Source organism: Vulpes vulpes, chromosome 12 (assembly GCF_048418805.1).
Source record: "Vulpes vulpes isolate BD-2025 chromosome 12, VulVul3, whole genome shotgun sequence".
NCBI classification, from domain to species: domain Eukaryota; kingdom Metazoa; phylum Chordata; class Mammalia; order Carnivora; family Canidae; genus Vulpes; species Vulpes vulpes.
Window position 1 is genome coordinate 34,745,400 of NC_132791.1, and position 1,101,475 is coordinate 35,846,874.

The following is a 1,101,475-nucleotide window of genomic DNA, read 5'->3' on the forward strand; positions in this document are numbered from 1 at the left end:
AAAAAAAAGAATTTATGTTGTGAAATGTAGCTCTGAGGATTCAGGAAGTTTTGGGTTCCATGGTTCATAATGGTGTGCATCTCCTGAATTGTCCTGGAAAGAAACATGAATTAGGTGCTTTACAGCTATATAAAACAAGATGTGAGCTTTTGTGGAACCTACAAAAAGGAGTTATCTGAGGGCAGGGACTGAGTGGCTTTTCTTCAGCTTTCTTTTATAGTTGGCAATAAGTCAGGACAATTGATTTCCTGCCCTTGCCCAGAATCCACACATGGGTGTCAGGGTCTGTCCAACCCTCTGCCAGAAGCTATATCTGACCTTTGTGCTCTAATCCTTACATGATCGATGAAGGCCACAGTGGCAGAGCCATGTGTATGGATCTCCTACTGGAGCCCGCTATAAGAGTAGGGACATGCCCCAGGACATTTGCAGGATGCCGCTTCTCTGGATGGCCTGGAAGTAACCCTCAGGTGTGAGAACCCTGTGCTGATGGATCTAAGAGTGGGGTTATGGGCCGAGTCTTAGACCTCCATGCTCACTACTGGAGTGGCAAAAAGTGGCACATTCCCATCAAGAAGACCCTCTACCAATGGTGACTCCATAAGGCATCTTGATCTATGTGTTTTACATATGTAATTTTACACTCTCACATGTTTTAGAACTGCTACACCTTGGGAGGCCACTGATACCAACCTCTTGCTTTTACAGGAGTGACTGTTTATAGAGTTTAGGTTACTTGCTAACCTCTCTAAGCTTTGGTTTTCTAGGAAATGAAAACTTTAGTGATGGGAAAAAGAAAGACCGAGCACTTCCACTTTGTCACAGGTAAATGCTCTCCCACATCATCTCATTTAATCTTTACAGTGACCTTGTAATATAGTTATTATTGATTGCTTCCATCTTCCAGAGAAGGAATGAAAAACAGATTGTCTCTCACCCAGATTTCCACAGTGGTAAGTTAGTAAGTGATGGATAAAGGGTTTGAGGTCAGTTGTGTTGCCTACTTCCACTCAACATTTGTTCACTTTGCCATTCCACAAAGAAAAGATTTGTTTTAGAAATTCTTGACTTGGTGTCTTAAGGAAAAATCTCTGGACAAGGACACGCTCCCACTGTAGTAGGTGAATCGGGGTTGACTGCCCTGACTTATTGTTTTGCTGGTCCTGCCCGCTGTGGAGGAGACCACAGAATTCTCTGAGAAATAATAGCTGACAATTATTCATGATCCAGAGCTTAGGCTTTGTTCAAAGCATTTTCAATGAGTAGAAACACATTTATTTCTCTCAATGACCCTGTGAAGTAGGTATTATCCTAATTTGGCAGGTGTGGAAGCTGGGGCTGGGTGGCTTATGGGACTTGTGCCATTCAGTCGCTCAGCCTCCATCAGAGCAGAGATCTGAGTGGCACCATTGTCACTTCAGCAACCCTGCTCTTGACTGCCTTTGTCATACTTCAGCTCCTCATGGTCTCTTGCATTATTTATCGAGCACAGTTTGCCTTGTGTTGCTAGAGATGGGGGCCCTCAGGGCTGACAGTGATAGAAGTTAAGATTGGCAGGAGGAAGCAGTATCTGGGTCTCTCTTGTCATTCCAGACACCTGGCCAGCCCGGAAGTGCAGAACAAGGAAATGACCATTAAAAGCCCAGGATGAGAAGAGGGAAGATCTGTATCTCTCAGCAAGATTTGAAGTTTACTCAGAGCCTTCATTGTACAGGGTCTTGATGGAGCACATCCAGGATGGTACAGGGAGAGGAGGAGGAGGTTTACTCCCTACAACAATGGAAGTGTTCAGGGTGGGCTTTGTCCTAAGTGGCACCAAGGAACATTGCAGAAGTCTTCATAAGGGGACACATATTATAGGGCAAAACTAGTGCTGGATTATGCTCTGCTCTAGAGGGCATCATTCATTCAGATAGAAATGTAGGGCACCATGATTCAAGAGCTGCCAAGCACATGGAGCCCATCATGAAGGAGGCCTCTGGAATTTTGCAAGTGTTCTAGATTCTCACTAGGACACATGTGACCTGAACTATGAAGAATCCTTCCCCTCAGTTTCCTCCACCCAGGTCTTCAGCTTATAGGCTTGTAGGCCCCCACGTTAACCTCAGAATGAATCATTAGTGAAGGAAGGAAAAATTCATGTGAATTCTAGAATTCATGAGCTGGAGAATGGGTTGGGTCTTAGGTTATGGAGAAGACCCAGTGTTACCAGGGGTGCAGATCCTTACTGACAGGAAGCAATCCATGAAGCTCCTCATACCATTTATCCATCCATTTACTCAACTCTTACTTGTTCACTGAGTGAATATTTGTGGACATCTACGAAGGGCTGCTCTGCTGGGGACTGGGGAAGAGGATAAAAAGGTTATAGTTCCTATTCTCAATATTAGAAAAAAAAATGAAAACCAACTCTGTTGAGTAGAAAGAGACATATGACAGAAGGGAAGTGTACAAACTCCAAGGTGGACATCAATGAGGGTGTGAGGAAGGTAGGGAGTGGGTGGAGGATGGGCAAGAACATTCCAGCAGAGAGTCCATTATAAGGGAGCCAGGGTGAAACATCCCTGTGGTGGCTTCTAAAAAGATCTAGCTTGGTGGTTTCCATTTTATACAGGCTCGTGTGATAGGGCTTTGTAAATGGAAAACAGCCAATTCCTAGCTTCAGGTATTAGACGACTGTTTCTGGGCTGTGCAGAGGTAAAGATCCTTTCCTGGTAGACAGCAGAGTTACAGGTGGCTCAGGACTGGTGGCCGGCAAAGCTGTCAGCAATCCTGAAAGATTCTAGTTGACAAGTTCTTGAAAAATTACTTTTGATCCAACAATGGCCACCTTCCTTTATTAAGCAATGTGCTAAGTGCTTTACATAAATTATCTCTGACCCTCACAAAAAGCCAAGGAAGCTTTATTCACAGATGAAGAAATGGAGTGGCCTGGAAATAATGGACTTGCCATGGTTGCACCGGCAAGAAAATCCAAAACCAAGATTCAACTCTTTATGGCCCCCAATGGGACCCTTCTCCTCTGGGAGGGTCAATTTCACTTTCCTGTAAGTAAAATTCAGCATAAGATGGGAGCAAGGTTGGTCGGAGAATAATGGTACTACAGGCTTATTTGTCCTCTTCCTAGCAGTTCAGAGGAAATGTGATCAGAACAACGCTAGTTTTTGTTCATGGGGTGATTAAATGATTTGGTGTTCTCTCTGTTTTCCAAAATGGCTAGGCTTTACTATACTGATATAAAACAGTAAAGTTTACATGAAAAAGAAAATACAATTATGACAGTATTTTAAATCCTGACCTACATCTTAGAAGTTTCCAAAAACTGAAATTGAGAATTGAGATCTAATTATATTTAGCCAAAGATCTCTGCTGTAAGAAGAGATGTACCTCTCCAACTCCTAACTTTACAAGCTTACCAGTTTCCCCTTTAATTCTCTCAATGAGAAAGTTTTCTTTTGAATGGGGACTCTCAGATTTTATAATTACTGGAGATGGTTAAGTTCTAAGTACTATTTCTGGTGACATCCCAAACAACAGGAAGAGGATCTTTTCATCTTCTGGGGAGCTTCCAGGGGTTTTCTTCAATACCCACTCACCTCCCATGCTGGGGGAAGGAGCACTGTGGATGTATTAAAAACAAAGTTTTATTGAAAAAAATTTTTGGTTGATGATATTTTCATCTTCCTATGGTAGTATCATTAGAATTTTTTCCCAGGGCTTCGGTGGTTACTTTGTCAAAATAGTTAAGAAAGTATTCAAATGTATTGGTTTTCTATTGTTGCTATAACAAAATACCACAAATTTATTGACTTAAAATACAAATCTGTTATTTTATAATTCTGGAAGTCAGAAATCTAAAATGGGGTCTTACTGGGATAAAAATCAAGACATCAGTAGACCTGTGATTCATTCTAGAGGTTCTAGGAAAAAAACAATTCTTACTTTTCTTAGTTCTTGGAGGCCACTCACATTCCTTGGCTCATGTCCCTCTTCCTTTATCTTCGAAGACAGCAGCATTGTATCCCTCTGACCATTCTTCCACAGTCACATCTCCCTCCGACTCTCTTCTGACTCCTCTTGCACTTTTCTAGGGCACTTGTGATTATGTTGGAACAACCCAGATAATCTAGGATAATTGTCCCATCTCATGGTCCTTAATCATATCTGCAAAGTCTCTCGTTATGTAAGGTAACATATGCACACGCTCTTGGGATTAGGACACGGACGATTTTGGGGGACCATTATCCTGTGTATGTGTGTGTGTGGTAGGGGAGGAGATTGGGGAGGGGGAAATTATAATGCAAGAGTTTTAAGGCACAGAAACCATGGATGTATTCGCAGTCCTCAGATTGTTCTTCCAAGTCAGTTGAGGATCTTCCTGGATGGCCTCCTTCTTAAATTACTCACAACTAAAAAAAAAAAAAAAAAAATTACTCACAACCAGAGTTTATGAACTGAGGCCCCATCCCAGGGTCATAATGAACACTGTTTCTCTGTGATATAGATCCAATGGGCCCACTCATTTTAGGAAAAGAGGCCCAGGGGAATGTAACCATCATTAAGGGTTTGCTATGCGTCAGATTATTTTTCATTTTTACTCAACTGTCATGACAAACTGATGAATTGAGCACTTTTGCCCTCATTTTACAGATGAGGAAAGTTGAAGATGTTAAGTAAACTGGCCAACTTAAAGCCAGTAAGTGGCAGAGCTGGGATTCAAACTTCATTCAGTCTGTTTTAAATTTGGCTCTCTTTCCACATTTCCATACATGCTGTTTCCCAGAGGCCAAGTTCACACTGCTAGCCTACGGCAGGAACATAATTCTAATACCAGTGGGTTTTTTTGTTCTCTGCTGTATTAATACATCTGGCATGATTAGATTACTCTACCGGTATAGAGTAAGCCAGCCATAGAAGTATGCGAGGCTCTTCAGCTTGGCTAACAGCTCTAACAAGGTAGACTTTAATCTCTGGAGCTTAAAATTGCTAAAAAGGTTAGGTGGGTGTTTCTTCTATTTTTGTCTGCTTATAAGTCTCTTAACTTTGAAGGATATTTAACCATACTACGTATTTACTATTAATTGCAATTAGGATCAGCCTGGTCATGTATAGGACAGACCAGGAGACTTGGGAGAATTTCTAGGTATTGAGTAGAGGCTGAAACAGTAAACCTCAGAAAACCCACAACCAATTTTAAAACCAAGTTGATAGAGCCTCTAATTTACACTAGCTGAAAGTGCTGAATCCTCTGATAATCTAAAGTGATTAAGCTTTTGGTAACCAAAGGCAAACAGAAGAATCTTTTTATTATGTAAAGAGAACAAAACAACACTGCTGTACATACATGCACCTTAGGGAAGTGTGTGTGTGTGTGTGTGTGAGAGAGAGAGAGAGAGAGAGAGAAAGAGAAAGGGGGGGAGGGAGGGAGAGTGTTTTGGGGTTTTATTTTTTTCTTTTCAGTTTCTTTTCTTTCTTCCCTTTGGGAGCCATGTCATGCTCAATGGGCACAACAGGAGCAAATAAAAATAAGAAGAGCCGCAAGCTTGTTTGGGATTCATCAACTCCCGGTTGCCTTTACTACCTGGGTGAGGTAGAGGAATCATCGACAGACTCATCAGAAAGCCCTCACTGAATGCCCAGCTCTAGAAAATTTGAACCTAGGCTCTCCCCTGCACACAGGAATGACACAGCTGGATTTGCAAAACCACAGAATTTTTAACCGCTGATGACAGAGCCTGTGAGGTGGGAAAAGCAAAGAGAAGCCTCAGGTGAACAGAGGAGCTACAAGGTGGGGGTTGAGCAGAAGACACAACAGGGAAAGTGTAAGGCTCAGTTGCTAAAGAAGAGAGAGAGAGAGAAAAATAAGTTAGAAGGTATAGGAGCAGACACCCCACTTCTGGAATGATGGCAAAGGCTTGGCAGGAACTCTAGACTTTCACTGTGTCGCTTTTGAAGTTCTGGAGAATGTACCACGGAGCAGCAGCTTAGCAGGTAGGACATAGCCAAGCAAAGTCAACTGCAACAATAAGTTTCACATTTGAAACCATTTCCCCCCGCCCAAGCCATTTGTCTTGAACTTCCCCCTCATTCTTTCATTCTAAGGTTAGCCAACAATCAAAGTTTGGGCTCGACCTGCTTTCTGAAATACAAGAATAGTGTGTCAGATTAATAGAATATGGCAGAAATGACCTTGGGTCAGTTTCAAGGACCAGGTCTTAAGATACTTCTACTTGCCATCTCTTGGGACTCAGTCACTGTGCTGTGAGGAAATCCAAGCAGCCCCTTAAAGAGGCTCACACGAGAGAGGAACCAAAGTTCCTGGCTCATAGCCCCAGCTGAGCTCCTTGCCAACAGCCAACCATGCGAGGGGGCCACCTTGGAAAGGATTCCTCGAGCCGCAGATGAGCTGCCCCGCTGATGCTGTGCAGATCAGATATGCCTGGTCTCCTCTGAGGTCTTCCCAGATTGCAGATTCATGAGAAAGATAAAGAACTGCTGTTTGAAGCCACTGTTTCAAGGACTGTTGTTAGCAGCGGTTTGTTGGACAGCAATAGACACCAAGAACAAAGGACACCAGGCTAAGCAAGGGAGGGAGCTCTATCCCTTAGTGCCCCTTCCCATGGCAGACATTAATTATCAGCCACCAAATGTTTTGCCTCACCGAGCCCAGAAACCTCAGCAGCAGTACCCCGGGCAGTCATTACCAAAGGATCAGAGAGGATATGAAAAATGAAGCTCTTTGTCATCTCTGGGCTAAGTGGTGACTGGCTGAGAAGTATGATACAGATATTAAATGTGCCAAGCCCCGAACTTGGGAGTTCTTTTGGTCACATTCCAGTCTAGCGAGACAGTAACAGGCTGCCTTCCAGGAGCCTGCTTAGAACCTCATTGCATCAGAAGACCAAGAGTTGCTACTTTGGCCTGTTTCATGGCTCACTAGTGGAGGTCATTACATGGAGGTCACTAAGTGGAGGTCACTAGGCTCCAAAGATGAATGCATTTGCCATTCTGCTCCATTCATCACCTGAAATGGACTAATGGGTGTCTGAGGGGTTATGCCCAAATGACCCTATGAGTAATCATCTGTATTGTCTTCTAGGGATACCCCATCTCCATCATACCTCGCAGGGGAGCTGACATGCTGATGTGAAGATATTTGTCAAATGGATGTGGCCGAGGGATGGGGGTCAGCCCTCTTCATTTTCTCCCACTCCCCAGCTCTTAGGACAGAGCCTGGCACACAATGGGTGCTAAACAAATGCTCATTACATTGATTTCGATGGCATTATTTCCAAAATAGTTGCTTGATGAACAAGTGGAATCTCTCTCCCTAAAAAATATCAACTCCAAACAGAAGCATAATAGAGCCAGAGCTCAAAGCAAAATTATTCACAAATTCCAAGTGCCTCAATCCATGGGTTTTAATGAAAGTCATTCTGCAGTTGAGAATGTTGTAGTAATTACAGGCAAGCTAATGTCTCTGCCATATGGTTTGAAAGCAGGTCTGAATTTTGAAAGCCACTATCAGCATTTTTATTTTCTGCTGCTGCTTCTGAGCCCCACCCCCTGCCTGCCTTTGTCTCTCCCTCTCTCTCTCTTTTTGCTTTTAGCGCTTTCAACCTCATATTCCCTCTCTCCCACACAACTCTCTCTCTTTGGCCTCCCTTCTTCAAGCTCAAGTCACAGTTTTAAAGCCTTTGATAGGAAACCTCCAGTAGTTCTGAGAAGTAATTGCAGTGCCCAGACTGGGTCATGACATAGCATTGCCTGTCCTGACCCACTTGCCGAGAAAGAGGATCAAGGATGTTCTGACCCCTTGTGAATTGGCCATGTCACTTCATCCCTCAAGTGTGGTTGCATGATTGAAGGAAAAAGACTCCAATTAATCTCTCTGCCACTGCATCACCCCGGTGCATTGGTTCTCAACCCTGGCTGCTCAGAGAATCACTCGAGGAGTTATTAAGAGTGCAGAAGGCTGGACCCCACCTCTTAATTGGTTTGGAATAGAGTCCAGACTGTCAGACCAGCCAGCATCTCCCCAGAGGATTCTAACATAGAGCCAGGGTTAAGAACCCCACCCTAGAACCTTAGACTTAGATAAACAGCAGTGGGATCTAATCTTTCTTCTTGTGTCTTCCTGTTACACTCTGAAGTGAGACAGTGCAAGCAAGCAACACCAAAGAAATGCCAAATTAAAAGGCATCCACTCACTTAGAGGCAGCTAGGAAATGAAATAATGACACATCTGTTTGACTCAAAACTCATTCACAAATGACTTGGTAACATTTCCATAAAAGCCCTTCCAAGCAGGCTGAGCTGGAGTTAATCTCTTTTTGCAAATGGGACCTTAGATACTCAGATCATAGGGTAGGCATGCCTACTCTTAGGTCAGGGCTCTTTTGGGCTGTATCACACCTGTTCCCTTTGCCCAACTCCTAGGGTCAAGACTTCCTTCCAGCCTGCCCTAAAATTCTTAGAAGGATAATTGCTTTGGGATAGACTACAAATGTCACTGTTATTCTTCCCTAGAAGGCCACCAGGCTGGAGTCTTTCCTCAGTAGATTAGCTGATGAGATTAGCTGCCATGGAAGGCCAGAGAGCCTTGGGGCAGCAATGAAGGTAGGGTGCTCAGGAGCTCCTAGGGAAGCTCCTGCCATCAAGTCAGGTATAACAGAAGGCCAATAGATCTTAGAGCTGGAAGAGAGTCTATGGTACCAACAGTGGGAGTAGGGTCTCCTATTTTCAGAGGCATCCTTGCTGATTTCAGGCTAGGGTTTGAGATACAGCCACGGATATGGAAGAAGGAAATAACTACTGTTTGGTAGTAAAAAAAGAAGCAAAAATAAATTTAACTCCCCCAAACTTGAGGTGTTTTTGTTGTTGTTTGTTTTGCCATCAGGCTGCTTGGGCCTCAATATCCTTTATGTGTAAAAGGAAGGTAATTCCACCTTTGCTGGAGGTCTCAATGTTCTGGGAATTAAATGAGATTATATATGTGTGTTCTTGGGGGAAAAAAATCACAGTGCTCTGCCCCTGTTAGGCAATTTTATGGAGACAGGGACATGATCTATTAGAAGGATGTGCAAACTAGCTATCAAAAGCCTAGTATGGCCTCCCTCAATCTCTTGCTGGTCTTTAGACAACAGACAAAATAATCAACTGCTTCCTTTTCTGTAGGACAGAATGGTGGCAGGGCTATCCCTAAAGGTAGGACACCCCAATGGAGAAACTCATGGGAGAAGTACAAACTATTAATTGCTATATAAATGTGAAGTAGTATTAGACTTATGATCCAGATGCCTTTACACACTCACCCTTTTGACTGAATACTGCCTCATTCGTGGACTTTGAGCACTTCAAAATGACCTTTAAAATGATCTTATTGTTCACAGCCATCTACTTTGATTTATAATATGAACACAGTATCTTGTAATCTCTGTGGCTGGCTTGCTGATATCTGTTCCATCCCAAATATCCCAAATAAGCTTTGTGCCTAAGCTATCCATGATAATGCCATTCTCTTTGCCAATGATTGATCTAGGAATGTGCAGGCAATCGAAGTCCTGGTCAGTGAAGCATGTGACAAATTCAACTGGGGGCTTCTGGAAAAGAAGTCCTTACTCCCAGGAGACAGAGTGAATATAACCCCACTCTACCTCTGGTCACTGTGGTGCCTGGCTGGGATGCATCTTGAGTCTATGTGGCAAGCTGCCTTATAGCACAACTAATACACAGTGGCAGAGTGAAGGCAGCAAGAACCTAAGACTCTTTGAGAATCATGGAGCCAGAAACCATCCCTAGAGCCATCCTACCTCTAGACCTTTATTTAAAAAAAAACAACACTTTTTTTGCTTGTCAGTTTGAGAAGGTTTTTAAAAGTTGCTATATTTCTGGGGCAGGGGGTGGGTGGGAAGCTGGGTGGCTTAGTTGGTTAAGCATCTGACTCTTGGTTTTGTCTCAGGTCATGGGATTGAGCCCTGTATCGGGCCCAATGCCCAGCCAAAGATTCTTTCTCTGTGCCTCTCCCCCCTCTAAAATTATATATATTATATAAATATGTATATTTATATAAATACAAATATATTATATAAGTATAAAATCTAAAAATATATGAATATATAATAAAATATAAATATAAATAAATAAATATATATATATATATATATATATATATATATATATATAAATTGTGTGGTCCAAGATATCTTAACTGATAAACCTTACAGTTGTAATCACTAGAATCATGTAAAAATAATGTTATATTAGTTCTTGATACTTTCCTTATTGTCTCTTTGTGAAAAATAACTCCTCTCCTATTACAAAAATGCTGATTGTTAATGACTGTAGAGTTGGCCAATACAGAAATGTTTAATGAATATAAATCATATTAGCTTTCTACTGGAGAAAGCCTCCGCTAACATTTTGATCAATTTCTCCTTGTTTACATTAACCTATTTTACTTGCTGGAACAGATTGGAGAGGGAGGGAGGAAACTCACAATAGGATTTACTGGACTCGTGTCCTTATTTTAGAAGGAATGCAGAAAAAGGGATAAGGGTATAGGGGAAGTCTGGGAAACCTTGTTAGGAGGAAATACCAAAGAGTATCAGAGGTTTGGTAAGAGAGGAAAGTGGAGAGGAAATTCTTGGATAAAATGTAACCTTCAAGATTTTCCCCAAAGGTTGGTGGTGCACCCCCTCTGTGGCTTTTCTCATCATGTTACTGAAGAAGGGGTCTTTCCTTTTCCACTATTTTTCCTTCCCTGTGGGCTAAGCCTGGCAGAAACCAACCCCCGACCCCTCTGTGTCTGGAGTAGGTGAACACTGGAGTCAGTTGGCGCCTTGCATATTTTGAGCGGCTCATCCAGATGCATCTTAGTGATTTCATTAATTGAGGTGAGAGCTGTGCTTCCAGGAATCAGGGCATGAAGCTTAAACGGACGCTCAGAATTTAGAGAAAGGCAAAGATCACAAGACTTGATTGATAGCAGAAGTTGAAAACTGATGGCTTTTGAGCTGTGCATGACCCATACCTGCATTTTATTTAGGCTGTGTAGTATCAAAGAGGTGGGAGATTTTACATGTATGCCCAGATTTAAGACTTTTTAAAATATGAAGATATGGCAGTGTTGAACTAGCATTTCAACATAAGAAGGCATTAATTAAAGGTGACTTATTCAGCACACTCACGTGAGAGGTGTATGCATAACTATTTCCATGACCTGACTGGTCCCTGCTCCAGGGATTGGAGTGTTCATTCTTTAGGGTTTCGTGTCTGAGTGATGGAGAGGTTTCTCCTCACCTGACAGATTTGATCAAGTGGTGATGGGTCCCAAAGGGCTGTGTTGAAAAGATTCTGGGGTTCATTAGAAAAGAACTACTATTGATTGGTGATATCTGCTATGGGCACCAGGTGGGGGCTCATCACCTGCAGTCCAAAGGTCAACCACTGAACATTTGAGCAGATGGTTTATAGAGCAGTGGGGCCAGGCTACCTGCTTTTTGTTTTGTTTTTTAAAAATATTTTATCTGTTCATTTATTTAGAAAGAGAAAGAGTGGGGGAGGAGCAGAGGGGAAAGAATATGGAGGGAGAGAGAATCTCAAGCAGATACCCTGCTGAGTGAGGAGCTTGAGCTCTATCTTAAGCTCACAATCATGACCTGAGCCAAAACCAAGAGTTGGAGGCTCAGCTGACTGAGCCACCCAGGTACCCTGGGCTACGTGTGTTCTAATCTGATTCCACCACTCCCTAGTGCTGCACATGGGAGGGCTGGAAAAACCATAACAAGACTTGCTATTGCTGTTCTCTTGAACTGATCTGGCTCGAAATCCTTCCTGAAGTACGTGCATCATTTAGCAAAATTCGGAAATGGGCCCTCACCCCAAACCACTTGTAACTTTTCTTGGTTTTAGTTTGAGTCACTAAGGACATTCTGTAATACACAATTTTATTTTATTCAAATGTAGAACTAAGTGGGGAGAGGGGTGCAGGAATCTATATAGATCAGCCCAGGTCTGCGTAAGGCTTATTTCCTAATTCAAGAGGTCAAGATTGGGAGTCCGTTCAAGTGCTGTAACCACTCCTTCCTCACTTCCTATTAGATATTATCTTGGTAATATGATAATGGCAGATATTTTCTCAGTGCTTCTCGGTAGTAAAGACTTCAGAGGGATCATTACCTTTAGTCTTTATGATAAACCTGAGAGGTGTTTATTTTCCCCCAGATTACAGATAAGGAAATGGAGGTTCAGGGAATTTAGGTAACATGTCCAATAGTCCATGGCTATAAAATGGCAGAGCGATGATAATTATAATCCTAGCTAATGTTATATTGAGTACTCACTTTGTGCTGGCACCATCCTAAATGTTGACATGCACTATTTCATTTGATCTTTGAGGCAACCAGGTTAGGTAGGCACTTTATTATTATTCATGTATTTATCCCCTGAGAAAACAGGTGCAGAGAAGTTAATCAACTTGCTCAAAGTCACACGACTGGTAGGACTCCTAGGCGGGCAGGCTGACTCCAAGGTCCACTACAATGCTGTCTTTACTTGGAGCATAGGACTGTGGGTGGGGGTCTGAGCCTTTGCTCTGTCTGCCATGCTCCCTCACCTGGGCAGACTGTGGCTGTAAAGCCAACAGCTTCTATGGGGGAGAAGAAGAGACCAGGAGCAGGAAGGACCATGGGCAGATCTCTGGAGGAAACGACTGTTTAGAGGATCTGTTATTGTTTATAAAGGTTCTTTAGGAGCTCTTCCATGTAGGTACCTCAGAAAAATAAATGCCAGAAATAGTTATACAAGGATAATACAAATGCATTTGGGTAGTTCATGTGTTCCTGAGAAGAGGGGAAGTTCCGTGAGGCAGAGCCAGAGAAATGCTTTTTTCCTTTTGGGGATTTTTCAATACTATTAGGGCCCTGAGGTAAGACAGAAACATTCTTGACCTGTAAGATCCAAATTGTGGACCAGTGGAAACTCCCACAAGGGTCCATGGCTTCACCCCTGGTCCCAGTCACAGCTACCTCTCAAAAAGTAGCTGCTTAGAAGAATTCATTCCAGCTCAGGAATCAGAAATTGGGTCTCAGAGAAGTTGGGTTTATCAAGAACATCCACCTAGTTGGTGCAAGATCTGGCTCTGGAATCCAGATTTTCTGACATCCATTTCAGTGTTCTTTTCTTCATATATGTGTAGATCTGATCAAATATTTGTTGAGTGTCTGCACTATCCAAGCACTTTGTGTGTAATAGATTCTCATGAGTATGAGATACTCTTATTTCCATTTTACAGATGAGGAAGCTAAGGTTTCAGAAAAGAAAAAAAAAAGAAATTGATCTGTTGATTCTCTGGTGGATGAAGTGGTTAGTAAATGCTCTCAGCTAGGGTGTATATTCATGGAAATGCCTTTTTAGGTCACTGCTGAAAATATATTTTTTAAAGATTTTATTTATTTATTCATGAGAGACACTGAGGCAAGGACATAGGCAGAGGGAGAGCCAGATGTAGGACTTGATCCCAGGACCCCAGGATCATGACCTGAGCCAAAGGCATATACACTCAGCCACTGAGCCATCCAGGCGTCGCTGAAGTATTTTCAATGTAGACATCTACAAAGATTTAATGGGATGATATCTGAAAGCCAGTTGAAGTCCTCAGCCGAAGATGCTATTAAGGTCAAGATAGAAACAGTCTCATATTTTTCTGTGAAAGGAATCTCACCTTATAATTATGCAGCACACTGTGTAATGGTCATCGGGTGCAGAAAAGTGGTACCAGAAAGCTGTGTCCTCTGGAAACAGATAGGGATGCTGGTCCTGTTCTCCCCGTTTAAAGGCTGAGCTAGAGCAGATATTACTCAGAGGCTGTGTTGGGGGCTGGGGTCGTAGGTCTAGAAGTGTTTGGTGTGAATGCTAGGAACCCTCACAGGCTCTCCTGGGGGGCCATGACCGTCTGAGGCATGCCTGGTTGTGCAGATGATACAATGAGGCCAAAACATGGGCCCTGTTCCCGCCCTACCAGTGTTCTTGAACTTCAGGACTGGGTTTCTTCCCTCTCTTCCTGAGAGAGAGCTGCATTCTGTTTACTTAGGGGTAGCCCTTCATTACTGTGGCCTTCCTGTTAAAGTCTGTTGACATAACCGAGATAGGTTTATTTTATTATTTCCTCAGCCTAACACATGTGCTGAATCGTTCATAAGAGTTAAAAATGAACTCTTTCTTCCCGACTGAGTTTTAACATGTTTATAGGGTGTTTTGCTTTAAGGAAAGCCAGTATGAGTAATTGCAAAATTGCAAAAGCAGGCACTTAAGGGGTAAATTATTTGTTTAAGAGAAGGAGTTATCTCCAAGTTATTTTAAAGGGCATGTGTTCAGTTGTGCGATGAAAATTATTTGCTTCACTAAAATTTGATAGACACACTTTGCATTGTGGGTGTTCAGTACGTATTTTGGTGAGGTCACAACTCCATCTCTGACACAGAGCCAGGTATATACGTAGTAAGTGCTAAAGGAATATTTGTTGGATGAATGGATCTGTAAGTGCCAACCCTATTTTTCCAACTATTAATTGGACATCTGTCTTGGTATCCTGCAGCAGTCTCAAAATTACATCTACACGTGACCTAACTTCTTTTCCTTAAATAGCCCATCTTCTCTGTGGGCAGTCTGTGTAGTGAGCATCTAGAGAGACCAGACAAGCTTTGTTTGAATTCTGGCTTCCTCGTTTACTAACGGGACCTCAGGATGTTTACCAAAGCTCCCTTTGCCTCCTTTTCCTCATCTGTAAAGTGGGTAGAGTAGTGGCGCTTACCCCAAAGGGTTGTAGTGAGAATGTAGTGTGGGTCTGGCACATAAGAGTTAAACTCTTGTTTCCTATTTTAGCCAAGCACCTGGTTAGGAACTTTGTCTCAAGCTTACGTCCTCCTCCTTCTGAATCCAATAGGACTTCCCGTCTCTTCGATTTTGTTTGCATTAGCACCGCCATAGTTCAAGGGCTCCCTACCACAAAATCTTGATCTTTCTCTTCCAACACAATCTGTGAAGCCTGGGCTGTTCTTTCACAATGGACTCTTCCTGTCCCTGGGAGGCCATGTTGCTTAGCACAGCCATCCAAGCCTCTGACAAGCTGCTTTAGGGCTCCAGACCCACATTCCCAGCCAGTCTTTGGCCATTCCTTGCCCCTTCCAGTCTCCATCTTCTGACCACATTGGACTCGTGACTGTTCCCGAAGGAGATCACGTGTCCCCTCCCCTTGGCCTTTGTTGCCTGTCTCTGGGATTCCCTTACCTTTGTTTCACCAGCATCATCCAGGTGTAGGTTTCTTGGAAGTATTAATAATCCTTCAGAAACCACTGCTCCTTCATGTATACTCCACACAATCTGACCACCCAACTGGATAACAACATCTACCATCTTGTCCCTCTCCACCCTCCTTACTTCCCTCATTGGTTAGGAGTTCCTTTGGTGCAAGAGCCACGGACCACGAGATTGTTCTCTATTCATTGATTTACTAGGGCCTGATACAGGATTGCAGTTCAGTAAGTTATTTTCCCTATCTTTCCTATTATAAAATTAAAATATTCTCCTGACAAGATTAAAAGCCCTATTGGAACAAATGGCTGAGGATGGGAGTTGCCTATAATCTCTGTGCCCACGCTGTCTCCTGCCAACGCATATGGACATCATTTCAGACGTTCACCTTGCAAACATTAACACCACAAAGGTGTTAAAAATGGGATGGGAGTAAACAGTCCTGATGACAGATACCCTATCAGAAATAGATGATTTTTTTGTTTTTTGTATTCCAGAGGTAAGCCTGTGCTAGACTTGATGAGCTTTGGAGTAAATCGCATTTCTGTTTTCAAAAAGTAAAAAATAGAGACTTGCTTCTCTAAAGAAATGATGCTGTTATCCTGTTAATACCTTTTGTTTTTATAGAATGCCTCCCCTCATAATTCCTTGTTTCCACTTGAAAAAGGATAATACAAATGCTCAGAGAGGTGGTGGGGATATTACATTCTCTTTTGAAACTAAGGGGAAAGCAGGTGCTTCCACCAGGCTTCCATTTGGGTTTGAAGGCAGAACAATTCTTCATTTGGAACCTCAGTAGAATTTCAAGGATGTTCAGCACCGGTGTCCCCTTCTGAGTCTCCACTAAAGGCAGGAGCCAGGGTGGTGGGAACCGAGGGCTGCCTGCCTGCATCTCCCAGGAGGCCGGCCTGGGGGTGAGGGCCTGCCAGCCGCCTCCATCCCTCACTGCCGGCTTAAGGGCTCCCTTCACAGACACCACTCCTACCTTTCTGCCATTTCCAAACGCTGAAATCAGCATCAGATTCTTGGCTTGTTCCCCTTTCCCTTAATTGTCACCTTGGAAGCTCATAAAGATTCATTTTGGAGTCTGGCCCATTGCCGTTTATAAGTACATGTTCTAACCTGATGATTCTTTCTTTCCTCTGGGAATTCATTGTTCTTCGAAACTACTTTGACTGGACCGCCAGAGTCTGCTAGGGGTACTCCTGGGAGGTTTCAGAGCCTCTTCAAGGGATCATTCAAAGCTGCCCAGACTCTCTGAAAGAACTTGAACTCTCCCACAGGTGGGCCACCCAGCCAATGCAAGCACAGTCTCACCAGGCTGGGACAGAAGCTAGAGTCCCGCTTGAGTTTAGAAATTCCAACTTGGTCCTTCTCCTTCCTGTTTCTGGTCCCTGCTCTTCTCATCTACCAACAAAAAACTAAAAGAAAGCTAAGCAAGAATCTCCAAAAGGAGACACGTCATGAGCCTTGATTGCCATGCTGGCCTCAAGCCAAATGAGGCCATGAGGGGAGTTCCTGGAAGGTAGTCACCACCCCCAAAATCGAAGGTCATTATCTACCCTGACTACCAGCAAACTCTTTCCTCAGCCTTCCTTTTCTTTAAAGGAAAAATGAAGTCTAATACATTGTGTATGCTAGTAAGCAAATTCCAGATTTCCTTGGTCAAGGAACAAAATTGAGAGAGAATTGGTGCGCACGTGTAAATTGTGTAAGCAGGTTTACATGTTGGCTAGTAAAATGATCCTAGGTCACAAAGTCTCGCTTACCAAAGGTGATGTTTATCATTCCCAAGTATGTTTTAGTTTTTTTTTTTTTTTTAAAGATTTTATTTATTTATTCATGATAGTCACACACAGAGAGAGAGAGAGAGAGGCAGAGACATAGGCAGAGGGAGAAGCAGGCTCCATGCAGGGAGCTCGACGTGGGATTCGATCCTGGGTCTCCAGGATCACGCCCTGGGCCAAAGGCAGGCGCTAAACCACTGCGCCACCCAGGCATCCCCCAAGTATGTTTTAGTATTTTTACTACTCGCATACCTATATCCACAAACAGTATCATATGCTACTTAGTATAAAGTTTAGTAAGTAGTACCTCATTATATGTATCAAGTATGTCATAAGTATAAATCACAAGAAAGGAAGCCAGTACATCAGCATTCTGCTTCCGATTATGACGAGCTCATGAAAAGGAGATTTTAATACATTTTCACTTGAAAACGCAGATGTCAACCAAGAGGGAATGAAGGTGCTAATTTATAGTTTTAAAAAACTGTGCAAAGAGAAAGTAAAAAGAATGTAAGTGCAAGTTTAGCAATAAGAGAAGTGGAAACAATATAGGGGTGGGAGCGGAGACCCTTCATATAACCAAGGTGGTCTGTAAGAAACTACAGAAGCTTCTGCTAATTCGAAATTCCACCAGCTGAGAAAGAACTAAAACATCGCTGGGTTATTGGAGAAAGGCCTTGGCACTTTATGCACGGGAAATGAAACTTTTCATTTTGCAAATGGCTTGTAGATTTGTTAGAAGCCCCTCCCTCCCATCTTTCCAAGGCTTGAAGAACAGGCTGCAGTTAGAGATGTGGTTTGCATATACTGCTTAGTTGACAGCAGCAGATCAATAGTGAAAGACTAATTAACTAAATGAAGGCAGCAAAGAAGGTTTTGGCAAATGACAAAGCCATTCATTGAGCAATGTTTACTTCCACTTTCTCTAACTTCTGTTTTTAATTAGCATCAGGATGTTTTCACTGCAGCCATTTAGGAGGAGGTTCTTTCCCTTGTCAGGTATTGCATCCCAGGATCAGGTCTGGTAAGAAGAGGAAAACCCCCAACACACTCATCCCTGTACTGTAATTACCAGGTACCTCTCCCCCCTCCCCTCTCCCCTCCCTGCACAGCAGTAGAGGTGGGGGCCCTATTGCAGGACAGCTGGCTTCTCCTGCCAGACCAGCTGCAGTTAGTGGACTTGGAGGATGACTCTAAACATATGCAGTGGATTTGTCTTGCTGGAGTCCAAGCTCTGGATTTCCTCCCTTCTGGTTGATCAATAATCATTCAACTTTGGATGTGATCAAACCAACCTACTGACCTAGCAAAGTATGGAGTCAGATGTGCTTCTTCTTTCACTATTTGAGAGGGAGAGAGACAGACAGAGACAGAGACACAGAGAGAGATAGAGAGAACACTCATAAGCGAGGGTGGAAGAGCAGAGGGTGAGGGAGAGAGGGAGGGAATCCCAAGCAGACTCATGGTTGTATCTCAGGACTCTCAGATCATGATCTGAGCTGAAAGCTAGAGTTGAATGCTTAACTGACTGAGCCACCTAGGCGCCCCTCACTGCCTAGTTCTTAGTGGTGTTTTTCAGCCTTAGTTCTCGAGACTCTGAGAGCTTTGGTAGCTTGCGAGTTGTTTTTTTTTTTTTTTTTTTTTTTTTTTAAGATTTTATTTGTTTATTCATGAGAGACAGAGAGCACGAGCGAGTGAGTGAGAGGCAGAGACACAGGCAGAGGGAGAAGCAGGCTCCATGCAGGGAGCCCGATGTGGACCTGGTCCCGGGACTCCAGGATCATGCCCTGGGCCAAAGGTAGGCACTAAACCGCTGAGTCATCCAGGGATCCCCATGAATCTCTTTTTATCTAAATGGCCAGACCTCGTACTTCCATTTTTTGGATAGGAAAAATGGGGCAAAGAAGTGTTTTAGCCAAGCTCGTGTTGCAGGTTGTGGGAAGGAAGGACAAAGAAAGGCAAATCTGCAGCTTGGCTGATAGCTGGAACTAACTGGGCCAGGGTGCTTTATTCTATAGAATGGGGGATGGTAGATAGGGTGCTCAGGGCAGAAGATGTGTTTGGTGAAGAAGGCTGGCAGATCATTAGAATCTAGAGGAGATTTTATGAGAGAATGAAGAGGTGAACTAGTATTTGGAGGGGAATCCGGTATTGGTGGAAAAGAATAAAGACACCAATGAATGCAGTGACCATGTTTTTAAGAAGCAACACTAGGTCTTGTCTCTGTTGTTCCTTCTGACTGTGAAGTCCAGACTAATAAGCTTTCAAAGCTTGGCTCATTGCCCCAGTCTCCTCCAGTTCCCCTCCACCCATTTCTATACTGGGTTTAGTGGCTCATGGCCTGATGTGGCAGTTAATTTTATGTGTCAATTACCAGGCGAGTGGACACCCAGAGAGCTGGTAAAACCATTTCTGGGTGTATCTGTGACAGCATTTCATGTGAATTGGTAGGCTGAGTAAAGATGGTCCTCACCAATGTGGATGTGCATCATCCAATTTGCCTGAAAAGAATAAACAGGCAGAAAGAAGGGTGAATTTGCTCTGTGCTTGAGCTGGGACATCCATCATTTTCTGCCTTTAGATATCAATGATCCTGGTTCTCTTTGGACTTAGACTAGATCTTATATCATTGGCTCCCATGGCTTCTTGGGCCCTCAGACCAGGACTTAGCTTATCAGTTCCCCTGGTTCTCAGGCCTTCAGTGGAACTACACCATTGGCTTTCCTGGGCCTTCAGCTTGCAGATGGCAGATTGTAGGATTTCTCAGTCCCCGTGATGAATGACATGAACCAATCCCTCATAATAGCTCTGATATATCTATCTATCTATCTCTTATCTATCTATCTCTTATCTATCTATCTATCTATCTATCTATCTATCTCCTGTTGGTTCTGTTGTTCAAAGAACTGTAATACACCACCCAAATATGGCGGTATATCCCACTCCCTAGATGGCAATTTCCAGGTTTTTTTTTCTTATGCAAGGTAGTAAAATACAGAGATAAAGACTTTGAGGACAGAGACCATGTGAACATCTTTGTATGCCTGACCAACCTATTGAACAATTACACTGTGCCAGGTACTATGGATACCTGCCATATATTATTTCAATTAATACAACAACCCAAAGAAATAGTACTCTTGTAGTTCAGATTATGAAGGAGCTAGGCTCAAAGGGATTAAAATAACTTCAAGGTCACACAACTAGTAGGTGGTGAAGTCAAGATGAAGCCACAGGTGAGGAGTTCAGAGTCCATGTTCTTGATCAGTAGGCTACTCACTTCCCTAGTGGACCCTTGACAAACATTTGCTAAATTAAGCTGATAATTCATATAGTGCTTATTTTACTACATGTAGCAGGTACTTAATTAGTTGATGATTTCAGAACTCATTCAAGCTGGAAAGCTGTATTCCTCTAAAGGAGTCATTTTTCAGATTCTAATATGAATAAGTGAACAAAAACGTCCTTGTTGTCACCAGGTGAGCAAAATGGTTACATGTCTCTAAAGGTAGTGGTAAAGTCTAGAGACCTAGGATTTTTCTTAGCTTAGGGATCTACATTTTTTCATATCATTTTCTTATTATAACTTAAAGGTAAAGAATCCCTTCTTCTAGGAGGGTGGATCTGAAGGGAGGATGAAAAGGAGGGAAGACAAAGCTGTTTTTAAAGAAGGTAAGACTTGTGAATCTATGCATTGACTTACTTGTATATGAAGTGGCCCTTCAGGGCAGAGACTGCCCGCAGTTAGGAGAGACCTTTAGAAGCACAGAAGGGGCTGGTGGAAGCATTACCACATCAACTAGCACATTTCCACTCGCACTCCACACTCCGGGTAACATCTTCAGAACACCTCTTCCTGTCATCCCCTTCCTGTCTACTTGTCCCTCTATGCAGAACCACCCTGGCCTGGAGGACAATCCAAGTCTTCTACCAACTCCATGGTTGTTTCAATCTATCGTCATTTTAAACCCTGCTACAATCTGTGAAAGAAAGGATCCTGAATGCCTAGAGTTTGGGATAATTTTATTCCTGTTACATCTCCTGAATTAAAAAAAAGCAAGCAGCTCAGTTTGGCTCTGAGCCAGTTGACCCTCACCCCCACCTCCTCCACCCATCCACTTCTCCCTCTTGACTTTCAGGCAGAAAGACACCCTGAGTGGTGGTTAGCAATGAAACAAATCAAGAAGATTCTTAGCTTTCATGAAGTTCCAAGTTCATTTACATCTTTCCTCCAACACTCAGCACTTTGCCTTGGGGTGAGCTTGTTGGGCCCCCCTTGTGCGCACCCCTGCAGCTCTGAGTTACAATCATGGGGATTAAATTCTCATCCAAGGCAGACTCTTTCCAAGACGGAAAAGCAAGGGTGAGAATTAAGCAACTAACTACCTCACAGAACCTCAGGCCAGGGAAGGTGGCTGCTCTACTCCCTCTCCTTCCCTACTTCCTTGAAGAGAATGGGGCCTCACCTCCCCCGGTGCCCCAGGGACAGAAGTGAACAACAGTGATGTTGAGAAGAGGAGAGGAGAGAAAGGAATATGGATTTCTCAGAGGAAGAGTTCAAGTCCTCAGCTTTCCTGGGATACTCAGGTCCTAGTCTCTCTCTCTAACCTTCACTGACAGCTACTACTGAACAGAGTGACCCTCCAACCCAGGTATGGGTAATAGAAACCCATTTCCCTGGCTCAGCAGAGTCAATTCAAGGACTAAAAACAAGAGGCAGAAAACTCAAAGCATTTTTCTAGATTGCTCTTTTAGGATAATAGTGAAAGCTGCTAGTATCCTACTATATGTTGGGCATGGGGCTAGGTTTTTTTTTTTTTTTTTTTTTTTTTTTTTTTTTTTTAGGATAGTCACACAGAAAGAGAAAGAGAGAGAGAGAGAGGCAGAGACACAGGTAGAGGGAGAAGCAGGCTCCATGCACGGGGGGGGGGGGGGGGGCTAGGTTTCTTACAAATATTAATCCATGCAAGCTTCCATTTTACACACAGTTCAGCTCACTGGAACTCAGTTTAAGAGACTGTGCCCAATGCTCATGGTAAAGCCCAAGTCTCCTTATTCCAAAGTCCAAAAGCTTGGTTATAGTCATTGTCCCCATCCAAGCCACCTGCTATAAGTAATTGCCCTTAGATCTGGGCAAGAGGGGTCCCTGCTCAGGCCCGGAGCTTTAGAGGGCCCCTCCCCAAGAGGTTAGGATTCTGGGGGGCCAGGAGGATCTGCCTACCGAAGGCCCACCTTCCACCTTACGTGGCCCCCTTCCATTTTAGACTCTACTCTGGATACACAGGCTCTTGGAACTCCCTGACCCTAGGGCTCCAGCTAGGGTTGCCAGATTTAGCAGAAAAAAAATACAGGATGCCCAGTTAAATTTGAATTTTATATAAGCAGTAAAATAATTTTTTAGTGTAAATATGTCCAATGAAATATTTAGAATATATTTAATGCTAAAATGGTTCATTATTTATCTGAAATTCAGATTTAACTGGGCATCCTCTAGGCTTTCTGGCAAGCCTAGCCTCAGCTCACTTCCAGGACCTGGTGGGCCTCTTCCTGGGGGCTATTTGGGTAGGATGTGCACAGAGCTCAGATATGCACACGTGTGCATCCAAAAGGCATGCAAACAATACCCCTCTCAGGGCCAGAAAGAGCCCAAGGAGGGAGAGAAGGGGCACTGACTGGATCCCTTCATATGTGCTCTTGTTAGGGATATGCTAGCTCCCTAAACCGTATAGATTCCTTTATCCTCCAACTTCATTTGTGATTTCCATGGTCCGTTGAGCCCATAGAACAGGACCCCTTTTATTTTGCTCACTGCTGACTTGTTCTGGGGGGAGGAGGTAGGTGTTAGAAGGAGCTGCTCAGAATCCCAGTCTAAGGGAAATGTAAATGTTGGTGCAGATGGCTTAATGGGTTTCTCAGCCTATGAAATGGAAAAACTGCTGGATGTGAGGGTCAAAGCTTTTGGTTTTCCTGTGTCAAGGGTGTCTGACTCTAAGCAGGATGCTTCATCTCTTGGGGCCACCCCCCCCCCATTTATAACATGTGAAAAATACCCCTGCCACTTGGAGGAGTGTGGGGTTAAAATGAAATAACATGTGAGAGCATCAGAGTCGTTGGCAGGTGTCAAGCCTCATAAAGTAGTTGAATCTGAATAGGTAGAAATAGAACCCAGGCCTCTCCTCTTATTCAGGCTCACCCACACATTGTGGGTGATCACCTTATTGTGATCACCCACACATCTATTTCCAGCTGGGGGGCCCTGGGATCTTCTGGGAAGCCGAGATGACTCCTAAATCACAGCAGGGGTGTCACCTCCACCCTAGTCTTCTGGACAAGTGAACCCAGGGACGTGGCCTTCCAGAAGCATCTGCTTCTTGGGCTGCAGCTGCAACTCAGAATTACTCTATATCATGGGAACTATACCATTACAACTCTCCAGAGGACAAGGAAGACCCTACCTATTCAGAGAGCTGAATCATTCCCATGAACTCAAGACTGCTAAGATCAAGTCTTACTAAAGATTATTAAACAAAAACTCAACTCCTTTCTAGTGCCAGGTAAGGGCTCTTTCTTGAGCATAAAGTGCAAAATATGAAATGCGAAACATTATTCCCAATACACGGTATAACAGTGTGCTTGGTGCTTCCCTAGCCTCCTCTAGTTGGCGTTAACACTGTCCTCAAGCCTTCCCTCTCTACCTTTCTTCCCTCCCAAGATTAACTTCTAGTTGTCTGCTAGCAAGCCTCAGGAAAAGATGTAAGAGGAAGGTGGTATATCGTAATGCAGAAAAGGTAGACTCTGGTGTCCCAAAGACTTAGGTCCCAACACCAGCCCTGCCATCTGCTGGCTAAGCAATCACAGGTAACTCCTTAACCTTGTTGAGCCTCCATTTCTTTTGTAGCAGTGAATTATAGAACCTGCTTTAACTTAACCCAGTGCCTGGTGCCTAGAAGGGGCTCATTAAATGGTGGCCATTATAGAGAGTGTTTAATATGTAAGATTATACCTTATGTTCAATAACGCATAAAGGGTAGGTGCTCAATAAAGCATAAAAGAATGAATGGGGGGTGCCTGCGTGGCTCAGATGGCTAAGCATCTGCCTTCAGCTCAGATTGTGATCTCAGGGTCCTGAGATGGAGCCCCATGTAGGGCTCCCTGCTCAGTGGGGAGTCTGCTTCTCCCTCCCCCTCTGTCGCTCCCCCTCCCCCTGCTCATATGCTCTCATGAATAAATAAAATCTTAAAAAAAAAAAAAAGACTGGAATAGTTTCTCAAGTGTTCTCTTTGCAAGACTTACACAAAAGCAGAAAATCAGCCAAAGGAGTAGCCAGGGGGTCCCTCCTGCCTTGAACCCCCCAGACTGTAGGGCTCCTTTGGGTCTCACATTTGTGAATCAGTCTCTAGTTCGGCCTGACAGCATGAGACACACCTCACTTCTGTTGGTTCACTGTGCTCGTCCCCACCTCCTCCATCCTTCATTGATCTGGGTCACGTTTACCTGTAACCATCCCTGATTACCTGCAGGACCAAACAAGTAGGGAGCAATAATTAAGAAATCACAGGTGCATACTTTTCACATCACATAATTGCCCTACAGTCTGGTACCAGTGCCCTGACAAGCTTCCTGCTGCGGTCCACCATGCAAACAGTTCCACCCACGGCAGGTGAAAACAATTCTACTTTTCTGGGCCGGAGAAGACGGATTTTGTGCAGCAGAAGCCTTTCAATTATTCAGGATGCTGGCGTCTTTTTTTAGTTCAATTATTCAGGGGTTTCTGAGTACAGGATTGTAAATTCAGCATTTGCTGGTCCTAAAGCTTGGACTCGATTGGTTTAGATCCAACCTGCTCAGTAGGTCTCAAATGTGACAGTGAATATGGACAAGAGAAGTGGACATCCTTTTGACAGATAAATCAAGCACAGAGGAAAATTTATCTTTGAAAATTTTTGACTTGCAGCCTCTTGCCAATACAAATGGAGTGCTTACATTCATGACGATCCTTTCTCTTTCAAGCCAACGCTGGCAGAAAGATTTTTGGAAATCAAACAGCTATTTATGTATAATTGACACTTATTTCAGGTAAGTTCTTCCTCTCTACCCTCCACTTGAATAGTAATCTACGTATCCTCTTGAGAATTTCAAGTGGAGGTTAGAGTGCCTGCTTGCCTACCAGGATGCCAGGTTTTCTGGGTTTCAGATGAGAAAACAATTTTTTAAGATTTATTCATGAAAGACACACACAGAGAGAGAGAGAGAGAGAGAGAGAGAGAGAGAGAGGCAGAGACACAGGCAGAGGGAGAAGCAGGCTCCATGCAGGGAGCCTGATGTGGGACTCGATCCTGGGTCTCCAGGATCACACCCTGAGCTAAAGGCCAGTGCCAAACCGCTGAGCCACCCAGGGATCCCCAAGAAAACAACTTAAGGCTAAAAGGTACCAGGGGTTCCTTTATTTTTATTTTTTAAAGAAAGCACTGCTGGTGCTAAGACATTTAGCACTCACCACTTGTCCCCTCTGCTAGGCTGAGTTCTAATGAGAACATCTAGAAAGTGAATGAATGAACTAAAAATAGGGATTAAAAAAAATTCTTTGACTGTCTAATAGGTTGATTTAGGGTTGGAAAAGGAGGATACAACAATCTCTAGATCCTGATCCCTGCTCTTGGAAGGGGAGACAAATTAATTTAAAAAAGAAAAAAAAATCACAAGTTTAAAAAAGATAATGAACTTAAGACTATACCAGGAAGGTTTGATGAAGTCATGAACGGAGTCCCGTTCTGGTCTTTTGTAGCTCTATCCTTGCTCAGTGTCTGGCACATTTTCTCTTGTGTGAATGAACTCTTTTTGAGGCGCCTTTTGTTTAGAAGTCTCCGATGTTAACAAAAAGCTTGAATAGACTGTTTACAGAATGTAGCATGGACTAGGCACTATTGTAGTTCTTTAGATATATAAGCTTATTCACTACTCCTTCAGAAGTCTGAGGGAGTATTGATATTATGATTTCATTAAGGTTCCTGGATGACTCAGTCCGTTAGGCATCCAACTCTTGATTTTTGGCTCAGGTCATGATCTCAGGGTCCTGGGATCGAGCCCTGGGTTGAGCTCCATGCTCAACACAGAGTGTGCTTGGGATTTCTCCTCTTCCTCTGTGCCCTTCCCCCCACCCATGCTCTCTTACTCTCTCTCAAGTAAGATTTTATGCTTTCATTATATAGAGAAGAGAATCAAGGCACCTAGAGGCTAAGGCACTTGATCAAGGTCACATAATTATGTGGTAGAATTTAGATTTGAACCTTGGCTCAGACTTTAGGATCTCCATTTTTAAATCACTGTGGTACACAGCTTCAAGTTAATGGGCTTTGTGTTAACTATAGGAATTTGAGGAGATGTGTTTAACAAGAAACAAATGGAAATGGAACCTGGCTAGCATGTATTTCCCCAAAACTTAGCACACTGGGAGTTATGGGAGATCAACAGAGTAATAGTATGGCTAAATGACAACTCCCCTCGCCCTCAATCACCTGCCCAGATTCTGCAGCTTTATTAAATCCTTTTTCTTTGACCCAAAGCAAGCATCTTCTTCCAGAACTCCACACAAGTGCATGTTCCCAGAGGTGACTGGCCCTGGTTGGTGGCCTTTGGGGCTTCTGGAAGGATCTACATGCTGTAATCAGCACAGTGCTTTATCTTCTGTTGTCAGATGCCTGTATCTAGAGCAAGTAACTCAGCATCACCATCTCTACTCCCTCTGCTGGGGGCTCTTCTCTCCCACAGACTTTGGGCTGCACATGGAGTGGGGGGGGCACAAGTTGGGGCCCAGGTGCCAGGCTGGAATATACCCACAAATAAGGTCATCACATTCTGCTTTTCTTCTAGGTCTCAACCTCTACCTGGGCCAGGGAGAATGGGGTGGCTCCCCTCCTTCACTCTCAAGACAATAGCAGAGAGCTGAGAAAATCCTCACAGCAGTTGTCATGCTCTAGCAAGCCAGTCTCCCCCTTCTACTTCAAGTTAGCCTCCCCTCTGGTTCTCCAAACTCGTTGATTTCTTTTTTTTTTTTGCACCGAATTCATGCTCCATCCTTGACTTTACTGCTTTGGGTGTATATTTAAGTCAACTGGGTTTGTCATAGAAGTACCTGTTAGATCTGTGACCCTCCCATCAGAGCCAGTCTTTGCACCTGAGAGCAAGAGCTACCTAAAAAGCTTATATCTCCCAAGGGAGAAGAAAAGGAAACACAAGGACTTTGACTTTGAGCCCTAAGGCTTAATCCTTGGAAAACACGGTTTAGGATCTCCTCCAGTTATGGGGATATTATGTGGAAACAGTTCCAAATTTTATTTGTTCAAGTCCTGCGACAAAAAAAAAAAGGCTTTGCTTATAATATTTGAGAATTGTAAATTGAGAACGTGCAAGTGAAGGGATTTGTCATTTCAAAGCTTCTAGCATTTCTTTGCGTTACAGGAGGTGGAGATTTGGAGAAAAATGTGACATGTTTTTGTAGACGACTCCATTGAGCCTTTTAATTTGGCAGAGGGAAGTGAAAAATGCTATTTTGGAACAAAGAGGGTCCAGATTTGAATTCCAAGAAGAGAAGATGGACCAGGTTGTTTTCATTGTGGATGGAGTAGACTTTCTGTAATTATTTAGGTTTTGGGGGGAAAAAAAAGGTACAGCATACAGTCCCTGAATATTATTATTATTGTTAATTGTTGGGAGATGTGTGCAAGACCTCATTGGGCAGTTGTCCTAGAGCTGTGGGGGAAATATAGGCAGCAATATTAAGATGTCAAGTCTCCAGCCTGAGCTCAGGTGGTTATTGAGCATAGTTGGCTGCCTAGACTATTCTGGAATGCCCCAAGGTCATGCTGATAGCTGTACATGGAAGGGTGTAGAAGACACTATTTTTGTAATAGAGCTTTATAGAAACGTGGCTGCTTCATGGTACCAGTCATCTGCAATTCATTCTGCTCAGGCTTTTCCTTAGAGATATGTAAGCATGCATAAGATTATGCTTTTAGTTCTCCATTAGACCTTCACCTTGAGTGGTTGAGTTGTCATTAAGTATTTTTATGGCTGACTGGGTATTAAAACACCAGGAAGAGGAGGCAAATAGGTATGGACCGCTTTGCCAGGTTATTACTGAATCACGAACTTGAAGAAAAGTGAGGTTATACACCATCACATACCAAAGAAACCATACACAAACCAGAGATTTTCATTGGCAAAGGGTAGTTAAAATATTTAATGGAGTTCAGCAGCAGAATCAACATATCATATTTGTATTGTAAAACAATTGGCTCTGTGTCCTAGTGTATATGAAAACCTGACTGTTTGCAAAGAGGCAACATTTCAAGGTCATTCAGAACCTGACTATAAACCATCTAAAAGGAGCTTAATAATGCTAAGATGAAGTTACTGCTGATGTTTGGATTTATAGAATAAACAGCGTAATTAATCTATTAGAAAAGACTTGGGAACCTCACTTGGACGGGAAGACAAAAAGAAAAAAAAAAAAAGGTATCCAAGTAGGTCCTTACTTCGAAGTCCCTGCCCGCTTCTGTTAAATCAGAACAAGTACTCTAGTCCTAAATTATCTCCCCAATGTTAGTCAGGGTCCACCTCACTGGCTGGACGTACATATTTGCAAATAGTCAGGTTTCCCCATAGGGGCTGTAAGACACACACACATGGTTGAGAGAGATTACAAAAGTTGCATAGGCCCATGCGATATATAAACATGTATCTAATATATTTAAAATAAAGACAGATGGAAGAATGTGCCCACTAGATGACAAGACAGGAAAATGTATGTATATTGTTCCGGGTCTTCAACACTATTGCCCCAGCTCCATGCCAGGTATAGATCATGGCCTAGAAAATGTGGGCATGCATATACTCAAGGGAGCCCCAAGGAAAGGAAATTGCAGTAGGCACACAATTCATCTCTAGCCCACCTGCCAAATGTTGGCAGACTACTCAGGGTCGCAACCCACATGTTGTGAACCACGATTTTACCTCCCTGGGTAGCATGTGGTTTTGAAGGCAAAGGCTGGGAGTTTACGTTCCCAGATGCCATATGTATGCAGTTAGCAGACAACTATGGTCTCTTTATATGTACATGGCCACAAATCACTACAGATTGATGCCTGGCTGATGGACTTGATCGCCTGTGAATTCCCCATATGCTTCACCTTACTCAGGAGCAGGAGAGGAAAATATGGAGCTTTGGACAGAAAAAAAAAAAAAACCAGGAAGCCTCTACTCATGCAACTGTAATGTATGTGTGATTATGTGAGGTTGAGCATGTGAAGCTACAGGGGGCCACCGCTGGGGGCGAGGTGAGAATTTTTCCTTATACATTCAAAAAGCAACTAGAGAAAACAAAAACAAAAAGCCAATCTGCAGTCAAAATATAATTGGCTACTGGGGCTTTCTCTAAAGTGGTTAGTTCTGATTCAGCCTTAGAAACTGCAAGGAAATAGCCATCTTTATGGTATAAGGTCCTCCCACCCCCAAAATGCTACGATTCCCAGTTTCTGTTTTTCTAGCTTTCCTTTTGTTCTTTCTTCCCTCCAGGTCTTCTTCCCTTCCTTCCTTCCTGTGGATGTACACGTTATTTTGGCTCACTTCATATGAGGGTTTAGGATGGCAAACAAGAACAGATGCAATCAATCAGCCTCAGCACCATGGCAATTGAGAGCACAAGCTGACCGTAATGACCAGCAGAGGTTAGCATTATGGAGCCTTCCTATAACTTAGTTCTCCTGTGAGTGATCTGAGAACAGAGATCGACAGAGGGGAGCATATTTTAAAGAGGAGCGGGGTGGCCTGGGGGAGCTCAGTTAAGCCACGACTCTTGGTTTTCCAAGACCGCTCAGGTCATGATCTCAGGGTTGTGAGTTCAAGCCCCAAGTCAGGCTCGCAGCTCCATTGAGGAATCTGCTTGAGATGCTCTCCCCCTGCCCCTTCCTGACTCACATTTGCTCTCAAATTTTAAATGAAAAAGGAGAAAATTGCTTCCTTATATATGTATCCATGGGAGTGATCCAGGGGAGTGAAGTTTGAGTGAGGATTTGTAGCTCCCTAGTTATTGCTGGTTTTAATGAAATATTTTAAATAGATAAGTAGAGAAAGTATCAGAAAGATAATCAGACCCACGAAGTATAGAAGATACCGGATAGACCCAAGTCCTAGCTTTCACAAAGCCCCAAACTTTTCCAATTTTCTTCAACATTCATAAGGACAGTATTTCAGATATGAATGGAAATTCCTGCCACCTCTTCTTTCATTCCCCTCCCTTCTTGTATTTGCTTGATTTTCCCTAGAGCTGAAGAACCTGGACTTTTTAAAAAAGATCTATTTTAGAGAGAGAGATATGGGGGAGGGGCAGAGGGAGAGGGAGAGAGAATCTCAGGCAGTGCTAAGCCTTCATGGGGCTGGACCCCACAACCCATGAGAGCAGGACCTGAGCTGAAACCAAGAGCTGGCCGCTTAACTGACTGAGCCACCCCGCCACCCCAAGCTTTTAACAGTAGGCTTGACATAAGTGCCCACCATACAAACACAAAATCTTAAAAGCACTTACTCCCTGTCTTAGGTTAGGTTTCCTAGCAACAGAGCCTGGGACAGAGATGCTCCTGCAAGAGAAAAGCTTTAAGTGAGAGAAGCAAGACAGAAGAGAGAAAGAAGCTAAACAAAGCTGTGATTTCTGCCAAAGTCTAGCCTCCGTCTGAGCTCTTAGGGAATTCTGGGCCGCAAAGGCACCACAGATCTATCTTACCGAAGCAAAGGCGCTTGGTGTTCATGCCCCTTATTTATAAGCCAATGGCTGTAGGCTACCTGGCGGTGGGGGAGGACTGTAACCTCTCAGGCATTTCCAGCTGAAGTGGTCCCCATCAGCCAATGGCAAGTCTCTGGAAGACTGCAGTTGTGAGCAGTTAGCAGCAGTTGGTGGTGGGCGTGCTAGGCACATAAAGGAATCTGGGACGGTCATCACTGGCATCGACTACACCTTCCAACCTGTGATCCATTCTGATAAGATTGTCCTCTCTCCTCTCCTCCCCCTTCCTTCTATTATTGCTTACTAAATTGATTTCATTCATTTAGTGAATTAGTGGGGGATAAAATGGATTATTCAATAAATGGTGCTAGAATAATTGGCTATTTATGTAGAAAACAAAGCAAAATTGTATCCCTAATCTACACACACATAAACATAAATTCACGGGTGAATAAGGATCTAAATAAATTGTTCTTTCCTTCCCTCTCTTTCCTTCCCCCTCCCTTCTGTTCTGTGCCCACTGAAATTGATTTTGTTATTTGTCAAGGGGGCACAACCTGAAGTTTTTAAAACACTGTTCTAGGATATACCTAGAAGGAGAGTTGCTGGAATAGAACATCTATATTAGTAGATTCTCTCACATGGCCCCTTCAAGCAGTTTAATGTATTTATATACATATATGTTTTCCCGGTGTATAACTTTTTACATTTTATGTAAACATTTACATTTACATATAATTACATACACTGTGGTATGTTTTGATGTTCAGAAGTTTTACATTTTTAATAAAGTCGATTTTATATTTTCCTTTAGGTTTTATGCATATTTTGGTGCAATTATTATGAAATTATTTTCTAGCTTAGAGACATAAAAACATACTTCATTTTCTTCTAAACAGTTTAAGTTTTTATTTGTCATATTTAGATCTTTATTCATCCATGACTTTAGGGGGGCTGCAGATGAAAGAATTTAACTTTAGTTTTTATATAAATAGCCAATTATTCTGGGGCACCTGGGTGGCTCAGTCAGTTAAGCATCTGACTCTTGATTTTGGCTCAGGTCATGATTTCAGGATTGGGAAATTGAGTCTCGCATGGAGCCTGCTTAAGATTCTCTTTCCCTCTCCCCTCAAAAAAGCCAATTATCCTAATAGCATCTGTTGAATAAAACATATTATCCCCACTAATTTGTAATCGGTCAATTTTTTTCCAGTCTACATGGGTCTGTTTTTTGGTCTTGCTATCCTATCCCATTGATCTATGTATGTATCTATTCACCTGAACCAGTACCATACTCTCCTGTTACAGCTTGAAGATAAATCGTGATATTTGATAGGGCCAAACTACTCATTTCGTTCTTCAAAGTTTTCTGGGATATTTTTTGTCTTTCTTTTTCTCCATATAAATTTGAGGATTAGCCTTTTAAGTTTTGTGAAAATTTCTGGGAGATTTTGATCAGAATTTAATTAATGTTAATTTGAGAAGACTAGATGTCTTTATTGAATTCTTCTATTAATGAATATAGCATGTCACTGTATTTATTTGGGTCTTCATCTATGTCTTTTAATGCTGGTTTCAAGTCTTCCTCATAAAATTGTAGTATACCTTTCCTTAGTTTATCCCTAGATTTTTTTTTTTTTACATTTCATTGATATTTGTGTAGTATCTTCTTTTTCTATTATATTTTCTTTTTTTCTTAAGATTTTATTTATCTATTTGACAGAGAGAGAGGGAGAGACAACAGAAGCTGGTGAGGCAACAGGACACAGACAACAGAAGCATCAGGGAGGGTCCCTGCTCAGCGGGGAGCCTGATGGGGGGCTTAATCCAAGGACTCTGAGCTCATGACCTGAGCTGAAGGCAGACACTCTACCGACTGAGCCACCCAGGTGCCCCACATTTTCTTTTTAACAAAGATTTATTTGATAGAGAGCACACGTGTGTGTGCGTATGTGTATGTATATATGCGTGCGCGGGAGGAGAGGAGGAGGGGAGGGGAGAGGGGGAGGGGAGGAGGGGAGAGGGGGAGGGGAGGAGAGGAGGAGAGGAGGAGAGGAGGAGGGGAGGAGGGGAGGAGAGGAGGAGGGGAGGAGAGGAGGAGAGGAGGAGAGGAGGAGAGGAGGAGGGGAGGAGAGGAGGAGGGGAGGAGAGGGGAGGAGGGGAGGAGAGGAGGGGAGGAGGGGAGGAGAGGAGGAGAGGGAGGGGAGGAGGGGAGGAGAGGGAGAAGGGGAGGGGAGGAGAGGAGGGGAGGAGGGGAGGAGAGGAGGAGAGGGAGGGGAGGAGGGGAGGAGAGGGAGAAGGGGAGGGGAGAGGAGGGGGGAGGGGAGAGGGGGGGAGAGGAGAGGGGGGGAGAGGAGGGGGGAGAGGAGGGGGGAGACGAGAGGGGGGGGAGAGGAGAGGGGGGGGAGAGGAGAGGAGAGGGGGGGGAGAGGAGAGGGGGGGAGGAGAGGAGATCTTCAAGCAACCTCCTTGCTGAGCGCCACCCATGAGATCCTGACCTGAGCTGAACCCAAGGATTGGACACCAACTGAGCGCCCCTCTTTTTTATTCATTTACGATAGTCACACAGAGGGAGAGAGAGGCAGAGACACAGGCAGAGGGAGAAGCAGGCTCCATGCACCGGGAGCCCGACGTGGGATTCGATCCTGGCTCTCCAGGATCGCACCCTGGGCCAAAGGCAGGCGCCAAACCGCTGCGCCACCCAGGGATCCCTGATGTTTGTATATCTTAAAGTCTCTTATTGATTCTAAATTTGCCTAGACTCTTATTTTCTCAGATAATCATAAAATCATCAGCAAGAGAAGTTTGCTTGTTCCCAAGTTTTAGACTTACTTCCTTTTTTTCCTCTTACTTTATCAGTTAGGACTTTTATTACAGTATTGAAGTGAATCAGTCACAGCAGGTGAAATGCTTTATTAAGATAATGCTTGCTACAGACTTATGGTGTTAAGGAAATTCCCTTATAATTCTGGTTTGCAGAGATTTTTAGAAGTATCGACAAATATTAGATTTTTACCAAATGATTTTTTTCTGCATCTATTAATTATATACTTACCTCCTTTAATCTGTACCTAAGGTATATGAGAGATTTCCTTATATTGAACCATCCTGAACCTTCCTGAGACAAACTGCCTGGTTTTTATACACTGCTTAATGATTTGCTAATGTTTTATTTAGGATTTTACATCTCTTTGCAAATGTGTCATTTTCTTATACAATCCTACAGTCCATGTCTGGTTTTAATATCAATGTTATTACACTAACCTTGCAAAATGAGCTGGAAATGTTACCTTTTCTTTTATTCTCTGAAGCAGAGATTACCATATGGGATACAAAGACACAGTCTAGTCTTAACATTGCTTACAAAAGACTCTGGAAGCCAAGCTATGTTTTTTATAAGGTAGGTTGGAATACTTAACATTGATGGCATTTTATGATATACTTGAGTTTATTTCTAGTCTTATTTTAGGTTTTCTGATTGCTTTCTTTATTCTTGCTTATATTCTTTTACTTCCTTTCTTCTCATGGACTGATAGGTTCCCTACATTCTTCCTACATGCTTTTCTCCCTTCTGTTTTTTTTTAAGATTTATTTATTTATTTTAGAGAGAGAGTGGGGGATGGGGGAAGGACAGAGGGAGAGAGAGTCTAAAGCAGACTCCGCACAGAGCCTGACTCAAGGTTCAATCCCATGACCCCAAGATTGTGATCTGAGCGGAGACTGAGTCAGATGCCTAATCAACTGTGCCACATGGGCGCCCCTCCCTTCTGCTGTTTTATAAGCTAGATTGTTTGCCTATCATTTTAGCTGCTACTCTTAAATGTTTGCTGAAATATTTAAGCCTATCTTTTTCTACCAGCTTTCAGTATTTATTTGTCTTCCTGCTAAATATAACAAGATCCCTAGCCTACCTTTGCCACCAATGGATAACTCCCCTACTTCCACCTTTTAATTTTGTTTAGAGTTTTTGCTGTCTTTAAAAATTCAAAACAGTTATTTTTCTTTTTGTGTGTGTTCACCATTTCATTTCTTCTTCTAATAATTCTTCTAATTGAGGTAATCATTTAACCTCAACTCTTTCTTTTGTAAGGGTCTATAGGTGGTAAACTCTTTCTGTGGTGATAAATGATACTATTTGTTTATACAATTGGAAGATTGTTTGGGCATAGAACTGTGCATTGACTGTTATTTCCTCTAAACCCTGAGGATCTTATTCTGCTATTTTTGGCATTGATTGCAACAAAGGAAAAGTCTGCTGTCTGAGAGCTTTAAATGTCTTCTAGTTTTATTTGATGGCCTGCAGGTTCATTATGATGTGTCCAGATGTGAGTGAGAGGAAGGGCAGAGGGAGAGAGAGAATCTTAAGAGAATCTACACTCAATGCAGATCCTGGAGTGGTGCTCAGTCTCACCACCCTGAGATCATGACCTGAGCCAAAAATCAAGAGTTGGGTGCTTAACCCACTAAACCACCCAGGTGCCCCCCATTACATATTTGTTAAGCAAATTCATATATAAGCACAATGTGTCTTAAATTTAGCAAGTCTTGGGCATTTGCTAAAATTTGTTCAGATTGGGTATTTGCCACTTAGGTAGGTGAGAGCTGGGGAACTCAAATTATGAGAAATATATTTCAAGTAATTAAGTACATGACACTCTTTTAGAGAATTAGCATTCCACCCTGGATCTTAGCCTTTATGTGGTGTGGTGTTTTTTTTTTTTTTTTTTTTTTTTTTTTAAGAGTAAGGGCTTCATTACTGCATTCTAAGTTAGGAGATGATGAGGCATGCAGAAGAAAAAGGAAATAGGAAACTTTGCAACCAACTGCCCAAGTGAAAGCTAAATAAACAAACAAACCAACCAACTGTCTTTCTGGGCTTATGATAGAGGTGCTGGAAATCACAGGAGACTTTCCTGGGACATGTGTTGTGTAACAAATCCTGACAAATACATGGATCATCAAAGAGATTTCTATTTTATATACTGAGAAGCTTTATGATCCAGGAAGTGGTCAGGCCATCTGGGATCTCCTGCTTACCCATATGGAGCTCTGACTGAATATGTGAGAATAAGAAGAAAGCTCAATTTTAGTGAACATGAGCTGCTTGGAGTCAGCATGGGGGTGCATCAAAGGTGATGCTGAAACAAAGGGATTACTTTTCCACCAAACCCTTGTAAGAGAGAGTGGAGCATAGCCAGAGTCTTGGAAATTGAAGAAGGAATGACAAGGAAAGAATGACTTCCCTTTCTCCAGGTGACAATGTTATAGGATGCTTTCACTGACCTAAGGAGGCAGACATTTTGGGGGGATAGAGAATTGGTCAAAAATACATGGAAGCATCATGTTGTCAGGAAAACATTATTTTTAACTATAGGAACTAGCGTATTTTCTTCAGTAAAAGCAATGATAAATTACATTTACATAGCACATCCCACTTTTTCAAGGCATATAAACCACTTCACTTGATATTTTCAACATAATGAGGTAGATAGGATGGCTCATTTGCAAGCAAGAACTGAGTCATAATTCTTTAACCATGCTCTCCTACTACTCTCCTCACCCCACCAGAATCTAGTATAATGCCAGATGAACAAAGTGCTTTTAATCACCCTTTATTATATCAATTTTGATTTTACAGTTAAGATCAAGAGGAATTATGAATTATAATTATTAATTGCTAAACATCACATAACCAGTCATGGCACACCTAGGAATCAGAGGCAAGTCTAGGAATTTTAAGTTTTGTGTACTTAGTGTTCTGTCATGTGCCCTGCCAAATGTGTGAACCTCCAAAGACCACACAGATGCAGGAACAGGAAATACAAGTGTTCATGGCAATTATCCTGTGCCAAGGGTCATTGATCTTCTTGATGAAGAGCTACTGTTGATTTACCTGAAGTTTAATAATCTACCAGTGATGGCACTATTAAGAATTGCTTAGCATAAGCACAGTTTGCCAATTAAGAGAACCTTACTTAGCACAGCCAATGTCCAAGTCTATCCAACCCAGGAAATTTTATTTAAATCTCCAAAATTGGTCTAGCCTCAAAGAAGCAGTGCCAAAGAGGTTCAAGAAGAACAATTTTTTTTTCATTCCTAAGTGATTTCCTTGAAAAGTCTCACTCTTCTCCATTCAAGTCAGTGTCCAGCTCCAACACTGACATAAGTAACAGACCTCCTCACTGTAGCCGTCTGGTGTGTTCCTAGATCTAAGTGGAAACCTGCTTCATACGGGGGCATCCATTTGCTACCAGGAGGCTTCCCTTCAGTTGACTTCACCAGCAAGTGTACATGCTCTTCTCTATACTCTGCTATTCATGTTAACAATGTGTCTGCAAAACCATCTATTAATGGGAATACTCTGGGTGTCTCAAACCTTATTGAGTAACTTGGTTTCCTAGCTTTCAGGGAGAAGAGGCCATATAGTCAGTTATCCAGCCGTTGAAAGCAGAATGGAGGAAGCTTAGTAGATCCTCAGGATGGTATATTTTTATTTTAGCAAAGAAAATGTTTCTCTTTCCATTTAATCTTGATTAACATGTATTATAGTGAATACCACTATATTATATATTTAAAAGTTTCTAAGAGAGTAGATATGAAGTGTTCTTACCATAAAAAAGAAATGCTAATGTGTGACAGGATGAAGATGTTAGCTAATATATTGCCAATCATTTTTGCAATATCTAAATGTATTAAGTCAACATGTTATACACCTTAAACTTATAATGTCAATCATATCTCAGTAAAACTGGAAATAAAAAAATGTCTCTCCATTGTTGGCTTTGAAGAAGTAAGCTATCAGATTTAAGAGGGCCCATAGGAAGAGCTTCATGATGAAGAATTCTGAGCAGCCTCTCAGAGTTGAGAATAGCCAACAGCCAGCAGCCATCAAGATGGGGACTTCAGCCCTGCAAGTGCAAATAGATGAATTCTTCCAACAACACCAGAGTTTAGAAGCAGATCTTTTCCCAGTTGAGCCTCTGATGAAACCTCAGCTCAGGCTAGACCTCAGCTTGATGTGATCCTGTGGTGGAGAACCCAGTTAAGCTGTGCCTGCACTTTGGAACTTCAGAAACTGTGAGATAATGCGTGTGTGGGTTGATTTGAGTTGTTAAATTCATGGTAATTTGTTACATGGGATAGAAACTAACATAACTGGATATTAAAAGACATGAGCCTCTTTCCTTGATCCAATCTCATACGAACTTGAATAAGTTATTTTGTCATGTCCAGCATCAGAACTAGAACTTCATAGGATCTTAGAACTCCAGGGAAAAATCTTATGACAGTTATCTCTGTTATATTTTTCTACCGATCCAGAAAGTCTAAGTCTAAAAATCTCTGGCTTGAAGATCTTCAATGGAGTATAGACACTTTTGGAGTGGTTTGTAATGCTCCCAACACAAGCTTGAGTTACGTGCATGTGAGGGAGAGATGAGTGTGTGTTGTGGTGGTGGTAAAGCAACTTATTAAATGGGGCCAGAATAGTTGGATGGAGCATTAGAAAGCCAAGGGAGTGTAGAATGGAATAGCAAAATTTAATTATAGGTCAATGACATGCAAACAATTCTACTACCAGGGGTTGAGTCAGAGACATCAGTAATGAATGGACAAATACGAGAGGTAGAATTCATAGAGACTTTGGTGTGAAAACCAATGGAGCAAATGAGTAGATTGATTTGGAGATGTAGGTTCTAATGATGGTGGCCTGTGGTGACTTCTTTGTTTTTACTTAATTTTCTCTTTGAATATCTTTTGGACCTCAAGGCTCAATGTTACAGCTACTCCTGTTGTAGAGCTGTAATAGCTCTACAATGTTGGAGAGCCAGGAGAATGGTTACCTCAATTCACAGATCATGCCCAGAGAAGGCAAAGTGCTTGCCTAAAGCCTCAGAGCATCCTCAGGAAATAAGTCTGGGGTTTCTAATTTCCAGCTGACTGTTTTCCTTGAGATCATTGAAAAATGGATATAATTGATTTAACAAAATGCTTGGAGGATGCAAAAGTGGGAGGTGTTGAAAGTTCCAGTGAAGATAGAAAGGCAATACCAAAAGCAGACCGAGATCAGGAATATGGGCAGGAAATGGCCAGATGTGATTCAGATTGGAGAACAAGAACCCAAAACATCTGGGGAACAATAATTTGAAACAGATACTCTCCAGGAGAAAGCAATTTGGAAAGCATTAGTGTGGTGAGACCTGGATAGCACTGTGAAGACAAATGGGGTCTCTAATGCTTGTGCAGCAGCCAAAACTGGCCACACTGGGCTTGGAAGCCACAGCTGGACAGGGTCAATGGATATGGAGAGAGGATGCATTTCTGCAAGTCTAAGTGTCTGAAGCCGTGCTCTTCCAGACCTTCTTGGCTTTGCACTCAGATCTGTCTGGCTAGAAGGGAGAGTCACAGATGATGTACTACTAATAAAGACAAGGGAAGGTTCTAAAAAACAGATCCTCTCAGCCCTCAGGAAAGCTGGAACCCCTGGACCAGTTCTTCAGTCTTGACCACCTCTTTTTTTTTTTTTTGGTAATTTTTTAAAACCCCAGTACATATTCAAATATTATCATGGTCTCTCTGTGCCATACATTTAAAGAGGTTAGGATTCACTGGCCAAGAAAACCACCCTCTTAACCCCTGCATGTCCTTCTTTCTAAATACCATCAATTAAAATTTTTATATCAGAGTATTGTACACATATAGAAAAGAGCAAATAGGTTTCCAGCTCAGTAAAATATAAAAACTGAACGCACCTGTGTAACCAGCACCCAGATTAAGATATTGAACATCAACAGAACTCCGGAAGTACCCTTTCCCCCATGGCCAACCTTTTTTGGATCACTACTCATCCCCATAACAGCATAGATCAATTTTGTCTGAACTTGAATCTTATATACAATTGGAAATTTTTTCTTTTTACTTTTTTGGTCCAAGTATAATTAACATACCATGTATTATTAGCTTCAGGTGTACAACATAACATTAACATTCAACAATTCTTTTTCATTTGCAAGTGTAAACCATTATGCATTTTGTATTTTTGTTTTTTAATTTTTAAATTTTAATTCCAATATAGTTAACAGTTATACTAGTTTCAGGTATACAATATAGTGATTCAACAATTCTATACATTATTCAGTGTTCATCATGATAAGTGTCCTCTTGAATCGCCTTCACCTGTTTCATCCACCCCTCACCTACCTCCCCTCTGGTAACCATCAGTATGTTCTCCATAGTTAAGAATCTGTTTCTTAGTTTGTTTCTCTTTCTCTTTTTTTCCTCCTTTTGTTGTTTTTGTTTCTTAAATTCCACATATGAGTGAAATCATATGGTATTTGTCTTTCTCTGACTTATTTCACTTAGCATTATACTCTTTAGCTCCATCCATGTTGTTGCAAATGGCAAGATTTCATTCTTTTTTTTATGGCTGAATAATATTATATTGTATATATATGCACCACTCTTCTTTAATCACTCATCTGTCAAAGGACACTTGGGTTGCTTCCATAATTTAGGTGTTGTAAATAAATGCTGCAATAAAACTAGAGGTGCATGCATCCTTTTGAATTAGTATTTTTGTATTTTTTAGGTAAATACCCGGTAGTGTGATTACTGGATCTTAGGGTAGTTCTATTTTTCACTTTTTGAGGAATCTCCATACTGTTTTCAGAGTGGCTGCACCAGTTTGCATTCCCACCCACAGTGCACAAGAATTCCTTTTCCTCCACATCCTTGACAACACTTTTTGTTTCTTGTGCTTTTGATTTTAGCTATTCTGACAGTTGTGGAGTGATATCTCATTGCAGTTTTGATTTGGACTGCCTTGATGATTCGTCATGTTGAACATCTTTTTATGTGTCTGTTGGCCATCTGGATGTCTTCTTTGGAGAAATGTCTGTTTGTGTCTTCTGCCCTTTTAAAAATTGGATTATTTGTTTTTTGGGTATTGAGTTGTATCAATGTTTTGTACATTTTGGATATGATTCAACAATTCTATTTGTTTCTCAATGCTCATCAAGATAAGTGTATTCTTAATCCCCTTCCTTTATTTCACCCATGCCCCTACCCAACTTCCCTTCTTGCAGCCATCAGTTTATTCTCTGTATTTAAGAATCTCATTTTTGTCTCTTTTTTCTTTATTTCTTAAATTCCACATATGAGTGAAATTATATGGTATTTGTCTTTCTCTGACTTATTCCACTTAGCATTATACTCTCTAGTTCCATTCATGTTGTTGCAAGTGGCAAGGTATCATTTATGGCTGCGTAATATATTATTAATATGTTAATAATATTATATATTATATATATGTCACATCTTTATTCTTCTCTTGATGGACACTTGGGTTGCTTCCCTATCTTGGCTATTGTAAACAATGCTGCAATAAACATAGGAATATATATACATTTTGAATTAGTGTTTTTGTTTTCTTGGGTAAATACCCAGTAGTGAAATAACTGGAATATATGGTAATTCTATTTTTAATTTTTTGAGGAACTTTCAAACTGTTTTCCACCAGTTTGTATTCCCACCCACAGTACATGAGTGTTCAATTTTCTCCACATCCTCACCATACAGTTGGCAATTTTTATGGGCCTTCTTTCACTCAACATGAGTTTTGTGAGTTTCATCTTCCTTGTTACATGTAGTTCTACATTTCCACTTTCATTGTTGTATAGTATCCCATTGTGTGACTGTATTTATACCTTCTATTGGTGATAAATATTGGGTTGTTTCCGTTTTAGTCTATCACGAACATTTGTTTTCTTGGTGAGCATATGTACACTTTTTTTAGTCTTAATCAGCTTTTAAGAGTCTTTTGAGAAGACATTCTCCAAATTCCTCTATATTCCTGAAGTCCTTATGAACTCAAAACACATGTAATTATTTTTTCTCCTCTCTCTTCCTTGGGAAAAGATGGAAACAACCAATTGTGAATATTAACTGTTCTCCTCAACTAAGGCATACCAAGATCTCTGTGTATCTTTCTCCAAAGCATTATTAGAAGTGAAATATGCAATGCTTACAAGCATCCCATAAGAAATCTTTGTTCAAAAATTGAGCCAGCTTTTTGTTCAATGGTACAACTAAAAAACAGAGAGATACCTGTATAATGAACCTAATACAAATTAGGCACTGGATATCATCATTGTCCCAGGAAAGACAATAAAAGAGGGTCAGAACCAAGAGTTACTACCTGGATAGTCTCTTGGGAACCACAGACTCCTCCTCGAAGAGGTTGATTGACCTCTTTGTTTATCCTGTTGTGCATTCATGTATTATCATGGTCTGTGTGTGCCATGAAATCGAAAAGGAATGCTCCTTTTTTGACATTGTTTAACAGAAATACTTGACAATTATCCCTTTTCTGGTAAAGGCGATAGAGCTTATTATCTTAGAGAGGCCAAGACTTGTATAACATAAGCCTCTTAAATATGCCTATTTCCCAACACCCACCCCCACTTCTTGTCTTAGAAAGAATTCATTTTCCAAGGAAGATCTAGGCTCTTCTCTATTTCCTTCTTGGGAGACGACAGAAAGAAGCTCCAGTCAATTTTAATCTTTGACAGGTTATGCTGTTCTAGCACTGGCATTTCCTTACAACACACATTTTCCTGAGGCAAACTGGATACAATATGATGTATTATTTAGAAAACACATTCTGCATTAGACTGACTGCCCAAGGCACCATTGATACCAGGAACTAACACTGCAATAGAAAATAGAAGAAAAAAACCTCTTATTTTGAATGGCTTTGTGATTTATCATTAAAAAATGGATCTATCAATTAAGGCCTTTTTATTTCCTCCCTTGTAACAGAAATGGACTCAGGGTAACTTGAAAAACAACAACAACAAAAGGTTTTATTGGGAGGATATTGAGAACATTGCAGACTTGAAATAATGGCTGAATAGTAAGACCTCAGGACCAGGAGCAAGCATGAGACACTGGCATTCCTTCTCTCTAGGGTGGCTGACCCACACATTTTGGATCAGTGCTCATTTCTGGGACCAGTCATTGTGGCTGGGGCTGGTGTGGGCTGGGGAAATCTCAGGGCCCAGCCTGGGTCATAGGCCCTCCACCTCTGGGGCAGAGGAGGCGCTGGCAGACAAAAGCAATAGCCTAGCACTTTAAAGATGACAGCTGAAGGTATCAGCTTACTGATGGAAATAGTACAAGAAAAAAGGAAAAGTGGTCTGATAAAGATGATAGTGTTGTAAGTGTGTATAAGAAGTCCTGGGGTAATCACAGTACTGGAAGATAAAGGACAAGGCTTTACTTAAGCACATACCACAATTGAAGACTAGATTTGCTCAGTATATTGGTACATATTTTTTTCTATTAAAAATTATTAAACTTCCTGCAGGAAAGTAACTTTGTTATTGTAACTCTTCTCATTCTTCCCATTGAAATAATAGTTTTAAACATAGTTCTCAATAATATGAGGTTTCTTAGAAATGTAACTATTGCATTATAGTTGAATATATATGTATATGATAGGATCTATCTATTGGATATGACATAGAAGTTAAGATCTTTGCATCCATACATATAAGTGAGACAAGACTGTGATTTTTCTATACTCTACTATGATCTCCCAGAGTTCTCATTCTTTTAATAGTTTATTGTGTTTCTCTATGTGACAGGCTCTATACAGGTTCTGGGGATATGGGGATGCTCATGTAGACACAAAACATCCAACACTGTCCTGGTAGAGCTTAGACTTTAGTAGGGAAGACAGGTGATACAATAGAATTTAACAGAAATACAGGGTGGTGTGGAGACAGATCTATATAGTAATAATTACCTTACAGGATTGCTATATCAGGAATAATGAATAAAGATACTGATAACAAGACAGAGCATAGTAGGCACTAAAAAATATTATTACTATTATTTGACAACCTTTTCCAGTTTTTATTTTTTTTAATTTTTTTTTATTATTATTTATTTATGATAGTCACAGAGAGAGAGAGGCAGAGACACAGGCAGAGGGAGAAGCAGGCTCCATGCACCGGGAGCCCGATGTGGGATTCGATCCCGGGTCTCCAGGATCGCGCCCTGGGCCAAAGGCAGGCGCCAAACCGCTGCGCCACCCAGGGATCATTAGTTTGTATTAGTTTCTAAGTTCCTTGGCCAATTTTGGTTATATCTATTTCTTGAGAATGTTGCCCACTTCATTATATTAGCACAAAATAGAGTATCGTCACTTAAAAATCTGTGGTTACCTACACTTTTTTCTTTCTAACTTACTTTTTTCTTTTTTAGATTTAGAGAGAAAGGGTTGGTAAATTACGTGAACTTTTTAAAGTTTTATTTTATGCTCTAATGTATTTATTGATTCTGCTTTTTTGGCTTTAAAGTCATTTGTTTGTGTTATTCTCCTTAATCCTTTCTACTAATTAAAAAAAAATTTTTTTGCTGTTCTTCCTTCGGTACCTACATATTCCTTTTGTATATTTGGATGCAATGAATTTTTGGCATATAAAATTTATTAACTCCTATCTTCATTATGAATTGAATTGAAACACTTATCAGCATGAAATCATGCTTTGTCTTATGCTTATGCCTTGAATTTCCTTTTTTTCTGTATCGGTATTGTGGCACCTATTTTTTTTTTTTTTTTTTTTTTTGTGGCACCTATTTTTAAGGGAGAAGGAATACATTTAACATTTTGGTGTCTTTATAATTTAGGTTTATCACTTTTAATAAACTATCATTGAAATTTAAAATTTTATTTTGAAATTCTTTGCCTTTAATAGGGGATTTCCACCCATTTATTGATGTAACTATTTTGATTTTACTTCTAATGTCATACTTTAATTATTCTCTCAAGGCTTCTTTGTTGTTTCTCATTTTTTCCCTTCAGAGAGACTACTTTCTTTCATCTTCTATAGTGCTCTGGAAAGTTCATTTTCTATTTTAACTCTCTTTTTAAGTTAAAAAGATTATTCCTTGACCAATGTCTCTTTATCTATTAAAGTAAAAAATACATATGAATCTTTTGAGACCCTTTTTCTAGACAAAGAATTTAGTATTCTTATATTTTTTTCAAGCTCTACCCTTATTTCTCAATTTTTGAAAAAAATGTGATTTGGGAGCTTAGCACTACATTATTTTTATTCGATTATTACTATAATTTTTATATTTTCTATCTAATCCTTTAAGAGTAATTTATAGAAGCCCTTGCTTTTGCAATCATACTTGGTACAGTTATCTGGATTGATTAGCATGGCTAAGTGGTGTCAGTGCTGACTCTAAGTCCCTTAATTTTTCAACTAACATGTATTTTTTTACAATCACAAAAATAAGGATATTTTTTAAAAAAGAAAAAAAGCTGAGTGCCAATATCAATCGGGAGAGCAAATGCTTGTTAAAAAGTTTGCACATGTTTTCTTGAATTTAGCACCAGCAAACATTTTTGAGGGGTCTTCAAGAATCAGATGTATGTTTACTGCCCATCACAGGAGGATGTTTTCCCTCTTCCCTGAGCCAAAGTCAAGTTTCTCCTCATAAAACCTGAAGTTCTGTCTTTTCCGGCACACATTCTAGGCCCAAAGGGTTTATGTTGACTATTTTCTGATGGAGGTAGACTTGAAGAATCCGGGCCCACCAGTATGATTGTGATGATAATCTTAGGTCAGACTTCTTTCCCCCATTACTTACAAGCCCTATCGCGTGGCACCCTTCAGGTGCACAAAAATCTTCTGCATGGTGATTTTTGTCCATCCTTTTCTTCTTTTCTTTAAAAGCTATTTTGCCCAATGTTTGTCTTTTGTCCTTGCTTTCTATCACCTGACAGGTTTTTTTGTTTTTGAGAGCCATTTGTTTACTGTCATAAATGACTTTTCTGGTTGCCAGCACTTGCTGTAAATTGTGTGTGTGATGTTCGTATAGCCCCAACCATCGGAGGCCACCTGCTTGTCTGCCATCTGCCAGCTAGTGGGTCTGCATGTGTGTATGTATGGGTGTTAAACCTGTCCCTCAAAGCAAACCACATCAAGTATTTTATCCCTTTTCATGCTGTGGTGGGTTTGTTCATCTCACATGAACATAAACTTCAGAGTACTTGGTTCTTGGAATTCAGGAAGAAATAACAGTTGTTAGAAACTCCTGACAACGAACTGTTCACAAGACCCTTAAATTAAGCTGTCTGCAGGTTTTAAAAAGTTTTTCAAGGTTCTAAGTACTTTCTTTCATTTGAGATGTTGAGATATTGCTATGAAAGTCTTCATGCAAAGGTCAAGGGTGTTGTTTTAGTTATTTCATATTCTAGGTATGCTTAAACCAAATGTATACTTGTGAAAGTTTTTCTTATTTCTTACCCGGCACAATCTTAATGTGGTTTCTATTGATCCTTGTTCCACTGTGGATTAGGTAAGAAAGAGTCACTTTTCTCTCATGGACACGTTTGACTTTGAGGGGCCTCATGGTTGGAAAAATATCAAAGCCTGTGATTACTTCATGCCTTGCCGAGTCTTAGGATAAGTGTGGCAGGCGTTTGGTTTCAAGGTGTTGCCGGATGTGAAATGAGGACTCGTGACATGCCCACATCTGGGTGGGGGTTCACGTTGGTGAGTGACAGCAGAGGAAAATTGCTATTCTCAGACTACAGTGTCTGTTCTGAGCAGAAAGGAGGCAGTTGGCAAATTCAGTGAAGAAAGGGCTCTTTAGAATCATGTTGTAGATATTCATAGAGGGAGCTTTCTTAGAATGTTTTTAACAGGATATAAAGGCTCTGAGCAATAAGGAAGGGGAAAAAAAAACAAGTAGTTTTCTTGCATGGCCGGTTGGCTAGGATTTCATAAAATGAATGTTATATTTGCAAGAAGACTAAAAACAGGGTGATTCATTACAAAAACTGTGTCCGGAAGATGCCAAACAAGTGGTTACAGATGGAGATAAAACAGGCAGTGAAGCTAGTCTTGAGGCCTGGTGTGTTGAGACTTGGAAAAACTCTTGACTGGTTATGGGCAATTATGATTATAGCTGACATTTAGTGAATGCGTTGCTGAGCATTGTTTTTATATTATCTCATTTAATGCTCACAATAGGTATTATTTCATTTTAACAAAGAAGGAAGTAAGTGACAGCTAGGTCAAATAACTTAATCAGGTCACAGAGCTAGTAGACAGTTGAGCTGGGGTTTGAGCTTAGGCAATGTGCCTTATAACCAATGGGACCTATGCGGCTGATTAGCCAGCCTTCATTTCCTCTCTCCCCATGTCTGACAAACCAGCTGAAGAAATTCATGGAGCTTTGCTGGTATCCCCCCAGTTGAATGGTTGACCCTTAAGTAAGAGTTGGTCTCAGCGCTAGGGAGGGTGGTTCCTATAACATTGCCAATGACTCTCTTGAGTTATGTTTCAGCTTCTAGGCAGTGGCCTGAGTAGGGGTCTATCTACTCATTCTGGGAACAACCATAGCTGGGCTATTTTTTCCTTTATTTATGGTGTGTGATCACTGCCAGCAAATTTCTCTGAGGAGTGCATTTAAATATGCCACATTTGTATTACTGTGTGTATATTCTGGGTGAAACATTTGTGATAAATCAAGATTTTTAGGTGCCCTATGGGGATAGTGCTGATGGAGAAATACATTTGAAGAAAACTTTTCTCTTAGTGGTAGTTACTTGAGGCAACAGGCTCCATTTATCTTGTGAGGGCTTATGTGAGATGAATATAGACCACCCAGAATTGTGGTTCTGCATATGATGAGAGGAAAATGAAGTGTCCAAACTGAGCTCGAGGCTTCTTTAGGCCTCTGTGCTACACCATACCATCCCTCTTCCATTCTCCAAACCTCATTCTCTAGCTTGCTAGCCTGGTGAAACTGGCTAATGCCTACTTTCATGTCATGCTTTCCAGCCAAATTAACCACCCTGCCCACTGCATGGAATCCTTTTCTCAGTCTTCCTGTGGTTCACTCCTGCACGGGCCTACACTCTTGTACATTTAAATCATTTGCTCAGAAATACCTATTCTGATAATTTTTCCCCTCCTCCATCTAAATTAGACCCCTGGTAATGATATCTTTATACTATTTTTCCTCTTTGGCCCTGCACACCACCTGTCATTTATATACTTACTTACATGACATTTGTTTAATGCCCATCTCCTTCACAAGACTTGACTTTAAGTTCACTGAAGGGACATACTTCCTTTTTTTTTTGTTTTTTGTTTGTTTATTTATTTATTTATTTATTTATTTATTTATTTATTTATTTTTTAATTAATTTTTATTGGTGTTCAATTTACCAACATACAGAAAAACACCCAGTGCTCATCCCATCAAGTGTCCACCTCAGTGCCCGTCACCCATTCCCCTCCAACACCCGCCCTCCTCCCTTTCCACCACCCCTAGTTCGTTTCCCCGAGTTAGGAGTCTTTATGTTCTGTCAAGGGACATACTTCCAATAGTGTTTTGCACAATGTCTTACCACATAGAAGATGTCCTAAATAGTTGTTGAAAGAATGTGCGTGTCTGGGGCTCTATAGAAACATATGCATGTAGCTTGTTTATTATATGCTGCTGTTTCTCTTTCCCCCTCATTGATATAAACATTCATAACTCCCAGTGCCAATCATAGTGGCTGGCACATATAAGTGCTCAATAAAAGCGAAGTTGTATGGAGTTTGCATGACTCATACCTCCACTTTAATATTATGGATGGGGAGCATTTTAGTTCAGTCTCATTAATATTATTAATTAATTAATAATTAATTATCTTAATATTATTAAGACCCATTAAGCACCAGACTTTGCCATATCTTCAGTATGGTACTGAAGATACAAAAATGTGTGAACTGACAGTCTGGAAAGGAAAACAGACACACAAAGGGATAATTATAGGCAAAATTTTGCCTGAGCAATTAAAAAGATACTCATAGTGCATTATGGTAGCTCAGAGAACAGAGAGAAGCCTCATTGCCTAGCCTGATCTGAGTCTTCAAAGTTCAGAGTTAGAACTATGAAGAGTGTGTGTGTATGAACAGCTTCCAGATGTTGGGGGTGGGAGACATTGATAAAGAATTATTCAGTAGCAGTTTAATGCTGCTGAGACATGCAGCATGAAGCAGGGAGTGGTGACGGTGAGGTGAAGGGTAAGTCATGTATGGTTTTAGAAGATATACAAAAGAATGTGTGGTTTTCCTTTATGTTTCTCTCTACAACCTGGACATTGTAATTGCTGAAGATTTTCTTGGTCAGTGAGACCAAGGCCAATATTACAAAATACAGGAAAATTTCAGATACTAATATTCAGTAATTTATTCATTCATTCATTCCTTCCGTTTTACTTTCCTTAATGTTCCTAAACATTTCTTACGGTTTACTTAGTATCTGCTGAGAACTAGGCACTGAAGATAGTTACAGATTCAAGTAAGAAACAGTGTTTATCCTATCTAAGGAGTTCAGTATAATGAGGGAGACAGAAGAATAAATAAGAGTAAAAAACAATAAGTGTAAAAGTATAAATCAGCATTTGTCAAATATTTTGGTCTTAGGACTCCTTTATTTTCTCCTGAAGATTATTGAAGATCCCAAAGGACTTTTGTTGATGCGGCATATACAGTACTATCTATGCATAGTGCTAGAAATTAAAACAGAAAATTTTTAAAAATATTTATTCACTAATTAAAAATTATAAACCAATTACACATGAACATAAGTAACATATTTTAATGAAAATAACACTCTCTTATTATTTTTCTTTCATAAAAAATTTAGTGAAAAGAGTACCATTGTTCCACATTTTCACAAGTCTCTAAGCTTAGCTTCACAAGGGTTGGATTCTTATATTTGTTTTCTGCATTCAGTCTGATGCGAGATGTTGTTTAGTTGACAGTCACGAGGAAAATCCAGGCTCACACAGTTATGTGGTTGGAAAAAGGTGGGGGAGTATTTCAATGGCCTTTTCCAATAATCATGGATATTCTTCTTTGACACTACACAAAAACTTGAAAAGGGATAGTTTCTTAAAAGTTAGTTGCAATGTGGAATCTGAAATTTGTTAATAAGCTTTTTGTATTCTGACATATAGAAGTGTATTGGTCTACCTTGTATTTTGAATGGGTCTTTTAACTAGGTGTGATTTTGTATTATCAGGTATTAGACATTTGGAAAAAATTGGTTTGCTGAAAGAACCACAGATGCATTTCATTATAAAACATCAGATCATAATATAAATGTAATATAAATATAATAACATAATGAAACATCATAAATATAAAAAATTTTAAAATGTACCAACATCACTGCTGACTTCATCAGAAAAGTATATAAGTACTGGGAAGCTCTAAAGCTCATGTTGACAAGTTTACCAAAATTCTAAGTTGTGTTTGAAAGTTCAAATTTCATCACTGGCAACAGATACTGTCAGCTGTTTTCTTTAAAGTGACAAGTGACTGGCTCACTTTATTCCTTTTCTAGAAAATGTTGGGTAAATACTCAAGTCTAAATAGCCACAGTTTTTACAGAAGTCATTCTTTCAAGTAAAAACGGCATTCCATGAAAAAAGTCCAGACTATAACTCAAGCACACAAGTGCTTTTCTTCAAGACATCCACAGAAATAAACTATCATATACTTCAACATGCAGAAGTACTTTGTGTGGACTTCCCATTTTGTCATATAGAATTTAAAAATGTACATTGAAGAACCAAGCTTAATAACAGTAATACTTTTCCTTGTTTGATCAAACGTAATACTAAGTGAAACAGGTGTTTGTTTGCTTTTACTTTTCGCGTGTCGTGGTGAAGAGCACAACGGCTTCTGGCACAGTTTGGTGTGCTACTGCCATGATCTGTGCCCAGATGTGACACCAGCAGTGTTACCCACCATTGATCATGCAACATCAGCACACTGCTGACATGGTTGTTCCAGGATTAATCAATAGATTTTTAAGAAGGTATTGGGCACTTTGAATATTTCAGCACCACTTATATTTGTTATCAAACAATCACATAAAGATGATCTTCTTTAGTGATTTCTCAGTGTTGATAAATACAAGCAGTATAGTCATGTTTCTAATTCTTCCATTTATAAGGCAAAAGTACCAGTGTGCAGAAGAGAGACTAACACAGTCTTCCTGTTTCCAGCTCAATCTTTAATTCACCCAGTGATTTGGTTGCTGAAAAGCGGTAGCACTGTGAATTGTTTTTACTGACTTTTCATCCAGCAGGCGCTCAGCACTTCAACTACAGGAGGTTGTATTGTCTCATGGCTACTGTGTATGCTTCTCTAGTTGATGCAATTTGATGATTTACCCTATGAGATACCTCTTGGAGCTTCTTTACTTATAGTTCAAAGATGTAAGCAATACCTTTTTTTGCATTTAAGAGCTGAATACATCTATATTTAATGTATTTTTAAATCGCTCATCTTTTCCCACTATATTTTGTTGAATTTGTGTGTGTGTGTGTGTGTGTATTGAGTCTAATTTTTTTTAAATTTTTTTTATTTATTATTTATGATGGTCACACAGAGAGAGAGAGAGAGAGAGAGAGAGAGAGAGCAGAGACATAGGCAGAGGGAGAAGCAGGCTCCATGCACCGGGAGCCTGATGTGGGATTTGATCCCAGGTCTCCAGGATCACGCCCTGAGCCAAAGGCAGGCGCCAAATCACTGCGCCACCCAGGGATCCCTGTATTGAGTCTAATTAAGCCAAGGAGAGTAAATGAGTAATATGAATCTATTTCTGAAAAAAAATTTAGTTCCTAGAAAGAGCTTTTCCCCCCAACTCCACATTTTGAGTAAATATTAAAAGAATATTGGTTTGAAAGGGTGCCACATTATGAGTCTGTGAATATGTACATACCGCAGGTCCAAAACACATGAACAAGAAGGGCTGCTGCCCCAGTTTGAGTTGTGTTTTTTTCCAGTTAGAATAGCATATTTGCCCATTTTTACTAGGTATCACTGAGCCCCAAGGTCCAGGATTGTAGGTATCCAACCAATGTGGGGAGCAGCCTCTGTCTCCAGAGTAGAGCCAAGTTGATTCTCTCATATGCTGATGATCTTTCCCTACTTCGCATGACCCTGTCAGTGTCATAATGTATGACATACGGTTAAAACCTAGTTTGATGCTATGAGCCTAAATACAAGGTTTTAATTGTAGTGGCATAGACTGTTAGTCCTCAAGAGATTTAGAAGCCATGTAGTCCACAAATACATGGAAGTGCTGAGAGCTTAAGTTACTTGCCTGAGTTCCCTCGCTAATTAGTGGTAGGGCTGAGCCAACAAGTTAATGCTTTGATGTACAGTGGAGCTGAATTAGGAGCAAATTCACATGCCAAATTTAGGGGCAACTCCCTGCTATAAGAAGAACTACATGGACTGGCTTAACTGTCACAACAACAAACAGATCATAACATGAATTAAGGTAATAGGGACTCTGCTAAAGGAGACTGTCACTGAGCACTACAGAGGTCTCCTCTCTTGTCCCAGTCACACCTGGATTTGTGAGTGCTATTAAAGGAAAAAGACTGTTTAACTCAGTCTTTTTGTTTGTTTGTTTGTTTCTCCTTTTAAGTCAGTGGTTCTCCAACCAGTGTAGAGAAGAATTATTTTTATTTTTTGAGAAGAATTATTATTCAGAGATGTGTGTAATTAATGGGAGATTTAAGGATATTCAAGCCAACTTTGCTAATAAGCAATATTTGCCAACCTTGAAGCCTAACTCTGGATGAGATGGAAATCTACTTCAATGCATTAGAAATTTAGCATTTAATACATTTGAATTATTTTCTAAATTAAAAATTTGAATATAAATTTCAGAAAGTAAGATTGGCATGTTTTGCCAATCCCTAGAAACTACTGCTGTGTCAATACCTCCTAAGCCCATTTCTGGTTTCAATGCCAGTTATCAAGGGGTTCTACTAAGATCAAATTTTGTAAATGTCTACCTTTGCTCCCTTTTCTTTTTCTGTAATGCAACAATACTCCCACTTGATTTTCTCCCCTCCTCTTCCTGGCCCCAAACGCTCCTTTTTGGAGCATTCAAATTCCAGCGAGCTGTGAACTCTGACCCACCAATCCAAGCCAACTTTTACAGCATCTTATTCTGTATTTTTATATGCAGGCAACTCCTTCCCATCTCTCCTCTACTCCCACCCTACAACTGTCCCCTTCACCTCACTACCACTGTGTTTTCCCACCTGGCAAATAGCCTCCTTGAATTCTGGGTGGCGGGCATTGACCAGACTTCAATACAAATGCTCCTGTCGAAAATGGCACCAACTTAGGTGAAGAACAAAGACACTCCAGCTTCAAAGCGGAAGCTCCAGTTTCTGCACAGAAGGGGTTTCACACAACCCCGGTTAACAACAACAACCACCTCAGGGGAAGAAAAGTCCCCCGACTACAAAGAAATGCCAAACAAGCAGTCACCAGCTCTTCCTTTCTTCCTCTGGCGTGTTTAGCACAAAACCTGATCAGGAGAGCAGTTCTTTGATAACTGGTTGGACCGTGACGGCTGCTAGTAGCACTTCTTCAGCCTCATATATCCCAGAAATTTAGGGAGATCTGAGTGTTCTGTGTTCACCCAGGCTTAGAGATGTGTAGCACCCACGCACGCGTGTGCACATGCACACATGCATGCCATGGCATGGGATTGGGTGGCTGGAGAAGGACCCTGGCACCCAAAGATTACAGGCCCAGTCATTGTTTTCCTTTTTCTTTTTTCCTTCCTTCCTTCCTTCCTTCCTTCCTTCCTTCCTTCCTTCCTCTTTCCTTCCTTCCTTTCTTCTTTCTTCTTTCTTTCTTCTTTTTTTGTTATTCCCTTTTTTTTCCCCCATTCTAGCCACATGCTGAGGTGTGGCCACACAGCAATGGCATACTTCCTCTCCTTCCCATGTTTTTAAGGTAAAAAAATTGAAAGCTGTGAGAAAGTGGGGGTTGAGTACATGAGGGAGAGAGAAAGAAAGTTTAAAATAACAATTTTTAAATGTTACCGTTCCCTTCTCCATACACCCAAGGGAGAGAATGGAAAAGAATGTTTTCTGATAGAGTCCTAATTCAAAATAAAAGGGGGCATCAGTCCTTTGTGGATTGAGGCACTCAGTAAGTAAACAAATGGGACACACAATATGCTTAAGTTCCTGTTCTTGTTCTGTTAAGATACTTCTCCCAGCTTATAACATGATAGATCTCTTTTTCCCTTCAATCCCCCTTTTCCCTTTTCCTTCCTCCACCTCAAACTGTCCTCTCCATTTCCCTGTTGGTCTGTTACCCGAGAGGTGGACAAGAGCCAGGCTTAGCTGTGGTTCTTTGCCATGTCACTAGCTACACCAGTTGTTGATGAAAATCTGGCACCGGGAGATGAGACCATCTGTGGTGAAGTTTAAACCTATTTACCTCTCTGGCAAGCTGGTTGAAGCCTCTCTTTCTCTGGATTCAGTGAGGCTGAAGATGACAAATGCAGTGGGATTAAAGCCATGGGTTGAAGTTTGGGCAAAACAAAACCCTTCCCCAAAGACAGCTCATGATAGTTGTTAGCTGTAAGGATAAGCAAATCTCTGGTGTCTGGAGGGTATAGCCAAGGGGCACTGGGCTCTTCTCTCTGCTCCCTTGAAGGAGGCAGACGACTGGCTGTGTTACAGTCTGGACTTTAGGTCTTGGGAGATGCAAACTGGAATCTGCCACTTCTTTGTGGAATGATCTTGGAATAATCCTGGGCTATATTTTGCTATTTTCAGGGCAAACACCCTGTTTGAGGGAGCTGTTCTCAGATATAGTTAATGATCTATAGAACACCACCCAAACTTCTGACCTGAAAGCAGGACTCCATAGCTTGACCAATTATCTGAACCATAACACTTGAATCCAAAGGATTTTGGCTGTTTCCAAAAGTCCAATCAACCCTTAAAGCTACCAGTGAGACTATTCAGACAAGCATGAAGTAAGCTCTGAAGTCAATGCCAAATGCTCTGGACAATGGCAGGATCCCTGGGCAGAGGCCAATTTACCATGAAGCTAATAAAGCTTAAGCTCTTGGGCCCCTTTTGAGGCCCTGAGAGGGATCCCGGCAATGTGTTCACATGTTTGCATTTTTGTTGCAAAATTTGTGAAAGCCACGGCTCAACGGTCAACTGCTACCTCCATTTCTACATCTCTTCTGATGTATTTCCCCTCCTGTTCCATGGGGTCGAAGTGATCCAAGGCAGTTGAGTTAGAGATACATTTAATCTGAGTTCAGTGAGATAGGTTTATGCGGATTGAAGTCCCTTCCATGTCTGGTCATTTCATTGCTGGCTGTCTTGGTGTAGGAATGGCTTCTAGGCACACACCTCCAGCCCACTGTGCTGACCACGTGGCATTGTGACACAAAAGGGCAGCACCAGAAATTGACTCTCCATGTGAAAGTAATCCACGGTGTTTGGCACTGGAAATATACGGGCAGTGGAGGAGGAGAAAATGTGTAGACCCAGGGGCTAGTCTGTGAAATGGGGATAAAATAATCGTGAGCTTATAATGAAGATTAAACAAAATAAGGTGTGTTGGAAGTGGTAACTGGTGTTTATTACTGGTTGGTAAATAAAGGTACTTCTATTTCTTACTTGGAACATCTTGGCATCATCACTATGAAAACCAGGCATCAGGATACCTGGGAGATTATGATAGCCCTTGAAACATAATATTCTAAAAGATCTAATGTTACCTTTTTCTCTTTTTTTTGCCTCTTAATCCTCAAAATGACTCATGGGAGAATATATTGAGGATACTGGTTATTTGGATTCCAGATAATGGAAGTACAGTCACTCTAAAGGATTAAAAATTTCAACAGCCTCAAGGTGCTTCAGGGCAACACGAGTAATAGGAATTAAGACCTTCCAAATGCTACCGGTAAGAAGCAAAGTGCATCCAATATTGTTGTTGGTTTTTTTTAAAGATTTTATTTATTTATTCATGAGAGACAGGGAGAGAGAGGCAGAGACACAGGCAGAGGGAGAAGCAGGCTCCATGCAGGGAGCCGGACATGAGACTCAATCCCGGGTCCCCAGGATCACACCCTGGGCTGAAGGCGGCTCCAAACCAGTGAGCCACCCGGGCTGCCCAACATCCAATATTGTTAAGCAGCAATTTGCTTTCTCTGTTGCTAGATTCTCTGAGAATAGGAAATACATTTGGGGCTTAATCATGTATGGTGCCTGTCCCATGACATAGATGCCCAACATGGACTGTTTCACATCTCTGATTGTTCTTTTTATTGGCTCACGGTCCATGGCCTCTCTCCAGTCTGAGCTTTAAAGGTGAAATTGCAATGGACCACTTACTCTCCATTTGTCACCACTTCTAAAGTAATGGCTGAAATGGTCCCTAACTAGAGAGATACAAAACAAAATCACACCACACCTGAAACAGTCTTGCCGGTTACTAAACCATGGGCAGGCAGGCTAGAAACAAGCTCTCCTCTGCCGGGGAAGGGCCACGTCTCTGGTCCTCAGCACAGGCTACCTTCTGTTACACTTTTTTCTGCTTTTCTCCCCCTGCAACGTCCAAAAGAAAAGAGGTGCCTCATTTTACTGAAAGCAACTTTCCCCACATTGGAGAACCAGATCCCCAGCCCTTTTCGCCCCGGCATCACCTTGGTGAAACTTCAAGAATGTGCCCATACACAAAAGAGAATTTGCTCCTCCTTCTGGGAAACTGCTTCCTCCGGGCCCCATCGGGTTTGCCAGAACCAGCTGGAAAGTTCTGCAATCTTAACTACTTCAGGACGTCAGATCTGGTCAAGGTCCAGGCTATAAGGTGTTAGCACCTAGGGGTGGACTGCAGTGGAGAGAGAGAGAGAGAGAGAAAAAAAGAGAGAGAATGGGAGAGAGGGAGGGAGGGAGGCAGGGGGACCCCGTGTGTTCCGCAAAGTGCCTCTCTCCTGCACCCAGCCATGAGTGTATGAAATAATTCCTCCTTTGTCCACCAGCTGGCTTTCAAAGCTGTCGGGATGAGCCTGCTGGACCTGTCTGGGAAGCTTGTTAAACTGCACCGAGTAAGTCAGGGAGAAGGAGGGGTGGGGAAAAGATGAAAGAGTGAACACAATCTGTGTGAGGCAGTGGCCCTGACTCTAAAGAAACAGCCGATCTAAGGAAAGGAAGAGCTTCCTCTAAAACCAGCGCCTGCATGCAATGCAAATGACCCCGCGTGCAGCTGCCTCTGGCAGGCAGCCACCCGCCTCCCGAAGAATAAAGTCAGGGCAACAATTCCCTCCTGAATCCTGAAGCTTAGTGACTTCAAACAAGAAAAAAGAAAAGTGACATGTTTTTGTTTTTTTTTCTTTCCCCAGTGAACTCATCCCTTCCCCAAATCGTGCTGATGACCTCATCATCTGCAGCTGTGTGCTCTGAGCTCACCCACCCTTCAGCTCCCAGGGGATCACATCTGGCGGGGGAGCCCTGGTACCTGGGGCGGGCACATCTGGAGGTAACTCCCCTTGGAAATGGAGGGCTTTGTGACCTCCTTTCACTCTTACCGACCACGCAGCCAAGTAGCAAAGGGGCTCTCAGCAATTTTCTTCCTTGGGAGAGAGCTGTCTGGTCTTCATGCAGTAAGGATTTATAGGGGAAAACAGTGAGGTCAAGGTTAGCGTTTTGGATATCTTTTCCTTTCTCACGTTTACATTCGTGAGTGATTGCAGAGCTGACCTTAGACATGATGTTGGTCTTTTGAATCCATGCTGCCCATGTTTGTTCTATAGTCTGGTAAGGCCTTGGTTGACAAAGGCTGTTAAGGTATTAACTGATATGGATAATGACCCCAACTGACAGAATTAAATTGACTTTAGAAGCCCTTATGGTAAGAATGGCCCCATACTATCTGTATCTAGGGGAAAGCATACACACTGAAGAAGGGGTCCTTTGCCCTATTGTGAGAATATCAGTTGACCCAACAAACCCTCACAAAAGCCACATGGCAGTCCTCTAGACATCAAGGGCCTTAAAAATGCTCCTATGTTGTGATCCAGAGGTTGTGTTTCTGGGACTCTCTCCTACAGATAATACAGAAATGCACTACACGATAGTGATGATCTTCACTCCAGCATTATGTATTATAGTAAAAAGAATAATCCCCCCACAAATCCTAAAGAATCTAATTAAATGCCCAACATTAGAGAAATAACTGTTTAAATAACTGTTAATAAATGTTATATTCATATCATGCAACATTTTACAGTCATGAAAAATGATGGAGAACGGTTTAAGGTGCAATTGTTTGGACATACTGTGCTGGAACATTCCAAAATACAAAACGATTCCAACTTTGTATGCAATGATACATGTATGGGCAAAAGGATTAAAAGAACATATATACAACTTCCACAAGAGTTATTTTTAGAAGGGGATAATATTACTACTATCTGTCTCTTTTTTAGGCCTTTCTGTGCTTTTAAATTTTATATAGTGAGTATGCTTTACTTTTATAATTAGGGAAAATAAGTTATTTTAAAAAGGGGAAAAAATCAAATCCTTGGTAGATCAGTGCCCTTGGCGGGACATAATGAATTATAAGCCTGGGGATTATACACTAAAATGGTGCGGGTATTAGGCAGGTAATATAAATGAGTGAGCTAGGACTGGTATAAGGAAATGGCAAAGCATGGGAGAGATTATATTCAATCCTGATGATGTTTATCATGTGAAAATATAAGTGGCTCAGAGTTACTGAGTCAGATTTTTCTAGGGAAGTCCTAAATCAATATTTTTAAGTGAAATTGACTGATTTTTCTTTTCTTTTTAAAGATTCATCCGAGGGAGAGAAAAAGAGAGAGAGATGGTATGGAGAGGAGAGGGAGAAGGAGAGAAAAATCCAAGTAGACTCCTTGCTGAGCACTGAGCCCCACAAAGAGCTGGACCCCAAAACCTTGAGATCATGACTGATATGAAATCAAGAGTCAAATGCTCAACTGACTGTACCACCCAGGCACCTTGAAATTGACTGATTTTTAAATGAAGGCAACAAACTCACATTAAACAAAAATCAGCTACATGTATTGGGCAAACAAAATATCTAGCCAAAAAAAAAAAAAAAAAATCTAGTCTGCTGGGCATCTCTCTGAAACCTACTCATTAGACAATGAAAGCATACTCATGGGAGCCATCCACCAGCCTGGGACACATATTGTCAAATAGTTTTTCCATAAGTAAACAAATCTACATTTCCATTAACTATTCATTAACTGTTCTCCACTTCCCATACTCTTCACCAGGACAGTTTGCTCAAGTTTTTACCTATCACTGATCTTAAAGATGAATGTTCATACCAATTTGTATCAACTTGCATTTGTTTAATTAATGTTATCAAACAGATCTCATATGTTTATTGACCTTTGGTATTTTTTACTTTTATGAATTGCCTGTTCCTATTTTTTGCCCATTTAAGAATTGTGTCTTGGACTTTTTCTTATGGTTTTATATAAACTTTTTATTTTTGTGTACTATGGATATTAACTGTTTCTCTCATGAATTACACTGTAAAATTTGTCATTTGTCTTTTAACCTTATATAATAGGGTGACATTTTTATTATTTTAACAATTGTCATGAGAGTATTTTGAGTGGGAAATTAATTTTGCTTAGGAGAATAGCTTAAGGAATCACTTAGATTATAGACAATGAGTGTAGTTGGTACAAAAACAGTGAAACAAAGGGACAGCCAAACTCAGTGGAGTGCTGGCAAATGTTTGACAAAAGACAGAATAAAAAGAGAGAAAAGTAGGAAAAGACTTTTGCAGCACACTTAATTCGTAGGTATTAATATTCAGTTTATATAAAGAAATGCTACAAACTGAGAGAAAAAATGTAGACAGCCAATAGAAGAATAGACAAAAGAATTAAACAAATACTTCATAAGAGATCCAAATGGCCAATAAGTATATATAAATTTTCTAAAACCTAACTAGTAGATAAATGTAAATTAAAACATCAATTAAAACACACCTATCAGATGTTTGCTGCCCCCAAATGTTTTTGAGGATGTGGAATATCAGGAATTCATCTAAATCACTGATACAAAAAAAATTATCACTGATACGACTATATAATCTTTTTGGAAAAGCTTCTGGGGTAGTGTTCCCAGCGTAGACATGCATATACTGTGACCTGGGAGATATTCTGTGCTTTGTGTATATATATTCAATGTTTACTGAAGCCTTATTTATGACTTCCCCAAACTAGAAACAAATAACCATCAACATGTAATAGATAAACAAATTGTGATATGGAAAACTATATAGCTGTGACTATGAACCTATTAAAGCTGCATGAGCCAGCATGGATAAATCTTGCCAACAGGTGTTGGGCAAGAAAAGTGAGACACAAAGAACATTCACAGAGATTATTCCATGTATAAAAAGTTCAAAAAGAAATGAAATTATATGGTTTAAAGATGTGTGCTCAGGTGGTAAAATTATAAAGAAAAATGAGGGTGTGATTACTATCTTGGACTCCTGGTTGGTTTTAGCAGATAGAGTGGTAGTTGTGTTAGGAAGAGGGGCGTGTGTGTGTGCACGCATGCATGTGTTTGAGAAAAGTCCCAAGATATCAATGATGTTGTCTTTGACGTAGGTATTTGCTATTTAACATTTATGTGTTTTGCATTTGTACCTCATGTTATATTTAACAATAAAATAGGAACTTGGGGAGTTAAAAAAAGCAGAAAAGTGAGGATACAAGAAATAAGAAGGAGGATTACTGTAATAGAAAGGGCTGGACAACATAACAGGGCTGAAAGCTGCAGGGAAATATTAATTTTTTTTCCAAAGAGGAGAGCGTACAAGGGAATTTTTAGGATGAAACAAGTCCAATATTCAATATGATGTTGTTGGTATATGTCTTCTCACTCTAACCTTCAATAAATTTTGTTAAACACATCAATATTTTATCTGAGATTTTTGAGGAAATAAAAGTAACTGAGTTGACATGAAAATGGGAGGAAAGTGTAGGTAGATTTAGATTGAGGATTCTTTGAAAGAGGTGAGGGGTGGCCAGTCTCCCAGGATCTAGAATAGGAACTTAAGCCAAATGATTATGAGTGTCCAAAGAAAGGTGGCTTACCTGATGTTCATAGAGATTAGTTTATGGCAAGATTTTTCTCTTCCTCCTTCTATTTCTTTATTCCATACAGAAATCTAAAACTTATAATCAAGTGTTTATTTTTTGATTAATGGCTTTTCATAATTGGCTTGAAAGATATTTTATTATTTCAAAGACATTTAAATCCTCAGTTTGCTTAGAATTCTACTTAGTGTAAAGACAGGGGAAGAGCTCGATTTTGTTTTCCCAGAAAGCCAGCTCAATCTTTTTCTCGTTTAATTTTGAATGCCTCATTTAATCGTAAATTAAATTTCACATTTATATATTCTGTATTCTATTCCATTGATTCTATTTCTGTGCTGCCACTATCTTTAAAACTACCATAGTTTGATGATAAATTTAAAAATCTAATAGGGAAGATCTTCCCTGTCAGTATTTTCTTGGCACTTCCCCTCTGATGATTCTTTCAATACAGCTTAGAACCATTTTGCCATATTACAAAACAAAACCCTGTTGGGACTTTGATAGGGATATTGTTGAATTTACAGATAACTCTTAGAAGTACAAAATATTCCCTTTTTTAAAAAAATAGATTTTATATATTTATTTGAGAGAGAGAGAGAGACAGAGAGAGCACCAGCAGGGGAGAGAGGCAGAAGGACAGGGAGAGGGACCAATAGACTCCCCGCTGAGTGAGGAGCCCAACACCAGGCTTGATCCCAGGATCCGGAGATCATGACCTGAGCTGAAGTTAGGTGGTTACCCCACTTAACTACCCAGGTGCACCAATACACAGTATTCTTATTTTTAAAAAAAACTTGTACTCTAATCATTCAGTTATTTTTGTATATTTCTCTTTTTTTTTAATTTTTCTTTATCAATATCCTATTTATCATTGCTAAATAAACTATCTTGTTTATCAGTTTTAGCAGTCAGCATTAATTTTAAAACTTTGATAGTTATTTGTTTCTACATTAAAAGATTAGCTACATTTCATTGGGGGATGTCAGTTGTCATCATTGTTTTTGTTTTTAATACATTATATTTCCTTCTATTTAATGGAAAATCTTCCCAGATTCTGGCACCAACTTGACAGTCTGTTTAGAGTGGTAGGAGTTTTCAACTTTTCTTGTTTTTCTGTGTCTCCATAGATAATCTAGTAGAAAGGTAGGGAGGATATACCAGGAAAGCCTAGGCAGGCACCATTTTAAATGAGAAATCTAATAAATAATAGACTTCCAAGGAATAATTTATGTGTCTTAGTGCTGCTCAAGGTTACAAACCTAGTCTGTTGTTTTCTTTATTTCAAACCCATTCCTGTCATGTTAATTGATATATGCATCTAATATCTGTATGTTTGAGTTTTAAATGTATATGATTTCATGGTGTACTTAATATATAAAATATGTGGCATGTTCTAGCACCTGTCAATGTTGCTTTTCATCAGACCCAACCAGAGCAGGAATCTTAGTACTTTTATTTAATTCCAACTTTAGTCCTTTTATGATAATCAAATGTCAATTGCCCAGGACCAGGGATGGAAAAGCACTGTACTGTGTGCCTGGGGGTTCTTGAAATAAAAGGGTGGGTAATTTATATTTTTAATATAAGTGATTTAGGGCCTGAGGCTTTTATCCAATTAAGTAGAGAATCAAATTAGCTAGAGATTAAATGAAGATGGAATGAGGGGAAGTCTTGCTGGCTCCTGAGTTTTCTAAAGGAGGCTTCCTAGAGTGCAGTGGTTCTCATCTTTGACTTCAGAGTTACTTGCAGAGTTTTTTTTAAAAAAATACTAATACATGGATTCCACTCCTAGAGAGTTCAGTTTGTTTTGACAAATAGCCTGGGCATCAGGAATTTAAAAATCTTTCCAACTAGTATGATTCTCACATGTGGCCATGGTTGAAAATGACATAGTTCTCAATCCCCACTGAGGTAAGGGTCACCTTGGGACTAGTTTAAAACTAGAGATTCCAGGGCCCTGCCTAGATACCCTATTGACATAGTGGACTAGGATAGAGTCTAAAAACCTGCATTTCTCTATATGATTGTGCTGTAAAGGATTCATGTTCTACTCAAGGGTGGGTCTGTCTGATTGTAGTTGATTCTCTCCACTACTGCCTTTAACTTGGCTCTCAGAATATCTTTCTTAAATATCTATCCCTTCCCCAATCTAGAACATTCACTGGTTGCCCACTGTATTAAAAACACAGTCTTTAGTGTGGCTTTGAAGGTCTTCCCCCACCTCCAGCTTTCATCCAACTACTTGACCTTCTCAAGCATTCCATTCCAAACCCTCTCTCTTTTTAAAGATTTGTTTATTTATTTGAGAGAGACAGAGACAGAGAGAGAGAGAGGCAGGCAAATAGCAGAGGGAGAGAATCTTCAAGAGGACTCCCCGCTGTGAGGAGCCCAAAGTAGGGCTCAATCTCAGGACCCCTGAGATCATGACCTGAGCTGAAACCAAGAGTCAGATGCTTAGCTGACTGAGCCGCCACCAGGGAACCCCATCCCAAACCTTCTCCTAACATGCATATTAAACCCTTCCCTGCAGTGATTTCTGCCTTCTCAGAGCCTTTGCTTAGGCAGTCACCTCTGCATAAGCCTTTTGCACCTTGACCCACTGAAGCCTCTTCTTCAGCAGCTAGAATGCTATGACTTTCATGAAATTTTGACCTTTCCAAATTAGGATAATTCATGCTTCTTCTATATGCCTATTGCAATTGAGCTGTGTCTCTCTTTTGTTTGGTTTGGATGGACTTGAGCTGTAGAAAGCTGAGTTAATCATACTCCTCTATGCACCGTGCATTCTCTTCCTTGGTTAAAGCAAGGCCTCTCTAATATGTTTGAACAGTGTCTGAAAATATGTGTGTATCCTCCTAAAATAAGTCATGTTACCTTGTGTATAGATGCTTTTAATTTACACAAATGGTTTTATGCTGTAAACCTCACTTTTTATTTTTTACCAGATTTTTTATGATCTATCCACATTGCTAAAATCAAATCCAATTCATTACTTCTACTAACTACATAGTATCCCTTAGGGGGCATTCACCACATTTTACTTGTCTGTTCCCCTCTTAAAGGATGCCAGTTTGCCCCTAATACTCCATTGTCTCAAGGATACCACAGTGAGCATTCTCAGAGGCAGCCTCTGGTGGATCTGTGTGAGAATTTCTCTGAAACACTGACTGAAGGATGGGGTTACTTAGTCACAGGACATATGCTGCCTCAGTTCCACCAGACACTACCAGGACATTCTTCAGGTGGCTCTGCAGTTGCATTTCCTGTCTGGTCTCAGACACTCACCTCCTAGGGTGTACTTAATCTTTGTCCCTCTAAACAAACCACCCTGGCAAGGGGAGGCATCATTTGTGAACTCAAGACCATATAGAAAAAAAAATGAGTCAGGATCTTGAGGTTGTAATTTTACAAAAACCCTTTGAGATATTTTTATGTCTGCTACAGAAATAATTTTAAAAACCATACACTTACTGAGGAGATCATCAATGATATTTATAAACCAAAGGTAATAATAGATAATTCAATGAGGGAGAGTAAGAGATCCAAAGGTCTGGTCTGTCCCAAGAAAAAGTAATCTAGAAAACATAGTGACTACAGTTTGATTTGGCCCATTTCATGGTCTTGAGTAACTCCAGATCACTCAATCTGAGATTTTTGCTATTGGAGAAACAATCCTCAAAAGTCAATTCACAAATGTTAAAATTTTAGAAAAGAGGAAGTGTGTCGGTGAGGGAATTACCATCACAGGATAAGTTCCTTAAGAATAGCAAGGAAAAATCATCATGTATAGTTAACACTTTTTGAGATCTTATATGCCAAGTACTATACTAAGTAATGCACCAAACATTATCTTATTTATTTCTCATCAGTCCTATGAAGTAGAAATTATCATCTCTTTTTAAGGATGAAAACACTCAAGCTTAAGGAATTTAAATAATTTGGCCAGAGCCATACAACTACTAGATAGCAAAGCCAAGAGCTGAATCTAGATTTTAAAATTCCTTTTGTTTTTCATTCCAGATTTCAAGCTCATAGCTAGGTGCAGAAAAAGCACAGGCTTAGTTAGAAGCAGGCAAACCAGATTTAATTTCTTGTTTTGTTCACAGCTTACTAGTTATAAGCTGCTGGGTGAATTACTTTACTTTTCTGGGCCTCCCTTTTCTCATCTATAAAATGGGGCCAGGAATCTGTACTCCAGAGTTGTGTGTATAAGTGAGCATGATATACAGCCCATAGTAGGTGCTTGGTAAATGTAAATGTTACTTTCTTTAGGAGATCTTTTCTTTCCAGTCTCTGGCACAAGTAGATTTATATTTATTGAATAAATATCATATTCAATATGTAAGTATTGATGTAAGAATTTCAGATATTGTCTGAAGTCTCCTCCAGATTAATTTGATCTGAGAGAGGTGAGAGGATGTAAAGAAGAGGCAGGGGCCCTACAAAGGTTACTTTGAGAAGTCAGAGGCAACTGTAGTCTATTTTGCAGTTTCCCTGAAGATAGTCATGGCTGCTGCCCCTTCTAAGCACAGTCAATGGGTTACCTGACTTACTCCCAGAGAAAGAGACACGGAGATACCAATAGGCACAAAGCTCATTTTGCCTCCTTCACCAGGCCTCATGCAGGGAGTGCTGTGGGTTCACACAGCTATGAACCAATGCAAACTCTCCCAGGGAATTGCCAGAGAGGAAATTAATTAACCCTTGCCATGGCTTCCTGGTGGGGGGCCAGGAATTAAGCTGTCACTCCTCTTGGATGTGTGGATCGGCCCCTTTCTATGGCTGCTTAGACTCTGAACAGAAGCCCATCTTCCCTCCCCTACCAGGTGCCCCAAACTGAGAATACTGCCCTGAGCAGGTAAGATGGGCATTCCCTCTCAGAAGCTAAATCGTGCCATACTGTCACTTTTTTCTAGGGTTGGAAATTCCAGAAAAACCTTTTCTAGGAGACTCCAAGTCAGTTGCCCGTAGCTAAAGTAATGCGATTTGCAGAAATCTTGAGAAGTAGCTTTAGCTGTGGACACCAAGGAAACTGCTCAGCATTTGCGATTCTCCGGCATCTAGACCATTGTTAGTTCTCCAAAGGGAGGCTCCTGCCCTGTGAATTCAAAGCTGTTGAGAGCTCCACTTTTAATGAGATCTTTCAAAGGGGATAGCTCAAATGGTCCATAAGAATCATAATGTCAGGTGGATTTCATGGTCTAGACAGATCTGACGTTCCTCCCCCCCTTTTTTTCTTTAAGGTTTCCCCAATAGTAATAAAAAAAAAAACTAAAGTTCTGGGAAGGGATTGATTTATTAATAGAAGCTACTGGTTTTCTGCATTGATGGCCTCAGGGACAATTGCTACATGGTTATGATGACTGGCTTTCCCCACCAAGCCTCCAGAGCTCCCAGCAGTCAATTTATCAACACAGGATGACAAGTTCATTGTTGTATTCTGGAAGCTTTGGCTCTCAAGAACTACTTGGGGTTTTAGGCTTGGAGGATGCCTTTGGGAGAGCATTCTTATTATGAAGTAGTACATCTGCTTGAAAAATGCAGGATCTTTTAAAATTGTGATAGAACCAACCTCTTACTCCTCCCCCTCACCCAAGGGAGTGTGTTTCTTTCTAGAGCTTTCCAAGAGCTGATCAGCTGGAAATAAAATCAATTTCTGGCAGCCCAGGACGGCAGGAGTTGAGTTTGCGTAACCCAGACGTTACCACATGGTGCAGTTTGTGTGCAAAAGGGAATCCACATTCATATGAATAACTGAGATTTCCCACTTTTACTAGCTTTCCAATACTGCTGTAACAAATTACCCCACATTTGGTAACTTAAAACAACACATATTTATTCTCTTATAGTTCTGTAGGAGAGGAGTCCCATACAGGTCTCATTGGACTAAAATCAAGGTGCCAACAGGACTAGTTTTTTCATAAAACTGTAGGGAAGACTCTCTTTCCTTGCTTTCTTCACTTTCCAGAGATTGTCCTCATTCCTTGGCTAATGGCACCGTCTTATGTCATTCCAACTTCTGTTTCTGTTGTTACTTCTCTTACTCCTCTGACTCTGATTCCCCCTGATCCTTCTTATTCCTTCTTATAAGGATTATTGTGATCCCATCAAGTCAACCTGGACAATGCAGGACAATCTCCTCATCTTGAGATTCTGAACTTGCTAACATTCACCAGTCCCTTTTGTCATATAAGATAATATTCATAGATTCTGGGGACTAGGACATTAACCTATTTGAGATGGTCATTTTTCTGCCTGCCACACCATCGTGCTCCCATTGGTTATAAAGAAACTCTGACCCCCTCAGTTGTTCTTATAGTTATCTGAAGTTTCTTAGGTGTGCCTCCATCCCCTACCAGTTGCTTACAACAGACTCCCCCTCGTTAAGGTTGGCTGCTTTTCAGAAAGTGAGCTGAGGAAGCTTCACCATGGCACCAGGGCTGGACTTGAAATGTGGGCCTCTCAGAGCCGTGCTGGATCCCATGGGAGAGATGTCGAGAATGTACTGGGGCTGCACATTGTCCTGTAGGCCCCACAAACTATTGTGAGAGGTCTTCAAGACTTCTCTTGAAAGCAGCTTCTGGCTCTAACCCTCTCTTGGCAGGGATACAAAGCCAATCCAAGAGGTCGGGTGGGGTTCAGGTATAGGCACAGTGCCATATTTAGCTCCTATGACATGCTGGGTGCCATGGTAGTTACTGGGGATTCAGAGCTGAAAAACAGTTTCACTTCCTGAAGCCCCTTACAGTCTACCTATAAGGGATGGCTTCTCAAGCTTAAATGAGCATAGGAATCACATGAGAATCTTGTCAAAACGAACATTCTGGGGCACCTGGGTGGCTCAGTTGGTTAATTATCCAACTTTTGATTTCAGTTCAGGTCATGATCTCAGGGTTGTGAGAACAAGCCCCAAGTCGGGCTTCATGATGCGTAGGGAGCCTGCTTGGAATTATCTCTCTCTCTCTTTTTCTCTACCCCTTTCCCCCCTCAAGAAAAAAATAAAAATTCTGATTCAGTGGGTCTGAGGTAGGCCTGGAGATTTTGCATGTCTGATACTTCGAGTAGCAAGTGTCTAGGGGAGACTGACCTACATGAATGATTAATTGTGATATGATCAGATAAATGTTTTGCCACCGAATCCACAAATGTTGTGAACACGAAGGAGTACATCTAGCCAAGGCTTGGCGAAGGATGGGGCATGATTTCTAGAGGAAATGACAAGTTTGAATAGAAGTTTTCCAGGCAAAGAAATGGGGGAAAGGGTGCAGGCAGACAGAATAGCACGTACAAAGGGAAGGAGACAGGAGAGTTCTAGAATGGCGAGAATCACACGATGCCAGCAGAAGTGAAAGCTAGGGGAGTGACATAAGATGAGTGATTGTGTAGGACCAGGCTAAGAAGTTTGGGCTTTGTCGAATAAGCAATGTGGAGAAGTTTTTTTGTTTGTTTTTAAATTAAGGGAAAGGAGAAAAAGGAGACAGAATTATCTCTGTTACTACCTATTCTGGGAAATGTACCCTTTGTTTTGATTGGCAAATCCTAGGGCAATTAAGTGAATGACAGGAAACTTTGCTTTTAAAAAATAGACCTTATTTAGAGCCTATGGGCGTATCAGGGCACTGCTATATTTGAGGTCAGCCAAGCTCTTTTCCATTATGGGATAGTGGCCAGGGCCCAACCAGGCCCTGACCATTGGAAATAAGCCTGGGTGCATGGATGAGGGAGAACAGGACCTGCTCTACTGGCCAGTAAGGGACACTGTCTCAAGGTCTTGCTTTTAAACCTCTTCTCCTCCTATCTTTCATGTTAGCTTCAACAGTAACCTAGTCAGCATATCGCCTCTTTGAAGGGGCCACATCCTGAGGGAGTTCAGGGGGCTAGTCTCCCACCCCACCCCTGACCAAAAGATCTGGGGACAGGCCTGGATGTAGGCACTAAAAAAATTATTTACAGTGACACTTGACTCTTCCCCTCTCTCTGCAGCCCTGCCTCTAGCTCTCGGGACCAACCTCTACCCTAGACATGATGTCTTGAGTCTGCTTTCACTCCCAGAGGATTCTTTCCATTCTCTGAAGCCTCTTCCATCCTCTGCTCATCCAAAACAAGTATATATCCTGCATGACTGTGTTTCTGGTAACATTATCTTTGGGGATGGGGAGCAACTCTGCAAGATGCTAAATGTATTCTCTGAAAAAGGAGCTTCTGTTGTCAAATACATTTGGGTAATGGTTACTCAACCAATGGTTACTTAAAGTTAAACAGTTCCCTTAACTGCAGACTTCTCAGAAGCTTAAATATGCTAACAAACAATATGACTCTCCAAGAGGGGGATCCCTCGTGTTTCTGTAGAAAATGGTTGGGAACATATTGCTCCCGTCCATGCATATCTTCCTTGTCTCTGAACTTCTTTCTTCTACTTATATCCCTAATACAAAATAAGACACTTATTTATATTATAATCTTCTTTTTTCAGATGTACCAGATGCTCCTTGAGATCAAGAATCAGATATTATATTTAGCCTCTCATCCTCTACCCCCTCAATCTCCATAGATACTCAAATGAAAATGAAATTTCTTTTCCTAAGTCCAGCTATGAGTCACTAACATGGATCTAGATTTTAGGTTGAGTCCATCATTGCATTTTCTCCAGGGAGAATTTCCTGTAAGTAACTTTTTAAGACAGAGTAGCTTAAAAAATAAATCAAAACACCAAAAAACTTGTCTTATCACCATCACGTAGAGAGAACTGAACTATTTAGTCATTTTTATAAAGCAATTTAAAAGCTAATTCTTGACTTTTATTTTTTTGAAGATTTTATTTTTTTATTTGAGAGGGAGAGAGGGCAAGAGAACATGAGTGGGAAGAGGGGCAGAGCGAGAAACAGACTCCCCACTGAGCAGGGAGTTAGATGTGGGGCCTGATCCTAGGACTCTGGGATCGTGACCTGAGTTGAAGACAGACACTTAACCAACTGAGTCACCCAGGCACCCTAATTCTTGCCTCTTAAAGAGATCTTAGACTATTCAGACGAGTAGAAAGAAGAATAGAAGATCATGGCTCAAGCATATCAATTGCTAAGATTTTGGTTATTTACTTAAAATTTTGTCCCTACCTTTATACTTATGTACTGATATGAATTCATTCATTCATTCATTCATTCATTCATTCATTCATGTTTACTAAGTTTCTTTATGTGCCCAAAAGGGCAGGGTGACTTGGTGCTGCTGGAAGCAGTTCAGATTGTACTGGTCTTGCCAGTTGGCACGTTACGCTATGCTACAAGAGAACTAAGAGAAAGCAGAGCTCTTAACTTCTCATCTCCTTTTCTTTGGAAGATTATCTTCAAATTGGAAAGGAGCAACCCAATATGGCTGAGAGATTTGTGTGTTTCACTTGACATAGGAAGAGAACAGGTTAGTTGAGGAGTGAAAGGAGGATGATAATTATGTACAAGCCTTCAAGGGTCTGACTATTAATGTTTCAGGAAATTTAAAAGAACTGTGAATACAAACATTGAACTATGTCAATAATCTTCATGGAATCATAGAGAACTGGAGAGATGGCAAAAAAAGTCCTTATTACTACAGAGCAGACATACCCTGTCCACTGGGTATGAAAAGATAAGGGATGTCTGAAACTGTCCTTGGTAAAATTTCTGGATGAATTTTTTAAATGGATGACTTATAGCTAATTGGAAAATTAAGCAGAGATCACCAAGAGCCAACATAGGTTTGTTACAATGATATATTCTAAATCAACCATTTCTTTTGAAATAATGAGATTTAAATATAACTTGTCCCTATGTCGAGGGATAATAGGCAAAATCTGTATGCTGATGAATATTCAGCATATTATGTGACCTCAATTGATCCTCATATCTTCATAACAAGTGTTGAGTCAGGTATTATTGATGAATTTGACCCTCATTTCACAGACAATAAAACTTTAAAAAATGGAATCTTAGAGAAGTAATTTATACAGTCTTCCTTGGCTAGTAAATTATGGAATTTGAAGAGGTTTCTGACTCCAAGGCCTATACATATTTCTTACTCATACTTACTCATAGTCTTACTTCGTACACTCTGAAGATAATTGTGTATCTTGATTTCAGCTAGGCAATGGCCAAATCTTTATCAATATCCTCATGGAAAGTATGGGGCATAATGGATGACAAGTATATTGCATTGTATTTGGTTGAACGAATGTAATCAAAAGATATTGATTTATAGATTCATGTCATCTTGGAAAGAGTTCTTTGGTCATGTACATGCTGAACTCTCTCCTTTGTCCAGTTTTGTTCAATAACTAAGCAATAGATACAAACATGAACAACATGTATATCAGGTAATATTAGCACACTCTGCAACTCATATGTACCAAAATACAACTTTCTTTTTTTTCTATTTTTGAATTAAACTTTTCTCTTAAGAACCCACAACCTATTCTATCCCATTTTGTTATGCTGATTTTTTTCTAGTCAATTTAAGTGTTATCACAGTCCCAATTTATTCACTTTGGAGTTAAGCATGGGTTTTTCAAGACTCCTTCCCCTTCTCTGCCCCTTTTTTTCTTCCAGAAGATGTCTGTGTACAGAGGGTAGCTTTCAGAAATAGCATCATGGCCACAGGAGGAGGACTGTCTGACCTCTATCTATGTCCTTGGCCAGTCTATGTTGGTGATAAAACACATCCCACCTGGTCTCTGGGCATGGACCAACATCTGCTGATGTTTGAAAATTCTATCACAGCTTTTAGTAGTGATGACCTCATATTTTGGGCCTCCTGTCCATGTACCAGGCCCTTTGTCATCTTCCTGGGGCATGTGAGGACGTCTCAATTTCCAGCAGGCTCTGCTCAAGCTGTAGAGAATAGGATGCATTACCTCTGACCATTTTCCTGAGGACATTCCATGGCTCTGTACCACAGGGCAAGCTACGTATGAGTGATTGCTTTCCCAGCAAGCAAGGCACAGAGGATCTTCCCTGACCTACTCAAATTTACATGATCTCCTCTTTCTTCTAGCTACCCTCAACCCTTGAACTTCTAAGTTTAGATATTAGAAAACTTGTTAGGAAATGAGGGAATGGAAGTGGTCACAATAATTCTAGTTCACCCAGCTGGAGGTCTGCCCTATGGAAGGGCATTTTTTAAACCAGAAAGGACTCTTCCCAAGTGATATAAATATGCTTTTGGACACGGGTCTGTCCAAACCTCAATACTGGTCTTTCGGTGTCACAGAAGTATATTACTGGCTCAACTTTGAGGATAATTGAAAAAAAATATATAAAGTACCTGACACGTGGTTGATTCTTAATTAATGGTTGCTCTTCTGAGAATCCTCCTAGGTATCTGTGTTGAGAATACACCTGCTGACTTGCTTGGGTTTCTATAAGAAACTCCAAATCTCCCAGCTTGCTGAAGAACCGAGCCCTACCTGACATACTTCCTAGCATTTACATCATGTAAAAGACTGGTAGAAGCATCAGTGATTTCTTTCTTATGAGTGATCTGATCCACCTTCTTGAGCATCAGAAGCATGCCTGGTACTGAAAAGGTAGAGGCAGGGGTTGATGTCAGACCGGCTGGGAAAGCTCTGCTAAGTTTACCTCCTGGGCATAAGACTGTTCCTCTTTATCAGTAGTTTTCATGTTGGGTTTGCCATTTTGTAAAGGATGGCTGCAGAAAGTGAGTTCCTGTGGGGTGAGGTAGGGGAAGATGGATAAAGGAAACCCACAGCTAGCATTTGTCTCATTAAAATCTGTCAAAGCCAGAGGAACAGAAGGCAGCAAAGAGCTAAAATCAGATGTCACTAGCTTTCAGAATATGTTGACATGTGGGGAAGCAAACTGTAGTGACAATGTGCCCTTCAGCTGCCTTGGCTCTCAGCTGGTAATAATAAAGCCCTTTGCAGGCTGCACCGGGGGAGGCAGACAGCAGTCTAGCACCCAAGGACAGGAGGTGCAAAGGACAGTTACAGCTGATGGGCTACAGGACCCTTACAATGACTTTATTGCCTTTTAAGAAACATTTTGTCCTGCCAAAATTGGCATAGGAAAACCAGTGTGATTTTGTTTCTAAGAAGTGCTGTGGATCAGAGTAAACCATGAACAATTCAATTCCTGCACCTATAAGGTTGAAATATTTAAGCTTATAATAAAGAAATAAGCAGAATCTTATCAATCCAGACTCTAGAGTTCATACTGTAGAGTATTCTGTACTCTACAGTTAATACTGACTCTACAGTTAATACTGTAGAATATCCTATAAATGATAGAGTAATTAATTACTTAGAATGGATGAAGTAGCATATTGGCTTACAAAAGGTGATGTAGTAGAGTGGAAAAGTATGGACTCATGAGGTAGCCAGACAGGGGTCCAAATCCTGGCTCTCTGCTTATTGTCTCCCTGGGCAATTTACATAATTTCTTTGTGACTCAGTTTCCCTCATCTTCAAAATAGGAATGCTTATTTCTTGCTTTCAGGGTTGTTGTGAACATTTACTATATTGGTATAATTGGTATTCAATAAACTTCTTTAAACTTGCCTTGCATATTTTCTTTATATCTTAGAATATGTTTTAATTAATTTATTATTAATTTAATTATTTTATTATTTACCTGAAGCTTTAAGGAGCAACTTAAGGCTTGGAGCTACTGAAGTACTTGGGTGGCTCAGATGGTTAAGCATCTGCCTTCAGCTCAGGTCATGATCTCCAGGTCCAGGGACTGAGCCCCACACTGAATTTTCAGCTTAGCGAGGAGTCTGCTTCTCGCTTTCCCTCTGCCTCTGCCCCTGCTTGTTCTCTCTCTCTCTCTCTCATATGAATAAAGAAAAAATATTTTTTAAAAAAGACTTGGAGCTACTATAGGTTAGAATTTGGTTCCCAATCTTACATCTTACTCTGCAGGTTCCAAACACACCATACACTTCCCCTCAAGATTTGATCAGATCATATAGCTAGAGCTGACACCTCTTCCTGGACTCTTGCTCTTCAGGAAAAGGGGTCATTTGTACTCCTTTGGCTGCTCTGATCTGAAACTTTAAAATAGATATTGTTCCGTTGCTGCAGAGAGGACAAAATAGCTCCTTGGGGAGAAATAGTTTAGAGAAAGGAAGTGAATATTTCCTTCTAAAGATGGTGAGCAGGGAAATAGCTGAAATAAATATGGTACTAGCATAGCTTCTGGTGACCACTGAAAAGATGAGAAGCCAGGAATATGGTGGGATAAGGTATTTTTTATTTTTGGAAGTTTATAGAGAAACTCTTATGAAGGGAGTGCCTAGGTGGCTCAGTTGGTTGAGTATCGCACTCTTGATTTCAACTCAGGTCATGATCTCATGGGTCCTGAGATTGAGCCCTGAGTCTGCTTGGGATTCTCTCTTCCTCTGCCCCTCTGTGCCCTCAAAATAAGTAAACAAATCATAAAAAAATCTTATGAAAATATAAAACTTGAATCCACACATATATATTTAACAAATGGCTATATTATGAAGACTAAGAGGAAATGAAATGAAAAGAGTAAAATATTTCACAGAAATGAGTACAAATAAATAGCAATTAACCCAATAGTTCTTATGGAAACCTACGGTCAAAATAACCATGCTAATCGTTCAAAATAGAAGTTTCTGTGAATCAGTGAGTCTTTTTCAATATATTTATTTATTTATTTATTTATTTATTTATTTATTTATAGTGAATATGCATTGTTCTTTGTTCACTGATTATATTTCATGCCCCTCCAGATCTAGATGAAGAAATCTGGCAGGACAATTCTGACTGGACAGCTTGGGTTGGGTGCTGTTATTTTCCTGAACCGCACCAGCCCTATCCAGGTCTCCCATAGGGTAGTAAGAGTTCTTTAAAGGGAGTGCTGTACCCCTTTCATGAGTTATAATTTTGCCTCATCTCTGAGTATCAGATTATTATATGCTTGAAGGTAGAGCACAGTGGAGCCATTCTACATAGGTTGAATCCTGGCTCCTTGATCTATTAGCACTGTAACCTTGGGCAAGTTGCTTAATTTCTTTGGGCCTCAGTTTCTGTATTTATAAAATGGGTATAAAGATATCCCCAACCTCATGACATTTAGGTGGATATTACATGAATTAATACATCTAAATTACACTTAGAAGAGTGTCTAGTACATATGAAGTATTAATAAATATTACTACTATTAAAATAAATAAGAAAAAAACACATGAGGAACAATAGATAGTAAGGAAGTTCTCTCTAATTTTCTCTGCTTCTCCATCCACCCTACTCATCTCTCACTTTAGATGGCTATTGAAAGTTTAGTGTAGGGGTGCTTGAGTGGCTCAGTTGGTTAAGCAGTGGACTCATATACCTGGCTGAACTCCTGGAAGTAAAATTTATCATGTTCAACACCTTCTATGGCTGGCATTTCTCATCTGTAAGATACTACACTCTGTTCCCAAAATATTGCTGTTTCCAGACCCTTCCAGAGCTTATTTAGGGGGAGAGATTACAGGAAGTTATCCTAATGACTATGTTTCTGAAAGAGGTTTCTTACTACTCTCCTAAACATTTGTTGATCTTTCTTTTTGTACTTCAGATTTCAGTTAGGATAGTCTGTGATTGGACCACTAGAGTGTTGATTCTTTCTCTGTGGTTTGATTGGCCATCTGATTCAACTAACTAAAATCACATCTATAATTTTGTGAATCAGAAATCATTTGACCTTAACTTAAAATTAACTAAATCAGAACATATTTTTTAAAATAGCTTATTTTGGAGCCAAGTAGAAGAAAAGACTTATTATTCTATTTAAGTTTCTTATTTGATCATATGACAAACTTGAGCTTCACTGAGGCTCTACCCAAGAAGCAAAAGCTTTCAATATAGTGACTCTAAGATTAAGAAAAAAAAAATTATAGTACTGTTGTACTTCATGGAACCATGTGACTTGTCCATGCTTCTCTGTTGTTCACACTCAATGAGTTCTCACTTCATCTTTCTGCCTTTCTAAATCCTTCTTATCTTCCTATCTCAGATCAGACCCCCTCTGTGTTCTCTTCCCTAGCCCTCTTAGATTTTAGTTTCTCTCTAGCTTGTAATAGCTCCTGGGATTCCTAGTCCAGTTAATTTATCCCTCCATCATTCAGTTGTTCATCCAACAAGTCCTAGACACAAAAGTGAGTAATGGTTTTTTTTAACATAAAGGAACTTACAGTATAGTTAGATTATCATAAAAAGTAATACAGTAATAGCATGTAGATTTAAAGTGGTTTTTTGCTTGTTTGCTTGCTTGTTTGTTTTAAGGAAAATGTGAGCCGGATTCTTTGTATTTAAGATGCAGAGAACACTTGAAGGGTTTCTAGTGCATCCCGTATTGTAGCTGAAGTTACATAATAATTTTCCCACACATTTTCCTTTTTTATTTTTTAAATTGTGGTAAAATATACATAATATTTATCATTTTAACCACTTATAAGTGTACAATTCAGTGGCATTAAATATATTCATAATGTTGTAGAGCCATCACTACCATCTGTAACCCAAAATGTTTTCATCAGCCCAATATAAACTCTATATTTATAAAACACTACCTCTCTAATCCCCTGTCCCCCCCAGCATCTGGTAATCTTGAATCTATTTTCTGTCTCTATGAATTTGCCTATTCTGGGGGTCTCATATAAATCCAATCTTATAATATTTGTCCTATGTCTGGCTTATTTCACTTAGCATAAAGTTTTCAAGGTCCATCCAAACTGTATTATGTACTAGGACTCTGTTCCTTTTTATGGCTGAATAATATACCATTTTATAAATATACCACCTTTAAAAAGGTGGTATTCATCTGTTAATGGATACTTAGGTTGTTTCCACTTTTGGCTATTGTGAATAATGCTTCTATAAGCATTGGTGTACAATATCTATTTGAGTTCCTGCTTTCAATTCTTTTGGACATATACCTGGGAGCTGAATTGGTGGGTCATATGATAGTTTGACAACTTTTTGAGAAACCACAAAAGTGTTTTCCACAGTGGCTGTTTCATTTGATATTCTCACCAGTAATGCATAAAGTTCTAGTTTCTCTACATGTTATTTTTTGTTGTTTAAAAAATTATACCCATCCGAGATGTAAATTTTCATCTTACTGTGTTTTTTTATTTGCATCTCCCTAATGACTAAAGATATTAAACATCTCTTCACAGGCTTATTGGCCATTTGTATATTTTCTTTGAAAACTATTTATTCAAGTTCTTTGCCCACTTTTGAACCAGTTTTTTTTAAGAGACATGAAAAAAAAAATTAAGAGATATGGTAGGGAGGCGCAGAGGGAGAAGGGGAGAGAATCTTAAGCAGGTTCTATGCCAAATGTGGAACCTCATGTGGGGCTCCATCTCATGACTCCAAGATCAGGACGACCCAGGGACCTCTAGGGTTTTTTTTTTTTAATTGTTGTTGCATTGTAGGAGTTCTTTATATTTTCTGGATATTAATCCCTTATCAAATATATGATTTTGCAAATATTTTCTCTCATTTTGAGACTTTTAGATTTCTTGATTGTGCTCCTTGATGCACAAAATTTGTTAATTTTGATGAAGTCCAATTTATCTACTTTTTCTTTTGTTGCCTATGCTTTTGGTGTCATATCTCATAAGTTCCCTTTTAAGCTTTTAATTTTGAAAAAAAATTAAGCTTATATAAAAGCAGAAAAGTCCCATATACTCTCTATCAGATGATCTTTTTTTTTTGCATTTTGCCACATTTCTTTTATCTATCTATCAGTACTCATGAATACATTTTTTTTTCTATACCATTTGAGAGTAGGCTGCATGTATCATGTCCTTTTACTCCTTAATACTTCAGTATGTATTTCCTAAGAACAAGAATATTCTCTTATGAAACCAAAATACAGCTCTCAAATTCAGGAAAGTTAACATTGCTACAATGCTTTAATCTATTGAACATACACCAATTTTGTTAATTGCCCCAATATTGTTCTTCACAGTTTTTTTTCCCCATCCAGTCAGGGATCTCCAATGTGGTTATTTTTATATGTACTTTTTTTATTTCCATATTAAGCTTTATTACCTACTTTGCCTGTATTAAATAGGTATTATCTGTTGACATCCACTGGTTATCTATATGATGCCAAATGATCTTATTTGACTTTACTCTTTTTCATTTTCTCTTTTTTGGGGGTTAATATTCTTTCTACTTTGTCAGAACATAAAACATTTAAATACTAATTTTCATCTAATATCCCTACCATTGTTTTAGATCTACCTCTACAATTGAGTATATGCTTCATTGATCCTTTTCCAAAAATTTCAGTTGTCTTTTGGTTAAATGATGTTTATTCTTCAGTACATCCAAGAGGTTAAAATTGGTTCTTGGGGTCATATTACACTGGTATGTAACCTTCTAAAGGATGATAGTACATAAACATATATAAAATATAGGTGAGATATTAAAATTTCATGGTGTGGAATGCATGTCTAGGAATATCTAAAAAAAAACTTTTTAGAGGAGCAATAATGGGAAAAAAATTGAGACACATTGCTCTAGTGGACTCTACAGGAATGGCTCATGTGTATAGTATTCCCTGAAGTTACTGATATTCAAAACTATTTTTGTTTAGCTTTGATACTTGAAGCAAAGCTTACTTAAGTGTAAAATTCTTGACTTGTGCTCCATTCTTTGAATTTCTTGAAAATTTATCTTCACTGTGTCCATATTTTGTATATGATGTCAGCCTAACTTTTGCTCTCATAGATAGTTTGATCATTTGACTGAGGCCCTGATAATTTTTTTCCCTTGTCTTCAAACTATAATAGTTTTACTAGGATAGGTCTAGAAGGTCATTGGAATAGTCCTATGTCAATTTTCCCAGATATATGGTGGCCCTTTCAATATACTGATTCAAATATTCTTTTACTTCTGGAAATATTCTTATATTTACTTGGTTATAATTTAAGTATTTACTTTGACTCCAGTGTTTTGTTTTCTTTCCTCAGAGCCTCCAGTCACATGCAGGTTGGACCTTCTTTGCTTTCTTTACTCTGCTGTTACTTCTTTCTTTTCTCACTTATTTGCTTTGTTTTCCAATATCTTATTTTTATTTTAACTGATTCTCCCTTGTGAAACTAGTAATTTATTCTTCATTTCATGACTTTGTCTTTTTCTTCATGTTCTTTTCAGAATTCTTGTGATTCTCATTGCATTTCATCCTAGTTTTTTCTGTGACTATTTCAGTTTTTACATTTCTGATTCTAGGCATTAAAAAATATCTCTAAAGGAACTCTTTAAATGATTGCTTACAGCTATTCAATTTACTTTGGATGTTAGTTATTTTTTTTTTTCTGCCTTATGGTTTATTGGGGAGAATTTTCAACTGGAATTGTTTTTGTTTGCTTACATTTTTCTTAAAGGATCTCTGCATAAAACTGGGTTGCTTTCTTAGATTTTATTTTTAGGTAGTTTGTGGTTAAGTTTCAAGAGTGCCCTCTTGAGTATTATGCTATTATCTAACGGAGGATGCTGATGGTAGTAAGTATAGGAAGGAATATTGTATCTTATTTCTCTAATTCCTGTAGGATTATTTATTTTCTCCTTTTTCTTTATTTATTTCTACTTTTGTTTCTTTCTCATCACTGTTATATCTCCAAGGGTCACACTATTTTCTGTATTTATTGGATTTTCCCACAGAAGCAATGTTTCTCTGAAATTGCCATCTCTAACATCTCTTACTTTCAAATACCTTCCTAAAGGCATTGTTTGGAATATCAAGTCCCAGATCATTTAGCATTTAATGTTAGATTTTATCTTTTTGTGAGTGTTTTTTTCTGTGTTCTATCAAAATGCTCTATTCTCCTCCTTTTCACAGAGTCTCTTAAGCCATTTTATTCTATTTTTTGCATTCATAAACATGTTGTAAATGTGGAGCCCTGTGGGAATTTGAAAATTGGTGTTATTTATTATGGGTAATTCAAAGTTTGTGGTATTTTGAGGTAATGCTAAATGTAGGGGTCATGCATAGTTTTCCTTATTCCCTCTTGCTAATCTAATAGTTTAGTATGGAGATTTGATTTAAGTGGATATAATTATCCTTAATGGAAAAATACTTTTTCATTTTAACACAGTTGATGTGTTTTTTTTAATTCCTGCTGTGTCTTCCCTACTTATTTGACAAAGTATTTGAGTACTTAGTAGATGTTAAAATATTATAGTAGATATTAAAAAATTATAATTAATGTTTTTAAAAGTTATTTTTAATTGTCTTATTGCTTTGCTGAGAAGTTATAGAAGCTTTAGTAGACATCCTAATTTCAGAGCCAATCATTTCTCATGACAGCCACTTTTAATTGGAAAATCAATTGTAATTTTGAATCTGGTGAATAGAAAGATTTCCTTCCTTTGCCTTGGTCTTGATCTTTGTGCTATTGACTTGGGAAAATGTTAATTGATGTGTTGCAGTACTCCAGCAATAGTTACCTTTAAATAGAAATGACTTTCTTATACTTCGTGCTAAAAGAACAGTACAAAGGTGCAAGACTCTACTACACAGATAAACTATAGATATTGGTGGAGCATTAGGTAGGTGGATGAGCATGTGTAGGATTCAGTGTGAACAAGAATGGAGAAGAAAACTCTATGATGCCACTGTCAAACAAAAGGAAGTTTCCCTTCTTCTGAATACTGGAGAGAATTCAGCAACTGGGTGCCTTAGCTGGAGAACTGAGGAACAAAAGATCTCATATGGCCCATGGCTTCCAAGAAAGCAAGTAATAAAGATGTCATAAAGAGGAGCCAGCAGGGAGGCAAGACTGGCTCCAGTGAATTAGAAAGATGAGGACTTTACTGAAAAGGAACTGAAGGGAATTCTCCTGGGTGATTTCATAGATTCACTGTATGATATGGAGTCTTGGGAAACTGTGAGGTTAAGCACAGAATCAAATGCTTCCCAAGGCCTTGAATGTTTTCTCTGGAGAAGGAATATGGTGTCAAGGCTTGTGAGATAAATTTGGTTTGCCTAATTAGGTCATCTAGGAATACTTAGGGTCTACATGCATTTTGCCCAAGTAATGTTTGACATGAATATCGTATAATATTTTCTGTTAATTACATTTCTCAACATATCATTGTGGTAAGAGTGCTTGTTTTTTATGAAATCTCAGGAGTAATAGTGAGGGAGAATGTGCCATCCAGCAATATTTCATGAAACTAATTACCTGAGGGAATTTAGGAATATTTGTGCAGATGAATACACTACACAGGTAATAAGCTCTTATAAAAGATGAAGTGTTCTAATTACAAAGCAATTATTATAATGCATGACAATTTTAAATTGCTCTCCTTATTTTGTGTTGCATTGAGTTTTTATTGGAAAGCAAAACAAAACAGATAGGTATTTGTTGTTTATTTTTAGTTTCACTTTTCAATTATTCTTAGCTCATCTGGGACAGCTGGCTTTTGATTTCAAATACTACTCAGAAACAACTTTTATTTGTTTAAAAATGGAACTATGATGAATGTATATTTACCTTTCAGTTTTAAAATTACCAAATTGATGGCATCTGAATAAGTTAATAGGAGCTACTCCAATTATGTGCTGTGTTTTTGTGTAACTTCTATTTTGCTTAATTTTCTTTCCATGCCTAAGGGCATACCATGTTCATCATTTATTGTATGATTCCAAAAGTGTTTATAAAATATTTCTTTCAGACTTTACAGAAGAAAAGTAAACATTCACAGAAACCACACATTCTTGGCCTCTGTTTTTTTATTGTTGTTACAATTCTTTTAGTTACATCTGAAACAAAAAAGGAAAAGTCTACAAAAATCGAAAGAACAAGAAATAAATGCTATCTTTTGTAATTGTGAGAGGATCTTGTTCTGTAATTTTAGCCAAGGGACAAACATTGTAGGAAGAATAAAAGAAAAAAAATAAAATCAGAGACCAGTATTAGGAGTGCTAGCTGTGTGTGTGTGTGTGTGTGTGCATGTGGGTGCACACACACACATAGGAAAGGTGGTATGAGGAGTATAAGTACATTTATTTTAAGTGATATCTGCTAAATAACTAATTCAACTGAATCACTTGGTGAAACAGCAAGTTTTCTTTAGGAATAGAAAACTTGGAAGTGAATTAACAGGAGGAAGCCATTTTAATTTATTTAAAAAATAATAGCTGTGATGCCCATTGTTAATTCTCTATATAACAGCTAGTTGCTACCCTGGTTTTTTCATGTGGGGAGAGACAAGAACCCACATGAGGAATTAAAAATGCATACCCTTGCTTTCCTGCCTTCCTTGGTGGGGGTGGCCTGCTGGCTCAGTCGTGGCCATTAAAAGTAAAGGGAATTTGTTGGGGAGCATAGGGGAAATGTCTTTCTCCCTGCTAGGAATAAAGAAACACATGGAGAGAATTTCCTTGCTACTCTTGCCTTCCTTGCCTCATTCCCACCACCATTCCTTCCCACTCTCCTGGAGGTTGTATGAGAATATGGTGCTTGGAATGGCTGTATCTGTCTTGTAGCTCTGTAGAGAGCCCTGACACATTGAGGATGGCAGAGAGAAACATATTTGGAATAGTTTAGATCCTTGATGTTGCTGAGCCACTGAACCAACCTCAAGACCACTTGCCTCTGGGCTCTATTAGGTCACTTTAAAATATATATTTATTTATTTTACTGTGAGAGAGAAAGAAAGAGAGAGAACATGGACATGAGCAAAGGGAGCGGCCAAGGGAGAGGGATACAGAGAGAATCCTAAGGAGACTCCCTGCTGACTGTGGAGCCTGATGCAGGACTCAATCTCATGACCCTGAGATTATGACCTGAGCAGAAATTAAGAGTCAGAGGCTTAACCAACTGAGTCACCCAGGTGTCCCTCAGATCACTTTTAATTACACATTTTATTACATACAGCTGACCACATTTTAATTAAATAGGGTAGCCAATTTTGCACATTTAGAAAGTACTAAATTAGCAAAAAAGCTAACATAATTATAGCTGCATCATAGGTCATTTTGTTACCTGACCAGTATCTGCATTCGCAGCTCTCCTTTTTTGTAACCCAACATCTGTGAATTTCTCTACAATTGTAATTCCAGAATTCTTAGCACCCCTCCCCTATGGCATTTTTTCAACCTTCTTGAAAAGCCTTTAGCCATTTCTCACTTGCCTTTTAGCCTTTCCCAGATTCTCTATTTCTTTGCCATCTTTCCTGCCAATCAACATGAAGCACTCCATTAGATCCAGAGGAGTTCTCTGCTTAAGCACACTGGGCTGTCTGCACCCAGTGTGATTTCCTCACTCATCGCCTTCATGTGTGCTTGCTTCCTGCTCAGGGATCACATAGTTTGATTTTATTATTATTTTAATATACACACAGGATCTTTTTAGGATCTAAATTCCCAGAAAGGTGGGATTATGTGTGTTTAATCTGATACAGCGTTTGATATACAGAGTAATGGTATATATCAGACCAAATCAAACACATGGAATAGAATATCCACATGTAGAAGCATTTCATGAAACCTGGATATATATTTGCCTAATTTATGTGTAGCAAACTGCAAAGAGTTGCTTGATAACTAGTGTCTGATCACACTGTATTTGTTCAGTATTCACCCTTTTTTTCTAGTCAAAAATACTTATTAAAGCATTTAAAAGCAATATACTTATATGAAAAATTTGGAAATGGCAGATAAGAAGAAATGCAAATCACTCAAATCCCTATACTCTGGAACAGTGCTGTTAACCTTTCGGTGTTTTACTTTCTCATTAATTTTTTCTTTGCATAGATTTCAGTGGGAGTTTCTGTTTATTTGTAGCCATTGGCCAGGCAAAATTGAAGTAATAGGAGAAACTAAAGGAATGAATGTTAGGAAAGGGTTCCCAAAGCCCCTCCTGAGCCCCAATTCATCATGGAAGAATAATTACAATTTTGATTGCTTATTGTGTTCATGATGTCCTTTAGTTTGCAAAATAACAATTAAGAACCCATGTTATTCTTTATATTTTAAAGATGAGATACCTAGGTTAGGGAAGTTCAGAAGTTTGCCTGAGGTAAGACAGCTGCTCAGTCCTGAAGCTGGATGTGAAACCCACACCTGACTTGGCTTCAAAGCAAGTGTTCTCTATTGAGAGTATACCCCAAAGACACAGATGTAGTGAAATGCCGGGACACCTGCACCCCAATGTTCATAGCAGCAATGTCCACAATAGCGAAACTGTGGAAGGAACTGAGATGTCCTTTGACAGATGAATGGATAAAGAAGATTCCACACAATGGAATATTACTCAGCCATCAGAAAGGACAAATACCCACCATTTGCTTCGACATGAATAGAACTAGAGGGTATTATGCTAAGTGAAATAAGTCAATCAGAGAAGGAAAATCATCATATGGTTTCACTCATATGTGTAATATAAGTAATAGTGAAAGAGACTATAAGGGAAATGAGGGAAACAGAGTGCGGATAAGTTAGAGAGGAAGACAAGACTCCTAACTCTGGGAAACAAACAAAAGGCTGCAAAAGGGGAGGTGGGTAGGGGGATGGGGTGACTGGGTGACAGGCACTAAGGAGGGTACTTGATGAGATGAGCACTGGGTGTTATACTATATGTTGGCAAATTGAATTTAAATTTTAAAAAAATCTTTAAAAATTTTTACTTAAAAAAACCCCCAAAAAACAAAAAAAACCAAAGCAGGTATTCTTTTTTCTCTTGTGCTTTTATGTAATTACCAAGCCATCAGAACCAGCAGGCAATTGTTGGTCGTTTAGTTCCAATCTGTTTTATTTTGGAAAGCAGACTATCAAGAAGAATGCTCTGGAAATGAATGTTCTTGCTCTTTCTTGGTCCTTGTTAAGCTCTACAGCCAGTCTTTGGCCTCTTTCTGCCTCTTCCTTCTATGCAATCCATATGTGTTTGTGGAGTCCTTATTTTAAAGGAGCAGGACCTAGTACTAAACATCATACAAATCACTCCAAATGGTGAACACCAACAATTGCTGAGATCCTAAATTCTAAGAGTTTTGAGGCACTCGGGGATGAAAGATAGTCTCTGATTTAATGTTCCCTATCTCAGGTGCCATCTTTAAAAGCAAGGCCATGCTCTGTCCCCCATCCAACTTTTTTTTTTTTTTAAGATTTTATTTATTTACTCATGAGAGAAACACACAGAGGGGCAGAGACATAGGCAGAGGGAGAAGCAGGCTCCCTGCAAGGAACCTGATGCAGGACCCAATCCCATCCCAGGACCTTGGGATCATGCCCTGAGCCAAAGGCAGACACTCAACCACTGAGCTGCCCAGGTGCCCCCCATCTACCTTTTTAAAAAATATATTTTATTTATTTATTTTTGAGAGAGAGAAAGAGAGAGAGAGAGAGAGAGAGAGAGAGGCAGACACACAGGCAGAGGGAGAAGCAGGTGCCATGCAGGGAGCCCGATGTGGGACTCCATCCTGGGTCTCCAGGATCACGCCCTAGGCTGAAGGCGGCGCTAAAGCGCTGAGCCACCAGGGCTGCCCCCCCCATCTACCTTTTAAATAAGGTGAACTTTTCAGGGCAGAGCAAAGAGGAGAGATTCTAGAGCCTAAAACTGACAGAGGACAGCCAAGATCAGTTTTATTTGGCATGTGTTTGCTTTCTTAAGCCCAAATTGTAGTCAAAACTGGACACAGCTGTCGTTTCTCAAGGAGATTTCACTCCCAGACTGAATGTTTGGATTTCAACTCATTGTTTAATAGTTCGAGAATTCAACTGGTCACCATGAGGCAGGAAGGTTAGCACTCCATTAAGATGGATGGGGAAAGTTCACACCTCTCACTTTTATTTTATTTCTTTGCTTTTCTTTCCATTTGCCTGCATACTCAGCAAAGCTGAAGCCCATTCACTACACAGTCTGTTTTTTTATACCCACTGGACTGAAAAGCTGATTTACTGAAGAACTTAGACTTTGCAGGAAAAGGAAGAATCCACAGAGAGTTTTAAAATCGCCAAAATACAACAGGATTATCAGAGGAATAAGAAATCTTATGCTAGATCCTTTGGTTTTTAAATCAGTCCCCAAAGAGATTTTAAAGGCTATACACTTTTTGGATGGTTCTTCTGGACATCCCTATAAATGTTCTTCATATAATATCAGCTAAGAGAGAGAGCTAAACCCAGCATTTATGTCAAACACTAGGCCAGGGCGTTTTTGTTCAGTGAGCTTTTACAAATGTTGATTGGAAAGCAGTGGAAGGAAATTTAACATTTGCTGAGTGCCTACTGTGTGAAAGCATCATGCTCAGGGAGCATCAGGGGAGACCATGAAGTATGACACCTAGTTCAGTCCCTTTGCTCTGATGGAAAAACATGCAAGATTTTCTCTAACACAGGTCAGACTCTGGGAACTGTTCTAGTATCGATTTCTGTTATAGTGTACTATATGTGTACACTACACTATGGTGTACTATAGTATGGAGATCTATAGCATATATATGGTATAGATTCCATGGAGAAAAGGACACGTTCATTGTGACTGAGACAATTAGGAAAGCTTCTTAAAGGTGAGATTGAAAGAGAATTTGGGAGTTCTGGAAGGAAAAATGTTAGCTGGGTGGAGGAGTTCTTTCAGTGAGGGGATTAAGGTAAACAGAATAGGTGATATGTACAGCTGAGAGCTCCTCTCAGTTACCTGTGGTGAGTACAGCAGAGAGAGGCTTGATGTCCTTCAACCCCATCCCCTCTTCTTAGACATACAGAAAGTCTACATTCCCCAGCCACCCTGTGGTTACATGAGATTATGTGGCTGTATTTTGCAAATGGAATGAAGGTAGAGTGATTGTATGCCATTTTCTTCTAACTTTCTCTGTTCACTTGTTGGCCGGCTGAATTCACAGATTCTAACAAAGACCTCCGAAGAAGCCTTGGCACATGGTGGTCTCACACTGTGGAAGAACCCAGGCTGCTGCAATCATCAAACAGGAGGCTGCTCACCCAATAGCTGATGAGGCTATGAAGCGAACAGGAATTATTTGGTAAGCCACTGAGATTTGCCAGCTAGCATTAGAGACGGTAAGGCTGAAAAGGTGGGTGTTAAAAGCCCAAGAAACCCTCTGGAAGCAAGTCGTTTACAAGAATTAAGATAATAAATTAAATTAAATAGTAATAAGGTTCGAATTAATATAAGCCAGGATCAAGAATAAGCATAAGTCCTTTTTTCTCAGTGTGGATCTCTATGAGTCATGGTTTTTTTGGCTGGTTTTATGCTTACAACTTAATTTGGGGCCCACAATAAAACTTTTAGGAAGGGGGGGCTTCTTCAATAAACAGACTACTTGGGCATTTCATAGCTTGTGGAAGGAGGAAAAGAAGTTGGTGCTCTCTAAGGCGGAGTCAAAGCTGGCTGGCTTGGGAATACTTTAAAAATACATTTTATTGCTTTTTTGATTATGAGAGTAATATATACTCCTTGTATAAAAATTGGAAAATGTAAAAATGCCAATGGAATAAAATAATAACAATTTGTAATCCTACCACATTTTGGTGTATTTCATGTCAATCCTCTTTGTCTCTCTCTACAAGTATCATATGTAACATATGTATAAATCACTGAATTATATTATTTGTACTATATATAATATATAATCTGTTTTTGCCATTAAAATTCTTCATAAACTTACTCTAAATTGTTCTGTAATTTTTTCATTATATGAAAATAGCATACTTTTTGGCATTTCCCATAAGGTTGGACAGGATTTTTCCAGGGTTTTTTCTTTCTTTCATTATTTTAACAAAAACAGATTTCATTATTCATAAGTATTTGCCTGTTATTATTGATTATTCTTGATTATTTTTTTAGGATAGATTCCTAATAGTAGAATTCATAGTCAAAGAGTTTGTAAAATTGTAAAAGACACCAGTGAGTATAGGAAAACAGCTTCCTTGAAAGCTTACAGAAGAGGGGGCACCTGGGTGGCTCAGTGGTTGAGTGTGCCTTCAGCTCAGGTCATGACGCTGGGATCCTGGGATCAAGTCCTGCATCAGACTCCCTGCAGGAAGCCTGCTTCTCCCTCTGCCTATGTCTCTGCCTCTCTCTCTGTGTCTCTCATGAATAAGTAAATAAAATCTTTAAAAAAAAAAAAAAGGTTACAGAACTTTGTTTTCCCACTAACAGAATAGGAGATGACCTGTCTTACCACACTTTCATCTGCATTGAATAGTATTAAAAAAATTATCTACTGCATTTTACAGTTTTCTCCACAGTCCAAAACACAGAGGGATAATATATCCATGATATATCTGCTAACTAATTTTCAGTTGCCAAAGTGCTGTCTTTCTGCCAAAGTGGGTATAAATGTTTCATTTTAAGGAACCCTAGGTATCCCCTGATCATAGTATAGAATAAGCTGGTTGCACGTGGTACAGGCTGGACTAAACAATGATAAATCATCTCAAAATCTCAGTGGCTTAAACAGAATTCAATTTCTTGCTCAGTCTCCTTGTATTACGGGTCAATAGTTGTTGCTTTGCCCGCTCATAATTGCTCTAACCTTGAGAAGGGAATATGGTAAATCATAATTTTTGCTCCTTAACCTTTTGCCTGGAAGGGAACATGCCTCTTTTCATATTTCCTAGGCAGAGGTAAGCCATATGACCACCCTGACTACAAGGGTGTGGGAAAGGACAATGCTACCCTGGGCCTAGGAGCAGACCAGGAAACCATCCCAGACAACACTAGTGACTAGCATACCTGATTGGCCTTTAATCTTTGAGGATGGGGCTGTACCCACAGCTAACTTCCTCTGGGGTCTTCTAGAAGTGTCCGTTAGTGCTCTCTTCCCTTCAAAGCTTCGAAGCCAAGGACCGGCAAATTGGCCTATAGGGCCAAATGTGTCTTGCTGTCTGCTTTTGTGTGGTTTATTAGTTAAGAATGTTTATATTATTGCTATGTTGGAAAAACTCCAAAGAAAAATAATATTGTCTAACACATAAAAAGTTATGTGAAATTCATATGTTTCCATAAATAAAATTTTACTAGGACACAGCCAGTGTTACTTGTTTAGTATTATCTATGACTGTTTTTGTGTTACAGTCGCAAAGTTGAAGGCACTATGCAGGCTTTTACAGGAAAATTTTGCTAATTGCTGATCTTAGATGTGGCCCTAAAAAAAAAAAAATCATAGTCATTTTAATATGGTTGCCCCGTCCCCCTCATCACCTTTTGGGAAATGATTATTTCCTAGATGTTTCAAATTCAGCTCATCAAATTCAAGACAAGAAAGTTTTTTTTTTTTTTAAATCTCATGGTGCATGTATGTAGTCCCTGTGGCTGTGGCTGAGCCCTGGATAGAAGCACAATGAGAACTGAGACCCAACAGCCAAATCAGACTGGAATTCGAGATGGAAGCCGTTGAAAGTACCAGTATTCGGGCTGCCTGAATTAGACATTGCAGGGGTCAGCTCGACCATATCAGTTTCTCAGTGGGATCTTCCACCTCCTTGAACATTTGTTATATAAATCTGCCCAGTGTTTTAGTATCAACCTGGTTGCAGACATAAGCCCTCATTGCAGACATGGATCCCCAAGTGGAGGGAAAAAACCCAGGTTTTGCCACCTCCTTCCCCTGGCTCTTGCTGCTGGAAGAGGGCACTTTACTTTCAACTCTGATTTTAAAAAGATGTTTTGGATTTTTCCTCAGGGGTTTCATAAGCATTGAAATAGAATTTGCTTGCTGGTTGATTTACCAGCTGCACTTTGTGAGGTTTTCCATGTATGCTTCATCTACTGTCAACATACTCCTTGTGTTAAAATTGGGATTTCTGAAGTAATGCGTTGATCCAGTGATGGAATGCCATTTCTCTTCATTTAGTGTCCAAGCAATAATGCACCAGTTAGTAATGCTAGGCACGAGATGGGAGGCTCAGACATACATATTCCAGCCGAGGTCAAGATCTATTCTTTTTAAATGTCAAAAATGACATTTCTAATACCCATGTATATAGATTCTATTTATTTGTGCACTTAAATTAACTCCTTTCTAATCCAGCTTCCACAGCTGCCAAAGGCTTGCTCTGAAAGGCATTTTCTTCTAAACTAGTCATAATTCATATCCATCTCTTATTGAAGTGGCTCTCATGGCTTCATACCATAGTCAAAAGTATAGGAAGTTTGTTAGTTTCATCTAATTTCAGATGGTAAGTTGGACCTGGGTTGGCAACAGACACCTCTAATAGCTGTTTTCCCTTTCTTTTCTTGAGATGGGCCCTTATTTCATTCTTTCTTTTTGCATTTGGCCAGTTTTCTTATAAAAGACTTACAAAAATATTGAGCATTCTATGTCTTTCAGAAGGAGATTACTATTAGAATATTATTTGCATGTAGACTTCTAATTATATGATGCATATTTACACATCTCACTAAAGATTGAGTGGCTATGATTTCCAATCTAAGGACACGTGAGTTGAGAAGCGTACTCATGATGATGGTGGAAAAGAACTGTTGAAGGTTAGGTTACCCAGGAAAATCTAGGACATATAGTTGCTCTGCCCATATAGTACCTGCCTAACAACGTAGAACACACGAAAGGATTTGGGGCTGAAAAGAAATTGGTATTGTGATAACAACAGTAATGTATTATGGTCACAGAGCAGTCACATGTATTACCTCATTTAATACTCTTTTTTTTGTTATTTGTTATTTTTTATTTTTTGTATTGAAGGTCGATTTGCCAACATATAGTATAACACCTAGTGCTCATCCCATCAAGTGTTAGTACTTTTGAATAAAATCTCTTTTTTGTATTTTTTTATTGGAGTTCAATATGCCAACATATAGCATATCACCCAGTGCTCATTCCATCAAGTGCCCCCCTCAATGCCCATCACCCAGTCACCCCCACCCCCCGCCCTCCTCCCCTTCCACTACCCCTTGTTCGTTTCCCAGAGTTAGGAGTCTCTCATGTTCTGTCTCCCTCTCTGATATTTCCCACTCATTTTCTCTCCTTTCCTCTTTATTCCCTTTCACTATTTTTTATATTCCCCAAATGAATGAGACCATATAATGTTTGTCCTCATTTAATACTCTCATTTGTCCTCTGACACAGGGAGGCAAGGCTATTATCCATATTTTTTTATTTTTAAAATATTTTATTCATTTAATTGAGAAAGAGAGCATGAGGGGGGGTTGCTGGTGGAGAGAGGCAGAGGGAAAGGGAGAAGCAGGCTCCCCATTGAGCAGACAGCCCTATGCAGGGCTCGATTCCAGGAACCTGAGATCATGACCTGAGCCAAAGGCAGCAGCTTAACTGACTGAGCCACTCAAGTGTCCCTCCAAATTTCATAAATAAGAAGACTGAATCAAAATGACTGAGTGACTTACCTAAGGAAGTCATACTGGGTGGACATAAAATCTAGTTCTCTTTGATCCTGGTTAATTCGATTTTTTTGCAATGCTATTTCCTCAAGACTGGTATAATAAGGTAATGACCACAGGATGTCCTCTGAAATTGGTAGGTGGACTTTTATTTTTAAAAGAAATTCTTAATTCAGATTAATGCTTGAGTCTTTGGGTTGGGTTCTGTTTGATCAAATATTTATTGTACATATATACTGGATACTTGCCAAACTCAGGACCAGCTCTTTTCTCTAGCTTTGGCCCAATTTTTACTTCTAAAATAAGATATTTCCAGACATCAAGAAACCTAAAATCCGGTTATTATTATGTTGCCCATCTATTTTTGTCTAAAAAGTTTATTATACATTACTTATTCCTACCACATGGGTTTCAGTCCTCTGTGAAATTTTTATCTTTTTAAATATATATACCTAGCAGATTTGGGTAACCCAACTCTGAAGGTGGGAACACCACTGAGAGGATTGGACATCTGATTCAGAGGAGAGAAGTGTTCTGGATCTTTTCTTTCTTTCTTTCTTTCTTTTTTTGTGGCAGAACTTATTGGTAGCAAAAACTTTCAAACATAAGTCTATATTTCATTTGTAGAGGGTTCATGGTTGGGACTTTCTCTGTTCTTTAGCAGCAAGGTAAACAGCAAGTCAGGGCAACTTTTAGACAAAGATTTATCCTTGGAACTTGGAAAGCATTGTGTGTTCCATATATTATAATAAAGTGAAATAAGAATCCTGAGAAAGGTGCTCCAGATCTTGAATTGACTTAGAGTAATATTTAACAATTTTTTAAAATTTTCTGTTTTTCACAAGGTGAAGGAAAAAAGTTAAGTTTATAATGAGTATTACCATGGAGTTTTTGACCAAAGATTTTCTAAACCAACTTTATAAATGATTGCTTAGTGTTGGTATCAGGTAACCAAGGTAGGAAAAAAAAACCATATATATAGTCAGGTAACCAAGTTCTAAAAGAAAACAAATGTCATATTGGTCAACTTTAGAAAGAAAAAAGATCCCCCCCATGAAGAATTCTCTTTTGATTCAGTCATAAGAGGCAGTTTAATGTCAATCTGACGATACAGATTTAACTTCTGAGTTTCACAAGCTTTCTTTTCCTTTCCTCATCCAATAAAGGTTGAAATATAATGCCAAGTTGACTTTTATAAAAAATAATAATATGGATACACAAGCATGACCATTTAGGGAAACAATTTCCTTTAAATCTTATTCTTTGGCGGGCATGACAGCTCAAAATAAAAGCCAGGGATGGATGAGGGGCAAACAGGCCCACCTGACTGGTGAGTCCAGATCTCTCCCCTAACCTTGCCTTATCAACTGTAGTTTTACCATGGAAGCCCCTGTCTATCAGGGAAACATTTATATCTTCTATCTTACAAGTGTATTGGATTTCTATTCCTATAATCTATATTGTAGATTTCTCAAGGAGAGGGCGGTGGGAATGAAAAGGTATTTCAGGTGAAGAAAATAACATAAGCAGAGACCTAGAGATGGATATGAAAAGGTATAGCGAGAAATTGAACTGCAAAGTCATGATGAGTCCAGATCTTGGGTGTTAAATGCCAGCCCTTAGAGAATTGTATTTTGCTCGGTAAACAACAGGATGATATTTTTGTGTGCTTTTAAGGAGAGTGAGACTGAAGACCGTGGTGTCAGGTGCAGGTAGTGTTGATGTTGTGGTTAAGAGGCTGAACAAGGAGAACTCAACGTTAAGAACATTGAGAAATTAACATGGTAACTGATGTCCACTCTGCCATTGTCCTGTAGATGTAGGGATGACAAACTCATATAAGGGTGGGTCTTGCTTTCTACAAACTTACTGTCTATCCAAGTTTGAAAGTGGACATACATAATGGAGATGAGATGTTGATCACATAAATGACAGGATGTCTTTCAAAAAGCCCCACAGGTTGCTAATTCTATAGATTCAAAAACTAGCTTTATGAGCATGCTGGGAGGATCCATTTCTCAGGAGCAGATTTATATGAACCCAAAACATAGACTGGCAGAGAGCTTATTATCTACATTTTTCCTATATTCAACTCTCTCTCAAGTTAGATCTTTGGGAAATCATATTGTATTCAGAATGCTGCTTAGTGAGCATAAAATCTGAGTCAGTTATAAGAATTAGATACTATTGGGATCCCTGGGTGGCGCAGCGGTTTAGCGCCTGCCTTTGGCCCAGGGCGCGATCCTGGAGACCCGGGATGGAATCCCACGTCGGATTCCTGGTGCATGGAGCCTGCTTCTCCCTCTGCCTATGTCTCTGCCTCTTTCTCTCTCTCTGTGTGACTATCATAAATAAATAAAAATTAAAAAAAAACTTAAAAAAGAATTAGATGCTGTTAAATTTATCTAATTATTACCTAAAATTAAAGTTATCACCCAGGAAAGCTGGACACAGATCTCTTGAGATCCTTGCCAATGGAACCAGATACCTGATGTCAGAGACTCAGACTTCCTTTTCTCTCAGTAGTGTTTGAATGAACCCTCCCAATATTTGTCTTCCAGACTCTGTGTTTCTGTTGCCTATGATCCCTTCTCCCTCAACCTCAAATTCTTTCTTTTGATAAATTAGTAACTAAAGACCAGGCCCAGTTATCAGCATTTACTTTTTCTGGGAATCTATATTTTAGAAATAATTACACAAATCAGTGAAAATATATGTAAAAGGATGTTAATTGCAGCCTTGTTTATTTTATTATTTTATTTTATTTTTAAGGGATTTTATTAATCTATTTATTCATAAGAGACATATTTAGAGAGACAGAGACATAGGCAGAGAGACAAGGAGGCTCCCTGTGGGGACTCCAGGATCACGCCCTGAGCCAAAGGCAGATGCTCAACTGCTGAGCCACCCAGGTGTCCTTCCAGCCTTGTTTATAAGGCCACAAATTAGCAATGAGCTCAGATGTGGGACTGGTTAAGTAAAAATTATATATTTAGTTAGGCATACTAAGCAACCATTAGGAAGAATAAATAAAACAGTATGTACTGATTTGATAAGATATATATACATACAAGATATACATAAAAATGCTATTATAAAAATAAGTTGTATGTCAATAGGTATATCAGGATTCCACTTTTGTGCAAAAGAAATGCACATATTTGTGGTTGTTTGTATATGATATATACATATATGTGTACATGTACATATATATTCTTATACAAGCACAAGAAAAATCCAGGAAAAGAATGCCCTCAAATGCCAATAGTGGCTAACTCTGAGGGGAGGGTGAGATTGAGATTATATGTTGGAGATGACCTAAGACTTTCACCTCATCCTTTATGTGCATATACATGCCTACCTTCACATACACATGCAATGGGATCATGGGTGCAATTTACTTTTTTTTTTTCTAAGAACCTCATTCTTTCCTTCTCTTGTCTACCAGTGTCCTAAAACCTTACAATTTTAAGAAAATCTCTAGGAGAGATGCCTGAGTGGCTCAGTGGTTGAGCGTCTGCCTTTGGCTCAGGGTGTGATTCCAGAGCACCGGGATCGAGTCCCACGGCGGGCTCCCAGCATGGAGCCTGTTTTTCCCTCTATCAGTGTCTCTGCCTGTCTCTGTGTGTGTCTCTCATGAATAAATAAATAAATAAAATCTTTTAAAAAAGAAAATCTCTAGGATAAATTACTATTAGGATAAATTATATTATAAATTATTCTAGGATAAATTACTATGCACTGTAGAAATGAATGGATACTATCAAAGAAGTATAAACTGAGCCTATGCCCTCCTACGAAATGGAGATTGCTTCCAACTAGGAGTGGGAGTCTAGAGACAGTGAAGAGGTAGAAATATTTCCTATTTCCCACAACCACCGAGACCATAAATCTTGCTTTTGCAAAGCAAGCAGTCCACTTTTAAAGAGTCTTTACCACTGTTCCTCTTAAGTCATCAAACTGCCTGTGAATTCCAGGACTAGAAGCACCCACACTCCATCTCCCTAACTCCCTCTTGAATTGGAACCTGCCATAGTTATTTCATGTGAGACTCTGAATTTCTAATTTTTGGTTCACAAAATATGTTTCTTCTACCTATAGGTCTAGGCATAGCACTTTGCATGGAACATTACCTGGTATCGTTGATGTTGAAAAAAAAATAACACCACTTGATGATGATCTTTGAATTCAAGCCTCTTATCTTTCTTCTTTAGAAGGACAAGATGATTGCTTGCAGCTTCCTTAAACCCTCTAAGCAAGCACAGGAAACTACCAGAACGAAATGAAGATTCCTTTTCTTACCAACGTTACCTAAGAACACTTACAGAGTGTTTCATGAATGAATGCAGAATGTGCCAAATGAAGGATGGTCAGAGTCAAACCCAGGCAAGCAAGATTGCATGACCTCGATTGGCAACCCTTGTACCCAGTCACAAACAAATGGGACCAGGAACGTGGTTCTCTCATACTTTCTGGGAGGCGCCTGCACCCACCACCTCTCGCCATCCATCTCCTCCCTCCCTGATTTGTGTCTGTTTTTGTTAAACAGTGGATCTTGCTAAGCTTTTCAGAAAGCTGACAAGAAGCAAGCTGAAAATTAAAAATGGGTGCCGAGAGGCTTTACGGGAGTCTAAATAAACAGCTCGACAGGAAAGACGTGTGGCAGGCTAAGGTTTCAGGCTAGTGGTCGGAGAGAGTTAAAAGACATCCGTATAACAGAAGGCTCTGTTTGTTTTCCCTGTCCCTGCTCTAGCAAATTTATTGGGTTATCTGTCTTATTTTGACACTTGGGTGTTTAAGGTTTCTGTTCTAGGTGTCTAAAGACATAAAAAAATTATTGTACAGCTTACATTCCTGGCAGAGGCTTTGACATGTGCTAGCTGAGAAGTTCCTATCTGCCAGTAATTTTGCAGAAAAAGCCTTGTAGAATTGGGTTTTCATGGAGGGTCCAAGAATCCTCTGCAGAAAAACACCAAGAACAAAGGGGTTCTTATTTTATTTCTGACCGTATCATCTGAATGTCCAGTGAAGTACTGCCACCCAGCTATGTTCTTCTCATTGTTCTGCTTTTACTCCTGCTGTAACATCTAAGGAGCATTATCAGTGTCATGCAGAGGGAGTGGTTTCTCCATCGGTGGAGCTTGCAATCAATGTAGATGGGCAAGATACACTTGGATTTGCTTTTGAGGTTAGAAATGCATAGTAGTGTTGAGTGGACATTAGGCGTTTATGATAAAGCAACATCAAAATATCATAGTCATATGTGTAGAAAATATTGACATTTTGATGACTGATGTACTAAACTACCTATAGGAATGTTGCTATGTTCTCACCATACAAATTTCAAAATAATTTTACTTATAAATGCCTTGTTCCTCATAGATAGTGAGGCTAGTGTAACTAATTAAGGGGAGGTAGGGAATTTAAATAGTTCTCTGGCAAAACCTATATTCATTCATTCATTCTTCAAATAGCATTCAATGACTACTCATGATTTAATTGTTAGCAAGCTTGGGAAACACATGTGGGAAAAAGTATAAAGCAGAGTCTGTGGCTGTAATAGAAATTCCATTTCTTCTTTCCTCATCTTCTGTAGGAGACAATCTGCTTGGCATAGTCTGGTTCACTTTTCATGATACCAGGTGATCAGCATTAAGTCAAGGCAAGGAAAACAGTTTACAGTTTATGTTTTCCCCAGGGCAGGTAGCTTTGCAGCAGCTGACGCAATATGAGCCCATCATCATTTCCTTCTTAGTCTTCCTTCTTTTTTGGTTCTCCATGGCCTAAGACTGGGACTTGGCAGCTAGTAGCTACAGTGTCTTCTTCTTATAATGTTCTTGGCAAAGACTTATCACCCAGGCCACCGGACAAATGCTTTTCTTATCTTGGCTTCCTTCCCTTGTTTTCATCATGAACATTCTGCATGTCCCTTTTCACCTCATTATTTGTGAAAGCTTCAGTTTTGTGCAAAGAGCAAAGGTTTTTGGAATCAGCATACCTGAATTTGAATACATTGGTGGGTGACTCTGAGCCTTGGTCTATCATCAGTAAAAATGTATATAATCCTGTGTAGTTCATAGGGTTATGAACCTTACATATGATCATACACTTGGCCGAAGCTTGGTTCCTGGCTCTAGTGAGTGGTTAAAAATATGCCCCCTTCTTCCTTCTTTAAGTCCTATGGAGAAATGAGGCCTTTGAGAGAGTAAAAGAAAATACTGGTGTCATAGAGATTTTATAGTTCATTGCTTTCCTGTTCATTTCAGACAGATGTGGTGTAAATTAATTTCTTTTAAAAAGCAAGAAAAATTAATGCCTCCTTTGGACATAACCTAGCTTTCCAGATCATAGTGAGCACACACTATATCCAAGTCCTAGAACAGGTTTTGGGAAGGATACAAGTATATAGCCCAATGTGTATTTTCTAGTACCTTAAAAACAACTTGAGCTATGATTTGTATAGTAAAAAGTTGAATAATAATAAAATTAAGTGTTTCGTGGATATTACTAAGAAGTAGGCAATTTTTTTTCCCTCCTGTGGAACTCCTCACAGAGACTAGTATCAAAATACGCATTAAGAATCTCTAAGAAAGGAATAGTAAGCAAAGCCTTCTATGCTTCCATGGTCATGGAATTCTTTATTTTAATTTTGTCCTTATGGGAATCTTAGATATAGAAAGATAGATTAGGGTCATGGAAGGTGAATACTAAAGTGAAGAATCAGAACTTTACCCTTAAGGCACTGGCATTTCTAGAAAGGCAAATGTCATGATTCAAGTATTTAATGTTTTAGGAAGGGAAGGGTGGGTCATTGATGAGAATCAAGAGAAAGGTTTTTCAAGTAGAATAGTTAGGATATAAACTAAATTTTAGTTAATAAGGAGTTTAGGGACTGTGATGTAGAGTCAGCAGGTAGTAAGTAGAAGGCTCTTAACAGTGATTTTGGAAGTGAAAACGAGACACCCAACCAAAATAGTTGTGGCTCGAGAGAGCTTTATTCAGGATAGGAAAGGTGAGGGCATGTTAGATGATCAAGAGGAAAACTGTAACAAAGAGAGGACCGTGAATGGTCCTGGAGGGAATGAGGATAACTGTGGGATCCAGTCTCTGGAAACAGTGGAAGGGAATAAGGAAGAGGGTATAGATGGGGAAGCAGCCAAGACTTGTAGCACATGGAGGAAAGAAAGGAATGCAGCTCTGATTTCATAGTGCAGTATACTATGTGTACCAGCTAGATCCATTAAATGCTGTATTTATTCTTCATTATAATAGTTATGTCTCCTAGAAATGATGATCTGGGGGCACCTGGGAGGCTCAGTTTGTTAAGCATCTGCCTTCGGCTCAGGTCATGATCCCAGAGTCCTGGGATTGAGCCCCGTGTTGGGTTTCCTGCTCAGCGGGGAGTCTGCTTCTCCCTCTCCTTCTCCTGCTCCTCCTGCTTATGCTCTGTCTCTCTCTTTCCCAAATAAGTACATTTTTTTTTTCAAGGAATGATGATCTTAAATGTGCAGACATGGAAATTTGCTCAAGGTCACATAACTACTAAAGGACAGATCAGATATTTGAAAAAAATCATAAAATTCCCAATGCTAATCTTGAGCGGATACTGACTGCTTGAACTGGGCAATCCAGGAGATAAAAGAGGCTTTGACATGGCCAGAAATGGGGCAGAAGGCAGCCCTCAGCTATCCCTGGGGATAGGAAAATTAGATCCAAGCCTCATCCCCAAACCAGCCTGGATGATCCTTGAACTTACAGCTCTACACTGTCATGCTAGAGCTTGTTGGTCTCCTCAAGCAGGGATGGAGGAAACTGATCTGTCTTCTTCTACAACATGTGTGTATTTATGTACTTATGAATGTGTAGACATAGATACCTTCATGTATAGATCTCCATAGAGCAAGGCACTCTTAAGCTTCTCAATGAATGATATCCTCCTATCTTTCAGAGGCACACAGCCCTTTGGTTAAGGGAAGAGTTCCCCTGGGAGAGTAGCAGGCAGTTCTTGTGAGGATATATCTTATAGATCTGGATGTTGGGCCCTCAGCCTGTGTCTACAGTTGATGTTCTCATAGCGATTCTCTTAAATTGGTCAGGGCCCAGTGACCTCCTATGGTTGAATTTTCTTCACTTCTCTGTGTTGTTTTCACATTTCCCATTCCACCTAGAAGATTCTGCTCTAGTTCACTGCACCCTTTGGATTATGGTCTCCCAGCTTGTATCTCTGGCTGTCTCTTGGCATGAGGGAATGTATATGTCTCTTCCATTCTTAGAGAGCAAAGGGTGGCTGGGATACTAATTCAGGCTCTCTCTCTCTCTCCAATTCCATGAAGCCACCACCTACACACCACTGCTAGGTGACTCCATGTTGGATCATGTCTTCTTCGTGAAGGTTGTAGTACATGGCATAACCTTAGTAAGTTAGGATTTATTCTTTGTTATCTTCTTCCCCAATTTATCTAAGGTTTCTTGTTTCTAATTATATAAACTAGTCGAACCTTGGGGGACTCTGTATCTTCACATTTCTGCTCTCCTTCCTCTTACTCTCTTCGATTTCCCCTTTCCTTGCTGAAGGACTGCTATTCCTCTTTCTTATTGGGTTGGGGTTTTCCTCAATTGTAGCTTATTCAAGCTACATGATTTTGCCATAGCGGCACAGAGATGTTTAGAAATACTTGCTACAAATATAACGTGTAAAGACACTACTTTATGAATGTCTGATATGTGAAGGCAGATAATTACCAGTATTGACAAGTGAGTTTGCTCCATGCAAATTAATCCAACAAAACACAACTACTATGGCAAAAGGCAAAAGAAGGAATATTATTGAGATGAATAAAACGTAATTCCTGCATTTAGGGAGTTATAATCTTGCAGGGAAGATGAGATCACTTAGACAATGGAAACACAAAGGAGGGTAGTGAGGTAAATGGTCCTTGAGAAAAGAACTGCGGGAATTTGCAGATAGGAGCTGTCACATTTGACTGAGACCATTATTCTGGAAGGAGATGGCTGTGGGCAGGAGTCTAGAAGGACTGGTACATGGGCACATCATAATTAGCAATAGTTAATTCAAGACCTCCCTCTAAGTCCTGCAGCAGAGGCCCAGAAATGAAACACATTCTACAGATGGCTAGCGTGGGGGGTGGGGAGTGGGGTGGGGCATAGCCATTACTCTTTGGGCACAGAAGCACTTTAAAGGCATGAATGCATGAAGGTTGCCCGGATGTGGCTGACCTCAGAGCACAAGCTAAGTGAGGAGGTCAAATGTAACCAGAAGCCTGCCAATGGACTGTTGAGGCATGACGGAGTGAATAAAGGAGCAGGAGAAGAATGGCCTATGCCAGCATGAGGAACTGGGAGAAGGGGAAGGTTGTGGATGGAGAGGAAGAACACCACGACCTTGGAGATGGAGCATGACCATGGGATGGCACAGGCTAGGCTGGGTACAGTGAGCTGCTAATACGGAAGGAGACGCAAAGAAGTACAAAGCAGAGGATAAGAAATTCGGAGGTCAGGGTTTCAGATGGCTAGTTCATGGAGTGCTGGCAATAAAGGGCTCCTATTGTGTTTTTCTTTCTTTCTTTTTTAGCTTGCCAACTGGAATTGCATCCAATGGCTATAAATACACCGGTCTGCATTTTCCACTGTGCCTTGGTCCTTATAAAGGAATAGAAAGGTCACCACTGGAAGATGCCAAACCTCTGCCAAACCTCACCCACATCCAGCTGCACCCAGCTGTGAATTCGCCCAGGCAGGAGGCGCGGCAGCTTACCACGCCCCTGGATCAGTGGAGCTCAGCCTTGACGTGAGCACGTTTCGACACACGCAGGAGCAAGTTTGAAAGAAATGTATTCGGCTCTCTTTGCCCGCAGTTCTGGGGAGGGATTAAAAAAAAAAAAAAAAAAGAAGAAGACAAAAACTCAAGAACACCTGAGTCAGCTTCAGTAGCTGGAAATGTAGCAGTTTAACACCAAATAAAGGCCTGTCCAATGGCTGGTGAATCAAATTAAATTCTGAACAAACAACTCTCTAGCCACATCTCAGTCAATTTCAGAATCAATGCAGGTGATTTATGGTTCCTAAGGGTTGTATTCTCTTTCCAGTGTGCTGGGATTTCCACACGTAGCTACCATTTACTACTAATGAGCAGCACACGTCAGTCCCAGGGCACCTGGAGGGGAACGCATCACTTGCTCTCATTCAGTGGCATGGGCTCTTTCCATGCAAAAGGGGCTCCTTAGCTGGGTCAGGAGCCTGGGTCTGCTGGGTAGACGCTGTTAATGCAAAGTAGTGATATTTTCCAGTCTTTTTCTCTCCGAAGCACCAGTGCTTTTTAATTTAATGGTTCTCTGGTGTGTGAGAATCCTATGGGACAAATTTAGTTCTCCAGCCTCAGCACTCTGATTCAAATAGAAGCTGGGAAGGGGCGGAGGAGAGCATTTGGCTTTCTTTGTTACCAGTTGAGGAAAATGAGTCTTGAGTCTATATTTTTATGGGGACGAAATAATACCCCAGTGTTTATCACAGGGCCTGCCACATAACAAGAGCTCTATGGGTATTTGTGGAATAAATGGCAGGTAGTAGAAGCACGCGTAGAACACATGTCTCTTTAAACAAGCGTTTGGGAATTCTCTGAAGAGTAACTGCTAACCGAGTGGGAAGCTAGTGAGACACAAGAGATTCTGGTAAAGCTGATGGTTTTTGAATGTTTGATTATATGCCAGGCCCAGTCCTAACTCCTTCATTTCATTCATTGCTCACAATAATCTTTTTTAGGTAAGCACTGTTGTCATGCCCATTTTACAGTTGAGGAAGCAGAGGTATAGAGGGCCTAATATGACTTGTCTGAGGTCACATAGTGAGTGCTGGTGCTGGGATTTTAATACAGGCAGTTGGCCTCCAGAGTTCCTTTTTTTTGTTTTTTTTTTTTAAGGTTTTATCGAACATTTAATTTAACATACAGCATTCTCTGGCAAAAGAGCAATATACAGGAAAAGCTGGTGTACGTTGCTGCTACAGAAAAAAACAAAAGTCCTGGAAAAGGATGAAAAATGAGTGTGTTTGGCTGATTCTATTTTATTGCTCTCAAAACTAGACATGCAGCCAGCATTAGCTCCAAAATAAAGGGAAATGAGGCTGAGAATTAAATAAAACTATATACAATGAATATCAACACCGGTGAATCATTAGATGCACCCAACAAAAAGTCACCTCCTCCCAGCAGTGTTCATTCTTTAAATATATAATTTCATTTACCTTTTTATCTTTTTTTAAGGATTTTATTTATTTGAGAGAGAGTAAGAGTTGGGGAGGAGCAGAGGGAGAAGGACAGGTAGATTCCTCACTGAGCACAGAGCCCCCCATGGGGGCTCGATCTCACAACCCTGAGTTCATGACCTGAGCCAAAACCAAGGGTCGGATGCTGAACTGACTGAACCACCCAGGCGCCTTTTCTCTTTTTTTCTTTTAAATGGGAACTCTCACAGGCCTCTTTCATTTGTGTGGTAGAGTTTTTTCCCCCAAAGCAGGGAAAAAACCAGCTTTACTCCAAAATGACAAGCAAAACAAAGACAAAATATTTGCAGCCTCTTAAGTTCTCAGCTTTCGTAGCACTTAGCAATACAGACAGGAATTCACAGTTGGTTTCGGACCAAAGAAAAGTGGAGGGTGACTATGAGACAGGGAGAAGTGTGTGTGTGTGGGGGGGGGGGGGAGCTTTCTAGGCTGTTCTTGACGCAGATCTTATCATTCTGAAGACATACGCTGAAAACCAGAGAAAAAGGCAGAGCCCGTGACTTGGCATGGTGGGTGGGGCCCTCTCCTGGGAGCGGAACAAGTTTGCGGAGGTTAGAACTTGAACCACATGCACAGGGGAAGGACTCTTCTTATTGAGAAAAAGATGGCACTTCATGTCTGCAGGACGTAAGTTAACCTTCCAGGGCAGTAGAATAATAAGAACCCTGAAAAAGTAATTTTCTAAATGAAACCTTAGTTCCCTGGGAAAACACAGTTTCTAAATGAGGAAGGAAATTTAGGATCTTTCCACTAGCTCTTGGGATGCAGGGTTCTACTTGCTTCTAAAAAAACTGTGCAGTGGAATCCAACTAATATTACTTACATTCTTTAATAGTCCTTTTTTCCCTAAAAGAGACGAAATTCCATACAAAACTGAGTCGAAGTTCCCACTGAAATGGAGCTTAGGACAAGTAGTCTACAAACAAAATAACAGGAAAAACATTTGGAATCTGTTTTCCAACCGAGCCTAAAATTTCAGGATTCAGATTTCATAAGGAAAAGGGAGCTGCCTGTTTGGAAATTTGATTTAAAAATAATTTCAAGAAAAGTATTAAGTAGGCCCCAGTATCTCCTGGGAAAACAAGTGGCTTTTAAAAATCTTAAACTGCATTGTAGAAATTTTTATGAATGAGCAACATATGGATTAAATTACTTATATTTGAAAAAAAATCCAATGACAAAGCATACTTGGCAGTTTTATTGAGCCTGAATTATTTGGAAAACAGTCCCGTGATACCTTTGAAATCCCCAGTGGAGTCTAGTTTACGAACGGACCATCTTTAAAAAATGAAATTTAGCCATTCATAGGAAAAGGACTGTCTCCATCAGAGTGTACAGAGCTCAAGATAAAAAGGTAGGTATCTGATTTTCCTAAGTCTCGAGGATTTCCCAGGTGAGGGGACCAGTGACAGTGACGATCATACACATAACCTCCGGGAACCCCAGGGCAGGAACCAGTGGGACAATGTTGATTCTCCTTTTAGTATCAGTTTAGCAGATAGGCTGAAAATTTGGCTGTTTGCTCTGTTCCCTAATTTTGAAACTCAGTCAGTCAGTGCTGAATGAGACTGGCTTTCTGAAAAATAATCCGTGGGCAATATATTGTATACATTATGATTCCTGTGGCTATCTTTCATTCCATACATGAAGTTGTGGGGAAGCCTCGTTAATTCTGTTTAAAAATCTTGGTACAGTTTTAAAATAGTCTGCTCTAAAAATAGTCGAAACATTTATTGAGTAGTGAAGGAGAAAATGAGTGAAGGTACCCAGGGGAAATAAAGAAGTCCCTGGTTGAATTTTATTAAGTATAGAAAGGGAGAGAAGTCATGGATCTTTTACTACCATATCGGGTGCATGGTACCAACACATCAAATGTCAAACACAGACATGAATATTTTCCAAGACTACCTTGGACAAACCCTATAAAGGCTTAGATTTATAAATCCTTAGGCCCTCTTTATCAATAAGTGACAGTAGCAGGACCTGATCCCAGGTCTTCTGATCCTAAGTCCAGTACTCTCTCTTCTAGAATAAATTCCTTAGGCCTGTAAAAATCTTAGGCTCCTGGCCTGGCATTAAGTATTGATTTATAAGGTGGGGACCCATCACATGGTTATGTTTTTAAATTCTACTACACAAGTGCTCTTTTAAATAATTTATATGAAAATACCTTAAATTTGATTTTGCATGTATGCCATTTGCTACATACATTATACATTTATATACACACAATTGTATGTATTATACATTTATGCACACACAATACTAAACTGGGTTGTCAATGCAAAACATGCCCATTATTCTTTGTGGCTGACTCATGGGATGTTCAAGAATCCTTTGAGCACACTCCTGTGCCTTCTATCTAAACTTCAGAACTAAATCCTGTGCCCGATGTGACTCCATTCACTATGTCTATGGATCGGAGAGCTCTATGTCAATTATAATAAAACACACCATTTGGCAATAAAAAATACTCAATTTTCCCATGCCCATTTCTTGTCTTTAATGACTGGAAAGTTCGTGATAGGAGGTGAGCAGTCGCTAGGGGGAAGAGTGTGCAGATGCATCATGGGTAAAAGTTCGGTGCTGCTGGTTCCTCTAGCAAAGCTCATCTTACGCCAGATGAACTTGGCCAGGAAAATGACTGTTTTAGGAGATGTCTGTCTCCCTGCTCCCCTGAATCATTGCTATTGTTCTGTATTCCTTGGAGAGAGGCCACAATCAAGAAGCAGATTGGTGAAGATTTTGAGGTAGTTTCAGAGTTAAGGCTTCTTTCTTGTCTTGTGAGAAAACTTAGTAATTGAGAGAACTGGTTTAAATTCATCTAAAGAACAATTCCAGAAGAACACAATGTAAATGTTAAGTGTGGAATGATTGTTTCTGGCACCCATGGTCACTCATGCTGTTTCTCTGCATATACTTTTTTTTTCTTCCTGGCATGGCTCCTCTGTTTTTTTATTTAACTACTCATCATCCTTCGAAGCTCAGTTTAAACACCACCTTGGGAAGCCCTCCCTCATCCTTCTGCTGTAGAAGCCACTCCTCCAGGCTCCTGTGGTAACACTGGGCATAACTCTGTGGTAGGATTTACTTGTTCCGTAATAATAGATTTATTTGTCCGTAAAGGCCAGAAATAGACCCCTTGAGGGCAAGAATCACGTCATTTCATTCTGAATGCTGAGTTCCTGGCCCAGTGTCTGGCCCATCATAGATCTTCAATAAATGTTTATTGAGTTGTGAATAAATGCATGGCTCATGTAGTGCTGCTGAATACCCATCCCCAATTATGCATGGAAACCAAGAAGTATTGCTCTTTCTCATTATGCTTCAAAAAGTGTGTCTTGCCTTTGGAAAAAGAAAAACAATCACATTCCCCAACACAATGAAATATATGAATATAATTTGGAACTTGGAGCTCAGAGTTTCATCTGCAGAAGAACATTCTAGGGAAAACAAAGTCAATCCAATAACCATACCACCTTAGCAGAATGGTTTGAGTGCCTATTTTCTCAGCATGTTCACAAGTTTTTAGATGTCTTTGTAGTTGTAACCCTTCTGTGGTTACCACTTAAAAGGAGACAGGTTTGTTTATTAGGCCATTATCTGCCATATATCCTAGGCACAGTGATGAATGATATGCATGCTATCTCAGGAAATACCTATAGTGACCCGAAGTGCTAGAATTATTATCTTTGTATTATAAGTAGCACTGCCCGTGGGAAGCTAAGCAACAGTCTAATAAGTGGCAGAAACAGGATTTGCACTGACATCTGACTAAAGCTATCAAAACTTAAAATGTTAAATTACATGGAAATTAATTAAAAAGAAAAGTTAAAAAATTATTTCATTTGGTTAAATTTCTGGGAATGGATTTACTAGGGAAAGTGAAATGTGGATGCTTTTAAAAAATTGTTTTAAAGATTTTACTTATTCATGAGAGACACACACAGAGGCAGAGACATCGGCAGAAGGACAAGTATGCTCCCCGTGGGCAGCTGGATGTGGAACTGGATCTCAGGCCTCTGGGATCCTGACTGAGTCAAAGGCAGATGCTCAGCCACTGAGCCACCCAGGTGCGCCTGAATGCTTTTTAATAGTTGTTGGTGAATTACTTTCCAAAAAGATTGGAGGAATGAATTCACAGTCCAGCAGGCTGCATGTTTCTCCAAGGAAGAGTTTGTGTTTTATCTCCCTAATCTCAGAAGCTAGCACAGTGCGGAGCACATAGTAGCTTCCTAACAGATGTCTGCCAAATGAATTACTGAATAAATGGACACTGCCACCAGTATTATAAATTTCCTTTGAAACCCACATAATGTAGTGCCTGGAAAGTATATAAACCTACAAAAGGCAGATAGGTTTCTTATCCCTGAATAAAAGGAAAAAGATGATCCTTGTAGAACAGACTGACTCTGTTGGAAAAGTAGCTGATATCTCTGTAGTTTTGCAAGCAGCACAGTCTTCTTCCCCATTTCTGTTCTAAGAATTTAGTGAATCCCTTTCCAAAATATGTGATCAAAATCAATCCCACGCCACCCAGGGACCCAGACTCAGCATGCTGGTGCAGCTAGACTCACAGTCCTGCAAGCAAAAGTCATTAAAATGTAGTTCTATGCTTTATTTGAATTGTTCAAAGGAAATTAAAGGAAATCTAATGACACTTTTGAAGATGCTCCCCTTTCTCTCTTCTCCAATTTTCTTACATCTTTGCTCTCATTCCCACTGGTTTCTACATCTGCATTCTCAAATTTCACCCCAAATTCCATTAGAGTCTTTAAACCTAGGCCTCTCTTCATTTTCCCTTGTTGGAGTTCCGGTGGCCTCACCTCTCCTGAAGCAGACTCCTGGCCTCCACGACCTCAGACCCTTCTTCCTCACCTTTGGAAGTTTCCTTCTCTTTCTTTTACTCTTCTCTTTTTCTTTTCTTTTTTTATCTTTCCTTCTTCCCTCTGTCTTTTTTTAAGGAGAAATTAGAATTAATTAATTAATTAAAAATAAAAATTGAAAAATTATTTCATTTGGTCAAATTTTGCTTTAAAAAGTCCTTAACTTCATAATATATAGTTCTTTTTTTTTTTCCTAAGAGAGAGAGCAAGACAGTGGGGGAGAGTGTGGTGGGGGCAGAGGGAGAAGGAAAGAATCTCAAGCAGGCTCCATGCTGAGAGCCCTACAAGGGGCTTGATCTTAGAACCCTGTGATTATGACCTGAGCTGAGATCGAGAATTGGATACCTAACTGCCTGAGCCATCCAGGCACCCCATATCTAGTTTTTTTTTAAAGACGAAATATAGGTAGGATTTAGAGTCAATTCATTGACCTAAAACATTGCTTATCAAATCACACTAGAATTTTCCTAGGCTTAGTCAAGCTTTGCCACTTTTTCTATAAGAAATTTCCTTAACTATCCTTCTTGCTCTCCATTCCTCCAGCTCTCGCCTGGATTATAGTTTTCATGAAGGCTTTGACAGAAACATGTCCACCATTGGATCCATTCCTTAAATTCTGTCCTCTACTTGCTGCCCCTGTATTTTCTTATTGACATCCTCTTCTCTTCACTTCAGACACCTCCAACATTTCAACCATTTCCCCTCTGTCAAAACAAGGAAGGTTCAAGCAGGATTTACCTAATTAGGTTAAACCAAAATTCACATTCAGATACATCTCTTGAGTGTTTGTCTTTAAAACTCTCTCTGACACATTTGTGAAATTAAATCTCTTGAATGCATTTGAGTCTGAATGAGATTACTGTCAGTTGTGTGTACCATTTGTCTGAATTATAAAGCTATTTACCCTGATTCAAATTCAATTTTACTTTTATGACCTTTAGAGAGTTAGGTAAGTGACATTATAGCTTTGGCAACTTACACAAATATATATATACACACACACATATATACATATTTATACACATACATATACAAACACACACATATATATGCACACACACAACGAAGTTAATTAAACCTACAGTTATTTTTTTGTGTGCTTTTAGGTAAAAATTTAAAACAATTCTCAATCCATTGTCTTGTTATTTTTAGTTTTTTGAAATAAGGATATTTGACAGTTTAGAGTAACTGGCATAATTGCTTTGCGGTTTTAATTTGCAATGTTATTATTAGATTTGTAATTTTTTAAATTAAAAAAAGTAAGACCGTGATTAGTTTTGGAAAAAGCGTCACATATTTAAGAAAACCTAACTTTTTTCTGACTTTAAAAATTTATCAAATTAATAGAAATTTTGCTGATGGGGTTTGTAAGCCTGCCCTGTCAGGTATTTGAAGTTTGTGAGAATTTCGGCTGTCTCAAATTTGCAAAGCATTATTGTATTAGTTAAAGTCCATCTGAAAAGCAGACCTAGTAGGAAGTGTGTGCTGAGTGTATGTATGTGTGTGTGTGGTTTATCACAGGGAACCTGGCATATGCAATTGTAGGGGCTGGCTGAGCAAATCCAAAGACTGCAAGGGAGGTCATGAGGGGAGAAGATCGCGACCTGAGAGGGCTGTAACTTCATAAACACCAGCCAAAACTTCATCCAGAGAATGGATTTTTTTTTCTTCCTGTGAAAACCTCAGCCCTTGCTTTTAAGGCCTTCTTCTAACTGACAAAGTCAGGCTCATTCAGAATAATCTCCTTGGTTTACACTGAACAGAATAAGGATGCTAATTACATCTACAAAATCCTTTCCCAGCAACACCTAGATTAATGTTTGACTAATTACCTGGAAGACTGGTGGCCTAGTGAGCCTGACAAATCAAAAACTGTCACAAAATGTTTAAGACATTTTAATTAATTTATGCATGAGTTGTACCCTTTAGTGGGATTTAATCTGTTAAATTTATAATTAAACACAACACAAAGTAAAGGCATACATTATATTTTTCTTTTAAGGTAGAATTACTAGTTTTTTGAGTTTTTTAAGTAGGATTATGAGTTTTTTAAATAGATTGACTCAATTTATAAAATGAGCCTAAAGACATGAGAAAACCTAGCTTTTAGTACTTATGATTTTAGCAGTTATAATCAACCAAATAGTTGCAAATATTCTTTTATGTGCAAAAGACCTTCCACATTTGTAAAAAAGGAAAATCTTTAATTGACTGAGACTGGCAGAGTAGAATTGGATACAGCACAGGGGTCCTCAGCCCTGACAAATAGTATGGGAATTACAGAAAACAGAATTTAAGTGATTATGGAGTGATATTTGAGAGCTTTAAAATATATTTGTGTCATTGATAATGGTAATGATGAACATACTTCTAATCTCATGATCCACACGATCCAGTTTCAGCACTCTATCACGGTAAAAAACTAATAGTAATATCCAGCAATCAAAAAAATTTCAAAATAACTTGAGGATCTTACCTGCATTTCTTGATGCAATAGTGAATCACAGGAATACTTCTAAAAGAACGCCTCTTTTGTGTGTTGCCTGACTCCCTTTTGTAGCACTTCTGTCATTTCCCCTGCAAACTTTTCCCCAATTCTCAGCCCTAGTTTCTGTGTCATTTTTCTTTCTCTTTCTGCATGATAAAGCTCCAAATGACTGTTCTACCCAAGAAGGACCCTCGCTGGAGGACCAGGGAGACCTCAAGACTTAGGAGGAGCAGAGGCGCAACTGTGACATTCACACACCCATTGGTTCGGGGGTTCGTTTCTTGGGATGGTGATCATTCAGTGTGTGTCAGGGACGCTCGGCCTACTGAGAGCAAACTTAAGGCGAGGAAAGAAAAGCTAAAATGTATTTAGTTATGTAATAGTCACACCAATTACACTTAATTATGTAAACTATTTACCATTTATGCCTAATTAGCCCAAAGCACAGTCATGATTATGCACCCCATTAGCTATGTATGTCAGGTTAACCTGCCGGTAAATTCTATTCTAGTAGGACAATTTTACTAAGATTACTGCTTCTTTTGCTCAGTAGCCTGCATGTGGGGCCTGATCACTTGCTTATAAATTAGGAAAACTTGGGGGAAGGCCCTTGAGCCTGGACAAGCTTCTGACTGCCACACCCCTGAACCTTCTGCAAGAGTCAACTGAAGCTCCCCAGCTTTTCGGCCGTTTCTTCCTTTTCAACTGTTACACCCATGAAATGGTTATAATCAAAGCCTTCTAGCACTGCCGGCTTTCTCTCCTCTCACAAAAGCTCCTCAATCTTATTTTTTAGGCTTTTGATTTCTTGGTACACAAAAGTTCTACTTTTCTTTAAATGTGGACTCTGTGTGAGGCATCTTCCTTGAGGACCTTGGGCCTTCCCTACGGAAGGTTCTGGTTTCCAAGGCATGTCTTGACAGGCAGGTGTCCTTTTCCCTTCATCCAAATTCTTTGTCTAATTTGGATTCTCTGTCCACTTTCTCTGTCTCTGGTCCAGTTCCTTAGCTAGTCCTCAAGGGTGAATAGCAGAAACAACAGACTCTGGGAACCCGGTCTGGGGTTCACCATTGACAAGGGGATTAATATACTACTGTCCAAGGTAAGACGTTGTGCCCTCCAGGGACCATCTTGCATGGAACCATGACAGAGCCAGAAGCATTGGCTCTCGTGTGTGCAGGAGCACGTATGGCCTGTCCCTAAAGCAAGACCCACTTTGAACTACAGGACCTCCTTTTATAAACAGGAAGTGTCTAGATAAATGTACTTGTAATGGAGCCCACATTCTGGAAAGTAGCAGAAATCTCAGGCTATTGTTCTTTCTTGGATTTTTGGTTGTTGTTGTGTCATGGGTGTTCTCAGACCTCTGCCTCTCAGCCCGGGTAAGGAGACAAGGACACAGTCAGTCCTGAGAAGGTGCTGGCTGCAAAGTCATGCTGAGGCAGGGTCCTAAAGCTGGGTTTAGGGCCAGGCATTGTAGGTGGTATCCAAAAGGCAAAAGTGGCTAAAGATAGGAGGCAGGGGACAGACTGAGGAATCTAGGGTGGTTTTTTTACCCCCATCTCTGCTGCTCCCTCACAGCTCTGGGTCACCATTGCCTCTCATGGTGACTCTAACATAACTGTCTCCTTACTTCTGCTCTGCGTCCTACAAAGCATCCTCCCAAAGAGCAGTGGCTAGAGCCAGGATCTGTTTAAAGCACCAATCAGATCATGGTTTCCTGTGCCTAAAAACCTCATGATGGCTTCCCAATGACTAACAGCTTTTACTGGATCTTATTAATGCCCACGGCTCCCACCTACTCTGCTTTGGCCACTCTGGTCATTTCTGAATAAGCCCTGGCCTACCCATCTTAGGCTCTTGCGCATGCAGTTTCCTCTGCTTGGAAGGCTCTTCTGCCAGCCCTACTCCTTCATGAATTCAGGCTCTCAACTCCACTGGGTTGCCCCTCTTCCCCTATTGTGCTCTGTCACCGCACTCTATTTCATTTTCCTTGTAACCACGGATGCTTGTGAAATTATGTTTCATTTATTGCCTGTCTCTTTTCCATAATTTAAGTTCTTTGATAGTAAATTTCTCATTTGTCTTGCTCACCACGGTGTCTCCAGTGTCTAATACAGAGGTTGCCACAGAGCAGGAGTTTTCCAAATATTTAAGAAGTAAAAAAAAAAAATATTCCTGGCATACACTATTATTAGCTATTTTTAGATTTATTATACATGGGAGAAGTGAGTTGCCATAAAGCTGGCAAAAGGTGTGTGTGTGGGGGGAGGACTACCTTTTAGATCCAAAGGCAAAGAATCTTTCTACACCAGCATCAAGCTGAACTGGGAATTGCAGGCCTTAAATCCAATGCTGGGAAATCTTTCCCTTTCTTTTAAATTGCAGTAAAATACACATAACATCACATGTACCATTAGTGACAGTTAGTACATTCACTGTGTTGTGCAATCATCACTTCTGTCTAGTTCCAGGACATTTTTTTGCACCCCAAGGAAACCCCAGGCCCAAGAAGCAGTCACTGTTCTCCTTTCCGCCTCCAAACCCTGGCAACCACTAATCTATTTTTTTTCTTTTTTGTCTCTATGGATTTGCCTATCCTCGACGTTCCATATGAATGGAATCGTACAAAATGTGGCCTTTTGTGTCTGGTTTCTTTCATTTCAGATCATGTTTTAAAAGGGTCATCCCACATGCCATAGTATGTATCAGTACTCCAATCCTTTCTATGACTGAATACTATCCAGTTCGGTGGATAAGCCAACTGTTTATCTACTCATCAGCTGGTGGACATTTGGGTTGTTTCTATCTTTTGGCTATTGTGAATAGCGCTGTATGAATATTCTTGTAAAAGGTTTTGTTTGAACACCTGTTTTCAATTCTTTTGGTTAAGTATCAGGAATGGAATTGCTCAGTCTTATGATAATTTTGTGTTGAACTTATTGTGATGGTTAATTTTATGTGTCAACTCGACTGGACCACAGGGTACCCAGGTATTTGTCTACATATTACTTCTGAATGTGTCTCTAAGGGTGTTTCTGGATGAAATTAGCATTTGAATTGGTGAAGTCAGTAAAGTGGTTGTACTCCTCAATATGGGTGGGATCATCCAACCTATACATACATACCTATATACATATATTTTATGTTCATGAATATCCTTAAGTATCCTGGCACATTGATTGCTTTTTACTTTATGTGCTTCTGGTTCTGAGGCTTTCAAATCTGGACTGGAATCAACATCATCGGCTCCCCTTGTTCTTGGGCCCCAGACTCAGAATGAATTAGACGAGGCACTTTCCTGGGTCTCCAGCTTACAGATGGCAGATCATTGGACTTCTCAGCCTCCATAATTGTGTGGGCCAATTCTTTAAAACAAATTTATTGGTTCTCTTTCTGTAGAGAATCCTGATTAGTGCACTTATTTAGGAACCACCAATAATTTTTCACAGCAGCTGTACCATTTTACATTTCCACTGGCCACGTATGAGGGTTCCAACTTCTCTACGTAATCTTTACCAACTCCTGTGCTTTTTTATTTTGAAACATAGCCACGCTTGTGGGCATAAAATGGTATCTTGTTATGGTTTTCACATGCACTTCCTAATGACTAATGTTATTGAGCATCTTTGCATGTCCTTTTTGGCCACTTGTACGTCGATTTCTATTGGGAGAAATATCTACTCAAGTCCTTTGGCCATTTCTTAAATTGGTTTGTTTGACATTTTGTTGCTGTCTTATAAAAATTCTTATATTCTACATACTTGATCCTTATCACATAAATAAGTTACAATTATCTTCATTCTGTGAATTATCTTCATTTTCCTGATGCACAAAAAGTGTTCTTTGACACATAAAAGCTTTAAATTTTGATTAAATCCATTCTACCGATTTTTAGTTTTGTTGCTCATGCTCTTAGTGTCATAAGTAAGAATCTTTCGCCAAATCGAAGGTCATGTAGATTTATCCCTATGTTCTTTTTTGTTGTTGTTGTTTTGTTTTGTTTTGTTTTAACTTGTATGTCTTTGGTCTACTTTGAGATAATTTTTGTGTATGGTGTGAGGTAGAGTTCAACCTTCATTCTTTTGCATGTAATGTCCAGCATGATTTGTTGAAGAGACTATTCTTTTCCCATTGAGTAGTCTTAGCATCCTTGTTGAAAATCAACTGACCATGGATATATGGATTTATTTCTGGTTTCCTAATTCTATAGCAAATCTAAGTACTTTTTTTAAAAAAAAGAGACACTGCTAATACATTTTGAGATCCTGGGGGAAAAAGCCTTAGAAAATTTCAGGCTACCTTTTGAATGTTGCTATGATTAATCTGGTTTTAACACATCAGAAGAATGCAGTCCCATAGTCAAGTAAATTATAATTACTATGGTTTGGGATAAAAAAAAATCCTGCTGAGATGATTGACATTATTATTAAGAGTAACTATAATAGGAATTCTAGACAGTCCCTACTTACATGAATCTTAGCAGTCTTTTAAGACATATGATCCAATAATAAACATTAGGTTAATGTTTCTCTCAGGGCCTATACCTCTTATCTGGCCACATTTGAAGATGATTATCTCTTCCTTGACCAGTCCCTCCACAATCCTAAGAACCGAATAATGGGCAGAGGGGAGAAGAAAAAAATGTTTGGAATATAAAATGTAATCATTTCTAAAATACATGAATCATCTGTCTTTTCTACTCCTTCTTTCACCAGACTTAGGATTTAAATAAACAGTTTGACCTGGACTTGGTAATAGGGGTCCTGCTGAAATCAGTCTGAGATTAAGCTATTCCATTTTACATAGTTCATACTTTCATTCTTATAGCAGACATTATTTATTGGATTTCAGGCTCTGGAGTGGATTCTGAGATTGTAAGAGTATAAGATATTCCCTGGTTTCGAGGCATATTTATTATCTGATGAGGAACATGTAACAAAAGCATAGAGCTAGGCTATGACGTGATAAAGTCCTCACTAAAAGTTATGTATAAAGTACTTGGATAGCATGAGGAATAGAGTGATTAATCCTGCCCAGGGCTTCACAGTTCTGTGAGACAGAACTCCTTGGGAGCGAGAACTTCACCTTTGTACTCCCATTGCTGAGAAGAACTTTGGAGCATTTATGTGCTCTATAAATGTTTATTGAATAAATGCACAGACTAAGACTTGAATGATAAATAGAAGTTTTCCATACAGAAAAGGAGAATACAATTCTAGGCTGAGGGTGAACAGTATGTTGCGGGGGCACGGAGGCTTATGAGTGTGAATCATCCGCTGACCGAGTTTAAAAGGGTCTGAAGGTTCATGGGCGGCAGGAGATGAAGATGAAAAGCAGCCAAGGATGAATTCATAGGGAGCCTCAGATGGAACACTAAGAAATTTGGAGATTATTCTCCAGGCTACAGGGACCCATGGATTGTATATAAACCCAGGTTGGTGGCAGAAGTGGGAGACACACAGTTACATGAAGATACATCTGTATTTTAGAAAGAATACTCAGGGAGCACAGTATAAAGTGGATTTGTGGTGGGGGAGATAGACAGCAAGACCATACAGGAGCCCATGAAAGTCCAAGGGGAGTTCGTTGAAGAGAGCCTGAGAGAGGGTAACGCCAGATGAACCCCGAGGAAGTGACGGGTCCTAAGGATACTTCTAAGGCCGAATTGGCAGAATTTGTTATTGGGGTGGAGGTTGAGTTGTTGAGGAATGAGGCCAGGTTTCTACTTTGAGGAATTGTGTAGATTATGGTACCAAGAGGAAATGAAGAATAAGAAGGGAAACAGGATTGGGCTATGTGGATGGGGAGAACGGGGAGGAAGAAGATGGATCAATGGAGAGATTTATAACCTGGTTGAAAAATCCAAACCCCAGGTCACTATCTGTCTTTAAAATGCTCCAAGAAAGAGAATCATTCAGATAGTCTGGCAAAGTGAAGAAAATCCTATCTCAGCAGTATCGTCACCTGAGGCTTATAAAAAGATCATGTCCTTTTTTTTTTTTTTAAGATTTTATTTATTTATTATGAGAGAGACACACACACACACAGAGAGAATGGCGCAGATACAGGCAGAGGGAGAAGCAGGCTCCATGCAGGGAGCCTGATGCGGGGACTTGATCCCAGGTCTCCAGGATCAGGCCCTGGGCTGAAGGCAAGTGCTAAACCGCTGTGCCACCTGGGCCGCCCGATCATGTCTGTTTGAGGAATGTTACATTACCATATTTGGGCTTACATTTCTCTTTTTCTTCCAATTTCACAGTTTTCTACACTTCAATTCTAATTCTACTGATTATTAAGCATTTACTGTTAACAATATTAAACAAAAGCTAGCATTACTATGTTCCTGACACTATGTTTCATACTTTTGGTATATCATTTCAGAGCTATTTTAGGTACAAGAAATGGTTATGATTCCTATTTGGCAAAATCTGAGGCTTAGAGAGGAAAAGTGACCTATGTAAGCCCACACATCTGAGTGGTAGAGACAGCTCTCAAACCTGGTTCCTCTGAGTCCATAGACCCCCTTCAAGCACTAGGTCAGTGATTATCACTGTCACAACTCATTGGTTTGTTCTGAAATCAATTTAGTATCATCAGTATTAAAAAATAATAGAATATAATTGAAAAGCATCAATATTAATCACACATATTGAAGCTAACTATTATTTTGTAAGGTTTTTGTTGCTCTTGCACACCTGTATATACACACAATGGCTGGGATTGCCAACAGCAGGTAGTGTATGTCCAGTATTGGAGGGAGTGTGGGTTGGAGGTGTTTTGAGTAGAAAGCCTTTCAGTTTGGGATAATGGAGGAAAGTTTCAGAGATGAGGTGATTTTTTTTTTTTTTTTTATAGAACTTTAAAGGATAATGAGATTTGGGCAGAGGAACAGGGTCATTCTCTGCAGGTGACTGATATTTTACGTGAAGTAGGTATTCTAATTTCATTCTTTGAATCTTTTTATTCAAGGAAAGAAATTAGAACCAAGAACCTATGTTCACATTGGTTGATTTTTGGCCGTCTAGCATCCTCTTACCCTTCCTAAAAGAATCCCAATTTTCTTTGGAAATTGGCTCTCTGGTTGGGGCAAAGATTGGGGTATTAAAAGGGTGACTATTTCTCCCCTAGATAAGTAACTGCCATGGGACTGGACATGGTTTTAGCTTATTCATTTCCTTGTCTATTCCCTGGGTTTTACTGCAGTTGCTGCTTCTTTAGTCTGCAGAGTAGAGTGGCTAGTACTCCGGTGATGAGCATTCCCTAATCTTCCAGCCATCTCTTGGCTCCCAAAATCCTAATAAATTTATTTCACCTTGGGGCACTTGGGTGGCTTAGTGGTTGAGCGGCTGCCTTTGGCTCAGGGTGTGATCCCAGGGTCCTGGGATTGAGTCCCACTTCTCACTCTACCTGTGTCTCTGCCTCTCTCTGTGTCTCTCATCAATAAATAAATAAAATCTTAAAAAAAAAATTCCTTCACCTTAATCTAAAACTCTAACTGGAACAATGGGCAAAGTCTTTTCTGACCATTATCTCATCGAAAATCTCTATAACATACCTGTGCATGACTTTACAAAAAAAGCAAACAGGCTCAGAGGGAGGTCCTGCCCTCTGAGAAGAGATGGAAGAGGGGACTTGAACTCAGATCTTACTAGGGACAATGTTTTTTTATTTTTTTCCATCATTGCAGGCTGCCTCTCCAGAACTGGGTAAGATTTTGTGCTTAGAAGTTTTTATGATTTTAAGGAGTCTTCAGTTGTTAAAATGACCCCCAAAAATGTAAATGGTCACCTTAATATAAAAAGAATCTTTTCAAAAAGAAAAAAAAAGAATCTTTTCTTAAAAGAAGATGTTAGACTTAAAGTTTCCTTGTCTCAAAGAAAAAAAAAATTAAATCACTCAATCAACAAGACTGAGCCCTCTCCCTCTTTCTGAATGTTTATTAGGGATTCTAGGCAGGGGCTTATATAATTGAGAGGATTAAAATCAAGGAATGGAAGGAGAGAAGAAAATGTTCCCTTAGGCAGAATGGGAACTAGAGCAATGGGAAAATGTTTCCTGAGAAAGCAGAAAATGTGTGCAAAGCAAAATTATTTTTAAAGACATTGAGAGGATAGAGGTTGGGGTAGGGTAAAGAGAACAGAGAGAAGGCAAGGAATATCTACTGGAGAAAAACACAAGAGAAGGAATGAAGTTTGGTCTGGTTTTAATTTATGTCAATTGGCAAATAAATCCATGAAAGCTGTTCAAGGCATGGATATCCCCTCTGTAATGTAAGTAACTGAAACCAGTTCAGAAAGCATTTTTTTCGTCCTCTTCCTAAAAATATGATACACCCTATAGACAGAGGCAACATCAATAAAGTTCCTTGCCTCTGGCTCTACATTCTCCCTTCCCACCCCCTACACCTTCTGTTTCTGCCTGCAGTTTAGAGCTGATACAATTAAGGAATTAGGGATATTCATGAACATAAATATATGTAGGTTTAATTTTGCTGTCAAACCAGAGATAAAGGTGAGCAGTCAAGCAGTGAATGAGCAAGATTCCTCTTCTAAGATTTTGCTGAAAACTTTTGATCCTTAAAGACTCACCCATTTCCGGCACTTTCCCTAACTCTGGGGTAACGATAAAAGAAAAAGTATGTTCAATTATATCAATTGTGTTCAGAAGTATTTTTTTAAAAAAAATTTCCTTGCTGAATTCTGAAAAGAATTTTGAGATGATTAGATAGGCATGAATGTGAGTGTTTCTGCAGAAAGTTAACCTTTGTTGATTGACTGCCATGGGTAAATTAGCGGAAGTCAGAAGATTAAGGGCAATGAACTGACAGATATTTAATATCTAGAAAATAACTTCTGCAAACCAATAAAAAGATGAACAATCTAGTCAAAAAAAGTGAAAGGTATGATCAGCCTTTCGCAGAAGAAATAGGAATGTTTTATAAATGCATCAAGAGATGCTGAACTTAATACATTGCAATTTGAAACCACAGAAAGATGTTTTCATACCCCCCAGTTTGTCAGAAGTTAAAAACTTGGGCAATACTAAGACTTGGTAAGGATATAGAATGATAGGACCTCATACAGGAGCGTAAATGGGTTAAATCACTTTGGGAAGGAGGTTTGTTTGCCTAGTGAGTGGTGCTATTTTATCCATTAGAGCCCTTAGCAGATTAATCATAGTTGATTTAGATTCTTAGTTTGAGAATTCCAACATCAATGCCAGATCTGAGTCTGGTTCTGATGTTTGCTTTATATTTTTGCAACCTTTTTTTCTGCCTAAGCTGGACTTGAGGCACTGGGTAAAAGGAACTGCTATAAATAGGCCTCTAGTAGGTGGCGACAAGGATGGGGGGGACCTAATCCTAGGATTAGGTCTCAGTCTTTTAGTGAGTCTGTGCCTCTGGAATGTGAAATTCACAAGTGTTTCCCAGTCCCCTGGAAGGTGACCAGATACTAGAATGGGTAGAGTTGGATATTTCTCTTCCTCTGTATGGAAGGCTAGAGCCAGCTGGGGTTGGATGCTTCCATTTCCCCAGGTGGGCTGGGCTCTGATAAAACACCTGGAAGGTTAGGCTCTGGTTAGAGTTTCCCCTGAGGGCAAGGGCAATCCTTTCTAAGAGCAGAACGCTCTGGTGTATTTCAAGATGGTTAGCAAGCATCACCTTGCTGTAACAAAACTATGGGTCCCATTTTGAAATTTTATTTAAAATTTAGGCCATGACAGAATGGGACTTGGGATCAGGCCTCAAATTTAGATTTTTTAAAAAGATTTATTCATTTATTCATGAGAGACACACAAAGAGAGACAGAGACATAGGCAGAGGGAGAAGATACTCAATCTCAGGACCCTGGGATCACACCCTGAGCCCAAGGCAGACACCCAACCATTGAGCCACCCAGGTGTCCCTCAAATTTAGATTTTTTGACCCCCTGTCCAAAGGAGACTATACATATGGTCACAGAGCGACACTGTGACAACTTTTCCTTTTTCCCTGCAGGAAGTAAGAGGGGATTTTTCTCTAATATTCACTGTAAGGACCTGGTTGAGCTTCTGGAAGTAAAACTGACAAAGTTGTGGATGGAGCAATGAGCCAAAGACCATATTAAGGTGCGAAGTCCGCGACAAAGGAAGGAGGAGAGAAGGGACAGAGGGATAGAGACTGAAGCTTGCATAACAACAAGCTAGCTGACGAAAGAGCATCAAAATGTGATTGGTTTTGAGGGCTGAAACTTGGATGATTTTTTTCTCTTAAGTTTCTCTTTATGGCCCAAAATTTTTACAATGAGCAGAAGGGGTTTTATAAAAACAACAACAACAACAACAACAACAACAAAACAAAACAAAACAAAAAACCTGATAAACTTTACTTAAAATATACCTTTTTCCTTTACAGGTGTGCAGCATAGAATCACAGATTTTTATGAGCTTGGAGGAACTCTGAAAATACTTTGGTTCAATTCTCCTCTCCCTTGTCCATTGTAATCAACCACCATATCTTCCTGCTTACTGTATACAGGGAACCTTGCCAAAGACAAAGTTATATCAGGAAGAATAAAATAGGATCGGGGCTCTTATCTCCACTTCCCCTTGCAAAAACTCCCCCAAGAGGACAATGATAATAGGAGGTGAAATATGCTCAGTGTCCTACCATTGTGTCAGGGATGGATGGAAAGTGCTGGAAAGGTGGTTAATGCATTTACATGCATCTATAAGATAACTCTTCATATACCCCTTTTTTTGTTGTTTTTTAATTTATTTATTTATTCATGAGAGATGCAGAGAGAGAGAGGCAGAGACACAGACAGAGGGAGAAGCAGTCTCCATGCTGGGAGCCCGATGTGGGACTCAATCCCGGGCCTCCAGGATCTCATCCTAGGCCGAAAGCAGATGCTGAACCTCTGAGCCACCCAGGGATCCCCTCATATTCTCCTATGAATTGAAGATATTCTTGGTATTTTAAGCCTAATAATCAAGAGTAGAGGAGAAAGCCATGGCTTTGAATAGCTAGGCATGGTATTTTCAAAATGCTTGCCAGCATTTGATTTTGTGAGTATATTCTCCAGGATTTGCACCGAAGTTTCTTGTCCTAGCCTCAAACTCGACTTGAAAAGGACTGATACTTATTCTCTTTTCTTTAATCCAGGGATTATCTAAAACAAGAGAGTGGAAATTTACCAATACTATCTTCAACAAAGGAGAAAAAAAATCCAACCATTGCTACTTCCTAGATGTGACTTTAATAATCAATATCACTGCTTACTGCGGGTTTACCTCATACAGGGCCCATTATTTATATAATCTTAATCCACATGGCAATCCTTTGAGTTGATATTATTCTTTCCATTGTACAGTTCCAGAAAATAAAATTCATAGGAGTTTTAGTGATTTTCCCCAAGTGGTATGCATGTGAGTACAACCATGAAATTTGAACCTAGATTTGCCTGATTTTGAGTCCATGATCTTAATGACTTCTCTGTACCCCCTACTTAGATGAGTTGTTTCACTTCTCTATGCCTTAAGTTTGTCATTTGAAAAGTAGAGAAAACATTTCCTCCTTCCTGGTTTTGTTCTTAGGAAAAAAATCAATATAAAACATTCAGTGGGCGCTCAGTACATGTTGCTTCTTTTTAAGTCAAAACCTGAAAGCTGCAGGAATGGCATTTAGTGACTCTCAGGTAAAAATGGAGCTGAAATTCAAGTCTTCCTCTCAGGTTTTCAAGTTTTATGGGAATTGGCCAATAAAGTCAACTTGCAGCATTAAAAATACGTATCCTTATCCAAAACAAGAGCAATGAGAGAGGATGATCATTTCAAATGATTTCTCTAGCAGTCAAAAGAGGGTTAAATAAAAAATTAAGAACTCAAGAGTATTTTTTTTTTTTAACATGGCCATTGGGATGGAAATGCAATCAACTCCTTTACTTTTCCTGCCTGATTACCAGCAAGTGTTCAGAACTGCTGAATGTAAACAGAACACTCTTGTCCTCAGAACCAGGGCTGGCTTCACGGACAAGTAACCTATGCAGCCACATAGAGTCCCATGCTTAGAAGGGCTTCATGCTTGGATAACTGCTCTCCTATCACTGGTCTTGAAATTCCTAAAAATTTTTGAACAAGACACCTAGATTTTCATTATTCACTCAGCCTGGCAAATCATGTATGCAGTCCTCCTCAGAACCTTTGGTGTCCTCCAGTTCACCTCACTGAAAATGCCCTCAGTCCAATGAACACATTCCCAGGAGATCACATAGAATACTGCTTTAGCAGATTTCCCTTCTCCTTTTGTTTTTATTAGCAAGCAATCACCCACCCATCTTTTGAGGTTATGTATAATGCATGCTATGTAGAAAGGTCTAGGTGTATAAGGATGAAAGTAATACAGTAATTCCTTTTTTAAGAAGGAAAAACAGCACCATGGCCAAAATGAATGTATGGAGGACAATCGTACTTTGAAATGACTTCTTCAGAGGAAGTTTTGAATTTCTGCTTATGAGTAGCTTTGGGTGGGGTCTGGATATCTGTATTTTCTTAAAATGCCTCAGGGGAACCACTGAGTTAAAACCTTGCTGAAAGATATGGACACTTCTGGAAAGCACTAATAGAATTTCTTTAAAAAATCCTCTAGAGGATTTGTATGTAATCAACTTTGTATTCCTGGGGCAGCTAGAGTTTTGCATATGGTAGGTGCTCAGCCAAACTTTTATTGACTGACGGGAGGCCAAACTTGACTTTAATTCCTTTGTTAAGGGACACTGTAAATACAATCTTTGCCTAAGCTTTCTGGCCTTAAAAAAAAAAAAAGATTTTGCTGAGCCCTGGATGAATGATTGTAAAGCTACATTTACAAACATTCAATTTATAATAGCATCAACTAAATCTAACCAAAAAAGTTACAAGATGTAAAAACTATATTATATTTCTTGAAAAAATTAAAAATTTAATTTAAAAATTTTAAAAGCTATCTAAAATTTTAAAAGCTATCTAAATAAATAGCTATACAGTGTTTATAGATTCTAAGATTGCATATTGCTGAAATGTCAATTATTCCCAAATTGACCCATAAATTCAATGCAATTCCAAATGAAATCCCAGCACGCTTTTTTTGGGATAGAAATTAGCAAAGAAATGCTAAAATGTATAGGGAAATGCAGAGCATCTAGAATGGCCAAAGCAATTTTGAGAAAAGATCGAGAAAACATAGCTGGAGCCACACTGCCTAATTTCAACACTTACTATAAAACTTCAGTAATTGAGACAGTGTGATACTGGCTAAAGGACAGGCAAATAGATGAAGAGAATAGAATTTGCAAACAGATCTGCCCATGTACAATCAATTTATTAACAAGAACAATACCAAGGTAATTCAATGGGAAAAGAATACTCTTTTTCATAAATGGTCTGCATCCACTGGATAACCAACTTGACTCTGTCACTCACCATACAAAAAATTAATTTGAAATGGATCTGAAAATTATCGTAGACCTAAGCGTAAAAGCTAAAACTATAAAACCTTTAGAAGCTATGCAACTTTAGGTTGGAAACATTGTTAATAGGACATAGAAAAGAGCAAACCATAAAAGAAAACCATGATAAATTGACCTAATCAAAATTTAAAACTTCTGTTCTTCAAAAGACACCACTAAGAGAACCAAATGGCAATGCATAGTCTGAGAAAACATTTGTATATGAAGAGTGGTTAGAGAGATGTAATGTTGCTGGCTCTGAAGGTGAAGGAAGGAGGTGACAAGGCAAGGAATGTGGGTGGTCTCTCAAAGTTAGAGTAGTCAAGAAAGCAGATTCTCCCCTAGAGCCTCTGGAAAGAAACACAGCCCTGCCAACACTCAGGACTGTAGCTCAGTGAGATTCATATTGGACATATAACCTACAGACCTGTCGGATAATAAATTTGTGTTGTTTTAAGCCAGTAAATTTTTTAAAAAGCCAGTAAATTTGTAGTAATTGTTACAGCAGTAATAGGAAACTAATGTAATTCCTTAGAATTTTCTATGTAAGCAATCATGCTATCTCTGCATAGAGACAATTTCCCTTCTTTCTTTCTAACCTTAATGGCTTTTACTTCGTTGTTTTTCTTTATTGCACTGGATAGCAATTCTGGTAAAATGTTGAATAGAAAGGTGAGAGTAGACATTCTTGACTTCCTCCCAATCTTTAGGGGAAAGCATTCAGTTTCTACACCATACAGTATGATGTTAGCTGCAGGTTTTTCATAGTTGTCCTTTATCAAACTGAAGAAGTTCCCTTCTTGTCCTAGTTTGCTAAGAATGTTTGTTATAGAGGTGTTAAATCTTGTCAAGTCCTTTTTCTGCAACTATTGTGCTGATTATACGACTTTGCCTCCTTTACCTATGTGGGCAAATTATTTATTGATTTTTGAATGTTGAACCAACTTTGGGTTTTTGGAATAAATCTCCTTTTTATGTATCAATGGGTTTGGTTTGCTAATAGTTTATTGGCAGTATTTGCATGTGCATCATTTATCACTGTGTAACAAATTACCAAAGCTTAAAACAACACATGTTAATTATCTTACAGTTTCTGTGGGTCAGGAGCTGGGTGCACTTTGACTGAGTGGGTCCTCAGCTTAGGGTCTCACAAGGCTGCATTTAAGGTGTTGGCCATTTGGTGCTCTCATTTGAAAGCTCAACTAGGGAAGAGTCTGCTTCCAAGGTCTTTCGGGTAGCTGTCAGAATTCATCTCCTTGTGGTTGTACAATTGAGAGCCCTGGCTTCTTGCTGGCTGTTCTTGGAGAGCACTCTCACTTCCTTGCCATGTGGGCTTCCTAACATGGCTACTTCTTCAAAGCCAGCCAAGGAACATCTCTAGAGTGAGTCTGCTAGCAAGGCATATTAAATACATGTAATGTGATTCTGGGAAGGACATCACTTCCATCACTTTTGCCGTGCTCTGTTGGTTATTAGGCAAGTCACAGTTCCCACCTACTCTCAAAGGGGAGAGAATTATTCAAGGATATGAACACCAGGAGGTAGAGCTACCCTATATCTGTCTATTACAGTATCTATGTTCATGAGAAATATTGCTCTGTCATTTTTTTGTCTTATAATATCTTTTTTCAGATTTTGTTATTATATAATCATTATATGGATGACTTTGAAAATACTTTTTTAATTTTCACCCATTTCTTTCCTGCTTTCTTACTTTCAACTGATTCTCAGAAGCAAATATCAGATTAAATTGTTGATAGAAATACCTAAGCTTCTGTTCGTGGAATATATGATTTAAAATAAAAATAAAAACAAAACTCTGTATTTGAGAACAGAATTAATAGTTTTATTTTTGAGTGAGCCCATAATGGTCACTTAAAAAGTTCTGATCATCATTTAAGCCTCAGTCAAGGGCCTACAGAAGCTTTATTTATGTCTATGTGTTTTCTGTCATATTCCATAACATCCCTAACTTTTCGATAGGATTTTAGCAGAATTAAACTTAAATTATTCAATCATGTATAATGAATTTCTTTCAGCTTCTATACAATGACTTATTGATTTAGGGCTGCAAATTAACAGCTGGTGACAGTAAGGTAAATGCTGGTAGTAGCAAAATGACAGTTGAGTCTTATTGTATAGTTCTTATGCATTAAATAATTTAATAAAATATTTTTTTCTTCTTTTAATTTTCAGAAGCTCTATACTGAGGTCAAATGGGCCACATATGAGCATATTAAACCCTTGAGTTCAGAGAGATGGCTTGCTCCTTATCCTAAAGCATACTCTGGGCACTGGCTATTTCTTTTGTAACCAATAATGATTTAATCCAAAAATGTGCTTTTGGTCAAGCAATGGGGTAAGATTTGTAGCTCTGGAGTAGTCAGACCCTGTGCAAATTGTGACTCTGCCTCTTCCTTGTACTATGCCCTTGAAAAGCCCTTTTTTTCATTGGTAAAATAAGTGCAGTGGAAGTACTTGCATCAAAGAGTTGTCCGAATTAAATAGGTTAATTCGTGCATAAAGCTCAATGCAGATTTTGACACGTAATATGCACTTAATAAATGTTATCTCTTACTATCACTTTCACAGTTATTGTCAAGTGGAAAGAGTATGGGTTTTGGAAACCGGCAAACATGGGCACCACCATTTACCAGCCACGTGATCTTATGGTAGTTGGCTGGCTTCACCGAACTTCAGTGTCCTTGTTTCTAACATGAGGAATACGACAATACTTTCTAGGATTGTCATCTAGCAGAGTGCCTGTTGCACAGAAAGCATTTTACAAAGGTGAGTTTGGCTCTTCATCTCTTCTCTAGTGTTCTTTTAGAGGCTTCTTTTTTTTTTTTTAAAGATTTTATTTATTCATGAGAGATAGAGAGAAGCAGAGATATAGGAGGAGGGAAAAGCAGGCTCCCCACGGGGAGCCTGATATAGGACTTGATCCCAGGACTTTGGGACCATGACTTGAGCTGAAGGCAGACACTCAACTGCTGAGCAACCCAGGTGCCCCCTTTGAGAGTCTTCTTGTCTAAAGATCAAATATTAATTAAGATATAGGTCAGGCCACTGTCACAAGAAACCCTAAAATAACAAAATTGCAAAATTATCTCTCTGTCATGTAAGAGGCTAGTACATAGCCTAATTTCAGGGATGCAGTGTCCTGTGCTGTTGCTCTGCCCTCTTCTATGTTTTAGCCTCTGAGAAAGGGACAGATGGAAGGGGGGGACATGTTTCCTTCTTTTGAGGAAAATTTCCAGAATCCATATGTCTCACTTCTCCCCCATATACCATTGGCCAGAAGCAGGTTATTTGCCCACACCTACCTGCTAGGAAAGGAGATGTTATCTTTGGCTGGGCACGATGATGGGGTGGTAGGTGGGGCCACCAGTCCCTGCCAAAATACATTTCTAGCCTAATCCTACCAGATGAAATGAGAGCGCAAGACTGTATTTCTCTCCAAAGTGGTGGAGCTGGGTTTCCTGGAGGATGAGAGTAGAAAAAACAGTGTTCAATTGTTCCAAAGAAAGAGACTGCTATGCTTGTACAACTGATCTCATGTTTGGGGTATTAACAGGGCTTAACATGACTGTGGTTGCTTTTGTTTCTCATTTCTTTCCTTTATTACAACTAATGCTTCTTACGAATGATCTAAGTTACCTATTATCTTCAACTTTCACTAAGTGCAGAGGAAAACAAGGCTTCTTCTGTTCTTTTGCGCCAGAAACAATGGATCAATCAATAAGTAGTTATTGAGCTTCTAGAATTTATTCATTTATTCATGCATTTATTATTCATGCATTCATTTATTCATTTTATCTTATTCCATAAGTATATCTATTGAGTTTTACTTTGCAGTGTATTCTGGGAACATTAATGCTTCCTAGACATGATCTCAGGCCCCATTGAACTCTTGTTTAGCGGTAGAGAGAGACAAGCATTGAAAACAACACAGTGCAGTAGGTACTGGGAAAGATGTAAGCCCAGGGTGCTATGAGAGCCCACTGGAGAGCTGCAAGTCCGGGAGGAGGTGGCCCCTGAACTGAATCAGTCGCTATGATGGGTGATGCAGCACTTTCCATCAAAACATTCAGAAAACAATGAACTTTTTTTTTTTTTTCTAAATCACACCTCATTAAACGTTTAAGTTTCCTAGGATCTGCAGGCACTTAGAGGAGAAGAAGATCCATGAGGCTTGAGCGGAGAGTGAAAGCTTTTGTTAATTTTTTTGTAAGATTTATTTATTTATGATAGAGAGAGTGAGAGAGAGGCAGAGACACAGGAGGAGGGAGAAGCAGGCCCCATGCCGGGAGCCCGACGTGGGACTCGATCCCCGGACTCCAGGATCACGCCCTGGGCCAAAGGCAGGCGCTAAACTGCTGAGCCACCCAGGGATCCCTGAGCAAAAGCTTTTGGATAATGTAAGTCTCAAGAAGATTTTGGATCAATTTAGAGGTGTGAGAATGGCATGCCAGTGTGGGAGCAGTCTGAACAAAGTGCCGAGTCTCTGAGATTAGAAAATGTCCTAGACATTATCATTACGTTTCCTTCTTTGGTCCCATTCTTTGGTCTTAAGACAACCACGGGACAGATCTCAGCAACTTCTCCCTTGTCCTGTGTGGCTCTTCACCAAATACAGGGTATAGAAATGGACAATGGCAGAGTTGTGTTTAATGCTGCTAAGCTTTCCATTCTGAGTTGGCAGCCTCAGTATATAATTTTCTCAGATAGAAAATCTCCTGGCTTGGGATTTTTCCAGAAATTACTTTCCCCCAATTAGATTCGAGTTTGATGCAATCACTGCTTGAAAATTGTCTCAAATTGAAACCATCTAATAGCCATTTTTGGAATGAAGACGATGGGAGAAATTCAATACACCACAGACAGTCCATTCATAGAGTGTGTGATCCAAGAACAGGAACAGAACAGATTCTCAAGTGTGCCTTGCTTCGGACACAAAGTGTCAGCAACTTTCATAACAGGGCGGTCTCAACCAGCAGATCCTTTGTTGGCTTCGCACAAATCAAATCAAGCCTTGAGGGGAAGTGCAGTTTGATTGTATTTTGAGAAACCAGATTTGACATGTTCATCAGATGCCTTTATTTCCCTTCATCCTACAGGCATATTCCAGAGAGGCTGGCCAGAGGGTTCAAAGGATTTGGCCATATCCTGGCTCCCAAGTAGTGGCTGATCACTGTAGAGAAGTGATCAGCCCATATTGATCTGGTGATAGCCTATACTGTCTATACTGATTGGTGCTAAAATGCATAGAAGCTTATTATATTCTTGAATGGATGGATTGGTTGATACTATTGGAGCAGAACTTCCCCTCCTCCACAGCAAGCGAGGCTGATCTTCTCCCAAACATTTCTCCTTAGGTGCGCTGTGGCGCCTTTGCGATGATGTATTATATTCTCTTGGGACTTTTTCCTGATTTCATCTGTGAGCAAATACTAGCAGGTGATGCAGGTAAGCTCCTTGGAAACAGTTTGTCCTTTCTGGTCTTAGCTTTTAGACTTCATTAGGTGGGACCAAAGCAGTCTTTTTTTGTTTGTTTAAGATTTTATTTACTTATTTGACACAGACACAGAGAGAAAGAGCACGTGAGCATGCACTTGCATGCACAAGCATGAGCTGGGGAGGGACAGAGGCAGAGGGAGAAGCAGACTCCTCACTGAGCAGGGAGCCCAACACATGGGGAGAGCTTGATCCCAGGACCCTGAGATCTTGACCTGAGCCAAAGGCAGATGCTTAACCGACTGAGCCCCCCAGGCATTCCCAGAGCAGTCATTTTTATATAAGGAAACGTGACTCTTCCTGACCCTGTGTGAGTTGCATGGGTTATTTCACCTACCCCCGTGGGGGTGGTTCTTTTCTTGGCCTTGCTGGGTGGGAGTGGGGTTCCTGTGCAGATACCTGCGAAGTTCTAACAGTTAATCTGATAGCGCTCTATTAGATGCAGCTCTGTCCTCTTTGACACTTTGCCACCTGAAATTCCTCAAATTCCCAAACCCATGTTTACACTCTAGTATAACTGTGGACCTTTGCCTTGGATTCTCCCTTCTTGGCATGTGATCTGGAATCTCTTTATAGGTAATGAGCTGGGGCAATGGTGGGACTGCTCTCATGTGTTTCCCCTCTCTCAGGGATCACTGTCCTAAGCTGCCTGTTGTTCGATGTCTGAAACCATTGTTTCATGTTTTTTCTTACTGTTTTAGATTTTTGATGGGAGAGTATAAATCTGATCTCCGTTGCTCCATCTTGGTTGAAAGCAGGAGTCAGTGCATAGAAATTCACGCAAAAGAACAATTCATCAAAGCATTATTACTTATGAAGAGTAATTGGAAATAGGCAAAAAGCAAGACAAAAACAGAAAATAGGAGATGGTGTGATCATGGTATCATTTAATGTGTATTGTGGCATCTATATAATGTGATGCTATATAGCTATTAAAAATTACATTTTCAAAGAATATTTACTGACATGGGGATATATTTGTGATATTGTTTTCATTAAAAAGGGCACTTGTAAATTTGTTTTTATGAGTTCAATTTTGTAAAAATGTTTATATGTTATATGTATAATATAAATGCCTACCTCACATATAATTTACATATATTAACACATAATAAAGGTATATTAAGTCCATACAGATTAAATTCTTAAATTTCTTTTTAATTTATTTATTTATGATAGTCACACAGAGAAAGATGAGAGAGAGGCAGAGACATAGGCAGAGGGAGAAGCAGGCTCCATGCACCGGGAGCCTGATGTGGGATTCGATCCCGGGTCTTCAGGATCGCGCCCTGGGCCAAAGGCAGGCGCCAAACCGCTGCGCCACCCAGGGATCCCCAGATTAAATTCTATAAATGTATAAAATGTCACATATTATATAAGAATGTGATTATATAATATATATGAGTTAACAAATATAAATAATGAATATATGATATATAAATATATGTGTATGGTGAATTAAATGTATATAAAAGTACACATACTTTATGTAAATATTTTTCTATACATACATTTTAATATATATATTAAAAAGGGAACATATATATGGCTTTTAATATAATAGATCAAAAAAGTTCAGAGAAAGACTTAAAAGCAAATACATGAAAAATGTTAACAGTGCTATATATTCTGAATTTTTACAATCAATATATAATAATTATCAGGTAAAAATATTAATCAAACTTTTCAAAAGTAAGGACTCAAGAACCAGCAAAGATAAATCTTACTGTAAGTCAGAATTTATTTTGAATGAACATAGTCATAACAATCATAAATATAAATAACCTTTTATTTGACAGGCACTGTGCTAAGTTTTTTTTATATATTGATCATTTAATCCTCACAACACCCTTTAAAACGGCAATAATTATGTCTCCATTAAGGAAACCAAGGCACAGAGAGTTTAAATCACTTTCTCCAACTACTAAATGGCAAAGCCAGAATTTGACCCTAAGCAGGCTGTGTCCAAGTCTGTTTTTAATCGTCATGCTCTGCTTCCTTGCTCCCTAGAGCTGTGGAGTTAGAAAGGGCTCGGGAAGATTTCCTGAGCAAGTTTGGGGAAAGAGCCCAGATGACTGGAAGACCAAGGTGTCAGCAATAAGACTGGGAGATACCCAACTGAAGGTGAGGACTCTGTCTGAAAAACTCTGGGGAGAGCAGATGGCAGGATAGTTGCCAGATATGATGTGGGCCAGACAGCTAATAGAACCACAGTTTGAGCCCAGAGCAACCTGTTTCACCTGTGCTTTTCCAGCTTTAACCAAGTGCCTCTTCCTACATGATTGTTGGCCTGACATCTAGGGATTGAAAGCATAACTCTGTTTTCTTGCATCCTACAAACTAGATAAAAGAAAGATGAGGGGGAGGGGTGGAGGTAGGGGAGGAGGTCTGTTAAAGATTGGCACACTAAATTGAGATAGTTTACCTTTGGCCAAGCCCCCTTCCAGAGCCCCAGAGATCACACTCCCCAGCAATTCTGAGCAAGGAGAAAAAGAGCTGACACAAGACTCTGCAGAATGTCCATCCAGCAGGGCTTCCCGTACACTGACACCCTGGGGTTATTATTGCTTTGGGTATATGAGATCACTCTGAATGGAATGCCTCATTATAGGTTTAAACCCAAGCTATAAATCAAACATTTCTCCTTTAATATAAGGAAGTTTCAGATTATTTTCAAGAACACCTGGTGCAAAGTGAGGTAATCTTATATGGTAAGGAGGATGAATAACTTAAACCACATTCTCATAAATTTCTTTAACCTGGAAGAAAGCCTTTAAGGCTATCTGCATACATGATGTGTCTGATTTTTCCTTGAATAATGTGTGAAGTGTTTTAAACAGACCAGCAAATCTGCAGAGTTCTAAACCCTCCCTCAGAATCTGCCTTGCTTTCTGCATGTAGACAAGTATCGAAAATTACTGAGGATTGCTTTCTTAATTTGACTAAATGTTCTTTTTTTTCCATCCAGAAAGATCTTGTTGACAATTATTTCTTCATTCTGCATCCCAAACTTCCAGTTTGCAGAGGTAGAAAAATCAATGTGAATAGCTTAGTGCTGACAAATGAGGCTCAAATTACTAATACTTGTAGTCAACATGGCAAAGATTTTCATCCAGTTAACTCTACTGTTTTCTTTTTTTAAAGGTGTTGGCATAGGTGGACTTAATTATTATTCATAACTATATCTGTAAGCACTGTTTTCCTCTGCTTTGCCTTCCAAATGTTCTACTGATTTTAAAATGAAATTATTTCAAGACTAGAATCAACAAATTTTTATTTTTTTTTAAAGATTTTATTTATTTATTTGTGAGAGACACACACAGAGAGAGGCAGAGACACAGGCAGAGGGAGAAGCAGGCTCCATGCAGGGAGCCCAACGTGGGACTCGATCCCAGGTCTCCAGGATCATGCTGAAGGTAGGCGCTAAACCGCTGAGCCACCGGGGCTGCCCTCAACAACTTTTTAACATAAGATTCTCTAGGTTTACCAAATAAGGACATCTTCCTTTTAGATTTTGTGTTCTCTTCTTGGATCAAATAATGAAGAGTTGGAGAAGCATCCCTCAGTGGACACTAAGGACTAGATAATAGTCTTTTCAATAAAACCATAACATTCTAACACTGGATTTGACTCTATCCATTGACGTGTTAAGCCAGTGCTTTTCAAACTTTCATGTACACATGACTTATCTGAAGATCATTAAAATGAAGATTGTCTTTCAGTAGGTCTAGGAAGGGCCCAAGCTTCTACAGTTCTAAAATGCTCTCAGCTGTTGTGGATGCTGCTGGACATTGAGGTTAAAGCCAGGGTTAAAGAATGTTTGTATCAGTTAGAGTCCCGGAAGAAACAGATGGCATGCTCAAGTTGGAAAATTGAGGAAAGATTAATTAAGGGTTTATTTATAAATGTGCAGCCATCATTCAGAAAAGTAGCAAGAGATGGTGTAGCACCCCCTGGGCTAGCAGCAACAGGAACCCTAGATCTCAAGGAGCAAGGACAAAGAATACCCCAGAGAGGGATGACCAGACTGTGAGCAACCTTGGATTTTTAGTAGGGGAACAGAGCCAACCCATAGTGACCCTGCAGGGTAGACAGGTGGGATGTGGGAATAAATATCCCACTTCAGTCTCCTCCTTCCCTCTGGCTCACCTGCCAGGGCCTCCCATTATCCAAATCCAACCAAAAATCAGAGGGCAAGGGAGCCTGGTCAGTGCTAGCCACACAAGAAGACCAAAGGGAAAATTTAAGAATAATAGGTGCTGTGTTGCTTCACATGTTACTGACTCTTTGGATTGTAGGTAAGATATGTTCTTTTGGGGTCTGGGGACCAAAAAGAGTGAAAGGACTAGCAGGACTGTAATATGATAAAAGTACACAAAGGTAGCCTTTGTTTGTTACCATTATCTAGGCTAATGTAAGAGTCAAAAACAGAAATTCATGTAGTCGAAGAAGTTGGGCTACTTTGGGTGAGATTTTATTTTGTGATGGATTTGATTATTTATAGAAGCTTTTAAATCTTTTGCCTTATGCCGACAGAACCACATGTCAACAGATTTTCTTGAATTCTGAATGTAATTGGGTCAATTTCAGAGCAAGAGTGAAATCTGCTATAAAATACAATGTAGGCCAGATTTATTTGTTTGTTTGTTTGTTTATTTATTTATTTATTTTTCCTTTAATGTCATTATTGTAAGTACTGTATATGGTGATTTTGCATTTAGGATTAGAATGGCTGACAAAAGCCACGTGTGCTAAGCCCTCATTTCTAAAGCCAGATGAAGTCCTCCTTCTATTTTTTTTCTGCTGTGGCTTCAGTTTCTTCATGAAGTGAGTGGATAGGACTATATTTCTTCTAAAATCCCTTCCAGTTCAGATGGCTTGGCATTGAAATAGAAAATGATTTAAAAATTAATATAACTCTATTAATACATAAGAAAAATGAATAGCTTTTTGTAATAATAAATACATAAACATAAGGAAATTAAAAAAATAATGTTCATGGTAATATCTAGCAAAAATTCGATAATCACATTGAAAAAAGTGGCATCCCATGTGATTGGAAACAAATGTGTTTTACTTGTGTGTTGGGGGCCCCCAAGACAATAATCTTAGTTTTGTGATTCCCTCAGAAGACTCAGCAGATAGTCATACTCATGGCTATGATTTATTACAGCAAAAGGATACAAAGCCAAACCAACAGAGGGAAAAGGTGCAGGGGACAAAGTCTGGAGGAAAGCAGGCACAAGCTTTCAAAGGTCTTCTCCCAATAGAGCCACATACTTAATTTCTCCAGAAGGAGTTGTAACAATATGTGAAGTGTCTGCCAGGGAAGTTCATTAGAGACTTGAGGCCTAAGGTTTATATTGGAACCAGTCACGTAGATACCCTCTGCTTAGCATGTATCAAAATTTGAGGCTCCAGAAGAAAAGCAAGTGTTGAATATAATTTGTTTGCACAATTTAGGCCCAGTGTGCCACTCATCTGTTAGAGTCGTGGGAATATTCCTCAAATCCAGGTCTCCAGATGCCAGCCAAGGGCCACCCTTACAAACAGGCCTTTCTGAGGGTAACGGTCTCAAACCTTTGTGTTCATTCTTTTCTATACAACGTGCTTCATCAGTCTAGGGTAGACTGGAGGTTACATATATTTCTTAAATTTTTAAAGTTCATATTAATTTTAAAATTCTAATATCTACCTAGATGAGCAGAAAGTCTAGAATCTCTAAGGGTCCTTTGTACCCCCAAAATTGAAGTACTTCATGGGCTTACTCATTCCAGGAGGATAGAGTTCAACTCCTAATGGATAAAGAAAGAACTAGGGAATCTTGTTCACTGGCAAGAAGCCAGATGTTGTTCCTGTTGCTTCCATGGCTAACACTTGATGTAAAACACAATAGTTGGCATGGTACGATATTGTCTCTATTCATTGGTACATAGGAGGCTTCAATTATCATTGAGGGAGAAGAACACTTTCTCCCCAGTGTTAATCTCAGATGTATTTATCCCATGTCACCTAGGCCTAGCCCTCAGGTTCACAGATCTTCATCCAAGCTCTCAGTGACGTAGCCATGGTTTTCACCATGATTTAGTCTCCACATGTGTACTCCCCCTTCCCCATGGTGAATTCCTTTTTGGCAGCTTTTGGTATTTTTCTTTTTAACATTTTTTTCCAGACTGACCCAAAAGTACTTTAAGTCATTAGAGGTTATAGGGGTGCCTAGGTAGCTCAGTCAGTTAAATTTCTGCTTTTGGTACAGATCATGATCTCTCAGTTTTGGGATTAAGCCCCGTATTGGGCTCCCTGGAGTTTGCTTCTTTCTCTCTCTCTCTCTCTTCCTCTGCCCCTCCCCCCTGCTTGTTCTCTCTCTCTCAGATAAATAAAATCTTTGTAAAAAGTCATTAGAGGTTATAATATCTTCACAGGGAAGAAATCAAGTCTCTATTCCTTTCCTTCCAGGAAACTTCTTGGCTTACTTATAAATTTGCCCAATCTAGAGGCCTCTGAGTTCAGTGCCCAAAAGGGATATTAGATGGGACAGCCATTTTTTTTTAAATCGGCTCCATGCCCAATGTGGAGCTTGAACTCATGACCCTGAGATCAAGAGTCACATGCTCTAATGATTGAGCACTGAGCCAACCAGGCCCTTGGATGGGATAACCTTTATGAAGCTGAAAATGATCTGTCACACCACTCTTCCAAGAGCAATGAATATCAACTTGTCTATTTTCCTAACTAAGGGGGATATTGCAATAAATCTTCTAAGAACAAAGATCTGCTCTAAGGTAGGTAGTCTCCATGAATACAGGCCATATAGAAAGTACCAGCACCTTTTACATAGAAGCTTCTCTTTATGTTACTACCCTACAAAAATATGTTGAATAAAGCCTGTGAGGGTCATAGGTCAGAGCCAGGCCAGCCGTCAGCAAAATGGTGATGCAAGAGCTCTTCTCCATCACCCCCTGGATGCCACCACCATCCTTCAAACATATTCTCAGGAAGGATGATGAGAAGTCACTGAGATCTTAAATGAGATTTAAATAAAAGTACAATATCTCTTGTAAGGACTTGCATTTAAAGCCACATCTCTGATTGTGATATTCATCATCCCACCTGCTAATGGAATTATCAGCATCAAAAGAAGTACAGGTAGGATTTCCTCAAAATTCCAGAAATGAAACCATGGTTCCAAGAAAGCCTGGCCTTGCCTGCCTGCATAATTTGCCTTCACAGATTTATGCCTATTGGGTAAGTTAGGTTCTAGAAAGACAACAATGTCTCTAGGAAGAGCATATCTATAAGAATTTCACTTCTTTCTAAGCTAAATGAGCCAGAGGGCTATGGTAAGGGAAAGGAATGAAAATGAGGCTAAAAACACACACACAAAACAGAAACCATTCCTGAAAAAGGAAAATGATCAGGGTGAAAGGAATTTTAAATATATACTACTTGGAAAATGAAATATCAAGACTGAAAGTGAGCATGTGGTAATAAAAAGAAGTCTTACTAATCTTCTTAAGTATTAGTAGTGGCATATATTCAAAATTTATTAATGAGTTATTTAAAACATTTATTGAATACTAAGTGTTGAACACTGTATTAGATGTTGGAAATAATACTATGAACTTGGACACGGTTCCTACCTTCAGGACCTTTGAATCTAGTGAGAAGTAGATCTTGCTCGAGTATTTGCACATATGTTGAAAGACATGCAGAGAAATGCAACTGGGCATGGAGTGCATAGTAGAGGAACTTAATCTAATCTGGAACATCAGGGGAAAACTTGCCTGAGAAAAGGACATTTAAAGGAAGAACTGAAAGATGAGTAGAAGAGATGAAAAGGAACTTCATGATAAGAGATAAACAATTAGTTGGCACGACACAGAAAGTCTTCATGACACACTCAGGGGTGAGTGGTTATTAAAGGAGACTCACAAAATTTTCAGGAAAGGTGTGATTTGGATATACGTGGGTAGAACTTTGCTTATGTAGATTATATCTATCAAGGTTTGCCATATAAGAAATTGTAATTGGGAATTTGAAGAAAAATTTTAGGTATTTATTGAAAAAAATAAGCCCATTATATGTTAACATAAATAGCATATTTTTATGAAAAATCCATATATTTTCTTTTTGTTTTAAAGCCATATATTTTCCAGAACAAAGAAACTAGGGGAAGAGTGACACTGTTTTACATTTTTTGCAAATTTCTCCAATATCTGGCTTAGTAGAATCCAGAAGAAGTCGCATCTACTCTGCCTTCAGTCAGTTTTTATGTTATTTTGGTTGAAATGCTCGAACAATATCCAGCATTGCATAGATATGTAGTTGGAAAAGAGTATTTTAGCAACCTTTTTAGACAATTATAGATATTTTTAAGATACTGTACCCAAAACCTTGAAAAGTGGCAGTTATTAAAGGTTAGTTGTAATATGGAAAATATAATTATATTAAATAACTTTCACACTCCGTTATAGCAAAATCGTTGGTCTCGCTTATACTTTAAATGGATCTTTGCCCATATAATATAGCATCATTCATTGGTCACTTGGAAATATATTGTTTCTCTGAGTTCTGAAGATCTTCCAAATGTGGATACATTTCATCATATAATTTTTAAAGATCACATTTATTATATCACCACTGATATCATCAAAAAAGACTTAGGTATTGCAAAGTTCACAAGCTCAGCGTAGTGGTTCAAAGTCATCCAAAACTGTAATTTTTGCTGGGAAGCTTAAATATTACCTGTGACAACAAATTCTTTTCTTTGAAGTGACAGTGTCAGTCCATTAAAAAAAGTCTGACAAATACCTGGGGTTGAGTTACCATAGTTTGTTAGTTGTTCTTTTAAGTAAAAAGGACTAGTTCAGTTTGCCACTCAAACAATTGCCCAAGTGGTTTTTTCCCCCTTAAGATAATCATCATAGTTAGATGTGCTAGAGAAGTGACTAATGTGTTCCATATCAGTGAATAGAATATCCAGTGACTAATAGTGCAATTTGGTACCACAGCCTTGATTCTGGCTAAGACTTTAGTGCCTTTGTACTGTGAGCACAAATGTCAACCCTGTGAAAGAAAATAGTATCTTAGTAAAATTATAAAAGTGCTTTGACCTCATGGACTCCCTGAAGTATCTCAGGGACACCCCCCTGGGTTTGCAGACCACACTTTTAGAAGTACTGCTCCATAAGCATCCAAACAGACCAAAAAAGAATTTCTACAAAGGAAGAACAAAAAAATTCAGCTTGCCTCTGTAACACTAAATGTGAGACTATAAAGGAGCAATAGAAATTTTGAGAGATACAGTTTGTAACCCAAGAGGTCTTACATATTTTTGGTAAATACATCAGTTCCCCGTCCTAAAAGACAAATGTTTCATGGAGATCAAAAAACAAAAAAAAAATTCATTTACATACTATTTTAGAGACTTATCTAAAAAAGTGACTCAAAAAAGATAAAAGGATGCATAAATGTATTTAAAAATCTGAAAATATATAGGAAATGAGAATCAAAATGTTATAGAAGTATAATTCACATCAGAAATCATTAAACAGAACAAAGAGCTGTTTTTATTGGCCATGGTTTCATTCCACAAGGAAGGAACTACTACCCTAAACCTTTATGAACCAAATATATTATGTATTAAAATAAACACAATAAAAACAGACATACAAATATGTAGAAGTTGAAAGAAAAATACTAGAAATGGTAAATCAACACATTCTTAAAAAATCGTTCTTAGATCAAGTAGGAAAGAGAGAAAGGCAGGCTACAGAGCATCCAAAAAACACATGATTTTATATCGGTTTTGCCTCCTGCAGGACAAGACTGGCTTTACGCCATAGGGAGAGGAAATATTATCTCTCTTTGAGACTTGAGCAGTGGGGTCTATGCTTTGAGGGTAGTAGATTTATGTAAATGGTTTCCTGAGTGGTGAGTCTAATATCGAGGCTGAGATATCACATGTGGCCTGATATGTGAGCCCCAGAGATCAAGTGTATCTTGTAAACCAGATAATTTCAATTTCTTGGGTTCTCTCTATTTATGTCCCTGTTGTTAACATCTATTCTTATGTAAACATTCCATTCTTGTTCCAGTTGTACTATAGGGAAGCTGGAGAGGATCAAGAATCTTCCTCGATATCATTAGCATTTAGAACAATGTCTGGTATACAGTAGGTGCTCGATAAATATTTATTGAATGAATGAATATCCACATTTGGGGCCAGCATGGGCCAGGATCTCTCTAATGTCTTCTTTTTTAAAAATATTTTATTTATTTATTTGAGAGAGAGATAGCAGAGGGAGTGGGAGCAGGGAGGAGGGACAGAGGGAGTAGCAGGCTCCCCACTGAGCAGAGAGCTCCATGTAGGGCTTGATCCTAGGACTCTGGGATCATGACCTGAGCTCAAGGCAGACACTTAACTAACGGAGCCACCCAGGCACCCCAAGGGTCTGACTTCTAATCCTTAGACTAGCATATTGCGGAAGTAGAAAGGCAGTGAAAATCGGCCCCAAATCCAGATAAGAGCCAGATATAATATGGTCTGGCTATCATTTCCCATGTGAGAAATTTAAACTTCACAAACCACCCTTGCAGGATTCGAGCTATATTTTATTCAGGAAGGTGGCCATCCCCTTGCATCCTCATTCTAGAAAAGAGCATATAGTGGAAATATGGGCAGCAGGGAGGAAGGGGCGACTGTAAGTACTCAACTCCCTGCAGGTGCACTCAAGACCAGGATCATGCGTATTAACTGCACCCCCTGCCAGTGTCTTCCCAGCTGCTCCATGATGCTCTGGGATGAGCCAAAAAGATTAACGTAATACTTTTTCTGAAATAGGTGAGGGCTGTCCAGGCTTTAGGAGCTGCGGGGCTCCAGGAAGCTGAGCGACTCACACAACAGGAAGGGGAAGTGGAGGAGCAAAAGCAAGAGGCCTGGGAATAGCCGCTTGAGGCCCAGATAAGACTGACACAGGAACAATGGGAACAATCCCAAGGAGGGGGATCCTCCAGCCACAGCGGAGCCTTAGCAAGGCACGTGGGCACCCCCACTTCTCCTGACCAGGAAACTGCCCAGAGGCCTGTGGTTAAGCTGGTGAGTGAGGCAAAGTGCACTTTAACAGAGTCAGGATTCAGAAACAGGCAAATGCAAAGCAGCAGTTAGGGCCGGAGGCTGGGGCTCCCTGCGGATTGTGGGTGAAGCTTGAGCTTCAAGGCCTTGGGAACAGAGGTGAGAGGCCCTGGCCAGACGCCCCGGCACTAAGGGCCATGTGGTCCCAGAAATGAAACAAGGATTTGTATTGAGCACACGAGCCAGGACATCCAGGCCATTGACATGCTGGAGAGGGGACAGTAGAGGGCTGCCATCCTGAGCACTTTTCTCAATGGATCTGGCTTTACCCAAGGGTCCCTTACTGTGCTCTGAGAGGAGGGCGCAGGGGTGATGTCTGGTTTGGGTCCAGTGAGCTATGATGCAGAGGGGCGGGCACGGTGCCCTCTTCTGGGATCATATATCTTTGGGGGCAGAAAATCCTGCCATTAGAGCTGAGCCAGCTCTGGATTCTCACTTCCTGTGCATTTTCTCTATTGTATTCAGGTTAAGTTGAAAAAAATAGTCCAAGGGGAAAGCAGCAAAACCACAGGTTTTTGTAATTAATGCAGCAAACTAGCCAGGTTTTTAATATTAATGAGCGTTGTTTGATGTCTGTATGTCTGAGTAAAAGCATATTCGGAAAAAAAATGAAACTATTGTGAGTTTATGATGAATATTTAATAACCAAATGCAATCGTATGTTTAGGACTCAAATATAGTATTTTAAATTGGAAAGGTACACTATAAAGTTTAGCTGTTAATTAACTATGAACAGTGGGATGGGGAGTTGCATGAATAGGAAATATTACTTTTGATTTTTTTACTGTGTGCTATGTATTTTTGAACAACGTGCTTATGTAATTAAGATATAACTTATACAATACTGGTATAGTCTAGGCTAGTTCTAGAAATAAGGATAACGTGAGAACATCTTGCTTGATTTGGCAGTTCCATTCTCATGAACTCTCTTTCCTCTGTATCTTTCATCCCCCATGAAAATCTTTCTCTTTCACATAGAATATAATAAGAGTTTAAATAATGAAATTTTGATTCAATAATAATTAAAGCCTTAAGCTAAAGGAATTAAAAACAGACCTTGGAACTCGTCTGGCTTCCAGTGTTTTAGGAAAACAATAGATATAATAACAGAAGCCATCCTTTCCCATTCTCCCGAAGCCTGCGAAACCCTAAACTACCCACCCGACCTCAAACTAAATTACGGAAAAGAAGAATGATTTTCCCTTTTAAAACCAAATAGAATCAGACTTATGGTACTTTCACTCCAGAAGTTTCTTGGTTACAATCCAAGGGAATATACGAGAAGCTGAGGTTGTAGGTATTGGATTGAAGGAGCTGGATAGAGAAATAATGAGCCTGGTGTCAGAAGTGGTGCTCCTCCAGGACCAGGCCAGCCCACTTTCATGGTGAGAGATCAGGAATGAGTGAGTCTTGGTTTTCACCCAGCTGTGTCTGGGGAACCGTTTTACTCTGAGTGTCCAGTGAGGTGGGGGACTAGGGCATATCCTTAATGGTCAGCTCTATGAAAAACAGAAAAGGCAGAGACAGAGGGAGGAAGGAAAAAAATTCTGTTCTGTAGTGTTTCCCAATATTCATGGCCAATTATAGGCCACCTGCCTGACATCAGGTCATTGAACCTAGAGTTGGGAAGAGATGTACAACGTTGACTCTCCCAAACCAAGCCATATCAACTAGCACACCACTAACCTGCTTCATCTTTCAGGTACTTGCTGAGAAGCTTACCAGGTTTAACTTTGCAACATTATCTTCCTTGAGTGAGTTATGGGCTTCTGTGAGCTGTAAAAAGTGGTGCTTTTTATAAAATCTCTGTGTTCCATGGTGAAAAGCTAAGATCTGCTGCTTAATGAGGAATTATTTTTGGAGTCAAGCAAGTGAGCTCTGACCATTGGCTTATTATTTGCAATATTGCCCTGGAAACCCATTATCAGAGGAGCAGTAGGTATATGGAAAGGAAAAGAAATTACTTCAGCTCAGAGTGAACAATATAACAGTGACACCAAACTGGAGGGAATGAGGTCCAGGATCCTGTGCATCAACTGGCAGGTAATGAGAGCCTGAACTCCTAAAGGAGAAACCCACAGCACAGCCCTGAATTAGCATATGCCAATTTATCTCAGGTTCTAATGCAGGCAGAGAGGCTCCTAAATGAATAATTGCTGAAGGGGCAATTGTGGGAGTCATCTTTCTGAGAGATAAGTTTTATTATTTTTTTTTCCCAGGCCACTGCAAATACGAGCTTAATAATCCTTTCAATGGGTACTGCGTTATCATAAAATAATCTAAATGCTACTAAATGGTATTTAAAATGATTTCCAGACACTGGCAGACTCGAGTGAATGGCAATTCAGCTGCTAATGCAGCTCTAATACAGCATGTGAGAAGGTGCAGTAATCAGGTCATGTTGCTGGGATCAAAATCCTTCGTGATTCTTTCTGCTCCATGTTTTATCCCCCATCTGGCTTGGGGCCCCTGCCTCATTTCTCACTGCTTTTTATCTTGCTGCAGTTCCCTGCTCAGATCCTGCCCAAACTCTACAAAGGACAGTGTCTGCTATTTCCTCCCAGTGAGAACTGGTTCAGTGTGAGGCTCTGCGGAGCTTCTGGGAAGGGGGACCGGGAGATGACGGGAGCCTGCCCTGAAGCCCCAAAGAGCCAGCAGCTAGGCTGAGAAGCTTATGAAAATGAAAGGTGTGGGCATTGTACTTAGTGTCTTAGGCCTCCCACCTGCGGGCTGCGCTCTGATAGCACGAAATACTGTGGGAAGGGGGGTTGGAGGCCATCCAGAGGTGCAAATACCCATGGCTCTACTGTAACTATGAGAAGTTTCAGAAGTTCGAATCCATGACTTAATCGTGCGCTGTCCCGGTGAGACCTATAGGGGGTTGTGCTTGTACCCCCAGCACTAGCACTCGTACATCACTGACGCAGCTGCCCAGCACCCTGGGAATCAGGGAAGTCGTGCAGAGGAAGGGCACACTTGCCCTCCCATTTCTCTACTGAGACACATACTAATGCAGAAGGGAGAGATGAGACACATACTAATGCAGAAGGGAGAGATACCATTCGGATCAAAGACCTTATTTCGATGACTTTTCTGGAAGGAAAATAATGGAATGCTCTCAGCTCTTAATTTGCTTTTGGTTGTCACTGTTCTTTTTTGTTTTATTTTTTTCTACTGTGGTAAGATATACATAACATCAAATTCTTAATTTGTTTTTAGAAAGGATTTAAGCCTACCAGGAGGTAGACTGTAGCCCCCGCCCTCCCTGCCCCCATCCTGGGGAACAGAGGTGGGGAATTCAAAGCATCTTCTAGCTCCTCCCTCCACCCCCCATTGTAGCAAAATGTCAAGAAATGGTATTGGAGGGCTGGGAGCACAAGGACATTTCCATCTCACACTACTGACAGGCAGCCAGCTGGTGATGGTGCCCTGGAGCAGTCACGCAGAGAGAAGCCACCACGGAGCCCAGGAGCTGGTGGCATCACGGGCTGCATCACTGCTGGCGAGAGATTGCCGTTGAGAATGGTGGCCGCTTGGGGTGTCAGTCACAGCCGTCTGCAAGCAGACAGGGAATGAACTGGGATAAGAGGGATGTTGTGGGGTCCCTCCAACATACCTTCCCACATGACTCTCCTGCAGAAGAGGAATTAGCCAAAAGCAGAGGTTTCAGCACCTGGATCTGCCATGTGCTGAGAAGCCAATGCGTACAAAAACAAAATCAGGGTTAATAAGAGGCAAGCTCTCCCAAATAAATATAGCAGCCTGCTCAGGCAGGCCCTCTGGTCAAGCAAGGGTATTAAGTGTGTATCTTTCTTTCCTGGAATGTTGTCAATCAATGTCAAACAATCACTAAATAAAATCTGAGTCAACTAGAAAAGCAACCTACGGTACAATGTGCTACAGACAAATTTGTCTAACATGAGATTAATGGAGCAGCATGAAATTCACTCGAGTCATCAAACCAGGATTTGGAAAGTCAAAATATTTTTCAGGTCACGGTGAGAATCCCCTGAAAGGTGATGAAGGATGGCTGGGATTAACCGACCGGACATGGCGGGGTTCAGGGAACAATGTTACAACAGAATCTATCTGGGAAGGATATTTTCCCTCAGATGAGAAAAACAACATTAATTAGAATTTTTATTTGAGGTTGGGTCATAATTCCCAGTATAGAAAGTTTCTCTCCCTACCCATGCCCAATAACATCTGAGGAATGTGAAAAATATTGTCCAGTAGCAATTAAAGTTGTTGACTGTACCGGTGTGGCCAGTGATGTGGGGAGATGGGTCCTCTCAAAACCTGAGAGGTTAAAACAGGGTGCAGTCCTTTGGGAAAGTCACTGGGTAACACATGCTCTTTGATCTACAGCTTCTATTTCTAAGAATTTACCCCATAGGTATATTTGCCAAATGCACACAAATACATGTATGCTGCTGTCATTGTACTAATATTTAAAACATCAAAACACCAGAAACAAACAAAAGGTCCTTCTACAGAGAATGGCTAAATAAATTGCGTAGAGCCATCAAAAGATGAGGAAAATCTTTTTGTGACCAATGTGCAATATGTCCATGATATATTAAGTGGAAAAAACAATCGGCAAAACAGGATAGCATAATCCCACTTGTGTTAAAAGAAGAAGCATATGTATGTTTATACAGAAAATTGCAGGAAGGCTCATGCAAAAACAAAAAAACAAAACAAAACAAAACACCCCACAATTGCCAACCGTGTTTACATTTGGGAAGGCAGTTGCATAGCTTGTGTTCTTCCTTTTTTGAACTCAGGGCATTTTACTCTCAATGGCCATGCTTTCATAACACTCTGCTCTATCCTCCTGCCACATCTATAGCAAATTATACCCAACAGGCAGCAATAATTATTACTTTAAATCAACAAGTATATTAATTTCCTAGGGCTGTCAAAACAAACTGGGTGGCTTAAAGCAACAGAAACTTGTTTTCTCATAGCTCTGGAGACTGAAAGTCCAAAATCAAGGTGTCAGCAGAACTTTTGAAGCTGTAGGGGAGAATCCTTCCTTGCCTTATCCTAGCTTCTGGTGGATTACTGGCACTCTTTGGCGTTCTTTGGCTTGCACTTGCAAAGTCTGCCCCCTTCAATCTCTGCCCTGGTCCTTATATGCCACTCTCTTCCCATGTGTCTTGTATTCTTTTAAAATCAGAACTCCCCATTGGTAGGTAAAGCACCAAACCAAGAGAGTCAAGAAACTGGGTGTCAGTTCTATTCTTACCACGCCGAGTAGCTGAGGGTGACTTGTACAAACTCACTGACTCATCTTTTATCATCTAGGAAATAAAAATGATTTCTAATGTTCATCCAACTATTAAATTCTAGGGGGTGCTAACTTTTTACTTTTACCTTGTTGATCAGTCTTAAGTTTTGATGTGTCATATATTAATTTATAATAATTTCTTTAAGAATGGAGAAAATATAGGTCAGTTTCTGCCAGCAGTTCACTATTTGTGAAGAGGAATAATTTGAATGCAGTAATGTAAATGGTCTTCCAGATTTTCCAGAGGAAGCGCTACCTTTTAACTCCCCTGATTCTTAAAGCCATAGGAAAGCTGACGAGGCTGGCAGAGACTCAGAGAAGTGGAATATTTGAAAGCAGTAAGGAATGAGCCCACCCCTACAAGCCATTCAACCTCTAACCCATGTCATCCAAGGAGGGCGCAGAAAGGAGAGTGGGAGGCATGGTGTACACTGCCAGTATGAGTAACCCCCTTGTTGGGCAATGTCGGCCTTGAATGACCATTGCCCAAGTGAAAGGGCAGGTCATAAGGGAGACTAAAAGTACAGTCTCTAGAGTCTAGTGGTGTAGGTTCCAGCTTGTACTCTGCTGCCAACTAGCTTAGCAAAGTGACCTTGGGGATGACCCCTAACCATCCTAAGCCTCTAGTTCCCCCATCTGTAAAATGGAGGTAATTATCCGATTAGAACATTGTCCTGAGGATCAAGTAAAATGTGTAAAGTAGTAGCATGGTGCCAGGCACATACTAAGTCCTCACTGGATGGTAGTTTTATCATGATTTCTGCTCCCTGTTTCATTTCATCTTTGCTGTTATAGTGAGTATGAGTTGTTTCCAAGCTATTAAAAAGCAATAAAAATAGTAATACCAAAATAGTGACACAAAATAATGTTTTGTAATAAAGATACTGAATTTTATTTGGATTTAGTTCAACAGAGAATGATAGAATTTTAGAGCTGGATGGAGCTTACAAATCTTCTGTTATTTCTTGGGTGAAAAACCAAGGCCCTGATTTACTTGCTAAAATTACATAACTTGTCAGAGGCAGAATTGGAGCTAGTAGCCACAGCCCCTAGCTTCTGTCCTAGAGTTGAGTCCACTGCAGCAGAGATTCTGATTTCCAGGACAAGGCAAATAAGAAGAAATTTGCCATCTGCAATGTTAGAGAAAGTTCTAATCTTACTAGATCCCTTCTGGGACTAAAGGGTCAGCATATTGAATAAAGACTTGATCTATACTGACCCATGGCTTCTAAGAAAAAGCTCTGAATGAAGGGACTACAAATAAAGATATGAGTTTTCTTCCTTCCTCTCTCTTTTTCTTATTTCTTTCTGATTATTTTCATTAGGTCACTGGACTTGACTTAATCAGGACTGCCAAATTGTAGCTGTAAAATGATTGCCAACAAAACCATTAATTGTCCTAAAGGAAATTAATAATGAATTATTAGACTCCATGATTAAATGGCAAGGACATGGACCTTATAAATAGTATGTGTGCATTGAGCAATGAGGCCATGTCAATTTCTTAAACACACACACAAGACAATAAAGAATACAGTATTAGTGCTTAATTGATAATGTTGGAAGATTAAAGCTTCCCTAGGGGTGTGAAGGGAAAATGCCAGCATTTGTGAGGACTTGTTTTATACTGTCCTGCTGGAAATTATTGCCATCAAGAGCATATAAATCTGAATTCTAATACCGAGCTCATAATGTATTTTCTGAGAAGCAAACACTGATTATATTATGGTATAATGGGTAGATCTTCGAACAAGAATTGTCCAGACCTGGACTTTGATCCCAGGCCTCCACTGACTTGTTTGTTTCATAATTCCAGGCCACTCAATTTGTTTTTCTCTGACCAAGATTCCTAATCAATAAAATAGAATAACTCCCAGCATAAGGATACGTATATTTAAATTTTGCTAGCATTTTATTTATATATATATATATATATATATACACACACACACATATATACATATACATTGAACATATATTTGTATCTAGAAGAGTAACTTCCTCTATTGCAGGGTTAGATTTCCTGTAAATCCTAGAAGCATGAGATTTTTTGGAAAACAATAAGAATGGTGAATGAAATATTTGACTAAATTTACAGAACTTAAATATACATATATTAACATCCACTGAACATGTTAAAACTGTACATTACATATAATAAATGTGTAGACACATTTTATGTGTCCATAGGAGGCTAAATTCTAAGATAGCCCCCAATATCCCTACCACCTGATGTACACATCCTATATAATCTCCTCCTCTTGAGTGTGGGCAGGATCTGAGAAAGAATGGGATATCACTCCCATGATCAGGTTATGTTACATAGCAAAGGTGAAAAGATTTCTATTTCGAAGATTAAAGTCCCAAGTCAGTTGACTTTTGAAATAATTAAAGAAGAGATTATCCTGAGTGAGCCCAATTTAATCAGATGAGTCCTTTACAAGAGTCTCTAGGGGTCAGATATGGAAGAAACAGAGATTTTCTCCAAGACACTATGCATTCTAGAGCCACGAGAAAATGAATCCCGCCAACAACCACATGAGCCTGGAAGAGGATCCCAAGCCACCGATGAGACCCCCAGCCCTAGCCAAAGCTTGATTGCAGCTTTGTGAGACCCTTGAATAGAGAACACAGCTAAGTAGTGCCTGAACTGATCTGTGAAAACCCAGAGTAAAATGTGTGTTGTTTTAAGTCATCGCATTTGTGATAATCTATTATATAACAATCCAAAAGGGATATAGTGTCTTAATTTAGTTAGTGGGACTGTGTAGAATACCTATTTGTATTAGTTTCCTATGGCTGCTGTAATAAATTGCCACAAATTTAGTGGCTTCCACCACCACAGCTTTATTCTGGAAGTGCTGGAAGTCAGAAGTCGAAAATCAGTTTCCTGGGCTAAGGTGAAGGCGTCAGCAGGGCTGCTTCCTTTTGAAAGCTCTCAGGGGAGAATTTGTTTCCCCGCTTTCTTCAGCTTTTCACCTTCTTTGGTTGTGGTCCCTTCCTCCATCTTCAAAGGCCATCACTCCCATCTCTGCTTCTGTCATCCATCACCTTCTCCTCTGACTCCGACTCTGACTCCTCCTGTGTCTCTCTTATAAGGATTATTGTGATTCCATCAGACCAACTAGATAATCCAGGATAATCTCCCCATCTCAGTCCCCAACAATCATATCTTTTAAATCCCTTCGGCCATATAAAGTAACATTCACAGGTTCTGAGGATTAGGGCATGGATGTCCATTTCATGCTCAAAAAAACTACATTCTAAGGTCTCCAAAGGTCTCATCCATTACACTGTTGCTTTACCTTGAGATGACCCTTGGAGCTGAGGGTGAGGCATCAGTGATGGTGGTAATAATGGCAGTGGTTAGAAAGTCTGGACCTTCCATCTCTTCTAATGAGTGGAACTCCAATTTCTCAGGGTCAGTGTACTTGAGGCATTAGCAAGCTTGTTGGCCATGAAACATATTTGTCCAGACACCCTGAAAGTACGCTCTCTACTTTTTCTTAGAAAGCATAAGTGTGGGCTAAGCACTCGTGTTTTGAAGGTCTATTTGTAAGTCCTTAGAGAGTTACGGAGAATCATTAATTTCTTATTCTGAGGCTCTATTCTTAGATTTTCCTAATGCTTCCATATAAAGTAGAATCTTTAAGTATCAGGCCTTTATAATTTTATTTCCATGAAAAGCTTTGCCTCTCTGTTATTCTTTGCAAAGTACTGGATGCTTTAGGAGTTAGCAGGAATGCTGTGTGGTGCCAAAGCACACTGACTCTCTAACCTGAATATGCTGCCTGTGGTTTCTTTGGTTCATTTACAAACTCAATCAAATGTACAATGATGGCTGCCTGAAAATATCATCAAAATGACCTGTTAATAATACAAAGCCGAGTTTATTCTTACCATGGAAAGGGTAATAGTTACAGAGCACATACTTGTGTAATTGCCACACACTATCTTGACAGAATTTGAGTGCATCTTAGAGGGCAGAGGGAAAAATCGGGATATTTGTGGAGTTTTGGAGTCTGGTTTAAGGCAAGTCATTCAAAGTGGACTCATGATTAAGGCTGAGTTAGAATTATGATATAATTGTCTAGTGCTGATAGATACAGCAAGGCAGTCAATAGAGGCAAGTGCTCAATGAATCTTGGAGAATAAGTAGTCATTTCAGTTGTTTGATTCTCTTCAGAGAGTCAGTTGTCAATCAGTTGTCAATTCTCTTGAATTGGAGAGTTTAATGTTTATTTCAATGATTTTTAAAGGAAGTTTCTAAAATGAAAAATAAAATTATTGGCAACTTCTATCTTCCTGGGCAAGATTTTCCTGGAATAATGAAATAATATTCAGTAAAACTGTTATAATAAAGTTATGTTAATGTGGATAGTAAGCAGTGTGGTATAGATGGTTCTGGTTTTCACACATATAGAATTATTTTTTGAACACATTCTAAAAAGTGGTGGAATATAATGTTGAACAGAAGGGACATGATGCCAAGAGTCCACTGGAAGAGAGACGTAAAGAGTCAATTATGAAAAAACTTCAGTTATACAGAACAACATGGGTGACTCCTATAAACATAATGTTGAGTGAAAAAAAGGAAAAGACTAATGCACACAGCACAATCCCATTCTAGAAATGTAAAAAAAATAAGGTAAACTCAACTGTATTCTTTAGGGATATATATGTATGTGGTAAAAATATAAAGGAAAGAAAAGAAATTATTACCAAAGAAACCAGAATAATGGTTACTTTAGAAGGGAAAAAGAAGATTGTGGGATGTGTGGGTAACTTTGGGGTGCCAGTGATGTTGCCTTTGCTTTGAGTGTCAAATCTAAAACATCATTGTCAAGACCAATGTCAAAAAGCTTATCTCCTATGCTTTCTTCTAGGATTTTTATGGTTTCAGGTCTTATGTTCAGATGTTTAACCCATATTGAGTTGATTTTTTTGTATGATGTAAGGAAAGAGTTTGGTTTTCCCAGCACCATTTATTGAAGTTCCCCATCATATATTCTTGGCTCCTTTGTTAAGCTGTCCCGGGTAAAAATGTAAATTCTAATGGTCAGTTTGCAGAGTATGTCCAGGAGATTAAATATCCCAGAAAAATCAACATTTGAAGATGGGTTTATTGAAGTCACTTTAAATAGTTATATTAGCAGAACTAAGAATATTCTTCAGTTTCAAGTTCTAAAGATCCCCAACCATAGACAACATAGGCATAAGAACATCAGCAAAATCTAGACCAAAAAAAAAAACATCCAATATCACCCACAGGCTCTTTGTTTAGCCATGCAGAGTGAGTGCTATATCACAAAAAGAAGATAAGGATCGATACCAGCATCTTTATGAGTGATCTTTATAGTTTATTGACACACTTTTGTACATTAGCTAAATAGAACAGATTGTGTGATTTCAGACATTGTTCAATGAATATTTTTGTTGCTACAATGTCTAGAATTAAAGAATTCTTTGAGAGCCATCTGGTTGGGGTCAACTCCACTTAACCATTGCAATGAAGAGCCTGGAAGCTCTTAGACAGCAGTGCTTTTTAGAGTTGACAAATTTAACAAATAGAAATGCAGAATGTCCAGTGAAATTTGAATTCAGATCAACAAATAAGTGTTGAGTAAAAGTATATCTCAAATATTGTGGGTCCTGCATTTCATCTGTCCCCTCTACTCAGAGAAAGCAATTTCAACCTGCTTTTTTCTGGTTGCTGAGCTACATGCCAGAAGAGCTCTAACATGTTTGTGTATTACTCCTAGCAGAACCTCTCTTAAGTCCTTACTTAGCACCTGGTTTCCAGTGTGTGGAATATTAGCAGTAATACTTTGTAAGAGGGAGGGGACCAGCAGACGTAGCCTTGTCACATGAACAAAATTCGATTGTTTGGCAGCGGGGAAGAGACAGAGCAACATTAAAAAACAGACATCAGAACGGAAGCACCACAGGGGGATTTGGCCACCACAGAATAAGAAGACTAAGTATGCTTATCTCTCCAAGGGCACAGCCTCGTACTGTCACTTGTGTTTGATATGAAGGCCCTAGGACATAAAAAAGAGTTCAAATTATGTTTGTAATGTAGTTTAATCATTCTCTGAAATCCTTTTTGAAAGTATTAATAGAATAAATTATAGCTAAATTAACACTGTTTAAGAAGGCAAAGTAATGTCTGATACATTTGAGAAAGATCTCAAAACCAGTTAAAATTTAAAATAATGTTTGGGTGTTTAATAAAAGGAAAACTTATGGTATATGGAAAATACAGCTTTCTAGAACAAATTATTTCCTGAGACTTCCAAACTGTAGACTTTTCCTGTTATTGCTTTTATTACTGGTATATTTCAGGTGAGTGTGTTAACTTGGTTGGAATTATATGAATAATTTCCTTAATGTCTTATTTTCCTTGGCATGTGGGGACCTAGCCTTTGGGGTTATAATTTCAAGTGACTCAAGTCATACCTGTTGCCTCAAGTAAGAGTTTAACACATTTTAGAAACTCTGAAATTCTAAAGTACTAAGTAATGGGGGCAGGGGGTAGCATGAGTGAGTATGAGCTATTTTAATTTCCAAAAGATTTCTTTTCCCAAAGATTCACCCCTAGGAGTCCTTTTAAAGCCGAGCAACTTTCTAAAACTAAAATACCATTTAATTAATACCTATGTTCTATAATTTTTTTAGGTCTACATTTTGCAGGGAAAGAGAAATATGTCACAAATATGTGCAGATGGACAGAATTCTCTTAGAGTAGGTCCTTAAAAAGTAGAATATGGATACAGACCCAGAGTGAGACAGTCAAGTGTCAAAAGAAATCTGTCAGCTTTTTAGCAGTTGAATAATTCAGAAGCTATGCATTAAGCCAACTTCTTAATTTCCCGTTTCCCCATTTCTAATTCTCTCCTTTTTATCCTGTGATCTTTCTTCTGTCTCTCTCAAAGCTATTTGTTGCAAAGATGCCCTGGAAAGCAGGTGGTCTTCCTTATACGACAGCATCTGCTACTCAGAATGTGAAGCTAAAGATCTAAAGGCAAAGGAAATGAAAGCCGTAGTCCTATAAATGCCTTTTTAAAAATAGCCTTGTTTTTGGTTATTTTTTGTTGAATCAACTGGAACACTTTTATTGTCCTTGATAAAACAAGTGGTCGAAAGGCAATGATCCTCCTCCTCTTATACTTCTGATACTGGGGGTTGTTTCTTGCCAACCATTTTCTGGATCGGGTTTCTTCCCTAAGATTTTACAAATGGTGTGGGTGGCTGCAAGGCCTCTGAAGATTTTGCTTAAGCCATTTGTTAATAATATCCTCTCAGCATTGACTCCAGCCTTTATAGCTGTGATTGTTAGGGAAACTTCAAGGACGTGGTGGTGTTTTTCTATTCTTCTGGCCCTAGGGAAGGAAAGAATTCCCAGGAGGACTTTTGGCTGGCTTATTATCATCCAGAAACAAGAAATCAGAGAGCCTAAGCTGAAAGGCCTAACATTTTTTTTTTTTTTTGAAACTACCCAAACCTGAAAGGACACAGTGTGGTGTAATAGCATAGGGGCTTGAGGTTCATAGGGACCTGAATTTCAATGCCAGCTCTGCCACTTACTAAATATGTAATGCTGGTCACTAGCAATGTTGAGCTTCAAGATCTTACCTGTATCTAATGTATAATGCTACCTATTTTATAGGTCAGACAGAATTTTGAACCTTAGTTTCTGATCTGTGAAGTAGGTAAAATACCCATCCCACAAGGTTCCCGGGAGGACTAAATCATAGAAAACAGTGCTCGGTTAACACTGGCGGTGTGGGCCCTTAGGAAATGTAGGCTTCTAGAGGGTCGTCTCCTTCTTTTCTCTTCCTTCCTCTGCGCAGCTCACATAAACATCTACCTGCACACATGGGGGACAAGCATCTTATTGTATCCTCTGCCTTTTGCAGGGAAAAATATGGACGAGATGCGAACTTGTCCTAGCGTGTCACACTGTTAAGATAAACTCTGATTCACAGGTAAGATCCTTGGTCTGGACTGCTTCGGACACCACTCTCAGAGTGTGTGTAGAGAGAGGAAGACTGAGGTCTTTCCTCTATAAAACCTCTGCCTCATCGTTTCTGATTTTCCCCAAAACAGGATAATCAGTTGCTAGGAGTCAGTCTTTTAGGGCTGAGAACCAAATGTTTTCAGTTTGCGAATACAAATGGCCCTCCCATGCTTCTAGTGGCTCATCAATTGGAGACCATTTTTGGAATAACAGAAATTGTGGATAACAGGGTTATTTGCCATCATTTTGTGCTCTCTGCTCACTTCATCCTCTTCTCTTCAAGGCTGGTATCCCCTACTCTGCCCTCCAGCTGGCTGGCAGGGTAAAACAGTCATCACAGTGGCGTTCTCACACCGGATTCTTAGGGTGCATTGAACAATTCTGCGAACCACAAACCATGGCTTCTCAGAATTGGGCATCCTATGTCTTTGTTGTCTGTAGTCTCCTAGTTTTTCCTGGTTTCTGCTTCTGGTTTCAGTGCCAAGTGCTTGAGATGTCAGTTGGCCAAGACAGACACCCTCCACCCAAAGACCTAATGCAGAATAATGTCCTGAGCGGAAAAGAACAGTTGATGTATTAATCAGTTATGCTTCTATTTACATTTCCAATGGGGAATATAAGTCAGAATAAGGCAGCTGATTTGAAAAAGTATCTATGTCCTATGATAAAAGTAAACACAGCAGGCTGTGATTCAAGAACAACTCAATCTTAATTTTTTTTTTCTGCTCTTGGCTAACTTTTTTTCCTCCAACAACCTAAAAAATTTTACCTTTATTGGAATATAGGTCATATACCATAAGTAAGTGTACAAGTCAGTGATTTTTAACCAATGTATAAAGTTTTACAACCATCAGCACAATCTGATTTGTGCTGCACTTTTCGATGCATCACCCCCAACGTTTTTTCAAACTTATTTGCAGACAACTCCACCCACACATCTCCAGCCCCAGCAACCACTGATCAACTGTCTTTATAAATGTGCATTTTGGTACATTTTATGTAGATGGAATCACACAGTCTGTGTCCCCGTGGATCTGGTTTCCTTCCTTTACCATGTTTTTGAAGTTCATCCATGTTTTAACATATATCATGATTTAATTCCTTTTGATTGTGAATAATATTCCATTGTATGAATATCCACAATTTATTCATCCACTTATCAGGTTGATAGACACAGATTGTTTCCTGTTTGGTGCTACGATGGTAATGCTTCTAGCCTTATGGTAAAGTTCAAGTCTGTGCATAGGTTTTCATTTCTCTGGTAGATTCTTTAGGGTGGAATTATTGGCTGAATTCTTTGGTAAGCTTATGCAACTTCTGTAAAGTTAGATACTCAATTCCACTAACAATTTATGAAGATCCAGTTTCTTCACATACTCAATTAACACTTGATATCATCTGTCTTTTTAATTCTAGCCCCTCCAGTGGGTATGCAATAATAAATTACTGTTTTAATTTCTCTGATGACTCATAAATGTTGAACACTTTTTAATGTATTTATTAGCCACTCATATGACATTTTGCTTATTCTATAATTGGATTGTTTTCTTAATAAGCATTAAGAATTTTCTAAATATTCTGAATACAATCCTTCATCAGATATGTGGTTTGTAAATATTTTCACCTACTCTATGGCTTGTCCCATCATTTTCTTAATGGTGGCTTTTGAAGCACAAAAGCTCTACTTTTGACAAGTCCAATTTATTAGTTTTTCTCTCTTATGGCTTGTGCTTTTGATATAATATTTAAGAGCTCTTTGCCTAACCAGAGGTAATGAAGATTTTTCCCAATGTTTTCTTCTAGATATGTTATACTTTAAGCTCTTATATTGATATCTATGATCTATTTTGAATTAATTTTTGTGTATGGTGCTGGTACCACCATTTATTGAAAAGACTAACTTCTCCTTATTGAGTTGTCTTGGTACCTTTGTTAAAAATCAATTGACCATAAATGTCAGTGTTTATTTCTGGATTTCTCTTCCATGGATCCATAGGACTATTTTTATACAAACACCACATGGTCTTGATACCTTTCCCTTCTCAAAATTATTTTGACTTTTCTAGGTCCCTTCATTTCCATATACATTTTAGTATTTTCTTGTCAATTTCTACAAAGCATTCTTGAATGTTCTAATTGATGAACACGAAATGTCTCTCCATTTATTGATATATTTTGTGATTACCTTCAGTAATGCTTTGCAGTTTTCATTGTCCAAATATGAACTTTTGTTAAATTTACAGCTATCTTACTCCATTTCATTCTTTGTGAAGGGGATTATTTTCTTAAATTTACTTTCAGATTGTTTGTTGCCAGTCTGTAGAAATACAACTGAGTTTTGCACATTGCTCTTGCATTCTGTGACCTTGCTTAAAGTAGTTCTAGTACTTTGCAGAGAGTGTGTGTGTGTGTGTATTCTTCAAAAATTTCTACACATAGGACCATGCCACTTGAAAATAAAGAATTTACTTCTTATCTTCCAATTTGATTAATTTCTTTAGCATATAGTTTGCAGTCTTTATTCATTAAATATGACATTAGCTGAAGATTTTTCATAGATGTTCTTTATGAAGTCGAGGCAATTCCTTTCAACTTCTGGTTTGCTGAGAGATTTTAATCATGAATGTATGTTGGATTTGTCAAATGCTTTCTCTGCATCTATTAAATGACCACTTGGGTTTTGTCCTTTATTATGCTACAATGATGTATTACATTAATTGATTTTTATGTATGAAGCTCAACCTCGCATTCCTGGGATAAATCTCACTTGGTTTTTTACTACAATTCTTTTATATGTTGCTGAATTTGGTTTGCTAATATTTTAAGGATTTTTGTATTTGTGGTCATAAAAATTATTGGTCTATCATTTTCTTTTCTAGTAATATCTTTGTCCAGCTTTGGTAACAGGATAATGCCGGCCTCATAGAACGAGTTAGGAAGGGCTCCCTCTTCTATTTTTTTTTTGGAACACTTTGAGAAGAATTGATGCTTAGTCTTTAAATGTTTGGTATAATTCACCAGGAAAGCCGTTGGTCCTACAATACTATTTGTTGAGTGGCCTTTGATTAGTGATTTAATCTCTTTATTTGCTATAAATCTGCTTAGGTTTTCTATTTTTGTCATGAAATAGAAATACTAATATGGGTAATTTCTATGTTTTAAGGAATCTGTCCATTTCATCTATGTTGTCCGATTTGTTGGCTTACAATTGTTTATGGTATGCTCTTACAATTCTTTTTATTTCTGTAAGGCCAATAGTAATGTCTCCACTTTAATTTCTGATTTTAGTTATTCACATCTTCTGTTTTTCTTAGTCAGTCTAACAATTTGTCAAATGTGTTGATCTTTTCTAAGAGCCAAATTTTGATTTCTTTGATCCTATCTTTTCCTATGATCTATTTCACTTATCTCTGCTCTAATTTTCATTATTTTCTTCCTTCCATTAGCATTGGGTTTAATTTGCTCTTCTTTTTCCAGTTCTTTGAGGTGTAAAGTAGGTTATTGACTTGAGAGAGATCTTTTTTATTATAGGGATTTACAACTATAAATTTCCCTGTGAGCACTGCTTTTGCTGCATCTCATAAGTTTTGGTATGTTATGTTTTCATTTTAATTCATCTCAAAGTATTTTCTAATTTCCCTTTTGATTTCCTTTTTGGTCCATTTAATAGAGTGTTGTTTTATTTCCACATATTTGTGAATTTTCTAGTTTTCCTCTGTTATTGATTTCTAGTTTTATTCCATTGTGGTTTGAAAAGATACTTCGTATGATTTCAATCTTTTAAAATTTATGGAGACTTTTTTGTGGCTTTATGGTCTGTCTTGGAGAATATTCCATGTGCATGTGAGAAAAAAATATATTTTGCTATTGTTGGATGGAGTATTCTATATGTGTCTGTTAGATCTAGTTGGTTTATAATATTGTCCAAGTCCTTTATAACCCTGCTGATCTCCTCTCTAGACGTCCTTCTGTCTTTACTTATCATAGATTGTGAATATATTGGGCCAACCCAAATAATCTAGAACCATCTCATTTCAGAACTTTTAACTTAATCACATCGGCAATCTCCCTTTTTCCTTTTAAGGAAATATATTTGCAAATTCCAGGGATTAGGAAGTGGACCTATTTAGGAGGTCATTGTTCAGCCTACCACAGTAACTGTATAGTCTTGGCTAAATACTTATCTATAGTCAGCATACTTGCTACCTCCAGGGTAGGACAGCTTTGACTCAGAAAGAGGGAGAAGAGTGTGCAACTACAATAGCATGAGGCAAAATATTATATCAAAGTAGCATTTTGAAAAATTCCCAAAGTATCAGAATGATGGATATTATCCCTTCAGAATAAAAGGGGGCTTCAACTTATATGACAGTGGAAATTAGACCAGAAGACTGTATTTAATGTAGTTACTGAATTGAATGTACTTAATGTGAATTAGAAAGAGATTTTAAATGGAGGAGTTATTTTTGACTACACGATAAGGTAGAAAAAAATCTGAGTGACCTGCGAATATTTCTGTGGGTCTTGTTCTTTGGGTTTTTTTTGTAGGGCATAGATTTGTATTAGAAGCATACTTTGAGCCTCTAGATATGAATTTCATGGTATAGTTTTCATTTCCATTAATAATACTTATGGGCCTATTCCTGTGTATGTCACAATAACTATGCTTCATGGTGGGAAGATTTTATAAATTAGGAGTTATGTTTTCCACTGGGTCTTTTTTTTTTTTTTTTTTTCCACTGGGTCTTTGTAACTGAAATTTTTTCTAAATGTTGATTCCTCTATATTTGTGTTACTCACACATGTCCAACTTGAAAAGACCTTGATCTGACTTCTATTCAATTCAGTTTTACTGCTTTGTACTCTAAAGCCAAACCATAACTATAAACCTAGGAGAAAAGTTATGACTGAAAGAGAGAACAGCACAAACTGCAAACGGCTCTCTTTCCATCATTTAAAAATCTTTAGTGGTGAGCCAGGAAGCTTCTGACCAGTAAATATAATGTTAAATATTGAGCTCCTTTATTAGATTTTATGTTAATATTTTTGTTTATCAAGATGAGGACTTTTGAAGGATAACTACCAAGTCCAATGGAAAATAATGTGTGAACAGTTTTGATAATTTACTGGAGTGCAATGAGATGATATGGTTTCATATCTTGGTTCTGATACTTGCAACCTACATAAACTTGGGGAAGGAAAATAATCTCTTTGAGTCTCAGTTTTCTCATCTGTAAAATGAGATTAATAATATCTATCTCAGATTTGAGAGTTATGAAAACATGCTTTGAAAATGTAATATATTAAGCAAATGAAATGAATTACCTTTCCTCTCAAATGAAAAAAACCCTCTGTGTTGAACAGTAATAATGGACTTGCACTTTTAGTACAATATTTGTGAATATATATGATGTATATACACAAACACATTTCGGTGAACAATTGTTCAATTCGGTGAACAAAAAGTTACTAGGGGTTTTAAAAAATCATGTCTTTAATCTCCATTGTAGGTTCAAAATGAAATCAATACTCTAGAGATAGAGTTTTCTTCTAACACTACACAAGAAGAACTAAAAGAAATGTCTCTTTGCAAGTAATTTAAAATGATTTACAGAGAATTTAATGCTGTACAGAAAGGTTTGCTTTTCCCTTTTTATTTGAAAAAGGAGAAATAAGAGGGAAATATAGGGTCATTTGCTCATTAGGGTCACTCAAATGCATGGAGATACACCTATCACTTCTGGGCATTCATTTTCTAGAATAAAGTCATATGGCTATATCTCTCTATCCTAGGTCTTTATTCACCCAATCAAGCTTCAAAGACCAAAGTAGTTGCATTACCTGAGATCAGGTCATGTGCTCTTGCTTTGGGTTGTCAGCCGATTTAATAGTGGAAGGTAAGGATCTGATTTCTATTTAGACATGTTCAATAGGGAATTCTCCTAAATGAGGAACACTTGGGGAACAACGAGCCAATAAATAAATAAATAAATACCCACTGTTTATTACATGATTATTTTATTAGAAAAAGTGTATAACCAGGATGACTAGACACAGTGAGACCTTCAAATGACTAAATCTCAACATTCACTGGTTCAATCATAGAACTGGGACTAGAATCTTGTTTGGTAGATAGTATTCTGTAGTTAGCCACAATGACATCCCCAGTCCACATCCTTCTCAAACAATGTGACCTTGATACTCCTCTCATTGATAGGTGAGTCTTTTCCTTTCCCTTGAATCTGGGAAATATGGTCACTTATTTGCTTATTCAATCACCTATCCAGCATGTATATTAATACATATATATGGTACTCAGCATGTCTTTTGTTTCTTGGGGAAAATGGATACTATGGTCAAATGTCAGGCTCTTTGCTAATAATGTTAACTAATCTAAATATCACCATTTCCTATATGATAGGTACCATTCCCATTTTACAGATGATTTTTGTGAGTCAGATGTCCTCTAGCATATGTCTGGTTCCTTTTAGAATTTAAATACTACAGTCAATTTCTAAACATTTAAATACTATATATATCTGCTATCTCTACCATTGCATAGTGGTATAGCAGAGTAGAAACAACATGGACTCTGGAGCTGGTATGCCTAGGTTTAAATCCTGGCTCTGCCCCTTAAAATGTGTGACCAAGTGCAGATCACTTAATCTTTCTGTCTCAGTTTTCTCATCTGTAAATTATGGATAGTAATAGTACCCATACTGGAACATTGTTATGAAAATTATACACATTAATATTTGTAAGATGTTTAGAATAGTGCCTGGCAAATAAGTAAGCAGTGTTTTAATGATTACTAGGTAAAATGTTAAAAATCAAATCAAATACAATGTACTTTAACCTTCTCTTGTACCATATAGTTTTTTTTTCTTTCAGTTTTACCTAATTTTAATTTTGTGAATCATATAATGGACAATTTGTAGAAGACGTTGTATCTCCTCTTTAGCTCTCCCATAAGAACACTTGACCTACAGATGTTTAGCTGGTTCATTATGGGATGAGAAAGAGCTTGCTGCAGCAAGGAAATGTGCAGATAGATGGAAAAGAGCTTAATGATCATCAGAAATTATATTCATATATGTAACATTCCTGGCCCTCAAATATCTCATATCTTGGGGCACCTGGGTGGCTCGGTGATTGAGCATCTGCCTTTGGCTCAGGTCATGATCCCAGAGTCCTGGGATCAAATCCCCTATCAGGCTCCTCAGAGGAAGCCTGCTTCTCCCTTTGCCTATATCCCTGCCTCTCTCTCTGTGTCTCATGAATAAATAAATAAATTCTTAAAAAAAATCTCATATCTTGCTTGACATATTCATAATTGATAGTATTTCATAATCTTTTAGCAGAATGTTTCAAGTATGGTAAAGGTGAACAGAAATGACACTGATTTGCTGAGGTACCTAAAGAAAAACTTCTTAGAGAAATACTTCCTTACTTGTGGTTTCTGATTGGCAGCATGGTGGCTGAGTTAATGCAATAATTGGGGGAGGGAGGTGGTAATATTAATCAGAGCTGCTGATTGTCCCATGGACTGTATCTGTTATGGGTATCTATTTACTCATGGAACACAACACTTCATTTTACGTCCACACTGTGATAGAATTACATTGGTCTTGTCTACTCATGGCCACACATTCTGTGCTATGCAATTGGAGATCTCAATGCGGTCACTCAGCTTAGGCGCTACCAGGAGCTAGCTCTGTTCTCTGGAGACCTACTCCAAAATGAGGCAGCCTAAGAGCAGCTCCAACTGTGAGGATTCCATTCAGAACAATGGATAAGAGTCCAGGAGAGGAAAGCACCAAACCCCTCATGCATATGCAGCACCAGATGGAGATAAAGAATTTTTACAATGGGGAATTGGAAAGAGCCAGGGTAGCTGTAGAAAACTCAGGTGGGAGGAAAAAGACCAGAAATGGAGACCAGAGGCAAAGGGGGAGTACAATAGAGAGCACTTTTGTGAAGAAAGTGTAAGTAAAGCAAACAAAAGGTAGGAAAATACAAAATGCCCCCTAAAAGTTGCTCTCCCCTCGAAGTTCTTTTTATGCTTCTCTATCATGATAATTTCATGATGTGTTGGAATTCCTTGATTTTATATCCTTCTGACACCTCTCTAAATTGTGAGCAAAGGTAGGGCAAGGCAGTGGCCAGCAGGTAGCTGTTTCTAGGACAGGATGGAGGGAAGGAAAGGGGGGTTAATAGGGACTTACAGTAAGGAAGGAAAATGTAGAGGCAAGAGAGAGAGAAGTTGAGCAAAAATTAACAAACACATAATCACTAACTAGGATAATAAAAGAGACAAGATAGCCATCAGAAATGGGAAAGCCTCTCTTATTCTGATTTGCCTTATCTCATTCAGTTTCAAACATTTTATATCCAGTGAAGCTCAAATGCTGAGACTCTTCTTTTAAAAAAGTAGAGGTAGTTAGAGAGGATGAAATCCATATGTTTCTGATTCTTTTACGTAAATCTCATTGAAATACAGCTCAGTGTAGGGCGATTGAATGTCATATATGCCAATGCACAGCATACTAATCATTTTAAGCCATTTTTGACGCTCCAGGAAGTCTCCAAGAATAAACAATATGAAGCCCCAAAGGCCTAACAGTGTAGTCTGAAAGGAAAAGCCAAAAATATCTGAAAGAAAGTCTACATTTCCAAATTCAACAGTCTGCTGTGAAGAATCCAAGGATATTTAATGATGCCCAGGAGCCCAGGAAGTGGCAGAGAAGGGATAGCAACTGGGAACCAGGTAGAGAGTCCTTACTGGCAAATGTTATAAGGAAGAGGGAAGATGATATAGCAACATCCAAATGGAGAAGAGAGTGAGGCTCTATTCGAAAGTAATTAGCAGTAGATTGAAGTGAGGAAAAAAAAGAAAGAAATGGGAAAAGAGGGAAATCAAGCAGTTAGAAACCAATCCAACCTTTAAAGAATATGGTTTTACAGCTACAAGACTGTAAAGTGCACTTATTCCTTATTTTAATGCTTCATACACTGGTTCAGACACAGCCATTGCAGGGAAACACTTTCCATACCCTAAAGAAGACAAAAAATGTTTTTGTACTCTAATAGCTTCTATTTTGGTTGGGGAGAAAGGCCATCAACTAATAAGGGGAAAGATTCAAGGACAAGTTGGGATTTGGGTTTTAGCATTTGCACAGGTGATGATGCCACAAGTGTTAATTGTGTTCACATCTTCTCTGTCCATACTGATTTGTTGTCTGTACTATTGGTTACTCAGATGTATAAATGTGATTATTATCTATTTCCTCCTGTACTTCTTCATAGACTTAATGTTTAATAATCCCCTAAATTCCTAAATTCATATGTTGAAGCCCTAACCTCCAATGTGATGGTATTTGGAGGTGGGGCTTTTTTTTTTTAAGACTTTATTTATTTATTCATGAGAGACACAGAGAGAGAGAGGCAGAGGGAGAAGCAGGCTCCATGCAGGGAGCCCCATATGGGACTCGATCCTGGGACTCGATCCTGGGACTCGATCCTGGGACTTGATCCTGGGACTCGATCCTGGGACTCGATCCTGGGACTCCAGGATCACACTCTGGGCTGATGGCAGGTGCTAAACCCCTGAGCCACCTAGGGATCCCTGGAGGTGGGGCTTTTGAAAGGTAATTAGGTTTAGATAAGGTCATGAGGGTGAGGTGTTCGTGATGAGATGGGAGTCCTTATAAGTAGAGAAAAAAACTGGAGCTCAGTCTTTCTCCACCATATCAGGATACAGTGAGAAGGTGACCATCTGCAAGTCAGAAGAAGGATCATCACGAACCCAACCATCCAGCCTCCAGAACTGTGGGAAATAAATTCCTGTTGGTTAAGCCATCCACTTCTATGGTATTTTGTTATGACAGCCTGAGCTAAGACAATTATGATTTATTGAATGATTATTTACTGAGATAGAAGATAATGAACATGTTATGTTGGGCCTAGATACATCCATGTGGAGATGTTAAAAAAGTGATTGGTTATATACATTTGGGTACCATCAATATATCTAATCAATGATAGTGAAACTATGAGAGTAGTTGAAAACTTCAAATAATAATAGCTAATATATATTGGATGCTTCAATATGCCAGGAAATACTTTACGCACTTGATATAGATTATCTCACTAATCCTTACAATAGCCTTGTGGGCTAGCAACTATTGTTATCCTGAGTTTACACATGAGAAAAGGGGATTAGTATTCTTCTCAGTGAAATTGAATCATCCCAGAGAAAAGACCACATCCCAGAGAAAAGACAGTGACATTAGGGGTCCCCTAGTGAATAATTAAAGCCCTGCCTCCTATACTTATAGCTTAAAACAAGCTCTCCTAAATATTAACAGATAGCCAAAGATCACTATATATCTCAGAAATCCTCCAAAATGAAATACAAAGACTAAGATAAGCCAACAAAGGGAATATGCAAAAGATATGTATGTACCTTTGCCTTAATTTATGGCTCAGTATATCATAACTTTTAGTAAAGGTTCAATGTGTGCTTCACTAAGATGGGTACATTGCAATTGTTGGCAGTATTATTCTATATGTATCTATTATGTCAAGTATGTTAGTCATGTTATTTAGTTTGTTAACCATGTTGTTTGCATCTTGTCTATCTATTCTAATTTGTTGTCTGTTCTATCAGGTGTACAAATGTCCTAGTATGTGATTATTGTCTGTTTTGTCTTGTAGTTCTGCCAATTTTCCTTTATACATTTTAAATTTTTTATGTTAGATGTACAAAAAATTAGACCAATCTTTAATATTGCTTAAAACTTTATGAAGTGTCCCTCTTTATAACTAATAATGCTTTTTGCTTGATATTAACATTGTTGTTTTGGTGAGTATTAGCTAACCAAATACTCTTTTTCTATTCTTTTACATTTAAACTATCTCTATCCTGTTTTCTACATATTATTTGTAAACAATATATTGTTAAGTTTTGGTTAGCCAGTTTGATAATCTTTCTTTTATCTGGTTCATTTAGTTCATTTACACTTAATATAATTAATAATATATTTGGGCTTTAAATCTACTATTGTACTATTGTGCTTTCTAATCTTCTTTTACACATTAACTTTTCTTATTTTGATTTAAATTTTTTCCATTTTCCTCTGTAATTTGAAAGTCATATATCCTTTTATTATTCTTTAGTTCTCCCCCTATTTTTCAACCACTGGTTCATTATGATGAACTGCAGAATGCAGAGCAAATGAATAGGTTTCAACTTTGTATCACTATATCCTCGGCTGCATGCTGTCGCTGTCAGTAAAAATTCAAAGTCAGACCCACCTATATAAAACTAGGCTCCAATATTCACTTGCATTATCATGGATAACATACTCACTTCCTTGAGTTTCTTCACTTGTGCAGTGAGGTTGATATACCACTTTAACCTTAAAGTCTATGTTATACTTATGAGGTTGATGTGAGGATAAAGTGAGATAACGTTTGAAAAGCATTGAACACCGATCCTAACACATGGTTAAGCATAGATTTCTATTCCCCTGTTTCTTTTTCTAAGCTGCACCTTGACCAGACTGAAAGAAGATTCCCAAAATCTTAAAGTCAAGTCAACTTGGGGAGTAAGTTATCTTGCAAATAACTGGCTTACTTATTTTACATTGCTCTAGTTAGCTTCAAATTCGGAGATGGACAATGCTGTTGTTGGAACCAAGTCACGTACGTGTGTGTATAGGTGGCACATGCATATGTCAGTTCCTGGCCTGTTGATAGCAGGTATGTTCCATGTCCCTTCCCTCCTCTGGTCAGTTCCACTGGGTGACTGATAACTTGAAAGCTGTATTTTCCTGTGTCTCCTGTCAGCTGCTTTCTTGTTAGGTTTGACTAATGGGACACACCAGTGAGACTGTGGGCAGAGGATGGAAGAAGTTGACTGATTTTACCTTCTCTCTTTTCATCCAGGGTCATCTTCCCAAGTGGCTGTGTCTATTCCATTCCTCTGATTTTTTTCTGAACAGATGCAGTGCATTTCTAACATCCACTCAATGATTTCTGTCTCTGGGGTCTGGTAAACCACCTTTAATTCCTCTAGTTCAGGACAGCAGCAGTTTCCTGATGTTGCCAGTCTCTGGGTTGCTTACATGACTCCCATACGACTACTCAAGTATTCCCTTATCTTTGCAACCGGTCACCTGGAGTAAACGCACTCTTGTATGCTTAGTGTGGCTTCTGTTTTCCTGGTAGGACCATGTTTGAAACTATGTAAGTAACTTCGTGTGTGTGTGTGTGTGTGTGTGTGTGTGTAAGAGAAAGGGAGACAGAGAAACACAGAGATTAGACTTAGAAGTCAATTAAAGTAGAGTCACCCACTTTAGTGACTGTGGCCTTCTATGCATTGCCAAAAATGATAGCTGATAAACTATGAGCCAGTAAGATACTCTAAGGGAAAAAACTTCATTGGAGTCACTGAATGACTTAAGGTAGCCACTCAGTGAGGTGTGACACTATGAATTATTTGAACATTTTCATAGGTATTCAAACATACGGTTGCTGATTGATTGATTGATGGTTCTGGAACAATAACCATTACGAAATAGAAAATAGTCCCCTTCCCGCTTCAACTATTTCCTCATTCTCTGAAAGAAAATAGAGTTTGTTGTCCATCTTAATATCTTCCTTATTGCTAGATAAGCCCAGGGAAATCCTTGCCACTTGTAGTTGCTCTTCAACAATGCCTGTCCTTTTAATGGGATAGAAGATCCCAGCAATCACCCAATACCCAGGATTGCTAAATGCCGTCAAATAGTTAAAAATAGGAATGGGCAGGAAAAAAAATCCTGAATGTAAATTACTTGGGAGGATTTTAGAACCTTGGTTTTGCTATTTATAAAATTCTTTCACATTAGAAATATTGAAATCCCTGTTTAAATAAAGAAGTACGAAGAGGGATTAGATCTGAGAACTCCATCTTTTCCTTCTAGAGATAGCTCTATTAATTGGTATTTCCCCACCCAGTTGAAGCTGGACTCTTGTATTCTTTGTCTCACTGCCTGTTTTAGATTTTTCACTTCTCTATTTTGAATGTTGACTCCTTTAATTACTTTGTTACTTATTTGCCAAGAAGAATATTTTTCAGTCTAGCCCTGTGTGCCTATAAAACCCGAAGCAATTTCTCTAAATAATGCCCCCTTTGACCCATCATTGGCTTGGGCTGCTTCTCTTTAACGTAGGCCAACGTAGAAAAGCTTTATTGCCCATGTAGAAAGATCTCAGTAACATATTTGACCACATACGTTTATTCTCTTGTGCTTTAGGTGGTTGGAAGGTGAATGCCTATAACATTGCTTCCATGTTTGAACTGCCAAGCAAATTGTGTGTATTCAAAAGGGATAACCTAGTAATGCTGCAAAATGTTTTAAAGTCAACAAATAATTACTGAACATCTCTTATGTGCCAAGCACTGTGCTAGACATTCCAAGAATATAAAAAATAACATGATAGTACTAGAGGGAATATATTAAACAAGCTATTTAAAGCACTTAACATTGTTCTAGGCATCAATAAATGGTAGCTATTCTTTTTTTTTTTTTTTGTAAATTTATTTTTTACTGGTGTTCAATTTGCCAACATATTGAATAACACCCAGTGCTCATCCCGTCCAGTGCCCACCTCAGTGCCCATCAGCCAGTCACCCCCACCCCCCGCCCACCTCCCCGTCCACCACCCCTAGTTCGTTTCCCAGAGTTAGGAGTCTCTCATGTTCTGTCTCCCTTTCTGAGATTTCCCACTCATTTTTTCTCCTTTCCCCTTTATTCCCTTTCACTATTTTTTATATTCCCCCAATGAATGAGACCATATAATGTTTGTCCTTCCCCGATTGACTTATTTCACTCAGCATAATACCCTCCAATTCCATCCATGTCGAAGCAAATGGTGGGTATTTGTCGTTTCTAATGGCTGAGTAATATTCCATTGTATACATAGACCACATCTTCTTTATCCATTCATCTTTCGATGGACACCGAGGCTCCTTCCACAGTTTGGCTATTGTGGACATTGCTGCTAGAAACATCGGGGTGCAGGTGTCCCGGCGTTTCACTGCATCTGTATCTTTGGGGTAAATCCCCAGCAGTGCAATTGCTGGGTCGTAGGGCAGGTCTATTTTTAACACTTTCAGGAACCTCCACACAGTTTTCCATAGTTATTCTTAGTAACATTGGGTTTTATATCCAGATCTCGGGTTTTCCCTGCTCAAAGGGATCAAGCTGAGACCAGCATATTTGCCACATGACACTGCTCCTATGTTCTATATCTATTTTATCTACTTTAACCTAATTCCTAACTACCAACCTATTTTATGTCTAGACTAGTACTATCATCTATCACCTAAATAACCTCTCTAATTTAACCTTGGTTTCAGCTCCTGCTTTTCATCCCCTTATCTTTTTATTTTTTTTAAGATTTTATTTACTTATTCATGAGACACAAAGAGAAAGAGAGAGGCAGAGACACAGGCATAGGTAGAAGCAGACTCCATGCAGGGAGCCTGATGTGGGACTCGATCTCGGGACTCCAGGACCACGGCCTGCGCCAAAGGCAGGCGCTGAACTGCTGAACCACCCAAGGATCACTAATTCCCTTATCTTAATATTGATAATAGCTAACATTTAACCTGACTTCTACTTGAGCCTGGCACTATTTTATAAGTGTTTTATTGAGCATTATCTCATTGAATCCTATGCAATAGGTCCTACTTTCCTCCCTTTTTCACTTATTAGAAATTGAAGCTTAGTAAAATCAAGCAAACTGCCTGCACAGCTGCAAAGTAGCAGAACCAGGAGTTGAATCCAGGCAACCTGACTCTAGAGCTTGTGGTCTTAAATGCTAGGTCATGTTGCCTGGGCCCCTGGGCCTTAACATTAGCCTAACCTGTTCTAGTCCCAGGTTGGGCAGATGCTATTCTGGACTCCAGTCCTAATAGACTCTGTGGGTGGGCTGCAGCGTCCTCCCCAGCTCTAGCACTAAGAACTAGAATTACATAATTAAGAAGAGGAAAAGCACTCCCCTAAGGAGCAAAGGCTCCCCATGTGATCTTCCTCTTTGCTCCATGTGGACTCTAGAATGCGGAATTAAAAAAGCCAAAAAGAGTCCTGGGTTTCTTAAGAATATAGATAGACAAGGACTACCCCAGAGATTTACTGTGAGAAAACACTGTTTTAAGGAGAGGCAAAAGGCTGCTTTAAAACACTGGAAGTTGATATGTGAGATCAAAAGCAAATGAGATTCTCCAGGGATGGGAGGAGGTGAGCAGAGACTACTGCAAAGCAGCTTTCCTCTCAGTCTCAGGAGGTGATGGGTGGCTCCTCAGCTTGCAAATTCTACTCTCTCTGTGTAAAGATTGTCCACGTTCAGTTGTAGCTCTTTGGGCATTCTCCTTTCCCCCTTAACTGCCCTCCTTGAATACCATACAGCACTCCCTCAAGCTGTAACCAACTAAACCCTCAACAGCATTCTCAGCAGGAAAAATGTTGTTCCTATCACAGAGGACATATGGCTTCAAGACAAAGATGGGCTCCATTTGCATTTCTGTTGACAACCAATTTTAAGTGCCCATGAAAAAGCCCTTGGTGTTGCCACTCTGATGGAAGTTTGGCTTTGTCTGCCTAAGCATTTCCTTACTCTGGGACTCGCAGTCACCAGATGCAGCAGAGAAACCTTCCCCGGGTCAGCCTGTTCCTTTCCTTCCCTCTCTTTTCCCAGGAGCAATGAGACAGCATGAAGATGGCTGTGAATAAGTCTCTTTGTTGAAATACTGACTCTGGCTTCTATACACAGTGGGCACTTACCTTTCTTCTTTCATTTGGCCCCACCCAGCCTCTGTGCCTTGGCTCTAAAAATATTTTTTAGTTAATTTCATGGAGGGTACCTTACAGATAAAACAAGATGGACAGCATTGCCCTGGCCAAGGTTCTTCTCAGGAAAGGGAATTGTCAGTGCTGGGAAAGATGGGACAGGACCACAGCTAGGAGCCTGCCCAACCTGGGCGTGGAGTAGACCTGCTGTTTGTTGCCTGCTAAGGCACAGGCCCTTTGCACAAGCTAATCTCCTCCTCCACGTGTGGGGAAGCTGGCTCCAGAGCCAGCCTACCAAGTTCAAACCCTATTATTCACTGTCTCTCTGACCTCAGGCAAGTTTTTAACCTCTTATTTAACCTCCTTGATTCTCTCACCTGCATAATGAGGCATAATGATGGCAGTTCATCCCAGGGTTGTTGGAGAAAAAACGCAAGAAGAACAGTATGTGGCACACAGTAATAGCACCAGAGTGTTCCATTTTTATGTCTTACTTAAATCATCACATTAATCTTTGCCCTTCCTTCCAATCTCAGCTGAAGTGTTACTTTCCCAGGGAAACCTTCCTACCTTGCTTTGCTGCATAGGTTTCTGAGAAATCTGTTCTTTCGTGATATGTTGATGATTGTAATCATTTGGTACATTTGTCTTGTCCACTGGGCCGTAAGCTCTGTTTTATCATTGCACACTCAGTATCTGACACCATGTCTACCACAGAGTAGGTTCTCAATAAATTTCTGCCAAATGCGTGAATGACCCACGTAGAGAAAGGTTTCAAGCAACTAAGCTGAAGTTGTATCCAATTCAACAAAAACATACTGAGCACATGCTCTGTTACTAGACTGTCCTAGAAGCTATTCAGGCAGAGTTGGAAAAGGTGGTTCCTGATCTCAAGAAGCCCCGTTAGAAGTCAACAGCCGCGTATACTGGGATGACGTTTATGTAAGCCATGTATTAGTCTAACAACAACCAAGTATGAATTGCTGGGGTAATTTTTACTTTCCTACGTATTGTGGGAGCCTAATTTGTTAATGATAGATGTACACATGGTGGCAATAGGGCCCATGTGCACAAACAAATTAATAAAACAGGATAATCGGAGGAATTCTGATTATGTGGTAGAAAATAACAATTTGCATTTCTCTGGAGATTTATAACCTTGTAGTTCCATGTCAGTTTTCCTTTATGAGCTTCAGGTCATTGCATAATTTTCATCCCCATTTTGCTAGATGAGAGAAAAATCTGCAACTTTCTGTAGTACTCAGTGAAGACCTAACTTCACACTCTTCCTCCTGGACCTCTTGGCCTTCTGTGAAGCAGCAAAGGGAACCTGGGTGGTAGAGGATGGGGGCTGGGGAGATGCCTTCACAGCTCTGAGCACACTTTGCCTCAAAGTGTAAAATGAGCCCAAAGCTCCTTGTCACCTGTCCTGTGGGTCTGTGGCAGCTCAGGATCCTGCTTGCACAAATCCTGCTCCTGGCACAGCAGAGATGGTGGGTTTTCCCTCTTGTGATGGCAGCCCATTAGGCCCCAAAGGCCCTTCTGCAAGGCTTAGCATATTGTCGTAATCACTTGGGGCTGCTATAACAAATTACGCCATAGACTGGGTGGCTTCAACAACAATTTATATGTCGTGGCTTTAGAGAATGGAAGTCCAAGAACAGGGTGCCAGTATGGTTGGGTTCTGAATGAGGTCTTATTTCTGGGCTGTAGATCGCCTACTTGTTATTGTATCCTCACGGGGTGGAGAGAGGGAGCCAGATCTCTGGCCCCTTTTTATGAGGGCACTAATCCCATTAATGAGGGCTCCATTCTCATGACCTCATCACCTCCCAAAGACCTCACCTAATACCACCATACTGGGATTAGGTTTCAACATATGAATTCTGGGGGGATGCCAACATTCAGTTCATAAAATATACTCTTTATTACTGAGGTGGGTGTGTTGGAAGGCCACATAAGCGTGTTCCTCACCAACAAGGCCTTGGTCCCAAGGAGGAAGTCTAAGCCACCTCACTCCTACTTGGTAAAGGGGAGACATCTTCCCAGGACCCAGTCCCCAGAGGTCAGGCACTTTTGCTTTCCATTTTTTCTTCAGGGACTTTAGTTCTAGCCATTGAAGAATTTAACCGTAGGCTCCCAAACTCCTCTCTAGTGTTTCTTCCAGAAGCCCAAATGGGCTATACAAATGGAATCCCAGATGCCTTCTCAATTATCCCAGAGTTGCTCTATGGTGATGGGGGTGGGAAAGCAGCAAACCTAGTTCAGATTTCTCTTTATTTTTTTAATTTGTTTTCCAGATTTCTCTTTAAATGAGATTGTTCTCTTCCTTTCACTGATGCCACAAGTTCCCACCATCTCTTCCCTGTTTATTATTTAAATGTGCTTAGAGGCTGCCCTCTGACAAGTACTGGACTAGTGGCAAGCTGGAGATGCCCAGAGCTATGCCCTCTTGACCCTAGCCAATTCCTGCCATGGTCTGCTCACCAGGGACAGTGCACACTCAGTGTCACCCCTCAGTGTCACACTCCCCATGCCAGGAAGCACTAAACAAATGCCCCACCACAAGACAACAGGCTCCCCACTCTAGGTGCCAGACTCCCCTTCTTTGTCTCATCCTTGTGCTTGGAGCTGCTGTGGCCAAAGTGCAGAGTCTGGCACCTGAGGGGGACAAGGGGGGCTCTCGGCAGCCAGCCTACCTGTCAAGTGCTTCTGGGATTAGGAGTGCCCACTGCCAACACTCCCTCTGGAAGAACTTGATGGGTGGGCGTCCTGCCAAGAGGCAGAGCTCAAAGCCCTTCTGTGCATGTGCTTCTCAGACCCCCAACTGGCTACTTAGCTATTTGGCCAGATACCAATTTTTCCAGCAGTGTTTTTTGAGCCCCACCTATCTTTGGCTTGGCTGGATTAAGCAGACTCACTATCAAATACTATCAATTTTCCTTCATATGTATGAGGCTGACCCTGAAGCAGTTTGTTGGGTTGGGTCCATGTCTTTCCTCTACCCCAACTACCCACCCCCCCTCTCTCCACAAATGATTTTGATGATACAAGGCTGGTTTTGTTCTTTTAAAACAAAGCCTCTGTTCTGGGTGGATGTTCCAAGTCAGAAAGCCTGGTTGTGTTTATCCCAGGCCATTGGCTGGGCATTCACATGCTTTTTGTATTTGGTAAGTGACAGTATTTGCAAAAGCTGATTGCCACAGCAGGCGGAACAGAGACAAGACTAGCAAAAACATGTGTCGGTAACATATGCTGTAGCCTTTTCTTCTTTGCTTGGAGGACTGACACTTCCTACAGGAAGAAGTAATTATTTTGCATGTGCATAGATTACACTGGAATGAAAAAGGGAGGGAGGGTCTGCCGCTTTATACATAAAAGAAGAAATATCACTCTCTCTCTCTCTCTCTCTCTCTCTCTCTCTCACACACACACACACACACACACACACACACACATGTTCCTCATGCTCACATGCATACACACAGGTTAACCTGCTTACTTTTAGACATCACTCTTTTAAAACAGTGATGTCCTAAAAACTGGAAGTCTATTATTAGCAAAAATGTCTCTCCTAGGAGGGAATAAAAGTATCATCTTGAGAGTTAAACAAGCCTCTCTTCAACTCCTATCTCCTATAGATGGTGCGGCCCCTAGAAAACTATTAAAGCTCTACAGTTCATCTGCCGCTGGTGGACCAAAGGCCTCATTCTCACGTTTGTCTTGTGGATGAAACTATAAAACGCATGATTTAAGTACCTCAAGTAGGCTGTAAGTAGTGTTCTCCTTTCTCCTCTCTGTGTCAGCTTGCCAACGGGGCCAGCAATCCTAAATGGCCCTGATGTTCGACTTCACTTGGATCTTCATTGATGAGTGGAAGCCGTGGGGGACTCTGGGCAATTCCAGATAGTTCTGGAACTGCTTGGAACCTCAGAACTTACTGCACATATTTTTGGGCAGCCACAAAGAATAAGTCTGAAAATGCGACTCGGGGAAGCAGACCCAAATGGAACTCAGATTCCTGCGCTTTAAGCAATTTTTGCCTTGGTCATTTGGTGGAAGTTCAAAAGAACTGGGTGACGCATTTTGGGATGGAGCCGGCAAGGCCCTCTCATGTCTTGCTGTAGGCTCAGAAGTCCTGGCAACAACACAGCTAACATTTGATTCATTATTCCATCTTAACCAACCCTCTTTCCCACCCTCAACCTGGAATCATTCTGCACTGTATGCATTAGCATGAGTGTCTCCAGCTGCTTTACACATTCCTCAGGGCAGCGTCTCTTTCAAACTTCTCACATATACCTGTTGTTGTTGTATTTACCACCCAGGTTTCTCTAAGATAACAACAAAAAATTGTTCCATCCGCCTTGACTGAGAGTCACATGCTGGTAAGTGGTGAATAAATCTGGAACTGACCAAATGATGATAGCTTACATTTATTAAGCACATATTCTGTGTAAGGATGGTGCCAAGCACATATTTAGATACTTCGCGACAACCTTGGGAGATTCTTTCAGCCACATTTCACAATTGAATGTTAGAAATGTTAAATCTCTCACCCAATGTCACGAAGCTGGAAGATGGAGGACATGAAACTTGACCTCAAGCCAGCACATCTTCAGAGCCCAACATTTAACTGCTGCCCTGTGCTGAATGGATGGATGAGTGTTAGAGCTTGAGAGAACTTTATCAACATCCCCATACCCTGGATCTTTGCTATGTCTTCCCTACAGTTTCAGCCCTGCACTTCCCCTTATATAGGAGAAACTCTTATCCTAATTTATGTGACTTGGTGGCTCCCGTATTCTCCACTCCTTAGAGCTGGGTCCTCATTTTCCTCCCCTGTACCTGGTACCTCCATGTTGTCAGCGCTGAGCTCCAAGTCACGCCACCAGGGAGCCCCTCTGAGGGAATGGAAATGTGCCCCCAAACCCCAACCCAGAAGCTGGAGCTCGGCTGCCAATATCTACACTGCCAACCTCCTACCTGCCTGCTTCACCTGCTGTAGCTGCAGGAGGACCTGGAGGAACGCTTTTGCTATAGCACCTTCTGCCCCCTAGTGCTCACTGTTATTCTTGCACCCTCCAAATCCTTCCTTCTGCCCCAGAGCTGGGTTTCCTGTTCATCCCTCCACAGGACCCTTCTCTTAGCCGCGCCACTCAAGTGCGCATGCCCAACTCCGGATTCCAGCTCCCCCTGATGGGCTTTGCACCCCAGCAATTAACCAGGACGGGCCCAGAGTGCGTCCAGACATAGCTGACCCCATCTAACCCACCCCTCATTTGGATGGAGGCCCAGGGAAGCTCAGGGATTTCGTCAAGGTCACAGACAGAGTAAGAAACACAGGCTGGGGGGCTGGAACAAGGGTCCAGAGCCTGGTTCAGCATCTTTCCACCACACCACACTGCCTCCTTTCCCCCCGTCTGTATTTTCCTCTTGCCTTCCTTTTCTCCCTCACCCACACCTTTTTAATTTAAGTTTTAACATCTGTTCTCTCTTAGTCCATTATTTCTGTGACATTTTATATTATGTTGAATTTCCATTTCCACTTAAGACCCATCCATTTTTCTTAAAAAACACATTTTGAATCTGCTTTAAAAATTTTTTTATATAACTTCTTAAAAATTCAGCTTGATTCTTTCATTCTGGCACCTTTCTTGGCTTATCTTTCCTGCCTCCTTAGCAGCAGAAATCGTTCTCTGCTTCCATGTAGTTTTGCTCCTCCTATTCTCTGCACCACTGTCGTATCAGGCCTGTAATCTAACAATCCATTTATGCTCATTATTTGTGAAACCCCTATTTTTTTAAATGCAAATGAGGAAACCAGTGGTTTTATATTGGGGGGAGAAGTCTTTTTGCTGGTAATTTTACTGATGCTGCTGCAGAAAGGTCTCAGAAGGGGAGAGGGCAGGAGAAGGGAAAGGATCATATGTGAAAGTGCCTCATGCTCCACATTTCCAAAATTATGTACTGAAGTTTTATTCATAAGGTCATCTGCAGAGAGCACCGTGTTGAAGAGTCAGGCTTCTCGTCTTGGGATTGCCACCTCTGACTATGAAGTGGCTATCCTTAGGAGTAACCAGGAAACAGTCAAGTCCTTACCAAGGAAATGGGCCCGGAGACCTGGGTGTCCTTCCAGGAAACAATTACAAGAATAGAAAGGATGATAGCTAATATTTAAGGAGCCCTTATACCCTGCTAGGTATTGGGCCAAACACTTTACATTGATTAGCTCCTTCACCTCTCACAACTTCCTGAGGGCTCTCTTCTTATTCCTTCCATTGAAGAGATGAAGCAATCAAAGTTGAGAGGTTAATAACTCGGCCAGGCTGACACAGCTAGTGTAGGCAGGGTTGGAATACAAGCATAGGAAACCTAGCATCTCCAGAGTCAGTGCATCTAATTACACAGGAATAGTTGGGGGAAACTTGTTTTTCCAACATTTTGCCATACTCTGGAATTAAAATGAGTCCAAGGGGCTGAAACCCTGGAGGATCCAAGCCTCACATTACCAGACAGTGCAGAATGATTATATTTTCTCTGAACTCTTCCAATTCTGAAACTTTCAGACCTAGTCTTTTAAAGTGGCAATATTGTAGTGGTGGTGCCTGTGTAGCTCATTCACTTAAGTGTCCAACTCTTGCTTTCAACTCAGGTCATGAGCTTGAGGTTGTGAGATCAAGCCCTTGTCAGGCACCCCACTGAGCATGAAGCCTGCTTAGGATTCTGTCTCTCCCTCTGCCTCTACCCCTCCCTCTGCCCACATGTGCACTCTCTCTCTCTCTCAAAAAAAAGTGGCATTATTGTAATCGTAATTCTAAAAATAATTTTTTTTTCACATTGCAATTGTCAGGATTTTTAATTTAAGCACTATTGACATTTTAGGCTGGATGATTCTTTGTTGTGAGGGGCTGGGCTGCCCATTGTGGGATGTTTAGCAGCATTGTTGGCCTCTACCCACTGGAGGCCAGGAACACTCTTCATCCATTGCCCCTCTTTCCCTTCTTCCCAGAATCATGAAATCATAACAACTGAAAATGTCTCCAAACAACTGCTGAATATTCCATGGCGGGGGTGGGGGGGGAGCATTCCCCACCACCACCAGATGAGAACCATTGTGTTAGACATTGCCCAAATCCTAAGTCCTGACCTATATATAGTCTTATAAATGGGACCAAGGTTCCACATACCTTTACCCTAGAGCTTAACCAAAATGTTCTTGCCACTAGGGAGATGGGGAGATAGTGCGCAGAGCTATTTGCAACTATTTCCATTGGCTTTCACAACTTCTTCCCCTCAGAGAATCACTCAATTCTTGGCAACCATATGTTCTCTCCATATCCTTTCTTTTCCTCTCTTCTAACTTTTTCCCCATTACCTTAATGAATCATTTTGTTTCTTCCCGTTTTTCCTTTTTCTTCTCCCTCTTCATTCCTGTATGAGGTAAAATAGAATCCTAGCCATTTCAGATAAAGATGAACAATTCTGCTGTCAATAATCTCCTTTCTAGGAAAAAGGAAAGACAGATGTTTTGATATGGAATCAAGTGAGATAAAACCTACCATCATCAACCTTTAAGCTTTTCAAAAGTGGACAGATGTCCCTTTCAAAACTTGATAGAGATTTCTTCTGCAGCTTCATTTTTCATAGCAAGTCTCCAGTTTTCTAGGAACTAGCATATTCTTGGCCAAGCCATATATCATAATTAAACTTTCAACAATATTGGTAATGAAAGCTAGTATTTATTGAGTACTTACTACATGATGGGCACCAAGTGACTGACAAGCATTGTCTTATTTCATCATCACAATTTAATGAAGTTACTTGGAATGGACATCATTCCAGATCTCAAGTTAAAGGTTTGTATAACCTAGGTATTGTGGACATTTGAAGAGCTTCAAGGTTTTTCCCAAAGTCAGGAAAAGCCAGAATGAGGACTCAAGCCCTGATCATCAGTATTCCACTGAATTCATTGTTCCTCATTTTCCTCTCAATTTCTAAAGATAGCATAGTATTGGCTTTTTCTATCTTTTCTATTTAGTTATATAGCATATTTTAACCACATTCTGGAAAAATGGATTATTGAGAAAACCTGGGGAATGTCTCAATTTATGATATTCCTATAACAGAAATGCAGTGTGAATTACAAATACCCATGTTCATCAATATAATTTTGCAACATAAGCTCCCTTGAAATGAAGATTTTTCCCCCCTATTGAGCATTCACAGACAATTGTGGGATCGATGCCAGTTCTCTTTTAAACAGTATCTACTGGTTCTTGAATCTGAAAGGGCCAGAGTACTTAGGAATAAGCACATTTTCCCCAGTAGCTGAGTCGATTTGTAAAATATCTAGAAGAATGGAGTGAAGGCAAATGTAATGCAGTGCCTTAAACAAAGAGTTGCAAAAAAAAATCACTACAGGCATCTTTTATTTTATCTGAGATGTAGTTCACACAGAGAATTTGTGTAGAGCAAAACTTGAGCTTTTAAATCAACTTCTGTTATAAAATCTGAGCATTCCTATAGTAAAGAAACGATTTCAGACAAACTGAAACCATTTTGTAAGGAAAGGGTATGTCAATAACCAAGCATGGGGGACTGGTGGTGTAGAGCTGAGAAGTGCTTTTGAGGCATTTTCAATAATTTTTACATCTTTAACAAAGCCACTCCCATGTCTGTAACTTTCTCTCCATGGTTAACTTCACCCTCACTCTTCCAGCGTCATTTAGGAAAAGATCTATAGCGCTAAGGTTTTCCTTAATTTTTCCAAGCAAATGCCCTTCCTGCTTGGCCTGGATAGTTCTCATTTCCTATATCAAGACTAGGATTTGATAACAAATGCTGCCAACACATGTAAAAACATGTAAAAACTCCTGCATTTCTTCAGCCACTATTCAGGTTTTTCACAGGCTCTGAAATGACAATTCTTTCCATTGTTACTTTTTTCTTCTTCTAGCAGGTAGCTACCTTGTCTCCTAAAGATTAAGAGGGGGATCACAAACATTATTTATGTCCAGAATTTTCCAGTTCAGCTTTTCCTTTATTTCTCAGCAGCCCTGCAAGTTAGGTATTATACCCACTTCATAGATGAAGGAACTGAGTCTAAGAACAACTAAATGACATGCCTGGCAATGAAGTGGAGCAACTTGGCTTTGGACTGAAGTCTAACTTAGTTGGACACCCTTATTTTTTTCACTAGTATCGTGCTGCTCAAGGACTTTTTGAATACACAAAGAGAACCATGCAGAACCATGGAGTCACATTCTCAGACATATCAAATTCTCTTGAGTACATGTTTAAAACGACTATTTCCAAACCCAGAAAATCCAGATCTATGGGTATGGGCCTTGGGAATCTGCATACTAGCATAGACCCCCAAATAACCCTCATTCAAGTTCGAGAATCATTAAATTGGAGTTCATGAATGGACTTCAGATTTTGTGAACTGCCTTCAACCTTCTGTTCAAGTGTTGTGTGTACATTATTTAGAGGATATCTTTCATTGGATTCTTTTAAAAAAATTTTTATGTTTATATCTGTATTATAGTCACACAGAGAGAGAGAGAGAGGCAGAGACACAGGCAGAGGGAGAAGCAGGCTCCATGCACCAGGAGCCCGATGTGGGACTCGATCCCAGGTCTCCAGGATCGCACCCTGGGCCAAAGGCAGGCACTAACCCCCTGCGCCACCCAGGGATCCCTTTCATTGGATTCTTAAAGGGGGCCTTGACCCTGAAAAGACAAAGAATACCAGCTTCAAAAAAATGCCTCGTCATTTTCTAGTTTTTGATCAGCTGCAGGGAATGAGAGTGGCTAAGTCAGCTTGAAGTAGAAGTCTTTGCACCGTATGTGCAGCCCCATCTCCCACCTCGCCTCACTCCTCCCTGGCTGGGATCCTTCCTAGGCCCTCCTGGAACCAGCTCCTGCTCTATCCTATTCACAGCAGGAAACTCTCCCTATTGACAGAATCCTTGCTACTGCAGATGATGCAGAATGGTCTGTCTTCTTGTCTACACTAACTGCACTGAGTTAGTCGACTTGGTGACCCAAGTTGTCTAACATTTTACTGTAAACAGGATACCATTTATGTGAAAGAACGCAGTTACCGTATTTCTCTGTCATCTGCAGTCTGCAGAGAACAAAAAACAATGGTAACCTGACCCTTGGGCAAAATGCTAATGGCTACGTAATTGACTTAGCAGATAATTATAAAACACAGTTCCGTATTAAAACACAAAAGATGTAATTATTGCACTTTATAAACTAATTAATGAATACTAACTAAATTCAATAATTAATAATTCATTATTTAACCTCTAATTAAATGATCATCCTTCCTTTCCCTGCAAACTTTGCTGGTGGCTTAATTGCTCTGGGCCAAATATACAAGAGAGCTATCCTTCTCTGTTAATTAAACAGTGCAGAGATTTGAAATCATGGTAACAGAGAGAATTAGGGAATTTAAACTGAAGTGCAGGTATCCCCTGCTTTTCGAAAGTTCACTTTATGCCACCTCGCTTTTACAAAAGACCTACATTAGTAATTGTGTTCTCTAACCAAAAGAAATCTGAAGGGGATTTTTGCTTTTACAAGGAAAGGCAAAAAGTGAAAGCGGCATTCAGCGTTTGCCCTGCAGCGAGCCTTGATGGAGGCAGTGAGCACCCCAAGCAGCGAGAGTGGCACCCCCAAGCCCCTTCCCAAGGAACTACATTCAGCATCTTAGCATCAAGCCATCAAAACTTTGAACTTCATCTGTGCTTTATCTCGATTTGTTTTGCGTATCCATTAGCAAGATGTGTCTTAAAGTACTGGAAAAGCCTAAGATAAGCATTTTTGGGGTCTAGGCACACTCAAAATATGTTCCATATACATTAATGGCAATTGTTTCTTTGTGTCTTCCCATTTCAGCTTATGAAGCATTTCATAGAAACACTCTACTTCCAGAAAGGGGGCGAAACTATATCTCCCATTTGGAAGACACAACATCAGCTCCTGCCCAAAGCATTAACCGATTAAAACAGTCCAGAGCAACTCACATTTAAGAACTGGACAAGACGGTTGGTGAACAGAGGGGTGTCTGAGATATGGATCAAGTCTTGGGAGCAAAGCAGGAGCCCATGAGACCGGACACGCGGTCAGGCCCCCAGAGCAGCTGTGCACTGCAAACACCAACACTGGCCAAGGACGGCCAGTTATGAGAATCTCTTCCTAATTCTGTGTTTTCTGACATCACACCAGCAGCTTGAAATCAGTCAGCATGGAAGTATTTACACCACAGAAATTGGGGTACACTCCAAATCAGGGCTTTTTCCCTTCTTTTTTTGGAGTACTAGTTCTTCAACATTTACTAGCCCCTAGATCAGCAGAGGTGACTTGTGACTGAGTTCTAGATGGTCTGCCTACAAATGCTAAAATCGTAGTGGCTCCGGGGCTGACCTACAGGTTGCAGCTTCTTCCCTGGGAATCTAGGAAAGGAATCAATGTTTACAGAGTCTGTGCTCTAAGACCAGGATGACGGCAGCTCTGTACAGCGCATCTTGATGGATCCCCAAACAACAGTGATAGACATTGCTCTTGTTCCTAGCAAACTCTTGATTTAAAAAAAAGTACCTACTTCCCTCATGATTATTCTCCATTAATTTACAACACAGTTATAATCTATTTGTTAGTGGCTTACTCTTCAATTTAAAAAAATGTAATAAATTCTTGGCATTTCAATAAATAATAAGGCTTTTTCTCTTTGTAAGGAATATATATATATATATATATATATATATATATATATATATATATAGTGTGTCTTTGGGCTTTTTTACATTTTATGGAAGCAGAGTGGCATTCCCACAGCATCCACAATGTTTTTGTAGGGGCCAAGGAATGACAGAGCAGTCTAACAAATATTTTCCTCACAGAAAGGGTTTCTTCTGGTGTGAAGTGCTGGCGAGGATGTGAGGTGAGAGTAGGTGGGGGTTCTGACTGGGTCAATTCATCACTTAACTACTCCGCATCCCATTCTGAGAAATACATCTGCTGTTTCCCCTTTTCTCTCCTCTCTCCTGGTTGTTCCTCTAAAAGGGCTCATTTTACTAAACAGTCACTAATGGTTTCCTCATCTGTGAAAGGAATTATGGTCAGAGCTACCTCATACCTACCTTCTAAGAATGAGATGAGTTAACATTCGCAGAGCTCTTACAACAGTGGCACATACAGAGAGTTGAATGAGTGATGCCCTCAGAGGCAAAGGATTAGCATTAGGAAAGACAGGGAGCTGGAAAGGCGGAGATGGTGCAAGAAGTTGTGTGGAATTCCCGGAGCTCACAGGAGCACAGGAAATGTGATGAGTGACCAGATGACTGGCTGCTTCTGTTGGTACCCTCCCTGCTCATTGTAGGACATTTGGAGTCCTCCTAAAGGAGGCACTTGTGCTCTCCCATGGCAGATCTCTCATCTGCATGATCCTGTGACAAAAGCTCAGATCCTCCTCCCATGGCTAAGCTCAGTTACTGCAGTAGACTCTTCCCTGGCCCCCCACCCTCCAGAACTCAGATCTGATTTCCTCTTTGGTCCACTCCGTAGATAGTGATTTATCTAAAACACACATGACCACCCAACTCCTTTCCTGAAGACCCTTCAAAGCTCCCCATAACTTTCAGAATGGACTTTAAAAAAAAAGATTTTTAATTATTTATTCATGAGAGACACAGAGAGAAGAGCAGGGACATAGGCAGAGGAAGAAGCAGGCTCCCGTGGGGAGCCCGATGTGGGACTCGATCCCAGGACCCCGGGATCATGACCTGAGCCGAAGGCAGACAGTCAACCACTGAGCCACCCAGGCGTACCCAGAATAGATTTTAAGTTTGGCAGCACAACTTATTTTTATTTTTAAAAAAGAATTTACTTATTTATTTTAGAGAGAGAGTATGTGTGTGAGGGCATGGGCAGTAGAGAGACAGACAAGCAGACTCTGTGCTGAGCGTGGAGCCCAACTTAGGGCTCAGTCTCACTACTCTGAGATCATGACCTGAGCTGAAATCAAGGGTCCAATGCTTAGCTGACTGAGCCAGCCAGGCCTTTCCCATCTGGCCTCTGCTCCGCTAGAAAGCCACTCCCTGCCATGCCTCTTCCTTCCAGCCACCCTGCACCAGTGCTATGTCTCAATCCTGCCATCATGCTTTATGTCTTTACACATACTGTTCATTATATCTGAAATATTCTCTCCAGAGAGACCTCATCAAACATTCGAACGTGGCAGATGTTCTACTCCTTCAAAGTTCACCTCCGACATCACCTACTCGGTGATGCCAATCCCAAAACACCTCAGGTTTAATGTAGGTGCTATGGGTTGAATGTGTGTGTCTTCCCCCAATTCATTATGGTGAAAACTAAAATGGACTGGGAGGAGTGCCCTGATACAAGAGTGCCCCTCATCCCTTCTGTCACGTGAGCACACAGCAAGGAGGCAGCCGTGGAGGAGCCAGGAAGCGGGTTTTCACCAGACACTGCAGCTGCTGGCTCCTTGGTCTTAGACTTCCCAGCCTCAGAACTATGAGAAATAAATTTCAGTTGTTCATAAGCCACCCCGTCCTAAGGTGTTTTGTTATAGGAGCCAGAACAGACTAAAACCGCAGGCCCATTTCCTGTGCACCCAGAGCAGCCTTTGTGTAACTCCAACATGGGGCTCGTCACATTGTCTTTTCATACCCGTCACGCTGTATGCTCACTTCCCTGCACTCACCTACCTCACACACACGCGCATCCACGCACATGCGCCAGCAATGGTAGCTAACATTGGAGCTGGAGGTCATCGCCTGGGTTCACATCTGGTTCTGCTGTGGAATCTCACTTCCACATTGGCAGACTGGAACTCAAGAGCAATCATTCGTAGGGGGTGTTGCAGAGGGTCATGCAATAATCTGCACAAGTTCTCAAAAGCTGCCTGACAGTTCCTGAGCGCTCAGTAAATGCGGTTTGATTTGTTTTTCTTTATGATCAGGGACCATTCAACATCGTCTGATCAGCACTGTGAATCAAGCACTGCACCAGATTGGCCAAGACCGGCGTTGAGAGCGAGGGCTCCGCAGTCAAGATGCGCTTGGGTTGCAACATTGAACTGTGGTATCTCTAAAAATTATGTAATGAGAGTTCTCACCTTACGTGGTGCTTGGGAGTAGTAGATGAAATAAAACAATTCACCTTGCCCATGTAAATACTTAACAAGGGGTAGGTATTCTTCCCAAAGCCGGAAATGAACCAATGAGCACACCAGCCAGCGTGGACACATGGCGATCACTGCCAGACCCACGGGCCTTGCCATGACCACAGCGCTCAGCTGAACCCATCATGCTGCTTTGGCCCTTTTGCCTTCTGAAAAGCTTCGGTGACAAAGATCTGGCTCCTGCTACAGTTGCACCTCAAGCCCCCACACTAAATCACAGCAAATGATAAATTGCTGGGGAGTGGGAGGAAGAGTGATGGAGGGGGTGTGTAGTCTGGCTGAGAGGCTCACCCAAACTTTCAAGTAGCCTCCACAATAAATCCAGGACTGTCGCTTGGTGATTAGTTAGAGGAAACAGAAACTGCAGGACAAAGCCAGGAAATGACCTTAGAGACTAAACACAGTGTATTTTATTTTAGGGCTTTTTCTCACTTAGAAGTGCTGCCAGGTTGTTTAAAGAGAGCGAGTGTTATCAGGGAAGGATTTGGGGATCTGCCAGGCTTTTGACAACATGTGGTAAAAAATTTACAAAGCCCGGAATCAAAGGATGAGGACAGACAGGAGGATGTGTACTCCAGAGATGCTGCAGGTGGGCCTGAGGTTAACATAAACTTTTTATTGCCCTTTGGGGAGCTTTCTAGTAAGCCTGATGGACTCTGTGAGGCCAGGCGGAAGCCCAAGGAGAATGGCACGTTTCTGTGAACGACCACAGAGTGAGGCAAGGGTGGGGAGCCATATGGGTCATTCAAGACCCATGGGAGTTCATCAGGGAACGGTGCAGAGTGGTGAGGACCCACCAGGACAAATGAGGTTTTGGGCACACTCCCGTCCCCATTTTTAGACAGATGGAAATCAAAATGCTGTTTGAGGAAGAATATAAAAAAGCCACCGCAATTTAAAGCCATTCATGGGAAATGGGGAGGAAGGAAGGTTAAAAGTATTGAGCCCCTCTTGTGCTGTCGAGGGCTGGCTGGAGGTTCCTGCTAACCCGTGACAGCGGAGGACATGGTGCTAGTGCATGCTGGTCAAATGCCCTTGGTGCTGCAAGTGGGAGAAATGAGGTTGTACAAGGTCTGCCTGATTCCAGAGCCTTCTAGTGCTTTGCCTTGGAAGGGATAGACAGGAGTTGACTATCAGCTGTCAGGAATGCACTTTTCTCTACAAGTGACTGCTTTGCTGTTCATTGTTCAAATGGTACAGGAGTCCCCAAAGCGTGGGGCTGAGAGGTCTCCCCCATGATTTCCCCACCCCCCAGGGATGGTTCTGGCTTACTAAACATGAACTTATTCATATTCTCGCATGTGCAGACAAGAGACCGCAGGCTTCTTTATCCTTGGATTGGCCTCAGGCCCGTCTATATTTTTAATGATGCCATTAACTGAGGCATGCAAAGGAGTAATTCTGAGACCATTTATTTTCTCTCAAAGAGAATCTGCAAATGGTTCCAGGGATTTTATAAATGTGATAAAAAAAATAGCTAATAATAGCTTCAATTTATGGAGTGCTTACTATGTGCTAGGCACTGTGAGAAGTGTTTTATGACCATTGTCTTATTTAATTGCAAACTAGTGGCATGCAGGGAAATCTGGCCTGTAGACTGGAACACTGTTTCTCAAAAATAAATTTGAATGTGTTTAAAGGGGGTCTGGGCTCTTCAGTTTTCTACAGCCCACACTGTTTCCTAACTTTTTACTCCCTTACCTCATTTACATTGTTGCCAGGCCCCTATAGGCAGTTGCATTTGTGACTTCTGCTTTAAAATAGCCTGATGAAATAGGCCATACTGGGGCCCCATTTTAGTGCTGAGGCAAAGAAAGAATATGCAACTTGACCCATGCCACGTGGTTGGCAAGTGGTTTAGGATTTGAAAACAAATTCTTCTGACCATGGGACAAGTGCTGAACCAACGCGGTATATTCCCTTGCATGTATCATGACAAAGTTTCCACACAATGGTATAGTGTCTTTGTTTAGGGCAAGAGGAGTCGTCCAGAACAATTCTTTAATAACAGCAACATGTCTTCTACTCCCCTTCTACCTCCCTGCTTCTTCCTTTGTAGAGAAGCTGTCTATAAAGGCTGTTGGCACATGGATCTTGTGTCTAAGAGAGGTAGAGGTGGGAGAGACATCACTTCCATTTTCCCATACTAGCCAAAGACCATAATGTCACCTGTAAGTAGAATTCCAGGACATTGGTTTCTGGATTGGGAGATGCACGAGAAGAATGTCATAGCAAAGGCTTTCCAGGAACAGGAACTAGGTGCATCCATCTTCACAGCCTCACCTCCCAGCACAGAAACTGGTATACAGTAGCTGACCAAGAAGTGTGGACTATTATTATTGCTATTGCCATAGTTATTATTAATTATTGGTATTACGACTATCAAGGAGCTGGCTAACAATAATATTCACTAATATCTAAAACCACCACCGGAAGGGTGACGTTTCCCTTTTATTTTATGACCGTACCTTTTCTGATTAATTTGTAAGTTAAATGATGTTCCGGGTTGACCAATATTTCTGCTTAACATACTGAATACACATTATTAGCTTCAACTTAATTCATTTATTGGTTCGCCATTCATTTATTCAGCAAATACTTATCAAGCGACCCAGTATTAGGAGCTGGGATCCAGGGTGATTACAATTTCTGCACTTCAGGCTAATACATGCTAGTACAATGTTTTCAAACAGCAGGATACAATTCATTAGTGAGACATAAAATTAATTTAGTGAGTCATAACAAGCATTAAAGAAAACACGACAGAAGAGATTAGAAAACACCAAAGTGAACTTTGGGTAAGTATCATTTTAGGAACATTTATTTCCATAACATCTATGAGCGTGTTGCAAATATCCTGAGTGGCATTGTAAAGCATTTCTTGCAGGAGGCTAAGATCAAAAGGCATTGAAAGCTACTTGTCTGGTGGTCTAGGGAAGAGAGTCCAGAAGGACAGATGCTCGAACAAGAAGATGACCAGATGGCTGAATTACAAGGGTTTCCTTTGCCCCTCAGGTGTTTCTCAGTAAGTCAACAGATGTCCACAGATTGAAAAACACTCGAAAACCCTCATCCAAAATTCTTTGGGTTCAGATGCTTCATGCTTTGGGACTAGACTTCTTTTTTGGCTTTAAAAACCTTAGTCCCTCCCTTTTTTATAATGATTGAAATCCACTAGATACACATACACATTTATACTCTTTTTAAAATCTATGAACTCCATGGGTTTCCTTATCAGAGGACCCACTAATTCTAATCACATAATCACATTCCCAACACCACAAATAGCTTAAATATTTACAGGCTGGAGTGGGAACCAGTAAATGTAGAAAGGCTGTCAAGCTTGGCAGCATTGTCAATAATTCAGTAGTAACCTCCTTGCTGACAGCCAAAGCCAGGAAAACTGATTCCGGAGCCAAATGCAGGTTCCAATACAGTTCACATTTCTATTCCAGCCCCACTGCTTGTGTGCATGTACATGTTTGTGGATGGGAGTTTGTCAATTGTTTATTTTTTCTAAGCCCTTTTGAGGTCTCCTGCAAATCGCTTTCCAGGTCTACGCTTGGAATATTCTCCCACACATTCTCCAGATTTTCAACCAAATCCAGACGGCACAGGCCTGTGTTGTTTAGATTTGTTTGCCTCTAAGTAGTCCTCTGATGAGGCTTTGAAGCAAGCACCCCAGGATGATAAATGGGAGAAACTCACACCTCTTGGAAGAGCTGTGATTCCACTCTGTCTGCCTGGAGCCCAAGCAAAGTGGCTCTAAATTGATTTACAGAGACAACTGGGAAAATGAGACAGTGTTTCCGTGGAGATGCAGCTAATTAAAGGCTCGAGGAACCAGCTTGGTCTTCTTGGGCTCTTTACTTATGCCTGAGCACCATATTCCTCTGCAGCACAGGGGCTCCCAGCTCCAGGGCATCCAGAGGGCCTTCACTCATTGAGAAATATGTTCTCAAGGGGAGCAGTGGGCGCTCCTTAAAAACATCACTTTTGGAACAGGTTGGCCAGCCATTTGCCTTCCCCAGCTGAGGAACAGGAGGGTTGATTGTTTTCCTTCCCAGTTTGTTCCCCAGAAACAGCTGCTTCTCTGGGCGTTTGGCTAACTCTAACCCTGAGCAAAATCACCAGGAGCCCAGAGTGGGGTAAATGAAAAAGTAGGAAACCTTAAGGCTAAGCAGATTGTGCCTTTCTCCTGTGGATGAGGGCTCTTTCTAAGGAAGAAGAGAGAAAAGGGACTTGATCATCTCTGGGATTGGTGGTGGGAGGTGGGGGGCTTTCTGAATGCAAATGAAACGAATCAAAGCCATTGGTTTCCAATCCGCAGGAAACCTGAGATCACGAAGGACTGACGGTTACAAAGATTGTGCAATTTCCAAAAGCAACCCTTTTTACGTGGGTAATGATTAACAGTAACCAAGGCTGCTAATCTGTCCCTTTTCTCTGCTACTTCCTGCTCACCTCACTATGAAGTTTTCTTTGTGTTTCCATGGGAATACAGAGCAGTTTACATGAAATATTTTTAAAGCAAGCGTGGGGAACCCATCCTTTGTGTATTGATCTTACCATATTCTGTTGTACCACTTTGAAATCAGGTCAAATGGATCATTTCAAACCTTTGGGTCACACATTTTATTTGCATGGTCTCATTCAAATCTCTTACGAAAATATACAGTGGGCATGACTTGAGAGTCAGTCTATTTTAACTTTCATAACTGAGTGGACTGATTTTTCAGACTGCTCAGTATCCAAATGGCAATAGACACAGCGTGCCATTTCATTTCCTTTTCTGTTAATAACTGAAGCGCTTCTTACTGAAATTTAATTCCATATTCTTTATATTTTGCCTGCTGTTGACTTCAGAACCCCATCCCTCCATGGTCATATCTGCCCCGGATCATTTTCTTCAGTCGAACCAAGTTAATTCAGGTGACCATGCCTAGAATAGTGCTCAGTGTGTAGCAGGTGTTTTAGCACCTTCTTTTTACCCCATTTAAGATCTAGAATGTGATCATCTTTATTAGCAAATAAATGGCTGCTCAAGGAAATAGTCAAAGCTGCGTAAAAGCAACAGACCAGGATTGTTGGTTTGACTGACTTTTTGTTTTTAGTAGCACTCAACTCACATTCCTGACCACCAAGTTCCTGGACTAAGGTTCCAAGAAGGAATTGGTAAGAGAGAAGCAGCAGAAACCTCTTCTTCAGGAATGTAATTTAGCTGCCACGGTTCCTTTGTGTCTCAGAGTCAACACATGGATTAGTGACCACACTGCCATGGATGTCAATAATAGGGATTGTGTGAGGGAGGGAGGTGCTGTCACTGAGCTCCTGGCCTCTGACCCCAGACTGACTTGGCTTGAATCCCCCCTCCACCACTTAGAAGCTGTGAAACCTTGGGCAAGCCGTCTAATGGTTCTGTGACCCTGTCCCCTCATCTATAAGCTGTGGCTAATAATATACTTACCCTGAGGTTTTCTGTACAGGTTAAATAAGTTAATATATAAAAATTGCCTTAAGAATACCTGTTGTATGTGAAGAACTGTGTATATTTTTGGTGTAAATATTATTTTTTTATTTTAGGTAGGCTATACGCCTATCAAGGGGCTTGACCTCACAACCCTGAGATCAAGAGTTGCATGCTCTGCTGACTGAGCCAGCCAGGGGCCTCTGTTTTTGATATTATTATCATTTAAAATTACCCTCAACTTTGTAGAAAATAGTGGAAGGAGATTTGACAGATGACACAGAGAAGTGAAGAGTGTGAGGAAATCCAGAGATGTGCTTCCTTTCAGAAGGAGAGAAGAAAAACATTTTAGAAAAACATAATCAATTGAGTGTTGGTGGTACTGGCCAGAAAAGATTCATTAAATGTAGTCACACTGCAGAAGGGGAAGATGTGTCAGGTGCAGGTGGGAGATACAGAATAAATTAAATCAGGGGTTTTAGCGGGAAGATTGGGGGAACAGGCAGGATGAAAATATAGACTATTTTCATTCTGAACCTCAACAGAGTGAGGTGAGTTTGGATCATGGGTGGAGTTCAGCCGATGGAGGCAGAGCCTGCGGGGAAGCCAAGTCCTGGCTGTTCTGTCCCAGCTCCTACCAGGCATGCGTAGGAGGTGATGCTGGTGCAGAGGAGGGGTAGTGGCTCCTCATCCTAATAATCATATCATGAGAAATTCCAGGTATAAAATAAGTGAATCACTACTTGGAGTAGCCCTACATATGGTGGGATGATCTGAGCTGGAGTTTAGGAGGGGGTTGAAAAGTAGGCCGCAGAAGACAGCAGAAGGGGAATGGTCAGCCCGGTTCGTATAGGAGATTGTACTGAACCCACCTGTGTGCTTGAAAACGTCTCTGGTAATGCTGTCTGACTCTCAGACAGACATGTGAACCTGTGTTGCCTCACTGCATCATCTCTTTGCCCCCGTGGACTTTGCACCATGGAAAACACAACAGAGCCAGAAAACCTGGAGCTCATTCTCCTGCTGCTGAGGCTATTGTGAGTCTATTTGGACTACTAACAATTGGGACAGCTGCTTAGATTTCATATTATGTATGTGTGCAATGTGTATAAATAAGCACAACCCACTAAATACTTTTGTTTAAGAGCAAATGGATTATACATGCACACACCTATTCACAACTCCCTTATAATTTATTTATGTAACTTTTTCAAAAATGAATATTATTTGATGATTTGTATTATAACGCATGGGTTTAGTGCGAAGATGTTCATTTTTTGGTCTATCACTTCTGTATTTGGATATGTATATACATAAATATACATGACTATGTATTATAAATTACATCTATATATACAGTATATGGTCTCAAAAGTATATGAGTGTACACAATGTAAACTCCTGATCTCCAAGGGGACAAATAAAAAAGAGACTAGTGGAAAAGAGCCACCTGGGAAGTACTCTTTCCAGAGAATCTTATTTAAGTGATGTTGAACTTAAGAGAGTCTTTGATTTAAATATTCTTGACATTCCTAAATTTTAAAAGAAAAGGTACAAACAGCATAAAAGAAGGAGAAAGACCACCTGCAATTTCCACTTAGAGATGATCACTTTAATGTTTTAGTGTACAGATTAACCTTGTACCAATTCTACACACACATGCAAAAATACAAGCATACACACATTTTCTAGTTCTATAAAATTGCACTCAACCAAAGCGTGCTTTTCAATATTGTTTTTTTCCACTTACTTGCCAAAAAATAGAAAAGTTCATTATAATTATTAATAGGCATACAATGTAATTACTTTCACCCAGATCTATGCCTTTTTGTTGTGACCAGATGACAGCAGTCATTCCTGGTATCTGTTAAGTGCTAACTATATGCCAGTTACTATGCAAAGTGTTTTATTTTTTAAAATTTAAAAAAGATTTTATTTATTTATTTGACAGAGAGAGAGCCAGAGGGCACAAGCAGGGGGAATGGGAGATGGAGAGGGAGAAGCAGGCTCTCCACTGAGCAGGGAGCCGGACTTGGGACTCTATCCCAGGACCTGGGGATCATAAGCCAAAGGCAGATGCTTAACCAACTGAGCCATCCAGGTGCCCTGTGAAGTGTTATATATCCATGATCCCATCAATTATTCACAGTAGCCACATGAGGAGAAAGGATATGTAGCCAGGAGAGAATCTACGAGTTCCCTGGCTAAACATTGTTTAAACGTTAGGAATCCCAGGCTCATGGGTTGAGCTCAGGGTTATGGACACTTCTCGTGTAGCACCCCCCCTTTTTTTAACTGATATAATTTTTAATTAAGTTTTTTATTTTAATTCCAGTATAGTTAACTAAATAACATATAGTTAACTGTTCTATCAGTTTCAGGTGTACAATATAGGGACACAACAATTCTATGCACTACTCAGTGTTCATCATAAGTGTGCTCTTAATCCCCATCACCTATCTCACCCATCCCCCACACCCCTCCCCTCTGGTAACCAGTAGTTTGCTCTCTATAGTTGAGTCTGTTTCTTGGTTTATCTCTCCCTCTCTTTTAATCTGTTACCCTTTGTTGATCTGTTTTGGTTCTAAAATTCTACATATGAATGAAGTCATATGGTTTTTGTCTTTGTCTGACTGAATTATTCTACTCAGCATTATACTCTCTAGTGCTATCCATGTTGTTGCAAATGGCAAGGTATTATTCTATTATATAGCTGAATAATATTCTGTTGTATATATGCCACATCTTTTTTATCCATTCATCAGCTGATGAACAGTTGGGCTGCTTCCATAATTTGGCTATTGCAAATAATGCTGCAAAAATATAGGGGTGCATGTACCCCTTTCAATTAGTGTTTTTGTATTTTGGAGGTAAATACCCAGTAGTGTGATTACTGGATCTTAGGGTAGTTCTATTTTTCACTTTTTGAGGAACCTTTATATTGTTTTCCACAGTGGCTGTACCAGTTGGCATTCCCACCAACAGTGCACAAAATTTCCTTTTTCTCCATGTCCTTGTCAACACTTGCTTCTTGTGTTTTTTATTTTAGCCATTCCAACAGGTGTGAAGTGAAATCTCATTGTAGTTTTGATCTGCATTTCCCTAATAATTAGTCTTGTTGTACATCTTTTTATGTGTTTGTTGGAGAAATGTCTGTTCATATCTTCTGCCCATTTTTTAATTGGGTTGCTTTTTGGATGTTGAGTTGTTTAAGTTCTTTGTGTATTTTGGATACTAGGCCTTTATTGGATATGTCATTTATAAATATCTTCTCCCATTCACTAGGTTGCTTTTTAGTTTTATTATTTCCTTCACTGTGCAGAAATTTTATTTTTTGATGTGCTCCTAAGAGTTCATTTTTTGCTTCTATTTCCCTTGCCTCAGGATACAGATCTAGACAAATGCTGCTACAGCCAATGTCAAAGAAATTACTGTCTGTCCTCTCTTCTAGGATTTTAATGGTTTCGGGTCTCACATGTAGGTCTTTAATCCGTTTTCAGTTTATTTTTGGGTATGATGAAAGAAAGTGGTCTGGTTACATTCTTTTGCATGTAGTTGTCTAGTCTTCCCAGCACCATGTGTTGAAGAGACTCTTTTTCCTATTGTATTATTCTTGTCTCCTTTGTCAAAGATTAACTGACCATATAATTGTGGGTTTATTTCTGAGTTTTCTATTCTGTTCCATTGATCTATGTGTATATTTTGTGCCAATACCATAGTGTTTTAATTACTACAGCTTTGTAATATAACTTGAAGTCTGGAGTTAGGATACCTCAGTTTCGTTTTTTACTTCAAGATTGCTTTGGCTAGGGCATCTGGGTGGGTCAGTGGTTGAGCGACCTGCCTTTGGCTCAGGTCGTGATCCCAGGGTTCTGGGACTGAATCCTCCATCTGCAGGAAGCCTGCTTCTCCCTCTGCCTATGTCTCTGCCTCTCCCTGTATCTCTCATGAATAAGTAAATTAAATCTTTAAAAAAAAGAAAAAGATTGCTCTGGCTATTTGGGGTCCTTTATGGTTCCACACAAATTTTAGGATTGTTTGTTCTAGCTCTGTGAAAAATGCTATTGCTATTTTGATAAGGATTGCTTAAATGTGTAGATTGTTTTGGGCAGGATAGACATTTAACAATATTTGTTCTTCTAATCCATGAGCATGGAATGTCTTTCCATTTCTTTCTATCATCTTTAATTTCTTTCATCAACGTTTTATAGTTTTCAGAGTACAGGTCTTTCGGTTTATTCCTTTAGTTTATTCCTGGGTATCTTATTATTTTTTGATGTAATTGTAAATGGAGTTTAGTTTAGTTTATTTAGTTTATTCCTGGATATCTTACTATTTTTGGTGCAGTTGTACATGGAATTATTTTCTTAATTTCTCTTTTTGCTGCTTCATTATTGATGTATCAAAATGCAACAGATTTCTCTATGTTCATTTTGTATCTTGCAACTTTTCTAAATTTGTTTATCAGTTCTAATAGTTTTTTGGTGGAGTCTTTAGGGTTTCCCTATATAATATCGTGACATCTACAAATAGAGAAAGTTTTACTTCTTCCTTATTGATTTGGATGCCTTTAATTTCTTTTTTGTTGTCTGATTACTGTGGTAGGACTTCCAGTACTATGTTGAATAAAAGTGGTGAAAGTGGACATCCCTGTCATGTTCCTGACCTTAGGGGAAAAGCTCTCAGGTTTTCCTCATTGAGTATGATGTTCAGTGTGGGTTTTTTATATATGACCTTTATTAAGTTGAGGTATATTCCACCTAGATCTAACTTGTTGAGGGTTTTTATCATGAATGGATGTTTTACTTTGTCAAATGCTTTTTCTGCAACTATTAAAATGATCATATGGTTTTTTTCCTTTCTCTTGTGATGTCATGCATCATGTTGATTGATTCACAAATATTGAACCACCTTTCCATCCTGGGAGTAAATCCTACTTGATCATGGTAAATGATGTTTTTAATGTATTGTTGGATTCAGTTTGCTAAGTATTTTGTTGAGGATTTTTGTATCTATGTTCATCAGGGATATTGGCCTGTAGTTCTCTTTTTTAGAGGTGTCTTTATCTGGTTTTGGTATCAGGGTAATACTGGCCTCCTATAATGAATTTGGAAGTTTTCCTTTCTCTTCTATTTTTTGAAGTAGTTTGAGAATAGGTCTATTAACTCTTCTTTAAATGTTTGGTAGAATTCGCCTGTGAAGCCATCTGGTCCTGGACTTCTGTATGTTGGGAGTTTTTGATTACTAATTCAACTTCATTGCTGATAATTGGTCTGTTCAAATTTCCTAGAGATCTATGCCTTTTTAAATTAAAATTGATGTCATCTTTTAATTAGAAGTGTCTATTTCCTGGGACACCTGGGTGGCTCAGCAGTTGAGTGTCTGCCTTAGGCTCAGGGCATGATCCTGGGTCCAGGGATTAAGGCCCACATCCGGCTCCCTGTGAGGAGCCTGCTTCTCCCTCTGTCTATGTCTCTGCCTCTCTCTGTGTCTCTCATGAATAAATAAAATCTTTTTAAAAAGGAAGTGTTTGTTTTCTTAAATATTCAAGTAGTACAAGAACACAGAGGCATGTAAAATTGCAAATGAAAGCCTTTTCTCCCCTAATATCAATTATCTCCCTTCTTCCTCCCTCTACAATCTCTCTCTCCTCCTCAGTGAGAACTGCTGCTCACACTTGGGAGTGAATCCTCCCATGCCTTTTTCTGAATATTTGCATGTATGTGCATGTATAGTTGGAGATTTTTATTACATTTACTTTCAACAAATCCATCACTGAATTTAAATATATCCTGTATGATTTAGAAATATTTAGTACTTAGAGAAAATATTTAGACAGCTTTAGTGGAAGAGTTAAATAAATCATACATAGTTCATAGTTTATTTATCTTGAATTATGCACAGGATTAGGTTAAATCTAGAAAATCAGTCACCTCAGATCCTTTTTAGTAGTGGATAGATATGGGTGAATGTGGCATAAATTATAAGCAAAACATATTCAGGAAATCACTTAGGAATCAATGTAGAGTACAGTTCATTTAACCTCATGAACTATTTCATAAATGTCTCTATTATACATCTACATTTATATCCTGAATAATGTCTTTCTAATCCAAGCCCTAGAATTAGATATTATATATATATTAATCAATAAGGTATATATTACATTTTTATGTTTTTCCTAATAACTATATCCTACTGAATGGATTCTGAGTTCTTTAATAATACAATAGAATCAAGCTAAAAATAATATTTTAGTCCCATAGAAATACACTATTTATAAGAAAGGGCATGGATTAAATATATAAGACAAACAAGGATCTGCTTGATATCATTTTTTACACTCCTGTTATAGTTTTAAAAGCACTGGCTTAGATTTTCCAGTCGATGGTGCAGATCTAAATTAGCAAAATTGTCATGTACCCTTACAATTTGCTTACTATACTTGTATACATTTTTAGGTGATGATAGAAAGAAATGTCTAAACAGCTAAAGGTACACTAAAATGGTCCAGATATTGATCCCTTCCTTCTTAGAAGATTCTTTTAAAATATAATTTCATCTAATGAGGTTGTGAAATAGAATCTTAGGCAATGTGATAAAATACAGTTTGTGTAAATACAATCTTACATAGTGAAACTTTTCCTTCTGCCTTGGAAATGGTGACCAGGGCCTAAAGCTGAGAACAGGAAGAATCAGGGACCCCACATACAAACAAATGGGGCTACATTCCCATCCAGAACTACTAAGAGATTTGCTTAGTAGCCACCACCCAATTTTGATCCCCATCCAAGTCTAGATGAGAAGACTGGAAGTAGGTGAAAAACAAAAGAATCACTGGAGTTAGAAGTCTTAGATATTTTATGCTGTGTAACTTAGCCAAGCTAGAACTATGTTTTCTAGAATTCCCTTCTAAGTATGGTCTGGGCTAGGATTGGCCACAAAAGAAATTCCTAGGAGAACTGCAAGGCAGGAGGGAGGCAGCAGCCACCTCTTAGAAACTCAGATACTGAGCTTATGCTCAAGCATATTGTCAGGAACCCACTAGCTTATCTTACAAGCATTTTACAGTCCACAGTTCTTCTAGTTCTTATCACATTTCCTCCTTCAGCTCAACTCCTGGGTCAGACATGTGTTTCACTCCATAGCAAATGGCACCAGCTTCTATAAGACTCCCCATCTTTAAAGTGAGAGACAGTGAGATTGCCATAGATTCCAGTTCATCCTTGTGGGTTGCAGTTCATCCTTGCTCTCCCCCACTTCATATCCATCTTTCCTTTCTGACTGTCAGAGCTGCTGATGTTAGGCCCAGCACCAGATACAGAAGTACAATGGAATATAAACCATATAAACATAAAGAAAGGATACTTAAGAGAATGACTCAGAAATTAAGGGTTCCCAATGAAAGGAAGATCAGCATCTCCCTACTCCAACTGCATATTCTTTTGAGCTAGAAACCTGAAGATCTTCTTGGCCCTGCCAGTGGGGTAGAGCAAAAAGGAGAAAAGGAATAAGTGGGAGCTCAGTGCATCCTCTAGATTTTGTGGCATGAGGAATGTGGAGTCTGGAGTCTGCCTCTTTTGTAGAGGTCTCTAAGGATAGCAGGCTGGCCCACAGCAGAGTAGTGTACTTGAGAAGAATATAGGGGGTGGGGCAACCCACCTTACCTTTGAAATGTATAATGGCACTTATCAGGGCTCCAGTGCAAAACACAAAAGCCATGGGGCTACCAAGGTGGCAACCAAATGAAGGTTGGCCAGTCTGAAGGCGGGGGGTGGAGGGTAAAGATAAGGAATTTTGTCCACAAAGGTAGACACAACTACCTGACAGCAATAGAGGGGTGGAGTAAAGAGGACCATCACCTCTTATAACCATGTGTAAACTCTCCATGCACAGAACCCACCAGTGGCAGACAAAACTAGGCCAAGCCAGAGTGAGACCAACGCTGTCTTCCATTATAGACAGGCAGCCAGGGATTTCTGCTCTCTCCCAAGTTCCTCTTCCCAACAAACTCAGAGACCCAGAAGTGGATGGGGCAAGGGGAAAGAAAGTGTCCCTAAGTCTGACTGAGAAACGGGGAAGAGGAATTAAAGGGAAGTCTACTTGCCCTCACTGCTGCCTGTATTATAGGATATTTCTATTAGCTTTTGGATTAGACTTTCAAACTGAGCTGAAATAATTCTTTTTTAAATAATTAAGTTTTACAAAAAGTGATGGAATATGCCCAAGGGGGCCTTAGACATAACAGTGGAGAACGCTGATAGTGAAAAATAAAACTGTTTCATGTTAGAATCCCTAACACATTCAGACTTTTCAATAAAAGACACATAGAAGCATTTATATACACAAAAATGGATTTATATATGTGGGCGAATATGTATATGTATACATATATATATTTATCCACACATACCCATACATACATGTATGGTACTCATTTATAAGAAGATAATTGAGTTGGAGAGCTTGAGAACCTAGATTAGATTTTGCAAATATGTGACTGATGTGCCACCCACCTCACCCCACCCCATCCATCCGTTGCCCAAGGTAGACATTACTAATTGGTCACTGCCCTCTTTCACACTGAACTAGGACTCAGGTACAGAACCCTGTACAGACACTTCGAAGAGACTAGAGCTGGCATACAAGATGAAACCTGTTTACCATACCTGTTCAAGACCAGAGATCAGGAGAGGGAACCTGGTTTTAAGCAGTCATGAAAACCTATGCTTTTAAAAAAATTTGCTCAGAGCCTATTTATTCTTACTGAGGGCTTAATTTTAGTAAGCTTTATCAGCTGTCATCTGATTTATCAGTCCACTACTTGAAGAGTAAGCTAATTAAGCATTGAGATTTTGCTGGCACTAATAGTAGGAAGCCAGGATACTGACAAAAAGCAGGTGTCGCAAATTTAAAAAAATTTTCCATTTACTAAGCATTTTTAACTTTGTTTATATATATATATATTCTCTTTATCCTCAAAACAATGCTCTAAGTAAAGTATTGCAATTTATTCCCATTTTATAGGGGAGAAGATCTCAGGCTCACAAAACTTAAGTGACTTACCCAAGAACACACAGTTGGGAGTTAATCCTAGTCTTTAACACTCCTAAGCACATACTATTTTCTTGACACTACATAAGACACCTCCCCCCACCTCCGCCTCACCTCCAAATTATAAGCTTCAGGTTGCCAAGAGCATAGTAGCTTGGTGTCATCTAATGTAGGAGCAGAAAGTCACCTAGAATTCAATGACACCTAAAGCCATGAATTTTAGAATAGAGTAATATATAAAGTTTCTGATGATTACCCAGAGTCATTAAGAAAGTATTAAGTTTATATGCTCTGCAAATAAGAAGGGTAAGTAAATGTAGAATATGTTTTAATTTTTTAAATTAAAATGCTTTAAAGTGGGCCTATTGTGTACATACATTGTATCATACTATATACATACTATATATGATATATCATGTAGCCCATTTTTTTATGTTTTTTTTATTGGAGTTCAATTTGCCAACATATAGCATAACACCCAGTGCTCATCCTGTCAAGTGCCCCCCTCAGTACCCGTCACCCAGTCACCCCATCCCCCGCCGGCCTCCCCTTCCACTACCCCTGGTTCATTTCCCAGAGTTAGGAGTCTCTCATATTCTGTCTCCCTCTCTGATATTTCCCACTCATTTTCTCTCCTTTCCTCTATAATCCCTTTCACTAACTTTTATATTCCCCAAATGAATGAGACCATATAATGTTTGTCCTTCACTGATTGACTTATTTTACTCAGCATAATACCCTCCAGTTCTAACCACGCTAAAGCAAATGGTGGGTATTTGTCATGTCTAACAGCTGAGTAATATTCCATTGTATACATAGACCACATCATCTTTATCCATTCATCTTTCGATGGACACCGAGGCTCCTTCCACAGTTTGGCTATTGTGGACATTGCTGCTAGAAACATCGGGGTGCAGGTGTGCTGGTGTTTCACTGCATCTGTATCTTTGGGGTAAATCCCCAGCAGTGCAATTGCTGGGTCATAGGGCAGGTCTATTTTTAACTCTTTGAGGAACCTCCACACAGTTTTCCAGAGTGGCTGCACCAGTTCACATTCCCACCAACAGTGCAAGAGGGTTCCCCTTTTCTCCGCATCCTCTCCAACATTTGTTGTTTCCTGCCTTGTTAATTTTCCCCATTCTCACAGGTGTGAGGTGGTATCTCATTGTGGTTTTGATTTGTATTTCCCTGATGGCCAGTGATGCGGAGCATTTTCTCTTGCTTGTTGGCCATATCTATGTCTTCCTCTGTGAGATTTCTGTTCATGTCTTTTGCCCATTTCATGATTGGATTGTTTGTTTCTTTGAGTTGAGTTTAATAAATTCTTTATAGATCTTGGATATGAGCCCTTTATCTGATATGTCATTTACAAATGTCTTCTCCCATTCTGTAGGTTGTCTTAGTTTTGTTGACAGTTTCTTTCGCTGTGCAGAAGCTTTTTATCTTGATTAAGTCCCAATAGTTCATTTTTGCTTTTGTTTCCCTTGCCTTCATAGATGTATCTTGCAAGAAGTTGCTGTGGCCAAGTTCAAAAAGGATGTTGTCTGCGTTCTTCTCTAGGATTTTGATGGATTCTTGTCTCACATTTAGATCTTTCATCCAATTTGAGTTTATCTTTGTGTGTGGTGTAAGAGAATGGTCTAGTTTCATTCTTTTGCATGTGGCTGTCCAATTTTCCCAGCACCATTTATTGAAGGGACTGTCCTTTTTCCAGTGGGTAGTCTTTCCTGCTTTGTCAAATATTAGTGGAGCATAGAGTTGAGGGCCCATTTCTGGGTTCTCTATTCTCCTTTGATCTATGTGTCTGTTTTTGTACCAGTACCACACTGTCCTGATGATCACAGCTTTGTAGTACAACTTGAAATCCGACATTGTGATGCCCCTGGCTCTGTTTTTCTTTTTAAATATTATCATGTATAAGCCAGATAAATTGGGTGACTATGTTTATGTGTGTATAAGCACATGTATATGGCATGACAAAATATATGTCCAAATTTCCTAAGAGAAGCTACTGAAATGCTAACTGCCAGCTGACCCTATGCCACCTATCCTCAACTTTCAGGTAATTTTCAAATGATAAACAACATAAAAAACCTGAGAATTTTAAGATTGTTTGTTTTGTTTTAGAAACAAGGAATCAGATCCTGGAATTCCTGATCATTTTGACTGTTCATGTTTTTCCCCATCTCTACTTTATCTTTAGCACCCAATTAAACCACTGATCTTTGGTTTCATAAACTCATTTCTTATTCTGCAAACAATGTAAGATTATCTTCTTCTCCTCCCACCCAAAAGAACTTCTTTCTGGGAGAACCCTCTTTTGATATACTAAAAAAAAAAAAAGTCACCTTTCCCAATCCTTTAGGATCTTTCCCTTCAGTGAGTTAATAAAAGAGGTTTTTAGAATCCCAGTGACCTGAGTACAAGTCTTAGCTCAACAACTCAGTAATTCTGTGACCTTGAGCAAGATCCGTGACCTTATTGTCCGTTTCTTCATCTTAAAATGAAGATACAATGTCAGTATCTACACTTTGGACTACTATGAAGATTAAATTAGTTAATATATGTAAAGCCTTTAACATAGTATCAGGCATAGACCAGCCGTCAAAGGATGTTTCTTTAACTGATATTATTTCCTAACCCCTTCTACATGTAAGACTGCCAGGTGTTTGGACATCTTTCTCCCAGTTCTTAGTGGGAAATAATTTTGTAGGTGCAACAATTTGTACAAAAGAGAAGAGGACCTTCTGATTTGCCTGACTTTTTGATCAATTGTGGGTTAAGGGAATGGAAACCATTGTCTTTGAGGTGATTATCAGATGCATGCAGATTAAAATTAAAGAGACTTCTCCAGGCACTCTCCTCTCTATGAATTTCATTGTGATGTTTTAATGCTCAACTTTGGATATAGCACAACTATTTCCATGACAACCAGTATAGTTTGGGAAATTATTTCATTATGATAACTAACAGACTGGGGCAATAGAGAAAAAAACCTCTTATTTAATATCAGATCCTTCAAGGAAAAGAAAAAAAATGTGTGTATTTTTAAAATGAGATTGTTTTCAAGTTTGTTTCATTCAGAAATCTTCTCTTTATATCAACTCAGGTTCAATTATGTAATCCCAAAGGAAGAAAAGAAGACTCATTGTCTTCACTGCACATTGTTTGGCCTGCTTAATAAAAGCAGTGCCTGCTTTGTTTTGTTATAATCCCTCATTCTTTGGGATTTAATGAGACAAGATACTGTATTTTGAAATGAACACATATACAAAGGCAAGTCGATTTCCTTTGGGGATAAATCTCTTATAAAACTCCAGCTCAACAAATTTAAATATAATAATAGCTTTGACTAAATCTGTATACGGTGAAATCCACTAATGGAGACCACCCCACAGTTCAACAAAACAAAACAAAACAAGAGAGTCTTTTAGGCAGGTGGTCTCCAAACGCAAATTCATGATAGCTTATGTTCAGTTATTAACTGGAAGGATCCGTGGTAAGATAGAGTTAGCAAGTGTTTTCAAAGAATGTCACTTCTCTTTCCTCCCTCTCCCTTCCTCAGATTGTGGAATGCTCAGTAATGTGCTCAGCTTCCCTGGAAAAGGCCAATCAACACAGTGGCCACAGGCCCAGCTGAGCATTGGTCAACAAATGTGTCCTTCTCTTTGATTTAAAGCTAATTGAATGGAAACCTCCAAATGTTGGAGACTAAAGATTTGGGAAGCAGAGGCTACTGTGCAAATGGAAATTGCATAAGCACAGCCCATGCTTTCTAAGCATCTGTTGGCTGCTTGGTAGAGATGGTTGTAAGGGATGGGTACCTATATCTATTTTATACATATTCAGTCTTAGATATATGAAAGAATGTCTAGGCTGAGAAAAATCTCTCAGAGCAAAGAAAAGAAAATCACCCTATGATCCCAGTTTTCCAGCCCAACTACTACTTGAATGTATGTATATTTTTTTCCAGATTTTAAAATATACAGACATATACAAATAAACAGTTGTAATCATTGAGTATTTACAGTTTTTATCCTGCTCATTTTCATTAACTATCCCCATGTTAATACAGCCTTCACAATCATCATTTAAATGATGATGCCATTGATTAGCCAACAACCTCTCATTAGCCAAGTCTGGCCTGTTGCTTGTTTTTCCAAATAAAGTTTTATTGAAACTTTGCTATGGTTATTCATTTTTGCACTGTTCGTGGCTGTTACAGCGGCAGAAATGATTAGTGGTTCAGAAACCTTGTGGCCTGCAAATCCTAAAATATTTACTCTGCCCTTTACATATAAAGTTTACCAAAGCCTGGCCTACTTTCCATTAAGTTAAACTCCATAAGACAGAACATAAAGACTCCTAACTCTGGGAAACGAACTAGGGGTGGTGGAAGGGAAGGAGGGCGGGGGGTGGGGGTGAATGGGTGACGGGCACTGAGGGGGGCACTTGACGGGATGAGCACTGGGTGTTATTCTGTATGTTGATAAATTGAACACCAATAAAAAATAAATTTATTATAAAAAAAAGTTGAACTCCATAATTTATTCAACCAACCCTCTATTTCTGAACATTTAGTTTGCTTTTCTTTTTCTAATTGCTACCACCTCACAGAATATCAGGGTTCATATATTTTTTTCCCTTTTTAAAAAAGATTTCCTTAGCTTACATTCCTTAAAGTAGGATTACTGCATCAAAAGTTATGAATATATAAAATAGATATAGATCTATATAGAAGGTGCAGCAATTTGTACAAAAACTGCATGAAATAAAGCAGTTTGTCCTATGACAACACATTCCTCTGATAATAGGTCCTTGTCAACCATATGGACATAGAACAGGTGTGGATTTTGGCTGACCTGTGGCTATATGGCTAATTGCCAGAGTAGAGTCTTGGGAGCATCATTCTTATCACAGGCATGTCTAACGTGAGTTTGTGTTATGGGTTCAATTGTTTGTCTAGTTGCTACGTATCATTTACAGTGACGCTTCTTAGTACATTTCGAGGAGAATCCTCTCACACAGATTTGCCACACAAAATCCTCTTACCACAATACCCACTTTGACAAACATAAAATGAACATCAAAGAGGCGGGCAGGACCAGCTTCATAATCTGTGGGGCCTTGTGCAAAAGCATCATGGCAGGCCCCTTATTCAGAAGTGTTTAAGAGTCTGGAGATGGCAACACCATGGTGTACAGGACTCCGTGTGAACACTTGCCCATGAAACAAGCACAGTCCCCTTCTAATTACAGGGCCCCATATGAATACATACCCATGAAGCCAGCCCTCCAGGTAGGTAGAGGGTGTTTGGAGAGGCCACAGCTAATAAAGACCCTACTAAATAGAAGGCAGTCGGCCCCTGTGGCCAAGCTCTCCTGGAGACATGGACAGTGGGCAGGGATGGCAGAAAAATCTGGAAGAAGTACTTGGCTGCTCTGCATCTGGAAAAGGGTGGGTCAAGAATGTCTGTGGTCTCCTTGGTGTCAGTCACTCTGATGGCACTAACCTGGAGTCCCATCAACCACCTGCTCTTCTGTGGTTAAGAGCAGGGGCTCTCGAGTCTGATTGCTTAGGTTCAAGGGCTAACTGTGACTTCCTGTAAGAGCCTTGGACAAATTACCTTCGGTTTCCTCATCTGCAAAATGTTTTTCTAACATGGAAGCAATGCATGTTGCACAGAGACCCCTCCCAACTGCTAGTGAGATGGTGCTGGCTTGTCAACCCATGTAGACACAGTGTTGGGGTGAGGCATAGGATGAGAGCATTATTGGTGTCACTATTACTCCTCTGATTTTGAAGCCATATGGCGAAAAGCAGAGTGCCTGTCTCTGCACTAGAGCATGGTACAGAAGCAATCCTTCCAGATTATGTCAGCACTTAACCCAAGTACGTTCTACTAACCCAGGGCTGAGGGCTGCCTCTGGATGTTGGAAAGCAAAAGAATTCAATGAACAAATAAATGTTGGAAATGCTGGGTTAAACTCACTTAATATTTCCCACCTTCAATATGCTAGTGTATAAAAAGGCTGTATTGTATACTTTCCATGAAGTCCATTTTCCTGGGAATGTACCACAGGACTAATGATGTTTCCAAGAAATACCTTTTAGGAGGTACCACTCTACTAAATAGTTCTGGATCAAAGTAGGTGTTGCTTTGTAAAATGTCATTTATTTGGACAAGTGACTTTTAGCTGAAGACCTCGTGAACAGGACACGTAATGATTTAAGCAGCACATGGCTGCATTGGCTCCTTCCCCTTCCTGCCACACCCTCATCAGGTCTCCTTCTGCAGGGCAGTTCCTCTCCCCCCACATAGGGTTGGGTACAGGCTGCAGCTCCTGTGCTGCTAAGGCCTGACACAGGACCGCCAAGTGCAGCTAGCAGAGGGGGAAGGATTCAGGGAGGGTCAGCAGGTGCTGTCCACATATGAATATGTAATTTCTCAGGAAGGTGAGTGCACACTCCCTGCTCACACTTACCCCCATTCATTGCACAGATCTATGAAGACAGGACATTTTTTTAAAAATCAGGGATAGATTCCCTGGCCTTTGGCTTGTTCCTTAGTGATGGGATGCAACTATCATCCTTCCATTTGGTTATTTTAAAAGTGAGAGTATGGCCATTAGAGCAAGAGGTGGTCATCTCTGCTCTCGAATACCAACATAATATTCATTTTACTGTCTATTGGGGTCAGATGATCCTTCTAAATTCACAAGACAGTAATTCCAACATATGTTCTCTGCCTCCCTCCCCGCCCCCCACTTTCTTATACATAACTCTCCCGGCAACAGTGATTCTGTTTTCTTATGAAACCTATCTCTGTGTATGAAGGAGAAAGAGTCTTACATTTTACTATTAATTCTCCCTTGCTGGCATATATATTTCTTTCCTTTTTTTTTGAGGCCAAAAAGCCAAGCTTCATCTTTTAGTTCGAAATCGGAACCTTAAAATTATAAAATGCTGACACTGAAAAAACTCAGATGCAAAAAGGTGAGAACAAGAAGCTGTGAGAGAAGGGATCTGTGTTTCTTGGAGCCAGCTCATGATCTTCCTCGAGCTCCCATGGATTTGTATACGTGTGCTTTTTATCTTCTATTTCTCTATTGCCCTCCAATGAGACTAGATGAACATTCTAAGGATGGAGATCCTGCATGTTGTATATTGAGACCTAGCTCAGAAAGTCTTCTCTCCAGTCTAAGATAGGTTTCCTCCCTGTTGTAACTATAGGGCAGTCTGGATCCAACCTGCCTGGGCCCCAGCTGGTCTCTGTTATTTACTAGCTCCATTCTAACTATATACAGGCAAGTCAGGTAAGCCCTTTGTACCTCAGTTTCCTTACCTATGGAATAGGAAGCTCTTGTGAGCAAAATCCACATCATATGCTTAGCACAGCTCCTGGCATAGAGCAGTCATTTATAAATATTAGCTAGTTAATATAGGGTGGAATACAACACTGAGTGCCAACTACTTTTGTGCATGTTAGTTTACAAAAATCTTTTTAGGTAGAAACTGTCAACTCCATTGTGTAGCTAGAAGAACAGCAAATCAGAGAAATGTGGTTTTCTTGTCCCAGGTCACACAGTCAGTGATTTGCAAAACTGAACTTCCAGTCCCCCCAAAACTCCAGTCCCTGAACCTCTCCGTATCATCCTTAGCACTCCAGCCATGAGGATGCTGAACTGGGGCAGTCTCGGTCCAACTCTTCTGCCATCTACCAAAATCAGCACCAGTGATCAAAATAAAGAGGGAGACAATGGGCCCCTTCTAGATGTCATATTCCCAGCTGTGGGTGTTGACAGCTCTTTGTACCTCCTGGGTCTCACTAATGAACATCCTCTGTGACTCTGGCTCAGGAAATTTTGGGGCAGTGGACAGGAGGTCAGCTCTGTAATTCCATAACTGCTTGCTCACTGACTGCATAGGGAGAAGCTACAACAGCAGCTGGGATCCTTTCCATGATGAGTAATTGCCCCGTCATACAAATCTATTTAGACCACATCCTTCTGGTGCAAACCACCAGTTGATTTAAGATGCAAACCTTTTGTAGCTCATTGCCAGAAGGATAAAATATAGAGTTTACCCAGACTTTTCTTTGCTGAAGTATTTATTGTAAATCATTAGTTACTGTTAGTTGCTACCCATATATCAAGCAATTCCTACCCAGCTCCGGGTGCTGAATGAATTCTCTGTGCTTTTCTAGAAAATGTACCATTTGTCCAAGAACATAATTACTGCATACTCTTTAAAACTCCCATGCTCATATATTCATATGGAGAAACTCAGACCCAAGGACACCCAATTAGCTGGAAACAGTCAATGTGGTTTTTAATGCAGGAACCACAAGTCTTTGGGGATGTTTAGGAACAAGGATAATAAATGCCTCACCTACTATTCAGGCTAGCAGCCAGAGAGGGGAGGGGAGGATACTAACTTTCACGGAGTATCTCCTTGCTACAAGCCTTGTGCTAAAGACTTTATATAAGCCCCTTTAGTTCTCCCAGCAGCCCCAATAGGCAGGTATCCTCATTTTCATCTTATACATAAGTCAATTGAGAATCACCATCCTGTGTCATGAAGCAGAGGAGTCACAGTCCATCCCCCAAAGAATTCACTTTCCCAAGTCTCTCTGCTGGATCAGAGATTCCCACTAGCTGATTCCTGGCTTATGCTGGTCTGAGGCTTCTGTGGGTGGCTCTCTAACAAATAGGATGGCTGAGGTTCCCCATGAGCGGGGCTGCCGTTGAATATCAAGGAGCAAAGCTGCTATGTATAGCAAGCGTTTTCATCTCGCCACCAACAAAGATCAAGCACACAGAATCTGAATCCCCCCAGGGGTGGGAGAAGGAGTGAAGTCCTATTTTCCCTTGACCATTCTACACGGAGCATGCAGCAATATGGGCAGACAATTAGTATGAACAGATTTGAGCAAAACACCACATCTGATTGATGCTGAAAGCACACCCGTGTGGGAGCACACAAAGGGCTGCTGAAGGAGAGGGCTGATCGTATGTAGCAGGGCCTGCTTAAAAATTCTAATCCTCATAAGCTTCTGAGGAAACTGCTCTTTTCACTGGGCAGGTTTTTAATATTTATTGCTGAGGGCCATTTTAATCCTAATGAAAATAGCGTGTCCTCAGGAAAAGAAGTGCAGTAGCTAAAAAGAACAAGTGTGGCCCTGGCATTTAATGTCCACAAGGCTCACAGAGGGTAGAGGTGACCCAGAAGTGCATCACTGAAAGGCTTCAGGAAGTAGCACTGACAGGAAAGAGTTGAGCACTAAAGGGGGTACATGTAGACAACTTCTGGTTGAGTTCCCCCCAAATGGAAGACTCAAGCTCATGGTTGGCAGAAAAGCAGTCAATACAGCTCGTAGGCCGAGAGACTCCAAATTCATCTGCCAGGGTCTGAATCCCAGCTCTTCCATTCTTAAACCCCAATCTCTTTGTGGATAAGATGAAGATGATGATGATCACGGATCTTGCTGGTTTGTTAATGGAGATCCATTGAGACCATAAATGTAAATCAGCCGGCACAGACTCTGGCACAGACTAAGTCTAAATAAATGAGAGATACATTATTATTATTATTATTATATTTTTTATTACTGCTGTGACTTATCCCCAACATTACTGGCTTTTTTGCTCAGAAAATGAGGATGGCAGATATGGACTAAGAGCTTGGCAATGAAGAAGGAGAGCCTGTTGGAAGGAGTCGGGTGAAGTTAATGATGCATCCTCTATTGATAACATTAGGACTGAAATCTGGCTTAAGTTGGTAAGGAAAACCAGAGCTTCACTTTTACAGTGAGGGCCGGTGGCAAATCAACTGTTTATTCAAATAGTGTTTCCACTGGCAGGTAAAATGTATTGCTTGAATCTGAGCAGGTCCTCAAGGGGGAGGGATCTCAACAGAGCTGAACCTGTGTAAAAGTGTGAAATCTGAAGTTCTCTTGGCCAGGCTCACAGCTGCTGTTGTATGCCAGTTTTTGTCAGCAACAATATCATTTTTAATTCCTCAGTAAAACTTCCCTGTGCCTTTCCCCATCAGTAATGGTGCATCAGTGATTGGGGAAACCCTTCGATCTTTGGGGGAATCTTACCCTTGGAGCGACTGAGCACAATGACCCTGACCCCCTCTTCTGGGCTCACAGATGGGGGAACTCAGCTTCCTCCCCCTAAGGACTGGATTAAGGGCTTAAGGAGCATCATGAAAGATCATAGTACTCCCACTCCCATTTGAAAGTAAAAATGAAAACAGTATCAAATTGTTAAATAAACTCATCTTTCAAAATGACAGAAAGCTTAAGTATATGATGGTGTTATAGTGTCTTCCTTCTAATTTCACTTTCCATGCCCCAGCTCTGCTGGTACACTAAACTCATGCCTGGTCTGATTCTGGAGAAGCCAGCACCACCATTATGAGGATAAAAATTATGAAGAGGAAATAGCAAAGATCCTCTCCAAGACCAAATTTTAGACGTTTCTTCCAGGCTTGAGGAAAATACCTCTTTTGGGGGTCTAACTCTCCAAAAACACAGCCAGCTAAGGGGCCCAGGAGATTATCTGCTTTCTGGCTTTTTACACCATCTTTTGCCTATAAACATGGGCATAGTTTCCTGACCAGTTGTCTCCCTCTGTCTCGTCTTCCTCCTCTCTTCTCCATTCTCTGTGCTGTGACCACAGACTGCTTTTGACAATTCAAACCCAGTGATGTCACTGCCTAGTTGGATACCTGTCAGGCTCCTCATGTCTGGACCTGCCATTGTCAAACCAGGGAAAGGGTACTTCCTGAGGAAAGGGGCCTCGTGGAGCATTCAGGGGCACAGGATAAACAAGGCAGATCTTCTGTAATGGTGATAAATGTAAAAATTTGCTTTTATATGAACAAATATGAATATATTGTGGTATAGAACACATAGTTTTCCTGGCTGTTAAAGATGAAACATGGGATTCCAGAGGAATTTCACAGTTGGGGTTGTTGGCTCCTAACCCAGGGCTTAAGGAGATAAGCAATCACTCTCCTAAGACTTTTTTTTTTTTTAAGATTGTATTCATTCATGAGAGACACAGAGAGAAGTGGAGACATGGGCAGAGGGAGAAGCAGGCTCCCTGCGGAGAGCCCCATGCAGGACTCGATTCCAGTACACTGGGATCACAAACTGAGCCAAAGGCAGATACTCAACCACTGAGCCATTGGGAACCTCACTGAGCCACTGAGCATGAGGGAAGAGGTGTCCCTCTTCTAAGGCTTTAAAGCAGAGAATTTGGTGGAGTACTGACCTGAGGATAAAATCAAGCTCCTTGGTGCAAACAAAACTTTCTGAGACCTGGAGCCTGCCTTTTCTTCCCAGCTTCACGTTTGTTCCCCATTCATGCCACGCTTCTTGCAGTTCGTGCATATCAGTTATAAGTATCTTTGCTAACTCCACGCCTTTAGCTATATCTCTGGAATATCTTTTAGGCACCCATCTTCTTAAAGAGCTGGAGGATGATGCTGTCTCTTAACCTTCCCTTCCCTTCCCTTCCCTTCCCTTCCCCAAAGAACCACGTACAGCTGCCTCTTGAGAGGGGGCTATGAGAGGTTAGCTCAGCAGTGAGCACGTGCCTGTTCATGTCTAAGGTGGGGAGAGGCATAAGCCATGCAGCCTTGACTAAGTGTATGGTGCCCCATCTCTTGAATATTAGGAAGTAGTGAGTGATTGAAGGCTGGATGCTATGGCTGTTTACTCAAGGCTCTGTCACTTATCAATTGGATGATCCTGGACTAAACTCTCTGTGCATCAAATTGTTCATCTATAATGTAGGGATTATAGCAGGATAATCATTTGGTAAAGAAGGGCCAAGATTCCAAATGTGGTAAATGCTTCAAACACTGTGGCCTCTGATAGAACATTACCTATTATCATCATTAAGCACTCCTTATGGAAAGGAGTTTGCTCAAAATGCCCAGTGTCAGAAAAAATCCTGGTTCCCAAGTATTCTCATGTATCCTCCTCATAGCCTGAATCCTGTGGTTTATAGGACAAATGGGTTTCAGGGAGTAAATTCAGTTGTTTTTATGTTTTTTCCTTTCAGAAGGCAGAGGATTCTGATATACCCATACACAATACCTACCCTCCCTTTCCTTTGGGGCATGAGTGTTGGAAGAGAGATTGAAGGTTGAACATATTTCTAAGGTAGAGGTCAGGAGGGTAGAGGTCATAAGAGAAAAGTTTAATATTGAATTGATTAAGATTATGATATTTTAACTGAAATTTAATTTACATAACAAGATTATTTTTTAAGTAAACTCTATACCCAGTATGGGGCTTGAATTCACAACCCCAAGATCAAGAACTGTATGTTCCACCAAGTGAGACAGCCAGGTGCCTCCCCCCCGACAAGATTATTATTTTTAAGTCCAAAAGATATTCATAGAAGAAAGAAAGAGAACTGACATTCGTTGTGAGTTCATGTGCCAGTCTTCAATCCTGACTCTCATAATAATCCTGCATGAAGGGAATAGTTATCCTTGTATGGAAAAACACTCAAGCTCTGAGATATTAGCTCACATAGGGGTTAAATCCCCTAACGATCCCCCAAATTAAAAAATATTGGCATTTGCTCCTACTGAAATTCAATATCCTCGGCTTCTTAAGACAAAGAACTTTTATTTTAGTTAGTTTTAATTAATGAAATCTGCATTCTGTGGGAAATAGACCCCTCCAGTCTTACTCCTTTTACATATTTGAAGAGACCTCCATAGGGAGTCTCTCTCTCTCTCTCTCTCTCTCTCTCTCTCTGTCTTTGTCTGTCTGTCTGTCTCTCTTTCTCTGTGGAGTGAACCAGCATAGGCTGGCTCCAGGTAGATGAAAGGAAGGAGCTGGGGTGTGGTGGAAAGCTGTTGAACCTTGATGCACAGAGCCATACCATCCGCAGGTCAGCAGATGGCAGCCAGAGCCCCATCCTCACACATGCTAAGTTCCTCGGAGGTCCCTGAGAAGCCGTGCTGCTCCCCCTTTGGGCATTCCCTTTGAGCTTGCCAGCTCCTGCCTGGCTCTCAATCCAAGAGCGTTAAGTGAGACTTTGAACAGCGTCAAGGGCCTGGTCATCCCTTCCTCCAGGCATGATTTGTTAATCTACTGTGAATGAGCCAAGATGAGAAACCCTGCAGCTGCTGCACCCACAGGTGCCCAGCTCATTCAGACATAAACCAATTGGCCATGCTCTAGTCGGGAATTTGTATGACTCAGAGCGGAGAATGAGAGCCTGCTCAAGACTCTTGCCCGTGGAATTTATAGTGTTGATGGTTAATTACCTTGGCCATCCACACTAAGGCTTTCTTTCCCTAGTCTTTTGCCAATGGTCACAGTTTGTTATTGCCTATTAATTTTGTACTTGTCAGCAGAGGACTCACATTCTGAGATAATGAGAAATTGCAGTGTCTTTTCCTGATGGAGAAGGTTGTCTTCACTCCTCCTGGAGTGTCTTTTTCTACTCAAGTGCAGAAGCCTGCTGTAGTAGAAAAAGCAGCTCACCTGGAATCAGCCAGATCTGTTTTGCTCCCAGCTCTGCCACCTGCCAGCAGCATGAACCTCTGTAATCTACTTGGCCCCTCTTCACCTCAGTTTCCTACCCACAGTGCTGCTGCGGAGATTAATTACAAATGAACAAGATAATAACGGAAGGGTGCTGGCATATAGGGAGGGCTCAATTACTGTGTCTTTCTTCTTCTCTTCCTGTGTTTAGATCTGATCACTTTCACCATGGGCATTAATGACTGTGCTTTATCAATCACTAAGCACGAAGTTCAAAGCTCTTTTATTAGTGGTTATGGGGATACAACAGTAATATTTCTAGAGGGGCTTAACATCTTGTTGGGGAAAGACGTAATTAGAGAGTAGGATGGTCAACCATAAAATGCTCAATTACCCAGTGCATACTCTTGGCCCAGGGTGGGAAGAAATCTGTGTGGGCTCTGGTTATCAGGTTCAGCTTCATGGAGAGAGGGTGTGGAATGAAGAACTAATGTGGCACGTTGCCCTGAATGCAGTAGCAGATACTTTATAACTGCTAACTGTGTTGAATGATTGTACATATTTAATGTTTGGAATGAATAACTTTCTAGTTTACAGTGTAAGCTGTTCAGAGGAAAAGTAAATGTCAGTGAATGGTTAGAGAATTTAGGAAGGACATGGACAAAATTTTAAAAATTAGGGATTTATTTTCAAATGTATTAGAAAAAATTAACACATGCATTGCTTGAGTTTATATTTTCTAGATCTGGGGTGAAAGTTAAGTGTTAAGATTGTGTTAATTTTTTAAATACATTAAATAATATTAATTTTTTTTTTTTTTTTTTTTTTACTTATGATAGTCACAGAGAGAGGGAGAGAGAGAGAGAGAGGCAGAGACACAGGCAGAGGGAGAAGCAGGCTCCATGCACCGGGAGCCCGACGTGGGATTCGATCCCCGGTGTCCAGGATCGCGCCCTGGGCCAAAGGCAGGCGCTAAACCGCTGCGCCACCCAGGGATCCCCATTAAATAATATTAAAGGTAGTAGATAGGTGTGTCAACAATCAATGGTGTATGGCATGTGAATGACTAAAGTTTGGGAAACTCCACTGGAAGTGGTATGATTAGTCTCTGGATAACTTTTGGGGGAAAAGATAAGAACCAGAATCTTCATCTCTCCGCTGTGAGAGGTTGTGTGCTTTTACTTTTCTTGACTCATTTTCCTCATTTATTAAACAGGGATAATTTTGCTGCTACCTTATGAGGATGGTTAATATTTATAAAGCATTTATAACACTGCCTGGCACATGTTAAGAGTTCAATTAGAGTAAGAGAAAAAACCATGAGAGTTCTATTGGTTTAGGGGTTGGCATTGACTAAGTGAATGATGGAGGTACTAGGTGTTCTAATAGGTCTTTGAGAGGAAGCGTTAACCTGCCCCACACTGACACACAGTGCTAGGTCAACAGATTGTGCTGTGGTTGCCAGGAAGAAATTTGTGTTCTGTCATTCAAACCCTTGTGGGTTACTCAAGGTCACAAGTCCTTTTCCTGTATGACCAGAGAAACCACATACTTGGGCAGCTGGATGCATACTTCTGCCAATGTACAAAGAGCTGATGTGATTCTACAAACAACGGCATGGGTGGTTTTCCCTGTGAGGCAAGTAAGTCCCCAGTCAACCGAGCTAAATTTACTCCGAATCCTTGAGCCTGCTCCAGTGAGGTCCTGGACCCTCCTGATTCTTTCAGAGGCAGATGAAAGAATGAACCAAGTCTTGTCTCTGGTTTTTTATTCAGTTGATAAACATTTTATTCCAATCCCAGAAGCTTGCTGATTTGAATTGGATGGTACAAAGTTTATATATAAAGCTATTTGGTTCCACCCAGAGGTAGATATATTTTAGTACTCACGCAGATTGCATTTACCACTCCTGATGTATAGCCACTGGTTTTGGAATTTTAAAAATATCTTTATTTGGCAACACTTATCAAGTGAGCAGGCACTGTGACAGAAATGCTGTCAAAGATCTGAAGAAAACAATCCTCAAAGCTCTACCTCCTGTGCAGCCTTCTTGAGCACCAGACCCATATTGCCAAGGCTTCTAGACATCCCCTAATGCATATGGAGTTGTTCCCTTGAGAATTTCCAATGAACAGGAGTGTTTAAACATATTGAGAAGTCATGCAAAAACAATCCTATTTAACCTAACCGTGTTTGGTAGTGGATTCCTTTTGAATGATAGCCTTAATGTTTCTGTTCCCTAGAAGGCAGAATAGAAAATACTGCCCCAGCATAGCCATATCATCCACTCAATCATCAGCCTAAAACCCTGGATAATATATCCTACACTTCTTTTCCCTCAACCAGCCAGTCCCCAAGTCCTATTGTTCTACCTTGGGGATATTTCAAGAATCCCTCCCCACCTCTTCATCCCTGCTACCAAAGCCTTAGCTTAAGTCCTGCTCAGATCTATTTTGAACATCCAGACTCTTCTCCCTACCTTCAGCCTCTCTCCTCTATAACCCATTGTTCAGAGTTATTTTCCTAAAAATAAATCTTATCATATTACTTTTCTACTTAGAACCTCCCTTAGTTCCCCTTTGCTCCCATGGAGAAGCCAAACTTATTCTCAGGCACTACTTCTAGGGCAGAAAATAGCATGGTAGTTACAGGCATAGACTTTGAAATCAATTAGTCCTGGCTAGACCCTGGGCAATTTATTTAGTCCTTTCAAGCCTCAGTTTTATCATCTATAGTCATCTACAATTATGGTATAGATTTAACAGAACTATGGTAAGGTTTCAGAGGAAAATACACATATGATGCTTAACACAGCACACAAAATATTGAAAATGCTTATAATTTTAGTCATCTTTATTAATATTATACACTACCCTGATCAGATAGCTGAGCCCTAGCTCTCCAATTTCAACATGGGACAGCCTTCCCTCACAATTACCTATGATTCAGTCAGAGGGCACCATCTAGCCTTTCTCCAACATGGCCTGCCTGTCTCCATGATTTTGTACTTTTCCCTCTCTACAAGGTACTGTTCTCCCCTCCTCTGATGGATGTGTCCTCGTTCCAAGAGATCCCTCTGCCAGTTGAAAGAAATAACTGTCATAAAGTCCATGTGCTTTCCTCTACAGGGAAGTCTTGAAGGCTTTGCCTGTTTATTTAGAATTGGGTAGAAGTTTCAACCTACTGATTTAGCACACAAGATCATCTAGTTTCCTTGGTGAGTGGGAGAGGAAATGGTGTGCTCAGCTTATAAGGAGATCAGACTGGAAGCCACAAGGGGAAGCAAAAGCTAAGAAACAAGAAGAGTGACATGACAGCCCACTTAGTTTAAAGCATAGCTTACAGGGACCTCACAGTATTAATATCCACTTCAACAGACACTTACATAAAAGGATTGACTGGGCTCCGTGCAATAATTGACATTCCTCATGATGACTACAAAATCACCAGAAATTAGCAATGAAAGTTATAAATGCATTTTACTGTCAAGTGCTTATGATAGACAACCATTATGCTAAGTGTTTATGTTAAGGGTTTTGACTCACTCTCATCGTACGTAGTGCTACCACCCTCCATTCTACAAATGAGAAAATCAAGGCTTAGAGAAATTAAGAGACTCATAGGTGTTCAGTTGGTGAGTGGCAGAGTTGTATTGATTCTAAGGCTAGTAAATCCAATCATTTATAATATTACTGCTTTGTAAGTTTACTATGTCTGATAAATTCTGCTTAAATAGGCATGGAATATTAATACAAATATTTATCATTAATATGTAGGACTAACTGTATTTTGCTAAGTTGTTTTACCTGGAGTTGTTCACATTTTTTAAATGCTGGTGTGTTAGCAAGCTGCAGAATTCATAAGCAGGTATCTCATATTTCTCCGCTGCTAGATAAATGATGCTTCGAACAGATGACTAAGAAAGTTAGCTTCCCAAGAGAAAATCTAATGACTGTGAGCATGTTTGTGTTTCACAGGCCTATTGTGAAAATTAAAGTTTCAACCAAAATTGTATGCTTTATTTTGTCATGGGAGATTTTCCTTAGACCTGGAGTCAAAGGTAGGTATGTGAATTGGAATGAGTAGATTCAGTGTTCTTCTGATCTCTGTTTTGTTTCAGAGACAGCTCAGTGTGTATAAACTTGTTTCTCTTCTGCCTTCTTGGTTCTTCTACAAAAGCAGAACCACCCCTGTGGGGGACACCGCCTGTTGCCTGTCCCTTCAAGCTTGTCCTTAGGCTATCACCTTTTAAAGCCAGCTCTTGTCTCTCTTCCCATTCAAGCCAGACCCTCCCTCTCTTGTCTAAATCTTAGCCAAGCATAGCAAGACCAGCTGGTGAGAGCCTTGTCAAAAACAATGGCACCAGACCCTGCGTAATGGAACACTGCTTGTGCCAGTCGAAGCTTCCTGGATTGGAACAGTTGATTTTGAGTTGTGGCCCATTCTCTGACCCATATTGAAGCACTGTCTTCAGTGAGGATTAAAAGCCTTGTGAACTGGAGTAAGAAGAAGTAGAAGAAAGAGGTCATTGTGGGTCTAGAAAGAATCAATACTGTCTCTTTGAAAAAGCCTGTGTCTGTTCCCAGACTGACCATCTGCGGCTGTGTGGCTCAAAACCAGCTACAAAGGAGGAAAGGAGAATTAAATTGAGACGGGGAGAACTTTACAAGGCAGGTTTCCAAGGTAGCTTGTTTGGGAAGACTAAAAAGGAGCCAAAGACGGTGTACGGAGAAAGGATTCAAGAAAAGTAGAAAAAAACCTTCGATTCCTCTACATACCTGTACTTCATCTGCCCCTCCTGTGCCCCTGCCAAATGTTTTCCAGATGTGAATAAAGAACTATTTCTATAGCACTCACAAGTTCTCCTCGATTCTTGAAAGCCTCTTTAGCATAATTTTACAAAAGTATTTTTGTATTCAATGAAATTGATATTTCCAATGCATTCCAAACTTGGAGCTGATGGGCATGAATGCAGGGTGGGGAGGGGTAAGAATAGAGAGAGATGGTGGTGGTGCTTTGGTGTCCTTACAGGAGAGAGAGTTTCCTCCACTGAGGATTCATGGTTTCACTTTTCTTTGGGTGAGGGTGGTAAATGAGTGAAGACACAGCAGCAAAAGTGGCCAGAGGAAATTGAGAGTACAGATGTGTGATGCAGGATTGTCAGGCTAAAACTGAGTGTGCTCAGATCCATGCTAGATCCCTCTGGCTTTAAGAAACCAATGATACCTGCTCCAGCTCATGTTCTAGAATTAGAAAAACTTTTAAGAAAATCGATACATTTCCCCAGGAGGCCAACCAGCCTTAGAAGTGATGCAGTTCTTGATCCTTGAGTCTGGAATTAAGCCCAATGTTGCTGCAGCAGTGAAATGCTGCATAGTGAGTGGGGTATTGAAGCAGGAGTGGTGAGAGCTTCAGCATTGGACAAACTCTGGCTCCAGGATGGATTGGCTATGTATCCCTGGATGAATCCTTAATATTTATAATCCTCAGTCTTCACTAATAAATTAAAACGGAAAACTGAATCTACTGGAAGACTTTTTTTTTTTTTACTGGAAGACTTTTGTGTCATAACAGCAGGAAGATAGGAAGTTAATGATTTCTTGTACATGATCAGTATTTTGCTTCAGAAGGCAATTTCACACATCAAGTCTGTCCACTAGGGTATCCTATAGCTCTCTTCCCCCATTATATTCTAGAGGTCAGTGGCCCAACTGACTGTCAGTGCACTTCAACTGCACATTTCCACAGGCACCTGTAATCTTCATGATTCAACTAAACTCATGGTTTTGCTTAAATGTGATCTTCCTCTCACTTTCCCAATGTAGCATTAGTTCTTCCAGGTGAGAAATTTCAGTATCACCCTTGATTCCCTTTGTCCCATTCATCACTGTCCCATACCACTCTTATCATCTGCTTTGTTCCCTCCTTTGTCACTGACTCTGCTTGAGTTCAAACTCATTGTCTTTCATCAGAGCCAGTAGCATCCTTTTTGTTTTCAGATTGAGTTGAAATTTACATATTAACCATTTTATTTATTTTGTATTAAGTTGTCTATGTTTTATAATTTTTTCCATTTTATTGAGATGTAACTGACAAAAATGTGTAAAATTAAGGTATACAATATAATTAGCCATTTCAAAGTCAACAATCTGGTATAAAAAAAAAAACAAAAAAAAACAAACAAAAAAAAACAATCTGGTATAATCACAGTATTGTGCAACTACCACCTCTACTTAGTTCCTAAATATTTTCATCACCCCAAAAGGAAATCTGTACCCATTAGCAGTTACCTTCTATTCCCTCCCATCCTTAGCTCCTGGTAACAATCAGTCTGGTTTCTATCTCTATGGATTTATCTATTCTGGATATTTTGTATTAATGGAATCACACAATATGCAATATTTTATTTCTGACTTCTTTCGCTTAGTATAATATTTTCTATTTCTCCACATTGTAACATGTATCAGTATTTCATTCCTTTTTGTGGTTGACTAACATTATTTTGCATGTATATATCACAATTTATTTATCTATTTAACTTAAGTGGGCACTGGGTTGTTTCCACCTTTTGGCTTTGTGAATAGTGCTGCTATGAACGTAGGTGCACATGAATTTGTTTTGCAATTCTTTTGGGTATCTACAGAGGAGTGGGATTGCTTGGTCAAGTGGTAATTCTGTATTTCACTTTTGAGGAACTGCGAAATTCCTTTCTACAGCAGCTGAACCATTTTATATTCCCACCAGCACTTTTAAGGATTCTGATTTCTCCATATCTTCACCAACATTTGTTCTTTTCCATTTGTTTATTATAGCCATCCTAGAGAGTGTGAAGTGGTATTGATCTGCAATTCCTTAATGGCCAATGAGATTGAATATCTTTTCATGTGCTTTTTGGCCATTTTTATATCTTTTTTGAAAAGATATCTATATAAGCACTTTGTTCACTTTTTGATTGGATTGTTGGTCTTTTTGTTGTTGAGTTATAATAGTTCTTTATATATATTCTGATATATATATATCTAAGATATTAGATATATATATATAAGAATCTTACCAGATATATGATTTGCAAATCTTTTCCCGTTCTGTATGTTATCTCTTTATTTTCTTGATAATGTCCTTTAATGCACAAAAACTCTAAATTTTGATTGAATCCATTTTACCTATTTGTTGTTATTAATGCTTTTGATTGCTTAGACTTTGTCATATCTAAAAATTCATTGTCAAATCCAACATTGTGAATACTTACTTCTATTTTTTCTTCTAAGATTTTTATAGTTTTATTTTTTTTTATTTTTATAGTTTTAGCTCTCATATTTAAGTCATTGTTTCATTGAGTTCATTTCTCAGTGCTTTTAAAAATCACCCTTATTAAAGTATAATTTACATATGAAAACATTCAAATTTTAATGTACAACTTGGTGAGTTTTGATAAAGGTATACAATTATGTAACCACCATTGCAACTATGATTTAGAACATTTCCATTACCCCTCAAAAGTTCTCTTGCCTCCTTTTATATAGTTAATACCCTCTCTGACCCTGGTCCCTGGCAAAATTAATTTGCTTTATTCAATAGTTTTGCCTTTTCTAGAATTTCATAGAAATGGATTCATACAATATATAAGTGTTTATGTCTGGCCACTTCACTTACAATAATACCTTTTGAGATTCACCTAAGTTGTATCAGTAATTCACTCCTTTTTATTTCTGAGTAGTATGCCTATTGTATGTTTATACCACAATTTGTCTATCCAGTCACCAGTTGATGAACTTTTGTTTCCAATGTTTTGGCTATTATAAATGAAGCTGCTATGTACATTTCATACAAGTCTTTTTATGGACATATGTTTTTAGTTCTCTTGGAGAAATTCCCAGGAGTGGGATTGCTGAGTCATATGGTAAGTGTATGTTTAACTTCATAAAAAATTACCAAACTATGTTCCAAAATAGGCATATGATTTTCAACTCCGACTGGCAATGTATGTTTCGGATGCTGCATGTCCTCAACAACACTTGTTATTGTCAGTCTTTTTTCATTCTAGCAATTCTAATAATGTGGATTGGTGTCTCATTTGGAGTTTTGTTTTTTTAATTCGACATATTTTTTTAGAAGTATTTTTAGGTTTACTTGAAAATTACACAGCAAGTAAAGAGAGTCCCCATATGTTCCTTTCCCCAAACCCCTTAAATTTTACAGATGGTGTGAGGTATGGCCTTACTTCATTTTTTTTCCTCTTTTTTCTTTTTCTTTTCTTTTTTTCTTTTTTTTTTTTTCTTTTTTTACATGTGGATATCCAGTTGTTCCAGGACCATTTGCTGAAAAGACTGAAAAGAATATTCTTTTCCCATTGAATGGTTTTGGCATCCTTGTTAGAAATAAATTGGCCATAAATGGATGAGTTGATTCTAGACTTTCAGTTCTATTCCAATGGTCCATAAATCTATCCTTATGCCAGTACCATGCTATTGTGATTACAGTAGTTGTGTAGTAAGGTTTGAAATCAGGAAGTGTGAGTCTTATAACTTTGTTCTTTTTCCCTATTGTTGGGCTATCCAGGGCACATTGTGATTCCATGTGAATTTGGTGGTCAGCTTTTCCATTTCTGCAGAAAGGGCCATTAGCATTTTGATAGGGATTGCACTGAATCTGTAGATCACTTTGGGTAATATTTCCATCTTAACATTATTGTCTTCTAACTCATGATTACGGGATGTCTTTCCATTTATATAGTTCTTTAATTTCTTTCAGCAGTGTTTTGTGTTTTCCATGTACAGGTCTCTCATCTTCTTGGTTGGATTTTTTTTCTAGGTATTATATTCGTTTGCATGCCATTATAAATACAATCTTTACTTAATTTCCTTTTCAGATTGTTCACTGCCAGAATACAAAGATACAACTTATGTTTGTGTATTGATCTTCTATCCTGCAACTTTGCTGAAGTCCCTACTAAGTGCCAGGAAGAGTCATTCATGTCATTGCAGTTAATTCTCCCTTGATTAAACTCTGCCCACTTTCCAGTATCAACCCCCATCACTTGTTTCTTTGCTGTGGATGGTCTGACCATTCCCAGCAGCTTACTATTCTTCAAACCCATCATACTGTTTCTCAGTTCACATTTGTGCTGGTATTTCCTTAACCAAAATGCCTAACTCCCTCACTTCTCTAGGTGTATGACCAACAGTAGCATTACTTAGAGCTTGTTAGAAAATGCAGAGTTACATGGCCTGTCCCAGCTACTAAGGCAGGATCTGTAACTCCAGTGATTTGGATGCAGATTAAATTTGAGAAGCATGGATCTTTTTTCTCCTTTTCTATCAGATAACTCCTCCTATCCTTCAAAGCCCAGCTTAGCTATCGCCTCCTCTAAGACTTTATCCATGTCCCAGGTAAAAGTTAATCAATTCCTCTCTGTGCTATTTCTTTTATATACTTATACCACATCTGTTTTCTTTACTAGACTATGAATTACTTGTATCAAGGAATTGAGTCAGCTTCATTTCTATGTCCTTTGCAGGCAATCAACCTACAATAGATATGTGTTGAATTAGGTGGATAGCCATCCACATGAGGGAGATTGTATCATTATATGGTAAATGCAGAAACTGGAGCTCAAGGAAGTAAAGTTGTGTTGTAGAGACACAGTTGAAATTTGAGCCCAGAACCCTTCATTTCAATGCCCATGTTCTCACCTTTATGCCATACAGCCGTTTTAAGAATTTTAGACAGTGAAGAGAAATACCCTAACATACTGGGATTTTCTACATGTGGGCAGCTGCCTATTCTGAGGTTGGTAACTAAGAGTAAGGAAAGTCTAGTAACTAAGAATAAGGAAAATGCAGCCAAAGAGATTGGTACTGGAGCACTAGGCATGTCTTAGGAAACCAAAGAAATACTTTGAAATTTTAAGATCCATTTACAAAGATCAGTCCAGTCCTAAAGTGTGTTATCTGGATGTTCTTCATATGCATATCTATATGTGTACAGTGCCCACCCTAAAAAATGTACTCAAAATTTGTTGTCTAAAAGAATGAATGAATGTCTTTCTTTGCACCTATATGTGTATCCAAGTTCATATGTATATATTACACATCTATAAATAGCTATGTATATCTGTGACTGTGTGTTCCAGGCCCTGCTCTTTCTTCAAAATGTGGTCTGGAGGACCAGCAATATTGGCACCACTTGGAAATTGGTGGAAATGCAAAGATTCAGGCATCATCTCAGACAAACTGAACCAGAATCTGAATTTTTAATCATATTCCTGGATGATTCATGTGCACATAAAAGTCTGAGAGTACCATTCTAAATCATCCCAAGTATGCCAGGACAGGCTGTCATGTCAGGTCTAAGCAAAAGATGCTGAAAAGCTGCCAGAGAGATTTTTCAGTTACTTACAGTACCCTGGGATCATTATCTCACTCCTCTGCTCTTCACAACCTGTAGACAAAGATCTAATTTACCACTTAAAAAGAGAGCATACACATGTCACCACAAGCACACAGAACATATCTGAACCTTTGTTGATACTTTATGATCTGGTTTGGCCTTAAAGCCTTCCTCAGTGTACAGAAAAACTTGCCTCTTTCATTCAGTAGAGCTACTCATCTGCCCCTTTCTTTCTCTCTGCTAACGTTCTTCCCCCCACCTCCCCACTCACTCATTAGCAAGAAGATAGCTTTTCTCTTCACTAACCTCCATTCTAGCAACTCAGAGAATTTTTCATTTTCTCCATTACCCCAGTCCTAAGAATTAGATGTGTGTGTGTATCTGTCTGTTTTGTTTTGTTTAAAGGTAGCTGGGGAACAACTGATATTTCTAAAGTTGCTAAATACTTGGAAGAACATATGCTCTTTCCTTTCCTCAAATTTGTCTTGGTAATCATAACATTGGTTGGTTGCACTGACACTATCCTCTTTCTTCATCTACTATCACCACCTGCATCATACCTAAGGCTTTTTTTAAAAGTATAGAAATTATCCTAGGGTCGCATTTTTTCTCTTTCTACCAAGTAACACAGTCTTCAACTCAAAGAAAAACTGGTAATTGAAGCAAGCTAAAGATAACAACTAGGGGTTATTTCTGAACAACATTGCACTGAAACTTATCATTTCTCTCTAAAGCTCTCTTCTTAAGGAACTGATAAAAGTGGCTCCTATATCCTTTTGCTAAAGATGGCATCAAATGATCATGATACAGATGGCGACATAATATTATATAGGGCATTACACACAGTTATAAAGTTGGAAAACCAGCTTAGTAAATGACTCTGCTATGAATAGAAACATGTATTTATTACAAGTTGGAGTTTTATTTGACAAACTGAAAAGTGCAGAAATGCCCATTCTCTTTTCTCTGCAATTAAATCCCCCTCTAAGCACCTATCTATCTATCCTGGCAGGAAATTTAAGTTATTAATAAGATTCTCCTGGGGGTTATGTCAAGGAAAGAGGTTGTCCTTCTCTTTAGTTCATGACCCATGACCATCATCAGCTAAAGCAAGGTCCCACTTTGGATTTACTTGTTTTTCTTCTTTATCCCTGTCTCAATTCACATTCTCCCGCCTCTCCCAAGGTCCCCACTTGAATGTATTTAAGTATGTTTTTGGTTGTATGTACCTCTTTTCTCTGCAGCAAGGTCCAGAAAAGAAGACAGGAACATGGGTGCAAGTTCCTTCTGTAGAGAAGAGTTGGAATGCTATGCTGAGATAATAGTTTGTAATTGATTTACTGAATCTTTCTCTTTCTCTTGTTTTTCTGGCAAGTAGCTGGACCCCTGATGTTGCCTTGCTTTGGGGATTTGTGTAGGGCAGAAGGCAGCAGGTATTTGTAGTTGGACCTCCTCTCTTTTGTAAAAGCCTAAACACAAAGAGGAGATTTAGCTTTTGAAGGTATTTAGATGCCACTGTGAATGTGTTTATGATTTAAACAAATGGATTTGAAATCTAAATCTTTTTTATTTCATTCAACTTATCTTTTCATTCATTCAAGAAACTTATTTCTTATTACTGTAATTCCATTTATTTATTGCTTTTAGCAAGGTCATAATACACTATCAAATGCATTTTTAAAAAAGATTTTATTTATTCAACAGAGAGAGAGCACAAGTAGATAGAGGGAAGAGAGAGAAGCAGATTCCCCACTGAGCAGAGAGCCCAGCACTGGGCTCAGTCCCAGGAACCTGGGATCGTGACCTGAGCAGAAGGCAGACACTTAACCAATTGAGCCACCCAGGGACCCCTGTCAAATGCATTTGATACACATTTTACTTACCTAATCCTTTAGTGAAGAACTCACTAAAGTTGGAGTCACCTCCAACCTCAGTAACACACTGCAAGGAATAGCCCTACACATTTTCCTTTACAGATTGGTTGAGGACTTCTCTAAGATTTATACCCAAGAGCAGGATTGCTGGGTATAAAGTACTATATATTAATTTCACCAATAACTACTTTCCTGAATGGCAATGCTAGTTGTGAACACTGTGATTTAGAATAAATATATATTTAGTCTTCTTCCACTGTTCTAGCACCTAGCTCCTAAAACCCTTGAGATTTCCTTTAGGACAAGAAGAGAGAGGTGTCCATTGTTACGTTAATGAAGCAACCTTAGGTACTTACCTAAGGCTGGAAGCTGGTTGCAGGGAGAATCAATCAAGTGATAAGAGCTCTGGAAATTTCAATCCCACCCCTGAACTCCAGGGAGGGGAGAAGAGAAGGATGTTGAATCTATCACCAACTGCCAATGATTTAATCAATTATGACTATGAATTAAAGCCTCCATAAAAGCCCAGAAGGACTGGGTTCCGGTTCGGAGAGCTTATGGGTTGGTGAACACATTGGGTTGTGGGAGTGGTGTACGTAATTAAGGAAGCTCTGTGCTTTTTATCTATACCTTGCCTTCTGTATCTTGTCCATTTGGCTGTTTCTGAGTTTCATCCTTTTTTTTTTTTTTTTTCATCCTTTCTTAATAAACCAGTGATCTAGTAAGAACAATGTTTCTCTGAGTTCTGTGAGCTGCTCCAGCAAATTCACTGAAGCTGAGGAAGGGGTTGTGAGGATCTCTGACCTATATATACCCAGTTGGTAAGAAGCACAGGTGAGCTTGCCATTGGCCAGAAGTGGGGTTGGGTGGTGGTAGTGGTGAGATTGTCTCATAGGATTGATGCCTTACCCTGAGGGATCTGACACTATTTTGTGATAGTGAGTTAAATGGTAGGACAGCAGCTGGTGTCAGAGCATTGTTTGGAGGTGTGGGGGTGCCCCACCACCATGAATCAGAACTGGGTGCAAAACCAAAATATTCATCTTCCTGTAGGTTGTGTGTGTGAAGATTCCTACACCCATGTCCTCATCAACACATGACATCATAGAATTCTCTAATTTTTTTCCAAACTAATGAGGATGATGCATTTCTAGGATTACTTGTGAGCTGGAACATTGTTTTATATACCAGTCATTTAAGTTTTCCATTTTTAATTGCTTTTCCATTTTCCTATTGAGTGTCTTGTGTTTTATTATTATTTGTAGGCATTCTTTATACAGTCTAGATCCCTCTTTTGTTTTGCATTGAAAACAACTTCTGTTTGTTAACTCAGAATATTATGTCCTCTAGTAACAGAAAAGAAACCATATACTTAAAGTATAAAAGTAAGTCTAAAATAACAGTGATGTGAACCACCTCTGGAGACATGAAAAACTTCTATCATCATGTTTCAGTTAGCTATTAAATATTTCAGTACAATGATTATTTTCCAGTTATTAAAAGCTCCTTTAAATTTATATATTTGGGACTTGCCTGGTCTAATGACAAGCACCTGGATTGAGGGTTTGTGGTGAGGGAACTTATCTTGCTGTGATCATCCACTATCAGTGTACTGTGGACAAGTCACTTAATCTTTTTATTCCTCAGTTTGCTCATTTAATTAAATGAGCTGTTTGACCTGTCATTTTGCAAACGAATATCAGAAGGACAAAAGTGGAAGTAAATCATGGAGATATGCTTTATAAACTGTAAAACACTATATATAACATATATATCAATATATGTTGTTATGACTGCTATTAACCATCATAATTATTAAAAGAAGCATTCATGGGAAGGGCTGGCATTGAAAATAGTATCACACACTTACCTTTCTAACTACCCCCCCCCCCACTTTTCCTGCAATTTGAAGGCAACCAGAGCACCTTTGCATTTGTAATCATCTAAGTTATAAATGACTTTACACTTCAAGCTACAGATAAGACTATGTGCATCTCAGAGTATCATTGCACATCTCCATGCATCTTCCTTTTTGACTAAAGGATGAATTACCTATTTTCACATGCAAAAATTTTTTTAAATCTCCGAAGAAAAATCCCTGCCAAGATTCATAATTTGCATATCCTCTATGATTTATTTAATTATTTATACCAAGGACCGTATCAAAGATCTAGAGTATGAGACATAACGATTAAGACCTCAGACTACAGAATGCACAAGTATGAATCCTATCTGGCTGTCATTTGCTATCTGATCTTGGGGAAGTTATTTTGCCTCTCTATTTCCCAGTTTCCTCATACGTATATTGCGGATAACAACAATGATATCTCAGAGGGTTGGAGTGATGAATATATTCGTTATCACAGGTAAGTACTCAGTGGAAGTTTGCTGTTACTATCATTTAGATTTGATGAAATTAAAGCTACCACTCTTAAGATTCCATATAAATAAAATTGATATTCTGACCTAGGGGTTACACTTATTTTAAAAGTTAGGGAGGGGTGCTTGGGTGGCTCAGTTAAGTGTCTGCCTTTGGCTCAGGTCATGATTTCAGGGTACTAGGATGGAGTCCTGCTTTGGTCTTCCTGCTTAGTGGGGAGTCTGCTTCTCCCTCTTGCCCTCCCCCTGCTCATGCTCTCATGCTCTCTCTTTTTCTCCTTCTCTCAAATAAATAAAACATTTTGTAAAAAAGTTAGGGAGAGATGAGTATAGTAATGACACAGAAAGGAGCATTTTCTAAACAACCTCTTGAGGTAAAGCTTCATCCTCACCATCGGAGTGTTGAGCCTTTCCTTTAGGACTATGAGGCCCAAGAAACTGGAAAAATGCGGTGAGATGCTGGTTTCCCTTCCCTTCTCAGTTTTCTCACTATCGCAAGAGTGAAGCTGAACCAAAAAACAGCTTAGAATTTGGGGAGGCACTGGCACTCAGGGAGCAGCAAGTCAAATTCAGAGTTTGGAACTGGGAATGAGACCTAAGGATAGACAGGGACCCAGGGCAGGGATCCACAGAGGATTGGTTCCCTGGGTTGGTTGGGAAGAGGCCATAAAAGCTGTGGAGGGGGCTGACAAGTCTGAAGATGAGTGGAAAAAGGACTACATACTGGTAATTAAAGTCAAAAGAAACATTGACTTTTAAAACCATAAGATGCAAATCTTCCCTAGGAAGGTAAAGTGGGAGATAGAAGACTCTGGTTGACAATCAAAACAAAACAAGTTACTCTTCATAGGGTCAGGGCAAAGCAGAAGCCAAGAAACCAGTAAGCTAGATTAGCCAAGGACAGGTGTGCAGTAAATTCAACAACATACATGGGGCAATGTGTAGAACCCAAGTAGACAGTCTAGAATGTCAACAAAAGGACTTGATGACAATGACCAATCTGTCTTGTGTTTCTGTTCCTAGGTTAAGCACTAAACATATTGTCTCAAGAACAGAGGAGAGCAGGTAAATATCTGTGAGACCTTTTACCTTACCTTAGCCCTGTGAGGGTAAGAGTGCAAATGAACACAACTAGGGATATTCAGTGGCAAGAGCCCGATTGAACTGTATTAGATGTTACCTGGCTTCTTTCGAGGATCTATAAATCCAAAAATGAAATAAACAATACACCATGAAAAAGTTTATAACACAAATTGACTATGTACCTAAATTAAACAAATACAACTAATTATAAGTGTTTCATTATCTTTTAAAGGAAATAAAAGGGTGCCTGTGTGGCTCAGTCAATTAAGCATCCAATTCTTGATTTCGGGTCAGGCCATGATCTTGAGGTCATGAGATCAAGACCACAACTGGGACTCCAAGCTCAGCAGAGAGTCTGCTTGAGATTCCCTCTCTCCCACTCCCTCTGCCACCGCACCCCCCCCCCCCACCAAATAAATAAATAAAATCTTAAAAAAAAATAAAGGAATATCTTTTGGGCTTCCAAATCTTTCTCAATAGTTCATTTACTGGAATGGCTTGGGTCATGCCCAAGTCCCTTTCTCTTTTGATCCATGGTCTCCTCCTGATCTCTGTGTTTCAATTGCTCTTTTTACCATACTGGATGATGTTGTCTTTTGAAGTTTTACTGTCCTTGTTGCTATTCAAGCTGTCAAAGCCTGTTACCCACTGCAATTAGCCACCTGTCCTGTCTTTGTTAGGACTACAACTGCTGATCCTTATGCTTTCTTATATGTCTATTAAATTTATCTCACATTTTTCTTTTCTTTTTTTTAAGATTTTATTTATTTATTCATGAGAGACATAGAGAGAGAGAGAGAGAGAGAGAGAGAGAGAGAGGCAGAGACACAGGCAGAGGGAGAAGCAGGCTCCATGCAGGAAGCCCGACGTGGGACTCGATCCTGGGTCTCCAGGATCAGGCCCTGGGCTGAAGACAGAGCTAAACCACTGAGCCACCAGGGCTGCCCCACATTTTTTTTTCACAAGCATTTATTATTGTCATATCTTTCCCTAGGGCATAGGACCTGAGTACCTTTTATCCAGAATTGTACTGCAATCAGCAAAGAATAGAGTATTGGAAGCAACTGGTGCCCTTAAAGGAGTACAATGTTAAAATCAGGATAAGTCATCAAAATCCAGGTCTTCAATCCCAGTGAGCTGAGTGAAGAATTTGGCCAGTCTTTGAGATAGAGCAATCATAGCAACTGATGTGTGACTTGATGAAAATAACAAAAAATGGATCATTTCTTTTGGCCTCCAGGTACTTTCTATTCTCATACCAAGTCCTACGAAGTAGACATTTTTATATTCCTTGTATGGATGAAGAAATGGAGGTCCAAAGAGTTTCCATAACTTAATAAATTTGTGATAGGGCTAGGACTCAAACTCTGGTCCAACTTATTCCAAAGCTCATCATTTCTCTTCAATTCCATATTTCCCTGGATGGACAAGAGGTACAGAGAAGGAGACATACATGGAATAATTCATGTAGCAGAGTTCAGGCACACTTGAAAGATTTTTTTTTCTTTTGAGATTGTATACATCCTTCATTGAAAAGTATATTTTAAGAGAAAAAATCAGAGTATACATCAAGGTTGTCCAGGGAGTGTTAAGATAAGAGAAGTATTTATATGGAAGCAGGCTAGGAGCCAAGAGGTAAGAGACCCCAAAAGATCTACACTAGGCTCTTAAGACTAGAGGCTAAATATCAAAGATCTTTAAATCAATTTGTGTCCCTTTGGCCTAAACCAATCATGATAATCCTGTTTCTCTTTGCCTGGAATGGGGTAATTCTATGATCCTCCCTTAGGGATGAATATGTGACCTAGTTTGGGCTAATGAAAACTTAAGGGAAATCTGCAGGCCTGGGGGGCTTCTAGAAAGATTTTCCTGCCATATACAAAGAAAGAAAATTCTGGAAAATCCTTCCTGCTTGGGACAGGGTCATATAAATAAATATGTGACATCCCGCTGTAGCAGCCATCTTGTGCCCATAAAGGAACCACAGAGAAATAAAAGCATCCTATGAAATAACAATATTTGAACTTTGTATATCTTTTGTATATACTCATTAGTTTGGAAAGTACTTTTAGATAGCTAATCTCATTTAATGCTTAAATAATCCTGCAAGCTTGTTATTATGTGTGCTCTGGAAGGATCTAAAATCTATAGATTTCACCAAAGTGACGGCCAGAGGATGGAATTAAAGTTACCCAACGTTTGCAGCTGGTTTTCTAACTGGTCCTTTACAGTGTTCTGAATTCCTTTCCTGTATCACCTGAAACAAGCTCCTGAAGGAGACTTCAGACTTCAGATCCCCAGGATGTCACAAGGAAAATCAATTAATGATCTAAAGCCCAGGTTTCTGTTTTGTTCAGAAAAGAATACTGGAATGATTAAAGGTTAGGCAAAACTAAAAAGGGTACACCAGCATTGCTGACACAGCTTAGGGCCCACTTACTGAGGAAATGCCAAAGGCTCCAGGCTGGTTCAAAAACTAGTTGGGAGTGAAGAGCATGAAAATCATTTACCACAGAGGTTTTATTATCATTTGTTTGGAGAACTTTCACCATGGGGTTGGTTTAGGTATTTTTTTTTTTTTTTAGATTTTATTTACTTATTTGAGAGAGACAGAGATAGCAACAGAGATAGTGAGAGAAAGCACAAACTGAAAGCAGAGGGAGAAGCAGACTCCCCACTGAGCAGGGAGCTCGATGTGGGGCTCTCGATCCCAGGACCTCGGGATCATGACTTGAGCCAAAGTATGCTTAACCGACTGAGCCACCCAGGCACCCCTCACCATAGGGTTTTTTTTTTTTTTCACCATCGGGTTTTAAGGAAAATTCATAATGGCTTTAAATCATGTGTGCCTATATTTCCACCTTCTCATGACAAATAATTTCATTCTGTTAAGTCTTGAAGTAAAAAAGTCCACCAAGGTGCTAATCATTGCACATAATTAAATGCTATAAAATGACATTGGCCTAAAAACAGTAGCAATTGCAAATAAGGTAGAATGCAGGGGAAATACACTTATTCAGGGCTTATCATGTACCAGAAACTACATACTACATAATCTGACTCTCCCAATATCCCTGGGATTATTAGTAATCTATAAAAGTGAATACATCATAGATTTAATGAATCCAGTTTGCAGTGTATAATAGGCCAGAATATCATCCTGAATTATTAGACTCACTACATATGGAAACAAAACATGCAAACTATTCAGTTAATTCAATTTTTAAAATTGAGTCAAATGACCTTGTTTTACTCCTTGCTGAAAAGAAACCTACTTGCTGAATAAGTAAATTTAAAAAAAAAAATCTTTTAGTTAATTATTTTGAGATTGTACAGCCACAGCATGTGAATGGATCTCAAACAAGCCGGTTGAATGTATTTGGTTTGGGGGCATCTGATGTAATTATCCTCTTACTTCATACTTGATGAGAGCAGTTTATACGAGTTACCTTATTAAATTATCTCAAAATCCTATGAGGTATGAATTATTCACGTTTTACAAATGAGGAAAAAAAAGTTCTGGAAGGTTAGCTTGATGCCAAGGTTACAGAGCAAGAAAATGGCAAAAGCAGGACCTAAGTGTGGGTGTGTCTGGCTCAAAAGGCCTCTACTACTACTGGCTGTAATCAAACACAGTTTTACTTTAACAGATGATAGGAAGAAATGCTTTTGAATTTAAGACCACAAAAATCAATTGCTTCACTGAGTGTAGGATCTGTTAGACAATTTTTCTCAAATGAGAATTTTATGTATTTCCTACATTTCTCATTGAGGGAGTTGCAGAAAGAGCAAAGGAAAAAAAGCTGTGCTGGTATTTCCAAATGATGCTGTAAGAATCATACCATCGCTATGTGTACTACATGTCCACACTGGTAGCCTCCAATTTGATTTTTTTTTTTAAAGATGTTATTTATTTATTCATGAGAGACACAGAGACAGGCAGAGACACAGGCAGAGGGAGAAGCAGGCTCCCTGCATGGAGGGAGCCTAACGTGAGACTCAATCACAGGACTCCAGGATCACGCCCTGGGCCAAGGGCAGGCACTAAACTGCTGAGCCACCCAGGGATCCCCTCCAATTTGATTTTTAAAGTTCGGCTCTCAAGTCCTATTTCTGTGCTCTGTAAGTACTTGACTGACTGTCAATAGAAAGGCCCAGTACCTTCCAACCTCCTTCCAGCCTCCCAAAAATTAAACTTCGCGTCATTGTTTAAATAGGCAGATGCAGGCGGACATGGTCTTAATCAACTTGGATGTTAATTTTAATCAAAATAAAATGATTTGATGAGCATTGGATTAAGACTTGAGTTTGAGGCTTGTTCTGCCTCTTAACAACTAAAACCTTGGCAAGTTATTTAATTTCTCTGAGCCTCAATCCTATTATCCAGAAGTGTTTCTCAAACTCTATTTTTAAAATACCCAATCCACTGGAGGAAAAATACTTTTGTAAAATGAATTAAAATGAATTACCAGGAAAATGAAATAGAAAACATAAACATATGGAGTACATTTTTTTAGATTATTAGATTCAACAGACAAAACATTGCTCTAATTGTTAAAAGTTTCTAAACACCTACTCACAATTTTTCATCTTAATTTCTCATCTCACTGAGGCCTGAAAAGAGTTCACAGCCTGTCATCAGTACAGGAACTCCATTTCAAATCACACTGATCTCTAAGATTAAGGATAAAAATATCTTTAATCATTGAAGGGCTGTTGCTAGAATTCAATGTATAATGTATGTGAAATGCTTAGAAGAGTGCCTAGTAAGTATAAAACATAAAGAAATTCTAGTCCCTGCCATAAAATTAAACCCCAGGCCTCTAAGGAATCAGCATCAGGTAGAGAATATCCTGGCCAAAGCAAGTGAGATAAAGCTCCTGACTGAGGGTACTTGCTCTTGTCCCCAACTTGACCTTCCCATTGGGATTTTCTTTTGTTTTCTCTCTCACTCCAGCTCTCTCTACTTATTCCCTGCCCACTGCCACCATGATATGATACTGGCCTTATGGGGGAGGGGAGGAAATTGCTTCCCATTCAGAGTCAGAAACAGAGTAGGTGGCCTAACAACAACGAAATTTACAAAGTATCAAGTCTGGTCCAACCCCACTTATCTGATGTATGGTTCCATAGTCCTTTGGCATAGAGGTCCATAAGTCAAATCGGTGACCACCCAGCTCTATTCTTTATCAGTCTTTGACAAGTTAGTTAATGATAGCTCTGGGTTTCAATTGTCTCATGTATGAAATGAGGAAGAAGTAATACCTACCTGATAGGGCTGGTATGAAGATTAAATGAGCTAATACATATCAAGAGCTGGGTATAGCACCTGGGACAAAATAAGCAATCTGCTCAAGAAAGTGTCATGTGCCACTATCATCATTGTCATCATCATCATTGAAACCCTGGAACCCTTCACTTCTTAGCTTCTGTTCCGTCTCCACGAATCAGAAGTCATTCTGAATGGACCTTAGAGAAATACTCTCCTAGACAAAAGCTCCTCCCTAGGAGAGATCCTGTCATAGCACTTACCAGACTATGACCCTTACACTTAGATTTCATTTCCACTTGGAGAGATACTCCTTTTCCTTCAGTGATTGGTAGGGACATGTGCTGACCTTTTAAATGAGAATCCTCCTTCTTACCTGGCTGTGGTTTACCCACACAGGGCTACGGTCTATCTTAACACAAATCTTTGCTGTTGCTTTCATATAACATGCAACACAACTTACAATATGTTTTGATATCCAGAAACTATTTCCTAACTGTGGGTTTTGTACCAATTATCTAATGCTACAATAATACTGCATAACAAACTACCACAAACCACACAACAATAAACATTTACTGCTCATGCATCTGAGAGGTGTGTTTAGAAGCTTTGCTGATCTTGGCTCAGCTAAATGATTCTGCTGGTCTTGGTTGGACTTGCTAATGTGTGGGAGGATCATCTGGTTGTTGACTGATCTAGGATCATCTCAGCTGGAGTGACGGGTGACTTAGTGCTGTTTTGTGTGTGTCTCATCCTCCAGCAAGCTAACACAGACATGTTCTCCTGGCTATGGCAGAAAATATAAGAACAAGTGGGAACTTCAACACTTCTCAGGTCTCTACTTGCAACACATTTGTGAATCTGATTGGCCAAAGCAGGTCAGAGAGCTAAGTTCAGGGCAGTAGGGAAACAGCACCACAATGCTACATGGCAATATGCAAGGGTAGCATGCTCATTAAATGCTTGTTTTGCCTTCCTTCCATTTCTTTATATTCCTGTCCAATCAGATCAGGAAAACCACTTGCTGATTCATATTACCAACTCAGGACCCAGTGTCAAGCCAAGATTTTATTGAATATACACTCTAGGATTTGGTTTGTTTGTTTGTTTTAATGGAATCTGTAGGGTACTTTTCTTTCTTTTCCCCAGTAGGCAGAAAAGTAGCAAAAGAAAACATTCATTTTTAATAATGGATATCTGAACATTTCATGTCATAATCCCTAGGATGACTTATAGCTCCTATTGGGACCAGTCTTCATCCCATGGTATTATGCTAGTCTCAACAAATGAATTTCACACACAAGGAATAATACTCAAATAGCTACTTATTAGAGCTGAATGCTTTTCTCATAAAACTTGCAAAATATAAAATGAGCTTTCTTACTGGAGGTAGACTCTAGGGAGATTTCCTGTGTTAGTTATTTGATATTTTCCTCTCAAATAAGAAAAAATACTGTATTTCCTTTCTGAAGGCATTTCCTAACTAAGCACAGAATTATTATCGGCATTTCTTAAGGAGGAAAATAATTTTCACTTGCGTGAAACTTCTCAGATGACATCTTGGTCAAAGGGAAGTATAAAGTCCTCCTATTATCAGTTAACTCTCCAATTAGTGACTTTATGGGAAGGTTCCTAGACAGCAGCAATGATTTCAGAATGGGCCCTTCTGCTTTAAGAGCAAAATCAGAACCTCCCAAATCCCCTTGCGATAAAGGAGTTACTTGGACATACGTATGACTGTGCATGGAGGGAGGTGGGGCACTGACAGTGGGCAGAGTCCTGGTCCACACTCTAGCTTGCACTTGCTTTTTGTCCATCATTTGTACTAAACAAGGTCAGGTGAATAATTCATCATAAAGATGCATGAAGGTGTGTAATGGTGGGATCATGGCATTGCATACAGTCCCTTCCACTCTTGCCCAGATTTATGTCACTGACCTCATATCCTTGCACAAAACTTGGACTCTGAGGTGAGACAGCCTTGGGCTAGTATTTTAATCAGACCATTCACAATCTCTGTGACCTGGTTGGTAACTTTTAAGTGATTTCTGTGAACTTGAGACCACTCACCCGTAAAATAGGAATATGTTTCTTACTGGTACAGTGATACCTGACATACAGGAAGTCACTAAATAGGACTTTCCTACCACCCCCATTGCATCTCCTCTCCCACCCCTTTCTGATCCTCTTTTCCCACCTTCACCTCAAGCCTTAGAGGCATTGCTTATCCCAGAAAGAGAGAGACATGAAAAGCAGCTAGATCTTGAATTTGATGCTGAAAGTTTCTATCAAAGTCTCTGCAGAAAGGCAGTAATGTGCCTGAAGTGAAGAGACACCTGAAGAAAGGAAGAGGGAACAGAGAGCTTCATTCTGAGGAGAGGGGAAGTGTGGAATTTTTAATTTTTCATAGGCCGGAGACCCAGGCTTTCTGAGAAAGATGGAGTGAGACTGACATAACTTTGATTTTCATGGAAATTATCATTTGACTTTGATCTTAAGAGAATGTCACTGAGCCAAATGATGAGGTTTAGGTGTGGGGGGAGGGATTTGGGGGAGGGTGTGGAGGCTGTGAGAAAGAAGAGATAAAAAAAGGAGGAGACTTCATTCTGAGAGGAAAAAGTGTATGTGTGCACGCGCACATGCGTGTGTCAGGAGCAATGACTGGGGGGATGCAGGAACAGGGAATTCCCTTTTCTCTGCCATAAGGAATTCAGGTTTAAAGCCAGAAATGTCTTAGAGAAGCTGAAAGAATATTGTACTTAATTCCCTCAGTTCCATGCTAGTTATAAACACAGGAAAGAAATGTGTAGCTGAAGAATATCTAGTAAAACAAGCACTGTAAACCTTTTATTATCATATTTGTGGCTTCTGGGGTATGACTTTAATATCATCTTTTAAGATGTTGCTCACTTAAAGCAATTGTGTTTAAGTTTAAATTAAATAAAAAACCTATCCCAAGTATTTCTTTTCTCCCTTCAATTAATTTTCCATTTAAGTATATGATTTCCTTGCTGAAGAAGCTCATGCCCTGAGAGGAATGCAAACTTTTAAGTTTTTCCACACTTGAAGAGATCTATTAATTATGTAAAATAACACAAAGATAAAAAGCAGTGCATTGTAGGGGCAGGGCCCCCTGCAAATATCCTGGGTCATGGCCGGTCACAACTGGCTGTGTGACCTTGGGTGAAGTCCTTGACTTTTCTGAGCCTTAACTCCTCTATGTGTTTTACATGAGGGGTAAAGTTCATTTCAGTTCGGCTTTTTATCATAATTAGGTGACTATAGTCTCAAACCAAAGTTAGTGTGACATATAAGAAATCCATCCACTTCTTAGAGACTGTGGAGCTTAATTCTATTAGCAATTTAACTTCTCCAAATTCCAATTTCTCATCTATAAAATGGAAATTATATCAATGTCTATCCTGTTAGGCTTGTTTGGAGGTTTACATAAGAGAATGCTTGTGAAGAGATTAGCATACTGACTGGCACTTAGGAAGTGCTCCAAGAATGTAGGTTAAACAAGAAAAAGACAAGAGAAGCTGCTGTGCTTCAGAGTCCAATCATTCTCTGCCATCCCATTTTGGCACTGTGGGGTCCCCAGTGTGTTTAAAGGAACAATGTAAAGCTCAGTTAACAAAACAAAGATGAGGAGGCGGAGGAGGATGATAATAGCTCACCAGGCTCTCTGTTCAAAGTGCTTTTATCTGTATTAACACATTTAATACATTATGAGGTAGATAAAATTATCATCCCCATTTTATAGACGAGGAATCTGAGTCACAGAGAGGTTAAGTGATTTGCTTAATGCCACACAGCTACTACAGATCACCGCTCTTTAGTGAAATTGAAAATGGACACTGTCTCCAACAGATCTGGGGGGAAAAAAAACAACGGAAAAGGACTTCTGGCCTTTTTGGTTTTTCATGGGTGCTCAGAAAGTTGGCTGATTAAATAATGTACAAGCCTGAGTTCGCCCCCAAATTTCCACGCCTGTATCTAGCAGTTCCTTCCCACCTTGTGTTAATGAACATGCAAAAGAAGATCTCAACATTTGTCTAATGACATTAACTAATGCTGCCCCCTGCATGGTGATTATGAGTGGCGCTGTGCTGTGGCTTCAGCAAGCAGGTGGTAGAAATTCATAATGAAGAATGCATACAGATTATAGCATTTTGGTTTATTTGATGGTGAAATTTGCCAAGGGTTCAAAACCTTTTCCAATTGGCTCACTTATCCTCAGCATGATTAGGGGGGCTTGATGTAAAGAACTAAGAAGCATGGGATGAACTAAAGATAAATTGCATTAGAGCTACCCCGACGTTAGAGTACCGACTCAGAATGCTAATGAATAAAGCTTCTGTGATGCTCTTTATGAAAGGAAATCTACAGGAGGCAAAATATGGACTCAGAAGACCAATTCTGACTAAACCTACTGGCATAGAGGGAGACATTTTTTTTTTTTTTTGTATTGGGGAATGAGAAGTTTGCTAAGAATTAGGAGCTATATACACCGAGTTGTATGTGTAAGTGGACAAGTGCACTTCTTGAAGGATTGGATGTGCTTAAGAAAAATAAAAAAGTAGTGAATTGCTTCCTATGCTGAGAGGAGAAATTTATTCATGCTAATGTTGGCAGATGAACTATTACTTAATAATGGTTTAATAACAGTGGAACAACCTAGGATTTATTCCAGGGAAACAGAATGAGGAGGACAAATTCTTATTCTGTTCTGCTCTGTATGCTTCACAAGGTCATGCTAAGTGTATATGTTAATTTTTTTTCACTCATGGTCGTAGGAAGCATATTTAAATTCAATTAAATATATATATTTGCTAAATACAAAAACAAGGCAAGTGGAAATGATTAAAAAACCTACCTCATCATTTTTGGGGAAATTTCCAGGCTTATAAAGGAAAAGTTGCCTCATGGTAATCGCAAAAGCCTTAAGATTTTTATTATAGTACTTTCTGGGCAGCTTTTTCTTGGTAATTTCTTCTATTAATTCAATTGCTTGAGAGCAAAAAATTTGTATTCAAAATTCCATATTCTCAGCAATCACATTGAGACACCATCATTTTGTCAATCTGCAGACCTACTTTTTGTTTGAATTTAGAAGCTTCTTTTTAACCACAGTCCAGTATTTTCCTGTGTTGATTTTTCTCTACAGAACGTTTAACCTTTATCTCATTTTCCAGGAGGACAGTTTGATAGTGACATGTCTGTTAGTGAGGATGGTCTTCAAATGCAGCAAATTATTCTCAAATGCCCTAACTCTCCAATGAGAAGAGTATTTAAAGTATCTCAGAGTTGACTGTATTATTTTTTTCTGTTCATGATTTGAATTTTTTTTGAATAGTAAATAGTAATTTCTTATAGTCTGAGCTTATCCAAGAGATATTAATGGCTCTGAGGATGCTGAAATGCTTTTAGTATTCATACTTACTCATCGTTGAACAAGGCTGCCTTTCATTTGCAGCAAAAGAAGTTAATTTATACACCGTTATTATATGCACACAAATGCTATTATGGGCATGCACACACAGGGGTCCAACTTTATTCTTAATTATTCATGCTAGTGGAAGGGAGGCAGAGACAACACAGAGTTGTACGCAATCCAAAACCCTTAAATATTTTAGTTTAGAATGTCCTGCTTGACTTTCCTTTGGACCTAGAAAACTTAACCAAAATGATATGTGAACATTTAAATATTTAATAGGTACCTGCTGTATACAGATTTCTAAGTACCAGGGGATATTATGAGGTATAAAAGGAATACCTGGTAAATAGTTTGCTGAGAGATCAAGTTGATCAAAAGGAGGGATAAACTTATATTTGTGATGTTAGCTAGAGAGAAAAAGGCAATAATGGACCAACTCTTATCAAGTAATTGCCAGAATAAAATTATGGTGGTAAGGCAGTAAAGTACAAAGCTAGTTTTTTGAGTGAAAGGTGTGTTGACTCCGGATTTGAAGGGACTAGTGGCTATAGTTTTAAGCAATGGAGAAGTGCTCCAGATCTCTAGAAAATTGCAGAGAGGAAAGCCTAAGTAAAGCCACTGCTTTGTAGCTCCAGGATGAGTTGTGGTAAGTGACTTGCCAGATCACACACGGTGCATCCGTACCAGAATAGAGGCTAAAATTCCTGTTTTCTGAGCCCTCATTCAGTAAAGGGATAGGGTCCTGGTCTCCTATAATTGGATTAAATTGCATTTCTCCATGGAACAGTTTTAATAGCTATTTTGACTACAGCCACATAAGACACAACAGGTTAAATCAATTTCATTGACTTGAGTAACTGGAGTTTAAAACTACAACCACACACCAAGCCAGGCAAGGTTCCAGTCACATTAAGCAGTTTGCTCTTCGTCACATTCTCCTTGCGTATTTTCTTCAGAGCTGGCATTCAGCTGGAATGCATCAATATGATGGCACAATTTGTTAAAAAAAAATTTTTTTGACAGCATGTAGGATTTATTGGAGGACATGAATAAGAAGGGAGTAGTACCAAGGTTCTCATGAGTGCAGGGCCTATCATTTGTCCAGGGCATTGTAACTAGGGATATATTTGACCCCACAACCACTGGGAATAATCTGCTTTTCAGTCACCTTGCTCCAAATTCATCCACTTTAAACTTAGTAAAGCCCCACTTCTTGGAAATGTGGACCTTCTGGCAGCCAGGGAACTTGAATTTGGCTCTGCAGAGAGCTTCAGTTACGTGTTCCTTGTTCTGCAGGTGGGTACAGATGGACATGATGACTTGGCCAACATTGACCATGGCCACTACACCCTGAGGCTTTCCAAAGGTGCCCAATATTACCTGTCTGGAGCCTGGATTGGGAGTAGCATGAGGTCAGACATCAATGTCCACTAGAAAGGGCTATCTCTGAGGTCCCTTAAGAAAATTCAATCAACAGCTGCATATACTATTGAGGAGGCTACTATTTGCAGCCATTATACACTGGACCCCCATGAGGAAAGAGCACAAATTATTAAAATATAAAACACTTCTGTTCCAGTTGGGAAATAGTCACATCTTTGATAGCCCAATGCCCTTAACCACCTCAAGATCCATTCAGATGTGTTAAGTTTCCATAATTCAGTAATTAAAGGGGAAGAGCCAGAACCCCAGAAGACCCTGTTTCAGCACTACAGCCAGCATTTGTTCTGATTGGCTGGTGTTGGTGCCACCATTCACTGTGGTTGGTCAGTGCTGAGACCAGCATTTATTCTAATGAATCAGTGCCAATGGTGTGCCAGTGGTTAAGAATTGTATTAGTGCTACATTTTCCCTTCCATGTTTTTGTTCATACTGTTCTTCTGCCTTGAATTCACCTATTCACCTTGGACCTCATGTATGTCTCAGGCAACAGTTTACACAACTGTGGGAGTTGGTGAAGCAACCTCTAGAAGGCTGTCATCTGAGACTGGAGCTTAACATCTACATGGCAGGTAGGCAGGAAGGCTGGAACCCTAAGCACAAGGAAAGATCAAAACTTTGTCTGCTCTCACCTCTCAGCTTGGTGAGGAGAGTATTCCTCAGAAGCCAAAGCCCTTTATAGCAGGGCTAAACAAATTTGGCTGGCCCAGAAGTCAGAAAAGCTAAAGGAGGGCAAGGTCAAGCAATCACAGGCCTAGCTGCTGCACCACACCAGCAAGGTGAGTTAGCAGATCACCAGTGACATGTGTGCACTACAGAAGGCTGCTGCTTCCCTTCTGCCATTAGGGAGAATCTTCCTAGTGCCTTAGAAACATAGGAGAATGGGAAGTCTGGGGAATGTAGTTCAGCCTAGCCAAACTGACACATGACAAAGCCATCATACCTTAGTACCAAGGCTCCAGTCAAGTGCCATCTCCTCCCTACATCCCTCTCTCCTGTGACCAGGGTGGAAGTTTGCATTCCCTCCTCTGAGTCCCCAAAGCTCTCTATCAAAACCACATGGTGGCATTTAAGATGCACCCAGCATTTTCACGGTTAGTCTGCCCATAGTATGTCCACCACTAGACTGTAAGCTCCTCAAAGTGAGAATCTGAAGATAGTTACATCGCCTGACCCATAGCAAGGAATTCACAAACATTCATGGAATGAATGAGGGAATCAATGAACAAATAATGAACTAATTGGCATGACACTGAGATGTTGTGGGAAGCAAGATGCAAGGGCAGTATATTCACTACCCATTTCTACATACCAGACATCCCCCAAACTTAGCAGCTTGAAACAACAGTTACCATCTCACAGATTCTGAGAGTCAGGAATCTGGGAGCAGTTTAGCTGGGTCATTCTAGCTCAGGGTGTCTGGTGAAGTCCCAGTCAAACCATTGGCTGTGGCTGTAGTCATTTGAAGGGGCTGGAGGATCAGCTTCCAATCTCCCTCACATGGCTGTTGACAGGAGGGCTTTACTTCCTCATCACACAGGCCTCTCCATGGGGCTATTCACAACATGGCAGCGGGCTTCTCCCAGAACAAGGGATGCAGAAGAGAGAGGTGATACCACGCTGCCTTTTATGACCTACTCTCTGAGTCATACATTGTGATTTCCACCTTATCCTCTTAGTTAGAAGTGAGTCACTAAGTACAGCCCACACTCAGCTGGAGGAGTGATTACACAGAGCATGAACACCATGAGGTTTTGATCATTAGAAGCCATCTTACAAGCTGCCTCACAAGTGGGAAAAAGGAAGGCTTTAGGCAGGAGACCATGCCGTAGAGTTCTTTAGTTGAACTCAAAAATTTAAACTCACTCCCCACTATTTGGTGTGTAGAGTCATGTTCTTACCCCCACCTCCCTTATTTATTTATTTTTTTGGTAAAGTCTACTCACTGAAATAGGCCTTTAATGTCAAGCCAAAGATTGGATTTTGTGAAAATACCTTCAAAGAAGAACGGGGAGAGGGAATCCAATTTGGATATAACCTTTCTTTACAAAAATGATTTCCTTTGCTGCAGCCAAGTTTGATTTGGCTGCTGGGGAATACTGATGAGCAAAGTAAACAGCAGTTTTGATTTCACACACACACACACACACACACATACACATACACACACACACACACACAATCCTGAGTTTGCCTCATCAAAATAAATATTGTGACCTAGTCTACAGGAGTCCAGGACAATAATAAATCTATTTGTTGAACAGCTAACATAGGCAATAATTTACTGAGCACTTACTAAGCATCAGATATTGTGCTAAGGGCTTAACATGTATTATCATACTTAATTCTCAGATAATCATATGAGGCAGGTATTACTATTCCAATTTTTTACAGGTGAGTAAACTAAAGCTTAGAGAGATTTATATAATTTAGAAGTTTAGAGATGTTACCTACCTAAGCTCACATAGCTGGCTAGTGTCAGGGTCAGCACTCCCCCCACCCCTTTTTTTTAAAGCAGGCTCTATGCCCAGCATGGAGCCCAAAGCAGGGCTTGAACTCATGACACTGAAGTCAAGACCTGAGCTAAGCTCAAGAGTCAGATGCTTAACTGACTGAGCCACCCAGGCACCCTGGCACTCATCATTCTTGAATGCTTCATTACACTGCTATCATCATACTTCTGTGAGACAATAGGTGCTGGGGTAGGTGCCTATGTTCATTGCTTGCTATTCTCAATAACCCTTTGAGGTAGGTATTATCCCCATTTTGTGGATGAGAAACTAAAGTTCAAAGGAGAGGTTACTTGCTTTAGCCCACACAGTTAATAACAGCCTGGGATTTAAACCCCACCACTGTGTGAATCAAAAGTCTGTGCTCTTTCTACCACCTTTATTGCCTTCTAGCTTAGTGGTTCAAACTGCAGAACTTATTAATGCATAGTGAAGTCAATGAAGTGTGTCCCAGTCAGTATTTAAAATACTTAAGTAGATATTTCTATTTTTAAGGTTTTAAGAAACCTCCCTACTGTTTTCCAGTGGTAGCACTAATTTACATTCCCACCCACAGTGCAGGAGGGCTCCTTTTTCTCCATATCCTCACCAATACTTGCTATTTCTTGTCTTTGATTCCAGCCATTCTGACCTGTGTAGGGTGATACCTCATTGTGGGTTAGATTTGATTTTTCTCTGATAATTCGTGATGCTGAATGTCTTCATGTGTCTGTTGACCACCTATATGTCTTCTTTATTTATTTATTTTAAGATTTTATTTATTTATTTATTCATGATAGACATAGAGAGAGAGAGAAAGAGAGAGAGAGGTAGAGACACAGGCAGAGGGAGAAGCAGGCTCCATGCCGGGAGCCCGACATGGGACTCGATCCCAGGACTCCAGGATTGCACCCTGGGCCAAAGGCAGGTGCTAAACCACTGAGCCACCCAAGGATCCCCTATATGTCTTCTTTAGAAAAATGTCTAGTCAGGTCCTCTGACCATTTCAGATTACTTGTTTTTTTTTTATATTGAGTTGTATAAGCTATGTATTTTGGATATTAACCCCTTATTGAATATATCTTTGCAAAAATCTTCTCCCATTCAGTAGGATGCCTTTTTTGTTTTATTGATAGTTTCCTTTGCTGTACAGAAATTTTTTATTGTGATATAGTCCCAATAGTTTGTTCTTGCTTTTGTTTCCCTTACCTTAGGATACATGACTAGAAAAATGTTGCTATATGGATGATGGCAAAGAAATTACTACCTATGTTCTTTTCTAGGAATTACCTGGTTTAGGTCTCACATTTAGGTCTTTAAACCATTTTGAGTTTATTTTTATAATGTAGTGTAAGAAAGTAAAACAGAATGGAGATTCTTCAAAAAATTAAAAATGGAAATACCATATGATCTAGTAATTCCACTACTGGGTATTTACCCAAAGAAAAGAAAAAAACTAATTTGAAAAGATAATGCACCTCTATGTTTACTGCAGCGTTATCTACAACAGCCAAGATATGGAAGCAACCCAAGTGTCCACTGATAGATGAATAGATAAAGAAGATGTGGGACACGGACACACACACACACACACACACACACACACTGGAATATTATGCAGCCATAAAATGAATGAAATCCTGTCATTTAGAACAACACAGATAGTCCTAGAGGGTATAATACTAAATGAAATAAGTCATACAGAGACAAATACCATATGATTTTGCTCATTATGTGGAATCTAAAAAAATATAAATGAATAAATAAGAAAAAGGCAGAATCAGACTTATAGATACAGAGAACAAACTGATGGCTGCCAGAGAGGAAGGAATTGAGGGGATGGGGAAAAATAGGTGGATGGGAGTGGGAAACATAGCCTTCCAGTTATGGAATGACTAAGTCCCAGGGATAAAAGGTGCAGCACAAGGAATAGAGTCAATGGTACTGTGATGGTGATGCATGGTGACAGATGGGAGCTACACGTATGGTGAGCACAGTGTTATGTACAGAGTTGTTGAATCACTGTGGTCCACTTGAAACTAATGTAACATGCTGTGCCAACTATACTCAAAAAAAAATACTGGAGTAGAATCGAATGGTAGGGAAGGAGAAGCAAGAAGAAAAAGGAATGAAAAATATTAGTATGTAACACACATAGTAACAGTAGTCATTGCTTAATGAAAGTTTTATTTTAGTTATGTACACATGTATGGGTAATTATGTATGTGATTGTGCATGTGTGAGATTGTATGTGTGTGTGTTAGGATGTGAAATGCATTTCTTCTTTGGTTGTATCAAAAGCATTGGAAAGCCTCTGTCTTAGTCACTCTATTTTTTTTAGAGATTTTATTTATTTGAGAGAAAGAGAGAGAGAGATTGAGAGCAGAGGGAGGGGCAGAGGGAGATGGAGAAGCAGACTCCCCACTGAGCAGGGAGTCCCATGTGGGACTCGATCCCAGGATCCGAGGATCAAGACCTGAGCTGAAGGCAGATGCTTAACTGACTGAGCCACCCAGGCACCCTCCTCCATCTATTCCTAAGGCCACTGCCAACAGGTAAATGTTCAGGTTTTAATAATAGTTTGCTCTCACCATACATACTTTCCTCTGGCCCTAAGCACTTAGAAAAGGGTAGTTACAATTTTTGATCCACTTCCTAGTGCCCTTTCTACTAAAATAAAATTAAGGACAACCATAGGCAATCAGTTAACCTGATCTCAACTTACTAGGTGTCTGACCTTTGCCGAGTTACTTGACCCTTCTAGAGGTAGCCTCCCTGAATTTTACTTTTCCCACTCTTCAAGTTGGGTAATTATATGCTCACTTATGCTGATTGAGTGAGATCATGTGAACTTCTTAGCATAATACCTGACACAACAATCATTAAATGAGCACCAGCTTTTAAGTTATCTGCATAGACTGGAGGAGTCTTAATTGAGAGACTCACATTCAAGGAAATAAAAGGGTAAGGAGGGAAATGTATTTTTTTTTCTGACCTTGAACCCTCCAACCCCATGACAACAAATGAACTGAAAGAATGCAGGCCTACTTACGTTAATTTATTTATCAAATACTTATTCAATGCCTACTATGTGCCAGAGACTAGGCTCATTTACAAAAACATAAGAGTTTATACTGCTGAAACCCAAATTTATAGATGCTTCTTAAAGTTGGGATATATTAGAAGAGCATGGTGATAAATCACTTTGGCACCTTATGATTGTGGACAAGAGCGATCATCACTTAACTCTTACATGTAAGCTCTGTCAAATGAACTTGAGCGATAATAGCCTCATTTTTTAAAGCTATGTCCACATGGCATCTGATTGATTGAATCTGAGGTCCCCACTTTCCATTTTTATAGCTTAGTCCCTTCTCTCTACATGCCACAATCAAGAGGATTGATTTTCCTTGTACCTTGTCTTTTCTTCTCTCCAATTCCCAGGTCCCTCTTTTTCTCTTCCATACCCTCCCCTGATCACTGATTGTTCTCCTATGTTCTGCCAATTATCTTTAGCCCTGAGCTGTGGGACTCACATTTTTTCCCCATACACATTTCCAATGAGAGGTAGATTAGCAAGAATCGAAGTGTGGGTCTTAGGGGAAAAGAGCCACAGTGAAAGGACACTGGCTTCTAATTCTTTGCCACACATCTTTGCTTTTGGGGGCAGGGAACCTACCACACAAAAATTGCCTTTCCATGCTTAAAGTATATGTGTATGACTTACCACTCCTTTTTAAAGGATCACATACAAAAACAGGGCCTCAAAACTGTTGGTTGACTTTCACTGAACATAAAAATGATGACATTTTAGCTGTATTCGCTATTAGAAGTCACAAGCAGTAATGTTTACATGTGTGTGCCCCTTTAGCCTTTACAAAATATTTTCACTCACATTCTTTTATTTCACACACTTATCTTATGCCACCAGTGCCTCATAAAGCCAGTGAGAAAAAGGATTAGTTGATATTATAAGAAACCTCTCTGTGAAGTAGACAAAACGAGTATTTTATCCTCATTTTTCAGGCGAGGAAATTGAAGCTTAGAGAGATTGTGTCTTGCCCAATGTCACTTAGCTCCAAAGGGCAGGGTTTGTACTGGAGTCTGAGACCTGGGGCAGCCAACCCTCACTGATCAGTACCTGAGACTTAGACACGTTTAGTGCCCAGCATACCAACACTTGGGTGCAACTGTGCCCCTTCAAACAAGTTTGGGTCTCAGAAGTCCTTAGTGGTAGAGCTCAGGCCTCACTCAGGCAGCTCCAGAATGTGGAGAAACAGTACCTCTGGGCAGACTTTTCAGTGAAGATTTGCTAATTCGCAGCAGCTGGACAATGTTCCTCATCAATATTTGTCAGTGTGGTGGCCACATCATTTCACTGTGGTGACAGGGACTCAGCTCCAGAAGCCTATCTAGTTAAAGCACCTGGATTCTAGTCTTTCAATGGCTTTGAGAGAACCCAAAGGACCTGCTCTGAGCCTAGTGGGCTTCTGGACAAGATGTTTTGCCTCCATCAGGATGTACTGCTAGACAGTCAGGCATGATGATGTCCTCAAGAACCCTACACCATGACTCTTCTTCCATCAGTCATGTACTCATGACTGGCACCCTTGGAAAGCCAGTAGTTCCAGAGCTCAAATATCAGGACCTTGACAAGGCCAGTATGCCCTTCCCTGCCATGACCCTATGGCACTGGCAGTATGAACAAGGTCCCAGTGATGAAAGCTAGAGCTGCCCATGTCATCATGAATTTTCTAATCACAGAGCAGACCCAGAGGAGCACTCAATGCTCTGAGCAAAAAATCAGGGCTGAGAGATGCTGGATTCATACTCCAAAAAGGCCTTCCAACCAAGGAGATCAAGTACTTTCAAGTGGCAGAAGCTCACTGCACACTAAAGCTACAAAGTGAAGAGATAAAAGAAGGAAGGCTATCTGATAAAAGAAGGTAGAATGGGTAGCCCATTCTACCCCAAGTAGCATCCCTCCTCTTCCCCTAAGCAGAAACGCAGAGACTGGGATACTGCTGGTTCTGTCACAGTCCTAGCACCATGGATTTTGGAAATGGAGATATAGACAGAAATTCATCAGAAACATGGAGTTTCTTTGAACTATGACCCCTCCAAAAGTTTGATTGGGATTTTGCCACTCAGGTCTACAAAGGGGCCCCGAAGCCCTTTCCTATGGAACTGGCTCAGACCCAGGCCACTTGCATGGCTGAGGATCCAGCAACATTCAAGCCAACCAAGGTGGACATCCTTGTGATAAAAGGGAAGAAATAATTGTCACAGACCCATATCTCAAACTTGAATGTGCTTATGCCTACTGGGTTCTAGAGCTCTTTCTCCTCCAGGGACTTTGGATAGAGAGGCTCTCCTTCACTTTTTTCTTGGCTCTGACATAGGAAAGGTATACTTTTAAAAACTTGTTAAACCGAAGCTAGAACAAGAGACATAACTGACTTTGAGAAACAGTACAATGTATGGAAGAAGTAATTTTGTACTGCTTTAATTTATACTTTTTTAAGGTTTTTTTTTTTTTAAAGTAATCTCTATAACCCAACATGGGACTTGAACTTATGACCCCAAGATCAAGAGTCACATGCTCTTCCAACTGAGCCAGCCAGGCACCCCTGTACTGCTCTATTTATTTATTTATTTATTTTCCTGTACTGCTTTAATTTAAAGTCAGACTAAATAATCTTATCAGTGATGTGGGGAGAACTTCATTACCTACTTTCATATCTTTTAACCTAAACAAGAGCTTCAATCATTGCTTATTAGGTAAATAATATTTGTGTCATTCTAAAATCATTCTAAAACCTAGGCTTTTGATTCCCTTATTGCTGCCAATGCTGCTATAAAGCAATGGCAAGTCATAGAGATGTTCACTGACTAGTTTAGACAATTTTGGCTTTCTTGATTCTGTATAAAATAAGATTTGGTTGCATTGCTTCCTCCAAAGAAGGGGTTGGAAAGCCTAAGAAGTCATTTCAATATTCTTACAACCAGAGGATAATATAATGCGGACTCTCTAGGGTCACATAGGTGGCTCAGTTGGTTAAGAATCTGACTTGATTTTGGCTCAGGTCATGATATCAGGGTTGTGAAATCGAGCCCTGCATCCGGCTGTGTACTCACTGTAGAATCAGCTTGAGATTTTCTCTCTCCCTCTCCCCCTGCATCTCCTCCCCTTGTTCCCCACCTCTTTAAAATCAATCAATCAATCAATCAATCAACTAATCTTTTAAAAAAGTATGGACTCCCTAGAATCCCAAAATAAGAGAGTGAAGAAGTCTGGTAGAAAATGCTGGTTTATTGCCTAATGCATGCCCAGTCCTGTTGAAGTTGCAAAATCAATGATTTCTAATCTTTCTTGAGGGAAAAGATGCCAATTTTCCCAGGACTGCCCATGTTTAAGTTTATTTTCCCAACATTACTAAAATTTATGTCAAATAGAAAGGACTTAGATAAGCTAAGACAATTTTGTTAAAGAAGGAGTTACACCACCTAATTTCCAGATTTATCACAAAGCTACAGTAATCAAGATACTGTGATATTGGTGTAAGGAAAAAACATATAAATCAATAATCTGGAAATAAACCCTTCATTTAGAATCAATTAATTGTTGACAAACGAGTCAAGGCAATTCAATGGAAAAAAGATAGTCTTTCTTTTTTTAAAGATTTATTTATTTGAGAGAGAGGGAGAAAGAGGGTGGGTACCTAAGTGGAGGGAGAGGGTGAGGAAGAGGGAGAAAGAGAATCTCAAGCAGGCTCCACACCCAGCATGGAGCCCAACTCGGGGCTCAATCTCATGACCCCAAGATCATGACCTGAGCTGAAATCAAGTCCGATGCTTAACCAACTCTGTCCCCTAGGCACCCCCTTTTTACTTATAAATTATGCTGGGTACTAAATATCTGCATGAAAAATAAAGTGAACCCTTACACCTCACACACTAAATATCTGCATGAAAAAAACTAAACCTTGACTCTTACACCCCACATAAACAAAAACTGTCTACACAAAAATTAACTCAAATTGTGTCATCGACCTAAATATAAGAACTAAAGCTATTAAAATTCTAGAGGAAAAAATTGAGGAGAAAATCTCTGTAACATTGAGATTCTTAAATAGGACACAAAAAACTCAAACCATAAGAGAAAAAAAGTTTGTAAGTTGGATTTGACAAAAAATTAGAAATGCTTCCCTGTCAAAAGACACTTAAAAATATGAACGATAAGTCACAGATTTAAAAAGAAAAAAACGAAATATATAAGTAACAGTGACAACTTAATAAGAAAAACAACACAATTTTAAAGAAGTGAGCGGAAGATTTGGACACTTTCCAAAAAGTTATATGAATAAGTTCCCCTTAAGGTCAAGACTCTTCATGAGGAAGCCATACTTCTGGTGATACCCATCAAAGGCCTCAGGGAGGAGCCCTTCGCCTGCTCTTCAGCAATAAGTGAGCCTCATCAGGGAACTTCACAGGGGGCCAAACATCTCAGTTCCTCACTCAGTAGTCTTCTGACTTTGCTTTGGAATAGAGGTTTCCTGTGGTCACAAAATCTCTTATGCAAAGACTGCGTTGGCCCTAGACAGATTTTGTAATAACCACAACCTCACAGGCCCCAGAAGGTTTTGAGCTATTTTTCACTTCCCCTTTTTATGGTTTAAATTTTCCAAACTAGTAATCAAGAAACAGTCTGAACCGCAACCTGATAATGAGACCCAAACTTGATAGATGATCCCCATCTCCATGCCATTCCCCTCTCTTCAACTACAATATGAGCTTCATGAGGGCTGAATATTATCAAAGATCAAATGGCTTAAACAAAATAGAAGGGTTTTTTTTTAAGATTTTATTTATTCATGAGACACACACACACACGCACACACAGAGAGAGAGAGAGAGAGAGAGAGAGAGGCAGAGACATAGGCAGAGGAAGAAGCAGGCTTCATGCAGGGAGCCGGATGCGGGACTCTATCCAGGGACTCCAGGATCACGCCCTGAGCCAAAGGCAGATGTTTAACCGCTGAGCCACCCAGGGATCCCAAATATAAGTTTTTTGTAATAGTGATAATAACAATAGCAAGCCTTATGTAGCACTACAGCAGCCTGTTCACATAATTTAACTGATATAATCCTTACAACAACCCTATCAGGGAGGTATTAATAATATCCCCCACGTACAGATGAAAAACCTAAGTTGCAGAGAGTTTTAATGATTTGCCCAAACTAACACAGCTAATTAAATCACAGATTTGGATTTGAACTCAGGATCTAACTCCAAAATTTAAGCTTTTAAGCACTATACCCATGCTTCTCAACTTCTAATGTGTATACACATTATTGGGAGGGTTGTCGGTTTTTTTTTTCTTAATGCAGATTATAATTCAGCAGGCCTGAGGTAGAGCCAGAGATTTTGTACTTTTAATAAGCTCTCAGGTGCTGCTGCTGATCTACCACACTTTGATTCACAAGGCACTATGCTAAACCACCGCTCTTATAATCAGCTAGTTTACACTAGCAGGCAGTCCAGAGGGTGTGGGGTGGTTCTATTTCACAAGATGGTCTAAGGATCATCTTCTTTCTTGACAGCACCCACTAGGGACTGCCCTCAGCTACATGGTCAAAAATGAACCACCACATCCACATTGCAATCTCTGGGAAGAAAGAGAAAATTACAATTACATTCCTTAAAGGCATGACCGGAAGTTACACGTCACTCAGCCAGTGCTCATCCTCCAGATTTAGTCATGGCGTCAACACCAAAGCTGCATGGAAGGTGGGGTAAATGTTGTCTCCAGCTAGACAGCCACTCGGCTAGAACTCAGGAGGTTCTACTACTAGAATAAAACTTTTAACATGGATGAATGTAGATTATTGAGACAACTCACAGTCTCTGCTACAGTGTATTCAAAAGCCTTCAAATGTTTCATCACATCCTGTTATCTCTCTCTTCTGAGAGTGATCTAATTCATCCTCTTCCATTCCCCTCCACCGTCTGCTGACCCGCACACAAGTTCCTTTGTGTCCAGAAAAACCCATTTCACCACTAGGTCACCTCCCTTAATTTGATTCCTCCAAAGCTCTGCTTAAGTGTAAAGGGAGAATCCATAATGCTTCACACCCTAAAGGGAGTAGTTTAGGATGAATACGTAAGTGTCTTAAACATACACATTCCCCCGTTCTTTCTTTTGCCCTATTTCTTTAGAGGCCCATCTACTCTTGGTCTTTATCTGAACCTGAAGGAAACTCAATAAAGTAGAAAATACTCTCTTTGGGTTGAATTATTTTGATGAATTTTTCCTTTTTCTCTAACTGGAAGTGTTAATAAGCAGCTTCTTGGTTTCTTATCTCATAAGTGGAGAAGTCATGAGGAAAATATCGTGAAGGTAATGTATTCTAAGTAGATGTGATTTGAATCAAGTTTAGGCGAAGACTGGGAGGCTGCTTTCACTTTTATTAGACTATCTTAGCCTAAACCCGGCAACTCAGAGACATTTGGATTAGGCAACTCACACAATGCACTTATCCTGCCAGCAGACATGGATGAGTTGGCTGGAAGTAGAGAAGGCAGTGAGGAACCATGGTAGCTTTACTACATCCAGTCACTTGTGCAGGTTGTAAGGGCTTAGGAGTCCTGCATATCACTCTGGAATCTGGATCTTCTTTAAAGGACTTTATCTTCACAGTTGGGAAACATATTTGAGACCACTGCTTTGTTTACAAGCTTTTGAATTAAGCACAAATGCAAGAGATACCCCAAGAAGAAAAAGCAAGCTGGGGTTCAGTAGGAATCATTGTTCCGGCATCAAAATCTGTCAACTTCGGGCTTCTGAAATAGGTCTACAAAATCTACTGAACACAATTTATTGAAATCAATTGAATAAATCCACTTTTTTGGGCCAGTCGAAATGCAGTCTCACTTTTAGACAGACCTACGAGTCATTTCTGATAACTGATTTTCAAAAGATGGCACCTGGCTGTTTATTGACGGAGGTTGTAGCTTTTGAATGGGGCCTGGCGGACAGCATGGCCTATCCATTTGTTTTAGCTTTCTCAATAATCAGCAAGTATCACTGCAGGCTCAGTTGGTCTGGCTGATTGATTGTAAAGACAGCCAAAATGAACAGCTCGGCCATCTCACAATCTGATTTCCCCACCATGTATTGACTCAGTCCAAGTTACATATGTTACAGTATTTGCAAAGCTGTCACTGTTATAAAACAGTTCCTGGGCACTTGCTCCCGACAGGGACTCTATGAGAATTCGTTAAAATTAGAAACCAACTCACCTTGGCCTGTTTGAGCTTTGCAAATTCTCTCACGTGGGGAGAGGGAAGCAGTTTCGTAGATCCTGCCACATTCTCGCAAACACAGCAGTAACAACAATGACAAAACAGATAACTCTTTCTGAGAATTCTCTTTGATGTGATTCACCAGGCAGTGACTGGGCGATAGAAAGTGGGTAGAGAACAACGTTAGATTTTATGTGTGAGTGTGTGTGTATTGTTTGGCTTTGTGGATTTTGATCTGCCTTAATTTTTAAAATCGCAGGATGTGCGGGCGTGGAGACCAAACCCTGGGCCCTTCCTTATCCAAGAAGAGGAAGTGCTGGCATCTGCTGGTTGAGGTGGGGACTGTTCCTTAGCACAAGTTGTCTCATTAACTCAGGGGATGACCTGGTCTGTCTGGAAACTGTCTGTGTTTCAGAACCCTTGGCTGATTTATGGTTAGAGCAAAACAGGTTGTTTGAAATTGGGGATCCAGCGGTTTGCTTTCATTTGTCTTTAAAGCCTTCAGTTGAATTCAGGATAGATCAGAGAGATTTCTCATTGCACTAAATAAACTTCTAACGATACTGATTGAGCTCCTCAGATGGGACACTATGGGAATGCAGGAAATTCAAGGGCCATTAAATCACCAAGCACACTTTGTTGAAATTATGATACTCTAGTCACCCGTGGCTAAATGAAGAGCAGAGGTTTAATGAGTTTACCAGGTTCAAAATGAGCCTGTGTCAGGCAGGAATCAGACTCATTAATTAGGACCCCACTTAACTATCGAGTAGTTCTACTTACTAGCAGTACTCAGGTTTGGAGGAGGCAGGAGAGACTTGGGGACGGTTTGCTTGAGGTCAATTACGCACTACGAAGTAAAGGTTAAGAGGGGGCTGAGGGTATTGAGATCATTTTAACCAACTTCCACCACTGACCACAATAAACATGAAAATCCCAAGTCCTTACATCTCACCGTTGAACCTGCTTGAGACCCCAGAATGGCAATCTTCTCCATCCAGGGAGGGTGCCCAGACCACGGACAATGCCTAAAATGCCTGGCTACTTTCAAAGCTGCAGCTGGTATGGAGTAGGAAGAGACTGATATTCCTGAGTGTCCAAACCCCTGAGGGATGTATGGACCAAATCAGTCTGTTCAGTAATGGAAAGATACCTCCATTTTGCTTATCAGCAATTAGTTGAGCATTAGGAACCTGGGCTGTGGGCTTTGGGAAAACATTGGCTGCCTCATACCGTGAGGTCTTTTGGAGCTTCATTTCTTCCTGCTCAAAATAAGGATAATGATAACACCTAACACAAAGAGGTGTTGTGGGGATTCCAAGTAATGATGAGGGTCAAGGTGCTTAGGTAGTGCCTTGCATTTTCTAAGCGTTCCGCCAACGAAGGTGTTTGCTGCCGTCTACTCTCTACAAGGAGAAAGTTACTCCTTTTCACTTCTAGTTTGTTTTTTTTTTTTTAAGATTTTATTTTATTTGTGAGGGACACACAGAGAGAGACAGAGACATAGAAGGAGAAGCAGGCCCCTTATGGGGAGCCCGATGCAGGACTTGATTCCTGGACCTGGGATCATGACTTAAGCTGAAGGCAGATGCCCAACCATTGAGCCAGCCAGGCATCCCTTCACTTCTAGTTTTAACCATATAAAGCAATGAACGTTGGGTGGGGGGTGGGGGGTGGGGTGGAAAGGAAACCTAGACCTGAAATGTTCAGGGAGTGGAGTCTGGTGAACTGCTATCAGGACTGAGTAACTGTTCTCACGTGAAGGGGGTCCATTTCCACAGACCTGCTTTGCTTTCTCCCGCTTTCCCTCCAGTGTTCTGCCTTTCTCCCCATCTCCCCACTTTCTTTTACGTCCCCCCACCCCCATCTCTCCACCTGTTTTTGTGCTGGAAGAGCCTGGTGCTGCTAGCAGTTTCTTATAAAGCAAAGGCATCTCGTTCCCAATTCAGAGAAATTGCAAATAAAATTGCCACAGCCGAGTCTGCAATTTAATGTCTTTTATGCTTGTCCGTGACAACTCAATGCTGTGTTGAACATGCTAATCTTCCGATTTGGTGTCTTTATTCTTTAATTCAAAGAGAAACAGCTGAGTTAGATGTATACGATTTGACTTATCAGGACCGCTCTGTATGTACAAAAGGGATGTGTGGAGGAAAGACCCATCCACAGAGAGAACACCGTGGGGACAGGCTGGGGCAGATCAAACAAACTGGACAATCTTTTTCTCAAGATGGAAATCTGACAACATGAGTAAGTCCAGCAACTCGGAATGCTCAGAATGGTCACTTTCCCCTTGTAACTATGATAGACACACACACATACACACACGTACGTATATATTAGCTAGCTTCCACTCACCTCCAGCCTCTTGCCACCTAGGTATCTGTGCACTCTACTGGAGTGAACATCAGGCCTCATGATCCCAGAGAAACAAAGGGACACTGAAACTTCAGAAAGTCACTGTTTCACACAGCAGTTGCAAAGGCATAAGGCTGGTGGAAAACTGCATTTCTATCCTGAAATACATTGCTGTTAATGAGGAGAGGATCGGATTACTGGCTAAATGTTCTTTCTTTTGGGTACTAAGCACTATTTCTAAGTAGTACCTTTTCTGATAGTTCACATTCATTCCTTCTCATTTTTTTCATCATTCCTTTGATTCATCTGTTTAAATGCATAGGAAAATGTGGTGTGAGAATTAAGCTCCTCTAGAGCAGTGTTGTTTTTTTAACATCATTTTTGTATTCTCAATTTTTAGCTCAGTGTCTTACACCAATTAGAATCTCAACCGATTTTTTTAAGCTTCTATTTATTTATTCATGAAAGAGAGAGAGAGAGGAAGAGAGATAGGCAGGGGGAGAAGCAGGCTCCCCGCAGGGAGCCCAGTGTGGGACTCAATCCCAGGACCCCATGACCTGAGCCAAAGACAGACGCTCAACCACTGAGCCATCCAGGTGTCCCAACGTATTTTTTGATGAGTGAATGAAGGATCAGGTTGTAGTTGCTTTCAAATATCAGTGAATAAAATAGGCTAAGTAACTTTTTAAAGTTTAAATAAGAGGGAGCAGTACTTTTCTTACTTGAGATAATGACAAAACTGTGCAGTGTTGCATCTCGGGTCGGCCAAAAAAAAAAATACAGATATAGATACAGATCTATTTTTTATCTGCATATGGATATGCAGATATCTCAGCAGAGAATTATCTGCAAAATCATTATTCTACTTAATGATTTCAGAGACGAGGCACAAATGCACTCTGGAGGTTTCTTTCAGAAAGATTCTTGCTAGCAACTAATAGTGGTTTGGGGGCAGTTGCTGAGCTCAAAAGCACTGTAGATACTCTAAAACAATAAAGAAATGGCTTGAGTTGTATTAAAAAAAGAATTAATGAAAAGGGACATAAGAGATATAATGAAAATAAATAGTTCTTCCTCTTCCAACTTCCCTCCTGGGAACAAGTTATGAAAGATAGCTGGGATAGTAGACTCTGGAATAAAATTCTTCCAGGGTAGAAATTAATTAGGGTGAACACATGAAAGCCCAGGTTTAATTGTTCCTTTCAATATAGTAACAGAATATATTCATTATACAACTTTAAATCAGTGTCCCATTAATGGAGTACACCTCCAACAGAACACCATAAATTAATATTTTTATATATCCTATAATTATTTTGGGAGTAGCACACTGGGTGTGCATTACAGCTAGAGGTAGGTGCTAAAAGCATTAATCAGGTAAAGGTCATCATTTAAAATACACAATTGTTGATATTCCATTTAAGCTTTTAAAAAATATTTTAATATTTCATGACCCTCATGAAGATGACTGATAATTTCTTAAGCTTCTGGGGGGAAAAAAAAAAACCTGCTTCTGTTTTAAGATTTTATTTATTTGAGAGAGAGAGAGAAAAAGCACACAAGCAGGGGGAGAGGCAGAGACGGGCTCCCTGCTTGATGCCAGGACCCCAAGATCATGACCTAAGCCAAAGGCAGATGCTTAACCGACTGAGCCACCCAGGTGCCCCTCTATTTCTAGTTCTAACTCAATGTCTCATGTTGATTTCCAGATTTCTCTAGAAAGCTCATTTGGGGCCCTTCTTTAGACCCAACCGGTAGAAGAGACTGAATTTTCTTTCCAGCTTCACATTTCTGGTTGGTTCATCAGTGCCCAGAGGCTACACCGTCAACATCTAGGACAACACTGTCCCGGTTATGGCAGCACAATAAGCTTCACCTTCTCATAGGTCTAAATTCTTCTCAGGATTAAGTGGGGATTTTGTGACACAGATGACATCTTCCTGGGCACAGTGCCATATGGACCTAAATGGTGGCCTCAGGACACTTAAGCAATCTGGTTATAAATATCTTCTTACTTCTAAATACTCAGCTGACAAGGTGATTGTGTTAGCTAGGGTAAATTAAAAACACAATATGTTGTTTAACCATGTTAAGCTGTCCTTTTCTTTCCCCTAAGAAATTCTCATATTCTTTCACAATTGATATAAATGTGCCCACAGCCTGGATTGTGACTAGAGATGCAGTTTCCTTTTGAATTCATCCTAGAAGAAATGTGGCCTGGATAGCACCTGGCTCCAGAGCCCGAATCAGCCTCTGCCTCTCCATGTGACCTTAGGCAAATTATTTAACCTCTCTGCTCCTTAGTGGCCTCCTCTGTAAAATGGCAATGATAATAGCAACTGTATCTTTGAGATTCACTGGGAGGGTAGGAGCTGATATTTGTAATGTGCTCGGCATCAACTTGGCCACATATAAAGGCAAGGTCAGTGTTCACTGTTATTTTTTCCCTAGCTCAGCTGCTGAAAATTAAGAAGACATTTAACTCTTACTGAAATGTAGTTTTCTCAGAGGGTTGACAGAATGAGATAAAATATGTGTGAGGCTTGGAAAACTATCAGGATTGTATGAAGGTTTGCAAAAATGCCAACTAAGGTAAAGAATTATAGTAAATAAAACAAGGGGAGTTTTTTTAAGCTAAATTATTTTTTGTTTTAAATCCCTAAATTTTCATACTTTATCTTTTGAGAGAAATCCTTCTTGTAAACATATATATGCATATGTGTGCATACACATACACAAGGCCACAAAGTATCCCTTGTGGGATTAAACATCCCAGTAATGATTCCACATTAGTACTTTCTCATGTTTATCATATGTTTTATGGAATAGAAACAGGTATATTCGTAGCAGGTATATTCATCCAATATCTTGTTATATGCAATATCCTTAATTTTTATTAAAACAAAAGTATTTATCATGTGCTTATAGTAAGTATGGAATTACAAATGCCATATGATGGGCATTTTAGCCCAGATGGGTTTAGAATAGGTAAGCCATCCTTCCCTTTTGCAACACAGCTCTCCTTCTCCAACACACGTGTGCCCGTACACACACACTCCCAAACCTCTACGAAATCTGGTAAATAAATCTGGTGGTGCTCTAAAGCAGGTGTTGTGGTTCTTTGGGGGGAGGAAGGGGGCAAGAGGAGTCTGGGTAGCCTGAAACATATGATCCTTCTATACAACAGCAGTCCATAAAGTAGACCTTGAGAAAGACAGCGAAACAACTTAAAACCAGATAAAATGGAGGCTTTTGGGGCTGGGCCATTGAGCCTGGAGTCAGCTCATCAACACTAAAGATGCTGATGAATCAGAAAATCAGGGAAGAAGGCCTCAAGTTTCAGTCTCCCAGGACAGGTTGGCCTCAGAGATTTATTCTCAGATCTTTTTTTATTTGTCTCTGCTGCATAGTAAAACTTGGGTGGGCAAAATTCTCCCCATTCCAGGGACCCTGTATAGACTGCTGTAGATTTTATGGGACTGATACTCTTCTTTTTTAGAGGGCCATTTATGCCCGGTGTCTTTCCTCTTCTCAGCCAGTGTACATCACTCTCTAAATCTTCCTCCCCCACCTTTGAAAATTTATGGCAGCTTTCAGCCAGGCTTGGCTTAAAGCCATTGACCTCTGTGGCCTGTGTTATTGACCAGAACACAGCATCTTCTGCCCACATAATATATGTCTCTTTATCTCCCTGAAAGGAAAGGAAATGACTCTTGGAATGGCCAGGAACACAATAAAAATGAGAGAGGCTTTCTCGGTTTTTTGTCAGTGGCATTTGGCTTTACAAAAAGCCACACTGGGATTCGGGTGTGTGCTAAGCAGTGCTTTGAATGGTGCATTGAGAGGGCACCCTTGGGAGCATGCATTGTAGGATACAAGGTCTGTCCCAAATAAAATCACCATTTTTTAATTTCTCACCTTGAGTGTGGGTGAATGAATAGCCCTAGGTCAGCAAGTCTCCAGAACTGAATCTATAGATGCCCCAACGTAGTGATCCCACAGGGATACGTGAAAAATGCAGCAGGGTTCACAGATCCTGCCTGCCCTTTGGGTCACAGTGGCATAGAAGACTGGAGCTGGAAGGGCCAGAAGCATCATCTCATTCAAGCTGCGAAATCTGCAAATAAGGAAACTGAGGCCCAGTGAGAAGATGCCACTTTGTTCACATTGCAGAGCAAATAGGTGCTAGGAATGGAGTCCACCACTAATGTAGGAAGCACTACATGACCTTGCCTTAAAAGCACCCCCTGTTAAAAAAACTCCCACCAAATAAAGACACAAAATTCCATATAGTAGCAAGAGGTATACAAATGAGTCAGCAAAAGCCTCTTGCCTTCCCCCTTCAGGTATTAGTTCCCAAATCCCATACTTAAGAATCCTCAGCTGCCCAGAAAACAGTACCAGATGCCTCTCACTATCCCTTTCAGACAGGAGCTGGGAGCATACCCTAAAGGAAAACCATGCAAAAAGTGGCACTTAACAGCTTTGCAGCCTTGGAGGAGTCTCTTACCTTTGAACCCTCCACTTCCCATAGGTACAGTGTGAATGGGAGCATCACCCTACTCAAGGGTGTTACGAGAAGTGAGAGTAGGTACTGAGGAGCATACTAACAAGTCAAGGGCTATCAACATAGTCTGGGTTTAAGAAAAATGTATTGGAGATTTGGGATACCACAGAATACTCCAGATGAGCTGGAGCATTTTATTTGACTGTACCAGGACTTTCTGGAGGAGGACCTGGGCAGAAGTTGTGATTTTTAATATGGCTATAACTCACTAAGAGCTGGCTATTTCTACCTACAGCATTAGTTCTCAGGTTCATATTTTTTTTTTGTTTTTTTTAAAGATTTATTTGAGAGAAAGAGAGAGAGCAGGAAAGGGGGGTGGAGCAGAGGGAGGAGAGAGGGAGAGAGAGAGAGAGAGAAAATCCCAAGCAGACTCCCCGCTGACCACACAGCCCTACCCCAGCTCAATCCCACAACCCTAAGATCACAATCTGAGTGGAAATCAAGAGTCAGACACTCAACTGACTGAGCCACTCAGGCACCTCAGTTCTCAGATAGGTTTAAAGGATAGAACACCAATGTGGTGCCATACTCCTTGCAGAACACCAGGATATGTTGCTATACTCCATCCAATCACATAAACTAGAATCCAGGCACAGCATTACTAACAGAAGGCATATACTATCTACCTATTTATATGATCTATCATAAGCAGTCATGTCCATGAAAAAAATATAACTAGACACAGCAGACTAATGAGTTTCCCCATTTCCCATCATCATTTGATTATTGCTTGTTCGTTAAGTTTTGTAAGTAGTCTCAAGGAGACAAGCTGTAGCAAATGCTAAAGTTTGAAGTAAAATCTGTGGAGGGAAAACTTTGAAATTAGAAAATTGTATCTGGAACCTTCCCCCTCATCCCGGAAATTTAGAGGAGACAAGATTATTGATGAAAAAGCTCAGCCCAGCTTACATGAAACCAAGAATCCATGAACAATTTAAGAACCACCACACTAGAGGGTCAGTGAACCAGGAGAAGTCCTATTTCCTGGTCATCTAAGTATCAAAACAAGGAAAAGAGACCCAGAAACTTGGTTAAGGTGAGTTTTTAGTATCTTGCCTAACCAATAATATTTAATACTATGAAGCAAAATAAAACTATTTCAGGATCTGTAGGTAATTCTTTAAGACATTTTAATAAGCCATACTTCTATTCAGGACCATGAATTTTCTCCTAAAACTGAAAGTGTCAAACTACTGAGAACATTAATAGTAGCCTTAAAACTATATGTATATAGGTCAAATTGACATTAAAGTATTTTTATCTTGCTTAGAATCTTTGTTTTCTCAGATTTTTCTTTCAAAAAATAGCATATTAATAGCCTAACAATTCAACCCTAAAAATTGAGTTTCTAGCATGTTTTAAAAAACGATTGTCCAACAGTAGGGAATTGGCTGAGTAACCCAAATATGTACCAAAATGATGGGTTATGCAGACCTTAAAAAAATATTTCTTGTAAGAATGACTAATGACATGGAAAAATACAAACTGCGTATTAAGGTAAATGGTCTCTAAGAATGTATCTTACAATATTATTTCATTTGTAATCTATACATACAGATAGGGAAAACTCACCAGTGGTTAATAGTGGTAATGTTATTAACAGCTGCTCTATGTTCTCCATTTCACATATTTGCATTTTTAGTAAACACATTGCTTCTGTAATAACCAAATCACTATCATTGGTGTAAATACTAGAGCTTCTGTGCAATGTTATTTAACTGCTAAAGTACTAGAAATATAACCATTTCATCTATAAGGCTTTCCCACCACACGGATCCTGAAGACACCATTAGAACACGGCTTCCATTTCAGAAGAAATGTGTGTGTATATGTATACATGTGTATGATTGTGTTTATGTTAACAGAGACACAAATATATACAAAATTCTCTATCAACTTGATTGGCTGTTAGGGTACATGGATAAATTTCAACAGACAACACTTATTTAGTTATAATCCAGGTTCTCATTAGAGAGTATAGTTTCAAGCTCATTGTCATCTGATAATTTTCAGGAGCTAAATTCAGAGAAATTCAATTTAATTTTTAAAAATTAAAAATAATGACTCTGTTGTTACAAAACTATATCTAATCTTCCAAGTATCCAAGGTCTATCCCCAGACGAAACAGGGAGCTGGGTTCCCATGGAATTATTTATCTGATTTGCATTTGGGTGTGCCATCAACTATCTGGTTGAGATTCATTATAAGGGGGGGAAAAACGTGATACATTTCAAAGATGTTGTTGAAGATGTTAACTGCATCTCCATGTTTTCTAGAGGAAGATTTCAGGAAGAAATTTCATTTTCATGTTTTAATAACAAAGAGAAGGCAAAATTCTCCCAAAGAACCAGTTTGTTTTCATGTGTGGATGATATGAATCAGCTGACCAGGGGGTTCCTTCTCTGCTCTCGCATAGCTGTGTGCCAAATGTGTGGCCCAGCTGTAGCAAATGTGCGAATCAATGTGGTGTGTTTTTAAACCTAATTCTTGACTCAATTTTATGTTCCCACCATGTTTTCCTTTCTCTCCCCTTTATGTTTCTTGCTTTAAAAAAAAAAAAAAAAAAAAAGGAAAAGAAAAGAAATGCACTAAATATATGTGTGTGGGAACAAATCAACAAGGACAGAAGAACTTAACGTGAAAAGCTGCGGCCTCTTGCCCCTCCGCTCTCTGCCTCCACCCCCCATCCCACTCCCCAGATTCAACCTCTTTTAACTGTTTGTTTTTAGTTCCTTTAGCAGTTACCTCCATAAATCTAGATAAGAGGCTTAACCTCTTTTTCTCCATTTATCAACTTGAGATAATATCTCTAGACACCTTAATATGAAAAGGGAGGACTTAGCTCATTTACTAGAAACCTCCTCTAGTTCCAAGTGTTTTATGTTTACATTATTTTCAGTTCTATGGTTCTTATGTTTGCAACTTTAAATACATACATCTTTTCATCAGAGGCCTCCACCCTCAGATTTTTAATTGTGTATACTACTGCGAGCTGCCTCATTTTAGCAAGTGAAGACAACAAACAATGCAAATCCCAAACAGTGAGGCCACAAAGTCTTCATGATGAATCCAAAGCTAAACAGTTAAGGAGCTCTAGAAAACATAAGCGGTGGTAACACAGACCAGGTGGGTCCCAGACATGGTAAGCTCTTAGTTTTATCTAGGGAGCAGCCTCAGTTACTCGTACATTATGGCTTAAACTGAAGCTTGAACAATGAGCTTCAGGCATCTACCTGATACCCAGGTGAAATCCTTTTAAACCCTTTTGTGTTTACTTGAAACCTTGGATTTCAAAGTTTGTCTTTTCAAAAATGTTTAAGGTACTTAATACTCCTTCTTTCCAATAGAAAAGCCCTCCTCCCCCACCCCCCCGTAACTCTCTACAAAGAAAAGGCTTCAAATGGAGTCACTTATGTTAGGTCACATCACCAAACCAGAGCTTAATACCTAATCTAAGTATAGCTTCAACCTCCCCCAGAATGTAGTTCTTACCAGACGCCAGGACTTTTCTGATCAGTCCCACTGTGATCGTCCAGGGGCCTGTCCATCCCACCAAAGATGAATTCATCCCCCTAATAAATCCCTTCCTTCATCACCAAAGGAAGGTATCTTCACCTAAAGTAATCCTCTTTTCTATGTATGACTTCCCGGTCATGCCTTTAAGAACCTTTCCTTTGCTATAGCCCTTTGAGGCATCTCTTTTACTTGCTAGATAAGATGCTGCCCAATTTATGAACAGCATAGTAGAACCAGTAAGATCTTCAAACATACTCTGTTGGATTTTGTTTTTTAACACCTCACACCTAGAAGTTTCTTGGTTAACCTTAAAAACAAAACTGGCAGCTATTTTACCAGCAAAAATATGTATGTTTAGAATAGCACACAATTTCAGTTGAGATGACAAAAACACAGCCAACTCCTCAGATCAAAGGAGAAAAAAATGCTCTTCTATAAAGGAGAAGGGGTAAGTTTGAGCTGTAATAAAGTCCACTAGCAGAAACTGAGAGTTCAAAGTTCCATTGGCTGTGTCATGACTGTCTCCCATTGGCTGGGCTGTTGCTAGGAAAGGAGACAGATCTTCTTCCTGCAGGTGGGCTAGCGAGGTAGCCAAAGTAGTAGGAGAACAACTTGCAAGGTACTTCACTTCCCCGTAGAGTCTGCAACTGACAATGAGTGGTCGGGCAAGATGGTCTCCTGACGCCATCTGAAGCCTGGTTACCTTTTATGAATTATTAATTCATTTTCACATCTTCAAAGGCTCATTATTATGGGTTGTGTAGACTTGAACCAATGGGTGAGGGGTACAGAGCCATCTCCATGACCTCACAGTGGTTTAACCTGGTGACATGCCTCCCCTGGGCTCCTCATGCTGGCACACACATTAGACACAAAGGGGACCTTGCAGAAGATCAGTTAGGACAGCTCTGGCAAAGAGGACAAAGCCAGTACACTGGACTTGGCCACCCATGTCATTCAGCACCAGCCATGTACAGGCAATAAGCCAGGTTCTCACTGCAAACACAAGGGCCGTGGATCAGACAAGAATGAAGAACAGGTGCTGGGAGTAGCGCTGAGAGGAAGCAGGGAAGCAGCAAGGTGATGGGGGGGTGGGGGTCAGAAGACCTGTCGAGGTGTGGTAACCGGGATCAAAGGCAAGTATGACAAGACATCGAGAATTCTTAGATGCGGACAGGAGTGGGTTTGAAAAATTATGATTGATGTTATAACATTATGTATGAGAAACATTGAAAAAAGAAACACATGAAGACGTCGCTCAGAAATTGGAGTGAACGACTGGAAGTTACAAAAGGTTGAGAGGTACTGCTTTCACAAAGCCATGTACTCCGTTAATTAAAAATACCTAAATAAATCCTTTGACTCAAATCTGCCATAATTGATTACATTTGCTTGCTCTTAACTCTAGTATAATAGGAAAATTTATAATGCATCATTTTAAATGCCACAACATTGCTAAAAAGCTTGTGCCTGGGGCAAGTGAATGAGTGGAGCGTGATTGAATGGGCAAGGGGGTTCTATGGCAGCTTTGCTTTGTTTCCTAATTTCTCTTAATGGCATGGGCCATTAGTTTGTATTTTCCTCCTAGTCCTTCTCAAGCCTGCTGCTCTTAACTGCTGCTTTTTCTTTTTCTTTTCTTTTCTTTCTTTTTTTTTTTTTTTTTTTTTTTTTTTGCATTTAGTTCAGTTCCCTTGGACCCTCTTGAGAAACCCTCAGCCCACTCAGAACTGAAATCTTCAGCAGCAAGAACCCGGTGCCCACCAGGGGCTCTTAAACTTTAGTTTGCTTGGTAATCATCCAGGAAGGCTGTTAAAAATACACATTCTTGCGCTAGAACCCCCCCCCCCCATCTTGGCCTCCTTGATTTCAAATACAGTAGGTCAGGGTGGGGGCTGGGGGATCTTTTACAAGCAATTCTAGGGATACATATGTACATGATCTTTGGCCCAATACTGAGAAGGATTTTTCACCCCACCTTGTCCCGTCCCTACCGTACCCAGCTCTACCCCTAAGGCTAAAGGGGCAACGGACAACCTTTACCATGAGGAAAACAAGATTCCAAGGATGACCAAATCTCACATCTCTGAGGTCCTTGCCAGCCCTCCCTCCTTCACCCAAACCTCCACATTTAAAATCTCTTCCACCATCTCCTACTCTGTAGCTCCTTAGAGGAGTAAAAAACAGAAATGCCATTCCATCCTCCACACACCACGCCCCCAATAGAGCCCCTCCATCCATGCTTTGGTTTTTGATTGAGATAAAGTTGACATACAATATTACATTAGTTTCAGGTGTACAACATAGTGACTTAATTCTATACATTTCAAAATGCTCACCACCATGAGTACAGTCACCATCTGTCACAACACAATTATTACAGTATCATTGACCATTGACTACATTCCCCGTGCTGTACTTCTCATCCCTGTGACTTATTTATTTTAAAACTAGAAGTTTGTACCTCTCAATCCCCTTCACCTATTTTGCCCATCCCCATGCCACGGGACCCCTGGCAACCACGTGTTTGTTCTCTGTAATTAGCCACTCTTTAGAGACTCTCATCAAGCAAAAGAGAAAGTTCCCCCGCCGTCTTTAAAACTCTCCGGGAAGTCCAGGGTAACATTTCCTCTTGGAAAGCTCTTTGCCATGATTTTCCCAGGGCTGTACTTGAGTGAAACTCCCAAAGGAAATTACCACTTAAATTAGGCAGGATGTGCTGGCTGCTTTTTTGGCCTCTGCCAAGCACACACACAGTGAGGGATGATTGGGGTGGGGGGGACTTGAGAGGGACCCAGACGGGGGCTGGGGGGCCTTTGGGGAGAGACAGGCCTGAGGACATCACTGGGGAAGCCAACACTGCGAAATGAAGCCATCTGCTCCTTTCCTGCCAAATATTCCACTGGCCTGTAAGGTGTGTGTGTGTGTGTTGGGGGGTTGGGGAGGAAATGATGGGCCAGCTTTGGCACCCAGCCACCCATCTTGGAACCTGCCCTCTTAGGTGCAGAGGCCTCCATGGAACCAGACTGTAGGTTCCATGAAAGCAAGAACAAGATCTATTTTGCTTTTGTTCTCCTGCTTTTTTTTTTTAAGTTGTAGTTGATATACAATGTGTTATTGGTTTCAGGTGTACAACATGGTGATTCGACAATTCTGTGCATTACGCAGTGCTCACCGCGGTAAGTGTAGTCACCATCTGTCACCATACAAAGTTATTTCAGTATTATTGGCTATATTTCCTAGGCTGTACTTTTCATCCCTGTGGTTTTTCTCCCTTTTTAAAAAGATAAATACCATAAGATTTGGCCTTTTAACATACACCATTCAGTGGGTTTTAGTGTATTCTGGAGGTCGAGTCACCACTTGAATTTCAGAACATTTTCATCACCCAGAAAGGAAGTCCCTCTACCCAGGAGCCCCTCTGCCCCCCAACTCTCCTCCTCACACCACTGATCCACTTTCGCTCTCTATGGATTTACCTACTCTGGGCATTTCATATAAATGAAATCTTACTACCTGTGGCTTTAGGCATCTGGCTCCTTTCACAGAGCATCGTATTTCAAGGTTCATTCACATGTAGCATGTGCCAGTCCTTCATTCCTCTTTATTAGAGAACAATATTCCATTGTGTGGATAGACCACATTTTGTGTATCCCTTCATCAGGTGATGAACACTTGGGTTGTTTCTACTTCTTGGCTCTTATGAATAATAGGCATGAAGGTTCGTGTACAAGAGTTTAAGTGGACACATGTCCTCATTTCTTTTGAGTATGCCTGGGACTTACTTGGGTCATATAGCAGCTCTGTGTTGAACTCTCTGGAAGAATCTGTTTGTACCCACTGCTGCAATTCCCCACTGACAGCCCAGCCCCTGGCATGTTCCTTGGCAAATGGATGAGTGAATTAAATCAATGAAAGAAATTAGGAATCAAAAGAGTGAGGTTCTGAGTTCTTGAGTGTGAAAGCATTTTATACTCTATTAAGAGCAGTACAAACGGGATTTACTGGTATTAAATAATGGAATCAGAAGTTCCTAATCTGGGATCTATGGAAAAGCTACAGGAGGGTGGTGAATGATCAGAAATTGTACATACTATAGAATTGAGTACATGTAGTGTTGTCTTTGGATCAGGCAAATGGAATACCTTGGAGACCCTGCTCAGGCTCTGCCCCTCTCAATAGGATTGGTGTGCCAGAGGCCCAGGGAATGTGCCCACCATAAGCTGACCCTCTCCTTTTATGGTACATGGTTCTGCTCCTAAAACTCTGGAATTTCTAGTCTAAAGAGCCCAAGCCTTTTCCCCAGGTTCATCCTCTTTAGGGCAATTCATGCCACTCTGGTCAAAGGAGACCGGAGACAAAAGTGCAGACAGAGGTGCAACCTGCAGGGTAAGATTTTATACCCTAGGTGCCCAGGAGCCCACCCCCCACTCCAGGGATGGAAAGAGAAGGGGAGAGGGCAGGCTGCTGACTGGGCTGAGGGTTAGCAGCTGAGGGGGTGAGGACCAGCTCTATCCCCAGCTGCCACTTTCCAGTAAGAAACTCCAAGAAACCCAAGGATTCTAAATTCCAACCTGGCTTTCCAGTCTTAGGTTCCTTGGAAATGCTCAAGAGGAGGATGGCATTCATGTTATGATTGGCAGAGCAGGGCTGGAAGGATGAGGAAGCATCTTGTGACAAGTGGCACATGGGCCTCCACTTCCATTTGTGTGCTTGTCCCAGGCCTATAGCAGGGGGAACCCATGTACATGGGTTGTTTTTTTGTTTTTTGTTTTACAAGGAGATGGTATATAGCTGTCATCAGATTTTCAAAGGCCTCAAAAAATCTGGACCACAATGGAAACAGTTGAAAATGAAAGGGAACATCAGAATAGAAGCCAGAAGTTCTGAGTTTTAGCCCTTCTCCCTCTGCACACAAGCTGCATGAACTCAGGTAGCTTCTCCTGATCTTAGGATCTTAGTTATCCAGACAATGAAATGGAAATCATCCTGACATATGTTAAATTTGCCATAAAGCATTAAGGAATGCAAGGTTCTTATAATTTAGGCTCATAATATTGCTACAAGCTAAATTTCACTACAAAATTTGCAAAAGATTTATGTAAGATAGACTTGCATTACATAATTTGGTTATTCAGCAGTAAATTAGAGGCAGTTAAAATATATATAACTAAGAATTCTGACACTCTTGCCCAAGCTTTCATCTCAACACCACACCCTCTCAACCAAGACAAAGAAATATTGACCATTACAGAACAGAAATGTTTTCCTGAGAGCTGTGATTATTTAAATAGTTTCCTTTTTTTTTCTTATGGCTCAGTAATATTTTTCAGTTTCTCCACATGAATTTATTCCTAGTATTTGTTTGTTCTTCTACTCTTATGTTTAATGGAGCCGTGAATATTATGGCATGTAAATACATGAGAAATTTCAGCTGTTAGCCATTATGGCTGATACATAATGGATGATTTTTTACTAAATTAACAAAACTAATTCTACACAAGGAAAAAAGCTAAATCTCTAAAAACTAACCAGCTTGGTCTGTAATATGAAATAGCCAACTTAAGTTTCTATTTCTTTATTCAATGGATTCATTGTTACCAATGAATTACATAGATCATAGAAACATAATTATTCTAGTCATGGTGGAGGTTATTTGAGGTAGAGTGAACAACTGTCCTTTCCATGCTGAATCTCATATAGGCAGGACTGGGCAAATCAAATTAGTTGGTCACTCTAATTGAAAGGTAACGTACCATTTTGTCTATGATTTTTTTAAAAGATTTTATTTATTTATTCATGAGAGACACACACACACACAGAGAGAGAGACAGGCAGAGGGAGAAGCAGGCTCCATGCAGGGAGCCCGACGTGGGACTTGATCCCGGGTCTCCAGGATCACGCCCTGGGCCGAAGGCAGCACTAAACCGCTAAGCCACCTGGGCTGCCCTTGTCTATGATTTAAATCTAAAAGTTGTGGGAGACTTGTCAATTTAGATTTTCTAGTTGTCTACACCTCCTTTTTTTTGGTTTGAGAAGGAATATGTGTGCATGAGTGGATTATCTATGCTAGTATGATGTTCTTAAGCTTTAATCAGAACAAGAAGGACAATGGGACGAAATTAACATCCTTCACATTCTAAGTAGATTTTGCATGATAAAAACGGATTGTTACTTTTCCATTGTGTGTTTTATGTGTTAAATATGTTATTATTTAATATCTTTATATTATTAAATATTAAGCCATTGCCAAATTATTACTAAAAAAATCCATTTTTAAATTTTACTACTGAACATGGAAGTTATACGAGTTTTTCATCCTTCTCAGTTCTCAATTATAAGTGCTCTGCTGCTAAGCTTTCACCTGGATAATTTTTTGGCCTCAGTTTGAAAGCCCAACTGATCAAGATTACAGCCTGGAGATCATCTTGACCTTGCCCAGTTTGTCCTCTTGCTCATCTTGGGATACGTTCTTGTGTCCCTTGTCGTTTTAATAGCCTATAGCTATGAATGTTGTTACTCTATGTCAACCATAGTGTTTTCATTTTTTGTTTAGTGAGCTTTTGTTTCCTTCCCTTCTATTTCATATTCTGTGGTCATCATTATTTAATGACTTTTTTTGAAAAGTATCAATCACCATTGGTCAGTGATCATTTGACAATGAATTTCATGGATTTTGCCAAAGCCAATCCTGTATTGAAATACAAGAGATAAGCCTTCCATGCAGACCTATTGTGGTATGTGGTACAAATAGTAAAGTTTCCCTCATTAGAAACCTTAAAAATAGACATAGCCTTAAAGAGTAAGAAAACCTGGGAACAAATTCTAGCTCAACTACTTACTAGCTATCTGAATGTGCACAATTACGTGATGTCCTGGGACTCTGTTTCCCAAACTATGAATGAGAAGGTTGAACTTTTTCAGAGGTTCTTAACCTGATGACCACTGCTGAACCACAGGTTATCTGTGAACACTCCTGAAATCTCATTAGTTCATATGTCTCTACATGTACTCCCACTATGGGGATCCATTCCTTCCCCCTTCATTCACCAAGGAGTTCACGATGTAAAAAATGGACAACCACTGAGCCAGATGGTCTCTGAGAAGACTCTGGGACAAAGTGTATGATATATAAGTTTTCAAATATCATTGTTTCTAACCTCTTTAAAAATCAATTTAGCATAATCTATCAAAACTTCCAAAATAAGGAATGTGAATGGCTTTCTCAGAGGCCATGGGCATCCTGGTCTCTCTGCTGCAGAATTGCTGGTTTGAAGCAAATCCCGAATGAGGGCAGCAAAAACAGTTCTCTTTGGTGTTAGGCTAAGGAATTGGGAATTAACCTTGGGGGTGGGGGAACCTGTTGACAGGTTTTGAGAAGAGAAGTGGTATGATGAAAGCACCCTTTTGGGGAAAATTGAAATGGAATTAATGTGGTAGGATGATCTGGAAAGAGCCGAGGATACCAAAGGGGTTCATGTTATAGAACAGTATTAACTGTGTTCCTTGTTCCTCTAGTGATCTGACACATGTTAATAGGTGTTCTCCCCCAGAAAGTTGCTGGGGCCAATAATCTGGGGAAATGCTGAGTTGCCAAAGTGAGCAAGTTTTCATCCCATGATTTTCAGAACTTTTAATAATCGAATGCTACTGAACACAGCACTTTTCCAGTATCAATTGGCCACGACCCTCCCTACCAATGCCTATTAAATTCCCCCAGTCCACTTCTGGTGGTGAAGAGCATGAGCTATGAAATCAGACTGCAAGGATACCTTTACCACTAGGAGCTCAATGAGTTTGTCCAAGTTTCTTAATCTCTCTGTGATTCAGCTTCCTCTTCTGGAAAGTGGGGGCACTTCTGATAATTGACTACCTGATTGTTATGGAAATTAACAAGATAATGCGCGTCAAGTGCTTACACAAGCCTGGACCATAACAAGTGCTCAAGGGCTACAAATGTTGCCTCTGCTAAAGATGATTCTATAGATCATGTATTTATTTGTTAGCTCCGAATAATTCCTCTCTTTAAGACCCGCAGTTGGTTGCTCTAGCTGTTAGAAAGTTCTTTAGAGCACAAATCTGCCTGCCCATCATTTCTACACCTTTTTACATTTTAATTATTCACTCAACAAACATTTATTGATCACCTACCGTGGGCCAAGGATTCTAAACCAAGCACTAACAAAACCAGACTTACAATTTAGAAAAAGTCATTCTAAATCTATGGCAACCTCTCTCAGTCTCTACTTCCTCACTGGTCAAATGTGAATCATACCTACCTTAGAGAAGCAGTCTGAGGATTAAATAAAATTACTATAAGCTGGTGAGCACACTGCTCAATTAATTTTAATGATTAGATTTATAATAAACGCCTCTCCTTGCTGCAGTCTTCTGATTGGTGAACACAAAGTACAAAACGTGTTGGGCCAGGCAGGGGAAGATGAAGGGTGGCCAGAGAAATGGAACAAAGGCGGCCTCGGTGGGATTCGGTGACCTCCTCAAGGTCGCTCAGCTGTGAAGAATGTGAGCTGGGACTGGAGCTCAGGTCTGTCTGGCTCCAAAATTCATGTTTTTAACCCCTGACCCTGACCAGTAACTTCTCCCTCCATCTTTTTAGACTCTGGTTCTGTGCTAAGAACATCATTTCAGAATCTCCTAGAAACCACACTGGCCTTTTCAGAGAGGAACTGCTGATTCCCTTTTCAGAGGAAAGCTTCTGCATCTCCAATGCCCTGGCCCCCAACTCTCAGTGTGGGGCAGCTAAAATGTATCAATGGTTTGGAAAGAGCTAGAACTTACTTCCCAGCTGTGGGAAGAAAGCTTGACCGGGCCTCTGCTGAATATTCTGGCAAAGCCTCACTTTTCCAATGCACAGAGCTCCTCGAGCCCCCAGGACAAAAGGCTGCCAGGCTGCTAAGGGCATTGGCACGGGGCCAGCTCCAGGGGTGAGCGGGGGATTTGCTGCTGCTGGGCAGACAATGGCCCGTTGCTCCCGGCCAGGTGCCGCAGACCCTCCCTTATGGGGCTCAGAAGTGGCATTTTCTTTGTGAGCTGCGGGAGGCTGGAGCAAGAGGGAGGAAGGTTTGGTTTTAGTGGGGCTTGATCCCTTACTGAGCTCAGTCGTTGGGCTTTCAGAAGATATTCTTGAGTTTCAGTTCACACCCCATTGGATTTCACTTCAACCTGAAAACTCACAGGGAAGGTCAGCTGAAACAACTGAGTTTGGTCTGCTCTCCCCTCAGAGCAATAAATCACACCCTGCCATGGAGGAAAAGAAGAGGTGAGATGAGAAATTTGGCCTACCTTGTCTAATTCACCCCGAGTATGTGTGTGCGTTGAGGAGGAAGCGGGGGTGGGGGGGTGGGTATGTTGGAAAGGGTAGGGATTTTCATTTCACACCTGCTTGGGTTTTTATTATGAAATGTTTCCATCATGACACTCAGGTGTGTTTCCTTAAAACTAGCTTCGCCCTGATAGGAATAAGCTGCCAATCCAGGCTCACATGAACACTAATCATCATCACTTAGATGCAGATATATATGGGCAAGATACCGCACTAAGCACTTGACTTTCATTATTGCATTCGATCCTCAACCCCACGATGTGGGTGCCATTATCATCCCCCCTTTTATACAAGAGGAAACTAGACTTGGCTAAAAACTTAGCAGAACTAGAAAGAGACCTTCATGACACAGATTGCACTAGGGAAACCTTTGACCAGAGGAGGCCTAGGGAGCTTCTTCTCCCTAGACTGGTTGTAGGAACCAGGTGGCCACAGAGCGGGGATCCTTCACCAGGGTCAAGGGCAGAGGGTGTAAGTGCTTATGAAGTCCACCTACTGGGGTTCTTTCTGACTTGATGCCACTCTGAGGCTCTTGCAGGCTCAACGGTAGGAGGGAGAACTCTGTGCTTCCCCAGTACCTAGTGGGGTACTCCCATTAGGGATCTGGCCCCAAAGTCTCCCCAACTCGAATTCCCATAAATCTGTTCACATTAATGGGAATTACTGATATGCTTCAAGGAAAACAGACTTCTAACTGGTGTGAAAGGGACCTTGGTGACCATACCCCCATTGCCACCCCACTGCTCTCTGTGGGGGCCCACAGCCTGGCAGTCCCCTCCCTGTGTCTGCTGGCCAGTGACTCAGCATTTGGTTTGGCTCCTCAGATTATTAGCTTAGTTGTACAATAAAACTCATGTGCTCTTTAGACCGTCTTCTTAAAAACCCGGATCACATCAGTTGGCTTTCTCAATCCTCCTCTACGCCCCTTTCTGGGTCCATAAGTGAAGGTCAATTCCAATACAATATGGAGACATGACAGGTCTGGGGCCCATTTGGTCTGCATCCCTTCAATAGAATTTTTTTCTTTTTAAATCCCCATTGTAAGATTATAATACTCCAATTTACAGGGTCTGGAGCTGTCTTTTTTTTTTTTTTTTTTTTTTAAGTAATACCTGCGAAAATAGCACTACCCCCTGAGTTATGCAGAGCCCTATGCCTCTTCGGAGACGGGAACACCTGGCCAGGGGCGGGGTGAGATTTGGAAAGAACCGAGCGGAGGACCGGGCTGCGGGGCGCCGGGCGCGGGGGAGCCCCGGTCCTCCCCGCGCCGCCCGACGCCGAGCCGGGCCGGCTTCCCTGGCGCGCAGCGCTGAAAAGCAAGCCACGCAATTCCAGCGGGGGAGAAAGGGAGCCGGAAAATGGTGAAGTCGAACAAAGGGGCAGGAAGAAAAAGCACAGAAACAAAAGTGTTCCTCCCCCTGCAGGGCGAAGGGAGCCGCCGCCGGGGCTCCAGCTCGGTCCCCGCCCGCCATCTAGTGGCCGCGCTCCGGGACTGCAGCCCGCGCCGCGGCGGGGGAGCCGCCCGGGGGGAGGCGCCGGGAGCCGCTGCCTCCTGGTCCCAAGACAGGACGTCCCCAGCCACACAAAGGGTAACTGGAGCCCAAACCTCGCCCGGGACAGCAGACCCCTCTCGGTGGGAGGGGATGTTTCTTTGGACTCGAGATACTGTGCAACCACAAAACAGATGTGCGTCTGGCTCCACCTGCAGGTTAACGGAGGTTGGGATTGGACCTTCCCCAGCACCTGGCGGGTTCCTTAAAAGGATTCACACGTGTAGCACGGGATTGCACTCTCCCTCCGGAAGGGCTGGTTCTCTCTTCGTCAAGACTATGTGTTACTCCTGCTTCTTCTTCTTCTTTTTTTTTATAAAGATTTTATTTATTTATTCATGAGAGAGAGAGAGAGAGAAGCAGGCTCCGTGCAGGGAGCCCGACGTGGGACTCCATCCCGGGTCTCCAGGATCACGCTCCGGGCTGAAGGCGGCGCTAAACCGCTGAGCCACCCGGGCTGCCCTACTCCTGCTTCTGACCCTATCCAGAAGTCAACCATTCTTAAGTTTTGAGGAGACCAGGGAAGAGGTGACATGGATTCATTGGCCAGGACGCACTCCCTAGTGGGGCACCCCAAGTTTTAGCCTCAACTAATAATTAGCTTTCCTTTGAAAAATAAATAATGCAGATTCTGGCCATTTACCCCCCACTTCCAAGAACAAAATATTCAGATCTTGGTACTAGTGTTCACAGATGAACTAATACAGAGAGCTTTTCAGCAGCAAGGACTAAGATATTTAGGAATAAAATACATAAGCACATAAAGTTACACTTTTAGAAATATACATGTATACACTGAATGGTTACACTCGCCACAGCCTTGGATAGCTGCCCAAAATGCCAAAAATTTTCATGTGTGGGGGCACCGGGGTGGCTCAGGTCATGGTCTCGGAGTCTCAGGACAGATCCTTACTGGCTCAGTCTCTCTGCTCATGGGGGAACCTGTTTCCTCCGCTCTCTGGGCCCCTCCCCCTGCTCATGCTCTCTCTCTCTCTCTCTCTCTCTCAAATAAAATCTTTTAAAAACTTCTCACGTGTGTTACAGTCTAAGGGGTTGTAACAAAAAGATCAAGTAAATAGAGCCTCTTCAAATTCCATTTTTTTCTGTGTCTATATATATAAGACAAAAAATGGTTGATATAAGCAGCAGTCTGTTTCTCTAGGCTCCTCTGTGTTCCCTCCTGATCGCTATAAATGTATAGATTTTGGACTGACCCACAGAGGCAGCCTAGATTTGTCCATAAAGTCTGAGGTTTGTTTCAGGGCACGTCTGTGCCAGTCTGCGAGGTCGCTGGTCAATCTGGGGGTGATGATGCAAGCTCCTTTATGTGAAGCAAGCAGTGCTTTGCTTTGATACTCGAGACCTCAGAGGGAGCTCCAGGCTGCCCCCTCCATCGGCTTGTGCTGGGCCACAGAGCCTGCTAATCAGCTCCCCTTGAAGCCTGACCTCCAAGAGCACTGAGTGTGGCACATTCAGACAAGCAGTTTCCTTCTGTCTGCACCGCTTTCAAAGGCCTGATTCTTTGCTTCAAGAGCCAAATGAACTCAAGGACGGCAATTACACAGCAGACAGTAGACAAGAGACAAGAGAGGAGGAAGATGCTAAGGAGCTAGGCAGTTGCTTTGGTTAAAAAGTTATTTCACTTTTTTGATGTGTTTTGCTCTCAGAGATTCCACCTGCTTTTCTCCTCACTTATTCACACCCTGGCCTCAATCTTAGAAAATTAACTTCTGCAGGCAATGAAAGTAGTTCTTCTGAGCCAAAGGATATGGGATCTCCATTGGCTCTTGCCTAGGAGTCAGTCGGGAAAAGAACTTTCTGAAGCAGGGATGCCTGTGATAGATTAGACCCACAGTATCATTGACTATGGACTTTTGCAAATCCATCTTCTAAAGCTTTAGCTCCGTAGTTAGGAGCTAAGGGAAATTGCCATGGTGGGACTCTTGAGATGGGTAGGTAGCCACTCCCTGGCCCACCGTCCTGCCAGGTGCCCCAGGAGCATGGAGAGCATCCCAAAGTTAACCAGAGGAGGGTGGGTCAGCAGCTTGGACTGGGAAGCTGTCTGGAGGCACTGGGCTTCCTACCACCGATGAACTCAGCGGACTAGAGCAGTGATGGAGACTCGACCAAGATGATATCCAGAAGCCACAGCAGGTAAAAGCCAGGGAGGGGAGAACAGAAAGCAGGGCAACCAGTAACGGCCAGAGAAGTGGGTGCTGGAGTCCCCCAGAAAGCAGCCTGGTGGCCGAGCTCTGGAGAAGGGAACAGCTGATGACATCATAACACAATGGCCCTAAATGACCCTTCATGTCTTGGTTCAGCTGGCTCAGAAGGACATACCAGCCACCCTCTGCCACTTCTGTTTTTCCTCACTCCTGGGCAAAAAGCTCAACAATAACCGTGTCACCCGAGCCTACTGGGTGTAGCTCCCTGTTTCTTAAAGAAACTGGGATGACTGTGGCACAACCAAACGGACAAAATGTCACGTCTTTTTGTTCTTGACCCTTGCCACCCTCTTCCCTTTAGAAATGACCTCCACCCACTACTAATTTGTCTCTGTGGGTGACACTTGGCAGATTGCATTCTCCAAAAGCATCCACAATATTTCCCATCCCACGTGTTCTTTTACAATGGGACCTTGTCATTCTTCTGTGAATGTGGGTGGGCCTGTGACTGCTTCAACCCAGGGACAGCAGCATTGATGCCGTGTGACTTTCACGAGGAGGGAAAAAGCCTCTTCATGTGTGGCTGGGGGGACAGGCGAGACAGGCGGGTGGACAGGCGTCCTGAGAGGGACAGCCATGTTTCTCATCCTGGCTAGGATACCATATCTCCTCCAATCTTTTTTTTTAAGATTTTATTTATTTATTCATGAGAGACACACAGAGAGAAGCAGAGACATAGGCAGAGGGAGAAGCAGGCTCCCTGTGGAGAGCCTGATGTGGGACTCGATCCCAGGACTCTGGGATCACGATGACCTGAGTCAAAGGCAGACACTCAACCACTAGGCCACCCAGGTACCCTATCTCCTCCAATCTAAGAGGCTTCCTATGTGAGAAGTGTCATCAATTCAATGAGGCATTTAGGGAACAGAAGGACCATCACTACCATGTCACATATGTCATCTGTATGATGCATTATAAGAAATTTTAAAAGAGGAAACAAATGCAGTTAATATAAAGAAATAGGGCAGGTCCTTCAGCATGTTTGGACACCTTTTAGTACATGCTGAAAGTACAAGGGAAGGAAAGTTTGTAGCCTATGGAAGCCCCTGACTTCCTTCAGGGGTGTATGCAGGACTGATTTCTCCCCTGGGCTCCATACTTCTAGGGTCCTACAAAAGTGTTTTAATTTCTTTCAAAATCAAAAGAAAAAAATAACTTTTAGATTGACTAAAGTTTTTTTTTAACATTAAAAGGAATATATTCCTTTCTCTGCAAACACATTCATGTAATTTTTAAGGTTTAAGATGTTTGATTTAAATGCTTATACAAAAAAAAAATGCTTATACATATTTAGCAAATGTTCAATGTGCTTTATCTAGGAAAGTCATCGTACAACTGAGTTGTCTTGATCACCTGCTAAAGAGGCTCTGACACATAGTGCTTCCCTTTCATCCTCTCAATACCAGGATCCCAGGGATCCTCTAGAAATCAATCCCCGGGGTGGGGGGTGGCATGGGGGGGCTGGATTTTTCCATTCAGTACTTCCCTATTTGGAGTCTAGATGGCCCCATTGCTCTAAAGTTAGCTGTGCAAAGTTGCTGTGATTTACATTAACTGTGGGATGCCTCCTAGGGAGCAAAAGGGGGGTTACTTTTTTGGTAGAGATGTCTCCAGTGTGCAAGGCTGAAGGCAGGCCTGGGATTCTTCATGGCTGTCATCCTTTTAAACCTTTAGTCCCTGAGGATAATCCATGGAAAGTAAAACCTGGCCATTTTGAACTAAACTTGAATTATTGAGCATGCCAGGCCTGCATGAAAAATTTAAATGTCTAGGTAAGTAAATAGGGTGCATAAAAAGATTTTATTGAACTTCTCCAAATCAGGGAAGAATGGTAAATGGCTGCTTTTTCTTTCTTTTCTTCTTTCTTTTTCTTTTCTTTTCCTTTCTCTCTTTTCTTTCTCCCTTTTCTTTCTTTTTTCTTTTCTTTTCTTTTCTTTTCTTTCTTTTCTTTCTATCAGAGGAAGCCAGTGTAACTTGTTAAGAGATCTCTTGGCTCCCTTGAAAATAATGGACTCAAATACTTAGGGACAAATTAGCAGGAAAAAAAAAATACAACTCCCTGAAGCTATTTGATACTTAGGGAGATCGTTCATAAAATTTTTGAGTGAAACACTAAATTTTCCACTTCAGATTCCTAGCCTAATCTTTGAGTATAGAAGGGTTGCTCATGAAACAATGGAAAGGGCCTGAATGATTCAGGTCTCTTTTCTGTTGCTGCTTGGGGTGGACATACATGCAAATGCATGTGAATGGAAGCAGATGTATTTAAAAATCATAAAAACCCACTCCTGGCATTCTTGGACAGGAGAATAATTTCTTATATTTCTTCTAATGTGTGTCTTATGTCCATAGAGGCATTTTAACCCTTTTCTTCCCTCTTGGCTACTTTGAAAATGATTTGTTCCTATCATATTAAATTCAAATTCCATATGTATAATAGGTGTGCTTTCTGTAATGTAAATTACCAGCAAGGACTTGGGGTCTCTTGTCTGCATAGTACCATGGATGGAAGACAAGGGACAAGGTAGGATGTAGGAAGTGGCCTTGGACCACAGGGTCCTCTGTGGAGATATGGGTTTACGTACTGTGTTATTTCCAGGAAGGGAGGAAAATCAAATGAGCTTTATTGAAATATGCTCAGGTAACGGGTTTAAATGCTCCCCAAATGATGATATATGTACATGTATATGAATGGAAAATAAACTCTAAATCCCAATTGAGATGAGGTTACTAGATATCATACATAGCATAGTTCTGATTTTTTTTAGTTCATATTTTCTTTTATTTAAATTCAATTTAGTTAACATATAGTGTATTATTAGTTTCAGGGGTAGACTTTTATGATTCATCAGTTGTATATAACTCAGTGCTCATTCAGCATGTGCCCTCCTTAATGCCCATCACCCCCCACCTCCTCCCCTCCAGCAACCCTCAATTGGTTTCTTAGAGTTAAGAGTCTCTTACGTTTGCCTCCCTCTCTGTTTTTATTTTATTTTTCCTTCCCTTCTCCTATGTTCATTCATTTTGTTTCTTAAATTCCACAGAGTGAAATCATATGGTACTTGTCTTTCTCTGACTGACTTATTTTTCTTAGCACTATCTTTTCTACTCCATCCATGTCATTGCAGATGGCAAGATTTCATTTTTTGCTGGCTGAGGAATATTCCATTGTATCTATGTACCACCTCTTCTTTATCCATTCATCTGTCGATGGACATCTGGGCTTCTTCCATATTTTGGCTATTGTGGGCACTGCTGCTATAATAGGTACATATGCCCCTTCAGATCACTATTTTTGTATCCTTTGCATAAATACATAGTAGTGCAATTGCTGAGTTCTATTTTTATAAGTTCTATTTTTATAAGTTCAAAGTTCTTAGTGAAGATATTAAAACTATCAGAAGGTGCCTCATGTTGAGAACGCAGGTAAATGATCATTGTTTAACATAGGTGCACTGTTGAGAGCAGGTTGGGAATTTACTTTGGAGCTCTCAAATGATAAATACAGATAGACAGCAACATGTCAATGTTGTCAATGTGTCAATGCTATTTTTAGCTTGTTACCTATATTGACCTACTTAATCCTCAGGATAACCTTGAGGTTGGGTACTATTACTATCTCCTTTTCTTTTTTTACAGATGAGGAAACATAGGCAAAGAAAGGCTACATAATTTTCTCAAGGTCACAGGTGAGGAGGGGCATAGCTGGATTGAACCTAGTTTGGTTCCAGACTCTAGAATCTTACTGCTACAGTCTTCTGCCTCTCAAATCTGCTCCAGAGTGTTGCAGGCTCTGTAGCTGTCCTGTCCAGATCCCCTCAGAACTCACAGCTCTTACAGAGGCTGACAGTCCCTCACTGCCTGAGGATTCTCATCACAGATACCCGTCACACATAGACCTGTGGGAAGTGCTGAGTACTTAAGCCCCCCTGGTATCCCTGCAGCTCTCAACCAACAACTAACAAGAGACGGTGGGTGAGCACCAGCTTGAGGCATGCTTTCTTCAGCCTGTCAGAGATTTGCAGCAAGACAGCTCAAAGTGGTCATTTTTGGCTTCCTTTCCTTCCTCGTCTTACTTCATCACTTTCCTGGCATGTCCTCCTAAATAAACTGCGTGTACCTCAGAGTCTATATCTAGGGAACGTGGGCTTTGAAAAATCATGAGTGCTAAATTCATCATTGGCAGATGTGAGAATTGTCCTAAAACTAACTCTATTTTTTCCTATCATGATGAATTTACCAAAAAAAAAAAAAAAAAAAGGATAAATCTGGAAATGTCAAAATCCTACCAAATGATGTTAAACATTCTTGGTAATTGGAAGAGATGATTTATTTCCAAGCTGCTATACCTAATGAATCTGGTAAGCTGTTTCTTAACATAAACTTAGCCTTAATATAACTTCAAAGAAAGGAAATACATCAGATGGTCCATGACTATACCAAGAACCTCATATTATTTTTAGGCTCTGACCTAAAAGGTAAGAATGCAAATAAATAGAACATTAAAAATACCCAGATCAAAGTAAAAAATGCCACATTCCATTATGAATCTTCCAACATACTTAGAAATGCTTTGGACTCTGGGGGGGAAAAGGGTTTTTGTTTTTGTTTTTGTTTTTGTTTTTCCATTAAACTGTGAGTTGTGATGTGTGGCTGTATTTTTTACTTTGTCCCAAATACGTGGGCATCTAGATTTATTTTGCCAAAATCTCATGTGAGCCATTTTCACTGTTCCCTTCAACTTTCATTCTTCCCTGTCCTTCCATTGTATTTTCAATTAGAGACTGTATCAATAAAAAGCAAATTATAATTTCCAAGATTTAGATGAAGCAGTATATTGCCATCAACCTCCAAAGCACAATAAAGTAGAACATTCTAAAAGTGATTGTATAAGAGAAGGCCAGGAATCACTCTCTGTGCCTCTTTTTGGGCCTGTTTGCCAACTGAGCTGAACTCAGTAGGAACAGCAGAAGCCAGCACTAATCCTTCACATAACTAGCCTCTCTCACTCTGCTCTGTGAAATCATTTCCCTTGACACAAGTTTGGATAGGTTCCATGGCTTTCTAGGCACTTTCTGGTAATAAAAGTTCTCCAGCAACTGTTAAATAATTAAAACCCCATTCAGCATAATATCAAAAGTCCAACCTTCGTTTAATTTAAATCTTCCCCTTCCTCCAACACTGGCCTATTTCAGGCAAAGAGAGGTATAGGTGACTTTTGAGTCTGCTTAAGAGTCAAGTCTTAAGTAAGAGAGAAGGGAGCCTTAGGACTTAACTGGTCTTACTTGCCTGGGACATCCTACACTGGCAGCAGGACCTCCTGTGTGGTGCTTGCACAGTGGCTGGCCCTTCATCACATGGCTCTGGTATTTTCATTGGAGTTCCCCCTTTGGACATCTGCAATGAGGAGTTTCCCCAGGGGCAGACAATGCCTCAACTGGCTGGCGCACGGGCTGTCCCTAGTCTTTGGGCTTCTCTGATAACACCTGTGGCATAGTCTTGCCGTTTCCTGATTCATAAGGTGTTCCTGGTGAATGCCTCTCAGACAGCTCATGCTGAGACTCCTTTAAGGCATTTACAGCCGGACTCTGGGGAGACACACCATGGCTGTCTCGGCAGATGCAGGTAGCATCAACCTGCATCTCACCTTTGAGCTTCCCATAGTTCAAAATGGCACCGTGGGTGAGAAGCAAGTGAAAGCAGAGGTATGGGACTAGAGAGGGAATGGTGTGATGCACAGAAGCAAGAGAGAGGAAACTGCCTTGAATGAAACCCACAATCTATTCCAGAGCATAGAAAATGACAGAATGCTTCCCTGTGTTTTATAAAGCCAGATAAACACTAGCAAATATAATTCAGCAGTTAATTAAAGAAATGATATACCACAATCAAATAAGGTATTTCCCACAAATGTAAATATAGGAAATATAGTAGTAGGAAATCAGTATGTGTGTGTGATATCCCCTGCTGGGATACATGTATGATTATTTCAAAGGATAATGACAAGATAGCAATAAAATTCCATTCTAATTCCTTATTTAAAAAAAAAAAAAAAAGAAAATCATCTAGCAACCCTGATTCCTTATTTTTAAAAAGTTATTTAGCAACACAGAAGGATGCTTTCTTAACATGAAGGAAGCCAGCCATTTTCTTAACAACAACGCAAGCACTGGAGGTATTCCCAATAGCAATAGGAATAAGATAAAGATTCCCTCCAACCCACTGTTGTATAATACTATCCTTAAAGTTCTGAACATTATATTAATATTTGAAAAAGAAAAGGAATTCCAGTTATTGAAAATAAAGAGATAACATAATAATTATATGTAAATTATATCATATCACGTAACCTTAAAACTACAAAGCATCTACTGAAAAATTATCAAAGATAATCAAAAGATTTGAGACAAAAGTATAAATTGAAATATTTATTGCATATCAGTGAAAGTATATTTTAAATAGAAAAACAGCAAAAATATCCTATTCACTATTTTAACAAAAAGATACACAAAAGCCCTAGAGAAAAGCTTATAGGCATGATCTAATTTTTTTTTTTTTTAGATTTTTATTTATCTATTCATGAGAGACACAGGGAGAGAGAGGCAGAGACACAGGCAGAGGGAGAAGCAGGCTCCATGCAAGGAGCCCGATGTGGGACTTGATCCCAGATCCTGGTATCACGCCCTGAGCTGAAGTCAGACGCTCAACTGCTGAGCCATCCAGGCATCCCTATAGGCATGATCTATATGAAAAGAACTGCAAAACCTGGCTATGGGATGTCAAAATAGAGGAATATATGACCTTCCTGGATGGGAAAATGAATATTATAAATATGTCAAATGAATTTATAGGTCTAAATGCAATCCAAATCTCAATGGGATTTTTAAAATATTTGACAGTGTGATGATAAAATTCATTTGGAGGCAAAAGTAAACATAAAATGCCAAAAAATACTATAAAAAGGAAGAATCATCTATGAACATGGTCTCTACCAGCTGTAAATTTTAAGGCCATAAGAAATAAGATAGTGTGACTAAAATTTCAGAAAAAAATAAAATTAATTTTTTCCTAAAGACTACACTGCAGCAATATCCAGGTGGCGTAAAGTTATTAAAACATGAAAGCAGAGAGACAAGTATCTTTGTGATCCTTTTGTGAATAAAGACATTCCAAACCCAAAAGCTGTTGAAGAAAATACAGAGGGAAACTTGGAAGATTAAATTTAAAGGGAAATGTGAAGCTTCTGTAAGTCAAAGAATATAATGATCATAACTAAAGGCAGATCCAAAAAACCAAGAAGAAAATTTGCTACAAGACAAACAAGGTATCTGCATCCATCCATAATTAATTCAGAATTCAGACAATTCATCAGGAAACATAACTAAAATCTTCATAGAATAATGGATATGGAATATGAACAGCTAGAGGAACTCCAATAAAACATACGAAAATTTCAGCTTTAGTATTCATTTTTAAAAGGTGAAGTAGAGGGGATCCCTGGGTGGCTCAGCAGTTTAGATCCTGCCTTCGGCCCAGGGCGTGATCCTGGAGTCCCGGGATCAAGTCCCACATCGGGCTCTCTTCATGGAGCCTGCTTCCCCCTCTGCCTGTGTCTCTACCTCTCTCTTTCTCTGTGTCTCTTGGATAAATAAAATCTTAAAAAAAATAAATAAATAAAAGGTGAAGTAGGGAGATAGAGCCTCCAGGTAAGGAATGAGTAAGTCATGGGAATTAAAAGCTGAGCATAAGGAATACCATCAATGCTACTGTAATAGGGATGTAATGGGACAGGTGGTGGCTATCCCTGTACTGAACATAGCCCAATGTATATGAACTTGTCAAGTCACTAAGTTGAACACCTGAATTAATGTAACATTGTGTGTCAACTATACTCACATAAGAAAAAGAAAAAAAGACTAAGATGCTATCATTCTATTAAATTAGCAAATGTTAAAAAATGATAATATTCAGTGTTGACAGTCTGGGAGGTATGGAATTTTCATATATCAATGCAATTGGAAATTGTTGCAACTCTTTAATAAAAGAACTTAACCATTAAAATCAAAAGTCTTAAAATAGGCTTCGATGAAGTAATTCCATTTCTAGGCATCTGTCCTGAAAAAGGTATTAGGTATGTACAAAAAGAATTTTTTTATAAGCAAGTTTAATTCATCATTATTTAGACAGAAAAAGACTTGAACTAGCCCACATGTCCAGCTATAGAGGAATAATTAATAATGCAACTATAAAAAAAACATTTTCTGAGAATATTTAATAGCATGTAATATTGCTCATGATCTAATGCTATGTGGAATAAAGCAGGTATAGAACTATGTATCTCAATTTATTCTAGGAAGATAGACAGATAAATACTTATTTAAGACTCTAAGGAAATACTTTAAAATGTTAGTAGTGGGTTGGCAGAGACTGATAAAGCTTCTCCCTTCATGTTTTTCTTAAATTCTTAGGTAAATTTTTAAATTGTGCAAAATAAGCCATATTACAAAAAAAAAATTTCAGAAGAACATATACACATGCTTTTAAATTATTGAAGTAAATAAGAGCAAAGTTCTCATACTTCCTGATTCCAAAACCAACTATAAAGCTATAGTAATAAAACGGCATGGTACTGATATAAGTATACACATATATATCAATGGAATAGAATCAGAAGTCCAGAAATAAACCATACATACATATACATATATACACATATATATATATAGTCAATAAATTTTCTACAAGGGTTCAAAGACTATTCAATGGGGAAAGAATAGTGTTTCAACATAAGGTTCTGGGACACAGGTATCCACACGCAAAAAAAATAAATGTGACCTCTACCTCACATCATCTATAAAAATAAACTCAAAATAGATTAAAGACATATCGAAACATTATCACTAAAACTATAAAACTCTTCAAAGGAAACATCTTGACATAGTTTTGTGACCTTAGAAAAAGCAACCGCTTCTTAAATATAAGATCAAAAACATAAGCAACAACAACAAAATAGATTAATTCGATCTTATCAAAATTAAAAACTTTAATGCTTTAAAGAAAACCATTAAGAGTGAAAAAACAGCCCACGAAATGGGAGAAAATATATACCAATTACAATCAGATAAGAGTCTAGTATCCAAAATATCTAAAAAACTGTCAGAACTCAACAATAAGGCAAATAACCCAATTTAAAAATGGACAAGGAATCTGAGTGCACATTCTCCAAAGAAGACCTTTAAATGACCAATAAGCCAGGAGAAGATGCTTGTTAGGAAGTAGGAAAAGGCAAAAAATTAAAAACCATAATGAGATACTATTTCACACCCACTGGAATGGCTACGTTAAAAAAAATGCAAAGGAAAAGAACAAGTGCTGATGAGGATGTAGAGAAATTGGAATCCTCAGACATTGCTGGTGGGAGTATAAAATGGTTCCACTGTATGGAAAAAGTTTAACAGTTCCTCAAAGGTTAAATATTTACTGCATGATCCAGCAATTTCAGTCCTAAGAATATACCTAAGAGAAGTGTAAATCCATGTCCACACAAAAACTTCTACGTGAATGTTCATAACAGCATCATTCACAGTCACCAAAAAATGAAAATAACCCAAATGTGCATCAAGTGATGAACAGACTGTTTAAATGTGATATAGCCATAAAATGGAATATTAATTAGCCATAAAAAGGAATGAAGTACTGACGCATAATACAACATGGATGAGCCTTGAAAATATTATGCTAAGTGAAAGAAGTCAGACACAAAAGGACACATATCATATGCTACCATTCATATGAAATGTCCAGAATAGGCAAATCTATAGAGACAAAAAAAAAATAGATTTGTGGTTGCCAGGTAGTAGGAGGAGAGTAGAATTAGGAGGAATAGTGTTTTTGGGAGGAATGATGGAAATATTCTGGAATCAGTAGGGGTAATGGCTGTGCAACATGGCACATATATTAAAAACCAATGGATTTTGCACTTTAAATTAATTAAAATTGTATGTTATGTGAATTTTATCTAAATCAATTTTTTAATTAAAATATGTTTTAGATGAGGGCAGCCCGGGTGGTTTAGCAGTTTAGCGCCGCCTTTGGCCCAGGGCCTGATCCTGGAGACTCAGGATGGAGTCCTTTGTAGGCTCCCTACATGGAGCCTGCTTCTCCCTCTGCTTGTGTCTCTGCCTCTCTCTCTCTCTCTCTCTCTCTCTCTGTATGTCTGTCAGGAATAAATAAATAAAATCTTTAAAAAAATATGTTTTAGATGAAATTAAAATCAAATTTGTGTAGAACTCTTGAGGCACCTGGAGTCAGATCTTTTATGTAACAGGATTTTGCAAAGGCCTATCTCCACAATCAGGTTCCTAGCTCTGACTGACCATGTGACATTGGCCACTTGTTGCTTTAAGCCCATTTTCTCATTATGAAATAAGCTGTTTTATGGTTCAAATGGAATAGCCTTTGTGACTATAAGGCATAGTTGTAAGGGACTATTATTACTTTGATTTCTTCTCACTCTTTTCTAAATTGCAGACTCAGAAGAGTCAACAGAATGCCTTAGGAGAACAGATCTTCTGCCTACATCAGTAGAAATGATATTTGAGCTTGTCTTAATGGTTGAGTTTACCAGAAAGATCCAAGAAAAGCCTTTTGAGACAAAAAAATGTGTATTGGAAAAACACAAACTCAGGGAATGCTAGGTGTTTAATGTGGTTGGAAATCACTGGAGTAGAAGTTGTGGGAGAGAATAATGGAGAAGAATTTGGGAGCAAGTCATGTAGGGCCTCTTGTTAAAGAAGTCTGTATTTTGTCCTTGGAGCGAAGAGGAGGCGATGGATATGTTTAGGGGTGGGTGTCAGTATGACAAATGAGTCTTAGGAAGGAGTGTTGTGACATCATGGAGGATGAGCCAATGTAGGGATAGGCTGTCAACAAAAGGACCTGACAAAAGGTGACTGAAACTCTGTAGGTGAGAGGTGTCAGGGATCTGATCTAAGGTAGGAGAAAAGTAAGGATAAACAGGAAGATCTGAAGGAAAGGATATTTTGAGGTAGAATCCAAAGTATTTGGCAATCAATTAAATATGTATTAAGGAGAAGAGGAATAAATACAAATATAAGGTTTTTGCTTTTAAAAACAAGGGTCTACTACCATACCACTGATCAAGATTGGGCTTTCTTGCTGAGCTGGCATGGTGAGGATCACAAGTTTGATGTGGGATATATTAAGAATTAAGTTAAATACTGATCGTGGATCACCTGGTTGGAAGAAACAAACTCACTCAAGCATGAGCAGGCAAAAAGGAATTTACTGTGAAAAAAGATTCAAATGTAAGATTTGTGAGGTCAGAGACTACATTTTTCTTGTCCAGCAAAATATTTCTTGCCCTTAGCAAAGTTCCTGATGTAAGTAGGTTGTCGAACGATATTCAAAAAATGATTGAATTTCATGAGCTACAGTGAAGGCAACACAGCAGGGGCTCATCAGCACCAGAGAATTCTTAGGAAATCACCTGCTCCATCTCCATCTCTCTGAAATCCCATTGCAATTTGCTCGGCTCCACTTTGCACATTTGCCCCATTCTCCAGATCCTTTCTCTCAACTGGCTTCCTCTGCTTATTTATCAACTGGAGAAGGTCTCAAGCCCTGAATCACCTTACAGTTGTAGGGCTCTCTGGCAGGGGATTTCCAGGCAAAGGAATCTGACTGCCCTGGCTTAGAGCAGGTAGTCACTCTGGTCAAATCAACTATGGCCTGAGGGAAGAGGTCACATAGTGATCTGCATGGCTACCCTTTATGGGCTGTGGGAAGGCACATTCTCTAAGAAGGGGGTGTTGGCAGACAGAAAGTGACTGTACTTCTAATATAGGGCTGCAGCCAAACACCAGGTGTAGCTGAAAATATGGGACCTACATTTTAGACAGGGTGGCTGAAGATTTTGGCATTATTAGCAAACAGATAATGCTTGAAGTCATCAGTCTAGATGAAACAACCTCTGTATGTAGAAAAATGAGTATGTAGAAGTGACAAAATATTGGGCTATAAGAAATAAAGGGAAAGAGTCAATGAATGAGAGGAGTCATTGTCAGAGAAAGATTTAAAAAACCCAGGAGAGACACATAGAGACTTTGAGGAAGGAGAGAATATTAAAAAATAAAAAACAGTTTCATCTTCATTTTTAAAAAGGATTTTCTGATAGTTTCACAAGCCTGCAAGTTGAGATAGATACATCATTCTGGGTGTCAGCCAGCCTTTTGATATCTTTCATGACATCATTTTGGACAGACAGAGAAACAAAGATGGGATAAAATTCAGATGGGAGGATTACCAATCAGGCAATGAAGAACCCCAAAGGGATATAATGGGAGGATGTCCAGCACAGGCAACTGTAATGTAAGCTGAAAGACTCTAATATAGTCTTGTCTTTGTGAACTTCTTATAAGCTGTGTGGATATAAATAAGAATCATTCCTTTATCTAATTTGTGAATAACATGAAGGTGGAAATAATGGCAAGAAACTGGTGTGGCAGAGTGAGGGTCCTACCTGAATTCAGTGGAAAAGAAGAGGATAACTTGGCAACTTACTGAAACCACTGATTTCCAACCCACACCTCAGTCAAATTCCTGCTGATGGGATGGGAATAGAAAACACATATTTGTAACCCTTTTTCCAGGACATACTACTTCCCAGTATTGTCCATGGACTAACATCTGAGAGCATGGGCTTAAACTGCTAACAGGCTGTTTCTGAATCGGTAAAGTGAGAAGTCACCAGAATGATCCCTAAGGTCTTTTCCAGCTAGAATGTTTACATCTGTGCACATGGAAGGAAGACATGGATTTCAACAGAGAGTTTACCCAACCTCTAATTGCTGACCTCAGTCCTTGCACTGGGGATTTGAACACCATCATGACATCCCCGGAGTAAGCATCCTCATTCTGTGATCAATCCTTATTCTGGGAAGCTATGTGGTAGCTTTCAAAAGATGCTTAAAATGTAAATACACATTTATATAAAATTAATTGGGTAAGTAGATAAATAAAACCTTAGGTCTCAGACACTGAAAGACTCAATGGCATGTTACACACCAGGTTTCTTTCTCAAATTCAGCCATACCCATTTGCCTAACCCCCAAGATCACCCTTAAATGTCTGATTTTATTCTCAATGGAAAGAGAATAGAGATAAGATGGGATAAGATCCAGGCAGGAGTTAAAAACAAGTGATAATGAATGTGCATCATAGGTGTTCTTCTTACAGCCATGGGTGAAGCACATTTCTCACCACAGAACAGGTTTAATGAAGCAGTGAGTGAAGGCCAAGGTAGAGTCATTAACATCTCATCTCTTGGTGGAGATGCTGGTTATCCAATGACACCACGCAGGAAGACCAGTTAGGACTGGGCTCCACATCTTTAGTACTGGGAATCTCATCCAGTGATAGAAGAGCTCAGATCATGCTTCACTGCACAAATATTTACTGAGTTTCTACCATGCTCCAAACACTTTTCTAAAGAAGCTCAAAGCTGGGTGAGAAAGACAGAATGAATAGTTGTAAAGTAAGAGCATAGTGATGGATAGATACAAATAGCCACTATGGAAGCATAGTGATGGATAGATACATATAGCTAGTATGGGAGCACAGAGGAAGGACAGCCATCCTTCCCTCCAGCAAGAGGACCAACCTGGAAAGGCTTTTTTAGAGTAGGTGACTAAAAGCCAAAAGGCTAATCCTCGAATAATGAAGTTAGGCATCTTTGCTGGTAAATATAGCCAGGTGTCAGTGGGCAAAAGAGCCCAAGAGAGGATGTTCTTGGCAGTTAGGAGCTTAAGCAGTTTCACATACCAAACCTGCTCTATGTAGAAACCTGAAAGGACAGAGAGCAAATCAGGAGGTGAGGTTGGAGATGAACCTCCATCTAGGAACTTGGACTTTACCCTGCAGGAAATGGAGGATCTCTGAGGGTTCAAAAGTATAGGAGTGATGTCTAAGGCTGACATCTGGAGGAGGGATTTAATGGAGCTGAAACTAGAGGGAGGAGGACCAGTTATGATGACCACTGATGAGCAAGAGATGATCGAGGCCAATCTAGAAACCTAATGGTAGAGAAGGATAAAGGGAATCATTTAAAAAAAAAATAGGTAACATCTCCTGTGTTTGGCGATATGTAGGTATGAGGAGCAGGAGTGAACTGGGTTGAGTTCCTAGGTTTGTGGTTTGGATGACAGAATGGCACTAATTTAAGAAGAGAGAAAGAGCAGGCAAAGTAGATTACTCTAAAGTTTGGATGAAAAGGAAATGAGATTTGGAGTACCTTGGTGGCTCAGTTAAGCATCTGACTCTTGGGCTCAGGTCATGATCTCAGGGTCCTAGGATCAAGCCCCATGTCAGGCTCCATACTGAGCACAGATTCAGCATGTCCCTCTCCCTCACCTCCTCCCCTCACTCACACACACACACACACACACACACACACACACACTCTAATAAATACATGAATAAATCTTTTTTAAAAAGAAAAGGAAATGAAATGTGATTAGTTGGAGTTAGTGGGAGACATAGACAACAGACTATACATTTCAGGAGGACAAGGACTGTATCTGTATTATTCACTCACAATGTCCTCAACACCTAGATCGGTGTCTGTGCTTTTAAATCTTGAATAAATGTTATTTTCAATGTATGTGGAAGGGACACGGGAAGGATGGATCCTTAGACGAGAAAGATTTGAGCATGTTTATAAGCAGAGAGGAAGAACCAACTGGGGGAGGAAATGAAGTTATAACAGAAGGAAGGTATGCTTGATATAGTGAAGAGGATCCCAAAATAGGCCAGGTTGGCATAAGGATTATTTAGAGCAGACTGATGGCAACTGGAGAATTGACAGATATAGAAAGAGTTCTCTGCCCTCTTTTTATCTGCCTAAAAAAGCAGGGCATACGTTTCCCTAGGTGAAAGTGCCTCCACCACCACCAGGAAGAGAAGAGCAATTCTTACCATCAGAGATAGACAGTCAACACCAAGATGAGTTTCCATAAACCAACTTTACTAAAATTATCTTTATTTTCCATTAATTCCCCCATAGATTTCACTCCTTTACACTCAATCTTCTCTTGATGCTCAAACCTCCTTTTCTTCCTTAACATGGTATATAAGCCCTTGAGTCCAATAGCTTCCTTGAATTTCACTTCCTTTCCATGAACTCTTGTGCAAGTAAACATTAAGAAAATATTGTGCCTTACTGCTGTTAATCTATCTTTTGTTAGTTTATTTTGCATGCCTCCAGACACTGAACCTAAGAGGGGAGAAGGAAAAGTTGTTTCTCCCCGACAACAGCCAAGCCCCTAAAGAGGTGGGAAGGGTAGGGCCCAGGGTGCAGGTAATTTCACAAAAAGTGCAGCATCACCTGCCTTGAGCCAAGAGAAAAGTTGCTGAGGATGGCTACTAAATATAAGTGTTTATAGAGAAAATACTAGGAAGTTGAAGGAACTTATGCCTGATGGGCTTTCATATTCTTGAATTAGTTAGAGGCAGTCTTAGTGATACTCCTCACCTCTGATCCTATATTACTGTCCTTGAACCAACTGAGAGCCAGAAGGGCTGGGCTTTACATTCTCTCTCTGTCAGATCCTGAGTTGTACCCCTCTAAGTATAATTGAGACCCACAAGCCTGGCACCTTGTGTGTATGTATGTGTAACAGTTTCTTTTAACATAAAAATAATACATGCATATGGCTAAAAATAAAAGATACAGAATGATATAAATTAATGAGAAAAGTAGTCACCAAATGTGTTGTAAGACCAGGGTGTGTGTGCTTGGAGGGGAATGAGTAGGATATATATGTAACAAGCTTTTCAAACAGGTCTTAAAGCTCCAGGCTTCAAATAAAGTTTTGAGTTATCTATTGAATAAAATGTTAAAGAAGTTCAGAAACTGTTTTACAAAAAAGCCTAATTCAAGACTTGCTATATATACTATGAAACTCAGTGCTCCTTTTGTCCATCTACTCTTTTCCTTTAAGATGAATTCTCTATTATGAGGATTTTTAGTTCCTCAAGTAAATAGAGCCCTGCTGGTCTTCCCTACCAGCTGTGCAGACATGTCCAGGCTTGACTGGATCCCAGGGCAGGGAAAAAAAAAAGGCCTGGCTTTAAGCTGGGTCTCCTGCTGTGCAAATTTACAAAAATATTTCATGTCATACACCCACGGATTCAACAATTTAGAGGGGAGTCCAAAAAGTTAAATGCACAAAAGACTGTAAAAAGAAGTGAGCGGTATGAAACACCAAATGAGAAACCACACAATGTGTGTATTATTCTTCTGGTCTGTGTGAGAAAGAATCATGACTAATAAAAGAAAAATGAATGACCATGACCCTCAAAAGGTGCTGATCAAAGAAAATGTAGTTCCATTATTTTTCCACCTCTGGTTTAATCTTAGGGGGCCAGTTTTGGTCCAATCCAGGAAACTTGGCTGAATTCAAGAACTTAAGAGAGTCTCTTCAGATAGTTGAGTCTGCTTTGGATAACACTGAGTCTTTCACATTTTCTCCCCCTCCTTTTGCTCTTCCCTAAGACAACACATGGCTGTAGAGGGTGATGGTACTATATATCTCATGGTGGGTTGTAAAGGAGAGGCAGGGCCCTTGGATTCACACAATATCTGATAAAGGCTTCTGGAACTTAAATGTGAAATGAAAATTCTATATACCTTGTTATGGTACAGATTCTGGTTCACAGAATCTGGGGTGATAACCCGAGATTCCACATATCTAACAAGATCCCAGGTGATACTGATGCTGTGCTGGTCTTTGGATACACTTCAAAAGCTCAGTTCCTAGATCCTTGCAGGCCTCTGATGTAACATGTCTGTTCTGCTTAGCCTCCAGGCCAGTGACCACTGAGGTATGACCCAGTAGACATTTTGAGATGACATGTTGCCTCTCACAAATGATGTCCATAGTCTCAGCCATCTTCCTTCAGTTACAAAGTTTTGCATAGGGGCTTCTTTGGCTCTGCACAGCTCAGGTGCTCTCTCAGAGCATGGGCATCTACTCACTAGGATGTGAGGGAACGTCTGGTCTACCCAAATGCCATACAAGGCATTGGAGCACCTCACACGGTACAACTTCACACTCATTTATCACCTTCTACCACCTTGCACCATTTCCTGTGTCATACTGGAAGAGGTCCCATGTGAGAGTTCTTTAGGCTTACAGCTTTTCTCTAGCACCAGGTCAGAGGCCATTGTAGGAGAGGAAACATTCCTTTTCCTACTACCCTGCTGGGTTCTCCCTCTCCCTTACAACCATGTAAATTGGTTGACAAAAGAGAGATTAACAAAAGAAAAGCATAAAATTTATTTAATATAAATTTTATTTAACACTGGAACCTTTGTAAGGAAATGAAGACCCAAGTGAATGGTGAAACCTGAGGATTTTTATATGAGGTTTGTTGAAGAGCAGGAAGTCATGAGAAGATGTGATAGGACAGACAGGTATGAGCTAAAGGCAGTAAACTGGGGGGATACTTAGCAAGGTCTGTTCATCCAGATTCTTCTCATTACCCTTTATCTTCAGAGACAAACTTGTTCCTTTCCTCCTGGCACAAGGAGGGCACCTCTCACATGAGGGTTTACTGACTTGCTTGGGCAGAGATGTGGGAGCTCTGAGAGTCCTTGCTTCTGCCATTTCTCAGATCACTTCAGCCTAAAATGTTCAATATGCCAAGGCACGATATTTTGAGGTAGCATATTCTGACCCACATCATAGTCCACCTCTAACTCCCATAATTTTCTCCTATTTGGCTGAATATTTCTGAGGTCTCATATGAGAGTGCAGCGTCAAGAAGGGAAAACAGAATCATAACATGCCTCTGCCTGGCTAGATCTCTGCCTCCCTCCCATTGCACCACACCTAAGCAAGAAGGGCTGGGCATTTTGTTTCCTCTCCATCATATCCTGAGTAATACCTCCCTGTTGTGGTGAAGCCCTAGATTCATATGTTGAACCCCTAATCTCCAATGGGATGGTATGCACTGGGGCCTTTGGGAGGTAACTAGGTTTAGATGAGGTCAGATGCCATTAGTGCCTTAAACAGACATGAAGGTACCAGAGCTCATTTTCTCTCTCTCTTTCCCCCATGTGAGGATACAGTAAGAAGGAAGTAGGCTGTGAACCAGAAGGAGGGCCTTTACCAAGAAGCTGACAATGAAGGCATCCTGATCCAGGACCTTCAGCCTCTAGAACTGAGAAATGAATGTTTTTTGCTGAAGTCACTCAGTCTATGGTATTCTATGGTATTCTGTGATAATAGCCCAAACTGACTAAGATACTCTCTAAGCATAGTCAAGTCTCAGGAGGCTTGACACTCAATCTGTCAAATGGGAGTTAAAGAAATTTAGAAACTGCTCTATTTGTATTTATTATTTATTTTGCAAAAAAGAACAAATATTTAAGTTTATTTAATAAATACTTATATTTTTCTGTGCAAATAAGCATATCATAAGTAAACCAGGTGTCTGAAACTTTATGTATAATATTCCATTTTTTTAATTGAGGTATAATTGACATGTAACATTATATTAGTTCCAGCTGTATAACATAATTCAGTATTTGTATACACTGAGAAATGGTCACCATAGTAATGTTAGTTACCAACCATTACCACAGAAAGTTACAGAAAAAAAATTTTTTCTTGTTATGAGAAATTTTAGATTTCATTCTCTTGGCGACTTTTAGGAATGTGCTACAATATTATTGAGTACAGTCACCATGCTGTATATTACATCCCCACGACTTATTTATTTTATAATTGAAAGTTTGTACCTCTTGACCTCTTCACCCATTTTGCCTAACCCCCAACTGCCCTCCCCTTTAAGACCACTGTTCCGTTCTCTGTATCTATGAAAGAGATTCTTTTATTAAAAAAATGTCTTATTTACAAGGCTTGCTATAAACTTTGAGACTCAATGACTCTTTTTCCTAGGTAGGATTTGTTCTCTCTCCTCCTAAACTAGCCTTAAGGTTTAGCCATGGAGGCAAAAGACTATAAGAGACTATCACTTGGGATTCCTGGGTGGCGCAGCGGTTTGGCGCCTCCCTTTGGCCCAGGGCGCGATACTGGAGACCCGGGATCGAATCCCACATTGGGCTCCTGGTGCATGGAGCCTGCTTCTCCCTCTGCCTGTGTCTCTGCCTCTCTCTCTCTCCTCTCTGTGACTATCATAAATTAAAAAAAAGAGAGAGAGAGAGAGACTATCACGTAGGGTGGAAATAAAGCTATATTGGTTTTCTGTATCAGATATGTTTTACCTATAACCATACTCATACATCTCATAAATGCTAATTCACAAAGCCCATTTCTGTTCCTCCTTCCCTTCTGATTTAATTGTAATGTAGTGATTACCTTACATTCACTCTTGTCCTATTTTAGAATTCTAGCCTTTTCTAGAGACCCTGCTCACCAGTACAAAGTTGATTGATATTATGATACTTACAACAGGAGGGTGACAGATCCAGGGACCAAGGCAAGTGACCCAATAAATATCCTCTTCCAGAGTGAGCCTTTATTTAATAGACAGAGCACCTGTTCTGCCCAGGCCAGATCCTATGAACTGACACTTAACCAGAGGACCACCAGAGCTGTTATTGTTGCTGTCACTGCTGTTGCTGATAAGGAGTTTTTCATTGTTAAAGGCTTTATCCACTAAAAAATATCTGATTATTGATTATCTAGGCCCTCTGATTTCTATAAGGTCAGGATTAATCTGTTGTAAGGGGAAAGTCTTTTCTCCTTGTCTGGAAATGTCCTTTCCCCACTGTCTGCCTTGAAGATGCCTACTCAGTTTTTAAAAATCCAGCTGTAATGTTGCCTACTCTGTACAGCCTTCTCTGAGCTATTGCTGCACTCAGGAAGACAAGAGTCCTCTGTTACATGCCGTTGCTCTAGCTTGTAAGAACCTCTATTGTCACACCATTCACAGTGACTCAAGAGTATTTGCCATCACATCTGTCTCCCTTACAGAATTTTTTGTATTGTTCACACCAGTCATAGTCTGGCACATAGTAGATGATCAATAAGTATTTGTCAACTGAGTGGCTGAAAAAATAAATAAGTAGATCTTAAGTGCCAGTACCCAAGGTCCCATAGGTAGTAAAAAGTAATGCTAGAATTCAACAGTGGATTGAGACCACCCACCTCAAGCCCATTTTTGCCCAGCACCACACTGCCTTGCACTTTTGGATTTTCAAATTGAGGTAGCTTATTGTCTACCTACGATAAATAGGAGTGAACTGCCATGAGCCTTATATATTTTTCCAGTCTCTTCTCTCCTCCCTGTCCTCCCTTTGGTGAAGAGATTTCCCAGAATCACCACTGGAACTTAGTTTTGGGGTAGTGTTGGCCCAAGAACAGAATGAACTATCATGAGGTTGAGCCCTTAAGAGTCAAGAGCAGAAAAGAACTTTCCTTGAAGTCTTAAGAATTGCTGGCATTTCTCATATGTTTATTGTGTGCTTGACATATTGGTAAGATTTTGCATACTTTGATTTAATTGTAACAACCACCCTTTGAGAGATGCCTTCCTGATGTGATTTATTTCACAAATAGGGAACAGAGAGTCCTGAGATCCTGGTAACTGCCCGAGGCCTTGTTGGTTTTAGCAGTAGCAGAACTGCGACCGGAGCCTGCACTGGGCATGCCTGATGTCAAAATCTAGTCTCTTACAGTAATGGTTCACCACCAGGAATACACCAGTAAGGAAGAGGGAAAGGGAATTAATTAGGAATTGGCATTTATTCGGGTAATGGGTACCTGTCAAGCTTTGTGGCCACCCAACATCTCTGAACACCTTTCCTGTATTTGGGTGATTTTACACATTGAGAGTCCCACCCACCCAAAGGTGGAAACCAGACATTTGCAGTTGTGCAAAATGGGACAATTCCACTCAATACACACAGGGGGACTAACTGACCGAAAAAGTGAAAGAACCTCACAAAAATAGAAACAGTAGCAGGCACACCGGTCCCTTTAGCCACTGCATTCTGTTAAATGCATTAAACAAAGGGGCTGTTAGAGTGGAGTGACTCTAATGCCCAACAGCCAATATAAGCAAATCCAAATCTAAACCTTACTTTTACAAACGCCTCCAAGTTATGAAATCAAAATACTAAAGACAGCCAATCACAAACAGTCAAGTAGGCTTTAAGCTGTAGCCAACTAAATAATTTCCACACTTTCTCTATTAAGTTTTCCCTCTGGCTCCTGTGGACAGAGTGCTCCTAACCACTTACAATCTGGCACTACCCAAGTCAAATCGATTTTTGCTCAAAAAACCTCTCAAACATGTTTAATATTCCTCAGTTTGTTTTTTTAGCAGTTCTAAAGCATTGCACAGAGATTTAACAAGGCCATACAGCAAAATCTCAGAGAGTGACCTTAATCTTGGGCTATGGGGCTTATGAGCTACGTGATTAGAGAAGCACTGGCCTGTCTCTTTGGGTAACTAGGCATCTGGAACCATAGTCATAGGGCATGGCAGAAAGCAGGCTCCATCCCTACCCTCATCTGTCATGGCTTTGGGGAACATCAGGCCTTTCTCTGATATACGGTGGAAGCTGGGGACCAACGCTCACAGTTGTAGTTGTATGAATGATAAACTATTGCTTGAACCCCAGCAACCAAGCAGCATTCAAGACTCCAGAAGGACCAGCCCTTCCTCTGGTAGAATCAGTGTAGGATCTGAGCCTCATAGGTAGCCAGAACTGACTGCTTTAAGCCACTGGCCTATAGCCAGTTTCCAGCAAGCTTCCAGGGAAGGAACTCGTAGCCTAGAAGGAAACCTGCAGAGAGAATCAGTCTTAGACAAATTACCCCTTTCTCTCCCTTGCTTTTCCAGCCTCCCTTGCAGTAAGGGCATGGTGTGTGGTCTAGGCCCTGCTGGTCAGACATGCCCATGTGAAATTTGATTTAGAAGAGAGCAGGGTGAGAATACAGGAGCATGAAACACATTTCCTGTGGTGGCTCATAACAGAGGCCTCTGTTCCTGGGTACAACGGTGGTGGTAACTCTGGAATCCAGGGCCAGCATCAACTTTGCCGGTTCTGATATGTGTGCCTAGAGAACGCTGCGACAGGGCCGCTTCTGGGACAGACTCATGGGTGGTTGGTACTGTTTCTGTCCATGTGCCTTCCAGCTGATCTGGCCCTCCTCAACATTCTCTGAGCTTCCTAAAGCCAACCTGGGATAAATTCATCCTCTGCTTCAATTCAAGCTCAAGTTGGTTCTGCTTTGATGGCCCAGAAGAAGAGTGATCACTGACCATCTATTTTGTGCCTGGCACAGTCCTCGTCACTGTCCTATTCTTTATCCAACTGGATTCTCACACACATACTACCAGACAAATACAATTTGAAATGCTGAAGAAAAGGGGGGGAAGGCTTGGGATGAGGCTGACAAGACCAACACACCAGAGATTGTTTGTCAACCATTGACTTTGTGCCTTATCCCATATCCCATAAGCATGCATTATATACACCCCAAGTTGTAGGTAAAATGAACACCACATACCTGGCTGCAGATGTGGGAGTGGAAGCTTCCACATACCCTCCTACAAGGTTCTTCTTTGCAATCTCATGCTGGCAGCCAGACATACAAAGTATTGGAGATTCTCCCACAAGCTCTGACTTACTGTGTATAACGGTGCTTCAGAGAAAGTGCCTAGATATTGTTCTCTGACCCTGGGACCACCCCCTGCCCAGGCTTTCCTGTTGCAACTCCCTATAGTCACGTAAGCTCTAACTCCTCAACTGAAGTCATGATTTCCAAAATACACAGTTCCTCTTTCCCTGCCTGGCCTGCAACTGATACAATCGGTAAAATGAAAAGGGGGATGGGAAATAATGTATACGGTAAAAATAAATCTCAAATACATTTTGTTCAAAGCAAACTAGAATAATGGGAAAACCTTGAGCTTCAGGAATCATAAACGATCAGGTTAAAATCTCAGCTTTACCCCTTGAAGTTCTGTGATGTTCAGTAAGTTAACTACTGAACATCTCTGAGCCTCCATTGTCTCATTTTAAAATGGGCACAATATTTGCCTCATAGGCTTGGTGACGATTAAATGAGAATGTTTTAAAGTGTTGAGAACACAATAGACTCAAATCTCAGGCCCTTTCCATTTGTGACCAATGTTTAGAAATCAAATATAATGAGGATGTGTATTTGTTACTCATTTTAACTGAGAATTCTTGTTTTTGTTCAAAGATTTATTTATTTATTTGAGAGAAAGAGAAAGAGCACACACATGAGTAGGGGGAAGGGCTGAGGGAGAGGGAGAGAATCTCAAGCAGAATCTATGACATGGAGCACTTGATCCCATGACCCTGAGATCATGACCTGAGCTGAAGCCAAGAGTTAGACACTTAACTGACTGAGCCACCCAGGTGCCCCAAGAATTCTTGTTTTTAACAGCTATTTATAGGACTTGCAGGATAAAAATGAATACCTTTATAAAACACAGCTTTAAATAATATATATATCAAAACAAAATTGTGATTGCTCTGGATTTGTTCTCTCAAATTGGTTTTTAAAAGTATTCTGTACTATGCTTCTTTTATTTTTTATTTAGTTCTTAAATATAGAATGCTTCACAAATCTGTGTGTCATCCTTGTACAGGGGCCATGCTAATCTTCTCTATATTGTTCCAATTTTAGTCTATGTGCTGCCGAAGTGAGCACTGTACTATGCTTCTTTTAATATACTTCAGAAAAAAAGTGTAAGCTTTCATAGGCTATGGAGTTTTAAGTTTTCAGAAAGTAAAAATTTCATTTTTCACATTTATAAACAGGAAAAAATGTTAGACATAGCATATACTTGATTGATAACTAATTGTTGATGGCACATTGAGACAATAAAATACAAGATAAGAGTTCATTGTACTCACATGGAGAGGCTCATTAGTAGTTTTGAAAATAGTTTCACCAAGGGCATAGTTCTCCCAGTCTATGACCCCAAGGATGACTTGGCTCTTTGGGTCTCAGTGTTTCCTCACCAGTTACTGCAAAGAAGGCTTAATGTGGAGTCTTCCAAGTTCCAGCATTCTAGGACCATGAATGTGAGCTCTGCTGGCAATAAATAACATTTACTCAGTTATTCCTCCTCCTCACCAAATGAGAAAAGCAGGTGATAATTAGATTCTTCCCAACCCTTGAATGTGATAATTTAAAAGAATAATAATAGCATGGTATGTGTAATAAGGCATTTTACTGAATGTTTTATAGCCAGTACATAATTCAATCCTCACAATCCCAATAACACAAAACTATTCTCTAATTCGCAGACAAGGAAATGGAGACAGAGTAAAGCTAAGTAACCCTCACAATGGTGCCCAGTAAGGACAAAACCTGAGGGAATACTGAAGTGTGGTAAAGGGTATTGGCTCTGGGAGTCAGACTGACCTGGTTTTAAATCTTGACTTTACCTTCTTTGTGTTTTAGGGGCAAATTACTTAATCTTTTCAATCCTCCATTTTTGCTATCTGTTCAATGATGATGATACTAGTTGTATTTCCCTCCAAGAATTAAATTAAATCATTTGTTTAGTGTTCAACAAGTAAGAACTATACTAGAGATGATGATTTATATTACCTCCCGGAGAATTTCTGTTCAACAACACTCAGTATCTTAAGCAAACTGGCATTTCAAAACCCAAGCGCTGTGCACAAATGTTGTTAGACACATGTTAACCTTTTTCACCAATTAGAAAGACTAATACAACATAACTCGCTAAGCTGCTTCACATTTCATGCATACTCAGAGAGGATGTCCAAAAAATTAGCTCTTTATGACAGATTGCTGTATGCCGTATTACAAACATATTTCCCACTACTCATAGGAAGGCACTCAGCAATCCAGAAGGAATTTTTCAACATGCTAATTAATGCAGATAATATATCTTCTCTGCAACTGAAAAGGTCAGAGGAATGTATCCATTCTCTCTTTCATTGATTAAAAAATGTTTGCATCCTCTTTTGATCTTCTCCCTATTTTACCCAAAAGAACTGAGGATGCCCACCCAGGAATATTAGATAATCTTCCACCCCATTGCCTAATGGTGAGAAACCTCTTGACGACTTTGGGCTCAGCTGTGCTCATTAGGTACAGAAATGCCCTGAGAAGATAGCGAACTTAGTCAGATTTTTGTTTGTCTGCAGTTTGATGTAATAGTGTTTTATTTTTGGCCCCCCGTTGCTCAGCAAAAAAAAAAAAAAAAAAAAAAAACCTGGTTAAGCTGCTGATTTCCTCTAAATCGCTGAGCACAGGGGATTGTAGCTTGATAAAGTCATTTAGTTGCTACATGTTTATATTCAAACCATGCCAGGGGCTCTTGCTGGAGTTTTTCATGAGGAATGTGATGATATGTACTTCACAGGGTTAAAATAGCTGTGAATTTACCAGTACTACCTCATAGGGGATTTTAAAAAAATTTATTTCATCTTTAGGGCTTTGAAATATAAAATTTTATGTAGGTTTTCACTGAAGATGTTACAAAGAGAAGTATGTATGCTTTCACTGAACAAAATTAGCTGTAACTTCCTCAATTCCTAAATTCTGAAACACTAATACATTGGCCATTTGGTCTTGAATGTGGCACCCTCAAGACATTTCCCAGGAGGTGTTATAAAGGCCTACTTGAATAGAAAAATTCATAATTGTGGCATCAACACTAAAGTGAGAGAAGGAACTAGGGGATGAGAGAACTGATATAAAAATACCTTGTCTCCTTTTCCTGTTTTCTTTTCTCTTCTCTCTTTTCCCAGCACTGAAGGGAAAGGCAAAACTGGGAATGTAGACTGTGCTTATCTAAAATAAGAAAAAATGTTGAGTTAGAAAAGCTGTTGATTTTCCATCCATCCACCCATCCATTCAATAAACATGTATCTGTTAAATATCTGTAAAAGGCCAATGTGCTGGAGATACATAAACAAAATTGTGTTGTTCATTAATTCAGTTATTCGTGTAATAAACATTACCAATTAGCCAATATTTGATTCATGAAAACTGAAAACAAGTAATTATAACATATGGAATGAGTATATAAAAATATTCAAGGGTGGCTGGCTGGCTCAGTCAGTAGAGCATGCAACTCTTGATCTCAGGGCGTTGAGTTCAAGCCCCATGCTGAGCACAGAGCTAGCTTACTTAAATGAAAAGGCACTCAAAATGCTGAGGAAACAAGAAGCTGAGAAAATAAGCCCTCACCAGTAGCGTAAGTGACAGAGGCTGAGTTAAAGAGGCACATAGGTTGCAAGCTACAGGTTATATGGTAAAGCTGTCTCTGGAAACTTCAGCTACTAAGGTACTCAGAGGCAGTGTGGGATGACAGAAAGATTGTGACCTCAGGAGCCACACAGACCCTGGGTATGCATCCCTATTGTGGCAGACTACATTTCCAATCTCCTTTGCAGCTGTGCAAGGCTTTGAAGATTAAGTTCTAGCCAATGGTTGCAAGTAGAAGTAGTGCTATAGACTGTGTCCTCTTGAAATTCACACGTTAAAATCCCAACGCACAAGTGTATTAGGAGGTGGGGCCTTTGGGAGTTCACCAAGGCACCCTCCTGAATGGGATTGGTGCCCCTATAAAGGAGGCCCCAGAGAGCTCTCTTGCCTCTTCTGCCATGTAAGGACACAGCTATCAATGAACCAGGAAGACATAGCTGTTTATGAACCAGGGAGAGAGCTCTCATCAGACACAAATTTGCTGGCACCTTGATCATAGTCTTCCCAGTCCCCTGAACCATGAGAAATAAACTTCTGTTGTTTATAAACCACCTTGTTTATGGTTAAGTTGCTATAGCAGCCTGATGGAGTAAGACAATAGAATAATTTCCAAGAAGTATCCTTAAGAGAAGGGATTTCTCTTCCCTCTTCCTATTTTTTTTTTTTTTTCTGTTGGCAGATAGGTGACCAGGAAAACTCATGCTAGGGCAACTACCTTAGATTATCAGATGGAAACCTTGTGTGGAGGATAGAGAGCAACATGAGCCACAGAGTCTGATGAATATGAAGCCACCATACCAGCCTCATGTGGTCTGTGGGAGGAAAATAAAGTTTACCACATGTTTTAGCCACTACTGTCACTTGCAGTTGAACTTAATCCTAACTCCTACCAAAAGTGAGACCTTAATTAAATACAATCTGAAAACTATGAGACTCAGTTTCTTCATCTACAAAATGAGAATAATAATAATACCTATTTTTATAATTGTTGGAAGGACTGAATTATGAGTAAATAAATTTAATTCACCTAAAATAATGCCAAGTATCCAAGTAGTAGTATTATAAACAGCAGTATTTATATGTTTACTATGATTATAGTAATGTTCTGTGTCTTTCCAAAGCTCATGCTCCACAAATCTCTAAAACTTGAACAGAATCAGTACCCTTGTTCTCTGACCGTTGCATCAACTATCATCAAGGTCAAGCATCAGCTGAAATCCATGGTGTTTACTTGAGCAGTGGGGGATATTGGGGTAGAAGAAGATGGGGGAGGAGGGTAGAGTTGGGAGAAATCAATAGTTCTCCAGATATGTGAAGTTTGAGATGCTTATCAGGTATCTAAGTGGAAATAAATGTAGAGTAAGCAGTTTGATATATGATTCTAGAGCCATTCAGGAAGGCACTGGAGCACCGCAGATTTGAGTCTTATCAGCACCTAGATGGTATTAAAAGCTATGGGGTAGAATGAGATCACCTAAGATGTATATCTCAAGATAACAAGGCCAAGAGCATAGTCTTCAAAGCATTCTAATATTTAGAGTTCAGTAGAGAAGAAATTGATAAGGAAAATCCAACCAATAGGCTGTTTCAGAAACCTAGAGACTCAATGTCTTATGGAAGAGGTAATCAGCTGTATCAAATGCCACTGAGAAGTTAAGTGAGCAGAGGACAGAAATTGCCTGTTGGCATTGGTGAGAAATGGGTCACTGGCAACTAGATATGTTAGGCAGCCTCTAAGATGGCCCCCCATGAGTCTCTCCTCCTGGTATCCATACCCTTGACTGGATTTACTGACTTATTTTTATTAAAAAAAAATTTTTTTTTAAAGCAGGCTCCATTCCCAGCCCAATGCAAGACTTGAACTCAGGGCATGCTCCTGAGATAAAGACCTGAGCTGAGACTAACAGTCAGATGCTTAATCTGGCGAGCCACTCAGGCACCATTTAACTGACTTTTAATAGAATACAGAAGTGATGCAGTCTAGATTATGATATGGCTACAGCTTCTATCCTGCTACCTCTCTTTCTCTCTCTCTCCCTCCCTCCCTCTCTCTCTCTCTCTCTCTCTCTCTCTCTCTCTCTCCAGTGTTTGGCTTGGGTGCAGGCACAGAATAAAAGATAGGTTTAAATTGAGTAGGGATTTTTCAAAGCAATGATGAGAGAAGAAAAGAGAAGTTTGGGACTTAAAGAGGCTTATATGGGAGTAGTCATATTGGTGGTCGCTAGACTCTAAGCTATATGAGAAGAGAAGTGAGAACATGAAGTATGTAAGGGAAAGAGAAAACATAGTAGGACAAAAGATTAGAACCCCAGTGGGATGAGGACCCAGTGGAATACCAGAGTAACTGAGGAGAAAGGATTAAGAGGTAATGGGTAGAGAGAAGAATGCTTCAAACAGAGATTTTGAAACACATACTTGTGAATGTAATATCTACAGTACAACCTTAAGAGTCAGTGGCTCAGAGAGAGTGAAGGAAAATGTGGAAAGAAACTAAAGGTGTGGAATGAATTACTGATATAGGTGTGGAAATCATCCAGGATCTCCACAGACATATGGTAAGGATGACAGTGAGGCAGATGCCGGGACCACCAGACCCAGGAGTAGCAGGTTCTCTACCCAGAATGAATTTCCTACTCTATCACTCAGAGACAATCGGCTTCCCTGACACCTCTAAGCTCAGACATTAGAAAGTGGTAACTCACATTAGAACCATAATTTATCTAAAGACAAGTCTTCCTCATTTCTACTCTTCCAGGATATGCCTTAAGCCTACAAACAAGTGGTATATTTAATGTAACAGCACAAGAATCAAAAGTAAAAAGGTCACACATAAACTGGTGCCCCCAAAACTGAATCATTCTAAACAAAGATGGTCATATTACATACTCACAGCTGGAGGCACTGAATGATATAGAAGACAAAATTGGGCTGCTTGATGTGTGCTCCTTAGTCACTTCAGGTTTTGTCAACGAGCAAGAAAGATCAAGACACTGGGGGAATGTAGGAGGAAAAATAGCAAATTTGGGCAAAGGGAATGAAAGGAAGGCTATAAGTAGATCTTTAAAGCATTTGCACCTGCTTAGGAATGAACTTTAAAGATTTATTTATTTGAGAGAGAGAGAGAGAGAGAGAGAGTGCAGAGGGGGAGGGACAGAGAGAGAGGGAAAGAGAATCTCAAGCAGACTCTGCACTGAGCGCCAAGGCCGACATGGGGCTCGATCCCATGACTCTGAGATCATGACCTGAGCCAAAACCAAAAGTCAGACACTCAACTAACTGTGTCACTCAGGTGCCCCAGGAATGAACTTTAGAAGAAAATACTATTTTATCATATAAAAATTTTTCAGAAATATTAAACATAATGGAACCACATTTGTGGTTCAATGCAATTGATTGTGGTGACAATGCAAAACACCCACTTAAAGTTTGGAAGACTACTTTTAAATTATATTAAATCTTAATTAAGTGCTTGATCACTACTACAACACATGCCAGCTGGACTCTGAGCTTGTTTTCTCACCTGTAAAATGGAAATAGTAACCAAAAATTTCATGGGATTTCTGTAAGAACCAACAAACATGGTATATGTGAAAGTGTTTTATAAATTCTAAAGTTCTCTACACATAAAAATATCTTCATCAACATCCACAGGAAATCATGATTATCATATGAACATCCATTATTTGTGTCTACCTAGACCTCTGCCCTCCTTCCACTAATAACATATCCCCCTCCCAGTGAAGAACTGTTGTTCCTTATCATTGAGGGAGTACCCACTGCCCATGCTGGCCAAGCGATTCATCACACCTCATGCAGCTGGCCACAGTGCTGGGTCAGGACAGCTGTGTCCTGTAAGTCAGTCCAATCATAGTTCTTCTTGGGTTCCTTTTTCTTTTCTTGCCAAGAGCTATAAGAATATGTCCCCAGAGAGACTGGCAACCATATCCTCCCCTGCCACCTGCAGGATAAAGTTGACATGTAGAAAGAATGAGAAGTGAGACAGAGTCCTTAAAGAATTTCCATCATTCTATATGGCCAGCCCCAACCCTGTCCATCTCATAATTTCCTTACATGAACTTTATGCACACTCACACACACACATACATAAGCATTTGGGTTTCATTTTAGTCACTTCCAATAAACAATTTGGCTAACACAGATTCCACAACAAAAAACTTTCAAATTAAAAAAAGTGGAGAGAGAAGAACTTGCTCATTGTTTCCTTTTCAAATCTAGAATAGTGTTCAGAAGAGCACACAGAACCACTGAATGGGAATAACCTTAGAGATACATCTAGAATGATGTAAAGACACATCATTTTACAGATGAGGGAACTGAACCCCCCTAATATGAAGCAACTGGAGCAAGTTCATAGTTTGCCAGTAAATTCGGTGAGGGTTCTTTGCTTATAAAATAGTTCTTTGGGGGATCCCTGGGTGGCGCAGCGGTTTGGTGCCTGCCTTTGGCCCAGGGCGCGATCCTGGAGACCCGGGATCGAATCCCACATCGGGCTCCTGGTGCATGGAGCCTGCTTCTCCCTCTTCCTGTGTCTCTGCCTCTCTCTCTCTCTCTCTGTGACTATCATAAATAAAAATTAAAAAAAAAATAGTTCTTTGTGGGGCACCTGGGTGGCTCAGTCGGCTGAGTGTCCCACTCTTGATTTTGGCTCAGATTTCCCGAGATCAAGCCCTGAGTTCAGCAGGGAGTCTGCTTGGGTTTCTCTTTCTCTTTCCCTCTGCCCTTACCCCCACTCGCGTTCACGCACTTGCATGCACACTCTGTCTCTATGAATCAATCAATCTTTAAATAGAATAAAATAGCTCTCTGCTTTACAAAACACTACACTATATTTTTCATTTTAGTTGATGCTTACAATATATATTTCCTAATCTATGACCATGTTAAAAAATACTTCATTAAATTTGTAAAACTTTGATTTGTACACAACTCAGGAAAGCACTTATTGCATTTATATATAATTCCAGCTTGGACACGCTACTTATGGTATCAGAAATTCAGAGTCTTTTCAATGAGTCAGCACTGGGATAGACAAAATGTTTAGATTGGAAAATCTCAGTATCTTGAAGAAGTAGAGACAATTGCCTGGTAGAAACATGATACTCCTATTAAATGTTCCAGTGATTCCTAAAGCAGTTGATGAAATCCTTACTGCTGTAATTCTTGTATTAGGTAATTTTAATAATTTCATGTTCTAAATCACAACCATTTAACCAGTTTCTCTTGGAGTGCAATTATTTTCATCAATCTTTCTGTATATCTAATGGAACTGAGAGAGCCCCAAAGGGAATCATATATCAGCTCCCTCCGTAAACTATCCTTTTCGTTCAGTGAAACACAGCTCAAAATAGGATTTTCAAGGGTGTCATTTTTCAGATGTTATTCAATGTTGTTTACTATTTGCTTTTATTTGAATTACTGAGCTCAATTTTCCGATCTATGGGTTGGCTTTTTGTAGATCTTCAAATGCATGTATCTTCTTCCATACTATCCTACATTATTTATTTGCTTATATATCTTCTTACATATATAACATATGTAACTTGCATATGTTTACTTTTGCCCAGTGAGGACTGGGTGGAAGCTTATTCTCAATGTTTTGCCACCTCTTATCCTCTATCCCTGTAAAGCCCCAGAAAGTTGCTACAGAGGGACCAAATCTCTACTGGGTTAAAGCTGACAGTGGGCAATACTGAGACTTCTACTAAATTCAAAACTATGATTTCTGTATGCTTTCTAATGCCAAGTTTTTTCTCCATTGCTTTTTCAGGGGTCTAAGGATAGTGTAGCGGATAGACATAGTGTTAATCTTAAAAGCTATCAGTCACAAGGAGGAGATGTCGTACTAATAACAAGAGAGCATATAATCATAGATATCAAAACCAAAGAGGTGCAAAGGAACAGAAACATAAAAGTCTCAGAGAAAAAAAAATGCAATGCTTATTGAGCAAATAAAGATGTTAACCTTTAGACTGAAAATTAAAACAGCAGCAAGATACTTTTTTTTTCCACTAATAAAAACAGCAATGACTTACACATGTATGTTCAACACTGGCCAGAGTGTGATGGGATAGGCACTCTATCTCTGTTGGTATATCTTATAACAGCACAGTATTTCTGGAAAGCTATTTAACAGCACATCAAGAGTCTTTAAAATATTCACACTTTCACCCACTTTCAAGAACCACCACCCCCCACAAGAAAATCAGAGCAAAGACAAAGATTAATGCATGACATTATTTTGGTGGTGCCTGCAGCAATTAAAAAATGTAAACACCATCAATGTACAAAAGCAGAATGGTTAAATGAATTACAGAACAGGCATAGGCTGAATTATTAAATAGTTATTAAAATGATGTTTCTGAAAATGTTTAAAACATGGAGAAATTCTCATGATTTCACACCATGAAGAAAGTAGGGCATGTGACAAATGTACTGCAGAAGAATCCATGAAACTGAAAGTACCTGTACTCTCCAGCCTTCATTTGAGGAAACCACCCTGAGCAGTTGTTTGTGCCTCATGTTGTCTTAGCTTGTGATAATAGGGGTACCACATCATTTAACTTGTGCAAGTTTAATTCTATGACCTCTGCAAAGAATAAAATGCGAAAAATAACTTCTGAAGTAGCGATGGCAATTTCCACTAGATAAGTGTGTGCCCTAAGTGAGCCTGACATGGGAATTATGAATTTGCTGTTCCCTCAGAAATTTCAGGCTCTAAGGAGCTGTCACAGTGGGGGAATCTTGCCAAAATGTGTAATTCTAGAGTATAAAGAGATAGTTCTATAACATCCTTTGCATATGAACTCTTTATTGCTCTGTACCTTCTCCTCACAATGGCTCCTGTAACATCCCCTAGAGTGTCTCTATGTTGCCAAACTGAGCAGGTTGTTCTCAGGCTTCATCTTATCCAACCTCTCAAGGCACTTGATACATTTACATCTTCTTCCTTCTAGAGAATGTCCACCTCACTTCTGGGAACATTATTCTCTCTTCCTTTTCATCCCATTCATCTGTTTCACTGATCCCTTTTCCTCTTCCTGTAGTCTATTAAGATTATAGTGTTTTCAGGTCTTAGTTTTTCAACATCTTCTCTGGCTAGACTCAGGTGATCATGGTTCAGGAGAACGATGGCTTTAAATATCAACTATAGTCATATGATAATAATAGGACTAATGACTCACCCCCTACTTTGTGCCCCATTCTAAGTATATTACATATATTAATCAACCCTCACAATGGGGCTATGAGATAGTTCATATTATTATCCCCACCTTAAAATAAAAACTGAGGCACAGAGAAATTAAATAATTTGTCCAGAGTCACAGCTAATAGAGGATGGATTCAAGACCTGAACCCAGGCATTCGGGCTGCAACTTGCCTGCCTACTCTTAAGTACTATCCTGTATTATACTCCACCACCTCCTCAATGATTCCTAAATTGTACCTCTATCTGTTACCTCTTTCCTAAAACTCAAGATTTGTACACTGGACATCTTTGGTTTGATGTTTAATGTAAACTTCAAACTTAAATATATCCAAAATGGTATTTTTATTCCCCTTCAAATATCTTCCTCCTGTAGCCTTTCTGCTCAGTGAATGGCCTCCCCACTTTACTAATTGCTCAAGCCATCCTTGACTTCCCTTCCTCTCATTTCTCCTACTCATTTAAATTCTGTTGGCTCTGTCTTATAAATAAATCAAGAATCTCGGGGTTTTTTTTTTTTTTTTTTTCCATCTTTTTTGTAGCTATCACCATAAAGCACATCAACTTTTCTCACCTGGACTCCCACATAGTCTAATTTCTACATAAATTGAGACTACTCTATGCTGAGGAAAATCAGTTCCACTACCCTAGCCATGACATACTGGTCTAAGGGTCCGTGTCTAAACCAGTTGTAACTATATATAAGTGGACATAAGGAAAGTTAAACCTGTTTGGCCAATAAGGATGCTCCATATAAGTGGTGGCCCACTAACCCAATTAGATGATAATTTGGGGGGTTATATGATGTGAGTTTGTATGCTGACCAGTGCTAAGTGACTGCCCTGGTCCTCTGAGGCCTGTTATGTAAGTCTAGTCTTGAAAACCTTGGATCCCTGTGTGCAGACTAAGAAGAAAACATCTCATTGTATTATACATTTGCCTTTAAAAAAGTAATCTTGTTATAGTCCTTTAAAAAAGTAATCCTGTTATAATGCTTCTTTACAATTTTAAAAAGAAAAATGTGCATGGGAAAAGAATGGAGGAAAAGAAATCAAATCGCAATTAGTATTCAACTCCAGGAGCTCTTTGTATGGGGCTTTGTTGTTGTTGTTCTGCTTTTTGCTGTTTTACTCTACTTTTCAGAATATCTTGTTTTGATAATTGAGGAAAACAATGTTAAGAACCGAGTGTAAGAGGGACTGTGGAAAGAGTATTTTCATATTCAAAAAGAATGGGATCAAGGCAATTGTGAAGTATATTATTGTTTATTCACTATTATTTTAAAAATTCACTCATTCTCCTATACAGATGCTTGAATCCTGAAAGAAAAAGAAGAATATAAAAATTTCAAATTCTGGGTACTCTGGGTGGTGCAGCAGTTTGGCGCCTGCCTTTGGCCCAGGGCGTGATCCTGGAGACCCAGGATCGAATCCCACATCGGGCTCCCGGTGCATGGAGCCTGCTTCTCCCTCTGCCTGTGTCTCTGCCCCTCTCTCTCTCTCTGTGACTATCATAAATAAATAAAAATTAAAAAAAAAAAAATTAAAAAAAAAAAATTTCAAATTCTGACCTTTGAATCCATATTTGAAATACTTCTTACTCCCAAGGAAATTTAAAAAAGAAAAGGAAAGGCAGTGGACTCAAGACATTTAGTTCTAATCTATGTGCCCTCTGCTGGCTGTCTTTTTCATGGCTTTCCACCATTGCATTTTTGGTTTTGGGGGAATGTTTTTATGTTTTTCTGATACTACGGCAAGACCAAACAACAACAACAACAACAACAACAAAACAAACCACATAACTCCTCAGATATACAAAACTAGTAACATTTTAAAATTCAAGAACTCTTTGTAACAAGGCTCTGTTGGCCCCCCAAATAACTTGCTGTCTCCTTTAAAACAAAGATAATAATGACTACACAAGGCATTTATATGATGCTCTCTACAGATTTTCCTAAACTCATAGCTATTTAACTTATTGTGATTTTACCTTACCATGACTCATGTGTACATCACTCAGCTGCAAAACGTCCCTCTGCATACAAATTACTAAACCCCAAGCAACCTCCTCTTTGGGATCCAAATCACTTTCTTGATCCCCAGCTGGTTCCATCTCACAGCCCCCTTTCCCAGAGGCTCCCCCTTCTAAACCAGTACCAGCCTAAGCATGGCCTCTTAAGATGTTACTGGTGCTCATATAGAAAATGAGGAAGATACAGAAGAAGGAAAGAGTGCATTCAACAGGAAAAAAATAGGAAGGGAAGAAGGAATAAAGATCAGCAGACTGAGAGAGAATGTCCAGTTGGCATAAAATAATGATTTTGTTCTGTGCTTGATAAATGGCTTTGAAGGTGGTTTCCATAGAGAAGTCCAAGCATGTACTGAATTATGGAGACACTGTTACTTGCATTGGCTAAAGAGCACTACTCTGAAGGACAATATTCTTTTGGTATTATGATTCAGGTTTTTTGGGGGGTGGGGGGATATTGTCAGTATATTTTTATTATTTTAAATTTTATTTTATTTTTGAGAAAGAGGAAGGGAGGGCAGGGGGAGAGAGAATCTTAAGCACGTTCCATACTTAGTGTGGAGCCTGATGCAGGGCTCCATCATACAACCTGGAGATCATGATCTGAACTGAACTGAAGAGTCAGACACTTACCAAATGAGCCATGCAGGCACCCTTATCGCTTTATTTTAAATTAATTTTTATATCCTGCTTTCTTCCAAAAGGGATTTAAGATAACTTCCAAAGATGTTGTAGAGTAACAAGAAGGATTAATTTTTTAAAATTCTGGTGCTCCTCCTGGATTAGCAGATGGTGAGCTGGCTGGAACTGGCTCTACTCCCTCTCCCAATGGGAAACTTGCATCCAACCCCAACTTCCCCTTGCAGCAAGGCTTCGAACTTCCCACTGGTCTCCAGGTCTCCAGGTGGTATGCAGGTGTATTCCCAGTGCTGCTGCAGAGCAGGTACCTAACCTCTGGCTGCTTGGCAACAAGGAGTCCCTATCACTGACAAGGGCATTTGCATGGTCACTCATAAAAAGGAGACCAATTAAATGTTTTTCTCTCTTTCCTGGAGCATTCTAGATCTGCCCATTCCAAGATGCCTCTGCACAGGGTAGTAACACAACTATTGCCTCTCTGACCATGAGCTCTAGCCAACACCATCTGTTCCTACTGGTGTTATTTACAAGACTCAATACAATATATTGGGGATCCCTGGGTTCCTGCCTTCAGTCCAGGGTGTGATCCTGGAGTCCCGGGATCGAGTTCCGCATCAGGCTCCCTGCATGGAACCTGCTTCTCCTTCTGCCTGTGTCTCTGCCTCTCTTTCTCTCTATGTCTCTCATGAATAAATCAAATCTTTAAAAAAAAAAAGGACTCGATACAATATAAATTCACACCACAGAAAAATTAAGTACATACATAAATTTATAGGAATGAGTAATGAAAAAAATAAGAATAAGATGGAACTAGGGTTGATGACATAAATTGATTGCATGTCATGAAGTTACATGTTCTTGTATGCTGCAAGTCCCAGTGATTTCAGCCCTTGTGTATCTTTATTCCCTATAATACTCAGAACAAGAGTCCAAGTATCCACTCCATGGGACCACAGGCAGTCCACTCTTTCTCTAGGTTCCATTCACTGAGGGTCTCTAGAGCCCTACAGAAAGCCTCCATATGCCACAATCCTGTCTTGGTGGTCATGGTCACATGGCTACCTCCTTAGCTTGCCATCTTTATTTTTATTTTTTTTTTAAGATTTCATTTATTTATTTGAGAGAGAGAGAGAGAGAGAGAGAGCACAAGCAGGGGGAGAGGCAGAGGGAGAAGCAGGCTCCCTGCTCTGCAGGGAGCCCAACATGGAGCTCTATCCCAGGACCCTGAGATCATGACCTGAGCTGAAGGCAGATGCTTAAAACTGAGCAACCAACCCAGCCTTCCATCTTACTTTACAGGTTACTTCTGGCCATCTCAGAAGCAGCCTCATCCTGACCTCTGCTATTTTTCCCTCCTAACACTGGGTAATTCCACACCTGAGGTAAAGTTCTAGAATATATAAGACTTTACTAAAAGCAAAGGAGATATCATAAGAGAATTTCTATACAGAAAAGGTAAATTACTTAGATATTTAAATGGTCACAACCTTTAGAATCCATAGGCCAAACTTAATGCAGTTACTTCCTCATCCTTTACCCCAGGGACTTGGTCTAATAGCAGGTTCCAGCTTCTTTCTCACAAAGGAATATTTTTTTAAGATTAATTTATTTATTTTATGAGAGAGAGAGAAAGCACAAGTGGTAAGGGCAGGAGAGAGATTCCCAAGCAGACTCTGCTCTGAGCATGGGGCCTCATGTGGGGCTCTATCTCAACACCCTGAGATCACAACCTGAGTCAAAACTAAGAGTCAGATGCCTAACAAACTGCACCAGCCAGGTGCAGTGCAAGCCCCCAGCACGCCCCCCCCTTTTAAAGATTTATTTATTTACCACACAGGAATTTTTGACTCTGACTTCCCTATTGAGGTTTTTTATTTTCACTAGGGCCTAATAGGGAAGAAAATCATGTTTTCCTCCCCTTCAGCATCAGGCTCTTCTTCCAGACAATAGCATAAAAATCTACACAGATATGAATACCCTAAAGGAGGTCAATTTCATTTCACATTCAGAGATATTTAGTTCTCATACTGTCCAAAGCTCTCTGAAATAAGATTTTGGCTTTACCTTTGCAAAAGAGAAATGAGAATATTTTTCTGAATCTAGGAAAATAGTTCTTCTCAAATCAGAAAACAGCTGGCAGCTTTAAGATAGCAGCTCAAACTGACTTAGTGTCATCAAGATTTCAAAAATACTGGCTCCATATTTTTGGTGGACCACAAATATGGTTCTAAATCTTGAAAACACTGTAGGGGGAAACATGATTTGCTTTGTGTTTCAAGATAGCAATAAGCTTTCCTTGTGGCTATCACAAAGAGAGAGAACTATGTAGGGGCACCTGGGTGGCTCAGTTGGCTAGGGTCTGACTCTTGGTTTTGGCTCAGGTCATGATCTCAGAGATGTGAGATTCAGCATCCAGTTGGAATCCATGCTCAGCAGGGAATCGAGATTCTCTCCCTCTCCCTTTTCTCTTCCCCCTGCTCATACACACATTCTCTCTCAAATAAGTAAACCTTTTTTTTTTTTTTAAAGAAACATACATTTTAATGTCAATTATACGTCCAGATATTGGTTCATTCTAAATAAATTTGAGTGAACATGCTCTGGCACTTATGGTTATAGACATCTTTCTACATTTATGAGCACTCTGGCCTAAACTGGAAAATATTCAAGAAAAAGAAGTACAGTAAAATTTAACGTGTCCTTTGAGTGGGCTTTCTCTTTCTTTCTCTTTTTTTTTCTTTCTTTCTTTCTTCTTTCTTTCTTCAAGATTTTATTTATTTATTCACGGGATACACAGAGAGAGAGAGAGGCAGAGAGAGAGGCAGAGACATAGGCAGAGGGAGAAGCAGACTCCCTGCAAGGAGCCCAATGCAGGACTTGATCCCAGGCTCCTAGGATCATGACCTGAGTCAAAGGCAGACACTCAACCACTCAGTCACCCAGATGCCTCTTGAGTTGGCTTTCATAAATAAATTTGCTGAAGCTAACAACACCGAAGGAAGACCTCTCCACTAGCCAGATAGTGAGGAGATTTTTTTAAAATAAAAAAGTTGGGATTCGACTAAATCTTGAAATTTTTCCAAACACACCTGTTTGAAGCACTGAATAAAGTTGTTTATCATTTATTAAGCACAACTGGAGAAGCTTTGGGGAATCCGTGTACCTTGGAACCAGTCAAGCTAGTATGTTACTTGACACAGAAGAAATCTGAAGCAGTGTCTTATTCAAGTAACATAATCCACAGTCAAATTCTCCCATTTCTATGCACATCATAGAATAATTGGCAGCTACTCTTCCTTTTCCTTTCAACATGCAAGTGGATGAAACCCCTGCATTTCTCACTGCATTCCACACTGACTTGTAGCTGCTGGGGGCAGGCCTAAACTTCAAAGAAGAACTTCTCTTTCCTGAGCCCTGTTTTGAAACTTCAAAGGCCCGCACTGTCTTCGAAATGGTGACAAGTTTCCTTGCCAAGAAAACTTCCCCATGAGGATAATCTTGATATTCTGGGCACAGATGGAGTCCTTGCAGGACTTGGTAACACATCTGGTTTGCGGCTTTGATGAACAAAGAGGCTCCGTATGTCATCATGACTCATCGCTGTCCTCATCAGCATGCATTTCGTTCAGAGACTCTGCCAACGGACTCAACAGAAGTTTTGTCATCATCTACTTAAAGTAAGTCCTCAATTCCATCAGATCCAGGGCCTTCATTCACCTCACTTTCAAAAGATTTTGGTAAGAAATGAGAGCAAAATAGAAATGTTTTCTACTACACAGAAGATCACTGGCCTTCTTGAGGATAAGTCTTTGAAGAGTCAATTGAAACATCAGGGGGGATTTTCAGCTTCCTGAGGGAGAAAAGGAAAGTCTGCTGAGTATAAACTGACTGGAAGGTATTCATTCATGATGTGATTTTTTTTGGCAATACTTGTAGCCATAGGTAAGAGTTAAAGCTTTCCATTCAAAACTTGAGTCACCATTACGGATGCCGGTAAAAACAAAACAAAATAAAAACTATTTTGGCAAAGCCCCCCCCGCCCCTTTTCCTATTCTGGAAGATAAAATTGGACATAGAAAGCAGAACTAACTTTTAAAGCTAGAGGAAGTGCTTCTGTAAACAGGAGAGAGGATAGAGCCTTAGAGAGATTGGTGTAGGTAGAAATCTGAAGACATAATAAAACATGGCAGAAAAATACTTCTGCTCAGATTATTTGCTTAAAATTTGGGAACACAGAATCAGAAGACATACTTTCTTTGATGACATAGTATCGATAATGTAGATGAAACATGGAAACAGAAGGGACTGCAGGAAAGAAAAAGCTGCATTTTCCCCCCTTTGTTTCTCTTCTGGCTTCTATTCTCACTAGAACATAAACCCCCACCCCACTCTCCACATGCTTTGTAATGCAAATGGCCTATGTCCTCCTTGTAAGGGACAAGGGGTTAATGATTCTCTAGAACAATGGCTAAAATTCTCTAGAATAAATAACATCTAAGGAAGGATCAGATGAAAATGACCCAAAGGAAGCTATCATTTGTGCATTTCAGGCCCTGTAACTAGACATCTCAATTACCAAGACCCCCTGACTTCAAGAAATACTACCTGGTCCCTTGTCTTTGTTCTAACTGGTCCCTCCATGCCTGAAAGGACACATATATCAGACTACCATCCTCATAAGAATAGCCAAAGATAAGATTCATGATCTGGGCAGCCCTGGTGGCTCAGCGGTTTAGCACAGCCTACAGCCCAGGGTGTGCTCCTGGAGACCTGGGATCGAGTCCCACGTTGGGCTACCTGCCTGAGTCTCTGCCTCTCTCTCTCTGTGTATCTCTCATGAATAAATAAATAAAATCCTTAAAAAAAAATGAGACTCATGCTCTTTTCCTTTCTAAGTCCTCTGGACACTCTGTCCATACTTTTCCCCCCGTCTTCCACGCCCCTCATCTCTCTCTGATATACATATATCTTCAATAAACTGCTTTGAGCTCCTGCTGGCTCATGCTTGATTTCCATCCTACATGAAGGACTCTCTTGGCTGGTCCCATGGGACCCCCAACCTTTCGGTCTTCAGACCTGGCCTGCCAGCATCACAAAGACAAAGCTGACCTCAGTGACTAAGAACAAAGAAAGTGATGCAATGTGAATTCAACTGGAAGAATCTTGAGGGAATTTAGCACCTGGAAATAAGTCTGTCCTTATGTGGCAAAGGGAGCTAGCTACTGATACAGTCCTAAAATTTTTCAACTATTAATATAAAACGTTAGAAAGCATCTGGGTCAAACTCATACATATTCAAGAACATTTCACCATTTCCAAGTTCTCATACTGACCAAGGACAACCTCCTTGATACTGAAATAAACCATTAGAATTAAGTTTGACTTTTAATTTTGTTTGTGTTTTTTTTTACCTTTTTTTAAAGCAAGGATTCAATTATATCTATATGAAAAATGAAAATGGGAGATATAATTCTTTCTGGGACACATTTTTCTATTCGAGGTGAAGGAAACCAATTTCCAGTGCAATAAATTATATTAACTGAAAAATAGTGTATGTACAAGTTTATAGAATTTTTGTCTAGAGTTGGAATCAACAGTTTTTGGCAAATGTTCAAAGCAGTACATGACTCCAAAAAATTTTAAAATGCTGATCTAGAGAAACAGTTGTACTAGTTATCCTTGAAGCAGGTAGTGATTTGGGATACTGGGCAAGTACATGGAGTCCAGTCAGACAATTTTGCAGTTGGAGTGTTGCATTATATTCTTTACTAGGGTAGAATTAAAATCCTCATAATAGAACAGAGTTGCCTCTAAGAATTTTACCTGATAGATGCCCATTCCTCCTCCTATCAAGTGAAGACTCTCTTCTGAATATAATTTGGGTTAACTGTATTGCCAAGACAAATGGATACTTGAAGACCCAAGTTCCACATCATAGAATACAATAATTTCAACTGGGAAAAAATTTATGGTTTTCCATTAGAAAAATAGAGTAAATCTCTCTTATATCACAGAGACTAAAAACACAGAGTCTAAGAACTCATGAAGATTAGGAAAGTCAACTTTCTGTGGCCTATTTAGTTTGTCTACCTTGAAAATTAGCACTTAAAGGCTTTTAAAACTGAAATGTGAAACTGTGGTCAAGTTCAAAGAGAGGAAAATGAAATTCAAGGAAAGGTTGACTTTCGTTTGTAAATGCCAGTTCACTCTGCATAACCTCCAGGTGTTAAATAAGGCTCCACTTGTACCAGGAGCCTTATTATTTTCTATAATAGAAAACAAGGTTGAGATGGTTTACTTGGTGTTGAGAGCTACGTGAGTGTTATTTCGTCAATACATACTTCTTAAATAAAACCACAAATATCTGATTCCACCATCCAAGCCTTCCCACTAAAAGCATACTCTTTTGAAGCTTTCTAATTTCAAACAACTTTCTTTTTCATGATTATCCTTATTACTATAATGCCCTGACTCACTCCAAGCTTCTGTGTTACACACTAGAGGGGTCTTCTCCCCATACAGCAGTGGGCAGGCTGAGAACCCAGGTACCTCCACACCCAGGTGCCTCCAGCCCCAGGGTTTTGATTTGCCTTCCTATTACCACTTATGGAGCTTTTCTAGTGTCCTTTGTGACTATCTGGTCCCAGCTACCAGATTCTACAACTGGGCCTGATGCCCAGAGAACCACAACTGCCATCACCTTGACATTAGCCCAGTAAGAATGATTTTGGACTTACCTTCAGAACTATAAGGTAATATGTGTTCTTTTAAGCCACTAAGCTTGCGGTCATTTGTTATAACAGCAATGAAAAAACACTTGTTAAGATGACAATCTTTCCAAATTGATTGCCAGATTCAACAAAATCCCAACATGATTTTTTTTTTAAGAAACTGACAAGCCAATCCTAAAATTTACATGGAAATGCAAAGGACCTAGAACATACTAAAAATGGCTCAAGGGAATTTGAGGAGAACGAGGGATATGTTTAAAACTGGATTTGGGTCATGGCTGCACAATGGCTAAAAATCAATGACTTATACTCTTAACCCAGATGAATTTTATGATATGTAAATTATACCTTAATATGGGTAAAAATAAAATGTATGCATACTTACAAGGAGGTGTAATTGCTTGTACATAATGCTTTTTACATTTATAAAACTGTTGAATCTAGGTGATGAACGAATCTAGAACAATTCAAATGATCTACTTCCTCAGTGTTTCTTTGTGTTTAAAAATGTTCTCAATACAAGAATTCTTTGAATTTGTCATTGTTGCAATATAAACTAAATTACAGAGAAGATGAGATCACTGAATAATACCTTTTACTACTGTATCATGTTAAATATAATTTTAAATCATTACTCTGATGTCTGCCTAATTGATTTTTAATTATTTAAAAGTCTTCATAGCTCATAGACATTAGAATCAGGCCCTTTGTCAGAAACATAACCCTATATGATAACATTGATCCTATGAGAGAAGCAGGTTTTATTAAGATTTAGTCTTTGGGCCTCTTCCCTGAGAAAATAACCTGCTGAGAATGTGTTAGCTAACTGCTTTTTAAATTTGTTCACATGTATCAGCTCTTCTTTTCCCCCACAACAACGCTTTAAGAACTTTGTGTATCTAAATCCATCATAGAAACATTCACTTTAAATATCCTTGATTGTTGATGAAATATCACATCAGTGTTTTGGTCTTCACAGTTTAGACTGGTGCCTACTATGTTTATGTCTTCTTAGAATCATAACATTCCAGACATAAAGGGATAAAGATGTTTGCGTGGTTGCCTTACAGAACATCTATAGCCCAAAAATAGACACATTTTTATGCTGTAGGCTATACATTGGTGAGTACATTTTATTGTCACTCATATTCACAACGATTTTATAATGCATTCCATTTTAAGAACAGACATAAATCGTGGCGCCGGGGTGGCTCAGTCAATTAAGCAGCCAACTCTTGATTTTGGCTCAGGTCATGATCTTGGGGTCCTGGGATGAAGCCCTAAATATGGCTCCATGCTCAGCAGGGAGTCTGCTTCAGGACACTCTCTCTCCCTCTGCGCCCCCCCTCGTCCTGCTAGCAAGTCTCTCTCTCTCAAATAAACAAAAATTTTTTTAAAAAAGAACAAATCTTTTTTGCCAATGTTGCTTTATCTTTCTAATAAACATTTGCAAACTAGTGCTAAAAACATAATAATAGTGCAATGTTCATTAGCCAGTGTGAATAGAATCTCATCGGCCACACATTCAAATGAACTGAATTTAATGTTATAACCTCAGCAAGATACCAATCTTTTAAAATAAAATATTAAAAAATATTGCTTGTATACTTACTATTATATACTATACATTGCCAGAGACATTTCACATGTGTGTACAGATATGTATCTATACAGAATTTATTCTACAAATACATAATGGGCAATTAAGAGATTTTTTTTTTTAATGGTATTCTGGCCCTAACACCTGTTTGGTTTTTTCTTGCCTTACTTGCTGACCTACCTAATTCCCAAACTGGGCAGATACAAGTCTGCACTACCCAGAAAACTTTCTCTGACACTCACTCTTCCCCTGGGGTCCCTATGCCCACGTGGCGCCCCCTAGATCCTTGCATATCTTCACCCTCACTGCTTCACTAGGGATGCAACTGTCTCTTTACCAGGCTGCCTTCCCCACTCCATTGTGGTTCCCTCACATGCAGAATCTATGTTTTATTTCTCTTTGTATCACCAGTGCCTAGGGCATCTTTGGATGTCAAATAAATATAGCCTTTGAGGGACACCTGGGAGGCTCAGTGGTTAAGCATCTGCCTTTGGCTCAGGGCGTGATCCTGGAGTCCTAGGATGGAGTCCCACATCAGGCTCCCTGCATGGAATCTGCTTCTCCCTGTGTCTCTCATGAATAAATAAATTAAATATTCTTTAAAAATATAGCCTTTGAAAGATGCTAGTCAGGATGCAGATTATTCCGGGTCAACATCTATTGAAATTCTGCTGTTGGGTAAGAGCTCTAGTCAAGTAGGGAACCCAAGAATGAGTGGATCTAATTCTGTGGAATACAAGAACCTGAAGTATATCACAATTTAGAGAAGAATCTTTTGTGGTTAGAAGATTTTTACATTTTTAAAAATCTTACCTACTGTCCTTTAAGCAAAACTGTATTAACATATTTAGAAAGTATTTAAAATGTGTTTGCCATTCTTATTGTATATAATTATATTTCTATGGTTCTTAAATACTAATAATAGTTAACTCTGCCTGGGACTAATAGAAGCACTTTACATATAATACTGTATATCATTTATACTCAATACTTCATATATACCATGTATATACAGATAATTTATACTTAACCTGCATTATACTATATCATTTATTCTCCACCCAATTACTCCCATTTTGACCATTTTATAGATGAAGAACCAGAAGTGCAGAGAAGCTAAGTTACTTGCACAAGTCATTTAATACAGAATATGATAGAGCCAAAATTTTAACACTCTCACTTTCTCCCCTGGGTTTTAGCTTAACATTTTCAGCAAATCTACAGTTTAAACCTCCTCCTCTGTACGCACAAAAAATTTAGTATTATCAAGTTAACTTACATCTAAATTCAGAAAAGTCCCTTTGTTCTGAATAATTTAAATAACAATGCCATGGATTCTAACACAATCTGAACCCACACAGGAATGGCTGTCACAAGGGAACTGCTGATAGTTGACAAATTTGAACTGCAGCTTCCCATTGAAAAAACAGAAGTCTTTTGAAATCCGATTCAAAGCTGGGATCAAGCCTTGCGGGCAACCCAGTTTGGGGAGCTTCTTCCATCCAAACATAAAATGACTAAATAATTAGCGCAGGCCCCATGAATTCACCATCTATTTGTTCAAGCAAATTAGGCTATGAAGTGAAAAAAGAAATTACTCAAAATAAATTAACAGGGATTCGAATGGTGTGCAGGGCTGACACAGGAGTAGCAAAATATGTGTTGTGCTTGCCTGCTGTGTAAGCTCCGAATTTTTCTGCCAATGTGGATCATTCTATTCACTGGTGATGTATTTATTATTTTTACCTCTCCACAAGTAATCGGGGCCTCAAAAACACACAGAGGTAAGGATGGTTTTTTAAAAATCTGAAAAGAGAGTAAGAGAGACAGGAGGAAGAGATTTAGATCAGCAACCACTGAGAAAGATAGGTTAATGCAACCCACGGAGAGTTACATTTAGCGCACTTGGCAGCCAAGGCTAAAAGAGAAACATTATAAATTATGCGGTTCACATTATCTGATACAAGAAAGCAGTTTGTTCTTCAGGATATACAAAATTTGTCCTAACATTCAGTTCTACAAGAAACTTCTCTCGGAGATATAGAAGCAATGGTCAGTATTAAATGAACACATGGATAGCAGTTTCGTAAAAGAGGCAGAAAGTTCTATTGTTTCTCTTCTGAATCATTCTCTGTTTGATCGCATCTCTGTTTACTTGCATCTGTGTAGCACTAGCCCTGTCCCCCAAATATTCCAATGTAACAGTTGTGTAATGTCAAATGATTAGAAGAGCCATTTCTCTCCACTAAATTATCTTTTTTTGTTTAAAGATTTTATTTATTTATTCATGAGAGACACAGAGAGAGAGGCAGAGACATAGGCAGAGGGAGAAGCAGACTCCTTGCAGGGAGCCTGATGTGGGACTCCATCCCATATCCTGGGATCAGGCCCTGAGCCGAAGGCAGATGCTCAACCGCTGAGCCACCAAGGAGTCCCTCCCCCACTAAATTATCTTAAAATCATATGAACAGAACCCAAGCCAGCTCTGCATTTCTGCTCCAACATCTAACACAAGTGGAAATTTCTGAATAAGAATTTAGGATGCCATGAACTCCTCAAGGGCAAGGACACAGTGATTAGTGAAGTCCCAAATGAATAAACACGTATTAAACCACAATTCTCCAAAAGACATTGCACTAACAGCTATGTGCGCTATTTATTTTTTATTTTTTATTTTTTTTAGATTTTGGGGCTTCATAGAGGATTATAATCCTTCATATCTGGAGGTATAGATATAGAGATCCTGATTTTTCAATTTTATCAAAGACAGATTTCAGAAAACCCTATATCTATTATTACTATAATTTCAAAAAAGATGAAGCATATTGACATAAGGAAAGTAAGAAGGGCATGGCTTCAACATAAAGGACAGTCCTCTAACTTGAATATATTAGCTTTTTTAAAACCTGGCTACATGATTCATATTTTTTCCTCTGCTGCAGACTGGTGACAGCAACTACGTATCTCTTCCCCAAACTTTCCTGTCACTAATATCCTGTTCAGTGTCCTTTATTGACAAAGCTTTAGTGTGAGCTGGCAAAAAAAAAAAAAAAAAAAAAAAAAAAAATATATATATATATATATATATATATATAGCCCAGGTCTAATATCACAGAGCAGGCAAAAAAGGTGAATTCAGAGCTAAGAGGCAATGGGTTGATAGCTGATATATCATCCTCCATGTAAGCCCTTCCCACAACCTCTCACTGATCCTACAATGCTCGCCTCACCTATGCACATTGAACAAACCAGATACACCTCAAGAACTTTGCCTTTCTATTCTTTTACCTGGAATGCTCTTCCCCCAGATATCTAGACAACTGCCCCTCTCAACTTGTCCAGGCCTTTGCTCAAATGTCATCCTCTCAGTGATGGCTTTCCTGGCTACTCCAACACCGCATGCCCCTTCTCTTCCTCATTTTACTCCGTAACACTTACTGATATATACTATAATGTATACTTTTTACTTATTTACCTTGTTTATATTTAATATCCTTGCTAGAAAATGACTTCTGCAAGAATAAAGATTTTGTCTGTTTTCTTCATTGTTGTATTCTCAGCACTTAGAACACTGCCTGCCTCAGAGGAGGCACTTGATAAATATTTGTTTAATGAACAGTCTTTAAAAAAAAGTAAATGTTTACATACATTTAAGTCAAGGGTAATGAAAAAGTATATGGTTCCAAAAAAATTAAAACATATGTCCATGAAAAGACTTATACAAGAATGTCTCTTGCTTTATCCACCAGAGCCAAAAAACACTGTAAACCATTCATCTGTCCATCAACAAGGGAGCTGACATATATTTTATTGATGAATATACTCATCAATAAAAATGAATTAACTACTGATACACCAGCAACATGGATAATTCTCAGAAATATATTGAGCAAAGAACCCAGTTACAAAAATATACCTACTGTATGAGTACTTTTATGTGAAGTTCCATAATTGGTAAAACTAATCTATAGTAATAGAATTCAGAGTAGTATTTGCCTAGGGAAAGGGGAAAGGAACACAAGGGTCCCTTCTGGGATGACTGGATGTTCTATATCTCAGTGGGGTGGAGGTTACCAGGAATACACACTTATCAAAACTCACTGAATGACAAACTTATAATGAGTACATTTCATCTTATGTAAATTTTACCTCAATGAAAAACTCAGTCATAATCTGATTCAAAGTCAAGTCACAAAAAAGCAATCTGTAATCCCAATCTGATGATAATCTGTTAATTAAATAAGGGCAACACATACATTCTTCTAAGTTTACCAAGAAAAACAGTTACAATTTGAATGGCATATCTTGGTCCCAAATGGATTCTTTATTTGGAAATCAATAATTTTATTTCAGAAAAAAGATAAATATTTGGCATATTGATGGTTTGAGGGTTTTTTCTCACTACTAGAAGTTTTTGTATTATAAACTACTTTCTTATCTTTTATTATGAACAACTGGATAAATTTTAAGCTAATATTATGTCTCCCAAATTAAAAATCACTTTTAAAATTCAGCTTGGGAAATAAAAGGTCTATGAATCAAATGTAATTGCGAATCCAATGACATTTGCAGCACTACAATTGTTCAGACTGATTTGATTTCAAATTTATTGGGAACATGCTTTAAAAATGCATGCTTTTTTCCCCTAAGTTTCAAAACAGCTCATAAGTGGCTCTACCTTAAGGATTAGTGGAGAGGAGATGTTTCAGATGGAAGGAATATTAAGAAAGGTGGATGAGTTTTAAAAGAGGCACAGAAAACAATGAACTTTAGAGACTCTTAACCATAGGAAACAAACTGGGAGTTGCTGAAGGGGTGGGTGGTGAGGGGGTGCGGTAACTGGGTGATGGGCATTAAGGAGGGCATGTGATGTAATAAACACTGGGTATTATACTAATTAATCACTAAATTCTACCCCTAAACTAATAATGCACTATATGTTAACTAAATTGAATTTAAATAAATTTTTTTTAAGAAAAAAATTAGAAAATAATGGACTTGATTTTTACCTAGACTTCTTGAGATATGACAAGGAGAACATTAGTGGTCTTCTCTCTGGGCAGCCAGACTAAAATGTATAAATGTACTTGATATAGCTGGTGACCAGAATTCATATAGTCAGACACATGCTAGCCATTCAATTCCTTTGCTTGGTTCTTTGCCTCATGGATGGGTCAATGCCAAGGTCTTCAGAGTCCCTGTAATGTCCAGTTAGGGAAGAGCAGGAGTCTGGAGTCTACTGGGTCTAGATGATTTACCACATTGCAGAACTGATCAGATGAACCTTACAAGGTGTTACTGGCTCCCAGAACAGAAGGCCCTTGGGACTGTCAGTCTATTTCATTTCATCTAAGAGATCCTAATATAGTTGGGGGTTGAAATTCCAATTGGATGATTCAGGACTCAGCTCTTACTGTGTGACTTAGGGTAAATTATTTAACTTTTTCTAAGAGTTGGCACCCTGGTTTGTAAAATGCAGCTATTAATAATACTTATCTCACAGCATTGTAGTGAGAATCTAATGAACATATCAAAATCCAGCACAGTGCCTCATGACAAGTAAATACATAGACAGTGTTATGTAAAGATATGTTAGTTAGTTTTAGAGACTTTGAATTCCTGAGGGATTCCCCAAAATAACTTACTTTTTCTGGGGCAAAAATGTCCTGGCATAGCTGAAGCAAATGCAGTATCTAGCAGATTTCTTTTTGCCATAAAACCTAATATTTAAGATAGATCATGTCCAAGGTCTGTGCTCACAGCAGTATCACTTGTATGGCAGTCCTAAGCAGGTACCTCTGGTGGAAAACTACTGGAAAACTCTTCTATCTCCATCATAGACCTGCACCTCATCACTCATAGGCTCCTCCCCCTGGATGGTCAAGGGAGCCAATTAGGCCAATATTATCCTAGGTTGTGTTTACATACCAAATTAAAAAAAAAAAATGACACTGGAAAATCCAGATACAATAAAACCCCAAACTTTAAGTAGTAAAAAGAAAAATGAAATGAATAATTATACTAGAAGAATTAAGGAAAAAATGTAATAATTTTGTAAGAGAGGGAAGGAAGGTAGGCAGGCAGACAGGCTGGCCAGTCGGTCCTGAGCTTGCTTTCTTTCTTTCTTTCTTTTTTTTTTTTTTAGATTCATTCATTTATTTATCATAGACAGAGAGAGAGAGAGGCAGAGACACAGGAAGAGGGAGAAGCAGGCTCCGTGCCCGGAGCCCGAGATGGGACTGGATCCCGGGACTCCAGGATCGCGCCCTGGGCCAAAGGCAGGCGCTAAATCGCTGAGCCTCCCAGGGATCCCCGGTCCTGAGCTTTCTAACAGCCAAGGCAAAGAGGGCAAAACTCAAGATTTCTTAAGTTCCAGTCTCCGTTTAAAAGGCATTGACCAAGGATATCTGGGTGGCTCAGTGGTTGAGCATCTGCCTTTGGCTTGGGGCCTGATTCTGGGGTCCTGGGATCAAGTCCCTCATAGGGCTCCCCTCAGGGAGCCTACTTCTCCATCTGCCTCTCTCTCATGAATAAATAAATAAAATATTTTTTAAAAAATGACCCTGCCTGGACTGCAGAATGTTGGTGTAGACCCAGGGCTTTTCTGGTCCTGAGCAGCAGACCCTCCCCTTTTTAACCCTCCCCTAAGCTGCCTCTTACTTTCAGCAAAGCAGCTGGTACTGGGTTCCCTACCAACATCTTCTTCTCTTACATACCCACCCTCCAGCAGTATGTTCTTTGAGGACACCCAATCACTTTTAAAATTCCTTGCATCTGTTCAATCTGTACGCTTCCACAACATCTTATCCAGTTTTTAAAACTTAGGGAGGGGATTAAATGCAGGGATAAGACATGATCTGCCCAGCCTCCATGAGAATCTAGATATGAACTCCTCTCATTCACAAATTTATATTCACAATTCTAGGAAAACAACTTCCTTTCCTATTTTTTAAAATATGTAATTCATATTCTGTTTTATGGTGATTAAGTCAAGCTATCTACCAAACAAAGTGCTTGTACTTCTATTTGTAATTGAATTATAAGACCATTGGTACACACAAAAAATAATAATACCAACCATCATAAAAAGCAGGCTGAGGTCATAAAAAAATTAATCCCTTGCTGCGATCATGAATGATGGTGAGGACAGATAGACAGCAAAAGGAGTTACACATGTGGAAATTGTTTGGATGAGACTCCGTTGGCAGAAGAAAGGGCTTTGGCTGACAGAAATAGTTTTGGCATGTCTTATAGATGGGTGATTCCAGAGTTCATAGAATCCTCTAAGGAAGGATGTTTCACCCTCAATAGGAAATTTTAAGTAGATGACTTCTCTTCACACAGCTAATAAGGAGAAGGAGTATCTCCAGGGAACAGGAGTAAGGAACTAGAAAATATCACCCTATTCCCTTGAGAGTAGGGCAACAATTTAATAAGAACTTTTGGCTTCTTTGTTGGATTTGGGGGAGGGAGGAGGAGAAGAGCACAGAGGGAGGAAAACAAAGAGACGCTACTTAAACATGCATGCTGAATGTAAGCCATAGTCCCGTTTCAGAAATGTCAAAATGTGTGAACATGTACACCTGAGAATCAAGAAAATACAGTGATAAAGCTAATAATATCTTTTTTTAAAGTACTTTTTGTAAATGATAGGTATTTGCTCTTTCTTCACGGTCATTTGAATGTCCATGTTAATCTTGTAAACTCCCAATTAAAGGTACATACTTGGAGAGAGAAGGTTACAATTTAGAGACTTTGGTGGAAATGTAATTTCATTTGTTATAAATCAAATTCTTTTTTTTTTTAGATTTTATTTATTTATTCATGATAGAGACACAGAGAGAGGCAGAGACACAAGCAGAGGGAGAAGCAGGCTCCCTGTAGGAAGCCCAATGTGGGACTCGATCCCGGGACTCCAGAATCAGCCCCTGGGCCAAAGGCAGGCACTAAACCACTGAGCCACCCAGGGATCTCCATAAATCAAGTTCTTATATTGGATAACCAAGACTTAATTATAATGTGAAATGGGCAAAAGTGTTATTTTATTTTAAGATTTATTTATTTTAGAGGGAGTGGCAGAAGGAGAGAGAGAATCTTAAGCAGACTCTCCACTGAGCACAGCACCCAATGCAGGACTTGACCTCACGACCTTGAGATCATTACCCTGAGATCATGACCTGAACATCAAGAGTCAGATGCTTAACCAACTGAGCCAGTCAGTCACCCCAGAGGGGTTATTTTAAACATGCAAACAATGTAATTACAGTTTCCTGATGTATTCTATATATGCCAAATTGCATATGTATAATCCTTCATATAGCTACTATAAAAATTAATATATACAAGTATATATGAATGAACATATTATGCATATATAATATCACCCAATGGGAACGGGTCAGTTTGCCCAAAGATCTTTATCGAATGATCAGTTCAATCCACTTTTGATTGGTTATTTATCTGTCCTAATGTTATAAGCTCTTTTGCTTCTTTTGGGCAATTAACTCTTAACACTTTGAAATGGCCAAGATAAAACCAATTCTGGTTGTGTTCTCAGCATAATTAATCATAGTTTTTTCTTCTATTCTATAGATGCGTTTATAGAATGACACAAACCAACAGACTGAAACAAAGATAAGAGTGATACTGCCCATCTGGGTGCACTCAAACATATTAAGACCGATAAAGCACAGTCTCTCCTGGATTATTATTTTGAGATTATGTAAATTGGGCATCAATACCGTAATGGAGTTGCTGCTTCTCCAAACCTTGCACCCAGATGTGAAATTGTTATATTGCTACTCATCGCAAACTATCTCAAACAACTGCATTTTTCTCAAATATTTATTGAATGCCTTCTATTGGTTTGCATTAAATACTTGATGTCAGTGGTACACTATAGTGTGGGAGAGATAGATGCCACCAAAACTTCATGGCTCCCACTTCTACTGTTGAGGTGTTCCTACAGAAAGGTTACATGTCCCCAAACCCCCTTGTGCCATAGATGGGGCCATGGGAGCAGTTCTTATCATCGGAGTACATTTGCAAGTGATGTATGGCACTTCTGGGTCAGGGTAATTTTAAATGGGTGCTTTCTCTATCCTCTATTCTCCCTCATGGAAGCAGAGGACTTTGAGGTCCTAGAGAACAGTAGAGCTATGAGATGGAAAAAAGCCTGGGTCCCTGAATAACCATGTGGAGGGAAGCCACTCACCAAATGGATGGGAATAAAGAAAATTTAACTATGCAAAGAAGGAAAGAAAGGCAGGGAGAAAAACATGTATAAAGCACTCCTGGTATGAACATGTGTATGTGAAGGACTGAAAAAGACCAGAATGTCTCTGCAGATTTCAGCAACTGGTTGCCAAATACCATTTAAGTCATCAGGGGGAATGTCAGTGCAGCCATAAAAAATAAATAAATAAATAAATAAATAAATAAATAAATAAATAAATAAATAAAATTTTGCTTAAAGTTATAAAAATAGTGCAAAAAGTAAATGGATAATAACATATGTCCCAACATGGAAGTCTTTGGTATTACTTGTGCTCTATTGCCCATTACGCTGGCTACCATTGTTGTGTATAGCTCTTCATGTTTTATAATCCAGTATGATATTATGAACTTGAGATGTTGAAAAGTACAATGTTCAAAAGTGGGATACAAAAGAACCTAATTGTTTAAAAAATGTTCAAAATCTGATAAATACATATTAGAAAAAACTAAATATGTTATATTTCCTTTAATTTAAAAGATAAAAATTAGTCTTTGCATGGGCTCCAAGGAGTCTATAAATCTCTGAAAATGCAGACAAAAGTTTATGGATTTTGTGCAGAGATGCCTTTTTCTAGGGATAGGTTCCACACACATATCTGATTTTACAAGATTAAGAACTAAATGGATTAATGTCTAAAATATTTAGAAGTGAGGCCAGAGAATCAAGAAAAAATTAATAAAGTGGTGAATTTTAAGTGAGCAAGTAATTAGGCAAGAACAGAGTTTAGGGAAATTGGCCCAGGGCCCATCCAATGAACTAAGCAAACTTCCAATTATTATTTCATTTATATAACCCATATACCCTCAAAGGTCATATTTTATTTTCTGTAACATATTGGAAAAGGAAAAAAAATCAGAGTTAGAAATATTAAGTGCCTTTTTCAGAATTTTCAGGAGAATTCCAGAACTCCTCCAGTTACTGCTTTTTGCTCTTAACCGTCTGATTATTCCCATAAAATTGAAATGGGTGCCAAGAGAGCTCTTACCCTCAAAATTTAGATGTCTTCTGTGTGTTTGAGCCCAATGTTTGTGGTGATTAACTTAATAGGGAAGTTTTCTCACATTAGCCAAAATCTATATTCTGTTCTGCCTTGAAAAAGAAAACATTTTTTATTAACCTTCAGATTTCAGGCCAATCAGTCTGAAGGATGATCTTTTAGAATTCTCTGTGTTTTCTACTCACCGAATTTCAGGACCACATTGTCCAACTGCATATCTGACATTGTGAAGAAATGGTTTTCAGACATGATTTTTCCAGTGTTAATCACAGTTGTGCTTCATCTCTTTTTTGGAAACTTAGATATCGTTTGCAAGATCTTTCTAAACGGAAGATTCATTTTTTTTTTTAATTCCACAGACAGGAACTGCTGCTAAACTTACAAAGAGATGTCTAATGTCTAAATGTTGATAGTACTTTAGTAAGAGAGCCATAAAAACTGTCAAATTCTGGCATAGGTGTGTTCTGGCAACCCACAGCCCCCCATGTAGGAAGATCACTCCCCACATCACACCCCAGAACTATAACTGACTTCCATGCCCACTTAGGAACACAGCACTAGTTGCTTACCCTGACATCCATTCTCTCTATCTTTCCAAAGAATAGCATCTTAATTTTTAGTTAGGTATTTTATCACTCAGAACTTTTAAAACTACTTTTTACTGTGTAGAATGTGACCATATGACTAAGTCTGAACAAGATATTGATGGGTGTGATGGAATGGCTTAAAATATACCAACATTCCCACAAGAATAATTAGCACAAAATAAGCAAACAACAAACATGTTTAAAGCCATTAAAGGACTGCTAAAGCAACCAGAGTTGGAGGGACCAAGATTTTGGAGAGCAAGGAACAATGGTGAGGTGAATTGAGCATCAGCAACTGCTTTTTTCCGTGGGTATTTGTGCATTTGGAGCTAGGGTGAAAGGCTGAGAATGTAGGCTTTGCACATACAGAAGGCTGCTGAGGGCTGATAAAGAAACCAGTAAGTATTTTGGTGGGTTCATGGGGCCCGAGAGTCAAAGAGACATTATAAGACAAGAGTGTGTGTTGGGAGGAGAGTGGGTACAGAGAAGCAAACCTAACATGTGGTTGGTTTATTCCTTTAACCAATCACCAAATTCTGGAACTACACAGTGTAAGAGGCTAAGAAGCTAAGTAGAAAGAAAGCCTCTGGAAAACAGAAGGTTTAGCTAAAGGGCAAGAATTAGAGTTCAGGACCTCCTGGAAAGAAAGAGAATACATCAGGCTCTTAGTTGGAAGCCCTGAAGGGCTAAATTTAGATTAAGAGCAGAGGAGAATATAGGAAAGTAGGGACTTACTAAAACTACATTGCTCAGTGCCCCAAATGACGTGAGATATTCAGACCTAATTCTTTCTGCCTAGGAAAGAAAATGGTGAATACTTTCTGGAAGGAGATAAAATCATCTGGAGGCTATACAGTAATAAATTGTTTGGCATTCAATCAAAATTACTACACATGACAAGAGGAAGTACAATATGACTTGAAATGAAGAGAAAAAATTAAATAACAGATGTAGAACTACAGGTGGCTCTCATACTGGAGTTACCAAAGATTTTAAAATAGCAATGACTAAAATGTTAGACAAAACAGATGGAAAAAAATGAAGAATTTAATTGTAGAATTATTATCCATAAAAAGAATCAAATGGAAATTCTAGAACTAGCCTGGAAACTTGAGTTTACCAGCCAATTAGAGACAGCAATAAAGAAGATTAGTGAGGTGGAAGACAGGTTGCTAGGAAATATCTAGAGTGAAACACTAAGAGAAAAAAAGGATTAAAAATTTACAAGAGTATAACACACGCAAAATAAAAAACCAAATGTAAATATAATTGGATTTCCAGAAGGTGAGAAGAAAAAAATATAAGAAAGAAGAAAAAAGAAGGAGAGATCATGGTCAACTGATTTTTTTAAAAAACAGCTAAGAAAAAAAAAAAGGTTATTACCTTCAAAAACAAAATCCAAACTTCTGTAAGTCAGAAGATAATGAGATGATATTTTGAAAGTGATGAAAGGAAATAACTTTAATGAAGGGCACAACAGGAATATAGCAATGGTATTGTAATGGCATTGTATGGTGACAGATGGGAGCTATACTTGTGAGCATAGCATAACGTAGACACTTGTTGTACAACTGACACTAATGTAACATTGTGTGTCAACTATATTTTAATAAAAACAAAAGAAAAAAGGAAATAACTTTAAAACTAAAATTCTATATTTAATAAAATTATCCATCAAAAATGAAGGCAAAATAAGGAAGTTTTCAAACAAAACATAATTTTTACCAGAATATCTATACTAGTGGAAGTTATTCAGACAAAAAGAAAATTATCCCAGACTAAAACACAAAAATGCAATAAATAAAGAAGAAGAATGGAAAGGATAAATAAGAGTAAACAAGAATATAAAACAATATCTTTCAGGGATTTAAAATAAAGTTAACAGAGGGATAATTGAATTAAGATGATCTAACGGTTTTAATATTAGGAAAGTGGTAAAATATAATCCATATTGGACTATAATAAATCAAGACTCCATGATGAAATCTCATAACTTCTAAAAAAATAGTGAAAGGATAGAAAAATGACAGTTGATAAAGGGTAAAATGGAATGAAAAAATTAATCCAAAAGAAGTCCAGAAAAAAGAGAAAAAGATAAATAGACCAAATAGAAGTGTGACATATCAAAACCAAATAATGTTAGTAATCCTAGCATATGTAAGTGAACTAATTGTAAATTTAAGTTTGTAATGCAAATGAACTAAATGCCCCAAATATTTGGAAAGATATGCAGCCAGCTGCTAACTCTGGCACCTCTGGGGAGTAAAAAGTGTTTGAGGAAAAATAAGGAGAAGGATTTTATTTTCCAAAATGTTGATTGTTAGGAATGTTCCCAATCAACATATTTTACTTTTGAATTTAAAAGAAGAAAAATGTGATATTTTATATACCTACTTAGCCAACTGTTCTATCAGTTTTGTCCAGTTTTTCCTGTGGATCTCACATACTCCTTGCTAAGGTTATCCTTAACACTGGTTATTATATGGTTTAAAAAATTATTGTCATAAGATCTCATTGTCCATTTTGTTTTCCAACAAGTTACTGGTTATATAAAATAGAGCTACAAATTTTGGCATGGTTTTTCTTATAACAAGTTACTTTACTGGATTCATTAATTAACACTCCTCTTTCAAATGTCAGGATATTCTATCATCTCGAGATACACAAGTACTCCCTCCTTCCACTTTATCCTGAATGTGTACAATGCTAACAGACTGTTGAAGCCCATTTCCACTTGTGACCATGAAAGCTGATCAATTCTTCACATTCTCATTATGTGCTCTACATGCATTGAGGTCCCTCCACACTGGATATCCAAGCTCCCTGTAGTTGGTACTGGTCTCCTAGGACCGTGCTGCACAGGCTCCTGGAGGAGGTGGGACAAACCTGATTCCAAGCCGACTTCACCTCATCCTCAGAATCTCCTATTTGCAATTCAGGCCTTCCTTCTGGTGCCTTACTCACTCAAGGCTAAGTTTCTCTATGCTGTTTCCTTTTTTTTTTTTTAAATAATAAATTTATTTTTTATTGGTGTTCAATTTGCCAACATACAGAATAACACCCAGTGCTCATCCCATCAAGTGCCCCCTCAGTGCCCGTCACCCATTCACCCCTACCCCCCGCCCTCCTCCCCTTCCACCACCCCTAGTTCGTTTCCCAGAGTTAGGAGTCTTTATGTTCTGTCTCCCTTCCTGATATTTCCTACCCATTTCTTCTCCCTCCCCTTCTATTCCCTTTCACTATTATTTATATTACCCAGATGAATGAGACCATATAATGTTTGTCCTTCTCTGATTGACTTATTTCACTCAGCATAATACCCTCCAGTTCCATCCATGTTGGAGCAAATGGTGGGTATTTGTCATTTCTAATGGCTGAGTAATATTCCATTGTATACATAGACCACATCTTCTTCATCCATTCATCTTTCGATGGACACCGAGGCTCCTTCCACAGTTTGGCTATTGTGGCCATTGCTGCTAGAAACATCGGGGTGCAGGTGTCCCGGCGTTTCATTGCTTCTGTATCTTTGGAGTAAATCCCCAACAGTGCAATTGCTGGGTCGTAGGGCAGGTCTATTTTTAACTCTTTGAGGAACCTCCACACAGTTTTCCAGAGTGGCTGCACCAGTTCACATTCCTACCAACAGTGTAAGAGGGTTCCCTTTTCTCCGCATCCTCTCCAACATTTGTGGTTTCCTGCCTTGTTAATTTTCCCCATTCTCACTGGTGTGAGGTGGTATCTCATTGTGGTTTTGATTTGTATTTCCCTGACGGCAAGTGATGCAGAGCATTTTCTCATGTGCTTGTTGGCCATGTCTATGTCTTCTTCTGTGAGATTTCTGTTCATGTCTTTTGCCCATTTCATGATTGGATTGTTTGTTTCTTTGGTGTTGAATTTAATAAGTTCTTTATAGATCTTGGAAACTAGCCCTTTATCTGATATGTCATTTGCAAATATCTTCTCCCATTCTGAAGGTTGTCTTTTAGTTTTCTTTGCTGTTTCCTAAGAGTCTAGCCAGCAGTCTGGTTGTTATGCCCTAGGGGCATAAAATCAGTTTCCCCAAAGTGTGAGATATTCTGGAGGCTGTTGAGAAAATAATTTTGTTTGTGTGCCGAGAAAATAATTTTTTGCCAGGGACAGGTTTTCAAAATCCTTAAAATTTTAAAGTGTTTATATCTTTGCATTCTGCTCCATCTCAGAGTATTTAACCTGTTTCTGTGTAACAGAAAAATCCAACAGAGTCTGGTGTCATTTTAAAATTCATTGTTGATGGATTTTTTAAAAACATATTGAGGCATAAAGAAAACCAAAAACTAGCCAATCACTCTGTCTCCTGTATAACTCCTGTGGACATTAAAAAAAAAAAAAAGTAATACCTGTATATTAACACTTCAGCATCAGTCAGGTAATCTGCTGATAGACCCCTGCCATTCCTCAAAGGAAGGTGACCTTGTCTGAAACTATCTGCATTTTGCTTTTATAACTCCTCATCCTGACCTCTTCCATGTCTTTCATTTTGTATAGCGCTTTGGAATTCCTATTTGCTAGATGTCGTGCTGCCCTTTTATGAACTGTTGAACAAAGCTAGTAAGATATGTAAAATTTACCCAGTTGAGTTTTGTTTAACAACAGATAAACCTTAGGGCCCCTGGGTGGCTCAGTCAGTTAAGTGTCTGCCTTCAGCCCAGGTCATGATTTCAGAGTTCTAGGATCCAGCCCCATACTGGGCTCCCTGCTCAGAGGGGAGTCTGCTTCTCCCTCTCCACCTACTCATACTTTCTCTTTCAAACAAATAAATAAAATCTTAAAAAAAAAAAGAAGGAAAGAAAAATATAAAAAAGAAAATCTTTCTTAAATAATCTTAAAATGTTCACTTCCTGCATTGTATCAGAAAATTCTTGTTCTTAGAGTTGTTAATCATTATTCTAAAGACAAGGAGTTATATGTCCAAATATTCTTTATGTAAATGTCATCCATTTCTTTCATGGGAGTTCCAATTCATTACTCACATGTCTTTTAAAAGAGGATGCATGTATGTCCTTCAGACTTACCAGAAATGAGAGAGAATACTGCAGTAGTTTCACAAACATCTGTCTAATCTGGTAATGCTGACACTATCGTGGTGGTTTTATTTCAGGCACCTTCCAGCACAATCTATATATAACTCTAAAAAAAAAATGGTAACTATTTCTTTTAGAAGTCTGAAACAAGATCTACAAAGAACCCAAAAAGATTACTCAGTATAATTCCCCATCTACAGGGAGTCCTTAGGGAGCAGAACCCAAATTTATCTACTTGCCTTTCCCCCATAGTCCCTTTTGTTTAGAATTTTGTCTATAAATGTTCTCTGAATTGACTGGAAGTCCTAACCATTCAGAATGGATGACACCTTAAATATTTTTCAGGTAGTCATGCTGTTCATCGAAAGAAAAAAAAAGGTCCTGAGGCCCTGACTTTGAACAAATGAAGAATCAGAGCCACAGTGATGAAACTGGTGTTAAGTAGCTCTTATGCAAGGGAACTCAAAGTCCTTTACAGTGTCACAGGGCAATCGTTTTCTTTTAAAGCAGACACCTTTCAGTAGCCATAAAGTATGAGAGGAGGCAGGGCCACTGTCTGCAATCTGAAATGCCATATTTCCTCAAATTACAATTAGCATGTAAAATACTTTCATATCCATTTTTATTCAAATATGCCACCTTTGTAGTTATAGTAACCCTTTTATATTTAGATTTGGTTGTCTAGTTGAGCCATTCATTTTATGCTCTCTCCTAAATGTACCAGGTTTCTCTCTCCCTTGCTCTTTCTAATAGAATCCACTGCTGCACTTTTTTCTTATAACATGTTGGTTCACCCTAAAAGATGTGAGAAACGCAAAATAAAATACCATATTGAATCACAAAATTAGGAAAACAGTTTCTCAGACTATCAGGAAAGTTAGATGATGTCACTGTGTTCAGATACATGGCAGGAGCCAGGTTCTTACATACATTTCAAACCTACTCCTTTTGTCCCTTGTTACCATAAAGATATACCACTTAACTGACTTAAATTCCTGAGATTATAAATGGTCCCATTTGGGTTGTAAAATTCATGGGTCAGACCAGCAAGATTGTTTCCAGAAGAGGACAGAATCCAAATGCTAGAGAGACTTTAAGTCCATTTTCTGTTTGTTTGGGTTTTTTTCAATTTATAAAGGAAAATCTCAAATGAGAAGACATGTAAAATTAGCATATTTCTCTTTTAGGATCTGTTATGACATCTGATTTTATGTTTACAGAAATGGATTTTCAAATCCATTCTATTTAGAAACAGGCATGAAAATTCAGAGCAGTAGAAACCTCCATTGATCTCATCTAGAGCCTTTATTTTGCAGGTGAGAAAACTGAAGCTGCAAAGAAATGAGGGACCTACTTAGGGTCATACATCTAGTTAATGGCTCAGTTCTAGCTCCCTACTCCAGAACTGTGTGTTCTTTCCATGACATACCCAGTCTTCACATCATGCTGATTCCACTGTATTCCTTAAGATGTTAAATTTCAGGATTTTATATCTTGCTATGATTTTTCCAGATAATTAAATTTTAAAATAAAATTAAATAATACTGTTTAGCCTAAATTTTCCTAATATATGATAAACAGCATGCCCCTTCTAATTTCATCTAGTTTAGCAAAGCTAGAGTAAAATGTGGCAAAGCAAAAGTTTTTTTTTTAAGATTTTACTTATTTATTCATGAGAGACACAGAGAAAGAGGCAGAGACATAGGCAGAGGGAGAAGCAGGCTCTCAGTGGGGTGCCTGATGCAGGACTCCATCTCAGGACCCCAGGATCACAACCTGAGCTGAAGGCAGATGCACAACCACTGAGCAACCCAGGTGTCCTAAGAAAAAGTTTTGATTTAATTTTTAGGAGGGAAAAAAATTCATTCATTCATTCATTCATTCATTCATTCATTCATTATATAAGCAATAATCCATAGTAACATTTTAGATAAGACAATTTACTGGGAAACTAATAAATCTTAAGCCTTAGGGGCCTATACTTGCCAACTTGCCTAGGCCCCTTCTAAGATCCTATAACTAAGGAAAAGAAAAGAAAGATCCTATGACTAAATTTATATTCTTTTTCTTAGGCCCATGAAAGTATTTGAGCTTCAGGCTACACAATACTTGGACCTAACAGTGGAAGAAAAATGATCAAGTTCATAATTTGGATGCATTTGAAGCATTGGTTCACCAAGAACTAATCATGGTAACCTAATTTCCATTTTTTGCTTACTACGTAGTACAAGAGATTGAAATCACTCAATCATGTAACGTGATTATCAAAATCTTCTGTGTGTCAGGTGCTGTTCAAGGGTTTGGGGACAACACAGTAACAAAGTACCTGTCCTCACAGAGCATAGTACAATGGAACTAATCATATATATCTTCATTTTTAATAAGCTTCCTAAGATGTATTTTTGAATTAGATGAAGTTATGTGTTCTGCATGATTACATTATTGGGTAGATTTCTTATCAGGGGAATGGCCTAACATTAAAGAATTGATTAACAGATTCGTGTACAGTTGGGAAGCAGTCTATAGAATAGTCTATAGAATAGAATGTCCGTCAATGGCATTGCTTTATTCAATTATTTTACTAAACATCCAAATATAAAACACAGGCATCCTTATTAAATGTACAGCTGAAGAGTATAGGTCAATATGATAAATGACAAAGTCAAGACTTGTCAATATTTTCCATGAAATGTAGGTGGGCTTTCATGCAAGGCTATTCCATTATCGACAGCATTATGCCCCTTTATCACATTGTGTTGACAGGTGTCAAGAATAATATGTTAGTACGTGTCCAATCACTATGATAGTTTGCTAAATTAGTATGTCAGTTTTAAAATTGAAACATTTCTCTCTTATAAATTCAAGAAAGTACTGACATCTCTGTTAGAATATCATTTATTAAAACTAAATCTCCAAACTTCTCATAATGATTATGTAATGTAGCATATCAATAGAATAAAGGACCCAAACCACATGATCACCTTAACAGATGCAGGAAAAACATTTAACAAAGTCCAATACCTCATTATAAAAAACACCCAATAAAAAAAATAAATAAATAAAAAATAAAAAAATAAAAAACACTCAATAAACTAAAATAGAACAGAACTTTCTCAACTTGATAAAAGCCATCTGTGAAAACCCCCCAGCCAGCATATACTTAATGGTGAAAGACTAAGTACTTCCTCTGAGGTCAGGAAAAGACAGCTCTTGCTGCTTGTCTTCAGCATAATACTGGAGGTTCTAACCAAGGCAATTAGGAAAAAAAATGAAATAAAATGCATCTTGATTGGAAAGGAGGAAGTGCAACTTTCTATTTGCAACTGATATGATCTTATATAAAGGATATTCTAAGGATCTAGTAAAAGACTTTGAGAACTAATAAACAAGTCCAGCAAGGTTGCTGGATATAATATACAAAAATTATTTGTATTTCTATACAGTAGCAATGGACAATCCCAAAACAAAGTTAAGAAAACAATTCCATTTATAATAGCTTGGAAAAAAATTAAATACTTAGAATGAAATTTAATTAAAGATATATGAAACATATACTCTGAAAAGCTACAAAATAATGTTGAAAGAAATTAAAGAAGACTTAAATGGAGAGAATTCCCATGTTCATAGATGGAAGGACTTAATATGGTTAAGACAGCAACACTCTCCAAATTGATCTATAGATTCAACACAATTCCTATTAAAATCCTAGGTGATTCCCTTGCAGGTATTGATGAGCTGGTCCTACAGTTCATATGGAAATGCAAAGGACCCAGAATAGTCAAGACAATATTGAAAGGAACACTGTTGTAGGACCCACACTTCCTTATTTTTCCACAACATCAGATGTTCTAGACTGCTATTCACTGTCAGTATCATTTCTTCTTCACTAAACAGTATTTTTCTTCACTAAAAACAATTGTACATTTTTAAAATATAAGTTTAATGGTGTGTGCATTACATATTAGTAAAGATCTTTTAAAAACTCTAATTCTCCAATTCTTTTCAAAATGAAATGTTTTCATTTCTCAAATATTTAACTACTCCTGTTCACAATTTCTATTAATGGCATAATTTCCAAACTACAAGCTACTAACTAAGGTGCAAGTATTTTTCTAATTTTCATGATTTAATTTCTTTTATCTTCCAGAATATTGCATATTTCTCTCTGATATTTATTTGATAAACAGTAGTAAATGTAGAGTTATCAAGAATATATGTATATGTATATATTTTATATCTTTAATTGCATTATCCAAAAATTATTGAAAATTATTGAATATGGTTAATATCAAATTAAAAAATGCCCAGAAAAAAATTTAAAACTCCAAATTGCCTCCTTAATATTACGCTAGCACATCCATATAAAGTTTAGTAGCGTTTTTATGTCAACATATTTCACTGAAATAATTTCTCTCTGATACCACTGTCATAGCATTTCAGATATTTATGTCAGCTCTTTATGACATATTTATGTTAGCTTATTATGTCAATACTGAAAAAAACAATTTCCAACTTTCTTTGAAGTGCTGAATTTTTCACTTAAAGAAAATTATTCTGTTTACATAGAGCAATTGAAACATTATCAATAATTAAAATTTTACTTTTGAATTATGTCTTCCAAAAAGCAGTGTTCTCTCCCAAAGGAAACAAAACTACAGATCTGAAGGGATACATGTACCCCAATGTTTATAGCAGCATTATTAACTATAACCAAACAATGGAACAAGCCCAAATGTCAATTATAAAAAAGAAGTGGTCAATGTAATATCACTCTGCCATAAAAAAAAAAAAAGAAAGAAACCTTGCCATTTGCAATGATATGGATGGAGCTAGAGTGTATTATGCTAAGTGAAATAAGTCAGTCAGAGAAAGACAAATACCATATGATCTTACTCATATTTGGAATTTAGGAAACAGATGAACATATGGGAAAGGAGAAAAGAAAAGGAGGAGAGAGAGAAACAAGCCTTAAGAGACTCTTAAAGATAGAGAACAAACTGATGGTTGATGGAGGGATGTGAGTAGGGGATGGGCTAGATGGACAGTGGGTATTAAGGAAGGCACTTGTTATGATCAATACTGGGAGTTGTGTGTAAGTGATAAGTCACTGAATTCTACTCTGGAAACTGTACCTAAAATTTAAATTTATAAAAAGTAGTGTTCTCTTGTCAGTAAACATGTATTTTTTTAAAAGATTGGTTGATTTCTTTATTTGAGGGATGAATAGATAGATGATAGATAGGTAGATAGATAGATAGATAGATAGATAGAGCCAGGTGGGGAAGGTAAGAGGGTGAGGAAGAAGGAGAGAAGCAGATACGCCTCTGACCCCAGAGCCCAGTGATGTGGGGCTCAATCTCACAACTCTGAGATCATGACCTGAGCTAAAATCAAGAGTCAGATGCTTAACCAACAGAGCCACCCAGGCACCCCAGTAAACATATGTTTTTAACAAGCCAGGACTACAAATATAGATTATAATTATTTATCAATTTGATATTATTCCTTTTTTCACAGTCCTATTAAATATTCATGCCTAAAAACGTCCATTCCTGCTTAGGAATTTCAAGTGACTTCATTTACTTTCTCAAGAATTTGACTTAAACTTTTGAAATTTTTATTGAATTCTTTTTAAAAGATCTTATTTATTTATTCATGAGAGACACACACACACACACAGAGGCAGAGACACAGGCAGAGGGAGAAGCAGGCTCCATACAGGGAGCCCGATGTGGGACTCGAGGATCACGCCCCAGGCCAAAGGCAGGCACTAAACCTCTGAGCCACCCAGGGATCCCTGAAATATTTATTGACTTTTATTGAACTTTTGAGTTTTTATTGTTTCACTCACTCTTGATATTTATTTTTTTCCCTTAATGATGATCATAAATTTCTTATGTTTAAATCCTAAGATATAACAGAACATGATTCCTAATCTAACAAAATGTTTCACATTTTTACCTTTAAATAATATAATTTTGATGTTATTTCTTCTTTATACTCCCAGATTCAAATTATTCCTGTTAATTATATTTAACAGAAATATTGAGAAACATATCCAAACTTTATTGTCCCTTCATTCTAGGTATCTCTATTCAACACTCTTTTATAAATCCTTACATTTCAAAACATTAAAATATACACTTACACAAGAATTACAACATAGTAACTATAAAAGACAAATAAAAAAACCCCTACTTAGATGGAGGAACAACTAGAATTTCAGGATGAAAATAAACTGGTCATTCTCCCAAATCACAGACAGTTTTATAAGGAACACATAATCTATCTGCTCTGCATATGGGGCTTTGGCTAACTGGCTATAGAGCTATCACTGTTTCTCAGATGTTTTTATGACAGGTGACCATTTATCAAGGGTTTTTGAGACATCCTACACCTTTTCACTAGAGCTGGTGAGTTTATATTATGAATGAACTTCACTGTTGCTATAGTAACATTTCCCAAGTGGTACAGAGTTATTTCAGTATTTTAATAATCAGTCTGACCATTATCTGTCCTAAGTCCGCATGGACTCCTCCATTGAAGGGTCAAGAAAATTACTCTTAATAAAGAATGCTCTCCATTATAGTCCGATGTGTGCCTAGTATGGAAAACTGACAGGACAGGAAGTATTTGAGGGAAAATAGTGACTCTCCCTAATCCTTCTGCTAAGGATTTAGCCAAGAGAAGACAAAGTTTGTTGGTCTTCCTTGTGGAGTAATTGCAAGGTAGATTTACCACTGGTTATTGGGGGAAATAGAGACATCCAGGGAAGAGCATTGGCACAGAAGACTCATCTTTGTCAACAAACTCATGAGAGAAAGATGCATGTGACATCCCAGAGTTTCCAGTAGCAAGGGACATACTTCAATATCAGTACAAACAATAGGGTCTTTCCAACCAAATTAAATATATATCAATGTACATTGCTATTTATAATTGGAAAACAACAATAGGGTAATTGGGGAATTGTTAAGTAAATTATGATCCACCTAGAAGATAGTATGTAGCCCTTAAGAAAAAAAGTAGTCTTTCAGTAGAGGTAGTAGTATATGAATGTATGTCTCCATTTGCCTCACTGAATGCCTCCAAATCAACAAAACTAAACTATATAATGAAGGGAATCCCACCTACAGTGAACCCAGGATATGGCTCTATTCCAAAAAACTAATAATAAAGAATTTCTGTAAAAGACAGTGATATTTGGGCATATTAAGTGAGAATTCCAAAAAAGTAACAGATAACATTCTAGTAACAGAGCTCAATGATATTCCCTCAAAATAAGTGACAAGGCATGAGAAATCTAATCTCTTGCTTGAAACAATAATTAAAGTAGACTAAGCAAGGGGATGATGTGCTTCAGCACCACAGTTTCAAGTCATAGACTGGAAAGGCTGGAGTGGTCAGAATGTGGACAAACCTTATTGTTTTCTTGGACATGAACGGTAGCTACACATACTTTAGGTTGAATACTCCCACCCCACAGAAAAGTCTTGTCTACCTGAAACCTCAGAATGCGGTCTTCTTCGGAAATGGGGTCTTTGTAAATGATATTAGCTAAAGAACTCAAGAGGAAATCATCACAGATTTAGAATGGGTCCTAAAACCAATGCCTGGGTTTTTTATAAGGAGGAGAGAGGACACAGAGAGACACACAGGGAAAAAGGCCATGTGAAGAAAGAAGCAGAGAATGATAGGATATAGCCACAAGCCAAAGAATGCCAAGGGTTGCTGGGACCCACCAGAGAAGGTAGGAAGAGGTAAATAAGGAAGGATCCTGGAGACTTCAGAGGGAGCAGATCCCTGCCATCCCCTTGATTTCAGACTTCTAGCACCTGGAGCTGTAAGAGAATAAACTTCTATTGTTTTAAGCTACCAAGTGTGTGGAAACTAGTTTTGGCAACCTGAGGAAACTAATATACATATAAATAAACTTGAGTGTGATGCAGGAGAGAGGGAGGGAATATCAGGTAGATTTGCAGTGCTGACCAAAGTGGACTGAATAGAAATAAACACACAAATGGCTAAACAAAACATCTGTGATCTATTAGCCTTCATTATGAACCACAAAAAGAGACTGAACATTGTCTCCAGCTGACAGCCAGCAAGGAAATCAAGACCTTAGTTCTACAAGAGCATGAAGCAGAGTCCTCCCAATACCTGAATGAGCAGGAAACAGATTTCCCCTTGAGCTTCCAGAAAAATTGCCTTGCTGACACCTCCATTTTTAGTCCAGTGAGACTATACTGGAGTTCTGACCTATAGAACTGTAAGATAATAAATGTGTTGTTTTAAAATGCTGAGGTTGTATTGTTTATTTTTTAACAGCAGCAATAGAAAACTAATTGCACAAAGATATAGGATAGGCCCCAAAGATAGAAAGCTTCACTGAAAGTCTTAAAAAAGCAATGACATCTCCAAAGATCTTCCCCCACCCTGTGTAGCTAGGAGATGGCCCTTCTCAGAGCTGGAAGAAGACTGAAGGTTGACCCTCTGTAGAAGCTCAACAAGAGTTATCTGGGACAGAGGGCAAAGCTATGGTCAAGTGTGAGCTATCTTAAAGTCTATAAGCTGAATGATAAAACTCCATCAACTTCATTCCTTACTCAGTTCCCGTAATGCTGGCAGCTAGGAATAAATATCTCTGGTAGGAGCTTGGAGAAATCCCCCATGGGGAAATTGATCAGCCAAAGAGAAGTTATGCAGATACTGACACTCTCATTTCTTCCAATGTAATGGTCAAGTCCTCACTTGATTACCCTATAGTAATCAAGTATAGTCTTTGACAGTTCCCATCCAAGTGAGGGCTTTGAATTAGCGTTTTAGTGCCTCCCCCTTAATTATCTTTCTTTTTAAGATTTTATTTGTAAGAAATTTCTACACCGAACAGGGGGTTCAAACTAACAACCCTGAGATCAAGAGTCGCATGCTCTGCCAACTGAGCCAGGCAGGTACCCTCCTCACTCTTAATTATTAGCAGACACCAAAGTAAACCAGACATTTTAGAAAGGCCAGAATAGTGAAAAGGAACTTGTAGGAAACTGAACCTTCAAGGGGAAGACTGTGCAATAAGCTATAAGAAATTTTCTGTCATTCAAAGATTTTATTGAACACCTACTAGGCATTTACTGCTCTAGGTGTTGAACATAAAGTAATTAGCAAGGAAGAAAAGTGCATGGCCTTATGAGGCTTACATTACCTAAGCAAGGGAAGAGACACTGCTAGACCTAAGGACTAAAGGCAGAGAACTGTCTTTAAAAGAAAGAGTCAAAGAACAAGATAGAGCTTTTAAAAATTAAAAATGTAATAAGTGGACTTTTTTAATACTAGAAGGATTAAACGATACAGCTGAAAATCTCCTGAGAGATAGAAAATGGAGAAGAAAAAATGCCTTAATTAGGGGATTAGGCAAGGAAGGTAGGGGGAGGTCATGGAGCTCCAGGAGTGATGCCTCTTGATGGGGGAACCATAAAACAGGCATATCAACTGAAATGTTTAAAAACACTGAGGGAAAAAATGAACAGTGTCATCAGAGGATGTGGGGTGAATTCGTATACTAGACAGCTCAACTGATTGTATTTGCATAATTCAAAGGACATATTGATTAAAGATATGAATATTAATTTATTCAAAATTGTGATATTTCTTTATTGAAAGGATGAGGTGAGGATTAAATTGAGATGAGGGCTTCAGGGAGTGAGTGGGGAGACATTATAAGAGGAAGAAATAATTTTCTCTCTTAATAGGAATTTGATAGCTAACATCCACATTAGATAAATCAAGATATTAAAAAGACAAACCTACTATTTTGAAAGGTAATGATAAATACCAGGGAAAAACAAACAGCTAAAACCTACAAAAATGATACATCCAGGGACAAGGAAGCAGGAGTTGTGGGGAGAAAAAAAAACTGCAATTTTTAAAATAAGCCATGTAGTAATATTTGGAGTGTTTGAGGGGCTCAGTATATGTCACCTATTGTCCATCTTGATTATAAACAGATTAAGAAATAAGCAAAATGGAGTGGCAGGTGGAAGAGAAACTATCACTATTATTCCCATAAAGGCTAATTTGGGGAAATGATAAGTTGGAGTACTAGACAGACTTATTAACTGAGTCCCAGTGTTGGGCCAGGGGAGGTGTGCTCCCATGGTATCAGGACCCCCCCCCCCCAACCCACCACCACACACACGTATGTTACTTGGAGGGGGAAGAATGTTGCTGAACTAAACAGTTTGAGACCCCTGAACTGGGAAAATGATTAGTGATTCATACATTTTACTTTAATGAGTTCTATAAAACAAGTATCTTCAATGTTCAAAACCAAAGATACAGTAGCACATTCTTGTTGGCTTGCCCTATACACAGTGGAAGCTCAAGGCATATATCTCCTTTCCCAATATTTTAAACTGTATATTATGTTGAAATTCTGAGCCAGAGATAGGTAAAGAGAGAATGTAGTTAAAAAGGAAGGCAGCAGTGGTACAATTTTTTTGAGCTGTTATAAAGAAGTGTTCCTTGTTTGCCCTCCAAATGGATGGTCCTGACTCTGCTTCTCCCCCAGACTCTGTGCCTCTCCCCCAGCAGGTCTTCTTTTACCAGTATTATTTATTCTTCTTTCCTTGGTAATGTGTCTTTAAGAGACAAAGGGGCACCCTGGAGGTCACTCAGGAAGTCCCCACTAGAATCAGGAAGACAGCCAGGTTTTTATACTCTAGGTCCCTTTGTTAGAATCAACAGACCATGCTCCCATCCTCTTCTAAGCCTTGTCTCAGTACTGTGCCTAACTTGGTGCCCAGGAGGCCAGAGCTGAGCTGGGGTTGCAAGAGAAACTCAATTTTTGTGCTTCCTGAGCATTTAAGCCCGGAAAAAATCCTGTCCCTAATGTAAGAATCACAGGCATTTATCATTTCTCATTTCCTAAATAGATGAAAAAGAAGAAAGAGCAATAATTCGGGTGTGCTACTTTAAGTGCTATTGCAAAAACCACTGTCAAAAGCAAAGAAGTCTGTACTTACATCTCTCAACCCCACAGATATCTTTTTCTTGCTTTATAGTTCTTATTGAACCGGAAGGGGAAAGCCACTGGCCAAAAAAAAAAAAAAAAAGAGCCAAATGCAAAGGAAAAGAAAGTCAGCCCAGAGTTGGAGGCCAAAGGAGAACATTTTTCAGAGAACATCAGGATTTTATTTTGGCATTTACACCTGTGATTTTTAAATAAGCAAAACAGATCTTCTTAGGAAGTAGAAAGTTATCCTAGATTATAGACAGCTGGTGGTAGAAAAAACCCACAGGCATCACCTAGGGATATGATCACAGCAGGCAAAATGCAACTAAGTCTCAGTAGGCAAAGACTAAAAATCTCAGTCATATAAAATGAGGGTCAGTAGAAAGAACTTGGGCGTGGGAACCAATATTGGGCAAATGAGAACCACTCAATATTGGGCAAGCCACTTAACCTCACTGAGCCTCAGTTTCTTCATTTGTAAAATTAGGAAATAATGGTGATAAAAGTCATGAGATTGAAGAGATAAATGAAAATTTGTAGTTCCCCCTTTGTTCCTATTCTCCAAGGTGACAGTCATTTGTGCCGGTCACCAAATCGTCCTATTCTCTCTCAAGCACGTAGTGCACCCATACCTTCTCGCTCCCTTGGAAATACAACCATGTGCTTTGCTTTGGCCAATAAAATCTGAACAGCATCACCTTTCAGCTAAAGCTTTAAAATCGAGTATAAGATCTGCCACGTACCTTTTTCTCTGGCAATGTTCCAGACAGTGACCAGCTTGGCATCAGGAGTGAGCATGACATAGCAAAATTCACAAAGAACAGGTAGTGTAAATAAGAAACAAAACCTTTCTTTTTAGCCACCTTGAGCTCTTTGTTACTGCAGCAGAACCTGCACCTCCTGATTGATTCATTTTCCTTTGAGTAACTGCATTTGCCATCAACTCATTAATTCATGCCACAGATATGTATTGAACAAATGCCAAGCATTGTGTTAGATGCTGGGAAATGTAGGATCTGATTCTTGTCCTCAAGAAGCTCAAAGGAAGAAGGAAAGAAGGTCGTTGTTATAAGTCTTTTAAAAATATCCCTCTGTTGGGATCCCTGGGTGGCGCAGCGGTTTAGCACCTGCCTTTGGCCCAGGGCGCGATCCTGGAGACCCGGGATCGAATCCCACGTTGGGCTCCCGGTGCATGGAGCCTGCTTCTCCCTCTGCCTATGTCTCTGCCTCTCTCTCTCTCTCTCTGTGACTATCATAAATAAATTAAAAAAAATATCCCTCTGTTGATTCCAATATTGAATGAGAATCAAGGATGAGAATTACTACTTTTGTACACATGGAGTCCTTCCTCTATGTTCTGGTTACTTGAAGATATTGATAACAGAGAAGGTGGAATTGTAATAAAAGAAAGGAAGAAGGTTGTGTGTTGAAGGGAGAATGAAAAAAGAGTTGGTTAAACTGACAAAGTAAAAACTGAGTATTGTCTCTTGGTTACCCACAACTTCCTGGCTCAGCTATCTCTCTTCCACGTTCCCTTTAAGAAAATTTATTAGAACTTTTCTCCTTTAGACTGAACATCAAGTCAAAAACAATATAAAATTGCTTATTATAACTTCAGCACCATTGACTTTTAAAAAATTCTCAATTTATTATGGAGAAGATGTAAAGTAAAAACCCAACACAATAAATTTCTCATGGTGAAATTATAGACACAGTGCCAATTGGATATGTCATTTTAGATGGAAGCAAGGGGAACTTACCAATCCTATCATAAACCATGCCATCCTATGTTTCTATGTGAAAATGATATCGGTGCTTAGTAAATTATTAACTCATCCTGTTGGCCATTTTCATTAAGGTTTTTCTGTGAAGTTTTATCTTGTTCTTTTGTTTGGAACCATTCCTCTGCTTCTTCATTTTCCCTAAGCATTAGATAAAATAGCTACTTCTTCTAGTCTCGAATAAGAGATGAATCTTATTGTTCAACCCGCCCTAGCTCTTCCTCATCTCTCAAACTTTTGTGATTGTCCAAGCAGCCTATTTTATTTGAATGGCTCCCAGGAGTTCAAGGTGTGCCAAGACCTGTCAATGTCCCAGAGGGGAGGATCTCAGCATCTAGAGGCAGACCCTGAGGTACCAACTTTTATCTATTTATTTATTTTTTAAAAGATTTTATTTATTTATTCATGAGAGACACAGAGAGAGGTGGGGGGGGGGCAGAAACATAGTCAGAGGGAGACGCAGGCTCCATGCAAGGAGCCTGATATGGGACTCGATCCCAGGACTCCAGGATCATGCCCTGGGCCAAAGGCAGGCACCAAGCCGTTGAGCCACCCAGGGAGCCCCGTACCAACTTTTAAAGTATGCAAATATATACAGTCCCCTGGGGTCACAAGCCTAAGCCCCACAGGCCACCAGTGCTAAGTAACCAAGACATGTCCCTTGGGGACAAAAATCAGGGCTGCAGATAACTGTATGAGCCTCTATGGGAGATACTTGAGAGCTGTGGCAATGCAGAGAAAGAGCGCAGAGATGGTATGCATGGGCCCAGACCTTTAGATATAGGTCTGAGGGGATCCCTGGGTGGCGCAGCGGTTTGGCGCCTGCCTTTGGCCCAGGGCGCGATCCTGGAGACCCGGGATCGAGTCCCACATCAGGCTCCCGGTGCATGGAGCCTGCTTCTCCCTCCGCCTGTGTCTCTGCCTCTCTCTCTCTCTGTGACTATCATAAATAAATAAAAATTAAAAAAAAAAAAAAAAAAAAAAAAAAAAAAAAAAAAAAAATTAGATATAGGTCTGAAGCTCCGGCTGAAGCTCCAGGACAAGGAAATAGGCCTTTTTCACAGAAAGACTGAGTGTATGTTTCAGGCTGCTGTCCTTGCAGTGCCCTGGGTGGAGGTCAGGGTGGGGGGGACACAGACTGCCCAAAACTAGCTGTATGATTATTCCAGGCCTGTGGGACCCAGGAAGATGAGCGCCTCCCACCCCCCACACTTCCCAGCCACTACAGCAGGTGATCAAGGGGGACACCTCTGGCAGCAGCTGCAAAGAGCAGAGCACTTACTAGAACTAGGGGTGTCAGAGGTGTGTAAAAGCTCCCCTCTGGGAGATACTGGAGCTGTGGAGTACAGCAGAGTGCCAGTATAAAGATGGAGTCAGGCAGAGGGAGTGTGTAGAGATCACACACACGCACACACTCCGTTGCTGGAGCCACCCCCATCCACCTGCTGAGGACACAGGACAGTACCAGGCTCCTGCCCCGGACAGCATCCCTGCAGCGCCCACAGGATGCAGGCGCCTCAGGGCGGAGCTCCAGGACAGGCAAGTGGGGGATCCAACCACAAGAAGTCCCAGCACCCCTTACCCAAGGTTTCTGTTCTGAGCGGCTTTAAGAGCTGCTTCTCCCATCATCGCAGCCTTGTGGGGCTCCTGGGTATGACCCCCATCGGTTTTCAAGGCTAAATGTTTCGGGGGATTTTCTCTCAGGTGCAGATGTTTAAAGGTGGGGTGCCTAATAGGGAATTCAACCCCGCTTAGCTCCTTAGGGCCAAGGCCTGGCTTTTTTGAGTTCCCTCCCCAAGGTCAGTCCTCCCACCCAGGGTGGGGTGTATGGCAAGACCGTGTGTCCCAGCGCCCCCTACCTGACAAGGTGTCTCTCAGCCAATGTCTCTGGGTATTTTTTTCAGAGGAAATTGTTCCCCACGTAGCTGTTGATTGGCTGCTTTCGCTGGGAGGAGGTGAATTCAGGATGCTCCAAAGTCTTCATCTTGACCGGGAACCTGGCTCCTTTCTCCCTTTGGCAGTTTTATATTAAAAAGAGTCTATTAGCTTAAGGACGATCCCACGCTTTTTAAAATTCATTGTTGATTTCTGAAATTCTCTCCTCCAGAATTACAAAAAGAGCTCAACATTCTTAACTGGTAATTACCAATGACTCCTATAAACTCTGTGTTCAGAGAAATCACAGTTAATAAAAGAGTAAGCATGATGCCAATTAATGTTTATACTTATGCAGGTATCTAAAAATAAATAAATAGTTGGCTCTTTATAGGAATATTTCTAGAAATACATTACAATCTTTTCCTCTTAAGCAGAACCCCGTATAGAAGATCCACCCCCACCTCGATCCCACCTCATGTAGTCAGAGACATCCACTGCATCAGAGGATATTAGGATTGTTATGCCGGGAAAATAAGGACAAAGGCAGAGTAAAAGTATAGCCTAATTGGTTACCCTGCAGTCCATTCTGTATAGAAGAGGCAAAATAAATGCATGATTATTTTCTTTTTTCTAAAACAGCTTCAAAGTAATGAGTTCATTCCCTTTTATCTCTCAACAATGACCAATCAGCTGAGTTGCTTTAGAATCATAAGGAACTTATAATCATATTTGATATGTTTGAAACAATTACAATTATTGTGAATTTTGGGTGCTCAAAATGAGTGACCATCCTTTTGGGTGACCATCCTTGCCTAGTGGGAACTTATTTTAATTGATTCTTCGGTCTTTTCGACAAAACCCTAGTACTGGTTGATAGCTTCCTTACTTTCTGTAAATATTTATCAATAACGTATCTGGGATTTCCTTGAAAATGATGGCACAGGAAAAATAAGTATAGACGAAACAGGATTGGCCATGGGTTGATAATCGCCCGGTGGAATTTCCTTACACTATTCTCTTACATTTAGACAAATGTAAGAGAATTGGAAATGTCTGAAATTTCCAAAAAAAAAAAAAAAAGTAAAGGTTTCAAAAGTTTGGCCTTTGACTTCCAAAAGAGGACCTTGAAATCGTTAGTAAGACAGTGGTCTTAAATGCCTGGTTTTGACGAAAGAAAAAGAGATTTGTAAGTTCCCAAGGCTTCTCTTGACTTACGAAGAGTAAGTGCAGAGGCCTGAGTATAGAGTTTTGCTCAAAATCAGAGGTAGTGAGCTTTCTGGATATGAGGATATTGCCCTAGTCCCAGGAAGGCATGAAACCCTCTCTAAGACAGAAAACAGGAAGGTGGAGAGTGAAGAGAGTGGAAACCGTGAGCTGATTGCCTCAAAGGTTTTTCCTGCTGAGTACCCTTTTGACAGTTTTGGTTGTGGTCGCTGGGCTGGCTAAAAACAGCTTCTGAAGGTCACCTGTTTGGCTCATCTTCTTCCACCCTTTAGCCCAGATTCTTGCCTCTAATCCCCAAAAAGACTGACTCAATTTCTTGTGGTCCGGGAAACCTTGCTTTCCAAACGGGGCAGGAAAGAGCACTGGACTGGGAGTCCAGAGGCCAGCATTTGAGCCCTGTGACTCAAAACGACACTGCGTCCTGGGTCTCCATTTCATCACCCATTAAACGAAAGGTCAGCTGCAAGCCTCGGGGTCCTTCAGTGTCCCGACCTTCCCAACCCGAGATTTCAGGAACCCTGGGCCTGAACACAAGCCCTGCAGGCCTTCACGCCTTTTCACTGAACATCTTTTCCACCATTACACATTACACAGCTTCCTACACAAATAGGTGGCTGCTGTCACTTTCTGCAGATAATTGGGAGAGGAGGTGCCCAGCATAGATGAACCCCAAAGTTGGCAGCACTTTGAGGCTCCGGGAAGCAGGCGCGTCACCGACCTGTGCGATTTCTCCTCTGCGTCCTTGCTCGCCTGCAAAGCCTGACCCCAGTCCCCACTGCGGAGAAATCTCCTAAGAGACGGCTGCCGGCGCGGCCTCTGCGCCCGGGAGGCGTGGAGCCGAGGGCGCGGGAGCCGAGCGCGCTGCGGCCACGCTCCCCGCGCAGAGGCGAGAGGGAGGGGCGCGCGGGCGGGGGCCGGGCAGCACCGGAGGCGGCGCGCAGGGCTCGCCGCGGCTCAGTCTCCTCCCGAGCCCAGCCCCGGCCGGCGGGAGCCGCGGCGAGCGCCAGCGGGAGCCGGAGACCGGGCCTCGGAGCGGGGAGGCGGAGGGCCGGGGTCAGCCCCCGCCGCGCGCGTCCTCCCGGCGCATCCCGGTAAGTACGGGCGGCCGGGTCCCCGCCAGCCTCCGGGCTCGGGGGCCGCAGTGCCCGCGGCGCCCGATCCGGCTGCGCTCCTCCCGCTGCTGCAGGCTCACAGGTGGCTCTGCGGTGGCGCGGGTGCCCCAGGCCCCGCGAGGAGTTCGCTAACTCTCTCGGCTCCGGGGCGCGGTTTCCGAGCTCCCCCCGCCCCCAACCCCGCTTCTTCCACCCCGAGCGCCCTTGCTTCCGGCTCGGAGGTGGGGGGCGCGGCGGGGCCGGGCCTGCCGTCGGGGTCGGGGCGCGGGAGGAACGCTCCCCTTCCCCAAACCACCCCCAGAGGATCGGGGGGCGAGGGCGGGGGCGGGGGATGCTGGCCACGCGCCTTCCCAAGCCGCATCCCCGCTCGCTTGGCGGGGCGTCCGTCCTTTAGTTTTATTTTCCTATTAACCCACCGGGGAAAGTTTGGGACCACACAAGGCAAAGTTGGGGCGCGGCTGGGGGTGCACCTCTCCGGCAGAGGCAGCTCCGGTGGAGCGAGGCGGCGGGTTTGCAGGTGGAGCCGGCTCGCTGGAGCTGGTCGTGCGCCCTGGGAGTTGAGTCTGTCCCTGCCCGTGGCCCTGGCCGGCCTTGTGACAATCCCCGGAGCTCTGTGAGTCGCTTAATCTTTGGTGTTCGGAGCGTCGACATCTGCAGCCGGCCCCCAAATCTCCGTGATAGGTAGCAGCATCTTAGCCTGGTTTGACTTGTGTTCTTGCTCCGCTCTGCAAACCTGAGCTCCAGCTAATCTCAGTGTTTAACCGGCGTGTGTTTAATTAGCTTATTTTACACCTGAGATGATCTCAGCGAGCCTCTAAAATGAAATCGGTGATATAAAAAGGAACAACGACAGGGTTTTTAGAGAAAATTTTAAATAGGAACCTTCAGAAAAGCTGCTGTGGTGTCTAGATGTTTTACCCATCTCTGTGGGATAGAGAATGAAAACTGCTTGACTATCTAACCTACTAGAAGAGTCGGTGTTGGGGCTATTTTTATCAGATTTTGTGGACAGAGGTACTGCTGCAGCTTGCACATTGTTTACAAAATACACATTTAGTCTCTAGAAATAGCCTACTTGTTAGGAGTTGTTTAACTATCTTGTCTGTTTTACATATGACTGAAGGTTGTTTTTAAAAATAAGCTTTAGCTGAAAACAATATCTAGGTATTTAGGGAAGGCAGCCCATGTCACCAGAACATTCTTTTGTAAACTTAAATTTTTAAAGGGCTATTTGTCTGCATCAGGCATAGGAGAAGCTTTTCATGAAAAATAAGACGCTGAGATCTTTATGTGTTACAGGAAAACAGTGCAGTCTCCTCTGACGCTCAGTGCTTTCAAATGATAGATTAGATAGAAAAGCATGCCTTCAACTGGAATTATATAATTGAACAAAAAGAAAACACAATGGGTAATTATTGGTTGTCAAGTACTTAGTTCTAAAAGAAGTGGTATCTTTTATCACTGGGAGGTTGTTACATGAGTAGAGGTGGGATACATTTTTAAAGGTGATAGATTTGCATCTACAAATTTTTTATATTTAACACACACATCTACATAGTCTATCCAACATTGGATTTACCAAAATGTTTGAATTTATAAACACATCATTGTTATAAGTGCTTACTAGGTGCCACAGCTTACTCTAAGTGTCTCATCCTCAAAGCAGTCCTTGGTGGCAGTTGCCACCAGTAATTGTTCTTATTTCTGAGATGGGGAAACTGAGGCACGAGTTACGTAACTTACCCAAGGTCAAACACAGGATAGGACTTTATCATACATGCAAAGTTCTCTTTATAGAAAAGACATATGATGATTTTGTCATTTATTCTCCTTGTTTTAATTTTTCTTTAAGCCTGAATGTCAAAAACATTTCCTGTGACGTGTAAGAATCCCTGATTGTAGAAGTTCCCCCACAAGCACCGTTGACTCTAAACGGAAGAAAAGTATGAGAGAACCTTATCTGGTTGAGTCTACAATTTGAAGACCACCACAGCCACCAGAAAACCAAGGATGGATCTGCACCAAAGCACTGCCATCACCTTCCTTGAGAAATGGTGTTTGGATAAGTCACTGTCTGGCTGCAGGAGACATTATAATGTCAGGAAAAAACTGAAGTTAATTCGAATCTTGGGCCTTCTCATGGGCCTAGTAGCCATCAGCACTGTCTCATTTTCAATCAGTGCCTTTTCTGAGCCAGAGACACAGAGCACAGAAGAGGTCATTGGTGCAAGTGGCCCTGGGGCAATACACGGTTACCGTCAAAGAACCCTCTTAGATTTAAATGACAAGATTCTGGATTACACTCCACAGCCACCTCTTTCTCAGGAAGGCAAATCTGAGAATACTACAGATCATGCCCAAGGAGACTACCCAAGAGACATCTTTTCCCTCGAGGAGAGAAGAAAAGGCGCCATCATTCTGCACGTCATTGGAATGATCTACATGTTCATAGCCTTAGCCATTGTCTGTGATGAGTTCTTTGTTCCTTCTTTGACTGTCATCACTGAGAAATTGGGCATCTCTGACGATGTGGCTGGAGCCACCTTTATGGCGGCTGGGGGCTCGGCCCCAGAACTTTTCACATCTCTTATAGGGGTATTTATTGCTCACAGCAATGTTGGCATAGGCACAATCGTGGGCTCAGCAGTGTTCAATATCCTCTTTGTTATTGGCATGTGTGCTCTGTTTTCTAGAGAAATCTTAAACCTGACATGGTGGCCGCTCTTTCGGGATGTGTCCTTCTACATCGTTGACTTGATCATGCTGATCATATTTTTCCTGGATAATGTTATCATGTGGTGGGAAAGCTTGCTTCTCTTAACAGCTTACTTTGGCTATGTGGTTTTCATGAAATTCAACGTCCAAGTAGAAAGATGGGTGAAGCAAATGATAAATCGCAATAAAGTCGTCAAGGTGACAGCACCAGAGGCCCAAGCAAAGGTTGGTGGTGGTGGTTGTTTATTCAATGTTCTAAATAATTATGTTTTTGAGATATACCACTCTTTTAATGTGATGGTGTATGAGGCTCTAGTGGGTAGCAGATTGCTTTCTGCAGTTCTGTGGTAGCCAGACTGACATGGTAGTGGGAAAACATAATTTGGAGATATTCTTGTGGATATCTCCTAAATTCTCAAGCCACTTGCTTAAGAGTAAAACATTGATATGTATGGGTTGTGCAAGTATCCATGAGTGAACTCAACAGTTATTTACATCCAAAAGGAGGCATAATGATTTTGTGAGCAATTTACTTTTCATGGGAAAGTGTGTGTGTGTGTGTGTGTGTGTGTGTGTAGCCTAGCAAATTTCAGGCATGTTTTTTAAATAGGCCCATGACAATGATTGAGAACCATCACTTTAGAGACATTTAAAGAAGAAAGTTTGTTTGTGTCACCAGAGCTGTACCTTTAAGTTAGCAGCAGGACCCAGAAGGACTGGTCATTGCGGTGATCATAGCCATTTTTCTTGATCCACCCAGTGATCATCAGACCACTTGAGCAGGAACTGATTGGGATCCATGACAGGAAGTGATTGCCAAGCTCTGCTGTCTGCCTCCATGGCCTTACAGCACTTTTGCATGCCATGAAAAACATGACCCAAAATAATTTTACAGTAGAATATGAGGGAGTTTTAATGATGAGAGTAACCACTTAGGTGGTGAGCAAATTGGTAGAGGGCTTAGAATAAATTGATCTGCAAGTTTATAAACTAATTTTTTTAAATAATGAATAAACACATCAATAACATTTTATGTTAAATATAGTAATGAGGTTCTGATTTATATCCTAACATTGGAATGTTGTCTCTGAATGTGATTTTAAACAGAAAACCAAAATACATATGCAGATTTTTCATACTAGCATCTGGGAAAATTCTCATGTATGCAAAAAACAGATGTTGAGTGGAGGGTGAGATATTTTATCCAAAAAAAAAAAAAAAAGGTATTAACTTAGCATAATTCCTTTACATTCAGGTTGGATGACCACTTACCATTTTTGTGGCAACCATAGCATGAAAGCAAAGTGCAGTAAAAAAACAAAAACCAAAACACCAGTAATATTGCTATTTATTACATGTAAAAGAAAAATGTTTTCATCTGTATTTTTTTCTGACATTTCACTCAGTGTATTATTGTTTGTTAGAAACTGTAGTAAAAAAAAAAAAAAGTCATTTACCAGTAGACATGGCAAGTAAGCATTTAGATGTTAGACCTGAATATATCCTTGAGGGCCTGATTGGACCCCTCTCCTTGCTCTAATTTTGTAGCCAACAGGATGAGCCCTCAAGTCTGATGGCTAGTTTGAGTGGTTTGCATTCATAATCTATGGGTTTATTCCAGTTAGAGTTCTTTTTTTTTTTTTTTCCAGTTAGAGTTCTTAATAATTGCCAAGGGAAAGGCATTTTTTTTAGAGTCAAGGAAATGTTTTGGTATCTTACAAATATCCTGGGCACATCAAGGGTAAAAAGTCTTTTCGAGGGCTGAATATATTTTTGTTTTGTTACACAACGGTGGAACTCGATTAACTTAAAAACAAATTCTGCCGAAGGTTATGCTGACAACATTAATGATAAAGGAATTTGCAGAGCAATTCAATGGTGTAGTTAAGATTGTGGGGAGATTTTCTAGTTTCAGAAGGAGCTGGTTTTGTGCACATGGTAGTAACTTTTTAAATACAGTTTACAGGCCATATTCAATCAGTTGTAAACCATTAAAGTAGCTCTGCAAGAATCTTTACCTACTATAGTAGGTCACTGTCATGTCGTATTTATATTTAAAAATCAGTAGCTTAGGCTGACGTTCCTTAGCAGTTGTTAATTCAAATCCATAATTTTGCGCTATGTTTAATATTGTGCATGTTTTAAATTTGGAAGTTCTGGATTTACCGAATTAAAAAAGAAAGTAGATTAGATTCAAGTCTATTTCTCCTGTTTGTTATCCCTCACAAATATGTTCATTGTATTATTTCCCCATATTAGCACTAAATAGACTTAATTTATTCCTTTTAATCATTATTATTTCTTGTGGCATTTAGTAACTAAATTGAAGTATAAATTATGACGAGAATAGAATTTTTTTAAACATAACTATGCCTTGTTTGGCATTCCTCAAAAATGCTAGAACACATTTTTTAGGTGGAGAAGTACATAATGGTATGTAAGATTTCCTTCAGGGCATTTCACCTTGCCAATTTCATCTTTGAAGCATTGTTGGAAAAAAAATTTGTTTCAGCAGCTAGTTTTATCAGTATGCTTGATTACAGAATCTTATGGAGGTTTTGCTGCCCAAGCCCTGAACATAAGATGTCTCAAATGGGATGAGTCCTTGAATGTGGCCTTCCATTCTCATTCTGTGACTACATACCCCACCTATCCTCCAGAAGCCTATGCTTCTGATGCCGTCAAAACATGCAGGAAAGAGACCCTGACCCAAATGCAGCCCTCAATGAAATCTTCATGGAGAGGGATGTGGTGTAGAAGAATTTAGGAAGCAGAATACTAAGCATGTTTCCATGGTCTTATTTTTATAACTATGGAGCATGGGAGTTTGGGAGACTAGAGGAAACATATTTTAGGTATTCTTGTACAAATCATCCGTGGTTCTTGCTCAAAAATCATCAGCTCTGCTGGGCTTTTGGCAGTGAACTGTTTTTGGAAACTACATGCTTCAATAGACAGGTTGAAAATTCTGATTTGGTTCTATTATTGAGGATATATGTCATGGGGCAACTGTGAAACATGGAAAAATGTGAACTGGCATATTTTTTCATAGTTATAGTAATAGTTTCTCATCTCATTTGATTTTTACACCCATTCGTTATTACTACTATTTCTTTTAGTGAGTATCATATCCTTTTTAAAAAGTTACTTTGAGTCATCACAGTGTAAATAGACATGGGGCATTGACTCAGGGTGAAAAAGATTTCAATCCCAATGTGTAATTAGCTCTCTGATCTCAGAAGTTATATAAACTCTCTGAGCCACAGTTTCCTAATGTGGACCTGAAAATAATAATGCCTACTTCATGAAGCTAGGAAAATTATTAAATGAAGAAATGAATGCTAAGTGGCTAACAAAGCCCTTGGCAAATGTGGGTTGTTTAATAAATGGTAGTACCTTTCCTTTTATCTTCTGTTATTAAATGAAAAGTAAGTAAAAATGAATTCTTTTTTTAAGATTTATTTATTTAGTTGAGAAAGAGAGTGTACATGTCAGCAGGGGGAGGGGCACAGGGAAAGGGAGAGAGAGACTCTCAAGCAAACTCCCCACTGAGCATGGAGCCTAATGTGGGGCTCTATCCCATGACCATGAAACCATGACCTGAGCTGAAATCAAGAGTGGGATGCTCAACCAACTGATCTGTCCAGGCACCCCTAAAATAAATTATTTTAAATTCAAGAATTTCACATTTTTTGAAAGCTGGAATTCATGCCAGTGAATCATTGAGTTAAGCAGGTCATTGTCTCCCTTAGGGGCATATACTATTTGTCACAGTATGATATTTATAAGCCCTGGTTCACATACAGTGAATATTTGCAGGCCAGATATTATCATAAACTCTAAGAAACCTCCAAGTGCATTTATTGTCCTGAAATTTTATTGTGTAGAATTTTGGTTGAAATAAGTAGGCTGTTAACTGGGGTTAAGGAATATCTATGCTAAGCAGAGGTTTTTGTTTTAACGGTATTCTTATTTATAAATTATTGGGACTCTTCTAAAAACCTCTCCATAGCTGGTCAGGAATAACTTTGAATACTGCAGGATGTGAAGCAGTGGCGTTTCAGGGCATTCAGAGCATTTTGCTATGCTTCTGGCCTGGCTGCTTGAGGTCCCTTGATCTGTTATGGTGCTAGGCCGTCATTGGCCTAGAAAGCAGCTGTCCATGGTATTTAGCTTCTTCTTAGTCTTGGCATTATAATCTGACAGCAATTCAGCCCAGTTCTAATGAAGGGAATGGTCTAAATAAAGACGCTTAAATCTGAGTAGTTGAGTAGGCTAGTTAGTAATTTCAGCGTGCTTTGCTTTATTTGGTTTGCATGTTCCTGAAAAGTTGTTTGTAAATAGAGTTCCTGTAGTTCGAGTTGTTACTAATGTTCATGAGAAAAACAAAATTGAAGCAATACTATAAATATTCCTCATAACGTGAAGTAGTTCTTATAAGGTGCTAAACCTAAATAATTTTATTAGTACAAATCTATGGGTTCAAGCTCACTTATGGCACAGAAGATACTATTTATTCAGCCTTTGTTTCCCCTCCACACCTAGGAAATAAATTAGTAAAATTAATGTACAAACTTCCAAGGAAGGTAAGGTAAGATCATCCTTATAATAAATAAAAGGATAGTGTTACTTGGTAGACTTGGAAACTCTCTGTCCTTCTCATAAGAAAGAAAAGTAGACTTTAAAATTCTTGACTGACTAGGGGTAGTATGTAAATGTAGCATGTTTATCTAGGGATACAGCATTATGCCTTTTCCTTCTTCTGTTTCCTTCTACTTATATTAAAAGCAAACTCTTTAATTTAGTTACTGCATGTAATTCCAAGAGTGAAGACATTTCAACAGACCCAGAAAGCCCACTGGATTTTAACACACAGAATTCAGATTATCTTTGGCTTTTCATCCTTGCTATTCTGATTTCTCCAGCAAGAGAATATCTAAATTTTCTGAATCCTGGCAATGTTGGGAGCAAGGATTTACCACCACTTCCCTTCCTTCCTCTCTTCTTCCTTTGTCCATTTCTCCTCCCACCCACCCACCCCCAATTCCTTTCTTCCCCTTTTCTTTCCTTTTTATTCTGTCTGTCTCTCTTTTTGGTAGAACCAGATAATTAGTATTTTAGCTTTAACAATGAATGGGATTGTTATGTTTAAACTGTTCCTTGGCTGTTAAGGAGGCAAGTACACCTTCAGGGTGGATTTGATTGGTTTTGTTTTTCCTTTCTTTTCCTTTCAACCTTCTTTTATTTTAAATAAGTCCCTAGTAAGCAGAATATAGCTACATTTTGTTTAATTCAGTTTGACAATCATCTTTTAACTGGAAAGTTGATTGACATTGATTGCCATTAGTGTTACATTTGGGTTCTTTCTGTTATACTATTTTATACTTTCTATTCATTCTGATCTGTTTCTTTTTTATAATTTCTCCTTGCCTTTTTTTGGAGAAGGAGGGGCATTGAATTTTTTTCCCTAAATTTCTTTGTCCCTTTAATAGTTTGCAATTTATACACTCTATTTCTATTCTTTTAGTGTTGGCTTATAAATTTTAACGTGTATATTAAACTTAACATAGTATAGGTTAATTACACTGCTGCCAAACAACCTAAGGACTTTAGAACCTTTTAACTCTATCACCTGTCCTCTGCCATATATATGTATGCCATATATATATATGCCATATATATATATGACTCATATATATATATATATGAGTCAAAGTCCATGATTTAAATTCTACCTTCCTGCCTGTTTTATAACAGCTTTATTGAGATATAACTTAACTTTTTTAATCCTACAAATTAGACATTGTTATTATGCCATCAGTGTTTTTAGATTTAACCATTTCTTTACCAGCTTTTCTCCTCCTTTTTTCCATTTCAGACCTCTTTTCAGGAGGTTTCTTTTTTTTACTCTACTGATAATCTTTATAGGTCCCTTTAGCAAGAATCAATTAATAGTAAATGCTCTTGTTTTTATTTTCTTAGAGATATTATTTCACTTTTAGTCCTGAAAGACGGTGTGGGTAGAAAATTATTTTCTCATCTTACTTTGAAAGTAACATTCCACTATCTCTGACTTCTGTTTTTGCTGTTGAAAAAAACTGCTGTCAGGTGTAAAGGTTGCTCCTTTGTAAGAAATCCATGTTTTCTTTTTGACTACATTTAAGGTTGTCTCTGTTTTCGGTGGTTAACATTTTCTTTATGCCGTGTCAAATATTCTTTTCTTACTTATTTATCCCCAATTTGTGATTCATTAAACTTCCTGAATTTGCAGGTTAGCGCATTCCAACAGTTTCAGCTCTACCTCATTCTTCCTATAGTCTTCTAGAATTCTGATTAAACAGATGTTGTACCATCTCAACCCATCTGTCCCATTTTGTACATTTTTCTACCTCTTCTTTTTCATTCTGTTCATTTTTTTATATTGACCTCCTAGTTTCTAATTTTCTCTTCAATGTTGTCTAATCTCTAAAGATCATCCATTAGGTTCCTAATATTATTATATTGTTTTATGCCTAGAGGTTTTTTTGTGGCTCTTTCATATCTGTCAGGTTGACTTTTATTGTTTCTTATTCCTTCATCATTTATCAATTTCTTTAGAAATGTTAAATTCATTATATTTCATAATCGATATTCCTTGGGACAGTATCCTTGCAGGTCTAGTTTTGCTGTTTTATTGATTCTTGATCATGTAGAGTTGCTTTCTTAGGTATTTAGTGATTTAAAAAACACAACTTTGAATTCCTATTTCTTGGAACTTTACCCATAGGAAGTCATTGAGGTCTGGGTTTTAAATGTGTTTCGTTAGAGGCAGTTGCTTTTCAGGCAAGTGCCTGATAACACAACCAACCTGGCATCATTCTAATTTAAATGTTTGACCTTTTTCTACCCAGGTAGTGTGAATTCAGACTCCAAACCATATGTGTGAGCCAGTGGTAGAAATTTTTTAAAGGAGATTCTTCTCTCTTTCTTTTTACAATATCACTCAAAACCAAGATGAAGATAAGCCCATCCTGCTATTTCCCCTTGCTAGGCAGGTTTTTCTCCCTTATTCACCTGCTAAGAGTATCAACCCTTCATTTCTCACTTATTGGAAGGGGAGGTTTCTGAATTGTTTCCTCCCTATGAGGCCTTTGTAGCTTTTAAAAACCTAGTCTTTGGTCACTGGGGATTGCCAAGTACTCTGAAGACAAAGCAATACAGACCCCTCTGGATTTGTGCTTACTTGATGCTGTTGCTTCAAGAAACCTCTGATTCCTCACTAACATAGTTAGAGAACTTTAAAAATATAATATCCAACATTTGGGGGTGTGACATACTGAGAATGGTTTCTCTGAATATTTGGCCCATCATATTGCCAGAAATATATGTTTCAGACTGTGGGTTTGTCAAAAGATAATGCATATAACAAGGGATACTGATATGGAATTTTAATTGAGTATTCTCAGAGTGTTTCATGCAGCCTAACCATTGTAATAAAGCTTCTCATCAACGAAAATCCTACCAATGGCAAATTTTGAGTCAAAGCTAAGAGGCAATTCTAACAGAAAATTATTTGGGACTACTTTATTTTATTTTTTTTGGGGGGGGGCACTTTAAATTTGCCTTTTAAGTAATACTTTTACCAGATACTGAAAGTAATATATTCATCATAGGATTATAAAAACACATAAAAATATTAAAAAGGGATTTAAAATAGCCCATAATCTCTTCATTGCACCATCCAAAAATAATTCTGTGCATTTCTTCGAGGCTTTTCTCACATACACACACACACACACACACACACATATCACATGCATATTCACATATATATCTAAGTATTTAGATACATTGGAATGATATTGGATATACATAACTTTAAACTTGTATTGAGTATATAACATTTTAGTTTTCTAAGATCTTATTTATTTGAAAGCGAAAGAGAGTACACAAGCAGGGGGAGGGGCAGAGAGAGAAGCAGACTCCCCACTGAGCAGGGAGCCTGACAGGGGCTCAATTCTAGGACCCCAGGATCACGACCTGAGCTGAAGGCAAACTCTTAGCAAACTAAGCCACCCAGGTGCCCCACATTTTAGTTTTTTTAAAAAAGCTTGACTATTTATGATCATTTCCTTGTATCATTAAATGTAATTCACTGTTAAGTATTATTTTATAATAGAAGACCATTTTCATATTATAAAATGTTGCAAATATGTCACTACTATAAAAAAAATGCTACAACAAATAGCCTTACACACAAATTTCTGATTTTAGAGAACCAGAAATTCTGGATCAAAGTTTATGAGCTTCTTATTTTGTTTTTAAGGATTTTATTTATTTATATATGAGAGACACAGAGAGGCAGAGACACAGGCAGAGGGAGAAGCAGGCTCCCCATGGGGAGCCCAATACGGGACTTGATCCCAGGACTCCAGGGTCATACCCTGAGCCGAAGGCAGATGCTTAACCACTGAGCCACCCAGGAATCCTATTTATGAGCTTTTTAAAGTTTCTGCTACATTGTGACATACTTGGTAGTGTTGGCTATTATAATTTTTAATGTTTTTATGTTTTTGCAGTGCAATATAGCATTTTGTTTTAATTTGAATTTCTTTGATTGAGACACTGAGTGTTGAAAGGTACATTTATTGAGAATTAATTTTTTAATAAGTTGCCAGTTTGCTGTGTGTCCTTTGTGTCATTTCTTAAGTTTTCTATGATGACTCAAAGATCTCTTAAAAATGTATGTTGAGGATCACTAACATTAGCTTTCATCCTTCCCCATGATTTCCACACCTAAATAAAGACAGGAAGTTTTGGTTTTTTTTGTTTTAAAGGATTAATTATTTTGAAGAAGGAGGCCTTGTGACTCAGGAGTTGGGAGATGAGGTTCCCAGGGACTGGCCATGTGACCATAGGGAATCCTATGTCACCTAAGACTCCTATTTTCTCATCTGGAAAATGGGAGACTTGACCGGGATGACCTAAAACATTGCTGCCAGCTTGTCATTTCTGTCCTTGGAAGCTCTAGTGTATATATACGGAACACTCTAATCGTGTCAAAGTAATTAAAGTTACTTAAAACAGAAGACCAGACTCTCACCATTCCCATCTCAACAAATTCTGTTTCTAAATTGGCTTACCTGAGGTCTTTCCACACAAATGACTTATTGGCTTGGCCAAGCAAAAGTTTTAGCTTGGACATGTCGTGGGAGGTAGTTCTTCCAGACAGGAGAACAACTTGCATGGGAGAAAGTCATTTAAAGTTTACTGCAAAAAAATAAAAATAAAAAATAAATAAACTTTACTGCAGGATTCTAGTAGACCTGCTCAGCATTTGTGGTTTCTGGCAGGGAAAACCCACCGTGGCAGCTGCCTGTGCATCCCTGGGATGCTAGTCTCTCCACAGTCGAGAGAAGAGAGAGGTCAAAACTGGGCATGTACTTCATACCATGGCCTTATGACATCAACACCCTGAAATAGAGATCATCTCCACATGCACATCAGGAACCTGAGGGTCAGAAAACATAAGTGATTGCCTGAGGTCCCAACTGAGTGGTCTTAAGCTGCATTTGAACTTAGGTCTGACTCTTAAATACCTTCTTGTTTTCCTAGTGCTTCTCACTGAACAGTTGGGGATAAAGACAAAGCAAACCTCCAAATTAGATTCCCATTTCATATTAGGCTCTGTTAAGTTCGTGACTTTCAAATATTTTTTACTATGATCTCCACTAAGAAATACATTTTACATTCTAACCCATCGTGTAACACAGTGCACGCACGCACACATACATATGTGCATGTTTACATATACATATAAGAGTAAAATCTTAGAGTGATGTACTTTTTCTTTCTTAAATTTTCTACACTATCAGAAATACCAGTTTTGACCCTCTAAAGTAATTTCATGACGCACCAATGAGTTGTCACCTGAATTTTAAAAAATAGTATCATGTTAAGAAATTTCTTTTTTCCTCCTCTTCCTCTTAGCAGGGCTGCCCTACAAAACTGTGCTGGGTTGCTGCACAAGGGCATCTTTCTGATCAAGGAGATGGACAGGGACGGAAATTCAGACATCCCTCTGCTGGATAAGCTATTTGCTTTGGTGTGGAACTGTGGCTGCCCAGAGGAAGGGCTGCTTTTTCTTCATTCAACAAAAGTGCCCTTTGGGCTGGCCATGGGTTTGCTTCCTACCCTCAACTTCTCCTTTTTATAATTGAGTATTGAGAATTTTAGAGCCATGGATCCATGGGGACCATTCTGTGCATGTAAATCTATGCTGATTTTCATGTTTGGGACTGTTTCAGCCATTTAGAGTTGGATCCACCTGTTATCTCAGCTACCTCCCAAGCACACACACTGTCCGTGTTCAGCTGGGTAACTTCAGCCCTCTGACTAATGCAGATTTCTGTAGACCTAAAATGCCAGCATATCCCAAGCTACGTCTTGCTCTCTGGCTCTGACATAGACTGATTGCAGGGTAAGGAAGGGGCAGATCAAAGCATGATATGCTCCCCGAGCCTCGACTCATCCTTGTTTCCCAGTGAGCTTGTCATCGGGTAGAAAAGAAACGTGGATGAAACGGAGATGAAATCAGAGGAAAGCAGAACCTTGGCGAGAAGACCAAAGCTGCATTTCAATTAGGTTGGTTTCCTTTTTTTCAAAGGCTGGATTTGTAAGCCAAATCATGCAGACATGGTTCTCATGCTGGTAAAGGCTGGTGGGTTTGGAAAGGGTCTGGGCACCAGGCCATAGTCATGCCATGCTTACAGCTTTAGAAGATACACGCAGAATCTGCATTGGCAGGAACCAAGCCTGGAGAGATGATGTCCTTTTCATCCCGCACAGTGGTGGTCTAACCATGGTCCAGGCACTCTGCCTCAAACATCTCCTCCTTGACAGTAAAGAAGCCAGTTTATCTCCTAGGTCCTCACCAGCTCTGATAACTCTGTGCTTCTCCATTTTTTAAAAAAAATATTTATCCATTTGAGAGCAAACGAGCAGGGGCGGGGCAGCCAAGGGAAAGGGATGGACAGACTCCCCACTGAGCAGGGAGCCCCACATGGAGCTCGACCCCAGGACCCCGGGATCACATCCCGAGCCGAAGGCAGATGCTTAACCGAGTGAGCCCCCTGTTGGCCCCCTGTGCTTCTCTATTAATGGGAAAGAAACAAGTATTTGCTTATAATTGTGGACTGGCCGATAGAAGAGGTGATCAGGTAATGAAGCCCTGAACTTGCCTCCTTCCAAGTGCCTTTCCAATTAAGGAACCCAATTAAAGCAGATTAGTTCCTTTGGAGGGGTAACGAGGGCTTCTTTACCCCTCCAGAGGGCCTTCGTGGAAAGAGGCAAGTGGGTAGTGCTTTGTAAGTCACTTTCTCTTTTACCGTTTGATGGGTGTTAAGCTGGGCAAGCAGGCTGCTGGTAGACACACAGGTTTCACCTATAGCAACCCTAGTCCTCCCGCTTAAGTCTCTTCATCTGTTTCCTAACCTCTCAAGCAGGCTGAGTTGGTTTCATTTTTCCATGCCATCTGATAACAATTAAATACATGTTGAACCACTTCTATTATTTTAGGCCTGTGGTAGACCCTGGTGTGTTCCAGGAACTTGGGACTTTGCTTCCTGAGATGAAGTATGATAGTGAAGCTTTAACATGATGGAATTATTATTTATGCCTGGGTTAGAGTGTGACCATTTTAGCTGTTTAATCTTGGACACATTACTTAACCTCTCTAAACTTACATTTGCTTATCTATAAATTTGGGAAAATGATAGAATTTTCTTCATAGAGAGGCTGTGAATTTTGATGAGACTGCACAGGAAAAGTGCTTCTCAGAGACGGTCCCACCTGGCCTCTTCCTCTGAGTCCCTTGTGCTGCTAGCCTGCTGTCTGGGGTCTCTACCCCCACCCCACCTCCCCAGTGTATTTTCCTCCTGTCACTTTAGGACCTTGCCTCCCTTCCTGGAATCACTTTGCCATGCCTCCCATGCAGCAATATGAAGGCACAGTTGCCCCAGCTAATCCCTAACTAATAGTCAAATCCTCAGCGTTCGGACTTGAACCTGCTTTCCCTCTGTTCTTGCAGAGGATTAAGAGAGAAGCAGTTTCCCTATCTCTGAAACTGAACCTTAGTCAGCTGTGAAATTCCCCTGAGCCCTCCTGTCACTGCCCTGTAGATGCACTTACTCTTTTCTTATGTGCACCATCAATATTTCATCTTAGCTTGTCATGTCTCCATCCGGTCATGGCTATGCCTTATGTTGGTTTGTCTGCAGCTGTGTTTCCTGCCTTGGACCCAGCTACTGCCCTTGACTCAGGGACTAACCAATCTCATCTGCAGTATTTGTTCCCAGGTTCCCAGGTAAAAGTGCAAAGGGCACTTAATGCCCTTCGACATGTTGGTAATGGAGGTGATGAGTGTTCGTGATAAACACTTGGGTCCGGAAAAAAAAAGTCATAACACAAATGGCTTATGTGTTCGAGTCACATGGCAAACAACAAATGTCCAGCTTAAGAAATTATTATTTCTGTCATTAGTAATTCCCCAGTCCCTTCAGGTTGCAAGTATGGGTATCAGGGTGGGTCAGGGCCCCCAATTCAAAGAGTCAGATTACTCCAGCTGTGGCTTTAATAGCCTTTTTGGAGATATAATTTATTATAGAATTTATTTGTTAATTTATTATATAAACTCATAATTTTAAGTGTGCAATTCAGTGGTTTTTAGTATATTCACAGAATTGTAAAACCAGCACCACTATCTACCTTGGAAACATTTTCATCACCCCAAAAAAGAAACCCTATACCAATTAGTAGTGGATTCCCCCTTTTCTCTCCCTGCAGTCCCTGGTAGTCGCCAATCTGCTTTCTGTTGCTATAAATTTGTCTGTTCTGGACATTTCATAGAAATAGAATCATGCAATATGGGGCCTTTTGTGTCTGACTTCTTTCACTTAGCATGTGTTTGAGGGTCACCCACGTTGTAGCCTTTTTATGGCCAAATATTACCTGCAAAACTGGACCACAATTTGCTTATCCACTCATCAGTTTACGTACATTGGTATTATTTCCACTCGGGGGACCATTATGGATAACGTTGCTATAAACATTTGCATACAAGTTTTGTGTGGGTGTATGTTTTCAGTTCTCTTTGGCATATACTTAGGAGAATGGGATTGCTAGGTCATATGTTCACTCTATGTTTAACATTTTCAGGAATTGCTAAACTGTTTTCCAAAGTGGCCGCACCATTTTGCATGCCTACCAGCAATGCATGTTTTCATTTCTCTTTGCCAACATTTGTTATTATGTCTTTTTAATTATACTCGTCCTAGTGGATATGAAATAGTATCTGGTTTTGATTTGCATTTCCTTGAAGGATGATGATGTTGAACATCTTTTCATGAGTTTATTGGCCATTTATATATCTTTTCTGGAGAAATATCTATTCAAAAATTTTGCCTATTTTTGAATTGGGTTATTTGCCTTATCATTGATTCAAGAGTTCTTTGTACATTCTGGATACAAGTCCCTTGCCATATCTGTAATATATAAATATTTTCTCCCATTGTGTGAGTTGTTAAGGAAGGTGCTCCATAGATAGGGCAGCTCTTAGACTGGAGACCCTTGGGTCTCTAAGCTGTTCTCTAAGACATACTTATGTCTAGAGTGATTTGGTACTCTTGGGTCCAACCCTAAAGCTGCTTCTTCCCTTGAGTTGGCCTTGAGAAAAGATTGATCCCCTTGAAGCTAAGGACTAGAAGAGGATTCAGGTTTTTTGGGGGTCCAGGCCTTCCTGATTATGGAGATCATAGGGACATATGAATCTACTTGAATTTTGGTCCCAGGATGTTTGTGATCTGCTGATTGCATCATTCCTCTTTACTTACTTCTGACTCTTCTCTGTATTATCTAAGATAATTTCTTGTCATCAGATCTCCTGCCCTACATCTTACCCAGAAGCCCTGTCAGAAAAGCAGTTAGGCTATAGACCTTCGCTTCCAGATGAGAGCTTTGCCCATTTTGCCATCTGGACCTTGGCACTTAGCTTTATGTATCTTGGTTGTGGGCCAGTCCTGTCCATTTCACCCCCTGTCCCCCACTATAAACCATCCTACTCCAGGCTCTATGAACATTTGCCTTCATCTTAAACAAAGCGTTGTAAGTATATGGAGCAGCATACAGTAAATAATAACAATATGGTAATGATCTACTCCATCATTGTCTACCGTGAAAACTAATTGGACAAACTTGATTAATGAGCATGCTCTGAGAGTAAAGAGAGCTTCTCCAAGCAGTCATGCTTTGTACAAAAATGCAGAATTGTTTCAAAGCTCCAGCAGTTTCCAGGGGGCTTAGGAAACATTTTCTTTCTTGCTTCTAGCTTGCTTCAGCTGCACGATGACTGGTGGCATGGTAGATGGAGTTTTGTGGTCCTGAACAAGAGGCTGATTTATTTAAATAGGTTCAGATGTGCCAGGCTGCTCTTTTGATGCTTATTTTGAAGGACCGTTACAAATCTGCTGTTTTCGGCTGCCTTTTATTTTAAGTCCAATTAAGTGGATAGCTACAAATAGCTCTGACCTTGAAAGTCTAAGTGAAGGTGAGATGGGAGAACAGGCTTAGGAAGCATATGTTTTGGCATGTTAATGCTCTGCAAGTCATACACACTTAAGGAAAATAAATAGAACAGGACAAGATAATGTTGTGCTTTAGGAGGAAGAATTTGAATGCCCTGGGAAGTAGCACCACATGCTTCACTGGTGGATAATCATAAACTGTGCTAAAAATTAATCCAACTCCATCTCACTTCACTGTGGCTCTGGGAGAAAAGCTCCAAATGAGTGGTAATGTCAGTGATGTTCAATGCATCATCACCTTGGATCAGTGTGTCTGCTGCATGTCACCACTGAGCGATGCCCTCAGCAGCCCTAGCACATGATTTGTATTATTTATTTGTAGTAAAATAGTGCTTAGAGTACCACACCACCATTTCAGTTCAGTTTCTTGCAAATGTGGATCACAGGAAGACCCTCTGTAGTTGAATAGCTTGTTCTAAAAATATCAGCATGGGACCTCTTATTAAGATTCTTAAAGCCCTAGAGTTGGGTTATGGAGGTTTAAAGATTTTTTTAGCCATCTTTACAAAAATAATACGAAGTATTTTGTGATGTGCCATGAGCTGCTCTTTGATCTTCTTAACCTTACGAGTCCAGGAGCAAAAATGCTTATTCAGGAATTTTACTGACTCGCTGAATGGCTATTCCGATACAGTTCTAGTTTCTGTGCACCTATTTTAAAATATTTTTGTGTTCTTACTACCCTACTAAATGCTCCAGCGTTTTGTGAGTTACATATGTGTTTATCTGTCCCCAGTTTTCTACATCCAGAAATGGGGGCAGATGGCTTTTCCTTTGTCTCGTGGGATAGCACAATAATTAACGAGGTGATAGGAAGGGATCGCTGTCTGAGCCCACAGGCGAATGGGACTAAAGACACAAAGAGACAGTGGCAGGCACTGAACGAGAATACTAGGACATAGGACCAGAATGATCTCAAGCACATTTTCTTGTAAGGTTCACATAAATTGTCTTTATGGAAAGGATCACTCTAATGTGAATACCCTGAAAAAATGTTCACATAGTCATCTTGGGAGAATAATAAACCATTCTCTGACAGTCTATATTTGTATATGTATTTGTTTTGAAATATCATAAACTTCCATTTTTCTGGAAGTCCTATATGCAGATGATCAGAACAGAATGAAGAGCCAAGGCCATGAGGATTTTCAAGATCCAAATAGATGCCAGAAGATCAATGCTCTAAATTTCAGGCCCTTAATCATGTAACTACTCCATAAGACTCTTTATAAGGTTCTGTTTATATGTTTTCCCATAGGCAGAATTCAAATAAGTTAGATTGCCTGGCTTCCCAGCCCATAAAGAAATTGGAAGCAATCACCATAGTCTCTGTGGAACAGGAGGCAGGTAGAGCTTTGTGTCGGGGGAGACTCCTCTGTCCATGCACACAGAGAGCCAGGCCTGCCACTGGCCTGTTCACTGTCTTTAAGCATATTTCAAAAGGCTCCCTGCTCTAACCAGACCAATTAGAAAAGGCACAACCCTACTCCCTCCTCCAGGTATAGACGGCTCTGGAGATGCAGGATGTGATAAGCAGAAGGCAATTTTTAAAAAAGATTTTATATATTTATTCATGGGAGACACAGAGAAAGGCAGAGACATAGGCAGAGGGAGAAGCAGGCTCCCTGCAGGGAGCCCAATGTGAGACTCTACCCAGGACCCCTGGATCATGACCTGAGCCAAAGGCAGATGCTCAACTGCTGAGCCACTCAGGTGCCCCTAAGCAGAAGGCATCTTTGCACAAAGGGAAAGCCGCCATCTCCTCAAGGTGGGCAAATACAGTGCCCACCAGGACTCATGTCCTGGCGTGGAACACAGGCTGTGCTCTCCCCCTAGCCATACACCTCAGGGCAGTGTATCATACAGATGTGCAGATATACATCACATCAGTAAGACAGCCGGTGGCAACAAGATCCTGGAGAACTCTAAGACCACACAAAAATAGATCTGTCTGGGTTAAGTGTAGGTTCAAAACAGAGTGCTGCACCTTTTTATGGTACCAGTGGGCTCATATAATAATTAATGTTGGTAATACCTACAGAAACACTGAGAGAGTCTGAATTATGTTCAACATACTTTGTGCTGGTGACAGTGGAAGTATAGAGCAGGAGCTCAGTGACCTACCGGTTTGTGTAACTGGGGCCATGATCCAGGTGGGCAATGATGGTGGCCTGGCCAGAGGCAGGGAGAAGCGCCTAAATTCTGTACATATCTTGAAGGTAGAACCAATAGTGTTTTCTGATAGCTTAGGTACAAGGTGTGACAGAAAGAGAGAAATGCAGGATGATGCCAAGATGTGGGGCCTGAATCATGGGAGGTGTGGAATGGCCATTAACTGAGATGGGGAAGACTTCAGGAGGAGCAGGTTTCAGGGGGAAGATAGGAGTTCAATTTTCAGTTCAAGTTTTGAGATCTAAATGATTAAGTTTAACATCAAAACCGGTATGTCGAGCAGGCAATTAGGGCACATCTAGAATTCAGATAAGAGTTACAAGTTCAGAAATCCTGAAACCCTAGGTAGTATATAAAGCCAGGGGACTGAAGTGAAGAGGTCAGAGACCTGAGTCCTGAGGTTTCCAGCATGGGGATGGGAGGAAAATGAGGAGGAAGCAGCAGAGGAGCTGGAGAAGTGGCAGTTAAGGGGGAAAGGAGGACACCTGGAGAATGAGGAAGTCAGGTGAAGAAAGGATCTCGAGAAAAGAGTGGTTGTGTCAAGTCCTCACCAGCTAGGATGAAGATAGAGAATAAGATATATTCACTGGCCAAGACCAGGTTTGGTGGGGTGGGTGGGGAACAAAGCCTGGTAAGGTGGGTCCAAGAAATGGGAGTATGGGAATTAGAGATAGGTGTAAAGGGGAACAAACAGATGGGGTACAAGCTGGGAGAAAATATAGAGCCAGGAGGTGTTTTTCAAGTGGGAAAAAAATCCTAGCATGTGCGTGTAGTCATGGGCATGACACAGGCAAGTGGGAAGACTCAATGAAGTGAAGAGGGGAGACTCGCTGGACAGCACATCTTTGAGTAAGTGAGGAAGGTGAGGAAGATCCCGTACCAAACCAACAGGTTGCTTGGGTGAGTGGCACTTACTCAGGGGTCAGCCGAACAACTGCAAGGCTGCAGGTTATGGGTAAATGCATTCAAAGACTTGTGCAAGGGTCTCTCTGTGTTTTCTCAGCATGATAGGAAGCAACAGATTTCTGAAATCTGATTGGAAAACACTTTGATGAGTAATAAAACCTGTCGATCATAGCAACATTCAATAAAATTGAGTTGTGTAGCTCTGATTGAATTACAGAAATCTGTACTTCTTGGGAAGCCAAGAAGCAGAGTGATAAACATTAATCCCTCTTCTTTTGAAAGACTGCATTATTATTATTTTTCTGACAACAGGCTATAGAAGGGCATTTATTTGCAGTTCAGTGGGCCTGCAGGATGGCTTTCTCATTCCCTTGGGAGCCCCAGTTAGGCCAAAACATGGCTTGTGATAGAAACATAGAAGTCAGTGAAATAGAAGCTTCATTAGGGCAGGAATTTATTTTGTTCACACATGAATCCTTAGAAGAGTGCTTGGCAGATAATAAATGCTCAGTAAACAATTATTGAGTGAATGACCGATACCAAACCAAGGGCAACCAGAGTATTTTTTTTTTTTTTTTTTTTTTTTTTACCGAAAAGGATTGTTACCAAGATTTGAAGTGATCTGTTTCTACACTCTCAATTTTTTATCATTCAAGTGAGAGTGTCCATATGGCTACCTCACTGCCTGCGTTCCTCCAAACACTTTGTTCTTCAGAACTGGCTGAAGAATATTGCTTATAGCCCTATTTTCATGGGATAATTTCAGAGGCTTTTAATCCATAAAGTCACTTTGCTGTCAAAAGCTGGGAGAATCTGTGTAGAATGAAAATCTGCCCCCTGATCTCATCAGGTCCAATCTCATTATGAAATGGTTATGGAGATCATAGAGTTTAATGGGTAAAATGCCTGGTACCATCTGTTGGGGAGTTGGACACCTACACTGATCAACCAGATATGGCTGTGAAATTTCAGAACAAGGTCCTCTGGTACTCAAGTTATGCAAACTTGCTACCATAGGTCTGGCATGATGAGAATTTAGAAGCTAAATAGCAGTGTTACACTTCACATTCCAGACCTAGATGCCTGCTGTCTTTCGTGTGATCTTCATTGTCAACAGTAGGATCTCCGAGTAAGCTAATTGTTCTTTATTTCCCTTTTGCTTGGCAAGATGAGTGTCTTCAGAAAAATCAATAGGCTGCTTAATGATGGTCGTGCACAAAACAGCTGTGGCAAGCATTTTTTGCAGTCAGTCCCAGAAGCCTCAGAGGAAAGGTGCATTGCAGTGTGGGGTAATCTCCTTAGTGAAGGAGACTAGCTGAATTTACATTAGTAGAAGAGGAAGATATATTTTAGCTCCAGCTTGTCCAGTTAGTGGGAATGATTGACAGACACTAGTGATTTGTAGGGAGTAAAACAGATTTCTTGAGGTATTGGAGCATCCTGCTCTTTAAAGAGGATCATCTTCCTTATTAAAAACATACCAAACCTCACAAGGGTCTCCCCTTCCCTTGGGTACCCTCATGGGCACAAGCCAATGCCACTGAATGACCTTTAAGATGTAGAATACTCCTATGGGACTTTTGGGTTCCAAGGGTGACAGAAGGAAACCATACTCTCTTGTTCGTTTTTTAGCAAGTAGAATTTATTTTCCAAATAATGTTATATTCTAACTCTTAGGTTGGTTAGTTTTTTGATTAAAGACCTGATGGACACAAACAAGGGAAGGTCAGCATTCCATATGATATGGTCCCAGTTGCAAAGTGTAGCACAACTGTGACCTTCCCAACAGATTATTTCTGGTTGTTCTTTTCCTCCCTCTTCCAGAGGAGGGCTCAGGTAGTACTCATGTGGACAAGCGAATGATGAGAGGAACTGGGGCCCTTCTGTATTTGTCTTTTTCACCAGCTTAGTTTAGGCAAAAGCATGGAATTTATGTCTGTTGGTAGGTCATAGGCCATTTCTTTCATGCTCTGGAAACGGGCTCTTCCTGTTTGACATTGAAATGATGCTAACACAGACTCAATGGTAGACTCTCTTAAGTTTCCATGTTGCTATGTCTAGATCATTGTCAAGATCTTTACTGGGCTGTATGTGACTTTAAAACACCAGTAAATCCCATTGGCTTATTGGAGTATTTTGGATTTTTAAATATTTAACGTCTGAGCTTCGCCTTTTCCTCAAGCCATTTGGCGGTGGGGGGTGGGGCAGAGGGAGAGGGAGACAGAGAGAATCTCAAGGAGGCTCCATGTCCAGCACAAAAAAAAAGCCTAAAGTGGAGCTCAATCTCTCAACCCTGAGATCATGACTGAGCTGAAATCAAGAGCTGGATGCTTAAACTACTGAGCCACTCTGGCACATCCCCCCACCCCCAAACCATTTTTTTTTAACTACCGAGAGGATATTTCTGTTTTACAACTTTGCCAACAAAGAAAGTAATAATCTTTTCAAATTTTAAGTGACTATTCCTTAAAGTAAGAAGAGGAAGGAAGAGAAGGAAAAGAAAAGAAACTGCTTTACGATTTTTTTCTATCCTTTACAACCAAATTTATAAATCAGTGAAGTTTTATAAGGATTGATCATTTTTTAAGATGTAGCTGTGTATTTTGCTGCTGTGTTTAGTTTCATCTAAAACTCTCAGATTTATCAAATACATGGTGTGCTAAATGGAGGACAGACCCCATGCTTGGCACTTTGGGTACAGAGATAAGGAAGATGGGAGTCTTGCCTTCACAGAATTGACACTCTATCATCATTTGGCCAGTCATTTCATTTGTAAGTTGGCAAATTGAATAGATTGACTCTGGAATTGTTAGGTAAGGATTTCTGTTGCAAAGAGGCTGTAGTAGAAGCCTGGAACATGCATTCCATGCTCTAGTTTTATACATTTCTGGTGCCATAGACTTCTCCCCACAACATCTTCTGTAAACTTGAGCATTTGCTAGGAGGACTACAGAAACATGGTATTTTTCTGAGTAAAATGAACAAATTTAAGTCAAGACTGCTTTCAAAAAACCTAGTCTGAAATAGAATCCGATAAATCTGGTTTTCTAGTTCCAGAATATTCTGGAATGCTTCTGGAATGCAACTGTAATCTTTACTGCCTCCCAAAGGTGAATTAGTTATCCGGTAAGAACATGATTGCCCAAGCAGAGGCATGCTGTACTCAGACTTCTGGGCTACAGAAACTGCAAGACAATAAATGGATGCTGTTTTAAATGTCAGAATTTGTGGTAATTCGTTAGACAGCAATAAAGAAGTAATATACCCATGATAACAACATTGTATAAAAAGCTATCCAGTGGTGCCCGAGTGGCGCAGGCAGCAGCATCCAACTCTGGGTTTTGGCTCCGGTTGTGATGTTGGGGTCATGAGATCAAGCCTTATGGAGTCTGCTTAAGACTCTCTCTCCCTCTCCCTCTACCCATCCCTATGCAGGCATGCACAGGCTCTCTTCTCTCTCTGAAATAAATAAATCTTTAAAAACAAAAACAAAAAACCTATGCAAAAATGTTGGAATACTAATAGCTAAGCTTTGAGTATTTTCAAAGAATCACCATAGACTATTTAAGCCCATGATTCTCCTTTTCTTGGAGTCCCTCCGGAATTATTTTCTTCTTCTCTTGGTTTCTATAGTTTAAAAACAACAATAAAAACTCCTCTGCAAAAGGACACATTCATTTGTTTATAGATTCATGCATCAAATATTTATTACATATCAACTATGTATGTGTCTGGTGCTCAGTTGGGCATTCGGAAGTAAAATCTGACTAATGCATGGTCATTGTGCACTAGGAGCTCAGACAAGAAAGTAGATTGTTGCATACAGTTCAGGTGCTTAAACTTGAAGATTATAGCTGGTTACACCGGGCACTGGAAGCAGGTGGCATTTACCTTGGTGAATTTGCTATGGTCAGGAGCCTGCCTGTCAGCCCACTGGGCTCATAAACCTGCTTGTGATGGTGCATTGCAAAGGGATTGTCTCTCAGAGGTGGACTTGTATTGCCCAAGCTCATTATGATTGCTATCTATTAATACAAATCCAATTAGAGCCCATTAAAATACAATGAGAGCTACATCTCTAAAACCGAATGGAAAGCTCAAATCAGAAAATCAGTGCCTTATTATCCCCCAGTAGGCAAGTACATGGAAAACAAAATTATAATAATCAGGGTGACAATCTATTAATTTGCAATGAAGAATTAAACTGTCAAGTTGTCTGATCTGACCAACACATTGGCTCTGCCTAGATAACAAAATGTGAAGCCAGATTATGGCATCATGATGGATTTAAGAAGCGTTGTTTTGCTAAAATGCTTGACAGACTCTCACCGCAGTAGGGATGACCTTACACTTGCTCAGCCAGGATTTCCTCTACCCTTGAGAGCCCTTGGACAGGCCTGGCCAACTTATGTCTCATCATGCTGCTTCCTGCTCTTCGCTGTGCTTTCCACCCCGACCACCTGTTCATGGCACAGCACAGCACACAGTACGACATAAACAATTATGTTTCCAGGTAATCAGTTGCAATTAGTTTCCAGTTCTCCTTCTTTAAGGTTACTCTTTGATTGGGATTTGGGATATTCCTCTAGCATTTCCTGCCCTGTTACGGTCCTCTGGGTTTGTGTTCACACAGGGTTAATCAATACGATATGATAAATTCTATAATAGAAGTGTACAGAGGGTCCCATGGGAACTTGGTACAAAAAGAAACTAATGTTTATTGAATTCTTTCTAGGGACCAAGGACTGTGGCCAGCATCCTACATGTATTACTCATGTAATCCACCATAACGCCTTCGATGTAGGAACTAGAGATTAAGAAACTTGCCCATAATTACAAAGTGAGTAAGACGCAGGACCAGGGTTAAAGACCAGGCCATGTGAGTCCAAGGCTTACATTCTCAACTGCTGTGCTCTACTGCCTTCCTTTGGTCTTTTGAGTCTTCTCACTCACTCTGAAGGATGGAGAAGTATGTCAGTCTGGGCTCAGCTTGCAGAAATTGGAAACCACTCTGTTGTTTCTAAAGAGAGTGAGGGTTTTAACGTAGGAAGTGAATGCTTGCAAAATCACTGTGAGGGCTGGGTTTCCAGGAGTGACTTCAGAACCACACTGGTAGGTCTGGCCTGCCCAAAGAGCTGCTGCATCTGCCTCACTCAGAAAGGGGGTGGGGAGGGAGGGAATCAGGAAGCTGCCCCTGGGACTGTTGTTTCTGGAATAAACCACCAGTGCCCTGCCTCTTAGCACTATGATCCTAGTCACTAAACACCCCAGGTTAATAAGAAAAATCCTCTCTGTGATTGCCAGGAGAAAGCAGAAATAGTAGAAGCAGAGCATGCACCTTGCTTTCCCCTCCTAAACTAGTTTGGGAGTCTCTGATCGGCTAAACTTACATAACATCCTACACCACAGCCACAGAAGCGGCCAGGAAATGTCACTGCCGGATTTGCCAACCTCTGCAGTTCAGGAAGGCACACCAGAAGGAAGGTGGGACAGATGCAGAGTGCCAGAACCCGTGTCACTAAGGAGGAACCCACAGAGGGCTGATGTGCCTGGGGTCATACAATGAGTGATAGGTGGCCTGGGCTCTCACAGAATTGGTCAGACTCTAAGCTCTATGTTCACACTCCTCTCCATTTCCTGACTCCCCCTACTTGGGAAAGGAGCATTCCCGGAGACAGCTTCATGGAGAAACAGTCTTGAAGGAGGAGTGTACCATGATCCTGGGAAGACAGTGGGTAGGGCAGGGCCACTGGGAGCATGTGCATCCTCTCTCTTCCTCTGTCACAGAGGTTGTGATCCCTTTTTCAGGATCTCTGAGGAATCAGTGCAGTGGCTTACCTCTGTGAAAGCGACATAGTGAGCCTTCTTAACCTCCATAATGTAGTTTAAATTGTTAGTGTTGTAGAAAAGGTTGGGGCTTTTAGTTTTTCTCTTCATTTAGTTTTTTGGAGGGTATTTCTCTTGTGTGCATGTTCAAATACACAATTTAATAATTTACATACCTTTGTTGCTAGAAAGACTGCTTGGTTCTCTCAAAGAACCTTGATGGTTGATGGAGGTGCGAGATTCTGGTGGATGCTGATTGTTGGAATCAGAAGAGGCTTGTGGGGAGCATCTCCTGCCCCTGCAGTGATGGAGAGAAGTCTGGGGAGTCTGATTCCCTCCCCCCATCTAATCCACAGTGAGCCCTAGCATCCCTGTCTGGTCCTCAGCTTGGTTTTCTACTAGTGTGTACCTCTAGTAGGACAGTAGTTTTGAAGGAATAGGTAAACGAGTAGGCAAATACCGTGCTTGGTGGGAAAAAATTAGAACATACCAAAACAAAGAAGCACTGGAAGGTCTTTGAAACTAGGAGGTTCAGATATTAACTATTCACAGCAGTGTAATTTAATTCATTCCTTAGAAGCTAGAGGTAAACACAGTATTATAGGAAGATGGTGGTTTAAAAATAAAGATGGGCTTTGTGCCAGTCTGACTGATAAGCACCCAATGGCACAGGAAATGGACAAACTATTTGAGGATATTCAGAGTTTAGGGTCATTAATTTTTTTCCCCACAGTTTTAGCTCTGCTCATCAGTACTTAGAACTCTCCAGAATAAGAGCCATCGCTGTTCTTAAAAGCTTTATTGATTGTCAACCCAGATAAAATTCAGGGTTTCAAAAATGCTGGGGCTTTGGGAGGGGCACCAGTTGAGTTGAGAGATGTGGTTAGATGAGAAATGACTCAACTGTGTGTTGCTCGCCTCTCTGCTGAGTCAGGGGAGCTGCTGGTGATCTGAGGCCATTAAAGGGGCCTTTTGTGTCTCCATACAAGGCTCTTCTCTATCTAGCCAGAGCGTGCAAAGAAAAGGATTTGATAAAAAGTGAGTGTAGGTCTAAATCCCACTCCTGGCACCTGAGGGATCAGGGCCTATCTCCGGAAGCCATCATTTAGGGATCTCGGTGTTTCCATTTTTCATGCCTCGGACATTTGTCCTTACTCTATCTGCTAATATGTACAGAGGATTTTGAGCATGACATAGCAGTTTGGAGCTTAGAGTCTGGTGCCAGATTGGCTTTGGTTCAAAATCTGGTGTGGCCACATATTATCTGTGTGACCTTGGGGATGTCACTTAATTTCTCTGTTCCTCAGTTTCCTCATCTGTGAAATGGGCATGATAATAGTACCTGTTTCCTAAGACTGTTGTAAGGATTAAGTAAATAGAATACTCACAGACCCTCTAGAAAAGTTAGCTATTATTGTAGATGTGAACTTTTTGTTTCTTTTTTCCCCACAACCCTATGAGGTAGATCTTTATTAAGACTATTAGACATAGGTAGAAACTGAGGCTCTGAGAGTTTAAGGAGTTTGCTCAAAGTGACAGAACTTATAAGGGGTTGAGCCAGGGTCCAAATGCCCAGGACCACATGACTGCAGAGCCTGTGCTAAAAGGCATCTTCTTTCACCGTGATAATCATGTTTAACTCTGGAAGAGACAAGATGTTCTTTATTCAAGGGAATCATTGTCTTTGCTTACTAGGTTGCAGCCCTGGGTTTCTGAGTCTCTCCTTCACATTATGAACCCTGTCTTTGTCCCGCTTTTGAATCCTGCTAATACTTCTGAAGTCATACACCTCTCCTAGGTCTTTTCTGTCTGCCAAGAAGAATCACCTGCCTTCTAATCCCCATCCTGGATCATTCTTTCTGCACCTCGTTTCTCTAGGTTTTGTTCATTCTTATTTCTTCCCTGGGAAGCAGCTAGCACTGATGTCACATAACCAAATACCTGTCAGGCACTCATCAAATGAACATTTTTAAGGTCAAATTCTGCCTTTTGACAGCTTTCGACTACATATAAAGTGGTTACTGCATTGCACATTCTAATTTTGGCAAAGGGATGATTTCTTTGCAGAGAAGCAGCTGGTGCACAGAGAAGAACAGGACCAGTCCTGTCTTTGGAGAAGATTAGGTGAAATCATAGTGCTCAGAAATGTCTAATTCAGGCACTCCCTTCCCTCATGGCCTGATAAAGTGCACTCAGGTTAGAAAGGAGCTGTCTCCACCCCCTTTCCCACTCCTGATCTCAAGTCAAATGTGTACTAAGGAAAGAACTATGGTGTTATCTGCAATGTTGGGGAAGGAGGCAGGGCACCATGTCAGGTGGCCCTGGTAGGGCACTCATCTATGGGAGTCTAATGCCTGATGAGAGACTCAGGGGCCTGGTGTCAGCTATAGAACTCTCAGCTGCCACGGTCCGGGTCCTTTTTCCCCCTAAAAATCCTCCCCACTCCTCCCCCATCTTCCCAATATTGCTTACATTTTCTTAAGACAAAGCGGGTAGATTGGTGATCCTCAAAGCTGACTGCACGTTAGAATCACCTGGGAAGTTTTAATAACCTCCTTTGAGGCCTGGGCCATCAAAGATTCTAATTCAAAGGTTCTTGAATGGGCATGAACACCAGTAGTTTTAGAAAGTTTCTCAGGTGCTTCTACTTCGCAGATGAGTTGATGCTACCAGTCAACAAGCCATAGCATGTTGGGCAGCCTTTGACATCTTTGCTTCTTCTTCTATCAAATAGAGATAATAATGGTACTAGTCTCATAGGGTTGTTGTCAGGATTAAAAGGTTAAAACACAAAAAGAGCCTAGAAAATCATCCAGCACATAAGCACTCGGCCAATGTTAGCCATAAGAATGATCATTGCTTATAATTATTATACTTGGTGCTTGTGTAAAGTCCTAGGAATTCAAAGGTCAGGAAAGTAAGTCCCTGCCCTCAAGCTCATAATCCCCTGGGGAAGACGGACATGCCACTGCTACACTCAGTACAAAGTGGCAAGCCCTGGAGTGAAGGCAAGCCCCATGTGCTACGTGTGCACAGGCTGGAGAACAAGCTAGACCTCTCTGGAGAGGAAAGCTGCTTACTGGAAACAGACCTACCCCCTGAGCACGGTCTAGAAGGGCAGATTCACCAGACACAAGCAGGGCAGGCGGAGGACACTCCAGGTAAAGGAACAGTCTTTGCAAAGTCATCTTAACACGAAAGAGCATCAGATGGCAGACAACTGGCCGTAGTGTGGCACCATCTGTTGTTGGGGGAGAAGTGATGGTCTAGAGGCTAGAAACAAAGACCAATGCTGAAACTTGAAGGACCTGCATGCCTGCCCAGAGGCAATTGGATTTTACCCTACAGGCATGAAAAGCCGAGTACATTTTTAAGAAATGGAGAAACATCCTGAAAATCACATTTTAGAAAGCTATCTCACAGCAATGAGGAGAGGAGACCCAAAGAGGAAATGGCTGGTGGGGAGGGGTCTCTGTTAAGACCCACTTGCTGATGGTTGGGGTGAGAGATGCTGACAGCTGACACCACCCCCTCTTGAATTAAGGGACCCGCAGGAGACAGGACTTGAGAGGTGGCCTCCCCACCCCCACCCACCAGAGGTGACAGTTGACTGAGCTGTAAGGATAGTAGTGGCATGGGGTGGGGTTGGGGGGGACGAGGGGGCTGCCAGCCTGGGACCATTGCAGCCTTGGTGTGTGGACTGCGGTTGAGGCAGGAATTCTAGGACAAGTGGGTTTGGAGAAGAGTGAATTAAGTGTTGAGCGTGTTGAGTATGAGAGCCTTCTGGGATATCCAAGTAGAGGACATTTAGGTGAGGTTCTTTATCAGGCAGCTTCAAAGAAAGAGAGATTGTTGTACCCTTAGGCCTTTCCAGTCCTCCCAGAAAATCTTTCCATATCCTGAAAAGACCTCTGTGAAAACCTTATCCACCAACCAGCTCCACAAGCTAGAAGTTGGAATCCTGTCAAAGACTCGCTGTCCTTGAACTACACCACCACCAGTCTACACGGGCCACATCCAACCGATCTTCCTTGTTTCAGGAGGCACTGGTAACTGTGATTCCTTTTGTCTTGGCTTGAGTTCTAGAGAGTCTGGGAGCTGTATGCCTGGCTCCCCAGTTTGGTATATCTCACCAGGCTTGATCACAAAGGGTGTTCCAGATGGAAGACTTTGGTTCATGGTCCTGTTGGCAGAATGCACTGCAGTGTGACAGTGACTTTACGCTGTTAAATAAAAATGTTACTAAGTCCCAAGTTGTGGCATGTAAACACTTGCTGCTGCATTACCTTGACCCCTACAAAGCCTCACCTCATTAGGATTGCAAGGTAAAATATAGGGCAACTGATTAAGTTCGAATTTTGGATAAACAAGGAATCATTTCTTAGCATAAGTATATCCCAAATATTGCACTACATACTAAAAGTGCTTGTTTATCTACAACACAAATTTAACTGGGCATCTTGGATTTTTATTTGCTAAACCTGGCTACCCTAACCCCGGTCCACCTCACACATTTCTTTTAATGTCTAGAATCTTCTAATAAGAAATAAATGGCTCCTTTTGCCCTTAGCGTGAGGAGGTCAGCTGAACTCGATTCCGGAGTGATGGGGCCCTGGTTCTCCCTTATCCCACACGCAGTAAATTTATCTTTGTGGGGTTTTGTTTGTTTTGTTTTAGATCTCTGGTGGTCTTTGTTTTATTCTTTGAACACACGCCTTTAAAAAACAAGTACCCTACCGAATATAAATATATAGCCCCCCAAAAAAGAGATCCTGGTTGGTTTAATAAAATTCAGACAGAGAGATCAGCCAAACGAAATGAAATGTGTGCTATTTCCCTATCTCCTTTAAACAAAATTAGCGAATACCTGCATTTTGCTGAGGATGCTGGGGATCTGTATTGCATGCCCTTTTGTTATTTATTTTAACCTCTCTCCCCTAAGTAACCTGAGCTGAGGGCAAGAAGAGAGGTGACTTGGGTCAGTATCTGGAAGGCACACATTGGTCTTGCTGATTCATGAGACTCTTGGGGGCTTATTGATGGCATCTGGAAATAGTTCTGGAAGCTGGTGATGCCGATCGGATGTGTTTTATCCTGCACCACAAGGTCTAGAGAGAGAGAGAGATTGCACAATCTGGTGCAGCAACCTGTTCGAGATAGGAGGAGGCTCTTGTTTCTAATTTAACACAAACCCACTTCCTCTTGCGCTCTCTCCATTTGAAATGGAATGTTGCTTATCGCCCTCCCCTGAGGTTGGACTGTATCCTGTAATTCTTTCATCCTTCTGCACCTAGGGATTCTTTACCCCTTCTGGTTAAGTTAGGCCAGTTCTAATAGGAAGCCGAGAAGATGTTTGGGCTGTGTTATTTAAAAACCCCAAACAAAAAAGGAACAACAGAAACAATTGGGCCTCAGCTACCTAGATAAAGGAGCTGACCAATATTGCTGAAAACTTGGCAGGTCAGATGACAAAGATCATAATTTTGACACCAACCAGCCACATCTGGCATCCATCCTGCAAAATCCTACTGTTTCGCTGTGAATACACATTTAATAAGACATGCTCAGAAAGGTGCCTCAATAATTTTTTTCTGCCACTTACCCTGCCACATTAGTAGAAGGCCCATCTTAAAAATTCCTGTGTCATTCCTTGGTGCAGTTTCAGAGGGAAGAGAATAATGTTTTGTGATGTGGTTGAGCATAAAGAAACCAGTGTCCCATGGTAAAGGGGGAAATCTGCCTGCTTGTTTATGAGTACTGGTGGGAGCCAGGGAACTGAAACCTCAGATCTTCTTCGCTTCTGCACAACATATTTATGTCGGCTTCAGCTGAATTGAGTGTGAGCCACTGTCAAATGCTAATGGCTTTGGGTATTTGTTTTTTGTAAATAATTCAATAAACCCCCTGGGAGGCCCATATGCCCATTCACTGTTGCATATCTCTTTTGTGAATGTGCACCTTTTGCAAAACTGGAAAACAAATCTGCAGGGACCGAGAGATTGAGATGGAGCTGAGCATCAGCCCTGAGCACAGGCTCAGGACCGAGACTGCTTGCATTTAGCATCCTGTGGTGGCACCATCTCCTAACTTTATGATCTCCAGCAATTTATTAGACTCCGTGTGCCTCTGTTTCCTCACCTGTGAAGTGCAGAGAGCTGTGTGGGTGACATGGCTTGATGCAGAGCAGCTCCAGTCCATTCCTGCCCACAGTCTTTGTGTGTGTGTGTGGTGTGTGCGTGTGTGTCTGTGTGCCATCGTAAGTGTGTCCGGGCAACCTGCAGTGCTCTCTTCATTTGATCCCTTCTTGGGTCATGTGAGTTTATGGAAGAGGTTCGTAGTCGAAGTTAATTTCCAGATAAGGCAAAAAGAATTTGCTCGGCTGATCCCATGAAAGACAGCTTGGTCTGTCAGATAATATTTTCGTAATTCTGTTGGTTGCCTATTACAGGCTGGACACCATGCTAATCACTTTCCTAGACTACATAGTCTTCTTGTAGGTAGGGCTGTTACCCCTTTTTGACAGTTAAGGAAATGGAGACTTAAAGAGGTTAAGGATATGTGTATCGAGTTACATAATATGGGGCGAAAAAAGCCAGTTGCATATGTATATTGTGAAACTAGTTATAGAAATGTTTTTGAGATATATACATATGTATATATGTATATAAGAGAGAGAAAGTAAAGGTACAAAAAGTGCATGAGAATGTTAAATAGCAAATCAGGGGGTGAGGAAAGGGAGAGGAAGGGAGTACAGAGGAGCTTCAATTTTATCTATCATACTTTCCGGTAAGTGTCAACATGGCAATGTGTTAAAATCTGAGTAAGTCAGGCAGTGGATTCACAGGTGGTCATTATATTCTCTGTACCTTTTTGAATGCTTAAAATATCTCATAATATTAGAAAGAGATTCTGTGATAGTGATCTGGAGAGTGCCAGCACAGCACCAGCACGCACAGACCCTCAAAGGATGGGACTGTTCTCGTGAGTTGGCTTTTCTCCCCTCTAAGTATTGCTGTGAAGGAACACTGCTGATTTCACTGTTGGAATTCCATTCTGTAGTGAAGATGCAGCAGTTAGAAACTTTTACATGATTCCCCAAAAGGCACTCAGAACCTCTTTGGGAATGTTTTTTCGGTGGTCACATACACCAACAACATAAGCAAGGGTGTCTAAAAATACGTATCTCCAAGTGCACTAAATAAATCTTCCTTGTCAGAAATAGCACTTAGCTTAGCCTCCCCATGGATCATCTTTCGGCTTTTGGCCTTCATTTTTTAAATATGCAAGTTAAAGAAACAAGGCAGGGGGTACTATTTTTAGAGTAATACCAGAATGAGGGAAAAAATGATTCTCTGGGTCAATCAAAAATTAAAAGCTTCCCATTGCATGCCCTTGGGTATATTTCATAATTTTTCGCTGATTGCAGAAGCAGTATCAATTTTATTGACACTAGACTGTTATGGTAATGGAGTTTCTTTTATTATTAAATTCTATTACAGTTAGTCACAGCGAGCCTACACACACTATCTGCAGTTGGAGTTGCCTCGGGCACCTCTCTAATAGCATAGAGATATTGAATATTTTTGTATCAGAATTAGCAATTTCCCCTGTCTGTCATGGCTGCTAGAAAAATCAGTGCTGCTGATTTCATGCCATTTAGATTTTGCATCTACTTTCAGGGTTACTTCTGACTTTGATGCACAAAAACTAAATAAAATATTTGAACGTTTCACTGATGAGCTCACTAGAAGGTTGCCATAGGCTCTGAAAACAAGGGAGCTGTTGATCTCCTGATGATATCGTGTAATTGAAAAGAGGATTGCACTAACCCACATGTGCACTCATGCATTTAAAAAAGAAGAAAAAAAGACACAAAGAAAATGCACACTAGGAGGAGTTGCAAAGATAGAAGCAGGGGTAGGAGTAACCTATAACCGACAAACACGGGTAGCCTTTATAAGCTGGAAAAATTAAGAAAATAAGTTCTCCCCTCGAGCCTCCAGAAGGAATGTGGTCCTGGCAACTCATTTTAGATATCTGACCTCCAGTACTTGCTTGTTTAGCTAGGTATCATTGGGTGACTTGGCTGCACATGTGCTCTGAAGGACTTAATCCAGAAGGTTCCCAAACATGCTTGTATCTTTGCTAAGAGGCGAATGGCTCAAGTGGAAATTGAGAGCACCAGCCAATATCTTTCCAAGGACAGAATCACTTGGCAGAAGAACTAGCCTCAGGGAGGTTTCTGGAAGCTTGAGCCAACCTCCAGGAGGACAACAAAAGAAACCTCCTAGTCTAACCCAGCTGCACCAGGAATACCAGTAAGAGGAAGGAGGAGATGGTATCAAGGACACAAGTGGGAGAATTGACTTGGGGAAGGAATGGGAACATCTATGGGATGATGGGAAGAAAAGGGAAAGAAAATGGGAAGAAAAGAGAAAAGATGGAAGCAAAGGAAGTAATACTTGTTTTCCAGTTTTACTGAGAAATAATTAGCATACATCACTTTATAAGTTTAAGTGTAGAGCATGATGGTTTGATTTACATATATTATGAAATGATTGCAACAGGTTAACATCCGTTATTTCCTATAGCACAATAAAAAGAAAAAAGAAAAACAATTCTTGTGATGAGAACCCTTAGAATCTACCCTCAACAAGAAAGCATTACTCTGAATTAAAGACGATGGTCTTGGCCTTCTCAGTAACATAGACAAGCTCCTCTTCTGAATCTGAGGGAGGCGCTTGTCCTGGGGAAAAGAAGAGGTTTGGCTGGAGAATGTGCTAGAGAGTTGACAGGAGATAATAAACCATCACCGAGCAGCAGTGCCAGCCCATCTGAAATGAAATACACTGTGGATCTTCTCCTCTCCCAACACACTGCAGCACAGTGGTGAAGGCAGTGACCCAGGACAGAGGATCCAGAACAGAATGAGGAGAAGCCATTTTTCTCTTTAAACCAAGAACAATCACATAGGCACAGCTCTACAGTTTAGATGTGAGTTAATAAAGTTAAGAAGTATCCTCCTTGCCTGCAACCTGATCAAAACAAGTTATCAGTCCACTCATGCTGTTGTCCCGGGTGCCCTGTGGAGTTTCTAGAACACCAGAATTGCTTCTGAATCTCCATGCTTTTTGAACCAGGAAAGGCAGTAGCATGCCTCAGGATAAACAGAGTCCTAGCATCTGAGCATAATTTTACTGCTAGATATTTTAGAAGGGGGCAGCACTTAAATAATTTACCTAGCAAGTAATTTAGAACATTTTTATATTATGCAAACAGGAACAGATTGCGGAATGCTAAATCTCTCTATCTTTGTTGGATAGAATACAGATTTCCAAGAAATTGGGCTTTATAGCAACCACGTTGGGCTACATGCCTCTGCACAGCCCCCACCTGCACCCTCCCTGTCCTCTGCTCTGGGACAGCGGCAAAGTCCGAGAACTGTCACTGAAGGAAAACACCTCATTCTTCCAAGTTGTACTTACAGAACAGTAAATCATCATTCTTTAAAAAAAAATGTGGAAAATCAGCATTACCTATGTTTCAAATACTGTTTCCCTAAAAAGCAGCTGATTAAAATTCTGTATAATTTATAAGGAGAATTACAAATCAGGGTATGATCAACTTCTCATGAACAGAAGTGAGGAACTGATTGACCCCATGACATAATCTCAGACATAATCATCCAACTGAGCTCTAACAGCTTTCTCAGGCCAATACTGACTTTGACTTTTTAATTTTTACATGCTGTTATTTTGTAAGAGCTGTTAAGCATTAAATTTCTCTACTTTTCAAAATAACAGGTTTTTCTCAGACTTATGAAAAATTCAAAGACATTTGAAAATTGTTTAAGTCTTTCACTGAAACACAAAAGAGTTCTCTGGTTTTAATTAGAAATTCCCATGTCCCATTGGGATTGCCATCTGTTGATAAAGGGATCCCATAGTATTCCTCTGCAGGCTGCAATATGGTGCCCATGAAGCTGTCATCCATTCCAAAAGGAGGTCTGCTTTCTCACCAGTAGGAGTACATTTATGGTCCAGAGGCAGCAACTGACTCAGTGTCCCCTGAGGACAGGTATGTGTGTCAAAGAGGGTGAGAGGTTAACTTCTTTGATTCCTTTCACAGATAAGTTCATAGTTTGCCTTCTTGAAAGGAGACATGTTCTACTGCTGCTCAGAGTGCTTTTAGGAAAGCAGGACCAGGCTGCAAATCATAGAGCAGGATCTAACCCCTCTTAAGCCACTTGTCCTACACTTGAACTAAGGGAAGTTTCCAAACTCCTCGTACTTAAATTTTTTTAAAAGTGTATATAGGGAAGGAGCACAGAGAGGAATAAGAATACCAGCTCTGTTCCGAAAGACAAATGTAAGAATTCAATGCAGTCATGCTAATGAAAATGCTCTTTGGGGATGGATCTCATTATATACAAATATTGAAGATTATTAAAGAGCATACCAAAGATGACTGTGTTCAAGATATGTCTCAGAGATCTGTTCAGAGGAGATTGCTTCACGCACAAATATTGATTGGACATGATTACACTGTGGTCTGACGAAAATAGAAAACAGAAAAGTTCCTAACTTAGGGGAATATCAATCTATTGATCTAAGAAGGCTCTATAATTTCTATATTGTTGAGGCCTTTATTTCCTGCTTTCACACCTTCTGAAAAGATGGGCAGCTAAGAAGAGGCTGGTAGGAAATAGATGAGCCGCCAGTTCCTGGCTTTTATTTTTAGCTAGTCGAATCCAGTTGAATTCATGAGTGTTACTGGTTTGTTTTCCTCGAGATAATACCTGCTTTCCATCTTACCACAGTGTATTTTGACTACATTCTCAGTATGTTTTTCTCTGGTTTGGGCAATACCCATTCAAATAACATGCAACTTTCCTCTCATCTGCTTCTAAATAAGCACCCCATACCATGGAGCTCTCCCATATTTATGACATCAACACTTTGATGGCAGTTGCTTCTGAGATGGAATTTGGCTTTTTTGCCTCTGGATTTCAGTATTGCCATGTCACTTTCATTCCTAATGGGAAATTCTAAGAGAAATAATGTGAGCATGTGACAGATGTGTGGCTGATAGCTCAGATATGCCTTGTCAAAAATTATACCAGAACTGAGTTAATCACAATAATGTGAAGCCAAAACTTGTTTAATTTTCAATACTGCTTAAAAAAAAAGAATAGAGACAGCTGAATATTCAAATAGTTGAACTGTTGTCATTCTGTTTACCTGGAGTGGGAAGAAGAGGCGTTTGATATTTTACAAAAATGTGTGCTCAATTAGAGAAAATAAATACCTTTATATCAAGCACAGAGTTTTTACTTTATTATCTTGAAAGCTGTATGAGTCGGGATCCAGTGAAGTAGCAAGAACCTCACTTGTTACTTGAACAGGCCAAGATTAAACATAAGGAGTGGTTACCTAGGTATGAAGTTAATTACCTAAAGTGTAAGAGAATTTTAAGGTACCAGGGAGTTAGAATTGCAGGAAGCAGCTGCCACTCTTAAGACTGGAGAGACAGGACAGAGGCTAGGCGTTTTTAAAGGTTAGAAACCTAGAGGAGGAGGCTGCTCACTGATGCCCCTGTCTTTGAGCAGAGGGCCATGAGCCTGATTCTATAAGAAACAGTGTGCTGCATTTAGCTGCCACCACAGGGAAGTACTACCCTTCCTGGGATGAAGCTGAAAGGATCAGGAAACAGATTGGAAGTGCGCAGGAAGTGAAAAGGGAGGAGCAAGTCCCTTCCTCCTATACACTTCCAGTCTTGCCCTAGTGCCCCTTTCCAGAGAACCATAGGGAAAGCTGGCAGGTCAGAAACCGAGTTTGCAGAGCAGCACCCTGGTTTCAGAAAGCCAGAATATAGAAGGAGGGGTTTGGATCTAAGAGGCAATAACTTTATCACTGGCACAGAAGTTTTCAGACAAGAAGGCTAGGTGATGGCAGCAGAAGAAACCAAACTAGGAGATCTTATGAAGAGTCAGGCAGCCCTCAGGATGCCAGGAAAGGCATACAAAGTATAGCATCATCCTAATCATGGTCTTCAAATGATAGCTTTAACAATGTTAAACCTTCAAATAAAGCCAGTAAAACTGTGATTTAGATATAGAGGACAGTAACCCATCAAGAGGCTGTTGGTCTCTGTGAATAGTTGTTTGTTTTTTAGGTCATGGAAAGTTTCAAATGTACCTGAAGTCCAAAGAATAATACAGTGAACCCCCAATGTACCCAGCACCCAACTATAACAATCATAAGCATTTGGCTGCTTGTGTTTTATTTATGACCCCCCCCCAATCCACACTCCCTCTCCATTCCTCCAGGTTCTCATTGATTATATAATTTTGTTCCTAAACAATTCAATATATTTAATTACAGCTTCGTGAATTTCCACAAATCAAACATGCTCATGTAAGTCCCACCTAGATCAGGAAAAAGAATGTTAGAAACCACCCAGAGCCCCTTTATAGTTCTTTTCTTTTCTTTTCTTTTTTAAAGATTTTATTTATTTATCCATGAGAGACACAGAGAGAGAGGTAGAGACACAGGCAGAGAGAAAGGTAGAGAGAGAGAAGCAGGCTCCATGCAGGGAGCCCGACATGGGACCCAATCCCAGGTCTCTAGGATCACGCCTTGGGCCAAAGGCAGGCGCCAAACTGCTGAGCCACCCAGGCTGCCCTATAGTTCTTTTCAAGATTGTCTCCCCACTATTTTCCAAAAGAGTGACTACTATCACTTGTTTTGAATTTTGTATATATGGACTTCCAGAGTATGTGTGTTTTGGAGTTTGACCTCTTTTGCTCAATGTTGTTGGTGTAATTTAAACATGTTGCATGTAGCCATAGTTCACTTACATTTATTGCCCTGTAGTAATTTATTGTAGGACTGTACCACAATTTATTCATTCACTCTACAATTGATAGACAATTGTTTCCAGCTTTTGGCTATTACAAAAATGAACATTCTTGTATGTGTTTTTTGGTACACACTTGTATACATTTCCATTGGATATATATCAAGAAAGGAATTGTTGGATCTTAGAATATGCACATGTCTAACTTCAATAAAAACTGTCTAACAGTTTTTCAAAGTGGTTTACCTCCCACTAGTCCCTATTGCTCCATATCCTTGTCAACACTTGGCATTATCTGTATTTTTCATTTTAAACATTCGGATAGGTGCGTCATGGTGTTTCATTATAATTTTAAGTTGTGTTTTCATGATAAGCACATTTCCTAATGCTTGGCTATTTGGTATATTTTATAAAGGGTCTGTTCAAGTATTTTACATGCTTTCAATGGGTTGTCTATCTTTTTTTCTTACTGATTTGTAGGAGTTCTTTCTATATTCTGTATCTGAGTCCTTTGTGGGACATAAATGCTGTGCGTATCTTCTCCCACTGTAGCTTGGCTTTTCATTCTCTTAATGATGTCTGTGATAATAAACGTTCTTAATTTTGTTGTAGTCCAATTTATCAGACTTTTTCTTTATGGTTAGTGCTTATCATGTCTTGTTTAGGAAGCTTTTGCCTATTCCAGTGTGATAGAGATATTCTCTTGTGTTATATTCTAAAAGCTTTTCTTTAACCTTTCACATTTAGGTCTAAAATCCACCTGCAGTTGAAATTTGTTTCTGATGTAAATACAGAACAGATCTTTTTTTCTTTCTCATAAGGATATACCATTGTCCTGGCACCATTTCTTAAAAAGATTACTATTTCCCAACTGCACTGTAGTTTCACCTGTCTTGAATCAAGTGATGGTATGAGTCTGTTTATGGTTTCTCTATTTGTATATCCTTGTGTGGATACCATGTAATTTTGATTGTAATAAGGATTGAGACATCTAATGGTGTTCCTTCTTGAAGTTTACTCTTCTTCAGAACTTTCTTGGCTTTCTTGCCTTTTGCTTTATTTCCATGTAAATTTTAAAATAGCTTACCAATTTTCTAAATTACCTGATAGAATTTTGACTAGAATTGCATTCAGTCTATAATTTAACTTGAATAGAAATGACTTATTTGCAATATAGAACTTTATACCTATGAACATTTTGTAACTTTACATTGATTTAGACTTTTTGAATTTCTCTAATTAATGTTTTTTTGGTAGAGTCTTTGCATATATTTCATTGGACTTATTCTAGATGTATGATTTTCATAGATTTATGCTATTTTAAATATATAATATTTAAATTTTTATTTTCTGTGTCTTGCTTGTACATGGAAATATAATTGGCCTGTTAAATTCAGCTGTTCAAATAGTTTATTTGAAAATAATTTGATTTTTTTCTCTGTATTTAATCATGTTGTCTGCAAATAATCCAGACACTTTATTTCTTCCTTTCTAATCTTTAAACCTTTTTTCTTTGCTTTATTGCACTACTAAAGACCAATACCACTTTTAGACCAGCGAATCACAAATACACACTGAACATAATAAATTTATTCTAAAAATGTATGGGTTCCTCTTTCACATGGGAGCTGTTACCCTAAATATCCTCTTTAACCCTAACACCATCCAGCCCCCCGAGAAGTGGTTCTCCGCCTCTCTTGCATGGTCATTGAAACAAAAGGTGATAGTGTCCAGATTCCATGACAATTTGTGAGTTGTCTTGTGTTGATAGTAGAGACAAACACTGCTTTATAGTGGAGGGAACTTGGAGTGGCAGAAGCACTTATGTAAAAGGCAGGTTAATTAACCTGACACATCTATCCTCTGAACCAGCACAAATACATAGATTCCGGGACTAATGAAGTATTATTTCTCACTGCTTTTGGCTTCTTATTTATGGTTCTGGGGATTGGCAGGTTATGTATAAATCAACATTTTGTGCAGTAGTTGTGCATCCTAAAAACATTCTGGAACATTTTCCAGAAGCAAACAATTTGTGTTACTCTGAAATTTATATCTAACTCTGTATCTAACATATGTAATGCTTCATACTGATTCTTTCCATTGGCATGTAGAAGAACAGTGAATGCATGAATTGTAAATGTTTTACATTTATAACAATATTTAATCAAATTTATTAAATTCTCAAAAATGATAAAATACCAAGTTTCTTTACATTTGATTTAAAATTTTGAGATTCACTAATTTGTAGCCTGCCTTCAGTTGTAATGTATAATCTTGAGGATTTTAGATGAAAGGGGACATTTTTGAAAACAGAAACTTTTGATGTTTTATATTTTCATTATTTTTATCAAAATGTATATACTTTGAATGCAGTTACATTTTATATTTTAATCCTTTAAATCATTACTTTCAGTATTACCAATTATACAAAAATCTTAACTATAACAACATGAGAAATTTGCCAAAAGTATAAAAAAAAACCTTATGAAATAAATATGTAATAACTGATGGATTATTCATGCATTCCTTGTTTGACTTATGCAAACATGGCTGGCCCATCGACAGAACACCCAGATATGTATCATAATAATTAAATTTCATCATCTTTGATACTTTGCCAATTTTAAGTCATATAAAAATATCAGTTTTATACTTCTTAATTTTGTCTTTATAAAGGTATACTTGTCAAGGTTTGTCTTTATAACGGTATACTTGTCAACATAGACATGTTAGAGCATAGTTTGAACATATGGGAAATGTGACTTTGATTTGTTTTCTTACTCTTGTCCTTGCAAATGAACTTGGGTGATTCTGGCTAGGACCTTGGGTACAGTGCTGTGTAGAGGAAAAGATAGCCAGCATCCTTGTGTATCAAGAGTCTTCAAATGTTCAGTTAGTTCAATACCAGTTTTTTACCTCTGTCCTTTCTATCAGTTTCAGGGAGAAGTACATTAAAATTTCTCACAACATTTGTAGATTTGTCTATTTTTCTATTAATTTTGCTTTATATATTCTGAAGCTGTGTTATTAAACATATAAATTGAGAATTGTTACATCATTAGGCTGAGATAACGTTTTTATTCTTGAGAAATGGCCCTCTTAATTTCTAGTAACTCTTCTGGCTTAAGCCTGTTTTGTCTGATTTTAATATAGCCACGTTAGCTTTCTTTTGGTTAATTTTTGTCTGAAATTTTTTGCTCTTCCAATCTTTTCATACCCTTATATTCAAAGTGTGTCTCTTGTAAGCCGCATGTAATGTGATTTTATTTACAATTATTTGCTTACAATCTTTGTTTCCTAATCAGAGTATAGAGTCAATTCATATTTGATGTAATTATGGGTATATTTGGACTTAAATCCATCATCTTATTTACTTTCTTTATGTCTTATCAATATTCTATGTTCTTTTTCTCTGTTATTTTGCTTTTTGGATTAAGTATTATTATTTCATTTTGTTACCTTCCTTTATTTTATTATTTTATTAAAACTGTAAATACGTCACATGCTTAACTTACTGAAATCTGATATAAATGAGTACTTTGACCACTTTCTGGACAATGTGTATTAAGAATCTTAGGAAATGTTATTCCATTTAATACTCCCAGACACACTTTTTATGTTACTGTTGTCAAGTATTTTCTTTCTAAAGATGTCTTTGACTCAAACTGCTCTCCAGTCTTTGTTCAAATGTCACTTCCTCTGAGAGCCTTGCCTGCATCATCCTTATCCAAACAACTTCACCTTACTTCTTTCTTCTCCTTTCTTTTGTTTTGTCTTTCCTCATGAACTTATCACATGAAATGAAGTATTTGTTTCCTTGTTTCTTACTTTGTTTACTATCTTTATCATTAACTCCTTAAAGGTAAGGGCTATCTCTCTTCTTCACCAGGATGTGGTCCGGTAAACGTATGTTGACTCACTAATGTAGGTCAGAGGTGCCCAGCAGAGGCCACAGCCACTAACTCTCAGGAATGAAGAAAGCAGAAGCCCATATGGCCTTGGAGAACTGCTGCAAACCACAAGTCAAAGATTTGATATCTGGAAAACTTAGGTGGGATACTAGGATTGCTCCAGAAATAACACAGTGGGCAGATTTCCTCTATTCATGTTTTTCGTTCATTCAACATTTCCTGAACACCTGTTCAAATCTGGGCACCAGGCTAGGTGCTGAATACTGTGCTAGACTCCACACTGTGTGTGGTAAGCAGGATTCTCTACAAAATCCCTTCATAGATCATTCTGGGAAACAAGGCCTGGCTAAAGAGAATGTTGTAATGGAAAGAAACAGAGACTGCTCTTCTGATGAGGTGTCCTTTGGCTGAAGGAAATCAAGAGGTTTGGTCTTGATAGCCTTAGGTCAGCTATGTTGAGACATGATACAAAAGGGTATTCATGTGTAAAGGTACTTAAAACTGATCCAAGAAAATTCTAAATCCAAAGACCCTGGATATATAGTGCCCTATCCTCCTCATTGCTGAGACTCAAGAACCAAAGGCCATTAGGCCTGAAAACTTGGACTAGGGTGCCAACCAGAGAGCAGCTTAGATGCTGTGCTAGCTTGGAGCCATATTAGCCTTTTTTGCTTTTATTTTTTTATTCACCAGTCACATCTTATGATGTCTAAAATGTTCTACCCTTATGTGGTTTTACGGTCACTGTTTTCTTCCCTTGTAAGCACTTGGGCCTGATGTAGTGTAAGGGATACTTGCCTCTGGCTTTTGCCCATTTCTGGAAAAAAAAAAAGGTCATGGGTTAATTTCTATGTTGTACTCACAGAATGGCTAATGAAAAAAAATCAGCATTTTTTTTAAATAATTGGGGCTACAGTATTTTCACATTTTCCACCCTCGGCCTTTTCTCCAGCCTGACAGGCAGATGGGAAGGCAGCTGGACCCACAATAAAAAGTGACCCTAGTAGCAAATCCCTCTGTTTCATGGCCAGCCCTGGGTTCTGCATATGGGATGTAGCTGGCATTTGCAGGCAGAGTACCTGCAGAGGAAGAACCAGCATGGCTATGGAGAAGAGGCGGGTCTCAGGTGTGACATTAGGATCTCATCCCGAGGCATACTCAACATTGCTGAAGCACTTTACAGACTGCCAGCCCTCAAGAACTCATATGGATGGATGTGCTCATGCCATTAAAGAGCCAGCGTTTCTAGTATTTCCACAAGTGCTGGTCTTGCTGTGCCCTGTTGGTCTGAGCCACTAGTCAGAGTTTGTTTTTTTCTGGAAGCCATTTGAACTTTGTAGAGATTGCCCCACAGCCTCTGCCTCTTCACTGCCAATCAGTAGAGCTAAACCACCTGGAATGTTTGTTTGGGCAACAGACATAACGAGGTGCCATTGGGGGTCAGGCTCTGGGCTGAGTGTAACTAGACAAGTGTCTGCATCTACCTTTTTTCAGTACATGCAAGTCTTCATCAGAAAGAGATTTTTTTAACCCTGCAAGCAATTCTTCAAGGTTCTGTATTGGACATCCAAAAAAATATGGCAGTAGGTATTGTTTTAGGGCCCCTACAATGTGCCAGCATTATCTCGGCACCTTTCCTCCACATCCTCAAGTCCTTACCCTGCAAAGTAGATATTGTTACACCCATTTCACAGAGCAGGAGATAATGCTCCAGTGATTAAAGAAATTGAGTCACAGTGAGTAGGTTGCAAAGCTAGGGTTTATATCCAGCTTAATTCAGTGACACTGTGCACCTTTAGAAACTGTCTGTGTTGTGACAATTTACCTAACAATTTAATTCCCCTAACTATTAAGTTACGGATATTTGAACTGCTCTTTCTCTCCATAAGCACTGGTACCATCAGGGCGTCAGACTCTCTGGTTTAGGCTGCAACCTGCATAAAGGGATTACACCTCATTCAGAACATCTGTCCTCTTTGTAAGTTATCACTCAATGTCAAGGTGACAATCAGTTTTCTTTCCTATAATACTACATTCTTTTCAAGGCAAGAGATATAAAATACTAAGATAATCACTTTAGCTAAGAAATGAATTTTCAGTTCTCCAGTTCCTCACCTTGAATATCCACAGTGGTGAGGGATCATGGCATCCACTTATGTGAAAGCCAAAAGCAGTCTCATTTGAATGGACAGATGACAATAATCAGCATGTGTCTTTGATGATTTATTGGCAGTTATTATTTTGTATAACAATTCTATTATATTATTATTAACAATTCTATTATTAACCATGTTTTTATAAATATATCTTAAATACACAGAAATGTAACTGCAATAAATGATTACCATACTAAATATAAGTATCTAGGCAGTCCTTAATTTTCAAGCTTTTGGGATAACTGCCATGCAAAGTGAGGGAATGGTTCCAGTGTGCAGGTTCCACTAACAGATTACCATGCAAAGTGAAAACTGCCTATAGTCACCATTTGTTCAGCATCAGCTCTGTTCTTGCTACTCCATTTGAGGTTTTACCCAGGCTCTGTGTATTAGTCAGTTCAAGCTGCTATAACAAAAGATCACAGACATGGGGGCTTAAGCAACAGAAATTTATTTTCTCAAAGTTCTGGAGGCTAGAAGTCCAAAAGCAAGATGCTAGTCAATTCACTTTCTGGTGGGAACCTTTTCCTGACTTGTAGACTACAAACTTTTTGCTGTGTCCTCACATGGGAGAGAGGGAAGGAAAGTGAGCTCTCTGATATCCTTTTTATAAAGGAAACTAATTCTATCAGATGAGACTTATGACTTCATTTAACCTTAATTATTTCTTTATAGGCCCTCTCTTCAAATCCAGACACATTGGGGGTTAGGTCTTTAACAAATGAATTGGGGTGTAAGGGATACAAAAATTCTGTCCATAGCACTATGTATATAATCTTCGCAAGAATCACATTTGACAGTAAGTCATCTTCATGACTGAAACAGAGGTCAAACCAGTACTTGATTCTAAAACCCATATCTTTTCTACCAGCTAGGCCACTTCCTAAACTTTATTCAGTGGTTCTCTATATTCTCTGTATATTCTCTATATTGAGAATATACAAAAAGGACAAGAATAGCTAAACCTGACTGATCATGGACTAAGCTAGTTTGTTTTGTGCTGGCCTGTTTTGAAAGATGTACCTCAAGACAAATCAGTGTCACTTAGCTTTTGAACAAATAGATTATAAAGCAGAATGGAATGAAAAGTATACAGTTTTAAGTATGGTCAAGTGTGTGAAAGATACGTACCTTTTTTTCTTTTAAATTGTCAGAAATTTTATTTATTATTATTATTCCTTTATTACCAAAGGAAATATTATTATTATTCCTTTATTACCAAAGGAAAAAATAACCTAAAAGCAATAGGATTTAAAAGTAGAAGGGAGGAGTAACAGTTGAAAACACTACTTAATATGATCTTAAATGGAGTCATATGTGCTTAGAAAAGATAGTATTAAATGTTTTAGATATTTAGACATTTTGATGCAAAAGTAACATATCCATATTTTAAGCAATTCAAGCAATAGAAAAATATATAAAAACTTATATAAATATACATATGTGTTTTTTAAACAAAAATGACTCTTAGACATTACTTGCTTTTTTTATTTAATATATAATAAGTTGGATATATTCTCATGTTGCTACACACAGATTTGCCTCATTCTGTGAAACAGTGGCCTGGCATCTCATCGTAAGTTTGTCCCATCATTCACTTAACTATTTCCCTATTAGTGGACGCTTAGTTTGTTTCCCACAATCACAAAAACATAGGCTGGCTGTTTTTATTTACTAACAAAATAAAGGATGTCTTAGTCCATCTGGACTGAGCATCTTTGCATTTCTCTTCTTATACACATGGGCAGATAACTCATGTGATTTCTCTGTAAAATAAATGCAATCACTGCATCAAAAGCATGCATAATCAAGATGCCGACAGTTATTGCCAAATTAAATTTAAGATAAATTTTCACGTTTAATGTTTCCAAAGATGCATTCTGCATCAAGTGTGATGAAATAATGCCACTGTTCTCACTGCATTGCCTCCCCCTCCTTTGGTGACATTTGATCAGAGGCCTAAAGGAACTGAGGGAGATAGCCATGCTGCTCTGGAATGTGCTAGCAAAAACAATAGTTCGCCGAACTTACATGTAGACTTGGGGGGAGGTAAACTGACATTCATGCACTGAAATGGTAGGTTTTTTTTTCTCCCTTCATTCTTCCACTTCATTCCACAAACACTTATGGGATGTCTCCTATGTGGAAGGCAAAGTGATGGGTACCACAGTTGTTCCAGAGGTGAAGAAGTCAAATAGGACCTTGCCCAGATTCATGTATTTCACTATTCTTTTTTTAGTAGACCATTTGAGGAGAAAACATTGGTTTCTCCTCAAATGATTTTGATTTATGTTTTTAATTTACAGACAGAAAAATTCACTCTTTTGGTATACTGTTTTGTTTTTTTCATTCAAACCTCAAACAAAAGCAACAAAAATTGTTGCTATTGAATATGCCCTTTGCTATGATTTGAATGTTTATGTTTCCCCCAAATTCATATGTTGAAACCCTAATACCCAAGTTGATGATATTAGGAAGTAGGGCCTTTGGGGCTATTTATGGGATTAGTGCTCTTATATGAGATACCACAGAGAGTTCCCCGGCCCCTTCCACCAGACAAGAATACAAAGAGAAATCTGCAACCTGCTAGAGGACCCTCATTTGATCATGGTGGCACTCTGATCTCAGACTTCAAGAACTGTGAAAAATAAATTCTATATTATAAGCCACCCAGGCTATTATATCTTGTTATATCATCCCAGATGGACTAAGGCATCCTTAATTTTGTCAGTGAATAAAAATAGCTGGCCTAGAGTTCTTTGGGCCTCTGACTGTACAAAAATTTAGGAGCCTTCCAATGTGCAGTGTTTCCTAAATCAAAGGTCTGTTCAATTAAACTTTTTTAAAAAGTAAGATGTGGGTTACAGCTATTTTTGTTTTGTTTTGTTTGACATAAGCATTATGTAGCCTTTGAATTTTATGCCTGCCTTTTCTGAGCCTTTTTCCCCACCAGAGTTGAGAACCTTCTATAATCATTACATGTGACAACTTAAGACTTTTTTCATTACAACAAAGCAGGATGAATAAAAGGTGTAGTCTTTCAGGCTGAAACTACATTACCAACCCAATGCTCTGGAAAATGCTAATACTCAATATATTAAAAGGACAGACAACTTAGCCCTCTTAATGCCCATTTGCCTGAATTTACGAGATACCATTCTTTTCAGTTGGGTATTTTTAAAATTATCCAGCTGGGAGTGAGTCAATTTTTTTTTGTCACTAATTCATTAAAAATGCCAGTCATACCAAGCAACTCAAGTGAGACCATCTGCCTTTCAGAAAACCTTAAATACCCAGAAAGCAAGTGGAACTCTGTTCTTTGGGTCTGAGCTGGGACTGATGCACTTAGAAAGGGCAGAGCTTCCAAATCCAGCACACCTAACCCCGCTACAACTCCCCACTTCCTTACCTGCCCAGCAGTTGAACTATTTGGGTCCTTGGCTGTTTAGGCCCTTAGGGTTAACCTATCTTTCCCTTTTGTGAACTTTCTAGCGATGTGCTGTAAAGAATGGAAGCAATCCCTTTACTCTCTAAGAGTTTACCCTATCAGTTTTATATTTATTTGAAAACACGGTCACTACTGAAACCAGAAATCATAAACTAATGTTATTCTTAATTCTTTCTCAATGGATAGTTTTTTGGATAGAGTTATCTTTTCAATACTTAGGATAAATGAATTTTTTTTAAAAAATATGTCTTCTAGAAGATGGTCTACAGTGCAATTACTTGAATAGCTTAAAAATAGTTAGACAAAGAATGACAGATATAATATTCATTGACCCAACAAATAGTTACAGGTGTCCGCCACATGCTAGCCATTGTTCTGCGTGCTTAGGCACCTGCAAGGAACAAAGTTGGCCCAAATCCCTGCCCTCTTAGAGCTGACCTTAAAGTGGGGGAGGACAGATAGTACCAAATAAATAAGTAAATGATTCAGTACAGGGGAGGATGCAAAGTGCTATGGAGAAAAAATAATTAGGGAAGAAAGGGGGGAATTATATTGTCAAACTCTTAAGGCCAAAAGGAAATGCAATTATGAGCTAAACATACACAAGTTATATAAGGCCATTTTTCATAATCTTGATTGTATCTGAAGCATTCTTTTTTGTTTCTTGAGATAACAAAAATGTCACTATATAAAGATCACCCTCTTTGAATCTATCCACAGAAAATGTCTAGTATTTGTACCAACTCAAGTTAGGATGGTAGAGCAGTAAATTTCAGCAAATTTCCTTTTTTAAAAATTTATTTTTCTTTTTTCTATTATTATTATTATTATTATTATTATTTAGTAAATTTCCTTGATAAGAAGGTATGGTAAAGCCTACAGATGCAGAATTGCTGTTTTTACTGTCCTTAAAAATAAGGTGACATAATCTTTGCTTCTTTAGTGGTGAAAAAATTTCGCCCCAAATTATTTCCATGCCTGAATGAAGTGGGTATAAATAATAAATCTGGCATTGACTTCATGGAGGCATCCAGCAGGATGATGATCTGCCCTGTACTGCCAAGCAGTAGACACAATACAATATTTCTAATGTGAAGGGAAAAAATCCAAATGCACCCAGAGCATTTATTATAACTTTAATCAAAAAGTTTCTGGTTTAAAAAAAAAAAAGAAAGGCTCTTTAGATCAGGTCGACTTTGCCTCCGGGTAAACAGATCAATCTATAGGATAGAAAATACTCTATAGAACAGTTGGTAAACTGCAGCTGAATTTAACTAAGTTAACCATATGTGAATGATGCTATCCAGTGATTTTAAGTGAGTCATCTGCATGACAACTAGGGGATATTTAATGCCCACTGGTTTTATTAGCAAATAGGAATTGGGTAATCGTTATGAAGAGAGCAAAATCACATTTCACACTCTGTTCAGCTTGGAGAAGGTCGTGGAGGTCTCTGAGCACTGATGACAGCCTTCTCTTCCATCTCCCTGTTTTGGGGGGAGTGCTCTGCCTTCTGATTGCTGTTTGGAAGCAATAACCAACACTGCCATTTATTTGCTTTCATATTCAAACAAAATAAGACTGATAAACGAAAACAATAGGAGTGAGAATAATACACTAATCACACAGGAAGATTTTACTTTTGTTTATGGAACAAGATTTTACCCTCTTCTTTTACCTTTTTGGTCAGATATAAGATACTCTCAAAGTTTTATTTTCTTGCAGGCAATTAGAATATTGTTATTGCAGCAAGGAGGCTGCCAGTTGAGAGGAAGTGTAATCCTGTGCCATGTTTAATGTGAAATGCTTGTCTGCATCATGGAAGGTCTTGCCAAGAGGTGACTCCAGGGAGATTGGTTTTTGAAGTCCTATAAAGCTGGAGGCAGAAACCTTAGGGCACGTAGGCCTTGACTCTGCTTTCTCTCCTTGGTGAGGAGATGGCCTCCTTAGAGATGAGTTTGCTTTAAGAATCAAGATATCATAGAGTTTATAAATATTCCTTGCTGAGCAGAAGCCCATATGGAACTGGAGCATAAATTTCTTCCCAATACCATATAAATCTAAATATAAAGGGCCAGGGCATAGCAAGAATTGGACTTTTCTTCAAATCTGGCATAACTACCCCAGAAGGGAATGTGAGTGGCTGTTGGGTGTCCTGAGAGTAAGGGGAAAACTCTCAATGACATGCTGAATCTAATGCTGAACTGTGGCCCCACATCCATTCAGTTCTGTGTCTTTTGGGCCTTGGGGAAGGAGTGCATATGAGCTGTTTTCCCAAGCTCCCACCCCTGCCACAGTAACAGTGGCCTTCATGTGTATTTTTAATACTATAATCTTTATTCATATACCATCTCATATTCTTATCTATATTTCCCTTAAAATGACAAAAGTTAATGTGCACATAATTTGAAATGCTGTAAAAAATAATAAAATATAATGCTCTGATATGTATCAGTGGAGCCCTAGGAAGATAGCTTGTTTTGTAGACTGCTTGCTTCCAAATCTGTGAGCTTTTATCAAAACATTCAACAGAGTTTGTACACATTTCATCCTAAGCCAAAATAGAGTAAAAAGATGTTGAGCCAAATTCTCTCACCTAAACTATTTGCTTATTCTGAAGGAGGCATGTCTGGATTGGTATTAGCTCCTTTAGCTACTAAAGAAACAACTGATTGAGTTATATATAATTACAATATGCAATATGAAATTAACCACTTGTCAAATGTACAATGTGCAGAGTATACTCTAAGGTTTCTCAGCCTGGGCACTACTAACATTTTGAGCTGGATACTTCTTTGCTGTAGGGTACTGTGCTAAGCACAGAAGGAAGTTTAATAACATCCCTGGCTTCTGCCTGCCAGATGCCAATAGCACCCACCACCACCTGCCAGGTGGGACAAATATGTCTCCAGACATTGCAAAAAATGCCCTTGGGGTGCAGAATTACCAAATGGTATATACTATAATGGACAAAAATAACTATTGTATAGACAGAGGTTTTAAATGGTACAGACCATGCCTGTAGAGGGTGGGAAGTGGTTTCCAGTGGGAAAGTTTGGGGAGGCTATGGGAGGGAAGCTATGGGAAGAATTTCTATTGTTTTGAAATTTTTAGTCTCTTGAAGTTTGTATAGGATTTTAGATTAAACTGTAGCTTGGTTATTGGCTTACCTTTAGTGGTATCTTTTCCAACTGCTGTTTATATTTGAAATACGCCCTATTGGTTTCAAAGCTGTTTAAATTTCTAAATATGCCAAAATTATAATTTGTACACAAACTTAAAATTGAGAGAATTTAAGTAATTTATATTTCCTTTTTAAAACTAAGACTGAATTATTTCTGAACTTAATAATGTGGCTTTTTTGGAATTGGAGCATCTGGGGGTAATTAGATTGTGTCTGAATGTGCTGTTCTCCATTTATAAATGCCACCCAAAAAACCACTTAGCATTATTTTACTGAAAGGGAAGTAATATAACTGGCCTTGCATCAATAATGTTACCTTTTGTCAGGACCTCCTCCCAGCTCCCCTACCAAGAAAAAACAAAGTGCATGTTAAGTCATTTAGATATTTTAATCCTGTGTCCATGCATCTTGTCCAGATCAAAATTGTGTGCAATTGACTTTCAAATATTTGTTGAATCTTCAGTGTAGCTTTAACTTTGAAGACATCACCTTTCTTAAGGGAAATGACTTGCTGAAATTGTGTCATGTTTGAAAAGCAGGTGTTATAGCCTTCTGGTGTATTGAAGTGTCATTCTTTTCCTGGTCAGATGCCTCATTAAGACTGATTGAGCAATAATCAGCTATGCACTTAACCAAGTGTGTGAGATTAATCATGAGTTCACCAAACTTTGTAGCTCTGAGTTATCTGAAACTGTAGTCTTTTAGGATGACTTGCTCTTAAATTCTTCTTCGAATGAATTATTATTCTCTTCCAGGTATAATAATTGTGTCACTATCAATATCACTACATAACAAATTAAGTTGTAGGATTGTGGCTGAAGTTGTGTTCAGATAAAAACATTACTATCAATGTACCATAAATTGTATTATAACATGAGTTAGACTACTTCATAAATTAAAGATATCTGAATAGTTTAATGCATTCAGCAAATGTAAATTTATGAATTGCAAATCCTTAATATGGCAAAATGCTCATTTTATAAGAGACATACCTTGTACAGGACCCAGTATCTAAGTTCTCAAAAAGTGTTTGAAGTAAGCTCTTGATGTTAATAGCTGTCCTGAAGTATGATGTATAGAAGACTTTCCCAATTGTGAATTTTGCTTCAATGATTGTTCTCACTTTGACTCTGGCCCTGGACTTCTATTATTAATTATTAACAGAAATTCTCTTGAAATTATCTTTCAAGGAGAATTCTATTAATAGGACAGTAAATGATCTGACTCTATCTGATTCAGCTATACTGGAAGGCAAGGTAATAGCCCTAATATTTTTTAGGATCCCTCTTCGTTCTATAATCAGTCCTGAAGTCATATGGTAAAAATTGCTTATTTCAGAGAATTTATGTTAAAGTCACTATCATAAGATGAAAGATTCAGTTTATGGCTTTAGATAGAGTTTAAGGGGGGAAAAGCTTGGCCTTAAATGGAAGGTGATAGAATGTTTGGAATGGAAACACCTGTATTAATTACCATTTTTAATGGGGGAGGAATGCCAGATGTTCTGTGGGCTCATTCTTTTTTTGCTGCATCTTATTTTTCTTTGTTGTTAGCAAAAATATGAAATAAAAACTCACATTTACGCAGCAGAAACAGAAAAAGAGAACAAATGACATGACTGTTAGATAAAGCAGCACCTAAAATAATTGCCATAAGCTACTTGGAGATTTATTGTGAATTAGATTGCAGGAATGTGCATGATGAAAGTGGCATCTGTCATTTTAAAACAATATAGTAATTTATTTTAAAATGGATCCATGTGCACTGCTTAGATTGACAGGTTTTTAAATTTTGATGATAATTTTATCACTACCACCCCCAAGCCCCAGTATTTTATGTGCCGTTTGCTTTGGGATTTTCCTTGAATTAAAAATTGAACAATCTTATTGCAGTGCAGAGAGGATTTCATTACTTTCAGAGGTGACCTTCCAGATTCTATTAGGACAAGAAAATAGCCTTTAACAATGTCACTCAAAACCTATCTTTCTATACAGGCTTCACCTCATTCTAGCACCTTCAAATATTCTAGAAACTCTCTGACACTTCTCCTTCCCCCTGCCCTTCCTACCTAGAGTCAGGAATAAATATGAGTTACGGTTGTTTGGGAGACTTCTTTATCATTTTTTGTGTGATTCTGCCCCTTTGCATTTTTCTTGCCTCAGCCCTTCACATCGAAAGCTAGTACTTTGAAGATAGGAATTGAATATCCTATTCCTTTGTAACTACCGAGAGAGCATAATTCAGATCCCTGTACCAAATGGGCCTCTGATATTGTTAACTGTTTTTTTCCGATGAAATATCCCATTATTCCTTTAAAGATTGTTTTGATTTATCATGCATTTTTTTGCTATGTATAAGAGCTACAAACTAAGAATCAACTATTCTCAGCTTCTCTGTTGAAGATGTAATAGTGCCGAAGGAAGTAGAACTTTTATTCATTTTACTATATAGCAAGTCATAATATTATTTTTTATTTTAAAGTGGTATCAAAATATGTATCCAACCCAACATTCTCAGCTCAATCCAGTTAATTTCTACAAGACGTCATATTTTTCAATTGCTTCAATAGAATTTCGAATCTCATAAACTTTCTGAGGCAACATTCTTGAAGATGGTATCTGATTTCATCTGTTCCAGGATTCCTTAATCCAGTTTTTTCCAACTAAATAAATATATTTGTACGTACCCCTACTATGCATGAAACTACTTAAATACTGTTTTCCTATAACTTCCATTTAAAATTAAGCAAGACCATGAAAATAGCATATATAAAAAAATATAATAGCAGTTAATAGGTAGTTTCTGGAATGCTTTGTCCTCTCAGGAGGAATTGTGTAACCAATAGGATATGAGAAACTTGGAAAAGTATCGTGGAAAATAACTTTATACTGGAAAATGGAGAGAAAACAGTATACAAAATGAAGTTGAAGAAATGAGACCTATAATCTGAAAAAGAACAATAAGCCTCACTAATTTGGTGACTGTTTTCAGTTATATAAAGAATAATGATCAGTGTTTTCTCCATGAATATACAAAGAGAGAGACTTTAAAAAAAAGGAAATAAGCTTTAGATGGAAAAAATTAAGGTTAGATAGGATGAAAATATTCCCCAAATGAAGGCTGTTACATGTTAGAATGATTTATTTATAAGGACCATGGAATTGTTTCATTAGGAAGTCATAAGAATGAGGAAGACACATAAGTGTCTGAAATGGGGACTAAATGATATTTTAAAGAGCCTCCCATTTTAATGGTTTTTAAGATTACTTTCCATTTATTATTTAATTTCTTTATTAACTTCCCTGATTCCATCAGATTTATCATCATTTCATGATCAAAGTTTTTTAAACCTTCATTACAAAAGAAGGAAGAACATTTCCATGTTCAGTTATGTTACTGGAATATATATTTTTGTTCCCCTTTCTTCCTGTATTGTTTTTCTTCTTTTATTGTCATTCCAATCAAGGCAAATTGCTAGCTCCAAAATAAAGAAATAATCCAGATCTGCACAACAACTTCTCTAGCTAGTATCAACATAGGGTCAACATTTAAGAATATTTGTAATGGAAAAGGGTGACTATAGCTAAAATCCAGCAGAGATCATCTTGCTCTGAATCTTCATGAACATGCAGAATTAATGTTTTGATTTCAAAATAGACCAAGTGAGCTGTATTTTAAAAGTGAGGTTTTCAGAATGAAAAATTTCTGGATTAGTTGCTAGTTTTCAACCTGTGTATGTGTGTGTGTGTGTGTGTGTGTGTGTGTATGTGTGTTGTGAAAAACTTTAAATTCCTATCCCTTTGGGAAAACAGTGATTTTTTCTTAAATTTATAAAAGGAAATAATTACCAACAAATGAAACATGTAAGAAAAAGGGTCAGAAGTTGCCATTTCTATATTACAGAACTACACACTTCAGAGCAGAATTACTGGGACATTATATAAATGGTCACTTGTATCAAGCACTATACTTTGGAAACTTAGAGATTCAAGTAAGATAATATTAACATCTTGGAGATATGTAGAAGCTTTTAGAGGAGTCACACACACACAGACACAGACACACACGCACCAGCACCCACCACCAAACATACACAAATTGTTTCAGAACTATGGAAAGGAAATTGAGGGCCTGAGTTTCCACTTAAGTGTTTGCTATTGAGTTGAGTCAAGAACACATTAGACCCTTTTGCCCACACTGAGGTGGTTTGGTGGGTTGTAGTTTTGTTTTGCTTTTGTGTTTTGTTTGTTTTAACATATAATATGTTCCAAATAAAGTACTCTCATACCTCGGACTTGAGAAAGGCTCCAGCTTTATGGAGAATTCTTAAGCACCATGGACAGCTGCAGCTTTCTTCCTGCAGTTCTGTAGTTTACTAACACACAAGAACCAGTGAAGAACAAATTCAGAACAATGTTTACTGTGAAATTTCACTCTTGCATTTTCAGACAAGGCTGTCTCAGATGAGCACTTCCACTTATAAAGGGACCCTTCCCACTCAATTGTTGAACAGTTTGTGTACCATCTTCTGCAAGTCCTTTTGTAGTGTCTGCTAAATTATTGTAGATTCTCAGAAAGAGTCAAATTGATGTCCCCAAAATTAAAGCCAGCCTCCTTCAGTTTTGTTTGGCACACACAGAGATACAAAATAGCAAGGCAAGGATTTTGAGATACAATATAGTAAGGCAAGCATTACTTGTATTGGTTGGTCACAAAACTAGCAACATAGCATCTGCAAGTCTATCTCCAGCCTGCTTCTTTCATTTATGTTACTTGCCTGGGGCTGTAGGAATTTTATTTTGTGAACCATATCATAGAGCTCCAATAGAATTTTGAGGAACTTTAGAGTTGTCTCAAATAAAGACTAGGACCCTGAAAGATTGTGTGGCTTGCTTAGTCACATAACATTGTATATGATATATATATACACACATTATTCCCAGGTGTGATCAGTTCTGTGTTATACATTAATGGGAAACCAGAGAAAGAATATCCAGAAGGGTAGATAATAACATGATACAAGACATTCTGAGTCCTCGAGATAGTTACCTGAAGTTTGTTTAGGTTTGAAATCCATTTTACATGGCCAATGAACTTGCTCACTTCTAGTAAGTACTTAAGATTTTACCTTAATCAAAAATGAAACATCATAAATTTCTAAATCCAACCCAGGGTGATTCCTGTCTTTTTCTTCTCTGCTTTTCACTTTCTGGACCCTTTCTCTTCTGCCATTAGTGGGGTGGGGGTGGGGATTAAATGCAAATCCTCCAGTAGTCAGATTCCCCTCATTTCTCAGATAAGCTCTTACTCTGTACAACAAAGGTCTAGGAATCAAGATGGTAAAGACATCTTTAGAGCACTGAGCATCACCTAAGAGCATTGTTAAGAACTCAGATAAAACAACAAAAAAAGTGACATAGAATAGTCTGGGTCAGATATAAAACAGAATAATAGTGCTTAAAGAGATTAGAACTGGATAACCATCCACCAGGTTTTAAGATGTTAGCCATGCTTCCTTCCCCACTAATTTGGTGACAAAAGTATTGGGATAGGTCCCTAGAGGAATAGTAAAATTCTCCTGACCCAAAGCACAATACTGGTAACCAAGAAAAAGAATGTCTTGTGACTGAGAGCACCAGGATAAGAAACTATGCCTCAGAAAATGTCAAACAATAAAGTCATAGCAGTGCATGCCCAGAAGGAAGATTCATCAGGAATCTTGGCATTTGGGATATTATATGAAGTGGAGGTGGAAGGGAACTGAGGACTTATTGCTTTGTGCCAATATTCTGTTTGACAGCTTGTTGCAGATGGGTTCCTCTTTCTCATATAAGTGAAATATGTCAAGGGAAATGTGTCCCACTTTTCTCAGACTGGCTCTGAAATTTCAAAGGCAAGACTCTGGTATAAATTCAGAGAGAGTCATGAGGGAAATAAGTTGACACCACACTTAAAAGTTCCAAAAGTTGAAGAGGAATGAAAACGGGTCATCTTTTAATGAGATAACAGAAAGGCATTCCCACAATGGGAACTGTCGATTCAATTTTGAACATGCATGAGATTCATCTCCCATTCGAGGTGTTCACTGTCCATGGTGTCCATGGTGACCATAAGCCTAACTATCAATAAGGGCCAGTCTGAGTAGCCCAGTGATGCTATTACAGTGTTGTTACCCAGTTATCATTATCTTCAAATGTCCCAATTTTAACACATGCATGCATTGTCTTTCTATAAAGTTTTGAATTTTCATGTAGTTGAGGCATCAAAAACTGATTCTTAGACCCTTTTATGGGAAACCCTAATTCAGCATAGTCATTGCAAGAGGCTTTAAATAATTTTAGTCTGAGAAAAAAAAGAGAAGCTGTAGAGAACAGCTAAGAAAATAAATTAGAAGCCAGGTAAAAATTCAGATTCTCATGCAATATTTTGGGCCCAGATCAGGTGAAGTATATATTATAACTTTATTGTTTATCAGTTTAACTTTCAAATTTAGATGAGTTTATATAGACTTCCATTTTTTCTAGAATCCTAAAAAATATCAAATAGGTTTTTGTTATTGTTGTTGTTATTGTTACAATGTTCTTAATGACCTCTGAGGCAAATATTTTGGCAGCCTCTTTTTATTAAGTGCATTCATCCTCATTCTTTGAAAATTAGAAATCTGTATATTGTGCATATGACAGTCCCTGGTTAATCAATGAGTTAAATTGACCTAACCATTTCATTCTACCACTATTTCCAAATAAACTAGAGTGTACTGAGCACTTATAAGGCACTTTCTCTCATGGGACCTTCATGTCCCATGTAGGTCTCTTTCTGATCTAACATTCCCATTTTTTTTTCTGAATATGAGGACCAGTGAGTCAGCACAGTGTGTTCAAGGTTGCAGAGAAATATATGGCAAAGCTCAGAGCCCTTTGGCTCATTTCCAGGGTGCTATTCATTAGCTCCTACCTTCTAATCCTACCTCTACATTTTGTCAAATGATGTGAGTGTACCTGGTGTCTCTGGAAAAGCTCTCACTGTTTCTGGCAAAGTGAACTGAAGTAATTCATCCATTATGCAGAACTCAGATGTCAGATTACAAACAACTTCAAGCATCTGGAATAGCACTAAACCAGGTTTGATGAAAGAGAGGGGAAGTGGTGAGGACAGATAATTGTGTGTTTTAAAGGATGGTTTGTCCAGAGTTTGAGCAGACCAAAGTAACAATGGTAACTAAGAAGACTTAGAAACCTAGAGATTGTATAGTACCATGGACTGATCAGATATGAACACACAAGCATGAAGATATGATTGAAGCAAAAGAAAGAAGCTAATAGAAGAAGGAAATAAGATGACAACAACAGAGGGGTAAAGCTGTTTGGATGAGAGGAGTGATGGCTGTTAGGTATAAGTGCTGGGAGCCTATGAGAAAGGATCAACTTGAAGAGGCCAACAGAAGAACTTATCAAAAAATTATTATAGATCTCAGCAGTCCCACAATACATGAATGTTCCAAAAACAGCTATCAGCCATCAGCCTTAGGATAACACTGATGTCTAGGGTGGGGAGGGTCATATTTCAGATAAGGATAAATCTGATCACTCCAGGGATCATATAGGGATCACTGCATATCAAGTTTATTGAAAGCCTTCAAACATGTAGTTCAATAGTGGCTAATGACCATGAGGCCAGAGACCTTGTTCTATCCCTGAGACTCATACATTGCCTAACATAAAATATGTCCCAAGGATGTATGCTGAATGAAATATGAATGAGCCATCATTGTCATCTGATAGAGTCTTTAGCTATAGAATAATAGAAACATGCAGTTAGATTGAGAGTGAGCATGTTGTAGACCATATCTTGCAGTATGGACTGGGAAAAGCAAAGAGGAATAGAAATAGGAAACATAACCCAGGCATATTAGAAATGAACAAACCTGGGAAACCTAGCCTGGACAAGTTATTCATTTTTCTTTGTTGAATAACTTGGTTAGAAAGAATTGCTGTTGGGACACCTGGGTGGCTCAGCGGTTGAATGTCTGCCTTTGGCTCAGGTCATGATCCCAGAGTCCCAGGATTGAGTCCCATATTGGGCTCCCTGCATGGAGCCTGCTTCTCCCTCTGCCTATGTCTTTGCCTCTCTCTCTATGTCTCATGAATAAATAAATAAAATATTAAAAAAAAAAAAACAAAGAAAGAGATGTCCATAAGCCTTCTGATTTTATGTTGTAAATTCTGTTGATAAGCTGCTATGCTTGGCTAAATGGAGGTACCTCTTCTATCTGAGTGTTTCTCAGTGAAAACAGAGGATGCCATTCCTTTCCCCTCCCCCACAATGACTTGCAACTCAAAACAATATGAAAAGACATATTTTAAAGAACAAATTAGAAAAACAACAGATTCTTAGTTGACTAAAGCAGTGGGTATTTTCTGCTAGGTACTTTGACTGGTTTTAACTTTTATAAATGGCCACCATATAATACAGCTATATGTGAATTGTCAGCTCTTTATTCCTTTCATAAAACTCATTTGTAGAGAGTCATTTGTGTCTTGGTCACATCTCCCAGATTTTCTGTGGTCTGTGCCTGGTTTTAAACATAAAAGGACAGATTGACCAAAACCACAGAGGCTGGTCTTATAGACTCCCAGAAAATAAAGCCTGTACTTATAGAAAAAAAATTTTAGTATGGAGCTTTCAGAGGAGGCACAGTGTTGATTCCAGAGAACAGGCTAATGCATAGATGGATGAAGAATACTTCCCAAGAGGTCCCATCATTTTTTGGTACCTTCAGGGAAAGATTATTTCAAGTCTGAGTCTTCCATGAGGATACTTCAGCTACGCTCCAGCTAGGCAATTATGGCTCTAACCTTGAAGAGGCAGGATTACTATATGAGATCATTTTCCTGCCTGCCCATGTATCAGCTGGAATACTATTTAGAAAGAAAATACAAGAAACATTTGATGTGTTCTACAAATACTACACAAAACATCCAAACTTATTGTCCATTAAATGCGTTTTGTAGGCGTCTAGAATTCTTTTCAAAGTCAAACATGGGAATGGTTCAAGAAAAATATAGTCTGGTATTAAATCTCTGGATGTGTTCATTTTCTGATGATGCTAATGGAATTAGAGAAAATGAGGCACTTTAGGAGGAGGTTTTCCCCACTTCTTCTCACATACACTTGTGGGCTACTAATGAGAAATCCTCCTCCTCCATACAAGGGAAGTAGATGAGCCATGTGAGTTGCCAACAGGGCTGACTGAAGAGATCACAAACAAGCTTCTGAAGGTTACCGAGAAGGTAATAAGACCATAGAAAAAGAGCAAAGAAGTTGTGTGTGTGTGTGTGTGTATGTGTGTGTGTGTGTGTGTGTGTGTGTGTGTTTGTCTGTTTGTTTGTTTGTTTGTTTGTTTTGACCAAAAGTAAAAGGCTACTTTCAGTCTTGGGTCCAGCAATCCATGTTGGAAAAGGGAGGCTTTGGACATTGCCACCATGGTTCGGGACATGCTGCATTTCACCTATGAGAGAAATAAGTTCTAGGGCTACTCATGGAATCCTAACCCTGCAGCCCTGAGACCTGAACTCACCCTTGCTTATACATAAGCATAAACACAGTTTCACAAAAGAACTGTTCATAAGGATGAGCATAGGTCATTAACACACACACACACACACACACACACAATTATAAAAGAGAGGGAAGTATTGTGGTATTTTGTGTTTCAGAAAGATTTTAATTAGTGAGAACTTGAAAAATACGGAAGAATTACTCAACTTTTTAAAGTTCTATTTAATGTATTCAGAAGTTATTTCCTCTCGATTCTCAGGAGATAGAGTGTTATGGAACTTCATTTAATAGCAGCCTAGAATCAAGTTCTGTAAGAATACTCTGACCATTCATAAGGATCTACAAGCAGTCAGGAGATGTCTTTATCTCCTCTAAAATGTGCAAATTTTTTGGCACTTATAATTTCTTTTGAATACTTAAAGTTCTTTCCAAAAGAAAGTTAGCATCTTAGAAATTGGTCTTACATGTCTTAAGGAATTCAGAAAGACTATAATAAATTTTTTTTAAAAAATACATTAATTTTACAGTTAGGTAAGGACTTCAGTACATGAATATACTTACTAGGGCTGGAAACTGGATAATACCCACTGAATTGATAGGCCTAGCATTACATTAATGCTAATAAAAACCTCTTAGAAACACATTTTCAACTTACAGATCTTTATTCAGATAATTTTGTAATTGTGAGAATGCATTTTTGCTCAATGACAAGCAGATATTAATGTTTATAATGGGTAAGGACATAGTTTCTTGATATGAAATGACTAGTTTTAGGTCTCAAAAGCCCATAGTATTCATAAATGTGAGAGACAAATACATTTAAAATGTTTTCTGCCTTTAAAGCATCTTTTTGGAGAAGGTGAGTAAAAGTGTGCCCATTATTAGAAAATTTCCTGAAACCTGGCAATTGTAATATGTAACCATCAAAACAGATTTCAATAGCTACACAGAATTGAAGCTTTCCCATTGGTGGCATGTCTCCATACCCCTAAAATTAGAACTTTCTCTTTTTCCTCCAACTTTTTAAAGGGAACCCTCCTCCTTCCTTCATTCAACGGATTTTTGTAAAACATCTACCATTATCTGGGTACTAGATGTTAGCAGCATATAAAACATTGAAGACAACAATAAGAACTGATATAACATTAGCTAGTGGTAAATACTATGAGGAAAGATACAACAGAAAAGGGGGACAGAGAGAGATGGGGTTTCTGTTTTAGCCTGGGTTTTAAAAAAGTTCCCTAGAGGTAACATTTGAGTACAGAGCTCAATTAAGTGAGGGAGTGAATCATGCAGCTATCTAGGGCAGTGATTCTTAACTGGGGGCGATTTGTCTCCTCATGGGACATTTGGCATCTGGGAGTGTTTTTGGTTGTCACAACCTGGTCTGGGGGTGGGAAGGTGCTACTGGCAACTAGAGAATAGAAGCCAGAGATGTTGTTAAACATCCTGCAATGCATAGGACAGCCCCCATAACAAAAGCATTATTCAGCTCAAAATGTTCATAGCACTGAGGTTAAGAAACCCTCATCTAGGGCAAGAACATTCCAGGCTAAGTTAATACACAACAGGTCCCAAGATGGGAACTTGTTTGGCACATTTGAGGAAGACCTTGGGGGTTTGCGTGGCGGGAACTCAGTGACAAAGCATATTTACCAGGAAAAGAATTAGAAAGAATGCTCACAGCCAGATCACATTGGGTAAGAGTCAAGACCTCCGCTTCTGTGTTCTCTACCCCTGTTTCCCATTCTACTAAACTCCTATTTCACAACTCTTTTAGGAGAACTAACCAGCTTTGCTAGCAGGTGTCCTGGGAAGCTGACTCTTTTTTTGTGAAAGAAAATGTTTCACCTACTTTCTTTACCTAAAAAATGAGTTCTCAGCTATGTTGCCCAGCAGTGGGGGATCTTCCAAGTTCACTCTTCAAAGATCTGGAAGATCAGTCCACTGACGTTCTAGAATGGAGCCCTCCAATATGGTAGTTATAAGTCATATGTGGCAATTTGAATTTAAATTAATAGAAATGAAATAAGATTAGAAATTTAGTTCTTCAAATGTTCTACCCATATTACAAGCACTCAGTAGCCACATGTGACTATGGCTGCCATGTTGCACAGTTCATATATGAAGCATTTCATCATTGTTATATTGGGTAATACTCTTCTCAAATAATTAAATATTAATAATATAAGGAACCTTTGAATTGAGCAGTTATTTCTTTGTGAAATATAAGGAAACAGAACCAAGAAAGGTTAACTGATATATCCAAGGTAACTGTGTCAGTTAATTTTAAGTCCATAAAAAACCACCCCAAAACTTAGCATCCTAAAACAGGAATCATTTATTTAGTTTATAGTTCTGTGGGTCAGCAGTTTGGTCTAGACGTGGCATGGCAGTTCCAGTTTGGGCTGGATTTACTCACGATTCCTGTGTCAGCTGCTGAGTTAGCTGGGAGTGGTTGATCTAGGATAGCCTCAGCCTTAATACTCACTGTCCATTCTATGTGTCAGTCATCTCTAAGCAGACCACTGTGGTCTGGTTCACATGGTGGTGGTGGCAGCGATCAAAAGAATAAGGCCATAGCCCAGGTTTGCAACTCACATCATCACTTCTGCTTCATTATAGTGGCTAACACAAATCATAACACAAGTCCACATTCAAAGGGTAGAGAAATTGACTCTTGATAAAAAAAAGAGCTGTAAAGAATGTGGCCATTTAAAAAAATTTACTACCATCTTACAGGTAATAAGTTGAAAGTTGGAATGAATGCAAACCCAAGTCTGTATGTCTAGTGGTGTTACTCTAAACTCCTCAGGGTTTTCCTATCCCCTTTCTCTGACAACTTCCAAGTCCTGTTCTGTTAGCACTTATATTTTTGATTTCCCATATGTTTAGAAATTAAAACACAAAACAAAACAAGAGCTTTGGATTCTAGCAAATGGTATCTTAACTTAGTATTTGACTCATTCTCTCATATTACGCGATAGAGGAAAATGAGAGATAATTTTAAGTAATTAAAGAACAGAATTTATTTTATAAAATATACAGGGAGAATTTTGAGAACCTATTTCAAAACTTGGATGTAAATGGTAGCCAAAGAAGTGATGATCTTACAGCACAAGCATAATTTTGGAAATGGAAACACACACAGGGCAGTCAGGCAAAAGAAGCTGGAGCACAAGGGAGGCTCAGAGCAGGGGCAGAATAAGAACATAGAGTCAGTCCTGCTGTGATGGGATAGAAGAAGATTGGAAAAGATAGTAAGTCCAGGTATACAGTGCAGGTGTTCAGTGGACTCATTCAGCATGGCCACCATCAATGCTTTCTTGTGCTATTAATCCTTGAAAAATCGTATTGAGCATTCTTCTATGAAAATTTGAGCATCCTTTCTTGAAAATAAGTTGGAAGATTGCATCAAAAGACTTTAAAATGTTGCAATAATTTTCTCAGAATTTCCATGTCAAGGAGTTTATCTAAACAAGGGCTCAGATGTCCTCTCAATAAGGAATGCCCACTAATGTTGATTGTAATGATGGTTATTAATGCGAAAAATTAGCAGTGATATCATTGAGCAACAACACAGCAATCAGCAACTCATTTTGCTAGTCACTAAAAATTAAGTTTTTACTTAATTAAACAGCAAAATCTTTAGGCTACCAGGTTAAACAGGATAAAATGGCCAAATCTGTATACATAGGTTTATTCTAATTTTAAATAACTATTTTTTATGTTTTCTTTATTTTCTAGAGTCAAGCATAAATTGTTTTTACAATCAGGAAAAAAGATTTTTAAGGGACGCCTGGAAGGCTCAGTGGTTGAGCACCTGCCTTTGGCTTAGGTTGTGGTCTCAGGCTCCTGGGATCAAATCCTGCATCGGGCTCCCCACAGGGAGCCCACTTCTCCCTCTGCCTGTGTCTCTCCCTCTCTTTCTGTGTCTCTCATGAATAAATAAATAAAATCTAAAAAAAAAGGTTTCTAAAATTTATTTCATGTAATATAAAACATTTGGAAACCATTCACTTCTGAGCAGGATTAGATTCAAATGCTATTGTCTTTAGGCAAAAGGCCAAAAATTTATAGAGGAATAAATAAATCCAAAGTAATTCATGAATTTATCTAAAATCTTCCTGTAGTACCTGTTAAGTATGAGAAGTTGAGGTTTTATTTGCTAAATAGAGTTCTATTTCATTTTTTTAAAGAGCAAAAATCAGCCTCTTTCAAAAACCTCTGCAACAGCTGTTTGTTTTGTGAACCAAGACTAAAAGATATCCACCCTTTTTGAGGTTTTATATATTTCAGTCATGAGCACTTCCTAGTCTTCTTAGATTTACCCACGAAAGAATCTTATTTTACATTCAGATTTTTCACTTTCATTGTAACTTTTTTCTATTACTTGAAAACTCTACATGGTTAAAAAAATTCAAACAGCACAAGAATGGGCGTAGTGAGTCCCAGTATTCCAATATCCCTTCCTCCCAGGGTACTGTTCTTTTCACTTTTCTCATATTCTTCTATCAATAGTCTAGGATTATACAAGCATTTTTATATGCATAGACTCCCACATCTTTTTTTCACAAGTGAGACCATGTTACACACTCTGTTCTTGAGTTCTCTGATTTTTTTTTCTACTTTATTTATTTGGGACATGATTTCATGTTAGCACTTAGGGATCTCTCATTGTTCCTAAGAGCCATATGGAAATCTGGTCTTATGTTTTGAGCTTTAACTGGCCTCAGTCTCCCGGACCATTTCCTATGTTACTCTTATCCTGACCTTCCCCCAGGCTCTTCATGCTGAGACCTCCAGTGACCTCTTCGAAGGTCAACACCCCAGTATCAGTCAGGGGCATGATAAAGCTTCTTTTGCTGTCTCCAGACCTCTTCAGTTGGCAAGTAGGTGACTGTCAGGTTTGTGCTTAATTAGCTAGCCCATTTCCCTTTATCTTTATTTAAAGATTTTATTTATTTATTTTAGAGAGAGAGAGAGAGAGCATGAGCAGGGTGAACAGGGCAGAGAGGGAAAGAGAGAATCCCAAGCAGACTCTGTGCTGAGCGCAAAGCCGATGCGGGGCTCCATCTCACGATCCCACAATTGTGACCTGAGCCGAAACCAAAAGTCGGAAGCTTAACTGACTGAGCACCCCCACCAGGAGCCCTCCCTTAATTTTTTAAAGGAATGGCCCCTAAAGGATCCTGAAGTCCTTTCAATAGTGGAAACTTGCTTGAGTTTGGAGCTCCTGGTTCTCTGAGTCTCGCTGAGCATCTTTTCTTCTCACTGTTATTTTCCACATGCCCACACTGCGGCTTCTATTTTGCTTTTCTGCCTACACACCAGAGAGCTTGTTCTCAGCTATGAGTATTACTCAGTGACTCTGTTTTCTAACTTTCAAAACTAGTTTCAAGAACGAAGTATATCTTCAGAAGCGCAGATAGAGATTTCTTATTTCTACTTAGGAGATTATATGTCATGTGCTTAGATGTCTTCAGTTAGGTGGCATCCCTAAATCCTGGGTATTATTATCCTTATGTTGTACAGGAAAAGCTCTGATTTGAGAGGACAACAAACCTCAGATAAGAATTAGGCTCTTGAGTCTGTAGAGTTAACTTTCACTCATAAATTTGGTGAGCTCTTGGGAGTGGATGCCTTTAAGATGTCCTTTAAATGCTTATAGCAGTGGCTCTCAATTTTGTGGTCTCAGGTCCTCTTTATACTCTTAAAAATTGAGGACCCCAATATCTTTTTCAAAGGGGGAGTCACCTGGGTGGCTCAGTGGTTGAGTGTCTGCCTTTGGCTCAGGTCGTGATCCTGGGGTCCAAGGATCGAGTCCTGCATCGGATTCCCCACAGGGAGCCTTCTTCTCCCTCTGCCTATGTCTCTGCCTCTCTCTGTGTGTCTCTCATGAATAAAATATTTTTAAAAAATTATTGAGGACCCCAAACAGCTTTCATTGATTTTCCATATTCATTATATTCAAAATTAAAACTGGGAAAACTTTAAAGCCCAAGACAATCTAAGCACATATAATATTAGCCATGACAGCAAACACATCATGACAAACATTTAGCCCCTGGAAAATTCCATCTGTTTGAGAGAATGATAGCGAAAAAGGCAAACAGTGTCTTAGTATTAATATGAAATAGTTTTGACCTCACAGCCCTCCTAAATGGAAATGCAATGACCCTCAAGGATCCCTAGACCTCTCTTTGAGAACTGCTAGCCTGCTGTATAAATCCGAAACAATTACTTTTTAAGGAGGACCAGGTATTATGTGGCCAGGAAATTTTTTTTTCTGCAGCTGCTGAGTTAATCTCCAGTTGGCCCCCCAAGTAGCCAGTAGATCTCTATGGAGCGGGCTAGAAGGAAAAAAGCATTTATCAGGTACCTTCTCACTGTCTCTTCCATCATCCCCCACTTCCAGTTAATCACCAATCTCACTCCATTTGCAATCATCTACTTCCACTGACATCTAGAGTAGGCTCATCTCTCGCCTACATTAATGCAACAAACTCCCAGCTGGTCTCCAATTCTCCTGTCTTGCCTCCATTCCTCTCTGTGCCCAGAGTATTCTTTCTAAGACCCCAGACAGACCATGACTGACCCTGACAATGTCCATTGCCTTTTGGGTGAAGTTAACTTTCTCCACACACCTTCTAAGACCCCTTCACACCTGGGCTCTGCTGACCCCTCCAGTATCACTTCCCTTCTTTCCACCACCCCCACTCACTATCCTAAATTCTTATTCTAACCATTTTTGTCTGCTGAGCACCTGAACACGTGTGATCTTTCTCACATATGAGCCTTGAAATGTGGTATTCCCACGGTCTAAAACTTCCTAGCCTTTCTTGGCTAAGACCTACTGGTCCATCAGCTCTCATTTAAATGTCACTTCCTCCATGAAGACTTCCTCACCACCACTGCCCCCATGGTTGGGTTAGGTACACCTCTTATTTTTTTCCCATGATAGATGATCTCTCCCTGTTGTAGTGCTTGTGACACTGCACAGTAATTGTGTCTCCTTGAGTATATCCCCCCGAGCTTGAAAGCATTCTGAGGCAAGGGAACATGTCCAGAATTATGCACATCCTCTGCCTTCAGAGCAATTTCTGACACATGTTGGACATACAATCCATAGTTGTTGATGATGAATCAGTCAATTCTTCATGCATATCCTAATGCTCCATAGTAAATGCTTTATGTGCATTTCATTCTGTTAACTCAAGTAGGTACTATTTCTCCCAATTTTGTGTAAAGGAATGTGGGTCCTTTACTTCTGTTGCATAAATGTCCCAGTAGCTAGGAAATAGTGAAGCTGGGATTACAATCCTTTTTCCAACCACAGTATGCTGAAATACAGAGATCACCAAAATGGTAAACAATTGGCAAAAATGAAGTTTAGGGTAAATTTTCCAAGAGAGAGTGCAGGCAAAGAATCATTCTGATGGAGCACCTAGGTCTTCTCTTAGCTTCCAGTGAATACTGTGGGAATCTATCTTCCCAACCAGAGCTTAGAATAAAGCCATGGAAAATACTTCTTAAGGGAAGTTGATCTGTTTCATCATAAAAGTGCTTTCCTAGTTGGCAGTCTTGAAAATGTCTATGCTCCTGTAGCTTCATAGCCTTGTTTTTTTTTTTTAAGAAAAAAAAAGTTGTTTGTTTTTAATGTGTCCCCAGAGCTTCAGGGACTGCAGTGTAGAGGTTACACAGCCTCATTTCACACCTATTGGAAAATTCTTACCTTATAAGTCTTTCTTCTGACAGCATCTTGTTACATTTATAAAATCCCTGTGGGTTGTTTTTCTTCCAGTTCGGCCTATTGGTTCATGTTTATTTTTCCAGAAAGAACTGAGTGGAATTCTGAAAACAGAAAAGGAATTAAAAAGAGAATTTTGTTGTTTTTATTTTTTAAAGAGGCATGTTTATAGTAGAAAATACAGGTCAGCCAACAAGAAAGAAAATATATATCTCCTTTAATTCTGCCACTGTTGGGATTTTGGCGTATGCACTTCTCATCTGTCTTGCTGTCTCTATGTCTCTGTGTATATCTGTCTGTCTCACTCATATGTATAAATTATACATGCTTTTAAAAACTTAGTAGTGTAGTATTCCTAATTTGTATGAAATAGCCTTAATTGACCATTCAGTTGCAAATATCTTTCCATGCCACTATCATCTACCTCAGTGTTTCTCAAATTGGAATGCACGTGTGCATTGCTGGGAGCTTGATAGAAGTGCCAAATCTCAGAGCCGGCTCCCGACCTGCTCACTCAGAAACTGCATTTTAAGAAGTTTCAGATGAAGGCGATGATGTTATTACAAGGACCACATTTCAGTAGCATCAGTGAATATCCTTTGTGAAGGCAGATGTGTCTTTAAGGTCCATGTGTCGAAGTTTATGTAACCAAATCCCATTTTGTCAAACATTGGAGTTATTTCCAGTTTCCTTGCTGATGAGGCATATCTTTATGAATATTTGAACACACCCATCATTCTTTCTTTAGGAAAAAAAGCCTGTAAGTAGTTTACTGGATCATACATATATTATTTAAAGATATTTATTTACTTATTTCACAGAGAAGGGGAGCACATGCGCAAGCGGAAGAAGCAGCAGAGGGAGAGGGAGAAACAGACTCCCTGCTGAACCGGGGATCCTGGGAGCACAACCCAGGACTCAGCCCCAGGACCCCAGGATCATGACCTGAGTGTTTAACTGACTGAACCACCCAGGCACCCCAGAATCATACATATTTTTAAGGGAAATAATGCATTTTTAAAGAGTCCCAAACCATAATGAATTCCACCATAGCACATCAGAGCAAAATGTAGCTGTGGCATTTCCTATCACATCTGCATTTTCCCCCAGCCACAGTGAACAAAGACAGAGCTTTCCTTGGTATTTTTGGTAATTGCGATCACCATGTTGTGTTTATTGAAATGCCTTTTCTTTGTCTTCAGTTCATCTAATTTTACCCAACCTTTCACGTGCCGTTTTAATCTCACTTCCTCCAGAAAGTTTCCCCCTTCAGTTCCACTTACAGTGAGCTCATTTGCTAAGTATTTTTTTCACCATTATCCTCTGAGCCAGCTATCTGGAAGCACACGTACTTCACTCTCTCCTGATACCATTTGAATATACCACTTGGCATGTCTTCGTAGCTATTTTATGAAATGCTTGAGGGAGTGGATCTTCAGTGTGCTACTGCCAAGTCCTTTGTGTCCCCTCTCCTGGGGCTTTACTCCACAAAGGGTTTGGGTGCAGAAGGAAGAGCTCACCATTTGAAATGAGCAGGCCTGTTTTGGGGGCCCAGATCTGTATTTACCATCTGTGACATCAAGGAGCAAGTCCTATAACTCCTGAGCCCTGGTTTTGTCATCTGTAAAATGGGAATAGTATCTGTGCAACTTACTTAACAAATAATAAGGTGGTTGTGCAAATTAAGACTATAATCCATAATATCATTTCCCTAAGTCTAAATAATTCGTTTAAAAAGTCTCCATTTGGAGTTTGTCTCTGAACTCAGATGTGCAACTCTTTCCTTCTCTCCCTCACTTTTTATCCCTTCCCTTTAAAAAAAGAGCCTATCTCGAGCTCAGGGATACCTTTACCTGACACAGTGCCTAACAGGAATTAAGCAGTGTTGTTTTGTTTTCATTGTATTTATTTTCTTTCTATATATGGCAAGCAATATTGGTTTTGCTGGTAATGGTAGTATCTGAGTTAATTTTTTAAATAAGCTTATCAAAGTTTTAAGAAGGGCAAGACAACTTAAAGTAAAATGGTGGGTAAACAGTAGAGCATAAGTTATGAAAATATGACAAAAGATCACACTGATGTTATAAAAAAGACTGAAGCTTGAGAAACATCTTACTATAGGAAGCCACCTTCCAACTGTAAGACAATAGATGGATGTCAGGTTTTATTTTAGCTGTTATTATGTAAACTACTAGAGAATCAGTTCTGTGGGTTGTTCTCCAACAGAGCTGTAGACATAATAGACTCTGAATAAAAATTACTCAGGTGTGATTAAAGGTAGACCAAAAAATCAAGCGTTCTGTTATTTGACAAATGACTATTGCTTCAGCCTGCAGAAGTATCCAAAGAGCATAGAAAAACTAGTTTGTTTCTGATTTAAAAAAAAAAAGTCATATATAAATGTCATTAAGGGAGTTGATCAAAGTAACTGGAATGGCTGAACACATACCAGTTACAATTAGGAGAAACTGAAGAGTATGTTACTTGGCAATGAGACATTTCTTTTCATTATCAAATAAATAAATAAATACATAAATACATAAATACATAAATAAATATTTGAGCAACACCATTTGTACAGAGAATACTTTACTGGGGGATATTTCACTAAAACCTGCATCCATGGGGGAAGAAAAACCAAAAGATTTACTGTGCTCTGAGATAACATGATTACTGCTACTGTATTAGAACTCAAAACAAGTTCACTTAGAATTTTCTAGGTAGTGCTGTTACTTGGCATCTCTCAAAGCAGGGGCAGGCCTTATTAATTCTACCTCTATCTGAAGAAATGAGATCAATCAGAGCGAGATTAAGTTATTAGACTAAGATCATGCAGTTGCCTTATAGCCAGAATGAAAAATAAGAGACTCTGGCTCAGTGGACTTTGTACTTTCATCACTGATTTCTATCTGGGGTGGGTTTCTGGGAGTCTCCATCTTCCTGCTGGCCTGGGGTGGATTCTGTAAGTCAATTCAATGCTTCTAGACCTGGATTGTGCAGTAGTGGGTTAAATTAAATTAAGTGGGATTAAGAGAAGGACCAGCATGATTGTTTTGAGGAGGACAGACAGGAATGAGTCTTTAATGTGAAGGATGCTGACTAAGCTCATGATGCAAGTAGACCAAGTCGTGGGCAGCTTATTTTCTAAGACCTGAAGGAAGGCTTCTTTAATTCCTCTTCTCCACATAACCAAAACCAATACAGGAGTATACAGTGATTTTTTTTACAGGCTCTGGAGCTGAGCCAATTTTGTTTCAAACCCTGCTTTTACCATTATCCATAGTATCTTGGACAAGTTACTCAATGTCTCTGATCTTTAGTTCAGCTACAAAATGGGAAGAATAATGGTACTTACCCAGTATGCTTATAACAAGGATTTAATGTGGTTTTCAAAAAAAAAAATATATTTAGAAAGCCCCTGCCTGCAATATAGAAAGTACTAAGAAGATTAAAAATATTTCTGGGAAAAAAAATATATTTCTGGGAAGGAAAGTGTGAGCCAATGTTTGAGACGTTTCAGGCCTCTCTGGGGCCTACAGTCCTGCCTCTGGGGTGGAAGTTATTCCTGTTACTTTAGATGATGGCAATGCCCTTTGGGTCTCTTATTTGTTTCATTAACAAGTTGTTATCAAAAAAGTTCTAAGCACAATATTTTCCATCGTGTCTCAAAGCCTTTGCCTCCTAGAAGACATTCTATACTCCTTTAAGATTTCCACTCTTTTAAGATTGTCACCTCAACTAAAACAGAACTCAGGATTCTTTCCTCAAACTGAGATATGCTTCTGACTCCCCTTAGTCAACATTCTCCCATCATGGCCCAGTTCATCTTTTTTGACTCCTCCTTCTATCTACCATAGGCTTCTCCCTTTGTAATCTTAGTCTAATTTTGGGTTTCCCTAGAAGCAGATCCCAAGACAAGCAGATCCCAAGACAAGACCTTTACTTGGAAGGTCCAGAAAACACCAAGCGCGGGAGAGCCAGAGGAGAGGTAGGAAGTAAGCAAAGAAGGGAAACCCAACCATTAGGGTGAGTTATAAAGCCACCACCACTGGGGGGTGATTGGAGCTTATTCCTCAGGAGGAAACTGGAGGATGGCATAAAACATACCTGTGGTCACCCAAATAATCTGTCCCCCCCACCAATGGCCATGTCCTAATCCCCAGATCCTGTGAATATGTTGCCTTATATGGTAAAAGAGACTTTGCCTTTATGACTAAATTAAAGATCCTGAGATGGGAGGATTATCCAAGTGGACCCATAGTAGACTCCAGGCTCCTTATAAGAGGGAGGCAGCAGGGTCAAGAGTCAAAAAGAGATTTGAAGGTGCTAAGCTTCTGGCTTTGAAGATGGAAGAACAGGCCAAGAACCAAAAAATGCAGGCAGCATCTAGAAGTTGGAAAGCAAGGAAACAGATTCTCCCCCAGCATCTCTGGAAGTAACTCAGCTCTACCAACACCTTGATTTTTAACCCATTTGGGACCAAGACCCATTTTGGAGTTCTGACTATCAGAAGTATTAGTTGGTAACTTTGTGTTACTCTAAGCTTCTGAGTTATGAGCATTTTTTAATACCAGTAATAGGAAACAAACATAACAATCTACAGAATTCATCTGCCCAGAGGGCAAGGGAGCTGGGGTGTGTATGTATTGATTCCTGTCAGTTATCTGGCTGAGTCTGCTGGGCATGGGAGTGTGAATTCCTCAGCGCTCTGGTCAAGGGGGTAGACACTGGCAATCAAAAATCACCCAGCACACGTTAACATGCTTGGTTCCCAGGGAATGGACAGGACCCCAACGATCTGCCATAGTGTGCCTTTTATAGGCTATTCCTGTCTCATCTGCCTCTAGGATCACCTCCGCTTTGGATCACCCCTTCCAGAAAATCCCCCAGCATCTTACAGATTAATTTTTCTGGAACAGGGAGTGTTTTACATGGGGTGCCCCCTTTCTTAAAAATCTTCAACGTTTCCATAAGGAAAGATTCTTATAAAAGAAATCCCAGAGGTCAAGAAATAAAACTTCAGGTTGGATCCCTTGATACTTTCATCTCAGCCCGAGCTTTTAAAATTGTGTGTGTGGGAGAGACTGAGGATGTGCTTGGGTACCTATTTGTGTACAGAGTGCCAGGATTGGCATATGAACCTTTGGAGGCTTGAAACGTGGATCCCTTAGGTCTGCATTCCTGAGAATAGCAGTAACACCAGGAGGAAGTGAGAAAATTGATTTGAAAATGAAGAAGGTTAATTAAAGGAAACATTTGAGATGTGCACTTGTCAATTGACACTAGAGAAACGGAGCCTGAGAAATTCTGAGTTCTGCACATTTACAGAATGTCACACATATATTGAGATAAACCCAGAATCTAAGGAGACATAATAGGCTGAAATAACTTCCATGCACGAAAGCAAGGACGTTTACCCTTCCTACTCTACCTGCCCTTATGAGAAGTGCTGCAAATTTCAGAGCCTTTGTGTGGCTGCTTCAGGCTCACAGGACTCATTTTTTAAAAAGATTTTATTTATTTATTCATGAGAGACACAGAGAGAAAAGCAGAGACATAGGCAGAGAGAGAAGCAGGCTCCCCATGTGGAGCCTGATGTGGGACTTGATCCCAGCACCCTGGGATCACAACCCAAGCCAAAGACAGACAATCACTGAGCCACCCAGGAGCCCTCCCTTAGACTTTGTTCACATATTCATGTTGACTTTCCCAAGGTGTGCTGACCCGGTGCTAGCTACTGGTCCAGACCATTAAGGGGCAGAGAAAGGAAAGAAAAGAGTCTATACATTTTTCACATACCAAAAATAAATACGCTTTAAAGTTAGAAGAGAAGGTGCTTGATACTGGAGGCATTTTGGTTTTGGTTTTGGTTTTGGTTTTGGTTTTGGTTTTGATTTATCCTTGTATCAGAGTAAGGGTGAAACAGTGAAAGGCAGAATTAAGAAAGGAAGGAAATGAGCCTTCACGGAGCATCACACAGGTGTTTGGTTCTCGCTGACCCTCTAAAGAAGCCATCTATAACTCCACTTTATAAATGCTGAGTTTCAAAGAGGATCAAAGAGGTTACAGATTTGACTAATGCCATGAAACTGAAAGTTGATCATATGGGATTTGGGCCTCAGTCTGTTTCTAGCATCTATATTCTCTTGTCTTTCTCTCATGAAAGACATAACTTGGATCTGTGTAGTGTTTTTCAAAAGCATTTTCGTAGGGTGCCTGCATGGCTCAGTCGGTTAAGTGACTGACTCTTGATTTTAGCTCAGGTCATGATCTCAGGTTGTGATATCAAACCCCATGTTGGGCTCCGTGCTTGGCATGGAGTTCATTTAAGAGTCTGTCTCTCGGGACACCTGGGTGGCTCAGCAGTTGAGTATCTGCCTTTGGTCCAGGGCGTGATCCTGGAGACCTGGGATCGAGTCCCACATCGGGCTCCCTGCATGGAGCCTGCTTCTCCCTCTGCCTGTGTCTCTGCCTCTCTCTCTGTGTGTCTCTCATGAATAAATAAATAAAATATTTTTTTTTTAAAAAAAAAGAGTCTGTCTCTCCCTCTGCCCTTCCCCTGCATATGCTTGTGTGCACTTTCTCTCTCTCTCTCTCTCTCTCAAAAGAAAAAAACATTTTCTTATGCTGTCTTTAAATTTCATCTGTGGATAGATATCAATTGCCACATTTAATGGATAAAATTACAAAGATTCAGATCTGTTTTTCCCAAAGACATCCAGCTAGTAAGCAGTAAAACAGGTCTGGGTTTAGGGCTCATGCCTCACAGCCTTTTCAGTTCATCATTGTGTCCAGACCAGAAGAGACTGAGTTATGGTGGCCTGAAACCAGTTAGTAGCAGGCAGTTCATTTCAGAGAATCCGTCTGGTCAGAAAAAAATTAACTGAGACTTCATTGTTTCTTAATTCTTAAATTAATGCAGTCTGCTTACAGAAACTTTGGATAATATAGAAAAAAAGAAAAGAAAAATCAGCTGGAATATCACCACCCAGAAATGATCACAAGTATTATGTTATACATTTCCTTCCAATGCATGTAATGCCAGTACACATGCATGTTGTATTTTTTTTAAGTACGATCATGTTGTATATAGTTTAATACCCAGGCTCTCTAATTAACAGTAAATGATGAGTAATTCCCCATGCCATTAACCACCTGAAGTAACTTCCTCGCTTACCATGATATTGCAAGAACATAACCTTCATTTATTCAAATGTTCACTTATTGTTGTACAAAGAAATCATTCCTGGTTGTAAACTGTTACACACGATGCTGCAGTTTGGGCATCTAAACATAAAATCTACATCTCCAGTAGCTGTGGGTGAGAGGATTGATTTCTCCATCTTGTGTATTATTATTTTAGAACTTTTGTAAGAGGGGCGCCTGAGTGGCTGGTCAGTTAAGTATTTGCCTTTGGCCCAGCTCATGATCCCAGGGTTCTGGGATCATGTCCCTTGTTGGGCTGCTTGCTCAGCAGGGAGTCTGCCTATCATCCCTCTGCTGCTCCCCCACTAGTGCTCTCTCTCTCTCTCTCTCACTTGCTCACTCTCTCAAAAATTAATAAAATATTTTTATAAGTAAATAAAACCTTTGCAAGACTGATAAAGGAAAAATTTTTTCTAATGGGCATTATACAGATGACAGCCAAGCTGAACTTGCTTCTGCATGTGTATTGTATCAGGGGTTCTGATCCACTTGCCATACCAGGTTTGTTTCTGTGTCGCCACAATCCTCAGAGGCCCAGCAGTAGGTACCAAGACAATCAGATGTTAAAATATTCCCAGAACTCCCATGTCAAGCCAGTGCCTGGGTGAGAACACAAACACCTCTGGGCAGAAGCCAGGTCTTATTCATCTTTCTTCTCAATTTCTGGCTCTGAGCCAGACACCTGCCAGGTTCTCAGTATATTTGTTGAAAGCATTTAAAAAGAATGTACATTCTAATTTTGGCCTTCTGACTTGCTGTGTGATTTTCAACAAGTTAGGTCACCTCTCTGTGCTTCCATGTCTCCGACTGTAAATGAATGGAAACGTGAAGTGATATGCTTCATGAACTAAGTACCACCGAAATGCCACAGCTCCCACACAGAAGTCTCTATGTATGTGCACCTGGGCAGGGTGCCTTTCCTTCTCCTGCCAGGTGTGGAGAAGTCCATATGTATTAGAGAATCGGGCTTACATTTCCTTCCCCCTTCTCATGCTGATGTACTGTGGCTAGAGCCCATTTCTTGTTGGTTCTCTTTCTATTCTCAGAGTCTAGCACAGTGCATGGCACACAGGAAGTATCAGGAAGGGAGGCAGGATAGGAAGGAGTCATTAATGATGAAAAGATGAGGGGAAGAACCATTTGTGCTGGAGGAGCTCTTACAGATCACATTTTAGAGGGCATCTTCTTGGTCACTGTTTTATTTTTGTAAGCACAGCTATGTTAGCATCCTCACTTTATAGACACTTGCTAGAATAAATTTAAATAACTAGCTGGGGAAATTAAATCGGATACAAATTTTCCATATTAAAACATTTCTGTCCTATTGTGTTTTGCTTTGTTTTGTCACTGGTCATGGTCTTAATATGTATTTTCTAATCAAGAAGCATAGAGTTTTCACTTTTAGAGGAAGTACACTTTGTATGAAGCAATGATTAGATTACAAATGAATCTTTTTTTTAGATGAACTTTGTAATCATATCCAAAAGTGGTGAAGTCACTTCAGTTTCCCAAGCTAATTTAAATGAATACTTCTGAAGCCAATGAAAACTGGAAAGTACAAACTGTATCGTCTTTAAGGATCCTTTTTCTTCCTAAATAATGTAAAATGTTTATTTTAACCTGCTAAATATGTGTGTCTTTAAATGTTTCATTCCTTGGCATACAGTATTTCAAAATAGACAATGTTTCTAAAATGACAATTAAAATGACAATTTTAGCTAAGCTGGAAAAGGAAATTAAAATTAATCCACTCACAACTTTCATCATTTATTTATACAATTAAAAATGACAAGTTTTATGCTTTTCTCAATTCCCAAATGATTTCTCTAGTTAGAACAAATTAGTGCCAAAGAAAAAGGCATTTGTTATGTAATGGCAGAAGTTGTTATTACAATTTTAAAAGCCTTTGATGTAATCACTTAGCTGAGGGACTGAATTCATTGATGAGATTTTAAGCATTGACAAACATGTTGTTTTTTAATTTCTTAGAGTTTCTATCTTGGACCATGACTGCTAGAGGCCTAAAATATAATCAGTTTCTCTTCTGTAGCAATTCATCATTTTCCCCCAATACTTAGAGAAAATCTAGAAGGAAATGGCTGGACATGGCAACATGACCAAGTAGGATGGTCCTATAGACCTTTACAAACAGGTACGTGACTCAGTTATATACTTGGTTATTAGAAAAGAAAAACTCAATTTGTTCTAGAATGATGCCACTGGGGTTAAATTTAAATTATGTATTTGAAATTAAACTTCAGAGATTTTAAAAGAAAGCCTGTACATTTTTATTTTATATTTTAAAGCGTGGAATAAATTGACTACACATTGAATTTTCTTACAACTGTATTTTTAGAAATTAATTCCTACTTCATGAATCAAACTCAGTACTTTTTCTTGGATGCCATATTTTATCTTTCTGAAGATATTAAAAGTAATTTTTATATACTATAATTTAAATGACATCAAAAACATAAAGGGACAATATTAACAAGCAACTCTAAGCCCAAAATGGAGTGTAAGAAATGAACCATTACAAAGTTGCAATTCTCCACGTGCCCCTCCCAGTCATGCTTCCTTGCCACCCACTTTCCAGAAGTGACCTCTGTCCTGAATCTGATAAATAGCCAAGATGTATAGCCTTATAGATTTAGTAGACAGATACAAATCCTAAAGGATACAGGGATCCCTGGGTGGCGCAGCGGTTTGGCGCCTGTCTTTGGCCCATGGCGCGATCCTGGAGACCTGGGATCAAGTCCCGCGTCGGGCTCCTGGTGCATGGAGCCTGCTTCTCCCTCTGCCTGTGTCTTTGCCCCTCTCTCTCTCTCTCTCTGTGACTATCATAAATAAATAAAAAATTAAAAAAGAAAAACAAATCCTAAAGGATACATAGTAATGTTGTACATATTCCTAAATTTATATAAAAAGTATCTTAATGAATATGGTCTACTGCAATTGGCTTTTTTTTAAGTCAACACTATATTTATGAGACTTACCTATACTGAAACATACTATATGATTCATTTTAAGTTACTTATGGTATTCAGTTATATGAATAAACTGCAATTAATCTATTCATTCTCTTTTGGTGAACAAAAAGATTGTCCTACTAACAAGCAATGCTGCCATAAATAATCTGTGCATCTCACCAGGGGATATGTGCAGGAGTTCCTCTGAGAAAAATCCCTGCAATGGGTAGTACTAGGTCATGGTTTGTTCACCTGTTTGCTGGATGTTGCAAAGTTGCATTTTAGGTTCAATTGTAACAATTACAGTTTTTCTTTTTACGTGTTTTGCGTGGTCTCTGTTTCCTCCAAACTTTTGTTCATATAAGGTGGTTTTTCTTATTAGGCTGATGTTTATTTTCATCTCTGACTTTCATTGTGGGGCTTTCTTCAAATGTGTGGGGAAGGGTCAGCCATTCATATTTAAGGATAAAGTCTGAGGGAGCCGGTTGAAGTCCTATGTGAGCGATGGGGACAAGGGATGAGTGTGACCTGTGAGTTTCACTCTAAGACAGGGTTCCTCAGCAGCAGCACTACTGGCATTTGGGGCTGGATAGTTCATTGTAGGGGGGCCGTTATGTGCACTGTAGGATGTCTAATCATTTCCCTGGCCTCTCCCCATGAGATGTCAGTAGAGCTACGCACCTCTCTCTAGTTATGATAATCAGAGTTGTCTCCACGTGTCCTGTGGGGACCACCCCCAACACCTCAGGATGAGAACTTCTGCTCTAGGATGAATGCGTGGCTGGCTAGCCTTTTTATTTCCTCCAAAATTAAATTTTCTCCAGGAGGGCTCCTCCAGTGTCTTGTTCCTGGTAGAAGAGGAGTGGAGAAGTCAGTCTGGAGAAGGACCAGGTCCAGTCCTTTCCTTTGGCCTTCACTTTCTCCTGGTACTCCATGCCGGCCCTTGGCTGGGGCTGGAGTTCCTCCAACGCCTCCCAGATTAAATTTCGGACACTCAGTGTGGGATGAGCGCTGGGTGTTATTCTATATGTTGGCAAATTGAACACCAATAAAAAATAAACTTATAAAAAAAAATTTCGGACACTCAGCCCCCTGTCCCTAGGGTAGTCTCACCTGCCTGAAAAATGTGGGGTACAAGGATTGCCAATTTTTTACGTCTGTAACCAACATTGAATGGCATCATTGTCCTCACATGGTATATCTCTGTGCATATCTGAATTCTTTATGATAAATTCCCAAAAGTGGTAATAAAAAATACATGCAATTTTTTAAAGTAGGTGCCACCCTGAGCATGGAGCCCAATGTGGGCATGAACTCAACAACCCCTGAGATCAAGAGTCAGATGCTTAACTGACTGAGCCACCCAGTCCCCAAAATATGTGCAATTTATTATTTTTTTAATTTTTATTTATTTATTTATGATAGTCACAGAGAGAGAGGCAGAGACACAGGCACAGGGAGAAGAAGCAGGCCCCATGCACAGGGAGCCTGACGTGGGATTCGATCCCGGGTCTCCAGGATCGCGCCCTGGGCCAAAGGCAGGTGCTAAACCGCTGCACCACCCAGGGATCCCAATATGTGCAATTTAAAATGCACTTACTGGTCTATGCATTTTCAACCCTTGATACATAACTATCCAAATTCATCTAATCAGTTCTTTCTTTCCTTTTGTCAGCATTTATCTTTAGAAAATCTTTACTTTTCCTGTAACCTTCTCTTTATCAGTGAATGTAAATAAAATAAATTGTTAATCCTCAATTGAGCAAGTATTAGAAAAAAATATCCTATTCAGGTGCCTGGGTGGCTCAGTTGGTTGAGCATCTGACAGTTGATTTTGGCTCTGGTCATGATCTCAGGGTTGTGAGATCAAGCCCTGAATCAGGCTCTGCACTGAGCATGGAACCTGCTTAAAATTCTCTCTCCCTCTGCCCCTTGCTGTTCCCTCTCTCTCTCTCTCAAAAAAAAATATTTGCTTTCCCCTCTAAGTAACAAATCAGTTCTTTTTTAAAATATTTTATTTATTTGTTTATTCATGAGAGACACAGAGACAGAGGGCAGAGACATAGGCAGAGGGAGAAGCAGGCTCCCTGTGGGGAGCCTGATGTGGGTCTTAATCCTAGGAGCCTGATCATGACCTGAGCCCAAGGCAGACACTCAACCACTGAGCCAGAGATGCCCAATAACAAATCAGTTCTTAAAGAAGATGTAAAGCGGATGGAAAATTCTCCATTGCTGGGGAGAACAAATACTTCTGCAAATGTAATCTGTAAAATTCTTGTGCCCCTTCCCTCATATAACTCTGGAGGCATTTAAACTGAGTGGGGAGTGATTAAGCTGATTGCTAAAACAATAATCTATAAGAATACCCCTAACTGGTCAGTTGCAATTCCATCATTTATCATGTTCCTGTGCAAACAAGCCATTATTTTTCTAATGTTTTAAATTTTTCTTTATTTAGAATAGACATTGAAATGACTCAGGGGCTTTTTAGAGCATACTAGTTGACTATGCTTGAACAGGCAACTCTGTTATACTTCAACCGGTTCATTTTGTCTTCATGGTGAAAATCCCAATTTGAAGAGGATTTAATGTACATTAATCTTCTAGGAAAGCTTCTATGATCATTTCTTCCTCCCCACTGATTCTGTGACCAGTTTTTTCCTCCTTCTGACCTCCTTCATTTTTTAGATACTTGTCTTATGTGAAAATAACCAAAAAATTTAATTCTAGTTAATGAGCAAAGATACTTAGGAGAGTTGGGAGGAGGGGAGGAGGAAAAGAGGAAAGGCAGGCAGGCGGTATGACTTTAAAAAGAAAGAAGGAAAAAGCGCCTTGTAAATCACCTTTCGAAAACTCAAATTCCTCTTTTCTGTATGTGAGAAGCATCTTAAAAACAAAACTGACCTTTTAGGAGAGACAGACAAGACATCGTTCATGCTTACGAGTCTCGTCAATGTCCTGTTCTATTTTTGCCCTCTAAATGTACTTGACTAAGGAGAACACTGTGTTTTTAAACCTCTTCATTTTGGAGATACATGATGAATAAGAGTTAAGTTACATAAAGGCAATGCTTTCATCTATTGATTACTTGTCCTTGGTTTTAGACAGGGCCACCAACAACCAGAAAAGAAATAATTCCATCGTGTAGTAAAATTGATGACTAAACAGTGAATAAACTAATACACATGTATGGTTCACATACTAATACAAATGTATGGTTCACATACTATGGTTCACATGGATGGTTCTCCTTGCTAGAGAGTTTCATTCATACATAGACACATGGATAGATACACGAGGCCTACAGAGAGACGCCAACACTTCATGGATGTTACCTCCTTTTATTCTCATAAATGCCATGAGTTGATGGTGCCTCCATCATGTAGACAGACATAAACTGTGAGAGGTTATATAGTTAAATGACCTTAGTCAAAGGTCAAATGGATAACACGTGGTATTTATCAGATCTGAAACTGATGAGTGGAGCCTGAAAAAATGAGAGGATTTGGTAATTATAAATATTTGGTCATTAATCAATATTCATTCGTCCAACACATTTTTTATTGAGTATCTTCTTGGTGCTGGAGAAAATACATGAAGAATAAAAATCCCTGTCCTCATACAGCATACAGTGTACAGGAGGAAAGATAATAAACACAACAAATAAGATAGTGACACATAATGACAAGTGCTAGGGAGAAAAATAAAGCATTGAGTGGATAAAGAATGATCATTAGAAGAAAGAGAAGCAGTTGCTCCCTCTGAAGCCACAAAATCTATGAAGCATTTTTTTCCTACCGATTCAGAAAGAAAACCATGTTTTATGGTTTACTACTGGCATATTTTACCCACAGAGAAGCTAAAACATGCTAATTTAAAGAATAAAAAAGGAAAGACTTTCAGTTTCATCTTGTAATATTGTAGTATTGTAGTCGACCATCAAGTAACATCTAAATTACAGTGTCTGAGCTGAGGGGAGGAGAAAATGAGGTGTCCATGCAAACAACACTGGAACTTGGGCTCCCTGGGAATACTCAGCATCTCAGGTGAAGAACTTGGTGTGTCTGACCTGGAATGCAGTCATATAGTCATTGTTCCCTAGACCAGCAGTTCACAATGAGTGGCATAAACACCACGGTGGCACCTGAAAGGAGTTGAGTGGTATGACAAACATTTTTAATGATTATGTGCTGGTACTTTAACATATACTAGGAAAAGTTTATTAACTGGTACAAAAGCCATAATTTCTCTAGGTTTATTACCTAGAATCAGCAAGGAAGTATTGAAGTAAAAGAGAAGTGAGTCTACTTAAAGAAAAATACTAGGTTAGTAGCAGTATATAGTACACGGACGTGGACAAAACTGTGACAATAGCGCATGAAGGTCTAAGGCTGAGTGAACACAAACTTCACTATGGTCTCTGGTCACCACAACCCTGTGAGGATGGATTTCCTATGGTCCTTTATTTATAACCCCTCTGCTCACATAACTTTTCCACTCATGTGAGTCATGGGGGGTTGGCCAGCAGGTGCACTGAGCATTGTTCCATCCTTGATCTCTGGCTTTTCAACTTCCCCTTTGGTTGTGTGGATAAAAGACCCCTCCAAAGTAGCTCTTACAGGGAGGTACATTCTATATCTGTAGGCTCCTCTCGTTCCTTCTTGGTCACCTCTTCAGAAAAGGAATGTGGCCATGTTGACAGTAGACCAACTTTGCACTAGGCTTCTGGTATCTGAAATTATCTTGGGCAGCTTCAAAAGTATTCATTATTTAACGAATTATCAGGTGACCCTGTGGTTTGAATGTGATACTGTTTTATCTTTTGCCAGTGCACATACACATACTCATACACACAGAGAAAGGAAATAGACTTCCCTTGCTGGTGACCATACTACACCCGATTCAGGCTTTGCAATCCTAATCCACTTAGCACTGTGAGTATCCATTATATAGCAACAGGGTGGTGCAGTGAATTACAGAAGAAAGGGATTTGGAACCAGACTGAATTCCAAGTTTACTACCTACCAGAGTTTGAACGTGGCCTTGTTCAAATGATTTGTCATTGCCAAGAGCTTCAGTTTCGTGGAAAATAGGGGAAATTCTACTTACCAGGTTTGTATTAGGATTGAGTGTATATAAAAGCTTGGCATATTAATCAGAATCATTTGCATTTCTTTAACAATTTTTAAAAAGAAAATACCGTAGTTTTTCAGTAGTTTGTCCAGTAGCTTCAGGTCTGGCTGGAGCTCAGGGGACATCACTCAGTACCATTTGGGCTTTGCCTCTGTCTGCGTGTCTCTTGCACTCAACCTTGCTTTTCTCTGGAACAGCTTCATTCTCAGGCAGGCTCTTTCTTTGTAAACAAGAGTAGGCAGTAAAAAGTAAACAAGCCACCAGAAGCTCTTAGCTTACATTGCATCAACTTAACACCCCATCTTAATCTGTTTGGGCTGCTATACCAGAATATACCAGAGACTGGGTTGCTTACAAATTTATGTATCACAGTTCCAAGGCCAGGAAATCAAAGATCAGGTGCCAGCAGAGTTGGTGTCTCATGGGAGCCCACTTCCCGATTCTTTGTCAGCACCTTCTACCCATGTCCTCACTAGGTGGGAGATGTTAGGGAACTCTGTGGGGTCTCTTTTATATGAATATGAATCCTCTTTATGAGGATAGAGCCCTCATGACCTAAGGACCACCCCAAACCTCACCCACGAATACAATCAGGTCAGTCATTAGAACCTTAACACATGAATTTGGGGGGATGCAAACATTCAGAACCTAGCAATCCGCAAAGGAAAGACAGTTCCTCTTTCCCAGTGGTCAGCCAAAAATCCCAGTCTTAGACCAGCTTGCAGCCATGGCCAGGAGGTGAGATATACTGACAGATCTGAGTCACCTGTTCCTGTGAAGTGGCAGCTGGGGAGGAGGATCCCCTCTCAAATCATATGGACCCCCAATAGAAGAGAGAGGGGTCCTCCAGCCAGACAAAATGCTTTTTCCAGAAAGAAAAGAAGAGGTTGCTCAGCATGAGAAAACATCAGCAATCTCATACAGGGCATGACTCATGACATAAGAAGGCTCTGCTTATGATGAAGGTTACATTAGATGTGCCACACTGGCAGGTCCTTTCCCCTTCATGTCAATTGGCCTGTGGCATTTACTCTTTGAAAACTATAATAAACATGATGTCATGTATCACACTACCACAGTCCATAAGAGAATGAATATTCCGAACATTCATCAAATATGCTGAAGTATCTGCTCTGTAACTCCTTCACATCCATATCTCTCTCACTAGCAACTCTTACCAGTAAGAATATCAGATCATCAAAGCTGAGTCAATCTTATTGAGACTAAATTGAGTACACTAAGAACGTGGCCTTTTGAGAAAAGCTCAGACCTTTAAAAAAAAAAAATGTATGATTAAGTGGCTGATTGAGTTGCTGTTTTTCCCCTTTTTGGGGAAATAATAATAATAACTACTGCTCTTCCTTCTCTGGAGAAGGCAGCACTGGCTGGGGAGCCAGAATAACTGCCCCGTTTATGATTCGGTCCACTTAATTAAGCCAGACCAAGTCTCAGCCACCTCACCTGTAAAATGGCAATGGTACCGGTTTTATAAGGTTATATTGAAAATATGATGAAGAAATAATGAGTAAAGCAACCAGGAAAGGTAAGGGAAGTGAGCCATGAGATGAAAAACTTGGAAACTCTGAGACATGTGGAGACACGTTGGCATGGCTGTTTCAGAACAAAGAATGTGACCAGCGTGTTGGCATAGTGCCTAATGCACATTCTTTTCGCCCCATGTCAATAAAAGACTCCTTCATTATAGATGTGTAATTTTAATATATACATTAATTTGTTTCATAGAAAAAAAATAATTTGTTTCATAGAATTGAAAGTCTCAAGTTTATGTAAGATTTGAACCAAGTTAATTTATATTATGTCCTCCACAGTAGCACTAACAATCTGCTGCTTGACCCTATGAAACCCTGTATTTCTTCAAATTAACAAACTAGGAAAATTTAGATTCTGGGAGCTCTGAGCATGGCATCAGGAGACATGCAAAATTACAGACATTTTGAGAAAGACATGAATGTTGGAGACAGATAAGAAACCCAGAATCAGTGAAATGATAAAAAAAAAAAATTTACAACGCACACCTAGTATATTTCCTCCCGGTGAGTGAATGTTACTCACCGGGAACACATTCTGATTTGCATCTTGAAAGTGAAGATAAAAAACAAAACCCATTCTAAGGAAATTTACTTTCCAGTCAATGTAACTAAAGTGCAACTCTTTTTTAAAACCAAAAAAAAAAAAAAAATCCTCAGTGATGACCCATGGACCTCAATCACTATTTTGCCTTCAAACTCAGATTTAACAAAAATATATTCAGCCTACCAGAAGGTGCCCAGCATCTTATCAGGAACATTTTCATATGCTCCTCATTTTGGTTCTGCTACAGTGCAATGAGGGAAATTTTATTCCCTCATCTTGCAGAGGAAACAGGTTCTAGAAGAAACAGGTTCTAGAGAAGAAGACAGGACTTGCCAAAAGCCATGAAGGCATTAAGCCAGAAAGCCAGGATTATAAAGCCCAGGTTTGGGCTACTCTATATCCAGGGCTCTTCTCCCAGAGTACTAGGAGCCTACTCTCAACCAAAATGGAGTTTTTGATTTTTCACATTTAATAGCACCTTTCTTCATCAAGATCTCTACAAGCTGAACAAATTGATTTGCAAGTTATTTATAGAAATCATTTCACCCATCATTGAAAGCAGCCTTGGCAGAGCTTTTCAAAAGCACATGAAAATATTGCCTGGCAGTTTAATGAAATGGAAAAATAGAGAAATTATTGGAAGCGACAGAGTGTTTATGCATAAACACTGGAAAGCACACATGGGGGCATAGGGCGGGGCCCACCATTGAACTTCAGGGTTAATTAACACTGTAGGAACACAGGCTTTTTAGTCCTTGTCCTGGTCCTTTTAAAAGGGATCAGGGCTCCTGACTGGAACATTTGCCACTTAAATTACAGGGCCCCAAACTAATCCTGTACCTTGGGATGTTAATCTTAAAACAGCCAAAAGTTGTAGCTGGTGGGAACCTAAGTCAGACTCAAGGAGGGGAGCGAAGGTCAAAGCCAGAGAGTAGGAACTAAAGTCATGTGGGAGGGAGCTGCAGAAAACCTCAAACCCCTCCATGTGCTGGAAGGTCACAGACAAGTTGAGAGAAATGGCCTGGGACACATTGGAGAGATTGTCCCAGAAAGAAAAATATGGAAAAATATGGAAATAAGGAAGTCAGAGCCCTTTTCTGTCACACTCACTGCCTGATACATGGGAGCACTGGCACGGGCTAAAGGAATTTCCTTTTGTGTTTTCTCCCTCATGGATTCCACTTTCAAGTCTACCACATGAATCCCTAACAAAGTTTCATAATGGTTTATACAATAAATAGTTTTAGGACTATGCACTCGTGGGTAAATAATGTCCCATTTTATACATCTCATATGTAGAACACAATGGATTGATTAACCTATCCAGACTACCATGATAAAGTCAATGTGGAATCGGGTTAGAACTCAACACCACAATGCTACCATCTTGCTGATTTTCTAGGATGGATTTTTCTTGGGTTCTGATTACCTACTCTCCTAACCATTTGGCTTCCCTAAGAGAAAGAACCATATTCCAGACATCAACAAGCCTAGGAAGAACGCATCACCCTGGAACTTCTAGAATGTTCAAATTTACCTTTACCTGTCAAACAAACTCAGGGGTTCACTGTCCTTAGTTCTTTGGCACAGTCACGCTTGGTTATAGTGTAGTTCTGTAAAGTGCTAACCAACCCTCTAGCCGCAAGTATGGACTGCTTGAGCAAATGTGTACCATCTCTCCTTGACTATCTTAATTAAAGGACTTGCTGGTGGAGGTTCGCTCTAAGGTTGTCACCCTGATTCTAGAGAGGGACCTTTTGGGGGAAGGGCTCCTCTTCTCTTAGGCGCATCCTGATTTCCATGGGTAGGGGAGGGGAAGGTCTCTGTTTCTTTTATCATCAACCACAGAGTTGAAGGAAGTCTCTCTCCTGGGCCTTGGAAATTTTAGGGAAATGACATAGAAACAGAATATTTTTTAATTTTTTTATTTTTTAAATATATTTTATTTATTTATTCATGAGATACAGAGAGAGAGAGAGAGAGATAGGCAGAGGGAGAAGCAGGTTGTCTGTGGTGAGCCTGGTGTGGGACTTGATCCCAGGACTCCGGGATCATGACCTGAGCCAAAGGCAGACACTCAACTACTGAAATACCCAGGTGCCCCCACACTAGCTTTTTATTTTTTTTATTTTATATATATATATATATATATATATATATATATATTTTTTTTTTTTTAAGATTCATGACAGACAGAGAGAGGCAGAGAGACAGGCAGAGAGAGAAGCAGGCTCCATGCAGCGAGCCTGACATGGGACTCGATCCCAGGTCTCCAGGATCACACCCTGGGCTGCAGGCAGGGCTAAACCCCAGAAAAATTTTTTTAAAAAGCTTGGAGCTGATTGGCCCTGCAGGGAGACTAGAACCCTAGAGGATCCTATACCTGTTATTTCTGAACCTGATTCTTGATTTTCTTTCAATCAAGTGAGTTGCTTCATTTCTTTCCAACAACCCCTTTTCCTTGTTAGCCAGAAAGTTTCTTTGGCTTGTAACCATAGAATCCTAATGCCTACGCTTCAAGAAGAGATAGCAATGGGCCTGAGACATAGAAAGAAACTGCCAGAAAGTGAGAGAAAGCAAAGAGGTGTGTGAAGCCCTTGTGCACAGGACAGGTAGCCTCCCACCTGGTGTCCTTGGCACCAGCTCACCAACAGCTTTCTTAAAGGCTTTCCCCCCTCAAAAATTTGTAATGCCCCCATTTAACCCCAGGAAAGCTGCTCTGTCTATATTTGACTTCCTTTCTGGTTGCTCTTGGCTAGATTTCCATCACCTAGTGTAGTGATCCTCACCACTTCAGAAGCTCTAATTAGAAGCCTCCAATTAATACGAGTGGGAAAATGAACTCAATGTTGTTTAATTAATGAAGTTTGGTTGGCCGCATCTTTCATCAAAGAATTAAAAGACATTACTTGTAGATTTAAAAAAAATGTTCAAAGCACAACTTAGAGGGAGGACACCAGCTGCTGAGTATATAAGGCAGGTCACTTGGCCAGAATGGCTGCGTATGACTGGATTAAATGGCCATCATCTTCTCCAGACCCTTCCGTTCCAGGTCAGTGAACTCCTCTGCATCCTTCAAAATAAAACTCATGTCCAGGTCATCTCCCTGAAACTTTTTTTCTTTTCTTTTCTTTTTTTTTTTTTTTTAAGATTTTATTATTTATTTATTTATCAGAGAGAGAGAGCGTGCGTAGAAGCAGGGAGAGAGGCAGAGGAAGAGGGAGAAGTAGGTTCCTGCTGAGCAGGGAGCCCAGTTGGGGGGCTTCATCCCAGGACCGTGGAATCATGACCAGAGCTGAAGGCAGACGCTTAACTAACAGAGCCACCCAGGTGCCCAAAACTTCCAGTTTTGTCATTGCTCATGCCCCCCCCCCCCCAAGCTCCCCACTAAACTGTAAACACCACAGACTTATTGTAGCATCTGGCACACAGTAAGCCCTCAGTCAGGAATTCATTGTTCTTTAGGGCGACCTGTTCCCTCTTTGGCAAATGTCCCACATTAGAACTTTACAGCAGCGTTATACTAGGAGTGAGGTTGGTGAAGCAGAATATTCATTGTGAGTTCATGGCTTCACAGCCACCTTAGTTCATCTGTATTTTTCTACCGTGAGCCTTTTTTTTTTTTTTTTTTTTTTGGAAACAGCTGCTTTCATTTTTGTTTTGTTTTTCAATCCATCTCCCTCCAAGACAGTACAGGCAATCAATACATATATAAAGTAAAAAGAATGGACAATGGATATAAGCCATTACTTTTGGGAGGGGGTTCCTTTAGGGCCCCATCTTCAAAAATCTTCCATTTCTTCCATCACTTGCTTAGAATAAGTACAGATTAGTTTCAACAATGGTGTATTTTAAGATCAACTATAAATATATCTGATCCCAAATTAAAGTTCCCTTGCCATGTCTTATGGTGCACTTGTGTGTTTACTTCTGTACTTCTGCTCCTTGGTCTGCTGCTGTGTCACACCAGATAATGTGCTGGTTATATTTTGCCATGGAAACGGGCCTTTCCTTTGGGGTTTTCTGCATACCGTGGCCACAGAGATTGAGACGGTTCCGCTGCTGGGGTTTGGTATTAAAGTGTTTTCCCCTTTTGACATTCTAGTAAAAAATTAAAGGAAGGAAAAACAGCTGTAAGAGGAAGGATTACTATAATAGGAGATGGACATCTTTATTCCTTCTAATATTCATTAGCAATTCAGTTTAAGGCCTTATCTCAACGGCTTGGGCTTACCATCATCCAGGCTTTGCACTCAGCTATGTAAATTTGATATGCAACTATTTACTACCAGTACCAAAAGGAACACAAAGTGTAATTTCACGTGTGCTGCCTGAGACACTGAGGATCTTACTCCTGGCCCAGCAGACATTTCTGGGCATTCATCACAGCACGTCAACATTGTTAAAATTAGAATCTCACCTCCGGTAAATGTTCACACGAAGCACATCCATGATGCAGGATAATGAGTTTCAGAGGCCCCTATCTCGGTCCCAGTTCCAATTAACCTGTGGCAGAGAGAACATGCATAAAAAAATGTCAACAGGAAAATGAAGCTGGTGGATTTGGGCAGAAGAAATGATGATAAATCACGCCGGTGGTTCCCATCAATCAGTGCCTGCTTCCGGTGCGTGAAGAAGTTGTTTTTGCAAACCAGTGTTTGTCACTCTCCTCTCAATTATTCTGCAAACATAATCCACTGTTTCCCAGACAAAGGTAGACTGAATGAATCTCTAGAGAGGAAAAGTACATGATCTCCTTACTCATTAATCTGTGAATCCTCAGTATGTGCTTGTAATGTTCATGTTACCAAAAGCCAAACTTGCTGTCATTACATCAGGGGGCCCTATTATTGCCCACCGCTTTCATTTTTATGGCTGTGCTACATAGAAAGTGTCTTGCCCCCAAAACCTTTTTTTTCTGAGCAGTACGAACCAGAGACAAAGGGAAATGAAATACTGAAATCCCAGTGAGACCCAGTGTCTCTGCTGGACCACAGTTGCTTGGTTTTCTGCACTGCACCTCCATGCCCCCACTGGGTCGAGCTGGGAGATCCATCAGTGAACAAAAGAAAAAATTATTCCTACCCTCTTAAAGATTACATTCTAGAGAAGGAAGCCAGGAAATAAAATAAGTAAATTAGATAGGACACTAGCAGGTGGGAAGGGCTATGGAGATGCTTGATGAAGAGAGGTAGGGAATGCCAGAGGGTGGAGAGGCTGCAATTTGAAATAAGGTGGTCAGAAAGGCCTCATTGGAAAAAGTGACATTTGAGCAAAGACTTGAAGGAGGAGGGGTCAGAGATCTAAGATCTAGAGGATATATGGGGCAAAAAGCATTCCAGAGAGGAAAGTCCAGATCAAGACCCCGAAGGAGTGCTGGAGAAACATGAGCAAAGACAAGTGAGATCAGAGAGGTAAGGTGGGGATGAAGGACCTGAGGGTCTCTGTAAGGGCTTTGGCTTCTGCTTCAAGACAGGAACCCATTTAGAAGGCTTTCAGCAGAAGAAAGACATGTCCTGACATTTTATATGGGGTCCCTCTGGCTGCTGTGCTGAGAGCGGGCTAAAATGAGTAGGAGGATGGGAATAGGGAGACCCAGAAATAATTTAGATGGTATTGCACTTACCAGGTACAAAAAGATGGGCCAGATGGTAGTGGAAAGGGCCTCAAGAATGAGCCAGAGTCTGGATGCTCTGTGAGCACACCCACATCTGCCATATATTTGGAGTGTTTCAAGTCAGCAAAACTTCCTGAGCATTTACCATGTCAGTTCTTGATGAGAAAGAAAGAAATTTGTCACTGTTGTATTTGTGAACGTCTCAACATTGTGAAATTGACAAGGGCTTTTAAAATGTTCTGAAGCTATGAATCTTTGCCTTAAGATAAGTAAATCTGGGTCATGTGAAAGATTGTAGGGGCAGGTGACCCCCAAAGTGAAATTTATACTCTCATCATTTTAGCTATGGAAGTGATAGAGTGATAACTGTCCACATTTCCCATAAAATTTAAGAAATGAAACGAAAGCATTCCCGCTAACATGGTCATTCTAGTGAACAAAAGTTGTGCAAAGAAACTAGGATTTGCAACAGAACTTTGTCAACCACAGAGAAGTCACTGCTGCAGTATCTTCTGTGGCTGGATCCCTTCATCTTCATTCTTTGGGCAGCGGGTTTGCCCTGTTAGGGCTGTGTGAGCAATGCCTTTCTCTCTGTGTGTCCTGACACTCTGTGCTTCCATGTCTTTCCATATCTTTGACTTCTAGAGTGCCCTGTTCTCTACTACTGCCAACCTTCAAACGTTGGCCCAAATGACACTCCTAACTGGGTTAGGTGCTTCTCCTGCAGCCATTGTAGCACTTCTCATGTTAGATTTCTCTACTTGTCTTTCCTTCTTGACTATCAACTCCCTGAGGCCACGAACTGTGTCCACGTTCTTTGTACCCGAGCGCTAAAATAATATTGCCTGACACTCAGGAAGTTAGTGTGTGTTAGTGAACTTAGTGTGTGTCAAAGTAAAGTTGGTCTTAAAGATGGGGTGCCTGACTGGCTCAGTTGGTGGAACACATGACTCTTGGTTTGGGGGTCAGGAGTTTTGAGCTCCATGTTGGAGATAGAGTTTATGTAAATAAAGGAGGCATTTTAAAAAATTAATAAAGTTGGCTTGAAAGAGCCCAAGGGAATTCATCATTTGTTAGGTGACTGTATTTGCAGGAAACATTTAAGGTTTCTTGCTGTGCCAACAGGAATTACCACCATTTAGGAGCACCTGGGTAGCTCAGTGGGTTAAGTGTCTGATTGCAGTTCAGGTCATGATCTCGGGATCCTGGGATTGAGCCCCACATGGAGCTCCATGCTCAGTAAGGAGTCTGCTTTTCCCTCTCCTTCTGCCCCTCCCTGCCACTCATTGCATTCTCTCTCTCTCTCTCTCTCTCTCTCTTTTTCTCTCTCCCATTCTCTCTCTCTATCGTAGATAAATAAAATCTTAAAAATTTTGAAAAAAAGAATGAGGGACTCCTGGGTAGCTCAGTGGTTGAACATCTGCCTTCGGCTCAGGAAAATCTTTAAAATTTTGAAAAAAAGAATGAGGGACTCCTGGGTGGCTCAGCAGTTGAGCATCTGCCTTCGGCTCAGGGTGTGATCCTGGAATGCCTAGATCAAGTCCCACATCGGGCTCCCTGCACAGAGCCTGCTTCTCCCTCTACCTATGTCTCTGCCTCTCTCTGTGTGTCTCTCATGAAAAATAAAATCTTAAAAAAAAAAGAAAAAAAAGAATGAACACCATTTACTATGAACATGCAGTGTAACCAGGACAGAGGTAAGCACCTTACAAACATTATCCTATTCAGGCCTCCAGCAACACTATGAGGAAGATATTTTTAATCCTTATTTTGCAGATAAGACAACTTTAGGTACGGAAGGGCAAGGTGGTCATTTAGACCTTTACACAATCCACAGAAATGATCAAAATGGATAATTTAAAGAACCTAAGGACACTATTTCTCTTTGATATATGTAGGTAAATAGGCAGTAAATCTACAAATTTAATAAATGAAACCTACCATAACATGGCCTAGGATAACAGGAACTCAGCAGACAGTGCTGGTGATCAGCTCCCATCCCCTGCCTCATCCCTGTTCTCAATGAAGGGGCTGAATTCTTGTCTCGAGGGTGTCAGTGCAGAATTTAGGGCATGATTGCCAGGTGCTCATTTGAAATGCCTTCACCGGGATACAGTCAGCTGTGTAAGTTTTACTACCTCTACTTTTGTAGGTTTTGTGACGCATAGACAGAGTACAACAGATTACTTTTCATTAACCTCCTAATGCAGAACTGCACATTTACATGATTGGTTTTTCTTATCCCACTTACCATGTTATGATGGAGCACTTTGGTATTTGGTTACTTGGAAGAGCTATCAATTTGCGGCATCATTTATTAGTTGATTCGTGTCAATTCTGTGAATGGTGAGAAGGGATTTAAAAGAAATCCATTATAGCCTCAGACAGGCAGTCTCCTGGTTCCAGACATTTTTATTTTCATAAGAATTTTATTTTAGTTGCAGGCAAGTATGAGCTATTTAGCAGGAATCAGTTGAAAAGGCAAAGCATCTGTATTTGTTCATGGGAAGGAGATCTTTAGATGTCTTCTTGACATGCTTATGGGAACGCGTTTGATTTTCTTTGGGTAAAAAGTAAAATTTAAGGTAGGAGGACAAGAGAAAGGACCTTCAGCACCTTTGAAGTAGAGACGAGGCATCACACAAGACAAATTAGAGAGAAATCCAAAGGCAAGTGCTTTATTCGGTGGTACCAGCCGGGCTGCGCAGGAGGTGGGGCGGGAGGCGGTGACATCTCCGGGTGCGGGCAGGTGGGGTGTGCATTTCCATTGGGAAGCCCTCCTGGTGAGAAGGCAGCTGCAGGATGGGGTGCAAAGCTTCCTAACAGAAATAGATGTAGGAGAGGGTACCGAGAATTACATAAACTAGCGCCTGAGGGTGGGGTGGTGGAAAGCACAGAATTTAGACTCAGAATAACAAGTGGAAGCAGCAGCCAAAGTGGCTTGTCATTCCTGAGTAACGGGCTCTTTCAGGCCTGCTACCCGCATCGTCTCTGGGAGTTGGTGTGACTAGCCCAAGTGTTGCCATGAGGAAAGAGACTCAAAGAGGTGGAGTCATTTGCCTAAGGCTGCTTAGCTAGTGTGACAGAGAGAGGACTTGAGACCAGCAGTGTCTGATTGAAGCCCCCCGATCTTTCTGTGGCATGCTGCTGCCTGGGGCCTGGCTCTGTCATCACCCTTCACTGTTTGTATTGTGTGCTCGTGCCCGTGTGTTTATTTTTTTATGTTTATAGTTACACATATTTGTTTACATATGTTTGGATATTACATGTAAATATTTGCTTATGTTAGTATATGTATATGTTTATATGTCTCTACTTACTGTATCTATATAAATGTACAACACATAATACCATATGGTACAGAATGTGTATTTTATGTAATGTAACCACATGTAATTGGAGACAATTTTTATAGAGATATGTTAAATACATTTGTATAGTTTTTTAAGTATACAGAGTATTTATTTGATTTAAAATTTTTAGATTACCTAAGAATTAAGGGTTTTATTCACCTTAACTTGAGTTTTTCTAATAAAAAAACTCATCATTAAAATGTCTGTAAAGGAATCTCTTGGGTAGTCGTGAGATCAAGCCTGAGTAGGGTTCCATGCCCAGCGTGGAGCCTGCTTAGGATTCTCTCAGTCTCTCCCTCTCCCACCACCCCTCTCCCCTCCCCTACTCCATTTTTCTCTCTCAAAAAAAAGAAGGAAGACAGGAATAAAGGTGGGAGGGAGGGAGAGAGGGAGGGAGAAAGGAAGGAAGGAAGGAAGGAAGGAAGGAAGGAAGGAAGGAAGGAAGGAGGGAAAGAAGGAATTCCTTGAGTAGAAATTAAATGAGTTAAATGTTAAATAATAAAATAATTTATCTCCAAAGCCAAATCTGCCCTTCCTAATGTAAATACCTCAAAGGTAGAGGTACAAAGTTTCATCAGGTTTATGTGACATTTGAATCAAATGGGATCTCCAATTGTAAATATAATGAGGAGTTCATTTATCTTATTTTATTTGCTTCTTTCTTAGCCTTTCTCTTACTAGCCTAATTTCTAATAAAAAATTGTTTTCAAAAACTTTTCTCACTCTGCAAGATATACGTGTGGAAAAAGTACCTTTGTTGTGGGAAAAAAATAGAAAATACAGATAAACAAAAATTACCTATAATTTTACTACCCAGAGATGAGCATTGCTAATATAAGAAGCATAGACTTCTAAGTCTCTTGAAGCTTCTAATTTTTAAATGCTATTTTCACTTATTCATACATTCAACAAATAATTGGTGAGCCCTAGAACTGGTAAATGCTGGTGTTTGGGGGAAACTCCTTGAAAGAAAGATCTAAGGGATTTTATGTAACAAAACTCCCTAGTAAAAAAAGAAAACTCCCTAGAAACACTAAATACCTTTTAATGATTGTAGAATTAACCCCATTCTAATCTGACTACTTTAGGTTAATTAGCTTGAGGTCTCAGCACTGATGGCTGGATTAAGTTTTTATCAGGAATTCAGAAATGTTCCTTAGAAAGCTATAAAGTTCATCCGGTGCAGATAAAGCAGGCTGTGTTCTCCCACCTGGTGACCTAGACAGTGCAAAGTGACTTACAGAGCACACAGAACAATTATCCTCACTCTGAGATGTGCAAAAGTCTGGGCCATGTCTGCCTCTTCTTCCCCGCAATGCATTTTTATATGCTTGGGCATGCTCTGGAGGCTGACAGAGCTGGGATCAAAATCTGGCTGTGCTTATTAGCCGTGTGCTCTTGGGCCAATAATGTAATCTCTCTCTGCTTCAATTTCCTCATCTGTAAAAGGGGAATAATTAGATGGGATTGTCATAAGGAACAAATAAAATATAGTGCATAGGGCGTCGGTGACTTTAATGGTAGCCATAATAACTGTTGTTATTTAAGGAACAAGCCGAACAGGAGATATCATGAATTCCTTTTACTTCTGAGGTTCACAGATTATGTGATGGTTGTAGGGAGTTGAATTCTATGAGATTACATGGGTAATAGACGGTTGTAAATATGTTGTTGTGTGGTCATATTTGGAAGCTTCTAGCAGTATTGGCATTGGGAACTAGGATGTCAAAATACCTAATAAAGCACGGGGCTAACCCAGAGTGATGAAGTAACATGCTTCCCTGTGACTTTAATTCTCATCTGAGCCTAACATCTCCAGGAATCAAAGAGGAGGGATCTCAAGACTGAGGTCTGATACTCCTGATGGCTTCCAGTGGTACCATGAAGGACAGAAAGGAAATATTGAGGCCTCTGAAAATGAAGTGATACTTCCACCAGGTGTTGAGAATTTCATGGGGGTATTGTGTTCTAGGAAGGCAGCAGAGCACAGCATTGGAACATCTGGGCTCTGGGATCAAGTGGTATTAAGAATGACCTGCATGCTCTGAGCCTCACCTTCCTCACGTATCAAATGAAGATAAGAGTCTGCTCAGATTGGAAAATAAAATAGGCTGTGGGCAGGGGCTGCCTGGGTGGCTTAGTCGGTTAGGTATCTGATTTCGGCTCAGGTCATGTCTTAGGGTCCTGGGATTGGACCCCAGAAGGCGAGCAGGGAGTCTGCTTCTCCCTCTCCCTCTCTGCCCCTCCTCCTGCTAGTTCATGTGCACTCTCTCTCAAATAAAATCTTAAAATAGTCTGGGAAGATGTAGAGTAGTAGGAGGTGATATTGAATCAAGGTAGTGTTGACAATGTACAACTGGGAACATAATCCACTTCAGCAGTCAGTGGGTATCCAGTATGCCCAGGCATCATGCATCTTTGCTGGAGAGTCAGAGATGAATTAGAGACCATGTCCAAATCCAAGGAGCCACCAGTGTGGCCAGGGAGACGGGCATGTAAATTAAAATATGACAAACACAATGTGAAATGTTCAAGAATAGAATTAGGGTCAGAGGTCCAAGGAGTTGCTGAGGGGGCAGTGGGTTAGAGGTCATAGGTGGCTTCCTGGAGGAGGTAGTATCAGAACTCGTGGTGAGTTAAAGAGTAAATCTCTAGGGTTACAAGGTAGAGGAATACACTTCCAGGCAGAGCAAGCAGCAGGCCACAAGTGGCATGGAACCGCTGGGATATGAGGTGCCATGTGGGCAGAGAGCCTCCACAGGAGGAAGAGTTCATCCTGGCATACTTTCCACACTGTTCCAAGGAGCTGACACTCCAGTGTCTGTCTGCAGGTCTCAATAAAGAGTTTCACCCAGGAAGAGGGAGAGCGCAATTTAGAAAGCAACCTTGGACAGCAGTGGAGCTCCAAACCTAGAGGCAAGAACATTCTTTAAGAGGCAGTGGAGAATGCATGGTCCGGGGCAAAGACGTGAGGATGGAGAGAAGGAAGAAGGACAAGCAGTGATTGGGAGGTGGACTCACCAGGATGTGGTGACCAGTCAGACCTGAGTAGTGGTCATGGACGTTCAGGGTGGCTCCTGGCCTCTGGCTGGATGATGGAATCAGGAACCAAGATGGGAAATGGCAGAGGGCAACCAGTCTGTGTGGGGGAGTAGAAAGGATAAATCACAGTGTGTTCTCTTCTGAATATTTGTGAGAGGCACCTGAGGAAAACACAGGGGACAACTAGGTTAGAGAAGAAATGACTTTGGCAAAATCTCTGTCCTCATTATCGTAGCACCTTCTTCCTTTAGCCATGATTCTTAAGATTTTATTTTCTCTCATTATATGAGAATTCATTCAGGTTATATTCTTTTTGTTTTTAAGATTTTATTTATTTACTCATGAGAGACACACAGAGAGAGGCAGAGACATAGGCAGAGGGAGAAGCAGGCTCCCTGCAAGGAGCCCGTTGTGGGACTAGATCCCAGATCCTAGAATCACGCCCTGGGCCAAAGGCAAACACTCAACCACTGAGCCACCCAGGTGTCCCCAGGTTATGTTCTTAAATAGGGAAATCAAGCTATTCTCAGTAGTAGAGGCATCTAGATTTATCAGTATCTCTGCTGAAAGAACAGACCCCAGTTACACAAATATAAAAGTACCTGCTCTTTGTTCATATGTACCGAGTATTTTATTTTAGATATTTTAAGAAAAGAGTGAAAATAATATATTGTTTGGGTAGCTCTGAAAATGCTCACATAAATAGCACCTGTCATAGTGGACACATTGTGCTTTATAATAGATAAAATGTCCTGGGCAAAGAACAGAGCCCCACTTAGCGAGTAGTTTACTGTCTGAAATCATGAAAGACACCAAGTAATATAACCTCAGGGAAAAGGACAAAATGTCCTGCATTGAACAAAACTTAACAGTTTCAGGAGGCCTTTAGAGGGGAAAAAAAAAATCTGCTAGGGAGGAGAAAGTGTTTCTTTATTACTAGTACACACTGTTCTGGTGAATTGGAAATAAATATATACTCTCTACCCTGCTGGGCTTTAATTCATTTATAGTCATTTTTTTAAGCAAAAGTTTCAAATCTCTGCACTAGTAATGATGGATACTGTATAGCTGCATGGACAGATAGAGCTAGAAAGTAATTTTCTTCTTGAGACACATAGTTTCCTCACATTTAATCGAGGAAATAAAAACAAGGTCCCCTCAATCTTATTTGAAAATAACAAGAATTAAAAAGATGTGTTCTGGAAGGGTTCAGGAAAAAAAGCATTCTGTTAATCATAAAATATTTTATAAAAGCTAGCAATTTATGATTTGCTTATGTTGTCTTTTACATATAGTACATTGTAACTCTCATCCTTACTTTGTTTTTAAGATGTATCTATTTATTTGAGAGTGTGAGCACATGCCTGTGAGCAGGGGAGGGGCTAAAGGAGAAGGAGAGAGAATCCTCAAGCAGACTCCCCAGTGAGCATGGAGCCTGATGTGGGGGCTCAGTCCCAGGACCCTGAGACATGACCTAAGCTGAAACCGAGAGTCAGACGTTTAACTGACAGAACCACCCAGGCACCCCCTCATTCTTACTGAAGATCAGGAAACTGAAACCCCATGAGGTTAAGTGTCATCCGTAGCTAGAGTGTTATGATGCCAGGGTCCATCCTTACTTCTGCCCAGTGCCCTTAGGGAACTCTGCAACCAATCTGGTTCATTTTCATTCAGTCCAGCCCAGTCAGTCACAGTAAACTGTTCGCCTCTCCTCCCGGGGGCACCGCCGCCTGCCCACTTACCTAGCCAGAAACCGTGGCTTCCCAGCCAGTAGCTCTCACACCCACTCCAGATCCAAGGTGTTGGCGGTCCTGTAATTCCACTTTCCCGACACCTCCCAAAGCCACCCCTTTGGTCTCATCCCCACTGACCCCACATGATTCCAGGCCACCTTCATTTCTCCTTGGACAAGAGCAGCACTTCTAGACAGCCCCCTGCATCCATCCTGGTGCCACTTCAATCCCCTTCACCCAGGGCCATGTTTCGAAAACTCACCCCCCGTACACTGTGCCATTTCCCTGCCTGCTGCCTCTCGCTGGTTTGCCTCAAGAACAGACTAATCAGTGGCAAGAGTGAGGGTTTGTGATATCAATAAGCACACATGCCGGACAGCCTTGACATTCCATCAGGCTCTAGAATCAGAGAACCTGGTGTTTGAACCCCGGGTGTGTTGGTTGCCTAGGGCTGCCATAACAAAGGATGGCAAACTGGGTGGTGTCAAGCAACAGAAATTTGTGATCTCACAATTATGGAGGCTGAAACTCTGAAATGGAAGTGTTGGCAGAACCACGTTCCCTCCGAAGGCCCTTAGGGAAGAGTCTTTCCTGGCCTCCTCCTAGCTTCTGGGGGTCTTAAGCTGCTTACATCTGCAAAGACTCTATTCCAAATAAGGCCACATTCACGGGTACCAGGGATTAGGACTACAGCCTATCTTTTCAGGGGACACAGTTCAACCCACAACAGGTTTGCCCCCTGACTTTGCACTTCTTCCAACTTTGAATTTCTCATTTATACAGTAGGAATGGCATTATCAAATTGCTAGGGTTACTGTGAATGATAATTGAGATATCCATATGGAGTGTTTGTCATAATGCCTGCCTCATAGAGACCGCTCAGAAAGTGGCAGCTGTGACTTATTGCCAGACTTTCCTTTAAAGAACTATCTGTAATCTAACCTCACTTCTAAATGTACCAAGGAAACTTGGCATTTCAAGAAACCCTGCATCTAATACTTGAGGAGCAAAGCAGATAATGGCTACTAATTTATTTTTATTCTGATTTCTGCATATTGGGAGAGTCCGTGGACCATGATAAAACAAATCAAAATCTAAATTCAAATGTTGGGTTTACTCAAGGGTGCTAATCTATGAATTCAGACTGAGCCTGTGGAGCGACCTACTGAGGAAACCTATCCATCATCACTGCCGGTCACAACACTTCAAGGGGAGGACCCACAGTGCTCCGGATGGCAGAGGCTTCTAAGGGCAGCCCTGCCAATCTCTTCTGCTTCCAGTTGTCTAGCTGCTTATCGGAAGGAGAGATAGGCGATTGGGAAGGAAGGCGATCCCTGCTTGCAGATTCAAGGTCGCACTCTGGTGCTCTGCCCGCCTCTTAGGTTTGTTGCCAGCAGCTTTAGTGTCCTGCTTTGGTGTCTCAGTGGCCTTGGGACTGCCTGTGACAGCACCGACCACAGCGCCAGGCATATGCAGGCTTAATTAGTGCAACTGGGGGGTGCTTAGGCAGACTCCAGTGCAGAGGGTGGCAGAAATGCTTAATGAGAGAGAAAACAAGAGCCTCTTTGGAAAGCAGGATGGGTGCAGTAGAGCTGTTTCTCACACTCAAAAGCTGGAGTTGACCCCTGCCCTCGACAGCCTGACTGCCTGTGGGAGGTGGACAGAGGGCCTTTCCTGCTGATCTGATCCATCCCTGTGTCTCCAGGAGTCTATTCTTCGGCCAAGTCAGGAAGCATCTTCTGTCACTGTTCTTTATGCTTGCCTGGGTGGAGAGGAGAGCAGATTATCCTGGTGGGAGAATGGAGATGGAAGAGATGCCTGGCTCTGCATTGTCCTTTTCTCCATGATCTCTTTAAAAAAAAAAAAAAAGATACTCCTGAGCTAGGGTTTGTTTGAAGCGATCAGAAGGCTACTGTTCTAGAACTTTGTTGTAATGGGGGCACTGGTACAAAGATCAGCTTCAGTGACAGACCTGGATTCACATTTCCTCTTTGGGCACTCACTAGCTTTGTGCCTTGGTCAAGTTTCTTGATCTCTCTGAGCTTGGGTTTTCTCATCTGTCAAATATTTCCCTTGTGGGCTTATCATAAGAGTTAAATGAGATGGCATAGGTAACCAGAAAGTGCTTGGTGGATGTTGGATCCCATCTTTCCCTTTCCTTTTCCAGAAAGTGGACTAATGCACTGAACACTTAGCCATTGACCTGCTTTGCAGGTGATAAATGCAGAGTGTATCTTCAGTCAGAAGCCTATATATTTTTTAAAGATTTTATTTATTTATTTGACACAGAGAGAGCACAAGCAGGGGGAGGGGGAGGTAGAGGGAGAAGAAGAAGCAGACTTCCCGCTGAGCAGGGAGCCAGATGTGGGGCTCAAACACAGCACCCTGAGATCATGACCTGAACAGAAGGCAGACGTTTAACTGACTGAGCCATTCAGGTGCCCCAGAAACCTATTTCTTTCAAAATTATATAGATAAATTAATATTTTATTAGCATATACTATGTACTGTTGCTACATTAATTTTATAGTGGTGATATTTGTATTAGTGATCTAGAACCAGTAAGACAGAGAATACACACACATGTGTATACACACACACACACACACACATACCCACATGGTCATAGGGCAGTGAATGAGACCGAAAAGCAAATTAATTGTAAAAATACCACATAAATCCTGATAAAAGAGGTTCAGAAAAATAGGCATTAAGTCAAATTGAAAAGTGGCAAGGGACAGGATGCTTTTTGAGAGCAGATGTTACTTTTTTAAAGGACAAGTAGAAGGAACATCCTGGGCAGAATTGAAAACATGTACCAAGACAAGGAGATATAGATGGGAACTCCAGGCTCAAGGACCACAGGTAGCTCAGTATGCCCTGTGGAGGCATCAAAGTGTAACCCTGGATCTCTGGCCAAAACTTGAAAATTAGCTGATGGGACACATGCATGTCTTGAAGGTTTACTAATACAGGGCATGGTGATCATTGCACGTTGGGCACAGAGACATGTGTGTAACCCAGAAAGTGAGAACTTTAAGCAATAAGCACTTGGTTCTGTTTGTGTGTGTCAGGCACTGTCCTTGTCCTCAAGGATAGTACAGTCTAGAGCTGCAGTGCCCAGTACAGGCCACTGCTGAGCCGTTGATATGTGACTGGTCCAAATGATATGTACTGTAAGTATAAGGTATACTCTGGTATACATTATATGTCATTATCGATTTCTTTATCAATTACGTTTTGAGATTATACTCAATACTGTTACATTGGTTAAGTAGAATCTATGAAGAAAACTCATTTTACCTGTTTCTTTTTTTAAAATTTATTATTGAAGTATAACATTAGTTTCAGGTGAATAATATAGTCATTTGACAATTCTGTACATTACTCAATGCTCCCATGATAAGTGTAGTCACCATACAACATTATTATAATATGAATGATTATGTTCCCTATGCTGTATTTTTCATCTCCATGACTTATTAATTTTTAACTGGAAGTTTGTACCTCTTAATCTCCTCCCCCACCCATCTCCTCTCTGGTAACCATCAATTTGTTCTCTGTATTTAAGAGTTTGCTTTTTGTTTGTCTCTTTTTTAATTTGTTTTGTTTCTTAAATTCCATATATAAGTGGAATCATGGTACTTGTTTTTCTCTGGTTGACTTATTTCACTTAGCGTTATACCCTCTAGATCTATCCATGTTATTACAAATGGCAATATTTTTATTTTTATGCCAGAGTAATATTCCATACACACACACACACATATGTGCATGTTTACATATGTGTGTATATATGTACATATACACCACATCTTCTTTATCCATTCACCTGTCAGTGGACACTTTGAAAAGATACATAGCATGTATCTTTTCTTTTTTATTTTATTTTATTTTTTAAAAATTTTATTTATTTATTCATGAGAGACATACACAGAGAGAGAGAGAGAGGCAGAGACACAGGCAGAGGATGAAGCAGGCTCCATTCCATGCAGGGAGCCTGACCTGGGACTCGATCCCTGGTCTCCAGGACCACAGCAGGGATTGAAGGTGGCGCTAGGCCACTGAGCCACTGGGCTACCCACATGTATCTTTTCAAATTAGTGTTTTTGTATTCTTTGGGCAAATACTGTAGTACAGTAGCAGAATTATGGGATCATATGGTAATTCAATTAAATTTTTAATTTTTGAGGAACCTCCAAACTGTTTTCTACAGAGGCTGCACCAGTTTGCATTTCTAGCAATAGTGCATGAGGGTTCTTTCCTCCCCACATCCTCACCAACATTTGTTGTTGCCTGTGTTTTTTATTTTAGCCATTATGACAGTCATAAGGCGATACCTCATTGTGACTTTGATTTGCATTTCCCTGATTATCAGTGATGTTGAGCATCTTATCATGTATCTGTTGACCATCTATATGTCTTCTTTGGAGAATTGTCTGTTCATGTCTTCTGCTCATACTTTAATTGTATTATTTCTTTTTTTTGTGTTGAGGTGTATCAGTTCTTTATATATTTTGGATACTAACTATCAGATATGTCATTTGCAAATATCTTCTCTCATTCAGTAGATTGTCTCTTAATTTTGTTATTTCCTTTGGTGTGCAGAAGCTTTGTATTTTGATGTCCCAATAGTTTATTTTTGCTTTTGCTTCCTTTGCCTCAGGAGACATACCTAGAAAGATGTTGCTATGGCGGATGTCAGAGAAATTACTACCTGTGTTCTTCTCTAGGATTTTTATGGTTTCAGGCCTCACATTTAGATCTTTAATCCATTTTGAGGGGAGGTTTTTGTGTATTTTGCTTGTAGTTATCCAGTTTTCCCAGCACCATTTTTTGAAGACTTTCTTTTTCCCATTCTTTCTTTTTCCATCCTTGCCCCCTTTGTCGAAGATTAATTAACCATAACTCATGAGTGTATTTCTGGGCTTTCTATTCTGTTCCATTGATCTATGTTTCTATCTATCTGTTTTTGTGCCAGTACCATACTGTTTTGATTACTACAGCTTTGTAGGATATCTTGAAATCTGGGGTTGTGATACCGCCAGCTTTATTCTTCTTTTTCAAAATTGCTTTGGCTATTTGAAATCTTTTGTGGTGGTTACTTTTTAAATGTGGCTCCTAGAAACTTTACAGTTGTATATGTAGCTCCATTGGACAACATTGGTCTTGAGATTGAAAAGTCTTGGCCTGAGATGCCCGGGAAGGACATGGAGCTTGAATACTGCTGTGGAGAATTAGTCAGGCTCAGGTACATATAAAGGAAGAAGAAGGATTTTCCAAAAGGAGAGTGATAAGTGTGTAAGCATCAAGGTAGAGTGTGCAAGACTCATGTAAGGAATTATGAGTAGACTGGATGGCACAGGTGAAAAACACTCAGTGACACTTTGATAAAATGATGCATGTTGAGCATTCACACTCAGATATGCTGAAAGGTTTCATGTGAATGATAAGCAGGAAGAAATGTCTATCACTGGTAGTAACAATGGAAAATTACCCAAAAAAGGCTCCCTAATTTTTCACTTTGGTTGGTAGCCAAGGGTTACCCTAGAGAACATTAAAATATTATCTCATGATTAAAGTTTTGGGAAAAAATGAAAGTGTTGATGAATCTTGGCATGCCTTTTATTTGAACTTCCTCAATACTGTGACTTAAAGCTACAAATATGTGTTCAAGGAAGATATGGGTTAAGGCACAGGTGACAGGCCCCTGCATGAGGATGTTCACAGGAGAATTAAGAAATGTCTCTAATCTCTCATGATGATGTCCTGTGAGACAACTACTAGATGGGCTCCCTGCCACAAGAAATCATGAGCTGAATTGATCCAACATGGTATTTTATTCTGGTTTTAAAGTACTTAGAAGAAAGACATCCAGGGCATGATGATTTTACAGTAATTGCTGACTTTCTCATGATCTCCAAAGGATGCTAAAGCAAGATCCTGCCTTGATACTGTGTTGGGTACTTTATCTAGTGGTTTATATAGTATTGTTCATGGTCTACGGAGATTCATACGCTACGACAGGCAAGGTAGTAATTAGAGCTGATGTCAGTTCAATACACAAAAACCATGGATATGAAATATATGTCATAGATAAATTACTTTGTGATATTGGATGGAGGGGGGGAATTACAAGAATGGTTATTTAACCAAGCGCTTTATAATGGCAAAATTTTTACCATTTCTTTTATCCAGCAAACCCATAGAATCCCCTAGATGGAGTTTCTCATGACTGGGGAAGACAATTAATCCAATGTGGGAAGTTCTGCCAAAATGTTCAAGAACTACCTCTTGAGCAGGCTTGCTAGCTGATGGACTTTTATGTACCCGCAACACCCCAATGGGCCACAATTACTACATGTCATAGCTCAGACAGACTTGAGATCCAAGCCTGGCTTTGGCATTTATTGGTATGTTACCTTTAGGAGATTACAAAACCCTTCTAAGCCTCAGCTTCCTTATCTGTAACATGGGATAGTAACCCTATCTATCTCATAACACTCTCTGTGTCATGAGGATCACATGAGATAATGTGTGTAAAGTGCCCGGTGCCTGAGGTTTGCAAGCCTCATGGTGGTGGTGTTGGTTGTGCTGGAAGTTCTAGTATAAGCTTTCCTTTACAAGAGGAATCAGGAAGCTGCCTTTTTTTAGCTTCTACCCCAGGACTTCTCAATCTTCCAGGTGCTGACATCAAGTTTTCTCTGCTACTCCATAGCAAAATATAAAGCATTCTGAAGTAGAATTTCTTCAATCTCTCTTTCCACTTGGCTGCTCCTCACTTGTGCCCCCTTCTCAGGAAGCTTGGAGTCACTTCCCCTTTCTTGCCCTCACTCCTAGTTGCAGAGGTTTTTGAGAACTTTCTCATTTCTCAAATATCTGGGCTGAGAACACATTAAGTTATTTCAAGGGGGGATTTATGTGTTTTCATTGGTGCCCTGAATCAAACCAATCAAGTCAAGAGGAGGGATAAAGTAGGAAGATAAATAGAAAAACACCAAGACATAAGGGTTAGGTCATCATGAAGAGCTTCCCCCCACCCCCCACACACAGGGGCATGCACTTCTATGAATGAGTCACTTCTAAAAATAGTGACATCCTTAAGGAGAAATGGTAGAGCAGTAATTACTCAGACAGCAGCTTCCTCCACCTGCTTCCTTGGGGCAGGAACTGGGGTACATAAAGACAGAAGCTTCGAGATGGTCCAACAGGTAGAGCAATCGGAGGGATCCTCTGTGACAAATGCAGACTTTCAGATCTGTACCTTTCAACTGTTTGCTTTTTATTTGTTTTTCACCTGGAAGAATTGCAGTGTGCCAAGAGCCAGCCTATTTACATTTAAAAGCAAGCCAGCTTGCTTCTTCCCCCCACCCCCTAATAACAATTCTCCGCCTACTCACCTTAAAAATGAAGATACTGCCCTTTAGTTTCAGGTTTTGATGGTAATGGAGGTCAGGACCTGAGCTACCTGCCTGGCTCTGCACCTGATGGTATTCATGAGAAGCTCCTGAGCATATTTGCAAATCATGACCCCCCAGGGACCCTGGCTTCCACTTGTCCTATTCCAAGTGTATTTGCTCCTCTTCAGGAAATCAGCTTTCTCAAGAGCTTACTCTTCATCACAGCTCTGCCAGTTAATGCAGACACAGCTGGTCTGATAGCAAAATAATCAAGCATGCCATCAATGAAGAATGTACTATCTGCAACACTATGCTCAGGCCAAATGGCATTAAGGGAGTTAATATAAGCACTGTGTAAGTTTTACCCATAACATTATTAGAATTATTATAGACGATAAGCACTTGAGTTTTGCCATCAGAGCCCTGGATCCTGTTCTTAGCTTTTCACCTTAAGAAAGTCAGGGACCCAGTAGAAACAAAACAAGTAATTGAAGAGAATTTAATGAAGGGGCTGTTGCCAAAGGAATAGGTGGCTTGATTCATTTCTTGGGGCTGTTGTAACAAAGCATCACTGACTGAATAGCATAAAACAACAGAAAGCTATTATCCCATGGTTCTGGAGGCTAGAAGTCGGAAGTCAAGGTATTAGCAGAGTTAGGCTCTTTCTGAATCCTGAGAAATCCTCCCTCATCTCTCCTGAGCTTTTGGTGTGTCCAGTAGGCTGTGGTGCTCTTTGGCTTGCAGCCCCCTGAGTCAGATCTCTGCCTGCCTTTACTGTCTCCTTTATCTTCACAAGGAGGGTGAGAGGTCCCAACAACTAGATCCAGAGAAATCAGGAGAGAGAGTAAGTGGAAAAAGAGAAATCAAGGGATTTCAACCACTAGAGTTGCAAACAAGTGGGAGGAGAAGAGGGTGGAAGGTGCAAAGAGACCCCAGCTGCACATCAGATTTCAAGAGGCAAAGGAGCTGGAAAGAAGATGCCAAGAGCTAAGAACGAGGAACATGGGAGTAGTGCGAGTCTGCTCTGTGGGTTCTGAAGGTGGGAATGAAAAACGAGAATCTTCCAAATGGGAAAAGTGAGAATCTGGGAAAGAGAAGACAAATCAATGCATGAGGTGGGATGGTAGGAGAAGGATTGCAGAAAGGGTATCTGGAATCAAGTAGTGATAAGAAGAGTTGAATGAAAAAAGAGAGACTTGAGATGGGAAATGAGACCCTAAAGATTTTAGACTGATTACAACTAAGAGAAGGTCATCCTAGAGCCTCTGTAGACCAAAAGAGTAGGTTACGTTAGCCACAAACAGAGAATAACATCAGACTGGTGGAAGGGCGACAGAATTAGCCACACAGAGCAATCTTGACTTCCCACATGTAAGTTTTTAGTATTTCTATTTTCATTTTTCATATTGGTTGTAGTCTTGGCAACCACAAAGACTTTGCATTCTGTTCATTGTGGTGTCTTACATAGCAATTTGATTTAAATGGAACCTCTCTCTGTGGAAATGATCCATTCCCTGGTCTCAGAGAGAAACACAAGCTAGTCCACAGCGTGGAAGCTAACAATCTGAGAATTGTCAGATTCTTACACAAGCAATTCTGAAAGGACTCACTTGTCGTCATCACGGACTGAGCTTCAGAAATCCAGGTGGGAGAAAGTGATTCGGGCTCTGCAGGGGCAGTAGAACTTGGGGCCTCCTGTGATCCTATTCACAATCAACTGTGGCACCCTTAGGTTAGAATGTTAAATGTGGGGTTTCAAGCCACTGTGCCCTCCTCCCACACCCACAGAAGACATCACAAATCCATGCCAGCAGCCTCTTCCAGCCAGCCAGCCAGGTATGAACTTCAAATTGTCCTTGGCACAGCTCTCCAGACAACCTCCACCCACCAACTGTAACTGGCAGGGGGGTTGAGACTCACTTGCCACTGGCCTTTGGAGAGTTTTTCTTAACTTCATGTCACTGGAATTTGTATCACTGGGGAACTCTATAAATCTGTAGTGAAGAAAATCCTTCACCAGTTAATGCAATAACACCTAGTTATCCCACCTCATCACTGAACAAGGACTAGGACTCCATTGTCTGGAGAACTGAAGCCAGTTCACCTCAAAAACCGTTTCTGATGGAAATCTTCCTAAGAAGCATTCACTACAATCTTCCTTGCTTGGGAAATAGAGTATATTGGATGCCATTTAATCTCTTCTTCTTGGCCTTTCATTTTTTTAACATATTTTAAGATATTTTATGTACTTCTACAGATAGCTTAGAAGACATCTCCTCTATTAGCTTCTATGTCTTTAGAATGCCACTTGGGTCAACTTCTGGTGGTCTTATCACCTTCCAATTTTCTGTCTGAGGCTACATAGACAGTAGGAGAGGCTATCAAAGATCCAGGGGATCTAAGAATGTTAAATCACTAACCCATTCTCCACATTATACCAAAGTGAGGTAGATGTGCTTGGTGAAGAATCTTTCCCCTCTGCAGTGACCAATAATTCTTTTACATATTTGGGAATTTAAGGCTGTGTTATCGATGTGTAAGGCCCTGGCATTTTAATTTCAAGATTAATGGGCTATCTGGACATTCCCTGAGAATTATTTTTTTTGGCTACTTTACTTACTTTGTCTAAAATAAACTAATATTTAATCACAGGTTATAACTAAGTTATAGACCGAAAGTCATGAATATTCATAAGGAGAATGAACTTGGCTGAACTTGGACCTGAGAAAATGAGGGAATGATTGCTCGTGTGTGTGTTGCAGACTTGGTCCAAGATCCCTTCTATTGTCTGCACAGTGAATATGCATTCATGCAGTGCTGTGGTGAATATGAGAGTCCATACTGGACATGGTTGGAATCATGGAAATGGGGTGATAAACTGAATTGAGAATGGGTGGGGGCAGGTACAAAGGATATTCCTAGGTGAATGAGAAAGGATCTCTGCCCTCATGTTGCTCACAAAGAATTACAGGCGACGCAAGGTTCTTAGAACTGCCAGACAAACAATACCCTACACCATATTTGCAGGGCCCCCTTTCTTTACTGGAAATGAAACTCACAGATAATACGTCTAAGGGAGAGGGAAGATGGTAGATGACCTCCCAGTTCCTCACTGGGGCAAGGAGTAGACAGAAAAGGGGGGCCACTAACCAAGTGAGGGGAGGGGCAGGCTCTCCAGGTGGTTGGAAATTGAGGTGTGTCACACAAGAGAAAAGCCATGATTTAGCACACAGTGCACACAGTGTGGAGGACAGGCAGCCAGGCCAAAATGTCAAGAATACTCCAAGTGCCAGGAATACACCCAGGCAAGACAGAAGATAAACTCATGCATATGGATGCATACAGCAGAATGGATGAATCTCAGAAACTTGGGAAAGAGCCAGCTATAAAAGACCATCTTCTGTATGATTTCATTCATAGGAGAGTCTAGAAGAGGCAAAGGTTTGATAACTGAAGACACATCAGCAGTTGCTTGTGACCAGGGATTGGGAAGGGGCTTAACTGCTGAGGGGCATGAGGAAACTTTTTGAGAAGATGGAAATGTTCTGTATCATGAGTATGGTGGCGATTCACGATATTAATGTTTGCCAAAACTCATCAAATTGTACACTTAAGGTGGATAAATTATATGTACATTATGCCACCATAAGGCTGTTCTTCAAAAATCAGGTGTGTAATCTGGCAAAGTAGAATCACAAAACACTTTGACATTGAGGCAGCAACTCCAAGGACCAGCAGATGAGACTGGGCACAAGTCATCAGAGAGATGCTAGCACAGATGTAACCTGGCCAGATCACTGTTAGACTGGGTTATTTATTCCACAAACATATATCACACACCTTCTATATGCCAGACACTATTCTAGGCCTCAAGTACATAATGATGATAGAGGAATCACCAACTTAATAAAACTCTATACTCCACTGCAAATTCAATGTCCCAATGATATTTGGACAATTTTATAGCAAGCTTGTCAGCATGGCTATTTGGGTAACCTTGGGAGGTTAACTTTTTAGCTAACAACAATGCTTTCAGAATGAAGAATATTAATCCATGTTGATAAGAAATGAGGATATTACACACTGGCAGGAATATTTATCCACAGTGAGTCCTAGTTTGTGGCAGGAATATTTATCCACAGTGAGTACCTAGCTTGTGAACTGGCAGTCCACAAGCTGACGGGAATATTTATTCACAGTGAGTCCTAGCTTGTGGTTTTGTTCATTCAGCACATTCCTTGGGCACCTACCATGTGTCAGGCACTGAAGAAGAGGCTCACATGAATGGGTCTCTATTCTCAAGAGAATCATAAAATGGAAGAAGAGAGAAGGCAACCTTACTACTCTGATCATAATCAAAGATGGCACGTGATCAAGTATCCTAAGAAAATGTCAGTGTGCTATGGTGCTCAGGAGAGTGTGCTCTCACTTCTTGCCAGGACATTGAGGGATATTTCAATGACAAATCTTGTTTGCTCTTGATCCTTTGTTGTCTGGGCCTGGGCCCAGACCCTGAGGTTGAAAGGTCTCTGTCCTCAAAGGAAGCGGGTTCGCTTAGCTGAATATGTCCAAGGATTGAGGGGTGGGCAGTAGGCAACCTGAGGTGGGCTGAGTTTCAAGGCCCCAAATTGGAACAGTGAGAGTGAATCAAAACCAGGTGAGTTGGTGTGTAGAACTAGTTGAATTTTCCCTGGCAGATAAGTGATAGGGCATAGAAGGTGGACAGAATGGCATGGGTATATGCAGGAAAAAGGCAGGGCATGTTGTGCTCACGATATCATAGTGCCTGGGACATAGCAGAAGCTCAATAAATATTAGGTGAGTGCAATGAATGAATGAATGAATGAATCATTGAATCTGGTGGGCCAAACCACAAAGAGGAAAGGTTGAAAGCAAGGACACTAGTTTTAAGCAGGCCTGAGGATCTGAACAAGTATGACTATTTTAGATATACAAGGGTACTGAAACAAAGTACCACAAATGTTGTGACTTAAAACAACACACATTTATTATGTTAGTGTTCTGGAGGTCAGAATTCTAAGATTGAGGTGTTGGCAGGGCTGTGTTCATTCTGGAGGCATCAGAGGAGAATGCATTCTCCAGCTTCTAGAAACCAAACTGCATTCCTTGGTGTGCAACTCCTTCCTCCATATCCAGTGCCTCTCTCCTACTTCTGACTCTATAGTCTTTTTTTACCTCTAAATCTATCTCTATTGCTTCTCTTTTACAAGGACTTCCACAAAATCCTTTTTGCCATAAAAAATAACACATTCGCAGATTCCTGGGGTTAGGACAGGGCATGGACATCTTGGGGCCCATTATTTAGCCTACCATGGTAATATCAAATTCCAAGTCTTTTCATTCATTTAACAAAAGGCCAGGAACTAGAGGAAGTACTTTACCTCCAAAGCAAACAAGAGAAAGATGAGAAGATAATGATCAATAACCTTTAATCACATACAGATTAAATAGAAGGCACTACTAATTAGCTTTAGCAGTAGAGATTCAAAAAGATTTGAAATTTCTCTCCAAGCACAAGGACGTTTAGTGAGCTTCATCTTAGGGCATAAATTAGTATGGCATCTCTAGCAATCAGGTAGTCTACTTGAGTAAGGATTAGCTCACTGAGGACTACCTGAGTGGAAGGGAAGAACCAAGATCTGCAGGGGAAGGATAATTGGCTTCTCTCTGAGAGAAATAGTTATGGTCAGGGTTGAAAACTGAGTTGTAAGAAAGTGGCTGAAGCCCCTGGAGAACTTCATAGGGAAACCTGGGAGATTAGGAAGGAATGGATCCTATTACAGTATACACTGTCATCAGTTGGATGATGCCAGTAATGTTTTAGGGCCCATTAGCTTGATCTCTCGATGTCCTCATCTGCAAAATAAAGGTATTATTTAGATAAGACAACTCTGTGATTTATTTTTAACCTAATTTTACAAAATAGTGATAGTTTGCTTGCTAGTCCTCATAAAGCAACACTCTAGGGAAGGGGATATAGGGAAAAAGGAGAGAGAAACATGAAGATGAGGGGGGAGATTGTCCCACTGGCAAGCTGCTTGTTCCTTGGTGTCTGATGTCATCTCTCATCCATCCTGCAAGTGCCTATTGGCTAACAAAGGGAGTAGTGTTAAGATCATGGCTTCTGAGTCAGACTGCCTGGGTCTAAATCCTGACTCTATTCACCATATGACTTTAAACAGGTTTCCTAATTTCTCTCTGTTTCATATTCTTTGTCTAAAGTTAGAAATAACAATACTACCTTTGTCATTGAGTTGTTCCAAGAATTAAACTAGCCAATACATGCTAAGATGCTGAAAACAGTAAGTGCTGTTGTAAGTACTTGCATTATTATTAGGTGCAATTATTGCTGACACGGCTCCTAGTTGGGGTATTGTAGCTTTACTAAAAAAATGTTTCTTTCACATCGTATTCTTAAAAGCAAATGAGGTCATCAGGGCTTTGCATCTGTGCTGTCTCATACTGTTAGGTCTACATCTGAGCTTGTTTCTGAAGAAGTACTCATTTTTCAGTTTTTAAATTTTGGAAGGCAGCAAACTATTTATCTTTGAGGCAGATGGATATCCTGTCAATGCAAATTGACCACTTAGCTATAAATTCTCTTCAAATGTAAGTTATAGTTCTCCACTTCAGAAGCATTTCAACCCTGCCAACAGAATTGACTTCACAGAAGGCTATTGATGCTGGCACCAGAAGAAAAACAGGAGCTGATTTGTAAAAATACCTGTGAATTAATTTCTATTTTGGTTGTAAATCTTGTTGTTGTTTGCTTTTGCTTTATTTATTTGTGTGCATATGTGTTTATGTGTATGTGCGTGTATATGCCACGCTTTGTCTCTGCAGATGGCTTAGCTGACTGGGAAAAACTGGTCTATTCAAGGACATTGCTGACTCTTTTTAATGAGGCCAAGGTCATGGTTTCAGTTCTTATTTGGCCACATAGCTTTTCTCTCTGTTTCCTTTCATAGCCACAGGCTTCTCCCTAATCGTCACATCTAAGCTCTCTAGTGGGATATGAGGATGGGGGCAGGAAGCAGATTATTAGGGCCAGTCCGTAATTGCAGGTCAAGCTTATGATAAGCCAGAGGCCTCCCGAGATGTTAGTTATGATCACTCATGAAGTTTTTCTTTTTGGTCTTCATGTGATGACCACTTCTTAATTTTCCCTGGGAAATTGGGCCCCTACAGAAATTTATTTTAGGCTCTATTTCTCCTAACCAATAGACTAGATCATTTCAGTATCCATCCTCTTTACTGCCAGAGTAGACTCCTGGGACCCAATTAGTACCACTATTTTTTGTCTTCTGGAGGTATTACATCTTTGGTTTCTTAAATTTTCAGCTCTTGAGTCTATTTTCAAAGAATTTGCTAATACGAACTAATATTTATTAAGTGCTTAGTTACCAGATGCCAAGACCTTCTACATGAATTGCCTTCTTTAATTCTCAAAATAGCCTATGAGGTAGAACATAATGTTCCTTTCCTCCAGTGAAGACTGCGGTATAGAACAGTTACATTGCCAGTTGTACACAGAGTTAGGATTCAAACTCTTATAGCTGCTTCCAGATCCTGTAGTCTTTAGCCAGTGTGCTATGACACTTCCCTGCAAATGTACACTCTGAACAGAAGAACTAGCAACTGGGTGATTACTTCTGATTTGAGGGGATGCTCTTATATTACATCACCATTGTCGGAACTAGATCCAAGATGACTACCTGGCAAACTGAGCAAACTGGACCAACTCTTATGTGTCAGGAATTAGATCTTATTCCTGTGCACTGCCCATATTTCCTAGTTGAATCACATGCCACTTGGAAACTATAGCCTGGACCTCAGAAATACTTTATTAAACAGAGATGCTTGAACATGCTAGTATTTGTGACCAAATGAAACCTGCCTTTGAAGGACCCTTTGAACCAGACATGCTCTCTCCAAATGTCAGTACTAGACCATATTTTTGGAAGTGATTTTTCAAATGCTGAAAAGAAACCCCACATTAAAGTCCAAGCATAGTATTCTTACTGACCTTCCCAACCCTGACTCTTATCGTGAAGATAGGGCTCAAGAAGCTGAATGGTATAATATCTGTACCTGCTTTTTTAAATGCAATAGTATTTCATATCTTCCTGTCAATTTTGAAATACCCAACAAATTTTTGTGAAGACAATGCAAGCTGCAGATCAACAAGTATTATCTTTTTTTTTTTTTTTTTTTTATGATAGGCACACAGTGAGAGAGAGAGAAGCAGAGACATAGGCAGAGGGAGAAGCAGGCTCCATGCACCGGGAGCCCGACGTGGGATTCGATCCCGGGTCTCCAGGATCATGCCCTGGGCCAAAGGCAGGCGCTAAACCGCTGCGCCACCCAGGGATCCCAACAAGTTTTTTTTTTTTTTCCAGCAAGTATTATCTTTAAAAAAAAAGTGTAATACTTTTCAGTGCTTATCATAAACATAAGTATAAAATGCCTACTGCCTCATCTGAAGAAGCAAAAGTTTGTATACCTTAATTCTCAAAGCCATTTAGGGTTATCTCCAAACCACTTAACACTCACAGTGTTTACTAGTTGGGTAATATTTGGCACTGATTCCTTTCTAGTATTTAAAGGGGTCTCACTGATCCCTGATGTTGACTTTTTCCAGATGGTTTCTACATTTCCCATCATCTACATCTTCTGAAGAATTGTGGGGGGGGCGGGGAGGGAGGGTAATTTGTAATCGGCGATGGTAGAACCACTAAGCCCTCTTTTCTTGAAATGAATAACTTTAGGTCCAGACAATTTGAGCAAAACCAGTTTTATTAAATAACTTTGAGTCATTTCCTTCCCTGTTCTAGCTTTCCCCATCTGCCAACACACGTGGGTGGTGCAGAGTCTGTGAAACTCAACACAAATTGACCCTTTTTATGGCTTGTTTTATAAACACAAAACTCAGTAACCAACCCTAACCCCTTAATCTTAAAAGTGTCCTCTTTGATTAGATATCTCCCCTTGTCAGTGACTCAGTGTCACCTGGTTCCCCTCTGCCCAACAGAATTAAATGCTTTCCCTACTCCAAATAATACTTACAAACTGCCTCCCATTTGGGGCTTTCTTCCCACAGGTGAATTTTATGTCCTTCACTTCTCCTTAAATGATCTGGTTTAACTTCCCAGTTTGTAGCATTGCATTATGTTGGTGTAGTTTCCAGTTTAACCAACTTAATTCTTTTTTTTTTTTTAAGATTTTATTTATTTACTCATGAGAGACACAGAGAGAGAGGCAGAGACATAAGCAGAGGGAGAAGCAGGTTCTGCACAAGAAGCCGATATGGGACTCAATCGCGGGACCGCGATCATGCCCTAAGCCAAAGGCAGACGCTCAACTGCTGAGCCACCCAGGCCCCCCCAGTTTAATTCTTTATCTTGTTTTCACTCTTTCTCTTATGTACTGAAGTTCTTTCCATCAGTAACATCCAACTCATTTGGGTGCTTGGTTTCTTTGTTTCTTGGTTTTTGGTTTTCCATGACCCCGTCTGATCTCTTGCTACTTCTCTGAATTTATTAAACCTAACATTTTTGAAATTTATTATCCTTGTTTGGCAGATTCTCCTTCTTTATTAGCATCGGACAGCCATGACAAGAACACTTATTAATTGGATGACCTTAGAATGAGTTGTTTAAGTTTGCTGCCCATCTATAGAATGAAGACCTTACAGGGACGTTGTATCTATTTTTTCAACTAATGTCTGCCCACTGCCTAATACAGTTTATGGCACTTCAGTTAATTTTTGCACCATTTTTATTTATGAGAACTAGTTAATAGGGTTGTCATGGCTAGTTAGCTTTTTATCTTTTATCCTCCTTCTTTGCCTTCCATAAATACCCCCTACCACTACCACCAATAGGAGAAGAAAGGAGATTTAAACTCAAGGTTCACCATCCTCGTGTGGATGTCCACTGTAAAATAGATGTTGGCTAACCCAAGTAAGACCCCTATAACCTTGCTTATCATGAGCCTTCTCTTCATGCTGCTTCTCTTCATAGTGATTGTTAAAGGATAGAGAGAAATCCAAGCATTTTCCCATCGACTGTTAGGAGTTAATGATTCCTGTAAAGGTGAGAACCTACATTTACTTAAAGGATTGGTGTTAAAAACAGAAACATAAATGGTACCCTACTGATTAATTTTATAAGCATTCTCTCCTGCTGATAATAAATCCTGTTTATTTCCCCCTTCTATCTTAATCCAGAAGTATTCTTTTAAATATGTTCATGTTGTCCTACCCTTATGTTATTTTTAATACCCGATTTCCCTGACTCCTCAATTATATTTCTACACTGGCAGTGGTGTTCTGAGCAGTGCATGCTGCCACACCTCATCTCAGGGACATCTGTCACATGAAAACAGAGTCATGAACACCACCTCTTTTCATCCTTCCCACTGCACCTTCTCTATTTGTAGAGACCTCTTCATGGTCTTGTCCTTTTTGGTCAAATTTTCTAATAAAGAAGATTTAGAAAACCCCAACACAGGCCATCTATAATTTCCCTGAGATAAAAGGATAAAACTTTAAAGAGTTTTGACAGGTAAATATTCTTACACATACCTTTGCTAAAGCTTTAGTTTCTACAGGAGAGATATAGATAACTAACTTACTCATTGTCAAGGAAGAATTCACAACATTGGAAGGAAACAAATAAACCACCAAAGTCAGGCTGTGAATACTACTATAACTGAGGAATCCTCATGACAAGTAGGGAAAGGAAATTAATTTTCTCTGGGAAAATCTTGGAAGGCTTCATGGAAAAGGTGATTGTTAAAGGATAGAGAGAAGTCCAGCAAACTTCTAGAGGGGAATGGCCAAGGATAGTATTCCAGAGAAGAGGCACCACTAAAGAACTTACAACTCCTTTACCCCGGTGTGTGTATATGTGTATGTGTGTGTACATATGTGTTTAAAGATGAGTGCAGGCATTGAGTAGGAAATACATGCTAAGATTGGTTGCAGCCTTATTTTTAGGGCCATAAAAGCCACAAAGACTTATTTTTACTCTAAACATGCCCAAGGAGATAATAGCAAAGAGGGAGCAGATTGGGAGAGGGTGTGTTTATGTCTTGTTCCTGTCTGATTAGCACACCCTTGAAACAGGAAAGCTTGTTGTTATCTATCAAAATCATTTTGCCTGTCACTCTTATCCCACCCAATTTGAGGCCCCGCACACAGGTCCATTCTCACAGCCGTGACCTTTCTTTAGAAGGTGAACCTGGCTTCACATCACTGATGTTTAAATTCAACATTCAAAGCTTTAGAGACATTTCTTTCTGAAAGAAAGAAAGTGTGTCAGCCCTAAAGTGACAGCCCCCTGCTTGCTGCTGAAAGAGGATTCAGGCTTTTTTTTTTTTTTTTTTTTTTTTTTTTTAATAATCAGTGACAAGGGCAATTTCAGAGAAGAGAAATGATCTGTTGGTGAAAATACAATTTCTCTTCAAATCTTCTTCAAGGGGAGCCTGAGAACAAGCCAGAAAGTCAAATGGCTTGTATTTTGCTTTATGATTAAAAGAAATATACAAGATGATATACCACAATATACCTGTTTGCTTGGCCCTTAGTTACACAAAATGGCTAGAATTCTTTGCATGTTGGCTCAAACTCAGGTCCTACTGAACTGTGCCTAAAACAGGTTGTTTTTTTAAATTGTTATTTATTTTTTTAATTGAAGTTCGATTTGCCAACATATAGTATAACACCCACTGTTCATTCTATCAAGTGCCCCCCTCAATGCCTGTACCCAGTCACCCCATCCACCCCCACCCACCTCCCCTTCCACTACCCTTTGTTTGTTTCCCAGAGTTAGGGGTCTCTCATGTTTACTTGATAGCAAAGACTATCTTGCTTTACATCATTTCCAAGGTAATTTCGTATACATCATCCTATGTATTTTTCCTGGCATTCCTAGGAAGGCTTATCACAATGTTATAGCTGGGGAAACTGGAGCCACAGAGGCTGACAGCATTCCCAAAATCACACAGTGGGAAGATATGGGAACATCACTTCAAGTGGGCCATCTGATGTGGGTCCAGTGCTCTTGGCATTTCAAACACAGCCATATCTCTAGGGATCAATTTCTTCTTTAAAAAGAGAGGAATGGACAAGGACAGTTCCCTCAGAGGTTCCTTACAGACCCAGAGAATTTAGACTTGTGATTCATAGTGAAAAATTTTGCCAAGTCTTCTTTCTTGCAGAACCAATGTGGGAAATCCAAAATTGAGGTGTAGAGTGGGCCAGAGCCACTGGGAGCTTGGGCTACTGGAGCTGTTCCCCACCACCCTCCACTGTCACCCAACCCCATACTGATCGTGACTGCAGACCCAGTCATTGGGACCTACCTAAAAAATGTTCATCCTTTCCACATTCTGTTCTGAGTCCCATTTCTTCCATACCCTTCTTTGCCATCATGTTTTAAAGCACACATTTTTGGCCACCATGTTTAAAGCATACATCATGTTTACTCCAAAGTACAAAATATGTCTTCTACAGCCATAGCTCACAAACTAGATTAGACTAAATAGTCCTGAATAATTAATTGTAAAATGCAGCATACTCTTATAAGGAGCAAAGAAATTTTAAGTAAAATAATAATAATGTCAATTTTATGGTGTGAGATATTCCTAAGATAGTGGAAATTCATTATCTTTGTCTTTACAAAAGCATGTGAATAGAAATTATATTAATGCAGTAGCTAATTTAATCTCTATGAGTTGGGTTTATTTTAACATTCAGTTATTTTTTTTTATGTTTTTGGAAATGTGTCCCCTCCGTATCCTTATGCCATATAGCTTGAATACTAAAAGTATTATTTTCATCAGTGGGGATAAGGAGCATATAACCTCTATGAAATAGAATATAATAGAATAAGATCAAATACTACTTATGAAGAATCCTATTTTCAGTTATTTACAAGTATCCACAAAGCAAAACATGAAAAATGTCATGATTAGTTTTTTAAAAATAAACATGAACTCTTTATGGTTCAAGCAGATTACTTATGTTAAGATATAAAGAAAAAATGCATAAGGTAAGGCTAGTTGAGGAAAACAGAAGTGTAATTTAAAATTAAGCAAGCTTAAATTGAGATAGAAACATGAAGGTCAAGGGCATAGACATTGGGTCTAGATAGCCTGTGTGCTTTGGGAGAATGATTTATTCTTCCCCGCTGTTTTCTCAGTTTTCCTGTTCTGTAAGTTAAGGATGAAAACAGAACTTATCTTTCAGGCTGTTAAAAGGATTCCCTGAGGGAATCACAGACCTTTCCTGGCGTAGTAAGCATACAATGAGTGTTACCTTAAAATATTAAAAATATTACAGCCATGTCTATTTAGTCTGAATGTCCTTACACCTCAGAAGCCAGTCTTCCCCCCACATTCATTAGAATCACTGAATCATTTCCATCATTGGTGTGTCTAACACTCCAACTTATTCTCACTTTCCATAAATCTTTGATCTTTAGAGGAGAGATGCCATTCCTTATGAAGCTCTAACTTAACAACCACAGCATTGAGTTGGACGAGTGTGTCTTCAGGTGGGAGGTGTGTCATAGGTAGTTATTATGACTATAAAGACTAAAGTACCCAAGTTCGTAAATTTACTTACACCAGTTAGAATGGTTTCAAGGTTATTACAATGACCTCAGGCTCATTCCCCTGAGTTCCAACAAGTTTCCACAAGTGGGATAGATGCAAAATTATGAAATCCAGGCATTCCTACACTCTGTGGATAAAGCACAACATTTCTGGTCTATTGCTGTGCAAGTGCCAGTATGTCAGTGTCATATCTCCATGTGTTGCAGAAAAAAATTGAATGTCGAGAACTGCAGTCCTAAGCAGCACGTTGATCATGATGTATTACAAGTGCTTTGCAAACTGGACAGGGATACACAGGTACTTGTAGTTATTTTTGGTAAATATATGTTACAGAGAGAAGACTCAAACAGGACAGGTCTGCCCCATCTGAAGTAGATAAGAGTATCTGGGGCAGTTGTCCTGGGACATGGTACCTGTGGCAACGGGCTCCTCTCATCCATTCTCTGGAGCAGATATTGACTAGATTCCTTGTTGGCCTTTTAGTAGCAAATGCTCCACATACAGAGAAATATACCCAAAGGACCTATGCTCAATTTGCTGCCATTTTAGGGTCCTTTGCACCAATTATTCAAATTTAATGGCAGTAGCAAAGTGTGGAATACAAGAGACATGTCAAAAACTAAGCTGGAAATATTTCATAAAAATAAGATTAGTGAAAAATATAACATCTGGCCTGAATAATGGGTCCATTAATCTCTGCATGTAGGCATTTCAGCAGGAAAGAGACAATAAATCTAATAGTTTTATACTATAGAGTCCACCAAGTTTAGTAAAATGCACATATAAGTAAAGCAGGTATTCCTAACTCTTCAATATTTGACATTAAGATAAAAATTCTTCATCTTAATACAGCCAGACAGCTTGCATTTGATATGCAAAGTGCATTTAAAATCAGTAGTTACTAAATCAAAACCACTGATTTTTGTAAGTGGGTAGATGATTGATGGACTCATTCAGATCAGTAAAAAAAAAAAAAAAAAAAAAAAAATTAATACCATCTCTAGAAGCAGGATCTTGCAATCACAAAACGTGAAAAGCCACAGCCCCATATAAGCAACCTTCAGAGCCAAATCAAACAACAGCAAAACAAGCAAACTTCAGTCGGTCTATGTGAGCAGGAGCTGCAGACATAGCTACTGCTTACTCTACCTTAGGGAACTTGGCTCCAAGAGGAGTATATACTCAGCTTGAAAAGCTGACCCTGTGGTTTTGGTACACTGCCTCCTGGTGTCACCCCTGTGCCAGGCCATGGATTCTGAGTAATTCAAGCTGAGCTCTGGCTGAGGGCATTGTTGCCAACCCCATCTGCTTGAGCAACCTCCCAGATGATGACAGACACATTTTCACTAATCACCCTACTGCCTCCAGGACCAACCACCCGCTCGAATATTCCTCCCTTTGGTCCCAGATCCCAATGTGTAGGTCCACACAGGATGTGAGAGGATGTGTGTGGTAGACCTAAAGTCGGGACACCTTCTAGCCTATGTTCTACCTGAGGAGAGCCAGGCACATGAAGAACCAGTTCTCATCAGCCTGTGTCTTCTGCCTTCCAACAGCCGGCCCAGTCTCCCTCTCTACAGCCTGTCCTGGGAATTCAGCAGTCCCATTCACACCCTCCTACCCCTTGCCAGGCCACCTCTTTCCATCTGCGGCCGACTCTATCCTATGTCCTTACTAGACCTACTGAGGTCGATGACAGTTTTACTAAAAGAAGAAGGAGGACATGTTTTAGCAATAGAATTCATCACATTTGCTGCAGATTGAACGTAGGACAAAAGGGGTAGAGAAAATTTAAGAAAGATTCCTAATTTGGGGGATCTGGCACAGTCTGGTAGATGGTGGTGCCATCCTCTACTAAAGGGTAGATGTAAGATTAACAGGTTGGAGAGTGGAAGTAAAAATTTTTAGTAAGCATGTGTTGCTTTTACAGTCCAAACACACACACGTTATTTTAAGTGTTAAAAAAATGCTTAAACAACCTAAAATAAACCAAAGACATATAGAGATGTTTTATAACATCTCAGCATATGATTGGACTGATTTCAAAATACAGAGAGAAAGACATTAATATCTGTGAAAGTGAACTTTGTCTAGTGGGCATAACAGACTACCCATGGCCAATGAATAGAGGTGGCTAAGTGGCAGGTGGATGTGCATGTTCAGAGGGGATAAAGCCAGGAGTAGAGGGGCCTGTTGATGGTGTGTATGGCCAAAGGATTGGGAACAGAAGAGGGCAGAGTTAGTGAGGTAAAAGGAAAGCCTCAATGAGACCATGGCAGGAGTTAAACACATGCTGACATGGTCCGTGAAATGTGAGGACAGGAAATGGCCTCTCCCTCTCTCTTTTTTTCTAAGAGTCTATTTATTTATACCTGAGAGACACAGAGATAGACACAGACACAGAAAGAGTGGCAGAGACATAGGCAGAGGGAGAAGCAGGCTCCCTCTGGGGAGCCATATGTGGGACTTGATCCCAGGACTCCGGGATCATGACCTGAACCAAAGGCAAACACTCAACCACTGAGCCACCCAGGTGCCTGTGGCTACTGTCTTCACATCAGAGTGCTTTGCTGACTTGGACAAGGGTAGAATTGCTAGACTAGTACAATAGCTTCCTAACCAATCTCCCACTTTCCACACTTGACCTCCCTCCAATCTCTACAGCAACCAAAGCCATCTTTTTAATTAAGTTTTAGGTTCCATCAGTCACTTGCTTGAAACCCTTCACTGGCTCACCCTCTGCACTTAGAACAAAATGCAAACTCCCAGGGCCGGAGCTAGGGCAAGGTGAGTGAGGCACGAAATTGAAGGGGACCCCTCAATATCTCAGTAATCAAGATAAATAATATTTTAATATGGTATTTTTTAAAATCAAGTTGGCCCATGGTTGCTGGTTGGTTTTTGTTGTTATTTTTTGTTTATTTCAAGTTTTATTTCAATTCCTGGTGGTTAACATCCACCTGGAATTAGTTTCCAGTTTCCATCCAGTGTAAGATTAGTTTCAGTAATAGGATTTAGTGATTCGTCACTTACACACAACACCCAGTGCTCATCACAGTACCCTCCTTCATCGCTGTCACCCACTTAACCCATCCCCTCACCTCTCTCCCTCCAGCAACCCTCAGTATGTTCCCTATAGTTAAGAATCCATTATAGGGTTTGCCTCTCTTTTTTTTCTTTCCCCTTTGTTCATCTGTTTTGTTTCTTAAATTCCACATATGACTATTACCCAGCCACAAAAAAAGAAGAATGCAATTTTGCCATTTACAACAATGTGGATAGAGCTAAAGTGTATTATGCTAAGCGCAGTAAGTAAGAGAAAGACAAATGCCATCGGATTCCAGCTGCTTGTTTTTCTAAATGGAGTTTTATTGGAACCAGGGCCAGGATTCAGGTAAGGTAAGACAGACTTAAGCAGGGATACCTGGGTGGCTCAGCGGTTGAGTGTCTGCCTTCGGCTCAGGGTATGGTCCCAGGTCTGAGGATCAAGCCCTGCATTGGGCTCCCTGCATGGAGCCTACTTCTCCCTCTGCCTGTGTTTCTGCCTCTCTCTCATGAATAAATAAAATATTTTAAAAAGAAAAGAAAGGCTCAGGCAGATGCAGAGTCAAAGCCTATCTTTAAAATCTTGATCTTTTGTTAGTTGTGGAATTTTTGCATTAATTTTGGTTTTTGAAATATTGCATTTATATCACTTATGTTTCTGAGTTTTGGGGGCCCCCTAAATTTTTGTGCACAAAGTAAATGAGACGTTTTCCTCACCCCTATCCTGGTTCTGCAGACCTCATATCAAGACCTGTACTTCCAAAGAATGTGTATTGTTTTTATGGTCGAAACCATAAATATTAGCTTAAATTTTAAAAAAATGTTTAAGCAACTGAAAATAAACCCAAGATATGTGAAGATGTTTTGCCCAGCCATACGGAAAGGCACACAACTTTGTCATCTAAAAAAGGTGAAGATTCAACTTCTTATTTTCCAAATGGATCTGATCTTACTCAGTAAGAGCTCGGCGAGGCACAGGGATTAATAACAGCAGGAGAGCCATTTTTAGATAAAACTGATGATGCTTTCATGGAAACATTCCAGGCAGATTAAAGTTGCATAAGACATAATGCTTTTTGACTGCTTAAATATGTTACGATCATCATTTTTTGTGACTTCTCCAACACAGAGGAGAGGTTTTTTCTTACCAGGTTATCAACAAGTAACTTTTCATTAGTTCAGGCTGCTTTAAGTTCTTCATTCATCTACTAAACTCCAGTTATTACACTGAAGCATGAAGAATCTTAGAAATCCACTAACAACTATGTTTTTAAGAGTGTGGATGATTTGAGGTTTGATTAATAAATATTTGTAGGCTTTCCAAGTTGATGAGAAATATTTTTCTTAGCCTCTCCCCTCTCTTCTCTCATCATAATGCCTTATGTTGTAAAGGTTGATTTGCTTCCTCTGTAACTGTGGTAAAGTGGATTTAACAGGGCCTAAAAGCTATTGACTCTCAGCGCAACACTAATATTATAGGAGATATGGGTATCTCAGTTTCCCTATTTGAGATTTGAGAATCCAATAATGCAAAACGCTGTCATCATTATAGCTGGAAATTGCTTACCCAGAAATTGCCAATGTGACCCACATATCCAAACAAGATCATCAGTGAGCAAAACACCTGAGTGTATCCCCCATGCACACACGTCCCTAAAGTACTTGCCTCATTGCTCAATTGTAATTGCTGTCATCTGACTGGGTGATGGCTGGCATGCCATCCAGCAGGGGATGGCAAGCAGGCTAGCCTGGGCTTGTTCGCTTGGTGGCTGGTCAGAATTCCAAAGGAACATCTAGATGCGTGCACATTCCCTTGAGGTCTATGCTGGAAACCGGCACACTGTCACTTCTACCACAATCTGTTGGCCAAAGCAAGTCACCAGATCAGCCCACATCAAGGGGAACAGAAATAACCTCTACCTCCTGATGGGGGGGTGGGGGGAGGAGGGAGGGCAGATCACTACAAAGTCACTGATGCAGAATTATCTGGGGGGAGAATAAATTTGCAAACCATTTGTAACCATTTTGCAAACAAACTACTACAATTAATAAAATTGGAAAACCCACTTGTTTACTTATAGTATTGTAGCTTCACCTTGTGATTTTTTTTAAACAAGGTTAGTAAGGGAGAAGCGTGGATGAAGAGCTGTAGGAGAGAATCTTTGTGTTGATGAAACCACTTGCAAATGCAAAATGGTGATTGTTGGATGAGAAAATAGAAAAATCGAAGCAGATTCCATTCTCATCTGTCTGGGATGACAGTGATTGCCTTGCCCAGTTCTCCATGGTTTTATGAAGTTGAAATTCTTGGCCAAAGCTTCTGAGAGATTCAGTATTTGTTTAGACAGGAATTCCAACCTAATTGCCATCATCTGAGTTTAGACACCTAATTGTTCTAATGATAGATTCTTATGATTTTTCTATTCTCATATGTTTGTTAAGTACCAGTAGGGATCCAGGAATTTTATATCTTCATCTTATTTAATTTGGTAATTAAACAGCCCCCTGAGATCTCTGTCATCTACATGTTATAGTGGAGGACTGAGGTTTACAGCCTTTTAGTAACTAGCTTGAGGCCACAGAACTAGTAAATTGGCAGAGCCAGGGATATTTAAAACACTTTCACTATTCTCTAGTATCATTCTATGGCCTTATCCTCTTATGTGTTATCTGTAAAAATAAAAACTGCCAGGTATTTTGCCAGCCAAAGATAGGTTTATTCAGGAATAAAAGGGAGTTGCAATCTGGGACAAAAAGCTGCAGCAAAACAGTAGGCAGGTCTGAGGAACAAAGGAGAAGTACACTTTTTTGAGGAGAAAAAGAGGTAATTTGAGAAGGCTATTATAAACTAAAAAATCCATTGGTGTAAACTGGGACTTCAAAGTATGGTGGCTTTTTATTGGCTAAGCTACTGGGGGATGGGGATGGGGGAGGGAAGGGAAGTGTCTCTTCCTCCAGGTGGAATAGTAGAGTAGTATCCATTTGCAAGGTCAAATCCATTTAAGGTCAAGTTCATCTCTTCCTGTTGGATCTGCAATTGACTACAAGCGATGGGACATGAGAGCTCCCCCTGCCTACTTCCTGACTCGTTTTTAGTGAGGTTTCCCATTACTAATTTTCTAAATCATTGTACTTAAGATTAGAACACAAATGTCAAAATCTAACTCGTTGGGAAATAATTATTCCATGATCAAAAAATAAACAAAAAGATATTTCTTTAGATATCCTAAGATGTCTAAATGCTTATTTGTGGATCTCTAATGTGGGTACACAGAAAGTATTACAATCATCTGCCTAATGAATATCCACTGGCAGTAAAGATAAATTCAACATACTAAAAGTTGGTTTTCCACAAAATTTCTCAAGAATGTGTTTTTTGGATAAAATAATGGTTCATGGGGTGGGGGGGGGCATTGGGGAGCAACCTTTTCTAATTCAACTAAGTGCTCTCTGGTGTCCTGAAAGTCTGTGCTCTTCCAGATGTTAACGCATGTCCTGATCCTGCCAGGTCCATAGCCTCAAGCCTACAGAGAAGAACACAAGTTTCTGGGCCAGTCTTGGACATGAACCCCAACTTTCTCAAGTACTACTTTCGTGGCCTTAGGCTCTTTACTCAGCCTCACTGGGCTACTTTCTCAGCAGTAAAATGGGATTTGTAATGCTTATGGAGCTATAATGTTAAATGAGATAATGCATTTAAATCAAGGGGTTCAAATGCTGAGTGCTATTGATTTTGTCTCTCACCATGCATTTTTCAACAGAAGCTCACCAAAATAAAGCACAGTAAGCAAATGACCCCACAGGATGAGCTGACTTCACGTGTTTATTGTCCTTTTTCATCATATATCCCATACCTATCCTTCTTCACCGAGTGAATATTCATAAAACAACAAAATGTGATGGGAAATGGCATACAACAGACAGGAGCTCTAGGCCCAGCTCACTGAGTAACTAGCTGTCCTTACCACACCCAATTGCTGCATTTCTTTGAGCTTCACTTCCTTCCAGCTGTGAAACAAAGATGCTAAAGGAGATACTGATAATTCTGCTAATACAGTTAGACAGCCATGTGTGAACCCTTATCACGGTGCCTGGTACTCTGCTATACCGTTGTTTTATTCCCTTTAGCATTTGCAAGGAGTGCACAACGTCCAGGTATTTGGAGACTCTTTTCCTTTTTCTCACTTGTTTATTTAGGGGTTTTCTGCTTCCCCTTTTGTGTTTCTTCAAGGTCACCTCGAAGTCGTAAACCACCCCTAAAGCTGCCAAAGCCTATAGAGGGGCGACATTTGGAACAAACACAAGCTGGACGTGATGGGGTCCGATCCCCAGAGCAGACCTCTGGCACTCTGCCGGCGGCTGCCTACTGACTAGAGTCAGGCCATCTGCAGTAACATTCAGCTCGTCTTCCTAGACTTTGAACTAATTGGGAACTTGTCAGAGTGTGTAATACGCTTCATGCTGCCTTCTGCTCCAGCGCTCGGCCAGATCCCGGTTCAGTGGCACGAGGCTGTCAATTGGATAGAATAGATGAGTCTTTTTGGAATCCCTCCTTTCTGTCAGTTAGCAGGTGATAATTTATGCCCTTTGTAATAATACCCCCCAGCTTCCAAAGGGGTAAGCATTTTGAAAGCCCTAAATCAACAGTTCTCGACCTTCTTAGGGTTGCACTTTTGAGAATCTGATGGAAGTTATGGATGCTCTTTTTCCTGCCCCTGAAAATTTATGCCTACATAAAATTTTACATTTTTCAGAGATTTCAGATTCCTCCCCTAAATCCAGACTGTGGGCCCCAAATTCCAGCATCAAGTAGTGTTTGCATTTATGGAGGTCTGGATGGTTAATATTGTTCATCAGTAAGCTAATACCAAACGGCAGGCAGGAAATAAGTACTGTTGTCTGGAGCAACATTTTTTTTAAAGAACCAAATGATTAGTGACCTGCTATCACGGTGGGATACACAGAGAAAGGAGGAAGTCTTGCAAATAAAATGGATATTTTTAAATTAAGTTTTAATTTTAACTCCTATATAGTTATATTAGTTTCAGGTGTACAGTACAGTGATTCAGCAATTCCAAACACCACCCAGTGCTCACAAGGACAAGTGCCCTCCTAATCCCCTCCACCTGCTCTCTGGTAACCACCAGCTTGTTCTCTGTCATTAAGAATCTATTTCTAGGTGTGTGTGTGTGTGTGTGTGTGTGTGTGTGTGTGTGTGTGTGTGTCTTTCTCCCTTTTTTCCTTTGCTGACTTGTTTTGTTTCTTAAATTCCACAAATGAGTGAAATCATATGGTATTTGTATTTCTCTGACTAGCTTCTAAAATGGATATTTTGTTTTACATATAATTAACTAGCTTTGGGGACAAAAGTATAAATACAAACATATTTGATCGTATTGTCAAAAAACCCACATAAGTAATATTAATCTGTCAATTCATCATCACCTGTGACATATAAAATGCACACACACGGTATTATTATATAGGACAATGACCACATCCTCAGAAGACAGCATATGAAATGTGTAGGGGTGAAAATTGTCTCCAGTTTATTTTAAAATGATTCAGAAAAAAATAAACATATATTGATAAAGCAAATATAGAAAATGTTAATTTTTTTTTAATTAATTTTTATTGGTGTTCAATTTACCAACATACAGAAAAACACCCAGTGCTCATCCCGTCAAGTGTGAAAATGTTAATTTTTGAATCTAAGCAGTGGGAATATGGCTGTTCATTGTATTTTTCTTATAACTTTTCTTTGGTTTGAACATTTTTATTACAAAAACTTAGAGAATAAATATATTATTTTGAGAAAAAAATGTTAACTTAAGCACAGCCTTTCACCTTCAGAGTGGATTTTCTTCAATCAATTGATGAGCATCATTTTCCCTTAGGTCCAGTATATTTTTCATTGTGGTTTAGAATCTTGTCCAAAGATGTTCAATGTTACTACTATTATAATTTTGTAAATAATAAATGCTCAGTGATGACATTATACTTTATACAGCATTATATGGTTATTATCAGCATTTAAGAAGCTGTCTAGGCAATAAGCTCAATGTACTAGGGCCTGCTACAAAATGAAGTGTGTAGAACTATTTTGAGAAGTTCCTAATGGTTAAAACCAAGGCTTCGGAGCCAGCAGTAGTTACAAAGAAAGCTTCTTCTACAGGATATTTCTCATGTCGTTGTCCCCTGATTCAACAACAAATTTTTTAATTCCAGCACTGAAAATAGTGCTGGACATTTGGCCAAGAAGATGGTACTAACCATAATATCCTACCTCTTGGCTCTATTTGAACTGTAATGCAGTTAGGATTCCCAGAGCATATCTCTTCCATTTCTGTTACTACAAGGCTACATCTGTTTTCAATAGTACACAATTTCCACTATGCTATTGACAGATAACAGATAAGATATGCCCTAGGAGACCACAGCCACTATCTGGAACCAGAAGTTTTATTTTAAGGTCTGAACCTTCCAACATCATTAGTTCATTCCTATTTTACCAGCAAAAATAGAACACTATCTTCACTTAATGGCAGGCCTCAGTTTCATCTCACTTTTTCAATTTATACCTTGCTTTTATGTGATTAGAAGGATGCACGATGTTTGAAAATATTCTTAAAATCATGTACATTTTGTTCAAAGAAAAGCTAATGATTAAAGCTCTAAATTTCCCTAAATAGTTTTATGAGGATTGGATGGCTCCCACTTACTGAATAAATTTCCTTCTATCTTGCGTGGAAGGGGAATTCAGAGGGTGTTTTATCTTTAGAGAATAAATAAATTTAGAGAATGCAAAGAGAGTGGTGCCTTAGACCCAAGTGAGTAAGTACATGAGAAATGTTCAACATCATAAGCCATTAGAGAAATGCACATTAAAATCACAATGAGATATCACTATACCTATTAGAATAACTAAAACAAATAATGACAATACCAGACACTACCAAGAATGCAGAAGAGCTGGATCATTCACATATTGCTGGTGGGAATACAAAATGCTATGGCCACTCTGGAAAATAGTTGGGCACTTTTTTTCTGAAACTAAAAATGGTCTCATGACCCGGAACTTATATTCTTGGGCATAGATCCCACAGACGTGAGACTTATTTTATTTTATTTATTTATTCATGAGAGACACACAGGGAGAGGCAGAGACACAGGCAGAGGGAGAAGCAGGCTCCTCACAGGGATCCCAATGTGGGACTCGATCCTGGACCCCGGGTTCATGCCCTGAGCCAAAGGCAGACACTTGACCACTGAGCCACCCAGGTGTCCCAAAACTTATTTTTATGTAGAAATTGGTACATCTGTATTCATAGTTTCATTCACAGTGGTTCCAAACTGGGAACTATCCAAAGGCCCTTAGATAGGAGGATATGAGACATCCATACCATAGAATACTACTCAACAGTACAAAAGAAATAAATTATTGATACATGCAACAGCTTGGATGAACTTCAAGGTAGTTGTATTGGGTGGAAAAAGCCAGTCTTATAAAGGATACATACTGGGATCCCTGGGTGGCGCAGCAATTTAGCGCCTGCCTTTGGCCCAGGGCGCGATCCTGGAGACCCGGGATCGAATCCCACGTCAGGCTCCCGGTGCATGGAGCCTGCTTCTCCCTCTGCCTCTCTCTCTCTCTCTCTCTCTCTCTGTGTGTGTGTGTGTGTGTGTGTGTGACTATCATAAATAAATAAAAATTTTAAAAAAAGGATACATACTGCATGATTCCACTTATGTAACAATCATGAAATAACTTAGAGGTGAATTCCAGGTCAGTAGTAAGGGATGAGGAGAGGGGATGGGTAGAGCTATGAAGGAATAGCACAAGGGAAGCTCGCGGTAAATGGTACAGCTAAGTATCTTAATTCCAGTGGTGTTTACATGAAGCTACACATGTGATTAAATTGTACAGGGCGACACACACGCCATACACAATCACAAGTAAATGCACATATAACTGGTGAAATCTGAATGAACTCTATAGACTGTACCAATGTCAGTTTCTTGGCTGTGATATTGTACTATGGGTAATGTGAGATGTTATCCCGGGTGGAGACTAGGTGTGGGTGCAGAGGATGTCCCTGTACATTTTTCTTTGCAACAATAATTGGTTGTATTTTTCTGTAGTTATCTGTTAATCTATGATTGTTTCAAAGTGAGAAGTTTCTTTTAAGTGCTTCCTATGAGTCCCTACCACCTAGGATTATGAGGAAGATGAGCATATAGCACAGTTATCTCAAGCGTGGCTAGTGCTCAGCAAAAGGCAGCAGGGGTTTTGTATGTTAACTCTGATGTCACTACTTAATTGGAAGACCCTGTCTGAGAAGAGAGATTTAAACTTGAATATAAGTTCCATGAGAACAAGGAATTGGGCTGTTTTGTTCGCTGTTGTATCCTCATACCTAGAACAGTTTAGCACATATAAATAAGGTGCTCATCAAGTATGTGTTGGAGACAGTATGAAAGAGTGATTTTGAAGATACCATGAAGGAAGATGTGTAGCAAATGGAGCAAGAGGGCATAACTTCATCATACCCAGGGTAGGACACAAATAAGAGCTAAAATGGCAATTTGCCAGGACTGCCTTCTGGCTAGGAAAGATAAGTGAGCTGAGATGTTGAGGATAAATTTAAATCTCAATAGGACTCTCACTTCCCTTGATTGCATCAGTCTTAGGGGAACAATTGAGACTATAACCACTGTCACATCAAGCCAGTTGGGGGGACTCCTAGTCCCCAGGGTGCACAGGTATCTCATGGTCAATGCCCAATGGAGCTGTTCCTTAATACCATGTTTCCACTTATTACATGGTGGCCTTATTCTGTTCAGTGCTTCCACCAGCTGAACGAGATCACTACTGCCATGCTCCTCTGCCATGAGCAGTACAGGTCCACCTGCATTGGACCACCAACAGGAAGATGGGCTCTCTCCGGTTAAAGGACCCATGCAATTGTGACTGGGTCCATGGTCACAGGGACTAAGCCAAAGAATTATTATCTGATGCCACTCACTATTAGTCAAAATAGTTTCTGCTGACCTTGGCCTAAGCCCCAACACTGGATCCAGGGCCCTCAACCCTTTTCCATCTCAAGATGAATTTCCTGCCTCTTTGAGCATCCTCCTTGCTTGCAAAGCTCTAGATCGACACCTCTTTGTAACTGTCAATCAAAACATCAATGTTCAGGGATCCCTGGGTGGCTCAGCAGTTTAGCGCCGCCTTCAGCCCAGGGTGTGATCCTGTAGTCCCGGAATCAAGTCCCACATCAGGCTCCCTGCATGGAGCCTGCTTCTCCCTCTGCCTGTGTCTCTGCCTCTCTCTGTGTGTGTCTCTCATGAATAAATAAATAAAAGCTTAAAAAAAAAAAGACATCAATGTTCAGTGTTATGAAGACACCCATGTTCAAGAGAATTAGAGTCCTAGCCAAGCAAACAAAATGGCAATCTCCAGCAATCAAGAATAAGTGTGAAATGCCAATTTTAAAATAGGAGTTCAAAAAATAAAAAAATAAAAAATAAAATAAAATAAGAGTTCAAAGAAGGAAGGTTTTATATTATTACATTTCCATAGGAATGAGGAAATAGAGGCCTGGTCGGTACATCTCAGAAACCGGAGGAGAATGAGTCAAGAAACAGTGGGTCATTAGCAATATCAAATGATAAGAGAAAAGTGACATAGTTCAGTGTTGGGCTGAAAAAAAGCCACTTGCCTCCAGCTTGGTGATATTTGATCATAAAGGCTCATTAAAAAAATAGATCTAATTTCACTTATTTATTTTTAAACATGCATCTAGCGCCATTGTACTAGGTACTGTGGAATAATATAAAATGGGGGGGAAATGGCCTCTGCCCTCACAGGGTACTCTATAACAAGAAAGAGAGAAATAAGACAAATAATATAAAAGAATGAACAAGGAAGCAAATAGGGAGATTCACCAAGTATGAATGGAATATGGATGTAGCCAAGCAGTGTCCCATCTCCATGACATGAGTGATCTTAATTCCCTCCTGGGCTCTCTTGGGAACAGGAGAACAGGTCAAGAAATGGGACCAATTCTCAATATCAGTACATTTTCAACAGGAAATGTTGTGTAATTCATGTTTGCACCCTTTGTTGTTTTCCGAAAGTTTAATTACCTTTCATTTGTATCGTTAAATATTTAAGTTGGGTTTACATAATACACATTTGCTTCCTGAGAATTCCAAAACCATGTTCAGCAAATCTGGCGTTTCTTATTTGCTGCACATGTGGAAATTGTGTCATATCCTGTAGGAACCAGGTGCTGGTATGGTGCCAATGAAATTTCTAGGATCACAAGTTAAAATGTGGTAGAGAGGGAACCCTGGGTGGCACAGCGGTTTAGCGCCTGCCTTTGGCCCAAGGCGTGATCCTGGAAACCCGGGATTGAATCCCATGTTGGGTTCCCGGTGCATGGAGCCTGCTTCTCCCTCTGCTTATGTCTCTGCCTCTCTCTCTCTATCTGTGTGACATAAATAAATAAAAATTTAAAAAATTAAAAAATAAAAATAAAAATAAAAAATAAAATGTGGTAGAGAATCAGTATGTTGTATTCATGAGGTAACACTGTATCTAGGAGATCATCAAAGTGAAAAGTTACATATACCAAAACCATGAAGTTATGTTCAAATTATACTCTTTTGTTCTTCTTGGAGTTCAGAGTTTCACTTTTTCTCTTTTTTGTCTTTAAAAATGTGAAAGTTCTTTTACAAACTTTGTTGCTAATAATATTGCCAAAAAATAATCACACTTCCAATTTTATTACTTTCAAGTTGCACTTTAAATATTTAGTGCCCTTGATGAGATGAGCACTGGGTGTTACACTATATGGTGGCAAATTAAATTTAAATAAAATCTTTTTTAAAAAATAAAATAAGTATTTAGTGCCTTGTTCTATATGTTGGATTTGTAATTCTATAGAATCATGTTCTTTATCTTCTTCATAGTCTTTGCTAGCTTCTTTTCAAACAGAAGGCATGTTTTTATGTAATTAATAAATTAGTCATAAAGTTGTTCACAAAACTTTGTGAACATAACCTAATTTATGGTTAGACCACAGTTAATTCACTTATGTATATACCCTTAAATATAACACTTAATTTTAAGTGATCTAACTACTATCCATTACATCTAGTTAATTTTACATAACATATTCTGAGATGTGAGCTCCATGAGGATAGAGATATTTTTCCAGTTCTGGTCACATATGTATCCCTAGAATCTGGAAAAATACCTGGCATATAAGTAAGTAAGTGTCCAATAAATATTACCAAATAAGTATTGTTAAAGGATTGAATTTTTTAAATTCAAAACTTCCTATTCAGAGTTTCCCATTGATGATAATATGAGACACTGTATGATTATTTAATTTTTTTGAGATGTTCTTCCCTTGAAACAAAGAAACAGCAGTAGTCCTCCAAGTAACAGAAATAAATTGAAGACTGAGCACACTGTGCCTCCAAATAAACAATATAGACTAGTATCGTGCACCCACAGTGACAAATGGGACCACAAGAGGGCCCCACTTTTCCCACCTACTGCTGAGCTATAAACTCCTCCATACAAGTCAACCTGCTATATGGATAATCTAATTTGCAGAGTTACTTGAAACTACACCATTGTGAAGGCCATAAAAAGTGCCTCCATGACCTTCAAGAGACAGAACCAATAATGAAAATTCATGACAATTGTAGGTGAGTCTAAATAATAACACTGGGAAAGACAAAGAAAATAACCTCTACTCTTACTGCATTAGCAGGCATCAACTTTTTGTACCAAACACACACAAATAAAATCTCATTTTGCATTCACATCAATCACTTAACAATACCATTTTCTGGCCTCCATTGGAAGTCAGAACTCATTAATAGCTCTTAATGAACATAAATTTTTTATTGCATTTGGAATCTAGTGCCTCCAGTTCCTTTCCACAGGCCACAGCAAGGAAAAACCCCACTTTCTTGTTTCTGTGCTTAAAGCTCTGGAGCCCAGCTGTCTGAATCCATATCCCAACTCTGCCATGAACTGGCTGTGTGGCCTTGAACAAACTAACCAACTTCCATCAGCCTCAAGGTCCCTTATGTATTAAAGGTGGCAGGAGTGGTTATAATACCTATTTTGAGGGTTCAATGAGATATCTCTATATAAAGCACTTGGCACAAATTGAACTTTCAATAAATGCTATCCATGATGACTGGAATCTGTTTGATTTGCAGTAAATCAGCCTGTGGTTTGTCCAGCACCAGCTTTTGTTGGAGTTTTCTTTAAAATTCACACCCTCCTAGACACTCTTTCCTCCAAAGAAGCAAGACAATCCAGACGTAATATGTGAGTGCATTTAGGGTTCTTTACTAGTCAAAGGATATTTGTGTGATTATAGCCAGAACACCACGAGCAGATTGTGTTTATTGGCATATCATAATGGTTCATTAGCATTTGTGAGAATTGCTCTAACCGTACAACAAAGTATATTAACAACATCTGGATTTGGGGGGGAGATGAGAGATGACAGTGGTAGTTGGATTGCTAATCCCTAAATTAAGTGAATTAACACAGAAGCTTAGTATCCTGAGTATAGAAACAGGCTAAGGAAACTCCCACTTATCTCTCTCCATTTATGAAATGAGGATTGTGGTTTTCTGTGTACCAACTTAATAAGTATTATTTTCTTAAAAAGAGAGCAAAGAGGGGCACCTGGATGGTACAGTCGGTTAAGCATCCAACTCTTAGTTTCAGCTTGGGTCATGATCTCAGCTGGGGTTGTGGGATCCAGCCCCAGGTGTGGGGCTCTATGCTGAGTGCAGACTCTGCTTAGATTCTCTCTCTCCTCCTTCTCCACACACTACCTACCCCCCCAAAAAAATAAATAAATAAATCTTTTTTAAAAGAGAAGAAATTAGTCTATGTTTACTTACTGATTGACAGTAGCACATAAACAAGATAGATGATAGATGGATAAATGAATGGATAGATAGATGATAGACAGATAGAAAAGAGACTTGGGTGGCTCAGTCAAGCATCTGATTCTTGGTTTCAACTTGGGTCATGATCTCAGTCCTGAGATGGAGCCCACAAGCTCAGCAGGGAGTCCGCTTAAAGATTCTCTCCCTCTGCCCCTTCCACCACACATAAACATGTGCGTGTGCTCTCTCTCTCAAATAAATAAATCTTTTTTTAAGTATATTTAGAAGATAGACGGTAGACATTCACATTATATATATGATACGCAGAATTTTTTGATAATGATATATGATCTGTAAAGTGTGGAGACACTGATAATATACAACTATGTAGATTTCAGCTGGTTAGTCACAGTGCAATTCTGCATCTTGAAATTATGCTGTCCTCTTTGCCTTACTGGATATTCCCCAAATTGTATTTCCTAACAATTTTAGAGTAGATCACAGCAGATGCCCCATGCCATCTGTTATAAGCAGCTGCCCTCTCCTGGGGTAGGTTTTTTTCGAGTTTTGCCTGGGACCTTATTTCACTCTTTGTCCAAATCATGACTTTCAACAGATGTGAGAGGTACTCATACTGGACGTGTTCACAGATCCTCCCTGCGCAGCCTGGCTTCCTGGATTCAGAGAACTTCTAATGCAGAATGTTACCCAATGAGAAATGGCTTCAGCAGAAATTGAATTCATAGCTAAGCCTGTAGCCTTTCTGATCCAAATATTTCCCTTTTTCTTCTCACAAGCAACATCCTGAAAAGTGAAAGTATTAAACAGAAAACTTGCAGAGTTCCCAGGGTAAGAAGGGTCCTTTGGGTTCAAGTGTGGGTTTTGCTCTCTCTTTATTTTCCAACCTTCAGAGCTTCCTGATTGAAACCAGAGCCTCTAAGGTATGTGCGATGTGAAGTGCTGACATAGCCAATGCTGAATCCTTCAGACAATGCCAATTCATGGGAGCCAAGTCAAGAAAATGTAACCTGTTTTGTCGTCCCCTCCTCCCTCAGCTTTCGACTAGGATATGCCCAGTAAACCACCCTGCAGTGCCCTACACACATCACCTCTCACCATCCTGAAAAATGGAAGTTTCCTCCTCTCAGAAGCCACTCAGTTCTCTAATCCAGTTTACAACTGTGGACATTTTGTCTTATAATATGTCATCATTCTGGGGCACCTGGGTGGCTCAGTTGGTTAAGCATCTGCCTTTGGCTCAGGTCATGATTCTGGGGTCCTGGGATTGAGTCCTATGTTGGGCTCCCTGCTCAGGGGAGAGTCTGTTTCTCTCTCCCCCTCTGCCCTTCCCCCACCTTGCTCTTGCACTCTCACGCACTCTCTCAGTCACTCTCAAATAAATAAAACCTTAAAAAATAATAATTTGTCATTATTCCTTCTTGTGACTCCTACTTTTTATTATAATGATAAGGGAACTAATCCATAGTGCTTACTTTGTACCAAATGTTGGTCTAAGCACTTACATGTATTAATCCAAGTAACCCTTGCAACAAACTCTGAAATTGTTACTGCTAGTATCCCCCTTTTACAGATGAGGAAACTAAAGCATAGAGAGGTTGAGTAACTCGTCCCTGGTCACACTGGCAATAAGTGACAAAAATAGGAAAATGAACCTGAACAGTGTGGTCCATATTCCTAATAACTATATGATGTCACTGCTCATCCTACATTATTTTCTTCTCTTTTAACAATTATTTAAAAGGCAAAAGATTGAGTTGCCTGGGTGCCTCATTTGGCTGGGCATCTGACTCTTGATTTCAGCAGGGATCATGATCTCAGGGTCATGAGATCCAGCCTCGCATCAGGCAAGGAGTCTGCTTGAGAGTCTCTCCTCCCTCTGCCCCTGCTCTCTCTCTCTCTCTCTCAAAGAAATAAATACATCCTTAAACATAAAAAAATTAAAAGGCAAAATATTGTTCCTTAACTGTCACTGGCAATTTCATTTTACTCTCTCCATTTTGGGCAATACCTATTCTTCTGAATTTTTTTTCTAGTATTCCAAATATTTCATGATCATAGGAATTACTCAAACAAACTGTTAAAAGGCTTTGCTTCCAAAATGTGAGCTTCCATTGCCACACTTTTTACTTATTTTCAACACTTTCTTTCCATTGCAATGTGTTTATTTTTTAAACTTCTTCCAATATGTTTCTTTAAACCAGAGTTGCGAAGTGGGTATTCCTGCATCCTGGGCTGCCACCTCCTGTAATTCATTAATCTGAGATTCTCACTTTGCTAATGGGCAGAGAGTGGGACAACTACATAAGCAACCAATAGAAAAGTTACTTGAACTTTAGTACACTCTTGGTACTTCTTTCTTTAGGAATTAATTTAATCCCTCCTCCCTTAATGTTTTGGGGAATCCATAAGACCAAAAAGGGAGGGAGACAGTGATGATTTTTGCATCTGATTAGTGGTAAGATTTCTTTTCCTTTTAGATTTTTAGGACTGAGGCTTTCACACTTTCCAACCCATAGACTTTGAGGTTTATTAGTCTCTTTCCAAGAGAGATGTTTTGAAAGTTATTGTTTGTTACAGCTAAATGCATTGAAAGAAAAAGGAGACATCATTTCATACTTCCTTGTTAATTTCTTAAACGAAAATCCATCATTCTCCTCCACCCAACCTTTCTAAGTTCCAAGATGTCATGATAATGTCAGTTAAATATTGGATTAATATTTCTAATGGCTGGCATATATATTTTAGGTCACATTTAGGACAAAATAATGATATAGTACTTCTAGGTCCTTGATACAATAAATTCTGGGGCATTTCACAGATCTAGTGAGAGATTATAGTTGCAGAAGTTTATGGATGTTACTTGACTGTTGTGAATAGTTGCTTATCTCTGATGCCATTCCACTGTCCAGAAAAGCCACCCCTTATTTTACACAATTGTATTTTGGCTTATGAAATCTTCCCAGTGACTCATTTGATTATGTGATTTACAGGTGGGCAATTACTGGTCAGAATGAAACAAGGACTGTGTGGTCATGATGTAGCTACAGTGTGTCATATTTGCCTAATGTTATGTGTCTAAAGTGGAAGTGGGGGCCTGTATATGGAGAAGCCAGTGGTTTCTGAGGTCAAAGGAAGAGAGACAATTTGCAGATTTATGAATGGCTTATAGTGTTTAAAATGCTTTCTAAATGGGCTGTTGTATAATGGGGGTCGGAACACTCACTTTCAAATAGATAGCAAAATTCCCATACAGAATTGGGGTTTCTAATAGAATAACAGATATTCATGGCATTGTTCCAGTTGCTCAATTGCCCAATCACTTGCAGTGATTAGGGAGGAGGCCAGTTTAAGATAAATAAAGGGTTGAATTTCAGAATATTTTCTTCTAAGTAAAAGGTGTATTCCTTATATCCTGGCCTAATGGATGTCCTGCTTTCATGAATGAAGAGGAGGATCTGTGTTGGTACAACAGAACCTCAACCTGGGACCTTTTGGGATGCATTTTATGAACTCTTTTACATATTCCTCAAGAATTTCCATGTATGTTCTCAGTTGGCTTAACAAATTTTTCCTGTAGCTGGCACAGCCTTTCAACTGACTACCAGGAATTGGGCTTTCAAATTAGCGCTGCCCAAAGATATGATATTTTGGGGGGTTTAAAAACGGAGGCATTTAAACACAAAATGGATAAGAAGAATGCCAACATTAATCCTTAAAGCCCCATTGGTCTTCTTTTGAAGAAGCTATTTTCTGTAGTGTACAGTGGCTTAAAATAAACTTGCCACATGTTCAGTGGCCCTGAAAATAAATTCACAACACTGAGGCCAACCCCAAAACCAAATAGTTAGCTCAATAATTCAGATGTTAGAAATACTACAGGCTTATAAGCTTTGGCTATCCACATCTGAATCTTTTTTTGTTTGTTTGTTTGTTATCTTCACTAGTTACTAACAGTGTAATTAAAACCCCTTTAAAATTGAGTTCCTGACCTAATCAGCAGTGCGTCTCTAGGACCACAAAGTGGTCACCTTGAGGCTGGGTCAGGTGAGCATGAGGGATGATCAGATGCGTGTGAACCCCTAAAAATGAGGGGCACATTTCATGTGGCACAGTTCTCATCTTTTCTACAACAGAGCTACATAAAAGGAAAAGGGAGGTCTTAATGGCCTCAGTTGCCATTTCTGTATATAATGAAATATACATGTTGTAACCTGATATATATTCATGTCTGCAAGTTACACTTGAAAGGAAACTAATGATGTCAACTTCTGCTGACATTCAACAGTGGGAGATTTTGAAAAGGATTTCAGACCTTGCTCTGCACTCAGTTTTTTCTTTGTAGAATCTATGTGCAAGGCCTTTTCTTTCCATTTATTGTGTCTCAGGATCCATCTTGCTTGCGAGAGAAAAAAGGAAGTCAATGGGGCAGATCTTTTTTCTCCCTTGCAGACCAAAAAACAGGTTTGATTTTTTTTTCCTTCCTCAAATATTTTCTTTAAATATATATTTTTAAAATCCAAAATCTGGAATGGTTAGGACTTTGTTCTCATAAAGACCACTCTGTTCTCTTACCCTTTTCATCCTGTTCCTTCATGTTCTATAGTGTCGCTGTGGTTATCAATCCCAGCTTATAATTATTTGTCTCCCATTTAGCCACAAGGTGTAAATTTGCTAACTGAAAAGGCGTGCTCTGACAGTTAATCTCCTTGTATGTCCAAAGGCTGGGCTTGCTGTACTGGATAACTTCCCTGGGGGATTGTTCTATAGAATGTGAGGCCATTTGTTGGGCTGTCTGATGTAGAAGAAGAGAAAATGAAAGGACCTGCCAGAGAGAAGAGTGGGATCATACAGTGCCTTCAGAGTAAAGAAGAGAAATCAAAGAACAATTTTAGGTCCACTTCAGTCTGCAGGCATGTTCCTGGGAACTAGAGAATCAGTAATATTTTCTTATTCATGTTTTTAGAGAAGTCTCTGAGAGAGAGCCCCAAGTCAGGGGAATGGCAAATTTAGAATGCCCAGGGATGTGCTCAGAAATTACCACCAGTGCAGGGGCACCTGGATGGCTCAGTTGGTTAGTATCTGTGTCTTGATTTCTGCTCAGGTCATGATATCAGGGTCGTGGGATCGAGTTGGGCTCTGTGCTAGGTGTGGAGCCTGCTTGGGATTCTCTCTCTCCCTCTCCCTCTGCCCCCCACCACCTCTCCCTCTCTTAAAAAAAAATACCACCAATATAGAACACTTCTGTCTAGGCCTGAGAGTTAACAAGCTCTTTAAGGGCCCCACAAAAATGTTTAGAAAAAGTATGTGTTGATATCAACTCTAAAATCTAAAACATGGGGACACCTGGGTGGCTCAGTGGTTGAGCGTCTGCCTTCGGCTCAGGGCATGATCCTGGGATCCCGGAATCAAGTCCTGTGTTGGGCTCCCTGTGGAGAGCCTGCTTCTCCCTCTGCCTATGTCTCTGTCTCTCTCTCTGTGTCTCTCATGAATAAATAAATAAAATCTTTTAAAAAGATAAAAATTTAAAAAATAAAATCTAAAAAAGGTAACCATAGAATTATTAAATGTTTAATTGAATGTCTATACATATTTAACATCAACTTCATTAAGTATGAAATTTAGTCTTCTTAAAAGTTACATTATCTGTGAAAACAAATTATGGATTCAGTTTCTCACGTTCCAAGATCTCAAGCACGCCAATCATGATTAAATGAATTGCATGTAGCCAATAATTTGAAATACAAAATTATGAAAGGATTATAAGAATCCTTTCCATTTTTGTACGCAGAAATGTATATTTTAGGTGGGATGCTGGAGCATCTTAATGTTCTTATATAAAGACGTGTGGTAGGATTGAAAAAGAGGGCCCAGGATTTATGAAGATTCTAAAACAGCTCTGTACCATGTCCTCATCTCTGTACATGATTGGTTATTCCTGAAGACATAGATCACCAAAGATACCAATGGGAAGGACCAGAGGCAACCTGGGAGCAGGGTTCCAGGTTGTTCTTGCTGTATGCACCCATAGTTGAGGTGTGGTGACAAAGGCAGCATAGTCTGAGCATGAGGAAAGTCAAAGGCACCTGCACATTGTTAGATCACAGGATGGTGCCCTGCTTCTGCTGAAGGAGTGTGCATACTAGGTTAACAAAGCAAAGCCATCCAGTTGGGTCATGTTGGTAGAACTCCAGTGTCCTTTTGTTGAAGTTGTGTTCTCTCCTAACAGATGACCAGGCCCATGGGTGCCCTTGTATTCAAGTCAACTTTTCTCTACTTGATAGATATTTCCATTTTTAGAATGGAAAACTTGAAGTGGTAGAGGCAGAAAAGGTGTATTATTTGAATTCTGCATGTGATGATCTTAGTCTTTAATTCAGTGACCTAACTTCTCTTCAGGCTTTATTTTATTCACCATATATGGAGAAGTGAATGTTGGCTCCCTCCAAAATAGTTGGAAAATGATACTTCCTTGTAATGTCAACCCCTAACAATAACCACCAATAATTGGTATGATTCTTGCAGAATTTCTTTATATATACTAAAGTATTGTTAATTTATTTTTTCTATAAAATGACATGACCAATAAGGTTTTAATTTTTTTCAGTTGAATAGTATATCTTAGATATTTTTGCATGTCAATACATGTGTACTTACCTCATTTATTTTAATGACCACATGGTATTCCACTGCATGGATGGGCCATAATTGGTTGAACTGCCCTCAATTGCTGGGCATTGGGGATGGCCATTCAACTTTGAGCATTCAGAAGAATGTACCACGTGTCTAAATAAACCATTACATATTGGCTAGTCATCTATATCACTGGCCCCCTGTTTTGGTTCCTTCCTGCCCAGAAGGAGAAAGAGCCAAATCTTCCCTTATAGTGATGTTTGTTATTAAATGTAAAACTTACTACATGTTACTTGTTGTTTATTTATTTATGTCTTTTGTTTTTGCCTTTTTCTCTTATGCAGTCATCTACAGCCAGGGACAAGGATGAGCAGGCTCTACCGGTAGGAAGCAGTGGCTCTGTCTGTACCTGTCCATGTGCCTGTGGAGAGTGTGGGAGAGGGTGGGAGGAGGAGAGTTCACGTGCTCAACAAACCATCCTCCCCCTTGGGATACTTAAATGGCTTAATCTACCAGTATATATGTATTTTCAGTCCTATAATTAGTGTCAACTGTATTCTGATATTCACTGATACTCAAATTATTTATGAGACTAGATTTCAAAAAGTTTGAGTTCTCTCTTTTATTTGTCATAACCCTTTATATGACTTGAAAGAGTGAAATATTTCCAAATTGCATCCCATGGGATGTTGAGCTGATATTTGGGGACAGTGTGGGATCTAAAAATGCTTGATATCTATTTTTTATGTATCTGCATGCACTTAATTTTTGGTTGGAAATTTCTTTTGGTTCCATCAAAAGAAATGCTGCATGAGAGCTGTATATTTAATATATACATAAGACCCAAAAAAATGCTTTAAGTTGTTCTACAGATAAAATTCTTTGCCAGTGAAGATCTCCCCAGCAAAGTTCTTCCAGTTTCCTAGAATAAGCATAGTAACAGTGATTATGACAAATTATTAACAACAAACACATTTTCCAGTGCCTATCCAATTAACACATCACATTCTGTAATGTGCAACATGGCAAGGGAATGACCTTCAGAGTTTTTGTGTTCAGCCTTCAAACAGTGATTACATTTCAACTCGATCCAAGTCTCTCAACCTTGCCCTAAAATATTTTGAACCTAAATCATCTAAACCAAATATTACAATGCATTAAAAAAAGTTACAGATTTTAAAGACTGATAAAACTAGTAATAAAGATACATATGACCCATCCATCCTCCTGTAGTGCTCAGTGCAAAGACAGGATATTCACTGAGAGCCCATCAGATATACCAGACCTGGACTATGGATACAGACCCAGTCTCTTCCTTTAAGAAACTCATGATCTATTTCACCATTGAGACACCAGTAATCTCCTCTGATTCTTCTTCAATCAGAGTTAGGAGTATGATTTCTGATAGAATATCAGTTATGATAAAATCACACCAAGAAATCCACGTTTCTCCATGTATCTCACACTGGCATTTTACCCATACTTCAAGTTACCGTGGATTTCACATTTGTTCCCAAACGTCCGGACCATGATTGTTAATAAGTTTTCTACAAAATAGGAGACCTCTGGGCACTGTCCAAATTAACCAAGTTAACCAGATTTCTTTAGCGTTACACTTAGTGGTCTAATGTGTATCTTAAAATGCTAAAGGTGGGTTGATCCAGGATATAGCGCTTGCCAAATGTATTCGATTGTGAAGTCTCTTGGGGGACTCTTATTGGGAAGCCCCCTTGTGGATCTTGACTATGATGGAATAAATATTGGAAAACCCTATAATGTAGATAGTTGAGAGAGTTCATGGGAAATTGTATTTTATTTTTAGCTGGCCCCAGAAAAATTTCATGTCGAGATTTTTGGATCAGAAGTTCAATAAGCAATTAATTCCTTTGCATTACCTTACCTCGTTCCCTCTTAAATCTGGCTGTCTGTAAAGCTCAGCTGCTTCTAAAGTCTCTTCCCCTGTGAGAACTAGCACAAAACCAACCAAAGGGAGAGAAAGCAGTTCCTACTCAGGATAAAAGTCCATCAAATCCTGAGGGTTTAGGGTGTCTTTTTTTAGATTGCATTTGAAGATGCCATAAAAAGAGTTTGTCAGTAACCTTATCTGTACAAGTTTTTTATTCCCCTCTTACCTGTCAGTTTCACCTCATTGGCCAAAGGGTCATAATAGTAGTTTATGCAAAAGGAGTCCCTCCCTTGGAAGTCAGGAGATTTTTTTCCTTCAAATCTTTCTTGATATAGAGCATAGGGCTTCATGAATTAGAACTGTGGCCCCCAGAGTAAAGATGAGGCTCCCCAGGAGATATGTGAGCTGTTCCTTTGGGGAGCAAGGAGAAAAAATTAGCACCTCTATCACTTATTTTCTATATTTTTCTTCATAGTTTCTGTTTTTGCGAATGTTTTATAATAGATATGCTCATATTTTGGTATGTGTGTATATAGAGACAGAGATAGATACATACATGCATACTCAAAAACTTTACAGTTAGGGTGCACATCTAAACATTTTAGAGACCATCCACCAGTTCAGAAAACAAATTTTGAGAGGCACAAACCTGAGATCCACTTCTCTATTCTCCATTTTTTGTCTGTGTGACCCAGACATCTTATTTTACTTCTCTGAGACAGTTTCCAAATCTGTCTAAAGGGAAGAATGACCATATCTAGTTCTGAGGGCTCATTCTGAAGTTGCGATAAACTAGTGGAGGTGAAGCATATAGCACAGTGACCATTAAGTAAGCTCCCAAAACAAGGGGGGTGGGTAGCAATTAATTCATTTAGGATGTGAGAAAGCCATTCCTCTGCAGGATTTGAAATGTACTTTGAATATCTTTTGGACCATAGAGTGTCATCATGTGACAGAAATGAGTGACTACCAGACTAAGTGAGATCTTATCTGTAATGCACTTGCCAATAGTTGCCAAGAACTAATAGCATCTTTGTCTGGTTTCTCTGCTCAGGCTAAGCCACGTCTCCAACGAGGTGGAAGTTCTGCCTCCCTCCACAACAGTCTCATGAGGAATAGCATCTTCCAGCTCATGATTCACACCCTTGACCCACTCGCTGAAGGTAAATGTCAGGCATTAGTTTGGGAGCTTGTTTTGGGGGAAAAAGGATGTAAAAAGGCTTCTTTTCAGAAAACATCTTTACGCTTCCATCACACAAGCCTGCCTGTGTCCTCGTGTGGAGCATCTGCCCTGGCCCCTTGGTGTGCTTTATCTGCAACAGCCTCAGTTCACAATTGGAGAGTTTTGTACCAGGAGTAGGATCTGAAGTCTGTGTACAGATTCTGTCTTTTGATGCCGGCAGCATAAAGAGTTTATTATGAGGCCGAGAAGACAAAAAGGGTTCTCTTCCTCCCAGCTGGAGTGACAATTCTCTTTCATCATCCCTCCTAAGTTCCCAAATGAAGTTGTATATGAAGATTAATTTTTAAAATTACATTTTTAAAAAAAGAGAGGGAGAAGAGAACTCTATGACTTAGGGCCATGAATAGTTGGGGGGAATGATGTTCACCGTAGAACACTGATATTGTCCTGATTCTTTGGCAGCTGGAGGGTGGTATGTGAGCTAAGCATCCAAAGAGCCTTCTCAAAGGTAACTGTTTAGGATCAGTCTCAAAAGGCCTGGTTCACCTCCTAGGGTAAATGAACCATTACAAAGAATCCAGTATTGTGTTCTTCAAGTTATACTCATTCATAATAAAGGCAGCTTCATCCTGTTTCTTAACTTGCGTAACTGTCCTAAAAATTTACTTTTCCAGTAAGTAGATATCTTATTTGTCAAATAGATGTGAGAGGCTGTTAGCAAGGGGTTCAAATGTAAGCTAGTGTGTTCTCCCTTCATCTCTGGACCTTGTAATTGGGCCTGATATTACATGGGGACTAACAGGGATCATTGGAAGAGCATGGCCTGGGATGAGATTCTCAAATCATATCACATAAGTCAGAGCTCTTACCCAATACAAAGCTTTGCTGAATAATTTCAAGGGTACAGGTCATCAAGAGATTCAGATGAAGGAAAGAAAACATGGGAACCTCAAGAACAGCTCCTCATATCCTGTCTTCCCTTATTAAATACACCTCCCACCCAGAATAGAATGATAGGTGAAGATCATGGGATCACCACTCACTACAAAGCATTTTGACTATGAAACATCTCCATTTTATACTTCGGAGAGTTATATAGTTCATGTGATATTCTCCAGGGAGCCCTGCTTCATAGGTACTGGGTCCTATTTACTAGAGGTAATCTTGAGCCAGGGGCATCCTGAATATCATTACTCTCTTAACCCAGAGGCCCACTAGATGAGGGAATTACACCTGGTCACTAGCCTTCTTTTTATTCCCCTGGGTCTCCCACCACCACCACCACCACCACCACCACCACCCCAGAGAAGGGAGCAAAGGGATGGCAGGCCAACTTCCTCCCAGCTGCTAAGCAGTTGTGTGACTTTGGGCAACTTAGAGCCTCTCTAGTACTTGGTTTCTTCATCTAGAGTAAGAGTTACCTTCATCTAACGCTTTACAGTTGATAAAGCATTTTCACACCTGTGAACTTAGGCTTCGTAATTCCTCTTCATAGCCAACATTATTATTCTAATTGTGTAAGATATCATACCACCCAAGTAGATCTCAATTTGGCCCCCTCTCTCTCTGCCAGCTGTTGATTCCAAGCCATCCTCATTGCTTCCTGGCTTCCTGTGGGGCCTTCCTAACTGGTTTCCTACTGCCTCCTTGCCTCCTCCACTGCGTATTTTTCACATGTCACCCCAAATAATCCTCTTAAAAAGTAAATCAAATTATGTCACTCCTACTTATAACCCACAGTGGCTTTCCATATGGCTCTTGGAAAAATTGTGAAATACTTCTCATGGTGTATATGATCTGCCTTTTCCCCCAAACTCAGTTTGACTCACTATGCTTTAGCCACAGAGGCCTTTCCATCTTCAGACAGGTACTCCTTTCCTGCCTTGGAGTCTTTGCATGGGTTGTTACCCCCACCCAGAATCTTTTGCTTTCTCCCACTATCTTCCACTGCCCCTCCCCATTATTTTTTTTTAAACATTTTATTTATTTATTCATGTGAGACACAGAGAGAGAGGCAGAGACATAGACAGAGGGAGAAGCAAGCTCCCTGCGGGGAGCCCAATGTGGGACTCTATCCCAGGACCCCGGGATCACAGCCTGAGCCAAAGGCAGACACTCAGGTACTGGGCCACCCAGATCCCCCTCCCCACCCCATTCTTCAGCAAGCTGTCCACAGAACACTTCCCAACCACCCAGTATAAGTCAGGGCCCCAATCCTCATCTCTCCGCGCACTCTTCATTTTCCCTTATCACTCACATTATAATTTGCGTGATTGTTTACTGTCTCCTCTACGATGCAGTGAATTCTAGAACAGGAACTCTATTCTATTCACTAGTTTCCCCCTAAATTCTAGTGGAGTGCTGCTGAAACTCAAGAAAGAATAAGCAACATGGCCAATGTCAGGCTTTTGACCTGATATTCATAGAATTTCAAAGCCCTCTAAAGCCCCATGGCTTGTATCTTGGTTATTTTGAGCCACCATCTTTCCTACCCCATCACCCTAAATAGGACCATATGAGCGAAGAACCATTTTATCTGCCCCAACGTGATTATGAGCAGGCAACTGAGTACATTTATTTTTTGCAAGGCAGTATTATGTAGTAATTAAGAGGACAGACTCCAGAGCCAAACTCTCTGACTGTAGATTTCAGCTCTGCATTTACTAGCTGTGTGACCTTGGACAAGTTATCTAATCTCTCTGTACCTCAGTTTCCTCATCTATAAAATCAGGATATCTATTGCATAGGGCTGTTGTAAGGATTAAAGGAGTGAATATACATAAAGCATGTAGCACACTGCCTAGCAGGTCATAAGGACCACATACAGGTTTAGAATCACTCTGTTTCATTATTTTGAAAATTAATGCATCATGTAATTCTTTTTTTTTTTTTTTTAGATTTTCTTTATTTATTTGAGGGAGAGAGAGAGTGAGTGGGGGGAAAGGCAGAGGGAGAAGGACATGACCTTGAGATCATGACCTGAGAGGAAACCAAGTCTGATGCTTCACCAACTGAACCACCCAAGTGCCCCGATTCTTTTTAATTTAAAATGTCCAAAAGGCTATAATAAATAAGCCTTTCTCCTCCATCAACCTCCCAATTTTCTTCAGTCTCCCAATTCTCCCCAGAGAAAACCACCCAGAAACCAATTCTCGGGGCTCATTCCAGAGATGGTTTATGATTATACAGCTCTATGTGTGCACACCCATGCGTGCGTGTGTATGTGTGTGTCTGTGTGTCTGTGTGTCTGTGTGTATCCTTGCCCACAGGTCCCAAAAATCTAAATTTCTCTGGTGTTTATTTGGGAGAGTTCAGTCTCTGATAGGGCTTGTTTTTGTTCATCCTCATTCATAGAGGAGGTTATGCTTTGTTTCTGTGAGATAAGAGAAAGTGAATCTGGGTTTGTCTCAGAGTCGGGCCATCAGTGATTTTCCGAAACACCTGGCCCTTGTGGTGCTGTGTGCAATTAAAGTGTTTGTTCCTGCTATAGCAAGATGCGCCTTTGGAATCCAGCGCCTGCTTTCAAGGTGAAAACTCCCCCTGAAAGACGGGGAGCGCTCTAGTGGCGTGAATCTGAGAGAATGCTGAGAGCCATAATCAGTTCTGGACTTGAGTGATTAGAAAATATGGAAAGCACTTCAATGCTTTAAAATTGCTCCATAGCACGCGGCCAAGAAAACAGATTGCTCTGGTATTTTTCCCCCAAAATTCACAATCATTTTCCATTCCAAGAACAGCCAAAAAAATTAACCCACGGCTCTCAGAAATAGTCATCTCTCTTTTAGTTTGCATCTAATCACTTGAATTCACACGTCCTCGTGCCAAACTGTCACCTTTTAACAATATAGAGCGTGCTGGTTACATCACCAGTTGATGGCTTGAACGCTGCAGTGGCTACCCTATTACACTGAAGGGCAGGTCACTGATGCTCCTGGCGTCCACATGGCATGCAGTCAGTGTTCACAGAGGGCAGTTTTCTGCTTCATCTGGAAACATCATCAGTGGCCTACAAAAAGACCTCTGTCCCTTGGTCTCATCTGTTCCGCTCAAGTGTTCCTGTCTTCCACAACCCAGTGATCGAGCCATTGCCTTAACTGGTGGTTGGTTTGGCCCCTGAGCCTGAGTCACCAGATCCATCAGTATCTGTGTTTCCCTTATCTATTGATATGTAACAAAGCATCAAATTTTCCTGATTTCTTGGATCAGTAATTTGAACGGGGATCAGTGGACTGATTCTTCTATTCCATGTGGTATTGATGGAGCTCATTTGATGTTATCCAGCTATTAGATGGTCTGATTAGAAGGTCCAGAAGGGCCTCACACTCACACCTGGCACCTTTGAAGGCACAACTGGAAGGCTGGGCTCAGCTGGAACTCTCTCTGACTCTTCATGTTGTCTCAGGGCCTTTCCACACGGTTGGATGCAGTGGCTCAGGGCTCCAAGAGCAAATCTCCCAAGAGGCCCAGGTATAAGCTGCAAGGTTTCCAGTGACCTAGCCTGGGAAGTCCCTGAATGTCACTTCTGCATTCTACCAATCAAGCTGTCACAAAGGCCAGCCCAGACTCTGGGACAGGAGGTGGAGACTTTGCCTCTCAGTAGAAGACACCAAAGAACTTGAAGCTACCTTTAATCTAACCCAGTCTGTTTTGGGGGCACATACCAATTGATCATTGATTGGTTCCTGTGTTCATTGGTGTGCTCTGAATAGACCACACTGTTGGGAAGGGACAGAGCCATAGTCAGCCTCCCTTGGATGAAGGTTTAGTCCAAAACAAGACTGAACAGTGTCTTTCCAGGGCCACAAAATGAACAGAATATTGTTCATGAAAGAAAGGAATCTGCTTATAGCTTACATAAATGGTTGGAATAAGGAATTTGTTTCTTTCATAAGAAAGCCCTAGAAAGCTAGCATTATCAATTTTGGGGGTCACAGGATGGCTGTCTGAATTGATGTTTCTAATAAATTCAGTGTCTCATATTGATTTTAACATTTTCTTTAAACAAGCCATCATATTTACCCAGATATACATCTTTATGAACCTAAAATAAGGATGCTGGATATAGCACTTTTAGGTTGGATAGCTTCTACTATCAATTTGTCTAAATATTAATACCATGAACTAATATTTGCAGAATTCTTACTATGATCCAGGCCCTATGCTGAGTGCTCTACATAAGCTGTCTCATGTGATCCTTACATTAGCCCTACTCCATCATTCAGAGAAGGACACCAAAGTGTAAAGAAATCATGTCTTGCCTCACCAAGTGATACAGGAAGTAAATGGCAGAGCCACAGTTTGAACCCTTTATCTGCCAGACTCTAAACCTGTGTTTATGCTTCTTGATCTCTGCTGCCTTGGGTAATCTCATGTCCAACTCTGTGTTCCCTGTTGTCCTGGTGTAGATCCCAGCCCAAATAACAGGAGCTCTGACCAACCCCTGGACCAGTTATACACTCGGTTTGTAACATGTGAAATTCCCATACATACACCTTTGCAGCAAGGCCCGTCTTAGCCTTGACTCCTCCCATTGCAGCCCCACCGTGAATTCCAGACATTCTTCTAGGCCCTCCATGCACCTTGCCTCCTCCCTCAGCTGCTGCTCAAGTACATGAATTACTGTTGATCTACCTGTCCAGGATGACATGGTACCCCATGGATAACCCTGCAGTTCCAGGAAAGGCCAATGACTGCATGATGGAATGGGGAGACTGATGGGGGCGGAGGCACACGGAATGCCATTAGAGATTGGCTCTATAGCTATGAGGTCAGCCTGTGGTCCAAAAGTCAGTCTGCCTGGGTCCAAATCCTGACTCAACCTCTTGCTCTGAGACCTTCAGAAAGCTTCTCAATCTCATTGGGCCTCAGTTTTCTCACTTTTAAAATGGAGTAATGATAGCACCACCAGCATATGTTTATGATTCACATTGCTCCAGATTTTAGTGCCTTGGTTTCTTCACCTGTAAAGGGGAATGATAGTTCTGCTATCAAACATGTATGGTGAACATTCAATACAATAGTATCCCCAAATCATTAAATTGGTGCTGAGTGTAGGCAGTGATTTCCCAGTTAAAATTGTGTTCAGTGTCATGAAATAAAATCCAACTGCAGTGGGTTAATTTAAGAGGTTTCTCTAAGACTTGATTTTTTTTTTTTTTGGAAAAGTTTTAGGTTCACAACATAATTGAGAGGAAGGTAAGAGATTTCCCATATACTGCTTACCCCCACACATGAACATCCTCCCTCATTATCAATGCCACTCACAAGTATGGTACCTTTGTTACCAGGAATGAACCTACAGTGACATTGTAATCACCCAAAGTCCATATTCACCTTAGGGTTCACTCTTGGTATATTCTATGGGTTTAGGCAAATGAGCAATGACATATATCCATCATTATAATATCAAACTGAGTGTTTTCTTGCCCTAAAAATCCTCTGTGCTTTGCCTGCTCATGCTTCTCATATGTGCATGCACACACCCCTGGCAACCACTGGTCTTTTCACTGTCTCCATAGTTTTGCCTTTTCTAGACTGTCACAGAGTTGGAATTGTACAGTATATAGCCTTTCCAGATTGGCCTTAATATTTTTTTAGGGTTTCCTTTCTCTTATTTAACCAGAAGCCCAATAGGAAGCAGTCCAAGGCTGGTCACATAGCTCCAGTCTGCCGTGAGGAACACAGTGTCCTTCCGTTTCTTCATTCTTCCATCCAGAGCTTGTTTCTCTCATCCTCATCTTCAGAAGAAGACAGCTGTTCCCCTCCAAATCCCCCCACCTATCATATCTTTATTCTGGGAAGAAGACAGTGCAGCTTTTTTTAATTGGAAGAACCTTAGTGTTCCCAGAACCAGACTTCCACTTACACCACATAGGTCACAACAGAGCTATGTGACCACCCCAACTTACAAAGGACAAAAATGGGGCACTCTGCCTCCCCAAGCATGGAACTCCATGTAGATCCGAGTGAAGGTCAAATACGTTCCCTTCTTCTTCCTGTTCCTGGGAACCTTAATCCTCTCTTCTCGGGTGCCTGATTTACAAAGAAGAGATGTGATGTTCCCTTCTTTCTCCCTTTAAAGGGCTCTCTGTTGGCCCACAGGTCCAACTTTAATCCAGTGACCCCAGATCCTGCTCCGGAAAAGGCATGCCCCAAAATCTTGCCATCTAAGAATCCTGGCTCCCCTAAAGTATCAGTAAAATCATGCCCAACCTCTGCTCAAAACCATCTCACCAATGTTAAATACCCTGGTGCTTACCGAGGCCCTAAGGCCCCCTGAGCCCTGCCTGTCTTCCCTCCTCCCTTCCTTTCTGCCTTTCTCTGCTCTCCTCCCTCCCCGCTTCTCTCTTCCTCTCCCTTCCCACTTCTCTGGCTGCCCACCAGCTTCTTCTCACAAACTCCAAACACACTCTTGCGTCAGGGCTTTTGACATATTCCTTCTTCCCTCAGACATCCAAATACCCCCTGCCCTCCCTTCCTTCAAATCAGCCTTCATATGTCACCTGACCAGAGAGGCCTTATTCAATCAGCCTTTGCAAAGTAGCAGGATCAAAATGATGATAATAAATCAGTTTCGGATCTTCCTTGACCTGCTTTATTATTTCTCTGTAATGCTCATCACCATGAATGTATTTGTGCATTGTTCACTGCCTGTCTTTCCCTCATATCTCTGACAGGACAGGACATGGGGCAGGCTGTATCTCCAGGGCCCAGCTTACATATGGACCCCAATACATATTTGTTGAATGCATTAGATGAGTGCTTGCCTTTATAATTTTTCTGCTGGAGAGCTCTCTGTCTGTAGCCATGTGGGCTATCTTAGCCCATGCCCGGGCAAAGGCTCTCTTTGGTTGGGACTAGCTAAGTCCTCGTCAGTTGAGGGCTGTCCCTCCAATGGTGAATAGTAGTCATTTCTGCCGTGGCCACCACTATATCCCCTGCCTCTTGTATGGCACTGACATGAGGTAGATGCTCAGTCACTATTTGCTGGATGAGTGAATAAATCTCCCTCTGGTTCTGGCAATATTGCCATGGTGGGAAATGTTTGCTCTGTCTGCTGCCTTCTTTTTTCATTTTTATTAAAGATTTTATTTATTCATGAGAGACACAGAGAGGCAGAGACATAGGCAGAGGGAGAAGCAGGCTTCCCTGGGGAGCCTGATGCAGAACTTAATCCCAGGACCCCGGGATCATGACCTGAGCCGAAGGGAGACACTCAACCACTGAGCCACCCAGGCATCTCTGTCTGTTGCCTTCCTGGTGAGTTCTGTTCACTTCCGCTTTTCTTTCCAAACTCTTGGTTCTCCTTTTTCATTTCCTTTTCCTCCCTTTGAGATAGCTTTGGCTCTTTTTCCCATTGCATTCCAGGGGCCTAATTTTCTATGTTCAAAGAATTACCATCATTCCGAAATTCTAAAAAGTTTATTTGAGTCTTTCATTCGTTTGTCAAAATCAAACACCTCTAAAATAGCTTCTACCACATAATGTTGTGTTAAACTGTGTGTGAGAAGGAAATCGCAAAAGGAGAAGCCCCTCATTCAATCTCTGTGGATTCGGGGATTATCTTCTACAGTTTCAGAAATTGCTCCTTCCTCGTAAAATGTGATTTACATTTTTTCATTATAAAAACAACTTTATTAATAGCAAAATCTAACAAATAAGTGCGCCTGGTACCTTAGAAACACACAAGTGGAGATAATACTGGCCTACTGGGCTATAATTGAACTGAAGGATTATTTAACTACAGGGCTTGAGGCAGTTTAGAACAGCAGGGTCCCATGCCTGTATGTAATTCCCTTCGGGCTGTTTGTTGAGACAAAATCTTCAGAATCCCATAATGAAATGTCTGAAAATGACACTGTGCTCATACCTACCTTATTTGCTGTTAGACAGACAGATGTTTCCCACTGTACATTCACTTCACGTTATCAGAGCCAATCTCACTGTTGTGACTTTCCAGCCAACACATTCATGTTACATTTATTCAGATTGGTTGGGGAGCATCCTGGGAGCCTTTCTGTTGCCTTCCTGAAGGACAGTTTTGCTCCCTCCTTTACCCCTCCAGTAGCTATTGTGACATCCCAGTGCCATCTGTCCCGTCTTTATCGGTCTGGCTCAGGCGGTGGGAGGTGAACGGGCAGCTTTGGTGACCTGAATTCCAGGACATCTCAATTGTAAAAGCCTCACAAATGAGTAGCAAATATCTCTTTTTCTCACTGTCTCCCCCCACAGGTTTTCAAACTTAAAAAAAAAAAATCAGCAGAACCTTTTGCTCAAAAGAATTCCCACAGGGAAGAGTAAAAAAAATGTTTCAAACTGTTAGGACTGTTAAGAGTTCACTCATGTCAAATCCTTTAGCAACATGCCTGATTCAATACCCTTCCTCTAGATCAGCGAAAATCAACATAAAAGCAATGAAGACACCATTTACAAAATGCAACAAAGCCACCAACTACCAAGCATTAACCCAAAGGAAATATTTAAGAACGTTATAGCGCAAACAATAAGTAATCGGTTCTGAAGAACATAGAAAATCTAAATAAATGTTGATTCATTATAGAGTTTTCAGTTCTCCCCAAATTAAACTCTAAATGCAACTCAACCCTGACTGAAATCCTGAGAAGATATTTCATGGAACTTCATCACTTGGTTTGTAAATTTATAGAGAACAAGCAAAAGAAGAGCAAAGACACTTTTCTGAAGATGAACAAAAAGGGAAAAATGCCCATCAGAGATCAAAATGCAGCTCATAGATGCTCTGGTTGAAATGCTTGGCAGGAATGAGGAGAGGCTGGACCAGAGGCAGCAGGGGTCTCTCCAGGAATAGCAGTAAGATGTGAGAACCACTGCCCCCATGGAATCTGTTCATCGCTCTCAGTGAAGCACTCTGGGGAAAGGAGAGGGGCTTCCTGGGGCATTAGAACCACTTATTTGAAGGAACAAGGCCCTCAATCCTGAAGCAGTGAAAGCACACATTTATGGAGGCAACATCACGTTGCAGATGAATGAACCAAATTGGACCTCCATGTTGGACTGCATAGAGTGCCAAGCACAGTGGTGGGCAGAGTTCTCAGGGTGTGAACCTGATGTCTTTTCCTAGAGAAAGTGAGCTTTGAGGGTGGTTCTTGGAGGAGGTGAGGAGCCTGGACAGGCAGAGAAGAAGGCAGCAGTTCAAAGCGTTGGACCTCAGGGAGACTCAAGGAGAACCAAAACTATTGTCATTGATCCAACCACAATGGGAGCTCTTTGGGGATGGGCAGGCAAACAGGTGGCTCTGTGCTCCCTGAACGAACATTCTAGCAGTCTCTCCTGTCAAGTGGCACTAGGGCAGTGTGTGTGTGTGTGTGTGTGTGTGTCCATGTGTGTGTTGACCATACCTGTGCATGTGTGATTCAAGTGCAGGAAGGAAAGGGTCTTACAGATGGTGAAGAGCAAACACACAAGAGTAGAAGTTGGAAGTGCCTACTGTGTGCCACACACCTGATAGTCACCTTGGGTTATTCCCTCAATGGTGGCTATGGAAATTGTTGTATGTTTTACCTCTGAGTAAATTGAGGTGCACAATGACATTACTTGCTCATCATCACTTAGCTCCTAAGTTTATCCTCAGAGCCCGGATGCCTTCCACGCTCCCAGGGCTCCCACCTCTAGTCGCACATGTCCCTCTCTTATCCACAGAGCCAAACATCTATTTTGTAAAACCATTCCAGTTCCTTAACATACATTGAGTGTTAACGTGAAGCTGACACTAAGATTTAAAACGTTCACTTGCTTGCTGGGTTTTCTTTTTTTTTTCTCACCAAACAGTAGAACTTGTTATTTCCCTAGCTTCTATTTTTAAAAACAGCTTCAATATGAGTTTTCATAAGTTGTCATTTGATCCCAGAAGCAAGTCATTTTCAGGCCTATTTCATTCAAAATGTGGGGAAGTTTTCCCTGAAAGGCAGTATTGTAACCTTTCTCTTTATCCCAAGTCATAGATCAGTTTAAATTAGAAAGAAAAATGTTTGCATCCAGCCTCGGTTGGTAAGTGAATAGGCAACAGGAGTGGAAATCTTCACTGGAGAAGAATAAAATCCAATCTACTGTCTGTGTTTTTAATAAGATGACAGTAGTTTAAATGCCTGGATAGAGGAAGACAGACTATTAATGCCTCTCACAGAGCAAGCACAGGGACAAGTCAAATAGCTCCTCTCTTTGGGAAATAGTAAAGCATTACTCTTGGATTTGAACAGCAAAGATGGTTGAAATTGAATCTCTCTTTGGGTTGAACACATTATAAATAAGTTTCATTTGGGGCATGAAGGGAATGTGAATGACCTTATTGAAGTCAATGATTTTGAGGATGGAAGGGGGTTCTCTCTCTCTCTCTCTCTCTCTCTCTCTCTCTCAAGTTTGCTTTGAAGTAAAGGCCACAAAGAAATGTGGCCCAAGACCCAATTTTGATGGCACTTGAGTTTACACATAGCGCAAAGAAGGGAAAAGACACAGAAGCATCCGTAATCTTGCAGATTCATCTCTGTTCTCTTGAACTTATCACATGCTCAAAAGATGCAGTTAGAAATCCTTCTGAGGGAAGGACTCAGAGTCCCAGGGAGAGCAAGCAGCTATCACAGGCATGAGGGTGTGGAGGACCAAAGGATGGAGGCAACCCCTGAAAATACACTTTGATTTTACTGACAACTGCCCATTCAAAATGTGTGTGGATACATAAATACCATCTGTGATGTAAGAGCATTCAAAGGTGTTTTCTTCCAAATAAAACGCTCAAGACACCTCTGCTTGTTTAATGAATGGCAAGGCCTCTCTTAATAAAGAGCAGGTTGGATGACTTGCATACAGTTAAGAGACAGTATGCTGTGATCGTAGCCAAAACTCTTCCCAGTTTGACACTTGCATCTGGGCTGTGTGCTGTGTGGTGTGCTCACCTCTGGATGTTGATCATGTTGTAAATGCACATCCTCAAGCTACTGTCAGAGTCTGTTTCCCTCTGACCCCACGATATCAGATCCCCCAAACCTGTCCCTCTCGCCTCAGTCACTACAAAGAATTTCCTCACCCCACACCAAACTGTCCTTTACACCTTGTCTAGGGGCTCAAATAAGACTATATGATACACATGCACCCGTGTCACACAGTCACTGACACACATTCACACACATATCAAGAGTCCAGCAAGATTGTCGTTTTTACAAAGCTTTTGGTCTACATCAGATTGATTTCTTATTTGTGTGTGGATTCATGTATTCACTCATTCATGTACGACACACATTTCTATTGCAAGCTGATGTGAGTGTAGTGTAGTGATGTAGTGATGGAATAACCCATTGGGAAAGATGGTTCTTTACAAGCCCCCACTATAGATAAGTCTCTGGGTGAACAGTAGCCAGTGCTTATACTGGACTAGTTTAAACCTGGAAACCAGTTTAAACGATGTTGCTGCATCTGAGCTTCCCAGTGCAGTTGCAGTAACCCACATGGCTACTTCTGAGGTGGTGGTTTCCCTCTGACTTCCCAAAGCGGCAGCACTTAATCCCAAAGCAAGTGCAACTTTGCTTCAACGCTATGCCCTTAGGCCAGAACAACTGTCATTGCCAGGAGTTCAAAATCATAGTGAGTCAGTTTCATTCCAGAAAACCATTTGTGATGAAAATGTTCCTCTGCCATTTCTAAAAAAAACCTTACCCAGTTATTCACCTTCCTTTCCATGCATGCACCACATTTCCATTCATGACGTAATAGGTCATGCAGAGTTTCCTTGCTAGAAAAAAGTTTCAGAACCTTTTCTAGACTTCAGGAGTGTACACCATCTTCTTTATGCTAGTGAGGATCAGCAAAAAGGATCCGACCCTTGGAGTGTAACAGTAGGATCATCCAGTATGCCTGTTGAGATGGGCTTTCTCCCCTGCTGGGTGGGGACTCTTCCCCATGTAGGACTCTTCCTATCAGACTCATGGGAGGAGAAACATTGTGTAGTTGTTAGACCCGTTGCGAAACCAGCCACCTTGGTTCCAACCCCAGCTCTGCCACTTACTTGCTGCATGATCCTGGGCACGTTATTTAACTTCTCTCTAGCTCGGCTTCCTTTGTAAAACGGGAAGATAATAATATCTATCCCTTAAGCCTATTAAGTATACTCACTACAGTGCTATTCATAGGGCATGCAGAACATTGCCTGGCACATTATTAGTTCCATGTAGATGTTTGTCAAATAAATTGCTCTTAGTTGTTTTTTTTTTCTTGCAATCAACATATTTCCAGGTACTTAAACCAGTATTAAGTTTTTGAATTATCTTTTCTCTATTTTCCCTTAAAAATAAGCCTATTTGTATGTGCCAATTTTTTAGATCCCGTCATACCTATCTAGAACATAACATGGAAATGATTCTTTTTGGCAGTCTGGCCTTTCGTGGAGCAAAAGCTATCCTGGAGCTGTATGGCTGTAGTTTATGTATTTACAAAGTTGTACAATAAGAAGGAAATTGGCGTGACATAGTACTTAACTCATTTCCTTCCAGAAAGTCCTGATTTCATCTGGGATTCATAGCTTTCAGATGTTCAGCAGACTAAAAAAAAAAAAAAAAAAAAAAAAAAAAAAAAAAAAATCCTCTTCCTAACATATTGATAAAAATCTGGAAGAGCAATTACTGTATTAATTTTTTAGTCCTGTGGAAACATTGTTAGGTCACCATTTCTATCCATGGGGATTAGAAGGTCCTGTCATGCCTTGCCTCCTCCAACATCGTCAGATCTCTGGTCCACTGGCAGGCATTTGCTATTTGATCTAAGGTGTATAATGGACTATTTATGAAACATGTCTTCATCTCCTTCCCTATCTTCACATCTGGATTTTAAACTCACTTGTATAGTTCCACATTATACCATATGGCATTTAATTAGGCGTAATGGTAAATGGATTTACACTTAGATGAAATTTAGATGATTGCATAAATATTCTTTCTGCTTTGAATTTGATCCTTTAAGGTCTTCATAACTTGGGGTGACTGTTTCTATTATGGTAGGGATCCAAATAATCAATAAAGTGACATCCTGCACAATGTTGGAGTGCAAGATACATAATTATAAGGATAGTTTTTCTTTTCATCTCTTTCCACATTAGTGGCATTAATTTCCTGTTGTTTTCTCACTCTTTTTTCCCTCTTTTCCATCCTCTTCTCAAATTATTTTAACTTCTCAGATTTCTCTCTTATCCCTTGCCTTTTATCACCCTTCCTCCTCTCTTCCCCCCACTGAGATGGCTGGAATTTTTTGTTTTGTTTTATTTTTTCATTTTGTTGCTTTTTCTCTCCCTCTAGGATGCTTTTCTTGTGTGCTTTTCTATATTGTTTGATGCTCAGTACATCATAGGGTAGAAACTCAGCTGTGCTGACCCGTGGCTGAATATAATTTAGCACTGATTCTCTCTGCCTGGCAAATACCACTGACTCCAGCCAGGCTGCAAGATGGGATCCAGGAGAACATCCAAGTTGTTCTCTAGCCAGCATGCAGTATCCATTCTCTGCACCAGTGGTTTTTTCCACTTCCATTTCCAAGATGTCACCGCCATTTTGTCTTCTGTGTGCTGAGGACTCTACTGATGGTACTTTTGCACATGACGTAAATCCTCTTAAATTTACAAAGGCAATGAAAGGGATTCCAAGAGTTGAGGCCACATACATCTTCCTCCCTGCAGAGACACTGAAAACAGAATAGTTGAAACTGCAGGGTTAGAACACTAAAATGGAAGGAACCATAGGCATCAGTACCAAAGGCAACTCAGCTGAAGAAGATCAACAGTGCACTATTAAACAGAGATCTAATTCAATTCAACGGCGTTTGAACACCTACAGAGTGCCAGGAACTCTGCTGGGTGCTGAAATTAACAAAATAAATAAGAGGATTCTTTGCCCTGTAGGGCAGAAAGCAAATAGGTTAAGGTACATTTGATGAACACACAACAAAAGTATGTACTTGGAACAGACACACAGGAGGACCTGACTCCCACTAGGGATGGGGGCCGTTCAGGGATGCCGCCTGCAGGAGGGAACCTCAGAACTGGGTTCTGAAGGATTGAATAAACCTAATAAAAGTCCAACATGAAAAGTGCAGGATTCAGAGCTATCATATTTTGATTTTGTGTTTTGAAAGCATGACGCTGGAAAGAGTGAAAGGTAGGTGAGAGGTGTTGAGAGTAGACAGGAGGAGGTGAGAAAGATTGGGAATTGAGAGTTCAAATAAGACTATGGCAAGAGCCTCAGACTAAGGCAGGGGCAATGGGAATGGAGCAGGAAGGATGGAATTGAGTTTAGGGATGGAACTGATAGAGCTTCCGGACTGGTTAGGATGTGGGTGTTGCTTATGATGTGGAAGCATTAGCACCATCTGGGGCCCCACCCTGTGGATCTTGGTTACATGTAATATAGCCAAGCTCCTATGTCTGTGAAAGAAAGTGAGCCTGTCTAGACATGTACCACCTCCTTAAGTCCTTTTTTTTTAAAAAGGAGGACGGGGGACAGGAAAAGGGAATGGAATGTTTTGCCACTTTAAAGACTTAGTAATATATATGTCAGTATCCTGCACCCAAATTTGATAAGACTTAATCAGAAAATTCATTTTGCTTGATTTCATGAATATAATCTTTCAATTTCCAGAGATGCAAAAATGTGCCCAAGATGTTATAAAATGTCATTAATGAAAACGTTAGCTTTCCTAACCCCTTACCTACACAGGAAAAAAAAAATTATCGAAAACATGTTTTAGAACCTTGCTATCAGAAGAGGTCAGACAGATTTTCTGAAATAAGAAATAAATTCCAAATGTTATACAGATGGTACCTGATACTGTGTGCTCTTTGCTATTCAAACTATAGTTTTTTACTATCTTTGACAATATCATTTTCTCCCTGGAGACTCCACCTGAAAAAGAAGATACCAGAAAAAGTATTAAATATTCAGCCAAAACTCTGAATTGATGCCCACAGAGACCATTAGAATGACAATCACTGGAATAGGTAACATTTATTGAATACTTAATTTGTGCCAGACACTATGTTAAGCATTTTATATAAATTAAGTCATTTAATTTTCACATCAACGCTATGAGATAGGAACTTCTATTATAGTCATTTAACATATAAAGATGGTGAAAGTTATAATAGTTACATAATAAGAAGTGATTGATGGAGCCATGTTCAAATCCAGATTTGTTGGACCCCAGAACTCACTCTTTTAACATTGGATGTACCCACTTTGCTATATAGTTGAAGTCCCTTTTGAATGATCCTTTTGAAAGTCAAAACTTAAAGGTGTTTATAATATCTCTTTGCCTGAGCTGGACATTCTTTAAATAATGCCAGCAGCCTCCATGTACTTGATGTCAGATTATACAAAAGAATATGACCCTCATAGACTTCCTTTGGCATGATGTAATTGGCCATTATTTTTGTCATTCTTTTCCTTTCACCTGTTTCTCCTCCAATATAAGCTTGTGAAATGGATGTCAGAACAAGTTTCTAATACTAGGTCAGTTATTGTTACTTACTATGTTAGCCTGGATATTCATTACTCACTGGGCTTTGGCACAATCATAGAATGATGGCTCCCATTGATGGAACACTTCCAATGTTCCAGGCATCGAGTAAAGCCCCTGACAACAACACAATAGGGAGTACTAGAATTAGCCCCATTATAGATAGGTAAACTAAGGAGTATTTTATTACAAAGTCACATATCTAATAAGAATTAAAGTCTGAATTAGAACTCACATCCATTGACTCTAAAACATACTGTACTGCAAGATCGCCATGTTCTGCATCATGGTGAGGTCTCTTGATAACAGATTCATGCTGATTTTGAAAAGATCAGAAGAATGCTATCCATTTAAAGGAAAACCAATAGATGCCTTAAAGCCATATTAATGCCTACCATGTTTTTAATGAGTAATATGTGCCAATTACATGTTTAGTACCTCTAGTCCTCACCACAACCCTACAAGACAACTATTACTGTTCCCATTTTATGTAAGTGTAGGAATGGAGTATCAGAGAGGTTAGGTAACATGCCCAAAGTCTCATGGCTAGTATGTGGCAGACCCAGTTGTCAAGTCAAGGTCCATAGAGCTCCAAACTATCAAAGATACAGTTTTAGGCTGTATCATCACTTGCTTTTCTCCATCCCTTCGGGGAGAAAAACATTCTGACAAAGTATCAGTATTTAAAATTATGTTAAAGTTGTCATTGAGATTTTTAATTACACAATTAAAGGGATACTCATAAAAACCCAGGAAATCTTTTTTTAACCACACTGTTTTGGGTTGATCCTCTTGCATAGGTTGCTCACTGTTTTTCTTTAAAAATCCTTTCCAGAAACCGGCTTGCTCTGTCCTATACTCTCTCTCCTGCCCCCAACCCACCTCAAAAGGAAAGCAACAGAACAGCACATCCAGGTCCCATTTTTCTTGTTTGATCATCCAGAGCATGTAAATTACAGTGAAATATGGCCTGAGTCAGCTCCTCACAGGATGGAAATCAGTAACCATTGATATTGCTAAGCAACACCACAGAGGAGCAAGGCTGCAAATTAGGTGACAAATTTATAAGAAGTCGGAGTATCTGGGGACTCACTTGGGCATTTCATTATGGACCATCTGGATGATCCACAGTGATGACCACACATTATTGTTCACCGTTCGAGGATGATAATTCCCATGTAATTATGGCACCTCCCTCTGTGGTTCTAACTAGCCTCTCAGAACCTTTCACTATATTTTTCATAATACAGACAGTTCCTTGCAAGATAATTGGGAACAGTTACACCTAATGGGCAACTTCCATTCTTTCCCAAAATAAGATTTGAAACAAAACATAAACGATGCCACTCCATTGGCTTGTGTGAAGGCAGAGCCAGCTGGGTAAGAACATACATACAGGAGGGAGTTAGTCACAGGATGCTAGCAGCTCCATGGGCCTGACATGGGCTCCACCTTGTTGATCCCAGAGGAGCTGGAGGTGATGAGGTTCAATTTGCCCCTAAGCCAGAGATGAGCAGACTGCGGTACGTACACCAGGTGAACTTTGTTAGCTTCGAGAGAGACAAGGAAGTGAGCCCAAGTCCTTGACTCTCTGGAGAAGACTTGCCTAGCAAGGACCCCTCCCAGTTCCAACAGCCAAGCTGGTTTCATTTGTTCTTTCATTCATCCAACTAATATTTATAAGAATTTAACCAAGCAACCTGATTTTAACCCAAAGATTACAAATTGATGAGCCAAATATGAGCCAGGTGGTGTTTTGTTTTGTCATTGCTGTTTTGTTGTTTTGTTTTGTTTTTTGAGAGAGAGCACCAGCAGAGAGTGGAAGGAATCTCAAGCAGACTCCCCACTGAGCGTAGAGTCTGACATGGGGCTTGGTCTCTAGACCTTGAGATCATGACTGGAGCTGATATCAAGAGTCAGGCAGTTAACGGACTCAGCCACCCAGATGACCTTCTAGGTGGTGTTTTTTAATTTGGAATTTGTTGCAACATTTTTTTAAAGACTTTATTTATTCATGAGAGACACAGAGAAAGAGGCAGAGACATAGAGGGAGAAGCAGGCTCCTTGCAGGGAGCATGATGTGGACTCAATCCCAGAACCCTGGGATCATGACCTGAGCCAAAGGCAGATGCTCAACCACTGAGTCACCTAGGTGCCCCCATTGCCAATGTTTAAAAAGCAGGAGTTTTCATGTAAAAATCTAGATATCTGGCTTCCCTTGAATAATCAGCAGATCTTTCAACACTGTACCCACGTTTCCACATGGAGCTGGAGGTGCATGGCCATTGCCCATTTTTAGGCATGCACTGTCCAGGTGTCCATAATCACACCACTCCCTGTCCTTGTCTCCAGCCCACTCTGCTCACATCCCTACCTGGCGCCTGTGGCTCATTCATGCCTTGTCAGAATGCTTCTGTGCTCAGACACAGGCCAGATGCTGGGACCGTTCTGACTCCAGATTTGGCTGGTGATGTAACATCAGTGTTTGCTGGGAGCTGGGGCCTCAGAATGATGTCAGCAGCTGGACGTTAACAAAGAAATATACAGAGTGGGGTGACAGAAACATCAGCAGTAACAAACCAGTGTGGCCAGGTTTGCAGGAAGCAAAGGGTATTTCACAAAGGGGCTAGATTCAACGGGCATGAAAATCAGGTGATAAATTTCTGAGCAGTCTGTTCAGAAATCCTACTTGCAACTCAATAGCTGATGGAAGTCTGTGCCCCAGTTCAACCCTTTATTTTCATTTGCACAGTTCTTGCCTGGCATCCAAAAGCCTAAGTGAGAGGTTTTCATCTCACAGAAGAAAAAGAAGCACTCATTAGCATAGAAAGGGGAGAGAGAGTCAGATGTGAAGGAACTCCATAGAGCAAAGGCCTCTCTGGTAACACCTTGGTGTGACATCCATGTGTTGCCATGTGTAGAGTACAGCTGTCCCTGGGCAAGTGTGTACATATCAGGAACTCTCTGGGAAGCTTAACACATGAACATCAGTGTCCGTCCACCCCCCCAACCCCCACCACAGAATGGTAAGCAGAAACTTCGGCTGTGAGTCAGTACTCTGAAAGCCTCTTTTGAGTGAGAATTTGAAGGTTAAAATATTCCTTTCCTTCTGACTTGAATAGGAAGTGAGGACTCATGGCTGTTTCCTCATTTAACCTCAGTCTCTCCAAGTTTATTTTTAAGTTTAAAAAGTTACTTGCATTAGCATGAATTTGATATAAAAGAATAATGACCAAAGAAAGCCTTTTAATGGGAAGCAATTAATTGTGGTGACTTGTGCAGCCCCCCCCCCTTTTTTGAGGTGAAATGAAACCAAAAGCTTTCAATTGCACTGTATTGGAAACTACCTTTTAACTCAGAACTCGTGCTTATTGTGATGCAAGTTTTTCACAGGAAAAGACAAGAGAAAAAAGGTAAGGCCAGATATACTGCAAGAAACTTAAAAATTATATAGATCCACAAATATAAATGCTACATTTATGTTGGGGAGTGGGATGGGAAATTACAAATACTCAACTGTCATCCCCACCCCCATTCACAACATTTCAATAATAAAAATAAATTCACAAGCTTAAAAAAAAAAAAAAAAGCCACCTCAGGCTGAAAGTGCAAAACATGGCTCTGGAAGTTAGCCAGGGCAGCCTTTACCAAACTGAAAGTTTTTCTTTAGATGGTTTTCCTTGTGTTTAAGGGAAGAAGTCTAGGGGTTTTGTTGACTTGCACATGGCAAGCATTGGTGCCCACCCTCAGAGATGATCAGAGCTTGAATAGGATTCAGCAACCTCTTGCTAGGCCAAGTTGATGTTCATGTTGGACCTTTGGCAGACAGTGAAGAGGGGTACTAGTTACTAAAGATGTCTGTGCCACCCCAGTGCAAAGTGCTTTATATGCTTGTCCTCATCTGATCCTCCAAAAACCCTCCTGAGAATAGGTATTTATTGTTCTCGTCTTTATTTTTTTAAAGATCTATTTATTTATTTTAGAGAGAGACAAAGCATGAACAGGAAAAGGGGCAGAGGGAGAGGGAGAGAGAATCCTCAAGCAGACTCCCGTCTGAGCGTGGAGGCTGGTGCAGGACTCAATCCCAGAACCCTGAGTACATGACCTGAGTCAAAATCAGGAGTCAGAAAGTAGACCAACTGAGCCACCCAGGTACCCTGTTCTTGGCCCCATTTTAACTGAAGAAGAGATTGAGACTCAGAGAGGATCACCGGGCTCATAAGTAGTAGAGCCACTACTTTGACTTAGCCAGCTTGTCTATCTCACTCAGAAGCATTCTTAACCTTGATAATGATGTCATGGCATCCGTGCCTGCCTTCCTAACTTCAGCTTCTAGGGAAGTTCAACAAACCAAAGCATCCTAAACCTCTCTGTCATTTGGGAGCTGTGCATTTATATGTTTTATTTAAGAAATGTGAAGAGAGTGTTGATAAGAGAAAAGCACTGTTCTAGGTTCTCTTGGAAGAGATCTAAGAGGAAGAGGGTCTCGGTCTCCAACATGTGGACAACCTACTTGGAGACACTGGCTTGTGTGCAAATATTAGAAGGAAAGGTGCCTAGGTCCCGAGTAGAACACAGGTGGTCAGATGGATGACAGGTCATGTGCTATCCCATAAGTAGTAGAGCCACTGCGAGTAAAGGGGAGCCTGGGGGGCAATCCGGGGTAATCCACGAGTGGGTGCCGGCTGCGCGCTGACCCCCACAACCCCCCGTTGCCATGCGTCGCAAAATCGAGGAAATCAAGGACTTCTTGCTGACGGCCCAGTGAAAGGACGCCAAATCCGCCAAGATCAAGAAGAATAAGGATAATGTGAAGTTTAAAGTTCGATGCAGCCAATATCTTTATACTTTGGTCATCACAGACAAAGAGAAGGCAGAGAAACTCAAGCAGTCTGCCCCCAGGTTTGGCAGTGAAGGAGCTAAAATGAACCTGGCCCACTGATTTGAGCTGTATTAAAATTTTTTTAATTCTTAAAAAAAAAAACCAAAACATGGTTATGGTCCATGTTTTGACATTCTCCATAGATCTGAGAGGAGAGGACTGATGAAGAAATTTCTTTTACATGCTGGTCCCAACATAGTAGAATAGCTTTTGTAGTTGAGCAACAAATAGCTATTTAAAACCTCTTTAAGTAGTGTTGAATTTGTTTTAACAAACCTGTATAAAATACCAAATTCTCTAACTGCTCTGCTTCATGTCCCCATGGGTTCTCCCTCACTCTTCTTGATGGAGCTTGTGGTAGTGAAGCTGCCCCTTACTATGGCTTAGTCAGTGTTATTATCTCATCTATCTCACCTTTACCACAACTTTATAGGATTAATATATTTATGCCTCTTACAGCTGAGGACACCAAGGCTTGGAGAGGTCAAGCAATTTGCTCAAAGTCACACAGCTAATAAGTGGCAAATCACAGATTCAAGTCTACAACCTGGTTTCAAAGCCCATGTCCTTAATTTCCATTTGCTACTGAAAATAATCCTTCCATGGGTTGATCTAATTCAGTATCTGCACACACCTTCTGGTGTGTAGTAAAGGCAACTTTACTGAGAGACTACCTTTGTATTGAGAATGCCTTAATTTTTAGGTCTTCCACATTCAAACCAATATCAAAAATAAAGAAGCTCCCTGACTTAAAAAATAAGTAATCATTTTTTTCCTATAGCTAACATTTAAGTAATAAATACTTGTTCTCACTGATTCCCCACCCCCTCTATTTTTCATTCTAATAAAATAAACCCAGCATAGATCCTTCTATTGACTTTCTGGCTTATATATCAGAATTTGAGGCCTGAAAGGTGAGAAGTCACTTTTCTCCTGCTCCTGTCTGGGGAGATTTGCTGAAAAGGGGGTTGAAAATACCAAAGGCCTCAAAAGTGGAGCTGAGAAAGTCGGTGTTGGAAGGAGACATCTGTACCCATACTGTTCCTTTTTTTTTTTTTTTTAAGATTTTATTTATTTATTCATAAGAGATGCACAGAGAGAGGTAGAGACACAGATAGAGGGAGAAGCAGGCTCCCCACAGGGAGCCCAATGCAGGGGGTGGGGGGTTGATTTGGCTCAATCCCAGGACTCCAGGATCACACCCTGAGGCAAAGGCAGACACTCAACAGCTGAGCCACCCAGAGGTCCCAACCCATGCTGTTCTTAAGAAAGGAGATCAGGGGCCTCAAAAACTAGCTCTTATTCACAGATTCTTTGATCCTGAAGATAAGACCCTTCCCTTGACTCACCAATCATGAAGTGTGGACAGGAATCAGAAGGTACCTTAAAGCAGGTCGTTATGTTGCAGGACCTGGAAAGAAGTGGATGGAGGAATGACAAAAGGCTCCATCCGTCCTAGAGAGCTGGGAGCATGGATGCCGGTGGCCGCAACTATCCAAATAGTGTGAAAGGAAGTGTGGTCACCATGACAGGCAGCATTCAGATCGGCTTACAGGCTCAACTCCAACACCAAACACTGGGTTCTGGAATTTTTTCTTAGGCTGTGTGGGCTTCTTAAAGAAATGTTGCAGTGAAGAGACACCAGGTGGTACCCAGGATGATATTCACTGGTGATTCATCTCTCTTCCGATCCTCACTGCCTCTTGCTCAGTTGATATGATAGATATTGCTAGTGGGGATTAAACATCCCTCTCTTGAACTCCCTCACTTCCTCCTATCCCATAGAAATTCCACTTGGATGAGGCTGTGTTGGAATCCTAATCCAATAGTGTAATGGTACCTTGGTTAGTCTCTGTGGGGAGTGTGCTGACTGAAGCCATTTCCTCTAGAAGGTGAGTTTTCATTCATGCCTCTTAGGCCCTCTCAGGCCATGGTGGCTGAGACCACTCTCTGTGAGGCATCCATGGTCTGTAGGATACCAGCCAGGTGCATGATGTGCTCTGGCTGACGTATGCATGTCATGTTCATCCTAGTTGCATGCCACACCCGTCTTCCTGCACCCCCTGAGGCCCTGGTTCAGGAATGAGAGCCACTACCTCTTGGAGATGCAACTCTACCGACTCCAGGACGCTGTCTTGAACATCTGAAAACATGGGAACACTGAGCCTAGCATCTCACCATCCCTTCGCAGTGTGCATTAAAGACTATTCTAACAGGGTCGTTTCTTTCCCATTCTTTTCTGCCTCAATAAGCAACAAACATGATTCTCTTCACCGGGGAAGATCTTCTTCCCTTGCCTTCCTTCCTCACTGTGCTTTGAGTTGCTATGTCTCCTGTTGTTCTTTGGCTTTTCACTACTTGTATTCCTTCTCTTCCACCATCTTTAGCCTCATTTTTGGTACGTTCTACTCAGTTCTTATCGCTCTGTCCCATTCATCCAAGGGAGCAGCGAAGAAACAATCTGGACCCTGCCATAGCAGCAACAGTGTGTGAGCTTTGTCAGACATGAACAGTTTCAATTTCAACTATGTAAAAATAAAACAACTGAAGAATATGTTTGTATTTATTTATACCTGATTTCACAAGAGATGGGGTAAAAAATAATCACATCTGCCACAAGCAGATGTTTGACAGTTTGTAACTGATACATAGAAAACAGGCAAGTGTATATGGAGAGGTTGCATCTAAAAAGACAGATCCATAAAATTGCAGGGGTGTATCTTTCCTGTATAGAATATGGTTTACACCCAACTTGGCAAACCCAGAGCCACCCACATTCTGTTTCCTGAGCAAATAGTTGTGAATACCAGCTGCTTATGCTACTGCTTTACCTCAGGGGAAGAGTAGAGGCTACAAAAAAATTAGCTGGCTGATGTAATTTGTGAACTTACTATAAGGTTTTACGCGCATGCATGTGCACGCGCGCACACACACACGTGCATATATTATGTGTAAAGCCACCATGAACATGCGTTTAATATTTATGAAGGGATTTAGATCATTTAAAAATTCCAAGCTTGTGCAATGTCATATGTATAATAGACTACTGTTCTTAAAATATCTAGAAAAAAATTATATTCCACTGAAGGCAATCCCCAGAAGTCATTAAAAAGACTTTCTTGTTATTTACACAAAATTCAATTTCTTATTGAAGTACTTGCACGTTTTGTATCTAACAAAATCCAGAGTAGACAGGTTTTTGCAGAAAGATAAGGATGAGGTGATTTTTCTCCTCAAGGCATAATTTTGCATTGGTGCATTAAAACAGCTTCAGTAAAAATTTAGGCAAAATGGAAAAGGGATATATATACACACACATTATATATAATATATATAACATATACAATGCATAATATAAATACAAAATAGAAGAATATTTATTATTATTGTCTTTTAAGCTAGATCCTTCATCTTGCACACAAAACCCATCAATTATTAGTTGATCTGGATGTGGATTTTCACTGGCTTCCCAAGTTAATGAGCCAGGGAGGCATTCTGCAGAACCACAGGAATATCTCTTGAGTCTAATTAATTTCTTGAGGTTTATTGGGAGACTGTTGTTATGACCAGGGAAAAAAAATATTTTTAACCTGTTCACAATGTTGCTTAAAACAATCTGGAATTTTCAGATGAACAAGAATAAAAGTTTCTATTTTAGAACTGAAGTAAGAAAAACAGACAGGGTGCATCCCAGCCTCGTCTCCTCCCCAGCCCCAGCTGACTCAGCACCCCCAGCTGATTCAGCACAGCTGTGCTTTCCGCCAGTGGGGCCCACGGCCACTGGAGCCTTCAGCGGCCCGTGCACAGGAGGGGCTGCTGGTAGCCTCCCGTGCCCTGCCATCCAAGGAGCAGCAGGCGATTTTCGGTCTGGGAGACGCGGTGCTCCGTCACCTGCCTGAGCCAGGTGCCTTCCCTCTTCTTCCCAGAGCACTCTGCACCTTTTGCAGCTCTTCTCAGCAGGCTGTACTCATGGTATTCACTGTTTTCTATCTAAAATATGTGCTAAAAGTGAAAGGGGAGGTTAGAGCCTGGTGTTGCATTTTGGGTTTTCCCAGGTAGCCCACCTTAATCTCCAGGAAGTGGTTGTGTCGGAGAGGAGCCATTGAACCGAACCTCTGGGCCCATGATTCTGCGCAAAGGATGCCAGTCTGCAAGCCTCACGGGGCCTGGACATTGTCCTTGTTTGACCCTTTCTCCTGGAGTGTCACCTCTATAAAAATTATAGAGCCAGGCTAGACCCGGTGTGAAGTTCTCTTGCCACATACTCTGTTTCATCAGATGTTAAAATAACTGTGTCCTCTTCTGTAATGCAGGGCACATCCTACCCCCAGTAGAATAATATATTTTAAGTGATTTCTGAAAATGGGCCGTGAAAGCTGTCTGCCACATGGCCCATGTTTGCACATCCCTATATAGTTACGATTGCGGAATTTGACAGTATAACTCTGAATCTGATTAATTAAGAATGTGTAAAAACAAAGTTCTTGCATTACAGCTCGTTCCTTATCTTTGTGTCTTTTACTGTGATGTTGTAGAACTTGGATCATATGGAAAACTAAAATATTATGACACAATGACTGAAGAAGGTAAGAATGATTTTAGAATTGTATGCATTGGCTTTTTTTTTTTTCATTTCTGGTGTCTGGTGCTTGCCCATTTTTTTTCATCTTTCTTTCCTCTTTGCATGACTTCAGTGACATTGTGTGATTTATTATTCTTTCCACATTTTCGTCTAGTTTTTGCCATCATGTTTATTTGGGATTGGAGACGTGCAATACCATGGGTAATCATGTTATTCCATTCAGATGATCCAAACCATCTCAGTTGTGTAACATATTCAGAGAAATGGTGTCGGCAACATAAGCGCAAGTACACACTCATGTGCCACCATTGTTTCCCACATGTGCTCACAACAACACATAGAAACACGCCCGATCAACACTCTTCTCTTAATATGCCCTGAATTTCAGAGTGGGTGGGTGTTCTGATCTGTGCAAAGAAATGGGTGATATAAAGCAACTCTTGCACCCAAAACCAGATGGAGACCTGTTTCTGATACACTGGGCTGTGGCCTCATGTTCTAAGCCCCCACAGTCCCTGTGCCCTCATCTAAGAGCATTACTCTGAGAAGCCAGGGCCACAGTTCCAGCCAATGGAACTGAATTCACTGGGGTTCACACTCTGTGATATTGAGCACATCATTTTAACCATTTCCCCTGTGTCAATGAAGTCTGGCAGAGATTTATTTTTACATGAATTTACTAATGAACTCCAGGCACTACCCTAGAGCACCACCTTGACCCAATGAGAATCACTTCTGTTGAAATTAGTTCACCATGGAAGAGCAATTTGAAGATTTTGCTTTCTTGAGAAGGGAGTTGCCATATTGCCCTGGCCCCCATTTCACCCCACATGTATCTCCACCTCTTGAATAAGAAACAATATTTGTAAGTTATGAAAACATTTGGGGTTTCCACGTGATTTGTACACTGATATTGACAAGTAATCACAAAGTAGCCTCGAAGGAGAATCAGCTAATTTTGTCTTTCAGCATGAAACTCCCAAATGTGTTGCATATCTTGTTTTCAGCTTCTAGTATTTCTAAGTTGCCTTAGCTTGCCAAAGATCTAGTTGCTTTGCATCCAAGAAGCAGAACATCTGACAGCTCTTGGTAAGAGGAAGCCCCTTCTCTGCCTCCCCCCACAACGCTGCCTTCTGCACAACACCCAGGCCCTTCTCTGTTGCTCTTGCTGTGCTTTCAGTTAACCACTGTGATGTTTTCTGAAGCAGCAGGCCACTATTAGGATCTCAGACTGGGCCGCGTTATGGCCCAAGACCCTCCCAAGAATCTGGGGAAATGAGAACCCCGGAAACAGAAAGCTACCTATGAGAATAAGTGTCCTACCACCGAGAGGATAGAAAGCGCAATCCAGACCTTACAGGAAGGCTCTGGTCCCAGCTTTTAGTTGTATTCCATGTCTTCAGACCACTTTGATTTTTATTGGTGGTTAGTTTGAGAAGCCAAAGCTTTGGGGGCTTGCTGACTTGATTTTTTATCACACCCCGGGCATCTTGCTAGCCACCACCTTCGGGTTTGTGGCTCCAGCAGCAGGTGGGTCTCTTAACTTCCACCAGACCTGTCAGGACCCTCACCCTCTCTCTTTACTCCTTCCTGTCCTCTGCCCGCCACCCTTACCTTCCCATCATCGGGGAAGCTTCTGCCTCTCCATAGCTTTCGGTGCCCCATTTCCCCCTCACTCTGCTCTTTTCCTTCCTCTTTCCACATCCATTTGAGCAAAGGTTGCCATCGGAGCACTCTCCTTCTCAGCCTCCCTAAACCAGACGGTTCAAGGTCACACGAAGGTGCACAGCTGCAACTTTCGATCCCATGAGTCCACTTGATAACCACTGCCCTTTGTAGGCAGGAAACCAAAGTCAAAATCATGTCTGCAATGAGGATTGTGGCTGGCCCTCAGCAAGACTGTGGGGTTGTGTTCAGGGGCCCCCCATGGGTCACCTTTAACATTTCTCATACTTTGCATTACCATCCCTTCTCACAAATCCCTTTGTGTCCGGTTCTTAGCTGGATCTTCATCCCTAGTATGGCAATAGCTAATAGTAGCTAAAACAGCATTTTTAAATTGTGTTCTATGATGTACTCGTTTCATACAATGTCAGTAGCAATTTTGCAACAACCCAGGAAAAAATAAAAAAAAGCAAGTAAGACTGATTTCATAGTTTACTAAGTAGAAGAGCTTCTGAGTTAAGTTAAATAGTTTTCTCTCCCATGTGACTTGTCAGAGGCTTCAATATGCCACTGTATGTTGCAGCACAGAGGAAATCATAAAGAGGGATGGAGTTCACAGTACTTCCCAGACTTCTTTGATCAGAGAACTCTTTCTTCCCTGGAACCTCTTGTGGGACTGTTTTGGAAATGCTAATTAAGGGTGCTATCCTCCCCTTGGATTAGGAACCTCTGAAAGATGGAAAAAGCATTCTAAACACATAGCCACCCCTCTCAGGTACTCATAGAAAGGATACCTTGGGAACAGAGGTCTTCCTCTAGCCACAGCAGATCACACCCTCTGGCACCTGCCTCCATAACAAGCCAGGCCTGGCTGACCCCTAACTCTGGGATTCTGTCTAAAAGGCTCAAAGCCAGCTCAGTAACCTAAGACTGGGCAACAGCCATACATGACTTCTTCAAACTCTCGAAGGCCTTTCCCTTCTCATCAAAAATAATAACTGTGCTCGGTGCCTCTTCCTTCCTACAATTGAAGGAAGTGTAGTACAGATGAAGATGTTCAGGGCAGTAACTGCAGGCTAGCTAGCCTTCAGGAAATAGCCCTCGCCATGTTTAACATTTCTTTTCCCAGGTTTAGAGATGTGACTAGCTCTTGAGCAGGGCTTTATTATCATTGCCCATATGACTAGTCATCACTTGTAGCCATTTCCAGGAAATTCTCTGGATGTGACATGAGGTCAGCTACTTTAAATGAGGGCCTGGCTTCTGCCCCCCTCCTTCAAGTAGAGCAAATGGAAAGATGGATTATATGTGCCATTCCATATCTTAAGAGGAATTGAGTGATGATTTCCTAAATATAGAGAATTGTCCTGTACATATTCACCTCATTACTTTTAAGCACCTGCTACATGCAAATTACTTTGCTAAGTGCTTTGGGGAAATATGAGATTAAAAGGTGAGCAGTTTGCCCCCACAGAACTTACAGAGAGGGAGAGAAATAAAACACAGTAACTACCGAGCCACCAGAAAGAAAATGGTAAGTACCATAGGTATTCGGGAGAAGATGACAGGCTACACAGGAAAAGGAAGGATGCTTTCAACCAGAAGGAAGATTTAGTGGAGAAAGTGAGCTGGGCCCCAAGGATCAGTAAATATTGGGTACACTGGTGAAGGAGGAGTGGTAAGTTCTGACCTAACAGGCTGAGAAAGGGGTCAAAGAACAGGAGCCCACCAACCTTTACTGGGTGTCTCCCACCTGCCAGGTGCAATGCTCTGGGCTTCATGTATTCTATGTCATTTAATTCTTGCAATGACCACACAAGGTAGATTTTATTGAAGATGAGAAAGCTAAAGCTCAAAGAAGTATTTTACCAGATGAGGGAACTAAAACTCAGAAAAGCAAGGTATTTGGCTCTAGGACTCAAGGGTAGTTAGTGGTGCCTTGGGACCTAAACTCAGGGTTGTGGCATGCCCAAGCCCTGCCCTCTTGGCACCACTGTAGTTTGTTGTATAAGGTGGGTATGAAGAAATAATTCAAATTTAGATCAGTAGAGGGAGTGGGAAGAAATGCTTGATGGGGATCAGCCATGGGAAAGGTTTAAACCACAGACTTAGAATCAGGGAATCATAGAGTGAACAACGAGCCACTGAATGAGACAGGAACCCCTGCTTGAATAGTCCACCATAAAAAAAGGGTATTTTAATAAAACAAGATACTCTCAGACACTGGACAAAACCATGACATTTTTACAAAATGTGTCCTCGACCTCAGAGCCTTTTCTCTCCCTCCCTCCCTCCTCCTCAGGTGCCTTAGAACCTAAACTGGAATAGCTCCCCAGGCCATACCCAACCTCCTCCCCACCCCAAGCGAATCAGAATTGTATTCACTCCTTCATTCATTCCCTAATGCATTTACTCAGCAACACTTAGGATGTACCAGGCACTAGATTGGGTGCAGGACTAATTAGAGAGAATCCTTCTCCTAAAGAATTCACACTCAAGTGTGTGTGTGGTGGGGGGGTGGGCACAGGCCAAGAAATAAGAAGTATGATGGACAGACCCAATGTGCAGGGGTAGCCCAGCAGAAGGTTTCATGTTTAGCCTTGGGAAGTGAGGGCAGGCTTCGCAGAGAGGTGATGTCTCCATTTCCTCATTCCTGCATCCCAAGATAACAGTCTTACCAGCCACCTGATACTAATGTGTTCACTTAATAATAATGGAGCACCTGCTCTGTAAGATGCATTTTGCTAGACTTGATAAATTAGTAAGCCTTACTCCTCCAAAGGATTGTATTTCTTTCTATAACAAGGTGTTTTGAGGGAAGTAAACAAATTACTCTAGAAGTGGTCTTTTGATGACCTCTGATTCCTCTACATGGGTGGTTGTCCTCTTATCTCCTCCTGCAGTAAGACTACACATACTTGGAAGGGCAATTTTCACTTAAAGCTAATAACCCTTAGTTTCTTTCTCATCTGCAAATAACCAAATTATATACCATTCTCATTCTGGAATATTCTAAATAAATTGAACCTGACTTCCTTACTAAAATTAGTCTACAGGAAAATGTAGAAAGCTAGTTCAAAAGAAAACAAACGTGTGATAGAACAGATGAATTAATAGGAGAAGAGATCTTTCCACCAATCACATTATATAGAACTACTAATTTTCACTCTTTGGAGATAAACATTCATAGAGATATATAGATAGATAGGTAGACAGAAACACTGACTCATATCTTGCAAAGAAGCAATGTATGGGGAAAGTTGGCTGCAGCAGACTATCCTAAACTCATTGCCACTTAAGAGTAGCCATTTCCAGGAAAAATAATTTCTCCATCAATTTTAAAAATCTTTGTTTATTTGCATAAGAAAAAAGATATAAAAAGTTGTTGTAATGTCAAGAGCAAAAATTATAATTACCTTTTCCTTAATGAAATTAAGGATACTGCTTCACGGCAACCAACAGCCCCTTTACCAAGCTGAGAAACTAATCTTACCTGAATCATGGGGTCCTAAATTAGGCATGTGGCTGAGTTTTGAAAGCCCCCATTACCTCAAAAGAACAAAAGCATCTTAAGGTCACGTAGTCTAGCAAGTCAGTTGATGTGCTTAACTGCAGTGAAATAGTCCAGTTCTTTTTCAAGGAGAAATTGAATTTTGGAATTCCATTTAACAATGTTTTCCACTATCCAAGATATACCCTCTGAAAATGTAGTCCCACCACAGGTCTTGATGTTATCTATGGCCTTCACATTTTATTTTATTTTTGCCTACATGGATAAGACTGTGTTATATACATTCATATATCAGGCAGGATAGGTTCAGCTATATATAGTAGAAAATTCAAATTAACCATGGCTTAGGTCAGATGGAAGCTAATGTCTCTCTCAAGTAAAAGAGGTCCAGAGGGAGGCTGTACATAGGAGACATGGAAGCCCTCCAATAACCCAATACCCAGTCTCCTTCCATCTTCTGCTCCACAATCCTAACACATGACTTTCAACCTCAAGGGCAGCTTGTGGCCCAAGAAGGCTGCTCCTAGAGCTCCAGCCATTGTGCCTATATTCCAGGAAGGAGGAAGAGCCAACATGATTTTTCCCAGCTCTTTTGTCTTCTTTTGAAGGAGGCTTCCCTTTAGACCCTCCCATAAAACTACCCAAAACTCAGTTATATGGCTACACCTGGCTTCAGGGAAGCTTGAAGATGTAGTTTATTAAACCAGGTGATTTGCTGTCCCCAATAATTTAGGTATTATATCATTAGGAAACAAAAAGGAAATCTATATCAGATAGGCAATTTGCAGTCTCTCCACAAGAGAGAAATAGCACTTTTGTATAATTGTATGTTGGCGGGGAGGATGGAGAACAGAGCAAGCTATGGGAAGGATGTTGAGAACTCATGTAAACTTTGAGGTGCCCATGAGACATCCAAATGGGAATATGGGGGAAGTAGTGGAAATGGAGTCTGGATCTTGGGAGAAAGTTCAGGGCTATGGATGCAAATTTGGGAGTCACACAATATCAATGTTCTTTAAGCCTCAGAACTGGATAAGAATACCTAGCTAATCAATAGGGAAGAGGAGGTCAAGGTTGGCCCAAGGGACTCCAAAGTTTAGAGTCTGGGAAGAAGGGGGAGACACAGCAAAGAAGACTGGGGTGGACAGAGGACCAGGAGAGAAAGGCGGCCCAGAAGCCAAGGAACCGTTCCACAGGAATGCAATGAGAAGAGGATAGCACCAATGAACTGACCAGTGAAATCGAAGAATTGTTGTAGTACAAAGATAAGAGTGGGGGACACAAAGTGAGATGCTTCAAGTCAGGAGTTTGGAACTGGGACAGTTATTGTTAATGATGAAGTCTAGGGTCTAGCTGCAGGAGTAGGTGAATAAAGTGAGCTGGAGGGGCAAGTGGCCAGAGGTGAGCAGGTTGGGGTGGTGAGGAGCCAAGTGTTGCAAGGCTTACCTATGTAAAGTCACCAAAGCTGGTGACAGAAGCCCTAGTGTAAATAAGTAGTGAACTGCATTCTCATTTCTTCAGGAATGAGGGAAGGAGGATGAGAAAGTCAGTTGCAGTGGAGGTAGTGGAGGTGGCTTGTGCTTCAATGGAGGGAGGAGAAATGATCTAGAAGTAGAAAGGAGGGGGGTGGGGATGTGAGGCATTTGGAAAGACAAGCAACTGTCCCTTTCAAGGGCCATGAGAGAAAATGGGCCTTCAGGAAACAGCCGAGTTTCAGCTGAAACAGAAAGGCAAAAAGAACATTCAGAGCAGAGTTTAAGGATGTAGAGACAGATCTCCTGATGGCAGAGGTGGGAGACTGAGTCAAGCCAGGCATTTTCAGAGCCACATGGGGAGAGGAGTCTGGATGGTGTTAGATAACCCAGAGGGTCCTGAAATGAATAAGGACATAGGATGGAATGGGAACAACCTAACAATGGTTAGAAGTTCTTACCTGGGATTGGCCCCATGGACAATTTACCGTGAGAAAGTAGAGTCTGTCTTTCCAGGAGAGGGGCTCTGGAGAACCGCTTAAGTCCAGCTGGTGGTGAGGGAGGTTGAGCAAGGAGCCTCCCTCAAATGAGAGAGAGAGAGAGGACTCAGCCCAGCACCAGAAAACCTTTCCTACAGACATGCCAAAGATGGAGTGGCCTGCCTTAAAAGGCATTCCTTACCTCTGGAGTGAAGCCTCTTTCACAAGAGTGTTCAGATAAGGGACACCTCAATGCCCCTTCCAGCCCAAGATTCTATCCTGGTGCCTTTTATTAAATGTGATGGGAGACATTGGTTTAGAGTCTATTTTTAAGATTAAATCTTTTGAAAACTTGAACTTATGTTTTGGTTAAGCTGCCACCAAGACAGTGGGTAGGTAGGTTCCTGGGCCACAGCTTCTGAAATAGAAGGCTGGTATATTATTTGATCCAGTTCATAGATAAACTGTTGATTAATGTGGTTACATACATAGCAAATAGTACATTACATAGTTCCCGAGAAACAGACCTTTAAAAAGAACAATGGGCCATCTTCCCTTTTGGGTGCAAATACAAACTCTTAGCACAGTTGAAATTGTAACTGCAAATTAATTTTAATTATTCCTTTTTATTATAAAAACATCACTTTCACACAGAGGTAAAAAGCAAACACTACACAGGGAAAAGCGATAGAAGTGAGTCTTTCTTTTACCCCAGGTTCCACTCATTCCTTAGAGTTAACCACTATCATCGGTTTTCTAACATATGCTCTTTTCTTCCACACGCTGTTCTCTATACCTGGCTTTTGTTTATTAGCATATAGTGGAGATGTTTCCACGTTAGCACAGTCCTCATTCCTTCTAGTAGCTTTGTAATATTCCAATGCTTGGCTCTTCCATGGTAGGTCTGTTCCATCTGGCCCCTGTTGATGAACACTCATGGTACTTCCATTTTTTATTGATTTATCCAGTTATTAGAACACAACATGAGCATCTTCTTTGCCCCTATAGCAGACTCTGCTGAGTAGGGAATATACATACGTATAAAATAAATCCCTAAAAAAAGAAATACCACATCAAAGCATATGCACATTTAAGATTTTGAAAGATATGGCCAAATATCCCTGCAAAGCAGGAGCACCAGTTTGTGCTCCCACCAACAGTAAAAGAGATCCTCAAACAAATTTAACTAAGTCCTCTGAACATTGATTCGTAACTGACTTCCATACAAAGACTAGTGTGTGTATTATAACTACCTTCAAATTTACTTATTTTTAAAACCTGAATTTTTTCACCCAAGGTGAGTTAAAGCCAGGGTACAGTTATGATCGAAGTCTTTCCTCTCTAAATTACATGACAAGACTATTCCTCCCACACAGAATATCCAATTTCCACCGCAGCATGTGCCCTTCTTACCACAAAACTGTTGACACCCCCAAGAATGTCTGAGAAGTACACTGCAAGTTAACTTTCTGCCTTCCAATTACCAACGTGAGGAAGTCCCCGTTGTGCACAGACACCATTTCCAATGCCATGTTATGTTTCATTCATTCCAGGTTTATGGTTTAACTCATTCAGTCCAACTTTCCATAACCTGAGGATTTTTCTAGGCACTTGAACAGATGCTGTCTGTAAGGCTGAGCCTTACCCCTACCCCTGCCCAAAACGTATTGACTCGCCAGTTATTAACCACATTACTTTTTCAGAGATGTATTCTTACATGTATCTCCCTGGGGCTGGATCTTAGGAAGACAGCAGCCTAGTAAGTGTGCATAACCAAACTAACCAGCTAGTAACCGGTATCAGATCTGCCCGAAAGACCAAACCAGCTGTGTGGGTAAATCCACGGTCTTCCTGAAAACCAGGACCAAGGAACTCTAATTAGAATACATCCAGTTTTTCCAACTTCATTGCATCTTATTTCATGATCTAAATTGTCAGCAGTAAAAGCAGAAAGATTGGACCTGGCAAGTAAAGGCAGATTTTGCCACATTGCATATGTAGAAGGTGTTAAGTTGCAGCAGAAGGCAAATTGTGGATGCTGCTTTTTGTCTATTTCTGACATCTCTAGAGCTGAAAATGTTGAGTTGCCTTCATTAGTCAACCTTGAATACTATTATTATAAGTTAATGATATAATTTCCCACCCCCATGAAGCTTTCTCTCAAAAAAAAAAAAAGTGGGAATCGGTAATACCAGGAGGCTGGCATGTTCAATTAAGCATGGTAAGTTTCTCTTTTGATTAAATCTGAAATGAACTGAATCATCTCATTTTAGTCATGGACCACTGAGCCCTCAGGAGCAGTTAGTTAAGAACTCTCAGCATGTGTCAGCACTTCTGTTGCAAACCCATGCTTCCAAATGAGATTTACAGGCACCAGTTTACAATGTAACACTGAGGATTCAAGAAACTAGGAAGTAGGACCTCAAATTAATTGACAGTTCCCAGACACATGAAATCCAGGTGATAGGAGATGATGTACGTACACAATCGAGTGGCTGCTACCGAAGGAATGTCAGCCACATCTAAAGTCTCTCACTTTATATCAAGATAAATAATTGGGTATGATAAATAGGCTCATCATGAGAAAGAACGGTTTAGGTTCAGTTTTTTATATGCAAGTCAGAATAACCATTCATACACATTTATTGAGCACCCACTCGTCAGGTGCTGTGAACAAATCAAAACTTTGCCCAAGTAAACACAATAATGCTATAACGCACTTGCAGAGATATGGGCTTTGAAACCTGACTCTGAAGAGACCATTTGCACCCCTCAGACCATTTGTCATGGGGTTGGAGGTTGGCAAATCTTGAGATCTGAGGCCTGCCCTAGTAACGTGATTCTTTAGTCATTTATCTCTTAGATGTCCACAGGGTGCAAGGGATGGGAGCAAGAGGAAGACATTCAGACCTTCCATGTGGCAGCCCCTACCTGGCTCAGAACTCCAAAGCTGAGATCAGAGAAACCCCTTTGAGAATTTTGTGTGTGAGTGCCATTTGTATCTCTGTCTAGGAGATAGAAATTTTTGGAAAATTAAGTTCCTAAAATTATAAAGCAGGTGACCTAAAATGATAAAGAACATTAGCTCTCCAGCGGTGTCAACCTCAGCTAAGGTCAGGGAATTGGCTCTTTTCCTGAAACACCATATTCTTTCATTGATCCCTGCTGTGAATTTTTTGGTTTGTAAAATTCCAATTTTGCCTGAACCTGATTAGATTATATATTTTTTAAGAGTCTCAAAATAGACAAATATTGACTGCAAACACTATTAGACTTTAGAGGCTTAATCACCGCATTAACCAAGAAGAGTGCCTGGTGAGTTTTCTGTACTGTGTGTCTGGTCCTTGTTTTCTATTCCCAGAAGGAATATAAACTATGAATAGATTTTCATACAGCAAGTACTCTAAGCATGCATGCGTACACACGCGCACACACACACACACACACCCTTTGTCGTTTGTGTTAATGTTGCTATATTCATAAACACTGAGGACCAGCCTAAGAAGTAGGAAGGGGGTAGCAGATGACAAATGACATCCCTATCCTTGAGGGGCTCGGAGCTCGCTGGAGAGAGGTCAGTAAAATGCCTCTGAGGGTCTCTAATACGCATGATAGGACAGGTTTGAGTGCTGTGATAGAGAAAAGGACCAGCGTGCCTTGCCATCCCAGAAAAGGGACTCAGGGGAAGCTTTCTGAAAGATGAGATGCTTTATAGCAGAGTCTTAAAAAGGAGTATGACACGCAGATAACAAGTGTGGAACATTCTAAGCCACGAGAAGCGTTAACTCAGAAACTGGGAGACCAGCTTATAGGAGGCTGTAACCAACATCCAGGCTGGAAATGTTGGATCTAAGGTATTCAAAGGTAGACTCAGAAGGAATTGACAACTCAATGTGGGGTGTCAGGAGGATCCCTAAGATGGCTGGAAAACACTGGGAGTGAGGAAATCACCAATAGAAAATGCAAGCAGACAGGCACATTCCCAGGGAGAAGAGGATGTGTGGGAGTGTGGGCCATGTTGAGTTTAACTGTCAGAGGGGCTTCCAAGTGAAATGCTCAGAAGTTCATTGGATAAAAGGATCAGAGCCAGAATGCTGAATTTGGGAATCACCGATATTTAGGTGGAGATCCACTGGGTTCTTTGGGAGAATGTGGGGCGGTGGACAGGGAGCAAGGAGGGAGCCTGGGGAATAGTGGCCTAAGGGTCACTCTCAGGAGTCCTGGAAAATCAGATTGGACTTCAGCAATGGGGTGAAGAATATCAGATGCCCTGAGAGACCCAGTCATGTGGAGGCAAAAAGTGGCCGAGGGTGGGTTCAGTGGGGGGATGTTGCCAAAGGCCAGATGCAGAGTGAGGAAGTGAACAAAGGAGCCCTAAAGATTCAGAGGCACCAGCATAGACATTTCCAGAGGCTTGGCTGTGAGAGAAGACAAGAGAGGGCAGGGCAGGCAGGAAAGCCAAAGTCAAGGGAAAGGTTCCCAGTGGAGAGATTTAACCAGGATTATATGCTGAGGGGAAAAAAGGAAGGATGGAAGACTCATGATGAGTAGGTAAAGTCCCTGCAGAGGCAAGAAATTGTAATAAAAGACAAAATATAAATCTTTAAGATACCAACTTTTGAAAAGCATTGGAAATCTTCCAAAACATTTATGAAAGCACTCCACATTTCCAATGATAAGGTGACCCTGCCAGGGGAGATGATAGAATCAATTCACATGTGGACAGATTCATTCTTTATGGGTGATTCTGAAGGTCATTCATAGGGAAAATTATTTTTTAAAACCTTAATAAGGAAATCTGGCTGCTTCATTTCATTATATGATGGCTACCAGTTGAGATACAATTATGTATATATTCTCATTAATTACAGAAAGTAGTCCTATGATGATGTCTATAAAAATACAATTAAATTATGTTGATTACCCTTATTATATGGTTCATTTACAGAATATTTACTAAAGATATTTTACAAGATATTACAATACTGGTTTAATTTCCATTAATATCAATGTAGTCGTAATTGGTTTTCCATGATGCTTCACAAAAATTAGAAAAAATTATTTAGAGCTTGTACTTCAAGAATAAATATAAGAATAAATAAACTCTATGTTCTTGGCATTTTTGCTTAATGTGAAAATTTCCACCATGTTTTGCTCCTAAGAATAAAAATCAGAGGCACCTGGCTGGCTCATTCCATAGAGCATGTGTCTCTTGATCTTAGGATCATGAGTTCAAGTCCCATTTTGGGCATAGAGCTTACTAACCAACAACAACAAAACAATAAAAATCAATAAAGTAAAAAATTAAAGTCAGGCCAGATCCTATTAGATGAATAAGCTGCCCCATGAGGATAGTTTATAAAATGAAGAGGATTTTATTCATTCACTCTGCTAAGTGACATCTTGTATCTTAGAACTTTGACCTTCCATACTCTTCTGAGAAGGATTCATCATGAATCTTAAGTCCTTGTTTTTCGTCTCCCTGGCTCGAAGCTGCAACTCTACAGGGCACCAGCTAGATCTGTCTTGGTCACCGAACACCACCTGGTATACAGCACAGGTGTGGTTAATATTTACAGATTTGAAGATGGTTCTGACTTATACCCACTTGAAAGCAAAGCTCACGCTAAGAGAGTCAATATAGAGAGAATTTCACTGGAATTCACTGAGTGCACCTGCTGTGCCGCCGAGCACTACTCTATGATGCTTGCTGAGAGACACAAGATGGCGAGAGAAGGTCCCTTCCCCAGAGAAGTCTAATGTCTGATGGGAAAGTAGGCATGTGGGCAGCAAACTGGAATAAGGGCTGTGATGAGGAGTGATCAGAGTGCCATTCGAGTGATGGATTTCCACTTGGGAAGGAGGGGTATGGCTATCACTAGAGAAATCTTCAGTTTGGGCCTTCAGATAAGCCTTGACAAATAAGAAGCATCTTAATAGAGAAGGAGGAGCCAAAGCCCCGCCTTCCCTTCTCTGCCCCTCCTCTGTGTCACAAAGGCCCCTCTCAGCACCCACCTTGTTGGCCTTGGCAGTATGCAGAAAGAGGATGACTGATATGCCCTTCTCTTCCACCCCTGGGCCTCATCCATGCCATTTTCTCCTATTTACCTTCAGAAAATTACTGGGATCCCCCATATAGGCTCTGCCCCCTCTGGGGACATGTAGGGATTTGCTTTGGGTCATTAGCCAACAAGAAGCATACTAAGGAGTGATTGCCTCATCTACTTGCCTGGAAACCCAAAAACCAGGACTTATCAAGCCCTACGGGAAACTCTGGGGGTCACCATAGAGAACAAAACCAACAGAAATCCCTATCCTCATGGAGCTCGGCTGCTAAAAGATAGGAAAAAGATAACCAATAGTAATGATACAGCATCTTAGATGGTGTTTAATGTTTTAGAGAAAATAGCCTGGGGATAGATAGGAAATGCTGGATAGGAAAAGGCTGCATTTTTAAATAGGCTCCTCAGAGAAGCCTCAATGAGAAGGTGACATTGAGCAAATACTCGAAGGAGCTGAGAGAGTGAAGGCAGTGGATCTCTGGGAGAAGAACATTCCAGGTAGAGGGACCAGCAAATACCATGGCTCTGAGGTGGGGCCAGCATGGCTCCAGTAGAGTGAGCCTGGAGAGAGGGAAAGGATGAGGCAGGGCGGCCTCAGTGGCTAAACCCCTTTATTTACAGGTCCTTGTCAGGACCTTGGCTTTCACTTTGACCTGGGGAGCCACTGCAGGATTTTGCCCAAAGGAGTGGCATGATCTGATTAATCACTAAGGTTACTGGGATGAGACCAGCCTGGGGAAGAGGTTAAGGTGGAAGGGGACACTAGTTAGTAGACCAGCAGGATTGTTGCTGCTCCTGGGAGAGGAGGAAAGAAAAGCAGTGGTCAGCTTCTGAAATATTTTGAACGCAGAGATTCCAGGCTTGCCACAGGATAGCATGTGGGCTGTGAGGGGAAGTGAGGAGCCCACGCTGACCCCAAGGGCAGCATTTGCTTATGCCACGGCAGTATCCTTGCATGCCTTCTCAGAGCGATGATGGCCTCCCTGCCTTGAGTCTGCGCTTCCAGGAGGAAAAATAAAAAGGCGATGAATAAACAGGAGGAAGGTTCAGCTGCATGTCTGCTTTTGAAGCTACCTGCCAAGTCATAAACTTCAAAGACAGAGACAGGAAAAGCAGAACTATAAACACAAAAATAGATTTAAAACACTATGTTCAAGTTTTCCCCTTCTGTTTCAATTTTTCTTTTCTTCTCCCAAACCGAGGTCTGTTCACTGAGGTGTGTGTGGCTGCTCCCTTTTGCACCTATATATCTCTTTTGTCCCTTCTCTTCTGGGTTGCTGAGGCTCAAAATGTTCTGCAGCAGGCAGGATCTAATCTGATCACCCACCCAAAGGGTTCCGTTCTAACACTGGGGGTTACCGGCTTGGTGGGAAAGAGGTGAAGGCATTTCCAGGGACTGTTTTAATCAATTAACAGCAGAACAGAAACAAAAGTCATTTCCTTGGGGTGAGCAGACCCTCTGAAGGTTATTTTGCTGGGCAGCTTGGGGCGTCTCTTTTATGTCTGGGTGATAGGGCCAAGGATTTTGATTCCCGATTGTTTTTCGGGATTTGTTCCTATTCACATTAGGTCCTCATGCTTTGATCTTTCATTCGGCTCTGCTCTTCCACCCCCTCAACACACGCTCCCCTGAGGACACTCAGCTGGTATTCTTTTGCAAATTTCAGAACAAGCTAAACTATATTAAAACTGTGTACTAGGTTTTGACGTAGGTGCCTCACGATTTGAGCAGAGTTTGCTATTTCCGAGATCTTAAGTATACAAATATCTGTCGCCGTGTAAAAATACAACACTGTAAGGCTTCGCACCACAACAGAGTATATATTTTTTAAGGTTGCCTTAAAACATGTTAAAAATCGCTCCTTCCCTCGCTCTGAAAATTACCCAAAAATGTCTTCATTCTTTATCTCCAGGCACAGAGCTGCAGTCGTTTCTGAAATCTGCCCCCCTGTGTCAACCCCGAATGCCAGTGTGGAGTCCATGCCTAAAATAGTTTACGGAAGCAGCCCCTCTCCTGCCAAGGTCTACACCTGGAGGCTGCTAAACGTGACTTCTGTAGTGGATATCAGGCTTTTTATTTCCAGCTCTTCGCGGGAAGGATGTCCTGTCCCCCCCCCCCCCCCAATAATAACCCTTCCTGAGTAACAATGCCTGAGCATTTGCTGTGTCAGAGGCGGTGTAAACACCTGATGTGTATCAACCCACTGAGCCTTCCAACACCTGTATGAGGAGCGTGTTATGATCCCCGTTTTAAAATTCCGAGCCTGAGACACAGAGGTAAAGCCCTCGTGCGTCAGCAAGTTCTTTGGAGCACACGGATCCGCACGGCAGTATTTCCTTGCCCGGACTCTGTCCTCACAGGTGGTGGGGAAAACTGATCTCTCCACCCTCAGATGGCAAATGTGTCGGTGTTTATTTTTTTTTAATTTTTTTTTATTTTTTTATTTACTTATGATAGTCACAGAGAGAGGGAGAGAGAGAGAGAGGCAGAGACACAGGCAGAGGGAGAAGCAGGCTCCATGCACCGGGAGCCCGACGTGGGATTCGATCCAGGGTCTCCAGAATCGCGCCCTGGGCCAAAGGCAGGCGCTAAACCGCTGCGCCACCCAGGGATCCCTGTCTCGGTGTTTAGACACAGAACGGCAGCTCTATTACCTTGACCTTCTCAATTTCAGGCAGATGTAAAGTGATCCTTTTCCTAACCAGTTGTGGAGCGGACTTTGGAGGCCTCACTGACACCAGTCCACCTAGGCTTACACCGTCGGGTCGGGAGGCAGCGAATCCTCCAGGCTGGCATGTTCGGATTGAGAGAGAAGAGAAAATGCCAACGATTCTCCGAAGCAGCTCAGGGCCGTGTCACCCTTGTAGTTTTCACTAGTTTTCATTAGTCTGTCTTTTCTTTTTCCTCTTATTGATAGACTGCTTCCAGTGCTAGGTGTTGTGATAAGCCCTTTGCACACACTTTTCTCACTTAAGCCTTGTGTTTAACTTATGAGCCGATGCCATTGGAATCCCTGTTTGACAGATGGCAAAACTGAAGCTCAGGAATATTCAGGAACTTACCAAATTCGCCCAGTAGTCAGTGAAAGAGGCAGGACTTAAACCCAGATCCACCTGCCTCTAAGTCACGTCCAAAATGTAACCACAATACTGTGTGGTCCCCAACACATACACAGCCTACTGGTGTTCTCCCCAGCTCATGGTGTCAGGCTGCCCCAGTCCTGAAGGTGACTTGCCTTCCTACCCCAAGGCACAGAGGGTCACTTTGGGAATCACAGGGTCTGTGCTGGCCTCTGCCCCAGGGACCTCATGCCTACACTCCTCTGGATAGCCATCCCCAGGGTGTCCATTGGGCTGAAAGGAGCATTCCTTGCTTTGTCAGGCTGTGCCCCACCACCCTCGAGGAGCACACCTGAGTGCTGATTCTGAAGGTGCCATTTCAACTGCTGCTTTTCTAGAAATGAATCTTTAAGAGAAAATCCTTTTAGGCTGTGGGGTAGCCATTGTCAGCCCTCAGAATGCAGAATGGTAATCAGGTCATGCTAACTGGGACAAAGATTGAGTTAGAGAAGTCAAAGAAGGGAGTGGAAAGGAGAGGTCCCAGCCCGCCTCCCAGCAGTGCCCTGCTGCCCGTAGGGCTAAACCCCCAGAGAGAGCAGAGAGAGTCAACCCCTCCCACCTTCCAGCAGCTTAGAAAATCTCAAGTGCTGCTGCAGTGGGAAGAGTAGTGACACGCTATCTCGAAAGCCCTCGCTGACCTGTGAAAATGTTTGAGAACCTATGAAATCCCGCATCTAGCATCATTTCCTACCCTGTGCTCCCAGCCTTCCTTTAAAGGATTTGGGGAAGCCAGCCCACCAGGGACAGTGGCTGACACCGTGCTCAAGGAGGTTTCCTGGCAGAGGGAGTGGCAGGCCCCTCCCATGGGTGCCTTCTATTATTTCTCTGGTATCCATCTGAGCTCTGAAAATACTCCTGTAACCACACACAGTAGGCGATCAGCTGTTTGCTGTCAAGTATTTTTCTGCCCTGATTCCTGACTTTGGGGCATTCCTTAGACTGGGTTATTTCTGGCTGTCTCCACAGGTTTATTTGTCTCCTCTTCTGAATGCTTTCCTGCTTTATTATCATTTTTATATAATTTTCAAGTGGCAATTATTGATCATCTTCATTTCACAGAGCTTCAGAAGGTTCTAAGTTCAAAGAGTGACCCTGAGACCACTGAACAGTTTTATGAGTAGAAGCACCATCTTCTTTGTTTCAGAACTTGCTTTTCTGTCTTCTGGACTTTTTAGCAAATAACGTGAGAACCTCTCGGAGGTGTCTTCCACCAGAAGTATCCCCTCTTCAGGCTTACGGCTGCAGAGTATGGAGAAGCAGACAAGACTAGGTTTGGCAGCCATGAGAGTGGCCTGCATCCACACCAGCAACCTCCAGGCAATCACAACCCCCCGCCTACCTCTTCCTTCCTTGATCTTCTCTTTCTCTTCCTTTTCTGTCCTTTCTTATTCCCTTTCGCTTCCTCCTCCTTCTAATCCCCAGGCTTTCTTTTCTTTCTCCCCTTTCTTCCCTGAGTTTCCCTCAGAAATTAAATAAAAACAGCTGAATTCAAAATACCCTTCAGTATAGTGACCCTAATGCTGACCTTCAACCTCCCTCGGGGTTGGACATGCTGCCTGTCACCTCATCCTTCTTTCTCGTTCCTTATGAAGCCCAAGCCACGTACAGACCAACTTTGCGTAACATTTCCCTTCCTGTTTCCTTTGAGAACATGTGCTCTGGTGCACGTTCATGGGCAGCACCAAGGCGCTCTAGGCCTAGAGGCTACCTTTGGGGTAGCCAAGTGTCTGGGCTTAGGACTGATGCAGCCTGGAAGCAGAAAGGGTTCCATCCAGCATCACCTTCACCATTACATGGAATCAGCTGATCCCACTCTAGCTTACACCTTTTGTCACCCCCACCCCATCACACAAGTCACTACTCTGACCACACCCCATCTGTGAGGAGGGGAGGTTAAGTGGATGCCAACATGCCATGTCCCTTCCTAGGAAAAGAGATTCTCCAAGAGAAAACATCTGGGTTTGAGTTTGGTTTGGTTCAGCGTGGGTCAAACTAGAAAAGTAAAATGAGCTCCCTGTTAATACGCTGCTGGGGAATCCAGCCAACACGAATGCCTACTGAGAAAATTGTAGAGGTTGTGGTGTACTGAAGGACTTATCATATCTGAATCTAGGCAACAACCAGTCTATTTAAAATAAGGCTCCTTTGTACCTTGAATGTTCCCGGTGCAGGGGGGCGGAAGGAATCAAGGATTAATAGAGAAAGCAAAACGAGCTATGTTTCACTAATTTCTACATTATTGCATGCTTTTTTTTTTTCTGTGCTTGTTGCATGCATTTAACCATTAATTATGTCAATAATGGAGAAGAAATTAAGTGTTTGACTTGTGGTATAGCGGTTTGAAATGGTCATTTTGAGAATTTGCAGGATTTTTCCAGCACCTTTCCTTAAGCGGCTCATCATCGACAGACGTGACCTGCTGTGCTCAGTTGATCATTCTTTGCCCTAAATCCCCAGGTGGAAGCAGTTGCCTCCTTGATGCTTTAATTGCAGCTGACTCGCTAATTCGGAAAGCTGGGATGCATCCTCCCAGCTCATTTAGAAACTTCAATGTTCATTAAGATGTTTGAAAACTGAAGTCAATTCAGAAGACCCCTGGGCTTGGCTTTCCATTGTCAAAAGGCAATTCTGGGGATGGACATTTAATTCCAGAGGAATGACTGTATCTCCAGAGCAGCTCGGTGTCTTTAGACATGTTTTAGATTTCAGTAGAAGGGGAGTTTTAGTGATGATTGGTGCCTTCATTTATTTTGTAGGCAGTTGGGAGGGGGGGTGGAGTTTTGAGTCAAACTTCCATCTGTGGTCTGGCGGCTTGAGATTCTCAACAGAGATTTGGGCTAAAGAATCCACAAAGGTAAGAAAACACCCTTCACGTGGGGCACAGGGCCTTTGGGTTGAGCAGAAAGTTGTGAAAGCCCCAAGCCTGTCGGGCCAGTGCTTCACTATTTCCCATGAGCCTCTCTATCTTCCTCCTCATTGTGCCTCCTTTCCACTGCTTTCTCTTGCTTCAGGGAGGTTCAGAGAAAAGGCATCTATTCTCCACAAGATCGCCAAGAAGAAATGCCAGGTGGATGAGAACGAGAGGCAGAATGGGGCTGCCAATCACGTGGGTGAGTGCAGAGAAACTTGCATCCCATGCCTTTCCTGGAGCACACGGAAGGGAGCAGGGAGGCAGGAGTCTGCGTGGGCACCCTTGACTTGGTGTGGACACCCAGCCCTGCTGCTCAGCCTGTTCCTGGGTGTCCAGGAGAACCCACTTCCCCTGGGGGGTTGGGGGAGCATACCTACTCTAGGGGAACCCCAGGAAAAGTAATACGACTCTGAGGAACCTAAAGTAAAACCAGCTTCTAACCAGATAGTTCCCTCAAAGAGTAGAAAATCACTTCATTTCAGGAATTCCACAGAAGGAGGACACACACACACACCTGTCATTTAATGTTTAACAAAAGGTTAAGAGTATCCTTTCTGAGATTCTTACCTGGTAACCAGATACTTACACATTATACCTATGACATAGCCTATGCCACACCCACTAAATTACCAGATGGTTCGCTTGGTCACTCCTCAGCTGAGTGACTGGGTCCCTGCGAGACCACGCCACCTCCCCTTTCTCAAGAATTCAGCAATACCAGCCCAAGTCTCTTTCGGCTGATGTTTTTCTGAGCGCCCGTGTGACCAGATCGTGACATTCAGACATCTTATTTTAACATGGAATATGATGTTCCTCTTCTCCTGTCTGCAACTATCATATAATTCACTGATTCTAAATTCAAACTAAATTTAACATAATCTGGATATCTACTACAAACGATGCTCTTGCCCAAGGAACTGTAATGATCTGCAGACAAAATGCAATAGTGTTGCACTCAAAATACATGACACTCCTTAGAAGAGTTTCTGCCTCTCCTATTATCCTGACTTTGGGGTCCAGAAAAATTTTTGACCAAGAAACAGTCAAGATTCTATCAGATATGAAAAGAAAAACTTGAGGGGAATAAGCTGAAATGTTAAATATTATGTTCAAGGGATGTTTCTTCTCATCTGTTCATGTCTATTCTCAGACCTCTTAATTCTGATTTGCGATATGATTGTCCCATGTTGGTTGGGTCAGGTTTGGCCATTGTGGGCTGATCTTAAAGTTGTCTCACTTTAGCCAAAAGACCCCCTAAACCCAGTTTTAAGATTTCCCAAGGTACTTAGTGTTTAGTATCTCTTATAACTGGACCAAGTATATTAGGATTAACTGGCAGAGCCACCCACTGCAGGACATCACATACATAACACTGCCACTAATAAAAACAGAAAGATAAAATAAATTGGAGCTTCTATGGCTCTCCAAATTTAAATATTTATGCCTCTATATTTCACAATGAAATGCATGAATAAACATAAACATTTCCCTATGATTTCCAAAATTTGGCCACTTCAAACCCAATAATTTTTATGTAACTCTCAAAATATTTTCCAGTGATAAAAATATGTGGTCCTTCAGAAGTTACTAGAAAAAAACATTCTGATGCTACAAGCTGCCTGATACTGGTCGTATCTGATACTGATGAGCATTATGAACCACACAGCTTCATTGTCTCCTGAAATCCAGGAAATACTCAGCACAGCCAGAAGGCCTAAGAACCTTTATATCTTGCTCCCACTGAAGTCCCGGCAGACCTTGGTGGTGCTGATCACTCATCCTCTGAACCCCCAAATAAATCTTCTCCTGCAAGGCATTTATTGTCATAATGACCAGAATACTTTGTTTCTTGTTTGCTTGCTCTATTCCAGCACTGTGCCAAGTGCTATTATATGCATTTTCTTATTTAATTTTTACAGGCAAGCCCTTTGATTGTGTTCTTTGCAGTATTAGTACATCACCCCAGTTTCACAGATGAGGAAGCTAAATCTCAGAGAAGTTATATTACTTGCCAGGGGTCCCACAGCATGTGCAGTAGAGCAGAGTATGAACCCAGGCCGGTCTGTGATACCCAGTGTCAGAGATCCCAGTGTCAGAGAGTCCCAGTGTTTAGTCATGACCCTGCAGTCACTCCTCAACTCCCAGAGGAAAACTGGAATCTGTACTTGCTGACCTGTAGCTTCCTGCTAGGCAGATGTGAGGAATGACAGATGTTTCCTTCTGTTACTTGTTCAGCTTCTCCTTGCCTTGCTTGTAATAGGATGCCCAAGTGTAGAATGTGCTGAGTAGCATTCTTCAGGCATTTTGAGAAGACCAGGCTCTTGAGCCTGTCCCCACCAGCTAGACATTAACAGGGCTGTGGACTCAACAAGACTAGAAAATTAGAGCTCTTAGCAGGGGGCCTTAAGGTCAACCAGCTAAACCCCCTCATTTCATAGATAAGGTTCCTGAAGCCTGGAGAAAGGAGAAGACTTGCCCAAAGTGACAGCCTGATAGTGGCAGAGCAGAACCTACAACCCAAGTCTCCTGGGGCCTCGGCCAATAAATATCCCTTACAAAATGCTGTATAGAAGAAAAGATCCTACTGTAAAAAAAAAAAAAAAAAAATTCTGAGGGGTGTGGTCCCTGGGTATAAATAGTAGTGTGTAGATTAAGTATGGTTTTGGTGAAAAAACGTCTGTGTTCATGTTCTCAAATGGCTAGTTGGTGAATTTGCCTAGTGGAGAGAATGCATGCCATGGGAGCTGAAAGGGGATTCAAGATATCAGGGCACAGTGAGAGACACAGACAGCCATTAGAGAGAGGAGGAGGACTGAAAATGCTGACAGGTATTGGGGGGAATGGTAGAAATCCTTTGACATTTGGCACAACCCCGCCCCGGGGCCTTACCATCCCTCCGAGACCACTGTCTTCTTTGGCCCAACATTTTAGGACATTCCTTCCGATGTGGCTCTTACCTGCATTGACTCCCTTTGCTTTCTCTGTGTATGTCTACGCTGTACCACAGAAAAAATCGAGCTCCCCAACAGCACCAGCACAGAGGTTGAAATGACAACACCCAGTGATGCTTCAGAGCCTGTACAAAATGGAAATCTCTCCCACACCATTGAAGCTGCGGAAGCCCAGGTATGGCTTTTCCTTGCTCTTCTGGGCCGCTGCTCCTATTGTTCTCCTAACACAGCAGCATAGAGGCTCCGTTCTCCTCGGAGGCCCACACTCCCGGCAGGACAGACACCAGGAAAAATCAGTTCTTTGTGTCTGTTGCTCCTCACCAGCAAAGGGCTCCACCTGCATCAAGCTCTTTGTTTATTGAATGAATACACATATTCTCCCACTGTTTCTCAGTGTGGGATCCAGGGCCTCATGCATTTCATTTCCAATAAAAATGCAGATCCCTGGGCTATACTCCAGACCTGATGAAACAGTGTCCAGGTATCAGCATTTTAAACTCACTTCCTGGGTGATTCTTAATATATGAAAAAGTTCGATGGCCGTCACAGCCTAATCCTTTCTCTGAGTCTTTAAGATCAAGGCCAAGGGATACCTGGGTGGCTCCGTGGTTGAGTGTGTTGAGTGTCTGCTCAAGATATGATCAAGGTGTGATCCCAGGTCCTGGGATCAAGTCCCACATTGGGCTCCCCAAGGGGAGCCTGCTGCTTCTCCCTCTCCCTCTGCCTATGTCTCTGCCTCAATGTGTATTGTGCCTCTCATGAATAAATAAATAGAATCTTTAAAAAAAAATAATAAATAAGATCAAGGTTAAGTAACCCGGGAAACTACAGCCATCACGCCTCAGTTAACCCCCCCTTGGCCTTCCCTGCTTCTGCAATTGAAATTCATCAATACTCTGGCCCTTTCTGCCAGTGAGTGGTGCAACCTACAGGTAGCTGTTTGATCTGGTAGTAAGAACGCTTAACCTTCACCTGTGCTCTGTGTCACAGATTTGGTCCTGGGCACTTTACATATATTACCTTTAAACCTCATAGCTGAAGATATGGGTCATCGTTTTCTCCCTTTTACAGTTGAGGAAGCTAAAGCTTGACAAGATAAAGTGCTTAATCAGGATTACCTAGCTGGTAGGTAGTAGAGCTGAGATTGGATCCCAGGACCATCTAAGTACAGTGCCTATACTATTTCCACCACACAGCACTGCCTCTGGACCACAGCTGCTCACAAAAGGGAGCAGAACCACTCAAAAGCAGGTGACGCTTGCCACATTTCTAGACCCCATCCTCACCAAGTGAATCAGCATTTCTAAGGCAGAGAGCCCCAACTCACATTTTAATCAAACACCCTAGGTCAGTGTTTCTCAAACTCGAGTGCATTTATAAAGCTCCCGGGGATCATGTTAAAATTCAGAATCTGATCTGTTCAGGTCTGGAGTGGGTCCCAAAGTCTGCAAGTCTAGCAAGCCCCCAGATGGTTCTGACGCTGCTGATCCAAGGACCACACTCTGAATAGCACTGCTGTAAAGTTTGTGACCTACTTCTGTAGACAGAATTTTCCCAATGAGCTAAAAAGTTACACAGTGCCCACAAATAGAAGCCAGACTACAACAAATCTATTCCAGTGCTCTCTTGTCCTTTATACCAGGATACACTCTGCAATGGAGCCTGCCCTTCTTAGGAAAAAAAAACATGCCAATTATTGTCCCTTGTCCTTATTCCCTGAAAGAATATGCAAGAAAAGTCTCTTCACTTAAAGGAAAGGGTAAAGATGTTGAGCACCTTTGCATGTACCTGTTGGTCATTTGTATGTCTTTTTTGGAAAAATATCTATTCATGTCCTTTGCCCATTTTTAATTAGGTTATGCTTTTTTCTTTGCTATTGAGTTGTAGGGGTTCCTTACATCTTTTGGATATTAACTCCTTATCAGATATATGGCTTGCAAGTGTTTTGTCTAATTCCATAGATTGCCTTTCATTTTGTTGATGGCTTGCTTTGTTCTGCTTTTCACAGATACATGTATATCAGATGACCACTTACCCCTTGAATAGATATGATTTTTATTTGTCAATTACACTTCAGTAAAGCTGGAAAAGAAATAACTAAAGGAAATGATAAAGAAATGAAGCTCCTTTGGCTCCATCTCCTCTGCCTTCTAGGCTCTCGCCTTCTAGGCTCTTGCCTTTCTGCCCCGAGCCCTGTGGTCCCTTCGCATTAGCTCAAGGGCAAGCTGGCAGAGCAGCTTATGTCCACATGGATAAGCAGCATGTGGCAGCAGGAGGCAGGCCCCCAGGACATCTAGCTGCCCTTGGGGATGGTACAGTCGCAGGTGTGCAGAGGGCAGCCTCCTCATCGTGCCTCTCCATCTGGCTGGCAGAGGGACATCTGCGCCCCCCACAAGGGGACACCTTGCTGCAGGCGAGTGAGCGAGACCCACCCGGCCCCTCTCTGAGCAGACCTGTGCCCCTGGGTCTCACACAGGGAAGCAGGATAGATTTGAGCACCACCTCAAGGGCAGACAGATCTCCAGAGAGCCACCCAGCTGGCTGCAGGATGGCCTAGTGAGGAATTGCGGGTCCACCCAGTGAGTCACCTAATCTTGCTTTAGTCTCCTCATCATCAGAATATAGATAATGATGGTTCTGGTCTTGTTTGGGTATTAGGAGAGTTACACAAGAAAATGTATGGAAAGCACTTAGCACAAAGCTAAATGCTGCTATTTATATTATTATGTGCCCACACTTACCATATAAATCCCAGCCAAAGTGTTCCTTCCCTGAAGGAGCTCATTTAGGTAAAATGAAAACACATACATACATATAGAAAATACATACATATATGTAAATAGGGATGGGTATAGGTGGATGCACACATAAACAGATATAATATATATTCATATATATAAAATGTCTGGGGGTATTCAGGATATAATAAACATTTGCAGTAAATAAATAATTATAGCCCAGTGTGACCATGGAGCTCTGTGCAAAGTGTTCTTGGAGCCTGCCCGAGGAAGAAGTTGATACTCACAAGAGAAAGTATAAAAGCTTCATGGAAGAGGTAACATTTGACTGGGTGTTGGTGGGTGAGTAGGTGTTCATTGCTCAGAGAAGATGACAAGTGCAAAGGTGTAACACCTTAAGAGGGAACTTCATGTTTAGTGATGGGTGAGAAGGCCAGTGGACCCGGAGACTGAAGTATAGGGTGAGGAGTGAAGAGAGATCCATTAGGAAAAGTAAATGAGTCTGAAACTCTTCAACTGTTCAACCAGAAAAAATTTAAGTGTTCATCTAATAAGTGTCAGGCACCATGGGGGTCACTGGAGACACCCATGCATTCTAGCAGAGCAGAGAAGTTGCGTATACAAACCAAGATATAGATGACCACAATGGCCATGAATAAAATACAACATGGTGGCATGGTGGAGGCCTAGTGGAGGGCCCCTGTAGGTTGGGAGATGGGAGGAGCCCTCACCAAGAAAGTGGCATTCAACTGAGACTGAACTCCAGGAGGCAACCAAGGAAACAGCACCCAGGGAGGCAGAAATGAGTTTGGATCATTTGAGGAACAGAAAAATCTGTGTGGCTGGTGGCTGGGAAGCAGAGAGAGGGAGGATGGTGGCCCTGAGGTGGGACAGGAGGGCCAAGCAGGGCTGGCTCACTTTGTACAACATAATAAGGATGCTGACTTCCTTCTAGGGCAGCAACAAGTTGCTGGAGGTTCCCAGATGTGATTTGCACTTCTAAAAAATCCCCAGGGCTGCACTGCCATGTGGAGAGTGAACTTGGGGCAAGAGGGTGGTATACCAATAGCAGGGCAAAGAGGTCATTGGAAGAGTTGAGGCTAAGAGGTGATGGTTACATGGACTAGTGCAGTAGACATGAAGGTGTAGAGAAATACGTAGATAGAGAAGGGCATTGTAGGTACCACTGAGCAGTCTGGACTTGACCCTGTGAGGAGTGGGGAGCAGCAGGGGGGTAATGGGAAGCAAAGTCAGTGTCACATTTGGATGAGAAGAGGATAATACTATCAGGATGGTCAAGAAGGGGCCAGAGTGAGGGAAGACTGGATACAGGGTGGCAAGGTAAGAGTCTGTTCATTCAATGATCAACAAACTATAGTCTGAGGTCAAATCTGGCCTGTAGCTTGTTTTAATTCAACCTGTGAGACAAGAATGTTTTTACATTTTTAAAGGCTTAAAAAAAAAAAAAAGGCAGTAGCAGCATATGCGACAGAGACCATATGGACCACAAAGCCTAAAATATTTACTATCTGGCCCTTTACAGGAAAAGTTTGCCCACCCCTAGACCATCTGCAGGCTTTCAAAAGAAAGAGAGAGAGAGAAAGAACTCTTCAGATATTGATACAGAATGATCTTCAATATATGTTCAATGAAAAAGGCATAATGCCAAATTGTACCCAGTCTAGTATGTTTGTAGGAGGGGGCAAAGCAGAGATAAATAGCATACGTATTTGCTTGGAATACTACTGAAAAAACTGGTGGTGTTAACTGCTTCCTGAACCAGGGCCTGGGTGATGGGGAACCAGATTCTTTCCAGTATGCAGCTTTCTTGTAGCTTTTAAATGTTGAACCAGTTAACTGTATTCCCTATTCCAAAAAATGCAACAAGAAAAATAATAATAATAATGGGTTAAATTAAAACAGAATCAGTATGCTTTAGTGGTTTAAGATCAGAGACTATGGAGATGGACATGAATCCAAGTCCCAGACCTACCACTTCCCTGGTCTATGACATTGGCCAACTTACTTAACCTCTCTGTTGCCTATTTTCCTTCTCTGTGAAACATGGATAATGATCCTGTTTCATAGCATTGCTGTGAGAATAGAATGCTCTTGGAACAGTTCTTGGCACACAGAAAACACTGCCCGGGTGTTTGCTATTATTAGTGGTGCTTAGTTAAACTTTAAAAATGGTATCAAGTAGCCCAGGTGACAAAGCCTTAGACCAACTTTTGGCTGTGACATGGATGGCAATGGCTGGATCCGAGAGCCGTGACTGAGGTGGCATTGAGAAGATCTGGTCCTAGAGGGGAACAAAGGAAGGTGTAGGTGATCCTGAGGTTGCCAGTTGAGAACCCTGGGTGATGGGGTGCATTAGGCCCAGGACTCCAGAATCAGAATAAAGATATGAAATTGGAACACTCAGGCTCCCCTCAAAGCACGGCTTCCCAGGAATGATTCAGTGCCTTTATGGTGTTAGCTTATCTCTTTCCCAGTTGTATGTTTATCAAGCTACAAGAAGAATGAGGTGTGCATCCTGACTTCCTAATGGAAACTATGAGCCCCATGAACCACGCACACATTGCTGGTATTCTCTGGGGACTTGAGCCTGGCCTCGTGTAATTGCCTTGCTGTTTCAAAATCCCATTTACAAGGGAACTAATTTTACGTTGACACCTCATCTCTGAGAGCTTTCTCCAGGACAGACTTTACACTGGCAATGAAGAACATTTTAAAATAAGCTCTTTCACAGAGGGAGCCCCTTTGCAGGAGGTTTTTTTCTTCATTTGTACGTTCTCTGGAACCAAGAAATAATTTGACTTCTAAACGGCTCAGTGCTAATTACCTCCTCCCAGTGACTGCTGACACAACGCAGTCACTCTAACGCAGAACTTACTTGAGCTGCCGCAGAGAATTCACCAAGCTTCCAAATTTCCAGTGCCGGGACTTTATCCAGGTCTGGAAAACAATGGAAAGAAACAAACTGTCCCACCCAGAACCCAGCATTTTCTTATACTTCCATTCTGCCAATCTAGACAACAACCAGGTGATGGCATTTGGGCGCCTCGTTGCATCCTCCTGCCCTATGCATGACACAGCAGAACCCTTTCAATATACATTCACCGTGACAGGATAGAAGGGGCGATGCCTTGCAAACTTCTCATATTCCAAAATCTGCAAGTCTGACTTTTTTTTTTATTGTGTCCTACACGTTCATGTAATCGTGAGGTGGTTTTTTTTATATGCTGCAGCTTTTATTTCATTTTGCCTCTAAGATTTCTCTCTGTCCTTAGGGAAATCAGAATTGTCTTTACCTTGGTGAAAAGTTGCACAGGTGCACCAATAGGCAAACAGATTTATATAAGAAAATCACATTCCCAGGGCAAAAAAGATATAGATAGATAAACAGAGAATGTACAAAATGCATGATTTTTTTTTCTCTCACTTGCTCTCTGTGCAGTTAAATATCACCTTACTGTGTTAAGCCCTTCCTTTCTCCTTTTGGGAACTCAGGCCTGATTTATTTCTCCCCAGTCTAGCATTGGCCTTTACCTAAACTCAGCAGAGTTTTTAAGGTCTGCTTTCATAAAGCCTCATAGTGCTGATAAAAATGTTTCAGTATTATGTGACTAAGAATGCGTAGGGAAAGATGATAAAAGCGATTGTGATTTTTAGATTTCTCTAAAAAAAAAAGATAAAATGCATAAAAATATCTCCTTTCCATTAAATTTGGATCTCTGAGGGTAGTGGTGAAAAAAAAAGCAAGCATGATTATCAAGGCAGCAGTTTATTACAGGTTGTTCTTATTGTTCTATGATTTTGGAGCTCCTTCGGGAGACTTCATAATAAATTTTGGTAAAAAATGTTAGCTCTGATAGGGATCTCTGAGATTATTGAAGCAGATGGTACCTAGAATCCCCATGATGTCTTCCTAAAATATTACCCTTCTTTCGCGAATGTTTATGTTCTCAGCCATAGGGAGGTTTAACAAAGGCTTTGTGAGCCTCGAACCTTCTTATTATTCAAAGAACAAGTATCTTTCCTCAGTGACTAAGGTGTAACAGCCAGTTCACCATTTTGAAAGCTTAAAAATAGCCAAGAATTGCATTTCCCCCATTGATGAGTTCATTCAACCTCTTGGAACATCAGTAAGACATAATAAGAGGATTCAGGCCCCCCAAGAAATGCAGGCTTTGGGGGAAAGTGGGATGTGTCTGTGTGAGGCCACCAGAGCACAGGGCAGTGCTGGGGGAGATGCCAAGGCCCAATAGTGAAAGGAAAAGAACATTCAAAGATTCTCCATCCAACTGGACTCTTCAAGGTCCAAGCCGTGTTAGAACTCTAATTCCCTCAGAAAAGAAATTCTTTAGTATCAGAGAAAACCCAATACAAACTATTTTTTAAAAAGTAGAAATTATAATGTCTTACCTAACAGACCTTATTGCAAGAGTTCATTTCTGGAAGACAGAACTTTTTTTTTCAATCTATACATCTATTTTTCTAAGGAAAAGTTGAGGTCCAGTTTGTGTATCTGATGACCTGGACAATATTTACGAACTGCTTAAGATGTACCCAAAGGCCTTTTGAACACATTTTAAAATGAAATTAAGATCTGACTCGAGTTTCTGACTAAATTTGAATATTGAAAAAGAATTATATATTCACTAGGAATCTTACTGTTAGTAACACCATTTGTCATTGTGCTTTCTGAAGGAGTTTGAAGAACATCTATTAATCATGCACATAAAATACATTAAGGGCTGACTATTAAGAAGGAAAAAACCTCCCTGGAAAAAAACACTGGCATTAATATTACTATTCCTATGAGAATTTCTAATCCATTTGATAATAAAATGATGAGAATGATTTTTGAATTATTTTTTATGATCCCCCAGTAGCTTTTGAATTGACAAATCTTTCATGATTTGTATTGGCAAGATTTACAAAACCCATGGAAACAATACAAAAAACAATTTACAACAGCCATACAGAAAGAAATCCATCTTCTCCGTAGGTTGCATCTCAGAATTATTTGGGCAAAAATGCAAAGTGAAGAAAAGCAATTGCATTCCACCAGACTCTTCAGATGCCATTTTACATTGCAATAAAATGGTCTCTTGGCTTTCAGAGAACTTAGGTTCAGATAGCTCCATCATTCTCACACAAAGATACTTTGAAACGTTGATTTCAATTCAAAGTCCTATAGAAGCAGATTATGTTTTTTCAGGTTGCCATTGCTGAGTGAAATCTTATTTTGTTTTTAATATCCCAAGTTCTTGATGCTTGGTTGTTGTTGTTGTTTTTTTAATTTTTCATCTCTATGTAAAACAAACCATATGATGGTATTATAAGGGGAGTGAATTATTTCCTACCACTAGGTGGGCAGAGATTTATCACTTTTAAAAAAACTTGTTTGCTACGTAAATGTTAGCTCTGTTGGTTCAGGATGTCCACACAGAAGGCAGTACAAATGTCTCAGATGGTGCATCCTCCCAAAAAAGAAGATGCTTTTGCCTTACCTCTTTTTGACTTACCTCTTAGAAAAACGTGATAGAAACATAGAAGATTTTTTAAAACAGTGTGGAGAGAATGAGGTATATTGCTAAATCTATATATATAATGCAAAGACATTGAGAAACTAAGAGAACAAGAGTAAAGAAGTTTTTCAGAGAATGAGGATGGGGAAAGTGATTCAAAGTTAATTAAAGCAATTAAGTGATTTATTTCAAAGCCCAAAGAAATCTATTAAAAACTGAGATTTTTTTTAAAAGATAAATATTCATATGGTCAGCGTGTGTAAGTCTGCTTGGGCTACCATAACAAAATACCATAGACTGGGTGGCTTAAACCACAGAAATTTATTTTCTCACAGTTCTGGAGGCTCTAAGTCCAAGATTAAAGCTCTGGCCAATTCACTTTCTGGCAAGGGCTCTCTTCCTGGCTTGCAGGTGGCTGCCTTCTCTCTATGTCCTCATATGGCCTGTCCTTGAACACATAAGGTGGGATTGGGAGCATCCTCTGATGTCTCTTCCTACAAGACATTACTGCTGTCAGATGGGAGACCCACTCCTCTGACCTCATTCAAGTACTTCCTTTGAGATGCCATCTCCAAATACAGCCACACCAGGGGTTAGGGCTTCAACATATGAATTTTGGAGGGACACAAACATTCTGTCCATTATTAACAGTCAGTAAGGACTCATGTTAGAGTTGAGTAAATAACAGTTTTTCCAAATGCAGCGCTCTGGTTTTCCATCATTGGAATCTAAAAGTTTTTCTTCTTTCAGATTCTCCTGTTTTCATTCCCTTTTCAAAGAAAAAAATCTAGCAAATGGCAAATGAGTTTTCCTTAGCCATATAGCCCTTAGTTGACCCATCCCAGAATTCTGAGTTTGCTTTCAAAATGACTCACAACACACCTTACTTGGCAAATCCTTGAACTATGGCTCCGGGGTCTCCAAAATTCATTTTTCCTTGTGTCACTGAGAGATTTTGAGTACAGACTTTCGGGCCTGTGAGGCCAAAATGATCCACAACCCAGCAGTGAATATTTTTATAGGTCATCTTTTTCATATGCCAATTTTAAACATGATGTCCTATTTCTGTAATAGATATAATGGTATGTTGACCCCACTAATTGGCCAATCAATTTAGGGGAAAATGGAAGAGAGAACCACTTACCATCCCTCCCTGGGCCAGTTGGTATTTATGGTGGGAGTTTATCATAAATTTCTATTGCTATTTCTACTTCTATTTAAGCCACCTAGTCTATAACACTTTGTTATGGCAGCCCAAGCAGATTAATACACTCACCATATGGATATTTATCTTTTTAAAATTATCTATCTATCTATCTATCTATCTATCTATCTATCTATCTATTTGGGGGGGTGGGAGAGGCACAGAGAGAATCTCAAGCAGACTCTGCACTCAGCACAGAGCCCAAGGCAGGACTCGGTCCCACGACCCAGAGAACACGACCTGAGCCAAAATCAAGAGTCAGAGCTCAACCAACTGAGCCACCCAGGCACCCCCTAAATCTCTCATTTTTGAATAGATTTCCTTTGTAAAGCACTGGTGAGATTTGAGCTTACAAAATGGAGAGCGCTCTATGGAATATTTCTTGGGAGGCACCTTTTACTTGCCAAATAGTTGTTGATTTCGGAGACTTTCACTGTATTAAAATGTGACTGTGCATTTTTTGGCAACTTTACCTTTGAGAGTTCCAACTCTGCTATTGTTTTTAGCTCTGCACAAAACACAGAATCAAGGTGTCACAATATTATGAGTCTTGCCATCTGCTTGGAAGCTTTGTTTCTGATAGAAAGTCTACTTACAGCCTACCTACTGAAATAAAATAGCATTTTCTCCATAGAGCTGTGGAATTCTCCCTTTCATCCTATTTATAAAGGCCTTCTATTTAGTCATCTTACCTAAAAGGAAAGTAAATTAGATTGTTTACATCACTACAGCCAATGAACACTCAGTAAATGTTGGCTGAATGCATAGATGGAGGAACAAAATTATTACAGTTTCTACTTTTACATCAGATCATTGAATTATAGAATTTTATTGCTGGAAGTATCATAATTCATTTAAGTCAAACTTCTTTCTCTTAGATGTCTTTGAAGAAATTACTTTCCTAAACACCCAGTAAATGTTGGTTATTATTGTTTTTTTTAATGTGTTTACTATGTGCCAAACACCATTTCAAGTAACTTTCATGAATTATCTCAGTTAATTTTATAACAACAGTAATGTTGTAAAAGAATGTTCTGGAGCAGAAGTGGGTCTTCTTTATTAATTCCTTTTCCAACAACTCCTTCATTAGGTAAGGCACTTTCAAGATTCTTCTCTCTCTAGGAGCCTCCCACGCACACACTGTACAGGCACACACACCTTTTCACTGGTTCCCACGGAAACCTAATTGGAAAAGTAAAACATGCCATCTTTGTCAAAGAGAGTATTTTTAATGCTTCAATAATGAAAGAGGACAGAGGTAGGAGGAGAAGCAGATAGTCCCTGTTTAAGGCTGATGCTGTTTTGTTGGGCATATTCTTCCCTTGAGGTTTTACTGGCCTTTGAACACTGAATGCTGGAGTCTGGAAATAACCCACCTCCTATTTCAGTTCTTGCTAAAGTTAGCCTCAGGAAAGTTTATTATTGTAAAGGGCTTAATCCATCTTCGACGATGGCCCCTAGATATTCATTTTAGAAGTAGCTAGTGCAAGATTATCCACAGTTATGGGAATCGGGGATGACATCAGGCAATGAAATGCACATAAAATCTCAAGCCCTCAATTTGGCCATTGGCGTGCTTGGTTGTCACCCTCCTCCCACGTGAAGCTGGCACTAAACTTCAGTACTTTTTCCTTGGGCAGAGATGCTAAAGAACAAGTCTTTCTTCTTCACCTGCATTTGAAGTCCTGGCCTCCATTGATATCAGCCTCACATTTCATTTTTAAATTTGTACCTGGCACCCTGGAGATCTTCCCCACAGAGTTAGAGGAGGGAAGAAAGTTCTAAGTTTCAAATTAGACTACTTCTCAATGCATCACAGTGGCCCCTCCTAGTCACATACCTCCCAAATCTGCTCTTCATTTCCCCTTCAGAGCTGCCCTGGATGTTATAACAAGAATGCCGTAGAATGAATAGCTTAGAAACAACAGAAATGTATTTCTCTCGGTTGTGGAGGCTGAGAAGTCCAAGATCAAGTGATAGGTGATGGAATCCACTTCCTGGTTCATAAATGGCCATTTTGGTGACTGTGTCCTCACATGGCAGAAGGGGCAAGCTAGCTCTCTGAAGGCTAATCCCAAGAACACTAATCCCAATCACAAGGGCTCTGCCACCATGACCAAGTCATCTCCCAAAGGCCCTACTCCCTAACACCATCACACTGGGGAGTAGGACTTCAACATGAATTTCAGAGGGACACAAGCATGTAGTCTACAGGAGACTCAAAGAAAAGGAAAAGAACATAACTAAAAACTAAGGTGTTTCTGTTCACCTTTTCCTAGAAATGTGAGCCATCCAAACCACCAGAAATTAGTTCTAGGCTCAAGAAAATTAAGCAAAATTATGTCAATTAAATGCTTAGTGTTTGCTATAGCTAGGATTTTTGGCTTAATAGGTCAAATTTATTACAAATAAAGCTGGTGTATGAGTGGGAAACATTAGAGAAGGTGACAAAACATGAGAGACTCCTAACTCTGGGAAATAAACAAAGGGTAGTGGAAGGGGAGGTGGGCGGGGGGGATGGGGTGACTGTAATGGGCACTGAGGAGGGCACTTGATGGGATGAGCACTGGGTGTTATATGTTGGCAAATTAAACTTCAATTAAAAACTTAAAATAAAAAAACAAAGCTGGTGTAACTAGGCATAAAGCACATTTTTTTTTAGGATACCTATTTTTTAGGAAGGAGGAGGGGAAGCAGTATGAAATGGGGAAAGAATCTTGAGCTGGGAGTGAAATGGGAGGTCACTCGGGCCCAGCCTCACACTATGACCTTTCTTCAGCATACCACTTCATCACAGGGCCCTCATCCATCAAGTGAGAAGGTACGACCACAATGTACTAGGGCCCTTCAATTCTGAAATTCAGGAGCTCCTTCTCTTGGAGCCTAGAGCTCCTATTCTAAATATCTCAGAAGGCTTTGATTGTAGCTTGCCTTTTGTGATCAGGGCCCATACAGTGAACCAAATGGCAGAACTTCTTGGTCAGGAAAGTAGACAGTCCCACAGTAAAGCATTGCCCCTTCAACGCAAGTTCTGTCTCACAATGACATGGATTTTAAGGGCTGCGGTGTACCCTACAGATCACATGTAGTATATATTCTTTGGCCATTCCAACATTTCCATTGATTTGCCTCAGGTCACACAGCTAGTTAGAGATGAGATTCATGGCCTAAGGGAAGAGGATTAACACGCATCAATCCCTGGGTCTCTACCAGGAACTGTGCGTCCTATAGTTGCCTGAGAGTTACCATCCCCAGTCTACAGATGAATGTCTCCCATATGGTCCAGACATTACACATTAGTTCCTTTTTGAAAACTCTGTTGGAGTGTGATATTTTTAATATTCTTGATGCACCCACCCAACCTCACTGCATAGGCTCAAGCAGATGTTTTTATGGATCTGTTTTCCCACTCTCGGCCCCTCTGGGCCCTGTAGGTGATTGATTCTCCTAGCATGCACCACATTCTTTTGGTGAGCTTTATCCCATTTAGCCATTCATGTGAGCACCTATGTGGCTGAACAACAATGGAGATATAAACTCATTTTTCTCTCCTTCAGATATAAATTATGGAAACAGCAACAATAGCAAATATGTTAAGGAACATTCTAAGTAGAAGTATAAATCACTTAAAATCTTAGCCTTCAGCCAACTTGACCATGGCTCAATGCTTTAGAGTAAATAAGTTATATTTTTCATGACTATTCAAGTGCTAGCATGTTATTCTACTCAGCATCATGCCACACTGAAGGGGCTCCCCAGTGAGAAGAAACGGCCCTCCCCAGAGCTGAAGAGTGTCGTTCTTTTGTAGGGGATAGACAAGTGAGAACTTCACTTCCAACCCAAATCAAATCCTAACTGAGCTGAGAACTGGGCAGATCCAGGTGATCCTCTGAGATTACTCCTTGTGAACTGAAGATGTTATTAGCAATCAATAAAACTGAACTTGAAGATGGCCTATATTCAGATGCCTTCCGGGTTTTCATTTTAATTCTCTGATAGAAGAGATTGCATTAAAATGGGCTCACCTTCACACTGAAATCTTTCACGATGCCCTTCACAGACAATAATAAGAAATTGGCTTGCTTCCAAGAAATATTTCTCTGGCTGTAGAAGTGACCTCTGGACTGGTGAATCCAGCTCCAGCCCCTCCCCTGGAGACCTGATGCCTGTTCTAGGGCAAACCATCCCTATCCGGCACAAGTGGAAATAGTATAAGATGTACATGCAAGGAAGCTAAAAAGATTCTCATGAGGGGCATTTGGGTGCTGTCAGTTAGCATCTGTTTTCAGGTCAGGGCATGATCTCAAGGTCCTGGGATGGAGCCCCACATCAGGCTCCCTGCTCAGCGGAGAAGTCTACTTCTCCCTCTCCCCTCTCCCTCTGTGATCTCTCTCCTCTCTCTCAAATAAATGTATAAACTCTTTTAATAATTTAATTAAAAGATTCTCATGACAGTAGGCCACAAGTGGACAAGCTGTAGGTATCCTCCCATTCTCCAGATAAATAAAAAATTAGTTGATTGCTCCAGAGACCTCCCAGTAGGTACCAACTGAACTCTGGAAGTGTTCTCTTCTATCTGTAAGTGTTCCGATGGCCAGATCTCCAGGATCCAACCTTCATTATTGATAAATGAATCCTAGAAGGTGATTGTCCAGTTGTCACTTAGGATAACTCTCTCTCTCTCTCATTCTCTCTCTCTCTCTCTCTTTTTCTCTCTCTCTCTCCCTCTCTCCCTCTCTCTGTCCTCCCCCCCCACACACACACACACAAAGTTATCCAAGTAATTCCATTCAACCACTGAGGAGTTTCAGTTTTGAGGCTGCCATCCCTTGTTTTACAAAGATTAGAGGCTGCTTGCAAAAATACTTCTGAGGAAAATAGTAACATGAAGAATTTTAAGAAAAGTCAGCACAAGAGGAGAAGGAAAAGGAAAAGGTGGGCCTGGGGTAAGCGACACAGACACCAGAGCTGTGATGGGTGGGTGGAGTTTACAGATTTGACTCTGAATCCCCCAGGGCAGAGCAAGGGGGAAGAAATAGTATCATTTACCTGATTCACAGTATTTCTAAGATTTTTCAAAGTTGCTCAAAAGAAGCATGACTTTTCCCAGTGCTGAGATGTGAAAGATATTTTTCTCCCTTGATTCCTCAGAAAGAGGACATTGGATTAGTGAGGTTCCACTGTGAGCAATCAAAAGCCCAAAGTAACACGGCCTGAGTACAACAGAATTTTAGGTTTCTCTCAAGTCACTATACGTAGCTCAGGACTAGAACAGCTCTTGATGGGTATCAGGAACTCAGATGCTTTCATATTTTTTCTCCACTTCATGGTCCAAGATGACTGTTAGTTCTGGCCAAAATGTTCCATTCCAGCCAGCAGGAAGAAGGAAGGAGAGATGAAGGACACACCTCCATCCTTTAAAGATACATCCTTAAGTTGCAGAGGATTTTTCTGATTACTTCCTGTTGGCCAGAACCTCCCATGGCCATGCCTCATTGCAAAAGAGGCTGAAAACAGAGCCTTTCACTTGACGGGATGAGCACTGGGTGTTATTCTATATGTTGGCAAATTGAACACCAATAAAAAATAAATTTATAAAAAAAAAAAAAAGAAAAGAAAACAGAGCCTTTATTCTAGGCCTAGGTGAAAGTGGGCTTTCTGTCACCCATGAAGATGCACAATTTCATCTAGCCCTAGTAGGATAAAGGCTCTCAGGTATTGAGGTTAGGGTTTCAACATAGGAATTAGGGGAGGGCACCATTGAGTACATAACAGGCAGAAGCTTGAAGCTCCTGCCGCATGTCCTGCCAGGACCCCTGAGCAGGGCGCCTGATGAGGGGCTTGATCCCAGGACCCTGAGATTAGGGCCTGAGCAGAAGGAAGGCAGACACTTAACCAACTGAGCCACCCAGATGCCACTCTGTCCTCTCTTTTAAAACCAAGTTTCCTTGAACCCAGGAGTTAGGACCTAGTATACTAGTTTGCATGAGAAGACACTCCATGAATACCTGCAGGTGATGGTGGTCACTGCCTAAGATATCACAGCAGGAGCAAAGCCTGGAAGCCAGGACTTCTTATTCTCTAGCACCTACTCCTCCCACCAAGCTGCACTGATCCCTTCATGGTCTGGCACACAGCACACATTATGTGGGAACGTAAAGTCATGTGTTTTAGTCTCAGATTTTTCTGTATCAGAAACTATAAAACCCTAAAGAGCTGATTGCTGGCCTTGGTTTCACATAAGTCTAGTGCTTCTACCGAGACCCCAGCATGTATCAAACTATTTTAAACCCTTCTATCAAAAGTCATTTGAATTTTTTCTGGGTTCTTTTTCATTGTTTTGTTTTCTGTGGACACTCCACAGAAGCTTTTGGAGGTTTGGATGGGTTGCTACAAGGTCAAAGCTGAGATGCCACAACTCCAGGAAAAATTGAAAAATCAGTACACTAACCTCAGTGGCCTCTCACCAGGGCTGAGACTAATGAACAACATGCCAGCAGCCCCAGCTTGGGCAAAGGCAAAACTGGCCCCAGACTTCGAATGGTATTTTTTTTCCCACTTCCCTAACCAGCTTGCAAGCTGTCGCCCATTGAATCAGTGAGATTGCACTTGGCAAGAAGACAATGAAAATTTTCCCCAAAATATGCTGACAGCCTTGCTCCCAGGACACCTCTTGAAACCACCCCCAGGTTCTGGGCTCCTATATTCTGTAGCAGAACTCTTTCCCAAGAGGCTGTGGATTCTGGATGAAGAGCTCTGTTTATATGGCCTGAAAGCCAGGTTCTTCTTCTTGCCCATTTCTGTCCTAGCAACGCCACCTCAAATGCAGCTTTTGGAAGCTGTACAATATAGCTAATTGTTTGCGCTGGACAGTAGTGTGTTTAGAGCTTATGCATCTAAACAGACAATTATTTTCTGCTATTTGCTAGTGGCACTGCCTGCCTGGTGACTTTGGCAGATGGAGAAAGGAGCTAATCCGTAGGTTATAAGCAGAAGGGTTATTGATGAAATGTCACCATCTGTTGGTGTCATTAAAATGATATGAGTCATAAAGAGTTGCTTTTGTTTTTTCTCAGAAAAAGGTTAGCTTAGAGTCTAGAGAGAAGTTGCTAGATTGCGGATGGCAGTTGGATGGGACTAGGGGCTGCGAGTGTCAGTCCTGGAAGGGGGAGGAGCCTTGATGAGTTATCAGATCAGCTTGATGAGTCTTCCGAGAAGTGCTGGAATCTTCTGCCTGAATAAAACCAGCCATCTGGTATGAGATGAGGTCCTTATTGGGAATGATGCCTCAACTATCCCATGATTCCTCCCTATGTCTGAGTCATCTAATGGGGGAGGGGGAAGTCATTCATTTGGGATAAACAAGAAAGATCATACCTAGGAGGGAGCAGTTAAAGCACACCTGTCTCCTAAAACTCTCACTGGCCTCGTTACAGAGAGATTATTCATGCAGCCAGCTGACATCTTGGGAGGCTGGCAATCTCAATGGGGAATGATATTTTCTATGTCTGCTGTATCTCCTGGGAGGACATGGAGTGATCTCAGAAGAGGAACCCATGACAGTATGCCCAAGCTTGCATCAGACATGGGAGCCCCCAGGATGTAGAAACGAAAGCAGCGAGTGGAACCACATGAATGATATAGCGAAGGAATCAGCTTCTGGTCTTATTGAACTTATTGTCTCCCTCCCTGTCAATTTCATTGATTTCTTCTGTAACTTATTTATTATTTATTTTCTTCTGCTTACTTTGGATTTAATTTGCTCTCCTCCTTCTAGTTTCCTAAAGAGGAAACACAGATTGTTATTTAAACTTTCTTCTTTGCCAACATGTTGCATAGCAAAGGGATGGAGAGCATGAGAAATATACTCAGTGAGGATCCGGATGACCAAAAAACTGGTGCCAACTTCCTAATTCTGCCTATTTATCTAATCCTCTTGGTTCTCTCGTATTTGCTGTTTATAAACTCTTTTACCCACTGCCAAGGAAGGACATATGCCCAAAGAGAAAGAACCTGTTATTACCAACTTTTTTCAGTATGGCTTAAGATTCCTTTTACATATATATATATTTTTTTATTTTAACTCATGGAGAGAGAGTGTGGGTGATTGTGTAAACCACTACAAATTCTTTTGGCAGTACTAGGGTTGAAATTATAAATAAACATAACACCACAATGTATCGGCCTTACACCTAGCCTTGTGTCTGGTTTTGTCCTTTTCCCCTCTCCAGTTGGCCTAAGCCTGCCCGCCACACATCCCCTGCCCCTCCCAAGGAGAGGGGTGCTGGGGCGGGATAGGGGTAGTCAGTGCTGCTGTTGGAAATAGTGTGCACTGCTGGAAGCAAGAGCCACAAGGGGTGGGCAGGAGCTTCATGAAGCCTATGAGGGTTATTTATATGGTCTCAAAGGGAGGCATCCATGAAAAAGTTCCTGATGATATTTTTAGATCTGATGCTTGATCCTCCTGCAGCACTTTCATTTTTACACAGGCAGGGAAGGGAGTGATTGATGCTGTCTGCAGTGCTGTTTTGAAGGCTTGGAGGGTCCATCTGACAGGCTAATGGTCAGACTGCCTGGCCCGTGGCCACCTCCTGTCTCTTCTAGATCTGGGACTTCAGAAGCTGCTGACTTCAGCAGGTGGCACATAAAACCCTAGCCGCTTGCTGCCAAGTCAGACATTCTGAAGTTTACCCCTGACTCTGAGGTCCTGAGGTCCTGTGCAGTTGACACTCATGGGTTCAGTCTCTTGCTCTACTCCCATACTCTGTTTCTCTGGGAATGGGACACAGGATTGTGGAATAAGCCTTTGACTGGAATGAAAATGGTTTAGAATTTAACAAGATGACTGTATAGTTTAAAAAGCTCACAACCATACAATAATCCATGTGTTTGACTATTCCAGGGCCAGGGAAGAGAGTTGAGTATTATTACCGAATTGTTTCTATAGTTACTTTTATTTGCCCACTCAAAGTCAATGCTCTAAATATATATAAATTTATTTTTAAAATAAAAGCATAGATATTTAAGTTTAATTTTTTTTCTTTTTTAAATTTTTCTTTAATTAAAAAAAAATCTTCCCCAAGGATTCCCATAATGAATCCTATAGCTTTGTCGTTGAGGAGAAAGGAAGACACAGAGAAGGGGGGGGCATTGGGGTCTTTTGCTCTGTGGATATGGTTTCTCATAAAAAGTCCATGGATCATAGCTATAGCCCATTCCAGTTGGATGGTCATTTCATTTAAGTGAGAAGCTGAAGAGTGTTCAGGGAGAGAAAAGGAAGCCCCTGAGTTCTCATGGATGTGCAACATATTGTCTATCCCTGGGATTCAGACTGTGATACAAGGGGTTCTCTTACAAACCTAAAAATCATATGATGACGCTGGTGGAATAACCCAAGAAAATTCCTGATGGAGTCCCAAGCCACCCTCCCTGGCTATATGCTCTTGCTCTTGCTCTTGTACATGGTCATCTTTTTCGTTTATTCCTTCATCTCTATTTTTCTACAACAGACCACAGAGACGGGTGAAGATGAGGAGGACCAGCCTCTCAGCCTGGCCTGGCCTTCCAACCCCCGCAAGCAAGTCACATTCCTAATTGTTTTCCCCATAGTGTTTCCTCTCTGGATTACCTTACCCGACGTCCGCAAACCTGTGAGTAATCATTGTTTAATCGACTCCTTGTGAAAAGCTCAGTGTATAATAATATGCACAGGCTGCTTCTCTTTGCCTTGAGAGGAAAAGCGGGGGTGACATATGTTCATGTGTATGCTTATATATGTCTAAAATTTCTCTGGACAGGTACACAATTACAAGCCACCTCAAAACATAGTGGCATGGAAACAATAAACACTCCGTTCTGTTTGCAGATCCTGTAGATCAGGAATTCAAATAGGGCACACTGAGGGTTGCGTGTCTCTGCTCCGCAACATCCAGGGCCTCTGCTGGGAAGACTGAATAGCTGTGGGATGGACTCATCTGATGTTTCTAGGGGCAGAGATGATTCAAAGGCTGGGTTCAGCTGCGATGGTCTGTGGGAGAGCCTAAACGTGGCTTCTCCATGTGACTTGGGCTCCCTGACAGCATGGTGGCCTCAAGATAGTCAGATACTGTAGATAAGAGGTCAGGGCTCTAAGAATGAGTGTCCCAGCAGCACAAGGCAGAAGCTGGCATGGTCTTTGATGACCTAAACTCAGAAGTCACAGCAAGCCACTTCCACTATATTCTAGGGTCAAAACATTCATAAGTTTGTCCTGATTAAAGGAGAGGAGACAAAAAATTTACCCAGAATATGTCAGTGTCATATAAGGTATGACATCTTTGATGGAAACAGTGTCAAAGAATTGGCAACCATGTTTTAAAATCACCATTCAATTCAAAAACTAATGTAAAGAAATGTATTCATGTAGTGTAAATGCCCACTTGTCTGATCTTCTCAATCCTGTATTGCTATTACTATCATCAATATTCCTTTCTACCATTATTATGTACCAGGTGCATTGACCATAATACCATCTTATGAGCAGCAAAGTACAATCTAAGTATAGATCAAATCAAAAGAACATCTCTCCTAGTGTTGAACTGGGTTCTTGGCCAGTGCCCCAAAGGGTAAGGGAACTAATGATGGTAACTAGCTGTACGTTTTGGTATGGCCCTGCACACACATCTCATTCAACAAAGCTGTGCACCTACTGTACATCAGACTCTGCCCTATGTATTTCCAATAAGTCGTATTGTGGAATCTCAGGAAACAGCTAGCATAGGAATATGTGTGTACACACCCACATTTTATATTTGCATTTCTTATATATAATGTTATATATTATTGGCATAAGTGGAAAGAAACTTACACCCAAAGAAGTTAACTTACTCATCCCTGATCACTTCCTCAGAGATGGAGCAAAGTTTCAGATCCAAGTCCAGGTGACCACACAACTTGGACTCCCACCCTATTTCATGATACCAGAAAGTGGAAGTCCAAGAATATCATGTCTGAATGCATTTACAATAAGGCACTGTGGTAACATGCAGCAAAATTGAGCATAAGTCTTAAGAGCCCCATGGTGATCCCACTCTCAGTACTTGAAGAAGGCAGAAGAAAAATCCTGTCCCCACTGGCCTATAAATAATCCAGCTGGTAGAGAGCCATGTCTTGTCAGGTACAAGCCAGAAAAGGGACCCCCTCAGGTAAGGACTCCCAACGTTAGAGGTTTCCAAATAGAGGTGCATGTAACAGGTGTGACTTACTTAAAGCAGTATTTAAGTTTCTTTATTCACAACATAATTGCAGAACATCTGCTCTGTGCAAAGGCCTGGCTTCCTGGAAACCTCCAGTGAATGAGCTGGAATGTGTTGAGTTTCTTCATGGCTCACGTCACACTGACATTTCTGAGATGCGCGTGCTCACATGTGCTCTCTCACACACACACTCTCTCTTTCTCTCTCTCTCTCTCCTTCCATTGTTCTGTTTAGACGAGTGCTTTTGCTCTGCCCCAAGGAGGAAATTCAGAGAGACAAACATGAGTTCCTAAATTCCTGTGCCTAGTTTAGTGTGGCCCCATATAGGGGGCTGATGGACTGCAAAGGGGGTGTCAGCACACAGCCACTGGAGCAGTCAGGAAAAGTGTGCAGGAATGAGAGGAAGATGCCAGTAACCAAGGCCTGGGCTCTCAGGTTGGGTTGGACTCCTAGAGCAAGGGCTGGAAAAGTGCTGGTTGTCTCTGTGATCTGAGCTCAAAGGACAAGGACGCTGTTAGGGAAGATCAAAGCTCTGAACCAGCAACTCCAGGACAACACACAGGACTCCACCATGGCAGTAGTGAGCTGGATCACGACAGCTGTCCTGGCTTATGCTACGACCCCAAAAGATACAAGGCAAGAAGATGCAGCTGCACGTGATGCTCTCCTTTGTAATACCATGGACTGGTCATTCACTGTGCACAAACCTTGAGAGCCAGCTTCTGGGCCTGGGTAGCCAAGAGCCATCCCTGGGATGAACTGGATTTTTTTCTCTTTCTTTGCATATACTATGTGCTGTCCCAAGCAAAAATGCAACTCTCAGAGCATTTGGTGGTTTTAAAATTTCCTTAGCATATATTTATTGAATACCTATTATATTCCAAGCATCAAGCTTATACCCGAAAAGACATGTGAAGACACAGAATTCACAATTCCTATCTTTAAGGGGCTCAAAACTTAGTAGAAGAAATAAGGCATGTAACTATAGGGCAAGACTGGCTAGCCATATCAGTGACAGTAGCTAGATTCAAACAAATGTCCTGACTCCATCAGTGTTCTCATTCTACCACACTGACTACAATGTTTTTCCCCCCACATAACTCATGAGCTGTGCAACCTTAAGAAAGTCACTTCTCAACTGTGAACCTCACTTTTCCTCCTCTCTGAAATACAGGGAGGAAAGATCTCTAGATTCCCTGCCAGCCATGACATCCTATGATTAAGGAAGAGATAACCATCAATGCAGCACTGCAAATTTAAGGGGGCCATACATCCCAGTTTGCCCAGGATAATCCCAGTTTAATCTCAAAACATCCTGGTTTGGAATATGAATTATATGGCCATCCTCTGCATATACAAAACGCCAAATGAAAAACCATGCCTGTGGATATAAACGCCAATAAGTGGCTTCTTGATCATGCTTAGCATGATCAAGAAGAGTTTCATTAGGTTTGGTCTTGTATCTGTTATCATTTGCTGTGTGACACACAGCCCAAAATTTAGCAGCTTAAAAAAGTAAGCAATTTTTAAATCCAGAATTCTATGAATCGACCATTTGTTCTGGGCTCAGCTGGACAGTTCTGCTCACTTAGATGGCTGGGGTCTTGTTGGCATAGGATCATGTCAGCTGGATAAGCTCATCTCTGCACCACATGGTCTCTTACCTTACGTAGGCTAGTCAAAGCTGATTCACGTGACAGCCACGTTCCAAGGGCAGCAAGAATGAAAGCTACAGAGCCTCTTGAGATCCAGTTTGGAATCCCCCCATGCTGTCACTTTTACCACATCCTGTTGGTCAAAGAAAGGCATAAGCCCACCCCAGAGTCAAAGGACGGGAAAATAGACCCCACCTCTTGGTTATAAAGGGTTGTGGCTGTTTTGACAGTCTTCATGCTCTGCCACAAGGGCCTTTTGAAAAAATATCAAGGGAGAGGAAAAAGAGGAGAAAATTATTAATTAATAAACACGTGCTACTCCGGAGGGCCTGGCAACTCTCTGTCTCCCCAGTAGTTTTTGAATTACCCGTGGAGATGAACGTTCCAAACCTTGACAGTAATTACGAGGAAAACATGATTTTTTTAGTATCCATCCAGTTTCAGAGTAAACAGTACTCCCACTTGTTTTTATTTCCCCTTTATTTATATGCAAATTATATGACAGTGTTTGTGGGATTGTACACCGTTCCAGCTCAGATTAATTCACTTTTATAGTTTTCTTAAAATAATGGCTTCGGTTTGAACGCAAAAGAACGAAAATATAAACCTCAATGAGAAACATGTCTTTGATAAACACTGAAAATAATAAAGGAAATAGAGACCCCAAAAGTTATATTCTCTCCTGATCCAGGATGGAGCTTCTTATAGGAATACATCAAAACATGACCTTCTAAACTGGGAAGGTACCTAAGAAGTCAGCTCTGTTTTTGCCATTGATACCATTCATTGGTTGGTTCACCAAATATTTATTGTGTCTGCTGTGTGCCAAGCATAGGCTTAGCAAAAACAAGTGATTGAGACCCAGAGAGGTTTAGTGACTTGTTCAAGCACACCCAGCAAGTAAGAGGAAAAGTCAAGACTCTCAGCCAGGTCTCTGCAGCCACTTCCATCTCTCTGAATGTCAGTTCCCTCAACTCTTAAAAAACAAAACAAGGATAACATCATCTAATAACAACCACCATTATTATCTGAGTACTTATTATGTGGCAGTCACTCTGGTAGACACTTCATGAACATGAAATCCTCAGAACAACTATATATCATTATTTCCCCCCATTTTACAGATGAAAAAACTGAGGCTTAGAAGATGAAATTATTTCTCTCAGATCACATCACTGGTAATTGGTGAGCAAGGATTTCAATACTGGTCCTATTAATCCAGAGAACACACTTTTAATATTAAATAGGATTGTTTGGTGGACTGTTGTTAGATATGCATGCCCCAGAACCTTGCACAGAATAGATGCTCAGTGAATATTTAGCCATTTAAATCAGTAAGGATACGGCCAATTTGTGCAATCAGCTAATGTCCAGAAATATTTCTCAAGCCAAGAAAGTATCCCACTGATGTACTAAAAGCTTCTAATGAGAACATTAGCTGTCAATTATACACGTAAACCATTACATTGGGAACAAAATGGCCGCCACATGGACGCAATTTGCTTTTTGCTAATTAGTATGAGGTTCATCCCAGCAGATGTTAGGATGAGCCACCGTTACTAACCAAAAATTGACATGTCAGACCTTGGCTTCAAGGGCTATTTTCTTCCTTCCAATGAGACTGGTAACTAAATAATTGCACAAGTATCACTGGGCAGTGATGTCTGGAATGAGACCATAGAGTCCAAATAAGGGGAGTCATTCAGAAGAAAATGAAAGAAGAAGGAATTACCTGGGCTGTGAGATTGGAAAGGACAAGATAGTTTGACAGTTGGGAAACATTTAACTGAACTGCTGATGCATAAAGGGTTGATACTTCCCAATCAGGGACGATATGGGAGGTTGGGCGAGGCAGATGGCCATACAGCTGGAATGCTAGCCTCTACTTCTCCGATGCTCCTTATATTTTTCTGCCATTCAGAGAACAGGCTGGGATTATGATCATCATTATCATTATGTCTGTAAGCTGGGCATACTTTGAGCATCATTGACCTTGTTTATTTTTAAGAAAAAAATTGGTATAACCTAAATATTAGGAAGGAATACCTGCTGGATAGTCAGACAGAGCTAGGTTTGAATTTCAGGTCTAGTTCAAGATCTGGGTACAGAGTAGGTACCTGGCCTTTACCTGCCCTTCATTTATGATGAAGACCTGGAAACTTACAAATAAAAACTATCTTTAATTTCTTTTCACTGAGTCCCTAATATAACACTAGGTACATATAGATGCCCATGAATTACTAATTGGCCTCTTGATCAAGAATCATAAGCATCATCAAAAGAGGTTTTCATTAGCATGTTGATGTGAACTTAGTTCCTTTATATCCTTACTCTGATTCCTTAGTTTCTACCTTTTGACTAGGAATGTTCCATGGGTCAGGGATGATATTTTTCAGATGAGAAATATCTCCAAATAATTTGATTCTAACTCATCACACTACATCAATGTGCAGATATGCAAAGGTATAACAAAATAATTACATATTTAATAAATGATCTAACCTGTAAAATGAGCAATCTATGAAATGAAGACTCTCCCAAGATCTCTAGTACATATGCCATACCATAAAGTATGGAGATGGTACTCCATTCCCTCACAGGATGCTCAGAATCAAACTCACAACCTGATTGCTGCTCCAATCACATGCGTGGCCCCATACAAGAAAGGCCTTTTCCTTCCCTGTCACACAGCCTGGCCATACGAGAGGAAACTCTTACTCACTTAGGATCCTGAAACAGTGACGTGTGACCAGAAGAAAAGAATGGGAACTCCATTCAGCTAAATGCCATGTCTGGAAAAACTTGCACTGTCAATTTTAAAGCTTGGGGAATCTGCTCTCTAAAATCCAGCTAAAGCCTCAGCTCTAAAGGAATTCACTCTCAGAAGTAAATGTCTCAACGTCCACTTTGAAAAATGGATTACTTTTTTTTTTCCCATAACCCACTAACGTGCTCAGGCCCCCAGTAGGGGCCTGAGTCTTTAGCCAAAATATTTTCCTCCCATTCCCTGGGGTCTGATGTCTCCCTCAATTTAAGCAAGCCCACAGGTCTTGCAGATACTACAGCTAACAAATAGCGCAAAAAAAGTCAGCACTCATTAAGCAAAAGAAATTGTTATTGTGAAATTTAACAGAATGGCATGAGTGATAATAAAAACATATATTGAAAATTCAAAATTAGTAAAGAGAACATAAGCCTGGTTTGGGGTGATAGAGACTGTGTTCATTATAATTATAGATATTCATTATATAATATATCTATAATAATATGTTATATATATACTATTATACTATACTATACTATTAATATATATTAATATATTATTATAGATATATAGAGAGATATTCCTCTTAATGAAGCTCTCAAAAGCCATGACAGAAAGTGTTCTGTGTGGCTGCCCAAGGTCTGCTCTTTAGACAATTGAAATAGCTTTCATTCAAGTCAACTCCAGAATTCACTTCCCTGGACAAAATTGGATGGAATTATCAAAGCAAAAAATGAGATTGTTTCTCATACTGGAAAGCTTTGAAATAAAAAGTGTTCAGTTGGCAGTTATAGGTGAGAGGGTGAGGGCATTCTGCTACCCGAGTATGTTTTAAAGGACCCCAATTTTGAAAAAAAAAAAAGCTATCAACAAAAGACCACCACAATCAGTGTAAGCCTGGATCTCTCTGTAGTGGGGTCAGGTAAAAAACACTGCATTTTGAGTATCTGATTTTGGCTAACATTTGAAAGAAACTAAAAGTGTTCACACTGAGCACTGAGCAATTTATAGAATTGATGAATCATTATGCTATATTGTACACAATATAACATTGTATGTTCATTATAATTGAATTTTAAAAATAAAAATAAAAAGTGTTCAGACTCTAAGTCTGCAATTGCACAAAGGCCAGTGCTCAAAGCAGAAATGGACATAATACAGTCAGGGGTGGGGAACAGGAGAAAAAACCATCCCAAGATCATCTACTCTACCTCCTGTGTGAAGAGCAACACATTGGGCCTCTGTCTATGCTCTATAAGGGTGGTTCAAATATGTCCTAGAGGATGGCTGTCGTCAAGAATCTATAGAAACTATGGTGATGACTTCTGTGTGGCTTTTCCCAGTAATTCGTGGTACTATAAGATGAACCTGTTTTGCAACCTATTGATCCTTCTTGTTAAAAGCAATTAATCACATAGTTTTTCTGGCTAATGGACTGATAGGATACATGGGGTGAAGCAATAGAAACTGATTCTGATGAACTTGAGCAGAAGGGAACAGAAGAGGGAGGAAGGCTATGAGGTGGTCAAGAGATTGAGGGCAAGGCTGAGAAACCAGGCCATGGGAAGGGCAAGGGGCAGGGGGCATCTGAGCAGCCAGCAGCAGAAACAGACATTCTCTTCAAGAGACTTCCATCTCAGGAACTTGCTTGGTGATGATATGGCTCCAACCAACATTCCCAAGAGTGAGTCTTCCTGTTCCAGCTTGACTGGAGTTAGGCAGAGCCTTCTGATTGCTGAGCCTATGAAGATGGAAGGCAATGGAGAAGTAGCAGCAATAGTGGATTTAGCTTTGGTCTGTCAGATCCACCTCACTGGACAGCACTGACACTCTCCCCTCTTTCTGGTTCTCTTTCAGTCATCAAGGAAGTTTTTTCCCATCACGTTCTTTGGCTCCATCACGTGGATCGCTGTATTCTCTTACTTGATGGTCTGGTGGGCACACCAGGTAAGACCTCCATAGGAAGGCCCATTTGCCTGGTTCTTCTCATGGTTGCCAAAGGGCTAATCAATGTGTTTGCTTTTGAAAAGTGTCAGAGGATATTTACCCCAAAGATACAAATGTAATGAAACAATAGGACACCTGCACCCCAATGTTCATAGCAGCATGTCCACAATAGCCAAACTGTGGAAGGAGCCATGATGTCCTTTGACAGATGAATGGATAAAGAAGATATGGTAATATATACAATGGAATATTACTCAGCCATCAGAAAGGATGAATACATACCATTTACATCAACACGGATAGAACTGGAGGGTATTGGAACGCCTGGGTGGCTCAGCAGTTGAGCATCTGCCTTTGGCTTGGGGTGTGATCCCAGGATCCTGGGATCGAGTCCCAAATCGGGCTTCCTGCATGGAGCCTGCTTCTCTCTCTGCCCCTCTTTCTCTCTGTCTCTCATGAATAAATAAATAAAATCTTAAAAAAAAAAAGAACTGGAGGGTATTATGCTGAGTGAAATAAGTCAATTGGAGAAAGACAATTATTACATGATTTCACTTGTATGTGGAATATAAGAAATAGTGAAAGGGACTATAAGGGAAAGGAGGGAAACTAAATGGGGAAAAATTAGAAAGGAAGACAAACCATGAGAGACTCCTAACTCTGGGAAACTAAGAAGGGGTTGCAGAAGGGGAGGTAAGTAAGAGGATGGGGTAACTGGGTGATGGACACTAAGAAGGGCTCATAATGAGATGAGCACTGGGCTAAGGGCTCATAATGAGATGAGCACTGGGCGTTACACTATATGTTGGCAAACTGAATATAAATAAGATATTTTTTAAAGGAAAAAAAAATAAAAGTGCCAGAATAGTATTGTGTCCAACAAGACAGGATACATATTCCAGGACTAAAGGATTTAAGCCCACTTCACTTCCCCATGCCTCCTGGTCTCCTCCTATAGTGGGGAGTCAAATCAGCACAACCCTGAACATCCGTGTGGAGGAGGTCCCCTCAACTCTTCTTGCCTTCTGTAGCCTGAATCTAGGCCTACCCAGGTCTAAGAGGAATGGCAAGGTTTTACCTGATTCCATGACACTTACTTCCTCTTGGCAGCCACTCACCTCATGCTCTCACCAGCTTTTCAGATTGGCTCTAGGAAGAGAACTGGAGACAAGAGAGTCTCTTATTTGAACCTCAGTTTGCTATCATGATGATGTATTTTGCTTTTCCCACTTTTAACTCAGTACTAGTCGTAGTGCCCATCACAAAACTAAATTCTCAGGAATTGTTTGCTGTAACACATGGATGAAAGAATGAAATGCCAACATTTCACATTCTCAGAGATAATACTGGCAACTATTACTGATTGAATGGGTACCAGATGCTGGACAATTCATATCACTTTGCCCTCCTGATCTTGACAGTCACTCTGTTCATAGGCACAAATCCCATGAAGGAGGTACTATTATTATCCACAGTTGGAGGAGTTATGCTTAGAGCTAATAATAAAAATCCTCAGGATCATATAGGTTTAAGTAACAGAACTGAGATTATAACCCAGAGCTCTGAAACTCCAGAACCTATGCTTTTATCCTCTATTATAAGCTGCACAAATTTCAAACTTCCCACTTGTATTCTTTGTTTAACATAGTCTTAAAATATATATCATATACATCTGATAAAGCACTTGTATCCAGGATATATTTTTTAAATTCTTAAAATTCAATGATGGAAAGGCAAGGGGCACCAGACTGGCTCAGTTGGTAGAGCATGTGACTCTTGATCTCAGGGTCATAAGTTCAAGCCCCATGTTGGGTGTGGAGCCTGCTCAAAAAACAAACCAAAAAAACAAACAAACAAACAAACAAAACAAAACAAACCCCACACACAAAACAATAAAAAGGCAAGCATCTACAGGCATCCTAATGTTTAAGATGGACAAAAAATTTGAATAGATACTTTACCAAAGAAGATGTGAAAATAGATAATACACAAGAAAACATGCTCAACATCTTATTCATTAGAGAAATGCAAATCAGCACCACAGTAAGATACCACTTCCCTCTCACTTAGAATGAATATAATAAAAAAGACAATAACAAATGTTGTAGAGGATGTATAGAAATTGGAACCTTTATATATTAGTGGCAAGAATGTTAAATAATGCAGCCTCTTTAGAAAACAGTTTGGCAGTCCACAAAATGTTAAACATAGAGTCACTATATGATCCAGTGATTCCACTACCTGTATACCCAGGAGAAATGAAAACATCCATACAAAAATTTATACACACATGTTCGCAGAAGCATTATTCATAATTGCCAAATGATGGAAACCACCCAAATGCCCATCAACTAATGAAACCATATACAAAATGTGGTCTGTCCACACAGTATAATACTATCCCACAATAAAAAGGAACAAAGTACTAGTACACGCTACATGTGAATGAACGTTTAAAATATGCTAAATGAAAAAGATAGTCAAAAAAGACCCCATGTTATATGACTTTAATTATATGAAATGTGAAAAATTGGCAAATCTATAGAGACAAAGTACTTAATAGTTGCCTAGGGTTGGGGAGGTTGGAGGGAATGATGAGTGACTGCTAATAGGTATGGGGTTTTTTCCTGGGATAATGAAAAAGCTATAAATTTAAATTATGGTGATGGCTCTACAAGTCTATAAATATACTAAAATATTGAATTATCTACACTTTAAATAGGTTAGTTTTATGATATATGAATTATATCTCAATAGAGTTGTTTAAAAATAAACACAAGGGGAGCCTGGGTGGCTCAGTGGATTAAGCGTCCAACTCTTGATTTTGGCTCAGGTCATGATCTCAAGGTCATAAGATCAAGCCCCACATCAGGCTCTGCACTGGGTGTGGAGCCTGCTTGAGATTCTCTCTCTCCCTCTCCCTCTGCTTCTCCCCTCCTTCTCCCCACCGCCACAGCTTGCAGTCATGCTCTCTCTCTAGACAAATAAACACGAGATACTACTTCACAACCACTAGCATGCCTATATTCAAAAAGGCAGATATGCATTGATGAGGATGTGGAGAAGCAGGACTACAAACATTTATCAAAACTCACAGAACTATACACTTTTTAGAGGGTGAGTTTTACTGGATGTAAAATTATCTTTGCTGTATGTATGTAAATTACACCTTAATTTAAAAAAAAAAAACATATACCATCATTGAAAAAATCCACTGGAAATGTCAGTCTATATACCCAGTATTATTCCTTCAAGATACTGCATATTATTCCTATCCTAGTTATTTTTTAAGGATTTTATTTGTTTATTCATGAGAGACACAGAGAGAGGCAGAGACATAGGCAGAGGGAGAAGCAGGATCCCTGCAGGGAGCCCAATGTGGACCCAATCCCAGGACCCTGGGATCACGACCTGAGCCAAAGGCAGATGCTCAACCACTGAACCACCCAAACATCCCTATCCTAGTTGTTTTATGACATTTGACTTCAGATTATTCTTCCTGGATGTTTCCAAAAAACTGTTGACCCTGAAGAAACTCTGCTTGCCCCAAAGTCACAATTTTTCCACGTTCACTGAAAGTCATTTGCCACCAATATACCCAGATATCATTACAGTAGATAAGCTGCTCCTCAGCCTCCAGATTTCCATGCTAGAAGGACTATTTGCTATTCATAACATGTAATGGGTTTTTAAAAAATAATTATCTTTATTCTTAAAAAATAATGGTTATTATTCTTTCCTGTCCTGATAAAGAAAAAAGTGGTGTTTTTTTTCTCAGTTGTTTTCTGGATATTTCTCTTTAGCCATTCTAGAAAACATCATCCTATTGGCTTCCATCTTTTTTGTCCTTTTTAATGATTATCTTAATTCCATACTCTTGCTTCCTTTTCATTTTCTTGTAGAAAAAATGCAAACATAACGCCAAGAACAATAATAATTACCAAAAGGCCCAGGAATATAAAGTGCATAAAGAGAAACCTTACTTTCTAGTAAAGCATAAGAAGTTTCTCTTTTTTTTCTCCTCTAGAAATGCTCTTCTCTTTTAAGACATCCAGACATCTGACCAAAATAGCAGATTCTGTTCTAAGAAGTCTAGCTCTAATTCTGTTGCTTGTACTTTTGAGCTATAAAGGCCAGAAAGATAACAAATGCACCATTTAGTGTTCAACTATTTTATTATCCACAGTCTTACCAACAATAAATGCTATTTAATACCATTATTTAGCTACTGTTCGGCCAAAATTAAATGCCCTTTACATAAAATGCTTTATGCATATTTTCCCTTAGTTTTTGTTACTTTCTATTGTATTTGCATCATGAAATTAGTAAATGTCTTGTGTTATCAGAACATTAGGTTAAAATCTATCCTGCATCTAATATGAGAAGTTAGTTCCAAGAGTCAAATACGACCTTGTGTCTCATTTTGCCAATATGACATTTTTGCAGTTCCTCCTTAAATCAAGGCAATGACCTGCATCACACAATATTCAGAGCAGCACTGAATTTGGATTATGAGTGGCCCCATCATCTACTTCAATCAGAAAACAGGAATTCCATCCAAGAAACATCTGATGTCCTTTCTACCCCTAACTTCTCTGATGCTAGCAATTTGATCAGTGCTATCCCATCCGTGCACCTGTTATCTTGCCTCTAACTCTCCAAAAGCCAAATTCAATGAAATTTTCTTAAAATGAGCTTATGAAGACTAGTTCTCAATCAGTGAAAATGTTTCTAGGAGCCACATAGATTCATCAGAGGTTTGATGTACAATAAAAAATCTTCATTATTTTCATGATTTCCTACATTGACTGATAACTGATGCCTATTAAATAACTGATGCCTATTAAACCCACTTCAGTCTCTGCTTCCAGAGCCCAGCAGCTAGTCTGATAAGTTGGAGAGGGAAAGGGGTAGTGTCTGAGTTAGCATAGCTGGTATTTATTGAGTATTTATACCTGACACCGTGTTCTTTGCTCTGTCTGCATCATCATATATAATCATCAGAACAGGGTGGACATTATTATCCCCATTCTACAAATGATTAAAACCAAGGCTCAAGAAAGTTGACTACCATGTACTGTGAGTGGCAGGCTAAGATTGGCACCCAATTCTCCCTTTATCTGAGCCATCACTCTTAGCCACACCATCGTAATACCCCTCTTCAGTTTCTCTTGTTTTTCTGTCTATAGAGCCATTCAAACTCCAAATAGAAGTGTTGCTTTAAAATAGCCACTGCTTTAGAACTCCCTTGAAGAATCATCCTATTTATTGGGGATGACAATCATTCACAGTCAGCATCTTCAGTCTTTGAAAATGTTTCATTCCAAATCTAACAAAAGAAAAAAAAAATAGATAATCAAGGAGACTTGGGCACTCCTGTGTTGAGCACTTATTTAATTTTTTCTAAGAGAATCAGTGGAAAACATGCTAGTAAAATCACCTAAGTATATAGATTGACTAATCTATTCAGCAAATAGATATTGAGAGTCTATTAAACACCAGGCGAGGGACGCCTGGGTGGCTCAGTGGTTGGACATCTGCCTTCAGCTCAGGGCATGATCCAGGTCCAGGAATCAAGTCCCGCATCAGGCTCCCTATGGGGAGCCCGCTTCTCCCTCTATCTCTCTGCCTCCCTCTGTATGTCTCTCATGAATAAGCAAAAAAATAAAAATCTTAAAAAAAACACCAGACAATATTCTATATATTAAGGAGCCCAAGCAGTGATCAAGCAGTGATTCTGATTGCATGGACTTCCTTTTGGATAGGGAACAAAGAATCTTTGCTCCATGAGGATAGGATAAACTACTTTAGCTAACCAGGCTCTAGAGCAGACATGACCATCCAAACAAAAAACAGCTCCCAGCTATGCTTTTAAGTTAGTGGAAACCATGCTATTACTAATAAATCACAAAAGTTATTTAGAAATGAGCTTGTTAAAAAGAAGAAAGAAAGAAAGAAAGAAAGAAAGAAAGAAAGAAAGAAAGAAAGAAAGAAAGAAAGAAAGAAGAAAGAAAGAAAGAAAGAAGAAAGAAAGAAAGAAAGAAAGAAACGAGCTTGTTCTATTCCCTAAAAACTCTTATTCTTACATGCTACTCTGGCCCTTTGAATTTTTTTTCCAAAAATGTTGAGTGTTACTGAGTAGGCTGTTGAAAACCAAATTGGGAGCATCATCTTAAAAGTTTTCAGAACTGCAGTTGACCAACTCCAGGTAATACATAAAGTTTTTAAAAGTCCCAAGAAGACTCTTTAAAAAGTTGCTCAAGAGAATAGAGGAGCCTCCATCTGAGGCTAGACCAACTGTCCAAAATAGACTTTATCAGTGTTAAAAGGCAATGACTGAAATAAAACATAATAATGGTCCCCCATTGCTTTTCAGTAACCTTATACTATTTGCAAAGGGCTTTTCCACAAATGTTCTTTTTTACTCCTCCCAATCACTTGTAAGATAGGTATTATCATTCCCCCTTTAAGGATAAGAAAGCAAGGATCAAAGACATTACATAACTGGTTAACTTAACAATAGGTCAAATTCTTTTTTTTTTTTTTAAAGATTTTATGTATTTATTCATGAGAGAGAGAGAGAGAGAAAGAGGGGCAGAGACACAGGCAGAGAGAGAGGCAGGCTCCATGCAGGGAGCCTGATGTGGGACTTGATCCTGGGACTCCAGTATCATGCCCTAGGCCAAAGGCAGGCACTCAACCACTGAGCCACCCAGGCAAACAATAGGTCAAATTCTTAATAAATGCCAGAGCCAGCCTTGGACTTGTGATTTCCTAACTGATGGTTTCTCCGTAACTGCCTTGCTGATTTACAGTCATATATTACCAAACCCCAAAACACCCCAAATCAAGTTTCCTATGGAATGGTAGTCTAGAAGTGTTTAAGTGGGCTACAGACACTAGGAGATGTCTGAGAAAAAATGGGAACACTGGGTGTTAGTCCTTAACCTTCAGTTGTTAATCCAAAGGCAAATGTGCTACAGGATTTAGTACCATTGCCAGGCACTGGCCTCTGGAGCCAGTGGCCAGTTGACTTTTAGAACTCCTGTCTCAGTCTTACCAGACATCATATAAAGACTGCATTCAAGCCCTCTATAGCTCTTTCCTGAGATTATCTGTTTAATTCTCATGTGAACATTCCTGATCTTTTGGGTCTGAATATGATTAACGTAGGAACTCTATGGCAGTGATTGTGGCTTACTCTTTATCATCTCACCCCTCCACATACTGCAGATAGGAACTCATTAAAAGGGAGTACCAAGTGGTACATGGTACATTTGGGTGGTACATTTGGTTAAGCATCTGACTCTTGGTTTTGGCACAGGTCATGGTCTCAGGGCCCTGATCTCAGGGTCATGAGATCGAGCCCCATGTTGGGCCCCATGCTCAGCAGAGTCAGCTTGTGAGTCTCTCTCCCACTCCCTGCCCCTTCTGCTTTTGCATGCTCTCTCTCTCTCTCTCTCTCTCTCTCAAATAGATAAATAAATATTTTTTTTAAAAAAAAGGAGTTGCATGGTAATGTTTGTAGGTTTGTTGGTTTTGTGACTACAAACACTCATGTGTGTACCTGTTACTACTTTTAGGTTGGAGAGACGATTGGCATTAGTGAAGAGATTATGGGTCTGACCATCTTGGCTGCTGGGACCTCCATCCCTGATCTTATCACCAGTGTCATAGTGGCCCGGAAGGGACTTGGGGACATGGCTGTGTCCAGCTCTGTTGGAAGCAACATCTTTGACATCACTGTAGGGTGAGTAGAAACAGTCTTGTGAAGGTGCACACACCAGCTCTAATACTGTCTTTGTCTTCTGAGAAGCTGTGAAGACATGACCAGGATCTCTGAGCTCAAAATTAACCAATACCAATAGAAAGTAAACACAGGAAGTACTATTCAATTTCATGAACTCCATTTTTCATTTTCAGAGAACTTAATGAAGAATAAGTTATTCCCAGTTAGGCAGAAACAACATGCCTGCATATGGAGTGGATATTGTAGGAAATACTTTAAGAATTTTGCTTATATAATGGCATTGGCTAGAAGTTAAGAATATTTAGTATTCAGGTATGATGGAGATGCTGTAGACTTTTACTGTATTTTTTCCATATTCTTATTCTAATTAAAGTCCCTACCAGCCTCGGGTGAGATTTTGGATCATAAAACAGATTGGAACAAACATAGGCCCAGCAAAAATATCCCATCTCCTTCCTTGGAAATTGCTGGCAGGTTTGGCATTATCATGTATGTATGCTGGTAAAGATATTCTAGGTTTTTTGAAAGCCAGAAGATAAGATCTATTCTTACAATTGAGCAAACTCGAGTTCTCAATATGAATAATCTCTAAAGTGGATCAGACTGGGGTGGGATGCTATTACTTCTGTCATTTCATTTAACGTGTCAGAAGTAAAAGTAGTCTGCTAAATAACCTGAATGAGAACCCCTGAGAAAGTAAGACATGGGATGTTATGCTTATGTTCCCAGAGCTGAGCTCTTGACACTTAAATTTAGAAACTAAGATGGATCTACTTTCTCACTGAAAATCTTGAATATTATTCTCTCTTGTACCTTGGTGTTACCTATGTTTCTTCATTCAGTGTATCCTTTGTGTATTAGATGTACATTTTCATCCATTTAGGCCATACAGTAATCCTATGGCTTAAGTATTTTTTTAAGATTTTATTTATTTATTTTTTTTTTTTTTAAGATTTTATTTATTTATTCATGAGAGACACACAGAAAGAGGCAGAGATATAAGCAAAGGGAGAAATAGGCTCCGCACAGGAAGCCTGATGTGGGACTCAATCCCAGAACCCTGGGATCATGACCTGAGCCAAAGGCAGACACTCAACCACTGAGCCACTCAGGTGCCCCATGACTAAGTATTATGATCCCCATTTTTCAGATAAGGAAACTGAAGGGCACAGAGTTCACAAAAGTAGTAAGAGATGGCTGGGATTTGGACAGAGTCTGTGCTTTCCACGACAACACCCTCCACACAAACCCTGCCCTGAGCTCCCACCATCTTAACCACCTTTGAATTCTAAAGATTCCCTCTCCAGCCATACTTCCTTCCTTCTCAGGCCCCTCTCACTCAAGATTCCTCCCTGCTTGTCTTTCTGGAAAATTCCCAATTTACCCTCCCAATGTCAAATCCCAGCTTCTCTGATTCCCTTGGGCCTAACTAGGGGTTCTTGCTCCTGTAGACACTCTGCAGATGGTGTTCTTGTCATGGTCATGTTTATCAGTCTGCCCACTAGACTGTAAACTACTCAAGAGCAACAGCTTCCTGAAGCCTAAAACAATGCCTAATGCATGGTGGCACCTTGACAAATGTTTGTAGACTGAATGAATGAATGTATGAATGAATGCCTTAAAAGATGCCTGTTTCAAAGGAAGGGTATCTTTAGTAGAAACTGTTTTCTCAGTTGCACTGCTTACACATTTAGAGTAGTTTTCTTGGTCAGTCTCTTGTGAAAAAAGGAAAACAAAATGTGCTATGGTATAAAGAGAGAAAATCCTACAAGTTGGGAAGAATTATAAGACCTCTTTGTCAAAAAAAAAGACCTCTTTGTCCTGTTTTTTAAAAATAAATATTCTAGGGAATTACAAGATGCTTTTTCGTTCACTGTTCTTAAATTGCATATATAGGAACAGGTTAAATGAAAGTTTACAGAAAAATAACCCCTAACCCTACCACCCAAAAGCAACATTTAATTTTTGTATGTTGTCTTCCAAATATCTTTTGGAGGTCTTTTGTTTTTCCACTTTAAAGCCATTTATGTGTGGCAAAAAATAGGCATCTATTAGTAAAGTAGTAAATCAACTATTTTTCTGAGTTCCTTTATAACTCTCATAATTAACATTTTATCACTTCAAAATATTTCATCCCATTGCTTTTCAGTTTAGCCATTATTTTTTATATTTTTCCAATTTTCTGCTATTATGGGGGTTTCGATGAAGACCTTAATGCAGAAAACCTCCACTTTTAATTATTTTTTTAGGGTAAATTCCTTCAAGAAATGTTAATGAATTAGAAGCTATAAGCATTTTAATGGCTACTGATGCATATTTTTCGAAAAGGTCTTCCTCAAGAGTTTATGCCAATTGACGAACTTGTTAGCAATATATTGAGTATAAAAGATATTTCATTGTCTCGCTGGCATTCTTTTTGTTGATAATATTAATACATACTCAGGTAAAAGATTTAGAAAATACATATAAAGCATAAATAAAAATATATGATAATCCACCGTCCTGTTTAAGTTCATATATAGTTTACATTATTGAAATTACATTGCTATTTTTACATGTATCCTTCATTTTAACTGTAGAATTATATCATGAGTATTTGCCTATATCATTATAAGCTTATGATTTTTAATGGCTACATAACATTACCTCAACTTCAAAGTTTGCTACTTAACTAGCTTTTTATTAGAGATTAAGGTATCCCCAATTTTTCACTACTCAAAGTAACACTGACATGATCATTTTTCTGAATAAAGTTACATTTGCAAGTATTATATGTATATATATAATATATATATTTTATATATATATTATATATATATCAATTATTTATTTATTTTAGAGAGAGAGCAAGTGAGCATGAGCAGGGAAGGGGCGGGGTGGGGGAGAATTCCCAGCAGACTCCACACACAGAGCAGAGCCCAACCTGAGGATCGATCTCATGATCCTGAGATCATAACCCCAGTTGAAATCAAGAGCTGGATGCCTTTTCAGCTATGCCACCCAGACACCCCAACATTTCAAATACTTCTTATGCTTGATCCCTGAAAAATAGAATTGATAAATCAAAAGGCACCAAAAAAAAGTAATTTTTTCCTACAAAGAGTTTTTCCTTATTTGTAGTGCCATCCAGCACAACTTCATATAGCAAACTTCATATAGCACAACCTCATACCTGTATTGGTTACCAAGCAGTTGCATCAATCACTTCAGTTTGGCACAGGTCAAATACGTAACGAGATGGGGCCTGCATGTGCCAGGTCCTGGATATTCAAAGATGTAGAACTCAGGAGCTCTTCCTTCACATGCTCCCTCTGGCAGAGGAGACCAGCTATGTAAACTCACTACCCGTTTCACCTCATTATTTCTCTCAAGCTATTTGCTTTTCTTTGGAGAGCTTTGTGCTTCAAAAGAGCACCTCTTCTTCCCCACCCCTGAGGTCAGGCCAAAACTGAATCTCCCCTAGCCAAAGGCTAAGACTCTGCAGAAGCCGCATCCAGCTGGGTGGCTGGGTCTATGTTTCCCCAGCCAATGTTCGATCATTAGGCTCGATGGGTAGGACCGCGTCTCACCCAGCCCCTTGGAGGTGCATGGGCCATGTGAGTCATGTGTTTCCAGCTGCTCAGAGTCCTAACTCACCCCTAGGATGCAGCTAACGGTTAGCTTTTCTGATATCTTCCATTGTCGCCACTCTGGATAGAAAACAAAAGATGTTACCAGATTTTTAAAAAGTCAAATGCAACGGGAGGGGACAGGTATAAAAATACATAGTAAAGTTTTTTAAATCACATTACAAATGTAAGACCCTGTCTTGTCAAATTTTTCAGGAAGCCCAATTTTTAGTCAAAAGATTATCCCATCTTTTCCGAAATAAATCTCAGACAGCTATATGGTACCAGGTATCATTTATCATCTCTGGCCAGTAGATTGTGCATTAAATTATGGCTATTCTCCATCTCCATTCCTAAAAATAATGTTGCCATTTTCACCACTGATTTCTATGCCTTTTCTCCATTTGTCTGCTCCTTCTCCTGCCCTGAACAAATCGTCCAGTTCACCTTTTAAGGGCTGGGTGCCACATTTGAATTCAACTTGGAAAGCACACAATAATTTCAAATCACATTCAGAAATCACCCCACAATGATCATATCAGTCTTTTCAGGAACCAGGGTGGCTCAGTTGGATAAGCGTCTGACTCTTGGTTTTGGCTCAGGTCACGATCTCAGGGTCATTGGATCAAGCCCAGCAGTGGGCTCCATGCTTACTGTGTAGTCTGCTTAAGACTCTCTCTCCCTCTCTTTCTCTCTCTCTCAAATAAATAAATGAATGAACTCAAATCACCTGCAGTGGTCCCAGCTTTGATCTTACTCAACCATAGAACAAATTCTTTCTTTTCCCTAATTGAGTCAGGAAATAGATAAAAGTTTTTGAAGTTCACCTGACTTCCTTTTGTGATTTCCTGAGCCGACCACGCATGAGTCATAACAAACTTAACCAGACACCCTCCTCAGATTATAGATTCCAAGAAGCTGATGCTATGCCATATGCCTCCTCCAACATGTCTGACTGCTCCCCCATCTATCCTTCACAGGCTCCCACTGCCCTGGCTCCTATACACCATTATTCACAGATTCCAACCAGTGGCTGTCAGCAGCAATGGCCTCTTCTGTGCCATCGTCCTCCTCTTCATCATGCTGCTCTTCGTCATCCTCTCCATTGCCCTCTGCAAATGGCGGATGAACAAAGTGCTGGGCTTCATCATGTTCGGCCTCTACTTTGTGTTCCTGGTGGTCAGTGTCCTCCTAGAAGACAGAATTCTTGTGTGCCCTGTCTCCATCTAATAGGAAAAGCCATATCTTGAACTAACAGCATGGATGGTCCCTCCCCGCCCTGGGTTCTAGGCTCCTTGACCTCTCCAAAAGAGGCTGCTGACACACAGCCATGGACATTTCAAAGTGTCCCTCCTTGGCGGATTTGAGGATGGATGGATTTGCACTGGGCCCACTCATTTCACAAGCTGCTGCCAACCTTGCCTACTGAAACAGCTTCATGCAAGAGACCACGCAAGAGCCGTTCATTTGGGGCTTCTCTCCATTCACCACTGACAGGTACTCCTCGCTGGTCGGAGGTACATTCATTGTAATGATGCAAACAATGACAAAGGCTCTCTCTATATATACATACAAAATATACAAATTATAAATAGATGCACATGAACACACCCCTGCCTGTTCCTGTATTATACCTCTCCTTTCATATCTATAGAGTAATACATACCTGTATACAAAAACAAAGAAAAATTTTATATATATATATATATATATAAAATCAACACACACACATATATATAAATACAAATGCATCTTTTCAGGGATAGCTCTAGTATATTTATAGCACCTATTTGAAGAGGGGCATCACCTCCAGTCTGAGCTTTAACTCTTAAGTGCAAGAGGTAAACTAATAGAATCATTGCGGTGACCTTCAGCCTACTTTGGACTTATCAGGATCCTGCCTGGTAAGATGGTTACCTTAGAGAGATATGTTGCAGGAGGGAGGGCTTGGTAGAGAGGGTCTATAGGGACTCTGAGCTGAGACCTCCAAAACATTCCCACCAGCCAAACAGTGAAGACTATCTGCCCATCCCCACCAGGGCACACTGGCCAAAACCCATGCAGTTACTTGGAACAGACAGAGGTAAAACCCAGGCTGTGTGGATATTGCTTTGAGGGCAGGAGAGAGGTGACCAGGGTTTGGGTTTTTTGAAGTTTTTTTAATATATTGCCCCAGCATGCAAGTAGAAAAATATAACTGCACACCAGATTAGTGCTGTGCTCTTCTAGGACAATGAGACTATATAAACTGAACCTATATTGTCCTAATGCATGTCCCATTATCATCCAAAAAGGTGGGGGGCAAGTCTAACTGTGATTGTCGTTTAGGCATGTTTTGATGCTAAGGGCTCACATATAATCAAAATGCCTGCCAAGGGAGCCTGTGGTATGTAACAAGAAATATCATCCAGTAGAGGGGCTCAGTGGAACTTGCCACCTAATGGGAACATAAGGGCATAGTTCTTTAAAGCACCTTCCAATGTGGTTCATAAAGGGCTTCCGTGTCTAAAGAAATCATTATTCCTCCAATAGAACTAAACTGATTTTGATCAATACTGCTTGGGTTGAGGCAGCTTAGAGATGTTTGGAAAGGCATCTATATACTCAGCGCACCCGGGAAGGTTTCTGATTCCAATGTCTAGTGGTGCCAGGACCAGGATTTGGCTAAAGCCCATGCAAAATCTGTGTCTCTCCTTCCATCGGGACCCCAAAGAGGACTCTTCTGAGTCTACTGAAAAACCTCTTCACACCTGGCCTCCAGCCAGTCTTTCCAAGGTTTTGATCTCCTGATTTTGCTTAGCATTCTTGTGACATTTTCATTTCATTCCTTCTCCCAAATTCTGTTTGACGCCTTGTAGGACTTCCCAGGTCTATGTCAATAGAAATTAAAACCATCAGGGGGAACAAAAGGCAAACTAAATTGATGAAAAAATAGTTTCTCCTCTCCCCAAGTCATGCTTTCCTTACAGTCAGTTGAAAAAGTAAATAGAGGATGGCCCACAATCCTGTATCCATCTTCCATCTAAGTCAGCACACACCACATATGGGGGACAATACGGTGTGTGTTCTCATATCCAGTCTATCATGTCCCTAACGCCTGCTGTGATTCTGTTGTGGGCACATACCTCCTAACATAGGGAGACAGGGTGCACAACTGACAATTAAATAGAGGGGAAGGGAGACCTGACAGCCCCAGCTCGAGCTCAGTGTTCCTTCCACATAACCTCAGCTCACTCCACAGAGCATGGCAGTAGCAGGCAGTGCCCATCACAGCTCTTCACCCACAAGCAGAAGGCACAGGAAATCAAGATGCGGCCACACAGGAGGCAAGCCCTCCAGTCTCTCCAACTCGGCCAAGTCGGGTTTTCAGTTGTGTGAGAAAAGCCCACGTCAAGGGCAGGATGTGTTGAGGCAAGAACACACATCTGTGCTACTTCTTTAGAGCCAAAGAGAATGTAAGTGAATTTCTTGCTGAAACCTCTGGCTGTTTTCCCTGCGCATTACTTAAAGGGGAGCAAACTGGGTTATTGCGTGAATATTATTGGTGGGTCTGCTGTTTGAATAGGTGACCGTCACCCCACTACAGATATATGAAACCAAAAAGGATGAGGGAGGCCCACTGCACCCCTGTTCTTGTTGCAGCACTTGCTTATGCTCCCCTGTCTCATTCTTTCCCCGTCACTCCCAGCTCACAGTGAAGACCCATCCAAGCAGCCACAGAGCATTTTACTTGCCTTGGGAGCTCCACTTCATAGGAAGTATTGTGGTTATTAATCAGAAGCTGTACTTGAGGAGACAGGCCGTCAGAGTCCATCCCCACCCCGGGGTGTGCTCCGAGCACGAGGTACGGAGCAGTATTCCCCGGCTGCCTGGTATGCAGTCGCCTTCTCCTGCCACGGCTTGCCCAATATGTGTCTGGGAGGGGATGTGTTGGGCTAGGGGGAGTCCAGAGAGCAGTGTGTGGAATGCAACAGTGGACCTTGAAAAGCATTCAAATCACTAACATAATTTATAAGAAAGAACTTTCCTGAGCAGCAGCATCTCTAACACTTGCCCTGCATGCCCGTGTACGTGCATAGATACCTGTAGATCTTTATACCAGATTTCTAGGCACACACACACTTACAGCATCACCCTTGACCCAGTCACCTTCAGGATTCAAAAGCAGGGCACATCAAATTTGTCATAATGAAGGAAAAGAAAAGTCACCCACACCGACAACTGAAGGGACCTCGTAGGTTTTTTTCTGTACATGTGTACATACAGGCCTACACATACGCCCCCACGCCATATACCTTCCCACTCCAAGAGTCGAGTTACAGCCTATGGAAATGGCCAGCCATAGCCCTAATGCTGACATACAAGCAAAGAATACACAGCAGAAAAACTTAGACTGTAGATATTCTCTGCTTTCTTGTAGCAGGGCATATAAAGGAATATCAAAAATTCTAGAACCACCTTCTTATTTCTCAATCTAAAATAAACAAGCCGTGCCCAAGTGGTTCCATGCAGTCACAGCAAACCAAGCAGGTCTTGCTTGCTGTCACCTTGCCTACTGTCGCTCAAGGCAGCCTCCGCACAAGAGAGCGACCTGGCTCAAACCAAGAATGCCTAAATAGAACCTTCTAAGCTGCATCTGGAAATGCCCGTGCTGGGTCCAGCCACCTTCTGAACCTGACTAGATCCTGCAGAATTGAAGTTGGAGCTGAGATGCATCTATGCAGTCCTCCAGGACCTAAGCCGAGCCCAACAGGGGCAGAGCAGGAAGATGCTGTATATGTGCACAGACTAGAGGGCAGGGCTATTCATCAGTTCAGCAGATGTAACAGACTATCCAGAGACTTGCCCAGAAGATTATCAAAAGAGGCAGGCACGGATTCATATTCAGGGAAAAATGCTTTGTCAGGCTTCTAACAGGTGCCACCTGACAGGGGCCAGTATAATTTATTTTCTAGGAAAGACATGAATCAGGTGGTTTGGAGGCCTTTCAGCAAAACACAGCTGCCTCGCTGATGAGACATTTGATAATATTAATGTACATCCCTTCCTGGGCAAGGAGAAAGTTGGCAAACTCCCCACCAATGCTCACAGCTTTTAAACTCCTCCATAACAGGAAGATGGGAGATGAGCCGTAAAGGGAGCCCCCTCCTTTCCTGGCCACCTTAGCAGAAAACTGACCAAGCAAATGGCAAAAGTTAGAGCTGCTGGCCAGAGACAAGGTTGGAGAAGAAGCGACGTCTGTTCGATGCTCTGCTGAGATCTTCAGGTCGGAATAAGGGACAGGAGTCTGATGACCTATCTGAATACAAGCATTTTGCAAAACTTCAATATGCCTTCTTCCCTGCCCCTGCCAACACACACACACACCCCAGATGATGCCATGCTTCCTCGCACAGGACAGATTGGTACTACAGTAATTAAGTGGCCATATTAGAAGTGGCAGCTCAATTCCAGAAGAAATAAAGGGAAAACGTCCTCAGGGTGATTTCTGGGGAAATCATCTAACTCCTGAAGGCTTGACATAAAAGCTTAATGCTCATTCTTGCTAAGCCAGATCTCACATAACCACCTCGCTTAATATTTTTAAAAGCCACATCCTCCGCAATATTGTCTTTAATTAGTAAGGGCTTGGCCATTAAAAGAGAATTAGTGGAGGGGGGGGGAGGAATGAAGCATAAGGAAAAGGAAGAAAAAAAAATGTATTCACTTTGACTCTGAGTCCCAAGAAACCAAGTGTCACATTGATATATATCCCCATGTAGTTTAAAACAATGACAAATTTCAGGCTTTTCCAACCAATTATAAGAACCTGCATAGGGTCCCAGATAAAAATATCTTCCCCTCTCTAGAAGGCTTTGGGAAGGAAAAGTAATGTGCCCCCGGCCCACTACTTCAGCTTAGCTCCTCCCTGTCTCTTGGCGTATCTTTGTTATTTTCACAGCTTCACATTCTTTGAACTATGTAGCAAACAAGAAAAGCAATAAAGGACACGCTCACCACTCCATTTCTTATCCTTACAACATCACAACGTTGTTGTTGTTGTTGTTGTTGTTGTTGTTGTTGTTGTTGTTGTTTCACTTCACTGGGAGCTTTGAAACTGCTCAGGTTGCGGCCTGTGACCGCCAGGAGAACGTAGGCATCTGTAGAAAGCAGAGGAGCACTCATGGAAAGTAACACATCTTCCCACCCAGACACCCGCCTCCAAACACTGTCTGCGCTGCCACTTTCCAGGCTTTCCGCACCCCTGGGGGACCAGCCTTGCTCAGAACCACTTGCATTCCACAGTGGTCTTTCATCTGTGTGGCGAAAGTTTCCTTTAAAAACAGCAAGAGAGAGCTAAAAATGATAAGTGGATCCAGTCGGCCAGTTCTTTTAGAGACAAAAAAGACCTTGTAATTACTGCTGGAGAGAAAACTCTGTTCAAATTAGTTGTAGAAGGGGCACTGCATGGATCCCCAAATTATGCCAGAGCACTTTCACTAGATGATTGATTGCCGGACTGGAAAACCTTACAGAATTAAAAAAAAAAAAAAAAAAAAAACAGATGAATACCCAAGTCTGAAAGGGTGCCATAGAATTTGTGTTGAGTTTGCCAAAGGTTTAATTCTGTTGAGACAGGTCGTCCAACCTATCACCCTAATCAAAAGGACAGTTCTTTTGTAGGTGAGGGGTCCTGGCATAGGGGTTCCTGATGGAACCAGGTTTCATCAAGTATTAACATTAACAACCAGCAGGTTTACCCTAGCCCAACAAGTTGGTGACTTTACCTGTGTCTTTTTGGGAGACGGAAAAGAACTGGGTCTGGGCACTCTTCACTATGTGCCTCTCACATCATTGGGAGTCCCCACTATGTGACCCTTTATCTGTTTTCATCAAAACTATCTTTAGAGCTTTATTTCAGAGTCCTTTTTTCCTAACCCTCTTAATTCTTCTAGTTCTTCTCTACTCAGCGTTTTTACCTGCTTTATGTTGCTCCTAAATTATAGAACCCTATGACTCATCATGACACAGGTCAGTCTGAAGAGGGCTGAATTACAGTCTCAAACCTATTGCTTTGCTCCCTTTTGCTGAACTTCTCTGTTGCTCTTACTTTTACAAAGTCACACTACATTGCTAATTCACATTCATTTTCTGTACCCTATCACTCCTGATCTCTTCTCCAAGACATTTAGCTAAAGTGGGTGCACCTCTCAGCCTGCCCCAGTGCATTTGATTCACCATTTTGCCTACTATGAGCCACTCTCCACTTGGCCTCTTTGAGTCTCCATCTGTTTATTTCTAGGGCCGCTTCCAGTTTTCAAGTCCAGGTTGGACTCAGCGCTTTCTCCCTTTCCAGATTCTGCTTGCTCTTGGCCAGTCTACTGAGCATTTGTCCACCACTTCATTAATGTGAATATTCAAAAACACTGGGCCCATGCTCCCAAAAATTTCTGTTTCATGTCTTTGGCAATTTCTCAGGGGGAAAAAAATCCCTCCTGATTGCTACTGCAATGTGAACAGAGTTCACATTCATAAAAGAGTAGAGTCACAGAAATACCTTTAGAGTTTAGAGCACCAGTAGGCCTTGGTGCAACAGCACTAACAGGCGTTTATCCAGGGGTGAAAAGTTTGAACACAGGGTGTGGCATAATCATGAGGCCTGGTGAAGTCAAGTTCATAGACTTCATTTTTACTGTCATAATTCCACGCTCACAAAGAATCAGAGTGGGGGAGACACCACTAGAGATCATTCAGAAACTCTACTTGCTTTGATATACCAAAAGGAATTCATGTTTTCACTTACATAGGAAATAGGGGAAATGTTGGTCCTCTTCTTATCACCCAGTATTGTAGTGTATTTCCTTCCTTGGGTACTAGGTTGGATAGGAATTGTGTGGCTGTAGATTGGGTCCTGGCCCAGGAAAGTGGGCTACAGTTCAGCAAAAGCACAGGAATTTGGTTCTGCATTCTCACGTATTGGGCTGCATGTTCCTTTATAATGGATCCGTAAGTAACAAAGGCCTTGGGACTGACAGTTCTCTTAAACAGTGAACTACCTGAAAGAGAATGCTAATTTTTAAAATCATGTCACACACACACACACACACACACACACACACACAAAGGAATGAGTTAAGTCTGAATCCCTGAATTAAATAATTTTAAGGATCAAATTACATGCATGCAGTATGGATAGATAATTCCTTGCCATTTAATTAAATGATTCTCCAATTCTTCTCATCAGGATAAAACTGAAGGACAATGGATGCCTTTTGGGTTTTTAATTTTTTAATATTGCACTTTATAGTACTTCATAAGAGACAATTGTCTTAATTAAAGCCATAAAATACCAATAATACATATATTCAGGGCTTCTGAATATAGTCAATCAATAAGCAGTCATGAGTCATTCCTGTTTTGTATTGTTTATTGTAAATTGGAGTTTATCTGTTCTGTTTTTTATTGCATACAATTATTGTTCTAGACAATCCTAACCTGATAAATTTTAATGTGTACTTTAATAAAACTCTGCATAGGAAAGAAATTATTCATTTCACAAAAGCATTCTTCATCTTCAAAGTAGCTTGTGACATAGTTTCTTGAAACAGCAAGTTCTGATACTATATTGAAAGTCTAAATTATAGATCTATTATTTTTCAGGAATCCATTTGTTATGTAAAGCAAGGTTCACCTATACAGAGAGTGAAATGGATAATTAGGCAAATACATATCTGGGAAACGTAAGGTTTGTTTGAGTTTTTATATATATAAATGTGGGATGGGCCTAAGAAGTTCCCTTATAAAAATGGCAAACATAGATGTACAATTTGTCAATAATTCCCTGTGCTGGAATATAAACCTTCCTTGGGAGGACACAGCAAATAACAGACATCATAGTGCATTCCCTTTCTGCTAAAATACACATGTTCTGACCAGTGTGGTAGACTACTTACCTATACACAGACGTCCCCACAACTAGAAACTTTAATATTTCCATTGATCATAATTTTCTATGTAATTTGAGGGAAAGCTAAAAGAATGACCAAAAAGCACTTAAGAGCCTAGAAATATTCACCACAACTGGATCCCTAAATTCTCAACATGGAGTAAACGTGGTTATTAAATTGAACGACCCCACCAATTTGATGCTTAAATGGCCATTTACCCTAAGAGTATCTAGGCCCAGAGCCAGTGACGTTCTTGTTGGGGACTGTTTTGTGGTCCGAAGAGTTTCTCCAAAGGGCAGAGACTCTATCCAGAAGAGGGAGCCTCTGTTGACATACAGCCCTGCTGAACTCTGCACATAAAGTCCATATTTGTGCCCTGCACCTATCTCAAGTGTGTCTTCTGCTCGAGTCTGAGAAAGTTCCAGAAGCAAGAGCTTTTATCTCCAAACAATCTGCAGTCTCATGGAGCCATCAAAAATTGGAGTAGCACAGCTACCTTCCTGGATTAATTAAGTTGCCACTAGCACTAGAGGAAAGATAAATTATACTTTTGTTCTTTGCATATTGGTAAAACAGAGAAAATGTGGTCACCACTGACCCCAACATAGACTTTTGCCCTAGAACACATAAACTCTTTTTTGGAGAGATTATATTAACAATATCAGAATGCCATTTTTGTAAAGGATCTTTTTAGGGATAGATGTCATCTCGCTCTTCCTTTGTTGGCCTCCATTTTAAAGAAGCATTTTAACCCTTCTCTTTACCCCCAGCAAGACTCCAGCTGATGCACTTCTAAATTATTTTTGTCATTTTCTGTGTGTTTTGTTTATTACGTGCAATTTTCACTGGATGACAGATGTATGAAGATTTCGTGTCAGTTTATTCTCTGTGAATATGTCTGTACATAGACTGAAAGCTATATTTATTTGTACATAGGCTGTTTGCAGTAATGTGTTCTGTCACATGGACTCCACTTGACAAAGGGCGTTTCCTCACTGTGTTCCTGTTATGCTTTGCACACCTTTGTGCTTCTCCTGCTGGTAATCAACTCATAGAATATCACTTTATGTAACTAAGTCTCCTCGGTGTGAAAAATAATAGTAATAAAATTATTGACTCAAAAAACCCCACATTGTTTTGTTTTTTGGAATAATCCTTACCTTCAGCTAATCAGGACCCTCAGGATATCAAGCAATAGATACACAGTCACAGAAGTTTCCTTGCACAGATTCAAAGAGACAAAAAGACAAGCAATACTTACTGTTCATTGTAACTACCACTTACTGAATGCTTCCTAATGTCATTTGAGCTTCTATTTTTGTTTAAGATTGTATGTATTTATTTGACAGAGCACACGTGCGCAAGAGCAGAGGGTGGGGGGTGCAGAGGCAGAGGTAGAAGCAGGACTCCCCCGCAACAGGGAGCCACAAGCAGGGCTCAATTCCAGGACCCTGGGATCAGGACCTGAGTCCCTCATGTGAGCTTTTAAATGTCTGACAGAAGGGACACCTGGGTGGCTCAGCAGTTGAGCATCTGCCTTTGACCCAGGGAGTGATCCTGGGGTCCTGGGATCAAGTCCCGAATCAAGATCCCTGCGTGGAATCTGCTTCTCCCTCTGCCTGTGTCTCTGCCTCTCTCTCTCTCTCTCTCTCTGTGTCTCTCATGAATAAATTTAAAAAAAAAAAAGTCTGACAGAACCTCATATATTGAAAGAACTATACTAATAATAGTATTTCATTAATTAAATACATGGAAATTGTACATTTAAAGGCCTAATGTTCCCTGAGCCTTTAAGTTCAATTGAGAAGTCTTGTTATGAATATTTTATATAAAAATAAGAATTCACAGTCACTTTTTTTATTACATTCAATTAACTCATAAGTTTAAAAGATTAAATTCTAAAAAGTTAACCTCACTCATGAATTAAATTCCCTCGGGCACTTTTAAAATTTTACACAGTTAACATATCCAATACCCTAAAGTAACTCCAAAAGACTGATGGAATTACAAACCTAAAAACCAAAATCTTCCTATGCACTTCGGTAATTCTTATTAATCTGTCAGACAAATAAAATATTGTAAACCATTTAATATTTAAATTTTTATACTAAAAAATTAAAATTTTATACTATTTACATTTAAGTACTATTTACAAACCATAAGTCTACAGTACCTTTAAAGTTAATGTCACGAGTCTAATATAAATTATACATTTCAAATCTTAATCCGATTATCTGATATGCCAGATATATTTGAAATATCTTAAAACAACACAAACGCACGCAAAATATCCCAATGATTATAAAACTTATTCCTAAACCACACCAAAATATGAATGCTACCAATTCTATTTACTTTATGATCACTATATTTCAATATCATCTTGCCTACTAATGAGTGGACCTACCATCTCTGGCAGAATGAGATGACAGCCGGAGTCACAATAGCATTATTTATCATTTAGAGAGTGGAGCCCAGAACATGACCTGTGATCCCCACATACAAGATGACTCTACTGGAGCCAAGAGAAATCATGTAGCTCTCGGACGGTGAGTCAAATTCTGTTTCATGTCTGTCCGTAGAGAGCCTCTTTCCTTCTTCACCAAGCCCAAGCCTCTGGGCTGGGGTTTAATTTTGCAATCCAATGAGCCTCGTTAACATTACTTTTTTTAACTTGAAATCTTCAAAGTTGTATATCCGCATTTGAACAGGTGAATTTTGGAGCCCCACCTGGGTTATAGCCAGTTTTTCTATACCTCTGGATTGTATTCAACTAATCTCTTTATTGCTTGGTTGGACTCTTCATTCCATTCATAACTTTCTTGTCTGTTCTGAACACAAATCCAAACATTTTATTAACAACTCTTTTTTTTAAGATTTATTTATTTATTTATTTATTTATGATAGACATAGAGAGAGAGAGAGAGAGAGGCAGAGACACAGGCAGAGGGAGAAGCAAGCTCCATGCCGGGAGCCCCACGCGGGACTCGATCCCAGGACCCCGGGATCGTGCCCTGGGCCAAAGGCAGGTGCCAAACCACTGAGCCACCCAGGGATCCCTTTATTAACAACTCTGCAAAAAAAAAAAAAAAAAAAAAAACTCTGCATATGCACTGATACTAAATGCTCTGTAAACATTTCATTTAATCCTCATAACAACTCATTGAGTTGGGTACCATTATTACTCCCATTTTACAAATAGAAATGTGAAGCCCCAAGTTGTTCAGGGACACGCCCAAGGTCACACAGTGTCAGAATATTAAACTAAATGTGAGTCCTTCCACTACCCAAATTTGAGCTCTTGAACATTACTTTTTACCTTCTTCCATGAGCTACGTAATTACCCCAAGTCCTAGGACTTAGAATTATGGGCCACACAGGCCACTGGACAGGGTGAAAACACCAAAGTTGATCAAGTGTTGGGCCTCCTTTAGCATTCCTAAATTTACACTTCTCCATAAAAAAGTACCAGCACACCAGCTGCAACTCACTGAGTTTGGTGTCTTCACCACAGGATTTCTCAACCTTGGCACCATGGACATTTGGGGCTAGAAAATTATTTGTTGGTGGGTGCTGTCCTATGTATTATAGGATGTGTAGCAGTATACCCTGGCTTTTTTTACCCATTAGGTACAAGGTTCAACAAGCAGAAAAAAAGTCTCCAGACATTGGCAAATGTACCCTAGGGATAGAGTAGGGGTGAGGCAAAGTCACCCCTTGAGAACCACTATGGTTCTGTCAAGTAGAATGCAGTCTACAGTATCAAGGTGGCTACGCTTCAGCCAATGGTTGCCTTTTCAGCTCTCTTGTGTTCTCTGTCTCTTTCTGTCACACACACACACACACACACACACACACCTTCTAGCCCCCACCCACAAAAGTGCAGAGGTAAAAATTCAAGCAGGAAAAGTTCATTTGGCCTCAATTTTTAAATGGCCTCCATATGAACAGAAACTACTGAAGCTAAACCTTAGGACTCCTCCTTCAGCCCATTATACAAGTATCGGCAGTTTACCAAGTATAATCTGTGTCTTAGGGGTCTGCCTCTCTTGAGCGTCTGGGTCTCTCCTTGGGCAAAGCTTGGCCATTCTCTTGAAAGAATTTCTGGAAAAAAAAAAAAAAAAGAAAGAAAGAATTTCTGCAAGCCACAACCATGGAATAGCACATCCCCAAAATCATGCTCTGAGGTGACCTCCATAATGAATATCCATTGGCATTGTCCTGATGACTGGATTTCTCCCCAGAGGGAGATTTCAAGGTCTTTTTTCTCTGTCAGCATAGTGGATGGGCTGAGGGCAAACAATCAACTTTAAGGAAAGCTTAAAATCCATGCTTCCTCTCATCTTCCTTCCTTCCAAAATGAATCCCACTTCTCAGAGATGAGGATTTAGGAACTCTTTATATACAGTGAAAAGGCCCAAACATTTTAATGCTGCATTCAACACAGTTATGTTTACTGTCCCTGATGGTATTTTTGATCCATGTTTGAGACTGTGAATATTTTCATCACACATTAATGTCAATTTCATCAATGCTGATTTTAGGCAACTTACATTAGTTGATTAAAATGTGTGATCAGTTGTCCATGGAGAACAATTTCTAACCATTTTCGTTTTATTGAAATTTTCAGAGACCATGCTTTCTGTATAAATTTTAAAATAGAGGGCAGCAGCTGGGTGGCTCAGTCGGTTAAACACCCAAGTCTTAAAAAAAACTAAAATAAAATAAAATAAAATAAAATAAATAAACACCCAAGTCTTGATTTCAGCCTAGGTCATGCTCTCAGATTCCTGGCATCCACGAGCCCCCGCTCATCGAGGAGTCTGCCTCAGGATTTTCTCTCTCCCTCTGCCCCTCTCCCGGGCTCACTCACTCCTCTTTGTAAAATAAATAAATAAATCTTTAAAAATATAATAATAAAATAAAACAGGAATTCAGCTAATCAACTATGTTTTGTTTTGTGACCATATCAAAAATTTTACCCACCATAGTTGCTATTGGGAATAGCTATTGGGAATGTAATCTTTAACTAGTCAACATGGTATTTCCTGGCCAATACTAGGAAATTTACTGATAGACCCCTTCCACCACCCTTTAGAGGGCAGCCTGTCTAAACAATTCATTCCTTGCTAATCAATTATTTTCTTTTAATGCCCTCTGTCTTTAAAAACCTTTCTCTTGTTTAGCTGAGTTAAGCAGCTTCCCTCTACCTGCTAGATGGGATTGTTGCCTGATCCAGGAGTTGTTCAATAAAGCCAATCTGATCCTTAAAATTACTGGATTAGGGAAGCCTGGGTGGCTTAGCAGTTGAGCATCTGCCTTTCACTCAGGGCGTGATCCCAGGGTCCCGGGATCCAGTCCCACGTTGGGCTCTCTGCAGGGAGCCTGCTTCTCCCTCTGCTTGTGTCTCTACCTCTCTCTGTGTGTCTCATGAATAAATAAATAAAACCTTTTTTAAAAATTAGAAGAATAAAAAATAATAAATGTACTCAACTGAATGTTGTTTTTTAACAATCTTCTCCACTATTTGGACTGAACCCAGTTTTTATTAGTACAGTTTTACAGATTTAAATTACACCAAGAACATTTAAGTTTGCCACCAATTTTCTTATTTGCAACTCTATAATATATTGTACTCTTTGGAGGTTATGTTGCTAAAGAAAATAACCGTAGTAAACCATAGATTACGTTGCTAAAAAAAAAAAAAAAAAAAAAAAAAAAAAAAACCTCTTTGGAGGTTACGTTGCTAAAGAAAGAAACAGAAACCAAACCACTGCATAGAAAAAAAAAAAAAAACCCATAGTTGCTAAAGAAAAAAACCTGGAATTGCTATATTTTTTCACCTTTTAGGAGGACTAATTTTTAGGTTTGTCCTCAGTAAAGATTTATAGCAGCAAAAACACATGATTTCCTAATGCACAGCAACTCTGCATGGTTTTTTCTGTTGTTGCTGTTTCTGATTGTTTTTTTTTTACTACCCCCATGTGTTTATAATACCATTTTTTAAACTTGTTTCTGAATGTAATGTCAGCATAAAGTTGTGTAATACTAAAATCATGCGAACTCTCTATTTAAACAACAACAAAACCTACTGTGGTATGAATTTGATTAATCTATAAAGTGTTAAAGGAAAATATTTCACATGAGTAATTTTATTAGGTTTTATCAAATTAGATTTGTAAGAATAAAAATAAGTTACTAAAACAAATTGCCTTTGCAACTATTTATGTTAGCAATTGGCCTACAAAACACCCATATAATTAATGTTTGGTTTTTTCTTTTTTTTTTTAAGAATAAAAAAAAAAAAAAGTACTCCCTAGTCACAAATATGGAGATACTAGGGTCCAAATGCATTGACAATTACTTAACACACAGAAGTCTTTTTTTAAGATTTTATTTATTTATTCATGAGAGACACAGAGAGAGGCAGAGACACAGGCAGAGGGAGAAACAGGCTCCCTGCAGGGAGCCTGATGACTGGATCCCAGGACTCCAGGATCACGCCCTGGGCTGAAGGGAGGCACTCAACCACTGAGCCACCCAGGCATCCCTAAACATACAGAAATCTTGATATAAAGTATGCAGTGATCAGAGTTCAGAACTGTCAAAAAGAGTGACTTTGATCTATCTTTTCCTACCTGTAGGTTACTTAATGACTGCATCAGCAGGCAGAGGGAGAGGGAGACGCAGGCTGCCTGTTGAGCAGGGAACCTGATGTGGGGCTCCATACCAAGACCCTGGGATCATGACCTGAGCCAAAGGCAGATGCTTAACGGACTGAACCACCTAGGCACCCCCACTGTAGGCTTCTGGTGTGTTTCAGCTCCCTCCTCCCCATCCCATGTGACTTTGAACAAGTTCTAGAACCTCACTAAGACTGAGAAGACGTCTTCAATGGGTCCTTTATTGGGATATCTGGACACTTTCTAATCTTACAGATTACAAGAATCCTAATTGTCCAGGACTCCAATACTACACACATAGAAAGCCCATCTCTTCCTGGGATGCCACAGAGCCCAGTCCCCCCACCTACCCTCACTCAGCATTGTGCCCAGGACCTGGGGATCTAAAAGCCTAGCTTGGTTAGTAACAACGTACAAAGCAGGTGTCAGACTCATCTAGTACATAAGACATTCTGGGATGCACAAAGCCCTCAGGGTCTCCACATCTCTTGGAGGCTTTGGGGATCTATACCTATGAATGACACACTGAAACACTAACCTCCTGCCTGGTGGATCTTGCCGCTAGGGCCAGCTCACACATTAAACACATTCTATGTATCTCTACAGGGACGACCTTGGATGCTGCAAACCCAGAGTTGACAAACACTTGGTTTGTCAATTAGTGAATTGTGTCACTAATGCTCCCTCACCCTCAGCAGACATCAACAATCCATCATAGCACCATTTCCCGCTACACTTCCCAGCCGGGCATTCCAGGCAGCCCCTACCCATCAGATCTGCTGGCAGGCAAGGCAAAACCGAATGGTTACATCCTAGCCCAACTAAGAAATGAGGAAAATGAGAGCTAAACAGGCAGTGCTGCTTTCCTGAGATCACACTAGAAAGCCTCCGAACTGGATACTAAGGTCTGGTTTTTGTTTTGTGCATCGTCTTTGCTGGAGAACCGTGCTAAGAAACCTCTTGTTTAAAAGGCTTAGGTTAGGGGATCCCTGGGTGGCGCAGCGGTTTGGCGCCTGCCTTTGGCCCAGGGCGCGATCCTGGAGACCTGGGATCGAATCCCACATCAGGCTCCCGGTGCATGGAGCCTGCTTCTCCCTCCGCCTGTGTCTCTGCCTCTCTCTCTCTCTCTCTGTGACTATCATAAATAAATAAAAAATTAAAAAAAAAATAAATAAAAGGCTTAGGTTAGGTCATTAGTTAGGTTATAGCAAGACAGTGAATGATGGCAGCTTCCAATTAGTGAGAACTGTAGAGAAAGAAAAGAAAGGTTTTGCTGCCAGGATTTGATAATAGAATTTCCAGTAAATAATAACACCACCTCAAGGACCAAAAAAAACAAAAAAAAAAACAACTTATGCCCAAATTTGGTTACAAAACTGTTGGAAGGTATGCATACAGCTCTCCCTGCTGCCAGCCGCTAATGACCCGTGTCCTTGAAATAGAATCAGGTCAGAGAAGGTTGTAAACATTCATGCTTTCCTGTCTGCTCACAGGAATTTACTCAAATGTGCAATCAATCCCTGGAATAATTCCACTGGACGTAAGGGAAAAAGAAAAAAATATTTTCCACATGAAAAGTAACACTAGTCACTCCAGTTGGCTGAGATCAACCATTCCTAGGTCAGGAATGGCCTTTAGGAGAGGCTGGGAGATAGAAGAAGGATGGGAGAGACTCTGTCCCCAGCATCCTCAAGCTCCCCCTCCAGCCAGGACTGTTGCCTAAAATTTTGTCTTAGCTTATCTCTCCAGCTCAGTGATTCTCAACCAAGAGGCTACGCCCCAAGGGCATATCCAAAACACCTGCAGGCATCTTCAAATTCCTCAGTAAAACCAGCCCCCGTCCAGTTGCCCCTCCACCCTCGCCAAAGCGTGCTCTTCCAGGTGAGGGCCATAGGGAGCCCTCACTGAAGGGAGTGCACCCCATGTTGGGTGGAAAGAAGACTGGGAATCCTGTTAAGCCTAAGCCCTGATCATATGGAGATGATAACGGCTCTAGGAGTCACGCCTTGGAGTTTCTTCAAGCGACCAGGAAGAGTGCCTTATACTTTTTCATGCTCAAGCCTAAAAGGTGCCAGATACAGGCATTAGCACTGGGTGCCCCAGGGGAAGCAGCCCCAGCCTTATTTTCAAAGACTTCATGGCTGGCAGAGAGCGACACATATGTGACAAATACAAGACTGTACTCGAATAAGCAGCCTCAGAGGGTGGTTAAGAAACCAGATCACCTGGGTTGAAAACCCTAATTCTGCACTTACTATTTGGGTGACCTATACCTCTCTGTGCCCCGCTTTTCCCATCTGTGACTTCATGAGAGTTATTTTCTGTGGGTTAAATCAGGTACCATTTATTTAGAATACCCCCAGAGCAGGGCCTACCTCACAGTAAGCAACATCCCTCTGATAAATAAGTGCTGTAAATAGATGTCTGTGTGTGACTGGAGCCCAGCGGAGGGCCCGATCCACCCCTCTAGGAATTCAGGGAAAGCTGCAGAGAAAAGCCAGCCCTGACCGAGGCTTGGGGGATAGAGTGGTAAGTCTCGCAAGAGGAACATGTACCAAGTGACAGATGAGGGGGAAAAAAATGTGGCATTTGGGGGAACAATATTTGATGTGGGCTAGAAGGATCGGTAGGGTCTGCTAGGGGATGGAGGGATGCAAGATGAACAGATGGGTGGCAGCAGATTGCAGAGAGCCCTGTCCAACTCCTCCAAGCCAGCTGGACTGTCCCAGGCCACTGGAGGCCCTTCACCAGCATGTGATGTGGTCAGACCGAGGTTCAAGAAAGTCCTGCACAGGGACGCCTGGGTGGCGTGGGGGTTGAGTGTCTTCCTTCAGCTAAGGGCGAGATCCTGGGGTCCTGGGATCGAGTCCCACATGGAGCTCCCCTCAGGGAGCCTGCTTCTCCCTCTGCCCCAGTGTATCAGACTCTCATTATTCATCTCTCATAAATAAATACATAAAATCTTTTGAAAGAAAGAAAAAGAAAGCCCGTCCTGCACATACTGAAAAGAAATGAAGTCTCAGATTTGCTTCAAAATGCCCCTTTGGGGTGGGCGGTATAGAAGAAACTGTATTGGCTCGGAGTTGATCATTGTCGAGGCTCGGTGATGGAGATATGGGGGTTCGTTGTATTATTCTGGTTTTATGGGACTGGAATTTTCCATCATAAACAATTATCCAGGGAGGGTGGCTGGGAGAAAGCTCTTAGGCGCTCTCCTCTTTGCTGTCACAGTTCATTTGCGCCGCAGTGTGAAAGGAGGAAACTTCTGGTGGGGATGAAGAGGCAGCAGAGGAAGCTGTGGTGGGCCATCCTACACATACTGAAAAGAAAAAAAAAAGTGAAAGTAAAGTGGAGGAGGGAGAAGGCGGTGAGCCAGGAGGTCAGGCTGCCTGAGACCACTCGGCCTCCACCTGCGTAATTGCGCACCTGATGCAGATTTTGGCAATCAGCTCTAGGCACTCTCAAGGCCCGACCCGACCGCTTCTGCTGCAACCCCCAGCTTTGGGGGCTATCCTGGGGCCACTGCTTGTAGACTTTACCCCACCATGGGGGGTCCAGGCGACTCCAGAACTTCCCTGAGCCCATTTTAGCATCCATGATGATGAGTTTTTTCTGAAGGAAGCTGTTCTGAGATCTTGGATCTTAGGTTTGTCAGTCACTTCGTGTGTCCTGACTCTCACTCCAGGACCTTCATCACGGACGGGAGTTGAGTTACGGTATGAGAGCCCCAAATCCGCGTGGACTCCTGGGAGCACCCGAGAGAGCCCTCCAGGTGGTTCCGAGGGAGGTTCAGCCTCTGGGAGCTCCAGGAGGCACTCATGAGGCGACAGGTGCTGCCTGGTTCACAGCAAGAAGATAAATGGAAGCCAGTGGTGGGAGCCAGAGCAGGAGTAAGCACGCCCAAGGGGAGGAAGTACTAGAGGAAAACCCTCTTAGGAAAACTGGCTTCTAGCAAAGGAGCAGGCTCAAGCTTTAGGAGGATTCTTTAAAAAAGGAAAGATGTTCTTATTCTAAGGCAACATTAAATCCAAAGATTCTGAACTATCCTAGCAGGGAGCTAAGGGGACTCCTTCATGTGTCCTCTTCATATTTCTGCAGCGGAATGGTCTTGAGCAGCCGACAGAGCCCCATCTCCGCCCCTCAGATCTTTGCCTGCCTTTCTCTCCTTTTTTCTTCCTATATTTTCCCCCATATCTGTTGGAGTAGGGGGCGAGGGCAGCTACAATCTTCTGCCACTTTGACATCTGCCATAGTGTAGCAGGAACTGCTCTAAGGGCAAGAGGTTGACTCAGGTTTGTCCTGAGCAGCAGCACATGGTGGGGAGGGGGTGCCGGGCAGGAAAGCCAGAGGGAGGATGTGGGATGAAAGCCTGCTAGGAGGGCAGTGGACGCAGGCTTCCCAAGCCCCTAAGTATTGCCAGATGCCCAGGCTGCAGGGAGAGGGGTGCTCCTTCCATACCACCCCAGAAGAGCAGCTGGAGCTCCAGCCAACACTGCTGCTCGCCAGGCATCCTTCCAGGCTATCCCTGCCAGCAGCAGGGGCACCCTGAAAATACCTCTGAGATAACTGCCCAAAAAATAGGTAAGGTGGGAAGAAGTGGGGGAGGAAATAGAGAGGTTAACCTGCCTACCACCTCACACGTTTAGAATGCAACAGGTGGCTCAGTCCATTAAGCATCTCCCTTCAGGTCATGATCTCGGGGTCCTGGGATCAAACCCCACATCTGGCTCCCTGCTTAGCAGGGAGTTTGCTTTTCCTTCTGCCCCTCCCCTTGCTTGTGTTCTCTCTAGCTCTGAAATCTTTAAAATGCAACCAGGAAGCTCATGGTACCACTGCCTTCTACAGGCAAAACGGTCGACTGTGAAGTGGCCCCATTGAGAGCGCCCTGACGATGGGCTATCTCCATGTCCTACCAGGAGACCTAGAAGTAACAGGAAAGCCCCCTCCCCAGGAGCTCTGAGGGGCTAGCTGCAGCCAGTAGCCCCCCCCCCCAAAGGGCAGAGGCTGAGCTGTCTTAAGGCAAACCTGATGGTCTTTGGGATCTCAATGGTTCTCACCTAAAAGCTATCAGGACTGACCACCTCCCAGCCCAGTCCCGCAGGGGATTTGAAAACCTCTGCAAATGGTTTGGAGTTATATCATGACTCTGGAGCACCACCTGGCATTTAATGGGCAAGATCCAGCGATGCTCAATTTCCTGGGAAGCACGGGAAACATCCTTTTGCTCAAAATGCCACAAGCTGTCTCTTTGGAAAAACCCTGCTAAGACCTTGCATTTGCTGGGGGCTTTACCAGGCCACTGTTTTTCAAAACCTGAGGCTTCCTGGACTCCTAGACCTCGTCCACAGAGCCCAGTTAGGCAAACACTACATCCAAAGGTAAAGGTCACCAGTTTTGGAAATCTCTGGCGATGTACACGCAAAAGCAGGCCCCGAAATCCCATGCTGCTGTTGATTTTGAGATGGTCCTCTGTGATCCAGAATAGGGGTTTCCTAATCTTTAAGCATAAAATCATAATTGTTACCATGGCACAAAGAACACCTACCCCCTCAAGCGTGTGCCTGTGGGCCTTCTCCCCGGAACCCAAGCATACAGGCTACTTGATCTTTGCTGATCAAGGCGGCCTAGCCTCCCTGACTCCATGGCAGCTGCAGGCAGGCAGCAGGTGGGAACTCAAGGGCACATTCTCAATGGCTATGGAGGTGGGGGCAGCAAACTGTTTGAACCCACCTTCCAGCTGATTCTGATGCACCTTAGATTTGGGCACCCCTGCTCTATAAGCATTCGTTTGAAACTTGGGTGTCCTATCAAAGTAACAAAGGTTACTGATTGCGCACACACACACCCCCCTTGGTTGCCCGTAACAACTGAGGGCAGGAAGGAGTAAGACCTAAGGAAAACCTTCTGGTTGGAGGGGGATGTGAGGGTGTGGAAAAGCCAAACTCCTCCCTTCCCCAGATGCTCCCTCAGCCTGCCTGGGCAATACTCTCAGCTCCTGGCCAGACTGCAAAGCTCAGACCAGGCTCCCAGTGATGCAGGTGATCTAGGGGCAAAGGATGAGAGGTTGTTTGGGCAGGAGAACAACAGTGAGCATTTAGCCCCTGTCTCAGAACAACCACCACCTTTAATTCCTCACAGCTACCCTCTGGGGCAGGTAGGATTAACAGATAGAGAAAGAGCCCTTTGGGAAATAAAATGACTTGCCCAAGGTCATTCAGCTACTTAAGAGAAATGAGCTTTGGAAGATTCAGCCATGTTCTAAATTCTGTGCTATTGTCAGTATTGTCAAAAAGAATTTTTCCTGATGATGGAAATGTTTTGGGGGATCCCTGGGTGGCTCAGCGGTTTAGCTCCTGCGTTTGGCCCAGGGCATGATCCTGGAGTCCCGGTATCAAGTCCCACGTCGGGCTCCCAGTGCATGGAGCCTGCTTCTCCCTCTGCCTGTGTCTCTGCCTCTCTCTCTCTGTGTCTGTGTCTCTCTCATGCATAAATAAATGAAATCTTTTTTTAAAAAAAGGAAATGTCCTTTATGGGTAGCTGCTAGCCACTTCTGGCTATTGAGCAGGTGAAATGTGGATGGTACAAGGGAGTTCCATCCCTTGTCTTAAGTGGGCCACATGTGGTTGGTGGCTAAGCTGTTGCACAGTGAAGATCATATGGTGTTGCATAAAAATATAAAAATGCTGTAAGAATGGAAGTCTTCACCCAAATAACCCCAAGGAAGAAAAAGTAAACACAAGAATGTTGGTATAACTAACAATCCTATGACTCATTAATCTTCTAATGGAAGTGCTGACAGCTTCTTAAGGTGTCTGAGTAAAAGAAATAACATTAATCCTGACTCAATTATTCAGATTTAAAGAGGCCTACCTTAAAAAAAAAATAAAAATAAAAATAAAAAAATAAAATAAAAAGAGGCCTACCTTTTCCAATGTTGGCAGCCGGCAATAGCCAGGGATGGCAGCTGGGAGATACCCTGTGCCACCAACTAATGGCCTGAATGAGGACAGTGAAGGCATATGTAACATCTTAGCATTTAATCTCTTTGCCATTTGACAGATTTTTGGAGACCCCCTGGCTTGTTTCTTACAATCGTCATTTTTCTAAATATTAAGAGGACCTGGTCAAATGGTTACAGCATGGAGGTTGATTCATAGCAATGAACCATAGGGATTATAGCAATCTAGCCATTACTTGGCGCTGGGCGAGGCAGTCTTCTAAGCTGGCAGTCTTAAAGAAACAAGCCTATGCCCAGAAAAGATTATAGGGCATGTCTCCTGGTTAACACAGTTGGCATCTGTCACCTGGCCATTCAGTGGCTGCTTAGATGAGATTCCCAGCCCAAGGGGCCATTCAGTAGATTCCAGAACAGGTGAAGGACTCCCAATTCAGGCACCAATTGAATGAGATTCGTGCCTTCTCTTGTCAGCAAATAGAATCCACTATACAATTCTGCTCCAAACCTTATTTGCCTTTTGAACTGCCTAAGATTCTGGGCCCTTTTGAAAGTGATAAGCAAATCAACAACAGTGGAGGTAGAGAAAAGCCAAATCCATATACTCTGCAAAAATCAGAGCCTCGGTCAAAACCCTGAGCCAGCAGGAAGGTGGTAAAGTAGTAGGTAATCGAGCAACCAAGAGCGTTGGAAGAAATTCTGAAAGCTGAATGTTAGGACCCAAGCAGTGAAGAGCAACATAAAAGGATTAAAGAATTAATAGCAGAGGAAGGAAGAAAAAAGCCTGAACAAAACAAGGTTTTCTTTCCAAAACACCGTGGGTCACAAAGCCAGTCCATGCTCTTACTGGTGCCTCTGCACACACTGAGCTACCTTTAAAGATCAGACCTGTCCTATACTTGACGGACACCTGCCAAGGAGTCCACCTCTCTGGGCACAGAGTAGACCATTAAAAAAAAAATTACCAGTCTGAAGTCTCATTGTGCTCTATGGTGACTTTTTGAAACCACTGCATCTCACTGTCCCGAGCATATAAATCACCTGTATGACTTGTTAACCTGTTACTTTGAATTAGTATTTCAGTCGGTCTGGAATGAGACCTGAGATTCTACGTTTCTAACAAGCTCCTAGGGAGGCCAGTGTGCTGGTCTTTGGACTCTACTTTGAATAACAAGCCTTTTTTTTTTTTTTTTTTTTCTGTTGGTCACAAGCTAGCACAATTGGCTGAGAATCACACCAGGAAAGCCAAGAATGTCAGTCTGATCCCCCTCAAAGTGGGGTCACTGTTCTGTGGCTGCAAACTGAACCCACAGGTCCAGCTGGTCCCCTCGGGTCTTTGTCACATAGGCAGGACCAGAGGAGATAGGATGGGAAGGAACTCAAATGGCCCCCTGGAGGCCAGCACTCTGTACCTGGGCTGCTCCCGGAAGCCAACCCTGAGCAACAGCCATGTTGTTGCTCTTTCCCTCCCCAGCATCCTGTAAGGCCTGCTCCCTGGGATGTCCACTTCAGAAGGACTCTTCCACAAAATCACTCAGAAGCAGGATTGCAAACAGGTCTCCTCTCACTGTCTGGCTGATCCAAAGAGGCTGCCCACAGAGCTGTCTTGAGAAACACTCGGAAACCAGGCTTTGACTCTGCTGGAATAACTGTCATAATGGATTAATGATGCCTAATGTGGGGAAAGAGGAGGAAAGTGGAAGCGTAGGCAGCACCAGGCCGACTCTGAGCAGGTGTGAAGGTCTTGCAGGGAGACTTGTCTTGCCTCTTCTCAGAACCCAGAATAAAGGGAGGCTGGCAGGCATGGCCGGGTAGATCCAGCATGCCCACCCACGGATCTCCTGACAGTCACCGGTGTGGCACTGCATCCGGCGTCTGGGCCTGGGCTAAGGTATCTGGTCCTGGGTCTCGTGACTCCAATCCCATGCACTGCTGTCAGAAAGGGACCCTAAGAAAGTGCTTGGAAGGGGGGGAGGATCTGGTCTTCTACCACTAGGCTGGCTGCCTCACCAGAGAACAAGCACTCAAAGTACTCCTAGTAGATGGAGCACTGCAGAGTCCACATTTTGAGAACGCTAACCATTTTTATAGAATCAGAAGGGCCTGGGTGTTAGTCCCTGGATAAGAGTCTCATTTAGCTGCTTTAGAGCAGCCCCTTTATTTTAGCTTCTTTTGTCCATAGAATGGAGTCTAACTAGGTGGACTCAAATTCTCTTTGTACTCCATGGTACAGATCTACAATCCTAGAGGACATTCAAACAAAAGCAGCCACAAATCACAGCTGCAGTCGCTCCCCTTTGTCATAAATTGGATTTTTTTTTTTTTTGAAAGGCATTTTGGTCTTTGGTTAGTGAGTTACTGCTGTTGTAGATCTCAGGCTCTCCGTAAGTTTAGATGAGGAAAATGAGGTTAGTAAAGGGTTAATCCTTTCTGCCTGAGGAGAAGCAAGTTTGACAGCCCTAATTCATTTTTTAAAAGCTTTGTTTCTGGAACTAACGCTTCTCCAAGATAAAATCCGTGAGCCTCCAAGTATGATTCTGACAACCTATGAAAGTTACCTGGGAGAATTACAAGGATACCAAGGGTGAAAGGTAGGGTCCTAATAAGAGTTGCCTCCCACCCTACCAGGTGATTCTTAGGCACACAGTTTGAGGACACTCACATGGGGCTTTGTCCCTCCGCTGGAGAGCGGGGCTAGGAAGATGTGTCACATAATGAATACTTGAAATGAATTCGAGGTGCATCTGGTGTTGGCGTCGCTGGCACATACTCTCACTGGTGTTTACTTTCTGAAGTCAAAAAGAAGCCCCTCAGTTTAAAAAAAAAAAAACCCTCTTTTATAGCTATGGCTCTGGCTTCTTTTCATTGGTTTCACATCATTTTAACAAAACGATTTTCTGTCTCCAGTTAAAGAAATGTATGTATGTATGCATGCCGATAAACCATGTACTTCACCAAAACCTAGAACAATCTGAGTGTTGATTTATGTCCTTACATGCCTGCCTTTAAAATCCAGTGCTCGCTTCGGCAGCACATATACTAAAATTGGAACGATACAGAGAAGATTAGCATGGCCTCTGCGCAAGGATGACACGCAAATTCGTAAAATCTATTACCTACTGTGCCCTAGGACCAACCGCTTCATGGTTACCTTATAGATTAAAAAGTAGAAATGTTAGCATTGCAACAGATCTTTGACTCGGTGTTTTAACTGGAATCACTAGATTTCTGTGCTGTAAAATGTAAACATGTTAGAGATCGAGATTGGGGGTGAGAAAGGGGAGACTCTTAAATAGCACTTATTATGACTCCCCCCCCCACACACACACACACACACACACCAACCAGACCAAAGGGCACTGAGCTAGACCATTTGCAAAAATCAGCCATTATTCCCCTGTTTCCAAATCCCTTGGCCATGGCAAGCAAGAGGTATTCACTCCTCCTTGGAATCTGACCTGGCATTTGACTTGATTTAACCAATAGAATGGCTAAAGGGACATCATGTCAGTTCAGAGCCTAATCCTCAAGAGGCCTGACAGGCTACCACTCGTTTTCTTGGAATTTACCTAGCCATTGCATGAGTAAGTCTAGACTAAGCTGCTGGAAGCACGAGCCACCCCAGCGGAGCACCACTGAGACCAGCAGCCCCCTAGCTGGCCACAGATGCTGAGTAAGCTCGGAAAAACAGGCTGGCTACCCTGAGCACAAAAAACCTTAAATATGGTTTTTGTTTTAAGCCACTAAGTTTTGGGGTGTTGGTCGTATAAGCAGAGCTGACCAATTCAAGGAGAGGCTGCATCTGAATTTTAGCTTTCTACCTCCAGCAGCCAGCATGGTGTTTGGTGCAATGTGGCATTCAATGAATAAATGTTGAACAAGCAAATAAAGAAATCAGTGTGACTGCACAGTGGTCAGCCCTTAACTTCCTTACTGTTCAGTGTACTGTGGGGTAAAGCAGCATTCTTCCTTGAGCTATAAAAATAGGAACATTTCAGAACTTTACATTTTGACAGCAGCACAGCCCCTGTCATTAAGAAATAGGTAGGAGATTGGGTACCTCCATCTCTGAGGTCTGAGGGACATGCCTATAATTCTCTAAAGAACTCAAACCATTAAGTAATTACTTCTTGAAACTGTATTCACTGGGAGTCTGTTTCTTTAACCTACTTCCAGAACAGCCCTGAAATGGAGATGCCCACATCACAGAAACGAGCCCCCTGTTGTTCCTCTCTGAAGGATTATTGGTTACATCTACTCAAGGATATAATCAGGAACTGTGAGATATAGGTAGGAGTATGCTTGCATGTCACCTCCAGATTTTGACCATCCCCAATCTATTTGTAATAAAATCTATATATACCTAGTAAAAATTCAGGTCTCCAGCTAACATCCCTAAAGGTGGCATGTGGATCTCAAGATCCATGGGGATACAATGGGATATTAGCCATAAAGAAAACGCAAAAATCCTACCATTTTCAACAACGTGGGTGGACCTTGAAGGTGCTTTGCTAAATAAATCAAATATTGTATGATCTTTTATATGAGGAATCACAAAAACAAAAGATATCAGGCTTGTGGCTACCAATGGTGGAGCATGGTGGAAGGGGGAATTAGAGGAAGGTGGTCTAAAGGTCCAAACTTCCAGTTATAAATAAGTGTAAAGTACAATATGACTGTAGCTAACACTGCTGTATGATCTATGGGAATGTTAAGAGTAAATCCTAAGAACCCTCATCACAAAAATTTTTTTTCCATATTTTTTCTGTTGTATCTATAAGATCAATGGATGTTAGCTGAATCTACTGTGGTAATTTCACAACAAATCAAGCCATCATGCTGCATGCCTTAAACTTATGCATGATCTAGGTCAATCCTCCAAATTGGTTTGGGGTGGGGGGCTGAAATTCCATAAAGAAACCCAAAAACAATATTCAAAAATGGAGAAAAAAAAAACTACCCCATGGTATATTTGCTATTAAATGTTCATGGGCTGTTAAACATAACATTCAGTATAACAAAGTCCTGTACTAGAATTGGTCAATGTGACAACAGGCCTATAGTCTGTCATGGGATGATTCAGCTGAACCATTTTGCCACGTCTGTACATGCACTGATTGTAAAATCTTAATTTATATGTTAGGCCTTCCCTTGAATGGAGCCTATCATTTTGTGTGTTCACATTTGTTACTAGGATTATTTTTTCCTTGACTTGTAACAAAAAGCATGTCTTTTTTTCCTTCATGAGGTGTTTTTTATTGTTTTTTGTTTGTGGGGTTTTGGTTTTGGTTTTATTTTTTAAGACCACTTATCTGTATGATTTTGGAAAGGCTTAACAGATAAGTCAGGACCTCTCAAGCCTTTCCAGGAAGGAATGGGTGTGAAGAGGTCACAAACGTGTCACATATGTGCACATGTGCCCAGGCATCCATGGTTCCTAAGTTAGCTTCTAGTCCTAGGAATGGCTGGAAGAACACTTGTAGCCAGAGACCCATCTTGGGAATGTCATGTGCTTTGGGAAAAATTAAGGCTCAAATCTGGCATTTAATCTAGAAATCCCACTCCCAGGGACCTAGTCTTACATATATATATGAAGGAAGATATTCAAGGATTTCCATTGCAGTGTTGTTTATAACAAAAACTAGAATCAGGTAACCTAAGTATCCACCACTAAGTTATGTGGTTAAATAAAACAGAACCTTTATTCGGTTGACTGCTATGTAGATACTAAAAGGAATGGAACCTTTCTGGTTGTGCTGCTATGGAAAGTGCTCTTAGCTGCATTATTACGTGAAAAAGTGCAGGATAACATGTACATTAGACTACTACCTGTATATGCACAAAAAAAATTATATCAAGATGTGTAAACTCCTAATGGTGTTTACATGTGGAGGATGGCACTAGAGGATTAGAAAGTTCTCCTATTCCAACAATAAGAGACTCTTCCTCATTTGGGATTTTCTCCTGTGCATATGCTATCCTCATGATCAAAAATTAAATCCTACCAACACCTGACGACTGCAACAGATCGCAAAAGTGAACACCATTCTTTTCTCTTCCTTGTATGCTCACCCCTTTGCCCTAGGACTTTTCAGCTCCTTCACCAAAAACTGGGGTCCACTTTACCTTCCTTTGACCCTGGGCAGACCTCATGACCGACTCTGATAGACGCAGTAGCAGTTCTGTGAGGCCTTGCCTCCATTCACCCTTCCTCTTGGAATCCTGCCAAGGTACCAAGTGAACAAGGCCCAGCCAGCCTCTGAAGGACTAGTGAGCTTGTGTGACTGGTCTTCCCTACTCCCAGCACTCCAGCTGAGAGGCAGACAATTGCCAGAATGGTCAGCTAAATCAATGGTGGTAGTTCAGGCCACTACTTTTGGGAATGGTTTGTAACAGTAAAAGCTAACTGATATTCCAACCATGTGACCTTACGAAGAATCTGCTTTTTCTTTTGAAAGATGGCAATGATCACACCAACTAAATAAGAGCTGTGTAAAAGCTTAAGTGAACTAATGCGTTAAAAAAAAACACATAAAAAACTTCAAATATTCTTCTTTTCTCCATGCTCAGTGAAAGACAATGAATCTTGAAGGTTGAAACAGAAGGAAGGTGTCCCCCTGTGCCTAGCTGGAAAGTTTAACTTCCCACTTATAGAGGCCTGGAGCTGGGAGAGTCAGAACTAGAGGAAGGCTGTGTGTGTGTGTGTGTGTGTGTGTGTATGTGTGTGTATAGGTATGGGTATACGCACAAGATTTGGAACACTGACTAAAGTCTTGATGGTCACCCACTATATAAAGAGCTCTGGCTGGGATGTGCAGGGCGGGGCGGGGGGTACCTGGGTGGCTCAGATCATGATCCCAGGGTCCTAGGCTTCCTACTCAGCAGAGAGCTTGCTTCTCCCTCTCCTCCCCCTCCTCCTGCCTGTGGTCTCTCACTCTCTGTCAAATAAATGCATATAATCCTAGAAACTCTGTGGGCCCAGTGACCTAGAAATCTATACCCTGGGGTCCCCTCCCAGTCCCAGAAATGCAGAGACAGCACTGACACCTGTCGAAGCAGGGCCAGTCTGGAGGTCCACTCAGGGATCTTCCAACCCTCTCCTTGCCTAACAGGAGTCCTTGTTTCAGTGGAGTTCACCACAGCTGTGGTGGCCTGACAATATGCAGCCCCTCACCCACTGTGCTGGATCCCTGTAGCATAAGAGCACCAGAGGGGGTCCTGCCTTTGGAGGAGATAGAATGGCCCTCCGGGATAATCCATGCTCCGAAAGTCTCAGAACTCCTCCACAGCTGCCAACCTCCTGGGTTCTGTGCAGTGGCCCCAGATGATCCAGCCTCCAGGCCTGGGACCATTCTGATCATCCCTGCTCCCTTGGGGGATTCAAAAAGAGCTGTCTGCTGGGAAGGGCCCTGGGGAGCATCTCTATGAGGTCTTGGAATAGTAGAGACCGAGGAAAGAGTCTGCAGGATTCCACCAGAGTGAGGCCTGAGAGACTAGAGAGTTATCCAGACCCTCTGCAGAGAGTAGACCTTGAGAATAAATCAATCACCCACTGCAGGATCCTCGAGGAATCCTGAAACTGGCAGAACACTGGCCAGCTTTAACAGTGGGGATGGCTTTCACAGTGGGGATGGCTGCCAAGGAGTGCTGGGCAAACACCTGCTCTTTGGATTCTGTACCAGGAATTCCATCCTATAAGGTAGGCCAGGTGGAAAAGCAGAGGGGAAAATGTGGGAAGGGCATTCTAAGCAAAGGGGAGGGAGAGTATGGCAAAGGGCACAGAGATACAGCCTGGAAGTGTTACAAATCATCTGGAGTGGCTGGAATTTACCAGCATGTAGGTGATCTCGCTGCCAGTTAATAGGGCATGAGGGGGAGGCCAGATTGTCCTTAAAGAACTTGAGTTTCAGGGACACCTGGGTGGCTCAGTGGTTGTGTCTGCCTTGGCTCAGAGCATGATCCCCGGGGTCCCAGGATGGAGCTCCGTATCAGGCTCCCTGCAGGAAACCTGCTTCTCTCTCTGTGTGTCTCTCAGGAATATTTTTTTTAATTTAATTTCATCTTGTAAGCAGTATCTTATTTTCAAATAAGGGGGGAGGAACCTTGCACAAAGCCTAGCACATAGTAAATGCTCAATCAGTGAAAGACAGTGAATCTTCACTGGGTTGGGTGAGTTAAAGAACTGAATCTGGGTCCCACTAAACCATAATTTTAGCAGTCCATTAAAATTGGTTCTCTCTCTGTGTGTCTCTCAGGAATATTTTTTTTAATTTAATTTCATCTTGTAAGCAGTATCTTATTTTCAAATAAGGGGGGAGGAACCTTGCACAAAGCCTAGCACATAGTAAATGCTCAATCAGTGAAAGACAGTGAATCTTCACTGGGTTGGGTGAGTTAAAGAACTGAATCTGGGTCCCACTAAACCATAATTTTAGCAGTCCATTAAAATTGGGGAATGCTCATTTAATTCTTAACTATGATAAAAGCAGCTACCATTCCTAAGTACTTAAAACAAATACTATCTCGCCAGCTCTCAAACTTGGCTGTACACTGAAATACCTAAGGAGACTATTGATGTGGATAGTTCCCACAGCCAGAAATTCTGACTTCCTGTACCTGGGTGGCTGCTTGGCATTGAGATTCTTTTTGAAACCCTTCCAGCAATTCTAATGTTCAGCCAAGTTTAAGACCCTACAGCCGTAGCTCATTTAATCATGGCAACAACTTCAGGAGGTAGACTGTCATCATCCCTGGTGCAAACAGCCATGTTGGAACATTGGGTGGTGTGTGTTTGTGAAAGAGATTGGGGGGCTATCTATGAGTCAAGGGGGAGTTTATCGGCTGTCTGGCTTGCTTAAAGTCTTAGAGCTGTAGGCAGGTTTAACAGGAAGAACTAGGCTGTTCTGTCTCCCCAGAGTTAGAGGCCCAAGAGTAGGGAGATGGCCCTACATTCCAGGACCAGAAAGTGAGACCAGAAAAAGGATTAAAAAGGAAGATGGTGGCGATTAGCTGAGGAAGGGTAGAAGAGTGGATGCTGACCAGCTCTTATTCTTCTGCCAGGAAAAGCAGCTGGCTACCCTTTTAACAATTCTTTGTCTTCTCCAGAAAGACAGATGTAGAGATGCTTCTGTTAGTAGCTGCAGTGGCTGGTTCCAAAGACAGGGGTAAGGGGTAGGGGGTCAAAAAGACCATATCCATGATTTCTTTTCCCTCAAATTTATTGAGTTAATGTGATTTAAAAAAAAACATATTACTAAATCAAATAGCTGGGTCTCTCTCCAGATAGAGACAGCATTAAACAGTATGCCCACTACAGTGGCAAAGCAATGGGGTGAGGATGAAGTGCCTTCGGCTTCAGCATTGCCTAAGGCCTAACTTTAACCAATAATCTTTCTTCCAAATTGCACTCAGGTTCGTTAGGCCTCTATTGGTTTTAAGTAAAAGAATCCAGTTTGATGTAGTCAGCAAGAATGTATTAAAATGGCACAAAAGTAGATCACCCACAGGGCCAGCAAAGTAATAAAGGAGAGGACAGTTTGCTGGCATAGTTGGCCAACTCCGGCTCCAGAATCACCTCCAGAACTGGAAGGATTTCAATTGCCCTGACTGATGAAGCCGAATCTCCAAGGATTCAAAGCATCATTCTTTTCTTTTAAAAGCGTTCAGATGTTTCTAACATGCAGCTGGGGAGACCATTCTCTGGCTAATGTGAGCATAAGAGCGCAAATTTCTTGAAGACTTGCTGGGCTAAGTCTTAGTCTAGCTGGTACCTCATTTACATTTCACAAATTGATGATATGGGTATAATTCTCTGCATTTCAGATGTGGAAGCTGAGGTACATGGAGGAGTAAGTGGCCCTGGAAGGTGTCCTGAGACCTGATGTGTGGGTAATGGACAAGCAGCTGGGAAGGCATTGTAGGAACAGCATGGCAGGAAGGAAAGAACAGAGTATGGGGGGCCAGTGGAGATCACATTTGGGAGCATATGATCAGGTACTAAGGAGACTCTGGGGACACTCAAGCTATCTATAGGGATGATCTCACCTCTGAGGAGGGGACACAGCCTCCACATGAGCCCCTGTGTTACAACCATGTGGCAGTTGAAAATGGAGTGAAGAAGTAGTGCTATTTTTAACTAAAGCTGTAAGGGAAGTATTTAGGTCGGTGGAACATCGTCACTAAGACCAGATGGCAAAAGCTGCCATCTTTCCAATAGTGAACAATATTGGGAAACTCTTAAAGTCCACAAAGACTAAAAGACTTTGGGCATTAGAGATCATTTACAAAGAGTAATTCTTCACCTCTCATGGCTTTCAGTTCTATTAGCTCTGTCCACTGGAAAGAATTAAAAACCATGACCAATCCATTAGCCAGAACCTAGATTAGGTCTTGGCTATTTTAGTGAAACACTATATCATTACTTGAAGTTCTATGTGTTTGGGTCCAGGTCTAGTAGGAAATGTACAAAATGACCCTGGAACACATTGTCTTCCTGGTTAACAAGGAAGCTGCCAATTACTAGGATCATATCAGAAGATTCAAGAACCAACCTAGCTTCACTGGTTAAAGATGGAACAGTAGGAGTATAAATCATTGCAATAGCTTGAAATCCATCAGATACACTTAACTCCATGAGTTTATAATTACATATATTTGGTCTTTTTTGGAAGATGGTAGGGAACCAATTTTATTATCTTGAATATTGGTAAATAAGAGAATCAACAATATGTGACCTCTGTGTTCTATATGATCTTTATCACTGGTCAACCAAATAGATGAGAATATTTATTTCTGCTTCATAAAAGTATTCCAAGTAGTAAATGCAAAAGGAACAATAGAATATTGCATCTTTTAATGTATAAAACTAAACTTTAGTGTCTATGGATGCACATTTGGATTAAAAAACCAGAAAACTAGAATATTGATGACTTGTCAGGGGAGAAAAGATGGCCATTGTGGTTAGTGTGGGGGACCTACCATACGCTTCCAGGGTGGTGGTAATGTCTGTTTCTTGACTTCATGGTGGTTACACAGGCGTTTGCTTGGCATAAATCACTGTCACACATATGTATGGCTTTCGTGAAAAGGCAACCATGAAAAGTATTTTTAATGTCTAAAGTATTTTTAAAGTATTTTTTTAAATATGGCATCTCCATTTCAGTGACTCAGGAAGGCTTCTGGGATGCTTCACCACTACCCCTGCCAACTCTGCCTCCCATTCATTAATTCTCTCTATAAATATTGCCAACTTACTATAGAAGAGACACTATGCCAGGCACTGAAGATTCCATGCAAAAGGCAGACCTATTCCCTGCCCCCTTAAAGCTTCTATCCTAGTTGAGGTAAAAAGTAGACTGATGGATAAAATTACAAATGCTGACAGGCTGCAACAAGGAAATAAGCAATGTGTACAAGCAGAGCTGAATGGGGATTGTGAAGTCTACATAGCCGGGCTGGTGAGGAAAGACCATAAATGAAGCAATGTATAATCTGGGACCTGAAAAATAATTAGGAGTCTATTGTTAGAGCAAGTGGAAGAATATTCCCGAAGGTGGAGATAAGAAGCCCTTGGACGAGGAGTTGATGGATTGGAATAGCTGACAGAAAATCATTGTGGCTAGAGTTCGTGAGAGGCAAGTGGCACTCCCGAGCATGAAGAGGTGAACAGGGACAGGATTCTGGAGGGTCCCATAGGCCACAGTTAGGGTCTGGGTTTTTTCTCCTAGGAGCGATAAGCAGCTACATTAGGTTTAAAGCTAAGGAGCTGCATGATAGAAACTAAGTTTTATGACCACACATTTGCTGCTAGGTGGAGAATAGAAGAGATTAGAGGGTGTGGTGGGTCCAGGCCAGAGAGGATGCTTGTGTAAGGGAGCGTGGCGGCAGCACAGATGGAGATGAAGAGGTGGTTTCGAGAACTGTTATGGCAGCAGAACCAATGAGGCCTGCTGCTGATGGGTTGATGAACAGCAAAGGGTGTAATCAGGGGAAGGATCACCCAGAACACAGGAGTCTGTGGCTCAGTGTGTCCTCAACAGATGACCTTTAAGTCCTGGGACCAGATGGGCTCACCATGAACAAGCATACGGAAGAAAAACCTAAATGAGAATCCAAGGACCTGGAGATCCCTGGGTAGCTTAGCGGTTTAGCGCCACCTTCGGCCCAGGGAGTGATCCTGGAGTCCCGAAATGGGGACATCGGGCTCCCTGCATGGAGCCTGCCTCTCCCTCTGCCTGTGTCTCTGCCTCTCTGTGTGTGTCTCATGAATAAATAAAATCTTAAAAAAAAAAAAAAAGTGTTCAAGGACTGCGTTACTAAATACCATGTAGAATAGGGGTTGGCAAACTTCTCCTTAACATCCACATAGTAATATTCTAGGCTTTGTTGGGCCTAAGCACTAGAATGTGAAAGCCAGCATGCACTGGGTGTAAACAAATGCCAATAGCTGAATTCCAGTAACACCCTATTTATGGGAAGTGATGTTTGAACTTCATATAATTTTCAGGTGTAATGAAATTCTGCTTCTCCCCCCCCCCCCCACTTAAAAATGTAAAAACCCATTCTTTGCTCTCTGGTGCCACCACAACAGGCAGAGGGCCAATTTGGACACGAGGCTACCCCTGATCGAGAATTCAGAGAAGAAAAAGTGGAAGCATGTGAGGCTAGAGGAATGGCATGTGGGGGTTAGCAGGAGAAGGCCCATCCCAGCCCTCTCTGAAAGGGGAACCCCATCAGATGGGTTAAAGTCAATCCCTGATAGATTAAGGTCACCAGCAGGACGAGAAAGCAGCAGAAGCAGCTGCAGAAGAACTCTAGTGGTGGCCTGAGAAAGGGTTGTCCCCCTGGGTCTTTCCAAAACAAAGGTGAATCAAAGGAGACCTCAAGCCTCCTTGTTCTGATGCTGCTGGCTGAGAACTTGAGGCTGAAAACTATTTTCCTGATCAGGGCAATCCTCACTGCACCCTTCATTCTCACCCCAGCTGGTAGGGGAAAGACAGAAGAGAAAATGTATAAAACCATCAATCTGGAGTATTACTGTAGGGACAGGAGACTCATGAAGGAACCACTGATGTGAATGATGATGATCCTATACAGGCTGTGGTAAGCAGAATCCTGTTTTGGCTTGAATTGTATTCCCCCAACTATGCTTAATGTGCTAACACCCGGTACTTTAGGATGCGATGAGGCCATGCTGGAGCCGGGTGGACCTCTAACCCAATACAACTGGTGTCCTTATAAAAGGGAGAACAATATGTGAAAAGGGGAAGGCAGAGGTTGACCCTCCCACTTCTGAGGATATGCCAAGGATTGCCAGCCAACCCCACACACACAGCCAGAGGAGAGGCACAAAACATATTCTGTCTCCCTGCCCTCCAAAGGAACTACCTCTACCAACAGCTTGATCTCAAACTTCTGATCTTCAGAACCGTGAGTTGGTAAATCCTGTTGAAGCCACCCAGTTTGTGGTACTTGTGAGGAACCCAGTACAGCAGCCAAAATCCCTGCCCCCAAGGACCCAGGCTCTGTATAATCCAAAAGCTGTCCCTCCTGTCCCTGTGCTATATGGCAGAAGGGATTTTGCAGGTGTGATTAAGGTCCCTAATCAGTTGGCTTTGAGTTAATCAAAAGGGAAATTATCCTGGGTGGGCCTGACCCAATCAAGTGAGCCCTTAAAAGGCACTAGGCCTTCCTCTAAGAACTTCAAAGTGTGAGAAGATGAGGGCCCACAGAGAGGCCTGGCCAGTGGCAAGCATCCAAGAGAGGCTTCTAGGAACCGAGCGCATACCCAGCCAATAGCCAGCAAGGAAACAGGATCCTCAGTCCTTCAACCACCAGAAATTGAATTCTACCAACAACCTGGATGAACCTGGCAGAGATCTAGGTGAGAAAACTGCTTGGCTAACACCTTGATTTCAGTCCTGGGAGACCAAGGGGAGAAGCCAGGTGCACCATGCCTGGACTTCTGACCTGCAGAGCTGAGAGGTCATAGGCAGGTGGTGGTCTTTTTTTTTTTTTTTTAAGATTTTATTTATTCATGAGAGACACACAGAGAGGCAGAGACATAGGCAGAGGGAGAAGCAAGCTCCCTGCAATCCTTGGACACCGGGATCACACCCTGAGCCAAAGGCAGATGCTCAACCACTGAGCCACTGAGGTGCCCCGGTGGGTGATGTTCCAAAGTGCTGGGCAGATGGCATTTTTGTTAGGTCGAGTGGAACACTGATATATATATATATATATATATGCCAAACTCTAAACCATGAGAAGTATTTTTTTAAATGACCTAAATGTAATAGTGTAAGTGGGCTTTTCTTTTTTATTATAATGTTAATTGTAAATGGGGGGGGGGGGGGCAGAAGGAGTTTACAGTAGCAGAGCATTTTAGATTTCCAAAGTGTGATAAGGGGGAAAAAGTTTTCAAATATGCTAAAGATAATTCAAATTGCTACCAATTGGTGAAAAGCACTCAGTTGAGAAGAGGCCTCATGTATCTGAAGAAGCATAATGAACCCACCCCCTCACCTTTCAGGTTCCAAATACATGTGTGGCTTAAGAAAGATGATTGAAGAGAAGAATTCTCTTCCTCCCACTCTTACCCACCCAGAGCAATTAGTGACAGGGAACAAAGAATGCTACATGCCTTCTTGGTCTAAGACTTCAGAGAATAGAGCTGGGTAGAGAAGGCAGGTGCCCGGGAAATATCTGCATCACAGGAGTAAAGTGACAGAAGCTGGGTGGCCCCCTGCCAGTGGGCAACATTGACAGACCAGGGGATTTCTAGGCCTAGAACTGAAGTATTCTTTTTTCCTCCTCTCTGTCCATTTAACGCTTCAAGAGAATTGGGAGGCTGACTGACAAAGCATCTAGTCCATTCTATATACTTACATTGGAACTCCTGTTAATCCTCATGGCCTTCTATATTAAGGCTGTCCAGAGAAACAGAAGCAATCGCTTGTGGGGAGGGATGGAATGAGGTGGGGGGTGGGTGGAGGGACAGAGGTATACCATAAGGAATCTGCAGGTGGCAGGCAGCCTGGAGACCCAGGAGAGCCACTGTTCTAATTCACCAAAAACTGTAGCATTGGCTCTTCTTGGTTCTAGAACAGAGACCAGGTTCAAAGGCAGTCCTCTGGAGAACTCTTGCTCTAGGGAAGACTGATCTTTGTTCTGTTCGAGTACTCAACTGATGGTATGAGGCCCACACACTATGGGGAGGGTACCCTACTTAAAATTTATAGATTTAAGTGTTATTCATCCAAAACCCTCACAGGAATGCCTAGAATGTTTGAACATCTGGTCCTCCTGCAGCCCAGTGATATTGACCTATAAAACAAGCCATCACATCCCATGAGGGTAAATATTGCCCTCATTTTGCATGTGAGGGGACTGGGGTTCAGAAGGATTAAGCAACCTCCCCAGTCAAGAAGCTGGTTGGAGGTCAGGCTCTGGTCAAACCCTGGTCCCCATGACTCTGGAAAGTTGGGGGTGGGATGTGTACCATGGAATCTCACCTGGAGGAAAAAGACCCAGTTCTGTCCCACCTACATTAATTGACCCTCAAACTACTATTCAATCAACTAGCTTGATTTGAGTCCTTAATGTGCAGTGAGCTGTCGGGGAAATGAAAAACCTAATCTTGGAGACAAAAATCCAAAAGCTGCCAAAACGTGAAACCGGTCTCAGTTTCTCTCTGATTCGGGGGTTCAAGATGCTTCCCCTGAGACCCACCAGAAGTGAGTGGTCGTGCTGGGAACAGCACCCACGTCTGTCTGTCCACCTCTCCTGCTGCGAGAACCTCTCCCTTCTCAGAGGACCACAGAGAAGATGAGCATGTGAATTTTCTTTCGTGAAGGTGATTGCTGACGTCCACCAAGGCCAGGGAGCGGGTATTTAAGTCCTCTTCTTTCAGCAGGATGTGTGATCAACATTCCCTTAGGACAACCAGACCAGGAATCTAGGAAAGTCATGGCAAGCGCCCCCGGGCCCCCATCCTGCTTCCTCACACATTCCTTGCACATCAGTACCGGGTCTGGCACCTCTGGCGTGGCTGTCTTAGTTCAACCATTCAGGAAGTGGACTTCCTCCTCCACCTCCTGCCCTGGTATTTGTCTCCTAGACCTCCTACCTGCCTGCTGCCTGGAGGTCTGCTGAGGGACCACTGGTGACATCTAGTGGCCAAGGCAGAGGCAGCAACAGAAGAACCAGGATTCCTGGTGGTCTTTCCTGGAGGTGAGTGTAATCACTACTTAATCCTTGGACAGAGGAAGCACAGGAGGAGTCAGATTTCCCAAGAGGGAGAAGGCCTGCAGGAGAACAGAGGTGGCATGACGGCTCAGAGACCTGTGGTTTGAATATTAAATGGAACATGACCTTGCTTCTTAGGCTGGTCAAGGGGCACCTATGTTAAAAGGCACAGAAAAGCTGGTGGCTTTTCTTGATTCTGGTCCCTGGAAAAGAGCCAAATGAGGACCTCCAGAGACTGACCCCTTCGCATCCTTCCTCCCTCTTTCTGCATTGTCCACCATGTTTAGTAGCCACTAATGATGCTTTGGTGGCCCCAGCCACATTTTTTTAATCTTTTTTTTTAATTTTTATTTATTTATGATAGTCACAGAGAGAGAGAGAGAGAGAGAGGCAGAGACATAGGCAGAGGGAGAAGCAGGCTCCATGCACCGGGAGCCTGACGTGGGATTCGATCCAGGGTCTCCAGGATCGCGCCCTGGGCCAAAAGCAGACGCTAAACCGCTGCGCCACCCAGGGATCCCCCCAGCCACATTTCAAGTGCTCAATAGCCACATGTGGTTGGTGCCCACATGCCCAATAGTGCAGATTATAGAATATTCCCAACACAAAGTTATAAGGAATAAATCCTGGGCTACAGGCTAGGAATTTGTTCCCTATGTGTCTTCTAAACTCTGTTTTCCCATTGAAGTTTCCATTGAAAAGAAGGGCAGTTCCACTAGATGGAAATGTCCTCTTGTTACACTTCAGTGTGGAAGCACAGACTGACAGAAGCCATTGACACAAATTTGGCTTTGGGTGTTTTCCAGGTGCATGCTACTTCTAGGTCTTTCTCCCAAGAACATGAGCCATGTAGGTGGTTTTTTTGGGGGGCTTCCATTTGTCACTGGAGATAAGGTATTTTCTCCCTTCTTCCTCTTCAAGAGAAATAACTTTCCTTAGGGTGCCTGGGTGGCTCAGTGGATGAGCATTTGCCTTTGGCTCAGGCCATAACCGTGGGGTCCTAGGATTGAGTCCAGCATCCGACTCCCCACGGGGAGCCTGCTTCTCCCTCTGCCTATACCACTGCCTCTCTCTGTGTGTCTCTCATAAATAAATAAAATCTTTTAAAAATAACTTTCCTCAAATGCAAGACAAGAAAAGGATACTTGGTAAAAATGTTTAGGTCCTCTGGTTTGGGATAAGGAAAGGTTCATTAGGGACACAAGCTAGCCAAATCTCAAGGCCAAAAATGAGTCCTGAATCAGGGACCATTGGACTAGCCACTGATCTCTATAACCATCCTATGGAGTCTCTTGGTTCTTCATTTGTTCATTCAATCAGCATTTACCAAGTACCTACCATGGGCCGGCTGATACTCTAAGTTCTGAGAATTCAGCCGTGAGTGAACATGCACTTTCCCTGATGGAGCTTGCCTGGAGGGGAGTGACCCATAATACAAATAATGGTGCCACATCCATGTAATAGATCCAGTTCAGCCATGTAAGATAATCGCTAGCAACAGCTGCCTTTAAATTCACAACCCTACCCCTATTCCTTACCAAGCACTGAGCTCTCTGCTCACCATCAATTAATCTATCCTCACCAAAAATTGTGTTAGGTCTTCAGTATTGCTATCCTCACCTTCCATATCCACAAACACTCAGAAGTAAAACCAGTTGCTTAAAGCCACCCTGCCGGGACAAGGATATACCAGCGTTCAAGCCCTGGTCTCCTTCCATATGGAAAGAAAAAAAGTATCTGTTGTCTGAAGACCTACTTTCCAGGCTCCCTTTTGTTACCCAAGTAGCTGTAAGCCTTTGGGCTAATCACAAAGTCTTTCCCAGCTCAGTTATTCCTCTGTAAAATGAAGATACGATACCAGGAAACATCTAAGATCCTTTCCGGTACAAACATTGAGTAATTCTAGAATGCCAGGAAGGTCCTGTAGCTCTGCTGGGTAGAGTCTGTCTGGTTCACTTCTTCTCAGTGGTTAAAGATGGTTGGATACAGTCCGATGTGCCCCATGGTGGGAAAACAGAAGTCGCTATGGAAACGGGAAGAGCACCTACAGGCAACCTGGGGAGGCTGTGGCAGGGGAGTCAGCGGAGAAAGCTTCCTGGAGGAGGTGTTACGTAAATAGAATCCTGAAGGCCAAGTATAGAAGAAAGAGTGTTGAAAATGTGGAAAAGGAAGGAAGCTGGCTGGGCAGAGGGCACAGAAATGCCAGAGCCTAGAGGGCAGGGACTCCTGGAGGTGGTGTGCAGCTTGGAAGAAGGAGCCAGGGAGCCTGGAGAGGTGCCCCGTGATGGAGTTCATACACCTGCTCAGAGGTGTTCCCTTTGAGGGTATCAGGCAATCACTGAATTGTGCTACAGATGGGAAGACAGCCAAAAATGCTTCTCAGCATCCACATCAGCAAGGTCACTGTCCACCAGCTTGCGAGGTCACTCAATAAAGAGTGCCCTGAGCATTCACCCTGTGCTGTTGTACACAGACCTCTGTAGTGCTCAAAGCAATTCCACCTCCCAAACTCCCAAAGCTGTTAAGTGGCGAGGCCAGAACTCCCTGAGTTCAAGTCAAAGCTCTGGCCTCTGTTCCATAGCCAACTTGACAAATCCAGCGGTTGGTTGGCTGATCATCCTGGGGAAAAACTAAAAGCAGAAGAGTTTGTATTGGGGATGATCTTGAAAGGAACTTAGAGAGTGGAAGTCTGCAATCAAAACCTACTCTGGGGCTCCTGGGTAGCTCAGTCAGTGAAATCTCTGCCTTTCGACTCAGGTCCTCATTCCAGGGTCCTGGGATTGAGCCCCACATCCCTGCTAAGCAGGGAACCTACTTTTCCCTCTCCTGTTCCCTCTGCTGGTGCTCTAGCTCTCCCTCAAATAAAATCTTTAAACTCTGCTTTGGTGAACATTTCTCTTCCATTGTCATTCCAGATCATTTGTTAGTTTCAGAACCGATCTGTGGTTCTCTGGATGGCACATCCTGCTGGGCTTACCAGAATTTCCTGCAAGGCTTTTTCATACTTAGCAATCACTGAGACTATGTGCTCCCCACCTTGTCCCAAAGCCTTTCCCCTCCGCATGCTCCCCTGTTCCCTCCCCCTCTCCCACCTGTCCAGTGGACACAGGATGTGCTAGGTGGGGATTACAGAGAACCACTGGCTTAATCATCAGATAGATGCAAGTACCATAGCCATTTCAGGTTGTGATGAGGACTTGATAAACTGGCTAGAAAAGGCCTTGAAAGGGTAGCCATGCCTGGATGCCTGGCACATACACATGGATATTCACTATTCTTAAGGAAAAGATCAGATCTAACCACCTAAAGCTTTCAAACATTTGTGTGTGAAATAATAGCAGTAACCACTATATTCAAAGGGCTCACTTCCTTGCCCATAGTTTTCTCAATAAGAAAAACACTGAAGCCCCCCATTGACCACTGAGGAAACTGTCAGTCACCAACCTATATCCTCTGAATGTTTGAGGATTACCTCCTCGCATCCTCCTATAACCTGACCAAGTATATGCTGATTAGCCCCAGTGAAGAACGGTGACTACAGCAACGGACTGGAGAGGTTTGCATTTACGGCAACATTGCTCCTTTTTGCAGTCTGTAGCACAATTCTCAAGTGAAGGACTTCTGCCTTGACCTCCGTTTCTTGATCTGTGGCATGACTCCCTCATCGGCTTAGGTGGGTAGGAAGAGCTGACCTTTTCAATCCTGCAGCCCCAGCAAAATGAAATTTCACATGTTCCCATTGTTTATGATCACGTTGACCAAGTTCTGGAGAATATGTGTGTACCCTAGAACTGCAAAGGGAAAAGCCTCCCAAGGTCACCTAGTTATGAACTGGTGTGCTTCCCCTACTGTAAGATGAGGCCACAGGCTCCACCTTCAGCATACTTCAAGCCAGAGTCCTTGGGGAACCCAGGACAATGAGGGCCTTGACATTCCCCTAACCCCCAATGACAGCTCATTCCAGAGAGCCTGAACTAGTGTCCCAGCTCAGAGTCTTAGGATCACACACTGTTGCTCCTGTGTGTTCCTGGCCTAAACCTGGGGAATCCATCAGTTCTGTTTCTCAAATAATGCTCCTAGAAACCTGGCGGGTCCCCCCTGCCCCCCAAGGCAGTTTGAGGACGGAACCAGAAGGATTTGGATGAGTTACAAGTTCTGTTTACATCTGTTTTATATATTGACTTCCCTGCGATGCTGAGAACAGATTGAAAACTCCTAGAGCTAGCCGAGTCCCTCTTCATTAGAGAAAATTTAAGTGGAGCCTGAGAGAGAAGACTAAAAATATGACACAGGTCCCCTGGCCCTGATGTTCTTTCTCCCCCATCCTTATTATGGCATTTGGTTGGCTGCTCTGATCGCACCTGTGAAAAAAAATCACTTCCCACTCTGCTGCGCTCCTCCAGCTTTCCAGGCACTTGCTGAGGTGTAATGAGGTAAACATTCAGTTTGGCTACATGAGCCAGAAAACCTAAACAATTGCCCAAACAAAAGAAAAGTTTATTTCTGTATCAATGCAGTCCAGAGTCGGTCTGGCAGCTCCACAAAACTTTTAAAAACCCAAGTTCTCTTCTCAAGCATGTGCTACTTTACCCCTGTTTCAAGATGGCACCCAGAGCTCCAGCCACCACATCCACATTCCAGGAAGAATAGAGGAAGGGCAACAAAGAAAAAGAACAAATGGAGATTCAAGTTGCTTTTAAGGGAAATGTACTAGTAAAGGTTCTCCAGAGAAATAGAAAAAAATAGGATGCATAAAGATCTAATAGAGCCTTGTCGTGCAATTATGGAAACTAAGACATCCTGTGGTTTGCCATCTGCAAGGTGGAGGCCAAGGAAAGCCAACAATTTAATTCTAATCTAAGCCTGAAGACCTGAGAACCAGGGGAGTCAGTGGTGTAAGTGTCCATCCAAATCTGAAAGAAAACTGAGAACACCAATGTTTGAGTGTTCCCTGCTACCCTTTTTTGCTCTGTAATGGTCTTCCATGGATAGGATGATGTCTACCCAATCTGGTAATAAATCATCTTCACTCACTGATTTAAATGCCCATCTCTTCCAGAAACATCCTCACAGACATACGCAGAAATGTTTTACCAGCCATCTGGTCATCTCTCAATTTTATGTGTCAACCTGACTGGGTTAACTATTGATAGCAGTTTCCTGAAAGCCACCACTATGCCATTTCTACTTCTCTTCAAAGAGCAGTGACTTGGGGAAGGGTGGAGAAATGTAGACTTCTATTCTAGACGGCTACCTTCACTGCTAAAAATGGGAACTTCTATTGCAAAGAAAAACAACTGATCTCTAGGTAGGCAATGAGCAGTCTCTGCCACTCAAAGTTATTTCATTAATCCTCTCAACATATTTATGAAGTAATTTCTATCATTTTACAGATGATGAAATCAAGGCTTAGACTTCTTGATAGAGATCTCTCATTCAAAATCCCTGGCCATCATTCTGACTGAAACTCCATAAGAGACATCAGCCAGAACTGCCCAGCCAAGCCATTCCTTAATTCCTGCCCCTCAGACACTGAGAGACAGTAAATGTTAACTCTTGATTTAAGCCAGTTGCTTTTGGGGTAATTTGTTATGCAATCACTTGTATAGCTTATGGTGTGTGTCTTCCAAGATTTGCATTTTCACAGGGGATTCTTGGGGACACCTGGCTTAGTAGAGAGCATGTGACTCTTGATCTTGGGGTTGGAAGTTCAAGCCCCATGTAGAGTGTGCTTTAAATATTACTTTTAAAAAAAATCTTTAGAAAAGGAGGAGGGGAGGTCTCTTAGAGAGGCTGTCCATGTGGCAGGAAAGAAGCCCTGGGCTTGAAGTCCAAAGACCTGGATCTTGTCCTGCTTCTACCTCATAAAAACCATACAAATCTGGAAGGGGTCCTTCCAGGCCCTGGACCTCAGAATCCTCATAAGCAGTTTTAAAGGGAAGGAGATAGGTGTGGGGCTATTTGGCCTCACCAATCCCTTCCAGCTTTACTCCTGTCACTGCTGGAGGGCTGAAGCTACGGGAGCAGAGCATGGCACCCCAGGCCAGGCCAGCAGCTGCTTTTTCCACAGCTCTTGGGGCTGTAGCCTGTGGCCCCTAGAGGAAGAGGAGCTCTAGGCCCTCACCAAGCTCTCCACCTCCTGCGTCTAGCCTACTGAGCCCCACTGCCCCATGCCTAGGACCAGGGCTTTAACTGAACTAATGGAAAGTGTGGAACATCCAACCTCTGTGAATGGAAATTTCTAGGTCGAGGGCCTGGAAGGGGCCACAATTCAGCCTCTCTGGAAAAGACTTGAGGCTTAACCATCATGCACGCTGGAAAAGAAAAGCTGAAATCGGCCTTCTGGCCAGTGTAATATCTCCAAATGGGTGGTTTTCAATGAGAGGCAATTCCCCCCTCCCCCCCCAATCTCAGTGGTGAGTATTTGATATTTGGAGACATTTTGGGTTGTCACAATTATGGAGGCCCCATGACCTAGAGGTGTCATCTAGGTTGGTGGAGGTCAGGTATGATTCTGCATATCCTAGAATTTACAGGACAAGCCCACACAAGGAGAATATCCATAGGACCCAGAGTGGGGAACCTCTAAATGAAGGTACTCGAGACAGCCAAGAACAGAAGCTCATAGTATAACGATTTCTCCCCAAAATGTTACTGAGCAAAGTTACTATTCTTTGAGGGTGAGAAGTCTGGAACTAGATTAGGGGTTAAGCTACCCGGCTGAGAGCTCTCTCTCACCCAGAGACCTCCACCTCAGCTCTGCACATGTGCTGTTTCCCAGGTGGCTGCTGGCACCTCCTCTGAATTGGGACTGAGATCCTCAAGGAAGGAACCACCCAGAGGTAGATCCTGCATTTGTGAGGCCTTTATATACTTTGGGGATATCCCTTTTAAAAAGGAACAAGGGGGATCCCTGGGTGGCTCAGCGGTTTGGCGCCTGCCTTTGGCCCAGGGCGTGATCCTGGAGTCCCGGGATCAAATCCCACATCAGGCTTCTGGCATGGAGCCTGCTTCTCCCTCTGCCTGTGTCTCTGCCTCCCTCTCTCTCTCTTTCTCTCTCTCTCTCTCGAATAAATAAATAAATAAATCTTTAAAAAATAAAATAAAAATAAAAACGGAACAAGGTGTTCAGGAGGACCCTGCCAGTGGGGAGCCCTGCAGCTTGTCATCAGCTCTGGGATGAATCTGCTCTAGAAGCCCAGAGTGTGAGGATTCCCCAGAAATCCCTTGCCCCTTGAGGCACATGTCTGCAGCCAGGAGTCAGCCACTGCAGCTCCACGGAAAACCTCCCAAAGGAGGGGAGCTGCAGGCATAGGAGAACCTCCCCCGGCTGTGAGGGAGGCAAGGTCCCCCGCAGCCTGGCACCTGCGGGCCACACCTTGTGCAAGCACCGAGATGTCTCACCGCACACCCTGCCCTGCAGCGCTGCCCCCCTTGGTGGCATTTTTCCCAAAATGACCAAGATGCACAATTACCACAGTCTTGCAGGTCCAGGTCCCTCTGATATTTTCAACTCCCAGGCATAGCCCCTCCTAATCAGTCTCAAGGCTTTCCCTGCGCAACACACTCCACCCTCCCTCCATCTCCCAGCCCTACATACATACAACCCCTACTCCTGACAGACCGAATGGGTGCTGTTGACATAGGCTCCATCCACTGTCCAACCTGCGGAGATCTTTGACTTGGTGCTGTCCTCATCAGTCTGGCAGATCTCTGTTTGGACACTGCCTTCCAATCCACAAAGACTTCCTTGTCCCAGTGAGGTATTCCCACCACCCTTTGAACTGTTCTTGCTTTATGATTTGATTGATTGATAAGTCGAGGTTTAAATTCAATCGATCTCATAAACACGGATTGCCAAGTCAGCCCTGGCAGTACAAACATGAGGAGGAGTTGGGGTGGTGCACAGCCAGCTAGCTTTTCCCTACCAGACACCCTAAATGTCCAGGACAGAAGGGATTTTTCTCCCAAGTGAAGCTCCAGGCAAGTTTCCTAAGACCCATTGTTTCCTACTTCCCCCCACAAACTTGCCTTCCTATTGTACCACCACTCCCTCCCTTTCTCAAGGTATTTTTCCACCACTGGTTGTGGGTGGGGCACAGATCCCCCAGCTCAGATGGGGGAACATGAAAGGAACTATAGGAAACTGTGACAGGGACCAGAAAAGAGAAATAAGCCCTGGGTGCACATGTGTGTGTATATGTATAAGTGTACATACGTGCATATGGTGAGGACCTAGCTACTCTGAGACCCTAGATTCTGGTGTCTTTGGCTAAGCACGTATGCGGGGGATCCCACATTCTTGGAAGGTGCAAGAAGCAGCTTGTGTGAGACAGTGTAGTAGGTTGAATAGCGTCCCCCCAAAACTCGTGTCTACCCAGTGACCCTATTTGGAAATTGGATCTTTACAGATGTGATTAAGATGGGGCCTTACTGGATTACAGTAGGTCCTATATTCAATGACTGTTGTCTTTTTTTTTTTTTTTTTTTTTAAGATTTGTTTTGGAGAGCAAGCAGAGGGAGGAGCAGCAGGAGAGAGAGAATCTTAAACAGACTCCACACTGAGCACAGAGCCCAATGCAGGGCTTGATCTCCCAACCCTGAAATCACAACCTGGGCTGAAACCAAGAGTTGGACACTTAACCGACTGAGCCACCCAGGGGCCCCTAATGACTGGTGTCCTCATAAGGGAGGAGATTCAAACAGATGTAGGAAAGAAGCCATGTGACAGCAGATAGAGAATAGAAGCATGCATCTATCCACAGGCCAAGGGATGAGGATTGCCAGGAGAGAGCCATGGAACCAAATTTACGCTCGAGCCTCCAACCTTGCCAACTCCTTGATTTTTCAGGCTTCTGACCTCCTGAACTGAGAGAGCCCCAATCCTATTGTTCTAGGCTACTTAGTTTATGGTAATTTGCTACTGAAACCACAGGAATTTCCAACCCAATCCGAAAGATTGTACAATCTTGTACCCAAGTACATGTATGGTAGACAGGAGAACAAAAGCTACAATGTTCCATATCCTACTTCTGTCATTCACCATCTACGTGTCCTCACGCTGGTGACCATACTTCTGGGTGTCCATGTTTCCATGTCCGGATACTAGTTTCCAGTGCCTTGTGATCAGTTATCTGGAATGGTATAAGGACTTGGCACACATAGAAGGTGCCCAGTGTCTACTAATCACATCCTGCTCACTCTAAACTCTACCCATTCAGCCCAGGGACACAGTCCCTCCTTATCTGCTACCAGAGCAAAGATGGGAGAGTGCCCAGGTTTGGGGGTAAGGAAGAGTTTAGCTACTTTCCAGCTCTATGACCTTGGGTTCCATATTCAACTCCACTCTGCCTCAGAACTTAGTTCATCCAGAAAATAAAAATCATTAAAAAACCTTGCTCATGCATTGTTAGGGACTCTGTTGCCCAAAATTCACATGTTGAAGCCCTAATCCCCAATAGGATGGTATTTGGAGCTGGGGCCTTTGGGAGGTAATTAGACTTAGGTGCGGTCACGAGGGTGGGTCTTCATGATAAAATTAGTATCCTTAGAAGGACTAGACCCCAGATTAGTCTGTCTCCCCACCATGGGAGGAAGCAGCCCTCTGTAAGCAAGATGCCAGCCACAGGAGGAACCGGATGTGTCAGCACCTCGGTCCTGGATTCATAGCCTCGGAAGTGGGAGAACTGAGCGTCTACTGTTTAAGCTGCTCTCCTCCAGCATCCTGCATGGCCGCCTGCGCTAAGACAGCTAATTGTCCACTCATTCAACAAATGGTTACTGAGCTCCTACAGAGCATCGGAACTACTGTTCTTGTGCCTGATAGATAACTATGAACAAGTTATCTGCTCAAACCAGGAACTACAGACCAAGTCCCTGCCCTCCCGGAGCTACCACTGGTGGGAAAGACAACAAAGGTACAGCTATCACGTCCGTTGCTAGTGCAGATGAACAAAGTTGTGAGATGAGATGAACCCATATAGGTAAAGTATGGGATGCACAAGCATTCACTAAAAGTTTACTATCTTCTCATAATTTCCTCTTCTGACCCCTCTGGTTTGACTCCTAGCACCATTATTCTCCCACCCCACAAACTCGACACTTGGGGACATGTGTGGGTGGGTATGTTAAGTTACATGGCAAAAGGGAATTAAGGTTTCTAATAGTCAACCTTAGATGGGAGCTTCTCCTGGATTCTTGGGTAGGCCCAGTGCCCTCACAGGGCCCTTCTAAGCGGGAGAGGGGAAGCAGAAAAGAACTGGAAAGATGATGGCATGAGAAGGACTTGGCCCAGTGTTGCTGGTGGCACAGATGGAAGAGGGCTGCAAACCACGAACTATAGGCAGTCTCTAAAAGCTGAAAGAAGGCAGGCACCAAAGGCTCCTCCTAGAGCCTCCAGAATGTAGCCCTACGGAAACTCTGATTTTTTTTTTTTTTTTAACTCCGTGAAACCCATTTGAGACTTCTGACCTCCCAAACCGCAAGATATTTGTATTGTTCTAAGCCACTAAGTTGTTGCGGCAATAGGAAACAAATACTGGGGTCATCTTTGGCTACTTCTCGCATGTCCCCTACTCCCACTCCTCAGAAAAGTGACTGGTTCTGCCTTCATCGAGTCTGCTGCCACCCTCCCCTCACCACACAACCAGCACCCACTTTAGTCCCTGGTTTCCAGGATCGAGTTCTGTGGGTTTTTTCTTTGTGCCAGATTTTGAAAGAAAGGGGTATTCTTAAAGACCTAACCCCTGCCCTATTATGTTATAGTGTGAAAAGCGCTGTAATAAAGGGGAAGGAGCTGAAGGAGGGAAGTAATAGGAAAAGCTTCCTGAAAGGAAGTACTCTCCGGAGGCGAGACCTGCTATGGGGCATTCTAGAGAGGGAATCCTTTCTACAAAGGCCCTGTGTTTACCAGCCTCCAAGATGGCCCTCCATGACCCTCACTCCTGGGACCTTTTGTGTAGTCCCTTCCCACATTGAACAGGGCAGACTTACATAACAGGATATTAGAGAAATGACTGTGGTTTCTGAGGCTGGGTCATAAAAGCCATTGTAACTTCCTGTCTGCTCTGTTGAGTCACTCAGTCTAGAAGTCACTTGGCCTATTGTGGAGGAGCCCTATGGAGCCATCTACAGCAAGTAGCTGAGGCCTTCAGCCAACAGCCCTGTGAGTGACTTATCAGGGAGGTGATTCTACTCCTCTAGTCAAGCCTTCAGATGACCATAGCTCCAACTGCTATGTCCTTCATGAGTTGGTAGTCAAGCTGAGGTGGAACCACCTGGCTAAGCTGCTCCCAAACTTGTGACCTACTGGAATAAATCTTTGTTTCAAGCCCACTGAGTTTGGGGTGACTCATTACACAGCAATGGGTAACTAACATAGGCCCTAAGGCCAAGTGAAAGACCATGAAGAGCTACACCAAGGTCTTCACTCCAGTATAGGGTACAAGAGGAGACCAGCTCAAAACAAAACCGGAAAAGAAGACAAGGGAACAGATTATGAAGGGGATTCTAAATCATGTAAAGGCCCTCAAATAAAGTTTGCTTTGGAGCAACTGAGTGGCTCAGTTAGCTGAGCATCCACCTCTTGATTCCAGTTCAAGTCAGGATTGAGCCCCAGGTCAGGCCCTGCACTCAGTACAAAGTCTGCTTGGACATAGATCAATGGAACAGAATAGAGAACCCAGAAATGGACCCTGAAATGTATGGTCATCTAATATTCGATAAAGGAGGAAAGACTATCCATTGGAAGAAAGACAGTCTCTTCAATAAATGGTGCTGGGAAAATTGGACATCCACATGCAGAAGAATGAAACTGGACCACTCTCTTTCACCATACACAAAGATAAACTCAAAATGGATGAGAGATCTAAATGTGAGACAAGAGTCCATCAAAATCCTAGAGGAGAACACAGGCAACACCCTTTTTGAACTTGGCCACAGTAATTTCTTGCAAGATACATCCACAAAGGCAAAAGAAACAAAAGCAAAAATGAACTATTGGGACTTCATCAAGATAAGAAGCTTTTGCACAGCAAAGGATACAGTCAACAAAACTAAAAGACAACCTACAGAATGGGAGAAGATATTTGCAAATGACCTATCAGATAAAGGGCTAGTTTCCAAAATCTATAAAGAACTTATTAAACTCAACACCAAAGAAACAAACAATCCAATCATGAAATGGGCAAAAGACATGAAGAGAAATCTCACAGAGGAAGACATGGACATGGCCAACATGCACATGAGAAAATGCTCTGCATCACTTGCCATCAGGGAAATACAAATCAAAACCACAATGAGATACCACCTCACACCAGTGAGAATGGGGAAAATTAACAAGGCAGGAAACAACAAATGTTGGAGAGGATGCGGAGAAAAGGGAACCCTCTTACACTGTTGGTAGGAATGTGAACTGGTGCAGCCACTCTGGAAAACTGTGTGGAGGTTCCTCAAAGAGTTAAAAATAGACCTGCCCTACGACCCAGCAATTGCACTGTTGGGGATTTACCCCAAAGATTCAGATGCAATGAAACGTCGGGACACCTGCACCCCGATGTTTCTATCAGCAATGGCCACAATAGCCAAACTGTGGAAGGAGCCTCGGTGTCCATCGAAAGATGAAGGGATAAAGAAGATGTGGTTTATGTATACAATGGAATATTACTCAGCAATTAGAAACGACAAATACCCACCATTTGCTTCAACGTGGATGGAACTGGAGGGTATTATGCTGAGTGAAATAAGTCAGTCGGAGAAGGACAAACAGTGTATGTTCTCATTCATTTGGGGAATATGAATAATAGTGAAAGGGAATATAAAGGAAGGGAGAAGAAATGTTGGGAAATATCAGGAAGGGAGACAGAACATAAAGACTCCTAACTCGGGGAAACGAACTAGGGGTGGTGGAGGGGGAGGAGGGCGGGTGTTGGAGGGGAATGGGTGACGGGCACTGAGGTGGACACTTGACGGGATGGGCACTGGGTGTTTTTCTGTATGTTGGTAAATTGAACACCAATAAAAATTAATTAAAAAAAAAAAAAAACAAAAAAAACAAAAAAAAAACAAAAAAAAACAAAGTCTGCTTGGGATTCTCTTTCCCTCTCTCTCTGCCCCTATCCCCATGTTCGATCTCTCTCTCTCTCTCTCTCTCTCTCTCTCATAATTTTAAAGATTAAATTTGCTTTGCTCTTAGAGTGATGGAGAATTTGTGGGCTTTGAGTAGTGAATTGACCTGGTGAGATTTTTCTTCAGAAAAAATGGTTCTGGAGGGCCCCTGGGTGACACAGTTGGTTAAGTGGCCAACTCTTAGCTTTGGCTCATATCATTGGGCTCCATGCTCAGCACAGAGTCTGCTGGAGATTCTTTCCTTCTCCCTCAGCCCCTCCCCCTTTCTTGCTCACTCGTGCACTTGCTCTCTTTCTCTCAAATCTTAAAGAAAGATGACTGTGGCTCCAGATGGAGGATGGATTGGCAAGAGACAGTAGCTGCTTCACTAGGATGGAGAGAACTGGATGGATTTTAAGATATTGGAAAAGCAGAATCAGGAGGATTCACTTATTGTTAGGTTAGATATGGACAACAGCAGAAAGGCAGGGATTTCCCCAGCAAATGAATAGAAAATGTCATGACTTACTGAGAAAGCATACAAGGTCCAAGTTTGAGAGCTATAAATGAAGGCAAATGTGAAATGCCTAGTGGATGTCCAGAGATGGCCAAGAAATAATTGGATCTGTCTCTATAGGAAAGAGACTGTTTGGACTGTGGAACCAGAAGTTAGGAGGATTCCTCTGTGCGTACACACCATCACCCTTGGGAAGTGTGGGGAATGGGGTGCAGCTTCTCACTATGGCCACAAGACAACAACACTTACATCTATGACTGCCTGGTGGTAGGTCATCTTATCAACTGCCACTTATTTGAGCACCTACTCTACGCCCACTGCTACTCCATATTTTATCTAATCATGTGTACTAACAGGACAGTTTTGAATCTGATAATCCCAACTTGGTGCCCACCTATATGAAAACCTTTCACCTCTTTTGCCATTTAAGAAATCCTTTGTAGTTAAAAGAACTAAGTGTGAGACAGGAATCCATCAAAATCCTAGGGGAGAACACAGGCAGCAACCTCTGTGACCTCAGCCACAGCAACTTCTTGCTAATCACGTCTCCAAAGGCAAGGGAAACCAAAGCAAAAATGAACTATTGGGACTTAATCAAGATAAAAAGTTTTTGAGACGCCTGGGTGACTCAGTGATTGAGCATCTATGTTTGGCTCAGGGTGTGATCCCAGGGTTCTGGGATCAAATCCAACATCGAGCTCCCCATGGAGAGCCTGCTTCTACCTCTGCCTATGTCTCTGCCTCTCTGTGTGTGTGTCTCGTGAATAAATAAATCTTTTCTAAAAAGATAAAAAGCTTTTTCACAGCAAAGGAAACCATAGACAAAACTAAAAGACAACTGACAGAATGGGAGAAGATATTTGCAAATGCCATATCAAATAAAGGGCTAGTATCTAAAATCTATAAAGAACTTATCAGGCAGTGGCTTCTGGGAACATGGCAGAGTGGAAGGACCCTGGGCTCACCTCGTGTGGCGTGGCCACCTGGAGAATACCCAGATCAGCATAAACAACCCAGAAAGTGACCAAAGACTGGCAGGACAGATTCTGCAGCTGGATAGAGACAAGCCACAGCAAAGCAGATCCACCCCCTCTTGGCAAGATCCCATCAAACAGTGCCACGAGCCTGGCAGTGTGCAAGCAGCCCAGACAAGGCCCAACACCACTCCTGCTCCAAGAAGAGGGGAAGATAACCACACACCAGTCTGACCACAACCCCCAGTCAGGGGACAGCAGAGGGAAAGTGCCCTGCAGTTCGGTGCTGCTTCATCTCTGGCTAACACCTGATCTGACTCAACTCCAGCCCAAGGCAGCCCTGGACTGGCCCATTAAAACCACAGGCAAGACCCCACCCACAACAGGCAGAGATCCATTGCAGACTGGACTGAAGCCAAACACAGCCCAGCTACAACAGTAGGATACCCCTGTAGCAACACACATAGGAGACGCCCCTGAAGCACCATTTTCTGGTGAAAAGGAGACCTTGCACTGTGGGGCACTTTAGGACCTCTTCTTCATAAAGCCATTACTTTCAAGTGTGGGAGACAAAAATGATTTTCCTAACCCATAGAAATAGACTAAACGAGAAGACAGAGGAATATGTCCCAAGTGAAAAAGCAGAACAAAACCCTAGCAAGAGATCTAAACAAAATGAAGATAAGTAATATATCTATTAGTGAATTTAAAGTGATGCTCTAGGGGATCCCTGGGTGGCGCAGCGGTTTGGCGCCTGCCTTTGGCCCAGGGCGCGATCCTGGAGACCCGGGATCGAATCCCACGTCGGGCTCCCGGTGCATGGAGCCTGCTTCTCCCTCTGCCTGTGTCTCTGCCTCTCTCTCTCTCACCGTGTGCCTATCATAAATAAATAAAAATTTTAAAAAAATAAAAATAAAGTGATGCTTATAAAGATACTTGCTATAATTGAGAAAGAGTACAGGACTTCCATGAGACCCTCCACAAAGAGATAGGAGACCTGAAAGAACCAATTAGAGATAATGAACTCACTAAATGAAATTAAAAATAGACCACCAGGAATAAATACCAAAAAAGAGGAAGTAGAAGAATGGGTCAGCAACCTGGAGGACAGAGTAGTGGAAAGTAATCAAGCTGAGCAGATGGGGGGGGGGGGTGGAATTACACAAAATGAGAAATAGACCCAGAGAACTCAGCAACACTGTCAAGCATAATGACAATTGCATGATAAGGTATCCCAGAAGAGAAGAGAGAGAAAAGGGGGCAGAAGACTTATTTGAAGAAATAATAGCTAAAAAACCTCCTGAATCTGGGGAAGGAAAGAGAAATCCAGATTCAGGAGGTACAGAGAGCCCCCAATAAAACCAACTCAAAGAGGTCTGCACCAAGACACAAAGTAAATAAGATGGCCAGAAGTAGGGACACCTGGGTGGCTCAGTTGGTTAAGCGTCTGCCTTCAGCTCAGGTCGTGATCTCAGGGTCCTGGGATCAAGCCCCATGTCAGGCTCCCTGCTCAGTGGAGTCTCTTTCTCCCTCTCTCCCCTACTCATGCTCTCTCTCTGTCTCTCTCAAATACATAAAATCTTTGGGGGTGGGGGGATGTCCAAAGTAGTGATAGAGAATTTTAAAAGCAGCAAGAGAAAGAAAAATATGTGACGGGGAAACTCCATAAGACTATCAGTGGATTTTTCAGCAGAAACCCTGCAGGCCAGAAAAAAGCAGCATAATATGTTCAAAGTGCTAAAAGGGAAAAATCAGCCCAGAATACTCAATCCAGCAAGGCTTTCATTCAGAATTGAAGAAGAGATAGTTTCCCAGAAAGACAACAGTTAAAGTCATGACCAGGAGCAAAACCAGCCATGTCCCTGTCACACAGGATGCCATGATGCCATCGGCCGAGGGGTCTCAAATCCACAGTCCAGCCTCCCTCCTGCCTCAGTCAGCCTGCACTACCAGCCACCTGCTCAATCCCAAATCAACATGCCTTCACCTCAGGTTGACGAGGACTCAAACTGATACTCTTCCCCTCAAATTTCAGCCCCTAGGCTCAAGTTTGTGCACAAAAGTGGGCATGATTATAACAGCAGAATGAAGCAACCCAAACAGTGACACTGATTCTGTGGAAGACATAATGGATAAAAGGAGTGTGTACTAAGCTGAGAACATCAACAAGCACATAAAAAAATAGTGCATAAAGCAAGATTCTGGCTACTAAAAGAAACCAACGGAAAAATAAGATGAAATCAAAGATGGAGATAAACTATAAGGGGCTCCTAATCATAGGAAAGAAACTGAGAGTCACTGGAGGGGAGGGAGGGGAGAGAGACGGGGTAACTGGGTGATAGGCATTAAGGAGGGCATATGAATGAGGAAATGATCAGCGGGTGAATGAGGGAATGAGCACTGGGTGTTATATGCAATTGATGAATCTCTAAATTCTACCTCTGAAACTAATAACACACTATATGTTAATTGCATTTAATTTAAAATCCTTTGTAGAAAGAGAACTGAATAGAAGAGTTGAAAGTCTTGGGTCTAAATCTTGCCTCTGCCACCTAATGGCTGTGATCAAAATACCTTTCTGAGCCTCGGTTTTATCCTATTCAAACCAGGAATAATAGTAATACTGGCCTCACAAAAAAGACATGAGGAGTAAATAAGACAACTTTGTGTGAAAATAATTATGTGCAGAGTTCTCAAAAAAGGTTAGCTTCAAGAAAACCGTACTCCTAGGCAATGTACCCATCCTTTCATTGGTCTGAGATTATATGTTAAATGTAGCTCAGGGTCCATCAGTTAAAGCTTAGAAGTCTCCAGCGGACTCCTCGCTAGTCAGATGTTACCACTGTCCCCTGCCTGCCTTCCCAGTGCTGTTGATGGGTCTTGTATGCGTGGATTTCAGCAATCGGTGGTTTCTCCCCTCCACACAACACCCTGATTTGTTCAGCACATGGCCCTCTACAGCTAGGACCACGTGTAATACAAAACAGGCGTTTATTTGCCAAGTACTGGTTTAAACTGGATTCAGTCTTAAAGATTTTTTGGGTTTTACTGGGCATTTGACTTGTATAAATGGAACTATTAATCCCGAAAGGTAAACTTAACTCCGGCAGATTAAAAAAAACTCCCTCCAGATCACAACTGTGTTAACTCAGTTTTCGGTGCAGGAAAATATTCATTTTCTGGTATTTGGCAGATTTTTAAAACTGAGATCAAACACCTAAGAGGATGAAGAATGAGTTGCTGGGCGAAGTGAGGGAGGAGAAAAGGCATAGAGCTGCTTGAGGGGAAAATAAGCAGGAAAACATGCCTGGACCCAGAAAGAAACTGTGTAACTTGGAGTTTTGAGATAATTATATGGAGTTCTGGGGTGGTTTGTACTTGGGAAGGGCTTCAAGTGCACCACGGAGAGGAATTCCCAAAAAAGGTCACAAGATGGCGATATTACTCCAGGAGTCCCTCCCTGTCCTTTCCACCCAAGGCCATGGCTTTCTTTGTTCAGATTCCCTTGCCTAGCAAATGTCACCAATGTCACCGTCCATTTTGTCTCCTCATGCCCCTGGTTTTACCTTAAGCCACTTTCTTGTGACTAGCTTTAACACAGAAATTTATTTTATTGCTATTTGTTAAATTTTTAAGGTAGTGTTACAGTCTCTGTTCTCAGCGGTAAAAGCAGCTAAACCAAACGTTTTAATAAGAAATATAAAATAAACCAATTTAAAAAACATGAGAGGTTGATCTTTCTTTCCCTTTTTTATGAGTTACTACCCAGAGAGACTTCCCAGGTAAGTGGGGCATCACTAGGCCTGGAGCCTGTTAGAAACCGAAGTGGCCACTTGAAGCCAAGAGTGAGAAAGGCAGCCAGCACTCAGGTCGGGGCAGGAAGGAGGCTGAGCCCCACCCCACACAGAATGAAGGGCAAAAAACCCCAAATGTGTACCTCTTAAATTTTATTATGGAAAAAATCCAATAATCCAAAAGACGGAATAATAGGACAGACCCAGATACAATCTTATGGAGTATCTGAAACTATAAACCAGGAAAGAGCTTTGAGGAAAAATGTAAGCTCCCATTTTGTTGAGGACACTTGAAAGGCACATCCCAGGGACCCTGGTCTGGCTCCCTCCAGCCCCTCCTAATGGAAAGTCCACACCTAGAGGAGGAGGGGGGAGGGGCGGAGCACTGGTTTTAGAGGGTGTAGGGAAAGCAGACCTGTGGAGGGAACAGTCTAGTGCCCCGTCCTGCAGGAGGAGTTCTTTACTTGGGTGGCTTCTAGGGACACTTGAATTCCCAGAAAATTACACGTATAGGCACTTCCCTAGAAGACTTCCCACTCCCACCAGACTGTCAAAAGGCTCTCTGGCCATTCCTTATCCCCTCACCCGGGCCAGAAAAAAAGTCTAAAAACCCCACTGTTAATGACACCGATAATACTCATCCCGTTTCTTTTGGTGGTCACGTTGTTCTTTTAAATACGATGACCTATGAAATCTTTAATAATTAAAAAAAGGGTCACAGAGAATTAAGAAAAATGGGTACATAATTTTCCTGCAAAAGGAAGTCATTTAGTATGCACTTAGGCACCTTATGCTGGAAGTACTAGGTGTGTTAATGTCACAGCTCCGAGAACAGCTACACTAATCCAAAGTATGCTTAAAAACGATACCCAATTCATTAACAAATTAATCTGGGAAAATGTGCCTTGTTTGACAACCCATTAAATACATTTTTCATTTTCAGCTATTTCAGAAGTCGTTTTGGAAATAAAGACAAACATACATATTCACAGAAAATGCCATTTAGGGCTTTAATATCGAATGTAACGGTCCTAGTTCACAAAAATAGCATAAAGTGCAAAAGCTCCATTTCAAAATCACTCCCAAAGCAATGGAGACTAAATGCTACCACAGGCAGTGGGCATACCACCCTTATATGGCACAACTATATAAAGTATAAAACAAGGGATATATCTGAAAATACTATATATGCTCTGATTACACACTGTGATTATAAAATAGTCCACAATCTGGTTTAACATGTAGAGAAAGAAACCATTCAATTAGTCCTTTAGAATAGAGGCCTTTTTGTTTTGTCTGTAGGAGAATAACCACAAAATTAATTGAGAACCCCAATCTGGCCTGCGAATTCTCTTTGGCCAGCTGGAATGGCAGCACCGAGGCAAAGAGCTGGCAATGAAAGGTTCCCAGCTCATTTGGGGGGAAAGGAGCTATGAGAGGGGATCCGTTGGACAAGCTTCAGCCCTTCCCTTTCCCCCAGAGATGGTTGCATGTCAGCCACATGGGATGAAGAGCCAAGGAAGACTCCCTCCCATGCTCAGAGCCTCCGACAGGGCCCTGGCTCACATAAGCATGATGAACTGGTGAGAAGTTTTCACACACCTGAGAAATACGATAAAAATAACAAGTTACTGTATATTTAGAAAGTCTGCGCTTGATGTCCACCAAGCTTAGATTCCCCCAACAGGACATCTTTCATCCACAATTAATATTTTAGGCACTCATCAGAGGGACAGGCATAGTTTCTCCCAAAATGCAGCCTGTTACCAAATAGATTCAGGTATCTCTTCCCCATCATATGCCTTAAATATAGTCACTGAAGTGCTAATACCATAATCCTAATCATAAAGAGGAGAAAAGATTTTTTTCTAAAAGAATCACCACTCAGTGTTTGATTGAAAATAAGAATCACTGACTTAAATGATTGCTTGATAACTAGGATAGTAATGTTTAATATCTTAGATCCAATTCCTGCTGGTAATCGATCTTGGCAAATTCTAAGGAGAACAAAAATCTGACAGCCATGATGAGTAACTGCCGTGACCTAACTCCCAAATGTCAAATCTCCACTTCCCTGTATGATTAGGGGAAAAAACCAAAAAGATTCCTGATTGCACATCAATTAATAAGCTATTCACTTTTTTTTTTTTTTTTTTTTTTTTTTTACATTTGGGGAATAAAAAACTGTAGAGCCCTATTTTTAACAGCTCATGAATCCAAGAGTAGAGGCCTATCAAAAGGAGAATTCAGTTCATTATTTCTTAGGACCTATTCATGTCAGGCTCAATTTAAAAAGAAGACTCAGCAGTAAGTCAGAATCCAGTGATGAGCTCTCAAGTGTATAGCTAACACGAGTATATTCCAAAAGCTGCTCCTCATGAAATATACACAACTGGTATTTACATTCCATTCAAGTTACCAGTTGAACTGTCCACTCTAAAAGGCATCTATTTACAACTCGAGGCAGGTCGGGGGAGGAATACACCAAAATACCAAAATATTAACAATGATTGTCCTTGGAAAATACAGATTTTTTTTCTCTTCAACTTTCCTATAGTTTTCCAAATTTCTTTCAAGACTGTGTAGTACTATCAAAGCATCATAAGTATAAATATGAATGATGCTATAAGTCTAACTTTAAATAGAACTGTTCAACTTTGGGATCCCTTGGTGGCTCAGCTGTTTAGCGCCTCCCTTCGGCCTGGGGCCTGATCCTGGAGTCCCAGGATCTAGTCCTGCGTTGGGCTCCCGGCATGAAGCCTGCTTCTCCCTCTGCCTGTGTCTCTGCCCCTCTCTCTCTCTCTGTGTGTGTGTGTGTGTGTGTGTGTCTCTCATGAATAAATAAAATCTTAAAAAAAAAAAAACTGTTCAACTCCTACTTTCTTGATTCACCATCTTCATGCTAAGAGCTATAGTGATTTTTGTTCAACAGTAATGTTTTTGTTCTCAAATCTACCCCATTCCATACTTCTTTATCAGTCCTTAACTCATTAAAACCAATCTCTAGAAAGGCCTTCTGTTTTTTTGGGGGGGGGTTGTTTTTTGGGTTTTTGTTTTTTACAGGAAAAACCTCCTTTCTGACATGTTAAGTCCTTTGTCTTGTAGAAGATGGATGGAAACAGCCCTGTGAGTTGGGCCACTTATTTCCAGCAGTCACATTTTATCCCTGTTTCCAAAGGACACTTGGAAACTTCCAGAAGAGCAAGGTCAAAGTGTTGAAGCTGGACGTGATATTCCCCAGTGACCCACCCTCCCTCCCTGATAAGGAGACCTCCTCCCTTCTTGATTGCTGGAATAATGCTCCCGTCACTGAGGAGCCCTAAACAGAAATTAAGCCTCATAGAGAATGCAAACACTTCCCACACCCCCTGCCTCTCCTCATCTATGCTTCCACACTAAGACAGCTGGGCTTAAAGTACATCAAAGCTTCCCCCTACTTTGGAGCATTTGTATACTGCAGGAATGGATGAGCCCAGAATCCATGCCTAGTAAGTCCATCTAAAGCGAGGACTGATATTTCCCTTTAAAAAAAATTCTAGACTTGAAACCAAAGGACTTAACAGTAGTTCTAAAACTCTAGGTGGTTCCATGAACCACAGAACCACCTAGGTATCAGAGGTGAATTTGAAGGTCCCACAAATACATAAATACTATTTTTCAAAGCACATTTTTAAACCATAATAAACAGGTACGCTCATTCAATACCAAATTTTTTACCACGGAAACCAATTTAACTTGCATTTTCACTGCATGATATTAGGGAAATATATAAGTTCAACCTTAAAATAAATTTAAACAAATAGATCACAACATAGTTCTCAGGTTTAGGTTCCATCAAGATTTCTTACTTTAAATAGGGTTCTGCTACAAATAACTTGAAAACCACAAAAGTAGAATAAAGCCTTTCCTTTTTTAAACTCTCAATTCATTGTTCCTTGTTGGGCTCTTCACCTAGGATCCTGTACAAATTCTGATTAGAGCAAGAGTTCCTAGACATGCCAAAGACTGGTACTGTCCAGCTCTCAGATCCTTAGCTTCAGACTCCTGTCCTCACCAGGACACGTGTGTCCTGCCTTCCTTTACCATGCAATGTTGCAAAGCAGGAGATGTGGGAGTTCCAGTGAGTATCCCTGAGGTCATGCCTACCCCCTCACGCCTTGCTGACAATTCTGGAATCTTCATTCAGCTCAGTGAAGAGGTTAGCCGTAGCCAGTGTCACTTCTGCTGAGGAAAAACTCAGACTTGCCCACTGCAGCAGCAACCTGGGAAGCCAGCGACTAGTCACTGCAGGACTGGAGAAGCAGCTGTCAGATGCTCGAGGAAGCCACAGGAAGCACCTATTTCCCTCAGGAAATAGGGGACGAAAAAGAGGCTAGGTTTTAAAGGATAACTTCCAGCACGGAAGAGCATACAGAAGGCTTCCGAGCAGCATAAGCTTCCAGAACTTCAAGTTTGCTCCAGATGCTGAACCAGGATTCATGCCCCCAGCTCCCTTGACCAAACAGGAAGGAGACCTTGACCTTCAAAGCTCAGCAGTAAGGGGCAGGGGTCTGTGTGCAGCCAGATCACCCCACACCTGTTCTCCGTGTGTCTGAGGTGACTGGGCCAGACAGCCAACAATGTCAACATTTGAAAATTGTGCTCATCTTCGAGAATGGCTCAATGTGAAGTGTAGCTTTTGGCACAGAGGGTCTTTTTGTCCACTTCACCCTCCTCTGAGGTCCCCGGCTCTCAGCAGAGGTAGTAAAGGATTCGCAAGCGCACATAAACTTGGTTACTGTGAGTTCCAGGTGGACGAGTGGCCTCGTGGGTTTCATTGGCTTGGTTTTATTCTAGGGCCATTCCCCCAAATGAAAATCCTTGGCATGTTCCATCGGTCAGTGGGTCTTGCCTGTGGCAGGGTATGTCTGTGAGCAGGAGTCTCCTCCGAGAGTACAGGGGTCCACAGAGTCTCAAGTAAACCCCCGCTGGGAAATGAGCCCCACCCCCACCCCACCCCCACCCCCACCCCACCCCCACTGAGGGACTGCTCTGCCTCTGCTGCAACAGGTCCCTGCATCTGGAAGGGACGCTGAGGAGATCTACCTGGTGCCCCTGAGCCCTCCACTTTCCAATTTCGGGAAAGGGGAAGACACCCTTCCCCCTGCACAGTGGAGTCCTGGTGGGCCACGGCCACACTAGTTAGAGCCCAAGGGAACAGAATACCAAAAAGACAGGCCCTCCCCCTAGCTCTACAAGCCCCCTGCTGTCTTCACTGGCAAGCCCAATGCAGGAGGGAAAAGCAAGCAGAGAAGCCAGCCTCCCCATCACGTGATCTTGACCGGTGACTTCTTGCTGGCACACAGGAGGGACACGTAGGGGACCCCGATGAAGGCCCATTTCTCGCTGGGCCAGAACTTGATGACGGGGCCCTGCTCGGGGATCTCGGAAGCAGCATCAAAGTAGGCAAAGCATACGCAGCCCAGGTAGGCAGCAAGGCAGATGAGGATGTGCCTGCAGAAGGATACAGGATGTGAGCCCCGAACAGGTGCAAACAGAGCTGCCGCCCTGGGTGAGCCTGCCCAGCACTCTGGCCCAGCCCACCTCCCCGAGGTAACCACAGGCCAGCGCCTCTTCCTGTCAGGACAGTCCCCCGCATCGCAGGAGACCAACAAATCTGGAACCAACAGGGCCAGCTCTGGAAAGTTCTAAAATATTCCACCTGGTAACAGTCTTTGGCTCAACCCCCAAAGACTGAGGCCCAAGGATTTAAAACAGGTGCTAGGAAGATGGAACTGACATCTGATGAGATCCCACCTTCTTACTGCAACGTTGCATATACATAGTTTCTGCCTTTTACTAGGAATCCTTTTATACCAATTAAACTACTACAGTTTTAGTAGGGAAACTTTTTTACTCTGTGTCTGTAAAAATTTAAACATGAATCTTTATCAAGCAAGGGACCATCTAGAAGCATGTAATCCTTCTTTCTACCCTAGAGTGGAATTCCATTCCAGATGAATGAAAGACTTAAAATGTTTTTTTAAATATAATCAAAGAAAACACTTTCATAAACTCTGGTGGGGGCAGCCGTTCTGAGAATGAAACAAAGTCCAGAAATCCTGTGAGCAGGATTCTGAGCAGGAAAAGACTGACAGGTGTGAGAACAGGAATCTTTAAAACCAAGATGGCACCAAACTCATTCTATCCTGAAAGATAAATGGAAAAGGGGAGGGAGGAATATTTGTACCGTATGACCAAAGAGTTAAAGTCCTTATATTCAAGACTGATGAATCACTGACCTCTACCTCTGAAACCAACAATACATTATATGTTAATTAATTGAATTTAAATTCTATTTTAATTTTTTTTAAATTAAAGTAAAATCCTTATATTCCAGGGCACCTGGGTGGGGTCCAGCTGTTAAGCAGCTGACTCTTGATTTCACCTCAGGTCATGATCTAAGAGGGGGGTGAGATCCAGCCCCACATCAGGCTCTCTACTGAGCATGGAACCTGCACAGGATTCTCTCTCCCCCTCTGCCACTCCCTTTACTCATGCACACATTCTCTCTGTGTCTCTCGGAAAATAAAAATAAAATCCCTACGTTCCAAATAACTCTCAAAAACTAATCATTTCACAGGATGCCCCTTAAAGAATCGGTAGGGGAGCAGGCAGTGGGTGAGGATGGCAGGAGTGAGACTGGCCTCAGGCTGATAAGCACTGAAGCTGGATGTTGCCTCCATGAGGGCTTAATGTAGTATTCCCTATATCTTGAAAATGATGCAAATGTGCATAATACATACAGCTATTGGACAGTAATGACTGGTGACTATGTGCCAGGCACTAGGTGCTAGATATGCTAGATATAAATTTTTAAAAATAGAAAAAACTCCACAGAGAAGGCAAATGAAAAGGTACCTTTCAAAAAAAAAAAAGAAATATACACATTAAAATTACAATGGAAAAGATGCTCAACAATAATTCTAACTTTACAAAGACAGGAAAATATTTTTAATCAGGTTAACAACATTTAAGAGCTAATGCCTTTTACCTATACTTTCATATATATTAGATATTATAGACTCTAATAGAAAGTGTTCATTAATATACTCTCCCTGGATTTGGAGATAGAGATCTATACTTGTACCTGCATTTATAGATACAGATATATCTATATATAGGTATAGATGTATAAAAAATTTAACCTAAGGAAATGTTTAGGCATGTGAACAAATAACCTAATTATCCATTAATAGTTTGGCTAAATGATTTATAAAGCATCCATACTATGAAATATTAATTGGACACAAAAATATGAAAGGTAATACATATGCATTGGTAAGGAAAGTTGTCCACCATCCTATTAAAAAAAAAAAAAGTTTGGAGCATATATAGAATGATATATTTATTTTTTAAAAGGTAGAGTTAGAGAAATAGACGTGAAAAATCTGGAAGGTGGGGTTCTTGGGTGGTACATCCATTAAGCAGCCAACTCTTGGTTTTGGTTCAGGTCATGATCTCAGCGTCGTAAGGTTGAGCCCTATCTTGAGATCTGCGTGGAATCTGCTCCAGTTTCCTTCTCCCTCTCCTTTGGTCCCTCCGACATACCCCTCTCTCTTGTGCATGTGTGCTTGGTCTCTCTCAAATAATCTTTTTTAAAAATCTGGAAGGAGGGACACCTGGGTGGTTCAACTGATGGAGCATGTGACTCTTGATCTTAGGGTTATCAGTTCGAGCTCCATGTTAGGTGCAGAGATTACTTAAAAATAATCTTAAAGTCTGGAGGAATAAACTTTAGGTTGTTAACAATTGTTATCACTCTTTGGACAGAATTATGAGAGCCTCTCTATACTACTCTGCTTAAATTTGTTCTTAAAACATCATAACTGAGCTAAAAACATGGTTCAACTGTGGTGTACCTCCTGCTTAATTTCTCAAACTCAAACTAAGTTAATTACAACTTACTTTTTGAATTTTGCTTAAATTGCTGACATTACCAAAAAACTTGATTAAAAATGTACTTATAGTACCTTGAATGAAGTCTTTTTTATATACATGTATACATTTATCAAAACTCATTAAAGTACACAGTTAAAATCTGCATTTTATGATCTCCATTATAACTCAGCAAATCTATAGTGCATAAATTCACTAGTGTGAGTTGAGGTTGAACCTAAAAAATATCAGGAAAAGGACCCTGAGACTGGAATCTCCACTTTGTGCTGTTTTACATTGTATTGTCTTTTGGAAAACAGTCCTGGGAGTCCCGGAGCCTTAAACTGAGAGCAGGTTGGGTATCATGTTAAATATATACAAGCTCCCATGTTCAAGGCAATTTACACGAGTTTCAGGCATTTCCTGATAGAAGTCAAGCTTCTTCTGAATCTTGGATCTAATAAAGCTTTTCCAACTCCTTACCACTAGAATTCTCCCTGGGTGCTTTCAATTTATAAGGGACATCCTAAAGCAGATTTCCCTTGGCCCTTGCTCTCTTTTGCAATCAGAAGTCCTAGAGGACCGAGGAAATCAGGATTCTGGTTTGGAGCTGAAGCAGTTCAGAGGAAGAAACCACTCAACTTCTCAGCTGAGTGTAGGATTCTACAGGCTGTTTAATAAACTGTTTGCTGCTTTTTTTTTTTTTTCTTAAACTTAACCACATATCCTGAGCATTCCAATGCATAGATGCTCCAATTCCCACGACTGAACTCCCAGGTGAGCAATCATGAACAATTAATTCACCTCTCTGGGCATCTATCTCTACCTGTTAAGTGAAGGGGTGAGACTGTCCCCAAATGACCTGTGTTGCCTTCACCCGGTCACTTGAGCATCTCAGTCCCCACATCACTTCTGTCCCAAGCCTTCCCCACCCCCATCCCACCCCCAGAGATCTAGCTAGAGTTCAGGTTACGGATTCAGCTTTCAAGCTCCTTTATGCTTTAGTAATGGAACTAGAGGTAAGAGACCACAGACTTGAACCTCACACAATTAGGTCTTTCTGATCTGGCTAAGCCTGCTCTCCAGAGCCTATTCTGCTTTTGACAATACTTTCCATTGCTTCCAAAAGATCTGACCGTTTCTGTGAGGAGAGAAGAGTGCTCAGGCCGTGCTCCGTCCTCTTGCACACCTGCGTTCCCTACAAGGAAGAGAGTACCTGCCCACGGGCGGATGAAGACGGCAGTCTGGTCGCTGGCACTTACCACACGCAATGCAGGTAGGGAAAGTGGAAGGAGGACAGCAGCTCACAGAAGGCTCGGTCACTGATCCAGCAGAAGAGCGCGAGGGTCCACCAGAGGCCAGAGAAGAGGCCCAGTTTAAAGACACGCACATTGTCACACCTGCACAGGGACCCAGAAAACAAGTCACCCTCAGTCTGGGCTGCCACCCGCCTTGCTGGCCAATCTTTTCTGGCTCCTCACAACTCCCCCCACCCCAGCCTCTCAGCACTGGAGGTCCAACCCCACATCCTGTCACCCCACAAGCTTGTGGACGTGGATGCCATACATACATGTGCAGATGACTCCCAAAGCCGTGTTCTCACCCTGGTCTCTCCCTGACTCCAGACTCCCATAGCCAGCTACCTTCTGGACGTGTCTCCCCCTGTGCAACGCAGACCTAAATTTAACATGTCCATAATGAACTCCTAATCTCTCCTCCTGCCCAAGATCTGCTCTCCTCTCAGCCAGCTCAGGCAAAGAGCCTTCCACGCTCTTCAGAAGCTCAAGGCCAGTATCTTAGTCACTGTACTTGTCCACACACCCCACATGCAACCCATCAGCTCTACCTTCACTATATACCCAAAGTCTATATACCCTTCCCACCACCTCCACCTGAGTCCAGCCACCATCACTTCCTACCTGAGTTATGGCAACTGCCTCCTTCTGCCCCTGCTCCTACAGTCCACTCTCAGTGCTCTGCTCAAAGCCTCCCTCTGTCTTCCACTTAACCAGAGGGAAAGCCAACATGTTCCCAGGGGCCACAAGGCCCCATGTGTGCTGGCTTGTTCTCTGCCCTCCACTTGCTCTTCTATTTACACTGCCCCTTGCCACCTCTGCTCATCAACCGCACACCCCCTGCCGCAGGGCTCCTTGCGCTCCTCAAATATCCCTGGCATGTTCCCCAGACCTTAGCATTGACTGTTCCGCCACCTGGGGTGCTCTTCCTCACATATTCATGTGGTTCACAGTCTCCCAAGTCTCTGCTTAATGTCACTCAGTAGTAAGCCTTTTCCTGACCACTGTTGTTAACAATCACACCACCTGTCTCCACCCGCTAAGTGACGCTCCCAACCCCACCTCCATTTCCTTTTCTCTCCTCCAATTTTCTCTGTAGGGATTATAACCCCTCTAGCATCCTCCATGTTTTACCTGCTGACAATTGGTCTTCCCCTGAAACAGCATGGAACACAGAGGGCTCCCCTGATTTGCTGAATAAAAAAGTGAGTTCTCACATACACTGGGACAAAATGCTTTTCAGAAACAAATCCTAAGAGCCCAAAGAAATTTCCATTGTCATTTCCCTCCCTCGTTCTTGAATTGTTCATAAAGGAGGGTGACTTCCATTCCTAGGGAGGCATGCTCAGAGGCAGCTGGTGGCTGAGGGTTCTTCTCAGCTCTCCCTCAAGCTCTCCTTCCCTCCACAGACCGCTCCTGGGTCAGCTAAGCTCCCTCTCGGGACCCAGAGTCCAATGTGTAACCTCTGCACCTGAGAAGAAGCCACATCTATTTGTTCATATTTGTTGTATAAATGTCAAAAGCCTGACTGGTTGGTACCTTTCCCAGCCACCTGACAGAAGCATTGGCACAAGCATCAGTGAAAACAGGATGGGAAATAGGTTCAGAAAGGCCAACTCAAAAAACACAAACAGAAATACCCTGTTGTAGGAGAGCTAAATGCATTCCTTGAAAAACTTTTCGAGAGAGACCCAGAACTGGAGACACTAAATTCCTGCTTCACTTTGTTGGGCAGCTCACCCTCAGAGGCTCCTCCTCTCTCTCAGCTCAGCTTTCTCTGCCTCCTCAGGTCTCGGCTTCCAGGGTGCCTTCTCAAATAGACCTTCTCTGACAGCCCCCACCCCTGTTACATTGTCCATACCATGAGTGCCCACCATTTTCCTTCATAACACTCATCACAAGCTGATACAGTTTTCATTTGTGTGATTGTGTGATTGAAGGTCTAGTATCTGACTAGACGGGAAGCTCAAAGAGAATAGGAACTCTACCTGCTTTTCACCAAGTATATGCAGTGCCTGGCCCAGAATAGACATGAAATCAATGCTTGCTGAATGAATAAATAAAACAAGGAAGTAAAAGAAAATGTTAATTGGATTCCAGTGATCTAAGAAACACATTTTTTTCCTCAGACTTCAAAAAAAAAAACCAAAAAAACCCCAACAACAGCAACCACGTTGATTCAGTACCAAATTCTCTGAATGCATGCTAGGCACTGTGGAAGGCAAAATGAACAGGCCTCTTGCCTTGCTATTGTAAAAGATAAAATGAATGTGGATAAAAATAAGTGTCAACAACTACAGACAATTTGGTACACTCAATTCAATTAAACCTAGAATCTTTTGCTTAAGGAACACACCAGAACATACCTCAATATGCTGGAGAGGCAGTGCATGTGCCAAGTGGCAAGAGAAGCAGAATGCCAAGTGAGGAGTCATGTGTGGGGAAAGCCCTGCCCAATCAGCATCTCAGGGTGCCATGGGACTGCCCCTTCCTCTGTTCATAGAGGGAGAGCTCCTGCTACCTGCTGCTGACCAGGCCTATCTGTACTTGACTCAGTGTGAGATTAAATGAGAAAAGCAGAACAAAAGTGATATATACAACAGGACCCAATTCTAGGATAAAAAAAAACCTGAGCTGATAACTGCAGTTCTCCTCTTCTTAACCCTTTGTTGTATTCTCAAAGTTGTCTCCTATACTCAGTAAAAAAGCACCTACTTTAAAATATGTTAGGGGTGCCTGGGTGGCTCAGTGATTGAGTATCTGCCTTTGGCTGAGGTCATGATCCTGGGGTCCTGGGATTGAGTCCCGCATCTAGCTCCCCGTGGGGAGCCTGCTTCTCCCTCTATGTCTCTGCCTCTCTCTGTGTCTCACATGATTAAATAAAATCTTAAAAATAAATAAAATAAAATATGTTGAATGTGAGGCACCTACGTGGCTCAGTGGTTGAGCATCTGCCTTTGGCTTAGGTTGTGATCCTAGGGTCCTGAGATCAAGTCCTGCATCGGGCTTCCCGCAGGGAGCCTACTTCTCCTTCTGCCTATGTCTCTGTCTCTGTCTCGCTGTTTCTCTCATGAATAAATAATTTTTTAAAATATTTTATGTTATATGCAGCTGAGCCACTTAGTAATATTCACACAAATTTCATTAAATATCAGGTCATAGCCTGAAATAAAATTTTGTTATCTCATGGTCTGAGAGAAGAAAGTTCAGAAAAGAAAATGAAAATACGAAAAGAGGGCAGCCTGGGTGGCTCAGTGGTTTAGCGCCGCCTTCAGCCCAGGGCCTGGTCCTGGAGACCCAGGATCGAGTCCCACGTCAGGCTCCCTGCATGGAGCCTGCTTCTCCCTCTGCCTGTGTCTCTGCCTCTCTATATATATCTCTCTGTGTCTCTCATGAATAAATAAATCTTAAATAAAATAAAATATGAAAAGACTAGAAACAAGCTCTAGCAGCAAGGCTAATGGGAAAGAGAAAGCTTCCCCAGCTCCTTTGAGCAGAGGGAGGCTCAATGAGAAATATTTAGCTGCCACCCGCCATTACAGATCACAGATCATCGCTAATGATAGCAGGAAAGGTCCTGGAAGGAAATGCAAAGAGAAACAAAAGCATCCCCTCGTCTGGGAATTTTATCAAAGCAGGCCAACAGCCATCTTATCTTTCCTTGCTGGGACTCGGCTGGGAACTGGGACATGGCAGTGAACATAGGGGCCTCACCCCTGCCTGTGGAGTCTGCATCAAGAAAAGGGACAGACACTAAACAAAAAACCAGCACAAATAACTTTTTTTAATTACTAAAAAATTGGGATGGGTGCCAGAAAAGAAGCTTGAGATGCTATGAACAACTGAACAAAACAAGTGAGTTAACGATGAGCCAGAAGCGAGCCAAACAGGAGAGTCCAAAAGTATGTACAACAAGAACAAGGACCTGGGGACAGAAAGAGCTAAGCCCCTTTGGGGGTAGGGAAGATCGGAACAGCTAGAGGATAGAGTGTAAGGGGGAGCTTCATGCAGGACAGGTCAGCAGGCAGGGGTCTGTTAAGATTTTGAACTTCAGCAATGCAATGTCAGCTAAAAAAAAAAAAGAGAGAGAGACTGGGACTATTAGAAGAATGGGCCAGGTTAAGGATATTAAACTTGATGTCAGTTGTCATGTCAACTAATAGAATGACACTGATCAGATGGGGATGTTCAGGGAAGGAAGACAGGAAACCAGGCTTCTGTCTTGAGCAAATGGGTAGATGGTGCTCCCATTTACTGCAGCTGGAAATATCAAGAGAACCAGGACTGGAAAAGCAGATCAGGAATCTGGATGAATTTGAGACGGCTGTGACAGGTGGAGTCCAAGGTTGGGCAGGTAGCCAGATGTGCCACAGTGGAGGCAGAAGGAAGGACAGAGTCAGACACCCACCTGGGAGTCATTTGCATGCATTCAGCCATTAGTGCAATGTCAATGAGCTCTTCCAGGCCAAGCGAGAGGTTACCTTAAGGGACCCCTACATGCAAAGGTATGTAGCCAATAAGGGGCTCACCTGAGAGTCTGAAAAGAAGCTGCCGCAGAGCGAAATTCCAGGAGGGTGTGGCATCCTAGGAGGCATAGGGAAGAACGAGGCAAGGATGAGAGGAGCGGATTCTGCAAACAGCTGAGAGAAGAGCGCATAAGACACAGGAGGACTGAAGAACCGTCCCTGGACATATAGCCAAGGGGGGCTTAGGCATGGAAGTGGGGCAGAAGCTAGACTGCACTGGGCTAAAGAAGAAATGAGAGCTAAAGGATGAAGATAACTTTTAAATATGCTAGGTTGTGATACCTGGCTGCCTCAGTTGGTAGAGTATATGACTCTTGACCTTGGGGTCTTGAGTTTGAGCCCTATGTTGGGCACAGAGATCACTTACATATATAATAAGCACTTCTAAGACCTTGGGCTGTGACAGACAAGAGAGAAAGGGTGGTGGTTGGAGACAGACCTGGGCTGAGGCCAGGCTAAGGGCTAGAGAAGATGGGAGAGGCCCCAGTGTTCTTACAGGCCAATGGGAGGGACCATTTAAGGAGGGCTAAGGACCCAGTAGACAACATACAGGAGTAAAGTATGTTTAGGAGAATGGAAGGAATGATCCACAGGCAGAAAGACCCCAGCAGAAAGGATCCAGAAAGGAGGATACTTCCCCTGATGCTGCCATTTATTAATATAATGACGGAGACCAACAAGCTGGAGTGGTGGCTAGCTTTTCAGGGGCAAAGATTTTTAAGTATGAAACAGATGATTTCCTTTGTGATTACGTACAAAGTGAGTTCTCAAGAAACCTAGCTAAGTCCAGGACCTTCTACTCAATTCAGGCCTAATAAGAGCCAGTACCACTAAACTGTTACAAATCCATTTCAGATCTCTCTATTGGCAATTTGTGTGTTTTCCAAAGAGCTTCAAAATCTGTTAGTGTTCTGAAACGAGTCTCTTATTTTTCCACTCCTTCAAGGCTACTGAAGGAAGCCAACAAGACAAGACCAATAGCATCCTTCCTTGGCCAGCCAGTATTCTTAAATACTTCTTCAATCACCATTGATCATGCCTGGTATTGCCAGCATTCAAAGCTACCCTCAGAGGCAAAGCAGTGGAAAGAACCATGTATCTCCTCTCAGAACAAAGACTGAGAGAAATCTGTCAATACATCACACAGAGTAACTCTCACACACAAAGTAAGATATACAAGACTTCAGAAGATAGAGCAGTTAAATGCCATGTCCTCAAGAATGAGAAAGTATTGAATTAAAAAGCACTTCTAAAGATGGGGCGCCATCTTACAGGGGGGCGCCTGAATGGCTCAGTCAGTTAAGCATCTGCCTTCCACTGGAGTTGTCACCCCAGAGCCCTAAGATCAAGTCCCCCGTGGTGCTCCCTGTGAAGCCTGCTTCTCCCTTTGTCTCTGCCTCCCTCTCTCTCTCTTTCATAAATAAAAGTAAAATCTTAAATAATAATAAAGATGGGCACAAAGAAAAAGCATTTTCAGAGTATTCCAACAAGGGCAGTAGTTTGATGTATTTGGGGGTTAAGGAAGTCCTGCACACACAAGGCTAACCTGTCTCTGGATATCAACCCAAACTTGAATAGACAAGTTTCCAAAGGAAAATCCTTATGCAAATAGCAAAGGCTTACAGGACAGGTGTCAGAGAGCCTAGCACAGTCAATGGTACCGTACCTGGAGTCGAAGTTGCCTCGTATATAGACCTCTGTTTCCCCTTCTGCGTGTAAATGCAATAGCCTCACTAGGATTCTTCTCCTTATTTTTGTCATGTAAACAAATCTATTCTTCGCACAGAATTAAGGCTAGGCAGGCTGGTCTAGGCACTCACCAGGTCCTTGAGACGTTCCTGCTGAGCTAGCTTTGGATTGTTGGGATGCATTGCATCCACTAAACAGCTGCTCCCCTCTCCCCTTAATGTTTAGAACCAAGCCATCAAATGTGCTTCTAGTCACCCAGTCAGGAACTCTACATGAAGAGTCAGACTCCTCTTCCACACTTGAGTGTGGTTAAAAACAAAACAAATGAACACCAGAGGCGGGAAGCCTGGGTGGCTCAGTCAGTTAAGCATCAAACCCTTGATTTCAGCTCAGGTCATGATCTCAGGGTCCTGGGATCAAGCCCTGCCTGCCTCAGGCTCTGTGCTCTGCAGGGGGTCTGCTTGAGGTTCTTTCTTTCTCTCTCTCTCCTCTCTCTCTCTCCTCCTCCACTCCTCCCCCCCCCCCCCCCCCATTCATGTGTGCTTGCTATCCTTCTATCTCAGATCTTTATAAAAACAAAAACAAAAACCAGAAGCTGGTGTGTTCCCAACACAGGGTCAGCCTAAGGGGCAGGCGGGAAGAACAAAAGTACCCACCTCCTTAGCTCTGCAATGAGCAGCACAGTGCATGGAACCCCCAGGGTCATCAGAGAGATGTTGTTGATGGCAGGCTTGACAAACGCCAGGCATGTTGTAACTGCAGAAAGGACGCAGACCACCACCTTGAATCTGCCCCTGAATCAATGAAAGCAAACTGAACTGTTAGCAAAGGATGTCTCGTTTGTTTAGTGAATGCTGGCAAAGGTACAGGTGCCACAGGCGGAGTATAAGCTGAAAAGAAGTCGTGCCCTAAGTACCAGGAGTCTTAAGCCCACTCACATGCCCAGTTCAGGAACCCCACCTCTAGAAGTTTATCCTTAAGAAATAACCAAAAAATGTGTAAAATATTTAGCCAAGAGAATGGTGAAATGAGAATCCATCTAAGTCCCTGGGGGTCTTAAATATGGATAATTGTTTTCGTTAGTGTTACTTTTCTATATATTTTTTTCATATATTATATGGCAGGGGTTAGCAAGCTTTTTCTGTAAAGGGTAAGACAGCAAATATTTTGGGTTTTTGCAGGTCCCAGGACCTCTGCAGCTACCTAAGTCTGCCTCGGTAGGCAGCAGTAAGTGAATGGGCGTGGCTGCACACCAATAAAACTTGACTTGCAAAAGCAGGCAGTGGACCCATTTGGCTCATGGGACCTAGCCTTCCGACCCCTGTTCTACAAGGTGAACAACGTGTAGGACTTTTACAAGAAAAACGGGGACGACTGACAAAGCTCCCCAGTTTAAAAGAAAAAAACCTATGTGTTTAACACATAAAGCTAAAAGGCTTAAGGAAAAATTCTAAGAGTGTCTATATTTACTGGCAACTCACAGCCCAGCATGCACTGGAACTCTTGACAAGTTTTTGACATGACCAATCTTGGAAAAATCCCACCCTCACATCCCTCAGTGGAGGTGCTTTCTGTAGAAAGAGCCAGAAGTGGCGACGTGATCTGGGACATGCTCCTTCTCTCCCTGGGACTCCCATTTCCTTATCTATGAAACGAAAAGGCTGGACTAGATGATCCCCAAGGCCTCATCCATGGCTGAAATTTAGGAGCACATGATTTTCCTGAAGTTTCTTTTATTTCTCATTAGCACAATTTACTTTGGCCAAAAGCCCTGGAACAGGTCGTAGCTGGGAAACTCATTTGAATGAAATCCCATTATAAAGAAATCAAAGTACACCGAAACCTCCAAAATACAAATTTATCTCTTCGAGAGGAAAACCATTTATCATCAAGGCACAGGAAATCATTGATCGAGCTGCCAACTTTCTGACTGGAAGGAACAGGAATTGTAGCCCTGAACTTCAACCAGAGAAGAAATACGTATGTGGGAAAGAATCCAGGCAGCAAATCCTCAGGAGAGTCGTGTTTTCCTCCTGGCCTTGGCTGGCATCCTTCGCTACTGGATGAAAGGCTGCCTGCTGAGGATGACAGAGGCGGCTCCCCTCCACCCACCTTGCAAATGGCCCTTAAGGACCCGCCATCACTCTTTCAGGGGGTATGGAGGTTCTTTGACCTGCACCAAGGCTTTTCAGCCTTTTTAGATTGGATAAGCAGAAAAAAAGAAAAAAAAAAAAAAAGAGGGTTAGCAAACAAACATTTTTAAATTGCATTACTTCTCTAGATCAATGGTTCGGGAGCTGGAGCCACAGTAATATAAGCACAGGTGTTCCAGCTAACAGATGTGTGTTCACTTTCTGCTCCCCTTGCTTAGTAGATGTGGGACCTTTTGGCAGATCGCTAAACCCTCCAAGCCTCACATTTCCCCTTTGGAAATGAAGACCCCCTACCCCATGGCGTTCCCTACAAGCATTAGAGCATTTAACATGGTGCCCAGTGCCCAGTACATGGTATGTGCTAATAAAATCCACTATCACTGTCATCATTACCGTTGTTTGAGAATCAATGGCAACGTTATTGTGAATAATATCTACTCTCAGGGAAAAGTGACGGGGCTGGTGTTGCAATCTCCCAAAGCTCTATAGGGTACTGCCAAATAGTTCAAAGGCAGCAAGCCTGACGAAACTTGTTTTCTTTAAGGAGAACATAGGCAGACACCTCCCATGTCGGTCCAGAGGGTGTGGAGGAATGTGCTCTAAGAAGAGCCAACAAAACAACCTGTGAACATACAAATCTGCAACCGGCAGAAGCCACAGAGCCAGGCTGGCTGACCCCAGAGTCCCCAGAGGTCCTAGGTACAAGAACTGGGAATGTCCAGGAGCGAGGGCTTCTTGACAGGCTGTTCTCTTATCAGCGATGTGGAGCAACCCCTGATGTGATCTCTGGTCCTGTTCTCAACTGTCCAGCCAATTTTGGGCTCAAACTGGAACCAGGTCACGGAGCGCCCATCACTTGGCCTTCCTTGATTCCCCTAAGTCAAAAGAACCCCAACACCACCAACATAACAAAGTTGCTACTGTTGTTACCTTTAGCCACCCTTTAGAGCAGAGGTTTGCAACCCCATCAGACTCTCCACCCCATTTATATAGCAAATACTTAGCGATGACCCTTTTGTTCTTCCAAAGCAAAATGGATTTTATGGAGGATAAAACCTCCATCATTGTAACCACCGAAAACATATCCATGAACTGCCCAGATGTCCCTTAAGGGATGGAAATGTTCTTGGTTAAGACCCACTCCTTTAAACTACACTTTAGGACTAAAATATAATTTATATAGAATAATCGGCCATGATCATCACAGGATTACAGCATTTGGTCCTAGAAGGTCCAGGCGTGTCATTTTATTAGTAAGGAACTGATCTGACCCAGAGAGCCTAAGACTCCGGCCCCCAGTCTTCCAGCTAGAGCAGAATGGCCAGACCCCAGCCTGCACCCTGGCAATTCAGGATTCAAAACCTGAACTGGATTACAAAATGAGGGCAAAATCATAAAAATCACAGTGGGATAAATCTTTAAGAAATGGAAACAATTAGCCTGTAATAGTTCTTTGTTCTTGGGTTTTTTTCTCAAAACAAAAGTGTCTAAAAATTCTTAACCATCAACAGCTAAGTGTCTGATGATTCTTAGGATATTCTAGGCAAGATAAAAGAACAGCTTTTTTGACCTGCCAATTATTCCTATTTATATGGTAAACTTTAATAATTTCCCTGCTGTTCTAGACATTCTTCAAAACACCTGCCATATTAACCAGTCATACTAACTGCTAGACTTACTGAGTCCTTACTCTGGACAAGACACTGTACTCTACACTTAATAGGATTTCTCCCCTATATTTCTAACCCCCAAGGTACTCTTAATATCTCCAGTTTACAGATGAGCAAAATGAGGTACCAGAGCTTTAAAAAAAAAAAAAGCCCTATAACCCAAAGCCATGTCCATCTGACACACTTCACCACCAGGCTCTGCTGTCCCTTCTCCAGAAGCCTCATATTGGAACTACTTTTAATGTGGTTTTAGAAATATTCCAGCAAACTCCAGATCACAAAAAGAGATGTTAACTGGCAAGCTTGGATGGCTAAGCCACACAATCCCTGGTCTGCAGAAATCCTGGTTTTGATGCGAAGTCTTTGGTCTGGCCTGCCACTTGGGCTCAGAGCTGTACCTGTCCCCATGTCCTGGGTGGTGAGGCCCACGAAAAGGGGTTTGGTTTTCTTGCTCTGTCACTGGCAAGTTGAAGGTAGACAAATAAAGTTGGAAATCCTTATTTACAGTGCGCCAGTTTCCTATAACACACACCTTTTCCTCATTCACCTCTACGATTCCATTTTCTCCCTCTGTGTGTATGTGTGTGTGTGTCCAAAATGCTAAGCAGAACTCTCCACGTGCCACTGGTAGTACTGGAAGCTAACTCTGAGCACTTGCCACATTTCTAGTACTCTACTGTATGCTGCAGGATCCTCTCACTAGAGGATTATTTACCTAATTTGACAAATGAGGAAACAGAAAGTGAAAGAGTCAAGACGAGTCACACCATTTGTAAGCAGGGGAGCTAAGATTCTAACCCAGGGAGTCTCCAAGGCTGGGGACACAGACATCTGTGGAGCACAGGGCTCCAAAAGACTCTCCCCAAGCTGAAGATAGTGGAGTCCATCTTCCCAGAGAAATGGTGCTGGCAATACAAAAGTATTGCCACCAAGCTGTCACCTCTCTGTCTCACGGTATGGCTTCATCATTAAAGTTGGTAAGCTTTATAGTCACTACATCCAATGCCTCATTTTTCTCTCCTGCTCATAACATTCCCTCACTCCTCCCTTCAAGAAATGAACAAGAAAGGGGCGCGCAGGGGGCTCAGCTGGTTAAGCGTCCAACTCTTGATCTCAGCTCAGGTCTGGATCTTGGGGTCATGAGTTCAAGCCCTGTGTTGGGCTCCATGCTGGGTGTGGAGCCTACTTAAGAAAAGAAAAAAATGAAAAAAGAAAAAGGTTCTCTATGAACACACTAAAAACTGTCACTTGGAATTTCAAGCAGCACCTCCAGATTGTCATGAACAAAATCATCTGCAACTTGCAACTTCTCACTCAAATCCCAGGACTTCAAAGATCAGATCTAAGAGCAAAGAGGTTCCTCAGCTCTCAACTTATCACCCACTAGGCTCCAGGCAGGATGGAGGTAACTGGTGGCCACCTTCTGACACCACAGGAAAGATCAAAGGTAAATGATGTTTCTCAGCCAGAGTTCGAAAGCCCTTGCCTATGATGTCCCCTCATGAACCTGCCTGGCGCTGCCCATCTTTGACCCTCACCCCACCCCATTTCTCCACCTCTGAGGCTTTGTAAGCATCTCTGGTTGTTCTCCTGAAGCCAACAAAGCAAGCACAACAAGACTAGAAACTGAAGACCGCCCAAATCAACCTGCCCCACGGTAAAGCCTACTTCCTCTACTGAGAAGGCCATGGCAAACGGAGACTATATTTCTCCTGAGTCCGAGAATGCCCTTCTGGTCACTTCTTGTTAACAGCTGGCTCACTCCTTCTCCGTTTTTGGATAAGTAATCTTGAAGACCCTTTATCTGCTTGATGATTCTCAAAGAAAATACTATTTAGGGGCACCTGGGTGGTTCAGTGGTTAAGCATCTGAACTTTGGCTCAGGGCATTACCCTGGGGTTCTGGGATGGAGTCCCACATCAGGCTCCCCCCAGGGAGCCTGCTTCTCCCTTTGCTATGTTTCTGTCTTTCTCTGTGAATCTCTCATAAATAAATAAATTTTTTTAAACTTTTTTTTTAAAGATTTTTATTTATTTATTCATGAAAGACACAGAGAAAGGCAGAGACGTAGACAGAAGGAGAAGCAGACTCCAGGCAGGGAGCCTGATGTGGGACTCAATCCTGAGACTGTGGATCACGCCCTGAGCCAGGGGCAGGTGCTCGACTGCTAAGCCACCCAGGCGTCCCCCCCAAAAAAACTATTTAATTCAAATCCAGCTCTGCACAATGAAGATTGTACAGCTAGTTCATTTGAAGTATGTTTTCTCCCTACTTCGTTGAAAAATACTTTTTTTTTTTTTTTTTTTTTTTTTATGATAGTCACACAGGAGAGAGAGAGAAGCAGAGACACAGGCAGAGGGAGAAACAGGCTCCATGCACCGGGAGCCCGACGTGGGACTCGATCCCGGGTCTCCAGGATTGCGCCCTGGGCCAAAGGCAGGCGTCAAACCGCTGCGCCACCCAGGGATCCCCGAAAAATACATTTTTAATATTAAAGATTAACATGTGCTCTTTGTTTTAAAAAAAACTGTACAGGGACGCCTGGTGGCTCAGTGGTTTGGTGCCTGTCTTCGGCCCAGGGTGTGATCCTGAAGACCCGGGATTGAGTCCCATGTCGGGCTCCCTGCATGGAGCCTGTTTCTCTCTCTCTCTCTCTCTCTGCCTGTGTCTCTGCCTCTCTCTGATCTCTCATGAATAAATAAATAAAATCTTAAAAAAACAAACTGTACAATGGTATAGATTAAAGGAAAAAGCTAAAGTTCTCTCCCTCATTCCCTATTCCATTCCTAATAATAGCCAATGATAGTGGTTGTTTATCTTCCTTCTCTAGGCATCTCTCTGCAAATACCAAAGACACAGGCTCAAAAAGAGATTAATTCATTCTAAAGTTGTAATATCAATATAGTTCTACCATGGGCTTTTTGCAGCCAGCATTTTTTATGGATACTTCTCTACCTCCATCCATAGAAAACAGCCTTTGTCTTTAATAGTTCTAAAATTCCTATTACCAGGAAAACTGTAGGGAATTCTTTTCTTTTCCTAGCATAGCTCTTCCCTGAGTACATACAGCTTGCTTACTTGAATCCATGTTTTTAGACTATTTATCCATATACACATATCTCCGTATAAAATAGTGTCCCACAGAGAAATATATGTAGATAATATGTTCTAGGAACATTTCTCATCTTTATGAGATTGACTCTCTTCTGTTCCTTCAGATATTAACAAACCTCCTACAGCTCCTCAAAAAGGGCTTTCCCTGACCAAACTCTAAATGAGCACCCCATGTCACCATTACCCTTCTCAGCTTCCTTTTTTTATCCTAGCACTTATCCTAATATTGTACTGTTTGTTTGTTCATTGATTTGTAGCCTCCCCAACTTCAATATGAGGTCACTGAAGGCAGAAACTCTGTTTTGTTTACTGCTTTATCCCAGTGCCTAGAAAAAATGCATAGTAAGTGTTCAAAAAAAATATTTACTGGGTGTAAAACCATATAAGCATCACAACAGGTATTAAAATACATCCCTTGAGGGATCCCTGGGTGGCGCAGCGGTTTGGCGCCTGCCTTTGGCCCAGGGCGCGATCCTGGAGACCCGGGATCGAATCCCACATCGGGCTCCCGGTGCATGGAGCCTGCTTCTCCCTCTGCCTGTGTCTCTGCCTCTCTCTCTCTCTCTGTGACTATCATAAATAAATAAAAATTAAAAAAAATAAAATAAAATAAAATAAAATAAAATAAAATAAAATAAAATAAAATACATCCCTTGCTAAAAGTCCAGATCTCCAGCTTGGAGGTGTGTATGTGTGTGTAGATCTTAGCAGAAGTAAAACCAATACCATTTGACAACCACGAGATCTACAGCTACAGGAGCCACTTCCTTAATGGAATTCTATAAACTTATCAAATGGTAGAATTGGATAGGACTCAAGGAAATGTTCTAGCAGAAAATCAAAGGTCTTTGAACTACCATTCAATAATTTCTCCCCCACTGAAAATCTTTCCACTTTTGTTCTCTCCTAAAAGGGAAGCATTTGACTTTTTGCCCCTAATATCCCATACCTTTTTTCTTTTTTTTTTTTTTTTTAAGATTTTATTAGGGAAGCATTTGACTTTTTGCCCCTAATATCCTATACCTTTTTTCTTTTTTTTTTTTTTTTAAGATTTTATTTATTTATTCACGAGCGACACAGAGAGAGAGAGGCAGAGACACAGGCAGAGGGAGAAGCAGACTCCATGCAGGGAGCCCAACATGAGACTCTATCCCAGGACTCCAGGATCACACCCTGGGCTAAAGGCAGCGCTAAACCGCTGAGCCACCAGGGCTGCCCCCCCTAATATCCTATAAATTCTTCGTCCAAGCATATTAAAATTCCCTCCTCATTATTCTGTCAGGCCATAAACTGATCAGTGGATATTAAACAAGTACATAATAAACTCATCAGGAGGTTAGGCTCCATTGCGTGCTGTTTTCCAGATACATTCATCCATATATTGGGTACTGCACTTAGCAGTAAATACAAAAGTGTTTAGCACAGGCTTACCTGTCATTCCGAAAGACCTTTGGTAGATACCTTCTGGGGAACCACATGGCCAGGGCACACATCAGAACCCAAAGGATTGCAAGTTCATCAAGCATCTGACCCAAGAAACTTAGGGTTGCATGGAAGTAGACGGATCCAATTCCTAGAATCAATTCCAACCAATAAAGAAGGTCACCACAGAAGTATAGACTCACAAACTCAACACGCTGCTGGAGGACAGCCATTCGACCAACCACTGTCACAATCACCAGATCACACTCTCACTGAAAGAAGCTGAAGGAAGAAACACACACCACCTTGGCATGCAGACTTGAAGCCTAAAAAGAGGATTTCAAGCAGCGCCCCAATGTCAGCACATCAGAACTTTAATAATGCCACAGTTTAACACTCTATCCTCCTCCATCAGGGCTTCATGGGAACAGGCAGTAAGTAAAAGTCAACATTCTCTTACTGTTAAGGATTCCCAATCTGCCTGTGGAAGGAAATGGAAATTATACAAGCATTTCCCAGAACAATGGATGAAGGCTCAAACATCTAGAATTTTCTTTCTTTAATTTTGGACCATTAGGCGAGAGTCTCATCAGAGATCAATTATTTTGTGTGATTTTTCTTTTTTTTCTTTTCTTTTCTTTTTTTTTTTTTTTTTTTTTTATGTGTGTGATGTTCTTCAGAAGTCCTCAGAAAATTGTGCTGGCACAGCACCAATGGCTGTTACGTAAATAAAGCCTCAAATGCAATTCAGGGATCATTACAGTAGCCCTTGTTATCAAGCCTGTGTTCAAAAGAGTCCTCCTTCTGGCGTTAAGCAAGCAAAATAAAAGTTCGCTAAGACGTCAGGGTGACTTTGGTTTACAAAACATAATGTTCGATAGGACAGGAAGTGTGCAGAATTCCATTTCCTCCCTTTCAGCCCATGCTCGAAAGCGAATCCACTTACCCACTACAACTAAGAGAGTCCATATTAGGTAGATGCCACTGTTGAAGCATGTTGCATACTGGCGAAACAAGCACATGCAGATGGGCGGTAAAACGAAAAATAAGACGTTGCTGATCTGGGGGGGAGGGGATGTAAAATGAAAAAATGAATATTAAGTAAAAGGGCAAAAAAATAAAGCAGCGTGTTCCAAATATGACTTTTGCAAACTGGGATGAATGTGGGCCACACATCTTGTTTAAGCTCTTAGAACTTTTTGTTTTTGTTGTTGTTGTTGTTGTTAACTGCAGATACAGGATAATTTAAGACCTCATTAGAGGCCATTTGGAGGCTTCTTCTGGTCCCTTTGTGGTGTTTTTGGAGTTGTTCCCCAAGATCAATCCATGAAAGTTGCCCAGCCTCCTCTCTGGATCCTAAGAATCTTTCTTTTTTCTACGCAAGACTAACTACGAGGCATTCTGATCTACTCGCACATACATTTTTAAAGGTAAAGCCTTCATTAAGTGATGGTAAACTAAAGTTTAATATGGAGGTGAGGGCTAGACCTCCCAGCTCCCAGTAATTTTCTACTGGCAAGGCCAGCCTTTTCTCCAAGGCCCTCATGAAGGCGGGATGCTTCCTATTTTCCCATGTCTACCCTAATCGGACCTACTTTTAGATAAAGATCAAACTTTGAGATTTTAGTGGAGGTTTAAGCCCAGGGGCATTTGGCTTTTCAAAAAAATAAATCTTCCCTAATATGATATACTCAAATTATTGTCATTTTGACACGTAATCACTACTTAAATATCATTAAGGAGATATTTTACATTCTGTTGCTCACATAAAGCTTTGAAGTCCAGAGTGAACTTCATACTGACAGCACATCTCCATCTGCCCAGCCATATTCCACATGCTCAACACCCACAGGGGCCTACTGACTACCATACTGGTTGGTGTCACTCTGGAACCTCACCTGTAATTTTTTTTTTTATTTACTTTTTTTATCTTTTTGTTTTTAGGAAGTCAGAGCCAGCTCCCTTTTTTCTAAATTTTTTTAAATAGAGGGAAAATTTTACATAACCTAAAATTGACCATTTTAAAGTGTATAATTTCATGTCATTAGATGCCCTCAGAATATGTAACCATACCTCTGTCTAGTTCTAAAACCTTCTCATCACCCCAAAAAGAAATCCTGTACCCACTGTGCAGGTACTTTCTGCTCCCTCCTCACCTCCTACAGCGCCCCCACCCTGGCAACTGCTAATGTGCTTTCATGCCTAGGAGTTTACCTATTCTGGGTATTTCATGAAAGTGCATATTCACACGATAGATGACCTTTGTGTCTGGCTTCTTTCACTTAAAACAATGTGTCTGCAGTTCATCCATGTAGTAGCATGTATCAGTATTTTCCTTCTTTTGTGTGACCAACTAATATTCTATCCTCTGGATACCATATGTTTATCCATTTACTCATTAGTGGATCATTGTGAATGGGGCTGCTATGAACATTTCTATACAAACTTTTGAGTGCTTGTTTTCTTCTGGGTATATGCCCAAGCTGGTATTGCTGGATCTGATGGTAACTCCACGTTTCACTTATTGAGGAACCACCCAGCTGTTTCTCAATGTGGTTGGACCATGTTACATTCCCACCAGCAACGTACAAGGGTTCTCTAATTTCTCTACCACTCTGTCCACACGTGCTATATTCTGATTGTCTTTGTGGTTAATGAAGGCCATCCTCGAAGGTACAAAGTGGTGGGGACATTCAGCTTGTGAAGTTTCATTTGTAACTGTGAATCATAAATGACAGCAGGTAGAGGAAATGTGAAGAATGTGAAGACCACAGCTACGGAGAAATGAGCAACACCAGTGGGGAAGGGGTGTGAGGATTCCACAAAAAAAGAAAAAAACTCAGAGATTGGAGAATGGGGCAGAGGAAGTCCAGAAAGTCAAGGGCCTGGAGTCTTTCAAAAGAGACCCATCCCCTATGTTGAACAGTAGAGGGGCCCCAAGGGAACTAGGAGGGTGGTGGTCTGAACTGCACTGAATAAGCCAGGGTGGAAAGTCTTTACCAGACCTAGGAAATTGCACCGGGCTACAACTGAACAAAATGCACTGGCAAACCTCAGAACCTGAGCTGTTAGAGGGAAGGATTGGCCCTGTCAGCGGCCTGTGTAGGCCTCTTTCATCATCTGGGAGCAGGAAAGGTTAGAAGGGACACCACTTCTAGACAAGAGGGAAGAGAGGGAAGAAGGGAAATAATGTAAGTGAAGAGGGGAGAACCAGATCTTATGTCAGGGGTAGGATGGGAACAAGGCTGCTGCCTGAAATCCCCAGCAGGGCTGCACCATTGTGAGAAAGGGGTACTTTCTTTCTAGTTGGTCTGCTCTGCTGGGGATCCTTTCCTCCCTGCCACCTGAGAGGCCCAGGAGCTTACTTGTGATCCTGGGTGAAAATTCGGATATGTCATCTCAGATGCCCCAGCTGGTGTGTGGTCTCCAGTCTCAGAAAAACAGCAACTCCCAGTCACTAAGCAGTAGGTAAAGAGGCATTCGCCTTAGGGTCTGGTCAGCGGTAAACTGTCCTTCATTAGGACTATCATAGCCTTTAACTTTCCAAGGAATCATTTAAATGAGCAATCGTTAGGGGGCACCTGGCTGGCTCAGTGGTTGAGCTTGAGCATCTGCCTTTGGCTCAGGTTGTGATCCCAGGGTCCTGGGATCGAGCTCCACATCAGGCTCCTGGCAGGGAGCCTGCTTCTCCCTCTGCCTATCTGCCTCTCTCTCTCCTCTCTGTCTCATGAGTAAATAAATCTTTAAAAAATAAATAAATAAATGAGCGATCATTAGGAGTAATGATCATAGGAGCATTTAAAGACCATCCCTTGCTTGACAAGGGGCACTGCATGAGCGCCCAGAGGGGCTCCCCAGGCTGGCTGAAAGTCAAAGAGGTGGTCACCCAGAGAGCAGGGGCCAGCACTGAGCTATTTCCACCGCCCAGAGCTGATTTTCACCTCCAAGCCCTCACCCCGCCCCCCAGCCACACTCTGACCTCCTTGGCTTAACTCCTCACTGGTTATCTACAAAATCTGACATACCTGTGTTCACCTATGATGTGATTTTAAATGTGGCTCTCCGTTTGTTAAGCACAGAAGGAAGGAAAAAGGGAGAAGGAGAAAATGGAACTGCTCTACCATAGGTAACTCAAAACCTGATCTTTCTCCTTTCTTAAACATAAATGTGTTCTCCTGTTTCATTTTGTAATTTGGAAAAAAAAGTCTCCTTGGGGCGCCTGGGTGGCTCAGTGGTTAAGTGTCTGCCTTTGGCTCAGGTCATGATCCCTGGGTCCTGGGATTGAGTCTTGCATCGGGCTCCCTCCATGGAGCCTGCTTCTCCCCTCTGCCTATGTCTCTGCCTCTCTCTCTCTCTCTCTCTCTCTCTCTCTCATGAATAAATAATAAAATCTTTTAAAAAAAGTCTCCTTGCCCTCCTCCTCCCGAGCAATAACCATTGTCCTCAGATTCACAACCTTCGAGTCATTTCCCTTGCATTCATGTGAATACATATATATATCACATTGCTCTACTGCCTCTCTCATTCAACAATAGGCTACAAAAACCTTTTCCTCTTAGTTCAGATACATTGACCTCACTTACTCCAAGTGCTGCGTGTGGCAGCATTTCATCTAGCCATTCCCCAGGGAAAGGGGCCCCAATGTACCACCCCTCCTACAATGTCGGGGGATAGAACACATTTTGCTTTTTACACCCTATCTTCATTGACTAGAGTCCTTGCAATCTCCCTCACTCCAGCCAAGTGCAACCAATTCCTGCCAAGCCGTCCCCCAACTGGCTCTGTCCATCTGTGTTCATCACTTTTTTTTTTTCAAATTTTTATATAAATTCCAATTAACATACAGTGCAATGTTGGTTTCTGTGTTGATCATTTTTAAATGTATGTACACACTACTCAGAGGCATGAAGTCGTTCATTACATCTACAGTAAAGTCATGCGACTTCAAACATTTTTTTAATATACCTATTAAGGAGTTTAGAAGCACCATTTGAACATCTCCCAAATAAAACAGAAATCATATTATTGCCTCTTGGTAGCCCTTCTACCAATGACAGCTACCTCTATCATGCCTTTGAAAGCCCTCCATTTATAAAAAAAAGGGAAAGACCAAGTCAGAGGGAGACTCTCCCCAAGACAAAAAGAGGAAGGAACTCCTAAAGAAATATAAAAAAGCAAACAAGTCCTAGTTAAAACCCACATTCAGTGGCTCCATCTTGTCTGAGAAATGAAACTTCCCCTTTCAATTGTGTGGGTTACTGAAAGTAAAGCATAGTTCAGCCAAGGGGTATTTTTTAAAGCATATTGCTTTGGAGAACAAGTTTGCCTAGTGTCTGCGGAGCAGATTTTTTTAATTAAAAGGAAACCACAATTTTCAAATGTATTAATTATTTCCTTAGAAAGTTCCTCATTCCATGAATTCCTCCATAACATTGCACCAAAATAATTGCAGGAACAGAGGGCAATCTCCTCCCGTTGCATGGGAGTGTGCACTTTCCCAGGCAGAGGGTAAATGCTGACAAAGCAACAGGCTGTCAGATTTTCTGAACAGGAGATTCATAAACAGCAAAGGGGCATTCCTCTGGCTGGGTAGACTGTGCATCTTAAGTGTATGCAGATGTCTAATCTTCCATTCCATTGCTCTGCTCCTGCCTCTGGAATGATCTATGGTCCTGGTCTGCCTGGACTGAGGAGGGTTCCCCATGGGGCTTTCAGCTTCAAAATCAGGCAAGGCCTGGACAAACCAGGACAAGCTGGTCAGCCCACTCAGAAGACTTCTTGCAAAATCCCCCCACAGTACACCAACCTCATGCAGAATGCTAATAACATCCTTGCAACTTGTACACATCTCTGTTATGCCACCACCGAGATGCCTGTTTGCAGGTCTGGTCTCTGTGACAGGCAGACAGTAGTTGCCCAGTAAACAGATCTAGAGATGAACAAACACAGGATATAGGCAATTCTGCCCTAAAGGGACATGGGCTTTAGCATATCACGAGAACTACCTTCCCGACCTTGATTGGTGGCAGAGCTAATTGGGAAGGGTGACAAATGATGAACTGATTTTAAGCACATATTTTGCATCAAGACTTTTTTCAGCACCAGTTGATTTACTTCTGACCCCCTGAGTCCCTGCCCTGCAACAGAGTGCCCAAAAGCAAAGCCCAGTGGTTAAAAAGTAGACCCTACTTTTCCCTAAAGAAGTGACTTCTACAGTCTTTCTCTTCAGTGTGACTAGAGCCCAAAAACTTAAAACAGAAAAAGGAACTTTAGTCCATAAAACTTGTATGTAAAAGAAACCGTACAAAATGTGCACAAGCAAAAGGCGGTGAAGGAGCATGACATGTTCTTGGAAGGGAGATTTGGGCTTGGCTGAAGCAAAGGATGATGACAAGACTTGAGGCAACAGAGATTTGCGGGGCCCCAAAGCAAGATGCTTTATACATCCAAACACTGTCAGTGGGAGTATAAACCAGGGTACTCTCTCTAGTGGGCCATTTAGCAATAATTATCGGTCTTTAAGTAAACACTTTCCTTGATATAGCAATTCCCTGTGGAGGATTAGTACTTGTATAAGTACATCCAGATGCATATATATAAGAATATTCATGGCATCACTGCTCAAAAACTAAGCTGAAAGTATAAAACATAAAATGCCTTAAATATCCATAAATAAGAGATTGAATGGGTAAATAAATCACGGCCAATCCATTAAATTGAACACTGATTAGACACTGTAAAGAAGAAGATAACTCTGAGCCAATATAGAACCATCTCTAAGACCTATTAAGAGAAAACACCAAGAGAAGTTTGTGTAGTATAATCTTAATTGCGTTGAATAAAAACTTAGATATTGTATATATACATTATACATATGTATCTCATATGGTCACCCAAATACATGTGTTTTGTACAATGCCTGAAAAAAGGTCTGAAGAGATACACAAGAAAGCATATTTTTCACTTTATAACTTGTGTACTATGAATTTTTTTACCACGATAATGCTATTTGTGAAAAGTAGTAAGCGGGAACTTCACTGAAGTAGATTTGGGAGAGGATTCCAGAAAGGGAGGTTGGAAGGAGAAGCCCACACCACTCAATGTCAATTAGAGACCCCTAAGAGAAGATTCCCCAATAGGAACCAATGGCCTATCCCAGGCTCCAACTGGGAAAGATGCACCTTGCATCTCCCACAAGAAATCCATTACCCTGGCCACTCAGCCAATGAGAAACAATCACTCTGAACTCTCAACTTTTCTCCAGTTCAAAACAACCCCTCCTGACTTCCTCCTTTTCCATAAGATAACATTCCTCTCCTTTGTGTGTTGGACTTGTCTATGGTTTTGCTATAGCTTGCTTGTTCCAAATAGCAATTCTGTCTCATTCCAAAATAAACCCACTTTTGCTGGTAAAGTAACTTTTATTTTTAAGGTTAACATTTTATAATAAAGACCAATATAACAAAAAAAGAAAAACTTTTTCATATCAAACATCATGAATATTATCCTGTAGATCAAATGGTCCCAACACAAAAGTTTCTAGTTAAAGAATGACCCAATGATAAACACCCAGGTTGTATAGAATAAAGACGTCACAGAGGGCTGCAGTGGCATTTCCATCTTCAGAAGTATCTTTGTAGAGTCAAATGAACCAAGTTCTAACTCTATTTCTGCCATTTTCTTGGCCTCGGCAAATTGCATCATCTATCCAGACCCTGGTTTCTTCCTTTTATCAAATGAGCACCCACCACTTGGGTGATTGTATAGTACGCAGCAGAGCTTCAACACCTAGCAAACAATTAATGGTAGCCACTAGTAATTGAGGTTGTAGTAATGATCGGCTGCTACCCCCAAGACCCATTAAGAAGGTTTCAGATCCCTCTCCTAGTCCTCTCTTGATTTTATATCTTCAGTTCCTTAAACTTTTCCTCAAAATTAGTAATGATTATTTTCTTCTAAAATGGATAATTAGACCTACTGCCTTCCTATGAAGATTTAATGAGCTGTTTATCACCAATAATAGTTCACTGCCTTCCTCAATACAAGAGAGAAGCATGAGTTCATCCTGTGATAAGCTTTAGAAGATACGTAAGGCATGGAGACAGAAGGAAATGGTTTTTGCTAAACTCTTTGGACCTACACTCAACAAAGTTAGGTGACCAACTACTTGTCTGAGATTTAAAGCTCTCTGTTGGGCTAAAGTAAATTTTGTGGTTTTAGGAGTATTCCAAAGAATAAGGCCTGTCAGGCAGACCAGGCAGGCTAATCACCCACAGACACTGCAGCTGAAGACCAACAGTTCAAGAAAAGACTTTGGCACTCACTCCCTAACAGCTCCAATGGGACTAGATTAAAAGTAAAAACAACATAAACTACACCACCCCCCCCCAACCCACCCCCGCCGCAAACCTCATCCAGCACTCTGGGGCTTTTCAAGGCTGGCACAGAGCAGCTATAGATGAACTTCTGGCCAAGTAATTAGGCCTGAGTAGCTGGCCTCAAACTCCACAGATCATTACCTTGCTGGGTGTGTGAGAACTTGTCCCTGCCCTGTCATTTGTTCTCTAACTCTGGTGAAATCCTTAGTACTCTCCACTTACCGAGGAGAAAATGACTTACTGCTACTGAAAGTACCCAGCCATGCCCCCACCCCATCCCATGTGCCACCCTTTACCCCTGAGAGAATGCTCTGAATGAAGGAGTTCTGCAGGTGAGTTGTAGCCACCTCCACTATGTCTTTCACAGTATCTATGGACAGCAGAGGACCAGGCTTTCTTGAAGAACTAACCTAGTCATAAATAAGAAGCACAAATAAGAGTGTTGGTGAGGGGGGGAAGGAGAGAAGAGTGCAGACTTCTGGATCATGCGAGAAACACGAGTGTGACAGTTTCTTTCTCTAGAGTTCAGTTGCATCATCAATGAATGAAAAGCCTGGAACTAGCTCATCTGATATCCCTCTGGACTGACTCATGCCAAGGACACTCTCTCCAGCAAATCTTAGGAGAAAATCCTAAAGAACAACCTCAAATTCACAGTGACTTGTAAACCAGGAGTTCCTGTTTTTTGTGTCGGGTAGCCGAAGACATGACCATGCAGTCTTCCCTTTGGTCTGGGAATCCTGAGCCACCGCACAGTGAAAAGAAGAGGCATTTTCCTTCCAGCATCAAGGTTTCGCTCCGGTTAATACAACAGCACACAGGACACTGCAGTGGGGAAGTTTCAGCTTCCATAGCAGGGACCGAGGCAAGCCCACCAAACACGCACAATCACTCCCAAACTTCCCTCTCACTCCTCAGGCTTAATCGCTGGAGAGGGCACGGGCCTGGGGGAGCTGACTTGGGGCTGGACTGAGACTGGGAACTAAACGCAAAGAAATAAGAACTAGTGGCAATTAACTTGATTCTGGCCAAAAGCAACTCGACCTGTTATTGGTGTATTAGTGGGGCAGGGCCAGTCGGCACGGCGGCAATGGGCCCTGCCCGGGACTGCTCTCTCGGGACTCCCCTGCCCCGCCCCACCCCCAGCCCGCACTCCTGGGGCAGGTATCCAGGGAGAAACCGCGCTGCGACCCCGAGTGCGTCACGCCACCGAGATCCCAGGGGAGGAAGGGAATCGTCCCGGCGGGCTCGCCAGCCTCGGGGTCACCCACCTGGGACAGGGGCTGACACGGACCACTGGCTTCGGGACAGGTGGCGGCCAAACAAGACAATGGAGCCATCGGGAGGAAATGGCAAGAGGAGGATGAGCCCAGATGTCGGGATAGGGACAGAAGAGAACAGATGGAGAGCAGGAGGGGGCGCGCGGATGACCCGGCCCCGGAGAGAGGATGCCCCGGATACAGGCGGACACCCCCGTCCAGGTCCCAGGCGCAGCCACGACTGGGGACGGTCCCCTCCCTCCGGCCCGCCGGCCAGCCCCGCGCCCGCGCCCGTGCCCGCGCCCGCACCGTGTTGTAGAACTCGGCGATGGCAGGCACGATGGTGTAGTTGTCCTCGCACCAGTCCACCTCCGAGCTGCCAGCCCGCAGCTGGTCCCACCAGTGCGGGATGCTCATGGCCGCGGTGGGGCATCGGGGCAGCCGCTCCCGCTCCCGCAGCCGCCGAGCGCCCGAGCCACTGCGGGAAGCCGAGCGCCAGCGCCGCGGCCGCCGCTTTATACGCCGAGTCAGCCGCCGGATGTGGCGCCTCCCCAGCCGGCCTCCCGGGCCGCTCCGCCGGGGACGGGCCTGCTCGCGGGCCCCGCCCCGGCCCCGCCCCGGCCCCGCCCCCGGCCCCGCCCCGGCCCCGCCCCCTGGAGGGGACCGCGGCGGCGGCAGGCCACGCCCACCCGGGCCGGGCTGCGGGCTGCGGGCTGCGCGGGGGCGGAGGGGTCCCCGGCCCGTGGGGCGGCCCGTGGACCTGGCGGGAGCGGCGCAGCCGGGCTGGCGGGGGCTGGCGGGGGCCTGCCCACACCCCCTCCCGGCTCAGACTCCCTGGCGCCACCCCCCACCCCGGGAGCACGCTGCCCCTGTGGACTCTCAGGGCGTCTGCTCTGTGGGGGACCCGTACTCACCCTCCAGAGACACAAGCCCCCACCCCCCGTGCCTCGGAAGCCCCTGAGGGTGTGCGCGGCAGGACTCGGTGCCGTGGGCCACAGCAGGACGCCCTTGCAGGCTGGAGTGCCGGCTCCATGACCTTCCCCTGCAGCCTCTGCCAATTTCCAGGACACTCTTGGTCTCCGGGACTCTAGCTTTAGGGCTTTAATCTGATCTGATCTGCAATTAAACATAGGACGAAACTTTAGCCATAGGCTAAAGAGGCTCAGAGGCTGCGGTGTGGCAGATATGACATCTCCAGGACAAAGAGCAAGAGATGATGGCATATACATAGATAGATAGATGATAGATAGATAGATAGATTAGATAGATAGATAGATAGATAGATAGATAGATAGATAGATAGATGGATGATAGCATTTATTCATTTATTATACACCAGGCACTGTTTGAGGAGCTTCCATGCATCACCACTTAGGTAGTGTTCCCAGGGTAATCCTGTGAAGTGGGTTCTTTGGACAATGCCCCAGTAAAGCAGGGCTAGAAATCAAATTCGGACAGAATGATCTCAGACCTGCTGGTAACTACTTTGCTGCTGTAGTTTCTAAAACCCAAATCTGGTCCCCACAAAAGCCAACCATGTGTGTGTCTGTCTCTGTATGTGGGTGGGTGTGCACGTGGGTAGGGGTGGGGGGTGCTCTGGTCCTCCTTCCTTGAGTGGTTCTAGGATTACCAGGCCAGGACAGTGGCAGTGGCTAAGAAACTTCTGGTCAGCCATCCATGGTGCCTGGCACTTGCATCTGCTTGCTCAAACCTGCATGGTATTCTGAAGGCAGCAGCTTGCCAGGGACAGCCCTCTCTCGGCCTGACTGTCTAGTGGAATGCTGGCTGGTACTCCAGTGTCCATCTGTAGCAAATACCCACACAGCCATTTGCAGGCCTCCCCAGATCTCCAGAAACTGCAAGCCCCAACTCCTCTTTCATCTCCAGAAAAATTCAGCTTTTTTTTCCCCCCGCTGGAAACTAAACCACACTCCTTCTTTCATCTGTCCCAGCATCTGTCCTCCTCCTAGACAGCCAATTCCACTGTCCAGGAACCCAGATAATACTGGTACCTTCTCGTAAGGTTGGACCCATTCAGGCCTCCAGGACACCCAGTGTGAGCTGGCCAATTCAATGGGAGGGGGAAAATATTCCTCCCAATCACAGAGGAAATTTAATCAGTTAATTTCTCTGTGCCTCACAGTGCTACACTAATTGTCCAACAACAGTTTTCCCCATTGTACTCCTTCCAGTATTTAAGGTAGAAATATATCTGTATTAACTCTACTAGTATAAAACACACCATTATTTTATCTACCAATGACTCTCAAAGTGTGTTCCCCTTTCAGGGGATTCACAAGGTGAAAACTCTTTTCCTGTGAACACTGCAACATGATCTGCCCCTTTTGCTCTCATTCTTAAAAGTCTCTTTAAATTTTGAATACGAGGGCTGGTTGGGTAAGCATCCAACACTTGGTTTTGGCTCAGGTCATGATCTCAGGGTGCTGAGTTTGAGTCCTACGTGGGGCTCTGTGCTGGGCATGGAGACTGCTTGAATCTCCCTCTCCTTTTGCCCCTCCCCCACCACGTGCACACATTTCTCTCTCAAAAAAAAAATTTCTTTTTAAAGATTTTATTCATTTATTCATGAGAGACACAAAGAGAGGCAGAGACCCAGGCAGAGGGAGAAGCAGGCTCCATGCAGGGAGCCCGATGTGGGACTCGATCCCAGGACTCCGGGATCCCCTGGGCCAAAGGCAGTTGCTAAACCGCTGAGCCACTGAGGAATGCCCTCAAAAAAAAATTTTTTTTAATATGAAAAACATGGCTAGATATTACCATACAAATAAAAGAATTTTAGGATCCTCAATCTTCATTATAAAAGGTGTCCTCAAATCAAAAAGGTTGAGAGCTGCCCTTTAAAAAAAAGATATGCCGAATTAAACTTTGTTGTATTTTTATCTTTTAGAATTTTTAAATATTCATTGAATGAGAACTTTTAGACTTACATAGTTATCTCCTATCATTCTTATGTAAAAGGGAAAATATAAGCACAATAAACTTATTAAGGAATTCCTGTAATTTCGGGACCCCTGGATGGCTCAGTGGTTGAGCATCTGCCTTCAGCCCAGGGTATGATCCCAGGATCTGGGATCGAGTCCCACATCGGGCTCCCCTGCATGGAGCCTGTTTCTCCCTCTGCCTGTGTCTCTGCCTCTCTCAATCTGTGTCTCTCATGAATAAACAAATAAATAAAATCTTAAAAAAAAAAAAAGGAATTCCTATAATTTCGTCACAGAATCTCTCACCTTTTTCTTAATTGTTTTTCACCTGAGTCATTAGTGTCCTCATGTTATTAATTACCAAGCGTTGCTGATACAGCATTTCTTCGCCGCACTCTACCACTGAATGCTTCCAAACCTCATGTACATATTTTGATGCTGGCATGTTCTCGCCTGAAGGTTGCAAGGGAAAGTTTTGAGACAATAGGTATCATGCTTCTTTTCCAGACAGTCCTTAGGTGATTTGTTGACAGAAACATGGAGATTACAGTTGCCAATTCATTCCACCAGGATTAACCACTGAGTTTGTGTTGTGCATTCAGGCAATGACAATACATCTTGACCTCTACTTGGCCAACTGTGGGATTGTATAATCTATAAAATGCCACCCACTGTAGGATGTATCTGGATTTCAGGATGTTAAAATGTAAAAACATTATGACTTTTAGGGGCACCTGGGTGACTCAGTTAAGAGTCTGCCTTCAGCTCATGTCATGATGCCAGGGTCCTGGGATCGAGTCCTTCATTGGGCTCCCTGCTCAGTAGGGAGTCTGCTTCTCCCTCTCCCTCTGCCTTTCCCCACAGCTGTGCTCTCTCTCTCTCAAATAAATATTTAAAAAACAACATTGTGACTTTTAGCACCACTAAAATAGAGAATTCACTAGATATAAACCCTCCTCCAAATCCCGCTAGGGAATGATGATGAGGTTTCCTCCTACTCAGGAACTCTTACTGGCAATGACCATCCTAGTTCAAGATCAAAACCAGCCACTTGGGTTCTAATTACAATTGCACAGAGAGACAGTGCTAAGCTAAAGCCATTGGTGGGCAGCACCAGGGACAAAGGTTACATTTCCCCAAAGACATCAGTGTTGGTCTTCTTGGGACTGTGTTGAAGTTTTTTTGATATTGTCATCAACTCTCCTCATTGTTGCCATTTTTTTTCAATGAATATAACCTAGTAATTTAACATTAGGACCTATCACTGGATCATTAATTCTGAAATAGATTTATGTTAATAATATACCTTGGCAACTACCATTAGTGATTGAATACAAGACTCTGAAATCAGGTGTAAACAGAGCTTGGGGAGAGCAGGATGGGGGAATGTGACAGCAGAGAACAGGGCACTGTTGAGTTCTGATGATGAGTTTACTTACATTGCTTTTGGTCTAAATATGAATCAGTGATACAGATCCATAGAGCAAGTCTAAGGGAACCAGCCCTTCAGGGAAGTCAGGATGCCAGCATCTTCTCTTTTTACAGAGTTTATAACTATGTTTATATTTGGTCTAAGTAAATATCTGATAATAAATATCCAGTTCAACTGGTTCTACAAGTAGAAGTCATCACGTCACAGTCATCTTTGGAAAGAATTGCAGGCACCTGCGCCAATAAAGCACGAAGTGCACGATCGAGGATGAAATTTTCTGTATTTTCCTGTCTAGCCAGAGTTTTTCATTATGGTCTTGATTCTCAAAGTGTCATCCCCAGACCAGCAGCAGCAGCATCACCTAGGGACTTCGTAGAAATGCAAATTTCTAGGCCCATTCCCCGGATCTTTGAGTCAGAAACTCTGGAAGTAGAGTCCAACAATCTGTGCCTTAACAACTCCTCCAGGTGATTCCAACCCACGCTCAAATTTGAGAACCACTATTTAAGCCCAAGTGCGCAAGGGCAAAAATTCATTATGGACTGTATGCTTTGTTTCCCTGAAAAATCAGATCTAAGCCAAGACTGCCACCACCAGCGAGAGGAGAGAGAAGACCTGAGAAAGACCGGCCTCTTTTCCCCTGGCTCTTTACCGAACTAGGAGCTCAGAGTTTGCTCACCCACTCCAGTTAGGAGGGAAACAAGACAAATGAGCAAGGATTTTTTTTTTTTAATCTAAGACAAAATCTCCAGGTTCAGAATTGTGAGAGAGGACTGTAGGAAGCAGGGACTCACCAGGACCACATTATTGCAGCCCCTACAGGAACATGTCCATATTTGCTGCGTTGGGTGCTCTACTAGATTACTGACAGGTCATCAGAGACTACTTCCTGCCATTGTTCCTGGGTCTCTCTCTTTTCTCTAATCTACACTGGAAAGCCACAGTTTGTTAGGACTGGGTATATCTGTAGTACAAGTCAGTAGATTCTGATTGGAAGTCTGAGGCTTTGCCTGTGCCTGCCGTGCATGGAATTTGTGAATGTGGATTTTTTTTTTTTTTTTTAGATTTTATTTATTTATTCATGAGAAACAGAGAGAGAGAGAGAGAGAAAGGCAGAGGCACAGGCAGAGGGAGAAGCAGGCTCCATGCAGGGAGCCCGACATGGGACCCAATCCCAGGTCTCCGGATCATGCCCTGGGCTGAAGGCAGCACTTAAACCGCTGAGCCATCAGGGCTGCCCATAGTGTGGATTTTGACAGCTCCTTCTCGACAGAGAGGGTGTTACTACTCTGTTAGATAACTACTTTTCAAGAGTATAAGGGTATATGGCATTTTTGGGCACCTGCTTTGTGCTCATAATAAGTGCTGGGTAATATGAATAAATAAGAATAAATAAATAAATATAAATAAAATATTATTCTTGGCCTCCTGGAGCACAGTCTAGTAGAGGCCCACAAACCATCAGATACAACGTGATACTTGCTAACATGGAGATGCACACATTAAACATGAAAGCAAGGGGTGGAGGGTCCACGTCTGCCCTGAGAGCTAAGGTAGGCCCAGCAGAGGAGATAGCCTCAGAACAGAGCTATACAAGATGAATAGGATTTTACCAGGTAAAGCCCTGAGGAGAGGAAATTCCATAGAAGGAACAGCATGTGCAAAAGTACAGAAGTCTGAGAAAGCATAATAATTCAGAAAACTTCAAACCTATGTTTCAAATGGAAAAGTGGCAGAAAGGGAGGCCGAGCTGGAAGACAAATAGGTAGTATGAGGAGTACACTTGGAGATACCAATAACACTTGGTGAGGTCTTTCTATGATCCAGATGAGGGATGACAGCAGCATGGCCAATGCATGCATTCATTCATTTACATGTAATTCTTGAGTACTTTCTGATGTGCCTGGACAGTCTTCGAGATGCCAAGGATGAAGTGGCGGGCAAAATCGATGCTCTGTCTGTCCTCACGGAGCTTGCAGTCTAGACGGAAAGTCAGATGTTGAATATTGCCTACGTCATTCGTTACAAGAGTGCCATGAAAAAGTGCACGTATCACGACAATAGCCAGCAGTAGATCTGACCTTGTCTGAGGGTGTCAGGAAAGGCTTCCCAGAGCAGGTGGGTTCTAAGCCGAGAGAAAGGAAGTTTAAGGCAGGGGAAAGGCCATTGAAGTAAGGGATGCAATCCATACAGAAAAGGAGTTGTGATAGACTGTACTATTGATTCCAGATACTTGGACACACTTTCCCGACCCACTGCCATGGGACTTAACCTTGTCATTGGCTGTGAGCAAGAGATGGTGGGTGGAATTGATGTGTTCCGTGACTACCAGAGGCTTTGAAATCAATCCCATTCTGCCATTCTTTGCCTTCTGCCGATGCCAGATGGGGGCTGCTGCTTCCACCTCGGCTCCTAGAACGGAGGAGACATGAGAGCAGAGCAGAAGCGCGCTCAACCCAACTTAGAACATCAGAAAAAAAAAAAAAAAAAAAAACAAAACCAGAACTGTGTCACTGAGATGGGTGTGTGTGACTGTTTCCTACTCCAGCATAACCTAATGAAGGCTGACAAATACAGAAGGAGAATCAAAAGCTTAACTACTAATTAGAGGTAGACGTGAAAGAGGAGGGGGTAAAACAGAAGACGGCTTCAAATAGTCTAGCCTGAGCCATCAGAAGAAGATGGCCAGGTGACTAACCCCAGAGGGAAGCTAGGAGGGAAAAATGTGATGGAGGCTCAGACTTGTTGAGTTAAAGCTGCAAGCTGGGGCTCCGAGAAAGATCTATACTCTCAGCAACTGAAGAGGCAAGCTGGTCAGGATTGGGCAAAAAGGGTAAGAATAGGAGGAGAAAAGGGAGCCCTAAAGCCCTGTGGGGAAAGAGCTCACCGGACACTAAGGGACCAGAGAATGGGGTGGGGCCAGCGGCGGGGCCACAGTTCCCCAGGCCCGAGTGACAGGGAGGCGCCCAAGCCGTCCCGCAGGGCGAGGGAGAAGCAGGTGTGTACCTGGTTAAGAAATAAAAAGTGGTGTTGACTCCTGAAGGAGGGGGAAAAAAAAAACAGAACCCAAACCAAAACTCTGGCCCTTACTTCTGATTCACAGGAACTGAGTCACCTGGGGATCTTGTAAAAATGTTACAAATGCCGATTCTGATTTAGTAGGTCTTGAGCAGCGTCCCAGATTCTGCATTTCTCACGAACGCCTAAGTGATGCAGATCCTTGCTGCTTCACATTTTAGTAGCGAGGCTGTGGAGGACAGACGAAATGACGACATGCAAGTGCAATCAGTAAAATTTAGATTAAAGGAAACTCTTCATGACCGCCCAATGTCTTAAGCAAAAGCTGGAGAAGAAACGTACAGATTTCCTATAGAAACCTAACAATCAGTTGCAATGTGTAGAAAGGTCTAGATCTTAAGAGTGTAAACAAATAATTTTTAGGACAAACGTGGAACAGGAAACACTGGATATTTGCTGATATTGGGAATTATCATTGGTTGGGAGAGATGTTAATAATGGTATGATTATGTTTGAAATGTGAGTCTTCAGAAGGCTACTACTTTATTTTTTTATTAAGATTTTATTTCAGAAAGAGAGGGAGCGAGGGAAAGCGAGAGCATGAGCTGGGGGAGGGGTAGAGGAAGAGAGAAAAGCCGACTCCCAGCCGAGCAGGGAGCTCCACCTGGGGCTGGATCCCAGGACCAGGACCCTGGGATGATGACCTAAGCTGAAGGCAGATGCCTAACCAACTGAGGCACCCAGGCGCCCTAGAAGGCTACTACTTTGATTCCATCTTATGACCTTCTAGAAAAGGCAAAATTAAGAAATAGAAAACAGATCTGTGGTTACTTGAGGGAAGTAAAGGGAGTTCACTGCAAAGGGCATGGGGAAATTTGAGGGGATTATAGAACTGTTCTACATTCTGATTATCATGGTTATATATAACTGAGTTCATAAAACCTCTCAACTGTACTTTATAAGGGTAAATTTTACCGCATGTAAACTATACCTTAATAAACCTGACCATAACCAAAAATAAAAAAGCATTGTATAGAGATATATACTGAAATATTTACAGACCAAATAGAGCATCTCAGACTTGCTTTAAAACAACAGGGGAGGAGGCACCTGGCTGACTCAATTGGGAGAGCATGCGACTCTTCATCTTGTGGTTGTGGGTTTGAGCCCCAAGCTGGGTGAAGAAATTACTTAAATAAATCTTTTTTTTTTTTTTTTAAATGGGGGAGGAAGTTGGTTTGGGCGTACAGATGGAACAACACTGTCCTTAAATGGATAACTGTTGAAACTGGGTGATAGAGACATTAGTCTCTCTACTTTGCATATGTTTAATTTTTCCACAATAAGTTTTTTAAAAGCTAAGGAAGCAATGGATTTCATTAAATAGGGGCCTCCCCACAAGCACCCATGTAGCCGAGAGCACCAGAAAGGAGATGGGTGAGTGAGGACGAAGGGCTCAGCCTTTCCCAGTGGCTACCATTAGCAATTCTGGTTGGACCTGTGGTTGTTACCTGTCCCTTTCATTCCAGAGGGCACAAGATGGCAGGGAGTTACCCTCACCTGAGGAAGCAAATGGCAAATGGCCTGAGAGGAAATCCTCTCAGGCCTGTGCGTGAGAAGGCCCTTTCACCAGGGAGCCTTTGGTAAATAAGCAATCAGCAGCCTGGGTGGGGTCCAGGTGATGCTGTGGCCACAGACTCTCTGGAACCAGGAAGCTAGAAAGGTCAGGGACTGGTCAGTGCCATGCCTCCCAGTCCTCCCCAACCCCTGGGTTTGGCTCTCTGATTCCTGAGATATCCCTTGAGGGAGGTGATCCTGGCTTGTCAGACATTCTACCCACTGGAAAGATGCATCACAACAGCCTATAAACTCCATACTTCCTCCACTCTGCCTTGTCTTCAGCCTTTCAGAGAGCAAGAAACACCTTGGCAAAATGCAAGCAGAGCAAGTAAAGATGGAGGAGGTCAGGTGGGGTAAAATGTGAGTACCTGGGTGACACATTTGGTGAAAAAGTACATGAATCAAGCAGGAGCTTGAGTTATGGGACTTTCCTTTAGTATAGGAGAAACTTGGGCAAATTTCAGCCTTAAAAAAAAAAAAGGCACCCAGGTAGAAGAACAAATTTAAAATGTAAAGCAAAAATAAAAGGGTGACTCATGAAACTAGATCCTGAAGAAGATGGAAAAAGGTGGAATTGAAAACTTAAGATCTTGCAATTTACCAGGAGCGGAGGAGTGCATGGAGGAGACACATGTTGTTTTATCTGTCCCAGTGTCTCCTCCTTTTCTGGGATTTTCCACCACTTCTTCGATGGGGACAGCCCACCTCCCACCTTCCCCTGCCCCTACACCATTCAGATGGCTGCCATAGGAACACTGTGGTAACACACTGTAACCTAACTCTGTGGCTAGGGTTCATCAGTCCAGCAGTGGGTCTTGATCCAAGCTGGCTGATCAGAATGCATCAGTAGGAATTTAGTATCAGTGGCTGAGCTTCTACCTTCAGCTCAGGGCATGATCCCCCGTCCAGGGATCGAATACTGTATCGGGCTCCCTGTGAGGAGCCAGCTTCTCCCTCTGTCTATGTCTCTGCCTCTCTCTGTGTGTCTATCATGAATAAATAAATAAATAATCTTAAAAAAAAAAAAGAATTGAGCTCTGGGTTAGAGATTTGAACCTGGGCACTATTGATAACCTGTCCTACCAGATGGGTAGACAAGCTGGCGGAACTGGTCATCAGTGCAAAAACATGGTGAAGCCATTCTACAAAGAGTTGTCTAGGTAAGTAGTAGTCCAAATGGAAGTCTCTAGCTCCAGCTATGCCCAGGAACGTAGCCACATACAAATGTCCCCAAGACACCCAGGACCTTTATGGTGAAGTCACTTTTTTTTTCTTAAACTAGTTTGAGTGGGGTTTCTGTGACTCGAAACCAAGTACCCTAAAGGAATTCTAGGCCAAAGAAGGGGGGAATGTAGATACTATATATTAAACACCTGGAAACATGTTGAGGATGAGGGAAGATTGGGGCAGTTCATACTTCTGACAGAAGTGAGAGAAAAAGTTGTCTAACTACCTGTCCGGGTATGAGGTCAGAGGCCTTAAAGAAGGTGAAAAAGATTGAAACCAGTAAGATCATCCTTTTTCACTAAATTCTCAGATCATTTTAACAATGGAGGCAAAGATCTAGTATATACTGTAGATGGAGAGAGTCACTGCCAGGAAAGTTCCAGACAAGGCACCAAGTAGAACCAAATCTTTTCACCATTCTCATTAGTAATTCAGCCTGAGGAACAAATGATCTGAAAGTCTAAGGACACTTGACTCTCCTCTCAAGTGTGAAAATTGGAAGAAATTTAATCCTAGAAATATTTGACAGTTCCCAAAATGAATGAACACGTTACAATTTTTCACATGAAAACATATTTTAAGGATGAGCATTTTGGGTTTTTTTTTTGTTTTTTTTTTTTTAATTTTAATTTTAATTTTAATTTATTTATGATAGTCACAGAGAGAGAGAGAGAGAGAGGGGCAGAGACACAGGCAGAGGGAGAAGCAGGCTCCATGCACCGGGAGCCCGAAGTGGGATTCGATCCCGGGTCTCCAGGATCGCGCCCTGGGCCAAAGGCAGGCGCCAAACCGCTGCGCCACCCAGGGATCCCCAGGATGAGCATTTTGAAGAAAACTCTGATGGGGTTTGCAGTGACAACCTAAAGAATAATTTGGGCAACAACTTGTGGATTTTTGTAGTGGCCCCTTTCCTGCATCGGTCAGGAACAGGAAGTGATTGGATCCAGATTCGCCCAGCTCTCTGGGCTGCTCCCATGGTCAGTGGGATTTCCTACAGGATAATGGGCTCGACCAGATTAAATCCTACTCTCAACTTCCACCCATGGAAGAAACTGCTGGAACCCTACTGCCAATTGTTGCCAGAATGGCCTTCAGAGCTTATCAGGCCCAGAAAGGTCATCCTCCAGCCTCCAGCTAGACACGGCCTTCCTTAGCCTAAGAGGATCAGAACCTGAATTCCATTTGCCTGAGAAGAATGACCAGGAAAGCTCTGCCCTCAGCAATTAATTCCTCTTGAGTTCCTTGAAAAAAGTTTTTTACCACAGTGCATAATAAATATTTTAGATAAAAGATCAATACATACTGCATGTAAATAAATAACTAAAAGGTACATTTAATGGAATTATTGATATGTTGAGCTTAATTATGCCATTTCATTTTTTTGTTTTGTTTTGTGTTTACCAGTTTTCTTTTTCCTATCTTGTAGGTTACTTGAACATTTTCTAGGGTTCCATTTGGATCTGTCTACAGTGTTTTTAAGTGTTATCTCTTTGTGGAGTTGTCTCCATAGTTGCTCTAGGTGTTATACAAGTTAGCACAGTCTCCTAGTATCGTTTCTCCTATTTAAGTGAAGTACAGAACTTGCCTCCTTTTACATCTTTTTTTTAAAGATTTTATTTATTTATTCATAAGAGACACACACACACAGACAGAGAGAGAGAGAGGCAGAGACACAGGGAGAAGCAGGCTCCATGCAGGGAGCCCGACGTGGTACTGGATCCCAGGTCTCCAAGATCACGCCCTGGGCTGAAGGCGACGCTAAACCACTGAGCCACCCGGGCTGCCCTTTTTACATTTTCTCTTTTACTCTTTTTTTCCCCATTTATAATATAATCGCATTAAATATTTTCTCTACATCTATTTAGAAACACACTAAACAGTGCAATACATTTCACTTTAACCATCAAACATTACTTTGAACACTCAAGAGACAGGAAGTCTGCTGTATTCACCCATATTTTTGCTCTGTTCTTTTCCCCTAATGTTGCAAGCTTCATTCTTTTATCATTTACTTTCTGTTTAAAAAATGTCCTTTAGGGGCACCTGGGTGGCTCAGTCAGTTAAGCGTCTCCTTTTGGCTCAGGTTATGATCTTAGGGTCCTGAGGTGAAGCACCACAGCCCCACACCCAGGCTCCCTGCTCAGCAGGAAGACTGCTTTTCCCTTTCCCTCTGCCCCTCCACCTGCTTGTGCTCTCATTTTCTCTCTCTCTCATAAATAAATAAATAAATAAATAAATAAATAAATAAATAAATAAATAAACAAATATTTAAAAGAATGACTAAAGGGGGTTGGCTGGGTGGCCCAGTCAGCTAAGAATGACCAAAGAACTTTATTTTTTTAGAGTGGGTGTGCTGGCAACAATTATTTAAATTTTCTTTCATCTGAGAATGTCTTTTCCCACCTCATCCAAGAAAGATAGTTTTTCTAAGTATAGAATTCTGTGTTGAGTTCTTTAAGCCCCTTTCCTAGTCCTTAGAGAAATATTACACCACTTCTTTCATAGCCTTCATGGTTTCTGATGAAAAATCCATTGTGTTTTCCCAATAAGTAAAATGTTGTGTTTCTCTAGCTGTTTTTTTTTTTCTTTGTCTTTAGTTTTCAGAACCTTAATTATGTTGCATCTTGATGTGAATTTCTTGGATTCCATTTGCAGTTTGCTCAGCTTCCTGAATCTGTAGGTTGATGTTTCTTACTACATTTGGGAACTTTCCGGCCATTAGTTCTTGAAGTATGTTTTCAGTCTTGTTTTCTCTCTCTTCTTCCGGGACTCCAGTGACATGAACATTCAATTCTGGGCTTTTTTGGTGGCTCCCTGTTCCCTTAGGTTCTGCTCATTTTTTAAAATCTAGTTCATCTGTTGTTCACATTAGTAATGTCTATCATTCTATGCTCTAGTTTACTTGTTCATTTATCCCATCCACTCTGCTGTCTAGCCCATTCACTGAGCTTTTTATTTTGGTTATTGTATTTTTCGGTCCTTTCCCACTTCGTTCTTCTTTAGAGTTTGTATTACTTTGCTAAGACTTTGTTTTCTTGCTAAGTCCTTCTAATTTTTCATTTATTTCAAGCATAGTTTTCTTGGCACATTGAAGTATTTGTATCATGGCTATTTTAAAATTTTCCGGTAGAGAGGGGTATGTCTGGCTCAGTTGGTGGAGCATGCCATTCTTGATCTCAGGGCTGTAAGTTTCAGCCCCATACTGAGTGTAGAGAGTTCTTTAAATAAATAAATAAAATCTTTAAAAAAAAAATCGTTGTCCGGTAATGTTAACCTCTGTGTCATCTCTACTTTTATAATCCACCCCCCCCCCCATCACTTTGAGATCTTCCTCATTCTTGGTATGATGATTTTTTTTTTTTTTTTTATTAAAACCTCAATATGGGAACCCCGGGTGGCTCAGCGGTTTAGCGCCGCCTTCAGCCCAGGGTGTGAGCCTGGAGACCCGGGATCGATTCCCACATCAGGCTCCCTGCATGGAGCCTGCTTCTCCTTCGGCCTGTGTCTCTGCCTCTCTCTGTGTCTCTCATGAATAAATAAATAAAATCTTAAAAAAAAAAAAACTCAATATTTTCGTATTATGTTATACAACTTTGGATCTTATTAAACCTTCTGTCTTAGCTGGCTTTCTCTGAAGGGGAAGGGGAGGATCTACCCCTCCAAGTAGAGGGTGCAAGTCCAAGATCTGCATATAGTCTCCACTGGCCTCATTGGCCAGCTGGGCTGAAAGTTCAACTCCCTACTTCGCTTTCTCTGATACCGCCCTGATAGGATTGTTGGAAAACCTCAGAAGAGCCTGATAAGGGTGGAAGTCTAGGTTTCCATTCATCCTTTGCTTGTGTGGTTGGGGTTGGGCTGTAGTCTGTCTGTTTTTCCTGTGGTGTTTGGCTGGAGTAGAATGTGATTATCTGAATGTCTCTGCCTTGCTAGACTACCCCTGTCTCTGTCCTCTGACTAGAGAAAACAAACTTTTGCTGTGGAATTTTTGGTCTATGCCTACTGGCATTTTGAGTTGCTGGCTTCTCCAATTCCAAGCCTGGGATGTATGAGTCAAAAAGAAAATGCGAAGAACTCCTCCATCATACCATTCCTTGGGTCCTGATGTTTCTAGCCAGCCTGCCTTCTCTCCACCTTTCTTTCTTTTCTTTCTTTTTTTTTTTTAAGATTTATTTATTTATTCATGAGGGACACAAAGGCAGAGACCCAGGCAGAGGGAGAAGCAGGCTCCCTGCAGGGGCCCGAGTGGGACTCGATTCCAGGACCACAGGATCATGCCCTGAGCCAAAGGCAGAAGCTCAACCACTGAGCCACCCAGGCATCCCATCTCTCCACCTTTCAAATGCTTCTTTTTTGTATATAGTGTCTAGAGTTCTTGGTTATATTTAGTAGGAGGAATAGGGAATGTAGGCCTACTCCATATTCCTGAAGCCAGAATTCTAGGGGAACAGATTTTTATAGCAAGCTAGTCGTCTCCCCAGATGAGAAGCAGAGAGAGAGAGCGGACAGAAGAGGAGCAAGGATGAGTCCTGGGACCTACATGTCCAGAGAGAAGAGGAGGAGGAACTAGCAAGGCAGCAAGAAGGTACAGCTAGGGAGGTAAGAGGACAAGCTAAAGCATGTAAAATAGCAATAGTTAACCACCTTTTATTTTATTTTTAACATTTTATTTATTTGAGAGCAAGAGCAGGAGTGAGGGGAGGGGCAGGGGGAAAGGCAGGGAGACAGAGTGGGGAGGGGAGAAGCAGAGTCCCTGCTGAGGGGACTTGAGACTTGTTGATGCCAGCACACGGGGATCATGACCTGAGCCAAAGGCAGGCAATTAACAGACAGAGCTACCCAGGTGTCCCCTAGTTAACCACCTTTTAAAGGAGAGTGTAAGTGAACACAAAATCCAGCCTTGAGCGGGTTTGAGAAAGAATAGGAGTAAAGTGAAAAAAAGAAAGTAACCAAAGACACATATTGTGTGATTTCATTTATAGGAAACGTCAGAACTAGCCAAAGTATAGTGACAGAAATAGATTAGTGGCTCCTTTGGGCTGGGGTGATGGGGTAGTTTGGAAAAATAGAGTTGGGAAATTACTACATGGTACAGGGTTTCCCCTGGGGTGAGAAAAATACTTCACAATTGGGTTGTGGTGATAGCTGCACAACTCTGGGATGTTTTTTTAAAAATATTGCATACCTTAAATGGATGAATTATATAGTATGTGAATTATATTTCAATAACGCTGCTAAAAAGGGGGCAAGGGAGAAAAAATGATACACACTGGGGAAAAAAACATTGAGTTTTTATGCAGGGCTAATTTCCCTTACATAAACAGTTAATAATCCAACAGAAAAAAAAATGGTAAAAGATGGAACAGAAGAATATATAAAAATATGCTTAATTCATAGTAATAGTGCTATAAATTATAACCACATTAAAATAGGCTACTTCACAATCAGACTGAAAAAAACCCAAAGCATGGTAACACTTGCCAAGACTTTATTTTTTATTTTTTCAGAAGCCATGTTTATTGTGTCTGAGATTCTGAGATGATCCATCAGGTGATCCCTGAGCTACAAAGGATAAAAGAAAACCCTCTCATTACAAGCCGACAAAGGTAAAGCAAAAACATTTTTTGCAATGGCATGAACCACACACTCAAATAGATCTGGTGTTTTTTTTTTAATTTTTATTTATTTATGATAGTCACAGAGAGAGAGAGGCAGAGACACAGGCAGAGGGAGAAGCAGGCTCCGTGCACCGGGAGCCTGATGTGGGATTCGATCCCGGGTCTCCAGGATCGCGCTCTGGGCCAAAGGCAGGCGCCAAACCGCTGCACCACCCAGGGATCCCTAGATCTGGGTTTTATACATATGACCTAATTCCTAGTCTTCTATGGCTACTTTTATAACTTTATACAGATAATGAATTAGGTAAAAGGCACTATAATATTTGGGGGACTTCAGGAACAGTATCCTTAGTACTCCACCAAATATATTCCGATATCCCAAAGAAGCAAGATTTGCAAGTAGGTGTGCAAAACATAACTAATCTACTACTACACAGTTCTACTCTTGACAGCATTTACCTCTTGGGGGAGTCTTCCAGTCTCCAAAGGATAAAAGCAGAGAGTGAGTAGAGTCAGTACAACATACAGGCAGAACACTGTCCTGTAAAAGATATGAAGTTTGCAGCACAAGGAGAAGAATCCTTCTGCTCCTCCACACCGCATACAAATGATGAATTAAGGCACCTAGCTCTTGCTCTTCTGTCTGGCTATCCCATCATGTTCTGCTCTGTTGGTCAAATACTGAGTGGCTGTGCTTCCCTGAAAAGGAGGAGCGTCCTCTTCCATCTCCGAATCCCCTGCACCTAGCCTGGTTGTGACATAAAGTAGGTGCTCAGCGCGTGTTTGGTGAATGAGGTCCTTGCAGACCCTCCCTGTGGCTTGACCATGTGAATCAACCCATTAGACCTCCGCCCCAAGTTCAGACTTCCATTCTCTTCTTGTAGTGAGATCAGCATGTGTTTAAATGCTCAGGGAAAGACTCCCCAACGCAGCACAACTTCAAGACGAGAAAGGAAGGTGTTGCTGGGAATGACACGCACAAAATTAAAGGAATCTGATATTAACGGTGGGATTGATGACGTGGTGTAAGGGATGAGGAGGATTGCTAAGCTCCATTGAGAGTCTGCTGTGCACTGAGAACTGTTTAACTTTTTCCCTCGTTAGTTCATTATCCCTGACAAGAACTCTAGAAGAAAGGTATTACCACCATTTTACAGATGGGGAAACTAAGACACAGAGAGAGCCAGTAAAATGTTCAAGGTGACATAGTCATGTAGGAATGAAAACACATGGGACCAAAAGATTGCCCCAGTAGAGTTACTTGATCTGATTAAACCAACCAAACACACAAAGACCAGGTTTATTCTTCTACTTTTCCTGCCATTCCTGTTCCTTCCTGCCCCACCACCAAATATCTCATAAATATATGCCAGAGCTGATTTGCCACAACACTGCAAAAACATCCCTTGGTCCCTGACCCGAGGGGTGAGAAATTCATTGTAATTTTGCTCCTGGATATAGTTCCAGAAATAATGCCAAGGAGTTTTCCTAATTTCATTTCTTTCGTTTCACTTCCTTTCACAAACATAGTGGGGGCATGTTTAAAGTTAGCTTCTTTCTACAAGTAGAAATTGCCCTTGAAATTTAGTTTGTGTCTAAAACAATCTTTTTTTTTTTTTTTCCTGCTTCCTCAACTTGGGCCAAATATGAGACAGCTTACTGAAATGCACAAACTCATTTCCTCCCTTACTCCTTCTCTTCCTTTCTGTATTTATGCCTCCCTTTGGAAAATATTCCTTTTCCCAAACACACTTGAAAAACTCATTTACCAGTGAGTTAGGGGAAATTTTACTTACTGCTCTTGGGATTACTTTAACACTATTGGACATAAAAAAGTATTCTATGTGGTCTGGTTTCTCCTGGTCCAGAGACTACTTTCAGGCCCTTATGGGCTGAACTGTACCCCACCCCCATTCTTAAATTGAAGTCCTAACCTCAGTGCTTCAGAATATGACTAGTTGGAGATAGGGTCTTTAATGAGGTAATTCAGTTAAAACGAGGTCTTTAAGATGGGCCCTAATTTAATGTGACTGGAAAAGAGATCAAGGACACAGACACACATGGAGGAAAGACCATTGACGATACGGAGGCGGCCAGCTACAAGCCAAGAAGTGAGGTCTTGGAAGAAATCAATCCTGCCAACAGCTTGGTTCTCAGACTTCCAGGATTGTAAGTAAATAAATTTCTGCTGTTCAACCACTTATTCCATAGTATTTTGATACGGTAGCCCTCTCAGGTTAATACAGGTCCCCAACTCAAAGCTCACCTCTTTCACTGTGTCACTCAGCCTCCAAACCTGTATGTCCAACAGCCTATTGGATGTTTCCACTTGTGTATCACACAGACACTTCACACTTTGTGTCTAAAGCACAGGTCTCATCACTGTCTGTATGCCTGCTCTTCTTTCAAAGCTACCCATTCAGCGATGACATCCCTGTGACAAGCCAGAAATCTAGGTGCCATTCCTGACTCGGCTGTCCCTCCATTCCCACTTCTATTGGCTACAGAGTTCTGTGCATTCTTACCTCTTGAATCTTTTTGTTTCTTAACTTTTGGTTTGCATTGAAAAAAATGTCAAAACCAAATAAAATTTAAAAGAATATGGGGAAAATAAACCATTTTTTAAAAAGATGTATTTATTTCGGAGAGAAAGAGAGCATCCACACAAGCTAGGGGAAGGGCAGCAAGAGAGGGAGAGAGAGAGAATCCAAGCAGATCCACCCCACCCCACCGAGCATGGAGCCTGACTCAGGACTCAATCCCATGACCCTGAGATCAGGACCTAAGCTGAAATTGAGAATCAGATGCTTAACTGACTGAGCTACTCACGTGCCCCCCATTTAATCTTTTTATATTTGCTTCCACTTCTCCCATATATACACTCTTCTGTGTATATATATACTATCTATATAATAATACATATTATATATGTACATATAAATTTTTCCTGGGCCATTTAAAAGTAAATTACAAACACCAGGGTATTTCATCTCTGAATACTTCAGCATGTACTTCCTAAGAATAAGGATATTCTGCTACATAGCCTCAATATCACCAACATACCTAAAACTTAACATTAAATACATTCTAATATACAGTCCATATTTAAATTTTACCAGCTGTTCCCAAATATATTTTTCTTCTCCTTCCTTTTCCCGTCCCCATCCCCCATTCTCATACACATTCACACACACACAAATATATGAGTGCATACTGATACCTCCAATTCAAACCCAACTCCACAAGATTCTATATTTTTTTTCTACATTTACATATCTCACAGTGAAAATCCTGATTCCTAAGACATCATTGGATTTATTTGCTGTATATCTTACAATATACTATATACCAAATAGTTTCAGAATTATGAGATTAACACAACTATCAATAGCAAACTTACTAAATAAAATTTAAGATCTTCTTTCACTTCTTCTGGTCCTTAGACTATATTCCCCACCAGGAATATACAATCAGAATATAGCATTGAAATTTCTTGAAATTTTTAATCTGACTATTCAATTCAATATAGAGTTAATTTGTTTCTGTTTAGATTAAATTTTGTGATTTTTAAAAATCCTTTTATTTTTAAAAATATTTACAACATTTACAGAGAAGTCAAACCTTTATAAAAGGAATACTTAAGTACTAATGTTAGCAAGATGGCCAAATAAGACATCCCTTGCTTGTATCTATAGACCCCCAGTGACAATAACTTGGCATCCAACCAGGGACAAGTGCTTTGTGGGAGCTTCGAGATCCAGGTATATCATGAAACTCTGATGCAGGCCAAGACCAAGAAGAGCTGTTTTGAGAAGGCAGGCCTGTTCCCAGGCTGCTGGCACACCAATCGTGGTCATAGCCACAGCAGATACAGAAACAGCTCTGTACCTTGACAACTTGGCTACAGCCCCATTTGGCTTTGGTTCTGTCACTAGCACCACATGCTAAAGGACTTGGGAGGAGTCACACCTATCCATGCAGTGGGTAGCCCATGGACCTCAGTCCTGGCTGCCTACCCTGAAGTGGCCTGTGAACTGGCAGTAAGACACTCTCAGCTAGGATCCAGGAGCCCCTGGAAGTAAGCCTGTCAAACGGCAGATTTTGAAACAGCCTTGGAACTGGACTCGAGCCCATCCCAGCAGTCTGTGAGCAGTCCTGCTGGCACAAGGAGCTGGCAGGAGATATTCCTGTCTGTGACTTAGAGATCCTGGAAGGACCCTATACTTGGCTCTGGCCCCTCTAGCCATGGTCATAGAGCAATCCAGCCCACCCAGGGATCTAGCAGGAGCCAGGCCAATCCATGCCTCCACAGCCAGGACAGCCTCCATTTTTTTTTTTTTTTTTAAGATTTTATTTATTTCTGAGAGACACGGTGGGGTGGGGGGGGGGGGGAGCGGGGGGCAGAGACACAGGCAGAGGGAGAAGCAGGCTCCATGCCGGGAGCCTGATGTAGGACTCGATCCTGGGTCCCCAGGGTCATGCCCTGGGCTGAAGGCGGCGTTAAACCACTGAGCCACCTGGGCTGCCCAGCCTCTGGCTTTCATTACTATTCCCTCTATCCTATTGCCACCTAGTAAAGGTAATCAATTTAATTAAGTAATCATTAACAAACATCTCTATTTTATTATTCCCTTTCTTATTAAAAAAAAAAAAAAAAGGAACTTTTTCACTGAAAGATATCTGGGAAGCCAGTCCATGTATTTCCTAGAGATAATCCTCATTCTTTTTTTTTTTTTTTACTGCAATATACTATGTTTTCTTAATTCTAAGACTCACATTCCTTTCTATTTCAGCATTTCAACATCAAACTAGTCTAAAATCAGTGCCAAGTGAATTTACCAGCCACAGGGCAGAGAGGTAAACTGTGACAGTTCTGTCTTGGGCAATTCTCTATTCTTTGGCTTCTTAATGCAATTTAAGTACTTGAAAGAACAGTGTCATGAAGCTGAATTTTGCATACTTTGGATTGCTATTCATTGTTGACCATATGCTTAAAATAATTGTGACGCAGTATTGAAACAAAAAGTTGCCATTTATGCAAAAGATTGCCTGTCACAGAGGGACACCTGGGTGGCTCAGTGGTTGAGTGGCTGCCTTTGGCTCAAGCTGTGATCCTGGGGTCCGGGATCGAGTCCCATATCAAGCTCCTTGCGGGAAGCCTGCTTCTACCTCTTCCTGTGTCTCTGCCTTTCTCGGTGTGTCTCTCATGAATAAATAAAGATTGCCTGTCACACACTAGACAGTGCAATTAAATGTAGTAGACACAGCCAAGCCTCTTGGGAGCAATGACAAATTTCAGGGCAAAGGTTAGTGTGAGCCATTTATACATCAGGAAGTACACAGGCACTAGACATTTATCAGTTAAAAGCTTTCCGTTGACTTGCAAGAGAAGCTTTTATAATTCCAGCTTTAATGAAGAAGAAAAAAAGATCAAATAGAAAATAGAGTTGGAATCCCAGCTATTGTTTCTGTTCCTCAAAAGTTTTCATGTAATTCTAAAACTGACAACACTACATACACAGAGGTGCCTGAGTGGCTCAGTTGGTTGAGCGTCTGCCTTCCTCTCAGGTTGTGATCCCAGAGTCCTGGGATTGAGCCCCCATCTGCCCTGCTCAGCAAGGAGTCTGCTTCTTCCTCTGCTGCTCCTCCTGCTGTGCCCATGTGTGCTCCCTCTCTCTCTCTCTGTCAAATAAACAAAATCTTAAAAAAAAAAAAAAAAAAAAAAAGGACTACATACACAGGATGCCTGCTTTCAACGCTGCAAGTTGACATTGTACTAGAAAGGCTTGCCAGAGCAATTAGGAATGAATGACTGACTGAATGAATAGCATTCAAACTGAAAAGAAGTAAAACTATCTCTATTTACAGATCACATGATCATATATACAACAGCTGAAAGGCTCCACAAGAAAACTAGCAAATTCAGGTGTGTTAGGAAATAAGATGAACACACAAAAATCGGTTGTGTTTCTATACACCAGCAATGAACAATCTGAATGTGAAGTTAAGAAAACAATCCCAGGGGCATCTGGATGGCTCAGTTGGTTAAGCATCTGCCTTTAGCTTAGGTCATGATCCCTGAGTCCTGGAATTGAGCCCAACATCAGGCTCCTTGCTCAGTGGGGAGCCTGCTTCTTTCCTTCTGCCTGTTGCTCCCCCTCCTTGTGCGCTCTCTCTGTCAAATAAATAAAATCTTAAAAAAAAAAATCCCAAAGAGTAAAATACCTATGAATAAAATGAATCAAGGAGGTAAAATACTTGCAACTTGAAAACCACCATACATGTCTGAAATAAATTAAAGAAGACCTAAACAAATAGAAAGACCTTCTGTGTTCATAAATTTGAAGATTCAATGTTTATAAAGATGATAAAATTGATCTATAGATTAAATGAAATCCCTCTCAAAATTTCAAAGGTGGGCAGCCCTGGTGGCTCAGTGGTTTAGCGCCGCCTTCAGCCCAGGGCCTGATCCTGGAGACCGGGGATCAAGTCCCACGTCGGGCTCCCTGCATGGAACCTGCTTCTCCCTCTGCCTGTTTCTCTGCCTCTCTCTTTCTCATGAATAAATAAATAAAAATTAAAAAAAAAAAAAGTTCAAAGGGGGATATTTTGCATAAATGGGCATAAGATTCATATGGAATTACAAGGGATCCCAAAGAGGTAAGACAATTTTGAAGAAGAGGAACCAAATCAAGGATTCCCATTTCCTGATTTCTGAAACTTACTACAAAACTGCATATCGAAACAGCATGATACTAGCCTAAGGATAGATGTATAGACCAATGGAATAGAATCAAGAGCCCAGACTCATAAACTCATACATCTACGGCCAATTGATTTTCAACAAGGGTGCCAAGATCATTCAATGAGGAAAAGAATAGTGTCCTTAACAAATGGTGGTGGGACAACTGGATATCTACATGCAAAAGAATAAAGTTGGACTTACTACATCACACCATATTAACAAAATAACTCCAAAAGGATCAATGACCTAAATATAAGAACTCAAGCCATACAGTTCTTGAAAATATAGGGGTAAATTATGATGACTTCGGATTTGGCAGTGCATTTGTCTCAGATATAACACCAAAAGAAAAAAATAAACTGGACTTCATCAAAATTAAAAACTATTGTACATCAAAAGACATTATCAAGAAAGTGGAAAGAGACACCTACAGAAGAAGATATTTGTTCATCATACATCTAATGAAGGTGTAATATTAAGAATACGCAAAGGTCTCTTACAACTCTTACAACTCTACGAGACATGCTAATTCAAAATGAGGGAGCAGCCCTTCTGCATTATTGATAAGATTATTAAATGGAGCAACTGTTATGGAAAACAGTGCAGAGTTTCTTCAAAGAGTTAAAAATAGAACTCCCATTTGACCCAGCAACCCTGCTTCTGGGTTTGTATCTAAAAGAATTGAAAGCAGGGGCTTAAATAGATATATGGACATCTATGTTCACAGCAGCATTATTTATGCATTGGTGGTTCAGTGGTAGAGTTCTTGCCTACAATAGCAGCATTCACAATAGCTAAGAGGTGGAAGTAACCCAAATATTCATCAACAGATGAATAAACAAAATGTATTTAGATACAATGGAATAATCTTTAGCTTGACAAAGGAAGGCTTCTACATGCTACAGCATGGATGAATTTTGAAGACATTATGTTAAGTGCAATAAGCCAATCACAAAAAGACAAGTACTATATGATTCCATTTCTATTAGTTTGACTACTTGAGATGCTTCATATAAACAAAGTAGCATGGTGGTTACCAGGGGTGGGGTAAGGGGGTGGGTGGTAGGAAGGAGGAGTTAATTCCAGTTTTGCAAGATGAAAAGGTTCTGGGGAATCTGTTTCACAACAATATGATATATGGATATATTTTAAAGGTTTATTTATGAGAAAGACAAAGAGCTCATGTGAGCAAGCGGGAGAGGGGCAGAGAGAGAGAGTGAGAGAGAAAATCTTACACGGGCTCCACAGTCAGCACAAAGTCCAACATATGGGTCTGGATCTCTGGATCCTGAGATCATGACATGAGCAGAAGAATTCAGAGTCAGACACTTAACCAACTGAGCCACCCAGGACCCCTGTGATTATATTTAACACTACTGAACTGTATACTTAGAAGCTATTAAGATGGTAAATTTTGTGGGGTTTGCCATAGTAAAAAAAAAAAAAAAATACATAAGAAAAACCTGAGGAGGAGTCCTGGATTTTACTCTTTGCCTCACATGAACTCACTACTACTACTACTACTTCAGTGAAAACCATTAGAGCTAAAGAAAACATAATTGGGCAAAGTACCTGAATAGTTTCCTAACTCTCCACAGAAGATATACAAAAGGCCAACAGGTACATGAAAAGATGCTTAACCTCATTAGTTATAAGGGAAATGCAAATCAAAACCACAATGAGGCACCACTTCACACCCTGTAGAATGTGGAAAATAATGAAATAAGTACTGGCTAGGATGTTTAATGGGGACAGGGCTTCCCTTCTAGAGCCAGATAGAGGTGGTGGATGCACAACTTTGTCAATGTACCAAATGCCAATGAATTGTTTACTTAAAAATGACTAATTTTTTTATACTAATTTCACCTCATTACAAAAAATTTTCACAGGTTTTAAATGTCATTTGACCAACATTTTGTACATTAATACCAGACCATCAAACAGGATTTAGTAGACTGTTGCAATTTTGAATGTGAAACAGGCCTAAACTCAAATCTTTGTGATATTGAAGTGGAAGATGGTATGTAATAATCTTGGAAAGTAAAATATTGTTTACCTGAAATGCAGCAGTTTTTATTTCTTTTAAAAAATAGAGTACATAAATAATAGACAATCAATGTTCCTTTCTGCAGGACACGGATTGAGAGTGCGGGCTTCAGAGTTGGACCTTCTGGGGTCCTATTTTTTTTCTTCCCAGGACTATCAAATATGTTGTATCTTTCTCATGGCTTGTGTCCTATTATGAGCTGCATCACTGTGGACTCAAGATTTACTAAAATACATTCACTTAACCTCCCTCTACTGGCTGGCTCCATACTACCACACTGTAATAGACTAATAATACCTACCAGAGCTGGGGTTATGATAATTTAACAAATATTTACTGAGCACTTGCACTTTGCTGTGTCCTAAGTGTTCCACAGTGAAGGTCAGACAGCGGCGATGGCCTAACTTATCTTCTAGAAGAGGGCATAGACCATAAACATACTGAGGCCGGAGAGCTAGGCTCTTGTCTCCGAGTCAAAGAACGAATCTCCCGGACAAAGGAGAGTGAGTAAAGCAATAGAAGTTTGTTAAGCAAGGAGACAGAAAAACGCTCTCAGGAGTGAGAGAGGCCCCAACAGGGTTGCCAACCTGGGCCCCCACCGACGGTCTTTTATTTAGAGCTGACTAGGGAGTTGTGGCCTTATCATTTTAGTGACGTCTTGGCTTGAGTAAGGACTGGTGGTAACATCTTTAACGGCTTCTTTTTGGGGCCTGGTTATTTGTTGGTCACAGGTGGCGGTCCTATAAAAGACACTTAGGGCAGGGGGTCTGGTTTGTTTCCTTACCTCTGGGTCGTGGTGGTTGTTAACACCCCAGCCTTTAGGGGATTTCTGTGAGCCGATCCCGCAGCCCGCCACCTACACCTAGCCCCGTCTGTCCCTTACTCAAGACCATTTACGTATCCCGATTATGAGAAAGGAGAGCAGTGCTATCCCAGAGATAAAGAGGAGGACACTATCTTAGGTAGCCAGGGGGCCAGGAAGAGCTTTTCTTGGGAGGGACACCTCACCGGAACGGACCTGCATGCTATTAACACGCGGCGACAGGTGAATTTGGGGGAACTTGCAAGGTCAGGGGACTGGCAAGTGTTTAACTGCGGTGGGAAATGCTGCGTTTCCAGCGAGAGTGACGTAATTTTGCGTTGTAAGAAGATCCCAGAGGCAAGGCAGAGCCGGGAAGGCTGGACTTAGGGTAACGGGTTACTGGCCTGCGCAAAAGGGCAGGTGCTGTGCTGGGACAGGAGCACGAGGGCTGCAGAGCGGTCGGAGGACGGGCAGACAAGCCCGGCCTGAAGGGCGTCCTGCTGCCAGCAGCCGGGCCAGCGCGGGGCCAGCCTCAGGCGGTGTCTCAGGCACAGGACAGGCCGACAGAGCTGAACTCCGGTCCCGCCCTTCTTTCCCGGTACCTGTAAAGGCAGTGTCGGGGACCGAGCCGGCCTCCGCCCCGGCTCAGGGGAGCGCCTGACAGCCACCGGCGGGGAGCACAACCTTCAAAGAATCACCTGACCGCGACCGCCGGTCCCTCCCGGCCCGCCCCACGCTAATTAGCCCCGCCTCCGGAAGTGCCGCCTACCCGCGCTCACTTCCGCTATCCCAGGCTTCCGCTTCTCTCGCGAGAACTAGAAGTGCCTATGAGACGAGGGCTAAGCGGAAGTCGGGTCTCTTTTTCGTGGCGCCTCCGAGGCGGTAGGCCGCTTCAGGATGAAGGTAGGAAGTGGTGGAAGCTTTTGAAATGGGCTGGGGGAACATGGATCGGGCCCCCCAGAACACTGCCTTGCCGCAGCCCTCGTTCTCCAAAGTCCTAGGTCTAGGTGGAAAAGGGTCTGAGGCGGGAGAAAGCTTGCCGCGTTTGGGTGCAGGGGTCCTTGGGAGAGCGGATGGCGAGCGATTACAGCGGGAGCCGCGCCGGGCGGGAGCGCCATGGTGGCGTCCTCAGGCCCAGCCCGACAGACGCGGCCGTGCTGCCTCTTTGGCTGCCTGTGGGTCGGACGGGCCGCGGCGGGTCCTTCGCCCCCGGAGGCTTTCCGCGAAGCTCGAGGAAAAATGAGGGCCCGATCTTTTAGTGCGCTGCTTGTGCGTTATTAATGTGCACACACGCTTTAGCGGATGAGACCGATACGTCAGGGTTTCTGCTCCTTGTCTGGGGTTGACATAAAAGGCTTTGTGCAATGGGATTACCTTTGTAAGTGGCTCTGCGGTTTTCTAAAACTCTTTCCCTCCCCTTAATCCTTAGCTGAACATCTCTTTCCCAGCTACTGGCTGCCAGAAACTCATTGAAGTGGATGATGAGCGCAAACTGCGTACCTTTTATGAGAAGCGTATGGCCACAGAAGTTGCTGCCGATGCTCTGGGCGAGGAATGGAAGGTTGGTTCCCGAATGAAGTGGTCTCGGCTCTTTGATAGCGCTGTTGGCCACAGGTGGAGTAGCGGGGTTCGGGCTCCACAGATTGGGGCTTCGATCTGGGGTTACTTCCACGTGTCCCTTCAAGGTAGCGCTATTACCCTGCGGCGTTATGGACCTCAAACGGGAGAGGACCCCTGAAGTTCTGTGGGAAGTGCCAGCAAGGGTGGTTTGTGGGTTGGTTGCTCGATTGTACTTTGGTTTCATAACATGACTTTTCCCTCGCTGGAACGGCTACATCTAGTAAAAGAGGTTAGGAATAGGACTTGACTGAATTTGCTGACTAATCTTGGCATGAAAATCTAGACAAAACTGGGTGACCTGAGAAAACTGAAATTCATACTGTTTTTCGCACACCCCCAGGATTTAAGGGCCGTGATCCTTTATCTCACAACGTGTGGTTGTGTCCCACAGGGTTACGTGGTGCGAATCAGTGGTGGCAATGACAAACAAGGCTTCCCCATGAAGCAGGGTGTCTTGACCCACGGCCGCGTCCGCCTGCTGCTAAGTAAGGGGCATTCCTGCTACCGACCCAGGAGGACTGGAGAGAGGAAGCGCAAATCTGTTCGGGGTTGCATTGTGGATGCCAATCTCAGTGTTCTCAATTTGGTTATTGTGAAAAAAGGTGAGGTTTACTTGTGTTCTTGAATTCAATTTTTTGTTGACATTGTTTGAAAAGCTGATAATCCAGATGTTTTTCATTTGCATTATCCACAGTTTCTTTACCAGTGCATAAACAGTAATTTAGAGTTTTTGTTTGTAAGAAAGTTGTGGAATTAAAAAGGTCTGATCACTTCCTCTTTTAGGGGAGAAGGATATTCCTGGACTCACGGATACTACTGTGCCTCGTCGCCTGGGGCCCAAAAGAGCCAGCAGAATCAGAAAGCTTTTTAATCTGTCAAAAGAAGACGATGTCCGCCAGTATGTTGTTAGAAAGCCCCTAAACAAAGAAGGTACGAGGATTTTGCTTAATTTCATTGTAGCATCTTGTATGCATATTAGTAAATGTATTTACGGGGAGAGGGTCAAGACAGACACTTGTTAAATCTGATGCTTGTCTGCAGTATTACAGTTTTACTTGAAGTTTTGCCTGTGCTCCTGATGTAGAAGTTTATCTGAAAATAAGTTATCAGAAGTTCATTACTTTTGGGTTAGGAATCGGTAAAATGATAGAAAATTCTGGGACTATGATTGAAAACCCTCAGTCCCACCACTTTTGCTTTCTTTACATATTAGAGGTTCTGTCTGTTTACAGAAGTAGTGCTTTCATTGCCTGAAGTTGCTTTTAACTCCTGGCTCTTAATCTGAGCTATGGATAGGAATAGTAGGAGTTGTGGCTGTTAGAAGAAATACACTTTATTCAGAATACTAGAAGCAGGTGTTTGGGGTTTTGGAGTTTTAATATTTTAAGATGGCATACAGATACGCAGTTTGTTAGAGGACATAACTCCTCACTGGTGAGGCTCTGTAACGTTATTTCTCTAGTAAAGTGTATGCATATTTACTTAGGTTATGTGGAATAAAAAGGATGTCAGTTCAGGTTGGGTTGTCCTGACAAATATGAAAAAAATTGGTTGGCACTGGGGATTTAAGCCTGGCATATAGCAACTGCTCATGCGTCACTCCAAATACCTGAACTACCTATGTGCAAGGTAGTATAAGTATTGATGGTATAGTATAAAAGGACAAGTTACTCTCATATGGTTTACACTTTAAAAAGAAATGCCAGATACATGGTGGTTGCCCATTTTCAACTCCCCTGGCAAGATCACCAGTATAATAGGTGTTCTAGTTAACAGGGTGTGTATAGAATGGTTCTTACATCTTTATAATTAAGGGATGGGTTGACTTTTTTTTTAACAAAACCTGAGCAGTTGAGTATTTCGTTTTAGAATATATGCTTGGGCTATGTTTGTTATTCCCACCAGGCATCTATTAAACTCAAAGACTTCTGTTCCAAAGCAGATCTATAATCCATAGAATTTGGGATGTGTAGATGACACAGGCTAAATGAAGATACTCTATGAACAATGTGCTGCACGTTCTAACGTTAATGGTTTCATTCCCCAGACTGGCAGGATCTGCCTTGGCAAATACTAGATTTGAGCATAAATAGGATTTCAGAGTGTGGTTAGGATAGTGGTGCAGGTGGAACTTTACTTAGTTTTCATAGATAAGTAATATATGCACAGTTAACACAGTTTTAAAATAATGTCCCTGTATCTTACAGTATAAAAATGTATCTAACTGTGGAAGAGAAATCAAAATTGAATAGGAAAAAAAGCTTGAGGTAGGACTTCAGTCCCCCAAACAGTAGCTTAAATTGATGTGTGGTCTTGAAGTTGACATCCAAACTAGTGTAGTTTAATGAGGTGTCTTAGGATTAAATGTGCTAATTAGGAAAAGACTGGCACCTCTTAGACAAAGTTAATCTGTTTACTTCAGAAGGACTTACCAGTTTACATTGATAATATTTAGCACATCTTGGCTTTTTGTTAAGGTAGTATTTCAAGTTAAACAGTGGTTCAGATTTTACCTCAAAGGCCTCACAGGTAAGTGTTCCTAGATATTCCTGTAATATTAAAAATGTAGATGTAGATCCTAATGAACATTGAGAAGTGATTGAATCATCTGAATTTTCAGGTAAGAAACCTAGAACCAAAGCACCCAAGATTCAGCGTCTTGTTACTCCACGTGTCCTCCAACATAAACGTCGGCGTATTGCTTTGAAGAAACAGCGTACTAAGAAAAATAAGGAAGAGGCTGCAGAATATGCTAAACTTTTGGCCAAGAGAATGAAGGTAAATCAAGAAGATTGAGGGAGGGAGAGTCAGGCCTGACTTTGGATTTTTAACCCAGACAAGCTATAACTGTTTCTTTGTTTTGTTTAGGAGGCCAAAGAAAAACGCCAGGAACAGATTGCCAAGAGACGGAGGCTGTCCTCTCTGAGAGCTTCTACCTCTAAGTCTGAGTCCAGTCAAAAATGAGATTTTTCTAAGAGTGACAAAATAAATAAGATCAGACACCAAATCTCTTGACTTTTCATTGATGACAAAAATAGATAAATGGAGGGTGAGATCATAGTAAAGGGAGTATAGTTGACAGTGATCTGATGGTGGATGAAGTATGCAAGAGATCATTGAAAGTGCTGTCCTTCAAGGTGAGAGGCTGAAACCATATGGTAACACTGGGAGAGATGGGCAGACCAGGGTTTCTTTGAGGAGGGGTGAGTGGCTCTGGAAAGGTTTCTCAACATATAAGGGGGTACCTGTTTTTCAGCAAGGCAAGGAACAGTTTGGGGGAAATGAAGGACTAGAACTATTAATCTGTTGTACACTTTATTTTGAGGAATACAGTTTTAAAGATCTATACACAATACATGAAAAGTGCCCTTAAGAAGGTGGACATTTGTCATAAAAATACCTTGTTAAAAGCATAGTTCATTGATAGCATTTTTAAACAGTTCACAAAGCTTTTAAAACCAGTGCAAATTTTATTAACAAAAGCTTTTCAACTCTAGTGAATTGTTATTCATGCATTTTATGGTTTCACACTGTGCCTTTACAAAGCACTTGGATCCATGAAGTATGCAAAGGAAGGAATCTACTTTTTCTAATGAAACCTGTCTAGTTCATAGTAATTGCAGTTAAAATGAACTTTTACAGACTAGAAGGCTCTTTAAAGGCACGTTAGGTTTTAAGGGCAAAGAACTGGAGTTTACATTTTAACCACAGGAGTAGGATTTTCAAACTGCTTTAACAGGGACTGAAGCTGTGCTTGGCAATTAAAATGTGTATGAGTCACTTGGGGATCTGACCAAAAATGCAGATAGTGATTCGGAAGATTTGTGGCCCCAGGTTATACATTAAGTTTCCAGCTGATAGCAATAATGCCAGCTCACAGACTGGACTAGCTGAGAATTGAGAAGATGATTAGAAAGGAGATCCCCACATGTATTGAAAAGCTATAGAACATGAAAAATCCTAACTTGCAGTTGTTCTATATAAATTAAGGTCAAACTAAAAAGGCTGAAAAGGAAAGTATTTGTAAATGATTACCAAAATAAAAATAAAATATTGTAGTGACTTAAAGGCAAGTCTGGTGTATAGCCCAGAGTCCTGTACTAACCAACACCTGGTTGATTCTAATGCACAAAATATGAGAACCACTACCCTACTTGTATTAGGGAGTGCAGTCACTGAAGGGGACAAAACTTACTTTTCAAAAGGATGTACCAAGAATGAAGCAACAATTGAATATCCCACAATTATGGGGAGTCTTATGCTTGCTTAAACATGCAGGATGCTATAATTAGCCTATAAAATGCAGCTAAAATTAGATTAAAACCAGTATAAATGCTAAGCATCTGGACTTTGAGAGACTAGAATTTCTTAGGTTTTTAAGTTTCATACATTGCTATAGTTGCTATAAGTCATTCTAGACATTTCTAAATCTGTGGATAATGACTGCATATCTAGCTTTTTGGTTTTGTTTGCGGTGAATTTTTAGTGGTCCCCTTTCTGTGGTAGGTGCTAGAAAAGGCCTTTATGCACTTTGAACACAAATCAGTCCCTATTTCTAAAGGAGAGCAGCAGGTTAAGTTTCCAATGTATAATGGCTGAGTTCTAGAATGTTATAAAAAGTTACTAGAAAATATATACTTTGGTACAGAAGAGCCAAATCTTAAGTGAGATCTTTATTACATATCAATAGGAAGTGCTTTGGTAAGTAATTTAGTTCAAGTTAAGTCTACAGAGAAGAAATGGGAAAACAATACTGGAACTCTATAAATAACAAAGGTTAGAATTGTACACATTTCAGAAGCCTTAAAAATGTGACAGACAAGCACAGCAAACTTAAGAATTTTCCATTTTATTCAACCTCAAGTTTATATGCAAGGTAATTCCAAACTTTGTTGCGGCAATACGTGTTGAAAGTACCAAGTGTTAAGTTGCAAAAATATATACTCTGAGACAGTGCAAATGATCCACTTTTAAGGTATTGAGAGTTGTACATAATTTCTGACAAGTTATTTCACTTAGCAATTCCATAATAAATTGAAGCAAAATCTGCATAGGTTAGATTAACCCTGAAATGTTGAAAGACTGGTGTGCTAACAATTTTTAAGAGATTACACCAGGTGGGAGATTTGTGCTTGTTAACTGTACCACCTGGAAATATTTTTATCAACTGATTAGTCATCTGCATGATTACTGTAAAAGCACACATAACCACTGGCTTTTTAAACGATGCAGAGAGTTAAGGCAAACGTTAACTGTTCTTGAGGGCAGTTTTTAATGAAAGGCATGATAAATGTCAGGCATGTGAGGTCATGATTTTCTTGAACCTACTGGCAACAAGCTCAATAAGCTTTAACATTTTAAGACTTAATTGATCCATCCTAAAAAACAGTATTTACAAATGCACAAATAATAAGCATACAAATCTAAATATTATACAAGAATAAAATTTCTGTGTGCAGTGCAAGTTTATCCACAGGTTTTTAAAAGTGACCAATAGCAACAATTTATGTACCTGAACAATTTCAGATCCAAAAAATAAACACGAGCATTTTAAGCATGTTCCAATTTTGTAAATTATGAGGCTGACTTAATTTCATTTAAATTATATGATTGGCTCATTTACTCCAATCTTAAAGCTGTTGCAAATTAACATGATATTGGGAAGAGGATGAAAAGTAACTTGGATATTCATGATACAATCCACTAGGAAGAGAATACATAATTATGATGGGTGAAGATATAGAGGCAAGGCTGTCATCAGACTTTAATTTTGATTAATGACTACAACTGAGTTTAGTAGTAGTCCTTTAATAGTTGAAGACCCCTTTAAGAAAATTGTATTGCAACACGCAGTCTAAGAATTTTAATAAATATAATATGGCTGTACATACAAATACCTACACAGCCACACATATATACACACATACACAAATAGTTGCTCTTATAATTGAAATTTCATTTGTTTTGGGGTTAGTCAAGTTTACATTAAACTGCTATTCCCCAAAACCAATAACTTCAAATATAAACAAAATGCCAAGAATGAATATCGTTTCTCATTATCAAACTACACATACTGAGAAATCCAATAACGGTTTTCAAGCAGAGGCAAGTGAAACATTCAGAAGTTGCAAACCTTCAGATATTAACCCTGGAATACTTTTATGGCATTTTTACGTCGCGAGATGATTGAGTATAAGTTACATTTCATATATATTGTCCCAAGAGTTAACTTCATTTCACTTTCATCAATTGTTAGCATTTGGAATAAACCTGGATGTCTGCCAACTGAATCTATTCCCTCAAGCTTTGTGTGTTTTAAAATCTGGTGAACATCTTATTTAAATGAGAGGTGCTCCAAAACACTTCCTGCACCATTCCACACTGATACTTGGTGGAGCATCAATTTTCTGCAACTTTTCAAGACTCTCTGAAGATAGATTATTGTATGCAAGTCCATATTCATTGTCAAAAGCCTCTGAAAGACATTTTCAAAAATGCAGTTGTAATTTGTTAAACAAAAGCTGTAAACTGAAAAATGGTAATCAAGTAATTTCATATATATCTATAAACTGCATATTTGAAAGTAGAAATCTTTTGAAAGGTTAAGTGCATTTACCCATACCAATTACAATTTTATAAATGACTTCAGAAAATGAACCTCCTTTAGTAATCCTTAATTAACCAACTTACCAATATCAATATTCTCTCTTCCAAGAGATACTAATGATAAGAAGAGGATTTCTCGGTATAAACTCCTATAAAACAAATATTTTTAAAGTTAATAGGCACAGCGCATAAAAATACATACATGAAGGTTTTGTAAAATGGTGTAAAATAAGTTCTACAGTCTAGTCAACAGTAATGTGTCCATGTCAGTGTCCTAGTTTTGACAACACTACAGTTAAGAGATGTTATCTTTGGGGGGAAGTTGGGTGAAAAATATGCTGAACTCTAGGCTACTTTTGCAACTTACTTTGAATTTCTATTTCAAGTTAAAAAGTTATGGATAAAAAATGTTAGGGATGTAAAGTTTCATACCAAAACCTACTTTAAATGGCTTATTTTAACATTGTTATAATATTTTAAGACCATAAGTACAGTTGACCCTTGAACATGGGGTTGAATTTCATGGGTCCAGCCAGCCATAGTATTTTTTCCAATACAGCAGAGTACTATAAAGGTGTTTTCTTTAATAGCTCTAAGAATTCATTATATAATACAACATACAAAATGTGTTAACTGTTTATCATATCATTGGTGGGACTTCTGGTCAACAGCTATGAAGTTCTGGGGTAGTCAAAAATTATACATAGATTATCAACTGCACGGAGGGATCATTTAAGGGTCAACTATAATAGGTAACTGTTTTAACTCTACTTTCCAACTAAAATTTGCAAAAGCAGTCACCTCTCATTTGCCGCTTGACAAAGTAACAATTTTTAAGTGAGTTAGGAGTCTAAACCCTTGGACACGGTATAAAAGGTGGTATGGTCTCTTTGCTATTTAACCCAACAATAAAGGATGAACTATATTTATTTGGTTTGTGAACATAAAAGTGTCACAAATCAAACCTTAAAGATTAGCTTCTTAGCGGAGTTGTTAAAAATGAAGGAACGCTTAAGAAATGAACTGATTTCAGAAATTAACATAGAAAAAAAATTAGAGTAATGCAGATTCTGATAATGCGTCATATGATCTTTGTGTAGAAGCTTCAGAAGCCAAAACACGTCATTTCTAATTTTCCTTCCCTGCCTTAAAACTACAGATGCTTGAAACTACCTGCTCTTTAGACTGTGAAGGTCGGTCATCTCTATCTTAACTTTTGAGATTACAAAAGGATCCATCCATTTTCATAATCCATGCTCTATCACTCCTGGGGTTATCTTCAAAGATGCCATAACTAAAGAAACTTGTAAAGGACCTGGAAACTTAGTATTTGGTAGAATTTATTATGTCACCTTTTCTGAAGTTTCCACTGGAAAATTCACTAACATTGAGACTGGGATGAGTACTGATCTAAAGTATGTTAGCAGATAATAGTAAGAGGATTAGGAAACCTCCATATCCTTTGGTATTCAGTCTTTTCATGACTTTTCTAAATGGTTTCTATTCATAAACAGATTTTTGTTTTTTTTTTTTATGTCCCACAAAGCTGTGCAGGTATGACAGGGTCTGAACAAGTAGTACAATGTATAACATCACTATTACCAAATTCATAGGTTTCCAGTGAACACCAATAATGTTCCCAAAGACTCAGTACATTTTAGACATGAATGAATTACCTCCTAAAATTTAACCTATTCCTCCACACAGAACTTTTAGTATGTTTGCTCAAGTATGAGCAGATACATTTGGGCAGCACTTTTGAAACAATTAGGTGTTCTACCCTGAGTATGTTTCTTTTATACCTAGAGATATTTTAAACATGAAATTATTTTGAGTGGCATGAAGCAAATACTGGATTCTTACCTTTGTCTTTTCATGTCTGGTTTTATTAGCTGTGAAAGTAGATTGATGGGCTTAAGAACATCATTATGTTGAATACTCTGCCTGATGGTTTCCACTAAAGTGCTTGTTGCTTCTTGTTCCTCTGACAGGAGAGACAATTTCTTTTCAGAATCTAGTAAAAACACAGTAAGAATAATTATTTTATTTTTATTTTTATGAATTTTTATTTATTTATTTTTGATAGTCACACAGAGAGGGAGAGAGAGAGAGAGGCAGAGACATAGGCAGAGGGAGAAGCAGGCTCCATGCACCGGCAGTCCGATGTGGGATTCGATCCTGGGTCTCCAGGATCACGCCCTGGGCCAAAGGCAGGCGCCAAACCGCTGCACCACCCAGGGATCCCAAGAATAATTATTTAAAAAAAAATTTTCCCCCAGACCTGTAGCATTTTCAACATCACCATCCCCACCCCCACCTCTTAAGGGTAAAATTACTTGTCAATGTGACCAGCTCAAAACTACTTTTCCTACTTTCTTCAGATAGGAAAGGCCTGTCCTTTTGCCTTTTCCCTGAATGCAGGGATTCCTGCTTCAAGCTGGGATGTGATAGCTTGTACTCCAGCAGCAATCTTGTGACCTGAACCAACCTCAACCAATGGGAAGGGAAGACCCAACACCAGGGACCTGGGTTGCTGATGAAAGAGGAGTTGCCTACCAATATATATTAGGTATATACAGGGATTGAATCATGCTAACATTAAAAATATACAAAATCAGGGTGCCTGGGTGGCTCAGTCAGTTAAGTGTTCAACTTTTGGGTTCAGCTCAGGCCATGATCTTCAGGTGAGAACAAGGCCCAACAGGGGCTCCACCTACACTCAATGTGGAACCTGCTTCAAGGTTTTCCATTTCCCTTTACTCCTCCTTCTGTTCATGCTCAAATAAATAAATAAATAAATAAAAATAAAAATAAAAATAAATCAAAAAAGTGTTCTTGACCCAGGGAAAAGGGAAAACTTTAATACTGCAGGTAACTCCAGCAACCACACAATTTGATTTACACCCATGTTAGTTGAGATGGAATATGTATCCAGTGGCTCCCCAGTCAGCCTCATTTACAGTGTCTGTCATAAAACTAGTTATTGTATTTTTCATACAACACAGCCACTTAATAAAGGCAACTAGTAGAACTTCATTTGTGTTCAAAGAAACAGCAAAGTTCTCTGTTATAAGAGGAAATAATGGTTGCTATGTGTTTTGATTCTAGCTCTTCTACCTGCTACATGATGACCTTTAAATATATTTGATTTTTATATTCTGTGATTTTAGAACCTAACTGAAATATAATCTGCAACTTCATTGTTTCTCCTATAACTCAGTTTTTTAATTAACAAAGAACTTTGTTCTTTTTCAAGATTGTCTGAGCTATTCTGGGTCCTTTAAATATCTACGTGAATTTTAGAATAGGCTTGTCAATTTCTGTAAAAAAGACACCTTGATTTTTGGTAGAGATTGTGCTGGATCTGTAGCTCAATTTGGAAATACTGCACTGCCATCTTAATATTAAATCTTCCAATCTATAAACATGAGATTTCTTATCATTTATTTAGGTCTTCCTCAGTTTTATGCTGCTTCTGCTTTATTTTTTCCTATTTTATTATTTTTTAAAGATTTTATTTCAGAGACAGAGCATGCAAGGAGGGGGAGGAGTAGAGGAAAAGGGAGAGAAATCCTCAAGCAGACTCCCCACTGAGCTCGGAGCCTCATGGGGGACTTGATCCTGGGACCCTGAGATCATGACCTAAGCAGAAGAAATCAAGAGCCGGATGATCAGCCAACTGAGCCACCTAGGCACCCCTCTATTTTATTCTTTTTAATGCTATTATAAATGGAATTCTTGTTTTCATTTTTGGATTATTCATTGAAAATATATGGTAATACTTAATTTCTATGTATTGATCTTATATCCTGCAATTTTGCTGAATTTATTACTTCCATATAATGTGTCTATTCTTCTTAGGATTTTAATCTGTTAGAGCATATAATCTACAAATATAGTTTTGCTTCCTCCTTTCCAATTTGGATATCTTTTATTTTCTTGCCTAATTGCTCTAGTAAGAACCTCCAGCATAATGTTGAACAAAACAGGAAAAAAGACATCCTTGCCTTGTTCTTGTACTTAGGGATAAAGTATTCAGTCTTTTACCATGAAGTATGTCAGCTGTGGGTTTTCATAGATTCTCATAATCAGGCTGAGGAAGTTTGTTTCTATTCCTAGCTTGTTAAGTGTTTTTACAATGGGTGATAGATTTTGTCACATGCTTTAGCTGACTAAGCCTATTAAGTTGATCATGTGGATTCTGTCCTGTATTCTACTGGTATGTTAGATTACATTACTTGATTTTCAAATATTAAACCAACATTGCATGCCTGGGATAAACTACACTCACTCATGATAAACAGTCTTTTTTTCTGTATTGATGGATTTAGACTGGTAGTATTTTGTTGAGGATATTCATGTCGATATTCATAAGTGATACAGATTTTTTTCTTATGGTGTCTGGTTTTTTTCTATCTGTATCATACTGGTCTTCTCACCAAATCTCCACTATTTCCAAGAGTGCTCTTGGGCTTGAACTTCTCCATACTGTTCCAAATAAAGTCATTTCCTTTGGGGAAGGTTTTAGAGCTCAATGTTCTGATGGCCTGTTTCTTCCCTTGGGTAAAAATCTCTGAGCCACTGTTCTAGAGTTGGGGCTGGGAACAGTGGCCCTTTTCTTGGAATGACACTTCTGCTTTGTGAACGGGGGGGTTGGGTGGGAGCAGTTGATTCTGGGCTTTTCAACTTGTCTCTCCTGGCATAATACCTCTATGAGCAAGATGGGCTGAGAACTGAGGCCCCTGTATTCGTTGCTTGCTGAAGCTGAGATAGAAATGAATGGATGCCAGGCGGAGGACGTGAGCATCTATCTCTTCTGGAATTTAGCCTCTACCTTATAGAGCTGGGAGAATGAGAACTGCTGGCAGTCTGTCTTTCCCAGGGAGATGCTGTAGTTCTTAGCTGAGAGCTGGGGGTAGAAGTGGGGAGTGGGAAAGAACAGAAAATTGTAGCTCAAATGCCACAGAAACTTACTGTTTTTACTGAAATTCAGTATATTTTCTTGAACAAATGTTTTGTTTGTTCTGTACCCTGAGACATTACTTTCTAAAAATTTTTATTTTTGAGGGGTGCCTGGCTGGCTCAGTCAGTTGAGTGTTCTGCTCTTGATTTCGGCTCCGGTCATGATCTCAAGGTCATGAGATTGAACCCCAAACTGGGCTCTGCGATGGGCGTGGAGCCTCTTCCTTAGGATTCTTTATCTTTCCTCTATCCCCCTACCCTGTTCATGCTCTCTCTTAAAAAAAAAACAAAAAACTGTTGAAGTATAGTTGACATACATTTTATTATTATTTAAGCATTTTATTAATATATGTTATATATTGATAATAATATGGATAGTATTCAGGTGTTCAACACAGTGATTTGGAAATTCTGTATTTCATCACAATAAGTGTATCGTCACCATCTGTCATCATAAAACACTGTTGACTATATTTACTTTGCTGCAGTTCTCATTCTCTGTGACTTTATTATATAACAGGAAGTTTCTATCTCATAATCCCCTTCATCTATTGTGTCCATTCCTCACCTTTCTCCCCATTGGCAACTATCAGTTTGTTCTCTAAATTTACGACTCTCTTTCTAGTTTTTTGTTTTTTTAGTTTCCACATATGAGTGGAACCGTACAGCATTTGTCTTTCTCTAGCTAATCTCATTTAGCATAATGCCCTCAACATCTATCCATTATACTGCAAATGGCAAGATCTCATTTTTTTAATGGCTGAGTAATATTCCATTACGTAATATTCCACACACATCTCCATTATCAATTCTTATCTGTTGAGGGACACTTGGATTACTTCCATATTTTGGCTACTATAATGCTGCAATTAACACAGGGGTGCATATATCTTTCAAATTACTGTTTTCTGTTTTCTTTCGGTAGATACCCAGTATTACTGGATCATATGGTATTCTAGATTTAATTTTTTTAAAGATTATTAATTTATTTATTTATTTGGGGGGGGGGGGCAGACATAGGCAGAGGGAGAAGCAGGCTCCATGTAGGGAGCCTGACGTGAGACTTGATCCCGGGTCTCCAGGATCACACCCTGGGCTGAAGGCGGCGCTAAACCGCTAAACCACTAGGGCTGCCCCTAATTTAATTTTTAAATTTAAAATTTACAAACCTCCATACTGTGTTCCACATTGTCTGCAACAATTTACATTCCTACCAACAGTGCACAAGGGTTTCCTTTTCTTTACATACTCACCAACACTTGTTAGCTCTACTTTTTGATACTAGCCATTCTGACAGGTGAAGTTCACTGTGGTTTTGATTTGAATTTCCCTGATAGTGATGTTGAGCATCTTTTTATGTCTCTTGGCCATGTGAATGTCTTCTTTAGAAATGTCTTTTAAGGTGATCTGCCAATTTTTTAATTGGATGGTTTATCTGTTGAGTTATGGAAAGTTGTTTTTTTTTTTTTTTAAGATTTTATTATTTGACAAAGAGAGAGAGAGAGAGAGAGTACAAGCAGGGGGAGGCAACAGAGGGAGAGGGAGAAGCAGGCTCTCCACCAAGCAGGCTGCCTTTTCATTTTATTGATGGTTTCCTTTGCTGTGCAAAATAGTTTTACTTTGATGTAGTCCCAACAGTTTATTTTTGCTTTGGTTTCCCAGCTTGAGGAAACACATGCATAAATATGTTGCTTATGCGGAAGTCCAAAGAGATTACTGCCTAGGTTTTCTTTTGGAGTTTTAGATTTTAGGTATCACATTTAGGTCTTTAATCCATTTTGAGTTTATTTTTGTATAAGATATAAGAAAATCACCCAGTTTCATGCTTTTGCATGTAGCTATCCAATTTTCCAAGCATCATTTATTTAAAAGACTTTTTCTCCATTATGTATCTCTTGCCTCCTTTGTTATAGAGTAATTGGCCATATAGGTGTGGATTTATTTCTGGGCTCTGTATTCTGTTCCATTGATCTATGTATTTAGTTTAGGGCCAGTACCATATTGTTTTGATTACTCTAGCTTCCTGTAGTAGATCTTGAAATCTGGGATTGTGAACCTCCTCTTTCTCAAGATTACTTTGTCTATTTGGGATTTTTTTTTAGTTCCATACAAATTTAGGATAATTTGTTCTAGTTCTGTGAAAAATGCTATTGGTATTTTTTATACAGATTGCATTAAATCCATATATTGCTTTGGGTAGTATGGGCATTTTAATGATATTAATTCTTCCAATCCATGAACATGGTATATCTTTTCATTTGTTTGTGTCATCTTCAATTTCTTTCATCACTGTCCCAGTTTTCAGAGTACAGGTCTTTTATCTACTTTGTTAAATATATTCCTTGATATTTTATCCTTTTTGGTACAATTGTAAACAAAATGTTTTCTCAATTTCTCTTCCTATGTTATTAGTGTAGAGAAATGCTATCAATTTCTGGGTATTAATTTTTCTATCTTGCAACTTTACTGAATCTTAAGAGTTTTTTTGTGAAGTCTTTCAGGTTTTATATATATAATATCATGTCATCTTCAAATAGGAAAAATTTTACTTTCTCCTTTTGAATTTGGATGTCTTTTAATTCCTTGTCTGACTGCCACAGTTAGGACTTTCAGTAGTACACTGAATAAAAGTGGTAAGGGTAGACACCCTTGTCCCTGATCTTAAAGAAGAGTTTTTAATTTTTTACTACTGAGTATAATGTTAGTGTGGGTTTTCATATATGGCTTCCATTATGTTGAGGTATGTTCCCTCTAAACACCACTTTGTTGAGAGTTTTTATCATGAGTGGATATTCTACTTTGTCAAATGCTTTTTCAGCACCTAATGAGATGATCACATGGTTTTTATCCTTCCTGTTAATCACACTAACTGATTTGTGAATATAGAACCATTCTTGTGTCCCTGAATAAATCCTTCTTGATTGTGGTGAATGATCCTTTTAGTATATTATTGAATTTGGTTTGCAAATATTTCATTGAGGATATCTCCATTTATGTTCATCAGGGATACCGGCCAACAGTTTTCTTTTTACATAGTGTCTTTATTGGGGTTTGGTATCAGGGTAATGCTGGCCTTGTAGAATGAATTTGGAAGTTTTCCTTCTTCCCATATTTTTTGGGTAGCGTAAGAAGACCAGGTGTTAACTCTTAAATGTTTGGTAGAATTCACATGTGAAACCATCTGGTCCTGGATTTTTGCTTGTTGGGAGTTTTTTTGATTACCAGTTCAACTGCATTACTAGTAATCAGTCTACTCAGGTTTTCTATTTCTTTCTGATTCAATTTTGGAAGACTGGGAATTATCCATTCTAGGAATGGATAATCTAGGAATTATCCATTTCTTCTAGGACCAATTTATTGGCATGTAATTTTTCAGTGTTATAATCCTCTGTGTTTTTGTGTTGTTATTTTTCCTCTTTCATTTCTGATCTTATTTATCTGAGACCACTTTTTTCTTAATGAGTCTGCCTAAAAGGTTTATCAATTTTATCTTTTCAAAAAAAAAAAGCTCTTGATTTCACTGATTTTTTCTATTTTTTTGTCTCTATTTCTTTCCACTCTAATCTTTATTATTTCCTTCATTTTAACCTTGAGCTTTGTTCTTTTCCTAGTTCCTTTAGATGTTAGAGGTTAGTTTGTGATTTTTGTCATCTTTTGACATAGGCCTGTGGCACTGTAAACTTCCCTCCTAAAACTGCTTTTGCTGCACCCCAAATATTTTAGACTATTGTGTTTCTATTTCCATTAATCTACATGTATTTTTTAATTTTCTCTGATTTCCTTCATTGACCCATTCTTTGTTTAATAGCATGTTGTTAAGCCTTCACCTGTTTGTGTTTTGTCCAGTATTTTTCTTGTCACTGATTTCTAATTTCACACTGTTGTGGTCAGGAAAGATGCTTGATATGATTTCAGTCTTCTTAAATTTATTAAGATTTGTTTTGCAGCCAACACTGATCTATCCATATGCACCTGAAAATAATGTGTTTTGAAATGGAATGTTCTACATATATCTCTGTTAAGTACGTTTGGTCTAATGTGCCATTCAAAGCCAGTTTCCTTCTTGATTTTCTCTCTGGATGATCTACCCATTGATGTTTAAGTGGAGTGTTAAAATTCTCTATTATTGTATTTCTGTGAATTTGCCTCAATTTCCTGTGAATATTTGCTTTATATATTTAGGTGCTCCTATATTTGATGCTTAGATATTCACAACTGTTATATCCTATCTTTGGACTGATCCCATTATCACTATGTAAGGCTCTTCTTTATCTCTTGCTATACTCTTTGTTTTAAATTCTATTTTTTGTCTGATAAAAGTATTGCTACCCTGGTTGCTTTTGTTTCATTCGCTTTCATTTGGATGGAATATCTTTTTCCATTCCTTCACTTTCATTCTCTGTATATCTTTAGATCTAATGTGAATCTCTGGTCAGCAGCATAGAGATGGGTTTCGTTCCTCCCCCCCCCCCCCCCCCCATCCATTCCGTCACCCTCTGTCTTTTGATTTGAATATTTAATCCATTTACATTTAGTCATTATTGATAGGTATATACTTATTGCCATTTTGTTGTTTTCTGGTTGTTTTTGCAGTTCTTTTCCTTTCTTCTTCTCTTGCTCTCTTTCCTTGTAGTCTGAGGCTTTCTTTAGTGTTATGCTTGGATTCCTTTCTCTTTATTATTATATTTTGTATCTATACAGGTTTTTGATTTGTGGTTACCATGGGATTCAAATGTAACATTATATATATATATATATATATATACCATTCTATAGTAAGTTGATGGTCACTTAAATTTGAACACATTTTTAAAGCACAAAATTTTTACTCCCCCTCCATGTTTTATTTATACAGTGTTCCTATTTTACTTTGTGTATTCCTTAACTAATTTTTGTAGATATAATCCTGTCATAATTTTCTTCTATTTATGGCCTTTTCCTTTCACTTGAAAAATTCTTAACATTAAGGCTTATTTAGTATGGTTAAATCTTTAACTTTGCTTTTGGAGAAACTTTCTCTCTCTTTCAATTCTGAATGATAATCTTGCCACGGGGAGTAGTCTTTGTTGTAGGTTTTTTTGTTTGACCATTTGACTATGTCATCCTCCTCCGTTTTGGCATGCAAAGTTTCTGCTGACAAATGAGCTGATAGATGGCCCAGGGCACGATCCTGGAGACCCGGGATCGAATCCCACATCGGGCTCCCAGTGCATGGAGCCTGCTTCTCCCTCCGCCTGTGTCTCTGCCTCTCTCTCTCTCTCTCTGTGACTATCATAAATAAAAATAAATAAATAAATAAATAAATAAATAAATAAATAAATAAATAAAAAAAAAATAAAAAAAAATAAATATGGATAATATATGCCATATTCTTCTACAGAACCGTATCATTTTCACTTCTAACAGTAGATCAGAGTGGATATGGATCTTTTCCTCCATATCCTCAAAAAGATTAGATATAATAAAGTCTTTTGCCATCTTGATGTAGCTAAGTTTGTCCTTTCCCTTTTTTAACAAAAGAAAGGGATATTTCACTAAATAGTAAGACTGAGCATTTTTTCATGTTTGTGTTATAAACTGAATTATGTTCCCCCCAAATTCACATGTTGAAGCTCTAACTCCCTATGTGACTATATCTGAAGATAGGGTCTTTTATTTTTTTTTTTTTTATTTATTTTTTTTTTTAATTTAAAGGGTAACTAACGTTAAATGAGGTCATAAGGGTGGGGCCCTAATCCAATATAACTAGTGTTCTTATAAGAAGAGAAAAGGACACCAGAGAGATGGAGATTTACACAGGGAAAAGGCCATCTGCAAGCCAAGGAGAGAGGCCATGGGAGAAACCAAACCTGCTGACATCCTGATTTTTGACTTACACTGTCCAGACTGTGAGAAACAAATTTCTGTTGTTTAAGCCACCCAGTCTGTGGTATTCTGTTATGGTAGCCCTAGCAAACTAATATAAGCCATGTAATTTTTCTTCCATGAACTGCCTATTATATTCATATGCTCACTTATCTACTGGGTAGTGCTGTTTTATTAACTCAAAGGACTTTGGAATACTGGATGATACCTCTTTAAATGCCCTGTAAAAAACAGTTCTAAATATAAGACTGAAAATGAAGCCATAATCTTTGAGATTAGTATCCATATAATTTACATTATGATCCTATACCAACACATCCATATTGTTCTTCAACTATATAGAATTTATTCTCCCAATACCTAACTAAAATTGGCAACTGACAGAAAAATCACAAAACATTCTTTAACTCCCTGACACAGTCAAATGGATCAGTACAAGAGCAAATCAATTTGATCTAAAATAGAAAGACTCTTGAAGAGATACTAAAAATTTAAAAATAAAGCAGAATAGTTTGTTTCTCTCACCTCCTTAATTTTATTTTTTCCCCCAGTAGTCTATTCTTCTTTATTGTTAAGGAGTATTCTGTATGGATAGTACCACAATTTGTTTATTCATTCACTTGTGAAAAGATATGTGGGTTGTTTCCAGTTTGAGTCTTTTATGTCTTTAATTCTATTTTACTTACTAAAATTCCTCCATGAGACATACAAAGGTTCTCCTGGTTCCTGATGAAGGTTGATGTTATCCCATAATAGCTGAATATATACAAGTTTGCTATCCTGGGACAGAGATGATAGAGGAAGCTAAAAGAGTAAAGTAGAAAGTATTAGTACCCTAGGCAGAATAATTACCAGTGGATCTAGCAAAGCTTGATTATATAAAACAAATGAGTTCTTTCAAAACTCTGGACCTAAAATTCTATGCAAATTTTTAAATTTTTATTTGTATCTTATGATAAATATTCCTGTTTCTGAAGTGCAAGTTTCTCATTCCTACTTCTACAGATTGGAAAGACAAGTTGGTAACTGGCACAGTGGCCACATGAAAGATCAGTCACCATTACAACAAATTTTAAGGGAAAAGAAAGTCCAATCTTTTCTACTATCTTGTTGTCCAGATTGCTACTTAAAACAAATCAGTCAAAATAGAGTATGATACTTTAAGAAAAGATTCTGTCACGAACCTGGTGTATGTGGGGATGGCTCAGTATTCATGTTCAATATCCCAAAATGAAGGAACTCTAGTAAGCTCACTGCCTCCAACGGGATCAGGCACCCAGCACCAGTACAGTAGGGGCTTCAAAGTCCGATGGCCACACTGTGGTCTTGGCCCCCATCACGTATTAGGTATGCGACCTTATAGAAGTTATTTAACTACTCTAACTTTTAATTATATCATCTTAAAAACAAGGATAAGAGGAGTCCTTTAAAATAAGGTGGTTGTGAGAATTTCAGCTGGGAGTTCAGAATGAAAACTACCTATTCTAGACACCCTTGCAACTAGATATAACCATATAACTAAGTTTAGGCCAAACAGATACACAGATAAATGTTAGGTACAACTCTAGGGAACTATCTAGAGAAAGAAGGCATACTCTTCATACTCTATTTTTATCCTTACTGCTGGCTGGGATGTGGCCATGATGGTTGGAAATAGAGGAAAGCCATCCTGGACCACATACAGAACTTGGAAACAGAGATTACGCACAGCTGAACAAAAGCTAGAAGGATCTTTCAGGTCCCTAACATTATACCATCTCAGTACCTCCTGCCCAAACTCTTCTGTGAAAGAGAAGCAGCATACCTCCTGTTAAGGCACTGTTGTTGTATACTGTTACTTGAAGCTAAATCTCATTCTAACCAACCCCAATGGAGTAGAAGTACTGATGTTGGTACCCTACCTGTACACCTCCATTACAATGTTCAGATGTGAGGATGAGTCCTGGCAAGTTACTAGGAAGGTCCAAACGTCGGAAATACCAAACGAGGTTCCAGAAAATGATTGGATGTTGATTGATGAAAGAGGATGTGTGAATCACTTGGTCACCTTCATTCTCTAGCAAAGATTCAAGTTCTTTACGAAGCACTAGAGGACTCAAGTAGGGCACAGAAACAGGGGGAGGGTTGGGTCTCTTTCCTAAAGGATCCTTTAAAAAATAAAAACACAGGAAGAAGTGAATATTATCTATTCTGTATGTGTATGATTATTCAGTTAGACTATACTTTATCCTTTCAAAATCAGTGAGTTCCACTGGCATACCCTAATGAAAACCTAAGAAAAGAAGGATGCTTGGGTGGCTCAGTGGTTGAGCGTCTGCCTTCGGCTCAGGGCATGATCCCAGGGTTCTGGGATCGAGTCCTGCATCGGGCTCCCTGCATGGAGCCTGCTTCTCCCTCTACCTGTATTTCTACCTATCTCTGTCTCTCATGAATAAATGAAAATCTTTAAAAAAAAAAAAAAAAAGAAAATTTTAAAAAATGAAATACTTAATAAGTGCCCTTAAGTTAAAGGATTACAAAAGAAAATTAATAATCCATATAACAGACCCTATTTTAAACATATAGAGTTTCTCGATTTTTACAAGAAATACATTTCAGATGTTTTATAATGATTCCCCAGGAAAGCTGACTTTATCTTCTTCATACAACTCTGTTAGGAACTGTGTAGTATACTGAAATTTTTTAAAGTTCTTCATCTGCTTATGAAAAATTATTACTTGTGAATTATGCACTGCTGTAAGAAATACTTACACGAGTACACAGATAGTTATAATCTTGTTACATACCACAACTTCCTGCAGACTGTTTGGGAGACTGACTGTTGAAATGCCATGAAATGGTCGCTGGGAAAAGTCAATATTTTGCAGAGGACCTCCAACACTGTGACTTCGAGTCAAAGATATGTTTCGCTTTGACAAACTATTAGGCGCAGGTGAAAATTTCATAGTTTGAACTTCTCCACTGGCTCTCTTTATTTCATCACTTAAAAAAATGAAGAAATGCTGTGTTTGTGCTATAATACAATCTAAACCTGATCCAGCTAGAATATTTTCTACAATAAGTTTTGAATCTACTGAATGTATCAGAGGAGAATCAGTACCACCTTATAAGATTTACATTTTCTTCAGGCATTTTTGTAAAAAGTAGTCAGAAGAACAGGATGGATGGATGACTGGTGAAGGGTGGGAAGAAGACAAAGGGTAGGTAATAGATAATTCTTTTTAAAAAACTACCCATTCAGTTGTTTTACTCAAACATTATTTCATCTTTATTAAACAAAATCACCTAGAATTATGCAACTAAGTATTACAGATTCATCGATAAATATTTAACCTCTACTAGGCCATAATCCACCTAAGGATAGAGACCACCAGATCTTACGCTTTTATTCTTAGTGCTTAGCATAATGCTCAGCATCAAAATAGTCTCTCAATAAGTGTTTGATTCAATCAGCATCTAAGAAGCAGTATATTTCATAGTAAAGAGAATATGTCTCTGGAAACTGGCAATGACTACACTAAAAGGGAAAAATACTTTGTACTGTTGGGAAGCTTGTTTTGTTAAAGAACACTGTAAAACATTAAACATAGTTTCAAAAATGATTTATGATCACATTAGATACTTAAACAATATAGCATAGTAAAAAGTTGAGATGAAATTTTTAAAATGCCAGAATGAAGAGTTCTTTGTACCCTATGGTACCTTGATTCAACTGCAGAGGTTGTTTCTTCCGTTATGGTCTCGTTTTGCTTTGGGAGATCCATAAAATTGATCAAGTCAGGTTCTGCTGAACTAGATATAGGTTTGTGCTCTGAAGGTTCACTTGCCAATGGAATGCTGCCACTTTGTAAACTGTCACCAGAGGTACTTGGTTTCAGGAAAAAGCTAAATATGGAGCAATACAAAAAGAAGCCTTTAAACACCCTACAATCCTCTAAATTTCATATTTAGAGTTACTTTGTGATAAAGCAGTCATGGATGAATTATACAATCCATACAAATGATGCTTCTTTTAAACACACATGCACACATGCACACCTGCTAGCATTCTCTTTCTCTCTTGTAAACTTTTCAAATGAAAAAGGTCTCAAAGTCATTATAGTTCAATATAAGATCCTTTAAAGAAAGCTGTGAAGGAAGATGGAAAATAAAATATTTCATTAATTTTCTAAGTTAAAAAAAATAGAGCAGCAATGGCATTCTATCATGTGTTAACTTATAACTATGCATACCATCCTCCCCTACATATATATCCATTTGTCTCTAGTCATTTTCTCTCCCCTTTATTCATTATTTTGTTTTCATCTTATTTCTGTCCTTCTCTATCTGGATGGGGAGAGAGTGAGGGTTGGGCCTTGCAAGGGACATTAAGAGAACTCTCTGAGGTAACAGTAATGTTCTGTATCTTGATAAGAGTTTGATTTGCATAAATGTGTGCATTCAATTTTCAAATGGTACATTTTAAATCTATAGATTTTCTTGTATACATCCTTATCACAAAAGAAACCGTAAACAAATATTGAACTTTATTTAATATGTATGCTGAAGTCTTTGGGGGAGAACTACGTTAATGTCTACATCTTCTTTTAAATAAATATAAGACAGGGATCCCTGGATGGCTCAGTGATTTAGTGCCTGTCTTCCACCTAGGGCATGGTCCTGGAGTCCCGGGAGCAAGTCCCGCATCAGGCTCCCTGCATGGAGCCTGCTTCTCTCTCTGTCTACATCTCTGCCTCTCTCTCTCTGTGTCTCTCATAAATAAATAAATAAAATCTTTAAAAAAATAAATATAAGATAGACATAGATGGAGGGATAGACAGTTCATAAAGCAAGTAAAATAAAATAGTAACTGGAGAGATGAATTATTTGGGTGTCACCGTAAGAAAAATATTTAAATTTAGCTGCAAGTTTGAAATTTTCCATAATGACACAGTGGGGAGGAAAATCAACAATGCTCCTTTATAACCCACTTAGAAAATACAAGCTACTTAACACAATAGCTTATGAAACAATTAACTAAACTGAACAAAAAAACTGAACAAAAAAGACTATGGAAGATAATTTTTTTTTTTAATTTTTTTTTTTTTTTTTTAATGACAGTCACACAGAGAGAGAGAGAGAGGCAGAGACACAGGCAGAGGGAGAAGCAGGCTCCATGCACTGGGAGCCCGATGTGGGATTCGATCCCGGGTCTCCAGGATCGTGCCCTGGGCCAAAGGCAGGCGCCAAACCGCTGCACCACCCAGGAATCCCTGGAAGATAATTTAAAGCCCTATTAGGACCTAAAAAACAATCTAAAAAAATAGAGATATATACTCAGAGATATATATGCTCAGAGATAAGAAAATAATACTGAAAAAGTCCATCTTCCTCAGATTAATCTATACACCTAATGCTGCAATCTCAATGAAAACTCCAAGTGGATTTGGGAGTGGAGGGAGAGAGAGGAGACTAAAGGTGCTCTAAGCAAAATAAATAAATAAAGCTGTTCCCTCCCGTCATACACAAACACAAAGGTGTACTCTAGCTGGATTACAAATCTAAGTATCAGAAGTAAAGTACAAAGCTAACAAAAGGAACATCAGGACAAAATCTTCACGTCCTACAGATGGGAAAGAACTTTTAAAACAAGACCAAAAGCACAAATCCTTAGGTGGAAAATTAATGGAAAATGACGTCAAAATGAATGACTTCAAGGAATTAATATCAGGAATATTCAAGATAGACATCAACAAGAAAAAGAAAGTTAATATAAAAATGGACCAGGTAAAAATATAAACAGGCAATTCATAGAAAATGCTGGAATAACTAACAATATTAGTGAGTTTACCTCACTAATATTCAGAGAAATTCAAACAAAATCAAACAAAAATATAAACAGGCAATTCATAGAAAATGCTGGAATAACTAACAATATTAGTGAGTATACCTCACTAATATTCAGAGAAATTCAAACAAAATCATGATACCACTTTATATTCATTAGAATACAGAGAATAGAAAAATGATAAAACCAAATGCTGGTACAGATATACCGAAATGAGAATTCTTGGGCACTGATAGTGGGAATATTGCTATCTGGAAGCAATCTTCCATTGTTTATTGAAATCATGTATGAAAATGGCTCAAAAACCTCATTCCTAAGACTATTATTCTGAGAGAAACTATTTCATAAGTTTAGAAGGGGATATATTTTATATTGCACTGCATCATGGGAGTTATATTTATAGTAACAGAGAACGGGAAGCAACTGAAGCGTATGATGGATGAGTAAAATGAGGTATTAACTTCCTATAGGAGAAAAGGAATAATAAACTGGATGCATAGCAACTCAGATTTTAAACCGAGTAATAGAAATTATCAGTATTCTACTTATGTAAGTTAAAAATGCATAATTGTGCAAACAGTGTATTTTATGAGGGTATATTAGAGATATCACACACGGTAGAGTCAATGTTTTTGTTAGATAAAGGAATGAGAGTGGAAATGAGTGAGGGTTGGGGGTATAACTAATAAAAGAAGACCCTTGCACAAAGCAATGATGATAGTGCATCAGGAATTAGAATATGACTTCACTCAGCTCCATACCTGAAGCTAAAAGGAGAAACTAAGGTAAGAAGAAACAGTCATACAATTGGGAGACTTTTTAAAAGCAGCTAAAGGTAGATAATAATATGAAATTTGCTCCATAAAACAAATAGAATATTAAGTATAATTACTGAGGTAAGCAGGCACCAAGCCTTTGATGACTTAATGACTAATAAGAGATCATCTAGTCTCTCTTCTATTGCCTAGAATTTGGTTATTTCACCATATAGAGCACTACCATAAAAGGGGCAACAAGTTATAAGAGTTCAAAAAGCCATATCCCTCGCAGCTTTATTTTTTCTTCTAGAAGATAGTTACTGAGAAAGAAAGTTTAAAATAATGACAAACACTAAAGTTCTGAATTATCTATAAGGTTTAGCTCCAAGGATTAACTATACAGATAACTGTGTGTTAAATAAAATGGAAAAGCAGTCTTCTATATCGGCAGTATTTTCTACTCCAATACTGAAAGTGAAGGAGAGAAAGGAAGGGGGCAGCTGGCGTGTGCGTGACTGTTCCACTCTCCCCAGGAGTCATGCCTTCTGGAAGGGCACTCACCTTGTAAGGGGGCGTGTACAATACTAACCTTGCAGAGCCTCTCAAGTCTTTAAATTCTATATTGAGAAGAGGCAAGAAGTTGCTTTTACAGAATGGACAGGTGGTATTCAAATTTGAATCATCTGCCGTCCATCCAGCCATAATTTCTTCATCGTAAACTAAAGCTCCACAAGCTCTGCACTGTGAACAACTTGACATCAAAACCTAAGAGTAGAAGAGTGTAGACACTGAGAACTGCCATAGTGAAAAGAAACCTTAACAGGCCATCCTCTTAAGAGACAGAATTTTTATTTGTTGATCAAATTTGGAATTAACAGTTCAGTCACTTTATAGATAAAACTACCAGTTTATTGTCCTGCTTATGTAAGACATGAAGCAAATTCAACAAAATGATTTACTCTTCTGTTTACAAGGGTGTCACAGAATTCTATTAAGTGCCATTCTGAAATAAACATGTTCACAGCCACTTTATCATGTGCAGAATACAGAACCCTTACCTCCATGGCACAATTCTGATAGATGCTAGACATGCTGGTGTTTTGAGAAGAACCATGGTCTGATTTTTCAAAGTCCTGCACCTTTACACTTTTTGGAAATGGAGGTTCACCTAAAGAGAAGTAAATATCATAATACATTATATGAAAATGTCTTTGTTCCTTGGAAATGCATACTAAAGTATTTAGGGGGAGTATTAGGAAGTCTGCAATTTATTTTCAAATGGTTCAGTATAAAAATGTCTGTATGTATATATCTAAAGTTAACAGTATTTAAATCTAACTGGAGAATATATGATTGTTCATTATATGATCCTTTCAATTATTCAGGACATCAGAAATTTTTTGTAACTGAATATTGGAAAAAAATTAATAGAACTAAAATTTTAAAAAATAACAGCACTAAAAATATCAGTGACACAGCCCAAGGATTCCCAAACTCTGGTATACATTTGATTTACCCACAGTGCCAGTTAAAAATATACATTCCTAAGGCCCCATTCAGATGCAGTTTCAAAAGTTTTAGCCTCAGGCTTGGATGTTGTATATATTTTTAAATAAATTCTCCATGTGATTCTGACACACACTGAAGTTTGAGAACTAATGATAGAATCCACAAGTACAACTAAGGTGATGGTAATACTTAGAGATCATATAAAATAAGTGATAGTATGGTGTGGCTATATTAAAAATCTATCAGCTCATCTCAACAAAGGGGCTTATTGTGTATGTGGGAGGGAGAGGGAGAGGTATGGGCATATAAATTACAGAAGAGGACAATCCCTTCCATACCTGTTGAGTACTGCAGTTTTCCTACATCTCCACTGCTGCTGCTACTGCCAAGGCTTGTGTTGCTCAGGGTAAGTTCACTGGGAACCAACCCTGAGATATTCATGTTCGGTGACACATTCTCCCCCAAAATATGGTCTTCAAGGCCAGCTGGGAAGCTGTAATCTCTGTTAGTTTCCTCCTTTAATTGAAAAGAATAAAACCCTCATTCATAAATAATATCTACAATAAGAATATATTCACTCTACCCTTTTCAAAATTAAACTTCTCTATAAACCTTAAATAAATTATCATCCCCATATTTTTCAAAACCATGAACTCTTCTTGATATTATTTGGAATTTCCTTTCCATACTCTAAGATACTGAAGCAAAGACCTATAATACTTTAAGATTTGTTTCGCTCTTGATATATGTTGGGGTGTCTCTCAATAATCAATATCCTAAAAAACGAAGGAACTCTAGGAAACTCACTGCCTCCAACGGGATCAGGCACTCCAGCACCAGTACAGTAGGGGCTTCAAAGTCCAATGGCCACACCGTGGTCTTGGCCCCCATCACGTATTAGGTATGTGACCTTACAGAAATTATTTAACTACTCTAACTTTTAATTATATCATCTTAAAAATAAGGATAAGAGGAGTCCTTTAAAATAAGGTGGTTATGAGAATTTCAGCTGGAGCTATAGTTCAGAATAAAAACTACCTATTCTAGACACCCTTGCAACTAGATATAACCATATAACTAAGTTTAGGCCAAACAGATACACAGATAAATGTTAGGTGCAACTCTAGGAACTATCCCTAGAGAAAGAAAGCATACTTTTCATACTCTATTTTTATCCTTACTGCTGGCTGGGATGTGGCTGTGATGGTTAGAAATGGAGCAGCCATCCTGTTCAAGTCATTTCAAGAAAGAAATAGGAAATGCATAAAGTTTTAAAATATAAAAACCAAAGTTATCAGAAATCTTTAAATAATAACTTATATATATAAAATACTAGAAACACTCCCCTATCAGGTAGACCACACACATAAAACATTCTTACCTCATCATCCGAGTAGCTGTAGGCAGACGCTACAGCTACCCACATCTTACTGGCCACTGTTGCTGCTTGTTTCATACCAGATTTTAGGACATCCATCTTGGGTCCTGAGAGTATATTATCTAGCTTTAGCCCTGACAAAGAATTTACCACAGAACCCAATGAGCCATGTGGTGAAGAGCGCACCAGGGCTGATAAAGAAGTTGAACGTTCTTTATGACTGCGAGAAGGAGTCTGCTGCTTGAAACGCCCAGTAAAAGCTTTAGATCTGGATTCTGCAGGGGAGCTCTTTTCACTTTCAGGATATTCCTCTGCTGCTGGACCAGGCTCTAAAGGTAGGCTTGATCTTCTCTCTAAAGGGTGAGTAAATGCAATGGTAGTGCCAGACTCTCTGCTTCCCTCTCCGTGTAATTCCATACTGGAAGACTTGCTACCCAGGGGACTCTTTAGGTTCATATAGCTTTCAATTTCATCAGCCAGATTACGTGCAATTACTGGAGAGGACACCTTATCTTCAGAGTCTGGAGTTTTTTCTCCCGTACATTCAGTGGCCAAAAGAGACAAAGGATCTAGTCCAGTTTCAACATCCTCCCTCTCAACAGCTTTAACAACACCATATAAACTACTTCTCTTATTTATTATATCTTTGGATCCTACTTTCAAGTCTCTGGGCTGGTTACTGTTACTATCATTTTGCAGACTGTCACATGCATCCTTTTTCATAGTAGTTTTAGCTACACTGTCATCAACCACAGGTTCTAGGGTCTCTTGACTCTCCTCAAGCATCTCTAATACCGAAGATCTGTGCTCAGAATCCCAAGTGCTTTCAGACATACAAGTCCTAGTGTCAACTAGATGACAACTAACACTGTCAAAGCTATGGGTGCTTGCAACCCGGAGTGGGGAAGTCTTAGGACAGGTCAATGCTGCTGTAAGAATCTTGGCATCTGCTCCCATCATAATAGCCACTTCACTTGAATTCAAATCCAAGCTGCTCTTCTTAAGCAACATTCCTGCTCGACTTTCAGAACTGAAACTACAACTCCGCTCTGGAAAATGCTTTTGTCTTTTATCTCCTCTATCACCATTCTTCTTGAGATTAGTAACTTCACCAAAGACTGCATCTTCAGCTGGATCCTGAGTAGAAAATGGCACATTTGATGTATTACCTAAAAGGGAAAGTACAATATTAGAAATGAAGCTCTACTTTCTGATATAACTTTTAGAAAAATGTTTTTCTGAGTTTTGAAAAGTAAGACATACTCAGCGTAAAAGATTCAGAGTTTAGAAGGTACAAAGAAAGTATACAGAAAAAAGAACCAAAAAACCTCCATTCAATCCTGCCTCCCAGAGATAACATTGTAATTAATAACCTGTCTTTCACCTTCTGTGCATACGATTTTAAAAAATCATGCAGTATATGCTCTATGCCTGTATTCTTCACCAAAATCTATCACATTTATCAAATATAGATATAAATACATCTTACAGTTAAGAAGTTCTACATTCAATTTAAGAAATATATTTTGTGTTAAATAGCAGATCTAAAAAGACAGAATCTCTTCCCTTTTAGATTTCATATAATTTAACATATATTTGGCAGAAATCTACTCCACACAAAATAAATTCATAACCATGGAGGAATTCTATATTTTCTAAAATTAAAGCCTTACTGTTCCAAGTAAAATAAAGGAAACTAGAAGGGAGTGCTTAGACCTGGTAAATTCCAAGAAGGCTGATGAAATCTGAGTAGGTAAAAACTTTTCAGATACATTCATTCCTTCAACAAATACTTAGATGTCTACTAGCATTTACTATATAAGATGCTAGGAATATAATGGCAAATAAAACAAACATGATCCCAGACCTCTCACAGAGTTTAGTCTTGTTTGATCAACTGGAACAAAATTATTCCAGTGGCTGTAGGAACTTCCCCCACTTTTGGGGGAAGCAGTGGTCTTCTTTTTTTTCTTTTTTTAAATTTTTTAATTTATTTATGATAGTCACAGAGAGAGAGAGAGGGAGAGAGGCAGAGACATAGGCAGAGGGAGAAGCAGGCTCCATGCACCAGGAGCCCGACGTGGGATTCGATCCCGGGTCTCCAGGATCGTGCCCTGGGCCAAAGGCAGGAGCCAAACCGCTACGCCACCCAGGGTTCCCGGTCTTCTTTTTTTTTAAGGGTTTTTATTTGTTTAGTTTTTATTTAAATTCCAGTTAGTTATTATACAGTGTAGTATTCGTTTCAGGAGTAGAATTTAGTGATTCATCACTTACATACAACACCCAGTGCTCATCACAACAAGCAAGTAGGGTTTTTTTTTTGTTTTGTTTTGTTTTTTCTTAAGATTTTATTTATTTATGAGAGACACAGAGAAAGAGACACACACACACACACACACACAGAGGCGGAGACACAGGCAGAGGGAGAAACAGGCTCAATGCAGGGAGCCCGATGTGGGACTCAATCCCGGGTCTCCAGGATCGGGCCCTGGGCCGAAGGCAGCGCCAAACCACTGAGCACCGGGCTGCCTGCAAAGTAGTCTTTTATTCCTTGCTCCCACGCAATTTTTTCCACTCCAAGACCAAAAGCTGTTTCCTATTTGAATCATTATCAGAACTTAAGTCTACCCATTCATATATATTTAGGATTCTCATTTGTTTTTTAAAAGGTATAATGACTGAGAAGATTTGAGAGAAAAGTTATCTTTTAATAAAGTCTTCTTTTTATCTACCAATTAAACAGAATAAGCACTTAGAGATATTTCACAGCTTTTAGGAGAATTAAATTGGCCTATTTTACAACTCTGAAATTTGTGCCTGCTTTGAAAATTTTTACCAGTATTTGAGAAACAGATCTTAGCAAATTTACTGGTTCTCATGGTATTTCCAGGAATTTAGTGGCACATTTTTTTCAATTAAAAAAAAAATTTTGACCCTTTGATATATTGACCAAAGCTCCACTACTACCTCTTCCTTTCTTATTGGAATCAGTCTTCCCACATCAAGATATAACATGGAAATAGGATGAGTTAAAGAAGGAAGAAAACATGCTAGTCCCCAGATCTTATCTATGTCAATATTTTTAAATTTTTATTTAAATTCAATTTGACACCATATAGTATAACACCCAGTGCTCATCTCGTTATCTCGCTCTCCTTAATGCCCGTCACTTCTATGTCAGTATTATGAGTAGATTATAAACCTTTGATAAAATTCTGCCCTCCTCCTTTTTCATTTTTAAACCTGCTAGCAACAGATTGGGCAAACAGAACACAGAACATATTATTTTTTCAAAAACCTTTAGCTTCACCTCTTGAATACTCCCTGCCCCCCAAAACAAGCAAGCTAAACTTGCTATCAGTAAACTTTAAAAGGAAAAACTTTTGGAATAAAGAGTATTCCTACATGGATTTAAGAAGGTAAGCAAATTGATTTTTTTTTTTTAAGATTTTATTTATTTATTCATGAGAGATACAGAGAAAGGCAGAGACACAGGTAGAGGAAGGAGTAGGCTCCTGATGCAGGACCCCATCCCAGGGCCCCAGGCTTCATCATCTGAGCCAAAGGCAGATGCTCAACCACTGAGCCACCCAGTTGCCCCACAAATTAATTTCTGTAAGTCACACAATAGATATCCTTAAGACAGTTGACTTTTGAGAAGTGAATTATAGCTGCTACTAAAAAAGGGCAAAAGACACAGGCCAATCTCTTTGTTCTTTGAAAACACTTAGATGCAAGCCTTCAGGGCACTTGGAAGGCCTAAAACATAATTAAAAGTAGTAAACTCAAATTCAAGGGAGTCACACACAGAAGAGTTATTCATTACAAATACTGAATCATAAATAAGTGGCTCAAGGTGCCTATAAAAACTGGCCAAACTAAAGACACACTGGTATTTTCTGTAATACAACACAATGACAGGAATCTTTTTCTCCCACTGCCTTTCCATAGCCACACAAAAGCCCCCCTGGAATTCAATGACATCACTGCCTCTCTGTTCTTAATGAGCATAGGAGGCCCCCTCTCACTATCTACCATGAGAAAGAGGGACCAAACTGAGAAGAGGCATACAATAAGAAAGTATTCCCAGTAACAATGAAATACTAAACACCCCTCCTTTTAAACACTAAACATTTTAAACAACAACTTTAAGTTTGAATCCTATACACAGGTAGGATTCAAACACTTCTGGCTCTTTAGCATGTTCATTACAATTAAGTCATCAATTTAATGTCCTTAAAAACTATTTTAAGTATTTAGCAATCAGTACCTAAAGACTCACCAGTGCTGCTCCTCCTGCCACTGAGATCAAATATACCAGATGGAACTTTTACAATGCTGCTGCCCCACGCAGGAGGCTCGGTAGGACTCTGTGGCTCTGCACTGGGTTGTGAATGTTTTGCCACCACAGCAGATATATCACACACCTCTGGGGAAAAAAATATTTGGATGTTATTCCTACTTTCACTAAAATTCAACAGAAACCATATATTGATTTTTGTATATTTTGCTTTTCTATATTTTTCTCCAAGTGGGAGTGAATATGTGACTATTTTATACAAGTTTATTGGGTCTGATTTACTTTATGCCATCAACGTTGCCATGAAATAAATGCTTTATTTTAGCAACAATAATCCTAACTTGAGCATTCCTGTGAATAAATTAAAGATTTTGGCCTCCATTTACACTCCCATCACTTTGTAAAGTAAGAGAGAGGCTTGCTTCTGCATAACTCTAGAGCCTAAATTAAGTGACATCATAAAGAAAAGTGTACTTCTGTATAAGAGGGTAGGAAGAACATCTTATTACCATAAAGCCAGAAAATTCCTCCACATTTCCATAAAATGATTACTGTAAGTCATATCTACTTCAGTGAGAACCATTTAAAAAAAAAAACAAAAAACAAAAAAACAGGAAACCGCAGACACTATTTCTAACCTACCAATGAAAAATACCTTAGAGGGCAGCCCCGGTGGCGCAGCGGTTTGGCGCCACCTGCAGCCTCGGGTGTGATCCTGGAGGCCCGGGATCGAGTCCCTGCATGGAGCCTGCTTCTCCCTCTGCCTGTGTCTCTGCCTCTCTCTCTCTGTGTCTATGAATAAATAAATAAAATCTTTAAAAAAAAGAAAAGAAAAGAAAAGAAAAATACCTTAGATATTTGAAGGACTTTTAGTGAAACCGTATTTTAAAATAAAACAAACATTAGAACACAGGTTTGATGACTCAAAGTTTAGTCCTGGTTCTATCACAAAATAGCTATTTATATACCTTTGGCAAATGAATACCTCAATGGATTGTAGTTTCCTACAGAATTGAGGGCTGACCTATAGTCTCTAAAGATTTCTTAAATTCTAAAATTGAGAAACTACTCGTTTCTCCATTTATAACACAACATAATATCTTATAAGCCCAAAACTTTATTTCTTTCTAGAAATTATCATCAAAATTATCGATTAGTATACGGGCTCCTAGCTGGCTCAGCTGGAAGAGCACACAACTCTTTATCCCGGGGCCATGAGTTCAAGCCCCATGTTGGGTGGAGAGATTATTAAAAATAAACAAACCTAAAAAAATGAATATGGTATTTTTCTTTTTCTTTCTTTTTTTTTTAAGATTTTATTTATTTATTCATGAGACACACACAGAGAGAGAGAGGCAGAGACACAGGCAGAGGGAAAAGCAGGCTCCACGCAGGGAGCCCAACATGGGACTCGATCCCGGGTCTCCAGGATCACACTCCAGGCCAAAGGCAGGCGCTAAACCGCTGAACCACCCAGGCTGCCCGAATATGGTATTTTTCTAAATAAAGCTAGTAAATACCAGTACTTAACCTTCTGTTTGCACTTTTGTTTTAGTTATCACTTCTCTTGCTGCTCGTTCTTCAGGCACATGAATTTCTGCATCATCCTTTAGAAGTTCATCCTTAGACCCATAGCCTTGGTCAGACTGACCACCTGTTGAAAAAGAATGCAGGCTTATAGGCGAATGCTTTCTTTTACTCATCGTCAAGGTATAAAATGTCAAAAGAAAATTCCATTGATTCAAACAATTAAGTTTACAGAAAAGGAAGACAAGAAAGCTTACAAAGCACACAGAACATCGTAAACAAATGATAAGAAGCAAAGAAAAGGAACAAAAGCAACATCAAAGACTAAAAAATTTGGAAGCACTGAACCTTAGTTTCCTCATCCATAAATTAATAGATTTGGACAAGATGTTCTGAAAAGTTTCTTTTGGAGTATGTCTTTAGAATGCTACCTTTTGTGTAAGAAAAAAGAAGTAATAAACATATATGTTAACTTTTGCAAAAAGAAATGGAGAAATAGGGATCCCTGGGTGGCGCAGCGGTTTGGCGCCTGCCTTTGGCCCAGGGCGCGATCCTGGAGACCCGGGATCGAATCCCACGTCAGGCTCCCGGTGCATGGAGCCTGCTTCTCCCTCTGCCTATGTCTCTGCCTCTCTCTCTCTCTGTGACTATCATAAATAAAAAAAAAAAAAAAAAAAGAAATGGAGAAATAATACACCAGAAAGCAATAAAACTGGTTAACTACAAGGTGTGGGGGGAATTAGGATGGAAGAGATAAAGGGAGAGGAAACTTCTCTAAATATGGTTTATTGTATTACTTTATTTTTGGAAATGCATCATTTTCTACATATTCAAAAAATTAAATCAACAAAACTGGGAGGAGGATAGTAACTAAAATTGAATGCAAACAGGAACAAATGAGACCAACTGTATTTCACATGAATAACTATATTGAAAGGATGGGAAATGGGGTGTGGGGGAGAGGACTAATCCAAGAAACTTTTCAACACATTATTTTGAGTCTATATCCTAAGCCTGGGGGAGAAGGGAGACAAACCCTGAACTCCTTAGAAAGTTTGTTTCTTCCAGAATAATAAATGTAGCAATTCCGAAATTATTTTATGTATACTGCAAGACTGAGCAAACAAGTAAAAATAATGATGGTTATTGGGAGCCAAAATTCTCACTGTGGAAGAAGAGAGATTTTTTAAAAATGAAATGAGGGAAGGCAAAGAAAAATCTGTGGGGCTGATTTGAAACTGGAAATATTCCTAGGAGCACCCGGGTAGCTCAGTTGGTTAAGTGTCTGACTCTTGGTTTTCACTAAGGTCATGACCTCAGGTCATGAGACTGAGCCCTGTGTTAGGCTCCACACTCAGCGGGGAGTCTGAGATTCTGTCTCCCTCTTCCTCTGCCTTTCCCCTCTCCTCTCAAATAAATAAATTTTAAAAATAAAAAAACAAAATAGAGGTATTTCTAAAACTATACACATTTTTTTCATATATATATATTCCAGCTCTGCTGAAAAAGCCTAGAAGCAGTAAGTAGGCACACTAGATCTTGGCATCTAAAATCTATTGCCAAAAAAAAAAAAACAAAAAACAAACAAACAAAAAAATAAATAAAATCTATTGCCCCCACCTAAATAAATAAATAAATAAATAAATAAATAAATAAATAAATAATAAAATAAAATAAAATAAAATAAAATAAAATAAAATAAAATAAAATAAAATAAAATAAAATAAAATAAAATCTATTGCCCATTGAAAGGAACCTGGGATCCTGAAGAAATGGCTGATTCCAGATCTCAGGCAGGAAAGCTAGAAGAATGAACCAGGAACATTTCATTGTACAACGATGTACAACATTTCAATGTACATTTATACCATCTTATAAATGTAGGCAGAGAAGCGAGTTGGCAAAAATCACTACTTTTTAAAAAATTATTGGGGGGGTGGGGCAGAAGAAGAGGGAGAATCTCAGACTCCATGCTAAGTGCAGAGCCCAATGCAGGACTTGATCTCACGACCCTGAGATCACAATGTGAGCAGAAGAAATCAGATGCTTAACCAACTGAGCTACCCAGGTACCCCCAAATCACTACTTTATAGTAAGGATTCTTTAAGGCAAGAATCATCAATGGATGCTAAATTTAAGAGAGAAAGTATGATAAGAAAGAGGGTATTACTGCATAGTCTCAGATCTCCTCACAGATAGCTTATCACCTGCAGGGATGATAATAACTAGGAGAAACCAAATACTAAGACCAGGTGATCAAAATTAGTATCACCAATGAGAGGCAGACAGATAATGCATGCCTCTGGGATGTGACAATCTGAGAAAGACACAATATCACTTTTGTAGTAGAGCCATGGATGAACAGCCCAATCTAATCACACAGAAACATCAGACAGACTCAAACTAAGGAGGATTCCACAAAATAACTAGACTGCATTCTTCAAAAAGGTCGAGGTCATGAAAGACAAAAAAAGAGTAAGGAACTGTACTAGGCGAAAGGAGACTGCAGAGAGGGAGCCAGAGTGCCACAAAGGACATTACAGCAATTGACAAAACTGGAATGCAGACTATAGACTAAAGTAGTATACAGATATTTTCCTGAATTTAGTTAACTGTACTATGGTTTATCAGAGAAAAATACCACTAAAGTATTAAAAGATAAAAGGTCAAGATGTATGCAACCTGTCACATGATTCAGAAAAAGAATGTGTATATGTGTATACAGAAAGAAAAAGATAAAGCAAATGTGAACTAAAAGTGAGTGAATCTAGGGAGAAGTTATTCAAGTGCTCTCTGTACTATACTTGCAACATTTTCATAAGTTTGAAATAATTTCAGGATAAAATTTTAAAAAGGTCTATTCGACCTACAAGTTCTATCATTTCAAACTGAATCGAAGACTGAAGACTAACTGAAACTAAGTTCTTAGAGAATCCTTATAGAGGATGTCAGTGAAACATGAAACAAGCACACACAGTTGTCCCTTGAACACTGGTCCTCCCACCCCCACAATCGAAAATCCAGGCATAACGTTTTACTCCCCAAAACTGACTACTAAAGCCTACTGTTGACTGGCAGTTTTACCAATAACAAACAGTCAATTAACACATATTTTCTGATATATATATATTATATACTATATTCTTACAGTAAAGGAAGCAGAGAAAAGAAAATGTCATTAAAAAACCAAGTATTGTAATAGAGTTGTATGATGACAGATGGTAGTTACACTTGCAGTGAGCACAGCATAAGGTAAAGAGAAGTTGAATCACTACGTTGTATACTTGAAACTAATGTAACAACTCATGTTAACCATACTGAAATTTAAACTTTTTTAAAAAGGAGAACAAAAATCCTAAGAGGAAATACATTTACAGTACTGTATTTATTTAAAAAAAAAAAAAAAAACTGGCATGGAAGTGGACCCGTGCAGTTCAAACCCATGTTGTTCAAGAGTAAACTATAGTGCCTTCTACTTTCTACTGCTTGTTACACTGCCACTCAAACTGTAGGTCTGCAATATATTTTTTAAAAAAAGAACAAAACTTCTTTACGTACCCCTGGTTAGAATGATTAACTTCTCAGTTTTTTATTGGCCCCACAGAAAGTCTGATAAGGCGTTACGGCACCATGAAATGGACACTAGACTGGGGTCTAAGCAGACAGATTAAACCAAGATATGCGCCCTCACCCTCTGCCAAGCTAAGTGACTCCATATCAGGTACCAAGTGCAAGATTCTACAAGAGAATCTTTCATGAAAGAGGAACTTAAGCATCTAGGTTGGAGTCTCCAAAAGTATCAAATGATGTCACCAGAAACTCTACAAGGACCCATAATCACTGTAAATTCAGCAACAAGGCTTCAGACATTTAAAATGGAACTGAAATGATATGTATGGAAAAAGGATCTGAAGTTTCTTCCCCAACTATTGGAATCTTTATACCAATCACCCAGAATTAAGAGGAGATTGTTTTTTTCATTAAAGGAGATATGTTTAGAAGAGTAAGGATAGTATTTATTATTATTTTTTAAATTATAATTATTCTGGTGAAATGGTTTCATATCACAATATTTTTTTTCCATAAATGAAACCCATTTCTTTTTAGAAGTTTCAGGAAAAAATACAGGAAGAAATAAAATAAAGTGACTTTAAAATTAAAGTCACATAATTCCTACTGTTGAAAGAAGGTTAAGTTACAAATAGGATTGTAACCTATAGTTCTATGTTGACTTTCAATGATTTATACATGGTTCTGTAATTGTGGGGTAATTTTTAGCACAAGAATTTAGCAGATCAGTTTTAGTAAGCAAAAACCATCCCAACAGCTGGAGCCCTGAAATATTTAACCCCCTTAAAACTACTGGATATAATGATGCTGCAAACAAACGCCAAAGGAAGAATTATAGCAAGGCACAGTGTATTTTCAAATAAGATAACAAATATGATTTGCAAAATGATCGTAAAATGTTAGCTGGATATTTTCAGTGATACATATATGATTACACTTATCTGAAGGAGAAAAAGCCAAGAAAACTAAAATTGATTTCCACCTACAACAATAAACACAACAAAAGGTCTCTCCCCCACCCTTGCCATGTCAGCAAAATTTAACCTAATAAATGGGAAATTACCTGAAGTGGTTAACATTCAAGGGTAGAATTAATGCACACGTGTATCCATAGCTTCACGTCATACAAGTCTGTCTGCACCCCACACCATGACAGCCAAGGACAAATGCAGCACCAAGAAACAGCACAGAGCAAAAAGCAGAGCAACAAAGAGCAGAAAAAAGGAAACTTCAGTCATTGAGACAAGTTCATCAGATGAAGCACAGGAATTAGACTTAGGATTCTTTTTAAAGAAAAGCTTGAGATATTAACAATAACAACAACAAAAAAGAAAACAACACAAGAAGAAGGATGTGCAACACACATATATTTGTTCAATGTGCTACCTGAATTACGCCTTTTTCTAACTTCAGAGGACAGAATGTATGCCCGTAGCTTTGTACGTAAATGTAGCTTCAGAAATTTCTCAGACTTAAAAAGTGTCATTTAAAATAATTACTCTGCAAAGAGAATACTCTATCTCATGGTGTGTGACTTATTTTTTCCCTCTATACTATTCATAACCTCAAATTCTTAATATTTTCCACTTAATGAAAAAAGATCTGCAAGTTGTATTACTAATATTCAAGTTCCTCAGTTTCTAATCCCCCCAGTTATACTGTATACTTTCACAAATTAATGATGAATAAAAACAAAGGAGCACCATGCTAGAGACTTCTGCACAACACTCCAAAGTTAATTTTGGAGTGATCTTCAATCAGAGGTGTAATTTCTTATTTATATATAGTATTTTTAAAGCATTCATTGCGCAAACTCAAAGGAGGGTAAAAGCTTTTTAAAAAGGGAAAGACTTAACAAGAGAGTAAGTGAAGGGTTAGTAAAATCCAGATTTTAGTACCTGTGCTAAAGTGATTATCAGTGGAATCAAGTCTGATTAAATCTCTGACGAAGACTGTGTGCTCCCCATTGTTAGCATCATTAGAACTATCCACGCTACCGTGGCTCACCGTGTCCCCATCACTTCCACCTGTCGCACTCTGAGGAGCTAAAGATAAGGACAACAGCAGTTCAATAACTCATGCACTGATAATCTCTGAAACTAAACATGAAGGCCCCACAATTCATTTACAGTTGCAGAACACTTTCTAAATTTGTAGGGGGGGAAATAATTTCGTACTAATGTAATCTGTTTTCACTTGTATATGAAAATATCAACCAGAATTTCATTTATGTTTTCTACTTCATACAATTAAATACTCCTATGCCTACATAAAGCTTATGGTTCAGCAAGAGAGTATCTTTCCAACCACATGTATTACCTGATATTGAGGAGACCTGTGACTTTTGCACGGTCTTTTTAAGCGGCTGCCTAAATTGTGCCAAGCCACGTACCACATTCCGTACCTTCGTCCATAAGAAGATACCACTGCGGGTACTGCTAGGCCACGGGCTCTCCAAAACTACCTAAAGGTAAAACTACAGTTAAAAATAATGCTCATTAGGAATACTTGATCTTTTAAAGAACTACATACATGATATATACATAAATAACTATAGCTCAAAATTTTAAAAGAAGTTTCATGATTAATAAAAGGTACAAAATGTATCAATCTTAATAAGCAGCATGTTGTCCAATGTCAATCCCACTTACCTTATTATAATAACCATAAGTAATAGCATTTGGCTTTATCTTAGCAGTTTTCATTTCAAATAAGACTCTCACTGCTAAAACAGGATGACCCCATAGTCCACAGAGCTGCATGACTACACGATAGCACACCTAACAAAAAATAACATCAAAGCGTTAGCAGTTAGCATATTAGTCTACCTACGACTTGTAGAAACCTTTTGATTACTCAGTTCTTCTCAAAGTCATCCAGCACTAATTGTCTTTTGTTCTGAATCTCAGTAAATTATTTTTAAAACCTACTCATTAATGAAAATACCAGCATTATTAGTAACTATTTCACATAAGACCTATGTGCATGTGTGCCACTTGTTTCCACAACTAAATTTACACAAAGAGAATGACTATTATTCCCCATAATTTGAGAAGGAATTCATTTTTTAAATTTAAAATGATTAAAATAACTCTCTCCCAAATCAAACTCTATATTCTGTGCTAAAGGAATTAAACAACATCTCCAGGATGCCTACCTAACAAAAAAGATTCTGTAAACTCATGCCTTAGAAAAGTATAAGAAGAAACTTTAGGGGTGCCTGAGTGGCTCACAGTTGGTTAAACATCTGTCTTCGGCTCAGGTCACGATCTCAGGGTCCTGGGATCGAGCCCCAAGTTGGGCTCCCTGCTCTAGTGGGGGGATCCTGCTTCTCCCTCTCCTTCTGCCTCTTCCTCTGCTTGTGCTCACTCTCTCAAATAATCTTTTTTTTTTTTTAAAGAAACTTTAAAACACAACAACATTTTTAGCAAAGGCTTTCCTGAGAAGGTGTTTACTGAGGAGGGCTAGATCTGATCACAAGAGGACAAGTGAGGTTAGAAGATTACAGCAGAAACCACGGAGAGTGAACCGGTATCTCAAGTGCTCCTGGCAAAGAGGTGAGCCAGGTGACAGGAGCAGCAACGGTGCAGCCACAGACTGTCTCTCAGCTTAGTCTGAGAAGAAGGAAGCACACACAGAAAAGACATTCTTGTTGGGACTTGTAAAATGTGTTCTGTTTACAGCCGAGTTGGTTAACAAAAAGGTACCATAAAGCCCAGTTGGTCTCTCAACTAAAGGGCATAGTAAAAAGATTTCAGAAGGGATATTTTAGTCAAGAGAACAGGAGAAATGAAAAAAGACATGAAAAGGCCGATGGTCATAAAGATGAATACTTGGGAGCCAGAGACGGAGAATATAATTTAGAGACAGAAGGCAGGCAGAACCTGAGAGGAACTCTATAAATAACAAGTTAAAGAAGTGTTACAAAATTCCATGAATCAGGAACAACTGAAGGAACTAGGTAAGATGTGTAAAGGGAGGGCAAGAATGTGGCCCACGAGGGTTCTTCAAGTATCTGAAGAGTTGTCATACTGAAAGAGGGAAGAAACAGTTTGTACAATTCCAGAAAAACCACATGGAGGTGAAAGTGAGCTCAACAAAAAAAAAAAACATACACTTCCTAATCACAGACCCAATCAAGCAGAGCAAGATCTCATTTGCTATAGACTTTCTACAGAGGATCAGTGTTAGGTTCAAGTTGTACTGAAGAATCTTAAAATCCTATCAACTTTTAAGACCCTGTGAGCCATAAAGGAGGAACTCACTTTCTATGTCAAATTTGGATTCATCTGAATTTTCTAAAACCATTCTAAGCTATGAACTTATTCTGACGTCTACAAAGTATTCCCCAACCTTCCAGTTTTACCTGTATAAGGGCCAGACACCAAACTAAAGAAATAGTAATAATGCCAGAGATAATTTTTCAATTGCAGTATTTTGTTGCCTGCAACATATTTTTTGGATATCTGTGGTAGATAAAAGATGGCCCCTCACTCTTTGCTCATCCTTCCACTGAGAGGTCCGTGTCCCTCTCCTTGAACTGATGGAGAAGGGAGAAGGATCGCCGAGACTGTACGACCAATAGAATTTGATGAGACACTGTACTAGTCTCCTGGGTTAAGCCTTCAGAAACTACTAAATTTCCACTTCCTCTCCCTTGAAATAAATGCTCCTTAAGCTCTAAGCTACCATGGGAAAAGCCCAAGTACCACAGAGAGAGGTCCTGAGCCTATGTGGAGGGAGAGGGACCCACCTGAGCCCCCCATTACAATCACCCTTGCCAAGGTACCTGGCTGGCTTTGAGTTAAGCTATTTGGGGCCCACCAGACCAGATCAGCTAGCAACAGATTATAACCAAGTGATTCCAGTTATGCAATGTGGAGAAGAAAAATCACCTAGAATTCTTCCTGGGTTCTGGCAAAAAAAGTAAGGGTCAGATTCAATAAAGTTGTTATTTTAAGCCACTAAATTCTGGGGTGGTTTGTTACTCAGCAATGTACCATAATATGATATGAATAGACTGATAAAACAATGTAGGAACAAGTTTGACACAAATATTCCATTTTCTTTAAAAATCCAGTTAAGTAATATTAAAAACAAATGCATTTTGCATTTTAACTTTATGTGGCATATGCTACTTCTGGGTCTTTGAAGAGTTTTATTTTCAAATCTAGGTTATTACACCTTTTACAAGCATAACATATAGAACAAAAAGCTGTCAAATTAAAACAGTAAGCACATGAATGAGACACTGGGTTCTAATGAAACAGACCTAAAAAAATCAAGACCACTTACGAGGCAGTCCTGTATGTGTGTCATCTAAGTTTCAAATTACTTTCTTTGTAAAATGCAGCTAACATATTGCCTCACAGACTTGCTGGGAATCCGAAGAAAAGAATGTACATGAAAATTCCATGAAAACTTTAATATGCTACTCTTTATATAATCAATAAACAGATAAAATGCACAAAATATACCTAGCACATACGCATTAAGTATTAAAATAAACATTTCTTTCTTCCAGTTGTGGAGATGTAATGACTTCAGGATACTAAAAATCTGTCAAAATAACCCGTTAGAAGTAGAAATACAACAAAGTAAGCTCCAAGTTTAAGCTATCAGTGTTAATTAGGGAATAGTCTAAGAAATTTTTTTAGCTTGTCATAATTGCTTTATGTTAGAAAACGAGACAATGTAATTCTTTATACCACTGAATTTAAATACCTATAGAGAAAAATACTTTTCAAGAAATTTATGATATGCATTATAAACTTTTAACTAAAACAAAATTATCAAGTGCTATGCTTTGAATTTGGAGAACGGTAATGTAATTAATACGGCATACTTTAAAACACTTTAAAAATACTTTCACAGAGCACACTTTTAAACACTTTAAAAATATTTTACACCTTTCACAGGTTAAAACACATCTTAAGAAACTATTAGAACAATTTTTTAAAACATTAAAATGCATGAGGTATGAAAAACACTGATTCTGATCAAGTACTTTTAATTACCAAATAGTTTTATACACATTGGAGGAGAGAAAAATGTAATCAAATGAGAATGGATATTTCACTAGTTGTTTTATAATTTCATTTTTATTTTTAAAGCTTTTATAAACTATAGTTAATTCTTAGAGAAAATGAGTTTTAGTGTAGCCACAAGCATTCTCAAATTTTCATATTATACATGCTGTATGCATTTAAGATCTTTTTTATTTTAAGAAAAAATATGTAATTACTGTTGAAGCCTATAACGCTTCCTTCTTCAATCCCATTTCTCTTCTATACCTGTGCTCTTTTCCCTCACATACCCATTACTCAGAATTTTTATTTCAACTTCACTTTATTTTTTTTGTTTTTTTCATTTTTTTTCAACTTCACTTTAAATTCTAATCTGATTCTAAAGATCATTTATAGTTATTTTAACACCAAAAGTCATTTTTTAAGAGGGAAAACTAGCAAAGAAAAAGGCTAAATAAGTGATTCAGTTTCTTCAATGATTAACTGGATAGTATCACTACCTTAACTCTTAGGATGGCTCTCCAGCTTAAGAGAGATACTGCCTATGAAACCTTAGCATATCAATCACTGAGTGCTTACACTAGAAGCCAGGTACTATTCTAGGCATATTCTGTACATTCAGGTTAACCTTATAAAGATGATACCAACTATAATTGTCTATATTAGTGGGGTAATTTTGACCTCCAGGGACCTCTGGCAATGTCTGCAAACATTTCTGAATGCCATGTACACAGGGGACTGTTACTGGCAGCTCATGCAGAGTCCAGAGATGCTGCTGAACATCCTACAATGTACAGGACAGACCCACAATAAATAATTATGTGGGCCAAAATGTCAATAGTGCCAAAGTTGAGAAATCTGGATCTACATTTTCAGATACATAATCTGAAACACAGGTTATATAACTCACCCCAGGACATAGGGCATAATGGAGAGCCACTTACTAAAAGCCTATTCCCTATTTGCTTCCTAATAAAGTTATATTAAGAATAAAATGAAGTATGGGTGCCTGGGTAATTCAGTCCATCAAGTGTCTGACTCTTGATTCCATTTCAGGTCATGATCTCAGGGTTGTGAGACGGAGCTGGGCGTTGAGCCTGCTTAAGATTTTCTCCCTTTCCCTCTGCCCCTCCCCACTCTCTCCTTCTCTTACAAAAATAAAATAAATAAATACAATGAAGTCAATATTATTTTCTATTTGTCAAGTGCAAACTATCTGACCTAAGGCAGTCTCTGCTTCATTCCAAAGCAGTTCATTCCAAAAATAAATGAGAAGTATTAGCTCCATGGAACAGAGTAATATTTAACCTTTGCTGCTTAATGAGAATACTTGAGAACACTTTAAAGCAACTGAGACCTAAATTTTAAAATACAAAAATTAATCTTAGTAATAATAATTCAGTTTGTTATACTTGCCTCATCCAGCGGATCCACATCAGTTTTCCTCATCTTAATAAGTACATCATATGCCTGCTGAAGTGCTCTGACCTTAGGATGAGAAACTCTGACATAGGCTGGGAGACAAATAAACCATAAGCTGTAACAATGACTGAAGAGGCACTTGGCCCATTGTGGTGGATTCGTGTAACATCTCTTCGCCAACTTATGAGCTGTTTTTATCTCCTAGAAAGAGAATAAATAAAACAGTATGGTATTTGAGACACCTGGCTGGCTTTAGTCGGCAGAACATGCAACTCTTGATCTCTGGTTCATGAGTTCAAGACTCACATTGGGAATAGAGATTACTTACAAAAAGAAAATTAAGGGAAAAAAAACATTATGGTATTTATTAAAATCCATTAGGGTAGGGAGAAAAGTGAGAAGGAAAAGAGAGAGGGGAATATAATGTAAAATTTGACTATAAAATCACACATTTCAGTGTTACTTTCATGAGTGGCTTCCTACTCAGTACCATGTGGTTCCCTCAACACTCATCTAATCTACAGAAGCACTTTATACTGCACTGTACCTTGACTGGCAAGCATGCATAGAAATCCCTTAGTAGACTAGAAATCCCTTACAAGTGGGATGGATCATTCATATTTTTATAATATAACGGCTAATTAGTTGCCCTTCACATAGAAGGCACTCATATGCTTGATGGATAAGAGGTTGAACCATTTAGAGCTTTTAAGTCCTTTGGCATTCTTGAAAAGTGACAGTCTTTCCACCTTTCTCCCTGCTTAACTGCTTAAGATACTTTAGGCTATTTCCTGCCAAGATTTCCATTCTACCCTCCCTCACACAGTCTTTAAACTTTCACGGACTGATTCCTTACATGCCTTTGCAGGCAACACAGTCTGATAAAGATCACAGACTTTCTTACCCAACAGTCTGATAGTCATGTTTCCTACTTCCAATTTTCATTCTATTTAGGTGGAAAAGAGCAGGTATCAAAACCACCTGCTGAGCTTAAATCAAACTAGATACAGACTCCCATGGGACACTTGTGTAGCTATTGGTTGAGCACTCAGCTCATGATGTCAGCACTGTGAAATCGAGCCCCATGTCGCGCTCCACGTTCAGGGAGGAGTCTGCTTCCAATATTCTTTCCCCCTATCCCTCTGACCCTCCTCACACTGTGCACGCACACACACGTTCTCTCAAATAATTAACTCTTTAAAAGAACACAACAAAAGTATACTTCTAGAACCTACAGAACCTTCCAGATATGTCAGACCACCATTGTGCACCTTACACTACAGATTTCTCTGCTAGGATGTGTTCTAAATAAAAATGCCCTGGCCCATTACTTTTTCTTATGAGCTCTATTTCCATTAGACTTGAAGATATATTTGAAAATACAGTCCCTATATTTCTAAGATAGGAAGGTTCTTTTCTCTTCCAGGTAGCCTGGGGGACAGAATTCTTGTGAATATGAGATTTAATGATTTAGTAACTATATTCACCCATTTTAAAAACTGGCTTGTATGAAGCTGGTAATAGCAATACACACACACTAATTTCCCTTCAGACACAGAGAAATATGTACACATGTTCTGTATGAAATGAAGGAACACTTCAGATAATCTCTAGGATTTGGGAGACTGTACACAAATTGGTAAAACCTGAGCTGCATTCTAAAATGTTCCATGTTTTGCAGACCATAAAAATATCAATATATACATGAAGGATGTTTCATTTTAACTCACATCTAACCAAAGACTAACTCTTTATGCCTAAATCAGATATAGCATTAAAACAAGATGTCTAGCTTGTCCTAAATTAACTCCCTTTAAAGCTTTTTAAATATAATATTTCACATAAAGTATATTTCATTAACTGCGAGAAAAATAAAAATCAAAATCACCATGAGATACCACTTCACACACACAAGGATGGCTATAATCAAAAAGACAGATAATAACAAGAATTGACAGGGACGTTGGTACAACAGGAATCCTCATACACACTGCTGGCAGGAATTTAAAATGGTACAGCCATTTTGGAAAACAGTCTTCACAGTTCCTCAAAAGGTTAAACATAGAGATACCATATGACATAGCAATTCTACTTCTAGGCATTTACTCAAGAGAAATGAAAACATGCATCCACACAAACACTTGTACACAAATGTTCACAGCAGCACTATGCATAACAGCCAAAAAGCAGGAACCACTTACATGTATATGAAAGAATGAATAAAATGTGGTATATATCCATACAATGTAATATTATTCAGCAATAAAACTAAATGAAGTATTGACACATGCTACTACATGGATGAACTTGAAAACATTATGCTGTATGAAAGGAGCCACTCACAAAGGGCCACATATTGTTTAATTCCATTTATATGAAATGCCCAGAAGAGGCGAAACCACAGAGACAGAAAATAGATTATTAGCAGTTGCCTGGGCTGTTGGGATGGATGGGAGGGTTACCAGGTAAGGTGCACAGCCTTTCTTTTTGGGGTAACGAAAATGTTCTAAAATTGACTGTGGTGGTGGTTGCACAACCCTGCGAATATACTAAAAGCCACTGAGTATACTTCAATGGGTGAACGGTATGGTATAGGAACTATATCTCAATAAAGTTGTTTTTTAAAAAGTGTATTTGGTTCCGCAGGATTCTCTTCAAGCATAAACATAAGCATTCACAAACTTCAGCCTCAATATTAGAACAGGGTTGAAAGACATCTACTTAACTTCATTAACAACCACAGTGAGTCTGCAATGTTTGCCACGGGTGATAATTCTAAACTATGAGCTGCGTATCACATATACATATTTTACATTTTAAATTAAGTATTAGATAAAGAATATCTGACCTGTTTAGTTCTCTTAGCCATGAGTGCTGGACTGTTTGTAATGCTATTCCCAGTAGGGTGTCTACTAAAACAAAGTTTCAACTCCTGTGGTCTGTCAAAAAGCTTAAGGTCCAGTCTTGGAAAGTATTTGTAACTAAAATAAAAAGCAAAAATAGAACTGCTGGTTTAAAATACATTAATTCTTCATATTATTCCAGAATTTAAGTGAATATTTCTAAATCTTTAGTACCCAATATTATTCCCCCAAATCTGGATATAGAAAAATATTTTTCAAAAATATAAGATGATGTAGTTATAAGATTCACAGACTATCTGCATAAAAACTTTGGCCTCCTCCCCACTCTGAATGTTATGTTCAACCAATCCCTGGAAAACAGAAAATCCTGATATTTTACTTGACAAGAGAAATTTGTAACTTTCAACAGTAACCATGTGTTCAATGATAATTTATATTAAAAAGTAACATCTAGTATACTTTGTAATTTTGTTTTTCTTCATAAAAGTACCTTGTATTGGTATTTAAGAGGAAAAAAAATCTGAAGATTTTTATTTTAGGGATATACCATAATTTCATCAGTCTTTATTGTTGGACATTTTTAGGTTATTTCCGAAGTTTTGCAATTAAATATTCGTGTACTTATATCTTTGTGAAAACTTTTGCTTAATGTCTCAGTATGATAATGCCCAACAATACAGTTTGCTATGGTCAATGTTTATTAAGAGAATTAAAATTACCAGAGTCACTATCAAATTATTTCAAGAAAGGTTATACTTACATACCCTCTAACATATACTCTAAAAAAGTAGCATAACCTGTCTTCAATCTGATAGATTAAAAATGCTTCTCACCATTTTGGTTTGCATTTCTTTGAATCCTAGCAAAGCTTAATATATTTTCATATTTTTAATTCTTGGGATTTCTTCTTAGAAATTACCTACTTATTGCTGTTGGCCAATTTTCTTCTGGGAGATATACTGCCTTTCCCTATTTGATTTACTTTATACATGGATTCCAGTGTATGGTGATTAATCCAAGGTTACAAAAAAAAAAAGTTCTGTAATTAACATGTGATCAAAATAGCACTGAATAAAGCCTCTAAATTCCAGGTATATATCCTTCATTCTTATGCCACCCAGGTAACATAATTTATTAATTCCATATTTTTGGAAGACAATTATTTTATACTCCCTTTGCCTCAGATATTCCTTTAAGGATGTAGTCTAAGAAAAAAAACTACATGAGGATATAGCTAGCAAAGAACTGAAAAACAAAATCCATAGGAGACTAGTTATACAAATCACAATAAAGGCATGCAATATGGTCATTTAAAATGATATGGCACAAAAATACTTGTTAGCATGGAAAAATGTCCAGACCATTAAAGGTAGACACAGGTTACAAAGAAAATGTACAATATGAACTCATATATTTTTAATATAGTAAATGCAAATTTATGCACAAAAACAGGAAAGATATACATACAGTTGTTAACAGACATTAAGTATTGGTGCTTAAGTGATGTGCTGGTGTGTGTGTGTGTGTGTGTGTGTGTTTTTTACTTTCTAAGTTTGTTAAACTATATATATCATAATCATAATACCAACAACATTTCCAAGTACGTTTTAATTTCTTAAAAGGTTCCTATTTAAATCTTATTTTCCAAGTTTTTATTATTTTTATTTTACTTTAAATTCCAGTGTGGTAAACATACAGTGTTATATTAGTTTTAGGTGTAAAATATAGTGATTCAACAATTCCATACATTACCCAGTGCCCATCACAAGTGCACTCCTTAATCCTCATCACTTATTTTAATAAATAATGATTCCTAGCCCTCTACTTTTAGTTTTCTCTGATATCTTACTAATGCTTAAGTATTTACATTGATCTCTCTCTCTCTCTCTGTCATGAATAAATAAATTAAAAAGCTTTAAAAAAAAAAAAAAGAATTTACATTGACAATAACCCCCTCCCCCAACAGAGGAGCAACTTCACAAAAGTAAGCTTATTCTTCTCCTAAAATTAAATTTTAAAGATTAAAATATGATTAAACATTTAGGTGAATGGTGATCAACATTTGGCTTCCCTTCCACAAAAGCTAATTTTTAAATTATAATATCTGGTAACATCTTCATGCAATATTCATCTTCATTAGTTCGCTGAATAAATTTTGAAAATGACTTTCACAAATGACTAATATAAATATCTACTAATAAACACAAAAGATCAAAATAAATTATTAAAGCTACACTCAAACACAGCAATTTTAAAAAACTGCTACCTGTACTTTGGTGACAGATCCTTTCCATCATCAGGAGGCGGCTCTGGTGGCATTATGAATACAGTGTGCTCACTTTTCTGTGTATCATCTAGCTCTATCAATTTGGTATCTTCAGCTGAATCAAAATCAACCTGAAAATAATTATTTTCTCCAATTAATCTGCATACAATCAATATCTAGTTCTGAAATTATAAAGCTTAAGATAAAATACCTTTTCTGTTTTCTCTGTGCCTTTATCAGGAAACAACTAGAAAAGAAGAAAAGAATTCTTGGTGAAAACGTTGACTATGAATTTATTACATATGATCTTAAATTCTTTTACTAAAAACTATCCTTGGGGATCCCTGGGTGGCTCAGTGGTTTAGCGCCTGCCTTCAGCCCAGGGCATGATCCTGGGGTCTCAGGATCAAGTCCCACATCAGGCTCCCTTCATGGAGCCTACTTCTCCCTCTGCCTGTCTCTCTCTCTCTCTCTCTCTCTCTCATGAATAAATAAATAAAATCTTTTTAAAAAATAAAAATAAAAACTATCCTTTTTTAATACTGGACAGATAAAAAAACATTTCACAGTATATTTTGGAGGCCCTGCACTGTCAGGTTAACATATAGTATTTTTCTATGGCTATCAGGATAGAAACAATTTATTTTAAATAGGTTCTTCATAAATCTTTCTTCACAAGCAAAACTGGCCAGTCACGAGGGGAATCTAGCTTCCCAAATCAAAAACTTTATTGTTATTAAAATCCTGCATTAGAAAAATAAAAAATAAAAATAAATAAATAAATAAAATCCTGCATTAGAGAATATTATCTAAGCTTCCCTCTAACTGAACAATGCCAAATTATTAATTTTATAAGTAACAAAAACGTTGAAGAGTTTTAATCTTATCCCCAGAGTTTTAGGTCACATCAACAGAATGGGAGAAATATCATTCAAGTCCTCTAAGGAGACTACAAAAATTATGTCATAATAGTCTATCTTTTTTAAATACAATCTCAAATTTTATATACTATGGTTTACATAAACAAATTAGCCTCAAGATCCACTTAGCAAAAATAAAAACTCTATTAAAAGTGAGGGGAAAAAATGTGAGTCATCACTGTGAAGAACCAAACTTCCTTACCATGGGGTAAGTAAAACTTTGATATTTAAAATATTTTCAAATCTGCTTCATTAAAACAAAAAATATGTATTTAGCCAAAGTCCTCTTTGGAAAAGCTTTAAACAAAAGAACAAAATGGCATACTGTATTGACTATCCTGTAAAAATGTATAATGTTTAAAATATGTAATTGAATAAAGAAAACCTAACAGTTAAAAGGAAAAAAAAAAAAAACAAGACTTCCATTACCCATAAAACTAAACTTTCTTAACGAACTACTACATGTTATCTTACTTAGGTAAGTAAAAAATATAAGATTTAGGAGTTTCAATGAAATGAAACTGCTAAGAAGCACTCAACAGTTGCAAAACCAAAGGAAGATTCAAGAAAAATTAGCTATATATGGTAGAAACTACATATCACAAAGGAAGATTATTATATTAAGCCTAGAACTGGACACTTGCACACATGCACACCCCTATACTGTGTCTCTCAGATCATTGGGGGTAATAATAAAGATGATTATACAGGCAGTCAAACTGTTAAAGTTTTTAACACATACAGGACAAACTTTTACCTTTTCTATGCAGTCATCAAAAAATGCCAATCCAGTATCTTTATCACTTACAAAACTACATTCTTCAATAAAACGAATAAAAATCTGTGTTTTGGATAAATGAGTGTAGAATTTTGTATAGGCACGATCTCGACTTTTTAAAAATCCTGAAGAAAACAAAATTACAATTAAATTCAAAATTTAAAGTGGAACTAGATACAATATAAAATATTACTTTAAACTTGTACATGTCTATATTATATTCTCTTTACATATATCCACATTTATAGAAGCTTTTAGTAACCATTTCTAGTAAGCACTGCTCTTTCTGCCCAATTCAACCATAAAAAACTTAACTTATACCATTAACCTTCTCACTGAAATCTTTATCTTCTATAAGGAACCTCTAGCCCTACAGTTCTCAAGTAGAAATTTCTCTTTTAGACTCTGCATAGTTATGACCAAGAAGGGTCAATGCCCTTCCTCTGCAATGCTACCAGACAATTCCTATACTGGCTTGTGAAAATTTCTGCTCAGTGATGGTTCACACAACTTGGCTCTTTCACCCTTTCCTCTGCTAACTGTAGTCATCTACTGACTTCAGGGATACTCTCTCCATTCACTGAAGAATAGGACACACAATTCCAGTTCTTCTCCTCTCCAACTCCTACCGTCATCATTCTTCAACATCCATAAGCACAAACCATCCAATGCTTTAACAAGTTCTTAATGCCTTAAATTTCAATGATCTATGGTCTATCTCCTCAGTCACCAACTTCTGTACAGTCACACACTCCAGGGAATGTGGCATTTAAAACAACTCTGCCTCCTAAATCTAATTTACATATATATTATATTACTTTCTGCCAACTACCCTTGTCTGATTTGCTCACTTAAGTACTCCTACCAGGCATGGGAGGGCAGGGGGAAGCCTCGCTGAAATCTGCAATCATTCATATCCTTTTACTTTGTACCTAACCCTCCTGTCTTCACTTCTCTCTCCTTATCCCATATTGATTCCATGTTCAAGTCCATCATTTCATTTACTTTCTTGTCAACACTTTCAATTCTTATGTCCTTTTGTCTTTTTTTGGTCAAATTCACCTAGTATAACTTAGCCCTGGAGAAAATGTATTGCCTGGCTGAGCACAAAGGAGAAAAAATGATTCCACAACCAAGGTGATCAGAACCACTATACCTTCATCCCTGACTAACAACCCTACAAAATTTCTGGAATCAACCTAATTTCCCCTTACCCATGTTTTCACAACTATTTTCAATTCTTTAATTCTCTCTTATCATGTTCCCTCCCCCATCTCTAAGTGATTACACCTTATGTTGTAGAGAAAACGAAAATCATTAAGAGAATTACCATCATTATCTCACTACAAAACTTTGCTTTTCTGGAGCTAGCAATTACCCCTTCCGTCTTTGTATGATGGCCATGTCCCTCTTATCTAAGGCCAAGCCCACCACATAAACCTGGGATTCCAGCCTCCTCAGTGTTCTCGGGCCAATTTTCCCCTCTTTATTAGCTATTTATCAGCACATTCAAGTCTTTCTCTCATTTTAAAAAACGTTTCCTTACAAAGACAAAAATTTCAAAGTTACTCTCTTGACCTCTCCCTCTATCTTATATCCCATATTCAATCACCATGCTATATTCAGTCTACCTTCTAAAAAACATCACTCTTCCATTCATACTACTGTCAACTAAACCAGAGCACTTTCATGATCACTTGGACCAATGTGATAACCAACTAACCAGTAGATCCATACTTTGGATTCCTCCAGTCTCTGCACAGAAGCAAAGAAAAAAAAATTTAACACTGATCTTTTAAAAATGCATATCTGGGCAGCCCCAGTGGCTCAGCAGTTTAGCGCCGCCTTCAGCCCAGGGCCTGACCCTGGAGACCTGGGATCGAGTCCCGCATTGGGCTCCCTGCATGGAGCCTGCTTCTCCCTCTGCCGGTGTCTATGCCTCTCTCTCTCTCTCTCTCTCTCTCTCTCTCTCTCTCTCTCTCTCATTCTCTGTGACTCTCATGAATAAATAAATAAATAAAATCTTTAAAATAAATAAATAAATATGCAAACCTGATCCTATTACCTACTTAAATATTCTTCTGGCTTCTAATACTGGCTTCTAATTACTCTTTTTTTTTTTTTTCAAGAAGATTTTGTTTATTTATTCATGAGACACACACAGAGAGAGAGAGAGAGAGAGAGAGAGAGGGGCAGAGAGAGGCACAGACACAGGTAGAGGGAGAAGCAGGCTCCATGCAGGGAGCCCGAGATGGGACTCAATCCCGGGTTTCCAGGATCATACCCTAGGCCGAAGGTGGCACTAAACCGCTGAGCCACCCGGGCTGCCCTCTAATTACTCTTAAAGACAGAAACCCTTCACTGGTCCTAAAAGATCCTGCATGATTTGGATCACACCCACCATTTTCAAGCATGGCTTTTGGGCCACTTTTCCCTCCAGCCTTTCTTTCTTTGACGTTTCAGGGCATTCCACAAGCTGTGGTCCTCACTCCATCCCCTTGAAATATTAATTAGTTGAGAAATGCTTAAATAAAATAAAAATGAATTATTCTTTACAAGTAGTAACAAAAAGTCTTTTTTTATTCTCCTAATGGATCCAGGCAATGATCAGCAAAGGCTGCTAAAATAATTAAATGAAAGGCTGATGGTGAAACTAAAATGAATGAATGAGGCTAACAACACTTAAAACACACTGATCAATCTTAGGAGCATTAAAAATGGGACAGCCAGACGTGTGTGGGCTACAATAGGAAGTAGTGAGCACCATGTGTTTTTAGCACTACTTGCCAAGAAAATTTTACCTGAATCTAATCAAGCTTTAGAACAGTACGATTTAATTCAGTTACCACTACCCACATGTGACAATTCACTTGAAATGTGACTGGTCCAAACTGAGATGTGCTGTAAATATAAAACATATACTGATTTTGAAGCCTTAGTATAGAAAAAAGAATGTAAAATATTTCATTAAAATTTAAAAATTTTAATTACATTTTGAAATACCACCTTGGATATTTGAAGTTACAAAACCATATTATGAAAATTAGTTTCCCCTATTGCCTACTATTTTTTTAACTATAGCAACTAGAAAAGTTTAAGTCATATGTGTGTCTCATATTACATTTCTGTTGGACAATGCCTCTCTTAATCTAACCAAAAGTTTATAGGAAATAGAGATGATGGAAGAAATGTTAAACAGCACCATGGGGACAGGATCAGCCAAAAGCACATACCATACAAATCTAGGAGATTCTAAAGGATAATTAGAAGCTTATGGGTAAAATGATGTTCTATTTGGAATTTGGAAAGAAAGCAGGGGAAGGATGGAACAAAAATGGCAAAATGTTGATTGCCACTTACTGCTGAGGTTGGAAGATGCTATATGAAAGTACATTATTCTATTTTCATATATGTTGGGAAAGTACCCCTAATAAAAAGGTAATCCAAAATCCACAGCCAATTCCTATTCACTTTTCAGGCCCAAGCTTAATTGTTATTTCTTCAGGGAACCCTTCCCTGACCTAGCACTCTGACTATAGCCAATACATTCCTTCACAATACACTTAAGTAAAATGTAATTAGTATTTGTGTTACTATGTAATATCTGTAGCCCTCACTATACTAAATACTATTTCTGTTAACAAAAAATCTTAAGCCTCAGACACTAAGTATCTTTCTAAATTACATTAGCAATGGCACTCTCCGACTGAGAAAGAATATGAATGAATTAGTGACTCACAATTTAAACTACCCATTTAGGGACACCTGAGCGGCTCAGCAGCTGAGCATGTACCTTCAGCTCAGGTTGTGATCCTAGGGTGATCCGGTCCTGTACTGGGTTTCCCGCGAGGAGCCTGTTCTCCCTCTGCCTGTGTCTCTGCCTCTCTCTCTCTGATAAATAAATAAATCTTTAAAAATAAAATAAAATAAAGAAACTTCCTACTTACGACTACCCATAACCTGAGCTCTAACCTTATTATCAGCCTTATCTTTCACAACACCACTAAAGCTCTTCACTTTGCTGTTATGGGCTTAACCCTGTAATTCTTTTTTTTTTTTTTTTTTTTTTTAGATTTTATTTATTTATTCATGAGAAACACACAGAGAGAGAAGCAGACATAGGCAGAGGAGAAGCAGGCTACATGCAGGGGGCCGGATGTGGGACTCGATCCCAGATCCCAGAGGGATCACGCCCTGAGCCAAAGGCAGACGCTCAACCGCTGAGCCACCCAGGCATCCCTGACCCCGGTAATTCTGATATTTCCCCGCTCCCCACCATCAAATTTTTATGAAGTCCTAACCCTCGGTATTTTAAAATGCACTGTATTTGCAGATAGGGTCTTTAAAGAAGTAATTAAGTCAAAATGAGATAATTAGGGTGGGTTCTAGTCCAATGATTAATGAATGTACTTATAAGAAGTAGAAATCTGGGAGCACCCGGGTGGCTCAGCCGGTTAAGTGAACAACTCTTATTTCAGCTCAGGTCATGATCTCAGAGTCATGGGACTGAGCCCCATGATGGGCTCTGTACTCAGCAGGAAGTCTGCTTGAGATTCTGTCTCCTTCTGCCCCTCCCCCCACACACTCCAACGCTCTCCCTCTCTGTCTCTAATAAATAAATAAACCTTTAAAAAAAAAAAAAAAAGAACAAGAAGTGGAAATCTGGATACAGATTCACCCAGAAGGAAAACCATGTGAAAACACAAGGAGAAGTTGGCCCATCTTTATAAGACAAGGAGAGAGACCTCAGGGGACACCAATCCTACCAACACAATGATCTTGGACTTCTAGCCTCTAGAATTGTGAGAAAATAAATTTCTGTTGTTTAAGCCACCCAATCTATGCCACTTTGTTATGGTAGCCATGACAAGTTAATACATTTAAGCCACCCAATCTATGCCACTTTGTTATGGTAGCCATGACAAATTAATACACATACCTTATACATTTGTTCTTGAGGTTTCTTCCATTCTATTACCACTAACAATAATAACTATTATCATGAGTACTGCAATCTTACTAGTTGCTTCACATACATTCAATCTTCACCACTCATTCATGAAGTAGGTATCATCCCCATTTTATTAATGAGAAAACAGAACCTCAGAAAGTCTTAACAAAAAAGAAATTCTATTCAAATTTGACTTTTAATACATATTAGTTTTGTTTTTGTTTTTTAAAGGTTTTATTATTTGAGAGAAAGAACACAAGCAGGGGGAGAGTAAGGGGGTGGAGGCAGGGCAGAGGGAGAAGCAGACTCCCCACTGAGCAAGAAGCCCGACACTTTGGGGCTCAACCCCAGGACTTTGAGATTATGACCAGAGCCGAAGGCAGACACCTAACCGACTGGGCACCCAGGCACCCCTAATGCATCTTGTTTTTTAGAAAGCCTGTCCTGCTCATATCCATTTATCTGAATTCTATTCATTCATCAAAGTCATACTCTACTTCCATGAAGTCTTCTGAAATATTCATTTGGAAGAATGCTCCCTTCTTCCAAATTTGGGAACTTCTCACTGAATTATTAATTGTGTAAAATCTATTCTCTTGAGTACATGTTCTATTTTAAAAAGTATTTTAGATTTATTTTCCACTTACTATCCCATAGAGCTAGATTTTAACACTTATTTACCTCTCTACCTTACCTAATAACTAGTCAGACTTGGTAAGTGGCGACTAAATATTTAAGAGATAGGTTATCCTAAAGCAGAGATGATAAAAGACAAAAAGATCATTAGAAAAGTAGAGGTTTTTTTGTTTGTTTGTTTTAAGTAACTACTGGGTAAAAGTACAGAAATATCAAATAATTTTCATATAAATACTATTGTATCTATAAGGTTGCTACATGTAAGAGCAACTGAATAACAAAAATCTTTACAATTCCCTAAAATAACAAATACTAAAAAAAAAATGAGTTCAGTGTTTTCCCCTGAAACAAAGCTATATTTTTCGAAAATTCTAACAACTGGTGGCCTTATTCCAAAAACTAATTGTTAGTGAATACTGTAAAGCGAAGAATGTATAAATCAAAGAATTAGCAAAATTGAGGAACCACCTAAAAGCAAATCACCAGGTATGTTCTACTAAGATAACTGACTATCTAGTAAATACAAGCAATATCTTTGACTTTTCATAATTAAAGATGTCCAGTTTCATTTCTCAGGGGAAAATGGGATATAAAAATTAAAAGAAATTCTTCATAGAGCTAGACTACAAATACACAGATATTCATTATATTTTAATATACATTTCTAAGAACTTACATAGTGAATATTTTGGGGGGAGCAATACCAAATAGAAAATATTTTCCAAAAAAAAAAAAAAAGAAAATATTTTTCATTTCAATAAAAAGTAAATATATTTTCAATGCCACTCACCCTGTCGGTCAAACAATGAATCAACAGCTGTGGCTTTATTTGAAGGGGCCTCTGTGATTGGTCTGAGATATGTTCTATACCCTTTTAAAATAGATGCCATAAAACGCAAAAATGCCTCCTGAATTTCCATTTCAAGTTGTGTTGTCTTCTTTTGCCAAGAGAAATCTGCTTCAATTGGAGTCATCTCAATTGCTGAACCTTCTTGTGTTTTTCGGTGAACTGACAAATGAAGAGAAAATGGCATTAATATATAATATTATACAAATAATGATTAAACAATTAAGAAAATAGTCAAAATCCATGACTTCCTGAAATTCCTCTCTCCATTAACGTAAAGAGATCATTGGCAGATGCTAACAGGGAGATTCAGGCAGACAGGATACAAAGAACATGCTCAAAAAAAAATCACAAACCACATTAACGTCTTAGTACTGAAATATTGTTTTTTTTTTTTTTAATGAGAATCATTTTAAACGGAGTGAAATTATATTTAAATTTAAGAATTTATTTTCATACATATTCTTCCATTTAAAATATTCCTTTCTCCTCATATTTACCCGAAGATAGCTGGGGATACAACTTCTTTAAGGTACTAAGCAGATTTTTGCATGGCTTTTTGGGAAGCTGCTTCCAGTTCATGTTCTTCTTTTCATCTGATCTATTAAATAAAAACATAATTAAAATCTGCTAAAATCTCTTTTTACTCAGCAAAATTCTTACATCAAACTAATAAAGAAAATGGAAAGGGTATATTTGCTCATTACAATTGACATTGTCAGCTGAATAAATGGTTTTCAAGGAAGTTCTCTTTACATTTCAATGAACCTCAGTCACTGCTCTAACACAGATTCTCAAAGCTGGAGCTATGAATTCAACACCAAAGTCATACTTCAAAAGTTACATTTTAGAGTATTTTAAGTGACCAACTTAATTGATACTTCAAACTACCTATTAGAAGCAAATCTTAATAAATATCAGAGAGTAATATATTAAGCATATTCTGACTACAATTCAAATAGCATTTAAGAGAAAAAAAGCTTAGAAGTTCAAAAGAATACTTCTAAATAATGCATGATTCAAAATATTTTAATAGAAATTAACACTTAAGACTCTAGGGATGCCTAGGTGGTTCAGCTGGTCGAGCAACTGACTCTTGGTTTTGGCCCAGGTCCTGATCTCAAAGTCCTGAGATCAAGCCCCATTTCAGGCTCTGTGCTCAGCATGGAGTCTGCCTGAGATTCTCTTTCCTCCCTCTCTGCCCCTCCTCCTCGTGCTCTCAATCTTTCTCTCTAAAATAAATAAATAAATTGGGGGGGAAGCCTCTACAAAGATGAAAGCCTATATATTAACCATGGGCCGCAGCTAAAGCTTTATACATCATTAAGCCAATATCATTTATGACGTCAATGTAAACATTTTAAATTTTTAGAAAATTTAATCTGTTAAGATAAAAAAAAGATAATATTTATTTCAGTAATGTAAGAATTATTCACTAATTGATTTTTTTTATTTTTATTTATTTATTCATGAGAGAGAGGCAGAGACACAGAAAGAGGGAGAAGCAGGCTCCATGCAGGGAGCCCGATGTGGGACTCGATCCCGGGTCTCCAGGATCACACCCTGAGCTAAAGGCGGCGCTAAACCGCTGAGCCACCTGGGCTGCCCCATTAATTGATTTTATAATGTAATTTACCACACAGAAAATAAAAGAGAAACAATGCTCATTTCAATAGCTGTATAAAAGTATAAAATTCAAGACCTATTTAAGAGTTTTTAAAAATCATTACGTAGAAGCAATCAATCAAAACTCTAGAGTGGAGCTAACAAACCTTTTCTATAAAACGTCAGACATTAAACATTTTATGTTTTGAGGACCATACGGTCCTCTGTCACAATTTCTCAAGTTTACCCCTATAGCAAGAAAGCAGCCTCACAGAATATGTAAATGAATGAAATTTGTAGTTTTATCTACAAAAATAGGCCATGGGCTAGATGTCAATTCTTGCTTAAAACAATAATCATACTTAATGATGGAGTGCTCAAGGCATTCCCTTTAAAATTAGGAGTAAGACAAGAAAGATACCAGTTATGACTACTTCTATTCAACACTATGCTGGATCCTAGCCAGAGAATTAAGACAAAAATTTAAAAATATATGGATTGTACTTGATGTGATTGTTTACAGCCAGAAAACAGAAGAGAATTTACAGACAAAACAGAAGAATTCAATTAAGTTGCCGTGCAGATCACTACATGAAAACCCAGTATCATTTCTATACTGTAGCAACAAATAGAAAATGTAATTTAAAATATCATTTACAGTAGCAATAAAAAACACACAGTACTTAGGAATAACTAAGTCTAACAAAAGATGTTCATGGTCTTTATGAGAAAACTGCAAAGTTTATTGGAAAAAATGTAAAAAGATCTATGAAGTAAACTACTATAAAGATGGGTAAGGAGACTCTATCAAGAAGATGTCATTTGCCTCCAAAGAATATCCAGAATAATATTTCATAACCTCAAGGCAGAGAACTTCATATACAAGAACCAAAAACAGCAATCAATAAAAAGAAACTGATAAATTTTATCAATTAAAATAAGCTTCTGTTAATCAAAATATACCATAGATATAATGTAAAGACAAGTCACAGTGAGGGGAAAGCTTTTTGCAAAGCATGTAACAGAACAAGAATTAACCATATTATAAAAAGGACCGATACAAATCAAAAGAAAAAAAAAACAATCTAATAGGAAATGTACCCCAAAAAAGGAAAATCCAATTCACAGAGAGGAAAACCAAAGGACAAAAAGAAATTTAAATGCCCCATTTGCTACTAATTAGGGAAATATGAATAAAAGGCACAATGAGACTCCATTACTATCAAATTAACAAAAATTTCAAAGTCTGACCATAACAAGTATTTGGCAAAGAATACAACAAAGAGAATTCTCATTTGCTGCTAAGGAGATAAACGTGGAAGAGTAATATGACATTAGCTATGTCTACAACCCAAAATTAGCTCTCCTACTTATACACTTCAAAAGAATTCCTGCCTGTATACTCAAAGAAATATGCACAATAATAATCAGAGGAGCCTTGTTCATAATTGCAAAAAAATCTAGGTACAATCTAAATACACAACAATACTGATAAACCCTAAAAATGAACTAGAGTTACATGTATCAACACAGATGAACCTCATAAAGAATGACCAGTAAAAAAGCAAGTCACGGGAAACTATACAAAGATATAAAATTTTTAAAGCATGCAAAACAAAATATTTAAACTAATACATCTATAATAAAGTTTCTAAAACACATGAAAATGATAAACACCAAATTCAAGATAACAGTAAAGGAGGAGCAAGATACGTTGCAGAGGACTATCCAGGGGTTTCAAATTCATCAGGAATATTCTATTTCTTAATTTGGGTCATGGATACATGGGATTTATTTACATTATTCTTTATAATTCTTGGGATTCTGGAACATTTCATAATTATTTAAGTACAACTGAGCAAAGAGTTAAAAGTTATTTTAGAAAACAAGTCTTCAAAAAAATAAAGAGAACAAGTCTTCTGATCAATAGATATGTTACAGAAGTTACTTAAAACTGGGGAAAAAAAACTGGAAAAAATTAAGCCTCTCCATAATATTTTATACAGAATAGTAAATAAAGGCAAACATCTGAGTTACGACTTCATAAGTAATCATTTCCAAAAGCACCACAATGTGTACAACCCTGACATAATTGTTTTTCAGGGATAGTAGCTGAAAACAAAATGTGTGCTATGGGAAATATTTAGTGGTTCATTACTTTTAGGCTACAAGTAAGTCAAAGTACACATAGTAAAGAGCTACCATGAGTATACAGTTTCAGAAATAAATGGCAGATCCATTTCAAAAAAAATTTTAAGTGATAGCAAATGTTTTCTTCTTAGGTATTCCTTTGGTTCACTTAGGGATATTTTCCCAACTTATTCTACTGCTGTTACCCTTGAAGTCTCACTCACAATTCTTATTCTATTCATTTTCTGCCAATCTCAAACAGTAAAGAATAAAGTACTTCAGGACCTGGAGTTTGGTACCAACACTATGGAATTTTCAACAGTTACTGACCTTCCTGAGTTTTTTGTGGGGAGGGAGGGAGGAGGAGATTGGCTCTTGAGCATTGATCCAGAGCTGTTTTTATTAATTGCCATACTCTAGTCTTTGAACTCTCGGTTACACCACTGCTGTACATTTTATCACCTCCAGTAAACACAAAGTATGACTGGTTTTTAATATAAATTTCTCTGTAATAAGGGGCACCTAGGTGGCTCAATCAGTTAAGCATCTGCTTTCAGCTCAGGTCATGATCCCCAGGTCCTGGGATCAAGCCCCATATCAGGCTCCCTGTTCAGTGGGAAGTCTGCTTCTCCTTCTCCCTCTGCCCCTTCCCCCCCATCCTCACACCCTGCCCCTACTTGTATTCTCTCTCTCAAATAAAATCTTTTTAAAAACTTTCTCACAATAAAGTAGATCCTTAAAAAATTTAAATCTTGACAACTAAGGAAATGGCATAATATTTAACTTATATTCTAACTAAACTCAAACAGGTAAACTCATTTTTTTCAAAGCTTATGTATGGATTTTGAATTAAACCTAGAAAGCGGGGATCCCTGGGTGGCGCAGCGGTTTGGCGCCTGCCTTTGGCCCAGGGCACGATCTGGAGACCCGGGATCGAATCCCACATCGGGCTCCCAGTGCATGGAGCCTGCTTCTCCCTCTGCCTATGTCTCTGCCTCTCTCTCTTTCTCTCCCTGTGACTATCATAAATAAATAAAAAATTAAAAAAAAAAATAAAATAAAATAAAAAGGAGCTTATTAAAAATTAAAATAAAATAAAATAAAATAAACCTAGAAAGCATATCATCTCTTGAGCTCTGAAAGCAGTGTTTAACCTTTTTTTTCAAATCCATATTCTCTTTTGACAAACATAAATATTTTCTGCCTACTGCCAACATTATTATCAAAATATAAACTAATGTTGAACATGTTCTTTTCCAAACTTTCCAGGATTCTAATAGCTGCCCGCATTGAGAATTATTGTACTAAAGATGAAAACTTACTAATAACAACGTTAAAAACAGCATATTTCTCAATGCTTTCAACGAGCTGTACCTACATATGGGGGAAATATAAATGGGAGATAAGATAAAAATAATCAACTTACACATATAACATGTTTGTATCCAAGTCAATGCAAACAACATCTTGTGGTGGGTCATGAAGATCAAAATATCGTGAGTCAACTCCAACTATAAATGGTAAAGGTGCACTAAGGACTGCCGCCAGTGAAAGAGGACAAAGGGGGATATATGGGCACTGCCACTGAAATGGAAAGATCATCTGGGAAAAAAATTTTGAAAAATTAACCAAATTTCAAATGTGCAATGAAACATATGTAATTAACTAATATTATTGAAAGGGACCATTAAAAAGCAGTGAAGTTTCTTTTACCTTGTACTTCATTCAGAAAACTAAATGACTATAAAATATTGCTAAGCAGTACTATGAACCAATGTTATTATTAAAATCTTTAAGCATGACAATTATCACAAGCACAATAAAAATGCTAACAGCTCTTTGCATGTTAATTCTTCTACTGCCATATAAAATCCACATCCACATTTTTTTAAAAAGTCAAAGCAGAGAGAGAAAAATCCCCCCCAAAATTATAAAACAAACTCATATCTTTACTTAATTCTTATGCATTTAATCCACCTATTAATTCTCAAAATACCTTTTGACTAAAATCCAACTAAGAGCTCCAAGGACTAAAAAAAAAATCAAATCATTCTCTTAGTAATGGTCACAGTCAACTGAAAATTTCATCAAAAGTTTCCTAACTGCTCACATAAACGCAAAATGATCCAACTTCAATGAAGCCTGGCATCTTAAAAAATACTAGTTAAAAAAAAAAATACTAGTTAATATAAAATATACCTCAAGAATCCTTATCAGTGTTTTACAAAGCTCTACCTTAATTATATAGTATGTGCTTTTTAAAATAAAAGACAAGTTTTGGTAAGTTAAAAAACAGACTAAAAATTTAATTATCAGCTAATATGAAAATCCTAATCACTGATGACAAAAATTTTTCCTTTACTATAAAAATCCTTGCTATACCTTATCCATCATTACTCACCCTATAGCATTTATTACACCTGCCAGTTATTCCAGATGGTTGTTCGGAATAGGATTTTGTCTTCAATCATTTATTTACTTATCAAATATTTCAACACTTAGTGTGAGCCAACCACTGTTCTAAATGAGGCTGTAACAGTGAATAAAACAAAGATCACTGCCCTCCTGAGGTTTATAGCTTAGCAAAAGAGTCAGGAAACTCTTTCTGTATAAGAAAGATAGGAAATATTTTAGACCTTATGAGCCGTATTGTCTCACAAATATTTCACTTTGTCTCCATGCACGAAAGCAGTCATAGGCAAGTATGTAAATAAATGACCTATGTTCCAGTAAAATTTTACTTACAAAAACAGATGGCAAGCAAGATTTGACCAGTGGGTCATCCTAGTTTAGCAGAGGCAGAATATAAAAAGAGGACACAATAAAAAAAAATATATATATATATATCCCCTATCAGGAAGTGCTAAGTGCTATGGAAAAAGAAAAAGTAAATCCCAAGTGCACAGGATTCTAATTAAGAATAGGAAAGAGGAGAGCAGGTTGTATTATTATATAGGCCAAATAGGGTGAACTTCATTAAGGTGACAACTGAGCCTAAACCTGAAGGGGAAGAGTGCTTTTGAGGGAAGGAACAGCTAGAGTAAGGTATGGGGCCTGCCTAATATGCTTCAGGAGCAGCTTGTGTGCTGGAGCAGGGTAAGCAAGGGGGCAGAGTAGCCAGAATCAGAGGGCAAACAAAAAGAGCCACTCCCATAGGACCTTGCAAGGACTTCACAGATACCTACAGTGAAGATGGAAAACGATCTTCCATTCAACAAAAGTACATTATACCTGCAACTATGTCAAAAAATTTTAAAAACAAAAGAGCAAAATGTGACACCTTTATATTCACCTTTGACTTTTACAGCTCAATCGATAAATAGGGTCATTTTTACAAAAATGTTCATTGGTTTCATCAATGTTTGCTGTGGAGCTCCATTAATTCTTTGATATTGTTTGATATTCAAATCATCCTCCTTCTGAATAATTTATCCTGTCAACATTCGTTTCCATTTTCTCTTCTTTAAATGATAAACTGCCAGTCTTCACTTACTAATGGTTTTGCATTCATTGCAAGCAGTACTCCAACATCAGTTACATAAATTTCATGCAATTTTGCATTTTGCATAAGATTTCCAATTACACATTGCAATGTTTCCAACCTATTCTTGCACTGTACTGCTGAAAAAAATCAAGAAGACTGGGCCACAAAGATTCTGACATAGGAACATAGATAAACACTCATGTTTTACAGGAAGGACTGGGAATTTTCTAAAACTGTTTAGTTCATTAACAAATATTTTCATGTTATAATGGCTTTTGCTTTCATACGCAACTGTGAAGGTTTTGAAAATTAATACACAATGAGGATTTCTGCTCCTCATAGACTATCTCACATTGGTTACTTCAGTTTACAGTCATAGTAGCATTTCTCTGACAAATTAAGATCTTGGAAACATCCCAATTGTTGATTTAACAGACATTTATTGAGTGCTTACTCAATGCTATTTAGCAGTAATTAAGTGCTGAGGACACAGGAATAATCAAGAGACTAGGTCTTTATTTCCATGTGAATTACATTCTTAAAATGGGGAAGAGAAAACAGGAGAGTCAACTGTTTTAAATTAAACATATAGTGGGAAATAAAGTTGGAGAAATGGAACAACCAAAATTCTATACTATGATCCATAAAGCCCTACATTATCAGACCTCTAACTGCAATTGGGAAGACATCAAAAAACAAAAGAGAGGGATCCCTGGGCGGCGCAGCGGTTTGGCGCCTGCCTTTTGCCCAGGGCGCGATCCTGGAGACCAAGGATTGAATCCCACGTTGGGCTCCCTGCATGGAGCATGGAGCCTGCTTCTCCCTCTGCCTGTGTCTCTGCCCCTCCCTCTCTTTCTCTCTCTCTCTCTCTCTGTGTGTGACTATCATGAATAAATAAATAAAATCTTTAAAAAACAAAAAAAAAGAAGAGAATTTGATTTAATTTTGTTTTACATAATAGCTAAACATTTTTATATTATCCTATTTCACAATCACTTAGGATTTCCTGTTACTGGCTCACAATGATTAAAAGTTAAACTGGGAATAATGAGCTGTGTAATTCATTTGCACAATTTTAGGGTAGATGAAATTGGCCAGAGCCTCTTGTTTAATATAATAAACTTCATTCACGAGGTTTGTGTAATCACATAGATTCTCTAAAGTACTCTAATACATGAAAAATCAGAAAGTGGAGTTTTCTGTCAAATAGAAATCACCTTTTTCTCTTTACTATTTCTCTTTGCCACTCTATTATATTTATGTTAAACATTTCCTGGTAATTTCTTTTTTTTTTTTTTTAAAGATTTTATTTATTTATTCATGACAGAGAGAGAGAGAGAGAGAGAGAGAGAGAGAGAGAGAGAAGCAGGCTCCATGCAGGGAGCCTGACATGGGACTTGATCCTGGGTCTCCAGGATCACACCCCGGGCTGAAGGTGGCACTAAATCTCTGGGCCACTGGGGCTGCCCCCTGGTAATTTCAAAGTTGCTTTCACTGAAGCAAATTTCCCTTTATAGTAAAAATTCTGTCAGTAATCCTGTACTATAAAGAAAATTCTGTACTTACAGCTACAACAGCTTCAGCTACTCCAGTCAACACAGCTGGCCTAAGAGAATGTAGCAGAATCTTACTCTCAAGTAAAACAAACAGCAGCAGTGTGGCACAATTCTCAGGACCCAGATTCATTAACAAGGTGCTAAAGTTGGCTCCACTAGGAGAAAAGAGAAAAAGATTATGAACTATTTCACTAAAACATGTAAAGATTTGCTTATTAAATTATTTCTTAAATATTAACAGACTGAGAATCCAGTGGTAATTTCAAGTCCTGATTTAGTTATCACTGAGAAGTAGCAAATTTAATGAGAGAGTATAACAATGACTCAAACTCATCCTTTGGTAACAAAGGGGAGTTTTGGGATCCCTGGGTGGCGCAGCGGTTTGGCGCCTGCCTTTGGCCCAGGGCGCGATCCTGGAGACCCGGGATCGAATCCCACATCGGGCTCCCGGTGCATGGAGCCTGCTTCTCCCTCTGCCTGTGTCTCTGCCTCTCTCTCTCTCTCTCTCTGTGACTATCATAAAAAAAAAAAAAAAAAAAAAAAAAAAAAAAAACAAAGGGGAGTTTATCAGGGAAGATTTTCCCAAAAAACCACTACTTGAGCTGAGCTCAAACAAATGGAAGTTAGGGAGAAGCCAACAGATGCAGAGGCAATGAGGCAAGAAAAAGCTACCATCGTTTCTACGAAATTGAAATACACTTACTGTGACTAAAGCATAAGGAAGGGGTAAAGATTATGTCAAAACAGAAACAATACATTTGCATTCTGAAAAGGACACCTGCCTGCAGTATGGATAAAGAAATACTGAAGGAAGAAGAAAAGGGACCAATTACAGTTACTAACAAAGTTGTCTAGGTAAAAGATCAGGCTATCCTGGATTAGTGATGTAGATGAACAGACACTAACAGGTTTGAGATATCTGGGGAGGTTAAAATCAGTTCACTTGAATATTTAGCTGAGAAACCAGATAGGAGGGGAGAGAAAAGGAAAAGGGAGGTATTTCCTATATCCAACCTTGCAACACTCTTAAATGTTCCATTTTTTAAACGGATAGCCTACCATCCATCCAGCTATCAAAATAGAAACATTAAGGCTATCCTATGTAAAAGATGACACTTAATTTTATTATCCTAACCCTTAAAATATTTTAAAGCTTCTGCTCCAAGTGAATGAATATATCATTTTAGATACTATTACTAACCTTAGTGGTAAAGGCGTAGAAACTGGCTGTGATAATATTAATGCATCATGGACTGAAAGCTTTAAAAAAAAAAAAAAAGATGAATTAATCAAGCCAATCTTGAAACCTAAATATTTAGGTCTATATCAAGGATGATATAGAAAATAATACAAAGACTAACACAGTTTTAGAAATGTACTAAGGTATAAAACAATAGCTGTATTTACTCAGAGGTATTGTATTATTTCAAATTAAATGGTTAATTCAACTAAATTCTAATTCAGTTAATTATTTAAAATAAAGTTATTTTTAAATTATGAAATAATTGCTTCTTAAAAGCTTCAAGTTTATTTACTCTATAGACTGGCAAGCATTTAGCAACTGATTACTATATATTAACACCGGCTGAAGAACATACTGGTTGAACAGAAGTACATTCAAGATTAACAGTATTTGACTTAATGCCACCATATCACATTAATGTTGGTAACATCTTAGAAAAAATTTTTAAAATAGCTTGCCTCTAGAGATCAGCACTACTCAAAGTACCAGTCTGCAAACTGTTACTGGCCTAGGAAAAGATCATATACAAATGGAGAAAGCCATTCAGAAACCTTTAGGGCAATATGACACTGCTCTCACACCCAAGTACGTGATCAGAGGGCTCATGTCTTTGGACAGGTACAGATATGTTCATGTCTATACTGATCACATGGTAAGGCACATTTCACAAGCTGTAAACTCGTACAGGCTTGCCACTGATCAGAAATAAAGAAGCTGTTGCTTTAACATAAAAGTTTAAAGACCACTATCAGAGACTATTTCACCTCTTCCCTCCAACCACAAATCATTTAATATTTAATATTTATTAGTTGCTCAGATTTAAAAATATGCTTAAAACATAATTCTGGGTTATACATTATTAAAACCAGCTACAAAAATGCCATACACAGACCAATAATGATAATGTCATGAATCAAAGGTTATAATTATTCCAATTCTTCACACTCAAAATATAAAATACAAAAAATTCAAGGACTTTATGAACACATATTGCTCCACTTCAAACTCAAAGGGCCATAAAATCTACTCTGCAATGACTAGAATGAACATTTGCAGAGCTTCCCTCAAATATATTTGCTTTTGATTACCTGTACAAGGATTCTTGGTCTTTGTGGTGAAGGAAAAGGGATGTTTTGCATGAAGTGTGAAATATGCCTGCAAAAAAAATTGAAATATAGATCATAATTACTTTTCTAAAATGCATCATAGATTTTAACAAATTTTAAATATTATATATATCATTCCAGATCTGACAAAACCACTTACCTAAAACTTATGCTAAATAAATATACTTAGTGTATAAACAAATATATTCATCCCACTAAACTTCTGAAATGCACACTCTATTTCCTGATTAAAAGTCCATATTAATATACTCTAATGTTGCCAGAAAAATAAGAATAACACATACATAATCTTCATAAAAGAAGCTAATTGGGATCCCTGGGTGGCGCAGCGGTTTGGCACCTGCCTTTGGCCCAGGGCGCGATCCTGGAGACCCGGGATTGAATCCAACGTCGGGATCCCGGTACATAGAGCCTGCTTCTCCCTCTGCCTGTCTCTCCCTCTCTCTCTCTCTCTGTATGACTATCATAAATAAATAAAAATTTAAAAATAAATAAATAAATAAATAAAAATAAAAGAAGCTAATTTTTATTGTCTAGTTACCAGTGCCGGTATGGGGAACAACTAACTGCAATACAATAAATTAAAACTATTACTGATTTTAATCCTAATAATTCATCAATATTAATTTAATCAATATAGTTCTTTCACTATAACTTTGGGCAAACCACTTACCTTCTCTATTTCTCTACTTATAAATAATGCTTCTTAAGTTTCTCCAAAGCTTTGAGCTCTTAGGAACCACTAACATGCAAATATTATTCATCTGAGAAAAATATTAATTGCATATACTGATTTAAAACCTCAAACTATTCATAGAACATTAATTTTTCAAAAGGCTACTCACTTGTCCCTAACATTAAGCTTTATTTCAAACAATTTTAAGTTCATCTGAAAGCCAAAGTTAAATCTAGACTATGAACTCTTAGTTTGGCATCCCAAGAGTAGATCACAAAAGTTAAATAATTGCCCCTACTTTTCCACTAATTATTATACTTTGCTGATATTCTTTGTTATAATGTGAAATCTCAGAAATTGTATGAAAAATTTATCTTATGCAAACTATATTTCCATAAAGCTCTGACACCTATTGGTTTGTTAAGAGGATAAATAAATCATTAACTATAATAAACAAAAGTCAGTGTGCCTCCAGAGTCAGAAAAGGTGTGTGTGAGAGTGTTTTTAAGTAATCTCAACATCCAACGTAGGGGTTTGAACCCATGATCCTGAGATCAAGAGTTGGATGCTCCACCAACTGAGCCAGTGAGGTGCCCCAAGATGTGGTTTTTAAAAGACAGCAGCTTCTTAAAACAGAGGATCATGGGGGAAGGGAGGAAAAAATAAAACGACAAAATCATAGAGGCAGACAAACCATGAGACTCTTAATCACAGGAAACAAACTGAGGGTCGCTGGAGGGGAAGGGGTTGGGGGATGGAGTAATTGGGTGATGGGCATTAAGGAGGGCACATGATGTGATGAGCACTGGGTGTTAAATAGGACTGATGAATCACTGACCTCTACTTCTCAAACTAATAATACACTATATGTTAATTAATTGAATTTAAACTTTAAAAGGGGGAGGGGTGCCTGAATTCTCAGTGGATTAAGCGGCTGCCTTCAGGTCAGGTCATGATCCTGGAGTCCTGGCAGCCTTGAGCTCCCTGCTTAGGAAAAAAGTCTACTTGTCCCTCTCCCTCTACCTCTCCCCCCAACCCTGCCCTCGCTTGTGTTCTCTCTCTCAAATAAATAAGAAAAAGGAAAAAGAAAACAAAAAAGAAAAAGAAAAAAAAAAAGAAAAGGGGAAAAAAAAAACCCTCAAAAAAATAAAAGACAGCAGCTCCACATATATTTTTCCTGCTTACAAAAGATTTCCATAACAAAAGGACTTAAAAATAGAGTGGAAAATTAGAATCCCTCGATGCTAAAACCAAAACCTCACTTTTAGCATCAATTAACTTACCCTTATTAATTTCTACCTCAGCTAAGATGCTGAGGTATAGTTAGACCCTGGAATGGCCATGTGTATTATTTAGGTCTACATGTGTCCATAGCTCTTTTTCTCTTGGTTATTAGAGAATGAATAGGAAGAACACATACAGTGCACTATATAGAGTCCCTTCAGTTGAGTTCTCAAAAAAGTTATTCATCCCAACCACCACTCCTCAATTTTAAAATCACTAGTTCAGGTGAAAAAGGGAACAAGTAAAAAGTAAGATGACTGTGACCCTTCTTCCCTTTGAACTTTTCTCCTTAAACTTAAGCAAACAATTAAATGTGTACATACAAAACCAGTTTTCCCACCAGACGTCTTTCTCATCATTATACCTACTTTTCAATGGGAAGAGGATGTGGTCCAGACACAGAAAGTTTGTAGATAAACATGAGAAATTTTCTGAAAGCTTCAAAAAAAGGCCAGTGTGAGAGTAAACATATGCATTTGTTTGAATTGATGGATCTGGAGACCACTTTTCTCTCCACAGGGGTCACCAGGCCCAGATGCATAAGCTGTTTCTCTGTCAGAAGTTCCCGAGAGTAAGGTTCATAAAACTGGATGGCAGCTCCATATACCTACAAAGCAACAGAATTCCAGTATTAAGATTTGAGTTTGTTTGTACAAGAGAAACACTAGCATAGAGTGAATAAGGTGATTAGAAAAATCTCAAACACTGCTGGTGGGAATATAAAATGGTACAGCTTCTGTGGAAAAGTTTGGTGGCTTCTTTAAAATTTTAAAAAGAATTACTATAGAATCCAGCAATTCCACTAATTAGACCCCAAAGAATTGAAATTAGGGACTCAAACAGATACTCAAACACACCAGTGTTCAAAGCAGCATTATTCACAATAGACAAATAGTGGAAACAACCCCAATGTCCATCAATAGATGAGTGGACAAACAAAAGCGTGGTATATAATGCCATGGAATGTTATTCATCCTCAAAAAGGAATGAAATTCTGATAGACACTGCAACATGAATGAACCATGGAAACATTATACTAAGTGAAATAAGCCAGACACAAAAGGACAAATATTTATAGGATTCCACTTATATGAGCTACCTAAAATAGGCAAATTTATAGAAAGTAGAATAGAGATTACCAGGAACCAGGCATAGGGGTGGGGGAAGTTTCTGTCTAAGGTAATGGAAAAGTTCTGGAAACAGATAGTGATACCTTTTAAAAATATTATAACTACTTGGTCACTATATATATATACATACATATGTATACATACACATTTTATATATATACACATACACTCATCACACACATAGTGTGTATCACATTAACCTTTGTCTTTACAAATATAACACTTTCTATGATCTCAAGAGATTTTAATATAACAAAAGCATCTCAATGAAACACTGTTCTCTATCGATCAAAGTAAATTTAATAACTCTTAAGTGTTTAAAGATCTTAAAATTTTCATTTATATTTATTGCTTTCAATGAAAGAAATAAAAATAATTATTAGCTAAAGACTTACCTTAGTTGTAAGCAACCTAATTAATTGGCCTTCATTCAGTGCATACTTTGCTTATGTTCCAGACATTATGCTAGATACTTAATCTTCATTATCATTAATACAGTGGTTTTATAACTATGCCCTATAGAATGAGGCCACAGAGGTGTTTTGTTTGATCCATAAGAGTCAGCATTGGTTAGTTATACTTTCCAATAAACTATTTCATCAAATTTCCTGAGAGCTTTAAATTTTTAAATTTCTACTACATTCATAGTTTTATTTTATTTCCTAATATTGTTTCACCATCTCTTTCTTATTTTAAATTATCATTTATGTCATTACTATTGCTTTATACATGTTTTCAGTTACTGACTATTACAAATAAGACATATACATGTCTTTTGGAAAATATATACAATCTTTTCCCTTAGGATAAGAATGTAAGTCCTGGGCCACAGAGTTGTTTCTTTCCCTTGCTAATAATGTATAAATTCTTATATACTATGGATTCAAGTCCCACACACACACACACACACACACATTGCATTATTTCCTCTCATCCTGTGGCCTGCTTTTTTCACCTTAAGGGTATCTTTTTTTTTTTTTTTAAGGATTTTATTAACTTATTTGAGAGAATGAGAGAAAGTGAGAGAGTGCGTGCACGAATAGAGGGTGGGCAGCGGGGGTAGGGGCAGAAGGACAAGTAGACTGGAGGACCTTGAGATCATGACCTGAGCCAAAATCAGATGCTTCTGACTGACCCACCCAGGCACCCCTGGTATCTTTGAATAAACAGATTTTTTTTTTAATTTCAGTGAGGTCCTATTATTCATCTTTTCTTTTATGGTCAGTACTTTAAAAAAAATGTTAATTCCAATATAGTTAACATACAGTGTTAATTTCAAGTATATAATACAGTGATTCAGTAATTCCATATACTACTCTTATCAAGAGTTGTTTATCAAGATAAGCATACTCTTAATTCACTTTACCTATTTCACCCATTCTCCTACCCACCTCCCTTCTGGTAACCTATATATATGTTTTATTTATATATATATATATTTATATATATAAATAATATATAGATAATTATTTATATTCTCTCATTGAAAGCAATAAATATAAATGAAAATTTTAAGATCTTTGAACACTTAAGAGTTATTAAATTTACTTTGATTGATAGAATTCCAGTATAAGATTTGAGTTTGTTTGTACAAGAGAAACACTAGCATAGAGTAAATAAGGTTATCTAGGTTGACAAGTCCCTTTTTTCTAGGTTTTTCTAGGTTGACAAGTTTTTCTAGGTTGACAAGTCCCTTGGCATATAATTTTTCATAATATTCCCTTACAATTCTTTGTATTTCTATGATGTCAGGTCTTATTTCTCCTCTTTCATTTCTAATTTTATTTCAGTCCTTTTTTTTTTTTTTTTTTTTTTAATGAATCTAGCTAAAGATTTATCGATTTCGGTGATCTTTTCAAAGTACCAGCTTCTAAAAAAAACACACACACACAAAGTACCAGCTTCTGGTTTCATTGATATATATTACTGTTTGGGGGTTTTTGCTTTTTTTTTCCATTTCTGTATCACTTATTTCTGCTCTAGTCTGTATTATTTCCTTCTGCTGGTTTGAGTTTTGTTTGTTCAATGTTTCATTGAGATGCTTTTGTCATATTTATTAAAAATCTCTTGAGATCATAGAAAGTGTTATATTTGTAAAGACACATAGCTTGCCCTCTATAGACAAAAGTCTGGTTTTTTTGTCTTGTCTCTTTTATCCCCCCTTGTTCATTTGTTTTGTTTCTTAAGTTCCACATATGAGTGAAATCATATGGTATGGGTCTTTCTCTGACTGGCTTATTTCACTTAGCATTATACTCTCTAGATACATCTATGTTGTTGTGAATGGCAGGATTTCATTCTTTTTCTGGCTGAACGATATTCCATTGTACATATACACCACTTCTTTATCCATTCATCTATCAATGGATACTCGGACTGCTTCAAAAATTTAAATACTGCTGCAATAAACACAGGGGTGCACAGATTCCTTTGAATTAGTGTTTTCCTGTTCCTTAGGTAAATACACAGTAGTGCAATTACTAGATTATAGGGTAGCTCTATTTTTAATTTTCTGAGGAATCTCCATACTCTCTTCTGCAGTGACAGTACCAGTTTGCATTCCCACCAACAGTGCAAAAGGGTATCTTTTTTTCCACATCCTTGCCAACATTTGTTGTTTCTTGTGTTCACTATTTTAGCCCTTTTGATAGGAGTGAGGTGATATCCTATTGTGATTTTGATTTGTGCTTCCTTGATGATGAGTGATACCGAGCATCTTTTCATGTGCCTGCTGCCCATCCATGTGTCTTCTTTGGAGAAATGTCTGTTCATGTCTTCTGCCTATTTTTAAATTGGTTTATTGTGGGATTTTTGCTGCTGAGTTGTATAAGTTCTTTATATATTTTGGATACTAACCCTTTATCAGATATTTCATTTGCAAAATATCTTCTCCCATTCAGTAGGATGTCTTTTAGTTCTGTTGGTTGTTTCCTTTACTATGCAAAAGTTTTTTCTTTGATGTAACCCCAGTAGCTTATTTTTGCTTTTGTTTCCCTTGCTCAAGAGTATCTAGAAAGATGCTGCTATGGCTAATGTCAGAGAAATTACTGCCTATGATCTCTTCTAGGATTTTTATGGTTTCAGGTCTCACATTTAGGTCCTTGTCCACTTTGAGTTTATTTTTGTGTATGGTTAAGAAAGTGATCTAGTTTCATTCTTTTGCATGAATCTGTCCAATTTTCCCTATATTATTTGTTGAAAATACTCTTTTTCTCATTGCATATTCTTGCCTCCTTTGTAAAAAATTAACTGACCATATAACCATGGGTTTGTTTCTGGATTTTCTATTCTGTTCCATTGATCTATGTATCTATTTTTGTGTCAGTACCATACAGTTTTGATTACTACAGCTTTGTAATATAACATGAAATCTGGAATTATGATACCTGCATCTTTGTTTTTCTTTTTCATGATTACTTTGGCTATTTGGGGTCTTTTGTAGTTCCATATAAATTTGAGTAATGTTTGTTCTAACTCTGTGAAAAAGGCTCTAGGTATTTTTTTTTTTTTTTTAAGATTGTATTTATCTATTCATGAGAGACACAGAGACAGAGAGAGGCAGAGACACAGGCAGAAGGAGAAGCAAGCTCCATGCAGGGAACCCGATGTGGAACTCGATCCTGGGACTCCAGGATCACACCCTGGGGTGAAAGCAGGAGCTCAACCACTGAGCAACCCAGGCATCCCGCTATTGATATTTGGATAGGAATTGCATTAAATCTGCAGATTACTTTGGATAGTATGGACATATTAACAAAATTTGTTCTTCTAATCCATGAGCATGGAGTCTTTCCAATTCTCTGTGTCATCGTCAACTTCTTTCATCAATGTTTATACTTCTCAGAGTATGTCTTTCACCACCTTGATCATGCTTATTCCTAGGTATTTTATTATTTTTGGTGCAGGTGCAAATGGAATTATTTAATTTTTCTTTCTGTTGCTTCATTATTTGTATATTGAAATGCAACAGATTTCTGCACATTGATTTTGTATCCTCCAACTTTACTGAATTCCATGATCAGTTCTAGTAGTTTTTTTGGTGGAATCTTAAGAGTTTTATATATATAATATCATGTTATCTACAAATAATAAGTTTTACTTCTTCCTTGCTAATGTGGATGCCTTTTATTTTTGTTGTGTGATTGCTGCAGTTAGGACTTCCAATACTATGTTAAATAAGTGATGAGAGTGGACATCCTTCCTTGTTACTAACTTAGGGGAAAAGCTCTCAGTTTCTCCCCATTAAGGATGATGTTCACTGTGGGCTTTTCCATATATGGCCTTATTGTGTTCAGGCAGGTTCCCTCTAAATCTACTTTGTTGAGGGTTTTTATCATGAATGGATGTTGTACTTTGTGCCTATTGAAATGATGATATGGTTTTTATCCTCTTATTGATGTGATATACTGCATTTATTGATTTGCAAACATTGTACCACCCTTGCATCCCCAGAATAAATCCCACTTGATTATGATGCATGTTTTTTTTAATGTATTAGATTTAGTTTGCTAATATTTTGTTGAGGATTTCTGCATCTATGTTCATCAGAGATACTGACCTATAGTATTCGTTTTATACTGTTTTTATCTGGTTTTTGTGAGTAATACTGGCCTCATAGAATGAATTAGGAAGTTTTACTTCCTTTTCTATTTTCTGGAAAGGTTTGAGAAGAATAGGTGTTAACTCTTCTTTAAATGTTGGGTAGAATGCACCTGTGAAACCATCTGGTCCTGGACTACTGTTTGTTGGTAGTTTTTTGATTACTGATTCAAATTTCATTGCTAGTAATTGGTCTGTTCAAATTTTCTATTTCTTCTTGATTCAGTTTTGGGAGATTATATATTTCCAGGAATTTATCTAGGTTTTTCTAGGTTGACAAGTCCCTTGGCATATAATTTTTCATAATATTCCCTTACAATTCTTTGTATTTCTATGATGTCAGGTCTTATTTCTCCTCTTTCATTTCTAATTTTATTTCAGTCCTCTTTTTTTTTTTTTTTTTTTTTTAAAGAATCTAGCTAAAGATTTATCGATTTCGGTAATCTTTTCAAAGTACCAGCTTCTAAACACACACACACACACACACAAAGTACCAGCTTCTGGTTTCATTGATATATATTACTGTTTGGGGGCTTTTGCTTTTTTTTTTTTTTTTTTTCCATTTCTGTATCACTTATTTCTGCTCTAGTCTGTATTATTTCCTTCTGCTGGTTTGAGTTTTGTTTGTTCTTTTTTGAGCTCCTATAGGCATAAGGTTCGGTTGCTTGAGATTTTTCTTGCCTCTTGAGGTAGGTCTGTATTGCTATTTAAACTTCCCTCTTAGAACCACTTTTGTGGCATCCCAAAGATTCTGGAGCATTATGTTTTAATTTTTATTTGTTTCCGTGTATTTTCTGATTTTTTCTTTGATTACTTGTTTGACCCATTCATGGTTTAGTAGCATATTATTTGACCTCCATGTATTTGTGCTCTTTCCAGGTTTTTTTCTTGTGGTTGATTTCTAGTTTCACTGCATCGTGGTCAGAAAAGATGCACGGTGTGACCTCAATCTTTTGGAATTTGTTGAGACTTGTTTTGTGACCTGATATGTGATCTATTCAGGGTGTTCTTAGGCTGGGTGCATAAATATTTACAATTGTTATATCTTCTTTTTGGATTGTCCCTTTAATAGTGTCCTTCTTTGGAGTGCCTGGGTGGCTCAGTTATGCATCCTACTCTTAATTTTGGCCCAGGTCATGATCTCAAGGTTGTGAGACCTGGCTCTGCCCTAGGCATGGAACTTGATTAAGATTCTCTCTCTCCTTCTAAAAAAAAAAAAATATATATATACACACACACACACACACACACACACACACACACGGGGAAGGGGGGGAGTCCTCCCTTGTCTCCTTACAATCTTTGCTTTAAAGTCTGTTTTATCCAACAAAAAAAAATTGCTACTCCTGATTTCTTTGACATCCATTTGCATGATAAATGCTTCTCCACTCCTTCATTTTCAATCTGCAGGTATCTTCAGGCCTGAAATGAGTCTCTTATTGGCAGCATATAAATGGGTCTTGTTTTTTTATCCATTCTGTCACAACTTTTCCTTTCATTGGAGCATTTAGTCCATTTACATTCAAAGTAAATTTTTTTAAAGATTTTATTTATTTATTCAACAGAGAGAGAAAGGGCAAGCACAAGCAGGGGAAGCAACAGAGAAAGAGGGAGAAGCAGGCTCCCCCATCAAGCAGGGAGCCTGATATGGGGCTCAATCCAAGGACGCTGGGATCATGACCTGAGCCTAAGGCAGACGCTTATCAACTGAGCCACTCAGGTGCCCTCAAAGTCATTATTTGGATTACATAAATAGGTATGTATTTATTGCCATCTTGTTACTTGTTTTGTGATTATTTTTGTAGTTCCGCTCTGTTCCTTTCTTCCCTTGCTCTCTTCTTTTATGCTAAATCAGATTCCTTTTCTCTTTATGTTTGCATATCTATTACTGGATTATGATTTGTAGGTACCATTAGGTTTGTATACAACATCTTGTACATATAGCAGTCTCTATTAAGTTGATGGTCACTTAACTTTGAACTCATTCTTTATTGCTCTCCTCCCCATGTTTCAGGACTGTGATGTCATACCTTATATCCTTTTATTTTGAGTCCCTTGATTGATATTCAGATACGTTTACCATTTTTATGCTTCCTACTTTTCTTACTTGTACTTATGTCCTCTCCTTTCCACTCAATGAGTACCATTTAACATTTCTTGTAGAGTTGGTTCACGGGTCACGAACTCCTTTAACTTGTGTTTGGGAAATTCTCTGTCTCCTATTCTGAATGATAGCCTGAATGATAGCTAGATAGAGTATTCATGGTTATAGATTTTTCCCATTCAGCACTTTGAATATATCATGCCACTGCTTTCTGGCCTGCAAAGTTTCTACTGAAAAATCTGCTGAGAGCCCATGGGGCTTCCCTTTTATGTAACTGTCTTTTCTCTTGCTGCTTTTAAAATTTTCTCTTTATCACTACTTTTTGCCATTTTTAATTGTTATGTGTCTTAGTACGGACCTTCATGGAGTGATTGTGTTGGGACTTCTTTGCACTTCCTAGATCTGGATTTCTGTTTCCTCCCCCAGATTTGGGAAGTTTTCAGCTATTATTTCTTCAAATAAATTTTTTGCCCCCTTTTCTCTCTCTTCTTCTGGTATCCCTATAACGAGAATATTATTATGCTTTTGGAGTCACTAAATTCCCCAAGTCTATTCTCATTTTGCATAATTTTTTTCTCTCATTGCTCAGCTTGATTACTTCTCATTACTCTGTCCTCCGGGTCACTGTTTCACTGTTCCTTCTTCTAATCTGCTATTTATTTTACCTAGTGTATTTTAATTTCAATTATTGTGTTCTTTATCTCCGAGTGGTTCTTTTTTTCTTTATAAATAGCCACATTGATGTCCTTCACTCTTTTCTCAAGTCCAATAAGTATCTTTAGGATCACTATTTCAAATTCTCTATCAGGCATATTACTTATGTTTCACCTAGGTCTCTTGCTGTAGTTTTGTCCTATTCTTTCATGTGGGCATATTCCTATTCCCTCATTTTGTCTGTTTGTTTCTATGAGTTAGGAAAGTCACCTAAATCTCCTGCTCTTGAAAGTAGTGGGTGGACCACAAAGTTTTAACAAGGTGCATTCTAGTCCTCTCCCACAGGGGACATGCCTCCACTGCCAAGACCAACCATAGTGATTGCAAAGCGCATGTCAGCAGGGGAAGGGTGGTGGTATACACAGTGCCCATTAGTTTTGTCTTGGTCCTCTTTCACAGGGAGTGTGCAGGTGTTGCCAAGACCAAAGACAGCTGGGGCTCACCTGCAAAGTGCATGCCAGGGCGTGATCAGTTTTAAAAAGGTGTATGCATTCTCCTGGTAGCATGACTAGCCACTGCCACCAAGACCAAGGCCCCAGAAAGTACACTTGGTACTAGCAAGGTTTGTGCAGGTCTTCTGGGATAGGGGATTCAGGACCTGGACCAAGGCAGGCCTGGCCAGAGGGGCAGGATGCAGTGTCATCAACTTAGATAGTGAATAGTTCCCACAGGTGGCCATATTGTTTATGCTGGGAGGTGGGGGAAGGGAAACAGCAGCTTTGCCATTTGTTCTGGAGAAGTCCTTCAGAAAACCCTACCCCTCCAGATACACTCTGATTGGAGTAAATAATTCTCCCTTCTCTATGCCCCAGGCACTTTTAGAACTGCTGCTTCTGTGCTGTATATCTGTGGAATGTTTGTTGTGCTAGCTCTTTAAGAGTGGAGACTCAGTTTCCTATCACTCACTCTGCTATCCTAGAACCTAGCCCACAGATTTTTAAGTTCCAGGCTTTAAGTCCCACTGGTTCTAAGAACTCATGAAATTCAGCCCCTCTGGTTTTCAAAGCCAAATATTTGGGGATTCACCTTACCCATACAGGGTCTTCAGTGTGAGGGTCTGTTTCTCTCCCCTCTCTGACTTGGTGATGTCCCTCCCTTCCACAGACATTCCAGGCAGGTTCCTTTAGTTCCCAACCACTTCTTCGCCCTTCATATCCTCTTTCATGTGACTTCTTCTCTACATTTAGTTGTGGAGTTTGTTCTTCCCATCTTCAGGTTGTTTTCGGGGTTATTTACAGTGATGTGAGTGTTACCTACATGTACCCACGGGACGAGGTAAGTCCTACATCCTCCTACTCTGCTGTCTTCTGCGAGCAAAGTCTAGCTAGTACTTTCTATACATTGTTAAAATGATCTTTGCTTACTCCATTTTAGTATATTATTTGTCTTCTGATCCTCACTCTTGTCACTGAAAAATTAGCCAACAACCTAATACTCATCCCTTTAAAAACAAGTATGTCTTTTCCTTCTGGTTGCTTTTTGTCTTTGGAGTTCCATGGTTTCACTATAATATAAACCTTTCTGCTGAAGGTTCAAAGTGTATCTTTAATTTAAAGACTCAATTTTTCATCAACCCTGGAAAAAAACCAACTAATAGCTCTTAAAATGCTGCCACTCCCTTTCTAATCTCTCCTTCTGGAATTTATTAAATATCCACTGGTCCTGCCCTGGGTGGCTCAGTGGTTTGGCACCTGACTTTAGCCCAGGGCATGGTCCTGGGGTCCCCAGATGGAGTCCCACATCGGGCTCCCTGCATGGAACCTGCTTCTCCCTCTGCCTGTGTCTCTGCCTCTCTCTGTTTCACATGAATAAATAAAGTCTTAAAAAATATATGTATATATTGATTCTATCCTCTATTTATAAACTCTTTTTAGATGTTTTTCTGTGCTACATTTGAGGTAACTTATGCCACACTTAATTGATTTTCCTGGCATGTATGTCTTATCTGCTGTTCAAACGATTCAGTGACTCTTTAATTTTGAGGACCATATTTTTCATTTCTAGACGTGTGATTCTCTTCCCATTTGGTCTACTCATTTCATAAAATAAAGTGTTCTTCCCTAATGTTTTGAGGTCTTAAATCATTTCAATATATATTTAATTTATATCTTTCACATCATCATTGTATCAATTCAATATGTGCAGGGTCTAATTCAGCTTCGTGCTGTATCTTGTTGATTCTTCCTATGGTATCTATGTCTTCTAACTTCTATTATAATCTCATCTTGAGGCTTGGTTTTTCTTTTTTCTTTTCTTTTTTTTTTTTTAGGCTTGGGTTTTGAGGGTATCTTTCTAGAAAGACTTTTTTCTTTTTAAAGATTTATTTATTTATTTATGATAGACAGACAGAGAGAGAGAGGCAGAGACACAGGAGGAGGGAGAAGCAGGCTCCATGCTGGGAGCCCAATGTGGGACTCGATCCTGGGACTCCAGGATCGTGCCCTGGGCCAAAGGCAGGCGCTAAACCGCTGAGCAACCCAGGGATCCCCTAGAAAGACTTTTTATTTGCTTCTTAGAAGCTCCAGAGGTATCTGCATCCTGATACTAATTTTCATGGTATCTCACCTTGGGCACTATAGTGTAAATTTAACCTAAAATATATTGTGACCAAATAATCCTAACATTCTTGTTTTTTTTAATCCTAACATTCAAATAAACTTACATCATGTTAATTATTTTATGGGATAAAAATATGGACAATATAGGTTTAATAAAAAAGGAAAAATATACCTTTTCAGCAGAAGAAGCTGTCAGGACAAAAGTTGAAAAAACTGGAAGTGGGTATTTGGTTTGAGGATCCCAACATTCAATAGTAGCTCCCATGGGAAGGCAGAAGAGAGGTACAGATTCTGAGAGTGGAAATGACTCATAATCTTCTTCTGGATATCTAAAAATTAAACCTTTCGGAGAAAGGAGACCATAATAAATTTTTTTGAATAGTTATGTTCCCATAAATTATATGTGATACACATTATTGGGATATTTTAGTAGCAAATGTCATTAAAATATTTATGTGTGAAATTTCAACATAAATTTTTCTCTTGCCATATCAGAAATTTAAATAAAATAAGCAGTTTACCCCCTATTTTTTACTTGTGAATTTACAGTTCATTGTAACATTAAAATGTACTAAATATACAAGTCAAAACTCTATTCAACAGGATCACCAATCTTAATATATTTTCTTCTACATACCACAACATCTTATAGAAAGTGGTAAGGAACAAACAGAAAAATTTACCAAGTATTTCAGTAAAAAATTCAGGGAAGGGATGTTATATAATAATGCTAAGGCAACAGAAATGATCAGAGCCCTTAAACTCACTCTTGAGAGACCAGCAGTATAAAAAGCATTCAGCATGAAAAGTAAATGAGACCAAAATCCTCTGGCTGAGTACAGAGTATGTGAGACCAATGATGCAAGAGCACGGGAGCTTCTGGCAAGTATAACAAAGCCCCTTCAGAATAAAGTAGCTACAAAGCATCAGTGCATTAGCCTCTGATGTCTCTAATATGCAGACCACCTCTAAGTTAAACTCTTGAAAGTCAGTAGAATTCTGAGTCAAAATTCAGTGTGTAAAATTCTATATTCTAAAACATGTCTTTTCTCAAACACCTGAATACTTTCACAAAGCTTGTTTCTATTAGTGTTTCTTTTTTAAAGTGACACTTTCTCCACACATAGACATACATACAACTTAGGAAATTACAATCGTCACATTATAGCAATATTAACAGTATCACATATTAAAATGATACTGAAATTTGTAATTATTAGTTGCTGCCTTTATTTTTATATTACAAATTAAATGGTCTGATTTATTAGTATGAATGTCTTTAAGAAGATAATAAAGATTTTTCAGATATGGATGTGCCTGACTTCCCTGCAGCAAAACTTTATTCCAAAAATTGTGCATGATCAAAAAGTAACTGACACTGCTTCTTTTCACAAGGAAGTATTCCAGTATCTCTTCTATTTACAACTGGAGCATACCTGTATTTTCAGTTTCTATCCCACCATACCAGTGGGATGAAGAGGTCACACTTAAATCTTTACAGCCCTTGACACTTTACTGTGCAGTAAGAATGTGGCGATAGATTTCTCAAACACTTCATGGCAGAAAAGTTTCTCAGGCCCTCCTCTCCTCCATATAGCTGATTCTTTGCAACAAAGGAGAAAGGAAGCAAGTCCACCTTTCATGGCAAGTAACATGAGGTTTCAAATCAGACACACAGAGATAAGAGAAGGAAATATAAGAAGTAAAGATGCAGTTTGACACCTTTCTGATTGCCAAAATAAAAAGGTCAGAGAGAGTAAGCAGTTTTCCATTGAATAGTTAAATCTATTAGTGTATACTAAAAGCTTGAATGTTCATTTCACAAATACTTACCTGGAATGAAAATTTCTACTTAACAACATGTTTCAGGGAGAGGGTGTAATATTAAGATATCTTGCAGTATATAATGTATTTAAGAAAATTTATACCTTTACATGCTAAAACTATAGATATAGATCAACCCCCTAAACTACATAAGGGAGCATATATTGTCTCCTCTATAATGTTAGGTGAACACTATGATCACTACACTATAGAAACTAACCAAATATTAATATACAACAATGACTACAGTAATAATTTTTTTTAATTTACTCACCAGCTTTATATGCTATTGCATTAGAAGCAGGCACAGACTTCTTATAACACAGAAATACACTGGAACCCCACTGTAAAATATAAATTATATTTAAAAAAAACCAGAGTGAAAATAAATTGATTTTGTTGAATATCTTCTAAAGATTCTGATTATTCAGTGAAGTCTATTTAAAACATATTTATCAGGGATCCCTGGGTGGCACAGCGGTTTGGCGCCTGCCTTTGGCCCAGGGCATGATCCTGGAGACCCGGGATCGAATCCCACATCAGGCTCCCGGTGCATAGAGCCTGCTTCTCCCTCCGCCTGTGTCTCTGCCTCTCTCTCTCTCTCTGTGACTATCATAAATTAAAAAATAAATAAATAAATAAAAAATTTAAAAAAAAATAAAAACTTAAAATTAAAAAAATAAATAAATAAATAAATAAATAAAACATATTTATCAGAGATTACAGGGGCGCCTGGGTGGCTTAGTTGGTTGAGCGCCCGACTCTTGGTTTCAGCTCAGGCATCTCAGAGTCCTGGGAACAAGCCCCATGTTCGGCTCTTAGCTCAGTGGGGAGTCTGCTTGAGATTCTCTTTCCCTCTCCCTCTGCCCTTCCCCCCATGTGTGCATATTCTCTCTCTAAAATGAATAAATCTTAAAAAAAAAAAAAGACTACAGACTATAATATAGCAAAACATGAAGTTCAGAACACTAAAAGGAGTAAAAACACACTGCCACAAAAATTAAATTGATAAAAAACAGTTTCAAAGGTTTAGAATGCTGTAACCAGACACTTTGAAAGAAACAGAACTAAGATGAGTGGCCCCTGGGGCCCAAACTAGATACTACGAAGAGAACTAAGGTACCATGAAGTCATTGCCTCCAGAGGCAAACTGTCTTGACTAATGGCCATGGGCATAGTAATCAGTCATCTTTGCCTATATCTCATTAAAGCTAATAATACTTCTATCTAAAGATATTTTTCAAAATAAATCTGACCCAATAGTAAACCTTAGTCTCATAAAACTATAAATCAAATGTATATGTTCAATGCTCTTGTTCATTAGAGCCCCTTTAAAAATAAGTATGCAAGGGGTGGGGTGCCTGGCATGCTTGGTAGAGCATGTGACTCTTGATCTTGGTGTTCTGAGTTCAAAACCCCATGTTGGGTGTGACAACCACTTAAAAAAAAAACAAACAAGTATGTAAAACTACAATAATTAAAATAAATAAATAAATAAATATAAAAGGAGTTCCCTATCTAGTCTCCCTACAGTTGTCCATGAAAACACCAGTGAAATACAAAAGCTAATAAAAACCTCTATTTTAGTGTAACACAAGCAATATTAGCAAATACCAAAAAAAATTTTTAAATCTCTGACTTTAAGTACTTATTTTCTCAATGAAATTATTCTAAAAATCATATAGCTAAAAATCTTTAAATTTATTACGAATCATAAAAGTTACAGAGGTAAAAATAATATAAGCAACCATGAAAATATAAACAGTAAATTATACACCCAATAATAAACAGGAGTCCAAAAATTATCCTTTTTTAGGGAGTGGAGGACAGTACATATAAAACTGAAAATGAAACAACTGTATTCTTACCATTCCACAATTTAAATTTTTGTCAACTTTGCAGAAAGTATGAGGAGGGGTTTCTCCTTTACTGGTTACAATAACACAGATATCAGTTACAGCCAAAGAATTCTGGGGTCGAATTAGAGGAGCTCTTCGATAAGTGATAAAGATTCTTTGTGAAGTAGTTGAACTGTTGTTGACATTGGCACAGCGACCATAGGGTGTGGCTTGGATCACTTCACATCCTGGAATAAGCCTTTCTTTCCCTTCATATAAAACTCTGCAAGGCAGGGAGGGGAGAAATAGATAGGCAGATAAGAAATACATTTCAAGTTAATGCTGGTTTTCCTCTTGAAAACAAACAAATGGGGAGAGGATCCTCTACAGTTTCTCAAATCTTAATTGCAAACCAAAAGTAAGATTATTTCTTTCAGAATTATAGATCTCTTAACTACTATTTTTCAACAGCTGGAATGTAAATTTAAGAAGAGTAGTAAATAAGATCAATTTGATTTTTTTATTGTTTATTACAAAAAACACATGAAATAAGAAAGAGGCTACACCATAAACATCCTCAACTTGATTCCTAGATCAAGTATTCAGATGTTTTAACAAAATTTTCCTTCATAATTCCTGTCAAATTTTCACCTTTAAAAATCTTTTGAATCTCTAAAACATAAAGAAACTAGAGATGAGCTAATAAATAAAAAGACATCCGATGGTCATAAATATGAACACTTAATATTTGGTAAGATGTCAATATTTCCCAAAGAAATCTAAAGAGTCAACACAATTCCCATCAAAATCCCTAGGCGCTATTTTTTTGTAGAAATTGGTAAATGAGGCTAATGTTCACGTGGAGATCCAAAGAACTCAATATAGGCAATTTGGAAAAACTAGAACAAAGTTGGAGGACTCACATTTTTCAAAACTTAATAAATTTCAAAACTTAATACAAATCTACTCATCAGCACAATGTATTACTACCACCAGGAAAAACATTCAGGTCAATGAAACGGCACAGGCAGTGCAGAATTAAACCCGTACATTTATAGCCAATTAATTTTGACAAGAGTGCCAAGATAATAGGAAAAAAACAGTCTTTTCAACAAATGGTTCTGGGACAATTGGATATCAAATGCAAAAGAAAAAGAAGTTGAAGAAAAAAAAAAGAAAAAGAAGCTGGATCCCTTCCTTACACTGAACACCAGAAATGATATCAAACACTTAAATGTATGAGATGAAACTATAAAACTCTTAGAAAAAAACAGGAATAAAAACTTGTGACCTTGGGTTTGACAAACCCTTCTTATATATGATACCAAAGCACAAGTGACAAAAGAAAAAATTTTAAATTGGATTTCATTAAAATAAAAAACTTATATGCTACAGGTGATACCATCAACGAAGTGAAAAGACAACCCCATGGAATGTGAGAAAATATTTGCAATAATTTATCTAATTAGATAAATATAGTATCCTTTCCAGAATACGTAAAGAACTCCTACAAATCAATATAAAAAGATAAACAAATTAAAAATGGACACAGGGCTGGCAAAGAATATATGGGAATTGTCTATATTATCCTTAAAAACTCTTCAGTAAAACTAAAATTATCTTCGGATGCCTGGATGGCTCAGTGGTTGATGTCTGCCTTCGGCTCAGGATGTGATCCCCGGGTCTGGGAATCAAGTCCCATATCGGCTGCCTGCGAGGAGCCTGCTTCTCCCTCTGCCTAATGTCTCTGCCTCCAATCTGTGTGTGTGTGTCTCTCATGAATAAAAAAAAAATTTTTTTTAAAACCCAAACTAAAATTATCTTAAAATAAGACATCTTCTTTCATTGTTTTTTAAGTGGGCAAAGAGTGTAAATAGGCATTTGTTCAAAGAAGATATGGCCAAAAGCACATGAGAAGAAGCTCAACATATTATCCATTAGGGAACTGCAAATCAAAACCACAATAAGATACCAATTCACATACAATTGGAGGGCTATAATCAAAAAGACAGATAATCACAAGTGCTAGTAAGGTAAGAGCACAGATAAATTAGAATCTTTATACAAAGCCAGTGAAAATCAACTACTTTGGGAAACAGTCCAATGGTTCCTCAAAGGGTTAAACAGAGTTTCTATATAATTCAGCAATTCTATTCCTAGGTATATACCCAAGAGAAATGAAAACATACATCTGCACAAATAGTGGTATGCAAATACACATATAACAGCATTGTTTACAACAGCCAAAAAGTAGAAACGATCAAATGTCTATCAACTAATGAAGAGATACATAAAATGTGCCATACCCATTATACAGAATACTGTTCAGCAATAAAAAGCAATGAAGTACTAAGTAAGCCTGGCTGGCTCCATCAGAAGAGCATGCAACTCTTGATCTTGGATTCATGAGTTTGTGTGTAGAGAGTACTTAAATAAATAAATAAACAAACAAAGGCAATGATGTACTAAAACGTGGTACAACAGTGATGAGCATTTTAATCATGTTAAGTGAAAGAAGTATGACAAAAAAGACCACACATGATCCATTTACATAAAATGCCCAGAACAGGCATATCTATAGAGATAAAAAGTAGATTAGTAGTTGCCTAGGGCTAGAGGGTGGAAAGGGACATGAGAGAGTGACTGCTGATGAATACAGGGTTTCTTTTTAGGGGGATGAAAATATTCTAAAATTAGCTGTGGTCACAGCTGCACAAATCTGTGAATCTACTAAAGACGAATGGATGAGATGGATGAATTCTGTGATATCTGAATTATATCTCAATGGAGGGGGCACCTGCATGGCTCAGTGCTTGAGCGTCTGCCTTCAGCTCAGGTTGTGATCCAGGGTCTAGAATTGTATCCAGCACTGGGCTCCCAAGGAGTCTGCTTCTCCTTTTGCCTGTGTCTCTGCCTCTCTCTCTCTCCCCCTCTCTCCCATGCATGTGAACACACTCTCTCACTCTATCAAATAAATAAAAATTTAAAAAAAAGAAAATCAATGAATCTGATAAATGGAGGAAGAAGTAATGAATTTGTGATTTTTTATCTTAATAAGCACATCTGACACATAAGATAATGTACTGTACATTTATTTGTTTTTAAAGATTTTATTTATTTATTTGACAGAGAGAGAGTGTGTAAGCAGGGGGAGAAGCAAGAGGGAGAAGCAGAAGCAGGCTCCCCGCTGAGCAAGGAAAGATTCACATCCTTTCGATTATGACTGTATATTGGGGCTTGGGGAGGAGGATATGAAAAAATGGCCTTTAGAGACTAGCTGACTGTGAACATTGAAGCCTGAAACAGAAGTCCCTGGCTTGATGCCTGTCAACTGACATGGATATTACCAAAATTTTACCCTATACCCATCCTTCTATGGATATTACTTATCTTCTTAAGAAACTCATAGAGAGAGGGACACCTCGGTGGCTCAGTGGTTGAGGGTCTGCCTTTGGCTCAGGGCGTGATCCCGGAGTTCCGGGATCCAGTCCTACATCGGGCTCCCTGTATGGAGCCTGCTTCTCCCTCTGCTTGTGTCTCTGCCTCTCTGTCTCTGTGTCTCTCATGAATAAGTAAATAAAATCTTAAAAAAAAAACAAAACTCATAGAGAAAATGAAAAGAAGTAACATAAAATCACTGCATGTCCTGAATTACTCCTCTGCAACCAATAGTCTGTGTTTATCCCCTTTTTAACCTCCAATGCCCCTTTTCAAAGGAAAAGCCCCTTCCAATAAAGGCTAATCCAGTCACCTGTGCTATTGACATTATCCCTTCAATCTATTTTATAATTTTATTCTATCAGATATCTCCTTACTCCTATATTTTGACCCTACATTTCCATTGGTTTCTCTCCTTCAAATAAAGATGTTCAGGGTTATCCTCTAGAAGAAAGTTAAAAAACAGCCTGTGACTCCGTATTGCCTTACTTCCCAGTTTTTCTTAACCATTGCTTCTGGGGATTTTGTTAAAACACGATTCTGATTCAGGAAATTTGGGGCAGTGCCTAAGATTCTGAATTTCTAAACTGTTCCCAGGCTCTACAGATGATACTGGTTCAAAGACCACATCTTGAATAGCAAGGTCCATAATTATCTTCTCTTTCTCTTAAAGTCAAGCTTTCAAAAAAAAGCCTCTATTAATCCAATTCCAATTATTTCTCAACCCTTTCTAGCCTGGCTCCTGTACCTAATGATCCTATAAAGCTGTATGGCCACCATCCTAACTGTATTGACTTGAAGGAAAATCAGAGAGCTAAACAGGGTGGCCAATATTAAAGAAGTTAAACACATGCTGCATAAAGGTTAGTAAGATAAGGATAAATCATCCTTTGACTTTGGAAATTTGAACATAATGAGGAACTTAGGACCATTTCACCAGAGCTCTAACTGCAAAAGTAGAGGAGGTGATAAGCAAAACAGGTGGTGGTCAAAGGAAGCAGCACACTCCCTGCCTTAATAGCTGAACAACTATTATCAGAAAAACCAGCAACCATAAAAACAACAACAAAACTTCATGGAACAATCAGGGAAATTTGGATAGATGATGCTATTAAGTAATTGATCATTTCTACAGTGTGGTATTGTCATTACATTAAGAGATTCAACATAGGGCAGCCCACTCAGCGGTTTAGTGCTGCCGTCAGCTCAGGGCGTGATCCTGGAGACCCAGGATCCAGTCAGTCCCACGTCAGGCTCCCTGCATGGAGCCTGCTTCTCCCTCTGCCTGTGTCTCTGCCTGTCTCTCTCTGTGTCTCTCATGAATAAACAAATAAATAAAATCTTTAAAAAAAAAAGAGACAACATAAGAAAATAAATGTAATATGCCATATTAATAGAAAGAAAGAAATACCTGCGTGATCTCAATTCACAAAGAAAAGGCACTCAAAAAAAAAAATCCAACACACTTTCAGGATAAAATCTCTCATAAAATCAGAAACAGAAGGGATCTTTCTTAATATGATAAATGACAGTTATGAAAAACCCACAGTTAACATCATATTCAATAGTGAAAGCCTGAAAGCTTTGCACCTAAGACCAGGAATGAGCCAAGGATGTCTGTTTTCACTACTGCTATTCAACACGGTACATTAAGTTCTAGACTGAGCAAGGAACCAATACAACAAACTGCAAAGGAAGGAGTAAAACTAACTCTATTTGCAAATGACATGATCCTATATATTTAAGAAACTGCCAAATGGCTGAAAGAAAGCTAGTAGAGTTAACAAATGCAGCAAAGTTGAAGGGTATAAGACTAACACATGAAATTAAAATTCAGCTGTGTTTGTATAAAACAGCAATGAACAATCCATAAAGGAAATTAAGAAAACAATCCCATTTCTAATGGAATCCAAAATAATAAAATATGTAGGAATAAAATTAATCAAGGAGGTGAAAGACTTGTACACTAAAAACTACAAAGCATTGATTAAAAAAAATTAAAGACCTAAATAAAGGGAAAGATATCTCATATTCATAAGTTAGAAGACTTAATTGGTATAAAGTCGGTAGTACTCCCTAATTTGACCTATAGATTAAATGCAATCCCCACCAAAATTCCAACTCCATATTTTACAGAAATGGACAAGCTGATCCCAAATACTTCCTAAGATGCTTTCAAATACCTATATGTTTTTACTAACTGATGGTAATTATAATACATGACACATATACTTATTGATGTAATAATTATAGGTATTCTAAAAACACATTTCATTTACAAAAGAGGATCAATGTAGACATTTTTGGAAAAAAGGCTTTTACAAAGAATGTGCTTCACTGGCTATGGACTAGATACTAAATGCCTCATAAGAACTACATTCATTCTAAACTGTAAATACCTCCTCCTTCCTAGGACTAAAAACCACACAGCACAATTTAAAAAAAAAAAAAAAACAGGAACGTCCCTTTTTTTAATGAGTTCAAGGCTTCACAAAACCTCATCACATAGCCTACTTATAAGTAGCTCCTTAAAAATATAGTCTTTTATTATAGCTTCTTGTTCTTTTATGTTTAATTAATAAGCTTATCCGATAAGTACAAGAGAAATGGAATCACATTTCAGGCTTTAATGCCTTCATTTCAATATTCTTTTGAAAGGAAATGATCTAATGATTCAAGTACAATGCAAAGAAATCCAGTAAGGGTAGATAGAGATATGCAATATCTTACTACACTTCATCCTGAAGTAACAAAGAGTAATAGAACTGTAAAGGATTTCAGATTTCTATTCCCATGCACTTTAAATAAATGTTATTTCCTGCACTTCAGCAAAAGAAAATAAGTCGCCATACCCAATGTCAGTAAGGGGTGGTTTATCTCTTGCTCTCTTATAACAGAGGAAAAGTTCTGGGCTTTTCAGACTTCCATAGTTCAAATTTGCTTGGAGAGCTGACGGAGTGGCTTCAACACAAGTGTAACCTTCAGGTACTGTTTCCCCAGCAGATTTGTTAATAACTGCAATGTCTGTAATTGGAGCTTTAGGCCCAGGTGACTTAGTATCTAAACGATTTATTTCTTGATCCAAAAGAGTAGATGTGTCAGTGAGACCTGCCACAACAAAGTAGTCAGTCACTCTTGGCCCTTTGTCTTCTATCATGGCTGCTATTATATTTCCTAGAAGAAGAAGAAGAAAAAAGACATCAATTAAATAAAACATTTTATCTTGACTATAAAATTGAAATACTCCTGAGTTAACAGTGATCAACTAGCACACTTCCCAGCTAGATTTAAAATCATTGTTGTCCTTTTGGAGAAGCAACCTATTTTGGTATCATCTTGTCAGCTTTTACCTGCTACAAAGTACAAGTTTACAGCATCAATTCATTTGTAAAGTAAGAATAATCAAACTGTCAGAGGTGGGCTATGGTGCTTTCCTTTCAGCAAAAGGCACTTAAATGAACAATATTCAGACGACTTAAAAAATCATTCTCTTTTAGGTTACAAAATTCCTAGAGCTAAGCTTCATATTTAAACAAATGAATTGAGTTCATCATGATTAAGTCAAGGTCTAAGACAAAAATAATAAATGAATGAATGAATGAATGAATGAATGAAATAAACAAATCAAACTAGTCTCTCAATCCAGTTAGGGGTCTGTCCATTCTGGTTAAAAAATTTTATGGGGGGAACCCTGGGTGGCGCAACAGTTTGGCGCCTGCCTTTGGCCCAGGGCGCGATCCTGGAGACCTGGGATCGAATCCCACGTCGGGCTCCCAGTGCATGGAGCCTGCTTCTCCCTCTGCCTGTGTCTCTGCCTCTCTCTCTCTCTCTCTGTGACTATCATAAATAAATAAATTTTTTTTAAAAAAATGTTTAAAAAAAAATTTTATGGGAACACCATGGAAACTAAGTAAGTTTAGGAGTAATTATGTATTTCCTATATAAATACCAAATAAAGCATAAAATACTATAACCAAAGAAGACAAAATTATATAAAACACATATTAAGAGACTTAGGTACTACATGGTAGAAACCCAGTGATTATGAACATTGAGACAGATTTTTATCATCTCTAAACTCAGCACCTCTAAAAATAAAATGAAGCTTCTGAAGTTTTAAATATTTCCATGGATTTTCTATACTTTTTAAAAACAACCTTATTTAAGTATAATTTACATACAATAAAATGTAGAGATATAAAGTATAGATTTTCATAAATACATATACATCTGGGAAATCATTACCACAATCAAGATAGTAAACATATCCACTGAAACTCCAATCTGCTTTCTATCATAGTTTTTAGAAATGATATACATGGAATCGTATGTATTCCTTTTTGTCTATTTTTTTCGTAATAATTTAGATTATGAAATTTTACACATATATAATTATTAGAGATTCATTCATGCTGCTGTTTATAGCAGTAGTTCATCCCTTTTTATATTTTTAAAAAAAAATTTAAGTAATCTCTATACCCAACATGGGGCTCAAGCTCACAACCTTGAGATGAAGAGTCTCATGCTCTAACGACTGAGCCAGCCAGGTGCCCCTCATTCCTTCCTATTGCTAAGTAGTATTCCATTATTGAGTATACCACAATATGCTTACCTATTCACTTTATTAATAGACATATGGGTTATTTTCAGTTAGGAGTTATACAAATAAAGCTCTCATAAACACCCGTGTATAAGCCTTATAGACATAAGCTTTCATTTACCTTAGGTCAATTCTTAGGATGAAAGGACTAGATCACCTGCTAGATATATTTAGTTCTAAAAAACTGCCAAATAGTTTCCTAGAATATACCATTTTATATTCTTACCATCAGATTAGGGCTCCAGTTGTTTCACATCCTCTCTAAAGCTCTATACTGTCAATCTTTTAAATGTAGATACTCTAATATGCTTATAGTGATACTTAATTATCATTTTCATTTGCATCTTTTTTTTTTTTTTTTAAGTAGGCTCCACAACTAGCATGGAGCCCAACTCGAGGCTTGAACTCACAACCCTGAGATCAAGAGTTAGATGCTTAACTGACTCAGCCGTCCAGGCGCCCCTTAATTTGCATCTTTCTAATGACTAGAGAAGTTAACCATCTTTTCATGTGCTTATTTGATCCATATATTTTTTTCAGTTAAATTTGTGTTCAAATCTTTGCCCATTTTTTTTTAATTTTTTTTTAATTTATTTATGATAGTCACACAGAGAGAGAGAGAGAGGCAGAGACACAGGCAGAGGGAGAAGCAGGCTCCATACACCGGGAGCCCGACGTGGGATTCGATCCTGGGTCTCCAGGATCGCGCCCTGGGCCAAAGGCAGGCGCCAAACCGCTGCGCCACCCAGGGATCCCTCTTTGCCCATTTTCTACTTGGGCTGTTTGTTTACTCATTCTTCAGTTGTTTTATAGGTTTTTTAAGGTTTTATTTATTAGAAGACCTACACATGGTCAACAAGCACATGAAAAAATGCTCCATATCACTTGTTATCCAAGCAGTACAAACCAAAACCACAAAGGGATACCACTTTACACCAGTGAGAATGGCTAAAATTAACAAGACAAGAAACAACAAATGTTGGCAAGGATGTGGAGAAAGGGGAACCCTCGTGCACTGTTGGTGGGAATGCAAACTGGTGCAGCCACTTTGAAAAATAGTGTGGAGGTTCCTCAGGAAGTTAAAAATAGAGCTACCGTACAATTCAGCAATTGGACTACCGGGTCTTTACTCCAAAGACACTGATGTAGTGAAACAATGGGACACCTGCACCCCAATGTTCATGGCAGCATGTCCACAAGTGCCAAACTGTGGAAGGAGCCAAGATCCCCTTCAACAGATGACTGGATAAAGAAGATGTGGTGTGCGTGCATGTGTGTGTGTGTGTGTGTATACATATACATACACATACATATATATGTATATGTATATACACACATTCCATATATAAGTGTATAAATATATATATAAATATTCCATATAAAATAGAATATTACTGGGGATCCCTGGGTGGCTTAGCGATTTAGCACCTGCCTTCAGCCCAGGGCATGATCCAAGAGTCCCGGGATCAAGTCCCATGTCGGGCTCCCTGCATGAAGCCTGCTTCTCCTTCTGCCTGTGTCTCTGCCTCTCAATGTGTGTCTCTAATAAATAAATAAATAAAATATTTTTTTAAAAAAAGGAATATTAGGCATCAGAAAGGATGAATACCTGCCATTTACATCAACATAGATGGAACTGGAGGGTATTATGCTAAGTGAAATAAGTCAATCAGAGAAAGGTAATTGTCATATGGTTTCACTCATATGTGGAATATAAGAAAGAGTTGAAAGGGACTATAAGAGAAGGGGGAAAACTGAGTGGGAAAAATGAGAGAGGAAGACAAACCATAAGTGACTCCTGACTCTAGAAAACAAACAAAAAGTTGCAGAAGGGGAGGTGGGCGGGGGATAGGCATTTACGAGGGCATGTGATGAGATTAGCACTGGATGTCATACTATATGTTGGCAAATTGAATAAAAATTTTAAAAATATAAATCTTTTTAAAGATTTATTTTTTATTTTTTATTTTAGAGAGAAAAGGAGAGAGCTTGCATGCTAGCAGAAGAGGGGCAGAGATGGGGAGGAAAAGGAACAAGCAGACTCTCTGCTAAGCATGGAGCTCCATATGGGGCTCAATCTCACAACCCTGACATGACCTGAGCCAAAACCAAGAATTGAACGTTCAACAGACTGGGTCACCTAGGCACCTCACTCTGGAGTTTTGAAAGTTCTTTATATATTCTATAGAAAAATCATCTCTCAGATATATGCTTTACAAATATTTTCCCCCAATCTATGACTGTTTTTTTCTTAACTCTAATAGTACCTTTTGAAAAGCAGAAGTTTTTCACTTGATGAAGTCCAATTTACCAATCTGTTCTTTTATGGGTCATGCTTATGATATATTTAAGAAATCACTGCCTAATCTAAGGTCACTAAGGTTTTCTCCCGTATTTTCCTCTAAAAGTTTTATAATTTCAAATTCTACATTTTGGTCTATGATCAATTCGGAGTTAGTGTTTGTATCTAGTGTGAGGTATGAATAAAGAACCAATTTTTACATATAGATATCCAATTTTTCCAGCACCACTGGTTGAAAAACCTAACTTTTCTCCACTGTTATGCCTCTGTCCCTTTATTCAAAACCAACTACTCAACGTGTTTTATATTCACCTCTGGATTCTTTATTCCACTGATCTATCAGTACTAAATAATTTTGATTACTGTAGCTTTATAATAAATCTTAAAATCAGGAAGTATTAGTCTTCAATCTGTTCTTTTACAAAATTGTTTTGATTATTCTATTCTAGGTCCTTTGCGTTTCAATAAGCATTTTAGAATCACTTATCCATTTCTACCCCCCCCCCCCAAAAAAAAAAGCCTACTAGGATTTTAATCAGAATTGTGTTGAAACTATAGATCAGGGGCACCTGAGTGGATCAGTCAGTTAAGCATCTGCCTTTGGCTCAGGTCATAAATCTGGAGTTCCAGGATCCAGCCCCACATCAGGCTCCCTGCTCAGCAGGGAGTCTGCTTCGCCCTCTGACCCTCCCCCATCTCATACTCTCTCCCTCTCAAAAAAATAAATAAATAAAGTCTTAAAAAAAATCTAGGTCAATACTGAATCTTCAAAACCACAAACAAGGTTTATCTCTGCATTTATTTAGATTTGTAAAAATTCCTCTCATCAATGTTTTATGGTTTACCAGCACCTTTCATATCTTATCAGATTTTGCTTAAGTACATAATAATGCTATTGTAAAATAACACCATTTCCTTTTTAGCTCCATTTCTAATTATTCTTTGCTACTACACAGAAATATAATTGATTTTATATCTTGATCTTATACAATTTTCATACAATTGCCTAAAGGTTGTAGATCTGGTTTTGTAGTACCACCAATTTTCTACATTGATAGTAATGTGTCTACAAATAAAGACAATTTTATTTCTTTCCAATATAGATGCTTTTCATATCTTTTTCTTGTCTTACTGTACTGGCTAGAACATCCAGTAGAGTGTTCAAAAGAAATGCTGACCAAAGAGGATATACAAATGATCAATAAGCTGCTTAGCATCATTAGAGCAGCATTATTCACAATAACCAAATGATAAAAACAACCCAATATCCATCCAAAAGATGAATGGGTAAATAGAAGATGATATATCTATACAATAGAATATTATTCAATCATAAAAAGGAATTGAATTTTGATAAAAGCTGCAACATGGGGATCCCTGGGTGGCGCAGCGGTTTGGCGCCTGCCTTTGGCCCAGGGCGCGATCCTGGAGGCCCGGGATCGAATCCCACGTCGGGCTCCTGGTGCATGGAGCCTGCTTCTCCCTCCGCCTGTGTCTCTGCCTCTCTCTCTATCTCTCTGTGACTATCATAAATAAATTTAAAAAATTAAAAAAAAAAAAAAGATAAAAGCTGCAACATGGTTGAACTCTGAAAGCCTCATGCTAAGTAAAATAAGCCAAAAAGACACAGAAGGACAAATATTATATGGTTCCTATATGAGGTACACTGAATAAATTCAGAGAGACATATAAAGTAAAGTAGAGGTAACCAAAGGCTGGGAAAGGGGAGAATGAAGAGTTATTGTTTAATGGGTACAAGGTTAAAAAAAAAATGGGTACAGAGTTTATGTTGGGGATGATGGAAAAGTTTTAAGCATAGCAGTGGCAATGGTTATACAACACTGACAATGTATTTAATGACATTAAAGTGTACACTTAAAAATGATTAAAATGATAAATGTTATGCATATTTACCACAATTAAAAAAAGAGAGAATGTATCAACAAGCCTCTCTCCATATGAACGTTCTGGGCTTCAGTTATGTTATAGGATAAACTTCCAGATTCAGCTTTCTAGATCAGAGTATATAAACTCATGTATAAATATTATTATATGCTACCTTCTTGCCTTTTGAAAAGAATATGCCAATTTACCATGGCAACAATATTTCTATGGTCTAAAGGGCGTTACAATTGTACTTATGTTTATTGGGTTAGAGTAAAATTGGTGTAGAGAGATTGTTTTAATATACATTTCTTTTATTTAAAAAAAATAAATAAATAAAGGAGGGCACCTGGCTGCTGGCTGGCTCAATCAGTAAAGCATGTGACCCTTGATTTCGGGGTCGTGAGTTCAAGCAGACATTATTTTTTAAAAAATCAATAATTTTTTTTAAGAGAAATGTTGGGAGTAGACATCTTCATTTTGCTAATTTTATGGGGAAAACATTCAGTCCTTTATCAGTAAATATGATGTACAACGTTCTTTTCTATTCCTGAGACTTTTATCAGGAATAGATGTTAGATTTTATCACACACTTTTTCTGCAGCTACTGACATGAAACATCTATCTTTAACATAGTAAATTACAGTGATTAATTTTCAAGTTATTAATCAATACTGCATTCCTGAAATAAACTCCCATTTGGTCATGATATATTATCCCTTCTATTTGCTAAAATTTCATTTGAAATTTTATATATGTTAATGAAAGATACCGGTTTTAGGGTTCGTTTTTTTTAAAGATTTTATTTATTTATTCATGAGAGACAGAGAGAGAGAGGCAGAGACACAAGCCAAGGCAGAAGCAGGCTCCATGCAGGGAGCCCAATACGGGACTCGACCCTGGTATTCTGGGATCACGCCCTGAGCCGAAGGCACTCAATCGCTGAGTCACCCAGGTGTCCCGCCTTCTTATACTTTTAATATCTGTAGAATATGTAGTGACGTCAACTCTCTCATTTCCAAAATTACTAATTTGGGTCTTCTTTTTTCCTGACCAATCTGGCTAGAAATTTATCATTTTACTGATCTTCTCTAAGAGCCAGCTTTTGGTTTCATTAATTTTCTCTATTTTGTTTTATAATTCACTGATTTCTATTTTGATCTTTATTATTTTCTTCCCTCTGTTTATGCAAAATTTAATTCACTTCTTTTTCTAGCTTCTTAAGGTGGAAACTGAGGTCACTGATTTGAGATCTTTCTTCTTCTTTATTGTAGGTATTTAGTGTTATAAGTCTCCAAGTAATGTTTCAGTGGCATCCAAAAATTTATGTATGTTGTGTTTTCTTTTCCTTAAGTTCAAAACACTTTTTAATTTCCCTTTCTTAAAGTATTTTCTTTGACCAATGGATCACTTAAAAGTATGTTTTCCAGTTTCCAAATTTTATACTTGGGAATTTCCCAAGAATCTTTGGTCATTAATTTCTAATTTAATTACACTGTGGTCAAGGCAGCCTGGGTGGCTTAGAGGTTTAGCACCGCCTTCGGCCCAGGGCGTGATCCTGGGGACCCAGGATCGAGTCCCACGTTGGGCTCCATGCATGGAGCCTCCTGCTTCTCCCTCTGCCTCTCTCTCTCTCCCTCTGCCTCTCTCTCTGTCTGTCTCTCATGGATAAATAAAATCTTTTTAAAAAAATCTCTGACTATAATTGCTCATTTGTCTACTCCCCCTTTCATCTCTTATCAGTTTTTGACTCATATATTTTGAAGCTCCATTGTTAAGGGCATAAACATTTAGAATTGCTAAGCCCTTTTGATCAATTGACCCCTCTTTATCACTATGAAATGGCTTTCTCTATCTCTAGTAAAAATTACTCCGCATTAACAAAAGCTTTTGAGAACATTAAAATATTTATAAAAACTAATAGATATAATTAAATTTCATTTTCCAACTATTGCTAAAATAATCTTTCAAAATCAATTTCATTTCACCCTACTGTTAAGAATGGTATACATTTTGGGCAGCCCAGGTGGCTTAGTGGTTTAGTGCCGCTGTCAGCCCAGGGCCTGATCCTGGAGAGCCAGGATCAAGTCCCGCGTCGGGCTCCCTGCATGAAGCCTGCTTCTCCCTCTGCCTGTGTCTCTGCCTCTCTCTCTCTCTGTCTCTCATGAATAAATAAATAAAATCTTTAAAAAAAAAAAAAAAGAATGGTAACATTTTAATGAATGAATGCTGTCAACATCAACAAAATGTCAATAACTTCAATCTATAAAGCTAAATGTAGTTTACACAATTCTCTCACCTGTAACAAAAAGATTTGTTTAAGGCTTCAAAAATACCTTGTGTTCCTTGGTGTTCCAAATCATGCAGAATGAATGGTGAATGTCATTTAAACCACAATGAGAGTGCAGTTTTATCAAAGTTATTTGCTGCATTTAAGTAATTTAAAATAGTGCCTTGGTGAATCCATTTAGAAAGCATTATCAACATGAGCTAAACTAGCTGAGTCATGGAATTACAAAATTGCAAAAGTCATTTCAGACAAAATCAGTTCCTTTTTCAGACCACAAAGCAGTGTAATTCTCTACTATTTCACCTGCCACTGAAAGTTTTGTAAAGGAGGGTTGTAAAGAAAGGCTGTAAACACAAATGCCTAAAGGGGTCAAGCAGAATATAAGAGTCGTGGGAACTAGACAACACTGGCCGCCACTACTAGGCAGATCTATCTAATAGTTGCCAAACGGACTTGGCAAAATCAGAATTTCTTTTTTGCCTTCTTTAGAAAGCCAGAAATCAGGATTTTTATGTAAATCTCCAAGTTTTAAAATATCGGCAACTAATTCAGATTTCTTGTAAACACTACCAACTTCAAACAAAACACATTAAGCTGGGTGTATCCATTCTAAAGGTTAAATTAAGTCTACAAAAGAACAGTTTCTAAATTCCATTAAAAATTTTTTTGACCTGGTTAAATACCTACCTCACTATTAATAATATGAGCCAATAAACCTAATTGTGTACCAAATTAACAATATAATCACCTAAAGGGAAATGAAAAAAAGAACTAATTCAAGTAACTTAAACAATTTAACATAAAGAACTAAAAAAGAAACCCAGACTTTAGACATAGTGGTACAGTTTATAGTGGTATGATTGCAGCAATTCAAACATTATTCTGTATGTACTCTATAACTAAACAATTGTTGGAAGCCAGAATTCTGTGAGAAAAGAGAGAAATACAGGACAGGCGAGGGCAAGTAAGAATATGTCTATTGAAATGAAATAAGAGGTATCAGTATGAACTCATGATTTTAAAATATATATAAATACTAAATGTAATGTGGTACCCTGAATTGGAATATAGAACAGAAAAAGCACATTAACATAAAACCTAGTAAGATTAAAATAAAATCTGAATTTTAGTTATGAGCAATATAACAATGTTGTCTTAGCTTTGACAAATATACTATGGTAATGTAAAATGCTAACCATAGAGGAATACAAGAATTCTCTGTACTATCTTTCCAACTTTTCAGTAAACCTAAAATAATCCAAAAATTAAAAATTTTAAATATCTCAATATTATTTATACTAGACAAAACATGGAAACAGCCCAAATATCCACCAACAGATAAAGGGGTAAATAAAATGTAGTACATCCATACAATGAACTATCTTCAGCAATAAAAAGGAATTAAGTACTGATACATGCTAAACATGGATAAACCCTAAAAACATTACACTAAATGAAAGCAGTTACAAAACACCACATATAGTATGGTTCCATTTATACAAAATGTCCAAAATAGGCAATCTATAAAAAGAGAAAGTAGATTGGTAGCTGCCTACATCAGGGGAATAGAGAAAAATGGGGAATGACTTTAATGGGTATGCTGTTTCTTTCTGGGGGTGATAAAACTGATTGTAGTAATGGTTGAGCAATCTGTGACTACACTAAAAACCGATGAATTTTATACTTTAAATAGATGAATTGTGTGATATGTGAATTATTTATCAATAAAGCTGTTAAAAATGAGTGTCTCCTCCTATCTACTAAAAAAGAAACCCAAAAACAATGTCACCCCACCAGCAACAAACATACTCAGCACCTAAATCTTTGTTTCTTAAAACCATTCCTCACTGAACGATTTTAGACCTCCTTGGAGAAATGACCAAATCCAAGGTTGGGCAAGAAAAGCACAAGATAGGGGAGCCTAAGCGTCTCAGTAGGTTAAGTGTCAAACTCTTGATCTTGGCTCAGGTCTTGACCTCCTCAGGTCTTGATCTCACAACTGGAAGTTCAACCCCTGTGTTAGGCTCTGTGCCAAAATAAAAAAAAACCCACAAGATATACCTTGAATTTACTGAGGAAGAAAGAAGCAGGGACACCTGGGTAGCTCAGAGGTTGAGTGTAAGTAAACCTTCAGCTCAGGGTGTGATCCCAGACTTCTGGGAAAGAATTTTGCATCAGGCTCCCTGCAGGGAGCCTGCTTCTCCCTCCACCTGTGTCTCTGCCTGTCTCTCTGTGTCTCTCATAAATAAATAAATAAAATCTTAAAAAAAAAAAAAAGAAGAAGAAGAAGAAAGCACTACTCAAAGACTAATGGGCGTCCTATTAAAAGGACACAGGAACTAGCTTGAGGAGTCTCCCATTGGCCAGACTGGAAATAATTTTAGCATCAAAATGAATGACAATAATGGATTACAATACACTGATTTTTTTTTTTTAAGACTTGAGTCCACACTGATATTATAAAATAAATGAATAAAGGAGAGGGAAAGAAGGTTCTTCCCAATAGAATATCAACTAATAAACATAGAAGAGATGGTCAAAAACCATTTTACAATCATCATAGTATTCAGTTTCAAACAAGAATTACCAGTGGATGCTACAACCACTGGGTAGAAGACTATTGAATATAGGATATTTATACAATTTCAAGGTCTTTTCCCAAACATACTAGTCAGTACAAAAGAATAAAATGTATCAGGGCATCTGGATGGTTCAGTTGGTTGAGCACTGCACTCTTGATTTCAACTCAGGTCATGATCTCAGGGTTGTGGGATCAGCTCAAGTAGGGCCCAGGGATAGAACCTGCTTAAGATTCTATCCCTGCTCCTCCCCGCCTACCCTAAAATAAATAAATGAATAAAACGTATCACCAGAGAAAGCTGGTGGCCACCACTTTAACCAAATAATCAAAATTAACATCATTAATGATTAATCAAACTGATATTACATGCCTTCTGATGTGATGCACAAAGGATACCACATAAATTATGTAGTATTCCTGATTTTAAAAATGCATAGCCTTGGGATCCCTGGGTGGCGCAGCGGTTTAGCGCCTGCCTTTGGCCCAGGGCGTGATCCTGGAGACCCGGGATCGAATCCCACGTCAGGCTCCCGGTGCATGGAGCCTGCTTCTCCCTCTGTCTCTGCCTCTCTCTCTCTCTCTCTCTCTCTGATGACTATCATAAATAAATAAAAATTTAAAAAAAAAAAAAAAGTTAAAAATGCATAGCCTTAATCTAACCATGAGGGATTAAACAACCTCAAACTCAAAGGGAGCATTCTAATCAAGGGAAACAAAAGTAAAAATAAATTGAGACTATACCAAAATAAGTTGAGGCTATACCAAAATAAAAAGCTTTTGCACAGCAAAGGAAATCATCAACAAAATGACAAAGCAACCTACTAAACAGGAGAAGATATTTGCAACTGATATAGCCAATACAGGACTAATATCAAAAATACATAAAGAATTTATATAATTCAAAGTGCCTTGGTGGCTCAGTTGGTTAAGTGTCTGCCTTCAGCTCAGGTCATGACCCCAGGGTCCTGGGATAGAGCCCTGCATCAGGCTCCCTGCTCAGCAGGGAGTCTCCTCCTCTTTCTCCCTCTGCTGTTCCCCCTTCTTGTGTGCACTCTGTCAAAAAAAATTAAATATCTTAAAAAAAAAAAAAAGAAGAATTTAGGGATGCTTGGGTGGCTCAGTGGTTGAGCATCTGTCTTTGGCTCATTCCGGGGATCAAGTCCCACATCGGGCTCCCCAAGGAGCCAGCTTCTCCCACTACCTGTGTCTCTGCCTCTCTCTCTCTGTGTCTCTCACTAATAAATAAATATTTTTTTAAAAAAAGAATGTATATAACTCAACACCAAAAAAGTAAACACTTCAATTTAAAAACGGGCAGAGGACCTGAATAAATATTTCTCCAAAGACATATAGATGACAAGAGACATATGAAAACATCACTAATTATCAGGGAAATTCATATCAAAGCCCCCATGAAATATCACCTCACACCTATCTGAATGGTTAGTGTCAAAAGACAAGAAATTACAAGTACTGGTAAGGATAAAGAGATAAAGGAACTCTTGTATACTCTTAGTAGGAATGTAAATTAGTACAGCTACTATGGAAAACTACATGGAAGTTCTTCAAAAATTAAAATTAGAAATACCACATGATGTATTAATTCCACTACTGAGTATTTACCCACAGAAAAGAGAAACACTAATTCAAAAAGATATATGCACCCTTATGTTTATTGTAGTATTACTTACAATAGCCAAGTTATGGAAGTAACCCAGTGTCCATCTTGATAGATGAGTGGATAAAGATGTGGGATGGGTATGTGTGTGTGTGTGTGTATGTGTGTGTATAATGGGATATTACTCAGCCATAAAAAAAGAGAGGCCTTGCCATACACAAAAACATCAACTGATCTGGAAAATATTATACTAAGTGACGTAAGTCAGACAGAGAAGGACACGTATCATATGATTTCACTTATATGTAGAATCTAAAATATGAAACAAAACAAACAAAAGCAGAAAAAGGCCCACAAATACAGAGAACAAACTGATGGTTACTACAGAGAAAGACAGGATGGGCAAAAGGGTGAAGGGGAAGGGGAGATACAGCTTCCAGTTATGGAACGAGTAAGTCACAAGGATGACAGGTACACCATAAGTAACATAATTAATAGTACTGTAATAGTGCTATATGGTGACAAAATAGTAACTATATTTGTGGTGAGAACAGCATAATGTAGAGAGCTGTGCAGTCACTATTCTGTGCATGTGAAACTAATGTAACACTGTGTGTCAACTATAATTCAATCAAATAAATAAAACTAAAGAGTGGAATTTTTAAAAAGTCAATATAATGAAATTGGGGGAAAAGTTTCAAAGTTCCAAATTAAAAGAGATTAAAATCTGAGCATCAAAACAATGACAACAGAAAGATAACAGGAAAATCTCAAAACACTTAGAAAATAAATACACTACTAAATAATTCAGTGTTCTAGAGGAAATTTAAGGAAATTACAAAATATTTTGAACAAAAGACAACATCAAAATTTGCAGAATGCAGTTAAAGCAGTACTCACAGGAGAACATACCATTAAGCATTTATTTAAAAAAAAGCAAGTTCCCAAATTAATAATCCAAACTTCAATTTAAAGAAACTAAAAAGGGATCCCTGGGTGGCTCAGTGGTTTGGTGCCTGCCTTGGACCCAGGGTGTGATCCTGGAGACCCGGGATCAAGTCCCACATTGGGGTCCTTGCAAAGAGCCTGCTTCTCCCTCTGCCTGTGTCCCAGCCTCTCCCCCGCCCCCCTTCTCTGTCTCTCATGAATAAATAAATAAAATCTTTTAAAAAAAATAATAATAAACTAAAAAAGGAATACCAAAATAAAGCCAAAGAAAACCGAAGGAAGAAATTAAGACAGAAGATAAATAAAAACGTTATTTGCAGATATGACTGTAGAAAATCCAACTAAGTACCAAATAAATGACAACTAAATTCAATGCGTAATCCTAGAATGCATCTGGGATCAGAAAAACAAAAAGGTGATATAAATAAACAGTACTGGAGAAATTTCAGTGTAAGCTATAGATTCATTTTGTAACAACGCTGATCTACCTAATGTGACCATTATATTCTGTAAGAGAATTTCTTCATTCTAAGGAAATACATGCTGAACTTATTCTCAAATGGTTTAATCAAAAAATAATACTATGCACTGGAGGGGCCAGGCTGGCTCAGTCAGTAGAGCATGCAACTCTTGATGTTGGGGTTGTGAGTTCAAGCCAATAATGTGCATAAAGCATACTTTAAAAAATGAAAATATAAATAATACTATGCACAAAAAGAGTGTATTAATGTAATAAAATGTTAATAACTGATAAATTTAAGTGAAGGGTGTAGAAGGAACTCATTACAATATTTTCAACTTTTCTGAATTTATTTTCAAAATAAAAGTGGTTTTTTTGGTGGGTTTTGTTTCATTTTGTTTTGTTTCGTTTTGTTTGAGAAGGAAAGATAAAGGGGGAGAGAGAGAGGGAGAGGGAGAGAAAGAACTTTAAACAGGCTCCATGCCCAGCGCAGAGCCCTATGTAGGGCTTGATCTCAAAACCCTGAGATCAGGACCTGAGCTGAAATCAAGAGTCAGACATGCTTAACTGACTGTGCCACTAAATTAAAAGCTTTTTTAAAAGCAGCTCATGTTCTCCAAGATTTCAACAAAAGTATAGGGGGAAATGGAGGAAAGTGCAAGAAGTAAGAAAACAACAGAGTAGAGTAACATTGGTTTAAACTCAGTAAGTAGTCAGAAAGCATAATTGCCAATCTGAATATTCCCAACTTTAACAGAACTCTATAAAGCTGGAAAAACAGAACATAAAACCTAAGTTATTGCATACACATACACATACACATTTATATATATGTAAGTATACAGAGAGAGAGAGAGAGAGATGCAAGACAAGTATCTAATAAATTCAGTTTTCCCCCGTGGACTTTTTTCCTTTGTTTTCCTTAAAAGCTGAATTATTATTCCTAAACTTTATTCACTGAGCATAAGGTGACTATGGGATAAATTCACACCTCACAGGTTTCTAAAACTCTATCTGGCAACCTCACCAATTCATAAATAGCCCAGAGGATCTACAATAGAGATCACAAAGCAGCAAAACATACATACTTGATGCATTTCAGTCTCTCATTCACAGTCTATTCAGTATTAGTTTACAAGAAATTTATTAAGTATTTGACTACTAAATACATAGTGAAAACTGTAGCAAATTAAATGGAAGAGAGGTCAACTTTATCAGATTAAACTGTCCAGGCACCTAGGTGGCATCTGACTCTTGATCTCAGCTCAGGTGTTGATCTCAAGGTCATGAGTTCAAGTCCCATGCTGGGCTCTGCACTAGGCAGAGAGCCTACTTAAAAAAAAAAAAAAGGGATCCCTGGGTGGCGCAGCGGTTTAGCGCCTGTCTTTGGCCCAGGGCGCGATCCTGGAGACCCGGGATCGAATCCCACATCAGGCTCCCGGTGCATGGAGCCTGCTTCTCCCTCTGCCTGTGTCTCTGCCTCTCTCTCTCTGTGTGTGACTATCATAAATAAATAAAATTTTAAAAAATTTAAAAAAAAAATTAAGCTGTCAAGGAATGAGAGAACTATTTTATAAAACACAAGGTGACCTAAGGATTAGGTTTAGTTAACTAGATCCCTTACTGTAAAGAGTAAAGAGATCCACACATCTCAAATATACCTAATGGGCATCACTGCTTTAAAAATGCTCTATGGGGACACCTGGGTGGCTCAGTGGTTGAGCATCTGTCTTTGGCTCAGGTCATGATCCTATGGTCCTGGGATTGAGTCCCGCATCCAGATCCCTGCAGGGAGCCTGCTTCTCCCTCTGCCTATGTCTCTGCCTCTCTCTGTGGGTCTCATGAACAAATAAAATCTTAAAAAAAAAAAATGAAATATAACTTTAAAAAAATAAAAATGCTCTACAGAATAAAATTTAACTCTGTCCTCTACTTATTATGGAAAGGTTAACTTAGTGAATAATTCTTTTCTCATCTTTCTCATATATTAATACCCTATATAATCCTCTAAAAATGAAACCTTTGTTTTGTTTCATTAACCAATATTCAAGCTAGTATCACCCATAGTTAATTAAAATAGCTCTAAATGTTTTCTGACCTGGCAAACTCCCTCTTCATTTTTTTTTTTAAGACTTTCCAACCTTATTCACCCATACTTATCAAGTTTCAGTGGAGGTGGAGAGGGGTGGGGGTGGGAGCTGAGATTTTTTTAAAATTGCTCTAAAACATAGTTTATTTAAGGAGAATGGACATCTTTGCAATATAAAGTTCTCTACTCAGGAGCATGGTATGGCTATTTTATTCAGGTCATTTTTTTTTTTAAAAAAAAGCTCTTAAGCAAGGTATCATAATCTTTTTCATCTAGGTCTTCTGTGGATTATTCATAAATATTTCATAGTTTTGTGGCTAACAGGAAAGAGCTCTATATTTGCTAATCAATCACTGCTGGTTTATTAATAACCCAGGACTGAGCCTTAGACATTGTTCTAAATGCTGAGAATTAAAGCAATGAAAACACCAAATGCCCTATCTTTATGGAGCTTATAGTTGGGAAATAATCAGTAAACAAGTATAAACTTATAAATAAATCATTTAAGAAAACATAAGTACTATGAGGAAAATAAAGCAAATCAGGGAAAGAAAGAGATACCACAGGAGCTTATTTTCACAGTGCAATCAAGAAAGGCGTACATACATACATGGCCAAGAGTGAAAGAAAAGAGATTAAATAGTCTTAGTAGTCAGAGTGGAAGAGCAAAATGACACAATAACACTGGGGGAACAAGTGATGTTTGTGGCCGTAAATGTAAAGTGAGACCAGCCAGCACTGTTCTGTTTCCTCCAATCACACTCAGCCACTCAGGTTCAAGGAAGTAGAGTTGGCAAGGTAATGAATTAATTAGAACTGAAGTTTGCCTCAATTATAGGGTTGCTTTGTTTTGGGGTTTGTTTTTTTTAATCTATTTTGGAGGCCTGGGCAGCTCAGATCATGACCTGGGAGTCCTGGGATGGAGCCCCGCATTGAGCTCCCTGTTCAGCCAGGAGTCAGCTTCTCCCTCTCCTTCTGACCCCTCTCCTCTCTCACTCGTGTGCCCACTTTCTCCCTCTCTCTCCAATAAACAAAATCTTAGAGAGCGTGCACTCAGGAACAGGGAGAGGAGGAGAGGAAGAGAGAATCCCAAGCATCCTGCAGACTCCAAACTGAGTCTGGAGCCAGTGCAAGGCCTTTATTCACCAAATCAATATAACTGGATAAGGAAAGAAATTACTACAGGCAGGGGGATGGCAGACAGTGAAAAAGTGATGTGGCTAATGACCTGGATCTCGATGGAATCTAAAAAATATCAAAATAGGGTACTAGAGTATATAAGCTAGCAAAAGACGAGATGGAAGTCAGATGCTTAAAATACTTTCAGTTACAGATTACGGTCATAAAGTCTAGGGCAATGGTTCCCCACCCTAACTACACAATGGAAACAGCTGGAACACTTTAAAAAATACTTATCAAACCAAAAAAATAAGAATTTGAGGGTGGCATATTAACATATTTTTAAGCTGCTCAATTAACTGTAATTTACAGCCAGAATGGAGAACCAACAGTCTTGGGTGCGATCATGGAAGCAGCTAGCTGAAGCAGGCTGGAAAAGAAGTAAGTTATAGATGCCAGAAATCCTAATGAAGTCTTCTTCTATTATTCCCAATATAAATAAAAGCATAAGCTATGTTCAAAGTACTTTACATTGACTCATTTCACACTCCTAACAACCCAATAAGGTAAAATTAGCATTACTCTGTTTTTAATGACAAGGAAGAATGGAAAAGAAGTGTACTGAATAAAGAGTTCCAGGTTACTGGGGCACCTGGGTGGCTCAATTAATTGGGCATCTGACTTCAGCTCAAATAATGATCTTGGGGCCCTGGGACTGAGCCCCATTGGGCTCCCTGCCCTCTCCCTCTCCCTCTGACCTTCCACCTGTTCATGCTCTCTCACTTTCTCAAATAAATAAATCTTTAAATAAAAGAAAGTGAGTAAGTAAGAGTCCTGGCTTGCCTGGGTGGCTCAGTCATTTAAGTGTCCACCTTCGGCTCAGGTCATGATCCTGAGGTCCTGGGTTCAAGCCCCACATCGGGCTCCCTGCTCAGCAAGGACTCTGCCTCTCCCTCTGCTCCTGCTCTCACTCTCCTATGCTCGCTCTCTCTCTCTCTCAAATAAATTAATAAATCTTTAAAAAAAAAAAAAAGAGTCCTAGGTTATACATGACATAGTAGGACATTATTTGAAGATAAACTAGTAAATTATAAAGATGCATTTATAAGCTCTAAGGCAACTACTTAAAAAAAAAAAAAAGAACTTATAGCTAACAAGACAATGAAGACAGCGTGGAGATAGAATACTAAAATATATTCAATCCAAAAAAGAACAGATAGGGCACCTGGGTGGCTCAGTGGTTGAGCGTCTGCCTTTGGCTCAGGTCGTGGTCCCAGGGTCCCGGGATCGAGTCCCACATCAGGCTCCCTGCAGGAGCCTGCTTCTCCCTCTGCCTGTGTCTCTGCCTCTCTCTTTCTCTGTCTCTCATAAATAAATAAACTAAAAAAAAAAAAAAAAAAAGAACAGATAGATTTATTTAAAAATAAATAGCAAGGTAATAGATTCAAACCCAACTTTATCAATATTTCACTAAATTTGGGCACCCCAGGTGGCTCAGTGGTTTAGCGCTGCCTTCAGCCCAGGGTGTGATCCTGGAGACCTGGGATCGAGTCCCACATCAGGCTCTCCCTGCATGGAGCCTGCTTCTCCCTCTGCTTGTTTCTCTGCCTCTCTCTCTTTCTCTGTGTTTCTCACGATTAAATAAAATCTTTAAAAATAATAATAATAATTTCACTAAATTTAAGCCAAATGAAAACATATGTCCCTATAAAAACTTGTACACAAATATTCATAGTAGCACTACTTAAAATTGACAAAGGATCCCTGGGTGGCTCAGCGGTTTAGCGCCTGCCTTCGGCCCAGGGTGTGGTCCTGGAGTCCTGGGATCGAGTCCCACTTCGGGCTACCTGCATGGAGCCTGCTTCTCCCTCTGCCTGTGTCTCTGCCTCTCTCTTTCTCTCTGTCTCATGAATAAATAAATAAAATTTTAAAAAATAAAGAAATAAATAAAATTGCCAAAACACAGAAACAACCCAAATATCCATCAAGTCAGAATCCATAAGCAAAATGTGGTCTTTCCATGCAAATAGGGTTTTATTCAGCCATAAGGAGAATTAAGTTAGGGCAACTGATGCATGCCCTAACATGGATGAACCTCGAAAGCATTAACCTATTAATGATATTACATCAGTAATTATCAGGGAAATGTAAATCAAAACCACAGTGAGATATTACCTTACACCTGTTAGAATGGCAATTAACATAAAGAAACAAGGGTTGGAGAGGATATGGAAAAAATCTCTCATCTACTGTCAGTGGGAATATAAACTGGTACAGTCACTATGGAAAACAGTATGCAGGTTCCTCAAAATAAAAACAGAAATACCATATGATCCAGTTACATTCCACTTCTGGGTATTTATCTAAAGAAAACAAAAACATTAATTCATAAATATATAATCTCTCATATGTTTACTGCACCATTTTTTACAATAGTCATGATATGGAAACAACTGAAGTGTCCATTGATGGATGAGTGGACAAAGATGTGTGGGTGCATACATATACACACACTAGAGTATTACTGAGCCATGAAAAGAAGGAAATCTTAATTATTTAATTAATTAATTAAATCTTGCACTTGTGACAACAAGTGGATGGACCTTAATTATATTATGTTAAGTGAAGTAAGTCAGACAGAGAAGGGTAGATACTATATGATTTCACTTATATGTGGAATCTAAAAAACAAAACTCATAGATACAGAGAAAAGATCAGTAGTTATCAGAAGAGAAGGGGATTCAGGGAGGGTGAAATGGGTGAAGAGGGTCAACTGATCTGTAACAGATGATAACTAGACGATACTTCGCATTGTATACAAAAATCGAATTACTAGGCTATACACCTGAAACTAGTATGTTTTATACCAATTTTGCCTCAATTTTTTTTTTAAAAAAAGTCATGTACTGCATAATTTCATCTATAGGAAATATTCAGAATAGGCAAATCCATAGAAAAAGCAAGCAGACTAGTTGTTGCCAGGAGCTAGCATGGGGAGGAGAGCCCTGGTGACTGCTTAAAGGAAAAGGAGCTTCCTTTTAGGGTGATGAAAACATTCTGGAACTCCATAGTAGTGACAGTTGTGTAACACTGTGAATGTACTAAATGCCACTGAATTGTGCATTTTTAAATTGTCAAAATGGCCCACTTTTTTTTTTACTGTCTTTTTAAATTGAAGAATATAGTTGATACATAGTATTACATTAGTGTCAGGGGCACAACATAGTGATTCCCCAAGTCCATACATTATGCTGCGCTCACATCAAGTGTACCTATTATCTATCAGTCACCATACAATGCTATTACAATACCACTGACTATATTCCCTATGCTGTGTACCTTTCACCTCGTGACTTATACATTCCATAATTGGTAGCCTGTATCTCTAATTCTCCATCTATTTTGCCCATCCCCACTCAGTTAAAATGGTGAATTTTGTTATGAGAACTGTGCCACAATTTAAAAAAATAATAAAGGAATGACTTATACAACATGAATGAACCGCAAAAACCTTATCCAAAATAAAAGCCGTTGATTACAAAAGATCACATACTATAGGATTTCATTCATACGAAATGTCCAGAATAGGCAAATCTTACAGGGACAGAAAACAGATCAGTGGTTGCCTAGAGCTACAGTGGGGAAGTGAAGAATAAGACAGTGATTGCTAATGGACACTAGGTTTCTTTTTGTGGTGAAAGTGTTCTAAATGAGATTACACTGATGACTGGAAAATTCCATTAATATACTAAGAACCACTGAATTGTACTCTTTAAATGAGTAAATTTTATGATGTATAAGTTAGAGCTCAATAAAACTGATTTTTTTTTTCATTTTAAGTGCACTAAAGACTACTATTAGTGGTGCCTGATGGCTCAGTCGATTAAGTGTCTGCTTTTGGCCTCAGATTGTGATCCCAGAATCCTGGGATTGAGCCCCACGACAGGCTCCCTATTCAGTGGGCAGTCTGCTTCTCCTTCTCCTTTTGCCTCTCATCCTGCCTGTGCTCACTCTCTCTCTTTCAAATAAGTAAATAAAATATTTTTTTAAAAAGACTCCTATTAAAAGATGGAACTTATTAGACTATATTTAAAAAAATAACACTCAACTCTAAACTACCTCTTGGAAACATGTTTAAATAGAAAGACATAAATATATTAAAAGTTAAAGGATGACTGACCTTTTGGCAAAGGAGCAAAGGCAAATGTCAATAAAGTATAATCTTTCAGCCAATAGTGGTACAAAATTGTATCACCATATACAAAAGAAAAAAAAGAAAGAAAGAATTTAGATTGAGATCTTACACCTTCTACAAAAAGTAACTTAAAATGGATCACAGACCTAAATATAAAATGCTATACTATAAAACTTCCAGTGTGCGTTTCCTCCTCCCTCTGCTCTTCCCTCCAGCTCACGCTCAACTGCACACTCCCTCTCTAAAATAAATAAAAATTCTTTACAAATTTTTTTAATCTACGTTTTAAAAAAGTGCAAGTATGCAAAAACATTTAACATGTAAGAAAGCCTGAGTGGCCATATGTTTTTAAAAGATTTATTTATTTATTTGAGAGAGAAAAAGAGAGTATGAGTGGGAGGGGCGGGGGGGGGAAGAGGGAAAGAGGGAGAGGGAGAGGGACGGAGGGAGGGAGGGAGAAAGAGAGAATCTCAAGCAGACTGCCCACTGAGCAGGGAGCCCAACTCAGGGCTCAATTTCAGGGCGCTTGAGATCATGACCTGAGCTAAATGCAAATGTTTCACTGACTGAGCTACCCCATGCACCCCTAGACTTTTTTTTTATTTTTTTTATTGGAGTTCAATTTGCCAACATATAGCATAACACCCAGTGCTCATCCTGCCAAGTCCTCACCTCAGTGCCCATCAACCCAGTCACCCCAACCCCCTACCTCCCTTTCCACTACACCTTGTTCATTTCCCAGAGTTAGGTCTCTCATGTTTTGTCACCCTCACTAATATTTTCACTCATTTTCTCTCCTTTCCCTTTATTCCCTTTCACTAATTTTTATATTCCCCAAATGAATGAGACCATATGTTTGTCCTTCTCCAACTGAATCATTTCACTCAGCATAATACCCTCCAGTTCCATCCACGTCAAAGCACATGATGGGTATTTGTCATTTCAAATGGCTGACTAATATTCCATTGTATACATAGACCACATCTTCTTTCATCCATCTTTCGATGGACACCGAGGCTCCTTCCACAGTTTGGCTATTGTGGACATTGCTGCTATAAACACTGGGGGGCAGGTGTTCTGGTGTTTCACTGCGTCAGTATCTTTGGGGTAAATCCCCAGCAGTGCAATTGCTGGATCGTAGGGCAGATCTATTTTTAACTCTTTGAGGAACCTCCACACAGTTTTCCAGAGTGGTTGCACCAGTTTACATTCCCACCAACAGTACAAGAGGGTTCCCCTTTCTCCACATTCTCTCCAACATTTGTGGTTTCCTGTCTTGTTAATTTTCCCCATTCTCACTGGTGTGAGATGGTATCTCATTGTGGTTTTGATTTGTATTTCCCTGATGGCCAGTGATGTGGAGCATTGTCTCATGTGCTTGTTGGCCATGTGTATGTCTTCTTTGGTGAAATTTCTGTTCATGCCTTTTGCCCATTTCATGATTGGATTGTTTGTTTCTTTGGTGTTGAGTTTAATCAGTTCTTTATAGATCCTGGATACTAGCCCTTTATCTGATAGGTCATTTGCAAATATCTTCTCCCATTTGGTAGGTTGTCTTTTAGTTTTGTTGACTGTTACTTTTGCTGGGCAGAAGCTTTTTATCTTGATTAAGTCCCAATAATTCATTTTTGCTTTTGTTTCTCTTGCCTTCATAGATGTATCTTGCAAGAAGTTGCTGTGGCCAAGTTCAAAAGGGGTGTTGCCTGCATTCTCCTCTAGGATTTTGATAGATTCTTATCTCACATTTAGATCTTTCATCAATTTTGAGTTTATCTTTGTGCATGGTGTAAGAGAATGGTCTAGTTTCATTCTTCTCCATGTGGATGTCCAATTTTCCCAGCACAATTTATTGAAGAGACTGTCTTTTTTTTCCAGTGTCTTTTTTTCCTGCTTTGTCAAATATTAGTTGACCATAGAGTTGAGGGCCCATTTCTGAATTCTCTATTCTGTTCCATTGATTTATGTGTCTGTTTTTGTGCCAGTACCACACTGTCATGATGACCACAGGTTTGTAGTACAACCTGATCTGGCATTGTGATGCCCCCAGATACGGTTTTCTTTTTTAATATTCCCCTGGCTATTCAGGGTCTTTTCTGATTCCACACGAATCTTAGGATGATTTGTTCCAACTCTCTGAAGAAAGTCCATGGTATTTTGATAGGGATTGCATTAAATGTATAAATTGCCCTGGGTAACATAGACATTTTCACAATATTAATTCTTCCAATCCATAATCATGGAATAGTTTTCCATCTCTTTGTGTCTTCCTCAATTTCTTTCAGAAGTGATCTGTAGTTTTTAGGGTATAGATCCTTTACCTCTTTGGTTAGGTTTATTCTTAGGTATCTTATGCTTTTGGGTGCAACTATAAATGGGATTAACTCCTTAATTTCTCTTTCTTCAGTCTCATTGTTAGTGTATAGAAATGCCACTGATTTCTGGGCATTGATTTTGTATCCTGCCACACTGCCGAATTGCTGTCTGAGTTCTAGCAATCTTGGGGTGGAATCTTTTGGGTTTTCTATGTACAGTATCATGTCATCTGTGAAGAGGGAGAGTTTGACTTCTTCTCTGTCAATTTGAATGCCTTTTATTTCTTTTTGTTGCCTGACTGCTGAGGCTAGGACTTCTAATACTATGTTGAATAGCAGTGGTGAGCGTGGACATCCCTGTCGTGTTCCTGATCTTAGGGGAAAGGCTCCCAGTGTTTCCCCATTGAGAATATTCCCACATATTTACTGTGGGCTTTTCATAGATGGCTTTTAAGATGCTGAGGAATGTTCCCTCTATCTCTACACTCTGAAGAGTTTTGATCAGGAATGGATGCTGTATTTTGTCAAATGCTTTCTCTGCATCTATTGAGAGGATCATATGGTTCTTTTTTTCTCTTGTTGATATGATCTATCACATTTATTGCTTTACAAGTGTTGAACCAGCCTTGCATTCTTGGAATAAATCCCACTTGGTCATGGTGAATAATCTTCTTAATGTACTGTTGGATCCTATTGGCTAGTTATCTTGTTGAGAATTTTTCATGTGTTCATCAGGGATACTGGTCTATAATTCTCCTTTTTGGTGGGGTCTTTGTCTGGTTTTGGAATTAAGATGATGCTGGCCTCATAGAACGAGTTTGGAAGTACTCCATTTCTTTCTTTCTGCACAGCCTTAGTAGAATAGGTATGGTTTCTTCTTTAAATGTTTGATAGAATCCCCCTGGGAAGCCATCTGGACCTGGACTTTTGTGTCTTGGGAGGTTTTTGATGACTGCTTCAATTTCCTCCCTGGTTATCGGCCTGTTCAGGTTTTCTACTTCTTCCTGTTCCAGTTTTGGTAGTTTGTGGTTTTCCAGAAATGTGCCCATTTCTTCTAGATTGCCTAATTTATTGGCATATAGCTGCTCATAATAAGTTTTTCAATCATTTATATTTCCTTGGTATTGGTGATGGTCTCTCTCATTCATGATTTTATTAATTTGAGTCTTTTCGCTCTTCTTTTTAATAAGGCTGGCTAATGGTTTATCTATCTTATTAATTCTTTCAAAGAACCAACTCCTGGTTTTGTTGATCTGTTCCACAGTTCTTCTGGTCTCTATTTCATTGAGTTCTGCTCGAATCTTTATTAACTGTCTTCTTCTGCTGGGTGAAGATTTTATTTGCTGCTCCTTCTCCAGCCCCTTTAGCTGCAAGGTTAGCTTTTGTATTTGAGTTCCTTCCAGTTTTTTGATGGATGCTTGTATTGCGATGTATTTCCCCCTCAGGACTGCTTTTGCTGCATCCCAAAGATTTTGAATGGTTGTATCTTCATTCTCATTAGTTTCCATGAATCTTTTTAATTCTTCTCTAATTTCCTGGTTGACCTTTTCATCTTTTAGCAGGATGGTCTTTAACGTCCACGTGTTTGAAATCCTTCCAAACTTCTTGTGGTTTAGTTCTAGTTTCAAAGCACTATGGTCTGAAAATATGCAGGGGACAATCCCAATCTTTTGGTATCAGTTAAGACCTGATTTGTGACCCAGTATGTGGTCTATTCTGGAGAAAGTTCCATGTGCACTTGAGAAGAATGAGAATTCAGTTGCATTTGGATGTAAAGTTCTGTAAATATCTGTGAAATCCATCTGGTCCAGTATATCACTTAATGCTCTTGTTTCTTTGGAGATGTTGTGCTTAGAAGACCTATCGATTGTAGAAAGCACTACACTGAAGTCACCAAGTGTATTATTATCTAAGTATGTCTTAACTTTGGTTATTAATTGATTGATATACTTGGCAGCTCCCACATTCGGAGCATAAATATTCATGATTGTTAGGTCCTCTTGTTGGATAGATCTTTTAAGTATGATATAGTGTCCCTCCATCTCTTACTACAGTCTTTGGGATAAACTGTAATTTATCTGATATGAGGATGGCTACCTCTGCTTTCTTTTGAGGACCATTTGAATGGTAAATGGTTCTCCAACCTTTTATTTTTAGGCTGTAGGTGTCCTTACATCTAAAATCAATTTCTTGTAGAAAGCAAATAGATGGGTCTTGCTTTTTTATCCAGTCTGAAACCCTGCACCTTTTTTTTTTTTTTTTTTAACCCTGCACCTTTTGATGGGATCATTAAGCCCATTCATGTTCAGAGTTACTATAGAAAGATATGAATTTAGTGTCATCATGATACCTATTCAGTCCCTGTTTTTGTGGATTGTTTCCTTGGACTTCTTTTACAGAGTCTCCCTTAATATTTCTTGCAGAGCTGGTTTGGTGGTCACATATTCTTTCAGTTTCTGCCTATTTTGGAAGCTCTTTATCTCTCCTTCTATTCTGAATGAGAGCCTTGCTGGATAGAGTATTCTTGGCTGCATGTTCTTCTCATTTAGGACCCTGAATATATCCTGCCAGACCTTTCTGGCCTGCCAGGTCTCTGTGGAGAGGTCTGCTGTTAACCTAATACTTCTCCCCATAAAGGTTAGGGATTCTCTTGTCTCTTGCAGCTTTAAGGATCTTCTCTTTATCTTTGGAATTTGCAAGATTCACTATTAAATATCAGGGTGTTGAACAGTTTTTATTGATTTTAGGGGGTGATCTATCTCCTGGATCTGAATGTCTGTTTCCCTTCCCAAGTCAGGGAAGTTCTCAGCTATGATTTGTTCAAATACACTTTCTGGTCCTCTGTCCCTTTTGGCGCCCTCTGGAACCCCAATTAAACATAGATTTTTTCCTCCTGAGGCTGCCATTTATTTCCCTTAACCTTTCCTCATGATCTTTTGATTGTTTTTCTCTTTTTTCCTCAGCTTCCTTCCTTGCCATCAACTTGTCTTCTATGTCACTCACTTGTTCTTCTACCTTGTTAACCCCCATCGTTAGGAACTCCAGTTTGGATTGCATCTCATTTAATTGATTTTTAATTTCAGTCTGATTAGATCTAAATTCTGCAGTCATGAAGTCTCTTGAATCCTTTATGCTTTTTTCTAGAGCCACCAGTAGCTTTATAATTTTGCTTCTGAATTGGCTTTCTGACATTGAATTGTAATCCAAATTCTGTAACTCTGTGGGAGAGAGTACTGTTTCTGATTCTTTCTTTTGTGGTGAGTTCTATCTAGTCATTTTGCTCAGTGCAGAGTGACTAAAAACAAGCTGTGCTTGATAGAATACCACAGTGAGAAGCAAATTCTTCTCACTGTAGCATTCCAACTGTTCTCTCTTTAAATCTCAGGCTGAGTTCGTAGGTTTTCAGGATGATTTTAGATTTTATTTTTTAGAACAGTTTTAGATTTAGAGAAAATCTGAAAAGGTAGTACAGAGATTTCTCTATACCTTGGACCCAGTTTCTCCTATTATTAACATCTTACTGACATTTGTTACAATTAATGAACCAATGTTAACACCTTATTATTAACTAAAGTCTACAGTTTGTTCAGATTGCCTTAGTTTTTACCTAATGTACTTCTTCTATTCTAGGATCTCATCTAGACACACCATTACACTGAGTTGCCATGTCTCCTGAGGCTACTTCTAGGTACAACAGTTTCTTAAATGCTCCTTGTTCTTCATGATCATAACAGTTTAGAGGAGTACCAGTCGGGCATTTTTTAGGATGTTCCTCTACTGGAATTTTTCTGATGTTTTTCTTAAGATTACAGAGGGAGGGAATCCCTGGGTGGCTCAGCGGTTGAGTATCTGCCTTCAGCCCAGGGCGTGATTCTGGAGTCCCAGGATCGAGTCCCGCATCAGGCTCCCTGCGAGGAGCCTGCTTCTCCCTCTACCTGTGTCTCTCATGAATAAATAAAATCTTTAAAAAAAAAAAAAAAGATTACAGAGGGATTGTGAGTTTTTGCGAGGAAGATCAATCATGACGGTAAGATCACGACCTGAGCCGAAACCAAGAATCAGTTGCTTAACTGACTGAGCCACCCAGGCATCCCACAAGGGGTCTTATTAACAACAGGCAAAGAAGAACTTCAAAACAAGGATAAAGAGAAACATTTCATGATAACAATAAAAGAGTTCATTCATCAAGCCTAACAATCCTAAAAGTGTATACACCTAACAAGAGAGCAACAAAGTATATGGAGCACAAACTGACAGATTGGTGTGTTCTTTGGTGTACTTTTTATGGGTTTTTTTTTTAACCCAGCACTCATCAGAGCAAGTACTCTCCTAATACCTATTACCTCTCTGCCTACCTCCCCTCAGCAACCTTCAGTTTATTCTCTATAGTTGTCTCTTACGGTTTGCCTCCTTTTCTCTTTTTGGCTTCTTCCCGTAATTTTGGCTATTGTTGATAGTGCTGGGTGCATGTGCCCCTTGAAATCACTATTTTTGTATCCTTTGCATAAGCACCCAATAGTGCACTCATATTAGAAAAGAGGAGTTTTTAAATTAGTGGTCTAAGGATTCCCCTTAAGAAGGTAGAAAAAGAAAAGCAAATTAAGCCAAGAGTAAGCAGAGGGAAAAAAAATTGACAGAAATTAGTAAAATTGAAAATGGACAAGTAATAGCAATAGAAATCAATACCTCTAAATCAAAAAAAAAAGCAAGAGGTGAAATTACAAAAGAAGGTATATTTTTAGATATTAAAAAAATAACAGGGGTACATCATATATACTTTCACATCAATAAATTAAACAACATCTTTCCCCTGGCTGGCAGCACGCAGGCCGCACGATGCCTGGAGTTACTGTAAAAGACGTGAACCAGCAGGAGTTCATCAGAGCTCTGGCAGCCTTCCTCAAAAAGTCTGGGAAGCTCAAAGTCCCTGAATGGGTGGACACTGTTAAGCTGGTCAAGCATAAAGAGCTTGCTCCCTACGATGAGAACTGGTTCTACACACAAGCTGCTTCCACAGCACAGCACCTGTACCTCCGGGGTGGCGCTGGGGTCGGCTCCATGACTAAGATCTCTGGGGGATGTCAGAGAAACGGGGTCATGCCCAGCCACTTCGGCAGAGGCTCCAAAAGCATGGCCCACAGGATCCTCCAAGCCCTAGAGGGGCTGAAAATGGTAGAAAAGGACCAAGATGGGGGCCGCAAACTGACACCTCAGGGACAGCAGGATCTGGACAGAATCACCAGACGGGTGGCAGCTGCCAACAAGAAGCATTAGAACAAATGCTGGGTTAACAAATTGCCTCATTCATTTTAAAAATTAATTAATTAATTAATTAAAAAAATAAAATAAATTCAACAACATGTGAAATGGACAAAGTTTTTAAAAGACACAAATTACCAAAACTGACAAAAAAAGAAATGGAAAATCTAAATAGCCCTGTATCTAGGATAATCTAAGGATTGCCAGCAACCACCAGAAATAAGAAGAGGAATGGAAGGAATCCTTCCTACAGCTTTCAAAGGATGTTAAGTCCCTGTCAACATCTTGATTTCAGACCTTGAGTTTCCAGAACTAAGACAGAAGTAATTTTTGTTGTGTTAAACCACACGGTTTGTGATAATTTGTGATGACAGTGCTGGGGAAACTACTGTGAATAATATGTAGGAAATAGTGGAGTAAAAAATGTAGTTCATGTAATGACTTATCATTGCCTCTTATTGTAGGACTACTAAAAAATTCTAAGTTACATTATATTTCTAGTGAATAGCACTAATCTAGCCAGTGACAATAGGGGAAAAAAAACAGCATAACTGACTAGAAATGAAGCAACAATGGTTTTCTCTGCAGATATGATTGTGTATGAAGAAAATCCTAAGGGATCTACATAAAAGTACTAGAAATAAAAAGTGAATTTAGTAAGATAACAAATTACAAAACAATACACAAAAGAATCAAAAAGAATCAATTGTATTTTCTACATTTTATCAAAAAAAATTTTGGGAAAAGAAATTTAAAATACAGTATCATTAACAGTGGAAAGCATAAAAAAAATGAAATACTTAGGGATAAACAGAACAAAATATATATAAGACCTACAAAAGAAAAACTACAAAAATGCTACATAAAAGTACTAAAGAGACCTAAATAAATGAAGAACTATGCCATGTTAAAGTATCAGAAGACTCAGTATTAGTAAGGTGTCAATTCTCCTGAACAAGCTTTTTGTAAAAACTGATAAGCTTAGTCTATAGTTTATATGAAAATGCTAACGATCTATAATAACCAAAGCAATATTGAAAAAAGACAATGTTGAAGGATATACACTACCTGATTGTAAGGTTTGCTATATAGAAATAATAAAGACAATATAGTGTTGGTATAAAAATGTAGACCAATGGAACAGAAAAAGACCAGAAATACAACCAAACTTACAAAAAATAAAAAAGGAGTCAGATCACATATAATCTCCAAACTGGTAAAGGGAATAAACACGAAGGAAAGAAGAAAGAAGAAAGAAGAAAGAAGAGAAGAGAAGAGAAGAGAAGAGAAGAGAAGAGAAGAGAAGAGAAGAGAAGAGAGAAGGGAAGACAAAAAAAGAAAGAAAGAAAGAATCCTGCAGAATAAAATAACTAGGTGGTATGATAGTAACTGATCTCCCTATAGGCAGTGTGATCAGGAAAGCCAGCTCAGAAAAACTAACATATAAAGGAACAGCATAAGCAAGAGCTCTAAGAGAAAAAACCTGAAAGCTGACTGGTGTGACTGGTTGCATACTGGACAAGAAGATAAGGAGAGAGAAAAGGCTTCTGAGACAGAGAATAATGTCTGTATCACATAATAGTTCTCAATTCTATTTATTTTTTTCCATTCCTACCACTGCTGTTCTTAATTCTCACCTGGATGCCTTCAAGATCTTCTGATGAATCTGCAGCCTCATTCAAGCTGCTCTCTCATAACCATCCTTCACAAACAAGCCAAAGATATTTAATAGTCTAAAATCATAACATGGTTTCCTATTCCCCATAATGTATGGTCTTAATTCCTAATTCAACTTTCATAACATTATCCCTGCTTTCTCCTCCAGCTTAGTCCCTAGTTCCCTCTAGAACTGTGAACCCACACTACACTACTTGCATTTTCATAAAATCCACCGTTTTCATTACTTAGCACCTTTTCATATCATTCTTTGAGTTTTAAATCAAGTATCTCATCCTATGTAAATTTACCATCTCTAATCCACATCAAAAATAGTTAGGGACTTCCCTCTGCTCCCATAGAGAAGTTTGCTTTATTTTAGATTGTCATATTGTAGTTGTGATGCATATTCATAAGACTGTTTATCCTGCTAGACTTTAATATTCAGAATGTTATTCATCCTTTTATCCCTACCCAACAGCACAGTACCTAGTTAGTACATTCTTTTTTCCATAATTAAAAAGAGACTCCTAACACTTATGCTTTTAGGGTCTAAGCATTCCTAAATTAGATATACATAAATTGCATATACACAATAAAAAACTACATTCAAAGAATCCTTTAAAATATTTCAAATACTTTTAAAATTCTATAAAATTACTCTTCTGTACGTCAAAAGACTGTAAATCTATATTTGTAAATATGAGTTCAGGGTGAAATAAGAGAAACATTTATGTCCCACAATATTACTTTAAGAATGGAGAATCACTAGAAAATATTACTTATTATATTTTAAAAGTAAAATTGATAAATGGAAACATGTAAGTAACAGGAAAAATTATGAATTTTTATTTTAATACCTACTCAATAAATTCAAGACATATAGGCACATCAACCATTTTTCATCTTTTTTTTTTTTTTAAAGATTTTATTCATTTATTCCTGAGCGACACAGAGAGAGGCGGAGACATAGGCAGAGGGAGAAGCAGGCTCCATGCAAGGAGCCAGACGTGGGACTTCGATCCCAGGAATCCAGGATCACACCCTGAGCCAAAGGCAGGGGGCTCAACGCTGAGCCACCCAGGCGTCCCAATGTTTTCATCTTTTTAAAATTGTGTTCTCAATTAAATACTATATTATAAAAGCCCTAATAATCCGCTGCAAATGAAACAGTTCAAAAAATGCCTACTTTTTCAAACGTTTAAAAAGTAATTTGGAAAAACAAAATAAAATAAAATAAAAATAAATAATAAATAAAATAAAAATTAATTTGGCTTGGACAATCATATTAGCAAAATGATTTCATTATCACATTATTTAAAGAGTAATAAGGTGGAATTACTTTAGTAATTTTACTAAACATTTTAATGTTCAAATGTACTAACATTTTAATGTTCAAAGACAAAGAAATAGTTAAATGCACTGTGAAACAGCAAAACTTTGGACTATTACAAAACCATAAAATAACAATAATATGCAGCACCAGGGACCTGGGTGGCTCAGCGGTTTAGCGCCACCGTCAGCCCAGGGCGTGATCCTGTAGACCCGGGATCAAGTCCCATGTCAGGCTCCTGGCATGGAGTCTGCTTCTCCTGCCTGTGTGTGTCTCTGTCTCTCTCTCTCTCTCATAAATAAAGAAAATCAAAGAAAAAAAGAAAAGAAAAGGAAGACAGACAGACAGACAATTATATGGAGCGCTTAGATGGCTCAGCCGGCTAAGCAGAAGGCTCCTGATTTCAGCTCAGGGCATGATCCCAGGCTCCACAGGGACTCTGCATGAGATTTTCTCCCTCTCCCTCAGCCCTCCCCACCATCCTCCCCACCCCCCCCCCAGTCCCTCCCCCACAATATGCACACACACTCTCTCTAAAATATATCCTTTAAAAAAATTATATGAATATTAACCACAGAATTATATACAAGTATGGATAGGATTAATACATTATACTGATTAATATATTATACAAGTAGAATAAGAATACAGAAAAATGTAAGGTGAGAATTAAATTTTTTTTCCTTTTGAATTTCCTCTAATCATGTTACATTCTTTTCCAATAAAGTTTTAAAGTCACACATAGAGCTCTACTACACTTATTATACATATTACACACTGACATAAGTAGAAAAAAATTTTAAGTTTATAAACTACCTAATATCTTCCAAAATAATACTGTTTTAAATTTCAAATATAAACTTATCTGATTTTGGAATTTCCTACAATGTGACACTAAACCTATACTTTCACACCAGCTGTACTACGTACAAGTTTCCCCAATTTTTAACCTTCACAAAGGAATCTCCAATCCCAACAAAACATCCCATTACTACAAGTCTGTCAAACTGACAATATGAAAGAGAAGATAAAACGCATGCCACCAGCTAAGAGAAGATAAAATTTTAATTCGTGTATTAGGAAAGCTTATTTGCCTTTACTACCTAAGTTCAGCAAGCATATTATATTGGAAATTGAAATTCTAACCAAAATTCCCTTCTGCAAACCAGAAAGACCAAATGAGACAACCTGCCACTGACTCAGCAGCTTTCCTTTTCTTTACAACCTGCACTTAAGTTGCAAGGATAAGACTGAACCAAAGTTTCAAACTGAGTAGTAAAGCCAATGCAAATTCAGTAACTGTCTTGGCAGTAAACTCCAAAGAAAATATGACATGTTTTGATCCTAACTGGAAGATATATACAGAGCAAAGGTGCCTTTATGTATCTTTATCATGCAAAATCCCTCAGGTATAGCTACAAATTAGCTTTTACCGAAGATACTTAATATGTTTCTTTATAGGGAGCATCTTAACCAAATAACCCTCCAAGTCTGGCACCATGAATTGTCACAGCCTACACATCACTACCATTCCTTATAATTTAAAACATTTGCGTTTTAAGAACAGTGTCCACACACCAGCTCTACTGCCAATTTCTTCAGCTGAAAACTGAAGTTTATTCTACAAAACACTATGTTTACTCTCAACAACAGGATGCACTCATTTACAAATTATACAAGAGTGAATTACCTCAATATACAACTTCAACATTTCTAACATCATTGCTTTCCTATTTTCCAAATTAACAAGTGTAAACAGTAGTGCACTAAGTCTGGTACTACAGCCAAAGTAAAATCAGTAATATAAAAGATTAACTATTTTGCAAAATGGCCACACAAGATACCTATGTAGTGCAAAGTGTGGACTGAGTTCGCCGTTAAGACAAAAGAGTCAAACCAAGCCTATAGGAGGTAGATCACCCTCATGAATACAAACCTAGATTCATTTCGGAGTCCCCAGTCTCACAGCAGGAAGTTTACCAGCTTTTTAACACTAATTACAAATAAGAGGTCAGAAAATAAAATATAAGGCCTTCATATTGGTTATATTACATAAAATGGCTATATTATAACCATTTCTTAATGGTTATAACTGAACAAGAGCTGACATTCTTTTATGCTCAAAGCAGTTCTCCGGTTGGCCGATTTTGCTCTTATGTGTACACATAACATCACAAACGACGCTCTTCGTTTCAGACAGCTTAATACACACGCTCACTTCAAATATTCCTTAAAAACTTGGCGCCTTGGCGCTCATAGTACTCCCAGTCTTACTAAACCCTTCACCTCCTAAACCGGAAGACCGGAAGGGAAGATCTACTCCTCCTGGAAACTGAGGTCTAGGGAAAACGATTTAACACGGGTTTGCACAATTAAGCAGTCTCAGTAAATCAAATTCCCAGATTACAACGTCTGGCAACCTCTCTTGGGCAGGAACATACCGGCAGCTGGCCGAGGGTTCGTTCGTTCCCGGAGAGGGCAGGGCACCCTCACACCTGCACAAGGAACTTCGGTAACTGGCCTAAATGTTCCCGTGTTGAAACAAACGCATCAAGGGATGGGACGGGGCGGGGGGGGGGGGGGGTTACCCTTTAAAAACTGGGTCATTCCTTATTTGCTCTGATGCGACGGAAAAGGTCCATGAAGCAGCAAAAGAAAAAAAAAAAAAAGACAGGACAGCATCCTCGGTGCAGGAAAGTTACAGCCTTCACAAAGTCAGCACTAAGGTCTCACTAGGTGGTTTTATTTGTGAGCAGTCCTCGGAGTTGAATGGAACCTGCCTCCCGAAAGTCGTGTCCCCACAAGGAAGCCCTGAGGATCAGCCACGGGAAGGCAGAGGAGGAAATGCCCTCGATTCACCTGCGACACCTGCGCGGGCCCCCAGGGCTCGGCTCGCGGGCTCGGGACCCAGCGCGCCCCACCGCGGGCCTCGCCCCGCACGCACCCGGCCGGGGCCCAATCCCCGCCCCCGCCCCCGCCCCCGCCCGGAGGCCCCCGGGCCCGCGCCCCCCTCGCCGTCCCGGCAAGCGGCTCCCAGGAGCCCGGGCGGACGATGCGAGGAGGCCCGCCCCGGCGCGGCCTCTCCGGCTCCATCACACCCCGCAGGCTCCGGGGACTCCCCGCCCCCGGAAGCCGCGGGCAGGCCAGGCCGGGACCGCCGAAGCCGGCCCCTTCCGCCTCCCGCGCGACCCCCGCAGGCGGGCCCCGGCCCCCCGCCCCGGCCCCCGGCCCGTACCTGCGCGGCGCCCTCCCCGCCCCGGAGCGCGGGCCCGACGCAGGCGCGGCGCCGGATTCCTCCGCGAGAGGCCCTCGCCGCAGACTCACCTGCCGCCCGCTCCACCGTCGGTGCCACCCAGACACAGCCCCTTCCTGGGGCATGAAAGCGCCGGCTTCGCGGCCTGCGCGCCCGGGGCTGCGCCGGGCGGGGGACTCGCTCCCGCGGCCGCCGCCGCCGCCGCCGCCGCCGCCGCCGCGGCCGGGTCTGCGCCTGCGCGGCCTCGCGGGCTGGGTCTCGAGGGGCGCCGCGGGCAGCGATAACGGCCGGCGGCGCAGCCCGCGCGGGCGCCTGTGCGCCCTGGAGTCCCGCAGCGCGGGCGGCGGGTCGCCTAGGAGCTGCCCGCTGCACCGCCGTCCCGACAGCCGACGGCCATGTTTCTGTTCCCTTTTCTTTTTTTTCTCCCCGTCCTTCCGCCCCTTTCCACTGAACAGCACTTTCCTTTTCCCCCCTCCCTCTCCCTTTCCTACTGCGGGGGCGGGTGGACGAGGGCGCGGGGGAGGGGAGGGGAGGGGGCGGGGCGGTGCCGGGGCCACGCCCCCGGGGCGGGGCGGGGCGGGCCGCGCGGCCTCTGCTCCCCTCCCCCGCCCCCCGCGGCGCCCCCCGCGGGGCGCTAGGTCCCCGCCCGGCCCGGTCCGAGCCCTTCCTGCGCGTGGGCGCGGCGGGTCCCCGGCCGGAACCGCGCTGCGAGGACCGGGCCCTGGGCGCCGCTTTGCGCCCCTTCGCGCCCCTTCTACGGGGCTGACTGGCGCGGGTTTATTGCCTTGGCCTCAGGCAGGTGGCGGCCGCGCCTCTCGGCTGTATCGAAGACGGGCCGAGGGAGCGCCTCAGTCCGCGGAGAGCAGCCGGGCGTGTGCGAGCCTCTGGAGGGCAAGATCCGTCCCCACGATGGGAGCTGGAGTTTCCACGCGTGACCGGGGGGTCCTCCGAGGCTGCAGAGAGACCCGCCGACTGGCGCCTCCCGAGCTCCCCGGCTGCGGCGCCCCAGGAGAGTCCTCGGCCGTCCTCGCTGTCGCTGCCTCGGCGGGGATTTCGGGATGGGGACTCCGTGTTTGATCAGTGCTGTCCTGCCTCCTAAGTGTAGGCTCCTTATCTACACAGATGCATGCAAAGTCCTTCCGCCTTCATGCAAAATTTGCAAAATGTTTTTGACAGCGTTTGGAAGTTACTAGATGAGAAAGAGTGACAACTAGTTATTGGGTAAGGAGCAGGTGGTTTGAAATGTTTTTTTGGTTTTTTTTGTTTTTTGTTTTTTTACCTCCTGGCTAAAAATAAAAATAAATGACGAATGATTTCACAGATTCCATGGCAGATCAAAACTAGAGCGGGTAATATTTGTGTGCCTCTGATAAGTGTTCGTATATACGTGCATATGCATCATTGTCCTGAGAACTACTCTCTTGATTCAGTCTGCACTTTTTTTGCTGGAAAGTGTAAGATTAGACCTCAGTCGTGAACATCGTGTTGTCGATTTACTTCTGAATTTTACTGCATAGACAGTTCGAATTTTGTAGCCAATGGCAGAAACTATTTTCCTAACTACATTAGCCGTCAGAACGGATTCTGTAGAAATGCACAGCAATAAAAACAAGGCTTATTTAGTAATAGTTTGGAGTCCGTCTGAACGCGGTGAAAACCAACCTTTGACAATCTAGACAGAAGGTTTTCAAGGAACTAATACTTGGAAATTAGCTCGAGGATTCTTGTCCTTCCTTTCTCAAGGACTTCTTGTCCTTCCTTTCTCAAGGCCTATTAACAGTTTTAAAAGATTTAATATAGACGAGATATCTTAATGGGTAGATTTCATTAACACAGATTGTTTCTTCTTTTTTTTTTGTAACCGCAGAAATGAAAAATGGAAGAAGCCACTATACCTCTTCCATTTGATTGACAGACTTTTCTCAATTTGCAATGTAGGATTTAAGAATCTCTTTAATTTTTTTTCACTTAATTTTTTTCAATTAATTTTTTAATTGCCCTATAGATTTCCCATAGGTTTTCATTGCCATTGTCTACCTAAAATTTCATGGAATGTACTAGTATATTTTGGGCCTAATTTTCTTATCTCAGTAGCTCTTCTTAGGTCTGCAAGTCCTTGATCCTGCAACCTTCCCAACTATAATCTTATGCACAGAGCATTGAAATAAGTTCATTTTAATTTTTAACATGTAAATATTTAAGTCTAACTCGTAGGAGAGGAGCTGGAGGGCCCAATAACAACATGATTGTTATAATCCTTATAGTATCACAGTTTCAATTGAGCCTTCCTAAATACAAGAATGCACAGAACAATCACCCAGCCCATTGAAGAAGGGAATACAGACATCTGATTGGGCATGGTCACTGCAGATTTCTGCCGATGAGCAATGCAAAAGAGTTGAATGGAAATGCTGAAAATTTTCTTAAAATAAACATATGATATATTGGGTTGCCATCTTCAGTGCTGAAACATCCCAAATTGTTTTCCTCTTCCTATTTGTTCCCCTGAAAAAGTTCTAAACATTGGTTTTCACAGGAATATTCAAAGACCTTTATGCTTCTATATTTTTTATCTGTTTCATTCAACTACCTGTTTAATAGAAGCATTATAAATCTAGCAGTTTAATCTGATTATTGTAATTATTTTTGTAATTTCTTTTTTTTTTAATTTTATTTGTATGTAGTTTCTACACCCAATGTGGGGCTCCAAACCCAGACCCAAGATCAAGAGTCACATGCTCTTCTGTCTGAGCCAGCCAGGAGCCCCTATTTTTGTCATTTCTTAATGTCTGAATTCCATACTAGATTATAAGCCCTTGAGAACAATGTTCACAAGTCATATATGTGTATTCATATGTCATGTTCTCTTTCAGATTTGGAATAACCAACATATGACAGACTTCCAAAAAATATGTGATGAATGACTGAAATAAATCATGGTTCCCTCACTTTCTTCCACTCTATCATCAGGTGAGTTACTTAATTTACCTCACGTATAAAGTGAGTAAAATTCTATTAGTAAAAAGTGAGATCATTTAGTAATTTACAATAAGCTATGATATCAAACAGACCAGTCCAGTAATCAATATTTAGCGCATGTGATAGGCAGCCTTTCATTGTGTCTTATAATGATCCCTACTTCCTGATTTATGCTCTTGTGTAATCTCCTTCCACTGGCTGTGGGGTGGACTTATGGATGAGCTTCTAACACACAGAATACATCAGAAGTAATGAGATGTCTCTAACAAGATGAGACTATTAAAAAAAGACCTGTGCCTTCACTCATGGATTCTTTCTCTCTCACCTTCTGGATTGCTTCCTCTGGGAGAAGCCAGCTACCATGTCATCAGGCAGCCCTGTGAATGAGTTCAGAAGTGTATCCTAGCCAAGTTGAGCCTTGAGATGACTGTAGCCACAGCCAAAACCTCTATTTCAGCCTCCTGACAGACCCTGAGCCAGAATCGCCCAACTAAGCTGCTCCTACATTCCTTACTTACAGAACTGTGAGGTAAGAAATGTTTCTTGTTTCCAGCTGCAACATTTGGGGATTAATTTGTGACATAGCAAAAATAATTAATACATAATAGTCATACCTGGATGATAACAAGTGTGCATTCACGGTAGCTATTCCTTGACTAGGGTTTAGCATGCGATTCTTAGCATCCTATCATGCTAAATTTAACTATAGTGGTTATAATTGCAGTAAAAGAAGGTAAGAAAAGTGGAAAGACTAACTTCTCCTGACCAGTTATTTATAAACTATCTTTGCTCCAAAAGAGTTCATTAAAATGTATTTCATATGATATCTTGGATTTGCTTCAAAATAATGCAAGGGGGGATAGAATAGTGAGTAAATATGAGTTTAGGTAAAACAAAATTGGACACAAGATGAAATGGAGTGACTGCTACTGGGGGTTCTTAGAGTTCTCTACTTTTAATAACTTTTTAATTTTTTTTTTCATAATAAAAAGGGTAGCTTTAAGTATTTCATGGAATCATGAGTTTGGAGTAGAGGGGAAACTTTAGAGATCGTCTATTCTAATTAAGTCATTTGATAGATGGGGACATTAAGGCCCAGCAAAGTTTACTGACTTACCTAGAGTCTTCCCAGGCTCAGCTTTAGTGATTTCATGGTTGAGTATGGAGAAACTACTAAGTTCTTAACTCTTTATTTTCTCAGTCAGAATAACTTAACTCTAGATTCCCTAGGACAGCCTCCACAGCATGAAAATCTGAGCCTGATCTCTACTTTCCTGTGCATAAGCCACTTGTCATACATTGGCAAGTTATTTGGTTCCAGCCCCTTACTCATCAATTTTCAAAAAAACAGGATTTGAAGGCCTGGTGTTTTATGCCTGCAGGCACTGTGTTATCCTTCTAGAAAAGAGTTTTAAGTAACAATGACATCAACAAACACTAGATCTGCATTATTCATGTATCTAAATGAGCCAGTGTATCCTACTCTCCACAAGGAGCGTTAGCACACTCTCTTTGTGTTCTACTCCAGTATCTTATCTGACTGTGGACTCTGTCTCAGCATTATCAGAATGACCTCATCTAGAGTCTTTTGGAATTACTCAGCATAATCTTTATCCAACTCTCCTTACTAGGCCTACAGGCCAAACATAGATGGACTCTAGGTGGAGAGGGTTGGCACAAGGCTCCTGATCTTGAGTCAAAGTAGAGTAAATGATCCTGAGAACAAATCATAAAGAGTTGGGATTAGCAAAAGGAAGAAACACAGACAGGGGATACCTGGGTGGCTCAGCGGTTGAGCATCTGCCTTGGGCTCAGGGCGTGACCCTGGGGTCCTGGGATCGAGTCCCTCACCAGGCTCCTTTCAGGGAACCTGCTTCTCCCCCTGCCTATGTCTCTGCCTGTGTGTGTGTGATCAATAAATAAATAAAATCTTTTAAAAAAGAAGAAGAAAAACAGAAAGAAATAATGGGTGGAGAGGTTGATAGGAAGACAGCCTATTCTTACTGTTGCCTGTCATGACTAGAATTCAACTCTTACCTGCTTCTTCCCAACCCCTTTTTCTGGGCTTTAATTCTTTTTTTTCCTCACATCATATCAAATTGTCCTGACCACAGACCAAGAAATGTATGTATTGGAGGGGCATTGGGTGGTACAGTTGGTTAAGCATCTGATTCTAGTTTTTGGCTCAGGTTGAGATCTCAGGGTCTTGAAACCAAGCTTTTTCTGGGGCTCCATGTTCAGCATGGAGTCTGCTTGAGATTCTATCTCCTTCTCCTTCTGTCCCTTCTGCTTATGCACTCGCTCTCTCTCAAATAAATAAGTAAATCTTTTTTTAAAAAAAGAAATATATGTATTCTGTGTTTCAAAGATCAATTTTTCTAAAAAATTTTTATTAAGAAAACAGGGCAGCCTGGGTGGCTCAGCGGTTTAGCACTACCTTCAGCCCAGGGTCTGATCCTGGAGACCTGGGATCGAGTCCCACATCCGGCTTCCTGCATGGAGCCTGCTTTTCCCTCTGCCTGTGTCTCTGCCTCTCTCTCTCTCTCTCTCTGTGACTATCATAAATAAATAAAAATTAAAAAAAAAAATTAAAAAAAAAAAGAAAAGAAAACAAGAACAATAAGATATAAGCATCAAAAAATAATAGTATAGGGACATCTGAGTGGCTCAGCGGTTGAGCGCCTGCCATCGGCCCAGGGCGAGATCCTGGAGTCCCACATCGGGCTCCCTGCATGGAGCCTGCGTCTCCCTCTGCCTATGTCTCTGCCTCTCTCTGTGTGTGTGTCTCTCATGAATAAATAAGTAAAATCTTTTGTAAAAAAAAATAGTATAGGGACCCCTGGGTGGCTCAGCGGTTGCGCGCCTTCCTTCAGCTCAGGTCATCATCCCGGGATCCGGTATCAAGTCCCACATTGGGCTCCCTGTAAGGAGCCTGCTTCTCCCTCTGCCTGTGTCTCTGCCTCTCTTTCTGTCTGTATCTCTCATTAATAAATAAATCTTTTAAAATAAATAAATAATTTTAAAAATTTTTAAATAGTATAATGAACTCTTCTGAGTTTATCACTTAGCTTCAACTCATACTTAATCTTGATTCCATGTATCCCCTTCCCCACTCCCCTCTTCTCCCTGAGTATTTTGAAGCAAATAATTGGCATTTCATTTCATCAGCAAATACTTCAGCATGTAGATCTAGAAGATATGGACTTTAAAAAATAAAAAGTACGAGGCCACTGTCACTACTAAAAATTATTTTAGGGCAGCCTGGGTGGCTTAGCGGTTTAGGGCCACCTTCAGCCCAGGGCCTGATCCTGGAGACCCGGGATCAAGTCGTCCCACATCAGGCTCCCTGCATGGAGCCTGCTTCTCCTTCTGCCTGTGTCTCTGCCTCTCTCTCTCTCTCTGTCTCTCATGAATAAATAAATAAAATCTTTTTTAAAAATAAAAAAATTATTTTAATTAATATTTTGTTCAATATTTTGTTATTTTTGAATGAGAAAAAAAACTATGAAATATTGATAATGTATCCTCTCTCACCCCTTCTACTCCTCATGGATCTATACAACTCCTGCCTGGAGGGTTTGAGTTTGCAATACACCTCTGACTGATACACCAGAATGATGCTGCTCAGGTTCCTCCATGATTCAGGGAGTATAGGGTGGGGACTCTCTCCAACGAAATTGTCGCCCTTAAAGATATTTCACTATTTAGATCAAAGACCCCATAATATTTAAGAATCAGAGTCTGCCTAAAAGTCTCAAATTAATATTCAATTTCTGACATATTTAATATGAGTTCAATAAGCACTGTATGGTTTTAATACCCTGACAAAGAAATCATTGGGATCTGGTGCTAATACCCTTTAGCACCTACTCAAATTTTCCCCTACTTTTATGGTTCCTTTCAGACAGAAAAGGAGAAAATGAACTGAATACTAGAAGGTGTCTCAAAAGGATTAATAGAAACCAGAATAAGGGGGATCCCTAGGTGGCTCAGCGGTTTAGGGCCTGCATTCAGCCCAGGGCGTGATCCTGGAATCCCAGGATTGGGTCCCACATCCGGCTCCCTGCGTGGAGCCTGCTTCTCCCTCTGCCTGTGTCTCTGCCTCTCTCTCTCGCTCTCTCTCTCTCTCTCTCTGTGTCTCTCATGAATAAATAAAATAAAATCTAAAAAAAAAAAACAACAATAATTTCAGCCCCTTTTTGTTGTTCACTCCCAAATTTACCTCTCTAGCCACAAATTTACTTGGGCTATGGACTCAACCATCAAACTACCCCCATGGTTTATTGTTTATCAAATATTTTATTTATTTATTTGAGAGAGAGAGAGCATAAGAGAGAGATCACAAACAGTGGGGAAGGATAGAGGGAGAAGCAGACTCCCCACCAAGCAGGGAGCCTGATGCAGGACCTATGACCAAGCCAAAGGCAGACACTTAACCAACTCAGTCATCCAGATGTCCGACCTCTAATGTTTAAATGACATCTAACATTTTACATGTTCAAAACACAACTCTTAATTCCCTTCCTGCATTGTATCTGCCCGCCCCCCACCAAAACTATTCCTTTTTAAGTTCCCTCATTTTATTATTTGGCGCCATCATCTTCCCTATCTTGCCAAATGATGTCCTCTTCAACCCCCAGATCCAAAGGTGGATCACATGAACTAGGTGTTAGGGAGGATGTCATTTGGCAAGATAGAGAAGAAATGGATCTGGGGTCAGCATTGGGAGGACTGTCCAGGGCTCTCATAGGCCAATACCTGGGAACCACAAAAGGGCCAATGCCTATAGACTATTAATGAGCATTCAGTGCTATACAACAGGCAGTTATGTGAAGTCAAATGTAGTCACCTCAGCTGTGTATCCACCATTGAGGCCCATGGTCCTTCCATTGGCATCAGTCTGCATATAACTGTGCTCTTGACTATGAGAATGTAAACCTGTATCCTGAGACTTGAATACCTAACCACATTGTGTGTGTAAAGAACCACTCTTTTAGTTTTCCAGGATACAGAACAGTATGACCTTGACACCCAGAAAGCCATTAGCGGTATAGAAGGGAAAACTTTGGAGAGACTGGGCAGAGGTGAAACTACCACTTTACAAAAAAAATATGTGTTAGATAAGCTGTATTCAGGCATGGCTTACAGTGCTGTTGGCTATGAGTTCAATGTGAAGAAATCGATGTTATATATATATATATATATTTTTTTAAAGATTTTATTTTTTAAATTTTTATTTACTTATGATAGTCACACACACAGAGAGAGAGAGAGAGGCAGAGACACAGGCAGAGGGAGAAGCAGGCTCCATGCACCGGGAGCCCGACGTGGGATTCGATCCCGGGTCTCCAGGATCGCGCCCTGGGCCAAAGGCAGGCGCCAAACCGCTGTGCCACCCAGGGATCCCTCAATGTTATATATTAAATATGGTTTCTTTTAACAAAAACACATAGAACAAGGTTATGTGTAGATTAGTTGAAGCAAATTTGAACAAAGGCTCTCAGGAAACTATTTCTGCTAGGAGCAGTGCTTAGTGTTTGAAATTCAGTGTTCCCTGCCTATCCTGTCTAAAGCAACACTCACATTGGGGCACTGCGGTGGCTCAATCCATTGAACATTTGCCTTTGCTTCAAGTCATAATCCCACATCATTGGCTTCCTGCTCAGTGAGGAGTCTGCTTCTTTCTCTCTTTCTGCTCCTCCCTCTACCCTTCCCTCTGCCTGTTCTTTCTCTCTCAAATAAATAAAATCTTTAAAAAATAAACACTCACATTATATCATCTTGCCCTATTTTATTTGTTTTTAAGATTTTATTTGTTTATTCATGAGAGACACAGAGAGAGAGGCAGAGACATAGGCAGAAGGAGAAGTAGGCTCCCTGCAGGGAGCCAGCTGCAAGACTCAGTCCCAGGACCCCAGGATCATGACCTGAGCCAAGGGCAGATGCTCAACCACTGAGCCATCCAGGTGTCATCTTTCCCTGTTTTAAATTTTCCCCATCATTTAGTCACTGACATTCTTTGTCTATTTATGTGTTTACTATCAGTATGTAAGTCTCATAAGGGCAGGAACTTTATTTTATTCACTACTGTATCCCTGGTACCTAGAACAGTAGTAATAACCTATAAATATTGTTGGTGAATCAATCAAATAATTAAGCAGGCTGTGAGGAGTCTGTTCTTTCCACCACTTTTCAGCCTCCATGTTTCTGATCATTGTTCCATCTCTGGAATTACTGAAACCCTAGTACAGGTAAACCCCAGCTGGCTCCACCTCTCCAATCCTGCAAATATGCCTGAACATGTCTGAAATGTCTGGGACTCTCATCGATATTTCTTCCCTGTGCAGTCTACATGAGAAAGTTCTTAAAAAAAAAAAAAAAAAGAGAAAGAAAGTTCTTTGAGTTGGGTCCAGAGCATGAAATATGGTTTTGAATTAATTCTCTGCTAGCAATAACCATTAATGGACAATGCCTAAAAAACAACAACAGCAACTTAGAAAATCCTGTCTTAACTGACTCAAATGACATGTTAATTCTCAACCTAATCATTTATTTACTGATGCCTGCTGCCTTCATTAAGAATTATTAGAGCATTTTCTTTTGAGCTTGTCAAAGGGAAAATTATATTTGTGTTTACTTTAGTCACCAAGGTTAATTGCTATTTTAATACTCTTTTGATGTGCTAGTAGCTCCTAATGAGGATCATTAATTAGAAAACTAAAAGGAGAAGTCAGGTTTCTGCAGAAAATTTGAATCTATTCCCTCTACTCCCCTAAACTCCATTTCTTCCATGACTTACTATTCATTTCATCTATATTTCCACAATTAAATTCAAACTATATTCATTGGGGAAAAAAATTGAGCAGTTAAGTCTTTGGGATCTTCACTTACTCCATAAGTTCTTCAATGTCCTGAGCCTCTTTCCTCTGGCATAAAATATTTATCTTGCAGAGTCATTTACAATTAATCATTATCATTTGCAGCAACCATTTTTCAAGCACCTACTATAGGCAGTCACCATACTAGGTGCTTAACCTTCATTGTCTACTACTCTGCCCTATTGGGGAATTGTCATTATAGTTTCCCATGATATAATGTATGTAAAGCCTCTGTCATAGTGACTGGCACATACTTGGACAGGAGTTGGCATACTTTAGCCCTTGGGCTAAATCTACCCTGATGCCTATTTTTGTAAATTAAGTTTTATTGGAACACAGCCATGCCCATTTGTTTAATATTGTCTTTGGCTACTTTGGCACTAAAATGGCAGAATTAAAGAGTTAAGACAGAGATGGTATGGACCACAAAGACAAAAATATTTGCTATCTGATACTTTATTTTAAAAAAAGTTTGCCAACTCTTATACTAGGAGACCAAAAAAGTTAGTTTGATTTGCTTTTCCCTCCAAACAGGAGGCCAGAAAAAAAGCACAGACAAGCAGGATTAGAGAATGAGTCACCAAGGACTAGAGTCCTAAGGGATCAAAGATTTTTACCAAAAGAAGGGGGAAGAATAGAGGTGAATCGAGACCCTAATGTGTGTCTTCCAGATACATTGTCTATTGCAAAATGAGCAGCCTCTGATATGGAAGGTGGCAAGCAGTGTGCTTAGGGAAGAATATGAATATAGTTATGAGTCCTCAGGGGAGAGTCAGGTGGAGAGTATTCAATGAATAGGTAAAGGATATAGAAGAGAAATCTGTTTATCATGGAAAATTGCAGGAGGCAGAGTGGGAAGATTTGTAAAGGAAGGGTGAAGCATTGAGGGCTTCAGAATGTCTATAACAAGGGGATTTAGGAGTATCATTGGTTGAAAGAATGTCACTTATACATAACAAGATTGGGTAAAGTGAACCGAAGGAGATCACGAGAGATCTGGAGCCATTCCCTAATGTACCATTAGCACTTTCCACTAGTGGGAGGTCAGGAATGGGAAAAGGGAGCAAAAGTATAAACAGCACAAAAAGTCATGACAAAAAGACTTATATTTTGAACAGTGACTGAAGATGATGACAGAAATGATAAATATAGTGGAATAATCTGGTTTCACAATTTCGAAAGGTTTCTTATTATACACTTGCTTTACCTTAGGTAGAAGCCCACATCTTGGTAGAATCAGTGACCCAGGGAAGTTGATGATCTGACCTGTAAGTTTTGTAGACCAGAAGTGAACAGGCCTCACAACATCAGTGCTTTAACTGTGGTATTCAGCAATACTATCGATGAAGTTGTTTCCATTCTTTAAACCTATTAGAATTATGGCAATCAATAGGCCATAACTCAGAAAGGTAATTTGAAGTAATTCAATGATTAAAAAGGAAAAAGAAGAGAGGGGCACCTGGATGGCTCAGTTGTTTAAGTGTTTGCCTTCAGCTCAGGTCATGATCCCAGGGTCATGGGATCAAGCCCCGTGTCATACTCCCTGCTTAGCGAGGAGTCTGCTTCTCCCCCTGCCCCTCTCCATTCACCTCTCCTCCCCCTGTTCATTCTCTCTCTCTCTCTCTCTCTCAAATAAATAAATAAAATTTAAAAAGAAAAGAAAGTGAAACCGTACTATCAGAAGGTCTTAGTCTTGTTTTTTGATATGCTTTTCCTTCCTTGCTTTCTTTTATCAAGACAGCACCATCTTTTAAAATACTTTTGTAGTTGTGGGAAAGTCATGTAAAAGGACCGTGATTTCTGGAAAGTTAAAAAAACAAACAAAACAAGCAACCACCTCTGGTGTTGTTCCAGGGGAGCTCTGACTCTAATATATACTCTCCTTTCACCTTAACTAGATTTTTTGTATTGCAAAAATACTATGTATTTTGCAAGTCATGGCATCTCCAGAATTTTTAAACAGAGTACTAACTTGTTTAATATCCGTAGAGTCAGTATCTTGGGATAACTTTTCCAAAAAGTCCATCCCACTCTGAATTTTTAAGCATTTTTAAGTTTACCTGTTTGGATTCAGTTCGATGACAATTTTTTATTTTTTACCTTTGATCCTAATATTCTTCAGCTCTTTGTTTTTTGTTTTTTTGTTTTTTAATACGGAAGTTATTTTAGAGCTGGACTTGTAGTGTGGTTTGCTCAGAAGGCAGCTAAAATCAAAGCACTATTTGCAATGTTGTCCTGGTGTGTGGAAAATACGTCTTTGATCTGATATGTTAGAAAAAGCATTTTAGTTTCAGAGAAAGGCCACAATTATTTATATGATTCAGCCAGAAAACATGCTTAAATTATAATTCATAGTAAGTAAAGAAAAGCAAAGGGCCAATAATTTATCACTCATTCAGTAAGTGTTGATTGAATAGCTACTGGGTGCCTACACTGTTCTAGGCACCAGGGTTAGAGCAAGAATAAAACAGACAAAAATTCTTGCCTTTCGGAAGTTTATATTCGAGTGAGGGCAAACAGACAATAAACAAGATAAATAGGGGAAAAAATGTAATATGGTAAAAGGTGGTAAATATAAGAAAAAAAGTTATGCTGGGAAGGGGAAAGGGTGCTTTAGCCAATGAGCTATTTGCAATTCTCAGTAGGGTCTCCAGTCAGCTTTGAACACTCTTGATTTCTTCAAAATGCTTTGGAACATGCAGCACAGGTGGCTCAGCGGTTTAGCACTGCCTTCAGCCCACGGCGTGATCCTGGAGTCCTGGGATTGAGTCCCACGTCAGGCTTCCTGCATGGAGCCTGCTTCTCCCTCTGCCTGTGTCTGTCTCTCTCTCTCTCTCTCTCTTTCTCTCTGTCTCTCATGAATAAATAAATAAAATAAAATGCTTTGGAGCTTACCAGGCACTTAACTAGAAGCTTGAAGAGGGTTCCAAGAGACAGGAATTGGAACTAGTGATAGCTTACCCAGTTATCTGATTACTTAAGACCTTACACATTATTTCATACCCAGCCTTCCCTATCTTCTATACCTCCACTCCCCTTCTCCCCTGTTAATTGCTTTTTATTTAGCCAATACAAGTGAAAAGAGGGGGGCAAAAAGCATTAAAAATACTTTTGCTTATATTTTGAGTCTGATGCATTTTTTTCAAGCTTTTTAATTAATGAAATATATTGAAACTGTAAATTTTTAAAATTAGCATACAGTGTTATGTTTCAGGTGCACAATATAGTGACTCAGTTCTATGCATTACACAGTGCTCATTATGATAAGTGTACTCTTTAACCCCATTCAGGTATTTCATATTCCCTCCCCACCTTCCCTCTGGTAACCATTAGGTTGTTCTCTATAGTTAAGAGTCAAGGGACACCTGGGTGGCTCAGCGGTTAAGTGTCTGCCTTTGGCTCGGCATGATCCTGGAGTCCCAGGATTGAGTCCTACATCAGGCACCCTGCATGGAACATGCTTCTCCCTCTCCCTCTATCTCTATAATGATAATATATCTTTATATATATATAAAGAGTCTAGCTTTTTGTTTCTCTTTTTCTTTGTTCATTTGTTTTGTTTTTTTAAATTCCACATGAGTGAAATCAGAAGGCATTTGCCTTTCTCTGACTTATTTCACTAAGCATTATACTCTCTAGATCCATCTATGTTGTTGCAAATGACAAGGTTTCATTATTTTTTATAGCTGAGTAATATTCTTGTGTGTGTGTGTGTGCGTGCGCGTGCGTGCACACGCCACATCTTCTTTAGCCATTCACTTGGGCTGCTTCTGTAATTTGGCTATTATAAATAATGCTGCAGTAAACATAGGGGTGCATATATCTTTTTGAATTAGTGTTTTCATATCCTTTGAGTAAATACCCAGTAGTGGAATCACTGGATCATATGGTAATTCTATTTTTAATTTTTGAGGAACCTCCATACTGTTTTCCATAGTGGTTGCACCAGTTTGCATTCCCACTAACAATATATAAGTGTTCCTTTTCCTCCTCTTGTTCCTAGCACTTGTTTCTTTTGTTGATTTTTAGCCATTCTAACAGGTATAAGGTGATATTTCATCATGGTTTTAATTTGCATTTTGCTGATGATGTGTCTGTTGGCCTTTTGTATGGCTTCTTTGGAGAAATATCTATTTGTGTCTTCTGTCCTTTAAAAATTGGATTACTTATTTTCTTGGTGTTGAGTTATATAAGTCTTTATATATTTTGGCTACTAACCCTATATCATAGATGTCATTTGCAAATATCTTCTCCCATTCAGTAGGTTGTCTTTAATTTTATTGATGGTTTCCTTTGCTGTGCAGAAGCTTTTTATTTTCATATAGTCCTAATAGTTCATTTTTGCTTTTATTTTCCTTGCCTCAGGAAACATATCTAGAAAAATGTTGCTATGGCCAACATCAGAGAAATTAGTGCCTGTGCTATCTTTTAGGATTTTTATGACTTCAGGTCTCACATTTAGGTCTTTAATCCATTTTGAGTTTATTTTTGTCTATGATATAAGGAAGTGGCCCAGGGATGCCTGGGTGGCTCAGCAGTTGAGCGTTTGCCTTCAGCTAAGAGCGTGATCCCAGGGTCCCAGAATCAAGTCCCACATCGGCCTCCCTGCCAGGAGCCTGCTTCTCCTTCTGCCTATGTCTCTGCCTCTCTGTCTCTCATGAATAAAAAAATAAAATCTAGGGATCCCTGGGTGGCGCAGCGGTTTGGCGCCTGCCTTTGGCCCAGGGCGCGATCCTGGAGACCCGGGATCGAATCCCACGTCAGGCTCCCGGTGCATGGAGCCTGCTTCTCCCTCTGCCTGTGTCTCTGCCTCTCTCTCTCTCTGTGTGTGACTATCATAAATAAATAAAAATTAAAAAAATAAATAAATAAATAAAATAAAATCTAAAAAGAAAAAAGAAAAAAGAAAGTGGTCCAGTTTCATTCTTTTGCATGTAGTTGTCCAAGCCTGATGCATTTTTTTTTTTAATGTAAGTTCTAAAAAATTAAGGGGCACCTGGGTGGCTCAGTCAGTTAAATGTCTGCCTTCAACTCAAGTCCTAGTCCCAGAGTCCTGGGATCCAGCCCCACATTGGGCTCCCTGTTCAGTGGGGAGTCTGCTTCTGCCTCTCCCTCTGCCTCTCCTCCACTCTTGCTCTCTATCTCTCTCTCACTCTATCTATCTCTCTCTCATCTTCTAAAAAAAAAAAGGACTATTTCATCATAGTAAAAAAAAGATTTAAAAATAAAATGAATATAAATGTAAATCCTAATGAGTTCTAGAAATGGAAGCCATGTGTAAAACAAATTCTCTTGTTATTGCAGATAAACTGATGATTAAAGCCACCTTAGAATTTCTTTCCAGGGCAGCCCGGTGGCTCAACGGTTTAGTGCCGTCTTCAGCCCAGGGTGTGATCATGGAGACCCAGGATCGAGCCCCACGTCGGACTCCCTGCATGGAGCCTGTTTCTCCCTCTGTCTGTGTCTGTGCCTCTCTCTCTCTCTCTCTCTCTCTCTGTCCTTCATGAATAAATAAATAACATCTTAAAAAAAGAATTTCTTTCCATTTGAAATAGAGTACAGTATCCTGGAAAACACTGAGTGAACAGTTTGGGTTTTAGGTACCAGATATGCCACTGCCTACCTGTATAATCTGAAGAGGTCATATACTTTTCTAGACCTCAGATCTTCATCTGAGAAACTCTAAAATGCTGTGATTCTTCTTTATAATCACTTCAAGTCATTAATTACATAAGCCTAGATGAAATAAAACTTCTCTTTTTTTTTCAGGAAGTAAATATATGTGGCTAAGATTAATAACCAGGTTTTGTGTACAAAATATAGTAGAATATGGATTTTACAACCAATTTACATGACTCTTTGATCCTCATGAATGTTTTTTATTAAGAATATGTATCAAATTCTTTGCATATATTTACATTTTACATCAAAATTTATTTTAAAATATAGAAAAGATTAAAGTAATTTGTATAAGGTAATTTCAACTTTGATTAAAACTTGAACAGCTTTAGAAAACTAGAATATGGGGATCCCTGGGTGGTGCAGCGGTTTAGCTCCTGCCTTTGGCCTAGGGCGCGATCCTGGAGACCCGGGATCGAATCCCACGTTGGGCTCCCGGTACATGGAGCCTGCTTCTCCCTCTGCCTATGTCTCTGCCTCTCTCTCTCTCTCTCTCTCTCTCACTGTGTGCCTATCATAAATAAATAAAATAAAATAAAATAATTAAAAAAAAAAAAACTAGAATATGGGATGCCTGGGTGGCTTAGCAGTTGCGCACCTGCCTTCGGCCCAGAGCGTGATCCTGAAGACCCAGGATCAAGTCCCACATCAGGCTCCCTGCATGGAGCCTGCTTCTCTCTCTGCCTGTGTCTCTGCCTCTCTCTCTCTCTCTCTCTCTGTGTCTCTCATGAATAAATAAATAAATAAAATCTTTTTTAAAAAAACCTAGAATATTATATTAAGATAATTTAGGCAACTTTTTTGGAATATAGCATTGTGTTGTTTTATTTGTGAATAAAAACTTGATATATAATGATAATTAAAATTGCTGCTAGAAGGTTCAATAAATGCATTATGTATATTGACTCATGTTCATTTAATAAAAGCTATACAATGTTTAAATGAAGAGTTTGCTTTGGTAAAAGTCAAAATGTTAAACTTTCTATGAGAAGTAGATGGTGCAGGAAACAAAAACAAAACAGCTGGATTGCTATTGGTAAGGGAGGTTTGCTCTCTTTTTAAGAGAATAGCAAATGACTCCCTGCAGATTTGAAGTTTACTCTGTCAGTGTAAGGATGTGTCTTTGTGACTATCATCTCTTTATTCTTAAGCCAAGTGGAAAGAGAACAAAGCTGTCAGAAGAAACTGATAAAGACCTTTAACTGATCTGGGGAGTAAGGGAAATTAAGAAAACCAAACCTCAATTAAATGTTAAAGTAATTTTTTGTGTAGCAAGAGAATAGTCTGGACACCAAGAAGCTGGAGAAAAATCTCATTGAGCTCTTGTTACTGGTGGAATTTTAAGACTAGATTGGCCTGAAATGTGGGGACTGTCCTTGATGGGAGACCTTCTAAATGACATATTCAGGTTTAGTTAGAAAGAAGCCTTCCTACTCTGGGAATAAAACCAAAATGTGCTATTATATTTATAGCCTGTGTATACGTTTACAATAAAACCTTGCCTGATGCAGGTATCATCTAAACATAGTATTAAACAATAGCCCTATATGGATTTTTGTATTAGACAGAAGAGGAACGTAAAAATGTGATTGTCTATCTCTTGGTTAACCATTACTGCTTGTCAAATCCAGTTGTTTGGACAACAAAACATTAGTCAAGTTAACACCAAACATAATTTACAGCTATGGAACCCAAACAAATAAAAAATGACCAGAATGCTGAATTTGAAACCTAAAGCACTTATTCTGGGCACATCAAATCCAGCAAAACTATGATGCACGTGATTAATGAGCAAGGGGCTTTTACAAGATTGGTCTATTATTTTTAGATTTTTAGCGATAGTTTGCTATCGCATACATATGGTCATTTCTCTGATAAATCTACAAGTGATTACCTCTTTCAAGGGAGTCACACAATCTTTTCTAGCTACAAACATCACAACGGAGAATTCTGAGGATAATAATTGAAACAAATGTAAGGTATACTAATTTATTTGCTTACTATTGTTTACTAAATGAGGTGCCTTGGTGGCTCAGTCTGTTGGGCTCAGGTCATGATCTCAGGGTATCCCGCTCTCTGCTCAGGGAGGAGTCAGCTTCTCCCTCTCCCTCTGCCCTGACCCCCGGCTCATGTTTTCTCTTGTGCTCTTTCTCTTGCTCTCTCTCAAATAAATAAATAAGATCTTTAAAAAATATATTGTTCTCTAAATACCTATACTGGCTGATTTAATCTATTACATACCATATAGTTAGATATGAAGGATGGCTGACAGATATGAACCTTTTGCCTTGTGAGTGATGAAGTGACCTTGTCTGCCTCCAAGCTTGCCAGATCCACTCATGCAGACAACTGTTTACATGTTCAGTCCTCTTTAGAAAAATGTACAGAAGCTTACTATATGACACCAGTCTTCCTGTACTTTCCTTGTATCCTGGATTTTACTGTTGGTCTTTTCTGCCTCAACACTGTGATTTTTGAGTGTGGCTTTAGACTCCAATTTTAGTTTATTTGGCTTCTCATATTTTGGATCCTACCTCTGGCATGTTTTTGCACTTCTGTCCCAACCTGAGCTTGTCTCCCAATTCAAATTCCTGAACTTGACACCCCCAAACTCCACCTACACACCCCTTACACTGAGTTACTGTTTCCCTTATGTCCTAGACACTAAAACCAACAGGGAAATATTAGCTCAGCCAGAGAAGCATCTTTCTTAGTCTCTCAATGTGATCTCTTCTTTGGTGGAGGGTCCTCACATAAAAACCAAAATTTGTTAATGCAAAAAAAAAAAAAAAAAAAACCTTATGCAAGAGTTACCTGTTTGCACAAGCTTTTCCCTCAAGGGGACAAGAACCTGCTAGACTAGTTGCCATCGCTCAATTAGAAAAGACATTCATGTGATACACACTTGAAACCTGTCTGTCTTTCATTTAACTCTCATCTCCTCATTCACCTCCCAGACACAGACACACTTGCCTACCCAGCTTTGTCTGGTTTGTGGGTAGTTTATTAGGAGGAACTAAGGTTTCCTGGCACTCTGGTTCTGTCTGGTGTCATTTCACTGTTCCAACCCTTTGGCTCTGCCACCACCCATCAGTCTGGGTAAATTTATATCTGTGAACATGTGAATGCATGAGGCATCAGGCATATGCTTACTTTGCATGAATTTGGCTGAATACTCTTATCTTATTGTGAGTAAATGAATTCAATGCCAGTTTGTGTGAATTACACTGAAATTACTAACACCCATCTCATAGCCCTAGAGCTATTTGTGTTACTTAATAACTGAATATCTGGGGATCCCTGGGTGGCTCAGCGGTTTGGCGCCTGCCTTTGGCCCAGGGCGCATTCCTGAAGTCCCTGGATTGAGTCCCACGTCGGGCTCCCAGCATGGAGCCTGCTTCTCCCTCCTCCTGTGTCTCTGCCTCTCTCTCTCTCTATGTCTATCATAAATAAATAAATAAATAAATCTTTAAAAAAAAAATAACTGAATATCTGAGGAGCATCACTATAATGCTATCTTGTTGTAAATGCAATGTTTTGTTTGATACAGTTTTGTTTAATCCCAAATAAATTTCCCACCAGCCTGCCACAACGCCAGAAATTCCATTATTAGGGACTCATATCTTTATGTCTTGAAAGGAACTCGACACCTAATAGTGCATTCTTATGTGAGTGTGTCGATGTGTGTACATGCATATTTCAAAATGTTAACAACTATCTGGAGATAGTGGGATTATTATTTTCTTCATATGTTTCCCTATTTTCAAAAAATTCTACAATGAATACATACACTTTTATTATCAGAAAGAATGCTTCAAATTTTTAGACATTCAAGAATGGTAAATCTAAAGCAATTCTCAGCAAGTAATACCTTACTAAATATATATTTCTCAAACTTTTATCTCAATGCCAGATATCTAGAAGCCAGAATCCTTCAGAAATAGCTATAAGATCCCCAAAGGAAGTAAATCCTGATATTGATAATGTTCTTTTTCTTAAGCAGAACACATAGTCACATATTAATTATAACATGTATTCTTTTGTACATGCTAAATATTACTCTATTTTTTTTTAATAAAAAAATCTCGAGGGACGTCAGGGTGGTTCAGTCAGTTAAGCTTATGACTCTTGATTTTGTCTCAGGTCATGATCTCAGGGACCTGGAATGGAGCCCTGAGTCTGGCTCCACATTCAGCACAGAGTCTACTCAAGATTTTCTCTCTCCCTCTCCGTCTGCCTCTCCCCCAACTCAAGCACATTCACATGCTCATTCTCTTCCTCTCTTTCACTCTCAAATAAATAAATAAATAAAATCTTTTTAAAAAGAAAAAAGAGGGCAGCCCCAGTGGCTCAGCGGTTTAGTGCCGCCTTCAGCCCAGGGTGGGATCCTGGAGACCTCGGATTGAGTCCCATGTCAGGCTCCCTGCATGGAGCCTGCTTCTCCCTGTACCTGTCTCTCTCTCTCTCTCTCTCTCTCTCATGCATAAATAAATAAAATCTTAAAAAAATAAATAAAAAGAAATAAGAGGGGTGCCTGGGTGGCTCAGTGGTTGAACTTCTGCCTATGGCTCAGGGTATGATCCTGGAGTCCCGGGATCAAGTCCCACAGGAGGCGCCCTATGTGGAGCCTGCTTCTCCCTCTGCCTGTCTCTGCCTCTCTCTGTGTGTCTCTCATGAATAAATAAATAAAATCTTTAAAAGATAAAAATAAAAAAGAAATAGAAAAAGAAAAAAGAAAATCCTGGAAGGGCCAAAGATAAATTTTCCCAGTATTTCCCAGGCCTACATGGCAGGATTCATGCAGAGGAACTGCTTTATAGATAATGTGGCCATGTAAGTAGCATTTCTAAAAATATCTTTAAAAACTAGAATGTGTGAGACATTACACATGACACCTAATATGGGCATTCCCCATATTAGGCTAAATTAGACCCATATTAGGCTAAAATCTACCCCCATTTTATGTATGGCAAAGTTTGTTTATTTAAAAACAATTTTTGAGATGCCTAGGTGGCTCAACAGTTGAGCATTTGCCTTTGGCTCCGGGCATGATCCCAGAGTTCCGGGATCGAGTCTCATATCAGAATCCTTGTATGGAGCTTGCTTTTCCCTCTGCCTGTGTCTCTGCCTCTCTCTCTATGTCTCTCACGGATAAATAAATAAAATCTTTTTAAAAATTAAAAAAAAAATGTTATTCTCTGCCCATCCCTAGTAAAGTTTAAACTATTGAAATTCTACTGAAAATCATTAAGTTATGATGGTAAGTATCAAATGATATCTATTCATGTCATATTCGTGCTCTTTTTTAGATTTCATTCATTCATTCATTCATTCATTCATTCGAGACACAGAGAGAGAGAGGCAGAGACATAGGCAGAGGGAGAAGCAGGCTCCTCACTGAGAGCCTGATGTGAGACTGGATCTCCAGACTGGGATCATGCCCTGAGCTGAAGGTAGCCGCTCAGCCACTGAGCCACCCAGGTGTCCCTCATGTCCTTTTCGGTGTCAGGTAAATTTGGTTTGAATTTCATAGGAATCTTGGGATTAAAGAGTAGATTTCTCCAACAGTAGTTAATTGTCTATTCCATTTTCAGGTATGCTCGTAGAGAAGTGACCTCCCATTCACTTATCCATCCATTCCTTTACTCATATTTCCTGAGCAATGCAGTAGTTGTATGCTAAATTTGTGCTAGGGGTATTGTGGTGAACAAATCAGACATGTCCCCTGCCCTCATGGAGCTTACAGTCTGGTATATTCCTGGCATGCCACAGTTCCCAATTGTATCTTGTTTTTTCGTTTTGTTTTCAAGATGTAATTCATATACCATGATATTTACCCTTTAAAGTACCAGTTGTATTTTCATTAATTTTTGCAAATATTTGTTGAATGTTGGTTATTTGTAAGGCAATGTGTTAGGTAAGTGAAATACATATAGACTCAACCTTCTTGGGTCTTACAGGTAAGATTTACTAGATAGTAAAAATATTACAATTCAGCTTCTTTATATCCATTGATTAATTTTTCTCCAGTTTTGTTAAGATAAAATTGGCAGGGATGCCTGGGTTGAGCATCTGCTCAGTGGTTGAGCATCTGCCTTCTGCTCAGGGTGTGATCCCTGGGTCCTGGGATCAAGTCCCACATCAGGCTCCTCGCAGGAAGCCTGCTTCTCCCTCTGCCTGTGTCTTTGCCTCTCTCTCTTCTTTCATGAATAAATAAATAAAATCTTTTTTAAAAAAGAAGATAAAATTGGCATACATTAGTATATAAATTTAAGGTGAACAGCATATATTCAACTTGCATATATTGTGAAATGATTACTGCAATAAATTCAGTTAGCATCTATCATGCATGTCAGAGATACAGAAAAGAGAAAACGAAAAAAAGGGGGTTTTTGTGATGAGAACTCAGGATTATTTAATCTCGTATCATCTTTACTTATCACATTCAGGATTAACTGGAATTAATCTATGCTTATACTGACTTTTTCCCAGATTGAAGGATAATTTTAATGATTTTTAGCATGAAGGTTTTTATTTATTTTAACTTTTAGCCTTTTCTTTATTAAGATGGATGGAACTCAGATACAATAGTTTGAATGCTTGGGAGTTTTCTCTATCGCTAGGTATCACAAGCATAGTTGCTGTCTTTGTGAAGCTGGTGTTCCAGCTACACCCAAACTTTAACACGTGATCACCAGCAATCTTGTTAAAATGTGGATTCTGATTTAGTAGGTGTGGGTTGGACCCACAACTACATTTCCTTTTTTTTTTTTTTTTAAGATTTTATTTATTTATTTGAGAAAGAGAGCGCACCGCACCGGCGTGCACATGAGCAGGGGGAGGGGCAGAGGGAGAGAGAAGGGGAGAAGTAGACTCCTTGCTAAGTGCAGAGCCCAGTGGGATATTGCTTAATGCCCAGGCTTGATCCCAAGATGCTGAGATCATGATCTGAGCTTAAGTCAGGTGCTTAACCAACTGAGTCACCCAGGCACCCCTCTGCATTTCTGATATACTTACTGTACTGTACTGGGAATTTCTAATATACTTACTGTACATGCTGCTGGTCCATGACCCCCAATTTGAGTACCAAAGAGTTAGGATCTATCTATCTTTCTGTCTTTCTTTCCTTTAAAGATTTTATTTATTCATGAAAGGCACAAAGAGAGAGAGAGAGGCAGAGACACACAGCAGAGGGAGAAGCAGGCTCCCTATAGGAGCCCAATGTGGGATTTGATCCCAGGACCCAGGGATCACACCTTGAGCCAAATGCAGACACTCAACCGCTAAGCCACCCAGGCATTTCTAGGACCATGTTTCTAGGAGAAAACCTGCTGAGGCTCTCCTTCAGATGTTTCTGTGTGAAAGCTGCCATGTTCTTTATTAACACAGCCTCCCTGCTGGCAGCATTTTAGCCAGCACAAATCTCTGCTCTGCCCACCCCCCCAGCTCTTAAACTAGTTTCTTTTTCTTAAATCTTCAAGTGTTTGCCTGCTCCAAGCTATCTGATCAGTGACCAGTTTCTCATCTCAGTAGAGGTCCTTTTGTTTGCTTCTCCTTGAGAAGAGGAGGTCCTTTTGTTTGCCCTCCTCCTTCCTCCTGAGATAAGCCTATCCTTTGTATTTATGGGCCATTAACTACCTTTATCTAAGAGATAAGAAAGATCAATGGAAACCAGATGCTCTTTGTTCAAACTATTTCATTGACTTTGATACAAACCTTTCCCTTACTCTCTGTTTTCATCCAGTTTACTTTGACAGTATTTTAGAAGTTTGGGAAAGCTGAAGGCTTGTTTTGATCTTTGTTCGAATTCCTTAAGCTCTGGGGGCACCTAGGTGGCTCACTCAGTTGGGCGTGTGACTCTTGGTCTTGTCTCAGGGTTGTGGGGTAAGTCCCCCCTGTCGAGCTCTGCACTCCATAGAGAGTCTGCTTGGGATTCTTTCTCTCTCTCCTTCTGCCCCCCCCCCCATGCTTGCTCTCTCTCTCAAAACAAATAAATAAATCATTTAAATAAATTCCTTAAGTTCTGGGGTGATTGATAAAAATTTTGGAAGCCAATAGATAATAGCCTTTTTGTTAGCTGCTTTAGTGCTAACTAAACTAAATTTAGTGCTATAATGATAGACTTTGAGAGTAGAAGGGAGCTTTCAAGGGGTTTTAGTTCAACCTCTCATCTGACAGATAGGAAATGGAAGCCCATGGAGTTTATGTACTTTGTCAAAAACTGGTGTGCTGAGTCACCATACTGTTTAGACTGTGCTCCATTAGGGGTGCCTGGCTTGCTCAGTAGGTAGAGCATGGGATCCTTGATCTCATGGATGTGAGAGCGAGCCCTGAACCTAGCCCCGTGCTGACCCCACGCCGGGCTCCAGACCCAGCAGAGAATCTGCTTGAGATTCTCTCTCTGCCTCTGCCTTTCCCACTTTCTCTCTCCCTTTCAAATAAATAATCTTTAAATGAATTAATAATGTTTTTTTAAAGGGCACTTGGGTGGCTTAGTTAAGCAGCTCACTCTTAATTGTGGCTCAGGGCATGATCTCAGAGAGATGGAACCCTGTGTGAGACTCTACACTTAGTGAGGAGTCAGCTTAGGATTCTCTCCCTCTCCCTCTGTGCCTCCCTGCCTTCCTCTCTAAATAAAATAAAATTAAAAAATAAATAAATAAATAAAAACTTTGCTCCATGGAACAGTAAAGAGCTGCTGACTTGGCTGTGCTGAGATATTTTTGTAGGAGTGGGTATGGAGGCAAGGGCTTCCTTCTCTCCATATCTCAACCAAAGGAGCTCCATTTACATTTTCATCTGTTCCATATGCTAGACTTCCAATTTACATCTTATTTGAAGAATGAGTTATATATCACAAAAATTTTTAAACCATTTTATTTCACCTATTCTGCCTGCAGATTAATCTTAATTTCACAACTACCAGTTAAGAGAATCATATTTTTTTATTCTCACTTTAGTTGTAGAGTCTGAGCCAAAAGGTAAAATTTAGCATCTGTGGAAAAGCTAAGGAAGGGAAGTATGACACTTAGAACATTTGAATATAATATTTAAATACTCCTTAATAATGGAATTTTATGTCAGTCACCAATTGATGCTATGAAAATATAAATTTTATACTTAGAAACATAGAACTTGCATTATCCCATCTAATCTCTGTTGTATTTTCATACTTTTCCAACACTTGCATTGGAAATTATACATAGCTTTTGATTGATTTTCACCTGAATCATGGTAAATGTAACAACTTTATTGATATATAATTGACATACCATATGTAGTGGTTAATTTTATGTGTCAACTTGACTGAGCTAAAGGATGCCTAGATAGCTGGCAAACAGTTTCTCTGCATTTGTCTGTGGGAGTGTTTCTGAATGATACAGCATTTGATTCATAAAATGAGAAAAGAAGATCCTCTCTTACCAGTAGTGGGTGGGCATCATCCAATCCATTGAGTGCCAGGAATAGAACACAAAGAAGAAGGAAAGGTGAATTCCCTTTCTTAGACTGGGAAGGTCAAGCCTAGGAATTACACCATCTGCTCCCTTGATTCTCGGGCCTTCAGATTTGAACTGAATTGCATACCCAGCTCTCCTGGTTAATCAGTTTGTAGATAGCAGATTGTGGAACTTAGTCCTCCTAATCACTAAGCCAATTTTTATAATAAATTTCCTCTTATGAATATCTACATACATATATCCTATTGGTTCTGTTTCTTTGGGGGAATTCTAACTAATTCAACCATATAGTTTACCAGTTTAAGGTTATAAATCCATGGCTTGTAATATATTCATAGACTTGTGCAATTATCATCACTGTCTAATTCTAAAACACCTTCATCACCCCAACAAGAAACTCTGTATTCATCAGCAGTTGCTCCTCATTCCTTTCTCCCCCAATCCCTGGCAACCACTAATAGACATCCTATCTCTCTGGGTTGCCAATTCTGGGTACTTCATATAAGTGAAATCATACAACCTTTTTGTCTGACTTCTTTAACTTAGCATGCTTTCAGAATTCATTCATGGTGTAGCATTTATTGGTGCTTCACTCCTTTCTATGGCTGACTAGTATTCTGTTATGTGAATATACCACATTTTATTTATCTGTTCATCCCTGGATGGGTATTGGAGTTGTTTCCAGTTCTTTTGGCTATTGTGAATAACACTGCTATGAACAATGGCATAAAAGCATTGGTTTGAGCACTTGTTTTCAATCCTTTTGGGTGTATTCCTGGGGGTAGAATTGCTAGGTCATATGATAATTCTATGTTTTACTTTAGGAGGAACCACCAAACTCTTAACCACAGTAGCCACTCCATTTTACATTACTAGTGGCAATGTACAAGAGTTCAAATTTTTCCACATTCTTGCTATTTTAAGAATGCCTTTATTAGATATATGTATGATATGCAAATATTTTCTCCCAATCTGTAGTTTGTCTTTTCACTTTCTTGATGATGTCACTGAAAGCTAAAACAGTTAAACATTTTAGTAATGATCGATGTATCTTTTCTTTGGGGAAGTGGTGGTCCTTATGCTTTTGGTGTCATATCTAAAAAACCATAGCCGAATCCAATCCAAAGTCTTGAAAATTTGTACCTCTAGTTTAGCTATTTATAGTTTTAGCTCTTACATTTAGGTCTATGATTCATTTTAAGTTAATCATTTTATATAATGTGAGATAGGAGTCCAACTTTATTTTTTCGCATGTGACATCCATTTCTCTTAGTACCATTTGCTGAAAGTATTCTCTATTCATCGAATTGCCTCGCCTCCTTGTCAAAAATCAATTTACTGTAAATATGAGGGTTTGTTTCTAAACTCTAAATTTTATTCTAATGATCCACACATCTATTTTTATGCCAGTATACCACTCTCCTAATTATTATAGCTTTGTATTAAGTTCCAAATCAGGATGTGTGAGTCATCCAACTTTGTTCTTCTTTTTCCAGATTGTTTTGGTTATTCTGCATCCTTTGCATTTCTGTATTATTTTTAGCATCATTTTGCTAATTTCTGCAAAGAAGACAGCTGGGAATTTGACAGGGGCCATGTTGAATGTGTAGATCAATTTGGAGAGTAATGCCATCTTAATAGTATTAAGTCTTCCAATCCACGAACATAGATTACCTTTCCACTTATTTATGTCTTTTAAACTTTCTTTCAACAGTTTTTGGTTTTCAGAGCACAAGATTTGCATTTGTTTTGTAAATGTATTCTTAAGTATTTATTTTTGATGCTATTATAAATACAATTGTTTTCTTTTTCCTAATTTCATTTTTGAATTGTCCCTTTCTAGTGTTTAGAAATACAATTGGATTTTATTGTTAGTGATCTTATTCTTGATGATTTTATTTCTTAATTCTAACAGGTTTTTCAGGAGATTCCTTAGGATTTTCTTTTTCTTTCTTTCTTTCTTTCTTCCTTTTTTTATTTTTTTATTTTTTATTTTTTTTAGATTTCATTTATGTCCAACCACTGAGCCACCCAGGCATCCCTGTGTAAGTTTTTTTTTAAGGCAAAGGCAGAACACTGCAGTGGATGCTGAAGCTAAACTGCCTGGACTCAAATGCTGGCTCTGCCACTTGCTGGCTGGGTTTGATTTGATCAAGTTACTTAACCATGCTGTGTCTCAGTTTTCTCATCTATAAAGTAGATTGTGTTCCAATTACCTATTATTGCATGACAAACCAATCTAAGACTTGAAGACTTAATACTTCATTATTATCTTCTAGAGTTTTGGAGGATAACTGGACTCTGGGTGGTTCTCATTTGGGATCCCTCGTATGGTTGCAGCCATATGTGGACTGGGACTGGAATTATCTGTAGATTTCTTCACTTGTGTACCTCATACCTGGGTTAGGAGGACTTTAATAGCTGGGCCACTTGGATATTTCTCCACTGTCCAACTTGTGTTTCTTCAACTGACATCAGACTTCCCCCAGAATGGGCCGTTTAGTAACATAACCTCAGAGGTCCCCAAATATCACTCTTCCTGCATTCTATTAACCAAGCAAGTCACTAAGGTCAGGTCAGCTTCAAGGGATGAGGAATTAGACCTTCTGATGGAAGGCATGCCAAAGAATTTGCAGCTGTTTTTAAAACACCATGGGTATGATAATAGTACTTACTTCGAAGTTGTTGTGAGGGTTAACTGAGCCACTGTTTGTAAGGCATTTAGAACAATACTTGGCACTTAGTAGTGCCATACAATTTTACCTCTTATTGTTATGGACATGAGTATAATTCATAGATACAATATATTTGGGTGAATGCTCAGTATTTTTATGATGGAAACATTCAATTTTGAAGACTGCTCTGTAGTGTCATTTACCAAGGTTTCATTGTTGTTTGTTGTTCTTGAATGTTAGTGTCCTTCTGAACCTGCTCCTCTGTGAATGCCTCAAGGTCAGGGACTTTGTCAAAGTTTTTATTTTTTTACTTTTAGAGAGAGAGCACACAAGCAGGAGGTGTGGAGGGGCAGAGGAAAAGAGAGAATCTTAAGCAGGCTCAATGCCCAGTGCTTGGAGCCCAACTTGGGGCTCAATCTCACAACCCTGAGATCATGACCTGAGCCAAAATCAAGAGTCAGATATTTAATCAACTGAGCCACCCAGTCACCCTTTCAAAGTTTTTCTTTATTTTCCAGTGTCTAGTACAGTGCGTGGCATGTGGTAACTGCTCAGTGATTTTTTTTTTATTTTATTTTATTTTTTTTTAAATAAATGGGTGGAAAGAATGAGTGAAATAAGGTGGCATTGCCCGGAACCAATGGGGTTCCCAGAACACAGAATTTCAGTGCTAAAACCAAGAAAATATCAGGCAAGCCAGGACAAATTGGTCACTTTAAGATTAATGAATGAATGTGTTTTCCAAAAAAGACCAAAGTTGAAACATAATGGTGAGGTGAGGTTCCTAGGCCAGCCCACTCAACCTTGGTAAACTCATAAACTCATAAATCAGAGTAATGACCTTTTTTTTTTTTTTTAAGTCTTGTACTTTTGTTTGTTTTTGTTTCTTCTTCTTCTATCTCCTCTTCAAATGAAACCTTACTCAAGCACAGTGCATATAAAAGAGGCAAAATAGACACTGATTGATGTGTAAAAGGAAGTACCTGGGGTTTTGGTTTTGGCTTTCCCTTGCCTTCTGTCTCTCCCCTTAGAGGCCCCTAAAAATCCTAGGGCATTACCATGAAAGCCACCAATGTAATAAATCATAGCCCGGGGCCCCTGGAAGTCCCTGAAATTTGACCATTTGACCCTTCTTAATCTGATTTCTGCATTCTGGAACCTCTGTTTGGCATAAGTGGTAGAAGGTGAGTGAGACAGGTAGACAGGTCCAGGGCAATAAGGGGTAGAGGAGGAGATTTCTAGAACAAAAAAGGGCCAGATCTTTACAAGGTCCCCCAGAAATAAAACAGGAGCATTTATGAAAAGGAAGTAGTAGCAGCACCAGGAGAGCCCAGGATCAAGAGGAGTGAAACAGAAGGGGCCACTGGTTTGTGCTGTCATTTGCAAGTGAAGAACTGATTGACTTTATAAACATTTTATCATCCCTGATTATTTTAAGAGAATGAGGTCTTCTGTGTGTTAAGACCCTTGTACATATTAATAATCATTGTCACAGTAAATCCACTTCTAATAATTCCCATGAAAGGCACACTCAGAAATATGTGCAAAGATATATAGAAAAATATTCACTGCAGTTTTTTTTTTAAGATTTTATTTATTTATTCATGAGACACACAGAGAGAGAGACCAAGACATAGGCAGAGGGAGAAGTAGGCTCCCTCTGTGGAGCCTGATATGGAACTTGACCCCAGGACCCCAGGATCACAAAGCAAGGCAAAGGCAGATGCTCAACCACTGAGCCACCCAGGTTCCCTCCCTGCAGTTTTTTAGTGGTAGAAGTTTCCAGGAGGACATGACAACTGAGAAGATTGTAAGATGGTGAATAGGAGTTAGGTAGGCCTATCGGAAATAGAAAGAGGAGATGCTGTTCCATTGAGGGTGGGAAGGAGTATGTACTAAGGTACAAAGATATAACACATTCCAGTGTATTGGGAAACTATAAGAAATTGGGAATTACTGTAGAAAAAAGAGACACTGTGAAGAGAGCAGGGAATGAGGCTGGAAGAGAGGAAGAGGTCAGAGGCAGAACCAAAGTATAATTCCTCTCGTAAAAATCACATTAATTTTACTCTTTGAGTGAAAAACACCATTCTGCAGGTTGGCATGCATACAGAGATAAGAACTCTAACCCTGTGGGCAGGAAATTCAAACCAAGGAAGTAGTGAACTATCCTTGAGTTTAAATATGATTTGAAACAACAAAATAAAGAAGATTAACTATTATGCTACTTTGATGTATCAAATCATCTTTGTATATAATTCATCAGTAGAAGTTCAAGAATTGGTTATCTTTATAAAAATATGGCTCTCCTCTTTGCAGGGTCATCGCAACAGTTCAAGAATTATTTGGGTAATAAGTTTTGTTTCTTTCTCTTTTTTTTTATGATTTATTTATTCATGAGAGACAGAGAGAGGCAGAGAGATAGGTAGAGGGAGAGGCAGGCTCCCTGCAGGGAGCCGGATGGGAGAGATCCCAGAACTTGGCTTCAGGCATCTTGCCTGAGCCAAAGGCAGACATTCAACCATTGAGCCACCCAGGCATCCCATAAGTTTTGTTTCTTATACAAAAAAAAAAAAAGTTATGATTTTAGCCAAGTGGACTGTAAAACAAAATTCTCTATCTCCTTAGCGGGTTTGTGTCCACTTGCATAATAAAAAATTGTTCCAAGTTTACCGTGATCACATTACCTGTTGTTGCCTCTCACCTGCCTGTTCTTAAACTCCTCTTACAGGTTCCTGTCTATCCACCATTATCTGCATCTTTTTGCTGCTTCTGCTGCTAAATAATCATCTCAAAGGAAGCTTTTTGTCCTGCCACTTCCTGCTTCATTGTTCTCCGACCACAAAGACCAAGACCAAAGCAATTTATCACCATCATACCATAGATTGCTTTAATAAACACTGGGTCAATGGGCATACTTGCTCACAGGTGAAAGATTGTCAGACTCAACTGATTGATAAATTGAAACAATTGTGTTTTAAAATGTCCCTCTGTAGGCTTCAGAGAATGTAACTGGTTCAGAAGAAACAACTCATGATGGAAGAACAAGTCTCACAACCTAAAATAAGATTATAAAGCTTTAGAGCTGCAGTCTGGTGTGCATTTCAGAAATTATCCTATCCAGCTCCTTATGGATGAAACAGCTGAAGCCTGAGAGGACAACATGGTGACCATGTGACCTTGGGCAATTTATCTATTTTCCCTTTGCCTTATTTTTCTTATCTATTACATTGATCTTTGCAGTATCCACACCTCAGAGGGTTATTGTAAGAATAAAAGAGATAAGGAAGTAAAGAACTTATCATGCTTAGTCCGTTCAATAAATGTCATTCAATAAATGTTTGTTGCTATGACAGTAGATACAACAAAGGAGCAAGGTGTCCTGAATCTGCTATTGCTTTGCAACAAACTCTGAAAGTTCCTCTGTTCACTGGTCTGTGAACTGAGGCTAGACTAAGTCTGGTTCGGGTTGTGCTGTGGAGCCTCAGGGCTCCCCTAAAGGACCAGAGGAGAGCACAGGGAGGCCAGCACACAGGGCCTGAGCAGCCACTCTCAGCCAAAGCTGTTTATCTTTCCTCTTACTCCTTATATTTTTGTTTGAATAAGAATTCTGCTAAGGGGAGCCTGGGTGGCACAGTTAAGTGTCTGCTTTAGGCTCAGGTCATGATAGGTCCTGGGATCGAGCCCCGGTATCAGACTCCCTGCTCAGCGAGGAGTCTGCTTCTCCCTTTCCCTCTCTCCCTCGTTCATGCTCTCTGTCTCTCTCAAATAAATAAATAAAATCTTAAGAAAAAGAATTCTGCCAAAAAATAAAAATTAACTGTAACAAGATAATCTTTAAGGTTCTTTCAGCTCAAGTTTCTATGGTTTTGCAACAATCACACTATGTTCCTCTATTATTCCAGTTTCAAAATAAAGACAAGGGTTTTAAAGTTTTAAAGATAAAATCAAGTTATGACTGTAGGAACAAAGCTGGTCAGAACTCTAGGCCTCCTGACAATAAGGAAGAGACACGATAATCTCTTGAGGTTAATGGGAAGGAGATTGTCAAATGATTAATGCTCAGTAATGGTCGTGGCCATTCTCATGTCTTGCTTATGGGGAAACAAATTCTGCATTTTTGCTTTTTATTTTCCTCTTGAATCATTCAAATAGTATATATTTTTCTGGACAGGGCTGATGACTATCTACTCTATGATTACATTTATTACCCAATCTTTTCTTGGTAAACTGAAAAGTCAAGTTTGCTGAATTATAGTTTATTGAGAAAGAGGACCTTAAGGAGAGATTTCACCATCACATCTACTTGTATTTATTTTTTAGAAGGTTATAGAGTAGTTATTGCCATACCACTAAAATATCCAGGTGAGGATTTGTGTATTTCAGATGTAATTCTCTGACATAGCTCTCATTTTCAGTGAACCCACTTCAATATCAAAGCTCTCATCAAAAAAGAGATTGTAGTTATGTCAAAATATTAAATAAAATTTGTTGGCACATAATAAGCTTATTATGTTTATTATTAGTTTCTATTGGGTTATTACAAGTAGTCTTATTTATCCCTGCATTTCAGACTTTCCCAGGATAAAAATGTTCAGGTTCACAACTACTATATCAGATTCCAGCATATAAATTCCAAACTGTTCTTTCTGCCTTGCCTTTTCAAGTGTCTCTGAACTAATGTTTCCATTGAATTAAATAGCTCAAGGGCATTGACTTTCATCAGATAAGAAATGTAACTCTAAGAAGTATATAGCTTTTCTACTATAGCTTTATTTCAATATTTTTAAGTATCTCTACATCCAATGTGGCACTTGAACTCACAACCCTGAGATCAAGAGCCACATGCTCCACTGACCAAACCAGCCAGAGGTCCTTCTACTGTATAATTTTAATTCTCACATAGAACACACTTAGTTTGAACTGTGTTATAAGGCATTGCAGTCAACATAACAGATCTGAATGTAAACTTAATAACATGGGCACCTGGGTGACTCAGTGGCTGAGCATGGGCCTTCGGCTCTGGTCATGATCCTGGAATCCTGGGGTTAAGTCCCATAACAGGCTCCCTATAGGGATCCTGCTTCTCCCTCTGCCTATGTCTCTGCCTCTTTCTGTGTCTCTCACGAATAAAATCTTTAAAAAAAAAAAAAATTAAAAATGTAATAAAATGCTTCTGCATTTTCATGAAGATTTTATTAAAGCCTAAATTGCATATCAGTGATTCTTACACATGCATTCCCCCCATAGGTTAGAAAGTACTGTACATACAATGAAAAGAAAATCTTTTACCTAACCATGACCTCTATCTCTCAGTTCCCCCATGTGCAGATTACCACTAGTCCTAGTTTCTTAGGAGAAGAGAGCAGAGGAGGGGCTGGAGGAGAATCTCAAGCAGACTCCCTGTTGAGCATGGAGCCCAAGGTGGGGCTCCACCTCACAACCCTGAAATCATGGCCTGAGCCAAAACCAAGAGTTGGATGCTTAACCAACTGAGACACCCAGCTGCCCCTTCAATGCATTTTTCTGAGATAATTATGGGCATAAGAAAGCAAAACTTCAACATAACTTATTTGATCTGAAAAAAAAAACTCTGTAAGGGACACAGAAGAGGTTTCCTTCTTGATCACAGAAGCATAAATGAATGTTCAGAGAAGTAAATCAATCATTATCACTTCTATAATTATAATTATTAAATATTTTATTTATTTATTTTAGAGAGCATGGACAGCAGGGGAAGGGGCAGAGGGATAAGAGAGAGAGAATCCCAGGAAGACTCCCACTAAGTGGGGAGCCTGACACAGGGCTTGATCCCTGAGATCATGACCTGAGCTTAAAACCGAGAGTCAGAAGCTTTAACTGACTGAGGCCACCCAGGTGCCCCTGTTCTACAATCATTAAGTTGATCACATAGTTAGGTTTTTATGAAGCACCTCTTACATGTCATGGAGGATTGTCAGAAGAAAGGCAGGCAGAGGCAAGGGGCCTTCATCCTAAGAGGAAACTACTCTTAAAAGGAAAAACCCCCATCCTCTTATCACCCCATATTCTACACCAACCTGGAAGGAGCCCTCCACCCTTTCCCACGTGAACAACTGCCTGATAAGTAGATGAGCACGTGAACAAAAACCTGATTGGGTGGCAGGTGCATGGAGGGTTAACCAGATTAAAACAGCCCGCCAAAAAAAAAAAAAAAAAAAACAGCCCGCCAAGGGCAGCCCTGGTGGCTCAGCGGTTTAGCGCTGCCTTCAGTCGAGGGCGTGATCCTGGAGACCCGAGATCGAGTCCCGCGTCGGGCTCTCTGCATGGAGCCTGCTTCTCCCTCTGCCTGTGTCTCTGCCTCTCTCTCCCTCTCTCTCTCTCTGATGAATAAGTAAATAAAATCTTTAAAAAAAAAAAAAAAAAACAGCCCGCCAACAATCTCTTAAAAACCCCCTAGACTTAGAAACTCCAACGGCAACCCTCTCAGATCCCTTCCTTCTTCAGGAGCTTTAGACTGTCACTCAGTAAACTTTGCTTTGCTGTCCGCCATTCCTCGTCTAGTCTGTCTCTTCATTCCTCCAAGTGGTGTGACCAAGAACCTCAGTCACTAAAAGAAAAGCAATCCTGAAACACCTGGAGGCGCTGGGCAGAGGGGCAGAGACAGGATTCCAAGTCCAAATGCGTGATACCTCGGTGCTCTTTGTATCACTTGGAGTGGTTCTTAAATGCTTCAGGTTAAAAGACTGAACAGTTTAAAACTGGGGGAGGCTCTTTTACAATGTAAACGTATTTAATGAGAAATCTTGATTCACAGAGTAGAGTGTAGCCCACACCATTCTGCGACTGCTGAGGACAGTAGAAAGAAAAGTAGAGGCTGGCTTAAGGCTGGCTTTTATAATGCTAATATTTGCCTGCCTCGGCATCTAGGTTTTTGTTGTAAGGATTTCTGAGGAAACCCCAACTGTTACAAGGAAGTGTTGCTTTGGGTTTAATGTTTATCCTGCTAGTGCACTCCACCCTTAAATGATTTTAGTGACTAATAGGCCTGGCACTGGTTCTAACTTAGCAGCTGTGACATCTACTCACCACCTTGTTTTCTCTACCTTCTGCTAATTTGCAGTTGCAGACAAATCGAGATTAAAGAACTTTAAATAAAAGAGGGAACAATGAACTTGCTCTTTAATTTCTACATTGGCTTGGAACAGTGGCCTCACCTAAAAGTCATATGGTCAGTGAGTAGGTTGTGTGTTCCCTGACAAGGGCCCTCCCCTGCCACCACAGTGACTCAGAAGGCAGCCGCAGGGGACAGGAAGGCCTGAGATGCATGTGACAAGCCATCAGCCTTCACCCGGGCAGACAAAGCAGGTGGGATGGCTCACCTCTGCCCTCCAGCTTCATGTTGAGTTTTGGAGATTTTTTTTTCCTCCTCCAATTGCTTTGAATTTTCTCTTTGACCTAATTTCATCTGTGGAAAAATGCTGCCCGGGAGGTTTTGTCTGGGCCTGCCTCACTAAGGAAGACCAGCAATCTGCACACTAAGAATGGAAGACATGTTTCTGTGCTTCAGAGATCACTGACCACACTCTTCCCCAGATGAATCAATTCCTTCCAGCTGGGATCATTTCCATAAGCTGGGATAATGAAGATGTCAATACTCAATTGTCAACCTCCAGGTTTCAAGAGACCACATGTACTCCCCGATTCTGGGGACCAGGTGTCACTATTTTGCAAGGTGTGGCCCAAGACCCACCTACGTTAGAATCACCAAGATTAAGGCATGGTTATCTCTAGAGAAGGGCCCGGTCATCTGTGATTTTAACGAGCACCACAACTAGTTTGCATGCACAGAATTCACTCAGCTAAATCCGAGTTCACACGCTCTCACGGGTGACGCCAGAGGAGGCAAGGAGGCAGTCTGAAGGAAGAGGAATGTTGTTAATGTCACCCTGTCCACACCTCTCTATCTGTCCCATCCTCCTTGGAATGCCATTTCTGATAGCGCAGTGTGTCACTCTAGAAGGAAAGAGTGGAAAGAGGAGAAGCTAAGGAAACAGCAAAGTTCTCCCTCCATTGTATTGGTGCTGGTGTAGGAATGTGCTGGGGAAATGACAGGTCAGACTCCCCAGGTGGCCGAACAGAAGACAGGCTGAACCAGGCAGCTATTGCAGGACAACTGGTGCTTCCTCAGTGTAGGGCTTACTTTTGGCAAGAAGCGCTCTGAAGTCAACTGTTAGGTCCTTTGTAATCCTGGCTTTCTCTAATAAAGCCTCTTAGCCCAGCCAAAAAGAAAAGGAAAAAAAATTCATAAATGCCTTTAAAATAAGCATTTCTGAAGGACTGGTTTTAGAAAGCAGTGGACCAAAATGCTTAAGAATCATTCATGAAGGGGCACCTAGGTGGCTCAGTCAGTTGAGCATCTGCCTTCGGCTCAGGACGTGATCCCAGAGTCCTGGAATCGAGTCCTTCATTGGGCTCCCTGCAAGGAGCCTACTACTTTTCCCTCTGTGTGTGTCTCTCCCTCTCTGTGTGTGTTTCTCATGAATAAATAATTTTTTTTTTTTTAAATCTAGAACAGCAGTTTTCAAGGTTTTAATCTCTGGGCCTTTGGAGTTTCTGAGGTTTTTCAGGGGGTCTGCAAAATCAAAAATATGTTTTTTAATAATATAAAGGTTTTAGCTGCCTATTCCCTGTGTTGACTTTTGCACTCATTGTCCAAAACCGATGATAGGTAAAACCAATGGCCTGGGTAACAGCGGATAGTGGTAAGTCTACTGAGCTAGAAAACATAGGAAGAATGGCCTAAGGGGAAGGGAAGACTTTGATTTTGGATGTATTGATTTTGAAGTGCCTATGGGATATCCAGATGGAGTTGGTATGAAGGCATTTATGGATTTGGATCTCAGCAGAGAGTTTTGAACTGGATGTATGCGCAATCAGCTTAATCTAGGCAAGACGAATAGGAATCATGCTGCTTCTTACATACATCCTAATTCTGCCCCATAGGTTAAATCTCCCTGACATTCTTTTCTTGTCCAAGGATACATAGCCAAGGTTACACTTTCCCACCTGTGTCACCTTGGGCAAGTTTAAAAAGCCTGTGTTTCTCAATTTTTCTCACTCTCATGTGAGGATAAAGGGTTATTATTATAGGATTGCTGTGAGGATTAAAAGACTTAATGCATGTTAAATGCAAATAGTGCATGGTACACAGCAAGTACTCAATAAATATTAGCTACATTTTAAATGATGGCACCTGTACTTTTCTTTGTAGTATTTATCACAATTGTTAGCAGACATAATTACCAGGTTAAAAGCTCCATGAGAGTTTGGAGTCTGGATCTCTGCATAGCACTAGCACTAGCATGTGGTAAATGCTCAATAAATGTTTATTTGATAAATTAATAAATCTATTTTTCCGGGTTGTGGTTGCATCACTGTAAATTCCTTCCCATCTTTAAGCTGCCCTCGGTTCAAGTCAGATCAATGGGTTGAAGAAGTAAGTTCACTGTGACTTGTTCTCTGCTTCATACAGTGTTGTTTCCTCCAAAATCCCTCTGATGGTGCACATACACGAGGGGTCAGTAAGTGCTTAGGGGTTGATTTATTGAATGATATGGATTGATCCTGGTTTCTTGTCCCAACTTTGCCTACGGGCAGATATAAGGCAAAGAGAAAAATTAGGGACAATTACTCTTAGGTTACAGAGGTCACACCTTTACTTGAACTTATTGTAGTATAGTGTGAGGTCTGTTGGAACTTCCCTGTCTTTGTTCCTTACTGGCCGGAAAAACCAGGTAACCTTAGGCAAGACCTAATGGCCAGTAACTGACTACTTCATTATCTCAGGTACTATATAGATAGCATTAAATTCCATACATGCCCCTTATTGTGAATGAATAGGTATTAGTGTAATTGAAAGGATCTCTTTCAGGACACCTGGGAGGCTCAGTGGTTGAGCATTTGCCTTTGGCTCAGGTCGAGATGCCAGGAGAGCTGGCTCCTCCTCTGCCTATGGCTCTGCTTCTCTCTGTCTCTCTCATGAGAGATTAATAAATTAAATAGGTAAATATTTTAAGATAAATAAAATCTTTAAAAAAAAAGAAAGCATCTGTTTCATCTTGTGTTTTACAAATGGATGGGTAAATATTCACTATTCTTTGTTGTGCAGAAATAATAACTACATCAGAGCACTAATAATTCACTAGCTGCGGAGCTTTGGGTTTGTTCATTCCCTCTGGAAGTAAATTTTCTCATTGATAAAATGAAGAGCTTGGATTCTGGTCTAAAGTTTCTTTCAATTCTAACATCTTATTTCCCTTCTATATCCTTCAGTGCACCAGACCCCTCAAAATTAATTTTTGTTCAGCTTTCACCTCTGTTTACAGGGGAAAAATAGATTTCCGTCTTTCTGTAAATCTGTAGGTAAACTTCTTTTTAATTGTGCTTATGTTACCACAAATGACTTTTCCTTGAAAATAAAATACTGAAAACACAGACTTCTTTTCCCATTTGGCCATTAGATGTCGCTCAGCATCCAGGAAGTACAAGAAACCAGGCGTGGATTGTAAAACCCCTATTTGGTCCCCCAGGACCCAGTCCTTCCCACTATCTTGAGTCTGTGGTTTGCTTACTCATGTAATTCATATTTGTGCATCAGTGCAGTGCTGTATGTAACCCCGAAAAGCCCCAGCCTTCCAGAAAACAAGTTTTCCAAATATCCTTTTTTTTTTTTTTTTTTTTTTATTTATTCATGAGAGGCAGAGACACAGGCAGAGGGAGAAGCAGGTTCCCTGTGGGGAGCCTGATACAGGACTTGATCCCAGGACCCCGGGATCACACCCTGAGCCAAAGGCAGACACTTAACCACTGAGTCATCCAGGTGCCCCTCAAAGGTCTTAATTTTGCCATTTCGGTTAACACAGATTTGGTAAGCATTTGGCTTCCTGCAAACCAGTATCAAGGTATTCTATGGCAGAACTCATCCTGTCCTTCAAGGCCTAAATCAAAGGTCACCTCCTCTGTGGAGCCTCATCTGCTCCTGTGGAGCACTGCAGGAAAATCTTTGTCCAAAAAAAAAAAAAGGAAAATCTTTGTCCTAGTGCTTTTGTATTGTGTTTGTTTACAAATCTCTGAAGAGATTCCAAATTTCCTTCATAATATCAATCAATCTGCAGAGGAAATTTTTACTAAGGAGATTGGCAAATATCCACAGTTTTGATATCTTTGTTTTAGGGTAACAGGTATTCTCATACATTCTTAGTGGGAGTGTAGACTGATTTATGCTTTCTGGAAGACAATTCGGCAATATCTGCCAAGATTTTTTAATTGACAGCGTTCTTCTAGACATTTGTCCTAGTGATAGAAAATACTTTCACACATGCAGAAATATTTGTAAAAGAACAGATTCACTGCAAAATTGCTTATGGCAGCAAAAAAACTAGAAATGACTTAAATGCCCGCAGCATAAGGAACTGGTTAAATTGTACATCTTTCAGTGAATTACTATGCAACTGTTAAATATTTATAAGTATAAAATAAAGCTATCCACAAAATATGTCATTAGAAAATGGCTGGGGGACACCTGGGTGGCTCAGTTGGTTAAGCATCCAACTCTTGGTTTCAGCTCAGGTCATGATCTCATGGGTCCTGAAATGGAGCCTTGCATGGGGCTCCATGCTGAGTGGGGAGTCTGCTTGAAAGATTCTCTCCTTCTGCCTCTTTCCCACTCACTCTAGGAAGCACATGCTTTCTCTCTCAAAAAAAAAAAAAACATATTTTTTTAAAACAACCTTAGGAAGTAGGCATTTCTTATTATTGCCATATTACAGATAAAAGTAAGGCAGAGAGAAATTAAATAATTTGTCCAAATGCTAGCTAATGATTAGAGGAGCTGATACTTAAACCCAGGTAGTCTAAATTTCGGGAGACTAGCTCTTAATCATTTATACCTTATTTATGTGCAGTAGTGGAGGAGATATAAAGGTGCTCTAGAAAAGCCTGGTAATGCTGGGGGCACCTGGCTGGAGACTTGGGAGCTAAAGATCAAGGATAGAAGAGAGACTTTTCTTCCCATTCTACACCAGTGGTTCTCAGTCTTCGTTGCATATTAGAATCACTGGCAGAGCTTCTAAAACTACTGTTGCCTGGACCCATTTCAGGTGAATTAGATGAGAATCTGGGAGAAAGACCCAAGCACTGGCATTTTAGACAAAGCTTCCCTAGTGATTCAAATGTGAAGTTGGCATTAAAAATCACTTTCTATATCTTTACCACCACCTTTGGCCCAGGGCGTGATCCTGGAGACCCGGGATCAAGTCCCACATCGGGCTCCCTGCGTGGAGCCTGCTTCTCCCTCCTCCCGTGTCTCTGCCTCTCTCTCTCTCTCTCTCTCTCTCTCTCTCTCTATCATAAATAAATAAATCTTAAAAAAAAAAAAAGAATCTCATAACCGAGCATTATGTCTTATAATACACATCTCTGGAGAACATAGGTTCTTCGTTGACATACTTCTTTATTGTGCTAAAAAAATGATCTCGGATTTTTTTTAAAGATTTTATTTATTTATAAACAAATAATCTCTCATGAGAGACACAGAGCGAAAGAGAGAGAGAGGCAGAGACACAGGCAGAGGGAGAAGCAGGCTCCACACAGGGAACCTGAGGTGGGACTGGATCCCAGGTCTCCAGGATCATAACCTGAGCCAAAGGTGGTGGTAAACCGCTGAGCCACCCGAGCTGCCCCAAAATGATCTCTTTGAAATTTGATGTATTAGATAGGCTTATGTAACAAAAACAAGACTTTTAGGTTTTTGCCAAAAATTCTTTATATACATACTTTAATTGTCAAATTACCCATAACCTGATATAATTGAGTTCATTCTATTTCCTTATAAATAAAAAGCCTTCTGATCTAACATGTCCTTAATATAATATAGATTTGTCAGCTATATATGTTTCTTAATAGAATAGGGGCCAACAAAGTTTTAAAATATATTTCATGTTTCTGTTCCTGGCATCTTCATTCCTCTTTCCTTCGCTATATCATTCTGCACAAAAGCATCTTTGCGGTCTCATGTATCAAAGAGCTAAGGTTGCTTCCATGAGTCAAAAAGAAGTTAGCAATTTATAGATAAAATGCTTTCAGAAATGATTTAAGTTCATCAGTCACAATTGTGTTCTGTTTTATTGGCCTATAACAGCTAAAGGAGGGCTTTCTAGAAAATTCCAATGATGGCTTTATTAGAGCTGAAGTAGGACACACCATGTAACCCAGGGGTAAAAATGTTCATGCCAGGCCAATTATTAACTGGATCCTAGGCTAATAAACGAAAATATTTGGGATGAGGAAGAATCACAGTAAGCTTGAGTGCATTTTTGGCAGACTTGAGTTGGGAAGGTAAATGTTGGCCTAAGAAGATAGGTGGCAAATATGGCAGCTAGCAGGTAGGTGATCAAAGGCCCACTTATACCCCAAAACCTGTGGTTAGTCTCCATCACCTTACAGTAGGTGGCTTTTTGATCATTAACTTGGCATCCTCTGAGATATTTATTTATCCTCTTGAGAAAAAAGTCCGGTATTCACCACTTTTCCTTCTTCAGAATGCTACCATTTATACCTGAGCAATGCTTACTTACTTACTTATTTATTTTCCAGGGAGAGAGAAGTAGACTCCCTGCCAAACAGGGATCCTGATGCAGGGCTTGATCCTGGGATTCCAAGATCATAACCTAAGCCAAAGGCCGATGCCCAATGAACTGAGCCACCCAGGTGCCCCTTGAGCGGTGGTTTAAAATCATTTCTAATTAGTTACGAATTTTACTATATGCACAGGGAAACTGAGGCACAAAGACTTTCCTATGAAGTTAAGTGCTCCAGCCTAACCTACCACTACATTTCAGTACAGAACCTTCAGTGTAATCATGGTCATGGTGACCTTTGATCATCATCAGATGAAGACTGAATTTCAGCACTGCAATTTTTTTTGTGAGTGTGTGTGCATGAACATGTGCAAAGTGGGGTGAGGAGCAGAGTGAGAGGAACAGAGGACCTTAAAGTAAGCTTCAAGCCCAGTGCAGAGCCTGATCCAGGGCTGGATCTCATGACCCTGAGATCATGACCTCAGCTAAAATCAAGAGTCAGATGCTCAACCAATCAAGCCACCCAGACCTTCAAGACTGCAATATTAATTGGCCACAGGTGGATTACTTAATTGTTTTCTGTGTTTTTTTTTTAAGGTTTTTTTTTAAGTTCTTTCTTTTTTTTTTTTTTTTTTAACATGCTCAGGGTTCCTAGGTGGCTCAGTTGGTTTAAAAAAAAGGGGGGGGGGAAAGGAAGAGTTAAAAAGAGTCTCCTGTTCCACTCCCTACACCAGCTAGATGCCCTCTTGATTGTCTCATTTTTAAAAATCTATATAATCTCTACCTGCAACATGGGGCTTGAATTAACAACCCCAAGATCAGAGTCACATGTTCTTCTGAATGAAACAGCTAGGCATCCATCCCTGTTCTCATTTTTTTTTAATGTTTTTTTTTTATTTATTTATGATAGTCACACAGAGAGAGAGAGAGAGGCAGAGACACAGGCAGAGGGAGAAGCAGGCTCCAAGCACTGGGAGCCCGACGTGGGACTCCATCCTGGGTCTCCAGGATCGCGCCCTGGGCCAAAGGCAGGCGCCAAACCGCTGCGCCATTCAGGGATCCCCCCTGTTTTCATTTTTTAAATTAAAAAAGCCCTTCAGTAAAAGGCTCTCATTTACCTTTCATAGGGCTCTCAGAGAAACCCTGTTACATTCTAAATATTTCTTGCTACCTCAACAATAGTTCTAAAACAATGGTAGACTACAATAAAAATAGAATCATGGAAAAAATACAATGCTAATTTACCACAGAACACTTACAACCAATTTATTTTATATACCACTAGAGCAACTAAACATTTATTTAATAAACATTTATTGAATATCTGCCCTTTTGTTTAATATTCCAACTGATTTTTTTTTTTTTTAAATTCATGAGAGACCGCAGAGAGAGGCAGAGACATAGGCAGAGAGAGAAGCAGGCTTCCTGCAAGGGGCTGATGCAGGACTTGATCACAGGACCCTGGGATCACAACCTGAGCCAAAGGTGGACACTCAACCACCCAGGTACCCCTCATGTAGACATTTTCATATGTTTTCCTCTAAAAGCATTATGGTTTAAGCTTTTACATTTAGGTTTGTGATCCATTTCAAACTATTTTTTGTGTATGTTGTGAGCTAAGGATTGGGATTCATTTTTCCGCATGACTAGTTAGTTGTTTCAGTGTAATTTACTGAAATTACTTTCTTTTACTCATCATATTGCTTTGATGCCTTTTTGAAAATCAAAAGGCCATATAAGAAAAGGGTGCCTGGATGGCACAGTCGGTTGAGCATCTTACTGTTGGATTGGGCTCAGGTCATGATCTTGGGGTTTGGGGATCAAGCCCCACATCCAACTCTGCACCCAGTAGGGAGTCTGCTTAAATTCTCTCTGCCCCTTCTACTCATGCTCTCTCTCTTTCTAAAGTAAATAGATAAGTAGATTTTTTTTAAAGGCCATATAAGAATGGGTGGTTTGCATTTTAAAATTATTTTTGGTTATGAATTTTTCATAACCAAAGTTATGTGTTGTGTTCTGAAGATGTGTTGTGATCTGAAGATCTGGTTATATAATATTTATTTTTTATCTTTGGGCACCTTTTTGGGTAACTACATTGCCAGTTTTATTAAATGGTCCTTGTGTGCTTTAAAAGTATGTTTTTTCTCTAATTGTTGGTTTCAGAGCTCTCTCAATCTTTTGATGGAGTGTTTCGTATGCTTAAAACATATTTTTGGCTTGAGTTCTCATTTTTAAAAATATTTGTTATAATCTCCTAGCTTGTCATGCTTGTGGGATGGCAAGGACACTAGTGTGTGACTCAATCACAATAAGGGGGAGAGGAGTAGGAGTTGAGGACAAAGAAGCAATAGATCACTTCTTAAAGGCTTTGGATTTTACTGTGAGTATGTTGAGCCATCATTAAGGGTTATGAGCAGAGGATTACACTGATGACATGCTGAGAACAGACTAAGATGTGGGGGTGGCATTCCATAAGACACATTACAGAAGGCCAGACAAGTGAAGATGATCTGGCCTAGGGTATATAGAAGAAACGATGAGAAAGGTTTGAATTCTGGAAATATTTTGAAATGTCAAGAGCCAACATATTTAGTTAATAGTTTAAATGTGAAAAAAAAATAGTTTAAATGTGAGATATGAGGGGTGCCTGGTGGCTCAGTTGATCAAGCATCTGCCTTAGGCTTCAGTCGTGGTCCTGGAGTCCTGGGATTGAGCCCTTTATAGGGCTCCCTGCTCAGTGGGGTATCTGTTTCTCCCTCTGCCTCTGCCTGCCACTTCCCCCACTTGTGCTGTCTGTCAAATAAATAAATAAAATCTTAAAAAAAAAAAAATAGAGACACCTGGGTGGCTCAGTAGTTGAGCATCTGCCTTTGGCTCAGGGCATGATCCCGGGATCCTGGATCGTGTCCCTCTCTCTCTGTGTCTCTCATGAATAAATAAAATCTTTAAAAATAAGTAAGTAAGCAAATAAATAAATAATAAATAAATAAATAAATGTATGTGGAGTGTGAGAGAAAGGGAGGGGAGGATTCAAGGATGATTCTAAGAATTTGGGGGTTTTTTGTTATAATTTTTTTAAAAGCAAAAATGAATTATTGGGACTTAATCAAGATAAAAAGCTTCTGCACAGCAAAAGAAACAGTCAACAAAACTAAAGGTTGTAGACAACCTACAGAATGGGCGAAGATATTTGCAAATGACGTATCAGATAAAGGGCTAGTATCCAAGATCTATAAAGAACTGATTAAACTCAACACCAAAGAAACAAACAATCCAATCATGAAATGAGCAAAAGACATGAACAGAAATTTCACCAAAGAAAACATACACATGGCCAACAAGCACATGAGAAAATGCTCCACATCACTGGCCATCAGGGAAATACAAATCAAAACCACAATGAGATACCACCTCACACCAGTGAGAATGGGGAAAATTAACAAGACAGAAAACAACAAATGTTGGAGAGGATGTGGAGAAAGGGGAATCCTCTTGCACTGTTGGTGGGAATGTGAACTGGTACAGCCACTCTGGAAAACTGTGTGGAGGTTCCTCAAAGAGTTAAAAATAGACCTGCCCTACGACCCAGCAATTGCACTGCTGGGGATTTACCCCAAAGATACAGATGCAGTGAAACAGCAGGGCACCTGCCCCCCAATGTTTATAGCAGCAATGATTCTAAGATTTTTGGTCAGAACTATTGCAAGGATGAAGTTACTGATTACAAAGCAGAGTGGAGGTGGGGATAAATGTCTCTATATCTAGATACCTGTAAGCTCCATACAGGCACAGCCAGTATCTTCTTTCTCTGCAACCTCTCAATAGTGCCTTCATTATCAGAACCCCAATAAATATAATAATGCTAACAGCTAATATGTATCTAGTATTTGTGTGCCAGGCATGGTATCATTAATGTAAATATAAATTTAATCTTTTAATGTACATTTATATTTGATCATTTAGTCGTCACACAAACTTAGGTGATAGGTCCTATTATTATCCTCATTTATACATAGGGTCACTGAGCCCTATAAAAGTTAAATAACTTGTTCAAGTTTGTATAACTAGTAAAAAGGAAAGCTGGTTTTTTTTTCCTTTTAATAAGTTTTCTCCAGATGTAGCACTTTATTTTTTCTTTAAAAATCATTGTTTTAGGGCACCCAGGGTGCTCATTTGGGTAAATGTCTGGTTTTAGCTCAAATCAGGATCCCAGGGTCCTGGGATTGAGCCCCCAGTCAGGCTCCCTGCTCAGCGGGGAGTTGCTTCTCCCTTTCCCCTTGCTCGTGCTCTCTCTCTCTCTCTGTAATAAATAAAATCTTAAGAAAAAAAACTATTGCTTTAATATTTGGACAGATGAGAGAATCACATAGTTTAAATGTGAAATGACAAGTTTCTCTTTCAAACTTTTTCTCAACTGTCCACTCCCCCTCCATGGGTAATCAGTCTTACTAGTTTCTTGAATATTCTTTCAGGAAAACTCTATTTCCTAGACAAGCAGATATAAAACAGAAAAAGGGATCCCTGGGTGGCGCAGTAGTTTGGCGCCTGCCTTTGGCCCAGGACGCGATCCTGGAGACCCGGGATCGAATCCCACGTAGGGCTCCCGGTGCATGGAGCCTGCTTCTCCCTCTGCCTGTGTCTCTGCCTCTCTCTCTCTCTCTCTCTCTCTCTCTGTGTGTGAGACTATCATAAATCAATAAAAAATTTATTAAAAAAAATAATAAAATATTTTCCTCCTCTTTGTGTTTTCACAGAGAGTAACGTACTTTATATATTGCCTTGTACCTTGTATTTCCACTCAAGAACTTTCCTCCTGGTTATACTATAATTCATTTGATTGGTCCCCCATTGGCAGATACTTAGTATACTACTAGTCATTTGTTATTATCAACAGTTCTGCAAGAAATTTCCTTGTATATATACTGTTGGCAAAGGTGAAAGCTAGTATTAAAACCTACATCTGTTTGACCTCGAAGCTACTTACTTTTCATACTGCACTGCCTCCCCGTATGTTGTTGCTTAATTCGAGAGGGCGATTCTTCTTCTTTTTTTAAGATTTTATTTATTTATTTAACAGAGAGAGAGAGCACACAAGCAGGGGGAGCAGGAGGCAGAGGGAGAGGAGAAGCAGAAGCAGGCTGACTGCTTGGGGCTTAATGCAGAGCTTGATCCCAGGACCCTGAGATCATGACCTGACCCAAAGACAAATGCTTAACCACTGCGCCATGCAGGCTCGAGAGGGTGATTCTTCTTAACTCCTCTCAGTTTAATGAGAATACTTTATGTCTTTACCTCTGTGACTCCTGGCTTCCAATTCAAGGTGTAATCACTCCTGAACACCTCTTATGTTCATAAAACACCCAGTCTCCCCAGGGGATCTGGGACCCTCATCCACACTCCTATGACCCTGATGACAGAGTCTAGAAAAGGGAAATCATCAATTCAGAGCACTTGAGAAAGATTTTCTTTGTTTATTGTTTTTTTTTTTTTTTTTTTAAGATTTTATTTATTTATTCATGAGAGACACAGAGAGAGAGAGGCTGAGACACAGGCAAGCTCCATGCAGGGAGACTGATGTGGGACCTCGATCTGAGGTGTCCAGGATCAGGCCCTGGGCTGAAGGTGACGCTAAAGCACTGAGCCACCTGGGCTGCCCTGCTTATTGGTTTGAAGCAAATGTACTTTGGGAAGTGACCCAGAGGGTGAAAATGTCTAGGGCAAAGGGCAAACCTGTTCTTAAGTGAGATAGTGATCTGACTCCTGCAAAGACAGATTGCACACCAGTATCTTGAGCAATTTATCACATCATCCTGACATTTAACGTTCATCATTTTTCTCTTGCACAACTTTTCATTGTGCATGGGCTAACTTTATTCCAGATTTGAGTCATTTCCTGTTAAATTTTACATCTACCTTGTAGTGCTTAGCAATTCTGTGTGGCTCTGAACTTTGGTCTAGTTTGTGTTGTAATGGCATGCTCTCCTCCATGAACTTTCACCTAGATACCTGATTCCCTGAAATTATTAATAGTACTGTATCTGGGCATACTAATTCTTTTTAATACTGTATATTGATACTTGAGACAACTAAATACTTCATAAATGTCATTAGCACATACATTTAAAGTTTAAAAACTTTTAAAAACTAAAAAAAAGTTAAAACTACTTTTCCATCAGCCATAGAAAGCAGCACTTGCTTCGGTTTTTTTTTTAAGGTTTATTTATTTATTTATTTCAGAGGGAAGAGGGAGAAAAGGGGCAGTGGGAGAGGGAGATTCTCAAGCAGACTCCCTACTAAATGTGGAGACTTACAAGGGGCTTGATCTCATGACCCTGAGATCATGACCTGAGCTGAAATCAAGAGTTGGACCCTTAACCAACTGAGTCACTCAGGCTCCCCAAGCACTTGCTTATCTTTTTCATTCTGTGGTAAAAGTAATAATATTTACTGAGCCCTACTATATGCTAGGTATTGTTGTAAACCCTTTAGGTAGCACTCACAAGAGGTAGACTCTATTATTATTTTCATTTTGTAAGCATAGAAACTGAAACACACAGAGGTTAAGTATTTGCTTCAGCCTCTACTCAATGGCTATTAGTAGGGAAACTGAGATTTGGAACCCCTGTGGTCTGGTTTTGGAGCCCATACCATTAACCACTCTACCATGAATTTGTTAGAACTCAAAGCCCTCTATCTACCTTACTGTTACTGCCATTCCTTATCTGCTCTTTGTCTTTCTGCCCTACCTGTCACCAGCTCTACTGTACCATCTTAGCCAAACAGTGGCAAAGCTGAGTTGAGGAATCAATAACCCAACTTAGTTAATGTACTGGAAAGTCAAGATACTGTGACTGGGAAATGATTGTATTACCAGTGGCTGGCTCTCTACTAGTTGAGAACATTTCAATGAGTGTCACAGTCCTGTAGAGAGGCCAAAAAAGCGATAAGGTAAGTCAAACCATGCTGTGGGGTGGGTTTGTATTCTAGGGAGGGTCGAGGAATTATCCATGACCCTCAACGTGAAGCGGGAGTAGACAAGCTTTAGACCAAAGAACACTTGCTTACCCATCTCTGGCTTCATAGAGATTTCAAACTTTAAGGTTTCCACGAGAGCAGACAAAACTAGCTCCTTCTTCTTTCAAAATAGCTGTCCTTTCTGAAGATTTCTTGAATCCTCCAGTGGTCTCTCTGCAACCCAGCTTTCATACTGCTGCCAGAAACCACGTAATCTCCTCCAAGGACTCCTCAATATCACTGCAAGAATGGAGTTTAAACCCCTGAGCTCATCCTACCAAGCCTACCTGCCTCTTTGTTTGCCACTCCCTCCAAATACCCTTCATTTCATTCCTTCCACAACTGGAGCGGATCACCTCTGTTCTAGTTCAGCCCCTTTGCATGCTTTTCAAGGATCCCCCAGATCTAGCTTTCTATCCCCATCTCCTACTCTCTTCCAGCGTATCAACTTTCCCAGTTGCACCACACTAAGCTTGTGCATTTTGCGAATATGCTTCCCTTCCCTGTTCCTCACTTGTTCTTAAAGACCCTGCTTCAGCACCACCTTCTTTATGAGAGCTTTCTTACAACTACCCCCCCCCCCCATCCCTAGTTTGAGTGAGCTGCAGCTCCAGCTATGTCCTCAGGGTATGAGTCTCTGTTTAGATTACATTGTATCTTCAATGTCCTGTATTTGATTGTTAACGATCTTTTCTCCTCTGATAGGTTGTAGGCTACTTGAGAATGGTGAAAGACATGTTTTCATTTCTGTCTACTGTTGCAAGTTCTCCTAAAGTACCTGGTACATAGATCATGTTCATTGTGATGTAATTTAGAGTATTGTTGGGGTCCAGAGCTGATGGCCAAGAAAGAATTCTTGAGACATCTTTGGTGCAAAAAGGTCACTTTATTAAAGTATGTGGACAGGACCAGTGGGCAGAAAGAGTTGCATTGGGGTTGTGAGGAATGGCTGATTATATACTTTGGAGTTGGGGGAGGTAAGGACAAAGGGAGTTGTCCAAAAGGACTTTCAGGATACTGGAGACCTGGCTATTCCCAAACTAAGATTGTTTTTCCCTCTTGAAAGGCATTAATATTAAGACAGTTGGGAGTTTCCTGGAGGGAGTTATACTCAACCTATCTCAAGTATTTGTCAATGGGCTGTAGGTATAAGGGGATTTGATTTTATTTACATTCCCTTCTGGCTTTGCTTCCCACCTCACTCTGGAGGGCAGGGTGATGTTAGGATGCCAGGAAACTGAGTCAATGGGTTTCTAGAAGTTAGACTATTGACAAAATTGCTTTTTTCATGTAAATCACTAAAATATTTGTAAATGATGGAGACTCACATCCTGCAGGACTGTGATCTCTATCAGTTAACCACTAGTTGGTTTTCTTCTCTCCTTTCCTTAGATTAAGGGCAACCAGGAGTGCCTGGAGAATGTCATACATATCCCACCAGGGAGTGGGGATGGGAGTTTAAGGGGTGTCAGCTTCTGCTTTGCCCTCAGCTTCCCTCTGTGACCTCATCAACTGGAAATTCCCTGAATAATCTATTTCTTTTTTGTTGTTGGTAGTCGTGGTGGTAAGATTTTTTGAATTATGTCAGAGAGAGTTCACGGAATCAGGTGAGGGAGAGAGAGAATCCCAAGTAGACTTTGAGCTGAGCAGAGCCCATTGTGGGGCTTGAACCCATGACCCTTAAATCATGACCTGAGTCCAAATCAAGAGTCACACACAACCGACTGAGCCACCTAGGCACCCCATGAATTTTTTAAAGATTAATTTATTTTGAGAGAGAGAGAGAGCATGCATACACATGAGCACAGGGAGGAAGGGCAGAGGGAGAGGGAGAGAATCTCAAGGCCCTCCTTGAATAGTCTGCTTCTTGTAAGTAAAAGAAATGCCAGGCAACATTTGCTAAATCATTTGTTTATGAGGTAGATCAAAGTAATAGGTGATGCTACTCTCTTCATAAATGTAGGGGTATCTTTCAAGTGTGGCTGAAACACTCTAGAATGGCACTGTCAGATAGGATAACCATAGCTACAGGTGGCTATTCAAGTTTAAAATACTTAAAAATAGGGGGGAATCCATGGGTGGCTTAGTGGTTTAGCACCTGCCTTTGGCCCAGGGTGTGATCCTGGGGTCCCGGGATTGAGTCCCATGTCAGGGTCCCTGCATGGAGCCTGCTTCTCCCTCTGCCTGTGTCTCTGCCTCTCTCTCTCTCTCTCTTTAATGAATAAATGAATAAATAAATAAATAAATAATCTTTAAAAATAAATAAAATGTAAACTTTCTGTTCCTTAATCACCTTACCCACATTTCAGATGCTCAATAGCTTCATGTGGCTAGTGGCTAGTCTATGGTTAACACAGATATAGAATATTTCTATCACAAATTTCTATTAGCACTGATCTAGAAAGATAATTGGTACAGATCAAGGGAGTCCATATAAAGTTTATATGCCACTGAAAAATTATTTTTGTGAGCATATTAGGATTAATAATGGTATTATAATCTTAGAGAATTTTCTTTTCCTTTGGGATATTCAACACTTAGTGACTCAGGGTTACAGTAGAGAAATAAGGAGAAAACAACGAAGCCATTAGTAAAACATATGTGTTAGAAAATTGCTTTGTGGGCAGCCCCATTGGCCCAGTGGTTTGGTGCTGCCTTCAGCCCAGGGTGTGATCCTGGGGTCCCGGGATTGAGTCCGACATCGGGCTCCCTGCATGGAGCCTGCTTCTCCCTCTGCCTGTGACTCTGCTTCTCTCCCTCGCTGGTCTCTCATGAATAAATAAATAAAATATTAAAAAAAAGAAAATTGCTTTGAGGAAAATCTTGGCAATCAGAATCCTGTATCTTAAAGGCAACTAATGGTTGCTAAAGGCAGATCTCTGTAGGCCTTTTCCAAGATATATAGAGTTTAAAAAAAAAAAAAGATATACAAAGTAAACCAAATATCTATTTTTACCTCAGAAATCTGGTCCCATCGGGGGGCATGGGTGGCTCAGTCAGTTAAGTGTCTGCCTTCAGGTCAGATGATTCCAGGGATCTGAGTAGACCCTCATCTCAGACTCTGCTCAGTGCAGAGCCGGCTTCTCCCTCTCCTGCCACTTCCCCTGGTTGTGCTCTCTCTCTCTGTGTGTCAAATAAATAACTAAAATAAAATAAAAATAAGTCTGGCGGACTTATCAAAAGGCGGACAATTTTCAGTTCATTGTTTTAACCCTTCAAAAAAGAAATCTTTCAAACAAGAGGTAAAAAAAAAAAAGTCAAAGCAATTTCAGAGGTATGCTGAGATAAATTTTTTTCCTATAAATTGGTAATACAGGCAACTCTGGAGTTCCAGACTTCCACCAGAGGAACTCTGAGTTCCTCCTGTTTATAACGTATAGTCCCTGAAGGAGAAAAGAAAGTAAGAGTTTGTCTGCAGCCACTGCATGTAAAGACCGGGATTGTAAAATGTGTTGACTCATTTGAGTTGTATGGTAATTTTCCTGACATGTATGTCAACTTAAAAAGTAGTTTATGATTTTACCCTCCTTTCTCTTCTTTCTATATTCTCTCTTTCCTGACACTTAGCCATATCATACAACTCCTAACTCCACAGATCTCCTCCTAAGTAGTCAACCTTCCCACCGGGAATTCTCTCTGCTTGTAGGGACAATGGACAGAACCAAGTTATGGAAACAAGGACAATGTGTGCAGGCTGATGCAGTTGGTCTGCAGATCATACTTTGAGTAGCGAGGTTCTAGATGAGGGGTTGACAGACCTTTTCTGTACATGGCCAAATAGTCTGTTTCAATTACTTGGTTCTGTCTTTGTAGCATAAAGCAACTGCAGATAACATATACTCAAATGGCCATAGCTGTGTTCTAGTAGGATTTTATTTTCAAAGACAAGAGGCAGGTGGGATTCTGTTAGAGTTTGCTGATTTCTGTTGATCACTGATTTTCAAGCAAGAAGCTCCTTCAGAATCCACTCAGAGAGACAGGATGTGAGGAAATGAGAGGGAGGATACATTCCCCCCATTTTCCCTCATCAGAGCAATTTAAATTTAATCCATTTTGTTTATACAGCTAAGCAAGCTCTCATTTGCATGAAGGGTTTCACGGCCAAAAAGTTTGAAAGCCACTTGTCTATGTGTTTTCTGAGGTTTGTTCTAGGTATGAATCAGCCACCTATCTCAATCTGGTCACTGTCTGCTCAGCTTTGATCCATCTTCTGTTGCAAAGTAGTAGCATAATTGCCTACTTAGGACCATATCACTTCTCAAACTTCAATGATTCCCATGAGCCATTCCCAATCTACCTCCTTAATCTGCCTCTAGTCTAACATACTTTATGGATCAGTCCATGCCCTCCCACCCCACCTTTCCACATGGTGATCCTCAAGTGCTATTTGCTCTGTGGAGTCATCTATAATTTCGCCACTCAGAAATAATCTCTTCTGTGCTTCTGTGTGCTTTGCTCATGGGGCATTTATGTGTCTGGGTCCCAGCTCCCTTGCTGGATTAATGTTCCTGAAGGGCAGGCATCACATTTTATGGGAGGCATAGTTCAGTACCGTGTGTAGCAGCCATTTGAGTTATTTGAATCGAAAGAGGACATGCCCTAGCACAGTGCAGCCTATCTGCCCAAGAACTTCTTCATCTGCTGCCCCCCCTTTTTTTTTTAATTTATTTGTCACACACACACACAGAGAGAGAGAGGGAGAGAGGGAGAGAGAGAAGCAGGCTCCATGCACCGGGAGCCTGACGTGGGATTCAATCCCGGGTCTCCAGGATCGCGCCCTGGGCCAAAGGCAGGCGCTAAACCGCCGCGCCACCCAGGGATTCCCCCATCTGCTGCCCTTTTCTTGCTTCTTCCTCCTCCACGACCTGTGGAGGACCACAGTTATAAGGCACAGGTGTTTCCCATTGTTCTCAGATGATGAGAATAGCCGGTTGATGCTTGAGAGCTGAGAGAACAAGATCTGGGTAAACTAGCAGTGAAAGGGACATGGGAAAGTGATGGGGATGTCCAGGGAGGAAGAGACAAGTCCAGAAGCCTTGGATGACAGGCAAACATAAGGCCTCTGGTCCAGATGGGCAAGGTCTAGGTGAAGGCACTGTCCAGGGCTTTGAGAGACAGAGTCATGCAGGGGAAAGAGAGAAGCAGGACTCAGAGAAGGGCACACATATGCTGAAAATTTACAGCTGTTTAATTTTGAGTGGATTTCCGGCCCTCTGAACCTCATCTGCACATTAAATTTTTTTTTTTTTTTTTTTTTTTTTTTTTTTTTTTTTTTTTTTTTTTTTTTTTTTTTTTATGCATGATAGTCTCAGAGAGAGAGAGAGAGGCAAAGACACAGGCAGAGGGAGAAGCAGGCTCCATGCACCGGGAGCCCGACGTGGGATTCGATCCCCGGTCTCCAGGATCGTGCCCTGGGCCAAAGGCAGGCGCCAAACTGCTGCGCCACCCAGGGATCCCTAAAATTTTTTAAAATATATTTTTAAATGCTCTGAGGGTTAGAAAAATAATGTGTCTGGTACAGAATAGGAGCCCAATAAGTGGCACTGTAGGTTTTGAAGAAGGGGAGTGAAGAGGCAAAGGAAATTTAAAAGAAAAATAAAGAGGAAAATGTATTTCTTAAATGTTATTAATTGCTCTTTATTTTCATTTAAGATTTAGCTGGCAAATTACATTGACCTCCTTTTGAACTGTAGTTGAAGTGAGAAGGTGGTGGTCTGGCATGAGCATAGGAATCACCAAGGGACCATTAAAATGCAGATTTTCATTCCTTGGGTCTGGATGGGTCTGAGACAGGATATTTATGATGTAATGCTGCTGGTCCTTGAACCACAGTATGAGTAGCAAGGTAGCACCATCCATGTAGGCTGTTGACAAGAAGAAGACGAATGGGCCCTGCTGTCCTCTCTGGTCTGTTTTTCTCACAAAATTCCTGCACTTTAGAAAGAATGAAGTCAGCTAAGAGAGGTTAAAGTCTGTCAGGAAGAGTAGCAGCACCATGTGCTACCAAAGAGTAGGGAAATTGTGAGGAAAAAAAGAACTCATGTTCTCTGAGGCTTATCTGCAGACCACACTCAGATACAAGGGAACTTTAATCTCTTTGGACTTTGCTTGAAATGCTGGACTAGGAAAGGAGAACATGAGAGGCAAGATGGCAGCTGAGGCTTTTGCAATAGACCATTAACACCTTTGTCCCCTAGCAAAGTAGTGTGATGAGTTGGAAAAAGGACTAACACACATCGTCAACAGTGTGACTTTTATTAAACTATATACCATCTGACAGTTTCCTCAGCAACACACTGGAAATGGTAACTATAGCAAATACAGCAAATTATTAATTGTAGAATTTAAGTGGTGGTGTATAGGAGTATAGGTGTTCATTGAACAGTTCTTTCAATGTCCCTATATATTTGAAAATCTTCATAATAAAATCTTGAAAAAATTATGCTTCCTACCTCTCAGGGTTCCCATAAGGTAGAAATGAGATAAACACAGTACATGTAGATTTAGAAAATTTAGAACACAGTAGATGTAGCTAAATATTGTTAACCTAGTCTGAACAGTGGGTACACTCTGAGGGATTTTCTTCTCAGCAGTTTCAGAAGTTATAAGCATAAATAGGGCAGCCCCGGTGGCTCAGCGGTTTAGCACCGCCTTCAGCCCAGGGTGTGATCCTGGAGACCTGGGATTGAGTCCCATGTCGGGCTCCCTGCATGAAGCCTGCTTCTCCCTCTGCCTGTGTCTCTGTCTCTCTCTCTCATTCTCTGTGTCTCTAATAAATAAATAAAATCTTAAAAAAAAAAAGAAGTTATAAGCATAAATACACATAAAATATCTCTGAGGGGATACACAAGAAAATAACATAGGTGGCTTCTGGGGGCAAAAAAGATGTTTGTAGCTAAAGGATAAGAATGGAAGGGAGATTTCTCACTGAATTCCCTTGTGTAAGTTTTTTATATCACATTGCATCTATGTATTACCTGTTCAAAAATAAAATAAAAAACAAATGTGGAACTCTCAAAACCTAATGGTCTACCTCTTTGGCTAGTGGTATAAGTGTTAATTTGCAGAACCTGCTGTGCATGGAATTGAAGAAGTCAGTGTCCAGCTTCATGAATGGGGCATTATGGGGCTGGACTGACTTGGACTGATCCGTAAGCAATCAGCTGTCTGTCTGAGGACATTTGGGCTGTGAGCCAACGGCCTACATTTTCTACTCCTGCTTTCCAGATAGGGCTGGGCCCAGGAAATAACCAGGCTGGGTAGCCCAGAAGAATGAAGGCTTCAGGGGTGCCTGTGTGGCTTAGTCAGTTAACCCAGTTAAATCAGTTAACTCTTGATTTCGGTTCAGGTCATGATCCTAGGGTCCAGGGATCAAGCCCTGTGTCAGGCTCTGAGCTCAGCATGGAGTCTGCTTGGGATTCTCTCTCTCCCTGCTCGTGTGCTCTATCTCTTCCTCTAAAAATAAATAAATAAAATATTTTTAAAAAAAGAATGAGGGGTTCAGAGGAGCCTGGAGGTAGACCCCACTGCTGCAGACACCTTAAAGGAGACAGGCAGAAATAGGAAGTGAGAACTACACCTCACAATTGGGGCATAATCCTGTGTAAATAATAGTTTACATATTATATACCTTACAGTTCACAAAGTGTTCATAGCATCGCTTCCTCTGAGTAACACAACTGCCCTGGGAGTATGGGTTTAGTCCTGTTTTACTAAAGAGGAAGCTAAGTGTGGTGGCCACAAGATTTGCCTGTGTCAGATATCCTCCCAACTGCAGGAAGTAACTGATGGAGGACCCCGCTGTGTTCTGAAATGTACCAACATGTTTGAGCTAAGGCCATGTTATACATGGGCTGCTCCTGGCCAATGACAGGGTGCAGCCGAGATATGAAGGCAGCCTCATTCTCTGGGGACAGGGGACTTCTCTAGTGGCTTGAGTGCTGCTCAACAGCCTTGCTGAACTTCCTTTAGAAAACACTATAAACTAACACTCATTCCCTCACTAACACTTGCTTCCCCCACCCTTTCTTCCCTCTCTTCTTTGGTCCAGGATGAGCCTACATTACAGTCTGATGGCTCTCTCAGCCTCTCCTGATTCCCTCTTATTGTCTCTTAGAGGCATTTCCTGCAAGTTGGATGCTGTTTTGGCATCAAACAGAAATCTGTGTGATTCTTGGCTATGCTTCTAATCAATGTACTATATTGTCATTCTTTTCATAAAGTTCATTTCAGCTTGAGTCACTAGATGAGCACATCCTTTTCCAACCAGCTTGCTATTTTAAATTCTTTATTATATCTATATTTACATATATGTGGTTATGTCTGGCATGTTACACAGGCATAGAAATTGAAGTTATTCTATCTTGTTAAAAATGCAATCGTGCTTTCTTAAATTATGATCAAACACTATTCTTTTTTTTAAAGTAGGCTCCACACCCAACATGAGGCTTGAACTCAGAACCCCAAGATCAAGAGTTGCATGCTTAACTGACTAAATCAGCTAGGCGCCCCTTGGCTTTATTAAATTATGTAAACTTACAGGATTCAGTTTCACAAAGCTTTCTGTTTAGTTTGCCTACAGACTTTGAGGTTTCTTTTGTTCTTTTTTTTAAGACTTTATTTATTTACTTGGTTACTTATTTATTTATTTTTAAGTAAACTACATCCAATGTGGGGGGCGAACTTATGACCCTGAGATCAAGTGTTGCATGGTCTACCGACTGAGCCAGCTAGGCACCCTCTATTGTTCTTTGTTAATAATTTGCCCTTTACCATCCTGCATATCCCCCTTTTCATTGTCTTTATTAATGTTCTGGGGTTTGTAATTATGCTGGCCAGCCTAGAGATTATAGGAATGTACGCAGGCCAGAAAAACTACCATTTGCTGGCCACCCTTATGGTTTGGCAGAAAATGTCATAGACACACAAACACTAGTCTAAGGAGGAAGCTGTTTAAGTCTGTTGAAATGGTGTCACCAGAAGAATGGGGACATTGTAAGCTGTGAGCATGACACCATATAACATAGGGTATGAAGGAGGCATAGCTCTTAATTCCAGGCTCTTCTTGGAATTGGTTGGGAGCAATCTAATAGGCTGTTGGCATGGGTTCTCAGGATTCCACTGGGAGTTCGTTCTGAATTGATAGAATGTTTTGTCAGAACAACTAGGGCTTCCTTTCGAAAGCGTGCTTGGCTGGGAAAGAAAGCAAGAACCTTCAGGGGCCAATGTTCTGGGAGTGGTTGGCCCTGAAATGATGCACGGAAGAAGGGCTACAGATAAAGATGGTGGAGGGGATTTTAAGCAACTTAAATAAGCCAAGTCTTGTGGAAGCAACCCTGAACTAAGCACTTTAGGCAGCTGACCTGAGCAGGTAATGCTTACCTCTTGTTCACATCTCCCTAGAGATAGGAAGTATGGCTGGAGGACAGGGGACTGCCAAAGCCAGAAAGGCCAAAGGAAAGTGAGTGCTTGAGCAGTAGAACTTGATTTGGTGAAGAAATAAAGAACGTCTTTAAGGAGCTGTGTATGTGATCAGACTGGTGACAGTAATCAGTACCTTACCTGTGGAAATGCGTGTCTACACACACACACACAGAGAAGGAGCAATATTACATATTAATATTAGCTTGCTGCTTTATAACTGTCAGGATCCTCAGACATTAACTGTATTTGAGGCTCCTCAAGAGTAGGGGTCATGAATTTTCCATCTGTTGCTTTGGTTCCATGGCAGGGCCTTCTTGAATACGTGTATTGTTCTTTTGGGTGCCATGGAAAATGTGTTCTTGGTTCCCTGGCAATGTGCACTGTGCTAAATGATTTGCATGGCCAAGAGGACAGAGGTTCCTTACCTCATCTCCAACATCATTCGTCCACACATTGAGAATTCAACCTAACAGTCTAGGGTTTTGTTGTTGTTGTTTTGTTTCTGTTTTGTTTTTAAGTAGGCTCCATGCCCAGTGTGGAGCCCAATACAGGGTTTAAACTTACAACTTGAGATGAAGACCTGAGATATAATCAAGAGTGGGACGCTTAGCTGACTGAACCACCCAAATGCCCACTTAACAGTCCAGTTTTAACACACTGTCTTTTGACTGAGCATGAGGTCTGTTGTTGCCAACAGTCAATACTAGATTAGACCCCTACAGCCATTTGCCATTTTCTGAGAGGCCTGGAGAATCAACTATAAACAAAAAGTGGAGAATGAAGGGTGGGCTATTGGTGGTGGTGGTGGTGGTTGCTGTGGGAAGGACTTGAAGGGAAACTGCTCATTCTGACAGGAGGTGGATAGTGCCTGCAGGCTCAAGACAAGGAGTCACAGGAAAAGGAAGCCAAGAGGGTTTCCACTTTTTCCAAGATTTATATCTGCCTAATTTTCTCTGGATTCGGAAGATTCATAAGAAGCTGTCTTCTCAGGGACCCCCACAGCTGCTTAAAAAAATGTATTGGGGATTCTCAAAGATAGGCAGGACTTCAAAAGACATCTGTGTGAGGCTAATGATGGTAATATGTGATCCATGTGTAGGGGTTATGCATGCTGCCTTTTGTGTATTAACCTCATAACCTGCAATAATCTTTCCTATAATCACTTATTAATTTCAGAAATTCTTTTTTCAGTTCTTTTGGGTTTTCTACATGGACTAGTATGTCAACTATGAACAAAGACAGTTTTATTTCTTCCTTTCCAAACTGTGTATCTTTTATTTCCTTTTCTTGTCTTTTCGTATTAGCTAGAACTTCCAGTACAATATTAAAAGGGAATAGTGGGAGGGGACACCCTTCCCTTGTACCTGATCTTTGTGGGAAAGCTTCAAGTGACCCACATTATGAAGCTTTTTGTTTTTAAATTTTCTATTATGCTTTCTTCCTACAAAAGTAGAAATATAGGCTCAATAAACATTTTCAAATGTTTTAAGAAATATGTAATATGAAGAATGGGGGTTTTTCTCAATCCCTAACCAGTTATTTGATATGCGTCTCAGGATAGCATACTTTGTGGGATGCCTGGGTGGCTCATTGATTAAGCATCCAACTCTTGTTTTCAGCTCAGGTCATGATCTCAGGGAAATGAGATCAAGCCCCAAGCTGAGCTCCATGCTGGGTATGGAGCCTGCCTAAAATTCTCTCTTTCTCTATCTCTCTCTCTGCACCCCCTCCTTGCTCTCTCTCTCTCAAAAAAAAAATGATAAAGCCAATTGTGTATGCCTTAACACATTATATCTCTGACCAAAAATAAATTGCACCACAAACTGAGATTACTTGCTAGTTTGGAGTATAGGTATCAGGCTATATATGTTTGTGTATAAAAGAGAGAAAGAGACACAGAATAAATCTGATAAAATTACCCGTATTCCTTTTCTGGGAAATGCTCTTCAGTTCTTGATTTTTATCTTTCATAGGAAACTGTGTTATGAATTAGGTCACCAGATCATTTATTTAACATGAATCCATTAAAATTTACTTCAGTTAGAGAATACCCTAACAAGAGTTACCTAAAAATAAATACTTACATAGTTATGAGTTATGACCTGCATATGCACTCACCTGTTGGAGAGCTGTCAAGAACATAGTAGCCTATGTGTGGCTTCTTCCCCCAGGATTCTTGAAGTTCTTACAAAAACATGAAGGCAAGGAGCCATGTCTTAGATGACTAGCAAAGATATCCTGAAGTAGAGACTTAGGAAGAATTCTTAAGGAATGATTGGTTGGGACACCTCTCATAGAAATGAAACTTTGTACCTTTGGGGATGCTCCACCACTGAGTGAATATGACTTGGTTCATGAATTAGACTTGCAATTTTGAGACTTCCTAACTGGCCATCTCTAAGCAGCTATGGGACTTCCTGACTCAGATAGACATGTAATGTTCACAGTTGGATTTTCTAGAATGGGTGAACTGTACTCAGTTACTGGCTTTCCATAATCAGGTTGCTAAGTGCAATTTAGAAATCATCAGTGACTACTGTGGCTAATTATTTAGCTTTTGAGTATTGTGTACAATCTAAGAAAAATCTTCACTAAAAAACATTTTTATTCAGTCACAAGTAATGTAGTTCATTTAATTTTTTAAAAAGGTATTATTTATTTGAGAGAGAGAGAGAGCACTAGCAGGGGGAGAGGCAGAGGGAGAGGGAGAAGCAGACACTCCACTGAGCAAGGAACCCAACTTGGGGCTTAATTCCAGGACCCCAAGATCATGACCCAAACTGAAGGCGGGTACTCAACTGACTGAGCCACCCAGGTGCTTCAGTTGATTTAATTAATTTCTTGTAATATAGTCATTTTAGAGACTAGAGATAAACAATATGAAAAAATGAACTGCAATCCCCCTACCATATGTTAACTATAATTAACATTATGGTATATTTCATTGTAACATTTCCATACTTTAATAACCTTTCAATAAATAATTTTTTAAAAGATTTTATTTATTTATTCATGAGAGACACCCAGAGAGAGGCAGAGACACAGGCAGAGGAGAAGCAGGCTCCATGCAGGGAGCCCGATGCAGGCCTCAATCCCTGGCCCCCAGGACCATGTCCCAGGCCGAAAGCAGCGCCAAACCACTGAGCAACCCAGGCTGCCCAATAAATAAATATTTTATAGTTATATGAGAAAGTTTTCCTTCCTCCTTTTATTTCAACCTTGGGATAGCTATGTTTCTTTCTGTATTTCTTTTCTTCTTCTTCTTCTTTTTTTTTTTTTTTACGGAATTGCTATATTATTTATATTTTTCAAAAGCAGTTGACCATAGGATACCAGATTGTTTCAGCTAGTTAAGCATCTGCCTTTGGCTCAGGTCATGATTCCAGGGTCCTGGGGATCGAGCCCTACATCAGACTCTCTGCTCAGCACTCCTGCTTGTGCTCATGCACTCTCTCTCTCTATCAAGTAAATAAATAAAATAATAAATTATATATATATATATATATATATATATATATATATATATATATATATAGCTTTAGTTTGAATGCAAAAGCAGGTGTAATATTGCTATCCTTTACATTTCAACCTGGGTTGTTTCTGTATTTCCTCCTTGAGTGTTTGTAAGTCTTTTGTTTTCCAAGAGATTTATTAAACTAAACAATCATATTACTCAGACTGGAGTCATGTGGGTAACTGGGTAAACAGTCAACCTGGACACAAACTGTAGAATATTTAATATTCATGATAAGCTTACTGAAAAAAGCAAGCTACCAAATAATACTGATAATATAAATCTACTTTTATGAAAGTATAATATTAGATAAATACACTTACATAGAACAAATATAGAAATGCTATAATCCGGGATCCCTGGGTGGCGCAGCGGTTTGGCGCCTGCCTTTGGCCCAGGGCGCGATCCTGGAGACCCGGGATCGAATCCCACATCAGGCTCCCGGTGCATGGAGCCTGCTTCTCCCTCCGCCTGTGTCTCTGCCTCTCTCTCTCTCTCTCTCTGTGACTATCATAAATAATAAAAAAAAAAAATTAAAAAAAAAAAAAAAGAAATGCTATAATCCAAAATATTACCAGTGGTTATCTCTAGGTGATAGAGTTATGAGTGATTATTATTATTTCATTCATGTTTATATTTAAATTGTTTCTTCAGTAGGCCTATGTTACTTTTTTTATATATTATTTTTATAATCAAACAAAATTTTAGGTAGGTAGGATCAAAATTTAGGTAGGATCATAGTCTTTATTGATCAACAGTAAAATGATACTTCAAAAAAGGAAATTGCATTTAATTCTGACATATTCTCTCTCCCAATAACCTTCCCACTTATCTAAAACATTTGCCAAACTAAGTGCCATGTGGTTTCCTCTCAGCTCTGAGAGGGATGGTTTTGAGAAGCAGAAAGTTTTTAAGAGCAGAGTGTGAAGAGGAATAAAACACCAGCATGTATGTATGTATGATAGTCAATTTAATTCAGCTGTGTATTACCTGAGTACAAATGGATTTAATTATTCATCTGCATCTTCAAGATTATATTTTTCAACTCCTAAAGCCAGCCTGAAGCCCCTTAATGTGGGAGAGGGGAGAGTGTTTCTGAGTCCATATTTCATTATCATCTGTTATATCTAATCAGAATCTCAGTAATCGGTAAAGATGGTGAAGGGGGTATGGTGGCTAGTTGATCTGCATCTCAGTTTCAGAAAAATGGGCTTCCCTTTCTTCAGGGACAGTAGATAAGAGTCGTTTCAGTTTGCTAAAGCCAAATATGAAATTTTCTGCAGTGTAGAAAACCAACGTAGCTATATGGATGCCATTCTCACAGCACGTCTCTGTCACAAACCTTTTTTTTTTTTTTTTCTATTTTAGTGTTCTAACATTTGAAGATCATCAAAGATAGATTGATTTTGGTTTGTTTGTACAGATCTGTCGAAATGACATCAGGATTACTTAAAGTCATTGATTTCCTTAACTTTCTCAGTTGTTTGTTGAGTCATTAAGGACAGTTAATATTGGCTCTGTCAGAAGCCAGGCTAGCAAAAGAATCTTTGCCAAAGCACATTCCAGAGCTAGGATATAGAATGACAATGAATAGAATAGCTAAGTCATTCCTGAAACTTTTGGCTCTGGCATCATTCCCAAATAACATAGTTAAAACAAAAGCAAAAACAAAAGTCACTCCTCTCCCACCCCTACTTCCTTGCTCTTGACTAATAAGAAAACTCAAAAATGGAAGGATAAGGCATCTTCACAAAATGAAACCAGGCCACAAGGACAGGTTTTCACGGGTGTCTGGCCAGAGCTTTTGCCTCCAAGAAAACTGCTGAAGCAGCCCTCGGAGGAGAAGGTGCTTGGCTGAAGATCTGTGTTCCAGGCCATTTTCATGCACAAAGAAGCACAAGAGACCCACTGAGTTAGATAATCCGCTGGGTTTCTTCCTGGTCTAGAATTCTATGACTGTCATCTGGGCTTTGTGGCCACAAATTAAAATGACCTGATTACAATTTTAATTCCTGAGAAAGGGCAAAAAGATATAAACATGGCAACCATGGGTCTGGTGTCCTTGGGGAACTGATCAAGCCTGGAGACTGATACATAGGTAGTATGTGTGTGTGTGTGTGTGTGTGTGTGTGTGTGTGTGTGTGTGTGTGTGTTTATGGCAGACTTTCTTAACTTCACGTAGCCTTCTTTTGCATCTACTAAGAACAGTTCCTTTCTGTTCCCCTAAGGAAACAATCCTCACCCTTTGTTTGTGTTTTTGTTTTTGTTTTTGTTTTTTTTCTCTTAACTTACTACCTCATTCCCTCTTGTCCTTTAACATTCATTCAACAAACATTTACTGGGGGCTTTTAGACATGCATATCTCCTTCAGAGATAGCATAACATAGCTGAAAGAATTTTGGCTTTAAAAGCTGCAGACGGGATTTGAGGCCCAAATCCATCACTTACAGACCAGGAATGCTTAGACAAGTGACTTTGAGTCAGAGCACAGAATAGGAATAGCGTATCCTTCCTACTCTCATGAGAAAGTATTTTGTAAATTGTTTAAAAAAAGAAGAAGATTTTTATTAACCTGTAAATGCCCCTAGGGAAGGGGACCTAATAAACTAGTCTAGCATTTTGGTTTGAATTCATCTATAAGGTGCATCTGCCTTTTTCATTAAGAGCACACATTTGCTAGGATTGGAGTCTGTTGGGGAGGATACTGTGGGTAACTGGGTAAACAGTCAACATGGACACAAACTGTGTTCCTTGAGAGACTCAAGGAACTTATTAAATGACCTGGGGAAAGGAGGGTTTTTTTAAGAAGAGAAAAATGTGCTGAAGGAGACTTGGCACATTTCTCTTTGCCCTCAGTGGGCAAAGTACTTTGTGAGGGGCCCTCAAAAAGAACTTTGCCCACTTCAGTTTTCCTGTGATCAAGCCCTGATTGTCACAGACCTGGATACACAGTGGACCGTGACCTCCAGACAGAGCTGCTTAGGTTACCTAGGACAAAGGCCACTTATTTTGCAAACTCCTATGCTCTAGTAACCCCGAAATCATAAGTTCTCCAAGTTTTAGGCCTTGAGGTTGGGAATTGATTCTCTTTCTAGCATCAGGGCTAGGCAGGAAGCTTGAGTTAAAGTTAATAAATAGAGTTGGACAGTTAATATTGGCTCTGTCAGAAGCCAGGCTAGCAAAAGAATCTTTGCCAAAGCACATTCTAGAGCTAGGATATAGAATGACAATGAATAGAATAGCTAAGTCATTCCTGAAACTTTTGGCTCTGGCATCATTCCCAAATAATAGTTAAAACAAAAGCAAAAACAAAAGTCACTCCTCTCCCACCCCTACTTCCTTGCTCTTGACTAATAAGAAAGCTCAAAAATGGAAGGATAAGGCATCTTGAGTTAAAGTTAATAAATAGAGTTAAGGACAGTTAATATTGGCTCTGTCAGAGCCAATATTAGCTGTGTTTTGAACAACACAGGGATGTAGGATGCTGACCTGTGCAGCTTAAAATCTGCGTATAACTTTTGACTCCCCCAAAACTTAACTGTTAGTAGCCTGCTGCTGACTAGATGCCTTACCCATAATATAAACAGCTGATTAACACATATTTTGTGTAATATGGACTATATACTGTATTTGTACAATAAAGTAAGCTAGAGAAAAGAAAATATTAAGGAAGTCATAAGAAAAAGAAAATATATTTATAGTACTGTATTGCACTTATTGAAAAAGATCTGCATGTAAGCAGAGTGGATGGAGCAGCTCTAATCCTTAATGTTCCAGGGTCAACTGTATTTATTATAAAGGGCAATTTTTTAAAATTAATTTTTATTGGTGTTCAATTTACCAACATACAGAGAAACACCCAGTACTCATCCCGTCAAGTGTCCACCTCAGTGCCCGTCACCCATTCCCCTCCACCCCCCGCCCTCCTCCCCTTCCACTACCCCTAGTTCGTTTCCCAGAGTTAGGAGTATAAAGGGCAATTTTTAAAAAAGATTTTATTTATTTATTCATGAGAGGCACAGAGAGAGAGACAGAGAGAGGCAGAGACACAGGCAGAGGGAGAAGCAGGCTCCCTGCAGGGAGCCTGATGAGGATGTGGGACTCGATCCCAGGACTCCAGGATCACGCCCTGAGCCAAATGAAGGCAGGTGCTAAACGTCTGAGCCATCCGGGGATCCCCCAAAGGGCAATTCTTTATGCCAAAATGATTCAATGAAACAGATCTCCTGTTGGGTTATATTTTTGTATACATTGTGGGAAGGCCAAGGAGTCAGCCATCTCAAGTTCAGGTTTCAACTCTGCCAGCAGTGGTGCCTTAGGCAAATCACTCAGCTGCTTTGTCTCTCAGAACTCCAGCTAGAGGGATCCCTGGGTGACTCAGCAGTTGAGCGTCTGCCTTGGGCTCAGGGCATGATCCTGGAGTCCTGGGATTGAGTCCCGCGTCGGGCTCACTGCATGGAGCCTGCTTCTCCCTCTGCCTGTGATTCTGCCTCTCTCTCTCTCTCTCTCTCTCTCTCTCTGTGTCTCTCATGAATAAATAAATAAAATCTTTAAAAATAAATAAAAATTAAAAAAAGAAGTATGGCTGGAATACATTATTTCTTAAAGTGTAGTTATTGGGTTACCTGCATCAGAATGATCTGGGCTACTTTTTAAATGCTTCTGGACTTTTTTTTTTAAGATTTTATTTATTTATTTGAGAGAGAGAGAGAGAGAGCATGTGCAAGAGAGCATAAGCACATGTGTATGGGGGGAGTGGAGAGGGAGAGGGAGAAGCAGACTCCCCGCTGAGCATGGAGCATGATGTGGGGCTTCATCCTAGAACCCTGGGATTGAGCCACCCAGGTGTCCTTCTTTGTTTTTTAATATTCTTTATTTATTTACTTATTTATTAAAGATTTTATTTATTTATTCATGAGGGACACAGAGAGAGGCAGAGACACAGGCAGAAGGAGAAGCAGGCTCTCCACGGGGAGCCAGATGCAAGACTCAACCCCAGGATCACAACCTGAGCCAAAGGCAGACACTCAACCCCTGAGCCACCCAGATGTCCCTATTATTTATTTTGTGGGGTGGGTGGGGAGGGGAGAGGGAGAGAGAACAAGCTGGGGAGGGGCAGGAGAAGAGGGAGAGAATCTCAAGTCAACTCTGCCCCAAGCACAGAGCCCATTGTGGAACTGGATCCCATGGCCCTGAGATCATGACCTGAGCCCAAACCAAGAGTCAGAGATGCTCAACTGACTGAGCCACCCAGATGCCCCTGGACTGACTCATTCTTTCTTTCTTTCTTTCTTTCTTTCTTTCTTTCTTTCTTTCTTTCTTTCTTCTTCCTCTCTCTCTTTCTCCCTCATTTCTTTCTTTTAATGATTTTATTTATTTATTTGAGAGAGAGAGAGAGAGAGAGCATGCATGGGTGGGAGGGACAGAGAGAGAGAAAGAAGCAGATTCCCCACTGAGCAGGGAAGCCAGTCACAGGGCTCTACCCCAGGACTCAGGGATCATGACTTGCACCAAAGGCAGATGCCCAACTGACTAAGCCACTCAGGTGTCCCTGAACTGTTTCTTAAATCTGGTGAAAAAGAATCTCTGGGCATGAGGTCCCCAAATCTGTCATGCACAATGGCCCCAGGCCATTGACATGTACACAGGGATTCACTGGATAGGAACATCAATAGGATCTCTTCCTGCTCTAAAATTCTGTTCATTCTCATCACCTGAATTTTACTTAGCTCTATTTTCTGTGAACAAAATGAAATTAGAATCTTTTCAATTTATTATTATTTTTTTATGATAGTCACACAGAGAGAGAGAGAGGGACAAGGCAGAGACACAGGCAGAGGGAGAAGCAGGCTCCATGCACCGGGAGCCCGACGTGGGACTCGATCCCGGGTCTCCAGGATCACGCCCTGGGCCAAAGGCAGGCGCCAAACCGCTGCGCCACCCAGGGATCCCCCGAACAAAATGAAATTAAAAGGAGAAGGCAATGACACTGGCTAAGAACCTATTTTTTGCCTGTGCTATGTTCGGGGCCTTATACTCATTGTCTTATTTTTCTACCCAATAATCCTTGAGGTAGGTGTTATTGTTATCACCCAGTATGTATAGATTCCAAGTTGGAACTCTGTACAAACTTCTAGCTGTAAGATGAATAAGTTCTGGGGACTATAGTTAACAGGAGTTTTGTCTATTTCAAAGTTGTTAAGAGAGTAGATTTTGAAAGTTCTCATCACACACATGCGCACACACACACACACACATATACATCGTAACTATGTGATGTGATGGATGTGATAACTAACCTAATTGTGGTAATCCTTTTTCCACATATATATATATAACTACATTGTATACCTTAAACTTTTTTTAAAAAGATTTTATTTATTTATTCATGAAAGACACAGAGGAGAGAGAGGCAGAGACACCGGCAGAGGTAGAAGCAGGCTCCATGCAGGAAGCACAATGTGGGACCCGATCCTGGGACTCCAGGATCAAGCCCTGGGCTAACCCACTGAGCCACCCAGGGATTCCCTGTATACCTTAAACTTATACAATGTCATATATCTACTATATCTCAACAAAACTGGTGGGAAAAAGTCAGCACTCTGATTTCAAAGTCAATGTTTTTTGTCTTTCTTTCTTCCTTTTTGCCACAGTCTCATATTCTAGCAAGAAACTACAAAAGAACTTATAATTGATAAGCTCTAGTGCAGCACCTTATCTTCATACAATAGATTACTATTTTAGGAGCTGTTTCTTCATCCTTGTTGAATCACCAAACTTCTATTGTGAACATTAATTACCTGAGGTGATGATGATAATATAAAAACAGTAATCTTCATCTTACTTTGTGCCTTATTTTTCTTACTTTAAAAAAATGTATTATTATATTCTATGCATTTTGTGAGGCAATTTAAGTCCTTTGTGTCTGATAGGGAATAAATTGGATATACATAAATAATAAAAACAAGCTATATTATGAATTCATTTAATAATTACATTAGCTTAGGGGTGCCTGGGTGGCTCAGTGGGTTAAGCATACAATTCTTGGTTTCAGCTCAGGTTGTGATTTTTTTTCCTCTTATTTTTTTTTAATTAAAAAAAATTTTTTTTTCAGTTTGTGATCTTAGGTCATGGAATTGAGCCGTATGTGGGGCTCCACACTGAGCATGGAGTCTGCTTGAGGGGAGTAAAAGAAGAATGGCAGAGGATCAAGTTTGGGCATGATTAGGAAAGTAGATTAATTGGGTCATCCGAGAAATTCTTCCTACAAGGGACCAGTTTGCATGGAGTTTGAACTGGTCAAAAGAGAAATCATCTGGCCTCCTGATTCATTACTTGTGAATCATTATTTTTATCTCTGGTCCATGATAAAAGCAGTTCAAGCTCAGCTTAAAAGGAGAAATAAACACAGTATTATTTCTCCTGCGTTTGGATGGGGCTGTCTCATGAAAAGGTACCGGCCTAGTTTGGGACAGTGTTTATAGAAAAACACTCTGATGTCATAAAAAATGTAAAGTATTGTTATTTTTTGGAAAGAACCCTAGATACCTTCTAACTCCCTCATAGAGGCATTGAGGCCTACAAAGGATCAAGTATATTTACTACCTAAGAGCACATACCAAGTAGTGGTAAACGGTACAGATTCTGAAGCCAGACATACCTGGTTTGAGGCTCAGCTCTGCCATTTCCAAGTTTGTGGCCCTGGGGCTGAGGAAGGCCTCACAGAGGAGAGCTGTACTGCACAGAGTGAGTAGAGTTTGCCAGATGGGCAGGTATGCCAGACAGACTGAAGGTGTGTCCAAAGAGAGAGGGATGGGAGGGAGAGAAGGCTGCATGGAGGAGTCAATGCAGGTGGAAACCCTGGAGCACACAGTGTTTACCTCAGAGTTAAGAGAAATAAACCAGAGAGAAAACTTGTTTCCCTGCCTCTGGAAGAGGAAACTTCATTGCAATTTTTTTTTTTTTTTGCTATTTCATTATTACTTTGTATCAGTTATATACTCAAAGAAGGCAGAGTTGCTACAAACTCTAGGATAAGTATCTTTGTCAGCAGGGTCTCCTATACCCTTCCAGGAAGGAAGACTAGGCAGGGCTTGGGATGCTACTGGTCCCTTGGAACCCCCTCTACTTCCCCTGTGAGCTGAGCTCTCTTCAGCAGTCCAATGCCCAGCATGGCCCTCTTGAACAAAAAGCTCTGGGTGTGGTTATAAAACATTAAGAATAGCTACCATTTCTATGTACCTGGCATTATTCTGTTGAGTGAATGGATTCATTTAATTTTTGCCAAAATCTTACGAAGTAAGCACAACTATGCCTTTTTCTTTGCTCGACTTTTCAAACCTTATCTAGAGAAGTATAAGATACATGCAAAAAATGTTTAATGTATCTTATATATATTAATATATAATTATATATATAAATTTTCACAAAAAAGAGCACAAAAATGTCACTAGATCTCAGCACAAGAAAAAATTAGCAGTGGGGCACCTGGGTGGTTCAGTTGGTTAAGTGACTCTTGATTTCAGCTCACGTCATGGTCTCAGGGTCATAAGATCGAGCCCTGGGTCAGGCTCCACACTGTGTGGAGCCCACTTAGGATTCTCTTTCCCTCTCCCTCCCAGGCTTGTGTGCACTCTCTTTCTTTCGAAAGAAAGAAAGAAAGAAAGAAAGAAAGAAAGAAAGAAAGAAAGAAAGAAAGATTAGCAGCCATCCAAAGGGCCTTTCATTGCCATATCCAGTCACTAGTCCTCCTTAGCTCTAAAAGCAATTGCCATCTTTACTTCTAGTAGCAGAGCTTAGTTTGCTTGTTTTGTACAGTATTACTTGTCTGCAGTTTCTTTCATTTACATTATATTGCATATAATTACAGGTCCATTCATTTTCTCTTATCACTACATTATTTACTCTACCTTGTATCTTGAAACATTTTAAGCCCCAGAAAAGTTGAGAAATGAGCAAAGTGAACATCCATATGTCCTTTATTTAAAGCATGAAGGACTATTATTATTTCCACTTGCTAGGTGAGGGAACTAAGGCAAAGAGAAATTAGGTAACCAGCCCAGGTCATGCCTCTAGGATGTAGTCTTACATAGCTTGCTGCTTAGTCGGCCATAAGACTGTGGGCCAATCCTGAAATTTGTCTGAAGCTGTTCCTTCATTAGTAAGATGGGTTTCCAGGCTGTTGTGAGGCTCAAACATGAAGAACACGTGAAAGTGCTATGCGCAGAGTAGAGGTTCGAATGCTCACTCCTGTGCCTCACTCCCTAGAGATCCTGGCTCAGTAGGTCTGGGGTAGGAGGCAAAATGTTTAAGGAGCACCCTAGGCAATTCTGATTGAGGCATGAATCCTCTACCACAGTATGAAAAAAACGCTTCTGTAAAAACGACTCTCAAATTTCAGAGACCATCAGAATCACCTGGAAAACTTCTTGCAGCTGGTTCCCTGTTCACTGACTCAGGAAGACAAAAGAGGGTTGTAACTGCTGGATGCTCCATCCTCTTGTGGGTTTAGCCTCAAGATTAGCCCCAGGAGCCCTCTCCCTTACAGGCAGAGAGAAACAAAAGGAAGCTTGCTCCTCCTTAAGGAAGACAAATAACTCAAAAGGAAAAATTGGAGCCCTTTGTAGGTGAAAGGGCAAGAGTGTTCTGTTGCAAAATGAGAGGTCAGATTGGAGGGAAGTAAAAAAAGACCCAACTCCTCCTTATTCAACATTCAATACATTCCTGACATCTTACATCAGAGCAGGGGTTAGATTAACAACTGGCACACCACACCTCTGCTTACAGCCCTAACAAAGCTGGAACACAAAAAAAGAAAAAAAAAAAAAAAAGAATTTGATCGCTTAAAGTACTGAAAATGTCAACACATTGGGGGGAAACCGAAAAACAAACTCAGGACCTTTGGCATGTGTTTTATTTTGAATCACATGGTACGAGAGGAAGAAGTACTGTACTTTCTTGCTTAGGGCCTCTAGTCGTATGAATTCGGTCTTGTATAAGGGATACGTTTTTAATGGATCAATCTGGAGCTTTAGATATGAATAAACAGCATCTACGTGCACGCGACGTTAGTGAAGTAATTGAGGTCAATGTCTTTGCGGGCTTTCCACCGTTCTAACGCCACTGCTAGACAGCCAGCCTCCAGGCTCCAGCGTCGATCCGCGGTGGGAGGCGGAGGGCCCAGCGGCTGCCAGCAACCCTGCCACCTGCCCCTTGTTTACCTTCCCTGTGAGAGCGAGAGGGGGCGAAGGCCGGCGGCAACAGCACCTGGAGATCCCCTGCCGCGGGTCGGGTCGGGGTCAAGCCCACGGAGCCGTCGCCGTTGCACAACTCGCCTTTGCACAACTCGTCGTTGACTCAGATAATTTGGTGCAAGTCCTTGCATTTTATTTTATTTATTTATATTTATTCATGAGACACACAGAGACACAGGCAGACAGAGAAGCAGGCTCCAAGCAGGGAGCCCGACGCGGGACTCGATCCGGGGTCTCCAGGATCACACCCTGGGCTGAAGGCGGCGCTAAACCGCTGGGCCACCCGGGCTGCCCAAGTCCTTGTATTTTAACAGCGAGAAAACGGGCTCACATGTTGGCGACTTAACTTCCTAACTCCCTCGCTTCTAAAAAGCATAACCTACAATTAAAAAGAAAAAAAAGGCCATCTTGCATAATAAGCCTAGACAGCTACCATCCTGGAATGGTTTGGGTTTAAGTGTCCCTGAGGAAAAAGGAAGGGGCCAACGGACCGCATTCCAAGGCACTTTTTGAGGCCACGCGACTCAGCTTGCTCGAAATGCGAACCACATCTGGATGACGTTTAAGACAAGGGAGCAATAAAATCATCTCTACGGGTCCGTCATCGGGTTAGAATTTCACAAAACTTTAGAAATGATTTCCTTGCTAAAAAAAAAAAAAATAGGTCGAAAAGCCCTGGTTTTCCCTTTTTACAGGCAGTTCTCCTCTGAGGACTGACGGGAATCAACAGGTCACTGCTCAGTCCTACGCGCAACTCTGCCGCCGCCTTTTGCAAACCCCGGCCCGCGGCACCCCCCCCCGCCCCGCCCCGCCCCGCCCCGCCCCGCCCCGCCCCTACCGTGCAGCCCGCCCACCTCCGCGGGAGCGCCGCCGGGGGCGGGGCCTGGGGCTGCTCCGCGGCCCGGGGGCGGTCACGTGGTGCGGGGCGGGGCGGGGGGCGGGGCGGGCGGGGGCTATATAGCCGGGTCGCGGGGCCGGCTCCCGGAGCGCCGCGCGGGACTCCCGGGACCTCGGCGTCGGCGCTGCGGGCGGCAGGTGGGTGCGCGCCGCCTCTGCGCTGGGCGGTGCCCGCGGGGCGGGGGCGAGCTCCTGGGCCTGCGCGTGCCGCCTTTGCTGTGGGCGTGGGCGTGGGCGTGGGGTCTCTTCCGCCGGCAGCTTCAGGGCGGGCGTAGCTTCAGGCTTGCTGGCGGGGTAACAGTATCCATGTGTCCCGAAAGTACGTGCCTGAAGGGGGAGTGCGCCAGCAGGTCGGCTGGGGCGGAATCCTGTTGCGCGGTTCCCAGCCACAGCGAGGCGGTGGGGGCTGCGGCTGCGCCCGACCTGCGCCTGCGGGGGCCCTTCCTCCCGGCCTGTGGCGCCGGGACCGCGGGCGGCGGGGGGAGGGGGACTCCCCGGGCGGCGGCGGCGGGGGCGGGCCGCGAGCGGACGGTGCGGGCTCTCCTGGGCCCCGCGGCGCAGCAGCCAGGCCGCCTGCTGTGCGCGCTAGGTCGTGGGGGCCGCGCGTTCACGTTTCAAAGCCTCCTGGAGGGATCCCCGGTGGCCCAGCGGTTTAGCGCCGCCTGCAGCCCGGGGCGCGATCCTGGAGACCCGGGGTCGAGTCCCGCGTCGGGCTCCCTGCGTGGAGCCTGCTTCTCCCTCTGCCTGTGTCTCCGCCTGCGCCCCCCCCCCCCCCCGTCTCTCTCTCGTCTCTCATGAATAAATAAGTAAAATATTTTAAGAAAAAAAAGCCGCCTGGAGTACTCGATTCCTCCCAAGGAATAAATCCCCCCAAGTGCTTCCCCTTGAGAGTCCTGATTGTTAAAAATGTACTCGACTTGAAATCTCTTTTTAAAAAAAGATTATATATTCGTGAGAGACCCAGAGAGAGGGGCAGGGACTTAAGAGGGAGAGCAGGCGCCTCACAGGGGGCCCAGGGTGGGAGTCGAGCCCCAGACCCGGGTCACGCCCTGAGCGGAAGGCGGACGCTCTACCGCCGAGCCGCCCGGGCGTCCCGGAAATGTCTCGTTTTTTAAAGATTGAATTTTTACGTAATTTGTGCACTCAACATAGGGCTTAAACTCCCAACTCTCTCCTGCAGAGTTGGGAGTTTAAGCCCTATGTTGAGTTGGTTCCGATGTTTTTCGTGAACGGATGTTTGTCTACTAAAAGCACTTCTATTATCCGGGTGGACAAATAAGACAAATATCTGGATAACACAGTCTCTTTGCTTTTCCCCCCACAGACCCTCTTTTCTGTTGGAACTTTACCCATTATTTCTGAAAGGCCGCCTCAGAACGAGTTTGCCTGAAAACTGAAAACTCAGCTGAAAAGCTGAGACTGAGAAGGTATGGGGGAGGGTGGAGAGAAGTGCAGAAGACTGCTTAACCTCATCTTGAATTTTTCTTTTCCTGAAATTCACATTTACTTGGATGGGGAATGAATCTGAGAGAGCCTTCTGGCATCCTGAAATAAGTTTCTCTTCCACAGATCTCTTTCTCTTTCTCCAAGAAGAAAAATGGCATCTGTTGCAGTTGATCCACAACCGGTATGAATTTTATTTTATTGTATTTATTTTATTTTATTTATCTTCTATTTTATTTATTTTATTTTATTATTTCATGGTCTTGATTCTTTTCCTTCCACCGTGTGTTTTGAAGGAGTTAACATTTTCTTCTGCTTGATTGCAGAGTGTGGTGACTCGGGTTGCCAACCTGCCCTTGGTGAGCTCCACATACGACCTTGTTTCTGCGGCTTATATCAGTACAAAGGATCAGTATCCGTACTTGAAGTCTGTGTGCGAGATGGCAGAGAAGGGTGTGAAGACCCTCACTTCTGTGGCTGTGATGAGCGCTCTGCCCATCATCCAGAAGCTGGAGCCACAAAGTGAGTCCTGGTTTCTTCCTTGAGATGCAGCCTAAGGGATTGGGTAGGGGTGAGCCAGGAACTGTCTGGAATATGTGGATGCCAGCCTTATGCCCCTGGTACATAGAGGCAATGTCAGGGAATCCTTAATCATTCCTGAGGCATATGCTGCCTTGACTTAGAAACTGCCACATGGCCCTCATTGTCCTAGAAGGCCTGCCTCCTAACAGTAGATGTTCTGTAGAGTTTAAACGTTCCCCCAGAGATGCCTCTGTGGTGACAGCTGAGATCACAAGGGGAGTGAGTGGGTGAACTGAAATAAGGACTTGATGAACTATTTTCAAAAGTAACAGTGCTGAGATGTAATTAACACCATGTAGTCTACTCACTTAAGTGGTTTTCAGTTTCTTCACAGAGTTGTGTAAGTATCTCTACAATTGATTTTAAAACCTTGTCATCACCTGAGAAAGGAACCTCCTGCCAATTCCTGTTTTGGAATTACTGGAAATAATATGATAATTGCACATCTTTGTGAATGAACTTCATGCCACTGAACTTCATGCCACTGAATTTCTGCCTGCGGCTCAGGGGGTGATCCCAGGATCTGGGATGGAGTCCCACATCAGGTTCCCTGTGGGGAGCCTGCTTCTCCCTCTGCCTATGTCTCTGCCCTTCTTTCTCTCTCTTTCTCTCTCTCATGAATAAATCAAATGAATCATGAGAGAGACAGAGAGGTGGAGAAGCAGGCTCCATGCAGGAAACCTGATGCAGGATCACATCCTGGGCCGAAGGCAGGCACTAAACCACTAAGCCACCCAAGGATCCCAAATAAAATGAGTCTTAAAAAAAAAAAAAAAAAGATACACCTTACCTTCTTCTTATGTATTTTGTTGCTACAGTTCGGGCAGCCCCTGTAGCGCAGCGGTTTGGCGTCGCCTGCAGAATGGGGTGTGATCCTGGAGACCCGGGATCGAGTCCCACGTTGGGCTCCCTGCATGGAGCCTGTTTCTCCCTCTGTCTTTGTCTCTGGCTCCCCCCCCCCCCCCCAATGGAAAAAAAAAAAAAAAAGGAACCATCCTCCCCCGCCCCCCCAAAAGGAAGAAACCTTATATCCATTGGCAATCTCTTCCCCATTCCTTCCAACCCTCTTAGGCAACTACTAATCTCTTTTCTGTTTTTATAGATTTCTCTCTTGGACATTTAATATAAATGGAACCATAAAGAATGTCTCTTCATGACTGGCTTCTTAGTGTAATGTGTTCAAGGTTTATTCATATTGTAGTGTCACATCAGTACCTCATTCCTTTTTATTGTGGAATCCTATTCTATTGTGTGGACAGATAATACTTTATTCATTCATCAAATGATGGACATTTGAGTTGCTTCCATTTTGGAGGATGATGGATAACGAATGCTGTGAACATCTGTGTACAAGTTTTTTTGTTTTTTAAGATCCTATTTATTCATGAGAGAGGAGAGGCAGAGACACAAACAGGGAGAAGCAGGCTCCATGCAGGGAGCCTGATGCGGGACTCGATCCCAGGACCATACCCTGGGCTGAAGGCAGGTGCTAAACCACTGAGCCACCCAGGGATCCCCTGTGTACAAGTTTTTGTGTGGACATAGGTTCTCAGTTATCCTGGGTAAAAACCTAGAGGATTGCTGGGTCCTCTAATAACTAAGCTTTGGAGGAACTGCCAGACTGCAAAGCAGCTGCACCATTTTGCATTCCCACCAGCAGCTTTTGAAGGGTCCCATTTCTTTGTGTTATTAACCATCTTTGAGTAAAGGTTTAAATCATTCCTCTAAATGGTTAGATCATGGACTTTTAGCACTATAAGGAACGTTTAAAAACTGGTTTTGTTATTATTGCTTGGGTAGGTCACCATTGGAAGGAAAGCTGAGACTAAAATCTGGGCTTTGTTGGTCAGATCTGGGGTGCTGTTAGCATAGTTTCCTGGTGATAAGCCAAAATACGCTGCCATTTACTGGATTAAGTGTAGGTGGGGAAGTGGAAATAATTCTGAGAGTTTTCAGTTACTTCACTCCTGGAATGAGAGTTCAGGTGAAGCTTGGCTTCTCTTGGCATTAACCCTAGGTATCAGTTGATGAGGAAGAAGCTTCTTAGCCAGCTTCCTACCTGGCAGGTCACTGCCTCTGCCTGCTTTCCCTTCTACCCCCTTATTTCCCTGTCAGTAGAAGACCATTGTCAGCAACCTGCTGCTGAGCTAGAAACACTAGGCGGTGCATTGTATAATAAATGAAGATCAGCATTCTTGCTAAGGTTTTGTAATAAAGCCTAAATAAAGTTCAGGGTATAATACTATATATTCATTCTTATGTACACTTAACATTTTCTCCGTTTGTCATTCTCTAGTTGCAGTTGCCAATACCTATGCTTGTAAGGGGCTAGACAGGATTGAGGAGAAACTGCCTATTCTGAATCAGCCAACAAACCAGGTGAGCTCGGGCAGGAGTGCTAAGGCTTGCTACCTCCTACGTCTTCATGTTCTGTTTAGCACTGGCTGTGCATATCCTAAACAGGAAATATTCTCTCCTCCTGGATGTATTTTTTGAAAGGCCACTACTTTCCTGAATTATTGTCAGGTTATGTCTAAAGCAGAGATGAACTAGCCACCTTTGGACTACAGTGCTTTTAGTTTGATCTTTGTTGATTTGTGATTTTTGCCTCTGTAGGTGATAACGCTCTCACAAATAACTGATTTCCACATAGTATTAGATAAGTGCAGATGTGGTATTTAGACCTTTTTCTCATTCAGTGTCTGCGAGCACATCCAGTAGAATGGAGAATGACATCTCTGCCCCTGTGTTGGCCTTCTGGGGCTGTGTGCATAGGGCCAGGTGGGCATGGTGTATTTGTCTCTGCTCATAGGCATGTGTGAGCTGCTCTCACTATAAGCACGTCAATGTGGAAAATACCATTCTTCTCTACAGTACTCTTTGTGCCTTATTTCACATTCATCTAGTTTTTTTTTTTTTTAATCCCGTAACAGATTTTGTATCATTTTACCTTCTTTGCTCTTCCAACAACCTTTAAGTGATGGCAGATAGGGCAGATATACCTTATAAGGAGATTGAGGCTTATTGACTCTTAGAGGATTATTAAAACCTAGAGGATTGCTGGGTCCTCTTAGCAAGTTGCCTAAGACCTAAAGACCAAAAGAGAGTGAAAAGGCCAGATTCCTTCATTAGCACTTCAGTGGGCTGCCTTACTGAATATTTATGCCTCTGCTTCTGCTCAGCCAAGCAATCTGTTTTTCTATTTGTAGGTTGTTGCCAATGCCAGAGGTGCTATGACTGGGGCAAAAGATGCTGTGACCACTACTGTGACCGGGGCCAAGGACTCCATGGCAAGCACTATCAGTGGGGTGATGGACAAGACCAAAGGAGCGATGACTGGCAGCGTGGAGAAGACTAAGTCTGTGGTCAATGGCAGCATTAACACAGTCTTGGAAAGTCGGATGATGCAGCTGGTGAGCAGCGGAGTAGAAAATGCACTCACCAAATCAGAGTTGCTGGTGGACCAGTACCTCCCTCTCACTGAGAAAGAACTAGGTAATTGGAGTTTTGTCTTGAACTAATGGTTTATATCTTAAAAGCAGTCTTTTAAAACTGCTTCACTGAATTTACATCATATACCATAAAAGTCACCTGTTTGATTCTGAGTTAAGAGTTGCCCAACCATCACCACCATCAAATGGTACAACCTTTATCACGCCAATGTTAGATGCAGTAATATGTATATTTTGGGTGGTCAAGCCCAGCAGCAGACAGGAACTATATTGGGAAAATGAGAGAATAATTGCTTGGTAGGTGGGTAGAATGGACTAAGTGAGATCCAGGTTAGAGGCCAGGCTTCATCACTTTTAGCTGTGATCTCTTATGTTTTTTATACCCCCTCCTTTTTTTCCCCCCCTAATTTCAGAAAAAGAAGCAAAAAAAGTTGAAGGGTTTGATACAGTTCAGAAACCAAGTTATTACATTAGACTGGGCTCCCTGTCTACCAAGCTCCGCTCACGTGCCTACCAACAGGCTCTCAGCAGGGTTAAAGAAGCCAAGCAAAAAGGCCAAGAGACCATTTCTCAGCTCCATTCCACTGTTAATCTGGTGAGTAAAACTTCATTTAAAGGCAGCTAAAGGGGATCCCTGGGTGGCGCAGCGGTTTGGCGCCTGCCTTTGGCCCAGGGCGCGATCCTGGAGACCCGGGATCGAATCCCACGTCGGGCTCCCGGTGCATGGAGCCTGCTTCTCCCTCTGCCTGTGTCTCTGCCTCTCTCTCTCTCTCACTGTGTGCCTATCATAAATAAATAAAATTAAAAAAAAATTAAAAAAAAAAAAAAAAGCAGCTAAAGTGGGACGCCTGGGTGGCTCAGTGGTTGAATGTCTGCATTCGGCTCACGGTGTGACCCTGAGATCTGGGGATTGGGTCCCGCATCCAGCTCCCTACAGGGAGCCTGCTTCTCCCCTCTGCCTGTGTCTCTGCCTCTCTCTGTGTGTCTGTCGTGAACAAATAAATAACAATCTTAAAAGAAAAAAAATCGAGGTAGGTAAAGTGAGTTCATTTATGTCAAGGGATGAGAGTAAATGTCATGAAATCCAAGAAATTTTTTTTTTTTTAAGATCTATTTATTCGTGAGAGCGAGAAAGAGAGAGGCAGAGACACAGGCAGAGGGAGAAGCAGGTTCCAGACAGGGAGCCTGCTTGGTACTTGATCCGGGGTCTCCAGAATCAGGCCTTGGGCTGAAGGTGGCGCTAAACCGCTGAGCCACCTGGGCTGCCCAAAATCCAATAATTTTAATCTTAATGAAAAACCCAATAGAAAATGGGCAGAGTACAAACAACTCGCAGAAAAGCAAGTATAAGTAGCTGAATTCTATGAAGCAATGTTAATTTTACTGTGAGGGACCCAATTACAGATGCTTCTCTTGGCCTATCACATTGGCAAAGCTTGATGAAGAAGGCATGCTTGCACTTAGGCACTTCTGGGGGATACAGGGACTATTCTGAGCAAGCTACAAACACCTCTATGCCTTAAGTGGTTTGACTTTTGGAAATGTTTCCTATATCAGCTACTAGGAAATTAAATTGCTACATCATAAAAGACTATTGTGTAGCCATTGAAAGTTGCCAAATTACAGAACAGTGTGTATTGTATTGCCATTAGAATCTGGTTTCTTCAAAGGGGAAAAAGATAGCTGGCAACAGGGAAGAGGATGTTTTAGTTCTTTTTCCTTTTGTAATTTTATCTTTTATGTATGTACATATAAGTTTGAGTTACCTATGCTAAACTGGAGGTAAATTTGGAGGCAGTGGTTTAATAGTTAAATAGAGGCAGCGAAGAGCTACAATTACTTGTTTGATTTACAAAAAACCAATAATTAACAATGATAGCAGGGGTCTCTCCTTAAACTCTCATGGGAATTCTTGTTTTTTATATTGTCTGATTGATATTCTATATCTGAGAACCGGCTAACATGAATACCTGACAAGTTTGTTCCTTTGTGTTATTTCAATGTGCTCCAGATCGAATTTGCCAGAAAGAATGTGCATAGTGCCAACCAGAAAATTCAAGGTGCTCAGGATAAGTTCTACCTCTCCTGGGTGGAGTGGAAAAGAAGCATTGGCTATGATGATACAGATGAATCCCACTGTGCTGAGGTAAGACACTGGGGACAGAGTCTTCCACTACAGTTTCTGAAGATGTTCTTACCAAATTTTCATTTTCCATTTTCCCATTGTTCCTTTTTTTTTTTTTTTTCCCCATTGTTCCTTAGAATACTCTTCTTTATCAAAAGTTTGAAAAATGCTGTGTACATAGGTCAAGTGACAGAAAAGGAAAACATGCAGTAACTTAACCTACAGACACATGTGTTGGCCATAACAGTACTACTAAATGAGAAACATGGCCTTACGCTCTTATGGGTATAGACAGGACTAATGGGGAATATAAGCATTTTTACTGTTACAGTGCTTTTGGACAGCATAAACAGAGATGCCATGAGAATACACAAGAAAGGAACCTAACTCAGCCTTTGAGTGAGGATGGTTGAGTCAGATGGCTTCCGGGAAGAGCTTGATGCTAAGCTGCAATCTACCGGGTGAATAAACTAGGTGAAAGGGCACTAATGTTCCAGACAGAACACTAGCATGCTGTGGTCCTATGAGGTGGTTCTTTGGGTTCCAGAAGTTAGTACGAGTATCCCTGAAAAGTGAATAATACTTCTCTATTCAGGGTTCTCAGGATTTTTAAAAGTCAAAGAATCCATGTATGTGCTAGGTGTATAACCAGTTTACTGTAATTGAACTGATTCATAAATAGCACTACTGGATCTATTGCTAATTTTTCAACTTGTTTTGTTTTTAGCTCATTGAGTCACGTACTCTGGCTATTGCCGGCAACCTGACTCAGCAGCTCCAGACCACGTGCCACACCCTGCTGTCCAACATCCAAGGGTTACCACAGAACGTCCAAGATCAGGCCAGTCACTTGGGGGTGATGGCTGGTGACATGTACTCAGTGTTCCGCAATGCTGCCTCCTTTAAGGAAGTGTCTGACAGCCTCCTCACTTCCAGCAAGGGGCAGCTGCAGAAAATGAAGGAGTCTTTAGATGATGTGATGGATTATCTTGTTAACAACACACCTCTCAACTGGCTGGTAGGTCCCTTTTATCCTCAGCTGACCGAGTCTCAGAATGCTCAGGACCAAGGTGCACAGAAGGACACAACCAGTCAGGAGGTCCAGCAGCCTGAGGACAGAACACATTAAAGCTGTTCTTGGTGCAGCAGGCCACATGATACTTTTGTTATGTTGAAATTAACCTGCTCGGCAACTCTGAATTGGGGAAGCAGCTAGCTAAAGATCCTCAGTTGTAGTCATTTCTAACTGGATTAAGAGCTTTACAATTTTTGGCATTAGCAGATGAGTTCTTGTTTACCTGGCTGGTAAGAAAAGAGTGATAGGTTGGTCAGCCTAGCCAGGACTCCCAGAAAGTTTCAATGGATTTATGGCCTCATCCTGTTAACATTGTTGCTGTTTGTTTGTATTGAATAAAAACACCCTCATGTGAGCTGTGGTTGTAAACTGGTATCTATCTGTTCCTGTCTGGTCTGAGCAGGCTTCATCTCACTGGTTTGTCTCACAAAGCATGCCTGTATGACTTTAGCGGTTTTTTTGTTTGTTTGTTTGTTTTTTCCATGAAGGAATGTGCCCTATGGATTCAATAAAATTCACTGCAGAATAGATCAAGTCTATGCTTGTGTGTTCCATGTGCTTTTGTGTGTTGCTTTCATAGATCTGCTTGGCCTGCATGACAGGGGTATGAATACACATACATGAATTCCAGTCGACCCTCTGGGGAATTTGGCAGGGTAATAACATTGGAAGGTGAGTGCTAAGAATGGAGTGTTTGATAACAGGTTTTAAACAAAATAAAGCTAATGTGCATACAGGAATTTTTATAAGGTGACAGTTACTACCTTTGTGTCTCCCTATTTACTTAACCTCTGAGAGGGGATTTTTAAGGCAGTGGAAGGCTGCTCATGGCTGACTGCCTTGCTGAAAAGGAAACAAAACTGAAAAAGGAAGCCAGTGAGTGACTCTTGGCATCAGTTTCACGTAAAGGCAGCAGGCATTTCTTGTTAAAGGGCTGTTGGAAGTGTGAGCCCTGAACTGAGTACTGGTTGGTATCCGTTCTCAACTGGACTGGACTTGCTGTATTGTCACTTTGACAAAAAGTCACTAACACTAGTTGCTGAGATACCTTTTAGAAGAGCCTGTAAAAGTACTTAGAAAGACTTTAGACCCTCTGCGGGAAAGGCTGCTTACATCCTCCCTAGGATATTCAGACTTCCAGCCCTTCGATGTTGGTCAACTGGGGGAGGAAATCTCATGAACTGCCTTATAACAAAGCTGTAAGATGCCACACTATTTCAAAAATAACTTAGGACTTGTGAAATCGAGCTACACGCTTCTGTCTTCCTGCTAAAAGGTTAGTAAGGCTGTCCTTTGGCAGAACTGGAGTATAAGATTATTTGTCTCCCCTTTTCTATCCTGAACAAGGAAGCAGTGCTTACCTACATACATCTTTGATGTGAGACCTCAAAGTTTACCAAGTTACAGAACTAAATTTTCCCCCTTGTAATGCCAGGAATCAGTAGCAGGTGAGTTCAGTTGAAAGGGAGGGACTCACTGAGATACTTGAAGCCAAGGAGCACCTGGTTTCTGGGAAGGTGGACTGCCAGGTTCCATCCCTGAAGCACATGCCTGCCTGCTCCCAGTAACACATTCTAGAGCAATTGCTTCTTTTTCACTTTCCCTTAAAACTTTTTTTTTTTTTAACTTCAATTTGGACATGACTTTGCCCCTTTGACCCAAGCCTCCTATCTTGTGGTTTATTCTTATTGGTTGGAAAATTATATTATACCCACCTTATCCTGAACAAACTTCTGTTTCCCATCATAGAAGTTATAGTGCTAACTGAATTGCTTATGAAAATGAGACCATTCTCAAAGCGATTCTTCATGAGCAAGACAATATAAAGACTACTCTTAACTTCCAGAAGAACACCACTGGCCCTCATTTTTTGCCGTGTGCTATGCGTACTTGTGGTTTTGTCTGTCCTTGTGTCTCAAGTTTGTGACTACGTGCATTCCCTTCCATTGTCAACATGTCTCAAAGTTGTGTTCTTGCATCTAACAGCTTTATTGTTGCATAAACTGGCAGTTTTGGTTTAAACAGACTTCCCCAAGGAGGACAATTCTTGTTAGGAAAAAAAAGTTGACTAAGCACAGTAACTTTGGAATGTTTTTAAACATTTGGCTGCATGAAGGCTGTCATGGCATGTTTGTTCAAAGATGTTTTTTCCTTTGCATGTAATAATAATACAGATTCTGGTTCTGGGTAAAAAAAATCAAAGGAATATGGTGTCCTAGCCATTAATCTCTTAGCCTTAGCTTTCTATCCTGCAATGTAAAATTAGCGATGCTTTCACAGATGGAAGTGAAGTATTTGAGGGTGGGGTGTCTTTTTCTGTTTTGCACTAGAGGCATGGGGACACCATCTGTAGGGTAGTGACCTATAGTATGTTTACCTTGCCAGTCCAGATGTAAGTATGTAGTAATACCAGGCCATGATTAGGGAAATATAGCCACTTTGATAAGGCATTATAGATATGGAAAATCTAATGAGTTGAAAAAGGAAAAACAAATTTGATCTAAACTATCCTCTTTATTTTGTTTTTATTTTTTAAAGATTTTTATTTATTTGGCATACGGAGTGAGAATATGGAGCAGGGAGGGTAGAAGCAGGATCCCCAACCAGGAAGGAGCTGCATAGAAGGCTCAATCCCAGGACCCTGGGATTATGACCGAGCCAAAGGCAGATGCTTAAATAACTGAGCCACCCAGGGCCCCCTGAGCTCTCTTTTAGAATACCATTTAGTTCATGGAGGTGGCTGGTGAGGGAGGAAGGAATACAGGGCAGGGCAGATATTTGTGCATAAATCTTTAAGAAATGAGTCTAAAGAATGAAGAAATGAAGTCTAATGTCTCGGAGAGGAAATGGGGTATGGAAAGGAGGGTCCCTGGCCAGTCTGATCTCCCTGGGTTTTCATGGACTTTGGACTGTGGCCAGCTCCAGGAGGTGACCTAGCACTGAGGTCTGCGTGGATGATGATCTTGTGAGATATGTAGGTAGCTACATTATTCTGGATATGTAGCTGCATTAAAAAACGATTAAATTCAGTATTTGAGTTTTTTGTTTTTTTTTTTAAGATTTTATTTATTTATTCATGAGAGCTAGAAGCAGAGACACAGGCAGAGGGAGAAGCAGGCTCCATGCAGGGAGCCTGATGTGGGACTCATCCAGGGTCTCCAGGATCACTCCCTGGGCTGAAGGCAGGCGCTAAACCACTGAGCCACCCAGGGATCCCTGTTTTTAAGATTTTATTTATTCATAAGAGACCTAGGCAGAGGGAGGAGACACAGGCTCCATGCGGGGAGCCTGATGGTGGGACTCAATCCCAGGACTCCAGGATCACACCCTGAGCCGAAGGCAGATGCTTAACCGCTAAGCCACCCAGGCGTCCCAGTATTTAAGTTTCTAATGGTATAAGACATGAAGTGTTCCCTGATGAGAATGGAAAGACCAGAAACTTTCCTCAAGAGATGCTTATGGTCTTAGGGGAAACTTGTTGATGAATATTCAAATGATATCCTGGTTTAGAACACTATTTGTTCTTTACTCTGGCCCCAGGCTGTTAATTTAAAAATTCTCTACCTTTATTACAAAATTAACCTACAAAATATTACATTTAAGCATAAGGCAGTATAGGAATGGCAGGGCACCTGACTCCCTGCTCAGTGGAAAATCTTTCTCCCTTTGCCCCTCTCCTGCCCTTCCTCCCCCAACCCCCCACCCTGCTCTTGCTCTCTCTCAAATAAATAAAATCTTAAAAAACAAAACAAAAAACAGTACCCTGTTAAAAGGAATGGCAGCGTAACAATTTGGGTTTTCCGTTTTATTGGTCAAAGCAAAAAAGAAAGCTAATTTAGGTGATAATTCCTGTGAGGGGAAGGAAAAGTTCTAATGCCTTCTAGAACTTAAGTGAGGAAAGTAGTGGACAGCATTGTTAACTGACACTTTACAAAAGTCAAGAATAGATTAAATGGTACTTTTATGTAGATAATGATGGAGAAATAGTTACCAATGTTTTCATTTCTCTTGGGTATATACATGGGAGTGGAACTGTGAGTGGGTCATATAGCCACTGTGTCTAATTGTTTGTAGAACTGCCAAACTTTCGAAAGTGGCTGCACCATCTTGCATGCCCACCAGCAAGGTATGGGGATTCTGGTTTCTCCACACCTTCACCAACAGCTGTTATCTGGCTTTTATTCTAGCCAACCAGTTAAGTGGAAACTTAGCATTAGAAAGAGTAGATGTTTGTCCTTTTGTTTTGTCTACTCCACACAGGCTAGAGCACAGGAAAACTTAACTAAGGTCGCTCATATCTATCAGACTGACTTTTTTTTTTTTTTTTTTTTTTTTTAAGATTTATTTATTCACGAGAGCCAGAGGCAGAGACCTAGGCAGAAAGAAGCAGGTTCCTCTCAGGGGGCCCAATGTGGGACTCAATCCCAGATCCCCGGATCACACCCTGAGCCGAAAAGGCAGACACTCCACCACTGAGCTACCCAGGTGTCCCCAGACCAACTTGTATAAAATAGCTCTAGTGAACTCTCTGCACGAATAACATATCTCCTGCCTTCTCTGTCTATGCCAGGGATTATCAACTGTGAAGATAAAATGCAGGTTCCTGGGTTTCACATCCAGTAAATCTGTTTGTTAGGATTGGTGGTAGTACCAGGCATCTGCACTTTATAAAAGCATCCTTTAAAAACAAAACAAATACAAACCAACCTAAAAGCATCCCTGAAAAATAAAAGCATCATCCCTAGTGATTCTACTTCAGGTGATCCACTGAGTATTCTTAGAGAACCAAAGGAAACAAATTATTCTAATCAGAGACAAAAATAGGACTAAGGTTACCTCTAGTCTCTTTTCTTCAAATAAGACTCTTAGTGTGGGTTCCATTAAGTGTCCTAAGATCTACTCTTGATTTTCCTGCTCAAATGAATTGAATACATAGGACCTAACAGTGACTAGTTGAATGTTGTGCCAGGGATACCAAGAATCGCTTTAATTTTGGTGGGATCACTGGCACCCTGCTTCTTACTCTAGTCATTTCCACAGACTTGTTAGCTATGGATAAAGCATCAGGGTGTGAGAGGGTGTTTCCACAGCAGGGAAGGGGATATGTACCAGGGGATAGTACTGTATCAAACTATTCAAGTAAAGCAGAACCAAGATGCTCCCAGATCTCTAGCCTACAAGCACTTCAACAAGCTACATATGCAATCTGTTATGGATGGTGAGATACTTCTAAATCCAACCCTGAACAGGGTTTTCCTTGTGTGTTTGGTGTTAGATCTAATCATTACTTCTTGTAAGACCCTTTCATAGCCCTATTTATCAAATTATTTTTTTTTTAATTTTTTTATTTATTTATGATAGTCATACAGAGAGCGAGAGAGAGGCAGAGACACAGGCAGAGGGAGAAGCAGGCTCCATGCACCGGGAGCCTGACGTGGGATTCAATCCCGGGTCTCCAGGATCGCGCCCTGGGCCAAAGGCAGGCGCCAAACCGCTGCGCCACCCAGGGATCCCTATCAAATTATTTTTATACAAACAACTTTCAGGGGTGGTTTTGTTTTTTTAAGATTTATCTATTTATTCATGACAGACACAGAGAGGCAGAGACATAGGCAGAGGGAGAAGCAGGCCCCTTGCAGGAAGCCTGATGCGGGACTTCATCCCGGATCCCAGGATCATGCCCTGATCGAAGGCAGACGCTCAACTGCTGAGCCACCCAGGCACCCTCAAAGTTTAGGTTCCTAAAAAAGATTTTCTTTATTAGAGAGAGAGTGAGCTTGAGAGCATGAGCAGGAGGGAGGAGCAAAAGGAGGGGAAGAAGCAGACTCCCTGATCAGCAGGGAGCCCAATGCAGAACTCAATCCTGGGACTCCAGGATCATGACCTGAGCTGAAGACAGACACAAGTTAAATTCCCAGAGATATTTTTTTTTCAAGATTTATTTATTTTGAGAGAGAGAAAGAGAGAATAGTGCGGAGGAGCAGAGGGAGGAGGAGGAGAGAGAGAATTTCTAACAGACTCCTGGCTGAGCAGGAAGCTGACCCAGGGCTCAATCCCATCACCCTGAGATCATGACCTGAGCTGAAATCAAGTCAGATGCTTAACTGAGCCACCCAGATGCCCCCATGTTTTTATTTCTGTAATAGTCTCACCTATACAGGGCCCCAGGTCACCAGCAGCCATCTTTAGGCAAATTAGAAAATGGCATATATCCTCAATATGTGTAGCACCACCTTCTGGAAAGTTGTTATAGTAAATATGAGAATCATATAGTAATTATGAAAAATATAAAATATATGAAGTCTGTGATATGAAAGATGCCCCCTGAGGTCATATGGTAAGCAACCTGCAAAAGGTACATGGGGTCACAGAAGCCCTAGCTTGGTCACTTGGTTTTCTTGAGAAGAATGTGTATCTGGTTTCCTGTCCTTTCAGGGAGGGACTATGGTTATCTCATTAATTTCATAATTGGCCTCTATCCCTGAGGGGCATTCTCTGCAAGAGACTCCTTACACTCCATCAATGGTCTAGGCTACGCTTGTTCATGTCAATGAAAAGGGTTTATTCTATAGATGTGTGAAGTGATTTATCTTGTGCCACATTTGTAAAAACCTTGTGTAGATGGTCAGGTACAACCACAACATTTTACATTAAACTCACCGTGGAAACCCGATGGACTGTGATTACCTCTTCGTTGCCCCCCCTATTTTTTTTTTTTTTTTAAGATTTAATTGTTTATTCATGAGAGATACCGAGAGATAGAGAAGTAGAGACATAGGCAGAGGGAGAAGGAGGCTCCATGCGGGACCTGACGTGGGATTTCATCCCGGAACTCCAGGATCATGCCCTGGGCTGAAGGCAAAGGCTCAACCCCTGAGCCACCCAGGTGTCCCTCCCCACCCTCTATTTTATTCACAGCCCCCAAGTAGGTTTTGCAGATAGCCAAGAATTTAATGGGAATGAGACACTCTGGATCTTTCTGGATATATGGAAGGGGAATTATTCATGTGGCTCTTCTAAAGCATCTCAGGTACTAGAGGCATTTTTGTGTGTTTTTGATGATTGCATTGAAAATTTTTCTCCTAAAATTTTGAGTGTGGGATCATCAACCTTCTGCAAAGAATTCTGCTTTAGACCAATAGTTACCTAGCCTATAGGTGACTTTGGAGGTTGTGTGTGTGTGTGTGTGTGTGTGTGTGTGTGTGTGTGTGTGTGTGTCTTGGCCTTTAGGGAACTAAAGAAAATAAAAGCTACTGTTGAGCACCTTTTACAAGTTAGGCTCATTCTAACCTTCATTCTTCACCTGTAACCAAATCAATTAGGTCTTTTCCTCACATGAAAGTTGAGGAAACAGGTTGAAAAAATAGGTAGTTTGGTGGGGGTTTAGTTTGATGTCTACTGATGTCAAAGGGCATGTATTTTTTTCTGTTCTAGCACTCTCTAATAGGAGAAAACTACTGCTTGCATCCTTGTTTGGGGCCCAGAAGATTTCTCTACCTGAATCATCTTGTAGCTTCTTCTATTTTATATATATATATATTTTAAGATTTTATTTATTCATGATAGACATAGAGGGAGAAAGAGGCAGAGACACAGGCAGAGGGAGAAGCAGGCTCCATGCAGGGAGCCTGATGTGGGACTTGATCCCAGGACTCCAGGATCGCGCCCTGGGCCAAAGGCAGGCACTAAACTGCTGAGCCACCCAGGGATCCCCTATTTTACAGTTGTTAAAAACCAAGTGATATTGGATGTTGAAACATCCAATTAGTAGAGATAGTTCAGAAGAGAGAGCTAAATAAGATGTATCTTTAATGAATAAAGCTAACATTGCAATAGTTGCTTGCCTGGTTGATGTTCTGAATGAATTTGTATAAGCATTGCTGGCTTTTGTGGGTATCAGGTTGGATCTAATCTTTGCAAAGTGAGCATTCATAAATAGCTAGAAAGCAGTTAGCTCTGCCCAAACTGAGAGCTTCAACAACAAACAGTAGAAGTTCATGCCTCAGACCAGGCAGTTCTCTGAGCACCTGAGTTCTTAGGGAAAAATATGATAAACAAGATTCCCTCTTCTTGTCTGTTTTTCCTCTTGGTTTAATTGTAAAATATACACAACATCAAATTTACCATTTTAGCCATTAAGAAGAAAGATTTGTTTATTTTGGACAGAGAGAGTGGAGAGTGGTGGTGGCGGTGGGGTGTCCTGAAACAAACATTTCACTAAGCAGAGAGCCCAACTCGAGGCTTGATCCCAGGACCCCGAGATCATGACCTGAGTTAAGATCATGACCTGAGCTAAAATCAAGCTTAACTGACTAAAGAACCCAAGCGATCCATACTTCAGCCATTCTTGCCACCCACTTTAGCCATTCTTAAGTGCACAGATTCAATGGCCTTAGGTATATTCACCATGTTGTGCCATCATTACCACTTTCTGTTTCTAGAACTTTATCATCCCAAGCATACACTATACCTATTAGACAAAGACTCCTCTTTTCTTCCTCCCCATCTATCTGTGTTTTGATGGATTTTTGTTGTTAGTGGCTTTGTCCCTGTTAGGTGATTAGCTAGCTTTTTTATATCTTACTACTTTTCTGCTTCTAATCTGCTATTGGCCAAGAAACATCACTTAGCTTATCAAAATTGCATGTAAAGTAAGAGTTAATAGAACTTCTTATCCCTAAAAGCCTTTCCTGTGCAGAGATGTACTAGAACTTTGTGATGGTTATTTCAACTATTAAAAGACCTTTTCCTTTCTGAGTTCTTAGGCATTTCTCAAAGGGTTTATATTTGTAAGTCAGATTTATGGGAAGGTGGAGCATTACTGTTTTTAAGAGAATAGTAGATTAGGGATGTCTGGGTGTCTCAGTGGTTGAGCACCTCTGCCTTTGCCTCAGGTAGTGATCCTGGGGTCCTGGGATCAAGTCCCACATCAGTCTCTTCTCAGGGAGCCTCTTCTCCCTCTGCCTATGTCTCTGCCTCTCTCTGTGTGTCTCTCTGAATAAATAAAATCTTTTAAAAAGAGAATAGTAGATTAATAGATGAATAACCAGGGATCCCTGGGTGGCGCAGCAGTTTGGCGCCTGCCTTTGGCCCAGGGCGCGATCCTGGAGACCTGGGATCGAATCCCACATCGGGCTCCCGGTGCATGGAGCCTGCTTCTCCCTCTGCCTGTGTCTCTGCCTCTCTCTCTCTCTCTCTGTATGACTATCATAAATAAATTAAAAAAAAAATAGATGAATAACCAGAAAGGCTTTATATTTTGTATTTTTCAGAAAAAAAACTTTCACTCTGTAAGTTCTGCGAGACACACACACACAGAGAGAGAGAGAGAGAGAGAGAAGCAGGCTCCATGCAGGGAGCCCGACGTGGGACTCGATCCCAGGTCTCCAGGACCACACCCTGGGCCAAAGGTGGCACTAAACCACTGAGCCACTCGGGCTGCCCATTTTTTTTCATTTTTTGAAAAGATTTTATTTATGTATTTGAGAGACCAAGTGGGGGAGAGAGTACAGCAGGGGGAGGGGCAGTGGGAATAGGAGAAGCAGGAGCCCCCGGATTTGGGACTCAATCCCAGGACCCTGGGATCATGACCTGAGATGAAAGCAGACACTTAGCCGATTGAGCCACACAGGTGCCCCTAATTGTTTCCTTTTATTTTATTTTTTTTAATTGTTTCCTTTTAAAGAGAAATTTCCTCAGTACTTTTATAATATAAGTGAATTGTGGGTATAAGGCTAGAAGGCCTTATATGTCTATGGGGAAAGTAAGGTTCATTCATATGTATTCATGTTTCCATGAGTCCTGGACCTGACAGCGCACTTCATTAGTGTTTGTTTTAATATCCAAGATTCTTCTTTTTCAGGTATTTGACTTCACTGCCATAGACTTGACATCTGAGACTGATGAAATTCCAGATATTATAGCTTTGGAAGAGGAGGATGGATCAGATCATTCACATGATAATGGCCCTGAGTTTTCTCAGGGCAAAATGTTGAATAATTAAAAAGAAAATACTCCTTTTGGCTGAATACACAACTTGTGTCACATTAAACTTCATGCTTGCTCATGTGTTTATTCCTGAGGCTTTGGGGATTAATCTCTTATGGGTTTACCTTTTTTTTGTTTTTGGCTATTTGGTCATAATTGTAATGAAACTGATTGGTTTAAACTTTTGTAAGAGAACTCAGTTCTGTAGCATTTATCATTTCATATAATTCTTCAAAATTTAATCATTGAAATGCCTATAAAGATTATGCTGTATAATCTTGAATCAGAGTGGGTTTTTTTTTCCTTTTGATGTATGGACATTTTTCTTTTTGTTTTTGGCCTCCCAGGATGGGGATGTCTCAGTAGGTCTGTAGTCAGGGTTTTATATATATATATATAAAAAAATATATATATGTACACCTTTACTTCCTCATCTGTAAAATGGGCATAGTAGTAGGTTTGTTATTTAGAAAAAGAAAATTAGTATTTGTGAAAAGCTTAGAGCAGTGCCTGGCATTGAATAAGTATTAAAGAAGTTGGGATGCTTGGGTAGCTCAGCAGTTGATCTTCCTTTGGCTCAGGGCATGATCCTGGGGTTTGGGATCAAGTCCCACATCAGGCTCCTTGCAGGGAGCCTGCTTCTCCCTCTGCCTATGTCTCTGCCTCTCTCTCTGTGTCTCTCATGAATAAATAAAATCTTTTAAAAAAAAGTATTAAGTAAATTGTAGAAACAATGGTTGACCCAGTAATTGTGAGCATCCCTAGTGTCCAAATAGTCGTTTTGAAATACCCTTCTCTCTCAAATCAGGGCTTCTTGGAGAAATGGCTGATTCCAGATTTTTTTTTTTTTTAAAGATTTTATTTATTCATGAGAGACAGAGAGAGAGAGAGGCAGAAACATAGGCAGAGGGAGAAGCAGGCACCATGCAGGGAGCTCGACGTGGGACTCGATCCTGGGCCTCCAGGATCATGCCCTGGGCCGAAGGTGACACTAAACTGCTGAGCCACCTGGGCTGCCCTGATTCCAGATTTAAGGCAGAAAATATACAAGATAATCCTTGAACTTCTTGCTATTCCAGATAGCAAAGGAACAAATTTGAAGAGTTTCCCAATGAGTACAGATAGGACAATTTGAACTTCAATAATAATAATAATTGCAATAGACTGAACCCCATCAAATGTGAACCCCCTTGAATATCCAAATATATCATTACACATACAAAGATTTTTTTAAAAAAGTTTATTTGACAGAGAGTAGAGCAAATAAGCATGGGGAGCGGCAGGCAAAGGGAGAGAGAGAGAAGCAGCCTCGCTGCTGAGCAGAGAGCCCCATGTGGGGCTCAATCCCAGGACCCAGGGGCCATGACTTGAGGCAAAGGCAGACACTTAACCTACTGAGCCACCCTGGTGCCCCCATTATACATATAAACAATTTAATTGGTTACCTTCAGGGGATGATAGTAAACCAATTAACTGTAAAAGGGAAAGAATCAACAATTTATCTATCTATCTATCTATCTATCTATCTATCTATCTATCTATCTATCTAATTTTTTTTAAGATCTTATTTTAGAGAGGGAGAAAGAGTCTCAAGCAGATTTTACACTGAGTGCGCAGCCCCATGCTGAGCTCCATCTCACAACCCTGAGATCTGACCAGAGCCAAAAACCAAAAGTCAGATGCCTTAAACGATTGAGCCACCCAGGCTCCCTATCCTTCCTTATATTTTTACCACTAGATAAAAGAGTAAATGAGGGAAAATTCCTATTCTAAAAAGAGGAAAAAGAAATAATATCTTGGTCAATTTGGACCTCCATAATGAGTTACCTTAGACTGAGTGGTTTAAACAACACTTATTTCTCACAGTTTTTTTTTTTTTTTTTTAAGATTTTATTTATTTATTCATGAGAGACACAGAGACACAGGCAGAGGGAGAAGCAGGCTCCATGCGGGGAACTCGATGTGGGATTCGATCCCAGAACTCCAGGATCACATCCTGGGCTGAAGGCAGGCGCTAAACTGCTGAGCCACCCGGGCTGCCCACATTTCTCATAGTTCTGGAGACTGGGAGTTTGCAATCAGGGTGTCAGTCTGGTTGGGTTTGGGTGAAGACCCTTGCAGGTTGCAGAGTCCACTTCCCTTTGTATCCTCAAATGGTGGAAAGAGCAGAGAGTAAGGGCATTAATCTTTTTTTTTTTTTTAATTTTTATTTATTTATGATAGTCACAGAGAGAGAGAGGCAGAGACACAGGCAGAGGGAGAAGCAGGCTCCATGCACCGGGAGCCCGATGTGGGATTCGATCCCGGGTCTCCAGGATCGCGCCCTGGGCCAAAGGCAGGCGCTAAACCGCTGCGCCACCCAGGGATCCCTGAGGGCATTAATCTTATTCAGGAAGGTTCCACCCTTAGGACCCCATCTAATCCTAATTACCTTCCAAAGGCTCTACTTTCTAATACCATCACTTTGAGGAGTAGGACTTCAACATAGGAATTGGGAGGGAGGCACAAACATTCAGTTCATAACAAATAATAAATTAGAATTTTAACATTTTAAGATCCCCAGTAAATTACTAGATCTAGGCATTTAGCATCAATCCTTGTTAATGGCATAAATAAAGCTATGTACAGCCTGATGAAACAACATATGCCAACCATCATCTAGACTTGCCAAAGGGATCATAACTGAATCTCACCAATTCTCTGGATCCAGGTGCCAATTTGAAGGAAATACAGAGGACAGAGACAGAAGAACATGTTGAACTATAGCAAAGGTGCAATCAGTAAAACCCAGAATAAGAGAAGTTATTCAAGTCAAATAGCCTCAGATCCTCAACAGGAAAGTTGTAAGAAAAAAAGGAGTGGAGGGGGATGGAGGAAAGCCTGTATATTAAATATTATTATTTGAGAAAACAAATCTGGGAAAGACTGAAAAAAACTAATGAAGAAGGCAAGGCAAGTATAAAAAGGGTAAGACTCATAGTGTCTAGAGCAGCACAGATGATGAAATTATGACAACAAAAAGAAGTGATTACTATAAAAGTGAGAATGGTGGTTATTTTTTTGGCGGGGGGGATGAGGGATTCCTGGAGTGCTGAAAAAGTTTTATTTCTTGTCTTTGGTGGTAATTATAAGGGCATTCACCTACAATAATATATTAAGCTATTTTTTATTTTATTTTTTAAGATTTTATTTATTCATGAGAGAGACACACAGAGGCAGAGACACTGGCAGAGGAAGAGGCAGGCTCCCTGCCAGATGTGGGACTAGATCCCTGGCCTCTGGGATCACACCCTGGGCTAAAGGTGGTGCTAAACCGCTGAGACACCTGGGCTGCTCTATTAAGCTATTTTTAAAATGTAAATTGGATTGCTGGCATATAAATCTTGAGTGGAGTGGCACATGAATTTGGCATTTTCTGAATCTTATTCTCTGGCCTTTCCATTCTTTCTTTATGCTTCTCAATACCCATCAAATAAACCCCCCTTAGAGGCAGTTTTGCTGTTTGCTACTAAAGAACACTAATTGATGTTAAGTGGCCTTGGCAAGTTACTACTAGTGGTGGGGTAGGTATAGAAAATTTTTGAGAGAAGCTTTTTTTTTTTTTTTTTTTTAAGATTTTATTTATTCATGAAAGACACACACACACACAGAGGGAGAGAGAGAGGCAGAGACATAGGCAGAGGGAGAAGCAGGCTCCCCATGGGGAGTCTGATGTGGGACACGATCCGGTACTCCAGCATCATGCCCTGGGCCAAAAGCAGGTGCTAAAACGCTGAGCCACCCAGGGATCCCCGAGAGAAGCTTTTTTGCAGTAAGAAATGGAGTAGTAGCTAGAAAGGCATTGGGGTCAAAGAAAAAAAAAATTTTTTTTAAACAATGTATGATAGCATCGCATGTTTGTATTTATGGGAAGAACTGGTGATGCAGGGATCCCTGGGTGGCGCAGCGGTTTGGCGCCTCCCTTTGGCCCAGGGCGCGATCCTGGAGACCCGGGATCGAATCCCACGTCGGGCTCCCGGTGCATGGAGCCTGTTTCTCCCTCTGCCTGTGTCTCTGCCCCTCTGTCTCTCTCTCTGTGTGTGTGACTATCATAAATAAAAATTAAAAAAAAAAAAAAAGAACTGGTGATGCACGGGAGAATACAGGATAAGCGCTGGAGCAAACTCTTTGAGTAGGAGAAAAGGAATATGACCCATCGAATAAGTCAAAGGACCAATCTTAGGGAGGCATACTTTGACTATAGGGAAGACTATATGGACAAAGGTATAGGCAGGTTGGTAAATTGTTGTAGACAGTCTGTTCTGGAAGCAACCATTAACTAGGACGCGAGACACTGAGAGGAGGGGAAAGAAGTATTGGAATAAGGAAGAAAAGATGTATCACTGTATGGAGAGTGAGATTTGGGAAAAACAGAGGGGAGAGGGCAGGCCTAAAAGCCTATTTGATTTGTCATGAATTTTGAGCGACAACAGGCTTCATGATCGTGTTTATGGGCTAAGTTGTAGGCGTGAGTAGGCCGAAAACTGGATTTAACAGGGATTTGGGTTCTGCCAGAGAAATCTGGCAATGAGAGAAAAGGAGCAGAGAGCTGAGAAGAGGTGGAGTAACTGGGAGACCAGGGCACTGAAAGGTCACCTATGGATATAGAAATTACCAAAAATTATCCCAAGAGTAACATCCGGGAACAAGTCTAAGTTTTCTAAAAATGAAGTCCAGCGCCCCATCTTCACACCTGACCCGCAAAAGCAAGAGTCGTGGGTGAAAGCATAAAATTCAAAGGACTGGTTTTAGTGAGGCAGTAACTGCCAGAGGAGGCAATGGGAACTAAGTAGGATACCCACCACATTTCCAGGCCCTATTGTCTACGGGGTGTGAAAGAGGAAACAGTCGTCAGTGGAGGGGGCCCCAGGGGAAAGCTGCTTAGGGGAGAGCCAGGTTTCTTAAGAGCAAGAGGATGAAAGAACATTCAGCAGTTGAGGGCTCACAGCAGACCTGGAGCTTAGTGGTTAGATGTGGGTACATCTCACAGCTACTGAGACAGGTGAGGATGGAACCCAATGCTCTTTCTACTACACTGGGCCACAGTCCTAAATCTACATATTTTTTTTTAATCCGATGAAATAGACTTATAAGAGCAAATCGAACCACAGACACAAAAGACCAGAAAGCGCGAAGCCCTGGGACTACTGCGGGGGGGGGGGGGGGTGCTGAAGTTACGCGCAAGCGCGAAAGAGCTCACCGGCAACGCAATGCACTGTGGGTCTTGTAGTTTTTCGGCTGGACCTTCTCGACGGGAAAGGATGGAGAACAGGGCGCATTGCATGGCGGGAAACATAGTGGGCCTTGGAAATCCGTCCTCTGCCGGAAGCCAGGCAGCGCCAGCGCTCGCCGCTTTTCCGGAAGCGCGGGAGTCTTGGTTTTTGTTGGCTTGGCTTAGGCAAGTCCGCTGTACCGTAATACCATTAAAGGCTCCATTTCCCCCGAGACTTTACGGTCATTTGAGGCGAGATGGCTCCGGGCGAGAGAGGAAGGTGCGGTGGCGACGGAGGGGCCGCCGCTGCCTCAGGCTGCGCGTAGGGAGGGAGCATGAAGGCGCTCTGAGCCGTTGGGGCCTGCGCTGGTTTCCTTCGCAGTGATAACCGCCTGCGGCAAAGATGAGCTCGGCGTGGGTCACCTCTTTCGAGAAGGAGCATCTCTGGATGTACCTGCAGGCGCTCGGTTTCGAGCCAGGCCCGGCCACCGTTGCCTGCGGAAAGATTGTGTCGCACACGCACCTCGGAGTGTAAGGAGCCGGGGCGGACGGGGCGGGGGTGCCCCCGCCGGGGCGCGGACCTCGCAGGGTGGGGAATCTAGTGTCCGGCCGTCCCTGTGCGCCAGCACTGTACCAAGCCCCGCGTCCCGAGCCTGCCAGCCTGGTGGAAGTTCGATCCCGCTTCAGTGGTGATGCCGGGGCTGGTCTGTGGGGTCGAGGGAGGGGTGGCGAGGGGGCCGTGGAAGGGTGCGACAGCGGTATGTTCAACGGCCTTCGGACTCGAGGGAGTCTTGTCTTTTTCTTTCTTTCTTTCTTTTTTTTTTAAAGATCTTATTTAATTCGTGAGAGACCCAGAAAGGCAGAGACAGAGGCCGAGGGAGACGCAGGCTCCCCGCCCCGTGCGGGGCTCCTCCCCCCTCCCCCCCCCCCCCCCCCCCCGCCCCGAGCCTGGGATCACGACCTGAGGCGGAGGCTGACGCTCCACCGCCAGCCACCCAGGCGGCCCTTGAGGGAGCCTTTCAAGGGGGTGGCTCTCCGGATGATGATTTTTACCTTCTGAATTTGTAGACCGAGCCGTTCTGTAGTTCGCAAGAGATAGTAGAAAAGGGTACCTAAAAGTGGAAAGTAAAACTCCCCTATTTTTGTCACTGATATAATAGTTATGATTCTGAGTCTAAATATTTTGATTGTATTCCTGTGTCTAAACTTACAACTTTATTATTATTATTTTTTAAAGATCTTATTCATTCGTTCATGAGAGATACAGAGAGGCAGAGACACAGGCCGAGGGAGAAGCAGGCCCCACACAGGGAGCCCGCTGTGGGACTCGATCCCGGGTCTCCAGGACCACGCCCCCGGCTGAAGGCGGCGCTAAACCCCTGAGCCACCCAGGGATCCGCTAAACTCCTCAGCTTTAGAGCATTATCTTTCCCAGCATAGGCCAAGAGAAATTTGAGATACATTGGCTATTTCCTGTTCTCAGTCTTTTGACTTTTCCAATTGTTATTTAAGTGTTCACTTTGAGTGGCAAGTGTTTTGATAATGTGCTTTAAGACCTCTGTTTCTTGCAGTATCAGTCTCAAAGGATCTCTTGATTCCCCACCAAGTAATTTCACAATGAAGGTAGATGTTATTTATAAGGTAATTAATCAGCTCATCCACACTTCCCTGCCCTCCTCTGCCTTCTTGACTTTTTTCAGATGTATTATAGCTCTTTTACTGACAAGGTTAGAGCCATGAGTTACTTGTTTTGAAGTTACTATTATTTACGTATAGAAGTGCTTTGTCTAGAAGCCTGTCCCAAAAATTGACAACCAGAGGATAGCATTTATAAGATTATATTTATGTATTAATAAATACTCCAGTTATTTCACATGATTTGATGTCCCATAGTACAGTTTCATTTTCTCCGTTAGTGGCAGAGAAGCTTGAAGCTTCTCCAGGCTTCCACTGAGAATGGTTACTATTGCCACCGCATCCTTCTCTCCAGTATTTATTTAGCAGCTTTAGTTTTCTTTACAGTTCCAGTCTGTTTTCTGCCTTTGAAAATTAGTTAAAAATCTGTTAAGTGCTGGTCCAGTGAGAACAGGGCTCCCTCCCTCCCCATCACTGCCATAGAATATTTTACTCCTTGTCTTTAGAGTCATTTTGGTCGCTTGTTAGGAGGGATCTATCATTTTGAAGCAGATGTCCTCTTTAAAATGCTTCAAGCAGGAATGTACCATCAAAGATACTTAAATTTCAAAAAAAAATTTTGACTTATGTTTACATATGGCAAAGTTTATTCTTTTTTTGAGTGAAGTCCTATGGTTTTCTAATTTCTCTGAGCATGTAGTTCTGTAACCACTTATAAAGTTAAGCATACACTTAACATATGTGATCCAGCAATTTCATTCCTATTTGCCCAGAAGATCTGCACTTTGGAAAAACCATTCTGGTTGCATTGGAGAATGGATTAGAAGGGGAAACAGGGCGTTGCAGTTAGGTAGGCCTAAACTAAGGTGGGAGTGGGATGGAAAGAAAAGGTGATTCATTCATTTGCTTATTCAACAGATACTATTTGAACCCAGTATTGGATCTGGGTAGGCAGTAGTGAACAGAATAGACAAAGTTTTCTCTTGCAGAATTTCAGTCTAGAGGATGAACAGACCTTCAACAAATATCTTATTTAAAATTATAATAAGTGTCAAAGTGAAGACAACAGGATACTATGTGGAAAAAATAACAGGTTTGAGAGATAAGAAGGTAGGGACTTCATTTGTGTTTGTTGAGGAATAGAAACATTTCAAGGACAAGAGTTGTTTGACATATGGATAAGCATAGGAACCTTAATCTTAACTCTTTTTCCAACTTGAGAACATAGCTTTATGTTTATAGGGGTACTCACGTATGTTTGTCATGAATTCCAGGGCCTCACAGCTCCTTTTGTAATTGCCTAATTCCTAAGCCAATTTCTTTTTAGAGTCTGAAAAATAAGGAATCACCCAATTGAAATATCTCTTCAGATTATTGTTGAAAATGTATTGAACGTGGAAATACCTCAGATCACTGTTCTAAGTATTAAAAATATTTTATATTAGCACATAGAATGTCCTTAGATATAGTCTATTATGTTCTAGTGAGTGTTTTTTCCCTTCTTTTTGATAATGTCTTCAGATTCTTCTGAGACCTTTTGTTTATAGTTGCTGGTTTCTTTTGCTTTTAACTTTTTTTTTATTTTAAGATTTTATTTATTTATTCATGACAGACACAGAGAGAGAGGCAGAGACACAGGCAGAGGGAGAAGCAGGCTGCATGCAGGGAGCCTGACAGACTCGATCCTGGATCTCCAGGATCACACCCTGGGCTGAAGGGCTGAAGGTGGTGTTAAACCGCTGGGCCACTGGGGCTGCCCTTAACTTCTTTTGATAATCTAGTGGCAAACTATTCCCTTTTGCACCGATACAAATGCCTTTTTCTATTACAGAAATGGAAGATTCTCATAATTTTTTATCTGATAACTTTGACAGGTTATTTCTTTTTCCTTCTTGAGTGTAAACTTTAACCTCTTTTGGGATATGTGTTCCATTTTTATTCACTTTTCACTTATCCAGAGAACTTAAATTGCTTTTTTTTTTTTTGCTTCTCATGCTACTCATACTTCACTGCCAGGACTTTGAAAAATGGTTGCTATATATATCTCTGTGCCAAATTTGACTTGTTTTACCTTGAGAGTTACCAAAGTGTAGTTTAAAATCTTGCAGGTGGGCCATGCGGTGGAACATGATATCTGTGGTGGATCCTTTCCATCAGCAGGTTGTTGCTGTAGATGAAATTCAGAAAACTCTTCTCCTCATGGCTCTGGTAGTCCCAGAAGCCTGAATTTTCTTTGTCTTACCAGACACTAAGATTTGGGATAGGGGTATGAGGAGTGGACATCCATCTTAGAACAGTGGCTGATGACTGGCCCCATGGTTCCTATACTGCTCTTATGTTAACTCTTGATTCCTCATAGCTGTGCTGTGGCATTCTTGTAAGGTTTAGTTTGTTGTTGTTGTTGCTGTTATTCTTAACATAATTGTATTTTTTTTTTTTTTTACGCTTTGTCTTGATTAGTTAGGAAAATCAGGACAATCAAAAACTTTAGAACACCTGCTAGAATTTTTTTTTTTTTTACTTTTTTTTTAATTTTATTTTATTATTTATGATAGTCACACACAGAGAGAGAGAGAGAGGCAGAGACACAGGCAGAGGGAGAAGCAGGCTCCATGCACCGGGAGCCCGACGTGGGATTTGATCCTGGGTCTCCAGGATCGCGCCCTGGGCCAAAGGCAGGCGCTAAACCGCTGCGCCACTCAGGGATCCCAGCACTTGCTAGAATTATATAAGGGTGGTTCTGTGGTTAAAATGTAATAGTAAAGACCCTGGACTCTGGGGTCAGATGACATATTTTAAATCACTGCTCTTCTACTTCCTGATTGTATGATTTTGGATAGTTTTGGCAATTTAGCTAACCTCTAAATTTAAAAATTTCTCATCTGTATAATGAGAACAAATTACAATCTAATGTCATTAGAATTAAATAATCCATGGTAAAGCAACTAGCACAGTATTTAATTTCATGAGTGTTGAAAATTAGATGAGTTATTACCTGTAAAAGACTTAAAATAGTACCTGGGAAATGATAAACTATTAGTAGCTATTTTTATTGTTACTCAGTAAATGTTGGCTTATATCATCTTTAGCACATCATAGGCCATGGTTTTCTCTCAATCTAATTAGGCTTTCCTTTTTGTGTCCTATTCTCATTGCAGTAAAAAAAAGTTCTACCAGTTTTCTATGTGATCAGTATTTTCAGAATCGGAAAATAAAAGCTTATTGCTTTTCTTATTTATAAAAATGTACATGAATGAGAAATTAGTTTGCCTTGACCTCTTGAAGAGAATGAAAAATACTAATTTGTGTTAAATTGTTACACAACTTTTGATGATACTTAGTTTTATTAACCATATTCCTTTTTTGTTTTTTTTCCCCCTGCTTCTATTTCTTTTTAAACCACTAGGAACATGTTTGACAAATTGAACCGTGATGCCTTCCAAATCGTTTCTTATTTTTTGTTTCAAACACTGGACCAGTCACTCACCAAAGAAGTTTTCAAGTGAGTCAAGTTACTTTATTTTCTTTCTTTTTTAAATTTATTTCCTTTTTGTAAGTGGTCAGTCTCAAATTTAAAAGGGGAATATACTCTGATGTAAGCCAGAATCTCAACTTTGGCCTTTGACTATTGTTTTGAATGGTTGTCACAAAAATCAGGTTTGAGTCTTAAAAATTTAGTGCTTAACTTTTATAAATCTGAGTGATTTTTCTTTGGTACTTACCTTAAAATCACTGATTATGTCATAGATAAGATAGATTTTGTTTATAAAATTAGTTCCTAACATTCTTTATAGTCACAGTTGTTAGGCAAAACAGTTAATTGGTACCAATCTGTCTATACAGTTTTGCCTTACCTTTTTAAAAATTTTTTTTTGCTCATTACTCCCTGCCTTACTCCTTTTCGTATAGGCAATATCACTTGTTTTGTCTATTTTTAATTTTTAGGTCTCTAAATCCTTATTAGTTTGGTCGGTGATATATAAAAGTGTCAAATGCTATAGGTGAAAATCATTCCTATTTAGTTTAATGGTAGATACTGTGGAATATTGAATAGTTTAAGGAGGAGATAAGAATATGAATAGCACTAAACCTTGGTTCCAAGTTATTTTCCACATCACTTGGGTTTCTACCACCAGAAAAAGTGTTAAAATTTGTTTTAATATTTATATTGTGCTATTATCCTTTTAAATAGAAAAAGTGGAGGGTCTGTTCGAGGATTCTCTTCCCCCCCTTCCCCTCCCAATACTTGTGTGCACCATGTGCACACTCTGTCTCCAAAAGTAAATAAATAAATCTTAAAAAAAAAGAAAAGCAACAAGTAAATCCATTGTTTAGGCATTGTTATTTTTGATAATTTTTTTTTAAAGATTTTATTTATTTGAGACAGAGAGAATGAGCAGTGGGGAGGGGCAGAGAGAGAAAAGCAGACTCCTTGCTGAGCAGGAAGCCCTATGCAGGGTTCCAACAAGATATAAAAATACTAAAAAGAAAAGTTTTGGGGTGCTTGAATGGCTCAGTCCGTAAGCGCCTGCTTTCCACTAGGCTATGCTCCCAAGGTCCTGGGTTTGAGCCCCATTTTGGGCTGCTTGCTCAGCAGAGTCTGCTTCTTCCTTTGCCCCTCATGCCACTTGTGCTCTCTCTCTCTCTCTCTCTCAAATAAATAAACTCTTAAAATTATTTTATGTCTTGTTTATCCACAAAACAGTAGCACATATTGACTGTGTTATGGATTATCTCTAGGAGTCCAAAGCTCTCATGTCATTCCTTCTGTGCTCTTCCTGAGCAGTTATTTATGTTTTTTTCTCTCTCTCTCTCGCTCTTTCTCTCTCTCTCTCTTTCTTCCAGGCTTAACATACTAATTTATTTATACCATTTTTTGGCATTGATCCAGTGAATCCATTGAGAGTGTTGTCTTCTTTAGCTGATTTGTAGTAATTTTACTGGTGATTAATTACTTCATTTAACATATATATTCACTGATGTTTTGTGGTAAACTGAACTCAGCCTTTAATTTATAAAGAAAAAGATCCAATTTCTCATAGGTTGGTATCCTTCTTTAGTTGAAATCTACAAATGTTAGCCTTGGTTCACTTAGCATTAATGTTTCTAGTATAGGACGAAAGTTTCGTGTTTTAAAATTTTTATTTTATTTTTTAAAGATTTTATTTATTTATTCATAGAGACACACACAGAGAGAGAGAGAGAGAGGCAGAGACACAGGCAGAGGGAGAAGCAGGCTCCATGCAGAGAGCCTGACGTGGGACTCGATCTAGGGTCTCCAGGATCACGCCCTGGGCTGCAGGCGGTGCTAAATCGCTGTGCCACTGGGGCTGCCCTCGTGTTTTAAAATTTTGCTGAGTTTTTATTTTTATTTTTATTTTTTTATTTTTTTAAATATTTTTAATTTTTTTTATTATTTATTTATGATAGTCATACGAAGAGAGAGAGAGGCAGAGACACAGGCAGAGGGAGAAGCAGGCTCCATGCACCGGGAGCCTGACGTGGGATTCGATCCCGGGTCTCCAGGATCGCGCCCTGGGCCAAAGGCAGGCGCCAAACCGCTGCGCCACCCAGGGATCCCCCCAATTTTGCTGAGTTTTTAAATTCATGATTCTAATGCTTCTATATATGTTTCTAAGGCTTTGTTGGCCTCCATTTGACCAAAAGAGTGACACTGAATTCCGGAAACATTGCTGTGATTGGTTAAAAAAGATTTCTGTAAGTATTCTCTTTCTGGAAGATACAAACTTTAAGAAGTTAAAAAACTACATTAAATTCTTTTTGGCTTTATTGAAGTATAATTTTACCTTAATGTTTTGGAGATGAAATCTTTTTAGTGCTTTTATCCTAACAGTATAATAGCAAGGAAATATTTGTTAGAATAATACTTTTTAATGGTTTTTGGTAAGGATTCTGCATATATCTAGGAAACCAGCTTTGCTGCCTAGATGCATTGGAAATAGGTTACTGAGTTCCTGGGAGGTTATATCATGGTTTTCATTTAAAGAAACCTTTTCTTTTTCTTATGAAAACATTTTTGACGATAGTTTACTTTTAGCTTGTGTCCCCAAATAGTATCAATAATTGTGGCTTTATATTATAATTATTTTTTCTGGCCAAGTCCACCAAGAGTTTACAGAGATTCAAATATTCAACTTCTGGTTCAAATGGAATAATCCTGATCATTCCTGCTATGCTACATAATAGGAATTATGTCTATTATTATTATTATTACATCTATTATATGGGAGAGAGAAAGCACATACGCACTTGCATCTGTGAGTGTGGGGCATGGGAGGGAGGGGCAGAGGAGAAGGAGAGACATATGCTAAGCAGACTCCTAAGCAGACTGCCTGCTGAGCGCTGAGCCAGAAGCCAGGCTGGATCTCAATACCCAGAGCCAAAATCAAGAGTCAGATGCTTAACTAAATACACCAGCCAGATGCCCCAGAATTATGGTTATTATTAATAAGATTATTGTTGATAAGGTCTTCAAATCATCTTATTTCTTTTTTTCCTTAGGCTGAATGTGGAAGTAGTTTTCCTCAAGTTGTTGGATCATTGTTTCTTTCTCCTGGTGGTCCTAAGTTTATTCATCTGATGTATCATTTCGCAAGATTTGTTGCAATAAAATATATAAAAACCCATTCTAAAAGTAAGTTTAATTTTTAGTAGGAGTTTTTTTGTTTTCAGTTTTAAATTTTCATTGTTTTTTTATAATTTATTAGTCAAAGAGATTTTAATAAAGCAAGATAAGATAAAAACATTAACTTACCTTACAAGGCATATAGTTAATATTCTACTGGAACTGTAGTTTGAAAGCCTCTAATGAACATAAGTAGCTATTCAGATAATTTTATTACATTCTAATACAGGGGTTGGGAAACATTTTCTATATAAGGCCAGATAGTGAATATCTTAAGCTTTGTGGACTACACAAGATCTCTTTCACATACACGTCTCTATGTTTTTTTTGTTTTTTGTTTTTTTTTTAAATACAACCCTTTCAAACCCTGGAAAGGATACCTAGCTTGCTGACCTCACAAAACTAACCAGAGGGCTAAATTAAATTAGACTTGGAGGTTATATGCCTCTACTATATTGTATTAAATGTATTGTGTTAAATGTTGTGTCATGCAAGGTTTACTTTGGCTACTGTCAGTTGGGATTTTTTTGTTAGAAATTGCTGTTTTAAAGGGATTTGATCTGTTTCTTAATTCATAGAAACAATATTTGATTTTAAAGCTAAGACGTAAAAAAATGTTATTTGTAGTTTATTAAAAATGCTGTTTTGTTTAATTGGTTCATGCTCATAAAACATGGGCAGCAAATACAGAAAGTCAATGCAGGAAGATCCCATCCATCTTCCAGTTTCTAGAAACAACTATTGCTGACATTTTGCTTTATTTTCTTTTAGATTTTTTTTTAAACGTAACTATATCCATACTTTTTTAAGTAGGTAGTTTTCATGATTCAAAAATCAAAAAGTGAAAAAAATCTTTCACTTCTATTCTCTACTGAGTTTCCTTTTGTAGAAGTAACTAATGTAATCAGGAATACAGGCAAATATATATATATATTTTTTTTTTCTTTTTTTTAAACCCTAAATGGTGACATACATCGAGTTTCAGATCTTGTGTTTTTTGCACTGGTGTATATTGGAGATCATCTCATATCAGTTCATAGAGCTTTTTTATTTTCTCTCTTTAGAACTGCATATTTGGATTTTTTAACCAGTTTTCTGTTGACAGACATTTGGCTTTCCCCCCACCTTTTTTTTTTTTTTTTGGCTACAAATACAATGCTACAGTGACAAGCTTTATACATGTATGATTTTGTATGTTCAAGTATACATTATATATATGTGTGTGTGTGTGTGTGTGTGTATAACTGCTTGGTCAAAGGAATTGTGCAGTTGTAATTTACTAATTATTTTCAGATTATTTCCCGTAGAGATTGAACAATTTATACCTCTGTCATCAGTGTATGGAGAGTTTTGTTTTTTCACAGGCTCAACAACATTGCATGTCAGATATTTTTATCTTTTCAGTTTGATAGGTTAAAACAGAATCTCAGGGTAGTTTTAATTTGTATTCCTCTTAATTAGTTAGATTGAAAATTGTTTCATATATTAAAGAGCAGTTTGTATTCTTTTGTACTCTATAATTAACTTTTTCTGTTAAGTTATTGCTCTTTCATTTGTAGCCCTTATTTATTAGTATACTTTCTCTGTGATGTGATATATAAACCTTTTTTTCCAGTTTGTATTCTGTGCATGGTGTTTAAAAACTTATACGTGTGCTCTAGCTGTATAAGTATTTGCATATTTAAAATTTAGTGCAACATAAGCATTGTTGCCAGTTTTTCTTTTTGTGGATGGTCTACTTTAACTATGTGTAGCCTAAAATTTATTATATGAAATGTATATGTTTGGATTTAACAGTTTATTGTGCATAAGACATCTAAGCATGGGTTGTCGTATTTCTTGTTTAAAGCAATTCCAGTCAGCGCATTCAGTCTCTAGATGACTTCTGCATTCAGCAGACTTATCCCCTGTTAAATATTTAGAATTTGTGGTTTCTTTGGGGGTATCACTAGAACCTGGATTAGTAATGTTAAGTGTAGTGGGGTGGTCCCTGTTTTCCAGAATATCCATTTTTATTGTGTTGAGCCATCTTAAAGTAGGACTTATTACAGCTAAAAATCTGGACTCTGAAATGTTGGATGGATTATTCTCAGGGTCTACTTTGATCATTAGTAACACAGCTAAGAATTATTTGGGAAATGGAGACTGGTTTTAATTTGGTTGTCCTATTGGTCTTACTAGGTAGAACAATAAACTGATGGGAGCAAAGGAGGTATTGTGATCTCACCTCATCTCTTTTAATTGGTTTTCTTCTTTTGTTTGTGTTACTATGTATAACAATTTGTTCATGGATGTATCAAGCTGTGATAAGAATTATTCGGGGCATATGGACTCTCAAAAGTTTTTTAGTATGTAAAACAACTCAACTTTAGATACCCTTTTTTAGTTACCTACTTAAAAAAAGGTTTCCTTTCTTTTATTAAAATTAGTTGTATGTGTTTATGTGACATACCGGTTTTTAAGGAGTTGTTAATCTCTTAAAATTAATAGATTTCAACATTTTTGACATTTATTAGCTGTAAATCTAAGTTTTCTATGATCTTATTTGTGTTGCATGTAGATTCTTCTATACGTTTTATGGAGACATTTAATGTAAAGCCACAAGATATGCACAAATGCATTGCCAGATGCCATGTAGCACGTAATCGATTTTTACACGTTTTGCAAAGAGAAGATTGTGTTATTCAAAAGTATCAGGAAAATGCACAGTAAGTAATACATTAATAGAAAATGAAAATTCCACGGGTGCCTGAGTGGTGCAGTCAGACATCTGACTCTTGGTTTTGGCTTAGGTCATGATTTCTCAGTCCTTGAGATCAAGCCTACATTGGGGGGCTCTGCACTGGGTGTGGAGCCTGCTTGAGATTCTCTCTCCCTCTCTTTCTGCCCCTCCCTCACATATGTGTATGTTCTTTCCCTACACCCCCCAAAAAAGAAAACAAAAATTCCTTTCTTTTTGAATAAATGTCATCAATGTGCCTTCATTGGCAGTAATCATGCTTACCTAAAAACTCCTTAGTGTTCGCTTTCCATTTTAAAGCCGGATAACTTCTGAATACGATATTTTAAAACTATGCATACTAAATGAAATTTCAGAACAAAGGAAAATATTACTTTGATTTAAAAGTTCAGTACTGGGCAGCCCCTGTGGCGCAGCGGTTTAGCGCCTCCTGCAGCCCACGGCGTGATCCTGGAGACCCGGGATCGAGTCCCACATCAGGCTTTCTGTATGGTGCCTGCTTCTCCCTCTGCCTATGTCTCTGCCTCTCTCTCTCTCTCTGTCTCTATGAATAAATAAAATAAAATCTTTAAAATAAATACATAAATTAATTTAAAAAAAAAAGTTCAGTACTGGGGCAGCCCGGGTGGCTCAGTGGTTTAGCGCTGCCTTTGGCCCAGGGTGTGATCCTGGAGACCCGGGATCGAGTCCCACTTTGGGCTCCCTGCGTGGAGCAGCTTGCTTCTCCCTCTGCCTGTGTCTCTGCCTTTCTCTCTCTCTCTCTGTCTCTCATGAATAAATAAATAAAATCTTAAAAAAAAAAAATAGTTCAGTATTGGGATGCCTGGGTAGCTCAGCTGTTGGGCATCTGCCTTCAGCTCAGGTTGTGATCCTGGAGTTTCAGGATTGAATCCCACATCGGGCTCCCTGCATGGAGCCTGCTTCTCCCTCTGCCTTTGTCTCTGCCTCTCACGAGTAAATAAAAATCTTAAATAAAAAAATAAAAAATAAAAATTCAGTATTTTAGAGATTTTTCTTTGATATGGATTTACATTTTTAAGCTATAATTATAGTGCTCATTCTATTTTGTATCCTTTTTTCCTCATTTCATTCTGTAAGTTTTTCCATATTGCCATAGTATGTTGCTTTTATTTATTTAAAAATTTGAAAATTATTTTTATTTTTAAAATTTTATATTTTCAAAGTATATTGCTTCTGAAATCTACTTGATAGTCTTTGAGTATCCATTAAATAGATACTCTGAAGTGGGTATTCCATAGTCTTTTTAACCACTTCATATTATGTTATATTTAGGTTTATCTTGTCAGCAAATTTTTATTTGGTTACTTCTATGTGCCAGATATTGTTTTCTTTTTTTTTTTAAATTTTTATTTATTTATGATAGTCACAGAGAGAGAGAGAGAGAGAGGTAGAGACATAGGCAGAGGGAGAAGGAGGCTCCATGCACCGGGAGCCCGACGTGGGATTCGATCCCGGTTCTCCAGGATCGCGCCCTGGGCCAAAGGCAGGCGCCAAACTGCTGCGCCACCCAGGGATCCCCAGATATTGTTTAGGCACTGGTCCTGCAGCATTAAATAAGATAGGCAAGGTTCCTACTCTCAAGAAATAGTGTTTTTTTTTTTTTTTTTAAATCTATTGTGAAAGTTAGAATATCCTTTGAAATCACCTTGAAAATACAACATTGCCTAAGTGTCCTAGGTAACATTTAAATTTATCCCTTAAGTATTTGTGACAAGGATGAGAGCAGAGTAGTCTTCCAACATTTTTATCTGAAGACAGTGTATATGAGCCAAGAAGTCCTGGTCCATCCTAATAGCAATCTATATGTTAGATCACTCCTGTAACTCTTAAAGGAAGTCTAGAGCCCATTACCTGGCTGCTGGGTCTATTTGGAAGAGTAGTTTTCAGTGGCCTTGAGCAAAGATAAGAAATGGGGGAAAGCATCAAAGTGGTCCTTATCAGTTAATTGTAATGGAATTATAGTTGTCATTTATATGTTTTCTTACAGATTGTCAGTTAAACAAGTAAGAAATTTGAGATCAGAATGTATGGAACATCAAAACCAAATAAAGAAGTAAGTGACTTTTAAATTAGAGCTGAAAGTTGCCTTAGTTCAACTCTTGCATTTTACCAGTAAGGAAATTGAGAGTCCCATAAAATTAGAACATAATTCTGATTCCTAGTCCAATTCTTCCAATACATTTATTGCTGAGGTAGAATTTTATTTTTGTTTTTAATTAGGATAGTTTTTAATTGGTGGGTTTATAGATCAGTTAGCTCTTTTGGTGGTAAATTATCAGACAATTTAAAAAAAATAACTAATGAAATCATTTAATTTTTGACTAGAGTGGAATCCTCTGATGACGAAAGTAATATACAAGAGAAAATCCAGAAGGTAACTTTTTAAGGAACAAATTTAATCTTTCTTACTTTTGTGATGTGCAGTTGGCTTACTTATTTGGACTTTTATTCTCTCTTTTTGTCATTTCTTTTTGTAAATTTTTTTTTTAACTCAGTAAGTAATATATAAGGGTGCCTCTAAAAAGCATGAATATAATGGAAAAAATTAACTTAAAATTTATTAAGACTAAAAAATACGAAAGCAGGTTTAAATTAATGATAGAAAGTTCAGTTTGTAACTAATAGTATTTATGTAAATAAAGTATGTTAACTGAAGGGAGATGGTAAGCATGGAAGAAAAATGAGAAGTCAGCATTGAGGCTGGCTTGGCAGTTAGGAAGAATCTGGCAGACATAATCTGAGGTTTTCAGAGGTTGGATTTGATGTGAGATTGGAGTGTTTTCTTAGGCCTTTGTGTTTAGATGAAATCTTTCTCAAGCTCTTTGTTCTGATTTCATGATCACTGAGCTGCTTCGCATGTTAACTTGGCGTCCCCAGCAGTTTGTCCCTGGAAAAAGTCAGTGCTCTCCTCAGGGAATAATTATTCATCCATCAGTGAATTTTTATTAATCACCTGCCATGTGCTAGGCTTTTTTCTTGATAGTAGAGCTACAGCAGTGAAGGAAAGAGGCAAAGTCATTTCCTTCATGGATCTTCCAGCTTTGTGAATATGAATGGATATTCCTATTACTGAACACAGTATCTTTGATTGTAATTTAATTTAGTTTAATTTAATTTTTTTTGATTGTAATTTTAATAGGTTGATGTGAAACCTGTTAAAAGTTTTCACATTGATCCCTCCTGAGTTTGGTTAAGGTTCACTTTCCCTGAGCCCTTTACCTTTGGTCAGTTTTTTAGCCATTGACAAGATTAAAGTAAAAATCTGAGAACTTAAAAAAAAGAAAAAGAAAAAGAAAAAAAAATATCTGAGAACAAGATCCTGGATCTTTGTCCACCAAGGAAATGCCATCCTGTGAAATCTCTAGATTGCCAATGAGTCCTCTTTGGGGACAACTTTACCTTGTACCATGGGAAGACATAAGCACAAACATGGGTATAATTATTGTATTTTTCTGCCTGCCTCCCACTTTTATAAATTCTTTGAAGGCATAATATATGTACAAAAAGTGATAAAGTTACAAGTGTGTAGCCTGACAAAATTTCACAAAGTGAGTATACCCATGTAACCAGCATACAGTATAAGGAACAGAACATTACCCCAGAAGCTTCAAGTCCCCTTTCATTTAAAACCATTTTCCCCCAAGAGTAAATACTCGCTTCTTACATTAAAGATTAGTTTGCCTCTTCTTGAACTTTATATACAGGGGAGTATATAGAATACATTCCTTTGTGTTTGTCTTTGATGACTCATGCTGTTTTATACATGCTGTTGTGTGTAGGTTGTAGTGTGTTCATTCACAATGTTATGTAGTGTTTTGTTTTATGAATATAGCACAACATACTTTTTTTTTTACTCTCAGTAGACCTTTGGGTTAATTGCAGTTTTTGACTATTAAAATAGAAATGCTATGAACATTCTTTAAAAATTTTTTTTATTATCTTAATTGAAATATAGTTGGCACATAATGTTATGTAAGTTTCAGGTATACAGTGTAGTGTTTGGACAATTCTCTTGTTTATGCTATGCTCACCACAAGTGTAGCTACCACCTATAAACATTCTTACATCTGCATTTTACCGAACATAGATGGATTAGTATATGCCTAAGATTCTTTGCTTTTAAAGAAGCATGGTTTTTCATATTTTAATCTTTTGAAAGAAACTTAAATGGCTCTTAAAATTGATGTGTTTTTTTTTTCCCTTCCTGAAAATCTTTTATTGTTACTCCCTGAATAGTTTCTGTTTTCTTTGTTTTTAAAGATTTTATTTATTTATTTGAGAGAACATGAGCAGAGTAGAGGAGCAGAGGGAGAGGGAGAAGCAGACTCTTCTCTGAGCAGGGTGCCCAGTGTGGGGCTTGATTCCAGGACCCTGGGACCATGAACTGAACCGAAGACAGACACTTAACTGAGCTACCCTGGTGCCCCATTTTCCTGAAAAGTTTCATTTAGATTCATGGCATGTTCTGAAATGCTAACAATAGATTTTTTTTTTTAATTCATTTTTATAAAATCTGAGCTGGCTGGGAGCATCAGGGAACAGCAGCAGCTCAGGGAGGGATGGTATTATCTGCTGGTCCTAGCTTCCCCACATCAGGGAGTAGGTGGTTTCATGGCAACAGTTGCAACTCCTCTTAGCTCCTAATGGATGCTCATGGCTCAAGCAGGGGAGGGGGTGGACACAGGAAATGCTAATTCCATCTTGGTAGAATGAAGTTTCTTGGATTTGTTTTGAAAATTATGGTGGGCTAAATTAAATTCTCCTGAGAAATTCTTTTTATTTTTTTTAACCTCCTGAGAAATTTTTTAGTTTTATTTATTTTAGTTTTTGAAATTCTTTAGTTTTAAAACCCCTTTGGAAGTAATATTAGTGCTTTTAGGCAGTTAATTAATTTTCTCACCAGAAATTATTACAAGAATACTTCGTTTGTTCCTGACAGTGAGGATATATTTGTGTTTTACATTTCTTTGATATACATACAAATTACATATAGACTTTGTCTCTGTTTTCAAAGGTCCGGTCTTTGTGGGCTTCAGTGAATGAAACACTAATATATTTGGAAAAAGAAAAAGAAGTTGTTAATGCAGTCCTTAGTCTTGTTAACCAATATACTTTAGATGGAACTAATGTTGCTATCAACATTCCAAGGCTCTTACTTGACAAAATTGAGAAACAGAGGTGTCAGGTAAGCATCTGATATTAAGTAAACTGTTGAAAGAACTCTCTTCGTGAATTATTATATATAATAATAATAATAATAATGCCTATTTAATATACAGTTAATGTGTATGTGATATATAAATAATGTATATTCTTTTTCTTACAATGTCTTCAGAATTTATCTTTGTGAATAAATCTAGTAAAACATTCTTTTGTTAACCATGTATATATTCACATATGTTAGCTTTTATTAATTGTTCATTCCTTTTGTGTGCTGCATACATCATGCAGTGTAGAGAAATGGAGGAGGTTACTTAGTAGAAAGATAATATGGTACTAGTTCTTTATAAATTCTGAAGGAGAGCAGCAGTGATCTAGTTGGCTGAATGTCTTTTTTTTTTTTTTTTTTTTTTTTTTGCTGAATGTCTTTTTAAAATGTCTGTATCCTATGGTTTCTCTTTCATTTTAATGCTGTTAAGTATTTTAGTCTTTTCTTTCCTTAGCTTTTGTGACCTCAGTGTCTTTACTCTAGTTTTTTAGACTGCTATTGTCAGTTTTTTTTTTTTTTAAACATTTATTTTATTTATTTATTTATTTATGATAGTCACAGAGAGAGAGAGAGAGAGGCAGAGACATGGCAGAGGGAGAAGCAGAGGGAGAAGCAGGCTCCATGCACCGGGAGCCTGATGTGGGATTCGATCCCGGGTCTCCAGGATCGCGCCCTGGGCCAAAGGCAGGCGCCAAACCGCTGCGCCACCCAGGGATCCCCTATTGTCAGTTTTTTTTTGTTTTTTTTTTTTTAAATTTATGATAGTCACAGAGAGAGAGAGAGAGAGAGAGAGAGAGGCAGAGACACAGGCAGAGGGAGAAGCAGGCTCCATACAGGAAGCCTGATGTGGGACTCGATCCCGGGTCTCCAGGATCACACCCCAGGCTGCAGGCGGTGCTAAACCCCTGTGTCACCGGGGCTGCCCGATTGGCAACTAATTCAAATGATTTTAAAGTACTTGAATTGTGCAGGTCAAATTAACGTGTGTAAGTTTGGATTCATCAGTTTGCAACTTCTTTAAAACATGAATTCAGGATCTTTCACTAAACCTGCTCTTTCTCCTCAGTCTTTATTTTGCTTCTCATTTATTTGCTTTCCTTTTATTCTAGTTTGCAATTTTTTTGCATAACATAAAAATGTAGCACAGCCTGATAATTCTTTCACAGTAGTTTTCTTTGGACCAAAATTATTTACTTGATTTCATTTTTGGGTAGACTTTTGGCTTTTTATTTTATTTTATTTTTATTTTTTTAAGATTTTAATTATTTATTCATGAGAGACACAGAGAGAGAGAGGCAGAGACACAGGCAGAGGGAGAAGCAGGCTCCATGCATGGAGCCTGGTATGGGACTTGATCCTGGGTCTCCAGGATCAGGCCCTGGGCTGAAGGTGGTGCTAAACCGCTGAGCCACCCGGGCTGCCCAACTTTTGGCTTTTTCACTCTTCTTTAAGGTAACTTTTTATATAATAGTAAAAAAAAAACACCTATTTATGTAATAGTTTATCTTAACCACTTTTTTCCCCCTTTGAATCCTTAGTTGCACATAGGAAGTGTTTATGAGGCTGGAGAATTGAACCTCTTAACAGTTATTCGGTTATTAAATGAAGCCTTAAAAGTAGTGAAATATGAACGTTGTCAGGCTGACCCAGCAAAACTGAAAATAGACCTTCATTTCCTTGAAAAAGAGACCAAACTTCAGAGAGAAAGATTATCAGATCTGAAGCATATAAGGTACTGTGAAAAGATCTTTTGTTACATTATTGGGGAGGAGTAGGTGGTTTTGATAATTTCTCAGCACAGCTCATATATTTGATAACTCTTTAGCTTTAGCAAACAAATGTGAACATTTCATTAGAACTCAAAAACTTTGTCATTGACTCCCAGAGAGACACATGAAGAAACTACAATTAATGTAGTTTTCTTTTTTGACTAGAATAAATTATTTACGATGAGTGATAATTCTTTGGGAAATAATTTTAACTTTTCTCAAGCTTTTATGGAATCTACTTAATAAAACTAAGCCTTATTTGTTATTTATTTAGTTTTTAAAATATTTTATTTATTTCGGAGAGAGAGCACACACAGCATGAGCAAAGGGAGGGGCAGACGAGCAACAGACGCTCCACTGAGCAGGGAGCCTGATGTGGGGCTTGATCCCAGGATCCCAGAATCCCTGGGATCATGACCTTAGCCAAAGGCAGATGTCTGACTGACTGAGCCAACCAGGCACCCCAACCTTATTTGTTATTTGATGGAGTAACTGGAAGCTATGGGCTGCCTTTAGGAGTGGACAGAGTAGGAGTAGAATTTGGACTCTAGTTTAGAACTAGGAAAAAGTAATAGTTTAAAGATAAATGGAATAATAGATGCATGACTGCATTCTGGTCCTAAAAGGAAAAAAGTACTTTAGGTTCTGAATGTTCATTCACTGTGAGAGTTTATTCGGTATATATGTGCTATATTGGTTGAACTTCCAGTTACATTTTTTTCCTTTTCTCTACAAACTGTTGTATTCTTAAGTTTTACTCAGTACTCATTTTATATATTCATATTTTGAGTGAAGTTCTTTTTTTTTATGCTATCATAGGTGTAAAATAAAAGAAGATCTCACCAATATAAAACATTCTGTTGTTGAAAAACAAGGAGAATGGTTTAAAAAGTGGAAAGAATTTCTTAGTCTGTCTCCTTTCAGTCTAATTAAAGGTTGCACTCCAGTAAGTAATGTTGACTTGCCTTTTGAAGAGTAGTTTAATATAAGGCAGTCTTTTGATTTATCATGTTATGAATGATCTAGGAATGCTATGCATGTGTAAGTTGTCATCTTTGCATCTGAGTCTAAAGTTTAAATGTTTTGGTTTCTGTAAGTTTTCTAAATACATATAGAGTATTCATCAGGCTGCTTTGTATTTGTAGTTAATATTTTTAGATTCAGAGGATTGTATTAAGAAAATGAGAAATTTCTTTTGCTGTTAGGTAGTATGTTTGAGACACAGTTGGAGGACAGAGTAGTCCCCTTGTTCTAGTATTGTAATCCTTGGTTTAAAATAGTTATAGGATAATTTATATGCTTGGTAATTCTATCTTCATGGGGTAGGGAATCATCCATTCATAGATTAACTTAGTAGTGTTATTGTGGTAAAGAAGTAAATGTGTATATTTCAAAATGATAAATTCTGTGTTTTAAGGCTGTGGATCTTTTACCACCAATGTCTCCTCTTTCATTTGATCCCGCCTCAGAAGAAGTGTATGCAAGGAGTATTCTTTTGCAGTATCCTGCTTCACTTCCAGGTTGGTTATTTATTTTTCTCTCTTTTCTTTTTTTTTTTTTTTTTTAAGATTTTATTTATTTATTCATGAGAGACACAGAGAGAGGCAGAGACACAGGCAGAGGGCGAAGCAGGCTCATTGCAGGGAGCCCGATGTGGGACTCAATCCCAGGACTCCAGGATCATGCCCTGGGCCGAAGGCAGACGCTCAACTGCTGAGCCACCCAGGCTGCCCTATTTTTCTCTCTTAAACTTTCTCTCATCAGTATTTCTCCCTATGATAGCAGTTTCTTTACATTTCTTGTTTTTTTTCCCCCATTTTTTACTGTGATGAAATTGCACATAGCATTTTAGTCATCGAAGTGTACAACTCAGTAGCATTTGGTAAATTCACAAAATTGTGCATTCGTCACTGCTTTTCAGCTCTAGAATATTTTTATTATCTCAAAAGGAAATCCTAGGGTGGCTCAGTTGATTAAGCATTTGACTTTTATTTTTGGCTTAGGTTATGATATCTGGTTCCTGCATCTGTGTCCAGCCTTGGACTCCACACTCAGCACAGAGTTAGTTTGTTCTCCTTCCCCTTTTGCCCCCCTCCCCCACACTCTCTTGCTGGATATTTCATATAAATGGAGTCTTATGAGACTTTTTTTTTTTTTTAATATGAGGGTTTTTGTGTCTGGTTTCTTTCACTTGCAGAATTTTTCACTTTGCATAATATTTTCAAGGTTCATCCAAGTTGTAGCATGTACTTCATTACTTTTTATGATTACATTCTATTGTATGCCTAAACCATATTTTGTTTATCCATTCATCCACTGAGGGACATTTGGGTTGTTTCCACCATTTCACTATTAAGAGTAATGCTGCTATAAACATTTGTTTACAAGTTTTTGTACAGAAGTCCACAACTGTTTAACATGAAAGTACAGTACAATAATTACCTGAATACCACCTGTTTTAACATTAACATCTACATTGCTTTATATGTGTATGCATGTATTTTTGCTAAACCAAGTTAATACTAGACATAGTAACATGTCATTCTTTCAGCATGCATTCCCATAAAAATACTTTTCCTATATAACTACCATAGTAATGCCACATTTAAAAAATTAATAATACTATAATGTCTCATTCAGTTTCCTTAACTACTATGCCACTATCACACCTGAAAAATTAATTTCTCTACGATATCTGATAATCCATCTAGTATTCAGTTTCCTTAGTTGCAGTATTCGTGTATAAGAAATTGTTATTAATTTCAGTAAATGTTAGATAAGAGGAGGAATAAATGCGTTAAAAAAACCTATGAATTATGTAGTGAGACTGGAGCAGGTGATAGATGTAGGCCACAGTGGAGTTCATGGCTGCCAACAGTCATGGCAGTCATTAGCACAGGACTTAGGAAGAAAAGGGTGAACACAACAGGAATGAATGATTGATTTGGGAGTCAGGTGTACATGGGGAAGACACTAGTTAGGAAAGGTCATAGATTAGAGAGCAAGGCTCATTATAGGCACTAGCAAAAGAGTAGACACAGAAAAGACTGCATGGTTTGAATGACAGAGAGCTTCAGATAGAGCATTATTTAGGATGATAGAATGACTCTTAGGGCTCTTGGCATATTTGATTGGCATATGTTTTCACTTCAACTTGGAAAGGGTCGTTGGCATCTAGAAAGACTTAGTTTAGGCCCTGTGAAACCTTGAAATCTGTCTGCATGTCCGTTCGGTGATTTCTATCTGCCTTGAAAATGAGGACATATTTGTAAGTAGGAAGTAGGAAGTTCACATTTTAGAAGTGTTTGATAGGTTCTTTGAGGTAATGCTCTCCTTCATATGTTGTAGAATTTGTACTCTTTGAGATTCCTTTTTTTTCCCTAAAGAGGTTAGAGAGAGCCTTGATGCTAGCTGTGGAATGTTAACATTATTTTATGCTTTTTTGTAGTAAAACAACTTTTTTTCCTCCCTACACTTTATATATTACATCTTACTTGAAGAAATTTTCTTTTAAATTGTTTTCTTTTTTTTTCTCTTACATTTTATCTGTTTATTCGTGAGACACACACACACACACACACACACACACACACACACACACACACACACAGGCACAGACACAGGCAGAGGGAGAAGCAGGCTCCATACAGGGAGCCTGATGTGGAACTTGATCTCAGGTCGTCAGGATCATGTCCTGGGCTGAAGGTGGCACTAAACTGCTGAGCCATCCAGACTGCCCTCTTTTAAATTGTTTTTTAAAAAATATTGCAGCATATTGAAAAGTACAGGGAATAGTAATATAAATAACCTCTTCATTAAACACTCTTGTCAAGGCTTTGCAATAATTTAGATTTTTAAAAAATATTTATTAGAGAAAGAGGGAGCATGTGCAGAGTAAGGGGCAGAGGAAGAGACTCAGGCTGACTCTGGGCTGAATGTGGAAACTGTCATGGGGCTCAATCTTAGGACGCTGAGATACTGACCTGAGCCGAAGTCAGATGCTTAATTGACTGAGCCTACCCAGGTGTCCCACAATATTTAGATATATATTTTTTAAGTATATATGTCATTAATCCTTGGGGATCTACCTTTCCTTGACTCCATTCTTTCTGCAATTGCAAATGTAACCACTATTCTGAATCTTGTTTCAGCTAGTATATGTTTATAAAAATAATTCTAGGGACGCTTGGGTGGCTCAGAGGTTGAGTGTCTGCCTTCGGCTCAGGTTGTGGTCCCGGGATCTGGGATCAAGTCCCGCATCAGGCTCCCTGAGAGGAGTCCGCTTCTTTCTCTCTCTCAGGCTGTGTCTCTCATGAATAAGTAAATAAATCTTAAAAAAAAAAAATTTCTAGTACATGTGTATGGATCTAACTGTGTATAAGAGTGTTCTGGCATACGAATAGATTTCTCTTCTTATACTTCAAAATGTCCTGTATAAATGTTTATATTTTGAACTAGGATCTAAGGAGGGTTCATTCATTGCATTTGGTTGTTTTTTCTTCTTACTTTTATTCTAGAATAATGCCTCTGTCCCCCTTTCTATTATTTTATTTTTTAAAGATTTTATTTATTTATTCATGAGAGGCACAGAGAAAGAGGCAGAGACACAGGCAGAGGGAGAAGCAGGCTCCCCATAGGGAGACCGATATGGGACTCAATCCCTGGACTTATCATGCCCCAAGCAGAAGGCAGATGCTCAACTGCTGAGCCACCCAGGTGTTCCCCCTTTTTAAATGACATTGTTAGAAATTGTTTTTAACAGTCATTGTGTGTTTAGATTTACCAACACATTTACAGATTTTCTTTTTTTTTATTTTAATTTTTATTTATTTATGATAGTCACACAGAGAGAGAGAGAGAGAGAGGCAGAGACACAGGCAGAGGTAGAAGCAGGCTCCATGCACCGGGAGCCTGACGTGGGATTCGATCCCGGGTCTCCAGGATCATGCCCTGGGCCAAAGGCAGGCGCCAAACCGCTGCGCCACCCAGGGATCCCCCATTTACAGATTTTCTTGTCAAGATTACTACTTTTATTCTCCTTTTCAGAAGTATATTCTTTAATTCTTTTTGTCATGGACACTGGATAGTAAAATCTCTTAGTTTTTCTGTGAAAATGAGTTTAGTTTCACTAGTTTGTGAATGATAGTTTGAATATAGGATTCTAGATCAATGCTCAGTTTTCTTCTGGCTTTGATGATATAATCTCATTGTTTTCTGCCTTCTATTTCTGAAATTTCTGTTGTCAGCCTAATGGTCATTCATTTGTAGGTAATTTTTAGTCTCTGGTTGCTTTTAAGACTTGTATTTATTTAGTTTTGTATTATGCAGGTTCATTTAGATGTGTCTAAATGTGGGTTTATTTTTATTTAACTTTTGGGCCTGTGTGTGCTTATTTAACGTGAAGGCTCACATTTTCTGTTTTGGAAACTTACTAATATCTCTTCTAACACTGTCTCAGTCATTCCTTTTTTTTTTTTTTTTAAAGTATTTTGTTTATTTGAGAGAGTTCATGAGTAGGGGGAGCAGCAAAGGGAGAGGGAGAAGCAGACACCCCGCTGAGCAGGGAGCCCAATGTGGGGCTTGATCCCAGGGTTCTGGGATCATGACCTGAGCTAAAAGCAGACTCCTAGCTGACTGTACCACCCAGGTGTGCAGGTCTCAGTCATTCTTCTGATGCTTTCCTTTTAGAGCTCCTGTTGTTGGGACTTGTAATTCTGTCCTCTATATCTCTTAAACTTTTCATTTGTATTTATAATGTTTTTGTAGCTCTAGGCTTATGGTTCACTGGTTACCTCTTTAGTTGTATTTAATCTCTTTTTTTGACATGTCCAATTAATCTTTAGCTTTTTCGTGGATGTGTTTTTCATTTTTTTTTTCTTTTGCTTCTCTTTTCAAAAATTGCCTGTTCTTGTTCCTGGTATCTACCATCTTCTTTCATTATAGCTCCTGTTGTTTCTTTGCCAAATATTTTAAACATACAGATTTGATCGTATTCAATTTTTAAAATATCCCTGTGTTTCAGATACTTCTGGTTCTGTGTGTTTTGCGTGGTCATTTTTTATCTTTTTTTTTTTTTTTTAAGATTTTATTTCTTTATTCATGAGAGACACAGAGAGAGAGGCAGACACATAGGCAGAGAGAGAAGTAGGCTCCCTTTGGGGAACTGGACCTTGGGGTCACTCCCTGAGCCAAAGGCAGACACTCAACTGCTGAGCCACATAGGTGTCCTTGCCTGTTCATTTTTTTTTTTTTTAATTTTTATTTATTTATGATAGTCACACAGAGAGAGAGAGAGAGAGAGGCAGAGACACAGGCAGAGGGAGAAGCAGGCTCCATGCACCGGGAGCCCGATGTGGGATTCGATCCCCGGTCTCCAGGATCGCGCCCTGGGCCAAAGGCAGGCGCCAAACCACTGCGCCACCCAGGGATCCCTTGCCTGTTCATTTTCATAGTTGTTTGTTTCCTATTAAAATATTTGATTGTGAGGGTGCCTGACTGGCTCTTTTGGAAGAGTATGTGACTCATAATCTCGGAATTGTGAGTTCAAGTCCCATGCTGATTGTAGAGATTATTTAATAATAAAATCTTAAAGGGGTACTTGGGTGGCTCAGTCAGTTGTCTGCCTTTGGCTCATGTCCTGATCAAGCCCTGCACTGGGTTCCCTGCTCAACAAGGAGCCTGCTTCTCTTTCTCTGCTGCTCCTCATGCTTGTGTTCTTTCTCTTTCGGTCAAACAAACAAACAAACTTAAAAAAAAAAAAGACAGAATCTTAAAAAAAAAATTGTTTTTGATTGTGACTTCCGTGGACCCACCTCTGAGGGCATCACATGGGCCCTGGGTTGTAGAATGGTCTCTACATGGTGGCCTAGGGTTCCAGGTATTTCCCTTGCACTAGGCAGTTAATATTTTTGGTTTGGGGTTCCCACAAGTAGCCGATATAATACTGAATTTCATACTTCCCTTTCAGTAGGCTAGGTAGGCTTAAAATTTCTTTTCTCTCCACCTTTAAAAAATTCTTTTTTAAATTTTTTAAACCCAAGACTCCAGGTAGACAGCAGACTTCCTTGTTACTTTCCTGGTCCAGTTGTCCAAATATTTATAATATCTTCAGGGGCTGAGTAGCCTTTGCAATGTCCTGGTCTTAGGGCAGTTTCTCAGATCTTAGTCTGAGTGGACCAAGATTTTATTCTTAGGCAGTAAATTCCTATTGTTCAGCCCCAGGAACCCACCATTTAGCCTTTGTGTCTTGATTTGAGCTTAAATGCTTTCTGTCTTTAGTCCTGTCATGTAATGATTTTTATCTGTTCTTCTGGGCATTCCTTTCTCTTAAATTTTATTTTGTAGTTCTAGTGTATTATGGTAAGAGTCATTGTCTGCTACAGCTTTGTTTGCTTTGTTCTAGTGAGTTATTTTGTCTTTACCTCCTTATTACCTTGTTGTGTCTGTCCCCTCTGTTCTCACATCTTAAGTGCTATAGTTTGATTTTCTGTTTCTTGCCTTTAATTGTATTCTAACTAGGTACTTTGCCTCTATAGTTTACCTATTCCATGTTGCAGATGATTATCAGTGATCCTTCTGTAATGCAAATACAAAAATCTGATCCTTTTTATCTCCTGGTGTAATACACATCAGTGACTTCCTGTCACCTTTAGGGGAAAAAAAAGCTTCAGATGACTTTCACTAAGCAACTTTTACCTTAAAAACATTCTTACATACTGGAACACATGTACATCATCGTCTCTACCAATTACCACCAGTTTTTATGGTTGTGCCTAATTATTTTAGTTTATTATTGCCTATTCTTTTTTTTTATATACTTTTTTCCCTATTCGTTTTTTGATAAAATTTTTGTACTTATGCTCATTTTTAGAATGTTTTATGAATACCAGTAATTCCATTATCATTAGTAAGTGCAAAAGCATAGAGTACTGAAAATGTTTATAATATAGCATACTGTAATGATGGATTAAAAGGAAAAGTTCACATAATATACACATTGGTTTCCAGTAACGCTTTGGACATATGTATAAATTGGAGAAAGTCCTTTAGAAGCTAACATGTTGAGAGAAAAGTTCCTGGAATATCCAGTCCTCTGTAATGGAGCCATGACTTTCTTCACCAATCTTGTTTCCTGCCATGCTTCCACTCAATACACACTATGCTCTAGCATACTGAATTTGTTCCCTGTTCTCTCAGTACCTTTAGTCCTCTTCACATTTCCATCTGGACCAGGTACCTTTTTCCCTCCTTGGATTCTGTGCATATTTCTCTAATAACTATAGCAACATGCCATAAGTCTCTACTCATCAATAGTCTCTTCTCTAGACTGACTCCTTGAAGCCAACATCTCCACCTTTTCTTTTTTTTTCTCATTGTTACTATAGCAGTGGCATATAATTATTGATGCACTGAGGAATAAATACGTATATTGACTGATGTCATAGATGCTGGGCTGAAATATGCTAAATACATAATTTTTGACCTTGCTGATTTATGTAGTAATTGCATGGTGTGTGTACGAAAACTAGAAGCACAGCTAATATTATGCTGGAGAACTATGTACTGTTACCTTTTTGGAAATTTGGTTTAGTATAAATCTATCATTTAAAGAAATTTTTAAAAACATTTTATTTATTCATGAGAGACACACACACACACACACACACACAGAGAGAGAGAGAGAGAGAGAGAGAGGCAGAGACCTAGGCAGAGGGAGGAGAAGCAGGCTCCATGCAGGGAGCCCGATGTGGGACTCGATCCCGGGGCTCCGGGATTATGCCCTGAGCCAAAGGTAGATGCTCAATGACTGAGCTACCCAGGCATCCCAAATTTTTTAAAATTTAAATTCTATTGGGTTACATATAGTGTATTATTAGTTTTAGGGGTAGAATTTAGTGATTCATCAGTTGCATATAACACCCAGTGCTCATTACATCAAGTGCCCTCCTTTAATGCCCATCACCTAGTTACCCCATTCCCTGCCTACCTCCCATCCAGCAACCCCCAGTTTCCTGTAGTTAAATAGTCTCTTATGGTTTGCCTCCTTCTGTTTTTATTTTATTTTTCCTTTTCTTCCCCTATGTTCATCTGTTTTGTTTCTTAAATTCCACCTATGAGTGAAATCATATGGTATTTGTCTTTGATTGACTTATTTCACTTAGCATAATACCCTCTAGTTCCATCCATGTTGTTGCAAATGGCAAGATTTCATTATTTTGATGGCTGAATAATACTCTATTGAATATATATACCACATCTTCTTTATCCATTTATCTGTTGATGGACATCTGGGCTCTTTCCATAATTTGGCAATTGTGGACATTATTGCTATAAAATTGGGGTGCATGTGCCCCATCAACTCACTGTATCCTTTGGATAAATACCTAGTAGTGCAATTTCTGGGTCATAGGGTAGCTCTGTTTTTAATTTTTTTTAAAAAAGATTTTATTTATTTATTCATGAGAGACAGAGAGAGAGAGGCAGAGACATAGGCAGACAGAGAAGCAGGCTCCATGCAGGGAGCCCAAAACGGGACTTGATCCCGGGTCTCCAGGATCACACTCCGGGCTGCAGGTGGCGCTAAACCTCTGTGCCACCGGGGCTTGCCCTGTTTTTAATTTTTTGAGGAATCTCCATATTGTTTTCCAGAGTAGCTGTACCAGCTTGCATTCTCACAAACAGTATGAGAGGGTTCCCCTTTTTCTGCGTCCTCACCAACATCTGTTGTTTCCTGACTTGTAATTTTAGCTGTTCTGACTGGTGTGAGGTGGTATAATTGTGGATTTGATTCGTATTTCCCTGATGCCAAGTGATGTGGAGCATTTTTTTTCATGTGTTTGTCAGCCATTTGTATATTTTCTTTGGAGAAATGTCTGTTCATGTCTTCTGCCCGTTTCTTGACTGGGCTTTTTGTTTTTTTGGATGTTGTTTGATAAGTTCTTTATAGATTTTGGATACTAGCCCTTTCTCTGATATGTCGTTTGCGAATATCTTCTCCCATTCCATAAGTTACCTTTTAGTTTTTTTTTAAAAATTTAATTTAATTTTTTAAAAATTATTTATTCATGAGAGATACAGAGAAAGAGGCAGAGACACAGGCAGAGGGAGAAGCAGGCTCTGTGTAGGGAGCCCAACGAGGGACTCTAGGGCCATGCTCTGGGCTGAAGGGAGGCACTAAACTGCTGAGCCATCCAGGGTTCCCTTAGGTTTTTTTTTTTTTTTTTTTTTTTTTTTTTTTTTTTTAAGATTTGTTTATTTACTTACTTGATTAAAAAAAAAGATTTATTATTTATTTGACAGAGTGCACAAGCAGAGAGAGCAGTAGAGGGAAAGGGAGAAGCAGGCTCCCCACAGAGCAGGGAGCCTGATGCAGTGCTCTATCTTAGGACCCTGGGATCATGACCTGAGCCAAAGCCAGACACTTAACTGACTGAACCACCCAGGCATCCCTATTTATTTGAGAGAGAGAATGAGCAGAGGAGAGAGAACATGAGCAGGGGGAGGGGCAGAGGAAGAGGGAGAAGCTGACTCCCTGCAGTGCAGGGAGCCTGATGCAGGGCTCCATCCTTTAACTCCAGGATCATGAGCTGAGCCATACGTGGCTGTACCTGCCTTTTAGTTTGTTGATTGTTTGCTTTGCTGTGCAAAACCTTTTTACCTTGATGAAGTTCCAATAGTTCAGTTTTGCCTTTGTTTCCCTTACTTTGGGAGATGTGTCTAGCAAGAAGTTGTTGCGGGCAAGGTCGAAGAGGTTGCTGCCTATGTTCTCTGGGATTTTGATGGATTCCTGTCTCACATTTAGGTCTTTCATCCATTTTGAATTTACTTTTTTGTATGGCATAAGAAAGTGGTCTAGTTTCATTCTTCAGCCTGTGGCTGGCCAATTTTCCCAACACCCATTTGTTGAAGAGACTTTTTTTCTGTTGGATATTCTTTCCTGCTTTGTTTTTTTTTTTTTTTTTTTAAGATTTTATTTATTTATTCATAAGGACACACACACACACACACACACACACAGAGAGAGAGAGACAGACAGAGAAGCAGGCTCCATGCTGGGAGCCCGATGCGGGACTTGATCCCGAGTCTCCAGGATCAGGCCCTGGGCTGAAGGCGGCACTAAACTGCTGAGCCATCAGGGCTGCCCATCTTTCCTGCTTTGTTGAGATGAATTGACCATAGAGTTGAGGGTCCTTTTCTGGGTTCTTTGTTCTGTTCCATTGATCCATGTGTCTGTTTTTGTGCCAGTAACATACTGTCTTGATGATCACAGCTTTGTAATACAGCTGGAAGTCCGGAATTGTGATGCCTCCAGCTTTGATTTTCTTTTTCAACATTCTTCTAGCTATTTGGGATCTTTTCTGGTTCCATACAAATTTTAGAATTGTTTGTTCCAGCTCTGTAACTTATCACTCTTTATATAAGAGCTTATTACTAGATATTCTCTATTTGTCCTGTTTATACACCTAATTGAATAATTGTCTTTTCCTGTTAGCATTCATATTGGTCTGAATTTTCTGTTTTCTTCCTTTTAGAAATTTTTCTAGAATTTCAAGAGATCACTGGATATTAGAATATGCAAACATAATTAAAGAGTAATTATTGTTTATGTTCCTTTAGATACACCTAAGCAACATAACCAAGAAAATGATTGCAGGAGAGCCAGTGATATACCGGAAACTGTACATGGTCTAGCCAACAGGTAAAACAAAGGGAATTTTCATACTGATTTTTTCCCCTCCTTCATTAATTTAGTTTCATCTTTACCTAATTCCAAGCTTCCCTACAATGAGGTTGTCTGTAATTTTTTTATAACCAGAGAAAATTTTCCCACTGTAGATCCACATTTTCAGGAAAGATATACTATATATATATTTTTTAAAGAAGTTTTAAATTTTTATTTATTTATGATAGTCACAGAGAGAGAGAGAGAGAGAGAGGCAGAGACATAGGCAGAGGGAGAAGCAGGCTCCATGCACCGGGAGCCCGATGTGGGATTTGATCCCGGGTCTCCAGGATCGCGCCCTGGACCAAAGGCAGGCGCCAAACCGCTGCGCCACCCAGGGATCCCGATATACTACATTTTTGATACATAGGCATTTTCCCCCCTTCTTTTGTGTATTTAAATGTTGGGATTCATAGAGGATTATCTAATATTTGAAGATAAAAAGCATGTTTGGAAATTACCTAATGTAGGCTTGGGAATTTTTGCCTTTTTGTGTCTGTGAACTTCTTTGAAACTGCTTGTGCCTGTTGTCTAAATCCAAGAGTTTAAGAGCTTTTGCGATCATCTACTCTCCTAGTTTTCAGACTGTTCTGCAGCACCCCCTGATACTGTGGATGAATCTGTTTTAGCCTGTTGCTACCTCTAGCCTTTTTCCACTTCAACCTGACCAGCTAGTTCTTTTATCTGTGATATATGTTGGGGATTTTGTATGCCATTTGATAAAAAGAGTTCCATGCTTTAAAAAAGAAAAAAGAGAAGACTTCTGATTTAATCTAATCCCCCAATTTTTAACATATGAGAAAACCAAACCTTAGTTTACTATGATATCCTTCAGGAGTGTTCTTATTTTCTTTATTGTCTGTTTTCTTTATTATCATTTTTTGGCTCTTAGAACAGATGGTTTATTTTGTAAACAGAAATCTCTAGGGGATCCTTGGGTAGCTCAGCAGTTTAGCGCCTGCCTTTGGCCCAGAGCATGGTCCTGGAGTCCAGGGATCGAGTCCTGCGTCGGGCTACCTGCATGGAGCCTGCTTCTCTCTCTCTGCCTGTGTGTCTGCCTCTCTCTCTGTCTTTCATGAATAAATAATTAAAATCTTTAAAAACAAAACAAAACAAAACAAGAAACCCCCCCAAATCTCTAAATGTATGTAATCTATTTGGGGAATATATATATTCTTTCTTGAAACTAAGTATTATTAAGTAGCAATCAAGTACAGACATACTGAACAAGGTGTTTTATTGGTTTTTGTTTTTTGACTACTCTGACCTAAATAAGGGTCTTTCAGTCCAACTTCTCCATGTAATTCAGGCACAGATATGGAAATAAATTACTTAAGTAATTCTTTTTTTTTTTTTTAAGATTTTATTTATTCATGAGAGACCCACAGAGAGAGGCAGAGACATAGGCAGAGGCAGAAGCAGGCTCCCTGTGGGGAGCCTGATGTGGGACTCGATCCTAGGGCCCCGGGATCACGACCTGAGCCATAGCAGATGCTCAACCACTGAGCAACCTAGGTGTTCCTACTTGTGGAAGATTTATATTTTTATTCTTAGATCTGGATGTTATGTTGATTTTTGGAGTCCCTAAAGAAAAATAGTAAAATCTATTGTGAAAACTTGACATTGAAGAGATAGTGAAGTTACTGGGTTTCACTGTTTATCCTATTATTACTGTTCTTAAAGCATGTTCATTAAAGGGTATTAGTTGATGCTTCCCAACTTCAGTTGTGTTTTTGGTTTGTCTTTCCTTGAGAAAGCAAATGAAATATTTGATTAAGGTCTCTTGCTGGACTAAAGATTGATGGAGGTAGTAGCTTGATTCATAGATCATAGATCAGATTTTATTTATGAACTTCATTGAGCTTGAAGATTTTTGAAGTAAAATTCTATACTAAGATACACGATCAGAATTCTTTTTTTTTTTTTTTTTTTTTTAAGATTTTATTTATCCATGAGAGACACACAGAGAGAGAGAGGGAGAGAGGCAGAGACACAGGCAGAGGGAGAAGCAGGCTCCATGCAGGGAGCCCGACGTGGGATGTGGGACTGGATCCCAGGTCTCCAGGATCACGCCCTGGGCTGAAGGCGGCGCTAAGCCACTTAGCCACCCGGGCTGCCCGATGCTATCGGAATTCTACCAGTTTCAGATACTTAGCCCCTAAGAATTTAGCTCAGGTGGAATTTTCTTAGTATAGGAAAACGAGGTTGTATTAATTATAATTTGATTTCCAGATTTATACTTCTAAGCTTTTAGATCTTTTAATTATTTTCTGATACTTTAATTGTAGGTTTGGGATTTTGAAGAGGGACAGTTTAGCGGAAGGCTTTTGGTGGTGAGGGATAAATAAATGCTCATGGGATATGAATTATTATTGCTGCTTGATATCAAAACAGAAGAAAGGTGAAGAATTGAGTCATGTGGAAATAAGGTTTTTTCCTCAGAATTCTTTACTGTAAAGATATTTTGTAATAAAATGTTTCATTAGTAATGTGTAATATAGACTATACTGAAAATAATACCTCTTTTTTTTAACATGTAGTTCAGCTGTTATTTGTAATGGTATCTTATATCAGTATCAGTGTAGTTAATTTGGAAATTCATATGTGGATATGATCAGGACCACTGTTCACTTAAGAAACATAGAAATAATGTGGTTTTTACAGTGTGTTATTAGCCCTTTCATATGCACTTGTCACTCATAGGTACCAAAATAGAAGTAGTCTTCTTTAGTCTCATGGCAGTTTTTTTTTTTTTTTTTTAAGATTTTATTTATTTATTCATGAGAGATGCAGAGAGAGAGGGAGAGAGGGGCAGAAACACAGGCAGAGGGAGGAGCAGGCTCCACGCAGGGAGCCCAATGTGGGACTCGATCCTGGGACTCCAGGATCACACTCGGCCAAAGGCAGGTGCTAAACCGCTGAGCCACCCAGGGATCCCCCTCATGGCAGTTTTTGATCAGAGTGAGCTGATGGAGGCTTCACCGTACTTTAAACGAGAATTCAGTGATTGGTGATGCCTTTGCTGTGCACTGTGGGCACTACCCTTTGCAGTGGTTTCTGGCAGGGAGGATTCCCTGATATTTGTAGTGTGGGCGATGCAGTTCTAGACCTTTACCCTTCACAGTTTCTCCTTTATTGTGTTTCAGAGATTGGGCAGTATTATCTTGAGTGCATGCCAACTTAATTTCTTTAGCCTTAGAAATTCTAATCTCATATCTTACTCAAAATTTTTTTATAATTTCTGTTTGTTACTTCTTTGTTAATTTTAGGTATATTGGAACAACAAAATAAAAATGAAGAATAGTTAGTTAAAATTTCTAGGGCAGCTGGGTGGCCCAGTGGTTTAGCGCCCCTTTGGCCTGGGCCTGATCTTGCATGGAGCAAGATCCATGCAAGATCCTCCCTGCATGGAGCCTGCTTCTCCCTCTGCCTGTGTCTCTGCCTCTGCCTCTGTCTCTCTCTCTCACTCTCTGCCTCTCATGAATAAATAAAATAAAACATTAAAAAAAAAAAATCTAACAAATCACTTATTAGACTTTGCAAGTTGTCTTTTTGGGCTTTATTTACAAACATGTAAATTTAATCCACTTAAAATTTTCTAGACGTCAATATCCGTAAGTACAGTTTTTTTTGTGTGTATGTATGTTTTAACATTATATTACTGATTTTTCCTTATAATGGTTTATGACATTTATTTTTAGATTTTTATGTTTTCCTCAATTTTTTTACTGCTATAAAAAAATGTGTTGTTTCTTATTTTCTTTTGGATATACTCTTTCCTTAGTATAAATTTCCATTGTGGGATCAACACCCTCTGTCTTTATCTTTCACAGTGCTAGGATTTTATGGGCCTCAATTCTGGCATAGTAAGTGGGTAGAGAGTAAGGACTGAGTCAAGGCTGCTTTAAAGTTGGCTTAGATTGAGATGTTAGCAGGGCTAATACCATGTTGCCAATTCAGAAAAGGGAGAGAGGAAGGTAGAGAATATGTTCCCATTTTTTTCTTTTAAAAATGATCTGTAAGGGGATCCCTGGATGGCTCAGTGGTTTAGTGCCTGCCTTCAGCCCCGGGCATTGATCCTGGAGTCCCGGGATTGAGCACATTCGGCTCCCTGCATGGAGCCTGCTTCTCCCTCTGCCTGTGTCTTTGCCTCTCTCTCTCTCTCTCTCTCCCTCTCTCTGTGTGTGTGTCTCATGAATAAATAAATAAGATCTTTAAAAAAAAAAAAAAAAAAGAATGATCTGTAAGAATGATCCAAATAGAAAAATTTGGGGGCATCCATCTTTTGAACCTCATGCTCAGGTGACGTCTATTTGTTGATTCAGTCAATCCATCAGTTGGTTATAAACATGTATTGCACTGCCAAGTACCAGGCACTGAGTTCCTGGTAATAACCAGGAAGTTCAGTCTTTGTCCTCCAGGAACTCACAATCTGATGGTGGTATCATAGATTGCTAGCCCTGTTTCAGAGGCCGTGCTTGCTTGCTTGCTTGCTTGCTTGCTTATTTATTTATTTATTTATTTATTTATTTATTTATTTATTTATTTCAGAGAGAGAGGTAGAGACACAGGCAGAGGGAGAAGCAGGCTCCATGCAGGGAGCCCAATGTGGGTCTCGATCCCAGGTCTCTAGGATCAGGCCCTGGGCTGAAGGCGGCGCTAAACTGTTAAGCCACCTGGGCTGCCCTGATCATTTTAATGTTACTTTTGGATAAATTAAGATAAAGTCAACTAGATGATTAATTTTTTCCTTTGACATCTAAATTATATCCTGTCAAGGCAAAGTTGAGCTTGAGCAGTTTTAGTGATCTTGCATTGTATTTGGAAGGTAGATGATGATTCCAAGGAGCGTGTATTTGAAAAAGTTTGAAAAAGCCTATTTGCTGTTACATAAATGTTTTAAGGCTATTAATTTTATACTTCTGGTTATGAACAGAAAGCAAAGCACCAACATGCTTGATATTGAAAGTGATCTCTGTGGTAATCTTGCCTTTTGTATTACCTGGAGTAGAAAAGCTTTGACCGGTGATAGACCTCATCCATCTATGATTGAATTTGAAAGCTCTTTCAAGATGAAGCTGAAGTTTCATCACTTTGAGGGCTTTAAACATTTAACCACTTGCTTTGTAATTGATGTGTAAGGTTTTTATGTTTATCCAAAGGAGACAGAGAATCTAAGAGAGTACTATGTGTAGAATGCAGCAGACTTAAACTAAATAACCTTATGACTTTTAACTAACATATGTGCTATTGTGCAAGATTCAGAATAAGAGAAATTGATTTTGAACATGAAAGATCAAAATCTTAAGGTCTCTGTTACAGTTAAATTCTGTGATCTGAAGCCTAAGGATGATAAAATTCTAGTTAATTGAATTTGTGTTTACTATGTACTCAAGTTTTTGAGTGTTCATCAAGTCATTCAACTTTATAAAAAAAGTTGTCTTAAAATATATAGTGGTTAAGAAAATGTTTACTGTTCGGGAGGCTGATACACAAATGGAGCTGAAGTACTGCTCTGATTGTCACGATACCTCCCTAGAATAAACTGCCTTTTGATGACCGGGACGAATTGAGGGAAATCGTAACGGACAGATACGGGGCAGACAGGTTTTTGTTTTTTTTTTTGGTTATTCAGATATAGCAAGTGAATAGAATTCTTTACTGTATGTAACTTGGATTTGTGATTTTTTTTCCTTTTAGACCTGCTTCTTTCCTGTCACAGCCAGTTTCATCGTCAGATAGAAACAGCGTTAGATTACTTGAAAAGGTATATTTTAAAACCATTTTTAATCTTGATCACATTAACTTATGTTAAAATGTTATTTTTGCTGATATCCTAATTAATTTGTATTTACATATTTCCTATTGCTTCTAAACGGAAATATTGGAATTATTTAATTGTTCCAGTGAACATAGAATTTCATAATAATGTTAGCTTTTTATAGGTTTGTGATAACTCATGAACCTCTAATGAAGATCAGCTGCAATCATTAGTTTTAACATTACATGTTTGTCTTCTTCAGGACATGAAGATAAGAACTCCTAGAAAAGGAAATGAAACACTTTCTAACAAGACACCAAAATTTGAAATGAAAAATTCTACATCATCAGATACTGCAAGTACAGAGAATACTACATTTGGAGGGTCTCTGCCACCTAAAAATAGGGATCCATTTCAAAAAGAGCAGGATCATTTGGTAGAAGAGGTTAGAAAAATATTGTAATACATACACTGAAATATCTTTTATTTTCTCATTGGCATTGGGATTGTAAGTGAAGTTACAGTTAATTATTGTTTAACTGGGGTTAATTTGGGAAAGGAGAGCACAGAAAATGAAAATCATGGTTAAAGCAAAACTGGACTTCCCAGAAAGTAGAAATAGATTTAATATAGATCATGAGGGGATCCCTGGGTGGCGCAGTGGTTTGGCGCCTTCCTTTGGCCCAGGGCGCGATCCTGGAGACCCGGGATCGAATCCCACGTCGGGCTCCCGGTGCATGGAGCCTGTTTCTCCTCCCTCTGCCTGTGTCTCTGCCTCTCTCTCTCTCTCTGTGACTATCATAAATAAAATAAAATAAAATTCTTTAAAAAAAAAAAATATAGATCATGAGTTAGAACCCATGTCCGATTCTATAAATACCCAAAAATATAAAAATAATACTAGTATGATATTTTTGGAATTAACGATTATATAAATTGTTAGATAAATACACCCAATGATTATATTCTATTAAAATAATCTTTTTTTTTTAAAGATTTTATTTATTTATTCATGAGAGAGAGAGAGAGAGGCAGAGACACAGGCAGAGGGAGAAGCAGGCTCCATGCAGGGAGCCCAATGCAGGACTCGATCCTGGGACTCCAGGACCACGCCCTGGGCCAAAGGCAGGTGCCAAATTGCTGAGCCACCCAGGGATCCCCAAATAATCTGCTTTTAAAAAAATAATAATGTTTGTTACTTAGCCAAACTTCCTCTTTTTTTGAATATTAAGGACAAAGACTATGTAATATCATATTATCACTAAGCATAGTGTTTGTCCTTTTCCTTTCTAAATATTTAAAAAGCCATTAAATGCATCATTTTTCGTGATTTTGGTTTTCCTGACAAGAGACTTTACACTGGCAAGTAACTACATAATGCTACTATTGCTCGATAGTCAAATTGTACTATTTGCTGCAGAAGTGTATACAAATACTCAAGCCATTCTCTAATGTTATTTTTATTAGTCTCCCACAACATCCCTTAGCATTGTTTGAATTTGGATAAGGAGCCTGAAAATAAATCAGCTACTTTATATTCTTGAGAGACTGAAAGAAAAATTTGGTTTAGTACATACTGATTCAGGTATTGGAGTTCCCTCCTTTATTTCAATCTTGATCAAAGTAAGTGAAAAATGTCCAAATATGAGGGCTGGATATCAGTCATTTTCTTGTTTGTTAACATGAGGAGGTTGGACCCGTTTCTTGGTCTATAATACTTCAAAATCTCTCAGGTTTATATTATTTCTCTTTATTGGTTGATGGAATCCACATAAGAGATGGTCAGTCATTCTGTTTTCTTTCCTGATGTGGAAAGAGAGACATTTTCAATTAGAAGAATTTATATTAGCAGTAAAATGGGATGGATTAGAAGAAGAGAGTCATAAAATCTCATATAGCTCTGAAAGTGAAGTGAAATTAATTTAATAGTGTCTGTGACAAGAAATATTTAGTGTTTGAATTATAAGAAATCCTATTTTCATAGGGGAGGGTAAGTGGGGGTCATTTGATTATGGTTGTAGGAAGCTTTTTTTAGTGCTCTTGGGGCAGTTTTTTAAATGTGTATGTTTTTTGTTTTTCAGTTTTATTGAAATTTAATTAATGAAGTTGTTTTTTTAATATTGTATACTTTATCTATTTTAGAATGTATTCCTATGCCTTGTTTACTAATTTATGTCTGATAATGAGGTTTCTGGCAAAGATATAATGTTGTCAGAGTGTATTTCATTTGTTAATAGAGGTTACTGTGCAAATAGGTTATATTTAAGAGGAATCTGCTTTAAAAGTAGTTATTTTAGCAGATACAGAATTATCAAGTTCACGGATGTAGCATATAGTAGCTTATGTCACTGTGTCATCAGGACTACCTCTGAATCTTCTCAAGTATTAAGATTTTTACCTTTCCTCTATAATGGGATATCCAGTTAAGATAAGAAGGGAAGAAACAGTTCTGTGTTTAATTTTCCTTCAGAAAATTGTGCCTAGATAGACTATATGGAGTGACTGGGAGCTGTGTTTTTGAGCGGCTTTTTGTGCCATTTGCTGTGGTAGGGGCTGCTGACCATCAGGTGCTGATTTGTTCTTATCAGGGCTTTTGTTGCATTCTACCAAGGAGGATGGTAATTTTTGCTTACCTTTTCTATTTTAGGTTGTAAGGGCAGTTTTATCGGATTCACCACAGCCCTCTAATGGAAAAGAAGTAAAATTAGAGGAAATATTTGATTCTCTAGTTTCTAACCCATTCTTAACAAGGAAACAAATTCCCCGAACGCCAGAAAACTTGAGTAAGTTAATGATTTCTATCACTTATTTTTTCTTAGACATTACTACTGTTAGATCTGTGGCCTGACATATCTTCTGGAAACTCAGTTTAAAATTCTTTTTCTCCATCTTTCACTTTAGTGGCAATGTTTTGTTATGATGTAAGGGACTTTTACTGAAGTATTAATTGTGGGTGTTCTCATAGCTATTGCAGTGTTTAAGCAGTATTATTTTGCCCTGATACTCTGCAATTTTGTTGTTGTTTTACTTGGCTCTTAGAAAATATTTGAGTTGAGCACTTTTAAGACCCCCTCTGCCTCCACATCTGACCTGTGATCAACATTTATAGAGTATATAGTCTGTGTCCTTACAGTCAGCAGCCAGCAACATCAGCCAAAAATTGTGTGTATAGAAGTCTTTTCTACCCCTCCCAAGCTAGCTATACTGCCCAGTACTTTTTTCTTACAACCTTTAATCTGTGTTGGCAAAATTCTGAAATTGTCCATGTGGCACATCATCCTGGTTGAATTAAATATAATTTCCATTTTGCTGCTAGAAACAACGTATTTGAAGTTAAATTGATTAAATTCAGGTTGAACCTAGCCACAGACTAGATCAGTGGTCAGCAGACAACAGGCTGTGAACCAAATCTACCTTGCCCTGTGTGTTTTTGTAAATAAAGTTGTATTGAACATAGCCTTGCTGATTTGTCAGTATATTGTTTATGATTGCTTTCATGTTCCAATGGCAGAGTTGAGTAGTTGCCACAGACTAGAGGCCTGCAAAACCTAAAATATTACCATCTGCTCTTTAGAGAAAAAGTTTGCTGAACTCTGGCTTAGATGAATAAGAAAACATCTTTTCTTGTTCATGTAATTTGTATGTGTTGTGTGAAAGTATATGCACATTTCAGGGACAGCTTTTGTTATTTGTGATCAGTTGGAGAAGGAGTTCTTTGATGTTGGTCTTTTGGTTTGTTGTAGAGTCTTGTCATCCAGGGGACATATCTGTGGAACATGTATTGAGTCAGTAGCTTTATGTTGAGCACTAGAAATTAAATTTTTAATTGCATGCTCTGTTTGGGAATATTAGTAAATTGTGTTTTACTCCCCTTTATTTAATCAGTAAGTGAAATTAGGAGTTCATGGAGAAAAGCTGTTGAATTGGAAGATAACAGAAGTACAGAATCAATTCAGATGGATACTCAACATAGAGAAGTATTGCCAGAATCCTTACCTGCGTTGCATAATCCAAGAGAATTTAGCAAGACCAGCTTTCTCTCAGCAAGCACTGTATCAAATTCTAGCCATTCCCATTTGCCGGAAGAGAAAGTTATTTCAGATTGCCTCAAGTGTGTGCCTCAGAAACATACAGTGACCAGTCATACAGGTGGACCATCAATACAAAATCAGTCAGATTTGTTAAGTAAGAAAGTAATGTGCAAGCAAGATTTGGAGGGTGCAGCGTTACAGAACAAGCTTTTAGAAACTAGCCGAATAGAGACAATCTCCCCTGCTACAGGTAATAGGAGAGTTGTGATGGGTAGCAGTGAGGAGGAGACTTCCCTTGACCACTTGCAAGCTTCTTATAAGGAACCTTTCATGCATAAAAGTATGTTATGGGACTCTTTTCAAGTATCAAGTGGAATTAGTTCCAGGAGTTTAAAGGATATTGATTTTGGCATATTACATGAAACTCTTCCAGAAGAAGTTGGTAACCTAAGTCTTAATAGCTCCAGTAGTACAGAGGCCAATTTTAAACTGGAACCAAATAGTCCTTTGCACAGTAGCATTTTTCCAGAAGATGTGGGAGAAAGACCAGCTACTCCAGGATCAGACTGTAATTTACAGGCTATTTGCCGTAGATATGAAGCTCTGAAAAAATCTCTCTCCAAGAAAAGGGAAGAAAGTGGCCTTTCCAATCCTGAAACACTTGGAAGACACAAACCAGAATTGAGTCCTACTCCCACAAACATGCAAACAGATGATATGCTTGACTTTTTAGACAGTCATGATATGCATGTTGACTATACAAAACCATCTTTATGCATGTCCCTTGGTGAAAGAAAACGGTCTCTTTCACCACTAATTAAGTTTTCTCCAGTGGAACAAAGATTGAAAACTACAATACCATGTAGTCTTGGAGAACTTCTACCTAATTTAAAAGGTAAGATTGAATCAGACCTGTGTGTATTGACCTGTTGAATTTTTCTCTTAGCCTCTTTTAACAGTAGTATGCTTAAATGCTACATGGTTTTTATTGTTAATGTGACAAAATGTGCTCTTCCTTGACTAAGATGAGAAGAGTGAACCTATCACTTATGTGGGTACTTTTAGAATCTCAAGTGATGGCTATATAGTTTACAGTTAGTGTGGGATGGGTAGAAAACAACCAAACCTCTGAAACCTACTGCTTTTATAATACAGACTATCAAAAGTAAACCTCATCAAAATCTTGGCTAGTGGAAGATGGTTCTAAAAATGGGTTGAGTAACACTATGCATGTTAAATATCATTCTTGTGATAATATTTGTAATTTTTTTTGAAATAAATTTGAGCAGGTTGGGTGACAAAACAAGATAGGTTAGTGTATTAGTTTCCTGGGGCTGCCATACAAAGTATCACAAACCAGGGAGCTTAACACAACAGAAATTTGTTGTCCCTGGAGGCAAGTTCTGAAGGCTAGAATCTAGAATCAAGGTTTTGGCAGGACCGTGGTCCCTCTGAAGCCACCAGAGGAAGATCTTTTTTGCCTTTCCTAGTTTCTGGTAGCCCTAGGTGTTCCTTTGCTTGTAGCACAGCTCTGATTTGTCTCCATCTTCATGTGGCTTTCTCCTCTTGTGTGTCTTTATGGTTTCTTTATAAAGCCACCAGTCATACAGGATTAAGTGCCCACCCTAGTTCAGAATGACCTCATCTTAACTGATTATATCTTTAGTGACCCTCTTTCCAAATAAGGCCATATTCTGAGGTACTGGGGTTGGAACTTCAACATATCTTACAGGGGGACCCAGTTCACAGAACAGCATTAATAATTATTGTAGCTGGATAATGGATACATTGGGTTAATGATAATTCTCTTTACTTTTCTGTGTTGAAAATTTTCATCATAGAGATGAAAAAAAACCCCTGCTGTTAATGCACGTTAGAGCAAATAAAGATCTGGTGATAAAATTAATTATATATCACTCTGGTTTGCCCATGATAATTAAACACTGGTATGTTGAAAAGTATTCTAAGAGGGGTATATTGATATTCTCTGGAGAAAAGATACCTCAGTGAGAATAATGGTAATTTTTATTATAGTTTTATTACAGGTATTTTTCTTATAAATATTATATTATTGCATGTGAACATTTTTAAGAAGACTGAAATTTGCAACTATTTGGAATCTGTCCTATTTAATTTTTTCTTTGTAATGTTTGATTATCCTTTTCTCTTTTTTAAAATCACCCTTGCAGAAGAAGAAATCTTGAATAAGACCCTTGATGCAAATGAATTTCAGTCGGACTTGAAAAGATGAAGCAGAAACCCAGATAATTTAATGACTATGATGTACTTAAATTTCAAGCAGTGTCACAGGATAAAAACAGATTTATAATTTAAATAAATGTTGAAAGTAAAACTTTTTTTCAAGGTCTAAAATATCCTAAATAATGCCTTTTAGCAAACATTAGTTTTTACGTAGAGTATGTTTGGATTTTTTTTTTGTATGGATCTGAGGTTAAAATGTGAAGTATTTGGGAAGCAGACATTAGGTTTTGTGAAGCCATTTTGATTCCTTGAATAATTTGTAAGCATTAAATAAATAGCAAAGTATTAGTTTAATTTATTACATTATAATTTCAGTTAACATAAATATAAGTGGTTTTTGATGTACTTTTATTAAGTGGTTAACATAATAACCATTGAATACTGATCTTTCATTTTAGGGAAATAATGTAACTTATTGTTTCTTTATGAAACATTATAGTACTAACCAAAAAAAGTGAGGAGAGTAGTACCTTGGGATGTGTAGTCAGGGTGAGTAAGTTTAAGTTTAGGAAAGCTCTATGCAGGCTTAATTATTATTTAAGTATTAAGTTAGTCCTGGAAAAAATGTGTAATCGAATATGTATGTGATGATAGGTGAAGGACTGGCGCAGAATGAATTTAGAAGAAAGGAAAAAAATGGAAGATGTCTAGATACTTTTAAAAGGAACACTGTCAAACTATAAATCCATTCAATGGGTTGTACAGGTTTATATTTAGTCTAATTTAGACTTTGAGAATTTAACCCTAGTTTTATATTTTAATGAAAAAAAAAGTAAAAATTGATTAGTCTCCTGTTGGTTTATTGGGGGGGGGGAGTGTTTAGGAAAAGCAGTGAATTTTGATTGTTTTACTTTCCTTCTCAAAAACCATCAGTATACCACTATGAATAGCCTCAAAGTAAGTTGGAGAAAACTGAATTCAGGGTACTTGTTCAGTGTCACAGTTAAGTCAGAGGTGAAGCTAGGATTCAGTCCTATTTTCCTTCTTTACTATATCACAAGACCTTCTCGAAGTAACTAATAGGCTAGGATAAAGGATATGGCCACAGGAATTGGCCCCCTATTGACCTTCTGGACTATGTGGAAGTCAGATGTGAGGCCTCACTCTCATGATCCTCGAAGAGAGAGCTTGTCTCTACCATCCCAGTGTATGCCATTGCTCTGTGTGAACCAGGAGCAATGAGCATGGACTGGAATGGTGGTAGCACCTATGGTACCCCTCTGTCTAGTCCCATTTCTTACCACCAAAACCTTGTCTGTTTGTCAAGAAACTGGTAAAGAGGAGAAAAGTTGAAGGGAAGGGTTCTGGAGGTGGATGGGCTTGATCTTTCTTCACTCCTTTTGGGCTTTTTAAGTTGTCTGATCCCAATTTGAAGGCCAGTCTTATGAGAAAAAAACAAGAAGAGCACATACACTAACTACCTTATTTGCCGTGGAAAACAAAGAGGATGAACAGCTTCTCCTAGGGGGCTGTGTTCGTTTATTAGTTAATACAACAAATCACGAACTGTAGATCTATCTACTGTAGAAACTGTCCTGTACTGTACCATAAGAAAACCCACTAAACCTGTAAATCCAAATTTAATGTATTAGGGAGGAGGTAGGGTTATTAGCATCTACAACGTGTTGGGGCCATTCCTAGAAATTAATACATATTGTTTCATTTAATTGCCCTAACTTTTAAGATAGTGATTATTATATCTATTCTGCAGACAATGATACTGAAGCTAGGGAGGGAGCTTAAATGACTAAGAGGGACTCAAGGAATCATTGGAGATATATCCTAAAAACTGTAGATTTTGTAGGTCTAAAATGGGGATTAAAAATCTATATTTTAAATATGTTTCCCTGATAATTCTTAGGCTCAATTAAAAGATTGAGAAACACTGCTAGGGAATACAGTCACATTTAGCTCTGGGGTACCTTAAAGAAGCAAGTATATTATTACATATGTACTGCTTTAGAGGTTAATTGAAAAGGAAGTGCAAGTTCACCATTAAGGGTGGGAAGCCCTTAATTACTGAGAATCAAAAGATCAAAATGTCTATGGACAGTATAGATTTACAAAAACCACATTGTTAAGTGAGTTGTACCTGTGATAGGTTGGGAGTTTTGGCATTCTTTCCTGTCCTTTATATGCCAGTGGTATAAACAAAAATATCTCCTATCTATCATTTTCTCCCAAACCATCATGATTATGACTTAACTGCCTTCTGGCTCTTCCCTCTCCAGTATTGCCTGCATAGTTACCTTTTGACTCTAAGGGACTGTTTTGATCACTTAGTTTAAAAAATTCCAGTAATGGTTTATTGCTAATTCTAGAACAGGGTTAAAATTTAAAGACATACATCGTCCCCTACGTGGATTCCTCTATTTCTCCTTATACTATTGTCCCCTTCCACCTTTTTAAAACTCAGCTGCTTTGGTGAGCGTGGCTCCTTAGAAATCGTAATCCACAATTATAGCTCTTTAGGGCTCAGACCTAGTGTTACTTTCTCCTTGAAGTCCTAATCTATCCCTTCCAAACCCATGGACTTACCCCTTCTCTAAGATCTGTAGTTTATCTTTTATTCATTTAGTATTTTTTTCACTTAATGCTTTTACCATATTTTTTCATGATTGTATGTAATCTTTGCAGTCATACTGATATACATATGCATATATGTGCCTATGTAGATGTGGGAGGTGTGTATCCACCCAACATATCCTCAAGGGTCATGGATCATCTTTAGCAAATACTTAAGTATTGGAATTGTTTTCTTTGACTCCTATGTGATGGGATTAAAATAATGGTAAAGAGTGCTCCTTCATTGCTGTAAATATATTTTTCTCATTACATTCATAGCAGATTATACAGAATGTACCTTGTTATATTCATTATTTGTTAGATAAAGGTGTGTAAACTGACTTCTGTGTCAACTTGAATGACAGAATGTCCTAATTTTTTGTCCTAATTGTTTTACGTGTTTAAAGAGGACAAGCATGGAATGTTTAACATGAAAAATGTTATCAAGTGGAATAAAGAGTATTTGAGGCTAAAAAAACATTTTGGGGGAATTTAATTGAAAAAAATACGGTATTTTGAAACCATGATCTATGAAATCCATTTTCTCTAAGGGAAAAAAACAGGAATTCTTGAGACCTTTATAAAGGAAACCTTATTTTTTTCCTACTCTTGGAATACTAAATTAAAATGTTTTAAGGACATTTTCCTTAATGTAGAAATACTTGCAAAGGTAAAATTCTCTTTGACATTATGTTGCAGATACATAGTTGCTCTTTCTCCTCACACACTGTGCAAGTCAAGTCCACTTGCCAACTTTAAAATATTTGTGAGTCCTTTATGGGACTATTTGTAAATATGTTCTATTCACCATAGTCTTGAATAAACATTCAATATTATACCACCTGGCTTTGGAATTTCCTATATAGTATCAAAAAGAACCATGCCTTGTAATTCCTAAAATGATCACATATAAAGGTCTACCAGTAACTTGATCAACAAAAGAAATTTGAGAGGTTAAGTGATTCAGGTAAATGTATTTTGTTACTGCTGTTTTAATTAGGTTTACTATATGTGGTATTTTAAAGTGATTTTAAAAGGGAAATCTATCCTTAAGAGTTGGTTTTTTTTTTTTTTTTTTAATCTGAAGCCTTTAATTTACTGCCAAAGGCCATGCTTAGGAGAGGTTAATAACTTACATGTGAATAGCTTCTTGCTCTTCAGGGGTAAGGACTTTGTCAATCCACAGCTGCTGCTATAAAGGCCTTGGAAATGCTTAAGCTCTGTTATATTTAATGTCTGTATACAAAGGGGAATTATGTGAAGGATTATACACCTGAAAAGCTAAGGTTTTTATGATTAAATTTTCTGTCAATGGAAGAAGTAGTAGGGAGAAGGGAGTAAGGTTAGGAGAGGGGTAGGTCTGTAATTCTACTGCTTAGGTTTAGCTGTATGACCTTAATAAGGTTTTCTTACCTATTAAAAAATAAAAGTAATCTACTTCAGGTTGTGTGGATTAAATAAGAAAATACGCATGAAGCATTTAAGAGTACCTGGCATTTAGTAAGGGTTCAACAGGTTTCAGTCTAGTAATTTGGGAGTAAGCACTTGCAGAGGTGGTGGTGGGAGATGGGGTGGGGGTGGGTGGGTAGAGGGTGGCGAATGGCTCAGGTAGTGGTATTGATAGCTGATATATAGTACTGAGTATGTGTCAGGCACCATTCTAAGTGCTTTCCATTTTTTAATTTAAAAAAACCAAACCTGTAAGTAGAGCTGCTCTTACTACATTTCATGAATGAGGAAACCATGAAATGAAGTACCTTGCTCAGTTCACAGAGCTAGCAAATGAAGGAATAACTCAGCTCGTCTAGCCTCAGAGCCCTCACTCTTAATCGCTCTGCTTACAGCTGCTATGAACTATCCATAAGGTGATGGGGGCTAGATCACAAAACTGAAATTTATCAGCTAAGCAATACTTGTGGGCAGAGTCTTTAGGTATTAACCACCTTCGAATCATTTCAAATAAGACCATATTTTAAATTGCTAACAGCAAATGTTTATTCATGATTGAAGCCAAGAAGGATTTATAAATGCATTTTAATACCTTGCTGATAAAATAGTAACATTCCATCTTTGCAGTCTTGTAAGGAATACAGGAAGAGACTGTAAAGGCTTTAATGTGTGTATCTTTTATAACCAGGTCATCAGAACACACACACACACACATACACACACACACACACACCTACTTTAGTGTTACACCATACCAACTTTTCAGAAAGGCCATCCTGAAGCTCTACTGGATAACTGAGTAAATAGGTTTAAAGTCGGGGGGGGGGGGGGGGGCGGGGAGTAGGGAAGAAAGATGGAAGGTAGTAAGCAGCACACATTTCAAAGCTCACTTTTAAGCACACGACATTATTGAAAAAAAAAAACGCGGGGGTGGGGAAGGCAATTGAGCATCTTCAGAAAGAGTATTTGGCAATATTCAACGCATCAGGAGGCTGTGCTTGGGGCCATCCACTCTCTCCAGCTTCTCAAAGTGTTTCCTGGCATTGCGAATGTTGATCAGAGTAGCTGCGGAAGGGATCGACGGGTCAGACATAACCACCATCACGTACGTGTTTGAGGTGAAGATGTCGATGAAGGCCGCGAAGTTAGAATTTCGAACTTCCATGCTCTGGAAAGAAGCGGCTAATTTACTGCAGCTCAGCTTGAACTGCTTAATGATGTTGCTGATCTTCTCGAACCGGTGGACATCACGCTGCTCCTTGCACTGGTAATGGGAAATGACCAAGAACGTAGCCCTCTCGAACAGCAGGACTTCGTCGGCCTCAATAATTTGGGCAAAATTCCTGAGGTTCATCTCCAGCTGCTGCACATTGGGAATGAGCTGGTAGACAATACTGGACCAGGCTTTGTAGAGCGTTTCGTCCCAGATGGAGGTTCGAAAACAAGCGCATTCCAGGGGGCGAGACAAACGCCGCAGGTCTTCCTCTCGCTCTTTAAAAATCAGGTCACGCTGATCCTCCTGGACCAGATCCATTTTGTGCACCAGGCAGAAGATTTTGGCATCCGGAGAGTTCTGGAGGATGGCCTCCAGACACGACTGGTAATAATGCATGTCCTTTTCCAGTTCGCGGCTCTCCACGTCAAACACGTAGATCAGCACCTCCACGTTACGGAAGATGTTGTCTCGCTGGCTGGTGAAGTAATTCTCCATGAAGGTGTCCTGGCCGCCACAGTCCCACAGGTTGAGCACCAGGTTGCCCAGGAATCGGACGTGGGAGTGCTCCACATCGATGGTGGCACCCAGGCGCCGGGTGTCGCGAGCGATATAGTTTGCAAAGATAATCGACCGCATGCTGGTCTTCCCCGACCCGCTCTTCCCCATCAGCAGCACCTTCTTCTTCATGGCTGTGTTGGGCATCACCCGCCGAGCCGCCGCGGAAGGGGCCTCAGGGCGCGGCCTACCTGCGGCGCGGACGGAGGGCGGGGTCGGGGCGCAGGGGCTCTGCAGGCCCGGCCGTGCAGCCGTGCGGGGCCGGCAGCCGACGGCGGGAGGTCGGGGCCGGAAAGGGCGCGGCGGCGGGAGCTCTCCCTCGGAGGCGAGCGCCCTGGGCGAGGCGGCTGCGAAGCTCCGGAGAACAGCTCGCCTTCCGGGGAGCGCGGCCGCGGCGTCCGGCTACCACCCACTTCCGGCGGCGGTCTCGCGAGAGCGGCGGGCCCGGCACTCGGCCGCGCGGGCCCTGAGGGGCTGCGGCTTGGGTGCGCTGGGGGGAGGCGGGCGGCGGGCGGCGGGCGGCGGGGGCGGGGCGGGGGCGCCCGAGGGAGGGAGCGGCGGCGGACCCGCACTCGGCGTCCCGGTTCCCTCTTCGCGCCGGGGGTGCCGTTGCTAGGTGTACGCGTGCGCTTGCTCCGTTACGAGAATGCTGCCATCTCGCGGCCAGATCCGGCTCCCGCCCCAGCCCGGCCCGGGACAGGACAGGATGGGACGGGCCGGGACAGCACAGCCCGGGACAGGACAGCCGGGACGGGACAGGACGGGACAGGACGGGACGGGACGGCCCGGGACAGCGCAGCCCAGGACAGGACGGGACGGGACAGGACGGGACGGGACAGCCCAGCCCAGGACAGGACAGGATGGGACAGGACAGGACGGGACAGGACAGGACGGGACAGGACAGGACGGGACAGGACGGGACAGGACAGCCCAGCCCAGGACAGGACAGGATGGGACAGGACGGGACGGGACAGGACAGGACGGGACAGGACGGGACAGCCCAGCCTGGGACAGGACAGGATGGGACAGGACAGGACGGGACAGGACGGGACAGGACAGCCCAGCCCAGGACAGGACAGGATGGGACAGGACGGGACAGGACGGGACAGGACAGCCCAGCCCAGGACAGGACAGGATGGGACAGGACGGGACGGGACGGGACAGCCCAGCCCGGGAAAGGACAGGACGGGACGGGAGGGGACGGGACGGGACGGGGCAACCCAGCCCAGGACAGCCCAGCCCGGGTCGCTTTCAGAGTGCAGTGCACTTAGGTGGGTCTAGGCCAGGGCTGCTCGCAGGTGAAGTGGAGGAAGGCCAGGCTCCTCAGCCGCGTGAGGCCTCCCCAGATTCCCAGGTGTGCTGCACGCAAGCACAGCACACAGAGCACCGCAGATGAGGAAGTGAGACTTGGGAAGGTTAAGTGACTGCCCCGTGCTACACAGTGAGATGGTAGTAAACCCCTACTGGGGGATGCACTGACCCCCCCCCCCCCCCCCCCCCCCGTGCTTTCTCCATTTGTAAGCAAGCTCCTTTTCCTTTTCTCAGGCTTTGGAATTTATTGTTGGAATCCCAAAGCTCGAGGAAACTGGTATGGAGCTGCGCTGGAGATCCATCCTCATGATAACTCTATGAATAAATAAATGACCTTATGAATAAACAATCTTATTTTCAAGTGAATAAATCAAAGCTTAGAGGGATTAAGTAATTTTACCAGGTTACACATCTATTAAACAATGGAATGCAATTTGTCTTTTTTAAAAATATAAATTATATATATTTAAGGTGTACAACGTGATTTGATACACACAGTGAAATGATTACCGCAGACTAACCTCATAGTTACTTCTCTGTGTGGCGAGAGCACCTGAAATCCACTCCCAGCAGATTTTCTGTATTCGATATAGTATTAGCCACAGTCATCCTGTGGTAGGCTAGCTCTCTACACTTACTCATCCTGCATAACTGCAACTTTATACCCTCCGATCAGCATCTCCCTATGACCTCCACCTCCTTGTGCCTGCGAACCCCCATTCTGTTCTCTGCTACTATGGATTTGACTTTTAAAGATTCCACATAATTGAGATCCTGCAAGCTTTTTTCTTTCTTTGTCTAGTTTATTCACTCAGCATAATGTCATGTTGTTGGAAATGACACAATCTCCTTTGAAAAGGCAAGAAAATACTCTACTGTATATATAAACCACCATTTCTTAAAATTTTTTTAAAAATTTATTTGAGAGAGAGAGAGTGAGGGAGGAGAGGAGAAGCAGGCTCCCTGGATCCCAGGACCCTGTGATCCTGACCTAAGCCAAGGGCAGACCGCTTAACAGACTGAGCCACCCAGATGCCTCTCTTTCTTTTAATGGTAAAATTTTATTTTAATTTTATGTTTAAAACTTAAAAAAAAGATTTTATTTTATTTATGTATTCATGAGAATACAGAGAGGCAGAGGCATAGGCAGAGGAAGAAGCAGGCTCCCCATGAGGAGCCAGATGCAGGACTCAATCCTAAAACACCAGGATCCCGCCCTGAGCTGAAGGCAGACCCACCCAGATGCCCCTAATTTTGTGTTTAAAACTTAACACACTTTCAGTTTATTTGGTTTTATTCGTGAGAAACACACAGAGAGAGGCAGAGACAAAGAGGAAAAAGTAGGTTCCCTGTGGGGAGCCTGATGCAGGACTCGATCCCAGGACCCCAGGATCATGCCCTGAGCTGAAGGCAGACGCTCAACCAGTGAGCCACCCAGGCATCCCCACACACTTTGCAGTTTTATGAGCCACCAAGCATGTTCTCTAACATTATTCAACAAGTAGTTAATTAACATAGATTTTAGCTTAAATTTATCAATAGTAGATATTCCTGCCATGCCTTAGGGAAGTTGAACATTATTTTTAGCATTCAGTTTATTTAAATTCTTCTAGTATTTATGTTGGTTGTAGTGATGTTTTTTCCCCATTTTACTGATATGTAACACTGTATTAGTTTTAGGTGTATGACGTAATGATTTGATATATGTGTATATTGCCAAATGATTACCACAATAAGTTTAGTTAACATCCATCACCTCAGGTAGTTACAACTTTTTTTCCCCTTTGGCCATGAGAACTATTAAGATCTATACTCTTGGTAAATTTCAAACATATAGTACCGTACTGCTAACTATTGGCACCATGTTGTACATTACATCCCCAGAATTTATCTTATGATTCGAAGTTTGTACCTTTTGACTACCTTCACCCATTTCCCAATCCCTGGCAACCATCCATCTATTCTCTGTATCTCTGTTTGGTTTTTTAGATTCCACATACAAAGGAGATCATACAGTATTTGTCTTTGACTTATTTCACTTGGCATGCCTTCAAGATCCATTCATGTTGTTGCAAATGGCAGGATTTCCTTCCTTTTTAAGTGGGTGAATAATATATATTCTATAATCATAATATAAAAATATATATCATATTTTCTTTCTTCATGTATCCATTGATGGAGACTTAGGTTGTTTCCATGTCTTGGCTACTGTAAACAATCCTGCAATGAACTGGGTGTGGGTGGGGTGGGAGGAGGACAGATTATCTTTTCCAGATAGTGTTTTCATTTCCTTTGAATATATATATATACCCAGAAGTGGGATCATTGAATCATATAGTAACTTTCTATTTTTAATTTTTTGAGGAATCCCCATACTGTTTTCCATAGTGGCTGCACCAGTTTACATTCCAACCAACAGTGCACAAAGTTGCCCTCTTTCCCACATGCTCACCAAAGCTTATCTCTTGTCTTTTTGATGACGACAGCTGTGAGGTGATATCTCCTGGTTTGGATACACATTCCCCTGATGTGTAGTGATGGCAAGCGCCTCTTTTCACATACCTGTTGGCTATTTGTTATGTCTTCTTTGGAAAAATGTCTATTTAGGTCCTCTGCCCATTTTTAAAATCTGATTTATCCCCTATTGAATTTCAGAAATGTTTATACATTTTGGATATTAATCCCTTACCAGATAAATGATTTGCAAATGTCTTCTCCCATTCCATAGGTTACTTTTTTTGTTCTTTTGGTGTTTCTTTTTTTTCTTCTATGCAGAAGGTTTTTAGTTTGATGTAGCTCCATTTGTTTATTTTTGATTTTTGTTGCTTGCACGTTTGGTGACATATCCAAAAAAACGTTTCCAAGACCAATGTCAAGAACCATTTCCCTATGCATTTTTCTAGGAGTTTTATGGCTTTAGGTCTTATATTCACATCTTTAATCCATTTTTTAAAAAGATTTATTTATTTATTTATTCATGATAGACATAGGGAGAGAGAGAGAGAGAGGCAGAGACACAGGCAGAGGGAGAAGCAGGCTCCATGCAGGGAGCCCGATGTGGGACTCGATCCAGGGTCTCCAGGATCACGCCCTGGGCTGCAGGCGGCGCCAAACCGCTGCACCACCAGGGCTGCCCTGTATGTCTGCTTTTATGCCATTACCGTACTATTTGCTTATACAGCTTTGCAGTATAATTTGAAATCTGGGAGTGTGATACCTTCAGCTTTGTTCTTTTTCAGGTTTGCTTTGACCATTCAGAGCCTCTTGTGGTTTCATACAAATTTTATAGTTGGTTTTCTATTTCTTTGAAAAATGTCATCAGAATTTTGGGTAATATGAACATTTAAACAGTATTAATTCTTTTAATCCGTGAACACAGGGTATCCTTCCATTTATTTGTGTCATCTTCAGTTTCTTCCATCATTGAGTTCTAGCTTTCAGTGTACAGGCTTTCACCTTGTTCAAATTCATTCCTAAATATTTTATTCTTTCTGACACTATTGTAAATGGGATTGTTTTCTTGACTTCCCTTTTGGATGGATTGTTGTTAGTGTAAAGAAGTTGTAATAACTTACAACTTATTTTCGTAAGTTGATTTTGTATCTTGCAACTTTACTGAATTATTAGTCCTAATTTTTTTGTTTTGTGAAGTCTTTAGGGTTTTCTACATATAGAGAGCACTGTCATCTGCAAACAGTGATAATTTCACTTCTTCCTTTCTGATTTAGATGCCTTTTATTCCACACCCCTGCCTTTTTTTTTCCTTTTTCTTTTTTTTTGGGATTGCTCTTGCTAGTACTTGTAATATGTTGAATAGAAGGAGCAAGAGTGGGCATCCTTGCCTTGTACCAGATCTTAGAGGAAAAGCTTTCAGTTTTTCCCTATTGATTATGATGTTAGGTCTGGCTTTTCATAAGTGACCTTTATTGTGTTGAGGAAGTTTCCTCTTGTACCTATTTTGTTGACAGTTTATATCATGTTTTTTTTTTTAAGATTTTATTTATTTATTCATAGAGACACAGAGAAAGAGGGGGGCAGAGGCCCAGGCAGAGGGAGAAGCAGGCTCCATGCAGGGAGGCCGATGTGGGACTCGATCCAGGGTCCTCGGTATCACACCCGGGGCTGCAGGCGGTGCTAAACCGCTGTGCCACCGGGGCTGCCCTGTTTCTTTTTTTTTTTTTTTTTTTAAGATTTATTTATTTATTTATTCATGAGAGACACACACAGAGAGAGGCAGTGACATAGGCAGAGGGAGAAGCAGGCTCCATGCAGGGAGCCTGACGTGGGACTCGATCCCAGATTCCAGGATCACACCCTGAGCCAAAGACAAACACTCAACCGCTGAGCCACTCAGGTGTCCCTTATCATAAGTTGATGTTGAACTTTATCACATGCTTTTTTGGCACCTATTGAGATGATCATGTAGGCTTACCTTTTATTCTGTTAATGTGTTACCTTTTATTCTGTACTTTGCATCCCAGTAATAAGTCACAGTTGGTTATGGTGTATGATTTTTTTTTTAAGATTTTATTTATTTGAGAGAGACAGAGAAACAGAGAGAGAGACAGAGAGCATGAGCTGGAAGAGGGGCAGAGCGATAGAGAAAAGCAGACTCCCTGCCAAGCAGAGAGCCCGATGTGAGGGCCCCATCTTAGGACCCTGAGTTCATGACCTGAGCTGACAGCCCGTGCTCAACCAACCAAGCCACCCAGCTGCCCCATCATTTATAATCTTTTTTTTTTAAATTAATTTTTATTGGTGTTCAATTTACCAACATACTATAATCTTTTTAATATGTTTTTGAATTTGGTTTGCTAGTATTTTATTGAAGATTTTTGCATCTATGTTTATCAGAGATACTGACTTATAGTTTTTGTTTGCTTGTTGTTTTTCCTAGTTTCCAATTCTAATTTTGTTTTTCCCCCCTGTTCTCTATGTGAGTTACTTCTGGTCTGATCTCTATTATTTCTTTCCTCCTGCTAACTTTGGGCTTAGTTTATTCTTTTTTCTAGTTCCTTGAGGTGTAAAGTTAGGTTATTTCAGATCTTCTTTTTAAATATAGGTGTTTATCACTATAAACTTCCCTTTTAGTACTGCTTTTGCTGCATTCCATAAGTTTTGGTAAATTGTGTTTTTGCTTTTGTTTGTTTCAAGATAATTTTTGAATTCCCTTTTGATTTCCTGTTTGATCCAGTGTTTATTCAAGTGTCTTAGTTTCCATATATTTGTGAATTTTCTGTTTTCTTGCTGTTATTGATGCCTAGTTTCATCTTATTGTGATAAAAAAGGTACTTGATTTGATTTTTTTTTTGTTTTTTTGTTTTTTCGTTTTTTATTTTGATCTTAAATTTATTAAGACTTATTTGTGACCTAACATGTGATCTATCCCAGAAAATGTTCTCTGTGTACTTGAGAAGCATGTGTATTCTTCTGCTTTTGGGAGAACATGTAATACGTATATGTCTGTTATGTCCATAGTGTATATGTCTGTTTGGTCTATAGTGTTCAAATCCACCGTTTATTGATTTCCTGTCTGGATGTTCTGTTATTACAAGTAGGGTATGAAGCCTACTCTTATTGTATTGCTGTCAATTTATCCTTTCAGGTCCACTAATACTTCTTTTACATATTTAGGTGCTTTGATGTTGGATGTGTATGTATTTGTAATTGTTTTACCTACCTGCGTTTTGAGTTGACCCTTTTAGCATTATGTAATAACCTTTGTCTCTAGAAATAGTATTTTTCTTCTTTTTTTTAAGGGTGAAAGGGGCAGAGGGAGACGGAGAGAGAGAATTTCAAGCAGGCTCCACGCCCAGTGCAGAGCCAATGTGGGGCTTGATCTCACAACCCTGAGATCATGACCTGAGCTGAAACCAACAGTCCCATGCTTAACTGATTGAGCCACCAAGGTGACCCTCTAGAAAGTTTTTAAATTTTTAACATTAAAAAATATTTTTATTCATTTATTTGAGAGAGAACGAGAGAGAGAGTGAGAGCATAAGAAAGTACAAGCAGGGGGAGTGGCAGAGGAAAAAGGAGAAGCAGGCTCTCTGGGAGTCTGATGCAAGGCTCGATCTCAGAACCCTGGGACCATGACCTGAGCCAAAGGCATATGCTTAACCGACGGAGCCACCCAGGCACACTAGAAACAGTTTTTCACCTAAAATCTACTTTGTCTAAGTATAACCATTCCTACTTTCTTTTGATTACCAATTGCATTGAATAACTTTTTCCATCCTTTCACTTTTAGCTTCTGTGTGTTCTTGAATTTAAAGTGGGTTTCTTAGAGACAGCATACATGATTTTTTATTCTCTTGGCTACTCTATCTTTTTTTGTTTCCTTTTATTAAGGAGTTTAGTTTATTTACATCTAAAGTAATTATTGATAGGGAAGGATTTACTAGTATCATTTTTTTTTTACTAGTATCATTTTTCAGCTGTTTTGTTTGTAGGTGTTTTGTCCCTCTTGTCTCTCTTGCTGTCTTCCTTTGTGTTTCATTGCTTTTTTGTATTGGTATATTTTGATTATTTTCTCTTTTTCTTTTGTGTATCATCTATAAGCATTTTCTTTGTGGTTACCAAGGGGATTACCTAAAATCTTAGAGTTGTAACAGTCTGTTTTCAACTCAAAACAACTTCAGTTGGATATAAGAACTCCCACATTATATGCTATTAATGTCATAATTTACATCTATTAATAATTATATCCATTAATGTCATTTAGTTGTTGAAATGGAATTTCAACTCATGAAATAACTGCAGGGTCTACTTGCCAAACCTAGGTCATAATGTCCCTTTCCCCCTAAAAATATAGTATGGTTCTGTTCTTAGTCTCTAAGCAGATGGGTGAATCAATGTTACTCAGTATCATTCATTCAGAATGAACCAGTATTATCATGATACTGAAGCTTCCTAAGTTAGAATACTCTAAACTTTCCAAAAAGCCCTTTTCAGAAGGCTATACCGTACAAAACAGGTATTCTAGCCTTCCACTTATACCAAAAATATTTTATTTATTTATTTTAAAGATTTTAGGGGATCCCTGGGTGGCTCAGCAGTTTGGCGCCTGCCTTTGGCCCAGGGCTCGGTCCTGGAGTCCGGGGATCGAGTCCCGCATTGGGCTCCCGGTGTGGAGCCGGCTTCTCCCTCCTTCTGTGTCTCTGCCTCTCTTTTTCTCTCTCTAGATCTATCATAAATAAATAAATAAATAAATAAATAAATAAATAAATAAATAAATCTATCTTAAAAAAAAGATTTTATTTATGAGAGAGAGAGAGAGAACAAGTGGGGGAAGGGCAGAGGAAGACTCCTCACTGAGTAGGGAGCCCAATGCAGGACTCGATCCCCGGACCCCAATATCATGACCTTGAGCCTCAGTCAGACACTTAACTGCGCCATCCAGGTGCCCCTATTTTTTTTAACTTTGAAAAGCTTTATTGAGGTATAATTTACACATTATAAAATTCATCCATTGTATACAAGTATATAGTCCCATCACTGTGACTCAGTTTTAGAATATTTGTCAGAAGACTGGCAAAATTCCATTGTCTCTGTCAATTTCTGCTCCCACCCTGAGACTCAGCAACCACTCTTTTGCCTTCTGTCTCTATAAATTTCCCTTCTCTAGAAATTTCATATAAATGGAATCATGTAATACATAGTTTTGAAAATACCTGGTCACTTTCTCTTAGCAGAGTTTTTGAGGTTCATACATATTGTAGAATGTATCAGTACTTTATTTTTATTGGTAAGTAATAGTTCATTGTGCAAATATGCATGACAACATTTTGTTTGTTCATTCTCCAGTTGATGGGAATTGGGGTTGTTTCCACTTTTTACACTGTCACTGTTACGAAAAATGCTACATGAACGTTCATATCAAATTTTTTGTGTAGATATATATTTTCATTTCTCTTGAGTAAATATTGTTAAATAACAAAATTCAACCAAGTAAATGTGAAAATTATTTGGTTTTATTAAACAACTCATGAATTAGACAGCATCCCATCTAGCAAGTTAGACAGGCACTAACTTGTTGTCTGGAATGGAAGGTTTTTATAGATGGAAGGTGGGGGCCAGAAGATTACTAGAAAAAGAAAAGGATTGTTCCAGATTAGGCTGTTTGTGGGGTTGGGGTGGGGAATAACCTCATCTTTCTTTTTTTCTTTTAATAATAAATTTATTTTTTATTGGTGTTCAATTTGCCAACATACAGAATAACACCCAGTGCTCATCCCGTCAAGTGCCCCCCTCAGTGCCCGCCACCCAGTCTCCCCCACCCCCCGCCCTCCTCCCCTTCCACCACCCCTAGTTCGTTTCCTAGAGTTAGGAGTCTTCATGTTCTGTCTCTGTCATCTTTCTTTTGGGGGATGGAGAGGATCCAGGTGACAGGCTCATTGGTGCTGACAGAAAATTTTTCCTGACTGACCAGTTAAGCCTGCATTTCTGGAGGAGGTTGAAACTGCACTTAGAATGGGTGGAAAGCCCAGATTTGGGAACTTGGTTTAAGTGATCCTATTTTGAGCCTATGGTTTTCTCTTAACAATTCCCCCCTTTAATCAGGCTCTTAGCTTAACTGAGAGTTGTGATAAAAAATGAAGGCATTGATGCCACTCTCAGCTGGGGCTCTCGCAGATCACAGTATTTTGTGCTCCTTTGTGTGGTATTCCTAGGTCATGCCGTTTTTACTTAGCCTCTGTGATATTCATAGGTCACAGCTTCTGGTTCACATTCTTTGAGTTGGTTATTTTCCTCATTCCAGTCTTAGGGAGATCATTTGCTTGGTTGGTTAGCGGCTGCAAACATACATTTAAAAAGCATTTTTAAAAATGTGCCAGGGAGATTATTATGATTACTATAAGCAGGATAATTCCCAGTACTTCCCAATAGTTTGAGAATTCCCAACACTTTGGAGCCATCCAATCAAAATAAAAGAAGTCAAAGAAAGACCCTGTGGAAGCAGTCACCCTTTTAAGCCAAGCAGTATGTACTTATGTAATTGGGTTTTAGCTTCCTCAAAAAGGTTAATCCAGGCATAGCAGGTGGTTTGAACACAGCATAGACACTTCCTTGCTCAGCCAAAAGATAAGCAAGAGCTAATCTATTATTAAGGACAAATTTGGCCCGAGAGTCTACACATTTTTGTTTTTGTAATAAAATTTTGTAATAAAATAAAAAGTTTATCTTTAATTATAACCTTATTTACATTTATCTTTAATTATAACCTTATTTACATTTATCTTTAACCAGGAAAATAGGGCCTTGCCAAAAGAAGTGTCCATTTTAACTCAACAATGTGAATTTAGGGGAATGACTGATGATGACATGTCTTATTTTGCTTGTGAAAAGTTAGGGGTACAATGAAGTTTATTTTATTTATTTTTTAAGCCTGAAATAAGAGAGGTTGACTCCCCACCTCCCCATAGCAGTGGCCTGGGAGATACAGATGAGGGTGCCATCCTTCTAGAACAGTGCCAGAATAAAGAAAAGGAAAAGTAGGAGAAAGAGTTTTATGGTCAAGTGTGAAGACATGATCTGCCATCTATGTCAGCTACTTCTCTTCCACCTTAATTTGACTTACAGGTCTTGTTAGCAAGGATGCAACAGGAAGTTGCTCTGATCATAGAGCTGAAAGTTATCAGCAAAAGGGAGAAGGGGAAGGAATGTGTTTTGTTTTGCCAAGAAGACATCCAATTAAGTGTTGCATTTTATAGCCTATGCAAGCTGCATCTCACTTGATAGCCCCTTACATGAGCTAGTTTGAGCCAGATCAGTGGAACTGAGGACCTGCGTAGAAGGCCCCCTGGGTTGTCCTAAGTTGCCTCTAACGCATTATAATACAAGATCACCTCCCAGGGACAGAGTTTTCCGCCACTTTTTGAATTTATGATGTGTTGGGGAATAAGAATTCCTGTCCCATTCAAGGTCCTTCTAGCTGGCTAAGAATCAATTTGACATGAGACAGATTAACAAGAGGAAATCAAATGTAATAGTGTACACATGGGGAACACAGAAACATGGAAATTCCAAAGACTATCAGGAAAAATGAGGTATATATGTCATCCAGAGGTAAGGAGAAGTGGGTAGTGGTCTTGGACTTTAGAGGAGAAGAATACAGTTTACAGGAAGATGAAAAAGAGTAAATATTTGGTAAATAGATGTTTGCTGGGCCACTCAAACAATGGGGCAAAGAGACTATGATCCAAGTGGCCTTGCTAGGTTCCCTCTGTCTACCATACCTAGTTCATAGTGTAATGTTAGCAATGGTGATAGCTCTCTTCCGGAGCAGGTCCTCTATCTAAATTCTAAAATTCTTTTTAGGCAGTTGAGGGGGAAGTAAAGAGCTTTTTCTGAAACTACCGAGTTATGAATGCTTTTAAACTCAAAATATTCTTGTGCCAAAGTGGCCCAAGTTGAGGTGGTCTGCCCTTGGCCCCTACAGAGCTATGTACTGGCATGTTGACATGGTAGGTATACACAACTGAACTGAAATGCTTATTCAAGCTCCCTGCCTTGGCCCCTAATACACCAAATAAAAGCTTCCCATATTAACCCTTTGGAGAGAGAGGGCTTTGGGAGATATCTCTCTGTTTCATTACTTATAACAGGGAATAAAAAATTCCTTGCTTTCAATACTTCTATAGGTCGTGTCATGTTCAATTTGGTGCACCCCAGCAGTGAACACCTTGAGTTTGAAGAGACTTCTAGCCTCTTTTTGTTTTGTAGCAGTGTCTGTGGTCAGGAGCATTTGGTTAGGATCCTTTTAATGGCATGAGGGCTGTCTTTCTCTGATCATGTTTTAGATACCAAATCACCAGGTTCTAGACTGTCATCAACAGTTTTTTCTGAATTAGGATCCAGGAGATCTTCTTTCAGTTGTTGATAGGTTTGAGCATAAAACTTGGGGATTTATCAGAGTGGTCACACTAGTGTAACCTAACTCCACTCAAATGGGCTCAGGAGGTAGCCTATCTTTAATTAATTAACTTATTAATTTTTTTTATTTTTTAAAGATTTTGTTTATTTGAGAGAGAGTGCACAGGCATGAGAGCACTAGCAGGGAGAGGGGCAGAAGGAGAGGGAGAAGCAGACTCCCCGCTGAGTGCAGAGCCTGACATGAGGCATGAGCTATCTTATCATGACCATCATGAGCTGAGACAGAATCAGATGCTTAACCAACTGAGCCACCCAGGCACCCCAATAAATAAAATCTTAAAAAAATGTAAGATAAAAATTGGACTGTATTATCATGAGTTATGAGTTCTTTGTGTATCCTGGATGCAAGTCCTTTATGAAATAATTGAGATGCAAGTTTTTCTCCCAATCTGTACTGTCTTTTCATTTTCTTAACAGTGTCTTTTGAAGTGTAAATTCTAAGTGTGATGGCATTTGTAGCTTTTTGGCAAAATTTTATTAGGTTGGGGGAATTCCCTTCTTTCCCGAATTTGTTGAGGATTTTTGTCAAGAATGAGTGTTGATTTTATAAAATGCTTTTTCTGAAATTATTAAGAAGATTAGTTCGTTTTAGTCCTTTATTCAATTGAAGTGATGCAGGATATTGCTTTTCCCTGTTAAAGTGACTTTGTATTCCTAGGATAGATTGCTCTTGGTCATGTTAAATAATCATTACAATTTTTTTTCTTAAAAAGATTTTAGTTATCTGAGAGAGTGAGATTGCATATGTGTGGGTGGAGAGGGACAGAGGGAGAAGAGAATATTAAGCAGACTCCACGCAGAGCATGGGGCCCCACTGGGAGCTCAATCGCAGGACCCTGCAGTCACCATCTGAGCTGAAACCAAGAGTCAAACACTCAACCGTCTGTGCTATCCAGGTGCCCCTATAATCCTTTTTATATGTTGCTGGTTTCAGTTTGCTAATATAAAAGATTTTTACGTTTATATTCATGAGAGATGATGGTCTGCAGTTTTGTGTGGCAGTTTTGTCTGGCTCTAGAATTAGAGTCATACTGGCCTCACTGAATCCTCTATTTTTTTAAGAGTATGTGTAGAACTGGTTTTCTTTCTTCCTCAAAAAATTGATAGAATTCACCAGGCCCTTCTATTTTTGCTTCCTCACCTTTTGATAGTTTACTGTCATACACTTGAGCGGTTATTTTAGTTGCCTGTTCCTTCCTCTATGTTAAGCCGCCATGAGAGCACTGTCCCTGTCTCCAGTACTCAGCACAGTGCCTGACTTGATGAGCCAGGGGACCAGTACATGTTTGTGATGTTTCTTGTCAATGGCAACATGGAGTAACTAAGTGGCAGAGTGGTAGAGGTTTATGTGTTACAATGGGCTGGTCTTCTGTTAGTGCCAATGACATTTAGCAATTTTAAATATTTAGGGATGTTGAAACAACAATGTTTTACGAATGTGCTGTGCAAAGGACTAGCTATACATTTTTTTTTTTTTTAGACAGATACAGGGAGAGATAGAGTGCATAGGATTGGAGGGGCAGAGGTAAAGGGAGAGAGAGAATCCCAAGTGCGCATGGAGCCCAACACGGGAGTCGATCTCACAACCCTGAGATCATGACCTGAGCTAAAATCAAGAGTCTGATGCTTACCTGACTGAACCACCCAGGTGCCCCCTAAGCATACCTTTTTAAACAGTGTTCTACAAAGAGTAGGTTTTCAGATGATACAGAACGAGTTTGGGGTTGGGTAAGTTAGTTATAAGGCTACAGAATAAAAAATGTGCAGCTTCAGTGAGTGTTAATTTTACAAAAAGATTGTGGGGAAATAGTAAATAAAAATGGTCCTATTAAGGAGCAAATGTAAAATTTTAAGAGAAAATATTGTTTGCAGTGGCCTTTAAGATCTCCAGGTTCCCCATTCATTCTTTTCCTTTGTCCTTTTATTGGGTGGAAAAATTTGAAAAGAAAGAGCTAGGTGAGTCTGAATCCCAGTTCTAGTACTTAGCAGCTGTGTAATCTTGCGTTTACCCCCTAGGCTCAGTGTTTTGATTCACAATATGAGCATGATAGATTTTGTCAGTTTTAAGAGAGAGATGAGAGAACTTGTGGGAAAGTATGCAGAAGTGTTTAGTAGATAGCAAGTGACAGTAAATTCTTCACAAGCAAGGGCCTTTTGGATCAGGGTTAAGAAGGTATTTAGATGGGGCAGTGTAGAGTTGGCCGGGAACTAACAGAACATGGGCAGTAAGTGTAGACAGCAGGGGCAGGTTGTCCTGTCCTGCACCAGCTCTACAGAAGCACCGGTGTTGAGGCTGTATTATCCACACCACCTTCATCTTTCAAGATCTCCACTCTGTTGAAGGCAGAGATGGGAGAAGTTGGGAGTACTATGGGTTGTTGACAAGATCCATTCACAAGGGTGGTTTGAATGGGAGGTGGTTCTCATTAAAGTCTGGGGGCATGAATGGGGCATCCTTCTGGAAGATTCATGGATAATGTTTAGGCAGCTATTAAGAGATGGCTGGCGTCCAGCACTTCAGTTTCTCTGGAAGGATTATGTGCTATTCCCTGTCCATGGCAAGGGATGCCATGCAGGCTTTGCCTTGGCTTTCAATAGATCCCACCTCTTCATCTGGTCTCTCCCGCACCTCAAAATATTTCTCTCTTTCCCATTAGGGCCCTGACTTCCTACAGGAAGACAAGGAGTAGCTTCACCCTCTACTGTTGAGAAAGAGCATGATTTCCTTTGGATCTACCTTTTTGTCTTTCTAGATCCAGGGTCGGCAAACTTTGTAAAAAATCAGATGGTAAATATTTCTTTTGTGGGCCATTGAGCAAAATCAGGAATATTTCTACAAGTTTTTTGCCAAATTTTAAATTTTCCTTATAGACACTGAAATTTGAATTTTATGTTTTGTGGGTCATGTAATAGTCTTAATTTTTCCACTCATTAAAAAATGTAAAAACCATTCTTAGCTTGCTCGCCATACAGATGGCGAGCTGAATTTGGCCTGCAGGCATTAGTTATCTGACCTTTGTTCAGGAGCCTAACCTGGAAGAAAGTAAATCCCCAGAACTTGTAATATTAAGTGTCCTGCAGTTGAAGATGCTCTGATTCACTCACTCATTTACTAGAATGAATGGGAAGAGGTAGCAAGCACGGGAAAGAACAGCAACATAGGACTGCCCATACTTGAAGCTATTTCCCCTAACCAGGCAGTGATGTCTGATTCCAAACAACGCACCAGAGCAGTGTCTCCTGAGCTTGCTTTATGACCAGAATCACCTGGCTTCCTGCTAAAACTAGAGTCCCAGACCAGAGATGCTGATGCAGGTGGCTCCTGGGCAGGATCTGTAGTGATTCTGGGGATCAGGTTAGCCACGTGCTTGGGAGCGGCTGTTAAAGAGAGCAAAGGAAGCTCCAAAGCTCTGCTTCTGAAAGTGCCCCCCCCCCCCCCCCCCCCAGGCTGGGCAGCAGCAGCAGCACTCACACACTTGCTAGGCATACAGATTCTCTACTCACCCCAGACCCACTGAATCAGAAACTCCGGGGTGGGGGTTGGCAATCTGGTGTTTATTAAGCCAGGTGATTCTGATGCCTAGACTTGAGCTCTAAAATTGAGAACCACAGCATCCTACTAGCATCTGGAGAAGTGATTAAGCACCCACCTGAGCACTAAAGGCGGAGGCATCATGAAACCGCTTTGTTCTCAGAATGCGAAGTTGATGGGTGGGTGGAGCCAAAGGTATTGATTTCTACAAGGAAGATCTGGGAATGGTATTTAACAGTAGCCGTCAGAAAGTGAAAGGATGCCTTTCTATAAGTAGGGGGAGCATCATAGGTCCTAGAGATAGAACATGACGCCTGATGGCACGACCGTGGCGTTTTAGCTCTTTTGCACATGTGATCATGGTGTTTGCTGACTTGCACACCAGCAGGTATTCCAAAGGCGTCATGACCTTCACTCTGCTGTTTTTCTACGGTCCAATAGGAGACCTTTGTCCTGGGCCTGCCAGGTGAGACTCTGGGAGCTTCCTGACCTCACAAGCGGCCCTTGTGACATCACTCCACCCCGAGGGGCCGCTCCCGTCCCTGGTGACGTCACAGAGGCTCCGCAGGTCCCCGGGCAGCTGCTCCAGGCGCGTGGGTCGGCGCCTGCAGAGGCCTGGGCAGCGCGCGCAGGGGGAGGTCACCCGGGCTGGCGCGCGGTCCACGCTCACTGCTGCTCTTGTGCAAGGCCAGCTCCCGGAAGGGAACACATGACCGGCCTTTGCAAAAGGGCCACTTAAGTTTGCTTTGGAGGAAATATTCGGAGCACTTGCCAAGGCCCTCGAGACTCGGTGCACCCGCGAGAGGAGCGTGGGGCCCAGGAGGCGGCGGCTGCAGGGGATGCTCTGCGCGGACATCCAGGCGGCGGGATGGCCCCGCTGAAGAGGAAGTGCATCTGTGACCTGTGCACCTGCGGGTAAGGGGGCCGCGCCCTGGCCCAGGACCCAGGCGCCTGGCTTTTCAGATCCTGAGAGCTGGGCTGAGACCCCAGCCCGTGCTGCGTGATGTAGAAGCACCCCGGTGGGGTCGCCCATTTGTCAACCCTTCTTAGGCTGCAATTTTGGCAGCTAGAGTTTGGTGCAGCCCTGTTGACTCCATCTGGGTGAGCAGGTCTGTATCCTCAGGACTGTAAATGTGCTCCTTCACCCGGAGCTGCAACAGAGATTGAAAACCCACCAGGCCCCACCTGTGTGTCCTTCTTTCCTCGCAGCCCAGAAAGGGTGAAAGATAGAAACCCTTGGCCAGGTTGGGAGGCATCTGGCTGCTTTGATTGGACTCATTTGGAAGGGGATAGAATGGGACAGAGGAGTCCTTTACTGTAACAGACTTCCTCTGAGTGAAATCACTGCCACTTTGTCAGAGAAGCATAAGGTATTTAGAAAACCTGTTTCCCACTGGTGCAGAGTTGAACAAGAAGAAGGAAGGGAAATCATTTTGCCACTCTCCTGCTGGCCAGTTCCCTTTAAGGACCAATCCTGGGTGAAGTTCCACAAAGGCAGGTGGTCCCAGGGAGGACCTGAGCTTCCCTTAACCTTCTGTGGCTGACCCCTCCTGTGTTTCAAGGGATCTGGCCTGTTCCTTCCACTTGCTTCCTGGATGCAGCTGATAAAAGGCTAGGCCTAGGGCCGGTTCTCCTGGGCTGTGGCTAACAGTGGGATCTTAGGGGGCTGAACTCCTCTAGGATCCTTAGAGAAGGATTAAATGAGATTACGCGTATGAGTCTCCTGCTACTAGACTCACTTGATCTAGTGTCACATCTTGAAATACCAGAAAGTGCTTGCCCGCTGCAGAGTGCTACATGAATTTGGAGAGGGCTCTGGTAGTGGGGAGAATTAAGAGGAACTCTAAAGACAGGGTTTGAAACCTTCCACATCTTCCACATGTCTGGAATCACTAGATGGTCCTCAATTTTGGCTGCTTGTGAGTGTGCCCTGGGGAGCTTGAACACTAGATCAATTGCCCAAGCTGTTAAGCCATCCTCCCTGTGGGCCAGCCCCACGGGCAGTCTTCAGGGAATTCCAATCATTTCTGGGACTGGGAAACACTGATCTGGATCACATCTGTGCATGAGCCTTGCTTTGAAGCATTGTTAGGTGGGACGAGAGCAGTATTTTAGTCTAGGGCTACTTTTGCACATGCCTGAGGCAAAGTCTCTATGGCTCCCCCTCCTCTGGGGGCCCTTGACATCACCCTCCTGCCTCATCTTGAGGTAGTGAGATCTTCAGGTAGGATTCTTACTGGGGTCTAATGTGCAATGTTGTGGGCGTAGGGATTGAAGGTGTATTTTCCCTCTTTGCACAGTACCTCATTGGTTAGGAAGGCAGGAATACTTCTCTAAGAGGTGCAAAGTGCATGCAGTGAGAAGTCTTCCTGTTGAAGTGCTTCTCTGGATGGTGCTGATGACTCTGTGCTTCCTTTATCCCTGCCAGGGGGCTGTTTGCCATCTGGGGCGGAGTCTGTCCTTGGTTCTCTTTGCTTCCTCCTCATCCTGTGTCTACCCCTCCACTCTATGGTTTCAGTTGGGGTCTCTTGTCTGCCTCCTGTCTTTCAGTCCCTCTGCTTTTTCCTGTCTTATTTCACTTTGCAGAGTTCTTGTTGACTTACCTGGCTAGCTCATTAACTTCAGTCCTTGAGCATTCTCTGTTGCTCCATTGTCCCAGTATCTGTCCCATTAATGGTGTCAGCAATCTTCCACTTACCCTGGATTGAAAAAATTGGAATCTTCTTCCTCATCCCCAACATTTCATCATTTCCAAAGTCTGGTTTCCTTGTCCTTTGTGGTATTTAATTGGTTCCTTCTTTTTCTTCCCATTGTTCCCTCCTTGGGTCTCCCATTTTTATGTTTGGAAACTGATCCTGACACACCTTTCTCACTTTGTCTTCCACGATTGCCTTACATAAAACCACTCCTCGAATTGGATAGAGCTTCCTGACATTTTCTGAATGGACTTCATGGCCTCCTGCCTCTCTTTCTTGCCCTAGTCTGCCCTCCTCCAAATGCCTGTGTCCCTTCTTCCGGCTGTGTGGCCTTTTAAAGTCCTATTTTGGTTGCAAGTCTCCATTAACCCAGCCCTGTAGCTCCTGATCTTGGTTTTAGTTATATGTCTGCATGCTTTATCCCTACTCATTTGATTGTATATACCTGGGAAGCAGAGACCATGTTTTCTTTTTTTGTGTGCTATATAATATTAACACAACATTCTCCATTTGATGGTCAAAACATAGCTGTTTTGAGTAACATGATTTTTTGTTTGTTTGGATATGCTGAAATGGACCAGGAAGACAACAAAATCTATAGCTGTGCTGTCCAGTAGGGAAGCCACTAGTCACATGTATACTTTCACCAAAATTAATGAAATAAAATGAAAACTTCAGTTCCTCATTGCACTAGCATAATCTCAAGTGCTCAGTAGCTACCTGTGTGTTGTGGCTACTCTACTGGACAATGCAGATGGGGGTCCTTTTCATTTTTGCAAAAAGTTCTTGGACAGTATTGATGGAACCTCATTATTTAGAAGTCCTCATCCTCCTCACCACCAATTAAATCTGCTCAGAGGTGGGTTGGGATGAAATGAGAGGAATTTTCTAGGTGTTCTCTAAGCTCTAGATTCGATAATTTTTGACTTTTCCAGCCTGGAGTGATGGGAAAAAAATCATGAGAAATCTGAAGGAAAAATGTGTGTGAAGAGCAATCTAGTTGCCGGAGGAGAGAGAATCTTTAAGTGGGAGAGGAAGACTGGGGTTTCTGACGGAGTCATTTGGTTTCTCTGGGCTCCTATTCTTCCAATTCTTCTGCTTCTCCTCCTCTTCTTCTTTTTTTAAAGACTTACTTATTTGAGAGAGCAAGTGCGTGTGAGAGAGCATGAGCTGGGTGAGGCTCAGAGGGAGAAACAGACTCCCCGCTGAGCAGGGAGCCCAACACGAGGCTCAATCCCGGGGTTCTGGAATCATGACCTGAGCTGAAAGCAGACACCCAACTGACTGAGCCACCCAGACACGCTCCTCCAATTCTTTAAACCAGACTTAATGAGGTTCTTGTACAGCTAGGGAGGCCCACACCTCCTTCCTCTCCCACTTCATCTTCTCCCAAAGACTAGGTTTATGCAGAGAGTTAATTCTTCTTTCAACTGAAATTTCTGAAGACGTGGTTCTTGTTAGTGGGGAGGCTTGAGATGCCCAGGGAGCTGGAGAGGAAGGCTTCCTTGCTGCAGGAGCAGCTGTCAGAGGCTCTGGGCGTGGACGGAGCTCTTGAACGAGTTCTTCCTCTTGGCCACAAGATGGCAGCCTTCTCCCAACCAACTTCCACAGCTCCTTCAACCAGAGACCAGCCTAAAATGGAAAAGGAAACCTTGGAGCTTTGGGTTTTCCTTTAATTTTTTATAGATTTACCATATTGTCTTCTAAAATGAGCAGTTAGATTTTTAAGGCCAACAGAGCTCAGGAAGTGGTATACCTTGAGGAGTAGATCACAGATTACAAAGTGATTGTGTTTCAAATATCTAAATCTAAAAATGCTAACCACTCAAAAAAAAAAAAAAATCTTAATGAGCCTTGCTGGTTTTAACAAAGCAGACCTATTTTACTGTATCAAGCTCAAGGCTCTCCACAACAGTCTGCTTGATAGTCAAAATTTGGCAATTGGAATTATTACCCTGAAATTGTATTTTCTTTTCAATACCATCAGTCCCAAATAAATCAAACTGTTGAAGAGTTGAAGAAATACAGTAAGGTGAGGAGTTAACATTTTTTTCCCCACCATCCTACAACTTAATTATACGGACAACAAAGCTCTATTGGGATTGGAGTGATTTTTGTATATGAGAGAATAGTATTTCCAATTACATCTCAGTATCGCCAGCGTTTCATGTTATGGAAAAGATGCTACTCTTTACCACCTTACATTTATATAGTGTTTAAAAATTGTAAAAGCACTTTCTCATAAATTATTATCTTTCTAGGGGTCCCTCTACGAGGGAAGTATTGCTTAGTTTGGAAGTTAGACTCCCTGATCTTAGCTTCTGTTCTCCCTGTGGATGCTTTTGGTTTACTAAGCTATGCTCATTCCAAATTATTAAATTTGAAACTGGAGTCGGGGAGGGCTGCAGATGAAGTAAAATGTCAGCTTTTTAAGATTGAATGGGATCTTAATGGTTACTAGCTCTTTTATTTTACAGATAACACAACTGAAGTCTTGAGATTCATCTTAATGAACCAGAACACATTTTGTTGAGTTTTAGACCCAATTTAGGTCAATTAAATTTTATTTATCTAGTGTGTATCAGACAGTGTAATAGATATTACAGTTCACAGGGGTGTTCAGCATTTGAGCATCTACCTTTGGCTCAGGGCGTGATCCCAGGATCTGGGATCGAGTCCCCACATCAGGCTCCTTGCAGGGAGCCTGCTTCTCCCTCTGCCTGTGTCTGTGCCTGTGTCTGTGCCTGTGTCTGTGCCTGTGTCTGTGCCTGTGTCTCTGCCTGTGTCTCTGTGTCTCTCATGAATAAATAAATAAAATCTTTAAAAAAAAAAAAGATATTACAGTTCACAGGCCATGGTCTGTTTTCAAGTCACACACTCACACACACACACACACACACACACACACATATATGAATGAGTGTGTGTGTGTGTGTGTGAGAGAGAGAGAGAGAGAGAGAGAGAGAGTGTGCGCGTGAGTGTGGAGACAGGAGGAGGGGCAGAGGGAGAGAGAGAGAGATTCTCAAGCTTGGGTGTGGAACCTGATGCAGGACTCCATCTCACTACCCTAAGATTGTGACCTAAGCAAAAGCCAAGAGCCAGACACTCAAGTACCCCCAGGTCCCCCTCACATTGGGCTATTCTTGACTACAGATTGTAGTATGAAGGCTCCTGTAGAGTTGAGAAATGTTATCTGATATAAAAAGGGTGTAATTCTTAAAGCCATTTAGTCAAGTAATAAAAATAGCGAATCTCTCTCCTGAGATTAAAATGTAATAATGTTTTTTTCTGAAATTCATGTTAAAAAAAGTTAATCAAGGGGTTGATATAGCTTGCTTTTATATCTGATTATTTTATGGCTTGCCGTGTGCTATTTTAAAAACTTTGTGCAATCTTGCAGAAAATTCCAGGACTGGGTAATGTATCAGGAAATATTTATGTAGCATTGGTAGTATGTGCAGCATTTCATAAAAAAGGTAGTCCCATAGAGGACTTGTGAGTTGTTGAAAAGGATGTGGATTTGGCCCTTTCACAGAGCTTGGGGAGGAAGGGGATCTCAGGGGCAGTCATGTATCTGCAACTTAACTCAGTTATGTTAACCAGGGAGGAACTTGTTATTTTAATTTTGGAAAATATTTTCTTCACATTGATGGAAATTTCCTTAACCTTAGATTTTATTTTCTTAGAGTCTCTGTTACAAATTAAGAGGAAGGAAAAAAAAATCAAGGAATTGGTTTGATATTACATGTTTCAAGAAGAATTCTTGTTTTTAATTTAAATAAAATTGACTTCATAAATTCTGATTAAGAAAAGACAAAGAGCAGCTTTTAATAGATGCTTGCTGGTGACTTTTTATCTTTGGCAGAATCCAGATAGAGGAGCCAAGGTGGGGGGGAGGTGGAGAAAAAAACCTCTTTTACTCTAACGTTGCTCTAGCATTGAGTTATTTTTATTATAGAATTTATGTGCTTTTCATGTAATGAAATGCTCTTTAAAAAGTATGGCATCTTTGTGGTATCAGAATTAATGTTTAATCATCAAAATATAGCTTTTATCTTATGAGTATAATTATGTATAATGAGTCAAATTTCTGATAGGAAATTAGAGCACAACTTCATAGTAACTCAAATTGCAGCAGTTAAAACGATCTACTCAGTCTTACAGTCTACAAATGGATCAGTTTAGAGTTTCGAGTACCCCTGCTCTAATTCCATCTGCTTTGGGCAGTTTTAGACTCCTTTCCCTTTATTGATATTTTGGACTGACCTTCTGATTTATAGTTCATTCATTTAGATGACCTCTCTCCTGGGGCGAAGAGTAGCTAAGCTTCCAATAAGACCAATAAAATAAGTGCTGTAGGATTTCAGAGAGGGGAGAGCTCCCTTTGAGAAGGAGTAGCAGGAGGAGGCTGTAGGAAGAAGAAATTACTTGCCCAGGGCATTGGGCAAGCGTTACTTAGTTTCAAGCCCTGGTGCTGCCACTTTGAGCTTGTGCGGGTGGTTTAATCTATGTGTAAAATAGGGATGATGACAAACGAGTGGAAGGAAATGAGAACCAACGTGAAGATGAATTGGACTTACAGAGCAGAACACACCTTTTGTATTTTCCCCCTGGTGGCTTTACTTTAGTGCTGTAAAAACCTAACTATATATGTAAAACTCGGGTGTGAAAATGTCCAACAGGAAACACGATTTTTTTCCCCTTTTTCCATTATTTTATTTTATTTCCTATTTTCCCTTATTCCATTATGGACATGTGTGAATTTCTCTTTGGGAGACATGAATAGGATTTTATGGGAATATTTTGCTGTTGTTCTTTCTCAATATTCATTTTTAAAAAAGATTTGTAGGGTAGGTGTGAGGACTAGTGGGGAGGAGAGCACATACAAGCACTTAGAAGCTCTGAAGGAAAACTTTGGGGGCAGGACTGTCTATACCAGCTGCAGGGGCATGGCAGCATAGAGATGTGGATATATCGTATCCACATGCACACTGAAGCCTTTAGAGGGAGGTCATGCCAGAAGCTCCATGGAAGTAATTGCACAGGCCTCCTAAATGTCTAAGAATGTGACCTGGGGCAGCAAGGCAGTCACGGATGGATGGATCTGAGCAGGTGAATAACATAGATAAAACCTTTTTCTCAAAAGAGCAACATCCCTTCTCTCTCCTCCCTCGCCTCTTCGTCTTAAATAACCAATATCTGAAAGTCTGCTGTTTGGTTAAAACTCCCAAATAGGGGGATCCCTGGGTGGCGCAGCGGTTTGGCGCCTGCCTTTGGCCCAGGGCGAGATCCTGGAGACCCGGGATTGAATCCCACGTCGGGCTCCCGGTGCATGGAGCCTGCTTCTCCCTCTGCCTGTGTCTCTGCTCTCTCTCTCTCTCTCTCTCTCTCTCTGTGACTATCATAAAAAAAAAATTAAAAAAAAAAAAAACAACTCCCAAATAGGGGCAACCTGGGTGGCTCAGCGGTTTAGTGCTCCCTTCAACCCGGGGCGTGATCCTGGAGTCCTGGGATCGAGTCCCATGTCAGGCTCCCTGCATGGAGCCTGCTTCTCCCTCTGCCTGTGTCTCTGCCTCTCTCTCTCTCTTTATTCATATTTATCATGAATAAATAAATCTTAAAAAACCCCCAAAACTCCCAAATAGATTTGAGGTTTGCTAATATTTCCTTCAAGGTATCTTCATTCGATTCTTGTCATTTTTCTTTATTCAACAACGTGCTGATGGTTTACTATGAGTGGGAGGCAGCCGAGTGTAGGAGTTAGGAGCACAGGTCCTGAACCAGACCACCTGGGTTCAAATCCCAGCCTTTGTTCTCCCCAGCTGTGTCGTGTGGGGTCATTTTACTACAGAGTCTTACCTTCTGTGTGCCCTTGTGTCCCCCTCTGTAAAATGAAGATAATAGACCCTCATAGCGTTCTTGTGCGGTTGGAGTCAGTACCAAATACACAAATAGAACAGTGCCTGGCAGAAGCAGTAAGGCATAGATAAAGGTTATTAAATCACCACAAAGATACCAGTCTGCGCTCTAGATAATGAGGTCCTGGGAGGAGAGAGCTTGAACACTAGGGAGGGGTATTAATTCTGTTTATTAACTGGCAGGTAATGAAAAATGCTCTGCAGAGAATTCAGACAGGGTGATGTGCTTAAGTGCTTGGGGAATTTGATTAAATTCAGAGGAGAGACATGGTTTGCATAGACCATCTGCTCCTTACACAAGTGGGAAGGCCCTCTGCCTTCTCAGGGATGCCTCCACTTTAGTCAAGCAATGGTTCTACTTCTCAAGTTCAGACCTTAACATTAAGGTCTAATGTTTTAATTCAGTTTAGAGCTTCCAAGTCTTCGGGTGCCTAAGGGATTAAAGGCATCCTCACTGCCTGACATATATTACTGTTCCATTCTATCCTCTTCCTTCCTGGTTCCTGCAAAATGACTTTGAAGCATCTGTGATGGTCCTTCCCTCTTAAAGGAAGGCTGCCAAGTTAGCCACATACCCAAAATGTGTGGATCTGTTTGGGTCTCCAGAATATCCCAAAGCCACTCATTCTAATGTTAACAAATTGAGTTAGTGATGTAAGGAAAAAGTTAAATTTCTGCCTGTGCTGTTCAGTTGTTTAATTTTAGAAGCCTTGTCCTGTATGTGATTATTTAAAAAAAAAATCAACCCTTTTCCTCCTTGCTGTCCATTTTTTTTTCTTTAAGGTAGGATGTATTTCAACTCTGTTCTTCAGATACAGACAATCTATATAATATCTGAATAAGAGCTCAAAATGGAAAGCAGAAGATTAATTGTACATCTTGTTCTCTCTTGCCTCAAATGAATAATGTCTGGGAAAAAACATGGGACAAGGAGTTAGAATGTTTGAATTCTGGTCCTGGTTTTGATTATTAGGTTTGTGACTTCATTTAGGTTCTTTAACATCTATGGACTTTTAGAAATTAGTGATCATCGCTTGTCATTTGTTTTTTTGAGAACAGCCATGATGATAGGTATAAGGTGATATCTTGTGGTTTTAGTTTGCATTTCCCGGATGATTAGTGGCATTAAGCAGTTTTTCATGTTCCTGCTGTCTATTTAAGTCCTCAGCTCATTTTATTTTATTTTATTTTTTTTCAGCTCATTTTAAACTAGAATTTTTAAGTTATAGGAATTCCTTATATTCCTATATTTTATATATAGGAATTCTATATTCTAGAGATTAACCTGTTATCACATACATAGCTTACACATATTTTCTGCCACTCTGCAGGTTGCCTTGGGAATTGAGAATGCAAAATGGTATAGCCACTATGGAAAACCATATGGGGATTCCATAAAAAATTGAAAATAGAACTACCCTATGATCAGATAATTCTGGCTCTGGGTATTTATCTAAAGGAATTGATATAAGGATCCTAAAGAGAAATTAACACCTCCTTGTTTATTGCAGCACTACTCCCAATAGCCAAGGTTTGGAAGAAGGCTAAATATCCATTGATAGATGAATAGAAAAATATCCTACATACAATGGAAGGAAATTCTGCAAAATGACTGCATGGATAAAACCTTAGGACATTCTGCTAAGGAAAATAAGCCAGTCACAGAAAGATAAATATGCATGATTCTACTTACCAGAGTTACCTAAAAAGTTCATAAAATTGATGAGTAGAATGGTGGCTGCCAGGGACTGAGGGGAGGGGTTAAGTGGGGAGTTACTAATGAATAGGCCTAAAATTGCAGTTAAGCAAGATGAGTAAGTTCTAGAGCTCTGCTGTACAATATTGTACCTATCAGCAATACTGTATTGTGTGCTGAATTTTAAGGGGGTAGATCTTTTAAGTATTACCACAATATACAGGGAATGGAGTCAATGGTACTGTAGTTAGTGTTGAATGGTGGTACACAATCACACTTGTGATGAGCATAGCATAACATATAGACTTGTTGAATCACAATGTTGAATATCTGACACTAATATAACATTGTGCGCCAAGTATAATTTTAAAAAAATCTCACAGGCTCTAAATTTTGAAAGAGGATCCCAGTTTTAAGACCTTCATTGCAGGGAGAAATAGGGGAACGCTTGTCAACCAGGGTCCAGGCACTAGCCTATCAACTTCTTAACACCCTAATTTACATGCAGGCTTTCTTATGTCCCCGGGTATATCTAAGACTCACCCTTACACAACGTTCCAGTAATTGCTTTGTGGTACATGGGGAACAGAGGCCCAGCACTCACAAATAAACTCAAGAAAGAAACCTATAACTTAAATTTGCAAACAGATCAAAGACACATTTGAAAACAAGGGGAGTCAGGCATCTTTGAGCTCGCTGAGTGAACACTTGGAGCAAAGCTTTACCCTCCCGAGTTAAAAAAATTTATGGACAAAAAATTATCATTAAAATTAAATGGTGGCAGACATGCCCAAGGAATATTGTTTATGAATCTTGTGATAGATGAATGTGTGGAGATGCAGCTAGTGGGCAACAGAACAATATTGGGATGGTGGTAATACGAGGAGCTAGTATCATGTTAGAAGCTTAGAGTATAAACAATGGGTATGTTAATCAGAAGAAATCAACTGCTTCCATATGTCCCCTGTCCATAGTATCTGATTTACTATGATATCAAAATTAGGTCCTGTGCATTTTCATATTGAACTTTTTGTTAAATAAGCTTTTAGAATAGTAAAAAACAAACAAACAAAAAAACAAAAAAAAAACCAAGGGGAGTCAAGATATCCCAAAGAAGTAAGGGTGGGGGGAATGTCGAAGATGTGTCGAGTTAGTCATGATGGTGAGTCAGAGCAATAAAATACTAAGGATCAAAAAGTTCTTACCACAATAAAGTTAAAATAAAAAATTGATGCTCATCAGACAATGAGATAACCCCTATTCTCTGTAATGGAGCTTTCTGAGCCTAGTAATTTTCATCTCCAGTCTCTGAGATATTCTAGAACCTCTGTTGGTGACCCTAGAGAAGGGAAGGAAAAGTGGAGATGTGTTGCAGGGGTGAGGAAGGATAGGTGTTCTATTGATTTTTTTCCCCCAAAATATTGAATGGGTAGTTAGAATGAATGTCTGTCTTAGGCCTCCTAGATTCTTGGGGACTTGGCTGATCCAGTTTCCTCTTGCTGTGCTGAATTTCTCTGCATGTCAGCTGTGTGTGGCTGCCCTAGTTCTAACTTTATGCCACTATTTAGGATAACCAAAGAGACTAATATACTATTTTCAAATCTCAAAAGGAAGAGGGGAGCCTATGATGTGGTTCCTCTGGCAGCTAGGGTCCTTTGCCTTGGCTGAGTCAGCTGAGATCTGGAGTCATGAGGTTCCACAGTACAGACTGGGCAGGTGGGGAGGGGGTTATTTGGAATAATAGGGGTTTGGGTAGAAAAAAAATTAGAAGAAGAAACAAAAACAAATATTTGGGGCCCCTTGAGGACTCTTGCCAAGATATTTTTATAGCTGAAGTTCGTGAATGATGGATTTGGTGATAATGTAACTAGGTAGATTCCAGCTCCTTGAACAAGTTTGCCCATAGAGCCATCAGTTGATTGGCTTTTTGCCTGCTTGGAACAATATCACTAGCACCATGACACTGGACCCCACCATTAACTTTGTCTTGTTCAATGTTTTTAGCAAAACTTGGATGAAGATGTAGAAGTCCTCCTTATCAAATATACTGAAAACATAAAATGGGAAGAATATAGGAAGTGTGATAGATGACAGAATCAAGATTCAAAATTATCTTGATAGGCTGGAATGCTGGGCCCAAACCAAGCTGAAATTTAACAAGAGTAAACATGAAGTTCTACATTGGGATGAAAAATCAATTATACATATTTGAAATGGGAGAAGTTTGTCTTGGCCATAGTTCATGAGAAGGTCTTTGGGTTTTACTTAACCACAATCCTGATGTGATCTGATGATGTGATGTGGCTACTAAGAGACATTAACGTGATTTCGGGCTGAATGGAAGTAGGGTGTCCAGGTCAGAAGAAATAATTATTCATTGAGCTTTGGCTTGGTCATACCACAATGAAGGATGCTTTTCCATTTGAACACTTAATTTTTTTTTTAGAAGGTTTTATTTATTTGAGAGAGCATATAAACTGGGGGAGGGCCAAAGAGAGAGAGAGAGAGAGAGACAGACAGACAGAATCTCAAGCAGTCTCGGAGCACAGAGCCTGGCTTGGGATTCATTCTTAATGACCCTGAGATCATGACCTGAGCCAAAATCAAAAGTTGGACACTTAACTGACTGAGCCACCCAGGTGCCACTGGACACTTCACTTTTTAAAGGCTAACAAGTGACCAGGAGGGCTAGGTTGTGGGGGATGTACTCTGGAAGTGAGAAAAATTGACAAGATCAGGGGCTGGATAGATAGTTGACTAGTAACTGAAAGGCTGAATTCTGCAGGGGACGATCTGTACTTGTTATGAGTCAAGAGGGTAGAACTAAGATCACTGAGTGGTCACTTCATGAAAAATGGTGTGAGGTCAATACAAATTAAGAATTCTGCAGCAGGACACTAGAGACTTGAAGTGGACGGCCTTTGGTCCTTGAGCCAGGCATGTGCCTGTTGGGATGCTGTGGAAAGAATTCCTGCATTGGACAGGAGGTTTGACAAAATGATCTCCAGGGTCCCTTTCAACACTGAAAACCCAGATTTTTAAAAAAGGAGAAGAGCATTTATTTTAATATGATGATTGAACTTGAAAGACTATTGCAGAGCAAGGAACTATGGGTGCATGTGATATGAAGGATAAGCTGAGATCCATATGTGCCTGAAAAACCCAGGAAGTTAAGAGGGTTCTAAGGCATTTATATGTAATGCATTAAGCACATGTGCGGGCTCCAGCCTCCCGTCTCCATCCACTGCTCCTAGGGAACCTGTCTTTTCACTTGGTGTCCCTGCTTTTCTGAGAGCCCTTTAATAGCCTTTGGGTAATGAATAAAAATGCTTCATCTCTTGCTGCCCTGACTTTCCCTGATAATGTCTACATGTAGCAGTTTGTGTTTAGGAGGCTTTGGTGGGCTAGCCTGAGATATTAGGCACCACGTGAAGCAATGCTTTTGTGGGAAATGTATTTCACACTTCCCGCAACCAGTGTATGACTTTTGAAACTGATTCCACTCTAATACAGGGATGACCCATGATGCCCTTTCCTTACAACATTCTACTTCACACCACCTTGGAGCCTTTCTCAACTAGGCTCTGGGCTTGGAAGCCCTACTTGCTGCCAAAATGGCAGTTGCTGAAATTCGGATGCTTCCACGAATCAAGGCTTCCTATTTCTCTTCCACTGCTTGCTCTAGAAATGAATTTTATTAAGATGCTTTCTTCTCTAAAAGGAATTTGAAAAATCTTAAATAACATGATACAAGGATGAAAAATCTGGGGCATTAGTTCCGTGTTTTCTTTTTCTTTAAATTTTTTTTAAAATTTAAATTCAGTTTGCCAACATACAGTATAACATCCAGCACTCATCCCATCAAGTGCCCTCCTTAGTTCCTGTCACTCAGTTACTCCATCCTCTCACCCACTTCCCCTTCTGCAACCCTTTGTTTCCCAGAGTTAGGAGTTTCTCGTGGACAATCATCAATAGTTCCGTGTTTTCTGTCCCAATAGTGTACCTGCTCTGAGTCCCCACCACGTGTGGATTGAGGGCTGCTATTTTGCTCTCCCTACCTTTTCAAGTTTCCGGTCTCTGTATGAGAAGGTGCAGGAACCAACTGTGGGTATTTTTCAATGATGATGCTGGTACTTAGGAAAGCTCCCAGAATGGTTCTATTATTCAGAATTCTTGGTTCAAGCAACTGAAATGGACCTTGGCTGGCTTAAGTAGATTTAAACAAATGAAGCAATAGGACGGTTGACAGAATTAGTAGGAAGGCTGGAGAAGCAAGGATGGAGGATGAGAAGCCAGAGCCACAGTCCAGATGACTCTCTGGAGACCATCTGGTGAGGCTCTTGCTAATGGCCCCTTGGGACTGAGCATGCTACACCTGCAGCTACTACCACTGGACCTGCCAGGGTCCCTGCCCATGAAACAACTTCTTCACTGTTGTCCTAGTTATCTTATTTTTGCATCATTTATTCTACATTAGCATTTCTAGAGCTTCAGGTTTGCTAGGATTTGGTCACATGCTGAGGCCTCGCTGTGGAGCTGGGTGTTGGCTTCTCCAGTGGGAGATGGGCTGTGCCTCTCATAAGGTTGGCATGGTTGGGAATTCCTCAACCAAAGGAAGGGCTTGAGAGGTTAAGCAGCTAAAAAACAAAACAAAACAAAACAAAAGGCTTAAAACTAGTGTTTAATTTTCTGTATTCATTTATGAAAATAAAACACTGAACTTAGGTTAGAGCAGTTTCTGAACTGTGGCATAATGTGATGTTTTTGTTTTAGAAGCCTGTCTTGTGCGCTGTGGGATGTTAAGTAGCATTCCTGGCCTCTATTCACTAGATGTCCACGGCACCTATACAGTTCCCTGGAAACATTTTTTATTGTTCTGTTGCCAAAAGTCCTGTGGGTTGTGGGGAGAGCCCTAGTCGGAGAATCACTGGGCTAGAGGCTTTCTCAAACCATGGATTATAATTTGATAGCCTTGCAATAATGGATTTATCACAAGAATGGATCTTATACTCTTGTCCTTGTAGAGAGACCATGCTTTCCCCATGACTGTGCCCTTCCCCTGAATACAGACATCTGAAATTCTAGTATTAAGAATCACCTGGAGAGCTATTTCAAAGATGCAAATCCTGGGCTTTGCCCCCCATATAGTTTGACTCTGTGGGTCCTGAGGCCCAGGAATCTGCAAATGTTAACAACCCTGGTGATTCTTTTTTTTTAAATTTTATATATTTATTAATGAGAGACACAGAGAGAGGCAGAGACCTAGGCAGTGGGAGAAGCAGGGAGCCTGATGCGGGCCTTGATCTCAGGACCCCAGGATCATGACCTGAGTCAAAGACAGATGCTCAATCACTGAGCCACCCAGGCACCCAACCCTGGTGATTCTGATGCAAGGTAGACTATGGACCACATTTTGAAAAAAACATGAAGCTACTTCATTGAGTATCGACGCCAGAAACTAAAGGCATATGTTTCTTCAAGGAGAAGAGATGCAATTTTAAGGCTTTCAAACTTTCCAGTCGTTGATGAAAAAGAAGCCATGTAAAGATGCAGTCTGTTTTACAGGAATTTTTTTGGCTAGGGTTGTTTGGAAGTAACCTTGACAAGTGATGCCGGCGCTCACCAGGGACTCACTCAGGGACTCCTTAACCTCGACAGGTGCAGGGAACACGGTCCCTGAGCCTCACTGCTCTGTATCCTTGCGAGAACCTCCGAGGCTAAGTCCCATGTTCTAACTGCACAGGGCAGAGGAGGCATCTGGCAACATTTGCGTCAAAGCTGTGGCCCTCCTGGGTCTCTCCACCCCTCTCTCAGGAAGGCTGAAATCTAAACAAGCAGGTTCTGTCCACTGACCAAGCATCTTGTAATTTTGTACCATATTTCAGGGGGCTCGCTTGAGCTACGGGGTCCTGTTTTCATTTCTACTCTAGCGGGCACTAGTCACAGTGCTAGTTCTGACAGCCAGTACTCTGAACAGCAGATCATGTGGCTTTAATTCAAAGCCTTTGGTAGTTGTCTACTGATCAAAGAACAAACTATACTTGTTTAAGCCCCCACCCTGCCTTTCCAGCTATTTCCTACCATGCATCCTAAAAGTCAGGGTTCCCAAACCGTGCTGACACCGTGTAGACTAATTCTACTTGGTATGTGAAGTAGACTAACAGCCTGTATTCCAGACTCACCAGAAGATTCTATGAATCTTCTGATGAATATAAGGTACCCTTATATATAATATATATAAATATATAACTATTTATTTCCTAAAAGATAAAAATGATTGCTCACATTCTGTGAACTCTCCTGATTTTTAAAAGCCTGGGCTTTATTTCTCTTGAAAAACTAAACAATGTGCCGGTACCATGCCCATGTTCCTAAATGGTATTTTCACTCCATAGTGACCTTGGATAAAGTTAAGGGGAAATACTGTGAAACTTCATCTTCCTAGTTCCCACAAGAGGGCAATATAATCTCTAAAAAAGTAAATGGAACCGAAATTGCCAAAACTGCTAGCTTGACTTTGTTGCTGAAGTCAACATGTTTGGGAGCCTACCTGCATTTCGTAGGCCAAATGGGCTTCGAGCTCACTGGGAGCTACTGTTATGCACACTTTCACAAACTCCTTCCCTTTGGGCTGGCTCCTCTCCAGCGTCTTAATTCGGTTCCTCTGAAAACCAGTTTGAGCTAAATGTGTGCAAACAAGGCCTCCAGTTAGTTTCTGGAGCCACCTTTGAGCTTCGATGGAGGTTGTGGAAATGTGGAGGCCTGAGGAGGCAAGGTGCTTGCCAGGGGAATGCTCCATTGATGGGGACAACCTCGCAACCTGCTGCTCCTTGGTTGTGCTTCTTGTTGGCACAGGATCATACTTTGTGTCAGCACCCTGAGCCCAGAGCAGTCACCCTTGGGTGTGCCTTGATACTAACCAGGCCCACAGAGCCAGTGTGTTAACCCCCGTGCCTATTTATTAATTTAGAATGTGACATATCTGCAGAGGGGGCCTAAAACCTTATTTTTGCTGGCTAGTGTATACTTTCCCTTTAGAAAAATTAACAGTAGAAGCCAAAATATAATCACAGAGTAGCTTGTCTGAGTTCTGAGCAAGGGGAGTGTTAGGCTTTGCACATTTGGAGGTCCCACTGTGATTTTCTGGTGCTGCCTCTTGCGGTGAGGGGCTGACTGGGGCACCTTTGTTGGCCCTCCTTATAGAGGGTCAGTGCTGTGGGTGCCTTGACATGTTTCTTAACTTCAGATCTTGTTGGTAATGCTACTATTTTGGTTTTAGTAATTTTTTTTTTTTTTTGGTTTTAGTAATTTAGATCAAAGTATTTGGGGAGGGCTAGGGGTGAGGTACCTTAGCACTTCTACTTCTCCCACCCCAAGAAGTCTGAGACATTAGTGAACATAGTGAACAACACTAGCTCTTAAGCCCCATTAGATAACTGAGTGCAGATTAGTGAAAACAAAGTTGCCAGGTCTTACTTTCTCTATTGGTTTTCTTCTCTTTGCTTGCCTTTCATTAAGACAACAAAGTAACTCTTCTGCCTCTCACCTTGTGTCCCTCATTTCTTCTTCATCCCTCCTTATGCTGCTAAGATTTGAAATGGTTCAGGAGGCATGTGGAAATATGGAAAATGAGGAAGAGAAAGCAGAAATGGTATAATTGGGTCTTGGGTTTTTGAAAAAATTTTTTGTAAATTTTTTTCTGCATCAGTTTGGGTTGAATAACCTATCTATATTCCATTATGGAAAGCTAATACTGAAATATATACACAGTTGATCCTTGAACACGGGTCCACTGACACAGATTTTTTATTTCAATACATAGGTATATTACTATGAATTTTCTCAACATTTTCTTTCTCTAGCTTTATTGTAATAATACAGTATACGGGGATCCCTGGGTGGTGCAGCGGTTTGGCGCCTGCCTTTGGCCCAGGGCGCGATCCTGGAGACCCGGGATGGAGTCCCACGTCGGGCTCCCGGTGCATGGAGCCTGCTTCTCCCTCTGCCTATGTCTCTGCCTCTCTCTCTCTCTCTCTGTGACTATCATAAATAAATAAATAAATAAATTTAAAAAATAATACAGTATACAATACATATAACATACAATATGTGTTGACTTATCCATAAGGCTTCTGGTCAACAGTCGGTGATTAAGTTTTAGGGGAGTCAAAGTTCCATGTGGATTTTTGACTGCGTGGGGGTTGGCAACCCAAACCCTGCCTTGTTCAAGGATCACTTGAACAAAAGAATCCTTTTTTTTTTTTTTAAAGATTTTTATTTATTTTTTATTAATGAGAGATACAGAGAGAGAGAGGCAGAGAGAAGCAGGCTCCATCCAGGAAGCCTGACGTGGGACTCGATCCCGGAGTCTCCAGGATTGCGCCCTGGGTGGAAGGCAGGTGCCAAACTGCTGAGCCACCCAGGCATCCCAAGAATCCTATTTTTTAAAAAATTTTCTTTCTTTTTTTAAATTTTTATTTATTTATGATAGTCACATACACACACACACACAGAGAGAGAGAGAGAGAGAGAGAGAGAGAGGCAGAGTCACAGGCAGAGGGAGAAGCAGGCTCCATGCAGCGGGAGCCTGACGTGGGATTCAATCCCGTGTCTCCAGGATCGCGCCCTGGGCCAAAGGCAGGCGCCAAACCGCTGCGCCACCCAGGGATCCCCCAAGAATCCTATTTTTGAAAGGATTTAGGTTCCACTAGTTTGTTTATAGTAAAGGATATTGACTCAGACTTGGGTCCTAAAATCTAAGTTCACTCTGGGCACACAAGAAATTTAAGGCTTGTCAGGCAAAATTTTTGGTACCTTTTTTTTTTTTTAAAGATTTTATTAAAAAAAAAAGATTTTATTTATTCATTTATGATAGACATAGAGAGGGGGAGGGGCAGAGACATAGCTGGAAGGAGATGCAGGCTCCATGCCGGAACCCGATGCGGGACTCGATCCCGCGGCCCCAGGATCATGCCCCGGGCCAAAGGCAGGTGCTAAACCGCTGCGCCACCAAGGGATCCCCAATTTTTGGTAACTTTTAAAATGTACTCCGTTTAGTTGAAAGGGAATCTCCATGTGTTCCAAGGTGTGCCTCCTTCGGTTATATTTTGTTGGTAACATCACCCATGGCCGTAGGGTTCCTAGTGCAGAGCCAAGGAAGTGACACTGTGGTTGAACCCATTTCTGCCTCTCCCACCAGAGAGGGTGGCAATGGGCTCAAATGCCTCATTAGGTAGTTTTATAGGGTTTGGAGAAATAGGATAGTTAAAAAGTTATTTGGTACTGCTGTCTAGTCAGCATGTATTTCAATGCCTTTTTAATACTCTGAACTTCGCTTAGATTTCCTGGTGTTATTATAAGTGGAAGACTTAATCCCTATTTTTAAGGAGTTTAAAATCCATGCAGTTGGAATGTGGAGTAACACAATTAGAAAGCAATGCAGGACACTATATTGTAGTGCCTAGGTTAGAGATTCTGGGGTTAGACCTGAATCCTTTTTACCCTTTTGTGTCTTAGTTCCTTTATGTAAAATGGGGATAGTGTAAAGATTTTATGGGATAATGTATGTAAAATACTTAGCCTAGAGTCTTGGTATGTGGTTGAAAGTTCAGTATTTGGTTAGATGATCATAAATTTAAGTTTCTTTATACAGTTTTACTGAGAAAGGATTTCCCATCTCACTGCTCAAGTAAATCCCTTTGAAAGAAAATTTCCTAGAATACTACTATATAATATCTTGATTTCTTTAATAAGCTATTTTTTTTCTTTTTAAAAAGATGTTATCTATTCATGAGAGACACAGAGAGAGAGAGAGAGAGGGAGAGAGAGAGGCAGAGACAGAAGCAGGCTCCCTGTACAGGTAAGACTTACTGTTTTAGAGAGCAAGAAGGGGTGGGGGGGGGGAGAGAGAGAGAGAGTGAGCATGTGAGTGAGTGAGCAGGGGTGAGGAGCAGGGGGAGAGGGAGAGAGAGTCTTTTTTTTTTTTTTAATTTTATTTATTTATGATAGTCACACACAGAGAGAGAGAGAGAGAGAGAGGCAGAGACACAGGCAGAGGGAGAAGCAGGCTCCATGCACCGGAAGCCTGATGTGGGATTCGATCCCGGGTCTCCAGGATCGCGCCCTGGGCCAAAGGCAGGCGCCAAACCGTTACGCCACCCAGGGATCCCAGGGAGAGAGAGTCTTAAGCAGGCTTTGTGTTCAGCTGGAGCCCTGAAGTGGGCTCGATGTCATTGCCCTCAGATCACGACCTGAGGTGAAACCAAGAGTCAGATCCTTAACCGACTGCGTCACCCAGGCACCACTGAAGGTATTTTTCTCACAATCAGTGTGCCTGCCTGGAACTGCCCCCCCCTTTTTTTTGACTCCTGTTATTTATCAGCTGCTTCTATTCTGGAAAATCAGCTAACCAGATATACATAAAGGGGAAAAGGATCTGCACTTAGGTTAATAATAAGTAAGTGACAACTTCAGTGTTTTGGGTGCTTAGAATCCTTTTGCTCTCATCTTCTTGGCCATATTCTAAAAGATTGGGGTTTCCAGGAATGTGAAACCTGGATATTGCAGTGTTTGTTTAGTAGGACCAGAGGTAGAAACAAACCAAACTAGTGACTAGTGTCTGGATTATCTTTTTTTTTTTTTTTAAGATTTTATTTATTTATTCATGAGAGACACACAGACAGAGAGAGAGGCAGAGACACAGGCAGAGGGAGAAGCAGGCTCCATGCAGGGAGCCCGATGTGGGACTCGATCCCAGGTCTCCAGGACCAGGCCCTGAGCCGAAGGCAGGGGCTAAACCACTGAGCCACCCAGGAATCCCCATGGATTATCTTTATTTCCCATCAAAAGAGAACTTGATGAAAAGACCGATTCATAGGCAGGTGGGAAATGTGGGTTCCAGCCCTGAGAGTGTCGGGGCTGCCCCTGGGTGCCTCAGGGGTCTTCAGAGTCACTGAAGCACTTTAGACCCTCCCAGGAAGAGTAAGGTGCACAACGTGTACCAATGAACTTCGAATTCATGGAAGATTTTTCTCTATGGTGCATAATGTTTATTTGGTTAAAATAAAAACAAAACCTTAAATGGATTTTTGCCTCTTCAGAGAGTATTCTTTTTTGAGGTGATGGAAATTGCATGAGTAAAGGAAAATCTGACTGGCTTTGGTAATGAAAGAGTGTAAGCACGTCGGGATTTCTCACAGCTGTTTTAGTAGGCAGAGTGCTTCCACTTGGGGAATAACACCATGAGAAATCTCCATTTTCCCTGATGTTTGTTCCATTTCATTCTGTGTACTCCTCTCCTCGCAGATTTAAATACCAAATTGTTTCTATTACTTCACAGTTTCCACCTGGGGTCTCAGGAGTTCACACAGAGCCAAAAAAGCATCTGCAGTTTCCCCCTTTTTGCCACATCTTATAGCTGGGGGCTGCTTTTTTAGACTGTTTATGTCATCATCGCTGTATCTCTGGGTATTCCTGGTTGAGTTTTTAGTTTCAACTGAAACTGTAATCTCAGAAGTGGCATGTCTCCCCATGCCGAAAAGCCAACACCGCCGTGGAGAGTTTTCTGCTGTGAGGGTTTGGGGTGATTTAATTCTGAAAAATCCTTCCTTACCTCACTCATCTCTGCTGGGATTTTTTTTTCTTTTAATTTTTAAATTTGGCAGATTGAAAAAAAAATCTCTGTAAAGATGATTATTTTTTTGCCCATAGATACAGAAAATAACTTCAGGATCATCTTGTCAGCATTAGGCTTTGATTCTCTAACAGAGAGGAAAAGGTACAGGCCATCCAGGGTCAATTCTGTCTGCCATTGCTGGCGTGGCACTGATTAAAATGGGGGCATCGTTGTTTATTTGAAGGCAAAATATGGATTTTTGTTTGCAAATAACAGTTGGCTGCATGTATGAATGAATTTAGCCATTTTGGCTAGATTGATCCATCAGTGAGCTGGATGATGAATTGCTTTCAGTTCGGGGGTTAATAAATTTTGGGTGCTGTGCTCAGCATTCGCTTAGCTGAGTAACTAAGTTGCACAAATGCTCAAAAGTGCTCCAAGAGAACATGCATGTCCTTGCAAAAGTCCCCAGCAGTGGCTGGAACACCAACCCTCTTTTCCTCCTTTGTTTCCCCCACCATGTGTGGGAAAGGTTTTTTTTTTTTTCTCTCTCTCTAGCTTTATTGAAGTATAATTGACAAAATTGTGGGATATTTAAGGTGTACATCACAATGGTTTGATAAACATTGTGAACAGATTCTTCCCCTTAACACATCCATCACCTCACATTTATCTTTTCTTACGTGTGTGAGGCATTTAAGTTCTTCTCTCAACAAATTTCAATTCTACAATATAGTGTTCTCAACTATTAGTCACCCTGTCATACATTGGATCCTAGACCTTATTCATATTGTAGCTGAACGTTTGTACCCTTTTACCAGCCTGTCCCTGTTTTTCCCACCTCCAGTATTGTTGAAAATGGTGTAGTTTCCTTCTTTCTCATGGCTGAATAATATTTCTTTGTGTGTGTGTATGTATGTATTTATATAAATATATACACATATATGTATAATTCATCTCTGGTGGACACTTAGGTAATTTGTATATCTTGGCTATTATGAATAACGTTGTAGTGAACATGGAAGTATAACTATCTCTTAAAGATCTGGTTTTCATTTCCTTTTGGTATATACCTCGGAGTGGAGTTGCTGGATCATAGAGTAACTGTATTTTTAACTTTTTGGGGAACCTCCATACTGTTTTCCACAGTGGCTGTGCCAATTTTCTTTCCCTCTACCCTCACCGCCCCTTCTTGATTTATCCTGCTCTTCACCCTGTGACCTCACGCATGGCCTGAGTGGGGCTGGAGTGACAGCCTGGTGAGAGGTTAAAAGGTCAGCTTGCTGGCATCTCAAGTTGGATGTGAGACTTGGGAAAATCTGTCCCAGATCCCTTTTGGTACTTGTTTCTCTTCTGCTTCTCAGCTTTCTACTTCCCCATTTCTCCAGAGTTCAGTGTCCTATGACTGACTAAACACCCTCTTTGAGACCCCTACTCCTGTGTCCCATACTTCATGATTGCTTCTCCTTCTTTTCCTGACTTTCATACTCCCTTGTGCTGTTGGTAGTTTGGATTTTAGTCATTTGGCTGAATATTTAGGACAGTGGCACCTGGTAGGGTCTTAATACATTTTTGAATGAATAATTTGTCTATTGATGGAAAGCAATCTGACTAAATGAATTAATCCACATGAAAATACAAGGTCCCAAACATTTCATCATTGCCATTTCAAGTATTACAGAGGATTTAGGGCTTGAGTATTTGTACTAGTACTTTATTATTTTTATTTCGGCAAGAGTTTTTTTTTTTTAAGATTTTATTTATTGATTTACTTGATAGAGGATGCACAAGCAGGGGCAAGGGCAGAGATAGAGCCAAGCCCCGAGTCAGGCCCCAACCACACAACCCATGAGATCATGACCTAAGTCGAAACCATGAGTCTGATGTTTAACTGACTGAGCCACCCAGGTGCCTGCCCTACTTTTTTTTTAAATGTAGGCTCCATGTCCAGCATGGAGCCCATTGCAGAGCTTGAACTCATTATCACCCTGAGATCAAGACCTGAACTGAGATCAAAAGTTGGATGCTTAACCAACTGAGCCACCCAGGCACCCCAGCAAGAAAAAACTTTGACAGGAGATAGCAGTTTATGGTTAAAAAGGTTTATAGTCTTCCAGGTTTCTTTAACAAAGACAATCACCATTCCTGATTTCTTTTTTTTTTTTTTTTTTTACCGTTCCTGATTTCTTATGTATCTTTTTTGAGACTTTCCATAAGTATACAAACGTATATTTACATATTGCACCCTGCTAACATATAAGAGACATGCTTCTTCCTTTTTTTTTTTTTTTTTTACTTTTTGTTAAGATAAGGCCCTAACCAAATGGATCACTCCCCTCTCCCCCCTTAGCTATTCCCAAATAGGCCATATATTTGTCTTAAAAAAAAAAAAATCTCATTCCAAATTGTGTATTTCACATTATTTTTTTTTACACCACTTTGCTATTTGGATAAAGATTTGACTGTCTATGCCAGAAAACCTAAAATAACAGTGGCTTACACAGGATAAATTTTTTCTTTCACCTAAGACAAGTCTAGGGATGATAGGGCAGCTCACAATGTCAGGGACTCAGGCTCTTTCTAGTGCTTTGCCTCATGATCCAAGATTGGCTGCTGAACCTCTAGTCATTATTCCATATTCTAGGCAGCAGGAAAGAATGGTTTCTCCTAAGCCCCAAACCATGTGCTCTCTTTGTGGAGACCTCACCAGCAGTATCATACAAGACTTCCTAGCTGGCCCAGCTAAAAATTGGGGATTCTATGGCCACCAAAGAAGAGGAATATAGATATTGGGGTAGATAGCTAGTATTTTCTGCCACCGTTACTCACCTCTTCAAATATGACAACCTCCCCTCCCCCATGGACTTCAACAGGACTTTTTGCTTCTCTCAGAAATCTTCAACTGTGCCAACTTGATTTGTGGGGGAAAAAAAAACAGGTCGGTCCAGTGTGAGAACGGCCATGTTATTCAGAACTTTAAAAAAGTAAGGGTTGTTTTAGCTCAGAGAAAAGTTCAGTGTGGTTTGACACTGCAGTTTAGCCCTTTCTGAGCTGATCATTTAGATCAGGGCTTGGCAAAGCTTTTCTATAAAGGACCAGAGAGTAAATGTTTTAGGCTTTGCTGGCCATATCCTCTGTGCTATAGCTACTCTAGTCTGCCTTGTGCTGCAAGAGCAGCTGCCGATGATATATAGAAGCATGAGCATGGCCGTGTTCTGATGAAATTTTATTATCATTTTGAAATTAAAGTTACAGATACTTTTATGGTCCTGAAATATTTATCTTGATTTTTTCAACTATTTAAAAATGTAAGCGCTGTTCTTATAAGCTACACAAAAACATAGGGCCATGGTTTGCTGGCTCTGAGTTTAGATGATGCTTATAGAAATGATAAGCTCTAAGAAAAGAAAGTAATATTTTGCTGCTCTAAGAACACGTTAGTCAACTAGGCTGAGACTCTGGGCAGAGGGAAGGAGAATCTAAAAATGTTTCAAAGAGTTGACTGTTTTGAGGTCACATACTTTAAAATGCATAAAAATACATTACTAGAAAATACATTTTTCTTAGTGATACATTTAGTTTTTAAATATGATACAAAATTTACCATTTTAACTAATCTTTAAAAGTACAATTCAGTGCCATTAAGTTCTTTCACAGTATGTGTAGCCATTACCATGATCCATTTCCTAAATGATTTTCTATCATCTGAAAGAGAAGCTCTTCCTGTTAAATAGCAGCTCTCCACTACCCCCTCCCCCTACCTCATAGAAACCGCTATTGTGGGATCCCTGGGTGGCGCAGCGGTTTGGCGCCTGCCTTTGGCCCAGGGCGCGATCCTGGAGACCCAGGATCGAATACCACATCCGGCTCCCGGTGCATGGAGCCTGCTTCTCCCTCTGCCTGTGTCTCTGCCTCTTTCGCTCTCTCTGTGTGACTATCATAAATAAAAAAAAAAAAAAAAAAAAAAAAAGAAACCGCTATTGTCTTTTCTATAAATTTGCCTATTCTAGGTACCACATAAGTGGAACCATACAGTATTTATCATTTTTAGTCTGGTTTATTCACTTAGCATAATATCTTCCAGGTTCATCAATATTGTAGCAGGTGTCAGTATTTTTCCTTTTTAAGGCTGAATAATATTCTATCATATGTGTATATCATATCCATTTTGTTTATCCATCCATTCATCTGTTGGCAGACATCTGGCTTGTTTGCACCTTTCTGCTACTGTGAATAATGCTGCTTGAGTCCTGCTTTTAATTCTTTTGTGTGTATACCTGGAATTACAGCATATGGTAATTCTAGCTTTTTAAGGAACCACCATACTGTTTTCTGCAGAGGCTGCACCATTTTACGTTCCCATGAGCAATGCCCAGAGGTTTCACTTTAAATATAGAATTTAGAGTATGTGGACTGAAAATGTACTCAGTTTTTCTAAACATTTTTAGATTCCTCTTCCCTCTGTTTCTTTCCATAGTCTTACTCTACTTCACCAACATTTTAATAAATAAATAAATAAATTAATTAAATAAATAAAATTACTTAATTCTATTTATGAGTGTGTGCAGGGGGAGGGGCAGAGGGTGGGAGAGACTCTCAAGTAAACTCTGGGCTGAGTGTGGAGCCTGTCATGAGACTCAATCTCAGGACACTGATATCATGACCTGAGCCAGAAGCAAGAGTTGGCTGTTCAACCCATTGAGCCACCCAGGAACTCCACTACCTGACCAACTTCTATTTAGAAGAGCAAATCGTGCCTTTCCTCATTCCTCACCAACACTTACTTAAAAAACCTTTTTTTTTTTTTTTTTAAGATTTTATTTATTTGAGAGAGAGAGAGCGAGTGGGAGAGACAGCATGAGTACAGGGACGGAAGGGCAGAGGGAGAGGGGGGAAGCAGGCTCCCTACTAAGGAGAAAGCCTGATGTGGGGCTTGATCCTGGGACTCTGGGATCATGACGTGAGCCAAAGGCAGATGCTTAACCAACTGAGCCACCCAAGTGCCCCAATTTTATTAAGTTTTTTAAAAGTTTATTTAATTCCTATACTCAAAGTGGGACTCAAACTCACAATCCCAAGATCAAGAGTCACATGCTCCTCCAACAGAGCCAGCGAGGTGCCCCAATTTTATTAACTTTTAATATTTTAATTCCAGTATAGTTAACGTACAGTGTTATATTAGTTTCAGGTACAGTGATTCAGTATTTCTATACATTACTCAGTGCTCATCAGGATAAGTGTACTCTTTAATCCCCATCATCCATTTCCCCCCTCACCCCTACCTTACCTCTGGTAACCATCAGTTCTCTATAGTTAAGAGTCTGTTTCTTGGTTTGTCTCTGTTTTTTTTTTTTTTTTTCCTCCTTTGTTCATTTGTTTTGTTTCTTAAATTCCACATGGGAGTGAAACCATATGTTGTCTTCTAGCTGATTTTGCTTAGCTGCTTAGCTATTATACTCTAATTCCAACCATGTTATTGCAAATGGCAATATTTCATTCTTTTTTATGGCCAAATAATATTCTAGTGTGTGTGTGTGTGTGTGTGTGTGTGTGTATCACTTCTTTATTCATTCATCGGTTGATGGACAGTTAAGCTACTTCCATATTTTGGCTATTGTAAATAATGTTGCAGTAAACATAGGAGTGCACATATTGTTTCAAATTAGTGTTTTTGTATTCTTTGGGTAAACACCCAGGAGTGGGATTACTGGATTATAGGGTAGCTCTATTTATAACTTTTTGAGGAATCTCCGTACTGTTTTCCACAGTGGCTGCACCAGTTTGCATTCTTACCAGCAGTGCAGTCTTCCTCCTTCTCCACATCCTCCACCAGCACTTGTTTCTTGTGTTTTTGATTTTAGTCATTTTGACAAGTGTGAAGGGATATCTTTTTGTAGTTTTGATTTCCATTTCCCTGATGATGAGTGATGTTGAACATCTTTTCATTGTCTGTTGGCCATCTGGATGTCTTCTTTGGAGAAATATCTGCTCATGCCTTCTGCCCATTTTTTAAATTGGCTTATTTGTTACTTATTTGGTGTTGAGTTGCATCAGTTCTTTATGTATTTTGGATACTAACCCTTTATTAGAGATGTTATTTGTAAACACCTTTATCCATTCAGTAGGTTGTCTTAGTTTTGTTGATGGTTCCCTCTTTTGTGCAGAAGCTTTTTATTTTGATATAGTCCTAATAGTTTATGTTTGCTTTTGTTTTCTTTGCCTCAGGGAATATTCTAAAAAAATGTTGCTATGGCTGCTGTTAGAGAAATTATTGCCTGTGATGTTTTCTAGGATTTTTATGGTTTTAGGTTTCACATTTAGGTCTTTAATCCATATTGAGTTTATTTTTGTGTATGGTGTGAGAAAGTGGTCCAGAGTCATTCTTTTGCATGTTGCTATCTAGTTTCCTCAGCACCATTTTTTTTTTAATTAACTTTTATTGGTGTTCAATTTACCAACATACAGAAAAACACCCAGTGCTCATCCCGTCAAGTGTCCACCTCAGTGCCCGTCACCCATTCACCCCCACCCCCCGCCCTCCTCCCCTTCCACCACCCCTAGTTCGTTTCCCCGAGTTAGGAGTCTTTATGTTCTGTCTCCCTTCCTGATATTTCCCAACATTTCTTTTCCCTTCCTTTATATTCCCTTTCACTATTATTCATATTCCCCAAATGAATGAGAACATACACTGTTTGTCCTTCTCCGATTGACTTATTTCACTCAGCATAATACCCTCCAGTTCCATCCACGTTGAAGCAAATGGTGGGTATTTGTCGTTTCTAATTGTCCTCAGCACCATTTGTTGAAGAGACTTTTCCCCATAACATATTCTTGCCTTTTTTGTTGAAGATTAATTGGCCATATAATTGTGAGTTTGTTTCTGGGCTTAATTCCTGGATTGTTTCTGGATTTTGTCTTCTGTTCTATTGATCTATGTGTCTGTTTTTGTGTCAGTACCATACTGTTTTGATCACTATAGCTCTGTGATATAAGTTGAAGTCCAGAATTGTGATGCTTCCAGCTTTTATTTTCCTTTTCAAGATTACATTGGCAATTTGGGATTTTTTTGTGGTTCCACAGATGTGAGAATTGACTGTTCTAGTTCTGTGAAAAATGCTGTTGATATTTTGGTAGGGATTGCATTAAATGTGTAGATTGGTTTGGGTAGTATAGATAGACATTTCTTAACAGTGTTTTTTTCTGCCAGTCCAGGGGCATGGAATGCCTTTCCATTTCTTTGTGTCCTCTTAAACTTCTTTCATCAGTGTTTTGTAGTTTTCAAAATACAGGTCTTTTACCTCTTTGGTTAGGTTTCTTCCTAGATATATTATTATTATTGATGCAATTGTAAATTGGATTATTTTCTTTTTTAAGATTTTATTTATTCATTCGAGAGAGAGTCAGAGACATAAGCAGAGGGAGAAGCAGGCTTCATGCAGGGAGCCCGATGTGGGACTCGATCCCGGGACTCCAGGATCACACCTTGGGCCAAAGTCAGGCACTAAACCGCTGAGCCACCTAGGTGTCCCTTGGATTGTTGTCTTAATTTCTCTTTCTGTTGCTTCATTTTTGGTGTACGAAATGCAACAGATTTCTGTATATTGATTTTGTATCCTGTGACTTTGCTGAATTTATCAGTTCTAGCTGTTCTTTGATGGAGTCTTTCAGGTTTTTACAGAGAGTGTCATGTCACCTACAAATAGAGAAAGTTTGATTTCTTCCTTGCTGATTTGGATGCCTTTTATTTCTTTCTGTTGTCTGATTGCTGTGACTAAGACTTCTAGTACTGTGTTGAATAAAAGTGGTGAAAGTGGACATCCTTGTCTTGTTCCTCACCTTAGGGAAGAGGCCCTGGAATTTTTCCCCCATTGAGGATGATGCCAGCTGTTGGGTTTTTCATAGAGGGCCTTTCTTATGTTGAGGTGTGTTCCCTCTAAACCTACTTTTTGAGGGTTTTTAGCATGAATGAATGTTGTGCTTGTCAAAAAAATGCTTTTTCTGTGTCTATTGAAACTGCTCATATGGTTCTTATCTTTTCTCTTATTGAAGTTACATAACACACTGATTCATTTGTGAATATTAAATTACTCTTACAACCTAGGCATAAATCCCACTTGATTGTGGTAAATGATTTTTTTTTTTTAATGTATTGTTGTATTTGGTTTGCTAGTATTTTGTTGAGGAACTTTGCATCTGTGTTCATCAGAGATACTGGCTATAGTTCTCCTTTTTGGTGGTCAGGGTAATGCTGGATTTAGAATGAATTTGGAAGTTTCCCTTTCTTTTCTATTTTTGGTAGCAGTTTGAGAAGAGTAGGTATTAACTCTTCTTTAAATGTTTGGTGGAATTCACCTGTGAAGCTATCTGGTCCTGGACTTTAGTTAATTGGGAGCTTTTTGATTACTGATTCAGCTTCATTGTTCAAATTGTCTAGCTCTTCCTGTTTCAGTTTTGATTGTTTATGTTTCTAGGAATGTATTCATTTCTTTTAGGTTGTCCAATTTGTTGACAGATAATTTTATAATATTTTATAATATATATTATAATTATAATTATATATAATTATATATAATTATAATTATATTATATATAATATTATTATATATATTTTATACTTTTTATAATATTCTCTCATAATTGTTAGTATCATAATTGTTTGTATTGTCTATGGTGTTGGTTTTTATTTCTCCTCTCTTGTGATTTTATTAGGATCCTTTCTCTTTCTTTTGTCTTGATAGATCTTGCTAGAGGTTTATCAATTTTATTGATTTTTTTTTTCAAAGAATCAGCTCCTGGTTTCATTGATCTCTTCTATTGTCTTTTTAGTTTCTATATCACTTATTTCTGCTATAATTTTCATTATTTCCTTGTTTCTGCTGGTTTTAGGTTTTGTTTGTTCTTTTTCTAGCTCCTTTAGGTATAAGGTTAAGTTGTTTGAGACTGTTCTTGCTTCTTGAGGTAGGCCTGTACCTGCATTGCTATAAACTTCTCTCTTAGAACCACTTTTGCTGTATCCTAAAGATTTTGAACTATTGTGTTTTTCTTTTTATTTATTTCCATATACTTTTAAATTTTATTTCCTGGTGACCCATTCATTGTTCAGTAGCATGTTACGTAACTTCTATGTATTTGTGTTCTTTCCAGATTTTTTTCTTGTGGTTGACTTCTAGTTTCATAATATTGTGGCCAGAAAAGATGCATGGTGTGACTTTGATCTTTTTGTACTTGTTGAGGCTTGTTTTGTGGCATAACATGTGATCTATTCTGGAGAATGTTCCGTGTGTACTTGAAAAGAATATGTATTCTGTTGTTTTAGGATGGAATGTTCTGTTCCAGTGTGTCATTCAAAGGCATGATTTCCTTGATGAATTTCTGTTTAGATTATGTGTCTGTTGATATAAGTGGGGTGTTAAAGTCCCCTACTATTATTGTATTATTATCAATGAGTTCCTTTATTTTTATCATTAACTGTTTTACATATCTGTGTGCTCCGGTGTTGGGTGCATAAATATTTATAATTGTATATCTTCTTATTGGAGTGTTCCTCTTAGGATTATACTGTGTTCTTCGTCTTTTGTTACAGTCTTGGTTTTAAAGTCTGTTTTGTCCAATATAAGTATTATTACTCCAGCTGTCTTTTGACATCCATTTGCATGATAAATACTTCTTCATTTCCTCACTTTGAGTCTGCAGTTGTCTTAAGGTCTAAAATGAGTGTCTTGTAGGCAGCATATCAATGGCTCTCTTTTTTTTCTTAATCCATCTATCATCCTATGTCTTTTGATTGGAGTGTTTAGTCCATTTACATTCAAAGTAGTTATTGCTATATATGTATCCTTTGCCATTACTTGTTTTGTGATTGTTTATGAAGATTTTCTCTGATCCTTTCTTGTCTTTCTTTCATGCTTTATTGGCTTTCTTTAGTGATATATTTGGATTTCTTTCTCTTTATTTTTTGCATATTAGTGGTTTTTGATTTGTGGTTAGGTTTGTATATAACATTCTGCATATAGCAGTCTATATTAAGTTGATGGTCATTTAAGTTAGGATCCATTCTTTACTCCTCTCCTCCCCATGTTTTAGGCATATGGTATCATATTTTTTCTATTTTTATTTTAAATTTTTATTTATTTTACTTGAGAGAGTGTGAGCATAAGTGGGAGAAGCAGACTCCCCACTGAACAGAGAGCCTGATGGCGGGGCTCAATCCCAGAACCCTGAGATTGTGACCTGAGCTGAAGGCAGACACTTAACCAACTGAGCCACTGAGGTGCCTGTATGGTGTCATATTTTATATCCTTTTATTCTGCAAGTTCTTTGATTTTTTTAATAGAAATATTAATTTTTGATGCTTTGTGTTTCCTACTTTTATACTGTCATTTTGATTTTTCCTTTCCACTCAGAGTCCCCTTTAATATTTCTTGCAGGGTTGGTTTAGTGGTCATGAACTCTTTAGTTTTTGTTTGTCTGGGAAACTCTTTATTCTCTCCTATCCTGAATGAATGCCTGGCTGGATAGAGTATTCTTGGCTGCAGATTTTTCCCATTCGCACTTTGAATATATCATGCCACTTCTTTCTGGTTTGGAAAGTTTCTGTTGAAAAAAATCACTGATAGCTTTATAGGGTTTCCTTTGTATGTAACTGAATTCCTTTGTCTTGCTGCTTTTAATATTTTTTAATCACTATATTTTGCCATTTTAATTTTTATTTTTTAAAATTTTTATTTATTTATGATTGTCACTCATTAAGTGACTATATATATATATATATATATATATATATATATATATATAGAGAGAGAGAGAGAGAGAGAGAGAGAGAGAGAGGCAGAGACATAGGCAGAGGGAGAAGCAGGCTCCATGCACCAGGAGCCCGATGTGGGATTCGATCCCGGGTCTCCAGGATCGCGCCCTGGGCCAAAGGCAGGTGCCAAACTGCTGTGCCACCCAGGGATCCCTATTTTGCCATTTTAAAGATGTTAATTTGACACAGAGAGAGCACGAGCAGGGGAGCAACAGGGAGAGGGAGAGGGAGCTTGAAGTGGGGCTCGATTGCAGGACTCCGGGATCATGACCTGAGCTGGAAGGAAGATGCTTAACCTACCAAGCCACCCAGGTGCCCCTATTTTGCCATTTTGATTATAATATGCCTTGGTGTGGATCTGCTTTTGTCAATTTTGTTGGGGGTTCTCTGTGCCTCCTGAATCTGGATATCTGTTTCCCCAGATTAGGGAAGTTTTCAGCTATTATTCCTTCAAATACATTTTCTGCTCCCTTTTCACTCTCTTCTTTTCTGGAACTCCTATAATATGAATATTATTATGTTTGATGGAGTCACTAATTTCCTTAAATCTATTCTCATGTTGCATAATTCTTGTTTCTCTTTTTTGTTCAGCTTGATTACTTTCCATTACTCTGTCTTCTAGATCATGAATTCAATCCTCTGCTTCTTCCAGCCTGCTGTTTATTCCTTCAGGTATGTTTCTCCTTTTGTTTATTGAGTCCTTTATCTTTGTTATGTTATTATTATTTTTTATCTCTCTGTTAAGGATCTTATTGATATCTTCCACTCTTTTCTCAAGCCCAGTGACTGTCCTTAGGATCATTGCTTTAAATTCTCCATCAGGCATGTGATTTATTTATTTATTTATTATTTTTTTATTTTTTAAGCATGTGATTTAAACATCTGTTTCACTTAGATCTCTGGCTGTGGCCTTGTCCTGGTCTTTCATTTGGAACAAATTCCTCTGTATTCTCATTTTGTTTAAGTCTCTGTTAGGAAAGTTAGATATGTCTCCTGTTCTTGAGGGTAATGGCTTTCTGAAGAAGAGGTCCTATAGTACCCTGCAACACAGAGTCCTCTGGTCTCCAGGACCTGCTACTTCTGAGAGTGTCTCCAGTGTGTGCTATGTATGTTCTGCTGTTGTGTCCTGACTGCTTTATCCTTCAGGCTGGTTCTCTTCAGGAGCTCTCTTTACCTTTGGTGGGCAGTGTTTGGTCCCTGGCCTGAATATGGTATATTTTAACTAGGTGTGCTCTGATCTCTTTGTGAATGAGACCTATTGCTGCTGCCACTGGAGCTGAGGCCTTGCAAAACTCCTGGGTTGGGAGACACAGTGCTGGCAGGGGATTTGGCCAGTCTTCTGTGGGAGAGGGCCCTCTGCACTGGGACTGGGGCCAGCATGACTGGGAGTGTTGGTTCCACCAGAGCATGGGGGGGAGTGGGGCTTGGTGTAAGCAACTTAATGAGTGAGTGTCAGTGCTGGGCTTGTTCCTGCAGGTGGCACTGTGCTTATGCTGAGGGGTGGGGGATAGAACTGGTGTGGCCAGTTCCTTTGTTCCTGGAAGAGGATCTCTAAAGGCTGCCTCTCTGGGATGTGCGCTGAAATGAGCAAATAATCTCCCCAGTATGTGCACCAGAGGCTCTACAGTTTGCTGTTTCTATGCTGGTCTTTGGATTGTTTGCCTGCCTGTTTTCCAAGAGCAGCCCCAATGTCTCCAGGCTCTCCCCAAGCTAAGCACGCTGACCTTTAAACCACCAGGCTTTCAGCCCCACTGGTTGTAAGAAATCAGGAAATTTGGTCCCTCTTGCTTTCCAAGCCAGCTGCTATGGGGATTCATTGCTCCTTGTGCTCCCCTATGTGTTAGGCTTCTTTCTCCTGTGATCTCTGAGATGACTGCCTCCCCACCACAGTGGCCATCATCTGTTTCTTGTCCAAACCACATCTCTGCACTTCCTATCCTCAATGTGGCCTCTTCTCTGCCTTCAGTTATGGAGTTTGTTCTGCTAGTCTTCAAGTCAATTTCTGGGGGTACCTAGGATGATTTGATAGTTGTCTAATTATATTCATGGCACTAGGTGAGCCTAGTGTCCTACTTTGTAGTCATCTTTTGTCCCTCTCTATTCTTAATTGAAGTTTTTTTTTTTTTTTAAAGATTTTGTTTATTTGACAGAGAGCACAAGTAGGTAGAGCAGCAGGTAGAAGGAGACTGAGGCTGAGCAGGGAGCCCAGTGTGGGGCTCAATCTCAGGAATTCGGGGTACATGACCTGAGCCCAAGGCAGGTGCTTACTTGTCTGAGCCACCCAGGTGCCCCAAGGCTTTTCTTGTTTTTCTTTTTAACCAAGAAATGATGTTGAATTTTGTCAAGTGCTGCTTCTGTAGTGATGCATATTAAGAATATACAATGTGATTTCTGAGGTTTACTTTAAACTACTTCAGCAAAGAGAGAAAGGAGGTTTTATGAAGCAAGTATGACAAAATCTGGGTAATTGTGTAGAATGGATGATGCTTTGGGGATTTACTAAACTATTAATGATACTTAATATTAACTATAATAAAAGGAAAAGCTGTCGTTAAAGTATGAATTTTTAAAAATTGTTCTTAAAAATGTCTGATTTAAGTTATTAAGTTATTATTTTGATTACTGTCATTTATTTTCTCTTTGTTCTAGGGAATATTGTGCTCATTTGCAACAGCCAACTCTATTATGCTTTTGCTTTTTCCTAAGATAGAAGAATCTGTTTATGTTCTTTAAGAGTTTGACTCCGGCCTTCAGTTCTCTTCTTGCCTCTAGAAGTTGGTAAAGTTGATTCTTGTCAATTCTTGAGTGTTGAGTATAAATGTGCAGTAATTTCTCAGCCTGAATTACTTGAAGGAGCTTTGAAAAAAGTACAGAAATGTAGACAGATTCCCTAGGCCTAGGTAGGGTAGGACTTGCTCCCCAGAAGTGACTAGGATGTGGTCAGATTTGGGAGTCACTAAGTAGGAGCCTTGTGCCAGGAAGGGCATGGCAGCCCAATGCTCCCTCTTACCAGCCTGGAGAACATCCTGGATCAGTGGGAGGAGAGCAGAACTTGGAATCAGATGTTCCAGGCCAGGTAGTAGACTTAGAAGACCCCGGTTGGACAGGTGACTTCGCTGTCAGAAAAACGAGACTGAGCTGTACTACCAGTGAGCTCCCTGAATGAGTTGATTATTCCATGATGAGATTTTGGTCAGAGTCAGTCTGGGAGAGAGACATTGATGACCAGAATGAGGGGATTAATGTGGCATCCTCCTGTGTCCTGAAGGAGAAGATATTTATGTATCTGTATTAGGTTGGTTATGTTTTCAGAAGAATCACCCAAAGAGAATAACCACAAATTCCTGAAGATTGCATGTGTGTGCGTGTGTATGCATGCATGCATAGGTGCGTGCATGTGTGTGTGTTGAGGGGGGTAGAGGAGAAAAGTTTGCTTTATTTTTCTGCTTATTTATTTAAGTTAGCGTAAGATACTATAATTACCTTCTATATTTCTAAAAGAAAAACTCAATCTCCTCTTGGATGGTCTAGTGGAACAGCAACCTTGACAAATTTAATAAAATTAAGCGTTATATAATGAGCTTTTCTTTTGAGGCCTTTAAGTGTTCAAATATGTCTTGTTAGCTTACTCAAGCCAAATTGGGAGGGTCAAAAAGATGTTGGCAGCCTGAGACTCCAGGCACTGAGATTTAGCCCCAGATCACGTCCAGGGGTTAGTGGGCAACTGCTAACAGATTCTGGTCTTCTAAAAAAAAATAAATAAATAAAAAAATCCAGGATTCAGAAGAGATTTGAGGGATTTTCAGTGCTGCCCGCCCTTTTACAGATGACAGAACAGAGCCGGCTCCCGCTGAGCCCAGGCGTTTCCCATTTACTTGGTCTCTCCAAGGATGGCAGCACCTTCAAAACATAGAACACACTTCCCTGCCGGAAGCCACATCTTGCCGTGGTGACACCCGAAAGCAACCCCTGTGGTCTTAGGCTTGTTTTGGAGAGATGCAGCATGACTGCTTTTGTTGTTACAACACTGGGTGGTCTGCCAGTAAGCACGTAGTATAAATAACAACTAATAAATAATTTTACAGCAGAGGTCCTAAATCTTTCCAGATAGTGCACTGGTGCGTGGCTGTCAAATGCCAGACAGATCCTAAGAAAACAGTAACTTTAGCCCATCCATTTTTTACATACATGGCACATTGTTGTCATAAAATTTTCCTGAGGTTTTAATGGCTCAAGGGCAAAAATGTACACATAAAAACACATGTACACAAACACCCCACATATGCATAGCTACCCTAGCCAGCTACATGATGACTTCTGTTTTTAGAAATTGCCACTTTTAATATACATTTCTGGGCTTTTCTTCTAGTTTGGCTACAGTGCATTATTTTATACTGTGGTGAATATGAGCAGACTTGATTTCTTTCTTTTCTTTTCTTTTTTTTTTTTTGTAAAATCCCTGTGATTTTTGCATGCTGGACCACACTCTTAGAATTGTGTTTGTGTCCAAAATGATGAGAAGGTGAAATGGTTTCACTCATTTTATAGTTTCCTACCTCTTGAGAGCCAGCTACCTGAGTCCTGTGCTGTCTAGAACTTCGGGGTTTCCTTGTGAGCTGGGGTTAGGATTTTGGTCTCTCAATCCCCCTCCCTTCCTCCCACCCTCACTGCGAAATTTCCAGGCTTCAGCTTCTTCACCTGCATATTGGGGATGATAGTACCTATGGTTGGGGTTATTTTAAGGGTCCAGTGTGGTGGCTTCCACATGAGCCCTCAGATAGGTTTTCAGTAGGTGTGGATTCACTTCACCTTCTGTATTTACGTCTTATACCCTCTTCTGTTGAAATTCTGTCCACGGCAAAACCTGTGCTCTCATGAAGTCCTCTTGTATTGGAAGGAAAGTCACACTGCTCTGTATTTTCATAGTGACTGCTAAGCCTCTCTCATATGGTCTTTTGGTGTGATGTCCTTCACTGTGGCGATGACAGCAGCCCATCTGTGTACGGCCTCACCCTCTGTTCTGGTCAAGCTACTGGGCAGAAGGCAGAGGACAGAGGCTGATGGAGCCCTGCATTTCCTGTGGGACGTTAGCACGAGCTGTGCACACAGCAGGTGCGATTACGGTTAGGCTCTCAACAGATGTGTGGGGCAGTTCTTAAAATAAATCTGTAGAACTGTACGTGCTCATGAGGTGCTTATCTCCCTCATCCTTCTGCTACCTGGGCCTCTCTCAAACCCTCTGGCTTGGAGGCTCTCCTCTGTCACCGGAGCAGGCTTGGCTTCCCAGGGAGGTCAGGTTCATAGAGTGGTGGTTAATTGGAGCCAGCTTGTCTACTTAATAGTTGTGTGTTATGGGTATAATTGTGTCTCCCAAAAGACATTGGAAGTCCTGACCCAGTATCTCAGAATGTGACCTTATTTGGAAGTAGGGTCTTGACAAGGTAGTCACAGTTGCATGAGGTTATTAGAGTGGGTCTTAATCCAACACAACCGATGTCCTTATTAGAAGGGACAGATGCATAGAGGCTGGAGACTATGTGGAGGCACAGAGAAAGCAACTTTTACAAGCCAGGGAATACTTGAGACTTCCCCAAACTAGGAGGAACCTATTCTGCTGACACCTTGATTTTGGACTTCTATCCTCTAAAACTGTCAGGTAATACATTTCCAGTGTGTGGTGCTTTGTTATGACAGCCCCAGGGAATTGTAGGTTGTGTGAAGCAGGCAAGTCTGTTCATCTTCTCAGCTTAATTATTTTTTTTAATCTCTGGGATGATATGACCAATCATAACTATCTCCTAGGGTTCTTCCGAGGTTTAAATAGTGACTGGAATTTTGGGAAGACTTTTATTAATGGTGTCCCTTTATGCTTGTTCTGTAGACTCCCAGCCTTCCTCAGCCTGGACCACTTTTAAATTTAGCAATCCCGTTGTTGTGTTTCTCTAGAAGCTGTTCAGCCAGGCTCTGACTTCTGTGACCATGAGATCTAGAAGCCTTAGCCTGAAGTGAATTATCTTTTCCAGCAGGAATCCAGTTCGGTTGGGATTTTCATTTCTTGATGAAGCGCTAAGCCAGTCAAGTAACCTGCAAAGCCGTCCCATCCTATTAGTACACATTATTATTATTATTATTAAAGACTATTCATGTGAGAGAGAGAGAGAGAGAGGTAGAGAGGCAGGCTCCATGCAGGGAGCCCGACGTGGGACTCGATCCCGGAACTCTAGGATCACGCCCTGGGCTGAAGGCAGTGCTAAACCGCTGAGCCACCCAGGCTGCCCAGTTAGTACACATTAATAGGCTGAGGCCCCCACCCTTTTCAGGTCACCATTTTAACTGAGAGCCTTTGTTATATATGATAACCTTTAAGTACCTATTGATTTCCTTACTTTTTTTTTTTTTTTTGATTTCCTTACTTTTGTTTATTTCAATCAAGTATAGTTGACAATCCAGTATTAGTTTCAGTAGTTTCAGGCACACAACATGGTAATTTGACACATCTACACATTATAGACTGCTCACCATGATGAGTGTGATACCATTTGTCACCTTACAAAGTTCTTACAATACTATCTACATAGTCATCATACTGTAATTTACATCCCTTTGATTTAGGACTAGAAGTTTCCTCTTAATCTCCTTTCCCTATTTTACTCATCCTCCCAATCCCTTCCTTCTGGCATTCTGGCAATCACCAGTTTGTTCTCTATTTCTGAGCCTGTTTTATGTTTTTTTAAATTAAAAAAATTTTTTTAGATTCCACATGTAAGTGAAACAATATAGCATTTGTCTTTCTCTGACTTATCTCACTCAGCACAGTCACATCTAGGTCAGTCCATGTTGTTGCACATGGCAAGATTTCATTACTTTTAATGGCTGAGTAATATTCCATTGTATATTTATACCACATCCTTATCCATTTATCTATTGATGGACACTTACGTTGCTTCTAAATCTTAGCCTTATAAATAATGCTGCAGCAAACAGAGGGGTGTGTATATCTTTTCAAATTAATGTTTTTGTTTTCTTTGGGTAAATACCCAGAATAAGAATTGCTGGATCATACGGTGTTTTTATTTTTAATTTTTTGAGAAACCTCCATACCATTTTCCATGGAGATTGCTTTGGTTTATATTCCCACCATCCAGTACATAAGGGTTCCCTTTTACCCACATCCTTGCCAACACTTGTTATCTCTTGTCTTTTTGATTTTTAGCACTCTTCATGTCTTTGGAAAAATGACTGTTCAGGTTTTCTGCCTATTTTTTAATGTGTGTGTGTGTGTGTGTGTGTGTGTGTGTGTGTATGTGTGTTTTGGTGTGTTGAATTGTATGAGGTTTTTAAAAACATTTTGGATATTAACCCCTTATGGGAGATACCATTAACAAATATCTCCTCCTATTCAGTAGATTACCTTTCATTTTGTTGGTTTCCTTTGCTGAGCAAACATTTCAGTTTGACGTAGTCCCAATTATTTATTTTCGCTTTTGCTGCCCTTGTGTGAGGAGACTGAGCCAAAAAAATATTGCTAAGACCGATGTTCAAGAGATTCTGCCCATGGGGGCGCCTGGGGGACTCAGCTGGTTGAGCGTCCAACTCTTGATTTCTGCTCAGGTCATGAGGTTGAGCCCCACTCCCCACTGAATGTGGAGCCTGTTTGAGATTCTCTCTCTCCCTTTCCCTCTGCCCCTCCCCCTGCTCATGCTCTCTCTCAAAAATAAATATGTAAATTTAAATGGAAAAGGTTACTATGTTTTCTTTCAGGATTTTTATGGTTTCAGGTCTTACATTTAGAGCTTTAATCCATTTTGAATTTATGGTGTAAGAAAGTGGTCCAGTTTAATTCTTTTGTATGCAGCTGTCCAGGTTTTCCAGAGCTATTTATTGAAGAGACTCGCTTTTCCCCATTGTATATTCTTGCCTCTTTTGTTTTTGATTAGTTAACGATATAATCGTGGATTTATTTCTAGACTTTTGATTCTGTTCCCTTGATCTATGCTGTCTATTTTTGTGCCAGTACTATACTGCTTCAATTACTAAAGCTTTGTAGTGTATTTTGAAATTGGCTTTGTTTGTCTTAAGATTGCTTTGGCTCTTTGGGGTCTTTTATAGTTCCCTATAAATTGTAGGGTTGTTTATTGTAGTTCTATGAACAAATGCTATTGGTATTTTGATAGGGATTACATTGAGTCTCTAGTTTGCTTTGGGTAATGCCGACATTTTAATAGTATTGATTCTTCCCATCTCTAAACCTAGAATATCTTTCCATTTATTTGTGTCCTCTCCAATATCTTTCATCAATGTCTTATGTTTTCCAGGGTACAGGCCTTTCATCTCCTTGGTTAAATTTGTTCCTCGGTGTTTTAATATTTTTGATGCAGTTGTCAATGGGATTATTGTTCAGATTTCTTTCTATTGGTTTGTTATTAGTAGTTATTAGTGATTTCTTTTTTAAAAAATTCCTGTTACTAAAGGCTACAGGAGGTAGGGCCTGGGTTATTTGGTGGTGGTTAGAAGAAGAATGAAAATCTTTGAATTTACATCTCTGAGTCCTTCTTTGTGGGAGGTGGGTGTCATCTGGAATCAGCTGTGGGTCTCAGTCTGACACTGCACTTGTGTGGCCTTAGGCCAGTTTCTTAATCTTTTTGAGTCCTCTGCTATCTTCTCTGTATAACAAAGATAATGATACCTTCCCATGTGGCTTTTTTAAGGTTTAAATGAGGTAACTTAGGTAAAGCAATGCCTTTTCTGTGTGCTACATACTTGAAAGTTCCTTTTCTCCTATTTCTCTATCTCCCAGCCATTAAATGGTGGATGGTTTATGTGTTGGCTTCTTTAGGCATGATGTGGAGGTTACTTTATGATAGGTAAGAGCTTATTGTGCCTCTTAAATTATACTCTGTAGAAAGCTACATGCCACCTGCATGCTGAGAACCTTTGAGTGACATAGTTCAGATTCATAACCTTTTCTCAACATGCTCCAAAGTGAATTTGATAGGCTACTTAGGGTTCTTTTGGTGATAGTGTAGCTTCTGAGTTGTTTAGTACTTTTAGACTTTAAAAAATTTTTTTAAAATAAACATTTGAAGAATGAGATGGGTGTATGTGTGCATGATGGCCAAAAAAGTAAATTTTCCTTTAGCTAATGTTCTTTAATTATAAGTAGGGCATCTCTATAAGTTAAATGTATATTTTTGAAGGTCTTGAAGATAAATCTGCATTAATAACTATGGTTATTTGAGCACTTAGGGTTCAGATAACATCAATAACCTAAAAATCTCTAAGCTTTTTATAAACATCAACGTAGACTGTATTAATATATAAAACAGGACTGCAGTTTGGGCTTAATTGAATTAGTCATTGGTATCAGATGAGGAGTCTGCTCTCTAGTTACACTTGAAAAGAATAGAGTAGCAAAGGAAACAGGCATATAATGTTATGTTTCTGCATGAGTTTACTTGTTTTATTAATTTTCTCATTTCAAAGCCATCTCAGATGATTCCATTAAAAAGAGGGTGGTGGGATATTTGTCATTTTCCATGAAAGTAATGATAGATATTGGGAGAGATTATTCATGCCTTATTGTAATCAGTATAACTTCATTCTATAACTACTTTTGTGTACTTAAAGTCAAATGATCTTATTCCCTTTTAAAAATAAAAAACTTATGAATTCCATAGGGGAAGAGTTCAAAATACCAGAGGTTTTTATACCTTCCTTTAATAATTATTTTCATAAACTATGTTCAGGTCGGACACAAGTCTGAAGGGCTATATGATCTGGAAACCAGCATAAAGTGAATCATCATAAAACCAATCCTATTTTCCCATAGGAGTCTAGTTTTAATTAGGGGTTTTATTCCTGACAAAGTGCTCACCATCATATAAATCATAAATGTGGCCATGGATATGTTATAAAAGTAAAGATACAGCAATATACATCATGTAATAATTTAAATAATATCGTACTCCTAGTTATATACAATGAGCATGCATGTAGTGTATACATTATTATCCAAAACCCAAGTGCTTTATAAAATATACATTCAGCATATAAAAATGCACAGCTCTGCCATGGTTTAATGTAAATGGAAGAACTTAATAAAGTATAGATTGCTATACAGATGTAAGCTGAAGTTTTATTAGTCTTGTGCATATAGTCTAACATAATGCATGTGCAATAAGACATTCCTACATGTCTAGTTAGGAATATTTTTGCTGTCCTTAGAATTTGGAAGGACATCTGGGGGTCTGGGTGACTTGGTGACTCATGAGGGTAAGATAGGTAGGGAGGTTTGAACGGGTGCTTTTCTTGTGTTAATACTTCTTTGTGTTTCTATGCTTTGTTTCACAATGTTTTTACATGTGTTTTGTGGCCTTTTAAGAGAAGACACCATCATTTGCATTTTGAAGAAGAGGACATTGATGAGCACAGAAGATAAATGACACTTTCAGAGTCACTTTATCACCACAAAGTTGAAAAATGAAACTAAAACCCATTCCTTCTGACTGCTCATTCTGTGTTCCTTCAAATACACCACAAGGACCTGACATTTGTCTCTGTAGTAAGCAGATGCTATCAAAATGTCAGAGAACTTAGGACCAATTGCCTAGAGTAAATTTAAATTTGAGGTCGTTCTCAAGGGAAATTGTTAGAGCATCTGAAAGTGTGGAGTCTCACGGAGGACCTCAGCTGCGATGGTTCACAGAGAAAGAGACTCTTGAATCTGCTCTTCCTTCAGAGAGCCCTGCAGCATTACTGAATGCAAGTGGTCATGGCAGGCTGGGCAGGTGGGGACCTGAGGAGAGAGAGTGGCAAGGGCAGCAGGTCCCTCCTCTTTGCCTTAGGATATCTGTCAAGTAATTCCCATCAGTGCTGTGGTGGCCAACCCTAAAATCTCACTAGCTACGATGGAGGTGTATCAGTCATATCAGGTCAGAGGCTCTTGGTGTTGCTACCATCTTGCAAATTGGTCACCCTGGAGTTCATTTCTTTCTGGGCGTGAGGAGGAAGGGGTGAAAACATGGGGCCAGCCCTGAGTTTAAGGGTATGGTGTGTGGTCTCATGGTCCCATTTCTTCTCTGAGCTGAAAATGTCAGCTTCTATAGTGATGGGATTGTGACACTGTCTTTGGTAACATCCTGGTTAGTCACCTGAGCTGAGCACACCTGGCAATCATCTTGGTGGCTTTTTGCTTATTTAATAAACATTTATGGAGTGCTTGTGTGCAAGACATTGGTTTGGAAATTTGATTCAAAGTAGCAATTCATCCCAATGAATCACTTTAATTGTGTTTCACCCAGTAATCATATGTTCTGTGCCACCGCCACCATTAGCCCATATGAATCCTTCTTACAAATTAAAAACAGGCAGCCCTTCCCCGATATGTTCTACTTCCATCTGTCAGAAAACTGTCCTGCTGAGCTTATTAGAACAATACCTTCACTACTGTCTCCTGAGAAATTGTCAAAATATACAAATTGACAATATCTCTAAAATGAACAGTTCCCCCTTAGATGGGTCAGTCTGTCATCCTTGTGCAGTACACAACCTGCATAACTGTATGTGGCAACTTCGTTCCCCTCACTTCCTACTACTGAGTCTTACTGAATTTTGCAGATATTCCCGGTAAACTTTTTTCCCAATCTTTATAAACATGGTTGAGAATTCTTTTTTGGAGAAGATGATGCCAGTTCTGTTAAACCACAGGAAAAAAAAAGCGTCGCTTCTTTTCATAAGGTCGTTTCTATGCCATTTTTCTGAGGCAGATATCAACCATTTACAGTCTGATTTGTTTTAAAATTATATCTGCCTTCCTTCGTTGCTTCTCTGTTCTTTGACCATTTGCTACATTTTGAAACTATGGAGTCACCCTGGTATTACAGTTCTTTTTTTTTTTTTTAAAGATTTATTTATTTATTTATGATAGAGAGAGAGAGAGAGAGAGAGAGAGAGAGAGGCAGAGACACAGGAGGAGGGAGAAGCAGGCTCCATGCCGGGAGCCCGATGTGGGATTCGATCCCAGGACTCCAGGATTGTGCCCTGGGCCAAAGGCAGGCGCTAAACCGCTGAGCCACCCAGGGATCCCCGGTATTACAGTTCTTATTTAAAAATATTTCACTCAAATAGGACCTTGATAGAATATCCTCAAAGTGGTAAGTTCCTGCCCCGGGGCTAAAAATTAATGCCATTATTAGGAAAGTGGATTTTCTGTTTACCAGCATTTGAAATAGAGCAAACCAACAGGCAATGCTATTATTTGTTAAATGGACAGATGAATGGATTCATTGTGAGGGACATTTATTCTGAACTGTAAACCAGTTGCCTTAAAAAAACCAAAAAAACCTGTTTTATGACTGCATGTTATCACAGAAGGACCCAAGCCCAGAGAAGCCTGTTACTATTTCTAGGAGTTAAGGACCCTTGCTAAAAATGAAGGAGCAATCATGTGTGAAGAAAGGATAGTATGTTTAAAAAAAAAAATTCCAGAACTGGTCTAATTGCACTTTGATTACTCTCTCTAGGGAGTAATTCTTATTCCTGGGTAGGAAACCACGAGCAAGTCTGACCATTTGGTTTTGTGAAAATAAACGTAGTTTAATTTATTGACACGTTACACATACCTGCCAAATTTTCTCATTCTTTTAAGCTGACATGTGTCTTGCCTGATGGAGTCACTGTAATGCAGTCTATGTGTTTTTAAAGAAATTATGTTTTGTTAAGGAATGTATCAAAATTGTTAAACCATGTTGCACCTTGTTCTCATTAGTCTTTGGAATGCGGCTGCCGGAACAGAAAGGGCAAGGGAGACAGAGACAGAGTGTGGTGGCTGAGTACCCCCACCTCCACTGCTCTCAGGAGGCTCTGTGGGCTGCACGTGGAGCTGCAAGGTCTCAGCCTTTCCTTGGGCAGCTGTGCCAAGAGGTGCAGTCGGGGAGCCCTTGATGCAAGCCCACTGCAGCTCTGTTAGCTGATGAACCAACAAACAAAATGAATCTCACTTCAGTCTGCAATCCAGCTATAATCACACCGCCGTAGGTAATTAAATTTCCAACATCCAGGTTTCCATTGGAAATACTTGCTAAGTGGAGGCTTGCCTTGGTTCGTTAACAGCAGTGAACACCGAAGAGTGGGTAGATGTTCCAAGTCCGGGCAATTTTACCTGCAAACATCTCTCTCATCAGGCCCCATTATCTTCTCCTGACACCCTAACCTGCAATCTTCCTGGAACTGGTACAATACTTACTAACAGCAACCCCCCCTCCCCACCCCTGCCCCCCCACCTCTCTCCTCCTTTCTCCAGTCTACCCTTCACATTGTGGCTGGAGTGATCTTTAAAGATGCTTGGTCTCCTCCCTGCTGGGAGCTCATCTGGGGTTCCAGTCACCTACAGCATCCAGTGAAAACTCCTTTGCATGTTGTTGAAGGCCTTTCCAGGCCTGGCCTGTGCCGCCTCGCCTAGCCTAATCTGCAGCTCTTCTCACCTGTTGTTTTATGTGCCAGGTATTCTTGTAATTATGGAAGTATATCTCGATCCCTCACGCTTCTGTACCTTTGTTCTTATTTTTATTTCTTCCTTGGATGTCTTCTCCATCTGGCTAATGGCCAGCTCTTAGCCCGAATACCACTTCTTCCTTGGAGCCCTCTCTGATTTCCACCTAATTTAGGCGTTCTGTGTTCCTACTGAGCTTTATATAAAAACAGCCATCAAAGCAGTGGTTGAAGAGCATAAATGCTTGTCGATCTTGACTGGACTCTGAGTGCCTTGAGGTTGAGGATCATAGATTTAATTTGTATCTCCGTAAACTATCATGGGGTTGGCATATAGAAGGTCAATGAATGAATTAAGGAAGGAATGCCAAGGCACTGCTCAGTGAATGTTCAAAGGCAGTTGTTTGTTTGTTTTTTTAAAGGCCGTCCTCTTTAAATCTGTCAAGTTAATGTAGCGGAATGGCATGGCTTTGGTGAAAAAAGTTACCTCAGTAGAAAGTCAGCCTTATCCACCTCTGTGCTTATTGCTTTCTCTCCTATGTTGATGTCAGATATTCTTAACTTTAAAAATAAAACTGCCAGTTGTTTTACCAGCAAAATGGGTTTATTTGGGATTAGCAGAGAATTGCAATTCAGGACACATGGGCTATGGTAAAACCATAGATGAGTTCAGAGAACAAAGAGGAAGACTAGCTGTATGTATGTATGTATATATGCATGTATGTATTTGAGAGACCATGCATGAGTGGAAGGAGGGGCTGAGGGAGAAAGAATCTGAAGCAGACTCCATGCTCAGCTTGGAACTCCATCCCAGGACCCTGAGACCATGGCCTGAGCTAAAATCCAGAGTTGGCCACTTAACCAACTGAACTATGCCCACACCTGGAGGAAGGCTGTTTTAGACAGGAAAGAGGGACATTGGAAAGGCTGTTATAAACAAAAAGTCCGTTGGAGTAAACTGGGAGTTTGTTTGAAATGTGGCTTTTCATTGGCCAAGTGTTGTTAGGCTCTCATTGGCTGGGCTGTTGCCAGGCAAGGAGAAAGTCTTTCTTCCTCTTGCTGGGGTAGTAACGATTAGGCTTCTCTCTGTTGGGAATGCAAGCTACTTCTCTTCCTGTTGGTTCTGGAAAGGGCTACAAAGAGTGGTGTAGTGCCAGAGCTCCCCCCTTCTGATTTCTCAACTCTAATGAATTATTATTATTACTATTATTTTTAAAAATTTTATTTATTTATTTATTCATGAGAGACACAGAGAGGCAGAGACAGGTTGATGGAGAAGCAGGCACACTGTGGGGAGCCTGAGGTGCACTCGATCCCAGGACCTCAGGATCATGACCTGAGCCGAAGGCAGATGCTCAACCACTGAGCTACCCAGGTGCCCCACAACTCTAGTGAATTAATTAAGTAAACTCTAAACCCAATATGGGACTCAAATTCATGGTCCTGAGATCAAGACCTGCATGTTCTATGGACTGAGCCAGCAGAGTGCCCCTCAACTCCGTTTTAAATGAGGTTTCCTTTAATTCATGGTTTTGTCTTGGTGTATCACATTACAAGGTTTGTATTTTCTCCTGATTTGGGGGCAGGTTGTATTTTCATCACTAGGACATCTTCCTTTAGTGGCCTGTTTGGGCTGAGCTGGGTGGACAGGGCTCTGTGTCTCCACCCTGCAGGCTGCCCTTGGGAGGGAGAATCTTGAGTCCTCAGAAAGTGGCCCTGCCTGCCTCTGTGAGGGTGTAAGGCATGAAGCATGAGGAGGTTTGTCATGCATACTAGCCCCCTGATGGGTTCTCAGAGCCTCAGGAAGCAGGGAGTCTGATGGGATGGGGTATACCCCTCCCCTCATTAGAACAGTCCAGCTTACTCAGCCGTCAGGAGCCAAAGGCCTCTCAACTTTGAGTGTAGCAAAATATAGAGGCAAGGGGTTGAGAGTCCGGCAAGGCTGGATGAAACTCCTGATTCCAGCACTTGTATAGGAGCCTGGGCCAGTTGCTCAGTTGTTCTTTTAAAAAAAATTCTTATAAAAAGAGCCTGTGCTCCTTGAGTGAGGTTGCTGTGAGGATTAGGTGTGTAGCATTTTGGTGGAGTTCCTGATACATACCGGGTGCTCAAGACTCCCGTGCGTGACTATCATTTCTGACAATACATTTGAGGAATACAGGGAGGCAAGAAAAAGAGAAGGGATTTTGTTTTTGTTTGGCAGCCTAGTGAAATGGCTGAAATGACTGAAATGACTGGCCTCCCACTGACTCAGACGGCTCCAGACTCTGTGTGAGGACCTTGAGTCTGGCCCCTTCTTCAGATAGTATGCTCTGGGGGCCCCTTGGGAAAGGGCATAGGGAAGGACACCTGAGTTCCAGTCCTAGCTTTGCCAGCAACTACCTTTATGACCTTAGATGAGTCCCTTGCTTTATATGTGCCTCAGTTTCCAGACTTGCTGGGACTAGCCTTGCTCACCAGCTAAAGTGGTTGTAGAAATACAATCATTATGTAGATGTGAAAGTGCTGTTAGGAAAATAGTCTAGGGTATTTTATGACTGTGAATGGGGGTGAGGGGATGCTGTCGTCTTTGCTCTTTCCCTTTTTTTCCATTAGCAAGCTATTTAATTATCACAGTCACAAAGAACCGAGAGCATGGAGGAGAAGCATTTCTGTTAAAGTGATTTCTTGTAGATGTCATCATATCCATTTACCAAGGTTCTTGGGAAAGACTTTGAAGTTGGTTTTACACTTTACACCTGCTCTGCTGTCAGGTGTTGGGCTAGCGGCTGGTCAGATTTGAATTTCACGAGTCCATAAGTCCATTTATTCCTCAGCTGTTAGACAATGCTCTACTGGGATAACCACATTTTACAGGTGAAAATCTCTCAACTGTGTTAAAAATGCAGGTGGAAAAAGCCTGGAAGGTAATATACCAAAATGTTAACCAATGGATGTGTCATGGAGTCCTGATTTTTTTCTCTTCATACACTTCTGTACTTTCCAACCTTTCAAAAATGGGTTTGGCTTTTGGAATAAAAAGTATACATATACCTCCTCCCACAAATCAAATGTAGTGCTATTAATATTAGAAAAATATGGATTTTAAAAGTTAGTGACTTGCCAGTAAGCTGAAGAGCAGTAGTGTATCTGGAAAATCTTAAAAGGCAAGCTTGGGCCAGCCAGAGTGGAAGCTTTCCTGAGTGTACCCGTTGCTCTCTCTCTGCAGCTCAGAGCTGAGAAGCTGGGATCAGACTGGCCTTTACGCCAGGGCTTCCTTGCGAGCTGGATGTTTAGTGAGCCACACATACCAGTTTTGGTGGGTCTGGAGGATTAATGAGCTGTTAAGCCCGACTTTTTCATCTCCTGAAGCTTCCTTTCAAACTACAGATTCCAAATGTGACCTACCACAGCCATGTGCCATGTCCCCCTGTACTCATGATTTGTATGCTTACACTTACTCCCAAGCAAAGCCTCAGTTCCTCCTGTTGATTCTAAAAATTTAAGCCAAAAGGTGCCAGAAAGCAGCTTCATGAATGAGCTCAGCAACCCCAGATCATGAATGTGACTCTAGAATAACTCAGTATTGAGGCCTCCCTGAAAATTTGGCCTCATGATTATTCTAATTTGTTAATCCTAAAGTGTAACCGCTTGAGCTGATCAGAATCCATCAATTCAAAAAAACTGACATCCTTCCCTTTCTCAGATTGACCTACCCCCCCACCCCCCTTCTGATACCTTGCCTGGTGAGGTATTTGCTTGCTTTGTTCCTCTGATCCAGTGTATCACTGAGTCTTGGTGAGATGGTTCTTGAGTTAACCCTTGATTGTCTCCACGCCTTGCTCAGCATTTCATGACCAGACAATGGCCATTGCTTTCCCTACCTCTAGACTCTTTTCTTCTCTAGGCTGCACATTATTGCCAGATTAATCTTCATGGAAATAAAGCAGATCAGGTCATTCTGTGAATCCAAAATCCTTCTTTGAGCTCACCCCATTGCTTTGACTGAACTAAGCAGATAGCTCAGGCCTTCCCAGTGCAATCGCCAGGCCAAGTGCTCTAGCCCACAGAGCAGTAGATTCTCCCATCATGTGCCCTGTCTTGTTCCTCCCAGAGCCTTTGCTCAGATTCCTCTGTTTCCTGTAGATAGCCCTCTTCACTTTTGCCCATCCCTGACATGCACCAGCCTGCCCATTCTCAGCTCACATGCTGTCTTCTCATGAAGTAGGATCTCAGGCCCCCACCTGCAAAATGTTTATAATATCTGTCTAGGCTGTTGTGTAGACTGTTGGATGATGGGTTGAAGTGTCTAGAACAGTGCCAGGTACCCAGTGGACATGCCCAAAGTGGAATAATGATTATTTTCATAGCCACTGCACATGGTTCAGTTAGAAAGTGGAGCATCTGTAAGTGCAGCTGCAGACAGAAAACCAGCCTGTGTATTTCAAAAGCTCACCTTGCACAATCGCCTTTATTAAAATGTGAGGCTGTTTGTACAGCAGAGGGTTCCTTGCCAGCTGACCCTGAAAATAGAGCTTGTGCTCAGGAAGGGCCAGGTGTGCTTTGCCAGGCCGAGCAGTGCATCTCCTTCCTCCTCAGCTGGCTGGATCTTTAAGCCAGAACAAGCAGATGTCTGGTTTTCTGGGATGAGAAGGCAGGATGAGGTCCCAGTTGCTCTTTCATCACATATGGCTGTGAAGTGCAATAGTGGGAAAAGCTGGGCTCTGAAGCCATGCTAATGGAGCTCTCATATGTGCCTGGCTTAAGAACAGAGCTTCAGAAAACTTCATCACTCCCATTGCATCCCTATGGGAGGACCAGAGAAGGACCAAGGAAGGACCAGAGAGAACAATTGGGTCATTTGGATAACCCGTAGTTCAATACCTGTCATGTGCTCAACATGGCTTTTTGGTGCTGGAGACAAGAATGCTAGTGGTGGGGTGCCTGGGTGGCTTAGTTGGTTAAGCGTCTGCCTTTGGCTCAGGTCATGATCCTGGGATCAAGTCCTGGAGTCAGGCTCCCTGCTCAGTGGGGAGCCTGCTTCTTCCTCTGCCTCTCCCCCTGCTTGTGTTTTTTCTCTGTCTCTCAAATAAAATCTTTTTTAAAAAAAAGATGCTAGTGGTGGTACAAAATCTAAAGGTGATAAAAAAAAAAAAAAGAACAGATTCTAATAAGTCTTGGACTCTTTTGAGAATATGGTTAAAAGGTTTGGACTTTCTCCAAGGAGAATGTGTACATGCACACACCACATTCAACAACTTCTGGGGGCTCAAGGATCCCCTAAAGTTCATTTACGGACCCTGCAGTTAAGAATCCTTTATTTAGTAACTATAATCTAGTGGAAAATATTAACATGGACATTGGATTCAGAAACAGCTGGTTTAAGTTTGCATTCCATCCCTTACCAGCTATGTATCTCCTGAAATGAATGAATGACCTTGGATAGCTTACCCTTGCTAAGCCTCAGACACCTCACACAGATGATGAGGTGGAAACAGCAGCAGGGGCATCTCATAGGGCTGTAGAGAAGATGAAGTAAGTTCAAAAACATAAAAGCTATTAGCACTCTGCCTGGCATGTGGTAAGTGATCAATAAATGATAACACATTTTTATTAGCCTGCTATAAGGGAGCTGTGGAAGTATAGCAGGAGATTAATTCCTATTAGCAGCTGGGAAGAAAGTATGAACCATAGTTCCCAGTTGAGGTCTTGTATATCAAAGAATTGTCAAAAACAACGCAGTGGGGTTTTCCATCTGTATAGACAACAAATTTATGCTGTCTCACTTCTGTTTTTAAAAGAAGGCAACCACAGCGGCATTCATATATTGCTTCATATATTCCGCTGGAGGGAATAAATCTCTCTCAATGAGTGCTAATCACTAACAAGAGTTATAATTCATCAACAATAATAAATTATTTCTTCCTTTAATAATAAAGAAAAAGGATAAGATGGTGATAACAATTCAGAGCTCTTGTGGGATTACTGTGTGCCAGGCATTGAGCTAAGCGCTTCACATTGGTGTGGGTTTGTGGTGTCCCTTCTGGTGAAGCTTGAGCACTTCGAAGAGCAGAAGTCTGAAAGATAAAGGGCTTTCCCTGGGTGTAGTTGGAGGTCAGTGGGCTGAGTGGGCGTGCGCATGCGTGTGGGCTAGCAACCAGAGCGCGTCTTATCACCTTGTGCTCATTTGACTGCTTTCTGAGCCATAAGTTTTAACGTTTTGGAATGTGCCTGCTGAAAAAAGGTTTATCACGCAGAGTGTAAGATTACAACCACAAGCTTCAGAAAAGTGTTTCTGAGCTTGGGGGAGAGTTACAATTAACCTCGTAAAGAGTGCAGATGAAAGTCTTTCCCACAGTTACAATCAAAGACACTTCAGGCCACTCTTTCCCCGGAGGAATAGTTGCTTTTTATGACACGTTTTAAAGTTTTATTTCAAAAACAGTCTGCATCTTAAAGCAGAATGTTGTCCACTCCCCAGGCTGCCACTCACAATGTGTTTTCAGTTTTCACAATCGTATTACCGAGGGTCTGGATATGATGTGAGTTGCTACCCTCATTGGATCCACTCGGGGAAGGATCTAGCCTGACTTAAATTGTGCTCATTGCAAGATCTCTTGCCCACATCTCCTGATATTTTCTTCTGAGAGGCAAGTTTAGAGTCCTCTCTGTTATGTTGGAAGAGATTGTCTTCAGTCCTCTCCTTTTTGTCAAGGAAACAGAGGCCTGGCAAAGAGGTGGAAACCCATTCTGTGCAGTGCCCCTTATTCCGCCCAGTGCTCAACAGCTCCTCAAACCAGGTTTCTGCCCAAGTCCTGGCTTGGAAGGCTTCCTAATTGTGTCTCATGTCCCTGTGCACACAGGGCTCTATGTGTTTGTGTGTTTGAACTACTTAAATATCACATATCTTTTCCTAAGATGTGGAAACTGAGACTAATTACCTTTCAATAATCTTTCATTGAGCACCTACTGTTGCGGGGGAAGGACTCGTAGTCAGAGGGCACCTAGGTATTACGGTCCTGCCAGGATCATTATGCGACCTGTTGACATGGAATTTCAAGGTTCGTGAAATTCACATCTCAATTTTAGTATATGTGCTGCCGAAGTGAGCACAGCTTACCTCTCTCCGTCTGCTTGCCTCACCCCTGCTCCAGACCTCTCTCCCAGGTCTCACTGGCCCTTCGGCACCGCCTTCAGCTGGCCCTTGGCCCTTGGATTTTATTGTTTGAAGAATGCTTACTTCTATATTAGAAAGCATAAGCAGGGGAGAGGGAGAAGCAGATTCTTCACTGAGCAGAGAGCCCGACAGGGCCTTGATCCCAGGACGCCTGGGATCATGACCTGAGCCAAAGGCAACTGCTTAACCAACTGGGCCACCCAGGCGCCCCTGAGGAGTGCTTTAAGTGCCCTCTCCACCATCATATGACAGTGACTAGACCAAACTTGGAGTTTGACCCAATTCTAACTTCCTTGGGATGTGTGCCTCCCATTTATACAGTGGACAGGACTACTGCAGTGGCCTTAACACTGTTGGGGTGCCTGCTGTCTCCTTCTTGATCAACACTCACTGACTGCTTTGCTGGTTGAGCCTGGTCCAGCACGCAGCCACCTGTCACAAATGTTGTGAGCTTCTCACTGCCTGGAGTCGGGAAGGCAAGCGATTCCATTTCCAGGTGGTTGGCAGCGAATGACTGAAGTGCATGCCTTAAGTGCTGTGATTGGTAATGTCAGACCCTTGTGGGGAGAAGTGGGGTGTGGGGAATGGGGAGTGGGTGAGGTGGAGGGGTAGCTGTGGTGTGTCATCTCTAGCCAAAAGGATAAGGTATAAACTTCTAAACCTGGCACACCAGACTCTTCATGATGTGGTTTCTGGCCAGAATCATTTACCGCTCCCAGCCTTCACTTCCCTCCCTGCACTTTCCCCCAGCACCCCTGCCATCACACCACCATGGTTTTATATCTGCTGAATGTCACCTGAAATCCCTCGCTTCACGTTTCCCCATTGCCTCCTCCTCCTTCAACACTGACACAAGTATTCCTGCCTTTGAAGCCTCCTCACCTTTCTGTCCCCAAGCCAGATTGTACAAAATCACCTCTTTCTCTAGGTTCCCATGGCATTCTGTATACACATGATATTATTAGCACATTACAATCATTTAATTGTATGTCTGCTCTCCTGCTACACTACTTGGTGGGAAAGTCAATATTGATTGAGCTCCTTCCCAGTGTCCCAGGCACGTTGGGAATTACTGCCCATGCTGGAAGCCCAGCGGAGTAGAAAGAGGGTAGGGTTTTGAAGCAGATTTTCTGGTTTGAGTCTTTCTCTTCTACTACCTGAGAGATGTCCTTTCTTTGAACCTCAGGCTATTCATATGGTAAATTGGGGATCATAATACTTATGCCAGGTTATTGAGTGGTTTAATAGTATTTCTAAAATGTTAGCACATAATACGTCCTCAATAAATGGTTATTACTCTTATTGGTTATCTCTAGACCAATTCTGTAAGGTGCAGTAGGAATTAACTTTTTTTTTTTTATGCTACAACTGAGACTCAAATTATTTCTGTAGGGTTGTAGATCAAATAAATTACTGGGTTAAGAATTTAAGCTCAGATCACTATGACTTCAGGGGCATTGGCCTCTTACTATTTTTTTGTTAAAAAAAAAATAGAAATGGTGTAAAACCTACAAAGAAGTTGTCAAAACAGTACAAAGAATTCTGTATATCCTCTTCACTTCACCAAGGTTATTCAATTGTTTTTTTAAAAATTTTATTTAAGTTCAATTAACATATAATGTATTATTGGTTTCAGAGGTTGAGTTCAGTGACTCATCAGTCTTAAATAATACCCCATGCTCATTACATCACATGACCTCTTTAATGTCCATCACCCACTTGCCCCATCCCTCTACCATCTCCCCGCCAGCCACCCTCAGTTTGTCTCCTGTGATTGAGTCTATTATGATTCGTCTCCCTCTCTGATTTCATCGTTTTATTTTTTCCTCTCTCGCCCTATGATCCTTTGTTTTGTTTTTTAAATATTTTATTTATTTATGCATGAGAGAGAGAGAGAGAGAGAGGCAGAGACACAGGCAGAGACACAGGCAGAGGGAGAAGCAGGCTCCATGCAGGGAGCTGGACATGGGACTCGATCCCGGGTCTCCAGGATCCCACCCTGGGCTGAAGGCTGCACTGAACCTCTGAGCCACGGGGGCTGCCTTGTTTTGCTTCTTAAATTCCTCATGTGAGTGAGGTTATATGATAATTATCTTTCTCTGATTGACTTATTTCACTTAGCATGATACTCTCTAGTTCCATCCATTCTGCTACAAGTGCAAGATTTCACTTGTTTTATTTTGTTTTGTTTTTGGTGTCTGAGTAGTATACTGTTGTATATGTATATTGTATCTTCTTTATCCATTCATCTGTTGATGGACATCTTGGCTCTTTCCATAGTTTGGCTATTGGGGATGGCTGCTTTAAACATTGGGTGCAGGTGCCCCTTCGGATCACTACATTTGCATCTTTGGGTAAATACCTAGTAGTGCAATTACTGGGTTGTAAGGTAGCTCTATTTTCAACTTTTTGGGGAATCTTCTCATTGTTAACATTTCACCTCAATGTCTGGTCCTCCTCTCTTTCCCTCTGGGTATGCATGTGGACATCTACACAACACACATCTTTTTCTGACATGATGACTCATCACCCCTAATACCACCCCAACCAGGGGCTTCTCCACCTGCATTATGGTACAGCTCTCCCAGTCAGGAGGTTGTGTTTGATAAAATAAACCTATGGCAACTGCCAGTCCCCATTCTGTTCCTCAAATATTCAAACAATACCTCTTATTCATTTCTGGTCCAGGATCCTATCTAGGAACATGTTCTGCTTTTAGTTACCACGTTTCATCGGTATCCTTTAATCTGGAATTGTTTTTCTTCTTTGCCCTGTGTCTCATCCCCTTGATGGGACTTTCATCCTGCAGGCTGTCCTGCCTGAGTCCATCCAGTATCTTCTCATGAGTTGACTTAGTCGAGTCATTTTTGGGAGGAAACCACAGAAATGCTGCTGAGTTCTTCCTGATGCATCTCATCAAGAGACACACGATGACCTATCTTATCACCGGTGGAGATAACCTTGATCATCTGGGATCTGCTAGATGTCTCCACTGAAATCACCATTTTTCCCTTGTAGTTGATGACTATGGGGAGGTATTTTGGTAATATATCACTATACTGTTCCCCATCAAAACATCACCTATTAGCTTCAGTATCCATGGTTACATGGCTATACGTGGTAATGTATACATGGTAATAACCCCCACCTGCATCCACCACCACCATGGTTACCACCTAGGAATGATCAGTTTCCCTTATTTCTGTTGAACATATTACTTTCTACTGTAAGAAAGAATATACCTTTCTCCATTTCTATGTATATTTATTTCAAATGGACTCATGGTTCTATTTAATTCAATGGATTATATCATTAACTATCATTTTAATTCCCAAATTGTTCTCAAGTTGAGCTCCCTCAAGCTGGCCCTTTATATGGTCTTGATATATATAATATCATTTATTAAGTATTTTCTTACTTTCTGATACAAGTTGTTCTAGGTTTATCTTGTATTTTTCCTGCCCCAATCCTGAAATCAACTTTTCTTCAAACAGCTGATTCCTTTTAGTGGAGGATGATCTTGAGAAACTGATTGCTGACTGTGTTCATTGCTTCACATACATGTGCCTGCCTGTGAAATGTATGTGTATTATACACATACCCAGAATTAGAGAAAAATAAGCATTTCTATATCTATATATTAAAAACCCATCAGTTCATGCCAATACTTCCAATTCAATCCAACATCTCAGGCATTTTTACAAATTCCTACTCAATGAAAGAGCAGGCTTCTTTTATTCTCATATATTTACTTATTAGTTCAATGTGACTAGTCTTCCTAACTATTCTGGTGGCCTCTTCTGTCTGCCACCTCCATACACATGGTCACCAATATCGGCACGAGGGGCCCCTTCTCCTGAGCACCAGTGTCAAGAAATAGACATAGGAAGTAATACATGTGTGTTTTATCAAGAAATATGTACTTTTTCTTTCTAACCTGAACACCCAACACCGTACATGGCATGCAACAGGAGCTTTGTGAATGCTGTATGAATGAATCAATACACAGGAAAATGAACAAATGAAGTAAGTGTACTAACTGTTGTGCAGCGTTTAGTTTGTGAATGTTACGTCAGGATCATTAGAGGATGAGGATAGGATAGGTAAGACCCAATGATCTACTCTATCTAGGAAGTTTCTGTGTTTTTTGTGTCCTTGAAAGGAGTTGTGGAAGGCTTCACAGGGAAGGGACCAGCGCGGGGAATCAACTCAAGCAGTCAGAGGCCCTGAAGAAAACTCTGGTTTTGAGTCAGTTTACAGGATGAGGCTTGTCTGCCTCCAGCACACTGGGCACATGAGGCCCCTTCAATCAGCAGGTGAAATGATGAGAACAAGGGCAAGGCACAGTCTGGGCTTTGGCTCCTTCATTTTGTTTGAGGTGTGTGTGTGTGTGTGTGTGTGTGTGTGTGTTAGTTAGAGCTAATACAATGCAATAATCCATACTAATTAGTTCCCACACATCTATGTGTATTCTGAAATTCCATTTAGCTTGCAGTTTTCCATGACATCCTGCCCAACTCTACTGGAATGTACAACTTTGTGGCAATGATGTTGATTGTTAGTCTAAAGGTGTCAGTGCTTTAGAATCAGTGATTCCTCTTTAATAGTGTAAATACACAGGCATGGTTTTAGTTCAGTGGATACTTAAAAACCTGTTATCCTCCTCATTAGAGTTTTCCATAACCCTTAGCATGGTAACTGCCTGTACTATGGGGACAATACATAAATATACCTTATTTTGTTAGAATCATTTTGAGAACAGATTCTGTTGGGTAGCCCTCAAATTACTGTCCAAACCCCATCTCTCTTGCGTGGTGCCTACCATGGTGTCTGAGAAGCCAGACTCTTTACCTTGCAGCAACCCTTGCTGCTGAGGGGTGGCTTTATAACCTGGTTGCAGTCTGTGAGAAGGCTCCTGGACTAGAATTTTCACTTTTTCTTTGGTTGTGGAGAGCAAAATTACCAGCACCCAGGACTGCTGATACTGTGTTCTCTAGTGAGCTTTGCCTTCTAGAGTGTCCTCTGGGTTGGAAATGGTCTCCACCTTGGATCCTGAAGGCCTCAAGGCTTAGTGTAACGTGAAAACAAAAGGGAGAAAAAGAAACGGGGAAAAGCAGAGGCTTGAGAATATGAGGAAGGATGGAATTTGGTAGAAGCTGGGGGAGGCCTAGCTTTGACCCCTCAGGCTGCTGAGAGGGTCAGAGATGGAGACACAGGTCCTCTTCCTTGGGAATGCCCTCGTGTGGCTCTCACATCTGGTCTTCTGTGGCCTCCAGGATCTTTGTGCAGCATTACTCACAACCTCAGGTCTGAAGTGTTTTCTATGCCTTTTGGTCATTGTGAAGATTAAGTGAGATGATATGCATAAAGAGTTAAGATCTGTGCCCAGCACGTAGTGTTTTAACAAATGATAGTGCTTTCTAAATGTTAATGACTCATCTTGTTCTCTTTGAAAGTGTACAAATCTAGTACACATTTTATATGTTTAGGAACAAAAAGCAAAGGTCCCGTGGAGAACATTTGTCAGCTGGTCTGATAGAACTGTATGGTGTTTGTTTCTTCTGTGATGGGAGATGAAAAAAAGATGATTATTGAGAGCCAAGAGTTTTATTTTTGTGAATTTTCTTTTTCTGTAAAGAAGTGGTATCTTCTACTAGAAATCAAGAAAGGACTTAACACCCATCATGTGTGTATATCTGTCTGTTCTCTCCTAACACCTCCTCATTCCCTAGACCTTTGCCAGCATCTGGGAGGTCCAGTAAGAAATGCTCTTTAAATCCTCTACATTCTTCCAGAAGCCCAAGGGGTTTAACAAGTTCTGATTTTAGCTAAAACGTATAAATTAAAAAAAAAAAAAGATTTCTGCAACTTGGTTCTTTATGCTAGATATCTTTGTCAAGTAACAAAGCATAACCTGCATTTTCTGTTATTGTTTATTGGGCAATCGATATAAAGCAAGATATTTCTTCAGAGATAAGCAGGTTGTTGTTAACACATCTGATAACATCGGATTTTATTGAATGAGTGTGTTTCACACAATCCATATAAAGTTCCTAGTAGTAAACTTTAATTGCTGGAGAGAAGAATATATTGAGAGAGTACAGTTGGAAAGAGGCGATTTAAAAATTTTCCCTTTAAGCTAAACATGAGAAATAGAGAAACATCATTAACAAAATCAGAGACCACTTTGACATAATGAATTATGAACACAGCACAGTGAAATAATTTTGTTGCAGCTGTTCAGTGGTAATAATTAAACTCAAAATTCAGCCTCCTGCTTTTTTTTTTTTTTTTGGCAGGAGCGGGGTGGGGGTGTCTAGAATAGTGACTTCAGTCTCTAAGAATCAAATGCTTATTTAAAAATATTTATGGTACATGGAGGAATAAATTTAGTGCAATGAGGCAGTTTTTCTACAATCATTCCACTCATTGTTTAAATTACGTTTCTTTCACTTTAATGACATTATAGAAGATTTGGCTCACATTTTGAAAAGCTCCTTAGAGGCAGAGAGAAAAAATGTAGATTAGCAATGTAAATCTTTTTTGATGGAAGATATAACAGCTGTTGAAATTTTGGTATCAGTTGAAATTCCAAAGGTTTTGAGAATTCAAGCAAGCCGCAGTGGGGTGTGGGGAATATGAAGTTAATGATCAAGTTGGTAGCTAATGAGTGAGTGGTGGAGAAAATCCTCACTGTCGGAAGGAGGCAACGGCTACTAGATTCAGATCTGTGTGCATGTCTTGCTCTGCCGCTTGCTGCTTTGAAGGACCAAAGTGTTCCTTTCTGTGGCTACTCAGATGGAAAGCCTGAGGTTAGGAGAGAACTGATGGAAGCCATCTCTTCTCCATTATCCATAGCATGAGACCTGTCCATGTTTAGAGAAAGAAAAGCCCCCAGAGACTTTGACAGAGGGAGCCTTGAGCCTTTGGCGTTGAAAATCTGATGTGGAGGCTAAAGATACCTCAGTTCCAAGTTTTGGGGCTCAAGGCTGTGGGACATCTATAAATACTGTGAAGTACCTGGTAATTCACAGCAATTCATAAGGCACTTGACAGCTCCTAGCCATTTTATAACTTTGTGTAGGACATAAAAACATGATTGTAGCCCAGAGATGGGATGTTGGGGTCCTGTTCTGAAGGAAATGGAAGACAGCTGTGCCTGGAGTCCTGCTCCATGGACCTTTGCTCAAGCTGTTGCCAGTTCACCTGCTGAAACTCAAAGCTAAAATCCAGGGCTGGGGTAGATGCCCATGTCCATAGGTTTAGGTAAAGAGTAGTGGCAGTACACTTCTGCTGGTGGCTGGTGTTTTATTTATAGACTCATGCAGGACTTCCAGTTCTTTCCCCAGACTTGAAGCTGAGAGAAAAGCAGGAGTCTTTTATGATCTACTGTAGTGTTGGGTAATCTGACCTCGAGGATGACTGCTCACAAGTAATCCTAGCCAGCCCCTGATCATCTCTAAGAAAGGGGCTGTGAAAACATAGCCCTTCATTGCTATTTATGCAAAATGAAGAAAAGGGCATGTGTGGAGGGAGAAAGTATGATACAAATTAATACATGCATGGTGGTGGATGTCAGCTGGCTAGTGGAAACTGACATAGCGTATAGTAGTATAACTATTGTCTTTCTACCTTAATTAATTATATGAGACATTTAACATGTTGAAACATCAAGCCAAACATCTGGGGTTTTATGGGTGGTGGCATTTATCCAACTTTAGACTCTCCCTGCTTTCTGAGTAAGATCTGTGCTCATTGGGTACCATTCACTCTTAAACATTGTAAGTCAGAGGCCACCCAACCTCTAACTCTGAGCTCTGAGCTCTGTGATTGTGGGAGCAAAAGGGTCCTGGATTCTGAATGATTAATTTGAATTTTCCTCAGAAAGGAACTGGATATGATGAAAGAGCATCTCTTGAGAAGTCAGCAAAACTGGTACTTGTCCTGGTTTTACCACTGATTGTTCTGTGAGATTGACCAAGTCTTGAGCCCCCTGGCATCACTCCCTCATCTGGGAAGTTGCAAGGGGGTTAGTAATTTCTGTCCTGCTTAGCTTGTAGGGCTGTAGGAAGAATAAGACCATGGGGAATAGTTGTTTGAACTCTATGCGTTTTATAAATTGGTCATCTAGTCATCCAAAAACATTTTCGTCAGCATGTAGGTGTTACAAGTCTTGTGCTTAGCTGGTTACAAAATAGTGAACAAGATACCCCTTCTCACCACCCCCTCAAAAAAGGGGAGCCTACTCTGGGCAGCAAATAAGCAGTAAGCAGTTTTTATTTTTTTTAAGATTTTATTTATTAATGAAAGACACACACAGAGAGAGAGAGAGAGAGAGAGAGAGAGGCAGAGGCACAGGCAGAGGGAGAAGCAGGCTCCATGCAGGGAATCTGATGTGGGACTCGATCCCAGGTCTCCAGGATCATGCCCCGGGCCGAAGGCGGTGCTAAACTGCTGAGCTACCTGTGCAGCCCAATAAGCAGTTTTTAATGTTGTGGGACAAATGATATGATAAGAGTGACCACAGAGTGCCAGGCAAGCAAAGTAGTCTTGGGAAGGGGTGAGGTGGTGGTGGGTTGAGGACAGTTGTCATTCTGAGATAGAGATTAAAGAGGCTTTGGTTGTTTTTGCAATGCCTGAAAGAGAGCCTTGGGAAGATTTTTTTAAGCACAGCTGTCTGGTTTCATCCAAAATTCACAGGGTACTTAATAGATTTCTTAAGAAGACAGTGAAACTCCAGTTAAGTATGTGAGCTTGCTGCTTTTTGGCTGGAGGACACTGAAAGGCCATGTGGGAACAAGCCCAGTGCAGCTGACACAAACTTCAGAGTGTGAGAAGGGAAGCTTCCTTTGGTTGTTGGCTCTGCACTTATCATCAGCTTAAATCAAAATCCTGTTTTGTCCCAGGTGGTTGGACTAAAGCCCTATTAGCCTCAAGGGAACTCTTGCTTAAGCAGATACACACTTGTTTCGTGTAGGCTGTACCTCTTAGGGATTTGTTCTAATATTTCTTTAATTAGAAGAATTTAAATCTGAAAAAAAAAAGAGGGGAAAAAAAGAAAAAGGATGATCAACCGAACTCTATGTATACATTTCCCAGCATCAGTAATTATCAAGGTTTTGCCACATTTGGTTCATCCAGTTAACAGACATCTTGTCATTTCACCCCTACATGCTTTATTCACCTCTGAAAGTATGGATGTTTCTTTATAACCACAATGTTGTGATCACATCTAGAAATCAGGGAATTTGGGGCACCTGGGTGACTCAGTGGTTGGATATTTGCCTTTGGCTTGTCATGATTCCGGGGTCCTGGGATCGAGTTCTGCATAACTCCCTCTGCCTATGTCTCTGCCTCTCTCTCTGTGTCTCTCATGAATAAATAACATCTTTAAAAAAGAATTAGGGAGTTTTAGGGGTACCTGGGTGACTCAGTCTGTTGAGCATCTGACTCTTGGTTTTTGGCTCAGGTTGTGAGATTGAGCTCTGCATTGGCTCTATGCTCAGTGTGGAGTCTGTTTGAGATTCTCTCCCTCTCCCTCCGCCCTTTCCATGCTTGCTCGCTCTCTCTCAAATATAAATAAATAAAATCTTTTTAAAAAATCAGGTAATTTCAGAAACTTTTCCTTCCCTAACATTTCATTATGAAAAATTTCAATCATCCAACAAAGTTAAAAAGGTTTTTAAAGTGAATGGCTATATATCCACTGCCTGGATTCTATCGTTAACATTGACGTAACTTTCCATCTATTCATCTTACTCATCCAGTCATCAATTCATCTTTTTTGATGTATTTCAAAGTAAATCACATAAATCAGCAAAGTTCTCTCCTTAATAGTTCAGCATTCCTATCATTAACAGCAGTATTAATATTTTTGTCCTTTTTCTTTGAGGTAAATTTACAATGAAATTCACAAATCTTGATGTGGTATTTGTTGAGTTTTGACAAATTCCAGTGCCTGTGTAACCCAAATCCAGATCAAATTTGAAATACTACCAACACCTCAGAAAATTCCTACATTTCTCTTCCCAGTCATTTCCTTCTCTTGCTCCCAGTAGTAATCACAGTCTATTTTTTCCCCCCACTAAAGATCAATTCATCCTGCTCTGGAATTTCACTTAAATGGAATTGTAAAGTATGTACTTTTCTGATTGGTTCTTCTTTCACTGAAAATGTTTTTGAGATTCATCTCTGCTGTTCTGTGACTGCAAGTAGTTTGTTCCTTTTTATTGCTGAGTACTATTCCATCAAATGACCGTAACATAGTTTACCTGTGTTCCCATCGATGGATGCCTGGACTGTTTCTAGTTTTGGTGAAGTGAATATACTTCTATGAACATTCTTGACTAACTTTTTGTTTTTTTGTGGATGAGAGATTTTTATTTCTTTTGGATAAATGCCTAGGAATTGCATTGCTGGATGAGGAGGTAGCCCTACACATAGAAACAACCATACATTTAAAAAAAAGATTTAGTTATTTATTTGAGATAGAGATAGAGATAGAGAGCGAGCAAGCATGAATGAGCACAGGCCAGGGAGAGAGGCAGAGCGAGAGGGAGAGAGAATCCCAAGCAGACTCTATGCCTATTATGGAGCTTGATGCAAGGATAGATCTCACGTCCTTAAGATCATGACCCAGGTGGAAACCAAGAGTTGGAGGCTCAACCAACTGAACCACCCAGGTGCCCTGAAATGGCTGTACATTTTGCCAAATAGACATGGCATTCCTACCAATAATGCATGGCAATTCCGGTTGTTTCATTTTTGTCAGTCTGTAATTCCAGCCATTCTGTGTGTGTGTAGTAATATCTAACTGTGGTTTAATGTTTCCTGATGATGTTTTTTCCTGATGATGCATGTTTTCCCTGATGTTTCCCTGATGATGCATGATTTTAAGCACTTTTATATAGGTTTATTATCCATTTGCATATCCCTTTATGATGTGCCTGTTCAAATGTTTGGTTGTTGTTTTGTCTTTTTATTGGGTTATGGTTAATCTTTATATATCCTGGATCTCAGTCTTTTGCTGGATAGCTGTTTTGCAAATATTGTTTCCAAATAGGTGACTTGCTTACTTTTCTAATGATATCTTTGAGCAGGTTTTGACTTTGACAAATATCTAACCAATTCCTTCTTTTATAATTACTACTTTCTTGACTTCTCCAGGAAATCTTTGTGTTCCCTTAAGTTACAAAGATATTCTCTTGTGTGTTCCTCTGAAACCTTTATAATTCTAGATTTCACATCTGGGTTTGTAATTCCGCTCAAAATATGGTGTGTGTGTGTGTGTGTGTGTGTGTGTGTGTGTGTGTGTGTGAGAGAGAGAGAGAGAGAGGGAGAGAGAGAGAGAGAGAGAGAGAGAGAGAGAGAGAGATTTGCCACAGGGCTCAAAAAATTTTTTTTAAAAAGATTTTGTTTATTTATTTGACAGAGAGAACATAAGCAGGGGGAGCAGCAGAGGGAGAGGGAGAAGCAGATTCTTTGCTAAGCAGACAGCCCAACACAGGGCTCAGTCCCAAGACCCTGAGATCATGACCTGACCTGAAAGCAGATGCTTAACTGACTGAGCCACCCAGGTGCCCCCAAAGATTTGTTTTTTAAAACCAATTTCTAGGCTTTGTTTATACTTTCTCCCAAGGACCGCTGGCCCTTGCTGACTTCCCTTCCGTCCACTGAGCCTGAGTGCTCATGTCCTGCTAGGGCTCCTTTCCTGCTGTCCCGTAGTTCCTTAGCTTCTCATCTACCAAGTCAGAGCTACCCCCAGAGAGCTGAGCACTGTTCCAGAGAGTCCTGACAGTGACACGGGCCGGCTGGGCCTAGTGTGCCCTGTCTTCAGCTGCACAACTTCTGGGAGCAAGTCTGCATTGTTCTCTAGTGGCTTCTCTGCACACTCAGTGCCCAGTGTACACTGACTCTCTTCTGGCTGCCATCCCATTTCATCTACTTTCCTTCTCTCTGTGCCCTTGTACTCTGGGTAGAAGCCATCAGACTGATGCTGCTGATTTGCTTCTCATCTTGCCTCTTGAACCTCGTCCACCTTCCTTCCTCAGTCACATCCTCTTTGTAGCCTAGATTCTGGCTCCATCAGTTATTTGTGCTCATCAAAGAATCCCTGTCTGCTAATCTGTTCCCTTACCTACAAAGATGATTGGACTTCTAGCCATCACCTCCTGGTGATGATCACATAGTTCACAGTTATTATGTATTTCCTGGGTAGTTTCTTGAGCTCAACTTTTCTTGTTACTTTTGCTACCAGATTTTTCAGTGTGGTGGCTTCCCTCCCTCTACTTCCACAGCTTCAATTCCATGGCTCCAGTCCCATCACTCTACTAAAGCTGCTTTCTGGTCAACACAGGAGATGTCTTTTTCTCTGCCCTCAGACCTTTTGATTTTTTTCTGTGGCATATAACTTTTGAACACTTAAATCTTTTCTTCATTTGACCTATATGTCTTTTCTTTTTCTGCCCTGAAACTTTTTTTGTCTTGCTTCCTAAACCTAGCATTCTTCAAGATTTTGTCCTTGTTTTTATTACTTTCTCTTCTCAGGACTTCATTTATACTTTTAAGGCTTTGTTGTCATTCCAGATGTTTTCCAAATGTCTCATTCCAGCAAGGCACCATTTTCAAAGGTGTGTGGGCATTTCCACCAGAATGCCCTTCCTCTCTTTCCTTTCCTTTTGTTGATTGATTGACCCGCTCATCCCCACTTCCCTAGCCTGGCATCCTTGACAGACATGGCTACTCAATCAAGATGATCTTTCTCCCTAAACTTGGTTGTGATCTCAGGATCTCTTCATTGTGGCCCCCAAGGTGATGCTGGTTGGTTCATCATTTGCATCTGTCATATTTGTACCAAATGGTCTTCAGGTTGCTTATTCTCCCTCATATATTTAAGGTTTTGGCCTTGCTTTCTGCCACGCAGAATCTGATCCGCCAAAAGATGAGCTGCCACCAAAAAGTTCTAGTTTATAATCCCTGCTCACATCCCTAGCACCGTGGGCAGAATATAAACTGGAGTTACTCATACTTTTCACAATGTTGATTCTTTTTTTTCCATAAGGATATTTATTTATTTATTTATTTATTTATTTATTTATTTATTTATTTATTTTAGAGCATGTGCGTGAGTGAGGCGGAGGTGAGGGAGAGAGAGAAAAATCTCAGGCAGACTCTGCACTGAGCATGGAGCCTGTCACGGGGCTTGATCTCACAACCCTGAGATTGTGACCTGAGCTGAAATCATGAGTTGGAAGCTTAACTGAGCCACCCAGGTGCCCCTGCTCTGATTCTTTTTAAGATCTATAGAGAAGAAGTAGGTAGGGAATATGAATCCCTTTGGTCTCAAGATTGGAATGAAATATAAATGGTCCTATGTATCAGTTAATAAAAGCCTTATCCTTTGTCTATTTGCCTCTCTGGGTATATTATAAATACAAGGGAAGAAATTTTGGTAAAAATTTTGAAAGTTTATAAATTACTGCAGGTAGATAATATGCGCTTCAGGAAAAGCACTGGCTATATTCTTTCCCAGAAGCTACTTGGTTTGACTTTGTGAGCTGTTCATGTTTGGGGAGAAGACCATTCTAGAAACATGGGTTCTTCTCTGAGAAGACCCTGCCTCTCGGAACTTACGGTTTTTGTTATTCTAGACACTCTGGGCTCTTTATTTCTATCCTTTTTAAAAATTCCCTGGACTCTTTCTTAACTGTCAGCATGGAATGACTTTTATGACTGGAGGTTTGGTGATCCCTGGCAGCTTCCTCTCTCCTAGACCAAGAATGCATTTTCTGCTCTGTTTTCTTCCCTCACACAGCAGCTGTTACAGGTCACAGGCTCCTAACTACTGGGGAAAAAGGAAAAATGGGCTGCAAATCCTTTAAGAGTGTGAACTTTGAGTGTTAGATTGGATGGTAGCTGGAAGTCCATTACGTGGGAGGTGATGTGGGACCTGGGGTGCAGGCTGCTGCTGACCAGCTGTGTGACCTTAGGCAGTAGTAGCTCAGCATCTCTTGGTCTCAGTGGCCACATCTGCATGATGAAGCTGTGGAGTTGGCTGCTCTCGTGGGGCCTTCTGGATCCGGTGTCTCACATTCTTTGTTTTTCCTGGTTGTTACTGTTATTACTTAAGTGATTTGTTCTTCTTCAGACAATATCGAAGTTCTGTGGGAAGGTCAGAGTTTTACCCTTGATCTTAGCTAAAAGGCCAAGAAACCATGGAAAGGTCAGAATTTTAAAGAGCATTCGGAATTGTATGTATTTGTTGGTTTGTATTAGGATAGTTTCAGAGTCCTTGGGAGAGAGAGCATATTCTGTCCTGGAAGATTCTGAGTCTAGCAAAGGGGAGGGGCACGTGTAAGCCCTGCCTGTTAACTGCCTGCCCTTAAATCTCCCAGAACAGCCAGGAAACCGAGGTATTTGGTGCCGGCTGGCATCCCTGGAAACCACAGAGTATATGTACATGACTAAGGGCATGTGCTTTGGAATCAGGCGGAGGACCTGGGGCTTTTGCCCTGATTTCACTGCAGCCTGGCTATGTGGCCTTGAGCAAAAGAACACCTCATACGTCTCAGTGCCATGTTTCTAAAATGAGGATAATAGTGTCTTGCTCACAGCATTGCTGTGAGGATTAGATAGGATAATATAGAAAACTCTTAGCCCATGTGGTGGATAGTAATTGTTCAATAAACAGCCCATTAATTTCAGTCTGCTTGCCTTGGACTGGGCTAGGCATTTTACCTCCAGTATTTGATTTAATCCACATAATCCTACTAAGTAGAAGTTATCTCCAGATCTGGAAGAAATTGAAGTTCAGAAGGGTTAAGTAACTAAGGAAAAAAAAATCCTTAACATTATATAAGCAGTCAGCAACAGAGCTAGAGGTGGAAACCAGACCTTCCCGCCTCCAAAGTCCCTCTCTGCCATGTGTACTGCCTCCCAGAGTGAGAGAGAGCCTTCTTCATTGGCCATGCCAGGCTAGGCTCGGTGGGGGGGGGGGGGGGGGGGGCCTGGATAGCCATGGTAGAGGCAAGAGTAGTCCTTGAAATCCATAGATGCTATTCTCTTTACAAACATGTCATGATCTTTTTGTTTTGTTTTGTTTTGTTTTGTTTCCCATTTCAAAGTAGTCATTTATTAACTGACCAGATTACAAAAATAATCATGGTAGGTACCTTAGTTCATCCTTCTAATAAGCTTATTGATCTGGTCTTCCTTGTTGCCAGCATCTCCACCTTCTACAGAATGGGTGGTTTTTTTCTTCATTGCCCCGCATGGAGAAGATAATCTGAAGGGCCATTAAAAGTTCTTTGCTTCTTTGAAATGTCTTCCAACAGTATAGATCTTGTGAATCAGATCCTCCCTGCGGATGATGCCATATTTACCTAGAGATCAGACAATCGTGTTATCTGTCAGGGCAATTCGCTTCTTGTTGATCTTGCTATAATCATGCTTGTAGATCAGTTCATTCACCGGCTTCACGTTTGGGTATCCCCATGCTATATACGGTTCCACAATCCTTAGCATGTTAACTGAAGCCTTGTTGAGCTTAACAAAGGTGCCATAGAGGATCTGGTGAAGGCCAAGAAGCTGCAACACCTTTCGAACCTTTGGGTTCATGCCACTGATAACTCTGATCCTGATGACAAATGCCAACATGGGTTCTGCAGGCACATATAAGTTGGCCCCTTTTCTTACCATCCTTGCTGTTCGAATCTCAGTTCTGTACATTTGCCTGTATTCCTTGTAGTAATGCTTATCTTTGCAAGCTTCCTCCTTGCCTTTAAAAGCATCTTTTGGGCAAACTTTTTTCTCAGATGCTTGATCTTCAACTCTGTGAAATTCCTTCACTTTTCTTAAGGGTTTCTGACACAGCAGGAATCTTCCTTTTCTTCTCTTCTGTATCTTCATGGTTCCAGCCAGACCAAACAGGTTATGATCTAAAAAACTATTAGAAGTTTCTTTTTTTGAGAAGTCCTAAGTTATATTACACTAGCTATTATTCATGCTGCTTGTCAGTGGCAGGAAGAATTGTCCTGCTTTTCAACATGGTAAATATCTGTGTTTGCAGCAATGAGAATTCTTGACCTGAGAGTTCATAAGATAGATGCCTGTGCAAGGCAGTATAGAAAGTGTCCTAAAAGAGGGAGGGACACAAAGCCATTCACACTCAGAAGAGAATGAGTCATAGCTGGTGACAGTGCAGTGACATTTTTAGTATTTTCCTGGGGTGGTGGTAGTGGTGGTAGGGACGGCTTTCAAGATGAGCCTCAAAGAAGGAGAAGTATTTTGCAAAAGTAGAAGTGGCAGGAAAGAGAGCAGCTCCAGAGAGCATCACAGGTGCATGAAACTGAAGGTTGGCTCTCTGGCGTGAGAAGAATTAGGGAAAATTAAATTTTTCATGTCTTTTAAGGCCTTTGTTTATGTCATAGGAAGGCAGGTCAGAGAGTCCAAGGAGGAGATAAATACAGTATTAGTCAAGAAAAATATTTCTAGGTATCTTTTCAAGGCATCCACTTGCAGGGAAAATCAGCAGCCAAGTGCTGGCAGTTCTTTTGTGTGTCCCTTCAAATTCTAGATTGTGATCTCCAAATAGAGAATCCATCACCACATGTGGCTATTGAGCTCTTGAAATGTGATATTCTTTTTTTCCCCAAAGATCACACACACACACACACACACACACACACACACACACACACACACACACAGCATGCAAGTGTGTAAGCCCAGGGAGGGAAATAGGGGTAGGAGAGGGAGGGAGAGAATCTCAAGCAGACTCTGCACTGAGTGGGGAACTGGATGCGGGGCTTGATCTCAGGACCCTGAGATCATGACTTGGGCTGAAATTAAAAGTTGGATGCTTAACTGACTGAGTCATCCAGGGCCCCAAAATGTGGTATTCCTAATTAAGATATGTTGTCAATGGAAAACACCTGTTGGATTTTAAAGATGTAGTATGAAAGCAAAATATTTTAATTTTTATATTATATGTTGAAATTGAGCATATTAGATTAAATAAAATGTTAAAAATAATTTTACCTCTTTTTACCATTTTAATGTGACTACTAGAACTTTTAAAATGATGCATGTGGCTCTCCTAGTTGGCTTGCATTCTATCTCTATCAGGTGGTGCTATGCTAGAGGTACTTGTCATATTTTTGAAATTCTTTCATCCATTCTAGGGTTCCTTGAGACCTAGATGTCAAGAAATGAATCTGGTCATTCAGATATGAAAGAAAACTAGGTTTTGTCCATGGCTGGGCTGTGTACGTCGTTCTCTGGGCTTCTGATTTTTTTCATCAGCATTGTGAGGACATTGGATCAGATATTCTCCACCCTTTTAATTTTAATTTTTAAAACTCTGTGGCTCTAGCTTGGAGCCAATGCTCAGAGTTCAACTATTATTAACCTTTTCTGTATTCTCTTAAAATGTCTCCACTATTCTCTTTACTAAATATAAAAAAAAAAGTCAGGATTATTTCCTTTTTCTGTGGTCCTTTTGTAAATTCTGGAGTGCAAAGACTTGAGAGAAGAGAGTTCTGATAAAGAAACCTCCTCCCCTTTGCCTTCTCTGACTAGCAGCCCCATCCACTCTGATCCCAGTATGCACTCCTGGGCAAAGTGACCCCAGCAGCATCTAAAACAATACAAGTATCAGAGATTTTGAGGAGGTCTCCTTTCTTTGGTTCATGACTGTCAGGTCTACTTTCAAATACCCCAAGCATGGTGATTCCACACACGTTCTTTAATCGCTGATTAGGGCTGCTAAAAATTAAGAATTGAAGTGTTTTCCCTTTTAAGAAAGCGGTGGGCAGACCAACAAGGAGATACAGTGCTTGGTGACTTGGTAACCTTTGGGTTACAGGTAAGGAAAAGGAGGTGACCCTAGGAGCAGACAGGTAGTGAAACATTTACTTCCAAATAAGAGTCTTTGATATTCAAAGTGAGATAGATTTTCGTCAACTAGCAGCAAGTCAAATAAAACCCGCCCCTCTCCCCATAGATAGATAACATTGCATTGGAACATCTGTGTCTGGGTGGAAGCTTGTTGCTATATTGAAATCCCCTCTCATGATACCAATCACAATGTAGTATTTTGCCATTAAATTCATTTTTCTTTAGGAATAAGTCTTTATACTGTAAATTAAAAGTAACATTATGGAAAGAAGGGGTTATATAAAAACAAAGTTTTACTGGTTTGAAAAACAAGGGTACTGGAGAAAGGGAAAATATTGCTTTGCCTGTGGAGTCGATTTTATTACAAGTGCCTGAACCGAAGTTATTCTTTATAAAATCTTGACTTTTTTCTCAGGGTGTGGATGAAAAAAATATATCTGCAAGGGTATTTTTGGTAGCCAGTAGTTCTTGGCTTTTGATGTGAGGTTTGTAGGAATCCCAAGATGATAAGGTGCTAATTGGTTCAGATTGAAAACTCAGATAATTGGACTGATTGTGAACATAGAAATGGTAGTAATATCTAATGTTTACAGAGCAAGGGGTATGATTATTTTATTTACTATGCAAACATTTGTCTCTTGAGTGGACAGAAGATTAAAGCACTCATCAACTTACATACCTATGATTAGGGCATATTTTATTAAATATATAAAATGTGAAATACATAATCATCTTGGTCCATGAAATGCCAATGATGTGCATTTTAAAAAAGGACAACTCAAGTTTTATGAAATGTTGCCTGGAAAACAGCTTTAGATTAAAACAGTGATGAGTTCTCTCTTTGTTCCTTTCTCTCCATGTGCTGCCCCAGAATACCATGTATTTTAGTTTCTCTAATTAAAATTAGTATAAAAAAGCTTACAAATATGCCATCCTATGCCATTCCTCAATAGAAGGAAGTTGGAAATCACTAATATGCAGTTTTGTTAATGTGCTAGTACCTGAAGACAAGAGACACTCCAGCTGGTTTGTAAGAATTGTATATGGGGGGCAGCCCCTGTGGCGCAGCAGTTTAGCACCGCCTGCAGCCCAGGGCGTGATCCTGGAGACCCTGGATCGAGTCCCACGTCAGGCTCTCTGTATGATGCCTGCTTCTCCCTCTGCCTGTGTCTCTGCCTCTCTCTCTCTCTCTCTGTCTCTATGAAGAATAAAAAAAAATCTTAAAATAATTGTATGTGGGCATATGAAAGATTGATATACTGCTCAGGTTTTGAAAGCTCAAATAGTTACCCTTTGTCCAGTGTTAAGTATAATAATAATGTTTATTTATTACCATGTGTGTAAAATCAGAAAGCTCACCATAGATTATAACTTCAAATTATTTTCTATCATCTATTTGTGTAATGAGGCATAACACTTATTTAATAATTTATGCATTTCATCATCTATTCAGTAATTGTTTATTGATAACTTGTGTATATGAGGAGGAGAAGGGGCTGTAGCAGTAGGCAAGATAGAAAAGGTACTAAGCTTGATAGATAAGTCAGACCATGAACAAACTCCCCAAAAAACTCGCCAATGACAGCAGTCAGTGATTGGAAAGGCACACATTGGGATGAGAGATCCTGTGTGCTGTGGAGGGCTGGTGGGTGTGGCTTAGGTAGAAGATAGCCAGTGAAGTCTTCCTATGGAGGCAAGAGTCGAGGTGAGATCTGAAAGATGAGCCAGGCTCTCAAAGTGAAACAGGTTCACATAGTCAATGGTGTGTAGTGTACTCAGAATTGAGGTAGTTTTGCTCTGTGTGATGCCACTTGTATGGAAAGGTGACATTCTGAATTGACACAGGAACCAGCCACTTAGGAAAGGGTTAGTGCACAGCTGTGCAACATACTGTCAGGTCAGGTGTTGAACCCTAACTGGTTGGGTGGTTGGGAGACCAGCTGGGAGTATCACTCAAAAGGGGTCGTGGCCACAGTGATTTACCCACTATGGTCCAGAAGTATTTCCTGTTTAAACAGGCAGTATGGCATCTATAATGGTTGAACATCAGGCATGCTGGTGTGCAATTTTATGAATTTTATGATTTAAGGAATTCTGATGATTAACCAATTGCCATTATACATCATAAAAAAAAATTCTGGCCACTCCATAGTTTAGTAGAGAAAAGGAAAGTTAAGTTCCTATTTTCATGGCCAGCAGTCTTGAATTTAAATCCTGGGGTCCCATTTTTGAGGAGGTGGCATTGTCATATTGGATGTATTCTTCCCAAGAAGGTAGCAGACCTAACTTCGTGTCTTCTTTTTTTTTTTTTTTTTAAGACGGCATCACTGTCCACATCTCCCTACCAAGATTTATGATAAAATAGAGAAACCATGTCTTCTCTCCGAATATACCGAGAACTACCCTCTCTATCACTCTTACCTGCCCAGAGAATCCTTCAAGCCCAAGCTGGAGTACCAGAAAGGGTCCATCCCCATGGAAGGCCTGACCACATCAAGGTGAGTGCAAGTAGAATAAATATAAGAATATATTGAATAAATATATGCATATGTATATATACATGTCCAGCACTAATGTATAAACAATATTAATATAGTATACAGGATTAGTGCATCAATGTACAGTGTCAATGTATGGTGTCAAAGCCTTTTTTTAAAAAAAAAACATTTTATTCATCAGAGACCCAGAGATATAGATAGGCAGAGGGAGAAGCAGACTCCTTGTGGGGAGCCTGATGTAGGACTCGATCCTGGAATTCTGGGATCACAACCTGAGCCAAAGGCAGATGCTCAACCACTGAGCCACTCAGATGCCCCTGGTACCAAAGCCTTTAATGTCAATATACTGTACCTCAGAAAGGAAATCATGCATTTGTTAGCCTGCTCAGTTTTTCCCAACCTCTTCTTACAGAGAAAAAATGGTTACTAGGGGTGAAGAAGGCTAAAATTATCTACATAGCAAAGAGTTGGAGGTTAAGTATAAAGGGATGAAATGATGACTGGGCTGCTGCTGAAAAGGGAGCTTTGGACTTTGACACCTAAGCTCCAGGTCAGCTTGGGTAGCATAGTGATGGTGGTAGGGGTGAATGGAAACTTGATGATAAAGAGGGAACTGTTTGGAAATTATGCTGCAGACTTTGAATTGAGATCCCCTTGAATGTTACCCAAGAATGAACAAAGACTAGAGTTGACCTTTAAACAATATGGTTTTGAACTGCATGGGTCCATTTACATGTGGATTTTTTTTGAATAAATATGGTACAGTACTGTAAATATGTTTTCTCTTATGATTTGCTTCATAACATTTTTTAGCTTATTTTTTGTAAGCCTACAGTATATAATACATATCACATATAATATATGTTAATTGATTGTTATTGGTAAAGCTTCTGGTCAATAGTAGACAGTTTGTCTTGGGGAGTCAAAGTTATATGTGGTTTTTGACTGCCTAGGAGGTTAGCATCCCTAACCTCTGCATTGTTCAAGGGTCAATGGTATTTCCTTTTAAATTGCTCTTGATATGCAAACTCAGATTTCTTTAGAGATTTTAGTTAAGAGACTGAACTACCTGGCTTAGTGTAATAGGGTTGCAGAGGTATCCATATTTAGAGGGTGGGGGAAACTAATCAATTTCGGGTCTGCCCTACGTGTTGCAAGACTAGCAGAATCTGCCACTGACAACTTGGTTAGTGACCTCTGGGTGATGACCTGTGATTGGTGACTCGGTGGAGTGGAAACATCTTTGAGGCAGTTGAGTGGTGTGCGGGATTGTATACTTAGTCCTCAGATGAGACCTGAGAAGGATGCCTTCTCTGCCTCCGCATTCCTCATCCCTACAGGGCTGGATTTCTGGGAGATGGAGATCTTAGAGTATGTAAATTGCTGCAGCACAGCCCTGCATAGCCTTACAGGACTCAAGACCTGTTAAATTTTCTTCCTATTGCTCCCCCTTTGCTCATAATTTTGTGCTTTCCTAGTAAAGGTCCCAGATGATTCAGGTGAAGCAGACCAGCTCTAATTCATTCTGCCTCCAGGGTTTCCCCAGGATGGGCCTGGATACGTCCTCTTTTGAGATTGTAGGTTGAGGGCATGAAGTATTCCTACAAAAAAGCTGCTATGTTCTAGATCCAAAGGAAGTCCATGTATGAGTTATGAAGCAGAAAGACCGATGAAGAGATAAATGAAGCCAAAGGATTCCTGATTGTGGTGGGAAGCGGTGGACAGGGACAGCTTGAGGCTGGGGGGTAGTCAAGGGCCTTGTCTGATGCATGACTTGAATCAGATCACTTTTATGCTAGACAGATATCTTACATGATTTGGTTTAAACACATTGTTTCCGAGTATTAAAAACATATTTTATGTAACCTGTTTTCAACCTATAGCTTATAAAATAATATGAGTTTGGGCTTCATTTTACCAAGAAGACAGCACTCTTAGATCCTAAGGTCTGAAGACCACAGGGAGAGACTCCTACCATTCCCAAGCATTGCTTTTCCTTGTAGGATACCATGGTCATTGTTGATGAAGAGTCCACGGCATATGTATAAGAGACATATAATGGGTAGAAAAAGATGAGAGTAGCATTGAGGAACGGCTAGCAAATATCATATTTCAGCCTCTAGGTGCTGGTCTTCTCCTCTCTTCAATTTGCAGGAAATTGAGAGCCACACATGAAATGTGAAGTACAGGACAGCTTCAGATGTCATATTAGGGGTATGTTCTCTGTTCCAGAAATGCAGAGAAGGATGCTTTGAGGGTTGGATGCTGAAGGTTGCTCTTTATTTGTTGCCCACAAGCTTAGGAGTTTGAGGACAAATCCTCTCTGCAGCAGAAGCCCTGCACCATCACCTAGCTCTGAGGTCCCCAGATGGAGCCCCACATGCCTGCCTGCCTGCCTTCTGATGGTGCTTTGTGAAAACAAAAACTTCCCCTCTGACCTGTCCTCAGTTACCCTTGCCTCATGTCACTTAAAGCCATAAACTTATCACCCAGAAGTTCCCTCTGTCCCTGCCAGAGCCAGGGTAACAATATCATTCATGTCAAAATGTGGCCAGACTGGAGGACTGCAGACACAAAAGGAATTTCCAAAACAAGTTGTTCATGACCATAAGGGCCTTAAAAGAAAATGCATAGCAGGATCAAGATTGCCCATGGGAAGGAAGATGAGCAGAAATGCTTCTCTCTTCTCCTTTATGTTCTTTCCCAGAGAGAGAACCCAGGGGGAAAATGAACAGAGGGCATCTCTTCCCTCACCCGTACCTCAGGTTCATCATATCTCAGCCCTATGCCTGCTATTGCAGGCACTAGTTGTCATAGACTGAGAACAAAACTATGTCCCTCTCAGGATTCATTTTTTTTTTAAAGATTTTATTTATTTATTCTTGAGAGATAGAAGGAGAGACAGAGCCAGAGACACAGGCAGAGACATAACCAGAGACACAGGCAGAGGGAGAAGCAGGCTCCATGCACCGGGAGCCCGACGTGGGATTCGATCCCGGGTCTCCAGGATCGCGCCCTGGGCCAAAGGCAGGCGCCAAACCGCTGCGCCACCCAGGGATCCCTCAGGATTCATTTTTAAAAAAAGTTCTAGTGAGATTTTATTGAGATAAATAACAAATACACGATTTTACCAACCATGTTTTTTGAACTATATAAATTTAGCAGGGACTCTGGCTGGTATACTTGAATATACAGCAGAACTACTCTATGTAAGAAATATAGAGAAGTCCTCGTCTGAGTGCTCCATCAGAGGCTTCTGGGGGAAGGTATGGGTCAGCTCTGTGTTTGCACACTGCCCTAACTGCATGGATTGTCACTTCTCTGCCCTTGGAACCCTTATTACCTGAATATCCCACCCACTTCTATACGTAAAGGGACCCAACTTCGTTTCTGAAATTGGACATGGGGCTGCCACCTGGCGAATGAAAGTCATGTGGCTCAGGGCTTGGCTGGGTCTGGTGATTAAGCTCAGACACAAATAACACCTGGTTTCTGGAAAGGTTATCATCCCAGCATGAGGCATGGATACAGCTGCACACAACTCTTACTAACTGTAAATCTTAGGGATTTACAGCAGGTGCCATGAGGGGAATGCTTGTGATTTTCAGCCCTTCTTCGTATGAAGCAGTTTCTTGCAGCCCTTGTCGATTCTCTTCCATAGGATCTGCCTTTAGTTCGGATAGATGGGAGATCAATTTATGAATAAGAGGTTTGCACCTCAAGCCTCATTTCCCCTTAAGGCATGTCACCATGTAAAACACTTGGGCCCCATTCTGGGACATTATTTTGTTAGCTAAGGAAGATCCCTAAAGATGGCGGAATGGATAACCTGAGAGGAAAGAGGTAAGTCTTCAAGATGATGTTACATCTTTTTTCTAAGGGGAGTGGGACCATGTGGAGAGTGAACAGGAGGCATTGGAAGCAAGATGGAATGGGGTTCTGATTTGATAGGTTTGGCTCAAAGGCAAAGGGCAGCAAGTTGGCAGCATAGATTTTTCATTTATTGACAAAACTTGTAGTTAAACTGTATGGAATTGGGGGGCAGAAGGAAGAGCTAAAAGGGAAAAGGCACTTGGAATCCTCTCAAATGCCAGGAATAAAGCAGGAAAGTTGGTAGTGGGCCTACATCTTTCCCTACTCATGAATTTTACACATTTTCTGTTTAAATACATACTTCTCTACCCAGAGCTACACCCCTGGGGGATATATCTACTCCCCTCCTGTAGATTTGGTCCAAGAATCACGAAAAAAATGCAGAAAGAAATCTCAGCACTAGACTTGCCTGGGCAATTTCAGAGTATTTGATATTGTGTATCTTTGATTAAATTTGGAAACATTTTGACCATTATTTCTTCAAATACTTTTTCTGTCTCTGAGACTGTTTATTTCTTTCTGCCAGTCCCTTTTCCTGTTTTTCAAATTGGATAGTTTTTATTCATCTGTCTTCAAGCTCATACAGTCTTTCCTCCAACTCCATTCTGATATCAAGCCCGCCCAGTGACTATCTTATTTCAGATATTGTATTTTTCAGTTTTAAAAGTTGTATTTAGTTATTTTTAGACAGTTTCTATTTCTCTTATGAATTTCCTACATTTCAATTGATTATGACCTTAATTTTTATAATTTATAATTATAAAAATAATTTTATAATTTAGCACAGTTAGAATGGCTGCTTTAAAATCTTTGTTTGCTAATTGTAACACTGGGTCTGCTTGAAGTTGATCTTTAGGATTATTATTATTATTATTTATTTATTTTTTATTGAGACTGGGTCACATTTTCCTGTATGTATGTCAGTGATTTTAGATTGATCCTGTACATTGTTGAAGTTATGTTGTAATGACTCTGGATTTTTTTTTTTTTTTACATTCCTCCAAAGACTTTATTAATATTACAATTTTTTTTTAAGGCAGATAGGTGGTAATTTGATTTGATTCAAGATGCAAACTTGTGTCATAGGTAGCAGCTCCAATCTCAGTTCAGGTTTGTTTTTTTTTTTTTATTTATTTATTTATTTATTTATTTATTTATTTATTTATTTATTTATTTATTTTTAATCTCTCTCTCTCTCTTTTTTTTCTTTCTTTTCTTTTAAGAGAGCATATGAGCAGGGAGAGGAAGAGGGAGAGAGAGAATCTTAAGTAGGTATTGAGCCAAACCCGGAGCCTGATCTCACAACTCTGAGATCATGACCTGAGCTGAATTCAAGAGTCAGACGCTTAACTGACTGAGCCACCCAGATGCCCCATCATTTCAGTTCTTTATCTTTAGCATGATTGCTTGAAGTCACCTCACACATATAAGTTCAGTGGGAGACCTGGGCCCAGTTTATGTACAGAAGCTAGAGCTTCTTGTCTTGGATTTTTTCCTTTCCAGGATTTCTTCCTTATTTTCCAGCACCTGTGGTTGCCTCAAACTTGGTCCTATGGTTCTTCAGTCAAACATGAGAGGTATTCTGTTCACATTATGGCTGCTTGGATTGGCACAGACTGGAGCCTGCCGCCAGACTAGAAGCTTTTGGAAAAACAATGATCCCACCACAAAATGGAAATTTACACAGAGGCTCATGCAGTACCATTCCCTTCTTCTACTTGTTGGCTTTCCTCCAGAATATGCCTATCTTGGTTGCTCTTTAGTGCTCACAGGTAGTTGTTCTGCATATTTTTGTGTAGAGCCAAAGTGAAGTGGTGACAGATGTTAGTATCAGCTCTAGTGGGCATAGAGTTGATGAGAGAGTAGAGCAGGAGATAGATACTGTAGTATTTGATTCCTGGAGGCAAGTCCTTAGAATCCTGTCTGTCACAGCACAGACAAGGAGGGCTCAGTGTCCTGATCAGGATCAGGGGCATGAATTAAGCCCTGTGAATCAGCCTTGGGATCTTTCTCAGTGTGCTGGGCTGGGATCCCAGCCTGCCTGTGATGACATAATGGTTTTCTTAGAGGGTGCCTTGTAACCTTGGGAAATGTTGGAATTATGTGCGGAAGACATGAAATCAAATCAACTGACAAAAAACCCAAATTCTGCAGTGGAGATTGAGAGAGGAGAAATAATGAGGAGGAGAATCACAGAAATTAAGATGAGTCAGAGGATGGTTGTTTTAGGACAGTTCAGAAAGATAATGGCCTGAAGAGCAGTAGACTGGATTTGGAAGCCCAGTGGGACTTGGGGGTCCTGGGCTAGAGTGAAGGGTTAGCAGAACCACATTTGATGGGGGGAGTGGGAGGTGAGGAAGGCAAGTCTGTGTGTAGACAACCCTGTGTGGAAGAGAGAGGAGAGAGGAGTGGGCTCCAGTGAGGGTTGTGTCACTTTGTCACTTAATTTTTTTCCTTTAAAATTGGGAAAAACTGAAGAATGTTTAACTACTGAGAAAAAGGAACCAGGGCAGCCCAGGTGGCCCAGCGGTTTAGTGCCACCTTCAGCCCAGGGGGCCTGATCCTGGAGACCTGGGATCCGGTCCCATGTTGGGCTCCCTGCATGGAGCCTGTCTTTCCCTCTGCCTGTGTCTCTGCCTCTCTCTCTCTCTCTCTCTCTCTGTCTCATGACTAAATAAAATCTTTAAAAAAAAAAAACAAAAAAAGGAACCAGTAGGAGGAAAAGGCTAACACATAGACTAGTATACAGACAGGTCCCTGAGAAAGAGGGAGAGAATTTAGGATAAGGGTGAAGACAATGGCATTGGGCAAGAGGAGCAACTCTTTTTATTTTATTTTTTATTTTTTTAGATTTTATTTATTTATTCATGGAGAGACACACAGAGAGAGAGGCAGAGACATAGCAGAGGGAGAATCAAGCTCCCTGTGGGGAGCCCAATGCAGGACTTGATCGCAGGACCCTGGGATCATGCCTTGAGCCAAAGGCAGACACTCAACCACTGAGCCACCCAGACATCCCACAACTCTTTTTAAAATGGATTTCACTTAATTGATTGATTAATTGGACACACTAACAAGTACTGAACTTTTTGGGGATAAACATTAATAGGTTAAAAAAAAGTATTACCTGGCCTCTTTATCACAGTGAAAATCTGCATTTCCCACTTCCAGTCTCAGGACCCTAGTTGGCCATTACGTTATTTCTTCATTTGTCAGACTCTGGTCAAACATCTTCCTTCAGCTTCGTCTAACTCTTGGAAGTTAAGTTGTTATGACTTTCCCAGCAGGGCCACTTTAACCTTTGCTTAACTTGAAGTTTAACTCTTGGCCTTCCAGACTAATATAACTTTTATGGCTATGCATCTATAAGAGACTTAACATCTTTGACCAATTTTTTTTCTTGGTTCATAGTCGCAAGGGGTACAGGGACTAGGTAGGGAATGTAACACAGGGAGACAAGGGAGTGTTCTTAAAAAAAAAAAAGCTACTAAATTTGAGCAATTTCTGGGAAGAATAAAATACTTTTCTCTTACATGACCTTAAAGGCTGTAAGATTATGTGAGATTGGGGACATGCAGTTATGTTGTGGTTAATGGTCGATTTCAGTGAATGTTCTCAGCATAAAAACATAATGAGGAAACATATATTCTAATCAAATTCACTCTTAAACCACAGTAAATACTTTGGGTGGGGTATAAATGAATTACACTTTTATTTTTTAAAGAGATTTTATTTATTTACTTGACAGAGAGAGAGGGAGAAGACAAGCAGGGGGAGTGGCAGGCAGAAGAAGAGGGAGAAGCAAGCTCCCCACTCAGCAGGGACCCTTGATTCCAGGACCCTGGGATCATGACCTGAGCCAAAGGCAGACACTTAACTGACTGAGCCACCCAGGTGCCCCATGAATTACACTTTAAATTTAAAACTTTACCACTCTAGAAATAGATCACCCCCGTACCCCGACCCCAACTCCGACAAAGATCATTTGCTTAATTTGTTGATCAGTAAATACAACCATAAGTGTACTTTCACAAAGAAACTTGAATTTTGTACCAGAAAGGGAGATTTAGTTAACAGTTTCACTTTTTAAACACAGTGAGCAAGGGTTTTGCTTTATCAGTTCTTGTCTTTGAATAACCAACTTCAGGATAGCCCACGGGGCTGGTGAGTTTGGTTGGCATTTACCTACTCTTTTCCTATGGAGATGGCAGGAAAAGCATAAGCAGGTTTTTGTTGTCATTGAGCTTGGTGGGCCTTGCAGGAAGGTTCTTACATCCTCTCTGAGGGGGAATTAGATTCCCTTACTAGCAATAATAGCAGAAAAGGAGGTCTCTGTGCGAAGGGTCCCAAAGCATGGCAGGCCTGTGACTGGAAGGCACTACTGGCTGTTTTGGGGTTGGGAGTACTCTGTAGGGCAGCTTGGACATTCAACTCTGTTCTTCTTTGCTTGCCTTAGATATATGTTGATACTCCTCGGAAATGAAGAGGGCTGAACCCTTGAGTTGCCATCAGTGAACACGGGTTTATATGGGGATGTGTGGTCCCAGGCTGTCTCCACCCCTTTTTGGAGTGAGGAGAGCTCACCTCTCCTTGGGAGCACACTTTCTGAGGAAGGCCACCTTGCAGCTCTGCAGCCTAGGGCTGTCAGTTCCTAGTTCTCTGCTGCAACTGGTTAAGCATTAAACAGATACCAGCATGAGGCACTTGTACACTCAAGAAGAGTAGAAATATGGAACTGACCTTTGGATTCTTTTTTAGCCTGTTCCCTCCATAAGCCCCAGTTTATACAGAGTCAGCTTCCAGATGTGTCAGGTCACTCAGCTTCCTCTTGCTATTTGCCAATACGGGGCCCATGGGAAGGGAGCCCAGGCCGAAGACCCTATAACTGCTGCTGAGATATATTTTTAAATCTACTCAGAGGGAGTTACTGGGAGTTCAACTGAAGCATCTCCCATTTCCCCCTTAGAGCCCTAGAGAGACCAATTCTCCTGCTTCCTAACTCCCTCCTCCCATCCCACCAAGCACTTTGGGCCCTGGTTTGGGTTTATTCACAACCACGTGTATAATTCATGCAAGACAGGTTACAGTGGAGCGTGTTACCTTTGTTAGTCAAGCATGGCTCAGTAATGCTGCTCCAGATTTTGGCCGGGAAGTAGGTTTTATTGGTGTTTGGGCCTGATGTTTTCCTGTCCGGAAACCTCCCCCTTCTCTTGGCGAGGTTGTTTTGGCAAGCACCATCAGGGAAAATCTCCCTTCCACTTGTCCAGTTGGATGAATGGGTTCCAAGCAAAAACAGGCTGTTGTGTAAATCAGAAGCCCTTGAGGGGAAATGTTTGCTTAAAAGAGTTTGCATTTGAACAGTGGGGAGTCAAGACTGCCTTGGGAGACAGTGCAAGCCCAAGCTGAGCCCTGGCTCTACCAGCATCGTTGCTGGTGATAGTGCAGTTAGTAGCTTGGAATTTCTGTAACTGTAGGATGTTCTGGGAAGGGAGTACTTCTTGTCTAGTTGAAGACCATCATGCTTTTTTTGATCTATTGTTTTCATATTCCCTGAAATCATGGGAGCACTGATACCAGAGAGCTGAGACGTGAAAGACTCTGTGTCTTCATCTATTGTGCTGCCCTCTAGGTTTTCTCTAGGATCAAGTAGAGGAAGGCAATCATTATCCACAGGAGAAGCTATTGGGAGTGCAGAAGAGGAGGTGGTAGTACCTTAAAAATAAAAGTTAGCCCCCCAGCCAAGTGACTGGGGTGGGAGAAGAAGGTGGAGAGAGCAGGCACAGACAAGAGGCCTTCTGAGTGGTTCAGTATGTTTGGAGTGGAGTGTAGGCTGGGACGGAGGTGGGAGATGAGGCTGGGGAGGAAGGCAGAGGCAGGTCCAGGAAAGCTTATATACCATGATAGAAAGTCTGGCTTTATCTGGGAGATGTTTTTCAGCTGGAGAGTAAGATGATTTCATTTTGTGATCTCACTTCAGAGAGTTTATTCTGGCTACGTTATATGGGGATTAATGTAGAAGTGGCGGGAAATGCAGCAGGAAGTCCAGGTAGTAAATTGTCACATGATTCAAGTGAGAAATGGTCAGGGTCTGGACCAAGGGGGAAAGACAAACCAATGAGATGGAGTGGGGGCTGCACTTGGTGAGTGATTATCTGGAGCAGCAACAGGACAGGTCCAGGGTGGCATCTAGGTGTCTGACTTGGGTGAGAGGGGAATGGTGGTACCCTTTGTGAAAGTGGGAAACAGAGGAGGAAGAGCGATTAGGGGGATAGAGTAGAAGATGAATTCTCAGCAAATGTCTGTAGAATTGGATTAAATGGAAACCCTTAAGAGCCTTCTCCTGGGTCAATGGTGTGTATTTATTTTCCTTTTAGGAGAGATTTTGGGCCTCACAAAGTGTTACCTGTGAAGATCTACCAGCCTGACAAGTTCATCCCAAGTGAAGAGAACATGGATCTGCTCACAACATATAAACAGGATTATAACCCCTACCCTGTCTGTAGAATGGGCTCCATCAAGCCTCGGGACAGTAAATATGCATGTGGTGACAAGATGGAGTGTCTGCCTACTTACAAAGGTGGGAGAGTGCTTGAGGGGCAGGTTGGGGAAGGATAGGCTGAGCCTGTGTGCAGGTCAGGAAATGGGTTTTACAGGCACACCCTCTGAGCACAGGGGTTGGGCAAACTGCATCCTGTGGGCCAAATCTGGTCTACAGCCTGTTTTTTAGAGCTGGAGAGCTAAGAATGGTTTTTAAATTTTCAAATGATTAAAAAAAAATCAGGCTATTATTTTAGGAAATGTGAAAATTACATGAAATCCAAACTTCGGCATTCATAAGTACATTCTGTTGGAGCACAGCCACACTCATTTGTTTACACATTATCCATGGCTGCTTCTGTGCTATAGCAGTGAATCTGAGTGGTTGTGCTGGAGTCTGTATGGCCTTAGACATTTAATATCTGGACCTTTTATAGAAAAGATGTGCCAACCCCTGCCTTAACTTGCTGTTGGAATTCTACATTGGGGAAGTGTTTCAAGTTTAAGTTAGGTTCCAATTCTGATTGAGTGACTGATTCATTCATCCATTTCAGAAATTATGGAAACATAATGTACATATAGGAAAACATACAGATCTTAATTTTACAGACCAGTGAATTTTGAGTGAACACATTTCTTTAAACAGTGCCTAGATCAAGAAATACAACATTGATCCCATGTAGGATAGAAGATTATGCTAATAGGCACCATGAATTAGTTTTACCTGTTTTGTACCTCATATTAATGCAGTCAATTCATTCTTTTAAGAAAAGATTTATTTATTTGGGGGGGGGGGGAGAGAGAGAGAGAGAGAGAGAGAGAGAGAGAGAGAGAGAGAGAGAGAGAGGATCTCAAGAGACTCCATGCTGTGTGAGGAGCCTGATGCAGGGCTCCATGAGATCATGACCTGAGTGGAAACCAAGAGTCGGATGCTTAACCCACTGAGCCACCAGGTGTTCCTAATTCGTTCTTTATTGAGCATCTGTTACATCACAGGCCTGGTATTAGGAGCTGTGAAGGAAGCATAATGGCCTGCCCTGACTTAATAGTCCTATAGGAGAGATGAGATATGGAGTGGTAGGTACAGTGAAAGCAGTGTGGCAGTCACTCTGTGGAGCACAAGCCACAGGCTGAGACCATGGGAATGGAGGCCAGTTTGTAATCCCCAATTCTTCTGCAATAGGATGCACGAGGGCACATGGTAGCCTTAGGAGTGTATGTTCAACTGCTCATGTAACATGTTTGTGGATTTCCAAATGACTGTGCTAATAGTTGCTTTTATTTTGTCAAGCCACATGTTTAGGCAGGTGGAGGTGGGGAGGCACGAGAGGATGTGGGCATCCTCCTGAAGCCCTCCTAGGGGCTCTAAATCCATCATTCCGAAGACACCACACATGGCCGAGCTTCTCTGCTTCTTCCAAGAACTTGGACTCTTGTCATTTTTCCACTGCATCTTTCATATTGTTCTCTTCCATTCTTCCACTATTACCTTCTGTCAAGCTGCATTTTGGACATTGTCATACCCTGAAATGGCTCCTCCTTTATGTACCCCAACATCCAGTGCTCCCAGTTTTCTCTCTTAACTATCCCCATCAAGACAGTTTTTGGCCTCATTGGGATCCCCTGTCCACTGGTGCCTCAGCCTCCATCTCCCCGTCAACCCCTCCTGTGTCTGTGCCTCATGTAGCCTATTCTCTGATATATCAGTGCAGCCCAGATTTTGCTCCATCTCTCCTCTGTCCGTTTGTTGCTTCCTGCCAGCGAAGCCCCAAACCTGCCTTCTCCATGTCCACACCTGGCATATACCTGAGCAAGTCTCCAATCCTGTCTGCTTTTATCCATTTTCCATAGAAAGGAACTAAGGAGGTCTTTTAAAAATGGCAGTATGATCTGAACCCTTCTCTGCTTAAAATGCAAATAATTACTATGGTTCTTAGGATAAAATCCCCAATCTTTTCCACCTTCTCTGGTACCTTGCAGATTCTGGTATATCCTCCAGGTGCCCCTCTGCTCTGGCCACAGGACCTTCTCTCAGTTTCTTTTCTGCATTTCTTTTCTGTCTCCAGGCACATTGCACATGCTACTCCCTCTTTATAGAGACCTCTGCCCTTCCGTGTCTAGCACTCATCCTTCAATGGACAGCAGAAATATCACACCATTTGAAACCTTTCTAGATCTTATCCTTTATCAGACTATGTCATCCTTTTAGATGCTCTAAGAATGCCTTGTACTCCTCTGTTTTGTAATCCATTTTGTAACTTTTTGTTGTTGTTTTGCTTAATGTTTGTCTCCTTGGCCAGGCTGTAATCTCTAGGGTGGCAGGGATCTGTCTTTTTCTTTGCTAGCTACCAGCAATAAGGCAGCTTTACAAAGGAGTCATTGCAACCAGGAGCATGGTGGGGTGGCATTCTGGCCTCTAAAGGACTTCTGCAACTCCCTTTCCATCCAGTGTTTAATGGGAGGCAAGAAAGGGAGTACTGTGGAACCTGAAAAATGGAGGAAGGAGGCACAAACTAGAATGAACCCTTATCTCTGACGGGAAAGGGAGCAGGGACTCTGGTAGGGTTTGTTCAGCTACAAACTCCCCTTTCCTTTACATACTCCTTTGGGTCCCCTTGATTTTATGAATCATGGTGGAGTTTGAGCCTCTTCAGTACAAGTGCTTGCTCAGCTCATTTCCCCCCTCACCTTGTTCTAGGTGAAGAGAGAGGTCTGGGAGTGAGAAATGCTCTTTGTTTACTTTAGGGTTTGGCAAAGATGGAGTAGCCCAGTGCCATTACTTAAAGAAAAATCCTCTCTATTCCTCCTGACAAAATGCTTACCACTCAAACACACAATATAACCCAAAACAATAATTGGATATATTTTATGTTTTAATCTGTCTCCTATTCCTCCCCTTCTCTAAATAGTTACATCTCGCATTGCTCCCTGCAAACCAGAGAGTAGTATTCTACTGCTAAAACTGAATCATAGTTAACTTTTCCCTACTGATAAAGTTAAAATTGAGAAAATTCTATTTTATTTTCCATTAAAAAAATTGACAGCTATTAACTGCTTACCTACTTATACAGAATTAACAAACAAATACTAGTTAGTATCAGCAGGACTGCTCAGAACCAGGCATACTCAGATGAGGGAGGAGGTTTGTTCTGGCTACGTATGCACTTGGGGTTGGAATTCATAGTTCTCCTCTGAAATTCAGATTTTAAAGCAAGTCAGTATTTACCCAAAGGAAATGCTTCCGTAGTTAGATTTGACCAATAGGCACCAGTTTGCTGTCTTGATAGTCTTTTAGAATAATACTTAACATATTCAATTAATGTACATAGTTTATTTGTTGCATCTCTTCCCTATGATATGATGGCTTCCAAAAGTGGGCTGTGACTGCTCAACATTCCTATCATTTTGCACAGGTGAGAGCACAACAAAGGCATGTTTAGTGAGGAAATAAATGAATGAATAGTCTGGATGGTTGTTTACAAGGCTCCAGGTGACACAGTTTGGTATTAGATTTATACAAATACCCATCCGGTCTATTACTCTGGGTCTTGGCTAGTAGCAGGAGTGAAGCTCAGGGAAGACTCAGGACATTTACTCTGTTCTTGGGTTAGTCCTATAAAACCTCATGCATGTGTTGAGGGGGCCTCACCCTTGCCTTATCACTTGGTGTATCACCTCTAAGGAAGTCTTTTCCATAGCAACCTTCATAGTTTTATGGACATACATTGATTCTCCTTCCAAAGGAGAAGAAACACCAAAGCCCAAGGTCATTAAATATGTGTATTTCAATGGGTGCCACCTAAATCTCTATGTTCCACTTACTGTAGTTCTACAGGAAAAATATGCAAACTTTTTTCTTCTCTTATGGCCAGCACCTTTACTGGAGTCCAGAAAACCACCATTAAATATGCTCCAGCAGCACAGCAGCATTTGGTTGTAATTTTGACATTTTCAAAACACAGTGCAATTGGAAAGATTGAAAGTGTAATTACTTGATGCTCAGCTTTAGGTTTAGCTAAGCTTTTTTTAAAGACACATTATTGAATGGAATCCCTTCTAAAGAGATTCTTGCCAATTACCCACATGACACCCTGGCCCTGAAGGGCTTTACTGATGGCTTTTCAGGCGTGTACATAGTTTGTCATGTGGAATTCTGAGGTTTTCAGGGTCCTATGGAGGTTTTTTTTGTAATACATGTTGGGTGGAGGAAGTTAGGAGGTTGGATAATTATGTGGTTTTGACTGTATTGTTGGGTATCAGAAATCACATGAGACAACTTCCAGCCTAGGAACCTGTTTTCTTAACACTTCATCCATCACAGAAGAGGGCCAGAAAAGCCCTGTCCTACCCACCCCCACGCACCTTGAGGCAGTGTGTAGGCATCTACAGGTAGATGCCCCCATTTTAGTGAGGTCTGAAGTCTGAAAGGGAAACATGTGGTTTATATTCAGCAAGATGGTTCCCTCTAAGGCCCCCTAATGCTTTCAAGATGCTGATAGAGCCATTAATGGCTCTCAGAGAAAGATTAGATTTTCAATTAAAATGAGGCCAATTTAAAATAAATAGTTGGTAGTATTATTGGCCTAAAATAAACTTAAGAGTGTGCCTGGGGGTGGGGATGTCAGGACCTCTGGAGTGGTGGTGGAGTGAGGAGCTTAGTAAATCCTCTTCCTAAAAAGCAACAATAAAACTGGACAAAACAATAAAACCCAGCCATTTTAGGGCTCTGGAAATCAACTAAAGGCACACAACATATTGAGAAGCATTTATTCAAGAAAAACTGCTAAACCATCATTATAAAAAGTGGGAGTTTGTGGTGTTTTATCCTAGGGCTGCTTCCATCATGCCACCTCCCAAGTTTGATCTGTGTGGTGGTTCTGCCTGGGAAGGCTGGGCTGTAAAAACTAATAGGTCTGCTGCGAGTTGGGAGTAGTGTACATACCCAGAGGTTTCAGTAAAACAATTGTGATCTCAGTAGCAAAAAACCAAAAAACAAACAAACAAAAAAACCAGTGAAGACAACTTCTGCAGCTAGTCTGGGGTTGTGGAATTTGTTGGGGAAAGCAGCAGACCAGCTAGAAATCTAACAAGGAAATCTAGAGAATGGGAAAGGCCTCGATAAGCTCATACATGTTCCTTGTGGTCTAGAAGACTGCATATGGGCCAGGCAGTATATAGGCTCAAGAGAGCTAAGAGACAGGGCCTAGTTATCTACTCATCTTCCCTGGCTGAAGTCCATGCCTGGTGCAGGTACAGAGGAGACACGAGAAATCCCAGAAGAAACTAAAAGCCAAGGCAGAGCTGTAAACTGTTTGATCTTTCACTGTGTTCCCTAACCTACACACAGATTCGTTAGCAAAGGGTGAAAGCCTTTCTGGATTAAGGCGTTTAAACATAACTTTTGATAATCATTGGCTAATTACTAAACAGTGCTAACACAGGGTGACTTTCAGGAATCTTGGCTTAAAAACAATTAAAAAGAGAATCTAAGCAAAACATCAGTGGCCATACACGGTTGGGGAGACAAGACTCCATAGAATTAGTGCAAGCAAGTCACGAAACAGCAAAAACTGCTCCCAGTGGGGTTGGAATCCAGAGTTGCTATAGCATATTATCTGAGATGCTGAGTTTTTTTTTTTTTAAAGATTTTATTTATTTATTCACGAGAGAGAGACACAGAGAGGCAGAGAGTTTGACATAGGGAAAAGCAGGCTCCTCACAGGGGGCCTGACGTGGGACTTGATCCCCGGACCAGGATCACGCCCTGAGCCAAAGGCAGAAGCTCAACCACGGAGTCACCCAGGTGTCCCTGTTGAGGTTTTTTAAAAAATTTTTTTTAATTTTTAAAATATTTTATTTATTCACGAGAGAGAGAGACACAGGCAGAGGGAGAAGCAGGCTCCATGAAGGGAGCCCGATGTGGGACTCGATCCCGGGACTCCAGGATCCTGGGCCTAAGGCACCAAACTGCTGAGCCACCCAGGGATCCCCCCTGTTGAGGTTTTAACAAAAAATTATAAGGCATAAAAAGAAACAGGGCAATATAATCTATGAATAGGGTAAAAAAAAAGCAGTAATAAAAACTACCTCTGAAAAGGCCCAGATATTAGACCTAGCAGACAATATTTTAAAGTGCTTATTATAAATAAAGAACAATAGGAAACCACGTTTATTTTTAATTCTCATTTTTTTAGAGGGAGAGAGAGCATGTACACCTGTGTGAGACTGAGTGGGGATGGATGTTAAGGGATGGAGGCAGAGGGAGAGGCAGAGAGAATCTTAAGGAGGTTTCATGCACAGCACAGAGCCCAGTGCAGGGCTTGATCTCATGACCCTGTGAGATCATGACCTGAGCAGAAATCAACACTTGGACGCTTAACTGACTGAGCCACCCAGGTGCTCCAGGAAACCATGTCTAAAGAAATATAAATATTATAACAATTTTCCTATCAGAGAATACCAATAAAAGGAAGCCATAAAAATCAAGTGAAAACACTGGAGTTGAAAGGACAAAATAAAATAATTATAGGGACTTAACACCAGATTTGAACTGGCAGAAGAAAGAATCGGTAAAATTGGGCATAAATCAACAAATATTATCCAATCTGAAGAACTGGAAAAAATTTAAGAAAAATAGAAACTCAGACTTGTGGGATATCATCAGCTATACCAACATACTCATGATGAGAACCCCAGAAGAAGAAAAGGGCAGAAGAAATATTAATCTACATATCCAAGAAGCCTAGTCCAAATAGAATAAATAGAGACCTATATTTAGTCATATAGTAGTCAAACTGTTGGAAACCATTCCCAGATAAAGACTAGGAGAATTTGTAGCTAGCTGACTTGTCTTACAAGAAATAAAAAGGAAGTCTTTTGGCCTGGATTAAGTCTGAATGGTAACACAAATCCACATAAAGAAATAAAGAGCACTAGTAAAGGTAAACTAGTAAAGATGTAGGTAAACATCTACTTTTTCTATTTTAAAAAACAATGAAAGAACAAATAATTATAAAACCATAAGGATTATACCAGGAATGCAAGGTAGTTTTCACATCAGAAAACCAATTAATATAACACATTAATAAAGGATGAAATAAGATGATTAATAGACACAGAGAAAATATTTGGCAGTATCTGATAACCATAAAATCTCTCAACAAGCTAGTATTAGAAGGAAACTTCCTCAGCCTGCTAAAGGGCATCCACAGGAAACCCGATAGCCTATATCATACTTAATGCAGAAAGACTGAATGCTTTCCCCCGCCCAAGACTGGGATCAGTCTAGATGTCTGCTTTCACCCCTTCCATTCAACATTGTACTAGAGATCATAGACAGTTACATAGTGCAAGAAAAATAAATCAATGCATCTAAATTAGGAAGAAACAAAACTGTCTTTATTCTCAGGCAATATAATCCTGTATGCAGGTATGTAATGTATTTCTGTATATTAATATTTGCCACCTGAATATGAAGCTAAGAAGAAAAAAGTTCTCTTCCCAATAGCTTCAAAATTAATAAAATATTTGGGATTTTTTTTGAAAAAGAAGTGTAAGACTCATACAGTGAACTTCAAAAACAGTGCTGAGAGAAATATATAACTAGATGGTGAGACAATCCATGTATATGGGTTAGAAGATACAATACTATTAAAATAGAGTTGCTCCCAAGTTGATCTAAAAATTCAATGCTATTCCTTTTTTTTTTTAAATTAATTTTTATTGGTGTTCAATTTACCAATATACAGAAAAACACCCAGTGCTCATCCCGTCAAGTGTCCGCCTCAGGGCCCGTCACCCATTCCCCTCCAAAACCCGCCCTCCTCCCCTTCCACCACCCCTAGTTCATTTCCCAGAGTTAGGAGTCTTTATGTTCTGTCTCCCTTCCTGATATTTCCCAACATCAATGCTATTCCTATCAAAGTCCCAACACTGTTCCCACCCCTCAGAAATTGGCAAGGCGATCCTAAAATTTATATATTAAATTGAAATAAACCAATTGCTAGAATTTTGTCTTTTTGCACAAATGATACTGGGACAATTGAATGTCCACATGCAAATAGATGAACTTAGACTTTTACCTTACATCATACTCAAGAATCAGAAATGATCAGAGACCTGAAAATAAGAGCCAAAACTATAAACCTTTTAGACTAAGACAGGAAAAACAATTTCATCTTATAAAAATTTAAAACTTCTGTGTGCTTCAAAAGACACCATTAAGAAAATAAGGCCGTAAGTGATAAATGGGGGAAAATACTTAAAAATCACTTATCTAGTATAAGATGTGTATCCAGAATATGCAAATAAGATGTAACTTAATAGTAAGATGACAATTTTTAAAAAAATGGGCAAATAACTTGAGAAGACATTTTACCAAAAACATATGAATGGCTAATAAACACATGCAGAGGTATTCAACAGTGTTTGTTACTTTAAAATTTTTTTAATGTTAATTGAAGTATACAGTTGATATATAATAAATTAATTTCAGGTGTATAATATAGTGATTCAATAATTATATACATTATAAAATTCTCATCATGGTAAGTATATTATATTATGAACTATATTCCCTACACTATACTTTGCATCCCTGTGACTTATAACTGGAAGTTTGTATTTCTTAATCTCCTTCACCCATTTTCCCAAGTCACTACCCTTTTGGCAACCCACCAGTTCTCTGTATTTAAGAGACTGGTTTTTGTTGTTTGTTTTGTTTTTCAGATTCCATGTACATGCAAAATCATATAGTATTGTCTTTGACTTATTTCACTTAGTGAAATATCCTCTAGGTTAATCCATGTTTTCACACATGGCAGGATTTCATGCTTTTTCATGGGTAGTATTCCACTGTGTATATATACCACTGGTATCTTTATTCATTCATCTATAAGTAGACACTTGGGTTGCTTCCATATTTTGGCTATTGTAAGTAAAGCAATAAACATAGGGATGCACATATCTTTTCAAATTAGTGTTTTTATTTTCTTTGGGTGAATACCCAGGAATGGAATTATTGGATCATGTAATATTTCTATTTAAAAATTTTTGAGGAACCTCCATAATGTTTTCCAGAGTGACTGCATCAATTCACTTAATTTGGTTGAGTTTCCACCAACAGTATACAAAGATACCTTTTTTTTCTCTATATCCTCACCAACTTTTGTTTTTTTTTTTTTTTTTTTTTTTGTATTTTTGATACTAGCCATTCTGACTGGTGTGAGGTAATATCTTATTATGGTTTTGATTTGCGTTTCCCTAATGATTGGTGATGGTGATGTTGAACAATTTTTCATGTGTCTCTTGGGCATCTATATGTCTTCTTTGGAAAAATGTCTATTTAGGTCCTCTGCCCATTTTAAAAATTGAGTTGTTTATTTTGCTATTGAGTTGTATGAGTTCTTTATATATTTTGGTTAATAATCTCTTATTAGAAATATGATTTGCAAATATCTTCCCCTATTCTGTATGTCACCATTTCATCTTATTGATGGTCTTCTTTGCTGTACAAAAGCTTTTTAGTTTGATTTCGTCTCAAGAGATTATTTTTTATTTTGTTTCCCTTGCTTGAGGAGACAGATCCAGGAAAATCGTCCTTAATTTGTTCAAGAGATTGCTGCCTATATTTTAGAAGTTTGATGGTTTGAGGTGTCACATTTTGGTGTTTAATCCATTTTGATTTATTTTTGTATATGATTTAAGAAAGTGGTCCAGTTTCATTGTTTTGCATGTAGCTATCCAGGTTTTCCAGAACCATTTATTGGAAAGAGTCTTTTTCCAATTGCATTTTCTTGCCTCCTTTGACATAGATTAATTCATCACGTATATATATATGTCTGGGCTCTGAATTCTGTCTATTGATTTGTGAGTCTATTTTTGTGCCAGTACCAAAATGTTTTGAACACTATAGTGTTGTAGTAATCTTGAAATCTAGAATTGTAATAGATTTAGCCTTGTGTGTGTGTGTGTGTGTGTGTGTGTGTGTGTGTATAAGCAATGAACTTTTTATTTTGTTCAAGTCTTTTCATGTTTCTCTGTTTACTAAATGGCACTCGAGTCTGCCTAAGACAAAAATAGTCAATCCAAAGGCAGGCTTAATCACAAACTATTAACACTATTAAGGGGATCTTGCAATTGTGCTGGATGCAAGATCAGTTATAATAATACATCGCTCAAAATAGAAACAAAAGCTATGAAATATCTGAAAATTAACTATATAAGAATAAAAATACTTGGGATTTCCAAAGACAAAACTTTAAAACTCAAAGGATATTTGAAATCATATGAATAACAGAGAGACAGTCCATGCTTGTAGGTTATAATTTAATATGACTATGTTTGTTTTTTTCTAAACTATTCTAAAAATTCATTTCATTCCCAATCAATATTTTGTTAGGTTGAAGATGTCTGATAAGTAAAGGACATTATGGTAAGTTAGTAGACAGCTGACAGAACTGGAGGATATTTGCCATTCCCCAAAACAACAATAAACTAATATTGTGAATGTGTATGCAAATAAGCAGCAAGAAAATATAAGGTAAACCAACAGGAAAATAGGCAGAGACTGTGGTTTTATACAAGAAAGATAAAGACTAATTAGCATAAGAAAGATGTTCAAAACCTCATGAGTAACCAAACAAGTTCAAATTGAAACAAGAGAACAATTTGTACTTGTTATATTAGCAAACATCAGAAAGCTGGGTCATGTCCAATGCTGTAGCTTCATAACATGTGGTAACAGTGAAGACTGTTACAGCCACTCTTGAAGACTAATCTACCATTTCTTAGGCAAAGTAATAAATTACATACCTGCATATCTCCTGGGACAGCATTACCAAACCTAGGAAATCACAAAGCAATTCTCTCATAACTTTGTAGAGTGGCATACATGTTTACTGCAGTGTCATTCATGGCGGCAAGTGGTAGGTTTGGGGGGCAGCCTGGGTGAGACTAGTCCAGAAATCAGCTAGTAAACTGGAAGGTGGAAGGTGTCTTCATGGAGTTCCATACAGCTCTCATAATAAATCAGATGTACATTCAGCAGTGTGAGTAGATCTCAAAATAATAGGCATCTTCATCTTTAGCTCTCCCCTTCTTTTCCCATGTCCACTCTGTCCACTCTGTGCTCTTGTTCTTCGCTCCAACAAGTACTGGGCAGCAACCACGAGTCAGGCACTACCCTCACACACCATGCCTCCACTTCTGGCTGGGTCCCTAACCTTTTTCTTTCTCAAGATTGCTTTGGCTGTTTGGGTTTGCATTGTGGTTCCCCAAAGATTGTGGGATTATTTGTTCTAGTTCTGTGAAAAACGCTATTGGTATTTTGATAGAGATTGGGATGAATCTGTAGATTACTTTGTGTAATATGGACATCTTAACAATATTCTTCCAATCCATGGAATATCTTTCCATTTGTGTCATTAATTTTTTTCATCAGTATTTTATACTTTTCAGGGTACAGGTCTTTTGTTAAAAGATCTCCTTAGTTAATTTTGTTCCTAGGAATTTTTTTAAAAAGATTTTATTTATTTATTCATGAGAGATAGACAGAGGGAGAAGCAGGCTCCATGCAGAGAGCCCAGCGTGGGACTTGATCCCGGGTTTCCAGGATCAGGCCCTGGGCTGAAGGTGGCGCTAAACCGCTGAGCCACCCGGGGCTGCCCAGGAATTTTATTTGTTTTGGCACACTTGTAAATAATGTTGTTTTAATTTTTCTTTTTTGCTACTTTGTTATTATTGTATAGAAACACAACTGATTTCTGTGTATTAATTTTGTTTTCTCTAACTTTACTGAATTAATTTATTCTAGTAGTTTTGGTGGAATCTAGGATTTTTTTAAATGTATAGTATTATGTCATCTGCAAATAATGACAATTTAACTTCTTCCTTGCTAATCTGGATACCCTTTATTTCTTTCTCTTGTCTGATTGCTGGGACTAGGGTTTCCAGTACAATGTTGAATAATAGTGAAAGAGTGGACATCCTTCTCTTATTCCTGGTCTTAGAGGAAAATCTCTCAGGTTTTCACCATTGAAGATGATGTTAACTGTGGATTTTTCATATATAGGCTTTATATATGTATGTATTTATGAGGGAAGTATGTTCCTTCTAAACCCACTTTGTTGAGGTATTTTTTTTTTTATCATGAGTGGATGTTGAATACTGTCAAACGCTTTTTTTTTTTAATCTTTTGAGATGATTATATGGTTTTTATTCTTTTTGTTGATATGGTGTTTCATGCTGACTGATTAGTGAATATTGAATCATCCTTGCATCCTTGGAATAAGTCCCAGTTGATTATGGTAAGTGATCCTTTTAATGTATTTTTGAATGTGGCTTGCTAATATTTTGTGCAGGATATTTGTACCTGTGTTCATCAGGGTTTTTTCATAGTGTCTTTGTCTGGTTTTGGTATCAGGGTAATGCTTCAAAGAATGTGTTTAGACACTTTTCTTCCTCTTCTATTTTTTTGGAATAGTTTGAGAATAGGTATTAGCTGTTCTTAACTGGTGGAATTCACCTGTGAATCCACTGGTGGTCCTGGGATCTACTTATTGCCATTTTGTTAATTGTTTTCTGGTTGTTTTTGTAATTCCATTCCTTTCTTCTTCTCTTGTGGTTTGTTCTCTTCCCTTGTGGCATGATGGCTTTCTTTCTTTAGTGCTATGCTTGGATTCCTTACTGTTTATTTTTTTTGTGTTATAAGTTTTTGGCTTATGGTTATTATTGGGTCCATATACAACCTCCTCTGTGTATGGCGGGCTATAGGACAATTTTAAATTGGTGATCACTTCAGTTTGAATACATTCTAAAAGCACTAAATTTTGCTTCCCCACCTACATTTTATGTACTTGATGTCATATTTTACACCTTTTTATTTTGTGTATCCCTTGACTAGTATTTTGTGGATATAATTGGTCTTACTACTTTTGTGTTTTAACCTCCATACTGGCATCATAAGTGATTAATATACTACCTTTACTATGTTTCCTTTTACTTGTGAATTTTTTTCCTTTCATAATTTTCTTCTAGTTGTAGCACTTTCTTTCCACTTAAAGAAGTCACTTCAACCTTTCTTGTTAGTCTAGGTTAGTGGTGATGAACTCTTAACTTTTGTTTGGGAAATTCTTTCTCTCCTTCAGTTCTGAATGATAGCCTTGCTAGGTAGAGTGTTCCTGATTATAGGTTTTATCCTTTTATTACTTTGAATATATCATGCCATGCTGGCCTGCAAAGTTTCTGCTGAAAAATCAGCTCACAATCTTATGGGGTTTCCTGGTATATAACTGATTTCTCTTGCTGCTCTTAAGATTTTTTATCTTTAATCTTTGAGATTTTAACTTATATGTCTAGATGTGGACCTCATTGGGTTCATCTTGTTAGGGGCTCTCAGTGCCTCCTGAACCTGGGATGTCTATTTCATTCCCTTGATTAGGAAAACCTTCAGCTATTATTTCTTCAAATAGATTTTCCACCCCTTTATCTCTCTCCCCTTCTCTTGGGACTTCAGTAGTGTTAACTTTATTATGCTCAATGATGTTGCAGATGTTCCTTAACTTATCCTCATTTTTAAATATTCTCTTTTCTCTTTGCGTTTTGCTTTGTTGCTTTCATTCCCTACCTTTCAGATTATTGACCTATAAGAATAGGATACTTGTTCTATTGTTGATTACTAATCTGTTGTTGATTACTTTGTGGTATATATATATTTTTATCTTTTTTTAAAAAAGATTTTATTTATTCATGAGAGACAGAGAGAGAGAGGTGGAGACATAGGCAGAGGGAGAAGTAGGCTCCCTGTGGGAGCCTGATGTAGGACTCAATCCTAGGACCCCAGGAACACCACCTGAGCCGAAGGCAGATGTGCTCAATCACTGAGCTGCCCAGGTGCCCCCATGGTATATTTTTAATTTCAGTTATGTATTCAGCTGTGATTGTTTCTTTTTAGTTTTTTAAAAAATATTTTCTGTCTCTTTACTTAAGTTCTCACTGAAAACTCTTCTCTAGGGTCCAGTGAATATCTTTATGACTTCTACTTTGAATTCTCTATCTGACATGTTGCTTATCTCTGTTTTGTTTAGTTCCTTTTTTTTTGTGGTTTTTGTCTAGTTCTTTCTTTTGGGACATATTCCTGTGTTTCTTTCTATTACCATCATGAATTATTGGGGAAGTGTAAATTAAGCTGCAGTGGGATACCACTAAATGCCTACTATAGTGTCTCTAATGAAAAAAAAAAAGTGTTGATAAAGATGTGGAGGAATTAGAACCTTCACAAATTGCTGATGAGAATGTAAAACGGTACATCCACTTTGGAAAAGTTTGTACTATCTTAAAAAGTTAAAAATAGTTTTGCCATATAACCTAGCAATTCTTCTCTTGGTATATACCTAAGAAAAATGAAACATATATTCATACAAAGACCTGGCCATGACTGTTCAGAACAGAAATTTTCCCAATAGCCAACAAGTAGAAACAACCCAAATATTCATCAGTTGTTGAATAAATAAACAAAATTTGGTATATCCATATAATGTAATATGACTCGGCAATAAAAGGAGTGAACTAATACATGCTGTAACAAGGATGAATCTTGATTGTTATGTTACATGAAAAAAGCCAAATGCAAAACACTATATATTGTGCCATTATATTTATATAAAATGTCCAGAAAAGACACACCTATGGAGACCAATAGCAGATTGTGTGGTTGTCTGGTGATGGCAGTAAAGATTAACTGTAGGTGGGCTTGGTTGATATTTTTGGGGTAGAAATGTTCTATAACTGGATTTTGGTGATGATTGTACAACTCTGTAAAAGTTACTGAATAATTAAAAAAATGTAAGATGGTGCATTTTGTGTTATACAGATTAGATCTCAGTAAAGGTGTTTTTAAAAAGTGTACCTATGGACTCCACTGATATTGGCTATATATAACCAAGGCTCCTTAGAGGCTGCTTTTGTTTCTAATGTTTGTAAAGCTGTAATCAGGAGAACTCCCTTCAGATTCAGAGTGTTTACTAGAATTTCATATTGGTTACTTTTTAGATCTGGTAATTTATGGACACAATGGGGGCAATGTAGGACCTGGGTGGGAGCCCAGCATTATGGAACCAGTATCGAACAGTTTGCTGATTTTTAGTTTCAAAGCTGTCCTTGGATTTGTATGGGGAAGTTACTTTAAAAGGATCCTAGTGCAATTTGAAGACAAAACCTCCTCAGGATTCATGGAGATCATCTATAGGGAAGATTTTTATTTGGGTACAGGCCTCACATTATCTTGGCCATGCCAGTCCCACAGCAAAGGTTCCCCTCGAGACAGATATCCTCTAGATACATGGACCGATTCTTTACATTCTTTAAATATTCTGAAATTCTTCTGCAAAAATTCTCTGATTATTTTTCATTAGTCTTTTCTTTAACCTTTATTCTCTCTAAATGTATGGTGCTCCTAACTGTATTATAGGCTGTCAGAAGAGCATGACTTTGGAGTCAATCATATGGTTTAAATTCCAATTCTTAAGTTCCTAGCCATGTGGCTTTAAGAAAAGTTTCTTAGCCTCTCTAAGTCCTGCTCTTTAAAATCTGTAAAATAGAGATAATTATACCCATCACAAAGGGTTATGGTAAGATGAAACAAGGTCATGTATGGAAATCCCTTAGCACAGTTAGCTGGTATATAGTGTTCTCTGATTGTCAGAATCAGATAGTGGAGTGGGTACAGAGTATGGATTTTGGATCCTGATTTGTAGCCCTTCTTTTTCACTTCTAGCCAAGTGACCTTGGGCAAGTTCCCTAAGTTCTCTGTGCCTCTGCTTCTGCATCTATAAAATGGGCATATTGAAAGCACCTGATTAGACCTGTCCACAGGTTAAATGAGTTAATATAGGAAGTATTCAGAATATTAAGATATTAAGATATCACATGATAATCTCTATGCAGGTGGCAGCTGCTGTTCTCTCACCAGCCAATACAATGCCTTATTCCCTTGGGGCAGCATGTTTGATTTATGTGGGTTAAATGTGTGGGTTATAGGGATACAATCATGGTCACTCCAAGGTTGAAAAGAGAGGTCTACTTGGTCTGGCTGGTGGCCCACCAGTGGTGGCTTGTGAATCCCCTTTCTCACTACACCATGTGCATCTTCTCTTTCTGTGCTGATTCAGAGTGGGCACCTCCCCCATAGAGGAACAGAACTATTCTTGGTTCAAGGTACACTGGTGGTTGACTCCTCAGCTGGAATAAAATCCTTAGATCCTCCCATAGCTGTGGACTCTCTAAAATCCCTGCATGCAGCATTGTGGGTTATGATGAGACTCCTATAAATATATCTGTTCTGCATACTCACTTGCAAATCCTATAAAGTTGAAGTATGAAGCCCTGGGTTGAGGCAGTGGAAGGGATTTACTCTAGTCTTCCTTTGTTTCAAGGACCATCTCCCTGGAGACTGGTTTAAGGCTTTGGGGCCCTTTAGAATACATGTAGGTTAAGTGGCCTTGATTTATAAGTAATTACCACTTCTGTTTATTTTCAGCTGATTACTTACCTTGGAACCAACCAAGACGAGAGCTGCTTCGTCCAGAACACCATTACCGGCCAGCATCAACCAGGTTTGATAGTAGAACTACACACCAGGATGACTATTCTGTAAAGGGCCTAGTGAACACCATGAGCTGTAAGCCCTTGGCCATGCCCAAGCTCTGTAACATACCGCTGGAGGATCTGACTAATTACAAGATGAGCTATGTGGCCCACCCTATGGAGAAGCGCTTTGTGTATGAAGCAGAGAAGTTCAGACCCTGTGAAATCCCCTTTGAAAGCCTTACCACCCACAAAGAATCCTACCGGGGCCTGATGGGAGAGCCAACCAAGAGCTTGAAACCTCCAGCCAGGTCCTGTGGTTTAGACACGACTTTCTCTAACACCACCGAGTTTCGAGATAAGTACCAAGCGTGGCCCACACCCCAGATATTCTCCAAAGTTCCTGTCACTTATGTCCCTCCTGAAGAAAAGATGGACCTTCTGACAACAGTGCAGGCCCATTACACATACCCTAAAGGTGCCCCAGCTCAGTCCTGCCGACCGGTGCTCTCAGTCAAGAAGGGTGGCCACTTTGAAGGCTCCACTACCACCAAGGATGACTACAAGCAGTGGCCTGGCATGCGCACAGAGATAGTCAAGCCCGTTCCCCAGTTGAACATTCCCACTGAGCCCTTGGATTGTCTGACCACTATGCGGGCCCACTATGTGCCCCACCCACCCATCAATACCAAAAGCTGTAAGCCTTCCTGGGTGGGCCCCCGAGGAAATATCCCCGTGGAGGGCCAGACCACATACACCATCAGCTTTACTCCCAAGGATGTGAGCAGGTGCCTGGCTTCATACGCTGAGCCCCCTGGCTACATCTTTGAGGAAACAGATGCTTTGGGGCACAGGATATACAGGCCAGTTTCCCAGACAGGCTCTCAGCACGACAGCCGTCTTTCTGTAGATGATTCAGAAAACCCTAACCAGCGGGAATTGGCAGTGTCAGCCTGATATTTAAAAATGGTTACTTAGAAATTGCACAATACTTTTAAAAGCAGGTGATTGAGAGTTATTCATTGGCCAAAAAAGAATTCCCCAAGATGGGGGAAAAAAAAAAAGAGTCTTCTTCATCATTTTCAGGACACTTGAATAAAATGAGAATCGCTTGACTCAACGAAAATGACATTTAATCACAGGCTAAGTATTCCCCTTAACCCTCCCTTGGCTTCTCCCCCACTTTGGTCCCTTACCTTGTTCTGATGGAATCAAAGTTGGTCTCAAGGGTTCTTCTCTGAACCAGAAATATTTTATTGATGTAATCACTGTATGAATTGACATGATAATTAACCCTTGCCAAGTATGAAGTGCTAAAGAATAAATTTTATTTTTGGGGGAATGAATCTTCAGGTCTATGTGTTCGCCCTTAAGTGCTGTCTATGGAGAGAAGGGGCTGTGTTCCTTGGGACCTTTGGGGAGATTTCAGACTATAGCCCCCATTGCATCCCAATACTGGTGGGAGTGCCTTGGACCCATTCTGGATTTTGTGTTCTCTCTGCCCAGGGCTGCTTTGTTTGGCTTCTTCCTACCTTTTCACACCATGACATATGAGCAAGATAGTGCTGTCTGAATGAGACTTGAGTTTCTTTAGTCACAGGAAGTGGAGAGAGGAGAAAGAGATCCTACAGCAGTTCCAGGGGAGCATGGATCTATTGGGTCTCTTTACACCCAAACCAGTGCTGGCTCTGATTCCAGGGTGAGGAAGAGGAAAAGGGACCCTTGGCAACTGGGTAGTTGGCGTGCTCCTCCTGGCTATGAGCTCCTCCACCCCTGTGGGTTCTTCTAAGTGTCTGGAGCTGGGAAAAATTGCCCTATACTGGGATGGTTCTTCTAAGGCTAGATCTGCTTTTCCTAAAAAGACAACTGTGACCAGACTTGTGACAAAACTTGATGCAGTGATGAGTTGGACCCTGCCCTGGAGGAAGGGCTGGAAATTTCTCTTTTGGGTCTAAGGCTTGATTCCGAGGCAAAGTAATTTGGTGTTTTTTTTGTTTTTGTTTTTCCTAATTGGAAAGAATTGAGGAAAGATTTTGTCCAAGAGGACCTATGCTAGGGTCAGATGGGCTCATGATGTGGGTGAGCCTCACTCAGAGGGGTGCAGCCTGATATCAGGATCACTTACCTCATTTCTGAGTCCACAGAACCCCAAACATACTCCATGGTTTAAAGAAATTTGGGAATGGTGTATAGGGGAGGGAGGAGATTTCAGCTCAAGTCTGGAGACTTGGGTTTAGGCTCAGTGCCTGGTTCATGGGCGAGAAACCTGTATCTTTTATTTAGGTCCCATCTTTCCAGGACTCTTATTTACCTGGCCCAAACCTCTCAGGTCCCTCTGCTTTGCAGCCTCTCTATGAGGTTGGTTTGTATCACTGGGTTGCGATAAAAATCATTTAATCCTCTTGTTGCTTCTATGGGGTCTGGATACCTGCCTCTATGGGGTAGAGAGGCTCAGAGAGGTAACGCACCTTGTCCAAGACCACAGAGCATGGGGAACCAAGGTCAAGATTGGAACCCAGGTCTTCTGATTCAAGATCCAGTGCTCTTCCCATGGCACCAGGTACCTCCCATCTGCTGTCCCAAGTTGCATGGCTCCTTAAGCCACATGACACCACATTTTCTCTGAGCTTCTTCCTGGAGTACATTAAGCTAAAGGAGAGCACTAAGGAGGGTAGGTTTTATTACTTTCATTTTGTAATTTTTTTTTCACAAATTAGAGAATAATGGCAGTTGACTTGAAAAGCCACACAGTGCTAAATGTTTATAAAAATGCCACAATCTCTTCTATTCTAGCTCTTGGCCTGCCCCATCATTGCTTCCCAGAGAAGAATTTAAAATTATTATATCTGTTTCTGTTACTATTTTCCTTCATATTCCAAAATCATATGCATATACTATTGTCCATTGACTTATTGATTTTAGACATGGTCTGTTTTGGTAGATTGGGAATTTTAATTCCCTTACACTGCCTGCTTTTCTCTCCTTCTTCTCAGTGTAGTTATAGGACAGTGCTTGGTATATCAGGACCAATAAGCTTTTCTGATATTTCTGATGACTGCAAAGAACCTGAAGAAGGATGGATGGACCTGGCTGATTAGAGTGCTAGTTCTCTTGGGGTGAGGAATTTCTTCTGAGTCTTTCCTTTAGGACATGTGTAGGGGTCACTCCATGGTGACCCTGGGCCAGATGAGCCACTTAGAACATCCCTGCCTGCCAACTTCTCCCAGAATTAAGGAATCTACTCTCTCCTCCTATCTGTCCTTTTTGGGTCTCAAAATATCCGTATTATGAAAGTGATAAATGCAGTAAAAAAATTCAGAAAACGCGGAAACTATATAAAGCTGTTATGGGGACTAGTGGAGCCCAGTGGTGAGCAACATGTAAGGAGAAAGTCCAGCAGACCTGGGCTCACGTCCCAGCCCTTGTCACCCACTAACTAGGAGACCTTGGTCAAGTTTTTTAAAATGTGACTAATAACAATATTGGCTCCATGGCTTCATTGTTTGTGTCGAATGATAGAATATATGTCAATCACTTAGCCCTGGCTTATGGTTAACTCTAATTAAACATAGATGAGGGTGATGGTGATAATGATGATGAAGAAGAAGAGGGAGAAGAAGGAGGAGGAGGAGGAGGAGGGGGCTGACTTCTGTCTACCTGGATCTATTCATGATTTTATTGGCCGTGGTTTACAAGTGTGAAGGTAAGCAGGATTGCTCATTTAATTTACAAAGGAAAAATATTCACTTTTCCCCCATATAGTTATATAATTGTTGTGAGTTGGGGTTGTTCCTTTGTGCTTCCTGGAAATGTCATTTTAGGAAGTAATGGGGGTTGGGAGGAGGGAAACAGGGTGAGCTGAGCAGATGGGGCCTTGGCTCCCCTTCCTTGCTTTGCCACGGCAGCTTCTTGCTAATGAGTTCTGCATATCCGGCTTCCATGTAAGAGTTCATTGGAAACGCCTCTGTTAAAACACTTGTACACATGTGCATATACTGCTCTAACACCTGATAGGATCGTGTTTGACAAACCCTAGAGATGGAAGGCTTCAAACACGTGGTCTTCTTTCAGAAATATGGAAGAATTTATAGTTTATATCGTATAATTTTTCACTTATGATAATGAACTGGGAGCTTCATAATCTACCATGGCCCAGCATCTCAAGGCTTTATGCATATTAGAAAGAAAAATTACTGGAGAACAAAGAATTTGGAAAAATCTAATGGCCAAGCAGGGAACCTGCTCCAGTGGAGAGCCCAGTATGCTCTAAGGATGAGATTCTCGGGAAGAAAACAGGGATAGGACTTTTGAAGCCAAAGATGGCAAGCTCTGTCTTATCAGAGGAAAGCAGAGTCTCCCAGTGTGGCTGATGGGCTGTGGCTAGTGAGATTTGTTGGTGTGGAAGCCCTGGGCTGGTTGGACAGGCTCTGCTGGTTTGGCATATGGTGCCCAAACCATGTGGTGTGATGGATATGGCATCTGCTGGGATGAGGACCTGTTGCCCACAACGGTGACTTCCTGCCTGTACTGTGCATAGGCAGGTCCTATCCTGTGGTTCATTGGACAGTAGGCCACCTGCATGAGTGAAGACCCAGCACAGTACTCTCATTTTTTTGGTGATTAGGAACCCCTCTCTACTTTGCCCCCCCCAATTATGGTATAAACACAGCACTAAGAACAGGTTAAGGGGTTAAGGGACTCGGCATTCTGATACTTGTTGCATGTTCACAAGGGCCAATGTCTTTAAGGGCGAGCCTTTTTTCTTTTTGGCTTGGCTCTAAGATCTTAGACCAGGTAGGGGCTGGAAGATGGAGATGGTGGGCCCATCCTAAGTGGTTCTTTCTGCCATCCCCATTGTTAGCACCATTTGTCACCCTACTTTCTACGGTAGCTGGTGTTTCTGGCTTCAAGCCCCAGCCAGGCTCTGCCATGAAGACCTGCTCCCTTTCAGCTCTAGCTGTCCAGGGACAGTTTTGTTTGAAGCTGGGGCTTCCCCTTTTGTGCTTGCACGTCTTTGTTCCCCATCCACCTCTTGTCTCCTTCAAGTTTCTTGAAGCCCCTTGCCCATGGACGACTGCCCTCCCGTCGTCTTCACTATGGCATCTGATAATTTCCTTATTGCTTTATTACAGCTTAACATGGTGTGTGTGAGTGGGGCAGGAAGGAGACCAGTCTAGGTAGGCCGACTTGACCTCACATAGGTGGAGCTGGGTGAAGGTGATAAAGCATGAATGGGATTTTGATGGCATTTCCTTAACCACAAAGTGTATCTGGAGGGTGACCTTCCCCCTTAACTAGACAGAAGGGCAAACGTGGGCAGAGTGGGATAAGTACTAGGTCAACTGGTGTGTACAGGTGGAGGGGACCCTGCTGTGGGCCATTAGCTTCGGAACCACAGGCTGTCTCTAAGCCTGTGCAGACAGCATCAGACTGTGCTCCGTGCCTCCCTCCCACCCCTACATCCTTGGCCTCACCTATCCTCCCTCCTACCCTTCTCAGATATCACCAGCAGCCTCATAGAGGGAGGGCCCTGGGGGCTCAGACCCAGCCCTCCACTGAGCAGAGACTGAGCCCAGTTGCGACAGGAGGAGCAACAGTGCTGGGGTGGCTGGGGGAGCAAGCACGGTCTCCTGGTTTTGCTTCCATGCTGTGTCTTCTGAATACCTTTCACTGTAGTCTCCTTGCCATAAACATTTTGGAAATACCATACAGCGTTAGAATAACTGCCCCACTCTAAGCTTTTGCCTCTAAAGCAGAAGCCAAACCTACAGCCCAACCGTACCTTTGTACCTTTCCACGAGGACGCACCCTCCTGGGATCTGGTCCCTCAGGGCATAAAATGACCTGAGAGATCTGTTTCCTCTCAAAGTGCTTTTCTGTTGTGCAGTTGCCAAGAGGAAGTAAGCGGGCCAGGCGGGGGTGTGCACAGGTTTCTCGCGGCAGATTAAATGGCCCCCTGGCTCCTCAGGCCTGCCCTGCCATCCCTCTAGCCCACATCTGGTCAGCAGCCTAGAGGTGGGAAGACATAGGCCCTTCTGGGCAAAAATACTGGGGGTGGCGGGCAGGCAGGCGTGTTTTCTTTGGCAGGGCAGGCTCAGAATTTCCATGCGGCTGGCTGAGCAGGTGCTTGGCTCCTCCCCACTTTGGGGGTGCAACACGAGTCCTGGAGCCTGTAAACCTTCCAGAACATATGCTCTGGATTCTGGAAAAGGCATCAGGATAGGGCTGGGCTGGGCTTTAAGTCCTACTTCTGCATCACAGGTGCCCCTGGTCCCGGTCTCTGGATCTTTGGACACTGACAAGAGAAGTTCGGATGGCTTTTTCTTGTCAAGACTCTCAGTGTGGCAGCAAACCCAGGCTGATGTTAATCAAAAGGATTCAGCAACTTTCCATTTCCGTGATTGAGTCTAACACTGATGTTCTTGGGCTTTTACCGCCCAGACCAGCCTGCCTGCCTGCCCACCTGCACTCTGCCTACCTGCCCAGGACCAGGACTGTGCTTTCACTGGCACAGGGGTAGCTTGGTTACTCCCTCGTCATCCCGATCCCTGTCCATTTCATGTCACAGGATCGTAAACTAGCGGAGCCCACAAATGCCCTTGAAGCAGGCAAGTAGCTACTAGAGAAACACAGGCAGACAGAATGCCTGAAAAATGACTAAAATTTGGCATCTCTGCCAGTGAATGACTTATAAACTAAGGAATGGAATTTTTGGGATGATAGGCTCTCCCAGACTTAAAAAAAAGAAAAACCCACAACCCAAACCAACCCACTTTTCATTTTAAAGTTTCTAAGCAGAGTTCAGTGCTTACTATCAATTTGGAGAGGCTCTCTGCTTGGCTCAGCAAAGTTGTAACACCTCCCATATTCGAAGGCCAGTTATTTGGAAACTTCTATGTCCAAAACTGAGGCCAGAGCCTGGACACATGCTGCCTTTAAGTTGCCAAAATCCCTGACAGCCGTTTCATGTATGGAAACTCAGGTACTTTATGCAGTGAACACCCCCTATCCTGGCACTCACTATGCTCATATTGGCTCCTCTCCCTCATTTATTCTTTTCTTTTCTTTCTTTTCTTTTTTTTTCTTTCTTTTCTTTTTTTCTTTTCTTTTTTCTCTTTTCCTTTCTTTTCTCTTTTCCTTTCCTTTCTTTTCTTTTCTTTTTCTTTTTCTTTTTCTTTTCTTTTCTTTTCTTTTTTTTCTTTTCTTTTCTTTCTTTCCTTCCTTCCCCCTTCCCTCAGAACAGCAGCAGGGGCTTCTGCTAGAACCAGACATCTAAACAGAAGGGAGTGGCTGCTGACAGCTTGGCAGTGGGGCTGGAGACCAAAACATGGTTTAAAAATGTAGAACTCCAAAGTATGGCAGCTCAGGAATTGTGACCCCAATGTACTAATTAAAAAAACAGTGTAGGTACACACACATTTGCACATACACACATTTTATTAAGTCTAGAAAAATATGCCATGGTTTATGCTTATGGCCCCAGTTTAATACAAATGATGAATTCTACACTTACATTTTTAAAGTCTGGACAAATGCATGAACAGTGTTGGATAAATGAATTCCCATTTGTCTCATTTATCTATAATTATAAGGGAATGGAGTTTTGGAGTGTCTGAATATGAGGTTAACCGACAGGTAACAACTATTAGCTTTTCTGAAGGTGCTTTCTATGGAATAGAAACTGTGATATGGTGTTTTCAAAAAAAGTTCATTGGACATAGAAGTTTGGGAGAGGCTGCAGATTATATCACCCTATTTGAGATTTGTCCTGCATAATAATATTTTGAAGGCTCTGTGAAACCCTAGAATAAAGGAACTATGTTACACTTCGTATAGCCTAGTATGTGAATCAGTATGCTAGCAATTATAAGGGCTCAAGCAAAAAAGGGGAATTTTTTGGTTCAGACAGTTGAACAGTCTAGGGCTTTATCTATGGGATTCAGGGCTTTATCTATGGGATTCAGGCAAAGCTGAGTCCAGGGACTCGGAGAAAATGCAATGGGTGCTTGGTCTTCATCTTTTGGCTTTATTTTCTTCTGTACTGCCTTCTTGGGCAGGCTCTGCCCATGTGGGTGTTTCTAGTGATTTTAAGCATATGATATCCTTCAGTTAAAGAGCTTCTCCTTCCCAGTGGCTCCAGTAAAAATCCCTGAAATGAATCTCTCTTGAGTCTTCCTGCTGATCCCTGAACCCTGGCCACGTCCAGGGAGGAAAAAAACAAATCCTTGTCCAATACTGAATCAGGGGTCCTCCCCATGGACTGAGTAGTGTATGGGTGGGGTCAACCCCATGCAGACTTCGTGAGCCCTGGAGGGCTTGGGGTGGGGCGGGTCCCCAAAGGAAGTGGAGGTGTAGTTTCCAGGCAAGGGGAGGGATGAATGCTGAACAGGCAGGAACAACAGTTTCCAATGCTGAAAATAGAGCCCTTTTATTGTGTAAAACCTGTTGGAACACACACGAAGAAAACCTGCCAAGTGCTCATCATACATTTTTTTGGGAATACGTTTAGAATACAATAAAATTTGCACGCATGCACACATGTGGTTGAACTTTTCTTTGATGATTTAAAAATCTCAGCGGGTCCTGCCCTGCCTCAGGGTCAGCTCTGAGTGTTGAAACATCCTGGTCACTGACTGTTGAAATGGTTTGGCTTCTTGATAAATGGGAGGTTCTTGGCACAGCCAAAGTGCCGGGCACAGGGGGCCTGGGAGAGTTCATTTCCCGGAGAGCGGCCCTGGAGTGTTGTTATCTCCAGGGTGGAGCTCCCTTGAGTCCTGACAGCAACAGCACATCACTCCTCACGGCCTCCATGTGCCTCCTGCTCTGTTGTCTCCCTGTTGGGGCAGGGAATTGAGGCTGAGACAGGTTAAGGAACTGGGGGCAGTGGAGGAAATGATGCTCATAGAAGGAGCTAGGGGAGCGGTGAGATGACACTGTGGATTTGCAAGGGAAGGCTGGAGAGAGGCAGGGGACTGTTGATGTGGAGAGAAAAAACCGAATTTTCAAATGCCTTTGTGGGATCATGCAGTGTGCAGGTGTATGAGCTCCCGAATGGTGACTGTATGTCTGTGAATGACTCTCCACCTTGTGCTCAGCACTCGGACTTAGGAGTTGCTTCTGGATGTGAGCAAATAGATGCAAACATGCTGATTGGGTTGCAACAGGACTTCTTTACACAATGCTTGCTTACTGACAGGGCTAATATATAGGAGGGAATGATTATCTCCAGAAACTGAAGGTAATTTAAAGGGATCGATTGATCTATCTAAAATATATATTTTTATTTTGAGAGAGAGAGGGAGAGAGAGTGTAAGCACAAGTGATGGGGGAGGGACAGAGAGAGAGAGAGAGAGAGACAGAGAGAATCTTAAGCAGACTCCACGCCCTGCGTGAGCCTTACATGGGGCTCGACCCCATGACCCTGAGATCATGACCAGAGCGCCAAAATCAAGAGTTGGAGATTCAACTGACTGAGCCACTAGGCACCCCTGAAGGGATTTAAAATTTTTTTAAGTTCTTTGTTGGAAAGAGTTAATCACATTAAGAATAGATTCTCTTCATCATAGAAAAAGATCCTTTGGGCTTTTTCAAGGAAAAAAGGCATTTTCATCTTATGATTTTGTAACATGCAGTCACATCTATTATGTTTGTTTCACTATAGTCTCTCAAACAGTGGAATTTAGGGAGGTTTTGCCTCTTGGTTAGCAAGCTCTTGAAGATTCCACAGCTCAGAAGCATGGTATCTCTTACCTTTGCCATCTGCCTTGGGGGCCCATGTGACTCGAGGCTATTGTGGGGTCTTTTCTCAGACTCCTGGGCCTGTGCAGTTCTCACTAACATCTTGCTCTGGGGGTGCCTCCAGAACCTTGGGTCGCAGAGATGAGGAGGCCTGAGTTTGGGGAGGGCTGGCATGGACATCTGAATGCTGGGTGGCCAGCAGGCTGCTGCTGAGAAGTGAGATGGAACAGGTCTCTGAGCAGGCTCTGCAGTCAGACTGGCCTGGCATTTCCGCTTACTGCCTTGGTCCCCATGTCGTCCCTGGGAAGGGATGCCCAGAGCATCCTGCGATTTCTAGAAACTTTTCCTTTTTCTGTTTCCCCTTTCTGCACTGTGACTCATAGGGAGAAAGGGGTCTTCTCTGAAGTGCATAAGGATTTCCTGAAGTCAGGGTTTCCAGGAACCAGGATTAGACAAGTAGCTGTAATTATGCTGAGTGCCGTGAGGGAGAAGGAGGGCAGGTATCTGCTTGGAGGGTGAGCATGGCTTCCTTGAGACTGTGACCTGCCTCCCCTTTCCTACCCCCATCCCCCTAGTCTCTCCAGCCACAGTCATTTAGGTCTTGTCCCTTAGGATCTCTCATCCTTTTATCACATCATGCAGTTTAGTCTTTTATTGGTCACTTTCTTTTGTATTCCACCCACCA

At 40.3% G+C, this 1,101,475-nt stretch overlaps 8 protein-coding genes, 3 long non-coding RNA genes, 3 other non-coding genes and 5 pseudogenes across 44 annotated transcripts; 12 read left to right on the plus strand and 7 right to left on the minus strand.

Moving 5' to 3' along the window:
* Window positions 1-3,768: 3,768 nt before the first annotated feature.
* On the minus strand, window positions 3,769-352,903 carry LOC112922013 (uncharacterized). Of its 3 annotated transcripts, XR_011995529.1 has the most exons (8): window positions 352,719-352,901; window positions 350,758-350,910; window positions 314,944-315,704; window positions 305,770-305,920; window positions 301,458-301,545; window positions 299,628-299,805; window positions 223,077-223,316; window positions 219,677-221,898 (listed from the first exon to the last, which is right to left on the minus strand). It is a non-coding gene; the product is annotated as an uncharacterized lncRNA (long non-coding RNA). The 3 variants fall into 3 exon arrangements; XR_011995530.1 differs by lacking the exons at window positions 219,677-221,898; window positions 223,077-223,316 and adding an exon at window positions 3,769-4,409 and having other exon boundaries at window positions 352,719-352,903; XR_011995531.1 differs by lacking the exon at window positions 314,944-315,704 and having other exon boundaries at window positions 299,628-299,808; window positions 352,719-352,841.
* LOC112921939 (uncharacterized) lies at window positions 53,685-57,290 on the plus strand. The gene is made up of 3 exons (XR_003235347.2): window positions 53,685-55,715; window positions 56,794-56,859; window positions 57,154-57,290. It is a non-coding gene; the product is annotated as an uncharacterized lncRNA (long non-coding RNA).
* Window positions 128,450-185,975, plus strand: LOC140594574 (uncharacterized). 2 transcript variants are annotated; one of them, XR_011995532.1, is made up of 5 exons: window positions 128,487-128,864; window positions 130,923-131,036; window positions 172,840-172,969; window positions 173,527-173,586; window positions 183,194-185,054. It is a non-coding gene; the product is annotated as an uncharacterized lncRNA (long non-coding RNA). The 2 variants fall into 2 exon arrangements; XR_011995533.1 differs by lacking the exon at window positions 173,527-173,586 and having other exon boundaries at window positions 128,450-128,864; window positions 183,194-185,975.
* Window positions 225,933-247,101, plus strand: LOC112921924 (putative monooxygenase p33MONOX; annotated as a pseudogene).
* On the minus strand, window positions 239,331-239,455 carry LOC112922027 (small nucleolar RNA SNORA70; annotated as a pseudogene).
* On the minus strand, window positions 299,315-299,421 carry LOC112922034 (U6 spliceosomal RNA). Its single transcript, XR_003235370.1, has one exon. It is a non-coding gene; the product is annotated as a U6 spliceosomal RNA (small nuclear RNA).
* A 40-nt stretch (window positions 352,904-352,943) lies between the features above and the next one.
* Window positions 352,944-588,411, plus strand: SLC24A2 (solute carrier family 24 member 2). Of its 4 annotated transcripts, XM_026001461.2 has the most exons (11): window positions 352,944-353,091; window positions 354,965-356,052; window positions 497,379-497,417; window positions 499,995-500,103; window positions 526,068-526,118; window positions 545,435-545,533; window positions 548,342-548,460; window positions 567,274-567,414; window positions 575,275-575,364; window positions 582,948-583,114; window positions 587,703-588,411. In XM_026001461.2, exons 2-11 carry the CDS (start codon window positions 355,123-355,125, stop codon window positions 587,950-587,952), a joined length of 1,995 nt encoding a protein of 664 aa, XP_025857246.1. In that variant the 5' UTR covers window positions 352,944-353,091; window positions 354,965-355,122; the 3' UTR covers window positions 587,953-588,411. The 4 variants fall into 4 exon arrangements, with proteins under 4 accessions (XP_025857246.1, XP_025857247.1, XP_072584283.1 ...); XM_026001462.2 differs by lacking the exon at window positions 526,068-526,118; XM_072728182.1 differs by lacking the exon at window positions 497,379-497,417.
* Window positions 521,306-521,623, plus strand: LOC112922012 (large ribosomal subunit protein eL38 pseudogene; annotated as a pseudogene).
* Window positions 588,412-612,302: 23,891 nt separating the features above from the next.
* LOC112922035 (U6 spliceosomal RNA) lies at window positions 612,303-612,409 on the plus strand. The gene has a single exon (XR_003235371.2). It is a non-coding gene; the product is annotated as a U6 spliceosomal RNA (small nuclear RNA).
* Window positions 612,410-646,858: 34,449 nt separating this feature from the next.
* Window positions 646,859-677,910, minus strand: ACER2 (alkaline ceramidase 2). Of its 2 annotated transcripts, XM_026001459.2 has the most exons (6): window positions 677,654-677,910; window positions 668,654-668,768; window positions 667,717-667,858; window positions 660,005-660,142; window positions 653,101-653,238; window positions 646,859-649,414 (listed from the first exon to the last, which is right to left on the minus strand). In XM_026001459.2, exons 1-6 carry the CDS (start codon window positions 677,759-677,761, stop codon window positions 649,228-649,230), a joined length of 828 nt encoding a protein of 275 aa, XP_025857244.1. In that variant the 5' UTR covers window positions 677,762-677,910; the 3' UTR covers window positions 646,859-649,227. The 2 variants fall into 2 exon arrangements, with proteins under 2 accessions (XP_025857244.1, XP_025857245.1); XM_026001460.2 differs by lacking the exons at window positions 667,717-667,858; window positions 668,654-668,768 and adding an exon at window positions 657,663-657,717 and having other exon boundaries at window positions 677,654-677,871.
* Window positions 677,911-703,156: 25,246 nt separating this feature from the next.
* On the plus strand, window positions 703,157-707,419 carry RPS6 (ribosomal protein S6). The gene is made up of 6 exons (XM_026001458.2): window positions 703,157-703,695; window positions 704,222-704,353; window positions 704,804-705,014; window positions 705,196-705,342; window positions 707,033-707,190; window positions 707,281-707,419. The coding sequence occupies exons 1-6, from the start codon at window positions 703,690-703,692 to the stop codon at window positions 707,374-707,376; spliced, it is 750 nt and encodes a 249-aa protein (XP_025857243.1). The 5' UTR covers window positions 703,157-703,689; the 3' UTR covers window positions 707,377-707,419.
* Window positions 707,420-707,710: 291 nt separating this feature from the next.
* DENND4C (DENN domain containing 4C) lies at window positions 707,711-830,833 on the minus strand. 2 transcript variants are annotated; one of them, XM_072728186.1, is made up of 33 exons: window positions 830,705-830,833; window positions 795,587-795,908; window positions 789,327-789,579; window positions 787,733-787,802; window positions 785,807-785,976; window positions 774,898-775,136; window positions 772,531-772,597; window positions 771,401-771,459; window positions 770,210-770,354; window positions 766,586-766,761; window positions 761,925-762,025; window positions 761,368-761,586; window positions 754,970-755,115; window positions 753,504-753,539; window positions 753,293-753,423; window positions 751,011-751,143; window positions 748,157-748,363; window positions 743,366-743,494; window positions 743,034-743,178; window positions 742,613-742,759; window positions 737,149-737,271; window positions 735,600-735,746; window positions 731,321-732,486; window positions 730,278-730,455; window positions 729,489-729,598; window positions 729,020-729,195; window positions 725,548-725,730; window positions 724,632-724,827; window positions 723,747-723,992; window positions 722,532-722,649; window positions 712,882-713,032; window positions 711,103-711,167; window positions 707,711-710,887 (listed from the first exon to the last, which is right to left on the minus strand). In XM_072728186.1, exons 2-33 carry the CDS (start codon window positions 795,889-795,891, stop codon window positions 710,751-710,753), a joined length of 5,874 nt encoding a protein of 1,957 aa, XP_072584287.1. In that variant the 5' UTR covers window positions 795,892-795,908; window positions 830,705-830,833; the 3' UTR covers window positions 707,711-710,750. The 2 variants fall into 2 exon arrangements, with proteins under 2 accessions (XP_072584287.1, XP_072584286.1); XM_072728185.1 differs by lacking the exon at window positions 742,613-742,759.
* On the plus strand, window positions 817,419-824,432 carry LOC140594893 (small ribosomal subunit protein eS19 pseudogene; annotated as a pseudogene).
* PLIN2 (perilipin 2) lies at window positions 830,418-921,969 on the plus strand. 22 transcript variants are annotated; one of them, XM_072728188.1, is made up of 12 exons: window positions 831,260-831,854; window positions 833,507-833,603; window positions 833,965-834,141; window positions 904,347-904,449; window positions 904,592-904,649; window positions 904,792-904,987; window positions 907,344-907,426; window positions 908,257-908,542; window positions 908,913-909,094; window positions 910,511-910,645; window positions 911,352-911,642; window positions 921,562-921,969. In XM_072728188.1, the coding sequence occupies exons 5-12, from the start codon at window positions 904,620-904,622 to the stop codon at window positions 921,700-921,702; spliced, it is 1,344 nt and encodes a 447-aa protein (XP_072584289.1). In that variant the 5' UTR covers window positions 831,260-831,854; window positions 833,507-833,603; window positions 833,965-834,141; window positions 904,347-904,449; window positions 904,592-904,619; the 3' UTR covers window positions 921,703-921,969. The 22 variants fall into 22 exon arrangements, 12 of the variants coding, with proteins under 12 accessions (XP_072584289.1, XP_072584293.1, XP_025857234.1 ...); XM_026001449.2 differs by having other exon boundaries at window positions 831,262-831,854; window positions 833,962-834,141; XM_072728189.1 differs by having other exon boundaries at window positions 831,262-831,854; window positions 834,070-834,141.
* LOC112921923 (large ribosomal subunit protein uL30-like) lies at window positions 845,245-1,060,718 on the minus strand (annotated as a pseudogene).
* Window positions 926,966-972,136, plus strand: HAUS6 (HAUS augmin like complex subunit 6). The gene is made up of 17 exons (XM_026001448.2): window positions 926,966-927,468; window positions 931,979-932,074; window positions 934,212-934,290; window positions 935,095-935,227; window positions 937,779-937,926; window positions 939,967-940,032; window positions 940,305-940,353; window positions 942,994-943,164; window positions 944,727-944,920; window positions 945,777-945,903; window positions 946,375-946,477; window positions 956,574-956,655; window positions 962,380-962,446; window positions 962,703-962,885; window positions 965,088-965,223; window positions 966,326-967,366; window positions 968,661-972,136. Exons 1-17 carry the CDS (start codon window positions 927,341-927,343, stop codon window positions 968,720-968,722), a joined length of 2,865 nt encoding a protein of 954 aa, XP_025857233.2. The 5' UTR covers window positions 926,966-927,340; the 3' UTR covers window positions 968,723-972,136.
* Window positions 962,158-962,288, plus strand: LOC112922029 (small Cajal body-specific RNA 8). The gene has a single exon (XR_003235367.1).
* RRAGA (Ras related GTP binding A) lies at window positions 973,269-975,002 on the minus strand. Its single transcript, XM_026001447.2, has one exon. It carries the CDS (start codon window positions 974,663-974,665, stop codon window positions 973,724-973,726), a length of 942 nt encoding a protein of 313 aa, XP_025857232.1. The 5' UTR covers window positions 974,666-975,002; the 3' UTR covers window positions 973,269-973,723.
* Window positions 1,060,719-1,063,887: 3,169 nt separating the features above from the next.
* On the plus strand, window positions 1,063,888-1,092,394 carry SAXO1 (stabilizer of axonemal microtubules 1). Of its 2 annotated transcripts, none has more exons than XM_026001302.2 (3): window positions 1,063,888-1,064,061; window positions 1,074,309-1,074,511; window positions 1,091,006-1,092,394. In XM_026001302.2, the coding sequence occupies exons 1-3, from the start codon at window positions 1,064,039-1,064,041 to the stop codon at window positions 1,092,007-1,092,009; spliced, it is 1,230 nt and encodes a 409-aa protein (XP_025857087.2). In that variant the 5' UTR covers window positions 1,063,888-1,064,038; the 3' UTR covers window positions 1,092,010-1,092,394. The 2 variants fall into 2 exon arrangements, with proteins under 2 accessions (XP_025857087.2, XP_072584297.1); XM_072728196.1 differs by lacking the exon at window positions 1,063,888-1,064,061 and adding an exon at window positions 1,069,425-1,069,706 and having other exon boundaries at window positions 1,091,006-1,092,384.
* The last annotated feature ends 9,081 nt before the right edge of the window (window positions 1,092,395-1,101,475 follow it).

Excerpts from the sequence above, each read along its gene's own strand:
- SLC24A2 (XM_026001461.2), top strand. The coding sequence starts at position 355,123 with ATGGATCTGCACCAAAGCACTGCCATCACCTTCCTTGAGAAATGGTGT. Across the intron at positions 526,119-545,434 it reads TGACACAATGACTGAAGAAG|GGAGGTTCAGAGAAAAGGCA; the intron begins GTAAGAATGATT and ends CTCTTGCTTCAG. Across the intron at positions 548,461-567,273 it reads TTGAAGCTGCGGAAGCCCAG|ACCACAGAGACGGGTGAAGA; the intron begins GTATGGCTTTTC and ends TTTCTACAACAG.
- ACER2 (XM_026001459.2), bottom strand. The coding sequence starts at position 677,761 with ATGAGCATCCCGCACTGGTGGGACCAGCTGCGGGCTGGCAGCTCGGAG. Across the intron at positions 653,239-660,004 it reads CTCATTGCAGAGCTAAGGAG|GTGTGACAATGTGCGTGTCT; the intron begins GTGGGTACTTTT and ends GTCCCTGTGCAG. Across the intron at positions 649,415-653,100 it reads CCCTACCTGCATTGCGTGTG|GCACATCCTCATCTGCCTTG; the intron begins GTAAGTGCCAGC and ends ATCCTTCTGCAG.
- RPS6 (XM_026001458.2), top strand. Across the intron at positions 704,354-704,803 it reads CTCTGGGCGAGGAATGGAAG|GGTTACGTGGTGCGAATCAG; the intron begins GTTGGTTCCCGA and ends TGTGTCCCACAG. Across the intron at positions 707,191-707,280 it reads TTTTGGCCAAGAGAATGAAG|GAGGCCAAAGAAAAACGCCA; the intron begins GTAAATCAAGAA and ends TGTTTTGTTTAG.
- DENND4C (XM_072728186.1), bottom strand. The coding sequence starts at position 795,891 with ATGATAGAAGACAAAGGGCCAAGAGTGACTGACTACTTTGTTGTGGCA. Across the intron at positions 735,747-737,148 it reads AACAAAAGTGCAAACAGAAG|AGGTGTGTGATATATCTGCT; the intron begins GTTAAGTACTGG and ends TTTTTTCCCCAG. Across the intron at positions 711,168-712,881 it reads CCAGACATGAAAAGACAAAG|GAGTTTATACCGAGAAATCC; the intron begins GTAAGAATCCAG and ends TTTGTTTTATAG.
- PLIN2 (XM_072728188.1), top strand. The coding sequence starts at position 904,620 with ATGGCATCTGTTGCAGTTGATCCACAACCG. Across the intron at positions 904,988-907,343 it reads CCAGAAGCTGGAGCCACAAA|TTGCAGTTGCCAATACCTAT; the intron begins GTGAGTCCTGGT and ends GTCATTCTCTAG. Across the intron at positions 907,427-908,256 it reads TGAATCAGCCAACAAACCAG|GTTGTTGCCAATGCCAGAGG; the intron begins GTGAGCTCGGGC and ends TTCTATTTGTAG.
- HAUS6 (XM_026001448.2), top strand. The coding sequence starts at position 927,341 with ATGAGCTCGGCGTGGGTCACCTCTTTCGAGAAGGAGCATCTCTGGATG. Across the intron at positions 956,656-962,379 it reads GTACATGGTCTAGCCAACAG|ACCTGCTTCTTTCCTGTCAC; the intron begins GTAAAACAAAGG and ends TTTTCCTTTTAG. Across the intron at positions 962,886-965,087 it reads AGGATCATTTGGTAGAAGAG|GTTGTAAGGGCAGTTTTATC; the intron begins GTTAGAAAAATA and ends TTTCTATTTTAG.
- RRAGA (XM_026001447.2), bottom strand. The coding sequence starts at position 974,665 with ATGCCCAACACAGCCATGAAGAAGAAGGTGCTGCTGATGGGGAAGAGC.
- SAXO1 (XM_072728196.1), top strand. The coding sequence starts at position 1,069,606 with ATGGAAATTTACACAGAGGCTCATGCAGTACCATTCCCTTCTTCTACT. Across the intron at positions 1,069,707-1,074,308 it reads TTGCTCTTTAGTGCTCACAG|GAGAGATTTTGGGCCTCACA; the intron begins GTAGTTGTTCTG and ends TTTTCCTTTTAG. Across the intron at positions 1,074,512-1,091,005 it reads GTGTCTGCCTACTTACAAAG|CTGATTACTTACCTTGGAAC; the intron begins GTGGGAGAGTGC and ends GTTTATTTTCAG.